The sequence below is a fragment of the Periplaneta americana genome, chromosome 14 (assembly GCF_040183065.1).
Source record: "Periplaneta americana isolate PAMFEO1 chromosome 14, P.americana_PAMFEO1_priV1, whole genome shotgun sequence".
Classification (NCBI taxonomy): Eukaryota; Metazoa; Arthropoda; class Insecta; order Blattodea; family Blattidae; genus Periplaneta; species Periplaneta americana.
The window spans coordinates 31315119-32468551 of NC_091130.1; the positions used below are offsets into that span (position 1 = coordinate 31315119).

A 1153433-nucleotide genomic window follows, 5' to 3' on the forward strand; every position below is an offset into this window, starting at 1 on the left:
ATTATGAAAGTCTATAAAAATATTTCTAGTTCTAACTTTATTATGGCGGCCGGGTAGCTCAGTTGGTAGAGCAGCTGGCTACGGACTGGAAGGTCCGGGGTTCGATCCCAGGTGGTGACAAGATTTTTTCTCGTTGCCAAACTTTCAGAACGGCCCCGAGGTTCACTCAGCCTCGTATAAAATTGAGTACCGGGTCTTTCCCGGGGGTAAAAGGCGGCCAGAGCGTGGTGCCGACCACACCACCTCATTCTAGTGCCGAGGTCATGGAAAGCATGGGGCTCTACCTCCATGCCCCCCAAGTGCCTTCATGGCATATTACGGGGATACCTTTACCTTTTTTACCTTTTAATTTTATTATAATGCATGTCATAATACAGGCTTTGTATTATAATGTTATTATTCATAATTCCACTTAAATTCACTGCATAGTACTATAATTTGTATAGCTGAACGTAGAAACGCATTACTACTGGTTCAGAAGACCTATGCTTATTAAGATCGAAATACTTAAATTTAATATGTCAGTTGTACGCCTGTTTTAGTATTATTTTTTTCTTACGTTACAAGTAACTGTCGTATATTGAACTAATTAAATATTTTTAATATGCAAATTACTGATAGACAGTAATAAATATAGAATTGATTTCTTGGTATAGACTTTCGAAATATAGATTTTGACACTTTGTGTTGTAAGTCAATTACTCGAACGTTTTTACGACGGACTGTAGCACCTTCCCCTTCACTGACGGTAGAGAGTGTGAGTAGAGGGGAAAGCCTATCAACCAAACTGAAATGGGGAGTAGAACAATATGAAATATACAGACACACGAAAACACACCCCAACGATATTCTCAAAACTCAACTCAATTTCAAAACACATACACTCTTTGACTCTACACTACGAACGCACCCTCACGAGAAACAACGACCTGTTCCGAAGATGACCGAAAATAGGTCGAAACATGTTAACAAGGTACGTTAAAATTTAACACAAGAAAGTTCTTATCATACATATTCCGAAATTAATTACTGTTCAATGAAATTGTTGCAACGACAATGAATACTTCTTTCTAATATAACACAAGATCTCTCACATTTAGGATACTCATATGATTCTATTGTTCGATTCGAAAATTTGATAATATGATTAGATCGTTTTCCACTTTAACATGAGGCTTAGACGCCTGCAACAATAAAGCCAATTATTGCTAAGATCATGAAATTGCTATGACGACAATGCTGCCAGTGCTCTCTGATTTCATAGAAACAAAACAATGTACGGTATTTAAACTAAGGTTACCAGATTTTTTTCACAATTTCCGGGGACATATTATATCTATCGACTTACTTACTTACTTACTTACTTACTTACTTACTTACTTACTTACTTACTTACTTACTTACTTACTGGCTTTTAAGGAACCCGGAGGTTCATTGCCACCCTCACATAAGCCCGCCATTGGTCCCTATCCTGAGCAAGATTAATCCATTCTCTATCATCATATCCCACCGGCCTCAAATCCATTTTAATATTATCCTCCCATCTACGTTTCGGCCTCCCTAAAGGTCTTTTTACCTCCGGCCTCCCAAATAACACTCTATATGCATTTCTGGATTCGCCCATACGTGCTATATGCCCTGCCCATCTCAAACGTCTGGATTTAACGTTCCTAATTGTATCAGGTGAAGAATACAATGCGTGCAGTTCTGCGTTGTGTAACTTTCTCCATTCTCCTGTAATTTCATCCCTCTTAGCCCCAAATATTTTCCTAAGCATCTTATTCTCAAACACCTTAACCGGTAATATAACTGTTTTATAAATTCTAACTTTCAGATTTTTTGACAGCATACTGGATGATAAAAGCTTCTCAACCGTGTAATAACACGCATTTCCCATATTTATTCTGCGTTTAATTTCCTCCCGAGTATCATTTATATTTGTTACTGTTGCTCCAAGATATTTGAACTTCTCCACCTCTTCAAAAGATAAATTTCCAATTTTTATATTTCCATTTCGTACAATATTCTGGCCACGAGACATAATCATATACTTTGTCTTTTCGGGATTTACTTCCAAACCTATCTCTTTATTTGCTTCCAGTAAAATTTCCGTGTTTTCCCTAATCGTTTGTGGATTTTTTTCCTAACATATTCACGTCATCCGCATAGACAAGCAGTTTATGTAACCCGTTCAATTCCAAACCCTCTCTGTTATCCTGGACTTTCCTAATGGCATACTCTAAAGCAAAGTTAAAAAGTAAAGTTGATAGTGCATCTCCTTGCTTTAGCCCACAGTGAATTGGAAAAGCATCTGACAGAAACTGACCTATATGGACTCTGCTGTACGGGTCACTGAGACACATAAAAAATTAAGCCTAAAGACCTGCCCTAGGATAGAACACTATGAATGAATGAATCTATACTAATAATAAAACTGTAGCCGAAATTTTTCTGGTAATTTTCGATTTTCCAAAAATAATTGGTCCTAACATATATAATTAACCACCCTGAAACCGAAAATCGCTTTTTTGAAATTTTTGTTTGTATGTCTGTCTATCTGTCTGTATGTTTGTTACCTTTTCACGCGATAATGGCTGAAAGGATTTCGAAGAAAATTGGAATATAAATTAAGTTCGTTGTAACTTAGATTTTAGGCTATATGGCATTCAAAATACATTATTTAAAAGGGGGTTATAAGGGGGCCTGAATTAAATAAATCGAAATATCTCGCTTATTATTGATTTTTGTGAAAAATGTTACATAACAAAAGTTTCTTTAAATATAATTTGCGATAAGTTTTATTACTTGAAAAATTTTGATAGGACTGATATTTAATGAGGAAATGAGTTTTAAAATTAAAATAACTGCCATCTAAGGCCGTGTAATGAATTAAAAAACAAATGACTTCGTCTATAAGGGGCCTTGGACAGCAACAATCGAAAGCTATGAAAGATAGCCTACAGAGAATGTTTGTGTGTTTGTATGAAGTAATATCGGAAGCTAAATTAACCGATTTGTGTAATTAATTATTTCACCATTGGAAGGTGTAGTTTCTCTATATGGACATAATGCTATAATGTTATTACAGTAACTTGGGAGTGAATTGAGGACAGGTAAGATTAAAATAGCTTCTTATGCACAAACAACTTGATAGGCTATTCTGTGTATTCGTTTCCTGTATTTCTTAAAATAATGTTTATCTCAGAGAATTAACGAACCACAAGAGTGTATTGATTTAGTATGCAGTAATAATATGTTAGCTTAGCATTCCATTATTTTATAATCCAAATTTTAACTATGCTCAATTGAACCGTGTTAAGATACATATGCATTAAATGCAATGCAAAAAAATTGGGTAATGAGCCAAGCAGATTATGTTGCGCTGTTGTAAAATAAAATTTGTTCCTCCTGAGATTCAGGAGCCCCCATAACAAATTGAAAACTTACTTATCGGTGTACATCCGTTATCAACACATTTTTTATATAATATAATATAATATAATATAATATAATATAATATAATATAATATAATATAATATAATATAATATATTTGAAGGGTTCAGAACCATAGTGGCCCAAGCGCCATTTACTGAATACGTAGAAAACAAGGGTTAAAATTAAGCTATTATCATAATTCAATGGAAACATATAGCAAGTAAAATAAAGTATACACATTAAATCTAAATGATATGTCAGTCTTCATTAAAGTATGGATGCATGTAATAAAAATTAAGAAACATGTTAAAGGAATTGTCATTGCACCAAACGAGTGGTCTCTGGACCAAAAATGATCGCATTTTAATTATTTAAATACAACTTAAATTAAGTAACATATTAAACGATTTATCCTTCTAACAAACACGAATGTTCCCTGGATCAAACGTCCTATTTTAATTATGTAACTACTTTATATTTATTTCTAACGGGTGCAGCGGAGCTCACGGGTACGGCTAGTAAGTAAATAAATAAATGTACTATGCATTACCACAAACTGAAATTAAAACTAAAAACAAAAAAGGTAAATTTAAGGCTATAAAAATCAGAGCGATAGCAGACACAGCTCTGGTTGTACTAGGTCTAGGCGATTGGATTATTTCTAATCACGAAACAGAAAGTTGACAGTCGGCGGTTACGCTGTGATGTGCCGGTCAGGAAAGGGCGTGTTATCGGTAAGTAAACACGGCAAATCGCGTTTGATTTATGGCCGGAAATTACACACAGATGTAGTACTGAACAGGGAGAATTTATCTGCGATAATAAATTACGGATTAACAAAGAAATGCGACTCGTAAAGTTGAAAAGATATCAGAAAAAGATACCCTTCAAAATCGTCAAACCTTGTGAAAGAATTCCGGCTGATAGGATGTGTTACCGATAAGAAACGCAGAAGAAAATAATGTATAATTATACTGTTTTCAGTCGGCCTCGGTAGCTTACTTGGTATAGCGCTGGCCTTCTATGCTCAAGGTTGCTTGTTCGATCCCGGCCAATGTCGATGGCATTTAAGTGTGTTTAAATGCGAGAGGCTCATGTCGGTAGATTTACTGGCATGTAAAAGAATTCGTGCGGGAAAAAATTCCGCCAAACGGCGACGCTGATATAACCTCTGCAGTTGCGAGCGTCGTTAAATAAACCATAATTTATATATTTACTGTTCTCACGGAGAAAATTTAGATGACGTTGAACATCGTATGGAACTTTCCATTAAAAGTCGATTTACTTTCATCGCAGGAAACGGCTATGAATGACAGGTATTACTCGACCGAGGCCAGTGGAGTCCTGCAGCCCGGACGCCACTTGTACTGCTCCTGCGTTCGTAATACCGCATCGCGATAGTTCACATTACTTCCGCGGATCCACTAGCTTCGGTCGAGTAATAATTAGGGGGCGGATTTTTATGTGCTAAAAATTTAAATGTATTTATTTATTATGTGCTAAAAAGTACAAAATATTTGCTAAAAATAAAAAAATAAATATATATATATATATTTTAAATATGACAAAAATACCTTACTTAGCTTGGAAAAAACAGTTACCAGGTACTCACCAACCACACTTGAGTGCTGGTAGTTGGCCGAGAATTACAGTGAACAACAAAGATCGTCTCCAAATTCTCCATCACAAATTCATGCCGATTATCTCTGAACAACGCTTATACTGTGAAAACGATCTTTCCACATCACAGGACGTCAGACGTGCATATTTAAAGAGAGGAATGTCACAAACACGAACACCGTCAATTTCAGGTACAGGCACACCCTCCAATACTTTATACATTTTTTTTTTATATCTACTGTTTTTCCCAAACACTTTCTGGAATTATTTGTCCCTTAGTACTTGTACTTCTGAACCTGGTAGCGAGTCTAGTTTAATTTCCACGGCACTCACCTCTCTGTTTCAGACAACAGATTTTTTGGATGTTTCGAGTTTTTTTTATGGTGTCACACAAAAAGCTTAGATTTGCTAATAGGAAAGCCGAATCGTTTTTTAAACAACCACCTTTCAGTATATCTTGAAGGATATCGATTGGCGAAGCCGATAACAGGGACTCACAACAAGACGTATTGCCTTACTTGATAGACATGAGCGAGAGGCTAGAGATTTGTTTAAATTAAATATCTTATCTGTTGTGTTTCACAAAGAAAGCGTTGAATGAAATATTCAGCAACAATAAACATTCCTAATTATGTGTTGCAAGATCTCTCCTCGTTGTGAACGTTAATTTATTCTCTAATAATTAATAACACTGTTATGTTGCCTAGCAGTCCTCAGAACTTGGGGCGATACTATTACAAAAATGAATCACGGATACACCACACAGCGCTTAGAAACACGAAGCAACCAAGAATTCTTAAAAGATAACGTACTTCTGAGTTACATAATTGATTTAGTTTTAAAATGTTTAAAAGTTCTTGTAAAAAATTATTTAAGTAAAAAAAACTCAAAGATTTATGTGTTTATAATAGATTTCCTGAAAATATGTACTTACATAATTTTTTTGTGAAAATATGTGTTTTTATGTGAAATGAAATTCGGGTTTTAAACTTGAAACTTCATGTTCGGAATTTTTAGCTTTGTTAGTTGTGTTTTATCACACACAAAAAGAATATTTAATTACATAGGAATCCGCTCCTTAGTAATAACACTAGACCGTATTCATTGAACACGCTGTTACTATCAAGAGTATATAGAAATTATTTTGGATGCCTTTTTGATAAGTTAACGAAGAGAGAGAGAAAGAGAGTTTTCACCTTTTCTGAGGACGAACTTCACCATTGTTTGAAGACATATCAGCAGGAATGTGTGGCCTCCTCGATTCTCCGATGAACACCCCCTGTGCCGCTTCGTGATAAAGAAATAATCAACAAAGACGTATAACAGAGACGCCAATACAACAACAAAACAGTGACGCAATGTTTCAACAATGCCTTGTTATAGGGTTAGTGGCACTCTTATCTGTTGTCTTGTCTATTTTTGTTGCATTTATTCGCATTATTAAATCCGGCATTCTTGTTTGAAAATTCTTTACTAACCTGACGCATTGGTAGTCAGTGTTGCCAGATTGGGCGATCTATCGCTTTAGGCTACATTAGAGGAGCAGTCTGCGAGTACAATAATAAAACTCAGCGTATTCCGAATCTCACCGGACCGGTGGACAACAATGACGTCACGCTGCAGCGAAATAGGAACAAAACTGCTGGAAGGTTCGGTGGCTATCATGGCGGCTGTACGAGTTGTTGTCTGTGCTACGCTAGCAAGATTTTGCGAAATTTCCGTACTGCCATCTCGTTCAAAGAAAAGAGAGCAGAAACAATTTATTTCTCGAACTAGTAGTAATAACTGGTACGTTGATATGTTCGCTCATAAGCCATTAACATATTGTTTTTATGTTGTTCTCATTACAAACAATACAGCAAAACACACCGCCATGACACAACAATGCACGATGTCATTCGTGTGCTATTTCCCGCCCTATACAAGAACCAATCAGATTCACCGATGGCGGCTGATGGAGACTGTCACCACCTCTGCAAGCTGATGGAACTGGTGCGACACCGGTGGAGCATCAGTGACGTCATCGTTGAAATTTGGAACACCGTGATGCCATCAGATTGGTCAGCGCTGAGATTCGGACACCGAATCGCTCTTTAGGCTACCTCAAAAATCGAAAGGACGGAATTAGGCTAATGTTATTTCCTTTTACGCGTTTACAGTAATAAATATTAGACACTATTCATAGGTTTTCAGAACCTTTTTTTAAATCAGAATTCAGTGTTGTTCATTGTTAATATACAGAGCGTTCGCCTACGGGTGAGGCCAGGAAAGCGGCATGTACTGATACGCCGCTTTGTGCGCGCAGTTGTTGAGACACGCTCGACAATCAAGGACATCAAGGTCGACAAGTTATCAGTTGTGAGCCAGATGTTGCAGTATTTAACACGTACAGTGCAGTTTCTTAACACAGTTCTTTAAATATTCAGCGTTGTGTAAAATTTGTTAACAATGCAAAACGCAAAATTCACGCTTGAACAGAGAGTTTTTATGTATGATGCATATGTGAAAACAGAGTCATGTAGAGAGGTGCGTAGGCAATTTGAAGTGAAATATATTGGGGTGCTCCAATTCAGGGTAGAGAAACTGTTAGACGTCTTGTTAACAAATGAAGGACAACAGGGTCGATAAATGCTACAATTCCTAAGCGAAAACAAAGAGTATTGACGGAAGAAAAAATTGATGAAATCAGTGCATCATTTACACGCTCTCCTAATAAATCTCTAAGACTTGCTTCACAGGAAGTTAGTGTTTCAAAAACATCAGTCTTTACTGCTGCTAAACTATTAAAATTAAAACTCTACAGAGTGTAGTATAGTAAGCGGAAGCTTACGGATAGACTATTCCCTCAAGCGATACAGCAGGCAGGCCGCTTTCCTGGCCCCACCCGTAGGCGAACACTCTGTACTATCGTTGCAGCATGCTTTGAATTCTCTTCATCTCTGTATTCTATGACCAATATCTTGTATTACGTCGTCATAATTTCCTAAGGACGCAAAATACGTTATTATCGTTTATTTTATGTATTTTTAATATCACATTATTTCTCTGCTGCTTATAATAATAATAATAATAATAATAATAATAATAATAATAATAATAATAATAAATACATAAGCCTACATACATATATAGTGCTCTGCCAAATGGCAGGTCTTTCACTGCAAACCCAGCATTCTTCAATATTTCCTATTTTCTGCCTTTCTCTTAGTCTCCGCACACGATCCATATATCTAATGTCGTCTATCATCTGATAATTTTCTTCTGCCCCGAACTCTTCCCCCGTTCACCATTCCTTCCAGTGCACCCTTCAGTATGCAGTTTCTTCTCAGCCAGTGACCCAACTAATTCCTTTTCCTCTTCCTGATCAGTTTCAGCATCATTCCATCTTCAGCCACTCTTTTTAGCACAGCTTCATTTCTTATTCTGTCTGTCCATTTCACATGCTCCATTCTTCTCCATATCCACATTTCAAATGCTTCTAGTCGTTTCTCTTCACATGTTTCTGTTCCGTACATTGCCTCACTCCACACAAAGCACTTAACTAGCCTCTTGGTTCTTTTTCCAGAGGTCCGCAGAATAATAATAATAATAATAATATTATTATTATTATTATTATTATTATTATTATTATTATTATTATTATTATTATTTAATTTTCTATAAAATCTCGTGCTGATATATTTGGATTATGTACTTGTGATCATCGTATACATACATAGTTAATCAATATAGGTAAAGTTTTTTTTTTTTTTTTTTGCAGAAATCATTATTGTTCGAATACTTTATACTTTTTGCAGTTACTGATATGATAACGCCGATACAATACGTAATTATGTGGATGATAACGGTGATACTTGAGCGTAATTATTTTCTGAGATAAAAATATCTTAATTACTTTCCGGCTTTGTTCCTCTGTCAGGGCCTTTGAAGTATATCTCAGTTATGCTGCATTTTGTCGTAAGTTTGAGATAAGCGTATAACATTTTTGCTGTCTCATTATTCTGAGTACAAAGAGAAGATACTATGTTGCTGTTGCACAAAATATCCATTTCGAGCTTTGAATGGAAATAGATAAGCTACACCTTTCCATTGAAAAGTGACTTTGGCATGTAGTATGTCTATACAGTGTGTTAATTATGGAATATTGCTAATAACCCTTTATATATTCATTTTATGAAAAAAAAAAATGCCAAAAACAAAAGTTTTTAGAGATATCGAACTAAAACGTATGGCTGTGGTCTCACAAAAGTATTGATTCATGTACAGTGAATGGCAAAAATAACACTTTTTAAATGGCACCCTTTATTAAGTTTTACATATGAAAGGCTATTAGCAAAAAGGGGGAATGTCCATTTTTATTGATTTTGAGATATTAAGGTTTTAAAGTTTAAATCTTTTGTACTTTTTTATAAAATGAGTTTTTATTTTTGAATTTATTTTCAGCTTATACCTTTATCAAATATACATATCTTGAACAGTATATTATAGCCTTGATACACATTCCTTATTAGTTAAATATAAAATAGAACCCAAACTCACATTTTGTTATGTTAAAAATGGGGAATGTCCGTATATACTGCATTATTGAAGATTGAATATTGTTTAATTGTTAGAAATCAGATTAACTATATAAACTTAGCATGGAATAAAATTAATTTTTTTATCAATTCTGCAATGCTTGGGAAAAGTGGCATAAGTCAATTTCCACAATTTTTTTTATTAGTTTATTGACAACTTACGGAACATCTGATCTCTTGGGAAAAGAGACATAAGTATTTCTCCCATTAGAATAATTCATACAGAAAAAAACCAAATTGACATTAACCAGTGTGAAGACAGTTTTTTTTCCTTCTAATGTAAAAGTAACATTTTTGATTTGTGCCACTTTTCCCGAGCACTACAGAATTAATATCACATTTACACACCGATCAATCCTTTCTCGGCAATTTCTCATAGAATCCTCTTGCTTCCTCTCCACAGAATGTTTTGAGGTGTTGAAGATCCTTGTACTTCTCCTTTGAAACTGGTAATGGACCTAGAAAAAAAGAATAGAACGAAATATTAAGAGAATGAAATGTTTGCAATAACTATTCTCGTTTTTATTTCAATCAAAAACTTTCACTTATCTTTGTATGTTTTTTCTGGTAAGATGAAGTCTGCAATTTGAAGAAGCAACTTGTGGTAGCGATCCAGGGGTGTTCACTACACTCTCCTCCCATGCTCCATTATAGGTAGTCCTATACTTCAGAAATCTAGGATGTAATCGGTCTGCAACAATTTCCTTCACTGGTCGTGTTGCGAAGGGACACTTGCGAAGATATTTCTTCTCCAGAAGTGCTGACCAGTTTCGAACAAGGCTTTGGTCCACCTGTGTTACTGTGAAAGGACAAGGTTTTTGTCTTGCTGATTGTAGTTCCTGGATCCAGTCGTCTGGCAGTTCAGCTCTTTTATGCTGATTAACTAGCCCAAAATTTTTATCGTACTCTAAGTACGAGTGACCACGTATTGGGAAAGTTATTTTGATTGAGTGTAATCTGCGAGTGTGATGCACAATGTAATGCATTAGTGTAAAAACAGTCCAATTCTTGTTCTGGCCACAAGCTGAATCACAAAACATCTCAAGATATCGAACATTTTTATTCATATGGCACATGATGAAGTGATGCAAAAATGAACATACTTCATTTGCACCTTATTAGCAATGGTTTCGCCATAAGCATAAACAAATGACTCTTTAGTTGATAGAACGTGAATGTTAAAACTGTAAAATCCAAGCTTTCTGCGATAATATGCATCATTCGACGTAACATTAGGTAGATTCAAATTTTTTTGATAGTCCCGTTCCGAACATTTTTCACTGTTTATTCGAGCTGCTCTTTTCCTTGTATAGAAAACATTGGCCTTCGATTTATGGATTCTGTTGGCTGTGGTAAGATCCTGTATTTTCTTCTCAACTAATTTATGTTCATTATCCGACACTGGAACATTAAGTAATTTTGTCTTCAGAGATTCAACTTCTGTTACAAACTCATCACATACACTACAGGTGTCAGTTCTGGGATAACCAAACTTTATGTTAAATTTTTTATTAAATATTGCAATAAACTTCTAATAAGAAACATTCAGATTTGGATACCGCTCTCTGAAGTGATTATGCATCTTAGTGACATTCAAATCCTCTGGAAGATATATGCGTTTGGAATCATGTAAACTATAATGACTCTGTCTCCCTTTATATGACGAAATATGATCAAACACAGCTTTCAACGTATCCTCACTTTGACGATTTTTTCTGTTTTTGTGGCTACCACGGCGATCTTTGGGTGAGACTCCATCTTTCAAGTACCTCTGAATTACTTCTCGCCTCTTCTTGGTAATACCATGCACCGACACAAAAGCTTTGCTGCATACAGGGACTTCAATCATTGCATCCTCCCTCTTAACCCGTACCTTGTAACCGTAAGAATTGTCGTGAAATATAGCATCTTCCTCAGGTTTCCTAGATCTTCTGCGTTTTATTGAGTTTACTGTAATAAGTCTACTAACATACGAATTTTGTTCATTGTGTGTTAACTTGTTGAAATTTTTAGTAATCTGGTCTCTGTCAACTTTCGGTATAACTTGAAAGCACTTATATCTTACACATTTACATCCGACCAGTCTCATAACTTTGAGCTAGGAGTTTGTTTTTAACATCAGTTAATCTACCCAGTCTAGGTCGTTTCTTGGCCTGTGTAGATTTTGCCTGGCTTTCCTCACTACTGGAAGACATTTTTCACAAATTTCTACGTTGAAATTTAATAGCTCTGTAATACTGTGTAACTAACTCACATTTAAACATTAAGCCAAATTCCACGGTCATTTAAACGAAACAAAATAATGTGTACATTGTTGAAGCATCTGGAAAGAATAATTAGCTTAATTATAATTACAAGATTGCAACATTTACAACATATCGTATATCAATGGACATTCTCCCTTCTTCAGTATAAACCTTTGGACATTCCCCCTTTTAAAAAAGTAGAAAAACAACAAGACCTGATATATTTGTAACCGTGCACGTTATTGCTTGGAAACATTAGTGAAACAAAGTACGTCGAATAAAGAAACGGATGGTGCTAATATCTCAATTTTTGACAAAAGTGGACATTCCCCCTTATTGCTAATAGCCCTTCATATTTGAAATCTCCATTCAATTTTACATGCAAATAGAAGTTTTGATTCGGTACTATTGATGATGAATACTCTCTTGTAAGTGTTATGGTTCTTTCAAATGCTTACCACTTCTTCATCTTCTTTTGTATAGGCATATGTTTGCATGCAGACTTGCCAATTATGTTCATGTTCGCTTATTTAGTTTTGAAGATCCACCCACTTCTCTTCTTCCTCTTGGCCTTCCTTCCTGTTTTGATAAGTCTCGTGTTGTCCACACAATGCACTTGAGGATTCTATTCTTTTCTTCTTGCTCTAACACAGGAGTTCTCAAACGTTTTGAAACAGCGTCGCCTTTCACATTCCACATTTTCCATTCTACCCAAAATTTAAAAAAGAGTCCAAATTCAATTGGTGATACTTTTTTAAAAGAAAATAATCATTTACAGTTTCTTCTAATGGTTTATACCTGTGGTTCCCAAACCTTTTCAAGGCGTAACTCACTACTGTGCAAAATATATATATATATATATATATATATATATATATATATATATATATGCGACCCCCTCCCACCCTATCGGTACTTAACCCTGTTCGAAAAATACAGATCCTGTAAAATGGAAAGCAAGATTAACTGAAATGTCCTAAAAGAACAGTAGAAAGTAAATTAAAATTCCCTTTACAGCAACAAAACACGTCTATTGTACATTTGAAGGGCATACATAATTTACATAAAAGTTAAAGCAATACAATATATTACATTCGCGATAAGAATCATTATGATGTGCTCGACGTAGCTGGCTCCACATCACTCGAAACGCTTTCTGCAGAAATTGGTTTAAAATACGGAGCTGTGTGACCAACTCGATTGTTGACTTCAAAACATCTGATTCCCCATTTTCAGACATGCTATTTTGTTGGTTGTCCGGATTTAAGAGAAGTCCGGGTTATCGGGTTCGGATTAAAAAAATTGTGGTTTATTTAACGACGCTCGCAACTGCAGAGGTTATATCAGCGTCGCCGGTGTGCCGGAATTTTGTCTCGCACGAGTTCTTTTACATGCCAGAAAATCTACTGACATGAGCCTGTCGCATTTAAGCAACTTAAATGCCATCAACCTGGGCCGAAATCGAACCCGCAACCTCGAGCACAGGCCAGCGCTATACCGACTACGCTACCGAGGCCGACGGGTTCGGATTAAGGAGGTTTTACTGTACCCACTGTCACCCCATGATGACTTCGATTAACTATATATCGCGTCAACAGTAGAAACCTATTTTCAGAATAACACTCAAGGAGAGTATTCAAGGAAAGGAGAAAATTAATTTTAAAATCTAATTTATATAATCCTTAGCAATTATCTGATTTAATTTCAAGCTGACTAAATATCATTGTTGGTTGTTGATAATAATCATGATGCGTCTATCAGTAATTTAACATTGGTAGCTCTTAAAACATTTGTAAAATTCACAGTTTATGTAATAGGATAAAAAGTACAGATAGTACCAAAAAATAAACTTTTTTTCTCTCTTGTACGGAGGTGGGACCCAAAGGCTTGCACTACAGCCTGAGGCTTATTGTGCTTACCACTCCTATTCTATGAATGATTGGGTAGCCGAACGGACGCGCTCTTGTACAAGTACAGCACCGTGAACTGAATTTGGACTATGGTATGGATGATGAATTAATATCGCGAAATGAGTCCGAGGTCCAACGCCGAAAATTACCCAGCAATTCTGCTTCAGTTGTTTGAGGGAAAACTTGTGGAAAAAAAAACCCAACCAGGTAACTTGTCCCAACCAGGATTCGAACCCGGGCCTGCTCGTTTCACGGCCATACGTGCTGACCGTTACTCCACAGCGGTGGACAAAAAAAAATCAACTTGCGTACCAACGCACAGACTATTTAAAATTGTACCAAATCCGTACAATTATACTAAAAGTGGCAACAATGCGTGAGATGTATGCAACGATTTCTGTTCTTTCTCTGACACAAATCACAAAAAAATTAGATGTGCTGCCTGATAATAGAAATGCATAGCTGGCAGAATCTCAACCAGAAGTTAAAAATGTACGTTAAATCTCGAAAATATAAAAATAATTACGAGTATATTGCATGCACTGTGATTTAAAAAAATGTTTGGTGTGCTTTTATCATTAAAATATCCTAAACCTATAACGCCTCAGGAAACAGATGCGGAAAAATTTAAATTTTTGTTATCTATTTCATTTGTCACATGATGAACCTGTTTACAATAACATTTGTACTGACAGCAGTTTTCTTCAACAATCAAAACATCGTGACCAAATGTCAAAGGTTTAACAATTTTATTGTGAAGGAACTTGTTTTTTGTTATATGTTGTTTATCTCCCTGACACCCGTCAAACGGATGTCAGCTGAGCTGATTGTCATTAACAGTGTTGCCAACTGGACGGAATTCCGTCAAAACTGACGGAATTTCAATGTAGCAGAAGGGGAAAAGAATGGCTTTGACGGGTGACGGATTTTATGGCGGAAATTACGATTTACATCGTCTTTTGACTTTTTTTTTTAGCTGATGTCATTTTTAATTGTTTAATTTTTGGAGGAGAGTAGACCATCTCAGTACATCAACTGCAGAACTAGAAGCAGATGACGTGGATGAATTATTATTATTATTATTATTATTATTATTATTATTATTGTAACCAAGATTGGTAAGAAAGTTGCGTTAATATTTGCTTTTATTTGTATATAGGTATATTGAGTGGGTTTATTTTTTTTATTTTTACGGATTCTGACAGATTTCTAGGTATTAGACTGACGAAGATACAATTATTTATGTGTTGGCGACACTGGTCATTAAATCAGACATCAGAGTTGCCATATTGGGCGAAAAGTCGCGGATTGGGCTACTCCGCAGCCCTGTTTGCGACTAATTTTTACTTTAGACGATTTGCGAATTTTTTGACTACTAGATATTTTGGACGAATGAAAACTCCTTGACAGTTTTTAAAATCGACTACATGAAGTGCAACTTACGTTCTGTTAATAATAATTGAAGGGTTCAGATCCTTAGTGGGCCAAACACCATATATTAATAACGTAGAAAACAAGGGTTAAAATTTATTACCATAATTTAATGAAACATATAGCAAATAATATAAAATATGCACATTAAAACCAAATTATATGTCAGTCTTCATTAAACTATGGTATTCAGAGCCATAGTGGGCCAAGACTATATAGTAAAAACGCAGAAAACATGGGTTAAAATTAAGTGATTACCATAATTTAATGAAATATATAGCAAGTAATATAAATTATGCACATTAAAACTAAATGATACGTAAATCTTCATTGAACTATGGTATTCAGAGTCATAGTGGGCCAAGCACCATATTTTAAAAACATAGAAAATTAAGTGATTACTATAATTTAATGAAACATGTAGCAAATAATATAAAGTATGCACATTAAAACTAAATGATATGTCTATCTTCATTGATCTATGGTATTCAGAGTCATAGTGGGCCAAGCACCATATTTTAAAAACATAGAAAATTAAGTGATTACTATAATTTAATGAAACATGTAGCAAATAATATAAAGTATGCACATTAAAACTAAATGATATGTCAATCTTCATTGAACTATGGTATTCAGAGTCATAGTGGGCCAAGCACCATGTATTAAAAACGTAGAAAACAAGGGTTAAAATTAAGTGATTACCATAATTTAATGAAACATATAGCAAGTAATATAAATTATGCACATTAAAACTAAATGATACGTAAATCTTCATTAAACTATGGTCTTCAGAGCCATAGTGGGCCAAGCACCATGTATTAAAAACGTAGAAAACAAGGGTTAAAATTAAGTGATTACCATAATTTAATGAAACATATAGCAAATAATATAAAGTATGCTCATTAAAACTAAATGATATGTCAATCTTCATTGAACTATGGTATTCAGAGTCATAGTGGGCCAATCACCATATTTTAAAAACATAGAAAATTAAGTGATTACTGTAATTTAATGAAACATGTAGCAAATAATATAAAGTATGCACATTAAAACTAAATGATATGTCAATCTTCATTGAACTATGGTATTCAGAGTCATAGTGGGCCAAGCACCATGTCTTAAAAACGTAGAAAACAAGGGTTAAAATTAAGTGATTACCATAATTTAATGAAACATATAGCAAGTAATATAAATTATGCACATTAAAACTAAATGATACGTAAATCTTCATTAAACTATGGTCTTCAGAGCCATAGTGGGCCAAGCACCATGTATTAAAAACGTAGAAAACAAGGGTTAAAATTAAGTGATTACCATAATTTAATGAAACATATAGCAAGTAATATAAATTATGCACATTAAAACTAAATGATACGTAAATCTTCATTGAACTATGGTATTCAGAGTCATAGTAGGCCAAGCACCATATTTTAAAAACATAGAAAATTAAGTGATTACTATAATTTAATGAAACATGTAGCAAATAATATAAAGTATGCACATTAAAACTAAATGATATGTCAATCTTCATTGAACTATTGTATTCAGAGTCATAGTGGGCCAAGCACCATATTGTAAAAACATAGAAAATTAAGTGATTACTATAATTTAATGAAACAAGTAGCAAATAATATAAATTAGGCACATTAAAACTAAATGATATGTCAATCTTCATTGAACTATGGTATTCAGAGTCATAGTGGGCCAAGCACCATATTTTAAAAACATAGAAAATTAAGTGATTACTATAATTTAATGAAACATGTAGCAAGTAATATAAATTATGCACATTAAAACTAAATGATACGTAAATCTTCATTAAACTATGGTCTTCAGAGTCATAGTGGGCCAAGCACCATGTATTAAAAACGTAGAAAACAAGGGTTAAAATTAAGTGATTACCATAATTTAATGAAACATATAGCAAGTAATATAAATTATGCACATTAAAACTAAATGATACGTAAATCTTCATTAAACTATGGTCTTCAGAGCCATAGTGGGCTAAGCACCATGTATTAAAAACGTAGAAAACAATGGTTAAAATTAAGTAATTACCATAATTTAATGAAACATATAGCAAGTAATATAAATTATGCACATTAAAACTAAATGATACGTAAATCTTCATTAAACTATGGTCTTCAGAGCCATAGTGGGCCAAGCACCATGTATTAAAAACGTAGAAAACAATGGTTAAAATGAAGTGATTACCATAATTTAATGAAACATATAGCAAGTAATATAAAGTATGCACACTAAAACTAAATGATACGTAAATCTTCATTAAATTATGGTCTTCAGAGCCATAGTGGGCCAAGCACCATGTATTAAAAACGTAGAAAACAAGGGTTAAAATTAAGTGATTACCATAATTTAATGAAACATATAGCAAGTAATATAAATTATGCACATTAAAACTAAATGATACGTAAATCTTCATTGAACTATGGTATTCAGAGTCATAGTGGGCCAAGCACCATATTTTAAAAACATAGAAAATTAAGTGATTACTATAATTTAATGAAACATATAGCAAATAATATAAAGTATGCACGTTAAAACTAAATGATATGTCAATCTTCATTGAACTATGGTATTCAGAGCCATAGTGGGCCAAGCACCATGTATTAAAAACGTAGAAAACAAGGGTTAAAATTAAGTGATTACCATAATTTAATGAAACATATAGCAAGTAATATAAAGTATGCACATTAAAACTAAATGATATGTCAATCTTCATTAAACTATGGTCTTCAGAGCCATAGTGGGCCAAGCACCATGTATTAAAAACGTAGAAAACAAGGGTTAAAATTAAGTGATTACCATAATTTAATGAAACATATAGCAAGTAATATAAAGTATGCACAATAAAACTAAATGATATGTCAATCTTCATTAAACTATGGTATTCAGAGTCATAGTGGGCCAAGCACCATATTTTAAAAACATAGAAAATTAAGTGATTACTATAATTTAATGAAACATGTAGCAAATAATATAAAGTATGCACATTAAAACTAAATGATATGTCAATCTTCATTAAACTATGGTATTCAGAGTCATAGTGGGCCAAGCACCATATTTTAAAAACACAGATAATTAAGTGATTACTATAATTTAATGAAACATGTAGTAAATAATATAAAGTATGCACATTAAAACTAAATGATATGTCAATCTTCATTAAACTATGGTAATCAGAGTCATAGTGGGCCAAGCACTATATTTAAAAAACATAGAAAATTAAGTGATTACTATAATTTCATGAAACATGTAGCAAATAATATAAAGTATGCACATTAAAACTAAATGATATGTCAATCTTCATTAAACTATGGTATTCAGAGTCATAGTGGGCCAAGCACCATATTTAAAAAACATAGAAAATTAAGTGATTACTATAATTTAATGAAACATGTAGCAAATAATATAAAGTATGCACATTAAAATTAAATGATATGTCAATCTTCATTAAACTATGGTATTCAGAGTCATAGTGGGCCAAGCACCATATTTAAAAAACATAGAAAATTAAGTGATTACTATAATTTAATGAAACATGTAGCAAATAATATAAAGTATGCACATTAAAACTAAATGATATGTCAATCTTAATTGAACTATGGTATTCAGAGTCATAGTGGGCCAAGCACCATATATTAAAACATAGAGAACAAGGGTTAAAATTAAGTGATTACTATAATTTAATGAAACATGTAGCAAATAATATAAATTATGCACATTAAAACTAAATGATATGTCAATCTTCATTGAACTATGGTATTCAGAGCCATAGTGGGCCAAGCACTATGTATTAAAATGTAGAAAACAAGGGTTAAAATTAAGTGATTACCATAATTTAATGAAACATATAGAAAGTAGTTGCGAGCGTCGTTAAATAAAACATAACATTTATAGCAAGTACCTAATATAAAGAAAGATGCTAGATAACCATCGCAGTTCATAAGCGTCGTAAAATAGACGAATTAAAAAGTTATGTGTTATTTTTTGTGTTTAATTATTTGCAAGATAAGATGGCTGTAAACAATTATTACCTCTTTCACAATGAGTATTATAATATTTCTTTCTGTGATATTATCAATCATTTGTCTAATTGCAATTTAAAAGTGGGACAAGTACAGTAAAAAATGTCGAATGGAACTAAGGACACAAAAAGCGGACTTGAAAACAACATGTAGATTAATGAAAAACAAACAGAATTCTGCATCTATCTTCTCTAAATCTAAACTTAAAGATGTATTGCTATTTGCTAAGCCATTAACAAAATTTGAAACGTAATTGGCGGTTTTGTGGCCTGTCATCTGTGGATCATTTAAGGGAACTTGTTGATTTAAATTGTTCAAGCTATAGGAATGCACATCTCCAACTTCGTAGAACAACATAGAACAAAGTGCACTGCAATAATTAAGATGGTCATAAAGGAGCTAGTGCATGTATAAAGACACGAAAGAAGTGCCAATTTCATTTCTTATTTTTAACGAATAGACATATGTTGCATTTATCTTGTAGGTATCATAACAGGATTTTAGTCTCTTATTAAGATAGGAGATACTAGTGTGAAATTAAAATATTGTCCGATTTTTTTGTCTGAAGGGCGGCTTTTAAAGAAGTAACTGCGAATTTCTGTGAAAACAGTCTGGCAACCCTGAAATCAGTGACGAACTATTCAGTCTTGAATGGAATGGATGGAGTAAAGTGCAGCATTCCAAAGTGTTATGCGAATTCGTAAATAGTTTTTAGCAAAATATGAGATAATTTAATGCTGAGTTGTTGCACATAGTATGTGTAGAAAATATGAAACCTGGATATTCTTCATCAGAAAGGAATAGTGATTATTTGCTGGGTAATGAGAAACGTGACACAGTTTCGCCTTTTAAAACAAGTCAGGAACCAAATTGAACAAAATCTAATATGTGCTAGGTATATAAATAGTTCGTTACTCCTAATCAGCAGTTTCTCTTGCGTTACAAACCTATAAGCAGGCCTAATGTAACATTTCACATTGCTTTCATTTTCTTTTATGCACGACAGTGTTTTCTCATCGCCACGATTAAGAGTTGATTTTACTGAATTCAGAGTTGCCAACATAGGTAAGTGTGTTGAAATATTACAAATAACTGCTCTAGTGTTGTAATGAAAACCACTTCCTTCTATGTATGCTAGAATCCTACAAACCAGTAGCGGCCGGTGATCGAAATCCTCGGTGAGACCAGATGCAACTAGTTCAAGTGCCTCCGATAGAAAATGTTTATTCATGATATTAATTATTATTGTTATTATATTATTAATATCATTATTACTGTATTATTATTATTGTTATTATTGTCCCGCGCCGTGGCGTCGTGGTCTAAGGTATCCTGCCTGGGACCCACGTTACGGAATGCGCGCTGGTTCGAGTTCTCATGGGGGAAGAAATTTTCTCATGAAATTTCGGCCAGTGTATGGGACCGGTGCCATCCAGCATCGTGATGCACTTGGGGAGCTACGATAGGTAGCGAAATCCGGTTACGCAAACCAGCTATAACGGCTGGGAGGCTCATCTGCTAACCACACGATACCTCCATTCTGGTTGGATGATCGTCCACCTCTGCTTCAGCATGTGGGCGTGAGGCCAACGGCCGGCTGGTCGGTCTTGGCCCTTCGTGGGCCGTAGCGCCACGGATGATGATGATGATGATGATGATTATTATTATTATTATTATTATTATTATTATTATTATTATTATTATTAATGAAAAATAATAATGTCACTCACCAAATAAGTTGTTATGCTGTGAGTTTCAGTGATTGAGTGTCATGAAGCAACCCATATTATGTGTTGGAATTCCCCTTTCTTTCTTTCTTTCTTTCTTTCTTTCTTTCTTTCTTTCTTTCTTTCTTTCTTTCTTTCTTTCTTTCTTTCTTTCTTTCTTTCGTAGGTATCTCAGTAGGCTATCTCTTTATTTAAAACTTCCTTTCTTTCAGTATTATTTCTTCTCGAAAAAGGACACTCTAACACTGAATTAACTACATCAACATCATTTCTCGCATTTGTTTCAGTTTATATTTTCCCGAAATACATAACAACTTTGCCCCAGACTCACTACTGTACTACGAAGTACAGCAGTATAACACCCTCGCTTGCCATAAACTGAGACATAAGGGGAGAGAACAGTGTGGGTCTCTGCCTGCCAAAGAGCTGGGATTGCTGTTATTTATGGCCTATTTAGGAAGATAAGTCACCACTGCTATACCTGCCCCATTTCACCTTTGAGACCGGTCCATGACTGGGAGGAGTGAAAGCTGACCAGGCCACGAGGCCAGACGAATTGTGCCTCAGCTACAACGTTTCAAGTGCAACCTCAAAGCCCGCGAAAACACGAAATGCAGAAGCCAGACCCGGCACGAGCGATCCTCAGGAAAACATTTTACTGCAAAACATCACTAAGTTTTTAAATGCTTCTACAGCGATATATGCTTCATTAAAATAACTAATATGTTACATAAAAACACAAAATTTGATTTCAATTAAGCCAAGTGACTGAGGCCCGGCCTCACTTGGCTCAGTCAATCAGCGCCACTGCTTGCAATGCATGTAAAATTCGGTAGACGATAATTTAAAAAATGTTGCTAAGAAATGCGAAGGGAAAAGGAATTAGTTCCGTGGCCCATGTCTTTTAAGTCTCATCCAGACATTTTGTCTTAGTGCCGGAGGGAAACCGCGGAAAACCAAGGGCAGGATGAGTTGTACTGATGACTAAGTTAATTATGTAATAACTATGTAACCAATGTATTCAATTAGAATTAGAGTCTGGCTGGGCGGAAGAGAAGGCCTACTGGCCTTAGCTCTGCCAGATTAAATAAATAAATTATTATTAAATTAGCTTTAGACGTGACTATTCGAGAAGAAACATCAGTCGGCAACTCGTGAGATTCTTTGTTTGTTTCAAAACAACTACAGTTGGACCTATTATTATCTAATTTATGACGAGGAACATATCCTGAAACAGATGGATATAAAATATATTAAAGCATTTATATTATCTTAATTTAAACCAAGTCAAGTAGTTCAGTTACGTGTCGGGCTAAGGTCATTTCCAACGAGTCTCCTTGTCTAGTCTTCAATTTGATGCATGTCTGCTATAAACAGTACATTGTCGTTCCAAGCTAGAACGTGCAACTTTGCCTCTAGGTCTTTTGTGTTTATTAAAAGCTGGGTTGTACAGAGTGTCCAACAAGTCCCACGTCACAGAGCAAATTATATTATGTGCTCGATATGAGCGCCTCCAAGTTCATAACATATGTGGAGTCGAAACTAGTGGGTGTTCAGTTCAAAGTGTGTCATGGCTCGCTGTATGCCGTCACATGGCTAGTCGATGAGCCTATAGAATTCAATCTTCCTACACTTCCGCAGAGGTGTATTACTTATCTGCCAGAGAAGTTGCCTAGCAAGTACGGCGTTCAGTGTGAAGAGTACTTACCGATACGTACGGTAACGCCGGTAGTGGCAGTAATGTGAACTATTTCGAAACATGTACTGAGGTGAGTTTTTTCTTACTGTCTGGATATGGGGAGAGGGTTAAGACGATTTCTTGCTTATTTGTTGACATTAACTTCGACAGTCAACATGGACACGGAGCATTTGATTTGTGGAATGTTGCCGTACGCAACCGATGATAACAAATACTTGCCCGCGCCAAACACAGTTCGAAAGAAGTTATGGTAGCACACAGACTTTACAGACCGCCATCTCTTGCTACGACGTTCAAGTTACACCGTACACGTTCTCAAGTTCAGATTGAACGCCTTGATTAATATACAACTTCTCTGACACCAAAGCTGAAACTCGCTTCAAATCGCTGACTCATCAACGGTGACGTCATGACGCACTTTGAAATGAACACCCAGTATATGCTATTGATAATGCGGTGTAACCAGAGTTACGCGTGTAAATTACCTGTACGTATTTTATGTGTAATTTACATGTAAAATACGTAATGTAGAAAACTGTTTTATACACCGAGTAATAAACTGACATTTATTGATTTTGACAATATAAACATCAATTACTTCATTTCTTTTAAGTCCTGATAAAAAAAAAAGTCTGTTGCAGGAGAAAAAAAATATATATATATATTTTTGTTGTTGTGATTTTATACTGTAGTTTTCATATAGATTAAAACATTGTTCATACTACTTTCATTCACTCTAATACTTAGAAAAAATAGCAGTGCTTTGCTTACTTTCAGTTTGTTTGTCGGAAAAACCCCATAACATCCTAACCAATTTATTTTTTGGGAGACTTCATGTACAATTATAAAACGCAACTAATAATGAATAAACCTAACATTTAGCAACTAATATCACTTGTTAAATACATTTTGACAGTTAAAATAAAATTAATTAAACCAACAGTTTTTATTGATTTCCCGAAAGTTTTGTTTTTGTCATTTGTTACTTCTGGGGGTTTAAAAATAAACGATTTGAGTGATAAAGGCCTTTTTGTAGTATAACAGTTTAAGGTAATTATGATTTGAACATAGTAACTCATTAAATGTAATCATTTTCCAAATTTTATGTGTAAATGACTAATCGTCAAAGAGTTGGGAAGCATGACTGAATAGACTTTTTATATGTCAAAACATTAATGAACTTATTTTTTCAATCTTCGCTTCCAATGTCATTACTATCTTTGTTGGTCGTAGGTCATGTATATAGTTCTGTGTATAGTTCACTTCATCCGGTATGAATTGCAAAATCTTCCTAAGGTCTCCATTTTTTTAACATTAATTGGTAGCCTCGAGCTATAAGCTATGTAGGTTTGTTGGCAATTCAAACGGTAAATTTCCGTCACAAACTGAACAAAGAAAGAGTAAAAATAAAAGTTCTTGGAGGTTTTTTTACGTATTTTACATTTATTACTTTAATTACGCATTATTTACAAGTATTTTACTGCAATGTAAATAACCTTTTTTACGCGTGAAGTCCCAACCCTGGGTGTAATATCTCAAGCGGTAGTTCACGACACTTTTCCTCGATCCGTGTTCGTAAATGTTGCAGATCACGAATCTTCACTTTTTTTCGTACACCTTTTGCTTCAGATAACCCCATAAGACAAAGTCAAGCGGGTTTAAGTCTGGCGACCTTGGAGACCATTGGAGGTCCTTTGCGTCCTATCCATTGATTACGGAAGTTCTCGTCGAGCCAACTACAAATTTTATGATCTCGCTTATGATGCGGGACTTGTCGGACATCCTGTAGTTGCCTAGACTGGATACTAGTCACTAGTGGATTATTACTAGTAGGCTATACTACGATTTTAAATACATACGGAATGCTTGGTTATAAAAAAATAACCAGTTCTCCAGATTAGTAGTTCCTTGTGAATTAATCGAGCTGGGGTAAAGGCTGGTTCACAATAAACCTGGAATGGAAACGACAACGAGAACGGGAACGGAAATATTATTAAAATAAATGTATTTAAATGTGAGCATTCACAATTAACTATTCTGAATGTTCACATTTAAATACATTTATTTTAACATTATTTCCGTTCTCGTTCTTTTTATCGTTTCCGTTCCCGGTTTATTGTGAACCAGCCTTAACTTTGGTAAGTCCAGTAATTAATCTTAATGTTTTGTGTTAAAGCATTTGAGTTTTCTTACGAACAGCATGTTCCCAAATAAGGTAAGCATACATAAATATTTTTTTCAACGAAACGGCGAAAATCAAACTGAGACAAGTGGTCATCAGGCTTAGAGCTCACATAGACACTTTGTCTCAGTCCCAAGTACGCGTTTTAACATACCTTTTACATTTTTCTCCTCCCATTTCCCCATTGACATTGAGTGTATAGTGGGGCTATACCGAATAGCCCTACGTACTAAATAAAATTCGAAATGTAAACATGTACAGCCTTCCCTCAAATAATGCAGTTTTAGGGAAGGGCTGGGGAAGAGATGAGCAAAGTTGAAAAATCCTTCTCCCCCATTAAATCATGTGATTAAAAGCTTCTGTGTCTGTGGAAATATTGAAATCCATTTTTTTTCGCCATCGAAGTGTGTTATTTTTGTACTTCTCATAATAACTGCCACTGTGGCTATGTGGATAGCGCCTGCGATTCGAACCAAATTGTCTGAAGTTCGATTCCAGTGTGGACAACGGGAGAAACATCTTCCGCCCACGGGACTGGATGTTTGTCTGTCTTGTGATTGTGATGTCTCAGCAGGAGCCCTGCGTCACACCGATCTCATAACCAGGAACACCCGCATTTTTTGTCCTTTCCTACCCGCAGTGGTGTGTAATTCAGATAAAGGGGAGGCAAAGCAGAGGGAGAGGAAGTTAAAAAGGGAAGAAGGAAGAATAAAGAAAGAAAAAAGAAAGGGAGGAAGAAAGAAAGAATGAGAGAAAGAAGGAAGGAAGAAAGAAGAAAGTAAACAAGAAAGGAGAAAAGAAAGAGAGGAAGAAAGAGAAAAGGGAGGAAGAAAAAAGGAAGGGAGGAAGAAAGTAAAGGAGGAAGAAAAAGTGAAAAAGAAAGAAAGAGAGGAAGAAAGAAAAAAGAAAGGGAGGAAGAAAGAAGAAAGTAAAAAAGAAAAAGACAGAAAAAAGGGAGGAAGAAAAAAGGAAGAGAAGAAGAATAAAGGGAGGAAGAAAAAGGAAGGGAGGAAGAAAGAAAGAATGAGAGAGAAAAAGGGAGGAAGGAAGTAAAGGAGGAAGAAAGAAGAAAGTGAAAAAGAAAGAAAGGAGAAAAGAAAGAAAAAAGGGAAGGGAGCAAGAAAGAAAGAAAAAAGAAAGGGAGGAAGGAAGTATGGAAGGAAGAAAGAAGAAAGTGAAAAAGATAGAAAGGGGGGAAGAAAGAAGAGAGAAAGTGAGAGGAAAAAGGAAGGGACGAAGAAAAATGGAAGGGAAAAGAAAGAAAGAATGAGAGGAAAAAGAAAGGAAGGAAGACAGTAAGGGAGAAAGAAAGAAGAAAGGAGAAAAGAAAGAAAAAAGAAAGGAAGAAAAAAAGAAGGGAGGAAGGAAGGAATAATGAGAGAAAAAGAAAGGGAGGAAGGAAGTAAAGGAGGAAGAAAGTGAAAAAGAAAGAAAGGAAAAAGAAATGGTGGAAGAAAAAAGGAAGGGAAAAAGGAAGAAAGAATTAGAGGAAAAAGGAAGGAAGGAAGACAGTAAGGGAGAAAGAAAGAAGAAAGAGCGAAAAGAAAGAAAAAAGAAAGAAAGAAAAAAGGAAGGGAGGAAGAAAGAAATAATTAGAGAAAAAGAAAGGGAGGAAGGAAGTAAAAGAGGCAGAAAGTGAAAAAGAAAGAAAGAGAGAAAGAAAAAAGAAATGGTGGAAGAAAAAAGGAAGGGAAAAAGAAAAAAAGAATGAGAAAAAAGAAAGGGAGGAGGGAAGTAAGGGAGAAAGAAAGAAGAAAGTGGAAAAGAAAGAAAGGAGAAAAGGAAGAAAAAAGGAAAGGGAGCAAGAAAAAAGGAAGGGAGAAAGAAAGAAAGAATGAAAGAAAAAAGAAAGGGAGGAAGGAAGTATGGGAGGAAGAAAGAAGAAAGTGAAAAAGATAGAAAGAGAGGAAGGAAAAAAGAGAAAGTGAGAGGAAAAAGGAAGGGAAGAAGAAAAATGGAAGGGAAAAAGAAAGAAATAATGAAAGAAAAAAGAAAGTAAGGGAGAAAAAAGAAAGGAGGAAAGAAAGAAAAAAGAAAGGGAGGAAGGAAGTAAAGGAGGAAGAAAGTGAAAAAGAAAGAAAGGAGAAAGAAATGGTGGAAGAAAAAAGGAGGGGAAAAAGAAATGGTGGAAGAAAAAGGGAAGGGAAAAAGAAAGAAAGAATGAAAGAAAAAAGAAAGGGAGGAAGGAAGAAGGATTTCTTATAATGAGAAATAATAGTTGGCGATAGCAGCCTCGCAACAGCGAAGCTGGAAAAGATTGATACAAGAGATTTCTCCCTTATCACTGTTAGACTTGGGAGACCGTAAAGCGACAAATCGCATGATGTAAAGCGTACAATCGTGTCATCGAACTGTTGGACACCACTCATTATCACTTAGGAACGTCAAGAAGACTTGACGGAGGTTATCCTCTCCCCTCTTCTGAAAATTCTTCTCCGTCGTTCTATTGGCTGTAGAAAATTACCACACCTCCAGATTCTTGCTACCGATAGGCTGTTCCCTTGCCATCGAGGGTTTATAAATCCCGAAACAGTAATATGTTGTGGTATTTGCAAGAAGTTCATCACGGAGGAGGCTGAAAGCTAGGAAGAAATCTCCCATTAACTGCATCGTATTAATTGACGTAAGCCAGAAAATGAACGGGTGTTCTATCAGCAACGGTTTCAGCGCCACTAATGGCTGCAATTCCAGTAATGGTTATTCGTTGACAAATGGCTACGCTTCTAAAATCGGTTATTCTGCAACTAACGGCCACACGACCAACGGTTGTTCCAAGCGTACGAGATACACGGACGACGATCCTCTCAGGTAAGTGGTCCTGTCTGTGAATCACAAAACAACAAAAATAAGCAGTGAATGCATGCAGACAGGGTTGCCAGATTGGGCGATATTACGCCGTTTGGGTTACATAAACAGTGATTTTGCGACCTATTTTTAAGAATTGTAACTAACGCCATTTGGGCGACATAGGAAAAATCACTTAATCGTTTATTAATTTTATTTTATTGAGTAGTTCATTGCTGATACATCGCTAATCCAATTCAATGACTGACATGAAATATTAGACTTATCATTGTTGACACGCCGGAACTTTTTTCTTAATCCAAGAAAACTTTATTATAGCTGCTTATCTTACAATTCATTTTTGATTTTTCAGATAAATCAGTTCAAGATTATAAATTTATTTTAAAGTTTTCAATCATATAATTGATCATTTTTTGCAAAGTTATTATTTGCTAATACATCTTACAGAAGAAAATTTATGAACTTTTCGCCTATCCGGCATCATCAGATATTCAAAATGTTACACCTTATTGGACTTACGTTTAGATTTTGTTGTAATATTTTGAATATCTGATGATGCCGTATAGGAGAAAACGTTCATAAATTTTCTTCTGTAAGATGTATTAGCAAATAATTTTGCAAAAAATGATAAATCATATGATTGAAAACTTTAAAATAAATTTATAGCTGTTTATGTTTATTATCAACATAGTTGAGCACCAGAACTTGTCACCGATCTTTGACGCTTGTTGAAACAAACGTATATCGCTCAGAGCACTAATAAACTGATCAATACTGGAACTTATAGACGAAGCATTGTAAAGAATTTTCTAATAACGTGAAAAATAGCAATCTAACCGTAGTTTCTACTCCAGCTCCCTAAATATTTAATTATTTCAAAGGTGTTAATATTGAGATTGGTTTAATTTGTAGGGGTATAATAGTGACTTGTGTTGTGCAAAATTGGAGAAGTGAGGAAAATTTGAGAAGATCGGCATAAAAACCAATGCAAAACGTATGCCATAAATACTAAATTTATAGAATTTATTACATAAATATGATATAAAGTAACGATATTGTATTATTATAAAAAGATCCAATGAGATTACTTATTTTTAAAGTAGAAAATTGGCGACATTGGGCTACACTAGCACCACGATTTGGTGACTTTAGGTAAAATCAATCTGGCAACCCTGCATGCAGTAGACAGCGTACAGACGCTGATATATAGTTTGACCGACTGATGGTTCCACGATTAGCACAGCTTTGGCATTTCATGGAGGCTGCTGTTGTTGGCTCCAATCTCGTTTAGTGCAGAAATGTTGTTTTGTTGCACTGTAATGTATTTGGTTGTCTTAATTTGAAATCCGATTTTGTAATAAACTCTACTTTACAAAAGTTCTGTCATGGTCCGACTAGTGTCAAGAAGGTGATCAGGGCCCTGTTTGATAAAGCTGATTAGTCCTACAATCATGACAATTCTACAAATTTGTCAGAATATTCTAGCATTTGTTTTCTGACAATTCTTGTCTGCTTTGACAAATACTATAATTTGTGAATTCTCAACAGCGTTTCGTATACATGACAATGACTTAAAGTATGTGTAAACATGTAAGATCTATAGCAGACTATTTTTTCTTACTCATTTTATATAAATTTTAAGTAAGCGATATGAGACGAGCTGATTGGGTGATCTATAATGCACGCTATTATTGAATTTGTTGAAATTAGTTACCACCGTTAAAAATTCAATTATGAACAGCGAGAAAATTGCAATTAATTCTAATTTTACTAAGAAAGCAACGCCATTCCTATCAACAAATGTGGCCTCATTTTCAAAAGAAGCGTCCCCTTTTTTTTTTAAATCAAGAACCCATCTATAATTCCACCAAATCTTGGCAGATTGACTGTTCTCATGAAGAGCTGTGGAATGATTTCGATAAGCTATATACATCAGCAGTTAAATGAGCCGTTCAGAGTAGAAGTGGTGTAAGTCAAAATTGGGTAATGAAGTTTAAAGTAAAAATTCTGTAAAATATAGCGCTAAGTAGCAGTTTAAATGTCCTTCATGCTATCCATTGACTACTAATAGTTTAAATAAATTCAATATTAATTGCTACTTTGCGCTGTATTTTACAGAATGTTTACTTTAACCCCCATTACCCATTTTTGACTACACCACTTCTGCTCTCAACGGCTCAAATGATTTCGGTAAGCTATATGCATCAGCAGTTCAGTAACACTAAGCTCCATATTCCATCCAGTGTAAGAACACCTAATTATTTTGGATTAAGTGATTTATTTATTTATTTTATTTTTATTTATTTTTTTTTGTTTTGTGCAGAAAATCTCCTATTTTGCTCATATATTTTCAGCTGATGTTTTCCTAATACGAAATTTTTCCACGAATAGCTACAGACTCACTGAAAATATAATTTAGATTTATCCTTTCTTTAAAAATCTTTGTCCTGCGTAAGGAAGAGGAGGGGGAGAAGGAGAAGGAGAGGGAGGGTAGAGGGAACTCTTTTCGATACCTAATAGATTCCAAGTGATCAACAGCTCTGACATCGGAGTACCTTCAACTTTCTCATTCTGAAAACATGCACCCTGTTTTCTCTGCTTTTTTTTTTTTTTTTAATGTCTTCACATGAAGTGTAGAAAAATTATATTACATTCCATGCTCTGCTCTGACGCTGTTCTTTCACGCTCTTTCTTGTACAATACTGGTCAAAAGTTTAAGACCGCAGTGAAATATCGTGTAACAGCACTTAGAACTTAAACTTTTGCCACAAAAGCGGTATGCTCCTTTTTAGCACTTACATCTATTAGTACATATCTCGCTAGATTTCATTATTTTAGACTATGGCAGGCTTGCAGAACTGGACGACAATTGTGGCGTTACGTCACTCACTCCTTCCTTCCATCCCCGAGTCATTGACTTGATAGGGGAGGGAATTTGTATTCAGTGTCTGTCTTACGTGATTGCGTACGGGCCACAGATACGTCATTCAACGCCGGTGGACTGTGGACGGGGAACCAACGCTTTCCCCATGCTTTCCACCTCTCTCTTACCAGTTCTGTATCCCTGGACTATGTATTGTAGAAGTAGGCCTAACAAATTTTTAAATGTTGGAAGAGCACATCAAAAAAATCACCATTTTTAGATACAGTATATAATGTATTGAGTATTCCCAGTCGTTGAAAATATATATAACTGTGTCCCCCCTTTTTTTTTATATAATTTAAACCTGTACTAAAAATGTGAAATCAGCTGTCCAGAGGTCCAAACCAGGCTTCCATAGCGCGCTCAGGTATCTTGGGGCTGATTTGAGAAGAACAAGAAAATATTTTTAGCACAGACTTGAAAATATATACACGCCAAAAAAGAAAGCACTATTTTTTTTCTCGGAATTTTTGTTTTTGTACCACAGTGACACCCATCTAATACTGCATGTACCAAAAAATTTTGGTGGTAATATTTTCAACGGCTGGGAACACAGTAAATCGTACCAAAAATATTGAAAATTCATTATTTATACTTTACATGGCCTAAAACAATGAAATCTAGCGAAATATATAGGCCTACTAATAGGTATAAAGTCTAAAAAAAATCATGTTCTTACGGCAAAAGTTTATTCACTGCGGTCTTAATTTTTTGACCTATAGTTCTACTTCATGTTCTCTTAATTGCGTGGTTTTAACTATCAGTGTAAAACTACGATATGCTGTATGTGGGGTCAGTTCAAGTTTTCTTGTTATTTTATCAGTATTGTTTGTTTGTATCAGCTAAAGATAACGAGTTGTATAGAAGAGTTCTTATCATTTGTACCAGTAGCCCTACTTGTCTGTTTCAACTTGAACTGATCATGACGATTGCTTTCAAGCATGCATGTTTGTATCAGTTTACTTATTAGTGTGACCTAATCGCGAGTTTACAGCGGTGAAAACCATCGGCATTTTAATTCCTAAATATGGGGTGTTTCAGAAATAAGCACCGATTCACTACAAACCTGCATTCTCCAATCTTCCCTCTTTTCCTCCTCCTAGTCTCCATATACGATCCGCGTAATTATCTTTGTGCGAGATCGTGCGTATTTGCTTGGTTTCCGCACAAAACCAATCCGCGGTAAGTCTAAAATTCCACATTCAGTATTCCCAACCGAACACACATAACAATTTCCCTCTTCTTACCGCTTAAGCGCGACATTCATTTTACTGCTTTAGGCTTTTAACATATTATTTTTAGAGACGTTTAACATAGTAATAATTATAAATTGCAAACTTACCACTGCAATTTCACCTAAATTGCAATGTTAATTATTGTTTTTAAATATTTGCAAAAATTAAGTAAAGTCTACTACTCCACAAAAGTTATTGCATTCCTGATGCAAGTAACATTAAGGAAGCTGTGAAAAAATCAACAAGATTCCAGATGCCGATCTTATTACTGCAATATGTTATATAAATAATATTGTTAAAATATTAAAATGAAAAATAAATCATTACATAACCTTACCGTTTCTTTTAAGTTCGCATTTATAGACTGGGGAGAAAAAAAGACAGACGTATATCACGGCCTGCTGGAGTATAGTAAACACAGAAAACATTTTATAGCAACAATGTTGAAGAAAGATATTTTGGTTTTCCGAAGTTGCCGTCATTAAACAGAAACCAACATGGAGATTTCATTGCAACTAATTAGAAATTCGTCTTTCAGGTATGTAATAAACGATCTTCGCACAAAATAATGTACGATACACGAGCGGTATGTTTGTTTTCATGTTCTCGGAAATTAAAAAAGCTCAACTACGTTTCGCTTTTTCAATCTTTTTCTCGACCATGAAAACGTCAACATACCGCTCTTGTAACGTATATTACTATTATGTCATCTATCATATCGAAAGAGAATTGGGAGGAAACATTTTAAAAGGTACGCAAAACGCGTCCTTGCAAGGGGTTGGGGGCTGTACAAAACTAAATATGTGAGCTCCAAGCCTGTTGGCCACTAGTCTCACTCCGGGTTACGCTGCTCCACTGAAGGAACTCTAGAAAATTTTGAAGTGGAAGCCGAAATTGGACGTAACCTCTTAGGTACCACATACGCGAGGGGGACTGAGATTTGATCAAGTGATCACGGAACGGGAAGAGGAAGAGCTGGCTGATGTTTGCCGTTAGGATGGCAAGACGCTGTCATCTGTTGTTCGATGACAAAGCATGTGAAGGCCGTCGGAAGAAGCGCCGTGAAATCTAAATCTGCAATTTGAGAGGTGCCTGTCCTTTCAATTTGCGACTAATTGAGTGACCTCGTATATTTAATAGACAATTGATATGTTCTGAACTAGGGCATACGTCGTTTATAATAAAGGGGAATATATTTGGGGAAGGGCATATAGGTCCGTGGCCCATTTCTTATAGGTCTCATCCCGACATTTGTCTTACGCCTGAGGAAAACCACGGAATACCTTAGGCAGGATGAGTTGTCTCATATAAGAGACTAGCCAATTTGGCTATTATGTAGGAGGTGATTGTTGTCATGAGCCTTGTTGATTTGTCTCAGTTTCGAGACCAGACATTTGGCTATATGATGGCTCAATTGCGAAGAGGGGGGAGAGATGTAATTGTTAATTAATTTAGAGTTAATTAGGGAGATTCATGGGGATATGAGTGCAGGTCCGTGGCCCATTTCTTTTAGGGCTCATCCCGACATTTGTCTTACGCCTGAGGAAAACCACGGAATACCTTAGGCAGGATGAGTTGTCTCATATAAGAGACTAGCCAATTTGGCTATTATGTAGGAGGTGATTGTTGTCATGAGCCTTGTTGATTGATTTGTCACAGTTTCGAGACCAGCCATTTGGCTATATGATGGCTCAATTGCGAAGAGGGGGGAGAGATGTAATTGTTAATTAATTTAGAGTTAATTAGGGAGATTCATGGGGATATGAGTGCAGGTCAGTGGCCCATTTCTTTTAGGGCTCATCCCGACATTTGTCTTAGCGCCTTAGGAAAACCACGGAAAAACCTTAGGCAGGATGATCTATCATATCATCTGCCTCGAACTTTTCTTGCGTTCACCATTCCTTCCAATGCATCCTTGAGTAGGCAGTTTCTTCTCAGCCAGTGACCCAGCCAATTTCATTTTGTCCTCCTGATCAGTTTCAGCTTTATTATGTCTGTCCATTGCACACTCTCCATTCTTCTCCATATACACATTTCAAATGTTTCTTGCTGTTTCTCTTCACTTCGTCGTAATGTCCATGTTTCTGCCCCATACAATGCCACACTCCACAAAAGCACTCCACTAATCTCTTCCTTAGTTATTTCCCCAGAGGTCTGCAGATGATGCTCCTTTTTCTATTAAAAGCTTCCTTTGCCATTGCTATCCTCCTTTTGACTTCCTGGCAACAGTTCATGTTAGTAATTATAGTACACTCCAAGTATTTGAAGCTATACTCTTAAAGGTTTTTTTTAAAGAACCATCGTCCAAAAAATGCAAATTTGTGATATTAATCATGTGGTGAGCGTATTGTAGCATCCATCTACTGAATTAGTTGTTAGTGAAAAAAACACCATAATCCTATGTTATAGGAGTGGGAATTTTCGTGGTTTTCATAAACAACTATAGTACAAAGACTTTTTTTTTGTCCAGGACGATGACAGCATTTCCAAATATCCCATGCATATCATCTTAAAACATTTATACAATAATTTTAAACTGTAGTATATTGGCAGTAATGCTTCTTATGTACGCGGCAAAAGCCATCTCAGAGAAAAATACTTCAACACGTAAATTGAAGGGTTCAGAATCATAGTGGGCCAAGCGCCATTTACTAAAACCGTAGAAAACAAGGTTTAAAATGAAGTTATTACCACAATTCAATGGAAACATACAGCAAGTAATATAAAGTAGCCTATACACATTAAAACTAAATGATATGCGAATCTTCATTAAACTATGGTATTCACTTAACTTTAACCCTTGCTTTCTTCGTTTTTAATAAATGGCGCTTGGCCCACTATGGCTCTTCAATTGTTGTATTAGTTATGGAGTCATCTTTAGGTACAGAAGTAACCCCATGGAAGAAACGTAAGCAACGAAAGGAGAAGAAACAGATATAATAAAGAAAAAGAAGATTAAAGGAGAGGCACACTTCAGCCACAAGAATATATTTTTTTAAACAACCATTGTCCACAATGACCTACATTTACATATGTATTTCTATGAGGTAATTTAAGTTATAAATGTACTTCAGTTTTCCAAAGTTTCTACAACACCTTAAGAAATGGCAAGATGAATTTTATACTTGAGGTGTCAACAACACCTATGCCAGATAGTTTTTTGTTTCTCCTGGAAATTTATATTTTTGACTACGGTTTTTTTTTTTTTTTTTTTTTTTTCCAAAAAACCCTCCACTGCCTCATTTATAATTCGCACGTTTACCTTCTATAGAGTTCGAAATACAACATTTTCTGTCGTCTCCGAAGTAATCCTTAGCACAAGACCGTAATGTCAGGGCCTAAGTTTTCTTTGTCGCCTTTTTAGTACTAATTCAAATTCAAAATTTTCAAATTCAAATTTATTCACAATTTACAATTGAAATGGTACATATGAATAGATACCCGAAATGAGCATATGCTCGTGCTCTGGTACAGTCCAGTAGTCTCTACATAAATTTTACAGATATCAATAATAATGTTGATGATAGAAATAACAGTAACAATAATAATAATATGCAAATCTAGTCTTTCAGGTGAAGCTTCCTGTAAAGCAATCTGCTTTACAGGAAGCTTCACCTGAAAGACTAGATTTCCATAATATATACGTCACTGTGTACGTTAACAGAAAACCACAATTCCAAGTCACACAGAGATTGTGTGCACTCGATGTGGGTCTCTGGCGTTTCGTCAGCCCACGCGAGTTGTGTGGATATAAAGGGAAAAGTTGAGACGGTGTCGGGTGGAGTTCCCGGGTAGCTCAGTTGGGAGAGCGCTGGTACGTTCAACCAGAGGTCCCGGGATCGATTAAATACTAAGACTGATAAAATAAAATATAAAACCACTTAGCGAGAGTTAACACAACTTAAATAAGCATATAATAACCAGAAAAAAAAAACGAAACTCGAAAATCAACCAAAACGTTCGTCGTATCGCAGACGACAGCAACCGCCGGCCGTATTGACATTGTGTTGTGCATTATTGGTAGTAGGGGGGAACCGAAGGTCTACATCCTGACGTTCTCTTCGAATCTTCTCATACAATCATGGGAAGTTAATGCTAAAAAACAAAATGTCTGATGAATACAGTCTGTCAGTTAGTCAAATAATCCAGATTACGCAGAATTTTTCGCGGAATATTGTACAGATCTTGGAAGAGTGACTTAATGATTTTGGATCAAAATGGTAGTCATATTTGAATTAAGTATTACCCGTTTTATTCTTTTGCTTTGTGAATGAAATAGTGGTTTTATTTTTATGAAAACTTTATATCTAACGGTTTTGCAGCAGATAATTGTCCTGATGTTGTTATAACCTCATATTATGTTTACTTACAATTAGGATAGTCTCTATCTGAGACTTAAAAAAATTAGCTCCTTTCACTGGTAGACATTAATTTAATTTGGAATATGAAACGGAATTATGTCCAATATAGAAACCGATTACTGTATAGTAAACTGTTTTCAATAGCTGATCGGCGTTTTATTCTTTGGGAATGTTGCAAAGACATGTCTATTATCCACTTCGAAGTGATGCAGTAAATTCTAAACGGGTAAGAAGTTATAAGTTGTCTGTCTTAATAAATGCGGTTCACTCAAATGGATTGTATTAGATTCCGTTACGACATAGGCGTGTAGAACCTACGTGATACACTTTTGTATAAAATAAGGTAGGCTAGCTTAAATAATAGGTTTCGTGGAAGAACAGAATCAACCCTACCATGTTCTTTCCGACGCACAGCTGCTGGACGGTTGGGTAGTTTTTGGCAGGGGTTGTCTGCCACGAAATAGCTGGCAGTTATCCCTCGGTCGTCAGGCTAGGACGAAGTGCTGTGTCATTCTTAATGTTAAATCGCGAGTAATAAAATCAGTTAAGTTATGAAGTTTGGCGTTTGGTTTTTGTTTTAACGATTGACAAAAGGACGCCGAGAAGAGGTTAAAAGTGCGTAACAAATCTTCAGAAAATTAGAGTATTTCATAATGTGGGGTAATTTTCCAGTTGCTAATCCTTGTGGAGGACCATGCAGAGAAAGGTACATTATTTATAGAAGTACTGCACTTATAAATTCTGTAAAATTAAGTAGTATTTACTGTTTTTCAAGTATACAGTGTTTATGTAATTAACAAATTTGTTGACTCGAATTTATGCTTGTCTGTTGTTTGTGAGGAAAAGTACTGAAAAGTATGTAATAATGACAGTGTTCAGACGTGTAATAACATTCCTTTATTTTGAATTACATTGCACTTTATGCGGCATACCAATAAAATACCGAAAAACCGTTAGTTATATGCATAGCTATATATAATAATTATATTTGTAAAAGCCTACATTATAACGAAGATAGTTTTCCAAAATATACCTACTAATTGGGTCATTTTATTTTCTGTGGTGACTTCAAAAAAAGTGAAATACCTAACACGAATAAGTAATTGTTTAATGGCGGATATTGACCGAGCGTGGAAGATACTGCAGAGTAGAAGGGGAAGACAGGGTGTGTAGGCCTACTATTGGCTCCTGAATCTCCACTATCGATCGATAACACAAAGTTTTACAAGATACTACATTAGATTCAACATGCTATCCCCTTCCTGATTTGAGTTTGGTGCTGTTTTCCGCTACAACATTTATTGTTTTTAGTTGGTATTAACAAATATTACAATAATCTTTTTTGCACGATCGTGTTTTTTTATACAGCTATTGTTTGTTAGGTTTTGAAAGTTAGAATTCCAACACGGAAGCTTGTTGCTAGGGAAACCTTTCTTCATAACATGAAACTATACTGAAATAAACCCATTACAGTTCACTTATTGTTACTTAGTTACCATTACAGTGCAGTTTTGCGAAGGCTTTGGAATAATATTGCTCTAAATTTTCAATGCAAAATAAATTGTATTTGCAATTTTAAAAATACGATCGTGCAAAAAATGTTTTACAATACACATTTGTGAAGTGCATTACAAAATTTCGGAAATTGAAAAACTCTCTCTGCTCTTTTTCCAAACTTTTCCTCGATTTTGTAAAAAGCACTTTCCAATCTTGTATCATAATATACTAGGCCTATATAGTATTATAGTGCTGATAACCCTTAATCGAACATACATATTTACTTTCAAATCTTCGTAACTACATTTGAGGAACCAAATTGTACAAGAGAGTAAAATACAAAATAACTTCTTATTCTTTTTATACCTAAGCTAACAACTAATAGTCATCGGCGTAGCTCAGTTGGCTGAGGCGCTTGTCTGCTGACTCGGAGTATCATTCGGGCGTGGGTTCGATTCCCGCTTGAGTTGTTTATCTGGTTGGGTTTCTCCTCCCCCCAAGGTTTTCCACAAACGTAAGGCGAATGTGAGGTAATCTATGGTGAATACTTAGCCTCATATCGTTAAATTTAATACTTCTCGCTATCAATCCCATCGACGCTAAATAACCGAGTAGTTGATATAGCGTCGTTAAACAACTAAAAAAAAAGTAACTGTGATGCATTTGTTATTTATAAAATATAGAAATATTTGCAGACTTACGAGGTATTATTTAGCAGATGCATTTTGAAAATAACATAGATTTCGACATTCGATAAAAATTGAGGTTACGGAGTAAAACGACGATATGCATTTCATTTTGCTTCTGTTTTCTCACAATATCTATCTTTTAAGTATTTTTCATCGGTATTTCATAGCAGTATTCAGAGGTCTCTTATTATTTACGTACACAATTTAATTTAATTCTATGCTTGGATGTAAACATGGACATACGTGTGTTTACTACGTTTTTGTTCGGATGTTTGGTAGATACGAAAGCTGTATTATAATGTAATTTCTTTCTCATATTAATTTAAAACTTCTTGATGATAGTAGTCACTTTTTAATACAAAGTAGAGTACTAATCTGTGTGAAATTGTTTCTACCGCTATTACCTGATTCTTATATACGTTTCCGTTTTATGAGATTGTAGGTTTTTGCTTTTCTTTACAACGAACTTGATCCGTCATCATCATGAAATGGGCAGAGCATGTAGCACGTATAAGTGAATCTAGAAATGCATATAGAGTGTTAGTTGGAAGATCTGAGGGAAAAAGACCTTTGGGGAAGCCAAGACGTAGATGGGAGGATAATATTAAAATGGATTTGAGGGAGGTGGGATGATGATAGGGACTGGATTAATCTTGCTCAGGATAGGGACCGATGACAGGCTAATGTGAGGACGGCAATGAACCTCCGAGTTCCTTAAAAGCCATTTGTAAGTAAGTAAGATCTAATGGAAAAATACAGCTGGAATGATCTGTAGATTCGGACAATAATATATTTGACTCGTGAAAATATTATGCAAACGAAAAGATAACTTTTCGTGATATCGTGGTGACGTGTTTACTACAGTGCTCAGAAACTTTGCTTTACGTCATGATGTTCTCGATAACCCTTGAGACTCTTGGTGGAACCTTTGACAACCAAGTGTCAGTCGTACGATTGAGTAACGATATGATGTATCAGCTGTTGCTATGTAGATCACGCTACTGACCTCCCATAACGTAAGAAGCATTTGCGGAATGAAAAATGACTGGATGCAGCAGATTTTCAGCTAGTCACGATGAAGTGAACAGCATTCGTTGTCTCTCACGTGGATTAAACAACATTCAAACGAGAGTCTGGATACGGACTGCCTCCGTGGTCTGTTGGTCAGCATGCTGGCTTCCAGATTAGGAGGTCCCGGTTCGATTGAAGAAGAAGAAGAATTCCCTGGGTGTCTAGAGTCTGGAAATTTGTATGAATGTGATTGTGAGTGTGCCGGGTTAATATTAATTAACTAATCATCACAAATATAAAAATACATCAGGACTGTCGCTGGGCAGTAACCTGAACACACGTTTCAGCGTCACATTGTTGACAAGTAACTCCATTTGTTAGCACAACCATAGAGCATCTAACAGATGCTATAAAGTTACCAACAACGGAAAAAAAAAAAAAAAAAGAGTCCGGATATGGACTACAGAAAGCATGTTACATAATATACAGAGTGAACCGTAAGTAATTATTCTATTAATTTCAGGGAGTTATTCTTTGAGATATTTCAAACAAAAACGTTTACTACAATCTTGGTCGTTTTTGCTTCCTTTTCGAGATAAAAATTGTTTTATATGAAACAGTTTATAGCCATTGATTTAATTCCCAGTATACTAAGTCAATTCAAGAGAACAGGGTATTATGATGACTATTTCGTTTATATGACGTCATTCCATTTTCGACCAGTCAATTAAAATTTGAATTCCAACCAATCACAGTCATACATCGCGATAATTGTTGCAGCTCTATTTATCACTATCAATTTATCGCATGGTCGTTCTTTTGTTTAGTCAGTGTCGCCAACTGTTTCCCTGTAAATCGATGGGCATGAATCCATTGTACTAAATAAAGTGTGAAATCCTACTTCCATATCTACATCTTCATCTTATAATTCCATGTCCATTGTATCTAAAGAAAATGACACTCTTTCATAACAGTTCATTTAATTAATGTAGCTATTAATCAGGATTTGTAATTATTTTATAAAATGTTGGAATTAAATTATTATTTCAGCAAATAATGAAAATGTATTTGTTGTAATAACAAGAGAAAAACGCAGTACATGTAATTAACATTGTTAAACATATATTTCGCTTTTCTCAATTGGCATTACTGAATAACATGCAATTTCTTTATTGCAATAGTCGATATTCATCTATTTCAACTTCACAATGTCTAAATAGGTTATGTAGTCATAAGTATACAATTAATAACATTTTATGAGCGAATTTGAGATATATATTATTTACATTTTTTATTTTATTCCGAAATAGCCCTAATAAATGTCACTCGAGGTCGAGGTCTTAGATTGCCCAGATAAACCCACTCGTTTCGCTCGTGGATTTATCCGGGAATCTCAGACCTCTTGTGACATTACTATAGATAAATGATTGAAAGGAATTTAGTTTTGTCCTTTAAATGTGCAGAAATTTGATCCGAACAAATTAACACTGTAAAATTTCTTTGCAGAACAAAAAGTTACATTTGTTCGCATCAAATTTCTGCATATTTAAAGGACAAAACTAAAAGTCTTTCAATCGTTTATCATAATATACTGCTCTCTTAAATTGAGTGAGCATATTGGAAATTAAATCAATGACTTTCCTAAAACACGCTATGAACTGTTTCGCATAAAAGAATTTTTGTCTGGAAAAAGAAGCAAAAACGAGCAAAACTATATTAAACCTTTGTTTAATATCTCAAAGAATATCTTCCTGAAATTAATGACATTATTTACAGTTCACTGGGATATGTATTATACAAAAGTGATAGGCTGTTATTTGAAAATTGTTCGTTCTTTGGCGGTTTACGGCCATGTTGTTGTTTCCATATTATATCATTAGATGGAAGAATAATTGTGTGCATATTTCTGATTAGACTACTTATGTCTAGTTACTGTTATGCTGAAATTTAGAAATTTTCACGAAAATATACTCCCACCAATATCCCTGATACCCGAAAAAAAAAAACACTACGTAGCCTGCCTCATTTTACAACAGATACCAGGGCTATTCAAGAGAGTGGAGCAAAATGTCGTGCATTGTTCTGGAGGTATCAAGACTGGTGATTACCAGTTTGAACAGTTGCTATTAGATGTAAGTTGTTTATTATGTGTAAAAAATTAAAGCAGCTTGCAAAAATGTTCATCAAACTTATTACTTGTTCAAGACCTTATAGCTCCTGGAATATGCATTTCCGACCACTGGTTACTTAGTCAAAATGCTCAGTTTAGAATTCTCTGCCATTGCATAATTTTGATCTTAAAAGTTGGAGACTCTGTATAAGGATGAACCTATCGGAGATTGAAATATTTTATGCTAGATGAAAACTATTTGCAAGAAGCTATGTCTAAACAAGTCTCGGTTACTGACCAAGTAAGTTTGCGTTTGAACTGAATTTTATTTCGACAGTCCCTGATGCTAGTAGTTACCGAATTCCAGTCTTGGCAGGGCTACTGTGAAAGACGATAAGTACAGACCGATTATTTAGTCCTGACAACTCAGCGACGCGAAAGAGGGGAAGTAATAGCAGGAGTGGGAGAGTTCCCCTGAGTAGAGATAAGGCGAGCGGTCGGTAAAGGCAAGCGAGTGAATAACCCAAACACCCCTTGGCGTAACTAAATGGACTCGCCTGTCCCACGCGCACATCTCCGGCGACTGTCAGGACTAAATAATCGTACTGTATGAGGAGGTGCGCTGGCATGGTATTGTTAGTATTGTTTTATGGCGAGAACGTGTTTTCAGATTATAATTATGATTTTAATGTACTTAGGTAAGCAAGGTATAGGTTTCAAGAGGGCATAATTAATAATTTTTTAATAATTTCGAGGGAAAAATTGTTCCGGGGCCGGGTATCGAACCCGGGACCTTTGGTTAAACGTACCAACGCTCTCCCAACTGAGCTACCCGGGAACTCTACCAGACACCGATCCAATTTTTCCCTCTATATCCACAGACCTCAAAATGGGCTGACAACCGTCAAGCAACCAACATTGAGTGCACACTAACTCTGTGTGACTTAAATTGTGGTTTTGTGTTAACGAACAGTGACGTGTATTATGCAAATCAAGCTTTCAGGTGTAACTCCTTGTAAAGTTGATTTGAATAATTTCGAGGGAAAAATTGTTCCGGGGCCGGGTATCGAACCCGGGACCTTTGGTTAAACGTACCAACGCTCTCCCAACTGAGCTACCCGGGAACTCTATCAGACACCGATCCAATTTTTCCCTCTATATCCACAGACCTCAAAATGGGCTGACAACCGTCAAGCAACCAACATTGAGTGCACACTAACTCTGTGTGACTTAAATTGTGGTTTTGTGTTAACGAACAGTGACGTGTATTATGCAAATCAAGCTTTCAGGTGTAACTCCTTGTAAAGTTGATTTGAATAATTTCGAGGGAAAAATTGTTCCGGGGCCGGGTATCGAACCCGGGACCTTTGGTTAAACGTACCAACGCTCTCCCAACTGAGCTACCCGGGAACTCTATCAGACACCGATCCAATTTTTCCCTCTATATCCACAGACCTCAAAATGGGCTGACAACCGTCAAGCAACCAACATTGAGTGCACACTAACTCTGTGTGACTTAAATTGTGGTTTTCTGTTAACGAACAGTGACGTGTGTTATGCAAATCAAGCTTTCAGGTGTAACTACTTGTAAGGTTGATTTGAATAATTTCGAGGAAAAATTGTTCCGGGGCCGGGTATCGAACCCGGGACCTTTGGTTAAACGTACCAACGCTCTCCCAACTGAGCTACCCGGGAACTCTACCATACACCGATATAGAGGGAAAAATTGGATCGGTGTCTGGTAGAGTTCCCGGGTAGCTCAGTTGGGAGAGCGTTGGTACGTTTAACCAAAGGTCCCGGGTTCGATACCCGGCCCCGGAACAATTTTTCCCTCGAAATTATTCAAATCAACTTTACAGGGAGTTATACCTGAAAGCTTGATTTGCGGCACAATTAATATATATTTTGATGTACCGAAGTACATATGATATTTCCATGCAGATATTCTGCGTTATCACATGATGAAAGAGTGATGGAACGGAGAAAAATTCTCTCCGGCGCCGGGATTTGAACCCGGGTTTTCAGCTCTACGTGCTGATGCTTTATCCACTAAGCCACGCCGGATACAACCCCGACGCCGTTTAGAATCGTCTCAGATTAGGCTCCATCTCTTGGGTTCCCTCTAGTGGCCGCCCTCTGCACTACGTCATAGATGTCTATGAACGCAGGACCGAAATCCATACATGTGTTGAGGTGCACTCAGATGAGTGACTGTTTAGCCGGGATCCGACGGTATAGGCGCCGTCTTAAATCACAAAGTGATTTATAACGCATATCATATATATTTTGATGTACCGAAGTACATATGATATTTCCATGCAGATATTCTGCGTCATCACATGATGAAAGAGTGATGGAACGGAGAAAAATTCTCTCTGGCGCCGGGATTTGAACCCGGGTTTTCAGCTCTACGTGCTGATGCTTTATCCACTAAGCCACGCCGGATACTATACCGTCGGATCCCGGCCAAACAGTCACTCATCTGAGTGCACCTCAACACATGTATGGATTTCGGTCCTGCGTTCATAGACATCTATGACGTAGTGCAGAGGGCGGCCACTAGAGGGAACCCAAGAGATGGAGCTTAATCTGAGACGATTCTAAACGGCGTCGGGGTTGTATCCGGCGTGGCTTAGTGGATAAAGCACCAGCACGTAGCGCTGAAAACCCGGGTTCAAATCCCGACGCCGGAGAGAATTTTTCTCCGTTCCATCACTCTTTCATCAGGCATAATTAATGTTTATTTTTTCTGTGTATGTATGCGTATAGGTTTATTTTTATACGTGTGGGCGCATTAATTCGGGATAAGGATAAATATTTGTGAATTAGCTTATCTTATCATTCTATTGTGTCCTTCCGAGGAATCGTTCTGTCCCCACCTACATTTATCGTCAATTAATGAAGAAATTGAGAGAGATGTCATTCATAATCGTAATAAGCAGATAAATAAACAGGAAAGAAAATAATATTACTATTATCAGTAGACTTCGGATTTTAGGTAAAAACTTATTTTAATCCTTAAAAGATAAGTTCATAAAAACTTGCAAATTCACGTTTCATATAAAACTATGCCCAAAATTGGTATTTTAATAGCACCTAAAATTGCTTATTTTGACGACAAAGCCTATTTTGACCTATTAGGTATGTTTTATCTCTAATAGGTTGAAACACCCATTCTTATTTCGAAAATTTGTATTTTAAATTCGAAATGTGTTCATGATTCTGTTGGAAATAAAGTACGGGATAAACAAGAGCAAGTTCTGCAGATAAATATAGGGCTGAAGGACCTGCGTACTGCTTCAGATATCCTAGCAGGATAGAACACGCCTTACAATGTAACCACAGTCTAGTATATACAGTCACGAAGCTTAAGTTTATGAGGGTACTAGGAACAATAGACTGTGCAGATACTATTTCGCATTGTCTGTAATGAGGCGATAGTAGCGATCCTAGTGATGAGCAACTATCTATGGATGCATATTTACTACTTATTGAGCTTCGTGACTGTATATACTAGACTGTGATGTAACATTCCTGTCCAACTAGTGTCGAAATTTAAATACGCTCCTGTTACTTCAGTGGATGCGGAGCGTTCATTTTCAGCATACAAATTTGTGTTGAGTGACAGATGGCATTGTTTTATAGTTGAAAATTTAGAAAAAGTATTGGTAATTTATTGTGAAGCTAATTATGGACATTAACGGACAAGGCTTGGTAAAAATTGATTATATTAGACTTGTTTGTATACTGAATTTATCTGTAAAACTTATTTTTCACATTTAATTGTTTAGTTTATGTATAACTAGTTAGATATTTGTTGTTCTTGTATTTTTAGTAATAGTGGTAGTAACGGTGTATAATTATTTAAAATTATTAAGTTCTAGAATTGAATTCCCAAAGATTTGAAACATGTTTTTAAAGAAAACATTATTTTTTGTTAGAGCCTGTATCTAATTCTTTAGAGACTATTTCCTACATTTTTAAGCCTATTTTAGGTACCTAAAATTACATTTTAACGACCTAAAAATCCGTACCCTAATTATCAGATATGGTTGTTAAAAATATCGAAATCATAAAAAGTACAGCCTTTGTACCACGTCGTCGTCCAATGATTCTGCATTATCTGAATGTGTTATCTGTGTCAGCATTAGAAATCTTCATTTACATTAACAGTACATAGGCTAACTTTCTTAAACCCAGAGTTTGAGATAGGCAGGGCATTTAGCACGTATGGGCGAATTCAAAAATGCATGTAGAATGTTAGTTGGGAGGCCGGAAAGATGAAGTCCTATAGGGAGGCCGAGACGTAGATGGGAGGATAATATCAAAATGGATTTGAGAGAGGTGGAATATGATTGTAGAGACTGGATTAATCTTGCTTAGGATAGGAACCGATGGCGGGCTTACGTGAGGGCGGCAATGAACCTCCGGGTTCCTTGAAAGCCGTTAAGTACGAAGTCCGTAACTTTCAATAACAGCAGGTCTTGCTAAGACAACGATATCAAGATGTGCAAGAAAGCCGCAAAACGTTGTTTATTAAAATAAATATTGTCATTTCTATTATTATTGTACGCAGTTTTATTAATTTAATAAGTTATAGGCCTCTTTCCTTTCTTTAACTCACAATTTTGTCACAAAGGAAAGAATAAATTTGTAACCCGTGATTGTAAGACCTCTGCACGAGTCAGTTCTATTGTTGTTTATTGTTATACTAATAACGTAACAACTAAACATCGGTGTTGTTAAAATAAAGTTAACTTGTTACTTATAAACGAGGATTTTTTTTTATTCCGCCGGTCTGGGTAGCGTAGTCGGTATAGCGCTGGCCTTCTGTGCTCGAGGTTGCGGGTTCTATCCTGGCCCAGGTCGATGGCATTCAAGTGTGCTTAAATGCGACAGGCTCATGTCAGTAGATTTACTGACATGTAAATGAACTCCTGCGGGAGAAAATTCCGGCACACTGGCGACGCTGATATAACCTCTGCAGTTGCGAGCGTCGTTAAATAAACCATAATTTTTTTCTTTATTCCTGACGAAGTCCGCTGAGTTAGCTCTGTGGTAGTGTGTTTGCTTCCAGACTAGTGGGCCCGGGTTCGATTCCCGGCTTGGTTAGATATTTTCGTGGAAAAGTGGTGGTGCACAACTTCTAATAACTAGATTGTGCACCAGTTCAATGAAGAGAAGGCATATGTCATTGTTGATAGCGATTCGTCCGACGGACGGGGAAGTTAAGACTGACGGGGTAGGCTACATCCGGTTTTCCCCTTCTCCCTTACTCACTTTCATCATCATCACTCATTTCATACTATACATTTACACATACATTTACCCTGGTACACGACATAACTCTTCACATATACACATGCATAGCGTTGCCCGCCGAAGTGGTGTGCAACTTGAAAATGGGTCACAGTCCTGCTATCTATCCGCAATATGCGGAACCCGAATCTCACAAGTGAAGTGATAGACATTGGATAAACATACATATTATTCCTGACGGAAAATACCGTTATAGCTCTTTTTTTAAACTTAGGCAATACAGTTCTTTGTTTCATTAATAAGTTGTTATCGCACTCACATGTCGTACTATGTCATTTGTAACACTCTTGTTTCGAAGATTATTTGTCTTTTGCGATAGCGTATAGTCCTCAACACATTATTCTTACTCACAGCGTCTCTAAGTTCCAAAGATTGCTGTATAATATTGATTCGGTCTACATTTCCACCTATAAAAAAAGATAAACGATTATGGAATCTTATCACTTATCAGTAATAATTTTATCTAAGCGTGTTAACTTGTCTTTCTTAACCAATTTTAAGTGTGGGCTTGTATATGATGAGCTGTTATGTAGGTCAAGTTTTATCTGGAACATGATTGTAAGACATTTAGAAGTAAACTTTCCTTGTAAATGTTACGTAGGCGTATGATAATCCTCTACCACATCTGAAAATTAGAAATAGCTATTCAGAAACACGCCATAGATTACATTTGTTGATAAATGAACAGGAAAATTATATTAGCCTATTACGTTTTTGGATGTACAAAATTATATTTTGCCTTTCACCAGTGCACTGGTTGAAAAACATATTTCTGAGAAATAAAACAACCCATTGTCGGCATAAAGTATCATTCATTGGCTGGAACTTATAATAATTAATATTTGAGGAGAAAAATTCGCTCCGGCGCCGGGATCGAACCCGGGTCCTTGGTTTACGTACCAAGCGCTCTGACCACTGAGCTACGCCGAATTCAATCCACAGCACAGGATCGAACTCTCCTCCTTCAATGTTTCCCTTTTTTCTCCTCAAATATTAATTGTCAATATTACAGATAATATTCTGTATGACAAATTAATAAAATCTGTAATATTCTCATAGCTAGCAGTGCATATGTCTGTACAGATTACTGTGCACTTAACTGCGGAATCCCGGCCAAATAAGTCACTCAGCTGAGTGCGCTCCTAGTACAATGGCAATTGACAATTGACAATACAAAAATCGACAGAGAATCAAAGACGAAACGTACCAATGCTAACACTGTGTGCACAATAAATGTCGCCAAGAGAGCTATTAAGCACTCAACACGTGGGAACGGTAAGTTTGGCAACTCAACCGTCGTTACCATAGCAACAGACCTACCACGCTATGTGACATTCAGTTGTTTTTCCGATCGCAACGCTCCTGTCATGTCCCATCTTTCAAAATAACAAGTATAGTATATACAGTCACGAAGCTCAATACGTAGGGAATATGCATCCATAGATACTTGCTAACCACTAGGATCGCTACTATCGCCTCATTACAGACAATGCGAAATAATACCGGCAGTCTATTGTTCCTAGTACGCTCACAACTCAAGCTTCGTGACTGTATATACTAGAATAAACTGGTTACATTGTTGACAAGCAACGCCATCACTGAGCACAACCAGAAAACACTATGGGATGCTAGAGAGTTAACAATGAATTTTTAAAAATGTCTGAAATTGTTCAGTTCACTTAGTGTGATTCAACATAACTTGAAAATCGTTGTATAAATCAGTTAGGATTTCAGTAACAGTTATGGAAATGTCTCCTAAAGAAAATGAAAGTAAAATTAACTGCCAACTATGTTCTGATGAAAGGTATAAGGAATGGAGTATTATTATAATAATAGTATTAATATTACAGTATTAAATGAGGTATTTTATTTTACTTTCAGCTACACATACGAGGACATCAGAGAAACGGCAGACTTTCTACTGCAGAACACGAAGTACCGGCCAGCGATTGGAATCATCTGCGGTTCAGGCCTTGGTAAGCTATTCCTTGAATTTGGTGCAACTTGCTAGGTACAGCGTAATTTTAATTTTGATTACCGGTATCATGTTTTACGATAATTAAGCGATGACTGCAAAGTTAGACCGTGAAATAGTTTCAAGTCTGTATAATAAATGATGTTTTAACTAATTATTGTTGCACTACATTTACAATAAGTCGACTGAAATTTATACATACATACATACATACATACATACATACATACATACATACATACATACATACATACATACATACATACATACATACAGGGTGATTCACGAGAAGTTACCGGCACTTACGAAAAATATTTCCAAAGACATTTTGAGCATATAAACATGGGTCCTACTCTCAATATTTCCAGAGTTACACTAATTTGAAGTTGTTTGTAAAATACCATTACTGGTATTCTTTAGTTTTAAGGGTAAAATAAGATTAAAGACAAAGAATAAACTATTCAGGAGTATCATTTCTTTAATTAGCTAGTATTATGAAGCTAAAAATGTGTTCTGAATTCCATAGTTGCTTCGTACAGATTTTTTTTTTTTTCGATTTTTAACCACAAAATTACACTTTTCTTACAAACCTATCACAACAATTGTTACAAATCACTTCACTCTTGTAAATTCTTTAAGACTGTACATTAGGATGCAGAATTAAACTGTAAAAAATCAAGTTTCTAAAGTCATATGATTTGTAACAATTGTTGTGATAAGTGCGTAAGAATTATGTAATATTTTGTTAACAATTGAAAAACAAAATCTGTACAAAGCAATTAACACCACATTTGTAGCTTCAGAACACTAGTCAATTAAATGATACTTCTTAATAGTTGATTCTGTATTTGTAATATTCTTTTACTCAGGGTGCGAAATCGTTACAAGTTGGTGGGGGGTGGGGAGAAGAATTTTTACCTTTACGTTACGTATAATGGTTTGGGAAGTTACAAGTAGGCCTATATATGGTTTTTAAATACATGCAATGAAAACATTGAAATGAAAATATTTTTAGTAGTGTATGTTTCGCTGTTTGTCTCGTTATAATACCCCGCCCCCCGGGATATTTTAGTGGGAGGAAATTCTTAGGATTGGTGGGGGGATCATACCCATCCCCCCCGGGATTTCGCACCCTAATGGTACCGGTAAAATAATATTACTTACAAATGGCTTTTAAGGAACCCGAAGGTTCATTGCCGCCCTCATATAAGCCCGCCATCGGTCCCTATCCTGTGCAAGATTAATCCAATCTCTATCATCACACCCCACCTCCCTCAAATCCATTTTAATATTATCCTCCTATCTACGTCTCGGCCTCCCAAAAGGTCTTTTTCCCTCCGGTCTCCCAACTAACACTCTATATGCATTTTTGGATTCGCCCATACGTGCTACATGCCCAGCCCATCTCAAACGTCTGGATTTTAAGTTCCTAATTATGTTCGGTGAAGAATACAATGCGTGCAGTTCTGTGTTGTGTAACTTTCTCCATTCTCCTGTAACTTCATCCCGCTTAGCCCCAAATATTTTCCTAAGAACCTTATTCTCAAACACCCTTAACCTATGTTCCTCTCTCAGAGTGAGAGTCCAAGTTTCACAACCATACAGAAGAACCGGTAATATAACAGTTTTATAAATTCTAACTTTCAGATTTTTGGACAGCGGACTGGATGATAAGAGCTTCTCAACCGAATAATAACACGCATGTCCCATATTTATTCTGCGTTTAATTTCCTCCCGAGTGTCATTTATATTTGATACTGTTGATCCAAGATATTTGAATTTTTCCACCTCTTCGAAGGACAAATCTCCAATTTTTATATTTCCATTTCGTACAATATTCCTGTCACGAGACATAATCATATACTTTGTCTTTTCGGGATTTACTTCCAAACCGATCGCTTTACTTGCTTCAAGTAAAATTTCCGTGTTTTCTCTAATCGTTTATGTATTTTCTCCTAACATATTCACGTCATCTGCATAGACAAGAAGCTGATGTAACCCGTTCAATTCCAAACCCTGCCTGTTATCCTGAACTTTCCTAATGGCATATTCTAGAGCGAAGTTAAAAAGTAAAGGTGATAGTGCATCTCCCTGCTTTAGCCCGCAGTGAATTGGAAAAGCATCAGACAAAGGAATATCATTTCTTTAATTAACTAGTATTCTGAAGCTAAAAATGTATTGTGTATTCCATAGTTGCTTCGTACAGAATTTCTTTTTAGATTCTTAATTACAAAATTACATTTTTCTTACAAACTTATCACAACAATGAATTGTTACAAATCACGCCACTCTAAGACTGTACATTAAGATGCAGAATTAAACTGTAAAGAATTAAGTTCCTAAGTCGTATGATTTGTAACAATTGTTGTATAAGTGCGTAAGAATGGTGTAATTTTTAGTTAAAAATTGAAAAACAAAATCTGTACAAAACAATTAACAACACATTTTCAGCTTTAGAACACTAGCCAATTAAATAAATGATACTTCTGAATAGTTCATTCTCTATTTGTAATATTCTTTTACCCTTCAAACTAAAGAATAAAGGTATTTTACTAACAACTTCAAATTAGTGTAACTCTGGAAATATTGAGACTAGGACACATGTTTATATGACATCTTTTGCTCTGAATGTCTTCGGAAATAAGTTCCGTAAGTGGCGGTAAATCCTCGTAAAGCACCCCTAGTGATGATTAATTTTTGTCATTTTTTGTGGTAAATTTTATTAATAATTGCTATTTTTAGTTTTATTGGAGAATTTAACTAAATTTCGATTGGAAATATTTTAACATATTCCTTAAATAATTAATTATAGGCCTGTAGGTTAAGTATTGGCATCTATAGGCTAACTATTGGAGAAAGTACGGTGTGTATATATATATATATATATATATATATATATATATATATATATATATATATATATATATATAATATATTTCAGTAAGATTGTCACGTCTTTAATGACGATAGCTCTTAAGGAACAATCGTGATATTAAGGTTATTTATGAAACGTGGTGGTGGTGCAATCTGTTTGACATAATTATATCAGCTTTTCCAGCAAAGCTTGATTGAGTTCGGCTTCGAACATTCTCGTTGTATTTAAGATTGTATACGGTGGGTAGCTACTTTGAGGTCCTTTAGAACAGGTATATGTACTGTAATGATTCTGGCACAGGAACCCTGTAATGTTATTGCAACGACCGTAATAAACATGAGGAGCAAAATGTTGGCATGTTGTTAAATGTCCGTACATTTCGTCCATTCCTTGTCATATGTATGTATGTATGTATGTATGTATGTATGTATGTTTATTTATTTATATGAAGGGGGAAAGGAACTGGCCACCCTACCCCATTATCTCCTGGCCTGGTTGCCTCATAAGTGGTGCCTTGTTAGTATCACTTGTGAGGTTCAGACCTGTCTTCGGACAGTTGACTAAACAACAACGTATGTATGTATGTAAGCTAGGCATCAGTAGGAAAGAATTTTGAAAAAAAAAAAAAAAAACATAAAAATAATTTCATTTCTCATCTTTGTTTTAATGTACGACTTTACATTATATAGGCCTACATGCTCCTATGACTTTAGGTGCTGTGGCAGATTCATTGACTGAAAGGCAGTGTTTTCCATATGAAACCATTCCTCACTTCCCTGTATCGACGGTGAAAGGACATGCAGGTCAGCTGGTGTTCGGTCTGCTACAAGGAGTGCCTGTAATGTGCATGCAAGGACGCTTCCATTACTATGAAGGATATCCTATCTGCAAGGTAAATACCACTATTTCTAGATAATCTACCTTCTTCATATCACTGTTTTAAAAATTGTTAAAAGCATATTATTATTAAAGGCTTACTGACCTTGTACTTCGTATTGTAGATTACTATTGGTTTTTTATTGTAGTCGAGTAATTTACCATGGCGTCTTACACAGTGACACTGTTTTATTTAGTCGCGCGGTTTTCATTTTCCCATCGCCCACAGCTAGGAGCTTATCTGCTGTGAAGCAGCCACCTAGTCTGCCGGCACTGAATTACTACTGTTCTCAAACCACGAGAAAGTCTCTGCGGAATGAAACGCAGCGGGGTAATGCTGTGAATGAATGTTGATGTCATAAGGTGTTATAAGGTCACACACGTGGGTATTCGCTAGCTCTCACAGCACAAACAATAACATTGATACACAAATTTTTATACTACCCTAGTTACAAAATTAGATCACTGTTAATCTCCTGGCCTTTTAATCCCTCCATACAGGAAATAACATATGCAGGAGAATGCATGGTTTTTAAACTGACGTTATAATGATAATATTATCTATCTTCTTCGCTCCAATAGATGACGCAATAGTAAGCACATTCCTTTCGCGGTTGATCTCCTGGTTGGAGAAAAGTAGCTCAAAGTAGGTGTTGAAAATGTCCCCCACGAACTAATACGCACTGTTGACACTTTCTTATGAAATTTTAATTACTTGAAGAAGTTCTGCTTCACTGATTGACTCGATTTCAGCTCTTACATAGTCTTTAAGCTCATTTATTGTATGCAGGTTTCTCACATAAACCTTATTTTTAAGTGCCCCCCCCATAGATAGAAATCGCATGGTGTTAAATCTGGACTTTGTGGGGCCCACAAATTTTTACTGATAATTCTCCTTCACAAAATTCGACGCAATTCTCTCATGGATTCTTCGGCAGTATGAGCAGTGGCGGAGTCTTGTTAGAAATATGCTGAGGAATGTTCTCTATAAGTCAGTTCATCTAAAAATGGGTCAGGCATCTCATTCACATACCGGTAACGCTCGCTGATAATTGTGCCCTGAGTGAAAATAGGCCCAATAATTCTGTGTCCGTTCATTGCACACCACACGCCTATCTCTCTACAGTGCATATGAAGAAAAGATATATGTCACTGTTGATAGTGATTCGTCAGTTGGATGGAGACGTTACGCCCAATGGCCCCCTTGGTGCCATTCAATAGAAGGGTTTCCCCTTCTCCCCTTCTCACTTTCATCATCATCATCATCCTCACTCATTCCCTACACTACACTTTCACGAACACACATACACTCACCCTAGAACACGGCATAACTGTTCACAGATACACATCATATACAGCATGGCCTGCCGAAGTGCTGTACAAATTAAAAATGAGTCACAGTCCTGCCATCTATCTCCAATATGCGGAACCCGAGTCACACAAGTGAAGTGGGTAGGCAGTAGACACACACACACACAATTTCAATGGATTGTATTCCAATGGATACCATCCCATTGTGGAATTCTGGAAAACGAGAATGAGGATGCTTTAGCAAAGAAGGGCAGCATTGCTACTTACAGACCTGTTACTAAATCTACGTATTACTCTGTGAAAAGATTTATTAAATCTATATACTTCAACAAACAAAATTTGATAACACAATCTCAAGGGAAAAAATAGAACTGTCTGCATCATAATCCACAATTATTTCCCGATTTACCACGAAAATCGTCTGTAGGTGCATTTAGATTGGCAACAGGCCATGATTGTTTGGCCAATCACGTGCATAGAATTGGAATATTTCATTCCCCTAACTGCCCATTGTGCAACTCAAACCAAGAAATGGATTCGGAACACCTGAAAATCTGTGCTTCAGTGGCTGACCATGATAATATCTTGAAAAATATTGGAGTGCAAGTGGTCAAAAGACTTTATTGTCAAACGCCTGGCATTAGAAAACAACAACAACGTCAACAACAATTTCAATGGGATAGGACACAATAAAAGAGTTCTTCCAACTTTTTTTTATAGTAATTTGGAACTTTTTATTTTAAGTAATTTGAGTTAAAGGTACTAAATGCTTTTTACTTAGATACTTGATCCTCCTGTCTTGTTGAGTACGTACTGTGTCTGTTGTGGAAATGAATGTTGGTATTCCGCCATCCATTTTCATGGTGTGTAAAGGGGACTTGAAACCATGTAGCTCATTGCATACATATTTGTTTGATTCCAGTGTGCAATGCCTGTGCGTGTGATGAAACTTGTTGGTGTGGATTATTTGATAGCCACAAATGCTGCTGGTGGTCTGCATGAAAATTATAAAGTTGGTGACATCATGATTATTAAAGATCATGTGAACTTCATGGGTTTTGCCGGGGTCAACCCTTTGAGAGGTCCCAATGATGAGAGGTAAGTTTCATATTCATAATGCGTTGGGATTGTTGTACCAATTGTAACTTAATTACTCTTCACTAAATGAATGTGTCCTGTTATAAAACGATGCTTTAGATCTCTTTATGGTTTAATCTATGAATAAATACTGTACCCGGTATATTTGGGTTTAGAAATGTTTTTCTTTTCTTTTCTAGATTTGGTCCTAGATTCCCTGCTGTGAGCAAAGCCTATGATTCTGCTTTGAGGGCAGTAGCCAAGAAAATTGGAAAAGAGATGGGAATTGAAAAATCCATGCATGAAGGAGTGTATACGTGCCTTGGCGGACCCAGTTTCGAGACTGTGGCAGAACTTCGCGCCATGAAAATCCTGGGAATCGATGCAGTTGGTGAGTTTTGGGATGCATAAAGAATATTAATGGCATTTATTACCAGAATCTTCTATGCCACATCAATAAATTTAAGAATGCAGTTATATTGTCATGGATTTGAGGGAGGTGGGATACGATGATAGAAAATGGATTAATTTTGCTCAGGATAGGGACCAATGGCGGGCTTATGTGAGGGCGGCAATGAACCTCCGCGTTCCTTAAAAGCCAGTAAGTAAGCAAGTAAGTTATATTGTCAGACTCCAAAGCAGCTATTCTATCAATAGTCTCTAAACACACACCTTCAACCGCGAAACCAGGTGGCCCGGGTTCGATTCCCGGTCGGGGCAAGTTACCTGGTTGAGGTTTTTTCAGGGGTTTTCCCTCAACCCATTACGAGCAAATGCTGGGTAACTATCGGTGCTGGACCCCGGACTCATTTCACTGGCATTGTCACCTTCATCTCATTCAGACGCTAAATAACCTAAGCTGTTGATAAAGTGTCGTAAAATAACCTACTAAAATAAAAAAAAAATAATAAACACACCTTCATCTCACACAGCAGAAATAACTAAAATGCTCTCTCAATTAATATCACTCAATAAAAGAATTGTACTCCATTGGATACCATCCCATTGTGGAATCCTGGGAAACGAGAATGAGGATGCATTAGCAGAAAAGGGCAGCACTGCTACTTACAGACCTGTTACTAAATCTACATATTACTCTGAGAAAAGATTTATTAAATCTACATACTTAGACTTCAACAAACAACTTTCATTCGAGGCCTAGGGGTTCATTTCCCTTTCCTTCCTCCTCTTTCTACTTTTCTGTTCCTAGTGCTGACCTGCTATGGCACTAAAATCGTCCTCCAGTGGCTTAAGGAGGGAAAGCTGGTGATCAACAAGATCTCCCAGCTAGGTCCAATGGACCCGTCGACCAACAGCAGGTGTGGTCCTCCAGACATTCTGGGGGTTGTGTGTGAATGAAGTAGCCACCAAAATGTTAAAATATGGTGTTCTCTTAAATCGGCTACAACTTGCCATTTAACATGGCTGGTCATGATAATATCTTTGAAAAATATTGGAGTGCAAGAGGTCAAATGACTTTATTGTCAAACGCCTGGCATTAGAAAACAACAACAACAGATTTCAACAAACAAAATTTGATAAGACAATCACAAGAGAAAAAATGGAACTCTCTGCATCATAATCCACAGTTAATTCCCGATTTACCACGAAAATCGTCTGTAGCTGCATTTAGATTGGCAATAGGCCATGATTGTTTGGCCAAACACCTCCATAGAATTGGAATATATCAGTCTCCTAACTGCCCATTGTGCAACTCAAACCAAGAAATGGATTCGGAACACCTTAAAATCTGTGCTTCAGTGGCTGGTCATGATAATATCTTTGAAAAATATTGGAGTGCAAGAGGTCAAATGACTTTATTGTCAAACGCCTGGCATTAGAAAACAACCACAACATATTTCTCTCCCTTTTTATGGGACCAGATATCTGGTAACTCTGATCATGATAAACTTAACTTATTAAAGTACCATATTTTATTATTACGACGGCCTTTCAATAGTTTTTTTAACGACACTTTGACATAGAAAATTGGCTATAAATGTAATGTAAATATGGAAGATTGCATTGTAAAAAATTACGATGAAACAAATGAGCACAAACATAAAAGTGAAAACAAACTTAATGTAAGAGATATGCAAACTTCAGCTTATCAGAGTTGTTTGCTTGAAAATTAAGAAACAGCAATATAAAATTACTAGTAACATGTTTTAACCAACTGAAATCGACATTATAGTTTCGTTTGACGAAAAATCTATTATTCAGTCTGGTGGGTTCAGTTCATGTTCATGTTCATCCTTCATTAAGAACTTCTCTTATTGTTGTCTACGTTACCTTATCATATTACCACAGTCTAGTACATACAGTCACGAAGCATGAGGTGTTTTTTTGCATTTCTTGCGATACAATGCTCCAAGCAGTTAGCAACTGAGATTACTAGGAACAATAGACTGTACGATAGTAGTTATTCTAGTGGCTAGCAACTAAAGTTCAACTGTTATTGAATGCATATTCCCTACGTATTGAGCTTCGTGACTGTATGTACTAGACTGTATATTACTCACCTACTGGCATGGAAGGTTGCTTCGTCAGAAAATACCCATTTATTCAAGAAGCATTTTGTTTATTCTGTCATTGCTGAGTATCCTTTATTTCTTGTGTGGTAACAGTGATGATATAAAACTCTCGAGTATCACATTGGAACTGAAATGAATTCTACAGCACCCCCATTATAAATTTTATACTTACTTACTTACTGGCTTTTAAGGAACCCACAGGTTCATTGCCGCCCTCACATAAGCCCGCCATTGGTCCCTATCCTGTGCAAGATTAATCCAGTCTCTATCATCATATTCCACCTCCCTCAAATCCATTTTAATATTACCATCCCATCTACATCTCAGCCTCCCCAAAGGTCTTTTTCCCTCCGGCCTCCCAACTAACACTCTATATGCATTTCTGGATTCGCCCATACGTGCTACATGCCCTGCCCATCTCAAACGTGTGGATTTAATGTTCCTAATTATGTCAGGTGAAGGATACAATGCTTGCAGCTCTGCGTTGTGTAACTTTCTCCATTCTCCTATAACTTCATCCCTCTTAGCCCCAAATATTTTTCTAAGAACCTTATCCTCAAACACCCTCAATCTCTGTTCCTCTCTCAAAGTGAGAGACCAAGTTTCACAGCCATACAGAACAACAGGTAATATAACTGTTTTATAAATTCTAACTTTCAGATTTTTTGACAGCAGACTGGATGACAAAAGCTTCTCAACCGAATATTAACAGGCATTTCCCATATTTATTCTGCGTTTAATTTCCTCCCGAGTGTCATTTATATTTGTTACTGTTGCTCCAAGATATTTAAATTTTTCCACCTCTTCGAAGGATAAATCACCAACTTTTATAGTCCCATTTCGTACAATATTCTGATCACGAGACATAATCATATACTTAGTCTTTTCGGGATTTACTTCCAGCCCTATCGCTTTACTTGCTTCAAGTAGAATTTCCGCGTTTTCCCTAATCGTTTGTGGATTTCCTCCTAACATATTCACGTCATCCGCATAGACAAGCAGCTGATGTAACCCGTTCAATTCTGTGTTATATCTTCCTAAATGGATCAAACTATATACTGCATGCCCTTTATTAATTGTTAGGTACTTCTGTTATCATAGACCCATACTGTTCATTTTAGATCAGTACAAAAATAAAGCATTCAGACCAACAAAAATGTAGGTTAGTTTCCGAAACCATATGACATATTCTGCTTGCTGGTGTATCCCTGATGCAGCACAGGATTATTTTTTTATTTGGGGTAATAATAAGTGGGTCTAAATGCTTGATATTCGTTTCTATAGGTATGAGTACAGCACACGAGGTCATCGTGGCCTGCCACAGTGGTATGACAGTGTTCGCATTCAGCCTTATCACAAACGAATGCATGACCACGTATGACCGCGAAGATCTTCCCAACCATGAAGAAGTAGTAGAAGCTGGAAAGAAGAAGGAAGCTACGCTGAAGGAATTTGTTTCCCGCATGGTGCTACACATACAGAGCACCAGAGAGAAATAAACTGCAACACTTAGCTCCATGTGAACACCATTCAGCAAGTATCAGGATGATGATATCTTGATACTGAAGACAGAAGCGCTAAGTTTGAAGAACGTGCTGAAATATGCATGATATACGTAAGCCACACAATGTCTTTACAACATTACTTTAGGCATTTATCGTCATAATTATTTAATGAAGGGTATTATTTTTGGTTAACAGTCAAAATAGTATCATTGTAAACGTTAGAATTTTGAGGAAAATTTTAGAATAACGTCTAGAAAATAGAATTATGGTAATAGCAAAACCTAATATTTTGTAACTTAGTTGTTCGTATCTGGTTAAATTTGTAGAGAAATCCATTGCCTATTATTAATTACTTCGTGGATTTAATCCTCCTTCAGTGGCTTGTCAGGGAAACTCCGGTGTGCCCCGCAGTTATCTTTTGGACGCGTTTGGCTCATTCATAAGCAGACACATCCACACCACTTCTTCCTTACATTGCTCAAGCCAATATCTGTTTCATTACCGGTATATAAGAAATAGCGACAAGTTAAAATAGAACTAAATCAAGAAATTTAGTAGGACCTCTTAAAAACAGTCTCCTTCCCTCCCACTTTATTGCGGGGGGTTTTAAGACAGATTATAATTTTCCTTGTCTACGCCAAAAGATAAATACAGTCAAATCTGGATATAGTGAACTCGGTTATAGTGAACATTCGGCTATAGTTAATCCAAATCGTTGGTCCCGACCCGCAAACATTAAAAAGTACATTAATATTTCGGTTATAATTAACCTTGTATCCTGACAAATTCTTATTTGAAGTCAGATCTTCTTGTATAAAATTGAAAGACTGTGTTGAGAACAACATTCTTAGTTTCTTACTCCTTTAGTCAAAGGATAAAGGTAGGATTAGTGATTCCTAGACAATGAGCTGTACTGTAAATCCAGGTAACACGTGACGACCTTGCCTCACTCCACCGTCGAAGACTTGACATTCTGTTCTCAGGCACTCTACTCTACTGTTATTTCTAATCCTCCACTATCAAAGGATTGTCTTTTGTTCTCAGAAACATTTCCATTATGATGGATAGCATCAAAACAACGGAAAATGAAATTGCCTTCTTTTATTAAAAGGAGACGGACATTGTGTCCAGAGCATAAATGAAGGTAAGATTGCGATGGCTTTCGGACTCCAATACCTTCTCCCAGTTTCCGGGAAATTCCAAGGCTGAGTACGCAGTCACACCATAACAGCATTTGTCATTTCTACTTGATCTAGTGTTCCAACAGTGAATATACTGTATAAAGAGCATGAAGTGTTTTCTTTGGAAGATAAGGCGAATAATATAAGTGACATTGAAAGCGGTCTTTCGCAGGCGGACTGGGTCGACAGCATAGTTTAAGTAAATCAACTTGAGTAACAGTATACAGTGTAATCCATTCCACAAAAATGAAATATTTTATTTTCTTGTTCACGATTTCATTCATTTCTGTCATTTAAGGTTAGGGGAGAGACACTTTGGATCGAAATATGCAAGTCCATAGATGTTCACTACATCCGGAGTTGACTGTACTTGTACATTTCAGGTTATTTCAAGTATGTTTTCCTATATGAAAATTTATACTTGATTTGTCGCCTTTTCTTTTCATGCAGCTACATTTTCCATACATACAATACATTAATGACACTGATAATGGTTACAGAACTCGAGCCTAGCCATGCAGTGAATGATATGTAAATTACTGTACGTACAATATTACTGATTTGGAGAACAGTATTTATATTAACTACAAGTACAAGTGTGGGGTCACTAGTTAGAGATTTTTTATTAGAAGGGGTGAGAATGAGATAGTCCAAAGCCACACTTTTAACAAAAATGGATTTTTATGCGAGTTCACTTCTTACATCACATATGGGGAAGCTACTATTAAAATATTATAAAAATGATGTAAGTATACGCTGAAGAAATTATGATACCGCGCCTAATAACATTGGACTCTAAATCTTTAACACGCTCTCCTGTAAAATTTTGTCTGTGTGACTTAGGACTATTTCATTCACACCCCATCATATGTTCAACAGAACGTAAATTTATTCTATAGTAGATCCTTATTTCCTTTCATTGTATAATTTATTTCTGAGTTGTGATTAAGATAGCAATATTATGTACGTAATATTTAGTGACTGTAGTTAGCATTCTCTGTAGGTATTAGAATTCTCTGTCTTTATGTATTTTTCTCTTTGATTTCCTCATCCCCTGTCTTATTCATCACATAGAGGTTTAGTGTGTAGCCTGTAATAGGTGCCAGTAGAATTTAATATTGAAAATTCTAGATCATAATCCACAGGGAGAATCTAATCAATTAACCATGCCAGAATTATACAAGAACGAGGGAGTAGTTTACTGATTATTTTGATGCAGAGAACTTAGAACTTGTGAAGCCAGCTTGAAGAGACGGAGCTTAAGGGGTTAGGTACAGCTTACAGCAGTAAAATTTTGGAAATATTCAACATTTTTTTCTCCATTACTATATCTTGTACAATAATGAAAATTAGTTTGTGTAAAACACTGTCCTTCTGCTATATGAAAAAAGTATTTTTACGATTAATTTTTTTTTTTTTTTTTTTTTCAAAGTTCAGTTCACTGTGCAGTGATGAACTAAAAAATTATCCAACATTCTGTGATGAAATTTTTTATGTAGGCTATTTGTGCATGTCATATCTACAATATGATGTAAGATCACTTCTCTACCTTTGATATATTGTCTGACAAAAAATAAATTCATTAAAAAAGTGGTCAAATACCAGTATTTCCTTCTAACATAAAAAAATATATATATTATTTATCAAGGAATGTAGTTGAAAGAGCATGATATTGTAAACATGAGTTTCAGCAATGAAGTAAAAGAAAGAGAACATGAAAAGCTAACAAGTTTATGAGTTATGAGGGAAACGCTTCATCACGGCACAGTGAACTATCACCATTATGAATTTTGAATATATATATATATATATATATATAATTTTTTTTTAAATCGTAACAATATTTTTTTCATATAGCAGAAGGACAATGTTTTACATATACCAATTTTCATTCATGTACAAGATACAATAATGGAGGAAAAAAATGTTGAATATTTCCAAAAATTTTACTGCTGTAAGCTGTACCTAACCCCTTAAACATGTGAGGGTGGTTATAAGCGGTCATATAAAATTTGAACGTTATTTTTATTGGTTACTTTTGAAACTTACAAATTGGGTTCAAAATGTCTGTCACCAATATGAGGAGTGCAAGAATTGCAATGGCTTATGAGATTCTGCCATAACCTTTCGAAGGATCCTGGCGTGTTATGCATCACATCACAAGCAGCTATAATCCTACCAACCATTTCCTTTACTGTATACACTGGGATTTCATAAACAATTGATTTTAAGAATTGGTATCCTCAGATGATCAATACAGTTCAGGTCGGGAGATCTTGCTGGCCATGGGGTAGGACCACCTCTTCCAATCCAGTGAATAGGAAAAGTAGCATCCAGGTGGTCACGGACAGTCGAAGTGAAGTGATATAGAGCCCCTTCGTGCTGTAGCCACATTCTCTGAGGGTAGTTCCTCTAGTGACTCAGGCATAACTCTTTGCATTAATCTCAAGTGAATGTGGCTGGTCAGACTGTAGAAGATATAGCCCAGTTAGATGATCTTGGACAATGCCAATTCAAATAGTGACAGCGAAATGTATATTAGCTGCTTACTCTTCAGGTTCCTCTCTGGTTAAACCCATAATTATCTCCTTAATAGACTCTATGTTTCATATATAAAAATACTCAGTGGGAAACCCTTTTTCCTGTTTAATTTTGCCATGGTTAATTAGATTCATCCTATATAGAGGACAAGGTTTCCTTCATTTAAAATACCAGTTGTTGTGGAATTCAGCCTTTTAGAACTGTCTCTATCTTTCATAAGTTTATATAAATTGAAAGCTTAAATTTTAACTTATTTTATATGTGAAAATTCATCAATTAATGACAGTATCTGGATGAACAATACATGTTTTCTGGCTAAAGTAGTGAGTAGAGAATTTCTCAGGTTCGATTTGAGGCCTTAGCCATTTGCATCAACCTCTAAGTTCAATGATACATTGGCAATCTATAATGAACAAATGTTTATATGAACTGTATAATAGTATAGCCAGGTTATTTCTATAACAAAGCAGAATGTACGGCCTAGGAAGTTCGTAGGATTTCATGTACAATTTTATTATCTTATACCATTGTTACAGACTGTCAGAATACATTGTGGCATTTAATACAGACGTGGACAAATTATTAGACTAAATTAATTATTTGTGAAACGAAGCTGTATTTATCGGTAAAATAATGAACAAGTATGTATTTTATACAGATATAATGAACAGAAAATTGAGTCTTGAGGTTACTAATATTTTATGAACATTCCCTTATTCTTTATTAACGCATTGATTTTGTCAGGGATGCTGGAAACCAAAGTTTGACACTTTCTTTGAATATCATCATCATTTAGCCAGATATCAGACAGTACTTAAATGAGTCCATGTTTTGTTGTAAGCCTGTTTTTGTTCACTTTCTTCTTCAGTATAGATCACAGATTTTCAGTTTTGTTCATGTCCGGTCTTCTTGCAGGCCATAGGAGAATATCTTCTGCAGTATATAATCAAAACACCAGTAGTACAACATAGCTAGAAAAAATATACTTAACCATTGGAAAAATATACTAGAAGATGTAAACAATCATATTTACAACAATAGACATTTTGTGAATTATAATGATAGTTAATATGACGATTTATATTATTTTTCCAAGAAATCGTTTTAGTCTAATAATTTGTCCACGTCTGTATGTAGTTCTGGAACAGGCTGTCAGAATACATTGCGACACTTAATATGTAGTTCTGGAAATAATACACTTGAAATATTATGTTGTGCACCAATGACTAACACAAATCATCTTAGTTTTTTTTTTTCACCAGTAAAAAGTAATTTTAATGTTATTTATAAATACATACCATTTTATTACAAAGACTGTTTACTTAACATGTATAATACTAATATTTATTTTGTCACTTAGTCTGATAATCTCTGTCTTACAATTCTAAGGACTGTTACCATGAAATTCAGTTTTGTTGCTACATTACATAGCTGCTACACTTTTCTTTTGTTAAATACGTAATATGAACATTATAACTTTATAACTTTACGTCTCAAATGTTTACTATTATGGAGTTCAATTTGAAATTGATTGTAGAGTTGTTTTTTGGGGGTGGGGGCTAATTTTTAAATGTAGTTATTTGCAAATGAAATGAGACTTACTTAGTACAAAAAAAACGAGATAAATAATCGAATCATATTGATGGTAGCAACACATAATGTATGATACAGTACAAAAGTTTTTTATTAAAATATATATGAAATATACAGAAATGTCTTGTTCTTTAATAGTGTAACAGAAATATGAAAAACAGTTTTCTCAATTCGCGTAAAATGACAGGAAAAAGTCAACAAGACAACAACAGAATGTAATTTATTTAATATTCAATGTAAAGTTTTCGATAAACATTACAAATATCGAAAATACAAAATACACTTCAGAAAAACTTAGCAAAATCCAGTCAGTTACATCATCAACATTTGTCTTTGGTTGAATGTGAATGATCAACATGTAAAATGTTGCCATTAAAATTTTTATTGGATTTAAGTTTATGTAAATCGTATATACTTTGAAACATACTTTTTGGATACTTATACTTGAGGAAAAGTGTTTTTAGGACCTTCTGTACTAATATATTCAGTATTCTTACATTTAATTATTATCATATTATCCGGTATCTACTACTTCAGCTAATAGATTGAGTACGGAACATAATTTGCAAATCAAGATTTCAGGTATAACTCCCTGTAAAGTTGATTTGAATAATTTCGAAGGAAAAATTGTTCCGGGGCCGGGCATCTAACTCGGGACCTTTGGTTTAACGTACCAACGCTCTGTCAACTGAGTTACCTGGGAACTCTACCCGACACCGATCCAATTTTTCCCTCTTTATCCACAGACCTCAAAGTGGGCTGACAACCGTCAAGCAACCAACTTCGAGTGCACACTAACACCGTGTGACCGGAACAATTTTTCCCTCGAAATTATTCAAATCAACTTTACAGGGAGTTATACCTGAAAGCTTGATTTGCATAATACACGTCACTGTTCGTTAACAGAAAACCACAATTTAAGTCACACGGTGTTAGTGTGCACTCGAAGTTGGTTGCTTGATGGTTGTCACCCCACTTTGAGGTCTGTGGATATAGAGGGAAAAATTGGATCGGTGTCTGGTAGAGTTCCCGGGTAGCTCAGTTGGGAGAGCGTTGGTACGTTAAACCAAAGGTCACGGGTTCTATGCCCGGCCCCGGAACAATTTTTCCCTCGAAATTATTCGGTACATAATTTGTTATGGTTGGTACATAGACTTAACTCATTTATGTATCTTCTTCTTCTTCTTCCTATCACGCAGTAGCGGCTCGTAGTTAAAGGCTCTTAGGTGCGATCGTCCCTATAAAAATCTTGACATTTGTTGTGTTTAATAGTAGAATAAAAATTTTCAATAGAAGAGAAACATCGAAATTTTACTTGGCTCATTCATTAATAACAGTCAATATATTTGGAACTGTTGGTATCGATGGATGTTTTTGAGATAGGCTATAATATAGACTAGTAATAACAGAGGCTCAACCTTTACTTACAATAGAAACAGGACGGGGTGGTTTCCGTGTAGTCTGGCTAATAAGGGTACAACTAAGGTGTAGAGATCTTACGCCTTGAGTCGTTGCCAACATTTTCTAGACAAAGTTTTAAAAAACTCTCTTGGAGAAGAGAAAAGAAACAATGTCTTATACTCCATTCTTGAGATTACGTGTCTTCTCTCTTTAATTTTACGGTAGGTCATAGGCCTAATTGGTGTTTTAGGATAACATTGCGATGATAAGATGAAGGAGTCGTTTAGTTATTCTTTGACACAATTGGTATCCTGGTATCCCATAAAATGAAAGTTTATCAAACCTCCGTGAGGAATGAGAAAACAACAAAACGGAAATTCTAACTCGCGAATTAGTTTTGGCTTGTCCTTCGTAATATGAGTATCGGTATTGTATGCGGTTGTGAACTTGTGATTGTGAGAACCATTTATGAGTGTTTATTTGAGAACAATGAATTGTGCGTGTAATGTATCGAAAGAGAGAAGGGCCGATAATTGAATTAAGGTAAGTCAAGTGCCCTTTATATATTATAATTTATTGTTAAAAATTCCCAATTACGGAAATACAGGAATAAATAAATAAATAAATAAATAAATAAATAAATAAATAAATAAATAAATAAATAAATACTCATTCTCGAGACCCTGAAAATTTGCCATTTCATCCTAGAAACTTCCTCAATTTTAAAACCACGAGCCGCGACTGCATCACTATTAAGCCTGGTGGCCTGTTACGGTCTCACTCCATCGTTTCAGTGGACGGTCCAAAGATCTTGTTTCTAAAGGGCGGTAATTTAGTGCTTGGCGTGGTATTCTTGTTCATTTATGTATAAGGACGTCAATTAATTGTTACTTTATTACTATAGGGGAACAAGTTAGAAAACTCTGTTGGTCTGCGCATGCGTCAATCTTAAAGAGTGATACAATATACTATTCACTTCCTCCTCCTTAATTGTCAGCCAATAATGGAAGAAAGCGTTACTTACGTAGCCTTTCAATGCAGAAGAATATTTTCTCATTTTTTATACCGTACTTAATAATAACTTAAAAAGTAGTAATCAGATATTAATAAGGAAAAAAGCATATTGAAGAGTATTGTTTAGATATTTTTTAGATGTTTGAGTCACCGCAATATAACAAATGTAAGATTTCTTAATTGAGGTTTGTTTTATACTACTGTAGTGTGGGGAAAATATGTTTTTGAAGTAGAAAATCGATCAGCGATAAACTTTTTTTCTTGGAGAGATGGTGACATTGGCAGTAATGGTAGTGTGGTGATAGTCATATTGGTGAAGGAAGGAGTAGAGATAGTTGGTGATAGTAATGATGATGGTAGACAGTAATTGAGGCGTTTATTGCAAAAGAAATCCACTTATCAAAATGTCAAATGTGCAAATTTTCACTACATACATACATACATACATACATACGTGTTCTGTCCATGGCAGGTCTTTCACTGCAAACTCATCATTCTCCAATCTTTCCTGCTTTATGTAAAAAAACATCGTTCACATTTATGAGCTCCACTGCACTGATTTGTCTAATTGCGTCACGAATGCTATCTTTCAGTTATGCAATTGTCATGAGGGTGAGTACAAAATTCTGTAATTAATATAACATACTAGTGGAGTCAGAAAGTACCCGAACTTCGGGTGGTAACGCCATACTCTATAGGCAACTTCTCTGCCTCGTCGGTGTGGTATGTGGCCTACTCTCCAGGCGTATAGACTCAGTGTGCCGACCGATCAAAGGGGAAAGTAATGCTTGAAGTGTTCTTCGATATCCAGGGTCTCGTACATTTCGAATTTATTCCTGAGGATCGAGTTGTCAGTAAGGAGACTATGTTGTAATTTTTCGACGTCTTCGTGATGCAGTTCGACGAAAAAGACCCAATTTGTGGCTAGGATAATCATGACAATACCCCAATACATCGGTCGCTCTTGGTAAGCGAATTCCTCGCACAACACAAAATACCTGTCCATCCACAGCCACCATGTTCTCCAGATTTTACTCCAGCAGATTTCTACCTATTTCCAAAGGTCAAATCCTTGTGCAAGGGACGGCGGTTTGCGTCAGCTGAAGAGGTGAAAATTCATGCGACGCGCGCTCTGCGGGAAGTGACCAAAGATGGGCTGCAGGAATGTTTCGAGAAGTGATATGGACGCTGGCAGAAGTGTGTCACTGCCCAGGGGGCGTACTTTGAAGATGGTGTTGTGTAAATGGATTATGTCATCTGCAACAAAGATATGTAAACATGTTCGGTTACTTTTTGACTCTATTGGTATAATTAATGTTAAATACAACATAATTATTATGGTTAGCAAGTATGCATGTAAGTTTTAATTCGGTGAAGCGCCGTGAGTTTAAGGACCCGGTTGCCGGCTGTCGCTGTCCAGCGGCCCACGAATAAATCAGTACTTATCGCTGGAATGCTCTGTATTTTCTTTATAAAGAATCGCCTCCCAAAATTTTCTGAAGCAATTTGAGGACACACTATAAGTGAATATAGGACTTTTATCGTAATCCAAATTCTATCATCACCACCAACCACCAGCGTAACTCAAAGGTAAGAAGCTAATCTCCCGATCCAAGGGTGGGTGATCAGTTCCGCATAGGCTGATTACCTGGTTGTGTTTCTCCGAGGTTTTCACAATTGTAAGGCGAATGTCAGGTAATCCACGGCTAATTAAAGGTCATCCTAATGTTCTCTTCCCTCTTGGACAATAGGTAGAAATGTGACGAGGAATGCGAGTACTTTCCATGCAGTGAACATGTTGCTGCCAGTTAGTTCTGTAACTATAGATGTAATCCAAAATTCAGGCTCTTGAAGAATATCTTCGTTCCTATTGCGGTATAATCTACTGGGTGTTCAGTTCAAAATGTGTCATGGCTCGCTGTATGCCGTCATGTGGCTAGCCGATGAGCCTAGAGAATTCAATCTTCCTACACTTCCGCAGAGGTGTATAACCTATGAGGTAGAGAAGTTGCCTAGCAAGTACGGCGTTCATTCTGAAGAGTACTTACCGATACGTACGGTAACGCCGGTAGTGGCAGGAATGTGAACTGTTTGGAAACATGTACTGTCGGGATATGGGGAGAGGATTAAGGCGATTACTTACGTATTTGACATTAACTTCGACGGTCAACATGGACACGGAGCATTTGATTTGTGTTGTGGAATGTTACCGTACGCAACTGATGATAACAAATACCCTGCGTACGACTTGCCGGCGCAAAACACAGTTCGAAAGAGGTTATGGTAGCACACAGACCGTACAGACTGCCATCTGTTGCTACGACGTTCAAGTTATACAGTACACGTTCTCAAGTTCAGATTGAGGAACGCCTTAAATAATAGGCAACTTCTCTAACATATAAGCTGAAACTCGCTTCAAATCGGTGACCCAACAACAGTGACGTCATGACACACTTTGAAATGAACATCCAGTATTATTGCCAGCTGTTCTTCGCAGGAATTTCATCTCGTTGGCTACTATTCGGGTTTTATCTCCTTCCCTCGAACTCCAGGCCTCACAACCATAAGTTAGTACTGGTCTTGCCAATGTTTTATAAGCTTTAATCCTCATATGTTTCTGCACTAGTGAGGGTTTAAACAAATTGTTGATGACTGCCATTGGTCGGTTATAATGTAAAATGTTAGCAGATAATAATAATAATAATAATAATAATAATAATAATGATAATGATAATAATAATAATAATAATAATTATTATTATTATTATTATTATTATTATTATTATTATTATTATTATTATTCGCGCTCTTTTGAATTTAAAAATAGAGATTGTATTCATATACAGTAATAATTTTATTTTTCAGTTTTCAATGCTCTTTTGTCTTTTCGGGCATTATTTAGCACAATTAGAAAGTGAAATGAAAAGAAACTTTGGGGATGTAGAGTATAGAAAGAAAATTTATTATTTTCCTTAAACCTACATTAATAATTCAACTCATTTTCTGTCTTTTATTTGTTGAATTCATGAGTATAGTTTTCATGAAATATGTAAGGTCGAAAACAACGTAGTTTGGAGTTTTTTTTAAGGGGGAAGAGAAAAGAAGTCTTCCGGACGGGAAGTTCATACTCCTTTCTATGCTGATCTACAAATGCACCATCCAGTTAAATCCTGCTCTGCCGACTACAGTAATCCTTATTAATTTTAATGAGATTTGGATGACAATTGTGTTGGGAGATTGATGTTCTGTGACGAACGGATATATCGGTACTGCACGATGTTTTTTTGTTCCTTTTCATTTATTGACAGTCTTTATGACTACTAGGCCAGCACCTGCTGAGGAAACTGGATACTTTAATTCCTTTCCAGTTTAAGGCTTAGACATGTTTATATTTGCTTTACCGTTTTGGTATAACTCATATGAAGGCCATAAACTGCTCTAACCATTTGTTTAGGAAATTTCGTAATAATTAAGAGCCATATTCATAGACATTCTTAGCGCGGGCTTCCGTTGGATGATCAGCGAACTATCGTTTTTCGTATTCATAAACCAGTGTTAGCGATGTGATATTATATGAATCCTGTACAAGTAATCACGCGATAGCCGGGGCTAGTTAGCACGCTCGTAGCCCGGGCTAGCGAAATGTCTATGCATAGCACCCTAAAAGATTAAGATGTAATTCGACATTTCCGAATTTGGGTATTAAATTCAGCATATTAAAATTTAACATTACAGTATTTTCACATATTCATTCAAATAAGATAAACATTTTCCAGTTAATTTCATTTAGTCATAGTTTTCTGCCTAAGGGCAAGTCCTCCACTGCAAACCCATCATTATTCAATATTCCCTCTCCTGCTTTTCTCTTCGTCTTCGCATACGATCCACATTTCTTAATATTGTCTATCATCTGATAAATTCTTCTGCCCCGAACTTTTCCACGTTCAGTATTCCTTTCAGTGAATCCATGAGTACACAGTTTCTTCTCAGCCAGTGACCGAGCCGATTTATTTTTCTCTTCATGATCAGTTTCAGCATATTATTTCTTTTACCCATTCTTTCTAGCATAGCTATCGAACACAAAAAGAAAAATATGTCGGAAATGTTTCACTTTCTCTACTTGATACTCCATTTTCTAGCGTCCACGGCTCCACTCACTATCTGCAAAAATGAAAACTTCAATATATAAACTCAAGCACAACAATTGAATTTCAAATAAAAAATGATAATCGATAAATAAACCCATAGCAACCGGAGTACCAACACGCGAAACAAAAACGCTACGAATTTATGCACCAACCCAATAGTCGTCCGGACTCTAGACATGTCACATTATACCACAGTCTACTGGGTGTTCAGTTCAAAGTGTGTCATGGCTCGCTGTATGCCGTCATGTGGCTAGCCGATGAGCCTAGAGAATTCAGTCTTTCTACACTTCCGCAGAGGCGTATTACCTATGAGCCAGAGAAGTTGCCTAGCAAGTACGGCGTTCATTCTGAAGAGTACGTACCGATACGTACGGTAACACCGGTAGTGGCAGGAATGTGAACTGTTTGGAAACACGTACTGTCGTGATATGGGGAGAGGGTTAAGACGATTACTTACGTATTTGTTGACATTAACTTCGACGGTCAACATGGACACGGAGCATTTGATTTGTATTGTGGAATGTTGCCGTACGCAACCGATGATAACAGATACCCTGCGTACGACTTGGCCGCGCAAAACACAGTTCGAAAGAGGTTATGGTAGCACACAGACCGTACAGACCGCCATCTGTTGCTACGACGTTCAAGTTTTATCGTACACGTTCTCAATTTCAGATTGAACGCCTTGAATAATAGGCAACTTCTCTGATATATAAGCTGAAACTCGCTTCAAACCGGTGACTCAACAACAGTGACGTCATGACACACTTTGAAATGAACACCCAGTAGTATATACAGTCACGAAGCTTGAGTTGTGAGGGTGCTAGGAACTACTGGGTGTTCAGTTCAAAGTGTGTCATGGCTCGCTGTATGTCGTCATGTGGCTAGTCGATGAGCCTAGAGAATTCAATCTTCCTACACTTCCACAGAGGTATACTACCTATGTGCCAGACAAGTTGCCTGGCAAGTACGGCGTTCATTCTGAAGAGTACATACCGATACGTACGATAACGCCGGTAATGGCAGGAATGTGAACTGTTTGGGAACACGTACTGAGGTGAGTTTTTTCTTACTATCGGGATATGGGGAGAGGGTCAAGACGATTACTTACGTATTCGTTGACATTAACTTCGACGGTCAACATGGACACGGAGTATTTGATTTGTATTGTGGACTGTTACCACAGTCTACTATATACAGTCACGAAGCTTGAGTTTTGAGGGTGCTAGAAACAATAGACTGTGACGGTTCTATTTTGCATTGCCTGTAATGAGGCGATATTAGCGATCCTAGTGGTGAGCAACTACTAATGTTTGCATATTTACTACGTATTGAGCTTCGCGACTGTATATACTAGACTGTGATGTTACCGTACGCAACCGATGATAACAAATACCCTGCGTACGACTTGCCAGCGCAAAACACAGTTCGAAAGAGGTTATGGTATCACACAGACCGTACACACCGCCATCTGTTGCTACGACGTTCAAGTTATACCGTACACGTTCTCAAGTTCAGATTGAACGCCTTGAACAATAGGCAACTTCTCTGACATAAAAGCTGAAACTCGCTTCAAATCGCTGATTCACAACAGTGACGTCATGACACTTGGAAATGAACATCCAGTTTAGACTGTGCCGGTACTATTTCGCATTTTCTGTAATGAGGCGATATTAGCGATCCTAGTTGTTAGCAACTATCTATGGATGCATACTTACTACGTACTGAGCTTCGTGACTGTATATACTAGACTGTGATTATACTGTACGTACATCTGATGCTTTTGGTGTGAGTCATATATTGGGCAGAGATGACGATTTCTCGGAGCTGTGATTTTGAAACTGTAATCACAATCTGAACCAGTGACACATCTAGTTAGTTAGTTAGTTAGTTAGTTAGTTAGTTGGGTTTAAAAAAGGGCGCGTCAGCTACTATGGCTATATGCGTCCTTATCTAAAATCCTTCACAAAACAGAAACACAATACAATAATCAGAATACTTAAAAGAAATGACCAAGCTGCGGATTTTTGGGCACTAAAAACAGTTGAAATAGGCAGGCAAAATAGGCATTCAAAATTATAAAATAGGTATTTAAAAAAGGCACTAACAAATTTCTAATTCTCAACGGCTAACACGACCATAGCGTAGCATTATACACTACTTTCTATAGGAATGTCATTATTGGCAATGAATAACTAAATATTCGTCCAAATGTTGTAATGAGAACTGATGCCTATTGTCTGTAAGAATATTCTTAAATGGGAAAAACTCCCTTCCACTTCACATGAAGTGATGGGGCAATACTTCAGGGATCCAATCCCAGCTGGGGACCAAACCAGTGGGAACGCAATACTGTCAATGTATTTTCCAATCAGTGCTTCTGATGACTTTTGCTTTGGCATATCTCCGCGGTATACAGAAACTCAACTCCATACTCATTTCACAAACTCACAAAACGGATACACAGTTTAAAACAACTACCCTAGTTGACTACCACAATGATTCATGAGGCTTTCGAAATACATTTTTTCTTATTGGTTGATTTTAAATTATTCGATTTCTCCGCGCTCTGCTGGCAGTAAAACGTAACACACAGAATTATCGATAGTTCTATATCACTTTCCTCTGCTAGATAAAAAAGAAACAAATTACAGATTAAAAAAATATCGATAGAATGGTCAGTAAATTCAAGTGTAATATATAATACGGATATTTAGGCAACTTTTAGGAATTTATAAGCAAATAAGCATTTACTAGTGAAATAGGCAATTATAGGCACTATAGAATTCGCATATAATACTCACAGTGCCTTAAAATGGATATGTAACCTAAAATCTTCCGCCTTCAGGTTGAGGATTAAAATAAGCATATAGGCATAAATCCGCAGCTTAGAAATTACACATCTATCACAGCGACAAAATCACAGGTCTTCAAATCACATCCCATCACTAAATCCGAGTGGGATTTTCCTTGGAATGAGAGAATTTTCCTTGAACCACATTTTCAATTCATCACTTGTTCTCCTTTTGTTCTATCTAACTTAGAATTTTAAGCATTTTCAATGTCACTGAAGTAAAAGATATTATATCTGTCGTATAACAGCTTTACCCTTTGCCATTAGCTACAGCTAATTTCATTTTAATCGCTTGATAATAATCGACTAGTTAGCCTTGATATTTCCGCTGTTACCTTATTTGCCCCACTGTAACACCAAGAACGCTACTCTACGTACTGCTATTTGAAGCATTTAACTGATATACGTGTCTGTACACAACAGTTGATTGAAGCCGATTCAACAATTGTCAATGAATAAAACTTTAAAATTTAACCTGCAGTGAATAGCAACTCTTTGTAGAAAGGTGAGATCAGCATTACAAATGAGACATGCAAGATAAAACAATTAACATTATTCGGTTATAATTCAAGTCGATATCGACTTCGACCGGAAATTTGAATGCTATCGAACACTGCGGTGGAAAAGAACTCGATCGATATATATATCGCAAAATTTTAAATTTGAACCTTATAAACTGAATAGATTATATCTATCTTCTTTTGGTGAAGACCACATTACATGATCCATATTTTTTCACCCCATTGTAGCACGGAAGTGAAAATTGAAATTGAAATTAGTTTCAGCACAAAAGTCCAATGGGTGCTGAGCGCCCATTAAATATATCCGTTGGGTGCTTGGGTCTTGTATGCTCCCACCATCATGCGCGTGAATATCTCAACGCTGGATTGGCCATTGCACTACCGAACTTCAAAACGTGAAGAGGTGGCCTCCGTACTCATCTGACCTAGCCACGCTGTGTTGTTTTTACCTGTGGGAGTTCCCTTCTCTGGCCAATAACACTGAACAATAAGAATTTTGCTCCTACTTAAAATTATGTGTCCCTTATTGTTTTGTATCCGCTGCATCCGAAAATGTACCTCTCTTCTTCGTATCACGTAAGGTGTTTAAGATATACTATGATTTCACTTTTCGATAAGCGCTCCCCCAGGAAACATCTGGTGGGGTTTGGGGGTTGTAAACCAAAATAATAGCTAATGCATTTTATGATTTCATGACATATTTCCGGTTTTTTATAGTTGTTGGCATGTTCTTTCGTATCTTCTAATAAATAAACAAATATTTGTTCCTTATATTCAGTAAATTTAATGTCTTCGGCATTTCGAAGGTTAAACTTGTTAGCAGATTGATTATGCACTAGTTCTTCACATGGTTGTGCCGTAAAACTTGTTGAAATGAAAACTTAGGCTGGCCGTCCACTGGAACCGAATTCGGCCGAATAACAACTCAGCCGTTTACGGTCGTACACGGCCGAATGATCCCACAACAAGAGAATGCATTGGCGCGCGTCCATTACACTCGTCCTATTCGGCCGTTTGCGGCCGAAGACGGCCGAATGCCGATTCGATCCAATTCAGATGGGATTTTCCGGTCTCATTCGGCCGAACAGGGCAACATGTGATGTTTCCATAAATTTCGCCATGAACGCCGAAAAATTAATTAGTTCTTGTGTGTGTGTGTTTTTTTTTTCGTTAAACAAGTGAAATAAAATTTTTAAGGCTTAACAAATTATTATTCATGTACTACTTACCTTAAGATCACTGACAAACGTTTCTCAGGTGGTACAACTTCTCTGAAATTTGACCATTTTGAGATTGATGGACGAATTACATTTAAAATATAGCTATTGAAATGTATCAAAATTCACCCGATAGTAATCGAAAAACATAGCACTATCCTCTAGAAGTTTATTGTGTAGGCGTATATGATGAAAATTACCCAGGCGACACCTTTCTCTAAGCATCGGATATACCCTATATTTTCGTCATTCCTTAAAAGCCATTTGTATGTATGTATGTATGTATGTATGTATGTATGTATGTATGTATGTATGTATGTATGCATGCATGCATGCATGCATGCAATTTTTAGTTGATTATTTAATGACGCTGTATCAACTACGAGGTTATTTAGCGTCGATGAGATTGGTGATAGCGAGATGGTATTTGGCGAGATAAGCCGAGGATTCGCCATAGATTACCTGGCATGCAAGTTATGGTTGGGGAAAACCTCTGAAAAGCCCAACCAGGTAATTAGCCCAAGCGAGGATCGAACCGCGCCCGAGCGCATGTATGTATGTATTAAGTATAAGCATGTGGCACGAGGACATACATTGATAATTGACGGCCGAAGGGTCGGCTCCAGCGGACGATCGATCGGCTCTTCTGCCGGTCGTCCGGTATTCGGCCGTATACGGCCTAACAAATATTCGGCCGTTCACGGTGCCAGTGGAGGCTAGGCTTATACTCCGCATGACTTCATTGTCGCAGGTGTTTAAATACGTACATTGTTGTCTTTCTGTGAAATCAGAGCGCACCAACAGCATTGTCATTGCATCAATTTCATCATCTCAACAATAGGGCTTACGTGACTTTTTTGTCGTAGAGGACTAAATACACAGTGTTGCCAAGTCAGCGGTTTTGTAGCTAAATCTGGTGTTTTCAGTACTTTGGTCAGCTACAGAATTTTACATTCAGCGGCTAGCTATTTATTTGGCGTTTTTAATGATATTTTAAAGTTTTTTTTTTCTATAAAGATGATATAATTGTTTTTATATATACTTGCAAACCAGAGTTTGGTATTATCACACTTTCTCATTGTGCGAATGTAAAATATCAACGTTTTATGTTAACTCGATTTAGTACAACCACGTTCATTTCCTGCCTCATCCATTGTTGTTGTACAAATAAGATAGGGCTATGCCTCATTTTTTGAACTCTTAATCTAATGTATGCATTGTTTTTGTAAATTAATTTATGTATTTAATCATAAATAATATACAATGAACTGAATTATTATTTAATTTGTCTTTCCGCATTATAGTTTATGTAACATAAACATACTTAAAACTTAAAACCAAACTCATTGTTGGCAGACACAGCTCCAGGTCAGTGTGAAATCAGATTTCGAACCGACTGTGATTTATTTCCGAAGTGTCCAGTATATTCTTGACCTACTTAATTCAATTTTGAAGGAATATGTATATATATATTTTTAAATATTTTATTTAACAATGCCACGTAGGCCTAAAACTCCATACGTACAAAAATTTAGAGGTGTGTGACAAAACATAGTGTTGAAAGAGTGGGTGGAAGAAGTTGCCGGTGATAGTTCGAAAGCTCTGTGTAAATGGTGTAAAGGGATAGTGAATGAAAAATATTAAGATTTAATTACCCATGCTAATAGAGATAAACACAAAAAAGTAGTTGCTGAGATACAGTGGCGGAAAATTAACTTTGGGGATTGGAAAAATGTTTCCAACACTACACGCTTCTGGGCAGAGGTGAGTGTTATTTCAATTTGCAAAGGATTACAGATATTAGGTTTTTTTAATTTCAAATTTCATTATCGTTCATTCCAAATTTTAGGTTGCGATTTTCAGTGATGCATGTGGTGACCATTTTATTTCCTTATCCTACCTTTGTCAAATGCAGAGGTTGAGAGGCTATTTAGCCAGATGAATCTTGTGAAAAAGCACAGGAACAGGATGAAAAATCCCAAGCTAAATGCAATTTTGACAATTCGAGCAGGACTGAGAAGACTTGAAAAATGTTGTTGCATCTATGTATTGCTCCAAGATGTATAGTTTGCAGTTCGAATTTGGAAGTGATGTGTTGAGAAAAATCTGGAGTTTTTTTAACTACAATTTAGCGGTTTTTTAAAGCTTGTGCAGCGGTAAATGGAATTCTGAGTTGGCAACACTGTAAATACATTCATCTTTGGTTCTACGAGATCAGAGTAGAAGTGTGAATGACATCTAGGCAACGCGTGTTTTTGCCCTGGCGCCTTTCATGTCCTAAACAGTAATAAAGTGATTTATTGGTTTTATTTCTAAAACAGTATTTTTAGTTTTTTGGAATTCTTATTTTTATCAGAGAGAAATTTTTAAGTTAAATAATAAATCGGACAAAACAAGGGAAAATGTTAATATACGCATTTAAAAGGGAAAACCTTCGAAATATGCATTTACACAAAATGAAGTTGATTTCAATCGAACGTAAAAACCACGAAAGTCAAAGATCCACTTTCATTTTCTCAGCATGCCAAATCAGTAACAACATGCAATTGCTTGAAGTTACGCGGTCTATTCATCATATACAGTAGTAGTAGGCTACGAGTCATGTGCAGTATAGACAAAGCTATTTTGTTCGTTTGTATCCCATAGTAAGCGAATACAACCGATTATGATAAATCGTGGTTTATGTCTTTGTAAGCACAAGGAGGATCCTGCTGTGGTTGAGTGGTCAGATCTCTGACCTGTCACGCAGGCGGCCCGGGCCCGGGTTCCAGTCCCGGTCAGGGAAAAAATCCATAGTGACACTTGTGGCAGACAAGGTCGCAGTTGGGGTTTTTCTCGGGGTTCTCCCGTTTTTCCCCATATTAGGCATTTACATAATTCCGTCACAATTTCTCCAGTTCGTCATCATTCCATAGCATTCCCCGATCGCCGGCTAGCGACGCACGGAGGGGGTTGGCCTGGGGACGAGGGGGGTTGCCTGCTCGAAACCTGGGTACGCAGCGAACCTTAGTGTAGTCAGCCGGTGTGGGTTTGTGAATGCGCCTAGCTTGAGGGTTAGCGCAATAGACTTAACAGGTCGCAGTGTTGGGCCATATCAATCAATCAATCGTTTATAATGTCATGAGCAACAGTCTGTTGCAATAGACATAAAATATACTAAATTAAAAGAGATATAAAATAATATTTGACATAAAATATGTAAATATATGAATACAACAATACAAATGAAATAACAATACTGATAATAATAATAACAATAACCAATACTAATAATAATCGTAATAATAAAGAGCAATGCAGCTTATAAATTTAGAATACATTTACAGTGGTGTCAAGAAATTCACTAATACTATAGAATGGATGGTTGATTAACCAGTTATACAAAACAGATTTAAATTGTATATAACTTGAATCATGTGCCTTTTGTGATAACTTATTAAACATTGTTACAGCAATAGAATTGAACCATTTTTTGGACTTATTAATATAACTCTAGGTTCTGAAAGACAATAATTGTACCTTGTATTATAGTGATGAACTTGTGTTTTAGGGTGATAAGTATTAAGGTTTTTCTTAATTTTCATTAGACATTGGAATATATATAAGTTTATGACTGTTAAATTTTTTCTTGAATAAAATCTTTGGTCGGCGGGAAAAAGCACATAAGTAAAAAAAAAAATAAAATTTTTCAGGAGAGACTTTCTTTTTAATTTACTCTTAACTGAATATAAGTATAATAATGAAATTCATGTATGTTAAGGGGAAGCAGAGGTGAATATTTCAAAATCCACAAAATTTATCCGATTTGTTTGAAATTGATCATGGATACTAAGTATGTTATTAGTAATGAACATACCAAGTTTCAACTTTCTAAGTACAATAGTTCTGTAAATATTAATAATTTTATAAAACTTTATATCGTTTTATATAAAATGCTCCATGCACCATATTGTAAGAAATTTTCAATATTTCTTTTTATTTATATGTTCAGAGAAGGTATATAAATAATGATAAGTATTAGTTTATTATGGGAATAATATAGTAATACAGTTATCTTGGTTTTAATGTCATACTTTTAAGGGCACAAAATCAAAAACTAATATCGAAATATCAAAATAAAGATAATAAAAATGGAAAAAACCAAATTTTCATTTTTTCTTCAGTTTTGTTCGAAAATTTCACCTCTGCTTCCCCTTAAAGTAAGACCCTTTTCAATTTATAATACAAGAAAATTTATTAATTAAAAAAATTAGAAAAAATATTAGACTTGTGTGATTAGGTACAACAGAAAAATCGATTTTTTTTTTTTTTTTTTACTTGTGTGCCTTTTCCCGCCGACCAAAGATTAATAATAGTGGTCCACAGTGAGCGTCATATGCAGACCCTGTCAAAATGCGTATAGTTTTTTTTTTCTTCTTCTTCTTCTTCTTCTTAAGAATGGGAGTCTTGGATATGCTACTGCTATTTCTCCAAACATAAATACCATATGGTAATATACTATTGAAAAAGGTGTAATAAAAATTTATCAGGTAGAATTTTGGTATTAAAGGTTTTAAATGTCTTATTAAGTAAATTAACATGTTCATCCCATCCTTGTTTAGAATCCAATACAAGTCCTAACAATTTTACCTGTGCCTGAGCTTCGGCGTTCGATGTATTTTTCAATGAAAATATCATATTTTGAGTTTTATTTGAATTTAGACTGAAACCAATCACCCGAAACCAATTTACTGCAGTATTATATGATTTTTTCATTATTGAATTCAAAATTTTCAATAGTGCCCCTCAGGGACGTCGCTAGGGGGGTGCGAAAGGGTGCGCAAGCACCCCATAAAAAATCGGAGTACCCCTTTCAGCACCCGAAAGGGCAATTTATTAACAAAATACTAGGCATACATTATATGGAAGAACTAAAACAAACAAACAATTTCTTGGATGTGAAAAAAATACGTCCCATAGGCCCAATTGTATAAAACTCCCTGACTAAAGATCAACTTTGATCGAAGATCGAAAAGTAAACCGAGTTCAGACACTTCTTCTATTGTATAAAACTTTTCTGCGATCAAATTACCTTGGTTCAAATGCAATCTAAGTTCACATGAAAAGGATTTGGCAACATCGCATAAACAAGTGAAATACGTGATGCGCGGACCATGTTATACAGGTTTGTTCAGTGTTGCCAATCTAGCGACTTTAACTCTTTTTCAACAACAATTTCTTTTAACTTTCATATTGCTTAAATAGGGATTTAGTGACCTTTTTAGCACCCATAGTGACAAAATTTAATCTTTCTTTGTTGATAATGAGAAATCTAGCGACTTTACAACTACTTTTTCGCGACTTTCCGTATTACACTCTGTTGGAGACACTGTTTTTTTTTTTTTTGCAATGTAAATAATGGCGGACAATAAGAAGAAGGTTGACTGTTCTCCAAGTTGTTATCATGTTATGGTGTTTGATACTGCTAAACATAATAAAGCTTTATAAAACGACAATTTTCGTTTAGTAATACAGTTAATTGAACATTTATGAATGTACCTATCATATCCATTAATAATTAATGGTTGTTATAAACATAATATAATTATAGGTTATGTTATTTGATACTGCTGAACACGATAGAGCCTTATAAAATATAAGAATGTTTGTGTATTAAGGCAAGAAATTGAAAGAAATATATATAAATGTACCTAACATATCTATTAATATTAATAATAATAATGGATATTTTATTTGCACAATCTGTCACTCGTATATTTCAAACAGAAAATAAATAACTGAACTTGGATCATCTAACTTAGGCCCAATTGTATAAATCTCCCTGACTAAAGATCAACTTTGATCGAAGATCGAAAAGTGAACCGAGTTCAGACACTTCTTCTATTGTATAAAACTTTCCTGCGATCAAATTACCTTGGTTCAAATGAAATCTAAGTTCACGTGAAAAGGATTTGGCAACATCACATAAACAGGTGAAAAACGTGATGCGCGGACAGGTTTGTTCAGTGTTGCCAATCTAGCGACTTCAACTCTTTTTCACCAACAATTTCTTTTAACTTTTATATTGCTTAAATAGGAATTTAGCGACCTTTTTAGCACCCCATACTGACAAAATTTAATCTTTCTTTGTCGATAATGAGAAATCTAGCGACTTTACAACTACTTTTTGACGACTTTCCCTAAACTCTGTTGGAGACACTGGTTTTTTGTGCAATGTAAATAATGGCGGACAATAAGAAGAAGGTTACTGTTCTCCGAGTTGTTATCATGTTATGGTGTTTGATACTGCTAAACATAATAAAGCTTTATAAAACGACAATTTTCGTTTAGTAATACAGTTAATTGAAAATTTATGAATGTACCTATCATATCCGTTAATAATTAATGGTTGTTATAAACATAATATAATTATAGGTTATGTTATTTGATACTGCTGAACACGATAGAGCCTTATAAAATATAAGATTGTTTGTGTATTAAGGCAAGAAATTGAAAGAAATATATATAAATGTACCTATCATATCTATTAATATTAATAATAATGGATATTTTATTTGCACAATCTGTCACTCGTATATTTCAAACAGAAAAGAAATAACTGAACTTGGATCATCTAACTTAATCGGAGAAATTTCTTCAGTCAAAGTTGACTTTAGTTTGAGACAAATTAATCTCAGATTAGACTTTATACAACACAAAATTCCAAGTTCAGCTGAAACAAGGATCAATTTAACCTCTGATCTAAGATTAAATGGTTTATACAATCGGGCCTTAATCGGATAAATTTCTTCAGTCAAAGTTTACTTTAGTTTGGGACAAATTAATCTCAGATTAGACTTTATACAACACAAAATTCCAAGTTCAGCTGAAACAAGGATCAATTTAACCTCTGATCTAAGATTAAATGGTTTGTACAATCGGGCCATAGTGCATCGTAATGGATGTGATGAGCAATAATAATAATAATAATAATAATAATAATAATAATAATAATAATAATAATAATAATAATAATATTAATAAACAGATGTATAGTATGCGCGCAAGTGCATGAAAGAACATTTTGAATTTTTTATGTACCACATTTTTACAGCTCGCACCCCATTTATAAATCTCGCATCCCATCCGCACACCCTTGCTCTGATCCTGGCGACGTCACTGGTGCCCCTTCCCTTAAATTCAATTCAAAGCACAAGGAGACAAAGTAGAATTGGGTATTGCTTTTAAATAGGCCTATCTCAGAGTGAACCTGTCTGTGTTCGATTCGTCTAACGTGGCAGGTACGCAACCGTTTCAGCCTACCGACTCGTGATGTAGTCTTTCTCACGTCTGACGTCAGGTTCAGCATTCTGCTGCTGCTTCTCACAGCGGTACGACGGAGTCTATTCGAGGACGCGTCTGACAGGGAGCTGTAAGCAGGATTGTCGTCAACTAGAACATCACGAGGGAAGATGAATGGGTCTACGAACAATGTGAATAATTTTGAGAGGCAAGTTCAGACATCAAACTCCTATCTCAAGAATTATTTTACATGTTAGGTAATATTTTATAGCTTTCATAGTTTTTAGAGTGTGATCCTACGCGTTCAGTCCATTTTTTATGAAAGGACTGGGCTAGTTTTTTTATCTGTCTGTTGTGAACGAGTTTTCAAGTGACTTGCACAATAACACAACCTTTTAGACAAGAATTGACGTTGTTTTGGAAGAAAGCATGCTTGAAATATGAAAGAGGTCTCAAACATAATCATACAGTATAGGCCTATAGCGTATGTATAAATCATAAAAATGACTAAATGGGCTGAGCGAATTTTAGTTTCACACTCTTCAAATTATAAAGAGAAATTATTAAAATCAGGATACGATTACGAGAAAAAAACAGTGGCTATCTTTAAGCTACACTCAAAATTTTTTAATAATTAGTTGAATAAAATTAAATACCGGTAGAAGTAAGAAACGAGCGTAGTATTGGGGCACTATTTTGAAGAGACATAAGTTAGAACGTTTTCAAGGAGTATTCAAATCGATTTGAATACGTTACCGTACTGAATACGATCTCCCCTCTCTCTGTTTTCATGCAATTTTCGATACGTATTGAAAACTATTTTAATACGTATACTATGTTTTCATGGAGTATTCAGATCGATATGAATACACTCGTATTGAAATGTTCATGAAAACGAGGATTCAATTCGATCTAAGTCTCAAGGTCAATACACCTAAAAAGTGGGATCGGATCGTATTCAATTAGAATTGAGTTCCATGAAAACGGGTATCGTATTCAATACTGTACTCCAACCAGGAGAAAGTCTCAGGGAAATGAGACGCAACGGGGTGATGCTATGAATGAATGTTGATGTCATAAGGTCACACACGTGGGTACATGCATTTCCATTGGCTAACTCTCAAAGCACAAACGATAACACTGATACATACATATTATACTACCCTAGTTACAAAATTAGATCACGGTTTTTTTTCCTGGTCTTTAAACCCCTCCATACAGGAAATAATATAAGCAGGAGAGCGCATGTTTTTTAAACACGTTATAACGGTAATATTATCTATCTACTTCGCTCCAATAGATGACGCAACAGTAAGAACATTCCTTTCACGGTTGATCTCCTGGTTGGAGAACAGTACGATCTCAATACGCTAATCGCGTGATCGATCGTCATTTGTTTGATGTGTCAGCTATTTTACCAACAATGTATGTTGAAAAAGAGTGTTGTAAAACATAATATTTCGTGTTTTCCTGCAAGTCAATATTACTATTATTCATTAACAGCCAAAATATTAAGTTTTAATGCTCCTCATTTGGAAAACGCAACAATGTTTATAGCTAATGCCTGCAGAGTGACCAACACGCTAATATGTCGATGACAAGTTAACCAACATACCTACTTTCGAAACTTCAGCTTCCGTACTCACATCGTTTTCAATATGTACCGAAAATTGCATGAAAACGGGGATCGTATTCAGTACCAAAAATGTATTTAGATCGATTTTAATACTTCATGAAAAAGTATATACAGAAGCTGAAGTTTCGAAAGTAGTTATATTTGTTAACATGTCCTCGACATGTTGTTCAAATCAAACTTCGTACTTCTGTTATAAACTATTTACATAAATTTGGTTACATTAATTTAACTTTTAATGAAAAGAATTTACAGGTTATGGTCATTCAACTTTAACACGTACTTTAACTGTATTTCAAGAATTGTTTGATTTTGGGAACATTTTTAAAATAATTTAAGGGGCCTATTATAATGATAAAGAGAGAATTTCGCACAATAATGTGCATAGATTATCACCGTAGCACAAATTGCTTGATCTGAGACATTGGTCTTGCCGTTCACTCACTACAAAATTTAAGGGGCCTATTGCGGTGATATTTTTTTTAAGATAAAGCCTACAATTTTTAACGGACCTATTAGGGACACATTTTGAGGATATTTTGACACACTTTCAACCGCACTTTTTAGGACGGAATTCTTATAAGAATAAATGGTTAAACCGTCACAACACTAACATTAGACTGCGGCCTTTAAGACTATACACTGAGATAATCAAGAAAAAATCCTTATTAGGTAAATATTATTATTATTATTATTATTATTATTATTATTATTATTATTATTCTTATTAAGACTTTACACTAAGATAATCAAGAAAAAAATCCTTATTAGGTAATTATTATTATTATTATTATTATTATTATTATTATTATTATTATTATTATTATTATTATTATTATTACAGTGAAACCTGTTCAAATCGGAACCTGAACAATCCGGAATCCTGTCTATTTCGGAACAATTTATTGGTCCCGGCGAAATCTGTGTGTATTATGTGTAATTTTTCCTGAATAAAACGGAAACTGTCCAACGTGGAAACGGAAACTGTCTGCCACTGTTCAAAACGGAAACAATATTTTGGACACACTATATTTTGTAACTATATTTTGAAACAGCGTGTAATTTCAAGGAATATACGAAATATGTAGGTCACTAAGATAAAAGCAAGTTTTCTTTGCAAAATTGTAGAGGGTACGAGGGTGTGTTGGCCTATCGGTCATAAATTTTATTACCCTGTTGACTAGGCAGACGAGTCCCTTCAAAGATTTTCACACCCGTATACTGTCGTATATAGCTAAACAGAGCGCAAGTGTAGTGATTTCCAGGTAAAAAAGAAAGTTGCATAAAATGTGGCATTAACATTAAGTGATGAAGTAAAAGTTATCGAGATAAAGGAAAATTAGAAACAAAGTCTATGTGAAATAATATTGAAGTACAGTTGTGGAAAACTCAGGTGTGACACTTTAAAAAATAAAGATCATAATGAGTGAGTGGCGTGCGGCCAATATTGGTGACATAAAAGGAACCAGAAAGCAACTGTTTGTGTGGAAATAATGAACTGTTGTGAGAGTGAGTTCCTCATGACCTTTCAAAGAACAAGCCAATTTCTGGATCTGTTCTGCAAAGCAAGCCATTGAACTGGGAAAGAAACTAAATAAGCCAGAATTCAAGGTTTCTAGATGGCTTCTAGTCCAATTAATTAATAATGTGCAGTGATATCCAGTACAGTATTAGAGTATAGTGTTAGATATTAAATAGAATGAGATTAGTGAACTTTAGTAATGTTTAATGACTAATGAGTGAGTTACGATAATATTTACACAGAAAATGAGATTTTAATCAAGATGATTCACCAACGTAAAAAGCGAAAGAAAGCTGATTTAATGTGATGAGTGTTAAACGGAATATTTTGTACTTCTTGCAGTTTGCGGCATGCCATTTTGTTTTTCATGTATATGAATGACAAAATATTCCATTTTAATGTCACACCTGAATAACACGGAAACCTGTCCACAACGGAAAAAAAATAGGACCATGTCACTTCCGTCTTGAACAGGTTTCATGTATTATTATTATTATTATTATTATTATTATTATTATTATTATTATTATTATTATTATGTAGAGGCCTATTTTGTTTACAGTTACAAATGCCACGATAAAATGATTCAAATCAAACTTTATTTGTTGTTATAAACTATTTGGCCTAAATAAATTTATTTTTATTTTAGTTGGTTATTTTACGACGCTTTATCAACATCTTTGGTTATTTAGCGTCTGAATGAGATGAAGGTGATAATGCCGGTGAAATGAGTCCGGGGTCCAGCACCGAAAGTTACCCAGCATTTACTCATATTGGGTTGAGGGAAAACCCCGGAAAAAACCCCAACCAGGTAACTTGTCCCGACCGGGAATCGAACCCGGGCCACCTGGTTTCGCAGCCAGACGCGCTGACCGTTACTCCACAGGTGTGGACGCCTAAATAAACTTGTCTATTTAATTTCTAACGATAAAATAAAAAAATTACGGATAATTGAACCTAGCAAGTATTTGAGTCTTACAGTAGGCCTATTTACAACAACATTTATAAAAAAAAATATAATCATCTCCCTCCACTCGCATCAACCACTGCTTGTATCTCACATCATTAAGCCACTCATTACGAAATCGCTAAACAAACTGCTTCTTCCCCATGATAATGAATTATTATAATTATTCTGAATTTTTTTTTCACTATTATAATATTACCACACATTTAAAACAATCACTGTAACACATTCAACTTTTTAACAGATAGAAACTAACTTTACTGCGACCGAGAGTCAACTACAGAACACCAAGACCCAAGACTCAACTGATAGCATTCACAGTATTCTGGGATTCCATTCGGGGAAGCCCCTTCACAATTCTTGGCGTGACCCAAGGCTCGTAGAGGCTGTGAACTGTGGTTTCTTTTATGGGGTAACTACAGTGCTTTCCGTTATATAACTAATATTTTTTCATGCATAGTCAACAAACCTCTTTTTTGTCAGTATTTTTTTATTCATTTCCCTAAATGCTTCAGATTACTAAAATTACTGCAAAAACACTATATGGTCCGTCCCAGGCATTTGTGGAGTAACTTCGCGCATATGGGGGCGGAGTCTATCTGTGCCGGAGTGTATTGCGGGCAGCATCAGCTCGAGTCCGCTAAGGAGTAAGATGCTCGTGGTAGAAGGTAGAGTCACAGTTTAGTATATACAGTTGCGAAGCTCAATACTTACTAAATATGCAAACATAGACAGTTGGGTCCACACCTGTGGAGTAACGGTCAGCGCGTCTGGCCGCGAAACCAGGTGGCCCGGGTTCGAATCCCGGTCAGGACAAGTTACCTGGTTGAGGTTTTTTCCGGGGTTTTCCCTCAACCCAATACGAGCAAATGCTGGGTAACTTTCGGTGCTGGACCCCGGACTCATTTCACCGGCATTATCACCTTCATTTCATTCAGACGCTAAATAACCTAGATGTTGATACAGCGTCGTAAAATAACCCAATAAAATAAAAAATAGACAGTTGAAATATGCATCCATAGATAGTTGCTAGCCACCAGGATCATTACTATCGCCTCATCACAGACTCTTTCCGTAGCAGACGATAAAATGTATTGTACTTTTGATATCGTGTTCTTTTGAAAAATTAACACCTTCCTTCCACTTTTGAAATACGAAATACATAAGGTTTATATATTATTTTCATAAAGTATATATTATATTTTATAAACTCACCTTCCTGGATCTTTCGGAAGGATAACTCTGACCTCTTTTTCTTAGAATTTATAGTGCAACAAACGTCTCCTTGTCCCATATTATTACTCAAATTATTGTATTTTAGCCATTTACAGTTATTACAACCGATAACGAACATTTCACAGTTTACACAACTTTTCACAACAAAGCGAAATACGGCACAGTCAATGCCATTTCGATCTAGACCAGGCGTAATTGGGTTTTATATTTCAATGTATGTAGCTCAGTGAAATATTATGACTTTATTGCGTATCATAGCTAAGTTTTATTTAGTGTAATGTGTCTATAAGTTCCGTTTACTTCTTGTTGCATAATATGTTGCAGAAATAATTACAAAACTGTGTTATTTTAATGTGAAGAGAATTTTACATGTTAACATAATCTTTTCGCATCAACATTTTAAGTTTAGAATGGAAGCTATTTTGAAGTTTAATAAAAAAGAATTTATATTGTGATTTTAATATAGCACATCTACCTTCCTTGATAAAGACAGAAAATTTATCATACCACTCTTATGAAATTAGTGTACGTACGATTGTTACTTCGTCTCTTAGGTAGTAGATAAATACAATAATTCAATACTCAATTGTAGTATTAAAATACAGACAAATTGAATGTGCGGAGTATCATACATGACATTATGCTTAATTATAATGTATAATTGCGAATTTAGGAATATAAGATATAGTAAACATAACCTATAATATTTCCATATGAATGGCAGAGCATTGGAGACCACTAAAATTAGACAGAAAGGGGCAACTGGGACAGTAAACATAACCTATAATTTCACCATATCTAAATATTCGTGCGGTGCAACTGAAAATTATTGAATCGTGCATAAATGAATGTACAATAATTTCGCAATATTTAATCGAAATAAAGGCAGGTAGGTCTATTACACATACGAACAACGTAATTTTCACACCAAAAATAATATTACGCCTTAACTCGCAAGGAATTATGTCTGAAGTGTCTCCTAATCATTGTTTTGAATTTTATTAATGCAATTACACTACATTTTAGAGAAATATATATTACTTTTTTATGCATTCCAATTAATTTATATGGTTGAAACGCCGCCCTTCGTGATCGGGTTAAGTGAGTCACATGGTCAGCCTTACGGCCTGTATTAGATCACGATGCCAGTGACGCAGTCTATTGTTCCTGGTACACACAGCGCTCCAAGCGGCTAGCAACTATCGCGAGAAATGCAAAAAATCACCCCAAGCTTCGCGATTGTATATACTAGACTGTGGTAGAGTAGAGTTCAGATAAAAATTATCCCCTCCTGCAAGCGATTGCTCGCTTCGTTCAAGCAATGCCTCCCCACAGAGCGGTCATTGGTCATATCCCTCTCACATACCACTTGCGCAGAGGTCTTGTTTCGTCTTTCTATTCCACAGATTCCTGGGACGGACTATAGTTTCGTTAAGGCTATATTTTTGTTTAATGCATCAAAACAAGAAAATAATGTCTAATAAACATGAATCCTACAACACATGCTTTCTGAGATCGAATACTTGTTCATAGGAGGTGCTCAATGTGACGTCCATTCATGGCAATGCATTCCTCTGCCCTTCGGCGTAAGGAATCACGCACTCTTTGAAATTTGTTTTAATACGTTAATAAGAAAGTCCTGATAGCGATCCCCAGTTAATCTCTGTGGTAGTACGTCTTTCCCGGGGGTAAAGGCGGTCAGAGCGTGGTGCCGACCAAACCACCTCATTCTAGTGCCGAGGTCATGGAAAGCATGGGGCTCTACTCCCATGCCCCCCAAGTGCCTTCATGGCATGTTACAGGGATACCTTTTTTTACCTTTTAATACTATGGCCCTATTAATCTGTCACCAAGAATGCCTGCCCATAAGTTGATTGAGAATCGGTGCTGATGCCTTGTTTCTTCAACTGCATGGGGATTTTCAACAGCCTACGCACGCTGATTACGAAAATTCACAACACCATCTCTGCTGAACCTCGTTCATATCCGCAACCAGACTTTTGTTTTCAGTATTCCTTGCTACGTATCATCATTCCATGCCAGGGATGTCAAGTACATTATGATTATCTGGTAGTCTGCTGTATTGTAGGGCAGAGAAATGCATTGCCATGAATGGAATCACATTGAGCACCTCCTATGAACAAGTGTTCAAATCTCAGAAAGTATGTGTTGTAGGACCCATGTTTATTAGACATTATTTTCTTGAATAATTTCAAGGAAAAATTGTTCCGGGCCCGGGTATCGATCCCGGGACCCTTCGCTTAGCGCACGAATGCTCTCTCGACTGAGCTATCCCAGGAACTATACACGACACCGTGACAAGACACCAGAACCCAACTTTGAGTGCACACAAATTCTGTGTGACTTAAATTATGGCTTCCTGTTAACGTACTTTCAGCCCATTTGAGTTGTGTGGATATAAAGGAAAAATTGTGATGCTGTCTTGTATAGTTCCTGGGGTAGCTCAGTCGAGAGAGCATTAGTGCGCTAAGCGAAGGGTCCCGGGATCGATACCCGGCCCCGAAACAATTTTTCCTTGAAATTATTCAAACCTGCTTTACAGGGAGCTACTACCTGAAAGTCAGATTTGCATGATTATTTTCTTATTTTGAAGCATACTATCACCTCCTAAAATATTGGATACTTTTTTTAACACCCTGTATACAAGACATGGGCAAAATTTTGAGTTCTCTAAAAATTAAAAATTGCTTTACTCTGCGACCTTATAGGTACTTGGTTCATAATTTAAAAATTTTTCTTCTGCAGCTTAAAATTTTCCGTAATTTTGCTTGTTGGTGTGGTAGATATTCCAAATCATCTTATGATCAGAATCTTACTTTACTGAAAGACTATTTTTATCAAGGATGACTCAAGATATTTTATCTTTCTTACATAGGCGTTGGACTTCCCCCACGCTTCCATGAATGTTTAACAACTTTTAGATAAGAGAAGCACCCTTCATGATAACTAATCGCAAATGTAGTATCTTGCTGTCAACATAATACTGTAATGTTGTATAATGATAACTGATAACACTACTCTATCAAATTTAGCCGAGTTTTTGTTATCTTACTCTTCAGTGTTAGTTCATTAATTTTGGGATGCTGATCTTGAATATATATAGGGTGTTCACATGAAACGTCCTTGATTTCAAATTTCAATTGTGGCGAAACTATTGAATACAGAAGCTTGTGGTTTGCAGCATCATGTAAAGCAACTCAAGAAGTTTCTTAAACAAATAAGTGCGCTTCTCCGTGAGCTCCTCTCGTAGACGTCAAAAATGTCTAGGCGATACTCTATCAGTCTGTCTCAATCCATGGTGAGCACAAACATGTCTGGGGTGATGGCATCCACAATTCTAATACGGATACCATAAAGATCATGTACTGGTGTAGCATATACCCTGTCTTTCACATAACCCCATAAGAAAAAATCCGAAGGAGTTATGTCCATAGATCGCGGTGACCGCCTGATTGATCCAATGCGTTCTATCCATCGCTGTGGAAACGTTCTGCTCAGAAACTCATGAATGGAAACTCCAGTGCGGTGTTAAACCATCCTGCTGGAAAATCACATTTGGCTGGAAAAGTAGGAGTTAAGGGACAGCAAATTGCTTAAGCACGTCCAGATAAATGTTCCCAGTTACAGTTTGCTTGTTGAAGAAGAAAAAAAAAAAGGTCCATAACTGTTTCATCAGCGCACACCACAAATTCACTTTTTTACTGTCCCTGGCATATTCCCGAACACTGTGGGGGTATCCACGTGCACAAATATTCCTCAAAAACTTTTTGAGTTGCATTACGTAATGTTGTAAATCACAAGTTTCTGTGTCCAGTAGTTTTGTCACAATTAAGGTTTAACCCCTTACCGCATAGGACAGTTTTGCACACACCGGTTTTATATTCATATAACATAAGTAGTTCTATCTTTCTCAACTGATGTCACATATGGTCAAATCCAGTTATTGACAGTGTGCTATATCTGTCCCAGTATGCAGTGTCAAATATTATACGCTTACGGTCTTACTAATAAAAACTCTATACACAGACGTTTAACTGTGTTATACTTATACAATGAGTAGCTCGTTTATACGTCGTGTGTAAATTCCTTACTAATAATCACTACATACGTCGTGTATAACAGTATAACTGTTACACAGCTACGTCATAGTTTCGTCATTACTTCATTACGAAAGGTAATAGAATATCTGATGTTTTCTATTGCATCCAGTAGAGCGCTGTAGTGTGGCGTGTTAAGTATCGATAGTACAACTGGCTCTGATCGATTACCACACTATATTTTGGTCAAAGAGTACAAGCTACAGCAACATTATTCTACTTATTCTGTGCTCTTTGGTGTGCTTTTCTGTGGTTACAAGGCAGCCATCATCATAAAATGACAGTCGATACGAACAGCTGTTAGAGGGGCGGCCATTTTTTCTCTATATACAACGCTTAAACAAGGGGTTTCGTCTATATAACCACAACAAAGCAATTTCCATTGTATAGTTACAGACTGTTTACACATCCATCGCTTATGCATGGTTTATTAGTAACGTTTTCTGTCTCAACTCTGCATAAGTCTGGTATAAAAATAATACACGGTTTATTAGTAAGACCGTTATATTATAAGCAAAGCTCGGAACTTGGGGACTTGTGTCGTGTGCATGAGTAAGGTTACAGGTACAACGTACACAAAGCTCACGCTGCAAGTGCTCAGGGACAGTCGTATGTAGTAAGAAAGTGACCACAACTAGTGACAGGAAGACGGACGAAGAAACTGTTATGTCGAACCCAATGACATTCAGAGAATTAAAGGTATAACGGTCTATTTGAGGAAATAGAAAATACGTGTTATTTCGAATGGGTATTATAGAAGTTTGAAAATACATTTTGTTTTAAACTTAAGATACAGAATTTCGTGGAGAATTCGGAGGAGATACTTTATTTTTTTTTCGAATGAAGAGTTTATATTTTGTAAGTTGTGCCACACACAAACTAGAGGCTGGAAACGGAATTCATTGAAAGGCATTGCAGTCCCTCAAATTGGAGAAAAATCTGTTCATAGCCGTGGATCGAGACGTAGAGGGACCTCGCCTAGTAGTGACACACTAATTGAAAACTATTTTCGAGAAAAATTTAGGATATACTTATCTTTCTCAGATACGAGATCGCTAGCAACTGCTGAAAATCGAACAGAAAACAGTAACAGTGAAAAAATTCAGTATTTTAAGTCTACTACCGAAAAATCTTCGAATGTAGATAGTCATACACTGTAATAAAATGTACACAGCAGAACAGTAAATTTGATATATTTTTCATGTTTATTTTTATTATATATATGCTATGAAATTACGTGTTTCAACCTACCATAATATTATTAATATGTTGTCGGAGCCAGAAACCACTTTTGTAGCAGACTGACAGTACCTCTGTGCTGGAAGCGGGAGTTTGTTGACATTGAAGTCCGTCGCTTAGCCACGTGCAAAGACACAAGTCCCCAAGTTCCGAGCTTTGATTATAAGTTAAATGAATATAAAACCGGTATGTGCCATATCTGTCCCAGAATGCGGTAAGGGGTTTTATTTGGACATCCCGTTAAACGAGAAAGAAAGCTGGAATACTTACTTACAAATGGCTTTTAAGAAACCCGCAGGTTCATTGCCGCCCTCACATAAGCCCGCCATCGGTCCTATCCTATACAACAGCCGTGGCGAAAATGCTATCGTGCGCCGAGCCACTGTGCAACCTGCAAAGCACCTAAGGAGGGAGGCGGACACCCGAAAGGGAAGTGAAACAACTGTCTGACTTATTAACGGATTTTCATTTTCCTTACGTCTAGCACTTAATTTTGTACAGTATAAGGTTACAAACTAATGTTTAGTACGTGTAACGAAGAAAGAAATGAACAAGAAAACATAGGACACATTATCACAACCTAAAATTAATTGTCTTCAGAATGTTTCTGCGACAGAGTTTCAAAATCGGGAATTATATCACTTTCTGCCAGTCGTAGTTGATCACGAAGGTATTTGTCTGTCAGTCGTGATCTAAATTTGGTTTTTACTATTATCATTGTTGAAAATAAGTTTTCACAAACGTTAGTTGTAGCGAACGTGGCTTCAACAGAGTAAGCGAAAGAACGAAGCTTCGGATATTTATTTTTGGCAAAGATTTGAAAGGTTGAACATTTGTCAAGTCCTTATATCTAGCTTTCATTTAACATCACATTGTAAATCTGTGAGTTTAAATTGAAGATCTAACCGCACTGTTCGTACATCTGCTGAAAAAAGATCGACGTACAGAGATGATGATGATGATGATGATGATGATGATGATGATGATAATAGTAATAATAATAATAATAATAATAATAATAATAATAATAATAATAATAATAACCTTTTAATGTTTCATCAGTAACATGTAGTAACTTATAATGCCGTTTTATGTTATACAACCGTTTTCCTCGTAATACTTGTGAACAAATAATACATTTAATGTTCTCATCATATTGTCAGCAAAAAAAAACGCGTCCTCCCATCCTACTTGAAACTTTCGTTTTTGTAGAGGTACATGGTTTCGAGAGAGACATTGCGACGATACGCCACTCGCAGGTCAGAGACAAATACAAATGGAACGGAGTTTGACTCCAGTGAGTGAGAGGGTGGGGGTTGTGAGAGGTACGAAGCAAGGGAAATGCATAGCTATCACTGTGAGCCACAATGTGCTCGTGAGTTACATTTTCGCCACGGCTGCTGTACAAGATTAATCCAGTCTCTATCATCATATCCCACCTCCCTCAAATCCATTTTAATATCCTAATAATAATAATAATAATAATAATAATAATAATAATAATAATAATAATGTTGATGATAATGATAATAATTTAGTTGAGATGCTGAGGTAAGGTAATGTCGAAGGATTGTGGTGAATTTTGCAAATAATCCCGTTACACAGACTGCACCTTCCTGATAGTTTATTCTTTGCTCAATGAACTGATAAGAGTCGGATGTTAAACTAATCTTTTGCTAAGATATCTTCCAAGGTAATTCTTATCTCAAAAGGCGTGATCCGACATTTTCTCATTAATGCCATCATAACACTTCATTCACACGAACCCATAATCTGTAGGAAATAAATAAATACAATAGAACACAATAACATTCCACTGTTGACATTAGTTCAATATATTAGTGCGTTAAGTTTATACAGGGACATCATTTTATTTTTACTAATATTTTTAATATTAACCTGGCTATACCTTTAGAGAACCGGAAACACCGTTTGCTACCCCCTTCCACGACTGTAGTTAGATGATACTGGCGTAAAACACAAACAAATCACTTTACTAGGTACAGGAAGGAAGAAAAGTACTTCATCCATTTACGTAAACTAGGAAATATCGCGATTTTGAGTTCGATAATTTTCATTAGGTTTTTGTTGAATCAAAATACAGTATTCTATTAACAATAAGTGTTTTTACTCACGAACTGAGCTATCCATTCGGACGCATTCATTATGCACTGTATATTATACTGTCTACAGCACATTAGCGTACAATTTAGAGAATTAAGTTAAATTGAAAAATAATCATAATGTGGATATTTAAACACATTTTTTAAAATGGTGGCCGTTCATTTCGATACAGGTTTCAGTTCTTTATGCATATTATCGCTCTATAGACTATTGTACCTAATTCCAATTAAAAGTTTCGTCCTTCGTACTAGTAACTCATGTTGAAATAATTCTGTACCTACTCTATAAAAGAGTACCTTACGTACTGTAAATTCAGTCTTACCTTCTGCCCTATCCGAAAAGATAAAATTACTCAGACATGCTATCTACTGTCCGTCCAAGTGGTTATGCCGCAGGATCGTAGAAAGGGGGGAAATCACGTGACAGTTAATTACTTAACGAGGCCCTTTTATTTAAGTTATTTTAAACAGTTGTATAATATTACGTAAACGTCCAATTCCTAACAGAAATTAATGTTTTCAGAAAAGAGCTAAGACAGCCCGGCTCTTACAGAGGGGCGAGCAAAAGCAGGTGGGGGAAATCGGGATGCGTCATAGGCAAACGGACAGTACCTGTGCGAAAATATGATTCAATATTGATAGCTCTTTCGTCACTGGAAAACGCGAACATATTTCTGGAACGTACTATACTCACTAACTCAGTACTGTTTACTATATGCGGCCTTGATTCTGTGTGAAGGACAGTTAGAACTTCATTAGTAGAAGGGGTGGGAGTGAGGTACGTTCAAAAACTCAGGTACAATAAAAATTGAAGTAAAAATAAAATGATGTCCCTGTATTAATACTTATTAGCAAACTGCGGCCTAGGGTCACCGATTCGCGAAACTGACGTTTGGAACGCACGGAGTATACATGACGTCATTACCCATGAGGTGGGATGGCACTGTGAGAGTACAGTTAGTTTCGTAAGAACTTACTAAGATTCCTACACAGAGGCCATATTGGTTCCAGCAAGACAGGACTACGTCGCATTCAGCGAGAATTTCTATGCAAGTAGTGCGCCAAATTTTCCACAACCACATCATCTCCATTGATGGTGATATTGATTGGCCTCCCAGGTCCCCTGACTTAACTGCGTGTGATTATACCTCTAGGGATACCTGAAAAAACAAAGTGTATGCAAGTCAGTCATGCACCATTGCGATGTAGGAACGTGTTATGATTCGTCTCCACCGCAGGCTCTCTCGGTGTGGACATCGTCAAGGTCGTCACATACCGGACATGATTTTCAAAACTTGAATATGATTGATGTTGTTATATAAAATGGTAATATGTAATGTTTCAATTCTTGTATTTTTATTTTCTGTCTTATTATGCAACGCATTTATTTTGTTATATTTAGAAAGACTCGTGTGTGGTCGCCATTTTTTCCTCTGTCATTAGTAGGCCTAGCCTCTCTCAATATAGTACGATTATTTAAGGCTCATTCACAATGGAAATTAAACATAACGTAAGCGTTAACTTAAGAATGTAAACGTTACGGTAAAATCAAGAAATCATACCATTATCCAGGATGGGAACATAAACATAACAGCAAACATACTTGGTAACCATGGAAACATAACAACGACGCCATTTCCTCATATTCTGTTATATACTTCAGCGCTCCACGATTGTGTTCTGTTTGCAAATCACGTAAGCATAAGCATGAAAGTTTGCAAACTCCAAACTTTCATGCTTATGCTTACGTGATTTGCAAACAGAACACAATCGTGGAGCGCTGAAGTATACGACAGAATGAGAAAATGGCGTCGTTGTTATGTTTCCATGGTTACCAAGTATGTTTGCGGTTATGTTTATGTTCCCATCGCGAATGATGGTATTTCTTGATTTTAATGTAACGTTTATATTCTTAAGTTAACGCTTACGTTATGTTTAATTTTCATTGTGAATGAGCCTTTAGTCCTGACAGTCGCCGACAATGTGTGCCTGAGTCAGGCGAGTCCATTAAGTTACGCCAAAGGGTGTTCAGGTTAGTCGGTCACTTGCATTCAAAGCGATCAGATGTCACGCATGCGTTAGAGCGGTGTGTTTCCAGTACAGTTAAAGCTGAACTGCATTCTTTTACTGACCACTCGCTCTTAAATCTATTCTGTAGCTTTCCCCACTACTTCTATTACATTCCGTCTTTCGCGTCGTCGAGCTGTCAGGACTAAATAATCGGACTGTACTAAGGAGTGAATAGCTATTCTCAAACAATCTTCTGTTAAATTCATAGTGACACTGAATAGGTCTAAGGCTAATTTAGTGGCAAAACTATTATTTTCTGGCATAGATTAATATATTATATTGAGACAGATGTTTCTGTGAAAATAAAGAATCTCTCCTGACTTTGGAATTACACTAATTTATATAATTATAAAAACGTGTGAATGGAAGAATCAAAATAAAATGTTTTTAAAAATAATATAATATAGGAGAAATGCGTGGAATTATTCGAAACTCTTTTTTGTTTTTTTACTATTTACCGCAAGTATTTGTCTTGCTTACTTTTAGAGTACCCCGAGTTTCATTGTCACTCTCACATAGGCCCACCATCGGTGCCTAACCTGAGCAAGATTAATCCACTCCCTAGCATCATATCCTAACTTCCTCAAATCCATTTTAATATTATCCTCCCATCTACATCTCGGCCTCCCAAACTAACACTCTATATCCGAGGGACGGCTTTAGGGGTAGTGCCCTCGTGCCATGGCACTGCCTAAATAAAATATAATTAAACCTTATTTTTAACTGTTCATTCAGAGGGCTAGATGATCACAAATATTATAAAAAAATATGGATTTATCATGCAATGATTCCAGCAGAGCATCGATTTGAACTACCGCTCCGCGTCGTGTCAGAGTAACAATGCCATTATTTCGCCGGTCGCCCGCTCTTGCGCTGCTGTATAACATAACTTTTGTCATTCAAGCCAGCTGTCAACCACTTCTGTGTGGGCATGCGCAGAAGTGTTTTGTAATCCATTCGATGGAGCTTCGCGTGGTTATTATTATTATTATTATTATTATTATTATTATTATTATTATTATTATTGTTATTATTATTATTATTATTATTATTATCATTATTATTATTATTAAATATTCACGATATAAAATGATACATCATCGTCACTTTTCGTTTTTGACTTTAATGTTCTGGTACTACTCAAAATGGCTTCAGCCGCCACTGCTATATGCATTTCTGGATTCATCCATACAACTTGCCCTGCCCATCTCAAACGTCTGGATTTAATGTTCTTAATTATGTCAGGTGAAGAATAGAATGTGTGCGATTCTGCGTTATGTAACTTTCTCCATTCTTCTGTAACTTCATCCCTCTTGTCTACCTAGCTAATTTAAGAAGCAAATAGTTCATCCTAAAATAATATTAGCTAAGTCTACAGACAATAAATTTACGAAGATACGAAAATACTTCTCCCAAAAACAACAATAACAAGGATCTTTTATTTTTTTCTATTGTAGATTAGGCAAGACGTCAGATTTCGTCCTCAAAAGGATCTCTCCATCTTCAAGTATAATACCGCATGTTTCCTGTTCTGTACTTTCTCTAGGATACCGGTATTATTTTAAATTTTTTGTCTCTCTTCATGCACTATAGATTTCTAGCTCGATTCAACCTTATTGGCCCTTGTCTTTGCTTGTTTGGCTAGTGAGCGAGCTGAGTGTTGCGTCATAAGAAATAAATTTAATCACAAATGTGCATAGGAGAAGAGTGAAGAGGAAGAATGAAAATAATATCTATGCTCGAAGCTGAGGGACACTCATGTCAAGAAAATATAAGTCATCATGACATTGTTTAGTCAACAGATGTAGTGATTAGTAACAGGAGGTGTGGAAGAATATTTTATTTTAAGACAGAGTGTAGGAGTGTACCCGGACAAGATAAGAAGGAACTGTTGGGTTTTATAACTGTGCGGCCTGACCTATGCGACCAAGTCCGCCATTAGTGCTGAGTAACTCGCTTTTAGTCTATCTACTTACTTTTTGCAAGGACAAAAATCCCTGAATGAAGCTATATTTTTCTATCTGTTTTTCTAACTTGCATAAATATATTAATTAGTATGTGTTAAAATTTCATTTTATTCGAATTATGTCTCTACCTATTTTTAAATTTGTTTATTTTACGATGCTTTATCAACTGCAATGGTTATCTAACGTCTGAGTGAAGGTGGTAATGCTAGTGACACCAGACTACAGATGCATACAATGTTCTTCCTCTGACACATAAATATTGTTCTTCCTTTGATACATATTGTCAAGTAAGCTGTACTGCCTGATAATAGATGCACATATCAGCCAGAACCTCAATCAGTGGATAAGGAATTTTTATTGTCAGATAATTAAGCAAAAAAAAAAGTTTCTGTACGCCTATATTAATTTTTTTAACTTTCAATTGCAGTTATACTTACGAAGATATACAAGAGGCATCAGATTTCCTACTTCAGAACACGCGATACAGACCAAAGATTGGCATAATTTGTGGCTCAGGACTTGGTAAGATACTATGGTAAAAGCTCCATTATTGATAAGACACTATGGTGAAAACTGTATTATTGGTAAGATACTCTGGCAAAAACTGTCTTATTGATAGGACACTATGGTAAAAAACTGTATTTTTGGTAAGATACTATAGTAAAACTGCATTATTGGTAAGACACTGTGGTAAAAACTGCATTATTGGTAAGACATTATGGTAAAAACTGCATTATTGATAAGACACTATGGTAAAAACTGCATTATTGGTAAGGCACTATGGTAAAAACTGCATTATTGATAAGATACTATGGTAAAAACTGCATTATTGGTAAGATACTATAGTAAAACTGCATTATTGATAAGATACTATGGTAAAAACTGCATTATTTGTAAGACATTATGGTAAAAACTGCATTATTGATAAGACACTATGGTAAAAACTGCATTATTGGTAAGACACTATGGTAAAAACTGCATTATTGATACGATACTATGGTGAAAACTGCATTATTGGTAAGACATTATGGTAAAAACTGCATTATTGATAAGATACTATGGTAAAAACTGCATTATTGGCAAGACATTATGGTAAAAACTGCATTATTGATAAGACACTATGGTAAAAACTGCATTATTGGTAAGACACTATGGTAAAACCTGCATTATTGATAAGATACTATGGTAAAAACTGCATTATTGGTAAGACATTATGGTAAAAACTGCATTATTGATAAGACACTATGGTAAAAACTGCATTATTGGTAAGACATTTTGGTAAAAACTGCATTATTATTGAGAAGATATTATGGTGAAAACTGCATTATTGGTAAGACACTATGGTAAAAGCTGCATTATTAATAAGATACTATGGTAAAAACTGCATTATTACTAAGACATTATGGTAAAAACTGCATTATTGATAAGATACTATGGTAAAAACTGCATTATTGATAAGATACTATGGTAAAAACTGCATTATTGGTAAGACATTATGGTAAAAACTGCATTATTGGTAAGACACTATGGTAAAAATTGCATTATTGATAAGACACTATGGTAAAAACTGCATTATTGGTAAGACACTATGGTAAAAACTGCATTATTGATAAGATACTATGGTAAAAACTGCATTATTGGTAAGACATTATGGTAAAAACTGCATTATTGGTAAGATACTATGGTAAAAATTGCATTATTGATAAGACACTATGGTAAAAACTGCATTATTGGTAAGACACTATGGTAAAAACTGCATTATTGATAAGACACTATGGTAAAAACTGCATTATTGGTAAGACACTATGGTAAAAACTGCATTATTGATAAGACACTATGGTAAAAACTGCATTATTGGTAAAACACTATGGTAAAACTGCGTTATTGATAAGACACTATGGTAAAAACTGTACAGTATTATTATAAATGTTTTTGTTATCCAGGTAGTTACTTCGTAGACCTGCTAGTCAGCCATGGGCACAAAGCAAATAGTACCGGTAACTTTAGTTTTTTTGGTGGTTTTTAATTTCTGAAGCCAGACTCTAATGATATGATCCAAGTATAAATTGAATATTACAGAGACAGGGGACATTCCCTCAACCCATTAAAAGCAAATTCTGAGTAACTTTCGACTCTGAACCCTGAACTCATTTTGCTGGCATTATCATCTTCATCTTACTCAGATGCTAGATAACCATAGCAGTCGTAAAATAACCAATATTAGAAATTGACTTTTGTCTACATTAGGTCTCCTGCTTGAGATATTCTGTAACTTTCTGTTCGGATTATTCCTTAAGAAATGGAAATAGAAACAGAGAATAAGGCTTCGTAATATTACACTATATATTTTTTATTTTATTAAGGAATATCGAAAAAATCACCATGGCCTATTTTATTCTATGTTGTTCTTGTTTGTTGGACAGGCATTATCCTTTCAACCTTTTAGTGTAGCTTTCTTAATTTCTCTGGAATTCTGTTTATAGGTATTGTCACTACATTCTTGTTCAATTATTTCTGGTAGTAATATACTCATAGTATCTGTAGGCACAAAAAACTGTCAATTTCGGTATATTTCGATGGTAGTTTCTAATACGTATAAGCAGGGCCGCCGAGAAGGGGGAGCAAAGGGGGCAAGTGCATATGGGCCCGTGAGCAGTAAGGGCCCGTCAGATTAAGTGAGTGTAATTATTTTTTATTATCACAAATAGTTATTCACAGATACATACAGGTACTAAAAAATTCTGTAAGAACATTTTTTACGTGAATGTGGCATATTAACCAATAGTAGTAGAATTAATACAAATTACCACTTCATTATATGAATGTTTAACTTTTATATAATAGAATATCGATTTCCCACGTTAACAATCATCGACATGACACTTAACATCTCCGGCATTTGCCTGAAATATGTTCCTGTCGCTTGTATCGAAAAACGTTCAATTGGCTTGCCCTCTTAGTGGACTCTCCCAAATCCAAGCCGGAGAATTACGTTTCCTTTTCAGTAGGGCCTACATAGTATGTTTCGTGACGAAACTTTCGTCTTTTCGTTGTCATTTGTCTAGTAAATTCTGTTCATTAGTGTTACCAGTGGACAATGGACAAGTAGAAGCATAAGTCGGGAGTTGAGAAGCGCAAGGAGGGACAGAAAAATTGGAACATATTAAGGAAGGGAGTAGAACTTTGTTTGAAGTTGGTGTGAAATTGACCTCCTTGGAAAACTAAAAAGTAGCAGACAAATTGTGTCATTGAATGTGTTGTTCGAAAACAAGAGCCTCCCCAAAAACAGTATTACAGTATTTTCAAAACTCAACCATGGAGAATGTATTCCCAGAGATTGCCTAGCGTAGAGTGAAACAAATCAGAGAAAATAGTACAGTGACTGATTTGTTTCACTCCACACTAGTCAGTCTCTGGGAACACATTCTTCATTCTTGAGTTTTGAAAATAATACTGGAAAGGCTCTTGTTCCATCACTTGGAAGGTTATTAGGCAGGTTGGGGGTACTCTTTCGAACAATACATTGACACTTACAATTTGTCTGCCACTTTTTACTTTTCCATGACTCAGAGTTAGGAACTGATGTGGGTAAATTTATTTCACTTGCACATATTAACACATCATTTTTACTATTGTTTGCTTGTTCTGATTCAGTACTACTGTTATCAGAATTTTTTTCTAGACAGCCACAGCCATCAGTAGGCTATTCACTTCTAAGTATGAACTGTCTTCATTTTTAACAACCTGAACAGACGGGCTTGAGATTAGTTTATTTTCTGCACCTTCACTAGCAACGCTCAATTTCACACCAACTTCAAATAAAATTAAGGAAATAAAAATGTATTCAGAGTAACAATGTGTCAGGAAAGACTGAGTAACCTTGGCCTCCGTAGTCTGAAGAGCGATCATCTATGGTCTATGGGCAAGCAGATGGTGCGTTGCTACTGTAGACAATTTTCAGCAGGACGCCAAAATGTGCATGACGAGGAGTGCAGTGGAAGGCCAACCATCATCACAGACGACCTTGTGGAGCAACGCACCATCTGCTTGCTCATGACGTTAGGCCCATAGACCTGGCACAGCTGACGATCAATTTCAATCGGCGCTATGCCCCGTGCATTCAAAAACTTTATCACTGACCGCACTTCACACTCGGCGGGAGCTGGAATAGGAGTGTCCAACTTCAACCAATGCAACGAAGCTACTGAGAGCACTCAGGAAGTTCTGCTAGCGCATGTGCCATGCCAGGACATTACTCTATCATGTACACACAGTCGCTTTGTGCGACATATGGTTTGCTAGCTGTGGGACGAGTGGGAAAGTTACTTTATGGACATGCCTCGTATGTAGGCCCTAATGAAAAAGAAGTGTGATGAATGTCATATATTGTGCTAATGTGAAGTTTCGCTAAAAGTTTTCAATGTAACAAAAGTGTAGGCTATATTTTTAGATTCGTATCTGTGTATGGGGTTATCTTTTATTTATTTTGCAAATAATTATTATGGTCAGAATAATTGGTAACTTGTCATTTTTTTTTTTCAACGGGGCCCGAGCACAATATTGCACAGGGGCCAATAAATCCTGTCGGCAGCCCTGCGTATAAGAGCAATTTATTGTTTAACTAGTTATTCTTACCTCACCTTTAATTTCGTGTAGTACAGTAGGCCTACATTATCAAGGTCTGGTACAAGATTCAGAAGTAGTTGAAACAAAGGCAGTGAATAAAATTACTCGACAATTAAATAAGATTAGGAATAGGCTACTTTGTTTTCATATAAATTATGTATAATGACAATTTCCTTTATTCAATTATTTTCAGCCTTTCTAAAAAAGCAAATTTCTATAAATGACCTTAATACTGATTGAATATATCAGGTATATTGTTCAGTCTACATTTATAATGTCAGTCTACACTTATCACATTATAAGTGCAGACTGAACAGTAAGCCTGATAAATATAAGTAACTTATCTGAAAACAACAATGTCTGTCTAATTCTTAATACTGATGTTCACAGGGCCAGTAGCAGAATCATTGTCGGGTAAGGATTGCTTTCCATATGAAACTATCCCCCACTTCCCGGCTTCCACAGTGAAAGGACATGCGGGTCAAATGGTGTTCGGTCTATTGCAAGGGGTGCCCGTAATGTGTATGCAGGGACGCTTCCATTACTATGAGGGGCATTCAATCTGCAAGGTAAGTGTAAAGACTCTATCGATGCTAAATAAATGAAGTTTATACCTAAGATACCTTACATTATAAAATGTTGTAATCCTCGGTTGTTTAGGTTAGGTTGTCATTAGAATCTCAGGTTCACAGGTCCAAAGCTGGCTGAAGGCGAATTTTAAAGGGCAATAAAATAAAATATAAGTCTTTAGTTGTAATTTCTTGTCCATAAATAATTGATTAAATGGCGATCTTACTCGTGTTAATTACCTAAGCATGTGCGGCTTACAGCTGTTTCGGTGCTACTTGACACCATCCTCAGAGCCTACTAGATCTCGGCACTATCTCAACTTCGCTGCCTGTTGTGTGGGTGCGTTCGTGTGATGAAGAGTTGTGTCAAATAGTGTGTGTGTTCTGAAATTGATCTGTGTGTTGAGAATTTGGCTGGGGTGTGTTTTAGTGTGTCTGTATATTTTATATTGTTCTAGTGTGTTGAGTTTTTGGTTTTTGGGTTGTATGTGTAGGATTTCCATGTCTGTATTTATGTTATTGTATGTGTTGTTAGCATTAGTTATGTGTTCGGCATATGTAGATGTATTGTGTCCTCTGGTTATTGCTTTAATGTGTTCTTTGTATCGAATTTGGAATGATCTGCATGTCTGTCCAATATAGAAACTGTTGCAACTATTGCATGTGAGTTTGTATACGCCTGTGTGGTTGTAATTATTTGTTTGTGTGTTGAGATGTCTTTGTAGTGTGTTTTCTGTTCTGTATGCAAGGTGTATTTCTGTTTTCTGAATGAGGATGCGATCTTGTGTGTGTTTTTGTTTTCGTATGTTAGTGTGATGTATTTCTTGTGTTCTTGTCCATGTTGAACTTCGATATTTGCAGTTGAAAGTGCCTACTAGATCTCAGCGCTATCTCAACTTCGCTGCCTGTTGTGTGGGTGCGTTCGTGTGATGAAGAGTTGTGTCAAATAGTGTGTGTGTTCTGAAATTGATCTGTGTGTTGAGAATTTGGTTAGGGTGTGTTTTAGTGTGTCTGTGTATTTCATATTGTTCTAGTGTGTTGAGTTTTTGGTTTTTTGGGTTGTATGTGTAGGATTTCCATGTCTGTATTTATGTTATTGTATGTGTTGTTAGCATTAGTTATGTGTTCGGCATATGTAGATGTATTGTGTCCTCTGGTTATTCCTTTAATGTGTTCTTTGTATCGAGTTTGGAAAGATCTGCCTGTCTGTCCAGTGTAGAAACTGTCGCAACTATTCCATGTGAGTTTGTATACGCATGTGTGGTTGTATTTATTTGTTTGTGTTGTTTGTAGTGTGTTTTCTGTTCTGTATGCTATGTTGTATTTCTGTTTTCTGAATGAGGATGCGATCTTGTGTGTGTTTTTGTTTTCGTATGTTAGTGTGATGTATTTCTTGTGTTTGTGTTGTGTTTTTGTGTTTGTTGAGTTTTTGTTTTGTCTTCCTTATGATGTCTATTATGTTTGGGTTGTAACCATTTTCTTGTGCTATGTATTTGATTGTGTTCACTTCTTCATTGTAGTGTTGTTGGCTCATGTAAGCCGCACATGCTTACGTAATTAACACGAGTAAGATCGCCATTTAATCAATTATTTATATTAAAGTGTTAAAAGTAGTGTACGAAAGATTCAACATGGATTCTTGTCCATGTTGAACTTCGATATTTGCAGTTGAAAGTGTTATTAAATACAAATAAAGTCTCTTTTTATTTAGTTTATTGTATTCCAGAGATCTTACATCAGCATTGTAGTTTTGAGGTGATGGAGGGAGAGAAACGCAAAAATGTATAATAATTTTGAAAAATGGCTTTAAATTATTTATTAGACATTAAACAGTTTGAGAATAATATTCCGGAAATTTAAAAAACTGCTGGCCATGGTCAAATTGTTTTATTGAATTATTATGCTCTTGCCCCCCCCCTTTTTTTTAGTGTGCAATGCCTGTCAGAGTGATGAACATGATCGGAGTGAATCATCTGATAGTAACAAATGCTGCTGGTGGCCTGCATGAAAGTTACAGAACTGGTGATATCATGGTTGTTAAGGATCACGTGAACTTCTTGGGTTTAGCTGGGGTCAATCCTCTTAGGGGTCCAAATGATGAGAGGTAGGCCTATTTTTATTATTATTATTATTATTATTATTATTATTATTATTATTATTATTATTATTATTATTATTATTATTATTACTACTACTACTACTTACTTACTTACTGGCTTTTATGGAACCCGGAGGATCATTGCCACCCTCACTTAAGTCTGCCATAGGTCCCTATCCCGAGCAAGATTAATCCAGTCTCTATCATCATATCCCACCTCCCTCAAATCCATTTTAATATTATCTTCCCATCTATGTCTCTGCCTCCCCAAAGGTCTTTTTCCCTCCGGCCTCCCAACTAACAATCTATATGCATTTCTAGATTCGCCCATACGTGCTACATGCCCTGCCCATCTCAAACGTCTGGATTTAATGTTCCTAATTATGTCAGGTGAAGAACAGAATGCGTGCAGTTCTGTGTTGTGTAACTTTCTCCATTCTCCTGTAACTTCATCCCTCTTAGCCCCAAATATTTTCCGAAGCACCTTATTCTCAAACGCCCTTAATCTATGTTCCTCTCTCAAAGTGAAAGTCCAAGTTTCACAACCATAAAGAACAACCGGTAATATAACTGTTTTATAAATTCTAACTTTCAGATTTTTTGACAGCTGACTGGATGATAAAAGCTTCTCAACAGAATAATAACAGGCATTTCCCATATTTATTCTGTGTCTAATTTCCTCCTCAAATATCTGTTGCTCCCAGATATTTGAATTTTTCCACCTCTTCAAAGAATAAATTTCCATTTCGTACAATATTCTGGTCACGAGACATAATCATATACTTTGTCTTTTCGGGATTTACTTCCAAACCTATCTCTTTACTTGCTTCAAGTAGAATTTCCGTGTTTTCCCTAATCGTTTGTGGATTTTCTCCTAACATATTCACGTCATCCGCATAGACAAGAAGCTGATGTAATTATTATTATTATTATTATTATTATTATTATTATTATTATTATTATTATTATTCCTTTTATTTGAAGGTTTGGAGCCCGATTCCCTGCAATAAGCAGAGCATATGATGATAATTTGAGGGCAGCAGCCAAAAAGATTGCGAAAGAAATGCAAATCGAAAAGCATGTTCATGAAGGAGTTTTAACTTGCCTCGGTGGACCTAACTATGAAACTGTGGCAGAGCTTCGTGCAATGAAAGTTCTTGGAATTGATGCTGTTGGTAAGCTATTTTCCGTTCTGCACAGTACTGTCATCTTTTATAATACTTAATAACAACCGTAATTGAATTTGCTGTTTGTGTGTGTTGAGAATATAATTTAATCAACTGAGAGACATTTTTCTTGTATGTATTTACACAATGTCTCATATTTATAACATCCTACAAAGAGGAATATAGTTCTATTTTGCTATTGTTATTTTCTATAGTTTAAGTGTTAGACCGAATAACAGTCTATGTTACAATCTGCAAACTGTGGAGGAGGAACAAAAATGTTATCGGTACATCATAATTCCGCTTATAAATTTACTATCTGACGGGCAATATAGCTGTTATTCCATCAATATATTTTGTACACTAAGCGAAGTGTACAATTGTATGTTACTGAAAGTCATATTACGTATTATAGAAGTTTGTAACATTTTTAACTCCACTGAAATACTACTGGGAAATACAGACAATAAACGGCTTTATACAATTAGAATATTATGAAATATACAGCCGTGGGACTGAAGCCGGATGGTCTATGGCGAGTCCTTGGCATCAACCCCTTTGATTTGATTACCTGGTTGGGTTTTTCCGAGGTTTTCCCCAACCAAAAGGCAAATGCCGGGTAATATTTTGGCGAATCCTCGGACCTCACCTCATCTCACTACATCTCGCCAAAATATTGTAAAAAATTGCACAAAATTGTAAAAATTGTAGAAAATTACTAAATTGTAAAAACTATAAAAATTTGTAAAAATTGTAATTGTAATGTTGTAAAATTTTGACTTGTTCCACATCTTAAAGCTTCATTGCTCATGTAAGATCTATGGAATAAAATGAATGAATGAATGAATGAATGAATGAATGAATGAATGAATGAATGAATGAATGAATGAATGAATGAATGCAAAATCAATAAAAAGGTTAAATTATGAACAAAATGATTATGACATGACATTTATTTTTAAATGCTGTATATTAATATGAATTAACACCATGTAATTTATTAATGTTATACTCACTCTCATATTATGAATAAACATACAATATTGATCAAATAATAACACTATTATTAGAAAATAATAGCAGTATTGAGATGTAGGGACACCATTCAATTAATGAAAGTTGTAACAATAACAAATGAATAAAGAAAATTAAATATTACAGTTGAAGATGGAATTTGAACTCTAGTCCCGAATATGCATTATTCATCCCAACAGTCGACCTGGTTGCTTAAATGCGAGAGGCTCATGTCAGTAGATTTACTGGCATGTAAAAGAACTCCTGCGGGACAAAATTCCAGCACATCCGGCGACGCTGAAATGACCTCTGCAGTTGCGAGCATCATTAAATAAAACATAACATTTAACATTCATCCCAACAGATGACTTATCTGTTAAGTATAAATTTTATTAATAATGACGACAATAACAATCACAGTTTTTAAATGCTGACTGTAACAGAGTAATACATTTTAAACAGCTCCTTTCTGACATCAAGAGCAAGCTGTGAGCACATCTCCTTACAAGAGTTTCCACAAATCTGTTCCTGAAACGAAATATCTTGATAATATTCTATGATAAACTATAGTGGCAAAACACAACATAGACCAATTAACACCAGGTAAAGCGTAAATTAATATAGTACCGGTAATATGTATTTTGCAAATACTTCTTTTTCAACAGGTATGAGCACAGCCCATGAAGTTATCGTAGCCTGTCACAGTGGAATGACAGTGTTCGCCTTCAGCCTCATCACCAATGTGTGCATCACAACCTACGACTGTGACGATGTGGCCAACCACGAAGAAGTAATAGAAACAGGGAGGAACAAGGAAGGAATGTTGAAAGAATTTGTTTCCCGTATGGTTCTTCATATACATAAATCCCAACCAACATAGAACCCATTTTTATACTTGAGCATTTTTTTAAGGACTCTACTAAATAGGCCTATTGTACAAATGAAAACAGAATAACAGATCGTGACCAATCATTTTATGGCACGTAATAAACAAGAAAAATATTCACATTGTTTCATCCTAAAATGTTATTCTGGAGGGAAGGGGCAGGTAAAATCAAAATGTCGGTTGCGGACACAATTTGAAATTTATTGTGCAAAAAGCAACATCTGCCCTCATAATGGTTAAAAAAATAATTCTTTTGCTTTATATTTCAATATGAATACCTTAAGACTGCTTTGAAGATAATTAGGACAGAGAAAAACAGTAAAACCACAACATAGCCTGCACTGTAAGACAATCATATGTGTGTCCAAAAACTAGAATATAATGGACTTAGGGCTATCTGATTTATTACAGACAAGGCTACCGGTAGCTTCCTGTCAATATACCTTAAGGGGAAGGACCTACAGGAATGACCAAATATATGTCAAAATTAACATGTTTTATTTTTAACCTAAAAATACTTAAAATAGTATTGACGAAATTTCAAGGTCGTTAGGAAGAAAATAATTGATTTTACGCCATTTTTAAACATCTGCTGTGCTCCGTCCCCTTGAATATTCGGAGTTTGTTTACTTTACATTTGTCAACATTTAATATTGGCTACCAACCAACAAACCAACCAACCAACCAACCAACCAACCTAGATAGCCTGGGTTCGAATTCCGGTCGGGGCAAGTTACCTGGTTGAGGGTTTTTCCGGGGTTTTCCCTCAACCCAATACGAGCAAATGCTGGGTAACTTTCGGTGCTGGAACCCGGACTCATTTCACCGGCATTATCACCTTCATATCATTCAGACGCTAAATAACCTAAATGTTGATACAGCGTCGTAAAATAACACAATAAAATAAAAAAAAAACCAACCAACCAACCAACATTTAATACAGTGAAACCTGCCTTTACGGTCACTTCATTTAAACGGCCACCTGGCCAAAAGGCCAATTTTCTCTGGAACCAATTGGATTTTCCATAAGATCAATACAATTCTCTCTTTATTTAACGGCCACCTCATGCGCCGGCCAGCGGCCGGGGTCTATTTGGATTGGAACCTGACTATAACTGTCACTGTCCAACAAAAAATCTTTTCACGGATACTGTATGACCTATTTTTTCGATGGTTGGAGGACAGGAAGCAATAGCTAAGTGTACAACAGTACACCCTCCATATCTTTGGGGTTAGTTGGTTACTGTTTTATGACTCTTTTGTCACTTTCCACTCCGACCCTGCACAGCTATAAATTCTTACTCGTTTTTTAAGGATTGAAACACGGACATTTTCTATCGTAAATGTCACAGTATGTTTTAGGTAGTTAACCATTCGAATTTTTTAAAATCTTTTTTCTCCTCATTCTATCTTTCTCTATATGGACCAGCTTTTACGAATTTTTCTTCTTTTCATTCACCTGATTCAGAGGAACTGTGAAGTTAGTTTGAGAGAGAAATCATGTCTAACAATAAATTTGGAGTGGTGTTAAGTTTAGAGGTGAGACGAAAAATGATTGAAGAAAGTGAGAAGGGAACATCTGCGAGAAAAATTGCAGAAATATTCGAATGTGGAAGGACACAAATAAACGGTATAATTAAGAATAAAGATGAAATATTAAAAGAATGGGAGGAAGAGAGAATCGCTGTTTAGTAATGTGAATGATTTCGTTTACGAATGGTTAAAGTGTGCGAGGGCGAAGAAATTGGCAATAAGTGGGCTTATGATTCAAGAGAAAGCTCTTGAAATTGCCAAAGAACTCAATGTAAGAAATTTTGTTGCTAGTAATGGGTGGTTAGAGTGCTTTAGCAAACGGCTAACATTGCATTTCGTTCTGTGTCTGGTGAAGGAGGTGACATTGCAACCAATGTTATTGAAGAATGGAAAAAATAGACTGCCTTCAATTCTTGCGGAATATCAACTTAGAGACATTTACAATGTTGACGAAACAGTTTTTTATTCAGGGCCCTCCCTAACAAAACTTAAGTTTTAAGAAAAAAGAGTATAAAGGGGGGAAGTGGCAAAAGACAGAATACCCCTGCTCTTTTGTTTTAATGCTGCAGGAGAAAAGGAACCACTCTTAATGATAGGGAAATCATTAAAACCGAAATGTTTGAAAAATATTGACATGGGCTTATTGGAGGTGAAGTGGACTGCCAACAATAAAGCTTGGATGGCATCATCATTGTTTGAGAATTGGCTATGCAATTTCAATTCGAAGATTAAACGACAAAATCGCAATGTGATCCGTGAAATTGGTGTTTCTTCCTCCAAATACGACATCACACCTCCAGCCCCTTGAACAAGGTATTATTCAGTCATTTAAACTGAGATACTGCAAGCGAGTTTTGAAAATGCTAGTTGCAAGAATGGAAAAGGCTGATATTAATATGCATGATTGTTGTACGCGTACAGTCCTAAAAAGTCAGTGAAATTCAGTATTTTCATGCTGATTCATAAAAAAACCGCAACCTTAATCTAGCGGCCACCTGATAAAACGGCCATTTTACAAGGTAACTTCGGATGGCCGCTTTAGACAGGTTTCACTGTATGTAATATTTTAGACAGTAATGGAGATAATTGAATACAATTTTCAGGGCATATTCTCATATTATACATGGGTAATTCTGTAAGAGGAAATTGTCAAATTCCAAGTTAAAGATTAAGTTAAAAATAAATGTGCAATTTTTCTTTCTGTTCATAAAAATGAAAAATAAAAAATAAAAATTTCTAAAAACCATCAAACAAAATTGATTAGCAGTCTCTAGCTTTAATTTAAGACAAGATTTGTGATTCTGTGATGCTCTTGAGAGCAGGTATATAATTTTCTTTATAATACTGCATTTTGTTTGTATTTTTTATATCTGTGACTGTACCATAAAGGGCAAAATTGAATATGTTGTATTTAAAAGTTTTCATACATTGATATGAAACTATGTTATGGAAATAGAGGCTCTACCTAAAATAATACGAGAAAAGAGATTTCCTGTAGCTCTTTCCCCTTAACTGCAAAGAAATGAAAAATTTTATGATCAGAATTATTGTTTAGCCAGCTTGCTTGCAGTCAAATAATTTGTAATAAATTAGTTTGTCTTCACGTTATTTTGTACATTTTAAAAATAACAGTTAAGGTCTAACAACACAATAAAATACAACACCTCACCTTATTACCAATGCCAACAGATTTTATATGTACACAATGTACTCCATAAAACATATAACCTTAAGTTCAGTTTCTAAAACGAAATGCCTTAACTCCATGGTTATTTGATTTATTATGGGGACTTGAGGCGTTTTAAATTAGTAATAGTGTAATACAATTATGGAGTTAAGCCAAATTTAATTTCGGTTTAGAATATTTGCATGTGAAATGAGGCATTTTTATCTTGTAATATGACGTCCTCTGGCTAAGAAAATGACCTTAACTCAATTTTAAAAAAGTGGAGTTAAGGTCTTCTGTTTTATGAGGGCAGAACTCATGAAAAACACTATTTGCATTATTAAAATGGAAAACTATGGAAAACTTTCAGAAATTAAGTATTAATAATTTAAACAATTATTTAATATGAACATTCCCATTTTATTTAAATAGAATTTCCTCAGGAGTATGACAAATAATATTGTATATTGGCAGCCAAAGAGTAAGATAACATCATAGGATGAAGTTGAGTTTACAATATTGTATACAATATTTCTTTCAGGAAGAACTTCTAAGCTTCTTAAAGATGGGAAGAACCCCTCAAAGTATATCTGAAACAAACGTTGAATAGGCAGTTGAGGATTGCTATTTGTACAAGTTTTACATATATACCCAAGCCATTGTAACTATGCACTTGACAGCTTTGTGTAATGTTGGTAGCGAGAGATGCGATGTTTCCACAGTGTCCACTACACAACGACTGAAGAGTTCTTCACATCAATACTGACGCCTGATTATTTGATGTTCCACATCCACGCAAAGGATTCTCACTCTATGAGTTATCATTCTCTGATGGACATCTTTTTTTGCGACATTTCCCAATAGCACTACAAATTATTTACAGCACACAAATGACGCATGTGTTAGTAACATCAGGTAACACAGCATGTAGCAAATCGACAACACAGCAACACTCTGCATACCAGCAGTTGGTGATAGAAAATGCTACAGATGTTGCATTATATCTCTGCTAGTGTCTGCACTGAACAAGGAAGCACAAGAAAATAACTTTTCTCAACTTTATTGGGAAGCAAGAAGCAAAATGGGTTAAATGATTCCAAATTGCGGCCATTAGAAAACATCATCATCTCTGCTAGTATCTGTTGAGTTTCGAGTGGCTGATCTTGGTAGTAGCCATCAGAGTACTGAAAAACAAAACAAAAGATATCTGGTTTCTTCATTTCACTGCTCTAGTCACTTGCTTGATTGTAAGGTGAGAGTTTAGACATAATTTTATCACAGATTAGTACAAACTTTTACTACCTCTCTTCCTCCTCACAATATACTATGATGTTGCACTAAGGCAGAGAAGATACCGTACAATAAAATATCAGTATATTTTTATTGGTTCTGATGGCTATGACACAGCGTTCTTCAATTTTTTCATGGTTAATGGTTGACAACGTAAGTAACAACAGTCAAATGCACAGTTACAATGGCTTGGGTATATATGGATTACGAAGTTGAGCCTAATTATGGTCACTTCAACATAGGTTTTCTCTGAAACTTTATCAAAACTTGGAAAGTTCCTCATTCACGCTCCTAATATTTATAATTAGGGAAAACAAAGATTGTATTAAGTGACAAAGACACTTGCTTTTTGTGTAAGTTCGCAGTTCTCCTTTGGTTATGAAAATAATGTATTAAATAAAGATACATACAGTTATGACGTTTTTTTTTTAAATATGAATACACGGAGTTTTTTTTATTTAAATTAAATAGATAATGACTTCAAAGCTAACGATTTCTGACATATTGAATGTCTGTAAGTATATTTCTAAGTCACTCTTTGCAGTCATATCTCAGTTATATTTAATGAATAATTATTATTAGAGCACGCATCTTTGGTGAAATAGTTCTAATAATGAAGGTGAGTGTGCGTGAGCTTCTCTGCAGATAAAAAATTACTCTTGTTATTGATAGCCTTTTGTATATTGTTGAAGTTTGGTTTGTCCTTTGTCTATTTTATATCCTCCTGCCTTCCTTAAGGTCCAATACCTTATTTTGCTCTTTAAAGTTTCATCGAAGTCTTGTGAAGAGTTCTAAGTAAACAACATATCTTACCAATTCATCGCTTGTTTTGAGAAGTCTTCCTGTGTAAACTGTTGCCACTCATTTTAGGAATAAATTGTGTTGAGTCTCTATTGTTAATTGTTGTAAAGGTTCAGCAAGATTTGCCTTCTTACATACTTTTTTTTTTTCTTTCCAATTTAAATAGGCATCACATTTGATATAGCTGCGTCTGAAAGCTGAAAGTTAATGCCTGTTGTGTGTCCATTCATTTCAGTTCTGAGGTTCAGTGACATTCTTTCATCATAGCTTCGATCTTCCTAGAGGACTCTATGTTGAGGTATTCAGTAGTATACCTACTCTTTTCACTAACCTGTTGTTTAACATAGCAATGAGTTTTTTGTGTTGATTTGAGTTGTAGTTTCTCAAACTTTTTTTGCCACGGAATCTTTTTGCTCTGTTTCTTTGTTTTGCTGTTATTATTTTGTTATTCCTATGGTAATGTGGGCAATAAATCCGTCGTCTATTATAACTATTGCTATTATTATTATTATTATTATTATTATTATTATTATTATTATTATTATTATTATTATTATTATTATTTTTTTTATTATTATTATTATTGTACATTTATTCAAGCAGGTTGAACTGAAAAATTCAACCTTTGTAAATAACTACCTCGGAATATGTATGATAAGGGCTTTCTTGTGTTAAATTTCAACGTACCTTGTTAACATGTTTCGATCTATTTTCGGTCATCTTCGGAATTGGTCGTTGTTGGTCTTGGCGCCTCTTGTTTCCTGTGTGGGTGCGTTCGTAGTGTAGAGTCAAAGAGTGTATGTTTTTTGAAATCGAGTTGTGTGTTGAGAATATCGTTGGGGTGTATTTTCGTGTATCTGTATATTTCATATTGTTCTAGTGTGTTTAGTTTCTGGCTTTTTTGGTTGGATGTGCAGTATTTCAATGTCTGTGTTGATGTCTCTGTAGGTGTGGTTGGCATTTGTGATGTGTTCTGCATATGTGGAGGTGTTTTGCAATTTTGTTATGACTGTGATGTGTTCTTTGCAACGTGTTTGAAATGATCTGCCTGTCTGTCCTATGTAGAAGTTGTTGCAGGTGTTACATTTGAGTTTGTATACGCCTGTGTGGTTGTATTTGTTTGTTTGTGTGTTGAGATGTTTTTGTAGAGTGTTATTTGTTCTGTATGCGATGTTGTAGTTTAATTTCTTGAATGATGTTACAATTTTGTGTGTTTTTGTTTTCGTATGTTAGTGTGATGTATTTTTTGTGTTCTTGTGTTTTTGTTGTATTCTTCTGTTTTTTGTGGGTTTGTTTTGTCTTACATATTATGTTGTCTATTATGTTAGGGTTGTATCCGTTTTCTTGTGCTATGTATTTGACTGTGTTTAGTTCTTCGTTGTAATCCTGTTGGTTCATTGGTTGTGTAATCAAGATGTAAAATAATTACCATTTGTTATTAATGGAGAAAAATTTGCTCCAGTGCCGAGGATCGACCCGGGATCCCCAGTTCTACAAACTGGGTGCTTTAAGCACTGAGCTACACCAAAGTTCAACCCACCGCACCAAATCGAATCTTTCTCCTTTGATGCTTTTCCCTTAGTGGCCTAACACCATGTTCGACTTTATATTTTAGGAATGGGACAATAACACTTTTTGTCGATACTCGATACTGATACCAAAATTTTGACACCGATACTCGATACTCGGTTGTTAAAAACATCTTTGTAAATTTCCCAGATGATACATAATGTACTACCTGCTGTTGAATGGTTAGACACAAACTAACTACACACTACAGTATTGACAGTAACACTACAACCTGCTAAAAGAAATCTTGAAGCTGAGAGGGAAGTAGTATATCGAAATGATAGCCGTCCAAATCTTGGATTTAAAATATCGGCATCCTAATCAATTCATATGAACAAAAAATAAAATGTAATTTAATGTTAAAAAATACATAATAAAATTAAAAAAAAAATAATAATATTCTGCGACAAGATGTGGTAGCTATCAAAACGATAAACATTTATTGAAAATAAATAATATACATTGAATATTATAAAGATGAATAGAGATGGTGATTGGTGATGTTCAATGGAGATTTTAAAATGGTTGATGCAGGAACCTTTAATTTTCTGAGGATCTCCAATTTAAATTTGGGAATTGTTCCTCATGCACCAAACTTGAGTCCAATGACATTCCAATCTTGAATATTATATTTATGACTGAGATCATCACAGCATGGAAGGTAAATAGCCCGCTTCTCTCCATGTACTTACTTTGGTAAATCCATTTCAAACCTTACTGTTGGGTCAAGAATGAGACCAGTTTTTTTATTTCGGTCAAGTAGTATGTCAGCACGCCATGTAGACCCTTCTGTAGGAAGACACTGAACTTCCTCATATACTTCGTATTCACCATGTTCCCTTAATCTGTTAGCAATTATTGAGCAGACTGTGTTATGTATAGGGAAAGTATAATATATGTCTTTTGTAGTGAATTCTAATTATTTTGAAAACATTAAGAATAGCATCCTTTTTTTTCTTCTTCTCCCAAGAACTGTTCTTGTAGGTTGTATGTCTCTTCTCACACCATCGTTTTCACTCCCTGTCATCACTGTTTTTATTTTAAATCATAAGTATTATAAGTAGTTCTGTGAATCTACGGTTTATTCTTCTTTTATATTTACAGTACTGCTTATATAGTTATTTATAACTTAAGCTGCTTTTAAAAGTTGACAGCTATAAGCTAAAATGTCTGTACTCTTCCCACACTACCAGTTTTTGTTATTCAATATTCACTAATTATTGGACTAGCAATAGGAAAAGTGTAACCATCTGTTTCCTAATCCTATTTTACAATTTTCTGAGAAAACCCATGGCAAATAACTGTCCTCCTTTCGATACAATAATACTCTACCTCGTTCAAGTTTCGCACAGTATGAAGTCATCTGTCCAAATAATAACTCACTGACTGGCATTAATAATCAGACTGATATTAAAGATACAGTGTATACAAACAGTACATTTTTTCCTGCAATAGAGAAATATTTTTTGATAAATTCACGAATACCAGCTCTCGTTTCCATGTTGGGCAGATTCTGCATTGCCATTATACAAAATAAGTAACACTGTAATACCTATTCTATCTAGTGGGAGTAAAAAAGTGTTTATATCGGACAAGTTTCAGGCTCATTCATGTTTCACCTTGTACCATCTTGGACAATAAAAATGACTGGCTGCCATATACTAAATCCCCTTGAGAAGACTTCTGATGATTCTGTGAGAGCTTAGGTTTACATGTAAACAGATTTTTTTTTTTTTATAAAAGACTCCACTCTGTTTTTCCTGTGTTTTGTTTATGTTGCTTTTCTGTCTGTTTATAGATCAAGTGTTATGTATAATCTTCCTATACTGTAGAAATACCTCGCCTCTGGAATTCATTACCTAATGACGTCAGGGACTGCCGGACTTTATCACAATTCAAAATTAAATCGGAAAATTTTGTCTTAGTTAATGTCTTTAGGTACAGCTAGAAGTATTGATTTGTTTTTTTTTTCTTTTTCTTTTTTAACCTAGATTAAAATTGCAAGTTTCTTGTTTATGTTAATTAATTAGTTAGGATACAATTAATTATGATATTTAATCACTCATTTAAAGTTTGTGTGACTGCAACCTGTGTATATTTTTGTGTGGGTTTACTTTGTTTATAGTGTTTTTCTCTCTCTCTCTTTATTTCTTGTGTAGCTTTATTTTGTATATAGTGTTTTTTTTTCCTGTTTATTTCTGTTATTATATTTGTATTCCTGTTGTTGTGGAAGAGAAGGCCTGATGGCCTTAACTACACCAGAATAAATAAATAAATAACGAAGATACATTCAAGGGGTAAATTAGGTACAAAGTAAACATTCTTCCTCTAGTCGTATGAACCAGGCGCTATCTGAAGTGGACTTAAACAAATTCATGCTACAGCAGATCAGTCATTTTTTGTCTAAGGCTGTATAAGTTTTACTGTATTACTATACTGAACTAAGTTTTGAAGTTTGTATCTCTCTTCATTTAAATGTATGATTGATCATATTGACTGAGGAAATAATATAAATGTAATAAAAAATAAAGTCAACATTAGTTAAATATATTTATTAGATACAAAACATGAACACAGCCTTCTGTAATTAGTAAGAATACAAAATAATATTATGATCCCACAAAATTAAATTTGAAACTTCTTAATTCAAATTGTAATGAATCATTGCAATTGTTTTTCAGTTTCTGATATATACCGGTACATTACATTATCATTTTTACTTTTTAAACAAAGATGAAAGAGTAAGCACATCTTGGTAGAAGTTTTACATTTAAAAATTTTTAATTTGCGTTTACATCTTATTTTTGAAAATCAATATCATTACATTGGAGCTTCGATTATCTCTGCAAACCTCCCTTTGCTATTTCATGCCTTTAAATTTGGTTATCATATTTGCCAGATTATGTACTGGATGACGGCACAGTTTCCAATATTTAGTCACACAACAGTACAGTAGAGCATCGGTTATCTGAAACAATTGGGGATGGGGTGTGTTCGGATAACTGATTTTTCGGATAATCGATCATTAACGAAAATAAATTGTACCAGTGTCATAGGAGCAGTATGAAACAAAGAAACATTCATATTAAACACATAACTGTACATATATATTTTGTATCACACGTCTTACAAATAACACAGAGAAGTGACTAGCCTAGTTTGACAAGTTCAAAATGGCCATTAAAGTAGGCCTACAGTTTAAGAAAAGAAGTCCAAAATTTTTTTTGCTTCAGAGCTGAGACTCATTTTTTTTTTTTTTTTTTGCCGCTAAGTCTCGCAAACAGAGCTAGCGGAACTTCTATATGATGCACGCGCAAATTTGAATTTGCCGACTGGAACGCTTTCGGTTAACCGATGTTTCAGTTGATCGGTATTCGGATAATCGATGCTCTACTGTATTTCGTTTTGTATATTCACTGTCTTTGTTATATAGCATGCCAGATGTTAATTTTAAAGTCTGTAATCAATCATGATCATCCAACGAAACACGCAATTTGATTTATTGAATTTTACAGCAAATATCAGTATTTCTGTTAAGGCACTGTAAGAAACTGATTCGATTTAGTAATTTTTTATTAAATTAAACTAATGTAACATTGTTAAGGGATGATATTTCTTATAATAGGTTTGTTCCAGCATGGTTCAGAATCGATTCTGAACTGCTTGCTCAATGTGTGTTCCAACAAGACTAGAACTGATTCCGAACCGATACTGAATTCCCAGTTCCCTGTTTCAACAAGCTTTAGAACTCGTTCAAAACGAGTGAAATTGGTTCTCGTTTAAGAAAAGAACTGGGAATTCTGAACTGCTGACGCATGTGCAGATGGTTTAATCTGAAGTTATGGTTAAAATATTTCGAGACTAGGCAGGTTAATATAAAAAAATAGTCTATCATGAGTGATTTGGAATGTGATAGTGATGTATCTTATGACGAATTAAGTTCGGAAGATGAATATAATTTTAATATGAGAAGAAACTCCGAAGGCCGTGAAAGAACAGTTCAAGAAATGTTCCAACAACATAAAATCCCCAAACTAGTTCTGACACCATACACAACTGGCGCATGCGTCATAAGAAGTTCAGCATTAGTTTGGAACGTGTTCTGAATTGCTTGCTGGAACAAACCTAATACATAATTCAGCTCAAAGTTACAACCTACAAGAAATATATTCACATTTGGCTAGTTTTAAATTCTGGAATGAACTGGCACTATAACATGAGTTTAAACGAATACTGTAGCTTATTGTTTCAATAATTGACTATTGTAGAACAAATTAATGAGGATAATCGAGCTTTATTGTAAAAGGCACTATTTTCGTTGCATCACAATACTCAAAATGCTTTTATCACTACTATTTCAATCTGTTTTTTTCGTAATAAAAATTGAAGATATTTTGTGCAGACTTTTCACCAACGATTGGAGTCAGTTTTGCAATAAGCATTTCTTTTGGCACCGATGCTATACCCTGCGGATGTCCAAACTTTTCTAGCAATAACTTGGCCTTCTTTTCACCAACTTCTGGTATAAGTCTAAACAACTTCAGTTGCAATGCTGCCAGATCATCACTTGGCTTCTGTTTGTGCTTGAATGGATTTGATGGGGACTTGCACTCCACATATGCCTGTTGAGATAATTAATAAAATGTATTAGTCCACACCTGTGGAGTAATGGTCAACGTGTCTGGCCGCGAAACCAGGTGGCCCAGGTTCGAATCCCGGTCGGTGCAAGTTATCCGGTTGAGGTTTTATCCGGGATTTTCCCTCAACCCAATACGAGCAAATACTGGGTAACTTTCAGTGCTGGACCCCGGACTCATTTCACCAGCATTATCACCTTCATATCATTCAGATGCTAAATAACCTAGATGTTGATACAGCGTCGTAAAATAACCCAATAAAAAAATAAATAAAATAAAATGTATTAATGATGTGATGGTGTGGTGTGTAAAATATTATAAATTAAATATTTTTAAACATTAATTTTAATTGAGTTACGGTTGCATGGAATGTAATAGAAAACGCAATTGTGTTCATAATTTTGATATCTCGTTTTCTAGAAGTAAGTTGTTTTCTTTAATTGGTTTATTTTACGACATTTTATCAACTGCTATGGTTGTTAGCATGTGAATGAAATGAAGATGTCAGCTAAATGAGTCCAGGGTCTAGCGCTGAAAGTTACCCAGCATTTGCTTTTACTAGGCTGAGGGAAAACCTCTGAAAAAAACCTTCACCAGGTAAATTGTCCCAACCAGAAAGAAAACTATTTCTCGTCGGCATAATATCCATTAAATGTCAACAGTTATTATAAATTACTTACACTTTCCTTTCCATCATCTATATATATAATTTGAACTGGTAATGGAAATTACGGGAAAACGGCTGAACGGATTTTAATAAATGACCCCTCATTTTGGTGGTGGCTTGGAACTCAAAGTTTTTCAGAAAAATAGTAGTTTTCAGTGAAATGCCAATTTTTCAACATAATTTACCTATTTTCCAAAATCCATCTGTCGTCAGTTTTGAGAACTAGCTAAACTAGCTAATTGCATTTCAGAATAAAACAAAACACACACTGCAATAAACAATATTACACGAAGGCCACTATCTGCAAGAATGCTGACATATTTAGAGCTCAAATCGAATTGGTTATTAAAAACTTAACTTACTAAAAATAATTTACAGGTTCGATTCTGTGTAATTTTCTGGGTACAGCTGTATATTGGATATTAAAAACTACAAAACTTGAGGTGGTTTGATGACATTATTACCATTAGAAATGAAATATTATTGTAGTTAATGCCATGATGTGACTATTTTTCACTAATTATACATATAAATGTTATGTTGATGATATGAAAGTGAAACGTTTTGGGGTTATTTAAGTAGATGTAGAGAATAACTTAAATTAGATTTTGATTTCTATATTTTACTGAGTGGTGGCTATATAGTATATATAGTATATGTTACTGAAAGCTATAAAACTCACGTAAGATAATAATATTATTAAAAATCAAATATTTTTATAGTTATTAATCAAGTGGGATAGGGTCTTTTTCATATATTTAATGACGGTGTGGTGTAGACATTTATATGCGTGGTTCTCTTCAGTATTGGCTCGAGAGAGAGTATCTTTCATTATTATGGAAGCAAATAACTTTCAGAATGTCTGGTATTCTACATTGAAAATAAATCTGAAAAATGTTTATTTGAACGTCTAATGAACTTAGTTTGCAGCATTTGCTGCACAAGCCACTAGTAGTAATATAAATGTAATGCAAACCCTTCAAACTTCAAGCTTCATAAATAAAGAGAAATCTACCCCTCAGAAGTTAAATAGCAAATCAATATTCTGAAGAACGAAAAACTTTCTTACATTTTACAGATCTTCATAAGTCTTTTAATTGTTGATAAGGAAAAAGTTAAAATGGAATCATGTCCTATAATAGTTGTTGATATTTATAATAATTTTACAATGTCTTTTCAACATATTTCTTTTTCTTTTTTTTTTTTAACCAGTCACAAGTTACGAAATATTATTATTTTGTTAAGTCAGATACACTTTGCAGGAAAATTAAATGTATAATATCTATCTTATTATTTTATGAAATCCTGTAGTACAATAAACTGTGAAACTATGTTTCTTTAATGAAGTATTTTGTGCTGTATTTTACCAGAAAATACAGACAAATACCTTACTATAATACTACCAGACAGCTAGCAATTTTATGTGCGAACGACGCTCGTGCTGCTACCTAGGTGGCCGGTGTGGTGATACTCGTGAAACAAGCTGTAATCAACTGCAATGTATATTGTTGCTGGGCTAGTTAATAGATTTATTAATTAGTGCTGTGTTAAAATGCCACGGTGCATATTATGTGCTGTTTATAATAATGCTACAAAATTACAGCATTACAAATTGCTCCAAATCGTACTTTCGATTTCCGAGGGTCATAAAACGTGAGTCAACAACATTCTTTAGTAGGCCTAATTCCTTCGTCTTTGTGTTGATAGAAAAATACAAATTGGCTTTTTTATCTAGACTTAATAAATGAATAGAAGTTAAAATGCATCGGAAATTTTAAGGTTTTATCAAATTAAGTCTTTTTGTTGTCCACATGCCTTCACTAATTACAGTATTACAAGCATCAGATTATTATTAATTTTATCTTTACAGTTGTCAGCAATGCATATACTGTATAAAGCATTTTTGTAAATTCATTCCTAATATCAGAATTGATTTTGTCTCATTAAACCAAAGAAAAAATTTGTAACAATTAATTACGGAAAGTAATATGAAGTATGCAATATTTCTCATAATATGCAGCTTTGATATAAGATAATTTTACATTAAATAATAATCAACATTTCTTAAGTGTTTCATATATTACTGCACATTAGTAACTTACGTTTTAAACAATAGTCAGAATCCCGCTATGTTAATATTTGTATAGGCCTATGTGGACGTAATTCCATCCCGCTCCACTAGATGTCAGGTCCGCGATATTTTGCACTCACGCCAATGCTGCTAGTATACAGCTGTCCGGTATTATTATAGTAAGGTATTTGATACAGATTTTTTTAAGACACTTAATAGCCAATAAACTTAGATTTCAAACTAGTACTGTTTCATCTTATCCAGCGTAGACTGGCTTCAGTGAATGCAAGTCATGGTACAATACGAGCATACAAGCAAGCTTTCTAGCTTTTCACCTGGACTGAGCTTATAAAACCTGAGCTAAATGGGCCAGTCCTAACTTTTAACTTTCTCTGTACCTGCAACAGAACCCAAGCCCAATGACACGTAGTTAAAGGCATTAGTCTTGTCTGCTTTGCCGGTGTCTGCTACCTGATAAGCCCAGGGCCCAGAGTCCCAAACCTTTCCTACATCAGCAAGAGAAACCCATACGACCCCAAAGACTTCACCCCAGTCTATTTTTAATTATTGCAGATGATAGATGAAATAAAGGCGTAATGTGCGGGTGGAATGACATGTCGAAAATGGGAGTAACCCCCCCCCCCCAAAAAAAAAACCCTCCGCAATGTCTGCTTTGACCTGGCTGGAGATCGAACCTGGGCTGCTTGGATGGAAGTGCAGCCACAGATGCTGCTGAAAGCTCTCCTACTGAAATTTAAAGTTCATAAAAAATTACAGATGTTTTCGGTAGATGTGAAATTATTTAATATTTATTTATTTAACCTGGTAGAGATAAGGCCATCAGGCCTTCTCTTCCCCTCTACCAGGGGATTACAACTACAATATTAAGAATACAATTACAATTATAATTACAATTAATATTAAATTTACAGATACAATAAAAATCAAAGTACTAAAAGATTAACTGATTAATAAAAGCTAGACAGTTTATTGTAAAAGTTAAGAAGAGAGAAGCATTTCTTTTATTAAGTACAAATTAAACCTACTCTACGCAGTAAGAAAATGCTTAATAAGCTTGCTTTTGAACGCTACTAAATTCCGACAGTCTCTAATGTCACTGGGTAGGGTATTCCACAAGCGTGAGAACGAGATTGTGTATGATGATGAATACGATGATGTCTTATGTGTTGGTATGGCTAGTATGCGGCTATTTTGCGTGCGTGTGAAGAGATTATGATATGATGACAGGTAAGTGAAACGGGAGGCAAGATAGGTAGGTGTAAAAGTGTGAAGGACTTGGAAAAGGAGAACAAGAGAATGAAAATTTCTATGTTCGTTAAGCCATAGACAGTTTAGAGTTTGGAAGGATGGGGTAATGTGGTCAGCGCGACAGACATCGCAGACGAAGTGAACACAAGAATTATGAACACGTTGTATGTGGTTGACATTGAGGTCAGTCAGTAGAAAATCACAATAATCTAAGTGGGGCATTACTAGTGTTTCCACTAGTATTTTCTTGAGTGATAGCGGAAGGAATTTTCGAATGCTGTTTAAGGAATGTAGTATGGAAAGCACTTTTTTGGTAATATGGGTTACTTGGTTATTACTGCTTCATCCTCTTATATGTCTGTGGAGTAATTTTTTAGTAGGTTAGTTTACGACGCTTTATCAACATCTTAGGTTATTTAGCGTCTGAATGAGATGGTGATAATGCCAGTGAAATGAGTCTGAAGTCCAGCACCGAAAGTTACCCAGCATTCTTTATTCTGTATATTTAAATTTAAATAAATAAATAAATAAATTCTGGGAAGTAATGTTCTTGAGAAAACAATGAAGTGACTGAAAATAAAACTAATTAGAAAAGTGATATTTTATAATTTCAATTATACAATTTTACTTACTAACTGAAGAAGCATTTGTGGCAACTCTGACATACTTCCTATGGGAATAAGTGTCAGTTTCAATGTGTAACACTGATCTTGAAGTTCAGAGAAATGTTTGAGAGTAAAATTATTTCTAACTGCAATAATGGCGCCATGTTGACGAGGAATCTGTAATAAGAGCAAAATGTAAGCATTAGTGCTGCACTTAAAAGTGGAATAGGGTAGATTAATGGATTCTGAAAATCGTATTTTTCTTTCTAATTTCGTTTTGAAATGCTGTTAATAAAATTAAATGTAACATTTCCAACTAAAACTTACAAAAGAATATTGTCATTTTTCGATTGTTTATCTATTTTAAATGAAAGCATTCTATTACATGCCCTTCATTTCGTATTTTCCAGAAATTAGATCTTCATAGGCAACCATTATTTCGGTGATTTTTTCTCTTACTTCAAGAGACATTAATATGTGGTCCTGATATTTGAGATTCTAATTTAACACAACTATAACTAACAATTAGCAGACAATTATTTACAGAATAAGAGATTTTCCTTTCTACAAAAAGTATTTAAAATCTTATAAAGTTAATATGCTAGTGTTAAAACATTTCATATAATTTGTGTGTGTAGGCCTACCTACAGATTTCCTAATAAAACTGTTTCCTTTTTCTGACATTTTAAGTCAATATTATTTAACACGAACGAAGTCATGCTTAAAAACTTGTAGTGAAATTCCATTTAGGCAAGTGAAAACATATTTTTAAATTTTTCGTGACTAATTCTTGAAGTGTTTAAATACTTACAAGAACCCTGTTCAGATTACATTCTGCACCTCTATTGAATTGTTTCTGAGATGGTTCATCATACTGACATTTTAAGAAAGAAAACATGTAGAGTTTATTTATTTTTTACGTACATTCATGGAGAAATAATGGGAAATTTTGGCAATAATAGCATGGGAACTCCAGAGCGCTCTAAGAATAATGAAAGTGAAAAAAGTTAATGAGAACTATTAAACTTAATATCTTGCTCGTATGTAATATTAGATGTAAATAAAACACAAAAACTAACAACACTATAGCCTAATTGTGTATTTACTTGTTAACATTTTGTCCATAATTTTAAATTTTTTCATTAAAATGACCTGCAGGAGAGCAAGTCATAAGGAGAAAAAAAAAGACTGCAGACTACAAACCTGAAGGACTTGCTTTAATTTTCTTTCATAAGAAAGTCCAATTAAATCTGATTCACTGATATAGACTACAGGGCACAATTCTGATGGGTAGAAATCTATTGGTCCCAAACCATCGCAGTACAAGCCCTTTCCAACAACTGAAATTATAAACAATTGGAATTTTAGTCATCCAGGCCCTTGTAACTTTATTGCAGTAGATAATTAATAATAGTAAGTACATCAATAGCCTACAATTTTATTATTGCTAACTTTGAAAAGCTAGATTTATTTCTGACCTGCTAATTCCCTCTCAAAATTACTACCTCTCCATTTTTCATTTACCAATATACACCCAGGTGGTACATTTGGCCCTCGTTTAGGGGGTGTTTCAAGGTTCGACATTACAAAATCATTTCATATTATCTATTGAAATATTCTTCTGGACTGTATCATACAACAAATACAAAATAACTTGTGAAAACAAATTGACATACGAGGAGCGTGATCGATTCAAAATTGTGGCGCCAGATGGCACAGACGTCGTCACGGCCTTCTCGATCATCGTAAACATTTAGCAGAAGAAGGACAAACGGCCGACGGTGATGTTGGTTGTGTGCTGTCGCTACTGTGTGGTTCCATATCGGGAGCATTTGGAATGACTGTCTACGGGAACTTTTGAATGTGTGCTGTGTGAAGATCCTGAGTGTTAATTAAATAGTGCTTTTAACTGTACTGCTGTAGAATACATATGGATAATTAATTATTAAAGTACTCGTGGAAATCGTTAAAAAGTTAGAGTAACTATTGCAGCAACCGTGTTATCATTGAAATGTGGATTGTTGACAACTTACAGCCATGCCAAATCCACTATGAAGAGGGATGTTAAATGAACATACACAAACATTTTGGATGTCATTAAGTGTTCATGTTAGATTGTTCATAGTTCAACCAACAGACATCAAGAAAGTGTAATTTTTTTCGTTGCTAAGTGACACCAATTTCTAATTAATCGAAATTCGACCATATATCTGAGTGACATTGAACAGGCAACTGACTTGTTTTACATTTATTACATTTAATTTTATGTATTTTATTGACAAGTAAGTTAGAATTTCAATGGTGGAGATGGCTGGAGTGGGCTACGGCCGTTCAGGAGTGTTAGAGACGCATGTGAGAGGACAGTGGTATAGAGTATTTGTAACATTGGAAGATGATTACCTGAGTATAAGCTTAGATGAAAGTTATGAGAACTCTACAACTCTGAATGGGAGTTTGAATAATAATAACAACAATAATAACAATGTTGATTCTGGTACAGGGCTCTTGGACGCTGTAGATGTACCAGAATCTGTAGCAAATCAGAAGAGACTTGTGAGAGTGGTCAAGTCGGACAATAACGGTCTGGGGATATCAATTAAGGGTGGGAAAGAAAACAAAATGCCAATTCTTATATCAAAAATTTTTAAGGGCATGGCAGCAGATCAGACTGAGCAACTGTATGTTGGTGATGCCATTCTGTCGGTGAATGGTGAAGATTTGAGAGATGCTACACATGATGAGGCAGTGAAAGCACTGAAGAGGGCAGGAAAAGTAGTTGAATTAGAAGGTACGTTAAATATGTTATAATGTTATTTTTTTTTTCAGTACCAGTAGTTACAATAGTTTTAATGTAGGCCTAAATTCTATGTTAATTATGGTACCTAGTGTAAGCACAAAATTAGAATTATTATCTAGTTTCAAAGTATTTTTTAAAAAGCAGTCTTAACATTGGCAAATAATTTTAACAAATATTTAAGAGGACATTATACTTTTAAGAATCATTCTACAGAAAACAATCACACAATGATGTGAAAACCATTTTAATTGTGTTTAGAGAAGACGCATTCTTCGTAAAACGTGCCTCTCTGCCTTATTCGACTTAATCCTTGTCCTATCTCAATTTTAAAGTCAGCTTTCAGTAGTAAAGTGTGATGGAACCGACTATATTCACTAAATAATGAGTTACATTTAGACATTTTATAGAGAAAAAGGCATCAGTATGGGTGACAGTGAATTTTAAGTGAAGCAGTATGAAGAACTGATTTCAGCTTAAGGAAACATTTCAACTTACTCGATTGCGTCATTTGATTTCATTTTGCAGTACATATTTCTGTATATAATTGGGCATTAAGTTACTTTAATTATTCTGCTGTTAATAAAATTGTTGAATGTGTATTCTTATGTTAGAATTCTGCAGAAGATATAAACTAGCTTATATTGGGAAGCAGGGCGGAAAATGGGGTAACTACCAAGATGTGGGTCATTGGAAATCATCATGTTAGAGTTCTCCGTTTAGATCTTTCTATTTTAGTGATCATGAGAACAATTTTTAAAGTGTTTATCGTTTACATTTTTCACTTTTACATTGTCTTACTTTGAAATTTATGTTTGACATTTCAAAATAATTTCGTAAGACTCAAGACAATTATTTTTCTGTAAAGAAATTGACATATTATGTATTATATAGGCCTACCCCTATCAACATATTAACTTAGTAGGAATTATAAGCGTAATTCAAGTATTGATTTTACTCAATGAAAATTATTAAATCGAATAAAACAAATAATTATCTATCTCATGTTGGTGTATTGCTAAGCAAGTACAAAACACCATTTCTTAATTGAAGTAGCTTAACCAAAGAAAGCAAAACCATACAACCTACTACTAATAACTAACCTGACTGGCTCCGTGCAGTGTTGCCATACCTACTGATTTAGCAGGAGATTTCCTGTTTTTCCATGGACTCTACTGATTTCTTTGTCAAAAATCCGAATTTCTCCTGCCTTTTGGGCATGCTAAAGTCGCCAGTGGTACTATGCTCGGATTTTAACACACACACACGCACGCACACACACACACACACACACTCACTCACTCTCTCTCAATATACAGAGTGGAAGGTAATGAAACTGGTAATAGATCATGAGGAGAGACTTGAAAAATCTAAATAAGTTTTTTCTCTAATATTCACCATTTTAGACGAAATCGTTACGTTTCTATGAAACACTTGGCAACATCACGGCTATTGCAATAACTCTAACAAGCACGGCCTGCATTCCTTACCTTCCCCTCCTCCTCAGCTGTACTCAGTCAGTGACATGCGGTGGTCTGCTGAGCTGAAAGATTTATTTTAACGATTTTCGCCAATTATTTCATTTAATTCATGACTAAACGGTTTAATTTGTAAAAAGAAAGAATCAATACCGTACAGTACTATTAAGATTATAGGTTTGTCCACCCGTAAGAGGAAAAATAGGTTTGGAAATGCATGCAGAAACACAAAGCATTTGAAAAGATCAGACAAAAAACCAGGTTTTACGAGCGATTTTACAAAAATAAACACTATGGCGAGAGAAAATAATAAACACTCAGGCGAGAGAAGCAGAAGTGAGACCAATCTGTTTTTGTAGTAGAACATAATAATTTGTTGATCAATATTATGGAGCACTTACCAGCACTAATTAAGTCTATTTGTCCAGATTCAGAAATTGCGACAAAGGTAACTTGTGGGCGTACAAAAACTACAGCTAGTGTCCAAAATATAACGGGAGTGGAAAAAACAGAAAGATAATGCAAATTGCCGATGAATTCACAGACAAAAGTTGTACCAAACATTTTGTGTATTGTTGCACGTGTTGACGGACTTAGTTACATAAATTGACTAGAGATTGCTATAGTTACATTAGCAAAATTGTTCATTTTAGTAGTGGGGATGTATTGTGTAGTAATACAACAGTATCACATTTTTATAGTATACATTGTTTTATAATTAATATAATAGAATGAGGAAATTAATCGTTAATTAATCTACTGTTATCTCCTGTTTTTTCCATGATTTTTTTCCCTCATTTTCGTGAGTAGATCGCGGCAACACTGGGCTTCCGTGTGTGATATCTAAGTAGGTGAACATTGACTTTTTACTATAAAGTGTATAGGGCAAATGTGGCAACTAGGGCCTACGCTATTGTTATCCCTATTCCTGTGGCACGTGCCAGCCATGCGGGATTATTGCGGCAATTTCTTTTCATCTCAACTGTTGCCCATCGTACCGAGCCAGTAATAAAATGAATTGTCACCAACATAACATTGTTAAACTTGTTATACATGCCGTAGATCAGCCGTGGCGAAAAGGCCATGGTGCGCCGAGCCACTGTGTAACCTGCAACGTGCATAGCACCTATGGAGGGAGGCGGACAACCGAAGGGGAAGTTAATGTTTAGGACGTGTAACGAAGAAAGAAATGAACAAGAAAACATAGGACACATTATCACAACCTAAAATTAACTGTCTTCAGAATGTCTCTGCGACAAAGTTTCAAAATCAGGAATTATGTCACTTACTGCCAATTGTAGTTGATCACGAAGGTATTTGTCTGTTAGTCGTGATCTAAATTTGATTTTTACTATTTTCATTGTTGAAAATAATTTTTCACAAACGTAAGTTACAGCGAACATGGCTTCAACAGAGCAAGCGAAAGAACGAAGCTTCAAATATTTTTTTTTTTCCAAAGATTTGAAAAGTTCAATATCTGTCAAGTCCTTACATCTAGCTTTCATTTAACGTCACATTGTAAATCTGTGAGTTTAAATTGAAAATCTAACCGCATTATTCGTACATCTGTTGTAAAAGAATCGACGTACAGAGATGACAATAATAATAATAATAATAATAATAATAATAATAATAATAATAATAATAATAATAATAATAATAATAATATATTAACCTTTTAATATTTCATCAGTAACATGTAGTAACTTATAATGCCGTTTTATGTTATACAACTGTTTTCCTAGTAATATTTGTGAACAAATCATACATTTAATATTTTCATCATATTGTAAGCCAAAGAATGCATCCTCCCATCCTACTTGAAACTTTCGTTTTTTATAGAGGTACATGGTTTTGAGAGAGATATTGCGATGATACGCCACTCGCAGGTCCGAGACAAATACAAATAGAACGGAGTTTGACTCCAGTGAGTGAGAAGGTGGGGGTTGTAGGTAGGAAGCGAGAGAAAAGCACTGCGAGCCACAATGTTCTCGTGAGTCGCATTTTCGCCACGGCTGCCGTAGATGGAACATTGGAGAATTTTAGTAATACTACATTAAGATTCTTAAATCCCTCATTTAAACTCCTGCTGTTGTAAGACTTACCTGTAGGGGGTGAGGACGATTTTATGAACCACACACACCTGACTCAAACACGTGGGTCTCCCTTAGCCTGGGGTGAGCACAACGCAAGGGCTTCCACAGAGATTTACACTGGACAGAACAGGACGCGGGATTCGAACCCACGAAGCTTCGGACCGTGCTGCCTAAAGGGAGCGCGCATTAGACCGCCTAGCCACCCGGCCCTGCTAAGATTTATTAAAAACCTGTAAAAAGTCCTTTTTCGCTATAGTATAAGGCATTAAATAAAACAAGCTTAATTTAATCATTTATGACTTTCCTTGGAATTTACCGGATTATAATTCTAATTGTAATTATAATAAGTGAGCGATTACACTGGTAATGAGGTAAAAATCTTACTTTCAAATTGTACTTTTCTTATTTTTTCATATGCATATATTCATCTCTCACGTTCTCCACTCTCTTGAATTTATTATTCACACAAACGCTAAGAATAAATTTAAGCCACCGTTAATAGTACAGGGTGTAAGGGGTATAAGTGCCGTCCTTTTTACAGTCGTCGGGGACGGTCTACAGGATCAAAAAATGTTCATACAACATAGGGTCAAAACCAGAAAAAATATTTATTTTCTTATTTCATTTGCGTTATATTGCTTATATCGTTAGAAAACAATCACATCAGTAGGTATATCTAGCAAAGAATTAATATTAGTTTAAATAGGCTAAATATTTGTGTGTTCTATTACATTTTTGTGAAATTAAATAAAAATACATGCTTAAATTTGTTAATATTCTGGCGTGAGAGACGTGGCAACGTTCAGCAGACAATACTCTGCACAGACGTAAGTACGAGTCAGCTGAGTTCAAGCTCCCTGTCCATAGCTCTACTGCCGAGCGGATGGCAGTTCAGTACAGGGTATTCGATAAACAATTTACAATGTCATTCACAGTTTAGGAATATCATATGTTATTAATTTATGGAGAAAGTCGTCGTAATTCAAGTGAGGCAAGAAGGATATACCGTTAACGTTTTCCTCAAAGAAGGTTACTTAATCGGTGAACTTTTCTAGCAGTTTCTCATCGATTATTAAAAACTAGTAGTTTTTTACCCCGTTTCGAAAATCACACAACCAGAAATTTGTTTAAAAATGATACTGCTTTACGGAAGCGGGAGAGATTAAAATGTTGCATTAGGAAAAAAGTTCGTGTGATTTTGTGCAGAAAACCATTATTGTTTATTTTTTAAACGTATAATTAAAAATGGAGTAATATTGTTACATAAAATGTAAATTTACCATAATGTTCTATTAATGAGATTGAAAGTTTGTATTTGCTGCTCGTTTTATGTAAACAATAGTATTGTCATTGTCCGCTCCTGCATTAGAACAGAGCATCTGTTTTGTACCGATATGTCTGTACCCTCCTGAGTTGTACTGTGTACTTCTAAACCCCCTCCCCCCCCCGCTTGAGCTGTACTGTATACTTCTAAACCCCCTCCTCCTCATCTAGCAACTTTGCAAAACGTCTAATATTGTAAACTTTAATAATTAGTTAAATATTCCAGTTAGAAAAAAATTGTAAGGACATTTTTTCTTCCTTATGATATGAATAATTATCATACCCTTACACCTTGTATACGGTCCTTAACGCATTTATTTCTCCCACGTCTAGACAGTTGCCAGGTTTGTTAGTTGGATTTACCTTCTGATTGAATTGTGACTATAGCTACAGTATTTCATGGTATTAAAATTATATTAATTCTATTCCTGTTTGTGTACTAGTTTTTCTGTAATTTTATCAGTTTCATGGGATACAGTCAGTAATTTAGTCATAAAGTTAAATAAAAATTAAATCTATGGCGCGACAGCCCATGCAAGGCCAAGATCGACTAATCGACTGCTGGCCTCACGTCCATATGCCTCAGCAGAAGTAAAAGATAATCTAATAGAGTAATAACGTGTGATAAACCTCTCCCAGCCGTTATAGCTGGCTTATTAAACCGAATTTCATATTCACTGTAGCTTCCCAAATTCATCACGATGCTTGGGTGGGCACCGATTCCATACACTGACTGGAATTTCAAGAGAAATTTTCTTCCACTATAAAGACTCGAACCAGCGCTCATTTCATACCGCTAGTTCAAGGCATGACGTCTTAGAAGTAGGGCAATGGATAAAAAATGTACGTCAAAAGCAGTCAATTATATTCTACATTGAGTTCAGTAATAAATATTAAACATATTTGCATTAAATTCAAAGTAAAATTGTTAGAATTTTGTTTATGAAGATGGAGGTTTGTCTTATTAAATAGAATTGTCAGCTCTAGCTTTCTTTTATTAGCTATTTTATACTGCCGCTAGAAATGTGAAGTGAAATTCTTGTGTATTATTATCTATCTAGGTACTGTATAAGATTAGAATTCTGACGAATACAATTGAAATTTGTGGTGGACGTGGACGGTACGGGGTAGGTTTTCTCGGGGTACTTCCCTATCCCTCGCAATAATAATTACACAGTTTAATCATCACTCACAAAAAACCTTAAATATGAGCGAAGAAGGAATAGGAAAACGACTACACTGTAATATCTTCCTATGAGACCAACTCTATTGCGTTCTTACAGTAAATCCAAAAAATAAGCAACTCTAGAAATTTTTAGAGTTCGTATAGGCGCCTGAATGTGTGGACAGCACAGTGAGGTATAAGTAAATACATAAATAAACAAACAAACAAATAAATCCGTGAATGAATAAATAAATGAATAAGTATATAAATATTAATAACTGAATAAGTAAATAAACAAGTAAATAATAAATAAGTACTGTGCCAACAAGCATTCAGCCTTATCGGCAAAATTCTGAACTAACAAGCAAACATTCTGATGGTGGCAGAAAAAAAAGTTAATTTTTTTTCTTCCACCATGTTAATAATGTCAAAACAAGTGCTTATACAAATTTTGGCCACTCGACCGCAATTACGAGGCCGTCCAGAAAATGATTTTCCCTAGGACCGTTTACAGAAAAAAGCACAATTGCATGGAAGGATTTATGGAAACAGATACTGCAATTGTTGCGCTATTTCTTAACATATCCCCCACTGGAATTGAGACATTTGTCGTACCATGGGATGTGTCATAGAAGTCAGCCGCCTGGGATCGGAACCAACGTTTAACAGCGTCTGCATCTCTCTCTATCGAGCCATGATATGAGAAATGTCTCAATTCCGGTGGAAAATATTATGTTGAAAAATGTCTCAACAGTTGCTGTGTCTGTTCCAATAAATTTTTCCAATGAAATAGTGTTTTTTTTTCTGTTAACGGCCTTTGGCGAACTTATTTTTTTTTACGTCCCTCGTAATTTTATTGCGGTCGAGTGGTCAAAATTTGTATAAGCACTTCTTTTGACATTATTAACATGGTGAAAGAAGGAAATTTAACATTTTTATCTGCCCTCATCAGAATGTTTGCTTGTAGCCTAAGCGTCTTAAGCTGGTTCACAATAAACCGGGAACGTCAACGAGAACGGAAATATTGTTAAAATAAATGTATTTAAATGTGACCATTTACAATTAACTATCATTAACTATTGTGAATGCTCACGTTTAAATACACTTATTTTAACAATATTTCCATTTTCGTTTTCGTTCCCGGTTTATTGTGAACCAGCCTTTACGTAAGTCTTACCAATCGCAGAGTACATGGAACATCAGACTTGCCAACCTACAAGAGATGAAGTGCGAGAGACGAGAATTTTGTAGGGATTATCTTTTTAATAATAATAATATTAATAATTTATTTATTTACTAATATTTATTGTGCTGTACAACAGCCTAGGGCCAATAACAGTTCAGCACAAGATAAAAGTTCGCACAAGATTTACAGTGTACAAGGAATAACAAAACAGTGCATACAAATAATTATTAAAATTACAGACAGATACAAATAAACAATAGTGACAAAATGAATAGATAACAAAAACAGTGCATACAAATAATTATTAAAATTCTTATAATAATAATAATAATAATAATAATAATAATAATAATGATGATGATAATAATTATTTATTCATATTTATGTGCTGGACAACAGCCATTGGCCAATAAAAATCCAGAGCACAGTGATACAATTTAATATACTAAAATGAACAACTATGGTACAAATTAAATGCTTGAGTTAACAAAAAATAAAGAACATAGATTACAATAATTAATTTACAAGAATTAATACTATAAAATATTAGGGAAAGGAGTTGATTCTTACTACCAATTTGTGTATAAGGATTATGCAAATAATATTAGCAAAGACATTGCCATATTCTAATACTTCTATACATTGAATGGATCGAAATTGCCTATATGTCAGTTAGCATGTTTAATACATCTGGAGACCGGCGATGAAGATTTAGAATTTCTAATATTATAGAAAAGTTTGTGATGTGTATTAATAATAATAATAATAATAATAATAATAATAATAATAATAATAATAATAATAATAATAGAACGAAAACATAACATTAAATATGTACAAAAGTTACGTGATCATCTCTAAATTCCGGAGATTATGTGAATGTAGGAGAGCGGAAGTCGTGAGTAAATTGCGGGTTACTCGCACATTATGCATATAAGTTGGTAGGTCTGTAATTTAACCACAGATTGATGACAAACCTACAGCAGCGCCTTGCTTCCGATACCCCTCATCCCTTGGCCGCACTATAACCACTGACATAGATTAAGCGATAGTCGTATTTGCCTGATGTCCCGTGGATTCTATTCTCGCTCAGGCTGATCACCTGGTTGAGTTTTTTTCTGAAGTTTTCCCCAACCCTAAGGCGAATGTTAGGTAATATATGGCGAATCCTCGGCCTCATCTCGCCAAATATTCTCTCGCTATAATCAATTTCAATGATGCTGAATAACCTAGTACCTGTAGTTGATGCAGCGTTATTAATAACCAGGCTTCGATACTTTGGACCCGATACAATAAGTTTACTGTGCATGTACTATAGGTTGATGACTCGCTCAGGTAGTGAAAGGTAAAGATGCGTTGAGGTAACAACATTGCTATTTAGAGTAGAGTACGGTAGTATGGGGGAACACACATATTATGTACATTCCGAAAGTAAATATACATTACACAATGACAATGTCAAAAGAATGTGAAAAACATTTATTCTCCTGTCTTTTATAAGCATTTGTGTTTAATTATACACAGTGTTAATGGTTGAAATAAACATGTAGCAATTTTAATTTCTTCATTTATCCTATTGATCGTCTTTAGGAATTGCAGTGACAGTACCGAATTGCAATGTACTACAAGATACATTTTCAGTGTCTCAAACGTAAATCTTTTTCGGTATTGTGAAAAGCTACATTCTACGTCTCATGACGTGATAGGAACAAAACGAAAAAAACCTAACATCATTGCAGTCTCTAAGAGACATTCCTTTATTCTCGGGTGACTCTATGTCCACTAATTTGCTGTTTATATTACACAATGTTCCATATCCGTTATTTTTACATAAAATTGATTTCCACTTCTGTTTTACACGTTCAGTAACCGGTGTACTTGGTGTCTCATTAATTCCCTGTGTCATTTCCTCAACTAATTTGAGGGCTTCCGGCATCTCTTGCTCTGACTTTTCTAACCGTGAAATAGTTTTAGACACAGTTTGACAATGGATTTGTATGAAAACCAAATTATTCGTCAGAACCTTCAAATTCAGAGCGTTTTTCTTTGCGTATTTTGTTGGCATTCATTCTACAGTACCCCCACCCACTGTACGCTTTACCACTATACTCAGTATATCGTTATGCGGATTTCCCACTGAATTGCTCTATTGGGTCCGAAGTCTCGAAGCCTGTTAATAACTAACAAAAAATATTTAAGCAAACACAAGTAAATAAGTACAGTAGTACCTATTTATATAAATTTATATGTCAATACACACATTTACGCCTTTCATATGATAGTACTTTTCCAGTCTTATAAGTTCTATAATTACGAAAACTATATCAACTGTCCGTAAGATTCCGTAGGTTGCGTTTCTCGCCATATAGTCCTTAAGTGATGTCATCAAGGTTGGGGCAATAACTCAAAGTGAAATATACCCTGCGACTGTTTTTTTTTTCTTTTCCTCCGCTTCCGTTTCTTCTACTTTTCGCCTCTATATTTCTTTCCTTACTAGTCTTCTGCATTATTCATATTGACTTCCTTAATTTCTCATCTTTTAAATCTCCTTTGCTGTAGAGAAATTTGATCCTAGAACCTTGAAATTTGTAGATGTCGTATTTCCTTAAATGTTACATCACATAGTGAATCGTTCTTAAATCCTCCACGTAGACTGTGTCGTATTTCACCAATAAGAATTCAAGCATACAGCCAATAAAAAAACATCAAGTATTGAAGACAAAACGTCCAATAGAATCGCAGTGCACGTAGCCTGTCTTTGTTTACCATATCGTAATGCAAGCGAGTACTGATTTCCGAGATGGCTGTGTATTTCCGAAAGTGGGATGTAATATTTTAAAATGATTCGTAATTTCACAAATGGACGAAGGAGATGGAAACACCCGTGATTGAACATGGAATAGGTAACGTAGCATTGTATTATGTAAAAATTTTAACTAGGCCTAAATATGTGTAGTAAAATAAGAACTTACATTATATCTATTTAAGAGTTTTATGCAATCGTCATTTCAGAGATATTACTACTTTTAATGCTAACGATGTAGATAAGACAGAGTTTTATCATATTGAGATGGATATTTTTCATAACGGAATATTGGATCAACGCTACACAAGAATTTGTTTGTATGAATACATGATTTCATACCAACGAAATGATGTCAGTTTTAGTTTACATTGCACTCCGAAACCCTTGCGATTTTTCGAACTAAATATGTCAACGAATAAAGCAAATATGACAACATTTATCGATCATATTTAGCTCTTTAATTCGTCAATGAGATGATCTACGGCAGCGGTGGCGAAAATGTAATCGTGCGCCGAGCCACTGTGTAACCTGCAACGTGCATAGCACCTATGGAGGGAGGCAGACACCAGAAGGGGAAGTGAAGCAACTGTCTGACTTATTAACGGATTTTCATTTTCCTTACGTCAAGCACTTAAATATAATTTTATACAGTACAAGGCTACAAACTAATGTTTAGTACGTGTAACGAAGAAAGAAATGAACAATAAATGAACAATATCACAACCTAAAATTAATTGTCTTCAGAATGTCTCTGCGACAAAGTTTCAAAATCAGGAATTATGTCACTTACTGCCAGTCGTAGTTGATCACGAAGGTATTTGTCTGTCAGTCGTGATCTAAATTTGGTTGTTGAAAATAATGTTTCACAAACGTAAGTTGTAGCGAACATGGCTTCAACAGAGCAAGCGAAAGAACGAAGCTTCGGATATTTATTTTTTGGCAAAGATTTGAAAGTTCAACATTTGTCAAGTCCTTACATCTAGCTTTCATTTGACATCATATAGTAAATCAGTGAGTTCAAATTGAAGAGCTAACCGCATTATTCGTACATCTGCTGAAAAAGGGTCGACGTACAGAGATGATGATGATGATGATGATGATGATGATGATGATAACACTTAACCTTTTAATGTTTCATCAGTAACATGTAGTATAATGCCGTTTTATGTTATACAACCGTTTTCCTCGTAATACTTGTGAACAAATCATACATTTAATATTCTCATCATATTGGCAGCAAAAAAATGCGTCGTCCCATCCTACTTGGAACTTTCGTACATGGTTTCGAGAGAGACATATGCCACTCGCAGATCAGAGGCAAATACAAATGGAACGGAGTTTGACTCCAGTGAGTGAGAGGGTGGGGGTTGGCGGAGGTTAGAAGCAAGCGAAATGCACAGCTATCACTGCGAGCCACAATGTCTCGCGAGTCACGTTCTCGCCACGGCTGATCTACGGCATCGCATTTTCGTTCTTTAAATTCATTAGAAAGTTCACCGGAACTGATTGGGAATTGTTTCTGGAGTCATCTTTGAAATTACTGATGCTCATCGTCTGTTCGGATTCTAAGACAGGACAGATGGCTCTGTTGCATTGTACAGTACACTGCTCCGGTACAGTAGAAGAGAGGTTTGTGAGTGTTCGCTTTTGACGTAGCAGACGACCGAAGATGCCAGCGATGCGTTATTTACTCGTATGTGCTTTTTTTACTTAATAAAAAAGGAAAAAAAAATATCACTTGGGCTACGCTAGCGCTCAGTTAGAATTTAAAATAGATCGTATTTTAGTTTGTCATATTGAGCGGTGAAAATTAGTTTTTATTGTAAGCATAGTAATGTCCTAGTCTAGCTTATATTCGAGGTTTTGCTTTGTGCTTGGCGACCTTCATATTTTAAGTTTGGTATGCTATATGAACACGCATTCTATATTATACATTCTGCATATCATAAGCACTGTTAACGTCCAAGATTCCTTCCAACGTTTGTTAATATTTGTCAATTATCTCGGCCAATATGGCCATATTACATGTTTATCGTAGTTCTGCGTCTGTTTATAAATTTAGAATCTTTCATGCCAAGTGTGGCAAGCTTTATTACCATAATATAACCTTTCTAGGGCTATTAAGAATAATCAGCATCTAACACGTCATCATTATCGCTGTTCCGACCGCTTGCTATCGTAAAAGCGATTCGTTATATCTTATTTAAGAGTTCGTTGTATGCTTGAACTTGTTTATGTTAGTTTTGATGTAAGGATTAGTTCATTTATTTTAAATATATGCATGTAATGGAAACAATACTATTGCTATGTTTGTATTATACATCAAGAAATCTGAGGCCTTCGGTTTCGTATTACCGAAAATTCCAGGGAAAGCAGATTTGCAACGGAACAGTCTTCATTAATTTTTTAATAGTACATTATGCAACGAGCCTATAATGATAGTAATTAAGACGCAGGTATAAGCGAGTTTCATAATTTTCATACGAGCGTCTGGATTACCATTATAGGCAAGTTTCATACGGCTTTTTATGCTCGACCATATTTCTAACTTGAAATTATTCAGAAATATTCATTTTATTCGTATCTGACTGAAGAGCGGAAGTGACCTTGTGCATACCTCGTAAATTGTGAGATGTGCGCAGACGCCAAAGTATTGATTTTTTTCCGAGGAACAATAATGTCATTGACCTTGATATAATCTAGAGAATAACGTGAACTAATTTTGATATAACCTGAAAATTGATTTAGAATTGAAAAACGAGATGACAAATTGAATTTATATGAATATTATTTACAATCAACGCTAATTATTATAGTAACAGAACATAACCTTCTGCGACAGTATTGGATTTCCAGCCTCCGTGACGTTTCCCTCGTTGTCTTTCGATTGCATATCCGAGAATAATCGAAAACCTGAACTTTAATGAATAGGTGTACTTTAATGACATGCATTAAAGGACTGCTACCAGGTTTATAATTACTACATTTCGGCATGGTCGAGCATAAAAATATATTTTATTTATCAATGTAAGAATAAGTAAATAACAAGGAGGAGGTTACCTAATTTATAATAATAATAATAATAATAATAATAATAATAATAATAATAATAATAATAATAATAATAATAATAATAGCGCTTTATTTTTTCTGGCAGAGTTAAGGCCGTGAGGCCTTCTCTTCTACTCAACCAGAGGATAAAAAGGAAATACATGATATTATGATGTTAATACAAAAGTAAGTTAATAGGTATACCGAAGACAAAATCGAAACAGAAAAATATGCATAAGCCAGAGGATTATCGGACTTAAATATTTACTTAAACTAGATAACAAATTAAATTGCATGATTACTTTATAAAATAGTTATAATTTTGAACTCTAATATATGCTCTGGACACTTTGCTTTCTAAAATAAGATGTTTCACTTTTGACTTGAAAGCATTTAAGATCCGACAGGCCCTAACATCTGTAGATAATGAATTCCAAGAACGGATAGTGCCTATTGTAAAAGACGAAGAATACGCAGAAGTTGTGTGGAGAGGGACAGACAATAGTGTGTCGTGTTGTGACCGGCTATACAGATTATGGTGCGTGGATAGATCATGAAATCGTGATGCAAGGTATTCAGGAGTTGATGTTCCTCTGTGACAGAAAAAATAATGAATTACATTTTTAATGGTGACATAGAGTTGGCTTGGCCATTGGGTAGCTCCTTTCCTAATTTTGACAAATGTAATAACTGTAAACATTATAAACGTGTTTCATACGCTGTTTTATTGTATGACAGCATTATGAAACAGTTAATAAAGAAATACGCTGTACATAATTATGAAGAGGATAGACATAATATGCCCTCTATACCATCTAAATAAGTACATTTTTTTTTTGTATTCACATGGAGGTTTTAATTCAAAACCACCAATTTCTGACTTACGTCCTCCCTTTTTACCGCGCACCATAGAAATTTGTAATGATGGGTAGTTTGACGAAGAATGGGTTGCTATGACAGCAATGATGTATGAAATATTATTGCACGGAAAATAGTTTCTTACAAGGGATGTACTTGATCTTGAACGCTCAGAATCGCACAAAAACATCTTGCAATATAAATTTCTCATCACAAAAACAGTGATATGACAATTCCCATGCAAAACTGCGCATCTTACCACATGAGACATTTGAATAATCCCCTATTCAAGGTCTAGGAGAAAAAATTTGACAATGCAAAGAAGCAAAATATCAACGCAATAGGACCAAAAAATACATATTTCAATGTCGTGACTATATTGCTACATTTCCCATCAACATCAACAACAGACAACAAAATATTGCCAATCTCTTGATGTGTACCTAATTCTTTAGGCAATATAACTATCAGAAGTTTAATTGATTTTGTAAGACTACAATGTGAAAGCCCACATATTAAGTTACATGATCGCCATTTCATCATCAGATTTCACTTTGTGATATACAATAAACTTTCTGCACCAAAGTACAAGGTTACTGTAGCAATATGCTTGGCAAATGGCACGCTATGACATTGATATTCTAATGTCATGGTTTGAAAATGTAATTAGTGTGGGTTTTGATACTGAACTGTCTGAATGCGGAAGTGATTTTGAATGTGCTATTGAGATTAGATAAATACGTTTATTTGAGAAAGGGCACATAACCTGGATATATGTCCTTTCTTCACTAACTGACTGTAGACAACATTCGCGCAAAAATGTTCTCAAATATGTAAGTGAAGAGGCAAAGTCTTTCTATGACACGATTTTGAATTGGCCAACTTTAACCACATTGTAATGCAAAGCAAAGTTTTTCGTTCCAAAAGAGGCATATATCCGTGTTTATCAGAAGAATAGGAAGTAATCAGGAAATACTTGGAAAATTAATATATGAGTAGAAAAGGGTGGTATGTGTTAAAGGGATGGTGGATCGAAAAGCAGAAATGTGATGATTCACCATAACTATGAATTATAAAGTTGGGTGACAAATAAGTATATCATATCATATCATATCATATCATATCATATCATATCATATCATATCATATCATATCATATCATATCATATCATATCATATCATATATCATATCATATATATCATCTCATATATCATATCATATAATATCATGCATCATATCGTATCATATATCATATCATATCATATTATATTATATATCGTATCATATTATATCTTATCATATATCATATTATAATATGTCATATCATATGAAGAGTCCACTGGAAGAATAATGGATGTCACTTTCTTGTCGAAAATGAACCAAGACTGTCAATGCATAGCCTAAGACATAGAATGAGCATAGAGAGTTATATGGCATTAATACTGTTAGTCAATGTCCAGTAATGATCGGAAAATCACAGTTAAGCTTTGAGCGCTAAGCATTTCAAACTTTCAATTGTTTCTCCTGCAAAATGTATTCCAAATGACATCCATCATTCTTGCAGTGGACTCTTCATATATCATATCATATCATATCATATCATATCATATCATATCATATCATATCATATCATATCATATCATATCATATCATATCATATATCATATCATATCATATCATATCATATCATATCATATCATATCATATCATATCATATCATATCGTATCGTATCGTATCGTACCGTATCGTATCGTAATCATATCATATCATATCATATCATATCATATCCGTGTTTATAACTATTTCGTATACTGATTGTTGATTAAAGCATTGATTTGTAATATGTCCACTTTTTGAACTCTCATTGTTCCCGTGTTTAGTTTAGACAGGGCACATGTCCAAAATTTCATAGAAACCATCCCTTTTAACTAAAAAAAATCTGAAACTCGTGTGTAAATTGTATCTTGTTATCTTTCCCAAGATGAAATAAAAAGAATTGAACACAAATCTTTAATTTAATTAGTTTTTATGCCTCCTGTAAAATTGGAAAAATGTGACTTGTACCCTTTCTAAAATAAACGATTCAGTTATAGCTTTAATTCATCTTAACTGATGTGATGTATCGGATGTATCATAACATCAACTTGACCAAGTCGCAATACTGTTGTAAAAATGGTGAAGTTAATGAAATTTGCTGCGTGTTGTAGAGAAAGAAAGATTGAATGTATTTTTGGACAAGTGCGCGACATCTCAGTCTTAGCACAACATTGGAAATTGGCTAGAACAACGCACACTTAGAAGCAAGGCACGGCCAACTAGACGCCAGTTACTAAATGCGCTAACTACACTGCTCACTAATTCATTATACTGTCGACTGCTATTGAGTACGCGTGGCAGGCGAACGAGTTAGGCTGGCGTGGCGCAATCGAATTCCTTGTTAAGCAGGTACACACGGCTGAAGAAAATAGGTAGCCTACTCAGCAGGGGCGGCTCTACAATAAGAACTACAGAGCTGCAGAACCGCCATTTAAATGGACCTGAAAAAATTTAAAATGTAAAACGTGCTTTTATATACTCTAGTTCATTGTTTTATTTATTTTTCCAATTCATTCTCCTTAGATTAGAGATTTTACTCTCTGTAGGAGCCTTGAACTGCTCGAAAATTTTAGCTGTAGTGTACTTTTCGGATCTGTGATCGGCAGTTCCTGAAGCTCAACGTAGGGTAGTCGGCAGCAGAAAACTGGTTTTCTTCACCGTCCCATAAGACTGCATTAGAGCTGCAACCGAAGCAGCTCTCTCCGTATATACAAAAGAACCGCCAACACCCTCATCTCTCTATGACCTGCGTTAGAACACATATGCTTCTGGACTGCTGTATATCATTACAGTTCCAGATTGTTATAGTACTGTGGGTGGTGTGATGTGATTAGTCAGTGTGTCTAAGGAAATATTTTATATTAAAAATGAATTAAATGAAGACCCAATCAACCAACCATTTTCGAAATTAAAAGAGAAATTGCATGTCAACGTAAAAAATTAGGACGTCCTACACAAAATTTAAATATTGAAATTTCTGAAAAAAGTCGAGGAAATCATGTAGCCTACTAGTCATTTTAATACCGAAATGTGTAATGGAAACGATTGGTTTTTTGCTGCGCTCATGAAAACGCTTTCTCCATCACTCGTGTATTCTGTTTAGAGGAGAAAATACACGGACAAACACTGGAGTGAAGGATTTAGTTAATTTGACTTAAAAAACTAGAAAAGTTTGTGGGGCACATCTCCACTACGTGACTAGTTGTACCAGGTGGGAGAGGTGTAGCGCACGATTGTTGGAGTAGAATTTTGGGTGCACAGTCAACTTCGAGAAGGGGCTGTAAATACACGCGTCATCCGATTTAGATGCAATAAACAGCATGCGTTTGCTAAATGCACTATTTTTCATGCAGAACTGCCAACCTTTGTAACCGCGGGCCGCTACTGCACTCAGATTGATAGGCTCGTGCTGATCTACCCCACCAGCAAGTCACGCCAAAACATTTTCTCTAGTGTAACTGTACCTGCTTATTTTATCCCACGTCTCTGCTCACCTAAATATACCTGAAGTGGACGTGAAAACAACCCAGCGCTATTGCGATAAGATACAGTGACACGATAGATGACTTGTACTAAAATGCACAAAAAGAAACTTATACAATCAATGTTGTTTGAAGGGTAAATCAATTGAGAGATGCCTAGTTTTGTTGGTAAACCAGATTTGTGAATTACGGATTTTCAGCCGACAAAAACAAATTTTTTTGTTTCAAGTCAGGGTTTAAGCTAGAAAATAAATAATTGTCGCAAGAGTGCACAAATGAAAAATTATATTTGCGCAAATTACGAAATGCTTGTGCAATATTATAAATAATTGTGCAGAAAGATAAAATTAATAAAGTATACAGAAACAAAAAGGTATTAATTTGTTTCTTGGAGTGTTATTACTTTCAATCCATCTTCTCACATTGTAGATATACTTATGTAAGTAAAGCATTAGACTTAGATATGTTTAGAATCAATTACTGCTGAATTTACATCACATTAAAATATGTTATTTTATGGGCACTGTAAACGTTTAAATTCTTTACTGGTAGGCTATTCAAGATTTATTGTTAGCAGAGTGCTAACTCTTCTTATTGAAAGACGGTTTCTAACTCCAATTTTTACAAAATTCATGCAACTAAAACCTCTCTCACAATTTACAGTATGCGATGGAATTATATATTAAAAGAAATTGTTCACTTAACTTACATGAATTACACCAACTTTTTGAAATCAATTCCTGAACATCTATTACTCAATACCTTTTTGAACATTGCCCATGCCATTAGCATTTTATTTAAATTCTGATTAGTTCAAACACATCTCTGATTTCATTTTCTTCATTATATTCGTTTCTGAAGTCCAATGTGGTTGTCGCATTTTTTGCAGATTTATATTCAAAATTTGTTGCATTTTTAGAAGTCGAATAGCAAATTGCGACTGTGGCTTAAATCCTGTTTCAAGTCCTTCCAGGACAAAATATTGTAGGTTTAAACTAGCGAAATAACGCGAATTTTTTTAAGCACGAATTTATTCGGAATTAGTGTTTTTGAAGAGACATTTTTTTACATAATTTTAAATTTAAGTGCCCAAAAGATACACAGTATTTATTGAAAGTTACATACAGGTATATGCGTGAATTAATACAATAAGTTTTGGTGAAACTAAGTTCCCTACCGCTGTACTCTTGGCAGACGTGGTAGCAATTAAATTAACTGGAATTATAATTTTGTTGTAATTAGGTGCTGGAATTTTCTTAATAGTTATTTATGATTCAAGTTCGTAAAGGTTTTATTTTTGACACGAGTGTAAAGTTTGTGAGGACCAAAAATATAACTTTACGAATGTGTATCATACAATGTTTTTTCTACGATAGCACAGATTTACATAAAATAAACGTTTCAAGTTTGAGACATTATAATATCACGATGTCATGACCGTCTAATCTCAGAACCATTAAGTAATATGTATCCCTGGAATAACAGCCTCTTTTATTCATGATCAACCGGTCATAACCAACAAAGCGGTTAAAAAAAGTTGAATGCTACTTCTTGTTGCAGGAATACTAAATGTAACTTCATAATAATGACTGAAATGTAGATATGAATGTTAAATTTGTTACTTGTTTGTGTTACTGTAATATTTAAGTAAAGAAAGATCGAGATAATGAATTAATTTTTTACTGAATGAAGTTTGTACATTGAATATTGCATTTTCTTTGGTAGTGCGTAAAGTGATTACTCTTTTTTTTTTTTGCGCACTTGTGTTTTAAAGACTCATTTTATGCACTGATAACAGTGGGAAAAATTCAGCTTTACGCACAAAATTGTAAGCTATTAAAATATAATCTGTTTTGCATTGATTTATGTACAAAATTTTGAATTAAATATTCAAAATCTGTTTCTATACCTACTGAATTTTGAATATAACATTCAAGCCGCATTTCGAGTGACTTTATTTTGAAGCATAAGGATACTGCCAGACGAGCTGTATGTTGCTGGTTTGCTGCGACAAATGAAGCTGGAATTAATAGACTGCGTTGAGTCAAATGCAACCGGCCAGACGGAACAGTAAATGTAGCTTGTGAAGCGCATTCCAAGGTCGTGTCGCAAGACGAATGTGCCTGGGTTCATTTCTTCTGCTACAAATACTGCTGCTGCTACAAATGTAGCGACGATGCAAGTTTGATGTGTCAGTATGTTTGTCATTTCGTTTACGTATTGTAGCCAGGTCATCATTTCTTGTAAACTGAAAGTATTAGATTTCTCTGCCTTTGGTTTTCTTGGCATAGTTTATTGTTGCATCCGAACACGGCACAATCTGTCATTTTGTATTCTTTAAATCACACATAGGAAAACCTGTAGGAATTTTTTTTATATATATTTCGTAATTTTACAATAGTAATAGCAAGCAATGATCAGCGATAAAGTCATTAATAAATTGATACTTGTGTGTCTCTTTATTCAACGAAAAATTTTCAAATTATTTAAATATACTGTAGGCTAAAGTTATTCTACAAAACATCATACTTTCAGTAGACTACCCGTACATAATAAGAATAATTCTTTATTAGGGAAAATGAATTCTAGAAACAAATAATAATAACAATAATAATAATAATAATAATAATAATAATAATAATAAATAATAGTGATATATGGTGGTGGTGTGGAAGAGAAGGCCTGATGGCCTTAACTATACCAGAATAAATAAATAAATAAATAAATAAATAAATAAATAAATAAATAAATAAATAAATAAATAAATGTTTTTTATGCCCAAAAGCAGGTCTTTCACTGCAGACCCAGCATTCTCCAGTCGTCAACACCTGTGGAGTAACGGTTAGCGCGTCTGACCGCGAAACCAGGTGGCCCGTGTTCGATTCCCGGTCGGGGCAAGTTACCTGGTTGAGTTTCTTCCGGGGGTTTCCCTCAACTCAATATGAGCAAATGTTGGGTAACTTTCGGTGCTGGACCCCGGACTCATTTCACCGGCATTACCACCTTCATTTCATTGAGACGCTAAATAACCTAAGATGTTGATAAAGTGTCGTAAAATAACCTACTAAAATAAAATAAAAACATTCTCCGGTCTTTCCTATTTTCTGCCAATAGTAATAATAATAATAATAATAATAATAATAATAATTATTATTATTATTATTATTGTCATTATTATTATTATTATTATTATTATTATTATTATTATTTACTTGGTGTAAAATTTCTTATAGTTCCTTCGTTTAAGGTACTTGAGCAAATTGTTATTTTGAATGGAATTAGTCACGTTAATTGAATTCCGTCGACTGTACACAAGCCAATGTTTTCAGAATCAATACAGATCACAAATCCAGATACAGCAAGGTCAAAGCGTTACATCATAGTATTGCAGCATGAATGAAACGAGCGCTGACTTCACACTGCCCACAGAAATGGCGCTAATCCTTATTAGTGTTGTAAATCAGTATTTTAACAGCTTCTAGATCCCTCGTGACTTCTTTGATAATGTAGTCAGTTACTCCTGCATTAGTATACAGAACAATTAAAGGCTGTATTAGATACAGTTCCTCTAGCCAGGACCACAATTATTGCTGAAGCAGCTAATCCTTGCAAGGAACTCGTAAAATATCCAGTTTTAAAGCCCAGCATTGCAGTAACTTATATATAATGACTCACTAATCCTAACTGGTAGGGGTGGCTGCTGAAGAGGAAATGAATTCTCCCGCAAACAGCTACTTTAAATTCCTTCACATATTGCTGGAAAGGGTTCAATTGACACTGCCGACTGAACTTGGTATCATAAAAACGGTTTAATCCTGGATTATCGTATTCCCTATTCCCTGTATTCCACGAGCGAATGAGGCTGCAAATTTTCAATTTTCTTCAGTTAGGTATATTGTGGCAGGATAGAATTTCCATTCCAGAATGGGATTGGCGCTTGTTTGTAAATTCGACTGATATGATAGTAATAGCTTTTGGATTCGTTCACATTATTGTTAAACGACTTCTCGAAAAATATCGAGTAAATGTGTAGAACACTATATTGCGAGAGTTGTAAGGTTGTGATCGACACTGCGTGCGCGAACTCACATTGTAGAGGCCCCATTACGTCGCCACCATTCATGAATTATTATTGGGCAAGATAACGCCGTGCCTCCACACGTGAGTTCTCCCACGCAGTGTCAATCACAACCTTACATCTCTCACAGTATAAATTCGGATGTCGTTAGCCGAACCATCAGAGTCAACGATCCCCAAGCCGCGGATCGCGGTAGTCCGTGTGGGCCCTGATCACATAACAGATTGATCAGCCTAATGCACTTTCAAGACAACTTTTATTACCGTCACTATGCTGCCATCTACCGACTGCAAAAGAAGTTGCGTTATGACCCTGATGGAATTGCATGGAGTAATAGCAGTCTAGTATATACGGTCACGAAGCTTGAGTTGTGATGGTGCTAGGAATAATAGACTGTGCAGGTACTATTTCGCATTGTCTGTGATGATGCGATAGTAACGATCCTAGTGGTTAGCAACTATCTATGTATGCATATTTACTACGTATTGAGCTTCGTGACTGTATATACTAGACTGTGGTAATAGCTTGCAGCTGTACTTCCATCTAGCGGTCGTTATAAAAAAAAATAATTTTCGACAGTGAAGATTCCAGCAGATCCTATGTTGGTATTGTATAGCATGATAATGGCCAATCGTGTGTTTGTGTGTGTGTGTTTTTTTTTTCGGGGATGTGGGAAATGTTTTCGTCAAGGAAAATTTGAATCGCATGACAAGTTTTTTTTGGTGCAATGACAGCCCTTTACTTGCCTTTATTCGTCCCGAATTTACGAGCTTTGCTCATAGATGTCGCTAGTGCCGGGAAGCGTAGACCACTTAGTTTGTAAGATACTATGCAGAGTGCACCACAGACGGTGGATTAACATTACACTAGTAAAGAATGGCTGATGATGATGATGATGATGATGATGATGATGGAAGAGAATTGATGGGACATCACAGGGTTACCAAAGCATCCAGAGAAAACCCATATGTTTGACTTTTACAACAGAAGTTATAAATTCAGGGTAGATCGACCGAGATTTGAATCCGGGCCTCCTGGCTTACAGACTCTAGCAATGAGCCACCACACCGTAGCCACATGACGGCATACAACGAGCCATGACGCACTTTGAACTGAACACCCAGTAGATGTTGAACAGGATAGGTGATAAAGGGCATCTTTGACGTACTCTTCTCGTATCTTCGTCATCATCGTCGTCGTCGTCGTCATCATCATCATCATCATCATCATCATCATCATCATCATCATCATCATCTTTATCATCTTTTCTCGTTGGTATAAAGCTGGACAAACAGGGCGCTAATCCTATGACGTGGGATATGCAGCACACTGAGCCTTCACCTAAGACAACATTGGGCATGACGTTGACAAGACAAACATCCTATCCCAAGCGGATTTCGGAAGTATGAACTGAGGATGAACATTACATTTCTCCCATTGCGTACATAGGCAAAACTCTGTTGAGGGGATATTTCTTTTTATATTTACCTTATGTCCACAGTGGGCTTAATTGGACACGTTTTTGTGATTCTGTCATACAGAGTTAGCAAAATTAAGTCTTCCATCTGAGACACGATAGAACATCACACCAATATTGTCACCCTGTTTGCAAGAAATTATCGTGCAGACATTTAAAAATTATCGTTTTTTGGGTAAAATTATGTAGTATACTAAGTTTTCTTTTCCTATATGTAGACTTAAAATCTTGTAACTTACTTACAAATGGCCTTTAAGGAACCCGGAGGTTCATTACAGCCTTCACATAAGCCCGCCATCTTGAGCAAGATTAATCCAGTCCCTAGCATCCTACCCACCTCCCTCAAATCCATTTTAAAATTATTCTCCCATCTATGTCTCGGCCTCCACATTGACGATCCCTAATCGTTTCATCTACGTAAGAAGTTAATGAGCGTGTAAAATGGACAGATAGAATAAGAAACGAAGCTGTGTTTGAAAGAGTGGGTGAAGAAAGAATGATGCTGAAACTGATCAGGAAGAGAAAAAAAGAATTGGCTGGGTCACTGGTTGAGAAGGAACTGTCTACTGAAGAATGCACTGGAAGGATGGAAGGAATGGTGAACAGGAGGAGAGTTCGTGGCAGAAGATTATGTCAGATGATAGACAACATTAAGATATTTAGATCATATGCGGAGACTAAGAGGAAGACGAAAACGGAAAACACTGGAGAATGCTGGGTTTGCAGTGGAAGATTGTCGTTGGGAGAACACTATGAATGAATGAATGAAGGAGTTAATCTTCTCGAAAGAATATTGCACAACATTTTGTATAAGGCAATAAAAGTGATATTCCTCGAAAGATAGTGCAGTTACTGTTTCCCCCATCTTGAAAATTGTTCTAGTACAATTTCCTTTTTCGAAATAGTAAGTACTCATTTATAAATTTCACTCTATAATGCGTTTCAACTGTCTTGCATCAATTCTGCTGGAATTTGATTCCTGTAACTTACATACTTCAAAAATTACGTTTGGTTAATTTTCAAGTAGACCTACTTTAAAACAGTATTTTATTTCATATTGAAATTAGTTACAAAAAGTGACAATATATAATCATTGACATTTCAATCTACACAATTTATTGAAATGTCCGTTTCTTAAATACGCAACACTACATAATGCAAAAGATGCAAAAAAAATTCAATCATGTAATATTTTAAGCAATTATCAGTCTGAGGTAACCTTACCATGAATCCTTAAAAAATTGTTTTAGCCTGTAACTTTCAAATTTCATCAACTATTTCCAACAATTGATATGTAATCGATTCAAAGACAGGTAATAACTCGCTTCGCGGGTTTTCACCATAAGTTGTGCAAGACGAAAAGTTACCACGAACCGTGTGAAAGCTGTGTATGTGAACTGTGCAATTTAAAATGTGAAAGATACCACCTAACAAAGTCCCGAATAACAATAAGTTAAGACTCTTAGTGAATACGCTAAGAACTGAACTAAACTAACTTTCAAATGCCTTATTAGGCGCACCTTTATTATTATTATTATTATTATTATGATTATTATTATTATTATTAGTATTATTATTATTATTATTATTATTAGAGATCGGATTTTAAAGGGAAAATTTTTCATCAAAAAAGGAGAAAAAAGGGAAAGTACTAAAAAAAAAAAAAGACTTGAAAAAAGACTATATTACTCCCCGAAACACACTTCAGCCATTCATGGATATAGCACAATCTAGTATATACAGTCACGAAGCTCAATACGCAGTAAATATGCATCCATAGATAATTGTCACCATTAGGATCGCTAATATCGCCTTATTACAGACAATGCGAAATAGTACCGCCACAGTCTATTGTTTCTTGCACCCTCACAACTCAAGGTTCGTGACTGTAGTATACTGGGTGTTCAGTTCAAAATGTGTCATGGCTCGCTGTATGCCGTCATGTGGCTAGTCTATGAGCCTAGAGAATTCAATCTTCCTACACTTCCGCAGAGGTGTATAACCTGTGAGGCAGAGAAGTTGCCTAGCAAGTACGGCGTTCATTCTGAAGAGTACGTACCGATACGTACGGTAACGCCGGTAGTGGCAGGAATGTGAACTGTTTGGAAATACGTACTGTCGGGATATGGGGAGAGGGTTAAGACGATTACTTACGTATTTGTTGACATTAACTTCGACGGTCAACATGGACACGGAGCATTTGATTTGTGTTGTGGAATGTTACCGTACGCAACCGATGATAACAAATACCCTGCGTACGACTTGCCGCCGCAAAACACAGTTCGAAAGAGGTTATGGTAGCACACAGACCGTACAGACCGCCATCTGTTGCTACGACGTTCAAGTTATACCGTACACGTTCCTCAAGTTCAGATTGAAGAACGCCTTAAATAATAGGCAACTTCTCTAACATATAAGCTGAAACTCGCTTCAAATCGGTGACCCAACAACAGTGACGTCATGACACACTTTGAAATGAACACCCAATATAGTAGACTGTGGATATAGGTACATGGCACACATAATCTTACATTTATCTCTTCACAACATAAGGGAAGTGTTATATTTGATATAGTCAAAAAAAGAACTTCAAAAAGGACTATATTAATCTCTCAAAAGGGTGCTATTTTAATTCAAAACACACTTCAGCACATTCATGGATACACATAGCACACACAAGCTTATGTTTATCGCTGCACAACATAAGGAAAGTGTTGTATTTGATCACATTCAACATTTCAATATGTTTCAGCCTCTTTGAATGCGGAAAGTCTTTATAAACAGAAAATGACTGCTGAACATCAACTGAAACCAGAGGTGAAAATTTTCTTTTTATCCTGAACTCTAAATCAGCACACTTTATTAGTTTTTCAATGTCTGGAATTAGAAGAAGAACGATATTGAATAATTTCGAGGGAAAAATTGTTCCGGAGCCGGGTATCGAACCCGGGACCTATGGTTTAACGTACCAACGCTCTACCACTGAGCTACTCGGGAACTCTAACCGACACCGATCCAATTTTTCCTAGAGTTCCCGAGTAGCTCAGTGGTAGAGCGTTGGTACGTTAAACCATAGGTCCCGGGTTCGATACCCGGCTCCGGAACAATTTTTCCCTCGAAATTATTCAAATCAACTTTACAGGGAGTTATGCCTGAAAATCTTGATTTGCAAGAACGATATTTATTTTCGCTTCCTCAGGAAGTTAGAAGTCTATCGGAAAAAAATATAGGAAAATTATCTATATGTTTGCGATATTCTATCAAAAAAGAACCAAAATAAGAGATGTTTTTAAAAAAGGGGAAAGCAGGGAATATGGACTAAAAGGGGGGGGGAAGGGAAGTCAAAACCGCATAATTTGGTCGGTGGAAGATAGCTTTGAACATCGTAATTAATTATTTCATATTTCATGCTGAAATATAAAAAAGGGATTCTCTTTAAAATCCGGTCCCTAAATTATTATTATTTCATATTGAAATATGAATTTCTTTATATTTAGAATTACTAATATTAGGGAAGACTGTTGTACCTTTAGCATAGTGTACCTTTGAACATTTTTTGTTTTGTTTTGTTTGTTTGTTTGTTTTTTTTTTTAATTTTTGCTGCTATCTAGAGGACTCAAAATGAAGTAGATTGTAGAGAAAGCCGCTAAGTAGCTCTGGTCGTAGTTTCGGTTTGATTTACTGCAAAGTGTGAGTTCTGTGGACAAAAGAAGTTTTTTTTTAGTACCAAAAGTAAACATTTCGTTCATTGATGTTTGTTTTTTAACACAAAACCAGATTGCATTTGTTAATATCTTTCAAGTACGGTGTGGCCTTAACTCTGCCAGCTAAAATAAATCATTATTATTATTATTATTATTATTATTATTATTATTATTATTATTATTATTATTATCATCTAGTGAGTAATAACATATTTTAATTTCCATAATTTATTTGGCTCTCTAGTTTTCGGAGCCATATTTGTTTAAACGTGCACCCTCTTGTACCTTTGAACACAAAACATCTTATACCATGGAACATGTTCCAAATTACACGATACTATCGGGTTTTGTTTTTTTTTTATTTTAAGGTCATGTCACGAAGTAAATCTGAAATTAAAGAGGTCCCCAATTGATTCGGATGTCTTGAAGAAAGCTGTTAAAGCAGTTATTTGCTTCTCCAGGAAATAAAATCTAAATCAGAGAAGCCTGCTCTGATTTATGATTGAAAATACATTTTAAATATAATTGTCAATTTTTACAGCTATATTCCCACCTGTAGTCCATGTCTCTAATAATAATAATAATAATAATAATAATAATAATAATAATACTTACTTACTTACTTACTTACAAATGGCTTTTAAGGAACCCGAAGGTTCATTGCCGCCCCCACATAAGCCCGCCATCGGTCCCTATCCTGTGCAAGATTAATCCAGTCTCTATCATCACACCCCACCTCCCTCAAATCCATTTTAATATTATCCTCCCATCTACGTCTCGGCCTTCCCAAAGGTCTTTTTCCCTCCGGTCTCCCAACTAACACTCTATATGCATTTCTGGATTCGCCCATACGTGCTACATGCCTTGCCCATCTCAAACGTCTGGATTTTAAGTTCCTAATTATGTTAGGTGAAGAATACAATGCGTGCAGTTCTGTGTTGTGTAACTTTCTCCATTCTCCTGTAACTTCATCCCGCTTAGCCCCAAATATTTTCCTAAGAACCTTATTCTCAAACACCCTTAACCTATGTTCCTCTCTCAGAGTGAGAGTCCAAGTTTCACAGAACAACCGGTAATATAACTGTTTTATAAATTCTAACTTTCAGATTTTTGGACAGCAGACTGGATGATAAGAGCTTCTCAGCCGAATAATAACACGCATTTCTCATATTTATTCTGCGTTTAATTTCCTCGCGAGTGTCATTTATATTTGTTACTGTTGCTCCAAGATATTTGAATTTTTCCACCTCTTCGAAGAATTAAATAATAATAATAATAATAATAATAATAATAATAATAATAATAATGTTTTTATAGAGAGTGAGAAGGGAAGAGAGATAGATAGAGGACAAAATAATATTAAATCGATTCACCAATCAAGTGAAGGTATCTCATGCTGGCTGTCTGTAGTCTCTTACACTGATTTTTACATGCTCAGTTTAATTCTGTGGTGTTTGGGTAAAGGGAGAAAAGTCATAAAAATGAATTCGGAGATAAATGAAAATTAAACTTGGAACCCTTATTACAAATAATTTTCTACACAAATAAAACACATCAACTGCTAGTATTCTTTGATTTTTGCACACCCATTTGTATAATTTAACTTGTGTGTTCATCTGGGAAACAAAATTCCACCTGGACAAAAAATGACTTATACCCCTTTACCCGAACACCACAGAATTTACCGTTGTTAAATTTAGTAAGCCTTTTTACATTTTGTGAATCGTAAAGAAATGTGGGCATTAAAAGAGAACATGTGGAAGACGTCTGTTTGCTGTGTTTACATTCGCTGTCACTGTCATTAAGTATGAAAGACATTCTGAACAGTAATGTTATGCGTAGTAACTGGAGTGCCATGTGTCATGTCATTGTTGCTTAAGTAGTGGAAGTTGTATTTGCTTGCATTGGCTTAAGCCGAATCAATTGTTGTGATTCATTGTGTGTGAGTAAATGTAGTGACTTGAGTTGATAGTTTATCCCATGTGATGTAGTGGTTACGTATTTTCCACTGAATACAAGATTTGCTGGTTCAAATCCTGACGAGGGTAATACCAATCTTTAACGACACTTCTTTGGTATGGAAGTTGATCTGAGAAGTCCGTATAGTAACTTCATATATGTTTCTGAAAATCAAATAGCCTCCGGTACAATTTTCTTGTTTGTATTGATGCCTCTGTATCTCTTGAGAGTGCAGCAGTTTTGGTGTAGAACAGGGCTGGGCAGCAAGAGCGAATTCTACTCTCTCACTGAGAGCGAAATGATTTCTCTTCATCCCCTTTCTTCCCCGCCGAACACCGTGCAGCGTTGATTCAGTGAAGGATGAATATTAAGCGTCCCCGTTTAGAGACTGGTTCCGCTTCCGATGCCCAGCCCTGGTGTAGAATCATAAACGGACACACCTCATTTACCATTGCCGGATATATTCAGGGACAAATTGTGCACCTCGTTTTTACCGTGACAACGCTTTTTTAGTTCTTTTTAGCAGTCTGATTGTTGTATTATTTGTGTCTTTATTTTATGAAGAATTTTAGATAAGGATGCAAATAGCCATAGTAGCTGACTTGCCCTTTTTAAACCCCACTAACTAACTTCAGGGACAAATAGGCCAATATGTTTTTAAACACTTTCTTCCGAATCATTAATATTACTATCTTTAAGCTCATTGTGTTCTGGAAGAAAACTTCAATTGTCAGATGTAATATAAACAAAAATTCTAAGTCATGACAAAAGTAATGTAACTAAATCCACCTCTTCTAGGCCTTTGAGTGATGAACTAATAATAAAACGGAAGAATGGGGAGGAGAACCTGCTTACGCTATGTATTCTGTACACAGTATTTATTGCAGGCATTATCTGCATAAATTTTTAATCATTGAAAACTGAAGAAAGTAAACGTTTCTAAGTAAATACCTTACGTTGGTAGTACCAGTGTTAGGAATAATAATGGATATTTGACAATGTCTAATTGCCTTTGCGAAGCGAACTCTTCCACTCTGTTTAGGCCTACATGTGTATATATCAGTGTTCAAAATATCTGTAGGATTCTTCAAGTTTGAATTCGATGGTGTTTGGGTAAAAGGGGTGAAGTTATTTTTTTTGTGCAAATAGAGTTTTGTTCCCCAGGCGAATACACAAGTTAAATTCTACAAGTAGGTTTGCAAAAAAGCAAAATAATACTAGCATTTGGTGTGTTTTATTTGTGTAGAAAATTATTTGCAATAAGGGTCCGAAGTTTATTTTTATTTATCACAGAACTCATTTTTATGATTTATCTCCCTTTACCCAAACACCATCGAATTAATCAATAGTGCAATAATGAAATTGCCCATTTTTATGAGGGCTGCTTGAAAAGTTCATGGCCTGTCGTATAGATGGCATTGAAATCGCGTCAACAATACTGCCATTGTTAGCGTTCATTTTAATTACAGAGTGTCTGACAAGTTCCACATAATAGGCTAAATCATAAAATATGTTCGATATGACCCCCTACATGTCTGGAGGCGAACTTTAACGCAATCTAGTAATTATGTAGGCAGTGATTTCACGACACTTTTCCGCATTCGTAGGTATTGCAAGTCACGAAAATTCACTTTCTATTCCTTTTCCTTACTACAAATCCAGAAAGCAAAGTCAGGTGGATTTGTCAGGCGACTTGAGCCTGCTCTCTGGATCTTCTGCGTCATATACACCGACCAGAGAAGTTGTAATTGAGCCAGTTCCACACAGATATAGCACCAATGTGATGGAGCACGATCCTGCATGAACCATTCTGATCTTTCGCTTAGCAGGTCCATTCCGGCATGATCGTATGTACATGGATGAATATATAATAGGATGCGAAACTTACTGAGTTTCCCGTAACACATTCTAGAGGCGCTAATGTAGAAACTGATCTTGCTGCCATCTGTTGGACGGTGGAGAACTTATTCCATCTAGCATTGCACCATGTAGCGAAAATAACTAGTTACTCCATGCATTTAGCAGCGCACCTGGTGACGAAAATGTTGAACTATGTAGAAAATATTCCTTCGCTCCCACTCTTATCGATATTCTCAACTAATCCAATTTAAAATAAAACCTTTACATTTTTATTTCTCACACCATCTTCCACTGACAATTCTTACCGGAGCCAACAGGAAGATAAAAGAGACGATCTATTTCACACTACCCAATTAAAATATAACCAAACAGAGACAGAAAATAAAGCAAAAGGTTAGATAATTGGGATTGTATTCTTTGGGTATTTAGTGTACAGCGCAATGGAAAAGTCTGCAAAAACTACTTAGATAGTTCAATTTATTATATTACTATTACTTTACAATACATTCAACAACACTATTTTTACAACGTCCATAAACTTCACTGTTTAGCATACACTGCTTGTACACATACTTATTATCACTTTATGTCTGCTCATTAGCAAGTTTCTGGCTGCCAGCTTGTCTTCTCGAGCATCGTCTGTTCGTCTCGAACGAACGGATAAATAGAGAACTCTGGGTAATCTAACCAACACATAGTTCTAATGTTCACCATCCACGACGTCGGGCGCTGATCATCTTATTTGAAACCCCTTCCGTCAGATGGTGCTGACCGCAGTTTCGCATTATATTCATCCATGGTATGTACATAGACCGCAGAGGACACATAGAGTGGACTTCCAGGTCGCCTGACCTAAATCCACTTGACTCTGCTCTCTGGGATTTTCTTAAGGAAACGGTACATGAAGTGAAGATTCGTGACCTGCATCATCCACGAAAGCGGATCGAGGATGTGTCGTGAAATCTCAGTCGACACACTGCGCCGCGTTGTAATTACAGTGAAGTTTCGCCTTCAGGCATGTTTTAAAATATTTTATGATTTAGTCTATGATGCGGGACTTTTCGGATATCCTGTAGGTAATGTGCCAAAAATTACAACCTTCTTCTGAATACATTCTGCTCCGAGCAGATTGTCTAAAATAGAAAACATTGATCATCGTAAAAAAGGGTAGTCCAGCAAAAATTAAGGCACACATGGATACGACATTAAGGTAATCAGTTCCTTTGTTTTCGTCTCTGAAAAAATGGGCAGCCTATTTAACATGGCCGAGAGAGCGTGGAAAACGACTCCTTCCAGTAACAGCAACCATGTCCACCGCTGTGGAGCAACGGTTAGTATATCTGACCGGGAAACGGTTCAAATCTTGGTTGGGATAAGTTACTTGGTTGAGGTTTTTCCCGGGGTTTTCCCTCAAGCGATGAGCATATACTGGGTAACTTTCTGCGCTGGATCCTGGACTGATTTTACTAGCATTATCACCTTCATATCATTCAGACGCTAGGCAACATTGCTGTTGATAAAGCGTCGTTAAATGAACAATTAGAATAGCAGCTAGTGACAAAATCCACGATGGTGTTGAAATATCTTCGACTAAAAAAAGGTAGTGAGGTAATTGCGCGTCTCAACTGACAAGGTGCGCCACATCCTAGTTTATGAGTTGGGTACTTATGTCCAAGGTCTCTGCAAGGTGTGCCGCGTTTAACAAAAACACGTCAAATGTCAAATTCCGAAAGACTGTCTGGTTCGATTTAAGGAAAATGCATTCGATTTTTTAAAGAAATATTTGCTAGAAATAAACCTGAGTATGTACAAGAGATAAAAGATTATTCGAAACAATGGAAACACTATGACTGTCCACCTCCAAAAGAAAAAGCAAACACTGGAAAAGTCATGACGTCATTGCTCTGGGATTCTAAGGATGTAATTTGAATAATTATCTAGCAAAGGGGAAACCATAAACTGAGAGTAACCGACACTTTCTGAAGTAGAAATTGTGATACAAAAGCTGAAAAAGTGCAAGTCTCCAGGTATTGATCAAATTCCAGCAGAAATAATAAAGACTGTGCAAACGCATTATCTAGTGAAATTCATAATCTTGTACTTTCTATTTGGGAACAGGAAATTGTACCAGAATAATGAAAGGGGTCCATAATCGTACCTACCTTCAAGAATGGGGAAAGGACTAACTGTAGTAACTTCCTAGCAATATCACTTTTATTGACGTCGTACAAAATTTTGTCCAATATTCTTTTGAAAAGATTAACTGCATACGTAGGTGAAATTATTGGGGATCATCAATGTGGTTTTAGGCGTAATACATTGACTATTGATGAGATTTTTTTTGTATTCGACAGATATTGGAAAAAAAAAAATGTGAGGGTAAAGACACAAAAATCAGTTATTCATAGATATAAAAAAGGCATATGATTCATGACCTGTGGAGGTTTGAGAAAGTTGTGCAAGCTTCTTAGTCAACAGGCTGGGTATACTAAGTTTCCGTATTTCCTCTAAATGAGATAGCAGAGCAAGCAGTCATTGGGAACAAAAACACTGAGTACAGAGAACATCTCTTGAACCTCACACAAGAGGAAAGGCAACAAACGCAACTTCACCATGAAGATAAAGAGGCGATATATAGAATTTGACTAAATGTGAGTTGTTAACTATGACAATCCAATAGTTTTTGTAAAATATACCTTTAATATTTGCCACAGGACATGCTTCACTTCATCATTTTTCCATATTAAATTCAATAACGCTACATTCATATTGCTAAAAGTGCCAATGCATGTTGCGGAGAAATGGTACGTGATAGAGAAAATCTGAGGTCAGTTTGACTCAGCACCCCAAGAAACCATAAATATAACATACATTTGTACAAAAGATATTTATGACCATTAATTTTGCAGGCCTGTGTAATTATTACAATTATAATAAATTGGAGATTTATCCTTCGAAGAGGTGGAAAAATTCAAATATCTTGAAGCAACAGTATCAAATATAAATGACACTCGGGAGGAAATTAAACGCAGAATAAATATGGGAGATTCCTATTATTATTTGGCGGAGAAGCTTTTGTCATCTAGTCTGCTGTCAAAAAGTCTGAAAGTTATAATTTATAAAATAGTTATATTACCTGTTATTCTGTAATGGTTGTGAAACTTGGACTCTCACTTTGAGAGAGGAACAGAAATTAAAAGTGTTTGAGAATAAGGTACTATCCCACACCTGTGGAGTAACGGTTAGCGCGTCTGGCCGAGAAAACAAGTGGCCCGGGTTCGATTCCCGGTTGGGGCAAGTTACCTGGTTGAGGTTTTCCCTCAATCCAGTATGAGCAAATGCTGGGTAACTTCCGGTGTTGGATCCTGGACTCATTTCACCGGAATCATCACCTTCATCTCATTCAGACACTAAATAACCTAAGATGTTGATAAAGCGTCATAAAATAACCTACTAAAATAAAAAAATAAGGTACTTAGGAAAATATTTGGGGCTAAGAGGGATGAAGTTACAGGAGAATCGAGAAAGTTACATAACGCAGAACTGCATGCATTTTATTCTTCACCTGACATAATTAGGAACATTAAATCCAGACGTTTGAGATGGGCAGGGCATGTAGCACGTATGAACGAATCTAGAAATGCATATAGAATGTTAGTTGGGAGGCCGGAGGGAAAAATGCCTTTAAACAGGCCGAGACATAGATGAAAGGATAATATTAAAATGGATTTGAAGGTGGTGGGATATTATAATAGAGACTGGATTAATCTTGCACAGGATAGGGACCAATGGCGGGCTTATTTGAGGGCTGCAATGAACCTGCGGGTGCCTTGAAAGTCGTAAGTAAGTATAATAATTGCAATTAAAAAGAGACCAAAGAAATGACTTCCCTCATGACATTAAATATGATACATGACACTGAGCCCACACCTGTGGAGTAACGGTTCGCACGGCTGGCCGCGAAACCAGGTGGCCCGGGTTCGAATCCCGGTCGGGGCAAGTTACCTGGTTGAGGTTTTTTCCGGGGTTTCCCCTCAACCCAATTTGAGCAAATGCTGGGTAACTTTCGGTGCTGGACCCCGGACTCATTTCACCGGCATTATCACCTTCATATCATTCAGACGCCATATAACCGAAGATGTTGATACAGCGTCGTAAAATAACCTACTTAAGTAAGAAAAAATAAAAAATACATGCCAATGAATGTGCACGTTTTTATCACTATGTTAATCTGTGAGATATTTACTGTTCTGTTGATATGAAAACGGTTATGACTTCGCGATAAACAATTTGGAGTTATTGACAATATGATCTTGGTTCGTTGTTGTATTTCAGTTACGTTAAGAGAGGTTCAACGTATACATATACTGATTTCCAACAGTGTACACATAGTTGCGTAAGACACGAATGTGTGGTAGTGTGTGTGTGTATGAGTTACGCGGCGGAATATTAAATAACGGGGCAGTTTCCTGCTTTGCCGTATGAAAGCGGTAAGCCCGTTCCGCCTTCGGGCTTGTAGCGGCTACCGAGCCGACTCCCACGTCGAATGTGTTGCCTACCTCTGCAGGCGTACGGGATTCTGAGCTCTCTCTCTCTTGCTCGCACAAAGTAAATAGCTTGCAGCTGCCTCACCATACATGCATCAGCCGTATTGACGGTTAAATTGGGGCATAGTTTTCCCAATTAGAGCGTAGTTTGTAGAAACAATCGTAGCTTCACTCCTTCACTTTTCATGCTTCCTAAATATTTAGGTTTCTTGTCAGCGTCCCTAAAAACTTTGCGGACATTTCATCACAAAGTTAGCGAAACATGTATATCAGATTTATTTATGAGTAATGAATAGTAATAATGTTAATTATTGTTTAGGCTTATCATTGTTACTGCGTAGCAGTATACGATCTGAAGTGAATTTCTGAGGTAGGGTATGGAATTATACTGACAATGGAACCATTCATATCATGTCGAACTGTTCTTTGAAAGGTAATACACCGGCAAATGCAGTAAAGAACAAATTACCTGTAAAACCGTGGCTTTCAATACAAACTCTATAAGCGAAAATAAATTAAATACAGCGTCAAATGTTTCGTGTATAATTAGTACTTCAGTAAACGTTCTGCTTGTTAAGAGTGCTACTGTAGAATTATTATTATTATTATTATTATTATTATTATTATTATTATTATTATTATTATTATTTTCATCACTTGCAGCAGAGTCCGTATAGGCCAGTTTCTATCTGATGCTTTTCCAATTCACTGCGGGCTAAAGCAAGGAGATGCACTATCACCTTTACTTTTTAACTTTGCTCTAGAATATGCCATTAGGAAAGTTCAGGAAAACATAGAGGGTTTGGAATTGAACGGGTTACATCAGCTTCTTATCTATGCGGATGACGTGAATATGTTAGGAGAAAATCCACAAACGATTAGGGAAAACGCGGAAATTCTACTTGAAGCAAGTAAAGCGATAGGGTTAGAAGTAAATCCCGAAAAGACTAAGTATATGATTATGTCTCGTGACAAGAATATTGTACGAAATGGAACTATAAAAATTGGAGATTTATCCTTCGAAGAGGTGGAAAAATTCAAATATCTTGGAGCAACGGTAACAATTATAAATGACACTCGGGAGGAAATTAAACGTAGAATAAATATGGGAAATGCCTGTCATTCGGTTGAGAAGCTTTTGTCATCCAGTCTGCTGTCAAAAAATTTGAAAGTTATAATTTATAAAACAGTTATATTACCGGTTGTTCTGTATGGCTGTGAAACTTGGACTCTCACTTTAGGAGAGGAACAGAGATTAAGGGTGTTTGAGAATAAGGTTCTTAGAATAATATTTGTGGCTAAGAGGGATGAAGTTACAGGAGAATAAAGAAAGTTACACGACGCAGAACTGTACGCATTGTATTCTTCACCTGACATAATTAGGAACATTAAATCCAGACATCTGAGGTGGGCAGGACATGTAGCACGTATGGGCGAATCCAGAAATGCATATAGTGTGTTAGTTGGGAGGCCGGAGGGAAAAAAGACGTTTGGGGAGACCGAGACGTAGATGGTAAGATATTATTAAAATGGATTTGAGGGAGGTGGGATATGATGATAGAGACTGGATTAATCTTGCACAGAATAGGGACCAATGGCGGGCTTATGTGAGGGCGGCAATGATCCTCCGGGTTCCTTAAAAGCCAGTAAGTAAGTAAGTATTATGTTCATCATCATCATCGTTATCGTCACCATAAGTTTCTCTCACATTTATTGTCCTTCAACATAGTAACTTAATTCTTGAATGAATTGGACGATTGTAGGCACTGGTTTCTCGGGATATTATGGCCCTTCTGCTTCATCTGAAGGCAGGGCTATAATGTGCTTGCGCTATATTGCTATTTCGTAATTTCGAAAGTGAATTTCGTTGAATCGTAATATAAAAAAATCGAATTACAAACTGTTTTTAAACGTTGCTTTTTACAGTAGTGTTGAGGGACCGCGCGATAACTTCGAATTATTCACGATTTAGAATTAAAAGCGTTCGAATTAGACAATTTCGGCTGTAATAGTAGTAGTAATAATAATAATAATAATAATAATAATAATAATAATAATAATAATAATAGTAATAATAATAATAATAATAATAATAATAACATGATCTGCTGCCAGGAAGTCAAAAGCAGGATAGCAATAGCCAAGGAAGCTTTTAATGGAAAAAGGAGCTTCTTCTGCGGACCTCTGGAAAAAGAACTAAGGAAGAGACTAGTGAAGTGCTTTGTATGGAATGTGGTATTGTATGGGGGCAGAAACATGGACATTACGACGAATAGAAGCATTTGAAATGTGGATATGGAGAAGGATGGAACGTGTGAAGTGGACAGACAGAATAAGAAATGAAGCTGTGTTGGAGAGAGTGGGTGAAGAAAGAATGGTGCTGAAACTAATCGGGAAGAGTAAAAGGAATTGGTTGGGTCACTGGCTGAGAAGAAACTGCGTACTGAAGGATGCATTGAAGGGAATGGTGAACGGGAGAACAGTTTGGGACAGCAGAAGATATCATATGATAGACGACATTATGGATCATATGAGAAGACAAAGAGGAAGGCAGAAAATAGGAAATATTGGAAAGAGCTGGGTTTAGAGGGAAAGACCTACGCTATGGCAGAACACTGAATAATAATAATAATAATAATAATAATAATAATAATAATAATAATAGTAATAATAGGTCCGGGGTTCGATCCCAGGTGGTGACAGGATTTTTCTCGTTGCCAAACTTTCAAAACGGCCCCGAGGTTCACTCAGCCTCCTATGAAATTGAATACCGGGTCTTTCCCGTGGGTAAAAGACGGTCAGAGCGTGGTGCCGACCACACCACCTCATTCTAGTGCCCGAGGTCATGGAAAGCATGGAGCTCTACCTCCATGCCCCCCAAATGCCTTCATGGAGTGTTACGAGGATACCTTTATCTTTTTTACCTTATAGTAATAATAATAATAATAATAATAAATAACAACAATATCATGCTGTTAAACAGTAATTTGTACATTAGTGCACCATATGTAATCTAAAAGACAGTACTTCTCTACACTTGTTAGGGCTGCTATAAATGATTAATTCTATTTCAAACACCGTATTTTTCAAAGTATTGCCCTAGATCACATATAGATTGCTCATTCCTATGTTAAAATCGGTTACACTTTGAAGAGAACAACCGCCAGGATCGCCATCCGTCCGCCGTAAACGAACACGAGACGGCAGTACAGTCGCTAATGCATTTCAAATGAGAGTTATGACGTGACTCCTTATGTAACAACTAGATGGCAGTGTAGTAAACCTGACAAGTTGTTGCCGTCAAAACCTATAACGCAGAGCAATCTGGATGTATAATTATCTAGAGTATTGCATATACAGAATGATATGATTGATACACAACGGCGAACTTCCGCGTCGATGGATTGGACGTGTTGGTGTAGGAGTCTTAGCTCTGTTCGCTTGGCCCCCCAGGTCACCTGATTTAACACCGTATGACTTCTTTCTTTGGTTTTACATTACGGGCCATGTTTAAGTACCTCTGCCAACAACAAGAACTTAGGGAACTCATCATTACTGCAGTGATGACTATTGACAGGGGAATGCTGCAAAATGTATGGGCCGAATTTGACTACGGCTTTGACGTGTGTGACCAGAGGGGCACGTATAGAACAATAATTGTAGAGTGTGAGGAAAACTTGGTGAGTTTACGGTTCTTTTTTGGGGATGATAATAATGGTTTAATTTCCCTGGCAGAGTTAAGGCCATCAGGCCTTCTCTTCCACTCAACCAGGATAAAATCACATACAGAAAATACATACCGGTATACAAATATTAACTTAAAAATAATAATAAACATAATTAAGTAAAAAGATGGATTGAATACATATGCACAATCAGTATTAACTTTAAAATAACAATAATAAAAAAATATATATAATAAAAAAGAGACTGAATAAGTTACATAATCACAAACAGGAAAATGCATCTAGTATACAGTATTAACTTAAAAAAAAGAATTACTACATATGACTATAATCTCACAACTAAAGGAATGGTAGAATTAGTATGATCAGCACAGCACGTGTTACATTGAGACAATGACAATTACCTAGATATAAGTGTTAATGGAAAAATAAAGTAATGACCGTGTAAAATAATAATAATAATAATAATAATGATAATAATAATAATAATAATAAATAAATAAATAAATAAAAATGATACCTTTGCATTTAAAATATATCTAAACAACCTAATTTTAAACAACTGAGGACTAAGACTACCCCTGATTTCGAACGGCAGCGAATTCCATGAGCGGGCCATGGCTATTGAGAAAGAACTTGAGTACAGAGATGTCTGATGACGTGGTATTGATAGCAACGGATTGTGCTGTGAACGTGTATTTCGATTATGATGTGAAGCTAGGAGAGTAAACCGAGAGGCAAGGTAGTTGGGTGTGGAATCATGTATAATTCGATATAGCAGGCAAAGAGAATGTACTAAACGTCTATCTTGCAAGCGGAGCCAGGAGAGTTGTAGAAAATATTCCGATATATGTTCATGTCGGCGGATATTGAAAATAAATCGGACGCAGACATTATGTACACGTTGAAGTTTTTGAGAAAGTTCAGCACTTAGGTCGCTATATAAAACATCACAATAGTCAAAGTGAAGCATTACAAGAGTCTGTACTAGAATTTGTTTGAGTTTAGTAGGAAGGAAATTTTTCAGGCGTTTCAAAGAATGCATGATAGAGAAAACTTTTCTACAGATATATCTGATTTGCGTATTCCAGTTCATATTAGAGTCGAAATAGATGCCGAGGTTTTTTACAGTTGCACTGAAAGGAATTATTTTGTTGTTGAGAGAGACAGGCTGAAGGGTGTTCATAGTAATGGAGGGTAAAAACCTTTGCTGCCCCAAGAGAATGTCTTGGGTTTTATCTGGATTGATATTTAGCCCAAATTTCCTTGCCCAGTTATTAATTGACAAAAGATCGTCATGTATCAATCATATCTAAATGTATAATACTTTGGAAAATACAGTGTTTTGAAATGGAATGAACCATTTATAGTAGTCCTATATTTATTGAACCTTATTGAATTACACAGCCAATTCAACTGTGTAAACGCGCAAGTATTCGCGCTCGCGCATACGCGCGTATACATACGCTCTCTCTTTTTCTCTCTTGTTACTTGGACATGAGCCGATAACTGGTGTAATTGCGCTGTATATTTTAACGAGACCTCGATAATTGTGAATAACAATAAAACATTTTGTATCAGATATTCCTGTCGTGAAACAACAGATTAGGATGGTGTTTGGATAAGCTTCAGGGCTTCTACCGCGTTGTCTTGGTGTTATTGGCTGACGTTTCGACCGCTGACGGTTGACCTTATGAGGGACAGTATTTAATATGAATACTCCCCTTCACACAGACTCCAACCGGATTGGACCACGTAGGACCAAGCAGATGCCACAAGGAGAACCTACGATCTATACTTAGGAACGAGAAACCAGGTCTCCACATGTACGCGGCGGCCCCCCCCCCTTTCATCCGGACATCGGGCACGGTATCAAGGTCACTCTTTCGGACCTTATGAGGGCCAGTATTTAATATGAATACTCCCCTTCACACAGACTCCAACCGGATTGGACCACGTAGGACCAATCAGATGCCAGAAGGAGAACCTACGACCTATCACAGCAATTACTCCCCCCCATCGAGACTACTATATATATAAGAGCTGGCAGACTATTTCCTTATCCAACTGCTCTGAAGATGGCCACAACACAGCGGTCGAAACGTCAGCCAATAACAACAAGACAACGCGGTAGAAGCCCTGAAGCTTATCCACACACCATGTACACCAGCCGCGGAAGCCTACGCGAACACTTGACAGATTAGGATGTTGATATTGTAAGTTATTGTAGAAATTTTGCTGACAAATTTAACAAATGGGAACGTAATGTGTAACAGCATCGTGGTGAGAGATAGGTGAGCATTAAAAAAAAAGTGCAGTAGCTGAGTTGTCCTATATCTGTGAAAGATTGACTGCAACACATGCAAGGAGATTTCCTGTAATAACTTGGATTTTATTTTTTGGCTATCATTGTCAGAGTTTTCATGCGTGTCTTAATTATAATTATAGCAAAGAATTATTTCATTATATCTGTAGCAATGAACAACATAAACTTGCTAATACAGAAACCACATGGTCGATTACTAAGGAATAGAAATATTGCTGTGAAGAAAACCATATCATTCACATTGTCAGGGTGCAAACTTGAACGTCTCCCATTGATTACAAACCCTGCTATACCGAAAACACGTTCGCTGGTTGCGCTTGTGGCTGGCACACACAGAATTTTCTTAGCCACACGTGCTAGGTTGGGAAATGCCTTTTCGTGACTCTTCAACGATGTATCCAAATTTGCGGCTACTGAACGGTAAACATTAATGCCTGTCGATTATGGGGCACGTTTGTTTACTTTTTTTTTTTAGAAGAATTTAGATGTTAATAAATATGAACAGCAATTGAGAGCCATGCAATGCAGGTAGAACTGCGAGCTTGCGAATTAAACCCCTGTCCGTCGGCTCCTCTAAGCTCGTGATCCTAGTTCCACCTGGTGGGGAAATGAAGAACTGACTTTTGTAGGTATTGCCGGTTCCCTGTAAGCGAGAAAAGGTCAAAACTCGACCCGTTCTCATCTCTACCTCCAGATACCTAATCTCCACCATTCCATTCCTGTTCTGTCTGCTGTTGAATTTATTCAAATATATTCTTCCTGTTTCCAAAACGTTTAGGCTCCCTATAGTATTTTAGTGATCCTAGGTTCTTAATATTACGAAAGATATCCTGTCTTGAAATTTCGTTTGTCCTCTCTTTTACCATTCTTTCATTAGTCTTCGTGTTCGCCTGTATTTATTCCGCAATGGTTTGCGCAATGTTGACCACATGGTCAGGGACACCTGTGGAGTAACGGCTAGCGCGTCTGGCCGCGAAACCAGGTGGTCCGGGTTCGATTCCCGGTTGGGGCAAGTTACCTGGTTGAGGTTTTTTCCGGGTTTTCCCTCAACCCAATATGAGCAAATGCTGGGTAACTTTCGGTGCTGGACCCCGGATTCGTTTCACCGGCATTATCACCTTCATCTCATTCAGACGCTAAATAACCTAAGCTGTTGATAAAGCGTCGTAAAATAACCTACTAACCACATGGTCAGGGAGGTGCGCATTGTGAACATGTCTCTTGTTGATCCAGGGATATATAGGCTACTCTCCGTTAGTCAATTTAAGGCAGTATCAAAGAGGCAGTAAAACAAGGCAAAGAAAGAATGTTATTTGTTTGGATATGGTCGACACAGATATACAACAAAAGGAATAGTAACCAGTAAAATTTGCTACGCGTTGGAGTATAAACGTAGAGTAAAAGGGAAATCTCGTGCTTTGAGAATGCTTGCTGATGTTTAATTCTCGAATCTGGGCATTTGTATCTGCTTCCTGCTCTTAATTTTGACAGCTTCCCGTTAAATGTGATGCTGTGTCTGGTCGCCGCATAATGACTGGTGCGCGAGGATGTGTAGGATTGTTCCCGGCAGAATGCTGCGGGATTAGTGCAGTGATGAATCTTAAACAGGAGGTTTTCACAAGCCCTGATGGAACTAGCTGCAGATCCGGCCGGATGTATTCCGAGTTGAAGAGATTGAAATCGCGTTGCCAGACGTTGCTTTGGAAATGAGCTGCCTTTATCTTCTGTTGTATTATTTGTGACTAGCAAGTGTGTTTAGATTACATCCACAGTCATTTGACATTTTCAGACGAGGCGAATTAAAATTTTCCGATGCTCTAGCCATTTATTTACGATAAATTAAATTAATTGGTGCTTCGTTTATTACGCGGTCGACATTGTTCAGATAAACTTGATTGGCAGTTATAATAGATTCATTAAAATTTGCATTGCCGTCCATGTATGAAGTACATAACTACTGCGCAGTTTAACTGTCCCAAGTCACGGTCGTGATGTTCTTCCGACGTCTCTGTTCACGTCCTCTGTTTGTTGCATTGTATGAAGACAATGCGTCGTGCTGACTCCACTTCACGGGAGTTTCATTGTGCTAGATCGAGAAAACTTTAAAATGAAGATTATCAGATCGAGAAAGCGTTATTTGCAATATTGATTCAATAAAAGTGTCGATGGTGTTTTGTACGAATTTAATTTAGACGATTAAATAATAATACTAGTAATAATAATAATAATAATAATAATAATAATAATAATAATAATAATGTCCCTGAGCCAAATAACGCCATGCATACCTTTAACGCCACCCTATTAAAATTTGTTAACGCCACAAGTTTTCGGTAGTGCACTACTGTAGCCTGCATTCGCTTGCAATCTAGTGATGAAATGAGTTACTAGCTGTCCGCTGACATTTACAAGTGACATTATATTCCAACATTTTCCTGTTGTGTGTTGATAGTGAATGTCTGTTCTTATATCAAGGTAAGAGGCAATATTTTATTTTGTGTGTTGAGCAAATAATAACTAGATTAAACTATATATTTTCGTGATCCTTAAACATTCTTCTACGTTTAGAAAGTATTTGCTATCTATAAAATTTGAAAATGTTAGAGAAACAGGCATGTCATGTTATCAAGTACTCAGTAGCCCTTTAACGCCATGTGGCGTTAAAGGTCTACAGACAAAATTTTAGGTTATGTTAGTACTAAGGCTGACAGTATAGCATCAGTGTGAAAACATCAGGAAAATCACTAACCTTTCAACTTACAAACGTTCAGAATGTGCAGTGATGGTATTGGTTCAGTTGCTTATCGAACTCTTAATTTTTTTTTTATTTTACATAACTTAATTTTTTTGTTTTACTTATTGGAAAACATTCATAAGGTAAATGCTTTTGTGTTTAATAACTTTCTACTGTGTCACATTGTCTTTTTTTTAAGTAAGGAGTCACTGGAAAACATATTTTCCTAATCCATCTGGTGTTTCAGTTTCAGATCAAGAATCTTTCATTAGTACTGAGTGATTTTGTATCTTTTATTAACAGAAACTCAAATTTAGTCGCTTAGTTCAATTTGTGTTTCTTAGGAAAAATAATTCATTAACAATTATAAGTGTATAGGTTACTAGAAAATAGGTGGCGTTAATTGGACAACCTGTTCCTAATAACGCCAGTTTACAAAATGTTCCTATTTGAGTTCTAATTCTTGTTCGGTATATAATATATCCATTTTCATTGTGCTATTTTGTAAAGATAAGATTACAGTTTCTATCTAATAATTTTCGTGTTTGTACATAATTCATTTCCAGAGTAAAAGTGACTGAAGTGTTAAGGTGGCGTTATTTGGTACGTGTACCTTAATAATAACAATACAAACTTTCTTCAAATGGCTTTTAAGGAACCCGTACGTTCATTGCCTCCCTCACATAAGCCCGCCATCGGTCCCTATCCTGTGCAAGATTAATCCAGTCCCTACCATCATATCCCATCTCCCTTAAATCCATTTTAATATTATCCTCTCATCTACGTCTCGGCGTCCCCAAAGGTCTTTTTCCCCTCCGGCCTCCCAATTAACACCCTATATGCATTTCTGGATTCACCCATACGTTCTACATGCTCTGCCCATCTCAAACGTCTGGATTTAATGTTCCTAATTATGTCAGGTGAAGAATACAATGCGTGCAGTTCTGCGGTGTGTAACTTTCGCCATTCTCCTGTAACTTCATCCCTCTTAGCCCCAAATATTTTCCTAAGAACTTTATTCTCAAACATCCTTAATCTCTGTTCCTCTCTCAAAGTGAGAGTCCAAGTTTCACAGCGATAGAAAACAACCGGTAATAATAGAGCTGTTTTATAATTCTAACTTTCAGATTTTTTGACAGCAGACTAGATGACAAAAGCTTCTCAACCGAATAATAACGGACATATCCCTTATTTATTCTGCTTTTAATTTCCTCCCGAGTGTCATTTATATTTGTTACTGTTGCTCCAAGATATTTTAATTTTTCCACCTCTTCGAAGGATAATCTCGAATATAATAATAATAATAATAATAATAATAATAATAATAATAATAATAATAATAATAATAATAATAATAACAACAATAACAACAACAATAACAACAACAACAATAATAATAGTAGTAGTGGTAATGATAATAATAATAATACAATTTACACTTTCTCATACGCTTTAGTCATTTTCTAACAATTATCATTTTATCAGTCAGCCTGTTTATAATTCATTTTTTTAGACAGCCATTTCTGATAGTAGCAAGCATGTTAAAATTGATTATTATACTGTAGCATGCGAAAAGTATTTTTAACACTGCACTTCAACTGTTTGCGCGGTGGTCAATTGTTTCCCACCAGATGTTACACGGCAAACGCAACCGATCAATAAAATGGTTCAAACAAAGCCAGATATACTTTTAAAAATTACTGTGCGCTTTTGGTTGAGAAGCGTGCATAAATTCAATAAATTGCTTTAACAACTATTTATTAATAATTATAAGACAATAATTAAGAATAATTATATGCTTAATTACTTACAAATGGCTTTTCAAGAACCCTGAGTTCATTGCCGCCCTCACATAATCCGCACATCGCTTCGTATCCTGAGTAAGATTAATCCAGCCCCTACCATCATATCCCACTTCCCTCAAATCCATTTTAATATTATCTTCCCATCTACGTCTCGGCCTCTTCGAAGGTCTTTTTCCGTCGGTCTTCCAACTAACACACTGTATGCATTTCTGGATTCGCCCATACGTGCTACATGTCCTGCCCATCTCAAACGTCTGGATTTAATGTTCCTAATAAATTGTGTTAGGTGAAGAATACGATGCGTTCAGTTCGGCGTTGTGTAACTTTCTCCATTCTCTTGTAACTTCATCCCTCTTAGCACCAAATATTTTCCTGGCACTTTGTTCTTGAACATCCTTAACCTCTGTTCCTCTCTCAAAGTGAAAGTCCAAGTTTCACTACCACACAGAACAACTGATAATGTAACTGTTTTATAAATTGTAGCTTTCAGTTATTTTGAAAGCAGACTGGATGAAAGCTTCTCAACCCAATAGCAGGTATTTCCCGTATTTATTCTGCGTTTAATTTCCTCCCGAGTGTCATTTATATTTGTCACTGTTGAGCCAAGTTATTTGACTCTTTCCACCTTTTTAAAGGGTAAATTTCCGATTTTTATATTTCCATTTCGTACTATGTTCTGGTCACGAGACGTCATGTAGGCCTACTTTGTTTTAAGAATTACATGTAATTATAAAAACTAGGGAGTTCCCAGGTTTTTACTGGGGATCTCTCGTTCTGCGTCGAGTTCTCTACCACTGAGTATAGCACTGCTTGATTTTAATGTGGTAAGGTTCATTATTACAATAAGCAGGAATACAGCAATGGGAGAAGTACGGGGTAACATGTGGTAAGCACTGTGATCATTATATTTATTTATATATTTTTTTTCTGCCGGCGTTATGGGCATCATAACTTCTTTTCCACTCAGCCAGAAACAAGAGAATTCAGTAATGTACAATAGATTAATAATAATAGTTGGCGTACGAAACCGATCTTCCCAAATTTATCTCTATGTTTGATGGGCCCCGGTCCTATATGCTCACCGAAATTTCGTGAGAGAACTTCAACCCCTACTAGGACTCGAACCAGCGCTAATTTAGTATCGCTAGTGCAAAGCATGAGACCTTGTACCACGCGGTCACGAGACGAGACTACAAGAAGAGTTGGTAGAGGTAATTGGAGCAAATCACTCTTTTGTGTTAGCAAAATATTTTAAGATATACAGGGTGTTCCGTTTGGGTATGGATAAAATAAAAACATCGTAAAACATTTACTACTGAACTTTATTTGTTGAAACTTTGTGCATACAACACTGAAAGATGGGAGTTTCCTCAGAGCTCAACATGACCCCCATTGCGCACCCTGTACAACTCATAACGGTGATGCAATTCACCCCATGTCCATTTTAATATAAGAGTGGTTATGTGTTGAAAAGCTTGAGTACCGTAATTTTTACTCTCAGATCATCAATGCTACTGGGTTTCTGTGAATAGACAATGTCTTTAACAAAACCCTACACGAAGAAGTGAGGAGGGGTTAGATCTGGGGACTTTGGGAATCAAGCCAAGAGGTAGGTGCTTCTCGTACTGGGTTTCGCCTGCGACCTCCTGTATGGGTTTTTAACACAGAACCTGTTTCTACAAATGTTCGATACCACAACATTATGGAATCGTATTTAGGTACGTTACGTATACCATACTCACGTCGAAATTCCTTTTGAACTCTTTTAACAGTTTCAAATTTAGCATACCAAAGAACACATTGTGCCCGCTGTTGATTTGTAGTAGCCATTTTAATCATCTACGATTTTCATTTGTTCTTTCAGATTATCCATAGTTGATTGTCATATATGGAAACTTCCATCCTTTAACGATAATGTAACCGGCAAGAAATTTTTCCTACTATAATAATTTCTGTATAATAATAAATTAATATTATCCATAGCCTAACGGATCAGACTATACTTTTTTTTTTTAGTAAAATGATATATTTCATGTGCATCATCGCTGTATGAATTGCCTTGTAGATACAAAATGCGAAGGAAGTTTGAATGTATCACATAATGGGAATGTTAAAAGGAAAACCTTTCTTGATACTTTACGATGTGTGCCGTACGTAACATGAAGCTGCCCTGTCGATAAACGATTGAGTATGAAAAATGAGTGCACCAACGCCTCCAACTCCCTTTCCTTCGCAAATATTGCAATATTTATGACGTCAAACTATAGACATAAAATACTAGAACATAGTCCATTTTGCAAATTGATGCCGTCATAGACGTTAGTATATTTTGGTTTAAGTTTTCTATCGTCCACTGGCGTGACAGTTTCATCTCTTATGGGTATTTTAAACTTTTCCATTAGCTTTGGCAAACATCAGAAACGCGCTCGTATAAAACAACCGAAAGAATATACCTGAAAATTGTAACGGGTGCGGCAAAACATCCTCCCTAATTTAAGGTTTAAATAAAGAAAAGATGGATCAAAATAAGGAAACTGTATTAATATGAATTATATCTAAACAGTGGGAAATTTCGGTTTACAAGCGTTGCCATAGCGATATCAAATGGACATGCGCAAAACAACAGGAATTGAATAGGACATTGAATACACGGAATTGACATTCAATTAGTGCAAATTGTAATCAGTAACGAATTCCAACTATGCCGTGGACGGATGAAGAATGTGCTTACGCTGTGGTATCGTTTCTGGTAAGTGGTAATTCCGTTGTCGCTGCTCAGATGTTTCCCGGACGCTTAATTTCTTCACGTTGCGACGTCCCCTGGCCAGCACGATCACCAGACCTTGCACCCTGCGATTTGTTTTTATGGGGACAACTTAAGGCTGAGGTGTTCAAACATCGGCCGAGGACCTTGCCAAACCTAAGAAATGCAATACAGGAAGAAATTGATCTTATTCCTCAAGAAATGCTAATTAGAGTGATTCAGGATTTCCGAAGTCGCATTCAACAATGCATTGATAGTGAAGGACGCTACTTGAGAGACACGTTATTTAAAAAAATGAAAAATTCCCACTGTTAAGATACCATTCATATTAATAAAGTTCCCTTATTTTGATGCATCTGTTTTTTATTTAAACTTTAACTTAGGGAGGATGTTTTGGCGCATCCTTTGCTTTGATGATGATAGACGATTCAAGTTCTCTCTAACACGCCAATGTCACTTATTTTGGTATTCTTTAGCTTCGAACCCGTTTGGTATTTTCATGTTTTCCAATTTGTCTTGTGTTAGGCTATTGTTGCATTTGGTCTGAAGAATGTTTGTGAAACTGATTTTCTCTTCTTATCATGTGCTTTTAATATCGACGTTTGGTAACTGATAAATGGGTGTTTGGAAGTCATGGCAGCATCAACCGCCATATCGAACATTACTATGTCGATTATAATCCTCATTGCCAGAACGAACTGCACATCCAAGGTCGCTTCACTGTAAACTTTTTAGACGGGTTTAGTTGACAACGAGGTCATGGTATCCCATATAATCGGAAGGAATGTCGTTGCTGCCAACTGTTCTGGATTTCTTGAACAGTTGAATAATTGTTAGAGGACCTATTACTGGCCATTAGCGGGACATGCTGTTTCAACAAGATGGCCATCCCTCTTACACGGCGTTAATGGCCCGTGCTATATTGAATAAACAATCCCGGCAGATGGAAAGGAATCCATAGCCTTTTACAAGATTGGCCCCCGTGATCTCCAGATTTAACTCCATAAAGCTTTTTTATGGGGTTACTTGCGAGATCGTGTTTACCTGTTGACAGGAATGATCTTATAAACAGAATTCATGCAGCAAGTACAAGTATAATACCTCATGTTGCTGAGGGTACGATAAGAGCTAATGAGGAGAATCACATTGTGTGGAGAGCAGGAAGGAGCTGCTTGTGAACACCTGACGTGAATTTGTACACACAAAGCTGATGTCCTGATTGTGTTCTACTGCTATTAAGAGTATAACGCTACTGGTAAGGATATATAGGAAGGGTTTACACCATTTATTTATAAAATATGTACACAATAGCTACTGTACCTTGTTACTCCACGTAATGAAATTCGAAGGCAAACTTGTTCGCCTGTAATAACCTGTGTAGGCCACCCAACTAACTGCTCTGTATGTATCTGAGAACCTGTGCATGTTTTATTATGTAACCATTTTTAACTTCATTTTAATGTGTTTAGAAAACTTTTATGATTTTAATATTTATATTTATCTAAATGTACATATTATTAATATACATTATATGAAACTCTAAAAATTACATTTGATTTTGAAATATATGATCGTAAATATAGAAAATAATAGTCGGCCTATTTGTTTTGAAATTCAATTCTGTACCTCAGATGTATTGTATGATAAAGTCATTTTATGAAATTTAGGATACAAGCATAAAACACATTTTTTTTTCATTCCTGGTAAAGTTACAAACCTAGTCCTTTTATTTTTGATATAGTGGAACCGTGGTATACCTTGAAAATTATACCTTATACAAGTAAGCAGTTATGTGGGGCTTATCGTAGTATATTGCTAATATATTTTCATCTTCTTTTGAAAAAATCAGTCGTCGCAGGACTTAACAGAGTATACCTTCAGAGAGATCTCACCCCCCCCCCCCCAAAGGAATTCAGTAGTGCTATAATCTCAAAATTGCAAAATTTGGGCTTAACACACGTACATTACCTCTGAGGTGCAGAATTACGGAACCGTATTAAAGTGTGCTTGACTTTAACAGATTTTGAGTTTGTTTTGTTTTGTTATTTGGATGGGAATCATTATGACGTAGCACTGCGATCTTCTGATATGTTGTACTAATCTCCCACTAGGCGCTTTTCCAATCCACTTCAGCTGATTACGCTAAAATTCTATGAGTAGGCCTATTTAGGATTCGAACAGGTAAATCGACTCGTCATACATAATTTAGGATTCGAACAGGCTGACCCACTCGTCATAGATCATTTAGGACGAGAACAGGAGAACCCATTCGTCATAGATCACTTAGGAATCGAACAGGCAAACCTATTCGTCATAGATCATTTAAGATTCGAACAGGCCGACCCACTCGTCATAGATCGTTATGATTCGAGCTGACAAACCCATTCGTCATAGATCATTTAAGATTCGAGCAGGAAAACCCATTCGTCATAGATAATTTAGGATTCGAACAGGCAAACCTATTCGTCATAGATCATCTAGGATTCGAACAGGCCGACCCACTCGTCATAGATCGTTTAGGATTCGAGCAGGCAAACCCACTCGTCATAGATACCCTACGCGCTTCGCCAGCCAGTGATAGGGAAATGCTAGAAAATGATAATGGACTGTTATTGGTGCGTAACAGTGGGAAACTAATGGACTTGGGAGAAATTCGAACTACGACTTTGTCCGCTTCAAGTATTACTGGATTTTTCAGTAATAATAATAAAAAAAACTCATTTAGGGGGTTCCAGTGGTAAGATATAGGCCTATTTAAATTTAAATTTCCGTTTTTTCGCAACTCATGTGCTGTATTACTAAATTCGTTGGTTCCCCGCTGAATCCGATGATTTGCAGGTAGTGTTTAGAGGAAAAAACTACCGTCGGCGTTGAGAGGAATTTTCAGAGGTTTGTGCATTTCTCTCCTCCCCCATATTGTACCTCCGTTTTGCGACGTCAACGCTGGAGAGAATGTTAGTAAATAAATCTCAGCAACTCCGTTTTGCGCTTCTGTTGAATTATCCAATAGCAAGAAAGGAAAAATAAATTGAAGGTTGTTTATCTGAATTGATAGCGGGTGACCCGTGAACTTGCTGTTAATAAAACTGCAGCTCATTCATTTAGTTTATCACGCTGAACGAAACTTCAGTTTCTCTTGCCGATAAAGTTAATTTGAATAATGTTGCGAATGAAGCTGCCTTAATCCTTTTTACGTCATGTTACATACCTACTCCGCTACTCTTTTCAATATATGTAAACGACGTGTCAACGAACATAGTAAATTGTCGCTATCATCTATATGCTGATGATCTCCAACTCTATGTACATTTTTGACCTGATACATTAAATGATTCTATCAACAAATTAAACAACGATCTCATTTCAGTCTCAATATGGGCCAGCAGACTCGGACTTGGACTCAATGCAGCTAAGACGCAGGCCATAATTATCGGAGCCAAAAACTTGCTGAACACTGAATGAAAGTAAAATTCCGGCCATTACGCTTAGTAATATTGAAGTTCCTTACTCATCTATCGTTATAAGTCCAGGAATATATTTTGATAACGAATTAAGTTAGAATTATCAACTAAAGCACATTTGTAAAACAAATCTGCTCGTCTATTCACTCGTTAAGCCGGTTCAAGCATTTCTTTCCCGCGCCACTGAAACAAACATTAGTTCAAACACTCGTAATGCCGCGTTTTGACAATATAGACGTGTTGTTCACTGATTTACGCACCGAACTCTGGAATAAATTACAACGTGTTCATAATATGTGTATAAGATATGTGTGCAATGTCTGACTATACGATCATATTTCACCATTTTTCGAATCTTTATCTTGGCTCTGACTCAACGATCGCAGAACTTTACACTGTCTTTCTCTTCTATTTCAAATCCTGCGCACCTCAATCCCAAGTTATCTGTCGTCTCGTCTTGTGTATTTATGCTCCAACCATAACCTAAATACTCGATCTCAGATCACCGGTACATTGAGTATACCTCATCATAACACTTCCCGATACTCTTCATCATTCACCGTTTCAATTTCTCGTCATTGGAACTCCCTACCTCATACCTGTCAGACATTTACTAATTTCAAAACCCGGTTGCCAGCTAGACTGCTTTGACTGTGAGCTTTCCTAAAATACAATCTAATTTTTTCTAATATATGATTTTTATTTTTAATATATACGTACATTTTCTTTATTATTTTAACAATTACTTCGATTCACATTACTGCAATTGTTTGATTCTTAGAATTACATATAACTAAACTTATTTATATCTTGTTATTATTATTATTATTATTATTATTATTATTATTATTTGTATATTGGTCCTGTATTTCCGCCATTTTTATATCTGCTATTGTTCTTATACAGGGACATCATTTTATTTTTACTAACATTTATAATATTAACCTGGCTATACCTTTGTATTAACGGTTGAGAACCGGAAACACCGTTTGCTACCCCCTTCCACGACTGGAGTTCGATGATACTGGCGTAAAATACAAAAAAATTACTTTATTAGGTATAGGAGGGAAGAAAAGTAGTTCATCCATTTATGTAAACTAGGAAATATCGCAATTTTGACTTTGATAATTTTCATTAGGTATTTTGTTTACTCAAAATACAGTACAGTATTAACAATAAGTGTTTTTACTCACGAACTGAGTTATCCATGCGAACGTATTCATTATGCAGTGTATGTTATACTGTCTACAGAACATTAGCATACAATATAGAGAATGAAGTTAAATTGAAAAATAATCATAATATGGATATTTAAACATATTTTTGAAAATGGTGGCCGTTCATTTCGATACAGACTTCAGTTCTTTTGTGCATATTATCGCACTATAGACTATTCTAATTACCAGTTTCGTCCTTCGTACTAGTAACTCATGTTAAAATAATTCTGTACCTACCCTATAAAAGAGTACCTTACGTACTGTAAATTCAATCTTCACTTCTGTCCGACCCGCACAGATAAAATTACTCAGACATGCTATCTACTGTCCGTCCAAGTGGTTATGTCGCAGGATCGTAAAAAGGGGGGAAATAACATGACAGTTAATTACTTAACGAGGCCCTTTTATTTAAGTTATTTTAAACAGTTGTATAATATTACGTAGACGTCCAATTCCTAACAGAAATTAATGTTTTCAGAAAAGAGCTAAGACAGCCGAGCCACTAGCCTTTACAGTGGACCGAGCAGAATTAGGTGAGGGAAATCGGGATGCGACGTAGGCCTCAGCTCCCCTTTACCGAGTGACAGCCTGTGTGCTAAGCACTAAAGCATTATTTATTAATTTTGTAATTCAGTATGTCTCAGACAAGTTTACTTGTTCTATTATTTGCGTATCCATAAGTTCTATTGGCCTCCTTTCTGCTTTTCTTCCATTGACTATTCTTTGATTTCCTTGCAAGAGATGTTCGTATAATAATTCACTGACAACCATAACATGTATGCATTTTATCATAGACATTAGGCCTACCAATCATTCATATTGAAATACCTTTTGTAATAAAATGCTGTGTCGCATAGTATCTGTGCGCCTGTTTGAAATGTATTGCGTACTATTGAAAAGTTATCTTGGTTTCGTATGGTATGTCAGCTATTTTCACTGACATTGATTAGTGTTAATTCCGATTTCGGATGCTGTGATTGTGTGTTACGATAGCAGTCGAAGTGGGCATTCCAGTCATGTATAAATAGGATAACCTATCTGATGTATGGAATGGACTGTCGAGGATCCTTGGAAGTTTTATAGTTTTAGTTCGTAATTGATATTGGCCAAGCTATTGTTCACTATGCCTTTGTACCAACGTTAGATTAATAATCATTATAAAAATTAAGAATAATTACACGCACTTCCCATTCTGCGTTTAATTTGCTCCCCAGTATCATTTATATTTGTTACTGTTGCTCCAAGTTATTTGAATTGTTCCACCTCTTCAAAAGATAAATTTCAAATTTTTGTATTTCCGTTTCGTACAATATTCTGGTCACGAGACATCATCATATACTTTATCTTTATCCAAATCTGTCTCTTATTTATATACTGTTAAATTAAGGACATCACTCGTTGTGTTCATTTTGTATTGAAATGAATAGTGACATTTATATTAACTTTCAAGGTTCATTACTTAAATACTACAAATTTATGTTTCCGTAGGTGATGAAAGGAGGAAAGTTTTGGAAAATCTAAAACAGACTAGGTGCAAATAAATGTCAGAAAATCTAGCATAATCGTAAACCCTGAAACGACATAAAACATTATAAATACAATGACTTTATTACAATCCTTTTTGAAAATTACTGTGCCGCCACTGATGGACCTTCCACACGCAAAGAATGTTAACAACTCTATGCAGAACTCGATCATCTGCAATAGAAATGGAGTGAGGCTGACGTATTTCCCTTACTTACGGGTCCTGCAGTCCAAATATAAGATATAAAAATATTTTATTCAGTTTTCAGCACTGACGAGATTATTTCATTTATTTTTAAAGTACTGAAGTATTGTTGAGGTTACAAACATTTCTCACATATTTAGAGACATCTTGAAGGAATGGGAACCAAATTTCAATAATTCAGTGAAAAGCTAAAATAGTGCTCTCGATTATTTTGAGCTTATTAAAACAGAAATCTGAGTTTGAAATGAATTCGGCAGTAATTATAAATTGATACACGAAGTCGGATACTTTTGAATGGTTGTACAGAGTGATTTATATAGAACTGACACATTTCTTTCATTAATTGTTTCAAAACGAATTGTGCTAGCGACAACTTATTATACCTAAAATGTAGAGGAATTTTGGGAGATTATTTACCTCTATAGGAAATGTTGTCCGGCGTTGTCAAATCCGGAGATCTCGGTGGCCACAGGTTCCTGGAAATTATTCGGTCGTCACATAACCGGATAAATGGAACCACGCTTCATCTGTGAACCATGTGATGGACAATATGGCAGGATTTTGCACAATAAACGTCTGAAACCAACGACAATAATTCAATCTTTTATTCTTATCTGGTTCCTGTAGCTGATGAACAACCGTAACCCTATATAGCTTTAGGCTCTCTGACACATTGAGTAGATGTACCCTGTCTCCTACGGCAAACGTCTTAATGATTTTTTGGGTGACTGCTCAAGTCGTGCTCTTACGTCAACAACAACCGTGGGAAGCCTAGATGAACGATGCTTGCCCTTTTCACTCACCAGAGATCCAGTTGTTTCCAATTTGTTTACCAGTCCCAGTATTGTGTTTTTTTTTTTGGGAGGATTGCGAACACCAAATTCTCTCTGGTATGCCCTTTGAGTAGCTGTAGTTGAATTCGTAATCCAGTATTGCTTCACAAGGAAGAGTCGTTGATTTAATGTGTACTGCATTTTCACGTTGACACAAAATGTCGAAAACAGCTGCCAACAATAGGAATAAAACATAAACATCTGCGCATCTAGTGACAAGGAATCGAAACTCCAGAACATTCTGCTTAATTTGGTGCTAAAATTGGGTTTTAATGAATTTCCAACGGAAGGGCAAGCATCGTTCTTCTTGGCTTCCCACGGTTGTTGTTGACGTAAGAGCACGACTTGAGCAGTCACCCAAAAAATCATTAAGACGTTTGTCGCAGGAGACAGGGTACACCTACTCAATGTGTCAGAGAGCCTAAAGCCATATAGGGTTACGGTTGTTCATCAGCTACAGGAACCAGATAAGGATAAAAGATTGAATTATTGTCGTTGGTTTCAGACGTTCATTGTGCAAAATCCTGCCGTATTGCCCATCACATGGTTCACAGATGAAGCGTGGTTCCATTTATCCGGTTATGTGAGACGGAATAATTTCCAGGAACCTGTGGCCACCGAGATCTCCGGATTTGACAACGCCGGACAACATTTGCTATAGAGGTAAATAATCTCCCAAAATTCCTCTACATTTTAGTTATAATAAGTTGTCGCTAGCACAATTCGTTTTGAAACAATTAATGAAAGAAATGTGTCAGTTCTATATAAATCACTCTGTACTTCTTATTTGGTATGTAAATTTGTTATAGATGGTGAGTGGTTCTTCAGTGTCATTTCGGTTGTTTGTTTTTCAATTCGTTTATACTCGTTATAAAGTGTGGCTCTTCTGTATATCAAAACTTGTCATAACTTTATGAAATTTTAATTATGTTTCTCTTATACAGCTCTTCTTAATGTTCTCCGAATTGTTATCCATATTTTACATTAGCGTTTGCAAACATATTTGGGAAAGCGCAGTTACCTCTGATGTGCGGAGGAGTCGTTTGGCTTATGATCAAAACATTACATGTGCATTACCATTATTCATTTTAATTAATGGGGGATCTGTACAGGTGGCAGATGAAATTGACTCATTGGTAGATTGATGCTGCGGCAGAGTTACTAGATGAGATAGAAAGAGAGGAAGAGTGTGCGTGGGATTTGTTTTGTGAAAATTGTCATTTTGAGGCATCGGGGTTTTGTTTAGAATTGTATATTAGAGCAGGAGATCCTTAGTAACTTTGGTTTATTAAACGTATAATTATATATTCGTCGTTTCTGTTTTCGGATTACCAAACGTTTATTAATGTAAAAGTGAGATTTTCATGAATAACTTAATAGCTTATCAATTAATGGGTGAGTTTTATACAATCAATACTTAACAATATTACATACATTAAATCTTTATGTTACTACATGAGATAACATTTACAAATAATGACAAACGTTTTCACCAATAAATTGGCATCTTCAGGTCAAAGATGCCAATTTATTGGTGAAAACGTTTGTCATTATTTGTAAATGTTATCTCATGTAGTAACATAAAGATTTAATGTATGTAATATTGTTAAGTATTGACTGTATAAAACTCACCCATTAATTGATATTGTACTTAACGGACCAATATGCCTTTAAAATTAATAGCTTATGTCTGTAGTCCGGGTCAGCTTACTTAATACCCTAAGGGTGAAACCTAAACATTTTCCTCCTATTTCTACATATGCTAGTGGATTATAATGATTTTCTAGATGTCATGTTGAATTTTCTTTTACCAATTTCGTTTCGAATTTCGAGTATCAACAAATACTACAACTGGCAGTTATTTTCTGACTGTTACATTGGCAGCAATAATTCTGGTCTCCAGTAGAAGGAATCTGATGAAATAGAAGTAACTAAGCTTGCGAAATTTGAACGTAGAGCACGGACTAGAAGTTATGGCACCAGCGCGAGGAACGCATTTTAGTTCGTTTGCTTGAACTCGCCCTCACACTCAACTGGAGGGGTGTTGGGTTAGTTGGTTACTAGCATTCCGAGTGTTCAGGTCGTTCTGCTATTGCTAATACTGAAAACATTGTCTTTCCGAGCGCCCTCATTATGGCATTGTCTAAGGTGTGAAATCCTAGAGTAGTTTATAGTCAAGGACATGAAATAGCATACAATATATGGAAATTCATGTCAGAAGAGATTGTAAATGGAATACCAACTCCATTGAAAAGCGTGTGTGCAAGAGTACTGGCTGCCACTGGTATTTCAAAGCGAATCTCGGCAAGAATCAGGAAAGAAGGGAAAAATATTGAAGCATGAACAGCATATTCTTTCTCCAGTCCGCAAAAATCACAGCCGAAGAAGCAGATTGTTGCAGCTGTAGACAGTTTTGATGAGGAAGTTCTAAGAAGACTCACCTATAATTTCTATTCTACGCATAAGCAGAGGCCGATTCTGCAATCGCTTCTTCCAAAAATGGATGTCAGTGTATGGTTATGTGAAAGTGAGCACGTGATGTACAGTATTTTGGAGAACATTTCCATAAACTTAGGGACATCTGATTCCAGCACAGATCAGTCGTCTGATTCGGACGGAGAATAAGAATATAAAGAAGGAATAGCGGGCGTAATTCCATTAGGTACCTTCGGATTCTTGAGTAGGAAAGTAGTGATACTAAGGCAAGACGATGTTTTTAGAAAGAGATGAAACGGATATGCCTGCCGCTCTGAGCTTGAGAACCGTAACCCAAACAACCCCCACTCCTCTACCCTGCTGGCCGGCAATTTAAAACTTCGCGCAGGTTGGTGCCATAACATCTCGTCTCAGCTCTACAGTAGAACCTCTATTATCCGTGGCAATGAAGGGGTTGGACTGGACGGTTAATCGAAAAAATCGGATAATCCATGCCATAAAATATTTTCATAAATAAGTGCATATTACAGTTTTGTAATTTCCTTTGTAATGTTGTGATTAACATGCTAGATAGTGGATCAGAAGTTCACTAATTTAAGTCTGGTTTGACAGTGATGGATCTGATTTATAAAGACCAAGGAAATTCCTTGTGATGTTTGTTCGCGGAAAGATAGGGATAGTAGAGGTTTCCTGTTGTAGATTTACATACTTTATACACTTTATTCTTGTTCATTAAATCGAGCACAGTTTTAACGCGAATCTCGTATTCTGATACGAAATGAGACGCGGTTTCTCTTTTCCCAAAGCTGTCAATTATTTCGATACTTAACAAACCACTTTTGACACCAGTGGGAGATATTTTGCATAGAAGATATAAAGTACGGGCACTCCAACAGTAGGACAAGGACTGAATGCTGCACAGGTTTTCTATAAACTGTGCGGAAGTGCTTGGGACCATTTCTTTGAAAGCAGGTAGTGACTATTTTATAAGTTGAGAAAAACCCCCCAAGTAACTAGGGGAGAGTCGGGTAGTATCGGACATCGGGTAATATCGGACAGTGAGTTTCTTTCATCTACCACACGATGATAGTACCTGATTGACATGGTTACGTTTCTGTGATGTCGCATAGAGAAACGTAACCATGTCATTCAGGTACTACCATATGGTGGTAGATGAAAGAAACGCACTGTCCGATACTGTCCGATACCCGATACTACCCGACTCTCCCCTATACCTATTGCCGGCAGTAGTACTGTGTAAGGGTAAAGGCTTATAATAATACACTCTAGAAAAAAAGAAGTAATAAATAAGGTATAGTACTACAATTTTTTCCGCAGCAAATAAAGAAAGATAAAAAGAAAAAAGCCAGAGAAAGACAGTCGGATAATCCGCCGATCGGTTAATAGGGTGACGGATAATCGAGGTTCTACTGTAATTAATAATAATCAGTAATGCCAGTATTCATATTAATATCACTACATAATTCAGTTGTGTTGCGTTGTGATTCCAATTCAAAACTGTATTCAGGTAAGTATACTTAAATAAGAAATAACTTATAGACCCTACGCCTACTTCGTTTGTGACATGCACATAGCTAATGGACAGAATTCGATTTTTTAGTGTTCTGATTTTTATTAAAATGCCCAAGAGAGAAAATAGCATGGTAGCGAGTTAGAAATTTGAATTTTAAGTAGGGTATGCATTTCAAAGTGGTATTCTGTTTTCGGAATTTGTAGCCTACAAATCATTTCGCGTGATGAAACAAAATACATTTTTCGGGTAGGTAGGTAGATGAAGTTACACAGCACAGAACTACACGCATTGTATTCTTCACCTGGCATAATTAGGAACATTAAATCCAGACGTTTGAGATGGGCAGGGCATGAAGCACATATGGGCGAATCCAGAAATGCATATAGAGTGTTAGTTGGGAGGCCGGAGGGAAAAAGACCTTTAGGGAGACCGAGACGTAGATGGGAAGATAATATTAAAATGGATTTTAGGGAGGTGGGATATGATGATAGAGACTGGATTAATCTTGCTTAGGAATAGGGACCAATGACAAGCTTATGTGAGGGCGGCAATGAACCTGTGGGTTCCTTAAAAACGAGTAAGTAAGTGTAGGTCTCGTGAATCGTGAACTATTTAGTCAAAGCAGTGAATTTCATGTTGTTAGAAAAAATGTAATAATCACTTAGTGATTCAAGACGGCGCTCATTCCTTCGGATCCCGGCTACTTAGTCACTCGTAATGAGTGCACCTCTGTACATAGTGCGTTGGACATTGTGCCAGTGTCACATATTCTGTGACGCAATACATGAGGGTAGGCCCCGAAAGGGAAAACTGAGAGGTAGAACTTAAACCGAGGGGATTCGATCCGGCATCGGAACTAGAATCTGGTGTGGCCCAGTGGATAAAGCGTGAGCATGTAGAGCTGAAAACCCGGGTTCGAGTCCCGGTGTAGGAGTGAATTTTTCTCTGTTTCACCCATCCTTCATCATATGATAACACAGAATATCTGCACGGAAATATCATATGTACTTCGATGCATCATAATAATAAACAAATATAGCCTAATATAAACAAAGGAAGCTGAACAGAATGCAATTACTGTTCTCCAACCACGAGAAAGTCTTTGGGGACTGAGACGAAGCGGGGTAATGCTGTGAATGAATGTTGATGTCATAAGGTCACACACGTGGGTACTCGTATCTGTATTGGCTAGCTCTCACAGCACAAACAATAACATTGATACACACATATTGATACTACCCTAGTTACAAAATTAGATCACTGTTAATCTTCTGGTCTTTTAATCTCTCCATACAGGAAATAACATATGCAGGAGAGCGCATGGTTTTTAAACTGACGTTATAACGGTAATATTATCTATCTACTTCCCTCCAATAGATGACGCAATAGTAAGCACATTCCTTTCACGGTTGATCTCCTGGTTTGGAGAACAGTAATGTAATGTAATTAAGGAATGTCACCCACAAAAATCTCTTAATCAGCATTCTACGAAACAAATAATTTATCATCATATTTCCGTGTATTCGTTTTTGCTTATTTTCACCATTTTTCGTGCTTATTTTTACTGTTTCCTTGCATTCATTTTTGCTTATTTTGGTGCTTTTCACCATTTTTCGTGCTAATTTGCTTGCCTATTTTACTGTTTGATTGTGCTTAGATATCCGGGCTTTAATAATGGGAAACCAAGGATTACGCCATACATCAAGAGAATGTAAGCTCTGTGCGCGTGTGCAAGGTTCACTGCATTTCACTGCAGTTCATTGCGATAAGGAAGTCGGCACACTTTACCGACTGGGACTTGCAGACGATGCACAAGCTATATACGGTAACAATTCCCGATTCTTTTTACATTGCAGCGCGTGAAACGAATGAAAGAAAGAATAAATAAAATTATGCTAGGGACAGAAAATTAACTGCGTGCTGCAGCACATAAAGAACGGCCGCCACTGAGTCTACTGAAGAACACTGTAAATTTGTGAAGCCTTCTGATAAAAACTGAATACTGTGTCAGTATGATAGTAAAAGTTAAGATTTTGAAAATAAACCTCAGACTCCCCGGACCCGAATAAATCACGTCGCATGCGGCCCCAGTTGGTCATCATTGTTGTATATTAGGCATTTCAATTGATGCCCACAGGAGCAAGCGCGCGCTTTAGAGCCCAGAAGAGCCTGAGCGCTTTACAGCGGAAAGGAAAGAGACAGACGAAAGAGGTGGTATATGCCGCTTGGCCGAGCTGTATTCAGGGATGGCCAGCATTGATTCAATAGATAAAGGGAAGAGAACTAATTAAAACTGTATCCATGTTAATTTTTAGATTTGCCTGAGCAGTATAAGTGCATTATAAGAATGTAAGTTTTAATTTTAATACTCATTTTTCACAAGTTTGATTTTTTTATTCAAAATAAATATTTTCTCAGCTTTCCGTATAGAAAATGAAATTTTCAGATATATGCCTATTTATTTAATAGCCTTACAGAATGTTTTCGTAAACCTAATATACTGTATATACGTATTACTGAAGATAGTGTATCGAAAATTTTGAAAATATTCGCATGGAAATTGTTTGTAAGGAAATGAATTAACAAAGCAACTACTGTTATATCATAAGCAAAAGATACGTGCCCATGTGTTGTAAAAATGTCAGCTCTTTAGCTTCAGCAGATTTCGAGAAAATAATTTAATATTCTGATGATAGGAAGTTGCTCACAAATATCACCTTAAAAGCATAATGCGATAAGAGTTTTGTTATGTAATATTAGTTACACTTAAAACAGATACAGTACCTAGGTAACTTTGCTTTGTACTGTAATATTGTTTTCATTAGTTTATTGATTACTTTTGTAAGGCTAAAGATACCATCAGTATAAATTCCAACTTATACTCAATCTCTTTGTTTGGAATATCACTTTCTTTATGAATGATGTGTTTCATCCACTTAATGCAGTATTATATTATACTGCTATGGAATTTAAGTGAACATTCCTTCTTAACTCTCTATTATGTTATTAAGATTTAAAACACAAATGCGATATTAAGAAATCAGTGTTAGTACTTTTGTTTTACAGACAATATAGATAATATTAAACAGAAAGAAGCCATATAAAATAACGACATAAAATATCACGTTCCGTTTGAAGTTTGTGCACCACTGTTTTCTTAATCCAGCAGGTTGCTTATTCATATACACAACCCTTCCTCTTTCCATACTTAGTACTTGCTGCCCGCGCACGACGTCAAGGTCAGAAAAATGCGCTTGCTTTGACATCACTGTTGTACAGAGACATCATTTTATTTGTACTTCAATTTTTATTGTACCTGAGTTTTTGAATGTACTTCACTCCCACCCCTTCTACTAATGAAGTTCCAACTGTCCTCCACACAGAATGAAGGCCGCATATAGTAAACAGCACTGAGAGTTAGTGAGTATAGTACGTTGCAGAAATATGTTCGCGTTTTCCAGTGACGAAAGAGCTTCCAATATTGAATCATATTTTCGCACAAGTACTGTCCGTTTGCCTACGTCGCATCCCGATTTCCCCCACCTACTTCTGCTGCGCCCCCCTGTAAAAGCTGGGCTGTCTTAGATCTTTTTCTGAAAACAATAATTTCTGTTAGGAATTGGACATTTACGAAATATTATACAACTATTTAAAATAACTTAAATAAAAGGGCCTCGTTAAGTAATTAACTGTCACGTGATTTCCCCCCTTTTTACGATCCTGCGGCATAACCACTTGGACGGACAGTAGATAGCATGTCTGAGTAATTTTATCTGTGCGGGTCGGGCAGAAGTGAAGATTGAATTTACGGTACGTAAGGTACTCTTTTATAGAGTAGGTACAGAATTATTTCAACATGAGTTACTAGTACGAAGGACGAAACTGGTAATTGGAATAGTCTATAGTGCGATAATATGCACAAAAGAACTGAAGCCTGTATCGAAATGAACGGGCACCATTTTCAAAAATGTGTTTAAATATTCATATTATGATTATTTTTCAAATTAACTTCTTTCTCTATATTGTACGCTAATGTGCTGTACACAGTATAATATACACTGCATAATGAATACGTTCTCATGGATAACTCAGTTCGTGAATAAAAACACTTATTCTTAATACATTACTGTATTTTGAGTAAACAAAAATCTTATGAAGATTATCGAACTCAAAATCGCGATATTTCCTAGTTTACGTAAATGGATGAACTACTTTTCTTTCCTCTTATACCTAGTAGAGTGATTTGTTTGTGTTTTATGCCAGTATCATCGAACTACAATCGTGGAAGGGGTAGTAAACTGTATGTATTTCCGGTTCTCTAAAGGTATAGCCAGGTTAATATTATAAATGTTAGTAAAAATAAAATGATGTCCCTGTATATGATCGAACGTGCAGCTGTGTGGGAAATCCCAACAGAGATTGACAGGAAGCCTGAAAACTGAAATGAAGATGGCCATGAATGAAAGATACACCTGATATGATTGCGTTCTGCATCTATTTAGAGGTAATCGGACGATGAAACGATGAAGTGATGTCGAAATTAGATGCCCCGAAGCGACGCAGGCATACAGTCGAGAAACTTAGTTACATCTATTGAATATTCGAAGAGGTGATGCGGGCATTCAGGTGAATATCGAACCTAATTGAAACCAGCGCCAGATACACGGTACACTCGTTGCCAGAATAAAGCCTTCGCTGTAATTAGACTTGGCTTCGAGGAGCTTACACAGAATGAGTTTTGGTTTAATAATTAACGAGAGGATTATAATAAATTAATACACTGTAATCGTTTGTTTCAAGGATTTAGCCCCCATCCATTTTGTTCTCACTTTTGAACTTCTCTAGTTACGTCACAAGCACCGTGATTCCCGGGCAATACTGCGTACTGAGTAATTTCGTAACTTCATAAAGAGAATAATTTACGTTTGATGAATGCTCTTTCGGATGGAAATAGGCTACAACAGAAAGAAAAATATACAACTCTCAAAGGTTGTTGAGTTATTGGAGGTGGAAATTGAGGTCTGCCACTTACCTAGTTAAGGGACACTGGGACTGAGATTTGAAAGCTCTAAAGTTTTCGATCAGTTGCTCTGAAATTCGGTGGACTTGTTATATCTGTACATTTAAATAATAGTGCCAAATTTAATCAAATTTCATGCATTAGTTCCTTAGATATTAATTTTCACTTATTTTAATGTTATTAAATTTGTTCTTAAATTCAAAACATCTCTAACGACTTCAGAATAGTTATTGCGTATTGATATTTTCTGTGAAGAACACACATCTCATGATTAAGAAAACTATGATTGAATTTTTAAATTCGACCATTGGTTAATTAGATAAAAAACATTTATAGAAATCCTAATTTTTGCTTGACTATTACACTTTCACTACGTCATGCTACTTTTGACGAATAAAACGGTAGGAAAGGAATGTTTCAACCTATCATTACTGTTTATCGTTACAATTTTATCACTTCCCTAGCATTTGTTTATTTTTATCACTTCTCTACTAATTGTTTGATTGTATCACTTCCCTAGCTTTTGTTTCTATGTTTGCTAACATTTAAAACCTTACGGTAATACAAAACATGCTTTGCGATCGTCATTTGTTTCCCCGCATAGGTAATCGACTGAAAATGGCGGTTCCGTACAAACGTTTTGGTGAAAGTAACATTAGTGAAATAGAATTTTAGTAAGTCAATAATAGCCTATATACACACATCAAAATTGTCTAAGGAACAACTAAAAAATTTGAAATATTAAGAAAATTGAAAAGTTACTAAACTGAATGGAAGTGAATATTGAAGTGCTAGTCATTTGTCATTCTACCAGGTTACCATAGTAACCAACGTTGTTATTTTGTATTGTTACATTGGAAAGAATTAAATTAGTGTGTTTTAACAGGGGATATATGTAACTAAAAACCGTCTAAAATCGTAATAAACAGTTAAGAATAATTTTAATGATGGAAGAACGTCGTTATTTAAACCACCATTAAATGTTCAAGGCGATTGGCATAATTGAAAGTGGCGGAACACAAGCTGATGCTGCAAGGACTCTAAATACGGGAAGAGGTGTAATTTCAAGATTGTGGAGTCGTTGTGAACAATTTGGCAATCCAGAAGAAAGGCACCAAGGAAAACCAAGGGTTGCCACTGCAGGATGAGACAGATTTCTGTACCTTAGAGCCCTGAGGGAAAGAACTCCAACTGTCACAATGTTAAGAATTGTCTTGGAAAATGTAAGTAACGTAAATTGTTTCAACTCAAACTATCAGAAATAGACTGCATGAAAGAGGCCTTCATGCCCGTCGACCTTTAAGGTGTCCAGCTATTCGTCATGGAAATCGAGCACGTCGTGTTTTGTGATGCCAACATCAAAATTGGACAGTGAATCAATGGGCACAAGTCCTCTTTACAGATGAATCACGCTTCGATTTGCACCCAGACTCAAGAAGAGTGCTCATATGGAGGCCACCAGGTGACGCAGGAAGGCTCAGGAAATTACAGGAGATCCACAAATTTCAAGGAACTTCTATCATGGTCTGGGGAGGAATAATGACCAATAGAAAGACTGACCTCGTTCTTGTAAGACGAACACATCGAGTAAATATTTATCTTCAAAACCTTTTGCAACCTTTGGTGCTTCCGATCCCTGATGAGTATGGGCCTCAATTCCTCTACATGCATGATAATGCCAGAGCATATGTTGCCGGAGTGGTGTGTCAGTGGTTTCGAACATACAATATTCAAGTGCTACAGTGGCCTCACAGCATCGCCTTTGAACGCAATGTGTTGTTTACTCGTGTGGATCTGACTTTAAAATTTTACATTTAAACTACTAAGGCCCGATTGTATAAACCATTTAATCTTAGATCAGAGGTTAAATTGATCCTTGTTTCAGCTGAACTTGGAATTTTGTGTTGTATAAAGTCTAATCTGAGATTAATTTGTCTCAAACTAAAGTCAACTTTGACTGAAGAAACTTCTCCGATTAAGTTAGATGATCCAAGTTCAGTTATTTCTTTTCTGTTTGAAATATACGAGTGACAGATTGTGCAAATAAAATGTCCATTATTATTAATGTTAATAGATATGTTAGGTACATTTATATATATATATATATATATATATATATATATATATATATATATATATATATATTTCAATTTCTTGCCTTAATACACAAACATTCTTATATTTTATAAGACTCTATCGTGTTCAGCAGTATCAAATAACATAACCTATAATTATATTATGTTTATAACAACCATTAATTATTAATGGGTATAAATGTTCAATTAACTGTATTACTAAACGAAAATTGTCGTTTTATAAAGCTTTATTATGTTTAGCAGTATCAAACACCATAACATGATAACAACTTGGAGAACAGTCAACCTTCTTCTTATTGTCCGCCATTATTTACATTGCACAAAAAAACCCAGTGTCTCCAACAGAGTGTAATACGGAAAGTCGCCAAAAAGTAGCTGTAAAGTCGCTAGATTTCTCATTATCAACAAAGAAAGATTAAATTTTGTCACTATGGGATGCTAAAAAGGTCACTAAATCCCTATTTAAGCAATATAAAAGTTAAAAGAAATTGTTATTGAAAAAGAGTTAAAGTCGCTAGATTGGCAACACTGAACAAACCTGTATAACATGGTCCGCGCATCACGTATTTCACCTGTTTATGCGATGTTGCCAAATCATTTTCACGTGAACTTAGATTGCATTTGAACCAAGGTAATTTGATCGCAGAAAAGTTTTATACAATAGAAGAAGTGTCTGAACTCGGTTCACTTTTCGATCTTCGATCAAAATTGATCTTAATCAGGGAGTTTTATACAATTGGGCCTAAGTGTCGGCCTATTCTTTTTGACGCAATTGTACACTTGTGTTATGAATCCTATACATTCCTATTGGTGAAGTTTCGTTTCCTCCTCATTTCTAATCACAGGGTTTCGGATCTGAATTTTAGGCTGTAGGTACTTCATTTGTTACAGCATATTTACACGGTAGGCCTACGTAGCGGCGATAGATAACTCTGCGTTTTCAAGTTTGTATTCATGGTTTGTTGTAGATCACTTATTTTCAGAGCATTCATTCAGGCCATTTTACGGCCTTAAGGATTTATGAGAGCATGGAATAAAAATCAGGAGTCGAACAGACTTAAACGTAATTAGATTTACCTACCATCATGCAAATAGCCGAGAAGCTCAGAGAAGGTGCTCTGCTGAGTAATGGAAAGTGGCGAAGGGATTTCCCCACAAATTTCAGCTAACAAAACACTGAGTTGATCTTAGCGCAGAACATTACATTAGCCTTACAGAAGACCAGACCCGGCCAGCAATGGCAGACAGACTGGAGTCAGCCGGCAGAGGGAGTGGGATGCAGGTAACCATGGTGACGGCTCTTGCTGTGAAAGACTGTACTACATCGATTGTCTTGAGCGCAGTTCTGATATTCACAGATAGACCTGCTGCTTTCTTCATTTGGGAGGCATGCCTGATGGTTATGATTGAAATCAGTGGCAGTGGGAACGGAATTTGGCAAAGACAATAATTAAGCCGCTGTAATCCCTTCATCAGATTCCCTCTCTCTGTTCTCATTTTCTCATCCGTCGCCGTGTTTGGCAAGAGAACGGCAACTGAAATTGTCATTAACAGAGCTTTGTCAACAGACTATATAGCGTGGCCTCAGATTCCGGTTTTTAATCTTATTGTTTTCTCGCTGCTCTTTTGTTTCTAGCTCAACCTTTTGTTTTAGTCGATAACATTTTCGTGATACAGACTAATGCATTCATTATCCTATAGGCATAACATACAAATTTTTGCGTTGAAATTCATTTCCATCTTGAATGCAGTTTTATTTGCTGGTGACCACATAATTACAGGTTTTACCAGAAGTTTAAGGACACCCCTCCATAAGTGATGTTTCACTCCTGCTCTTATACGTATATGATGAACCCCCTTGATGTTTATACAGGGACCAAATGCCTGTGAAAAGTGAAGGTTTTACTGAAAACTCAATCTGTCTATCTTCCAAACTGTGGATTACATTTAGAGCACAATGGAATCAAATCCACTTTAGGTCATTTGGGAGATATTTCGTCTGTACATACCTTAGATGAGGCTACTTTCAGAACATAAAAGAATCAAGAATCATGTCCTCACAATCTTTGCAATGGTGCAGATGTTTAAAATCACATTCACCCCTAATGAGTAATAAACTATACATAAAAGACTTTGGGTGCTATTCATAGACATTTCGCAGCACGCGCTACGAGCGTACTAAGCTAGCCCCGGCTATCCACTGGTTACTAGTACAGAATTCAAATCATATCCTATCGCTAACACTGGTTTATGAATACGAAAAACGCTGATAATTCACCGAAAGCCCGCGCTAAAAATGTCTATGAATACTACCCTTAAAGTCTAATTTTCTGAAAAGTTTATTTTTGTGACTTGATTCCCTTGTGCTCTGAGCGCCCCATATAACAATATTTGTCTGTTATGAAACTTATTGAAAAATTACATATTGTGTAGGAAAAAGAAATGGTGAACTGGAGAAAAGTTCGGGGCTGAAGAAGATATTTGATGATAGAAGATATTTAGATACATGGATCATAATGAGGAGACAAAGAGGAAGGGAGAAAATAGGAAAGAATTAAAGCCTATGTGATGAATCTTGTCTCACTGTGAAAAGAGAGAAAAATGAAATTTGTCTTACTTCGTCTGTGTTGTTATGGCGATGGGGAGAGTGGAGCGATGCCGTCCATTCATCCAGTGGCGGAAGGGACTAGTTGATAAAATTCTGTAGCACAGAATAAAATAACAAAATATCTCTCTTCGTACTGTGTACTTCCGTCACTGAGCTTGTCTTTCAAGAAACTGAGTTCCGGTAGCCTGTACAATAAGGTTTTGAAAGGAATCCTGAAAATTCACAACCCTCCTATAATCTCCACTTTCATTTGAAGGGACTTGGTTTTATTGCTACTGAGACAAGATAAATCAAACCAGGTATAGAATGCTGGGTTTGCCCTTGGGCAGAACACTGAATGAAATGAACCAGTTATCAATTCGAAACTGCAAATTTCTATTGTCATACATGTATTTAGACTGCAACCGGTGTAGTTACTTTAGCGCTTTGCAGCTGACTAAATCAGATTGGTTTGCTAGATCACGTGATTTTACATGCGCAGAAGCATCCTTAATTGGGTGATCTGCGTAACTGCGTAAATCTGCGTGCCATGTAATTATGCAGTTTATTTTTGGTTTGTAATTATCGAATTATAAAATTTGTTACTATTGGATTTTCTGATTAAATATATATGGGTAGATTATTATGTTTTTGGACATAGTTTAGAGTTCATTACTGCCTACTCGTTCATTTCATTAATTGGAAATCCCTTACTTCCTGCATATATAAATACATAATGTTATTTACTAATGCATAGAAAGCAATACATTAATGTTATCCGTATAATTATTGTGTGCGCTTGATCATTAGAGGCGATTCATTTGGCGAACTAATTTAAATGAATAGAAATAAAGTTTGTCGTTAAAAATTCTAGGGGGTGTCTATAAAATAATGTCACAAAATTAAACCGAAATAACTTTAAACTATTAAATATTCTTAAATTCTATTTGACATATAATACTCACTAGGGCGCGGAAGTTCATGCATTTAGGTATTTTTTCGTGAAGGGTGTAACTATACAGGATGGAAGGGAACCTATTACATTAATTCACAGACGTAATAGATCAAGCCAATGCGAACAACTTTTATCATATGACTTTTTTGATACGTCCAATAGTTTTGAGAGTACGAAATGTAATGTGTTGCAACGCTTCTTGAGATCACTGCTCCACTGTGGGGGAGATTGAACGTCTACTCCTCAAGACTTGCGAGAGGAGAATGTAAACAAAAACGTCTCATGACATACGTTTCTTTCAAATTACTGCAGATCAAAACGTAAAGTATTCAATGAATTAATTACGCAAATTGTTTGATTTTTATTATTCTTTATTACACTATAACCTCTTTAACTCTTACTTATTTATGGCTTTACACGAACCCAGAGATTCATTGCTGCCCTCAAATAAGCCCGCCATCGGTCCCTATCCTGAGCAAGATTAATCCAGTCTCTACCATCATATCCCACCTCCCTCAAATCCATTTTAATATTATCCTCCTATCTACGTCTCGGCTTTCCCAAAAGTTTTTTTCCCTCCGGCCTCCCAACTAACACTCCATATGCATTTCTGGATTCGCCCATATGTGCTACATGCCCAGCCCATATCAAACGTCTGGATTTAATGTTCCTAATTATGTCAGGTGAAGAATACAATGCGTGCAGTCCTGTGTTGTATAACTTTCTCCATTCTCTAACTCTAAATTTAGTAATCTTTAAATAATGGTATTTCCGTCTAAGACTTATCAAATTTCATAGGTTTATTTTAATTTAATTTTAAGACAAACGTTTTCGCTCACCAATGAGCATCTTCAGGTTTTATGAATATAACACCAGATAAATTAGCAATTAAGAGTGCATAAACAACACAGAACCATCAACTCCGGATCAATAGCCAAACACGAAGTTTTTTTAGGATATGAACTTCCGGACTCTAGTACTCACTAAATATGGGAGTTTTGTCGTGCTGTTTCCAATGTGCACCATTTGTTGTTCGGTCAGCATCCAGTCTATGCTCGATTTCGGCTTGTGTGCTCACCAACATTTATTGTGTTCAAAGGCTTGGATATCTGTAACAGGTTTCTGTGAATAAATAAATAAATAAATAAATAAACAAACAAACAAACAAACAAACGAATGAATGAATAAACAAATGAATGAATGAATGAATGAACAAATGAATGAATGAATGAATGAATAAACAAATGAATGAATGAATAAATGAATAAACAAATGAATGAATGAATAAATGAATAAACAAATGAATGAATGAATAAATGAATAAATGAATAAACAAATGAGTGAATGAATAAACAAATGAATGAATGAATAAACAAATGAATGAATGAATAAACAAATGAATGAATGAATGAATAAATAAATGAATGAATGAATAAACAAATGAATGAATGAATAAATGAATAAATAAATAAACGAATAAACAAATAAATAAATAAAATAATTAATAAGCGAGTAAATGAGTAAAATCATTAATAAATTTCCAAAACTATTTTTAACAAAATAATCTGCCCTCAATGAGGGTGACCATAAAGATCCAGAATAAAAGCACTACAGAATAATTTAGAAAGACAAAAAGATTAAATACAGGAATTGTTTAGTAAAAAATCCAGAGAAATGCAAACCCAGTAGAATTATCAATGGCCAAAATATAAATGGTAATGTAATATTTGAATTGAATCCTTAAGAATATTCAATAAAATTTTTTGAATTTAAAAAAATTGGAGACCGAGCGCTTATAAATAAATAAGCTATCGTGTAAATGAGTAGAATAAATAAATAATAAATAAATAAGCGAGCGAGTAAGTGGGTTATATATAATATAATATAATATATGCGAGAGAGTAAATGAGTCAAATAAATAAATAAGCCAACGAGTAAATGAGTAAAATAAAGCAAATAAATGAATAAAGATAGTAATGTTTATTGGCCATGGCCATTATTGTTGAATCTCAATTTAGAAAATACAGTAGTAAGTTTAGAAAGAAAAGGTTTCATATACCTTCAAGTAGGAGTAGTTTATAGAGACTAAAAGCACAATACAAATTCAACGCAAGTTCTGGATTGCCTGTAGTATAGAATCCAGGGAATGGAAATTTATTTATTATTTGGGCGAATATGAAGTGATTTGATTTACATACATTTCTTTCTTAATAGTAATTCCTGTAATTGAACAACAAGAAGTATTATAATTCGAAACATGATAAAAGAACTATATTGTTATAAAAAAAAACTTGTGAGAAAAAATGCCATTGAGTTACTTTTCTCTTTGTCCGATAGTTTGTGTATGGCTGTTGTAGGTTATGTTTTTGTTCATTAACACGCTAGGGACTCGCAAACTGGCGACCGCCAGGGACGCATAGCTTCTGGAGTTATTAGCATAAAGAAAATTAATCGCACTTATCATGAAACGAGAGTACATAAATTGCCCATCTTACAGGCAATTAAAACTTTACTGGACTAACAGAGTAACAGCAAACATACGAGCGTTTGCTAGGAATCCTACTACAATTTATTACTTCTTTCTTTAATACGTAGTACTCACACGTTTTGTATGTGGTACAAAAGTATGATATGCTCATTTATACCTCACTCAAATGCAAGAAGAATTAGTTCTTAAGAGCTGTTGCTCTCTTTTGGAAAAGTGTATAAGTAATGGCAAGACTAGGTAGAGGGCGTTATAATATGCTGGGCCTTAATACCCGTGGGTACCTTGTATATATTTTTTTAAAGAAATCTGAATTCAATAATAAATTTATGCGAAATCTTAAGTATTTTAAAAGAGCATTTGTTGCAAGCAAGATAGAATCTTCCAGTGATGGCTGCCAGCTTTGTAGCTTAGCATTGAAAGGCTGTGGGTGTGAATGAAGGAGTGAAAGTATGCCATTACCTCTGCTCGACTTTCGTTAAGGCGCAATTTCCTCATATGGTCACAACTACGCGAATATCGATCATTATCCCGCTGTATAGTATGCCAGAGGTTGCACTCTGCTGCATGGCAAGGATAGAGACTTCCCTTTATTTAACGGAGGTGTTGAAGTACCTTGTTTATTCAGCATCAGATGACGTGATTGGAATGGAACAATGGTTGAAATGAGATTGGCAGGACAAAAGCAAGTGCTGAACCCTTTGTCACCTACAAATGTGGATCTAACAGGTATCAAATGACTTTCCTGTTGTCGGAAAGGTGTCATGTGAATTATTGCAAGATCCTCTTATAGTGATAATGTTGTATAAATTTAGCTTTAAGGAGAGTATCTTCACGAAATATCCTTCATACGTGAATTTATTTGCAAAAACTGTTCCCTGAAATTGGGTCATCAATAATGTGTGTACACCAGAGTGCTGCATTGGAGTTAAATCGCTCGCTTGAACTCGGTCGAGTGTCGCACCCTCGACTGAGATATGATCGGTCGTGATACGCTCGTAAGGAACACGATGCACAGTACAAGGTCATCTCACCATCATGTCTTATCTTGTATGGAAGGCGACAGATAAGCTACACATATGTTTTGCTCACACCGTAAAAATAAGGCTTTATTTTCTGCGTTTATGACAAACATTTAATGGAACAGTCAATGGAACGTACCAAAACAGAAACATGAAGTTATAAATAAAATAATATGAAAAACTTCGATATACAGTTATTATTGCTAATTAATAATTATTCAGTATTTGATTTACCACATATATAATATGATAGGTCCATACATAGTGTTCCGCCTATGTACTGGGACAATATAGAAACGTTTTACAAAATTAATATTATTGATATAGCAGTAGATTAATAATATTAGTACAGAGATAACGTCACAGAAAATATAATAAAGCGAATAATCATGCTGCACAACTGTTACAGACGCAAAGATTGATACACTAATTATTATTATTATTATTATTATTATTATTATTATTACTACTACTACTAGAAAACCTGATACAGTTCTTGCATTATCGTGATTGTGTTCTCCGTTTATAATAATTACATTTACATCCAATAATATCTATCAGATGTGGCAAAAACAAAATCACTCCTGTGTGGGGGGGGGGGGAAACATTTACCTACAACATTTATATTACATTTTAAAGGAAGTTTTGTAGTTGTACTATGGAGAGGTTAGTTAAACACTGCAAAGTTTTGAAATGATACACATCTATGATGTTACTACACAGTTCATCACTGTAACAGGAACGAATGTCTAACGCTCGGCTTATACCGTTCAAGGATTTATCGCTCGTGACAATTTTACCCATCATGCATGTGCACTACCTATCGGATTATGCTATGAACTATTTGGCGCTCGAGCGAAAACGTCCGATGCAGGCCTCTGGTGTACACAGTATTCAGAATTTCAATAATAATAACACTGAACAACAAGAATTTGCTCTGATTTAAAACAATGTGTTCCTTTTGGATTGGTGTGCTCTGAATCCGAAAATGTAGCCTATCTCTTTTCATCGTATCACGTAAGGTTTTTAAGATATACTATGATTTCACTTTTCGATAAACGCTCCCCCAGGAAACATCTGGCGCGAGTTGGGGGTTGTAAACCAAAACAAAAACTAATACATTTTATGAATTTATGATCATTTTCCGGTTTCTTATGGTTGTTGGCACGTTCTTTTGTACTTCTAATAAATAGATATTGGTCTCTTCTATTCATTAAATTTCATAACAGTTCAAAGTGAGGTCTATGCAATGAATAAACAAGGATGTAGTTTTTAGTATTTAAAAGAAAAGTTTACCAGTTTGAGTGAAGATAGATTAAAAGAGAGCATTTTCATCGGTCCACAAGTTCACAAAGTTAAGGCCGACTCTTTCTTTGAGGAAAAACTTTCCGTTATAGAAAAAACGGCATGGCGCGCTTTCGAAAATGTTCGCTCAAATTTACTTGGATATTCTAGGGCAGACAACTACATCGAACTTGTGGAAATCATGTTAAGTGCATATGAGAAAAGAGGGTGTAATATGTCTCTCAAAATACACTTTTTACATTCTCATTTGGATGTATTTCTTCCTAACCTTGGAGCGGTAAGCGACGAGCATGGGGAAAGATTTCATCAAGAAATATCTGAAATGGAAAGACGATATAAAGGATTAACATCATCCAGCATGGTTGCAGACTATTGTTGGTTCCTTGTAAAAGAGAGTCCCGAGTCCAGTTATAAACGGAAATCATCCAGAAAATCCTTTTAAATGGCAAGTTCAAATTCTGAGATTTTATGTGCATAAAATATTTTTATTGTTGTTGTGTTTTTTTGTGTTTTAAACTATGTAACATCATTTTTGTATCCAGTACAAATTTTTCAAGTATTATAAGGCATTTTGAATCCCTAGTATGTTGTAGTTTTATCAGTAGCAGTGAAAATAAAAAGTTATCTTTTTTTTCACAAAAAATTCACTTCACTTTTCTCGGAAAACGGTACGTGATGGGGCAATTTGGATTTTAAATTCAGATTTAGGGCACACATATTAGTAAGATCCACTTATTTTTATTTCGGAGCAAGACAAAAGTAAAAATTTGTTGATCAGTGTAATCTATCGAGTCTTCAATTTATATGTTAAAAAAGTATCTTTTTTTGTCTTTATGGTAATGATTCGAAGTTGCTGCAACCCAAAAGCTTGTTTCAGCTGTGTAGTCTAAGATTTAATATTGTGAAAAACAGTCTTTGAATATAGCACATTGTAAACAAACTAGAATATATTTATCGTTTTCTGCTAGAGCGAGTTTCCGAAGACCAATTTATTAAATGGAAATCAATGGCATGCGTCTCCAGTTCTCCCCCTGCTTGCTTAGACTCCAAGTATCGACATTTTTATCTTTGCTTTCGGGAAACAAACTGTTTCACTCGTAATGAAACAAAAGCTTGTAATTTGAGAATGGAAACTTCTATTCGTCTTCCATTGTGGCTCAAGAGGCACGGTTTGCTGCTGCATGTCTGGAGGCTTTGGTTGAATTCTTGTTTGCTGAAGAATTGCTTCTATATTGCGGGCATCTGTTTTAAACGGTGATGTTATAACTGAGGATAACTCACAACAAACCCTGTTAGTGTGAAAGTAGATATGAATATAAACTCTTACGTTATATTTTACATCTAGATATTGATCTAAAAAGTTATTTAGAAACGCTTAATTTGCTATTGAAGGAGTATTGTTAACCATGCGAGCAAATAATTGTGTTGTTTCATGAATCTCGTGTACAGTCCCAGAAACAAAAAAATGGCCTGACTCTTGAAACTCCTAACAGAGCACAACTCTTTGACAACGGTTTTTCAACCCAGTGTTATTTGAATAGTATTGCAGAAAGGTATTTCAGTAAGATTTGAATTCAACAGAAGCTTACAGACATTTTCATATTTCCTATTTAAGATCCTCGAAAACGCGGAACCCATAGCATAACTTATATTGCATTTGCTACTATTGTTAATTCAGTACTGAAAATACTGATTCACATCATTCTTACTTACTTACTTACTTACAAATGGCTTTTAAGGAACCAGAAGGTTCATTGCCGCCCTCACATAAGCCCGCCATCGGTCCCTATCCTGAGCAAGATTAATCCAGTCTCTATCATCACTCCCCACCTCCCTCAAATCCATTTTAATATTATCCTCCCATCTACGTCTCGGCCTCCCTAAAGGTCTTTTTCCCTCCGGTCTCCCAACTAACACTCTATATGCATTTCTGTATTCGCCCATACGTGCTACATGCCCTGCCCATCGCAAACGTCTGGATTTAATGTTCCTAATTATGTGAGGTGAAGAATACAATGCGTGCGGTTCTGTGTTGTGTAACTTTCTCCATTCTCCTGTAACTTCATCCTGCTTAGCCCCAAATATTTTCCTAAGAACCTTATTCTCAAACACCTTTAACCTATGTTCCTCTCTCAGAGTGAGAGTCCAAGTTTGACAACCATACAGAAGAACCGGTAATATAACTGTTTTATAAATTCTAACTTTCAGATTTTTGGACAGCAAACTGGATGATAAGAGCTCCTCAACCGAATAATAACACGCATTTCCCTTATTTATTCTGCGTTTAATTTCCTCCCGAGTGTCATTTATATTTGTTACTGTTGCTCCAAGATATTTGAATTTTTCCACCTCTTCGAAGGATAAATCTTCAATTTTTATATTTCCATTTCGTACAAGATCACGAGACATAATCATATACTTTGTCTTTTCGGGATTTACTTCCAAACCGATCGCTTTACTTGCTTCAAGTAAAATTTCTGTGTTTTCCTTTCTAAAGAATATTATTGTGTCTGGCTTTGTAGTAAAGAAGAGTTAACATTGCCTTCATGGAAAGGTAGTTGCTAATAGATAATAATGTAACATATCTTGACTTATTTATTCTGGTAGAGTTAAGGCCATGAGGCCTTCTCTTCCACACTACCAGAAGTGAAATATAGGCCTACAGTGAAACAATGAAGCGAAGCAATATTAATTAGAATTAGCCACGAAATCCCGTGAAGGACAAAAGCCTCCTGCAGAGTGGCTTGTCCAGTTACAGCGTATTCCGAATCTCACCGGACCGGTGGACAACAATGACGTCATGCTGCAGCGAAATAGGAACAAAACTGCTGGAAGGATCGATGGCTGTCATGGCGACTGTATAAGTTGTCTGTACTACGCTAGCAAAATTTTGCGAAATTTCCGTACTGCCATCTCGTTCAAAGAAAAGAGAGCATAAACAATTTATTTCTTGAACCGGTAGTAGTAACTGGTCCGTTGACATGTTCGCTCATAAGCTATTAACATATTGTTTTCACGTTGTGCTCATTACAAACAATACAGCAGAACTAAAGCAGAACACACCACCATGACACAACAGTGCATGATGTCATTCGTCTGCTAATTCCCGCCCTATACAAGAACCAATCGGATTCACTGATGGCGGCTGATGGAGACTGCCACCACCTCTGCAAGCTGATGGCACTGGTGCTACACCGGTGGAGTACCAGTGACTCCATCGGTGAAATTCGGAACACCGTGATGCCATCAGATTGCTCAGCGCTGAGATTCGGAATGCGCTCTTAGGCACTCGGGGAATGGTTGTCACTTTTGGAATGTCATATTATGTTTAAAATGCTGTCTGGGTTTACATTGAAGGGTCCACTATTCACTAATCACTGTTTGGATTGCAAGTCATTTTGTGATGAGCTTCCATTGTTGTCGGCCTTTCGCTATTCTTGATCATAGATGGCCGAATCTTGATCTGAGTTGTCCGCCCACCTTGTCTTCTGTCTTCCAACGTTGCGTTTGCCAATCCTTGGGTCCCACGTGGTAAGGATGTGTGTCCATCGGTTTTCAATGTTAATAGTAATACCTAAATATAAAATACACTATCTACCAAAAAGTAATTGGGCACTGTTTTTGTCCCTTTAGAACCTCGTGGTACCACCTCTTGTTGCTATAACAGCAGGCACCATGTCAGGCATGCTCTCCACTAGTTTGTGTAGGACATCCACTGGAATGCGTCGCCATTCCTCTTGCAACATGGCTCTCATTTGGACAATGGAAGTTGGCCGCATCTCCCGAGTCCTCAATCGCAGGTTCAATTCGTCCCAAAGGTGCTCAATAGGATTGAGATCAGGACTCTGTGCAGGCCAGTCCAACCGGTGAACATTATTGTCTGCATACCACTGCATAGTAGCCGCCGAAACATGAGGCCAACTTCCATTGTTCAACTGAGTGCCATATTGCAAGACGAATGGCGACGCATTCCAGTGGATATCCTACACAAACTAGTGGAGAGCATGCCTGACGGGGTGGCTGCTGTTATAGCAACAAGAGGTGGTACCACGAAGTTCTAAAGGTGCAAAAACAGTGCCCAATTACTTTTTGGTAGATAGTGTATAAAATAGTTATCATGCACACTAAGAAGCTTACATACTGTACAATGAAATATTGACTAAACATTATACATAATTAACTAATTACAATTTATATTCTAATTACACTTTATAATAGGCCTAAATGATAATTTACACAAACACACAGAATAACCTATAAACGCCGGCTAACACAATAAATTCCATTTAAAGGTATGTGATTTTAAATTTAAATTGATTAACTGTTCGGCAATCCCTAACAAGACGAGGTAAGGAGTTCCATAGGCGACAAACTGACACGGTGAAAGAGGATGAATAGGAAGAGGTACGGTGACGAGGAATGGATAATAAAGCCTGATGTTGATTCCGCGAAGTTGTAAGGTATTCAAAGCGAGTTCTTATATATTTTGGAGTAGAAATGAATAATATTCTAAATAGAACAGACAAAAATGTGCTGTTCTTCGCTCCTTTAGGCGGACTCATGAAAGAGATTCCAAAGATGGCGTTATATGTTAAAATCTACGAATTTTGCAGATGAAGCGGATATACACATTGTGAACACGTTGTAATGTTTCAATTACATTTGTCAAGAGAGAATTGCAGTAGTCAAACTGGGACATCACTAGCGATTGAACAATGTTTCTTTTTATGGAAAGAGGCAGACATTTCGCTAGTGATTTAGAGAGTGGAGCAATGAAAATAGTTTCTTGGCTATTCCAATTTAGATCTCTGTCCATTAATAATCCAAGATTTTTTACAGTGTCCCTATGATTAATAAACGACCCATATATTGACAGTCTCGGTATGGTTTTGTCGTTAATTGTACTGAAAAAGCTCTGATGTCCTATTAAAATTGCCTGCGATATTTCCGATTTCAACCTCAATCCAAACTTTTGAGCTCATAGATAGATAGATGGAGTTTCATCAGGACGAGAGTGTATATAGTTATGTAAATCGTCAGCAAACAAGTGGTATGTGCTGTATGGTGTTTGTCACGTCGTTAATATATAGGCCTATCATAAATATGTTCAGTAAAGAGAAAATGTAGAAGTAATCATTACTAGAAAATAATCAGTGTTGTGGGATTTAATCGATTAATCTGACAGATTAATCGATCAATTTCTGGTGTGAGATTAATCGATCAAAAATATTTAATCGAACAATCGAGTCGATTAAAATTTATCGATTGTACTTGATATTAATTACTCAGACTAAAAATTCCGACAGTATTCGTCTCCCAGAAATCGTTTACTTCAAAGCACAAGAGTACCATTATATTGTAACTGCAAAGCAGGTAGTAGGTAGCATAGGGCAAATCTTTGCATAAACACTTCAGAAAAAAGATGGAGATGTGAGGATAGTGATCTGGTCTACCCCTATTGAAAGTCGAAACACAATGCGAAATCCTTATTAAGTTTTATGGTTTTCCAAGAAAACTTCCACCTTGTTGTCAACTCGTCTTCCTAGCATATGAAATACATACTTTTCTGGAATTCGCCTCCCTCACCCCTTAGCCATGGCTATACTGTATGCACGTGAGAGAGTAACTATCTTCTTCTGTTTCTAAAATTTTGTAACCCGATTACAATAGGGGCCAATCTGCTGTTTTGACCGCACTGTTGCAGTTTCTGTACTGAGTTTATAGATGAATAGTTTGATGTGTTTAGTTTGCTAAAGAAAAAAATAATAAGATTTCTGTGGTCTGTGAAAAGTGAAAACTTCATTATGTCATATGAGAATTTGAGAGGTAAATTCGGTGAAACGTTTGGATTTAAATTGAATGATCGTGGAGAAGTGCTTGACAGAAAAAAGTTATTTCGTATTTAGTGATGCAGGAAGCATTGCTAGTAAACGTAGAACGGCACCTAATTAGAAGAATCTGAATACACTCACATGTTTAAAATCATGGATGAAGCAGTATTAACTAGGTGAGCCTTCATAGTTTTTATATGTGTGTCTTTTTTTTTTTTTTTTTCCAAAAATCCCCGGAGAATTGACACAATAAATTATAAGCCTACATAACAAATATGTTAGTAAATAACTAAAATAGTATTGTTTTGTAATACAACGATACAGTAAGGTAAACAGATATGTCGTTGCTCCTGCAATAACTCCTATGTGCAAAATATAAAATTTTTCAGTAGGAAGGAAAAAAAAAACAGATTTATTCATCCTATGGCAGCCGTACATAGGAGACTGTGAATTCTTACATTTTCGAAACAAAGAAATATAATTATATATGGGAAATTTTATAATTTGCTGTATCACTATTTAAGTTATTTAATAGAGAAAAAAATCTGAAAATCGATAAAAATGTCACATAGGAGTTATTGCAGGAACAACGACGATATACAACATTTTATACTTATACTTATTACCGAACACAAATTAAATTTTAACACATATTAAAACTATTTTTTCAAATAGATCGAAACTCGAGTAATGGATTAAATTCAAATCGTTAATCGATTAAATATTTTGATAGATCGACAACACTAATAATAATAATAATAATAATAATAATAATAATAATAATAATAAAACACTTCGAATTAAATTTATTTCGCTTTGAATTGTATTTACGAAGTTATGAATAAGGAGCAATTCGTTAAAAATCTAAATATCACAATAGCAGGTAACTGAGAGCATAAACGTTTCAAGATATCCTATGAATTCCTTGTCGCCTTTTTTTTAACATTAGGCCTAATAGTAATTTCTCTACATGTCATGCGGGAAGTTACAGATTACAGCAACATGACTGTTACATTTCTGCTGCAGATATGAGACGGAAAAAGAACATTAGTTACACTACAACCTTCCCGCACATAAAGGTCTCCCTTTATGACATAGCTACTGCGTGTACATTTCTTTTCATGTCTGTGTTTGCTAAGATAGTACAGAGCTTTTAATCGATACTAATTTCACTAATGTCTTATCTCTTTCCCCCGTTCATTAGCATCATTATGTATCTTCATACCTGCTAATTTATTTCATTAGTTCGGACGGAATTCTTGAGCAAATAGAAGCATCAGTCACGAACCGAGCATTTGAAATAATTGTAAATGCGTTTAACGTATGACAGATTTTTCTCTATTTTGCGATGTGATTGGATTTCTTGTCGTTAGGTTATATAACTCTCTGGGTCCCAATATTTTTTCAATGCAGTTTTCAGTTTATGTATTTTTATGTAGGCAGAAACATTCCGGGGTTATAAACTGCTACAATTCTCCACTATGTATTTTAAGAAATTCATACAGGTGTCATTAGAAAGAACAGCTCAAAGAATTTCAGTAAATGCGTAATTGTATATAAATATTTTTTAAACAAAATAATCTGCCCTAAATGAAGGTGACCATAAAGATCCAGAATAAAAGCACTACAGAATAATTTAGAAAGGCAGGAATTGTATAGTAAAAAATCCAGAGAAATGCAAACCCAATAGAATCATCAATGGCCAAAATATGAATGGTAATGTAATATTTTGATTGAATCCTTAAGAATATTCAACAAAGTTTTTTGAATTTAAAAAAATCGGGAACCAAGTGCTTTTAAAATATTACATGTGAATTTAGGAAGTGTGCCACGTGTACCAAACAAAAGACCAGAAACACTCCACTGACTAGTGGGAATGTTATATTTCTCACTTAGGTAAGGGTTGCAGGACTCATAAATGGATTTCTTCTCATCAACGTGTTGTGCCTGCAGGGCATCCCTCTCAAACCGGATTGTAGGATCAAGAACTATTCCCTTAGATTGAGTCCTGTGGATGGCTACAATATCTGCTCTTCTGTTCGAATCTAAGGATGAAACTCAGTGGATCTCTCGTATACTTCCCATCCACGACGCTTGAGGACATCAGCAATTCCGGTCCTGGTCTTACGGTGTCGATTGTTGCGCAGCAGCTCCGTTTTTCGACAGAATCCCAACACGTGACCAAGAGTTTCCGTCTCGTTGCAGCCGGAACAACAGATGGCAGCACAAGAAGAAAGAAAAAATGCCATTTCCGCTATTTCGCTTGTCATTAAGGCATTGTTGGATATAAGCAAATTGTGTTAAATGATCTGAACGTTAAATTTTCAAGTCTGTGTGAATTCTGCAGCATTTGAAGGGTTATTTGGGTTATGACGAATCAATAGGAACGTAGTTGGTATGTATTGGAATATCATAGTACTCGGAGTATAGTAAGAGTACATCGTGCTTTCAGACGGAATTTTCATCATGAGGCACCTACCGACAAAAGATTCTGAAGTGGTATACAGTAGAGATTTTGTAGAGCATGGATGCATATGTGATAAAAGGAAAGGCCATTTAGGTAAACGACCTGTTAGTCGGAAACTGTAGAACAGGTGCGGGAGGCGTTTGTACATAATGCAGTTAAACATTTCTAAATCCACCATTTCTAAGGCCCTACGTTTTCTGCGATTTCATCCCTACAAACTGCAATTAGAGCATAAGTTGAAACCTGATGACCATTCAAAACGACGTGTTTTCTGTGAACATTTATTGACACTAATGGCGGATGATGATCTTTCAAACAAATTCATTTTTAGTGACGAGACAACGTTCCATATCAATGGAAAAGTAAACAAGCACAATTCACAGAGACTTGAAAATTTAACATTCAGATCATTTAACACAATTTGCTTATATCCAACATTGCCTTAATGACAAGTGAAATAGCGGAAACAGCGTTTTTTTCTTTCTTCTTGTGCTGCCATCTGTTGTTTCGGTCAACAATGATCGATTACGCATTTCCTGAAATTCTTTGAGCTGTTCTTTCTAATGACACCGGTATGAATTTCGTAAAACACATACTGACAGAATTATAGCAGTTTATAACCCCGGAATGTTTCTGCGAACACACTGTAGGCCTAATAATATAAACAGAAAAACTTTAGCTCACCCCCACAAGAATAGAACTCGTGCTTAGGGTTGGATTCCTGAATTGAAATTAAGAAGTATATACTGTAATACAATTTGTCTTATGTCTATTACACAACAATTTATATTTACAATTTTTCATTATTTATAAAATTCATACATAACTTTTTAAATTTAATACTAGAACTATTAGAATTGACAAGATTAGGATATTTATATATACATTTGTTATACATTCTTGGGCCTAAATTACTACTATGATTAAATACTGTGGCAGTGTTGCATTTTGGTTCAAACAATCTTAAATAATTTATACGTTTTGTTTCATAACTATGAGAATATAATTGAATAGATAGCCTAGTTTTCTTGATATAGGCATTTTTGGGTACTCGTTTCTGTGCCGTGGTATGTGGTTTTTGGATTTTTACACTGTGTTATAACTATAAAATCATCCAACCTTTCGTAGTTCCGAACCGACTGGATGTAAGACAATAAAAATGAGTTGAAGATCATGATGGAAACTGATATTGTGATATCAGCAGATCTACATGAAACTAAAAATGTTTTAATATATCTTTTTTAGTTTTGTGTTATATTAGGAAATGTCAATATATTTAAAATAATGTCGACCTGGTTGGCGAGTTGATATAGCGCTGGCCTTCTATGCCCAAGGCTGCGGATTCGATCCCGGGCCAGGTCGATGGCATTTAAGTGTGCTTAAATGCGGCAGGCTCATGTCAGTAGATTTACTGGCATGTAAAAGAACTCCTGAGGGACAAAATTCCGGCACATCCGGCGACGCTGATATAACCTCTGCAGTTGAGAGCGTCGTTAAATAAAACATAACATTTAAAACATTAAAAATAATGTTAGATAAAAGGAAGAGATTATTGAGAGACAATTTTGGAAATACAGCGCTATCAGGATTCATGTCTAAAGAAAGAATTTACCATATAGTCTGTGACCGTTAAGTCAGTATAATTAAGGTGAATTGTTAACAAGGTTATCCTTTAAGCTATTTTTAAAAATGTTTGTTGTCTTGCAACCCCCTAATACTTTATGACAAGGAATTCCATTGTCGCGAGGTGGATACTGTAAAGGATGATGAATAACAAGATGTTCTATGAAGAGGTATACTTAGCGTTCCACACATAAGTGATCTGATATTTACGTCGAGGTTAGTCAAAGGAAAATGATGCGCAAAATTATGGGCGTATCACTGAAGGAGAAAATCCCAAATGTGACACTGTACCAACTAGCAGATACACAGGACATCACACATGCAGCCATTACATACAAATGAAAATGGGGTGGACACGTGGCCAGGCTACCAGACGACAGATGGACATACCGAGCTACCATGTGGGACCCCCGTATAGGAAGGAGACTTCAGGGCAGACCTCAGCGCAGATGGGCAGACTTCTTCAGAGAACAGGCAGGTCAACAATGGTCCAGAGAGGCAAGAGACAGAAGAAAGTGGAAACTACTCGAGAGACATTTGTGTATAGACGGGAAGTTGTGAAAGGCAGTGAGAGAATCATTGTTAAAGAAATTCAAGTTCCTAGACTTAAATATCACGTCTAACGTGAACTAGCTCACGACGTTAGGCAAGTAGAGCTTTCCCTTATTTAAGGAGGCCTTTGTCCTTCATGGGACACTATAGCTATCTTTATCTTTATCTTATAGTACGACTTTCATCTGAGATACAATTTTACTGCGCACGATAATTCGCGTATGAGAGTTTGGTATCAGACAGGTTAATAAAAATATTCCATATCGGTATGAGAATTCATTACAGTCATGAAAAAAAAAAAACACTTTTTGATGGCAGGAATACTGAAAGCGTGTTTCCATAGTAATATATAACTATTTTATTTGCAGTGTCGCAATACTTTGCTCTGTATATAACGTATAAAAAAGAGAAGCTATAAATACCAAGGGAAATAACTGAATAGCTTTTGTAAAGCGTGTTTTATAAATTTCCAAAACTGACGGTTTAGAGCGGCCTTAATGAATTTCTCAGGTGAATAGACTGTTCTGGAACTTTAGACTGCAATTGTCGATGATGAGTGAAAACTGTAGGCTGTAACTCACTAAACGCGGAGTTCCCACTTTAATTACGAGCCCGGTTGTGTGGGTCTTTGTGCTCGTGGTAGTAAATTTACAGACACTACTCACACCTAGCGCTTTCTTTGTGTTCATGCCTTCTTGGCTTACAGGGTGCAAGGCAACTTTCGTAGCCATTAACATATTCTTACGAAACTCGGTATTGATCGATTCATTTCACATCCTTTTGTTACGGTCTTTACCTTGTGTTCTTGGACGATGTTGAAAGTAAAGTAGAAATTTTGGAAGTGGCAGCAACACAATAGGTTAACGCCTTCGCGTCTCAGATTGAATGATGTTGTCACAAGTTTTGATAACAGGACCGAAAGCGTATATTTTCTCTTTGTCGTTCTGAGAGGTATAGAGTATTGTTGTACTTACAAAGGGTTCAAGCATACTGTAGGTCTACGTACTTTTCTCATATTAAGAAGTGTGGGTGTTTGAAACACTGTGTTATTTGGGACCAAAGCATTCATGTAACGTGTTTCACTATTAATGGAGATTTTCAGTGTTATAAGGAAAAATGAACTTTGACATTTCCCAAATCCGAAATCATTCATTACTTGAACATTTTTGCTGATGTAAATAATAGTTCGAGTTTAAGGTATATGTACACCCACAAAACGCAAAAAATGATGAAAAATTATAATTTTCAAAATATACCTAACTATTTTAATAGATAATTTTCTCCTCTTTAACTTGATATAAGAATTTTCGATTTATGCCTTATGGTTTTTCAGATAAGTCCCATTTTCCAAAATGCTACGTCATCAGCCACGGTCACTTACTTTTGGAGTCCATTACTTTTGGAGTTATCTTCGTAGCAGTCAATCCCCTCGTCCAGCATTGCTTGTAAAATAAACTTCTTTCTAGTCCCGAAATAGATGCATAGATATCTGGGCATGATCATTAGATTAAAAAAAACTTTTTTACATAATGAAGTAATTTATAATCTTTTACTGTTAGTCATAAAACTGTAAATTTGTGTGTCAATGATGTTGTACGTCATTTTAATAAGAGTCCAAAAGTAGAAATTATAATTCTGAGGAGGATGGGCATAAACCCTGGGACAATCACCATCGCAGGATTTGTTGCATGAATGGAAATGGGACAAAAATGCCCAAAAAAAAAAAAACATTCAACACCTGAAGTTAAAACAAGGCGGAGGTATTTGAGAGGCAGAAAGAAGCTGAAACTGGACCGACATGAAGCTGCTTAAGGGGTGACATATGATGATGGAGTCTTCTAGGCTCTGAAAGTTTGTGGTTCATTTCCTGTAAATAGTAATTTAAGAATATTTAATTCTTTCAAACATGATATCTCAGTCAAATATGGTGATACCAAGAAGATATTGGTGTCATTTTGAAGCTTGAAATGTCCCCCAGTGCCTGACAATGAGTAAAATAACATTAATATAATTAATAATTATCTATGGATTTTTTACATGATTTATGCAAGATAAAATATTCTTGTAAGTTACATATATGGTAATATTTAATTAATGTAAATAAAAATAAAAAATAGCTCTATGTCAGGCACTAAAGAATAGGTTTAGCTATAAAACAGTGAAAAAACTGTGGCTCTATCTTAAAAAGTGCATGAATATAATTACAAACAAACAAGATAAATAGAAATAAAATAATACAAACAATATAAAAATGGAGATACAGTAGTATTAACAAAATTTGAGACCGAATGAGCAGCGCTCGTGTTCGGTCCCAGTTCAGATATAATATTAATAGGCCTATAAGAGAATATAAAATAAAATAGGAAATAGAATTAAAATTACAGTTACAGAAATTATATAATACAATATTAATATAAGAGAAATATAGAAAATAAAAAAATAATAATAATAAATAAGTAAAATAAAATAGGAACTAAAATTTAAATTTTTAAATTACAGCGGCAATGGAATTATATAATATAATATTAATACTAGAGAGCTATCATGTTTCAAGTTGCATGTCAAAATTATAAACAAAATAATTTTTAAAAACAATTTAGACATAATTTCAAGGGATCTGTTCACTTCATTCTCTTTCTGGTACCATTCTCAATTGTATAAACATTTTACAAAGCAAAATTATACAAAACAAATTTTTTGTATGTAAAGGTGTACATATACCTTAACGACTACATATTATGACATTTATACAAAGTGGGAACTTCCAACGAACTATTTTTGAAGTGTGATAAGACTTTCTGAAGTTCAAAATAAAATATGCATTTAAACAATCTAATAGCTTACTTATATTTTTGTATTTTGTTTATCTACACCAGCCTTGGACATAAGAGGAGAAGTGAAAGAGACGGACAAACCCCCGACCATCCTTTTCGCTTATACCGCCTTATTAACAAACGCTCAATAAGTCTCTGTACATCAGTTTTGGATTTTAAGCGACCAGCGGCAGTCGAAAGTTTGTTAAAGCTACGGTGCTCGCCCGATACAATCCGTCACTGACCTTCCTGTCTTCTCGTACCGCACCTAAACATTACTGTCACAGTCGGGGAAGGTGGAGTAAAGAGTTGAGGGCTGATCTGGAGTGACTCAGTTGAGGTATTAGCGCCTCAGCCTGACCTATACAATTGAAGTTATTTTTTTAAAACCACATTCTCTAGGTAATCCCCACTTGCATTGCACTGGTGAAATAAATTCGGGAAACTTGTCATAACACGGATACATATCTCCTGACCAATGTGTTCAATTTCATGGCGAATCTTTGTTCTTCAGCTCCTGAATCTTGTGATCTACGGGAGAACACACTCTATTTCAAATATCCCTGTAAGATAAAATCTGAAGCTGTCAAATGAGGTGAATGTGAAGACCGTGGAATGTCATCAGTATAGGTAGGAAGTTCGTGCCAAAACATAGATTTCAGGTTGTGTACAGCCACGCATATAAATGATCTCGCTAGTTGTCTGCTGTCTATACTATACTCTTTATATAAACACCTTACAGTATATCCGCATGTGTGAATGGATGACTTTCGTAACTACATTACAGCAATATGAACAATAGAGAAGCAGTTTCATTACGTGCTAATGTTTGCAGCGGGGTTATGCAGTTTAGTGAACGGTTTTTATCATAGTAGAATTTAAATCTTCCAGTCACACGAAGTTGAATTCCAAACTTTACTGGTAACAATACAAGCGTATCAGGAAATGGAGATACATATTACGTGGAAATTATGTAATGTATATATATATATATAATTTAAAGAGGGGAATATTATTTCAGGGACGCTGTGCTACTAAATATTTATATGGAATACCCTTCTTTGCATAGGGGATATGACAATCAAGAGAAACATTCTACTTCAAAATTTGACACAAAATAGACATAATTTTTTGCTTTCTCAACCTATGTGTGATGTTGGTAGTCACTCTGCTGCTGTCTAGTAATGTAAAAATGACTGACATCGAGAGATGTGGAAGAATAATTATTGTTAAAATATATATACCAATCCGCAGAAGTCCCAATAATCATTAAAGCAAAAAAATGAGAAGTGTTCTTGAAACTAATTATGGCCTTAATGTGATATGCCATATACGAAATGTAATATTATATTTACAAAGCTGTTATTCACTTGGTGATATAGTAGGATTAATGAATACTGTATCATATTTCAGATTTACTCCATTTACGTCTTGTGACGTAGAACGAGTATTTTCAGGGTAAAAAATACTATTTTTCCGAATATAGAAAAGTAGGGCTATATTTTTGATAAGCGGAAAATGTAAATTATTATGAATTGTAACAAGGCTAGATACATATCGTCGTTGTTCCTGCAATAACTCCTATGGGACATATTGATCGATTTTCAGATTTTTTCTCTTTTAAATAACTTAAATAGTTATACAGCAGATAATAAAATCTCCTATATGTAATTATATTTCTTTCTTTCGAAAATGTAAGAATTCAGAATCTCCTATTTACTACTGCCATAGAATAAATAAATATGTTTTTTCTTCCTATTGAAAAATTTTATATTTTGCACATAGGAGTTATTGCAGGAACAGCGACGATATTATTACGTATTTTGTTTGTTATTCTTACATGTATAGGTAAATTATTTTATATTGAGAATTACGAAGAATGTAATTGCCAGTTATTGTATTTTTTTACACAATGTTAATTGTTATTTTGTTTCTGATTCTAAGGCCATGGATCATTGGCACAAAGATAAGTTTGATTACCACCCGATTGTACATGTTTGTTTTGCTGGTTTATCGACGTTTAGAGCTGCGCCATTACAGTTTGTTCGGTAGATATATAGTCTAAGCTCACACAACTTAACAGTTTTGGTACGAACTACTTACCTCTGATCATCAGGTGAGAAAATGCGTCCGGGGAAGAACCTCTGTATAGTCTGCAAAAATATTTGAAACAGAGGGTGTTCTCTCATAGATTTCATGATATTCAAGAGCTGAAGAACAAGATTTGACATGAAGCTGAACAAATTGATCAGGAGTTAGTGTTCATGTGAACCAAGTGAGTTGGCTTACGCGTATCGTATGGTTCGATTCCCGGACCGACCAACCTGACTGTGGTTTTTCCGTGGTTTTCCACAATTACTTAGGCAAATCCCGGGTTGGAATTTTCATTGCCACCGTCCATTTTCCCTTTCCCTCCCGTGTAGAAAAAAAATTTAGAATTTCATATCATCATTCAGCTTTCTCATGTCATTCAACAGCCATATTCAGGTCAAGACGCATGTCATCATCCGCTTACGGGAGGGGGCGTCCTCTCTACAACCGGACTCATTCCTTAAGAGCACTTCCAAGGGCTTCGACACCTTGGAAGGCGCTTCGACACCTTGGAAGGGCCGTTGGAATGGATCCTGAGCTGCTTGGTCACCTTGGAGGTATGAACTTAGAGCGGGGTAGAGTAGGAGGCCCCCATTGGATGAGCTGGTGAGGAGTCACATGCGGCCGGTGGGCTGGTACACCCCATCCTCATTCATCCCATATACTTTCGGGTGCACAATAGGCCTCAGTATGGCCGATGTGCAAAGGATCATCCTAACCCGCCAGTAGCCACCGTGACCTAACCTAACCTAACCTAACCTAACCTAACCTAACCTAGTGTTCGTGTCATGACAAGTTTCCAGATGTGACTTCAGCAGTTAATTGCAAATCGAGAAAGCCATGTGAAAGATAGGCTTAAGAAAATGCTTATATTGTGTAAATAAACAAAATCTGAAAGTATTAATAAGTATTAATAAGTGATTTTGTTGCTTAAATGCATCTTGATTCACACCATAAAGTTTTATTACAATTTAAGATGAAAATGGTGCCTGGCTGGGTTACAGGCTCGGCGCCAGATATGCAGGAAAAGATGGCGAGAAACACCACGTTCACAGTGCTTTCAATCCCTCTTTTGTTGCTGAGAGTAGAGTGGGAAGTGGGTAGACAAGTAGGGTAAAAAATTTCATAAAATACTAGTACTGGGAGAAAAAGTGAAAGGCGATTGCCATGTGCCATTTCCAAACTCTGAGATTTTCAGCTATAGCGTGATACGCAATTCGTTTGAATTTTATTTTTTCTTCTGTCTTTTTTTGAAAGACCACAAGGGCAGAACTCGAGGACCACAGGTGGTCCGCGGACCATAGTTTGAGAAACGCTGCGGCTAGGTAATACCGATTGAGAATCCTCATATGGGCGAGAAAATTAATTAGTGTATACAATGCTTGAAGCTACACGATAATGGTGCATACGAATATACTTTATTAAAAAATGAAAGGATGTAGGCCGATCAATGTGATTCAGGTAACATACGGACATGCAATCACTATAAAAATTCGTTTAATTTCAACCAATCACGATCATCTATCACTGTAATATTGTCGAAATAATCAAGTGGCACCTGATTCGCAATTGTCTGTATATTGCCGCACTTGATTCGCAATTGTTTCTGGTTAGTACGTGGAAAACGAGTTTTTAGAAGGCAGTGACAGCTCACCCTCACACCCTATATAAAAATCATAATCTCATTATAAACAAATTACGAAACAACCAATAAACTTATAAAATACTTTTGCCTTCAAAAGGATCGTAATTATATAATAATTGTAGGCCTACTTTCATTTAGAATACATAAGTGTGTTTTAAAATCCACATTATAAAGTATCAAAACTTTTATTTAGAATTAACATAGCTTAAATGGCAACTTTCATTTTGTTTAGATCACTTTCAGTTTAATAATATTCAATATTTCACATCATTCCACTGTTCACTTATTCACCAGTAGTTCAGATTCTTAACGCTAGATGATACGTAGTACTAAATCATAATATACAGTAGAAGGCCGCCTGTAATCCAGTATGGAATGTTAGGATGGATGGTACTTACAAAGTTAATCTTAATCCACTACGTTTATTATAAAGGAATGACTAAAATATGTCTAAAAAGTTATTGATTATACTACCGAAAAATTGTTTTTAGAATTTGAAGTCTTGAAAATACATCAAATTTATACTAACGTATTATTAACTTTCATACATAAAAATCACATCGAATCCTCCCCCGAGCACGAGATCACCCTGTTTCAGTGGAATACTAGAATGTTGTATGTTTACAGTTCCTTTGTATATTTTCGTAGCAAAATTATTATTATTATTATTATTATTATTATTATTATTATTATTATTATTATTGGGAATCCAGAAATGCATATGGAATGATAGTTAGAAGGCCGGAGGAAAAACGACCTTTGGGGAGGCCGAGACATAGATTGGAGGATAATATAAAATAGATTTGACGGAGGTGGAATATAATGTTAGAGACTGGATTGATCTTGCTCAGGATAGCTACCGATGGCGGGCTTATGTAAGAGCCGCAATGAATCTCCGGGTTCATTAAAAGTAATTTGTAAAAAATATTATTATTATTATTATTATTATTATTATTATTATTATTATTATTCTATTGGAGATTTATCCTTCGAAGAGGTGGGAAAATTAAAATATCTTGGAGCAACAATACATATAAATGACACTCGGGAGGAAATTAAACGCAGAATAAATATGGGAAATGCCTGTTATTAGTCTGCTGTCAAAAAATCTAAAAGTTAGAATTTATAAAACATCTAAAAGTTAGAATTTATAAAACAGTTATATTACCGGTTTTTCTGTATGGTTGTGAAACTTGGACTCTCACTTTGAGGGAGGAACAGAGATTAAGGGTGTCTGAGAATGAAGTTCGTAGGAAAATATTTGGGGCTAAGAGGGATGAAGTTACAGGAGAATGGAGAAAGTTACACAACGCAGAACTGCACGCATTGTATTCTTCACCTGACATAATTAGGAACATTAAATCCAGACGTTTGAGATGGGCAGGGCATGTAGCACGTATGGGCGAATCCAGAAATGCATATAGAGTGTTAGTTGGGAGGCCGGAGGGAAAAAGACCTTTAGGGAGGCCGAGACGTAGATGAGAGGATAATATTAAAATGGATTTGAGGGAGGTGGGATGTGATGATAGAGACTGGGTTAATCTTGTACAGGATAGGAACCGATGGCGAGCTTATGTGAGGGCGGCAATGAACCTCCGGGTTCCTTAAAGGCCATTTGTAAGTAAGTAAGTATTATTATTCTATATTACTTTCATACTGCAAAGAGTATTCAATGTTGAAATTCATGTAATCAAGAATTGAGCGAAAACTCTTTCCAGAGCCCTCCATCAGGAACAGGATTTTTTTATGTTACGTATGGTGACTACACGAAACTCTTTTGCGGTCTGTCGAATTTTAACGCTTTACCTTCGTAATCAACGGCTAAAGGCTGGTTCACAATAAACCGGGAACGGAAACGACAACGAGAACGAGAACGGAAATATTGTTAGAATATGTGTTTTTTAAAGTGAGCATTCACAATAGTTAATTGTGAATGCTGCCATTTAAATACATTTATTTTAACGTTGTCTCTGTTTTCGTTCTCGTTGTCGTTTCCGTTCCCGGTTTATTGTGTACCAGCCTTTACAGGGTCACCACAAGCCAATGGGAGACGACATTGTAAGACGGAGTAATTACCGGAATCAGCTTCAGGAATATACCGCCCATGCTGCATATTGTGCCTTGTTACACAACTCTTATCTGGAATTGATGCAACTTTTATTGGAGCGTTTCAAAAGCGTCACGTTCTGTATTAATGAACCACTTTTAATGCGTAAAAATATACATATTTTCTAGCAAAAGCTCTCCTATGTATATCTTCCCTTCAGTCGATGTTTTTCTTGTTTTAATGCTGTGGCTAGCGAAACGAGCGTTGAAATGGTGCTGTCAGAGAAGACACTGATTGCTTTAATTGGTGGGGAAGTTATTTCTCTGATTTATGTTTCATCTGTTGATGAGCGAAGAGATTAGCTGTGGCGCGGCGAGAAAGAGATTTATAGAAAACATCGTACATTCTATCTTCATGTGAAGGAGTACACAGGAAACCGAAATGGGTGGCAAAGAGATTTGTTGTTATTCCTTCTTCGTCTGGCGTTGTGGGAGAAGAATACTGATTAGCCAAATTGGTGCGAAAGAGATTTAATACAATCTGTGTTTCGCTTGTTCACGGAAAGTGTATAGATCTGTTAAATTGGTACGAGGGAAGTTTCTGAAGTTGTAATACTTCACTTAGAACGAGTAAATAATGTGGCCTAATGAAATGCTTGAGATGAAGTTTCTATAATTTTGTATTATGTTCATGGTTAAGACTTTAATATTTTGTATAAGATCCATACTAGAAACGAAAAGAATTGAAAGTGAGTTTTCATATACTCTCGATCAGGAATGCGCAACCGCAGTTGGAAGAGGGGAGGATGAGTTTACCTCTTTCCACCAGCTGCGACGTTCTGTGGTGATCGTGTACTCTATGTTTACAAACATGGGCTAAATCTGCTGAGTTTCAGTGGTGGCTTGAATGCACTATGACAGTGATGTCAAAGCAATCGCATTTTTCTGACCTTGACGTCGTGCGCGGGCATCAAGCGCTATGTATGGAAAGAGGAAGGGTTGTGTATATGAATAACCAACCTGTTGGATTAAGATAACAATGGTGCACAAACTTCAAACGGAACTTGAAATTTTATGTCGTTATTTTTATATGGTTTCTTTCTTTTTTATATTGTCTATATTGTCTGTAAAACAAAAGCACTAATACCAATTTCTTAATATTGCACTTGTGTTTTAAATGTCAATAACATAATAAAGAGTTAAGAAGGAATATACACATAAATTCCATAGTAGTACAACTATACTGTACTAAATGGATGAAGAGATTGAGTATGATATGATAATTTGGAAATTTAGCCTTGTAAAAGTAATCAATAAACTAATCAAAACAATATTACAGTACAAAGCAAAGTTACCTAGGTGCTGTATATGTTTTAAGTGTAACTAATATTCCATAACCAAACTCTTATCGCATTATGCTTTTAAGGTGATATTGGTGAGCAACTTCCTATCATCAGAATATTAAATAATTTTCTCGAAATGTGCTGAAGCTGTAGAGCTGACATTTTTACAACACATGGGCACGTATCTTTTGCTTATGATGTAGCAGTGGTTGCTTTGTTAATTCATTTCCTTATAACCAATTTCCATGTGAATATTATCAAAATTTTCAATACACTATCTTCAGTAATACGTATTTACGGTATATTAGATTTACGAAAACATTCTGTAAGGCTACTAAATAAATAGGCCTATATCTGAAAATTTCACTTTTCTATAAAAAGAAAGTTGATAAAATATTTCTTTTGAATAAAAAAATCAAACTTGTGAAAAATGAGCATTGAAATTAAAACTTACATTCTTATAATGCACTTATACTTCTCAGACAAATCTAAAAATTAACATGGATACAGTTTTAATAAGTTCTCTTCCCTTTATCTATTGAATCAGTGCTGGTCATCCCTGAATTAGCTCGACAAAGCGGCGTATAATACCTCTTTCGTCTTTCTCTTTCCTTTCCGCTGTAAAGCGCTCAGGCTCTCCTGAGCTCTAAAGCGCGCGCTTGCTCCTATGGGTGTCAATTGACATGACTGCACTATGATATTCTTTAACGAAATTTAATGCAATTATCTCAATATTTTATTTATTTTTATTTATTTATTTCATCAATCTTTGTTCACGTCATGGCGGATTATACAGTATGTGTTCCAGTTCTTAATTCGCCATCACTCTATACAAATATTACAAAAATTAATACATATTGGACCTATGAGTATCCTCTAGTCACCATAATAATAAAAATAATAATAATAATAATAGTAATAATAATAATAATAATAATAATAATAATAAAAAACTAATAATACGTATAGCTCTTGTATTTAAAACTCTTACTTAACTTTTTCATCCTATACTCAATTTCTTAAAAATTATTCTGTTAACTTCATTGACTACTTTTCATAGTTTCCTATCGTGTCCGACTACTCAACATTTACAATTCCATATCCGTTATAGCTTTGACTTTCTCTTCCCATCTAATTTTAACTCTAAAAAGAAATTTTCTTAATTTATGCAGATTGTTGGCGTTTAGGGGACCATTCATTTCTTTATAAGCTAATATAGCGTTTTTTTGTAGAAATTTGTATCCACTCAATCGTTTCTCAAATCCTTCGTTGCCTGACATTTCAACGCAATATGTATTGCGTCTCCTGCTAGTCCACACAAAGGACATTTATCCTTCTCTACGTTCCCTCTCTTATTCTTGAGCCTCTAGAGACCTAATCTCCGCCATGCCATTCCTGTTCTCTCTTCTCTTGAATTTAGCCTAATATATTCTTCCTGTTCCCAAAACTGTTTAACCTCCCTATAGTATTTTAGTGATCCTAGGTCTTTAATATTATTAAAAATATCTTGTCTCGAAATTTCGTTTGCCCTCTCTTTTACTATTCTTCCAATAGTTTTCGTGTTTAGAGACCTTAGTTCTCTCCATAGCCAGTTTAGACATCTGTTTATTTCTCTTTCCAGCTCTTTCAGCCAATTCGATTTCCAATTAGCGGCTTCCATACAAAAGATACATGTTTTCATAATTGCTGAATCATTCCTAAACAGAATATTACCTAAATATTTGATTATTCTTTCTAGAATAATTCCCAGACTCGAATCGGTTCCCATCTCTAGTAACGCTGCCAGGTTAGAAGCATTCTCCGGTATTCCTATAAATTTTTTTACACATTTTTGCTCTTACTTTATCGATGTTTCTGCTGGACAACCTACTACCCCAGATCTCAATATTATACAATATTTTTGATTCTACTAGTGCATTATAGATGTTGAGAAAATTCTTCACCCCAATATTCGGCAATTATTTAAGCATCTGTCTACTGCTTGGAGCGCATTTTTTCCTTTATTCAGTGCCAATTCATTTTGCAACTTCCAATTTCCCGTACTGTCTGTTATCACTCCTAGGTACTTGAATCTGGAAACACAATCAATTGGAATTTTATTCACGTACCATTTCTCTTTCTTACTATGCACGTTACCCTTTTTGCAGATTAGGACTTTTGATTTCTTTTCATTTATTTTCAGATCCCAAGTTTTACAGAAGCTATTAATTTCATTAATCGCCTTTTGAAGGCCGTTGACCGAAAATTCTCCAATAGCGCAGTCATCTGCAAAAAGTAGCCCCGGAATAGGTATGTTATCTAACACTGGGCAATGAGAATTCATATTTGCTACATTATCTAAAATATCATTAATAAATATGTTAAATAAATAAGGACTCAGGTTCGATCTTGGTCCGTACGGGAATCCGTTTAGAATTCTCTCGCCAGAATTGTGAACGGAATCCGATCATGCGGACAGAGGCGATACGGCCAAGTGGGCGATGATCCATTTAAAATAATGCAAATATATATATATATATATATATATATATATATATATATATATATATATATATATATATATCCGAACGCGCGGATCGAATCCGTTCCGGTAAGTGACCACCTACTTTTAATCTCCGCATATGACCCATATATCTTAATGTCGTCTATCATCTGATATCTTCTTCTGCACCGAACTTTCCTCACGTTCACCGTTCCTTCCAGTGCATCCTTCAGTAGACAGTTTCTTCTCAGCCACTGACCCAACATGTGTAATCTTTTTGCATGAATATTTCCGTATTTGTTTTTGCTTAAATGGCTTACGGTTGCAAATGAGTGAAATAGTTTAGTTTAGACTTCTTTGTAAATTTTCTTTAGTAACTTTTCTATATTAAACTGGAGTTACCGTGCACTTCTTGGAGGTTCCAAATTGTTTTTATTTCAGCAGTCAGATCTGTATTTGATGCATTTTCCAGCCCATGTCATTTGAAGATTCCGTTTGGTACGAAAATATAATTGAGATCCGAGTAAGTGGTTTAGTTCTCTTTATACACGAATGGTCAGGACGATTCTGTGGTTTTGTTCGTTCAGTAATGATACTTTCGTTTCAATGTAGTTCGTGATTATTGTACTGTCATTATTGTTATTATCATTACTATTACTACTGCTATTGCTACTACAATATTAGGCCTACTGCTACTACTACTACTACTACTACTACTACTACTACTACTACTACTACTACTTGAGGGTCGTTCGAAAAGTAAGGGCCAACTCATTAAACAAAAACAAAATTTGTATTATACCTGTGCGTTACTTAAAACCTTTACTTATTTGTCCGTGTTATTACTAGGGAGCGGATTTTTATGTGCTAAAAATTTAAAAATATTTATTTTTTATGTGCTAAAAAGTACGAAAATATTTTTTTTAATATGACAAAAATACCTTACTTAGTTTGGAAAAAAAAAAATGTTTCTATGTACTCACCAACCACACTTGAGTGTTAGTAGTTGGCCGAGAATTGCAGTGAACAACAAAGATCATCTTCAAATTCTCCATCACAAATCCATGCCGATTATCTCTGAGCAACGACTTATACTGTGAAAACCATCTTTCCACATCACAGGACGTCAGACGTGCATATTTAAAGAGAGTAATGTCACAAACACAAACACCGTCAATGTCATCTACAGGCACACCCTCCAATACTTGAGCAACTTTACACATTTTTTTATATCCACTGTTTTTCCCAAACACATTCTGGAATTTGTCCCTTAGTATTTGCACTTCTGAACCTGGTAGCGGGTCTAGTTTAATTTTCATGGCACGCACCTCCCTGTTTCAGACAACAGGTTTTTGGATGTTTCGAGTTTTTTTATGGTCTCACACAAAAAGCTTAGATTTGCTAATAGGAAAGCCACATAGTTTTTTAAATAATCATCTTTCAGTATATCTTGAAGGATATCGATTGACGAAACCCGATAACAGGGACTCACAACAAGACGTATTGCCTAACTTGATGGACATAAGCGAGAGGCGAGAGATTTGTTTAAATTAAATAATGTTCATACCCGAGCTCTTATCTGTTGTGTTTCACAAACAGCGTGGAATGAAATCATCTTCAGCAACAATAAACATTCCTAATTATGTGTTGCAAGATCTCTCCTCCTTGTCCATGTTAATTTATTCTCTACCAATAACACTGATATGCTGTCTAGCAGTTCTCAGAACTTGAGGCGATACTATTACAAAAATGGATCACGGATACACCACACAGCGCTTAGAAACACGAAGTAACCAAGAATTCTTAAAAAGATAACGTACTTCTGAGTGACATAATTGATTTAGTTTTAAAATATTTAAAAGTTCTTGTAAAAAAGTTATTTAAGTAAAAAAACTCCAAGATTTATGTGTTTATAATAGATGTTCGGAATTTTTAACGTTGTTAATTGTGTTTTATTACACGCAAAAATAATATTTAATTACATAGGAATCCGCTCCGTAGTTATTACAAGACAATTGAGACACTAACTTGTAGCGTGACATGAGCTTTGAATGACTATCTAGTCCAGGCATGCCAGAAATGAGCCACTGAATGTGCAGTGTAAGTGCGCGGGTTCACGGGTCTGTGCAGGTTGCGTCATTCACACTTTGCTCTTACCAGTTCTTTAGCTGGAGGGGTGTACAAGAATCTATCCTGCGCTTATAGTGTTGGAGTAAATTGTTATTTGGACATTAGGCCAATAAACACACTTAGCAGAAGGAAAAAATCACATTTATTTTCAGTGTGAATATTTGACAATTGCGACACAAGAAACATTAGGCTTACTCAGCTGTTATAATTCACAAAATAGTGGTTTGTAAAGCATTATTTATTAACATGATTTGTATACATTATTTGAAGAAAATATAAATAGTGCAGTAATTTCGGAACAACAAAAAACGAACACAGTATTTCATTTTACATAGTAGGTACTAATTATTTCAAAGTAATGCTCTTCCATTGTTCGTCAAGCATTATTAGAACCATTGGTACACAAATGTTGAAGAAAATATTTTACTTCCAATTACACGCATTAGGACATTGTGAGGCACTGAAATCATTTCCTTGCTTATGTCAAGATAAATTTACAATATTAATAAATCGGACAAATTAAGCTTAAATTTAAATTTACATATAGTTTATTTGGAAAACGTTGAGGGCAAGTATCAGCAAGTTGGGAGCGTTACTGAAATGAGTTAAGAGCGTAGTTCACAAGCGAGGACTTTTCTTTATGTCAGGTTTAAATACTTATTAACGTAATACAGTGACGTGAGATGGAAAATTCGCCATTACATATAGCTTATTTTTCCAGAAAAATTTTCCGCTTTGCAAATAGCTGCTTTCTTCGCTCCTTTACAACCTCAAGAGCCTAAAATGTATTCCTCACTATATTCTCATCACTTATCATCTTATGAAATGAGGGGCTTAGAACAAAAAGCAGGTAAGTGACGGAAACCTAGTTTTGAGGAAATTACAGTTAAAGTTCTACATGCAATGAAATATTATACACTAGTTTGGTGAAATGATGCCCATATAGCAGTACTGCACAGTGTGATCACCTACCTGATTTTATCCCAAAGAAACATCCTTTTGGCCTATCACAACATGCACTTACCTAATTTTTTTTAATAATGTCACTTACCTGCTTTTTGTTTTAAGCCCCTTAAATGAAAGTCGTAAGTCGTCTAACCTTTGATGGATTATCAAATTATAACTACCTACTAAAAATACAAAAGATAACAAAATTAAAGCCAATCTAACTTCATAAGAGATTGTCTGAGCAATTTTAATAGTTGTATCATACATAATAATTCCAATAGTTTTCAATAAATATATTAATCGATTCTTATTAGAAGGTCAAATAATTGAATTAGCATGAACAATTGATCTGGCAGTAATTCTAATTTTTATTGCAGTACCATCCCTACGACTACTATATTTAATAGATGAAATTAATGCTGTGTTAATACAGACTCCAAAACAACGCCATTGTCAAGTTCTTTTTGCCGTGAGAGTACTAATTAAGAAATAAACCCTGGCGAATATCATATCAATCTGACCTAAATTCTCACAACACTGTTAGGTCCACATGAGATGTGAAAGCCTTTCATTTTGAAATAAATTGTTGGCTGAGGAAAACATTGTAACAATTATGTTATAATATGATTCGTGATTTCTCTTCTTCGTTATACATCTGTGGATTCCTCACTTTATTTTTCATAACGCAATGAGCACCCGTACTGAACTGTGTTACTGAAACAAAAGCTGTCTGCTACAACAGGTATTGTACAGCCCTGTCCCGCTCCCCTCCAAGCCGATTCACTCCCACCAGATAGGGGAATAAGAACTGCACATCGTATACAGACAACTGCACAATGTGCAAGGTTTTAGCATGCCTGATCTAGGCCTAATTGTCAATGAAGATAGCCAGTTCTTAACCGCCGCTTTCGGGTCTTTGTCGTTCACGGAACGCTGTGGACTTGCTTGTAGAAACTGAGGTATCTGTGAACTACACTTCTAAACTTCGCAGAGCTGTAGAGGATTTGAAACTAAACAAATTTTGCAAATAATTTTTAAGTTGGAAGCGCATTCTGACGAAGTTACAACATAATATGAAAGCATGTATCAGAAAGAATATTTACTACTTATGTTTCAATTTATACACCTACATTTACTATTCAGAATTACGACCACTAATCTCGACGCAATGACGAAGGTGTCGCAAGAGACTTTTTCATCTCCTCTCGAAGACGCCAACATTGCGCCTAATATCCGCAGGTGCTGCAGTGATTTTCCCGATGAGAATCCTTTTAATCTCAACGGATGTTTCATAAACGAGAGTTTTCATGTACTCCCATGATGTAGTCTTTTGGTGTGAGGCCCAGTCTAGTGATTATCGAAGGTAATGTCTAGATCAGGGCTGAGCTCCGGGAGCGAATCCGACTGTAAATGGGGACGCTTAATATTCATCCGTCACGGCATAAAAAATTGGACACATGTTTATATGAACTTTTTTACTCAGAAAAGTCCATACTATCACCCCCTAAAATATTTACTATTCCTCCTGAAACACCCTGTATTTATAAGCAATATTAAGCGTTTATATTTGAAGCAATGCTTAGTTACGGTTTTTAAATTTACTTTTGTTGCTTTATGTACTTTCGCTGTATTGGAGTGAGGGGGGGATGTCCTCTAAGAAGACGCCTATACGCCCAGTGGTGTTCTCTAAACTCCAAACGCTCTAAAGTCGCACATATATTTTTATTGTATTGTATTTTATAATCTTTTTTTATTTTTAGAAATTCCTGTGGTTAAGTGTTGAATAGTGCCTCGAATATTTTTCTGTAGTAATGCCACGAGAAGTCTGAGATTTATCTGGGCAATCTCAGACCTCGAGTGGCATTTATTAGGACTATTTCGTGAATAAAATAAAAATGTAAATAATACTGTATATCCCTAAAATTCGATCACAAAATGTTAATAATTGTTTATTAACGAATACTTAACCTATTCAGACATTGTGAAGTTGGAATACTCGTAGATCAGCCGCGGCGAAAATGCGACTCACGAGCACATTGTGGCTCGCAGTGCTTTTCTCTCGCTTCCTACCTACAACCCCCACCCTCTCACTCACTGGAGTCAAACTCCGTTCTATTTGTATTTGTCTCGGACCTGCGAGTGGCGTATCGTCGCAATATCTCTCTCGAAACCATGTACCTCTATAAAAAACGAAAGTTTCAAGTAGGATGGGAGGATGCATTCTTTTGCTTACAATATGATGAACATATTAAATGTATGATTTGTTCACAAATATTACTAGGAAAACAGTTGTATAACATAAAACGGCATTATAAGTTACTACATGTTACTGATGAAACATTAAAAGGTTAAGTGTTATTATTATTATTATTATTATTAATATTATTATTATTATTATTATTATTATTATTATCATCATCATCATCATCATCATCATTATCATCTCTGTACGTCGATTGTTTTACAGCAGATGTACGAATAATGCGGTCAGATTTTCAATTTAAACTCACAGATTTACATGTGACGTTAAATGAAAGCTAGATGTAAGGACTTGACAGATATTGAACTTTTCAAATCTTTGGTAAAAAATAAATATTTGAAGCTTCGTTCTTTCGCTTGCTCTGTTGAAGCCATGTTCGCTGTAACTTACGTTTGTAAAAATTATTTTCAACAATGAAAATAATAAAAATCAAATTTAGATCACGACTGACAGACAAATACCTTCGTGATCAACTACGATTGGCAGTAAGTGACATAATTCCTGATTTTGAAACTTTGTCGCAGAGACATTCTGAAGACAGTTAATTTTAGGTTGTGATAATGTGTCCTATGTTTTCTTGTTCATTTCTTTCTTCGTTACACGTCCTAAACAACTTCCCCTTCGGTTGTCCGCCTCCCTCCATAGGTGCTATGCACGTTGCAGCTTACACAGTGGCTCGGCGCACCATGGCCTTTTCGCCACGGCTGTCGTAGATGAATATCGATTACTGCAATAAAGAAATTAGACGTTATTATTCAGTAATGCCAATTGCGAAAAGCGAAATACAGTTTTAACAATGTTAATTACATGTACTGCACTTTTCTCTTATTATTACAACATAAATACATTCTCATTATCTGCTGAAATCATAAGTTAATTTAACTGTAACAGTGGGGACAGCTACATACCAATGCTTATGTATTCACAGCGAGACATGTCGCTACACAGTGAAGCCATCTCTGTATAGATAGGCCTAATTAAAACACGAATTTTATTACGCCATACGTAAGGCAGTTTGATTAAAAGACCTTATTATTACTATGCAAGGTCATTGGGTTTGATATGCGATGATGTTACATAAATTTGAACATCTGACTTTCTATTAATTGTTTCATTTCATTCACAAGATACAATTTTATAGGCTACTTATAGGTTATATTACCTGTGGGAGCAGGACCAATGTCAGCTGTATCTTATTTCGACCGTTACAATCAGTGCTATACGAAAGCATTTTTTATAGCTCGACAGACGCATTCTCGCTATAGTCTGTAACGGAACTAAAGCTGCATCTACACAGTTCAATATTCCAATCGCGTATGCGTGCAATCTGGGAAGAATATTGAAAGAATCAAGTTTAAAAGGTACGTTCAATTAAGATGCATGAAGATTTCGTGTCTACATGGTGCGCAGTTTTGAACGTCGTCTTCACTGCGTAAATGTATTAATTAATATTAAATATCAATCTTGCATTCATTGCTTTAAAGTTGAAAGAAAAGTTTAACCGTGTAGTTGCATCTTAATGTATTCATTTACGGGGAAACAGTTTGCGACAACGACTAAACAAAAGAACGACCATGCGATAAATTGATAGCGATAAATCTAGCTGCAAAAATTATCGCGAAGTGTGACTGTAAGTGGTTGGAATTCTAAATTTCATTACACTTCATGGGTCAAAAATGGAATGACGTCATATAAACGAAATAGTCTTTCAAAAAATTTTGTCTTCATAGTTAATGCCGATAAATGAAACATGAAAATAAATTTCACTATAGAATAAGTTCCCACACAGAGTTTTTTTTTTCAGTGTTTTCGGCAAATACTGTCCACATTCTCCATTAACACTCACTAACTTCCTACACTATTACGTGAAACCTTAATAATGCCTGCAGGGTATTTGTTACCAACTCTTCTCTGATAACCTACTGTGCAGCTTGCAGATTAAATGTCTTAAGTTCTCTGTTACATGATACTGACTCTCTAATCTATGGTAGCCTAGCTTTTGAAGCAATTTATTTTAGCTATCGTACTTCAGTAGAAGTTTGAGAAAATTCGATTATGGGTATAGTTTCAGATGGTGTATCTTTGTAGTCGCCGACATCCAAAAGGGTCAATTATTGGAAGTCGTTAAAATATGGTAATGACCTGAAATAACAGCGTTAATACACGTATGAAGTCTTGTAAAACTTGCCGGTGACTATATTCCAGAGAGGAAGATGGATTGTACTGTACCTATATTAAATAGTGAATTTTAAGAACTAGTGGAAATGACAAGTAGGGGGAGGATAAATAGAAGATCTGATTTTCGCGTTCTTGCAAGATTTCATTATGGCTGATTAGCTTTGTGAGAACCAAGCCACTAGATCACTAGTCCCACCTCGGAAATTTTTCTGCTAAAACAGTGAAGTTTCGAAAGAGATTTTTGTGCGAGATCGTGCGTATTTGCTTGCTTTCCGCACAAAACCAATACGCGGTAAGTGTGAAATACCACATTCAGTATTCCCAACGTATCACACATAACAATTTCCCTATTCTTACCGCTTAAGCGTCATATTCATTTTACTGCTTTAGGCTTTCAACATATTATTTTTAAAGCCGTTCAATATAGTAATAATTATAAATTGGAAACTTACCACTGCAATTTCACCTAAATTGCACTGTTATTGTTTTTAAATATTTGCAAAAGTTAAGTAAACTCTACAACACCACAAAAGTTACTGCATTTGTAATGCAAGTAACATTAACCCTTTCCAGCCCAATGATTCCATATGGCATCATACACTTTACCTGCTCTGAGAATGCATGTAAAATGCCAAATGACTCCATATGTTATCATAGCCATATTCTTAGGTATTTTTAAGATAGCTGGCACCCCTGAAATCCCGAAACAAAACACTATCGGGCAGCGTTTCTCCTTCATGTCAAAATATTTTTTTTAATTTTCAATTTAATTTGGGCTGGAAAGGGGGAAGCCGTGAAAAAATCAACAAGATTCCAGACTCATCATAGACTGGGGGAAAAAAAAAGACAGATGTATATCACGGCCTGCTGCAGTATAGTAAACACAGAAAACATTTTATAGGAACAATGTTGAAGATAGATATATTTGTTTTCCAAAGTTACCGTCATTGAACAGAAACCAAGTTGGAGATTTCATTGCAACTAATTAGAAATTCCTCTTTCAGGTATGTAATAAACGATCTTCGCACAAAATAATGTACGATACACGAGCGGTATGTTTGTTTTCATGTTCTCGGAAATTAAAAAAGCTCAACTACGTTTCGCTTTTTCAATCTTTTCCTCGAACATGAAAACGTCAACATACCGCTTTTGTAACGCATATTACTATTATGACTGTCTGCAATGAATAAATGTACAGTTTAAAGTTATGTATTTTTATTTCTTGTGAATGCGATAGGATTTCACGATAGCAATATTTTTATTGGTGTTATTTTCTATATCACATAGATCATTATTTCTTTTGCATGCATTCAATGAAATCAACTAAATTCATTGGATCATTTACTCTTGAATGCTGTATTCATTATAAACAAGTGAATATTCCGAATGTATGAGACAGAGGAAAAAAGTAGTGGACGAAATTATTAATGCCTAGCATGGTTACAGATGACCACTACCACTTATATAGGCAAGCTTTCTGTTCTTTATGCAACTCCATCTGTATGTTGTCCGTTGATGATCCTTGGCTTTCAAACCTCATTTTCTTTTCTTGCTTGTTTTTCCATCTCATTACTTTTTAATGATTAAAACAAATATAAATGACAGTCGGGAGGAAATGAAACGCAGAATAAATATGGGAAATGCGTGTTATTATTCGGTTGAGAAGCTCTTATCATCCAGTCTGCTGTCCAAAAATCTGAAAGTTAGAATTTATAAAATAGTTATATTACCGGTTCTTCTGTATGGTTGTGAAACTTGGACTCTCACTCTGAGAGAGGAACATAGGTTCAGGGTGTTTGAGAATAAGTTGCTTAGGAAAATATTTGGGGCTAAGCGGGATGAAGTTACAGGAGAGTGGAGAAAGTTACACAACACAGAACTGCACGCATTGTATTCTTCACCTGGCATAATTAGGAACATTAAATCCAGACGTTTGAGATGGGCAGGGCATGTAGCACGTATGGGCGAATCCAGAAATGCATATAGAGTGTTAGTTGGGAGACCGGAGGGAAAAAGACCTTTAGGGAGGCCGAGACGTAGATGGGAGAATAATATTAAAATGGATTTGAGGGAGGTGGGGTATGATGATAGAGACTGGATTAATGTTACACAGGATAGGGACCGCTGGCGGGCTTATGTGAGGGCGGCAATGAACCTTCGGGTTCCTTAAAAGCCATTTGTAAGTAAGTAAGTAATCTGCTGTTTAACCTTTCTATACCATATTTGTTGGATTGAGGCTGTATTTAACGCACATTCATAAAAAAAAAAAAAACTTGCAGCTCTCAAATTAACACTTTCAAGTTATTAGTGAAATGTTGAGTTCTCCGTCTGAGTTCACTAATGTAATCAGAACACCTGGAATACCATGTAATATAGCCTACTTCGATACATAGCAAATTAAAAAAAAATACGGCAAACTGAGAATATGAAATTCTCTATAAAACGACACAATAGTAATAATTCGCGAATGTGTTCATATTTCGCTATTAGAACTCTATTTCACGATTTGTCGCGATTGTTTTATCCGCATATTTTTAATCAAAATTACTTAATTCGTAAAGATTAGGAAATAGTACATTATGCAACGAGCCTATAATGGTAGTAATTAAGACGCGAGTTTCATAATTTTCATACGAGCGTCTTAATTACCATTATAGGCAAGTTTCATACGACTTTTTATGCTCGGCCATATTTCTAACTTGAAATTATTCATAAGTATTCATGTTATGATTATGTAAGTGAGGAGCGGAACTGACCTGAATTGTGAGATGTGCGCAGACGCGAAAGTATTGATTTTTTTCCGAGGCACGAATGTCGTTGACCTTGATATAATCTAGAGAATAACATGAAGATTAGTCTTGATATAACCTGGAAATTGATTTAGAATTGAAAAACGAGATGAAAAATTTAATTTATTGGAATATTATTTACAATTAACGCTAATTATTATAGTAGCAGAACTTAACCTTCTGCAACAGTATTGGATTTCCAGCCTCCGTGACTTTTCGCTAATTGTCTTTTGATTGCATATCCGAGAATAATCTATACTTGCGGTTTTATAATGGTACAATGGTGATTTCTCACTGGCTGAACAACTGAATTATAATGAATAGGTGTACTTTAATGAGGTGCATTAAAGGGCTACTACCAGGTGTATAATTACTACATTTCGACATGGTCGAGCATAAAATCTATTGTATATGTATTAAGTTATGTCGTGATTTTCGCTATCTCCATAAATACCTGGCCCTATCCATTATGTATCCCGGTAATTTATTACAACCTCCGGTAATCACTGGAGATGATAATACTGGACTTGTAGATTATCTAATGTTTCAATATTGTGTATGCACGTTTATCTACTTGTGCCGGAATTATTCCGTTCACGTAGAACATCGTGTATGAATGATGCTAAACGTGATATTTGCAGTATTCTTTCGAGAAGTGGTACGAGGAAACTTGACTTCGAAAGTAGTTCAGCCAACAGAATAGCGAGGACACGATAAAGGCGTCGGTGATGGCAGGCTCTTAGCCGTCCTGAATTTTTTGTGTGTGTCCAACGATTACGCATATATAGTGGATCATATACATACAGTCATCGTTCTGCGGCATTCCATATTTTGCTGCTGCTGCTGCTGCTGCTCCATATGCTCGTCTTCCTTCTCTTTCTTCCTCCTTATCCTGCAGTTCTGCTAACAAGCAAACGTTCTGATGGGGGCAGACAAAAAAGTTAAATTTTTTTCTTCCACCATGTTAATAATGTCAAAAGAAGTGCTTATACAGGGACATCATTTTATTTTTACTTAAATTTTTATTGTACCTGAGTTTTTGAATGTACTTCACTCCCACCCCTTCTATTAATGAAGTTCAAGCGTCCTCCACACATATCCCAGACCGCATATACAGTCATAGTAGCCTTACGGTCATAGTAAACAGTACGTTCCAAAAATATGTTCGCGTTTTCCAGTGACGAAAGAGCTTTCAATATTGAATCATTTTCGCACAGGTACTGTCGTCCATTTGCCTACGTCGTATCCCGGTTTCCCCCACCAGCTTTTATCCGCCAGCTAGTGGCTGGGCTGTCTCAGCTCTTTTCTGAGAACATTAATTTCTGTTAGGAATTGGACGTCTACGTAATATTATATCCATACAATTGTTTAAAATAACTTAAATAAAAGGGCCTCGTTAAGTAATTAACTGTCACGTGATTTTCTCCCTTTCTACGACCCTACGACATAACCACTTGGACGGACAGTAGATAGTATGTCTGAGTAATTTTTATTTTTCGGATCGGGCAGAAGTGAAGATTGAATTTACAGCACGTAGAGTAGGTACAGAATTATTTCAACATGAGTTACTAATACGAAGGACGAAACTGGTAATTGGGATTAGGAACAATAGTCTATAGTGCGATAATATACACATTAGAACTGTAGCCTGTATCGAAATGAACGGCCATCATTTTCAAAACTGTGTTTAAATATCCATATTATGATTATTTTTCAATTTAACTTCATTCTCTATATTGTACGCTAATGTACTGTAGACAGTATAATATACACTGCATAATGAATACGTTCGTATGGACAGCTTAGTTCGCGAGTAAAAATACTCATTGTTAATACTGTACTGTATTTTGATTAAACAAAAAAATAATGAAAATGATCAAACTCAAAAGCGCAATATTTCCTAGTTTACGTAAATGGATGAACTACTTTTCTTTCCTCCTATACCTAGTAAAATGATTTGTTTGTATATTACGCCAGTATCATCGAACTCCAGTCATGGAAGGGGGTAGCAAACGGCGTTGATTCAGAGGTATAGGCAAGCTAATATTAAAAATGTTAGTAAAAATAAAATGATGTCCCTGTACAAATTTTGGCCACTGGACCGCAATTAGGTCTACGAGGCCCGTAAAAAATTAATTCGCCAGGAGCCGTTAACAGAAAGAAAAAACACAATTTCATTGGAAAAATTTATTAGAACGGACACAGCTTGTTGAGCTATTTGTCAACATATTTTCCATCGGAATTGAGACATTTCTCATATCGTAGGATCGACTGCAGACGCTATCAAACGCTGGTTCCGAACTGAGGCGGCTGACTTCTAGACACAAAAATTGAGCCCATTGTATGAAAAATGTTTCAATTCCAGTGGGGGATATTTTGACAAATAGCGCAGCAATTGCTCTATCTGTTTCAATAAATATTTCCATGAAATTATGCTTTTTTCTATAAACGACCCCAAGGAAAATCACGTTCTGGATGGTCCTCGTAATTGCGGTCGAGTGGCCAAAATTTGTATAAGCACTTCTTTTAACATTATTAACATGGTGGAAGAAAAAAAATTTAACTTTTTTATCTGCCCCCATCAGAACGTTTGCTTGTAAGCAGAAATTCCATTCACGTTCTTGATGTGTAAACGGGAAAATTGACTATTTTAACATCATTAAAAACAGAATTGAAGGGAAACGAACAAACGTATAATACACCAACAGAACTCGGATATCTGCTGTAGTATGGATTTTTGTAAAATAAAAGAAGTTAAATTAGAGAGAATACGAGGAAACGATGAGGGAAGTGGCAAAACGAACGAACTAGTTGGCAAGTCTTTTGGGCCGCTGAATGCGGAGGAACTGATTGCCTGGCTGATTACTATTGACTGACTTGTGCCTGGCTGCCTGCCTGCCTGCCTGTGGAGTCCAGCTGGTTAACAGGCTGATGTAGGCAGGCGGGGAGGATCAGACTGCCAAGCAGTTTTCTTGCTGCTCTGCTGTGATATTTTTTCGTGCTTTTTTCTCCCCAACCCCCTTTCCTATCCGTTCGTTCCTTTGCCTGGCGATCGCAAAGGAGGCGAAGTTGTGGGGGTTGTCGAGAAGTGCTGGAGGGACGGGAGGACTGTACTTTGGACGTGACTGGGGTAAAAGTCAGGTTGAGAGAGAGAGAGAGAGAGAGAGAGAGACTTGGGGCCGCGTCCTGCGTTCAGAGAGATACACCTTCTTGTTGATGTCCCGTAGATTTCAAATATGTGTTTGGATCTGTCGACTACAATAGTAATATGCGTTACAAGAGCGATATGTTGACGTTTTCATGTTCGAGGAAAAGATTGAAAAAGCGAAACGTAGTTGAGCTTTTTTAATTTCCGAGAACATGAAAACAAACATACCGCTCGTGTATCGTACATTATTTTGTACGAAGATCGTTCATTACATACCTGAAAGAGGAATTTCTAATTAGTTGCAATGAAATCTCCATCTTGGTTCCTGTTCAATGACGGCAACTTTGGAAAACAAATATATCTATCTTCAACATTGTTCCTATAAAATGTTTTCTGTGTTTACTATACTCCAGCAGGCCGTGATATACGTCTGTCTTTTTTTTTTCCCCCAGTCTATAAATGCGAACTTAAAAAAAACGGTAAGGTTATGTAATGATTTAGAGTTTACTCAATTTTTGCAAATATTTAAAAACAATAATTAACAGTGCAGTTTAGGTGAAATTGCAGTGGTAAGTTTCCAATTTATAATTATTACTATATTGAACGTCTTTAAAAATAATATGTTAAAAGCCTAAAGCAGTAAAATGAATATGACGCTTAAGCGGTAAGAATAGGGAAATTGTTATGTGTGTTACGTTGGGAATACTGAATGTGATATTTCACACTTACCGCGTATTGGTTTTGTGCGGAAAGCAAGCAAATACGCACGATCTCGCACAAAATAATTTTTCTTGTACTTCGTTGTTGATTTTTTATAATTGCCTTTTGTGTAAAGCAGCGGTGGCGAAAATGTAATCGTGCGTCGAGCCACTGTGTAACCTGCAACGTGCATAGCACCTATGGAGGGAGGCGGACACCAGAAGGGGAAGTGAAACAACTGTCTGACTTATTAACGGATTTTCATTTTCCTTACGTCAAGCACTTAAATATAATTTTATACAGTACAAGGCTACAAAGTAATGTTTAGTACATGTAACGAAGAAAGAAATGAACAATAAATGAACAATATCACAACCTAAAATTAACTGTCTTCAGAATGTCTCTGCGACAAAGTTTCAAAATCAGGAATTATGTCACTTACTGCCAGTCGTAGTTGATCACGAAGGTATTTGTCTGTCAGTCGTGATCTAAATTTGGTTTTTACTATTTTCATTGTTGAAAATAATTTTTCACAAACGTATGTTGTAGCGAACATGGCTTCAACAGAGCAAGCGGAAGAACGAAGCTTCGGATATTTATTTTTTGGCAAAGATTTGAAAGTTCAACATTTGTCAAGTCCTTACATCTAGCTTTCATTCGACATCACATAGTAAAGCAGTGAGTTCAAATTGAAGAGCTAACCGCATTATTCGTACATCTGCTGAAAAAGGGTCGACGTACAGAGATGATGATGATGATAACAACAACAACAATAACACTTAACCTTTTAATGTTTCATCAGTAACATGTACAGGGACATCATTTTATGTTTACTAACATTTTTAATATTAACCTGGCTATACCTTTCTATTAACGATTGAAACAGGAAACATCGTTTGCTACCCTTTCCACGACGGAGTTCGATGATACTGGCGTAAAATACAAATCACTTTACTAAGTATAGGAGGGAAGAAAAGTGGTTCATCCATTTATGTAAACTAGGAAATATCGCAATTTTGAGTTTGATAATTTTCATTAGGTTTTTGTTTAATCAAAATACAGTACTGTATTAACACTTAGTGTTTTACACACGAATTGAGCTACCCATTCGGAAGTATTAATTATGCAGTGTGTATTGTACTGTTACAGCACATTAGCGTACTATATAGAGAATGAAGTTAAATTGAAAAATAATTATAATATGGATATTTAAACACATTTTAGAAAATGGTGGCCGTTCATTTCGATACAGGCTTCAGTTCTTTTGTGCATATTATCGCACTATAGACTATTGTACCTAATTCCAATTACCAGTTTCGTCCTTCGTACGAGTAACTCATGTTGAAATAATTCTGTACCTACTCTATTAAAAGAGTACCTTACGTACTGTAAATTCAATCTTCACTTCTGCCCGATCCGAAAAGATAAAATCACTCTGAAATGCTATCTACTGTCCGTTCAAGCGGTTTTGTCGCAGGGTTGTAGAAAGGGGGGGGGAAATCACGTGACAGTTAATTACCTAAGGAGGCCCTTTTATTTAAGTTATTTTAAACACTTGAATAATATTACGTAGACGTCCAATACCTAACTGAAATTATTGTTTTCAGAAAAGAGCTAAGATAGCCCAGCTACCAGACTTTACAAAGGGGCGAACAGAAGCAGGTGGGGGAAACCGGGATGCGACATAGGGAAACAAACGACAGTACCCGTACGAAAATATGATTCAATATTGAAAGCTCTTTCGTCACTGGAAAACGCGAACATATTTCTGAAACGTACTATACTCAGTAACTCAGTACTGCTTACGCGCCCTCGGCTCTGTGTAGTGAACGGTTGGAAGTTTACTAGTAGAAAAAGGGGTGGGAGTGAAGTACATTCCAAAACTCAGGTACAATAAAAATTGAAGTAAAAATAAAATGATGTCCCTGTAGTATAATGCCGTTTCATGTTATACAACAGTTTTCCTTGTAATACTTGTGAACAAATCATACATTTAATATTCTCATCATATTGACAGCAAAGAAATGCGTCCTCCCATCCTACTTGTAACTTTCGTACGTACATGGTTTCGAGAGAGACATATGCCACTCGCAGGTCAGAGACAAATACAAATGGAACGGAATTTGACTCCAGTGAGTGGGAGGGTGGGGATTGGCGGAGGTTAGAAGCACAGCTATCACTGCGAGCCACAATGTCTCGCGAGTCACGTTCTCGCCACGGTTGGTGTAAAGGATGCTTTGATCTCTTCACAAAATAATTGTACAGTAGTGGCAAAAAAACCGGTGCGACCCTTGTAGCTGATTTCAGAGCCTTGTTCACTCCAGAGCGCGATAGACTGGTAAGACTTTCGTGGTTCGAATCCTGCCTGGAAAGGAAACTTTTTTTTTGTTCCTTGTTCAAATTTATTCCCAATACTCAGCGACGCGAAAGAGGGGAAGTAATCTGAGGAGTGGGGAGAGTTCCGGAGTAGTCGGAGTGAATAAACCAAACACCCCTTGGCGTAACTAAATGGACTCGTCTGTCCCATGCGCACATCTCCGGCGACTGTCAGGACTAAATAATCTTACTGTAAATGCCATGGACTGGGCCGCGATCTAACTCTCAACCTCGGGCACAGAATCCCAGAGCTATACCAACTGCGCCACTCAGGGCGACTACATCTTTGTATGAAGCCACATTTTCATTTATTTATTAAAATACCGTCTACTCTTCCGTCTTCGGCATTTGGGTCTCTATAACATGATTGTGTGAAAAAAAAAAAAAAAAAAAACTATTATTTCGTAGTTTGATTATCATGGGACTTATCATATGGTAACATATAAATATAAGCTACGGAGTTTATCACACTCAGTTGCAAATGAACTAAATGAACCGATACACCGAGTTTTTTTTCTCTAAATAAGTATACCTACCTTATGTCACAGCAGGTCACTAAATTGTTTGTAGGTTAGGGTGTACAGATCAATAACTACTGAAACAGAACGAATATATTTAATTGATTTTATAGCCTTGCATGTTAGAAGAAATGGACCAAGCACTTCGATGTAAAGCAACAAATAACGCCGCAGGGATTATCTCATGTTTTCTAAAATAATAACATATCCCCTATTAAGTACGGTGATTTCGGAGGCCAAGACGAACTTGCAACTTGATGGTATTTAACTTTGTATGGAACACTTCCAAGTCATAATTATTTAAAACATTGATGCTTTTTTTATCCTGTCACTAAACATTTTCTAGATATTTTTACTTCATAAGTATCTTCAGGTACGTAATTCCGCCAATTCATATATTTGGAATGAATAATAAAACATATAGATATAATTGTAACTGTGCAAATTTCATTTCACTTTGATTGATTATTTTAGCACTTTTTGTGGTATAGCTGAAAAGAGAAAGAGCTCAAATATTCGTGATGTTTGTTACAAAAATCTGTTGCGTTGGTATGCTGTAGTGGAATGTTTTTCGCTATGCACGGCACGGTGCACACGAAAGTAAAAATGTTAAATTATCTGTTTTCGATTATCCGTGATTCTTCTCTTAATTGGCGGGAATGAATTGTGAAGTCTACATTGCTTTCATTTGCTGGCGCTGAATATAACTACTCCTATTAAATTCAGAATATTTCCGTTTCGTATTCGATACGTTTGGGCATCATTGAAGGATCTTAATCCAAAATGGACTTTGTGGTTCACCCACAAACGTGCTTTCAGTGGCCCTGTAACCACCATTGGTTCATGGTTTGTCATTGCCTACTAGTGCAGAGGTGTATGATTTTCAAGGGGACGACCTTTAGATCCTCGATATCGGAAGTCAGATCTCATCAAGAGCTATGGAGCCGTGGAGTTAAAATGTTTTTTAATGAAAAAGAAAATATATGTACAGTCATCTTCTCGTAGTAGTGATGCATAGTTACCAGTAAAATTTTGCTGTTTGTGACAAGGAAGTGATGTTGAATTATGTAATATCACTCGCAGGCATTGCGTCAGAGACAGAATCTACTCTGTTCCTTTATTTTAAATACCGTAAAAGTGGACAACTTTGCACCACATTTTAGGATTTTCTTAGAATAACTCGACAACAAATTGTTTCTGCGTTTCTTAAAAAAGTATAGCCTATGTCAATACTATGATTAGAACCTAAACATTTATTCTAAATTCAGATCTTTGGAATTTTGTTTAGCATGGTATAGTGATTATACAGAAAATAATTTAGCTTCATAGCTACAAAATTGTAGAATCCTTAGCAATTTTAATAAAGAGAAATGCATAAATTTATAGGGTAGACCAGGGTAATTATAAACACTTTTCACTGATTTCAAATATATTTCAACATTACACAACCCTCAGTAACAGTAAGCATGACAAAGAAACATTGTGCTATTTTTAGGTCTTTCTTTTCCCTGAAGATGGGTTTAAAATAATAAGGTTGACTTTTTCATCTTTTAATTGTTAGATTACATTTACCTCGTCTGTTTACATTTACCCCTTTGAGAGGTGGGTAATTGTAAACAACAATTTTCGCACGGGCTATCAGATACTGAAAATTTTTTGTTCTGTTTCAGAAGAAAGAGCTGTACTCCTTCCAACTCCAGTTTTGGTCACTGGTACATTTCGTCCCTTTAACCTATGATATATGACGATATAGGAACTCAGTACCTCTCCTGAGCTTCACGATAGCTGTAACTATTTTTTCACATCTGTGACAACCCTCTCTAAATCTTCCACAGTGCAGTTGTGTGGGGGTCTCTTTGATTACTGGAAAGTACAAAATGTAACCATAGTAAAACATATTTACAATTACCCCCAAACAATTAAAACTATGGGGCAAATGTAAACACGTCATAATTTAATGAATTGAGGTTATGGGAGATCTCAGAACCATTGCAATAAATGTTAACTACTATACGTTACTCACAAAAACAACATATTCTTAAAAAATAGCACTGTACGTTTACTTACAATGCCAAAAATGAAGGTGAAGCAAAATTCTTTCTCAGCTTTTTTTTCGTAGACTCTTACAAAATATTCGTTCACAACTAAACAGTTACCGGTACTCCTATTTGGCGCCAAACTGCTTTGTAGGTTAGTCAACATATTAATTTAAATATTCCCGCGAATTAAAATTTTTATATTGACAGTTTTGTATTTGTCACAGCATTTGTTTACAATTACCCTCTATTTACAATTACATACATCTACCCTATAACAGAGAAAAATGACTTTGAAGTTTGGCATGCAAAAAATGATTACAAACTGTTATAAAAACCTTATATGAAGTTTCCAGCCATTTATGTGGGTCCTTTCGTGTAAGCCTAATTTTACAATTATATTCTATATCCTGTTGCCCAAGATTTCTAGTTGGAGTGTTTTCATGGTCATTATGATCATTTGAATTTAGGCCTATTTCTTCAGGGTTGTTGGAATTATTTAGTCCTACATCACTATTTACATAATTCTTTTGCCTACTTTTATTAGCTATTTGTACGGAATGTTTTCTTACCGCTATCTTCCTAGGCATGTTGACGCACAAGTTACACCAAATACTACGTGACTATATATAATTTATGTGTAGAGAAACTTTATTTACGCAAATATTTACATACTAAGAAAGCTAAATGCATAATTCACAGTTGAAACACGAATTGTACTGTTCATTTCCACAAGAAACACGCATTTCACATTGAACTACTAAGATTTCAAATCATCCGTCCTCAAGTGAGGTTGACCACTGGGATCCGGAATTAACAAAATATAAAATATAAAGGGAAATGAAACGAGCAAAATACTGATTCGATTTGTACATTAAAACAACAATTTACGTGTTAACATATAGATGATAGTGTAAAATATGAAGAGAGGCCTTCAGAATTTCCTTTACAATCTTCTGAACCTCATAAAAGGGAATTTTAAAGGATTTAAGGATATTACATGTAAATTTTGGTAAACAACCCCTTGCTCCAAATAGTAAGCCTGCAACATCCCAGTTGTAAAGCGAAATGCCATATTTTTCACTGAGGTATGGAAGACAAGGAACATATTTAGCTCGCTTGTCATCATTTATCTGCAGTGCTTGATTTGTATCTCGTTCTAAGCAAATCGTAGGGTCTAAGACCATCATTTTCTGGGTTCTTCTATTGATGGCGATTATATCGACTCTTCTATGAAAATCATCTTCAGACACACAATGAATCTCCTCATGTACTTCCCATCCTCTGTTTTTTAGCAGGTTGGCAATTGCTGTACGGGCACGATGGTGTCTGTTGTTACGCAATAGCTCTCCCTTCTTACAGAACCCCAGTACGTGGCCAAGTGTTTCAGTCACGCTGCAGCCTGGATGACGACAGCAAGTAGTACTGAAGGTTCTGCCAGGGACAGATCTCACTGGTGCTTTTAAAAACTCATACCTAACAGATACAACACTTTGAAACACACACAAATCACATCGCAGGCCTTTAATTATGACGTCATTACTAAGAGTTTCAATCGACTTTGGCCCTTGAAACTTTGCAAATAGTCTACGAGAGGAAATTATTGGAAACATTTTCAGAATTAATTGAAAAATAGATTTTTTGTCAAAAAATGGCGTTTTTTTAATCTATAGGCCTCCCTTAAATACCATTCATTACATTGTTGAAATGATGAAGTAGATCTGTTCAGTCCCTAAGTTTTGACTGCTGGCCACATTAAAATTTGACATATATTGTGATTCGTTAAATGCGTTGAGTGACGCAGGTTATGTTTTAACTTTGTTAGAGCTTTCAGTATCACGCAATTTTGTTTTTAGGTCAAAGATAAAAAGAATTCTTAAGTGTCGTCATGCAACGTTACACAATTATAGATGGAATTAAAAATTTCACTGTCAGAACTGAAATTGGGTCAAGCGGACTGACACATGCTAATATTTGTGTATGTCGTAGATTTTCACGGTGATTATATTGAGGAAAATGCTTTTTAGATCGCATCCCTTCATATGAAGATGAATATGGCGATAGTGACGGCGAAATAATTTGCCCTGCATTTGCCATTGGTACTGAGGAAAATATAAGTAAGAAAACCTTGACCTGACAACTGTTCCAACCGGGATTTGAAGTCACGCCCATTAGTTACGTAGTGATTATAGCAATTTAGACCTTTGCAGGATAGAAATTGAAATCACGTTCCATTTTTTAAATTGTGGCGCCGCATATTGTAAAGGCGCTTTGATGTTTTAAATAAGTCGCCAATCACTTGACATGAGCGTGATGAAATAAATTAGGCCTTTTCGTGTTAAACTCGACGTCATTTTTTTGTTGCTATATGAAACGCATAATCTTTAATCACCATTAGAGGGCGTAACTCATTGTAGCATGCTGTGTAGAAGATTTTTGTGTCGATTTCTGTGAATGGTCTTCCTGTTCAGTTCCGAGCGCTATATGTGGTTTTTCTGAAACTCAAGTTGATTAAAATTCACCTTAGGCCGAAGTGGACTGGCAGTAATATCTATCAGACACGCAAAGTTGTGGGTTTCTGTTTCAAGTTAAGGAAGAGGCAGTTTTAGAAATGGATTGCTTATACAAAATGTATTAGTATATCTGTGCTTTACTTGTGGAATTTAAGATGTCCTAATGAAAGTGTGCATCCCTCTCCCCCCTCCTACTTCATTTATTTTATGAAGATAGGATGTCTCAAATCTGTGAAGTGAAATTAAAATTTCGGAGGCAAATACACAATGTAAAATTATACAGGGTGAATATTAAATGCCGTCTTCGAAAACCGGGGCGTGAAAGAGGATATTGTGGCGATTAAATTCGAGATAGGAACCGTCATGGTATGATGATTAGTTATGGAGATATTGGAGGCAATATTTACAAGTCATATGGGGTATTAGTTACTTTTTATTCATAGCACGGAGTAATCGAAGTTAAATGTCAAGAATACAACAACGATGTAATGTATGCGACATGTATTTCTCCCTGAAATGGTTGAATTTCTTGACTTCAGCGCAAGAACTGTGAAGAAAATGACTGTAGCGTCTTCAAGTACTGTACTGTGAGTTCTCTGTGCAGTGTCCCAGTTCAAACTGATATTACGTATCTGTTTCGCATTCTGAAATAAGATAAGCACGTGAGGTTACATTGCGTACGTCAAGCAGGCGCCGGTTTTCAAAGCGTGCTGCGCGACCCACCTCCGGCAACCTGTGTGCAAACCTAGCAAACCTGTGTGCGCGGTGCTTGGAGTGACGAAAGTGCAATTTGGAAGTGCGAGATGTTCGACGAGGATATGTGGGAGTTACAGTCTGAGCTTAAACCAGTGCATACGTGTTACCCACTTGCCCTATTAGACATCTGGTGAAAATTGTAAGATAGGGTGATAGGGTATTGGTTTTTATCTTATTTATGCTTCTTTGACGTGGTCTATTACGCCCTGGTCTTTGAAGACGGCTTTTAATGTTCACCCTGTAGTGCCTTATATGAAGACTTTGTATCATACGATCTCATAAAATACATCTGTAGTGTCTGTCAGTCTAATGCGTAAGTTAAATTCAATGCGAAAACCTTGATAAAATGAAGAGGGCAGGCAGCAAACAGACGAATAGTATTTTTTTATGTTTATCATACAGACCTTTTTCTAAACTATTCTGAAAAAGAAGACAGCATGTGAGAGAGAACATAGTTATATAAATTAAATATAGGAACCGATTCTCTAATTCGCGCGTTTAGTCTCCTAGTCAAAAGGGGCACATATGTACGACAGCGTTAGTTAACTTAACACATATTCGTGTCATATGATTCACTTCAAATATCTTGAATGGAGTCATTTGTAGTGAAGCATAGTATGCAGTGCTTTAAATATTTGTACAGTAGCTTGTTTAAGGAGAGAAGATAGTGAAATTTGGAATTATTTTACTAATTAAAGCATAATTTTTATTGTTTGTATGCAGAAATATCATTGCCGTAACAATTTAAATTCGAGAGTAGTTTGTGGAAAAAAAAGAAAGAAAGAAAGAAAGAAATTGAGGCCCAAATTTAGAAAAGAATAGGCACGAAACGGTATTCTCTAAAATGGATATATCACAGCCTTTTTACAGAAAAACTAAAATATGTGTCATTTTACTCCTAACAGCACGTTCTTTAAAAATATATTGAACATAACATTTATGGTTCCGAAGATAATTGGATGGCATTCTGCAACAACCGGCTAAGCGCCACTTTAAAAAAAAATTGAGATTTTGATGCCACCTGTTGAACTGGAATATAAACAAAGTGTACGGACACTATTGGCGCCTTCCCTTTAAATATAAACTTATTATTAGTCTCAAATAAATACTGTTCTCAGAAAAAAATAATTTTCCCCTCAATAAATACAATCCGTACGATTCTAATTTTACTCTTATTATAGAGAAACTGATGAATAATGATTTATTCTTTTGCAGTATTTAAATAAAATGGACGGTTTTCTTGCAAATTAAATAATACAATTAACGTGTGTCGTTATTTCCTGCCATCAGGAAGACTGGCAATCCTGCTACAGTGACTAAGAGACGGAACTCTGCTGTTCAGACAGAGTGCGCGTGTGCTTTCTTACGTGAGCCTACGCACTGTTGCATGCTTTCAGCCTATTGTTCTAATTAACTGTGCACTTAATTACAAAACTCATAATAGGTTTTTCATTTATTTTAATGTCTTCTATTGCCCCCTTCAATCTGCACAGTTATCTCACTTCCATTCTGTATACCTATGAGCCATCTAGAATGCAGCACCACTGCCATCTACCAACCTTTGGAGAAACCGCGAGGAACACCAGCCATGGCTGTCGATGAATTCGGCATTACGGAAACACAGGTGATGCCCTATTTTCCAAGACGGAAATGGGAATGGAAAAATAATTGTGGGGAGTGTGGGAGGAATAACAAGGGAAAAAACAGGTGAACTCTAGAGAAAAACCTCAGAATCTTAGCTTTGTCCAGCATAAATTCAACTTCGCCATCGCCGAGATATGAACTCGGATCAGTGGCATTCATAAGCCAGTGCTCTGCGAACTAAGCTACCAAGACGGCAACTCTTGGAAGATAAATAATGTTACTTGACTTATTGAGGTTACATCAGATGAAGTGGTTAGAGTGTGATACAGTAGTACATTATGCAACGAGCCTATAATGGTAGTAATTAAGACGCGAGTATGTTTATGAAACGAGCGCAAGCGACATTTTATGCTCGGCCATATTTCTAACTTGAAATTATTCATAAGTATTCATGTTATTCTTGTCTGACTGGGGAGCGGAACTGACCTTGTGCAGTATCTCGTAAATTGTGAGATGTGCGCAGAAGCGAAAGTATTGATTTTTTCCGAGGAACAAATGTCATTGACCTGGATATGATGTAGAGAGTAAAATGAACATTAATCTTGATATAACCTTGAAATTGATTTAGACATTGAAAAGCGAGATGACAAATTGAATTTATTTGAATATTATTTACAATTAACGCTAATTATTATAGTAACAGAACATAACCTTCTGCGACAGTATTGGATTTCCAGCCTCCGTGACGTTTCGCTAGTTGTCTTTCGATTGCATATCCGAGATTAATCGATACTTGCGGTTTCATATTGCTACAATGGTGTTTTCTGATTGGTGGAACACCTGAACTTTAATGAATAGGTGTACTTTAATGAGGTCCATTAAAGGGCTACTACCAGGTGTATAATTACTACATTTCGGCATGGTCGAGCATAAAATTATATGTGAAATCGTCTTGTAAGAAGGTCTTAAACCTCTCTTGGAATCACTGTACTAGTATCTTTGGAATGTCTGTACCACGCGGTCGACTCTGAAAGTTCGAAATACAATAGCGGCACACCCGCAAGGCTTTGGCTATTGAATATCATAAACTGTTTGTGAAAAGCATTTAAAGAATTCTTTTCAGCCTATGTCGTCGTTGATATAAGAAAGTGATTCTTCGTTGAAATGTACTCTTAGGTCGTGGTACAAACGCGACAGGGAATCATATCTGCAGAGTTATTCATTCTTTAAGAAGCCTACAAGGATCAACAATACAGATTGGTTTTGATCTTTAGAAAGCTGGAAATGTGGGTTGGTTTTTTGTGTCGCTATCAAGAGGCTCGACTTGAAAAGCTTCTCTTCCTGTACTATGCTATATAGGACATTGGTACGCAACCTCTTAAGGAAGATGGAAGAGAGGGATGCAAAAAGGCCGGCTAGAGATTGAAGAAAAATGAAAATAAGGTAGGGTGCGGTTGTTCCTTTTTTTTTGTGTGTGGATTCCACCGTACTGTGCGTCAGCGGGCTCTCACAGCTGGTAATGAGGATGAATCGCCCGGATTCCCCCGCATCTATTGTCTGGTATGGTCACAGCCCCGCTACACATGCTTTTTTATCTTCGCAGTGCCTACTAAACCAAGTTTGCACCTATCTTGCTGAGGTTTACCCAATTTATTACAGGAAGAGCGAGTTACAGTTCTTACTCTAGCTTGATTGCCGATAATCCAATTAACAAGCCACCGTATCTGTTTGGAAGCTTTATATATTGGTCTCCTTTTCTCTGGTGCCTGTAAAACATTCCAGGCTTTAGTATAGCTGTTCTCTACGATAAAAGTTAGAAACGAAATTATTTAGAAATGAATCTGATGAAATAAAATATTAGTAAATAGATAAATAACTAAATAAATAAGTAAATAGAGAAATGAATACATAAGTAAATAAATACATGAATGAATAATGGTTACTTCACAGCCGTTTCAACATCTCATATTATCTGAACGATATCTCTAGTTCAGTGGTGACCAAAATTCGAGCTGCAGTGATTACATGCGACAGACAGCCTATGAAGTAAGGAGACGGAGGAAAGGTACTTGGCGTGAAAACTACAACCAGTGGTGGTTCATATACTAACATCTTCATCAATCCCGCGGATAAAAATCTCAATATTTGCTGCATCAGTAATGTCACTGCTGTCATCAAGAGCCAGTAAATAATATATGATTTTTCTTTCTTCTTTTTCTTTTTCTTTTTTTTTTTTTTTTTTTTTTTTTTTTAACCTTCCTCTTGAATATAATGAGGATTTTTTTTTTTTAATTTTCTTTCGGTAGTTGGTGGAGAAAGTCGTAGTTTTTTTTTAATTAAAAACTTCTTATGGACAAGTTATTTAAGCTATTTTTATCATTACTCTTTTGAGAAAGATTGTTCTATTAAAAAGCACGAGATATTTCAAACCCATTAGGTAGCTGACTTTCTTACATTTATTTATCTCATCTTTCTCTTCCTGGTTATGATTTAAGACATGCAAATTCCAGGCGTTTAACAGTTCGTTGGCACATAATATTGAATCAGTTTTTCTACAATATTATTATTAAATGAAATAGTTACCCTCATCTAAAGATTAAGAAGATTAAAATTGAGATAAAACCTAATAATTTTATCCTTCTAGATAGAAGATCTAAAAATATCAATATTCATGCACGTACCGAAGAATTATAGGAACACATACTTAGTGATCGGTAATAATAATAAATATAATAATAATAATAATAATAATAATAATAATAATAATAATAACAATAATACATTATTCAGCGTGACAATGTTTCGATATACTCCTAATTGAACCGTTGAGCAATGTAAACATATTACATTTTGTCCGACAGAACAACAAAAAAGTTGTCCTCATTCTTTATGAAACCACCTCTTACTGCTTGTAGAGACAGCGTTTGTAGAGCGACATGATACAGCCATTGCTTGCGTTCAGTATGTGAATGAAACACACAGCAATTTACAGGAAACTCCTCGTATCCGTTTGAATGTCTGTGATTACATGATGTAATCACGACACCCTCTTTGGTCACCGCTGCTCTAGTTGAAGAGAAGTGTTAAATGAAGTAAAGAACAAGCGTAATATTTTTCAATTATTGGCAAGTTTTGGACTCAATCTTATGCTTTCATACGTAAAATACATAAAATGATAAAATTGCTGTGTTTGCGAATCATGGAGTAGCGGAAAATTCGTGAACACGCTGCCGATAAATATATAAATAAGTAAAAAAAAAAAAAATTAAGCAAGTAAAAATAAGAATCTAAAATCAAGATGAGAATATGAAGACCAGCGTTTAGGAAAATAAATTCTAGGTCTGTGTCCTCTATTATGCCGAAGTAGAATCGAGATTGTCATAGACTACACGTACTGTTGGGGGTCAAGTGATATGATGAGTGACGTTTTTATTACTGAAAAGCATGTTGTGAGATGTATGGCAGGTGTAAATATTTTAAGAATTATTTTAATATTGTAACAGTTTATGGTTTATATATTTTTAAACTTATGGAATTAATACATACTAATAAGTGCCATTTTTTTTATCGAAATAGTGATTTTCATTATAACAATCGTTTTATGCCTAGTTTTAATATTCCAACACATCGTTTAACAATTGCAATAAAACGTATGTGGTCTATGGCTTAAAAAAGAAAAAATATATATATAATGGTTTGCCTGATGAAATTAAGAAATATGAATGATTAAGATAGATCAAAAGAATTTTATTAAGCTAATTTTATTTTAATTGCCTTTTTCTTTCCTTCTTTGAAAAATCCTATAGTTTTTAGCTATTTTATGGACAAATAACGAAATAAAAAATATCCATGCTTCTAATGAGGCACCAGATGCTCTCTTAAGGTAAAAGTTCCCACTTCTGCAAAAGTGCTTCTTAGGGTTTCTGGTGGCTATTCCCCCTTCTTTATACGCAGTTCCAGTTGATGTCAGACCTGCCCAATGGAGTGGCCTATCCAATCCCATTGAACATGTTTGGAATCAGCGGAATGACATGTACTGAAGAACGAAGTCTCTAGAAATCTTTCAAGCTTAGGAAGAAGCATTTTTGCAGCTACAAATTGATTACTACTTTTAAATTTTGAGCAATGTATTTATAAAAATATTAGTTCAAACCTATTTTCGTACCTAAGAGACATTGTTTAAAGTCATGATTCTACACATATAGACTATCACTCGAAAGTTTCATGATTCGAAATATTAGTTTTTTAGTAACCCTATGCGTAGAGAAATGATAAAATCCTTTTTCAGTGACATAATGTAAATTTTAATACAGGGTGCCATTTAAAAAATAAAGTTTACTGTCATATCCTGCATGCCTGACCAACTAACTTTTTTAGAATGCTGATATCATATTGTTTGGTTTATCTCCAACAACTTTTGTATAAAACTTTTTTTGTAACACTAAAATTTAAGAAGTTATTAACAATATTCCATACTTATTGTTCACCCTGTGTAGGCCTACATAAACAATAAAAAGAAAAATTGTTGTATAAATTCGCTTCCACCGTATATAGTCCATACTACAGAACGTCCATATGATAAAATCTCCATAAGGTCAAAATGTCCATACGGTGAAAATGTCCATGTGCTAAATGTCCATACGACAGAAAGCCCATATGATAAAAACGTTCGTAAGGTGAAAATGTCCATAGTGCAAACATCCATATTGTCCAAGGTCAAAGGAAAATTCTGCTTGAATAGAACACAATAAATTTTATTCCATAACTCGTACAAATAAGTTATTAATCATCGGGAACCGGAGCCCCACCTTTAGGATGGTAACCAATACTTTTAAGGTAGCTATATGAGAATTGCTCCATTTTCTTTGTACCTGTTGTAGTTTCTCACAATCTGGAGAATTTGTCTTTGATTCGTCAAATACGTTTTATTCACCAGCTCTTTAATTGTGTATGCCCTCCTCTTGCTTGAAATATTTTTGTCCAAGTTTAATTTTCTTCGCGCTTTAGGCACTATATAAATCGCCAAATGAATGGATGATGTACAGCCAACGCTCTTCCTCTTGCCTCAACACGGTTCAAGATGCACTTTACTTCTATAGCTGCTTCATCGGCACTATGTAAATGTTTATCTGTGCCATCCAGCAAAACCCGAATGTTTTGCAGGTTGCTGTTAGTTATCATTGCAGCATTACAAATTTTCCTTTCCCTGCATCGCCAATATATTTTTGTCCTCTCTCTATTAAAGTCATGATGTTGGTACAGATACCCAAGAAAAGAAAGAAGTGGCTTACCCTTCTGTGATGGCACTAACTGGGGATTTCGTTTCATCTTCAAAATTTCAGTTCTGGTTAGTTCTATATTTGAAACTTTTTTACATAGATTACTATAACTACCTTGAACAATGAATATAGTGTATATTATAGAGCTATGGACTTTATGACTCTGCACATTAGAGTGAAGTGTCCATTATAAAACTATGGACATTTTGACTCTGGACGATTTAAGATGGACATTTTCAACGTGGACATTATTCCATGGACATTTTGACGTATGGACATTATAATCCTGGACTTTATGTCTGATAACCAGGCTTCGAGTCTTTGGACCCGATACAATAAGTTTACTGTGCTTGTACTATAGGTTGTTGACTCGCTGCAGGTAGTGAAAGGTAGAGATGTGTTGAGGTAACAACGTTTCTATTTAGAATAGAGTACAGTAGTATGGGGAAACGCACACATATGGACATTCTGAAAGTAAATATACATTACACAATGACAATATCAAAAGAATGTGAAAAGCATTTATTCTCCTGTTTTTTATAAGCATTTGTGTTTAATTATACACAGTGTTAATGGTGGAAATAAGCAAGTAGCAATTTCAATTTCTTCATTTATCCTATTGGTCGTCTTTAGGAAGTGCAGTTACAGTACCGAATTGCCATGTACAAGATACATTTTCAGTGTCTCAACCGTAAATCTTTTTCAGTTGTCTACCAAACACAGTTTGTACTGTGAAAAGATGCGCTCTACGTCGCATGACTTTATAGGAGCAAAACGAAAAAACCTAACATCATTATAGTCTCTAAGAGACAGTCCTTCATTCTCGGGTGACTCAATGTCCACTAATTTGCTGTTTATATTACAAAATGCTCCATATCCGTTATTTTTACATAAAATTGATTTACATTTCTGTTTTACACGTTCAGTAACCGGTGTACTTGATGTCTCATTAATTCTCTGTGTCATTTCCTCAACTAATTTGAGGTCTTCCGGCATCTCTTGTTCTGACTTTTCTAACCGTGTAATAGTTTCAGACACAGTTTGAAAATGAGTTTGTATGAAAATCAAATCATTCATCAGAACCTTCAAATCCAGAGCGTTTTCCTTTGCGTATTTGTTGGCATTCATTCTACAGTACCCCCACCCACTGTACGTTTTACCACTATACTCAGTACGCCGTTATGCAGATTTCCCACTGAACTGCTCTATCGGGTCCGAAGTCTCGAAGCCTGCTGATAACCATAAATTCGACAATATTCAGTGCATCTTACGAGTAGTACGTTAATAGATATGTTGCACTGAACTTTTGGCACTAATTTTTAATTGAAAAATAATACACTATATTTTATGTTATTGCACTTTTTGTGGCAAAATATGTCGCGTAGAATAAATACTGTATGCACTTACAATATTATGTATCTAATTGCGTTAACTGCTAAGGTACTTATATTCAACCGCTTTTAAATATCTTTCTCAACGAAAGAAGATGGTAGTCTGAATCACAAGTATAAAAGGCATGTAATAATTTTGAAGTCCCAACCTCCTTTAAAGAGTTGCAAATTATTCCTATGCTCTCCTTACTCAGGATAAGCCTAATTTTAAGTTGGACTTGCGAGAAGCTTCCCGACCACACCTCCTCCTACCCTGTGCATTAAGTGGGCCTATAAATTTCTTCTTCCTCGTCTGATCCTCTACCCTCTCTTCATCATTTGACTGTAGTTACCTTTTACGTTGAAGGCATATCTTATATCTATGCTAAGAGGATACCGTGCTGTTCCACGTGGTGTGATATATAGGTATAAAGTGAAAACTCTTATCCACGCAAAAATATTCTCACTACTGTACCTGTTCAGTAGTTCGTACATGATAATTGTTAATTTATTATTCATTTCATGAAGAATTCTTACTTCAGTAAAATACAGTATGTGAAAAGTAAAGCGATATTTCATTAATATAACCTTCATTATTTTAGTCCAGTGATGTGAAACCAAGCGCATTTTTCTGACGTTGACGTCGTGCGCGGGCATGCTAGGAGGAATAAGGAGCCTGTTGGATTAAGAACACAGTGATGCACAAACTTCAAACGGAACGTGAAATTTTATGTCGTTATTTTATATGGCTTCTTTCTGTTTGTTAGAGGGTAGTTTGGTAGAGGGGCAGAGAAGGCCTGACGGCCTTATCTCTACCAGGTTAAAAATAAATAAATACTAAATACTACTAAATAAATATTGTCTGTAAAACAAAAGTACTAACACCTATTTCTTAGCCTAATGTTGCAGTTGTGTTTTAAACGTTAATAACATAATAAAGAGTAAAGAAGGAATATTCACACAAATTCCATAATAACTACAACTATACTGTACTAAGTGAATTAAACACATCATTCATAAAGAAAGTGTTATCCCAAAGAAAGACACTGAATATGACATGATAAGTTGAAATTGATATTGATGGTATCTTTAGCCTTATAAAAGTAATCAAAACAATATTATAGTACAAAGCAAAGTAGTTCGTACATGATAATTGTTAATTTATTATTCATTTCATGAAGAATTCTTACTTCAGTAAAATACAGTATGTTAAAAGTAAAGCGATATTTCATTAATATAACCTTCATTATTTTAGTCCAGTGATGTGAAACCAAGCGCATTTTTCTGACGTTGACGTCGTGCGCGGGTATGCTAGGAGGAATAAGGAGCCTGTTGGATTAAGAACACAGTGATGCACAAACTTCAAACGCAACGTGAAATTTTATGTCGTTATTTTATATGGCTTCTTTCTGTTTGTTAGAGGGTAGTTTGGTAGAGGAGCAGAGAAGGCCTGACTGCCTTATCTCTACCAGGTTAAATAAATAAATACTAAATACTACTAAATAAATATTGTCTGTAAAACAAAAGTACTAACACCTATTTCTTAGCCTAATGTTTCAGTTGTTTTTTAAACGTTAATAACATAATAAAGAGTAAAGAAGGAATATTCACACAAATTCCATAATAACTACAACTATACTGTACTAAGTGAATTAAACACATCATTCATAAAGAAAGTGTTATCCCAAAGAAAGACACTGAATATGACATGATAAGTTGAAATTGATATTGATGGTATCTTTAGCCTTATAAAAGTAATCAAAACAATATTATAGTACAAAGCGAAGTTGCCTAGGTATATGTTTTAACTGTAACTAATATTACATAATAAAACTCTTATCGCATTATGCTTTTAGGTGATATTGGTGCGCAACTTTCTGTTATCAGAATATTAGGCCTAAATTATCTCGAAATCTGCTGAAGCTATAGAGGTGACGTTTTACCGACACATAGGCACTATATCTTTTGTTTGTGATGTATCAGTATTCGCTTTGTTAATTCATTTCCTTACAAACATTTTCCATGGGAATATTTTCAGACATTTTAATACACTATTTCCAGTAATACGTATTTGCGATATATTAGATTTGCGTAAACATTGTTTTAATACCTATAAGGCTACTAAACAAACATATCTGAAAATTTCACTTTTCTGTAAAAAAGTTGAGAAAATATTCCTTTTGAATAAAAAAGCAAACTTGTGAAAAGTGAACATTAAAATTAAAACTTACATTCTTATAATGCACTTATACTTCTCAGATAAATCTAAAAATTAGCATGCATACAGTTTTAATAAGTTCTCTTCCCTTTATCCATTGAATCAGTGCTGGCCATTCCTGTACCTATATGGCTCGACCAAGCGTTATATACTACCTCTTTCGTCTGTCTCTTTCCTTTCCGCTGTAAAGCGCCCAGGCTCTCCTGGGCTCTAAAGCGCGCGCTTGCTCCTATGGGCATCAATTGACATCACTGTTTTAGTCTAAATATTGTTAGGTCTTAAAATATCTTTTATTGGGGCACAGTGTTTAGTCTAATGGTTATTATCCTTTCCGTCTGACTTAGTTCGATTCCCAGACATTGTCCAATGATATTTCGTGTACAGTATTTGAGGCGTGTAGTTGCAAAATCAGGTACATGACTTTTTTTTCGAAATGAGTTAATGTTATATTTCATATCTTCATATGATTCTACAAGTGCTGTAACATTTATGCTCCAAAGCCAGATACATCACATGGATTTGTTTGATGAAAAATAGTATTGGTTGCAAATTCTTGGTTCCTTGTAACTTTTTTCCTTCATACTGAAAAATTATGTTTCAGTGATGTATCTGATTTTGCAACTAAACGCCTCATTTACGTCCACCATAAATTTTCGTTCAGTTGAGATGTTAGTCACAGTAATTTTATGTCCATAACAATTTTGTCCACTTATTTATGTCAACTTATGAGAATCATCTACTGTATGATTTCGTCCACCATACTGAAATGTCCTCAGACATTTTTGTCTATATTTATTAGTCCACAATTTTTATGGTCCATTGTAGCATTAATTACTGAATTATAAGAGAAGAAATTCAGGCAATTGAAGATCAGAAAATACTACCGAATTTACCAGAAAGAAATCATTAGTACGTACTGTGAACAGAACACAAAATGTGCTTGATTTATATTTTGCGTGCCATCATCTACAGATTAAAATTGTACAACATCTGCCTGCCGATTAGGAGTTGCGCTCGGGCGCGGGTTCGATTCCCGCTTGGGCTGATTATCTGGTTCGGTTTTTTCCGAGATTTTCCCCAACCGTAAGGCATATGTCAGGTAATCTGTGGCGAATCCTCGGCCTCATCTCCAAATATCAAATATCATCTCGCTATCACCAGATCCATCGACGCTAAATAACCTCGTAGTTGAAACAGCGTCGTTAACCAAGTTAAAAAGAACTAACAGAGAATTGTTTGTGTCATTAATTAAATTCCGTGCCTAACGAGAAAGACAGGCTACGGCGCGACGTCACAGTCTTAGTCATAACATGGCCAACTTTGAACAAGTTTATATATAAATGCACGTTTAACATGAGTTTAATATAGCAATTCCTTTGTTTTTTTAGAAGTTTGAACATGCATTTATATTAGGCGATTGTCAAGATGGCCATGACTGGACCGTGATAATCATGTGACTACAATTCGTGCCGAAGCCTGTCTTTCTCGTTAGCCACGTTAAAAGCCTAATTCAACTTCATCCGACTGTGAGGGGGTGAAGGCATTGTCTTCCTGATCTCACGAAGGCAATTGTTGCGGGAAAGAGAAATAAATCGTTGCCTGCTAGTGCTGCTCCCTGGAAATAGTCCCTGAAATTATGTGTACATCGTTGCAGATGGCACACACACATGTAATGCTGAACGATCAAATATGTAGAAATATTCATGCATATTTTATGACGAAAATTTTCACATTTTATTTGGAAGATAGAGTCATTTTTCGTGTGAATTCTCTATAAAACTTTTTTTTCGTGAAAATGTGATTATGAAGTAATTTAGGGGATTTACTATCAATTTTCTTCTTCTTCTTCTTCTTCTTCTTCAAGCTGTAGGCTTTAAGCCCGTTGCGGCTCCTTTATTTCTTGTATCCACCTTTTTGCTGGTCGGCCGATACTTTTTTTTTCCAATGGGTACATAGTCAGCGATTATTTTCGGGGTTCTATCTTGGCTCATGCGTTGTACGTGTTCCCACCATTTCTGTTTATACTCATCTACAGTTTCTAACAGACTGTTAACTTTTAGATTGTATCTTATTTCCTCATTCCTGATGTGATCCAGTCGAGTTACTCCTACTACACTTCGAAGAAATCGCATTTCAGCTGCCTGTAGTCGACTTCTATCCTTCTCTTTTAACGTCCAAGTTTCACTCGCATATAAGCCCGTTGGTATTGCCATAACTTTATATAGTTTAATCTGTGTATCTTTCCTAGTTTTATTACGGAGTGTTCTTCTAATGGTCCCACATATATTGTTAAATTTGGCAATTTTATAATCAATATCTTTTTCATGAGTATATGATAGATGGCAGCCAAGGAAGTTAAAAGTATTAACTTGTTCTGTGATATAGTCTTCCAATACTACCTTTGATCTCACCACCCTTTTGCCCATAAATGCCATTACTTATTTACTATCAATATTTTATTTAATTTTGAACTTGCATTAAGGGATTTGCATTTCCCATGCATAAAATTAAGTTTTTAACACATTTCGCGTATATTGTTAAAACCGAAAAATCACACCCCTAAGCATGGAATATATATGTTTCACATTTGGTGTTTTGTATGATGGATCTCATTTTAGCATTGGCAGCGCGCCTCTGTTTCCAGGAGCATAGCTATTTACCTCGGTGTAATGCTTTGGAGGAGCGAATTTGGGCGTCTGCTTTAATTGGTTTTAAACAGTTAAAACAATTTAGCAAGGATATGTGACAGCAGCATCAGTGGACGCGTCAAGAGCTGCTGCAGTTATTGCTTCCCCAGACATGTCAACCGTTGTCTGCGGCGGCTCGGTTTGCAAATAATTTCTGAACTCTTCTCTCCTCCCCTCCCCTGCTTTCCCCTCCCTTCCCCTCCCCTCCCACTACTTCGCAGCTGCGTGTAACTCTTGTGATAATTATGTTCCTACAATACGATTAATACACCCATTTATCAGGCATTTGATTAAATGTTTTCCAATAATCGATTAAACGTTTTAATGGATTTGCAACCCCATTTTTCCCGCGCAGTAAAATTTCATCTGAATCAGGGGTGAACAGTAATTTTTAGAGAAATGTAAAGCACGTATCGGAACGTTCCAGATAATAATCATTTTATTATGCTTATAGTCACTGTTCGACTTAATAATAAAATTGCTGAGTTATGTACATCAAGCACACGAAATGCTTGACATTCGTTTTTTTATTTGCATAAGTAGGCCTACAAACCAGCGCCTTACGTAAATATATAAATTAAAACTTTCTACATTTTTAAAATTCCTTTTCAGTTACATTTATTCGGATCAAATTTCTACACATTTAGAGGACAAAACTGAAATTATTTAAAAAACTTGAGGCGCTGACATGGGAAAGGTAGTAACTGCCAAAAACAAAATTTTTCAGGGGAAGCAAAAAACAAATTTATGAACACTTTCTCACTTACATTATTACAGAAACTGCTTTAAATGAAAGGCATACACTCATGTTTGTGTTATTGAAAAGTCTGGCACAGATTTATCTATGAAATCCTACTTTATGAAAATACAACATTGAAATCACTCTTTAGCCAAACTGAGAATTAACGTTATTTATACATAATGCACAAATTTTTCGGTAAAATGCATGATACTTTTCATCGAGGAAGTCTAACATAGATAACAAGTCTCTCTTTTTGGCATCAGGGACGACTGATCTTCTTTCAAGGCGTTGCAAGCACTGCAAGTTAGTGATTGACGTTAATGACTGTCCTTTCTTAAAAATCCTGTGCTCTGTCCACGTTTAAAGGTCATTAAATGACTGTCTTGTTTTTATTAGAGGAAAATCAGCTCTTGAGAGTCTAATCCAGTTGAGGGTGCTGATTTTGATAGGAGTTGTATTCAAAAACTTGTCACATTCTGCAGAAAAGTCGAAGAAATCCTCATTCTTCATCATTATTACATTATTAGGCCTTACCTCTTCTGGAATCATGGTCTTGCCAAATTCCCTATCACATGACATGTAGGAATATTCTGAAACCAGGAATTTCAAGTCCACTGAATCAAAATGTTTTTTGACAGTAATGTACATCAGGACCATTAGAATCATCCGATTCTTTTTCTGCCCTGCACAGTTATCAGCCCATATTTGTCTAGACACACTCTGATGTTGTAAAAGGTGTTACTATTGTTAATGCAAGTTATCTTGAACCTTCTGAGCGTGGACAGAGGGGCAGAGGGAAGGAAGCGCGTAACGCGGGTGGAGCCAACCGAGTTGTTTGCGCATGCTCCGCAGCATAATATCTTGTCAAGAAACATAGAGCTATTTCCTTCACTGCGTACCAGTAGTGTTACCATGGAGCAGCAACCACAGGGTAGTAATTATGGTGAAATCACACCACCGCGGAGAAAAAGTAACGCTGTTATCCATAGCCGAGAAAGAGAAATTATCGCAAATATAATAAAATTAAGCGTTGCGAGGAGGAAAAATTAAACAAATATTCGCTGGAACCTCTTGCTAAGGAATATGAGAGAGCGGCTAAATACTCTGGCAAAAGTATTAGTTCCGTGAAGAGAATTAAGAATAATATTGAATTACAACCGAATGAACCTCACACTACTCGGGAAAGACTAGTTATATAATGTTTAGAAATTATTGCTATAATAGTTATGTACAATAGTGTGTGTACTGTGAACGACATAATGAATTACTATTGTAAGTTATTATTTTCTTATTTTTCTACTAAACATATTATTTCATTCCAGAATTAGGACTTGTGTAAAGTTGAAGTGGACGACTTCGATCAACACGTTATTCGGGATACAATCGAAGAATTCTATCGTGTTCAGAAAGTAGTACATAGTCTACGACTAAGAAGATAATTCCGAATGGATGATGCCATTGACGAAATAATTAATTTTGGAACAAGCGATGATGGCAGCAATGATAGGGATATGGATTGTGTATAATTGTAAATTAATGTAAATTCAAATAATAAGCCTGTAAAATATTGTTATAAGAATATGTACATATTAGCTGAAGGTGTAAGTCATGCAGGTCTATATAATGTACAGAAGTAGCAGTAGTAACTCCTCCATTGCCGGTCCCCAGCCCGGATGAGAGAGGAGTGTACACACGATTATATTTAAATACTTACTCATTACAGGTTAATTAAAGCTTGCTACGAAACTATGTTCTCCTCTCAAAACCGGAGTATCGAGAGAAGATGATGTCTGTATTGAACCTATTGAACCAAGTTCTTTTACAGTAGAGAGCCGTAAGGTAAAAGAACCAACGTTTTCTGAAAAGAGTCACGTTACCCGAGGGAGGGGCATCCTTGCCGTGCCGTTACGTTGATGAGTACACGCCGTACCGAGCAGTTCCAAAGACAGACTTAGGGAATGTAAGGTTCAAGATAACTTGCAATGACAGTACCTTCTCCGCGCCAACAGCTGTGCACATACAACTTACAACATCTAGTGACTACGTTTCCAGCTTAGTTTCATTACATACGGACATACTACCTTCTCTGTGCCATTGGCATGGCCATTTACTACTTTCTGAATGAAAAACCTAAAAATTCGAATTTTTGGCAGTTACGACCTTTCCCATGTCAATGCCTCAATTATTATCACAATACACTGATCTCTTAAATTAACTGTGCATTTTGGGAATTAAATTAATGGCTTTCCGGATACACACTATGAAATGTTTCATTAAAACAATTATTATCTCAGAAAGGAAGCAAAAACGAGCAAAATTGTATTAAACTTCGTTGTTTCTAATATCTCAAAGAATAACCCCTGAAATTAATGTCATTATTTACGGTTAACTCTATATTATATATACGTGAAGGGTATACGTGCAAATGCGAGTGAAAAACGCCCTATTTACTTCTTCCCTTCCTCTTACAGTTTTTCCATATGTGTCATGTATTTTACGATATGATGTTTTGTGAATGGTAATACTATGAAACGCCTTTCAGTTTAGACTATACGCACATATTTCGATATAATTACTATATTCCAGCATAAACAGTTAAGAGTAAAATTCGAACGTATTACAGTACAAAATAAATCATGAATGTAATCCCATGTGCTAATGTGAAAAGGTGATTGTGTCTGAAGTCCACACCTGTGGAGTAACGGTTAGCGCGTCTAGCCGCGAAACTAGGCGGCCCAGGTTCGATTCCCGGCCGGGGCAAGTTGTCTGGTTGAGGTTTTTTCCGGGGTTTTCCCTCAACCCAATATGAGCAAATGCTGGGTAACTTTCGGTGTTGGACCCCGGACTCATTTCACCGGCATTATCACCTTCATCTCATTCAGACGCTAAATAACCTAAGCTGTTGATAAGGAGTCGTAAAATAACCTACTAAAATTAAAAAAAAAATTGTGTTTGGATACACGATAAATTATTTGACAACCTGTTACACCACAAAGACCTTCATGGTAAGCCTGGATTGTAGACAACTCTCACAACCTTAGATCTCCGAGTAACTAGTGAGGCGTTCGTAAAGAAAACGAATCGCCTGGAAGTATTAACTAAAGGCTGGTTCACAATAAACCGGGAACGGAAACGGCAGCAAGAACGGAAATAATTTTAAAATAAATGTATTTAAATGTGAACGTTCACAATAGTTAATTGTGAATCCTCACATTTAAATACATTTATTTTAACAATATTTCCGTTCTCGTTCTCGTTGCCGTTTCCGTTCCCGGTTTATTGTGAGCCAGCCTTAACCCAGTGGTCATCAGCACTCCTGAAATTGGTGAAGGGTAAGCGGAGCCGTCCCGTGTGCCCCGTCTTGCAGCAGGAAGAGGTAGAGAGCATACCCACTAGCAGCTACGAATGCACCATAGTGCAGTGTGTTCTCCACGGGTAAAAGACGCTAGCCCCACGGTGCTCTGTGCTGATGACCGCTGCGGTAACCTATAACATGGTCCAAAAAAATAACTTCGAATATTGAGAAATTTGGTACATAATGCGATTCAGTATAATATCCCCGATTACCTCTAAAACTATTTGCACGTATACGCCTTCCATCCTGTAAAATGTGATGAAAGAAAACGTACTACATTAATTCACACGCGGTATAGATTAAGTTATTACGAGCAAATTTTGTTACAATGTCGATGACCAATAATTCAACATTTTTTAGTTTCTGGAGAAAATCAAATGCAATTTGTAGCAACGCTGCATTGCATAAATATCAGTACATTATTTATTTATTTATTTATTTTTTTTTTGCTATTAAGCTCTCTAATTTGGTGTGAGATACATTGAAATACCTTATTTCCTGCTTCAAATCTTCTGTCATGCAGTCACGCCGTACGGAAATGAAAGAGAAGTATTTTCTTTGTCGAGTCCGCTGATTTTGTAGCAGTTGCATCCCACTGAAGAGTATCGTTTAGTACCTGTCCGTAATTAATCATTTATGGAACTTCATACATGCGGCTGGCTTGAAATTCAATAATCATTGCACCGTGTCGCCGTTACGGAAGATAGTCTCGCATGGAGACAAAAGCCAAAAGCGCGTAACAAATGAGACGTGAAGTTCGTTGCAGATCTATAAAACAAAACAGAGGCAGAGATGCAACGCAAATTTGTAAATTGATTGGTCTCCGTGACACCTATTTTCTCAGCGTAGGTTTGTTTGCATAGCGGTGACTCGCCTGGCTGGTACCGGGAATGAACTATAGATCTGTTACGTTTTGTAACGGCGTCATTGCCGCTCGTGTGTGCGGGCTTTCAGCGACGATAGCGATCCATAATCATAAATGTCCTGGAAGAATGAATGATCTTCGCTGTTTGAACCTATTTGTCAAATGGCTCGAGAAATATCTCAGTTTAACAATAACTTACCTCTTACGCTATTGTTGTGTCTGGGTGCTGTGTGTTAACATGGAGCTTTTGACGTTTAATCTGTGTTAACATCAAAGCTCGCTTCTGAAAACGTTAGAAATTATTACATCGTGCTTTCTGTAGCCTATAGATTGGTACTTAAATTTACTTCTGTTATTATTATCGTTATTATTATTATTATTATTATTATTATTATTATTATTATTATTATTATTCACCTGACATAATTAGGAATATTAAATCCAGATGTTTCAGATGGGCAAGGCATGTAGCACTTAACGGGCGAATCCAGAAATGTATATAGAGTGTTAATTTAGATGCCGGAGGGAAAAAGACCTTTGGGAAGGCCGAAACGTAGATGGGAGGATAACATAAATTGGATTTGAGGGATGTGGGATATGATGGTAGAGACTGGATTGATCTTGCTCAGGATAGGGACCGATGCCAGATTAATGTGAGGGCGGCAATGAACCTACGAGTTCCTTAAAAGCCGTTAAGTTGTAAGTACGTAGGGTGTAACTTTAATAGTGGCAACATTGCTGTAAAAGCGAAACGAGACGGAGTTAATTGTTGTCACTTCTACCACATGTTAGTCTATGTCTGCCCTCCTCCCCCCTAAAAGACTTCCGTCCGACTCTCAGCACATGCGCTGTGGAGAGTTAAAGTTAGTCTCCTGTTAGTTACAGCTCTACGCAGTTGTGTTCCGCCATGTTTACAAAGCAGGAACAGCGATCTTGGCTGAATGTTAATGCACGGTATTTCCGTCATTTTTAGCATAATCTGAGACCAGCGTTGCGAAGAAAGCGCCCACACGTTTTGCAGAACCCTCCCATCATTTTGCAGGACAACGCAGGGGAACACACGACACAGTCTGTAGCTGATTTGTACTGCGCTGGGGGTGGGAAGTGCTTTTCCATCCACCACATTTACCGGACTTATGCTCCTGTGATTATGACTTAATCCCAAAGATGAAGGAATCACTGAGTGACGTTCGATTCCAGACTGTTCCCGATATTCTGCAGGCAGTGGGGCGGTCCATCAGAAACATCAACAGAACAGGAGCTGCTACAGGGATACTACGACTTCCACATCGCTGGCAACGAGTTGTTGACAATGCTGGTTACTACATTGAAGGACTGTAGAAGTTTCACAGATGTATCACTTGTATATTCGTAATAAATAAATGGTTGCCACTATTAAGGTTACAATCTGTATATTATTATTATTATTATTATTATTATTATTATTATTATTATTATTATTATTATTACTTCTGGTGGTGGTGGTGGTGGTGGTGGTAGGAGTTGATATTTCTCATTTTTCTACAAGGAAAAAAAAAACATGGCTTAATGATAAGGATTTACATCAAGTATCACAAATTATTCAGCATTAAGGAAACGTCGGTCAATGTGACATGTGTCTAAAATTACTTATTTTTTAAATAGACCTAGTGGTAAAATATGTTGCAGATGTAGAATATGTAGCTGCTGGACTGATGTCTTCGGGTATAATGCCATTGGTTGAGGTATTATTGGGTATATGGTGACTCGGGTGACCTTCCATATCTCCTTGATTTCTGAGGCTAATTCCATGTACGTGTTGATTTTTTGTACACACGTGTGTTGTAGGTTATGATGTAAGGGTACTGCTATGTCTATTATTGAGACTTCTTGTTTGTTCTTGTTGAAAAGGAATACAGTATGTCTGATCTGTTGGCTTGAATGTTTCTAGCGGAAAGACCAAAGGAACGATGGAGGGAACAACTTTAAACTTTTGAAAATGGAAGAGAGTATAAGGTTGAGTCCCTAATCTTCTTCATGATTATATGTGATTTTTTTTAGAAAAAGTAATATTTATTTTCTAATTTAGCTTCAAGAGATAACGATATCACATTGGAAGAACTTTTCTTCCCTTTTAGATACTTTCCTTTGGTCGGTGTCCTAAGTTTGTGTCGTGAGTCAATTCATACATTAGGAAGATGCTGCAAGTAACGTCAATTCATACATTAGAGAGATGTTGTGAGTAAAGTCAATTCATACATTAGAAAGATGCTGTAAGTAACGTCAATTCATAAATTAGAGAGATGCTGTAAGTAACATCAATTCATTCATTTTCATACATTAGAGAGATGCTATAAGTAACGTCAATTCATATATTAGAGAGATGTTATAAGTAACGTCAATTCATACATCAGAGAGATGCTATAAATAACGTCAAATCATATATGAGAGAGATGCTGTTAGTACCGTTAATTCATACAACAGAGAAATGCTATAAGTAACGTCAATTCATACATTGGAGAGATGCTATAAGTACCGTCAATTCATACATCAGAGAGATGCTATAAATAACGTCAAATCATATATTAGAGAGATGCTGTTAGTACCGTTAATTCATACAACAGAGAAATGCTATAAGTAACGTCAATTCATACATTGGAGAGATGCTATAAGTACCGTCAATTCATACATCAGAGAGATGCTATAAATAATGTCAATTCATATATTAGAGAGATGCTGTTAGTACCGTTAATTCATACAACAGAGAAATGCTATAAGTAACGTCAATTCATACATTAGAGAGATGCTGTTAGTACCGTTAATTCATACAACAGAGAAATGCTATAAGTAACGTCAATTCATACATTGGAGAGATGCTATAAGTACCGTCAATTCATACATCAGAGAGATGCTATAAATAACGTCAAATCATATATTAGAGAGATGCTGTTAGTACCGTTAATTCATACAACAGAGAAATGCTATAAGTAACGTCAATTCATACATTAGAGAGATGCTGTTAGTACCGTTAATTCATACAACAGAGAAATGCTATAAGTAACGTCAATTCATACATTAGAGAGATGCTGTTAGTACCGTTAATTCATACAACAGAGAAATGCTATAAGTAACGTCAATTCATACATTAGAGAGATGCTGTTAGTACCGTTAATTCATACAACAGAGAAATGCTGTAAGTAACGTCAATTCATACATTAGAGAGATGCTGTAAGTAACGTCAAGTGTTGTCAGTACTATATCCTGCCATGCCTTAGTCAGTCTAGGATGTAATACTGATACGGACAAACAACACCCTAGGCGGGCTTTGAACCAAAGAGCGTGGCTTTCACGAAATTTTAAATCTACACTCCTTAGGGCAATTTTACACACATCGGTCGCGTAACCGATCAGCCGATTTGCTTTCGATTTCACAGCACTGCGACGCTGCTGCCGGTTGATCACTCTGTTGGCGATTTCAAAACAGGTAGTTAGTTCATTGCGGATTACCACTTGTGGCTTTTGTGCCCACGTGACCGGAAGTGGAAGAGTCCTAGAATTAATTGGGTTCGTCCAGTAAATAAAAGCCGCCGGCGGAGACTCGGGTAACAAGGTTGCACTTGGAAATGGGTTCGATTCCCACTTGGGCCGTTTACCTTGTTGGTTTTGACGTACAACTACGCCTTTTCCTTACTAGGTAGGGAGGAGAGGTGACTTGAGAATTTATCGACGCATAAAATTGCAATCCCCTTATTCTCCTTGTGTTCCCCTTGTTCTCCTTGTATTCTCCTTGGTCTCGTGTTCTCTTTATGTTCCCCTTGTGTTCTCTGTGTTCTGCTTGAGAGCTCCTTGTATTTTTCTCGTTTTTATTGTATTAGCGTTTTCATATTTCCCTTGTCCTCCTTGTATTCCCCTTGCGTTCTTCTTCTGCTTGAGTTCTCCTTGTATTTTCCTCGTTTTTCTTGTATTAGCGTTCTCATATTTCCCTTGTTCTCCTTGTATTTCCCTTGTTCTCATTATATTTCCCTTGTTCTCATTATATTTCCCTTATTCTCCTTGTATTCACCTTGTTCTCCTTGTATTCACCTTGTTCTACTTGCATTCATTTGTTCTCTTCGTATTATCCTTTTTTTTCTTTGTACTATCCATGTTTCTCTTTGTATTACCCTAGTTCTCTTTGTATTCCTCTTGTTCTTTTATTCCCCATGTTCTCCGTGTGTTCCCCTTGTTATCCTTGTGTTCTCATTGCCTTCCTTGTGTTCCACTTGCTCTCTTTGTATTCTCGTTCTTGAATTCTCCTTGTTCTCACCTTGTGTTTCCCTTTTTGACGTAGAATTGTCCGTGATTTGTTTCCCAGTGTGGTAATTGCATATAGCCAAGCAAGGGAAGAAAATTTCTACAATATAATATAGGCCTATATTTTTAAACGAATTTTACAAATTTTAATACCAAACGCTTATTTTTTATTTTTTATTTTTTAGAGTCTAGTTTTGTATAATTTTCATTAAGTTTCTCACAGACTCTTTCCAGATTTTCCGTGTTTCTTGCTATCCTTATAAATTTCGGTTGTCATGTTATACAACACAGACTAGCTTCAGTGACATCAAGAGTTCGGTTTGTCGTAAAAAATCACCTGCTTTTTAATTTATTATTTTACGACGCTTTATCAACTGTGATGGTTATCTAGCGTTGAAGCTGAAGGTTAGTCCAGGTTCCACCGCCGAAAATTACTCAGCATTTGCTCTTAATGGGTTGAGGGAAAGCCCCGGAGGAAACTCTCAGCCAGGTAACTTGTCCCAACCATGATTTGAATCCGGGCCCTGTGAAACATGCTAAACGCTACTCCACGGCGGTGGACAAGAATATCACCTGTTACTTTCAATCGTTGTGTCTATATGAGAGTAATGATCGGTGCATTGGAAGTGGTGCATGTTACCACATAAGCGATAGCCGTCCAGCGGTCAGGTCACGTGAATGTGTACACAGCTGCTATCCGACGAGCTACCGGCAACCTGTATGAAAGCAACAGTGCCGTTACATGGTTTATAATTCTGTCCGGCATTAGCCGTCCTGTCGCAACTGTTGTGTGTGAAACTATAGGTGTACCACATGCAAAAAGTCATTATGACGGACTCCTACCTTGAAGCATGTCGGTTACTTTTCCCCCCACCGTACGCAGGATTTGCATGCATTAGTAATCGCCAGTCGAAATCACAGCATGACGTGGAATCAGAGTGTAGTATAAAGCGGCATATGTCTGGGTCATCGAGCCATGAACGCATACATGTCTGGTGTGCGTGTTCGTTTCCAGCAGCCTAGCTGAATGCTCTGTACGTTATTATCACTGATAACGGAAATGACAGTAGTGAAGCAGTTAGTGTGTGTTTTTGGGCTTTCACGGTGAATGTGAGTATAATAGTACATTATGCAACGAGCCTATAATGGTAGTAATTAAGACGCGAGTATGTTTATGAAACGAGCGCAAGCGACTTTCATAATTTTCATACGAGCGTCTTAATTACCATTATAGGCAAGTTTCATACGACTTTTTATGCTCGACCATATTTCTAACTTGAAATTATTCATAAGTATTCATGTTGTTCTTATCTGACTGGGGAGCGGAACTGACCTTGTGCAATATCTCGTAAATTGTGACATGTGCGCAGACGCGAAAGTATTGATTTTTTCCGAGAAACAAATGTCATTGACCTTGCTATAAAACCTGAACTTTAATGAATAGGTGTACTTTAATGAGGTCCATTAAAGGGCTGCTATCAGGTGTATAATTACTACATTTCGGCATCGTCGAGCATGAATAGACTTTTGGGTATGTTAAGTTCTAGAACACAGTAGAATACTCAAAAGTCAATTTAAAATCGGTAAATTTGTCGGAAGTGGAAAGAGTTTCAGATCTCATTCTATACTATTGATAACAATAGAAGTCGTAGTTGTTACATACTATATACATCATATAGAGAGAATAAACGATAAAACTGCCAACAAATATAGGCGATAGAGCATGCATTACTTAACATTAAAGCCTAATACAATTTTTCTGTAACTTTTGTGATTTTCCTAGAAAAAAATGTTACCTGTGAGTGTAACGTTTTTGGGAATGATAGTGGACCGTCATTATTTATTTCGGTCCGTCACGTACATTGCAACTGTGGTGATATTCCTGTTTACAAATCGTGGTACTCTATTGTCATGGTGTTAGCATCTGTTGGACAGAAGGTCACTGGGAGTGACGTTCATATTTGCTCGAACAGTAAATATTAGACTACTATCAATCCTAAAAACATGATATTTTAGGAATTAAAGACAAAAATAGAAGAAAAAGAAAATTTCACTACACATCATGTTTAGTAGACCGAGTTTGTATAATTTTGGCAGTTTACATCGTTTACACCCTGTATATATACACTCTGTATTTTAAAACAATATTATTCCACTAAACTTAAGGTCACATATAAACGAATTCTCGTAACAATTCATCATTCACTATATTTCAAATTCAATTATCTGTACTTACTTTATGCAGAATATAATATTGACGTCACTCGACAATCAGCTGTAACGCGCACTTCTACACTTAAAGGATGTTAAACTCACACTAAAGACAGAATTCCGTTTCATTGTTTGTTCCAGTTGTTTAAGGAAGATTCCTCTAAACACCACACTTCTCTGACTAGGGCTGCCAGCACAGATTTTCACGTAACTAATTATAAAATATTAGACAGCGTTATAACCTGCATGGCGTTAAAACCTTCACTTACCCTAATTGCATTAATTGAATGGTGCAAGGTTATGATTTGAGACAACTTGAACACAACATATTGACTTGCAAGTAGTTCGTTTAGGGCAATCATGTCAATTGATGCCTATAGGAGCAAGCGCGCGCTTTAGAGCTCAGGAGACCCTGAGCGCTTTACAGCGGAAAGGAAAGAGACAGACGAAAGATGTAGTATATGCCGCTTGGAGGAGCTATATTCAGGGATGGCTAGCACTGATTCAATGGATAAAGGGAAGAGAACTTATTAAAATTGTATCCATGTTAATTTTTAGATTTATCTGAGAAGTGTAAGTGCATTATAAGAATGTAAGTTTTAATTTTAATGCTCATTTTTCACAAGTTTGATTTTTTTATTCAAAAGAAATATTTTCTCAACTTTTCGTATAGAAAAGTGAAATTTTCAGATATAGGCCTATTTATTTAGTAGCCTTACAGAATGTTTTCGTAAATCTAATATACCGTAAATACGTATTACTGAAGATAGTGTATTGAGAATTTTGAAAATATTCGCATGGAAATTGTTTGTAAAGAAATAAATTAACAAAGCAACTGCTGTTACATCATAAGCAAAAGATATGTGCCCATGTGTTGTAAAAATGTCAGCTCTATAGCTTCAGCACATTTCGAGAAAATAATTTAATATTCTAATGACAGGAAGTTGCTCACCAATATCACCTTAAAAGCATAATGCGATAAGAGTTTTGTTATGGAATATTAGTTACACTTAAAACATATACAGCACCTAGGTAACTTTGCTTTGTACTGTAATATTGTTTTGATTGGTTTATTGATTACTTTTATAAAGTTAAAGGTACCATCAATATAAATTCCAACTTGTCATGTCATAGGTACTCAATCTCTTTTTTTTTGAGCTATTCTTTATGAATGATGTGTTTCATCCATTTAGTGCAGTATAGTTGTAGTACTGTGGAATTTATGCGAATATTCCTTCTTAAGGGGAATTGGACGTTATCGCATGCAAAGTAATGGTAAAAATAGCCTATCTTCAAGCAGTCATAAATGTAATACTATTTATCACAGCTATTTCATTTTTTTAGTGATATATGTATACACATTAAACTTTAAAATGAAAAAGAATGGTTAATCTAGTGTAAATCTTACCCTTAAATTAATTTTTGAATTTAAACATATGTTTTATATAAATTCACTACATACCTGTGATTAGGTACACTCTATTCACTTATCATAGCACACATTGAATTAAAATTTTGGCCACTTACTGCTAACGGATACTAAAACATACCCTACTAAAATTATTAAAATATCTGTAATATTAAAGGCATAGGGCTTATACTAATCTTCATTTTTTTTTAATTTATTGACGGTGATGATTACTATAAGTCCTACGCCCATAATATTACAGATATATGAATAATTTTAGTAGGGTATGTTTTAGTATCTATTAGCAGTAAGTGGTCAAATTTTCAATTCAATATGTGTTATAATAAGTGAATAGAGTGTACCTAATCACAGACATGTAGTGAATTTATAAAAAAAATTGTGCTTAATTAAAAAAATTAATTTAAGGATACAGATTTACTCTAGAGTCACCATTCTTTTTCATTTTAAAGCTTGATATGTATACACACATAGCTAACAAAAATGAAAAACCACTGATAAATAGTAGACTATTTTATTTATGACTGCTAGAAGATAGGCTGTTTTTACCATTATTTTGCATGCGATAATGACCAACTCCCCTTAACTCTTTATTATGTTATTAAGATTTAAAACACAACTGCAATATTAAGAAATTGGTATTAGTACTTTTGTTTTGCAGACAATATAGATAATATCAAACAGAAAGAAGCCATATAAAATAACGACATAAAATTTCACGTTCCGTCTGAAGTTTGTGCACCACTGTTTTTTTAATCCAACAGGCTGCTTATTCATATACACAACCCTTCCTCTTTCCATACTTAGCGCTTGATGCCCGCGCACGACGTCAAGGTCAGAAAAATGCGCTTGCTTTGACATCACTGGTTTAAGGTACATCACTGGTTTAGGGTATACACCAATCATTGTACGTAATATTGATGGATATTCACTGCATCGAAATCTTGGCCATAGTTATATACAATAACTGTATTTAAGGGAAACAGCCTCGCAAAATAAGTAGTGCTAATTTTATTAACTTCTAATTGTTTTATAATTTAATTATTTTCCTTAACGTGATTAATAATTCATTTCTCATCTGTTGGCAATTACATATGCATTCATATTTCCTCCCTTCTGGTTTAAAATGCGTAGCCGTGATGTAGAAGTTTAACACTTTGCGTATTCATAATTAATATTCATTTATGCAGTATGCATTGCTACAAGAGAAGACCTTGCGCCTGAATTTATCTTGCACTATGTATGTACGAAAACTTGCGGATTAGCAGATTCCATTAACAAAAATTTGTACGACGAGAAAGTTTGCGCCTGACTACGTCGGTGCTTTGTGCACCCCTTATTTCCGCAACCTGCGTTGGAAGTTGTTCCAAGTGGAATATTAAGTTCCGAGATTGAAAAACGGAAAGCGGTTACGAGGGAGAGATATCGATATATCGTGAGCATCGAGTTCGTCCGATTGTCTCTAGAAATTTTGATTTCGTGAATTGGCTTTGGGGTTACACAGAAGAGAAGGGAAGAGCGGCGATAGATATACGGTAATTGCTTTTTGGATTTTCGGGGTAGTTTGGTGTGTGGTGATAGTATTTTTTATATCAAACATTTCACTTCCACGCGATTTAGCTCGAAACGTTTTTTTTTTTTTTTCTGGGGGTAGAGATATACAAAGAACAGTTTCGACGTATCACATGTATGTGAATATCACGTTCCGTGGTAAAATGTGCTGTATTTACAGGGCGTCCTCATATTTCCAGTATCGAAAATTTGAATTATATAAAGGTATAATGAATAAAATTGCAATAATTATTTACTGAGACAATAACTCATAATTTATTAGGAATTGATCGTAAAATAGCATATATGCGAATAAGAAATGTCATTCTGATTCCCTTACAAGGTGACATCTCTAGACTATAGTTAGATATATTATCCATTTAACTTTGACATAATTACATTTCCATATATGTTTGTATGTTAAGATATGTTACAGACTTCAAATCTTTGAAAGGATTTCCTAACTGACTCTCTAAATATAATTTAAATAATAGAGTAAATATTTTTAAATGTAACAATACTGATACCATTTTTCAATTGAACATGCATATTTTTTTAACGAAACTGTCAAATTCATTTATTAATATTAGAATTAGAATTAGCCTGTAGAATCCCTGTAGGGCAAGGGCTTATTGGCTGGCAAGGTAGCTATTCTGGCATTCCCGCGTAGCCAGTTCGGGAAAGATCTATTAACGTAAGATTAATTAACATAATTTGTTCCAATTATCTAAACCACACATTGCCAAAGATAATGTTTTGTATGTATGTATGTATGTATGTATGTATGTATGTATGTATGTATGTATGTATGTAAGAATTTTGGAAGCACTTTTCTCAGAAGTGATATAAAATACAAACGTAGAAAAAATGATATTAAGATACAAACGTAGAAAAAATAGGGAATATGTAACATACCTTTATGGCTATAATCCGATAATAGTACATTATGCAACGAGCCTATAATGGTAGTAATTAAGACGCTAGTATGTTTATGAAACGAGCGCAAGCGAGTTTCATAATTTTCATACGAGCGTCTTAATTACCATTATAGGCAAGTTTCATACGACTTTTTATGCTCGACCATATTTCTAACTTGAAATTATTCATAAGTATTCATATTATTCTTATCTGACTGGAGAGCGAAGTGACCTTGTGCAATATCCCGTAAATTGTGAGATGTGCTCAGACGCGAAAGTATTGATTTTTTCCGAGAAACGAATGTCATTGACCTTGATATAATCTAGAGAGTAAAATAAACATTAATCGTGATATAACCTTGAAATTGGTTCAGATATTGAAAAACGAGATGATAAATTGAATTTATTTGAATATTATTTACAATTAACGCTAATTATTATAGTAACAGAACATAACCTTCTGCGACAGTATTGGATTTCCAGCCTCCGTGACGTTTCGCTAGTTGTCTTTCGATTGCATATCCGAGAATAATCGATACTTACGCTTTCATATTGCTTTCTGATTGGTGGAAAACCTGAACTTTAATGAATAGATGTACTTTAATGAGGTCCAAAAAGGGCTGCTACCAGGTGTATAATTACTACATTTCGGCATGGTCGAGCATAAATAAATTTAAAATTCCACTGAGCGATTGATAAAAAAAATTAATTGATAACATTTTTTGCATTAAGAATTGCTACAATATTTTTGCTGAAGATAGGGCTAAAAGCTGACAATCAGAAGAAATAAAATCATATCATCATTTTGCACATATTAAGCTGTATGGTGAAATAATGGTGAAAAATTAAGAAAATCCACTTTAAAAATTTATTGTGACTCTATTTAGACCGAGCTCAAAAAGGTAATTAATTTATGTTCCTATGACTATTTGAAGCTTTTGAGCTAATATAAACTAAAATAATTGTGAAAATTTTGACGAAACGAGTCTTTTTAGTGATGTTAATATAAAATACGTTTAAAAAATATAATTTCAAAACCATTAGCCCTAATGGCACCAAATTTTGTACAGATGATAGTATTGTAGGCATGTTTATGTAGTTTTAAATTAATAAATTTTGGATGAAAATTATAAAAGATTTAAATTTCACATGAGTGTCTCCTTAAACTACCGAAAAACGATAAACAACCGAAGTTTCATTTTGTTGTCAAAATTTGGTGTACAGACTCCACTTAAATCCAAAGTGTAGGCTTATATTCTTCAACTTTTTTCAAACACCATTTGAAGACTTAACATAAACGAGGTTGTAAATGCAAAAGAGAAAAACCGTAGAAAACAGAACTTTCTTGTGCAATTAGTAATGTAATGTCATATATTTTGCGTCGGCCTGCGTAGTGCAATTGGTATAGATTTGATCTTCTGTGCTCGAGGTTGCGGGTTCGATCCCAGTCTAGATCGATGGCATTAAGTGTGCTTAAATGCGACAGACTCATGTCAGTAGATTTACTGGCATGTAAAAGAACTCCTGCGGGACAAAATTCCAGCACAGTGGCGACTCTGATATAACCTTGAGAGTTGCGAGCGTTGGTAAATAAACCATAAATTAAAATTGAATTTTCATACATTTTGCACATCAATGGGAGAAGCTAGGTTCTAAATAAAATTACTTTGGGACATCATTTTTCTTGGTAGATTGAACCAGGGACATACTTTTTTTTTTTTTTGTAAAAACTAATTTTCAACGATATTGCCACTTACAGCCTTTTTATGTCCAGTCTGCTTTTATAGATTTTTAAATTCTGCTTTTTCTGTTTTGTGAACTTATTTTTTTATTTGGGCTCAAATTTGAGAGACGCATTACTACGGTTACTGCCATAAATCCATACATTGCCAGTTTTAGCGTCTTGTCTTTTGAAGTAATCTTTATACCGCATAAGTAAATTAATTTATTTTTTTATTTTACTTGGCTATTTTAATGACGCTGTATCAACTATGAGGTTATTTATCATCGATGGGATCGGTGATAGCGAGATGATATTTGACGAGATGAGGCCGAGGATTCGCCATAGATTATCTGACATTTGTCTTACGATTGGAGAAAACCTCGGAAAAAAACTCAACCAAGTAATCAGCCAAGCGGGAATCGAACCCGCGCCCGAGCGTAACTCTGGACGGGAAGCAAGCGCCTTAGCAGACTGAGCTACGCTCGTGGCTTTTATTTTGTTAAAAGTTATGAAATGTATCCTGCAATATCTACCAGAAGCCCAGAAGCACGTAGTCTTTAAGGCATGGACCATTTGCTCTCTTAATCTAATGTTCTGCAACGTTGGAAACCGACATTTTTTGTTTCGCATTGTAAGATTTCTTTTGCTTTGGAATCAGGTGCCTGACTTTTAAAGACATCCCATAGTGCAACCCAGATATAGACCACGAAGAATGAAATGCATACGTATGGGTTCTCTTCGGCAACAGTGAGTGCTGGCATATATCCAGCTCTTTGAGATAGACGGTGCTGCTAAATATGTACTCTCACGAGCGCACACGCAAAATGCGTCTGCGATACAGTCTCTATTCTGCAGTGTTGTAATGCAGATTGGATACGCTCGGTGCTTTGGAGTTTTTCCTCCTCCTTTCTTGGCAAATGCCGAACAGATTTCCTTGGTGCACCGCATCACACTAACCCATTTCTCCAGTGCATGGAGGAATTAATGTGTAGATTTGGCAGCGCCTTAACTCTGGATCGTGGCGGAATTCTCTTGTAATGAATTAGTTTATTGCCGCTGCAGGAATAGCTGTGTGAACCGCAAACAGTAAACACGGGTTTAATGCCATTAAGCTCTTGCACGAAGTTGGTAACCCTTACGTCCCGATGCTGTGACTTGAAATCCTTCTTTAAGCACCGTGTTTGCAGGTTGCTTTTTATTGTATATCTTTAATTACCATGTCATTAATTTGATTTCTTTCGTTATTATGCAGTCCTATGCGGTAACGTTCTTAGTTATAAATCTATCGATCCAAGTTCCATTTCCGTTAGGAAAATGCATATTTATCTTCTCCCACAGCTTTATAGGAAACTGCAAATTTATTTTTCTCCCATAGTTTTATTTCCGAAATGTAAGTGGAGATTTTATCTTCCTCACAGTTCCATTTCTGATAAGGAAGTCGATATTTACCTTTTCCGCAACGCTTAATTTTCTGCAAATAACTTGGAACTTATATCCGTCCCATTCTCCACTTTCACGAATGATATTTAACTTATTCTCATTCATTTTTTTTCGTAAGAGAAATGAGAATTTATTTTATTTTTATAGTTCCATTGCGCCAGGGCAGTGGAAATTTAGCTCCCTCTCATAGTTCCATTTCTGTCAGGGAAGTGGAGATTTAACTTTCTTTCCGTTAGGGAAATGGAGATATGTCTTACTTTCATACTTTGATTTGTGTCAGGAAAGTGGAAATTTATGTTCCTCTCAGAGTTCTGTTTCTGTCAGAGAAGTGGAAATTTATCTTTCCCTCAGAGTTCCATTTCCGTCAGGGAAGTGGAGATTTATCTTCCTCTCATAGTTCTATTTTCGACAGGGAAGTGGAGATTTAGCTCCGTCTCATAGTTCCATTTCTGTCAGGTAAGTGGAGATTTAACTTTCTTTCCATTAGGGAAATTGAGGTATGCCTTACTTTCATACTTTGATTTGTGTCAGGAAAGTGAAAATTTATCTTCCTCTCAGAATTCTGTTCCTGTCAGAGAAGTGGAAATTTATCTTTCCCTTCAGAGTTCCATTTCTGTCAGGGAAGTGGAGATTTATCTTCCTCTCATAGTTCCATTTCTGTCAGGGACGTGAAATTTATCTTCCTCTCAAAGTTCCATTTCTGTCAGGGAAGTGGAGATTTAACTTTCTTTCCGTTAGGGAAATGGAGTTATGTCTTACTTTCATACTTCTGTTTTTGTCAGAAAAGTGGAAATTTATCTTCCTCTCAGAGTTTCATTTCCGTCAGGGAAGTGAGATTTATCTTCCTCTCATAGTTCCATTTCCGTTAGGGAAGTGAGATTTATCTTCCTCTCATAGTTCCATTTCCGACAGGGAAGTGAAGATTTATCTTCCTCTCATAGTTTCATTTCTGTCAGAGAAGTGGAGATTTATCTTTCTCTCATAGTTCCATTTCTGTCAAGGAACTGGAGATTTATCTTCCTCTCATAGTTCCATTTCCGTCAGAGAAGTGGAGATTTATTTTCCTCTCATAGTTCCATTTCCGACAGGGAAGTGGAGATTTATCTTCCTCTCATAGTGTCATTTCTGTCAGAGAAGTGGAGATTTATCTCCATCTCATAGTTCCATTTCTGTCAGGAAAGTGGAAATTTATCTTCCTCTCATAGTTCTATTTCTGTCAGGAAAGTGCAAATTTATCTTCCTCTCATAGTTTCATTTTCGACAGGGAAGTGGAGATTTATCTTCCTTTCGTAGTTCCATTTCTGTCAGAGATATGGAGATTTATCTTCCTCTCATAGTTCCATTTCTGTCAGAGAAGTGGAGATTTATTTTCCTCTCATGGTTTTGTTTCTGTCAGGGAAGTGAGATTTATCTTTCTCTGATAGTTCCATTTCCGACAGGGAAGTGGAGATTTATCTTCCTGTCATAATTTCATTTCCGACAGGGAAATAAAAATGTATCTTCTCTCATACCATTTCCGACGGAAAAGTGGAGATTTGTCATCCCCTTTGCGTTCCTTTCTCGATAGGAAATTGGATAATTCTTGGTCCTATTTTTGGCAGTGAAATAAGGACTTATTTTCTTGTTATAGTCCATTTTTGACAGAGGAATGGAGATGTATCTTCCTCTCAGTTGCATTTTTGACAGGGACATGGAGATGTATCTTCGTCTCAGTTGTCTTTTCGACAGAGAAATGGAGATTAATCTTTCTGTTCGAGTTCTGTTTCCAACAGGTAAATGGAGATGTATCTTTTCCCTGTAGCCTTATTCTCTTTCCAGTAGAGAACCAGAGCCTTATGGCATGTCAAAAACCACTTTTTCGGTATCACAAATGTCCAAGACATTGCATTTCCGCCAACTATTGAAATCGCTTTTTTGCTACATCATAATAGTACTTTCTCTTTATATTTCATAGAGTCTAATGAGAGCGTAAAAATATTCGTATACTGTATTCTTACTTGTGAAGTGCCTCTTGGGTGTTGTTCCATGAGAGCTGACAACGTACATACTCATAAGATACTGCAGCTTGTTTTAATTAATATTGTCGAAATTGTACCGAGGTGAGTAATTAAATAGAAAGAAAAGGTTCTTGAAAGATGAAGGTCGTATTAGATAAATTGCAAAGAATGACGAGACTAGCTTATGAGCGTTGGATTAGAGAGGATTGGATGACGTTCCAGAAGCATACCCCAGTGTTTGCCTCACTGAACACGTAGGTAGACGCGCTCTTCTGCGAAAACTAATTAGTTAGTGCCTGTCCTAAGATGTACTTCCTCCTGCCGTATATCTTCTCTTGAGAGTTGGAGCGCTCGTGTATCTTGCGAAACTCGAGTAGTATCAGTTCTCATTACAGATGGCGGGTGTCCGTCCACCTTGAGAAATGGCTGTTTCTGCTGCATATACTTGCACGCTGTCTGGATGTGGAGCTTCGGCCCCCTAACCTCTCTAGTTCATTGTCCATTATACGGATTGCTACTAAGGAATAATTTATCGTGTCTTCGTGTGTCCCCCTTTCTGTCTGTCTGTCTCTCTTTTCTGAGAGTGTTAGAACCTATCGTATAATACTAAATGAATGATATAATTATTACTACAGGCTGATCCGTTTGTACGAGGACATCATTTTATTTTGACTTCAATTTTTATTGTACCTGAGTTTTTGAATGTACTTCACTCCCACCCCTTTTACTAATGAAGTTCAACCGTCCTCCACACAGATCCAAGACCGCATATACAGTCATAGTAGCCTTACGGTCAACAGTACGTTCCAAAAATATGTTCGCGTTTTCCAGTGACGAAAGAGCTTTCAATATTGAATCATTTTCGCATAGGTACTGTCGTCCATTTGCCTACGTCGTATCCCGGTTTCCCCCAGCAGCTTTTATTCGCCAGCTAGTGGCTGGGCTGTCTTAGCTCTTTTCTGAGAACATTAATTTCTGTTAGGAATTGGACGTCTACGTAATATTATACAACTGTTTAAAATAACTTAAAAGGGCCTCGTTAAGTAATTAACTGTCATTGATTTCCTCCCTTTATACGACCCTACGACATAACCACTTGGACGGACAGTAGATAGTATGTCTGAGTAATTTTATCTTTTCGGATCGGGCAGAAGTGAAGATTGAATTTAAAGTACGTAAGGTACGCTTTTATAAGTAACATGAGTTACTAGTAGGAAGGACGAAACTGGTAATTGGGATTAGGTACAATAGTCTATAGTACGATAATATGCACATTAGAACTGAAGCCTGTATCGAAATGAACGTCCACCATTTTCAAAATTGTATTTAAATATCCATATTATGATTATTTTTCAATTTAACTTCATTCTCTATAGTTTGCACTAATGTGCTGTAGACAGTATAATATACACGGCATAATGAATACGTCCACATGGACAGCTCAGTTCGTGAGTAAAAACACTTATTGTTAATACTGTACTGTATTTTGATTAAACAAAAACCTAATGAAAATTATCAAACTCAGAAGCGCGATATTTCCTAGTTTACGTAAATGGATGAACTACTTTTCTTCCCTCCTATACCTAGTAAGGTGATTTGTTTGTATATTACGCCAGTATCATCGAACTCCAGTCGTGGAAAGGGGTAGCAAACGGCGTTGATCCAGACGTATAGCCAAGTTAATATTAAAAATGTTAGTAAAAATAAAATGATGTCCCTGTATATGGATAATATTAATTTATTATTATAAAGTCACTATGATAGTATGAGAAATTTCTTGCTGGTAATATTATGCTTAAAAGATGGGATTTTCCATACTTGGCAAGAATGAAAATCCACAATACATAATATGAAATGAAAATCGTAGATGATATAAATGGCTACTACATATCAACAGCGGGCACAAATGGCTATTTACAGATGATGCGATTTTTCGTGTCACTGGGAGAGTAAATACACACAATTGCATTATTTGGGTAAGGGAAAATCCACATATCTTTTACGAGCTTCAAAGATGAAATCCAAAAATTAATGTATGTTGTGGAGTGAGCCGCAATAAAGTATTTCTTTGCAGAAAAGACAAACTCTATGGCTCTTACTTGAATATATTGCAGTTGTTTCTGTTGCCACAACTCAAGAAAGACAACAATATGAACATTGTATTCCAACAAGATGGTGCACCCTCTCACTGGCATGAGAGGTTCGTCGTTTTCAATCGTATGTGTTGTGGTCGTGATTGCTTGGCCCCCAAACTCCCCAGATCTAACCCCTCCTGACTTCTTCATTTGGGATTTTATTAAAGACACTGTCTATTCACAGAAACCCAGGAACATTGATGATCTAAAAGTAAAAATTACTCAAATTTTCCAACAAATCACCTCTCTCATGTTACAACGGGTATGGGCTGAATTGCATCACCGTTACGAGTTGTGCAGAGTGCGCAATGAAGATCTTGTAGAGTTCTGAGAAATTTCCCATCTTTCAATGCTGTGTACATAAGATTTCAATAAATAAAGTTCAGTAGTAAATGTATAACAGTGGTTTTATTTTATCCGTACCCAAACGGATCACCCTGTATTATTAGTGTCGCGAATATACTATTAACGCATATTTTTCATTCTTGTTTAAGCGATCTGCATCAGATGCGCTTTTATCATGTTTTGTTTTTTTAACTAGGTTATTTAACGAAACTGTATCAATTACTAGGTTATTTAGCGTCGATGGGACTGATGACAGCGAGTTGAGGCCGAGAATTTGCCATAGATTACCTCGGGAGATCCCGACTGCGCGCAAGATATATTTCTACCTGTTTTAAAGCGCCCGACTGCGCGCGGCGGTCAGTTTTGGGTATAAGTCAACTGCGCGCGGAGATTATTCCTGCATTTTCCTCCCCATTTTTTTGGAAACTTAGAATTATCTATGAATGCTAGCCTATTTACCATTCATAGATATGATTTAAAATGCAGTGTCATATGCATACCGAAGTTAAAATATGCATACTCGTATTAGAACAGGGCATTTGTCAAGAAGTTAAAATACGCACTTAAATTATGTGGCTTTCTTGTAATAATAACAAACACTCTTTAGGAAATGCAATCGTGAGATAATTCCTTGCCTGTATTTTAAAATTAATTCCTCTATGTACTGCCTACGCTTTTCACTGGAAGATTAAGATCTGTAAGTACATGTATCATTTATTTTGATGTAAGTGCTTGTCTGCGTTTGAATGATAGCATCAAGAAAGTTATATATATGTGAATGTGGACTGTCAAAGTTAAGTCCGAAACTCCTGTGGAATGCTTCACAAGTATTGGTTATTCTTTCTGATGTGATACTGTCTGAAGCCCAAGTTTCTAGAGGAAACGCAGAATTAGAATCTATGAAAGTTGTTTATAATAATCTGCAAAACTTGTAGCATTTGGTTATTGGGTTTTATGCTCATTAAATCTCTTACAAAGGGATTTCCTACTTCCTCTGGAGAGAGCGCCCAGTGCAATCATTTACCAATATCAGTACTGTTTTGTTTATATTCGGAAGATACCCCTAGAGTTTGAATTTTTCTCCACAAAATCTGTGTGAAATGAAATCTACAACCTACTACAGATGATGACGGCCACACCTGACTAAATGCTTTATGTATGACTACTTCATCCGTTAACAGTGCTACCATTCCTAAGCCACAACTATTCTCGAAACAAATTACTAACATTATTTACTACTAGTACTGTCACACTTCTATTACTTACATGAGAGAGACACATCTTAAATAGGCCTATTTGAAGCTGTTCACTTGCTCTACTGTCTCATTTAGAATTCGCGAGTTTACCTTCTTTATTTTTCTTGCGACAACCATGGTCTTCGTCTGGTTTGCATTTATCTTCATCCCCCACTGCTCACAGCTGTAATCCTAGATCATATATACCCCAGATAGGTCGGCCTTATAGGCTTTGACGTTAACAACTTTTGTGAGTTAGAAATTTATTTTTTCAGTCGTTGACTTTACTACTTTATATATTTTGTTAGGTGTTAACCTTTACATAATAAGTTGTGTGATGTATGAACGTTTTCGTTGAGCATTTCAACATCATCAGATACAAACTGTTATTTTACAATATCAATACTCTCAGCGTTATCTACACAATCTACACATACAATACATGTTTACTATCATATGGGGATAAAACCTATTAAAAATTATGTGAATTAGTTTTATAATGTTCAATTGTGGATACCCCAAATGTCAACAATTAAAATATACTTATATTATCATGGATGTATTTTTTGCAAGTCATCACATGTGAACAATATTATGAGCGATGTAATGATATGAGACTAAAAGTGAGATTAAAATATAAAAATGAGCTAACTCTATTCAATGCTTTACTATGCATGTGAGGATTTGCAAATTACAATGTTTGTTACAAGGTATTCATTTTTCCATATCATGTTGTAAGATTCTAACCTGTTATAACTGCCTATATTTTGCAGATCTTGGTGTTATTATTTATGCCAATATGTTGGGTTTAAATTGTTTATAGTTAATTAGATTATGGGCGTATGTTCTGTTGTTGCTTATGTTACGGGATGATTATTCAATCCAGTAGTGATGTTGTAGAGGTTTATTTAACATGGTGTGAATCGAATGTCTGAGATCGTTGTTGTAGAAGTGTTTTCTGTGGATGTTGGTCGTGTACACAGAACACTTCTACAACAACGATCTCAGACATTCGATTCACACCATGTTAAATAAACCTCTACAACATCACTACTGGATTGAATAATCATCACGTAACATGAGCAACAACAGAACATACGCCCATAATCTAATTAACTATAAACAATTTAAACCCAACATATTGGCATAAATAATAACACCAAGATCTGCAAAATATAGGCAGTTATAACAGGTTAGAATCTTACAACATGATATGGAAAAGTGAATACCTTGTAACAAACATTGTAATTTGCAAATCCTCACATGCATAGTAAAGCATTGAATAGAGTTAGCTCATTTTTATATTTTAATCTCACTTTTAGTCTCATATCATTACATCGCTCATAATATTGTTCACATGTGATGACTTGCAAAAAATATATCCATGATAATATAAGTATATTTTAATTGTTGACATTTGGGGTATCCACAATTGAACATTATAAAACTAATTCATATAATTTTTAATAGGTTTTATCCCCATATGATAGTAAACATGTATTGTATGTGTAGATTGTGTAGATAACACTGAGAGTATTGATAGTGTAAAATGACAGTTTGTATCTGATGATGTTGAAATGCTCAACGAAAACGTTCATACATCACACAACTTATTATGTAAAGGTTAACACCTAACAAAATATATAAAGTAGTAAAGTCAACGACTGAAAAAATAAATTTCTAACATATTCATAGACTTTTCTGAAAATTACGCAAAATGAATTGCAAAACTTTTGTCAGGTTTACTACGCTGCCATCTAGTTGTTACATAAGGAGTCACGTCATAATTCCTATTTGAATTACATTAGCGACTGCCATCTCGTGTTCGTTTACGGCGGACGGGTGGCGATCCTGGCGGTTGTTCTCTTCAAAGTGCAAACGATTTTAACATAGCGATGACCTATCTGTTACATATATGATCTAGGCTGTAATTTAGCTCCAGTAGCATATCACTTAGTATCGTCTCCTCTTCTGCTAACAACGCCATATCATCAGCAAATCTTATGCACTTAGAAAATAGTAAACAAATAAAATAGAATATCTGATATAGACAGTCTCATTCATTGACGCCATTTTCTAGCCTAGGCCAGTTTTCCAATCCCACACAGCCAGTAAATCAGTTGTCACGAGCAGACCGTGTAATGCTGTCACGAGCCGTTGTGAGACAAGCAAAACAATCGCGTAACGAAGAGCGTCTGATTCTGTGTGCACTAGGTCTTAGTATTTTCTCTACTTACTCTGCATTTTTCCCTCTACCTTGTTTTTCTTCAGTTGTTTTAATACGAAACACTCACCTAATTATAACGAGGTCTACGGTTCAATAAAATCTTGAATAAAGAGTTTTAAAAATTCTAGCAACGTTGATGTTTTTGTTCTCGTCACTAGACGATTATCTCGCTCTGGCTTCCTCTTCCCTTCACTCTTTCTCACAATGATTGCGAAAATAATGGAAACGTGTTAAGGGCGTTTAAGATATTGGAGTTGAGGACGTCAGAGTAACAGCGTTTGTGCAAAACGAGTTCAAGGCTTTTAAATACTTTCCGTGAAAACTTTGTATTCTGTGTGTTTAAGAAAAGACGGACGGAACTGCTTCTTTATTCAGAAATAGATTGTTTGTTATACTGACAGCTCCAATGAGATACGAATGATATGGATACCACAGAGGCGGGAGGGATATTTCAGACTGACCCCGTCCTCCGATATCATCCTGAAAATAATTTAAACGTATTACAGTGAAAACTCTCTAACCTGGACATGTATGGTTCAATAAAAAATTGTTCAACCTAACGGGGTATAATGGAAAGGAAACTACAGTTCTATCTCTGCAACAGAACATTTTCAGTGAAGTATGAAAATGTAGTATTCTAGGTCAGAAGTAGGTGTACCTCAGGGTAGTGTACTTGGACCTTACCTTTATTTGATTTATGTGTCTGATTTCCCCAGAGACTCCAATTTAACAACAGCTCAGTTTGCAGATGATGTTGCTGTTCTGTGCAAAGATTCATGTCAAATGGCAGCTCATAAATTGCAGCAGTTTTTACATTTAGTGGATGTATAGTGTAACAAATGGAAAATTAAAATGAACCTTAGCAAATCCAATGTTATTCAGTTCACCTATAAAAGAAAAACGGAAAATCAATCAATCACTCTACAAGGTGAAGAAGTATCACATGCTGAGTCAGTGCGGTACCTAGGTCTGTACTTGGACAGAAAATTGACTTGGAATACACATATAAGCAACTTAGTGAAAAGACTCCGACATAAATTATATCAAGTTAAACGTCTGTCGAAGGGTTCATCACCACTGCTGCTACACTTGAAAAGACATATATTTCTCACTGATCAGACCTATATGGATGTATGGCTGTGGTGTATGGGGATCTGCATCCAATTCCCAAATCAGACGAATTCAGACATTACAGAACCGGGTCCTTCGACTAATCGTGGATGCACCCTGGTACATGACAACCTACACAAAGACTCGAACATGCCTAGAGTTGAATCCACCCTGCGCAGCTCCTACATACGACTTCATCGCTCACTGGCTAACCATCAGAATGACCTATTTAATATCATCCCAGAAGAACTTCCACCACCTCGCCAAATAAGGAGATTAAAAAGAAAAAGACACTCAGATCTGTTGTTTGAAGATTAACATTTTCGTTTTATTTCACATATTGCCAGAGGACAGTCATAGGACTGCAACCTCCATACATGTTTCTTGTGTGCTTTTATAGCACAATATTTATAATTTTAAAGCACAATTGTATTGTACATAATTGTATAATAAAGTTTTCTTACATTAAAATTAAAAAAGAAAATTGAAAGGAAGTTATTGTACATAATGTTAAGGAACTACAGTATTCAAACACTTTTGTCATTAACAGTTTTGCAAACTCTGTTTCTTTCCCCACTGCAATTTTGTTCCCTTGCGTTTAATATTGAAGTCCTATTTTTGGTAATGTTTGAAAATGCTGATTTAGAAATTCCAAATTCTTCTGCAACTAACACCATAACAAACGATCAATAACTTCTTTCTTCCTTTCAGTGGTTAATTCCACAAACTTACTCTTACTCATATTGAGGCACTATACAAACTGAACAAACTGACTCTCACAGGTAAACACCTCAACAAAGACTGATTTGTATCCAGCAGGCCTACCGAAATAATTTCCCATCATAAAGTTTACTGTTATGAAAAATAATACCCCTTCACTCCATACTGAAATTTAGCTACAGTATAGTTACAAAAAGACCGAAGTGGGTAATTCGAAGAATGTAGAAAGAGGTTCAGAGTCCGGTACTGTACAAGGAAAACCCCTTCTCATTCCACTGTGCTAGTAGTCCCTGTAAAACACAAGGGATCAGTGAAACTCAACTCTAAACAGATAACAGAAATACACAATAGAATGAGAGAACTGTCCAAGATAGAACTATAAGGGATATCCAGCTTCCAGGATTGAGAGTTGTCTAACATAGAGAATGTGTTGGACATGTAAAAAACATAAAAATTTGTCCGGTTCCAAGAAAATTTGTCCAATATAATGAAGTGCCCAACATATAGGAGTGTCCAAATACATAGATTTCGCTATATTTATTTATTATGGTAGAATTAAGGCCATGAGGCCTACCAGAAGTGAAATATATATATATATATATATATATATATATATATAATTTTTTTATTTATTTAAAATTTATTCATAATTTACATTTGAAATGGTACATTTGAATAGATACCCCAAATAAACATGTGCTCGTGCTCGGGTACAGTCCAGTAGAGCCTACATAATATTGAAACAATAATAACAGTAGTAATATAAATATTAATACTTAAATATGAAATAATTATGTAAGTAGCTTTCATATAATGAATATTGACTAAACGCGATACATAATTAAGGATTTTATTCTACTTTATGATAGGTCTAAATGACAGTTTATATAAACACCCAGAATAACATATAAATTCGGCTAACACAAATCAATTCCTGTAAAAGAATGTAATTTTTAATTCTTAATTTAAATTGATTAACCGTTCAGCAATCCCTGACATGACGCGGTAAGGAGTTCCATAGGCGACAAACTGATCGGTCACAGAAGACTGAATGCAGGTACGAATGAATTGTCGTGTGCTTTACGTCATCTGCCCCGAGTCCGCTACCGTGCTCTGTGTAGGTTTATGATGGCATTGAGTTTGACATGACTGGTCTAGTTGGCTATCTCCATTAACCGTAGCTTGATAATATGAAGTGAGAAGAAGAATAGGATAAGATTAAATTCGTAAACTGGAGGGGAAACTGCAGTACTCCCAAAAAATCCCTGTTTTCCGATCTTGCACATTATAAATTCACTCCAACGCCAGGGATCGAACCCGAGATGGCGAAATGATGAGCCCTCACGCTTTCGACGGGACGCATACAAATCTTGGTGTCATTGTGCATTGTGCTTGTTTTCCTGGCACGTGTAAACAGTGCGAGTTTTGATTTCATGTTTGAATTTACGTAATTAAATTTGTTTTTAATTTAATGCTTGGTTGCGTCATGTTAATTTGTCACGCCGCGTTATAATTATGCGAGAATGTTGCTGTATGTTGCTGCAACGTTCATAATCATGTGACATGTTATGTCAAAATTATTAATTCTCCATATTATTAGGAATGGCGAGAGAGATGGCGTTACAATGTACACAGTATATCCTGGTTTACTTTTACTGCGTGTTACGGATATCCACTGAGCTTCATGTATTATTTGTGCGCATTTTAGTGTGTGTTTTTTCAACTGAAAAGCAGTACTATCATACAGGGAGCAAGTCTGTAGAAAGTCTGATTTCATATTTCATTGGAATTATTTTTTTTATTATTGTTCTCAGAATATTTCGACTTGATGTAAAAAAAATTGGGCAGGCCGTATCGGAGAGACAGCTGCAGGTTTTATGGCGTGAGTACGTCTCTCGGGATGAGATGTTGAATGTAAGGAAAGTATCCGCTGCTTACACACTAGCTCCCTTTACGCTATATATATCCCTCGACATTGTTAATTTTCTCTTTTCAGTCAACTTCACTCGTCACTTTTTTCAACTTAACTTGTCGGTTGCTGATAGTTGCTAAATTCATACTGTAGCCTGGTTCGTTACGAATTGTTTGACACCACTGCGAACGTGCTATCGCTTCCCAATGTCGAGTAAAACTGCCTCGGCTGTCGCGCGACCCTCCATTTCGTGCCGCAATTTCCCCGCGTATCGCTAGACGACGTCACCTACTCCAAATCAAGGTCATGTTGGATACATTGGTCCTTCGAGTGTCGTTCGCCATTTACTTCATTGGAATATGTCGTGTAGTTTAGAAATTATAGGCGTAACAAAACTGTCCTGAAAATCTGCGGTCGACTTTCTGGAATGGCACCCTCGTACTGCATCCAGTTTACAGACGTATATCACGTTATCTTGTTTAAACTCAGCTCCATCAAACTGAGGATACTGGAACAGGATATGTGAATTAGTTCTTTTCATATCCCGTATACACGGAGTCATACGTCATACCCATGACCTTTAGTTATCTTTTAAAGTGACAGTGACTTGTTACCATATTTGTGCTCCATTTGTTTAAATATAAGATGAAATTCGTTCAAATGGTCCATGGGTTATCAATGAGAAATTTAATCTCTCGTATACTTAGTTCTTCACTGCAAGTTCTGCTTTTTGATGTGTAACTTATGGACTATATTCGGGCGTACCGTTAGTCGAATTTCCAGGTAATAATAGTATTTTTTGCACAGTTTGAAATAATTACACACAATCCTACGGTGATTTATCTAGAGAAAATCAAAACTCGAATGGGATTTAATTGACTATTACACGATTAAAAGAAAGTATATAAAGATTAGAAAGATGTGTTTAAGAGGCTTGGAATACCTACATCTATTATTCCTATTGTAAACTTAGCTGCATTGAAGCATTGAAAGAGTCAATTGCGCTACTAAAGCGACACCTATATTCGAAATGAAACTAAGTTCATTAGCACTCTTTACTTTATCGTAATACTTATCTCTCTCTGTCTAAAACTAGGCATATTTCCACTAATGTATTTGTATCCCTGTACTCTTGTAGGAGCTTCATTTGTCAAAACAAAATCAATGGTTCAATGAACTTGTAAACATTAACATGTTTAAGTACTGTTTGTCCCTTGTGGCAGCTCACGAATGTTGAGAAGATTTCTAAATTCAATACCCTAATACAGTACAATGAAATATTAATTGACTTACGAAATTACTACACTGCCTTGAAAATGTATTGTTGTACCATCTCATCATTACAAATATTCTGCTAGATGGCCGTAGTGTGTTATGATATGCTGTTCTCTTGTTACTAGTTGTGCCAACTATACAGTCTTCATTGAACTCTGTGGACGATTACTATTCAAGAAGGCTTTGTTGATTCAGTTTCATTTTTATTAAAACAGTCGCAGTCCACTTCAATTATCAATATATAGTATATTAAACAATCTCTTATACGTGGCTATTCGTAATCTCATACAACAGAAGCTATAACATAACCTAAATAATACAAACAAGATAAGTGATAGAAAAGTTTTAATTAAGGAAGATGAAATAAACGTGAATAATTTTAAAAGGTACCGGTACAGTTATTGAAAGTACAATGTTGGAAAACAAAGAAACAGATGCTAGGAAGGTGATAAAAGCAAACAAACGCTAAGGAGGTGATAAACAACAAATGCTAGGAAGGTGATAACAATTATAGGATAAGCAGCCATGATTGGTTGAAACACGTCGTTCCGTACCGTTTTAACTGCCAAAAATAATACATGACATGGTAAAAGTGTAGGCCTAATAGATTAATTTATTTCATTAATTGGATATTGTCTTGCTACAATTAAGTTGGTACAGCTGACTTTACAATTTTCTGAAGAATAATAAAAATTTCTCACCTTAAACTGTGCATTCTCTGAAAAGACTGAAAAATTTCTTTCCTTCTAAACTGAAACAGATCTTGATACAGACCCTGGTGATGCCTTACTTTGACTATTGCGACGTTTTGTATAGTGATCTTAGTGTTGAATTGTCATTGAGGCTTCAGCGTGTTCATAATGCTTGTGTTCGTTTCATTTTTAACAGCCGTCGCTATGATCATGTCTCCGAGTATTTCTTTCAATTATCTTGGCTTCGTTTACGGGAGAGACGTTCAGTTCATTCACTCTGTTTGCTGTATCAGATTTTAAACAATTCCACACCTATTTACCTAGTTCCTCGCTTCACACTTTTAGCATTCCACCACAACCGTGATACACGTTCACAGCATAACCTTGTTCTATCAATTCCACTCCATCAAACATCTCTCTACTCTGCTTCCTTCACAATACACACAGCTCGTTCCTGGAATTCCTTGTCACAGGAAATCAGGAGCAGTCGGAGTCTAAAATCTTTTAAGTACACTCTACTTAGAAATGTCTTTAATGAACAGAACTAGACTCTTGCGGAAGTTTCTAAATAGTCTTAAATGACCAAGTTGTTATTTTTTTTCTCCTCTCTCTTCTTCTTTTTTTTTCTCTTTTCTTTTTTTTTATTATCTTCATATATTACTTAATCATTTGTGTTTGTATGCCATTTAGTAGGACTTTGCTAATCAACATTTTATGTCTTGTCACCCGTATGTATTCACCAATTAGTATATTAACTGAATAATATATCTCAAGTAAATTAATCGTCCAATTTGTCTCGGGCATTTTAGATCTTATAAATTGTGTGTGTGTGTGTGTGTGTATTCCCCTTATGTTATGTAACTGATTTTGATTATGTGTAATTTTCTATTTTATTTTATATATTATGTAACTGATCTTGACCATTTGTAATTTTATATTATGTAACTGATCTTGTCTATTGTAATTTCCTACTATATTTTATGTAATTTCTAAGGTATTTGTGTTGTTTTGTAATAAAATTTTGTATCTCATATATATTATTGAAACCTGGTTGACTGGAAGAGAAGGCCTCATGGCCTTAACTCTGCCAGGCAAAATAAACCTACTACTACTACTACTACTACTACTACTACTACTAATAGGGACAACTTGTGTTTACATTTCTTCTTGTAAATTAGCGGTTTTCTCACCTCCCAATGCATTGACATAAACTTTGAATCAGCCGGTATAGGCATTCGGATGCTTATGTAATCTTCTTAGGTTTTCCAAGGCAAAGTCCTCTCTTTGAAAACTGTTTTATTTTAAATATGTGTTAATTCTGTAAAAGTAGGTGAGTGTTTAGCAACACGTTACTACTTTGTCGGAGGGAAGGGTAAAAACACTGAAATTTTTTCGGCAGAAGGATTGAATCTCACACATATGGGAACCGTTTTTAATTGGTTATTTTACGACGTTTAATCAACTACTAAGGTCATCTAGCGTATGAGTGAGATGGAGATGATAATGCCGAAGAAATGAGTTCTGGGTCATCGCCGAAAGTTACCTAGCATTTGTTCTTAATAGGTTGAGAGAAAACCCCGGAGAAAACTCAATCAGATAACTTGTCCCAACCAGGATTTAAACCCGGGCCCGCTCGTTCCACGCTCAGACATGCTAACCGTTACTCCACAGCGGTAGATCAGAACTGTTGTGGAATTTACGGCGAGGAGAAAAATCTCTTGCGCCAGCTTGGGTGCGAACCACGCCCTTCCAGTCGAAGTCGTCGCTCTACGGATTGAGTAATCTCATTTCGTATTCATATTAGCGGCTGTATTAAATTGTTCTCTCACATATTCACCTCATCTTGTAGTGGAAAAGTCATGCTATCCGTAGGTATGAAATTCATTGGTAAGAAGCCTGCGTTTATAGATCTTTGTGTTCATTTCTGGAACTTACAGAAAGTGTCATATATGATGAATGTAGAGGCATTGCCCCCTCCGCTCCCCTTTATCTCTCACGGACTCTCTTGTTTGATAATGTAAAGAATTTCCCAGGTAGGGATCGGGCAGAAGGATTGAGAGAACGGAAAGTTTGCTTTCATTTTTCGTGTATTGTACGGTGGCATGCAACTTGCCCCCAAGGCATTCTGTTGTAATTTATGTAGCACTAGACTTACTGTAACTACCGGGTGATCAAAAAGTCGGATGCGAGTGGCAATTCATTCTTGGTTGAATTTGCTTTACAAAAGAGTCTCTAATTTGTATTACATAAAATGTTAAATTACCGGTGTGAGAAACAGTTTAAATTGCATTTATTATTATTCCTTCTAGCTAACTGTACTATAACGATGCAGTTGATTTATACTCTTTATGTTTCATTGTTTGTCCGTAATGAAAGTTGTAGTGGAAATAAATGTCGTGTGCTTGATAATATATAGATAATTTATTGAGAAGACTTACTGAGGTTTTACAGAATCTAGAATGTTCGTCTGAAATATATTATAACCATTGTCGTAACATAGAGTAGTCAAGAACCGGTATACAATTTGTACTTAGATGTTGGCTCATAATTTATGCACTGGTGTGTTCAAATAAATTTAACCGTTATATTTCCTTCTTTTTCTTTTTTAATATAAGATTTTCGTTGGTTCTTCAAGAACTCTGTTGTTTGCCTCAGGTTAAAGCACACCACACAAAGTATACAGTGGTTACAAATTATTGTACGATTTCAGAAGGCTATATTTTCACCAATATTGAATATAAATACATGATCTTACCACCATTTGAAAGAGGAAAGTTTGAAGTTTTATACTGACCTTAGATGCACCCGATGTGGGCCCCATGTGTAGTATGGTAGACGTCCAAGCGGTGGTCCCATTCTTGCCAAACCCTCTTGTGTGACGTTCGTGATTGTTGTGTTAATGCGCCTTCTCAATTCGGCCAACGTCGCTGGAAGTGGAGGTATGTAAACACTGTCCTTGACAAAACCCCACAGAAAGAAAGCACGCACTGTGAAATCCGGTGAACGGGGTAGTCATGTGTAGAAGATGCTGTCTGCGTCCATTACACGACCAATCCATTGACTTGGTAGGTGTTGATTTAAGTACCTCCGGATCTCCGTATGCCAATGTGGAGGGGCTCCGTCTTGTTGGAAAATGAACCGCTGTTCCTCCTCGTCCGTAAGTTGTAACATTAGCCAATTTTCTTAAATCAACACTGATTGGTATTCTCTGTGCCATTCTGATATTGTTTTATGTTTTCTATACATGTCCAAACACTGATCTAATGTCCAGAAACCACTTTTTGAATTTCAGATTACAAACCCTCTACTACATTATTGGTTCTATATCCGCTTGCAATGCTATTTCATAGGAAGTGTGAGTCTTGGCGGTGTAGCTCTCCGAAAAGAATGTTGAATAATCGTCTCTGTGCATGCCATATGAGTCGTTCAGAGCAGAAGTGGTGTAAGTCAAAATTGGGTATTGAGATATAAAGTAAAAATTTTATAAAATACAGCGCAAAGTAGCAATTAATATGTCCTTCATGCTATCCACTGACTACTGATAGTTTAAATAAATTGGATATTAATTGCTACTTTGCGCCGTATTTTAGGGAATGTTTACTTTAACCCTCATTACCCATTTTTTATTTACACCACTTCTGCTCTAAACGGCTCATATATTGACTATTTTGACTTGTGGACATTTCTGTATACAGGGGCTTTCATTTCAAAACTTCCCAGTCTAAATAACTAATTGTTTAAATTGAATTCAATTTAAACAAAAAACACGTGAATATTGATTAGAGCTGAAGAGAACAAAGCTACAAAAACTTAAATAATTGATTAACTAGCGGACTTACTCGTGTTAATCATGTAAGTCTGTGCGGCTTACAGCTGTTTCGGTGCTTCATCGCACCATCCTCAGAGCCTGCTAGTAAAGAACGTAAATCATCCTTATTGATTAAATTTAGGAAGTTACACAAAAGAAGCTCTGTTTTCATCCTACAATCAACTGATAATAACAAATATAGGTTGCGAGGCGACGATAGAAAACAAAAGATGGGAAAACAAATGAATGAGGTGTATAAACAATTGAATGTTCTTTCATATTTAAGTATAAAAATATAGGGGTGACATTTGAAATTTCAAAGTGGGGTGGCTTGAGGGTTGGGGTGAAATCTAAAATGCAATTAAGCCTGGTTTCAGACTTCCCCCTCAATATCTAAATTGACGTTTTTTTTTTTTTGTTGTTGTTTAAATTGAATTAAATTTAAATAATTCGTTTTTTAGACTGGGAAGTTTTGAAATTAAAGTCCTGTATATATTGGACATTTCTATATATTGAACATTTTGACTTCTGGGCATTTCTGCATTTTTGACGTTTTAATTGCGGACATTTTTGTAGTGGACTTTCTGTATATTGGACATTATGCTGTTGACGAATTGACCTTGAATAGTTTCGTTTGCATTTCAAGGTTATGTTCTGTTGTGCTATGCAACATAGCTCTTTACACAGTATTGACACAGTCTACTATATACAGTCGCGAAGCTTGAGGTGTTTTTTCGCAAATCTCGTGATAAAGCGCTCCAAGCGGTTAGCAACTAGAAACAATAGACTGTCCATGGTCGACTTTCGACTTAGTCGTATTTCTATCGTTGCGTATTTCACATTGATGCTTGTGAAATGTTCGTTATTGGTTGTAATGAATATGTTCATGGCTAAAATATAATAATTGGAATAATAATATGGGACAAAGAGCAGACGTTTGTAGTGCTATAAATTGTAGCAACAGTAAGAGAAAGAGGCCAGAGTTATCCTTTTTCCGATTTCCGAAAGATTCAGAAAGGTTCCTGGGTTTCCACAAGAATGCTATGCAAAAACAAAACTCTTAATTTTGAAGTTCTTTGTGACTGTTAGAATACATTATATCCTTAAATTTCACAATGAGATGTTTCAGTCTAACCGAAAAGGCATTAGATACCGGTTAAAGTTCTGTCACTTAGGCTGCTAAATTTCCAGAAAAATAAAGGTTAGGTCTACTTTTTTTTCAGAGGATATATTTTTAATTGTATCTATTAATTTTGTTATTATTTAATGTGTTATTTTACTAAAGACATAGAAAAATTAAGTTTGTTTTAATGTGATTTATTGATCATGTTTTATTTTCAATTCTGGTGGGATTATTATTGCTTAGGCCTACTTTTTTTTTTTCAAAGGATATGTTTTTAATTTTATAGCTGTTAATTTTGTTGTTATTTTTATTTGCTGCTTTACTAGAGACATAGAAAAAGTCTGTTACAATAAAATTTATTGATCACGTTTTATTTCCAATTCTGGTGTGATTATTATTGCTTAACCTCATCCCACTTTGTTACCTACGTAAGCCTACACTACAAGTACCGGTACACGTAAGTTACTCCATTAATTCATATTTCCATTATTATTGTTGTAAAGGGAAATGCAAATTAATATTTATTGGTTTCATAGTTAATTATCGCTATAATCTTGTATGAGTGAAGCTATTACAGTAAATTTCAATTCGTTTTGCACAAACAAAAATTATATATAAAATTTCTTGCAGGTATCTTCGAGTTTATGGTGGAATTTAATATACTTCATTAAAATAATAAATTAACTTTATGCATTTAATATTTCAATAATGGAAGGAAGGTGTTAATTTTTCCAAAAGAACACGACAACGAAAGTGTAACATATTTTTCGTCTGCTAGGAGAGAGATCTGCGATGCTGAGGCGATAGTAGCGATCCTAGTGGTGGGCAACTACCCATGTTTGCATTTTTACTACATATTGAGCTTCGCGACTGTATACAGTAGACTGTGGTATTGATGTATAGAGCCTCCACAACTTCCCCCGAAATATCAAAGAAGCCGCTGTGACTCGTTCCAGCTCGTTTGTAACAGTATATCACGTTCCAAGGTGGAGCTGTAGGTAGGAGGAGCGCCGCCTCCGTCGAGACGAGGTTGTATTTGTTTTGCCTAACGTATTGCTCTGGAGTTTTAGGGCTGATGGCTAATTATAATGTTCGTCTCCAGATTGGTAACTTGAGAATTATGGCCTGAGAGATTAGCCTTACCTACATATGCTTGCTCTCAGTAAATTAATATTCTTAAAATTAAACGATGTAGTGATATTTATAGAAGCTGTGTGCTACACTGCACGCAGTCAGAATTAATTTACTCGATTATACACTACCCCATGGAGCCCTCCTTAGTATGTGAAAGGGAGGAACGTGACGTTATCGGCTTTCCGCACAGGAGACGATGGTTCAAATCCCAGTGACTCCCAGTGGAAGATTGGGTGGTCTAAAGTGTAGCTTAAAGGATGCTGGGACTGAGTTTTGAAACTTTTAAAGTTTCTGATTACCTAATTTCTTTCAAATTCGACGGGTTTGATGTGTCTGTACGTTTAAATAACAGTATCAAATATCAAGTTTCATTCATCAGTTCCTTAGACATTAATTTTCACGTATTTTAATGGTATTAAGTTATGCGTAAATACAAAACATCCCTAACGGCTTCAGAATTATTTTTACTTTAAAAAATGCTCTGTGAAAGACTTAAGGCTGGTTCACAATAAACCGGAAACGAAAATCGGAACGAAAACGAAAACGGTAAAATTGTTAAAATGTGTACCGCACATTTAAATGTCAGCATTCACAATTAACGAAAGGCTTGCCGGAGCCCAGGATCGGGAACGGAGAGTTGGCCAAGTTTTAACTTTGGCGTTCACGTTTCTGATCACACTAGATTCATTCTACTGCCATCTAAAAGCAATTTTTTCGTCATATATTTTGTAGCAAGAAGACCGTGACATAACCTATGCATTATTTTGTTCTGTGCTGTGCATCATGGAGCAAGTTTTATTTGATGAGATTCTAATATTGAGTGTTGAGGAAAATCCTCACGTTTACGAAAAGCGGCGCGCCTCGTATAAAGATGAGAAAATGAAGGAGAATACGTGGCTTTCAATAGCTGCATCTTTGAACACCGATCGTAAGTGAATCATATTTTATTACTGTATTGGTTGTATTACACAATACATATTCATGCTTCAATTCAATAACTACTGTTGTGTTCATTTTTGTTCTATTACAAATGTTTCTTCTCTAATTATTTTACGTTATGGTAGACTTAAAATAGGTTGTGATAATAAAGATGCATGGGCATATTTATAGTACCGCACCTAATAAAATGTTTCAGTTGAAATTTCGAAGTTGGTTAACCTGTGTTTATGTTGGCTGCCTTGTATTCATGAGAGAACGCCATTGGTCAATTATACACAAATAACATCAGAATGCGTAATATCGACTTTACATATCGTTATTGACATGCATATCGATATGCATAGTCGTCTACGTTCTGGGTTTATTGTGAATAAAAAATTTTCATATTCACGTCCTCTGCTTCTCGTTTTCATTCTGGTTCTCGTTCCCGGTTTATTGTGAACCAGCCTTTACATTTCATGGTAAAAAAACTGCTTATGAATTTTTAAATTTGAGAATTGGTTCATAAGATAAACATTTTCTTACAAATCATAATTTTTGCTTGATAATTTTCTTTAATTTTTAGAAGTTAAAAATTCATACCATGAAAAGTCTTCAGTGAGGAGCTGATTTCCATGCACAGCTTTGTGTATTGCAATATGCTGAGTATTCCTGCAAAGTTTCTGTAAATCAGAGCAAATGGAAGCCGCTAGGAACTTTATTATTGACCAAAAACGTAGTTTTGAGAAAACGTAATTTTTAGTGTGTGTGTATGTTTAAAAGTACTGCACGCATCATTTTAAAAATGGTCGTCAGACTTTTAAAGTTGTAGGCGAAGGCTAAATATAGCACAGAAAGTTAAAAAAACGTATAAGGTAATTATTTATGTATGTATAGGCCTATATATAAATAAATATATATATCATTAATACCATTTTGTCCAAAAATTTATTCCTGGTGTCCCTTAATGACAGAGAAACCGATGTTGTGTATTTCAGAAGAGATGTAACTTTGACAGATTTGTTTCACGAGGTACTCCCATTTCCTATACCATTATTTAACAAAATTTCCGTTATAACTTCCATCACCTCGTGAAGAAATGTCCGGTCTTACAAGCTAGCAGATATCCTGCAAATAAGACGCATATTGGCAGTGCCCGTTGCTTCGCCCGCGAACCATACCGCTTAATTTTTGTAAATAAAATACAGCCAGCGAAACATTCTCTGTTTATTTCGGTAGTGAAACACATGTGGATAGTGTTTTTAAGGAAAATTTGCCTATTTTTAGTTCACATGCGCTCAAAGCTCAGATGGTAAGATGCTGCAGTCCAAGAGGTCGTTATTACTTGGATTGATGCATAATTCCGTAGCGATTTTTCATAAGTTTATTAAACACATCAGATACACATAAGAAAGAAGTTAATCATCAACAATATATTCTCCTTCACTATTTACAACAGTCTGCCAACGCTGGAGTAGTTTTTCAATTCCACGCCTGTAAAAATCGTGTGGTTTTGAGTTAAAGAAATCGTCAAGCCATGTCCGAAGCGCATTTTCATCCGGAAAGGAAATTCCTTGAAGGTTGTTCGATAGAAAGCGGAGAAGATAAAAATCTGAGGACGCAAAATCAGGTGAATAAGGTGGATGCGGAATGATTTCCCAACCCAACTCCTGGATAGTGTTTTGTGTCAGGCTAGCAGAGTGCGGACGGGCGTTATCGTGGAGTAGCATAACTTCACGCAGTCGTTTTTCTTGGATTGCGTGTGCAAGACGTCTCAGTTGGTGACAATGAATGTCACACGTAGATGGAATGGACACAGTTCATCTCCTTTGCCAGTTCTCGGATACACTGCCGTGGATCATTGTGGGTTAACGTGTTTAAACGGTCTTCATCAAACCCCTAAGGTCTTTCTCGTGGAATGTCACTAATATCAAAACGACCCTCCTTAAAACGAGAAAACTATGTTCTTGCCATGCTCTGTCTGATAGCATTGTCCACATACACGGCGCAAATGTTTCTGGCCGCCTCCTCTGCTTTCGCCCCCTATTGAACTCAGAAAGAAGAATATATCGGAAATGTTCCACTTTCTCTACTTCACTTCATTTTCTAGCGTCCACAGCCCCATTTACTATCTACAAAAATGAAAACTTTAATATGTAAACTCAAGCACAACAATTGAACTTCAATAAAAAATGACTATCGATTAATAAACCCATAGCAACTTGAGTAGCAACACGCGAAACAAAAACACTACGAACTTATGCACCAACCCAATAGAAGGTGGTAACTGAAGACTGTGTCTGACAAGGTCTAAGCACAGTCTCGTTACAGTCACGAAGCTTGAGTTGTTGAGGGTACTAGGAACAATAGACTGTGCCGGTACTGTTTCGCATTATCTGTAATGAGGCGATAGTAGCAATCCTAGTGGTTAGCAACTATCTATGGATGCATAGTCCTTACGTATTGAGCTTCGTGACTGTATATACTAGACTGTGGTCTAACCATGAGATTCATAATCATTGCTTTAAAAATGATTGAGATTAAAACGATTTATAAATACCAAACGAACTGTATATATGAATATGATGGACCTTGTTAGATTATCATAAAACCGAAATATGTAGCTTTTAGAAGCTGTCTAGTGATTTTGTAATGTAAAAAAAAAAAAAAAAAAACATGTAATTTTTTCTCCCCCCTCCCCCCTAAAATTGTAGTTCTTTGAATTTTGTACAGAATGAAAAGTTATTTTTTATTTTTTTTTATTCTAGTGCCGGATCGAATTTACGTAGTGGAAAATCTATCCCGTATCTGCATAAACACAAAGGTGTGGTTACATATAGGCTCTTTGTGTGTCTTTGAATGGTCGTGATTGAATATACAAATGGGATGATGTTAACATACTCTGCACATTATTGTACTTTTATTTTGACTGATGTGTGCATAATGAGTGTGTTTGAACGAATGTATACACGTCAACATAATGTACATTAGTACAGGGATACGAGTGTGTGTTGCTACAGCACACAAATGTGTCTGAATGGGTGCGCTTGTGAATATGAACGCCCGTAAACCTGCTTCTGCATTAGTAAAGAGTTGCGCGTTTGTCTGAGTGCATATGCGTTGACGTTCAAGAGATTTGTATGAATACATGTTGAGCGGTATGTGCTGTTCGTATGTGTAAACGCGCACTCTACTATGATACGTGGAATAATGCGTGATGTATGTGACTAAATGGATGTGTTTGAATGTACGAATGAAATGTTTTTATTACACAGATATGACGTGTGAGTTAGGTAAATGTTAGAATTAGAATTAGCCACAAAATCCCGTGAAGGGCAAGGGCATGGGTGGGCAACTCGTGCTCTCAAAGTGTCAATACAATCTCAATGCAGGTAGAACGGACTCTGTACTAGCTGTACTGTCTGTGTGCGGTTCTTTCAAGACACAAGTTCGATCGCGTCTGCAGTAAGTGGCGGCTCGTTTTAAGCGAAAAACAATATAATTCTCAGATCATTTCCCTTTACTTACGAGTAAAAAGAGAATTTTTTTTATTAAGAAGAGAGGTAAAGCTTGTTTTCTATTACACTTTCTTACGCATGACATTTTATGTTACAAATAAACAGTGAAGGTTTTAGTAAAGAAATACTGTCTGCATCTGCTTTAGAACAGCTAAAGTTAAAAATGAGATATCAACAAGGTGAGACTGATATCAAATATCGTTAGCACTTTGTGCGTGCGAGCTAAGGAATTGCACGACATATGATCGACTAGCTAAGAGCATTTATGGATAAATTTGAAGTGTGGCAGTATCATATAGAACATAGACAACTTCACTTTCTTTGACTATAAACTATCTTGAAGAGTGATAAGAAAATCTTCTTATCATATATAAGACCCTACTTCAAGACGTACAGTAGAATTCACTGCTAAGTTTGGAGAAACAGTGACAATTGACAAGGAATCGAAATTTTTCTGAAATCGTTTTGGCTTACGCCGATAGAAAATCCTGAAAATTTATAGTTTGAAGTAATAAATCTACAGAACAGCACGCCACTCAGATTCCAGCGAAATCAGGAATAGAACTGTTCGTAATGTTGCCTAAGTCAGAATTTACAAATATACTCTTTGCTTCCATATATACTGAATGTGCTTGAGGCAGAGTTTAATACAAGAAAGAAGTGTAAAAGCTCTCAAAGTAAAGAAAGAACTCAGAAGTAAGCTTATTTCATCTGCCGTGACATGTAAAAAACACTTCCTTGAATTTGTTATTGTTTGCGAATACAGACTATTACCTTTCTGAGAATAGAGGAATACTCTTTAATGTATAAAGACTTGTAAATTCTATCGTTCTACGTTTCAAATAAGACATATAATAAGAAATATTAACAAATAGTGTAATAATAAATAAGTGTTGCTGCTATATTTGTTGTATCTTGAAAAAGTGTATTCAGGTTATGTTTCCAGTACTAAACTAATTTACAAAACTAGAAAATAATTTTGTTATGTGTGTTTAGGTATAGTCTGTCTAAAATTACTATAATTACTGTACCATGCGTCATTCTGATATTCAAATCATGGAATAGATATCACGATCACCTGCATGAGCCGCCAGAGCGCACCGTGGCTTTTGCAGCGAAACTACAAACAACTTGTAACTGCAGCGGATGGCTCCGTCTGCCTTTCTCTCTTTCAAGGTTTTTTAGCACTTTTGGAGCACGAGTTGCCCATCCATGGGCAAGGGCCTCCTGACTATTCAGGGTGGCTTGTCAAGCAGTTCCCTGTTAGCCACTCCGGGAATAATGGTCACTTTTGTAATGTCATAGTTGAGGTGTCCATAGGTAAATATAGACTATCACAATATTATTTGTAGTAACATTATTCATGTCAACATCATTGCAGAGAAGTGATCTCGTGTTGATTTGAGTTTATGAAGGGCAGTGATGTCACGTTGACTAATTTGAATTCGTGCAGAAAAGTGCTGTTAGAGTTTGTTTTGTAATTTGAGTATACACTTCTCCGTCGATTTAGTAGAATGCGTTTAAAACAGTTGTTGTAACGAGAATGCAAGCCCCCGCATACCGGCAAGGCATCATGTCACAAACACTTTCAAGTCTGAGTATTTCTGTCAAAGTAAATATTATTCAACGCCTTGAAAACGTTACAAATTTTAAGGATATTGCTGAAGAGAGTAAGGTAATATTCTTGATTTATTTAATCCTTTATTTATTTATTTATTTAATTTATTTATTTATTCGTTCGTTCGTTCATTCATTCGGTCATTCATTTATGCATTCATTAATTCATTCATTCATTCTTTCATTCTTTCTTTCTTCATAACTTAACTCACTCCAATGTCTGTTTGTTTCTTTCTTTATTTATTTATTAGTTTGATATATATATATATATATATATATATATATATATATATATATATATTTTTAAATTCCACACCTGTGGAATAACGATTAACGCGTCTGGACGCAAAACCAGATGACCTGAGTTCGATTCTCGGTCGGGGCAAGTTACCTGGTTGAAGTTTATTCCGGAATTTTCCCTCAACCCAATATGAATAAATGCTGGATAACTTTCGGTGCTGGACCCCGGGCTCATTTCATCGGTATTATCACATTCATTTCATTCAAACGCTAAATAGCGTCGTAAAATTGCCTACTAAAATAAAAATATATATTCTAGGAAACAAAATTAATTTGTTAACGTTGTATCAGATTTGCTTTTTATAATAAATTAACAACTCTTAAATACCCATTCCCGTACTGTCCATAATATTCCTTGACTTTCATGGTCTACTCAGTGGTATTCAATATTTTTTTGCTAGCGTACCCCCAAAATATATTTGTACCTCAAACTGCATTGCAATTATATAAGAATTAACAAACGACTATGATTGTTGTTGTATTAAAAATAAATTATTATTGGAATTATTATTACTTGTCTATTATTATTATTATTATTATTATTATTATTATTATTATTATTATTATTATTATTATACAATAGTTATTAATGCAATAATAATAGTAATGATTTATGTAAAATGTTAAGCAACCAATGAAATACAAGAGTTGATATTGCAAAAGAAACTAAAATATAATGCAGTAATTATCAACAAGTATAAAATAAATATGTACGGTGGGATGCGTACCATAGATTGAATACCACTGGTCTAACTAAAGATGATGCTTGCCGATTGCAGGGGACTTGCTCCGCGTGTTATATTCAAGTAGATGAACATTGACTTTCTACTAAATCGACGGAGCAGCGTATTACAGAGAAATTATTCAGTATTAGCTGATTTTAATTTATCCATAGGAGCGCTTCTGTGAAGGATGATTTGAATATGTTACATATGTTCATTAAGTTGAATTTTTATATAGAATGATTGATATATGCATAATTTTTTTGGATAACTCATTGAATGAAGAATGATCACATGTTGAATAATTTGAGCTCAGACAGAGAAACGCTGATGTGTTGAACGATTTGAGTATATTGCGCAGAAGTGAGCACGTATTAAATGATTTCAATACATGCACAGAAGCCTTGTTATACTTACTTACTTACTGGCTTTTAAGGAACCTGGAGGTTCATTGCCGCTCTCACATACGCCCGGCATTGATCCCTATCCTGAGCAAGATTAATCCAGTCTCTATCATCATATCCCACCTCCCTCAAATCCATTTTAATATTATCTTCCCATCTACGTCTCGGACTCCCCAAAGGTCTTTTTCCCTCTGGCCTCCCAACTAACACTCTATATGCATTTTTTGGATTCGCCCATACGTGCTCCATGCCCTGCCCATCTCAAACGTCTGGATTTAATGTTCCTAATTAGGTCAGGTGAAAGGTACAATGCGTGCAGCTCTGCGTTGTGTAACTTTCTCCATTCTCCTGTAACTTCATCCCTTTTAGCCCCAAATATTTTCCTAAGAACCTTATTCTCAAAAATTCTCAATCTCTGTTCCTCTCTCAAAGTGAGAGTCCAAGTTTCACAGCCATACAGAACAACCGGTAATATAACTGTTTTATAAATTCTAACTTTCAGATTTTTTGACAGTAGACTGGATGACAAAAGCTTCTCAACCGAATAATAACAGGGATTTCCCATGTTTATTCTGCGTTTAATTTCCTCCAGAGTGTCATTTATATTTGTTACTGTTGCTCCAAGATATTTGAATTTTTCCACCTCTTCGAAGTGTAAATCTCCAACTTTTATAGTTCCATTTCGTACAATATTCTGATCACGAGACATAATCATATAGCCTTGTTATAGGGAATTTAAATAGTTTGAAAGAAAAAAAAAAGTGAACACATGTTTATTGCTTTTTATTTGTATATCAAATAGCTAATATGTTTCATAACACTTAGTCACTCATTTAATTTGATTGTATGTACACAAAATGAAAGATTTTTTCGATTTCTTTCCTTGTATCTGTTACCATTTATATTTTATTTAGACATGACAATTGGGAATATTCAAATAATTACGAAATGCAATGGTATGTTTACCATTGTCATTTCGTCTCGTTTCTCTTATCTATACTCTAACCATGACGTAAATACCATATCACTTATCTGTGGCACGCTAAGAATACCTCTTCATAGAACATCTTGTTATTCATCATCTTTTACAGTATCCACCTCGCGTCAATGGAATTCCTTGTCACATAGTATTAGGGGCTGCAAGACAATAAACACCTTTAAAAACAGCTTAAAAAATAACCTTATTAGCAGGGAACGGATTTATATGGACTAAAAATATATGAAATATGTAAATATATATGTAGTTATTTTTACCAAAATATGGAATTAAATATGGATTTTTACCAAAATATGGAATTAAATATGGACTTAAAATTATAAAAAAAATGACTATGTACGTTAAATATTGGTACATTTTAATCAAACTAAACAAAAAATATAATGGACGTACCTTATCTTCCAATGTAGTTTCAACAAAACACAATTTTTATTGTCTGTTACCATAACAATAGGTTACAAACATTTCTTTCAAGTGCTGAAAAGTGAATCTTCTTCTATTGTCTCTGAGGATAGATTTATACTGACTAAAAGAGCGTTCGACGTCACAAGAAGTAACTGGTACATAATTCAATTTCACAATGTCTGCTGGGGATAAGTCCAAGTTAATCTTCACTGTTGATTCACCACTCATCACAGCAACAACCTTTTGTAGTTCTTCATATCCAGGGTTTTTTGAAAGTACAGTGTCCACCTTAGCTCTTACTGCATCTGCAACTTTACCTCTACCACGATTCAGTTGTTCCACAGTACTATTTATAATTTCAAAACTTTCAGATAGTGAAAGGTGCCTATTTTGGGGACTTTTGAGCGTTTTTATGATGCATGAAAATGTATGCTGAATGTGAGCTAAGTCATTCTTCACACTTATGTCACAGGTAACTGTTTTCGCAGTATCAATTGAGACTGCATCTTCAGAGTCCAATGCAAGGAGAACATTGTTAATAGAGTCTATATGTTCGGCATAATATTCAACTGCTTCTAGCCATGTACCCCATCTAGTTAAAATTGGCTTTGGTGGCAATGGAATTTCAGGGTACATTTCTTTCAACACGTTAACTCTACTGGGAGCTTTGAGAAATACTTTTTTCACTGATGAAATCAACAAATCTACTTTAGGGAAATTGTCTCTGACCACTTCTGCCACACGATGAAATGCATGCGCCACACAAGTAAAATGAGTCAATTTAGGATATACAACAGATAATGCTTGTCCAGCTTTGACCATATAAGGGGCAGCATCGCTAATAAAGAATAACACATTATCGTACATAATACCCTTTGGCCACAGGATACCCATAGCTTCGTTGAACAGTTTAACTATAGTTTTGTTATTGCACTTTTCTAGAACATCACAATGTAAAAGAATTCGTTCAGAATATTGTTCACTTAACAAACCGATAACTACATTACCAACAAGTCTACCTTCTTTGTCGGGAGTCTCATCAATGGAAACCCAAATTGAACTATCTTTAATTTCATCTCTTATCTTCTGTATTGTCTCATCGTAGATGGATGGAGCATACGTCTTCCTAAGTGTTGACTCATCCGGGATTGTATGTTGAGTATATTTTTCAAGGAATTCCCTGAAGACCTTATTCTTTAGTTTGTAGAGAGGAATATCAGCAGAGATGAGAGAACGGCACAGGTCGATGTTAAACTCAGATCTTACATTCGATGTTGTTGGTTGTGTTAAAAACAATTGTCTCTGCTTGGAATTTAGTTGTTTGTTGGCCTGATGTTTACTAGTTGTAATGTGTTGTTGCACCAGGAACTTTTGTGTAGATGATACTGCACACTGACACAAATTACAAAATAATATTTTATTGTCAGTTGATAAACCATCTTCTTTAAATTCTGAAATGTAACTTGTTAGTTTTGATTTTAAATTGACTGAATGACGTACTTTTGGCATATTTACCGTCTTTATAGTATGATTTACAAAACTGAACCTATGTGTACTCTGACTGGCATTTAACTGTTGAGCTGCACAACTGAAGTCTGTTAAAAATTTTAAATTAAATTAATACAGTTTTGTAACTTACTTTCCCATTGTTGATAGGACTGCTAATTTTCAAATAACTCTGATGTTAAAGGGATTACTGAACATGTGTTTAAATCTCTATTGTTGAAATGTATTTTTAAAAGTTAATGGAATTTTGTTTTGTTTTATTGTTAAACCTAATATAATATGGACTGTTTTATATGAAATATGGAAAATATATGGAAATTAACGAAAATATGTACTAAACTCTAAAATATGGAAAAATATGGAAAATAAAAGTAGGATTTTTCAACCCTACACATTGTGAAACATAAAGATAATGCAAAATATAAATTATATTAGCTTTATAAGTAAATATGTATTTACATATAAATCCTTTCCCTGCTTATTAGCATTTCACTCCAATCATACTGATTTAAACTACCACTGACTACATTGTTACTTCTTTCTTTAGACATCATCCTGATAGTGCTGTATTTTCAAAATTGTCCCATAACAATCTCTTTCTATTCTCTAATATTATTTGAAATATATTAACATTCTTTGTAGTTTTGCTTAATTCTGCTACACAGTTTATTTCAGTATTTAATTAATAGTTCATAGTAATTTGTTGTTTAATTCGTAAATAACTCTTGTATACATGTAGCTCTTATCTAAATCAAATTGTTGAATTCTTTGTAAGTTCATGCATAAGTATATATACTTTTTGCTGGTTGAGTGGAAAAGAAGGCCTTACGGCCTTAACTCTGCCAGCTAAAATAAATTATTATTATTATGTTTAATTCGAAGTTAACATAAATTTGGATAAATGCACCTTGTTTCGCTTAAATCACCAATAAAAGAAATGGCTATAACTTAAAAAAAAATATGCCAAGGAGAAATAAATGTACCTAGGTTTAGTAGTGCAGATCTTGCAATTTATGTAACAATGGTTGTCGGCGTATGCTAATGTTGTACTTGTTTAAATTCTATAATTCTATTTCACGTTAGTACTTGTAAACATTACAACTTTATGTAGGCTATAGTAAACACCCGCTGTGTACAATAAATTTTCATGAATGAGTGATTTTTTTTATTAGAATCCTTGAACAAGTTTCGTCAAATTTCCGGATGAAGAGCATTTTTGTGTGCTCTTTACCGCGAAAACGTTGCAGAGTTTTAACGTGAAATAACCCTGTGGCGATGTAACACGAGAGTGTAACGTTATAGCTCTCTTGGTTTTACTCGGGGATTATACTGCTTACTGTGCTCTCATGCAGAAAAATGAACCACCCTGGAAATTTCCCAGCTCTAAACCCAGGTTTTGGCGCGCCTTGCAATGAAAGCTGACCTCAGTGTGTTATATATAATTCCTTTGTAATAAAGTCGCCGATGCGAATGTGTTAATATGGATGGGACATAGGAGATTCGTATCTCGTTTTATTCTCAGGACTTACTGTACGTAGGATATCTGATATGGGAATCAGTGTGTGTTGTCGCATAAAACAATATGGGAATAAATATTACGCTAGAGATTTGGGACATAAGTTCGCTGTTATTTGTTTATAGTATTATTATTTTTCTAGAATGTTTTATAATCTTCTATATGAAAGGCGAAGTTTTAAACAAGAAAATAATAATAATAATAATAATAATAATAATAATAATAATAATACATTATCAGAATGATTAAGAGTTTATATAATACCTCAAGAATTACCGTAAATACTGGAAAACATTTAACTCGAGAAATTGAAACAAATATAGGCTTAAGACAAGGGTGTAGTTTATCACCGACACTGTTTAATATTTATGCTGACGAAATTGTTCGACAATGGAAAATTTTAGTAGATCCTGGAATTTTAAATGATAGAGGAATAAAAATTAATATTCTGGTATTTGCCGATGATATGATTGTAATACAAGATACTGAAACAAAACTTCAAAAAGCAGTATATGAACTGAATAAAATATGCCAGAAGCATAACTTTAACATATCAAATACAAAAACAAAAGTAATGGCATTTCAAGGCAAAAATACTGTAAGATCTAAGATTGAAATAGATAATAAAGTAGTAGAACAAGTAAAAAATTTTATGTACCTGGGATGTGATGTGAGTTACAAAAAGGATAATGATATAAAAATAAAATTACAATCATTCCAGACAGTATGTGGCACAATTAATACAACTTTGAAGAATAAAAGCAGAAAGGAAACAAAAATGAAATTCTACAATGTAATGGCAGTCCCTACTCTTTCATATGGAAGTGAAAGTTGGGTTACAACAAAACCTGAAGTTAGTAAAATACAAGCGGCAGAGATGAGATTCTTGCGAAAAGTAAAAGGATGCACGAGATTGGATAGAATTAGAAATGAAGATATTAGGCAGGAACTAGGAGTATACCCACTTATTGATAAAATAGACAATTACAGACAAGATTGGAAATTACATGTAGAGAGAATGGACGACTACAGACTTCCCAAGAAAGCAATACATAATAAACCAAAAGAACGAAGAGATCAGGGACGACCGATGAAAAGATGGAGTGACCTTTGAAGCCGGAACGAGCAATTGCCCATACCATGAAGTGAATAATAATAATAATAATAATAATAATAATAATAATAATGATAATGATAATAATTATGAAGATTTTAAAGGAATTTCGAAGATGATTATGAGATGGGATTTAAACTGAATATGTATATTTATTGATTACATTAGACTACAGTTTTATGTATTGTACTGGACTGGATTATACTGGACAGGATTGGATTGTACTGGACTGTGATGCTGTATCAACTATACTGGATTATTTACCGTCAATGGACTTGGTGACAGCAAGATGGCATTTGACGAAATGAGGCTCTCCAAAAAGAATGTTGAATAATTGTCTGTGTACCTACGCACATACCATATACTGGACATTTTGACTTGTGGACAATTCTGTATTTTGAACATTTTGATTTATGGACATTTCTATATATTGGACAACCTGACTTGTGATATTTCTATATACAGAGTGTTAAGAAAAAAGTATCCAATGTTTCATACTTGTACACATATACAGATGTAATAACTTGAACAAACGAATAGCTGTTGTGATAAGTGGTGGGTTGGCAACCATGTTCGTGCGTCAACTGTTTTTCCATTGGATATGGCAACGGAATGGAGCACCACCACATTTTGGTGGAGTGAGGGACTTCATGAACCAGCAATTCCATGAATGGATTGGCTGTCGCACAACAAAATGGCCATCCAGATCATGCGACCTGACGCCATGTGATTTTTCGTTGAGGCGTATCCTGAAAAATGATGTTTTTGCTCAGAAACCGCAGGATCTGCATCAGTTGCAATAGGTGATCGAACAGTCATTCGTGTCCACCGCTATGGAGTAGCGTTTAGCACGTCTAACCGTGAAACGAGCAGGCCCGGGTTCAAATACTGATAGGGACAAGTTAACTGGTTGAGGTTTTTTTCCTCAAGAACAAATGCTGGGTAACTTTCAGCGCTGGACCCCGGACTCATTTCCTTGGCATTATCACCATCTCATTCAGACGCTAGATAACCACAGCAGTTGATAAAGCGTCGTAAAATAACAAAATTAATGAGTAAATAAATAAGCCATTCGTGAAAATCGATTAAAATCGCCATCTGTAAATCAGTGTCTAAACGTTGTGAATTGTGTATCGAGAAACAGGGCCTCCATTTTGAACAAAATCTGTAAAGGAATGTGTAATCAAAAGTGTGTGTGTGTATGTCTAATGCCTACCCACTTCACTTTGCTTGATGCGGGTTCCGCATACTGCGGATAGATGACAGGACTGTGACCCATTTTCAAGTTGCACACCACTTGTCTACAGCTGTGGAGTAACGGTTAGCGTGTCTGCCCGCGAAACTAGGTGTCCCGGGTTCGAGTCCCGGTCGGGACAAGTTATCTGGTTGAGGTTTTCTCCGGAGTTTTCCCTCAACCCAATATGAGCAAATGCTGGGTAACTTTCGATGTTGGACCCCGGACTCATTTCACCGGCATTATCACCTTCATCTCATTAAGACGCTAAATAACCTTAGATGTTGGTAAAGCGTCGTAAAATAACCTACTAAATAAAAATAAACACACCACTTCGGCCGGCCACGTTATGCATGTTGTGTATCTGTGAGAGTTATGTCGTGTACTAGCGTGATTGTATGTTAAGTGTTCATGTAAGTGAAGTGTAGGGAATGGGTGAGGATGGGAGAAGGGGGAGACCCGGTGACGGCACGTAGCCTACTCTTGTTGAATAGCACCAAGGGGATCGCCAGGCTTAACGTCCCCATCCGACGGACGAATCACTATCAACAGTGACATGTCTTCCCTTCATATACACTGCGGAGAGATTTAGGATTTAACCCAGGCATATTGGTGCACAAGTTAGTGATAAGAAGTGGTGCACCGCCATCTCTCCTAGTCTCGAGGTAGAAATTTTGCAAGAAAATTTCTGACCCAGCCGGGAATCGAACCCGGAGGCAGACACGCTACCACAGAGCTAATTCGGCGGACGTGTAGTCAAATTTAAATTGAATGTAATTAAATGTAAGGGCGTGTTCGAGGAAAGCGACTTTTAACCACTGTATTACTGAGACAGATGACGCGTCACGGCTAATTTTATACGCAACTTTGTTATCCGTAGCAAGGGGAGGTGGCGTCATCGATCGTGGTTACACAAGTAATACCTTCAAGTAGCTTACGACAGACAGTGAACTGCACACATGCAACACCCGACAAATGCCCGCAACGTTTCTTTACGTTCCGTGGTCCGTGGCGTCATATACGGAGGCACAGTCATTTCCATGGATGGGCAACTCGTGCTCCAAAAGTGCTAAAAAAACCTTGAAAGAGAGAAAGGCAGACGGAGCCAGCCGCAGCAGTTACAAGTTGTTTGTAGTTTCGCTGCAAAAGCCACGGTGCGCTCTGGCGGCTCATGCAGGTGAGCGTGATGTCTATTCCACGATCTGAATTTCAGAATGACGCGTGGCACAATAATTATAGTAATTTTAGACAGACTGTACCTGAACACATAACAAAATTATATTATTTTCTAGCTTTGTAAATTAGTTTAGTACTATTAGTACTGGAAACATAAACTGAATACAACCTTTTCAAGATACAACAAATATAGCTGTAACACTTATTTATTATTACATTATTTGTTAATATTTCTTATTATATGTCTTATTTGAAACGTAGAACGCTAGAATTTACAAGTCTTTATACATTAAAGAGTATTCCTCTGTTCTCAGAAAGGTAATAGTCTGTATTCGCAAACAATAACAAATTCAAGGAAGTATTTTTTACATGTCACGGCAGATGAAATAAGCTTACTTGTGATCTCTTTCTTTACTTTGAGAGCTTTTACACTTCTTTCTTGTATTAAACTCTGCCTCAAGCACATACAGTATATATGGAAGCAAAGAGTATATTTGGGAATTCTACTTAGGCAACATAACGAACAGTTCCATTCCTGATTTTTCTGGAATCTGAGTGGCGTGCTGTTCTGTAGATTTATTAATTCAAGCTCTAAATTTTCAGGATTTTCTATCGGCGTAAGCCAAAAATATTTCAGAAAAATTTCGATTCCTTGTCAATTGTCACTTTTTCACCAAACTTAGCAGTGAATTCTGCTGTAGGTCTTGAAGTAAGGTCTTATATTTGATAAGAAGATTTTCTTATAACTCTTCAAGATAGTTTATAGTCAAAGAAAGTGAATTTGTCTATGTTCTACATGATACTGTCACATTTCAAATTTATCCATAAATGCTCTTAGCTAGTCGATCATATATCATGCAATTCTGTAACTCGCACGCACAACGTGCTAACGATATTTGATATCAGTCTCACCTTGTTGATATCCCATTTTTACCTTTAGCTATTCTAAAGCAGATATAGACAGTATTTTTTAACTAAAACCTTCACTGTGTTTATTTGTAACATAAAATGCCATGCATAAAAAAGTTAATAGAACATAATACAAGCTTTACTTCCTTTCTTTATAAAAAATCTTTCTCTTTCGACTTATCACTAAAGGGAAATGATCTGGGGATTATATTGTTTTTCACTTAAAACGAGCCGCCACTTAGTGCAGACGTGAGCAAACTTGTTTACAGACAGTACAGTACAGAGTCCGTTCTACCTGCACTGAGGTTGTGTTCACAATTCGAGAGCACGAGTTGCGCACCCATGTTCATGAGTAAGGCTAGGATTTTGATGAAATTGCATCTTTTTTCTAGTAAGCCAGAAACATATCTGCTTTAGTATTTATATGTTATGTGATAAACTGAGTGTTTTAAGACATATTTGTTGGGGCATTTTTTTTTTGCATTTTTTGTCTGTTTCAACTCATAAGAGCATCTTTTGTTTTTTTCGGACGTTTTTGAGGCATTTTCATTAAATTTTGGCTATAAATTCCCATTATTAATAGAAAATAATATTTACTTCCTTTGATATTTTATCTACATATTTTGTCCATTAATACCCATTATTTTTTTACCTGGTTATATAACGACGCTGCATCAACTACGAGGTTATTTAGCGTCGATGGTATTGGTGACAGCAATATGATATTTGGCGAGATGAGGCCGAGGATTCGCCATATATTACCTGACTTTGTCTTACAGTTGGGAAAACCTCGGAAAAACCCAACCAGATAATTAGCCCAAGCGGGAATCGAACCCGCGACCGAGCACAACTCCGGATCGGCAGGAACTCGCACGCACAACGTCTCACCTTGTTTAACTTTAGCTGTTCTAAAGCAGATACAGACAGTATTTCTTTACTAAAACCTTCACTGTTTATTTGTAACATAAAATGTAATGCATAAGAAAGTGTAATAGAATACAAGCTTTACCTCTCTTCTTAATAAAACAAATTCTCTTTTTACTCGTAACTAAAGGGAAATGATCTGGGAATTATATTGTTTTTCACTTAAAACGAGCCGCCACTTACTGTAGACGCGATCGAACTTGTGTCTTGAAAGAACCGCACACAGACAGTACAGCTAGTACAGAGTCCGTTCTACCTGCATTGAGATTGTGTTGACACTTTGAGAGCACGAGTTGCCCACCCATGGTCATTTCTGTTGGTTTTAGATTAAAAATAACGTACATTGAATAAGCTTTATTGTCTTGTATGTCAGTGCATCTATCCATCTCTGGCCCATGTATTTACATGCTTGAAATGTGAATGCATTTGTAACCTGGAAGTTGTTTTCATGAAAAATATATGTGGTCATTTTATGCAGAGTATCGATTGACATACCTTAATAACGCTGTTATTTTTGACGCGGGGCAGGGGAATCGGTTCTGCACCGTCTGTCGGGCAGGCTGCTGTGTAATTACATTGCCAGAGTAATTTATCTAACTCTGCTGTATTGCTTTCTCCCCAGAGAGAATTTCAGCATGTGTGATAGTACTGCCGCTTGTCGCTACGACTGTTTGTTGATTTAACATCCTGTTGTGTCGTACTGTAACTAATAGGATTTGACCTTTGTTTCACGTGGAACTCTACCTACATGCGAAATTACACCGCAGAACACAAACGCATGTGCGTGCAGGGGTTGTTTTTGGTTAATTCCTCTTTAACGTGTGACATTTTAAAATACCGCAACCGGTTATCTTGGTGTTAAAATGTTCTCGTTTTCGCTTCATATACTTCACTTATCTCAAGGTAATAATGGAACACAATGGAGTCACTTGGAGGCCTCAGAGCGCAATTCCCCGGGGACTCATAATCCAATATCTATTTTATGTGAAGATAGCATTGTTGCCGAACCCACCGTCAGGCTTAGCGTTAGCTCTCTAATTTGACTGTTTCTGATCAAAGAAACCGAAATTTTATTGCCTTTAGATTGCGAGTTGCGTTCGAAAAGTAGCGCGCACATTTCTCCTGACTGAGGTTGTCATGGCAACCCTTGTGTAACTCTTTCTAGGGGTGCCGTTGAAGTAAACTACTACAACTGTGAGCTCTGTGTTCTGTACCACAAGATAGTATAATACAAGTAAATTCGCCTGTAATTTGTACAAATTATGAAGGGTTGTCAGACATGTAATGGTGTGTCCTGTGTCGAATTATATTTGTCCCGGATTGTAATAGTAATATGCGTTACAATAGCGGTATGTTGAAGTTTTCATGTTCGAGGAAAAGTTTGAGAATTGAAAGAAAACATACCGCTCGTGTATCGTACATTATTTTGTGCGAGATCGTGCGTATTTGCTTGTTTTCCGCACAGAAGCAATGCGCGGTAAGTGTGAAATACCACATTCAGTATTCCCAACGTAACACACACAACAATTTCCCTCTTCTTACCGCTTAAGCGCGACATTCATTTTACTGCTTTACGCTTTTAACATATTATTTTTAGAGACGTTTAACATAGTAATAATTATAAATTGGAAACTTACCACTGCAATTTCACCTAAATTGCAGTGTTAATTATTGTTTTTAAATATTTGCAAAAATTAAGTAAAGTCTACTACTCCACGAAACTTATTGCATTCCTGATACAAGTAACATTAAGGAAGCCGTGAAAAAATCAACGAGATTCCAGATGCCGATGTTATTACTGCAATATGTTATATAAATGATATTGTTAAAATATTAAAATGAAAAATAAATCATTACATAACCTTACCGTTTGTTTTAAATTCGCATTTATAGACTGGGGGAAAAAAAGACAGACGTATATCACGGCCTGCTGGAGTATAGTAAACAGAAAACATTTTATAGCAACAAGATATTTTGGTTTTCCGAAGTTGGCGTCATTAAACAGAAACCAACATGGAGATTTCATTGCAACTAATTAGAAATTCGTCTTTCAGGTATGTAATAAACGATCTTCGCACAAAATAATGTACGATACACGAGCGGTATGTTTGTTTTCATGTCCTCGGAAATTAAAAAAGCTCAACTACGTTTCGCTTTTTCAATTTTTTCCTCTACCATGAAAACGTCAACATACCGCTCTTGTAACGTATATTACTATTGTGCGAAGATCATTTATTACATACCTGAAAGAGGAATTTCTAATTAGTTGCAATGAAATCTCCATCTTGGTTTCTGTTCAATAACGGAAAATTTGCAAAACAAAAATATCTATCTTCAACATTGTTGCTTTAAAATGTTTTCTGTGTTTACTATACTCCAGCAGGCCGTGATATACGTCTGTCTTCCCCCCCCCCCCAGTCTATAAATGCTAACTTAAAACAAACGGTAAGGTTATGTAATGAGTCTGGAATGTTGTTGATTTTTTCACGGCTTCCTTAATGTTACTTGCATCACGAATGCAGTGACTTAGTGGAGTTGTAGAGTTTACTTAATTTTTGCAAATATTTAAAACTAATAATTAACAGTGCAATATAGGTGAAGTTGCAGTGGTAAGTTTCCAATTTATAATTATTACTATATTGAACGTCTGTAAAAATAATATGTTAAAAGCCTAAAGCAGTAAAATCAATATGTCACTTAAGCGGTAAGAAGAGGGAAATTGTTATGTGTGTTAGATTGTGAATACTGAATGTGGAATTTTAGACTTTCCGCGGATTGGTTTTGTGCGGAAACCAAGCAAATATCACGATCTCGCACAAAATGTATGCAGGGACATCATTTTATTTTTAATTCAATTTTTATTGTACCTGAGTTTTTGAATGTACTTCACTCTCACCCCTTCTACTAATGAAGTTCAACCGTCCTCCACACAGATCCAAGACCTCATATACAGTCATAGTAGCCTTACGGTCATAGTAAACAGTACGTTCCAAAAATATGTTCGCGTTTTCCAGTGATGAAAGAGTTTTCAATATTGCATCATTTTCGCACAGGTACTGTCATCCATTTGCCTACTTCGCAGTCCGGTTTTCCCCACCTGCTTCTATTCGCCTCTCTGTAAAGGCTAGTGGCTGGGCTGTCTGAGCTCTTTTCTGAGAACATGTAATTTCTGTTAGGAATTGGACGTCTACGTAATATTATTCCCATACAACTATTTAAAATAACTTAAATAAAAGGGCCTCGTTAAGTAATTAACTGTCACGTGATTTCCCCCCTTTCTGCGATCCTGCGACATAACCACATAGACATAGATAGCATGTCTGAGTAATTTTATTTTTTCGGATCGACCAGAAGTGAAGAATGATTTTACAGTACGTAAGGTACTCTGAGAGTAGTATAGAATTATTTCAACATGAGTTACTAGTACGAAGGTCGAAACTGGTAATTGGAATTACACACATTCGAACTGAAGCCTGTATCGAAATGAACGAAATGAACCATTTTGAAAATGTGTTTAAATATCCTTATTATGATTATTTTTCAATTTAACTTCATTCTCTATAGTGTACGCTAATGTGTTGTAGACAGTATAATATACACTGCATAATGAATACGTCCGCATGGACAGCTCAGTTAGTGAGTAAAAACACTCATTGTTAATACTGTACTGTACTTTGATTGAACAAAAACCTAATGAAAATTATCAAACTCAAAAGCGTGATATTTCCTAATTTACGTATATGGATGAACTACTTCCTTCCTTCCTATACCTAGTAAAGTGATTTGTTTGTATATTACGCCAGTATCATCGAACTCCAGTCGTGGAAGGGGATAGTAAACGGTGTTTCGGTTCTCAACCATTAATCCAAAGGTATAGCCAGGTTAATATTAGAAATGTTAGTAAAAATAAAATGATGTCCCTGTACAAGTAAATTCACCTGTAATTTGTACAAATTATGAAGATTGTGTTCAGGGTTGTCAGACGTCATGGATTTTCCAGGATTGTTCTGGGTTGTAATGGTGTGTCCTGTGTCGAATTATATTTGTCCCGGAATGTAAAAAAAATAAGTAGAAAAATACAATATTTTACTCACTTCTATAAAGTTATTTTTAAAATTCCTTATTATTTTTTTTTTCCAAAATCCTGTCCAATCTATGTTCAATGTCGTCGTCTTGGCGCCTCCTATCGGGTTGGATTAAAATAAAAACGGTAATACTGTAGTATGTAGGCCTTCCACGTTAAAAAAGGCATTGGTTTTTATAGGCCTTGCCTAATACATTGTAGTCCACACCTGTGGAGTAACGGTTAGCGCGTCTGGCCGCCAAACCAGGTGGCCCGGGTTCGATTCCCGGTCGGGGCAAGTTACCTAGTTGAGGTCTTTTCTGCGGTTTTCCCTCAACCCAATATGAGCAAATGCTGGGTAACTTTCGGTGCTGGACCCCGGACTTATTTCACCGGCATTATCACCTTCATCTCATTCAGACGCTAGATAACCTAAGATGTTGAAGAAGCGTCGTAAAATGACGTACTAATACATTGTACAAGCTAATGTAGTAGGTAGACGTTTTTATGGCAACGGATTACTTGATGAAATAGCCCTATATGCTCAAAGCTTTTTTCTTAACGTGAAATCCTCTATAGGTATTATACAGTATATTTATTTTTTTTTCTGTTCGGAAGTTGATTTATTATTCATAGGATTTAAATACTGTGTTATGCATTTTATATAGGTCAGTATTAGTTTCCTTCATTGGTAAAGAAAATTGTACTTACTGCAAATACCGTGTGACAGAAGTCAGTTGACAAATGGGAAACATTACTAATTGTAAAACTGAAATAGGCATTTCACGTGATAAAAAATACATTTCTAGGTTAGGTCTCGTGAATGTTAAACTGTTTAGTCAAAGCTATGAATTTCATGTTGTCAGACAGAATACATTTTAATATTAGATTATACTAATGTACTAATTACCAACATAATGTGCGAAAATAATACTATTTCACAAATTATTGAACCACTTAGAAAACACTCTCCAATATAAAGATGAGATGTAGTAAATAAGTAAATAAGTAAAAAATTGTTATTGTTAATACTATAATAATAATAATAATAATAATAATAATAATAATAATAACACTTAACCTTTTAATGTTTCATGACTGACATGTAGTATAAAGTATAATGCCGTTTTATGTTATACAACCGTTTTCCTCGTAACACTTATGAATAAATCATACATTTAATATTCTCATCGTATTGGGAGGAAAAAAAATGCGACCTCCAATCCTACTTGAAACTTTCGTTTTTGTAGAAGTACATGGTCTTCGAAACCGACATCAAGCACTTCTTTCTGTCCCTCATCATAGAACGTCTTTATACTCATCTTCCTATACTGTAGAAATACCTCGCCTCTGGAATTCGTTACCTAATGACGTCAGGGACTGTCGGACTTTATCACAATTCAAAATTAAATTGGAAAATTTTGTCTTAGTTAATGTTTTTTAGGCATTGCTAGAAGAATTGATTTGTGTTTTTTTTTTCTTTTTCTTTTTAATCTAGATTAAAATTGCAAGTTTCTTGTTTATGTTAGTTAATTAGTTAGGATACAATTAATTATGATACTTAATCACTCATTTAAAGTTTATGTGATTACAACGTGTGTATATTTTTGTGTGGCTTTACTTTGTTTATAGTGTTTTTTCTCTCTCTTTATTTCTTGCGTAGCTTTACTTTGTATATACCTGTAGTGTATATTTTTTTCTGTTTATTTCTATTATTGTATTTGTATTCCTGGTGTTGTGGAAGAGAAGGCCTGATGGCCTTAACTACACCAGAATAAATAAATAAATAAATAAATATTTAAATAAATAAATAGTTTCGAGAGAGACATTGCGACGATACGTCACTCACAAGTCAGAGACAAATACAAATGGAAGGTACTTTGACTTCAGTGAGTGAGAGAGTGGGGGGTTAGAGGAGGTAGGAAGCAAGAGAAATGCATAGCTATCATTGCGAGCCACAATGTGCTCGCTAGTCACATTTTCGCCACGGGTGGTGTATACTCACTCGTATGTGTATGCGTTCATGCGGTGAACATTCTAGCAAGTAGCCTCAGAAATTCGTGGAGTTGACGTCTGCTTCCGATATTAGTGCAGTATAATATCAGCAAGCAGCATTCAATCTACAACAATCTCTTTTCACATGCAGTACAGGTCCCGGCCGCATGCTGATGTAACTGCATTGAATTTTGAGCTGGAACACGGTTCTTTCATCTCTCTGTTATCCTAGGGCTTTCTCGTAGGCATTGGGATGCAGTTTTCCTGGAGCAGTGGTCTCCATTTAGATTGGGTCTAGTGTTATGCGCAGAGCGACGCCATTGCCCCGAGCTTCGCATAATGGGCTCTTTCTCCGCAGAGTCCGGCAATTACTATATTTGTGAAGCATAGCGCAGGTCTTCGCCGTGAGTCGGTGATCGCATAATGTGAATAGAGATCCAGTCTCTTTTGAAAAGAGAGAGAAGGGAAGCTTCATTTTCCTATCCTCAATCGAACCCTGTTACCGTTGGTTGATAATGATCAGGGAACGGATTTATATGGACTAAAAATATACGAAATATGTAAATATATATGTAGTTATTTTTACCAAAATATGGAATTAAATATGGATTTTTACCAAAATATGGAATTAAATATGGACTTAAAATTATAAAAAAATGACTATGTACGTTAAATATTGGTACATTTTAATCAAACTAAACAAAAAATATAATGGACGTACCTTATCTTCCAATGTAGTTTCAACAAAACACAATTTTTATTGTCTGTTACCATAACAATAGGTTACAAACATTTCTTTCAAGTGCTGAAAAGTGAATCTTCTTCTATTGTCTCTGAGGATAGATTTATACTGACTAAAAGAGCGTTCGACGTCACAAGAAGTAACTGGTACATAATTCAATTTCACAATGTCTGCTGGGGATAAGTCCAAGTTAATCTTCACTGTTGATTCACCACTCATCACAGCAACAACCTTTTGTAGTTCTTCATATCCAGGGTTTTTTGAAAGTACAGTGTCCACCTTAGCTCTTACTGCATCTGCAACTTTACCTCTACCACGATTCAGTTGTTCCACAGTACTATTTATAATTTCAAAACTTTCAGATAGTGAAAGGTGCCTATTTTGGAGACTTTTGAGCGTTTTTATGATGCATGAAAATGTATGCTGAATGTGAGCTAAGTCATTCTTCACACTTATGTCACAGGTAACTGTTTTCGCAGTATCAATTGAGACTGCATCTTCAGAGTCCAATGCAAGGAGAACATTGTTAATAGAGTCTATATGTTCGGCATAATATTCAACTGCTTCTAGCCATGTACCCCATCTAGTTAAAATTGGCTTTGGTGGCAATGGAATTTCAGGGTACATTTCTTTCAACACGTTAACTCTACTGGGAGCTTTGAGAAATACTTTTTTCACTGATGAAATCAACAAATCTACTTTAGGGAAATTGTCTCTGACCACTTCTGCCACACGATGAAATGCATGCGCCACACAAGTAAAATGAGTCAATTTAGGATATACAACAGATAATGCTTGTCCAGCTTTGACCATATAAGGGGCAGCATCGCTAATAAAGAATAACACATTATCGTACATAATACCCTTTGGCCACAGGATACCCATAGCTTCGTTGAACAGTTTAACTATAGTTTTGTTATTGCACTTTTCTAGAACATCACAATGTAAAAGAATTCGTTCAGAATATTGTTCACTTAACAAACCGATAACTACATTACCAACAAGTCTACCTTCTTTGTCGGGAGTCTCATCAATGGAAACCCAAATTGAACTATCTTTAATTTCATCTCTTATCTTCTGTATTGTCTCATCGTAGATGGATGGAGCATACGTCTTCCTAAGTGTTGACTCATCCGGGATTGTATGTTGAGTATATTTTTCAAGGAATTCCCTGAAGACCTTATTCTTTAGTTTGTAGAGAGGAATATCAGCAGAGATGAGAGAACGGCACAGGTCGATGTTAAACTCAGATCTTACATTCGATGTTGTTGGTTGTGTTAAAAACAATTGTCTCTGCTTGGAATTTAGTTGTTTGTTGGCCTGATGTTTACTAGTTGTAATGTGTTGTTGCACCAGGAACTTTTGTGTAGATGATACTGCACACTGACACAAATTACAAAATAATATTTTATTGTCAGTTGATAAACCATCTTCTTTAAATTCTGAAATGTAACTTGTTAGTTTTGATTTTAAATTGACTGAATGACGTACTTTTGGCATATTTACCGTCTTTATAGTATGATTTACAAAACTGAACCTATGTGTACTCTGACTGGCATTTAACTGTTGAGCTGCACAACTGAAGTCTGTTAAAAATTTTAAATTAAATTAATACAGTTTTGTAACTTACTTTCCCATTGTTGATAGGACTGCTAATTTTCAAATAACTCTGATGTTAAAGGGATTACTGAACATGTGTTTAAATCTCTATTGTTGAAATGTATTTTTAAAAGTTAATGGAATTTTGTTTTGTTTTATTGTTAAACCTAATATAATATGGACTGTTTTATATGAAATATGGAAAATATATGGAAATTAACGAAAATATGTACTAAACTCTAAAATATGGAAAAATATGGAAAATAAAAGTAGGATTTTTCAACCCTACACATTGTGAAACATAAAGATAATGCAAAATATAAATTATATTAGCTTTATAAGTAAATATGTATTTACATATAAATCCTTTCCCTGATAATGATACACGCTACTACTGAATCCCATACAAAATTTATTTCATACATTTTCCGAAGCTCTCCTGCCTGAGTCTAAAAATGTTTTCCAATCAAAAGAAAGCCGTCGTCATCTTGATGATGATGATGATGATGATTAATAATAATAATAATAATAATAATAATAATAATAATAATAATAATAATAATATGATAGAGACTGGATTAATCTTGCTCAGGATAGGGACCAATGGCGGGCTTATGTGAGGGCGGCAATGAACCTTCGGGTTCCTTAAAAGCCAGTAAGTATTATTATTATTATTATTATTATTATTATTATTATTATTATTATTATTATTATTCCAGGTCACTTCGTCCACAGCACAATGTCCAGTGTACAGAAAGCCACTAGTCAAAATGCCTAATAAGCAGAAATGTCCATAAGCCAAATTGTTGGACATTTAAGATAATGGTAATTTAATGACTGTGGACATATTTTCTACAGGACATTTGATGACTGTGGACATTTTTGATACTGGACATTTAAGGTAATGGTCATTTAATGTCCGTAGATACATTTTATACAAAACATTTGATGACTGTGGACATTTTTGATACTGGACATTTAAGGTAATGGTCATTTAATGTCTGTGGATACATTTTATACAAAACATTTGATGACTGTGGACATTTTTGATACTGGACATTTAAGGTAATGGTCATTTAATGTCTGTGGATACATTTTATACAAAACATTTGATAACTGTGGACATTTTTGATACTGGACATTTAAGGTAATGGTCATTTAATGTCTGTGGATACATTTTATACAAAACATTTGATGATTGTGGACATTTTTGATTCTGGACGTTTAAGGTAATGGCCATTTAATGTCTGTGGATACATTTTATACAAAACATTTGATGACTGTGGACATTTTTGATACTGGACATTTAAGGTAATGGTCATTTAATGTCTGTGGATACATTTTATACAAAACATTTAATAACTGTGGACATTTTTGGTACTGGACATTTAAGGTAATGGTCATTTAATGTCTGTGGATACATTTTTATACAAAACATATGTTGACTGTGGACATTTTTGATACTGGACATTTAAGGTAATGATCATTTAATGACTGTGGACATTTTTTATATAGGACATTTGATGACTGGGAACATTTTTGCAGTGGACATTTCGCAGTGGACTAATTGATGGATAATAATAATAATAATAATAATAATAATAATAATAATAACAATAATAATCATCATATATTCGTATTATATTCATCATCGTAATCATGATCATATATATTCATATCATATTAATCATAACTTCATATTCGTGATATTCTCACATTTAAAATAATGTTATGTTTTATTTAACGACGCTCGCAACTGCTGCCGAGGTTATACCAGCGTCGCCGGTGTGCCGGAATTTTGTCCTGCAGGAGTTCTTTTATATGCCAGTAAATCTACTGACATGAGCTTGTCGCATTTAAGCACACTTAAATGCCATCGACCTGGCTCTGTATCGAACCCGCAACCTCGGGCATAGGTCAGCGCTATACCAATTGCGCCAGCCAGGCCGACTTTCACATTTATCTTCATAATTATTCATCATAGACTTATCATCATATTCATTGTGCATTGCTTTCATTTAAAAACTTCCCAGTCTAAATAACTAATTATTTAAACTGAATTCAATTTAAAAAAACACGTCAATTTAGGTATTGAGGGGGAAGTCTGAAACCAGGTTTATTGCATTTTAGATTTTAACCCCCACCTCACCTCCATAAATAAATATGATTTCCGTTCTCTCTCGAAAGTATACACTATTTTACAATAATTTAATACCCGAACACAACTATTACAAGAAATGTTCAGTGGTATTTGTAACTTCAGCTCTAATCAACGTTAACAACAATCGAGGTTGCCAGGCAACGATATAAAACAAAAGATGTGAAATAAATGGATGAGGTGTGTAAACAATTGAATGCTTTTTCATATTTAAGTATAAAAACATAGGGATGCCATTTGAAATTTCTAAAGGGGGTGGCTGGGGTTGGGGGTGAAATCTAAAATGCAATTAAGTCTAGTTTCAGATTTCCCCTTCAATACCTAAATATACGTGTTTATTGTTTAAATTGAATTCAATTTAAATAATTATTTTAAACTGGAAAGTTTTGAAATGAAAGCTCTGTATATTCATATTGGTGGATTGATATAATAGTGTATGTAATTGATATACAGGGTTAGTTAAAAGTTCCGCACCACCTAAATAACTTTTGAAGTATGTGGTTCAGTGACATGAAACTTGGTATGTGGGGATAACCATATACTAAGAACTCAATAATGGTATTACCGAATTTTTTCTACTTCCGGTTTAACCGGATGTAACTCCAACTCTCTTATTTTAAGTGGAACACCCAATATACATTTCTTATTTTTTAATAAAGCTCATTAAGAGCTTTTCAAAAATTACCAACACTTGATACTTCTGTACAAATTCAGTGTTGCTAAGTCAAGAAAACAGAAAAGTGTATCGAATATTAAAATAATAAATGCACTACCTAAATAACTTTTGAAGCATACGGTTCAGTGATATGAAACTTGGTATGTGAGGATAACCATATGCTAAGAACTCAATAATGGTATTACCGAGTTTTTTCAACTTCCGGTTTAACCGGAAGTAACTCCAAATCTCTTATTTTAAATGGAACACCCAATATATTTTTTTTTACTTTTGAATAAAGCTCATTAAGAGCTTTTCAAAAAGTACTCACACTTGATACTTCTGTACAAATTCAGTGTTGCTAAATAAAAATGGAAGTGATGTAAGATATTCCTAAAGCCTGGTTAAATCATTCCTTAAATGGTTTCCATGATCGAGTGAAACATTGTAAAGCAGCTGAGGGCTACCAATTTGAACACATAATTTAGAAGGTGAGCTAGCTTTGTTTTGTCTTTGTTAAGGAAGAACTATTTTATTATTTTAATATTCGATACACTTTTCTGTTTTCTTGACTTAGCAACACTGAATTTGTACAGAAGTATTGAGTGTGGGTAATTTTTTAAAAGCTCTTAATGAGTACTATTCAAGAATAAAAAAATATATTGGGTGTTCCATTTAAAATAAGAGAGTTGGAGTTACTTCCTGTTAAACCGGAAGTAGAAAAAACTCGGTAATACCGTTATTGAGTTTTTAGCATATGGTTATCCTCACATACCAAGTTTCATGTCACTGAACCGTATGCTTGAAAAGTTATTTAGGTGGTGCGGGACTTTTAACTAACCCTTTATAAATCTTGTAATGTCTAGGAATTGTTCGCATACGCTATCCTCTTTAGGTTGCCCCATAAGTAGAAATTGCAAGGATTTAGATCAGGATGCCCTGAGTGCCACAAACCGCGGCTAATAAAGCCATCCTCGGAAACTTGTTCCTGGGTTATGTGCCCTGTGGCTTCGTCTGCTGTGTTCAGTTCTCGGTTAGTTCTAGACAGAAAGAAGTGTATCGGTTAGTGTGTCGGAAAACGATTATCGTAGGTAAAGTCGTAGGAGGCTTTGATCTTTTCTGATAAATTTAAGAGCAACTTTACTTACTAGAGAAAATCAAAACCTCGAGTCAGAGGCCTGGGCCCTACTTATTAGGATTGCACGGGAATAGAATAATAAATACAATAATATAATCTATTCTATACTAATAATAAATCTGTAGCCGAAATTTTTCTGGTAATTTTCGATTTTCCAAAAATAATTGGTCCTGACATATATAATTAACCACCCTGAAACCGAAAATCGCATTTTTGAAATTTTTGTTTGTATGTCTGTCTGTATGTTTGTTACCTTTTCACGCGATAATGGCTGAACCGATTTATATGAAAATTGGAATATAAATTAAGTTCGTTGTAACTTAGATTTTAGGCTATATGGCATTCAAAATACTTTATTTAAAAGGGGGGTTATAAGGGGGCCTGAATTAAATAAATCGAAATATCTCGCTTATTATTAATTTTTGCTAGAGAAAATCAAAACCTCGAGTCAGAGGCCTGGGCCCTACTTATTAGGATTGCACGGGAATAGAATAATAAATACAATAATATAATCTATTCTATACTAATAATAAATCTGTAGCCGAAATTTTTCTGGTAATTTTCGATTTTCCAAAAATAATTGGTCCTAACATATATAATTAACCACCCTGAAACCGAAAATCGCATTTTTGAAATTTTTGTTTGTATGTCTGTCTGTATATTTGTTACCTTTTCACGCGATAATGGCTGAACCGATTTATATGAAAATTGGAATATAAATTAAGTTCGTTGTAACTTAGATTTTAGGCTATATAGCATTCAAAATACTTTATTTAAAAGGGGGGTTACAAGGGGGCCTGAATTAAATAAATCGAAATATCTCGCTTATTATTGATTTTTGTGAAAAATGTTACATAACAAAAGTTTCTTCAAAAATGATTTCCTATAAGTTTTATTCTTTACAAAATTTTGATAGGACTGATATTTAATGAGATAAATGAGTTTTAAAATTAAAATAACGCCATCTAAGATGGTGCAATGAATTAAGAACAAATGACTTCGTCTATACGGGGCCTTGGACAACAACAGTGGAAAGCTATTAAACATAGCCTACAGAGAATGTTTCTGTGCTTGTATGAAGTAATATCAGAAGCTAAATTAACCGATTTGTATAATTAATTATTATTTCACCATTGGAAAGTGTAGTTTCTCTAGATGGACATAATGCTATAATGTTATTACAGTAATGTCTGAGTAAATCGAGGACAGGTAAGATTAAAATAGCTTATTATGCACAGAAAATTTGATAGGCTATTTTGTACATTCGTTTTCTGTATTTCTTAAAATAATATTTACGTACACTCATTTTAATCTCAGAGAATTAACGAACAACGAGAGTGTATCGATTTAGTATGCAGTAATAGTATGTTAGCTTAGCAATCCACTATTTTATAATTCAAATTTTAACTATGCTCAATTGAATCGTGTTAAAATACATATATATGCAATAAATGCAATGCAAAAAAAAAAAAAATTGGGTAATGAGCGAAGCAGATTATCTTGCGTTGTTGTAAAAGTTGTTCCCTGGATCAAAGTCCTATTTTAATTATGTAACTACTTTATATTTATTTCTAACAGGTGCAGCGGAGCGCACGGGTACGGCTAGTATAATAATATAGCAATATAATAATAAATCTGTAGCCAAAATTTTTCTGGTAATTTTCGCTTTTCCAAAAAATAATTGGTGTTAACATGTATAATTATTCATCATGAAAACGTAAAACACTTTTTTGAAATTTTTGTTTGTATATCTGTCTGGATGTTTGTTACCTTTTCACGCGAAAATGACTGAACGGATTTCGATGAAAATTGAAATATAAATTAAGTTCGTTGTAACTTAGATTTTAGGCTATATGGCATTCAGAATACTTTATTTAAAGGGGCCTGAATTAAATAAATCGAAATATCTCACTTATTATTGCTTTTTGTGAAAAATGTTTCTTTAAAAATGATTTCCGATAAGTTTTATTGTATGCAAAAATTTTATAGGACTGATATTTAAGGATATACAGGACTTTTAAAATAACAATACAATACATTTTACCGCCGCCTCAGATTATAGCGTTGTTGTTCCTGCAGTAACTCCTATGTGCAAAATATAAAATTTTTTAGTAGGAAGAAAAAACACATTTATTCATTCCATGGCAATGGTATATAGGAGATCGTGAATTCTTACATTTTCGAAAGAAAGAAATATAATTACATTTCACTATATATGCTGTATCGCTATTTAAGTTAATTGAAAGGTTCAGAACCATAGTGGGCCAAGCGCCATTTACTGAAGACTTAGAAAACAAGGGTTAAAATTAAGTTATTACCATAATTCAATGGAAACATATAGCAAGTAATATAAAGTAACTTATACACATTAAAACTGAAAGATATGTCAATCTTCATTAAACTATGGTTGCATGTAATAACAATTAAGAAACATTTTAAAGGAATTGTCATTGCACCAAATGAGTGCTCTCTGGATCAAAATGATTGCATGTTCCCTGGATCAAATGTCCTATTTTAATTATGTAATTACTTTATATTTATTTCTAACGTGTGCAGCAGTGCGCATGGGTACGGCTAGTAATAAATACAATATTTAAAAAAAAAAAAACGAAAATAAGACGCTTAATTGTACATATTGATTACACACTTTTAACACTTCATAGCCCACTGCTGTGGAGTAACGGTTAGCCTACCTGACTGTGAAACGAGTGGTTCAAATCCTGATTGGGAGAAGTTACCTGGTTGAAGTTTTTCCGGGATTTTTCCTCACCCGATTAGGAGCAAATACACTGGGTAACTTTCGGCGGTGGCCCTATGACTAGTTTCGATTTTGTATCAGTCAGTCTCAGAACTAATCTTGATTATACATATTATAGTTTTTTTTTTAATTTGTCCTACAGAATAATATCTGGAATATTGACAATTCCTCAAATATTAATTGCCAATATTACAGATATTATTCTGTAGGACAAATTAACAAAAAAAACTATAATATTCTCATAGCTGCAGTGCATATATTTGTACAGATTATTGTGCACGTAACTGCGGAATCTCGGCCAAACAAGTCACTCAGCTGAGTGCGCTCCTAGTATACGTCAACATATATACCTAACTTGGAGTCAGGCCACAAAGGGAAACATTGAAGGAGGAAGGTTCGATCCGGTGCTGTGGATTGAATTGGGCGTAGCTCAGTGGTCAGAGCGCTTGGTACGTAGAACCAAGGATTCGGGCTCGATCCCCGGCGCCGGAACAAATATTAATTGTTGATTATACATCTTGATTTTGATAAAAACATAGCTTATTTAGTGTAATTTCATAAATTTAATCAGTAAGGATGATTAATGTTCTTTTTTGAAGGATATACACCATTTTAAAGTAATTTAATACACAAACACAACTATTACATGAAATGCTTAATAAGTTTTTGTAGCTTTATTCTCTTCAGCTCTAATCAACAATAACAACAATCCAGATTGCCAGGCGACGATAGAAAACAAAAGATGTGAAAACAAATGAATGGGGTGTATAAACAATTGAATATTCTTTCATATTGAAGAATAAAAATATAGGAGTGCCATTTGAAATTTCAAAGTGGGATGGTGGATGGAGGGTGAAATCTAAAATGCAATTAGGCCTGGTTTCAGACTTCCCCCTCAATATCTAAATTGACGTGTTTTTTTGTTTAAATTGAATTCAGTTTAAATAGTTATTTAGACTGGGAAGTTTTGAAATGAAAGCCCTGTATATTACTACATATAGTTATTACATTTTATGTTACAATTATTAACAAATACGTAAATAGTAAACAAAGTCCTATCAAGTCGGAATTAACTGTAGTGAGGTGTATAGCTCGCGCAAGAAACGATTACCGAAAACCAATGGTGGCGTTGCTGTCTGTTTTGACGTGTGTATGTAGACACGCCGAGGGAGGAGAGGTGCGAGCCAATGGAAGTACTGTCTCTTCCAAGAAGATGAACAAATGAGGACATCGCTGTGGAAATAAAGAACGTAGCAAGAGAAAAATTCGAACCTAATTAAACGCGCAACATATGTTTAGGAATGAAATAATAATACCGTGCCATACAAGACACGCATTCACATGCAATGGAACAAACTAAAGTCATAATGTAACTATCACAACGCAAGACTGATTCTATCGATGTCATTTCTCTTCCGACTGTACTCTTGAATATCATTCAAGTTATCTCGTTACCTTTCCTTCGCCCGCTCTTCCTTATCGCATTGTTTGATTCGCATTCCTTCCGTCGGTATTCCGTGCTTGCGAGACCTATACCGTAGTCGCTATGTGAGCGAACGAGACACATCCAAAACCTTTACTGGTCCAGTACTATTTAATAAGAGAAAAATTCGTACCGGCACCGGGAATCGAACCCAGGACCGCTCAGCTCTGCGCGCTGAGCGCTCTTTCCAACTGAGCTATGCCGGGACACGATCCACGACGCCGGCCGAACCCCTCTCGTAATGCTTTTTACGGCCTTACTACCTGCATTTGAGACTATACAAGTCATATATGCAGGAGCGCATATTTAAATGACTTCGTGGCCATATTCAACATCAGTTTGTGACAACTGCTAACAGTTAATACATCACATATTCATTTTGTATGAGGTCTCGCCCATCTCATTGAATATTACACGGCTACTATGAAGTAGCCAATATGTATTATTGCTATTTAATAGGAGAAAAATCCGTACCGGCACCGGGAATCGAACACAGGACCTCTCAGCTCTGCGCGCTTAGCGCTCTTTCCAACTGAGCTATGCCGGGACACGATTCACGGCGCCGGCCGAACCCCTCTCGTTATGCGGCATAGCTCAGTTGGAAAGAGCGCTGAGCGCGCAGAGCTGAGAGGTCCTGGGTTCGATTCCCGGTGCCGGTACGGATTTTTCTCGTATTAAATAGTAATAATACATATTGGCTACTTCATAGTAGCCGTGTAATATTCAACGAGGTGGGCGAAACCTCATACAAAATGAATATGTGATGTATTTACTAGTCCATGTTTTTGATGTCTGGTAAGACAGGACATTGTGCGTCATAACTCTGAAAGTAAGGATTTGCGGGAAAAGTTGTGTAGAACATTTTAGTCTTAGTTTTACCTCTACATTACATCCAGAAAGTTTGTACAGTTGTACTCATGAATTACTCTATATAACATAAGGCACCTGTCATTGTCACTGCGGGAAGCTATGATCGTGGGTTCTGACCTCGTTTGGGAATCTTCTTCAGCGGAAACCTACATCCCGCGATATGTGTATCTGTCTACTCTCTTTCCAGCTAAAGACTAAAGTAAATGTAAATAAATGCACGTGGCATAATGGTTCCTGATTGCCTATTGGACGCACAACGTCTCCAAACTCATGCTTGTCATCTTCATCCTCACATTAAAATAGTTCCTTCTAAAATAATAAAATGTATAATATACATGGAATACGAGTGAATTAAATATGCTTATAAGAACACTTTCTTACGATTTAAACAACATGTTTATATTAGTAGTTTTAGACATTGCGTGTTAAATCATTCTAACGTGTATTCTGGCAACGTACATGCGTAATAGGTATTAAATCCCTCCCAAGATGACTTGCAGCTTTACAGAGCACATCTGCACAGCTGGTATAACACAGTGCGAGATTCAGTGTTGCCAACCTCAAATGAATTTCTGTAGAATTAAAGAAATTCTCCACTCTTCAAAGAATAACATTCAATCACGAATCTACAGAAAAAGAAAATCCACTATTCCCAGTAGAGAAATAATAAACATTAACCCTCTGTGAGGATTTTACGGGTTAGTTCAATGAATGTGTTGAAATGTCTGCAATATATCAGACGGTGACTGCCCTGCGTGCTCACTTGCTGAAAATAATGCGCCCTGGTGGCTGCTTTGGTAGCTAGCTTGCGATTGCGGAGTAATACATTTCGGTTTTGTTTACGTCTGCTTCAGTCTTTAGTTGGAAATAGCTTGGGTTGCAGATTCTTCTGAAGAAGGACAAGATGCACAGTGGGATGTTGAGGTTAATGGTGGTGGTGGTGGTGGTGGTGGTGGTGGTGGTGGTGGTGGTGGTGGTGGTGGTGAAAGAGAAGGATAAGACCGCATTGAGTTTATAATTTCTTGAACTTCAGTTAATGAAATTACATGCGAGGTAGGTTGTGTTGGTGTTGCAAAGGAAACATTGACCGGTGCGGTTGGCGCGTCAGACTTACTGCATTTGGGTCGAAGTTGTTTACGAGACAAAGACGCGCTGTTTGAATCATACTGTATAAACAAGGCTTGTGTAAGTAAGGATTTACAGGTAAAGTTGTATAGAACATTTTAGTCTTATTTTTACCTCTACATTACATCTAGAAAGTTTGTACAGTTGTACTCATAAATCAACCTGTATAACATAAGTCACTCGCGGCGGTTAAGGCACTTATCATTGTCACTGTGGGAAGCTATGATCGTGGGTTCTAACCTCGTTTGGGAATCTTCTTCAGCTGAAACCTACGTCACTTTTTTTTTTTTTTTTTTACCTTGGGGATTTAGTGAAGTGAATTTTTAATGGCAGGCAGAGTAACTATCTCTTGCCCCCATGTTTAGATTGCTACCAGTGCACTTCATTAGAACCAGGTACCCAGCTTCGAAGCCCTTAGCCCTGTGAACTTACAATATATTTATGTTCCCCTATTATCATAATTCAGGGTTGTTATCTAAGAAATTAGCAAGTTCTTTGTGATAGTAGAAGAGAAAGAGTGGGGAAAGGGAAGTGGTCCGTGGCCCATTTCTTTTAGGGCTCATCCCGACATTTGTCTATTGCTCAAGGGAAACCACGGAAAAACCTAGAGCAGGATGAGATGTCGTGCTGACGACAAGCCAATTGGCTATAGTGGGGTCGGAATATGTTCAGGTGGGAGGTTTTATTTTAATCATGATTCAAAGTACAAATACATTAAAGGTACATAAAAATTGTTTGCAATAAGAACAGTGCATCTACGCTGCCAATAACGTGATGACCCTGAAACAGAGAAATAACATTATTAGTGCATTAATACACTTGCCTGTGTGTAGAGTTAAGTGGTTATTTAGTGTTCAAGTTGGTATTCGTCTTGTACGTTGTCGTTCCAAGCTAGAGGGTGGAGTACGCTCTTAGGTCTTTTATGTTTGTCTAATGCAGGGTTGTAATTTCCTAATGAAGAAATTAGTGAGTTTGTGCTGCTGTACGACGTGGTGTACGTGCAGAAGGCTTGATTTGAAATAAATTCTTGAATTGTCGGAATTTCTAGTTCTTCATGAATCAATCTAACAGGAGTTACTCTAGGAAATCCTGTGATGAATCTTAAAATTTTGTTTTGGAAAACTTGTAATTTCTTACGGACTGTAATAGGTGCATGTCCCCAAGCAGGACAAGCATATAGTATTACTGACCTAATTAATGTTTTATACAAAGTTAGAGCTGTGTGTACGTTTAGATGTCTGCTTTTATTTAATATTGGATAAAGCTCCACCATCCTAGCATTGGCAAGTCTGTGTTTTTGTAGTACGTGTTCGGAGAAAGTGAGCCGTCTGTCCAGTGTTACTCCGAGACGAGAGTCCCGCCATATGTATATCTGCGTAGTTTTGGGTTGCAGATTCTTCTGAAGAAAGACAAGATGCACAATGGGATGTTGAGGATTAATGGTGGGTGAGGTGGTGGTGGTGGTGGTGGTGGTGGTGAAAGAGAAGGATAAAGGTAAGCGTTCACTACATCGTATCGCACTGCTCGTACGAATCGCACGCAATGGATATTTTAAGTGCAGTGCGTTCACTGTAACGGCTCCACCTCATCGCCTCATCGGATTCCCCTATCAGCTGTTTGAAACATGACGTCGTACGAAATTTACATTAGGTCTATTAATTATGACTATTAGCGAATAAGAATTTGTAATTGCTTCATGCATCTTAATTGAAGAGGAAGAAACGAAAGAAATATAGGTTACATTATATATATATATATATATATATATATATATATATATATATATATATATATATATAAGAAATGACTTGATTACTGTAATGGGAACGCCTTAAATTATATAATTCTTCGCAATTTTCTACAAACGAAATAAGTTTTCCATCTGCCGTTTTGGCGCGACACTGAGCATGGCACAACGTAATAGTAACAGTTGACCAATTAAAATTTAATTATTAAAGGAGGCCATGATCGCACGCATCGGAAAAGTTGCTCATCCGAGAAACGTGGACGGATTTGCCGAGAGGCGATGCGTGCGATACGATGTAGTGAACGCGGTTACATAAGAATTACAGCAAAGATTTTCTTTTTCCGATCCGTGCGATTCGTCCCATGAGTGCGATACGATGTAGTGAACGCTTACCTTACGACCGCATTGAGTTTATAATTTCTTGAACTTCAGTTAATGAAATTACATGCGAGGTAGGTTGTGTTGGTACTGCAAAGGAAACATTGACCGGTGCGGTTGGCGCGCCAGACTTACTGCATTTGGGTCGAAGTTGTTTACGAGACAAAGACTCGCTGTTTGAATCATACTGTATAAACAAGGCTTGTGTGAAGATGACACCTCGTGCATGCAGCGGCATTGTGCCGACACTTTTAAGTGTGTGTTTGGGACTGCAGGGGAGGAGAACAACTTTGAGAGCTGTGTTGTATGGTGGCGTGCCTTGCTCGTCTTGCTTAACTATCCTAATTAATTTAGAAGTTGGGGGCTGGTGGGCCTAATTACTGTGTGCCTAGCGAACGTTTAGAACTTGTTAGCTCTCTGTATGCGCGTGTAAGTTAGGACACGCGCTCTTTGCCGTCTCTGTCTTGAGTCAGATTCCTTCCTTCCGTTACCTGTCGGCGTGCACTCAGGTGACACTTGTGAATTAGAATGCATGGTTAAATGCTGAATGACAAAGCTTCCAAGTAGGGTTTTAAGCCCTTAGGTTTATGCGTTACGTTAAAGAGCTCCTTAAGGCCTTCATCTAAGTCGAGCAAAACGTTTGGATAAGTGAAACTAAAAGGGAATTAAATGAATAAATGAATGTAAAATAAGGAAGTGACTAAAATAACCAAATACATAAGGTAATACAGTAATAAAATAAGGAAATACATATTTCAATAAAGTGACTAAATAAATAAGTGAATGAAATAACCAAACCACTTGAATTCGTTTAAAATTAATTATGCAGGATGATAAGTATAGCCAAAATTTGTGATGCAACAAGGCACTGGATATAGTAACTATTTATGATGGCTAGTTCTGCACATCGGATTTATAAAATAAAACCATCTGCCCTTTAATAAGGGTGACCACAAGAATTCAGAAAACAAATACATATATAAAAGTTTACACAGCAGAAATAACTAAAATGCTCTCTCAATTAATATCACTCAATAAAAGAATTGTATTCCAATGGATACCATCCCATTGTGGAATCCTGGGAAACGAGAATGCGGATGCTTTAGCAAAGAAGGGCAGCACTGCTACTTACAGACGTTACTAAATCTGCGTATTACTTTGTGAAAAGATTTATTAAATCTACATACTTAGACTTCAACAGACAAAATTTGATAACACAATCTCAAGGGAAAAAATGGAACTCTCTGCGTCATAATCCACAGTTAGTTCCCTATTTACCACGAAAATCGTCTGTAGTTGCATTTAGACTGGCAACAGGCCATGACTGTTTGGCCGAACACCTGCATAGAATTGGAATATATCAATCCCTTAACTGCCCATTGTGCAACTCAAACCAAGCAATGGATTCGGAACACCTCAAAATTTGTGCTTCATTGGCTGACCATGATAATATCTTTGAAAAATATTGGAGTGCAAGAGGTCAAATGACTTTATTGTCAAATGCCTGGCATTAGAAAACAACAACAACAATGAAATAATGAAAATGCATACAATAAATTTCAAAAGAAAATTAAAGTGAATCATATTACTTGAAATAGAGATGAAATTGCAAAATTTGAATTGAGTCCTTTAGAATTTCTCTAAGGAGTTTCTCAACATTGTAAAATGTGAATCCCTTTGACTTTTATAGGTGTATTTGGAGATAGTAGGCTACCACGAACTCCAAAAAGAAGTCCGTGTACTGACCAACGATTAGCCATGATGTTTTGCTGCTTGCTAAAATAAGGAATGCAAGGTTCATAGATGATTCTCTTTTCATCATCAATAAGTTTTGGCTATTGTGTATCTCATTCAAACCTGATAGTCGGTATTGTTCCAGTGTTCTTTTTTCTATCAATGACAACAATATCTGCTCGTCTTGTTGAATCTCTTCCTAGATACAATGCACTTCTTCATGGACTTCTAATCCTTGTTGTCTTAGGATGTCAGCAAGCATTGTCCTTACCCTGTGATGGCAGTTGTTCCGCAGTAACTCAGTCTTTCGGCAGAAACCCAACACATGTCTTTGTCATTATTTCTGCATAATTATTATAAGTAAAGCTTACACAGAAAGCAAAGGGAAACTAGTATACTGCATTATTTCCGTAGTGAGAACTGCAAAGGTCATACAATATAATGCTCCATGAAACTATACTTCGTCCCATAATGTCTGACAGGAGAAGTAAACATTGTTGGCAGAGGAAGAGAGAAGTATAATACTGCTATTGAATTAATGGCAGAGGATTCATTCCATGCTTGACGTGAAGTTGGGCAGTCTGAAGCGTTCTATCACAGTCCAGTATATACAGTCGCGAAGCTCAATACGTAGTAAATATGCAAACATTAGATAGTTGCTCACCACTAGGATGGCTAATATCGCCTCATTACAGGCAATGCAAAATAGTACCGTCACAGTCTATTGTTTCTAGCACCCTCAAAACTCAAGCTTCGTGACTGTATATAGTAGACTGTGGTTCTATCCCAGTCCAACTTCAAGACAAGCGCGGAATGAGACCTCTGCCATTGGTTGAATAGCAGTTATACTTCTCTCCGTCTCTGCCGGCATTGTTTACTTCTCCTGTCAGACATTATGGGACGAAGTATAGTTGAGTCTCAAGAAGAGTTACAAGGACCCGTACTCGTGTGTCTTTCAGCTTACTCTCCCTATTTTCGCCCTATTGATTGATTGATTGATTGATTGAGTATTCATCCTGTCTTGTGATAGTATTTATTTCATCCTTAAATCCATCTTTGTCTAACCTATAAATTGCATACCAAGATTACAAAACTTTCATGTAATCCAAAGGAATTTATAAATCTCCTGTCACTTTTTAAAATTATTTTGGAGTCTGAATTAAACCTTTTTAGTGCGGGTTTCCGGTGGATGATCAGCGTTTTTCGTATTCATAAACCAGTGTTAGCGATAGGATATGATTTCAATTCTGTACAAGTAACCCGGGACCTTTGGTTAACCTTTGGTTAAACATACCAACGCTCTCCCACTGAGCTACCCGGGAACTCTACCCGGGTAGCTCAGTGGGAGAGCGTTGGTATGTTTAACCAAAGGTCCCGGGTTCGATACCCGGCCCCGGAACAATTTTTACCCCGAAATTATTGAAATTAACTTTACAGGGAGTTATTCCTGAAAGCTTAATTTGCATAATACACGTCACTGTACGTAACAGAAAACCACCATTTAAAGTCACACAGAGTTAGTGTGCACTCAATGTTGGTTGCTTGACGGTTGTCAGCCCACTTTGAGGTCTGTGGATATAGAGGGAAAAATTGGATCGGTGTCGGGTAGAGTTCCCGGGTAGCTCAGTGGGAGAGCGTTGGTATGTTTAACCAAAGGTCCCGGGTTCGATACCCGGCCCCGGAACAATTTTTCCCTCGAAATTATTCAAATTAACTTTACAGGGAGTTATTCCTGAAAGCTTAATTTCCACTGTATATAGTAAAACGTAGCTCTTAAAACAGACGGTACAGAGAGAGAATATTTTGTTATGTCCAGGCAACTCAGGGATACGACATTACAATATTAAAACAAGCCCTCGCTCGTTATACAGAGAACGGGGAAAAACCTACGTAGTTGTATGTATACATCATTGCAAGACAAATACAAATCTCATCTAATATCATACATAGCCTAAGCTATGTAATTGAAAAAAAAAAAAAAGAAAGAGAGAAATTCAAACAAATTAAGTTAAAAGCTTATAGAAAGCATGTTGTAATTTGCACGAATCAAGGCCAAGGCATTAAATTGGAAGTCACACGCAAATACGTACTCGCATACACGCATGATATGTTTTGTTTTTATCGCGTTTTAGAGAGAAAAAAAGGCATTCATTACAAAATAACTACGAAACATACATGTTAAATATTTCAAAGCCCCTAAAATAAAAACAGGAGGAGCTAAGAATACAGCGTATCGTCAGGAATTTTTGTAAAATTCATGTTTTAATAATGTCTAAAGGGGTTGTGTCAAAATTAAATGTTTGTCCGATTGTGTGATAACGATTAATTTTTTAGTCCATTTACGACGTTGTAGTGTCGGCCTCGGTAGCGTAGTTGATATAGTGCTGGCCCTCTATGCTCGAGGTTGCGGGTTCGATCCCGGCTCAGGTCGATGACATTTAAGTTTGTTTAAATGCGATAGGCTCATGCCAATAGATAAACCATAATTAAATAAATAAACGATGTAGTAGCAACCTACTCGAGTTCTTCCATTGATGCTAAATAACCTATTATTATTATTATTATTATTATTATTATTATTATTATTATTATTATTATTATTATTATTATTTTCATCATTTAAAGGCTGCCAGGACAGACAAAAAGTATACACACAAATAAATAGTGAAGTAAAGAATCGTAATATTGGAGAATGAAGTGCCACCTATTTTCTAGTAACATATACACTTATAATAATTAATGAATTATTTTCCCTAAGCAACACAAATTGAACTAAGCAACTAAATTTGAGTTTCTGTTAATAAAAGATACAAAATCACTGAATACTAATGAAAGATTCTTGATCTGAAACTGAAACACCAGATGGGTTAGGAAAATGTGTTTTCCAGGAACTCTTTACTTAAAAAAAAAAAGAGATAATGAGACACAGTAGAAAGTTATTAAACACCAAAGTATATTCCTAGTTTAATATGAATATTTTCCCATAAGTAAAACAAAAAAAAAATTAAGTTATGTAAAATAAAAAAAATTAAGAGTTCGATAAGCATTTGAACCAATATCATCACTGTGCACATTCTGAACGTTTGTAAGTTGAAAGCTTAGTGCTTTGCCTGATGTTTCCACACTTATCATGTAAATACCTCGCACAATATGAACATAACGACATGTTCTCAACGCGTTCTTCTTCACATATAAAACACATCCAATCAGTGCTTGCGCTTTATCCATGGGTTGCAGCTCATGTGTTGTATTACTGGGAAGGCAATACAGTGTGATTCTGTAATTATCATTGGCACTTCCAATGTTTGTGTCTAGATTAGATGATGCTCCATCAAATATCAACCCCACCTCTCCTACCACCTTATATCGGGCGAATTGGTCAAGCTAATGGATGAATATAGCAGTTGTCATAGAGCCCTCGGCACTCATGACAGTGTTGCAGGAGGCATATCTTTCTCCCACTCCGGCTTCAAACGCTGGCCTTTGAAGAGAACCATAGGTGTACAAAGAGCCTTAGCGCATGCAACAATCAATTTAATGTGACATTTTCTGCGTGCTTAGGTGCAACCAGATGCTCTTTCTTGCACCTCTCCTAGCCAAAACAGTCTGCTGATGCTGTACTATCAGCCTGAGTACTTGAGTACCGTACTAACATAACCGCCACATGGCGTTAAAGCGCTACAGAGTACTTGATAACATGACATGCCTGTTTCTCTAACATTTTCAAATTTTATAGATAGCAAATACTTTCTATGCATAGAAGAATGTTTAAGGATCACGAAAATATATAATATTGTTATTATTTGCTCAACAAACAAAATAAAATATTGCCTCTTACTTTGATATAAGAACAGCATTTCACTATCAACACAAAACAGGAAAATGATGGAATATCATGTCACTCGTAAATGTCAGCGGACAGCTAGTAACTCTTTCCATCACTAGATTGCAAGCGAATGCAGGCTACAATAGTGCACTACTGAAAACTGGTGTCTTTAACAAAATTAATAGGGTGGCGTTAAAGGTATACGTCTCAGGGACCTTAGGACAAAGAAGAGTTGGGTGATATTTTCTAGGTTATGATTATGACAGTATAGTATAAATAGCATTAAGAAAACGTACCAAAAGCACACATCTAAGATGAGAAAAATAGTCAATATTGAAATTACTGTAGAAGATTATGGATAGCCCGTATACAGCAATGTGGTGGCGAACCATAGCCAGTAAGTACGATGTATTAATAAATATGAATATATATATATAGGCCTTAAGATGTAATTTGGAAAAGAAAGACAAATAAAAAAACCTGTGTTATGAAAAGTAAACAATTACAGCAAGTACAGTGGATTAAAATTACAGAAAAATGAGTAAAATTCCGTATAAATAAATTATTAATGTTACTATATACTGGTGATTTCGTAAGATCCGAATGGATCCCTTTAAGGCACAAATGACTTTTTTTCTCATAATGTTCTATTTCTTAACATAAATGTCTCTCTCGCACATTTTGCTCCAATGTATGTGTGGACTATGTGGATAGCGTGTTCACTTCCCAACCAAGATGCCAGTGGTTCGATTCTCGGAGTGAGCAATGGAAGAGATTTATCATTGATTCATGTCTTGTCCTGTATTGTGTCAGCGGTGGTTCTACTCTGTGCTGACCACACAACCAGCGACAACCACAATGTGTGCCTCTCAAGTATTGGTCCATAGCTGCATGTCCTACCGTACACTGTCCACACATGTGGAGTAAGCACGTCTGGCCGCGAAACCAGGTGGCCCGGGTTCGATTCCCGGCCGGGACAAATTACCTGGTTGAGGTTTTTTTTCCGGGGGTTTCCCTCAACCCAATATGAGCAAATACTGGTTAACTTTCGGTGTTGGATCCCGGACTCATTTCACCGGCATTATCACCTTCATCTCATTCAGACGCTAAATAACCTAAGATGTTGATAAAGCGTCGCAAAATAACCTATTACCGTACACTTACACATTGGATTGTAAGTCGGTAGAAATAGGTTAAACAGAAGAAAGTATGTCTGGGAAATTTAAACCTGAGCCAAACAGAGGCAGAGAGGTAGGTACTTCCTCCCTTCCGCCGACCGCTATGGAGTAGAGATGGGTAAAAAAAGCTGGAACAGTTTATTTGAAACTGTTTCACAATTGAAACTGTTCCAAAGAGTGTTACACTGCTCCAGTGATGACTTCAACTTTCCACAAGGTTCCAAGAGATAAGCAGTTCAATTTAAAAACAGTTTTCCTCTTCTTTGCTGTCTGCAAAAGCCACGTGTAGCGCTATCATTGATCTCCAATAGAAAGTAGATATGATATTATCCATGTTCCACACGGCCTTCGTGCAACAGTAGCCTATGTAGGATCGCGCAATTTAATTGTACGAATCAAATTCCCTAATAAATCTGATATTAATTATTAGCTGTCCATTGATGGAGAATATGTTCATGGTGCCCTAACATAATGTTACTTATTAATATACCGCGAAAAATATCATCGGCTAATGTCATCTCTATTAAACTCTTCTAGGGTTATATGCATTATTTTTACTAACATATATTAATTTTGAATTGTAGTTATTTACAGTAGCCTTAATAGTAACTTACGAAAAATGACTTTCGTTGTCATAATACACTGAACAGCTGATTTAAAGGCGATTCAAGGGCCTTGAAACATGTTCCCGAAGCAGATGAGAGGCTGAAACAGTTGGAACACTTGGCACTGATGTTGTAAACATGTTCTTATGAAACTGTTTCTTTGAAACTGTTATTTTGGAATGGGTTCGTTCATGAAACAGTTACAGTCGAAACTGTTTCTTAAAAAGAACAGTTTATCCCATCTCTACTATGTAGATCTGTCATCATTTCTTTAAATAATGTTTGAATTTAAAAAGTCGTAAAACTTGACAAGTCGTCAGTTGTTACTGCTCTGCGATGATGTGGTTCATGCATGTATTAACGAGTAACTATGAAAATGATTTTCGTTAATCTGGCAAAAATTGTCCATATCCATAACGGTTTTTCCTGTTTTCTGACAAATCACTCCACCTGGATAAGGCGAGTTTTGCATTTCATAGCCTCATTTGTCACGCGAAAATTGACGAACATTGATAAAACTCTCGGCCGTAAACACGTATACCACGAGGTCTGTTTGACGCTTTATATTTAAATGGGACACATGTGTTATATGCAGTGCATTATAGGACGCTTGTACAACGAATGTGAATTTGAACCGTGTTTTTATCATAAATTGTTCCGGAAGATAATGGAAGGGCAGACACTGCGCACACATATGGCTACGTGGAAATAGGCCTAACTACACTCGCCTGCTCTTATATAGGCTACCAATGGCTGCCCACATGTACCAGTGGGTTGGGTGATACCGTGGCGTTCAATTTCAAGATAGCACGTACAGACTGATTCGCTTACTCTGTTTTATTGACTTTGGTAAGAGAGTAACACGAACTTTGTAGACAACGTTTAATGGTGAAGCAGAGGAGGGTTACAGCCGCATGAGGGTCACAGACATAAAGCAATTTTCATCTCTAATGCCGGGCCGCCTTGATTTTCATCAGTGACTCTAGCGTTTCTCTCCTGGAGTAATGCACCAAAGCTGCGTTTCATTTTTTCTCGAGTTTTCGTTAAACCACAGTACTATCACAGTGTAGTAGGCTATATACAGTCGCGAAGCTCAATACGTAGTAAATATGCAAACATTAGGTAGTTGCTCACCACTAGGATCGCTAATATCGCCTCATTACAGGCAATGCAAAATAGAACCGTCACAGTCTATTGTTTGTAGCACCCTCAAAACTCAAGCTTCGTGACTGTATATACAGAGTGATTTATATAGAACTGACACATTTCTTTCTTTAATTATTCCGTTGGAAATTCATTCAATGACCCAATTTTAGCACCAAATTAAGCGGAATGTTCTGGAGTTTCGATTCCTTGTCACTAGATGCGCAGATGTCTATGTTTTATTCCTATTGTTGCCAGCACTGACCCAATTTTAGCACCAAATTAAGCAGAATGTTCTGGAATTTCGATTCCTTGTCACTAGGTGCGCAGATGTTTATGTTTTATTCCTATTGTTGGCAGCACTAGATGCGCAGATGTTTATGTTTTATTCCTATTGTTAGCAGCTGTTTTCGACATTTTGTGTCAACGTGAAAATGCAGTACACATTAAATCAACGAATCTTCCTTGTGAAGCAATACTGGATTACGAATTCAATTACAGCTACTCAAAGGGCATACCAGAGAGAATTTGATGTTCGCAATCGTCCCAAAAGAAACACAATACTGGGACTGGTAAACAAATTGGAAACAACTGGATCTCTGGTGAGTGAAAAGGGCCAATTTTTTTTAACCAGACTGTGAACACTGGAGAGTACCGACTGATTTTCATGGAGTTTGTTGAGCAACTGGACGATGTAGAGCTGAGTCAAGGATATTTTCAGCAAGATGGCGCTACATGCCATACATCAAATGAATCCATGGAACTAATTGCAAGTTTCTTTGACGACCGAATAATTTCCAGGAACCTGTGGCCACCGAAATCTCCGGATTTGACAACGCCGGACTTCTTTCTATGGGGTTACTTAAAAGACAGGGTTTACGCCACACATCCCCAGATATTGGACGATCTGAAGCACAACATCACACAGGAGATTCAAGCTATTGACAACAGAGTCCTCCAACGAGTGGCCAGTAACATGGAACGACGTGTTGAGTTGTGCCTTATGCAGGATGGAGGACATTTTCAACATTTGCTATAGAGGTAAATAATCTCCCAAAATTCCTCTACATTTGAAGTATAATAAGTTGTCGCTAGCACAATTCGTTTTGAAACAATTAATGAAAGAAATGTGTCAGTTCTATATAAATCACTCTGTAGTATACTGTGGTACAATTGATGATGATGATGATGATTATGATTATTATTATTATTATTATTATTATTATTATTATTATTATTAGTGGCGAAAGGGCGATATGATGGTATAGGAAACTGGCTTTCCCCACTATAACGTTCCTTACAACACCGTATTTTTGTCCGCCATAATTTCAACTTGTATTCATCTTGGTTTAAATATAGGACACCAACTTGGGGTAAACAACCATTTGGGTAACAGTATACCCGAAACAATACGATGCTCATTAAAAAGTCAGGAAATATGTTTTTATTTTCACAGAAACTTCTGTTTTATTTGTTTCACTATTGTTATGACAAATAGAATAAACAGCAATTCAAGATATTCTTGAGTGTGTTGAAGTGTTGTTTTTTGCTGCAAATTAATATCAGAAAATAATGGTTTTGCCGCTACAAACGCGAATTGGTCTTATTCAGTGTTGATATGAATGTAGGCCTAATAGAGATTATTCCAACGCTTTGAGAAGATTCAAAATTCTTGTTAGTATAATTTTAAACATGGTGTATATTCCAGCATTTTCCCATGTAAGAATGATTTCTAGCTTCAGCAATTATCTTGTGAAACAACCTGACCCTAGTCATGAGATTGCTCTGTTTTCTAATGGTAGAAATTACGCCGGTATTTGTGCAGGATTGAATCAACATGTTCATAATCTACACGTATATTCAGATTTCCATCCTGCACTGGTTAAACAATTGTAACATTTTATATATAATCTTGTTTTGTTTTTAAAGTGTGTATATTTTTGGAAACAAAAGCAGAGCACGTGTTAGACGGCAATGTTTCTCATGTAATTGGACATGTTGACGGTTTTTTTATTTGAATAAAAATTGTCCTCTTACTGCCAAGTCCCTGTAGTGTGGTATCAGTTAAATGTATGGAGTGGGAGGGACAGTAGCAATATGTATGCAGATGTTGTGTTAACGTCAGTAAAATTCCAACAACTAGACCGAGCCTCCGGTCTGCTGCGGCTGAGCCGTGAAAGGTACTGTCCACAGAAATGCAAATGGAGACTCCTTTTCGACACGACTCTAAGCCGCGGATTATAAACTTCCATAAAATTAATTTCAGTTAATGCATTGAGCTTAAGAGTTTCGTTTACGATCTTTACAGCTTTCTCTTTGTTTTACGGAACATTAATTTAAATATCTTTGTTCTGATTTGCGTTTTTCTTTAATTGTTTTATTTACAAGTAATCGTTACTGAATTAACGTTAAGAAATAAATAATGTTATACGCCTATTAAGTCATCTTATCAGTAATGTTGGCTTTTTAAGTTTGGTGCTTTGTAAGATATCAGTGATTTTCTTCAGTTGGGCATTGCAATTTACATGATGCTATGACTATTATTGCGTGTTGTGATCATGTGATAGTCGTCAATTGTTAACCCTTAAATTGGAAGAACTTCATTTGTCACACTAGTTTATTAATCCGTGTCGAACTGTAAAGAAAAAAACTATCGCAATGTCCATGTTTTAGCTCCGAATGGAGAGATGCGCTTCTGATGACCGGTAATGTTGCTCCTGTACGCGCTATTCCAGGCAGAACTCAAGACAATAACCACTTTAGGCGATGCCACAGTGAGGTTGAAACTTTGGCTCATGTCTTGGGTTTATGCCCATTTGGCGAAACTCTTCATAACAGCAGACATCACAAAATCGGGTCTGTAATCGCAACATGCCTTAAGTCCAATGGCTACACTACCTATGAAGAAGTCCATGGAATAGCGGATACTGGAAGTCATCGGCGTATTGATATTATAACATTTAAACCTGGAGAGACAAACGGTTATATTCTGGATCCGACCATCAGATTCGAACGCATCAGAATCAACCTGAGGAGGTTAATCTAGAGAGAAGGAGAATTTATGAACCCACTATCCCTTATTACAAAACATCATATAAACTCAGGGATGTAGAAGTCATCGGATTAATGGTGGGCGCTAGAGGGACCATAACAAAACAATCTGTGTCATTCTGTCATAAATTAGGAGTCCCAACAACAATTAAGGAAATTTCTGTTATAGCTTTGAAGGGTTCTCTGCACATTTTACGGCGACATTTGTATTTCAATTCAAATTACAATTGAATTTTCTCAGTATATTTTTTTACCTGTATTTTTTTTATATAAATTTTCATTATGTGAAATATTATCTACTGCAAATTTTAGTTTATTGTAAGACATTTTAATGTCATTTTAAATGTTACTGTTTAACATTCTTTATCTTTGGCAACCTCACTAAGTTGAAGAAGATTGAATTATTATTATATTATTTATTTATTTGTCTAATGACTAGTACCTGATATTTGCTATCATTGACTGAGGGAAAAACAAGAAAGTGGTGAACAAAACTACGGATGAAGTAATCAAAAACGTTCGGGCTCTGGCTTCCCACTAGCGGTCGACTTCCTTGGAGGATTTCAGAGCAGGGCAATTTGCAAGATGATGTCTATCCATGTCTTCCTGTTGATGGCACAAAATGCTGGCTGATGATGGCATGATGCCAAGACGATTGAGGTGTTTACCCAGGATATCATGTTCAGTGTTACCATATTTTATATGCTGTACAATATTACAGTATTGTGAAATTTTAATTTTCCTACCAATTTTTTTTCTGTTCTATTAAAATTATGGTATATAGCCTAAATGTTAAATGTTATGTTTTATTTAACGACGCTCGCAACTGCAGAGGTTATATCAGCGTCGCCGGATCTGCCGGAATTTTGTCCCACAGGAGTTCTTTTACATGCCAGTAAATCTACTGACATAAGCCTGTCGCATTTAAGCACACTTAAATGCCATCGACCTGGCCCGGGATCGAACCCGCAACCTTGGGCATAGAAGGCCAGCGCTATACCAAATTGCCAACCAGGTCGACCATATAGCCTATTGACCTGTTGTATCGTATAGGATACTTTGCGAATTTAAGGGTTGATACAAAGAGTATAAATTATTGTATGTTGTTAAGTGTGAGATTGGAGTCCTTATAAAACACTAATGGAAACGAGATTATAACGCTGCTGCCAAAGCTCGAAGAATATGTGAGGTCGAGGGTGAAGTTGTCGTTAGTGAGCTTGTAGCACAACTATTGTCCGAGCGTTTTAATACGAAGCGCGTCCATAAAGTAACTTTCCCACTCGTCCCACATAATATGTTGCGCGAAGCGACTGCGTGTACGTGATAGAGTAATGTCCTGGCATGGCGCATGCGCTAGCGGAACTTCCCGAGTGCTCTCAGTAGCTTCGTTGCATTGGTTGAAGATAGACGTTCGTTAAGTTATTTATGTGGATATCTGTCCCCGGAAATTGTAAAAAAATAATCTGGTAATCTATTTTTTTAGTGGGTTGTTTTACGACACTGTATCAACATCTCAGGTTATTTAGTGTCAGAATGAGATGAAGGTGATAATGCCGGTGAAGGAAGTCTAGGGTCAAGCACCGATAATTACCCAGCATTTGATCATATAGGATTGAGGGAAAACTCCGGATAAAACCTCGTCCAGGTAACTTGCCCTGAACCGGGCCACCTGGTTTCGCGGTCAGACGCGCTAACCGTTAATCCACAAGTGCTATTTCTCCGTCTTTTACTTTTGTCTTATGGATAGTAATACACAACATATAATATCCACGGGCCATTTCAAAAGGGAAACAATTCAAAATACAAAGTCTTGAGATACGTTCATTTTAAAGTTTCATACTGAAGTGAAAAATCCAGTTAACATGATCATAATTGGAACTTAGAGTATAGTCACAGTCTACTATATACAGTCGCGAAGCTCAATATGTAGTAAAAATGCAAACATGGGTAGTTGCCCACCACTAGGATCGCTACTATCGCATCATCATCGCAGATCTCTCTCCTAGCAGCCGACAAAATATGTTACAGTTTCGTTGTCGTGTTCTTTTGGAAAAATTAACACCTTCCTTCCATTATTGAAATATTAAATGCATAAAGTTAATTTATTATTTTAATGAAGTATATTAAATTCCACCATAAACTCGAAGATACCTGCAAGAAATAAGTTAATATAGTTTTTGTTTGTGCAAAACGAACTGAAATTTACTGTAATAGCTTCACTCATTCAATATTATAGCGATAATTAACTATGAAACCAATAAATATTAATTTGCATTTCTCTTTACAACAATAATAATGGAAATATGAATTAATGGAGTAACTTACGTGTACCGGTACTTGTAGTGTAGGCTTACGTAGTTAACAAAGTGGGATGAGGTTAAGCAATAATAATCACACCAGAATTGGAAATAAAACGTGATCAATAAATTTTATTGTAACAGACATTTTCTACGTCTCTAGTAAAGCAACAAATAAAAATAACAACAAAATTAACAGCTATAATTAAAAACATATCCTTTGAAGAAAAAAGTAGGCCTAAGCAATAATAATCCCACCAGAATTGAAAATAAAACGTGATCAATAAATCACATTAAAACAAACTTAATTTTTCTACGTCTTTAGTAAAATAACACATAAAAATAATAACAAAATTAATAGCTACAATTAAAAATATATCCTCTGAAAAAAAAAGTAGACCTAACCTTTATTTCTCTGGAAATTTAGCAGCCTAAGTGATAGAACTTTAACCGGTATCTAATGTCCTTTCGGTTAGACTGAAACATTTCATTGTGAAATTTAAGGATATAATGTATTCTAACAGTCACAAAGAACTTCAAATTAACAGTTTTGTTTCTGCACAGCATTCTTGTGGAAACCCAGGAACCTTTCTGAATCTTTCGGAAACCGGAAAAAAGATAACTCTAGCCTCTTTCTCTTACTGTTGCTACAATTTATAGCACTACAAACGTCTCTTCCTTGTCCCATATTATTATTCCAATTATTATATTTTAGCCATTAACATTTTCATTATAACCAATAACGAACATTTCACAAGCATCAATGTGAAATACGCAACGAGCTAGCACTCGATAGAAATACGACACAGTCCAAAGTCGACCATGGGCAGTCTATTGTTTCTAGTTGCTAACCGCTTGGAGCGCTTATCACGAGATTTGCAAAAAACACCTCAAGCTTCGCGACTGTATATAGTAGACTGTGGTATAGTATAAGAAACATCATTAACAGAATTTAGAGTAATTTTAATGATCTTTGGAGTTTTCATAGCAACATGAAACTTTAAAATGTAGTTATCTCAAAATTTTGCATTTTGAGTTGTTTCCCTTTGAACCGACACGTCGATATGTCTCCGGAAATTGTGAAACAATCTGCTAATCTTAGTTTAAGACAACACAGAAGAATTACGAAACAAGGGTCGAATTTTCAGCTCCTTTAGAAGAAAGTAAATCTCCAATTCACATTCGGAGGAACTGAAGTCAGGTCATTTGAAACGCTACTGCTTTAGTCAGGGCTGAGGATAGAAATGATAATCTCGGTCAGTGCCTCCAGCCAGCCTGGCTTTTACGAGAATATTGACGCAGTTTTTTTTTAAGGACTATGTTTTATTTTATGCGTCTGCGTACGTAGAGGACAATGTGTAGTATTTTATGAATGAATGACCTGTGCGCTGTACAACCCATAGTCGCACAAACATGGCCTAGAGTGGTTATTTGCAGACATATCCTCTTTTTTACGTTTAATGTTGAATTTTATGTACAGCAGACAGATGCAAAAGACTGGTATAAAAGTTCATAAATATGTTCGTAGTATTACTGTTGTCCTTGCTGCCGCTCGTAAAAAAATGCTGGTGAAACACGCTTAAAATATTTTGTTTTCATTTGGGTTTTAAGAATAACATCGGAAAAATTAATTTTGGAATCACGCATAATAATAATAATAATAATAATAATAATAATAATAATAATAATAATAATAATGATAATAATGATGATGATGATGTAATTCCGGCAATTTTGATGTGGATTTGTGCAGTAATATTTTTTTAAATCATCTGCGGAACGTATTTGATAAATGCCGTAAGATATATTACACATATCGTTGCCTTCCTTTTAAAATCTCTTAACTACATTTGAGGAAATTGAACAAGAGAGTAAAATAACTTATTCCTTTTATACCCCAGATAACAACTGTTATGCATTTGTTATTTATAAAACATAGAAAAATTTGCAGACTTACGTAGTGTTATTAGGAGACGCATTTTGAAAATATGTATAGATTTTGACAGTCTGGAAAAATTGGATGTACGGGGTTTTAGAAATAAGCCGACGATATTAAGATGTTTTAATTAACTATTTGGAAAGGACGAGCGTTACTGCTCGCTGTAATGCATGAACATCTTACGTCAGATCGCAAGAGTGGCCGTGGTCCCTTTTGCCGGAACGCATTACAATGGACAGGTTTGACGTAGCACTAGAGAAGGCTATCAACTGATAGGGAAATCTTTGTAAGTTACTTGTTCTGCACAAATTTCAAGGCGGTGTTAATCTGATGTGGAAGTTTCTCTTGTGAGCATTACTGTGGTTATCCTTAGTTTTAAGATACTTGCCGTGCGAGAAATTGGCTATTGGCTTTCTGAATTTTGTCCTGTTCTCCCTTAAAGCCCTGGTTTTTCTGAACCGACGCATGCGACGTGTGAGGTGTGAGGCGGGCCTCGCACAAATCAGGACTACACGAGAGATAGTGAGTGGTTTCTATAGCTGCGAGGTACGAGGTCTGTGCACCACTCACCATCTCTCCTGTCGTCCGGATTTGTGCGAGGCGGACCTCGCGTCTCGCATGCGTCGGTTCAGAAAAAACCAAGGCTTTAGTATTTGCATCAGCTATCGAACAGGTTCTTTTATTTAACGATGCTGTATCAACTACATAGCAATAGGGTTGGAAGTAAATCCCGAAAAGACTAAGTACTGTATATGATTATGTCTCGTGACCAGAATATTGTACGAAATGCAACTATAAAAATTGGAGATTTATCCTTCGAAGAGGTGGAAAAATTCAAATACCTTGGAGCAACAGTAACTAATATAAATGACACTCGGGAGGTAATTAAACGCAGAATAAATATGGGAAATGCGTGTTATTATTCGGTTGAGAAGCTTTTGTCATCTAGTCTGCTGTCAAAAAATCTGAAAGTTAGAATTTATAAAACAGTTATATTACCGGTTGTTCTGTATGGTTGTGAAACTTGGACTCTCACTTTGAGAGACGAACAGAGCTTAAGGGTGTTTGAGAATAAGGTTCTTAGAAAAATATTTGGGGCTAAGAGGGATGAAGTTACAGGAGAATGGAGAAAGTTATAAAACGCAGAGCTGGACGCATTGTATTCTTCACCTGACATAATTAGGAACATTAAATCCAGATGTTTGAGATGGGCAGGGCATGCAACACGTATGGGCGAATCCAGAAATGCATATAGAGTGTTAAGGCTGGTTCACAATAAACCTGGAATGGAAACCAGAACGAGAACGGAAATATTGTTAAAATAAATGTATTTAAATGTGAGCATTCACAATTAACTGTTGTGAATGCTCACATTTAAATACATTTATTTTAACAATATTTCCGTTCTCGTTCTCGTTGTCGTTTCCATTCCAGGTTTATTGTGAACCAGCCTTTAGTTGGGAGGCCGGAGGGAAAAAGATCTTTGGGGAGGTCGAGACGTAGATGGGAAGATAATATTAAAATGGATTTGAGGGAGGTGGGATATGACGGTAGGGACTGAATTAATCTTGCTCAGGATAGGGACCAATGGCGGGCTTATGTGAGAGCGGCAATGAACCTCCGGGTTCCTTAAAAGCCAGTAAGTAAGTATCAACTACATTATTTATCATTAATGGAATTTGTGATAAATGATATTGGCTAGATGAGGCAGAGGATTTACTGTGTGATTATATGACATTCGCTTTACAGTTGCGGAAAACCTCAGAAAAACTCAACCAGGTTTCCAACAGAAGCAGGTATCGTAACATTGCCCGATATACTGTTCAAAGAAGCAGCATTTTTAAACTGTATGTATGTGAATAAGTTTAATTTACACGTTCCTCTATGCTCGCTTTTTTATATTTCCCTTGATGTGTAAATCTACCTGCTGTACGTTAGAAGTGTGTTATGAATTCATGGCAGTTGGCCAATTGTTTGCCACTTAGTTACATTAGAAACAGGACTGGTCTGCTGGTCTGGAATTATGAGAATGCAAATTATTGCAATCTACAACCGCCTCGCCTGCCAGACTGCCACCGAGTTACGCAACGTTGAAATAAAATGTAACATGCGTAGGGCGCTATTTCTTCCATATTGCTGAGTCCCGCACGTATGAATGGTAGTTGGCTTTCTTGCGATCTCGTGTTACAGTGGAACGGTGGCATTTAGGAATAAATGCCATGCTATTTCTCGAGCACATGCTTATTTCGGGTAACTTTAGTCTGGATCATACCATTTAAATGAAAATTTTGAATAAATCTGAATTTATGAAGGATGTGTGCGGAGTGGGCTTACGAGGTCTTTCGTAAGTAACTGATCACTCGAATAATTGACTAATTTTTACAATTTTTGGCCGTGTTGTAGACCTACATCTCTTTTAGTAAGAACCTTTAATTTGGCCCTAAATAATCTTATGTACCAGCAAAACCAAAGTATTGACAAATGACGCAGAAGGGCAGATGATCGTCAAAAATGCGAACATCGAATTTGTCACGCAATACATTTACCTTGGCCAGACCATATCATTTCAGAACAGCATGGATAAAGAAATTGATAGACGAATAACATCGGCATGGAGAAAGTTTTGGAGTCTGTTCTTCATCCTAATGGACAAGAGCCAGAAATTGCAGAACAAGAGGCAGATCTTCAACAGCTGCATTGCACCTGTACTTCTGTATGGGGCGCAATCCTGGTCACTCACCAAGAAACAGGCATTAAAATTAGGAAGATGCTAAAGAAGAATGGAAAGGAAAATACTCTGAATAAGCCTGAAGGACAGAATCAGAAACGACGAAGTACGGCGACGAAGCGGCGTAGAGGACTTGGTCACAGTCGCTAATGGGATGAAATGGCGCTGGGGAGGACACGTGGTACGAATGATGGGCACACACGGCGACATTTTGGGATCCAAGAATTGGCTGGAGAAACCGTGGACGACCGAGAACCAGATGGGGGGACGAGTTCAAGTTGCAGCTAGGAGGACTGTGGACCAGAATAGGATGCCAAAGAACACGGTGGAAGGATGCGGTCAGCCAACTTTGAGCGGCAGCAACAACCAGGGCTAGTGAAATTGTGGACAAAGAACTAGGAATGTAAATAGACCATCAGGTCGGCTCTTCTGATGGTCAAGACTTGAGCCGATAAATTAGTTACAAAGTTTCCACGATTACATACGAGGAAGATTACACTGGTCAACAAAATTAAACATATTTTTTGTTAAAAGATTAAGAATGGATGATCGTCATAGCATTTGTCGTGCTGAATTCAAATCTGTTTTCAAAATTTTTCTACCACGCAGGGGTTTTGAGTAATTATGTGAAATGTAATTCAAGTTGTTCTAGTATTAATACCTTGTAACATTTTACCTAAAATCATATTTATTTACATAAAACGTGTAGGAAATAGATTTTAGGCTATACTTGGCTTGGGAAACATCACTTTTGAGTGTCCAGCACTAGTCTGCCAGAATATTTGGACTCCTTTTTGCTAGTAGCTCCTTTCCATTTCAGGATATTCCTGATGAAAACGCTCCCCATGTTCGTCGCTCACTACCCGAAGGTTTTGAGGAAAGTGATGAGAATCCAAGATGTTACTGTGAGAGAGATACTACAAACTGTATTATAGTTTTGAATCAGCTCGCTGACAAGTTCTCTGTAATCTTCTGATCTGTGGTTTCTGGAAAGTAACAATCTGTTGAATGATCCTTAGGCTCCCAGCATATCATTGGAACTGGAAAAGGCATATGACGGAATCCTTTTATCCAATCAGTTAATACATGGAGCACAACAGATTTCAGGAGTCCAGTTACCATCTTCAGCTATTTTGCAAACAAAATAACACTCCTAAGCTCTTTTAACTAGTGTAGTAATTCGCCTGTGTGTTTTCAGAATTAACTAACCACAAACGTAACAAAAATTGTTTATGCGAGTTATGTAATATTTCGAAGTGTGTATCACTTTATAAGATATTTTTACCACATTTACAATTAGGACAAAGAAAACACGGGTTATGAAACTTGTTTCATGGATGTAAATTCCAGCCCAACTGAGAATTAATATAAGCAATATTTTCTTTTCATTAGCATGTTAAGGACTGTATACAGCAATAAAAATAAACAGTTTTTATATAATTACAAAAAATTGGTGCGTAGTAGAAAACGAAATTACATAAGAAACAACAGAAATTTTATATTTAACAAAATCACTGTTAACCAGTGTTATTAATGAAAAAATATAATGATAAGCCATGGGCATTATTTGTAGTCTTTTACGGCAAGATATCGTTATTGTTAATAGTATATTATTATTATTATTATTATTATTATTATTATTATTATTATTACTATTTATAACTACGATATCGCACCATCTACCCTTAAGTACTAAATACGATAACCTGTCACTGATAAATTCGACCGTTTTTACTGCTGATTTTATTCTTTTATGTACAAAGAATCCTGTTCCTAATTGGTGATTAATGTTTCCTTCCCCATAATACAACAAGTAATCTCCTATTTGTGATATGCCATTCCCATCTAACCTAACCTCTTGTACTCCCACGAAGTCTATTCTATATCTAGCTAGTTCTTTTGCTACTAATGTTACCCCTCAAGGATGAGAATGGTGACTTGCTTGCAGACTCTCATTCAATCCTTAACAGATGGAAAAAACTATTTTGGGCAACTACTAAATATACATAGGCCAAGTAGAAATGATTGGTACGAAATTCAAATACAAACTGCTGAGCCATTTATACCGGAACCCACACTTTCTGAAGTCGAAATTTCGATAGAAAATCTGAAAAAGTACAAGTCTCCAGGTATTGATCAAATTCCAGCAGAATTAATACAAGAGGGTGGAAGCGCATTATCTAACGAAATTTATAAGCTTGTACTTGCTATTGGGAAAAGGAAATTGTACCAGAACAATGGAAGCAGTCCATAATCGTACCTATTTTTAAGAAGGGGGACAAGGCTAACTGTAGTAACTTTCGGGGAATATCACTTTTGTTGACGTCGTACAAAATTTTGTCGAATATCCTTTTGAGAAGATTAACTCCATATGTAGATGAAATTATTGGGGATCATCAGTGTCATCGACTATTGATAAGATTTTTTGTATTCGACAGATATTGGAGAAAAAATGGAAGTATAAGGGTACAGTACATCAGTTATTCATAGATTTCAAAAAGGCATATGAATATTCTTATTGAATTTGGTATTCCCAAGAAACTAGTTCGATTAATTAAAATGTGTCTTAGTGAAACTTACAGCAGAGTCCGTATAGGCCAGTTTCTATCTGATGCTTTTCCAATTCACTGAGGGCTAAAGCAGGGAGATGCACTATCACCTTTACTTTTTAACTTCGCTCTAGAATATGCCATTAGGAAAGCTCAGGATAACAGGCAGGGTTTGGAATTGAACGGGTTACATCAGCTTCTTGTCTATGCGGATGACGTGAATATGTTAGGAGAAAATCCTCAAACGATTAAGGAAAACGCGGAAATTCTACTTGAAGCAAGTAAAGAGATAGGGTTGGAAGTAAATCCCGAAAAGACAAAGTATATGATTATGTCTCGTGATCAGAATATTGTACGAAATGGAACTATAAAAGTTGGAGATTTATCTTCGAAGAGGTGGAAAAATTCAAATATCTTGGAGCACCAGTAACAAATATAAATGACACTCGGGAGGAAATTAAACGCAGAATAAATATGGGAAATGCGTGTTATTATTCGGTTGAGAAGCTTTTTTCATCTAGTCTGCTGTCAAAAAATCTGAAAGTTAGAATTTATAAAACAGTTATATTACCGGTTGTTCTGTATGGCTGTGAAACTTGGACTCTCACTTTGAGAGAGGAACAGAGATTGAGGGTTTTTGAGAATAAGATGCTTAGGAAAATATTTTGGGCTAAAGGGATGAAGTTACAGGAGAATGGAGAAAGTTACACAACGCAGAGCTGCACGCATTATATCCTTCACCTGACATAATTAGGAACATTAAATCTAGACGTTTGAGATGGGCAGGGTATGTAGCACGAATGGGCGAATCCAGAAATGCATATAGAGTGTTAGTTGGGAGGCCAGAGGGGAAAAGACCTTTGGGGAGGCCGAGACGTAGATGGGAAGATAATATTAAAATGGATTTGAGGGAGGTGGGATGTGATGGTAGAGACTGGATTAATCTTGCTCAGGATAGGGAACAATGGCGGGCTTATGTGAGGGCGGCAATGAACCTCCGGGTTCCTTAAAAGCCAGTAAGTAAGTATATTATTATTATTATTATTATTATTATTATTATTATTATTATTATTATACATGACATTGTGATTTTACCCTCTTTAGTGATATCTGGTATTAGTTGGCAACACTGAAGAGATGGACAAATTAGCCTTTTAAAAACTGCTTTTACGTGATCCTCACTGTACCATTGGGCAACGTTGACAACAGAGAAGATTGCTGGTCCAGGTACAATTCGAAACCATGACTGCAGCTTCAATAAAGCGCGAAAGCTGTGCCTTAACTGACTTAACGAACAGACTGTAGTGTAACTTTTCCAGATGCATAAATAGTGTACCTATAGTAAGATATTAAAAAAAAAAAGCTCCCTTTCATTCCACACGTGTTTCTCATACCGGCTCTGGAAGATTAGTTCCCTTCTTTTAGAGATAAAGGTGAACACGCAGGCCAGTATGCATGAATAAAAATTTCATATAAGCGCTGCGTTTATGGCTATGTCGATATCAATGAATATTTCCGTACATGAGGCTGGTGGACTCTATGAGCTTCGATAATCGTTACGCCCCCCTCCAACACTTCCCCGGCCGCGACAAATTGCTGGCAATGTTTCCAGCCCATGACACTCCTTTGATCGCTATTGGCAGAAGTGCAACTCCTCATTCTCTGCCGTATAAATGAAGATCGCTGTAGCGTTTTCAGCAACTAATATAGCGGAATCGGGTTCGATTCTCGGAGGTGAAAATATATCTTCAGTCCACACGTAGGCCTATTGGAAGTGTCGCTTGTTTTCGTTAGTTCTGTGATGACCTAGGCCGTCGTTTGCCTAATATCAAATCGGAAAAATACCATATGCCGGTGACAAGTACTTTATATAATATGCATTATAGTTACAATTACAATAATATTATTATTTATTACTTCTCCATTTTACGTATGCGTCTATAGATTGAGCTCACTAGATTAGGTGTAACTTATTCTCTGAAACACGCGAATGAAATTGCTAGTGCATAGCAAGTCTGGTCTGTTCATCTCGATATATGCCCCTGCATGTAGTTTGTTTTTGGGTGCCTGTGTTGATTATTTTCTGGTACTCGGGTTACTGATAGTAACTTTGAACTTCTTACCACCGCGTGGTCTTTTTTGACGTAGAATCTCCTCACTAGGCTTGGGAGTAACTTGCAAAATTTACTGTCACAAAAATGCAACCCTTTTCTTTTCCTTGTATCCGCTTTGTTTTATTTCTATTCTCCGTGTTCTCGTATTCCTCTTGTTCTCCTTTTGTTCCTCATGTTCTCCTTGTGTTCCCCTTATTCTCCTGTGTTCCTCTTGTTTTCCTTGTCTTTCTCTTTGTTATTCTTGTATTCCCTTTGGTATCTTCGTATTCCTCTTGTTACCCTCGTATTCCCCCGTTATCCTCGTATTCCCCTTGCTGTCGTATTCCCCCTGTTATTCTCGACTTCCCCTTCTTCCGGTCTTTCCTTGTTCTTCTCGTCTTCCCCTTATACTCAACTCTTTCCCTTGTTCTCCTTGTCTTCCCCTGTTCTCCTTATATTCCCCTTGTTATCCGTGTTTTCTCCCGTTCTTCTCGTCTTCCGTTTGTTCTCCTTATTTTGCCCTTGTACCCCGTCTTTCCCTTGTTCTCCTTATCCTCCTTGTCCTCGTCTTCTCCTTGTACTCCTTGTGTTCCCCTTGTACTCTTTGTATTCCCCTTATTCTCTTGTCTTCCCCTTGTTCTCATTGTCTTTCCTTTGTTCTCCATGTCTTCCCCTTGTTTTCCATGTCTTTCCCTTGTTCCCGTTGTCTGCTTCTTATCCTTGTCTTCTCCTTATCCTTCTTGTCTTTTCCTTGTTCTTTGTGGTCTTCCCAATGTTCTCCTCGTCTTCCCCTTGTTCTCCTTGTCTTTCCCTTTGTATTCATTCATTCATTCATTCATTCATTTCGTCATTAATTTATTAATTGATTTTTAATTTATTCATTAACTTATTCATTTATTTATTCATTAATTTGTTTATTTATTTATTTATTCATTAATTTATTTATTCATTCATTCATTTATTTACTTGTTTACTTATTTATTTATATTTATTATTTATTCATTCATTCATTTATTTATTTACTTCTTTACTTACTTATTTATTTATATTTATTATTTATTAATTTTGTAGATATTGTACTTGTCTTGTAATTTATACTTGAATTTTCGATCCAGATTTTCTTATCCAGAGATGGAGTTAATTGAGAATGGTCTTATCTTCCTTTTTTTTTTAGTGTGATGTATCCGTTAGTAATATTGTTTCACCTGTGATTTTGTCTTTGGCAAAAATAACCTGCAACAGTCTCACTGACTTTCTGTAACTCCTGGTATAGTAAATAATTGATTCTGCATTCGCCAAATGAGTATGGCCTGTTTTACATATTCAGTTATTCCTTCCGAAATAGTGGGTCTATGCTGGAGCAGGATATCCGCTAATTGTGTGATTTACGCTTCCATATTGGCTTAATTTATTTTATGCAAAAAGTCACGAAGTCATCTGTGATCTAGCGGATACTATTTGTGGCTGTTGAATTCGACGGGCGATGAAAATACATTTTAATGGGAAATAATATTTTTTATTATGAGTTTTTCAGGCATGAAAATAAAGCGTAGTCTCGTGTCTTTGATTTGAGGTAGGGTGAATTACACAGAGATCCAGGAATAGTTTGTGGATCATTACCCTCCGACATTGATTTCATAGCGGAATCACATCTGCAGTTGAAGGCATTGTAAACAAAATACAACTGCTACTACTATTACATTCAATTCAATTTTTTAGGCCATTTGACATGCAGTAATAGACCTTGTCACAGTACTATTGCTGCTATTACTACTGCTACTGGCTACTTTTGCAGAAGTACTTTATTTCAGTTATTTTAAGTCTGTGTTTCTTACATTTCTTATTGACAATCCCATGTTGATTTCCCAATACATACAGTAAATTTGTTCGTCTGTGTTTTGAAGAGGTTATTCTTTCTTTAGACATGTTTGGCCCTCCTATTTCAACAAATTATATTTTGTGTCATTGTTGCACTTATTGTTAACCCTTTCTTACCTATAGATACCATATGGCAATAATTAACTTTATAGCATTTATATACGTGTGTGTTACATATGAAGGTAAATTTTGCTGGATAACTTCTATTTCAATACATTTTCATCAATATAGTTTCGTTTCATATGTTGCCACTCCCGTAACTTGGTCACTGAATTGGTCCTAATACAGCTATTTGTTTCAACATGGATTGCTTGTAAATTTAATTTGGGTTAGAAAGGGTTAATGCCTTACATCAGAGGTTCCCAACGGCAATGTGTCGCGGAATTTTGGAACTGAAAAATGAGTTTTATTCCACCCAGAAAGTCTCTTTACAACAAATTTTTTATTTACAACGATTCTTTGATATGGTACATTTTATTTTGAGACAGACTTTACCAATTAAAAGTTCACACCTGTGGAGTAACAGCTCGCGCGTGTGGCTGCGAAACCGGGTGGCCCGGGTTCGATTCCCGGTTGGGACAAGTTACCTGGTTGAGGTTTTTTCCGGGGTTTTCCCTCAACCCAATATGAGCAAATGCTGGGTAACTTTCGGTGTTGGACCCCGGACTCATTTCACCGGCATTATCACCTTCATCCCATTCAGACTCTAAATAACCAAAGATGTTGATAAAGCGTCGTAAAATAACATACTAAAAATTACCAATTAAATGTGAACACCTGCAACAGTACTCAGTTTAATTTTTGTACCTGGCGATAATTCGAATGAGGTGAACACCTGCAATAATTTGTTTATTCCTCCCACTTACAAAGTAAGAAACAGAGTTTAGAATCATCAGAACATAATGGTCAGTTTCGACCGGATGATAGTGCGATTATTTTATCAAAAGTGCTTTATTAAGATTTTATCATGGACAAATTTTTAATTCCAAAAAGACAATCTGAATCAAGTTCTGGGTTAGACGACAGCAGTGCTAATTCAAATAATGTGAGCGAAAATTCCCTTCAGGGTTCACAAAAACGTACTGCATTTCTTAAATATAGTGATGAATATTTGTAATATAGTTTTAGGTGGCGTGGAGATAAATATAAACAAAATCCCGAGTATCTTATATGCGGAAATGTTTTGTCAAATCAGTCGATGGTGCCGAATAAACTAAAAATTTATTTAGAACTGGAGTTTTCAAATCCATATTTTGTGTGAATCAGCATTCTTCTACCATGAAAATATTGGAATCTAAAAAAATAAAGAGACTGCTGCATCTTGATGATTTACATGTTGGTCTATCAACCATGCGACATATAGAGAAACTCTATGCAATACACCAAGCGCAGAATTAAAAAACGATAATAAAACTTTTATCGAACATCCAGTGTAGATAGTGTACCAAGAAAGGATATATAATTGATCCTACCATAAGGATTGAAACGGGGAGTAGCCAGCCGGAGGACGTCAATCAAGAAAAGATCAGCATTTATCTACCAACAGTTGATTACTTAAAAGCAAAATACCAGGTTCAAGACATGCGTGAGGTCTTATTGGAGCTCGAGGTGTGATTCCCAAGTTCTTTGAAAGATTCAGGAAGACTTTTGAACTACTGCACACACTTTCTGCTGACATCATAACTTCAGTCTTGAAACGCTCTTACCAAATTCTGAGTCATCATATTCACTCTGTTTAATTCCTTTTTCTTCATTTTATAATTCATATATGTTTATTTTAATTTTCTTTCTACAAATTTATGTAAATATTTAATATTGTAAAATTCATGTAGGAGAGTATACTGAGTCCTTCTGGGCTACCTCCAATGGGAGGCAGTTTATTATTATTATTATTATTATTATTATTATTATTAGTATTATTATTATTATTATTATTATTATTATATATGGGGTTTATGACACACAGGTATTGTACCTTTGTTTTTAGATTCCGTGTTAACATCGACCTATCTACAACACTGGATGACCGACACTACATAGAAGTTGTTATCAGTGCTTTTTCATAGACATTCTTAGCGCGGTCTTCCGGTGGATGATGAGCGAACTAACGTTTTTGGTATTCATAAACCAGTGTTGCCGATATGATATGATATGATATGATATGATATGATATATGATATGATATGATATGATATGATATGATATGATATGATATGATATGATATGATATGATATGATATGATATGATATGATATGATATGATATGAAATGATATGATATGATATGATATGAATCCTGTACAAGTAACCAGTCGATAGCCGGGGCTAGTTTAGCACGTTCGTAGCGCCGGTTAGCGAAATGTCTATGAATAGCACCTTAAAAGTCAAAGGCCCGGTTTCTTCAACCTTTGTTATAATGCACGTAACATAGCGTTAATTAACTGTAAGTTAAAAGTATGAATTGCTGTTAAAAATATTGCGTTTCTTCGACTTTACATTTCACATTTTAACATTCTGTTTGTTAACTCTCTGTTAGGACCAGAGATTCTAGAGTTTAACCATAACCTATAACAAAGTATAGGCTCACTTCTATTTTCTGAACTCTGACAATTGCGATTCTCGCTTGTTTCCGTTGTTTGATTCAGAGAGAATAGAAGTCTTTCTATTCTCTCAGGTTTGATTTCTGCTTCTTTCCTCGTCTGTATCACAATAGCGTGGAGCGGCGTATTGGTATTGCTATTATGAAATGGAAAACACTGGAACAAAAAGAAATCTTGGGACTAATTTATCTTCTTTCGAAAGAAATCTTCTGCTGGAAATTATTTCCCAGTATAAACCAATTAATGGGAATAAACAAACAAACGGATCTAAGTTGAAGGCGAAAAGTGAGGCTTGGCAGAAAATACCTATACCTTTGTATGAATTTCTAGTCTGTCAAATCACAGAAATCATCCGCTCTGTTTATGTATTCATGGATATCATTTTCTAAATAATGCAGGTTCAGCATCTAACGCACCAGCCGTATTGGATACTTCTATGCTAACAGAGAGTTAAATGATTTAACTGCATGAAATTGGGCAGTTAAATTAACATAGGTTTTAACAGCCTGTTAGTACTAACAGTAGTTGAAGAAGTGCTTCAACTCTTAAGTTTACAGTTAAAATGGAATAACACACTGTTATAATTTAACAAAGGTTGAAGAAACCGGGCCATAGTTGGACGAAAAGGAGCTGAAAAACGACAAAATTTCCCTGCAATAAAAAGTAATCATGTCCCCATTCGCTATAAAATATTCTACACAAGTGTTCCACCATCTTTTTCTCCAAAAGAAAGCACTGGTTGTTGTTAATAATAATAAAAACAAATATGTGTCGCTATATCGTGGGCGTTCAGTAAAGTACATACTGTGTGGATACAGCCTAAAGCACCATACTCACGGGGAACTTCGTTACACATTACCATGTGGTAAATTCCGACTCTCTAAACTGTAGCACGTTGTCATAACACAGCTAAATAGGCCTTTGGCTAGGCCGCTAAAGGTCAGAGTTTAGTTTCACAATTTGTTAGCTCATCAAGCACCTCAGAAATAACGGTCGGTTTTAACCTGACATTTTCACGGTCTCCTCCTCTTCCCTTCGTTTGGGTTTTCTTCTTTAAAAAGCTTAGGGATATTCTATTCCACTGACTAGTTTTGGAACTGAATCGTAGTCGGGATTACTTGATCAGCCAAGACTTTCACTATATTCTTACATAAACGACCATTGAGCAAACTTTGCAGTGCGCGTGCTGATGTACCCGTACAGCCTGTCTAAAAATCGATGTCTGACGAAGATAGTACACAATTTTCGGTTACAATTTTAATGCGTTTGTCAACATTTCGCTTCTCCATCGTGATACCAATGATACTGCTCTTTGTAACGTTTTTTTGAACCTAAGAGGTACAGAAATTAAATTATTTGATGTACAAACAAAGACAGATACCTACAGATTATTTGCATTATACGGAGAAAACAAATTATTTTTAATCCCGAACAAGATATCTGGCTCCATGATGCACAGACTCATCAACATTCCTATGATCCAACAACACTATAAGGAAGAAATACACACTACAAATACATAACACAGGAAAATGGATACAACCCGAACATAATAGACAACATCATAAGAAAGACTAAACGCAAACAATAAAACGGAACACAAACACAAGAATAAAACAAATACAGCTTGTCGAAGTCAAGTCTGCGAGTGGGGATATCGGAATGGAATGTAGAGGCAAAACACAGTTGCCACATGGTTCACTTGACGCTCAGATTTCAACGTGTGCACATCGTTTAAAATACACTACGGAGCGCACGGATTTTTTGTCCTTGTTTTCAGATAAAGGCAACAGTTACGCTGTCTCCCAGCCTCCCCCCTTATGCAACTTTCTCTCCTACGCCCACGCTTGCCAATCAGAACGCCAGACCTCACTGTCAAGCAGAAGTAGATGTACAGTCTATTTCAAAGCGTCTTAAATTGTTACCGCTCTATGAACTGAAGTGCAGTAGGAAAACTTTGCTGTCATATGAGACTGTACTGGTCTCCTCTCGTTACCGCCTCCTTTCACTACAGAACTGCCTCCAACTTCCCCTCTCGGCTCGCAGACTTAACTTAGTCGAGCTGTACGTCATACGAATTGAAATGGGGATCCGCCAACACTTATTAGGAGATCCGCGGTTTTTAATATATATTTTTAAATAAATAACATACAAATACTATCGTTTTTCTCGACGCGATTGTACAGTATTGTACGAGACTGTGCTTGTGAAAGTTAGTATATCGGGGAGGGTAGATGACCAGATCTTACCCTTGTGTGAGTTAGCCTTCGAGCTGTTGTAAAAAACACGGCTTTCTTTTTTTTTCAGATTAAGTAATCAATTCTATTGAAAATTTTTGTCTGCTTGGCGAGGATTGCGAGTTAGTTAGTTAGTTAGTTAGTTAGTTAGTTAGTTAGTTCTTATATAATTGGTGTGTGCGAAAGGTTGCAGTTTTTTCTCTCGATACCATTAATGTAAGAATAAGTTTTGTAAATGTGCTAGGAGTCATGATTGTAAAATAAATTTGATTGACAATGTTATTTAGCCAGAAATAAATTTTGACACGTACTTTTTAAAATAAACGAATTTCGTCCATTGTTGTGCACACGTTCTGCTTTTGCTACTTTTATTGTGAAGTCAGTTTTTATTTATTTATGCTGCTGCCGCTGCCGCCGCCATTACTGTAGTTATATATAGAAGGAGAGAGGCGAAGAAGACAAAATAACATTAAACTAAATCACCAATAAAGATGAAGTATTCCATGCCGGCTGCCAATATTCTCTTACACCAATGTATTAGGCAGTATTTTAACACAAATTGCTGTATTTGTTCTTATTAAATGTTACATAGGCCCTATTAAAACTCCTCTTCCTCTCTTTCAGGAGAGTGCGGGAATTTTTGTAATTTACAGTAATAATAATAATAATAATAATAATAATAATAATAATAATAATAATAATAATTATATCTTCAGTATTTAACAACTTCAAAGATGACTTCATTTTTTCTCTGTCTCGGCGCTTGTTTCTAGAATTGATGATTTCTTTCTCTATGGATGAAGTCGGTTATTTATCAGACTTGAGTGAATTGTTCGCAGCCACTACTGACAAACACACGTTGTGAGAACAATAACAGCGCATTCATGGTATCGGTAACTAGAAGGCTGCGAACTTTTGTTTTCGTCAAGAGTTAATTTTAGAAAATGCACGTTTGTGTGTACCACATGCATGAGCGAGTTCTAATATTATCGTATAATAAGAGATTATCCTCCGGGCATTATCGTACAGAGAGTAAAAATTATCGTACAAAACGTTATTATCGTACGAGTTGGAAACACTGATTCTGTGCAAAACGGCTCGTGAGACCGCACATCTCTCTTTAGGATGTCTTCGCGACATCGCATTCGCGTATAGATACGGAATTTAAAAATGGACAGTCTTGGTAGTAGTCCTCATCTATGTAGGCAACAAGCTTCACAAGACTGTCCACAAGTAGCATACATTTAGGCGCTCTTGTTTACTGGGTCTGGGTCTGTGAAAGTTCCCTCGAAGAAATATCGTATGCTCTAGCCAGAAAAAGAAATATGGCGATAAGTCAGTGTGTTGTTAAAATACACTTATTTAAAAAATTTATTTGTATGACCTCTCAATGTTGTCGGAACTGCAATCTGTTCCTCCTCTCTCGGCCATTTCACATTCCTTCTTCACAACCATTTTGTTCACCAGCTGTTTCATGTGTCGAATTTCTTCCGCGTAATTAGAAAAACCAACCAAATACCTGTGACAGCAACCAAATCCCTATGATAAGGAATACAAGCTTTTGTAAAGGGAACTAATTAACTTTGCGTGCTGTTCCTTATGGAGGTACGTTATCCTGCGATTAATAGGGAGCGGCCTGTTTATATGAGTACGTTGACTCATCCTAAAAGGCATAGAGATTAGTGTTGCCATGCTATTTGATTCAATATTCGTGGTTTAAAATGTGCCCGAGGGCGATGTATTTTGAAAACCGATACAATGCCTTCGGAAGTGAAATAACTCCTTGTCTTAGATTTACTGACCGTGAAAGAACTGATCTCTGAAGAAGGCCTCCAGGCTACATTTGTCGGCCATTTATCGCACTGTTGAATTTCGGCACTGAATAACCTCTTCACTATTACAACTGCGTAGTTCTACAATCATTTTTTTCACGCGACTCAGTCATACGTCTCATTTTTGCTCCTGGCTGCAATATTTTGTCTGGGCGCTTGTAATGTTTAAATTACTATCACTAACAGCGACTGAGTCTTAATAATACATCTAGGCAACGTTGCTTAAGCGGGAATGACTCATGTTGTTCTGATTGCGTCCTCCATGAACAGAGTCGCATGATACAATGGACATGGAATTAGAAGATGAAGATGTAGATGTAGAAATAGGATTTCGCACTTTATTTAGTACAGTGGATTCATGCTCATCGAGTTACGTGTAAACAGTTGACGACACTGACCAAACAAAAGAACGACCATGCGATAAATTGATAGTGATAAATCGAGCTGCAGAAATTATCGCGATGTATGATGGCCGAAAATGGATTGACGTCATATAAACCAAATAGTCAAAAGTAATCTCACTAGAGGTTTTGATTTATTTAGAGAAAATCAAAACTAGAGTGGGATTTGAGTATTATACGATTAAAAGAAAGTATATAAACATTAAAAGAAATAAGTACTCTAATACAATAAAATATTAATTGACATACTGAAATTCTATTTCACTAATGTTAGCTTCACAAAAATGTTTGAACGGAGCCGTCATTTTCAGTTGACTGTCTATGCTGTAAACAAATGATGATCGCAGAGCATGTTTTATAGTAACGTAAAGAATTTGCAGTTTTAAATGATGGCAAACAAAGAAACAAATGATAGTGAGGTGATAAAAACAGAAGAAAGTATATGAAGATTAGAAGAAATGAAGTATTCTAATACAATAAAATAGATATTAGATATTAATTGACTTATTAAAATTTTATTTCGCTGTTAGCTTCACCAAAATGTTTGAATGGAGCCGCCATTTTCAGTTGACACTCCATGCAGGAAACAAATTACGATCGCAAAGCATGTTTTATAGTATCGTAAATTATTTTCAGTTTGAAATGTTGGCAATTAATATATGGAGCCGAGACATGGTCTCTGACCTCCAAACATGAGTCAACTACAAGCCATGGAAATGACATATTTAAGAAGAATAGAAGGGAAAACTAGAAGAGATATAATACGGAACCAAACAATAAGGCTAGATCTAGGAATTGATCCTCTCGTAGAACAAATAAAATTATCACAATTAAGGTGGTTTGGACATCTGGCTAGAATGAACAATGATAGATACACAAAAATAGCATGGCAAGTTAGAATGGAGGGAAAAAGACCTGAAGGAAGACCGAGGCAGACCTGGGAACAAGGAATCCAAGATACCATGCGGGAGAGAGGGATCGAATGGAAAGAGGCAAGGTCCATTGCTCAGGACCGTGAGAGATGGAAGGCTCTTTGTAAAACCTCTACACCAGGTGGTAGAAGAGGATCGACTAAGTAAGCAAGTAATGTTGGCAAAGAAAGAAACAAGTGCTAGGGTAGTGGTAAAAAGAAACAAATGCTAGGGAAGCGATAAAATTAAAGAAATTCTAGGGAAGCGATAAAATTGTGCGATAAACAGCCATGATTAGTTGAAAGACGTCCTTTCGTACCGTTTTATTGGTCTAAAGTAGTATGACGTAGTAAAAGTGTAATAGTCCACGTAATATAAATAATAGTAGGATAACAGGGTTTACAAATTTATCGTTAATACAACGAAATCCAGTTGCTTCTGTCCAGCAGTGTACAGTATATAGCATCAGAACGTGCAACTAAATCTGGTAGGATCATATTATGACTTCAAATCAGCCCTAATTCCACTGTATCTATTGACAGTTTTGTCCCCGTAACTGTGCATCGCATATTGGTTCCGACTCACCCCGGTACGCTAAACTCGATTTCTCAATTAATCTTAGTGCAGGGAGTACACTTTCCACATTGATTGTGTGTCTGTCGGTTTGTTAATGGGATCAGGTACACCGCATGCCATGAATTGACCGCTGGAACACGTGTTTCCAAGTCCATACAAAAACTGAGGTGTACTGAGTAATGAAGTTGAGGCAACATAGACACGACTGTCGGCATCAGCGGGCACTGCTAGTGCTACTCTCTGCAACTGGGAAACAAAGAACAGCGGACGCGTGTAGTTAAGTGCCCCGCGGGTTGCAGTATCCACATTGTGTCGAAAGAACAAAGTGGAACTTGGCTGTAGGTAGGGAAAAAATTAATTCGATAACACTGAATGTTGACAAAATTTAAGTACGGTACTGGACGTGGTAAGATCGATTAAAATTTTAATTAAAATTTGTGAATTACGGCTTTCACATTACCTAAACCATAAAGTATCGAAGTAATATTGTGGGCTATAATAAAATAAATTTGGTGTCCTTGTCTTGCTACAGAAAAGAGATAAAGAGGAAAGCAACGTGAACGTGATAAAATGGTTAATTACTAATTTGCAGGAAAACAGCGTAGCAACATAAACGCGATGAAATTGTAAACTACTTATTTACAAAAAAAAAATGGCGTAATAGCATGAATGAAATGAAATTGTGAACTAGAGAGAAATAGTGTAGCAACATAAATACGATGAAATTAACTACATGTTTAGAGAAAAATGGTTGTAGCAACGTTAATGTAATGGAACAATGAACATATTACGTAAAAATTGTGAACTACTTATCATCATCATCATCATCATCATTATCATCACTCCAAGGATTAGGCAATTGCCCATTCCGACTTCATAATTCATCAGCCCAACGTTTTCTAGGTCTCCCGACGTCACGTGTTCCTCTTGCTTGATAATTTCTTGCTAACAATGGATATCTCTCCTTATTCATTCCATTCATGTGTTCAATCCACTTTTGTCTATAATTCGTGACTTTATCCAATAAAGGCTGTACTTTTAATTCTTGTCTTATATCCTCATTTCTAATTCTGTAAAGTTTTGTACACCCTTTAACTTGTCTGAGGAACCTCATATCCGCCGTTTGTATTCTATCTTTCTGTTTTTCGTTGGAGCCCAAGTTTCACATCCATACAATATTGTGGGAATTGCCATAACTTTATACATTTTTACTTTTGTTTCTTTTCTAACTTTATTTTTGAACGTTCTCTGTATTGTTCCACATACCGTCTGAAATTTATTTATTTTAGAATCAATATCTGTTTCCATATTGTAACTAATATCACAGCCCAAATATTTGAAACTAGACACCTGTCCTATACTTTGATTTTCTAAAATAATTTTGGATCTCACTGGATATTTTCCTCTAAATGTCATTGTCTTTGTTTTTTTTTTACTGATATCTTTAGATCATATAATTTACACATTTTATTTAATTCATGTAAAGATTTCTGCAAGTCATATTCATTTTTCTGTATTATGATTAAATCATCTGCAAACAGAAGATTATATATATATATATATATATATATATATATATATATATATATATACTTTATTATCTACTCTTATTCCTGGATTCACTAAAACTTTCCATTTATTTAAAAGTATATATATATACATATATATATATATATATATATATATATATATATATATATATATATATATATATATATATATATATAATAAAGTGGGCGATAAACTGCACCCTTGTCGTAAAAATCGTGAACTACTAATGTATAGAAAAATAGGTATAGGGTAACAACTTACAAAACTTCGTTTGTCTGCGCATGTGTCAATCTTAAAGAATCCCCATCCCTCACTGAATGTGATACTACACTAAAGCAATGCAGATAGTGTAATGTGTAACGGACATGGTCGGTCCTGATATGCACGTCTGTAGACAGCAGTGTATGTGTACAAGTTGCAGTGTCCAGTCGATCAGTCGTAGTGAAGTGGAGGAGTACACGGCAGCAGAATAAGCAGATCTGATTTTCGAATACGGATGAGCCAATGGGAACAGTAGACAAGCTCACAGATTGTATCGGGCAAGTACCCACGTAGGAGACATCCGGCCCATACCATCTTTCCACGACTGTTCCAAAAGTTAAGGGAAGGAGGGCACGTGGTGCCAAATTACAATTCCATTTCCACACAACTAGTTTTGCTTATAACTTTCGACTCAGTCATTTCCGGACCATGGTTCCTCATCTCAAATTGATACATGTGCCCTTCGCCATCATCCCTGAAAGTTTGTAACACCACCTCGGAAACAGCCTGTGTAATACGATCAAACGAGAGAGATGGCTCAGACGGCAACTTTTAAGACTCGCATTCGGTAGACCCTGGGTTCAAACCCTGAGGTCGGTCAATCTGACTGGGATTTTTCATGGTTTCCCTCAGTCACAAAGTCAAATTCCGAATTAGAAATTTACATGAAATGATTCATCACCATCTTAATCACCAATATCATAAACATTAAAACAAAACCTAAATAAGTTACATAAACACAAGCCATCTATGACACGACAATCGAAACAGAAACTCAGCACGAGTCAACGGCCTACTGTTATACCTAACAGATGCTACACACGCGATGTTAAAGCGTGTATAAATGAACTTAACAAAAAAAAAAAAAAAAAAATTGATAAATTGTAAACAAATTTATATAAATATTAGCATATGATAATAATTTCTACTATTGTCCTTGTGTTTATAAAATGTCGGTTCTCAAAAAAGTGATGAATTTTATCACGTTATTACTCCTTGCTTCAGCGATTTAGCCTAATCACGCGTAGAAAATATGCTTGCAGCAGTACCGTATTTTCTCTTAGCAAAACTTTAACGTTGATACTAAACTCATCGCGTCAGTTGCCTTTTTATTTATTTATTTAGTAGATTTATTTATTTGATTTGTTTATTTATTTAGTAGATTTATTTCTACTGGAAGAGTTAAGACATTAAAGCCTTCTCTTCCATTCAACCAGTACTAGAACAATAGCAAATATAAAAATGGCAGAAATACAGGACCAATATGCAATTAATAAAAAGGTAAAGGTATCCCCCTAACATGCCATGAAGGCATTTGGAGGGCACGGAGGTAGAGCCCCATGCTCTCCATGACCTCGGCACTATAATGAGGTGGTGTGGTCGGCACCACGCTCTGGCCGCCTTTTACTCCCGGCAAAGACCCCGTACTCAATTTTATAGGAGGCTGGGTGAATCTCGGGGCCGTTCTGAAAGTTTGGCAACGAGAAAAAATCCTGTCACCACCTGGGATCGAATCCCGGACCTTCCAGTCCGTAGCCAGCTGCTCTACCAACTGAGCTACCCGGCCGCCAATATGCAATTAATAATAATAATAATAATAATAATACTTACTTTTAAGGAACCCGAAGGTTCATTGCCGCCCTCACATAAGCCCGCCAGCGGTCCCTATCCTGTGCAAGATTAATCCAGTCTCTATCATCATACCCCACCTCCCTCAAATCCATTTTAATATTATCCTCCCATCTACGTCTCGGCCTCCCTAAAGGTCTTTTTCCCTCCGATCTCCCAACTAACACTCTATATGCATTTCTGGATTCGCCCATACGTGCTACATGCTCTGCCCATCTAAACGTCTGGATTTAATGTTCCTAATTATGTCAGGTGAAGAATACAATGCGTGCAGTTCTGTGTTGTGTAACTTTCTCCATTCTCCTGTAACTTCATCCCGCTTAGCCCCAAATATTTTCCTAAGCACCTTATTCTCAAACACCATTAACCTATGTTCCTCTCTCAAAGTGAGAGTCCAAGTTTCACAACCATACAGAATAACCGGTAATATAACTGTTTTATAAATTCTAACTTTCAGATTTTTGGACAGCAGACTGGATGATAAGAGCTTCTCAACCGAATAATAACAGGCATTTCCCATATTTATTCTGCGTTTAATTTCCTCCCGAGTGTCATTTATATTTGTTACTGTTGCTCCAAGATATTTGAATTTTTCCACCTCTTCGAAGGATAAATCTCCAATTTTTATATTTCCATTTCGTACAATATTCTGGTCACGAGACATAATCATATACTTTGTCTTTTCGGGATTTACTTCCAAACCGATCGCTTTACTTGCTTCAAGTAAAATTTCCGTATTTTCCCTAATCGTTTGTGTATTTTCTCCTAACATATTCACGTCATCCGCAAAGACAAGAAGCTGATGTAACCCGTTCAATTCCAAACCCTGCCTGTTATCCTGAACTTTCCTAATGGCATATTCTAAAGCGAAGTTAAAAAGTAAAGGTGATAGTGCATCTCCCTGCTTTACCCCGCAGTGAATTGGAAGAGCATCAGATAGAAACTGACCTATACGGACTCTGCTGTATGTTTCACTAAGACACATTTTAATTAATCGAACTAGTTTCTTGGGAATACCAAATTCAATAATAATAATAATAATAATAATAATAGTAATAATAATAAAAATAATAACAACAAATTCAAACAAGATTAGTTACATGCAATTCTAAGGATCAAACAATTACAGTAATGTGAATGGAAGTAATTGTTGAAATAATGAAGAAAATTTATATGTCAATAATAAAAATCATATATATTACTTACAAATGCCTTTTAAGGAACCCGCAGGTTCATTGCCGCCGTCACATAAGCTCGCCATCGGTCCCTATTCTGAGCGAGATTAATCCAGTCTCTGTCATCATATCCCAACTCCAAAAAAGTAATATATTAGAAAAAATATATTTAAGGAAAGCTCACAGTCTAAGCAATCTATTTGACAACCGGGTTTTGAAATTAGTAAATATCTGACAGCCCCTTAAGGTATGAAGTAGAGAGTTCCAATGAGGAGAAACTGAAACCGTGAATGATGAAGAATGTACCGGTGATCTGAGATCGAGTATTTAGGTTATGGTTGGAGCATAAATGAAGGGTTCAGAGCCATAGTGGGCCAAGCGCCATTTATTAAACCTAAGAAAGCAAAGGTTAAAATTAAGTGAATACCATAGTTTAATGAAGATTAACATATCATTTAGTTTGAATGTGCATACTGTATATTATTTGCTAGATGTTTAATTGAATTATGGTATTCACTTAATTTTAACCCTTGTTTTCTGCGTTTTTAATATATGGCTCTTAGCCCATTATAGATCTGAACCCTTCAAATACACAAGACAAGACGACAGATAATTTGTGATTGAGGTGCGCAGAATTTAAAATAGAAGAGAAAGTCAGTGTGAAGTTCTGCGAACATTGAGCCGGAACCAAGATAAAGATTAGAAGAATGGTGAAATGTAATCATATCGTCGGACATTGCACACATATCTTCTATACTTATTATGAACACGTTGTTCTATGTAAATGAAAAAATACGAAGAAAATCTGCCGATTATAGAAGTTGATCGTCACTATGCATATTTCATTTTGAATAAAGACTTATTAGCCTTTACTGAAATTGTTTCCAATGTACATCATTCCCGAATAAATCGGCCCAATGTGTCAATGTCAATGAGGAAATGGGAGGAGAAATGTTTCAAAAGTACGCGAAAACCCGTCCATCCAAAGGAATTTGTGAATGAGAAAACTGAATATGTGAGCTCCAAGCCTGTGGGCCACTTGCCTCAGTCAAAGTTTTGCCGTTGCACTGAAGGAACTTCAGAGAATTTTGAATGGGGAAGAAAATGGACGTAACCTTATAACTACCATGTGAGGGATAAATTGCCTCTTAGTTATAGAATGTTAACAAAATTCGCTGTACGCAGACAGACGACATGCTCAAAATCTCTCTTTCGGTATTATGTATGATAAAAACGTGTATTTTGTATCTCTAAAATTTCGAAATTATTTGCTGCAGTATCACAGTACCTTCTCTTCATGCTTCGTATAATGAGAAAGTAAAAGTTTCTTGTAGACTTGCATTTTTCTACTCCATTCTTGTTTCTCACAGATGACGTCAGCGTTGTTGTGTTTAAGAGAATTGTTAGTAAGTTAAGAGTGACTTGTGTTTGTGTAGATTTTCCTATCAGTCAAAGGAAGATGAAACTTTTAACTGTTTACATTTCATAGAATATATTTGCATAAGCTGATTTAAATATGTGGCGTCGTAACAGTAGTGAACGTGGGGTGAAGATAATGAGATTTACCGCGTATTCGGAACGACTCTATTTTTGAGAGAGGCGCTACATCAAAACTTCAGGATGACGTGGAATTTAGGTTAGAACATTTTCTATGTAGAGGCAGTTCGCTTTCAGCTGGACATCAGTTTCTAATTACCAGAGCTCAATATTTTCTTAAAAAATTTGAACTAAATGTACAGTAGGTTATAAGAAGTACAATAGAGCGTCTCGTTTAGGCACAGTGAAAAGTAAATAAAGTGCAGGTAACGTGTGGGGGGAAGACGAGCCGTACGATAAATACGAGGGATGCACAAGGTTTTACTTACAACATTTATGGCGGAGCATTAATTGAAATTATATTTTCCAAAAATACACAAAACAAAATAACACAAATTGCATAACATTATCATATACACATTTTAACAAACAAGCAATAAAATTGTAGCGTTGAAATAATTCAATATTACTTACTAACTTACTTACTTACTTACTTACTGGCTTTTAAGGAACCCGGAGGTTCATTGCCGCCCTCACATAAGCCCGCCATTGGTCCCTATCCTGAGCAAGATTAATCCAGTTTCTATCATCATATCCCACATCCCTCAAATCCATTTTAATATTATCTTCCCATCTACATCTCGGCCTCCCCAAAGGTCTTTTCCCCTCTGGCATCCCAGCTAACACTCTATAGGCCTATGCATTTCTTAATTCGCCCATACGTGCTACATGCCCTGCCCATCTCAAACGTCTGGAATAATTCAATATAACAAATAAAATTTCGCTTCTTATATGATGTTGCTTTCAAGCAGCATTTTTATTGTCATGAATTTCATTTTCTGTATGACTAACATAATATTACCGTCTTCTGTGGCCGAATTAACAAAACTTTAATAAACTGATCTGAAATGACAACACTATTTCCAAAACATAATTATCCCTTCTCAAAGTTCAATTTATTCAGATACAGTTAAGATCAATATACTGTAGTTTTGTTAATTCGGCCACAGAAGACGATGATATTATGTTAGTCATACAGAAAATGAAATTCATGACCGTAAAAATGCTGCTTGAAAGCAACATCATATAAGTAGCAAAATTTGATTTGTTACATTGAATTATTTCAACGTTACAATTGCTTGTTTGTCAAAATGTTATATGATATGTTATATGATAACATTATGCAATTTCTGTGTTTTTTGAAAATATAATTTCAATTAATGCTCCGCCATAATTGATTATTATTATTATTATTATTATTATGAGAATCTTGAGAAAGGCTAGCCCCAAATCGAGGGAAATAGCATATCTAACATTAGTGCGACCGTTAATGGAATACGGAACTACATGTTGGGATCCCTATAGAATATATGAGATAAATTCCTTAGAAAGAATCCAGTATAGGGCAGCTAAATTTGTTAAAGGTAAAAGAGAAGATGGGAACGATACGATAAAAGAACTTAAATGGGAAACTTTGGAAAACAGACGTAGGAAAACTAGAATAACATCATTATATAGAGCACATCTAGGTCAGAAAGCATGGGTAGACATAACGGCTCGGTTAGAAAAGCCAACGTACTATGGTAGGAACGATCATGATTTTAAAATCAAATGTAGGAAACAGAAAACGGATGTAGGTAAATTCTCATTTTTAAATAGAACTATAAATGATTGGAATGACCTACCTGCAGCGGTCTTTGAGGGCTGTCCTTCCTTAAGGAGATTCAAGAATAATTTAAAGAGTTGTGTATAAAGTGAAAATTAAAATTAAGGTGACATTCAACATTTAATTTTTTAAGGTGGCATGTATTTATCTAGCCTGACGAGTTTACTTCCTTGGTTTGAATTGTAAATTATTTAAAAATAGCGTGTAAGAGGGCCTTAGACTAGAAATGTTTAGTTTAAATGTAGTTCTGTTTATAAGTATGCATAAGAATGCAATTATTTGACTTATTTGAACTGTTGTATCAGTGAAGCGAGGTGAGTCAGTGAAGTTATGGTTTTACAGTGCAGTGAACAGTTCCGATCAGTGATAATTTATAGCGTCAATGAAATGTGTTCTATAGTGTCAGTGAAATGTGTTACAGAGTGTCAGTGAAATGTGTGCTAAAGTGTCAGTGAAATGCGTCATAGTGCCACTACAGGGAATGAGATGAGAGTAAAGTGAAAGACTATTGAAAATTATGTAGGACCTATACATAATTATGTAGGTTGTGTTGTAAAATTAGGTGTTTTATTTTATGTTTTATTATTATTGTGTTAAATTGTATTGTGTATTCTTATTGTATTGTGTATAAAATTGCATATGTGTTGTAAATTTTATTGTGTATTGCTTATCATTTTAACTGTGTATTGTTAATATTGTATATACCACTGCCACCGGGTGCTTGCCCACTTGCAGTGTAAATAAATACATGCATAATTGTTGTAACTAAAACCTTGTGCATCCCTCGTGTTTATCGTAGGGCTCGTCCTTCCCCCCCACACGTTACCTGCACTTTGTTTACTTTTTCACTGTGCCTAAACGAGACGCTCTACTGTACTCACCCGAAATTTCCAGTAGCGTAGGCGGTGAGTGAAGAACTGTCCCAGTAAACCACTAAGGTGAAGCTTAAATTAGGCATCGTAAAGTTGTGCCAGTTATCACGAAATACTGACTTGTTTGTAAGTGAATGTTGGACCTAAAGAGGTCGCATAGGCAGCCAATATTATATTATTATCAGGACACACATTAATTTAAAACTAGAGCTAAGGTACTGATAAAAAAGGGAAGTGATCAAACTATTTTACTACTAAGATTTCAAATCATCCGTCCTCTAGTGAGGACCACTGGGATCCGGAAGTAACAAAATATAAAAGATAAAGTGAAATGAAACGAGCAAAATACTGATTCGATTTGTACATTAAAACAAAAATTTACATGATAACATATAGATGATAGTGTAAAATTTTAAGAGAGGCCTTCAGAATTTCCATTACAATCTTCTGAACCTCATAAAAGGGAATTTTAAAGGATTTAAGGATATTACATGTAAATTTTGGTAAACAACCCCTCGCTCCAAATAGTAAGCCTGCAACATCCCAGATGTAAAGCGAAATGCCATATTTTTCACTGAGGTATGGAAGACAAGGTACATAGGCCCCCTATTTAGTTCGCTTGTCATCATTTATCTGCAGTGCTTGATTCGTGTCTCGTTTAAAGCAAATCGTAGGGTGTAAGACCATCGCTTTTCGGGTTCTTCTATTGATGGCAATTATATCGACTCTTCTATGAAAATCATATTCAGACACACAATGAATCTCCTCATGTACTTCCCATCCTCTGTTTCTTAGCAGGTTGGCAATTGCTGTACGGGCACGATGGTGTCTGTTGTTACGCAGTAGCTCTCCCTTCTTACAGAACCCCAGTACGTGGCCAAGTGTTTCAGTCTCGCTGCAGCCGGGATGGCGACAACGGGTAGTACTGAAGGTTCTGCCAGGGACAGATCTCACTGCGGTGACGTTGCAAGACCTCTGTGTGGCGGGATTATTAGATACGTTTTTTTATTTCCTATTTCGTACTCTTGCATTTTATAGCGGATTTAAAAACTACAATGATATACTTCACATGCTTTTAAACATAAATTACTTATTTTGACGGCATTTGGGCACATTTAGAATTTATAGTGACGGCGAAAATCTACCATCTCTTATCATTAGAGCCCGGACAAATATCCCGTTGCTTGCAATCTGTGCGCGTTGCGGGTATAGCTTGTTTGGGAGGAGTGGTGGAGGACGTACTGTAATCCAGGTAAACTGAAACTGTAAGCAATAGGGACGGGGTGTGTAAGTAACTAAATACAGAGTAAATATAGAGTACAAGTATTAACTAGTGATGTGAAACAAATTTATGGCATAGACTACAGTAAATAAATGTAGTTTACATTGTGATAAATATTAGTTCTGTACATCTGAAAACATAACAAATTACAACATATGAATATACCTAGTAAATAAAAATAGTTTGTACAATGTAAAATGTATTGTCATCTTTGTGTGCCAAACATATTGAAATGAATGGCAATGTAGGGGAGAAGTGGGTACAGTAAGACAGGGAGAACAGTGAGACATATTTTATTAGATGGTAAATTTTGAAGTTGAGATGTTGGTAACAGTGGAGTTGTATGTTGCATGAGTAAAGTAACAGTATTTTCATACTCGATTTGATTCTAGTTATAAAGGTGAGTGATGAAAAAATAATTCTTAATTTTCCACTCTAGAAGTAAAATTTTGTCTTGTGTTTAATGAAGGTTATATTGGATATACAAATGAGATGTAACTATGAATGTTTTGTTACCTCATACTCTGGTATTTGAGATTATGTTTGGTAAAATTTTGTCTTTCTCGTTTTAATTTTGAAGTGATGCCGTCATTTTTAAATGATCTATGCGTAAAGGGAACAGTGAGACATGCAATTGAAGGGTACACTGAGACGTCTCACTGTTCCCATGTACCAATGATTTGCAAAAACAAGCTGTAATTATATTACATTTGCCAGTAACTAACATTAAAAATGAACATACTAGTAACCAATTTAGGAACTGTAGCTTAAAATAATGGATACATTACGTTTTAATGGTTTCATAAAAAATAAAATATTATTCACAAAATTTAAGAAAATGTTAAAAAATAATAAAGAATTACATTAAATTCTTATAATTGTAAGCTTTGTTGTCACCAAACATTCATTTCATTTTTCCGCAAAAGTTTGAAATGTCATGGGAAATTTACTTTTCCAAATGTTCCAGATGTTTCAATGGTTTCGAAGTCAGACATCAAAATCATTTTAAATAAGCCTACAGAACATGGCAAGATAAAGAGACAGCAAGCTCTCCTTTCTTTTGAAATAAATGTATATCATTTCAATGTTCGTTTATAGACACTGTGGTATCTCACTGTACCCTCCTGAATGGGAACAGTGAGACATTTGCATTTTTTTGACAAACACGTATTGTATATTATGTCCTTTATCTATTAACATTTTTGTTTATGTATTATTACACTCCATGTTTTAATGTCTATTTCTATTGCACTTGATTTTAAAAATACTTGAATTATCACTTGCATACATATGCCTTAATATTTTGTGTCTCGCTGTACCCACTACTCCCCTATATATGTATGTATATGTATTTATAAAAAGTATGCAATATTTTAAGAGGTGATTGCATACATCAAAGAAGAAAATAATGTCTAATAAACATGGGTCCTACAACATATACTTCCTGAGATCTGAACAATTGTTGATAGGAGGTGCTCAATGTGACGTCCATTTACGAAGTCTTAGTTAAATTAAACTGTAATGGAGTAGAGTTGGTATTAATGCTAGGAAAAAAAAAAGACACGATCACTGCTGTTTTATTATGTTATTGCTATTAAAATGATCGATGCTCGTGAACAAACTTAATTAAGAAACATATTTGTTCTTCGATAACAGAGAAAATATCATAAAAACCTGCAGAGGACCAATACCGCCTACTTCAGTATGCTTGTTAGACTTAACCTCAAATAGTTTCTTAATGCTGACTACCAACTTTACACTCCCAAACACATTGCAACCAGACTAAACCATGCATGGCCATCAGTGACTGAACTCCATACACAATCAGCTGACTAATGAACTATAATATTAGTGTGCGCTTTTTATAAGTTGTGTATAATGTATATGAAACAGAAGTCATTCAAATAATAAAATTGTTTTCATGAGTGTAGTAATGTTACGTAACATTATTAGTGTGTTTATGAATATGGTTAATCTAAAGATTATGTTAAACCTAAGTTAAAGCTAACTGTGAGTTTAACGTGCCGTATTACAAATTCTCGGTTAAGTTAAACCGTAGTGGAATACGATTGGTATTACTGCTAGGAAAGGAAAGAAGAACATCGCAACTGTTTAATTATATTATTGATTTAAAATAGCCGACGCTCGTGGAGAATCTTCATTAAGAAACATCTTTGTTCTTCGATATCAGAGAGAGTATCATAAAAAAAACCTATAGAGGACCAATACCGCTTACTTAAGTATGCTTGTCAAACTTAACCTCAAATAGTTTCTTAACGCTGGCTACCAACGTTATACTCCCAAACACAATGCAGCCAAACTAAACCTTGCATGACCATCCGCGACGTAACTCCATACAGAATCAACTGAGTAATGAAGTAATAATATTAGTGTGCGTATTGTATGTGTTGTCTAGAATATTTATGAAACAGAATTCAGTCAAACAATAAAATTCTATTTACGAGTCTAGTAAAATTAGGTAATATTATTAGTGTGTTTATAAATCAGGTTCTATAGTAAATCTTACCAGGAGACTGTCAGCCACACACAATGCAATGTGCAATAGGTTTATAGTAGATTTACGGACACCTCCGAAATCTTCCATCGTTTTCAATATGTCTACTACCAGAGGAAAAAGAGCGCAGCGCAACTAGTAACTGATGCAGAGATTAAACTGAATGTTTTCAAAAATAAAAAAGAAATCATTTATCTTTTCAAATAATCTTTAAATTCGAACCCTAAAAGACATATTTTTGCACTTTCTCATTTTTCTGTTGCATGTTGTATCCGAGTTTCAATTTTCCGAAACAGGGTTAGGACTATAAGCCTAATTCTGAAGGTTAGGACTGTCTGCTTCGAAAGCCTCAATCTGTTTTAAAACTTATGTTCATTTATGTATATTTCAGACTGGTGCACTCTATTTCGAAAAATTCTTGGCCGCCGTGGTCGTTCAGTAATATTGATCACTCACATATCGTCACTCATAAGTTCTTGGAAAACATCTGCAATAAACATGTGTATTGGGGGAACCGCCATCTTGCACTGTTGAGCCTTGGACTGCAGTTTAAACGGCAGAGAACTGCCGATCAAGTTAAACTCAAGTTAGCTCAAGATTAACTGGTAGTTAAGGTTTATAATACGAAGCAGAACGAAAAACTTCAGTTTAAACTGAACATAAGGTTTAAACGGCGTTTATCATACCAGCCTTTAGTGTGTTTATAAAACAAGCCTGAGTATCCCATAGTAAATATTACCAAAAGACTGTCTGCCACACACAGTACAATGCGCAATAGGCTTACAGTAGATTTATGACGCCTCCGAAATCTTCCATCATTTTTAATATACCTACTACCAGAGGAAAAATAGTGCAGCGCATTTAGTAACTGATGCGAATGTTCAACAGCATGTTTTCAAAAATAAAAAGGAAATCGTTTACCATTTCAAATGATCTTTAAATTCAAACCCTAAAACATGCATATTTTTGCACTCTCTCTCTCTATCTCTATCTCTCTAAATATCTATCTCTCTTTTTTTTTTTTTTTGCATGTTTTCGAGTTTCAATTTTTCGATACAAGGTTAGGGACTATAAAGCTTAATTCTGAAGATTAGAACTGCCTACTTCGAAAGCCTCAATCTGTTTTAAAACTCATATTCATTTATACCGTATTTCAAAATGGTGCATTCTATTTCGAAAAATTCTTGGCCGCCGTGGTCGTTCAGTAACATTGATCACTTCCTCATCGTCACTAATAAGTTCTCGGAAAACATCTGTCATGTCCATGTGTATAGCGGAAGTCGCCATCTTGCACTGTTGAGACTTGAACTGCAGTTTAAACGGCAGAAGACTGTCGATCAAGTTAAACTCAAGTTGACTGAAGATTAACTGGTAGTTAAGGTTAATAATACCCCATATCACGTATATTGCATATATCACATAAATTGCTCATCCCTATGTTAAAATCGGTAGCACTTTGATGAGAACAACCGCCAGGATCGCCACCCGTCCGCCGTAAACGAACACGAGATGGCAGTACAGTCGCTAATGCAATTCAAATGGGAGTTATGATGTGACTCCTTATGTAACAACTAGATGGCAGAATAGTAAACCTGACAAAAGTTGTTATCGTCAAAGCTTATAACGCCAAGCAATCTGGGTATATATGATCTAGGACAATATTAAGCAAAACGAAAAACTTGCATTTAAACTGAACATAAGGTTTAAATGGCATTTATAATACCGGCTCTAAATAGTTATCTCGTCTCCCCCCTTACAAACTTTAAGTGGTTATGAAAATGTTTCTGATACACCCTGTGGATACGTACAATATAATATGTCCTAATTATGAACAAATGGATTGGCTTCCTTGTTGCACTAGGTAATACAACAGAAATTACGATACTGAAAATTTGTTGAAGTATAGTTTGGGAGGTTCGAGGACACGAAATTATTCCCAGCCGTAAATAAAATATGGCGCATATACCAACCATCAATAAAAGTTTCTTATTGGAGTAATAGGTGATAGTGGCGGGTACACAGTAATGCACTTTTTGCTGTTCATGTTTTTTTTCTTTGCTGACGCTGTCCACCGGCATATCGGGAGCAATGCTTCATTAAACTTTACACCCATCTGTGAAACTAATAAAATGTGGGACGTATCCAACAGGAGATAGCTGGCGTGGCTTCCACGAACGAGCACAAAACCTTGCTTGCACAGACGAACGATTCTGTGCGAGATGAAATATAATCAACACAGTTTGATTATGAATGTGCATTTTAGTGAGGGTAAAAAAAGTATCATCATTGCTTTGATGAATACTAAAACAGAAGGTTAATGTTTGAGTATAACGTGGCCGTTATGAATGCAATATGGTTCCATAACGTACAAACTTAAATTAAATTACGCATTTGTTTCACGATTATTATTAACCGAATACGGTAACTGTTCGACGGATTCATCAGTTTGCTATATGCCAATTTTATCTTTATCCAGTTTCCCAGATTATTCATGCATGAGTTAATTCATTCATAGTGTTCTGCCCAAGGGAAGTTCCTTCACTGCAAACCCAGCATTCTCCAGTATTTCATATTTTCTGCTTTCCTCTTTGTCTCTCCATATCATCCATATATCTTAATGTCGTCCATCATCCGATATCTTCTTCTGCCACAACTCTTCTCCCGTTCACCATTCCTTCCAGTGCATCCTTCTCTAGGCAGTTCCTCCTGAACCAGTGACCCAGCAAATTCCTTTTCCTCTTTCTGATCAGTTTCAGCATAATTCTTTCTTCATTCATTCTTTCCAACACAACTTTGTTTCTTACTATGTCCATTTCACACACTCCATCCTTCTCTATATCCACATTTCGAATGCTTCTATTCACTTCTCTTCACTTCGTCGTAATGTCCATGTTTCTGCCTCATACAATGCTACACTTCACACAAAGCCTTCAATAGTCTCTTCCTTAATTCTTTCACTACAGGTCGGCAGGAGATGCTCCTTTTTCTATTAAAAGCTTCCTTTGCCATTGCTGTTCTCCTTTTGACTTCTTGGCAGCAGCTCATGTTACTGCTTATATTACACCCCAAGTATTTGAAGCTGTCCACTTGCTCTACTGCCTCATTTGGAATTCGCAAGTTTACCTTCTTTATTTTTCTTCCTATGACCATGGTCTTCGTCTTGTTGGCATTTATCTTCATTCCATACTGCTCACAGCTGACACTTAGCTCCAGTAGCATATCCTTTAGTATCATCTCTTCTGCTAACAACGCCATATCATCAGCAAATCTTACACACTTTATTTATGAAAACAGTTCTTCACGAAATCGTCCAAGTAGATGTTGAACAGTGTAGGTGATAAAGGACATACTTGACGTACTCCTCTCCCTATTTAACTTCCTTCTGACATTTTTCCCCTATCCTCACGTTGACTCGTTCTTTCATATAAAGGTTACTGAACAGCCTCCTCTCTTTCCAATCCACGCCAGTTTTCTTTAGGACCCCCATCAGTTTATTCCAATCCACTCTATATATGTACAATTCGCGAGGATTGTGGGTCACTCAAATAACGACTTTGCTACGGCTTTATCTGTGCTTGCCTGAAAGTTTTTTTTTCCTGTGACATAAGTGTTGAAACGTGAATTCAATTGCAGCTCCAAGTTTACTGCAGAAGCTTTAAAGTTCTAAATAACTTGAGCTCAGTAGACTATTAACACAAGGGGAAGGCATAAGCCGTGCTATTTTCCGAATGCAAATAACTGGCGTAATCGAAAATTAAAATTTGAAAACCTGTTACAGTAGCGTATAAAACAAGAACGTGCATATACTCTAAAGTTCTGAATATGTTACCGAAAGTTGTGAGTTTGCCACAGAAATGTTAAATCTAGTATGCAGCCGCTCAGTCTGATGCTTTTCCAATTCACTGCGGGCTAAAGCAAGGAGGTGCACTATCACCTTTACTTTTTAACCTTGCTGTAGAATATGCCATTAGGAAAGTTCAGGGTAACAGAGAGAGTTTGGAATTGAACGAGTTACATCAGCTGCTTGTATATGCGGATGACGTGAATATGTTAGGAGAAAATCCAAAAGCTATTAGGGAAAACCGGGAATGTTAATTGAAGCAAATAAAGCGATAGGTTTGGAAGTAAATCCCGAAAAGTCAAAGTATATGATTATGTCTCGTGACCAGAACATAATACGAAATGGAAATATAAAAATTGAAAATTTATACTTTGAAAAGGAGAAAAAAAAACTAATATCTCATAACAGCAGAAATAAATATAATGATACTTGGGAGGAAATAAAACGCAGAATAAACGTGGGAAATGCCTGTTACTATTCGATTGAGAAGCTTGTGTCACCCTGTCTGCTGTCCAAAAATTTGAAAGTTAGAATTTATAAAACAGTTATATTACCGGTTGTTCTGTATGATTGTGAAACTTGGACTCTCAGTTTGAGAGAGGAACAGAGGCTAAGGGTTTTTGAGAATAAGGTTCTTAGGAAAATATTTGGGGCTAAGAGGGATGAAGTTACAGGGGAATAGAGAAAGTTACATAACACAGAACTGCACGCATTGTATTCTTCACCTGACATAATTAAGAACATTAAATCCAGACGTTTGAGATGGGCAAGGTCTGTAGCACGTATGGGCGAATCCAGAAATGCATATAAAAGTTAGTTGGGAGGCTGGAGGGAAAATGATCTTTGGGGAGGCCGAGACGTAGATGGGAAGATAATATTAAAATGGATTTGAGGGAGGTGGGATATGATGATAGAGACTGAATTAATCTTGCTCAGAATAGAGACCGATGGTGGGCTTATGTGAAGGCGACTATGAATCTCCGGGTTCTCTAAAATCCGTTTGTGAGTAAGTAAACCTTTGTTTATTAACAATGTATAGGCATTATTTGAGACTCATTGTAAGATTAGAGTATGGGATATCTAAGGTGTTAGCTGTTTCTTACATATTCTTATAATTCCTTTTGTATTAATTATATGAAGGGATCGGGCAAGAATCCTTCGTACATCGCTGCTGTTTAATCTCTTATGTAAATTGAATTGCGTGAAAGGAAAGGGAGAGATGAAAGAATAAAATCTTAAAGCTGAGCGTATACCGCAAAGATAGAGTTTAGACGAGCTTAGACAGATGTCTAAGATTCACCAGATCGAAGGCCTACTATGTGCCGCCAACTGTACGCCCCCGTATAGAACCGGTATTTGTGTGTTGCGCAGGGAAAAATTTGTAATTCTCATCTGGCTTTTAGTTTTGACGTCACTTCTGGGACTTTTTTTTAAATTATGAAATTAAGTTATAGTAAAATGCAAAGAGTTGGTAACGTGAAAGTTGTAGAAAAGTAGAGAATCCTTCGATCTTGTCAGTCATAATATTTACGCCTAGTCAACCCTCCAAATCGAACTTCGAGTTTACAGAATGATAAGTTATAAATTTAAATGAAAGGGAATGAGCTTCAGCTTTGACGAACTCTCAAGTTGATAGTAGCACAGTCTAGTGTATACAGTCACCAAGCTCAGTACGTAGTAAATATGCATCCATAGATAGTTGCTAACCATTAGGATCGCTAATATCGCCTCATTACAGACAATGCTTAATAGTACCGGCACAGTCTATTGTTCCTAGCATCCTCACAGCTCAAGCTTCGTGACTGTATATATTGTGGGACCATCGGATCTATGCCCCTTCAGCGCTGTCGTCGTTCTTGGAAAAGTTAACGCCTCTACTCACCCCATTCCACTCGTTTCTCTCCCACTACGTCAAACAGCAGGCCACGAAACTTGCCGAATAGGGATGTTGCCAAACTTCCGTCAAACAGTGTCATGTCTCTTGAATATTGCTTTTAATAATGTAAGGTTAATTATTACTTATTCATAATTTAATTTAAGTAGGTCTAATGACGCTGATTGACTTATGCAAAATGCTATTACATGCTTAATAATATTTCTTTCACCACTCCGTGCTACAGTATTCAAGTTGAGTTGACAACACTGCACTGCAAGTGCAAATAAACTGTCCCGCAAGAAGGCTCAAAATTGTGAGTAGTGGGGGAGAGAAAGAGAGAGGGATAGAAAAGAGAGAGATAGGAATACAGGGAGAGAAATGAATTGCCGAGGCTGAAAAGGAATTAAGGTTCAGTTCGCATATCTTACGGGGGCACAGATCCGATGGTAGGACTATACTAGACTGTGATAGTGGTTACTGAGAGCTTTTTTTTCCTTATCTAAGGAGTTTCTTGTTCAATCATACAACTGTTTTCAGAACATTTAGGGGTGATAGTTGGAGGAAAAAGAATAAAGTGCGTGATATTTTCTGATGATATAGCGTTGTAGCAGAAGATATGATACTGGAACTAAATGACAGTAGTGAGCAATATGCGATGAAGACCACGATTATCGGAAGAAAAATAAAGAAGGTAAACGTGCGAATTTTAAATGAGGCAGTAGAACAAATGGACAGCTTCAAACACTTGGGGTGTACTAAAAATAGTAACATGAGCTGCTGCCAGAAAATCAAAAGGAGGATAGCAATGGCAAAGGAAGCTTTTAATAGAAAAAGGAGCATCTTCTGCGGACCTCTTGAAAAGTAAGTAAGGAAGAGACTAGTGAAATGCTTTGTGTGAAGTGTGACATTGTATGGAGCAGAAAGATGGATATTACATTGAAATAAAGAAAAACGGCTAGAAGCGTGTGAAATGTGGATATGGAAAAGAATGGAGCGTGTGAAATGAACAGATAGAATAAGAAATGAAACTATACCAGAAAGAATGGGTGAAGAAACAAAAATGCTGAAACTGATCAGGAAGAGAAAAATAAATTGTCTGGGCACTGGCTAAGAAGAAACTGCCTGCGGAAGGATGCACGGAAGGAATGGTGAACGGGAGAAGAGTTCGGGGCAGAAGAAGGTAGATAATATATATGGATCATACATGCGAAGACTAAGAGGAAGTCCACACCTGTGGAGTAACAGTCAGCGCGTCTGGCCGCGAAACCACGTGGCCCGGGTTCGAATCCCGGTCGGGGCAAGTTACCTGGTTGAGGTTTTTTCCGTGGTTTTCCCTCAACCCAATACGAGCAAATGCTGGGTAACTTTCGGTGCTGGACCCCGGACTCATTTCACCGGCATTATCACCATTTCATTCAGACGTTAAATAACCTAGATGTTGATACAGCGTCGTAAAATAACCTAATAAAATAAACTAAGAGGAAGATGGAAAATAGTGAACACTGGAGAATACTGGGTTTGCAATGAAGGGCCTGTTCTTGGACATAAAACTCTGATTGAATTATAATTAAATGTTGAGAGATTCCTCGTTTATGCAAAATGTTCCACAGCAGTTTTTTGTTACATAGTCATTGAATATAATATGGAGTTCTCTATTAAATTCTCTTACATGTAATTTATTCTGTCCGACGATTATTATATGGATTCATACCGTCTCACAGTAGTCTAGAATGCAAATTTAGCGGGACATATTAATAACTTTTCAGCTACCTAACAGATTTTTATGAAATTTTACACAGTAGTTACAGGTAGCATATATGTTTTGTATGCAAGCTCTCGTTACGTTGGTATAAGGGGAACTACCCCCTTAAAGGGGGGCGCATTTAGACAAAATTAGAAACTTTTCTCCTATCTGACAGATTTTTATGAAATTTTACCAAACAGTTACAAGTAGCATATATGTTTTGTATACAAGCTCTGATTACGTTCGTATAAGGGGAACTACCCCTTATAGGGGGCGCAATTAGACAAAATTAGTAACTTTTCTCCTATTTAACAGATTTTTATGAAATTTTACACAGCAGTTACAGGTAGCATATATATTTTGTATACAAGCTCTCGTTTCGTTGGTATAAGGGGAACCACCCCTTATGGGGGGGGGCGCAATTAGACAAAATTGGTAACTTTTCTCCTATTTAACAGATTTTTATGAAATTTTACAAAGTAGTTACAGGTAGCATGTATGTTTTGTATACAAGCTCTCGTTACGTTGGTATAAGTGGAACTACCCCTTATAGGGGGGCGCAATTAAACAAAATTAGTAACTTTTCTCCTATTTGATAGATTTGTATGAAATTTTACAAAACAGTTACAAGGAACATATATGTTTTGTATACAAGCTCTGATTACGTTGGTATAAGAAGAACTACCCCTTATAGGGGGCACAATTAGACAAAATTAGTAACTTTTCTCCTATTTAACAGATCTTTATGCAATTTTACAAAGTAGTTACAGGTAGCATGTATGTTTTGTATACAAGCTCTCATTACGTTGGTCTAAGTGTAACTACCCCTTATAGGGGGGCGCAATTAGACAAAATTAGTAACTTTTGTCCTATCTAACAGATTTTTATGAAATTGTATACAGTAGTTACACTTAGTACATTTGTTTTGTGTACAAACTTGTTTACGTTGGTATAAGCAGAAGTGCCCCTTACAGGGGGATGCATTTAGACAAAATCTTATGGAGGGGAAAATGTAACACTTTAGGTACTATTGCACCTTTTGAACACTCGGGAAGCTTATTTGGTACATAATTAACAAGCTGTCATCTTGAATTCCCTGAATTATACTGCGGAAGCAGATTCGGTTCACAGATATTGAAATAACTGCAACCGAGAAAAATTGCACTACTGCACCTCGAAAGAATAGTGCTCATAAATTATTACTTCCGCAAATCTGCGCACCTTAAGAGTAGATTTAAAATAGAGGTAAATAGTGGAGGAAGTGAAAAAAAAAATCATTTTTGGACGAACCAAAGGGTTTTTTTTTCTCTACCTTAGCAAAGTCTGCTTCAATGGTTATATTTATATTTTGTCCCGTGTCCATTCATGCTAATTTTACATACTATAATAACATTAAATGTAACAAAAACAAACAGTGTTACATATCTAAAGAACTACTTGACATGTTGGTACCAAATATGAATGGAATCGACCACTTACAACAGAGTTACAGCACAAGGAAAACGGCAGACTCGCGGCGCTTGCTGAGTAAGAATGCTGGGTGGCGAAATGTGGCATGTTACCGGCTTCTTATCTCGCCATGCCGCCTCCTCCGCTGATTAAGATAATCAATTGAGTGTTACTCAGTTATATAGGAAAAATAATTTAAGGGTTTAATTTAATTTTTTTACATGTCATTTTTCTGCATTTGTCCTCCTAAATATGGATTTTTAGACTACTGTGGTCTGTCGAATTGTATGAATTCGGACATTCTTAAAGTGTGGAGTACACTTAGGAATGAGTTGAGTGTTTCCTTCGCTATATGATATATACCTGTGTACATAATATAACAAAGTTCCAAATGAGATCTTTGTTGTTTTTATGAGGAGAAAACTTTTCGCCCTTTCTCTCCATTCTGCGTTCTTGTCTTTGCATCTGTGTACAATTTCCGCTTTCCTCGGCAGTTTCACGTTTCGATGAATTGTAGGAATCACTGCGCGGCGGAGTGAAGGGAAAGTGGAAAGTGAATTATATGCACTGGTTCCCAGAGCCAAGAATTCAATGGCAGTGCTATAAATCAGTGAACCTCAGTGTGCCTCTTCTGAAGTTCTCTCAAAATGAAGTAACACCATAATTGTAAATAAAGCAATACTTCTTCGCCACTGTCTTGGTTCAGATGTTAGCGAGCGTTGCCTTTTGTATTCATGGAGCCAAGATTATGTCCAAAATTTTGGATGTTCTTACTCCATAATATGGTGAAAAAAATTGTGTCAGTTAACTAATTAGTATACACACACACACACACACACACACACACACACACACACACACACACACAGAGACACAGAGTGTTCCATTTATCTTGTGCACCTATTATAACTTTTTTGTTTGGATAGGTATTGGAATTTTTGTTTTTGAGAGTTATGTTAGAACGAGGGGCTAACATGAGTGTAGAGATTTTGTGCATGTAACTACATTATGGTACAAGATACATGTGACGTCATCAATTTTTTAAATAGCACTACATACTTTAATCATGTTACATTGATTAGACACATTAAGACGAGTTCAAAAATGTATCACAATGTCACCTTCCCAATCAATAACAACAACAGAATTCAAAATGAATGCCATCAGAATGTGTCGTTTGTTGTGGTGCCATATTCATCTTCTGCATTAACTTACACAAAACTAAAGACGACTGACGTTCATACACGTCGTGTGTTGTGTGTTTGCTGTCTTAATATGTACACAAACCAAAACTGTCGACGCCACAATCCACGTACAGTAGCCTACACGTTCTCCGGACCTGTCGCCACTCTACAACTTCCTGTGAGTAACTGTAAAGGACAGTGTGTACCAGAACATTCTGACAACACCAGACGACATGCAGCAACGCATTCGACAGGCTTGTGTGTCCATTCAGCCATCAACGTGCCGAGCAGTCATACGGCCTTTCGGGGAATGCCTTCGAATGTGCATTAATGTGAATGGTCACCATTTGGAACATCTTCTGTGACTCTCAAAGCATAACATTATCACATTGGGAGTTCGTTTTTGTTTCGTTTTGTTGTTATTGATTAGGAAAGTGACATTGTGATACATTTTTGAACTCGTCTTAATGTGTGTAATCAATGTAACACGATTAAAGTATGTAGTGCTATTTAAAAAAATTGATTATGTCACGTGTAACTTGTACCATAATGTAGTTACATGCACCAAATTCCCACACTCATGCTAGCCCCTCGTTCTAACATAACGCTCAAAAACAAAAATTCCAATATCTATCCAAACAAAGTTATAATAGGTGCACAAGATAAATGGGACACTCTGTATATAGAGGTATAACTTTACTTGTATGATGAACGGAGGAAAGTTGCTCTTAGTCCTTTTCTCGTAAATAGATCCTCTTGATTATACTCACACATTGAAATTAAATTTACTAACTTCGTAAGGTATCAGTTGGTTTTAGAGGAGAAAAATTCGCTCGGCGCCGGGAATCGAACCCAGGTCCTTGGTTCTTAATCACTGAGCAACGCCGAAGTTCAGTCCACAGCACCGGATCGAATCCCTCCCCTCCAGTGTTTTTCCCTTTGTTGCCTTACTCCATGTTCGATATGTATGTTGTCATATATTGAGTCAACTGACATTATACAAGGAGCGCACTCAATTGAGTGACTAGGTGACCGGGATTTGATCCGGTGCTGTGGATTGAACTTCGGCGTAGTTCAATGGTTAGAGCGCTTGGTACTTAGAACCAAGAACCCGAGTTAGATTCCCGGCGCCGAAGCGAATTTTTCTCCTCTAATAATTGTCACCATAACAGATAAATTCGTAAGGACTAAAAATTAATCTTTATGTAGATTCATAAGGTATGTTGGGATAAGTGGCTCATAGCTTTACACGTCCAAATACAATCCATATGTGTAAATACAAGGTGTATTACATTAATTCACAGAGGTATTAGATCAAGTCACTGCGTATAAGTTTTGTCAAATAAGTTTTTTTGATACGTTCAACAATTCTGAGAATACGAAATGTAACGTGTTGCAACGCTAAAACGCTCCTTGAGGTCAATGCTCCGCTGTGGGGGTGAGTATAACTGTTATCATCCACTCCGCAAGACTTGCGAGAGGAGAATGTAAACAAAAACGTCTCATTTCTTATTCTGTCTGTCCATTTCACTCGCTCCATCCTTCTCCATATCCACATTTCAAATGCTTCTAGTCACTTCTCTTCACTTCGTCGTAATATCAATGTTTCTGCCTCATACAACGCTACACTGCAGGTTCGATCCCGGCTCAGGTCGATGGTATGTAAATGTGTTTAAATGCGACATGCTCACGTCAGTAGATTTACTGGTATTTAAAAAAACTCCTGCGGGGAAAAATTCCGGCACACCGACGACGCTGATACAACCTCTGCAGTTGTTAGCGTCGTTAAATAAACCGTGATTAAACAAAAGCTACACTCCACACAAAGCACTTCACTAGTCTCTCCCCTTAGTTATTTTTCCAAAGTTCCACAGAAGATGCTCTTTTTTAATAATAATAATAATAATAATAATAATAATAATACAGTGTTAATAATAATAATAATAATAATAATAATAATAATACAGTGTTAATAATAATAATACAGTGTTAATAATAATAATAATACAGTGTTAATAATAATAATAATAATAATAATACAGTGTTAATAATAATAATAATACAATGTTAATAATAATACTACAGTATTAATAATAATAATAATAGTGTTAATAATAATAATGCAGTGTTAATAGTAATAATAATAATAATAATAATACATTGCTAATAATAATAATAACACAGTGTTAATAATAATTATAATAATACAGTGTTAATAATAATAATACAGTGTTAATAATAATAATAACAATAATAATAATAATAATACAGTGTTAATAATAATAATAATAATAATAATAAAAATCCTCTGAATGTGGTCAGTTGTAGCATAGGCTAATAATTTAAAGCAGCGGTGGCGAAAATGTAATCGTGCGCCGAGCCACTGTGTAACCTGCAACGTGCATAACACCTATGGAGGGAGAGGGACACTCGAAGGAGAAGTAAAGCAACTGTCTGACTTATTAACGGATTTTCATTTTCCTTACGTCAAGGACTTAAATGTAATTTTATACAGTACAAGGTTACAAACTAATGTTTAGTACGTGCAACGAAGAAAGAAATGAATAAGAAAACATGACACATTATCACAACCTAAAATTAACAGTCTTCAGAATGTCTCTGCGACAGAGTTTCAAAATCAGGAATTATGTTACTTACTGCCAGTCGTAGTTGATCACGAAGGTATTTGTCTGGCAGTCGTGATCTAAATTTGGTTTTTACTATTTTAATTGTTGAAAATAATTTTTCACAAACGTAAGTTGTAGCGAACATGGCTTCAACGGAGGAAGCGAAAGAACGAAGCTTCGGATATTTATTTTTTTGGCAAAGATTTGAGAAGTTCAGCATTTGTCAAGTCCTTACATCTAGCTTTCATTTAACATCACACTGTAAATCTGTGAGTTTAAATTGAAGAGCTAACCGCATTATTCGTACATCTGCTGAAAAAGGATCGACGTACAGAGATAACAATAATAATAATAATAATAATGATGATAATAATAATGATAATAATAACACTTAACCTTTTAATCTTTCATGAGTGACATGTAGTATAATGCCGTTTTATGTTATACAACCGTTTCCTCGTAATACAGGGTGCGTCAGAAAGAACGGATGGATTTCACATGGCAAGAAAATTGTAAAGATTCATCAAATCAAAAATTTATTGTTATCAACATATTTGCCAATACATGCAGTTTATTTATGGAAAACAACATTATCCATATGATGTCCTTGGCTTTCAATACAGGCATCGAGGCGTTTTCTGATGTTCGCCATCACTTTCACAGTCATAGCTGATGCAATTGCCATGATTTCTTCGCGAATCGCTGTCTTCAGTTCGTCCAGTGTATGTGATCGATGTTTACAAACTTACGCCTTCAAATGGTCCCAAAGAAAGAAGTCGCAGGGCGCGAGATCTTACCGTAGCCTCGGACAATCTCAGTGCAATAGAATTTCGTCCAGGTGATTTCTTCTTTAATGTTGAACCTGTGATACGAAATGAAGCCACCCACCGCAAAATTGTATTCCGAGTTGGAATCCTAGCGTGACATCCGATGTCGAAATGAGTCCTGAGTGGCGATCACAGACTCTTCATTTTTCAAAAATGTCTCTACGATGAAAGCACGTTGTACACCAGACCAACACCATATTCTCAACTGAAACTGCATTCTATGGCTGACCCAACAGTCGTGGTCCCCCTCACTATATCTCTCTCCTCGTTGCGTATCGATAGTTTGAAATCCATCCGTTCTTTCTGACGCACCCTTTACTTGTGAACAAACCATACATTTAATATTCTCATCATACTGGCAAAAAAAAAAAAAAAAAATCGTCCTCCCATCCTACTTGAAACTTTCGTTTTTATAAAGGTGCATGGTTGCAAGAGAGACATTGTGATGATACGCCACTTGCAAGTCAGAGATAAATACAAATGGAACGGAGTTTGACTCCAGTGAGTGAGAGGGTGGGGATTGGGGGAGGTAGGAAGCAAGAGAAATGCATAGCTATCATTGCGAGCCACAATATGCTCGCGAGTCACATTTTCGCCACGGCTGATTTAAAGTAATATCAATATGAAATGTTCCGAACGTTTTGGAAAGTGCTCTTTGTATTACAGACCTAAGAAACAAGACATATGTAAGCTAGTAAATTTATATTGCTCATTTTAAAATGTAGAGCAGTATCGTACTGGAATTCGTGCATTTAAATGTTTTTGCATTTGTATTATTTGAAAGTCCTCTGAACATTTGACGCGAACGGGATAGGTGACCCCTTCTTTGTACAAGTGAAAATTTGCATGAAGTGTGTTTCGATATCATGTTGAGGAGTAAATCGATGATGCCTTTACTTTCAAAGGCCCTTTTACTCTCCATATTGACTTTGCGCTCCTTTTTGGACGTTTGAAGTTGTCAAAGCTGTCTGAGATCAAAGTTTGGACATTGCAAGTGCCTTCGAAATCCTACCTGGTAAAGACAGTGTATGAATAAATCATAGAGTTAATAGTTGTACTCGCTCTCGTGGTAAGAAAGAGATGGAATAGAAGAGTGAACGAAAAGAGGGAGCCACGTACCTCGCATCATTCTCATTTGAGTGGATTTCCTTGTAATGTTTTCGTTGCAAATAATATTGCGTATTGTGGAGTACTAGTTTCGGGACAGGGGAGGGGCGATATCTACGGAGAAAAAAATTGTAAGCTGTTGTAAGCCTAGTAGACATTATTTATCGTTAATTTCTCTTTCTCTCTATAAAGGCTGGTTCACAATAAACCGGAAACGAGAATCGGAACGAAAACGAAAAAGGTAAAATTGTTAAAATGTATACATTTAAATGTGAGCATTCACAATTAACGAAAAGCTTGCCGGAGCCCGGGATCGGGAACGGAGAGTTGGCCAATTTTAAACTTTGGCGTTCACGTTTCCGATCACAGCCCACTAGATTCATTCTATTGTCATATAAAAGCTATTTTGTCGTCGTATATTTTGTAGCAAGAAGACCGTGACATAACCTATGCATTATTTTGTTCTGTGCTGTGCATCATGGAGCAAGTTTTATTTGATGAGATTCTAATATTGAGTGTTGAGGAAAATCCTCACGTTTACGATAAGCGGCGCGCCTCGTATAAAGATGAGAAAATGAAGGAGAATACGTGGCTTTCAATAGCTGTATCTTTGAACACCGATCGTAAGTGAATCATATTTTATTACTTTATTGGTTTATTACACACTACATATTCATGCTTCAATTCAATAACTACTGTTGTGTTCATTTTTGTTCTATTACAAATGTTTCTTCTCTAATTATTTTACGTTATGGTAGACTTAAAATAGGTTGTGATAATAAAGATGCATGGGCATATTTATAGTACCGTACCTAATGAAATGTTTCGGTTGAAATTTCGAAGTTGGTTAACCTGTGTTTATGTTGGTTGCCTTGTACTCATGAGAGAACGCCATTGGTCAATTATACACAAATAGCATCAGAATGCGTAATATCGACTTTACATATCGTTATTGACATGCATATCGATATGCATAGTCGTCTACGTTCTCGGTTTATTGTGAATGAAAAATGTTCATATTCACGTCCTCTGCTTCTCGTTTTCAATCTGGTTCTCGTTCCCGGTTTATTGTGAACCAGCCTTTAGAAATATGTCAGTAATACAGCATATCTTACATTCCCGTTTTACTTTTTTCCTACTATATTGCCTAGCAATTACTGTACCATGAAAATGCAGGGAACATATTGTGCTATTTTCTGAAAAGAAATGTACATTTTAAGACTTTATACGAGTGTCAAAGTTACACAGAACATACCGCATCTGGACTTTTCTTTCTTATTTTCCCCAAAAGAAACATTCTCCTATTCATGTTCACTACCGGTCAAACGTTTTCGATCATCTATCACAACTATGGATTTGTGGTTAAAACAGGGATTTCGTTTTGAATATTCTATCATATCATAATGCTAGAGAGAGAAAATATTTATTTTGTTGGTCTATTTAGTTTTTCAGATGTGTTTGTACATTGAAATAAAGTATATACAGTAGAACCCTCGTAGAACCCTGATTATCCGTCACCCTATTAACCGATTGGCAGATCATCCGACTGTCTTTCTCTCGCGTTTTTTTTTTTTTTTTTTTTTTTTTTTTTGCTACAGCAGAAACATATGAAGTAAATTCTATTGTACGTTATACAGGGACATCATTTTATTTTTACTAATATTTTTAATATTAACCTGTCTATACCTTTAGGGAACCGGAAACACCGCTTGCTCCCCCCTCCAAGATTGGAGTTCGATGATACTGGCGTAGAACACAAATCACTCTACTAGGTATAGGATGGAAGAAAAGTAGTTCATCAATTTACGTAAACTAGGAAATATCGCGATTTTGAGTTTGATAATTTTCATTAGGTTTTTCTTTAATCAAAGTACAGTACTGTATTAAGAATAAGTGTTTTTACTCACGAAGTGAGTTATCCATGCGAACGTATTCATTATGCAGCGTATATTGTCTAAGCACATTAGCGTACAATATAGAGAAAGAAGTTAAATTGAAAAATAATCATAATATGAATATTTAAACACAATTTTGAAAATGGTGGCCGTTCATTTCGATACAGGCTTCAGTTCTTTTGTGCATATTATCGCACTATAGACTATTGCATCTAATTCCAATTGCCAGTTTCGTCCTTCGTACTAGTAACTCATGTTGAAATAATTCTGTACCTACTCTACGTACTGTGAATTCAATCTTCACTTCTGCCCGACCCGAAAATATAAAATTACTCAGACATGCTATCTACTGTCCGTCCAAGTGGTTATGCCGCAGGATTGTAGAAAGGGAGGAAATCACGTGACAGTTAATTACTTAACGAGGCCCTTTTATTTAAGTTAAATTAACAGCTGTATAATATTACGTAAACGTCCAATTCCTAAGAGAAATTAATGTTTTCAGAAAAGAGCTAAGACAGCCCAGCTATTACAGACGGGCGAGCAGAAGCAGTTGGGGGAAATCGGGATGCGACGTAGGCAAACGGATAGTACCTGTGCGAAAATATGATTCAATATTGAAAGCTCTTTCGTCACTGGAAAACGCGAACATATTTCTGGAACGTACTGTACCCAGTATCTCAGTACTGCTTACTATCTGCGGTCTTGGTTCTGTGTGGAGTTGGAACTTCCTTAGTAGAAGGGGTGGGAGTGAAGTACATTAAAAAACTCAGGTACAATAAAAATTGAAGTAAAAATAAAATGATGTCCCTGTATTAGTATAGGCCTTTTTTTTTTCTAGAGAGTGTTATTACAAGCATTTACACTTACACAGTTTGGTGTACTGTTCGATTTGCCGTACTCTACAACTTCTATATAAAATGTATTCCATGAATGTCAAAAGAAACGTGTTGTGCTAAGTATCGAATAAAATGCAAATAATTAAGTGGTTTGTGGAAAGAGAAACTGTGGGTCATCTCGCATCAGAATATGAGACTGATGTTACAACTGAGAGCAATTGAATAAAAATCAAAGATAAAGTGTATACTTTATGTAAATCTACAAGATGAAACCTCTACTATTTATATCTTTCCGCTGACAGCCATTACAAGGAGTTTTCTTACCCCTTAAAAATACGTCGTTGACAACCGAACTTAAATTAAGGAACTTCTGACTCACTACCAAGCGTGTCAAACACAAGACCACGGAGGAAATGACGAAAATTCAAGTGTTATTCATTCAATTTACGAAAATATTTTATGGTACTGTTTATCCGATTTTTTCTATTAACCGTTCCGTCAACCCCCTTCATTACCACGGATAATAGGGGTTCTACTGTAGTTGTTTTCAGAGCTGATCGAAAACTTTTGACCGGTAGGATATTTTTACAAGCGACTGATCAGTAATGTTTTTGGCGATTTCTCTCAAAATACAAGTGTTCATATCTATTAGTCCGTTCTAGTACAGATATATAGGATGTTTAAGAAAGAAAAACAGATCTTTTAGCAATGAATAGTTGGGTCTAAGTAATCATTTTAAGTAAAAGGTAACAAAGGGTCCCCGACATGTAATTTCGGCAGTAAGCAATGCCAAATTTTCGTCTATCCACCTGGATACTAGGCAGCTGGCAGAGCACCTAAGAAGTATAGTATACTTTCTTTTGTTTACACCTATTGAAAAGTCTGTGAGTTTTTAATTCGAGAATGTAGACCAGGCCTGCACAAACAGCTCAACGAGCTCGCGCGCTCCTTCGGAGCGGGAGAGCGGTGTTTACCGCTCGCCGAAACGAAGAGAAAGATACGTCAGAATGACATAGACTTGCTCTGGGTAGAGGAGAGGGAAACGACCACTCAGTTACCTAGTCAAGTGCAGTGTGTAGGCCTATTCTCAGTAAGTTTCACATTACTTACCTACTGCTACAGTACAGTATGGACGAATCTAAAAGACGGAACATTACATTTAACATTGAACGAGTTACAGCTCGAACTTATTGATCTTCAATGTGACCTAAGGGCTAAAGACCGTTTGAATAATAGTACTGGCCTGGTTGAGTTTTACAACACTAAACATGAGCAATAATATCCACGACTACACAGGCTAGCTGTGAATATGATTGCTATGTTTGGCTCAACATTTATATTTGTGAGCAACTGTTTTCTATAATCAACTTTAATAAAGGCAGACATCGAGTATCTGTAACTGATGTTTCATTATGATCATTAGGCTACTGTTACTTTCAGCTGCCAACAGCATAAAACCTCGTTTTGATGTACTGATAAATAAAAATATAACAAAATGATATTGTACATTTAAGTAACTGTAGAATTTTTATTACTTCTCTAAAATAAATATTTATTTATTAATTGATGATAGTCCAAGATAGTTTTGCAAACAATGAACGGGAATTCACTTCATAAACACTCGCAATAGTACTTCCTTTTGTGTACATTTTGTACGAGATCACCCCTTCTTCCAGTCCACTCTTATACAGAGCGCAGCTAATATCTGCATTCCGCTCATGAGCTGTGAGCCGGCTCGGAGAGCGCAAACCTTGTGCAGGCCTGATGTAGACCTTGAGTAAAGAGTCTTTAACAATTAATGTAATTGTTCGATTTTAGTCATCATGTATAAAGGACACACATTTATAACCTAGTCGTTTATGTAAATAGTACACTTTTTATTTTCAGTGTATTCTATTCATTTTACTCTGTTTTCCTCAATTCCTTCTCGGGAAATGCTGTTATTTATGATGACTATAGTATGTAATTGATGAAATGGCGCTATAGTCCATCCGACGTAAGAACTGTCTTAACATGAATATGTATTACTTGGTGCACGCGTTCGACTAACTATACTCCAACCTGTTGCTTTGTTGTAACTTATTGATTACACTTTTTTTCGTATTTATACGCCACTGTTCGCGATATGGGTTACTACAAATAAAACATTGACGACACCTGTATTATCAAACAAAATATTTCAGTTATTTGTACATTTTTACAATTGGAAATTTATTCGACGAACATAATATTATTCGACATCATATTGTTACACGTTCCCCAAACGAGATTTTCGCTTGCCAATAATACAGACCACTTTTATGAACAATATGAGGCATTATACAAATCTGGCTTTCATGTAGTAGCTCCCTGTAAAGCAGGTTTGAATAATTTCAAGGAAAAATTGTTCCGGAGCCGGGTATCGATCCCGGGTCCCTTTGCTTAGCGCGCGAACGCTCTTCCGACTGAGCTACTCCAGGAAAAATAATTGTGACGGTGTCGTGTATAGTTCCTGGGGTAGCTCAGTCGGAAGAGCGTTCGCGCGCTCTGCGAAGGGTCCCGGGATCGATACCCGGCTCCGGAACAATTTTTCCTTGAAATTATTCAAACCTGCTTTACAGGGAGCTACTACCTGAAAGCCAGATTTGTATAATACATTCGTTACTGGAGGTACGTTAACAGGAAGCCACAATTTAAGTCACACAAGTATTTGTGTGCACTCATAGTTCAGTTCTGGCGTCTTGTCAGCTCATTTGAGTCGTGTGGATACAAAGGAAAAATTGTGACGGTGTCGTGTATAGTTCCTAGGGTAGCTCAGTCGGAAGAGCGTTCGCGCGCTCTGCGAAGGGTCCCGGGCTCGATACCCGGCTCCGGAACAATTTTTCCTTGAAATTATTCAAACCTGCTTTACAGATTTGTATAATACATTCGTTACTGGAGTTACTTTAACAGAAAGCCACAATTTAAGTCACACAAGTATTTGTGTGCACTCATAGTTGAGTTCTGGCGTCTTGTCAGCTCATTTGAATCGTGTGGATACAAAGGAGAAATTGTGACGGTGTCGTGTATAGTTCCTGGCATTGTCGTGTATTATTTTAACAAAGAATGAGGATACGCCACGTCTTCACTATAAATTCTGCAGTGCTTGGGAAAAGTGACATGAGTCACTTTCCATAAACCTTTTTTGGTGATTTATTGACAACTTACGGAACATCTGCTCTCTTGGAAAAAGAGACATACAGTAAGTATATCTCCCATTACAATAATTCATACAGAAAAAAATCAAATCGACATAAACCAGTGTAAGTTGTCAATAAATTATCAAAAAAAGTTTGTGGAAACTGACTTATGTCACTTTTCCCAGGCACTGCAGAATTGTAAAAAACCAATTCGTATAGCCTACCCAAGTGAAAAATGAAGAGTAAAACACTCTATCTTCTCTTCCGCCTTGAGTATTTCAGTCAATATTAACATCAAGGGCAGTTCTTATTTTTTTATTCCCTGTAGTCTAGCTTCTAGCCCTTACTATGCTGGCCATTTGATTTGAAGATCGTGGGTTCAAGCCAGGCAGGACGATGGATTTTAGAACCGATAAAATTCTTAGAGTGTATTTCTTCAGGAGAGAAATAAAACTGCGGTTCTTTTGTCGTAGATTTAGTAGTGTTAGTCTGGTTTTAAAATGTTCTTCGACGTCCTCCGGTGACCCGGCGCTATTCTTCTCTGTCTCCCCATTTCCCTTCTTGCATTCCTCTTTTTTCCATTATTTGTGTTCCTTCCCTAAACCAGTTTAATCTGAAGAGTCGTGTCCTCCTCCACTCATATGGTGTCCAATATGCGTTTCGGCAGACTTTCTTATCCTTTTCTTCTTTAACAGACGTATCATTGTAATCGTCTCCTTTGAATGTCATGTAACACAGTTTCTTGTAGGCCTACTATCATTATTTATCATTATACTGGATTTATTTTCTCCATTCTTGAAACTCTACATAATAGTCTAAACGCAATGCCAGGAACTAGTAATCGTCACTTATTATGTGCAGCAAAAGTTAAACCTTTCGAATAATACAAAAGTATACTAAGTAGGATGTTAAATACGAGGGAGACTCAGTCAGTTAAAAATTGAATTAGCTCCTACATTTTTTAACAAAACGCCTGAAGCTATCAATCCTAGATAGCAGTATTATCGATGTGTGTACAAGCGAAGTGAAGATGCAGCAGTTGCAAGATGGAGGCTCCTCTGCACGAGTATACAATTGGCGAATTGATCCGAGCATTAATGCAAGCTTATCTCGGGCTAGTAATGATGCACTCAAGACTCGTCACCTATGAAGCACCTCTCCTTCACATTGTCCGCTGGAATCAAGTCGCCATCTGTTACACATTTGCATCCATGACAGTCTCCACCGACCGATCGACTCTGTATGTTCGATATTTGTCCACCCTTCGGTGGACATATGCACCCAGTTGTAGACAGCTTGACATGACAGGCAATGCATACCACACACGATCAGCATTTCTTTATGAATATTCTTTGTTACCAGACACTTTTGTCCAGAAAAATCGTGCAGTGAAGCGCTGGTCGACAATGGTACACTTTTACAGAGGTCCCACCATCTTAAAATGCTGCTGCTTTGTTTCGCCTGTGTGCCCATCGATCACCTTCAAACCGGGTAATACTGTCATCTAGCGGCGATGGCTTCAGGTACCTCATCCAGAAATATAGATCGCTACTTCAATTTGTACCTTACTTGCCTGTGTATATGTAGGTAGTTGAGATCCTAACATTCTAAGGGTGCTAAGCGCCAATTTTTAAAATTTCATTTTATTTAATCTAAGGAAGGAACATCCATATGAGAATATCTATAGTAATGTCATAAGAGCGGAACGAGTGGATTTATTTGGGAAATCTCATACCTAGAGTGACATTTTATTGGGACTATTTCGTGAATAAAATAAAAATGTAAATATATTCCTAAAATTTGTTCACAAAATGTTAATAATTGTATATTTATGATTACTTAACCTATTCAGACATTGTGAAGTCGAAATAGATGAATAACGATTACTACAATAAAAAAATTGAATGTTATTCAGTAATGCCAATTGAGAAAAGCGAAATACAGGTTTAAAAATGTTAATTACATGTACTGCGCTTTTGTCTTGTAATTATAACAGAATGCGTTTTCATTATCTGCTGAAATCATAATTTAATTTAAACATTTTATAGTATAATTACAAATAACTTATTAATACATTAATTAAATGAACAGTTGTTATGAAGGAGTGTTATTTTCTTTAGATACAATGGACATGAAATTAGAAGATGAAGATGTAGATGTGGAAGTAGGATTTCGCACTTAATTTAGTACAATGGATTCATGCTTATCGATTTACGTGGAAATAGTTGGTGACACTGACTAAAGAAAAGAACGGCCATGCGATAAATTGATAGTGATAAATCGAGCTGCAGAAATTATCGCGATGTTTGACTGTGATTGGTTGGAATTCAAAATTTCATTACACTTCATTGGCCGAAAATGGAATGAGTCATACTAAATCAATTGTCTTTGGCGTAGCTCAACTGTAAGTACCTCAAACGTCGGTGTTGTAGGTATCTCAACATGCATTTCGCAGTGTATTGTTTTTGGCATTTAGTACCTTTAGATCATCTACATTTCCCATTTCCTTAGGTGAAATAATTGCTACTGCACCAGGTGAAAAGTAAGATTCTATGAAAAATCTGTTTTTTTCCAAGGTTTTCCCCAACCGTAAAGTGAATGCCAGGTAATCTATGGCAAATCCTCGGCCTCATCTCGCCAAATACCATCTCGCTATCACCAATCTCATCGACGCTAAATAACCTCGTAGTTGATACAGCGTCGTTAAATAACCTTACTTACTTACTTGCTTTTAAGGAACCCAGAGGTTCATTGCCGCCCTCACATAAGCCCGCCATTGGTTCCTATCCTGAGCAAGATTAATCCAGTCTCTACCATCCCACCTCCCTCAAATCCATTTTAATATTATCTTCCCATCTACGTCTCGGCCTCCCCAAAGGTCTTTTTCCCTCCGGCCTCTGAACTAACACTCTGTATGCATTTCTGGATTCGCCCATACGTGCTACATGCCCTGCCCATCTCAAACGTCTGGATTTAATTTGCGTGCAGCTCTGCGTTGTGTAACTTTCTCCATTCTCCTGTAACTTCACCCCTCTTAGCCCCAAATATTTTCCTAAGAAACTTATTCTCAAATACCCTTAATCTCTGTTCCTTTCTCAAAGTGAGAGTTCAAGTTTCACAACCATAAAGAACAACCGGTAATATAACTGTTTTATAAATTCTTTCAGATTTTTTGACAGCAGACTAGATGACAAAAGCTTCTCAACCGAATAATAACAGGCATTTCCCATATTTATTCTGCGTTTAATTTCATCCCGAGTGTCATTTATATTTGTTACTGTTGCTCCAAGATATTTGAATTTTTCCACCTCTTCGAAGGATAAATCTCAATCTTTTATAGTTCCATATCGTACAATATTCTGATCAGGAGATATAATCATATGTTTAGTCTTTTCGGGATTTCGTTAAATAACCAACTAGAAAAAAAAAAAGAAAAGACAAGAAGAAAATCTGCCACATCATGTTTGTTCACAAAAAGTTGTACTTGAACTCGGCGGTATGAAGTTGTAGCTTCTTTTGGACATACGCTTGTCCAGTAGCTTAATGTACTTGTAGGAAAAGAGCTTCACAGGCCATCGTAGGCAGATGCAGTAATGTATAATTACAGCGTGCACTGCGATCCAGATTCCGCTCGTGGCGTGAGTGTTGGCGTGTTAAGATCGTATCTTTCTTGTCATGTCTGCGTGGCTGGAATTCTACTATAAAAAACACTGTTCACTGTTCCATCTAATTAGCTGACAACATTACAGCGCATAAAATCAACAAAATGCTGTCACCACTAATCCTATAACCCGAGGGAGAGAACTGCACAAAAGATAAAGGTTTTAAATAAATACACGGACTGTGAAAATAATAGCTGTTAAAGGGTATGTTACGTAGACAGTGCAGAGGTCTGTTTCGGATTATAACCCCGGTCCCCCTGCAGAATAATCCTAGCTGCGGAGCAAGACTGCGACCGCCTGCCGAGATCAGCTTCCCCGCGGAATTACTTGGCGTATAATTGTATGTAATTACAAAACACGAGATTTCGTGTCGTAGCGGAGTGCGAAGCTTGCTCATTACAGCAACTCGTTTCGTCCTGAATTACTACTGTGTGAAACATTCGCTCAGCTCAGAAAGTGATTCCTTTAATTAGATGCATCGATTTACACATCAGCAATTTTTCTTTAATAATTCAAATAAGGTAGGTGTCCCTGATATGGTCATGCTAAGGTTTGAGAATTTTTCTAGCCGCCATTTTGAAAGAAATGTAAACCACTTTTTTCTTACTCGTTCTCAGTCTAATGGACTTTCTTAAAACAATTTCCTTTCCCCATAAAAATAGCTTTAAATGTCCAAAAAGTCCCTAATTCCAAAAGTCTACCTAGTGGCCATATCAGGAACATGTGCACATGATATGGCCACCCTTGTTCCATGTTCTACAAATCGTGATTGTTTTCAGTTTGATTGCGCAGTTGTGCTAAAATTAAATAATTTTGGTGTAAGATGAATAAAAATGATACTTAATAATCTTTTTTATAATTCAAAAGTGTAGTCAAAACAGATTTTTCCATAAAAAATTAAGTTGTTTTTCTTAAAATACAAACTTTTTGCGTAATCCCAGCTATAAGGCATGTAAATTTGTCAGATGAAAAAATAAAAGTGAAATGAACTTGTTATGGCCATGGTGCATTTGATATGGCCATATCAGGAGCAGGTAAGCTTTCACGAAAATCGTTTGATTATGAAGAACTCGTAAAAGATACGACATCAACTACAACACCAATCAGCAGAACATTAATAACTGAATGGAGTACTATGGTTTTAATGAAACAAGTCTTTGAAAAACAAGCATAAAACAAAGGAGACTTACCAGAGAAAAATAAGAAGAGGTCACATGAAAACCACAAAACAGGCAACTGACGCCATATTGCTCAACCTGACCTGGAAAATGATCAAGTGACATATCAGGATGCCTTTTCACTGGATGCTGCTGCAATTTAGCGGATTTTTTGGTTAACTAACTCACAATAGGGGGATGGCCATATCGGGAACATGGCCATAACAGGAGCACCCACCTTAGATATTAATGCTACACGTAGTTTTCATGAAGAATAAAACATAAAGTACAGGAATGAAAAGTAAGGACATATTATGGATGAACTAGCCTAAATGGAAATGGATAATCGCGAAACAAGTGAATTGAATAAGTAGAGTAAGGAATTAGTTTATAAACAAAGTAATGAGTAGAGGCAGGATTTTCATGCACTATCAAATCGTAAAATATGCATGCATCCATGCACTATCAAATGGCCAAATATGCACAATGAAGGAAAAGAAAACATTGAAAATATGGACTATCAAAATTGAAACTTACATTTTATTTACGAATGGCACAATGTACTACTAACAGTCTTTCCAAATTTCTAAGATATTCTTTTCCCTTGATCCACTGTGCCACAAGATCTCTTCTCGAACATTTAATCGGGGGCATTACAACACTTCACAGATCACCACAGAACACGAATACACTAGCTAATTCACAAAACACCTGTACATGTACTGTCAGTGACACAGTTCATCTGCCCTGGAAGGAATGCGGGGTTGGGGTAGTAGTTTCGCACTAATAATGGATGGAGAGAAAGTTCGAAATACAATGTAGCATGCATTATAAAAACATTGATTTAGCAATTCCGTGCCACGTTACTATGGAGTACACTACACTTGAAAGTTATATTGCTGCGTCTTAACTTTGAATATATATTTATACCAGCAATTCTATTAAGCAAACGTTCACCTTCGTCTTTCAAGTACAAATGAAGAGAGAGAAATGTTTTTTTGAAGAAAACAGAAAGGGGATTAAGCAGAGGGTATTCACACCAAAAGTACCGTTAGCCAGCCGCTTGCTCCAAAGTTAGCCTCACACCCCTCTAAACAACACCCCTAACTTCCCCAAGGTTCAGGGCAGATGAGCTGTGTCATCGACAGTAGCCTACTACAGACCTTCTACCTATCTGCATTTCCAAATTAAAGGCATGTTAGGGGAAGCATGTTAGTGCTATTGTCGCCAAACTACAAAATATGGGAGGGAGCAGAAGAGGCATCCTTCTAATAATAATTTTAGCCTCAGGGTAAGACTTGTATAGAACAGTAATGTGGAATTCCAGTGTGACAATACAATGAGAGGATTAGCTGGTAAGGTTCAAAGTCCTCAGGTAGAAACCCTGCAAACTGTTAACATTTCAGTTATATTTTTCATTACATGTACTCAAATATTGTAAGCTCAGAAATACCAAATTCTACGAGGCAACATTTATAAAATGCAGTATCATGCGATTTAATATAAAATATGCAATGAAACTATAAAAATGGACGTAATATGCAACAAACCTCAAAATATGCATTATTAAACTTAAAATCTAAAAACATGCATTATGCATGAATTTACCACTAAAAAGACCAAAACATGCAAATATGTACTGAAAAAGTATACATATTTCGAATCACTAAGCCATGAAACCGATATTTACAAAGTTTGAGAACTGTAGCAAGCTTATATAAAAATATGCATTTGCATGGAGATCCTGTCTCTAGTAATGAGTAAACATGTGAAGCAATAAACCAGCGTGTGAAATAGTGAATAACGAACAGGTTAACATATAGAATAAATTAGTGAGTCGACCTGGTTGGCGAGTTGGTAAAGCGTGGTCTTCTATGCCAAAGGTTGCGGGTTCGATCCCGGGCCAGGTCGATGGCATTTAAGTGTGCTTAAATGCGACAGGCTCATGTCAGTAGATTCACTGGCATGTAAAAGAACTCCTGCGGGACAAAATTCCGGCACATCCGGTGATGCTGATATAACCTCTGCAGTTGCGAGCGTCGTTAAATAAAACATAACATTTTAACTTTTTTTTAAATTAATGAATAAAGGAATGGAGGAAAAAATTAACGAAGGAACGAATTGGCCAATAAGAGGGTGGGGAAAGGGAAAGCTAATCATCAGAGAAAAGAATGAATGGATGAGGAAACGGACGAATTGATGGAAGATGGCGCGGAGAAATGAACGCAGAATGACATGCACGAGTGGACGATGGATGGCACGGACGAGTGGACGCTGGATGGGACGGACGAACGGCCGGGAGATGGCGCAGACGACTGAACGGAGAATGGCATAGACGAGTGGACGCAGGTGGCATGGACGAGTGGACGTAGGCTAGCAGGGAGATGCTGACACAGGATAGCAGGGAGGAGCGGGCCCAGGATGGCACTGACAGCTGACGTAGGATGACACGAGTGAACGAAGGATGGCAGGGACGACTGAACGCAGGATGGCGCGGACGGAGGATTGCAGGAAGGAGTGAACGCAGGATAGCACGGAGGAACTGGCGCAAGATAGCAGGGAGGCGCGATTCTCTGTCGGTAAAATTACTGTATACAATGAGAACCGGAAATAGTGAACATTGTTCTTGCGGACCCTGAGTCGATGTGTTTCATCCAAGAATCGAACTGCCTAAAATCAAACTGCCTACAACTGAGGCTCCACTATACTTATTTGTATCAAGTTTGAAGTCCAAGGAAAAAGTTTAATAAAGAAATGAAACGGGTGAATAAGTAAAATTTTTTGTGCGAGATCGTGCGTATTTGCTTGTTTTCCGCACAGAACCAACACGCGGTAAGTGTGAAATACCACATTCAGTATTCCCAACGTAACACACATAACAATTTCCCTCTTCTTACCGCTTAAGCGCGTCATTCATTTTACTGCTTTACGCTTTTAACATATTATTTTTAGAGACGTTTAACATAGTAATAATTATAAATTGGAAACTTACCACTGCAATTTCACCTAAATTGCAATGTTAATTATTGTTTTTAAATATTTGCAAAAATTAAGTAAAGTCTACTACTCCACGAAACTTATTGCATTCCTGATACAAGTAACATTAAGGAAGCCGTGAAAAAATCAACGAGATTCCAGATGTCGATGTTATTACTGCAATATGTTATATAAATAATGTTGTTAAAATATTAAAATGAAAAATAAATCATTACATAACCTTACCGTTTGTTTTAAGTTTGCATTTATAGACTGGGGGGGGGGAAGACAGACGTATATCACGGCCTGCTGGAGTATAGTAAACATAAAACATTTTATAGCAACAATGTTGAAGAAAGATATTTTGGTTTTCCGAAGTTGCCGTCATTAAACAGAAACCAACATGGAGATTTCATTGCAACTAATTAGAAATTCGTCTTTCAGGTATGTAATAAACGATCTTCGCACAAAATAATGTACGATACACGAGCGGTATGTTTGTTTTCATGTTCTCGGAAATTCAAAAAGCTCAACTACGTTTCGCTTTTTCAATCTTTTCCTCGAACATGAAAACTTCAACATACCGCTCTTGTAACGTATATTACTTTTACACATTCACATAAAATTTAATGTAGATTCGAAATATGTAAATTTTAATATATGATGTCATTTGAAAAATTATTGTCATATTCTGTATGTCTAAATAATGAACTTTTTTCGAACACTGGTATCATATTGTATGGTTTTTCTCCAACAGCTCTTGTATAAAACTTTTTTTTTGTAAAATCTAAGTTTAAGAAGTTATTAGCAATATTCCATACTTATTGTTCACTCTCTGTATTTTGTTTTAAATATAATATATTCGAATCTAAAAATCCTTTGTTTAGTGAATACTTAAGCTATTTACTCAACAGATGGTCATTATGTACACAAGTAATACGACTGTTCAAATATGCGAATGTATTTGTTGTTGAAAGGTGGCCCGCAGGGCATATTACGTACAATAAGATATGCGTGCACTGGTGCAATAGTTGTGAATGTCCTTCACATATCAAACCTGCCGCTAGCTAACACTTAAATTGGTCGAGCCTGTCTGGTGGTTACGAGAGCGAATTAGTATCTCCAAGTGTCTCCTCGTGATGACGCATGGTAAAGGTCACTTCAAATTGCTGGCAGGTCATGACGTAAAATGTTCTCGAACCACAGAAGGGTGTCCAGAGTCTATTATATGTGATCTTGGGCTGTTTTACACTAGAAGCTCTCTATCATTCAAAGGATAAAGTCTAGGAATGTAGCTATAATTTTATACATAAAGATAAACTGGCGGAGACGTCAATGTTTCAAGGATTTTTCTTTCCTTGTATTGTCTATTAGGACAAGTCTATTGTTTCCCACTGTTTTTCTGTCTGTAACTCGTCTTTTTGCAGGCATAATGAGAAAATGTTGTGATGCAGTAAACCGGCTTGTGATTTTCGAGAAAATACATATTTTCAACACATCTAATATCCAAAAAGTGGTGTCGGTCATGTTTTCTGATAGTATACTGAGATTTGGGGGAGTAAACCAGTTACAATATTGAATGTAATAGTAACGGATGTTCTAATTTAAAGCTACGATATTTCTACAGCCAAGCGACATATAATACCTGCTGCAAAACCACAAATATGTTCATTATGCCTTAATTTAGCAGGGACTATATTGTCACGTACTCATCCATTTCGCATTGTATGTCCATGCATTCTGTGATTAACGAAGGTAGTTTTCGATTGTTTGATCCTAGCCGCATGTATACTGTGTTGAGAATCATTCGACACTAATTTATAATAGGCCTATTTGCGATGTTCATGCACTCGGTAATTAATGATTACTTGGTTCAGGGTACACGCATTCCTTGTTAAAAGCAGTCAACAATTTATAATATTGGCGGCAGAAATTCAGGAAATAACATCCTCATGGCATTAAAATAAATAGCCCTGGATCGAAGTCTTCAGGAGCACCTTCGGTTTTCGATTTTTTCGTCCACAGTGCGTACATTATTTGTTGAGAATCAGTCGACAATCTAGATAACATCTACAGTGCGTTCAAATAAATTGCTCTGGACCTAAGACTAAAAGCACCTTCGGTTTGTTCCTTTTTTTTCATGTAGTTCTCGTGCATTCTTTGTTGAATATCGGTCAACAATTTGTAACATTTGTCATTTGTGGCACAAATTCAGGAAACATCTTACTCTCATTTCAATAAAATAAATTTCCTTGGAGAAAGGACTTAGAAGCACCTTCCGTTTTAGATTTTGTCGTCCTGGTCGCATGCATTTTTTGTTCACAATCAGTCGAAATAAATTGTCTTCATTGTATTACAAAATGCCCTGGACCAAAGACTTCAGAAGTAGCATGTTGGAATCAGTCTATAATTGAGGCCCTGAATAACCCAATTCAACTTGCTGTCAATATGAAAACCCAGTAATTCCACTACTGTATAAGGTTCAGCCTCTCTTTCTAAACTAAAACATATACTGGGTGTTCATTTCAAAGTGTCATGACGTCACTGTTGATGAGTCAGCGATTTGAAGCGAGATTCAGCTTTTATGTCTGAGAAGTTGCCTATTAATCAAGGCGTTCAATCTGAATTTGAGAACGTGTACGGTATAACTTGAACGTCGCAGCAGCAGATGGCGGTCTGTGTGATACCATAACCTCTTTCGAACTGTGTTTTGCGCGGCCAAGTCGTACGCAGGGTATTTGTTATCATCGGTTGCGTACTGCAACATTCCACAACACAAATCAAATGCTCCGTGTCCATGTTGACCGTCGAAGTTAATGTCAACAAATACGTAAGTAATCGTCTTAAACCTCTCCCCATATCTCGAAAGTAAGAAAAAAACTCACCTCAGTACATGTTTCGAAGCAGTTCACATTCCTGCCACTACCGGCGTTACCTTACGTATCGGTAAGTACTTTTCGGAATGAACGCAGTACTTGCTAGGCAACTTCTCTGGCACATAGGTAATACACCTCTGCGGAAGTGTAGGAAGATTGAATTCTCTAGTCTCATCGACTAGCCACGTGACGGCATAGAGCGAGCCATGACACACTTTGAACTGAACACCCAGTAGAATAGTAGAAGATTGTAAAACTCTTCTGTATATATTTCAGCTAGACTGTGACTATAATTAAGACTATAATGATTTCTTTGATATTTTTCATATTCTATTTGTGAAGCTATGTACGAATACCATGGAATGTAAATAAATACAATACAATGATGTTTGTCGCCGAACGGTGGCGCTCTTGTACGAATTCAGCATGCTGCACCGTGAATTTAACCGAAACTATGCTAATTATGACAATGACAAGTGAATAAATGATAGCGAAACGAATCCGGGATTCAACGCCGAAAGTTATCCAGCAATTCCACCTCTATTGGTAGAGGAAAACCTCGGAAAAAAACCTTGATTCCAATCGGAATTTGAACCCGAGACTGCACGGTTCACAGTAAGACATTTTAACCGTTATTTCACAGTGATGGATACATAGCATTGTTAAATGAACTACTACCAATAACACTAGTCAACAACTTGAAAATTTTTCTAGTATCTGGTTTGTAAATAGGTGGGTTTACCTAATTTTTGGGTGCTGAATTCAATGGAAAAATCACAATTTCTTTCTATTACGTCACATTTTCTAGATCGTGACTAACGAGAATGACGGGCTTCGGCACGAATTGTAGTCGCGTGATTATCATGGTCTAGTTGTGACCATCTTGACAATCGACTAATATAAATACATGTTCAAATTTCTACAAAAAACAAAGGAATTGCTTTATTATACTCATGTTAAACGTACATTTATGTATAAACTTGTTCAGTGTTGGCCATGTTATGACTAAGAATGTGTCGTTGCGCCTTAGCCTGTCTTTCTCGTTAGCCAGGTTCTAGATACACAGCACTAACACAACAAAGTAATACAGTATTGTGCAAACTTTTACCATTTAAAATATAAACATAATATACTCAGACCCACGAAAGCTTTCTTGGTAACATAAAAAATTCATATAAATCAACAGAAACACTCAAATAATTGTTTCAACCGTCTTCCAAAGAAAAAACATAAAAATAAAAACCACCCAGCATTGAAGGGTTCCAGTGACCTTGGTAACGGCGCTCCAAGGTTAAAGCGTTCACCCTGTTCGTCACTTCAAGCACCACAGTTGTTCAGAAGAAGTCAGGGTGCAATTGTAAAAAATGAATTTTTAGTGACTTTTACACCCCATATTCTTGTAGTTATACCACAGTCTACTATATACAGTCACGAAGGTCAATACGTAATAAATATGCATCCATAGATAGTTACTAACCACTAGGATCGCTAATATCGCCTCATTACAGGCAATGCGAGATAGTACCGGCACAGTCTATTGCTCCTAGCACCCTCACAACTCAAGCTTCGTGACTGTATATACTAGACTGTGGTTATACAGTAGACCAGTCACTATGGAAACATATTCTTTTGAAAACTTGTTCCAGTGTATATTACACCCAATTACAGAGTGTAACAGCTTAGCCACTAATGTATTACACAATTTCCCAGAAAAAATAAGAATACGGAAAACATAATCATATAAAAATTCTGTATATAAATTTAAAATATTCCAAAATCTTACGGTACGTGATACAGCAATTCCGAAGGCATATTCGGATTATACAACCAAAGATTGATATAAATAAAATTGATGTATCATACACCAGATGCAAAATGGCTGTCAACCAGTGTAATTAAATCGTACCCTTGATGGATATCCCTCTACTCTAATCAAGTAGACTATTGTTGCTTATTCACTGCAGTATTCTAGTGTGCCATTAGGCCTACATATGAGCTATTCCATCTCAAATCGACCAAAATATAGAGAAAATTGACCTTACAATTTCTAAATACAATGAAACTTTTTTTTGTCCGTAGAGAACTGTGATACAATGCTTTATGCAAAGTTTGAGGTATCAGAACTTCATAATGTTTAAATTTAAAATTTATCGTATTTTAATAAAATTAGCAACTTTAAACTGTTGTAGCTCCGAAACCCTTTCACCCAATGATAAAAATCATGGTTTATTTTTATGCTGAGAAATTAAAGTTTATATTGACATATAAACAGATTTTCTTACTTTTCATGGAAATTGAGAAATTTAGTTTTTTCTCATTAAGACGCCTTTGCCAAGGAAAAAATATTTAAAAAATATATAGTTAGATTCCGCATTGAAAGTACAAATAAACACATATTTTTACTGTTGGCATGTTGATAAGAAAGTATTGAAAATATCGAATAAAGAATATAAATAGTACGCGCGTGAACTAACCAGCTGACTGTGAGACGGTAGCTAACCGAGACAAGCAAGGCCAGGAGACAAACACGTGATCTTTCGTCTAGTAGCGCATAGCTGTGCTAGCTTTATCACAGGTTTTCATAAACACAGGAGTAAAATGATGCTCAACGCTCGCTTATCTTCAGCTCTCGGCCAGTGCTTGCGGTACTGTGCCGTTCAAGTCCATGCGTGTGAAAATAATCTATTTAATACCCTCGAAACTTATTGCCATACCTCTAAGCAAATAATGCCGAATCCCTCTTAATAATGCAAGGTTTTTTTCTCAATATTATTTTACATTTTTACAAATTGGCAAAAAGCCTAAAAGTAAGTAAAATTAGATTATCTGTCTCTCTGTGTACAATAAAAATAAGGATTACTTCTTAACATAACCTACCAAATGTCAGCTTCAAAATGAGCTCCCGTTCAGTGTTCTGCAGTAAAACATTCCAGAGTTCTGAGCGCTGAAAGAGGCTTGTTTTTATAAAATACGCTAAATTTGTCGCTCAACAATACGAAAACCGTTTGACTTTCGATAGTATATTTTTGAAAATGCACTCTCCTCAGCACCTTGTATAAATAGGGAGAAAATTAGAGTGTAAAAATATGCGAGGTTTTTTACTGATCGATTTCATATGGAATAGCCCATATCTTCTATTTCATCATTGCTATGTTGTGTATCACGTCCCGCTGTTCGTAAACATGATTTATTATCCACCCTGTATAGTAATTTATCGACACGTAGTTGGATATGGGAAATGCATCGCGTTATCCGTGGCATTTCCTATTTTGTAAACAGTGATTTTTTTAACGTAAGGGTGTTTTGATACCTAATTATACCAAGTTCATTATTGTGCGGAATTTGCACGCTCACAAACAAATTTCACATACAATTACAGAAAGAATGCGGTAACGTGTTATAATTTTCATCCCACGTACGTAGGCAGCTATGCATTACATATAGCTGTTCGAAATTTATCTGTATAGTCACGTATACGTAAAGAATGAACATTTAGTGCCACATAAATGTTTCATTGGCTAGACTGAAACGTAACAATACATTTACGCTCGGTTGGTTCCCATTTTACAATTAGCTCAGTAACCAATGTACGGTTAATTCAAAGCATTTGTATCAGTGGTACATCTTTTACGTTTCCTCTTATTTTATCTACAGCAATGTCGGACCTTTGTTGGTCGATGGCTCTGGCAGTTCGCACATGGAAGGGAGTCTGTAATAAATACGTGAAAAACAGAAGAGCGATGTGACAGGTTATTTTTTTTTCTAAAAGACTGACTCTTCATTTATCTCTGAACATGCACATCGTGGTTATCCAGACTGTCCCTGCATTCACAGGATGTTTACAGACCTTAAAAAGCTATAAAACATGATGTTCTTGTCTTAATAGTCATCTGAAGACTGGATCAGTCTGCTCATGCTATTTTATGGGCTGATTTTCATAATTTCGGAACTGAACATCGTTTGATTTCACTTCGTATTGTATAAAAAATCTAATTACGATCTTTGAACATTGCTTTGTGTAGAGATGTCAAGAGACCGCGCGAGAAGTTCGAATTATTTACTAACTAAAAATGCTGGAATTAGACAAGTTCAGCTACTGCGTGTTCAGTTCAAAGTGTGTCATGGCTCGCTGTTTGACGTGATGTGGCTAGCCGATGAGCCTAGACCAGTAGTGTCAGAGTTGTAAGCTCCAAAACCGGTTGTGGAGCTAGATCGGAGCGTGAACATGCTTATGTCTGTGGAAACACCGGAGCACGCAACGAGTCTAGTGGAGCGCTCCGCTCCGTTTAGTCTCTGTCTGACAACGCTGGCCTAGAAAATTCAATCTTCCTACACTTCCGCAGAGGTGTATTACCTATATGCCAGAGAAGTTGCCTAGCAAGTACGGCGTTCATTCTGAACAGTACTTATCGATATGTACGGTAACGCCAGTAGTGGCAGGAATGTGAACTGTTTGGAAACACGTACTGAGGTGAGTTTTTTTCTTACTGTCGGGATATGGGGAGAGGGTTAAGACGATTACTTACGTACAGTATGTGTTGACATTAACTTCGACTGTCAACATGGACACGGAGCATTTGATTTGTGTTGTGGAATTCTGCCGTACGCAACCGATGATAACGATACCCTGCGTACGACTTGCCCGAGCAAAACACAGTTCGAAAGAGGTTATGGTAGCACACAGACCGTACAGACCGCCATCTGTTGCTACGACGTTCAAATTATACCGTACACGTTCTCAAGTTCAGATTAATAGGCAACATCTCTGACATAAAAGCTGAAACTCGCTTCAAATCGCTGACTCACAACAGTGACGTCATGACTAGACATCGGATTTTTAGGCACTAAAAATTGCAGTTTTAGGCGCCTAAAATAAGCTCAAAATTTGTAAAATTAGGCTCTATTTTAATAAAAATAGGCATTTTAGGCACATCAAGGTATCATACTTATTTCTTTCACTGAAATTTTTAGTTATACACTAAAATACGCACAAAAAAGTATGTTTAAACATTAAAAAAGAATACTATGTTATATTTATAAACAGAACTGCACAAATTTAATATATTGAAACTAATGAAATAATGATTATTGATATCAAGATTACTCATTTTAAGTTATTGAAATTCAGTTCCATGCTCACACTTTATTATAATTATCTCCACTGTACACCACCAGAATTTTTTCTAAATTCTCCACAGTTAACCTTTGCCTTTTGTCACTGAGAATCATTTTGAAAGCAGAAAAACTTCTTTCAACCGAAACTGATGTGAGAGGCGCAAATTTTAAACTAGGTACAATAGAAACATCAATACTTACTGGAACATTTACACTTTCCCCCGATATCACTCTTGATACTTTTTCCAACAGTGAAAATCCTACATTCGTATTTAATATGTTGTCCCACTTATTTTTAACTTTTTTCCCAGTTTCGCCCAAAGCAGAATGTATGTTCACTTGAGTTTCCTTTACTATTGCTATTTGGCTACAAAGAGATTGTTTTTCACGTTCTAATTGTTCAATGCTTGCAGGTATGAAAGAAAAGTTTGATGTTATGTAGGCAATATCGTTTTTCACTCGTGAGTCATTCAGACAATCTTTCACTGCTTTCACACACGCTGCACTATCACTTTCAGGTAATTTATCAATAACTGTGAACACTTCTTTAAAATACTTAGAATAATACACCACTGACTGAATCCAGGTTCCCCATCGTGTAACAACCGGCTGAGGTGGGAGTGGGATATCTGGAAAGTTCTCTCTGAATATTGAAATCCTGGATGGGGCTTTACAAAAACATTTTTTTGTGTTAGAAATAAACGAATAGACAAGAGGAAATTCATTCCGGATTGTTTCAGAAACCCTGTGAAGGCCATGTGCTAGACAGGTTACATGCGTGAGGTTAGGATAAAATGTTTTAAGAAGTGGAGCTGCAGCAACCATGTATGAGGCAGCATCAGTACAAAACAACAGAACTTTAGAATCGTCTATATTACCTGAGTATAAAGACTGTAGGCCTTTATTTACAAAATAAGCAATGGCTTGGCTATTCACTTTCGAAAGTTCCTTAACACATACGAGGTGTGGAATCGAAGGTCCATCAGGACTAAGTTTTCCTACTACCATATTTGCTATATACCTATTCATAGGATCTGAGGTTTCATCCACAGAGACCCATATGTAAGAATCACCTATATCCTCCCGAATGGAAGCTAAAGTTTCATTGTATATTCTGTCTAAGTAATTTTTTCTTAGGGTCGACTCAGATGGGATATTTTGTTTGCAGTATTTTTGTAAAAACTGTCTTAAAACCGGATTTTCAATTGCATTCCAGGGAATGTTAGCAGCAACAAACGCTCTGGTTAAATCAGCATAGAAATTGCTGCTGAGATTGGATGAAGTAGGCTGTGTTAGTAAAGTTTGTTGCAGGTGATTTTTCTGCTGAGCTTTAGCCTTATGAGCCGCTCCTTGCACATGCTGCTTTAGGTGGCACTTCTTTTCTTGCGAAATCTAAAAATGTAAAGTAAACTGAATTAAAATAAAATCCTAATTGTTGTATTGCCGTATTTCTATCACAAAGTTAGTGGGTTCGAACAATCAAAATTTTAATGACCTGCAAATACTTTAACTATCGGAATTTAAAAGGTTAAAGTGTAGTGGTCTTAAAAAGAATTATACCTCAGGATAGCTCAGTCAATGTATAAATATTATAGGCCTACTCATTAAAATTAATAGAATTTATATATTTCAACTATTGTTACGTACCTGTTTGCTACAAATCTTGCAGAATATTATTTTTCCATCATAAGTGAATTCTGAATATTCTGTTAGCCATTGCCGGATCAATGTAGATTTTGCACTTATATTTTTCGGCATTATCGCGTTAAACTTCACAGGAACACGTCCTACCGCTCAAAACTTCTCAACACAAATAAGGTGAGGGAAAGAGCAACTGTTAACGAGCATTCAAATGAACCGTTGTTATTGAGATTCAATTGGACAAAAATACAAAGTTCCACTTATTGTTGCATTTCCTGGTAGTGTTAACACTGGGAGGGCCATTCTTTTAAATATTTTGTAACGGTTTACCCTACTAATTCGCAGTTTTACGACTTTTCATAAATATTTCAAAAACACTCTTTCTCCAAAAATTGTGATTTTATGACACTCTGAAGGGCAGTACAGCTAATCGGTTTCAGACCGAAAACAGTCATTTTTATAGTATAGTATATCTCTGAATCGGTAGCAGCACATGTTGTGATTGTTGCCTGCTTCAAAACTAAGGTTGGTTCTTTGTCGGCATTTATGCCTCCAAACATGTTAAATTCGGTGAAATCTATTGCGAGTGTCGTGAGATTCAAAACATTTTGTTTCCTTTATCAATGGTTTCATGGCCGGTGTGAAGCAAACTTTCCACTTTTTAAATGCCTTAAATTTCGCAGTGAGTGCATGTATAAATTATAAAAAGTAAGAGTAAAATGCGAAACTTTACAGTGAGTTAGGCATTTTTAGGCGAATATTAACAAATTAGGCTCTAATAACCGTTTTAGGGCATTTTAGGGCACTATAAAACTCTTTGAATACCTTTCAATTTCCATGAAACACAAATATTAATAATTATTTTTACTTTTCTCCTAAAGAAACAAAATAGGCATTTGCCCTAGAATCCGATGTCTGGTCATGACACACTTTGAAATGAACACCCAGTATACAGGGTTTTCATTTCAAAACTTCCCAGTCTAAATAACTAATTATTTAAGTTGAATTCAGTTTAAACAAAAACGCGTCAATTTAGATATTGAGGGGGTAGTCTGAAACCAGGCTTAATTGCATTTTAGATTTGAAATGACACCCCCTATATTTTTATATTTAAATATGAAAGAGCATTTAATTGTTTGTACACCTCATTCATTTGTTTTCGCATCTTTTGTTTTCATCGTCGTCTGCCAACCTAGATTTTTGTTCAAAGTAGCGATTTTTAAATTAAATTTACATGAAAACCGTTCACGTTATTGAAATACGCCAGGGGGATAAATTATTCATTAGATTTTCTATAGATACAGACAAAAATCACTGTATCATGTTACAAAATATCTGTAGATACAGTAACTAATGTTTGTGTTATTATGACAGTTATCTTTAAATAATTTGAAAACGATTAGAGATATTTCAAAACAGATTGCACCATTTTTTTTTCAGAATATTTCACATGATTTTGAGTACCTACATGACTCACTTCTCATTTAAAATTCCAAAGTTTCATCCAAAAGGCGGCTTTTGAGATGGCTGAGGGCTAGAATCGAATGTGTCACTAGTAGAGCATTTGGTCTTACAAATACTGGTAACGCCTATAGTAACCGAAAATCAAGCATATGGAAGATATTTATATGGTTTCAGACTTTTGATTCACCTGTATTTTACAAACATTTACTTATAAATGGCTTTTAGGGGACCCGAAGGTTCATTGCCTCCCTTACATAAGTCCGCCATCAGTATTTTACGAACATATGGAACATAAAACATTAAATTAAAATAGAATGTGTTTGAAGTTCTTTAGTCCAAGTCAGTTACTGAATAGGAAGTATATAGGCCTGCTACTGTAACTAGCTTTTACAAACATACAGAACAATCAATCATTCCGGTGTCATAACAGCTGTCGCCATCTTCCGGAAACCAAACGCCACTCCTCTCTATTCATCCATTGCCTGGCTCTAATCTTCTAGCATCCAAAACTGCTAGTACACCCTCCATCCAAGTCTTCTTTGGTCGTCCTTTTTTCCTTCTTTCTGGTGGGATCCATTCCATAATTATTTTTGGTATTCTTCTGATATGCTCATACCACTGTAACCTTTTCCTTCCTATTATATCTATAATGTCTGGCTCGTCTTGCATTTCCATAATTTCTTTTATTCGTCTATTTCTTATTTTTTCCATTTTAGATTTCCCAGCTGATCTACTTAGGACATCCATTTCTATAATTAAAATCGTTTTTGTTTCCTTAGTTTGAATTTGCCAAACTTCAGCTCCATATGTTAGGATACTTTGAACTATTGTTTTATATATTTATAATTTTCTATTTTTTGTAATATTTTTGCTCCACCAAATAGAATTTAGAGCATTTATTGCTTGTTTTGTTTGTGTAATTCTGTTTTTAATTTCCACTGTATTATCTCCTGAATGGTCTATCTTTGTGCCTAAAGGCTGGTTCACAATAAACCGGGAACGGAAACGACAATGAGATCGAGAAGGGAAATGTTGTTAAAATAAATGTTTTTAAATGTGAGCATTCACAATTAACTATTGTGAATTCTCACATTTAAATACATATATTTTAACATTATTTCCGTTCTCGTTCTCATTGTCGTTTCTGTTCGCGGTTTATTGTGAACCAGCCATAAATAAGTACATTTAATAGATGATTCTACTATACTCCAACCACGAGAAACTCTTTGGGGACTGAGACGAAGCGGGGTAATGCTGTGAATGAATGTTGATGTCATAAGATGTCATAAGGTCACACACGTGGGTACTCGCATCTGTATTGGCTAGCTCTCACAGCACTAACAATAACATTGATACGCAACATATTGATACTACCCTAGTTACATAATTAGATCATTGTTAATCTCCTGGTATTTTAATCTTTCCATACAGGAAATAACATATGCAGGAGAGCGCATGGTTTTAAACTGACGTTATAACGATAATATTATCTATCTACTTCGCTTCAATAGATGACGCAATAGTAAGCACATACCTTTCACGGTTGATCTCCTGGTTGGAGAACAGTAATTCTTCTCCATTACTTACTTACAAATGGATTTTAAGGAACCTGCAGGTTCATTGCCGCCCTCACATAAGCTCGTCATCTGTCCCTATCCTGTGCAAGATTAATTCAGTCTCTGTCATCACATTCCACCTCTCCCAAAACCATTTTAATATTATCCACCCATCTACGTCTCGGCCTCCCCAAAGGTCTCTTTCCCTCCGGCCTCCCAACTAACACTCTATATGCATTTCTGGATTCGCCCATACGTGCTACATGCCCTGCCCATCTGGATTTAATGTTCCTAATTATGTCAGGTGAAGAATACAATGCGTGCAGTTCTGCGTTGTGTAACTTTCTCCAAATTCTTCTTCATTATCAAACTTTGCTAAATTTTTCTTTTCTTGTATACATAAATATTTAGTTTTCCCTATATTTATGGAACGTCCCTATTTTTAATATACTTCTTTTAGATTGTATGACTTGAGGCTTTCCCGGCGTTTGATATAGAATAACTCTTCTCGGGTTCTCAGCCAGATTAGTTGGAGATTAGCTTCCAAGCTTTCGACGGCTAGCTCTGCCATCTTCTTCAGGGATGAAGATGGCAGAGCTAGCCGTCGAAAGCTTGGAAGCTAATCTCCAACTAACCTGGCTGAGAACCCGAGAAGAGTTATTCTTTTAGTTTCCTTGCCATGTCTCTCATATCATACAGAACACAAGACATTAATTATATAAAAAAAAGAAAGAATGTGTTTGAAGTTCTTCAGTCCAAGTCACTTAGTGCACAAAAGCACCTAGCGCTGGAATATTCAGACTGTGATTTAAAGAAAGAGATGAATGTTGTCTGTCTGTGTCTGGTAGCACTGCTGTTCTTTATGTACGTCTTGACACATTTCTTTTAAGACAAGATAAAATTCCTGCTAGTTCAGTTAATGCTTCTAAATTAATCTCATGTAGATTAATTTAATTTACCACGACATTCTTTTTTATTCTTTGCATTCATTTCCTCCTTCAGTGTGCGCAATATTATTTTCAAAGTGTCACACACAAAAGGAGCTGTTCCAATTATCTCGAATTCCGAATTAGTGAAGTCCGAATTAACAGGATTTTACTGAAGTTTAAAAATTTACTTGTGTATTACTATACAGAGTATTTCAGAATTCAACCGAAAAAAAAATGTATCTGGTTATAGATGAGTTGTAGACAAGCAGTTTGAAATAGGGAGACCCAGGGTTTCCGATGAAAAATGTCTTGAGTTATCAGTTGTTAAAACTGTTTTGATTTCATGCTCATAATCCAGTATTAAAATGAAATAGGGATATGCGATGCTTTTGGACCTTATTAGAGATTGGATGAAGCCTAACTGTTAGGAAGTAATCAACCATTTTAGCTTTCACAGAATGTGTAAAATTTCCGACAAATAATGAGATAGTACGTCACTGCACTGCCTTTCATAAAGCTCTAGTATAACAAATAATCCGTCAGACCTGAGGCCAAAAGGTAGCACGTGCGTTCGAGTCCTGCCGTGATATTTTTTTTAATTCCAATACCTAGATCAGTGGCAAACTGGCCAAAAAATATTTCACACCATTACGTGGAAGCTTGAACCCTCAGATATCTAGTTCCTCATCTCAAAATATTTACCTAAGAACTCTCCAAAACCCCTTTAATTTCTTCGGTTGAATTCTGAAACACCCGGTATATATCGGAACTTTTACGCTATTTTTGCTTGGTTTTTATTATCAACTAGGTTTTTGTAGGACATTTTTACTTCATAAATTGTGAAAATTTTCAAGAAGGTTGCTAATGCCATGATGTGGAAAGTTCCCCAACTAGAAATAAGTTACACATAACGTATGTTAAGTTAAGACAAGTAATGTCTTTTTAAAAGTGGATGGATTTGTGAATGCTTTGCACAAAGGATCAGTGCAAAATATAGAACACGTGAAGTATTACAGTTTAAAAACGGTTTCATTATCGCATATTTTAACTTTGATTACTCGATTCCGTGCATTTAATAAAAGGACTGGAAGTAGTGATACTGATCTGTGCGTGAGCGTAATTGTGAAGTGTAAATCAACCTGTATTGTATCCTGAAGGCCACCTTTAAAGCTGCAATCTCGCCATATGTGATTTTCCTAATTGAACCTGTACAATTATCGTACCGGCACAATAAGGAGATTGAAATTTTAAGCTGTATTTCTTTACACTACAACGTCCTTAAGGGGGGACGGATGGCAAAATATAACATTATATTACTGAATTGCCTATTAACTTTCACATTTTTGAACCTACGACCTTGAAACTTGAAATATTAGTTTAAAACGGGGTTTTCTGTATCTTCAATTATTTTTTTCAGAATTGTATGAATAATAGTTATTGTTTTTCAACATTTCCATTAAAAATTAAAAAATGATTTACTTTTTTTTTAATTTGCTAAACCAATAAACCTAAAACTTTGCACATATGTTACCAATACTTAAAGTAACGTTTCCCGGAATGAAATATTTTATTTAGGCTTTATACAGGGACACCATTTTATTTTTACTTCAATTTTTATTGTACCAGAGTTTTTTAATGTACTTCATCCCACCCCTTTTACTAATGAAGTTCAACCGTCCTCCACACAGAACCAAGACCGCATATACAGTCATAGTAGCCTTACGGTCATAGTAAACAGTACGTTCCAAAAATATGTTCACGTTTGCAGTGACGAAAGAGCTTTCATTATTGAATCATTTTCGCAAAGATACTGTCGTCCATTTGCCTACGTCACATCCCGGTTTCACCCACCTGCTTCTATTCGCCTCTCTGTAAAGGCTAGTGGCTGGGCTGTCGTAGCTGTTTTCTGAGAACATTAATTTCTGTTAGGAATTAGACGTCTACGTAATATTATACAATTGTTTAAAATAACTTAAATGATAGGGCCTTGTTAAGTGATTAACTGTCACGTGATTTCCGCCCTTTGTACGATCCTGCGACGTGACCACTTGGACGGACAGTGGATAGCATGTCTGAGTAATTTTATCTTTTCGGATCGGGCAGAAGTGAAGATTGAATATACAGAACGTAAGGTACTCTTTTACAGAGTAGGTACAGAATTATTTCAACATGAGTTACTAATACGAAAGACAATCGTCTATAGTGCGATAATATGCACATTAGAACTGAAGCCTGTATCGAAATGAACGTCCGCCATTTTCAAAATTGTGTTTAAATATCCATATTATGATTTTTTTTTATTTAACTTCATTCTCTATAGTGTACGCTAATGTGCTGTAGACAGTACACTGCACAATGAATACGTCCGCATGGACAGCTCAGTTCGTGAATAAAAACATTCATTGTTAATACTGTACTGCATTTTGATTAAACAAAAACCTAATGAAAATTATCAAACTGAAAATCGCGATATTTCCTAGTTTACGTAAATGGATGAACTAATTTTTTTCCCTCCTATACCTAGTAAAGTGATTTGTTTGTATTTTACGGCAGTATAATCGAACTCCAGTCGTGAAAGGGGGTAGCAAACGGTGTTTCCGGTTCTCAGGCGATCGAAAGGTATAGCCAGGTTAATATTAGAAATGTTAGTAAAAATAAAATGATGTCCCTGTATTATTAAAAAAAATATATATTAGGCAAGAAACACTTTCTTTTTTACTTTTTTTTTTTTTTATAATGTATGAAACTCACAAATACCGGTACATATTAACAAATTAAAATTTTGTTGCAGAGAATTACTGTTTTAAGCTTATGTGCTTTTACTCCTAACGGTTGCAGAGAAAAAGGTATGATAAACGTAAGCATCGAAAAGTGAAAACTGAAAACGTGGTTTAAAGTTCTAGTATTATTTATCTGCTATCTTCCTTCATACAGTACACTCAATGTTCTCCATATCCATAAGGAAGTAATAAGCCACAGCCTTCCTAGCACTGGTCAGATAGTTTGCCTGTCTAAATTCCAAAAAAAAATTTCTATAACACAGAGACTCCAAAATGACTACTGATAGGGGGGAGTGGCACATTGCTCTGCGCTGTGGTATTTAAATTTTAAAGACCACTTAGATCCTTTAGACAAGCAACATATCTCAGTATTTAATACAGAAAAGTGTGTACTATTTTTTTAAAGCAAAAAAAATCCTTTTTTTTTTTGTCACAATTTCGCGTCTGTTTACCCCTAAATAATTGATTGTAGTAATATTATTTAGCCCTACGTTAAATTGCATACAAAGGGAATGAGGAAGAAGAGGAATGCCGCATTCGTGAAACACAACGGAGAGAATGAGGCGGGAGCAGTTCTGCGTAGCTGACTCATTCACTCAGAGAAATATTTCAGCCTCCCATATATATATATATATATATATATATATATATATATATATATATATATATATGTGCAACTGTGCCAACGGCAAAATGGTTACGCTTGCTCAAGAGATGTGGAATCCGTGTAGTTGCACGCATAAAGAAAACACAGAGGAGTTGCATTAGAAAATTACAACGGAAACCCGATGAAGTTATCATGCTTGACTGTGTTGAAAATCAAAACATTAATTCGCTCAGAAATGGAACGCACTGGTTTATCTGCAGGAGATCAACTTGTTTGCAAATGTTACTTTGACGTATTTTTCGCGTATTACAGAAAACATGGTGTAAAATAGTTATCATAAAGTCTGTATGAATGTAACAATGTGAAATCGAAATACAAATTCTAATTTTTATCGGCTATTACACTTTTACTACGTCATATTACTTTCGACCAATAAAATGGCACAAAAGGACGTGTTTCGACAAATCATGGCTGTTTATCGCTACAATTTTATCAATTCCCTAGCATTTGTTTTTTTTTTTTTGCCAACATTTCCAAATGGAAATTCCTTATGGTACTTTAAAACATGCTTTGGGATCGTCATTTGTTTCACACACAGATAGTCATTGAAAATGGCGGCTCCGTTCAAACGTTTTGGTGAAACTAATATTAGTGAAATAGAATTTTAGTAAGTCAATTATTACTTATTTTGTTGTATTTTTTTTAAGTTTGGTTATTTAATGACGCTGTATCAACTACGAGATTATAGCGTCGATGAGATTGGTGATAGCAAGATGGTATTGGCGAGATGAAGCCGAAGATTCGCTATAGATTACCTGGCACTCACCTTACGGTTGGGGAAAACCTCTGAAAAATCCAAGCAGGTAATCAGCCCAAGCGGGGATCGAACTCGCTCCCAAGCGCAACTTCAGACCGGCAGGCAAGCGTCTTAACCGACTGAGCCACGCCGGTGGCTATTTTATTGTATTAGAGTACTTTATTTCTTCTAAACTTTGTATACTTTTTTTATCATCTCCCTACCATTTGTTTCTTTGCCAACATTTCAAACTGCAAATTCTTCATGGTACTATAAAACATGCTTTGAAATCATCATTTGTTTCCCGCACAGATAGTCAACTGAAAATGGCGACTCCGTTCAAACGCTTTGGTTAAGCTAACATTAGTGAAATAGAATTTTAATAAGTCAATTAATACCTATTTTATTGCAATAGAGTACTTTATTTCTTTTAATCTTTATATACTTCTGTTTTATCACTTCCCTACCATTTGTTTCTTTGTTTGCCAACATTTCAAACTAAAAATTGTTTACGGTACTATAGTTCATACTTTGCGATCGTCATTTGTTTCTCGCACAGATAGTCAGCTGAAAATGGCGGCTCCGTTCAAACGCTTTGGTGAAGCTAACATTAGTATTAGTATATTGTATTAGAGTACTTTATTTCTTTTAATCTTTATATAGGCCTACTTCTGTTTTTATCACCTCCCTGTCATTGGTTTATTTGTTTGCCAACATTTCAAACTGCAAATTCTTTATGGTATTATAAAACATGCTTTTCAATTGTCATTTGTTTACCGCATAGATTGTCGACTGAAAGTGGCGGCTCCGTTCAAACGTTTTGGTGAAGCTAACATTAGTGAAATAGAATTTTAGTAAGTGAATTAATATTTTATTGTATTAGAGTACTTTATTCCTTCTAATCTTTATATACTGTACTTTCTTGTAATCGTGTGATAGTTAAATCCCACTCGAGTTTTGATTTTCTCTAGATAAATCAAAACCTTTAATGAGATTATTGTTGATAATATAATGATTTTGCGGGATTTTTAACACTCACAGTGGCTAGATAATATCATGTGACATTCTGTCTCGGACAGGACGCTTTTGTCTCAGACCGTTCGATGTGATGTCATTACAGACATTCTTATGAGGCTGCAGCTTACTGCACGGACATTCGTCCCGGGATATTCGTTCGATACTGTATGCTGCATAGTCATAAGAATGCATGTAATCACCGTCACATCGAACGGTCCGAGACAGAATGTCCGATGCACTATGCAGAATCTGTAGTTACAACAAAATAAATTCAGTATCCTGTTTCCTGTGTTAAGGAAAAACAAAAAAGCTAAATTATCTAGCATTGGAATGACCAATGTTTATCAAGTATCAACGGTTCTTTCTATTGACTCTAAATAAGCTATAGTTGTTGATTCAACTTCGTTAACTGAGCAACTAAATATATTAAATACCGTATTTACTCGAATATTTCACGCACTTTTTTTCCGCAATTTCGATCTATAAATTAAGGGTGCGTGAATTAAGCGAGGAATTTCACAAGCTGTATTTTTAAGGGTAAAAATGACAAAACTACGCAGTTCCCTTACATATCCTAGTAACTTGTCTTCAAGATCAGGGAATTTTCCACGTTTTGGCCCACGAAATGCTTTCCTTGATGCATTTGTTTCTTGAAGAGCTTGTTTTTGTTTCCTCCAGTAGCGAATATTAAATTCTGGAACTGTGAATTCACGTCCAGCTGCTCTGTTGCCATGTGTTTCTGCATACGCAATAACTTTTAATTTGAAGGACGCAGTATGACTCGAATATCGGGATTTACCATTCATTGTTAAAACTTTTAACAGACGGCTTTTGACAGGTTTCCCTTTTCGAGTCTCAAACTCAACTGATGCGATCCAACACAAAGCTTTCAAACCAGCCCCATTCAAATGGTAGGGGGAGGTCAATACCCTATACCGGTATTTTAAAGGACTTTCATAGACGAAAAGGGTGCGCTGTAACAGGTAGCTGTCCGGTCCCAAATACCGCTATGCACTCTCTCGTTACAGCATTTAAGATACCGTACATTCAGGGCTCCTCAACATAACACACCTCATTACTTCAAGTTTCAGCATGTACTTGTTACAGTATTTCACGAATATTAAATGCGTGAAATATACGAGGAAATTAATTTATTAAATTATATAGTAAATAATTTGGGTGCGTGAAATATGCGATGGCGTGAATTACGCGAGTAAATACGGTATTGGTGTTCCTTTACGTATGCTAAAGCTATAAAATCTCTATTTACCTTATAACTTATTTTAAACAGGAGATTATGTAACCTCTCATCCTGAAGAGAAGTATTATGTTTGTCCAATAAGCAAGTACGAGTGTTGAATTTCTAGAAGTACTGTAGAGATGTATTTTGCTGACACAGGAGCGCAAGTGTCTTAAGGAAGAAGAACGTTCTTTGAATGCATAACACGCGCCAGTAGTTCTTACGAACACTTAAAGGATCCTGTTTCAGTAACGTTGCTTACTTCAGAGGAATAATAAACGTGTGTCTGATAGTTTAATTTGTACAATGCTATCGCGCATGAATTCACAGGGTATGTGTTATAATAATTTTATATTATTCACTTCGTCATGCTGTTCCAACTAAGGCAGGTCTAACTCTACTTAAACCGCGGCCATGGACTCGAATCCCGCCTAGGAGAGAGATATCAGTTATCATATGTTTCATTGGTCGTGATTCGATTCTGTAAGAATTGCAGGCTATTTGATTGCACGGTTGTAGAAATGTTTCTGTTTTATTTCAAAACAGAAGATCATTCTGCTGTAGAGGTCTCGCTTTGTGTGAACTAAACCTACGGTCATTGTTCTTACACAGTTTTATCTTGGCTCAAGGAGACCCAATGTTAATCTGTTGGCTAGCTTTTTAATACAATTGTATCTAACAAGGAAACTGTTAATGAGCTTATTGAAACCTAGTTAATAATTAATATCCAAAGCAGAAATATCACTTTCTTCTTTTTCTTGTTCATCTGCTTGGAGGGTTGGGCCTTCAAATCTCTCGTGAAAAAGAACCGACTTTTGACAGTTCTGTCTATTTTGAACTCCCTTTTCCCTCTACCCGCTTGGTAGAGCCAATAGAGACTGAATTCGCCATTTACCTTACCGGCGTCACAAGGAAAATGAAGACGGTATTGCCACATAAATCCATAGTCCTATTGTTATCGCATTTTGAACACTTCCACCTTAAGGGTATATGTACGTCAACGACGACAAATATTATTAGAAAATGCAGGCTCTAAATTTCTAAAAGAAAGAAGAAAATGAACTCAGGATTGGACAAAAATTACAAGGTACCACAACGAGACTTATTAGAACTTAAATATCTGATAAAGGTATAAAGAAAGGTTACTAATAATATTTTTCGAACCAGTTTTATCAACGTATGAAAAAAAGGAAAACAAAAAAAAATTTTGCAGTTACATCATTTGGTAACCATAACATTGTTACGATTTCTCTGACATCTTTAATATTTTTCCTGCATGTAATAAACACTTATTTCTGAAAAGTAAACTACTATCAGACATGTAGAGATGTTTATTTCAATATAATTAATTTTTTATTTATTCTATATAAAATATATTAACATTTACATAACGTTTTGTGACCTAATTTTTCTATTTTCAAAGAAATGGGGATTATTTTAGTCTACCTTTTGCATAAATGCATGTTAAATCAGTGTACAAAATTTTATAATTCCATCTCTAATGGTTGTGCAGTTATGAAATAATACTTACTTACTTACTTACAAATGGCTTTTAAGGAACCCGAAGGTTCATTGCCGCCCTCACATAAGCCCGCCATCGGTCCCTATCCTGTGCAAGATTAAGCCAGTCTCTATCATCATACCCCACCTCCCTCAAATCCATTTTAATATTATCCTCCCATCTACGTCTCGGCCTCCCTAAAGGTCTTTTTCCCTCCGGTCTCCCAACTAACACTCTATATGCATTTCTGGATTCGCCCATACGTGCTACATGCCCTGCCCATCTCAAACGTCTGGATTTCAAGTTCCTAATTATGTCAGGTGAAGAATACGATGCGTGCAGTTCTGTGTTGTGTAACTTTCTCCATTCTCCTGTAACTTCATCCCGCTTAGCCCCAAATATTTTCCTAAGCACCTTATTCTCAAAAACCCTTAACCTATGTTCCTCTCTCAGAGTGAGAGTCCAAGTTTCACAGCCATATAGAAGAACCGGTAATATAACTGTTTTATAAATTCTAACTTTCAGATTTTTGGACAGCAGACTGGATGATAAGAGCTTCTCAACCGAATAATAACACGCATTTCCCATATTTATTCTGCGTTTAATTTCCTCCCGAGTGTCATTTATATTTGTTACTGTTGCTCCAAGATATTTGAATTTTTCCACCTCTTCGAAGGATAAATCTCCAATATTTATATTTCCATTTCGTACAATATTCCCGTCACGAGACATAATCATATACTTTGTCTTTTCGGGATTTACTTCCAAACCGATCGCTTTACTTGCTTCAAGTAAAATTTCCGTGTTTTCCCTAACCGTTTGTGTATTTTCTCCTAACATATTCACGTCATCTGCATAGACAAGAAGCTGATGTAGCCCGTTCAATTCCAAACCCTGCCTGTTATCCTGAACTTTCCTAATGGCATATTCTAAAGCGAAGTTAAAAAGTAAAGGTGATAGTGCATCTCCCTGCTTTAGCCCGCAGTGAATTGGAAAAGCATCAGATAGAAACTGACCTATACGGACTCTGCTGTATGTTTCACTGAGACACATTTTAATTAATCGAACTAGTTTCTTGGGAATACCAAATTCAATAAGAATATCATATAATACTTCCCTCTTAACCGAGTCATAAGCCTTTTTGAAATCTATGAATAACTGATGTACTGTACCCTTATACTCCCATTTTTTCTCCAATATCTGCCGAATACAAAAAATCTGATCAATAGTCGATCTATTACGCCTAAAACCGCACTGATGATCCCCAATAATTTCATCTACGTACGGAGTTAATCTCCTCAAAAGAATATTGGACAAAATTTTGTACGACGTCAACAAAAGTGATATTCCTCGAAAGTTACCACAGTTGGTTTTGTCCCCCTTTTTAAAAATAGGTACAATTATGGACTCCTTCCATTGTTCTGGTACAATTTCCTTTTCCCAAATAGGAAGTACAAATTTATAAATTTCGCTATATAATGCACTTCCACCCTCTTGTATTAATTCTGCTGGAATTTGATCGATACCTGGAGACTTGTACTTTTTCAGATTTTCTATCGCAATTTCGACTTCTGAAAGCGTGGGTTCGGGTATAAATGGCTCAGCAGTTTGTATTTCAATTTCGTCCCGATCATTTCTATTTGGCCTATGTACATTTAGTAGTTGCGCAAAATAGTTTTTCCATCTGTTTAGGATTGATGGAGAGTCTGCAAGCAAGTCACCATTCTCATCCTTGATCACGTTTACCCTTGGCTGATATCCGTTCTTAAATTCCTTTATACCCTTATATAAATCTCGAATGTTTTTATTCTTACTATTTGTTTCTACCTCATTCAGTTTTTCCTTCAAGTAACCTCTCTTTTTATTCCTAAGTGTACGACTTGCTTCCCGTCTTTCATTGAAATAATTATCTCTCTTCTCCTCAACTGGATCCTGTAAGAATTTCAATTTTGCCTGTTTCCTTCTTTCTACTACCATGCAACAATCTTCATCAAACCACGGTTTCTTTTTCTTAGTTTCATAATAACCTATGCTCTGCTCAGCTGCAATTTTGATACTATCTCTGATATTTTCCCACACGCTATTAACATCTAATTCTTTCTCAACTTCGTCGGAACTTTCTAAAGTGGCAAACCTATTCGAAATTTCGACCTGATAATTTTGCTTAGCTTCCTCGTCCTTTAATTTCAAAATATTGAATTTAGTAATATTAACTTGTTGCTCTACTCGCTTGGCTACTGATAATCTTTCTCTTAATTCTCCAATCACCAAATAATGGTCAGAATTACAGTCTGCACCTCTGAAAGTTCGAATATCTACTATACTAGTATGTCTCCGTTTATCTATCAAGATGTGATCTATTTGGTTGTGTGTCAATCCATCTGGAGAAGTCCAAGTATATTTCATAATATGAGTGAAAATTTTCAAATTTTGGAAAATTTAACTTAAGGTAAAAAGTGAATTCTAAAAAATATTATTAGTAACTTTTTCTGTACTTTTATCAGATATTTAAGTTCTAATAAGTCTTGTTGTGGTATCTTGTAAGTTTTGTCCAATTCTGAGTTCATTTCCTTATAAAATTAGGGTATTTAGAGCATGCATTTTCTGACACTTTTGTGATCGTTCACGTACATATACCCTTAAGAGTAATGCCTGCCTAGTTTATGTCTCTATGGGAGAGGAGAAGAATGCTGTTAGCTGCAACGCCACGCTCTGGCCATGTACTTTCCACGCGCTTCAGTAGAGACGTCAGAAGTCGCTTCTTTGACTGCGACAGCTGTAGGTCTGTTACGTTCCTGTAAGATCGTCTTCTTGTCCCCATCTTGCTGTCGGCTTGCCCACACTTGTTGTTCCTTTTGGTTTGTATATGTATATTAAGCTGTCTTTGACAGGTTGGTGTCTTTCATACGGTCTAGATCAGACCTGCACAAGGTTTGCGCTCTCCAAGCCGGCTCACGGCTCATGAGCGGAATGCAGAAATTAGCTGCGCTCTGTATAAGGGTGATCTCGTACAAAATATACGCAAAAGGAAACACAGTACTAGTAAGAGTGTTTATGAAACGAATTCCCGTTCAGTGTTTGCAAAACTATCTTGGACTATTATTAATTAATAAACAAATATTTATTTTACAGAAATAATAAAAATTCTATAGCTACTTAAATGTACAATATCATTTTCTTATATTTTTATTTATCAGTACATCAAAATGAGGTGTTATGCTGTTGGCAGCAGTAGCCTACTGATCATAATGAAACATCAGTTACAGAGGTTCGATGTCTGCCTTTATTAAAGTTGATTATAGAAAACAGTTGCTCACAAATATAAATGTTGAGCCAAACATAGCAATCATTTTCCCAGCCAGCCTGTATAGTCGTGCATATTATTGCTAATGTTTAGTCTTGTAAAACTCAACCAGGCTAGTAGTATTATTCAAACGATCTTTAGCCCTTAGGTCACATTGAAGATCAATGAGTTCGAGCTGTAAATCGTTAAATGTTAAATGTTATGTTCCGTCTTTTAGATTCCTCCATACAGTAGGTAAGCAACGTGAAACAGTTACTGAGAATAGGCCTACACACTGAACTCCACTAGATAACTGAGTGGTCGTTTCCCTCTCCTCGACCTACAGCAAATCTATGTCATTCTGACGTATCTTCCTCTCCGTTTCGGCGAGCGGTAAACACAACTCTCCCGCTCCGAAGGAGCGCGCGCGCTCGTTGAGCGCTGTTTGTGCAGGTATGGTCTAGATGTTCCTTCGACTTTTGTTTAGACTATGTGAATGTAAACAAAATATATGCATATCTGTTCTGATATCTCAGTTTCTTTCTTGTTCTAGTAGTGATACTCCTGCAACTGAGCTTAGGTATCTCATTTCTGCTGCCTTTATTTTCTTTTGGTGCTTAATTGTTCTTGTTTCTGGGACTTGCATAAAAATGGGGACGATTATAAAGCTAGAAAGACAATAGAAAACAAATATTTGCACATAAGTAGCATTATAAGGGGTAAAATCTCCGAAATATAAAGGATTTTCTCATATAGCGTCCTCTTTCACTGTATTGGAATAAATTTTTTTTTTTCACAGGAACAAAAAGCTTTAGATTAAAGTCAAAGTATGTACGTCACATTGCGCCCCACACGCAATAGTCTGCATTCTATGTAACATCTAGCATGACAAATAACAGGGATTATGAAAGTTGCTCATTTTCGTTACGGGTAGCTGCTGTACACGAAAACTTACAGTGTCTCATCTCTGATCTACAGTTCATATTCAGACGCTGAATTGTCAGACTACGAACCATTTTATTACAAGAAAATAATTCATCTCGTCACGCACACAAGGGCACCACCTACCGGCACGTTTACAGGATACACATCTGTTATCCAGATTAATTTGACTTATGACCTTTCACTCCCTGTATTCCATTCCGACCTTCTTCACCAATCGCAGGCAACACAGCTAGTCCTTGAAAACAGAGATATGTAGAAATTTTTCTGCATGTCCAGTCCTTATTTATTTAGTTACTTACGTATTTATTTATTTTATTTATTTTTATTTTTTATTTATTTATTTATTTTTATATTTATTTATTTATTTTTATATTTATTTATCTTTAGAATTGGTCTAGGCCCTTCACGGGCTGTAGCGCCTCAGAAAGAATACTTATTTATTTATTTTTATGTATTTTTATATTTATTTATTTATTTTTATATTTATATATATTTATTTATTTTTATATTTATTTACTTATTTTTATTTATTTATTATTTATTTTTTATTATTTATTTATTTTATTTACTTATTTATTTATTTTTATTTATATTTATGTATTTTTATTTATTTTTTATCATCCAGTCTGCTGTCGAAAAATCTGAAAGTTAGAATTTATAAAAAAGTTATATTACCGGTTGTTCTGTATGGTTGTGAAACTTGGACTCTCACTTTGAGAGAGGAACAGAGACTACGGGTGTTTGAGAATAAGATTCTTAGGAAAATACTTGGGGCTAAGAGGGATGAAGTTACAGGAGAATGGAGAAAGTTACACAACACAGAACTGCACGGATTGTATTCTTCACTTGACATAATTAGGAACATTAAATCCAGACGTTTGAGATGGGCTGGGCATGTAGCACGTATGGGCGAATCCAGAAATGCATATATAGTGTTAGTTGGGAGGCCGGAGGGAAAAAGACCTTTAGGGAGGCCGAGACGTAGATGGGAAGATAATATTAAAATGGATTTGAGGGAGGTGGGATATGATGATAGAGAATGGATTTATTTTGCTCAGGATAGGGATCAATGGCGGGCTTATGTGAGGGCGGCAGTGAACCTCCAGGTTCCTTAAAAGCCAGTAAGTAAGTATTTTTATTTATTTATTTATTTCTATTTATTTATTTATATTTATTTATTTAATTTTATTATTTATTTTTACTTATTTATTTATTTATTTTTATTTATTTACTTATTTTTATTTATTTATTTTTATTTACTTATTTATTTATTTTTATTTATTTATTTCACTTGAGCTACATTAGGCATTGTAGCCCGAAAGAGCAGAAGCTCGTGCTCGAGTACAGTTCAGATCAGTTATACAAAATATATCACAAAATTAAGAGAATTCATTGAGCACAATAACATTAATATATGGTAAAATACATACAGCATGTAATAATATATAGCTACAAATAGAAAATACAAACGTACATAAATATCAGAGTATCAATTTTTAACTCAATTAGCTTAAAAGAAATACAATACAATTAAATAATCTAATTTGTTTCCTGAATGTATGTGTGTTAAGTGTACTTAATGCATGATATATTCTGGGTCCAAAATTTATCCTGTGTTTTAATCCAACAGTGTGTGGCATTTGGGGGTGTTTAGAAAGAAACTGTAGTTTTGTCTCGTACAGTATTCGTAAGGATCAAATTTAAATGTATTGTGATTTTTATTGAAGTAAATCAGCAATGTTTGTTTATAAATTTTTTCTAGATTTGATACACCAAAATTCGTGAAAAGTTAATTTTGTTAGATATTCTAAAGGTTTATATAGACGAATTTTTATAATTCTTTTTTGGAGCAAATTTAAAGGGTGGAGTGTCGATTTTGCCATTCCTCCCCAACCTAATATACCATATTGAATTTTTTATTGAAACAGAGCTACGTACACGGTACGCAGAACATAAATAGGTAAATAAGAACGTAGACTGGAAAATTTGTGGATTGTTTTACGTTGTCTGTTACACAGGAAGGAGATATGCTTGTCCCATGATTTACTTGATTACTTATTTACTTACCGGTACTTATTATTTATTTATTTATTTATTTATTTATTTATTTGAACAACTCCTGTGACACAAGTTCAGTATTTATTATAAAATAAAAATATAATTGTATGCATGCTATTATTAATCGAAGTTGGGTAAATATATTCGGCAGATTACAGATCGATAATGATATAGTCTATGCTATCCATGAAAGCATGTTTGATGCGGGTGTTCCTGGCCAGGACTTAATGCTCTGTAGTCTAACTCCGTTTAGGTATAGAAACTGAAGCAGTGTGTACATTTCGTTGTAATATTCTTTTATATTATAATATTCCTCAAATTGTAATCATAAACATGTCTCGGGTATTATATTTCCGAAAACTCAACAAGATATTTCTATAAGCGAGTCGACCTGGTTGGCGAGTTGGTATAGCGGTATATGCCCAAGGTTGCGGGTTCGATCCTGGGCCAGGTCGATGGCATTTAAGTGTGCTTAAATGCGACAGGCTCATGTCAGTAGATTTACTGGCATGTAAAAGAACTCCTGCGGGACAAAATTCCGGCACATCCGGCGATGCTGATATAACCTCTGCAGTTGCGAGCGTCGTTAAATAAAACATAACATAACTCTATAAGCGACAAGTAAATACCGTCAATGATTTTAAATAGTTTAATATGTTACAGCACTCGTAATAAAATAATGAAATTTCTGGTAAATGAGAAACATCATTCAAATTAGAGAGCTGCAGAATAGGGATTAGGACTGGTTTAGATTCGACCGATCAGAGAACATACATCAAGGTCGAGCATTCGGCCGAATGTCCGATCTTCAAGCGGCTACCCTAATGTTCTGCACGCTAGGTAGAACACCAGGCGCATTTCGTCATGCACGAACACTAACATTTTCGGAGTACACAAACGGAGTAACAATTGCAGGAAATTTACTTGTTTAATTAAAAAATGTGTTTGCTACAAATAAACATACAGTAAAATGACCACTTTAAGAGACAAAAGTCGGGCGACATAGACAAACTCCGTTATTAGTGCAGATAGCGAAAAATAGAAAGAGGAGAAAGTTGTTGGTAATAGGTAGTTTTCAATATAATGTGCTTGAATTTTTAACGTAGAGCACACCGTTTAGGCTGTATACTATACGACATGCCCACAGTCCAAATGTTTGCGAAATTAGCGGTTTTTCCGCTAGTTTTACCGGATTTAAGATACGTAGTATGTCGGGTAAATTATGAAATGATGACGATGGTTAGCAATGTTGCCAATGCATGTTCAGGGAAAACTGCCAGACAAAAATGAAATTCCCCTGAATTCTTATGCTACCAATGTAAAGAAATACTTCTTTACACTGTGAGAAGTTAAATAACTGCTAAACTCTGCATGTCAACTATTTTTTCCGTTAAATAATACGTTTCTAAAATCCAGTAGAACTAGCCGGTGAGCCACTAATATGACAGGATTGGTACTGGCGAGTGTGTCGTACCAGTGTACAGCCTCAACTGTGCATTCTACGTTAAAAATTCCAGCATATTAAATTGAAAACTACAATATTTCAAACAATTTTATCTTCTTTCCATTTTTCCATATCTGCACTAATAACGGAGTTTGTCTATGTGGCGGAACCTTTGAATCATCCTGTATTACTTTAGCCTACAGTAAATTAATAACTATTACAAAAAATGAACAAATGGATACCGGTAATAACAAAGGAAATAAGCATAATGCATGTGAAATGTATGTAGACAAATGGAAAAATAAAATTATAATTAATTACTAAATATAAGAGGAAATATCATACATTTCACTGTAACATTTATAGTTTGAACTCCAAATGTATATCTAAAAGAAAAAAAAATCCTTGTTCATACATAATGCGTTTTAATTACTCCAAGCAGATGCACTGTTTCATTAAGAAATAATTTTTAGGAAGATAAAATGTTATTAAAAATACTTTGAGACTTCTGATGGTTTTTTTTTTTCAGGGGTTTCCCTCAACCCAATATGAATAAATGTTGGGTAACTATCGGTGCTGGACCCCGGACTCATTTCCACGGGATTATAACCTTCATCTCATTTAGACGCTAAAAAACCTGAGATGTTGATAAAGTGTCGTAAAATAACCTACTAAATAAAACTTCTAATAGGTGTAGTTTTACGCTGCATGTTGTTGCTCTTCACGATACCTAACTGAAATATCTGGATGGTTCAATTTGATCTGCCTTTTACACCCCACAGCCGTCCACCCATAAAGAGAGCGAACAAATCGAACATTCGTGAAACCAAACACTAAGATTGTCCGCAAGACGGGAGAGCTTTGCATACTGCCTACAGCGCCAGGCGTTCAGTATCATTATATCACAGTCTACTATATACAGTCGCGAAGCTTGAGGTGATTTTTTGCAAATCTCGCGATAAAGCGCTCCAAGCGGTTAGCAACTAGAAACAATAGATTGTCCACTGTCGACTTTGGATTTAGAGTCGACTGTGTCGTATTTGCATCGAGTGCTAGGTCGTTGCGTATTTCGCATTGATGCTCGTGAAGAAAAATCCTAACATCTATTTCTTATTTTACTTCTAGATGCAAAAAGTGGTTAATAAACAGCAGGAGGGAAGATCTAATGGCAAACAATGAAGCATATCTTTATAATAATATAAAGTTTTGCTGTCTTCATTTCGAAAATACACAATTTATGAATGAAAACAAAAATAAATTAATCTGGAATGCAGTTCCAACTTTATTTGATGTTTCAAATAAACCTGTTCTGTTATTACCTGCAGCTGAGAAACAAAAGCTTTGCACTAATTCTACGTCTGTATCAGCTGATTCCTTGAATAATTGTACATTTTCAGACAACTTAGGCCTACTTTTTTTTTCAAAGGATATGTTTTTAATTATAACTGTTAATTTTGTTGTTATTTTTATTTGTTACTTTACTAGAGACGTAGAAAAAGTAAGTCTGTTACAATAAAATTTATTGATCACGTTTTATTTCCAATTCTGGTGTGATTATTATTGCTTAACCTCATCCCACTTTGTTAACTACGTAAGCCTACAGTACAAGTACCGGTACACGTAAGTTACTCCCATTAATTCATATTTCCATTATTATTGTTATTATATTATTGTTGTAAAGGGAAACGCAAATTAATATTTATTGGTTTCATAGTTCATTATCGCTATAATCTTGAATGAGTGAAGCGATTATAGTAAATTTCAGTTCGTTTTGCACAAACAAAAATAATATTAACGTATTTCTTGCAGGTATCTTCGAGTTTATGGTGGAATTTAATATACTTCATTAAAATAATAATTGAACTTTATCCATTTAATATTTCAATAATGGAAGGAAGGTGTTAATTTTTCCAAAAGAAGCCGACAACGAAAGGGTAACATATTTTGTCGTCTGCTAGGAGAGATCTGTGATGATGAGGCGATAGTAGCGATCCTAGTGGTGGGCAACTACCCATGTTTGCATTTTTACTACATACTGAGCTTCGCGACTGTATATAGTAGACTGTGATTATACAGGGACATCATTTTATTTTTACTTGCATTTTTGTTGTACCTGCATTTCTGAGTGTACTTCACTCTCACCCCTTCACTAATGTCCTTGCTCCCGTCAGACATACAAACTTACGGCCGCTGTTGCATTCGAAGTCTTCAAGCAGTGAAGTAAACACTGCAGTGTATAGTGTGTTTCATGAATATGATTGCGTTTTCTATAGAAGAAAGAACCTATATTAATAATATCGTACTAAATAATTATATTCAAGAAAAGATAAATGCAATTTCATAGAATATGCTTCAAAATGTTTTTAATAATATGCGTACTGAATTGAAGCCTACATTGTAATGAACGGCAATCATTTTCAGCAACTTGTTTAAAAATTCAGATTAGCTTTTTTGAATTGAGGTGGCTAGAAGCAAAGGAATGCTAGTGACATTTGTAATAACATGAGTTAAGTGCATCCAGTGTAAGAAAAAGTATCTACAATTTTAGTGGCAAAGGGATATTTTAATCGCATCACACATTAAAATTTAAATAAAAATTTCACCGATTTTACGAAAGCTTGAATATTTAAACCCCATTTTCTCAAAAGTAACAAGTGCACTTACAGCCCTTTACTTATGAGCCCCTCAATTTAAATGCACTCTCTATATTGTATGTTAACACCAATAATTAATATGCTAAATAAAGTAGACATTACATAACGAACATAGCCGCCTGGAAAGTTGAGTTCTTGAAAAAAAAAAAAAATGTTACTACTGCCCGTGTCTCACGTCCTGAGCCGAGAGCTCCATAGTGCTTATAACCACGCCTCTTAGGTCTGCTCGGACCGGCACGGCAGTTCCAGCGTGTGGCACGGCAGCTTATTACATGTGCTGAAAACATTATCCTATGCCATTGCAGGGGTCTTTACTGTTTATAATACTGGATACTGTAATCGTGGTTACCACTATCGCTATTATCTCTGACGGCGATGGCGATGTAAATACACACTAGGCCACTCTTCGTTCAGTCTGGACAATTGCTGAATTGCCATAGAGCAGCATTTCTCAAAGTATGTTCCGGGGTTTCGTGAGCCCTATATGATTTAAAATTTTATTTTATACTTTTTTACTTGGTTATTTAACGACATTGTATCAACTACTAGGTTATTTTGCATCGATGGGATTGATGATAGCGAAATGGTATTTGGCGAGAAGAGGTCGGGTATTCGCCAAAGATTAGATGACATTCGCCTTACGGTTGGAGAAAACCTCGGGGAAAAAATCTAACCAGGTAATCAGCCCAAGAGGCAAGTGAACCCGCGTCCGAGCGCAACTCTGGATCGATAGGCAAGCGCCTTAGCCGACTGGGCTGCACCGGTGGCTATTTTATACTTTGTGGATACTATAAAAATATATAAATGTTACGAAAATATGAATCAATAATAACATGAAACAACCGATGATGATAATAATAATAATAATAATAATAATAATAATAATAATAATAATAATCCAAGAATATGAGTAATAATAATATTACAATAATATGCGTAATAACAATATGTTTAGGCCTAATAAACATCTAAAACGGAAAATACCCATAATACTTATCACTTTCATCACTGGATTCTCTGCGTAAGTGTCCACTAAAACAAAATACCGAGAAGACAAAATGCAGAAGTATAGCATAAATGAGACTACAACTTTCCCCCATAAAACCAGATTGCAGGCGTAAAAAACAAATACGTTCGTCCCACTGAACAGAATTATTAAGATACTAGCTCTCACTTGTCTGTTAACTAGGGCCTATTAAATACTAATAAAATATTACAAGGATTCCGCAGTTACACTTTAGATTAAAAGGGATTTCGCGGTGGAAAAACGTTTGAGAAACACTGCCATAGAGGAAAGAGTTTACTGATGTGTACACGTGACAACCGTAATCACGATTAGGTCGATAATCTCAAGTAGAGACTGTAGTCTACCACTGGTATTAGTGTTTAGATTTTGTGAGGGGACAGCCTATACATTCGCTTGTCCATGGCTGATCTTGCTCCATAGCTGACGAAAGGAATCCTGAAAAGGTCGATGTGTTGAACGTAGGGTAGTAGGCACATGCGGTATCCAGGACCGCCCACTAACCCCCTCTGCGTCTCGCCCCGCAAAGAAACAGCTCAGGAAATGAGGCACGGGCAGTACTTTACTGTATTTTGATAAATTCCGTAAAAGTGATGATCAAACTGAAAATCGTAATATCGTATTTCCCTACAACATAAATGGATACACTACTTTTCTCTCCTCCTATACCAAGTAAAATGATTTGTTTACATATTGCACTAGTAACATCAAACTCCTGTAATGGAAGGGGGCAACAGTGTCTCCGAGTATAGGCAGGTTAATGTTAAAAATGTTGGTAAAAATAAAGTGATGTCCCTGTATGTCATTTGTTGTTTTCCATGTTTCCGAACCGCCTGTGCAGGCTCTTAATTCAAATTACATGCGATTTCTAAAAGTCTCCTTTACGTTCAGTACAAGACTTCCCCCATTTGATGCAAGGTAAGCCACTGTAGCAGGTGTATCACGGGGTAGAGCTGCTGTTACGCTGGGCACCAGCAAAACATTAGCGATTCTATATCGGAACAACGACACGTTTCGGGCAACAGCTGTGGAGGTGATAGCGGCGTATTGACTACGAATCACGACGAAACCGCCGTGTAACCGTAACACGATCACAGTAACGAACTTATGCTCTGGGGAAATGGGTGATATATGACCTTAAATAGACAGCTTAATATTCAGATTTTCACTGCGTTGAATACAAAATACACACGTGTAAAGTTATCCTAATATATTTCATATCACGTTCTTCAAAACTATCGGAAGACTAACGAATGTACATAATCGTTAATATACACCGTTACGTTTTACCATCATATTGTTCGAATTAAAAAAAAAAGATATAGTTAATTTCCTGATGCTGATGCAAGTACATTACATATTTTTATCGACTGTACGACATTTTATCAACAGTAATCTCACTAGAGGTTTTGATTTTATCGATAAATCTGCGAGTGGAACACGAGCAGATTTATCTAGAGAAAATCAAAACTCGAGTGGGATTTAATTGACTATTACACGATTAGAAGAAAGTATATAAAGATTAGAAATAACGAAGTACTCCAATACAATAAAATATTAATTGACTTACGAAAATACAAATGTCTTCAAATGTATCAACTATCGAACCTAACGATGCCATATCCAGGCCTTGTACACTGGTTTCTGACAAATAAGTATTATTATTATTATTATTATTATTATTATTATTATTATTATTACTATTATTATTGTTGTACCATCTCAACATTACGCTAGATAGCAGTAGTGTTTTATGATTATGTTTTCTTGTTACCGGTATCAGTTGTGCCAACTATGGAATCATCATTGAACTCTGTGGACTGTTACTAGTCAAGAAGGCATTGTTGATTCAGTTTCATTTTTATTAAAATGCAACCTTTCACTTCAATTATCCGAATCCCAGTAATCAACGTCACTTGACAGATGGTTTTCAATAAATCTTAATATTAAACAATCTCTGATACGTGACTATCCATAATATCATATAGCAGAAGCTATAACATAACCTAACTAATATACACAAGTGTTAGAAAAGTTTTAATTAACGACGATGACATAAAAAATAAACATGAATAATTTTAAAAGGAATAATTATTGAATGTACAATTTTCAAATTTGAATGTGGTTGGTGGTTCAATTGATGTTATATTGGACGTGTGCGTAATAGAAGTGAACTCGTTGATTTAGGCCTACATGGTGTATTCAACTTATACAGGATTTCCGAATGAATAATTTTAAAAGGAATAATTATTGAATGTACAATTTTCAAATTTGAATGTGGTTGGTGGTTCAATTGATTTTATATTGGACGTGTGCGTAATAGAAGTGGAACTCGTTGATTTAGGCCTACATGGTGTATTCAACTTATTCAGGATTTCCGAATGGTGCTCTTCATTTATTTGTAAATCGGATTTCAGAAGATGCATAGGTATGATAAGTGATTTTTATTAATTCTTGTTCTTGAATGCCAATGCGAGTCATATTTGAAACTGCTGTGCATCGACTGGAGTGGTTTGTAATTTTATATATATATATATATATATATATATATATATATATATATATATATATATATTGACGTCCAGACCAGCGCAGTTTCAAATGTTGGCAAACAAAGAAACAAATGCTAGGGACGCGATAAAATTGTGCGATAAGCAGCCATGATTGGTTGAAATACGCCCTTTCGTACCGTTTTATTGGTCAAAAGTAGTATGACGTAGTAAGAGTGTAATAGTCAACAGTAATATCACTAGAATGGTAGTCAATAACAAAAATAATAATAAAACTTCTAAGTACATTGAGATTGATGATGCCAAATTTGAGACAGTCCAGAGCTTTGTATATCTTGGATCACTAGTTAATAGTAACAATGATATCCCAGAGGAAATAAGTAGAAGAATACAAAGCGCCAATAGGTGTTATTATGGGCTGCAAAAACAAGTTAAATGAAGATTGCTATCTCGTGGCACAAAATGTAGACTATATAAGACCCTTATAAAACCAGTGTTGACCTATGCATCAGAGACGTGGCCTCTTAGCGAAAGGGATACATTTAGATTGGCCGCATTCGAAAGGAAGATATTGCGAAGGATATTTGGACCTGTAAGGGATGGTGAAACTTTGAGAATAAGATATGACAACGACTTATACCAGCTTTATGAGTCTCCCGATATAATAACATCCATTAAGATTGCTCGTCTGAGATGGGCAGGGCATGTTAAGAGAATGGATGGATGTGAAATACCTAGGAAGGTGGTGGAATATGGAATTGCTGGAGGAAGAAGAGTTGGAAGGCCAAAGCTGCGATGGATGGACTGTGTTATGGATGACATTAAGAGGCTTGGAGTGAAGAACTGGTGGACGGTGGCTAAAGATCGAGACCGATGGAGAAGAATTCTTAAGGAAGCCGAGGCCCGATCCGGGCTGTAGCGCTATGGATAATGATGATGATGAATATCACTAGAAAATTAGAACTCGAGTGCGATTAGAAGAAAGTATATAAAGATTAGAAGAAATAAAGTATTCTATTACAATAAAATATTGACTTACTAAACAGTCCTGAAAATGTATTATTATACCATCTCATCATCTATACTAATAATAAATCTGTAACCAAACTTTTTCTGGTAATTTTCGCTTTTTCAAACATAATTGGTGTCAAAATGTATAAATAACAATCTTGAGACCAAATTTTTTTTTTTTTTGTATGTCTTTCTGTCTGTCTGGATGTTTGTTACCTTTTCACGCCGTAATGGCTGAACCGATTTCTATGAAAATGTTCGTTCGAACTTAGATTTTACGTTATATGCCATTCAGAATATTTTATTTAACAGAGGGTTATAACGGGGCCTGAAATAAATAAATCGAAATATCTCGCTTATTATTGATTTTTATGAAAAATATTACTTAACAAAAGTTTCTTCGATAAGTTTCATTCTATGCAAAATTTTGATAGGACTGATATTTAACGAAGTACACAAGTTTTAAAATAACAATGCGTTTTATCATCGCCATATCAGACTAATAGGCTATAAAGAAATGAGAACAAAACAACTTCGTCTGTAAGGGGCCTTGCACATCAACAAACGGAAGTTATTCATTTAACACTATTTTATACGGATATATTTTGTATTAATGCGCTCTATTTTTATTGCATTAAAATAATTGTATATGTTACTTACTGGCTTTTAAGGACCTCGGAAGTTCATTGCCGCCCTCACATAAGCCCGCCATCGATCCCTATCCTGTGTAACATTAATCCAGTCTCCATCATCATATCCCACCTCCATCAAATCCATTTTAATATTATCCTCCCATCTACGTCTCGGCCTCCCCAAAGGTATTTTTCTCTCCGGCCTCCCAACTAGCACTCTATATGCATTTCTAGATTCGCACATAAGTGTTACATGCCCTGCTCATCTCAAACGTCTGGATTTGATGTTCATAATTATGTCAGGTGAAGAATACAATGCGTGCGGTTCTGTGTTGTGTAACTTTCTCCATTCTCCTGTAACTTCATCCTTAGCCCCATCCTAAGAACCTTATTCTCAAACACCCTTAATCTCTGTTCATCTCTCAAAGTAAGAGTCCAAGTTTCACAACCATACAGAATAATCTGTAATATAACTGTTTTATAAATTCTAACTTTCACATTTTTTGACAGCAGACTGGATGATAAAAGATTCTCAACCGAATAATAACGGGCATTTCCCATATTTATTCTGTGTTTAATTTCCTCCCGAGTATCATTTATATTTGTTACTGTTGCTCCCAGGTATTTGAATTTTTCCACCTCTTCAAAGGATAAATTTCCAGTTTTTATATTTCCATTTCGTACAATGTTCTGGTCACGAGACATAATCATATACTTTGTCTTTAATCGAATGTGTTATTGCAATAATAAAAAATTAGTATCTAGCTAAGTTTTAGTTTAATACAGGGACATCATTTTATTTTTACTAACATTTTAATATTAACCTGTCTATACCTTTAGAGAACCGGAAACACCGCTTGCTCCCCCCTCCAAGACTGGAGTTCAATGATACTGGCGTAAAACACAAATCACTCTACTAGGTATAGGAAGGAAGAAAAGTAGTTCATCCATTTACGTAAACTAGGAAATATCGCGATTTTGAGTTTGATAATTTTCATTAGGTTTTTCTTTAATCAAAATACAGTACTGTATTAAGAATAAGTGTTTTTACTCACGAAGTGAGTTATCCATGCGAACGCATTCATTATGCAGTGTATATTATACTGTCTACAGCACATTAGCGTACAATATAGAGAAAGAAGTTAAATTGAAAAATAATCATAATATGAATATTTAAACACAATTTTGAAAATGGTGGCCGTTCATTTCGATACAGGCTTCACTATCGCACTATAGACTATTGCATCTAATTCGAATTGCCAGTTTCGTCCTTCGTACTAGTAACTCATGTTGAAATAATTCTGTACCTACTCTACGTACTGTAAATTCAATCTTCACTTCTGCCCGACCCGAAAATATAAAATTACTCAGACATGCTATCTACTGTCCGTCCAAGTGGTTATGCCGCAGGATTGTAGAAAGGGAGGAAATCACGTGACAGTTAATTACTTAACGAGACCCATTTATTTAAATTAAATTAAACAGCTGTATAATATTACGTAAACTTCCAATTCCTAAGAGAAATTAATGTTTTCAGAAAAGAGCTTAGACAGCCCAGCTATTACAGAGGGGCGAGCAGAAGCAGGTGGGGGAATTCGGGATGCGACGTAGGCAAACGGACAGTACCTGTGCGAAAATATGATTCAATATTGAAAGCTCTTTCGTCACTGGAAAACGCGAACATATTTCTGGAACGTACTATACTCAGTAACTCAGTACTGCTTACTATCTGCGGTCTTGGTTCTGTGTGGAGTTGGAACTTCTTTAGTAGAAGGGGTGGGAGTGAAGTACATTAAAAAACTCAGGTACAATAAAAATTGAAGTAAAAATAAAATGATGTCCCTGTACTTTTAAATCACAATATTGAAACTCTTTTAAAACAAGAAACAATTTATAAAGAGGGACTAATTTCCTAATTACACAATGGTGCCCTTGTTGTAGAACCAATTTGGGAGCGTTTCCCACGTGCATTTGTTGATGTGAGGTACCATTCTAACAGCGCGTCTAGTCTAGATAACCATAGCTTTTAATAAAGCGTAGTAAAATAACCGACTAAAAGATAGAACAATTTTTGACAAACGAACTTGTAGTCTTTGCAGTCTGGTCTGTTTGTAAAATTTAGTAACCGTACAGTAGAGAACATCGGTGCCTCTAATGAGAAACAATCCACACCTGTGGAGTAACGGTTAGAGCGTCTAGCCGCGAAACCAGGTGGCCCGGGTTCGATTCCCGTTCGGGGCAAGTTACCTGGTTGAGGTTTTATCCGGGGTTTTCCCTCAACCCAATATGAGCAAATGCTGGGTAACTTTCGGTGCTGGACCCCGGACTCATTTCACCGGCATTATCACCTTCATCTCATTCAGACGCTAAATAACCTAAGATGTTGATAAAGCGTTGTAAAATAACCTACTAAGAAAAAAGAGAAACATGTTGTTTGCCATCTCTAATGCATGAATTTTACATGCACCTGTACACAGTAAGTATAATAATATTATTCTTGGGTTGCTGTTATTGATAACATACTCTTTTTGGATTTTTTTTCTTTTATATTAGGTACGACGCAAAGTTGTTGAGGTAACATTATTAGGTAAGCATTAGCACACAGGCGGTTGGGTTTTAGCTTGAATATTTTGTTCGCTGTCGCCAGTGGCACATGAAGGCTGAATACATTTGGGTCGATCGTTATCTGACATTTCTTAGTCGGGAGCAGGGCGTTGAGATTTTATGATCGATATTATGCATACGTAATGTGGAAAACATTTAGGATACATTTATAAGAGCACCCTGTGATGTGGTAAAAAGAAAAGAGAGCCGTCGATGTTTCGTGGTTCAGAACTGGCGAACGGTGAAATTAGTTTTACCTCGTCCTTTATTGATAGCGTTATCTACAAAGCTTTACAAAATAAAAAAGAAAGCCCCTGTTGAGTGCGCTGTAGAGGGAGGCAGCCGGTCGAGCGATCCACCGCCTTGTTAACAGATGCTAGACTCGTTTCTAAATGCGGCACACGAGATTCTCCTGGAAGAATAGCTTTCTACAAGCTAATGTGAAATGGCGCGTAGGAAAGGTAAACTTCGATCCATCGAGGTATGTTTTCTGTAATTGTGCTCAAGTTAACTTCAAGTGCGTTTTACTTGATGTCATTCTTATTTTTCGTGTTTTATGGTGGAGTATTTTCTGGGCGGTCTCTCTTTTCCCTTTGACGAGTTTAATACAGAAAGTACTTCAAAAGAAGTAAACTTTTTGCCAATTTTATGCAGTGAACCATTTTCTGTCTACGTAGATATTTTGCGTAAAGTAAAGACGAATGAAATATATGGTGTACCTAATAATATAGTAAAACTGTATTGATACAGACTTTAACGTTTTAATCGTTACTGCTTATTAGTATGCGATTTAATCCCCCCCCAATTTATCGTTGTACATAACTTTGTTGTCCAGAAGAATAGGAAACAATTGCTTTACGAAAAGTCTTCGTTAAACTTCCCGATTAATCGAATGAACAAACAGAGTGAATACAAAAATGAGACTCTCGCTTCTTAGGAACTGGAAATCCTTCTTGACTTCTCACTACGCTGCATTAACATCAAGAGATTTATGTATGAAATATGCCTCGTCGAAGGAGAACGCATCTTCAACACCAATACCGTCACTAGTAGAGTAAGTTGCTCCAATGTGGAATACGTTCCTAATATGAAATACCAAAATAAAATGTTCGTAAATTGCTGACATCTTGTGAGACCCATGAAGAACTACTGGAATGGGAACCCTGATCGCGCTTATCTGGTTCTAGTTGAAAAAAATCTCGTTGGCGAAATAGAATTGCGTGTTTTTAATCTGAGCGTCAAGAAAATATTTTTGTAGACAACACTAAAATATTTGCTACAATTGCAATGTAAGCATGACCATAATAATTTTTTGGCAAGTTATATGTGTATGCATGGGCTAATATCACAGCAAATGCCCAGAGAATTTATTCAGTTGTTACGTGTCAAACAGCTTGAAAGTAAAATGGCTGAGATGAGCCTAATGTGGAATATCAGTGTGTGTTCTGATATGGAATATTTCATATTGCGGTCACGAAAGAAATATTTTTAATTTAGAAAGCATGATACGTAATCATGACATAAAATATGTTATGGTACATTATAACAGGTAATAATAATAATAATAATAATAATAATAATAATAATAATAAACTATTATCATTGCTCATATGGCATTCAGGTATCGTCTGAAAACTTACTACAGCCAGGAGATTCGGACATGGTTAGCTAATCACAGGGACCCTGTAAGGATTGTGACTCACTATCAAGTTTCAGAACTCTTCGGAAGAGCTTCTGCTAGAGCAGCCACAGTGGAAACTGTGATTAATGGGTATGAAAAAAATGGTATTTACTCATTTGATAAAGAGAAATTTCACGAGTATGATTTCCCAACTAAAGTAACAGACACTGTCTCTATAGCAACAAACAGAACATCTGGCGTAAGTGTTCTCTCAAAATTCACCAGGCACCAAGTAATTCTGGTTCAAAATGAGAAACTACAGTAGTCCTAACGAATTCTCCCTACAAAAATGAACTTCAAACAAAAAAGCAAAATAAGGATGATGAAAAAGACAAAGGAGTTTCAGAAGCACCCAAATGAATTGCCAGACGCGGTCTTTGGGAGACGAAGAAGACATCTAAAGGCGTAGAAACTGAAGAATCTTCGTCAGAAATTGATGAAGTAGGGTCAGAGAGTGAACACGAAGATTCTAGTTCCACCAGATGAATGTGATGCTGAATGTGTCTACTGTGAAGGCTTATGGTCGACGAGAAAAACTGATTGGGTGCAGTGTCAGAATTGTACGAACTGGGCTCACATATCCTGTGCTGGAAATACCAAAAAGAACTTCTTCTGAACGAAATGTAAATAGTCATTGAGTCCATAACAAGCGTTGAAATGGAACTTTCAAAGTATGCAGTTTAAGGAGGACAATATTGTAATAAAAATATTTTCAGTGTCTTACGAAATAAGAAAGAATATACATATTTGCCAAAAATATCCATATCTTTGCATGAAATAAATGTTTCTTACTAATTAAATATATTTCTTGTTCTATAGAAAAATACAAATTCGCTATTCCAATTTAGGAACAGGGTATGCCTAATATAGAATACTACTCGGTACATTGCATTTATTAAATTTAATATATTTCCAATAAACTAAAGCAGATGAAACAATTACTCTCTGCTTATGAAGGACCAATCAATATCATAATCAATTTTGGTACAAAAATTACATATAGTAATGGAGTTAATGAGGAAAATGTAAAAAGTATTCCATATTAGGGCAAATTACTCTAGCTACCTTCAACATGGACACTGCTCCTACACATCGTCAACACCAACATCGTCACTAGCATCGTCAACACTAACAGCATCATTAGCACCGTCAACACCGACACTTCTCTAGCAACATCAACACCGAGCACCGTCAACACCGACACCGTCACCGTCAACACCGACACCGTCACCGTCAACACCGACACCGTTACTAGCACCGTCAACACCGACACCGTCACTAGCACCGTCAACACCGACATCGTCACTAGCATCAACACCGACACCGTCACTAGCACCGTCAACACCGACACCGGAGAATGAAGAAAGTTACACAACACAGAACTGCACGCATTTTATTCTTCACCTGACATAATTAGAAACATTGAATCCAGACGTTTGAGATGGACACGTAACACGTATGGGCGAATCCAGAAATGTATATGAAGTGTTAGTTGGGAGGCCGGAGGGAATAAGTCCTTTGAGGAGGCTGAGACGTAGATGGGAGAATAATATTAAAATCTATTTTAGGGAGGTGGGATATGATGGTAGGAACTGGATTAATCTTGCTCAGGATAGGGATCAATGGCGGGCTTATGTGAGGGCGGCAATGAACCTGCGGGTTCCTTTAAAGCCATAAGTAAGTAAGAGATAACATGGAAAATTTTCCACATTATTTGACTGTCTTCTGAGAGATGAAACAAAATTCCGTTCTTTTACGCTTCTTTGTTTGCATTAATTTACTCATTTCGTTCCAATCATTATCACGGGCATAATTATTACTGTAGTGTTTTTGTGCTTTGCCATACAATAGCGGATAATTCTGAACAGAATGTATTAATTTTTTTGTTCATATTATTAAATTGCATTTCTCTGTATATGTGCTGTTTCAACAATAACTTTCAGTAAACAAATTATGCTACCAAAACTGAATATAGTTAATTCCTCAAAATTGTGAGTAGTGGTGATTTGTTAGCGTTGATGGTAGCTGTGTTGGTAATGCTGGCAGTGTGGTGATTCTAGCAGTGTAACTGGTAGCGTGTTGGTTGTTTTCTTAATCGGTTGTTTAACGATTAAGTGTATAGCCTATTGTCGAAAAAATAGATCAAAATATAACTCTGATTTGAAATGAAGCATATTCAGAGCCTCATTTTGAGTACAGCTAGAGAGCGGCGGTATGTCACAAGGGGTTTGTTTGCTTTTATTCCATTGACGGTTGTTAATGCTTATAATTGCACTGAATATAGAAGCCTTTGCCTCTTTCTGTATTCAACTGCAAACAGAGTAAGTACTTGGGAGAAAAAGTACTTACATTTTATATTGAAATATGAACTGTGTTTCGTTTCAAAGCCGTCATATAATATAACATAGATGTGTGTAGATTTATATTCTCTTAGTACCTAGATACGCTCAATAGCTCTCGTACAGACGTTTATTGAAATGTGCTCTACTGATTTCTAGTTACAAGCAATTTTTATTTCAGTGCTTATATTCGTAATTTTATTGCTCTGCCGTATTTGTTCTTGTTTTTTTTGTGTTGAATGCCCCATACCATCCACAATTTCTATTTTTGAGATCGAGAAATATTACATGTCGCAGTGAGGTAAGTTTTTCATGCGGAGATTATTTATTGCTCACTGTCAGTCCGCTACTTACCTCTTTCGCCTTTCATTTTTGTGTAGACTACGCGCTGTTCAATAATGGCAGAGAAGTTGCCGCACTAAAGGTAGTGAATGTGATTTCGATTTGTCAATCCAGATATTTTGTTATACTGTAGTAAAATACGTGTAAAGTCAAATCGTCCCAGAGGGTGGCGAGAGGTTAAAGACTGGTTCACAATAAATCGGGAATGAAAACGACAACGAGAACGGGAACGGAAATATTGTTAAAATAAATGTATTTAAATATGAGCATTCACAATTAACTATTGTGAACGATAACATTTAAATACACGTATTTTAACATTATTTCCGTTCTCGTTCTCGTTGTCGTTTCAGTTCCCGGTTTATTGTGAACCGGCCTTAAGGCTCCCACCTTTACAGACAGTAGAGGTGTCTGTCCTACGTGCACGCCGCCTTTTCCCCCAAGGAAATGTCCCTGGCATACAGTAGAATCCCAATTATCCGTCACCTTATTAACCGATTGGCGGATTATCCGACTGTCTATTTCTCGGCCTTTTTTTTTTCTTAAGAAATAAATAAGTCAAAGTCTATAACGCCGAACAACCTGGGTATAGTCGGACCATCGGATCTGTGCCCCCATAAGATATGCGAACTGAACCTTAATTCCTTTTCAGCCTCGGCAATTCATTTCTCTCCCTGTATTCCTATCTCTCTCTTTTCTATCCCTCTCTCTTTCTGTCCCCCACTACTCACAATTTTGAACCTTCTTGCGGGACAGTTTATTGGCACTTGCAGTCCAGTGTTGTCAACTCAACATGAACACTGTAGCACGGAGTGGTGAAAGAAATATTATTAAGCAAGTACGTAATAGCATTTTGCGATGAAGAGAAACAAACAGGTCAATATCTGTTTCCTCTAAATCAGGCAACGAAAAGAGCAGCTGCGATCACAGGTGAGGCTTATTGTATTTCAATTGATTACGTTTTAAAATTACTTACTTAACTAATACTAATATAATACAACTTTTTTATGTAATTTATATAGGCAGGTCAGAGTGCCTAATAAAGAAAATCAGGAGAGAGGGAGTCTGTGCAGGAGATGAAAAACTAGAGTCACCAGGGAAGAACAGACCAAGGGAACCTTTAATTCTTGTAGATGATATGGACCGATGTATTTTAAGAAGAAAGATACAATAATTTTATACGATGCAGAAAGAAGTTCCGACATTGGAGAAATTATTGAAGGTTGCGAGAGAAGCAATAAATTTCCAAGGAGGGAGAGAAACGCTACCGAAAGTGATTCGAGACATAGGATTTAGATTTAAAAAATGTAGAAATACAAGATGTATTTTAATTGAAAGACCTACTTAAATTAAATTAGATGTATTTTAATTGAAAGACCTACTTAAATTAAATTATGAATAAGTAATAATCAACCTTACAGTATTATAGGCAATATTCATGAGACATGACACTGTTTGACGGAAGTTTGGCAACATCCCTATTCGGGAAGGTTCGTGGCCTGCTGTTTGACGTAGTGGGAGAGAAACGGGTGGAATGGGGTGTGTAGAGGCGTTAACTTTTCCAAGAACGACGACAGCGCTGAAGGGGCACAGATCCGATGGTGCGACAATATATATGAGGGCTTCACAACCAGAGTGGACCAAATCCATCTGGAATAGTTCTGAGATATTAGTTCCTGGCTCACGCTTAGCAACCTTCACCTTCCATAAGAAATGCTGCTCTCTGTGGAGTAACAAATGAGTTATGGACTTTGTTTGTTATGGCAATGAATAAATCTAAGGTTTCTTCATCCGAGATTGTATTAATCCACAAACTAATCACTGGTGGACTTGGTCCACTCTGGTTGTGAGCCCCTCATATTATACTCGTGGGTTTCAGTTCGAACTTAGGGGTAAGATACAAATTATATTTACTTTAAATATTATTTTAAATGATCGTGCTTCATTTAATTTAGGATGCTGCATGTTATTATTAGCCTATTATTATTATTATTATTATTATTATTATTATTACTTAATTACTTACTGGCTTTTAACGAACGCGGAGGTTCATTGCCGCCCTCACATAAGCCCGCCATTGGTCCCTATCCTTATTTGAAGGTTTCGCAACAAGCTGTTTTTTACGGTGATGGGTTGTTAGCCCTTCGCCCAATCCCCAAGCTGGAGGACCAACCCTCATCGGCTGTCCGTGACTGCTTATTCAATATATTCACGCGCCATGCCGTGGTGATAGGGATCCACAATACATGGATTATTATTATTATTATTATTTATTTTTTTATTATTATTAGTATTTTTATTAATTGTGTTTATTATTAATTGTCATTGAGTGTAATTAGTTATCACTGCCACCGGGTATATACCCATTTGCAGTGTGAATGCATACATACATACATACATACATACATAAAGTCGAACTGGTTGGCGAGTTGGTATAGCGCTGGCCTTCTATGCCCAAGGTTGCGGGTTCTATCCCGGGCCAGGTCGATGGCATTTAAGTGTGCTTAAATGTGACAGGCTCATGTCAGTAGATTTACTGGCATGTAAAAGAACTCCTGCGGGACAAAATTCCGGCACTTCCGGCGACGCTGATATAACCTCTGCAGTTCTCTGCAGTTGCGAGCGTCGTTAAATAAAACATAACATATTTACATACATACATACATATTTATATTATACAGATTCCATAAATGCCTTTCAATCTCCTTATCCTTGTTAAATTACAAATTATACTCTTCATTATCATCATCATCTTCTTCTTCTTCTTTCCTTCGAGTATTAGGTGAGAATCGAACACTGAGAATCGAAATCGAGGTTAAGGGATATATGAGTACTATGGTGGTGCTGCGTCTGAAAGGCAAAACAGTAGAGTTGAATAAAATGAGTTTATTTCTCAGCTGTAACTTCACGTCCTGAAAACGGATGTCTCTCTATTACTGAACAGATGTGTGGCTATGTGACGGGCCGGATCTATACTGATGCCAAGAGCAAATATTTTTAGTAATAATGCTCGAGAAAAGGCCTTTGTAATTTATCGAGCACCTGCTTTGCTTTTCTCATGGCGGAGCTCACAAATAAAAGTTTTAACGACTTAGTCTCAGGCAGTGTCGCAAAGATTTTCCTCCTGAATGAAAATCACTTGTTACTATCTATATGCCTAGTAAAGTCACAAGAGGGTTGAGATTTGCCGATATCTGGGAAATCTCAGACCTCGAGTGGCATTTATTAGGACTATTTCGTGAATAAAATAAAAATGTAAATAATATATCCCTAAAATTCGTTCACAAAATGTTAATTTCTATATTTATGAATACTTAACCTGTTCAGACATTGTGAAGTCATAGATGAATAACGATTACTGCAATAAATAAATTGATTGTTATTTAGTAATGCCAATTGAGAAAAGCGAAATACAGGTTTAAAAATGTTACTTACATGTACTGTGTTTTTCTCTTGTTATTATAACAGAAACACATTTTCATTATTTGCTGAAATAATAATTTAATATAAACATTTTATAGTATAATTACAAATAACCTGATTAATACATTCATTAAATAAACATTTGAACAATTGTTATGAAGGAGTGTCATTTTCTTCAGACATAGTGGACATGGAATTAGAAGATGAAGACGTAGATGTGGAAGTAGGATTTCGCACTTTATTTAATACAGGGAATTCATTCTCATAGATTTACGTGGAAACAGTTGGCGACAAACAAAAGAACGACTATGCGATAAATTGATAGTGATAAATCGAGCTGCAAAAATTATCGCTATATATGACTGATTGGTTGGAATTCAAAATTTCATTACACTTCATTGGCCGAAATTGGAATGACGTCATACAAACGAAATAGTCATTTTAAAAAGCTATGTGGCATTTCTCTGTGTTAGATTGTTTTACAAATAGTCTTTCTTTTATGTACTATGTATTTGATGAATTGTCAAATAGATTGAACCTTTTGGTGTAACTAGCTTCATAAAACATATACTACTTTCTTGCTTAAGGGACACTGAGACTGAGTTTTGAAACTTTTAAATTTTTTTTTACCATTTCTATAAAATTCGGCGGTTTTTTGTGTCTGTCTGTCTGTACGTTTCATTCATTAGTTTCTTAGATATTAATTTTCGCGTATTTTATTAATAGTTAATTATGCGCAAATTCAAAATATCCCTGATGGCTTCACAATTAATTGTTTTTGCTTTTAAAAATTTTTTGTGAAGGACTTACATTTCATGATAAAGAAAACTGCGCATGAATTTTTAAATTTGAGAATTGGTTCATGAGATAAAAATTTTCTTTAAAATCATAATTATTTTTGCTTGATAATTATCTTTAATTTTTAGAACTTAAAAATTCATATCATGAAAAGTTTACAGTGAAGAGGTGATTCCATGCACAACTTTGTGTATTGCCATATACTGAGTATTCACGCAAAGTTTCATGTAAATCGTAGGAAATTGAAGCCGTAAGGAACTTTATTATTGACCAAAAACGTAGTTATGAGAAAACGCAATTTTTAGCGTGTGCAGTAGGTTTAAACGAGCTGCACATAGCATTTTAAAAACAAGAAGTCTAAGGCGCATGGGATGAACTCCATTATTTGTTCTAGTGTCAACTCCTCCTGTAATTCTGTTTCACCACGTAACAGTTTTACTGTCTTATAAACGAATTGTATCCAGAATGTTTTACAAGCACCAATTTGAAGAAGTTTTTTTATAAACTTTTTTTGCAGTTCCTTATGTTTCAGGGGCCAAAACATAGCTAATGCCGCATTTCACAAAGAGTGAATTATTCTTTATTCATTGAATAAAGCTTCGGAGAATTGCTGATTTTGTGTGGCTTTTAAAGTAGTAAAACACGCAAACACAATTTGTTCATAGTTGTGTAAAACATTGTATATTGCAATAAAAGATAACTCGAGTTTCACTAATATTGCTGAATTATAAAATTTCTATCTTTTACTCACATTAAATCTGAGAATTGCAGGAAACGTTGAATGTAATCTTCATATTTTTCAAGGTGAAGCTCCCTACACCTATCAGAAAACAGATTTCCTCTCCACATCACAAGAAGTCAAAGGTGCATCGGATGAACTCCATATTTCTTCTTGTGTCAGCTCCTCCTGTAAGTCTGTTTTCCCACGTAACAATTTTATTACAGTCCGCATTTCACGAGAAGATCCGAGCAAGGTATGCGAGTTTTTCCCCCACTCTTATAATCTATCCCCGACACTGAACCGGCCGGCCATTCACTGAGCCTTGTTTGTCCCAGCCGGCCAATGACACCACTCCCATCCACCTGTTCCTTCAAGAACACTGAATTACTGGCTTAGTCTCTCCTCTTACCCCGCAAGGACCATACTCCCCTCGCAGGGATACTCTTGTGAAATTTGGACAGTATCTTACAAACGAATGATACCCAGAATGTTTTACAAGCACCAATTTGAAGTTTTTCTCAGAAACTTTTTGTTTTGCAGTTCCATGTGTTTCAGAGGCCAAAGCATAAATAACTTTTTGAACAAAAGTGAAGGTCAAGGACTCCTGTAGTGGAGAACAATGTGCATTCTCTTTTATTATTGCTCACGTGATACTAAAAGAAATGAGATAAACATAATGCAGCGCTCCAAAAGGCGTAAATCATTCCTTATTGATTTAATAAAACTTCGGAGAATTACTGATTTTTTTGTAGCTTTTACAAAAGAAAATATACATCAGAATATGCAATTTTTACACTGAAATGGGAAAATATGCATGCAATGTAAATAGATCTTAAAATATTCAATCATATTATGCATTAACAAATATGTATTAAGTGATTACTATTGTCATGGTAATCGTAGGAAACCTTGTTTGCATATGTTAAATTAGTTTGCATGTAATATGCATTTCGCATATAAATCCGGGTGCTAATAATAACTCTATACTACAATTATTCGAAATGTGTAGCCGCTAATACTATTTACAATGTTATTTCAGGGATAATCCCACGCGAACGTTTCTCAGCCAATGAACGAAGTCATTAACGCTAGAGTGACCAATGAGAATCGAAAATACACTGATTGTTAAAAGCATATTGCTCAAAATTGTCATAATTTTTTTCCTTCTACGTTCATTTGTTTCGTTTGTACCGTCTCTGCTTCAATATATCAGCAATCAAACAATTACGACAAACTCGCAGTCTCAACATGCAAAAATAATTAATTACAATAATTGCACAATTATAGTCGCGTCGCTCTAATTTCCGGCAGCCAATCACATCACAGGTCGGCTACATTTAAACGTGTGGGTCTTGTGATTCGCTGGTGAAGACGTCATGCATTTCCTAAGGCTTGATGAATACTTAATATAATCGCCCGCCATTTTGGCTCTTTTGTTGGCGTTCGCAGAAAGCACACGAGGACATTATTTGCCGCTCGATTATTTGCTGAATTACAGTGCGTTTGATTTATTATCATAGGAGCTACGACATGATAATGCTTAACGGTGTGGCAAATAGATTCCTCGTATGGTAGCTCGTAACGAAAGAACAAAAATGGCGAACGATACTGCGTACCTATAGTGAGGGTCACATAAGAACAGTTCCTAAACAGAAAATATTGACGTCTTGTCAGTGTTGCCAACTGTTACCAGATATCACACGAATCTTCGTACCGGTACTAAATGACTTATTTACTTACCGTAGTTTATGTTGGAAGGTTATTCTAAATAATTTAATAATTTGTAACAAATTTTCATAGGCAAACTATACGAGAAAAGGATCAACATGTCAAGTATTTTGTCTGGCTATATTGGTTTGATTAAACAATAGACTCACAAGACCTAACCTAAAAGTGTAATTTGTTTTACCACATGAAATTAGTAGTACTAACTCCCAAAAACTTACCTGACTATAGCCTTGAATTATAACCACAATGCAACACATAAAATAACTAATATGTATTAATATGTTCAAATTTCACTAGCTTCCAGTAACCGGCTCAGAAATCTAGTACAATTTCAATTTCATGGAACTCCAGTACTGACAAATGTTGTCGATATTTGTCTCAGCTGCCAACATACCAGTTACAAAATCACTACCATTTGTAGTACTTGTCAGTATCGAAATTCGATACGAAGTTGGCAAAAGAAAATTCAACCTGCAAACTAGAGAATCACCACAATCCGCTAGCATATGTAGTAATGGGGGAAAAATGGTTAGGTTTCACCCTTAGAGTATGAAATAAGCTGACCCGGACTATAGACTTTATAGAGCCTTCAGGTCCTAAGACGTAAGCAAAGAGGAGGAGTCACACCGGGAATAACAGCGTTACTATTAGTAAAAACGTTTACAATAATATTAAACGTGTTGAAAATTATAGATAAGAAATGATAAAAGAGTTTAAAATGAAGTGCTGTTATAACCTCAAATGTTCAGTTGTTTTTATTCGAAGGAGCCTTTTATTCTTGTCATCTCTACTTCGATTCGACTATTTTTCTGGATCTTATTATCATAACCTCGTATGTTTAGTTGTTCATTTAATTAAATTAATGATCTTCCTCAACTTAGTGAGTTTGCCAAAGATAGAGAATGTTAAACAGTAACATTTAAGGTGTGGCATTAAAAATGTCTTGTCCATACCTGTGGAGTAACGGTTAGGGAAACCAGGTGGTCCGCGTTCGAATCCCGGTTGGGGCAAGTTACCTGGTTGAGGTTTTTTTACCGGGGTTTTCCCTCAACCCAATTTGAGGAAATGCTGGGTAACTTTCGGTGCTGGACCCCAGACTCATTTCACCGGCATTATCACCTTCATCTCATTCAGAGGCTAAATAACCTAAGATATTGATACAGCGTCGTAAAATAACCTACTAAAAAATCTTACAAGACATTTGCTTACAATAACCTGAAATTTACAGTAGATAATGTTTTATAATAATGAAAATTTACAGTAAAATAAGAAACATATAAAAAATAAAATAGAATAAGAAAATTCAACTGTAATTTGAATTGAAATACAAGTGTCGCCGTAAAATCTGCAGAGAACCCTTCAAGGCTATCACAGAAATTTCCTTAATTGTTATTGGGACTCCAAATTTATGACAGAATGAGACGAATTGTTTTGTTATGGTCCCTCTAGCGCCCACCAATAATCCGATGACTTCTATATCCCTGAGTTTATATGATGTTTTGTAATAAGGGATAGTTGGTTCATACATTGTCCTTTGCTCTAGATTCACCTCCTCGGGTTGATTCTAATGCGTCTCGAATCTGTTGGTCGGATCCAGAATATAGCCTTTTGTCGCTCCAGGTTTAAATGTTATAATATCAATACGCCGAAGATTTCCGGTATCCGCTATTCCATGGACTTCTTCATAGGTAGTATACCCATTGGACTTAAGGCATGTTGCGATTACGGATCTGATCTTGTGATGCCTGCTGTTACTAAGAGTGTCGCCAAATGGGCATGAATCCAAGACAGTTGTTAGCATTGTGATTATCTTGCTGAATACAATTCGTGATAATATTTATCCTCATGTAATTTAATTTCGGTTTTTGAAGTCTTGTTTGCTGTCATTACATAATTACTAGTGACTTGTGCAGAAAATGCTGCTGCAAACTAAGTTCGCTAGACGTTCAAATAAAAATTTTTCAGATTTATTTTCAACGAAAAACACGAGACATTTTGAAAATTATTTGTTTCCATAATAATGAAACATACTACCTCTGAATGTTATTTTTATGCCAAAGACTTTTTCTTGAACCTATCCACCTTCAGTTTTTGAGTTTCAACGTGAAAACGCAAGTAAAAATGTCAGGACGATCAGTGGGGTTTTCATGTGGGAGTAAAGCAATAGCTATTTCAGGTCATTGTGGATTGTAGGCGAAAGTTGAAGAAAGTCAGGTTTGCTATGCTTTCGAACAGTAGACATAACATTTTGGTGTAGCTGCTGCATGTAGATCTTGAAATGTAGAGAGTAAAATCATTTTATCCTGCTAAGAGATCTTGCTGAAATGATTGGGATACTGCAAAATTTTCTAGGCCTCTTATTTTATCAGTAAGTAACACCGTCTTTCCTTAGGAACTGTAATTTTTGCGCTGTCTCGAGCCAATACTGAATCTACACCACACCGCCATTAAATATATGAAAAAGACCCTACCCACTTGATTAATAACTATAAAATATTTGATTTTTAATAATAATATTATCTTACGCAAGTTTTGTAGTTTATATATTAACATCATGGCATATACTGCAATAATAATAGTTTATTTTTAATGGTAATAATGTCATCAAACCACCTCTAGTATTGTAGATTTTAATATCCAATGCCAGCTGTACTCAGGAAATTACACACCGCAGAATCAGACCTGTAAATAATTTTTAGTAAGTCTTGAAGTTTTTAGTAACCAATTGAATTTGAACTCTAAATATGTCAGCAATCCTGCAGGTCATGGCCTTTGTGTAATAGCCTATTGTATATTGTAGTGGGTGTTTTGTTTTATTTTGAAATGCAATTAGGCTAGTTCTCAAAACTGACGAAAGATGGATTTTGGAAAATAGGAAAATTATGTAGGAAAACTGACATTTCACTGAAAACTACTATTTTTCTGAAAAACTTTGGGTTGCAAGCTTCAAAATGAGGAGTCATTTATTAAAATCCGTTCAGCCGTTGTCCCGTAATTTCCACCAGTTCAAATTATATATATAGATTTCACGACCTCCGGTCTCGAAATAATTATCATGACAACAAACATTCGTTAAGCTCAATTAAATTATCAGGAAACTATCAGCACTCGTTGTGTTGTAGATGATAAGCATTATTTCGTATTTTCTGTAAGTAATCTTTTTGGTGTGATTTATTATACTGTTGGAAATGTAACTAGTGCCTTTGCACGTGGATTCCTACGTGATTTTGTAAAATTACTTGGTGTTGCAGATAATCGAATTCCGAATTAAAGTCGCCTCGTCCTTATCGGTATGAGTGCGTGGGTGTCGTTAACATTTCCGTTTTGTCCTGGTCGTAATATGAATAAGGATGTAATGTGGATGCTCTCTTGCAGCAGTGCGTGCCCCGAATGCCAGTTCGCCTTGTTGTCTGCCTGCATTACCGATGCGATGCTATGGAAAAGCTTAAAGAGTTGTATTTTTTTTTAGGTCTTTAAAGCTACGTTCTTTTATGTGGTCGTATAACTTGCACTAGACAGCCTAGTAAATTGTGCTATAACACCTTTCATCTCTGGAGCTCGTCATTGTAAGACCTACGATAATGGATGTAGTTTAGTGAAAGATAATGCATGCGTGGTCTTCTAGTTATAGGGCGATTCAAGTGTAGCGAGCGTATCTTTATAGTTTGGAGATAACAAAAACACTCGTGTGAAGAAGATGAGAACATAATTTTCTGAATAATGGCCATATTTCAACACCTCAGGTGTCTGTAGCTTGAATTTTTAGAATTAGAACAAAACAATCATGTCCTAATTTTACTGTACTCGTTTTCTCGTTGGACGAAATATAAACAGAAAGTATTGTGGTGCTATGTAAAAATATTTCGCAAATTTCACTCAGATACAATTTGCAAATCAAGATTTCAGGTATAACTCCCTGTAAAGTTGATTTGAATAATTTCGAGGGAAAAATTGTTCCGGGGCCGGGCATCGAATCCGGGACCTTTGGTTTAACGTACCAACGCTCTACCAACTGAGCTACCCGGGAACTCTATCCGACACCGATCCAATTTTCCCTCTATATCCACAGACCTCAAAGTGGGCTGACAACCGTCAAGCAACCAACTTCGAGTGCACACTAACTCCGTGTGACTTAAATTGGATCGGTGTCGGGTAGAGTTCCCGGATAGCCCAGTTGGTAGAGCGTTGGTACGTTAAACCAAAGGTCCCGGGTTCGATGCCCGGCCCCGGAACAATTTTTCCCTCGAAATTATTCAGATAGAATTTGTTGGCAACCCTGATGTCGAGAAAGTGACTTTGAGCATGCCGTACATATTCGAGGATAACTGAACATACAGGGCTTTCATTTCAAAACTTACTTACTTCCTTACTGGCTTTTAAGGAACTCGGAGGTTCATTGCTGCCCTCACATAAGCCCGCCATTGGTCACTATCCTGAGTAAGATTAATCCATTCTCTATCATCATATCCCACCTCCCCAAAGGTCTTTTTCCCTCCGGGCTCCCAACTAACATTCTATATACATTTCTGGATTCGCCCATACGTGCTACAGGCCCTGCCCATCTCAAACGTCTGGAGTTAATGTTCCTAATTATGTAAGGTGAAGAATACAATGCATGCAGTTCTGTGTTGTGTAACTTTCTCCATTCTCCTGTAACTTCATCCCTCTTAGCCCCAAATATTTTCCTAAGCACTTTATTCTCAAATACTCTTAACCTATGTTCCTCTCTCAAAGTGAGAGTCCAAGTTTCACAACCATAAATAACAACCGGTAATATAACTGTTTTATGAATTCTAACTTTCAGATTAAGTAAGTAAGTATACAATTTTTAAATTTAAATGATTATTCCAAAAATTGTATACTTACCGTACTTTTTTCGCCATTGTATTGTCGAAACGTCCCGCGTCGTGGCGTCGTGGTCAAAGGGATCGTATCTAGGACTCGTGTTACGAAATGCGCGCTGGTTCGAGTCCTCATGGGGGAAGAAATTTTCTCGTGCCATTTCGGCCAGTGTGTGGGACCGGTGCCCACCCAGCATAGTGATACACTTCAGGAGCTACGACAGATAACGAAATCCGGTTACGAAAACCAGCTATAACGGATAAAGGGATCATCGTGCTAACCGCATCATGTTCTGGTTGGATGATCGTCGACCTCTTCTTCCGCATAAGGACATGAGGCCAGCAGCCGGCTGGTCGGTCTGGACCCTTAAAGGGCTGTAGCGCTACGAATTATTATTATCATATATATTGTTGAAACATTCTGAAATACGGTATCTCAAGCAAGAATTTAATATACACTAAAACTGACTAACCTCCATAGATTACATAATAATTCGTTCCAGTCTACAAGTTCCATTTGTATTTGTATTTATTAACATTCCATGGTATTCATACATTGCTTCACAGCTAGAATATGGAACAAGTCAAAAAACTTAATACTATTATAAAGTCTTAGGGTGCTATTCATAGACATTTCGCTAGCCCGCGCTACGAGCGTGCTAAACTAGCCACGGCTATCGATTGGTTACTTGTACAGGATTCATATCATATGATATCGCTAACACTCGTTTATGAATACAAAAACGTTAGTTCGCTGATCATCCACCGGAAGCCCGCACTTTAGCGGTTAAATTCCGTTTACATTTCTAATTTATATAGTTTAATAATATCAAAACACTACATTTCTAAGAATGTCTATGAATACGGCCCTTAATTTATAGTCACAGTCTAGATGAAATATATACAGAAGAGATTTACAATATAGTCTACTAGTGCAACACATAGTTTTAGTATCAGTTTCATGAAGTGTTATTGAATGTCATGAATTCACCTACAGAATAGAAGGCGTGAGAAATTAAGTACTTCTTTAATTTGGCCCTAAATAATCTTATGTTTTGAGTTTCATTTTTTTGATCGATAAGGAGGCTATTACAAATTTTTACTGCCATATAACGCACTCCTTTTTGATAGCACGATAGACTTGCCGATGGAGTATGAAAGTCATTTTTTGACGTGTATTTATGCTATGAACTGTTGAATTTGTTACAAAGTTTTCACGATTACATACGAGGAAGATTATTAATGAAAAGATATACTGAAAGCCATGGGCATTATTTGTAGTTTTTTTAAAATAGTCCTACTCGATTCCCTAGATTTGGCACCTACTACTAATGACTAACGCGTCTGAAGACCGGATCCACTTAAATGGCCAGCCACTAGAATATGTAGATGATTATACCTACTTGGGCCAGAACCTGTCCTTCTCCAGCAATTCACAGAAAGAAATAAAGAGACGAATCAGCATGGCATGGAAGAAGTTCTGGTCTCTAAAGTTCATACTTACAGACAAATTCCAGAAATAAGCTTAAAGGTTGAGACCCTGGAAAAACGTGTAGTACCTGTCCTACTGTATGGATGCCAAACCTGGTCCCTAACATCAAAACAGAGGCGTATGCTTCAAACCTGCCAACGCAGTATGGAAAGAAAAATCCTGCAAATTTCTCTGAGGAACAAAGTCAGGAACGAGGAGCTACGCAACCGTACCGGCATGAAAGACGTCCTAAACACCTCAGAAAGGCTGAAGTGGAAATGGGGTGGGCACTTGGTAAGGATGGACCATAGACGATGGACGTACAGACTGACATTGTGGGATCCCAGGATCGGCAGAAGAAGAGTGGGACGCCAGACGACTAGATGGGCCGATTTCTTCAAGAAGAAGGCAGGACCACATTGGACTAGCAGTACAAGAGACAGACAGAATCAAGAATTGTTAATAATCGGTATAACTATTATATTATTAACTATGGAGAAATCTAGAAGCCACCGTCCTCAGTGTGTAGTGTGGTGCGAATCTTACAAGTGCATATAGTGTTTGTGTACATAGAACACTGCTTAGGATCGGCTCACCTAACGAGTGAAGTCTACTGAGCCAAGCCCTGTCAATCAGGAGGCCCTTGCCCTTACGGGATCTAGCAGGCTAAATTTATTTATTATTCTAATTACTCTTTTTTTGTAATAGGAACCTTTACTCCCGGACAAATCTGGAGAATATTGTATGCTTAGTGAACAGTCAGAAGACTGATTGGAACCTCATAAATGATAATAAGGCATCACTTATGAGGCAGGAGATAATGTACCTATCCGGACAATATTGTGAGAGAATAAATGCTTTTCATTGTGTGTCACTTTTGCACTAAGCGCATTTTAGTTCGGCTCTTGATTCCCCAGACCGCTGCGTAGAACTGTTGGTAGTATTACGACACGAAATGCGAGAAATCCATAATTCGTATCTTGCTGGATACGCTGTGGGTTTGTCAGTATTTCAGTTACACTATAAAAGAAAAATGTTTATGCTCGTCCATGCCGAAATGTAGTAATTATACACCTGGTAGCAGACCTTTAATGCATGTCATTAAATACGCCTACTCATTAAAGGTCAGGTCTTTCAGCCAATGACGACTCAGGTTACAACTGTTCAGCCAATGACAGGTCAGCTTTCTACCGTTATAAAACCGCAAGTATCGATTATTCTCGGATATGCAATCGACAGAGAATTAGCGAAAAGTCACGGAGGCTGGAAATCCAATACTGTCGCAGAAGGTTATGTTCTGTTACTATAATAATTAGCGTTAATTGTAAATAATATTCAAATAAATTCAATTTGTCATCTCGTTTTTCAATGTATAATTTAATTTCAGTGTTTTCTTGTAGGTCCTTATGGCCTAGCAAGGTCAATGTGGACATCTGTCCCTCGGAAAAAATCAATACTTTCGCGTTTGCGCACATCTCACAACATAAGGGACATTGGTCAAGATCAGATACAAAGAAAATTAATAATATCAAGTTAGAAATATGGTCGAGCATAAAAAGTCGTATGAAATTCGCCTATAATGGTAATTAAGAAGCTCGTATGAAAATTATGAAACTTGCTTGCGCTCGTGTCATAAATATCCATACCCCCATCTTAATTACCTTCATTATAGGCTCGTTGCATAATGTACTATTAACGGATAAGGAAGCAATCGCAGCTTGCCTATAAGAATTAAGAGTAGCCTATGTAGGCCTGCAGGGTATGTGAAGAATCATGAATGGTTGAGAAGAATTTAAAATAGCGATTTAGGAAAAGAAACAGAAATAGAATGAGAAATTTTTTAACGGAATAGAAACACTAATAGGAATATTATTGATGAATTAAAGTACAGAGCTGATACGAAAATATGTACAGGGATATGATTTTATTTTTACCAACATATCCAATATTAACCTGGCTATACCTCTGGATTAACGGTTGAGAACTGGAAACACCGTTTGCTACCCCCTTCCACGACTGGAGTTCGATGATACTGGCGTAAAATACAAACAAATCACTTTATTAGGTATAGGGGAAGAAAAGTAGTTCATCCATTTACGTAAATTAGGGAATATCGCGATTTTGAGTTTGGTAAATTTCATTAGGTTGTTGTTTAATCAAAATACAGTATTAACAATAAGTGGTTTTACTCACGAACTGAACTATAAATTCGGACATATTCATTATGCAGTGTACATTATATTGTCTACAGCACACTAGCGCACAATATAGACAATGGAGTTAAATTGAGAAATAATCATAATATGGATATTTAAACACAATTTTGAACATGGTGGCCATTCATTTCGATACAGACTTGAGTTCCTTTTTTGCATATTATCGCACTATAGACTATTGTACCCAATTCCAATTACCAGTTTCGTCCTTCAACACATGTTGAAACAATTCTGTACCTACTCTACAAAAGAGTACCTTACGTACTGTAAACTCAGTCTTCACTTCTGCCTGAACCGAAAAGATAAAATTACTCAGATTGCTATCTACTGTCCATCCAAGTGGTTTTGTCTCAGGGTCGTAGAAAGGGGAGAAATGACGTGCCAGTTAATTAATTAACGAGGCCCTTTTATTTAACTTATTTTAAACAGTTATATAATATTACGTAGACGTCCAATTCCTAATAGAAATTAACGTTTTCAGAAAAGAGCTAAGACAGCCCAGCCACTAAACTTTACAGAGGGGCGAGCAGAAGCGGGTGGGGGAAATCGGGATGCGACGTAGGCAAACGGACGACAGTACCTGTGCGAAAATATGATTCAATATTGAAAGCTCTTTCGTCACTGGAAAACGCGAACATATTTCTGGTACGTATTATACTCACTCAGTACTGTTTGTGTTAACTATGACTGTAAGGCGACTTTGACTGTATACGCTTGGTTCTGTGTGGAGAACGGTTGGAAGTTTAGTAGTAGAGAGGGTGGGAGTGAAGTACATTCAAAAACTCAGGTACAATAAAAATTGAAGTAAAAATAAAATGATGTCCCTGTATAGGTATGTGTTTATGGATAATCTGGAAGAATAGAAGTGTAAAAGTATTTGAAATAAACATAGATTTAAGAGCAAGTACGAGTAAAATAATAACCTTTAATGATGTAGATATTATTTCATATTCCATGTTCATCGAATGAAAATTTCAGTGTTGCACTGTTAGCTAAAGAAATGTAAGACATTCAGAGAAATGACGCATGAAGGATGATGTTGAGAATTCAAGGACATGCTAATGTCTTGTTTTGATTTTATCGTCGCTTATTATGCGTACTGTGAAGTTCTTTTGCAACTCTTTTGATCTTTTGAGTGTTTATCTGACCAAGCAACGGCATCCTCGTAGCTCTGGGTTGAGAGAGCTTTAGACATCAAGTGCAAGTTAGCAGAAACAATTCTAGATTATAAGCAGACGGACGGGCAGGCAGAAGTTGAAGAGCAGCTCTGTTCATTATGCCAGTTATAAATTATATATACAATTGCTGTTGTTCTTGAAACTCTTTTTGTATCGCATTAAATCATAGTCAGCGACCGGAACTCCTTGCAGGACCGGTTAGGAAAAACACACAGAAGCAATTTTAGTGATGATGAGATTTGAAGTGAATGACTCTTTCCAGTTGACTCTTATCGTGGAAGTTTAGACGAAATGGCAGCAGTTGTTCAATGAATGCTTCATATAACATTGTTTTTTTTCAGTAGAGAATTATTATCTAACAGCTCATACTCCTAATTTGTACTACTTTCGTTATGCTTTGATCATGACTTGAGGGTTTATCGCAGAATATACGGACGTAATTCACTGGCGACCGTTAGCGATTTATTATTCACCGGTATAAAGTAATTGTACGCATGTCCTGAGGGAGCGAATTAACGGAAGTGTTGAGGAAGTGAATTAACGTATGTGTTGAGCAAACGGATGAATTAAGGGATGTGTTGAGAGGCGAGCTAATTAACTAATGTGTAGAGAGAGTAGGTAGGTGAATTAACTGATGTGTTGAGCGACCTGGTTCATTAAGGAATGCGCTGAAGGAATGGACGAATTAAGGAATGTCCTGTGGGGATTGAACAAATTAACGAATGTGTTAAGCTAGCGGATGAATTAACTGATGCGTTGGGCGAACGAATGAATTAAAGGATATGTTGAGGGAGTGGGTGTACTACATGATATGATGAGCGAACGGGTGAATTAACGGATTTGTTGAGGGAGCGTGTGAATGAACTAACGGATGTGTTGAGCGAGTGGGTGAATTAACGGATGTGTTGAGGGAGCGAGTGAATGAATTAAAGGATGTGATGAGCGAGCGAGTGAATTAAGGGATGTGTTGAGAGAGTGGGTAAATTAACGGATGTGTTGAGAGAGTGGGTGAATTAAAAAATGTGTTGAGGCTAGCGGGTGAATGAATTAACGGATGTGTTGAGGGAGCGAGTGAATTGACGGATGTGTTGAGGGAGCGGGTGAATTAACGGATGTGTTGAGGGAGCGGGTGACTGAATTAACGGATGTGATGAGCGAGCGAGTGAATTAAGGGATGTGTTGAGAGAATGGGTAAATTAACGGATGTGTTGAGGGAGCGAGTGAATTAACGGATGTGTTGAGAGAATGAGTGAATTAACGGATGTGTTGAGGGAGCGAGTGAATGAATTAAAGGATGTGATGAGCGAGCAAGTGAATTAACGGATGTGATGTGCGAGCGAGTGAATTAACGGATATGTTGAGAGAGTGGGTGAATTAACGGATGTGTTGAGGGAGCGCTTGAATTAACGGATGTGTTGAGAGAGTGGGTGAATTAACGGATGTGTTGAGGGAGCAAGTGAGTGAATTAAAGGATGTGATAAGCGAGCGAATGAATTAACGGATGTATTGAGGGAGCGGGTGAATGAATTAACGGAAGTGTTGAGCGAGTGGGTGAATTAACGGATGTGTTGAGAGAGTGGGTGAATTAACGGATGTGTTGAGGGAGCGAGTGAATGAATTAAAGGATGTGATGAGCGAGCGAGTGAATTAAGGGATGTGTTGAGAGAGTGGGTAAATTAACGGATGTGTTGAGAGAGTGGGTGAATTAACGAATGTGTTGAGGCTAGCGGGTGAATGAATTAACGGATGTGTTGAGGGAGCGAGTGAATTGACGGATGTGTTGAGGGAGCGGGTGAATGAATTAACGGATGTGTTGAGGGAGCGGGTGAATTAACGGATGTGTTGAGGGAGCGGGTGTCTGAATTAACGGATGTGATGAGCGAGCGAGTGAATTAACGGATGTGTTGAGAGAATGGGTAAATTAACGGATGTGTTGAGGGAGCGAGTGAATTAACGGATGTGTTGAGAGAATGGGTGAATTAACGGATGTGTTGAGGGAGCGAGTGAATGAATTAAAGGATGTGATGAGCGAGCGAGTGAATTAACGGATGTGATGTGCGAGCGAGTGAATTAACGGATATGTTGAGAGAGTGGGTGAATTAACGGATGTGTTGAGGGAGCGCTTGAATTAACGGATGTGTTGAGAGAGTGGGTGAATTAACGGATGTGTTGAGAGAGTGGGTGAATTAACGGATGTGTTGAGGGAGCGAGTGAATGAATTAAAGGATGTGATGAGCGAGCGAGTGAATTAAGGGATGTGTTGAGAGAGTGGGTAAATTAACGGATGTGTTGAGAGAGTGGGTGAATTAAAAAATGTGTTGAGGCTAGCGGGTGAATGAATTAACGGATGTGTTGAGGGAGCGAGTGAATTGACGGATGTGTTGAGGGAGCGGGTGAATTAACGGATGTGTTGAGGGAGCGGGTGACTGAATTAACGGATGTGATGAGCGAGCGAGTGAATTAAGGGATGTGTTGAGAGAATGGGTAAATTAACGGATGTGTTGAGGGAGCGAGTGAATTAACGGATGTGTTGAGAGAATGAGTGAATTAACGGATGTGTTGAGGGAGCGAGTGAATGAATTAAAGGATGTGATGAGCGAGCAAGTGAATTAACGGATGTGATGTGCGAGCGAGTGAATTAACGGATATGTTGAGAGAGTGGGTGAATTAACGGATGTGTTGAGGGAGCGCTTGAATTAACGGATGTGTTGAGAGAGTGGGTGAATTAACGGATGTGTTGAGGGAGCAAGTGAGTGAATTAAAGGATGTGATAAGCGAGCGAATGAATTAACGGATGTATTGAGGGAGCGGGTGAATGAATTAACGGAAGTGTTGAGCGAGTGGGTGAATTAACGGTTGTGTTGAGGGAGCGAGTGAATTAATTAACGGATGTGATGAGCGAGCGAGTGAATTAACGAATGTGTTGAGAGAACAGATGGAATTAACACACTGCGTGAGAAAGCGGATTAAATTAACGAATGAGTGGATGAATTAACGCGAATTGATGAATGAGTGGCCCAAAGAATGAAACAAATAAGCGCATTAATAGGAAGGGAGTGGGTAAGAATAATAATGTGTATGTTAAAAAACGAAATGCCCAAGTCCGCAAACGATTGTAGGCTACAAGTGTTTACTGTTCTTCTCGTATCCATTATGATATTGAAGTTCTGTCTCTTTCGATTGAACTTTGCCATTTTTCGTACATTTCTTACTTCCCATGCATTATTTGTGCACGTCTGCCTTTAATATCCGATTATGTAATGGCACAGGTTTCTAAACTCTTCTTGCTTACTCAATTTTCTGTATGCCTCAGGTCTTCCTCTTGCTCCATCTGCGGGATCGCTTTACTGCCAACATATCAGAAATTTTACTTTTTTTTTTTTTCCACTTCTATCGTATATACGAGTACGTATATGTATGCCATTTTCAGTTTTTTGCCTTTAGCGTTTCGTTTTACAGAGGATATCCTCGTGGGAGACGCATTTTAACTTCTATGCAATATGCATAATGTCATAGGTTCAAAGATAGGTACGATTATAGTATGTTAATTTTCTAACATTGTTCGTGGTAGAATCAACCTCAACTTGATTATGATCTTATGGTTTTGACAATGACCGATGATGATGGTGATCGTGATGCATATAATTACTTTGGTTATTGTATAATCCAGACCATCTTACTTAATACCCTAAACTTGAAACCTGACGAACTTCTTATGAAACAAATTTTAGCATTTTTTTTGTTTTGTTTAGAAAATTATCTTGCGTTTGTTTCATTTATTTATCTCATTTATTCGTTTAAATATTGTTTTCAACAGCAGTTGTACAAGGTGTCTGATTTAAGCCGTATGAAACTTTACCACATGTGCTTGGGAGTTGCCCACAGGGAGAAGTATTCAGAATAAAACGTCACAACATCATACGTTGTTTGATCACAGATGCACTTCGATCCAAAAATCTAGACGTTCACGAGGAAGTTCGTTGTATTGCTGATGGTGGGAGCAATCGTAGGATCGATATCATAGCTATAAATAGGAATAAATAGACAGCCGAAATAATTGATCCTACGATCAGATTTGAAATCTCAGCCACTCAACGATCTGAAGTGAATGAAGAGAAAAATAAAATCTACGAGCCCACGCTTCAGTACCTATCAGCGAAATACAACATTGAAAAAATCACAGTTACCGATCTCTTCTTTGGAGCGAGAGGTACCATTCCGAAAGCCTTTGTAAAATGGAGAGAAAAATACAAGCTGACGAGAGATCTTCAGGATGTCATCGTCACCACCATTATAAAATTTTCTGTAGCGATATTTCATCAGCATCTTTATGGCGTACATTCAATTTAAATTATACTAGGTTATATTTTTTTTTATTATGTCTTAATCACTTCTGTCTGAAACCTGTTTATATAATTTTTCAATTTAAATTTTATTGTGAGCTATTCTGTGTCGCAGGGCAAACCCAAAATATTGGGTCAGACCAATAAATTAAATAAAATAGGCAGCCCAAATATCAGTCCAGACATGTGGGAGGTGTTTAATGGTTTCAGAGGCGGAATCAGGGATATGTATAACGTTCACTCACATCTTCACGTGAATGTTACGAATTTTAGTTTTCATGTGATAATTATATGTTAAACATGTACAGTCAATCTATTATGTTAATTGTTTTCTTTCGGCTTTCCAACGTTTCTTATAGTCGCGTTTTTCAGTGTTTTGTCGAGTCATTTGCTCTTCTCATATTAATTCTTAATGCGTAAGTTATCTCCACTCCCTCAAATTAATTTTTGTTTTATTCAGAATAAATAACGGATATAATAAGAAGGTGAACAGACAGCATACTGTCCGCATTTCATGAGAAGATTCGAGTTTTCTCCCCACTCTTACAACCAATCTCCGACACAGAAATGGCCGGCCAATGACTGTCCTTGTTTGTTCCAGCCGACCAATGACACCACCCCCAGTTACTTGTTTCCCCTCTCCTCGCAGGGATCCTTTCGTGAAATTTTGACAGAGTTTTAATACAATTTATTCATTTATTTAAAGATATTTTTAGTATGTAGTTTCTAGAGACACTACCATGAGAACGTCACAACCTGGGAAGGCCATGAAGAACGTTGGTTTTAGACTATGACATATCAAATAATCTACGACATACGAGATCAATGACAACCCGCATGAAGCTGGGCTGTGTCGACGTATATTGCCCGCTGGCTGAAATGTCTTATATTCAATTCTTCTGTTGCTATCATTCACTTTTGCTGTCACGAGTTTCAGAGATTCAACCGTGAATGAATTACCGAAGGTTATTTGGTTATATAGGGTGCGGCAGTGGGATATGGCGGTTTTTATAGCCCTGTTGTGATACAGTCACACCGAATTAAAAGAAAACACATATACTGGAAGTAATCTAGTACAATGCAATTTATTAATGTCCGATTACATTTTAAAAACTACATTTCGTAAGTAGCTTTCACAACAGCGAATACATTCCTGCAATCTGCTATGAAAGTCCTGCATAACTCGCCCCAACAAAACAGGTTCGATGGCACTAATTTCGTTCCTTATGTTAAGTTTCAGCTGGATGAAGGTGCAAGGCTTGTTACGATACACTCTACTTTTGAGATAACCCCATAGGAAGTAATCAGCTGTAGTCAAGTCAGGAGATCTTGGCGGCCAGGCAGTAAATCTAAATCGTGAAATTATTCTTCCTGGAAACATGTTTCGCAGACAGTTCATTGAACCATGAGCAGTGTGCGCTGATTACTTCCTATGGGGTTATCTCAAAAGTAGGGTGCATCGCAACAAACCTCTCACCATCATCCAGCTGAAACAAAACATAAGGAACGAAATTAGTGCCATTGAACCTATTTTTAGGGCGTGTTATGCAGAACTTTCATAGCAGATAGCAGGAATGTATTAGTTCTCGTGGAGGCTACTTACGAAATGTAGTTTTTAAAAAGTAATCAGACACTGATAAATTGCATTGTACTAGATTACTTCCAGTGTATATGTTTTCCTTTAATTCGTCCTGAGTGTCCCACAACAGGGCTATAACAACCGTCATATCCCACTGCCTCATCCTATATATGAAGAAACACAGGTGGGTCAAAATAGCCCCATATGCCAGATAACTTTGGCTCACATGTACTATTATCAATGACTATTATAATTGTTGAAATGATTTTAGGAAATGTTCCCACACTCACATTATGAAATTTTCACAAGAAACCAGCAAAAGAACGTTTAAAAATGTATTTCACTGGTCCAAAGTAACCCCAGTTTACTGTATTCTTTTAGCAGTTGTTTTTAGATATAGTCTGTCCACAAGAATTTCATGGGATTCAGATTCGTGAGATCTCGATGGCCAAGATACTGCTCGACCTCTACCTACCTGTCTCTGCGGATACATTCTGGCGACTTCTCTTCTAGTTGTTAAGCAGTAATAACGTGCTCCGTCATGCTGATACATCACACTGACTGGAATTGCCAAGGGAGTGTGCTGTAGCAAAACAGAGATGGCGCTTTGAAGAAAGTCTGCATAAGTTAGTCCGTTGGGACTGTCGCACAAATAAAGTACTACCAACTTGGGGAAACGGATAAGTTATCGGTGGACATATTGATGCTCCAGTGCCAGTGGCGGTGCGTCAATAAGAGCACGTGAACATCTTGTTTCCATTAATGCACGACTAGTTTTATTATTTAATACCGTATTGACGTAGTGGGGATGTATAATATATCAGAATCGAGTATTTTAAACTTCCCGCATCTTGCTTAAACTTCTTATGTAAACTTGGCAACATGCGTTCACGTACAAGCCGTGCTCTTTCCAAGAAGGTTACAGGAATTTAACGCACGCGCGGGAGAAAATTGTCTTTCGCTGGCCGCTTATGACTCGTCAAGAGCACAAAGCGTTAAGTGAACAGTGAATCTATCCTACAGATGTCAAGTGCATCGATGCCTATCGTTCACGTGCTATATCTCGAGGAGGAAATTTAATAGTCTGTATTTTAGCCTGTAGGTGTCAGCATTTTTCATTGTTGAAACGTTTACTTTGTGTGGATGTGTGTCCAGTGCTGCTACGAGAGTGTAGTTTGTGAATTACTGTACTTTAGTGTTAGCATAATAACATTTCGTCAAGAGGGAAAAATACACGTCACTGTTCGTTAACAGAAAACCACAATTTAAGTCACACGGAGTTAGTGTGCACTCGAAGTTGGTTGCTTGACGATTGTCAGCCCACTTTGTGGTCTGTGGATATAGAGGGAAAAATTGGATCGGTGTCGGGTAGAGTTCCCGGGTAGCTCAGTTGGTAGAGCGTTGGTACGTTAAACCAAAGGTCCCGGGTTCGATGCCCGGCCCCGGAACAATTTTTCCCTCGAAATTATTCAAATCAACTTTACAGGGAGTTATACCTGAAATCTTGATTTGCAACTACTAGGTTATTTAGCGTCGATGAGATTGGTGATAGCGAGATGGTATTTGGCAAGATGAGGCCGAGGATTTGCCATTGATTACCTGGCATTCACCTTACGGTTGGGGAAAACCTCGGAAAAAACCCAACCAGATAATCGGCCCAAGCGGGGATCGAACCCGAACCCGAGCCCGAGCGCAACTTTAGACCTTAACCTTAACCGACTGAACCACGCTGGTGGCTGGAAGGAATGGTGATTGGAGGAAGAGTTCGGAGCAGAAGAAGATATCAAACGATAGACGACATTAAGATACGTTGAATATATGCGGAGACTAAGAGGAAGGCAGAAAATAGGAACGGTTGGAGAATTCTGGGTTTGCAGTGAAAGACCTGCTCTTGAGCAGAACATTTCATATATATGTATGTTTTAGTAAGTTATTTTACGACGCTGTTTCAACATCTTAGATTATTTAGCGTCTGAATGAAATGAAGGTGATAATGCCGGTGAAATAAGTCCGGGTCCAGTACCGAAAGTTCCCCAGCGTTTGCTCATATTGGGTTGAGGGAAAATCTCCGAAAAAACGTCAATCAGGTAACTTTCCCCGACCGGGATTCGAACCCGGGCTACTTGGTTTCGCGGCTAGACGCGCTAATCGTTACTCCACAGGTGTGACTGTATGTATGTATGTATGCATGTATGTATGTAGGCTATGTATGTATGTATGTAGGCTATGTATGTATTGCATAGTGTGCATACATTTATGCAGACCTAATAAAAATTCCTGACATATATAGTTAAACTTTTTGAAGGAATCAGAGTCATAGTGGGCCAAGCGCCATTTATTATTAAAAACGGAAAAAGCATGGGTTGAAGTTAAGTGAATACAATAGTTTAATGAAGATTCATGTATCATTTACTTTTAATGCGCATACTTTATGTTTAATTGAATTATGGTAATCACATAATTTTAACCCTTGTTTTCTCCGTTTTTAATATGCGCTTGGCCCACTATGGTTCTGAACCCTTCATTTAACACTCGTAATATAAAATATTTGAAATGTGTACTGACTTATTGACATTTTGTTAGCATATTTCTGTATAATTATGTTATACATAAGTATTCTGCCCGTTATATTTATTTATTTATTTATTTAGTAATAATTGTAACATAACATATAATATAAACAGAAAAACTTTAGCTCGCCCCTGAAAGAGTAGAACTCGTGCTCAGGGACAGATTCCTGATTTTAAATTGAGAAGTATATAATACAATTTGTCTTATGTCTACTGCGCAATAAGAGTAGGCCCTATATAAATTTAAATTTACAATTTTTAAATTTTTATAAAATCCATACATAATTTTTATGCTGATGAATGAACAGGGATTTATTGTGATATATTTTAACGTCCTGTTAAGTAGAGTCTTTTATGATCACCCTGTGTGTGCGAGACTTGTTGTGAGATACTTTAAAGTCCTGGTAAGTTGAGTCTTTTATGATCACCCTGTGTGTGATTTATTGTGAGATACTTTAACGTCTTGTTAAGTAGAGTCTTTTATGATCACCCTGTGTGTGACTTGTTGTGAGATACTTTAACGTCCTGGTAAGTTGAGTCTTTTTTATGATCACTCTGTGTGTAGATCGTTTAATTTAAATCTGATCGTAACAAACAAGTTCTTTCACATAAGCAATTTCTAGAAGTTGACATAAATCTGTACATCGTTAATGGAAACCAGTTACAGTTATATTATTTTTAAAGGTATAAATCACAAATGTAATTACAGTTTCGACAACAGACTGAACTTCCCTCTGTAACTTAGAATTGAATTTATTCATTCCGAAATACAAGAAATAGACAGCGTCACTGCGGAAGGGGAAATCAATACAGGGTTGAATTTTTGCTTATCCCACGCAGACTGCTGGTTTTACGTTTTTGTTTAAAACGAGAATTACAATACAATCAGTCGAATTAATGATATCATCGAAAGAAAATGAGCACTGCCACAGTTCTCTTATTATACCCTATGTATATTTTCATCGCGTTTTGAATCATGACCATACAACAGACGCGGCGAAAATGCGACTCACGAGCACATTGTGGCTCTCAAAGATAGCTGTGTATTTCTACCTCCCACAACCCCCACTCTCTCACTCACTGGAGTCAAACTCCGTTCCATTTGTATTTGCCTCTGATCTGCGAGTGGCGTATCGTCGCAATGTCTCTCTCCAATACATGTACTGTACATCTACAAAAACGAAAGTTTCAAGTAGGATGGGAGGACGCATATTTTTGCTGCCAATATGGTGAGAATACTAAATGTATAATTTGTTCGCAAGTATTACAAGGAAAACGGTTGTATAACATAAAACGGAATTATACTACATGTCACCCACATTATGAAACATTGAAAGGTAATTGTTGTTGTTATTATTATTATTATTATTATTATTATTATTATTAACTCATTACTATTATTACTATTGTTATTATTGTTATCGGAATAATTATCAGTCTTTATTTGCGGATGAATAGTCATACTCTTATTTCGTTCACAGGTATAGACCGAGCAAATAGACTGCTGGAATTGAAAGAAAGAAATGAACCCCAGACTACTAGTAATACACAAAGCATGGCACAGAAAAGGAACCACGCTAGTTATTTGGTAGCTTTGGAAATTGCGAAGAGTTGTAAGGCATTTCAGGAAGGGGAATTTCTAAAAACCTGTATGACTAAAATTGCTCAAGTTTAGTGTCCACAGGAGGTTCCTAATGTGGTCTATGTTTTCTTGTACATTTCTCTTTTCGTTGTACGTACGAAACATTAGTTTCTAGCCTTGTACTGTATAAAATTATATTTTAAATGCTGGACGTAAGGAAAATGAAAATCCGTTACTGAGTCAGACAGTTGCTTCACTTCTCCTTCGGGTGTCCACCTCCCTCCACAGGTGCTATGCACGTTGCAGGTTACACAGTGGCTCGGCGCACGAACTCTTCTTCGCCACGGCTGCCATACAAGAAGTAACTGTTTCTTAAGCGAAAGCAATTGAAGATTATAGTAAAACAATAAAGAAATAATAGGCTATAGAAAACCTCAGATTATTCTCGCTTGATGTAATGTAGAGACATACCGTAGAAGTGGGTAAAGTCAATCAGTGGGTGTAAAATCGATCATTTGCGATTTTTATTGAAAAGTATACATTTTCTCAGTTAATTGTTAACAATTCTGTTATGCTGACCTCGTTGCCTGACATTGCAAATGTAAGCGAGAGGGACAACAAAAAGCCTGCGCATGCCAACAATGGGAATACATTGTAATTACCGTTGAAGTGAAAATGGTTATTTTCAACTTTTTCTCTTAAACGAAAACAAAGTCTTACAAACTCTAAATTATCGTCAGCAGTTAAAGGAGACAGGAAGTATACGTAAGTACTTTTCATTGAGATTGTATCCTTAAATAATAGTTTTGCAGTTCGTAAATGTTAGTATTGAAACTTATTATTTTAAGAAAACTTGTACCTTTGTAGGGTTAAGTCGATCATACTATCGACCTACTCGAAGCAGATAGGACCAGCAGGAAGAATAAATTGTTCACCGAAATACCTCCAACTAACACTTATAAACAGAAAAGTGTCATAGTATAGCTTATATTGATGGGATAGCGGGGAAAGAGGAAGACGAAATTATGGCGAATTTCTTGCGTAAGAGAAGCACTGCCAAAGGAATTTATTTTGTACACCCCTCTGTACCTGACTATGGGAACAATGTAATTTCTAAAGTGACATGAGGAGGGGAAGATTTCAAATAACATCTGATATAAACCTAAGCAATGTTGAATTGCATTTTAGATTATAATTGAAGTGTGGTATTTCAATGTAAATTTTGAATTTTTAAATCTTTGTTTGTTGGTATGTGAAGTATTAAAATGTGTTTTTATGTTTTATAAGTTGGCAATCATAGTCACGTTTCTACAGTGGAGACCTATAGGCCTAATTGTATCGAATAGCGTGATCACAGTAACAAAAGATACACTATATAATGCTATAGGCATATATTGTAGATTATTATTGTTTTTACACCCATTATAACAAATAAAATATATGTAATACACTTACTTTGTTTTTTTTAATATAAACAGTGATCGACTTTACCCTATTTAAGCAGGTAACTTCGATCACAAGTCAAATAAAAAAAAATAGTTTTTGATAGATTGTATTTCAATTATTGTATTTTTTTATTTTATTGGGTTATTTTACGACGCTGTATCAACATCAAGGTTATTTAGCGTCTGAATGAAATGAAGGTGATAATGCCGGTGAAATGAGTCCGGGGTCCAGCACCGAAAGTTACCCAGCATTTGCTCGTATTGGGTTGAGGGAAAACCCCGGAAAAAAACCTCAACCAGGTAACTTGCCCCGACCGGGAATCGAACCCGGGCCACCTGGTTTCACGGCCAGACGCGCTGACCGTTACTCCACAGGTGTGGGCTCAATTCTTGTAACGTGCCTTCATAAGTGAAGGATATGACGACAAAATGCTATTTTCTGAGAAACTTCGCTCCATTGCATAACCTCAGTATCATAAAAAATTGCAAAATTTTGATCGACTTTACTCTCTTCTACGGTATTATTTTGACAAAATAAATGTGTATTAATAGTATAACTGTTGAAGTGTCCACCACCAAAATCTGTCTTCAATAACTAATCTTTTTCCACCTTCAGTTCAGGTCTTGAGAGGTCTGTGAATCAACTTCAGTCATAAATAGCGGAACACTTAATAATAATAATAATAATAATAATAATAATAATAATAATAACAATAATAACAGTAATAATAATAATAATAATAATAACAATAATAACAGTAATAATAATAACAGTAATAATAATAATAATAATAATAATAATAACAGTAATAATAATAATAATAACAATAATAACAGTAATAATAATAACAGTAATAATAATAATAATAATAATAACAGTAATAATAATAATAATAATAATAATAATAATAATAACAGTAATAATAATAATAATAATAATAATAATAACAATAATAACAGTAATAATAATAACAGTAGTAATAATAATAATAATAATAATAACAATAATAACAGTAATAATAATAACAGTAATAATAATAATAATAATAATAATAACAATAATAACAGTAATAATAATAACAGTAATAATAATAATAATAATAATAATAATAACAATAATAACAGTAATAATAATAACAGTAATAATAATAATAATAATAATAATAATAATAATAATAACAATAATAACAGTAATAATAATAACAGTAATAATAATAATAATAATAATAATAACAATAATAACAGTAATAATAATAATAATAATAATAATAATAACAGTAATAATAATAATAATAATAATAATAATAACAATAATAACAGTAATAATAATAACAGTAATAATAATAATAATAATAATAATAACAGTAATAATAATAATAATAATAACAGTAATAATAATAATAATAATAGTAATAATAATAACAATAATAACAGTAATAATAATAACAGTAATAATAATAATAATAATAATAATAATAATAATAATAATAATAACAATAATAACAGTAATAATAATAACAGTAATAATAATAATAATAATAATAATAATAATAACAATAATAACAGTAATAATAATAACAGTAATAATAATAATAATAATAATAATACATTTTATGAATAAATCTTATGTTATCACCATAGCTAGGAAGTTCGTACCAAAGCAGTAGATTTCAGTTCAGCACAGCCGCACCCCTTCCCCTAGTTTTTCTCCGAGCGAACGTACAATACATTTCTGCATTCTCCCATACGTGCTACATGCTCTGCCCATCTCAAACGTCTGCATTTAATGTTCCTAATTATGTTGGGTACCTTTATTTTTTTAACTTCGCTCTAGAATATGCCATTAGGAAAGTTCAAGATATCAGAGAGGGTTTGGGATTGAACGGGATACATCAGCTTCTTGCCTATGCGGATGACGTGAATATGTTGGGAGAAAATCCACAAACGATTACGGAAAAGACAGAAATTTTAACTTGAAGCAAGTAAAGCGATAGGTTTGGAAGTAAATCCCGAAAAGACAAAGTATATGATTATGTCTCCTGACCAGAATGTTGTACGAAATGAAAATATAAAAACTGGAGATTTATCCTTTGAAGAGGTGGAAAAATTCATATATCTTGGAGCAACAGTAACAAATGTAAATGACACTCGGGAGGAAGTTAAACGCAGAATAAATATGGGAAATGCCTGTTATTATTTGGTTGAGAAGCTTTTGTCATCTAGTCTGCTGTCAAAAAATCTGAAAGTTAGAATTTATAAAACAACTGTATTACTGGTTGTTCTGTATGGTTGTGAAACTTGGACTCTCACTTCGAGATAGGAACAGAGATTAATAGTTTTGAGAATAAGGTTCTTAGGAAAATATTTGGGGCTAAGAGGGATGAAGTTACAGGAGAATGGAGAAAGTTACACAACACAGAACTGCACGCATTGTATTCTTCACCTGACATGATTACGAACATTAAATCCAGACGTCTGCGATGGGCAGGGCATGTAGCACGTATGGGCGAATCCAGGAATGCATATAGAGTGTTAGTTGGGAGACCGGAGGGAAAAAGACCTTTGGGGAGGCCGAGACGTAGATGGGAGGATAATATTAAAATGGATTTGAGGGAGATGGGATATGATGATGGAGACTGGATTAATCTTGCACAGGATAGGGATCGATGGCGGGCTTATGTGAGGGCGGCAATGAACCTCCGAGGTCTTTAAAAGCCATTTGTATGTAGACTAAGTAAGTAATTATGTTAGATACAGAATACAATGCGTGGAGTCCTACGTTGTGTAATTTTCTCCGTTCTTCTGTAACTTCATCCCTCTTAGCCCCAAATATTTTCCTAAGCACCTTATTCTCGAACACACTTAACCTCTGTTTCTCTCTCAAAGCGAGAGTAAGTTTCACAACCGTACATACATTTCTGTGTTGCGATAATGAAATAACAGGTACAGTAAGTACAGTATTATGGCCTCACCACAACGAAGTCTAAATCCGGATGACATGATTTGTTTTGATATAATCGTACGTATGCGTGTGCTCCATTGTAATGCCCCGCAGGGATTTGCAATGTTCGGTCTGTATGCTGAGGCGGCAGGGAAGTTGTGTTAGCATTGACACTCCTGTTTTTCTCCCTCTGATCTGCATTGTGGGTTAATGTGGAGCTGTAGGAAGGCAAACAATCCTCTCATTATCACCGCCGCCATCCAGTAGCTGCAGCAGGCTTATTACATCCCGCCAGCCCGCAAGCGGTAAAAACCAACCAACCGAAAAGCGGACTGATGCGAGGCCGGAAATCGGTGGCTCGCGTCATTTTGGGTAAGAAGCTAGCCTGGACTGACCCCATCGAGCCACCCAGCCTCGGGGCGACTCGTTTTTTGTTTGTTAGATAAATTCAAACGCGGGACTGAATCAACTTTCGATTAGAATTACATGATAAAGCCGAGAATCCGTGTTTGGAGATGTAACTCGTCACTTCATTGTGGAATTGTCCTGTGTCTGCTTTGACAGCGCTCGGTTTTTGTGCTCGAAATTGCTTCGCGTGCACATATACAGGGTGATCCGTTTGGGTATGGATAAAATGAAAACACCGTAAAACATTTACTACTGAACTTTATTTATAATAATAGTAATTTATTTATTTAATCTGGCAGGATTTAGGCCATAAGACCGTCTCTTTCATCCTATCAGATAGCACATATAAATACAAAAAAGAAATACAAACGCTGATGAAAATAATACAAATTAAATTAAGCCCTATAGAGGATCAACAGGGCTCTCATCGAGCTAATACAAGAAAAAAAGAAATAAAAACAGAGATAGCAATGACGATAGTGATAATAATAATAATAATAATAATAATAATAATAATAATAAATACATTACATATTAATTGTCAATTTTACAACAGCATAGTTACAATATTTACTGTATGTCATGGGTTAAGCCGAAGTTGCGCAAACTTGCAGGTGTTCAGCAAGCAATTCTGTGAACTAGAATGTGATTTTTAAATTTAAATTTGAATTCTGATATTGTCTGACAGTCTCTGACATGGTCAGGGAGAGAGTTCCAGAGGCGTGGAATAGATATGCTGAAAGATGATGAGCCTGTCGAGTCGAGCCTGTTGTTTTGTGCTTTCGAGCCTATTTTTCTTGCTGTCCAGTCTGTCGTTTCTTTCATTCAAGTCTGTCGTTTCTTGCAGTCGAGCCTGTTGTTTTTTGCTTTCGATCCTATTGTTCTTGCAGTCGAGCCTGTTGTTTTTTGCTTTCGAGCCTATTGTTCTTGCTGTCCAGTCTGTCGTTTCTTGCAGTCGAGCCTGTTGTTTTTTGCTTTCGAGCCTGTTGTTCTTGCTGTCCAGTCTGTTGTTTCTTTCATTCAAGTCTGTCGTTTCTTGCAGTCGAGCCTGCTGTTTTTTGCTTTCGAGAATATTGTTCTTGCTGTCCAGTCTGTCGTTTCTTTCATTCAAGTCTGTCGTTTCTTGCAGTCGAGCCTGCTGTTTTTTGCTTTCGAGCCTATTGTTCTTGCTGTCCAGTCTGTTGTTTCTTTCATTCAAGTCTGTCGTTTCTTGCAGTCGAGCCTGTTGTTTTTTGCTTTCGAGCCTATTGTTCTTGCTTTCCAGTCTGTCGTTTCTTTCATTCAAGTCTGTCGTTTCTTGCAGTCGAGTCTGTCATTTTTTTGCAGTCGAGCCTGCGTGTTGTGCTGTCGAGTCGAGACTAGTTTCGTGCTGTCGAGTCGAGATTCGTTTCTTGCGGTCGAGTCGATACTGATGTTTTGTGCGGTCGAGTCGAGACTTCGTTTCGTGCGGTCGATTCAATATAGCCTATTAATCCTTTCATTTAGTGCATTCATTTATTCACTCGTGGAGTCACGTTATTCGTTTACTTATTTGTGTATTCAGATTGTCAGTTATTCCGCGTAAGTTGCTTATTTTAGTTTTTCATTGCCTCATTCATTTAGACGTTAATCTGTCGTACTTCATCGGCATCCAATACGCCTGTAACCTAAATAGGTAAGGAGTATTGTGTAATTTTAATTACTACTTCCCACATTTATTTGTATTTATTGTAGTTCGTACTGACGTTGTCGAGTGCTGGGGATTCGGCAGAATAATGCAAGAAGAGGCGCAAGTTTTGAACAAACTGGAAGGCAGATGCTATGACGTGAGCTCTTTGTACACTCTTATCTATGCCGCCTCTCCTATCGTTCCAGCCAGTGCACACACACACTAACAGCTCACGGTTCGACGGCTAATAAAGAAGATTATTATGATGTAGTTTGACGTTTCCTTTCACGTAGTCTGATATTGATTTTGATGATGACGATATAAGGAACACCTCTTGCATGTTCGGGATAGGAAGTCTATCATAGGCAGGGGGCAGAGGTCCCAACCGTCTGCAGCTGTGTCCCGCTTCAGAAAAATTAGCCTCCCACCTCACTCAAAAAACTATTCAATCATACTACGAAAACAGGGGTAAAGAAAGTTTAGCTTTTAGAATGTGGATGATTGATGATATGGCTCGCTCTGGCTTTACAGATAAAATGACACAGTGTTTAACAGTCGAGGTAAAGTGTGTCCCAGCTCACGTCACTAGGGCGCTGTTCATGTACACGTCACTATGACGCGTAGCAGGCAGGGAAACAAAACGTCCGCACAATAGCAGTACTGTACCAGCATTTTTAATTCTTGGAGATATTTGAGTCGCCATAATTCCTGTTTTGTGTTTCACACCATTGAAATTATGACATTAGGATACCGGTTAAGACAAATACTTCTTATATAAAATATTAAGCTGATGTACCGTATTTACTAACTTTAGACCTCTTCGCATATAAGACCCCCTCCACTTGAAGAGCAAAATGTAAGATATATATCCGCATATTAGACCCCTCTGGAATATGTACAATATAAGCTTCTAGGTTCTGAATAAATTGAGGAGCGTTTTTGCCAAAGTCGATAGATGCAGAAATCAAGATTTTACAGAAATTACACTAAGTGACAGGATCTATCGAGTTTTGAAAAAAACCTGGAAGGTTTGGTAGTCTCTACATACGGTATGAATCAAGTTTTGGTAAATCTGATTTCATAGATCGATTCCGGCTGTAGAAAATATATGATATCCATATGTAACTCACTTTCGAAAAATTCTGCATCTATCGACTTTTCCAAAAACGCTCCTCTCCTGTCTAAGACTTTTGCACAGTAGTGTATATTGTCAGTATTACAAATGCTCGTGGAAAGATTGCAAGGTAAAACCCGCTTCTGAAACCATCCTCTGTCCCGTTGTCCCAAATTGACTCCGTGTTGATAAAGAGGAACAACATCTCCTCAAACTACCTACCGTACTCTCTGTTCTTTAGTTATTCCATTTTCTCTGCACAGAGAGACAAATTTCCTTTCTTCTTCTACTTATGGTATCGATATTCGCATACCGTATTTCCGAATTCATTTATTCGAGAAAAAGATCAGTGTCAGGTGCGAATTTAAAAAAAAGAGCAACAAGTGAGCGAGTTCTAATGAGAACAGAATCTCTAGTAGGTTACTGTTTGTAGTCGTGGATGGATATTTATCATTAATAATTATAGCATAACTAAAGCAAAATTTCTGTGTCCTAAATATTGTTCCTGTTAAACGTACCTATAAAGTAAAATTTTCTATGTGCTAAGTGTTGTTCCCGTTCAACGTACCTAAAATAAAATTACTATGTGCTAAATATTGTTTCTGTTAACCGTACCTAAAACGAAATTTTTATGCCTTAAACATTATTCCTGTTAAACGTACGTAAAACTAAATTTCTATGTTCTAAATATTGTTCCTGTTAAACATGCTAGAATATAAATTTCTGCGACTTAAATGTTCTTCCTGTTAAACGTACCTAATTATATCTACATATTGTTCCTGTTAAACGTGTCTAAAGCTGAATTTCTATCTCCTAAAAATAGTTTCTGTTAAGCGTACTAAAACAATATTTCTATGTCCTAAATATTATTCCTGTTAAACGTATAAACTAAATTTCCATGTTCTAAATATTTTTACTGTTAAACATGCTAGAATCTAAATTTCTATGTCTTAAATGTTCTACCTGTTAAACGTACCTAATTATGTCTACATATTGTTCCTGTTAAACGTATCTAAAGCTGAATTTCTATTTTCTAAATAATGTTTCTATTAAGTGCATCTAAACGAAATTTATATGCCTTAAACATTGTTCCTGTTAAACGTACTTAAAATTAAATTTCTATGTTCCAAATATTGTTCCTGTTAAACATGGTAGAATATAAATTTCTGTGTCTTAAATGTTCTTCCTGTTAAACATGAAATATGGTCGACATATTGTTACTGTTAAACATTTCTAAAACTGAATTTCTATCTTCTAAATATTGCTTCTGTTAAGCGTACCTAAAACGAAATTTCTATGCTTTGTGCATTCTTCCTGTTAAACGTGCCTGAAACTAAATTTCTATGTTCTAAATATTGTTACTGTTAAACGTATAAACTAAATCGCTATATCCTAAATATTGCTCCATTTAAACATACCTAAATTAAATTTCTGTATCCTAAATATTGTTCCTGTTAAAAGTACAAACTAAATTGCTATGTCCTAAATATTGTTCCTGTTAAACGTACCTAAAACTAAATTTATATGTCCTAATATTGTTCTGTTAAACGTATAAACTAAATCGCTATATCCTAAATATTGCTCCAGTTAAACGTACCTAAAACTAAATTTCTATGTCCTAAATATTGTTCCTGTTCAACGTACAAACTAAATTGCTATGTCCTAAATATTGTTTCTGTTAAACGTACCTAAAACTGAACTTCTATGTCCTAATATTGTTCCTTTTAAACGTGCAAACTAAATTTCTGTGTCCTAAATATTGTTCCTGTTAAACGTTGAAACTAAATTGCTGTGTCCTAAATATCGTTCCTGTTAGACGTACCTAAGACTAAATTTCTCTGTCCTAAATATTATCCTGTTAAACGTTACAAACTAAATTTATTGTGTCCTAAATATTGGTCCTATTAAACGTACCTAAAACTAAATTTCTATGTCATAATATTGTTCCTGTTAAACGTGCAAACTAAATTGCTATGTCCTAAATATTGTTCCTGTTAAACGTACAAACTAAATTGCTGTTTCCTAAATATTGTTCCTGTTAGACGTACCTAAAACTAAATTTTTATGTCCTAAATATTATCCTGTTAAACGCTACAAACTAAATTTGCCGTGTCCTAAATATTATTTCTGTTAAACGCACAAACTAAATTGCTATGTCCTAAATATTGTTCTTGTGAAATTATCTAAAATTAAATTTCTATCTCCTAAATATTGCTCCTAAACATTACTAAAAACCTATAATAGTAACTTTAGACAAATATGAAAATGTAAAAAACTACGGTTCTTGAACTGTATTCAGTACTGTTCTCTATCATGCCTTGTGGCATCTCAGTGTGAGTATTTAAATATTACTCTCCTTTCCTCTGTTCTTTTCGGTTCTGATAAGCTTTAAGTCCAACTTAGGAACTCTTGCGACATAGGGTTGACATATCATCAGGTTTTAGTTAAAGCATCGTACAAATTACCGAATTGATAAGAGATCTTGCTTTAGTCGGAATTTGTGGATTTCACGAAACATTCAGTCGTATTAAAAATAATATACGAAACGGAAGACAAGACAGTGCTCGTCCATGTTTGTGGGCGGGAATCGTTAATAGAGAGGTCGCATCCAGATCTCACTGATATAAAAGGCGTTTGATGGCAATCACTGTTGAGGAAGCTGCATGGGACTGTACCGTGAACGAGTGACAACAATACTCGATCAACGTGTAGGGGCGTCGTCTGCCCCTCCTCTTCCTCTATCCCTCCCCCAAGATCCCTAGGGACGCTGATGGCCTGGTTACGGGGTACTTCTCTCTTTGCCTCCCATCTCTGTCTGCCACCAGGCAGACTGAGTAACCCATTATCATCCAGATGTTTAATGCTAAAGCGGCATATAGAATGAAACCTACACCAAGCAAGGTTTAATCCGTGCAGGGATTTCTCCGACAAGGATCATTGTCAGCTCATGTATCGTGTGTACTACATATTGTAATACAAGTGACATTTTCTCTCTTTACCGTCTCTGTGTTCTTTTGTTGAAAATTAATGAAACTTCGCATGATTACACAGAAGATATAGAGTACATTATAACCAATAAGCTAGTACTGTATGTACTTGCAAACTGAACGTTTGATTTCGCTTCATGGATTGTAGCTCATTAGCTAGACCCCTTCTCTTCCCTTTTCTCATTTTTTCCAATCTCCATCATAATCGTCTCTTACTTCATGTCTTTCGTCTTTGTTGGCATGTCTTTCTTCATCACGTCTTTATCTCTTCTTCTTCTTCTTCTTCTTCTTCGCATTTGTCCCTTCTTCGTTACGTCTTTGGCCTCCCTTCGTCGCCGTTTTGTCCTTCGTCGCCTGTTTGTCCCTTCTTCATCGCCTCTTTGTTTCTTCTTCGACACCTCTTTATCTCTTCTTCGTCACCTGTTTGTCTCTTGTTTTTCGCCTCTTTGTCTCTTCTTCTTCTTCTTCTTCTTTTTCTTCACCTCTGTGTTTTTCTTCTTCACATCTGTGTCTCTTCTTCTTCACCTTTTTGACTCTTGTTCTTCATCTCTTTGTCTCTTCTTCTTCTTCACCTCTTTGTCTCTTCTTCTTCTTCTTCACCTCTTTGTCTCTTCTTCTTCGTCACCCCTTTGTCTCTTGTTCTTCACATCTTTGTCCCTTCTTCGTCACCTCTTTGCCTTTCTTCTTCACCTCTTTGTCTTTTTTCTTCACCTCTTTGCCTTTCTTCTTCACATCTCTATTTCTTCTTCACCTCTTTGTCTTCTTCACATCTTTGTCTCTTCTTCTTCACCTCTTTGTCTCTTGTTCTTCTCCTCTTTGTCTCTTCTTCTTCTTCTCTTTGTCTCTTTTCTTCACCTCTTTGCCTTTCTTCTTCACATCTTTGTCCCTTCTTCGTCACCTCTGTGCCTTTCATCTTCACCTCTTTGTCTCTTCTTCTTCTTCTTCTTCTTCTTCACCTCTTTGTCTTTTTTCTTCACCTCTTTGCCTTTCTTCTTCACATCCCTATTTCTTCTTCACCTCTTTGTCTTCTTCACATCTTTGTCTCTTCTTCGTCACCTCTTTGTCTCTTGTTCTTCACCTCTTTGTCTCTTCTTCTTTTTCAGCTCTTTGTCTTCTTCACATCTTTGTCTCTTCTTCGTCATCTTTTTGTCTCTTGTTCTTCACCTCTTTGTCTCTTCTTCTTCTTCTTCTTCTTCTTCACCTCTTTGTCTTTTTTCTTTACCTCTTTGCCTTTCTTCTTCTCATCTTTGTCTCTTCTTCTTCACCTCTTTGTCTTCTTCACATCTTTGTCTCTTCTTCATCACCTCTTTGTCTCTTGTTCTTCACCTCTTTGTCTCTTCTTCTTCTTCTTCTTCTTCACCTCTGTCTTTTTTCTTCACCTCTTTGCCTTTCTTCTTCACATCTTTGTCCCTTCTTCGTTATCTCTTTGCCTTTCTTCTTCACATCTTTGTCTTTTCTTTTTCGTCTTCCTCTTCTTCACCTCTTTCTCTTCTTCACATCTTTGTCTCTTCTTCGTCACCTCTTTGCCTTTTGTTCTTCACCTCTTTGTCTCTTTTTCTTCTTCTTCTTCTTCTTCTTCTTCTTCTTCACCTCTTTGTACCTTTTCGTCACCTCTTTGTCTTTCTTCTTCACCTCTTTGTCTTTCTTCTTCACATCTTTGTCTCTTTTTCTCATGTTTGTCTCTTCTTCATCATCTTTTCGTCTTTCTATCGTCATCTTTCTCCACTCTTTGTCATCGTTTCCTCTCTTCATCTCTTGCGATGAGTTCCGTATCTTAAGTTGCTTGACTAGGACACGTCTGTACGCTGTGAAAATATTGCAGGTTCATTAATACTCGGTATATCAAGCCCCCTAAGTACAGAGCGAATGAAAAATACGGGGACAAACACTTGAGTGCGAGTTCCTCACACCAAAGAAAAAAGAAGTTATATAGACATATGTCCAGAAATGCCTGGTTTATGAGTTATTCCAAAAATTACATTAAACATGTTTCAAGGTACAATGCAACAACTTAAGTTTGTTACGGTACAAACTATTAACTTTTAAAGACAGTCGATTAATGTTATCCATACAAGTCTACCTACTGATGTACATTGTAATCCAGGTGGAAATTCCTTTACAGGTTTGCAGTCGTGGTTAGTCTGTTTCGTATGTTTGACTTGTACGGCAGTTGAGTTACATTTGGGAGCCTAACCTGCATTGGATATCCACTTGATATGGATAGGTAGGGGAGGACCAATTCCATATCCTGCACGTTCGCCCGACCTCAGTCATTTTGACGTTTATCTGTGGGGACACTTAAGAGCCCTAGTTTATGCAACTGACATTAACAAATGCAGAGATACTTCATCAACGTTATTGTAGGTTCTTGTGAAACCATTCGAAACTGTCCTGTCACTGATCCGACGTGTCTGTGCGTGTGTAGAAGGAGGCAGTGGATATTTCGGACATTTGCTATGATTTGTAGCTGCGAACAATTTGTACAAGTACATTGTTAATGTTGTATCATTGTAAATTTAATCCGTTTGAATTTAAATATGGCTATGCGTCTTTGAATTGAAATAACTCATAAACCAGGCATTTCTAGACGTATGTTTATGACTTTTTCTTTCCTTTTTTTGTATCAATTTATTAAGTAGAAATTTGTATGTTAATAATTGGTTTATTTCAATCAGGGATTGCAGAAACAGCACATGTCACTATTTGTGGCGAAATGAGTTTATTCGAGTTTCATGGACTGTTGATACAGGGCTATCATTCCATGCAGAAGCCACATATGTCAGTATAGCCGTCCCTCATTTGGAGGCTTGTGAAATCCTGGAAGCGCGCAGAACAACTCATGTCAATGACATGTGCCGACACATTGGTTCCGATTCCAGACGGAGACATCTACGAAACAAGGATACAAAAATTCATCCCACTGAATGACAGATGTCTCAATTCTGATGGGGAATACGTTGAAAAATAACTCAACAATTGCTATCATTATCTGTTCCAATAAAACGTTCCATGAAATTTTGTTCTCTTTCTGTAAACGGCCTCAGGGAAACTTATTTTCTACGGCCTTCGTAATTGCGCTCCAGTGGCCAAAATTTGTGTAAACACTTCTTTTTACATTATTAAAATGATGGAAGAAAAAAATATTAATTTTTTTATCTGCCCACATGAGAATGTTTGCTTTTAAGTACAATGAAGAATACCATATTTACCTTCTTCATTGGCATATCCAGACAAAATCGTACCAGTTCAAAGAGAGAAGCTTGACGATATACGCAAACTAATGCATTACATACCACATGCATATCAAGAATTTTACAGTAATATTCTCCAGTGGCCTATTGTGGAAAAAATAAGTTCATTTATATGCTGAACTTATGTATTAAGTACACAGTAGGCCTATGCATATATTATATCCCTAATTTGACAAATAAACTTTATAACCCATTTTGAATCTTGTGTACACTACTTTTAACACTTGAATATAAGTAATTGATTAACTAGCGGACTTACTCGTGTTAATTATGTAAGTCTGTGCGGCTTACAGCTGTTTCGGTGCTTCATCACACCATCCTCAGAGCCTACTAGATACATACATACAATAACATAAATACGGACATGGAAATCCTACACATACAACCCAAGAACCAAAAACTCAACACACTAGAACAATATGAAGTATACAGACACACTAAAACACACCCTGATCAAATTCTCAACACACAGATCAATTTCAGTACACTGACTCCACTTTTCAACACTTTTCAACAACCAAACGCACCCACACAACAGGCAGAGAAGTTCGAGACGACGCCGAGATCTAGTAGGCTCTGAGGATGGTGTGATGAAGCACCGAAACAGCTGTAAGCCGCACAGACTTACATAATTAACACGAGTAAGTCCGCTAGTTAATCAATTACTAATAAACTTTAGTTGAACTGAAATTATTATACTAAAATTTTGATTCCTTGCAGAAAGAGCACATGCCAAGCTAATATATATTGATTTATTTCATTAACAATTCGTTATATTTCAATAAATTTGTCATAAAACGACACATCTATTAGGCTTCTGTCTGAAGAAGCCAGTACTATGACCAATTATGTGGACTACCACCAGTAATACCGTACCGCTTTTTGTGTCTACTGATAAATTTAGTTGTCATGATATATGCTGTTTCTGCAATCTCCTATTCTTTGTGTTACTTTTCGCATTTTCTTACAGATTCATCTGTAAAAACTTTCTTTCGCTGTTCAGAATATTTGAACATAATTATGCGAATGGAATAGGCTATACATTGTTGTGTATTGCGATATTACAGTTGACAACACATTCTTGTTACTATTTCTGTATCCACGATCCAACATTAGCAAGTTACTTTCCTGATCTGAGATCACCGAAATTTTAATTTTGAAAGTGCATCTTATCGCTGTAAAGGTAGTGCTCCATCTATTCACTTCCTCACGCGCATGGGAGGAGAGTTTCCCGAGAGCTTTGCGTAGCACACCTCAGTGATATCCCTTTCTACATGCAACGTGTGAGTAAGTTTCTATATAATTGCATGTCCGATGCTTTCCCGCTTTACGATTCGCAAGGTCGACTGTATAAGCGACGTAAACTTGTTTTCGGGGTTGTGTTTCTAGCGCAGTTGTTTCTCGGTGTTCGAAAGACGTTAATGCCCAAGACCTAATAGGAGCCCGCCGCAAGGATACGGAAGTTTCCTACGTAGGAGAAAGCTGCGAGTTTGCATGGAGGTTTGGAACGTCCTCACTGTATTCAGGCAAAGGTCCAACGAACAGCTCTGTGGAGATGTTCCAAGTGAGATCTTAATAGTTTCCTGAAATGTTAATGGTTTTGTGGCTTTGTATGAGAAAGTAATTGGTTTGGACTTTTTTCACAATTACAAATTGAGCGATGGTGGTGTAGATTATAATTAAAGCTCGGAACTTGGGGACTTGTGTGTCATTTGCGTGAGTAAGGTTACAGGTGCAACGAACACAAAGCTCGTGCTGCAAGTGCTCAGGGACAGTCGTGTATACTAAGAAATGGTCACATCAAATGACAAGAAGACGGATGAGGAAACCCTGTCATGTCAAAGCCAATGTCATTCAGAGAATTACAGGTAAACGGTCTGTTTTGAGGAATTCGAATGGGTATTATAGAAGTTCGAAAATACAGTCAATTTTCTAAATTTTAGGTAAAGAATTTCGTGGAGGAATTCGGAGGAGATACATTACTTTCTTCGAATCGAGAGTTTATATTTTGTAAGTTGTGCAACACACAAACTAGAGGCTGGAAACGGTGAAAGACATTGCAGTCCCTTAAATCGGGGGAAAATTTGTCCATAGCCATGAATCAAGTCGTAGAGGAACCTGCCCTAGTAGTGACGCACAAATTGAAAACTATTTTCGAGAAAAATTTGCGACATACTTATCTTTCTCAGATACGAGATATGCTAGCAACTGCTGGATATCTAAAAGAAAGCAGTGACAGTGAAAACATTCAGCATATTAAGTTTTCTCCCGTCACTTCAATGGAAATAAGTTTCTCTCGTTTCAAATCATGTTTAACTAACAGACGAAGAAGTTATGGTTTCGAACATGTTCGAATGTACGTAGTCATACACTGTAATAAAATGTATAGAGTAGAACAGTAAATTTGATATATTTCTTACTTTTATTTTAATTATGCATATGCTATCAAATTACGTGGTTCAACCTACCATAATACTATCAATATGTTGTTCGAGCCAGAAACCACTTTTATACCAGACCTGACAGTACTTCCGTGCTGGAAGCGGGAGTTTGTTGACATTGAAGTCCGGTCGCTTAGTCACGTGCAAAGACACAAGTCCCCAAGTTCCGAGCTTTGATTATAATTACAATGATTTATTTATCATTTATCAATTGATTCACGTACAGTAGAGCGTCTTGCTTAGACACAGCTTGGAGACGTAAACAAAGTGCAGATAAAGGCTGGTTCACAATAAACCGGGAACGGAAACGGCAATGAGAACGAGAACGGAAATATTCTTAAAATAAATGTATTTAAATGTGAGCATTCACAATTAACTATTGTGAACGCTCATATTTAAATACATTTATTTTAACATTATTTCCGTTTTCGTTCTCGTTACCGTTTCCGTTTCCTGTTTATTGTGAACCAGCCTTAAGTGTGGGGAGAGGACGAGCCGTAGGATAAACACGAGGGATGCACAAGGTTTTAGTTACAACATTTATGGCGGAGCATTAATTGAAAGTGAAACAGGGAGATCAAAAACCCACTAATTCCAATTTTTGACAAAATTAAGTTATGGGCTGGATGATGCTTTGTAGTGTGTCCCGCATGCGTGGAAGGCAAGAATACACTAATATCGACATTCATCTGCATTCTGAGAGCTGTTTTAAAACTCGTGGAAGTCAGAACTCCACTTACTCCATGGAATAAGAGAGTTTTTGCATTCCAAGCTTAATTTCCCGATAGGTGGCAACACTATCGCTCAACCAGCCGAGTAAAGCGAAACCAGGTGGCCCGAGTTCGAACCCCGGTCGGGGAAAGTTACCTGGTTGAGGTTTTTTTCCGGGGTTTTCCCTCAACCCAATAGAGCAAATGCTGGGTAACTTTCGGTGCTGGACCCCGGACTCAGTTCACCGGATTATCACCTTTTCATTCAGACGTTGATACAGCGTCGTAAAATAACCCAATAAAAATAAATAAATGGAGGGATAATACTGAAATGGATTTGATCATAGAGACTGGATTAACCTTGCTCAGGATAGGCCAGCCTATGTGAGGGCGGTAATGAACCTCCGGGTTCCTTACAAGCCATTTGTAAGTAAGTATAAAAAGCAGACTTTCTATTGTAAATATTGTAGGCATAAGTACAATATAAAATAATGCGTATAAATACTTATGCTAAAGCAGTGGTTCCCAAACTGGGGGTCATGTAAAGAGCTGAGTGGGCTCACGAGATGATTTACAAAATAAAACAAAAACGCTTTATTAACATAGGCTACACTTATTGTGTGTTCAGGAACATAAACAACATTTAACATAAATATAAGAAAAAAGTTCCAGTTGATAGTAAACAACAATTTTATCAATGTGAATTACGGGTCTGTTTTTTTTTTTTTTTTTTTTTTCTTAAGAAAAATGGCTATAGGTACTGGTATAGGTATAGGTACTGTATGGCAATAAATGTATGGGATATTCCATATGAAATCGATCAGTAAAAAAACCTCGCATTTATTTATATCTAATTTTTTCCCCTATTTATACAAGGTGATGAGGAGAGTGCATTTTCAAAAATATGCTATCGACAGTCAAACGGTTTTCGTATTATTGAGCGACAAATTTAGCATATTTTATAAAAACAAGCCTCTTTCAGCGCTCAGAACTCTGGAACCATTTACTGCAGAACATTGAACGAGAGCTTATTTTGAAGCTGACATTTGGTAGGTTATGTTAAGAAGTAATCCTTATTTTTATTGTAGCCTACACAGAGAGACAGATAATCTGATTTTACTTACTTTTAGGTTTTTTGCCAGTTTGTAAAAATGTACAAAAATATAGAGAAAAAACCTTGCATTATTAAGAGGGATTCGGCATTGTTTGGTTAGTGGTACGTCAATAAGTTTCGAGGGTATTAAATAGATTATTTTCATACGCCTAGACTTGAACGGCGCAGTATCGCACGCACTGGCCGAGAGTTGAAGATAAGCGAGCGTTGGGTGTCATCTTGACTCCTGTGTTTATGAAAACCTGTGATAAAGCTAGCACACCCATGACTGCTAGACGACAGATCACGTGTTTATGTCTCCTGGCCTTGCTTACCTCGGCTAGCTCCCGCCTCACAGTCAGCTGGTTAGTTCACGCGCTTACTATTTATTTTCTTTATTTGATATTTTCAGTACTTTCTTATCAACATACCACCAGTAAAAAATATGTGTTTATTTGTACTTTCAATGCGGAATCTAACTATATATTAATTTTTTTTTTTTTTTTCATTGGCAAAGGCGTCTTAATGAGGAAAAATCTAAATTTCTCCATTTCCATAAAAAGTAAGAAAATCTGTTTATATGTCAATATAAACTTTAATTTTTCAGCATCAAAATAAACCATGGTTTTGATCATTGGGTGAAAGAGTTTCGGAGCTAAACAGTTTAAAGTTGCAAATTTTATGAAAATATGATAAATTTAAATATTTTTAATTTAAACACTATGAAGTTCTGATGCCTCAAACTTTGCACAAAGCATTGTATCACAGTTCTCTACGTACAAAAAACGTTTTATTGTATTTAGAAATTGTAAGGTCAATTTTCTCTATATTTCGGTCGATTTGAGATGTATAGCTCGTATGTATTAATAATAATAATAATAATAATAATAATAATAATACGAACTGTTTCCGCTACTCTCAATAAATAGCCTTTACAACTGAATACGTCCATTTATTAACGTAATTCTGTGCATGCTTGTGAAAATAATTCTTATTCGATGCAATGCAGCGATTCTACGAGTTAAAACGCGGTGGAAACCTCATTTGATAGCTTTTTGACAGTCCCATCCGCTTCCTTTACATCTTCTGTTGACTAAAAATACCCCGTGTCACGGTCGTTGTGGGGCATTACGAGTTCTCCACGTGCCTCATGTAACGTGGAATGAGCTTCATCTGAGATTTCCTTGAAACGTTCACAAAATATCAAGACAGCGTACTACCACAGTCTAGTATATAGTCACGAAGCTCAATACGTAGTAAATATGCATCCACAGATAGTTGCTAACCACTAGGATCGCTAATATCGCCTCATTACAGACAATGCGAAATAGTACCGGCTCAGTCTATTATTCCTAGTACCCTCAACAACTCAAGCTTCGTGACTGTGTATACTAGACTGTGGTACTATAATAATTAAGAAGCTCCGTCCATGCGCTGCAGATCAATAAGATTAAGTAGGCTACAAAATTAAGTCATAGGGGGTAAGACTTGTTTAGTCAACTGTCCGAAGACAGGTTTGAACCTCACAAGTGATATCAACAAGGAAGCCAGTATCTGCTACTTTAAGGTGATATTTTAAGTGCGCGATTATATAGCGTCAGTGAAACTTCTGGTAGCGAAATGAGTTCGAGGGATCGCCATGGGATTGGCTTACTGTTAAGAGAAATGTCGAAAAAAATCCAGCCAAGTAGAAAGATTTTTTCCTGTTTTAACTTTTGATATCGCGCCATTATACATATTTTGTATTGCAGTTAAGACCTTGTTGATTTTTTCATTTTCTGATACATTCCATAATTTGACCAATGGAACACTATTAAATGCTTTTTCTAAGTCGACAAATATAAAATGAATCTGTTGCCCTAATGCTTTTCTTTTTTTTATTAACTGTTTGACCACAAATATATAATCAGCTATTGATCTTTCTTCTGTAAATCCTGCTTGTATCTCCTCTTCTCTATTCTGGTATTCCTCATCTAGAAATTATTTCAGTATTCTTAGTAGTAATAATAATAATAATAATAATAATAATAATAGTAATGTATTGATCTATTAGCTGTCACATTGTCGTCGAAATGAAATGTTTCTACTTGTTTTTGATTTCAATCACGTTCAACGTCACGACGATTGCATAATTCCGACGTAATATGTATACAATAAAATTGCTTAATTTACATGGAAGTCGAAATAAAGCTATTCCATTACAAGCTCCGAATTGTCCCTAGAGTGGCGGCATAGTGAGTCCCCCTCCTCACGAGACAATTGGCACTGAATAGCTGTAGTGATGTCATTCCTACGTGCTTTCCGCCTTTGCTGCCAAGGAAACATCCTAAACTCATTTCTGTTAGAGAAAGAGTAACTCTAAGATCGTAATGCGGCCGAAAGAATTAGCTCGATTGGAAAAAGCTATGACCCCCATTGGGAATCGAAGCCGTGATCTTCGGATGTATCGCATCGCTTAAGCGCAACATTATCACCTCCCCCGGATTTTAAGTAGTGTTACGAAAACTGCGCTAATACAAAAATCACCGAGTGTCTAATATTGATTGGATGGCGTAGTACAATATGTACTGAAATGTTATTTAATTGCTTTGGTACAGTATGTGTTCAAAATCTGTACCATCACATGCCACACATTGTTCGTAATGTTCCTGAAGATTATTGAACGTGTTGAGCAAAGGTTGCTGTAAGGACACTAAAAACGACGTTATCTTTGGCGTAATTCGAATATTTGTAGTTGGGTTGTTGTCTTGATTGTCGATTAATCGATCAATTTCTGTTGTAAGATTAATCGATCAAAATATTTAATCGAATAATCGAGTCGATTAAAATTAATCAGTTGTAGTTGATATTAATTATTATTTTGTTAATACAAACTCATACTAAAAATTCCGACAATATTTCTCTCTCGGAAATTGCTTACTTCAAAGCACAATAGTATTGTTATTTTCTAACTGTAAACCAGGTAGCGTAGAGAAAAGTTTTGCACAAACACTTCAGAAAGAGATGGAGATATGAGGACAGTGACCTAGTGTACCTCTATTGAAAGTTGAAACACAATGCTAAACCCTTGTTAAGTTTTGTGGTTTTCCAAGAAAACTTCCACCTTGTTGTCAGCTCATCTTTCTAGCTAATGAAATACATACTTTTCTGAGATTCATCCTCCTCATCCCTAATAAAATAGCCATGTCTACACTGTGTGCAAGTGAAACCGTAACTACCTTCTTCTCTTTCTAAAATCTGTTCATTCGATTACAATAGGGGCCACTCTTCTGTTTCGACCGCTGTACTTTTGCAGTTGGAGTTTCTATAGGTACTGAGTGTGTATATGAAGGTTGTGTGTTTAGTTTGATAAAGAAAAAAAAAATCAGTTTTCTGTGGTTTGTGAAAAGTGTAAACTCCATTATGTCATATGAGAATTTGAGAGGTAAACTCGGTTAAACGTTTGGATTTAAATTGAACGATCGTGGAGAAATGCTTGACAGAAAAAAAGTTTTTTTTTTTTTTTTCGTGTTTAGTGATGCAGGAAACATTGTTACTAAACGTAGAGCGGCACTTAATTCGGAGCATGTGAATGCACGCACATATTTAAAATCATGGATGAAGCAGTATTAACTAGGTGAGTCTTCATACTTTTTTGCTATTTATGTTTGTCTAAAAAATTTACGGAGAAATTGACACAATAAATTATAAGCCTCATAATAAATTGTTAGTAAGTAATTAAAATAGTTGTTTGTAATATAACGATACAATATACACAGATATACAACATTTAATAATTATGCTTATCACCGAACACAAGTTAAATTTAACAATAATTGTGTATTACTAAATATATTAAAACATTTTTAAACTCGATCAAAAGTCGATTAATCTATCTATTAATCGATTAAATTTAATTAGTTAATCGATTAAATATTTTGATCGACCAACAGCACTAGTATGTAGGCATCTGGGGGCTGTCATCTGAAAACCATCTATGTTGCGTATGAATCCTGATACTGATCTTTAACGTGAAGCAAACTTGGCCCATTCTGAGGTCCTACTCCGTATGACCGGAAATAATGTTCCACGATAAACACCTCCTCTGTTTTGAGATCCATAATTGCAGAAATCAACACAGCACTGAATTCACAATTATGTCAAACACATCTACAAGCCAATTCAGGGAAATTAGAACTGCTTCCAGTTTATCCTATCCAACTAGACTAGACGGCAGTTCGTAAGACGGTCGGCTGCTATATACTCCGTAGCATTTCTAGTATGTTTCGTCACAAGCTTGTACAGCAGAACCAATCGGAATCAGTCTCTAACAAGTTCGTTTGTTCACGTGTGAGTGTTTCACTACATTGAATAAGTAAAATTAACATTTACTGTGTGTATGTAAGATAAATAAATGAAAGAAGAGACTGTAAAAAGATAAGTATTTCACAGGCAGGCGCGGAAAATATTGTTTAAGGTGTATAATTATTTTAAAAACGTTGACGAGAACGCTGCCGGCCATCTTGATGCTGGCTGCAACGTTGCCAACGTGCAAGAAACGACTGTAGAAGCATGTGGTGTGGGATTGAGAACAGTGCAAAGAATTTTGTTAGTTTTATTTTATTTTGTTGGGTTATTTTACGACGCTGTATCAACATCTAAGGTTATTTAGCGTCTGAATGAAATGAAGGTGATAATGCCGGTGAAATGAGTCCGGGGTCCACCACCGAAAGTTACCCAGCATTTGCTCCTAGTGGGTTGAGGAAAAACCCCGGAAAAAACCTCAACCAGGTAACTTGCCCCGACCGGGATTCGAACCCGGGCCACCTGGTTTTGCGGCCAGACGTGCTGACCGTTACTCCACAGGTGTGGACGAATTTTGTTAGTGAAGGAAAAAGTTTATGTTTGATGTCATGTTTACAGTAACTAACGGCGGCTAAGGTCATTATTGTATTTTGATAATTGAACTTCTCTCCTGCGCTATTTGTATTACACGTGCGCGTGAAGTACGATGTGGCAATATTGTACGCTGCCTTTCCTTCTCTATCTGTCTCTCTCGACGCAAGCGCTAGCAGACTACCGCCTTCCGAATTGCCGTCGACTCTAAACACATATCACGAAGGAATCAAGTTCTTATCAGTCGACTACGTATTGGACATACCACGCTCACACATGATTATTTACTAAAGAAAAACCTCCTTCAGTTTGTAACACTTGCAGTGAAACTCTTTTTGTAAATCACATGGTCCAGGATTGTCCTCGGTATAATCTGCTACAAAAACTAAAAATCGTCATCGATATAGCAAAATTCCTTAACCTTCTTACTGCATTAGTGTCATAAAGTTTTTTTTTTCAAATTAGCTGGATTATTTGATAAAATTGTGTAATGTTTACTGTAATGAATTAACTTGTTAAATGTTATATTATTGTTAAAATATAAAATAAGTTTGTGTCGCGATATGGCTTTTGTTATAAGTTAAATAAATAAATAAATAAATAAATAAATAAATAAATAAATAAGTAAATAAATAATAAATAAATAAGTAAATAAATAATAAATAAATAAATAAGTAAATAAATACATTAGTAAATAAATAAATACATTAGTAAATGAATACATAAATAAATATGTCAAACTATTATATACAATAAATAAAGACTTCGCTGGTGGGCAAACGTGGACAGCAGATGCGCAATAATTTCAGTGTCGTTTATTTTGCCGCATACCGTAGAATTCAACTCTGTTACAAACTGAATAATTTGCATTCCCTTCGAAGCAACTTGCGTAAATGACATTCTCGTCAGTTAACGATAGACTGATTCTAATTTAGTAGATATTTACCATGGATCTAGTTTCGAGAGTTGTGATGGTTGATTTTTGCCTCGCCTCTATTTCCATTGCATTGAATGTGCGCGCCAACTAGAACTTGACTTTTGTAAACATGTGTCGATAACTTGGAAACTGTAAGAATCTTGACGTGAAGTTAATGAGATGTTAGCGTTCCTTTCACTGTGATCTTGTCATGATATTCAGTATTACAACTTCTACGCTTGCTTATTCTTAAATCTAAGTACAGCGGATTAATTATAATTAATATGTAAAGTTGGAGTTAGTTTTTAGCAAACTACTTATATTGTTTGAAGAGTGACTTTCCAAACAGTACTAAGTAATTTATAAACAACTTTATATTTTATAGGTTAACTTTATTATTTCCAATTAATCTGTACAGTAATACACTTGAAACTTTCCAAACGGTGTTATGTTTCATGTTATTCCTATTATAATCTCACAGTTTTTTTCCGAACTGTGCTATGTCAGTAGAATGAATGTTCCAAATTGTGCTATGTCATTGTTATTGCGATAATAAAATGATTATTATTAAGACACTGCCTACTTTCAGTTTTGCAGGTAATACAAAATGTTCAAATAAACATACATAATTACTAGGGAGCGGAATTTTTGGCCCTAAAAAATGGCATTTTAGGCGCCTAAAATAGGTTCTGAATCTCCTTTATTTAGTCTCTATAAAATAAAAATAGGCTTTTTTTTTGTTAAAGAATGTCACTAATATAAGATTAAACATTTATTTAATGCAAAAGTCTACGATTAAAAGAAACTTCCACACATTTTACAAGGTGCACATGCATACATAAAATGAAGACTTTCTGTCTTTAAGTTGGTGTTTTTCATTCACCAACCACATTTCCATAGTTTGCTTCACAGTAGATGATCAGCACTATTGTGGCTATTGTGTCGCTCACTGCTTTACTTACAGATTGTGAGAAAAAAGGAAGGGGTTGTTATCTGTCTTGGAATGTAAGAGAATTCTTATTCGAGTACAACCCAGCGAGTTTGTGTTAAATTGCTGACAGGCAGAGGATGATATAATAATAATAATAATAATAATAATAATAATAATAATAATAATAATAATAATTTGTCCCGCATGAGTTCTTTTACATGCCCAGTAAATCTACTGACATGAGCCTGTCGCATTTAAGCACACTTAAATGCTATTGACCTGGGCCGGGGTCGAACGCGCAACCTCGAGCACAGAAGGCCAGCGCTATACCGACTACGCTACCCAGGCCGATTGAAAGTTGGAATTTTAGGATTGAATGATTGTAAAAATGAGGGGTGGCCCGGAGGTAGGCTACTTCTCTATTGTGTCGTTCACTGCTAGGAAGGAGTTGTTGTTATCCGTCTTGGAATGTAAACGGTACAGGATGTTAAGAAAAACAGTAAATAGTTACGAAAAATGATGCAGAAATAAAAAAATAAAAAACTTAAAAATACGCACTATAAAACCCCTTTATTTATATCTATATTTCATTGAAAAATGTAAATATTAAATCTCAAACTCGGCCTCGGTAGCGTAGTCGGTATAGCGCTGGCCTTCTGTGCTCGAGGTTGCGGGTTCAATCCCGGCCCAGGTCGATGGCATTTAAGTGTGCTTAAATGCGACAGGCTCATGTCAGTAGATTTACCGGCATATAAAAGAACTTCTGCGTCACAAAATTCTGGCACACCGGCGACGCTGATATAACCTCTTCAATTACGAGCGTCGTTAAATAAACCATAATTTAATTTATTAAATCTCGAGGCTATATGTATCAAGAAAAACATAGGTTTTTGTTTAAATTCCGCTCTCTAATAATTAGTAAACAACATGTTTTCAAGTGGACATTAGTAGTATTATAGATTCTTTTATTTGACACACTATTATGTAGCATCAGCTATAAACATATTCCTTCATGATGTGATATTAAAATCATTGTTGTTAAGACTTTGCCTACTTTCAGTTTTACATGTAATGCAAAATGTTGAAATAAACATACATAAGTCAAGTGACTTGGCACATTTTGAAACATATTATAGTATATTGCGGTACAAGTGTGGTACGTGAAATTTACAGGATCGAGGTCGTCTCGTCTTTTCAATTTCCGAGTTTCTGTAATACACTTAACACACACACATGTATTGCACACTATTTTTTGGCCGATCTTAATAAAAAATAAATTATTATTAATCGTTTTTAAATTTAAATAAATAGTTTGTCTTTACATGTGTGATCGCCGTTTATTTGTCGATAGGTGTCATTCATTTGTTATTATTCGTATTTGTCGATAGGTGTTATTCATTTGTTATTTACTTACCGCACGTGTTTTAAGTTTAACTTGCAAGGCCTACCAAGAACGTCGGTTAGGTTGTTTCCTTTTCCTTGTTTATGTTTTATAAATTAGTTTGTCAGTCTTGAACATTGTAATTGGGCTTTGCCTGCTGTGTTCAATAACAAATAAATAAATGGATAAATAAATAAATAAATAAATAAATAAAAAACACTATCGGCCAAAAAAAATATTTTAACGGCATTGTTACCTAGCACAATATAAATTTCCATAAATTACATTTTATCAATAAAGCTAAATTTCTATAATGTTTTAACGGCCAAATTCTTCTTTCAGTACCTTCAAGATATTTCCATTTATAAAAAATCACGTTTCCTGAAAAAGCAGCTTTTTTTGACATAGCATCTTAGTTTAACAACAGTTCACATGACAAGTCAATCAATCATTGCCATCTTTGTGCATTACAATGTTGCATTTTGTCTTAGAAATATCATTATCATCATCATCATCATCATCAATTTTTGTATTCTTGTGTCGTAGAAGTCAGCCGCTTGGGTCGGAACCAGCGTTTGACAGCCGTCTCCACCTCTCTGTCGATCCCTGATTTGACAAATGTCTCAGTTACGGTGGGGAATATGTTGAAAAATACCTCAACAATTGCTGTGTCTCTTTCAGTAAATTTTCCCAATGAAATTCTGTTTTCTTTCTGTTAACGGCCCCTGGCGAACTTATTTTTTTACTGCCTTCGTAATTGCAGTCAAGTGACCAAAATTTGTATAAGTATTTCTTTTGACACTATTAATATGGCGAGAGAAAAAAAAATAACTTTTTATCTGCCCCTATCAGAATATTTGCTTGTGAACTACCCGACAATTACTATAAAAATGCCGCTACAATTTTCAGAAAATCTCCCGGAATTGGAATTGAAATGTCTTTCCTAGGAAGCTGTTGGCGAGCTGCGACTGAGTCTCTGGCATAGATGAGATGAGCAAACACCACAACGCAACGCAACGATACTGTGTTGTGCCGGTGTTGTCCGGAAGGAAGTGGGCCGTTGCTATACTTCACGGCTCGATGCAGACGGCTGTCTGCTGCATCCACTGCAGTGTACTGTCTTATCCGTTTACTCGTGTTGACCCCGGTCTCGTAAAGCTACTCCACTCCATTCAGTACCTAATCTCGGCCATCGATTTTACTTTCTTTTGATCTCGTATCTACGTGAACAAGAATATTCCTTTTTCTTTCTCCTCCTTCGTTTCATTATGTATGTGATTTGATTCACTTTCTGTATATTTTTCTCGGTCTGCTATATGTTGCTGTACTTCCATTATCCCAGTATCTCTCCTTATGGGACACTAGGACTGAATTTTTTACCAATATGACAAAAAAAATTCTGTTTTTGGTATTCTACATAGTATATATGGTGACTATACACATTTGTCTACAATTTCGTTCTATATTTAGCCTCCATAATATAATGAAGACATCCGACAAGAAGTAAATATCGCAGCCATTACAGAGACAATCCACAAGTATCGGAGCAACTGGCATGAGCATGTTCTACGGATGCCAAATGATAGACTACCCAGGAGATTATTAAATTACAGACCCCTTGGATACCGAGATCGTGGACGCCCGAAGAAGCGATGGAGAGACCAGCTTTTCACCTGAGACGGAACAGGCCAAATGGCCTAAACCCTGATAGCTATTGATGATGATGATTTAGCCTCCATACGTCTGTTTTAAAGGCCTGGCGGCCATTTTTAAAATGCCAAGTGTAGGGGTTTAAAATGTGCAACGGCCACTTCTGCTCAATTGTAAGTAATATATTTATTTTTCGACTCTCATATTCAAATTTCCCTTATTTTTCGCTGTAGATGCTTCAAAGCATGCCTCCTTTCCCATCTTTTGATACTTTTGGGAACTAATACCACCGTAATCAACCCAAAATGAAAATGTAAGTAAGGCGAAAATGTGCAAAGGAAAATTTTGTTTCCAAAAAGAATCTGGATATAGCAACCTGCAATGATTTTTGAGAGTACAATATGGGATGCCGTGCCATGCAAAACCTCAAGATCACTGACAGACAGGAGGATCTTCCGAGAGTAGCACAAGATATTGCAGCGAGACGAAACAAAAGGAGGTTGTATGAGAGTAAGAGGTGAAATACGGATTCCTAGAGGTGACCAAGATGTCAAAAAACGACGAAGGAGGAAACCAAGAAGAAGAAGAAGAAGAAGAAGAAGAAGAAGAAGAAGAAGGAGGAAAAAACTGTGTTGCTTGGGAGTTCTGTACACTCAAGATGAAAACAATTAACATTTTTTTTTAATAAATTGCATTTTCTCAAAACGACATTTTTCATAATACAAATTGTCTCGCAGTTTCCATTTGCTCCAATTTGGATGAAATTTTGCACGAATAAATAGTCTCTGGATATCAATGTACAAAACTGTGCATGGAATTGGCTCTTGATTAGATATTTTTCATGTAATGAATTTTTAACTTTCAAAAATGCGGAAATTTATCGAAAGAAAATTATGTCCAAAATGAAAATTTTTATGTTATTCACCAGTGCTCAAATTTAAAAATCAATGCGTAATTTTATTAATTATGGAATGTAAGTCCTTCATAAAAAATTTTAAAACAGAATTTCAATTATAGTCCCGCAGGAGGTATTTTAAGTTTACGCATGATTGTTTGATAAAATAAGAAAAAAATTAATATTGAAGGAACTAATGTATGAAATTTGTTGAAATTTTGTACAAACGTTTATAACCAACCCGCAAAATTAGAAAATTATTGAATCAAAACTATAGAGAATCTCAAATTAAGTCCCAGTGCCCCTTAAAATGTTTACTTAATCCCATATTAAATAATTATTTCTTTTTGTTTAATTTCTTCATAATATCCATTATTTCTCCTTCACTATATTTACAAAACATTTCAGTGCTTGTGATTTACAGAGATTCGCATGTGGTCATTGAAGTATTTCTTGCTTCGAAAAACATCTTTCTGGAACTATCATAAATATAAAAGGACATGCAGAGCTGAGCTGTGTTGTAGTTCACAGGAGAAATTTCTGTATATGTTAAGATTAATTAAATTAAAATAGTGGAGACAATCATCTTCATTTGCATTTCATAAATGTTTTTGTGATGTAGGCCTATGGAGTTATTCTGAAGTCACGAAAAATTTGAAGGTTCTGTACTGCTTAACAAAGTTAGAGGACTATCAAATGTTTCGTAATTTTTACTATCTCTAGAGTGTACATTCTACATTCAACAGATTTCGTATGTATTTTAATCACTTGGCACCATTATTTTGTGAATTCTTCCAGTTCTCCCGCTCTTAAATTCCTTCAAATGACTTCATCTCTTAAATTCCTTCAAATACGTCTCTCTCAAATTCCTTAAAGTGCCTCTCTCTTAAATTCCTTGAAGTACCCTTCTCTTTTAAATTCCTTGAAGTAAGTCTCTTTCTTAAATTCCTTCAAGTACCTCTCTTAAGTTGCTTAAAGTATCTCTCTCTCTTAAATTCCTTGAAGTGCGCCTCTCTTGAATTTCTTCAAGTGCGCCTCTTTTAAATTCTTTCAACTGCGCATCGCTCTTAAATTCTTTGTGGTGCCTCTCTCACTTAAATGTCTTGTGTTGTGTCTCTCTTAAATTCCATGAAATGTCTTTCTCTTAAATTCCGTCAAGTGCATTTTTCTATTAAATTCCTTGAAATGCCTCTCTCTCTCTCTCTCTCTCTGTCTCTCTCCTTCTCTTAAATTCCTTAAAGTGCCTCTCTCTTAAATTCCTTGAAGTACCCTTCTCTTTTAAATTCCTTGAAGTAAGTCTCTTTCTTAAATTCCTTCAAGTACCTCTCTTAAATTGCTTAAAGTATCTCTCTCTCTTAAATTCCTTCAAGTGCGCCTCTCTTAAATTTCTTCAAGTGCGCCTCTTTTAAATTCCTTCAAGTGTACATCGCTCTTAAATTCCTTGTGGTGCCTCTCTCACGTAAATTTCTTGTGTTGTCTCTCTCTTAAATTCTATGAAATGCCTTTCTCTTAAATTCCATCAAATGCATTTTTCTATTCAATTCCTTGAAATACCCCCCCCCTCTCTCTCTCTCTTAAATTCCTTGACGTGTCTCTCTCTTGAATTTCTTTGTATCGGATTGCCGCTCTCTCATGTTCTTTCGAGTGCCGTACATGCATACATGAGTAATGTCAGAAGGTTCCATATTTGTAGAATTTATATTATATACAATAGAGATACGGAAATAAAATTCAGAGCTCCCTTATTGTGTAAATTTCGCTTACAACACACTGCGCATGTGCAGTAAACCAGTGATATTCAATCTATAGTACGCGAGGTTGTCTCAAGAGATGCGCATGCAACTGATTCACTGACTATGTATGTAAAATGCTGGCATATTTTGTAATATTTGTTGATAATTATTGCATGTACATATTTTCCTTGTTTTTTTTTTTTGTTTGTTATTTTTCGTATAATTACAATGCAATTTGGGGTAGGAAGGTAAAAAAAAAAGTTTTTTTTTTTCTGGGGTGGGGTTACCGTACGTTAACAAAAAAGACTGAATACCATGACAGTAAACAAGAGCCCCTGTATATATGCTACTTGTGGACAGTTGTGCAAAATTGCTGCCTCCCAATCAAGATTCGCTCCAAATTTTAATTCCGTGTCTGTACAAATGTTAAGCGAAATGATAAAGAATATCGTGCATTGAAACTGTTCACCAACATATATTATGAATGATTTGAAACATTCTCCCATCAGGTAGCTCAAATGTAAAATTGAATTAAAGGGAATTTGTTGCTATGTCATGGGATAAATTCGTAATGCGAGTTGGGACTGCAGCCGGCTCAGTGTATGGGTAGAAGAGGTTCCCGCCTCAGCGAGGTAAATTGCATTTACACAGAGCGACTTGCTTGTAAGGGAAGTGGTCGCCATAGAGGCGTATTGCTATTTGGAAACTTAATTTCTGACTTTCCGTGTGGTAATTGTTTATTTTAACAATAGTTTTCGTAACGAAACTATTAGAACTATTGTTTTGGTAATGTCAGTGATCAGTAGGGACCGGATGTTTAGGTTTTTTGAAAAGACCATTTCAGGTTTTTGGAAAAGGAGGAATAAGTTTTTTTGGGGGGAGGGTTATGTGCAACCTGTGAAAAGAGGTTGCAAAAACCGTCCGATCGTTAAAAATGTATCCTTACAGGTATTCTTAAAAAATATATATAGGTCTATTTATTAAAGCAACATGGACCACGAAACTGACTTTTCAAAAACCAAACTATTAAGATATATAACAGGCCTGCACAAGGTTTGCGCTCTCCGAGCCGGCTCACAGCTCATGAGCGGAATGCAGATATTAGCTGCGCTCTGTATAAGGGTGGACTGGAAGAAGGGGTGATCTTGTACAAAATATACACAAAAGGACAAATACAGTACTAGTAAGAGTGTTTATGAAATGAATTCACGTTCAGTGTTTGCAAAACTATCTTGGAATATTATTAATTAATAAAGAAATATTTATTATACAGAAGTGATAGAAATTCTATAGCTACTTAAATGTACAATATCATTTTGTTATATTTTTATTTATCAGTGCATCAAAACGAGGTTTTATGCTGTTGGCAGCTGAAAGGAACAGTAGCCTACTGATCGTAATGAAACATCAGTTACAGATGTTCGATGCCTGCCTTTATTAAAGTTGATTAGAGAAACAGTTGCTCACAAATATAAATGTTGAGCCAAACATAGCAATAATTTTCACAGCCAGCCTGTGTAGTCGTGGATATTATTGCTAATGTTTAGTCTTGTAAAATTCAACCAGGCTAGTAGTATTATTCAAACGATATTTAGCCCTTAGGTCACATTGAAGATCAATAAGTTCGAGCTGTAAATCGTTAAATGTTACCTTCCGTCTTTTAGATTCCTCCATACTGTACTGTAGCAGTAAGTAAGCAACGTGAAACAGCTACTGAGAATAGGCTTACACACTGCACTCCACTAGATAGCTGAGTGGTCGTTTCCCTCTCCTCTACCTATACAAGTCTATGTCATTCTGACGTATCTTCCTCTCCGTTTCGGCGAGCGGTAAACACAGCTCTCCCGCCCCGAAGGAGCACGCGCACTCGTTGAGCGCTGTTTGTGCAGGTATGATATATAAGATTCGAAATTTTTGCTCCTTCCTTTTTAACATTATTTGTAATTTGAATAAATTATTGTAGCAATTAACATTTTAACTAATATAATTTGTCTTGATATAACTACATAAATTTCAATTTTCGATAGATAAAAGGTAGCCTACAGTACAAACACAACTTATGAATTAAATTTGTTAAAATTTGATCAAGAAATATTTTTAAAAGTAACAAGCAAACAAAACAACATTATTTACTGGTACTGTTCCTGGTTGCAATATATGACCAAATACTTTTCAAGATTCTCGACTGAGAAGTTTTTTCTCTTGTCTCTCAAAATATATTTGAAGGACGAAAAGGTTCTTTTGACAGCACATGTCATAGGTGCAAATTTCATCGCTGGCACTGCAGCTGGTTCCCACGTTGACTGACAATAATTGAAGCTTTCCCCCTGGAGAATGGAGCACACATTTTTCATTTTTTCAAACTCTGGATTCCTCTGGAATACTTTCTTCAGTTTTAATGTGGCGGCTTCATCCACGGGTCCTGGTACTTGTTTCTGTAGAAGCGAGACAATGGCACCAATCGCATCTTTCAGTTGTAGCAACGAAGATTCCAAGTAGGCCTACTCGATATAGTTTGGAAGGTCACTGAAATGTGCCTTGAGAAAAGGAAGGGAGCCATAGATGTCACTGCGAAGTACAGATTTTGCCTTAGGGACCTAGGCAGCCTCCTCCACGTCGAGAGTGTTTGTTCTTTCCTCTCTCTCTCTCTCTCTCTCTCTCTCTCTCTCTCTCTCTCTCTCTGTATTGATATTTCTCTCACAGTAAAAAAATCTATATATAACGCAGTAAATACAGGATAACGCTTATCAACAAAATTCACATATACGACTCCTACGATCATGATTCGGAAAAGGATTGAAGAAATTCGGTCCCTAGTGATCAGTTTCTACTTCAGATATGTTTCCTCTAGAGCAGTGGCGGGCATTCCTGTGGCATTGTCGCAGTGACGTCAGACCTCAGCGAAGCATCAACCTTACCCCCTACCTTCTCCTTTCCCCACGCCACGAAAATGTCGTGGCGGATTATACTGGATTGCTGTACTTCGGAGCTTCATTAGTGTCTTTCGCAGAATCATATGAATCGAGAGGATATCACACTTACAAGAAAGGCGGTTCTTTCATGTTTAGGATGAGTTACAAATATTCAGGACGCTAACTTAAATAAGTACATCCTTCAAATAGATCACCTATTATACGAGTTCAAAGAGCACAGATTCAGTGATTTTCAAAGGATTGAGAAAGATTTCAATATTTTTGTCACTCCTTTTCATGTTGAAATTGAAAATGCAATCTCAGAATTGCAGTTAGAGATACTGGATTTGCAGAATGATACCTTCTTGAAAGCAAAATGTGAAGCTCTGCTGGGGTTAAAATTAAAAAAAAAAAAGTCCTATACTACATATCCACTGCTCAGACAGTTTACTTTAAAAATAATGAGTATGTATTCATCAACCTACCAGTGCGAACAGCTGGTTTCTAAAATGAAATTTATAAAGTCCAGCCGCAAATCCCGATTAAGCGATGCTCATTCCTTGCGCAACTGAAAATAGCATGCACAAATATAAATCCCACTTTCGAAGAAATTGCTTTGAAACATTATTAATTAAATATCACGCGAATGAACTCTTCTAATTACATATGGTAGGTAGGAGTGTATTGGCGCAACTGTCTGTAAATCCGTCACTGCACTGTATAATCTTTTCGCTGTAAGAAAAATCCTAATGTAAACAATAGCACGTGATTGAAGTGAGGCTTCATTGGCCACCGTTTGGCGCCATAGATTCTCAGTACGTGTTCCCGCCTACTGCTGTACATTCTGTTTCATGTTAAACATTTCCCGTTATTCATCAAGTAGGCCTAACCTCACTACTACGCATTCGTTTGCTGAGGAAACATTTACTTTATAATTACTACAATTAAATTATTTTCAAGTCTTATGTCTTCACAATGGACAGTTGAGGATACAGAAGCCATACTTCGGTACTACGTGCTTACGTCAGCATCTACGAGCTCAAGTGACGCCAGCTTGTTACAAGAACAGACTACCTCGGTATTACTGTTGGTATTCATCCGCGTTCATAGTACATAACAAAATATAAAAGTAGCTTTTCTTTTACACAGCGTTTTACACATGAGTGAAGTTAAATGTTTCATCGTATTTAACAACTAGAATTCAATTTTTTATTTCCAAACAATGCAAGATTATGGTTTCCAAATACGAACTATATTTTCCTGCGTCATGTAAGTGTTTCGACTGGGAGCCAATCACGGGTATGACAGCAACGTGCTTATGTTTACATTAGGATTTTTCTTACAGCGAAAACAGTATAGAGTGCAACCCCTCCCACAGTATGCAGTTGCCATTTAAATCCTGTCTTGTGGGTTGCGTTCATTTTGCCCACCACTGCTCTAGAGTATAGAGCGTAGCAAGATGTTGATTTTAAATACGAGTTGCCTTGCTGTAGGTTAATTTTTTTTCCAGAAAGTCGAGGAGAACGAAATTCGAAGACAGTAAGTGCTGCACAGAATTGCAAAGTTGCGAAAAGAGTTGCCACTCCTGCTGCCATCGCGCTGTCTCTGTCAAGGGATTATTTGGAAACCCATCTGCGCTGAAAGCGGTGTTAAACTTTGGCATTCTCTTACGTTTCATATGGTATTATTTTCTCATTAAGACCTTGTAATTAAATTTATGGTATGTTAGACACGTTACATCGTAAAGAGTATAGAAAAAGGGAGTGTTCTTGTTGCTGATTTCCATAGTGAAAGTCAATAGTGGAGGAGCTTGTTAAAGTGGAGTTCACGTGTAGCTGTGAATTTATTATGTCAGTTATTCGGGTATGTGAATAGCGGTGCAGGTTTTCTGTTACTGTTAAATAAAATGAGTATTAATGTTCATCGTTAGAAGACCCGTGACAAAATGGGAATTTTGGGTCACCAAGAAGTATAAAATAGGTCTACTTAATTGAAAGACACTTCAAGTAGGTGAGGGGTGAGCTTTTCCCATTTAAAGGCTAAGTCGCTCATGGTAATCCCATTAAAGTCCTATCATAGCAGTTCCATATGTTCTGTGAGAAAAGGAGTTTGTTGTGTCCCACTATCGCGTCTTCGACCTCTAATGAAATTGTCTTCCGCATAGTCGAAAATTGGGAGCAGTTCTTCCTCAGCCACCTCTCACAGCTGGTCAAATGCAAGTGTCACATCGTCTACACGCGAACAAATTTTAAGGCAATAAGGGAATGAAAATGAACTCGAAGTTCACTGTTTTCTTCCCTCATGTAGTCTTTATTGATTCCTTCAAGCTGTACATGTCCCCAGAATGCTTGGGCAAGACGAAAGAGACTGTTCCAATGGCATTCAGAAGTGCAGATTCGTAATCAACCGGCATAAATGTTTTATTAAGTCAAGTGACAATTTCTTCTGTTAGTTTTTTTCAAATATAATCCGTAATTCGTAATGTGTTACGAATCGCCCTGTTACGAAATTGTAATGCATTACGAATCGTCTTAGTGACGAAAAATTTGTGGCGAATGATCCGGATCCCCTCAGCTGGTCTTGTCAGCATATTCTTGGACGACCCAAACTACGTCTTCCCCTTTACTTGTAGGTTAATCCATTTTCTGCTTAAGAATTCGATCTTCATTCTTTCGTTGTAGGCATACTTGTCGCCGCTCTCAGAAATCTCTCTCTTTTTTTATTTTGTTTATTTTGCGACACTTTATCAACAAGGGGCCTAGTATGGTTATCTGACGTGTGAGTGAGACAAGTGGCCACTAGGCTTGGAGCTGACATAGAGCTTCCCCTTAGCGCCAGTTTCCTTTGTAAGGACGGGGTTTCGTGTTCTTTTTAATGTTCTTCTCATTTACCCCATTCATTCTGTATTCAGCTTTTCCCCGTCAAAACGCTCGTAAGTTCCTACAAGTGAAATGAAGATCACTGCTGAATGATTTACTATCGATTCTTATTCCATTTTCAGCGATCATGATGATGATGATGACGATGACGATGATGAATGTACTAAGTGACGGATTTTGAGAACCTGCGTAATCTCTGCTCATAGCACAAAGTCTGGAGAAGGCTGCTGGCTCCAGTTTCCGCTTAGCGTCGTCCCGTTTATCAGTTGCCGTGTGTATTTTAATATCGCCTGTCAACAGAGTTTCGTGGTCAGGACACCGCGGTGCCATCAATGCGTCTGGGATGGCAGGCGGATATACGTCGCTTCTATCTTGAGATTGACACAGTTCGTTCATTTCCGGGCACCTCGATGCTTCCCCGTGACGTTAACGGCGTCCCGCATTGCTATGTGATGGATGCGACCTGCCCTTCCCTGCTTCGTCTCTCCGTCTTATACGTGTCACCGCTCCTTTTTTCTGTGCCTCTTTTACACCCCGTTCACGTGGACATGCCTCTGTAGAAGATTCAACACTAAGCTGGAGGGTGCCGATATAGCTTGAATCTTAATGTAAGCTGCCGACACTTCTTCAGTATTTGATAATAGAGACAGCTTCTACACCGTTTAAATAGCCTACTCGTCTATTATTAGAGCAGGAAGTATTGTGAGATGGGTTTTCGACAACTTTTTTTCGAGAAATAAGCGTGTACTTAGCCGTTTTTACAAGCTTATTTCGCCTCTTTAGCTTACCCGTATTCTATCACGCGTAGTGTATTGTAGGATTCAGTAGCTATTTTTTTCGTATTTCTGTTTTGCATTATTTTTTTTGTCTGTGGGGTTATTCAAAAGTGAAATAAATTTTGTTAAGTCTTCTAACTTTGTTAAAGGTATGCGCTACTAAGTTCTGTTGAAACATTGTAATTTTCAACGTTTTTAAATTTCCTCATGTTAGTTGCTGTTATACAGGGACATCACTTTATTTTTACTAACATTTTTAATATTAACTTGCCTATACCTCTGGATCAACGCCGTTTGCTACCCCATTCCACGACTGGAGTTCGATTATACTGGCGTAATATACAAACAAATCACTTTACTAGGTATAGGAGGGAAGAAAAGTAGTTCATCCATTTCCGTAAACTAGGAAATATTGCGCTTTTGAGTTCGATCATTTTCATTAGGTTTGTGTTTAATCAAAATACAGTACTGTATTAACAATGAGTGTTTTTACTCACGAACTGAGCTGTCTATGTGGACGTATTCATTATGCAGTGTATATTATACTGTCTACAGCACAGTCCACACCTGTGGAGTAACGGTCAGCGCGTCTGGCTGCGAAACCAGGTGGCCCGGGTTCGAATCCCGGTCGGGGCAAGTTACCTGGTTGATGTTTTTTCCGGGGTTTTCCCTCAACCCAATACGAGCAAGTGCTGGGTAACTTTCGGTGCTGGACCCCGGACTCATTTCACCGGCATTATCACCTCCATATCATTCAGACGCTAAATAACCTAGATGTTGATACAGCGTCGTAAAATAACCCAATAAAAACAATCTACAGCACATTACCATACAATATAGAGAATGAAGTTAAATTAAAAAATAACCATAATATGGATATTTAAACACATTTTTTTAAAATGGTGGACGTTTATTTCGATACAGTCTTCAGTTCTTTTGTGTATATTATCGCACTATAGGCTATTGTACCTAATTTCAAGAACCAGTTTCGTCCTTCGTACTAGTAACTCATGTTGAAATAATTCTGTATCTACTTTATAAAAGAGTACCTTACGTACTGTAAATTAAATCTTCACTTCTACCCGATCCGAAAAGATAAAATTACTCAGACATGCTATCTACTGTCCGTCCAAAGGGTTTTGTCGTAGGGTCGTAGAAAGGGAGGAAATGACGTGACAGTTAATTACAGAACGAGGCCCTTTCATTTAAATTATTTTGAATAGGTTGTATAATATTACGTAGACGTCCAATTCCTAACAGAAATTAATGTTTTCAGAAAAGAGCTACGACAGCCCAGCCACTAGCTGGCGAATAAAAGCTGGTGGGGGAAACCGGGATGCGACGTAGGCAAATGGACGACAGTCCCTGTCCGAAAATGATTGAATATTGAAAGCTCTTTCGTCACTGGAAAACGCGAACATATTTTTAGAACGTACTGTTTAGCCTACTGTGACCGTAAGGCTACTATGATTGTATATGCGGTCTTAGATCTGTGTGGAGGACGGTTGAACTTCATTAGTAGAAGGGGTGGGAGTGAAGTACATTAAAAAACTCAGGTACAATAAAAATTGAAGTAAAAATAAAATGATGTCCCTGTATAAGTAGTTACTCATGCTTATTGCTCTGTTTACAATACGAGTTCCCTGTCCCTAGTCTTTACTAGTAAATAGGGGGAGGATGTTGATGACCTAAACATCTACTTAAAATGATCATTAAAATTCCCTTAAACCAGCGGTGGCGAAAATGTAATCGTGCGCCGTGCCACTGTGTAACCTGCAACGTGCATAGCACCTATGGAGGGAGGCGGACACCCGAAGAGGAAGTGAAGCAACCGTCTGACTTATTAACGGATTTTCATTTTCCTTACGTCAAGCACTTAAATATAATTTTATACAGTACAAGGTTACAAACTAATGTTTAGTACGTGTAACGAAGAAAGAAATGAAGAGTATCACAACCTAAAATTAACTGTCTTCAGAATGTCTCTGCGACAAAGTTTCAAAATCAGGAATTATGTCACTTCCTGCCAGTCGTAGTTGATCACGAAGGTATTTGTCCCTCAGTCGTGATCTAAATTTGGTTTTTACTATTTTCAGTGTTGAAAATAATTTTTCACAAACTTAAGTTGTAGCGAACATGGCTTCAACAGAGCAAACGAAAGAACGAAGCTTCGGATATTTATTTTTTGGCAAAGATTTGAAAGTTCAACATTTGTCAAGTCCTTACATCTAGATTTCATTTGACATCACATAGTAAATCAGAGAGTTCAAATTGAAGAGCTAACCGCATTATTCGTACATCTACTGAAAAAGGGTCGACGTACAGAGATGATGATGATGATGATGATGATGATGACAACAACAATAGCACTTAACCTTTTAATGTTTCATCAGTAACATGTAGTATAATGCCGTTTTAATGTGTATTGTGGGTTTGTTTATAAGACAGTTTAAGCGAAAAGAACATGGATGGGGGTTTTCAGAGTACCGTTCCACTTCCCCGTTGTGCCCAGAGCTGTAATTCAGATTAAGAACAATGTGGAAAAGGTCTGGTCTTCCGAAACAAATTCTCCTCAGACGAGAAAGAGGAGCAATTTTCTAGAAATTCTAGCAAAATCTTGATACTACTAAACAAAGCTGAAAACAGTTAGAAACAAAACGCCACTGGCATCTTAACGAGCGTATAAATAAGAATAACCACACAGGCAGGTAGGCAGGCAGGCAGCAAGTCACTTATTTAATTACGAAATAACTCTTAAATTTCGTAAAAGCAACACGACCGGGGAGTAACAAACGCGCGTGTCTCGTATATCTGAAGCACCTTATGAAACTTAATAAGACCCATTAAAGGAGCGAGTCAGTATGAATCTGTATTAGATCCCCCCTGTAGAAGTGTTTCTACTCCACGTTATATATGGAAGGAACACGCTGCATCACACGCTAATGTCATTTATAATGTACTTCCAAGTGTCGACCTCTCTTCTACGCGGCAGGTGAGAAGCACACGTTTCGTCGTTCGAAAATATGAAAACTGAAATGGAATTCGAATTATTCGATTTCAAATGCGAGAAATAAATTCACGAGTTCAACACCACAGTTCAAAAATAGTCCCTCATATCTTATCCTCCTCAGTTCAAGCGTATCTTATGGGATACATTAAACAATACTTTTTTAAAATCCTTCCATCTCCAGAAGAATGTTTTAAATTTTCTTCAAAGTAATTGAGGATGTTCAGAAGACACAGCAGTACCACCTAAACATGAATTCAACCAAATTAATTTACGAGCGCATCCAGAAAGTAAGTTTCCCTTTTTTTTTTAATAGAACACACACTTTCAGGAAAACATTTATCGGCAACAGGTACAGCAATGTTTCAGCTATTTTTCAACATAGCCACCATCAGAATTGTGACACTTGTACCGTGGGATCAACTTTTGTATCCCTCTGTCGTAGAACTCTGCCGCCTGTGAATGGAACCAGCGTGTGACAGACGTTTTCAGCTCTTCGTCGTTGCCAAAACGCTCACCGGAGGACACGAATTTCTTGAGGTGCAAGAAAGAAAGAGAGAGAGAGATGTTCGGCCCATAGACCTGACAGAGCTGCCAATGAATTTCAATGATTTAATACTTAAAAGGTCTAATTCAGATCTAGTTGGACCTGAATGAGATACATATTCTGTTATTATTTATTAGTTGAAACACAGTTTATTTAGAATTGGTTATGTTGCATAAAATAATTGTATACGGATTTTTTGCGTGAAATAGTGATATTTCCTAAGGGCAGAAAGGGTTTTTGGTCACGGAAACCTGGCAACACTGTTAGAGATGGATTTCAGGCGATCAGCGAAAGCCGAAATTTCGTAAAAACTATCATGCGTGCCTTATACAATCCGACACTGAGCAATGCTTACCTTCCTGTCTACTCGTCTTAGTCCGGAAAGGTGGCTTGGGGAGGTAAGGGAAAATCTACAGTGATTCGACTGAGGTATTAATGTCCAGGCCTGGTGTATTATGACGTATTTCATCAATGTTTGCTGCTGGCAAAGAAGTGGCAGTTCACGAAGTTAATTATTATCATTATACTGAGGCATACTACGAAGTAACAGTACGTTGTGAATATTGACTACAGTTGTTGATTAGTTTCGTTATTATATCTCTATCGTAGGCTTCTCATTATGTAACATTTTCCGTTAATTCTTGAACAGTGAATACCGTGTTTTTTTATTCGTGACGCCATTTGTTTTCTTTGGAATAACGCAGGTATGCTGATTTTTGTAAATCTCTGGCAGTGAGGTTTCGAGAGTCAGTTGGAAGCTGACTGCAGAAGTGGAAGTATACAGGGTGGACCATAAGTAATGTCATTATTTCCTGGGGTTATTCTTTGAGATATTTCAAACAAAAAAGTTTAATACAATTTTGCTCGTTTTTGCTTCCTTTCCGAGATAAAATTTGTATTATACGAAACACTTCATAGAGTGTTTTGGGAAATATATTGATTGAATTCCCAATATGCTCAGTCAATTTAAGAGAGCAGTGTATTATGATAGTAAATGATTGATAGAATTTTAGTTTTGTTCTTTAAATGTGTAGAAATTTAACCCGAACAAATGTAATATTGAAACTTTTTTTGCAGAACGAGAAGTTACATTTGTTCGGATCCAATTTCTGCACATTTAAAGGACAAAACTGAAATGCCTTCAATAATTTATTAGGTTTATCATAACACACTGCTGTCTTAAATTTACTGGGTATTCTTGGAATTAAATCAATGGCTTTCCCAAAATACGCTATGAAATATTTCATATAAAACAGTTTTTATCTCGAAGAGGAAGCAAAAACGAGCAAAATTTTATTAAACAATTTTGTTTGAAATATCTCAAAGAATAACCCCCTGAAAATAATGGCATTACTTACGGTTCACTTTGTGTACCTCTGAACAGGAGGTGTTTATTGTGAAACAAGATCACAGAAGTGGCAATTCTACTGTTACTACCTAAAGACCATACCGTCAACTTTTCATTGTGCGTAATGGACTTAGTAAGAAGACAGTGCTGAGATAACTTCATCAATTTGAGAGGACAAGTAGCGTTTTGGATACAAAGAAAGGTCCACACCTGTGGAGTAACCAGCGAATAGGGATTATAAAGAATGGACACTGAGCGAATTTTCCTGTGTTTTGTTTCTCTGTGCGCCAGCATATAGTTCCATTTTCAAACGCTAGAGGTTAGTGTAATCGAGCATACGCTAAGATAATAATTGAGAATAGAATTGAGACACAGGATCCAAACATCGCCTACCTTATTGCATAATCCAGTAACGCTTTGCTTCAAATAAATTCAAGTTAACAGCTTTTCCTTAATTCTCAGTGGCAAACTAGTTGTAATAATAATATTTTATATTTCAGATATCATAAATTATATTATAAAATAATGTAATACATTATAAAATGAAGTATCGAATTCGTTTAATATTTGTATATAATATAGTATAGGTATATGGTTTTACTTCTCGTAAGAGTTTTGTTTTTCCATTTTCAGCGCTATCAAATCATTACATATTTTAATTGTTGTTGGGGTCAACGTCTCAACTCTCATTATAAAGGAACTCTAGAGTCTAGACATTACAGTTAATGACTGATTTATTATTTTATGGATCCAATTTATTTTATTTGAGTACAATTATATGTGTTATATTTCCGCTGTGTCGACTGCTAGCTGGTGTGATGTCAGCGCCAACTCTAGGGAGAAAGCAGAATCTCACGCTTTAGCTGGCTTGAAGGTCATTGAAATCAGTCCGGCTACATCAAAGGTACCGACGCGAAGTGTCCATTCTTTATAATCTCTATTCGCTGGAGTAACGGTCAGAGCGTCTGGCCGCGAAACCTGGTGGCCCTGGTTGGAATCCCGGTTGGGGCAAGTTACCTGGTTGAGGTTTTTCCGGGGTTTTCCCTCAACCCAATACGAGCAAATGCTGGGTAACTTTCGGTGCTGGACCCCGGACTCATTTCACCGGCATTATCACCTTCATTTCATTCAGACGCTAAATAACCTATATGTTGATACAGCGTCGTAAAATAACCCAATAAAATAAAATAAAATATAAGGCGATGGTCAGTGAGAACACCGGAAAGAATGAAGAAAGCTCCACAGCATTACCGCGAAGTCGAAAGAAGATGATCGTGTTTTTTGCTGTATTTACAGCTATTGTTGTTAGGCTTTGAAAGTTAGAATTCCCACACAGAAACTTGTTACTAGGGAAACCATTCTTCATAACATAAAACTGTACTGAAATAGACCCATTACAGTGCACTTATTGTTACTTAGTTACCATTACAGTTTTGCTAAGGGTTTGGAATAATATTGCTCTAAATTTTCAATGCAAAGTATATTGTATTTGCAATTTTAAAAATGTGACCAAGCATTAAATGTTGTACAATACACGTTTGTGAAGTGTATTACAAACTCTTGGAAATTGAAAAAACTAGCTCTGCTCGTTTTTTTCAACTTTTCCTCGATTTTGTAAAAATCATTTCCCAACTTTGTATCGTAATATCCTATTATTAAACTTTATAAGAGATGACCATGTTATACTGTAATAGTATGGATCACGCAAAGAGCAGTTTTTAAAAGGCTAATTTGGCCATCTTTTCTGTGTCGCCGACTAATACCAGATATCACGAAAGAAGGTAAAATCACAATGCTGTGTACTGAAATAATAATAATAATAATAATAATAATAATAATAATAATAATAATAATAATAATAATATGGTATTAACAATATGTCTTGCTTATTGACTTATTTACCTTATCTTATCTTTATGTTAGGAGATGTTTTCTAGGTTACCAGACATAAAGTCCAGGATTATAATGTCCATACGTCAAAATGTCCATGGAATAATGTCCACGTTGAAAATGTCCATGTTAAATCGTCCAGAGTCAAAATATCCATAGTTCTATAATGTCCACTTCACTCTGATGTCTAGAGTCATAATGTCCATAGCTCTATAATGTACACTATATCCATTGTTCATGGTAGTTATAGTAACCTATGTAAAAACTTTCAAATGCAGAACTAATCAGAACTGAATTTTTTAAAGACGGAACAAAATCCTCAGTTAGTGCCATCACAGAAGGGTAAGCCACTTCTTTCTTTTCGTGGATACCTATACCAACACCATGACTTTAATAGAGATAGGACAAAAATATATTGGCGATACAGGAACATGAACCTCCCAAGCCTGAAAGACATGCAGCACACAAACAACGCGGTAGAAGACAGGCACAATCTTCTTCAACGCGTGATGACTGTCCATCCATCCATCCATCCATCCATCCATCCATCCATCCATCCATCCATCCACTTGGCGATTTATACAGTGCCTAAAGCGCGAAGCAAATGGAATTTGGACACAAATATTGCAAGCAAGAGTGAGGCATACAAAAATTAAAGAGCCGGGAATGAAACGTATTTGACGAATCAAAGACAAATTCTCCAGATTGTAGGAAACTACAACAGGTACAAAGAAAAAGGAGAAATTCTCTTAAATTTTAAAAGTATTGGTTACCATCTTCAAAGTGGGGCTCCGGTTCCCGATGATTAATAACTTATTTATACGAGTTATGGAATACAATTTATTGTGTTCTATTCAAGCAGAATTTTCCTTTGAACTTGGACATTCTGGACGTTTGACACTATGGACATTTTGACCTAACGTACGTTTTATCATATGACCTTTCTGTCATATGGACATTTAGTACATGGACATTTTCACCGTATGGACATTTTGACAATATGGACATTTTGACCTTATGGACGTTTTATCATATGGATGTTCTGTAGTATGGACTATATACGGTAGAAGCGTTTTCTAAATAGTTCAGTAATTTGCGAAATAGTATAGTTGATCATGGTTGCAATTTTAAGTTCCTAATAAATGACCTAATCATGATGATGAATGATTCCGGATTAGGTTCATGAGGCCCAGTTCCGCTACTTCTGTTGAAATTGCTTTTGGTCATTCCATCCACTTCTTACTCGCCTAAATGTCATCGTTCTATTGGCTGGTGTGACACATTTTGTTTAAGGCTAATAAAGAACCTAACATAAATTAGACTTTGAAGTTCAGGAAACATAGGGAAAAGATTGTAGCATTTGTAAACACAATGTATCAACAGGAGACCATTGTGAAGGCTGCATTGTCGACTGCTACTTAAATAGAGTACGCTTTCCACGTTACAAACATCTTGCATTGTTCGCAGTGGAACTGAGTAGATTTTTCTTCTAAAGGAAACTAACAGGCTGACGTAGTTGAAATTCCTGTGTTAGAAGAATGCTTTCATGGACTTCCTTCTTCATCGTTTGATGTCCAATACGAATCCAATTCTATTCCTTGAGGTAAATACCGGAGCTACTTCTGAATGTTACAACTTTTACTTTGTATGAACTTCACTGTTTCATAGGTTGATACGTAATGTTTTTAACAAAGGTTTTCACTTATTTTCGTAACTTCGACGAATTAAGTCAGTAAGAAAAGATATGTTACTAAGTTACTTTATCCATTTCAATTGTGAACAGATTGAGCGCTGTTTGACTATATCTGTTGTTATTGTTATTATTACTTACTTACTTACTGGCTTTTAAGGAACCCGGAGGTTCATTGCCGCCACCACATAGGCCCGCCATTGGTCCCTATCCTGAGCAAGATTAATCCAGTCCCTACCATCATATCCCGCCTCCTTCAAATCCATTTTAATATTATCTTCCCATCTACGTCTCGGCCTCCCCAAAGGTCTTTTTCCCTCCGGCCTCCCAACTAACACTCTATATGCATTTCTGGATTCGCCCATACGTGCTACATGTCCTGCCCACCTCAAACGTCTGGATTTAATGTTCCTAATTATGTCAGGTGAAGAATACAATGCATGCAGCTCTGCGTTGTGTAACTTTCTCCATTCTCCTGTAACTTCATCCCTCTTAGCCCCATATATTTTCCTAAGAACCTTATTCTCAAACACCCTTAACCTATGTTCGTCTCTCAAAGTGAGAGTCCAAGTTTCACAGCCATACAGAACAACCGGTAATATAACTGTTTTATAAATTCTAACTTTAATATTCTTTGACAGCAGACTAGAGGACAAAAGCTTCTCAACCGAATAATAACACGTATTTCCCATATTTATTCTGCGTTTAATTTCCTCCCGAGTGTCATTTATATTTGTTACTGTTGCTCCAATATATTTGAATTTTTCCACCTCTTCGAAGAATAAATCTCCAAGTTTTATAGTTCCATTTCGTACAATATTCTGGTCACGAGACATAATCATATACTTTGTCTTTTCGGGATTTACTTCTAACCCTATCGCTTTACTTGCTTCAAGTAGAATTTCCGCGTTTTCCGTAATCGTTTGTGGATTTTCTGCTAACATATTCACGTCATCCGCATAGACAAGAAGCTGATGTAACCCGTTCAATTCCAAACCCGCTGTGTTACCCTGAACTTTCCTAATGGCATATTCTAGAGCGAAGTTAAAAAGTAAAGGTGATAGTGCATCTCCTTTCTTTAGCCCGCAGTGAATTGGAAAAGCATCAGTTAGAAACTGGCCTATACGTACTCTGCTGTAAGTTTCACTGAGACACATTTTAATTAATCGAACTAGTTTCTAGGGAATACCAAATTCATTAAGAATATTATATAAAACTTCTCTCTTAACCGAGTCATACGCCTTTTTGAAATTATGAATAACTGATGTACTGTACCCTTATACTCCCATTTTTTCTCCAATATCTGTTGAATACAAAAAATCTGATCTGCGTTATGCATGCGTTATATGGCAGTTTTTTTAGTAGTCTCTCTATGGATATTAAAAAATCAAACTCTAAACATAACAACTTGAAATTAGTGTAACTCTGAAAATATTGAGAACAGAACACTTATCTATACGACAGTTTTTATTCAGAATGTCTTCAGAAATAAGCTCCGTAATTGGCGGTAACTCCTCGTGAATCACGTAGACCTATATTTATGTATCTATTGTGGAGGTCTGCTTACGCAGAGGGGAGGTTTCGACATGAGATCATAGAGTGTTCCCATGTAAGTATGAGATGAAAACATTTTTACATGTTAAATAAAAGACAGAAGGATTTCGTATGTTGCCGGGCCACTTCCTAAAAGTCAGGATTATATGAATTACCTGAAACGCTGTAGTATAGCTATGTAAAGTCCGGATTTAGATCGTTCATATTGTTAATGTATTTGCCTTAAATATTGACAGATACGTAATTATACATTCGAGCTTTGAAGCAGATCTACTGTGAGTACTTTGATTTAATTATACTCATGTTTATTGAGAGACGTGGCAGCACGCTCGTTTAGTCTGTGTGCGCAAATACGATGCATTCAGACTTGCTCTATGCAATTCATTACTTACTGTTATTTTGATGGTGACGAAATAAATCTGACTAATATATTTTTTTCCTGATGCATATCTTGATACATCGATGCCTGAAGGTTTATTTATAGTACGCGAGCATTTCTTGTCTTTCCAAGAGAACAAACCTTTTCTCTTTTTACTTCCTGACTGGATTGTAATCTCGGTAGATTGACAAGAGAGGATTAGCTAAGATGAATGCGTACTGGAAACATGGCTGACGTGTATACACGGGATAATGGCTAAGATTACGATCAAATTAGATGTCCTGAATAAGACATTCCGTGGCTTTCCTATCAGCGCATGTTCAGATAATATTATAAAAACCGTCCAAGCATATAGGCCTGCTCGTAATTGTGATAGAATGGGCAATTATATTTACATTTATCTTTGTCAGTGTTTTACCCAATCATCGCTAGAGTTCTGGTATTTTATGCAGTTATACAGGGTGAAAGTGTTATCTTAATGCATTCTATTGTATCCTTCAATATGAACAGTTGTAAATAGAGCTAGGACAGGCCTGCAGAACCCGTAAGTAGGGGAAATCTGACGTCAGCCTCACTCCACTTCTATTGGGGATGATTGACTTCTGGGTCATTTGCAAAAATTGTAAACAAATGGACGATTGAGAACGTCAAAATTAAAGTACTATTTAGTGCATATTCTGCATGTATTAATATAGTGCAATGTCTCCACCATAGTAATCAGCCACTGTACACTTACCTTGCTTTACAGCACTGTTTTGAATGATATAACAGACACGACATGGAGTAACAGATCTGACAGGTAACAGACATGACAAAGCAAACAAGCATGTGTGGACCTAAAATTTTTTTGCTTAAAAATCTTCAAAATAGCAACTTAACTACTGGACATGTGTACTATTATGTCCTTTTGATCTTGACTTTATATGTTGTTATTTGTGGAAAACATAACACAAACAGAACTGACAGAGTAAAAATGCACGATTAGACTAAAACACAAAGCAAGAGTTTGACACACAAACTCGCCAAATCAAAAAGAGTGAACAGAGTGAACATAGCAGTACAATCAACAGTTGTAAATAGAGCTAGGACAGGCCTGCAGAACCCGTAAGTAGGGGAAATCTGACGTCAGCCTCACTCCACTTCTATTAGGGATGATTGACTTCTGGGTCATTTGCAAAAATTGTAAACAAATGGACGATTGAGAACGTCAAAATTAAAGTACTATTTAGTGTATCATCTTCCCTTGTGCTGACATCTGTGGGATTTCTTTTTCAACTGTGTATCCATAGGAACAGAATAGTGTAACAGACCTGACTGACTTACTGGACTAGAATAATTATGTAATCATATTTAAGGAAATATAAACTCAGACATAAATGAAGAAGTTTTGATAATACCAAATGTTTCTTTAATTTTTTTCTCAATTACATTATTAAACAAACCTTTATCTGGACATAATCATGCTCCATTTTAAAAACTTAACTGGTATGGACACTGCATTTTAGCTGTCAGTATGAGAATTTTATTTTATTCTAGTGAAATATTTCATATGAAGGAAATAATTCTTGTGACGTTTACTACATTAGTACTGAAACTACTCACTGTTAGGAATTTATAACTCTATCGTTATAGATGCAATAATGGGAAGGGTAAGAATTGATGGACATCATTTGTTATACAAATTCTGCAAATGACCCTTCTACGTAGAGTTGTTGACATTCTTTCCATGTGGGAAAGTCTATCAGTGGCGGCACTGTAATTAAAAAAAAAAAAGATTGTAATAAAGGCATTGTATTTATAATGCGTTATGTCGTTTCAAGGTTTACGATTAATTCTCACTCGAGTTTTGATTTTCTGTAGATAAATCAAAACCTCTAGTGAGATTCAATCAATCAATCAATCAATCAATCAAACTCCTGTATCTCCTCATGAGGAGCATAGGGCATTCACAAAGTGCCTCCATCGGACCCTATTTGTAGCCAACTTCTTCACTTCGCTCCATTTTTTCCCCTCCCTAGCAATTTCCTCCAAAACTGTTCTCTTCCATGTATTTTTTGGGCTTCCTCTTGTTCTACTACCCTGGGGGTTCCAACCCAAAGCCATTCTTTCTATTGCTCCATCTTCTTTCCTTATTGTGTGTCCTATCCAATTCCACTTTCGTCTTTTGATTTCTATTGTGATTTCTTTCTGATTTATCTTCCATAGTTCTGAGTTTATGGTTATATTTGGCCATCTAATTTTTTTAATTCTTCGTAAACATCTATTAACAAATGTTTGCAGTTTATTTTGTATAATTTAACTTGTTTTCCATGTCTCACAGCCATATAATAAGACTGATTTCACATTACTGTTAAAGATTTTAATTTTTCTAGATCTAGATATAATATAAAATTTCTATATTGGGTACAACTGGACAAATGCAGTATTTGCATTTTTTATTCGGTTCTTTACATAATCAAAGGCTCCACCATCCTTGTCAATTATACTTCCCAAATATTTAAATTCTTGAACAGTATAAATGTTATTATTTATTATAACTAGGGAACGGAATTTGGAGTAATAAAAGCTAGTATTGGCATCTGCACAGCCATTTGTTTACAACCCATGACATACTCGCAGATCTCTGCACGTCAACAACAGGTGAACGGGACAGTTGTCGCATAAGAACGTCAACGTGCAGGTTTGCAGTTCAGAGTAGTGAAGTGCAAGTACAATGCCGAAAGTGAAACCAACTAACAATACAAAATTGAAAGACTAGTCTATATTTGTAAAAGCTCCAGATCGAGTATCAAAATTCAGGAAACAATTCCCGATGACGTGGCTGCGATTCAAATGCGCCAGGAACTACTAAATGATAGAACAATCTAAAAATAAGTCATGGATATTAAGTCAATTTTTTATATTTACCGGGTGCCATTATTTGGCTAGAAAAGTCAGGAATAGAACTAGTTGAGCAAATAAATATTATGAGGACTATTGTAAATAAACTGAGTGCAGTAGAAGGTGAAGAGGAAAACGTGTTGGTGAAAAAATGAACGTAGTTTCATTAAAAATGATAGGTATAGTATTCTTAGTCGGATTTCAGATGTACTAACAAAGACGTTTCCCAATGACGTCATTCAAGATGTGAATTTAATTGGCGTATCTTTTTTCAAGTACTCTCCAATAGTCTTAGCGGATGTAGAGTGGAGTTTTTCCATGTTAAAAAATTTCCTTCCTTGCAACAGAGCAAAGTTGTATTTTGAAAATTTGGACATGATATTTACAATTTATTATAACAGGCACAGCAGGAATAATAATTGTTTTATCAACAAAACATAGCATTAATTGAAAATGCCATTTCGTTTGGTTCTACATTTTGTTCAACATTTAATGATACTGTATTAGGCTATGTTGTAAATATTGTAGTATAATGTATATATTGTAAATACTGCAGTATACGTTGTATACATATTATCATATTTCATAATATTGTAAATAAAGGTTTTAATTTAACACGCTCCTGACAGAAAAACATACATATTCAGAGGCAAGTTCCATACAGAAGACAAATATCTATCAGGCATCAATATTTCCACTGACACGTGAGGAGGCAGAGATTGATATTTAATTATGTATATTTGTAATGTTGTTTATTGGTGTCTTGTGCGTTGCCAAGAAAAACACATGTAGTTCAAAATGAAATGCAGATTATGTATGTAGACCACTATATGTCATTAAACTATAACATTTGTTTATTCTAAAATACGTTTACAGCACGTTGCCTGTAAGTTTGTATGAAGTGAACTGTACTCGTCCATGCAGCTCGCTTGACAGTCACTGAGCTACGAATATCTATACTACGTTTCACCATTCGTTATAATACTCCAAATCCCTTTCCCTAATTATAACTTGATCTGTCTTTTTACTATTTAATCTCATTTCTTTATATATATTAGAGGGTACCCAAGAGTTGGAACTTAATCTGAGACGATTCTGTCCGGCGCCGGGGTGGGTATCCGGTATGGCTTAGTGGATAAAGCATCAGCACGTAGAGCTGAAAATCCGGGTTCAAATCCCGGCGCCGGAGAGAATTTTTCTCCGTTCCATTACTCTTTCATCGTACTCTTTCATCATTTCTTTAGTTTTCTTTACGTTTATTTTCATATGAGCCCCTTACTATAGATAAATTCTCTCCATATTGGGTACAACTGGACAAATTCACTATTTGCGTTTTTTATTCGCTTCTTTACATCCTCAAAGGCTCCACCATCCTTGTCAATTATGCTACCCAAATATTTAAATTCTTGAACAATATCAATGCCATTATTTATTATAAATTTATCTATCTTTTTACTATTTAATCTCATTTCTTTAGTTTTCTTTACGTTTATTTTCATATGAGGCCCTTACTATAGATAAATTCTCTTCATGAGAAAGCACTTACACTAGCTTTATTAACTTCGTGGGATGATAACAATGTAGTATGGTAGAGCGGGTCTGCTCAGATGTGTAGAGGGAACTCTCAAGACACGCAGACTGACCTGACCTTTACCGTTATCTCTTAATGAATATGTTCTAACCGAGACCATTTAGTCCTTGTGCTAAACCTCCTTAGTGCAGACGTGAGCACTTAGACCGCAATGTCTCCCTTGCGTCTGTCTGCCTTCTCTCTACTACAGCGTTACGTCATGAGGAAGTAATTTTATCTGCCCAGTCTTTGAACCTTGATGCATAGACCACCAATAGTAGCCTACGTGGAAGTATTTGAGTGAGTACGTGGATAGAAACATAAAACATACATGAGTGATTCATTGTTGCTGCTTCTTAATTCTTTTAGCAGGGAATAATGAAAGTAAAACCTCGTTAAGCCAGACTAATTGGGGTATAAGTTGACCGGTTTAACGAAAGTCCGGATTAACTGAAATTACCTAAAAGAACAGTACAAAGTGCCTTAAAACTCCGTTTATAGCAACAAAACACGTTTATTATGGTGTATTTAAAGGACATAGGCTTAAATACACTATACAGTGCGGTAAAATGTAGGCCTAAAGCAATACAAGAAATATTTTGTCAATTAACTGTTTACGTATAATTTATTTAGCATTATTTCAATCTATATTTATGTATGGTATTATAGGTTGGGGTGGGACTTATAAAGCCAACCTTTATCCGTTAATTTTACCACAGAAAAAGTATTAAAATCTGTTTAAAAAAGCAGAAAGATTACCCAACTGAATTGTTGTTTAAATATTTCAAAGTTTTCAACATTAAACAAATTTTATTAAAATATTTTCATAGAAATTTTAATAACTTTGAAACGTATATATACATAAATATAGAACTAAAAATATGAATTTTCTGCGTTTGTCTTAACCAAAATGTGAAACCAATGCACCTTTTTATCATAGCATGAGTCAAGGTCCCAGATTATTAAAACAATTTATTCCATTATTATTTTAACCACGAATCCTCTCCATATTAATAAAAAAAAATAAAAAAAAATTGTATTGGATTTATAGTTTGGGTTTAAACATATTAAACACTTTTTAATCAGTATTCACTCTCAATTTTAATTTTATTTTTGTCTGTATCGGAATCCCCTCCTGAGCACGAGTCTTACTCATTCAGATGAGCTATAGAGACTACTATACAATTTACAGTATATACTACTGGGTTCAAAAAGTTCCCGGAATTTTACTACCATTTTTCATATTAATACATAACAAGGGATATTATACATTTCTTTTGTTGGTAACATTCATGATGTCATTTCCTTAAAGTTTGTTGATAATGGCGATTGTTGGTTTTGAGTTGTAGGCAATTGTTTATCATAGTGTTTTGTTTGTTCGTCGCATTTTGTAATTATGTGCACAGAGCAACGTACAAACATCAAGTTCTGTGTTTTGTTACACAAAACTCCTGCAGAGACATTAAGATTGTTGGAAGAAGCATATGGCGAAGCAGCAATGAAAAAAACTCAAGTGTATGCCTGGCATAAACGCTTTTCTGGTGGCCGCGATGGCATCAAAGAAGGCGTACGCAGCGGCCGACCAACAACTGCAACAAATGAAGCAATCGCTCAGCGTGTGCGTAATGTTGTGAGGGATGACCGACGTAAAACCATAAAAGAGATAGCAGCAGAGGTCGGAATATCAGTCGGAAGTGTGCACAATGTTCTTCACAAGCATCTCAACATGCATTACATGTCTCAGAAGTTAGTTCCGAAAATGTTGTCGGCAGAATAGAAAGAAACAAGAATGACTCTTGCTGGGGACATGATCAGTATGACTGATGAAGATGGTGATTTCTTAAACAAAATTATTGCTGGTGATGAGACTTGGTGCTACTTGTACGACCCAGTCCCTAAAAGACAGTCATCTGAGTGGAAATCGAAAACATCTCCTCGGAAGCAAAAATTTCCTAGGGACACTTCCAAAGGCAAAGTTATGTTGGAAGTTTTCTTCGACTCTCTGGGTCTCATCCACCATGAGTTCATTCCAGAAGGTCGTACTGTAACGAAAGAATTGTACGTAGAAATCCTCCGTCGCCTCCGGGACGCAGTGAGAAGGACACGTCCAGAAAAGTGGGTAGACAACAACTGGTTCATTATGCATGACAATGCACCTGCTCATCGCGCAATTATTGTAAAGAATTAATTTTCTTGCCAGGCACAACATAACTGCTTTGGATCACCCACCATACTCTCCTGATCTCTCACCACCTGATTACTTTCTGTTTCCCCGTCTTAAAAGTCATCTGAAAGGACGGAGATTCAATGCTGAAGAGGTTATCGCAAACGCGACGAGAGCACTAAGACGGGTTTCACAAAATGGCTTCCAGGAACTCTACACGCGTTGGCAAAAGTGTGTTGTTGCGGAAGGCAACTATTTTGAAGGGAATGCTGTAGAATAGTGTTTAAGGTACGTTGTTTCTATGATACTAGCAAATTCCGGGAACTTTTTGAACCTAGTATGTACAATTCATCAGTAGAGCTATACAGACTCTATAGGCCTATAGCATTTTACATTTATATTTCAACAGTGCAGGAACGGAACGATACCAAAGAATGCGGGGTCCAGCAATAACTTTTTAACTTAAAATGGTCAGAAGTGAGGGAATTGGCCTGGGCATGCTGAAAGAAGATACGTGATTTAATGAATGGGCTCCGGAGCGTTGTGTAGCCTCTCTAGCAATTATCTTGAGTGTGGTGCAGTGCGTGGGAAACGGGTAACATGTCGGAATTGTTCCGTTTACTGCAGGGCGTTTCAATTTAACTATGAAGTCATTTCAGAGTACACCGCAAATACATCATGCTGTAGTTCACGCCCATACTGCTCTGTTAGTGAACGTTTTCACTCCGTTTTGTGTGCCTGAATTGAATCAGAAGAGACAGGGCCAGAAAACGTAGTAATTAAATGTTTTTTTTCTCTATTGTTGACACAGTGATACAATGCCACTAGTTGCGTTGAACAGACCGAGAATTCTTTCACAGAACAAACTTTCAGAGCGATGTATACTTTCTATAGCTAACATAATCACACTACGATGAACCTTATGTTCTTCGCTATGGCTGATTACCTGGTTAGGTTTTTTTTTTTTTCCGAGGGTTGCGTAATGAACTACGAGTTTCTTCCTATGTAATAAGTAGGGCTAGGATTTTGATGACCTATAACTCATGAAAAAAAGTCCTAAAATAATGCATTTATAACCTAAAAATCTAAAAAAAAAGCCCTTAAAATGCCCTAAAAATTGATATTACATAATTGGCTTAGTACGAAATAGTAATATGCGTTACAAGAGCGGTATGTTGAAGTTTTCATGTTCGAGGAAAAGTTTGAAAAAGCGAAACGTAGTTGAGCTTATTTAATTTCCGAGAATTGAAAGAAAACATACCGCTCGTGTATCGTACATTATTTTGTGCGAAGATCGTTTATTACATACCTGAAAGAGGAATTTCTAATTAGTTGCAATGAAATCTCCATCTTGGTTTCTGTTCAATGACGGCAAATTTGCAAAACAAAAATATCTATCTTCAACATTGTTGCTTTAAAATGTTTTCTGTGTTTACTATACTCCAGCAGGCCGTGATATACGTCTGTCTTTTTTTCCTCCAGTCTATGATGAGTCTGGAATGTTGTTGATTTTTTCACGGCTTCCTTAATGTTACTTGCATCACGAATGCAGTAACTTTAGTGGAGTTGTAGAGTTTACTCAATTTTTGCAAATATTTAAAAACAATAATTAACCGTACAATTTAGGTGAAATTGCAGTGGTAAGTTTCCAATTTATAATTATTACTATATTGAACGTCTCTAAAAATAATATGTTAAAAGCCTAAAGTAGTAAAATCAATATGTCACTTAAGCTGTAAGAAGAGGGAAATTGTTGTGTGTGTTAGGTTGGGAATACTGAATGTGGAATTTTAGACTTTCCGCGGATTGATTTTGTGCGGAAACCAAGCAAATACGCACGATCTCGCACAAAGAGATTTTGTAGTACTTAATATTTAGACTAGTAATTAAATTAAATTTTACATAATTTTTTCTAAGTAGTACACTTTAATTAATTATTTTACCTGATGTAGTTTCCATGTATGATCGTTCACCTTTGCTTCGGCATGTGAACGTGAGGTCAGCAGTCGGCTGGTCGGTCTCGGCCCTTCGTGGGCTGTAGCGCCATGGATTTACTTTACTTTTAGTTTCCATGTAGTCTACCAAAAGGTCACTCTTATCCGGAATTAGCAGGTATAGAGGAGTCTATATTGAAGGGGTGGTTGGACTGATCCATTACATGGGGTGTACTACGTTAAAATGGCAATATTTGTGTAGAAAAACGATTAAAATATTATACAAAATAATGGGTATTAAGGGACAAAATATGTAAAGAAAATATCAAAGGAAATAAACATTATTTTACATTAATAATGGGTATTTATGGCCAAAATTAAATAAAAATGCCTAAAAAATGACCGAATAAAACAAAAAGATGCTCTTATGAGTTGAAACAGGCAAAAACTGCAAAAAAAAAATCCCTAACAGATATGTCTAAAAAAAACTCAGTTTATCACATAACATATAAATACTGAAGCAGCAATGTTTCTGGCTTATTAGAAAAAAGATGCAATTTCATCAAAATCCTAGCCCTAGTAATACGATTTTTGCACGAACGGTTAAATGTAAGGAAATTAGTTCTGAGATAGAAAAGACGTGGTCAGTGCGACTTCACTAGAAGATGTGTTTGAGATTCTTGACAGGTAAACAGACTCTTCAGAGGAGAAATTTCTGCCTTTTTTTTTTTTTTTTTTTTTTAGAGAAAGATATTAATGACGTCGGGAAAATTACGTTCGGCATGAATGAAAATTGCGAGCGGTTTTATACGTGGAACGTTCAAGTTTAATCCTCTGTTAGTATACCCAATAATTTATACCGGGTGGTGACTTGGAACACGCACCATATAGATTTCATGCCAAATATTGTTTTTAAAGGTATGGTTGGATGCAGAATTTTTTTCTCCACAATAGAGTTTAATGAAATTTTCTTCTATAATAATTACTTACTTACTTACTGGCTTTTAAGGAACTCGGAGGTTCATTGCCGCCCTCACATAAGCCCGCCATTGGTCCCTATCCTGAGCAAGATTAATCCATTCTCTATCATCATATCCCACCTCCCTCAAATCCATTTTAATATTATCTTCCCATCTAACTCTCGGCCTCCCTAAAGGTCATTTTCCCTCCGGCCTCCCAACTAACACTCTATATGCATTTCTGAATTCGCCCATACGTGCTACATGCCCTGCCCATCTCAAACGTCTGGATGTAATGTTCCTAATTATGTCAGGGAAGAATGCAATGCATGCAGTTCTATGTTGTGTAACTTTCTCCATTCTCCTGTAACTTCATCCCTCCTAGCCCCAAATATTTTCCTAAGCACCTTATTCTCAAACACCCTTAACCTATGTTCCTCTCTCAAAGTGAGAGTCCAAGTTTCACAACCATAATGAACAACCGGTAATGTAACTGTTTTATAGATTCTAACTTTCAGATTTTTTTACAGAAGACTAGATGATAAAAGCTTCTCAACCGAATAATAACAGGCATTTCCCATGTTTATTGTGTGTTTAATTTCCTCCCGAGTATCATTTATATTTGTTACTGTTGCTCCCAGGTATTTGAAATTTCCACCTCTTCAAAGGATAAGTTTCCTTTTTTTTATATTTCCATTTCGTACAATATTCTCGTCACGAAACATAATCATATACTTGTCTTTTCGGGATTTACTTCCAAACCTATCTCTTTACTTGCTTGAAGTAAAATTCCCGTGTTTTCCCTAATCGTTTGTGGATTTTCTGCCAACATATTCACGTAATCCGCATAGACAAGCATGTGATGTAACCCGTTCAATTCCAAACCCTCTCTGTTATCCTGGACTTTCCTAATGACATATTCTAGAGCAAAGTTAAAAAGTAAAGGTGATAGTGCATCTCCTTGCTTTAGCCCACAGTGAATTGGAAACGCATCTGACAGAAACTGACCTGTACGTTTCAGTGAGACACATTTTAATTAATCGAACTAGTTTCTTGGGAATACCAAATTCAATAAGAATATGATAAAAAATTTCTCTCTTAACCGAGTCATATGCCTTTTTGAAATCTATGAATAACTGATGCACTGTACCCTTATACTTCTATTTTTTCTCCATTATCTGTCGAATACAAAATGTCTGGTCAATAGTTGATCTATTACGCCTGTGGTGCGTGTTCCAAGTCACCACACTGTATCTATGCCTGTGATTTTTAGTTATTGGTAAATGTTCTGTTATTTGGAATTAGTGAGTTTCAGAAGAATGACTTCGGAATTTGGTTTTCGGGAATTTGAAAGTAGGATTACAGCCTTTTGGAAAAATGGATTCGGGAAGTTTTACAGGAATCTGACAGCGAAATGATGATATGAGGAATTGGTCTTCATAATTGGTACTATCTCAGCATTCACCTGGAAGGACTTGGAAAACCAAAGTCAGTATAACCGGCCTCTGGGAACGAATCCCGACATTCCGAATACAAGACGAGACTGAACCATGACAGCAACGTACTCGGTTCAATGTGTATTTGAGAGTCGTTTTAAAATAATTTTAGTACACGGTTTTAAAGATAGCTATAAAATAGCAGTGCTGTGTGGGAGGAAGAGTACAGGCTGCAGCAGCATAGCGTGCACAGGTGCCATGAAGATTTCTGTATCCAGTTTTAACGACCATAGATAAAACATGGCCGTGAACGTAGTGGGTCAAGAACAAATTCCCCACAAGGAAAACAATGTACAATGAATTTCCAGTCTCGTAATTATCAGGGGACTTTTCTTCGGTATCTTCTGGCAAAATCCGGGAAATATAATTGAGACAACTTGTCGGAGTTTCCTCAAATAGACTGCTTAACATATCGTCTATCGAGTGTTTCGACAACATTGGCTTTGTTTAACCACAGTCTAGTACAGCGTTTCTCAAACTTTTTTGAAGTGGGGACCACTTTTTAAAGTCAGAACAGTTCCGCGGACAACCTTACTCTTGTTCCCTTCGAAAGCAAATTTATCATTTTCGTAGCATATTTTAATACCAATAGGCCTATATTTATATTTTAAATTTGAATTAAGGTTCGGTACTTTGGTCGTCTGTTATGAATTCGGGTGGTCCCTGGCTGGGTTACAGGCGCGGCGCCAGATGTACAGGGAAAAGATGTCGAAAAACACCACGTATATAGTGCTTCAAATCCCTCTTTTGTTGCTGAGAGTAGAGTGGGAAGTCGATAGACGGGTAGGGTAATAAATTTCATAAAATGCAGTACTGGGAGAAAAAGTGAAATTCGTTTGCCATGTGTTATTTCCAAATTCTGATAGTTTAAGCTATAGTGTGATACGCAATTCGTTTGAATTTTATTTTTTCTTCTGTCTTTTTTGAAGGACCACAAGGACAGACCTCGATGACCACAGGTGATCCGCGGACCATAGTTTGAGAAACGCTGGTGTAGTATATACAGTCACGAAGCTTGAGTTGTGAGGATGCTAGGAACGATAGATCACAGAAACCTGCAGAAAAGTATATTATATTATCCATGTGCTAAAAAGGATAAATGTTCATCTTCCCTCTTGCTTAAAAAGTCCATTGTGCAGACACTTGTATTTCCCTATTTTGACTATGCTGACATTTTACTGACTGACCTTTCCAGCGACAACAAAACGAAACTTCAACGTGCTCATAATTTGTGTGTACGTTTTGTAAGCAATGTTCTTAAATATGATCATATTACTCCATCTCTGGAAACAATAGGTTGGCTTAAACTAGATAAGAAAAGAAATTTACATTCACTTCTCCTTCTCTTCGAAATCTTGAACTCTTCTATTCCTTCGTACCTGTCGTCTCACTTCGCTTACCTTTCTTCCCACCACAATCTGAACACAAGCTCTCGCCATGAAACAATACTAACAATACCATCCCATCGCACCTCCTCATACTCATCCTCTTTCACAATAGCCCTGCCAGCACTCTGGAATTCGTTACCTGCTAGCATCAGGGACTGTCGAAATAAAATTCAATTCAAACGCAAACTTACTAGGCACTTGGTCAGTAATTGAGACTCGTTCAGACATGGTTTCTGGTAAATAGTTCTCTTAATATATCACAAAATATTTAAATATCCGGTAATTTCATCACTATAGAATTTTGTTATTCTAGGTTTAATTTGTAATTCAGTAAATACAAAAATATTCTTTGTTCTTAACTTCTATGATAAAATGTCTAGCTTTCATTAACCAGGTAATCTTGTCGTACTTTAATTTTTATTGTAATTGTAATTGTAAATTTAATATTAATTATAATTTTATTCTTCATATTATAGTTATAATCCCCTGGTAGAGGAGCAGAGAAGGCGTGACGGCCTGATCTCTACCAGGTTAAATAAATAAATATTAAATACTACTAATAGACTGTGCCGATACTATTTCGCATTGTATGTAATGAGGCGATATTAGCGATCCTAGTGGTTAGCAACTATCCATGGATGCATATTTACAATGTATAGAGCTTCATGACTGTATATACTAGACTGTGGTTTAACCTTAGTTTACAATTCGGCTTCTTCTTGCACCTGATACGAGATGGGCGAACAATTGGACGTGCAAGATGCCAGGCCTTTCCCCGAAGGAATACAGGACATTACAGCAACAAAAGACAAACATCCATGCCATAAATTTCTAAAAGTGTATGTCTTCCCCAATTTGTGAGGTTGTCTATCTTCCTGGACCTTCCTACTATACTTCATACATGCATTCAGTTTCACTGTGCCACTAGGTGGAATGGTTATCGGTCACTTCTTTTCTGTGCTTTTCAATCTCCTGACGTCTCTTGGGACTTACATGAAGCACAAGAAGATCGAGTGAATAATTGCAATGCGTGTTTCAAGTAGAATTGTATTGAACTTTAAAAATAAAACAAAAAATTCTTAGATCTCAGGAGGGTATGACAAAGAATAATAGAAATGGGATTATAATGGAATAAAACGCGATAAGAAACAGGAATTTTACAATATAGTGCAGACCTGCAGAACTGTAGCTCTTCAGAGCGACTGTCTTACTACCCCTTCTTACCCCACCCATCTTTTCTACCAGTGCGGTCATGGCGTTCTAGTTACACTCGGTTGCATCAACATTCATTCTCGCGGCGGCAGGTATACAATAAGCTATCAAGAATTACAATTGAACAGATAATAAAATCCTTAGGAACATACCTTTAGAAAGTAAGAGAAACATGATTGAAGGAAATAAATAAATTAGAAGACATGTAAAATAAATTTTAAAATGTATGTGTGCATATAATGGAAGAAGGTCTACCTATGTATATATAGTCCTATTACTAGTAAAGCCGATTAAGTCCACTTTTTGTGTAAAATAAGTTGAATACAGTTCCCGACTTGTCTTTCCGTGCTCTATATTCTACTAAAATGAAATAAGTTCGAAATGTTGCATGCAGATAAAAAACCAGTTACTTTACTTGAAGAATTTATTATGATTTTTCGTGCATTAATAAAGTTTTAATTTCTGTTTTTACAAAACTTGCATTACTGGTCTTAACTATTTTACTAGTAATAGGACGATAAATAAATTGTATGTTGATAAGTGAGTGATAGCTATATGACCGGATGTCAATGCTGTCATTCAACATTGTAACGTACTCCAGACAAATAAATAAATAAATAAATAAATAAATAAATAAATAAATAAATAAATAAATAAATAAAAAATAAATAAATACACAATACGCGTACTGCAGTTCAAAGGGAACTGGAACATGGCAAAATCTAAATCCGTGAAGAAATACTATTTCCAACGGAAATGGGAATATGATTATTTTGTTGTTGAAGACGAAAGAATTGCTTGTTTATTGTGTCCCATCCAATTTACTTTTACTCATCCCAATATTAAACCACATTTCTACAAAGCCCATATTAAGAATTATGGAACTGTATATCGATTATTTATTTATATAGGCCTACTGTTAAATTAAGGACGTCATTCGTTGTGTTCATTTTGAATTGAAATTAATATTGGCTTTCAAGGTTCATTACATAAATTCTATAAATTTATGTTTCTGTAGGTGATAATAGGAGGAAAGTTTTCGAAAATCTAAAGCAGGTTAGGTGCAAAGAAATCTCAAAGAAACTACCAACAGGAAATCTAGCATAATTGTAAACCTTGAAATGAGATAACGCATTATAAAAACAATGATTTTATTACAATCCTTTTTGAAAATTACATGCCACCACTGATGGACCTTTGGACGGGCAGAGAATGTAAACAACTCTACGCGAAAGTCAAACATCCCCAATAGAAGTGGAGTGAGGCTGACGTCATATTTCCCCTACTTACGGGTTCTGCAGGCCTGATATAGTGATCAGTATAAAATGTAATGTGGTAAAAGGATAAAGAAAGTGGCACTAGAAAGGTAGCTCAGGACGTGGAATAAAGATGATGTTGTAGGATGTAAATTGATAGCGTCAGTGACTTAATAGCTTCATCTTTAATTATGGTAGTTTGTATTTCTAACCGTTTGCAGAAAGAAAGGAGACGAGTGGTGGTGGTGGCTGCCTTGCACCTCTTGGACCCACGATCAGATCATTAAGAGAAGTTGTACAGCAGCCTACATGAACGTATGGAAAATGATTAGTTTCAGAGTCAGGAAGAAGCTTTACATTGATTCATGAAGAGCAGTCAACTCAAATAGATTTATTGTTGTAACTTTTTCTTTAGAACAGGCCATTAAATTGTTTTTAATGATAATAAATTTGACTTGCTACACTCTATTTTACTGTAAACTGTTTCCATTATGGGAACTGAATACGATATTCTAATTTTTCTAATTTATTCTAATTTATTCACAATTTACATTAGAAATGATACATATGAAATGATACCCGAAATGAGCATATGCTGGTGCTCGGGTACAGTCCAGTAGTCTACATAAATTTTACAGAGATCAATAATAATGTTGATGATAGAAATAATAGTAATAATAATAATAATAATAATAATAATAATATAATAACCAGGGAACGGATTTATATGGACTAAAAATATATGAAATATGTAAATATATATGTAGTTATTTTTACCAAAATATGGAATTAAATATGGATTTTTACCAAAATATGGAATTAAATATGGACTTAAAATTATAAAAAAATGACTATGTACGTTAAATATTGGTACATTTTAATCAAACGAAACAAAAAATATAATGGACGTACCTTATCTTCCAATGTAGTTTCAACAAAACACAATTTTTATTGTCTGTTACCATAACAATAGGTTACAAACATTTCTTTCAAGTGCTGAAAAGTGAATCTTCTTCTATTGTCTCTCAGGATAGATTTATACTGACTAAAAGAGCGTTCGACGTCACAAGAAGTAACTGGTACATAATTCAATTTCACAATGTCTGCTGGGGATAAGTCCAAGTTAATCTTCACTGTTGATTCACCACTCATCACAGCAACAACCTTTTGTAGTTCTTCATATCCAGGGTTTTTTGAAAGTACAGTGTCCACCTTAGCTCTTACTGCATCTGCAACTTTACCTCTACCACGATTCAGTTGTTCCACAGTACTATTTATAATTTCAAAACTTTCAGATAGTGAAAGGTGCCTATTTTGGAGACTTTTGAGCGTTTTTATGATGCATGAAAATGTATGCTGAATGTGAGCTAAGTCATTCTTCACACTTATGTCACAGGTAACTGTTTTCGCAGTATCAATTGAGACTGCATCTTCAGAGTCCAATGCAAGGAGAACATTGTTAATAGAGTCTATATGTTCGGCATAATATTCAACTGCTTCTAGCCATGTACCCCATCTAGTTAAAATTGGCTTTGGTGGCAATGGAATTTCAGGGTACATTTCTTTCAACACGTTAACTCTACTGGGAGCTTTGAGAAATACTTTTTTCACTGATGAAATCAACAAATCTACTTTAGGGAAATTGTCTCTGACCACTTCTGCCACACGATGAAATGCATGCGCCACACAAGTAAAATGAGTCAATTTAGGATATACAACAGATAATGCTTGTCCAGCTTTGACCATATAAGGGGCAGCATCGCTAATAAAGAATAACACATTATCGTACATAATACCCTTTGGCCACAGGATACCCATAGCTTCGTTGAACAGTTTAACTATAGTTTTGTTATTGCACTTTTCTAGAACATCACAATGTAAAAGAATTCGTTCAGAATATTGTTCACTTAACAAACCGATAACTACATTACCAACAAGTCTACCTTCTTTGTCGGGAGTCTCATCAATGGAAACCCAAATTGAACTATCTTTAATTTCATCTCTTATCTTCTGTATTGTCTCATCGTAGATGGATGGAGCATACGTCTTCCTAAGTGTTGACTCATCCGGGATTGTATGTTGAGTATATTTTTCAAGGAATTCCCTGAAGACCTTATTCTTTAGTTTGTAGAGAGGAATATCAGCAGAGATGAGAGAACGGCACAGGTCGATGTTAAACTCAGATCTTACATTCGATGTTGTTGGTTGTGTTAAAAACAATTGTCTCTGCTTGGAATTTAGTTGTTTGTTGGCCTGATGTTTACTAGTTGTAATGTGTTGTTGCACCAGGAACTTTCGTGTAGATGATACTGCACACTGACACAAATTACAAAATAATATTTTATTGTCAGTTGATAAACCATCTTCTTTAAATTCTGAAATGTAACTTGTTAGTTTTGATTTTAAATTGACTGAATGACGTACTTTTGGCATATTTACCGTCTTTATAGTATGATTTACAAAACTGAACCTATGTGTACTCTGACTGGCATTTAACTGTTGAGCTGCACAACTGAAGTCTGTTAAAAATTTTAAATTAAATTAATACAGTTTTGTAACTTACTTTCCCATTGTTGATAGGACTGCTAATTTTCAAATAACTCTGATGTTAAAGGGATTACTGAACATGTGTTTAAATCTCTATTGTTGAAATGTATTTTTAAAAGTTAATGGAATTTTGTTTTGTTTTATTGTTAAACCTAATATAATATGGACTGTTTTATATGAAATATGGAAAATATATGGAAATTAACGAAAATATGTACTAAACTCTAAAATATGGAAAAATATTGAAAATAAAAGTAGGATTTTTCAACCCTACACATTGTGAAACATAAATATTAAGCAAAATATAAATTATATTAGCTTTATAAGTAAATATGTATTTACATATAAATCCTTTCCCTGATAATAACCGTGACGGAGATGATACAAAGCTAGTAATACAAATTAATTCATTAATAATAATAATAATAATAATAATAATAATAATAATAATAATAATAATAAAACAAAAATATTTACAATAATAAAATAAATACTAAGACAGATAAAATAAAATATAAAACCACTTAGCGAGAGTTAACACAATTTAAATAAGCATATACTAGCCAGGAAAAAAATGACGAACTCGAAAATCAACAGTAAAGTTCGTTGTAACGCAGACGACAGCAACCGCCGTATTGACATTGTGTTATGCATTGTTAGTAGTAGGGAGGAGCCGAAGGTCTACGTAACTGCCGTTCTGTTCGAATCTTCTCATATAATAATGGGAAGTTAATGTTGAAAACTGAAATATATTAATCAAGTTTCAGTTATAGTCTCCCCTTTTGTGCAAGAGGTATCATATCAAAATATTTTCTGAATGGCGGGGAAAGTATAAATTTCAAGAACTCTCTAGTGACAGAGATAGTGACAAGTACAATCAAGTGTATCTGTGGCGATGCTAAGAAATCATTTATTGGAGATATGCACTGTTATTAATTAAGAAAGTGATCTATTTATATTTATTACAATGTTTTATCTTATAGGCTACATGCGTCAGATAAATACAATAAATATTAGTAATATATAATGCTAGTAACACTTAAAATAATAATACAATTTAACAAATATCATACAAACATTTTCACTTTATTTTTAAACTTGAGAATGTGTACATTGCTTAGGTCTGGATTATTTTTCAACACTGAATTGTATAGTCTTGGTCCATAATTCCTACTGTAGAATACACTACACATTTGCTATAGTAACCACAGAATTCGGAATTTCTAGTTGGGAAGCGCATTTCAAGTATACTGTATACCCTATAATGTAATTTACTTGAGAAAGGCGTTTAAATCTACAATACAAGCAAAGAGGGGTGCCACGAAGAAGTTTAAATAGGACAACAGTAGCCTATAATTTCTTTCAGTTTAATTCTCTATTCATCGGCAGTAATCATCAAAACACATTAGCTTCCAAACTGCCAAAGCAATTGGTAGAGCTTCGTTAAACAGACCAAGAAAACAGATTAAAGAAATTCAGACTTGGAATTAAACTTTTTCATGGCGTTATATTTTAGCTTAATATGCTTGTGGGATATAATTATGACCCTACAATCCAGAGATAAGTTCTCGTTGGAAGTTGGTGGGGAGATCTTCCTCTTACTCCTCTTCAATTCGAACTGCTAAAGAACTTACACATTTCTTATTTTTCTAACTGGAGTTGACTCTTAGTTCTTTAACGAGAATTGCTTCTCCTGGTTGGTGATGTTTGAATGTACCGACCATGTGAGTCGAGTTAATTATTTACTTCTCCCCATTGCTATGGAATGTGTACCTTTTAAACCTTTTTTTGCACGATCGTGTTTTTTGCTGTATTTACAGCTATTGTTGTTAGGCCTTGAAAGTTAGAATTCCCACATAGAAATTTGTTGGCTAGGGAAACAATTTTCCATAACATAAAACCACAGCGTAGTATATACAGTCACGAAGCTCAGTACGTAGTAAATATGCATCCATAGATAGTTGCTAAACAGTAGGATCGCTACTATCGCCTCATTACAGACAATGCAAAATAGTACCTGCACAGTCTAGTGTTCCTAGTACCCTCATAAACTCAAGCTTCGTGACTGTATATACTAGACTATGATAAAACTATACTGACATAAACTCATTACAGTGCACTTATTGTTAGGCCTATTTAGTTACCATTACAATGCAGTTGTTGGATAGTTGTTTAGTTATGTGGGAAACGCTTCATCACTGCACAGTGGACTGAATTTTGAAAAAAAAAAAAAAAAAATTAAATAATTTTTTTGAATCGTAGAAAATGTTTTTTTTTTTCCATATAGCAAAAGGACAATGTTTTACACATACTAATTTTCATTATTTGCAGCAGATACAGTAATGGAGGAAAAAGATTTTGAATATTTCCAAAATTTTACTGCTGTATCCAGACGTTTGAGATGGGCAGGACATGTAGCACGTGTGGGCGAATCCATAAATGCATATAGAGTGTTAGTTGGGAGAAAAAGACCTTTGGGGAGGCCGAGACGTAGGTGGGAAGATAATATTAAAATGGATTTGAGGGAGGTGGGATATGATGGTAGAGACTGGATTAATCTTGCTCAGGATAGGGACCAATGGCGGGCTTATGTGAGGGCGGCAATGAACCTCCGGGTTCCTTAAAAGCCAGTAAGTAAGTAAGTAAGCTGTACCTAACCCCTTACCTGGAGTAATCTTGATCAAGATAGGGACCGATGGTGGACTTATGTGAGGGCGGTAGTGAACTTTCGGGTTCTTTAAAAGCCTTTTATCAATAAGTATATGACGGTTATTTATTCCTGTCGTAGATAACAACACATTTATATGAATAGACGAAACAATTAATGTTCAGTGGTTGACATGTTTTTCTCTGCATGTGATGCAAATGTGTTTGGAACATGTGTGCAACATTATTAATTCATGAAGTAGAATCACAGACACGCCCACTACATTAATGACGAATTGCTTGAGAGGCATGTAGAGTGTTTCAGCACCTCTACCTACGAATAAGAAATTTAACTCGTTAGCTTGAAGTATAATAAATGTGTCACAGCAACAAGCTTTAATGATCAGTCCTCACAGAAATAAGAAACTTTATCTACACCATGAAGACCTGTAGTGTAAATATACTCTCCTCTTCTCTTTTTTCTGATGCAAGTAGGGTTACTTTGGATGACAAGCCAATCATGAACCTGGGTGATAGTAGAAAGGAGAAAAATCCGATTAATGTTTTCGGCGACATTAGCGCTGAAATTATTTTCAGCTGAACTTAAAAGGACGGCATAATCTCTAATCAATACAGATCTTATCGGTACTGATGTTCTATGGTCCGTCCCAGGAATCTGTAGAGTAGAAAGACGAAATAAAACCTGTGCGCAAGTGGTATGTGGGAGGGCTAGGACCAATGACCGCTTTGGGGAGAGGCATTGGTTGAATGAAACTACCAATCGCTTGCAGAGAGGGGATCATTTGAGCCGTTCAGAGCAAAAGTGATGTAAGTCAAAATTTGGTAATGAGGTTTAAAGTAAAAAAATTCTGTAAAATACAGCGCAAAGTAGCAATTAATATGTTCTTCTTGCTATCCACTGACTACTAGTAGTTTAAATAAATTTAATATTAATAGCTACTTTACGCTGTACTTTACAGAATGTTTACTTTAACTCTCATTATCCATTTTTGACTTACACAACTTCTGCTCTGAACGGCTCATTTCTATCTGAACTCTCTGCTACGAACATCTTACCCCTTAACGGCCTCGAGCTGATACTGCCCGCAATACATTCCGGCACAGATAGACTCCGACCTACGTGCGCCAAGTCTCTCTACAGATTCTTGGGACGGACCATAGGAATAAAGGATGTATGACAATATGGAATCACCTCTGCAAAGCTCACCCCTCCAATTTTACGCATAAGCTACCGAAATGTTGGATATTTATTTAGGTTTACTTATATCTGTCAGTAGGCCCTGTAATAAGCTTCGTATCTCCTTCGTCGTCTTCGTTCATATGGTAGACTTGTCCTATTTTATTTTATTTTATTGGGTTATTTTACGACGCTGTATCAACATCTAGGTTAATTAGCGTCTGAATGATATGAAGGTGATAATGCCAGTGAAATGAGTCCGGGTCCAGCACCGAAAGTTATCCAGCATTTGCTCGTATTGGGTTGAGGGAAAACCCCGGAAAAAACCTCAACCTGGTAACTTGCCCCGACCGGGATTCGAACCCGGGCCACCTGGTTTCGCAGCCAGACGCGACTTGTCGTATTCTTTCCACAAGGACTCTTCCCATTTTTATGGCGCCTATCGTTTCAGATATCCATATATTTGGTGTGTTGATGATAATTAAGTTTTTGGCCGATCGTGTTTGTAACAACTTTACCGATGTTGTTGTTAGGCCTTGTAAGTTAAATTTACAACACACGTACCGTAAACTGGGGTTACTTTGAATACAGAGGAAACTTTGACCATTTTTTTTTCACAAAATAATATTTAGGTTTCTACATGCTGCATTTGTTATAGATGGAGGTAAATTATCATAAAATCATTCTCATACCAAATTTACCTCCATCTATACAAGTGCAGCATGTATAAACCTAAATATGATTTTCTGGAGAAAAAAAAAAAAAAGATTTTTCAGAGTTTCCTCTGTGTTCAAAGTACCCCAGTTTACGGTACGGTAAGTAAATAAATCAAATCAACTTTTTATTCATTTATTTAAAAGTAACAAACTATCAGTGCCGTGCACCACTATGTGCAAGGAGGAAATAACTAGATGTCTTATTATACCTGTACTCTTTCTAAATTAATTTATTGGGGTGGAGATTTATAAGAAAACAGGAATTAATGTAGATAGGACGTAAGCGTGAAAAGCATTTCTGACGACTTCCGGTTGTTGCACTGAGCGCCACTTGTGGGGTCGTGGCTGAACGCGAAAACATCCATGGAGTAAAATACGTATTCAAGCATTAACCTATACCGGTATGCGATTTATTTACACTGATTAATATGTCGCCTACAGACATTTTCTATGTACTATTTATTTATATTGATGCATATATATTGTCACCTACCTACTTCTTTGAAGACAAAACTAAACTTTCTATAATTTATTTTATTACAACATTTTCACAATCGCTGTCGTATAATAACAAATGAATAACACCTATCGACAAATAGGAATAATAAAAAATGAATGACACCTATCGACAAATAACAAATGGCGATCACACATGAAAATGTTAGCGTCAAAAACAAACTATTTATTTAGATTTAAAATTATTAATAATAATTTATTTTTTATTAAGATCGGCCAAAAATAGTATCCAATATATGTGTTAAGTGCATAACAGAATCTCGGAAATAGAGAAGACTCGACTTCGTCTTGTCTTCTGTAACTTTTGCTCGATTCTCTTGTAATGCACTTACCACGTTTGTATCGCAATATACTATTGTGTGTTGAAGTTTCATTCTGTAGGTTAAGTAATATCGGCTTACTTCTAAAACTTCTGAAGTCCTATTTTTCTCACTGTTAAAATCTGTTAATATTTTCAAAATGCCTCTGCTGATAACACTAAGTAAGTATACAAATGTTTTGAGGAGGAAAGAAGAAGACAAGGAAGAAGATAAAGGGGACAAAGAAGGGATGTTGATAAGAAGGGGAAATATAAACGGTGAGAAACGATTGGATAGTGAGATGCAAATGTATAGTAGGCTTAGTAAATACAATAAATACAATTTAAGAACATAATGTGTAAGTGGTCAAAAAGTAGCAAAACAAATTGAAAAGATAAAGGACGGAGTGTAGTGAGAGAAATTAATTAAATTATGGTTTATTTAACGACGCTCGAAACTGCAGAGCTTATATCAGCGTCGCCGGCGTGCCGGAATTTTTGTCTCGCAGGAGTTCTTTTACATGCCAGTAAATCTACTGACATGAACCTGTCACATTTAAGCACACTTAAATGCCATCGACCTCGGCCGGGCTCGCACCCGCAATCTCGAGCATAGAAGGCCAGCGCTATATCAACTGCGCTACCGAGGGCGACTGTAGTGAGAGAAAAATGTGAAAAGAACAGTGTTGATAAATAACACAGGGTTTCCAAATTTTGGCGCTTTATGTGACTAAGAGTCATTTTGAATGACTTTTTCATGCTCTCTACAAAAATGAAGTCCGTTTTTATTTAGGATCCCCATCAGTTTATTCCAATCCACTCTGTCAAACGCCTTTTCTAGGTCCACAAATACTGTATAGCTTCTTTATTCTTCTCTAAGTATCTTTCGCCGATTGTTCGCAGCAGTCCAATTGCATCTCTCGTGCCTTTTCCCTTCCTGAAGCCAAACTGCTCTTTTTCAAACTGTTCTTTCATCTAAGAATATAAACGTCGATTCAGTATTCGCAGAAGAATCTTCACCGAATGCAATATCAGGCTGATAGTCCTGAACTCGTTACATTTCTTTGCATTATTTTTTTTCCGGTATTGGAAGCAACACTGTCTCCGTGAAATCTTCAGGTCAGTCACCTTGCTCATATATTTCGTTGTACAGGGACATCATTTTATTTTTACTTCAATTTTTATTGTACCTGAGTTTTTTAATGTACAGTACTTCACTCCCACCCCTTCTACTAACGAAGTTCAACCGTCCTCCACACAGATCCAAGACTGCATATACAGTCACAGTAGCCTTACGGTCATAGTAAACAGTACGTTCAAAAAATATGTTCGCGTTTTCCAGTGACGAAAGAGCTTTCAATATTGCATCATTTTCCATTTTCCTACGTCGCATCCCGGTTTCCCCCACCTGCTTCTATTCGCCTCTTTGTAAATGATAGTGGCTGAGCTGTCTTAGCTCTTTTCTGAGAACATTAATTTCTGTTAGGAATCGGACGTCTGTGTAATATTATACCCATACAATTGTTTAAAATAACTTAAATAAAATGGCCTCGTTAAGTAATTAACTGTCACGTGATTTCCTCCCTTTCTACGACGCTGCGACGTAACCACTTGGACGGACAGTAGACAGCATTTCTGAGTAATTTTATCTTTTCGGATCGGGCAGAAGTGAAGATTGAATTTACAGTACGTAAGGTACTCTTTTATAGAGTAGGTACAGAATTATTTTAACATGAGTTACTAGTACGAAGAACGAAACTGGTAATTGGAATCAAGTACAATAGTCTATAGTGCGATAATATGCACATTAGAACTGAAGCCTGTATCGAAATGAACGGCCATCATTTAAAAAAATGTGTTTAAATATCCATATTATGATTATTTTTCAATTTAACTTCATTCTCTAAATTGTTCGCTAAAGTGCTGTAGACAGTATAATATACACTGCATAATGAATACGTTCGCATGGACAGCTCAGTTCGTGAGTAAAAACACTCATTGTTAATACTGTACTGTATTTTGATTAAACAAAAACCTAATGAAGATTATCAAACTCAAAATCGCGATATTTCCTAGTTTACATAAATGGATGAACTATACTTTTCTTCCTTCCTATACCTAGTGATGTGATTTGTTTGTATATTACGCCAGTATCATCGAACTCCAGTCGTGGAAGGGGGTAGCAAACGGTGTTTCCGGTTGTTAATTGTTGATTCAGAGGTATAGCCAGGTTAATATTAGAAATGTTGGTAAAAATAAAATGATGTCCCTGTGTAATAATAGAATTTCCTTCTTGTCTTCACCCAAGCATTTCACTAATTCAGTGGGGATTCCATCAACTCCTATTGCTTTGTAGTATCATAGTCTACTATATACAGTCACGAAGCTTGAGTTTTGAGGGTGCTAGAAACAATAGACTGTGACGGTAGTATTTTGCATTGCCTGTAATGAGGCGATATTAGCGATCCTAGTGGTGAGCAACTGTCTAATGTTTGCATATTTACTACGTATTGAGCTTCGCGACTGTATATACTAGACTGTGGTAGAATTATATTATGCTGTGTTTTTAAAGACTATAATTTTTTGTTCAGTGATGGCAATGAATAGATTAAATTCCTCAGATTGCCGTGAGTAGATAAGGATAACTGTGAACAGTAAGCGTCATTGCTCCGTTTGTTATGGACTATGTACAATTTATTTGCGCTTTTCATTCACTTTTTATTATGTTTAGTAACTAGAGAGGTCGGCATTGTAATTGCATGTTTATGAAAGGAATTTACCAATTTAAGCACATGTATGGTGTAAACTGACCAAGTGTACATAGCGTAATTGGAACTGCGTACTACATACGGCGTAATGCAATATTCAGTTACAATATAAACGAATGACATCAGCTGTACGAGAATTAGACAGCCACTTCGGCCTGGTTGACTTAACACGCAGGTTCCCAACAATGTTTTCTATTTTGATTCTCGTTTAGCAAAACATGTCAGTAATTTATAGATGCATTTTTGTATCTTTCTGTAACCGCAGACCGAAGCATAGGTCGATTGCGGGTTGGATAGTCATCGGTATATCTGTCACGAGTAAACGATTTAGTTACATCGCCCCGTCAGTTGACTGATTGGCAGATGCGAAGCGATGTACTTCAAGTTGTCACTGACGAGGTAATAAAGCTCGTCCATCAATATGAATTATTGATGCTCTCACACCAGAAATACGACAAGCACTTTCTGCTTAATTCAGCCAACCTCAGAAGTTACAAATCGAAAGTAGACATTTTGTTCCATTATTGAATTTATTTCTTTGATACACACTTAAAGCTGTCAGATTACACCAGAGAAAGAATTCTGTATACAAACATTATGAGTCGATTTCTAAAACGAGGTCTAGACTACGACCATGGCTTTAAACCTCGTTTGGATTTATAAAACGAGGTCTTTTTCATTTTTCTGAGCCATGGCTCGAAATCATGGTCTGAAGCAGAGACCACGGCTGGGGCAGGTTTAAAACTACGGCTTCATGTAGGCCAGGTATGCTCATTCTCTGACTCCCGATTACGTTCTGTAATCACAATCTTCGAATTTAGAGCGTGCTGTTTCTCGTTCGAAGCTCGATGGATGACTGTGGAAGGCAGTTCAAGTACTTAGTAAACGCACGAACAGTGCGGGACAATGACAGTCAAAACCTTCTGTAAGCAAACGATCATTCCGTACATTGTGGAAGGAAGACTAGTTTTGTTGTGCGTTCTGTGAAAATGTAAAGTGTTTACTATGTTGTAAAGTACTGTCAGGAATACTACTGAGCAACATAAAACGCCATTATAGGCTCTGCCACCCAGAACATGCCGAAGTGACCAACATTATTATTATTATTATTATTATTATTATTATTACTGTGGTGATTTTATTCCAACATAAATACATGTTATGATAAAATAATTTTTCAGAGACACTACAGTTTCAAGAATTGAAAGCACTTCATGAAAGGCCAAACATTGAAGAGACTCGAACAATTCAGAGTATGTTTAGGAGCAAGTTATGTAATTTGTTGGAATTTAGCTAAGGCACTAAAACCCTTCGCGGATGGTGAACTTGTAAAGAGATGTATGATGGCTGAACAAAATATTGTTAATTATATCTCTGTACTGGAACGACTCAAATGTGGATTCACAAAATATAGATTTAGTGATTTTTAGACGTATGGAGAGTGATATTAATCTTTTGTTAATCCTTTCATAGTAAATTTAGTATAATCCGTAACAGTACAGTTCCAGGAAGAGTTAATTGATTTACAAGGTGACGAAGAATTCAAAACTATATGCGGAGAATATGACTTGGCAAGCACAGAAGTATTTAAAAAATGAACAAAACGAAATATCGCAAGATGAATTTATTCGCCGCCACTATGTTAGCTACCTTCGCCTCTACATAGGTGTGCGAAGAATTATTTTCGAGAAGGAAGGTTGCTAAATTTAAATCCCGATTAACAGATGAGCATCTTTTGAATCAGCTGCGCATTGCAGTAAATTCGTTGGAAATAGATTTCCGATTACTTGCAGAAAAGAATGCACATGTTGAATAGACCGCAATGTATGGTGGAATATGAAAATAACATTATCTATGATATAATAATAGCATAACTAGATATATTAAATATAATAAATAATGTAATAACTAAATATTACAGTGTATTCTCTTTCCTTTTTCAAATTCAATTTATTATCCGTATTTTTGTAAGAGAGTGAGAGCGATGGCACGGGCGGAGCTGCAATGTAGTTGCGGAGCCCAGTCCGTACGCTGTGTGTGTTATGCAGTGCAGCATCATCCGTGTAATCGGTGCATTTACAATTTTGAGCATACCTGATGTAGGCTATACAAAATGGAGATAGTAGATCAGCTGGATAATTATAAAGGAAAATTTGTCTCTACGGTATTAAATTCCCGGATTAGAGTGTTGAGAGACAGGAATAATCCTTTATAACTACATAACGACGATCATTTCAGGCGAATATTTCGATTTTCGAAGAAATCAACGCAAAATTTAATAAGAATGCTAAATAATAATCTACAACGAAATGCAAGAGGCGGCGGGTTGACAATTTTTTACGTCTTCTTATTGCTCTCAGGGAAGTAAGATATATTTTATATTAATTATACCTTTATGCTTATAAGATGATATAACTTAATTCTTAGTCTTTACAGTAGTTTTGGACATATTATTTAATACTTACTTACTTACAAATGGCTTTTAAGGAACCCGAAGGTTCATTGCCGCCCTCACATAAGCGCGCCATCGGTACCTATCCTGTGCAAGATTAATCCAGTCTCTATCATCATATCCCACCTCCCTCAAATCCATTTTAATATGATCCTCCCATCTACGTCTCGGCCTCCCTAAAGCTCTTTTTCCCTCCGGTCTCCCAACTAACACTCTATATGCATTTCTGGATTCGCCCATACGTGCTACATGCCCTGCCCATCTCAAACGTCTGGATTTAATATTCCTAATTATGACAGGTGAAGAATACAATGCGTGCAGTTCTGCGTTGTGTAACTTTCTCCATTTTCCTGTAACTTCATCCCTCTTAGCCCCAAATATTTTCCTAAGCATCTTATTCTCAAACACCCTTAACCTATGTTCCTCTCTCAGAGTGAGAGTCCAAGTTTCACAACCATACAGAAGAACCGGTAATATAACTGTTTTATAAATTCTAACTTTCAGATTTTTGGACAGCAGACTGGATGATAAGAGCTTCTCAACCGAATAATAACACGCATTTCCCGTATTTATTCTGCGTTTAATTTCCTCCCGAGTGTCATTTATATTTGTTACTGTTGCTCCAAGATATTTGAATTTTTCCACCTCTTCGAAGGATAAATCTCCAGTTTTTTATATTTCCATTTGGTACAATATTCTGGTCACGAGACATAATCATATACTTAGTCTTTTCGGGATTTACTTCCAAACCGATCGCTTTACTTGCTTCAAGTAAAATTTCCGTGTTTTCCCTAATCGATTGTGTATTTTCTCCTAACATATTCACGTCATCCGCATAGACAAGAAGCATATTATTTAATAGGAACTCTAAATTGATGTGGGTCTATAAGAATGAAGCAAACGTGATTTTGTCTTCTTATTTTAAGTTTTATGCTACTGGGGCTTTCCACGTAGTACTAGTCTAGTATATGTGAAAATAGAACCATACTATATTTTAGTTTCAATTGAAATTTTAATCCAATTCATATTTTGGTTATTAATTCCTTAAAACCGCGTTTTCAAATAGTTAATGTTGGTAGTAGTTATGAATAAATGATAAACAACAATATAAACGCTCGATTTGTGCTGATAATTTGGGCAATATCATTCTGGTACCTAAAAATCCGTTCCCTATTAAATACTAAGTAATGCTAGTATTTTAAACGTTTCTGTAAATTAGTAAAAATATAATACTCGTAATACTTTAGCTGAGAACAAAAGAATGTGACTTACTGCAATTCAATAAAAATATTAATCCCGATGTTCATTTTTTCTAATATCGACTGTTTTCAAGAATAAAAATAGATTCTAAGCTGCGTTGCCATAGACTATATAAAACCCACAAACCTCTGTTTCTTCTCAAGCCGCGTCTCGACTTCGTTTTAGAAATCGCATAAGGATTCAGACTTCGATCGCGGTTTAAAAGGAGAGGTTTGGAACCACGATTTCGCCCGTGTTTTAGAAATCGACCCTATTAGATTAGTCTATACTTATTGTTACAACTAACAATATCTTCCTCTTCTTCTTCATTCAAGGTTTTTATTAAAATTGTTGCGCCCATCTCTTTCTTGGCCGTCCTATGTACCAATTTTCCCGTCTGATACACATTTTACAGGAATCAGTCGGCTGTTTCGGAAGCTACTCCTTTGAGACCTATGCTATGGTAGCTGTCTGTTCATATGTTGTCACAGAAATTAGTGATATAATGTCAAATACGTTTACCTTTAACCGGACTTACATCATTTTTCACGTAATTATCTTTGCATCGTTATGGTTAATGTAGTTTATACAGTCTTAGGAAAAAGTTTTATCGCAAAGATACTTTATAAATCCCAGAAAGGAGGCAGTGCGCATAATCAGTAGGGACCGGATTTTTATGTAATTACATATTATATTCCTTTCAACCTAACCGTAGATAAATAAAAAAATATTTGCGAATGTTGTAATTATCATTAATATATTAAAATTTGATACTACATATTTTTATATATTTACCCCACATTACATATTATGGCTTGGTATTACATAAATCTACATATTTAGGAGTTTTATTCATTTTTACTTCTCTAAACGGAAAAAAAAAACTTCTGCTGGGAAAGTTTAGGCCTACAATTTGAAATACACAGATTTAAAAAGCCTTTTTACCTACCAGAGAAAAGATATATTTCGGGACGAAACATAACGTCCTTAGTTCCAGGGAGTAATAGAGGCACTCACGTCATACCGTCCACTTAAATATGAGTGAACAAAAGGTAACCTTTCTTATACAATTATCTTGTACTGTAAAACACACTCAGAAAGTAGCGTTGTCTTCATGCGGTAGAGTGGGACGAGGGCGACATGATTTGTCTCGAACTATAATTGTTCTGCATACGTCTTAACTAGCCGTTCCCATGCAATTTGCAACCTTACCCATCATTTTCCTAATTATTCCAGGCAAAACCCGTGTCAAGTGTGACACGAGCCGCAATAAAGTAGCCGATTTCTTAAAAGAAGCTGTAAAGGAACAAACTGGAAAGATGTTGAAAGATTAAAATAAATAGCTTTTCAGGTTATTGCTTGACCTCTTTACTTTAAATTTAGTAGACCTATACGGGAATGGGATTTTCCGAAAAATTAGAAAGTACGGTTCTCGCCTGGAGTAATCCTACCCTTCTGAATGAGCAAGGAATGTCACTTTTCAAACAACAGTTTGTAAATACCTATAGTTTGAGGTTTTATTAGGTACTTTGTTTCTTACAGGGAGCAGCTAAAATCCATGTGTCCCACATCTTCTGTTATTTTCTCCTAATCCAGTAAAGCGAAACAGTGCTTGCAGTACTGTTGTGTCATTCATTTCACTCAGTTCTCTAGTTTTAGTACTTACAGTATAAAGTGCAATTGAGTTTATCTACTGTTGTTAACTAACTAAAATGGCCCCTGTATCTTCAACTCTAACGACAAAAATAAAATCATGGATTGCGATGGACGAAGCTTTCAGTACAGATGGAAAAATAGTAATGTGTCAAATGTGCGGTGAAAAGGTCGGGTGCTCTATGAAATCATAACTGGAGAGTCTTACCTATCCTATACGTGCCAGATATTGATATTAAATATTTTCATGATTTTACATATTTTGGTACATATTCAGCTTATTTTTTCTTACATAAATATGTACATGTTTCACACCTTAATATTACATAACAATCCGGTCCCTAATGATCAGACATACAACGAAACAAAACTAATTTTATTACTCAACTAGTCGTTCTCTTGTGAACCAGGTCGCTCGTCCCCCGATCATGCGCACTGCCTCCTTTCTTGGACTTATGAAATATCTGTGCGACAAAACCATTTTCTAAGGCTGTACATGATGAGTTGAGAATAGCCACAGTTAATAATAATAATAATGATTTAATTTAGCTGGCAGAGTTAAGGCCGTAAGGCCTTCTCTTCCACTGAACCAGCAAAAAGTATATATACATATGCATGAACTTACAAAGAATTCAACAATTTGATTTAGATGAGAGTTACATGTATACAAGAGTTATTTACGAATTAAACAACAAAATACTATGAACTATTAATTAAACACTGAAATAAACTGTGTAGCAGAATTAAGCTAAAATACATAGAATGTTAATATATTTCAAATAATATTAGATAATAGAAAGAGATTATTATGAGACAATTTTGAAAATACAGCACTATCAGGATGATGTCTAAAGAAAGAAGTAACAGTGTAGTCAGTGATAGTTTAAATCAGTATGACTGGAGTGAAATGCTAATAAGGTTATCTTTTAAGCTGTTTTTAAAGGTGTTTATTGTCTTGCAGCCCCTAATAGTTTGTGACAAGGAATTCCATTGACGCGAGGTGGATACTGTAAAAGATGATGAATAACAAGATGTTCTATGAAGAGGTATACTTAGCGTGCCACAGATAAGTGATCTGGTATTTACGTCGTGGTTAGAGTATAGATAAGAGAAACGGGACGAAAGGTAATTTGGTGTTGAGGTGTGCAGAATTCGAAAGAGTGAAGACAAAGGGTGTAAAGTTCTGCGTTCTTTAAGTCGGAGTCACGAAAGACTTGCGAAGGACGGTGATATGTGATCATATCATCGGATGTTGCACACGTATCTGACGCACATAATCTGAGCTCGCTGTAACTTGACTGACAGTTCAGAGGTCACTTAACAAAACGTCACAATAATCGAAGTGCGGCATTACTAGGGTTTGTACTAGGGTAAGTTTTAGTTGCTGGGACAAGAAATTTCTCAAACGACTCAAACAGTGAATGGAGGAACAGATTTTTTTTATCGTTTCTTTAACTTGAAAATTCGAGCTTAGATTATTATCAAAAAAGAAGCCAAGATTTTTTACGACAGATGCTTTACTGCTTCTTTATTATGAATGGAGAGGTGTCATATTTTGTGCCAATTACTTCCTAAATTGTGTATGTTTAGGAATGTGTATCAATCCATCTGCTAGTCTTACTTCCCACATATTAAGACGTAATTCAATGTGTATGACGCAGGGAAATTTAAAGTAATTACAGTAATTGGTTCGTAACACGAAATCCTCATTTCGTAATAACGTTATTATCTCTGATGTACTGTCGCAGCTACTTTTTTAATTGCATATAATTATATACAGTATTGCTATAGGGGAGAGTTGGGTAGTATCGTACATCGGGTAATATCGGACAGTGCGTTCCTTTCATCTACCACTAGATGATAGTACCTGAATGACATGGTTACGTTTCTGTGATGTCGCGCACAGAAACGTAGCCATGTTATTCAGGTACTACCATCTGGTGGTAGATAAAAGAAACGCAATGTCCGATATTACCCGATGTCCGATACTACCCAACTCTCCCCTAATTATTGGATTTCGTTTTTTTTTGTACCTGGATGCTTAATCTAGCGAAGAAAAGATTGATTTTGGAATATAATTTATTTTAATTCTTCTGATATTGCACAATGTTATAGACTGCTTTCTAGAAAATGCTGATGTAGAATAGTTATAGTAAAGTATAATGTGTTTGTTAAAGTTTCAAAAGTAGTTCAGTATAGATTGTATTTAATATATAAGATATTTTTAATTTAATTATACAGGATGATTCACGAGGATTTACCGTTACTTACGGAGCTTATTTCCGAAGACATCCTGAGCATTAAATGTCACATAAACATGTATCCTAGTCTCAGTGTTTTCGAAGTTACACTAATTTGAAGTTGTTTGCAAAATGCCTTTTCTCTTTAGTTTTAAATAGAGGATGAACTATTCAGAAGTATCATTTCTTTAATTGGCTAGTGCTCTCAAGCTAAAAATATGTTGTCAGTTGCTTTGTATAGATTTTGTTTTTCAATTTTTAACTAAAAATGGCATCATTCTTACGCACTTACTACAAAAATTGTTACAAATCATGTGACTTTAGGAACTTAATTCTTTACAGTTTAGTTATTAATCCTAACGTACAATCTTCAAGAATTTACAAGATTGGCGTGATTTGTAACAATTGTTGTGATAAATACGTAAGAAAATTTAATTTTGTGGTCAAAAATCGAAAAAAAAAAATCTGTACGAAGCAACTATGCAATTCACAACACATTTTTAGCTTCAGAATACTAGCTAATTAAAGAAATGATACTCCTGAATAGTTTATTCCTTACTTGTAATATTCTTTTACCCTTAAAACTCAAGAATAATGGTATTTTACAAACAATTTCAAGTTAATGTAACTTTGAAAATATTTAAATTAGGACAAATGTTTATATGACTTTTTTTCTCAGAATGTCTTCGGAAATAAGCTCCTTAAGTGACGGTAAATCCTCGTGAATCATCCTGTATATGCTTAAATGATTACAAAAGTAGTTTTAAGTATTTTATAAGTATTGTCATTTGTAACATAGAAAAACCTCACTAATTGAATTACATCCTTTTGTCAGGTAATAATTGTTAGAGAAAACAAAGAGGTATTGTTATTAAAAATTTTAAATGTATTATTGATAACTTATTTTGTCCTAACAAGGCCACAGTTAATAAGCCCTTATCGAAAGCTTCCCTTAAATTACTCACATTAATTTAGATCTACACAGCAATTAGACAAGTTTAACGGTAAGATTATGAAATTAAAACTTCAGTAAGATATTATCAAAACTTTAGGTAGTAAGTAGTCTCCGAATTTTTGTATATATTGCTTACTCAGCTGTTCCACGACTTATCTCGCATGTCACATGACAATATACAGTGCAATCAATTTAACACCGGCCTCGAGCGCTCGACTGAAAGTGACTCTCAAACAATGACCAAGTGAAGCCTTCCTTCCTACGCTCCTCCCCCCTCTCCCTTCTTCCACTTTCACCTTCACTTCAAGACTGGAATGACAAACATTAAGCGCTGTAACATTGTAATGTTGAAATTTAGAAGGTGGAAGTGAAATAACCTTGCAGATTTTCGGAGCGAATAGCTCATGTTGTATGTCACAATAAACTATAATATCATATTGGTGGAGAGTTCATAGTTTTTTAGGAAAAAAATGCTTTTTTCCCCCAAATATTTAACAACCTCTTAATCGGTAACTATTGCGAGTAGGATGATAAATTTTTTCCATATCAATAGGAAATATAATAGAGAATAATTTTTCCCTCTGACGTATTTCAATAGCGTTGACGGTTTTCGTGTAAATTTAATTTAAACAAACCTCTAATTTCAAGCCATTGCGTAATGCGAGCGGGTTGCATCGTCGAGCCAGAGAGCAGATCACCTAGCGAGACATCTGTATTACAAGAAGAGTGTGTTAGCGGGGATGTTCCCGGACTGCTGAAATTTCAAATTTAATTTTCTAATTAACCGTGCATTTAATCACAAAACGTAATATAGGTTTTCTATTCATTTAAGTGTACCGTATCGTTCATTTCGATCAGGAAGATTATTTCACTTCCACCCTCTATGTATAATGGACCGGGCCGGTTTGAAATTGAACGCACTGTATATCCATAGGTGATGGCAACTCAGGTACTGTATCCAAATGTGTCCTGTTATTTTTAATCCAATATTCAAACTAAATTTTTTACATCACAGTTAGCGCTAGCAGATATTTATTTATTTATTTTTATCTGTTTATCTATGTGCCTTTTTATTTATGTATTTATTTAATTAATTTATTTATATATATTTATTTTCTTATCTGTTTATGTAGGTGCTTATCTATTCGTTTATATATGCATATTTATATTTATATATATTTATTTTTATTTATTTATCTATTTATCTGTTTATGTAGGTGCCTTTTTATTTATGTATTTATTTTATTTATTTATATATTTATTTCCTTATCTGTTTATTTAGGTGCTTTTATATTTATTTATTTATGTATATGTATATTTATATATATATATATATATTTATTATTTATTATTTTTTATATTTATTTATTTTTTATTTATATATATTTGTTTATTTATTTATTTATTTTTCATTTATTATTTCTTTGTTTAATTATTTTTTATTTATTTATTTTATTTATTTATTATTTATTTAGTTATTTAATTATTTATTTAGTTATTTGTTTATTTATTTATGATTTTATTTTATTTATTATTTTTTATTATTTTCATAATTATTATTTATTTATTATTATTATTATTATTATTATTATTGTTATTATTTATTTATGTATTTATTTATTTTTTATTATTTTTATTTTTTATTTATTTATGTATTTATTTATTATTTATTTATTCCATTCATTCATTCATTCATTCATTCATTCATTCATTCATTCACCATTTGCTGTGGAGAACCGTGGACTCAGACGGGAGGTTTCGATATGAAGTCATTAGGTTCCCTCCTGAAGCGATCCCATTGCACACATTTTTAATTTCAGACTCGTCAGACGATAATTATGTTACAAGATAGCACTGTGGAAGTGGCATCATTTCATTGGAGTACTTCTCCAAGGAACATTGCTGAAGCTGCAGAATTACTTTAAATTCAAAATCTGATGATAGCGCTAAATAGTTTTATTAAAATCTCATTACGTATTTTAATAAGTTGAGAATTGACTTAAGTTTTATTTACCTCATATTTTAGAAAACGACAAAAGGTTTTACAAATCCCATTATGTTCCTTATTATATTTATGGATAGCTAGTACGTAGGCTGTATTAAAACACAAAACAACTTCCATTATTGCATCTTCAATTTTTTTGTTATATTTTTTTTCACGCTTTTTCAGCGCAAATTAGTTATGACCCTGGTCTGTGCAGAAGTTTATATTAGTGAATTTGGAACAGACAGTTCCTGCACAGCTAGGGCTATAATTTAGAAATAAAAATCGAAAGAGATAGCAATGTCATAACTGTGTGAAACGCAACACTCAATGGAACGTGTGGAATTAATGTAATATGACAAAATATGCCTTTGACCTACCTTCAAATTATTTGTCATACACATATTTGTCATTTTGTTGTAGATCAAAGGAGAGTTGTGGAGTTTTGTTAACATCACCGGCTTAATGTGAATTTTAAACTAGCATGAACATATTTATAAATGTAATTTGTTTTCAAAGATATTTTACCTAGATAAAGTATAATTTAGAGAAATTTACTGAAGTTAGTGAGGTTTTTCTATGTTTGGTGTAGTATATTGCGCTAGTAGTGTTGGATTTGAGAAATGAAAAGACCCAAAGTCATGTGTTATTCAATATTTTTGCTACAGTTAAAGTTAAAATAGTATTCTGCATTAGATAAAGCAGCAATCATAACATCATAACCACTGTATTTTATGGAAAGTGTATGCTGTAGACCTGATAAGAATTGTGTCTGAAAAAAGAGTCGCTATGTTGAAACACATACCAAATTATAGGGTTTGAAAAGTCTGGCTCAAACATAGCCTTGTTATGCACGTAAATGGTCAATCATTGTATAAAAATGTCCGTTTTAATACAGTATTTTAATCGATATTCGTGCATATTCGTCATTTAAAGCTCTTTGCAACAAGCGAACGGTATACACTTGTATGCAGTAGGATACCGATTTCAATCTCTGCACTAACACATTTGTTTTTGTTTATTTTATTATTTTCTGTTTAGTAATTTTTGCATTATGATATTAATAATATTTTATTGATTTCCATATACAGAGTGTCTCAGGAAGAACAGTAAATATTTTACGAGATAGTAATATGGACTAATCCGAGTAAAAACTGATATAAACATAACTCATGTTCGATTTTCAGTTGATGTGGAGATGGGGTTGTTAGAATGTTACACATAAAAAGCAGCACAAGAGATATGAACGACAGACAAAATAACTTATTGATTTATTGAGAGCCTTTTTTTTTCTCTCTCTATGAGCCCGGTAGGGGAACATCCTGTGCACCGCGACCTGAGGTCTATTGTGCGCCCCTGGGATGAGTTGCAAGCCCACCGACCGCACCCACGCCGAACCGACCTAACCGCTAACATCCTGACGATCAGCCCTGCCATTCTTCCAAGTCCGTATATACTTCATTTTTTTTTCATGGAGTGCAGTTTCATAGAAAGGACTTTGCCGACAGACCTTCTACTGCCCCCTACTAATTGGTTGTCATAAATAAATGTCTTCCTTACTGTGACGGAAATCTTGTCTTCTCTTGTTAGTAACCAATCACAACCCTCGTTCAGAAGAATTGACAGGTGCCCGTCAAATCCACGTGGAGGCAGAGTTGCCGCATCTTTTCCGAATTCCAAGAATCCCATCAGTTTCACTGCATAATTTCGAAGGTCACCAGGATTGTGGCAACTGTGCAATGTTGGGACGAGGGACAGGATGGAATTGTCAGAGGTGTTTGTGTAGGAAGTCATAAATCTGTAAGTGGGTGTTCAAAGGATCCACCGAACTGCACTCCTTGACGGTCTGAGGTGTAGACCCCCTCTCCCGTCTGGAGGGGAGTGGGTTCCGCTGCTGGGTCACCAGTTACCACGCTTGACATATCCATGAAGGCCGGCCGAGAGTGTCAGGAGCTTCGGAGTGCCGCTGCAGGCGCGACCTGAAAACCAAGTAAGATAACCGGAATGATGAGGAAAGAAAGTGACGAAATAAGTGGGGTTCCATACGCCTGATAAAGTTACCTGATATTCATCCATAGGAGTGAGGGTGAAAAACCCCTAAAGAACCTCACCCAGGCAATTCGTTCCAAGCAGGGAATCGAACCCCGGCCCGCTGGGTTTCGGGATCGAAGACTTTACCACGAGACCACAGCGGTGGACTATTGAAAGCCTTACAAAAGTTATGGCGTACATATTATAGACATCAGGTGACACACCATATTATAGATCTAACATTTCCTGAGCGATGGATCGGCCGCGTGGTCACATTCATTGGCCGCCAATGTCGCCAGACATTAGTTCTTTACATTATTGGGAATGAATGAAAAGTGTAGTCTACGAAGAAAAGTAAACACAAGAGACGAATTGGTCGCTCGCATTATGAATAGTGGTGCCATCTTAAAAGAACGCCAAGACGATCTCAGAAGAGCTACACTTACTATTCCCAGTATAGCTGAAAAGTGCATTGAAGTCGGCGGTGGATTTTTGGATCAATTGGGTCCTTTGAACTGTTGAAAATTATTGATAATATTTTAATAACGAATTAATTCTGCCAATAAGTCATTCGTTCCTCCTCACCTTTCGTGAGGCTTTTTATGCGTAAAATTTAAATGGTTGTATATCCAGAGCAATAATTGAAAGTGGAACACATGTTTATATGAAATTTTCACTCGGAATATTTCATACTACCGCCTCTTAAAATATTTACTATCCCTCCTGAAACACCTGTATATTAGCACTCTTCTCTCTTATGACTTCTCTTCTTATAGTCCATCACATTTGGTAAATATGCTTAAGGTGTATGCAATTGGATAATAGCGTATGGATATAGGAAGGTGCGGACGGTGCGCTACACTACGAGAAGAATGTCGCATTTGATGGAAAAATTGAATACAGGATGATCCGTTTGGGTATGGATAAAATAAAAACACCGTAAAACATTTATTACTGAACTTTATTTGTTGAAACTTTGTGGATACAACACTCAGGACCGCATTCATAGACATTTTTAGCGCGGGTTTCCGGTGGATGATCAGCGTTTTTCGTATTCATAAACCAGTGTTAGCGATAGAATATGATTTGAATTCTGTACAAGTAGCCAGTGGATAGCCGGGGCTAGCTTAGTACGCTCGTAGCGCTTGCTGCGAAATGACTATGAATAGCACCCTACAAGATGGGAGATTCCTCAGAGCTCAACATGATCCCCATTGCGCACCCTGCACAAATTATAACGGTGATGCAATTCAACCCATGTCCGTTGTAACATAAGAGGGGTGATTTGTTGAAAAGCTTAATTAATTTTTACTCTCAGATCATCAATGTTCCTGGGTTTCTGTGAGTAGACAATGTTTTTAAGAAAACCTCACACGAAAAAGTCAGGTGGGGTTAGGTCTGGGGAGTTTGGGGGCCAAGCCAAGAACAGCTGCTTCTCGTACTGGGTTTCACCTGCGACCTCCTGCATGTTCTTTTAACACAACCTGTTTCTAGAAATGTTCGATACCACAACATTATGGAATCGTATTTAGGTACATTATGCACACCATACTCACGTCGAAAGTCGACCTGGTTGGCAAGTTGGTATAGCGCTGGCCTTCTATGCCCAAGGTTGCGGGTTCGATCCCGGGCCAGGTCGATGGCGTTTAAGTGTGCTGAATTGCGACAGGTTCATGTCAGTAGATTTACTGGCATGTAAAAGAACTCCTGCGGGACAAAATTCCGGCACATCCGGCGACGCTGATATAACCTCTGCAGTTGCGAGCGTCGTTAAATAAAACATAACATTTTTTTTCTCACGTCGAAATTCCCTTTGAACTCTTTTAACACTCTCAAATTGAGCATACCAAAGAACACATTGTGCTCGCTGTTGATTTGTAGTAGCCATTTTAATCATCTACGATTTTCATTTGTCCTTTCAGATTATGCATTGTTGATTGTTATATATGGAAACTCCCATCTTTCAAAACTGAAATACTAGATGGACGACATGCACAACCGGATCACTAACAAGAGACACCTACTTCCCAACAATCCACGACCGACTCAAAAGCCATCACTTCAAACCTACTTTCGTAACAACGCAGTTTCTTTCTGGACATGGGAAATTTGGTACTTACTTCGACACATTCAACATTCCAGCAGACATCGACTCTACATGCTCCTGCCGCGAAGACCTTCACAGTGTGAAACACCTTCTATTTGACTGTCCTATTATTGAAGCAAAGAGATTTCAAATAAAGACACATCTTCTGGACTGCAAAACCGAATACAGGATTTCACTATGTGAAGTAATCAAAAAACCTTGTTGCTACAGACAATTTATAGACTTGCTAAGCTTTATCTTAAAAAGACTGTAGATACATATTTCACCATTATCTGTGTAAAATAAGTAATATAGATAAGTAGTTTACCCATAACAAAAAATAAAACCCTTGCATACCGCTTGGTGAATTAGGGATATTTAATAATAATAATAATAATAATAATAATAATAATCATCATCATCATAATATGACCAGCAAGAAATTTTTTCCTACTGTTATAATAGCTTTATAATAATAAATTAATATTATCCATACCCAAACGGATCAGACTGTATTTCTTAGGTCCATAAGCACCATGGTGGCTCATTGCAGACATCCCAGCAATATATACCATCATAATTCAAGTGGTAATGTGGACATGCCGCCTGTGGTGCACTCTGGATAGTCTTTGACAAACTAAGTGGTCTACGTGAAGTGGTTAGGAGAGTAAAGGAACAGGGGAAAATAGTAATAGTAAAACTTCTTTATTGGAAAGCTGTAGGGCGTTGGTGACAAACTCAGCTGCTCTTACGGAGCAGTGTGTGGACTCGCGAGCAAAAAAGACGTTAGAAGACCTGTTCTTGCATATTGTACGTGTGCATCGAAGAGAGCTCTTGCACAAAGAGCACGAGTTGGTCGTCACTGCTCTAAGGAGTGTATATGGAAGGTTGGAAAAGTGCACGGTAAGAGAACAGAATCATAGTAATATTTGGAAATGGTAGAAAGTAATAAAATGAAACAAAACGATAAAATGAATGTATGGCCTTTCTCGGTTCTACATCGTTATGCGTTAGACCACACCGACTTCTTGCAAACATGATGGAAATAACGCTGATGATAACACAGTTTTAAGAATTATTCTATTTCATTGGCTGACCGTTTTAACCTATAACGAAACTTTATTTTAGTCTACTTTTCAAATCCTATATTTTGGTATGAATTTATTTACAATACTGCGCTTTCACATAGTGACTTGATAATTTTCAAAACTTGGTAAACAACATTGAAAGTTAAAATTCTGCAATGCTCGGGAAAAGTGACATAAGTCAATTTCCACAAACCTTTTTTGATAATATATTGACAACTTACACTGGTTTATGTCGATTTGATTTTTTTCTGTATGAATTATTGTAACGGGAGGAATACTTATGTATTTTTTTTCCAAGCGAGCAGATGTTCCGTAAGTTTTCAATAAATTATCAAAAAAGGTTTGTGGAAACTGACTTGTATCACTTTTCCCAAGCACAGCAGAATTATTCGACGAAGTTCTTTTAATTTTTCTGATTTCATAAGTATTGATAAAACGACTTTTCTAATTGACTTTATCCTTTGGTTTCTCTACATTATTTCCAGGGATATGCTTTTCATTAAATGCATGGTGTACCTATCATAGTTTGCCATCACTTTGGCTGTTGTTTCGGATCATACTGTAGTGGTAGTGCTGTCTTTAAGAGAAGCCTCATCCTTCATCGTCATGGAAGTAGTAATTTTTCATGTGAATGCATCTGCTTTAATAGCTTGTGCCGTTCTGGAACATCTGTAAGCAGTACGCCTGCGTCTTTACACCTAATTTGTCTTGTAGTGTAGTTGAAATAGTGCTTCGTGCTGTTGTCCTGTAATGCCCTGTTTATTGGAATGAGTTGACTTTGTAGAATAACTGGAAATATTGACAATGCAGAGTGGACATAATGTTACAGACAATTGTTATCCTATCGCTAATCATACGTTTCTTTATGTAGAAATTTCTCAGAATTACAGACAATAACTTCTTATAAAATAACAACGTCGATACTTACGCATTTCAAAAAATGTTTTCTACTACAAGAAAAAAAATTACTGATTCTAGTTAACTGAAGTGCCCTGAATCCGAATCTGTATTCCGTATCACATCAGGTTTTTCTGTAATTTGAAACGAAAAATGAAAAAAGATCAAAATTGAAAAAAGTTCATGATTAAAAGAAAATAAATTTAATACGATAATATAACTTATATGACTGATTTAGATATTGAAGGTTGTTAAATCAGAGCCTGTATTCAGATCTTCTCTGTTGCGCCAAGTTTTTCTGTAATTTTTGGAAATAAGAATAAAGAACTTCAAAATTTAAGCAAGAGTTTAATAAACGTCAGATGAGGTATATTATTTTTAAAAACATATTTTAACGTCGTGATATAACATTCGAGAGTATAAAATTAATTATCAAATCTGAAATTATCATTAAAAGTAATTAATGTAATGTGGAAAAATAAGAAGAACTTTAAGAAATAAAACACACCGCTGAACACAATTTAGTACATTATGCAACGAGCCTATAATGGTAATAATTAAGACGCGAGGATGTTTATGAAACGAGCGCAAGCGAGTTTCATAATTTTCATACGAGCGTCTTAATTACCATTATAGTCAAGTTTCATACGACATTTTATGCTCGACCATATTTCTAACTTGAAATTATTCATAAGTATTCATGTTATTCTTATGTGACTGGGGAGCGAACTGACCTTGTGCGATCTCGTAAATTGTGAGATGTGCGCAGACGCGAAAGTATTGATTTGTTCCGGGCAAAGAATGTCGACGACCTTGGTATAATCTAGAGAGTAAGATAAACGTTAAACTTGATATAACCTTGATTATTGAATTCGACATTGAAAAACGAGATGACAAATTGAATTTATTTGAATATTATTTACAATTAACGCTAATTATTATAGTAACAGAACATAACCTTCTGCGACAGTATTGGATTTCCAGCCTGCGTGACGTTTTGCTAGTTGTCTTTCGATTGCATATCCGAGAATAATCGAAAACCTGAACTTTAATGAATGGGTGTACTTTAATGACATGCATTAAAGGACTGCTACCAGCTGTATAATTACTACATTTCGGCATGGTCGAGCATAAAGTAATTAATGTAATAATAGTAATAATAATAATAATAATAATAATCATCATCATCATCATCATCATCATCATCCTCTTATCATGCCCTTTTCGAATGTCGATTTCAAATATGCCTCCCTCTATTCGTCTCTGTCTTCCCAAGCTTTTTTCCTGTTTATTTCATCCCACTTGTGTCCCCGTTCTTGTAAGTTCTTCTGAATTTGATCTATCCATCTTTCACGTGGTCTTCCCATTGATCGTCTTCCTTTCACTTTTAAATGTAATATTCTCTTTGGCAGCCTTTGCCTTTCCATTCTGTTAAGGTGCCCAAACCATTGTAATCTTTTATTTTCTAATAATTGTGTTGTTAAATTTTCAGCCTTCAATAATACTGTATTATTATATAATTAATTGATATATAAATAATTTTATTGCGCCACTTAAGAGACTTTCTTTTCGCGAAATAAAAACACCTTAAAGGGTTATATCTACCAGTTTCAAGGAATGACATATGAATAAATTAAAAAATGAAGTGAATTTTTTCTTTCGAGTTTCCTAGCAATATTATGCAAGAAAAATAAAATTTAGGGGTGCTTTGTTCAAACTTTTTAATTTATGTTGTTTTATAACATTTTAGTGATTTCATTATGCCTCAGTTACCAGCTTTAACATAATAATAATAATAATAATAATAATAATAATAATAATAGTAATAATATTTATCTAAGGATATGTGCTAATTTCAATATTTAGACATTTTCATAAATTTCGAAAAAAAAAAAAAACAAAAGAAACGTTATATTTAGAAAATTTGACGTGATGAAACGAAAGTACATATGGGCTTTGTAACTATCCATAGTGGAAAACTGAAAAATATAAACAGTTTCTCTGTAGCAAACTGGTTGCATACTAGTGTAATGATCAGAGTGGGTATAACAGTTCACAGTTTCTACGGGAGTTAAATGTGAGTTCATTTCACATTAATCACAGATTTTGAAAATGTTGCAATTTTGTTCCCTTAGGGACACTATCATCCCTAACTAATGCCACCAATGAATGCTTCATGTAAGTTTAGAACCAATACAACAATGTCACAAATCAAACCATAATTTGCTGTTAAATGGTGATTTGTTTGCTGAACTGACGGACTTTTAATACAAAATATGTTTATACCACAATGTAAACTGACAGTTACACAAAATTCTCTACAGTGTCATTAGAGATGGTAGATTTTCACACTCACTATAAATTCGAAATGTGCCAAAAAGCTGTCAAAATAAGTAATTTTATGTTTAAAAACTTGGTAAGTATATTACTGCAGTTTTAATCTGGGATAAAATCGAAATGTATATGTTTCGACGAAATAAAAGCGAAGTTACATTTTATGAGACGTTTTGCATTTTTGTGTGTGCTTTTCAAAATTCGAATTCATATAAAGGTCCCGCCACATACAGATTCGTACATTTTTTTAAAATAGTTTTGCCATCCCTCCATGTTAGCTCTACAGTATGAATAGCATATAAATGTGACCTACCAGCTGATACTCTCTTTGTTGTTATGTGTATAGCTATTTCGAGTTTTCAACTAACCTACCTGGTTCTGGCGGTAGAATACACTAGTCAACAAATTGAAACTTTTTTCCTTTATCTGGTTTGTAAATGGGTGGTTGTACCTGATTTTGTAAAAATTCGTTTCTTCCTATCACGTCACATTTTCTAAATACACAGCGCTAAAACGAAGATAGTAATACAGTATTGGCAAACATTTGCCATTTTAATCTCAAGATAACATAACACTCAGGGCCCATGAAAGTTTTCTTGGTATCGTAAAAAATTCATATAAACCAAGAAAAGCACTAAAATAATTCACACTAATTCAAGATCTTATTATTTACAATGTTTAATGACAATTTCCTTTAGCAGTAATCACCCATCATTGAAGGGTTCCAGTAGCTCCATGGTAAGAATGTCTTGATTAGAGCATTCACCTTGTTCGTCGCTACAAGCACCACAGTTTTTTTTAACAGTCAGGGTGCGAGTGTAAAAATGAATTTTCAGTGACATGTTACACTCCATATTCTTGTAGTTATCCAGTAGACCAGTTACTATGGAAACAAAGGGTAAAGATTGGTAATATTGTGTTAGTTCTTTTTGGGAATTTATTGCAATTTTACTGAGCGAGAGGAAGATCGGTCTTTTTGCGTCAACGTATTAAGGATATGTTCGTAAACAAGTTGCTGCACAAAACCGGTCCTCCTCTCGCTCAGCAAAATTGTAATAAATTCTCAAAAATAATTATCACAAAATTAGTCGTATCAGAGTATTGCCAACCTTTACCCTATTTGCTCTGTAGGAGGTGTATAGATTCCCTCACAATCAGCCTTCGGAGTCATATTTATTATGGCGTTATAAGTCCACTCTGTAAGTATTGTAGTGAATTGAACTGGAAGAACTGGGGCATGATATGTAATGGTAATTTATTGTCTTCAATATATAGCTGTGTAATTGTTTTATTTTAAGCTTAGTGCAGTCCATTTCTAATACTGAAGTAGTTAAAAAAGCTTCTTCTAAAGAATGAATTCTGTGATTGTTACTGTATTTCACTTGTCGTTGTAGTTAAATATTGGTTGGATGTTGAAAGCTTCAGCTTACTCTTGGGTACATGCAGAGTGTAAATTATAGGCTATAAGCTGGCAGACTTACATAGACAATAGAGCACAGATCACTGAACAACATATTTTTCTAACTCCAATCTTAATAAAGATATCACCTAGATCAGGGATGTCGAACAGCGCTCTCAAACTGTGAAACGATTAATACTGTTTCCTACCGTAGCTGAGCTGATACGACAGTCAGCTCGCTGTAGCAGTGTTCTGTACGCAGTGTTTATCAACTCTGGCGGCTGGTATGGATATGGAACGACGATTCAATAGTGAGTGGACAGATAAATATTTATCTTAAAAGACGGAAAGGCACATTGCTTAATATGTAGAAAAGAACTTGGATACATTAGCCATTGTAATACTAAAAGGCATTTTAATTCTACACGTTATGCTGAAGCTTATGGACCAGAAATGTTATCCGGTTTCACTCGTGAAAAGGCTGTAGAAGAATTAATATCAAGATTGAATTCAGAAAACCTTCCATCATCATCGGGGTTAGTACAATAAACTTGGTTCGTGCTAGCTACAACATTTGTGAAATTATTGCAACGGCTTCAAAGCTATTTACTAACAGAGAATTTGTGAAAGGCTGTCTCATAGCTGTTGCAAAAGGGATATGTCCGGAATACGTTAATGATTTTAAATCTATATGTTTGTCTCGTAATATTTTTGCAGAGCGCGTATCATAAATGGGAGATAAATTGGAGGAATAACTGATAGCAAGAATGAAAACTTTCACTTATTACTCACTATAGCTCTTGATGGAAGTACCGACCTGAAAGATACGGCGCAGCTAGCTACAGTATATTCATAAGGAGTGTCGATTCAGATTTCAATGTTCATGGGGCTCTTGTAGATATCATTTCACTAAAGGATCGAACTCGAGGAGGAGATATTTTTGAATCTGTAACAAAAACTATGAACATATTTCAAGTCACGCTAAAAGTAATTAATTTTGTACATCAAAACAGTTTACGTTTCTGAATTTGAAGTTGCACTGCTACAACACATACACACAAAGTTGATATTTTAAACATGATATTATAGTCGGAGGCACCGATTTTGGCAGATGACCTCGATGACATTTCCAGTAGGCGAGCCAATATTGTTTGTGTAAGCTGCGAGAATGAGATGCGATAACATTCTGAGTCGTTCATATTTTCATAACAGCAGCTCATATCAATTATCCTTATTATGAAACACACCACGGTACAGTCCTACTCAAAGAATACCTTTAATAAATGTAAATGACTTCCGTTCGCAATGATTTTACAATACGTCTCCTACATTTTCTAAATTAAATTAATTCTTATTTAAAATGAAAAAGCATTGCATTGCGCATATATGTATATATAATCCTACCCTTACCAGATCAATATACAAGATTTGTCCAGTAATAATCTAGGGATCGTCTACTGGTGGTGCGACAATTCAAGTTAATAAAATTACGATTCTTCTTAATAATCAAAATGTAATTTGGTTAATTGGGTAAAATTGCATGCTGCGGAAGTTAGATTTATATACCCAAGTATAATAAATAGGATTGTAATGGATATTACAAGGGCAATAACTTCTTCACACGCACATTGTGAATAGAACAGAGAAGAAAGCATTTTAAAATATTCGAAATCGTACAAAATATCGGAGAAACCAATTTTCCCTGCACAAATTGCACCAATTGAAAAATATAATTACCATTCACAATAAATACTGTATTTTATGGATTCTAAAAAGTTGTTTATTAATCTAGAGGTATTGGCTGATGACTCTATTAAATTCTAGCACAACATTCATTCAGAATATGTAGAAATTACACTTTGGATTTTACTAAATGTACAGGCCTACTATCAAAAGGTGTTGCATACCCCCTTAAATACTGTACATGTGTTACCTGTGCGATATCCGATGTTTAATTTTTTAAAATGTAATTCATAGTACTGAAACTGCCATATTGAATTCGCACAAATTGTATTATTCGTAATTTTCGTCTCGAAAACCCCTAAGATATCTAATTTAATTTTTGACCCATTTTTGTCCCACTCCACCACTTTAGGGACAAAGTCGGACTAAATAATACCTTATTCGTATTCTGTGATCGTAAAGATCCCCAGATATCGACTTTCATCGAGATCGGATGACATGAGATTTCTCACTCTCTTCTGCCTTTTCATCCAGTACCTTAGGATATGGTATTTAAAAAATCTAAGAATGTTTAACCAATATTGTAGAGAGTAACCTTCATTTTAAATTTTACGTCTCTAGTTAAATATAGTTTAGTGAATTTTTAAAATCGTCGACTTCTTTCTCTCTCCTCTCTGCTCGGAAGTAAAAAAAAAAAAAGAAGAAGGGAGAGTAGTCTACATGAAATTGAATTTTTTTACTTTCCTTATACATTTTAGAAACAATTCTGAGAGATGAGATGAATAGTCTAACCCAATTTTATGAGTGAATCTTTGTTTTAAATTTAAAGGCTGCACGTCTGCTGGTTAAAAAAAATAAATCGGTATAATTATTTTTATCATTACTGCCTCCCATTTTCCATCCCTTAATGTTCGTATTTCGTAAAACTCAGTCTCATCTATTGACTAAGGATTAACATATTTCCATACACATATATATTTCCATATATATAACAGATTATATTTCCATTTCGTACAATATTCTGGTCACGAGACATAATCATATACTTTGTCTTTTCGGGATTTACTACCAAACCTATCGCTTTATTTGCTTCAAGTAAAATTTCCGTGTTTTCCCTAATCGTTTGTGGAGTTTTTCCTAACATATTCACGTCATCCGCATTGACAAAAAGCTGATGTAACCCGTTCAATTCCAAACCCTCTCTGTTATCCTGAACTTTCCTAATGGCATATTCTAGAGCGAAGTTAAAAAGTAAAGGTGATAGTGCATCTCCTTGTTTTAGCCCGCAGTGAATTGGAAACTGCTGTAAGTTTCATTGAGACACATTTTAATTAATCGAACAAGTTTCTTGGGAATACCGAAGACACACATTGACTACTGTAATATTTGTTTAGTTTTTGGAGGTGACTGTCCAGAGTGCACAAATACTCGGGCGTGCATGTTTACCCTTATGTCCTACCCATTCCAGCTGCGACAGAGATAACAGCCGATCTTGCAGCGGTAAGGGACTCGCTTTCCAGTTCACATTGAGAAAATCCATCTGCCAAAATCCCTGGCGCGACCTATAACAACATTATTATTATTTCGATTTATTTCCGTCACTAACGAACAACATTCATGGAATGACTCAGTAGATAAAACATTATTATTATTATTATTATTATTATTATTATTATTATTATTATCATCATCATCATCATCATCATCATAATTCATCCTCATGTAGGCTACATTCTTTGTTCATCAGAGTTTATCAAGTGCAAATCTAAACTGAGTTCCTAATCAATTGTTAAGATGTATAAAAGTTATCAAAGTACCAGCCGCCGCAGTTTCGCTTTTGTTTACGATCATTCGGCCGGACTGCCTGTTACCTCTGTTCAACCGTTGCACGGTAAGGGAGGAGTGAAAGCTCTGCAGTTCACAGCTCGAGAGCGCTGTTCGACATCCCTGACCTGGATAGTAGCTATAGATCAGACGACTGAGCGCATCTTAATGTTTGGGTTACAACAACAAACGTTGAATGTGTAGTCCGTGTGTAATTTAATTGAAAGTGATTTAAATTCATTCATTGAAATAGGCTATTTAATATTTCCGGTAACGAACGAGGTGGCCCAGTAATAAAATACTGAACTGTCATTAGGGAAGTCCCGGGTTCGAATCCTGGTTTCGATCAATTCGATCGGGGTTTTTAGTAGTTTCGTTGATATAAAATAACTTGGAATCTAATGAATATTTACGGATTGGTTCCATTTTCACGTCAAATAAAGGTAGAGATTAGCAAAACCAGAATCTCTAAGGATTGATATGGTGAACACGTCTGTAGAAATGGACTAATTGGCAAATATAGGGGATCGTTGGTCTACCCGCTATGTGGAAGCAAATCAAATGTATTAACAATACATCATTCCAGATAGTCAATTGGCAGTTGCAATATGACCTTCTCTTTGGATAAAATCTACTTTACTCACTTGTATTATAAATTATTATTATCTTGGTGAATTGCTACAATTATAACAAAACTAGTGGCTTGTGCAGCAAATGCTGCAAACTAAGTTCATTAGACGTTCAAATAAACATTTTTCAGATTTATTTTCAATGAAGAATACCAGACATTCTGAAAGTGATTTGCTTCCATAATAATGAAAGATACTCACTCTCTCTCTCTAATTAAATACTTAAAAGGTCAAAATACAACAGTGTTCATAAGTGAAGATTAAAAATAATGGAGATAATTATTACAGTTGTCTGAACACTATTTATTGATAAAATAAATAAAATAATAAAACTGGTTAGAAACCATACATGTTTCGGGGGCTATGCTCCTCCATCTTCAGTGGTTGTACCACGACTGCAACAAGAGAATGGAATGTATAAAGATCTTAAATATGCAACAAAATTATAAAATTGATAAAATACTAAGTCTGAGACAATATCGTTAAAAAGTAAAATGGTCTAATGTATTGAATTGAAATTTCATTATAAACTTAAACTTATTTAAATTCTTAACATCAGTTTTTAACTTCATTGATGGTTAATCTTTAATTCCAAATATTTTGGAATGAATAACAGTCACATCTTGTCATTGACATTCTATAATAATATGACATTTTAGCATTATTCTTGGGTCACCATTAGTATTACTTAAGATTTAAATATTGTATCATTAGAATTGCATTACATATATTTCTTCTATAAGATATCATTTAACAATATTTAATAACTATTCTCAAGTTTATTTTTTTATTAAGTTTATAATGAAATTTCAATTCAATACATTAGATCATTTTACTTTTTAACGATATTGTCTCAGACTTAGTATTTTATACATTCCATTCTCTTGTTGCAGTCTTAGTACAACCATGAAGATGGGGGAGCATAGCCCCCGAAACATGTATGGTTTCTAACCAGTTTTATTATTTTATTTATTTTATCAATAAATAGTGTTCAGACAACTGTAATAATTATCTCCATTATTTTTAATCTTCACTTATGAACACTGTTGTATTTTGACCTTTTAAGTATTTAATTAGAGAGAGAGTATCTTTCATTATTATGGAAGCAAATAACTTTCAGAATGTCTGGTATTCTTCATTGAAAATAAATCTGAAAAATGTTTATTTGAACGTCTAATGAACTTAGTTTGCAGCATTTGCTGCACAAGCCACTAGTTTTATATAAACGGTAGTTTTGTTCAGTTGATTGTGCTATACCTTCAATGTACATTAAACAGCCTATATATTTTGCACTCTTTATATGTGTTGAAATGTTTATTTAATTATTCATGTTCTTTTATGAACATCTAAAAATTAGGTGCTTAAAAATGTCGGTTATAATAATTATTGTTTCAGTCTGCACGCTTATTTGAGACCTGTAATGTTATGTATGTTGTAGGCATGTTATATTTCACTACAGTGTTGAAGATGATAAATTTATTGTTTGTTGAGTTTATGGGCTCTTCTCAACAAGAAATCGCAAGGTTTGCCTGTCAGGAACACCGGTGTGAGGGAGAGGAAAGCATTGAGCTGGTAAACACTACAGGAAGATACAAAGTCTGTTCAACACTTCGTGTCGACTCTCGTAGCCCCCGCTTTTTGTGAGAACCCTGGCTCGCTGGTTTTGCTGTCTGAGTTTCGAAACACCAGACAGCTGCTCCTTCGCAGAGCCACGTTAACTGTCACTTATAGCGCAGGCAGGAAGAGCTCAACTGAATGATGTGTTTAAATTAACTAATGCCACTCTAGAAGTAATTGAATTACTTAATAGTGAACAAGTGACAGCGATGAGCTTATAGAGGTGATTTTGCTTCTTTTAACCTATGGTGGCAATAGATTCCTCTCACGTTTGGAAACCGCTTGCATGTTTCGTCACGGGCTTCACCGAAATAATGAACTCTGATACTGTATACACGAATTCCGCACACCATCTCCTTACCTTCAAGTAAAGGAAATGAACTGAACAACGATTCTGCTTAGTGTTACTCTTATTACTGGAGCCCGGACGTTAGGCAAAATGCCTTTTTTAAACTGAGTGTATGTATGAAAGACCTATTAGAGATAAACACGTTTCCACACATTTGGGGATGATAGGCTCAATTTTTATTTTGCCTATTTTAGCTCCCGTTGCCTATTTTAAGGTTAAATGCCTTTTTTTTTAGCCTTTTTACATCGTTACTGTATATTTTCTATATTTTGAATGCATTTAAAATAAACCGCACATAGCCTAAATTATATAAAAAAACAATACAGAACGGCTGTACAAATTAAAAATATACAGGATGTTTCCGAGATAGTGTTACAAACTTTCAGGGATGATGGCGAAGGGCACATGTATCAATTTGAGATAAGGAACCATGGTCCGGAAATGACAGAGTCGAAAGTTACAAGCAAAAATAGTTGTGTGGAAATGAAATAATTTTATTCCCCTGTACACCTTATTTATGTGTATTTATCTGTACATCTTACACATACTGTATTCATCTGACGTTGTTTACGTTGTCTACTTACAGTATTCCATTCAGTGCGCTATCTGAGGGATGGGGACAGGAAACTACACTAAAGCAATGCAGATAGTGTAATGTTTAACGGACATGATCGGTCCTGGTATGCACATCTGTACACAGCAGTGTATGTGTACAAGTTGCAGTGTCCAGTCGATCAGTTCTTGTGAAATGGAGGAGTACACGAGAGCGTAATAAGCAGACCGATTTTCAAATACGGTTGAACCAATGGGATCAGTAGACAAGCTCACAGATTGTATCGGTCCAAGTACCTATGTAGGAGATATCCGGCCCATACCATCTTTCCACGACTGTTGCAAAGGTTAAGGGAAGGAGGGCACGTGGTGCGAAATTACAATTCCATTTCCACACAACTATTTTTGCTTTTAACTTTCGACTCAGTCATTTCCGGACCATGGTTCCTTATCTCAAATTGATACATGTGCCCTTCGCCATCATCCCTGAAAGTTTGTAACACTACCTCGGAAACAGCCTGTATGTTCACCTCACACAAAATATTTCCTGAGAATCTTATTCTTCAGCAATACATATGTTTCCAAGAAGTTGTAAACTTTTCTCCCCTTCCGATTCCGTCTTTTATGTCACTTAACAAAGATGTTTGAACATTATAACCCTCAGTGCTCAGGTCACTTCGGGGTTTACCAGCGAAAGAAAGGGGATGAGGGAAGTATTAAAAGTCTCCAGGTCCCGTTACTGTTGTCGCTTGCGCGCACAAGTTACGCGTACAGGGTTTCCTTACAATTTTCAAGTTTTCGTAACTTTCTCCTTCCTCTCGGTCACTCCTTGTTTCGTCAGTATCTTTCCAACATGCTAATCTAAAGACAGAGTAATTTGCTTCAATATAACATCCAACTGGTTAGACACTGTATTTTAATTAATATATAGGCCTAATGCCGAGAATTAAAAAAAATGTAACATACATTCTGTTACTGATAATTATAGTTCGAATTTTATTAACATTGTTGTTGATATAAAACTCAGAAGGTTAAAGTGGCTGGGACACGTAACCAGGATGGAGAACAATCGTACAGCCAAAGCTCTACTGTACTGTTTTCGCTGTAAGAAAAATCCTAATGTAAACATGAGCACGTTGCTGTCACTCCCGTGATTGGCTCCCAGTCGAAACACTCACATGACGCAGGAATATATAGTTCGTATTTGGAAAACACAATCTCGTATTATTTGAGAATAAAAATTGAATTCTAGTTGTTAAATACGATGAAACATTTAACTTCACTCATATGTAAAACGTTATGTAAAAGAAAAGCTACTTTTATATTTTGTTATGTACTATGAACGCGGATGAATACCAACAGTAATACCGAGGTAGTCTGTTCAAGCTGGCGTCACTTGAGCTCGTAGTTGTTCACGTAAGCACGTGGTACTGAAGTATGGCTTCTGCATCCTCAACTGTCCATTGTGAAGACATAAGACTTAAAAATAATTTAATTGCAGTAATTATAAAGTAAATGTTTCCTAAGGAAACGAATGAATAGTAGTGAGGTTAGGTCTACTTGACGAGTAACGGGAAATGTTTAACATGAAACAGAATACAACAGTAGGCGGGAACACGTACTGAGAATCTTTGGCGCCAAACGGCGGCCAATGAAGCCTCACTTCAGTCACGTGCTATTGTTTATATTAGGATTTTTCTTACAGCGAAAAGATTATAGTTGCATTTCCAGTAGGAAGAAGGAAAGTCGGACGACCTAAATTGAGATGGCTGGTTGATGTTCAGGCTGACCTAACAGAAGTTGGAATTATAAGATGGAGAACACGAGTATTAGATAGAAGTGGTTAGTCGGATGTTCTGAGGGAGGCTGAGGCTAAACTACAAGGGCCGTAATGCCAATGATGATGATGATGATAGTTCGAATTTTATTGTTCATATTTTTATGTCTTTAGGTCATAAATGCATGCATATATCCCACTTAGTAGGTCATAGAAATCCGCCCCCTATTTATGAGTAATAGAAGTGTTGTGCTACTTGCTCCATGAAGGTGAAGGCTGTGGTTTCTGTGTAAGATGTCCTCTGTAGTTGACACTTTGTACCTAATTTGTTACGTATGTACTGTAGTGTATGCAATTTGTTGTAAGTTTTCTGCTTATGTACTTAACGTTGTTTATTTTTCTTATGGAATGTTTGTATTCAATTTTTGGTTGTTATTTTGCTTCTGCATGCACGTTTTTCTTCTCTTTTTCTCTGTGTATGTCACCGTTGTGATTGGCTGCCTACCTGCATACTGCCTGCCACTACTACCACTACTACCAACATTACTACTCAAAATACTACTACTGGTGCTCATCATCATCATCTTTGCATCGGTTGGACGGTCCAGTGGTGACCTCGTTCTATGTTACAGTCAAGTACCTTCGAGAAGTGACGCCGTATTTCCGCAAGGCGAGTATCATCTCCGAAGTCGGGTGGGAACTCCAAAGGGGGTTCCTCTCCGGAGCGCCCCCGAGTCCACACTCGCCGCAGCGCGCCGACACTCGATACCTCCCCCTCCAGCTCTGCTACCTCGTAAGAAATTACCGGCACCCCGACCCAGGTAAGTGTCTGACGCTGATCATATCATGTTTATCGCATGTATCAGATTTAAATTGAATTAACAGAAAGGGTGAAACAAGGGGAGGAACGTTCCTCTCACAGTGGAGGTTTATCCTTCTCATATTATGCTGAAGCATCCCCCCCTTCTAATGAGTAGTTTAATTATAAGCTTAGATTCACACGCGTCTTGCGTTTCAGAATGTGATGTTCAATGTCACGTGAACTTGCATCGGGAATTCTCCCACCTCGAACCAACACTTTATTTCTAAGATATATACCGGATGTTCACGAAATAAGGGACAGATGTTTGATAACGAATAAAAACTTCAACAAAACGTTATTACTTACTTTATTACTACTGAGAAACCTTTGAAATATTTAAAAAGATATTTTAAAACATTCTGTTTATTGATTTTCTACATAGTGAACCATTCAAGTCGATTTAAGCTGGACAACATGAGAGGTAGTGTGTGGTTTCTATGGCTGCGAGGTGCGCGATCTGCGAAGGTTCTGAGAGAGGCCTCGCAGCGTCGTCTCGCACCGAATTGCTCGGCCGGATTTGTGCGAGGCGCGCACTGCGAGGCTTCAGCAAATGGCTTTGGATCTAGAGGGAAGAAACAATGGTGGGTGGTAAAGAAAAGTTGTAAATTCACATTTTTTCACTCCTTAAATTTAAAGGAATTTACAACTTTTCGATGATGGGTTCTATCTTCCTATTCAGGTGAGAAAAGGAAGAGGTGAGAAGGGTAGCCTATTCGTCGGAGTCGTTACAAACACTAGTTCTACTTGACAAACCAACGATAGATTGCAAAGAGCGTAATATAAAATACGTAAGAGATGAAAAACGAACATGAGGGTTCACAAGAACGGATATATGAAGAAAATACTAACGTATCTAGAAACAAATTGAAATTAGATAGCCTAGGTAGAGTAGAAAAAGACAGTCTACTGATCGCAAATACTGTGCGTGTACCAGTAAAACCGTATTCATTCACTGACAGTTTTCTTTCCAACGGCAGATCTTTCACTGCAAATCTAGCATTATTCAATCTTCCATATTTTCTGCCTTCCTCTTAGTCTCCACATACGTTTCAAACATCTTAGGCCTATGTTGTGTATCATCTGATAATTAGTTCTGCTCCGAACTTCTTTTCCCGTTCACAATTCCTTCCTGTGCATCTTTCAGTAGGTAGCTTCTTCTCAGCCTGACCCAACCAATCTATTATCTGTGTACAGCAGGGATGTTAAATCGCCTATATTACGTGCTAATACTGCAAGCAAAACAAATCCAACAAGATTCACTTTTCAGCAAGATAAAGTGCAATCATCGCTCTTAAGGAAATGTTTTGCAGGTTTTTGAGAGCACGCAGTGCAGGCGCTTTGACATTCCTGGTTTACAGCTTTTTAAATGAGTCCAGTACTCATTATTATTTTCAGGTGTGGATTCTAATTTAGTGGCTTTCTCTTGAAAACTTGCTTCAAATTTTCTTCTTTCTCTTCGTTCTTCAGTTTATCTATATCCAATTTCGTCACAAGAAAAATATTAGAATTAGATACATATAGCGTTGACAAATAGTCTAATGAATATATCACTGTCTTCTCCACTAACAATGCAGGATAATTTTGGCTTATTCTTTCAAAAGTAGCAAGACGGCGAAATCCATTGGACATAAGAAGCGCTCAGCAACTGATTCACGCGAACTCTCAGGATGAGAAACCACAAGCTTCTCAGCGTCATTGCGAAAATGGTACGCAGCGCCGGGGTTGGTTTTTCTGAACCGACGCATGCGAGGTGCGAGGTGCAAGGCCCGCATCGCACAAATCTGGACTACACTAGAGATAGCGAGTGGTTTCTACAGCTGCGAGATGCGCGGTCTGCGCAGCGTCGCAGAGAGGTCTCGCTGCGTCGCCTCGGACAGATTCGTCCGGCCGAATTTGTGCGAGGCGCGCACAGCGAGGCTTCAGAAAATAGCTTTGCATCTAGAAGGAAGAAACAATGGTGGGTTGTATAGGAGAGATGTAGATTGGATTATTTTTACATTGCTTAATTGTAAATGAATTCACAGCGTTTCGGAGAATGGCTTTATCTTCGTCATAGGCGAAAAATGTGGAGTGAGAAGTTGAAGATCAATATGAGAGTTCACATAAACAGATAAATGAAGAAAATAATGAAGTATATAGGAAAATAAAATTATTATAATTTAGATATGTTGAGTAGGGAAAACCTCCATTCACGTCCACGTCGTGGTCCCCGGGGCAGTGTAATCTGTGGTTACACTGAAAAACAAATTTTTACATTTTATCTTGCTCCGAAACTAAAAAAAGGTGAATATTACTAATATGTGTACCCTAATTCTGAATTTAAAATCCAAATTGCCCCATCACGTACCATTTTCCGCGGAAAATGAATTTATTTTTTTTAAATGAAAAACTTGTTTGTAATTTTTCACTGCTTCTGGTAAAATGACAATACACTTAGAATTCAAAACGCCTCATAATATTTGAAAAATGTGTACTGGATACAAACATGATGTTACATAGTTTAAAACAGAACAACAATAAAAATATTTCATGCATATAATGAGAAAAATTTTGAAATTTGAATTTACATTAAACGAATTTTCTGGATCACTTCTGTTTGTAACTAGACCCGATACTGTCTTTTACAGCGAACCAACAATAGTTTCCAAGCATCCTGGATGATGATCTTCCTTTATATCGTCTTTCCATTTCAGATATTTCTTGATGAACTCTTTTCCCATGCTCCTCGCTTACCGCTCCAAGGTTAGGAGAAAATAAATTCAGATGAGAATGTAAAAAGTGTATTTTGAGAGACATATTACACCCCATTTTCTCATATGCATGTGACATGGCTTCCACAACAAGTTCTCTGTAGTTGTCTGCCATAGAATTTCCAAAGAAATTTCAGCATACATCTTTGAAAGCACGTCATGCCATTTTTCTGTAATGGAAAGTTTTTCCTCAAACAAAGAGTCAGCCATAACTTTGTGAATTTGTGAACCGATGAAAATGCCTTCTTTTAATTTACCTTCACTCAAACTGGTAAACTTTTCTTTTAAATACTGAAAACCACACCCTTGTTTATTCATTGCGTATACCTCACGTTGAACTGTTCTGAAATTTACTGAATAGAAGGGACCAATATCTGTTTATTTATAGGAGTACAAAATAAAATTCCGACAGCTATAAGAAACCAGAAATAAGTTATAAACTCATAAAAAGCATTAGCTTTAGTTTTGGTTTACAACCTCCAACCCGCGCCAGATGTTTCCTAGGACAATGCTTATCGAAAACTGAAATCATAGTATGTTTTAAAACCCTTATGTGATACGAAGGAAAGAGATGCATTTTCAGATTCAGCGCACACAAAACCATAAGGAACACATTGTTTTAAGTTGGAGCAAAATTCTTATTGTTCAGTGTTATAGCAAACGGGAGAGAATGAAAGCGTGGGTCCCTTCCTTACAAACCGGAATCCTCTGGCTATGGGGTCATAACTAGATAGAAAAGCAGGCAGGTTTAGAGGCCGTAAGGTAACAGTCCTACCACGAAATTCACTCATTGAGGGACTAATGCCCTAGTCTGAGGATATTTTCAAATACTCGAAATTTTCAGGCAAAAAGTCGGAAGCGGAACAGACGAGAAAGCCTAATCCAAGATAACTAATGATGAGGATAGTGATGATGATGACGATGATGGTGGAGTAGGGAGATAGTGTCTACTGGATGCAAATAACCATGAACCTAGTTGTAGAATAGCATAGGGAAGCGTAAATCTGTAGAAAAAAACCGGCAATCATATCTCAGGAAGGTTTAAACTCGGTCGAAGTTTTCAGATGTCCCCATCAAGCAACCGAGTTTAAACTCCCTGATGTGTGCTGAGCTATCATATAGCAATATTAAAGCTAAATAGAAAATATTACAACGCCCTTCCACGGGTTTCGTTTCGCAGCTGGAAGATGTAGGTTAGTTTATTTTACGACGCTTTATGAATATCTTAGGTTATTTAGCGTCTGAATGAGATGAAGGTGATAATACCGGTCAAATGAGTCCAGGGTCCAGCACCGACAGTTACTCAGCATTTGCTCATATTTGGTTGAGGTAAAACTCCGGAAAAACCTTAACCAGGTAACTTTCCCCGACCGGGAATCGAATCTGGGCCACCTGGTTTCGCGGCCAGACGCGCTAACCGTTAATCCACGGTGTGGACCACGGATAATAGAGAACTACAATAAGTACAAGGATTGATTGGAGCATGATAACTGATTAGCAGGCAAATATGCCACTTTAATCCTTGGAAAAGAGTTGTCAGAAAGTTGGATATGGATATAGTAAATGGTTGGATTATATACAGAGAAATACATGTACGAGACTCCCTCGACCTACTTGAATTCCGATGATACTTGGCTGTTCAATATCTCAAGATGTTTTCGAACTGCAAGAGAATGGGGCGCCCTATTTCATCACCTCGAGGAGAGAAATTTGATATGAGGTTTGATAATAATAGAGGTCAGTTCATGGCAAAACGACCCTCTCAGAAACACTGCCTGATGGAATCTGTAAATGCAGACCAGTAACATTTCGCAAGAAGTGTGATGTAACTCTCTGTCAAAGATGATTTAAGCCTTACCACACTCGGTAAAGACAGACATTACTAAAATAAATGTATTTCATTATTGCTGCAGCATTGTATTGTTGCATTAAATACTAAAACCGTCATTAATTTATTTCTATTGGTGTAAATGTTTCTGGTTATAAAACATTAAATTTAAAAATATATATTTACTTTATTGCAAATGAATACGCAGATACCATAAGTGCCCAGCGGTCTATTTATAGACAGGGTGATATTCAACTACTTGGTGCACGGCAGAAGAAACAAAATATATTCTTGACATCTTATGGATTAAATTTATGAAATAGATACATTCTTTTAATTTTTTAAATAAAAATAATTTGGGCTTTAATGGGTTAATTAAATACAAAATTCTATAGAAGAGGTCCCTTGAGACTCCAAAATAAATTTTGAATTTTGTTTCACTATCAATCAGATGGCGGTTTACAAGAATATTGTAAGCACCCTCGCTTTTCCTATTCTTGAAGATATCACTGTCTTCACCAAAAAGAATGCAGGATCAGGATCATTTCCTCTTCATCATTATCTTCCTCTTTCATCATTAGCAAACAGGTGTCGAGATCCACCATGCGCTCAGCGACCGATCCACGCGATCTCGCAGCGTGAGAAACCACAAGCCTCGCAGCGTCATTGCGAAGATGGTTCGCAGCGGTGGCCTCGCATCTCGCACGTCGCATGCGTCGGTTCAGAGAAACCAAGGCTTAACTAAACTCATGGACACTGTACAGTGGATTTGCCATCATTGCCTTTCTCACTAACCTTCTGAAAGTAAAATATGACTTATTTCTTATATTCATTGATAAAAAGTTATAAGGTTTATATGATATGGAAATAAAACTGTTGCTTGTAGTACTATATTTGTCAGGTGGTGTTAGGTCGGGGGAACTTGCGGGCCATTCAGTAGGACCCCGACGACCTGTCCACATTCTCGAAAACTGCCCATCCAGTCATACCCTATCAATGCGTAATTCCATGAAGCATCATCTTGCTGCCACCACTAGCCTTCAGAGTTAGTAAATATTTGCTTCTTATTTCGTGGTCACTTTATATATAGTCATTGTTTCCTAAACGACATTCTAGTCGTGGGATTAAAGGATTTTATGGTACTAATGGCGAATAGCATCAACGAAAAATATCTGTGGATAAATTGTAATTCCGGTGCACCTTTTCTAATCACCGGTTATTTATACAGAGTGATTCTCGGAGAACCGAAAATTTTTCGCTTTCTGCATTAATAACGGAGTTTCTCTATGGTGCTGGATGTTTTAATCATCGCGTATACAGTAAGTCCACCGTTTTGGAGTAGTGGTCAGCGTGTATGATTGCGAAACTAGCGAGCTCCGGATCGAATTCTAGTTGGGATAAGTTGCATGGTTTGGGATTTTTCTTGCGTTTTCTTTCAACTTGTTAAGAGCAAATGATGGGTAACTTTGGACGCCGAACTGTGGACTTATTTAGTCGTTATTTTCACCTTCATTTTTATCCATCCTCTCTGCTTTCATATTCATGTCATCCTATGATACACAATCTAGCCTAATGAGTATCCCAACCTCAGAACAGGGTTCTTCATCATAATCACCAATAAAGTAGGCAGAAGCGCAAATGGCTATATGTCAATATGTGCGGCGTTAGAGAAATAAAATAACCTAGGCCTCCGTAGAAGTAATTTATACAAAATATAAATTTTGTTGTAGGAAGTTCTATGCAGTAACTGAATCGGTACGCTCTATAGACTCGATACGACTGCATGCGAAAAAGTTGCCGCCAATCCTGCTATCGAAAGCATACCGGAAAATTGATTTGTTCCAAATATACTGGCCATTGTCCATTCATTTCACGTAACAATATGCATTATCACTCCGTTTTAGTTACGTTTCCTGCCCAAGTTATCCCAGAGTTTCCTGCATACGTATTTTGCAATCTAAAACAAAGATCATGTGGCGATAAAAAACGCCGGACCATATTCGTATATAACTTTTTAATATTTATGTGATCTTATCTATATTGAACACATCATTTTTTGTCTATACCAGAGTTATAAAAAATAAAATAAACCCTCGATTTTTAAGGAATTATTATACCTTCTTTCCTTTAGTTTGAATTCGATATCCTTTTTGTGTATTTAAAATAATTGCCACAATTAATCCACAACTTGTAAATAATAATAATAATAATAATAATAATAATAATAATAATAATAATAATGAAATTACTGCATTGTGTTATCTATATACCCTTAGTGAGGTCAAGGTCAAGTTGAAGAGGAAAGTAAAGTATCATTCAGTACTAGTGCTGCTTATGATTAGGTTTTCTCCGGAGCGGTTGTTTGCGCGCTTTCAATCGGAGACCTCCGGTTACCTCCAATTGACGCCGCGCAGGTTGTCTATGTGCTGTGGCGCAAACATACACTTTCCGCTGAGCATTCCTTTAATCGGATCAGGTAGTGATTCGAGTCCGCTGACGTCCGCGTATCTTTTAAAATAAGTTCTAATTTATTGTTGATTAATCTCTCTTTTATGTTAATCTCTCTCTCTTTCTTCGGCACTTTTTTTGTGTTGCTTAAAGTGCTACGTTAGCTGATAGATTTTTTTTCTAGTTTTGAAATTCATAGTATATGTGGAAAGCCGTATTAGTTTTATGTCATTGATCAAATTAATAGCATTCAATCTAACTGCAAAACTAACGCAGAAGTAAAGCTTTTCAGTAGCTAATGTAAACATTTATAACTTACTTTAATTCTCCTAGAAAAACTCGTTTAATCGCAAAGAGGGTTTGTCAATTATTATTCTAATCGGGTTAGTTTAACGTAAAATATGTTAAGGGAGCTTCAGAATGAAACAAAAGAAACGTGGGCTATCGATGGGATAAAGTTTACTGTCCAACATAATTTATTCAGATTCTTCACCGGACAGGAATGTGATTATTGTGTTAAAGGGTGTCAGTATTTGAGCTGTCTCTTCTAAAACACGCCACTCTTGCTCTGTAATAAAAATATAAGTGGATATCAACTTAAGGATAATTATAATTATATTATTACCAGATGTTTCTTTAGTTTCATTCAGAAATATTTTAATCCAAACAGTAAAATATAACTCAAGTTGTCTAAACAGTAAAATATAACTCAAGTCGTCTTGTAAATATTTCATTTGTTTTTTATTGCCTCGGAAGTTACGTTTTAGAGAAATTTCAAGACTTTTTCATAAACTGTGAGCCTTTGGGAAGAATAGAACTAAAACAATTTAAAAAGAAATCGTATCAAATGATTTGCGTAATTTTTTTCATCAAGTTCGCGATTGTGTGATCGCTTCAAATGGTCTAACAAATTCGAAGTTCCACCACTCTTAGAGTAAATTCGCCCACAAAGTTTAATGTGTGCGACTTTATTATTACCTTCAACTAAATTAAAGAATTTCCATGCGACGGATATCCGATTTGATGCCATTTTATTCCATTCACAACTACCGTCAGTCCGTACGCGCCGGTCGTCCTTGAGCTAACTGTCGCTTCGCTCCGAACCCCCGCATCCCTCCGTATGTCCCCTGTTCCACCTACAGTAGTACCGGAGATCACCGGTGGAGAGCTTTAGTCGTAATCTCCGATTCCTCCGCGGTAGTAGTCACTCCGATGAGCAGCACTGTTCTGTACTCTCCTTCCTCTTTCCTCAGCTCGCGCTACTTTCATTACATTATGATTAGCTGGCAGCAGAATCCGGCGCTAAAATAATATGAAACTTGCTTCTGTAGGGCTACCATTCACCTACGATGTGAAGGGGAGAATTTAAGATATCACTCTCTCTGTTGTCCACACTGTGGAGTGACGGTTACCGCGTCTATCCGCGAAACCAGGTGGCCCGGATTCGATTCCCGGTCGGGGCAAGTTACCTGGTTGAGGTTTTTTCCGGGGTTTTCCCTCAACTCAGTATGAGCAAATGCTGGGTAACTTTCGGTGTTGGACCCCGGATTCATTTCACCGGCATTATCACCTTCATCTCATTCAGACGCTAAATAACCTGAGATGTTGATAAAGCGTCGTAAAATAACCTACTAAAATAAAATAAAAACACTCTCTGTCGCCATGGATTATACTCTACTTGACTACAGGTTCACCGACATAAGAGAATCTTACATTTATTATTATTATTATTATTATTATTATTATTATTATTATTATTATTATACTCCAGTCAAATAGTTACTTCTAATTTTATTAAAGCTTTGTTGTTGGCACAAATGTAATGTTTGTAAATTCAAATTTTAATGGCTTTTATTAATTTATGACTGAAATGTACTTATCATTTCTTCAGTATCGTCCCGCAATGTGATACTGTACCAAATTATCACATATGTTTTTTTATATTGTGTATTGGAAATAGTGTGTGGAACTATTTCCTGTTGTTAGCTACGATGTGTTCTTGACTAGAAGAAGAGTATAGTAAGCTTGTATTCTTACAGTCTTACTAATAAACCGTGTATAGTTTTTATACTAGACTTATGCAGAGTTGAGACAGAAAACTTTACTAATAAACCATGCAGAAGCGATGGATGTATAAACAGCCTGTAACTATACAATGGGAATTGCTTTGCAGTAGTTATATACACGAAACCCCTTGTTTAAGCGTTGTATATAGAGAAAAAATGGCCGCCCCTCTAACAGCTGTTCGTATCGACTGTCATTTTATGATGATGGTTTCCTAGTAACCAAAGAAGAACAAACCAAAGAGCACAGAATAATTAGAATAATATTACTGTAGCTTGTGCTCTTTGACCAAAATGTAGTATGGTAATCGATTAGAGCCAGTTGTATTATCGATACTTAACACGCCACACTAGAGCGCTCTACCGGATGCAATAGAGAACCTCAGATATTCTATTACCTTTCGTAACGAAGTAATGACGAAACTATGACGTAGCTGTGTAACAGTTATACTGTTATGCACGACGTATGTAGTGATTATTAGTAAGGAATTTACACACGACATATAAACGAGCTACTCATTGTATAAGTATAAGACAGTTAAACGTCTGTATATAGAGTTTTTATTAGTAAGACCGTTAAAATACAACTTAAATAGATAAATAGGGTAAAGCTTGGTAAAATTATGATACGATCAATATTGTGATAGTTCTTTTTTAGAGTTTATTACAATTTTACTGAGCGAGAGAGGGAACAGTTTTGTGAAGAAATTTGTTCACGAACATTCTCTTAATACGTTGACGCCAAAAACCGATCTTCCTCTCGCGCAGTAAAATTGTAACAAATTCTCAAAAAGAACTATGACAATATTACCAACCTTTACCCTGATTAAAACAGTTGTATGAACGCAATTTTAATTATATTTTTTAAGAATTTGAATTGAGTACAATATTTTTGTTGTAGGCCTACATTTACATTTTGCATACATACATACGTTTATTTATTTTTTTAGTAGGTTATTTTACGACGCTTTATCAACATCTTCGGTTATTTAGCGTCTGAATGAGATGAAGGTGATAATGCCGGTGAAATGAATCCGGGGTCCAGCACCGAAAGTTACCCAGCATTTCCTCATATTGGGTTGAGGGAAAACCCCGGAAAAAACCTCAACCAGGTACTGTACAGGACTGGTAACTGTGTCCGCGGTCTTGTTGGTGAGGAAAAGGTTTTCTGAGGGAAGCGAAGAGGGAAGGGGGAGTTGAGCTTATTGGTAAACGTACTATTATACGTGCAAGAAACATTTCCTCTTACCTTGTCTTCGCCTAGGCTTGCAGTGGGTTGCAGACGGAGTCGCGTTTCACTCGGATTCTTCAGAAGATGAACTGCCATTTTCACTATCGCTGCCCCCGGCTTCACTATCACTATCAGTGTTCAAGTTGATTGATATTTGGTCAATTACATCTGGAACTACTCCGTCCTTTTCCCAGTATTCTGCTTCTAAATTGGCGACGTGGTGGCAGAAACCTGCCCAATCTTGTCGTGTTACCTCCTGTATTGCGTTCTTCGTAGTTTCGCGCAGCTTTGTTAAAGACAAATCTCCTATAACATTCGTGTCCCTTACAATTCTCTTGATTTTCGACCATGCGAGTTCGATGGCATTTAGATCACACATATATGGAGGAAGACGTATCACAACATGTCCACTACCTGACAACATGTTATCTATTCTATACGTCTTCTCCTTTGGTTTCAGTGGAAGAATCAGTTTATAAAGGTCGTTCTTACGCATTGTCTCATTGCACTCGACTCCTTTCTTTCTCAGCCACTCTATCATGTCCCCTTTGAGGGCATAGGGTGATGGCGCTTTATCAACCTGAGTACAATGGTATGGTGCATTGTCTAAAACGACAACAGAATTTGGCTGAAGATTTGGCATAAGTTGATTAACTACCCACTTTTGAAAATTGCCGCTATTCATTTGCCCATGGTAGTCTCCTGTTGTAGAGCCAGCTTTGTATATTAGTTTTGCACCGGCAAGAAAACCACTTGCGCCCCCGGCATGTAGTATTATCAGTCTGTTCCCCGAATTCATATTGTCCTGAACTCCCATTACGTCATCACTTTGCCAACATCTTCGGTGAGTTAGATTGCTATCGCCCCACATCTCGTCTACGTACACAATTTCACGTCCTTCTTCTCGATACCTCTTCATTTTACGCAGATAGTTTGCCCTCCAATCTATAATATCCGGTCTTTCTACCAAGATTTTTCGTTTTGACTGGCATTTCCTCCATCTAAACCCCATGCTTTTCACGACTCTGTTTAGTGATTTTCTGCCCCAAGGAAAATTGATTTTTTCTTTAATTACCGTCAAAAGTTTAGGTATTGTCGGCACTCTCTTTTCTTGAATATAAAAGTCTTGTATTGTATTTCTTATAACACACTTGTCGAAGTCGTCTACATGCAGTATATTACGAGATATTATTCGTCTCTTCTTTCCTGGCGATTTCAGAAGTCTATCCGGACTGTTTTCTTTTCTTATCTTATGTTCCTTCCTAATCTTCTTTATTGTACTATACCCTACTCCAGTGTATTCGGCCGCTCTTTCAGTTGATTTATTTAAGGGAATCCTCAAATGTTTTTGCACTCTTTCCTCATCGCACTTCTCTATGATGTTAGCTATTATTTCTCTTGCTTCACTATGAATAGTTGTGTTTGCCTTTCTATTAGCCATACTAAACGAAAGTGTTTAAGACTATCGTTCTTGCTAATATCACTGCTCTATAATCTCGCACTATTATTCCTATACTATAGCTATACACATCCTATACTATTTTATCACTACACTACACTACACTATACTAATCCTATACTAGATATACGCACTACACTGAATTACACAGATTTACTGTAATTACTGTATAAGGAAGTTCTGAATTGAACAATGTAAAGAATACTGTAAACTCAAGTTGACTGCACTCTCGCAATATATATTCAGAACTGGTAGTTGTCTGTCAATGTCATAGAAAGGCCACCCCCATCCCGAACCTTTAGTACCTACCCTCTTCCCCGCGGTTGCGGCAGACCCCTCTCACACGGACACAGTTACTAGTCCTCCACAGTAACCGGGAATCGAACCCGGGCCACCTGGTTTCGCGGCCAGACGCGCTGACCATTACTCCACAGGTGTGGACTACATTTATTCATTTAATACATTAGGTTATCACTATATTAGGCTTTGCAGCCCGAAAAAGCGGAGAGTAATAGAAAATAGTTCAAAATATTGCATTGTGTTTCCTTAGCACTAAAACATTAATATCTGTATTCTATAGAATAAAATACAGACAATATGTAACAATCCTTACAAAAAATATAAATTACAAACGTGTACGTGTGTTAAACTTCAAATTTAAACTGAATTGGTTTAAGAAAAGAAAAAGGTTAAATACTAAATCTAATTTGTTTCTTAAGGGGTTAGGTACAGCTTACAGCAGTAAAATTTTGGAAATATTAAACTTTTTTTCCTCCATTCCTGTATCTTGTACAATAATGAAAATTAGTATGTGTAAAACACTGTCCTTCTGCTGTAGGATAAAAATATTTTTAGGATTTAAAAACAAATATATATATATATATATTTTTTTTTTTTCAAAATTCAAAATGGTGGGTGCACTGATGAAGCGTTTCCCTCATAACTCAAAAACTATCTAGCATTCTGTGATGAAATTTTTTGTGTGTATTTATGCATGTCATATCTACAATATGATGTAAAATCACTTCTCTACCTTTGATAGATTTTCTGATAAAAAATAAATTCATTTAAAAAAAATGATCAAATATCAGTATTTTCTTCTAATACAAAGTAAATATATTATTTATTAAGGAATGTAGTTGAAAGAGCATGATATTTTAAACATGAGTTCCAGAAATAAAATAAAAGAGAACATGAAAAAGTTAAGAAGTTTATGAGTTATGTGGAAAACGCTTAATCACTGCACCGTGAACTGCCACCGTTTTGAATTAAAAAAAATTAGATTAAATTAAATTATTAATAGCTCACAATAAAATTTAAAATGAAAAATTATATAAACAGGTTTCAGACAAAAGTGATTAAGACATAAGAAAAAAAATCGAACCAAGTGTAATTTAAATTGAATGTACGCCATAAAGACGCTGACGAAATATCGCTACAGAAAATTTTATAATGGTGATGACGATGGCATTTTTTTATATTTTTTAAATCGTAAAATATTTTAATCATATAGCAGTAGTACAGTGTTTGACACATATCAGTTTTTATTATTGTACAACATACAGTTATGAAGGAAAAAAAAAAGGCGAATATTTCCAAAAATTTTACTGCTGTAAGCTGTACCTATCCCCTTAAATCTGTGTGAGTAGAGTGTACTTAGATCAGGGTTAGCTCTAATTAAAGAGTTATATTCCGTGTTACAAATTTCTGAGTAGGCATTGTCAGATTTACCTTGCCCCTGACTAGGAGGACTGTAGGAAAACTTATCGGCCATTTTCACCCACGTCAAAATCTGGTAATCCACTTGTACTGTAAGCCGTACCTTTATCTTATTCTTATCTTATGTTATTAATTTTGAATGTGATGGTGCAGATATCGGTTGTAGATAAATGCGAAGGCAGATAAGTGTCATACGAATTCGATGAGTTTGGGACGAATCCAAAATAAATTCACTCTTCCTTTCACCAGACAATGGCTGAACCTTTGACTGCACAGTCGGAAAGAAGCTGGTCGTGACGTTTAGGCAATGTAATAAACTACTAATATCGCCTTCCTCGCAGTGTGGAAAATATGTTACTAACCAAGTTGTACTCGCTGCGAAGCTGGCGTCATGGCGAAGTGCATCAACATCGGTTAAAAACGCAGTAATCATAGATTACGAAACGACGGTTAAACAGTAACGGTGGTTAAAATGTAATTTCTGTGCACCATTCATAATCACCGATTACTTAAACATGGTTAACTGACACCTCATTTAACCAGAGTAAAGTCTATGATGGTACACTGTTTCTACAAAATGACAAAAGGAAAGCATCCATACCGCTGCAAAGATAATAATCAACGTCTAAAAACGACTGCGCTCACTCCGTTCTACATCGAAATGAACGTAGCCTACATTTTCGCGTTGCATTTGTTTGCCTTTGGGCACTGTTATATTTGCGAGTTGCATTTCTTTGTTTTTCAGTGCTGTTAGGTTAAAAGCGTACAAAATAGAAAATTGAATGCAAAAATGATTATATTCCAATATGAGGTTAAAGTATCATAGACTTACTTACTATATTTAAATATATTATATAAAAAAGAAGGAATATCCACAAAGGAAAAGGATGTAGAAGATTAGTAGGAATGTGTGTACGTTCCAGGACCTCATTTACACCAGGTTACTGTTCATTATCCTAAGATCCATCCATAACCTCTCTTTGTTCAGCCAGTGACATAGAGAAAGAGATATTCAAGTATTCCCTCTTAAAATATAGAAAATAAGTTATATAGAATCGTAAAATAAGCAGCCGATCAATAGAAGAAATATGACTGTTTTTGTGTTATTTCAAGTGAGCCATTTGTAGATTTTGATAAACGACATCCCTCCTGGAATTTTCTGTCACCTAATTCCTCGTAAGAATTCTCTCTTGCCACTAAAGAAACTTCACGCTCACGCTCTATCCAAGTAATTCAAGTACTGTACAATAATAATCGTCTTCTAAATAAACATTTGTGGCTCTGGCCGCCATTTTGCTTTACTTGCTCTACTAATCACTGGTTATCTCCTTTAACCGCTCGAATATGGCCGGTTAGAGATTACTGTGGTTAACCTTCTATTTAAGTCGTAACCGAGGTCGATCCACCGTAAAAATGCTTAACCAGGGGTTAGGTGACAATTTTAACTAGTGGTTACACTAACCGACGTTGATGCACGTGGGCGTAAACCACATCAAGAATGAATAGGAGCTGTTCGGAATCATACAATACCCTCTACTTGACTGACCTCTTTGATGAGCCAGCCAGCCATTGTGTTCCTCTTCCTCCATGTCGGCCCGTTCACGTCGAGGACGGAACACAAACTACTTAACGCACGAGGGTAGTAGCCGTTGCTGAAAGTGCTCTTATCTTAGTTTGTTTTCCTACGTAGAAATCTCTTGATCTGAGTTTTTTTAAGATGTGGTGCATAGGAAAATTTCTCGTTGTGAAGTGAGACCAATTTTAGGCTGTCTTGTATTTAAAAAATCTGAGTCAGGAATATGACACAGACTTTCGAGTGTTTGGTGCGTTTCCCCAACTATAAAAAACTTGAGAATGCAGTTTTCAACACGTTTCACAGAGTTTTAATCTGCAAATAACTATCTACATACACACAATTTTTTTATGCTCGACCATGCCGAAATGTAGTAATTATACACCTGATAGCAGCCCTTTAATGGATCTAATTAAAGTACACCTATTCATTAAAGTTCAGGTGCTCCACCAATCAGAAAACACCATTGTAGCAATATGCTAAAGCGCAAGTATCGATTATTCTCGCATATGCAATCGAAAGGCAACTAGCGAAACGTCACGGAGGCTGGAAATCCAATACTGTCGCAGAAGGTTATGTTCTGTTACTATAATAATTAGCGTTAATTGTGAATAATATTGAAATAAATTCAATTTGTCATCTCGTTTTTCAATGTCTAAATCAATTTCAAGGTTATATCAAGATTAATGTTTATTTTACTCTCTAGATTATATCAAGGTCAATGACATTTTTTTTATAGAAAAAAAATCAATACTTTCGCGTCTGCGCAAATCTCACAATTTACGAGATATTGCACAAGGTCCGCTCCCCAGTCAGATAATAATAACATGAATAATTTCAAGTTAGAAATATGGTCGAGCATAAAAAGTCGTATGAAACTTGCCTATAATGGTAATTAAGACGCTCGTATGAAAATTATGAAACTCGCTTGCGCTCGTTTCATAAACATACTCGCATCTTAATTACTACCACTATAGGCTCGTTGCATAATGTACTATTGCGTAATACTATAGCCAACCATCGCTGTAGAATCGTAGGGATGGGAGGTTATCCGAAAATAAAAGTTTATCACTTAAGCTCTTATTTTAAAACTAGTTTAACATGAAGGAAGTTAACCGATCAAAAATAACTGGTTAACCGATTTTTTTGTATAGGGGAGACTCGGCTAATTCCGCAATATTAAGAAGTAAATCTATCATATTTTTGTCAAAATATTTGTCGAAAAAAAGTATTATTAATGTATGTAGACATGGACGAAACCTTTCATTATTATCAAATGAGATAAAGAGACCTATTAAAATGAAAATATATTTAGTTGTACATACATTACAGTTGAATAAGAAAAGCTCGGGTAATTCCGCAACAGTGCGGATAAATCCGCAATAGGACTTGGCTAATTCCGCAGTAGTAAATAATTATGAAATACATTATGAAAGTAACATGAAAGGAGCAATTTATATGTAACAATGCTCACTTTCTTCACAGCTGTGTAGCAAAACACGAAAAACAGCCAACTTTCGATGTTTCACTGTATTGCCGTCAGAGGTGTCGACCAATATCCTTGATTTTTTTCTATAGCACTGCAGAGGACATGCCTCCTGTTGACAGCCTCTCAAAACTTACGTTCACGCTATTGTAAAGCCGCAGTAAAATCATATATGCACTACTGCGGAATTACCCGTACTGCGGAATTAGCCGAGTTTCCCCTAAAAGCTTTTTAAAGTCGACAAATTGGTCAAGAAAACAAAATAATATATTATTGCCAATAGATATCAAAGAACAATTTCCAATTAACTGTGAACTAACCAGAAGGTATCTGAAAGGGCGTTGCTAGATGCTGAATATACTAATCAAATAAAATACAACAAATAATAAAAGGTTATGAAATTATAGTTTGCAGAGTGGAAGTAAAATAACCTTCTTGATAGAAAGGAACGATAGGATACACTTAAATGAATAGAAAACGTATATTACGTTTTGTGATTAAGCCCGCTTTAATTAGAAAATTAAGCTTGACGTTTCAGGAGTCCGGCAACATCGCCGCTAACACACTCTTCTCTTGATACAGATGTAAGAATTCAACGAACTCGGTGTGTCTCGCTAGGTGAGCTGTTCTTTGGCGCGACGTTGCAAGCTGCTCTCATCATGCTATAGCTTGAAATTACAAGTTTTTAAAATTAAATTTACACGAAAACCGTTCACGCTATTGAAATATGCCAGAGAGATAAATTATTCTTTATTAGCTTTCCTATCGATATGGACAAAATTCATGATCTTACTCGCAATAGTTACCGAATAAGAGGTTGTTAAACATTTGAGAAAAAAAAGAAAAGAACTTTCCACCAGTATGTTATTGTAGTTTTTTGTTACATACAACATGAGCTATTAGCTCTGAAAATCTGCAAGGCTATTTCACTTCCACCTGTGTACAATTTAGTTAATCACTTCACTTACATTAGGGTTATTGGTAAGGTAAATAACAACAAAATAAAATTACATAATTTTTGTAATAGTAATCTTGATTATGACACATTCGGACAGGCAATCTATTTTTCTATAATAATAAATACTGAAGTAACATCTTTCGTCGTTTGAAATTCTCCAATATCTGCACTGAAGTTCTGTTGACACTTTGAGTTGCCCACACATGGACATGATCCTTCGAGCTTTCCGTTTTTTGCACTAGGTGCAGTAAAATTTATCTTTTCGGACATATATGTTAAAATACAAATAATTGTAAAAGTGAATTATAAATGCTGCAATTATTTAGTCGAGATTATTTTAATTACAATAATAATATATTTCTATTATATATGTTCATATTATTGTGGTGTCTCATTTGACTCTAGCAAGTAGTTTTTTTATATAAAGAATAGCGGAGAATTATAATTCCTGTCATCTGAACACGTTCAACAGAACTGGTGACCCATCTGGTTTTACTTAACTGTCCGATGATGGAACATGTACTGTATGTAGTTCCGAAACGTGGAATACTCTAAAGTCTATTTCTGAACTTTAGTTCAGTTTTTAGCCGATACGGCTGTAGGGTGCACTTGGTTGATTTATAACAAAAAATAATACATGCGCATCATTTTATTTTTACTAACATTTCTAATATTAACCTGGCTATACCTTTGGATTAACAGTTGAGAACCCGAAACACCGTTTGCTACCCCCTTCCACGGCTGGAGCTCGATGATACTGGCGTAAAATACAAACAAATCACTTTACTAGGTATAGGAGGGAAGAAAAGTAGTTCATCCATTTACGTAAACTAGGAAATATCACGATTTTGAGTTTGATAATTTTCATTAGGTTTTTGTTTAATCAAAATACAGTACAGTATTAACAATGAGTGTTTTTACTCACGAACTGAGCCATCCATTCGGACGTATTCATCATGCAGTGTATATTATACTGTCTACAACACATTAGCGTACAATATAGAGAATGAAGTTAAATTGAAAAATAATCATAATACGGATATTTAAATACATTTTTGAAAATGGTGGCCAGTCATTTCGATACAGGTTTCAGTTATTTTGTGCACATTATCGCACTATAGACTGTTGTACCTAATTCCAATTACCAGTTTCATCCTTCGTACTAGTAACTCATGTTGAAATAATTCTGTACCTAGTCTATAAAAGACTACCTTATGTACTGTAAATTCAATCTTCACTTCTGCCCGATCCGAAAAGATAAAATTACTCAGAAATGCTATCTACTGTCCGTCCAAGTGGGTTTGTCGCACGGCCTAGAAAGGGAGGAAATCACGTAACAGTTAATTACTTAACGAGACCCTTTATTTAAGTTATTTTAAACAGTTGTATAATATTACGTAGACATCCAATTCCTAACGGAAATTAATGTTTTCAGAAAAGAGCTAAGACAGCCCAGCCACTAGCCTTTACAAAGGGGCGAGCAGAAGGGGTGGAGGAAACCGGGATGTGACGTAGGCAAACGGACGACAGTATCTGTGCGAAAAAAATGATTCAATATTGAAAGCTCTTTCGTCACTGGAAAACGCGAACATATTCTGGAACATACTATACTCACTAACTCAGTTCTGATTACTATGACCGTAAGGCGACTTTGACTGCATACGCGGCCTTGGTTCTGTGTGGAGAACGGTTGGAAATTTACTAGTAGAGGGGGTGAGAGTGAAGTACATTAAAAAAGTCTGGTACAATACAAATTGAAGTAAAAATAAAATGATGTCCTTGTACAAATATTGTTTACTAAAATTTAGTTGTGAATGTCAGTCAATCTTCCTGTGTTTCATAGTGCTTTTAATGAATTTGTATAATGTAATTAATGCGTGGTAGAGAATTAATATTGAAACTACCACATGTACTAGGAGAAACAGAATGACGTCTAGCAATAGGTACTGGTACCAGTATAGCTCAGTAGATGCAGGACGCAGATGGAGCGCTCCTTTGTGTCTGATGACGTATTCTGTCCAGAACACTGCGCGGTCTAATGCAGAGTCAGCGTGATCTTTGAACACTGCCGACAGTTTTTCCATATTTTCTCTGTAACTGAACAAAAGAGACATACACTAGTAAATAAATTGTACTTAACCCAGATTAGCCTACAGTCCTTTATGTAGGACACCTTCCTTTCATGGCGAAAGTTACTTAAATTTCAGAAGTACCTCTATTTCTTCATTATTCGTGTACATGAATTTGATATCTGTACTGCATGCTTATTTCCTGCATGTGTGGTTGTAAGTGTGTATATGAGTACATACGAATAATGCAGTTGAAAACTGGTCCGAGTTAAGCTTCTCTTTACATAAAGATAATTTGTCGTACAGCCGGGAACTCGTCCGTAGAGGCTGTTGAAACCCGCTGCGGTGCACTACTGCCCGTGGGTTTGGAAGGGGAGGGCCCAGGTAAAATAAACGATGGTACGGTACGTATGGGTGTTGACGAGACAGATAGATACACCGCAGTGTAGGACCTGTTTTGTTAATTTTATACATGCATTACTATACTCATTCATTGTGCGAATTCATTATGATAATATATATTAAGATAATATACCTAGAACTTGTTTAATGATAATCGTTCAATTCATTGTGGAGTTACGTCATGTTATTCATCCATCTGCACTTAAAATTTGGCATTCAGTGAAAAATTTTGGGCATATCTGGTTTAATGATATTCAGAGTAACTGGTAACTTAGGCTACGTAGAGCTGACAACCAAGTGCCGGAGAGAATTTTCCTCTGCTCCACCCATCCTTCATCATATGGTAATGCAAAATTCCTGCACGGAAATATACGTACTTCGGTACATCACTTAGTGATTTAAGACGGCGCTCATTCCGTCGGATCCCGACCACTTAGTCACTCGTAATGGGTGCACCTCTGCACATAGTGTGTTGAACATTGAGCCACTGTCTGTGATACAGTGCATGAGGGTTGGCCACTAAAGGGAAACTAAGAGGTGGAACTTAAACTGAGAGGATTCAGTCCCGCATCGGAACTGGAATCCGGTGTGGTTCAGTGGATAAAGTGTAGAGGTGAAAACCCGGGTTCGATTTCCGGTGCCAAAGAGAATTTTTCTCCGCTCAACCCATCCTTCATCATACGAGCCGTTGAGAGTAGAAGTGGTGTAAGTAAAAAATGGGTAATGAGGGTTAAAGTAAATATTTTGTAAACTACAGCGCAAAGAAGCAATAAATATTCAATTTATTTAAACTATTAGGCCTAATAGTCAGTGGATAGCACGAAGGACATATTAATTGCTACTTTGCACTATATTTTATAGAATTTTTACTTTAAACCTCATTACCCAATTTTGACTTAAACCACTTCTGCTCTGAACGGCTCACATGGTAATGTAGAATTCCTGCACGGAAATATCATACGTACTTCGGTACATAACAATAATATTAGGCTACATAAGTTTAAGTAATAGTCTTTCACAACGTATCTATTTTATTATTATTATTATTATTATTATTATTATTATTATTATTATTATTGAAAATGCCTTCAAATATAGTCACTGTAATATTTTCTCCTGAACTCCTTTTATATTAGAATGATCAGATTTATAATTAATATCCTAGTGTTGCAGAACACCTTGTTGTAAAACTTGCGAAGAACTTAAATTACGAACATGATTTCAAATTTAATCCTTCTTTTTGTGAAACATTTCCATGTGATTTGTTTTTATGGTATTCAGCATGAGATTATTATTATTATTATTATTATTATTATTATTATTATTATTATTATTATTATTATTGAAAATGCCTCCAAATATAGTCACTGTAACATTTTCTCCTGAACTCCTTTTATATTAGGATGATCAGATTTATAATTAATATCCTACTGTTGCAGAGCACCTTGTTGTAAAACTTGCGAAGAACTTATATTACGAACATGATTTCAAATTTAATCCTTCTTTTTGTGAAACATTTCCATGTGATTTGTTTTTATGGTATTCAGCATGAGATTATTATTATTATTATTATTATTATTATTATTATTATTATTATTATTATTATTGGCAATGCCTCCAAATATGGTCGCTGTAATATTTTGTCCTGAACTCCTTTTATATTAGGATGATCAGATTTATAATTAATATCCTAGTGTTGCAGAACACCTTGTTGTAAAACTTGCGAAGAACTTAAATTACGAACATGATTTCAAATTTAATCCTTCTTTTTGTGAAACATTTCCATGTGATTTGTTTTTATGGTATTCAGCATGAGATTATTATTATTATTATTATTATTATTATTATTATTATTATTATTATTATTGGCAATGCCTCCAAATATGGTCGCTGTAATATTTTGTCCTGAACTCCTTTTATATTAGGATGACCAGATTTATAATTAATATCCTACTGTTGCAGAGCACCTTGTTGTAAAACTTGCGAAGAACTTATATTACGAACATGATTTCAAATTTAACCCTTCGATTTGTGAAACATTTCAATGTGATTTGTTTTTATGGTATTCAGCATGAGCTTATTATTATTACTGTTATTGTTGTTATTATTATTATTATTATTATTATTATTGTTGTTATTATTACCATTACTATGTGGAGAAGGTTATATCGCACGTGCAGCTTCTGCTGTAGTAAAAGTTATTTAAAATTGTGAAGTAAATTACTTGCGCATTATTCGTTTATAATCTCTTACATGAGTTAGTGAGATTAAAGTGCAATTAAGCGAGGAAAACTAATTACATGACCTGCAGCGTTTAATACTTTATTAAATACTGTAATTGTAATTTAAGTATTGTTTTGCGAAAATATTACGAGAGTAGTGGTATGACATCTTCAACCATTACTGAAAATTTGAAAATTGAATTGTCATTCTATAGAACTTGACTATAATTTGCATGAAAATATCCAGAAAAGGAAGGATGGTAGCCTTCTTGTTTCCGTGAAAACTCACATCATAATAAACAACTACATGCTTTTCCGGGAAAATTTAGGAAATTTGACTTCTTTCGTAAGATATTCTGGTTGGTCATGCTACACTGTACGTGACAGATGAGAGAGATTCTTTTCCTGACAACTGTAAGTTCGAAGTCATTACCAATACCGTTAAAGTGACTGGCGTGAAAGATTAGTACCTATTGTTGAATTTTGATATAGATAAAAAACAATATATATTCCATACAGCCGCTTTTTTCGGGATAATACTGTACTTATTTATGTTCTACAAATGTACGACCAGGGCTGGGCGAGTAAATTACACGCAGGCCTACGTATTGTAGTGCAATTTACATGTAAAATACGTAATATAGAAAATTGTTTTATACACGGAGTAATAAACTAACATTTATTGGTTTTGACAATCTAAACATCAATTACTTCATTATTTTTATGTCCTGATAAGAAAAATGTCTGTTGCAGCAGAAAAAAAATATATAGTCTATATATTGTGATTTTTTTTTTTGTTAGAAGAATCCCATAACATCCTAACTAATTTTTGGGGGGGACTTTATAGACTATATATATATATATATATATATATATATATATATATATATATAATAAAACACAACTAATCATGAATAAACCTAACATTTAGCAACTAATATCACTTGTTAAATACATTTTGAAAATTGAAATAAAATTAATTAAACTGAACAGTTTTACTGATTTCCCGAAAGTTTTGTTTTTTCACTTAAGGGGCTTTAAATATAAACTTTTTTAGTAATAAAGGCCTTTTCATAGTGCAACAGTTTAAGATAAGCATTACGATTTGAACATAATAACTCATTAAATGTAATAATTTTCCAAATTTTATGTGGTTAATGACTAATTATCAACGAGTTGGAAGCGTGGCTGAATAAACTTTTTGTATGTCAGAACATTAATAAACTTATTTTTTCAATCTTCGCTTCCACTGGCATTACTATGTTTGTTGGTCGTAGGCCAAGTGTACATTTCTGTGTAGAAACCTTTCAATTCATCCGGTATGAATTGTAAAATCTTCTTAAGGTCTCAATTTTTTTAACATTAATTGATAGCCTTGAGTTATATGCTAGGTTTGTTGGCAGTTCAAACGTTAAATTTTCTTCACAAACTGAGCAAAAAAAGACTAAAAATAAAAGTTCTTGAAAGTTTTTACGTATTTTACATTCATTTCGTTAATTACGCATTATTTACGCGTATTTTACTGTAATGTAAATAACCTTTTTTACGCGTAAAGTCCCAATCCTGTCTACGACACAGAACTGCAAGCTTTACTTTTATTTAAAGGGGAAGCAATACCAAGAACATTTGGATCGACCTTAAAATATCTGTTGTCCTCGACGGGGATTAAACCCACAAATTTCGATCAATTGACGAGCAAGGTAACCACACAAACATAATTAAAGACATCCTTAACTTTAATGTAGAAAAAAAATCATTGTATCTTGAATTCTAAAGTAGTTCAGCAAAGAGGGAAAACATAGAAAACGTAAAATATGGAATTTCAGTATGTTTCCGTCCTGATCACATATACCGTATATCAGATTGGCCATTCCCATATTATGAAATGGCATCATAAAATGAGAACAACCACCGCTCGTCAGTGTCTGTTGTTCTTTCGGGACTCAGCTTCTCTATAGTCTACAGCGGAGACTGAAAATCACAGGCCACTTTGAAAATATGTCGGTTAATTAATGTTAATATTAATACAAAGTAATTTACCTGTGATTGCTGAGAATTTCCCTCACTGCTGACAGAACATCCTCCTTTGTCATTGTGTTAGGATCTAGTTGCACTGCAACACCTCTTTCTACAATTAACCTCATATTTGCATACTGATCCACGAAAATAGGTATTGCTATCATTGGCACCTCCCGATATACCGCCTCCATTATACTCAGTCTTCCACATTGAGTTATGAATATCCTGATGTTTGGGTGAGCTGTAACACACAAGTTTTGCGTTATTCTGAGAATTTAAGATTTTCAAAGTCACTAGATTATATTGATATAATGCCATTAGTACACATTTTCTATATATTCATGAATATAACCTCATAAGTGTTGACAGATTAAATATGAGTGTTGTAGATAATGTTATGAGCAAGTTAATAAACTGTGATTTAATAATAGGTTAAATTTTGGTAATACTGTGATACGAGTAATATTGTGATAGTTCTTTTTGAGAATTTATTACAATTTTACTGAGCGAGAGAAGAACCGGTTTTATGTAGCAACTTGTCCACGAACATTCCCTTAATACGTTGACGCAAAAAACCGATCTTCTTCTCGCTCAGTAAAATTGTAATAAATTCTCAAAAAGAACTATCACAATATTACTCATATCACGATATTATCAACCTTTACCCTACAAAGTAACATCTTCAATAAGAGGGAAACATCTTCCTTTTGTCATTGCTACATGATATTACTATCCACAACAACCCGTTGTTTTCGCCACCTTTGCAGTGATTCAGGAATGTCCTTCAGGTAGAACATAATTTCGAAATGTGACACAATAACATAATGTACGGGTACTCTTGTTGGATATCATTGTTAATGGTCTAATATTCGATCCTTACCAATTTCAAACAAATAACGGCCCAATGAATACAGATAAGATATATTATGGTGAACATATCGGAGCATTCCGTCCATTAATCTTTATTTTCAGCTGAGTGTAGTGTAGTTTTTTTAGAGAGAAAGAGGGAGAGACAGAGACTGAGAAAGTTTTCAGTTAAAAATAATCATCGTCCTGCAACCACATTGCTTATCAAAGAAAATAATTCGTTCCCACATTAAAAGGGACATCACACTATACAGCTCTGCGTACAAACAATATTGAAGATGGATGGGAATTTCTGTTCTATCTACCATGTACTTCTATTCTGGGAACCTCAGACGATCATCTTTTTGACTCCTTAAAGGGACAGGTGTAAGGTCGCTATTTCAAGACCAGCAGAGTTTTTGAAAAAAATGTAGGCTATATTATTGGCTGCGAGATCCGGAATAGAGTTTTATCGCAAGGATATGTAACAGTAGTTCTGATTTGGAGATCTAGGACGGTTATCTTTTTGGTCCCATGGAGGGACAGATATAAGACCAACAAATTTAATCAAAAGATGTGCGTTATTGCCTGCGAGATCCGAAAGAGAATTCTAGCGTAAGGACATGTAGTCATGATTGGTCTTCTTTTTGGCCCCTTAAAGGAATAGAGTTAATCAAAATGCTGTGCTTTATTGTCTGCTGTATTCGAAACAGAGTTCTATCTATCGCAAGGATATATTATAGTCCTCGGACGGTCATATTTTTGGTTGCATAAAAGGAGAGATATAAGGACACCACTTAAAGACAAAGTTACTGAAAATGTTCGGAAGAACCTCGGAAGAATATCTGTTGGTTCCGTAAAGGGACAAGTGTTACACCAATACTTCAAGACCAACAGAGTTACTCAAAATACTGTTCTGGGAACCTCGGACGATCACTTGTTTTATAATTCCATGAAGGTATAAGTGTAAGGCCACTACTTCAAAACGAGTAAAGTCACTCAAAATGCTGTACCAACGATAACCGAACAAGAACTGGATGAAGTAGGAGCTACCTTGGAACATTGTACCAAGAAAGCCCACCAGACTTTCAGCTACTGTGAGAAGATGAATACCGAATGTTAATATAGAACATAGTGCATAAGTTTTAATCCGGCGAAGAGCTGTGAGTTTGCGGATGCAAGCAGCGACGTTAGCGGGGCAGACCTTAATCGGCCGACAAAAACACCGAGAACATACACTGGAACTCACGGTATATAATCTAAATCTAACCTAACCTTATGTAATCTTATCTCTCTTAAGTCATTAAGTCATTATACATATTATTGGGTTAAATGTTGATTTAAAGATATCTATACTAATAATAAAACTGTAGCCAACATTTTTCTGGTAATTTTCGATTTTCCAAAAATAATTGGTGTTAACATGTATAATTAACCATCCAGAAACCGAAAATAGCTTTTTTGAAATTTTTGTTTGTATGTCTATCTGTCTGTCTGTCTGTCTCTCTGTCTGGATGTTTGTTACCTTTTCACGCTATAATGGCTGAACCGATTTATATGAAAATTGGAATATACATTAAGTTCGTTGTAACTTAGATTTTAGGCTACATGGCATTCAAAATACTTTATTTAAAAGGGGGGTTATAAGGGGGCTTGAATTAAATAAATCGAAATATCTCCCTTATTAATTTTCATGAAAAATGTTATATAACAAAAGTTTCTTTAAAAATTATTTCCGATAAGTTTTATTCTATACAAAATTTTGATAGAACTGATATTTAATGGGATAAATGAGTTTTAAAATTACAATAACAACGCCATCTAAGGCGCTGTACTGAAATAAAAACAATGACTTCGTCTATAAGGGGCCCTGGACAACAACAATCGAAAGCTATTAAACACAGCCTACAGAGAATGTTTCTGTGTTTGTATTAAGTAATATCGGAAGCTAATTAATTGTTTAATTATTATTTCACCATTGGAAAGTGTATATTCTCTAGATGGACATAATTCTACAATGTTATTACAGTAACTTCTGAAACATGTAGCAAATAATATAAAATATACACATTAAAACTAAATGATATGTCAATCTTCATTAAACTATGGTTGCATGTAATAACAATTAAGAAACATGTTAAAGGAATTGTCATTGCACCAAATGATTGCTCTCTGGACCAAAATGACCGCATTTTCATTATTTAAATACAATTTATATTAAGTAATATATTAAACGATTTATCCTTCTATCAAACACGAATGTTCCCTGGATCAAACGTCCTATTTTAATTATGTAATTACTTTATATTTATTTCTAACAGGTGCAGCGGAGCGCACGGGTACGGCTAGTCTCAAAATAACGTGTCATTTTCCTACCTAAAACTGCATTTTGGGGAAACCAATCTCGTACAATAACATTAGGTGGCACTGGAATTCCTGCTAGGTCTTTCCTTGTGGATTTCAAAAGGATCAGCTGAGGTAACGACGCAAATGCCTCGAAGAGTGCCGTTGCTCTCGCTTTCGGAAGGCCTCCGATCCGTAGATTCGTCCCCAAACTGAAGAATATGAAACCGTGTTTCGCCTCGTCCTAAATATGTTTCACATCCTGAAACAATAATAGGCCTATGGATTATCTATTCAGTTATTGCAATTTGAATCATATTTTATTGTTAAAATGTTGGTTGTTTTCAGTGTTTTAATTCGTACAGTATATTTACTGAATAATTCTTAGTGATTCTTAGTTGTTATATTTTTGTATACACAGTATTTTCTGTGCCTTGTTTTTTGTCGTAAGTTTGCATTCCAAGAGAACATCGTCCTTATAAGCCTGTTTGAGTCGGAACAGACTGCAGTTCCTTAAGGTCCGTATACACGGTGCCAGTTGACGTGTCCAATAATGGATTGCAGCTACTGTTTCCGTGTAACACATTAGCACCTTCATCTCACTCAGATGCTAGATAATCACAGCAGTTGATAGAGCGTCGTAAAATAACAAATAAAAAATTTATTGATGAATGACATGATTGAGCCGTAGCATTATTCTGTTAAATAAAACCATTTAGCAGCTGTTCTTCATTAAATTTAACTGTCCAATCAATGAAACAGAATATCGGAACAGTAAACTTCAGAACAATGATTCTTAAAAAAAAAAAAAAAAAAAAGTAGGGCCAATAATAAATTCGGGATTCATAGCACACGCCTATTTTACTTCTATCAAGTTTAGTTTCTTTCACTACATACGGACTTTGAGATAATCAAATTTTGATATTTTGAGAATTAGCGTAACACGACAGATGAAACCAGGCTTCATCCGTAAAAACGTAAAAAGTGTTCTAACCAGAACTGCAGCATCTTGGCAACGAATCTGCAATTATTCACAATAATGATACCGTGGTCATAGAATTGGTTGTATTCTCCTGTAACTTCATCCCTCTTAGCCCCAAATATTTTCCTAAGCACCTTATTCTCAAACACCCTTAATCTCTGTTCCTCTCTCGAAGTTAAGAGTCCAATTTTCACAACCATACAGAACAACCGGTAATATGTTTTATAAATTCTAACTTTCAGATTTTTTGACAGCAGACTAGATGACGAAAGCTTCTCAACCGAATAATAACAGGCATTTACCATATTTATTCTGCGTTTAATTTCCTCCCGAGTGTCATTTATGTTTGTTACTGTTGCTCCAAGATATTTGAATTTTTCCACCTCTTCAAAGGATAAATCTGCAAATTTTTATGTTTCCATTTCGCACAATATTCTGGTCACGAGACATAATCATATACGTTGTATTTTCGGGATTTACTTCCAAACCTATCGCTTTACTTGCTTCAAGTAAAATTTCCGTATTTTCCCTAATCGTTTGTGAATTTTCTCCTAACATATTCACGTCATCCTCATAGACAGGAAGCTGATGTAACCCGTTCAATTCCAAATCCTGTCTGTTATCCTGAACTTTCCTAATGGCATATCCTAGAGCGAAGTTAAAAAGTAAAGGTGATAGTGCATCTCCCTGCTTTAGCCCGCAGTGAATTGGAAAAGCATCAGATAGAAACTGGCCTATACGGACTCTGCTGTAAGTTTCACTAAAACACATTTTAGTTTCTTGGGAATACCAAATTCAATAAGAATATTATATAAAACTTCTCTCTTAACCGAGTCATATGTCTTTTTGAAATCTATGAATAACTGGTGTACTGTACCCTTATATTCCCATTTTTTTCTCTAATATATGTCGAATACAAAAAATCTGATCAATAGTCGATCTATTACGCCTAAAACCGCACTGATGATGCATAATAATTTCATCTATGTACGGAGTTAATCTTCTCTAAAGAATGTTAGATAAATTTTTGTACGACGTCGACTAAAGTGATATTCCTCGAAAGTTACTACAGTTAGTCTTGTTCTTAGAAATAGGTATAGGTCTCGCAAGTACGGATTACCGACGGAAGGAATGCGAATCAAACACTGCGATAAGGAAGGGCGGGCGAGAGGAAAGGTCACGAGATAACTTGAATTATATTCAAGAGTACAATCGGAAGAGATGTTTACTGTTATGTTTTATTTAACGACGCTCGCAACTGCAGAGGTTATATCAGCGTCGCCGGATGTGCCGAATTTTGTCCCGCAGGAGTTCTTTTACATGCCAGTAAATCTACTGACATGAGCCTGTCGCATTTAAGCACACTTAAATGCCATCGACCTGGCCCGGGATCGACCTTGGGCATAGAAGACCAGCGATATACCAACTTGCCAACCAGATCGACAAGTTGGAAGAGAAATGACATCAATAGAATGAGTCTTGCGTTATGATAGTTACATTACGACTTTAATTTGTTCCATTGCATGTGAATACGTGTCTTGTATCGCACGGTATTATTATTTCATTCGTAAACATATGTTGCACGTTTAATTAGCTTCGAATTTTTCTCTTGCTACGTTCTTTATTTCCACAGCGTTGTCCTCATTTGTTCATCTTCTTGGAAGAGACAGTACTTCCATCAGCCCGTACCTCTTCTCCCTCGGCGTGCCTACATACACACGTCAAAACAGACAGCAACGCCACCATTGGTTTTCGGTAATCGTTTCTTGCGCGAGCTATACAATTATGGACTCCTTCTGGTACAATTTGCTTTTCCAAAATAGCAAGTACAAGTTTATAAATTGAGCTAGCTAATGCGCTTCCAGCCTCTTGTATTAATTCTGCTGGAAGTATTAGTAGTAGTAGTAGTAGTAGTAGTAGTAGTAGTAGTAGTAATAATAATAATAACAATAACATACCTTTGGAATAGGTTCAGGTAACCTTTTAATGTGCAGTCCACCAACTGGAATAATATTCGGCGAGACAGGACGAGGATAATCGAGTCCGAAAGCAGTATTAGCAAGTATTAGACTGAAGTTTCTCTGGAGATTCCAGTACGACTCCAATTCTTCTTTAAAATATTTCTTCGCCATGGCTTCTTGGCCGGGAACTATGTAATGCCCATATATAAAATTCTTATAGTTAAATATTATGAAATTGTAAAGTCTTTGGATTAAATTCATGCGATCTGAATAAGAAAGAAGAAAATGTGGCATATATGAAGGGTTTTCTGGAGTCCCCAAGTAGGTACTTGACCATGGCATTATGCCCATTGATGAAGTTCCTATTACTGGAGGCGAACCAAATTTACTTATAAATCCGAAAAAACATTCATTGAAATTTGTTTCTGTGATGACGACATCAAATTTTTCACTTGAAGGTAGCTCTAACAGTTTCTGACCTCCCTTCGACTGTAGCTCTAGTCTACATACCAGTTCAGTCCAGCCACAAAACCTATGAATTAAAGGAAATACGGAAAGACTAATGTAATCTTCATATTTATAATCTACTATGATATTTTCATATACTTCTTCCATGTGAATGGTTGTTCTGTTGGGCGTAGGATCTGTATCCACATCAGGGCTTATTTCCAACACCTGAAAAAATACGAAGTTAATGTAAATAACACAATATATTTCTATGCAGCTCAGTTTTCACCTTTTATGTGAGTCGGTTATGTTGTACGATAAGCGTGATCTGTGACACCCTTTGCAGCTCAATAAAGAAGCTGCAGATCCCTCTGAATTTTCTTTTCTCTTTTTCAACCGATAAGAAATCTATATTGAGGCGTTCTTAAGATTAGTAGGTCTATTTTGCAGAGAGCGCGTTTATTAAATGGTTAAATATATAAATGACATATTAGTTTTGTATACGAAAGAAATATTTTCCATGTTGAATCTTTCGTACACTACTTTTAACACTTGAATATAAATAATTGATTAAATGGCGATCTTACTCGTGTTAATTATATAAGCATGTGCGGCTTACAGCTGTTTCGGTGCTACTTCACACCATCTTCAGAGCCTTCTGTGTCTCGGCGTCATCTCAACTTCGCTGCCTGTTCTGTGGGTGCGTTCGTGTGATGAAGAGTTGTGTCAAATAGTGTGTGTGTTCTGAAATTGATCTGTGTGTTGAGTATTTGATTAGGGTGTGTTTTAGTGTGCCTCTATATTTCATATTGTTCTAGTGTGTTGAGTTTTTGGTTTTTGGGTTGTATGTGTAGGATTTCTATGTCTGTATTTATGTTATTGTATGTGTGGTTGGTATTAGTTATGTTTAATCAAATACTCAACACACAGATCAATTTCAGAACACACACACACACTATTTGACACAACTCTTCATCACACGAACGCACCCACACAACAGGCAGCGAAGTTGAGATGACACAGAAGGCTCTGAGGATGGTGTGAAGTAGCATCGAAACAGCTGTAAGCCGCACATGCTTACATAATTAACACGAGTAAGATCGCCATTTAATCAATTACAAATATTTTCTCTGACTAATTAGTGATGTCGTCATATATTCCTTTCGGAATAATTGTTCATTATGACTTTGTAAGACAAGCAGTAACATATATTTTCGAAGTTAATATCATTATCAATAGCTAGGTAGTAATAGGAAACAATAAGCATTTAGTAACTTAGTAGCAAAATAAATTATCATGTTGTGCATTGAACTAACGTGAAAATTACTTCATAAATGAAATAAAGAAATCATTTTACAATGTTTATTACAAACATTAATAATACTTTTTTTCTACAACATACTAGAGCAAGAATTCCATCTCAGTTATTAATTCAATGAAAAGGTACTCTTAAGACATTAAATATTTTTTTAGTATTTTATTTAAAGTTACGAAACACGCACGACTCAAGTAATATAAGATATAACGACCAACATACAGGGTGTTTCCGAGGTGGTGTTCCAAACTTTCAGGGATGATGGCGAAGGGCGCATGTATCAATTTGAGATAAGGAACCATGGTCCGGAAATGACCGAGTCGAAAGTTATAAGCAAAAATAGTTTTGTGGAAATAGAATTGTAATGTGGCACCACGTGCCATCCTTCCCTTAACTTTTGGAACAGTCGTGGAAAGATGGTAAGGGCCTAATGTCTCCTACGTGAGTACTTGCACCTATGCAATCTGTGAGCTTGTCTACTGTTCCCATTGGCTCATCCGTATTCGAAAATCAGGTCTGCTTATTCCGCTCTCGTGTATTCCTTCATTTCACTAGGACTGATCGACTGGGCACTGCAGCTTGTGCACATACACTGCTGTCTACAGACGTGCATATTAGGACCGACCATGTCCGTTACACATTACGCCATCTGCATTGCTTTAGTGTAGTTTCCTGTCCCCAACCCTCAGACAGCGCACTGAATGGAATACTGTAAGTAGACAACGTAAACAACGTCAGATGAATACAGTATATGTAAGATGTACAGATAAATACACATAAATAAGGTGTACAGAGAAATAAAATTATTTCATTGCCACACAACTATTTTTGCTTGTAACTTTCGACTCAGTCATTTCCGGACCATGGTTCCTTATCTCAAATTGATACATGTGTCCTTCGCCATCATCCCTGAAAGTTTGTAACACCACCTCGGAAACATCCTGTATAACGCCAGGAGACTGATGTGTTGTGCTGGTTATGTTAATAATTATCATTTTATATGACTATTTCATTTATATGATGTCATTCCATTTTCGGCCAATGAAGTGTAATGAAATTTTGAATTCCAACCAATCACAGTCATACATCGCGATAATTTCTGCAGCTCGATTTATCACTATCAATTTATCGCATTGTCGTTCTTTTGTTTAGTCGGTGTCGCCAATTGTTTCCACGTAAATCGATGGTCATGAATCCATTGTACTAAATAAAGTGCGAAGTCCTACTTCCACATCTACATCTTCATCTTCTACTCGTAATTCCATGTCCATTGTATCTAAAGAAAATGACACTCATGTTCATTTAATTTTTGTATTAATCAGGTTATTTATAATTATACTATAAAATGTTTAAGTTAAATTATGATTTCTGCAGATAATGAAAACGTATTTCTGTTATAATAACGAGAGAAAATCGCAGTAGGCCTACATGAATTAACATTTTTAAACCTGTATTTCGCTTTTCTGAATTGCCATTACCGAATAACATTTCTTCATTGCAGTAATCGTTATTCATCTATTTCGACTTCACAATGTCTGATTCATAAATGTACAATTATTAACATTTTGTGAGCGAATTTTAGGGATATATTATTTATATTTTTATTTTGTTCACGAATAATCCTGATAAATGTCACTCGAGCTCTGAGATTTCCCAATAATATCAGACCTCTTGTGACATTACTATAGATAATTGCCCATATTAAGTGTACACAAATTAAATATAACATTGCTTAGAGTAGGACAAAAAGAATAAAATGTTTGGTTTTGTATAACACAGATTGTTTCCAAAATGTGGAACAAACTTCGGGAGGTGATTTGTGGTCCATTGAATATATTTCGGAGATGCACTTGTTCCGAGATAGGTGGCAACACTTTGGTTGACGTCATTTCCTATCATTGATCGTATCAGCGAAAGCACGTTTAGGTAGCATCTTGTGTGTCTGTATCATTGTCACGAGACATGTGGCTGATGCATTATGGAGCTCCATTCCATTTCTGTGTTGTCGTTTGTGGGTATTCCCTTTTAGATGGATCGGTCGAAGAGTTCCTGTCAAATGGCCCGCCTGATCGCCAGATATAAATACCATTGTTACTTGTAAGGACACATGTATTTCTATGTGTTATCTGGTAGGATGAAAGAGAAGGCCTTACGGCCTTAATCCTGAAACCACAATTTCAAGTCACACAGAGTTTGTGTGCAATCACTGTGGTTTCTGGCGCCTTGTCAGCGTCTTATGTGGACATAAGGGGAAAAGATCTGAAACCTAGATTTGCACAACTTGAATTTTATTTATAACACTAAAGAACAATAACAGAATATAAATTATAACTTGTATATTATTTATATCGCTAACGAACGATAACGAAATAAAGTGATAACGTAAATATTATTTTTAACGCTGAAAAACGGTAACAATATAAATAAATTGAATATTATTTATATCGCTAAAGAACGATAACAAAATAAAATGATAATTTGAACATTATTTATAACGTTAAGGAACGATAACAGAATATAAATAACTTGAATGTTATTTATATCGCTAAAGAACGATAACAAAATAAAATAACTTGAACAAGGCTCGAACTCACAACCTTCGAATCATTAAGCGAACGCACCACGGCTGCAAATGTGAATGGCTTCTACTTAAACATCTTAGTTCCGAAACTGCTTCTATAAGCGCATGCATCTTGTAACATCACCATTATCCGAAATGAACTTAGAAAATATTCGTTGTTCACGAGTGCGGCCACTTTTTCTTTACAGCTGTACATACATCATACCTATATATTTACACACATAGACATATACAGTAGCTATCTATCTCTATCCGTGTGCCTACTGAGAAATACTCGTATGTACATTTTTACACGATTTGGGTTAGCGCAAAATAGTACATTATGTAACGAGCCTATAATGATAGTAATTAAGAAGCGAGTATGGATGTTTATGAAACGAGCGCAAGCGAGTTTCATAATTTTCATACGAGCTTCTTAATTACCATTATAGGCGAGTTTCATAAGACTTTTTATGCTCGACCATATTTCTAACTTGAAATTATTCAGATGTATACATTTTATTTGTATCTGACAAGATCGGAAGTGACCTTGTTCTAGGTCGTACAATTGTGAGATGTGCGCAGACGCGAAAGTATTGATTTTTTCCGAGGAACAATAATGTCATTGACCTTGATGTAATCCCGTTAAACTTGGTATAACCTTGATTATTGAATTCGACATTGAAAAACGAGATGACAAATTGAATTTATTTGAATATTATTTACAATTAACGCTAATTATTATAGTAACAGAACATAACCTTCTGCGGCCTCCGGCCTCCGTGACTTTTCGCTAGTTCTCTTTCGATTGCATATCCGAGAATAATCGATACTTGCGGTTTTATAACGGTACAAAGCTGACTTGTCATTGGCTGAACACCTGTAAGCTGAGTTGTCATTGGCTGAAAACACCTGTACTTTAATGAGTAGGTGTACTTTAATGACATGCATGAAAGGACTGCTACCAGGTGTATAATTACTACATATCGACATGGTCGAGCATAAACGATATTTAAATGTCAAGTCAGCCGACTAATCATATATTTCCAATAAATCTGACGTTCCTACCTGGTGTCCTCTTCTGGCGAGAGCGCGAGTCAGAGCCCTGCCGAAGAATGTGTGGCTGGGTGACGGCATGTTCATGAGTGCCAGAATTCGGGCGCCCTCTAAAGCGGGCAACGAGAACAGCAGTGCAAGCAATATAGCAAGACGAAAATACATGATGGAAGGTCTTCTGCAGTGTGAACAAGACACAGAATTATAAGTACAATCTCCTTCTGTAATCATTCTGGATGCTTTTTTTTAATTTTATTGGGTTATTTTACGACGCTGTATCAACATCTAGGTTATTTAGCGTCTGAATGATATGAAGGTGATAATGCCGGTGAAATGAGTCCGGGGTCCAGCACCGAAAGTTACCCAGCATTTGCTCGTTTCTGGATGCAAATCCAGGTGGGAATAAAGGAGTTGGCAGCCCCAAAATAAGATGGTTAAGGAGACAATGCACTAAAAATGACAACTTTTTCCTAATCATTTTCTTTCAACCAAATTTTGGGAGTACTATGTTTACTATGTAAAGGTGTAATAAAATCCAAACTTTGAATTCCCAAATGTTTTTGGCTTTTCGATTTTTATTTTTTCTATTATTTTTATAAATATTTTCAAACCCAGTTTTTTAGTGAAAGGTCTCAATTTTTAAGCTTCGGTTTTTTTTCTCTCTTACATTCACAAGACATATAGAAACATTTATATGCATTCATTTTATGATATACCTCATTAATTCACGTTGAAAGTAATGTTTGAAACTTTAAAAATGTTATTTTTCATATAATTATGAAAAGAAAAATTAATATAATAAACAAGCAGATTTTGTTACAAAATAAATGCATATGTCATTATGGCCTAACCTGATTGATGATGATGATGATGATGATTATTATTATTATTATTATTATTATTATTACTATTTCCTGTTACGGATTAATGATGGAGTCTACGCCGTCCATGCAGGCATGTCTGATGCGCGTGTTCCGGACTAGGAGTCGAGCTGAGTGCTTTGTATGAGGACCTATATGCCACAGATCGTGATTAATCCTAAGAATGAAGATTCATTTGAGGAGCCAATCATCCTGATTCCGAATCAAATCCATGGATAATTATTTTCCTAACTGTAAATCACGAGCTCATTTTTGTTGAGTAATGAATATATTTTGAAATGAGAAAATAACGTAATTATACACAGGGTGTCCACATGAAATCTTTACAACTTCAGGTGTAAATAAATTATTGAGATACAATATCTGGATGCGGTTTTCTGTATGTTAATCAGAAACTGTCCATTCATGGAACTGCTTCTTCAAGCAGTTACTCACTGCTAAATCAAAACGAGGTGGTGCTTCATCCTGTTGCCATATCAATTGCATATCGGTGAAACAGTTGACGCACGAATATGGTTGTCAACCCACCTCTTATTACACCAGCTGTTCGTTTATTCAAGTTATGACATCTGTATATGTGTACAAGTGTGAAACCTAAGAACGAATATTGGGGAAAGCGACTTTTGACCCACCTTGTTTTTTGAGCACTTTTCAAAAACTATACTTTTCATTTATAAATAGTGTGTCTAGGAGGCATTGTGTATTTATTTTTTCCGTTTTTGAAAAGTCTAAAAAAAAAAAAAAAAAAGCATATCTTTACCACTTATAAACTACTTTGTATGTTTTGAAATTTCAATAATCCAAAAAATGGAAAAATAAATACACGCTGTCATTAAAGAAAAATCAGTTTCCTTGGCACACACTTTATAAATGAAATAGATTTTGAAAACAATTCAAAATATTACTTTTTTCATCCCTACAACTCATTTATATAATAGAGTTTCTCATGAAATTATAGGAAATCTACAAACACAATTCATAATATAATTTGTATAATTTATTGTAAAAAAACTCTTATCATCTATACTAATAATAAATCTGTAGCCGAAATTTTTCTGGTAATTTTCGATTTTCCAAAAATAATTGGTCCTAACATATATAATTAACCACCCTGAAACCGAAAATCGCTTTTTTCAAATTATTGTTTGTATGTCTGTCTGTCTGTCTGTCTGTTTATTACCTTTTCACGCGATAATGGCTGAACGGATTACGATGAAAATTGGAATATAAATTAAGTTCGTTGTAACTTAGATTTTAGGCTATATGGCATTCAAAATACATTATTTAAAAGGGAGGTTATAAGGGGGCCTGAATTAAATAAATCGAAATATCTCGCTTATTATTGATTTTTGTGAAAAATGTGACATAACAAAAGTTTCTTTAAAAATCATTTCCGATAAGTTTTATTCCTTCAAAAATTTTGATAGGACTGATATTTAATGAGATAAATGAGTTTTAAAATTAAAATAACTGCCATATAAGGCCGTGTAATGAATTAAAAAACAAATGACTTCGTCTATATGGGGCCTTGGAGAGCAACAAACGAAAGCTATGAAAGATAGCCTACAGAGAATGTTTCTGTGTTTGTACGAAGTAATATCGGAAGCTAAATTAACCGATTTGTATAATTAATTATTATTTCAGCATTGGAAAGTGTAGTTTCTCTAGATGGACATAATGCTATAATGTTATTACAGCAACTTCTGATATAATATAATACAATATAATATAATATAATATGTAATATTATATAATATAATTTAAGTTCTTTGAAGGGTTCACAACCATAGTCGACCAAGCGCCATTTACTGAATAGGTAGAAAACAAGGGTTAAAATTAAGTTATTACCATAATTCAATGGAAACCTATAACAAGTAAAATAAAATATACACATTAAATCTAAATGATGTCAATCTTCATTAAACTATGGTTGCATGTAATAAAAATTAAGAAACAGGTTAAAGGAATTGTCATTGCACCAAATGAGTGTCTCTGGACCAAAATGATCGCATTTTAATTATTTGGATGCAATTTAAATTAAGTAACATATTAAACGATTTATCCTTCTATCAAACACGAATGTTCCCTGGATCAAACGTCCTATTTTAATTATGTAATTACTTTATATTTATTTCTAACGGGTGCAGCGGAGCGCACGGGTACTGCTAGTTATATAATATAATTTAAGTTATTTGAAGGGTTCAGAACCATAGTGGGGGGTCCACACCTATGGAGTAACGGTCAGCGCGTCTGGCCGCGAAACTAGATGGCCCAGGTTCGAATCCTGGTCGGGGCAAGTTACCTGGTTGAGGTTTTTTCCGGGGTTTTCCCTCAACCCAAATCGAGGAAATGCCGGACTCATTTCACTGGCATTATCACCTTCATTTCATTCAGACGCTAAATAACCTAGATGTTGATACAGCGTCGTAAAATAACCATAGTGGGCCAAGCGCCATTTACTGAATACGTAGAAAACAAGGGTTAAAATTAAGTTATTACCATAAGTAAAAATAAAATATACACATTAAATCTAAATGATGTCAATCGTCATTTAACTATGGTTGCATGTAATAAAAATTAAGAAACAGGTTAAAGGAATTGTCATTGCACCAAATGAGTGTCTCTGGACCAATATGATCGCATTTTAATTGTTTGGATGCAGTTTAAATTAAGTAACATATTAAACGATTTATCCTTCTATCAAACACGAATGTTCTCTGGATCAAACGCCTTATTTTAATTATGTAATTATTTTATATTTATTTCTAACGGGTGCAGCGGAGCGTACGGGTACTGCTAGTTCAAAATAAACTTTTGCTACGTACGAAAATACAAATTTTAATATTTGAAGTGTACTTACCACGTATTATTCAGTACAGTCTTTGAAGAGGATCTCATGCGCATATAACTTCAACTAGTTCACTGGTTTTATCATACTACTTGTAAGAGAAAATAGTACCTTGCATGTTATAGATATAGGCCTAATCACTTCTGAAGGACAAGTCTTATTTACGAGACAGTTTGATACAGTGTGTAACAAGGATAATGAATGTATCTGCGATAGAGATGATACTTAATATTTTACGAGTAATTGCACGCGAACTGCCCTTAACTAGTGAAATAAGCAAACAAGAGACCAGTGATTCACGAACTTTTCGTTGTGAGGAACCCTCGAAATACTTCCGTAAATGTCGGAGAACCTGTTTCTTTGTTCGGTTTTCATGTTCTTTAAATATAAAAAACGCATATTCACGTAAATAAGATGTGGGGAATTGGAATAATGTATGTCAGTTCCCTTAGAAATTGCAGAAAATCTGCTTCCACCTATAATCAAAACACATCTAACGACGGTTCCCTGAATTTAATTTTTAATTTACGGTCATATTTCATTTCTCCCAGGTGCTCTTCTTGCAGGGTGAATAAAATGCCTAAATTGTTAGGGTACTCTGCGAAAGATAGAGATGGGTACTGATTTTGGTTAATTTATATTTTTATTATATTTGAATGTTTTATTCAAATAATTAATTCTTCCCATCATCCCAACAAAGGAAACTGTATATTGAAATAATAGTACATTATGCAACGAGCCTATAATGGTAGTAATTAAGACGCGAGTATGTTTGTTTATGAAACGAGCGCAAGCGAGTTTCATAATTTTCATACGAGCGTCTTAATTACCATTATAGGCAAGTTTCATACGACTTTTTATGCTCGACCATATTTCTAACTTGAAATTATTCATAAGTATTCATATTATGGTTATCTAAGTGAAGAGCGGAACTGACCTTCTACATTGTGAGATGTGCGCAGACGCGAATGTATTGATTTTTTCCAAAGGACGAATGTCATTGACCTTGATATAAACTAGAGAATAACATGAACATCAATATTGATATAACCTGGTAATTGATTTAGAATTGAAAAACGAGATGACAAATTGAATTTATTTGAATATTATTTACAATTAACGCTAATTATTATAGTAACAGAACATAACCTTCTGCGACAGTATTGGATTTCCAGCCTCCGTGACGTTTCGCTAATTGTCTTTCGATTGCATATCCGAGAATAATCGATACTTGCGGTTTTATAATGGTACAATGGTGATTTCTCATTGGCTGAACAACTGAACTATAATGAATAGGTGTACTTTAATGAGGTGCATTAAAGGGCTACTACCAGGTGTATAATTACTACATTTCGGCATGGTCGAGCATAAATAATAATCAATATATATAATGAGGATCCCGCGCCGTAGCATCGTGGTCTAAGGCGTCCTGTCTAGCACTCGCGTTACGGGATGCGCGCTGGTTCGAGTCCTCATGGGGAATACATTTTCTCATGTAATTTCGTCCAGTGTATGGTACCGGTGCTCACCCAGCATCGTGATGCATTTGAGGAACTACGATAGGTAGCGAAATCCTGTTGCGAAAGCCAGTTATAACGGCTGGGAGGATTATCGTGCTAAACACACCATACCTCCATTCTGATTGTATGATCGTCCACCTCTGTTTGGGTGTGTGAACGTAAGGCCAACAGCCGGCTGGTCGGTCTGGGCCCTTCAAGAGCTGTAGCTCCCCGGATTATTATATAGAACGAGAATTGACTTGTGTCGATTTTGTCTAACAGGCAAACATCATGATGTGGGCAGATTAAGTTATTTTTTTACATCATGTTAATAATGCCAAAACAAGTGCTTGTACAAATTTTGGCCACTTCAACGTAATTACGAGGGCCGTAAAAATTAGATTTCATGAAAGAAAGAAAACAAAATTTCATTGAAAAATTTATTGGAACAGATACAAGAACTGTTGAGCTATTTTCCAACATATCCCCACTGCAATTGAGGCATTTGTCATACCATGGGATCGACAGAGAGGTGCAGACGGCTGTCAAACGCTGGTTCCGATCCCAGGCGGCTGACTTCTAAGATACAGGGCTACGAATGTTGATGCCACGGTATGACAGATATCTCAATTCCGGTGAGGAATATGTTGAAAAATAGCTCAACAATTGCTGTATCTGTTTCAATAAATATTTCCATGAAATTTTGTTTTCTTTCTGTAAACGGCTCCAGGGAAACTTATTTTTACAGCCCTCGTAATTGCGTTCGAGTGGCCAAAATTTATGTAAGAAATTGTTTTGACAATGTTAACATGGTGGAAGAAAGAAATAACTTTTCTATCTGCCTGCATGAGAATGTTTGCTTGTAAGATACTCCGCATTATGTAGGCAATAGTGTAGTGTATTTGTGACAAGGTTCATTTGCTGCCAAGACATCTGGTACTATTGCCGAACTGGAAGATGCGCATAATAAAAGTGAACCAAACTTCTTTCTTCATTAGTATTTTACTATAGGTTTGAAGGGAGGAAAGTATGTTTTAGAATCTCTTTGGGGGGTTATTTTAATTGAAATATGTTTTCTATCATTGTAACAAAGATTTTTTTCAACAATTTTACGGTAAACATTACTTCATGAAGAAAATGAATATTTGTGGCTTTTTTTCCTATTTCATTAACTATAATTAACGACTGCTTCACAAACGGAGGAGCTCATGGCTTTGGGAATACTTCCAGCAGATAGACCTTTTAGAACTAAATGTAAACTTTCTCAAACTTACTGTATGTTAAGCTTATTTCTCGCTGTGACTTTTTCGTTTTACTTTATTGCTGCCATAACGCATATTTTCTAAAGATTGAATGACATTAATAAGCATAGGAGCCGTCTGAAAGGTAATATAGTGAACAAGTTTGTTTTCCTAAATGACAATAAATAATTTTGTTCTGGTTTCCTTACTGTGTTTGTTATTTTTCAAGAAAGATAATCGAATCGTTTCCTGTGACGTATGTTCCAGTGTTATTATAGATGTACTTGAGAAAAACTTAGTAGCCTACCTAAAGTGTAGTTAAAGGAAATATTTCTGAGTATTATTTGGACAACTCCACTTTTGCTTTTTTACAGGAGAGGCGAAAAACTACATGCTTGGAAACCAATATCACCGTTATGCATACGTTTTTTGAACATTCTCATGGGTCATAGAAATATTTTTTTTCAGTCTCAAAATGTGATTAAAATTAATAATCAGGTCGCAATTTAAGTTTAAAATGTGGCCTTGTCCATCTCTGAAACTAAGTCATGGAGTTGTCTGTTTTTGAAAACAAATCAAGCCATATTTAATGTTGAGTTGTCAGTTTTTGAAACCAAACGAAATCATATTTAAAGTGAAATTGTCTACTTTTGAATCTAAGTTTCTTCTAACTCGGTTTCAAAGCAAATTTACGTAAAACAGTACTTATTCATCCACAAACCAATTATATAAGCAATCCGCCATGTTGGATTCGCGTTGCATGATGGGAAAAGGTTGTACGAATGTGGGCTTCTCATTGGCAACTGAAGGAATTGTCCTAATTTGAAACCAAGGCACAGTGGAGTTGTCTACATTTTGATTCTAAAGCGCACAATTAAGTGCTATTTTCGCTCTGTTCTGTCCGTTTTTGAACCTAAACAGTTCCAAAATCACATTCAGCACACAAATTCTAAGAGAAACAATACCTCGAAATCGCAAAAAATGGCGTCCTCTAACTTTGATACTATGCTCCTCATATGTAGGTTTCAATATTCGTAAGAAATTACTCCTGATCATTTGATATAAAGTATTTTATTAGTAAAAAATTTTATGGTTTCAGGACTAACATAATTATCCGTGTTTTTTCTCTGCTATGAAATTAAGTACTTAGGGACTTCAGACGACCATTTATGCTCTAACATCACCCTTACTACTCCAACTCCTGTCCTTTCTTTCTCGTTGCAATACCGGGGAAACGTTCACAGCTTTCCCAAACCCACCGAAAACGGTTCAACATTCGCCTTTTCCATTCCCACCGCAACTCATTCCTATCGAAAGAGTTCCTGATCTTATCGTACAAATGTAATGACAAAATGCCTGAAAAGAATTTCATATATTGAAGAATCAGTGGTGACAGTGTCTTTACGTTAGCAATTTGTTGGAGTCTGAAGCTGAAATAAGAGTTTCCTTGCATCACTAATTTTCAGAAGTTGGCGGTTTTTTAACAGTGAGGCATTTCCTGAATTAACTTACGTACGCACCCGCTGAAACTAGTCAACAAGATAACCTAGTTAGTTAACAAGTGAAAGCGTATAATATATACTTTATATTCCGAAGTGATATAGTGTTAAAAGTTGTGTAATCAAGATTTATATATGCGACCAAGTGTTATAGTTGAATTGTAGAATTGCCAAATGACAAATTTGGAAATAATCTATAGCCTATATAATTTTATTCAGAAATAAATGTGACGGTGGCTTTGGAATTGTCGAAACTGCAAAGAAATGTGTGGTATTGATCTGAATGAAGGGGAGGAGAGCAACTGTGAATTGTTGAATTGTTTGGAATTTTTCCATTGCTAATTTTCGAAATTGTAGCACAATGATTCGAAGAGTGGATCTCTCTTCGTCGTCAGGTGAAAACCTATTGTAGGGATCGTTACAAACAGCTAGCCTGTCTGACTGCTTGTAACGATCTCTACAGTAGGTTTTCACCTGACGACGAAGAGAGATCCACTCTTCGAAACGTGCTACAATTTTGAAAATTAGCAATGGAAGAAGTCCAAAGAGCTCAACCATTTAAACAATGTTTGTCTGGCTAGATGATATAAGTGCACAGTAACTTTCAGAACGCTCTCTATGATGAGTGCATGTGATGTAACTTATGGGTTATAAATAGGGAAAGTACTAAGATAAGGTTTGTTATTCATAGAATATATTGGCATTACATCATGCTTGGCGCGTGTCACAGGTACTATCAGGAAACACTTGCGTCTTGTTTAGGCTGTAGTTGACGTTCTATTCATGATGAAGAACTCGACTTCAGAGAGCGTAGACATAGACTGTTTCACAATGCATTCTAGTCATAAAGACTGATACTACGATGATCTTTCCTACGATTTAAATTATTTTTTCATTTATTTAATTGATTTATTTTGACGGGCAGAGTTAAGATCATAAGGGTTTCTAGGTCTTTTCCTCCGCTCAACAGTATAAAAATGCTTAGCAAATATAAATAACAGCAACACAAAAAATAATTGAATATTATTATTATTATTATTATTATTATTATTATTATTATTATTATTATTATTATTATTATTATTATACTAGCAAACTGTAGATGTGTTTACTTACATATAATTCTAACAGTTAAACAAATACAATTTAGTGTTAAATAAGGCAATTTGCATTAAAGAAATGATGAACATAATGAAGGACAATTGATATATTTAAAAATAAAAATCACATTCTACAAAAGTTGTAACTTATTTGAATAAATATCATAGTCCAGAGACGAAAATCAGCGTTTTTGACCATTGGCTTTTGAAAGTAGTCTTACAGCTCTTTTGTACACTGTTATACACTGTTTACAAAGTAAGTAGGCTACAGTATTATGAAATAAAATACCTTGCATTACAATACAAAATACTGTACATAATAATACAGGTACATCATTTTATTTTTACTTCAATTTTTATTGTACCTGACTTTTTTGAATGTACTTCACTCCCACCCCTTCTACTAATGAAGTTCCAACTGTCCTCTACACACAGATCCAAGACCGCATATAGTAAACAGCACTGAGTTAGTGAGTATAGTACGTTCCAGAAATATGTTCGCGTTTTCCAGTGACGAAAGAGCTTTCAATATTGAATCATATTTTCGCACAGGTGCTGTCCGTTTGCCTTCGTCGCATCCCTATTTTCTCCACCTGCTTCTGTTCGCCCCTCTGTAAAAGCAGGGCTGTCTTAGCTCTTTTCTGAAAACATTAATTTCTGTTAGGAATTGGAAGTTTACGTAATATTATACAACTGTTTAAAATAACTTAAATAAAAGGGCCTCGTTAAGTAATTAGCTGTCACGTGATTTCCCCCCTTTCTGCGATCCTGCGGCATAACCACTTGGACGTACAGTAGATAGCATGTCTGAGTAATTTTATCTGTGAGAGTCGGGCAGAAGTGAAGATTGAATTTACAGTACGTAAGGTACTCTTTTATAGACTAGGTACAAAATTATTTCAACATGAGTTACTAGTACGAAGGACGAAACTGGCAATTGGAATTAGATGCAATAGTCTATATTGCGATAATATGCACAAAAGAACTGAAGTCTGTAACGAAATGAACGGCCACCATTTTAAAAAATGTGTTTAAATATCATTATTATGATTATTTTTCAATTTAACTTCATTCTCTGTATTGTACGCTAATGTGCTGTAGACAGTATAATATACACTGCATAATGAATACGTTCGCATGGCTAACTCAGTTCGTGAGTAAAAACACTCATTCTTAATACAGTACTATATTAAGATTAAACAAAAACCTAATGAAAATTATCGAACTCAAAATCGCGATATTTCCTAGTTTACGTAAATGGATGAACTACTTTTCTTTCCTCTTATACCTAGTAGAGTGATTTGTTTGTGTTTTACGCCATTATCATCGAACTACAGTCGTGGAAGGGATAGCAATCTGTGTTTCCGGTTCTCTAAAGGTATAGCCAGGTTAATATTAAAAATGTTAGTGGAAATAAAATGTATAAATAATGTTTGATCAATGTTGGCCTACATTCTTTATCATAGTGTAAGTAGTAAAATTAGAATATTCTTATGTACATTAAATATAAGTAGTAAATATAAGTGGTCTGTGTTTTGTTCCACGGGAGCATACAGAAGTACTGTACTTCGCTCGCTAGATGCACACTAGTCGTCCGCTACAGTAAGAACTCCAGTAACTTAATCTTTTAGCCTCGTGGGACAAAGTACGGTCCCTAGTTATAAATATTGAAGAGCTTAGTATCAAAGTTAGGCAACTCCATTTTTTTTTTTTTTTTTTTTTTTTTTTTTTTTTTTTTTTGCTATTTCTAGATATCGATTGTTTCGCATAGAATTTTCTATGCTGAATGCGATTCTGGAAGTGTTTAGGTTCAAAAACGGACAGAACAGAGCGAAAATAGCACATAATTGTGCGCTTTAGAATCAAAATGTAGACAACTCCACTGTGCCTTGGTTTCAAATTAGGATAATTCCTTCAGTAGCCAATGAGAACCTCATATTCTTATCACCTTTTCCCATCACACATCACGAATGTCACATGGCTGATTGTTTATATAATCGGTTTGTGGATGAATAAATATTGTTTTACGTGAATTTGCTTTGAATCCGGATTAGAAGAGACTTAGATTCAAATGTAGACAATTTTGCTTTAAATATGGCTTCGTTTGGTTTCAAAAACAGACAACTCCATGATTTAGTTTCAGAGATGGACAACTCCACTTTTTAAATTTAAATTGCGACCTGAATATTAATTTTAATCACATTTTGAGACTAAAAAAAATGTTTTTGTACCTCTGAGAATGTTAAAAAAAATGTACATGTAACGGTGCCATTGGTTTCCAAAGATCTAGTTTTTCGCCTCTGTTGTAAAAAAGCAAAAGTGGGGTCGTCCAACTTTGATACCAAGTTCCTCATATGTTTATCGCGAAATAATGTCTATACAGTGAAACCTCTCCTTACGGACACCCCCAAGATACGGACACTCCTCAAATACGGACAGATTTTTATGTTCCAACTGAAATATTATAGAAATAATGATAAATTTAACTCTCGTTTACGGACACTCTCAGACACGGACACGAACAGTTGTTTCACAGTCCTAAAACTTGCTTTACCTCCTGACTGCGGACAGAACTTGGTTTTCAAGACCTAATGTGTTACAAGAATGGAAAATTTAGTTTTGAGAACTGTACAGAAATTCCTCAAAACATAAAAGAAGATAATAAGAGTCTCGTAGGCTACCACTAGCCCAGCCGGCTATCCCTTGTTAGCTGGAAGCGGGTGGATAAACAGAGTCATAAAATTTAACTTATCTGATGGGTCTAAGGTTTCCGCGATCGTGAAATTTTATTCGACACATGATTGGATTAGTAGAATTATTCTCTTCACATCGATCAGTTGTTCTGTTTCGTGAGACATGACACCTGAACATAAAGGTTGAGTTGAAAACTGTAAATTACAGTACTGCATAACTGTAGACCTAGAATAAAATTGCATGGCACAGTACTGTATTTCACTTTTTCCGTCTTATCTATTCTAGTTCAAAGTTGCAAATAATTTACTGTAGTATACTGTATTTAGAATTAAACTACAGTAATACATTTAATTTAAAGCGTGAAGGGATACTTAATGCATATTATAAATTTACTGTTAGACTGGGGAGCCTCCATCCCAATGAAGGACACCTCCCAGATGCGGACAGATTGTTACGTCCCTTCGATTCCGTAAATGAGAGGTTTCACTGTATTATACTGTATTTAGAATTAAACTACAGTAATACATTTAATTTAAAGCGTGAAGGGATACATAATGCATATTATAAATTTACTGTTAGACTGGGGAGCCTCCATCCCAATGAAGGACACCTCCCAGATGCGGACAGATTGTTACGTCCCTTCGATTCCGTAAATGAGAGGTTTCACTGTATTATACTGTATTTAGAATTAAACTACAGTAATACATTTAATTTAAAGCGTGAAGGGATACATAATGCATATTATAAATTTACTGTTAGACTGGGGAGCCTCCATCCCAATGAAGGACACCTCCCAGATGCGGACAGATTGTTACGTCCCTTCGATTCCGTAAATGAGAGGTTTCACTGTATTATACCGTATTTAGAATTAAACTACAGTAATACATTTAATTTAAAGCGTGAAGGGATACATAATGCATATTATAAATTTACTGTTAGACTGGGGAGCCTCCATCCCAATGAAGGACACCTCCCAGATGCGGACAGATTGTTACGTCCCTTCGATTCCGTAAATGAGAGGTTTCACTGTATTATACTGTATTTAGAATTAAACTACAGTAATACATTTAATTTAAAGCGTGAAGGGATACATAATGCATATTATAAATTTACTGTTAGACTGGGGAGCCTCCATCCCAATGAAGGACACCTCCCAGATGCGGACAGATTGTTACGTCCCTTCGATTCCGTAAATGAGAGGTTTCACTGTATTAATTTCTCTACTATAGGAAACAGAGATATGAATTTTCTATTTGGTAACGTTTGCCTTGCCGTCAAATGAGAAATATGCAAAAAGTCGTATACGGTTATGCTGTTGTTCATGCGTCTAAGAGAAAAGAAAACAAAAGAGGAAATATTATGAGGTTAAGTTTGGTGATGAGGTTATTTCTGTGAAATGGCTTTTTTATTTGATTAATTTGAGAACAAGATGACTGGCCGAACAATACATCTGCCTTTGTGAGAATCGCGCAGCATGCCGTAGCACTTTGTCCGCATTTCCCCCGGCTTCAGTGATCAAATGTTGCCCCGTGTCATTCGCTCAGATTCACGGTCGCATTCCGTCTGCGGCCGTTGTAATTGAAAACAGACCTTTCTTTTGTGTTTGCGTCAAAATTGTTGTTAGAGGAGTCTTTTTCGTTTTGCTCTTTTTCAGGAAATTGTTTCCGTCTTCCTTCCTCTCTACTTTTTTTGTGGTTATAGGCACGTCATTGGTGCATTGTCTCTGTGTACTGTGTGAACTGCCCGCTATCTCGTTATTAGCACAGTCTAGTATATACAGTCACGAAGCTCAATACTTACTAAATATGCAAACATAGACAGTTGAAATATGCATCCATAAATAGTTGCTCACCACCAGGATCGCTACTATCGCCTCATCACAGACTCTTTCCCTAGCAGACGATAAAATGTATTGTGCTTTCGATATCGTGTTCTTTTGAAAAAATTAACACCTTCCTTCCACTATTCATCAAACATCTCTCTACTCTGCTTCCTTCACAATACACACAGCCCGTTCCTGGAATTCCTTGTCACAGGAAATCAGGAGCAGTCGGAGTCTAAAATCTTCTAAGTACACTCTACTTAGAAATGTCTTTAATAAACAGAACTAGACTCTTGCGGAAGTTTCTAAATAGTCTTAAATGACCAAGTTATTTTTTTTCTCCTCTCTCTTCTTCTTTTTTTTTTTCTCTTTTCTTTTTTTTTATTATCTTCATATATTACTTAATCATTTGTGTTTGTATGCCATTTAGTAGGACTTTGCTAATCAACATTTATGTCTTGTCACCCATATGTATTCTCCAATTACTATATTAACTGAATAATATATCTCAAGTAAATTAATCGTCCAATTTGTCACGGGCATTTTAGGTCTTATAAATTGTGTCTGTGTGTGTGTATTCCCCTTATGTTATGTAATTGCTTTTGATTATGTGTAATTTTCTACTTTATTTTATATATTATGTAACTGATCTTGACCATTTGTAATTTTATATTATGTAACTGATCTTGTCTATTGTAATTTCCTACTATATTTTATGTAATTTCTGAAGTATTTTCTTTTGTGTTGTTTTTTAATCAAATTTGTATCTCATGTATATTATTGAAACCTGGTTGAGTGGAAGAGAAGGCCTCATGGCCTTAACTCTGCCAGGCAAAATAAACCTACTACTACTACTATTCAAATATGAAATACATAAGGTTTATATATTATTTTCATAAAACATATACAGTGGAACCTGTTCAAGACGGAAGTGACATGGTCCGATTTTTTTTTCCTTTGTGGACAGGTTTCCGTATTATTCAGTTGTTACATTAAAATGGAATATTTTATCATTCGTATACATGAAAAACAAAATAGCATGCCGCAACTGCAAGAAGTACAAAGTATTCCATTTAACACTAAACACATTAAATCAGCTTTCTGTCACTTATTATGTTGGTGAATCATCTTGATTAAAATCTCATTTTCTGTATAAATATTATCGTAACTCACTCATTAGTCACTAAACGTTACTAAAGTTTACTAATCTCATTCAATTTAATATCCAAAACTATGCTATAATACTGTATTGTAAATGACTGCACATTATTAATTGGACTAGGAGCCATCCATTAGAAACTTTGAATTCTGCTTTATGTAATTTCTTTCCCAGTACAATGGCTTGCTTTGCAGAATGGATTAAAAAATTGGCATGTTCTTTGAAAGGTCATGAAGAACCCACTCCCACAACAGTTCATTTATTTCCACATAATGTTATTTTCTGGTTCCTTTTATGTCACCAAAATTGGCAGCAAGCCACTCACTCATTATGATCTTTATCTTTAAAGTGTCACACCTGAGTTTTCTACAACTGAACTTCAACATTATTTCACATACACTTCGTTTCTAATTTTCCTTTAACTAGATAACTTTTACTTCGTCACTTAATGTTAATACTACATTTTACGCAACTTTTTTTTACCAGGAAATCATTACACTTGCGCTTTGTCTAGCTAAGACAGTATACGGACGGGTGTGAAGCATTGAAAATCTTTGAAGGGACTCGTCTGCCAAGTCAACAGGGTAATAAAATTTATGACCGAACAGGCCAACACACCCTCGTACCCTCTAAAATTTTGCAAAGAAAACTTGTTTTTATCTTAGTGACCTATGGGCTATATTTCGTATATTCCTTGAAATTACACACTGTTTCAAAATATAGTTACAAAATATAGTGTGCCCAAAATATTATTTCCGTTTTGAACAGTAGTAGGCAGTTTCCGTTTCCACGTTGGACAGTTTCCGTATTATTCAGGAAAAATTGCACATAATAAATACGAATTTCGCCGGGACCAATAAATTGTTCCGAAATAGACAGGATTCCGGATCATTCAGGTTCCGATTTGAACAGGTTTCACTGTATTATATTCTATAAACTCACCTTCCTGGATCTTTCGGAAGAAGAATAACTCTAACCTATTTTTCTTACAATTTACAGTACTACAAACGTCTCCTTGTCCCATATTATTATTCAAATTATTGTATTTTAGCCATTTACAGTTATTACAACCGATAACAAACATTTCACAGTTTACATAGCTTTTCACAAAAATGCGAAATACGGCACAGTCAATGGTTTTTCGATCTAGACCAGGCCGTAATGTTTGTCCGGGTTTTCTATTTCAGTGTATGGAGCTCAGTGAATTTATTATAACTTTATTGCTTATCATTGCTAAGCTTTATTTAATGTAATTTGTCCATAAGTTCCGTTTACTTCTTGTTGCATAATATGTTGCAGAAATAATTACAAAACTGTGTTATTTTAATGTGAAGAGAATTTTACATGTTAACATAATCTGTTCGCGTCAACATTTCAAGTTTAGAATGGAAGCTATTTTGAGGTTCAATAAAAACGAATTTATATTGTGATTTTAATTTAGCACATCTACCTTCCTTAATTTTAGACAGAAAATTTACCATACCACTCCTATGAAATTAGTGTACGTACGATTGTGTTACTTCGTCTCTTAAGTAGTAGATAAATACAATAATTCAGTACTCAATTGTAGTATTAAAATACAGACAAATAGAATGTGACGGGTGTCATACATGACATTATGTTTATTTATAGTGTATAATTGCGAATATAGGAATATAAGTTGAATATAGTAAACGTAACCTATAATATCCATATGACATAACATACATATGTAGTGACAGGGCATTGGAGACCACTAGAATTAGACAGAAAGGGGCAACTGGTACAATAAACATAACCTATAGTTTCAACATATCTAAATATTCGTGCGGTGCAACTGAAAATTATTGAATCGTGCATAAATGAATGTACAAGAATTTCGCAATATTTAATCGAAATAAAAGCAGATAATTTTCACACCAAAAATAATATTACACCTTAACTCGCAAGGAATTATGTCTGAAGTGTCCCCTAATCATTGTTTTAAATTTTATTAATGCAATTACATTACATTTTAGAGAAATATATGTTACACTCTATGCATTCCAATTAATTTAAATGGTTGAAACGCCGCCCTTCGTGATCGGGTTAAGCGAGTCACATGGCCTGCCTTACGGCCTGTGTTAGATCACGATGGCAGTGACATAGTTTATTGTTCATAGTACTCACAGCGCTTCAAGCGGCTAGCAACTATCGCGAGAAATGCAACTCGTTGGCAAAAAATCATCCCAAGCTTCGTGGCTGTAGGCCTATATAGTAGACTGTTGTTATTAGTGTTACGCTGTCTATTAGAAATACTGCTTCGCCGCGCCACGCCGGATCCACCGTCAGTTTGTCATTGTTTCCGGTGTAATAACTACCGACCAATGGAGGGGATGATGATAGGGGTACGAGGACGGTAGGATGGTTGGATAGAGAAGATCGGTGGGGTGGAAATCATGGGGACGGCGGCAAAATCAAGGGAAGTCGGTAGTGGCGGTGTGGACATCAGAGGGAGGGTTTAGCAGTGGCGCTAGAACTCACAGAAAAGATATTGCTTATACATTTATGACATAATGTACGTACATATTAATTATACGTAACAAGTGCGGTTTCCTTTCGTGCTAACGGTGTATAATTCAGTCATTTTTTTTTGGTACTTCGAGCTCGTGCATTATGGAATAATACGCAGACGGGTTTGTTTCGGGGCTTAGTGTTTCAGAGAAAATCTTTCTGAAAATGAACCCATTGTGCATTGCAAATGAAAGATTAGAACTGTAGAGCACTATATCCAAGATAAGGGTACCCTAATGGCCAGTCTCTCCAAGTAATGTTTAATTTAGCCTAACAGTTGTTAAATTAACATGACGTGAATATGTTAGTAGAAAATCGACAAACGATAAGGGAAAACACGGGAATTTTACGTGAAGGAAGTAAAGAGATAGGGTTGGAAGTGAATCCCGAAAAGACAACGTATATGATTATGTCTCGTGACGAGAATATTGTACGAAATGGAAATATAAAAATTGGAAATTTATCCTTTGAAGAGATGGAAAAATTCAAATACCTGGGAGCAACAGTAACAAATATAAATGATACTCGGGAGGAAATTAAACACAGAATAAATATGGGAAATGCCTGTTATAATTCGGTTGAGATGCTTTTATCATCCAGTCTGCTGTCAAAAAATCTGAAAGTTAGAATTTATAAAACAGTTGTATTACCGGTTGTTCTTTATGGTTGTGAAACTTGGACTCTTACTTTGAGAGAGGAACAGAGATTAAGGGCGTTTGAGAATAGGGTTCTTAGGAAAATATTTGGGGCTAAGAGGAATGAAGTTACAGGAGAATGGAGAAAGTTACACAACGCAGAACTTCACGGATTGTATTCTTCACCTGACATAATTAGGAACATTAAATCCAGGCGTTTGAGATGGGCATGTAGCACGTATGGACGAATCCATAAATGCATATAGAGTGTTAGTTGGGATGCCAGAGGGAAAAAGACCTTTAGGGAGGCCGAGATGTAGATGGGAGGATAATATTAAAATGGATTTGAGGGAGGTGGGATATGATGATAGAGACTGGATTAATCTTGCTCAGGATAGGGACCAATGGCGGGCTTATGTGAGGGCGGCAATGAACCTCCGGGTTTCTTAAAAGCCAGTAAGTAAGTAAGTAAGTTGTTAAGTTAACAGCCTGTTTATTTTTAATATTTTGTTAACGTTTTTTTTTCATTTCAAGATAACTTTCTTTAAAACAACCAACAGTTAACTAGAACATTTGTTAGCACTATTTTAACTACTCAGCAACACTTGGTAATGATTTTGCACATGTAAGGCAATTTTTGATTGGCTGAAATAATTATTTTTAAATTCTGTATTGTAGAGTAATCCATAAACATAGGTAGGAAGTTCGTACCAGAACAGTAGATTGCAGATGCAGTCTCTTGACTGGGCATGGACGGCTCAGGTCCTATTATCACCGTTTTCAGATTATGGATAGTCCACAATGCACATATAATGGTCCGGAGCAAACGGTGGATCACATTATGTACGAATGCCAAAAACTAGAAAAACTAAGAAATGATCTCAAAAACGAAATTGGGAAGAAAGGTGAAAAATGGCCAGTGACAAAAACTTCAAGGGTAAATGCTCACAAGAAGGAATTTCTTAAGTTTGCCAACAGTATCGATTTTCAGCTTTTATGTTACGCTCCAGGAAATGAAGATATACCAAAGGAAAAAAGAATCAAGATAATTGTCAAATTGAGTTTAAGTTTAATTTGACACATATCAAAATACTACTTAGGAATATTAAATCAGTAAAATATTAATGTCAAGAAAAAGAAATACTAGACGTTTTATTAGTCTATAATAGGTGTTACATAATAATAATAATAATAATAATAATAATAATAATAATTCTTTATTTAAGGCCATATGGCCTTCTCTTACACTCTACCAGGTCACAAAGCATACAAGCAGTTTAAAATTTAACAAAAGTTAAAGAATAGAATACTAACACATTAAAATAATAATAATAATAATAATAATAATAATAATAATAATAATAATAATAGCATAATAAAATCGACACTAAACAACATGAAAATAATACCATAATAGAAAAAAAAGAAAGTAAAATACATTGGAATATAGTGAAAGCAACTCATTTAGTACAAATGGTTAATATGGAAAAACGTAAGGAAGAATGTATGAAAATGGAATGTAATAAAATAACAATAAAAAAGAAAAGAAATACGAAAATTAAATAAAATTCACGATAAAAAGGCTATGATAATAAATTCATCGGCTGATACATAGTAGGAAACTTCAACATAAGGGATTAAAACAAACAAAAAAGTAATAGAATTATACAGTACAAAGTAGGAACATTCAGCCATTGGTACAATTATGTAACATGAAGACATTAAACTAATGAGGGAATTAATGACAATGTTAAGAAGAATCATCATGTAGTATCACTATGGATATAATGGGGCATGCAGTGAATGAAGATAAAAAAAAAATAGATTTCAGTTGAGTACAACGAGGAGTATAGACGTCACTCGCGCCTCGCCCTGCTGCCGCTCTCTACAGACGATACGCAGTTCACATAAACAACGCATAGTGGCATTCTGTGGAGCTGTGTACAGTCGTGAATAGTTTGAAGAATATTGTATTTTAGGTTTTGAACAAAGTGAGCTATTCTTATTTTAGTAGGTTATTTTACGACGCTTTATCAACATCTTAGGTTATTTAGCGTCTGAATGAGATGAAGGTGATAATGCCGGTGAAATGAGTCCGGAGTCCAGCACCGAAAGTTACCCAGAATTTGCTCATATTGGGTTGAGGGGAAAAACCCCGGAAAAAACCTCAACTAGGTAACTTTCCCCGAGCGGAAATCGAACCCGGGCTACATGGTTTCGCGGCCAGACGCGCTAACCGTTACTCCACAGATGTGGACTGTAATGTTAATATTATGCATGATTCCAAAAACGTAAACTCATCTGTTATTAAATAATTATGCAAAGAGAAGTGTGTAACACGTTTGTTTTTTCCCGGATTAGTCTTCGTTGAATGTTGGTTGAAAGACAAGTTTTTTTACCAGCCGTCAATATTCGTTTGTTTTTCTGATGACGTCTCGTGCTGTTGTGCTGCTATTCATTCGGTTGCGTTATAATCCAAGTTCATTCAACATCAGAATTACAATACGAACTTCCTAGCTGTCATTACAATAGAAATGGAAAATTTTCTTGAAAACAATTATGGGTTTAATATTATGTGTCATTGCACTGTTAGATTCACGAAGTTATTGTTCACCTGATGATTATAAAAAATACTGTGTCATATTTCAGATTTGCTCCAGTAACGTCTTGTGACGTAGGAGGAATATTTTCAGAGTACAAGTATTGTTTTTTTCGAACATAAAACGAGTATTTCTTTTGATAAAATGAACATTTTGATTGTTATTTGTTATAATGAGGCTATAATCATAATTGTATACTTTGTACGTTATTTTTATGTATGAGTGGGTAAATTATTTTACGTTGGGAGTTACGAAGTTCATAATTACAAATTATTGTTTTTTTAATATATATTATTCGTTTATTCGTTTCTTGTTCTAAGGTCGTGGACGATTGGAGCATAAGTTTGGTTACCATCTGGCTGTACATGTTTGTCGTTCTGGTTCACTAACATTCAGAGCTGCGCTACAACTTTTCATTCGGTGGAGATATAGTCCAAGCTCACACAATCTAACAGTTTCGGTACCAACGTTCTAGCACTGGTTATTATTAGTCTCTAGACTAGACTAAATAAATAGTTAAATAAATAAAAGCGTAAAGAATAAGTAAATAACTAAACAAATAAGGAAGTAAATAAGTAAATAAATATAAAGATACAGTAAACGTTTGTGTGGTAAAAATAAATTACGAGATTGTTGCGAAAATGGAGCACATATCACGCACGTGGCATGTCCATTAATTGTATATCCACTATTTTATGTCCACTGCTTGAGTGGTATGAAGTATGGTTTACGATAAAAATGTCCGAATAATAGAAAGTCCATAATTCCTGAAGTAAAAAAAAAAGAGAAAAAAAAAAGAAAAGATAATTGTGAGGATGTACACTTAACACCAAAAGTAATGGACCGACTCTTTGTAGTTAGAAAGGTAAAATTCTGCCTCTCGGTTCACACATGTAAACTAACTATACTTGAAGACATTGCTGTGATGTTTGTTAATTGAAAGGAATATCAATAATGTAGGTGTGTGGCGTAAAGGTAACATATCTTCTTTCTATACCATAGGTTCTTAGTTCACCTCCCGGCGAAGTAAAATTATTATTATTATTTTTTTTTTAGTTTTTAATTAATTTAAACGTTAAGTGACATTTGTTAATAAACTTCGTTATGTATCTTATGTAATAATATTGCCCATAAGCAGTGAGCTATTGATACGCGGGATTAGTCGTGTATAAACAAAAATATTAGTTTCACTTCCTTAAAAAAGCGGAAGCACATGAAATATAAATATATAAGCAAGAAAGGTCTGCCTAGGGACTAGTATCTCGTCCTCAAACCACCTGCGTCAACAACTGCCCTCATTCTGTGCGGTATAGAGTCCACAAACAGGTCTACATTCGGCGCCACCTCCTCCAACTCATCTAGAACTCTGTCCCACAATTCGTCAGCTGTCCAAATGGGTGGTTGTCCTGCCCAAATAGAACGTAGAATCTCTTTGACTCTCAGCGTATTCCCAATCTCACCGGACCGGTGGACTACAATGACGTCACGCTGCAGCGAAATAGGAACAAAACTGCTGGAAGGATCGATGGCTGTCATGGCGACTGTATAAGTTGTTGTCTGTGCTACGCTAGCAAAAAAGAGCCCTAAAAGAAATGGGCCACGGACCTGCACTCATATCCCCATGAATCTCCCTAATTAACTCTAAATTAATTAACAATTACATCTCTCCCCCCTCTTCGCAATTGAGCCATCATATAGCCAAATGGCTGGTCTCGGAATTGAGACAAATCAACAAGGCTCATGACAACAATCACCTCCTACATAATAGCCAAATTGGCTATTCTCTTATATGAGACAACTCATCCTGCCTAAGGTATTCCGTGGTTTTCCTCAGGCGTAAGACAAATGTCGGGATGAGCCCTATAAGAAATGGGCCACGGACCTATATGACCTTCCCCATATATATTCCCCTTATTATAAACGACGTATGCCCTAATTCAGAACTTATATAAATTGTCTATTACAGACGTGGACAAATTATTAACAAAATTGACGATTTTTATGATAATTCTGTTTACAAAATTTGACTTTTCAATTTAGACTACAGTTGACAATTTTGCATATTTCCATCATTACAGAATACAGAAATATGCAAAAATGTCAACTGTAGTTTAAATTGAAGAGTCAAGTTTTGTAAAAATATATAATCAAAATCTTCAATTTTGCTAATAATTTGTAAATTAGCAAAAATATCAACTGCATTGAAGAGTCAAATTTTGTAAAAATATGAAACAAAAATCTTCAGTTTTGCTAATAATTTGGAAATATCCAAAATGTCAACTGTAGTCCAAATTGAAGAATCGAATTTTGCAAAAATATACAATAAAAACCTTCAGTTTTGCTAATAATTTGTAAATATGCAAAAATATCAAATGTAGTCCAAATTGAGGAGTTAAATTTTGAAAAATATACAATACAAACCTTCAATTTTGCTAATAATTTGGAAATACACAAAAATGCCAACTGTAGTCTAAATTGAAGAATCATATTTTGTAAAAATATATAATAAAAATCTTAAATTTTGCTAATAATTTGTCCACGTCTGTAAATATAGGAGGTCACTCAATTAGTCGCAATTGAAAGGACAGGGACCTCTCAAATTGCAGATTTAGATTTCACGGCGCTTCTTCCGACGGCCTTCACATGCTTTGTCATCGAACAACAGATGACAGCGTCTTGCCATCCTAACGGCAAACACCAGCCAGCTCTTCCTCTTCCCGTTCCGTGATCACTTGATCAAATCTCAGTCCCCCTCGCGTATGTGGTACCTAAGAGGTTACGTCCAATTTCGGCTTCCCCTTCAAAATTTTCTAGAGTTCCTTCAGTGGAGCAGCGTAACCCGGAGTGAGACTAGTGGCCAACAGGCTTGGAGCTCACATATTTAGTTTTGTACAGCCCCCAACCCCTTGCAAGGACGCATTTTGCGTACCTTTTAAAATTTTTCCTCCCAATTGTCTTTCGATTTTTCGATTTTTCGCTAGCAAAATTTTGCGAAATTTGCGTACTGCCATCTCGTTCAAAGAAAAGAGAGCATAAACAATTTATTTCTTGAACCGGTAGTAATAACAGGTCCGTTGACATGTTCACTCATAAGCCATTAACATATTGTTTTTACGTTGTGCTCATTACAAACAATACCTACAGCAGAACACACCGCCATGACACAACAGTGCACGATGTCATTCGTCTGCTAATTCCCGCCCTATACAATAACCAATCAGATTCACTGATGGCGGCTGATGGAGACTGCCACCACCTCTGCAAGCTGATGGCACCGTTTCGACGCTGGTGGAGCATCAGTGACTCCATCGGTGAAATTAGGAACACCGTGATGCCATGAGATTGCTCAGCACTGAGATTCGGAATACGCTCTCTAGCCCACAAATTTTCAATCGTCTCCTCGTAAACAATCTTTGAATTCGGTTGGCGGTGTGTACCGAGTGGTTATACTGCTAGAAGAAATGTGTTTCTTCTAAATATCGTTGTGGAGCGGAAGGCATAATTACCAGACAGCAGATTTCGGTCCCTACACAACATTGTTTTCCATTCTGTGGTAGGGGTTCGCCAAAATTATTCCCTAATGGCGGATGTTTTTTTTATTGTTATGGTATTATTATTGCAAATTACACTTGGAATGTCGAACTGTACCTACTATGACTCCATATTGATTAGACATACTGTTTTCAGTTCTTTATGTTTTAGATGTTTAGTAACATGGATTAGCTTTCTCAGTATATTATAATGACTATTACTCTTTTACTACGTCACACTACTTTTGACCAATAAAACGGTACGAAAGGACGTCTTTCAACCAATCATGGCTGCTTATCGCACAATTTTATCGCGTCCCTAGCATTTTTTAAATTTTATGGCGTCCCTTCCATTTGTTTATTTTTATCACTACCCTAACATTTGTTTCTTTGTTTGCCAACATTTCAGACTGCACTGGTCTGGACGTCAAAAAACAGAAAATTACAAACCACTCCAGTCGATGCACAGCACTTTCAAATATGACTCGCATCGGCATTCAAGAACAACAATTAATAAAGATCACTGGTCATAGCTATGCACCTTCCCTGAAACCCTGTTTACAAATAAATGAAGAGCACCATTCGGAAATCCTGAATAAGTTGAGGGATACACCATGTACATCAACGAGTTCACTTCTTTTACTCACACGTCCAATATAACATCAACTGAACCACCAACCACTAAAACATTCAAATTTGAAAATTGTACTTTCAATAATTGTTTATTTTAAAATTATTCATGTTTATTTTTTATTTCATCATCGTTAATTAAAACGTTTCTTGTTTATTATTTCATTATCCCTAATTAAAACTTTTCTAACACTTGTTTATATTATTTAGGTTATGTTTTGTTATAGCTTCTGCTATATGATATTATGGATAGTCACGTATCAGAGATTGTTTAATACTAAGATTTATTGAAAATCATATGTCAAGTGACGTTGGTTACTGGGATCCGGATGATTGAAGTGGAATGCAAATGTTTTAATAAAAAATGAAACTGAATCAACAAAGCCTTCTTGACTAGTAACCGTCCACAGAGTTCAATGAAGATTCCATAGTTAGCACAAATGATAACAAGAAAACATAATCATAAAACACTACTACCATCTAGCGTAATGTTGAGATGGTACAATAATACATTTGAAGACAATTGTATTTTCGTAAGCCAATTAATATTTTATTGTATTGGAGTACTTTGTTACTTCTAATCTTTATATACTTTCTTCTAATCGTGTAATAGTCTATTAAATCCCACTCGAGTTTTGATTTTCTCTAGATAAATCTCGTGTTCCACTCGCGGATTTATCGATAAAATCAAAACCTCTAGTGAGATTACTGTTGAGAAGACTTTGATTGTGGACAGAGAGATGTGTGCCAGGCGACGTAAGGGAGGAACAGATGGGCGAGAACTAAGACACACCATTATGCTATGGCTTTATGCGAATGAATAGTGGCAGGGCGTAGAATGCACAGTGTCTTATAAAGAGCAGACTTATTTTTATGATCCGAGCTAAGAAGCAGTTTGAAGAGTATTCATTGTAGAGCACGTGCATTCCTAGTTTCTGAAAGATCTTTGTATACTTACATGCGCAATTATGTGTCGTCTGTTAATTATGTTTGTCTTTCCGACCTGTTAAATGTTTGCAGACATCGTATCTGACCCTCTGTTGCCTTCTGGTTGCACTTAGAGTAGTCATAAAACGTGTTGAATTGTACAGTTCGCGCGAAAGATCTGAAAGCTTCGAGATCGTTGAAATTTAAGCGCTAGATAACGGTTTCTTGTCAGACGTATATTGCACTTGAATAACATTTCTCTCTTTGTCAGTCAGTCGCTTGCTCTCTATAATATGCGCTTGTAGTAGACTCCCTGTATTATGTTACGGAAGTATTCAGTTGTAGCATTTTTAAATGTGTGCAATACTGTACCATAAAAATGGTGTATATAGGGTTAAAGTCGTGCATGTATATATGGTATTGGTATTTAAATTGTGTATATAGATTATATAGAGTTATCTAAATCGTATAGAGTTAGAGTGCGTGTGTATTTTCTTCCTTGACTGAAAAGTAGTCGTCTCCGAAGTATTTTACAAACATAGGCAAACTATGAATGAATGAATGAATGAAGGTACTAAATTAATTATGCAAAACCATAAAAAAAATCATATGCAACATTTACGAGGGCCTCCCCAGAAAGTACGTCCCTGTGTCAGTTTACAGCAGCGGTGACCAAAACTCGAACTGCAGTGATTACATGCGACAGACAGCCTATGAAGTAAGGAGACGAAGGAAAGGTACTTGGCATGAAAACTACAACCAGTGGTGGTTCCTGTACTAACATCTTGATCAATCCCGCGGATAAAAGTTTCGAGCTTTGCTGTATCAGTAATGTCACTACAGTCATCAAGAGCCAGTGAATAATAAACGATTTTTTTTGCTTCTTTTTTTAACCTTCCTCTTGAATATAATCAGGAATTTTCTAATTTCTTCTCTTGATACTTGGTTTAGAAATTCGTAGTTTTTCAAAATTAAAAACTTCTTATGGACAAGTTATTTAAGCTATTTTAATCATTACTCTTTTGAGAAATTCTCTTCTAATAAAAGACTTTAGAGCACGAGATATTTCAAACCCCATTAGGTAGCTGACTTCCTTACATTTATTTATCTCATCTTTCTCTTTCTGGCTATGATTTAACACCTGTCAATTTCTGGCGTTTAACAATTCGTTGGCACATAATATTGAATCAGTTTTTCTGCAATATTATTATTAAATGAATAACTAATAAATAGTTACCCTCATCTAAAGATTAAGAAGATTAAAACTGAGATAAAATCTAATGATTTTATCCTTCTAGGGAGAAGATCTAAAAATATAAAAAAATATCAAAAATATCATGCACGTACAGAAGAATTATAAAAACACATACTTAGTGGTCAGTAATAATAATAATAATAATAATAATAATAATAATAATAATAATAATAATAATAGTAATAATAATAATAATAAATAATTATTCAGCTTAACAATTAATGTTTCTATATACTCCTAATTGAACCGTTGAGCAAAGTAAACATATTATATTTCGTCCGAAAGAACAACCAAAAATTTTTCCTTCTGATTCTTTACGAAACCACCTCTTACTGCTTGTAGAGACAGAGTTTGTAGAGCGACATGATACCGCCACTTCTTGTCTTCAGTACGTGAATGAAACACACAGAAATGTACAGGAAACTCCTCGTACCAGTTTGAATGTCTGTGATTACACGACACCCGCTTTGGTCACCGCTGGTTTACAGAAAGGAAGCACAGTTTCATGAAAGGATTTATTGGAACAGATTGTTGGGCTATTTTTCAACATAGGGTAAAGGTTGCTAATACTGTGGTACGAATAATATTGTGATAGTTCTCTTTGAGAATTTATGATAATTTTACTGAGCGAGAGAAGGACCGGTTTGTGCAGCAAGTTGTCGACGAACATTCCCTTAATACGTTGACGCAAAAAACCTACTTCCTCTTGCTCAGTAAAATTGTAAAACATTCTCAAAAAGAACTGGGCCTATCACATTATTACTCATATCATAATATTACCAACCTTTACCCTATTACCCACCGGAATTGAGACATTTGTCATACCGTGAGATCAACAGAGATGTGCAGAGGGCTGTCAAACGCTGGTTCCGAACCCAGGCGGCAGACTTCTACGACATAGGGATACAAAGTTTATCTCACGGTATGACAAATGTCTCATTTTCGGTGAAGAATGTGTTGAAAAATACTTAAACATATCTTTATCTGTTTCAATAAATCTTTCTATGAAATTGTGTTTCCTTTTTGTAAACGGCCTCAAGGAAACTTTTCTGGGAGGCCCTCATAATTGCGCTCGAATGGCCAAAATTTGTATAAGCATTTGTTTTGACATTATTAACATGGTGGAAGAAATAACTTTTCTCTCTGCACTCATGAGAATGTTTGGTTGTCAGCTACGCGCGATTGAGCGAGCTTTGTCTATTCAAGGCCGGGGTCTAATTTTTTTTTAAATCTTTTATTGAAGCTTTAATCCCGCAACTTTTCAGTTGGTATGAGCACTTGATATTATGTGTTTGTGTTTTGCTGTGCAACTTTATTAATGTCGGAGTTTGAGTTGAGGTTTCGATTTGAATTCATTAATAGTTTTTCTTGTTAGGAAAATGTTTTACTGTCCATCTGACTTCATCGCATCGTTTGTCAGTTTATTCTACGTAATACAAACGCAATCATTAAGAATATTTTTCGATGAATGTGGAAGTGGATCACAAATTTTGTGTGTCGTGATTTTAAATAAAAATCTTTAACTTTTTCCCAACAACTTCTTATATTTCGTAGGCTATTCATCATTACCAAATAAACTGATTCGTATATATTCTGAATATAAAAAAACAATTATTCAATTATACATGAGAATGTAATGTTTGTCTGGACTACTGGCTCATGGTGAAGACTACCTCTTCGCATATCCAATTTAATTTTCATTACACGGTTTTTGTACATCTTGCACTTTAAAATATTAAATTCTTCGTGTGATTAGCTAGAGTAATTTTATTGTTACTTTATGTCAGAATTAAAATTTTTAATGGCATTTTGCGTCATGTGCCACCAATGTTTCTATTTGTATTAAGCTTCTAATATTGTCATACTTACCGCTATTTCATAAAAAATATAATTCCTGTAAAATTTACGTCTGCGGCTTTTTATTAAATACTTTCCTCTCTTGTTTTCGACCTTTCATAAAGCTGTAGCAGCACACCGGTTGGAAAACTCTCTTTGAAGGGCCCAGTACTATTATTATTAATTAAAAAGTCCACATTTTTATGGACTTGTATTAGACTTTCAGTTTTGAATTAATTTGTATGTATGTCGTGCACATTACACAATTTTTATGGATTTACTAAGTAAACTATCGGCATAACCCAGGGGCATGGTCTTGTGATCCGAAGCTAACCTCCGGCGTCGGTTCGAATCCCGCTTGCATCGATAATCCTGTTGAGTTTTTTTCCCGAGGTTTTCCCCAACTCTAAGGCGAATCTTAGGGTGCTATGCATAGACATTTCGCTAGCCCTCGCTACAAGCGTGCTAAACTAGCCCCGGCTATCGAGTGATTACTTGTACAGGATTCATATCATATCCTATATCACTAACACTGGTTTATGAATACGATCATCCACCGGAAGCCCGCGCTAAGAATGTCTATGAATATGGCCCTTAGAGTCTAATCTCGATACCAGCAATTTCACGGACGCCAGGTAACTTCGCAATAGATTTAGCCTTGGCAACACTTCTAATCCCAGCCTACTGTATGTAAAATATGCGAAAGGTGTCATGCTATTATTATTATTATTATTATTATAAAATGTTATAAGCTATGAAAGCTTTTGGCTGCTGAGTTTACAATATAGTATCACTGCAACGTGACTTGACAAACAGTTTATAAATTTCAGATTGATTAAATATCTAAGCCTTGGTCTTATAGTGGAATTTCCCTCAAAGGAGTTTCTGTGAACACCCTTTTTACTCTTCTTTCTTCTGGCCACAATATCAGGTTCATTATAAAATAATAAATTTCATTATTGTGTAGTTCCTTCCGTTCCAAAGTATCTGCATCTGGAACGGCTTCTAATATTTTTCTTAACAATTTTCATTATATTCTCGTCTGCTTTTGTTAGTGTTTCATATCTCACACGCATGGACTAGAACAGACATTATTAAGATTTTTTATATGCAATTTTTTTTCAGTTAATTTACTCTTCAGTATGTCGGATAAAACATACTAAGCTAATTACTTTTTATTTTCTTTCTGATACCGGCATTATGTACTTGTTTCACATTATTGTCATAAATAATTAATTTCTCTTACTTACTGGCTTTTAATAAACCCGGAGATTCATTGCCGCCCTCACATAAGCCCGCCATTGGTCTCGATCCTGTGCAAGATTAATCCAGTCTCTACCATCATATCCCACCTCACTCAAATCCATTTTAATATTATCTTCCCATCTACGTCTCGGCCTCCACAAAGGTATTTTTCCCTCCGGCCTCCCAACTAACACTGTATATGCATTTCTGGATTCGCCCATGCGTGCTACATGCCCAACCCATCTCAAACGTCTGGATTTAATGTTCCTAATTATGTCAGGTGAAGAATACAATATTTTTCTAAGCACCTTATTCACAAACACCCTTAACCTCTGTTCCTCTCTCAAAGTGAGTTTCGAAGTTTCACAACCATAAAGAACAACCGGTAATGGAATTGTTTTATAAATTCTAACTTTCAGAATTTTTGACAGCAGTCTGGAAGATGTTTCTCAACCGAATAGTAACACGCATTTCCCATATTTATACAGTGTTTAATTTCCTCCCAAGTGTCATTTATATTTGTTACTGTTTCTCCCAGGTATTTTGAATTTTTACACCCCTTCGAAGGATAAATTTCCTATTTTTATATTTCCATTTGGTACAATATTTTGGTCACGATACATAATCATATATTTAGTATTTTCGGAATTTACTTCCAAACCTATCTCTTTACTTGCTTCAAGTAAAATTCCCGTATTTTCCCTAATCGTTTGTGGATTTTCTCCTAATATATTCACGTCATCCGCATAGACAAGCAGCTGATGTAACCTGTTCAATTCCAAACCCTCTCTGTTATCCTGGACTTTCCTAATGGCATACTCTGGAACAAAGTTAAAAAGAAATTTATCTAAATAGTTAAACTCGTTTACTTTTGTACCATGCTATTATTGTTAAAAATGTATGGATTAGATAAAAATGTATCACTCACCACAAATTTGAAGATATAATTCTGAAAAAAGGAAATATGTATAGGCCCTAATCTGTGGACACGTGCTAATATGTTAGTTTGAATTCTGACTTTAGTATGAAACGTTCGCTCAACGTTTTGTGCATTTGACAGTTCATATTTTTAATACAAACTTCACATTATCGTTCCGAATTCTTTGATTGTGTAAGCGACTGCAAAGCTCAATTTTACAAATTTTTATTAAAAAGTCGCGTAGCAATTTTCGCGAGGTTTACATTTGCAAATGTTTCTTCGCAGCCGCAGCGTGACGATGTTGTCAAAAACGTTCTTCCTGGAACTAGTTTCACATCCCACTGTGAAGACTCAGAGCTGAAGTTGATGATAATAATAATAATAATAATAATAATAATAATAATAATAATAATAATAATAATAATAATAATAATAATAGTGTGTTAGTTGGGAGGCCGGAGGGAAAAAAGATCTTTGGGGAGGCCGAGACGTAGATGGGAGGATAATATTAAAATGGATTTGAGGGAGGTGGAATATGATGATAGAGACTGGATTAATCTTGCTCAGGATAGGGACCGATGGCGGCAATGAACCTCCGGGTTTCTTAAAAGCGATTTGTAAGTAAGCAAGTAGTAATAGTAATAATACACAACATTTTAAATACCGATAATGTAATCGGGAGGAAATTAATCACAGAATAAATATGGGAAATGCCTGTTATTATTCGATTGAGAAGCTTTTATCATCCAGTCTGCTGTCAAAAAATCTGGAGGTTAGAATTTATAAAACAATTATATTACCGGTTGTTCTTTATGGTTGTGAAACTTGGACTTTGAGAGAGGAACATAGGTTAAGGGTGTTTGAGAATAAGGTGCTTAGAAAAATATTTGGGGCTAAGAAGGATGAAGTTACAGGAGAATGGAGAAAGTTACACAACACAGAACTGCACACATTGTATTCCTCACCTGACATAATTAGGAACATTAAATCCAGACGTTTGAGATGGGCAGGGTATGTAGCACGTATGGGCGAATCCAGAAATGCATATAAAGTGTTAATTGGGAGGCCGGAGGGAAAAAGACCTTTGGGGAGACCGAAACGTAGATGGGAAGATAATATTAAAATGGATTTGAGGGAGGTGGGATATGATGATAGAAACTGTGTTAATCTTGCTCAGGATAGGGACCAATGGTGGGCTTATGTGAGGGCGGCAATGAATCTCCGGATTCCTTAAAAGCCAGTAGGTTGGAAACAATTTTAATAATGACGCTCGTTTGACAAAATTCTGCATACGCCACTGCTTGTTGGCATCAGTTGTGAGGTTTAGACCTGTCTTCGGAGAGTTCATTAAACAACAAACAGCAATCTGTATAATATGTTGAGTTTTAACTGAATTGCAGCTTTGTTTCTGTTGTAGGCCGTAATAATTTTATCTGTACGAGACATCAATTTTACATCATGTTCTTCTGAAAGCTTTTCGATCCTTAAAGTAAATAATTGACGGTCGGTTCTTTGCCATCGGTTTATTATATTCTTACAATCGTTACTCTTTAAAGCTGATCATTTCATTCGAAGCTCGTATAAAAGGCCCTTTTCCTCATTGCATGCATACTCTAGAGCAAAGTTAAAAAGTAATTTCTCTAAATAGTTAAACTCGTTTACTTTTGTACCATGCTATTATTGTTAAAATGTATGTAGTAGATAAAAATGTTTCACTCACCACAAATTTGAAGATATAATCTGAAAAAAGAAATGTGTATAGTCCCTAATCGATGGACACGTGCTAAGTGTGTTAGTTTGAGTTCTGACTTTAGTGTGAAACGTTCGCTCAACGTTTTGTGCATTTGACAGTTGATATTTTTAATACAAACTTCACATTATCGCTCCGGATTCTTTGATTGTGTAAGCGATCGCAAAGCTCAATTTTACAAATTTTTAGTAAAAAGTCTCGTAGCAATTTTCTCGAGGTCTACATTTGCAAATCTTTCTTCGCAGCCGCAGCCTGACGATGTTGTCGAAAACGTTCTTTCTTGATCTAGTTTCACATCCCCCTGTGAAAACTCAGAGCTGATGATGTTGATAATAATAATAATAATAATAATAATAATAATAATAGTAGTAGTAGTAGTAGTAGTAGTAGTAGTAGTAGTAGTAGTAGTAGTAGTAGTAGTAGTAGTAGTAGTAGTAGTAGTAGTAGTAATAGTAGTAGTAGTAATAGTGTGTTAGTTGGGAGGCTGGAGGGAGAAAGACCTTTGGGGAGGCCGGAGACATAGATGGGAGGATAATATTAAAATGGATTTGAGGAAGGTGGGATATGATGGTAGAGACTGGATTAATCTTTCTCAGGATAGGGACCAATGGCGGGCTTATGTGAGGGCGGCAATGAACCTCCGGGTTCCTTAAAAGCCATTTGTAAGTTAGTATTAGAATTTCAGAAATCTTCTCACTATTCGTGAGCTGCCACAAAGGACAAAGAGTACTTAACCATATAAATGTTTACAAGTTCAGTGAACCATTAATTTTAGTTTTGCCAATGAAACTCCTACAAGTACATAGCTGCAAATACATTTTGTGATTGGTGGAAATATACCTAGTTTTAGAGAGGCAAGTGTTACAAAAAAGTAAAGAATGCTAATGAACTTAGTTTCATTTCGGATAGGTGACGCTTCAGGAGAGCAATTGATCCTTTCAATGCAGCTAAAGTTACAATCGCAATAATAGATGTAGGTATTCCAAGCACCTTAAACACATCTTTCATGAAGAGAGTAGCGGTACCTCTTGCTCCAACCAGAAGTCCGAGTACTTCAAGCTCTTCTAGCTGGTACTTTTGGAGGTAACATGGAATGGTAGGATTGTGGATATTCTTTTTTTTCCTTATCCACTTCTGCTGGCTGTTCCTCATTCGTTTCGAAACGCACGGTGGGATCAATAATTATTATGAATCTAGATCTTGTAGATTCCTTGGAAGCTATTATATAGTAATAGTAATAATACACAACATTTTAAATACCGATAATGTAGATTGTAAACAATTTTAAGAGGAGAGGATGGTATTTTTTATCTTTAAAATACTCTGTGATATGTGTGGATCGGCGTTTTTAAACTTCCTGCATTATGGATTTTTAAATCACTCGCCCACTTTTATTCTTGTTTCCGGTAAATTAAATTAAAAAAAAAAAATTTCTTTAAAATACCCTTTAATAAGTGTGGAATGCATTGCATAACATTTTGTGGGTATTTGTGCCCTTATCGGATGTTGAGACGTCATTTTTAAACTTCCTGCGCTATGGATTTTTAAATCACACGCCCGCTTTTATCGTTTTCCAGTAACTTCATTTTTTTTTTTTGCTACATTGCTAGACAAAATGAATATAATTTCTGAACTATTAAAGATACATCCATGAAATTTAGAACACACATTCTTTAGACTATTAGGAAACTTTTCTCTGTAACAGAATTTTGTTAATTGATTTCATTTTAAAAATACGTCCGTTTGTTGACAAGAAAGGAAATCAGAAAATTGTTACTAAATTTTAATTGTTTATTTTACAAACGTAGGGACTAATATCAAAATTCTGTTACAGAGAGTTTTTAGAATACTGGGTGTTCATTTCAAAGTGTGTCATGACGTCACTGTTGTTGGGTCACCGATTTGAAGCCAGTTTCAGCTTATATGTTAGAGAAGTTGCCTATTATTTAAGGAGTTCTTCAATCTGAACTTGAGAACGTGTACGGTATAACTTGAACGTCGTAGCAACAGATGGCGGTCTGTACGGTCTGTGTGCTACCATAACCTCTTTCGAACTGTGTTTTGCGCGGCCAAGTCGTACGCAGGGTATTTGTTATCATCGGTTGCGTACGGAAACATTCCACAACACAAATCAAATGCTCCGTGTCCATGTTGACCGTCGAAATTAATGTCAACAAATACCTAAGTAATCGTCTTAACCCTCTCCCCATATCCCGACAGTACGTATTTCCAAACAGTTCACATTCCTGCCATTACCGGCGTTGCCGTACGTATCGGTACGTACTCATCAGAATGAACGCCGTACTTGCTAGGCAACTTCTCTGCCTCACAGGTTATACACCTCTGCGGAAGTGTAGGAACATTGAATTCTCTAGGCTCATCGGCTAGCTACATGACGGCATACAGCGAGCCATGACACATTTTGAACTGAACACCCAGTATACTTTTGCAAATACATTGCAAAAACTGTTTGAATCTATCTTTAAAAACGGTTTAGATATATCGGTTTTAGTACAATCCTGCATTGGGTATATTTTTTTTCAAATTTGGTCCCCCAAATAATTTTTTTTATATATTTTTATTTGGTTGAGTTGCCAGAGCTATGAGCTCTCTACATACAAAAAATTAATAATTTACACCAAATAGGAAAAAAGTTTTAAAAAATAACATCCTCTCCCCTTAATAATGACGCCAATTCTGCGTACGCCAATGCTTGTTGGCATCACTTGTCTTCGGACATTTCACTAAACAACAAACAACAATCTGTATAATATGTTGAGTTTTAACTGAATTGGAGCTTCTTTCAGTTGTAGGCCGTAGTAATTTTAGCTGTACGAGACATAAATTTTACATCATATTCTTGTGAAAGCTTTTCAATTCTTAAAATAAATAATTTACGTCGGTTCTTTGCCGTTGGTTTATTATATTCTTACAATCATTACTCTTTAAAGCTGATCATTTCATTCGAAGCTCGTATAAAAGGCCTTTTTCCTCATTGCATGACCTGTTGAGTAAGCCAGCCAGGTAGATCTATTGGGATTTAAGTGTGCTCCAGTCTGGGGTTGGCGGTTGGGCGGCGCGGCCGTGGGATGAGGAGGAAAGGGTTGGCAGGTCATAACATAGGCAGCTCACGCTCCAGCCCGGCCACATGCCCCTAGCTCTGCTGCAACCCAACTAACGCTCTGGTATGGTGGGATGCATACCTCACTTGCGTTTGCAACTGTTGCCGACAGCAGCCTCCGTATTCGCAGCGTCGTGGTTCGAATTATTAATGCATTGATTGGTTCCAAGTGGCTTCATTTTAAACAGTCCGGAAATTCAATCTGTAGATCCCGCCATCTGTTAGCTACTAGTTTTTTTTTTTTTTTTTTTTTTTTTTCACTCTCTCTCTCTCTGCGTTCTTTGCTAGCATAGCTTCATCAATTAACGCGTCACTTTGTCTCCGTGATCGATAATGCTAGACGAAATTGAAAAGTTTCTATTGAACATGTAGGAGTTAAAGGAGTGTGAAGGCAGGGCCGTGTGTCTAATATGAGCCTGAAAGAGAATTTCCCTTCCTTTGTACTCACGTCCAGCCAAATGAAATTTCATACCGAGGAGTCTAAAAGGCGAACCTTATTGTAATAATACGAAATTTGCTCCCTTGTCTTTATTTGACGCCAGACCTACAACGTTAAGCGAATTGAAAGTGTTAAATGAGACTTTTGTATTAAATATCTTTGTGTGAGATGCGCCATTATAACGATAAACGTATTCATTTTCATACGCTGGACATTAATTGCTGCATTCGTTCTATATAACTCTTCTTTAACTATCTTTATGCTCGACCATGCCGAAATGAAGTATATATATTATTTTAATGTACCGAAGTACATATGATATTTCCATGCACATATTCTGCGTCATCGTATGATGACGCAGAATATCTGCATGGAAATATCACATGTACTTCGGTACATTAAAATAAAATAATATATATGACATGCGTAAATCACTTCGTGATTTAAGACGGCGCTTATTCCGTCGGATCCCGGCCAACTAGTCACTCATATCGAGTGCACCTCAGCACATGTGTGGACTTCGGTCCTGCGTTCATAGACATCTATGACGTAGTGCAGAGGGCGGCCACTAGAGGGAACCCAAGAGTTGGAGCTTAATCTGAGACGATTCTAACCGGCGTCGGAGTTGTATCCGGTGTGGCTTAGTGGACAAAGCATCAGCACGTAGAGCTGAAAACCCGGGTTCAAATCCCGGCGCCGGAGAGAATTTTTCTCCGTTCCATTACTCTTTCATCGTATGATGACGCAGAATATCTGCATGGAAATATCATATGTACTTCGGTACATTAAAAATAATATATATGATATGCGTAAATCACGTCGTGATTTAAGACGGCGCTTATCCGTCGGATCCCGGCCAACTAGTCACTCATATCGAGTGCACCTCAGCACATGTGTGGACTTCGGTCCTGCGTTCATAGACATCTATGACGTAGTGCAGAGGGCGGCCGCTAGAGGGAACCCAAGAGTTGGAGCTTAATCTGAGACGATTCTAACCGGCGTCGGAGTTGTATCCGGTGTGGCTTAGTGGACAAAGCATCAGCACGTAGAGCTGAAAACCCGGGTTCAAATCCCGGCGCCGGAGAGAATTTTTCTCCGTTCCATTACTCTTTCATCGTATGATGACGCAGAATATCTGCATGGAAATATCTTATGTACTTCGGTACATTAAAAATAATATATATGATATGCGTAAATCACGTCGTGATTTAAGACGGCGCTTATTCCGTCGGATCCCGGCCAACTAGTCACTCATATCGAGTGCATCTCAGCACATGTGTGGACTTCGGTCCTGCGTTCATAGACATCTATGACGTAGTGCAGAGGGCGGCCACTAGAGGGAACCCAAGAGTTGGAGCTTAATCTGAGACGATTCTAACCGGCGTCGGAGTTGTATCCGGTGTGGCTTAGTGGATAAAGCATCAGCACGTAGAGCTGAAAACCCGGGTTCAAATCCCGGCGCCGGAGAGAATTTTTCTCCGTTCCATTACTCTTTCATCGTATGCATGGAAATATCAAATGTACTTCGGTACATTAAAAATAATATATATGTTAGGTACTAGTTTTTTTTTTTCACTCCCTCTGCTTTCTTTGCTAGCATAGCTTCATCAATTAACGCGTCACTTTGTCTCCGTGATCGATAATGCTAGACGAAATTGAAAAGGTTCTATTGAACATGTAGGAGTTAAAGGAGTGTGAAGGCAGGGCCGTGTGTCTAATACGAGTCTGAAAAAAAATTTCCCTTCCTTTGTACTCGCGTCCAGCCAAATGAAATTTCATACCGAGGAGTCTAAAAGGCGAACCTTATTGTAATAATACGAATTTTGCTCCCTTGTCTTTATTTGACGCCAGGCCTACGATGTTAAGCGAATTGAAACAGTATTAAATTAGACTTTTGTGTTAAATATCTTGGTGTGAGATACGCCATTATAACGATATACATATTCATTTTCATACGCTGGACATTAATTGCTGCATTTGTTCTATATAACTCTTATTTGACTGTCTCTAATTTATTTTACAAATTGTGTTGTAGTTGATTAGTACGTGTGTAGCACGTATGAGTGAATCCTGAAATGCATTTTAGTGTTAGTTAGGAAACCTGACTGAAAAAGACCTTTGGGGAGGGCGAGGTGTAGATGGGAGGATAATAATAAAATTGACTTGAGGAAGGTGTGATATGATGCTAGGGAGTGGATTAATCTTGCTCAAGCCAGGATTACGATCAACGTTTGTTTGCGTTACGGTGAAGTTCGTTGAAGTTTGACAAATACAAGCTCCGTGTATTTGATTACGGTTAACGTTAAAATGAACGAACGCAAGACGGCGCTGATTCGACATTGCCAAGGTCTAGTTTCCACAGACGTAAAGAAACGTAAGTTGAACGTCATCCAATTACGAATCAGAAGCGCGTCGACGCGCTTCATTTATTTTCACCTCTTCTTTCCTTGCAGGTGCGGTCATATTGCTACTCAAATATTATACTTTCGGGTAAAATCTGGTTCAATAAACTTGGATGTTCAATAAATAAATAAATAAATAAATAAATAAATAAATAAATGAATGAATGAATGAATGAATGAATGAATGAATGAATGAATGAACGAACGAATGAATGAATGAATGAATGAATAAATGAATAAATGAATAAATAAATAAATAAATAAATAAGTTAAGTAAATAAGTAAGTAAGTTTAGTAAATAAGTAAGTAAGTTAAGTAAATAAGTAAATAAATAAACAAGTAAATAAGTAAACAAACAAACAAGTAAATAAGTAAACAAAGAAAGAAGTAAACAAATAAATAAATAAATAAACATTACATAATACGAGGAATGATCTTTGATTGAATATGTCAGGTTACCTGAATAAGTTATTTTTCGTCTAGATGACATAAAACACATTTTTGTTTAAAATTAAATAACAATTAATGGGCAACAAACATGAAAGCATTCAAAACACCTAAATCAACAATTTATACTCGATAGTTCTGTTTACCGTATTGGTAAAGTGAAAGGTCGGTGGTGTAATTTGAACCAGGTTCGAACCTGTGGTTATCTTATTTTTTATCTTTTTCATAATTTATTTAGATTATTTTAGGTAGGCCTGCGTTATTTTAAATGCGTTATTTTATTTTAATCCGAAATGAGAATTTTACTACATAAAATAATATATCCGTAATTCGCACTAGTCCAGTGAACATGCACAATAAAGTTGCAGTTTTAATCTGGAGTAAAAAATACAATTCGACACTTCTAGCAATACCTAAAAATCATGAAATAAGACAAAAATTTCCAATTTAATTTTGAATTGTGATAAAGTCCGGTTGTCCCTGACGTCATTAGGTAACGAATTCCAGAGGCGAGGTATTTCTACAGTATAAGAGGATGAGTATAAAGACGTTCTGTGACGAGGGATGGAAAGAATTATGGCTTGATGCCGGTTTCGAAGAGTTGTAAGAAATTGAAAGCGCGATACCAGATAATTCGGAGTAGAGGTATGCATGATTCTAAATAGAAAAGACAGTGAATGTATTGTTCTTTGTTCCTTCAGACGCATCCATGAAAGTAACTGGAGGGAAGGCGTTATATGATCAAATTTACGAGTATTGCAGATGAATCGTATGCACACATTATGAACACGTTGTAGTCCCTCAGCTAAGAGTGAACTTACATTAGTTAGCAAGAAATCGCTGTAATATTAGTATTAGTAATAGTATTAGCAATAATAGTAATAATAATGATACTTAGGCTTTTAAGGAACCCGGAGGTTCACTGCCGCCCTCACATAAGCCCGCCATCGGTCCCTATCAATAATAATAATAATAATAATAATAATAATAATAATAATAATAAATTTCAATCAATCAATCAAACTCCTGTATCTCCTCATGAGGAGCATAGGGCATTCACAAAGTGCCTCCATCGGACCCTATTTGTAGCCAACTTCTTCACTTCGCTCCATGTTTTCCCCTCCCTAGCAATTTCCTCCAAAACTGTTCTCTTCCATGTATTTTTTGGGCTTCCTCTTGTTCTACTACCCTGGGGGTTCCAATCCAAAGCCATTCTTTCTACTGCTCCATCTTCTTTCCTGATTGTGTGCCCTATCCAATTCCACTTTCGTCTTTTGATTTCTATTGTGATTTCTTTCTGATTTGTTATCTTCCATAGTTCTGAGTTTGTGATTATATCTGGCCATCTAATTTTTAAAATTCGTCGTAAACATCTATTAACAAATGTTTGCAGTTTATTTTGTATAACTTTACTTGTTTTCCATGTCTCACAGCCATATAATAAAACAGATTTCACATTACTGTTAAAGATTTTAATTTTTGTAAGTCTAGATATAATATAAGATTTCCATACTGGGTACAACTGGACAAATGCACTATTTGCATTTTTTACTCGGTCCTTTAGATCCTCAAAGGCTCCACCATCCTTGTCAATTATGCTACCCAAATATTTAAATTCTTGTATTAACTTTATTCTGCATATCACCAAAACTATAGGAGACCAAATAGATATCATCAGCGAAATCCAGATCTTCCAAGGTATCATTTAATCCCCGTCTTATACCTCTTCTAACAGTGCCAACAGACCTTTCCATAATATCATTCATAATAATCAGAAATATGATCGGAGAGAGAAAATAATACATTTAGTACAGACTTATTGCACCTCTTTCCTTATGTTATTTTTTAACGACTGCGAGATAATGCATTTTACACATAGTGTACATGATATATGTTGCCAAATATATTTCAAAAGACTGAAATTATTGCATACATAAACAGAGATATGTTGGAGAGAGTGTAACAAGAATTTGACTATCGTGCTGATGCTATGCCACGTAACAAGAAGTATTGATATTGAGTGTTTATGAAGTGCAACAAAACTTCGAGAGTTTCCTGAACAAATTATATGCAGAAAGTCATTGTATCATTATTATTTTAAAATAATCACAATTATGAAAGTGTTACCCATGATTTTTAAACGCGCTTATAACGTTTGTGCGAGATCGTGCGTATTTGCTTGCTTTCCGCACAAAACCAATACGCGGTAAGTGTGAAATGCCACATTAAGTATTCCCAACGTAACACGCATAACAATTTCCCTATTCTTACCGCTTAAGCGTCATATTCATTTTACTGCTTTAGGCTTTTAACATATTATTTTTAAAGACGTTCAATATAGTAATAATTATAAATTGGAAACTTACCACTGCAATTTCACCTAAATTGCACTGTTAATTATTGTTTTTAAATATTTGCAAACATTAAGTAAACTCTACAACACCACAAAAGTTACTGCATTTGTAATGCAAGTAACATCAAGGAAGCCGTGAAAAAATCAACAAGATTCCAGACTCATCATAGACTGGGGGAAAAAAAAAGACAGACGTATATCACGGCCTGCTGCAGTATAGTAAACACAGAAAACATTTTATAGGAACAATGTTGAAGATAGATATATTTGTTTTCCAAAGTTGATGTCATTGAACAGAAACCAAGATGGAGATATCATTGCAACTAATTAGAAATTCCTCTTTCAGGTATGTAATAAACGATCTTCGCACAAAATAATGTACGATACATAAGCGGTATGTTTGTTTTCATGTTCTCTCAACTACGTTTCGCTTTTTCAGTCTTTTCCTCGAACATGAAAACGTCAACATACCGCTCTTGTAACGCATATTACTATTACGCTATGTTTAATATCTCTTCGTTTCATCTATATTTTCGTTATTAGCATGCAGTAAAATATATTTCATAAACATTTTGTGAGAAATTATGAGAAATTTGTTTTAGCTCTAAAATGTTTTTCTTGTAAAGCAACTTAAATTACCCAATTACATGCTTCATTAGCGGTGTGTATAGCTCATCTTCTTGTTTATACAGTCTTGATAAGAGTGTGGGTGCTGTGCATTAGAGAACACGACGTTCATACAGGTCTAGTCGCTCTTTATATACTTCATCGTGCAAATCTTCTTTTAAATTCTGTGTTTACTGTTTAACTTTAGTGTTTGTTCAGTACTAATCTCTTTAGAAAAGCTGCGTTGTTATGAAGATTTTCTTGTTTTTGCTAGTGTAGATTATTGGGCTTTACGTATGCTTATATAATTACTTGTTCGTAGCGAAAGCCTGCTTTGAAGGAGAACACGAACGACTCTATTGAGATGATAAGATATTTAAGAGACTGAAAATGCAATTATGAAACAATGGATTTTTGTTTTTAAGTAAATTTCAAGAAATTATCTGAATAAACTGAGAGACATACCGATTGAAATATGTCTATATCGCTTAGGGGGACAAGCGTTAAATTAGAATGTTAATCCACGACACTTTCATGTCTCTTTGTGGATGGTAATGGAATTATATTATTATTATTATTATTATTATTATTATTATTATTATTGGCAATTTTAACTTACGTTTTATTTTGTTTCGATAAAAATATAGATATGTAGGCCTACATACAGGGTTATTTTTAGAAGTAACGCATAATAGCAATTAAAAAGGGAATTTGGACAAAAAGCTCAAACACGCTAAATCTTGTACAGTCAACTCCGGATACAGTGAACCTCTGCGGACTTGCTTATTTCGTTGACTATATCCGAGGTTCACTAAAACCGAAGTGTCTCTTCCTTAACCTTAAATGACAGGAATGAATGGAATTGTGAAGAATAAAATAAAATACTATATAGTAATTAAAATATTTCATTTTTGTGGAATGGATTACACTGAATACTGTTACTCACGGTTGATTTACTTAAACTATGCTGTCGACCCACGTCCGCTTGCGAAAGACCACGTTCAATGTCACTTATAATATTCGCCTTATCTTTCAAAGAAAACACTTTACGCTTCGACATTTTTATACAGTACATTCACTGTCCGAACACTAGAAACATATTGATCAGTTAGAAATGACAAAATCTATTATGGTGTGACTGCGTACTCAACCTTGGAATTTCCCGGGTCAGTTAATGGAGACTGGGAAGGGGTTGATGGAGTTTGAAAGCTATCGGAATCTTGCCTTCAGTTATGCTTTGAACATAATGTCCGTCCCTTTTTAATAAAAGAAGGCAATTTCATTTTCCGTTGCTTCGATGCTATCCGCCATAATAGAAATGTTCTGAGAACATAAGGCAACCCTATGAAGGTAGAGGATTAGAAATAACAGTAGAGTAGTTTGCCTGAGAACAGAATGGCAACCCTTCGACGGTGGAGTGAGGCAAGGTCGTCACGTGTGGCTGGATTTACAGTACGGTCAAATATGCATAAATATGATTTAACAAAGTACTCTAAATCAATTAGTTTTTTCATGACAAGCTTTTATATATATATATATATATATATATATATATATATATATATATTTAAGGAACATATCAATCTTACAAAAAATATATGCTTACTTACTTACTGGCTTTTAAGGAACCCGGAGGTTCATTGCCGCCCTCACATAAGCCCGCCATTGGTCCCTATCCTGAGCAAGATTAACCCAGTCTCTACCATCATATCCCACCTCCCTCAAATCTATTTTAATGTTATCTTCCCATCTACGTCTCAGCCTCCCCAAAGGTCTTTTGGCCTCCGACCTCCTGACTAACACTCTATATGCATTTCTGGATTCGCCCACACGTGCTACATGCCCTGCCCATCTCAAACGTCTGGATTTAATGTTCCTAATTATGTCAGGTGAAGAATACAATGCGTGCAGTTCTGTGTTGTGTAACGTTTTCCATTCTGCTGTAGCTTCATCCTTCTTAGCCCCAAATATTTTCCTTAGCACCTTATTCTCAAACAACCTTAATCTCTGTTCCTCTCTCAAAGTGAGTGTCAAAGTTTCACAACCATAAAGAACAAACGGTAACATAACTGTTTTATAAATTCTAACTTTCAGATTTTTTGACAGCAGACTGGATGATAAAAGCTTCTCAACCGAATAATAACAGGCATTTCCCATATTTAATCTGTGTTTAATTTCCTCCCGAGTGTCATTTATAGGCTATTTGTTACTGTTGTTCCAGGTGTTTGAATTTTTCCACCTCTTCAAGGAATAAATCTCGAATATATATTTCCATTTTGTACAATATTCTGGTCACGAGAGATAATCATATACTTAAAAATATAAGCTACATCATAAAATACTTAGCCTTAATTATAAGTAGCTCAAATTACTCGTATTACGTGGTAAACATAGGCCTGCGAATATCGGGAAGTATAATGAAACACAAACAGGTGAAATAAAATAAACAGGTGAATATAAAAAGAAATGTAGTGAATTCGTGGGAACGTGCAATACAACACTTGTCATATCAAAAAGTCAGTTTGGAAACCTGTCATAAGATAATTTTCTAACTTGGATTTGAAAGATTTCAAGGTTTGGCAGTCCTTGACTTTAGGTGGCAGAAAGTTCCAGTGACGAGAAGTAGCAACAGTAAAGGATGAGGAATAGAGAGATGATGTGTGGAGTGGAATTTCTAGCATGTTATCGCGTTATGATCGAGTATTAATGCAGTATTATTGTAACTCGTGAGAGGCGGATGGAACCTTCAATATGCAGCAATTTGTGCGCAACTTAGTTAGATAGCACATTGCCTTTAGTAAGAGTGAGACGTGATCTTGGCAACGAGTCTGCCACATTATTTCCGTCGTAGGATTGATGCGGTGACGCGAATCACCACGAAGTAAGTCGTATGGGCATTCAGCTAAAGAGATCACGCAGTGAAATTTACGAGCGCAAGTCAGCGAGTGAGTGAGATTCCTAATGGAATACAATAATTTATGTAGGCAATGTCGTCGCCTTCTTTGCCGTTCTCTTTCTCTACATTACACACTAAGCAGTGCATTGAAACAAATATCTGTCTGTGCTATTAAAGTTGTACGTTAATTGTGGACGTGGAATAAAACTGGTCATTTCCAAAGTAGTACTTTTTTCAGCAAGTAGAAACACTACTGGGTGTTCATTTCTTCAATCGCTCTGTGTTAATCTCTTGACTATCTGGATTCAACTTTATGTTGTACCGGTACCAGGAGTACAGTATTTTATTCAGTTTGCCTACCGGTATATAGGCGATTTAGTGAAACTTTTAAGCAGTTTTGATTTATGTGCAGTGTAACGAAGTTTTCTTGAGACGTTGAATTGAAAATTATTTAGTGTCTTCGTAAAATGAATTGAAAATGTGACTAAATTACCATCTAGTTCCCATGATATTCTACAGGTTGCTTTCATTTTGGAAGTGCGATGGTGGCAAAGAAGTTCAGTGTAAAGAGATATTACAATACCAAACAAGTGGCAACTGATGACGATATAATCTGGACTGTGTGTCACTGTCAAGAATTGCAGACTGCAGTTCCTGTGAAGTGACAATGGCGACTTGCAAGGAAGTGTAAAAAAATAAATAAATAATAAAAAAAAAGTGAAAAAGAAATTTCAAAGTGTGTCATAACGTCACTGTTGATGAGTCAGCGATTTGAAGCGAGTTTCAGCTTTTGTGTCAGAGAAGTTGCCTATTAATCAAGGCGTTCAATCTGAACTTGAGAACGTGTACGGTATAACTTGAACGTCGTAGCAACAGATGGCGGTCTGTACGGTCTGTGTGCTACCATAACCTCTTTCGAACTGTGTTTTGCGCGGCCAAGTCGTACGCAGGGTATTTGTTATCATCGGTTGCGTACGGAAACATTCCGCAACACAAATCAAATGCTCCGTGTCCATGTTGACCGTCGAAATTAATGTCAACAAATACGTAAGTAATCGTCCTAACCCTCTCCACATATCCCGACAGTAAGAAAAAAACTCACCTCAGTACGTGTTTCGAAACAGTTCACATTCCTGCCACTACCTGCGTTACCGTACGTATCAGTAAATACTCTTCTGAATTAACGCCGTACTTGCTAGGCAACTTCTCTGGCACATAAGTAATACACCTCTACGGAAGTGTAGGAAGATTGGATTCTCTAGTCTCATCGACTAGCCACATAACGGCATACAGCGAGCCATGACACACTTTGAACTGAACACCCAGTATATCGAGTTTTTACTTTACCCCAAAGTGAACGACAGTTTTATGTGTCGTGCATGTTACGTCCGTTGTTGTAATGGTGTCAATAATCATGATTTTAGTTATATTCTGTGCATTTTGTAGACAAAAATATTTTGGAAATGTCCGGTTTTCTTTGGAAATATGAGGGAAATGTTCACTTTTGTTCGAAAGAATGATATTTGGTATTATAACAGTAAAACATAACGTCGCTTAGCTTACATGACCAAATATCACTTACATAATACATATTTTAATTTAGTTTTGAAAAATTTCTTAAGACTATCATATTGTGAGTCCCTTTACACTCTAATGGGAAAATATGTGCTCAGACCTTTAATGTGGGAAAATGGCGGCCGACCGAGGCTTACTACAGAAGTGGCAAAAAAAAAAAACCGGACCGACACTTGTAGCTGATTTCAGAGCCTTGTTCCCTCCAGAGCACGATAGACTGGTAACTAAGACTTTCGTGGTTCGAATCCTGCCTGGGAAGGAAACTTTTTTTTGTTCCTTATTCAAGTGTATTCCCAATACTTTTCGATTGCTGGTAAAATTCATGTTCTGGGAATAATAAGTTAATTAGGGCCTAAGTAGTAAAATATCGCTGCAATCGAAAAGTACTGGGAATAAATTTGAATAAGGAACGAAGAAAAGCTTCCTTCCAAGGCAGGATTCGAACCACGAAAGTATTAGTTACCAGTCTATCGTGCTCTGGAGTGAACAAGGCTCTTAAATCAACTACAAGGTTTGGTCCGGTTTTTTTGCCACTACTGTACATGATCACCCGTACCTTAAAACTTTTCAATAATTTAAATTAAAAATGCATTTAGCTCAACTATGTGAATGCACATTGCATGAAAATAAAAATATGGATTGAATAGCTTATCTCCCTAGACAGGGTAAAGATTGGTAATATTGTGATACTAATAATATTATGATAGTTTTTTTTGAGAATACACATATAGAATGTTGGAAAAGTCCGTTTTTGATACAAAAAACAGTGAAAATATTGGCATTAGTAAGATGATATGGAATTGTCCGATTTTTATTGAAAATACTGATTTTACCCTACTGTTTCTCATGGAAACGACCGAGTTGGAATAAAGGTAGTAATATATTCAGAAATATATCTCTCTAAACACATCGAAACCGTAAAAAAAAAAAACTTTTTTTCAGTGGAAATAACAGAGTTTCTTCGCAACCTACACAATTAATATTATTATAGGTATCCTACAAACAAAACTCAGCTCGGACTCCTCGCGGCGCGCTTGCTATACCCCTCTTACCCCCCTGCAGTAGACGTGAGAGCATGCTGGGAACGGGAGCATACGTCATCTGCGCGAGACAGTCACGCCCACTGGTTTCTGCGCACTGAGTTTTCCTTGTTGGATTCCTATAGTGGCACCAGGACGAAAATATAAGAGTTACTAAATGAATCGTTTTCTAGAATTTTATGCAGACATATCAAGTAAATGAAAGTGAAGTCATTCATGTAATTTTTTACATAGTACGTACTGTGACATTTTAAAGATCTTCATTTGCTTTTGAATGAAGACGGACACAGTAATGTGATTTTTTCAAAGTCTTATTATAAATTTACTTCTAAGCATTAGATAATTTTTTCTACAATGAGTAGTACCTGTTGTTTTTAAAATTACCAATATTATAATGACTATCTTAGAAAGAACATGATTAATTGTATAAATAACATAATGAATGAGTAGACTGCTTATCGAGCGAGGTGGCTCAGTTGTAACGCAGTAGACTCGAATTCGGAAAGTCGTTGGTTCAAACCCCGTGGCCGACCAATCACACTCAGATTTTTTACGGCTTCCCTCAATCACAAAGGTAAATGCCAGATTGGAAATTTAAATAACATGATTCATCATCGCCTTAAACGCCATTATCGTAGTCATTAAAAATTGAAATCAGTTAAAATGAATATAATCCATATAATATACGATAATACAAACAATGAGAACAGTGCACAGTCTACTGATATGCCCAAAGGCCCTAAATACGCGATATAACCTAGATGTTAAAGCGTCTATAAATGAACTAAACATTAAAATTACTTATGATGAATGGGTAGAACAGAGAAAAATTCTCTCCGGCACCGGGACTCGAACCGGGTTTTCAGCTCTACGTGCTGACGCTTTATCTACTAAGCCACACCGGATTCCAGTTCCGATGTCGGATCGAATCCCCTCAGTTCAAGTTCTACCTCTCAGTTTTCCCTTTGGTGACCTATCCTCATGTACTGTGTCACAGATTATGTGACAATGGCACAATGTACAACACACTATGCACAGAGGTGCACTCATTACGAGTGACTAAGTAGCCGGTCCGACGGTCTTGAATCACTAAGTGATTATCATATTATTATGATGTACCGAAGTACATATGATAACGCAGAATTGCTGCGTGGAAATATAATATGTACTTCGATACATCTATACTAATAATAAATCTGTAGCCAAATTTTTCTGGTAATTTTCGATTTTCCAAAAATAATTGGTGTTAGCATGTATAATTAACCTTCCTGAAACCGAAAATCGCTTTTTTGAAATTTTTGTTTGTATATCTGTCTGTCTGTCTGTCTGGATGTTTGTTATCTTTTCACGCGATAATGGCTGAACCGATTTATATGAAAATTGGAATATAAATTAGATTTAGATTTTAGGCTATATGGCATTTAAAATACTTCATTTAAAAGGGGGGGTTATAAGGGGGCCTGAATTAAATAAATCGAAATATCTCGCTTAATATTGATTATCATGAAAAATATTACATAACAAACGTTTCTTTAAAAATAATTTCCGATAAGTCTTATTCTATATAAAATTTTGATAGGACTGATATTTAATGAGATAAATGAGTTTTAAAATTACAATAACAACGCCATCTAAGGCGCTGTACTGAAATAAAAACAAATGACTTCGTCTATAAGGGGCCTTGGACAACAACAATCGAAAGCTATTAAACATAGGCTAAGAGAATGTTTCTGTGTTTGTATGAAGTAATATCGGAAGCTAATTGTTTAATTATTATTTCACCATTGGAAAGTGTAGTTTCTCTAGATGGACATAATTCTACAATGTTATTACAGTAACTTCTGAAACATATAGCAAGTAATATAAAGTATACACATTAAAACTAAATGATACGGTATGTCAATCTTCATTAAACTATGGTTGCATGTAATAACAATTAAGAAACATGTTAAAGGAATTGTCATTGCACCAAATGATTGCTCTCTGGACCAAAATGACCGCATTTTAATTATTTAAATACAATTTAAATTAAGTAACATATTAAACGATTTATCCTTCTATCAAACACGAACGTTCCCTGGATCAAACGTCCTACTTTAATTATGTAATTACTTTATATTTATTTCTAACGGGTGCAGCGGAGCGCACGGGTACGGCTAGTCATAACAATAAAATTACTTGTCAGAAATCAAAAACTTTTAATGTCACTTTTAAACGTTCAGTAAAGTAAACTAGGACCTCAGTATTGTTTTGACATGTAATTCATTACCTCATTGTTGAAGTTTCTAGACATTTAGTTACATTTTTAATGTGTTCAAATCATAATCTGAAACTATACAGAACATAGCAATACAATTCGAAATATAGCTTCTGTGGTGCCTCCAAAGTTTGGTAGCAAATAAATATTTCACTTTGAGACAATAAAATTTAGGAAATATTTCAAGCCACAGTTTTAATAACAGTGCCCCCTGAAGAGTTAAACATTTTCCGTCACTTGGGACGAAAATAAATTTGAGTTAAAATTGTGCTTTTATGAAGCGATGGATTCTCAATTCCTGATGGGACTGCAACATGAGTGGGAGAATTTGGTGCCTCAGGCAGACAAATTGTGTTTACATACAGACGCGTATACACACACGCAAACACACAGCCTCGCCTGAAGTGGCAATCAGCGGACCGAGTTTGTCAGGAAAGTGGCCTCAAGTCGTATTGCAATTTGGAACCGTATTTTCTGATTTTCTCTTTCAGTGGTGTAATAATATGGTATTTCATAAAATTTGTTTACGCATATACAATAGAACAATGGAATAATGATCAGAATATTGAAAACTTCTCATATACAACGATACAGAGGAGTAAGATTATACGTGGGTTGTAAATAAAGTAGTGAAAACACTGCCGGGAATGGGTCATGCGCATTCCCATGCGATACGAAGCAACTGTGATCGTAGTTGGAGATATTGTCGATATATTGAATGATAAAATCGGTTGCTATGACAACAAAATGTTGTTGTTATGCGTGGTTAAATGTAGAGAACTATTTTTAACTCTAAAGCATGTTTACTAAACTTGAGCAGCGATCGTGGATAAAAATCGAGGTAGCCCGTGGTAGAAATGCACGCCAATGTCATCAAGAATTACCTGAAGCTTGTGGCAAGGATGCACCGTATCCGACGATTGCAAGATGGGTCTATACATTTCGTACGGGTCGGAATGTGACGGCATATGTCGCTCGCACAGGTCGTCCATCCATTTCGGACGAACAAGCGGAGTTAGTGCGAGGTGAAGTGTACGAGAATTATCCATCGAGATTGGACTGTGTAACACATCCTGAAGGAAAACCTCCTGAGTTCCTCATACCCTGACAGAAATACAGAAGTGGCACCGACCATTTACACAACACCACCTTCAAAGTACGCCCCTTGGACATTGACACATTTTTGCCAGCGTCCATACCACTTTTCGAAACATTCCTGTAGCCCATCTTTGGTCACTTCCCGCAGATCGCGCGTCGCATGAATTTTCACCTCTTGGGCTGACGCTAACCGCAATCCCTTGAGTAGGCATTTGACCTTTGGAAATAGAAATCTGCTGGAGCAAGATCTGAAGAATATGGTGGCTGTGGAAGGAAGGTATTTTTGTGTTGTGCGAGGAATTCGCTCACCAAGAGCGACTGATGTGCTGGGGTGTTGCCATGATGTAGAACCTAATTCTATCCTTGCCACAAATTGGGTCTTTTTCGTCGAACCGCATCACGAAGACGTCGAAGAATTGCAACATACGTCTCCTTACTGACAGTTCGACCCTCAGGAATAAACTCGAATTATACGAGACCCTGGGTATCGAAGTACTTTTCTTCGAGCATTACTTTTTCCTTCGATCGCTCGGCACACTGAGACTATACGCCTGGAGAGTAGGCCACATACCACACGGACAAGGCAGAGAAGTTGCTTACTGAGCATGACATTGCCACCCAAGTTCGGGTAATTTCTGACTCTACTAGTAACTTATTATGTGAAATACAACTTGTTCATAACTGATTCTAAAAATAGGCGCCACAGGCACTTTTGTACTCGACTTCCAAATTTCGCAATATTTTTCTTAAAATATCCTCTATTTTTTGGCAGCTGTTTGACATGTAGAATATGACAGATTAGTCTTTTAGGAATAGCCTATCTGCGTAATAATTTTAATGGTGATGCTTTTAATCGCGTCTTTATATCCTGTGCCGTCTCTTTAGACAGTTTTCTGCCTCCTGAATGCTGATTGAGAAAGCTTACGGTTTTCTGTTAATTTTATTACCAGTTTCTGCATCTTGAAGGTACACTTTTTACAACAAATGTAGTTCAAAATGCCCCTTGTCACGGTTAAGTGAATCCGTTTTTTAATATTTACGAAATAGGAAAAATGCGCTGTTCAACTGTGTATATTTATCGCGTGGGATACCACTGCCGCTGCCGTTATGAATGCAGAATTGTTTAAGGTCAGAGGAAGAGTCCAAACCTGGTGCAAGGAGGAAAATCGTATGTTATACGATTCAAGATAAGTGAAGAGTCCACTGCAAGAATGATCGTTGTCACTTTCTTGTCGAAAATGAACCAAGACTGTGAATGCATAGCTTAAGACATATAGAATGTACATAGAGAGTTATATGGCATTAACACTGATAGTTATTGTCCAGTAATGATCGGAAAATCACAGTTAAGCTTTGAGCGCTAAGCATTTCAAACTTTCAATTGCTTCTCCTGCAAAATGTATTCCAAATGACATCCATCATTCTTGCACTGGACTCTTCATGTGTATACAAATTTGGGTGTCGAACTATAAATAATAGCGATTTTACTGACAGAAGTTTGGTACCTCTAGCAAGCGAATTATTCTGTACTCGCTGGGATCATAAAAGAATCGAAGATGTCATGCATGAACTTAAGTCAAAGCTGGCTATCCATTTTATAAATAATTACCAACTCCGATGGAAAATAATGTATGGGGTGTCAACAGAAAACCTCCGTGATTATAAATGAATATAGCAAGGGACTTGTTCCGCCTGTTACATCTAAGTAGGTAAACATTGGCTTTCTCCTAAATCGTTGGAGCAGTGTATAACAAATTCGTATGCATCTATGGAATCCCAGTAATATACTATTACGGTTAATTCTTTTGTGTTTATTTTCGTATAAAAGCTAATTATAAACTTTCACTCTTTACCTTGCTAAATATTTAGATTGTTATAAGACTACAGAATATTTTAATTCCCCATTTTTCAAACTGTCAGCTTGTATTCTTAAGTTATTACTATTCTACAGCTGAATTAATTAGAGCTTACGAATAATCTAGATTTCGGGCTAAACTTGTGGTTTTGGATCACGTAAAAAAGCTACAAAATTATATCAAATTATTTGAGTATATAGCTTAAAAAAAAACAAATATTCATAAAAACTATTTATTATGAAGACCTGAAATTCACTGTTGGCGCTTTATTCTGTTAAGTTTAAAATCTGATAAAAATATTCTCAAAATTACATTTATTTACCTTTTTTTTACATAAACGTACTCGCATGAACACATCAACATGTCCTCACTCTTAATAGGATTTGTTATACATCTTTAATTGGATTTATTCCGTTTTCATGTATCGAAATTTTATTAGGATGGATTTTTGAGCAAATAGCTAAATCTTCTGCTTTCAAATAAAAAAAAAAAAAATATATATATATAACAGTTTAAATAAAATTTTACATTTCTATCACTGTATTTAATGTTACGTTATATGATCAAATAAAAATGTTCCCAACTTAAAATAAAAAGCTATTTTTCGTTACAGTCTATATGGGAACAGATTCCGTGGATATCCAGAGTAGCGCAGTCGGCCGCCATTGTTATTCCAGTTCAACACGCTTGGGATATGAACATTTAAAGTGAAACTCAATTTAGGCTAGTATCGGTGGCCTTTAAAATTAAAAATATTTAACTCTGATTTAGACTACATAAGCTACATTCATTCCCTATACATCTGTATACGGCAAATAACGCACGCTGGAATAACAATGGCTCATTTGTCGATATTTCCGACGCAATGGAGGACTGTATGGGAAGGGATCCTGGCGCCATCCAAAGAAAAGGTGGACTGAAAATTCATCACTGAGACGATAACACTGTACAACATGAAATTTGTCCTTTTTATAAAAAAAATGTGTACATTATTGGATGTATTTTGTGGTCGCAAAAACGAATCTGCGGGTTTTTTTTTATCCAGCACGTACTGTTTCGGATGCATGTCACTGAAAGGACACTATCTTGACAGTCACCTGGACTGCTTTCCAAAAAACCTTGGTGCTGTAAGCGATGAACACGGGGAGAGTTTTCATCAAGAAATATCTACCTTCGAAAAGCGCTTCAGTGGAAGCTGGAATGCAACTATTCTGGCTGAATATTGCTGGTCTCTCATCAGAGAGATTGCAGAAGCTGTCTACAAACGTAAAAGATAAAAAAAAATACATTTTAATTTGTGAATTTTGGCCAAACAAAGGTTGCTTTATGTGGTAGTGCAACAAATTTTTGTAAATAATTGAAGTGCGTGTACCATAAAAATGGTGTGTGTTAGAAAATTTTGATATTCTGAAATTAACTCATCACTCTCATTTAGTTAAAATTGCACAGTTTCATCTAAAGGACAGAAACAAAGTTTAAATTTGTTGTCCAGTGTAATAGGCTATTGGACTTTATACTTTAATGGAAGACGATTATGATGATGATGATGATGATGATGATGATGTATGTATTTATTTACACTGCAAGTGTGCAAGCACCGGTGGCAGTAGTATACACAATAAAATTACAATACACAATACAATTATACAATACAAATACAATTATACAATACACAACACAATTATATACACAATACAATAAGAATACACAATACAATTGAACACAATAATTACAATTAATAATAATACATAAAATAACCTAATTTTACAATACAACCTACGTATATATAGGCCCTACATAAGTTTCACATTGGTACTGATAATAGTCTTTCACTTTACTCTCATCTCATTCACTGTAGTGGCACTATGACGCATTTCACTGACACTTTAGGACACATTTCATTGACGCTATAAATTATCACTGATCGGAACTATTCACTGCACTGTAAAACCATAACTTCACTGACTCACCACGCTTCACTGATACAACAGCTCAAATAAGACAAATACTTACACCCTTATGCATACTTATAAATAGAACTACATTTAAGCTAAACATTTCTAGTCTAAGGCCCTCTTACACGCTATTTTTAAATAATTTACAATTCAAACCAAGGGAGTAACTCGTCAGGCTAAATAAATACATGTCACCTTAAAAAATTAAATGTTAAATGTCACCTTAATTTTAATACACAACTTTTTAAGTTATTCTTGAATCTCCTTAAGGAATGACATCCCTCAAATATCTGCAGGTAGGTCATTCCAATCATTTATAGTTCTATTTAAAAATGAGAATTTACCTACATCCGTTTTTTGTTTCCTACATTTGATTTTAAAGTCATGATCGTTCGTACCATAGTACGTTGGCTTTTCTAACCGAGCCGTTATGTCTATCCATGCTTTCTGACCTAGATGTGCTCTAAACAATGATGTTATTCTAGTTTTCCTACGTCTGTTTTCCAAAGTTTCTAATTTAAGTTCTTTTTTCGTATCGTTTCCATCTTCTCTTTTACCTTCAACAAATTTAGCTGCCCTATACTGGATTCTTTCCAAGGAATTTACCTGATATATTCTATAGGGATCCCAACATGTAGTTCCGTATTCCATTAACGGTCGCACTAACGTTAGATATGCTATTTTCCTCGATTTGGGGCTAGCCTTTTTCGAGATTCTCATAATAAAGTGAAGTGCCCTCCATGCTTTACCCGTAACATTATCAACATGCTCTCCCCAAATGATGATGATGATGATGATCATGATGATCATGATCATGGTATAGATGTAGTTCTTGTCACTGTGCAGTATTATTAAAGTGTGGGCAATACAGTTCTTAGGACGACTGAAATATATGATGGAACCATTTAATACAGAGGGGGGGAAATTATTCTGTTTTTTTCCCTTCGTGCGATGGCCATTTGTTGTCAGTTAAAATGCAGTCATTCCCTTCTATCCCGTATAGTGCTTACCATTTGTGATCATTATCAAAGTCCACCCGACAGCAGATAATATCTGTAATTGATACATTGTCGTTTGTAATGAATTAATCCATTGTAGAATTTAAGCAAGGGAATTGCGTAATCACTTGGACAGCACGAACTCAAATTACATTGTGGGCTATGGCCCTGAATATAAATTACACACATAATGTAATACTTTGTGAGTTATGCTGTAACAGGAAATTGAATATACCAAGACTTTAGCAGTGAAAGAGCTTTCATATGGTAATGCTAAAATTCCACAGAGAAATAGAGAAGATTCATAAATGCATTAAATTTAACAAAACCACTCCACACGACGCCCACTTGCAGAGAACGCATGCAATTTGCTACATTTCGCCATGTTGCTACGCAGGTCTGTTAATATTGAAGTAATGTTTTTCTTCGCGGGAGAGCAGCTGTTGTTTCAGTTCCCTTGCTGTTGTATCGGCTTTCAGCAATGTTTGAGAGGTTATGTTTACAGCGCTGATAAAAAGTTAAGAATTTACAGTTTCTTTCTATCACACGTACGTGTGTACTTTTTTAGGTTCTAAAAACTAAAATTAGAATTTTTAGTCCAAGTCTTAGGATTTTAAATCGTTTCGGAATTTATAAGTTTTTACGAAACATAAAAAATAACCAGCATACTATTAATACAGGGACATCATTTTATTTTTACTTGCATTTTTATTGTACCTGCATTTCTGAATGTACTTCATTCCCACCCCTTCACTAATGTCCTTGCTCCCGTCAGACACACAAACTTACGGCCGCATTTGCATTCGAAGTCTTCAAGCAGTGAAGTAAACACTGCAGTGTATAGTGTGTTTCATAAATATGATTGCATTTTCTATTACCTATATTAATAATATCGTACTACAAAATTATATTCAAGAAACGATAAATTCAATTTCAGAGAATATGCTTCAAAATGTTTTTAATAATATGCGTACTGAATTGAAGCTTGCATTGTAATGAACGGCAACCATTTTTAGCAACTTGTTTAAAAATTCAGATTAGCTTTTTTTGAATTGAGGTGGCTAGAAGCAAAGGAATGCTAGTGACATTTGTAATAACATGAGTTAAGTGCATCCAGTGTAAGCAAAAGTATCTAAAATTTTAGTGGCAAAGGGATATTTTAATCGCATCACACATTAAATTTTAAATAAAAATTTCACCGATTTTACGAAAGCTTAAATATTTAAACCCCATTTTCTCAAAAGTAACTTAAGTGCACTTACAGCCCTTTACTTATGACCCCCTCAATTTAAGTGCAGTCTCTATATTGTATGTTAACACCAATAATTAATATGCTAAATAAAGTAGACATTACATAACGAACATAGCCGCCTGAAAAGTTGAGTTTTTGAAAAAAAAAAATGTTACTACTCTACTGTATTTTGATAAATTCCGTAAAAGTGATGATCAAACTGAAAATCGTAATATCGTATTTCCCTACAACATAAATGGATACATTACTTTTCTCTCCTCCTATACCTAGTAAAATGATTTGTTTACATATTGCACTAGTAACATCAAACTCCTGTAATGGAAGGGGGCAACAGTGTTTCCGAGTATAGCCAGGTTAATGTAAAAAATGTTGGTAAAAATAAAGTGATGTCACTGTATATATATTACAACAAAAGTACTATTATATTTACATTAAAATACCTGTTATTATGTCAATACAGTGGCGTTCGCAGAATTTAGTCAAGTGGGGTCATTATTAAAATTGTTTACAAATTACATTATCGGTAGGTGTGTTTCTAAATTTTGTGTGTTATTATTACTACTTACTTACAAATGGCTTTTAAGGAATTATTATTATTATTATTATTATTATTATTATTATTGTGGTATATTTGTTAATACATTCATTCATTCATTCATTCATTCATTCATAGTGTTCGTCCACACCTGTGGAGTAACGGCTAGCGCGTCTGGCCGCGAAACCGGGTGGCCCGGGTTCGATTCCTGGTCGGGGCAAGTTACTTGGTTGAGTTTTTTTCCGGAGTTTTTCCTCAACCCAATATGAGCAAATGCTGGGTAACTTTAGGTGCTGGACCCCGGACTCATTTCACCGGCATTATCACCTTCATCTCCTTCAGACGCTAATAACCTAAGATGTTGATAAAGCGTCGTAAAATAACCTATTAACATAAAATTCATAGTGTTCTGCCCAAGGGCAGGTCTTTCACTACAAACCCAGCATTCTTCAGTCTTTTCTATTTTCTGCCTTCCTCTTTATCTCTTCATATGATCCACATATCTTAATTTCGTCTTTCATCTGATATCTTCTTCTGCCCCTAACTTCTCCCGTTCACTATTCCTTTCAGTGCACCCTTCAGTAGGCAGTTTCTTCTCAGCCAGTGACCCAACCAATTCCTTGTCCTCTTTCTGATCAATTTTAGCATCATTATTTCTTCACCCACTCTTTCCAACACAATTTCATTTGTTATTCTGTCTGTTCATTTCACACGCTTCATTCTTCTCCATATCCACATTTCAAATGCGTCTATTCGTTTCTCTTCATTTCGTCATAATGTCCATGTTTCTGTCCCATACAATACCACACTCCACATAAAACACTTTACTAGTCTCTTCTTCAGTTCTTTTTTCAGAGGTACGCAGAAGATGCTTCTTTTCCTATTAAAAGCTTCCTTTGCCATTGCTATTATTATATTGTTGTTATTTAGTCAACTGTCCAAGACACCGATCAGGCATCACTCATGAGCAACTAGGCAGGAGATAATGGGGTAGGATGGCCAGTTCCTTTACCCCTCCAATGCATACATCGCCGATTAGTTACATATTCCACTAATCAGACTTCAGATGCATACAAACAGATGTACTGCCTGATAATAGATATACATATCAGCCAGAACCTCAATCAGAGGTATATTATTATATATTATATTAAAAATATGAAATGTCGAATGCACGAAACGTTGAACGAACGTTTCGCAATAAAGTCAGAACTCAAACTAGCGAACGGATGAATACCACTCTTAAAATGAGTTTAAAATCGTCAACGCACAATATCTAACTTCTGCACAGCAGAACTGTCAAAACAATTTTTCCAAAAAGTTTCACAAGTTAAATTTCATATTGTGTTGGCTTCATTTTATTACAAGGTCGGTATTATCGCCGCGCTGTCATGGTTAACATGTTTTCATCATACAATAATGTGCGGGTGCTTTTAAAACATAATTTTGCCGACCGATTGTTGCTTTGTAGGTTTCAAGCGTCACATTGTCACGTCTACTTCCTCGATAAGAATAAGCACTAGTTTGTTATATTGTTAAATGGCTATTATTATTATTATTATTATTATTATTATTATTATTATTATTATTGTTATTATTATTATTTCATATACGAGTACGTTGACATTCTTAACTCTTAAGAATAATTTTTAATCACATACCTTAATGTTCGTCCTCAGCACAAGACATTGCAACCTCGGTTTTAGTCCACGTGGATTAGACAAGTAGGTATTGAATAATGAAAGAAGCTTATTGGTTGCAGTATTGAAATTGAGGCGAGTGATTAGAGCGGCGACATAAGAAATTGAAAACAATAATGCAATTAAATTTCAAAGACCTGCCGAATGTTAACCGTGAGAGCGCGGCGATAATACTATAGTCGCGACGCTGTTATTTCCGGCGTGATTCCGCCTCTTTGCTTACGTCTTAGGATGTGAAGGCTCTATAAAGTCTAGGTAGGTAGTATTTTTCGCCATTTTTGTTCTTTCGTTCCCGAGCTACCATACGAGGAATCTGTTTGCCACACCGTTAAACATTATCATGTCGTAGCTCCTATGATAATAAATCAAACGCCCTGTAATTCAGCAAATAATTGAGCGGCAAATAACGTCTTCGTGTGCTTTCTGCGAACGCCAACGAAAGAGCCAAAATGGGGGGCGATTATATTAAGTATTTATCGAGCCTTAAGAAATGAATAACGTCTTCATAAGCGAATCACAAGACGCACACGTTTAAATGTAGCCGACCTGCAACGCGATTGGCTGCCGGAAATTAGAGCGACCGGACTATAGATGGTAGATAGCGCTCTAATAAAGATTACATTGTTATAATTCGAATGTGCCGCAACACCGAGCACCGGGATTATGTTGAAGGTGTGGTAGAAGGATAGTATCTTATGTCGATGTAGATTTTGTTTCTCTGACAGTGAAAAAATAGGGAAGAGAAAACGATTGTGGATAAAAACACTCAAATCGTAGGGCCGTATTCATAGACATTTTTAGCACGGGTTTCCGGTGGATGATCAGCGTTTTTCGTATTCATAAACCAGTGTTAGCGATAGGATATGATTTGAATTCTGTAAAAGTAACCAGTCGATAGCTGGGGCTAGCTTAGTACGCTCGTAGTGCGTGCTGCGAAATGTCTATGAATAGCACCCTAAATGTCTTTCTTTTTTCTTAATGTCAAGTGGGGGTTCAAACCCGGTGACCCCTCCCCCCATACGATCGCCCCTGTAGCAATATACGTATATCTAAAAAGTAGCCTGATGATTCACGTGGTGATGTTTTATGGAACTGTTTACCAATATTAATACATACTAATCTTATGTTTACAACACTGTCATCAGTTCATCACCAACGGAATATACCAACACGAGTTACAAATTCAGGATGGAGTGCGATTTGAACCCAAGCCCCCTGGCTTATAAGGCCAGCGTGCTAGTACTTCACATTAAGTATGCGACTATAGAAATGCAGATGTTACTTAATCAGGGTAGTGATGTCAATCAGTAACAAGTTTATGTTTAATTGAAGCTTAACTGGTTACTGTATCCTCTGATTGAGTTCTGGCTGATATGTACTTGACGATGTGTGCCAGAGAAAGAACAATTAATAAATTGTTTGTATGCATCTGAAGTCTATTTCTTTTTATAGTGTAGGGTAAAGGTTAGTAATACCGTGATACGAGTAATATCATGATACTATATTTGAGAGTTTCCACGAATAATCCCTTAATACGTTGACGCAAAGAATCAGTCTTTCTCTCGCTTAATAAAATTGTAATAAATTCTCAAATTATCACGATATTACTTATCACGATTTTACCAACTTTTACCCAAATATGTAGATAGTCGGCGAGGGGAGGGAGAAATGAACTGGCCACGCTACCCCATTATCTCCTGGCCAAGTTGCCTCATAAGTAGTGCCTTCTTGCTTTCACTTGTGAGGTTCAGACTTGTTTTCCGACAGTTGACTAAACAACAACTGCTTACTGAATATACACATTATAGACTTTTTAAAGAAATTAGTCTAAAAATGGCGGTTGTAGAGTTATTTACCTAACAAAATCTAACATAACAAAAAAAATAAATACTTATGATCTTCATTCATTCATTCGTTGGGATAAACATGTTCTTTTTCTGTGCAAGAGATTAAGAAAAATTATTCACTATTTTGTCATCGTACGAAATTACTGACTGTCCATAACTTACGACTGATTTACCTCGCATTAGTACAAGCTATATTACAACACGATATTATAGGATGGGGTAGTGCTTATAGTACCTCCCTCTTGCCAATAGCTCTGCTACAGAAAAGAATAATAAAAATATACAGTAATAAACTTCTTGATTATCCTTCAGAGCTGCTGTATTCAGAATTTAAAGTATTTGACTTCCATCAAATTTATAACAATGTATTATTGAATTTCGTACATAAAAACCGAAATATACATTTAATTTATATTCACATAAATATAAAACCAAAAGATAAGACTACATATACTTGACAGTACCATATCTACCACAACTGTAGCATATAACCACAGAGAAACTTCGGTCCAAGGCTTTAGAACATGATAATAGCTAAATTCCCAAACAAACAATTTGCTAATGCCCCTTATTTAAAAAAATCAATTAAAAATTATAATTAGGAGAAAATTTGAAGTTCAATTATTGTGATATCTGTTTTTTTCTTCTTCTTTTTCCTTTTTTTGCTTTTTACTCTGTTATTCAATAAAATGTCTTAACATTACGTGAAATGCCCCATGAGTACGAGTAGGTAACTTATTCTTTCTGAGGGTGCTAGAGTGTTTTATTTAAAAATAAATATGTATCTTTGGTCTGGCAATAAAGTATTATTCTTTATTGTTATTATTATTATTATTATTATTATTATTATTATTATTATTATTATTATTATTATTGTTATTGATTTATAAATTATATTATATTCTTATTGAATTTGGTATTCCCAAGAAACTAGTTCGATTAATATTAAAATGTGTCTCAGTGAAACGTACAGCAGAGTCCGTATAGGCCAGTTTCTGTCTGATGCTTTTCCAATTCACTGCGGGCTAAAGCAAGAAGATGCACTATCACCTTTACTTTTTAACTTCGCTCTAGAATATGCCATTAGGAAAGTTCAGGATAACAGACAGGGTTTGGAATTGAACGGGTTACATCAGCTTCTTGTCTATGCGGATGACGTGAATGTATTAGGAGAAAATCCACAAACGATTAGGGAAAACACGGAAATTTTACTTGAAGCAAGTAAAGAGATAGGTTTGGAAGTAAATCCCGAAAAGACAAAGTATATGATTATGTGTCGTGACCAGAATATTGTACGAAATGGAAATATAAAAATTGGAGATTTATCCTTCGAAGAGGTGGAAAAATTCAGATATCTTGGAGCAACAGTAACAAATGAAGAGTCCACTGCAAGAATGATGGATGTCATTTGGAATACATTTTACAGGAGAAGCAATTGAAAGTTTGAAATGCTTAGCGCTCAAAGCTTAACTGAGATTTTCCGATCATTACTGGACAATGACTATCAGTGTTAATGCCATATAACTCTCTATGTACATTCTGTCTTAAGCTATGCTTTGACAGTCTTGGTTCATTTTCGACAAGAAAGTGACATCCATCATTCTTGCAGTGGACTCTTCAAATATAAATGACACTCGGGAAGAAATTAAACGCAGAATATATATGGGAAATGCATGTTATTATTCGGTTGAGAAGCTTTTGTCATCTAGTCTTTTGTCAAAAAGTCTGAAAGTTAGAATTTATAAAACAGTTATATTACCGGTTCTTCTGTATGGTTGTGAAACTTGGACTCTTACTGTGAGAGAGAAACAGAGATTAAGGGTGTTTGAGAATAAGGTTCTTAGGAAAATATTTGGGGCTAAGAGAGATGAAGTTACAGGAGAATGGAGTAAGTTACACAACGCAGAGCTGCACGCATTATATTCTTCACCTGACATAATTAGGAATATTAAATCCAGACGTTTGAGATGGGCAGGGCATGTAGCACGTATGGGCGAATCCAGAAATGCATATATAGTGTTAGTTGGGAGGAAGGAGGGAAAAGACCTTTGGGGAGGCCGATGGAGGATAATATTAAAATGGATTTGAGGGAGATGGGATATGATGATAGAGACTGGATTAATCTTGTACAGGATAGGGACCGATGGTGGCCTTATGCGAGGGCGGCAATGAACCTGCGGGTTCCTTAAAAGCCATTCATAAGTAAGTAATTAATTAATTTAATTCATTCATTCATTTTTTTGCAAACTTCAGTACAATACAAGTTCAGATTTGATATTTTAAAGCAAAGTATGTTTTAAATGTATCTGTCTAAAGTAGAATATGGGGACAAGATGTTTTAATTCACGTACTATCCGGTAGCAGTGAAAGACGATCTGTCTACAACTCGACATTTTAGTGGCTGCAGCACATTGTTGTGGATCTGCCGCGCCGCGGACGCAGTGTTGGTAGGGGAATGGATGACCTCGATCGCCACACCTCCTCGTCCAGTTCACCGACGTGTGAATTTTTTATCCGTGCATTGTGTTCTGCCCCTGGTATGCAGGACCCACGTACTGTGTGTTGGAAAAATCCTGTATTGGTCAACGGATAACCAGCCGTCATATTGCTAACTCGGTACAATCTTTTCACGATGTCGTGGAATTGTACGTGACTTCAAAATAAACCTTACGCTTCAAGAAAAGTAGTACAGAGTATCATTTGAAAAAAAAAAAAAAAAAAAAAAAAAAAAAAAACTTCAGGAATTTTTGTTACTTGAAATACAGGGTGATTAAAAAAGGAATGCGTTTTTTGAAAATTCGGTTTATTATTATTATTATTATTATTATTATTATTATTATTATTATTCATTCTCTTAACCCATTCAGAAACTTCCTCTCGCCAGAATTAAAACAGACTTTAGTGCAAACACTCGTACTACCACTGTTTGACTATTGCGACGTAATATTTACAGACTTGTCAACTGACCTTTCGAACAAGCTGCATCGTGTGCACAATATGAATGTCAGATTCATCAGTAATGCTCACAAATTTGACCACATTACACCCTCGTTCAAATCTTTATCCTGGCTGCAACTTAATAACCGTAGAACACTTCATTCGCTGTCTCTTCTGTTTCGAGTTCTCCACACTTCTACTCCAAATTATCTTCGTTCCCGGTTTAACTACTTATCCTCCAATCACAATCTAAACACCAGGTCACAGGAGAGCCAAATCCTAGCAATTCCTGCCCATAGAACATCCCACTATTCATCCTCTTTTACTGTCTCAGTCCCCCGTGAATGGAATTCTGTACCTCAGAAGATAAGGGGCTGCCAGACAATAACCACTTTCTAGAAAAGGCTAAACGATTTCTTACGGGCGCAGTCAAATTGAAGTTATAATTTAATTTAATTTAGGTATGACTATTATTATTATTATTATTATTATTATTATTATTATTATTATTATTATTACATAATTATTTTATTGGTGTTGTGAAGATGAAAAGAAATGTCATTGTATTATATTAATTATGTATTATATTGTCTTGTATTGTTAGTATTGTATTGCTTTGTATTGTATTGTATTAATTATATTATATTCATAGCATTGTAGTAATTTTCTATCATACTGGTTGAGTGGAAGAGAAGGCCGAATGGCCTTAACTCTGGAAGTTAAAATAAACCATTATTATTATTATTATTATTATTATTATTATTATTATTATTATTATTATTTTTATTATTATTATTGAATATGAAAAAACTATTTTTGGGCAACTACTAAATGTACATAGGCCAATTAGAAATGATCGAGACGATATTCAAATACAAATTGCTGAGTCATTTATTCCCGAACCCACACTTTCTGAAGTCGAAATTGCAATAGAAAAGGGGAAAAAGTACAAGTTTCCAGGTATCGATCAAATTCCATGAGAATTAATAGAGTGAATCAATCGGAGGAAGATAGCTATCGGGGGGAAGATGCTTATTTCTTTGTAGTTTCACATTCTTCCAAGAGAGAACGCCACGCACATGTCTTCATGATCACTGAGACAGTTGAATGTCTGTAGAGTGGAAGCTAACTCATTTTGCCACGTGTTCTTGTTGTGAAAAGATGAAAAGTAAGAAAACAGCTCATTTTCGGCTATAAAATAATTGCAAAGGTATGTTAAAATTTTAATACATCCTTGAATTCTTAATAACTGTCAAACCTTTGTAATGCATATTGTAGTAAAGGTTCTAAAGTTTGTATTGTTAACAACCAACGACCTTGTTCCGCCATCTTAGGTTGCGTCACAGCACTAGGCATCTTACGTCGATACTTGGAGAAGATGATCACTTTTTTCGGGGTAAGATGGCAACTTGTTGCAAGAGTTTTATTTTTTGTTTTCTTGCAGGGAATGTGTAAACATTACGTAAGATCCTCTGATAGAAGTCAGTGGATTGAGGACAGTCTTCAACTTGCGATGGAACATGTTATAACAGGGGGTATGAACTGTTTTAGAGCAACGCAAGTATACTGGATTCCTTACCGTACCCTTAAACGCCGCCTAAAAAAGAGTGATGACAAAAATATGTACTGGATTAAATTCATTGTGTACAAAAAGTAATTCCACGAGTCTTGCACACGGCAATAAAATAATTGACTGTGTTGCTACGTAGTGATAAACAAGTGAAAAAATGTCCATGAGCTTTAGATTAAGTCAATTTTGTTATATACATGTATCAAACCAAGTTCAGGTAAAATACATGTATCAGTAAATGTGTTAATTGCATTTGTCATCTTACCCGACTATCGGTGAAAGATGCCTACAGTGTAGATAAGAAGAAAACCTTTATTTATAAATAAGGTAATTATTGTTTTCTGTTTTGTACCAAAAATATAGTTTCAAAATACCTTCGAGACTTTGATACTTCAATATGAAATTCAAAACTAAATGAACAGTATATTAAATTTTTAATCAAAGAAAAAGTCAGGCATCTTCCCCCAATCCACTCTACAAGAAAGTGGAAACTCATTATCTAGAGAAATTTATAAGCTTGTTCTTGCTATTTGGGAAAAGGAAATTTTACGAGAACAATGAAAGGAGTTCATAATTGTACCTATCTTTAAGAAGGAGAAAAAAATAACTGTAGTAACTTTCGAGGAATATCACTTTTATTGACGTCGTACAAAATTTTGTCCAATATTCTTTTGAGAAGATTAACTACGTATATGGATGAAATTATTGGGGATCATCAATATGGTCGGTACGCATTTAAAGCTGTAGCTCGTTCGCGCACCAATCCCCGTGGATGATCAGCGTATTCCGAATCTCACCGGTCCGGTGGCATCAATGACGTCACGATGCAACGAAAATAAGGAACAAAACTGCTGGAAGAATCGATGCTGTCATGGCGACTCTGTAAGTGGTTATCTGTGTAGCAAAATTTTGCGAAATTTCTGTACTGCCATCTCGTTCAAATAAAAGAGATCATAAACAACTTATTTCTTGAACCGGTAGTAAAAACTGGTCCGTTGACATGTTCGCTCATAAGCCATTAACATATTGTTTTTACGTTGTGCTCATTACAAACAATACAGCAGAACTAAAGCAGAATACACCGCCATGACACAACAGTGCACGATGTCATTCGTCTGCCAATTCCCGCCCTATACAAGAACCAATCAGATTCACTGATGGCGGCTGATGGAGACTGCCACCACCTCTGCAAGTTGATGGCACCGGTGCGACACCGGTGGAGCATCAATGACGTCATCGGTGGAATTCGGAACACCGTGATGCCATCGGATTGCTCATCGGTGAGATTCGGAATACGCTCGATGTGCCACGGATAGCTTAAAGCGCTCGATATTTTCTAATCAAGAGGTTGTCTTATAGGATAGTCTTATTGTTTCTACCGAAATCACTCCATCCTAGTTTTATATGACAATTGATTTCATTCATGCAGTTTCCTTCTATGCTAATTTCTTTGTCTAAGTATAAGTCGAATATGCAAGTTTCGAAAAAATATAGATATATGGTTTTTAACTTCTTTCAAACTTATATATTTGACTTCGATCCCGGTATTTTGTTTGTGTGCTACTTAATTGAACATAATTTTGGACTTGTATGATTTACAATTGATTAAGAAATTACATCTGTAAGAGTTCATTGCAAACCGTCAAGTAGGCCTATGAGTGGATTGGGCAGAATTAATTGTCTGATGCATTAAAGTAAGGTATATTTTCTTGGGCTTTACGCAAAATTAAAATGATTCCAAATATAGCTAACGTTAGTGAGGTCGCCCGAGTACGATTCTCACCGTCTCGGTATGTTTTTACGGTGTACTTGATTGTTTTTCGGTTATGCATTCTGTTTTAAACCTTGGTAAAGTGAAATTTAACTGTGAGTAACATCACATGGACACGTAGTGGCGTTCCGTAAAGAGACATTAAAACGTTGCCGGACCTCCATCTAGGATAGGATGACCTGACGTCCTCTTTCGTCCGGACATGCCCTTCTTTTTAGGCCTTTGTCCAGAGTCCGGGTGGATTTTTAAAAATCAAGAAATGTCCTCCTTTTCGTAACTTGTATACCTGATATTTTGAAATTATCTGATTTGACGCCTTTTTTCAAGTAATTTGCATGTAGATGGTAGCAGCATCGACGGAATATACTCTTAGGCAACGATCATAACTCTCTTTGCTTCTCCTTGTTATGGTTGTTGCTCAGAGGTAGCTAGTAAATCGAGAAATTGAGTTTGATCAAAGACCTTGTATATAATACTATACAAGGTCTTTGGGTTTGATATGCACTGATAGAAATAAAGTTACATAAATTTGAACATCTGACTTATTATTAATTGTTCAATTTCATTCACGTAATATAAATTTTATAGGCTGCAATTAGGTTAGGTTATCTGTGGGAACAGGAAACATAGATGGTGGGATAGTTGTGTTTTCAAAAAATCGCTAGTCGACCAAGGCTTAAATCTGTACTGCAAATATTTTGTAATAAAAATAGATATTGACGTAATTTAAATTATAATATAGGCCTAAGCCTAAATCTAAGTACAGTGGTGGCAAAAAAAACCGGACCGACCCTTGTAGCTGATTTCAGAACCTTTTCGATTGCTGGTAAAATTCATGTTCTGGGAATAATAAGTTAATTAAGTAGTAAAATATCGCTGCAATCGAAAAGTATTGGGAATAAATTTGAATAAGGAACAAAAAAAAAGTTTGCTTCCCAGGCAGGATTCGAACCACGAAAGTCTTAGTTACCAGTCTATCGTGCTCTGAGTGAGCAAGGCTCTGAAATCAGCTACAAGTGTCGGTCCGGTTTTTTTTTTGCCACTACTGTACATATTTTCTATCCTCTTTTTTCAATCGGTGTCCTCCTTTTTGAAGCTTTGTGTCCTCTTTCTTATCGACGTGAATCTGATCACCCCTATCAAGGGTAACAGAGGACATCTAAACGAAAGACCTCCACTTTCACACAGCCTAAAAGCGGAAACATATCTTTTCTACTATGCGATGCGAACGCGGTTGTAGAAATTCTTGGATAATTTTGATATATGGTACTGAAAACGACGTTCTGCGAGGATTTAACAGTATTGATCAATGTTTACAGTACCTCTGTGCCTTGATACGTATAATTAATTAATGTGGGGTATATATACGGGGATCACTTATATAACAAGCACACTCATACATTCAAATTACTGGCAGAACTCTGAGCAGTCACCCAGATAATTGATTACAATTTATTCCATTCACTAGGCCGTTTTTTTCGTACTTCGTTTGAAGTATTTTTTAGAGTGTTTAGAAGTCGGTTTTACGCCGAGCATATGAGGTGCGTTTGAAAAGTTCGTGACCTGACACATACATAGATGGCATTGCATTGAAAACGTGTCAACAATGCCGCCAATGTCAGCTTACATTAGTTCAGGCAGGAAAAATCATGATTTTCTGTCGACTACATTTTGTGTAGGGTAACCAAGGGTAAATGGGGTCAAAAGTAACAAATTCTTAATTTTATTGTTAATTTCATAATATATTACACTCATAACATATCATTAGTTACAGCCACATGTAAGTACTACTTCCCAAAACATGTTTCTTTTTTACTCTAAACTAACTGTCTGTACATGAACTGAAATATTTCACTGCAGTGACCATTTTTTACCCTTCTGTACAAGGGTAAATGGGGTCAGTGTTTAGGGAAATCGGGTCACAATTTTTCCCTCTATATACCTGCACGGAACGTTAAAATCAATATTGAATTGATTTAATTTAACACTTTACACCTTCCACAAACAAACACTGTTTTCTTTTCTGCACCAACGAACTGTGTTGCAGTCTAGTCCAAAACCACATGCGTACATGCGTACAATTTCAAAATTCTAGACACAAGTTCATTTTCTTGTTCTGGAGTAAACGTAGTTTGACGGCCTTTACTTTTCAAGCGGTTGTCCTGGCCACTTTGAAGACGTCGTTGCAGACATGAATGAGGAACTCCTAACAACTCAGCAGCATGACGTTGGCTTCTTCCCTCGCGAAATGCTTTGATAGCCTTCTGAATGTCCTTCTCAGTCCACGAATTTGACGTTTTCCTCTTACATTTAACCATCTGTCACAAAGAATTGAAAATAAATATTTAATTTGAGTGAACTGATTTGAAACATGTTGACCCTATTTGTCCGATATTGCTGACCCTATTTAACCCAAATTTAGAACTTTTTACGTTAGAGGTTGGTAGTATTGAATACTGCTTCGACGAAGGCGTTAATAGCCATAATATCTTCTAAAAAGCTTAAACTGAATATTGAAAGATAAACGCACAAATTCTCTGCCATAGTTGTTATAAAATAATAAAGGAACCATAAAGCATTATTTAAAATGTATAAAATACCGTACTCTTAACTCACCTTTACATTCTCTCTATTCTTTTATTGTCAACACAAAGAATACACACACCAGCTAGCATCAATGGCACTCAACGTGTACAGGAAGTTCTCTTCCTGATCAGTATATGGTAGCACTTGCTTGAACTGGTTTACACTTGAATATGGAGACAGGGTTTTGAAATAGACCCGATTTAACCTCTGACCCGATTTAGACTGAGTTACCCTAGTTTAATTTTGAAGTTAGTGCGCCGGACATATTGGCAAAAATGGAAAATATCGAGCTTCGTGCTGCCATTAAATATTTAGTTAAAAGGATGTGTTTAACAGAAATTAAAGCAGACATGGATGCTACACTGGGGGAGTACGCTTCAGCGTTTTCGACTGTGAAAAAATGGGCGGCACTATTTAAACATGGTCGAGGGAGTGTAGAAGACTACCCCGCAATGGGCGTCCAGTAACAGCAACAGGTGAAGAAATGATAGAAAAGTCCACGATATGGCGTTGAATGACTGTCGACTAGAATTGAGAGAAATTAGCGAGGTTATGCGTATCTCAACTGAACGGGTCTTAGTGTTTTGGGCATGTCGAAAGTCTCCGCAAGGGGAGTTCCGCGTTTGTTAACACAGGAATAAAAGCACGTCCGATGTAAAATATCGAGAGATTCTTTGGCTCGCTTCGATAAATTACACGCGATTTTTGAGACGGTTTGTGAGCACTGATGGATCCTGGTTTCACTACTACATACCAGATACAAAACAGGAGTCAAAACAATGGAAGCACAGTGATTCTCCGCCTCCAAAGAAATCAAAAGCAGTTCAATCGACTGGGAAAGTCATGACGTCCATGTTTTTGGATTGTAAGCCGATAATCATGATTGACTATCTAGCAAAGAGGAGAACAATAACGGGAGGATGTTATTCAGATCTTCTGCAGCAACTGAAAGGGAAAATATACGAGAAGAGATCGGGTATGGGCAAGAAGAAAGTGTTGTTTGATCACGACAATGCACCTGCTCACACGTCTGCAATCGCGATTGTTGAACTACACGAACTATAGGGTTGGAGTCGTTGCCGCAACCTCCCCTAATCACCAGATCTAGCATCTTCATCAGACTTCTTTCTTTTCGTAAAGTTCAAAACTCATTTGGCTGGAGAGAAATTTTTGTCAAATGAAGTTATTGCAACATCAGAAGGGTTTTTTTTTTTTTTTTTTTTTTTTTGGAGATGTGTGTAAATCTCGGGGGGATTATGTTGAGAGATAAAGATTGTTTCACCTAATTCCAGTTTGATTTCTATGTGGGGCTATAAATGTTGTGCGAGATCGTGCGTATTTGCTTGGTTTCCGCACAAAACCAATCCGCGGAAAGTCTAAAATTCCACATTCAGTATTCCCAACCTAACACACATAACAATTTCCCTCTTCTTACCGCTTAAGTGACATATTGATTTTGCTGCTTTAGGCTTTTAACATATTATTTTTAGAGACGTTCAATATAGTAATAATTATAAATTGGAAACTTACCACTGTAATTTCACCTAAATTGCACTGTTAATTATTATTTTTAAATATTTGCAAAAATTAAGTAAACTCTACAACTCCACTAAAGTTACTGCAATCGTGATGCAAGTAACATTAAGAAAGCCGTGAAAAAATCAACAAACTTGCCGATGTTATTACTGCAATATGTTATATAAATGTTATTGTTAAAATATTAAAATGAAAAATAAATCATTACAAAACCTTACCGTTTGTTTTAAGTTCGCATTTATAGACTGGGGGAAAAAAAAAAGACAGACGTATATCACGGCCTGCTGGAGTATAGTAAACACAGAACACATTTTAAAGCAACAATGTTGAAGATAGATATTTTTGTTTTGCAAGTTTGCCGTCATTGAACAGAAACCAAGATGGAGATTTCATTGCAACTAATTAGAAATTCCTCTTTCAGATGTAATAAACGATTTTCGCACAAAATAATGTACGATACACGAGCGGTATGTTTTCTTTCAATTCTCGGAAATTAAAAAAGCTCAACTACGTTTCGCTTTTTCAAACTTTTCCTCGAACATGAAAACTTCAACATACCGCTCTTGTAACGCATATTACTATTTCAGACACCCCTAGCAATAATCGTAAGGTAAATTGTTCATTTTTGTTTATTTGAAGAAAGTGCTTTGATGGACATCTAGCCTGTGCACTGTACTATAAGTCATAATAAATTTTCTCGGACCCACATTACATGATGGTGTTCCACAGTACCGGTGGTGTCTGATACGAAGTTATTGACGGAACAAAGACCGTAGCGTGCTCTTGTTCGATTACTGCTAAAATTGTCAGCATCACATTACTAGTTGACATTTGTGTCTTAGACGTTCAGTATTATAAGAATGGTCTGCGTTATCTCTTGCAAAAGAAGAAATGATTCTAAATGCCAATTTTTGTTATTAATCTTCTTCTTCGGCTTTACGGCCCTGGGTGACCCTTCATCTATATCTGAACTATTTTCTCAAGCTCATGATCCGAGATTTCGCTCGGGCATAGGTTCGAATCCCGCCTTAGCTGACTGTCGAGTTAATTTTCTCCGATATTTTTCTTATCTGTGAGACGAATGTGAGGTAGACTTACGGCGAATTCTCTGTCGTATCTCGCTATAATCGATTCCACCGATGCTAACGTTATTAAATAATCATTTAATTTTTTTTATCGTTGAAGCACATCACGAACACACGATTGTAACCCTTAGGCCCAATTGTATAAAACTCCCTGACTAAAGATCAACTTTGATCGAAGATCGAAAAGTGAACCGAGTTCAGACACTTCTTCTATTGTATAAAACTTTTCTGCGATCAAATTACCTTGGTTCAAATGCAATCTAAGTTCACGTGAAAAAGATTTGGCAACACGGCATAAACAGGTGAACTACGTGATGCGCGGACCATGTTATACAGGTTTGTTCAGTGTTGCCACTCTAGCGACTTTAACTCTTTTTCAACAACAATTTCTTTTAACTTTTATATTGCTTAAATAGGGATTTAGTGACCTTTTAGCACCCCATAGTGACAAAATTTAACCTTTGTTTGTTGATAATGAGAAATCTAGCGACTTTACAACTACTTTTTGGCGACGTTCCGTACACATTGTTGGAGACACTGGGTTTTTTTGTGCAATGTAAATAATGGCGGACAATAAGAAGAAGGTTGACTGTTCTCCAAGTTGTTATCATGTTATGGTGTTTGATACTGCTAAACATAATAAAGCTTTATAAAACGACAATTATCGTTTAGTAATACAGTTAATTGAACATTTATGAATGTACCTATCATATCCATTAATAATTAATGGTTGTTATAAACATAATATAATTATAGGTTATGTTATTTGATACTGCTGAACACGAGTTTGTGTATTAAGGCAAAAAATTGAAAGAAGTATATATATATATATATATATATATATATATATATATATAAATGTACCTATCATATCTATTAATATTAATAATAATGGATATTTTATTTGCACAATCTGCCACTCGTATATTTCAAACAGAAAATAAATAACTGAACTTGGATCATCTAACTTAATCGGAGAAATTTCTTCAGTCAAAGTTGACTTTAGTTTGAGACAAATTAATCTCAGATTAGACTTTATACAATACAAAATTCCAAGTTCAGCTGAAACAAGGATCAATTTAACCTCTGATCTAAGATTAAATGGTTTATATAATCGGCCCTTAATGTTAGTGGCATAACGCCGGGCTTCACCTCAAACAAGCAAGACCTCACATGGTAACGGATAAACACGAATGCCCTAGGCGAGATTCGAACCCGCAACAAGGCTTCCATGTTGTATTGAAGCTGCATCTAGCTGTTGCGCACATCACGTCTAGCGTTTACGCTCAATACAACCATTAAATCAGGAATAGGAAGGAGATTAAGTTCACAGAACTCTCTTCTGAGTTCAAGGTGTGTTTATTAACATTCCATTTTTCTCTTAGTTATACATAGAATTGTGTCAGGTTATGAGTGTTATGTCATCATACAAAGTATATGAAATTTTCCAGTCTTGTGATATTTTTACGTTTTATTATTATTATTATTATTATTATTATTATTATTATTATTATTATTATTATTATTATTAAAAGAATAAGTTCAAACTACCTGTTATTTGCTGATGATCTCAAAATCTTTCGCTCAATAAATAGTTCTGCCGATTGCCAAACTCTTCAAAATGATATTAACTCTATTGAACTTTGGTCTGACGATAATGGAATGAAAATTAATGAAACAAAACCTTTTGTCATTTCGTACTCACGAAAAACTACTTCCATAAAATTTAATTATTCTCTTAATAACGTCTGTATTATTAGGAAAAATTCTATTGAAGATCTTGATGTAATACTCGATTCTAAATTATACTTTCACGATCATGTTCAATATATTTATAATCATTCAATAAGAATGCTTGGTTTAATAAGGTCTGTAACTTATTCTTTTTCTACTACAGAGTCTCTATTAATTCTATACTTTACTTTGGTTCGATCTAAACTTGCATATGCATCTGTAGCCTGGAATTCCATTACTTTAACTGATTCGGTTAAATTGGAAAATATTCAAAGAAAATTTATTTCCTTATGTTCTTTTCGATATATACCCAATTCCTCTGAATTTAACTATGAGATTGCCTGTAAATATTTTAACTGTTGTAGCCTTTATTCTAGACGTCAAAATCTTGATTATCAATATTTTTGCAAAGTTATCAAGGGTGATATTGATTGTGAGTCTATCATAAACAATATCAGCCTTCGTTTTCCTACAAAAGTTTTAAGATATCAAAAAATTTTTTATAACAGAAATTCAAATCACTTTCTCCAGTCTGTAGATACATAAAATATGCCAATTTGCAAGGGCACAATTTAGATCCTTTTAAGGTATAGTTTCGTTTTGATTATTAGTATTTACTGTTCTTGTTCTCAATTTTATTTATGTATGTTTTTGTTTATTTAAGATATTATTTATTTTGTTTTTGCACCTTTGTATCTTCTGTTTGTGTATTGTGCTGAACTATAATTGGCCTCTGGCTGTTGTTCAGCACACAAATATTAATAATAAATAAATAAATTATTATTATTATTATTATTATTATTATTATTATTATTATTATTATTATTATTATTATTATTATTGTCCCGCGCCGTGGCGTCGTGGTTTAAGGCATCCTGCCTAGGACTCGCGTTACTGAGTGCGCGCTCGTTCGGGTCCTCATGAGGAAATAAATTTTCTCATGAAATTTCGGCTAGTGTATGGGACCGATGCCCACCCAGCATCGTGATGCTCTTGGGAAGCTACGATAGGTAGCGAAAATCCGGTTTCGCAAACCAGCTATAACGGCTGAGGGGATCATTGTGCTAACCACACAATACCTCCATTGTGGTTGGATGATCGTCCACTTCTGCTTCGACATGTGGACGTGAGGCCAGCAGCCGCCTGGTCAGTCTTGGCCCTTCATGGGTTGAAGCGCCATAGATTTACTTTACTTTTATTTATTATTATTATTATTATTATTATTATTATTATTATTATATTTCAGTACGTGGCATTGTGATTTTACCCTCTTTGGTCGCATCTGGTACTAGTTGGCAACACTGAAGAGATGGCTAAATTAGCCTTTTAGGAACTACTCTTACTTGATCCTCACTAGAGTCGTGCACAACCGGTTACGAAAAATAGAAATTATATATGAGTCATTCCATCTCAAATCAACAAATTTCGCCGAAAACCTGTGGCGGTCAAATTCCAAATTTGAGTGAAACTTAGTCTGAACAATTATTGATGTATCATAAGAAGGGCTACACAGTATTTTTTTCTATGAAACGGTAGTTTTCGAGAAATGTTCAATTGAGTATGCGGGGGTGTACATACCTTTGGCGCTCTGTCTGGAAGGAAAAAAATTAATTACAGATAGGCTACTGCAGAGAAATTCATGAAACTTCTTCCAGTTATAGTGGTGTTGTATTGCCTCATTCTGACATGTGAGACATCTTGATCTACTGTTTGACCTTGGCTGAAATTAAAATAAAATGTATTTTTTCAAGTATATTTTCTTAAATTTATTGTGTGAAAGGGCACATGGAAAACATTATGAAATTTTTACAGAAGATTATTCATTATCTGTACTTTCAGTACAAATAAAACTGTCTTGTATTTTCCATTCTTGGAAGAGATACAACATTTTTATCATTGACATGAATCACTGACAATGAATTTTACTGACTCTGATCCATGATATTTTTATTGCATATTTGGGCTTATTTCCTTAGTATACTTCATGCCTATTTTATTCCAGGTATATCAACGAATTTACATGGCAATGAAACTCTCGAAACTCGCAAATGTCCGTCATCTAATGGTACATATGAGTAGTTTTTTCTTATACCAGAAATTCGTACAGAATTATTAAATAGTTCCATAATTTCCTCTTCCGTGAGACAAATATCTTCTTTATTGACATAAAAATATTTCACTCCAGCAATATGTTCATTTGCAAATTTCAATAGATTTCTGACTGTCAAAATTTGGTCCATATATGAACGCTGAAAGCTGGCTTTTGTTGCGAGTCTTTTCGTTGTCGCACCAATAGCATCACAAGGGCTTTCCCATGGCTTGTGGCAAAAAATTACATTTTGCATCTCTTCCAAAATCATTTTCATGATGAAATAAATTAACAAAATTCTTCCTGTTTTTATACTGAGATGCGGCTCCGTCACTGAAGAAATGTTTTAACATTTCTTCACATTCTCGTCTAATGTTTTGAAGTGTTGAAATTTTCTGAAAACGGAAAAACAGTCGTTTACTATACATAGGCTTGGGAACAGTTGATCTTTCATCTTGGTGCATAGAAATAACTACCAGGCGAAGAGTCACCTGGTCATTTGTCCAGTGGTAGCCTTGAACCACATCTTGATCTATGAATGTATAATTTTTCGAAAAAATAATCAACTAGTACTACACATTCGTGTATCTTTAGTGTTTCCTTGCACTGCTTCAAATATTGGGCCTGATTATGAGCAATGAAGCTATGAGGACGATAAATTAGCCATATCTTATCAATGAGCTTTTCGACGAATTCTTCGAATGGTGTAACAAGTGTTTTCAATGTAGATCGGTCTGCTGTCACCTACTGCTAATATTCACCGCCCTGCATGCTTTTCTCACTTTCCAGTGAGAATTCATGTGCTTTTCCAGGACCAGGACATTTTTCACACCGAGGTAAGGGTTCATTTTGTGTAGAACAAGCCATAATTTGAAGAAGACTTTTTTCATCCATTCCATGAACTATCAGTATATATTTTAAACTTTGCACCATGAGTCTTACATTTTGGTGTATTGCACACACGCATACTGTATGTGTTCCTTTTGCACCTGCCAGTATGCAGTGTTTTGGATGCAACTCTGCAAATTTTGAAAACCCAATATAAACTAAGGGGTTTTTCTCGCATAATAATGTGTACAATTCTTTCAAGTTACACAATATTAAACCCTTTTGCATCTAGTGTCGTACAATAGAATCTGCTGTAGTCTGTTTTACAGACACAAAGTCCTTTTTCCCAGGACATACGCGACTGTAACCATCATCTTCATAAAATTCAACTACTGCTGTCTTAACATTCTCAGGCATAGGATGGCCAGTATTCTTTGTGATGTCAAAGAACAAACCACGTGATTTCGCCTTTCTTACAATACACTCTGCTACTTCAGATTCTTCAGCTACTTTCTTTAATGACCAGCTTCGTGGCACAACTGAAACTAGTTGTATTTTCTCTTGAACTGTCAATGCCGTTTATAAGGAACTTATAAGACAGTCAAGAAGGTCCTTATAGTCCCTACCAAGTGCAACCAAATTTTTTTCTGAATTTTTTTTAACTCGAATCCAATGTAACCTGAAGGGTTTTTACCTTAGATAGCTGATGAAGCTTGTGCTAACTCTCTCTTCCAAAGAGCAAGTTTCTGTTCATTGTTGAACCTCCTCTGCTTAAAGGGTGATATTCCTACTTGAGAAAATGATAAATTTATTGACTCTCGCTCTTTTTCTGGCGGTACTGAGAATGGCTGATCGTCCATTAATTCATAAGAATCATCACTATTGTTTTGTAATCTTGTATATTATTATTATTATTATTATTATTATTATTATTATTATTATTATTATTGTCAGTTATCAATATCATCATTGCTATCCCTGTTTTCTTTCTTTTTGTTGTATTAGCTCGATGAGAGCACTATAATGTACTTTTGACTCTGTTGACCCTCTATAGGGCTTTAACTTAATTTGTATCATTTTCATCAGTGTTTGTATTTATTTTTTGTATTTATATGTGCTATCTGGTAGGATGGAAGAGAAGGCCTTATGGCCTTAATCCTGTCAGATTAAATATATTATTATTATTATTATTATTATTATTATTATTATTATTATTATTATTATTATTATTATTATTATTATTATAGCAATTTGTACATACACACTGGCCAGGTGAGAGAGAATTTTTTCTTTCTGTCGGCGAGGTTTTCTGTTACCTGACGTAAACTCTTCTTAATAACCGTCTTATATCTTCTATATGGCTCACAACATTTTTGTCCAAAGAGATGTGTATATTTGTTACTGCAGTATATCCTCAGATGATGATAAATAGTCTCTAGCCCTTCGTTTTTCTCAGTCTGCATCACATTAATTGTCTATCTTGATCAGGCAAGGTTTTCACGTCCAACAAGGCAATAGATTGGGTCTATGTTAGTTTGTGACAACTATTCCCTGTCAATATTGTCGTACAGAACAAGAATCCATTTTCTTGGACACTATCTATTCTACTTCTACCGTCACCCGTGAAATACACTGAAATAAAAATGTCTTAACGTCAAGCTACTGTAAAGTATGCACAACTCTACAAATAACGGCGCACAGTTTTAATTCACTGACCTATAACCTAACAGTTCTTCAAATGATAGATTTACTGATGATACCGCTTAATACCGACACATGTTTGATGTATTACGTCCGAAAGTGAACGTTACTGTACACAACAGGTATGGCAGATACTGCAGTTCGGTTATTCTGAGACTGGCAGTGGAGTGTCGTCACCTCCAAGACGTGCTTAGTTATGCTCCGAACTCCGAGCAGGTTTGAACATGCATGTACGTACTTACGTGCCCAGACGGAAGGGAGCCGAAATACAAGTTCAAAATTTGACCATGTATACAGAATGCTTGAATGTTTTTACTATTAAAATTTCGTTATTATTTCACCTTGCCTTTATCTTCAATACAGCATGAAAGTATTCACCCAATTTTTATATATTTTATTTTATTTCCATTATAATATAAACTTAGTTTGTACTACTTTGTCACTAAATGGTACAAAATGTTCTCTAATATATTGTCACTAACTTTGACAGAGAAATTTCCATTCATTTCTAAGTTATGGATTTTTTTCCGAATAGGCGCACACCAATATCGAGGGTTGAAGTACTGTACAAACACGTGCATATAACAGAAATGAGTAGGACTTTGCACAAAATACTTCGCCTGTACTCATAGTCAATATTAATGAATAACTGGAACAATTTTGACCAATATCCAAAAAAGTTGCGCCACAGCCAATTTGTCGATTTGACATGGAATGACTCATATTGCTACTGAACGCCTGGCGCTTAGACAGTATGCGAAGCTCTTCCGTCTCGCGGAGTGGTCTAATGTTCGGTTTAACGAATGTCCGAGTCTTTCCGGGGTGGACGGCTCTGGGTCATGAAAGAGAGATAATATTAAGCCATCCAGGAGTTCCAAGAATCGTTGCAAGGACGCAATTATCATCGTGTACCTTTCAATTGATACTTTCTCCTCTTTCTCCATTGATTGATTGATTGATTGATTGATTCATTCATTCATTCATTCATTGAGCAATCCAGGTATTGCAACAGCACGCATCATGAAGCTAAAATCATTAGAGCTTGAGAGTGCTTTTATTTTTGTTAATAACTTTTATCTCCTTAACAATGATTTATTAGTGAAATAATAATAATAATAATAATAATAATAATAATAATAATACATCCACCAAGAATAATTAAAAGACATAGACTATATTAACGTCTACTCTTTTAGAGGTAACATGCATTGTGAGTTTAAAGTATGAACGTTACAATAGTAAGTGTGTACTTATTTGCTCTTCTATTTTGTAAGTAATTGTAATTTATTTTATTCTTGCATTTGTTCACGTGTCAGATTTAATTTATGCATTACGCTTATTTCCTTTGTTGTTACTGGTGTCCATTAGTTGATTTATATATTAGTTATGAAGATAAATGTACCAAAGTGTCCAATCAATTATAGACCGATTTCAAGCTAACACTTTTTTTTTAATTAGGAAAAGTAAATTTCCTTCAATTGTTATTCCATTTATTTATTTATTTTATACATTTATTTATTTATTTACTTATACATTTATTTATTTATTTATACATTTGTGTAGTTAGAAAATGTCATCAGAGTTCCTGTATGGTGAAATGCTCCTGGTGTTCTGTCTAAGCAGCAAGACATTAGTCGTAATCACTTGAAAGTCGGATAGTCGGTTGGATGCTCAACCTCTCCGGTTGTTTTGCGACCGGTCGAATATAAACCGATTCTAAGCGCTGTTCTGCAATTGTCTGATCCTCACTATATAGTACATTCATAATAATCAAACCAATTCGCATTATTTTATAGTATGAATTTGAAAAATAATTAAAATAGTTTCATTTGCCGTAACAACATTAGTGACGCAATTGAAGCAGAAGTTTCTGTGAAAATAAAATAATCCTCCTTACTTTTCTGGCTTTTGAATAAAGTTATACATTAGCAAATTTTATAAACAGAACCTAGTAACAGTCTTTACTGAAGTCATGTATGACATTTGTAACTTGAAAAATGTCGAGAATTTAATACCGTTAACATATGTCTCTAATTGAAATGACATAAAGCGTTATATTTTTACGTTTCTGGCAGGAAGGTTTTCCTTCTCTTATTCGTGTATGGCTGTGTGCAGGATAACGTACTTATATGTTTCATATTCGTGTGGAAATGCTGTCGCCACACGCTTGGGTATTTGGCAAGGCCGACTTGCTTTAATGAATGAATTGTCGTTTGAAACACAAAGTGCGAAATTTCCCAGTTGCTTTGTTCTTGTGCTTAGCGTTTATGAGGTACGTAAGCATTTACTCCTCTGTTTAGAGTCAGGCGTCTAGCCCTACATTAATCCCGTAAACCGTGCTACTCCCCGCCAAGGCACAAAATGAAAACAGTGTTCTTTTGGATGGGTTTTAGTTGCGGTTATTATAAAAACCAAGTGGGAGTGTGTCGCTATTTACCAAGGGAAATATCGCGGGTTGAAATCCAAGGAAAGATGAAATGTAACATTACAGAATTTAATATTTCCAGAATGAAAAATGAAAAACTAGGCCTGTATATTCCGCCTGAAAAATATTCGTATTTCACTCTTCGAGGAATGTGAATTAGATGCAGAACGTCTTATTTTATGCTAATATTTCTCTTTTTAATCGGCTCGAAGTTTGTTTTGGACATTTGTTCGACCTCGCATTAGACGTAGCTGTTGACAGAGCGCACCCGGGTTCAAATCTCGGTGATGGCAAAATTGTATTTGTGGAGTACAAAGCCAAGATAGCGTGGGCTTCTCTCAGAAAGCTCTTGCTTTTCCGTTGTCATTCCACCAACACTGTTTACAGTTCTCCTTTTTTTACCATCGCCGTTTCGAAAAATTAATCAAACGAAAATTGTCTCTCTGCCCCACCCTATTTTTCGGAAACGATGCATCATAGAGAAAGAATCTTAAGATCAAAAATGTTACATTTTGAGAGACTACACCGGAAAAATTATTGGTTTCTTTCTCAGTCCACTGTGGACCACCAACCACCACCATCGAATTGTGCAGGCTCAATGAAAAAATATTTCTTTTCATTTTTTTTTCGTTCCAAAGTCTGATACTATACGACGTTCACAATGATCTGATAGGGTAATCTTTGTTCTTCGGTAACAGAGAGAATATTATAAGAAAAAACCAGTAGAGAACCAGTACGCCTACTTCAGTATGGTTGTCAGTCTTAACCTCAAATAGTTTCTTAATGCTGGCTACAAACAATATACTCTTAAACACAATGCAACCAGATTAAACTATGCATGGCCATCCGCGAGTTTACTTCATACAGAATCAGCTGACTAATGAACGTGTCTATTCGATGACTCGAGGATTCTATCATAATAATGACAGTTGTGTCGATTAACATTTCCATTCACGTAGAACACAGCTATCAGAAATGTGGATTTCGTGAAACCAAAGTTCGTAGTTTTCACATTCCCTTAAAACAAATTCCATCTGAACGCAAAACCAGATGGCCCGGGTTCGAATTCCGGTTGGGGCAAGTTACCTGGTTGAGGTTTTTTCCGGGGGTTTCTCTCAACCCAATATGATCAAATGCTGGGTAACTTTCGGTGCTTGACTGCGGACTCATTTCACCGCCATTATCACCTTCATCTTATTCAGACGCTAAATAACCTGAGATGTTGATAAAGCGTCGTAAAATAACCTACTTAAAAAATTAAAACAAATTCATGCACATGACTCTCATCTCCAATGAACAAATGAAGTTTCAAATGTTATATACCATTTACCATTTCCCTCTGTAATGTACAGTAACATACTACATTTACTTTAGTGTAGTTACATTTCTGACTCTTTGATATCAATAAAAAATCTACAACAATCTCATAATAATTATCTCACAAAATTAAATGTAATGTAAAATTAATAAAATGATAGTCCACAAAATCTTGTCAGTTTTCTCTAACAATTATTCTATTTGTGAAAAATGTTTCTAATGGTAATTATCTATCTGTTTATCTATCTATCTATCTATCTATCTATCTATCTATCTATCTATCTATCTATCTATCTATCTATCTATCTATCTATCTATCTATCTATCTATCTATCTATCTATCTATCTATCTATCTATCTATCTATCTATCTATCTATCTATCTATCTATCTGTCTGTCTGTCTGTCTGTCTGTCTGTCTGTCTGTCTGTCTGTCTGTCTGTCTGTCTGTCTGTCCGTCCGTCCGTCCGTCCGTCCGCCTGCCTGTCTGTCTAATCTATCCTATTCTATCTAATCTACCCTAACCTGTCTATCCTAATCTATCTATCCTAATCTATCCTATCTAATATATCCTATGTAATCTATCTAATCTGTCCTATCTAATCTATCTAATATATCTGTCTGTCATATGTCTGTCTGTCTGTCTATTGAAGAAAATATTTAAAAAATATCTCTTCACGAGAGGCTGATTTCTTAGAACAGTGAAATCCTGCTGAAAATTCTTTTTCAGTTTTCACTTCATGAAGAGAGTCCTTGTGTTTGTTTATTCCATTCCACTTGATTACAACTTGTGTCTTAAGAGCTGAAACTGTTGCTTTACACAGATATATCTTTCTTTATTGACGCAAAATATTTTTTTTTTAGCATATTGAGAAACTTCTTTCCTTGAATTTGCTGGATATACTTTTTCTTAAAACCTAAATGTATTCACATTACTTAACAGGATTTGCAGTGTTGTACTGGTAATCTCTACTAACCTGTTCCGAGTAGTGGGTGCTCTAATCTTGGATTGTAAATATTGAAGCACATTAAAGGCTTAAGTGCTTTGACATCTCTGCCTTACTCATCGCAAACATCTTTGCTCTGATGCATTCTGTTTCACATGCGACATTAAGAGCAACGAATTTACTATCCTAATCATCAGAGAAGGCAAATAAATGGGAGCCTAACTGTTGGGTCCGCTATGAACACCTAACCTTCAGGACTGGCCCGTTTCTGCTCTTGGCAACCATTCCAGATCATAGATTCTTTCCTTGTCTTCTCCAACGATGTAACCAATACAGAACACCAAAACATTGGATGTTTCTGCATAAGTAAGCGAGATTCAACACATCTTATGCTATGACATTTGCAGATTAGAGTAACTTACAATTCGCAATTGAAGTAGATCAGTTTATACTCTGTACAATGTTAAACTGTCGTCAAACATTTGTGAGAAATTCTCCTCACTCTGTGCCAATGTAAATTTAATATAGAGTCACAATTTGATTAGATCAGTTTCCACTGCGAACTTATTGTACCATTGTCAATGTCGTGTGAGAAATTCCCAACCCTCTGTGCCGATAGAAATTTAATATAATATAGATGGTCAAAGACAGAAGAGATGCAGTTTAGAATAAATTCTTTTTCTATTCTACTACAAGGTTTAGGCTCTTGTCGTGTTCCGACATCAAAGGAAAGTTTGGTTCCATCTAGTACGGGGTCGACTCATATCTCTATAACTTAACCCTTTGGTCTGTAATCCATTATACGTTTTGGAATTCGATGATCTTCCATCCTCAATATACGAGTATATTGATACCAGTTGAGTTTCAAGTCGGCCCAGATCACATATATAACAGATTGCTGTGTCTTATAGGCTTTGACAGCAACAACTTTGATCAATTTCACTATGCTGCCATCTAGCTACTACATAAGACGTCACGTAATAACTCTTATTTGAATTGCATGGAGAAACTGTACTTCCATCTAGCGGTCGTTTCCAATCGACGGTGGCGATCCTGGTGGTTGTCCTCTTCCACATGTTACCGATTTTAACATAGGGATGGTCAATGTGTTATATATGTGATCAGGGAAGTCGGTTATTTTTTCAGTTAAATTATAAATATGTAATTATGTTCTTGTATCTATATTTTTTACCAATACTTTGAGGGAATACCGAACAGTAGGTCGTAAAAATGTAATTTCTGGGGACTCGATTTTGCGGCTCTTCTGTTCAGAATTCAATTTTCTCAGCCCCGTTATGTTAAAATTGGAACTGCCGTTGTTTTATAACATTTGAGTTGTGTTTCTCGTATTGTTTTATTTCGTAGATTTTTCTTGTTATACTACACAGCCATTGAAATTGATTTATCTTTGAATCAACATCTATATTTTGCAGGTATGAATAAAATTATTGCAACCGAGATATTTGAAATTTTATATTTGCTCTATTATTGAGAATGATATTAGAGCGATAATGTTTTTTCCCCTTAAAGTTATTATTTCTATTTTGTTGCGGTTATTTTCAATTTAAATTGTTTCGTGGTTTTGTTTAATTCATTTAAGGCTCTCTGTATTTTATCTACTATTTCCGCTAGAACATGTGATCATAGGTAAATAGAGTGGTATTAAAACATAATTATGTCATTTATTTTAAAATGATCTGTCAATTTAGTTTGCCATATTCTAATGACTTCCTCAATATAAATATTAGGAAGTATTTAGAGAACAACTTATGAATAATAAAATTAAATAAATTTGTATATAACTTATCTAATTGACATTCTGAAAAGTCGTTGTAGATACATTTTCGAAATGGATTACGATTGGAATTCGATGTTTTTACATATTCCTCTATTCTATAAATTATTGCACCATGAAAAGGATAGTGTTTGTATACTTATACAGTAGAACTTCAAACGTTGAACATTTGAATTTGCCTTACAGTAGGATTCTTTTTCGATTTACCTGAATTTTACACAATTCTCTGGAAAAGTCAATTTTAATAATAAAGAAAAAATGCGCACAAGTGTGCATAGGATGTTTGTTCGTTAGTCTTCTGTGCTAAGTTCGGTCACTGTTTTCGGGCACTCGGTACACTGCAGGACGTGGTACTTGTCACACCTTGCACCACAGAATTTACAGACACACTTCTCGGACACTGTATGGAATTGTGTTGTGCTGCACACTTTGAAGTGAAATCCATGCACTGCTAGCCTTGTGACTACGTTCCTCATGCGTTGAATATATACGCCGATGACATGGTCATGACAGCAAAGAACATAGAAGATCTACAGCACACCTTCAGCAGACTTGTAACCTGGGCAGACCAAAACGGACTAACGATAAACAAGAAAAAGACACTACAGATGACTTTCCGAAGAGGAGGGAAACGGAAGGCTCAAGACACATTAACATACAAAGGTGGTGACATAATAATCACAAACTCCTTCAAATATCTTGGAGTGATATTCCAGACAACAGGAACCACTTTCGGCCTACATGCTGAAGAAAAAGCCATAGCCGCCACTACAGTCGAGCCGTTCTAATTTCCGGCGTGGCCACGCCTTCTCGACTTTTGGCGCGAAGAAGGTAGGCAATAGCGGTGTTGCTAAATCTCTGTCAAGCCAATAGTGAACGGACGCAGTTCTAATAGCTGGTTGTCGAACAATCAGTCGGTATTGTTGTTAGTGCTGTGTTATCCCTGAGTTTTCAGCATCACAATGCCGCGGAGGAGTCGGAAGACCAGCAATTCGCAAAGCAGAGAAATGATTCTTAGCGTTAGAGATTATTTCGAAAATGAACGTAAAATAAGAGTAGTTTATTGCTTTTAATGCAAGTGGTGCAATGAACAGCTGATGAGTGTGATGTGAAGAAGTTCACGGCTTCTCAAGTAACGACAGAGAAGTACGGACAATCCGGCAAAGAAGAAAATAAACTGAGAACTATGGCGGCGGCAGTACTAACAATGATTGTAGCGATCTAGGCGTAGCACCTCTAAATTGAATAATACCGTTAGGCAAGGTTCTTCGTGTAATTTTTTTATGTAGCAATGACTTATCATGACAAAATTTTTAATACTAACATATTTTACTCAATTTACAGGTTGTGTGGTTTTAGTTATTCATTCACATGAAAAATGTTTATTTATTATATTTTACAGCTTTCTCCCATTTTAGTAAGTTCTAATAACGTTTCTGTATTTACGAAAATCGTTACTTCAAATGGTCGGAAAAACCAATTATAGCACAACATGGTAAGTCTTCTGTGTCCTGGGATGCTAGGTTTAACAATAACAATAATATATAATATTATGTATTCATATATTACTAATTATTTATCGTAGGAAATAATTTTTCGTTGTGCTAAAGCTTCGTTAAGAGTACAAGGGTAGACTTGACAACGCAGTAACATCCACCGTGAGCGGGAAGCGGTATGTCGTCTGCATAACGTTGACGACAACCACTGCCAGTGAAGCAGCGTGTCAGCTGACCAGAAGCTGTCGTGTGATTTGCTGCCGGAAATAAGAACGGCTCGACTGTAGAGCCATCAATGACATACGACACCTACAGGACATATCTGTTGAAGCAGCTATGAAGTTGTTCCATGCAAAGATTATACCCATCCTTACCTATGGCATAGATGTGGTTTGTTAATATTTAAAGAAAAAGGATTTGAAAGCGTGGGAAAAAGTCAAAGCCACATATCTGAAAAGTCAATTTTGCAGTCCGGTTTTGTTTGTGACGTGCAATGCATGTTTGCAGCATCCTTATTTTCCATTAATGCATTATTTTTCTTATTATATTAGTATTACAACGGGCCTATTTAATTCTTTTTTCATCCTCTTGCAACCGAACGACAAACTCTGCACTGGATTGCTTATTGTCCAGTTCCTTCACAATATTTTACGTAATATTTATTCGTTGGAACATATTGTTTTCGTTGTATGCACTGAACGACTGAACTCCCGGTACCTTCAAATAACATCGCCTCCTTAAGATCACTGTAATGCAGCCGTGGCGAAAATGTAATGGTGCGCCGATCCACTGTGTAACCTGCAACATGCATAGCACTTATGGAGAGAGGCGGACACCCAAAGGGGAAGTGAAGCAATTGTCTTCCTTATTAACGGATTTTCAATTTCCTTTACGTCAAGCACTTAAATATGAATTTATAGAGTATAAGGTTACAAATTAATGTTTAGTACGTGTAACGAAGAAAGAAATGAACAAGAAAACATAGGACACATTATCACAATCTAAAGTTAACTGTCTTCAGAATGTCTCTGCGACAGAGTTTCAAAATCAGGAATTATGTCACTTACTGCCAGTCGTAGTTGATCACGAAGGTATTTGTCTACCAGTCGTAATCTAAATTACTATTTTCATTGTTGAAAATAATTTTTCACAAACGTAAGTTGTAGCGAACATGGCTTCAACAGAACAAGCGAAAGAACGAAGCTTCGGATATTTATTTTTTGGCAAAGATTTGAAAAGTTCAACATTTGTCAAGTCCTTACATCTAGTTTTCATTGTAACATTACATTGTAAATCTGTGAGTTTAAACTGAAGACCTAACCGCATTATTCGTACATCTGCTGAAAAAGGATCGAAATAATAATAATAATAATAATAATAATAATAATAATAATAATAATAATAATTACAACACTTAAACTTTTAACGTTTCATGAGTGATATGTAGTATAATGCCATTTTATGTTATACAACCGTTTTCCTCGTAATACTTGTGAATAAATCATACATTTAATATTCTCACCATACTGGCAGCAAAAAATGCTCCTCCCATCCTACTTGAAACTTCGTTTTTGTAGAGGTACATGGTTTCGAGAGAGACATTGCGACGATACGCCACTCGCAGGTCAGAGACAAATACAAATGGAACGGAGTTTGACTTCAGTGAGTGAGAAGGTGGGGGTTGGGGGAGCAAGAGACATGCACAGCTATCATTGCGAGCCACAATGTGCTCGTGAGTTACATTTTCGCCACGGCTGCTGTAATAGGTGGTTGTCTTATGCTCAGTGTAATCAGGGACTGCATGACGTAGATTAGTAGTCACAATCCTATATGCACATAACTTGTTTTTTGTTTGGGTTTCGAAACAGCCAGCCCTGACCATCACAAATTCCGTCGAAGCTCAATAACTTGGTAGTTGATACATCATTAAATAACCAACTAAAAAAAGAAGCCACGGGAATAATTTTGCATTCTTTAACATTCCCCCTTCTGCGTGTTTGACTTTACTGGCTGTGAAGGCATTTGTGATGGAATTTAGACTTACAAATTTCCAGGTCGACGATAGAATATCTCTCCCGGTTCCCATTATACATTGAAACAATTTGCCCGTTATTCACGCTGCGGAGCATTATGGTTCCTCAAAAGACACACGACTCTACTCGGTGGTGAGTATGCGTAATTTATTCTTAATACGCCTTCCTTCTTCATCCCTCTCTTCCTCGTGCTTGATATATAACATCTTACTTTTGCTACATCTCTTGAGAAATTATGACGTCGCCTAGCAATCCCTAAGGGCTTAAATTCAAGTTTATTACTCACAGTGCAAGCACTGTAATTAATCTTATAAGCGTCCTTTTAGAAGTTACTCTATCCATTTTGGTATATTTTCTTCTTGGTTAGTGATTTGTGGAACTACAAATTTTAAACAGGCAAACACTGTTGGCGTTAAGGCAGCAACTTTTTTTTTTTATCGTAAAGATGGGCGAATCATTCATCTATAGAAACTTTTACTGTTAACAGTCTGTGAAGTTTAGACAGGAAAAAGAGTGTTATGGGTTATTTCTACCCTCAGAGAAGCAACTATCATTTTCCTGTTATTTGTTTTTGTTCTCGGGAATTGTTCTTGTTTTTTGAAGGAACATCTGCTCGTCTTCGACTTCGCTGAAAGATCAACAGAGTTTACGGCTAATGCGTCTGTGCCATACGGTGTCACTTCAGAAGTTTTATAAGATCTGGTACGATTATTTGAATGCGTGGAGTGAGTATGATTTTCCATAGGAAATTATTTTTTCGTACACCCTGAAAGTAATATTACATACGTTACTTTAGATGTTACTTCACAATCAAAGGACTCACAGAAAAAATAAACAGAATTTAACTTTTCGAAAAAAAAAAAACGGTAGATTAGATATGGGTTAAAGGAAATTTGAGAAAAAGGAAGTTATTGAGCAGTCTATTAAAACAAAATAGACAATAATACGAATATAAAGAACACTAGTGGCTTGTGCAGCAAACGCTGCAAAGTAAGTTCGTTAGACGTTCAAATAAAAATTTTTCAGATTTATTTTCAATGGAAAAATACCAGACATTTTGAAAGTTATTTGCTTCCATAATAATGAAACATACTACCTCTGAATGTAATTTTTATGCCAAATACTTTTTCTTGAGCCTATCCACCTTCAGTTTTTGAGTTTCAACGCGAAAACGCAAGTAAAAATGTCAGGACGATCAGTGGGTTTTTCATGTGGGAGTAAAGCAATAGCTATTTCAGATCATTGTCGATTGTAGATGAAAGTTAAAGAAAGTCAGGTTTGCTATGCTTTGGAACATACCATCTTGGTATAGCTGCTGCATGTAGAGCTTGAAATGTAGAGGATAAAATCATTTTATCCTGCTAAGAGATCTTGCTGAAATGATCGGGAGACTACAAAATTTTCTAGGCCTCTTATTTTATCAGTAATACAGTCTTTCCTTAGGAATTGTAATTTTTGCGCTCTTTCGAGCCAATACTGAATCTACATCACACCGCCATTAAATATATCAAAAAGACCCAACCCACTTGATTAATAACTATAAAATATTTGATTTTTAATAATAATATTACCTTACGCAAGTTTTGTAGTTTATATATTAACATCATGGCATTAACTATAATAATAATAATAATAATAATAATAATAATAATAATAATCATAATAAATTTCTAATAGTAGTAATGTCATCAAACCACCTCAAGTTTTGTAGATTTTAATATCTAATACACAGCTGTACTCAGAAAATTACACACCTCAGAATCAGACCTGTAAATTATTTTTAGTAAGTCTTGAAGCTTTTAATAACCAATTGAATTTGAACTCTAAATATGTCAGCAATCCTGCAGGTCATGGCCTTCGTGTAATAGCCTATTGTTTATTGTAGTGTGTGTTTTGTTTTATTTTGAAATGCAATTAGTTTTCAAAACTGACGAAAGATGGATTTTGGAAAATAGGAAAATTATGTAGGAACTGAAATTTCACTGAAAATACTATTTTCCCGAAAAACTTAGGGTTCCAAGCTTCAAAATGAGGGGTCATTTATTAAAATCCGTTCAGCCGTTGTCCCGTAATTTCCATTACCAGTTAAAATTATATATAGATTATATTACGCTAAAAACCGGACAGTCATTTTTATTGTAAATAAATATTTTATCAAGTATCTGCCTTGCTTGTTATTCATGATTTATGAAGGCATTTATCTGGCTGGTTATTCAAAATATCAAGGGATATGCGGATTATTATCATAATTAACATTACGGAGTCTATGTGGATTATTCATAATTCATGAAGGAGTTTACTTGGATTATTCATAATTCATCAAGGAGTTTACTTGGATTATTATTCATAATTCATCAAGGAGTTTACTTGGATTATTATTCATAATTCATCAAGGAGTTTACTTGGATTATTATTCATAATTTATCTAGGATTCTGTATGGATTTTTTTTCCATAATTCATCAAAGAATCTACTTGGCTTGTTATTCATAATAATATATCAATGAGTTATGTGATTGATACTAATTATTTTTCAAAGACTGTGTGGATTCTTATTCATAATTCATCAAGGATTCTACTTGGCTTTGTTATTCATACGAAATTTATCAAGAAGTCTATGTATTGTGTATTGATATTTATAAGTCATCAAGGGTCTATGTGGATTATTATTCATAATTTGTCAAAGACTGTGTTGGTTGTTATTCATAATTAAGGAGTGTATGTGGAGTATTAGTCCCGCGCCGTGGCGTCGCGGTCTAAGGCATCCCGCCTAGGACTCGCGTTACGGAATGCGCGCTGGTTCTAGTCCTCATGGGGGAAGAAATTTTCTCATGAAATTTCGGCTAGTGTATGGGACCGGTGCCCACCCAGCATCGTGATGCACTTGGGGAGCTACGATAGATAGCGAAATCCGGTTGCGAATGCCAGCTATAACGGCTGGGGGGATCATCGTGCTAACCACACGATACATCCATTCTGTTTGGATGATCGTCCACCTCTGCTTCGACATGTGGGCGTGAGACCAGCAGCCGGCTGGTCGGTCTAGGCCCTTCACGGGCTGTAGCGCCACGGATTATTATTATTATTATTATTATTATTATTATTATTATTATTATTATTAATATTTGGAGTATTATTCATAACTAAAGGGCGGAAAGATGTGCGTTATGTTCAGTATCAACGGACTATACTGTTGTCATTCACTCACGTAAACAGCGGCAAGAGAGTACAGTCTGGTAATGAGAACCTCATCACTCCATTCAATCGATCTATAAATACTGGAATGAAGTTGTAATATAGTTATGATTTAAAAACTTATCTCAAATGTTACCTATCACCGCCTGATGATTAAAGGATGCATTATACTGAACCACAATATAATTCGTAAATTATCGAAAGAAAAAGTTCGACGTCTCTCACTCAACGGCGGATTTTCAGGGGAGGCAAGGGAGGCCGAGCCTCCCCTAATATTTTACCGGAACACAATATGGCAATAATAATTCCAGCTGAATTAAGATCACAGACAAGTTACAGCAAATGACGAACATTTTTCCTTTTATATTAATTTTATTATTCACTACGACTAAGATGTAAGTTACGTAAAGTCGACCACATTCTGTTGGTGATGCCCGCTCGCTATACTGTACATAGTACAAATAATTCGTACTGAAAAATAACAGCGCTGTAACCTGTATAGTCGACATCTAGCAGCCTGCAGTGTCTATGCGAGAGCGGGAGAGAGGAGTCGGCTACATGACGCTACTCCCCGGTAACCATGACAACAGCAGTTCAACCAATAAGATAGCTGGTTAGAAGAGTGTTTAAACTTGACTAGAACGCGCGAAGGGAGCCGATTTGGAGACGTCCTACCCACCGCAGACAACTGTACTGCTTAGTCATGCCCGGTTTCGGCTGTATTCGAAAGCTTTCTCTCTTCTTGGTTTTAGAAAAATGAGTCACGTGTTGTCAGTTTTCTCTCCCTGCGTAAAAGTTTTCATTTATGTTGTTAGATTTTCTCTTGTTTGCGGGTGTTCTTGTTATTCTATTCTTTTTTGTTACGAGATGTATTTACTTAGACAGTATTTTAAATATATCGAGAGTTTAGAAACAAATGCAGATTTGTCTCTAGCTTCTTCTAGTAGCAGTTATTCAGTATGTTGTGACCTATTTGATCGGTTTGCGAAGAAAGAGGAACGTCCAGTTAATTTTCTGTAAAATTAGGCTATGTAATAGTAATGAGCAAGCCCTGGATTCTTAGGTTCGAATCAATTTTGTTGCTATCTCCTTACTCTCGAAATATTGTTTTTCTTGTTCGTTTTATGTAGCAAAGAGTAACATTCTTAAATTCAATATTACCTAAAAATACCTAATTCGTAGGTTAGGACTTAAAGTGTCCCAAAGAGTGGCAATCTTTACCAAGCCGTTGTAATATATTAACAGTATGTTGTTTATATTAATTTTTTTTCCCTAAAATCATGTAAATTCCTAAACATAAATTGGAAAACCTAATTTTAATTCCTTAAAATCTATAAATTCTTCGCTTGGTAATGAGGTACGTCACAGGCCTTATATTTTTATATTCTCATCACTCACGTCTTGGCCTCCTCAACATTCAAACCCACCGTCCGCTACTGCTCTCACTCCAACAGTTTTTCAACATCGAAAAGCTTTTTTCCGTGTCACAGGATGTTAGAGATGCAAATGTAAAAATATGATATACAGTGAAACCTGCCTTTGCGGTCACTTCATTTAAACGGCCACCTGACCAAAAGGCCAATTTTCTCTGGAACCAATTTGATTTTCCATAAGATCAATACAAATTCTCTCTTTATTTAGCGGCCACCTCTTGCGCCGGCCAGCGGCCGGGGTCTATTTGGATTGGAACCTGACTATAACAGTCACTGTCCAACAAAAAATCTTTTCACGGATACTGTCTGGCCTATTTCTTCAATGGTTAGAGGGCAGGAAGCAATGTCACGAAGACAATAGCTAAGTGTACGACAGTACACCCTCCATATCTTGGGGTTAGTTGGTTACTGTTTTATGACTCTTTTGTCACTTTTCACTCCGACCCTGCACAGCTTTAAATTCTTACTCGTTTTTAAAGGTTTGAAACACGGACTTTTTCTATCGAAAATGTCACAGTATGTTTTAGGTCAGTAGTTAACCATTCGAATTTTTTTATTTTTTTTTTCTCCTCTTTCTATCTTTCTCTATTTGGGCCAGCTTTTACGAATTTTTCTTCTTTTCAGTCAGTTGATTCAGAGGAATTGTGAAGTTAGTTTGAGAGAGAAATCATGTCTAACAATAAATCTAGAGTGCTGTTAAGTTTAGAGACAAGACGAAAAATGATTGAAGAAAGTGAGAAGGGAACATGCGCGAGAAAAATTGCAGAAATATTCAAATGTGGAAGGACACAAATAAATGGTATAATTAAGAATAAAGATGAAATATTAAACGAATGAGAGAAAAATATGCGTGATGGCCAAAAAAGGAAGAGACAATCTGTGTTTAGTAATGTGAATGATTTCGTTTACGAATGGTTCAAGTGTGCGAGGGCGAAGAAATTGCCAGTAAGCAGGTATATAATTCAAGAGAAATCTCTTGAAATTACCAAAGAACTCAATGTAAGCAATCTTTTGCTAGTAATGGGTGGTTAGAGCAGACATCACACGTCAGCCCCTTGATCAAGGTATTATCCATTAATTTAAACTGAGGTACCGTAAGCGAGTTTTGAAAAGGCTAGTTGCAAGAATGGAAGAGGCAGACATTAATATGCACGATTGTTGTGTGCGCACAGTACTAAAAAGTGAATGAAATTCAGTACTTTCATGCTGATTCATAAAAACCGCAACCTTAATCAAGCGGCCACCTGATAAAACGGCCATTTTACAAGGTAACTTCAGATGGCCGCTTTAGACAGGTTTCACTGTACATAGATATGATAAACAAAAAAAAAAAATGTATGTTTTTCTAACTCTAATAACTCATATGTCATATTTCAAGTGTATCAACAGTAAATAAACGTATGAAAGAGGTTTTTGTCTCTCATTATCGTATATTAAAAGTTAACTGTCGAGAGGGGAGGCGTGTGCTGTTTTCCGAAGCGCAGGGGATCCACGACAGCAAAAAGTTTGAAAACCTCTGGGCTAAACAGTAATATTCACTGTATATGACTTATTTTGATGCATATTAAGCAATAACTGCATGGATATATGCATTTTTTCTTGCTTTTGTGTATAAACTTCCGCATTGTAGTGATGATACATGGAAGTGACAGTAGAAAAAGTACTTATTCTGTTCATTACGTGTTGGAAAAGATTTTCAGGAATCGGCTTTCATTTTATCCTGTTATACCTCTCTGACGTATCGTACGTTTGGGAAAGATTTGTTACTTACTTCTCTGAAGGGAGATAGTGGAGAGTGGAGGGATGGGGAAAACGGGAAAGTTGGACAGTGAGAGGGAAAGGAGAGGAAGCAATAGGGAAGAAGACTGACGGAGAGCGAGATGAATTCATATGAGCTGTTTGGAAGATGCATCTGTGTAACTTTATTCTTTAGTTGGAAATTAGATGCTGTTATATTGAACATCGGTTCCGTACAAAGTAAAGACTTGTCATGGTCTGTGGTCGGTCCATATCAGACACAAAACGTTTGTCCAATAGGCTTTTCTCTATTGAACTCTGTTGCCGATAGCGACAGTGGAACGAAAGAAAGAGATGCAAACAGTTTCTGTCTCTCTTCAACTCTGCACCAAGCTTATTACTGTATGTATGTATGTATGTATGTATGTATGTATGTATGTGTGTGTATGTATGTATTAACACTACAATTGGGTATACACCCGGTGGCAGTGATATATAATATACAATAATTACAATTACATGAAATAAAATAAAATAAACTTAAATCTATAAATAGTAGATGCAGTAAACCTAGGACTATGAATAAAAACTATTCTATAATAATGCCTACGATAAGCAAAAGTAAATCTAACTTATAAGTACTTCTATTTCACCCAACTATTACCAATTTAAGTAATTACATATCACCTTAATTAATTACATACCAACTTAGTTACATATCATCTTAATTAATTACATATCACCTTAATTTATTTACATATCAACTAAATTACGTATCATCTTAATTAATTACATATCAACTTAATTATTTTACATATCAACTTAATAATTACATATCAACTTAATTAATTATATATCAATTCAATTAAGTACATGACACAACTTAAATAATTACACTGCACCTCCAATTACATTTTCAGTTTAATCTTCTCAACCTTTCCTTAAATGTATTGATTTTAAGAGGACCACCCTGAAAGATTGCCGCAGGTAAGCTGTTTCAGTCTACTATTGTGCGGTTAACAAAAGAAAATTTTGCCACGTCCGTTGTTTTCTACATTTAAACTTCCTAATATGGTCAGCCCTTCCTAAGTATGGTGGTGTTACTAATCTAGCATTGATATCGGTCCATGCTTTGTGTCCCATTTGTGCCTTAAACAATGCGGTGAGTCTGGTTTTTCGTCGCCTTGAATGCAGAATGTAGGTGGACTCGGATATTAATCGAGCTAGATAATGAATGTTCTAATCTACAGATTAATCTACTTGTAGCATATTTAAATATGAATTTCACAAATACTTTGAATTATGATTTTATTTTGTTCGCAGGATTGCTTCACTCGGCCTGCGACTTCGTTTCTTAAACACAAAATAAAATGTTATTTTTAACATATCTGTCGTACCTTATTTTACAGACATCCGTTCGTTCTTTCTGTTTTAAAGACAAATATCACAACTTCTTCGGTCCTGTATTCGCCCTCTTTGTAATAGTGAAACTTTATCACTTCAAAAATCGGTGGTGGTATAGCTCAGTGTTAGAACATTCGACTGCAAATCGATAGGTCTCAGATTCCGATGCGGGTGCTCCTAATTCTTTAAAATTACATTTAATTCTTAATTGTTCCGTGTAGTTATGTAGTTATCAGTGAAATATTTCTTAACCGAAACTGTAATTTTTAAAAGTAGGACTGCATTTATTTATTAAACCATTTTATTGATCAGTTGCGATTGCTTCTGTGTGACATCTGGTGGGGAACAATTGACAGTTGGCGCAAACAGTTGAAAGTCAAGTCTGGTTTACAATACACCGGGAACGGAAACAACAACGAGAACGAGAACGGAAATAATGTTAAAATAAATGTATTTAAATGTGAACATTTACAATAGTTAATTGTGAATGCTCACATTTAAATATATTTATTTTAACAATATTTCCGTTCTCGTTCTCGTTGTCGTTTCCGTTCCCGGTTTATTGTGAACCAGCCTTTAGTGTTAAAAATACTTTTAGCATTCGTGTTGAAAGTACTTTTCATACTTTACGTCTACCGTACAGTAGCCAGTTTTAATACGCTTGTCTAGAATTAAAAATCCATTTTTATAAATGACTGTTTAAGAATAGTACATTATGCAACGAGCCTATAATGAAGGTAATTAAGAAGTGAGTATGGATATTTATGAAGCGAGCGCAAGCGAGTTTCATAATTTTCATACGAGCTTCTTAATTACTATTATAGGCGAGTTTCATACGACTTTTTATGCTGGACCATATTTCTAACTTGATATTATTAATTTTAATTGTATCTGACCTTCAGCAATGTTCCATATGTTGTGAGATGTGTGCAGACGCGAAAGTATTGATTTTTTCCGAGGAACAGATATCCACATTGACCTTGCTAGGCCATAAGAACCTACAGAGATAACATTGAAATTAAATTAGACATTGAAAAACGAGATGACAAATTGAATTTATTTGAATATTATTTACAATTAACGCTAATTATTATAGTAACAGAACATAACCTTCTGTGACAGTATTGGATTTCCAGCCTCCGTGACTTTTCGCTAATTCTCTTTCGATTGCATATCCGAGAATAATCGATACTTGCGGTTTATAACGGTAGAAAGCTGACCTGTCATTGGCTGAACAGTTGTAACCTGAGTCGTCATTGGCTGAAAGACCTGACCTTTAATGAGTAGGTGTACTTTAATGACATGCATTAAAGGTCTGCTACCAGGTGTATAATTACTACGTTTCGGCATGGTCGAGCATAAAAAATATTTTTGTATTAATATCACATGACATCGATTACATTACAACATTACAAATATACCAATAGGTAAACATGTTTTAGAAACTAAAGTTACTACCGTAGAAACGGTGGCCGATTTCACGGTAACTGTGCGAGGCGTATTACAGAAAATGTTGTTGAGCTTGCTGTGTAAAGGAAGCGTCATATATGGGGGATCTTGTATACATCCATTAAAAAGTACTTTCCAAATTAAAGAAGTCACTTTCCGTACATAATTTTCCCTAAAATCTCGGTCGTAAAGGTGTACTATATTGTAAGCAAAGATATTCTTAGATGTGACATTTTTCAGCTCGTTTATATGTATGTAACTGAAATTCAACTTCTGATGGATTAGTCTGCTGCATTCTAGGTACGTGTTTTGAAAAGATAGAATTCCGTTGAGCGTATTGTGGGACTTGTACAATAGATTATTGTAATTCGTCACAGACGTGTGCTGGCATCACATTTATCTAACGCCTCGACTGCGGTGACAAGATGCATAGAGTCAGGCCTGGATGTCGAGATGTTATGAATTGTAAACTGGTCTGTAGAGGGGAAAAGAAATGCTTTGGGTGACAGTATTGCGTGAATCAGTGCGGTCGTGTTGGAATGCCGTGCATGTTAAGTCGTAAGCCGCTTGTGTTAATGTACTTCGCACACAGAGATAATATTCCCTCGATCTGCCCGCATTTCATCATTCTGGAGAATTTCGCCCACATTAGAAGCGTTTCAAAAGCCTGCATTATTACGGGCGAGAATAAAATTCCAGCCTTCTTTCACGCGATGTCGCACAATAGCGTCTGAAATGCTGTCCACATACCGACAATACATCAACGTTTGGCTTCAAAATCGAACCAGCTCCCTGCGTTGAGAGAAACGAATTCCTGGCCAAACTGTTATTGCAGACCCCTAGAAGGAATCTGCGGCCCCAAGCGTCTTGAAATGGACATGTGACTGCAGTGAAGAAATAATTTTCAGAGAACAGTGAATTCGACAGCTTGGATATAGATTAATTTTCGTGATGATATTAATTGTAAACTGGTCTGTAGAGGGAAATGGAATGCCTATACCTAAATGAATTATTAACTTTCGTCATAGCACTACGGTGATATCGTTGCTATTGTAAATGTAACTTAACTATAAGACATAGCTGCCAGTTGTAAGACAGTAGCAATAAATTTCAAACATGCGTAAAATGTTGCGCTTTACTGGTACTTGAATAACATTTTTGCTTGTCTTTGACGAATATATACCCGTTGCTCCACAGATAACAATATAGCCGAAGCAGACTGGTAACTTACAGAGTTAAGTTACAATTTAAGTAGATACGTACGAGTATACAGCGTGGAAGTGAAATAGCCTTGCAGATTTTCAGAGCTAATAGCTCATGTTGTATGTAACAAAAACTACAGGGACATCATTTTATTTTTACTTCAATTTTTATTGTACCTGAGTTTTTGAATGTACTTCACTCCCACCCCTTCTACTAGTAAACTTCCAACCGTTCACGACACAGAACCGAGGGCGCGTAAGCGGTACTGAGTTAATGAGTATAGTACGTTCCAGAAATATGTTCGCGTTTTCCAGTGACGAAAGAGCTTTCAATATTGAATCGTATTTTCGCACAGGTACTGTCGTCCGTTTGCCTACGTCGCATCCCAGTTTCCCCCACCTGCTTCTGTTCGCCCCTCTGTAAAGTCTAGTAGCTCGACCATCTTAGCTCTTTTCTGAAAACATTAATTTCTGTTAGTAATTGGACGTCTTCGTAATATTATACCCATACAATTGTTTAAAATAACTTAAATAAAAGGGCCTCGTTAAGTAATTAACTGTCACGTGATCCCCCCCTTTCTACGACCCTGCGACAAAACCACTTGAACGGACAGTAGATAGCATGTCTGAGTAATTTTATCTTTTCGGATCGGGCAGAAGTGAGATTGAATTTACAGTACGTAAGGTACGTACTCTGTTATAGAGTAGGTACAGTATTATTTCAACATGAGTTACTAGTACGAAGGACGAAACTGGTAATTGGAATTAGGTACAATAGTCTATATTTCGATAATATGCACAAAAGAACTGAAGCCTGTATCGAAATGAACGGCCACCATTTTCAAAAATGTGTTTAAATATCCATATTATGAGTATTTTTCAATTTAACTTCATTCTCTATATTGTACGCTAATGTGCTGTAACAGTACAATATACACTGCATAATTAATACGTCCGAATGGATAGCTCAATTCGTAAGTAAAAACACTAAGTGTTAATACAGCACCGTATTTTGATTAAACAAAAACCTAATGAAAATTATCAAACTCAAAATTGCGATATTTCCTAGTTTACATACTAAATGGATGAACTACTTTTCTTCCCTCCTATACCTAGTTAAGTGATTTGTATTTTACGCCAGTATCATCGAACTCCAGTCGTGGAAGGGGTAGCAAACGATGTTTCCTGTTTCAATCGTTAATAGAAAGGTATAGCCAGGTTAATATTAAAAATTTTAGTAAAAATAAAATGATGTCCCTGTATAATATCATATTGGTGGAAAGTTCATAGTTTTTTTTTTGAAAAAAAAAATGTTGTTTCTCAAATGTTTAACAACCTCCAGAGAATAGCTCACCTAGCGAGATACACCGTTTTCGTTGACCTCTTACATCTGTATCACGAGAAGAGCGTGTTAGCGGCGATGTTGCCGAACTGCTGAAACGTTTAACTTCATCATCATCATCTCCTTCATGGATTACTACTGATCTGTTCCGGCTCCAAAGTACAGTTGATCACTCAATCTTTTGGTTGGTCGTCCTCGACTTCTGTGACCTTGAGGCTTATACATTAGGATCGTACGGGACAGCCTTTCTTCATTCATTCTGCTGACGTGTTCAAACCATTTATTTCTATATTCTTATATTTTTGTTACTATGCTGACTATTTGTAGTTCTTTGCGGATATCTTCATTCCTTTCCTTGTCTAAAAGAGTATATCCTGCTACATATCGAAGAAATCTCATTTCTGCTGCTTCCACTCTTCTTATCATGCTTTTATTAAGGTTCCAGTATTCCGAGCCCTACATCAATACAGGTAAAGATAAAACGTTATAGAACTTGAGTACAGTTTCTCTTCTGGTTTACTTCCTAGTGTTCTCTCTAAATAATATGCCATTAGGAAAGTTCAGGATAACACAGAGGGTTTGGAATTGAACGGGTTACATCAGCTTCTTGTCTATGCGGATGACGTGAATATGTTAGGAGAAAATCCACAAACGATTAGGGAAAATGCGGAAATTCTTGTTGAAGCAAGTAGAGCGATAGGGTTGGAAGTAAATTCCGAAAAGACTAAGTATTTGATTATGTCTCGTGACCAGAATATTGTACGAAATGGAACTATAAAAATTGGAGATTTATCCTTCGAACAGGTGGAAAAATTCAAATATCTTGGAGCAACAGTAACAAATATAAATGACACTCGGGAGGAAATTAAACGAAGAATAAATATGGGAAATGCCTGTTATTATTCGGTTGAGAAGCTTTTGTCATCTAGTCTTCTGTCAAAAAGTCTGAAAGTTAGAATTTATAAAACAGTTATATTACCGGTTGTTCTGTATGGTTGTGAAACTTGGACTCTCACTTTGAGAGAGGAACAGAGATTAAGGGTGTTTGAGAATAAGGTTCTTAGGAAAATATTTGGGGCTAAGAGGGATGAAGTTACAGGAGAATGGAGAAAGTTACACAACGCAGAGCTGCACGCATTGTATACTTCACCTGACATAATTAGGAACATAAAATCCAGACGTTTGAGATGGGCTGGACATGTAGCACGTATGGGCGAATCCAGAAATGCATATAGAGTTTTAGTTGGGAGGCCGGAGGGAAAAAGACCTTTGGGGAGGCCGAGACGTAGATGGGAAGATAATATTAAAATGGATTTGAGGGAGGTAGGATATGATGGTAGAGACTGGATTAATCTTGCTCAGGATAGGGACCAATGGCGGGCTTATGTGAGGGCGGCAATGAACCTACGGATTCCTTAAAAGCCAGTAAGTAAGTAAGTGTTCTCTTAATTGTACCACAAATTTGTTGGAACAGATTTAATTTTCTGTTAATGTCCTTTGTCCTATCATTTCCTAGGAAGACCCCTAAATAGTTAAAATCAGTTACCTGTTCTATTAAAAGATTATTCACTACTATTTTGGCTCTTACTATATTCTTCCCATGGAACGCCATTACTTTGGTTTTACTTGGCGATATCTGTAGGTTACATTCAGCAGTAACTCTTTCTAATTGATAAATGGCTCTCTGTAAGCTGTCCTCTTCAGTTTGCTATCACTGCCTGATCATCTGCAAAGAGGAGTGTATGTAATTTTCTATTATCAACCCTAAAATTTTCTGATAAAATATATTGCCATTTCCTTATGACATCGTCAATATAAAGGTTAAACAGAGCGGGTGCTAAAGGGCATCCTTGTCTCACACCTTGATTTATCTCTATATTGGTAGTTGACTGTCTGTTTCCATTTTTTATATTTATCATTGTTCCAGCGTACAGGCTTTGAATTTCTCTTATTATGTGACTTGGAAAGCCTCGTAGGTTCATTATATCCCATGTTATATTGTAACTTTTTTTTAAACTAGACAACAATGTAACTTGATTATCTCGACAATAGGATTTGCTCGCCACACAGTAACACAGTATTCGTTAGTGCACTCCACTGACGACAATGACAATTTACTTGGACTATTACGAACAGCAATGAACTGTTAATCGTAACTAATATTTACAAAGCACTATTTACAAATCAGAACTGTCAGTTCTCAGTTCACAGTTCTTCTAGCTCAGTCACTCGAGTTCACAGTATCTCGAACCACAGACCTTCAGAGACAGTCCACTGTACTCGAACTCAGGTCCCTCCAACTGCGGTCCACTGCACTCGAACTCAGGCCTTCGGATGCTGACACAGTTGCGGACGCTCACTCAAGTCGAACTCCGGTACACAAGACTGGCTGGCTTGCTCTGTTCACTGGCTTATTGACTGAACTAATCATGAATCACACACTGTCCGAGTTCACTCGCGTTTCTTCTTTTATAACCACAGCGACGTAGCCTGGAAAGTTCCACGCGTGTCCAGAGATAGCACTCCAGAGAACAATCCAGATCCTTCTCCTCTCTGCCAGCACCAGATGCGCGCGCAAACTTCCTCGCCGCGTAGGCCCTTTCCCCTCTCTTCTCTCCGCCGCGCGCCGTCCCTCAGTGCTCCGTGGAGCCCGTGTCGACTCACGCGCGATCTGCTCTCTTGCGGGACGATGGTCGTGAGTTCGAATCTCACGTCGCTGTCACAATATTTATTTTTACTTTATCAGTAGTGAAGACTTTTAACTTAATTTTCTAATTAACCGTGCATTTAAGGGGTTACAGCAGTAAAATTTTTGGAGATATTCAACTTTTTTTTCCCTCCATTACTGTATACTGTTTAAGAGACTCAAATGGCCAGGTCATCTAATTAGGATGGAAGAACATCGAGTCCCAAAGAAGGTATTTTTAGGAGACTTCGGAGGAGGAAGGCCCGGTGGGAAGACCACGTAATAGATAGGATGCACTACAAATCCTGAAAATCCGGAATTGGAGAGCTGCAGCACAGGATCGACTAGGTTGATGGAGAGCAACTGGGGAGGCCATGACTCGAAAACGGGGCGACGCGCCATAGAAGAAGACTGTATACTGTACAATAATGAAAATTGGTACGTATAATACACTGTCCTTCTACTATATAAAAAAAAATATATTTTTACGATTTAAGAAAATTATTTACATCTTTTTTTCTCAGAATTCAAAATGTTGGCAGTTCACTGTGCAGTGACGAAGCGTTTCCCTCATAACTCAAAAACTTGTTAACTTTTTCATGTTCTCTCGCTTTTATTTTATTGCTGAAACTCATATTTACAATATCATGTTCTTTCAACTACATTCCTTAAGAAATAATATGTTTTTTATTTTGTGTAATAGAAAATACTGATAATTGACCATTTTTAAATTAATTTATTTTTTATCAGACAGTCTATCAAAAGTAGAGAAGTGATCTTGCATCATATTGTAAATATGACATGCATCAATACACAAAAAAAAAAATTTCATCAGAGAATGTTGGCTAGTTTTTTAGTTATATGAGAAACGCATCATCACTGCACAATGAATTGAATTTTGAAAGAAAAAATGTAAATAATTTTTAAGAACCGTAAAAATATTTTTTTTTTTCGTATAGCATAAGAGCAGTGTTTTACACATACTGATTTTCATTATTATTATTTATTATTTTATCATTATTTATTAATCCGCCTGAAGATCTGGATATAAGTAACATCAATGTGTATAAACTACGACAAAATCTTAGGAAACAAGAGTACGACAAATGGTGTGCGCTTCCACATAAAGGAAAAGGTGTTATTTTATTTCAAGATTATACTCCCGGAAATAAATGGATTTTTTCTAAGGAGGGTCTGTCTTCCTCTGAATGGCGGGACGCAAGTAAGATGAATGCTAATGTAGCACCAGTGAGAAGTCTTCATGGAAGACCCTTGGACGGTTTCCGTTGCAGATAATGCAACGAGATTGAAACCTTAGCACACGTCCTAGGATCCTGTCAGCATGGAGAACTCCTGAGAAATTCTCGCCATTCAAAACATGCGAAAACTAATAGCACAGGCCCTTAGAAAAAGATCCTTCGAGGTCCATGAAGAGGTGCACTGCGTTGCGTCTGAAGGCGGCGGAATTAGAAGAGCGGACATCGTGACTCTAGACAAGACTAATAGTGAAGCTTTATAGTGGACCCAACTGTTAGACTTGAGATGAGCCAGACCCAACCATCTGAGATCAACAAAGAGAAACAACAAATTTATGAGCCTACTATTCCGTATTTTCGAGAAAAATATCAGATGGAAGGCACCTGGGAAGTACATGGTTTAATGATCGGAGCGAGGGGCACCATCCCACGATCAACTGTAAACACTATCAAAACATTTGGAATCCATGACATCATTCCAAAAATAATTACTTCTAGCATTAAAGGGTCTGTGGCGATTCTGAAAAATCATTTATACGGAATATCATAATCCCCCCCCCCTCTTTCTTCCGTTAGTGTGTGATTGTTGCAATATATGTACATATTTATTATTTCTTAAATTTAAGCTCCTAGTTCACATTTAATTTGACTCATCTATTTTACTGTAATCGTTATTATTCTTATATGTGTGTTATTCTGTGTTTTTGGAAACCCAGGATGTCTGGGCAGACTATTTCTTGTGGACATAAATTATATATTGTATTGTATTCTTCACCTCCATGTATTGTGGGTCCCTATCACCACGGCATGGCGCGTCCTCAGGTTGCGGATAGAGGAGACGGCCTCCAGATATGGAGGGTAGCTGCGAATATATTGAATAAGCAGTCGTGGACAGCCGATAAGGGGTGGTCCTCCAGCTTGGGGGTTGGGCGAAGGGCTAACAACCCAACACCGTAAGAAAACAGCTTGTTACGTATCCCTATAATAAGGAGAGGAACATAGGTTCAGGGTGTTTGAGAATAAGGTGCTTAGGAAAATATTTGGGGCTAAGCGGGATGAAGTTACAGGAGAATGGAGAAAGTTACACAACACAGAACTGCACGCATTGTATTCTTCACCTGACATAATTAGGAACATTAAATCCAGACGTTTGAGATGGGCAGGGCATGTAGCACGTATGGGCGAATCCAGAAATGCATATAGAGTGTTAGTTGGGAGACCGGAGGGAAAAAGACCTTTAGGGAGGCCGAGACGTAGATGGGAGGATAATATTAAAATGGATTTGAGGGAGGTGGGGTATGATGATAGAGACTGGATTAATCTTGCTCAGGATAGGGACCGCTGGCGGGCTTATGTGAGGGCGGCAATGAACCTTCGGGTTCCTTAAAAGCCATTTGTAAGTAAGTAAGTAAGTATTCTTCACCTGACATAATTAGGAACATTAAATCCAGACGTTTGAGATGGGCAGGGCATGTAGCACGTATGGGCGAATCCAGAAATGCATATAGAGTGTTAGATGGGAGGCCGGAGGGAAAAATACCTTTGGGGAGGCCGAGACGTAGATGAGAAGATAATATTAAAATGGATTTGAGGGAGGTGAGATATGATGATAGAGACTGGATTAATCTTGCTCAGGATAGGGACCAATGGCGGGCTTATGTGAGGGCGGCAATGTACCTCCGGGTTCCTTAAAACCCAATATATAGTAATGGAGGAAAAAATGTTGAATATTTTCAAAATTTTATTGCATTAAGCTGTACCTAACCCCTTAATCACAAAACGTAATATATGTTTTCTATTTATTTAAATGTACCCTATCGTGCCTTTCAATCAGGAAAGTTATTTCACTTCCACCCTGTATATGTATGTATACTGATAAACACCAAGTCTCAGAACTTCAAGACCTTAAATCCTAGAGCGGCACGGTACATCCGTAGACCCTACTTTACTTCCAAGACTTCAGCTCAACCTATTTTTAAGTATTGAAGATGATAGATAAAATTAGTGGGAGATGTGCTGGTGGAATGAAACAGAAACGAGAATATCCAAAAAAGAACCTCTACAACGTCTGCTTTTATCCACCAGAAATTCCATCGCGACCAGACTGGGAATCGAACCTGGGCTGCCTGGACGGAAAACCAGCGCTGGCGCACAGACTACAGACGCGGCTACTCCAGCATAAAACTGTGATTTAATTTTTTTATACATACGAGTAATAATAACATTGATAAATCTATAGTCTGCTCAGACAAACACCTGGTATATGAATTCATTGGATATTTTCGTGAAGTTTTTCTGAGGAAAAAGTTTATGCAGTTCCATAGTTGGACTGTTCCTCGTAGTTTTATTTTTACTGCCTGGAATCAGACCCGTCTCTTCCTCGCTCACTCATTTCGTCCTTCTATTTACATTGTCCGTACAAGTCGCCAACTTTCATCCCCTTGAGTCCATGAAGATCTGTACAAGTTATCAGGTTCTCTGTTTCCTCGTAAGTTACTGACATGTTAGCTATTTCCCAGAGGGGTAAAAACTCTCCCGCATCGTCTGTGTGTCATATAGAAGTTTACTTTAACGTCTTTTGAAACTGTTATAGTCATTTTCAGCAAATAAAAATAGAGTTTATCGTGTATCAAATGATATGTTACTATACTTTTTTTTCTCTTGTACGAAGGCTTACACTGCAGCCTGAGGCTAATAATTGTGCTTACCACTCCTATTTGTGAATGATTGGGTAGCCGAACTGCCACACTCTTGTACAAGTACAGCACGCCGCACCGTGAACTTCACACGGGCTAAATTGTATGGATGATGATATGTGAAAATTAATCATGGCGAAATGAGTCTGAGTCCAACGCTGTAAGTTACCCAGCAATTCTGCTTCAATTGGTTGAGGGAAAATCCCTGAAAAAACCACAACCAGGTAACTTGTCCCAACCAGGATTTGAACTCGGGTCCGCTCGTTTCATGGCCAAATGTGTTAACCATTACTCCACACTGGTGGGCTATTGTACTATCTTAATCATTTGCTTACATAATTAATGAATATGAAATAATTTGAATTTAAACGCGTTGAAAAAGATCGAGTACTGAGGGGGTATTAATTAGCCGTAAACCTTTGTTATAAACAAAAGCGAAAACGATGACTTTGGGAAAGAGTACATATGTTGTGTGACAAAGTATTTAGTGGCCGATTGTATAAGCTACTGCAAATTTTTAAAGAAAATTTGTCAGATAAAAATTCAGTTTTGATTAAATTGAGTGTAATTTAGTAAACACATTGAACCTACAAGTTAAATAAACAGGTGGAAGTGAAATAATCCTGCAGATTGAAAAGGACGATAGGATACACTTAAATGAATAGAAAACCTATATTACGTTTTGTGACTAAATGCATGATTAATTAGAAAATTAAGTTTGAAGTGTCCGGTAACATCGTCGGTAACACCGTCTACTCGTGATACGATGTAAGAGATCAAGGAACTCGGTGTGTTCCGCTAGATGGGCAGGTTTTCCAGGTTTATGAATTACGATAATAACTGCATGTTTCCAAGTATCAGGGAAATATTCCAGACGAAGTAGAGCATTGAATAATGAAGCCAAGTTTGCTAAAGCTTTACGAGTAAGATATTTCAATACAAAGTTTGGGATGAGATCGTATCCAGGAGATTTCTTTGGAGGAAGTTTCTGAATTATTGAGTGAATCTCATTCGGCGAGGTGAAGTTTACGGGCAATGGTGCTGAAGGATAATTACTCGGAAAATGTTGTGTTATCTTCGTTGAATTCTTGATTCTTGATTGGCTTTGGTATGAAAGAACCTTGAAAGGTGTCTGCGAAAATTTCACAATTTTCATTGTCACTTGCATATTGATAACCGTCTTGTTGTAAAGGTGGAATTATGCATGGCTCTTTCAACACTATCTTTGTCTCTTTCCAAAAGGAAGAATCTTCTGGAGGTAAAGTGGATGGATGGCGTTGATAAGATATGAATCGGTGTTCGTCTAACAATTGTTTTACCTTATTCGTTAGTTGATTTAGACGGTGATACAACCTGGTTGCATCGTACAGTGGCTTGAAATTAGAGGTTTTTAAAATTTAATTTACACGAAAACCGTCCACGTTATTGAAATGTGCCGGAGGTATAAATTATTCTTTATTAGAATGGGGTTAAGTATCATTACGGTACTGGGGCGGGGACGATTGCAAAAGAAAGTCTTGCCCAAAAGTGTGTCGCGCATTCAAAAAGTTTTAGAAGCACTGATTTAGAATATGGAATTTCAAATTTTGCCTGTTTCTAGTCATGAGAATGTTCCGCCCTTTTCTCGTTGTCCACTCTCTTTGTCTCTTTCCAAAGGGAAGAATATTCTGGAGATAAAATGAATGGATGGCGTTGATAAGATATGAATCGGTGTTCGTCCAACAATTTTTTTACCTCACTCGTTAGTTGATTTAGTCGGTGATGCTGCCATGGTTAGACGTTGTTGCAACCTGGTCGCATCGTGCAGTGGTTTGAAATTAGAGGTTTTTAAAAATTTAATTTACACGAAAACCGTCCACGCTATTGAAATACGCCACAGGGATAAATTATTCTTTATTAGAATGAGGATAAGTATTGGTACGGTAGTGGGGCGGAAGAGATCGTAAAAGAAAGTCTTGCCCAAAAGTGTGTCGCTCCTTCAAAAAGTGTTGGAGGAACTGATTTAGAATATGGAATTTCAAATTTTGCCTGTTTCTAGTCATGAGAATGTTCGGTCCTTTTCTAGTTCTCCATTGGCGACGTGCTCCGCGTGCGAACTTCAGGCAGGACGTGCACGTACAGTCTTATAAAAAGTTTTGTAGCACAGATACTTGTTAAGTTCCAGAAAGGAGGCAATGCGCATGACCAGAAGACGTGCAACCTGGGTCACAAGAGGAGGACTAGTTGAGGTAATAAAATTAGTTTTGTTTCGTTGTATGTCTGATCATGAGCACTGCCTCCTTTCTCGGACTTACAAAGTATCTGTGCGACAAAACGTTTTTCAAAGACTGTACATCATTGCCTTACTAGTACTCGAACCCGGACGCAGGTCACACAGCCACCGCAAAGTCGACACGGACCTTTCTCACTACGTCAGCAAGATATATGACGTTGCAATACGCACGATGAAGCAAATAACAATCAAGGATCACCCCCCAGTAACTGGCAGTGGAGTGGAGAGCATTCCTGGCCGCGTTTGGTGTGCCAGCGCTTTGTAACGTTTAGCATGGTGGCAGGGGAGGGATCGAGCGGGGCGACGCAAGTGCTCTGCTGTATAAATTCACGGAGCACCACGCGATAGGACACGTTTCCGTGCTGCCGGCTGCCGATACTACACACACTCCTTTATATTCTGCCTTTTTCCCCATGCTGTTTGGAATTTGCCCGCAACAAAGAGACGCGTTCCCGGTATTCGTGTACCGACGTAGCCTTACTTCTGTTAATTTCGATGCTAATTGTTAAAAAGTTTCACAAAACGCTGAAAATGCTTCGGTGGTCTGCAGTGCTCAGATTACTGTGGATAAATTATCCCCCCCCCCTCATCTAAACACAACTGTCCGATCATTGCAGGGGTTGTCGATGGCGATGGCGATGTACATATGCATGTAAACTGTTTACAGAAAAGTATTTCTTTTCAACATTATTCTTTCTTCACCTACTCTTTCTAACAGAGCTTCATTTCTTATTCTGTCTGTCCATTTCACATGCTCCATTCTTCTCCAGATCACATTTCAAATGCTTCTAGTCGCTTTTGTATACACATTTCAAATGCTTCTAGTCGCGTCTCGATCCACATTTCAAATGCTTCTAGTCGCTTCTCGATCCACATTTCAAATGCTTCTAGTCGCTTCTTACCCACATTTCAAATGCTTCTAGTCGCTTCTCGATCCACATTTCAAATGCTTCTAGTCGATTTTCTATCCACATTTCAAATGCTTCTAGTCGCTTCTCGATCCACATTTCAAATGCTTCTAGTCGATTTTCTATCCACATTTCAAATGCTTCTAGTCGATTTTCTATCCACATTTCAAATGCTTCTAGTCGCTTCTCGATCCACATTTCAAATGCTTCTAGTCGATTTTCTATCCACATTTCAAATGCTTCTAGTCGCTTGTCGATCCACATTTCAAATGCTTCTAGTCGCTTTATTTCAAATATTTCTAGTCGCTTTTATATCCACATTTAAATGCTTCTAGTTGCTTCTATTCACTTCGTCGTAATGTCCAGGTTTCTGCTCCGTACAGCACCACACTCCACACAAAGGAATTGGTTGGGTCACTGGCTGAAAAGAAACTGCCTACTGAAGGATGCACTGGAAGGAATGCTGAACGCGGGAAGAGTTCGTGTCAAAAGAAGATACCAGTCGATAGACCACATTAAGAGATATAGAGCATATTCGGGGACTAAGAGGAAAGTAGAAAATAGGAAAGATTGGAGAATACTGGGTTTGCAGTGAAATACCTGCCATTTGACAGAACACTGTACTTATATGTACGCAACTGAACTGACGTGCTGATATAAAAGAGTCGATGAGAATGGATGTGCTAATTTGGTATTAACTCTTAATAATAGAAAGAAGAGGTAGTAACATAAATAATAACATAACCTGTTGCCAGCAAGCAAAAAGAGGATAGCAATGGCAAAGAAGCTTCTAATAAAAAAAAGAAACACTTTCTGCGGACCTCTGAAAAGGAATTAAGGAAGAAACTGGTGAAGTGCTTTGTGTGGACTGTGGCGCTGTATGGGACAGAAACCTAGAATTGCGACGAAGTGAAGAGAAACGGACTGCAAACATTTGAAATGTGGATATGGTGAAGAGTGGATCGTGTGAAATGTACAGATAGAATAATAAATGAAGCTGTGCTGGAAAGAGTGAGCGTAGGAAGAATAATGTTGAAAGTGATCGAGAAGAGAAAAATAAATTGGCTGGGTCTCTGAGCAGTAAGAAGAAACTGCCTACTGAAGTGTGCACCGCACATACGTACATACACGGATATAAAATTTGAAGCTTCCTTATTGTATAAGTTTTGCTTACAACACACTGTGCATGTGTAGTAAACAAGCGCCCCTGTATATATATGCTACTTGTGGACAGTCGTGCGAAATTGTTGCCTACATAGAGGTGGACTCCCATCAAGGCTTGCTCCAAATTTTAATTCCGTATCTGTACATACATACATACATACATACATACATACATACATACATACATACATACATACATACATACATACAATAGTAATCCACTCTCTATCATCATATCCCACCTCCCTCAAATGTTTAAAAAAATTAAAATTAATTTTACTCACATTTTTACACGAATAAAAGTAAATAATGTTAAGTTTCTCTGAAACCCGAAAAAAAGTCCAGTGGGCAGATAGACGGTTTAAAAAAAACCGGGTTTTTGCCAACCCTGTAACGAATGGCCTATAATGAAATTTGAGAGAATTCATTTTTACAATGAAATTACGAATAAAACATAACTGTGTACATGGTGAGCTGTTATTAAAGTCATATAAACATTAAAATAACAAAATAATATTGTACGGTACTATATTAAACAACTTGGTTCATTCGGACCTCCTGCGTGGAAGCCCAACAAGCTAGCACTTGACCCACAGACGCAGCCAAGTTCGGGGTATAACAAAGCAAGAATACGAAATCCTGAAGTAGAATTTAGCACCTCTTTGATACTAACATCTGAATATATTACACTGGTGCATTTGGTGCTTCTAAATGCAACCATTCCACTATAACGTCGCCATCAGTTCAGACCTCACGAGCTCCACTAACATCCTTATGCACCATCACGATGAAAATATTGTACATTCCAGTTAATAAGGGACAGAGATGATAATTGGATTTGCAACCACAACACAGTCATAGTCAATATCGGCAGTGGGCAGTGACGCTATACATACGTACACAACATTACATTTTTATGGGACTCAATAGGACTCATCGCGTTTGCTACTGCTGACTGCAACGCCACAAAAATTAATTAACCGCATGCTTCTAGCTACTGTGAAGTGAATAACCAATTTTAAGGGAACTAGTAAGCCCATAATATTTTTTAGGGCTCCTATTTTTATGATCAAAACATTCTGGAAATGTAATAGATTTGACATAGGCAAAGGGGAACAATTAATTTGAATATCAACACCGTCTCTAACCACTATCTACAAATCAGATATCAGATTATAGACAACGTTACGTATGCGGAGACTAAGAGGAAGGCGGAAAATAGGGAAGATAGGAGAATGCTGGATTTACAGTGAAAGAACTGTGCTAGAGCAGAAAACTATGAATGGTGATAGATTTGGAAGTAAACCCCGAAAAGACGAAGTATGTGGTTATGTCTCGTGACCAGAATATTCTACGAAATGGAAATATAAAAATTGGAAATTTATCTTTCGAAGAGGTGGAAAAATTCAAATATCTTGGAGCAACAGTAACAAATACAAATGACACTGTGAAGGAAATTAAACGCAGAATAAATAAGCGAAATGCGTGTTGTTATTCGGTTGAGAAGCTTTTATCATCCACTCTGCTGTAAAAAAATCTGAAAGTTAGAATTTATAAAACAGTTATATTACCGGTTGTTCTGTATGGTTGTAAAACTTGGACTCTCACTTTGAGAGAGTAACAGAGATTAAGGGTATTTGAGAATAAGGTTTTTAGGAAAATATTTGGGGCTAAAAGGGATGATGTTACAGGAGAATGGAGAAAGTTACACAACGCAGAACTGCATGCATTGTATTCTTCACCTGACAATTAGGAACATTAAAATCCAGACGTTTGAGATGGGCAGGGCATGTAGGACGTATGGGCGAATCCAGAAATGCATATAGAATGTTAGTTGGGAGGCCGGAGGGAAAAAGACCTTTGGGGAGGCCGAGACTTAAATGGGAGGATAATATTAAAATGGATTTGGGGGTGGTGGGATATGATGATAGAAACTGGATTAATATTGCACAGGATGGGGACCAATGGCGGGCTTATAACAGGGCGGCAATGAACCTCCGGGTTCCTTAGAAGCCAGTAAGTAAGTAATGTTGAATTTGCATTGTTATGTAGTTGATAGGTTCAGTTGTATTGTGCTGAACTAATTTTTAAGCAGAACCAATTAACTGAAATTAAATAAAAAATCTTGGTATATTATTTAACATATACAGTAAAATTTGTAAAATATCCGACCCCACCAACAAAAATGATCACGAGCCGCCACTGGTACGTACAGACTTCAGCTATATCTGACGCTCGATACGTGTGTGAATGTCTTGTGATTTTGAGAATGAAATAAAAAATCTTGATGCATTATTTAACATATACAGTAAAATTTGTAAAATATCCGACCCCGCCAACAAAAATGATCACGAGCCGCCACTGGTACGTACAGATTTCAGCTATATCTGACGCTCGATACGTATGGGAATGTGTCATAATCGATTTTGAGAATGAAATAAAAAAATCTTGGTGCATTATTTAACATATACAGTGAAATTTGTAAAATATCTGGCCCCACCAACAAAGATTATCACGAGCCGCCACTGGTACGTACAGACCAGCTATATCTGACGCTCGAAACGTATGGGAATGTCTCGTAATCGATTTTGAGAATGAAATAAAAAATCTTGGTGCATTATTTAACATATACAGTAAAATTTGTAAAATATCTGACCCCACCAACAAAAATGATCACGAGCCGCCACTGGTACGTACAGACTTCAGCTATATCTGACGCTCGAAACGTGTGTGAATGTCTCGTAATCGATTTTGAGAGGGAAATAAAAAATCTTGGTGCATTATTTAACATAAGTTATATAGTAAAATTTGTAAAATATCTGACCTTACCAACAAAAATGATCACTAGTCGCCACTGGTACGTACAGACTTCAGCTATATCTGACTCTCGAAACGTGTGTGAATGTCTCGTAATCGATTTTGAGAATGAAATAAAATATCTTGGTGCATTATGTAACATATACCGGTACAGAAAAATTTGTAAAATATCTGACCCCCACCAACAAAAATGATCACGAGCCGCCATTGGTACGTACAGACTTCAGCTGTATCTGACGCTCGAAACGTGTGTGAATGTCTCGTAATCGATTTTGAGATATCACTCACTTTCAAGTTGTATTTTGCGTTATGTGGAAGCAAAAACTTGCCCTCGCATGTTGTGATACGCTCCATATAAGAAAATGTTTTCTCTCTTACCATGAAGAGAGTCTACGGGTATGCCTTGGGAATTGAGTTATGTTCAAAACGCCGGAAATGTCTAGGAATAAAAAAGCGAGGGCCCGGAACACTCACAAAATTAATATCGCAGTGACAGTCTTCAAGTTGTACGTATTTCACAAACTTTAAATTCATCTAATTGAATTTTCCAGCAACTGGTTCGAGAATGACAACATGTAGCTTGTTTATCATACTCAGGCCTTGTAGTCTTGAATGCAGGGTTCTATGTATGTGTAGCGTTTCATAGCTACAATACAAAAATAGAGGAGGAAAAAAAGTGAACACAGTGTTTTTGTATTTGCATAGGTCGCGCTCATCATCGGTGAATGTTTTCCGAGCTCCCAACTCCCCGTAACATAGACGCGCTGCGGGGAATGTTCTACAAGACTTTTTTTCTTTCGCCTTAACAGATTTTTAACCCCCCGACGTGTTTGTTCGAGGCACGTGTTTCATATCTCCAGGGTTTTCCAAACTTGGAAACGTGCAGACCTACTCTTGAAAAAAACTCGAACAAATATAGAATGTATCTCATGGGCTCCCAAGCACTGTCAAAAGAGAGGAGGGTGAACTCACCTCCTCCTTCTCACTGCAAGAGTATAACGCGTTCATGTACTTATGACTTTTAGAGAACCCGGAGGTTCATTGCCGCCTTCATATAAGCCCGCCATTGGTCCTTATCCTGAGCAAGATTAATCCAGTCTCTACAATCATATTCTACCTCCCTCAAATCCATTTTAACATTATCCTCCATCTACGTCTCGGCCTCCCCAAAGGTCTTGTTCCCTTCCAACTAACACTCTGTATACATTTCTGGATTCGCCAATACATGCTACATGCCCTGTTCATCTCAAACGTCTGGATTTAATGTTCCTAATTATGTCAGGTGAAGAATACAATGCGTGCAGTTCTGCGTTGTGTAACTTTCTCCATTCTCCTGTAACTTAGTTCCTCTTAGTCCCAAATATTTTCCAAAGATCTTATTCTCAAACATCCTTAACCTTTGATCCTTTCTCAACGTGATAGTCCAAGTTTCACAATCATACAGAACAACCGGTAATACAGGGACATCATTTTATTTTTACTAACATTTCTGATATTAACCTGGCTATACCTTTGGATCAACGGTTGCTACTCCCTTCCTCGACTGGAGTTCGATGGCGTAATATACAAACAAATCACTTTACTAGGTATAGGAGGGAAGAAAAGTAGTTCATCCATTTACGTAAACTAGGAAATATCACGCTTTTGAGCTTTATAATTTTCATTACGTTTTTGTTTAATCAGAATACAGTACAGTATTAACAATGAGTGTTTTTACTCACGAACTGAGCTGTCCATACGGACGTATTCATTATGCAGTGTATATTATACTGTCTACAGCACATTAGCGTACACTATAGAGAATGAAGTTAAATTGAAAAATAATCATAATATGGATATTTAAACACATTTTTCAAAATGGTGGCGGTTCATTTTGATACAGACTCCAGTTCTAATGTGTGTAATTCCAATTACCAGTTTCGTCCTTCGTACTAGTAACTCATGTTGAAATAATTTTGTACCTACTCTATAAAAGAGTACCTTACATACTGTAAATTCAATCTTCACTTCTGCTCGATCCGAAAAGATAAAATTACTCAGACATGCTATCTACTGTCCGTCCAAGTGGTTATGTCGCAGGATCGTAGAAAGGAGGGAAATCACGTGACAGTTAATTACTTAACGAGGCCCTTTTATTTAAGTTATTTTAAACAATTTTATGGGTATAATATTACTTAAATGTCCAATTCCTGACAGAAATTAATGTTCTCAGAAAAGAGATAAGACAGCCCAGTCACTAGCCTTTACAGAGAGGCGAATAGAAGCTGGTGGAGAAAACCGGAATGCGACGTAGGCAAATGGACGACAGTATCTGTGCGAAAATGATGCAATATTGAATGCTCTTTCGTCATTGGAAAACGCGAACATATTTTTGGAACGACTTGTGACTGTGAGGCTACTATGAATGTATACGCGGTCTTGGATCTGTGTGGAGAACAGTTGAACTTCATTAGTAGAAGGGGTGGGAGTAAAGTACATTCAAAAACTCAGGTACAATAAAAATTGAAGTAAAAATAAAATGATGTCCCTGTATAAGTGTTTTATAAACTCTAAATTCCAAATTTTTGAGAGCAGAGTGGCTGACAGAAGCTTCTCCCTCGATTAATAACAGACATTTCCCGTGTTTTTTTCTGTGTTTGATATCCTTCCGAGTGTCATTTATATTTCGACCCTCCCAAGTACTAACATTGTAACTCACTTTTTTACATTTTTCAGGAGATGAAAATGAAGTTTTAAAATGATCGTGTAAATTAGTGTATACAAAAATATAGAGTAACAATAAGATTTTACATACAATTGGGAAGGTTTAGAGTTATACAGTGATAGTATTGGGAGAAAAAGAAACAATTTAAGACCATATTAACTAGGATAACTCAAAACCATAAAAAATTGAGTTACAATGTTAGTACTTGGGAGAGTCGATTTGTTACAGTTACCTCTTCAAAGGATAAATTCCAATTTTTATATTTCAATTTCGTACAATGTTCTGGTCACGAGACATAATCATATACTTCGTGATTTCCGCGTTCATGTACGCTTTATGTTTAAAAACGTCTCCACTAATTCCTTCCATTCAGTGGTGATGTTGGGGTTAAAATGTCATCCTTGATTTTATGAAAAGACAGTAATAGCCCACATGCCGCTAATTTTAATCTAGCTTAACTTTTTCAGTTGATTCTTATGATTTACGTTTTACCAGTTCATCAATATTTGTTTGAAAAGAAGTGCAGAGCCTCAGAAGATAAAGTAAGTGATTGTCACTTAACATGCTGTGATATTCATTCTTAATGTAGTTCAGTTTTGAAAATTTAGTTCCCAACCTTCTTTTTTATTAGGCCCTACAATTTATCGCAGTGGAATTCCGTAATGCAACTAGTTCCATTTGTACAGACGTGGACAAATTATTAGACTAAATTAATTTTATTATATGTGCAACAAAGCTGTATTTATCGACAGAAATAATGAACAAAAATGTATTTTGCACAGAAATAATGAACAGAAAATTGAGTCTGGAGGTTACTAATATTTTGTGAACATTCCCTTTTTCTTTATTAACACGTTGATTTTGTCAGGGATGCTGGAAATCAAAGATTGACACTTTCTTTGAATATCAGCATCATTTTGCCAGACATCAGACAATGCTTAAATGAGTCCATGTTTTGTTGTAAGCCTCTTTTTGTTCACTTTCTTCTTCAGTATAGATCACAGATTTTCAATTTCGTTCATGTCCGGTCTTCTTGCAGGCCATGGAAGAACAGGCTGTTGAATATCTTCTGCAGTATGTAATTAAAAAACCAGTAGTACCGACACAGCCAGACAAAATATACTTAACCATTGGAAAAATGTACCAGAAGATGTAAACAATCATTTTTACAACAATAGAGACTCTGTGAATTATACTGATAGTGGATATGACGAATTATATTATGTTTCCAAGAAAAACGTTTTAGTATAATAATTTGTCCACGTCTGTAAATCGTGTGGAGCTCACTGTATGAAGAACGGAAAGGATTGCTAAGCATTTGAATTTTTAGGTCAAGTGCTTTTAGTTTTTCAAAATAGAATCTAAAAGTGTCACGTATTTCCAGTATGACGGTGATGTACTGTATTTGTTCAGTAGTTTGACATTTATGGATAACATTGAACTTAAACAAGGAAAATGGTATAAATCAGCAGTTTCTAGTTGTCCTTTCCAGAGTGATCTGACTTCGCCTTGAAATAAACAATCCTGAATAATAATACAACTATTATAAATTAGATTAAAATATGATTAACTCATAACGCACACACTAACAATTTACAGTTTAACTTTGCTGTTTACATAGCTGTGAGAATATATTTACCATAGTCGTTATTGTGGTATTTATTGGAATGCTTTGCAATTTATAACGGGAGACACATGATAAATGTTTATTGCAAATAAGATACTTAAGCCTTGGTTTTTCTGAACCGACGCATGCGACGTGCGAAGTGTGAAGCCCGCCTCGCATAAATCCGGACTACACGAGAGATAGTGAGTGGTTTCTATGAGCGTATTCCGAATCTCACCGGTGAGCAATTCGATGGCATCACGGTGTTCCGAATTCCACCGATGACGTCATTGATGCTCCACTGGTGTCGCACCGGTGCCATCAGCTTGCAGAGATGGTGGCAGTCTCCATCAGCCGCCATCAGTGAATGTGATTGGTTCTTGTATAGGGCGGGGATTAGCAGACGAATGACATCGTGCACTGTTCTGTCATGGCCATGGATGGGCAACTCGTACTCCCAAGGCGCTAAAAACCTTGGCACAAAAAAAAAGCACCGAGGCAGCCGCTGCAGTTACAAGCCGCCAATCACTGTAGACGCAAGCGAACCAACAACCACTCGTGTTGCAAGGCTCTCGTACGCTGCAGCTAGCACAGAGTTCGTTCTACCTGACTGAGTTTGTTCACAGTTTGAGTGCACGAGTTGCCCACCCATGGTCATGGCGGTGTGTTCTGCTTTAGTTCTGCTGTATTGTTAGTAATGAGCACAACGTAAAAACAATATTGTGACAGCGACGTGAGATTCGAACTCACGACCAGCGTCCCGCAAGAGAGCAGGTCGCGCGGAGCACTGAGGGACGGCGCGCGGCGGAGAGAAGAGAGGGGGTGTATTACGTCAACGCGACGACGGGAGAGTGCGCGCGCAGCTGCTACTTACGGAGTAAAGGGGGACGGACCCTCCCGAATCTTCTAGAGAAGTCCGTCCGAAGTGGAGATAGCCAGATAATTCGAGAAGTCGTACTTTCCAGAAACTGTGGTGTCAGTATAAATTACGCGCGCAAGTGAACGCGAGGCAGTTTCAGTTATTCAGTCAGTGAGTAAGCCAGAGCAAGCAAGCCAGTCTAGTGTACCGGAGTTCGGCTCGAGTGTCCGTCCGCAACTGTGACAGCATCCGAAGGCCTGAGTTCGAGTGCAGTGGACCGCAGTTGGAGGGACCTGAGTTCGAGCGCAGTGGACCGCAGTTGGAGGGACCTGAGTTCGAGTACAGTGAACTGTCTCTGAAGGTCTGTGGTTCGAGATACTGTGAACTCGAGTGACTGAGCTAGAAGAATTGTGAACTGAGAACTGATAGTTCTGATTTGTAAATAGTGCTTTGTAAATATTAGTTAAGATTAACAGTTCATTGTTGTTCGTAATAGTCCAAGTAAATTGTCTTTGCCGTCAGCGGAGTGCTATAACGAATACTGTGTTGAGTGAAAATCCTATTGTTGACGAGAGAGTTTAAGGTGAATTGTAGAAAGGAATTATTGTTGGAAGAATAAAATCCTATTGTTGAGTTGAAATAAAATTACAATATGTTAATGGCTTATGAGCGAACATGTCAACGGACCAGTTATTACTACCGGTTCAAGAAATAAATTGTTTATGCTCTCTTTTCTTTGAACGAGATGGTAGTACGGAAATTTCGCAAAATTTTGCTAGCGTAGCACAGACAACAACTTATACAGTCGCCATGACAGCCATCAATCCTTCCAGCAGTTTTGTTCCTAATTCGCTGCAGCGTGACGTCATTGTTGTGAGATTCGGAATACGCTGTATAGTTGCGAGATGCAAGGTCTGCGCACCTCGCAGTTATAGAAACCACTCACTATCTCTCGTGTAGTCCGGATTTCTGCGAGGCGGGCCTCGCACGTCGCACGCGTCGGTTCAGAAAAACCAAGACTTTAATAGGTATTATCACAATCTAAAATACAGAAGTATTTTTCTTTCATTCAACATGAAAGTTATGTCTTGATGCTGAAGACGACATTGTTACTCATTTATTTCCGTCACTGCTCTTTGGTTTAGAAATACCAACATGAGTGCAGGTCAGTAGTTGCCTAGTGCGGTGAGAGGGGTGAAACTACTGTTTATGGCAGCCGTGGCGAAAATGTCATCGTGCGCCGAGCCACTGTGTAACCTGCAACGTGCATAGCACCTGTGAAGGGAGGCGGACACCCGAAGGGGAAGTGAAGCAACTGTCTGACTTATTAACATTTTCATTTTCCTTACGTCAAGCACTTAGATAAAATTATGTACAGTACAAGGCTACACACTAATGTTTAGTACGTGTAACGAAGAAAGAAATGAACAAGAAAACATAGGACACATTATCTCAACCTAAAATTAACTGTCTTCAGAATGTCTCTGCGACAGAGTTTCAAAATCAGGAATTACGTCACTTACTGCCAGTCGTAGTTGATCACGAAGGTATTTGTCTGTCAGTCGTGATCTAAATTTGGTTTTTACTATTATCATTGTTGAAAATAATTTTTCACAAACGTAAGTTGTAGCGAACGTGGCTTCAACAGAGCAAGCGAAAGAACAAAGCTTCAAATATTTATTTTTTGGCAAAGATTTGAAAGTTCAACATTTGTCAAGTCCTTACATCTAGCGTTCATTTAACATCACATTTTAAATCTGTGAGTTTAAATTGAAGATCTAACCGCATTATTCGCACATCTGCTGAAAAAGGGTCGACGTACAGAGATAATAATAATAATAATAATAATAATAATAATAATAATAATAATAATAATAATAACAACAACAACACTTAACCTTTTAATGTTTCATCAGTAACATGTAGTAACTTATAATGCCGTTTTATGTTATACAACCGTTTTCGTAGTAATACTTGTGAACAAATCATACATTTAATATTCTCATCATATTGTCAGCAAAAAAATGCGTCCTCCCATGCTACTTGGAACTTTCGTTTTTATAGAGGTACATGGTTTCGAGAGAGACATTGCGACGATACGCCACTCGCAGGTCAGAGACAAATACAAACGGAACGGAGTTTGACTCCAGTGAGTGGGTTGTAGGTAGGAAGCAAGGAAAATGCACTGCGAGCCACAATGTGCTCGTGAGTCGCATTTTCGCCACGGCTGGTTTAAGGGGAAATTCACCCACAGGTCTCAAGAGAGTACCGTTGGTGTATTTTAATTTGTGCACATGTAACAAACTTAACGCAACGTAATAAATTTTATTTTGCATGTTGGTTAACTGCTCAAGGAGTGGATGTAGGAAAAGACTGAACTATGTTATTATACCTACTATACACTGTGTAACATAATTTACTAGTCCACCGCTGTGGAGTAATGATTAGGATGCCTAAGCGGGCCCGGGTTCATATTCCGGGATTTTCCCTCAACCCATTTACGAAAAGGCTGGGTAACTTCCGACGCTGGACACTAGACTCATTTCGCAGATATTATCACCATCTCACTCAGACGCTAGATAAACATACCAGTTGATAAAGCGTCGTAAAATAACTGACTAAAATAATAATAATAAAAACATAGCTTACTATATAGGGTAGATGGTAACTCTGCACCAAAATGAAACTGGTAATAGAACATTGGGAAGGATTTGAAAACTCAATAAGTTTTTTCTCTAACATTCACCGTTTTAGAGGAAATATTTACTTCAAGGTGTATATCTACAGAAACAAATATTTTAAAATAGGCCTATTTTAGCTTTAAATTATTCATCTGCATGTTTTCTAGAGTTAATATTTTCAGACATAAATGTTACTTAATGTGCTTTTTAACTGCTCTTCTCAACTATGGCTAAATTATTATACGAACTATGTTCACTATATAAGTGCATCTACTTGGGGGATTTAGTGAAGAACTGTTTTCAGAACATGGGAGGAGTGATAGTAGGAGGCAGAAGAATAAAGTGCGTAAGATTTGCTGATGATATGGCGTTGTTAGCAGAAGAGGAGATGACACTAAGGCATATGCTACAGGAGCTAAATGACAGCTGTGAAGAGTATGGGATGAAGATAAATGCAAATAAGACGAAGACCATAGTTGATGTAAGAAAAATAAAGAAGGTAAACTTGCGAATTCTAAATGAGGCAGTAGAGCAAGTGGACAGCTTCAGGTATACTATAAGCAGTAACAAGAGCTGCTGCCAGGAAGTCAAAAGGAGGATAACAATGCCAAAGGAAGTTTTAATAAAAAAAGGAGCATCATGTGCGGACCTCTGGAAAAAGAACTAAGGAAGAGACTAGTGAAGTGCTTTGTATGGGGCAGAAACGTGGACAATACGACGAAGTGAAGAGAAGCGAATAGAAGGATTTGAAATATATGGATTTGGAGGAGAATGGAACAAACAGAATAAGAAATGAAGCTGTGCTGGAAAGAGTGGGTGAAGGAAGAATGATGCTGAAACTAATCAGGAAGAGGAAAAGGAATTGGTTGGATCACTGGCTGAGAAGAAACTGCCTACTGAAGGATGCACCGGAAGGATTGGTGAACGGGAGAAGAGTTCGAGGCAGAAGAAGATATCAGATGATAGACGACATTAAGATATATGGATCATATGAGACAAAGAGGAAGGCAGAAAATAGGAAAGATTGGAGACACGAAATGAATTAATGAATATAAGTGCAATTATTAGTGTTACATGTACATTTAAATTGTTAACTGCTAGCATGATTATAAATTGTAGGACCTGAAGATGCTCGACAATCGAGCGAAAACGTTCGTCCAAATATAAAGTTTAATACAACTTTCTTAAAATAGGTTAGATAAGCTATTGACGGAAATTTCACTTAGGCCTATATGTTAATATTATTTGGCTTATCGGGACCACAATGTCTTTAAAATGAGAAGAGAAAGGTTAGGGGGAGGAAAAGGAAGAAAAATGTCTCTCTTAAACTTCCGTAACTGTGAAAAGTATTGTACTTGTTACGAACGCGTACATTTCCACTTTGTAATTCATACAAAGTTCACTGATAAAAACTACATGCATAATTTGTTAAGATATCGCATCGCCACTTTATTGTAAGAAATTTATGAAATGTCGATGCATTAGTATTCATGAGAACCCCAACAGTTGTGACCTCTCATGCGGTCCCTTTGCATCGCTTCGCGAACATTTGCGTAGTTCGCTCGAGGGAATCGCGCCACAGAACTGATGAAAAAAGCGAATATTTGAGGATGGGAATTGCCTTGCACACCAATATTACGAAAAGGAAGAGTTTTCAGAACGAGGCTAGTTATTTGTGTTCATTTAACATGGAATACAGCGACGAAAAATGGCCTGTATAAACTGGATGGTGTAAATTCAAGTACCCTTGTGAGGCGAAGAAACTGCATTTAGAACGTGTTCATTTTACTCATGTGAGATTTTCAGATGTTTTCATACAGAACGCAAGCGTTATTCAACTTTCTTTGTGCATCTTTGATTGCTCGCAGATCTTTTTCACGGATAAACATGACGGTTTTTCTTCTATTTATAATTATCTGATTCGGAATTCGAAAACCAGGTGACAAATATACATTTAAACAGTTAAGTGAAATGGTGAAGCTATTCCTTACCAATCATAGCGCAAATATATTTCATCGTCATAAAGTATACGTTTACACGAACAAAACTGTAGTCTAACACAATAATTCTGTTACGTATCGCATTCTGGTTAATGTAGGCTTGTACTTTCTTACAAATGGCTTTTAGAGAACCCGGAGGTTCATTGTCCACTCTCACATCAGCCCGCCAAAAATATCCTCCCATCTATCTACGTCTCGGTCTCTCCAAATATCTTTTTTGCTCAGGTCTTCCAACTAACACTATATGCATTTCTCGATTCACCCATACTTGCTACGTGCCCTGCCCATCTCAAACATCCAGATTTAATATTCCTAATTTTGTTAAATGAAGAATACAATTCGATCAGTTCTGCATTGTGAATCTTTCTCCATTCTCCTGCAACTTCATCTCTTTTAGCCCCAAATCTTTCCCTAATCACCTTATTCTCTAACACCCTTAGACTAACCTCTGTTCCTCTCTCAAAGTGGGAGTCGAGGTTTCACAACCATACAGAACAACTGATAATATAACTGTTTGATAAATTCTAACTTTTATTTTTTTTGGAAGCAGACTGAATGGCAAACGCTTCTCAATCCAATAATAACAGGCATTTCCCATATTTCTTTCTGTGTTTGAGTTCCTCTCGAGGTCATTCATATTTGTTAATGTTGTTTCAAGATATTTGAATTTTTTCATCTTTTCAAAGGATAAATTTCCAATTTTTATATTTCGATTTTGTACTACAATGTTCTGATCACGAGCCATAATCATATAATTTGTTTTTTTCAGGATTTACTTCCAAAAATATCTCATTACTTGCTTCAAGTAAAATTCCCGTGTTTTTCCTAATAGTATATGGCTTTTCTCCTAACATATTCACTTCATCCGCATAAATAAGCAGATGATGTAAGCAATTTAATTCCAAACCCCCTCTGTTTTCCTGGACTTCTCTAATGGCATATTCTAGAGCAAAGTTAAAAAGTAAAAGTGACAGTGCATCTCCTTGCTTTAGCCCGCAGAGAATTGGAAACGCGTCAGATAGAAACTGGTTTATACGGACTCTGCTCTACGTTTCACTGAGACAAGTGAGATGCATTTTAATTAGTTGAACTAGCTTTTTGGGAATACCAAATACAATAAAAATATTATATAAAACTTCTCTCATAGCCGAGTCATATGCCTTTTTGAAATCTATGAATAACGGATGTACTGTGCCCTCATACTCCCATGTTTCTCCAATATCTGTCGAATACAAAAGATCTGATCAATAGTCGGTCTATTACAACTAAAACCATGTTGAAGATCCCCAATAATTAATGTAGGATTGTAATATACTAGAAGAGTGATATTGTACATCATGTTAACATTTACTGTACAAGGGACTTTCAGAAAGTAATTACACTAATGACATCACTGAAAACAGCTACTTGCGTTTCTGTTGTGTAACATGTCCACTTGGTTCACATGTTATGACATACTAAAACTAATACCTTCATAACCTGTCTAGTATTTAGCTATCTAATATCAAATTTAGACGTGCTTATTGTAAGCGGCATGGTTTTTATACTCGTATATTCCAGAAATCCTGCGATTTTATTTTGTGTTGATTTCAGCTTAGGAACGAACTGTCACTGAAAACCTAAGCAATATATAGGGCATGTATAAAAACGTCTTTATCATGTGTCCAAGCTTTTAAGTGTCACTTTTAAAAAAATGCTGTGGGAAATTGGAAATTGAGTCGCGTGTAAAACTGTCATTTCGCCCCAATATTTTTTCATCGTACGCCAAAAGTGAAATCTACAGAACTCATCACTGAAACATGGTCAGCATAAATTCATCAATGGTATACCGTTGCTGTGCAACTATGCTCTTGATAGAACCCCCACAGCACATTGTCACATGTTGAGATGTCAGGGCTGCGAGGTGGCCAGTCGAGAGGAGATGGGTGACCCACGACCAATCCAGCGTTGTGAAAACCTGTGATAATGCGCAGTAGGGTTTCATCATTGCATTGTTGCACAGGAACGGTACGACACCATTAATGAATTGAAGGACGCCGTGCGACGCACTTTCCAACACATTACACCAGCAATGCCAAGGCGAATGTCACACCGAACCTGGCGACGCATTATTTTGTGAGGAGAATTATGAGGGATATACTGACCCTTTGGACACTTAGGACACACAGTTAGTGTAAAGTGGATGTATGTCTGCATTATGACCGGAACTACATAAATAGTATGTATATTTGAGATATTTATAGGGGGTAACGGGACTTTGTGCCCACCCTGTACATTAACGTTGGTTCACTCCTTGAGGGAGACCCTTGTGTGAATAACACCGAAGTCAGATGCCCTTTATTAAAATAGATATTTTTTGTTTCTGCAATCATTGCATCACTAAACATGTGCATCAATCAAATGTAACCTCCGTTCAATTCCAAACCCTTTCTGTTATCCTGAGCTTTCCTAATGGCATACTCTAGAGCAGCGTTTCTCAAACTTTTCTATCCACGGAACCTTTTTAAACGCAAAATAAAACTGTGGAACCCAGCGGAATATTAGTGGTGTGTGTATATATTACAGACAATATTAAATTACGAAATGTATTTTTACCACTAACATTACACATTTTTATTTATGTCACATATTATACATATTTAAAAATTATAAATAATGTTGTTGATTGTAATAGCTTTCTTTTCTAACACTGGGTAATTTAAAAATTATAAATAATGTTGTTGATTGTAATAGCTTTCTTTTCTAACACTGGGTACTCTCTTCTCAGGCTGTGCCAAAAGTCCATCACAGAGAGATTCTTAAACTGAGATTGCAGGGGTGAATCAGACGTCAATTCCAGTAATGCTTCGTATTCTTCAGAAGCGAGGGAAGAAGGTTTTTTTTTGATGTCAAATGGATTTTTGACCCACAAGTTTTCAGAATTGTTTTCACTTTCCTTTTCTGGAAAATATTGCTCTACAGTGTGGCGCATATCCTCCAAATGCTTTACAAATTCTTCATTGATTTCATCAAGTTCTCGCAGAGTTTCTTCGTTCTTCTCAAGGAAATCTTTCAAAGCAGGGAAGCTCTCAAATTCACTGCCAGCTAGACTTCTCATCCAGAACTGCAATTTTCTCTTGAAAGCCCTGATTTTATCTGCTGCAGTGAATAAATTAGCATTTTTCTCCAGCAATGACACATTTACTTCGTTCATTTTGACAAAAATGTCATATAAATAGGCAAGTCTCAAGGGCCATTGTTTGTCACTCAAACGATCGTCCTACTCGAAATGGTGATCAATGAAGAAAGTCATCACCTCAACCCTAAGCTCGAAGAGTCCACTTAAAGTTTTTCCGCGAGAAAGCCATCTCACTTCTGTATGGAGAAGCAGAGTTATGAAGGCTTCCCATGTCCTCACAAATGATTTTGAAGAGTCTTCAATTTAGTGGTCTGGACTTGATAAACTTAACGAGTTTCACTGCTTCATTAAGAACATTTTTGACTGACAGTGGGAATTTTGATGTGGCCAAAGCTTGACCGTCCAAAATACAATGACTGCTGACTTTATGCGCGATATTGTACCAGTTGTTTTCCCAACCATTGTCTTTGCACATCCATGCAGACATGAACACAATTGTCCCAGGGTATATGATTTTCTTTCAAGTACTCACTAATAAGTCTGAAAATTTCAGATCCTGTTTCATTAGCTGGCAGCGGTTTACATAATAGTCAAAATAACTCTGCGAAATATCCTGACAAAATTTTTAATAGCATCTTCATAATGGTAACGGACAAACACTAGTACAACTGCCAGATCTGCTACATCACTTGATTCCTCCAACTATAGTGCAAATTGACATCACCTGAACCGACGGTTTAATTCTTCCTTGACCTAAACTGCCATGTCTTGAATGTGACCAGCCACTGTGTCATTTTAAAGCAGCATGGAAGATTATTATTTAGCCTCCTTCTCATTGATCATGCACTTAAAAATATCAGTCGCGCAGGGTTTTATTAATTTTTCGGCCATTGTGTGGGACTCGCCTGCCTGAGCCACTTTGTAGCTTACAATGAAAGATGCCTCTGTTGCTTTTTCATTTGGACTATAAGAACTTTTGTGAATTTAGTAACTCACGACGTCTTCTATCAAAGAAATAAATATTCTTGTCATGAAAGTGAGCATGGCTTGTTTCAAAATGGCGAGGTAATTTTGAAGATACCATGGTACTCTTAGGTAAAATTCTGTCACATATTACACACTGAGGGCAATTTTCAGCATGCATGAAATCCAAGGCTAAGTAACTCTCATTATGTTTACGGTTTGTAATTAGAGGTTCATGTTGTATTTTGAATGTTGGCTCCTTCACATTTTCAGATGATGAGCAGGTATTTTGTAAACCTGGTGTTTCCATTTCGCATTTAGCAGACCCACATACTTGTTTAGAGACATTTGAAATTGTAGTGGCACACTTGGATGTTGATTGTTTTAATGATTCTGTTTTAAGCCACCATCAGTGTCACCCTGTATTAAAAGAGTAGAGTTAGGATTGGTATCACTCTGTATTAAAAATAGGATGACGTAGCTCGCAATGATCGAACTTATCCTCTATTTACACGATTTTCAAGAAGGGATGACAAAACTCGCACAATTTTTCTTTAAAACATTTGACATTTTTTCTGATATTATTTAGAACTTTGAGACACAAAATTAACACATAACACACTTTGAATTTCAAAATAATGGTTTTACTTCTCAAGAGTTTCCTGTGCTTTCTTGAAGGAACGTCAAAACAACTCTGCGAAATATCCTTCACAGAATGTTTAATTAATTCCATATACAATTTACACCTGTGCATTATTGTTGGAAAATGTGTTAGCTGCAGACACTTGTTACTTCAAGCGCACCTATTATTATTATTATTATTATTATTATTATTATTATTATTATTTCAACAATGTGCATTAATGATCGGATTGGCGTAAACAATACCCATTTTTGTTCTGATAATCGCCAATAGAATGGCCGAATAAACAATTATAATTCTGTTCTTATTTTTTTATGTTTGTATAACATTATATTTTAGACACTAAAAAGTAAATAATTTTACATCAGGAATTGGCGGAACCCCTAAGAGTTGCTTACGGAACCTCGGGGTTCCGGGGAACACACTTTGAGAAACGCTGCTCTAGAGCAAAGTTAAAAAGTAAAGGTGATAGTGCATCTCCTTGCTTTAGCCCACAGTGAAATGAAAAAGCATCAGACAGAAGCTGGCCTATACGGACTCTGCTGTAAGTTTCATTGAGACACATTTTAATTAATCGAACTAGTTTCTTGGGAATACCAAATTCAATAAGAATGTTATATAAAACTTCTCTCTTAACGGAGTCATATGCCTTTTTGAACGCAGTTCGATTACTAAAGGTGCTTCCTGTACTCATGTTTGTTTCCGTGCAATCCACTGATGTAGTGATTACATCCTTCAGCTGAGTAATTCATGGTCTGTCACTCTGCAGGAAGAGGGTGCGTCACATGTCATTATGGGTATTGCTTTCGTAGTCCCACCACTGTCACAAAGGACAAATTCCAGGAATTGTTTGATTCTCGTGTTACGGACGTTGCTTTGGAGATAATTATGGCCTGCAGACATTCGAATGTGGCTATGGATATCACCAGAGGCAGCTCTGTTGTGGTTGTGGAAATGATTAAGGATTTCCGTCGCTATTAGTGAATTTAAATCGAAAAATGTTCCTCTTAGGTATTTTTTGAGCTTCTTAGTTTTGATAATTCTACTAATGCAATTATAACTCATCTGTTATCCTAATGAGTAGATGAACAAATTGCTACTCAAATAGCCACCATTTACGCAACATAAATTCGATGAAAGAGTAATGGAACGGAGAAAAATTCTCTCCGGCGCCGGGATTTGAACCCGGGTTTTCAGCTCTACGTGCTGACGCTTTATCCACTAAGCCACACCGGATTCCACCCCGGCGTCGGAAGAATCGTCTCAGTTTTAAGTTCCAACTCTTGGGTTCCCTCTAGTGGCCGCCCTCTGCACTACGTCATAGGTATCTATGAACCTAGGACCGAAGTCCACACATGTGCTGAGGTGCACTCGTAATGAGTGACTAGTTGGCCGGGATCCGACGGAATAAGCGCCGTCTTAATCTTAATATATAATAATAATGTAAATAATGATATATGCAACATAAATTGTTTGTATTACACAGTTACACGAAAACTGTACATACATTTCGAAACGAATCAGTGTTTAATAGTAATATGCGTTACAAGAGCGGTATGTTGAAGTTTTCATGTTCGAGGAAAAGTTTGAAAAAGCGAAACGTAGTTGAGCTTTTTTAATTTCCGAGAATTGAAAGAAAACATACCGCTCGTGTATCGTACATTATTTTGTGCGAAGATCGTTTATTACATACCTGAAAGAGGAATTTCTAATTAGTTGCAATGAAATCTCCATCTTGGTTTCTGTTCAATGACGGCAAATTTGCAAAACAAAAATATCTATCTTCAACATTGTTGCTTTAAAATGTTTTCTGTGTTTACTATACTGCAGTAGGACGTGATATACGTCTGTCTTTTTTTACCCCCAGTCTATGGAATCTTGTTGATTTTTTCACGGCTTCCTTAATGTTACTTGCATAAGAATGCAGTAACTTTAGTGGAGTTGTAGAGTTTACTTAATTTTTGCAAATATTTAAAAACAATAATTAACAGTGCAATTTAGGTGAAATTGCAGTGGTAAGTTTCCAATTTATAATTATTACTATATTGAACGTCTCTAAAAATAATATGTTAAAAGCCTAAAGCAGTAAAATCAATATGTCACTTAAGCGGTAAGAAGAGGGAAATTGTTATGTGTGTTAGGTTGGGATTACTGAATGTGGAATTTTAGACTTTCCGCGGATTGGTTTTGTGCGGAAACCAAGCAAATACGCACGATCTCGCACAAAATACATTTGATCTGGAAATTTACTACTCGAAACAGTTTTCTTAGACAATCATAGATCACCTATAATACGACGTACAACTTACATCTTCACATGCGCTATAAGCGACTAAACTGAGTCAACTGTGAATATGCAGTAAAAAATAAAAGGCGGAATCCACAGATATAAAAAGGGCCGAAAATCACTAGCCACGCATCGTATTAATTATTTCCCCATCCAATAATAAGTAATTAAAATATTAATTGAAAATGATAGGCTTACATCAGCTCCAAATCGACAGACAGAATAAGAAATGAAGTTATGTTGGAAAGAGTGGGTGAAGAAAGAATGATGCTGAAACTGATCAGGAAGAGAAAAAGGAATTGGTTGGGTCATTGGCTGAGAAGAAACTGTCTACTGATGGATGCACTGGAAGAAATGGTGAACGAGAGAAGAAGATATCGTCGTTGTTCCTGCAATAACGCCTATGTGCAAAATATAAAATTTTTCAGTAGGAAGAAAAAACACATTTATTCATCGTATGGCAGCCGTACATAGGAAACTGTGAATTCTTACATTTTCGAAACAAAGAAATATAATTAGTAGACAGTGGATGCTGGATGACGTATCGTTGAATGTAGGTGCACATTTACTATATGTTATATTTTTTTCATTCAGACCATTGGACCATTGGCTCAACAGGTTTTAAACGTAAACAGACGACGTCAACATGCTACTGTATCTCCGTACAGTCAGAAGGAAAAGAAAAATAACGTACTGTAGTACATACCTTGCAAGGTTCAGTCCTCGTCATCATTACCAGCTTTGCAGTAAGCGACGATATATTCTCGTAAGTTGTCGAAGCTGAATGTCTTCGCCTATCGCTTAAACAGTTTTTGTATCGAGAGAATTTCTGAAGAACACCTCTAAAATGGGGATTACTCAATTTCTTTAGAGGAATATTTGTACTGAGCATCATGTTGCACGTGTCGTTAGACCCGCACAACTAAATGATGATGATGATGATGATGATGATGATGTTGATGATGATGATGATGATGATGATGGTTCCTCAGATTTCATTTCAACGCATTTCCTGTGTGATGTACTGTTGCAATGTTTCTCTATAGCCTGAGTTGTTCTGGTTATTATTTCAATTTTACATACGTTACACACGATATTGTCTTCGTTAATACATAAAATGTCACTCTCATACTTCTTAATTGCATTTCGTATCTCTTTGCCCTTACGAATGGATCAGCACAACATATTCAACGCGCATTAAATACTTGAGCAGGATAACAACTGCACACATTGCGTTGCAATGCCACTATGAACGCATCGGGGTTCATTCGTTTTGTACGCTGCTGTATTCGCCAGGTACACAAAAGACGGACGGCGCGGCACGTGCCATATACTCTGATACGAAACAACTTCACTTTTCCTTAAGTCATCCCGCATCCACTGTCTAATAATTACATATAGGGGATTTTGTTATTTGCTGTATCACAATTTAAGTTATTTAATAGAGCAAAAATTTCAAAATTAACCGATAAATATGTCACATAGGAGTTATTGCTGGAACAACGACGATATCAGATGATAGACGACATTAAGGTTTAGATCATATGCGGAGACTAAGAAGAAGGCAGAAAATGTGAAAGATTGGAGAAAACTGGGTTTGTAGTGAAAGACCTGCCCTTGGGCAGAACATACACACACACACACACACACACACACACAAGAATACGCTTGGTTAAATACTATGCAATACAAGACAAAATTAAAGAAAGAGAGAGATCAAAAAATTGAGAAATATTACCAGTAAAAGATAAAGTAGGCATAGGGCTATGCCATCAAATCTGGAAGATCTTCTGAATAGAATGAGGGTAGAATAATACTCTAAATAATCTGTGCAACATGAACAAGAGAAAAGCTTTTCTTATTGCATACTAAGGGATGGCGCTAGATCAGGAAGAGATTTAATAACCTAGTCCTGGAATATAGATAATTTTTTTTTTTATTTTAGTAGGTTATTTTACGACGCTTTATCAACAGCTTAGGTTATTTAGCGTCTGAATGAACTGAAGGTGGTAATGCCGGTGAAATGAGTCGGGGGTCCAGCACCATAAGTTACCCAGCATTTGCTCTTATTGGGTTGAGGGAAAACCCCGGAAAAACCTCAACCAGGTAACTTGCCCCGACCGGGAATCGAACCCGGGCCACCTGGTTTCGCGGCCAGACGCGCTAACCGTTACTCCACAGGTGTCGACAATATAGATCATGAAGGTGGTCATGTTCATGATTATTAGTAGCTATTTTAATACCCTATTCCCGGCATCTGAGTTGAAGAAGACATAAGCGCAGAATTAAAAGTCTTTATAATTAGTACTTGAGAACTTAAACCTAGTGCGGACTATAGAAAGTAAAAAATATTAAATAGCCCTCTTACAAATTGCCCACGAATCCAATATCAGCTTTCGTTTGTATTGGAACTGATGTAAATGTAGGGACGAATCGAACCACTGGAGTCTAACGTACTGTACGTAAATGTAGCAGCGAATCGAACCACTGGAGTCCAATCTTATCTAAGCCTCTGGAATTTTTCTTCTCCCTACTGCGAAGCAGTGCTTCAAATATCCATCGGTATCCGGGCTAATCCCCTAGAGTGATCTGGGCAGAAAGTCGATCGGTTGTCCTTTCATTGTGTGGAACAAATTCATCTTCATACCTTATATCTCTTCCCGAAGGTAAGAGACTTTGAAGAAGAGTGGAATAAACCTAATAATATTGACTTGGTAACGCGTAATATGTGCGAAATTGTATCTTCTAGCATAAAAACTTCAAATCTACAAAAGTGTGAATGTATCAACGTTAAGATATTCTGAAAGTAAAACACGAACAAACTCGAAGTCCAGCGATCATCTAGTTGCATTGAAAAGAAAATGGATGTGAAGGAAGGTCATAAATTTGTTGTTGAACTTAATGTAATGTTTTAAACGACTAATTTCTTACTTGTATACGTAGTTTATTAATGTTATTATTAAATACCGTTTTCTTAATCCAACAACATTGAAATGAGTATAAGTGTGCAAAGGGTATATATTATGTCACGTGTCCTTCAGTGGACACCCTGCTCAGAAAAACAAGTAACGCGCACTACAGGGCCACTCTAAAACACATTCCTTACTCCTAAACAAGCACAGTATGCTTCAGTTTAACAATGTTTATAGGTTCACTGCTAGTTGAAATAAGCTGCCTAAAACAAGTGCGAAAGTATAGGAGTGAGTAGATGAATTCGGAAGAAGTATATCTGTGTAAGTGGCGACATAATTGTACAGGGACATCATTTTATTTTTACTTGCATTTTTATTGTACCTGAATTTCTGAATGTACTTCACTCTCACGCCTTCACTAATGTCCTTGCTCCCGTCAGACACACAAACTTACGGCCGCTGTTGCATTCGTAGTCTTCAAGCAGTGAAGTAAACACTGCAGTGTATAGTGTGTTTCATAAATATGATTGCGTTTTCTATAGAAGAAAGAACCTATATTAATAATATCGTACTAAAAAATTATGTTCAAGAAACGATAAATTACATTTCAGAGAATATGCTTCAAAATGTTTTTAATAATATGCGTACTGAATTGAAGCCTGCATTGTAATGAACGGCAACCATTTTCAGCAATTTGTTTAAAAATTCAGATTAGCTTTTTTTGAACTGAGGTGGCTAGAAGCAAAGGAATGCTAGTGACATTTGTAATAACATGAGTTAAGTGCATCCAGTGTAAGCAAAAGTATCTAAAATTTTAGTGGCAAAGGGATATTTTAATCGCATCACACATTAAAATTTAAATAAAAAATTTCACCGATTTTACGAAAGCTTAAATATTTAAACCCCATTTTCTCAAAAGTAACTTAAGTGCACTTACAGCCCTTTACTTATGACCCCCTCAATTTAAATGCACTCTCTATATTGTATGATAACATCAATAATTAATATGCTAAATAAAGTAGACATTACGTAACGAACATAGCCGCCTGAAAAGTTGAGTTTTTGAAAAAAAAAAAAAAAAAAATGTTACTACTCTACTGTATTTTGATAAATTCCGTAAAAGTGATGATCAAACTGAAAATCGTAATATCGTATTTCCCTACAACATAAATGGATACACTACTTTTCTCTCCTCCTGTACCTAGTAAAATGATTTGTTTACATATTGCACTAGCAACATCAAACTCCGTAATGGAAGGGGAAAACTATGTTTCCGAGTATAGCCAGGTTAATGTTAAAAATGTTGGTAAAAATAAAGTGATGTCCCTGTATATAATTTATGTAATATTGACGTAATCTGTTCTAAAAATGGTATTTACAGCAGTACTGCAATTAAAAAAAATATATAAAAACCATTTGAAATTGATAGAAAGAATTGAGTCTGATGATCTACCTTCAACTAGTAATTCAGAGCCTGCGGACGAATTTGGTAGAGATCTGTATGAAATGTAAATGAAGACCAACATTCAACAAAGTTGAGAAGAAGCACTTTAAAGATTTTGTTGGAAACTACACTTGTACACCAGGACAGTACATTTGTTACAGTAGTACCGGTATTTTAAGTTAAATTTAAAGCAAAGATTATTGTAATATATGCTTAAACATTGCATTAAGAGCTGTACCTGTGTTACAGTTATATCGGTGTTATGCATTAATAGTACATTATGCAACGAGCCTATAATGATAGTAATTAAGACGCGAGTATGGATGTTTATGAAACGAGCGCAAGCGAGTTTCATAATTTTCATACGAGCTACTTAATTACCATCATAGGCGAGTTTCATACGACTTTTTATGCTCGACCATATTTCTAACTTGAAATTATTCAGATGTATACATTTTATTTGTATCTGACAAGATCGGAAGTGACCTTGTTCTAGGTCGTGAATTGTGAGATGTGCGCAGACGCGAAAGTATTGATTTTTTCCGAGGAACAATAATGTCATTGACCTTGATGTAATCCCGTTAAACTTGATATAACCTTGATTATTGAATTCGACATTGAAAAACGAGATGACAAGTTTTTTTTATTGGATTATTTTACGACGCTGTATCAACATCTAGGTTATTTAGCGTCTGAATGATATGAAGGTGATAATGCCGGTGAAATGAGTCCGGGGTCCAGCACCGAAAGTTACCCAGCATTTGCTCGTATTGGGTTGAGGGAAAACCCCGGAAAAACCTCAACCAGGTAACTTGCCCCGACCGGGATTCGAACCCGAGCCACCTGGTTTCGCAGCCAGACGCGCTGACCGTTACTCCACAGGTGTGGACGAGATGACAAGTTGACTTTATTTGAATATTATTTACAATTAACGATAATTATTATAGTAACAGAACATAACCTTCTGCGACAGTATTGGATTTCCAGCCTCCGTGACTTTTCGCTAATTCTCTTTCGATTGCATATCTGAGAATAATCGATACTTGCTGTTTTATAGCGGTACAAAGCTGTCTTGTCATTGGCTGAACACCTGTAAGCTGAGTTGTCATTGGCTGAACACCTGTACTTTAATGAGTAGGACTGCTACCAGGTGTGTAATTACTACATTTCGGCATGGTCGAGCATAAAATTTTATAACGAAGAGTATCATAATATGGGCTTAAACATTGCATTCAGAGCGGTACCTATGAAACAGTAACATTTTAAGTTAAAACTTAACATCAAAAATTATTGTAATATAGGCTTAAACATGTTATCAAGAGTAGTGTCTCTGATAAAGTAACATTTTATGTTAAAATTTAACATTAAAGATTGTTGTAATACATGCTGAAACAGTTCATTAAGAGTAGTGCCTGTGGAACAGTTACATTTTAATTTAAAAGTTCACAGCAAAGACTGTTTATTCTTTTGTAATACACAACACAGCCCTGCTCTTGAAATCATTCTGTTATGTGCGTACTGTGGTTATCTTTGATGCGCGAATCGGTCTGTTTACTACTCTTCCTCAAGTCATTTGGCTCATTGCACAAACTCCGTACTCACTTAACTTCAAAGAGCAGTGGCTAAGATTTCGGTCTCTAGTTATATATTATCATATGCAATGGAGGGGGGAAGGAACTGGCCACACTACTCCATTATCTCCTGGTCTCGTTGCCTCATAAATGTAATGTCATTAATTTCAGGAGGTTATTCTTTGAGGTATTTCAAACAAAAAAGTTTAATACAGTTGTGCTCGTTTTTGCTTCCTTTTCGAGATAAAAATTGTTTTATATGAAACATTCCGTAGCGTGTTTTGTGAAAGCCATTGATTTAATTTCCAATATGCTCATTCATTTTAAGAGAGCAGAATATTATGTTAACAAATCATTGAAAAAAATTGTAGTTTTGTCCTTTTATGTTCATAAATTTGATACAAACAAATGTAACATTGTAAAATTCCTTTGTTAAACGAATACTTTTTTGTTCGAAATATTTCAAAGAATAACCCCCTGAAATTAATGTCTACTTACGGTTCAGACGATATCATTAAGAGATGGAAGAGTGAAATTAAAGACAACTAGTGGCTTGTGCAGCAAATGCTGCAAACTAAGTTCAATAGATGTTCAAATAAAAATTTTTCAGATTTATTTTCAATGAAGAATACCAGACAATTTGAAAGTTATTTGCTTCCATAATAATGAAACATACTCCCTCTGAATGGCTTTTTTATGCCAAATACTTTTTCTTGAATTTATCCACCATCAGTTTTTGAGTTTCAACGCGAAAACGCAAGTAACAGTGTCAGGACGATCAGTGGGTTTTACATGTGGGGGTAAAGCAATATCGGTAACTATTTCAGGTCATTATGGATTGTAGGTGAAACTTTCGAGCCAATACTGAAGAAAATGAAGCATATAAATATATAGACCACACCGCCATTAAGTATATGAAAAAGACCTAACCTCACTTGATTAATAACTATAAAAATATTTGATTTTTAATAACAATATTATTATCTTACATAAGTTTTAAATTACAGAAACGAAGATCTAATTTAAGATATTCTCTGCATCTACTTATATAACCGCAAAACGTTTTACTTTCATATCATCAATATAGCATTAATATGTATAATTAATGAAAAATAGTCACATCATGGCATTAACTATAATAATGTTTCACTTCTAATGGTAATAAAGTCATCAAACTACCTCAAGTTTTATAGATTTTAATATCCAATACACAGCTGTACTCAGAAAATTACACACCTGTAAATTATTTTTAGTAAGTCTTGTGTTTTTAATAACCAATTGAATTTGAACTGTCAGCAATCCTGCAGATCATGGCCTTCGTGTAATAGCATATTGTTTATTGTAGTGTGTTTGTGTATTGTTTTATTATGGAAAGCCATTATTTCTCAAAACTGACGACAGATGGATTTTGGAAAATAGGAAAATGATGCAGGAAAATTAACATTTCACTGAAAACTACTATTTTTCCGAAAAACTTTGAGTTCCAAGCTTCAAAATGAGGAGTCATTTATTAAAATCCGCTCGGCCGTTTTCCCGTAATTTCCATTACCAGTTCAAATTATATATATATATATATATATATATATATATATATAGATATTTACATTAATAATATTATAATAAGCGCGATATAACAGTGCGTACTAACGAATGGAGATATCACTATAGTAGATGCTGTGTTCCAAGGATATCAGATAAGAGTCACAAGTATTTATGTATCACACTTTAGTTCCCTTGTCTTGTTTACCATAAACTGAAAATATTATGGAAACAATGCAATAAAATGTCGAAAAAATAAGAAGTTTTAATGTTTCATGTTTTTACATACATCTTACGTACAATCCAACTCTTGTGACAATTATTATTATTATTATTATTATTATTATTATTATTATTATTATTATTATTATTATTATTTCATGGGGGGAAGAAATTTTCTCATGAAATTTCGGCCGGTGCCCACCCAGCATCGTGATGCACTTGGTTAGCTACGAAAAGTACCGAAATCCGGTTACGCAAACCAGCTATAACGGCTGGGGGGCTCATCGTTCTAACCACACGATACCGCCATTCTGGTTGGATGATCGTCCACCTCTGCTTCGGCATGTGACCATGAGGCCAGCAGCCGGCTGGTCGGTCATGGTCCTTCGTGGACTGTAGCGCCACGGATTATTATTATTATTATTATTATTATTATTATTATTATTATTATAAAATTGAGTACCGGGTCTTTCCCGGGAGTAAAAGGGGGTCAGAGCGTGGTGCCGACCACGCCACCTCATTCTAGTACTGAGGTCATGGAAAGCATGGGGCTCTACCTCCATGCCCCCCAAGTGCCTTCATGGCATGTTACAGGGATACCTTTACCTTTTGTTTATAATTTTGAGACAGGAAAAGAGATTAAGGGTGTTTGAGAATAACGTTCTTAGGAAAATATTTGGAGCTAAGAGGGATGAAGTTACAGGAGAATGGAGAAAGTTACACAATGCAGAACTGCACGCATTGTATTCTTCACCTGATATAATTAGGAACATGAAATGGGCAGGGCATGTAGCACGTATGGGCGAATCCAGAAATGCATATAACAGTGTTAGTTGGGAGGCCGGAGGGAAAAATACCTTTATGGAGGCCGAGATGCAGATGGGAGGATATTATGAAAATGGATTTGAGGGAGATGGGGTATGATGATAGAGACTGGATTAATCTTGCACAGGATAGGGACCGATGGCGGGCTTATGTGAGGGCGGAAATGAACCTCCGGGTTCCTTAAAAGCCACATGTAAATTATTATTATTATTATTATTATTATTATTATTATTATTATTATTATTATTAGTATTATTGCTGCTATTGTTATTTAGTCAACTGTCCGAAAACAGATTTTAATCTCAGAAGTGACACCAATAATGCATCACTGATGAGGCGACTGATCCAGGAGATAATGAGGTAGTTTTGCCAGTTTGTTATTATTATTATTATTATTATTATTATTATTATTATTATTATTATTATTATTAGTAACACACCATCCCCATCATCATGATCATCAGTTATAATCAGTCGGTTAAAATCCCCTAAAGAGTATGCAGATATCGAGAAGTTTAAATATGCTCAAGGGTGAATGTGAAATAGGATCCTCGGTGACAACGATTCAGGAAAGACCTCTGGGGTTATATTCTGAAAGTTTCTTGGTAAGTGTCCAACGAAACTGAAAGAATAAACATCCAGAAGCATTCACGAAAACGTCTCAGAAGTGCCGTGGGACCGAGTCTCATAGGAGAACGTTGTGATGGTCATACTGGGATCCCTAAATCGAAACTCGGATAGAAGGAAATCTCGCGATAGAGAATCCTATCTCCGGCTCCGGGGATAAAGCGCTTCTTCCTCAGGTTCACTATCGAGTCGTTGTTGAGGGCAAACTCGCAGTGGGAATCCGAAAGAGACCTCGAAATCTGCGTGCAAATAATATTTGTGCGAGATCGTGCGTATTTGCTTGTTTTCCGCACAGAACCAATACGCGGTAAGTGTGAAATACCACATTCAGTATTCCCAACGTAACACACATAACAATTTCCCTCTTCTTACCGCTTAAGCGCGACATTCATTTTACTGCTTTAGGCTTTTAACATATTATTTTTAGAGACGTTTAACATAGTAATAATTATAAATTGGAAACTTACCACTGTAATTTCACGTAAATTGCAATGTTAATTATTGTTTTTAAATATTTGCAAAAATTAAGTAAAGTCTACTACTCCACGAAACTTATTGCATTCCTGATACAAGTAACATTAAGGAAGCCGTGAAAAAATCAACGAGATGCCGATGTTATTACTGCAATATGTTATATAAATAATATTGTTAAAATATTAAAATGAAAAATAAATCATTACATAACCTTACCGTTTGTTTTAAGTTCGCTTTTATAGACGGGGGGGGGAAAAAAAAGACAGACGTATATCACGGCCTGCTGGAGTATAGTAAACACAGACAACATTTTACAGCAACAATGTTGAAGAAAGATATTTTGGTGTTCCGAAGTTGGCGTCATTAAACAGAAACCAACATGGAGATTTCATTGCAACTAATTAGAAATTCGTCTTTCAGGTATGTAATAAACGTTCTTTGCACAAAATAATGTACGATACACGAGCGGTATGTTTGTTTTCATGTTCTCGGAAATTAAAAAAGCTCAACTACGTTTCGCTTTTTCAATCTTTTCCTCGACCATGAAAACGTCAACATACCGCTCTTGTAACGTATATTACTATTTCGTTATACAAATCTGGCTTTCAGGTAGTAGCTCCCTGTAAAGCAGGTTTGAATAATTTCAAGGAAAAATTGTTCCGGAGCCGGGTATCGATCCCGGGACCCTTCGCTTAGCGCGCGAACGCTCTTCCGACTGAGCTACCCCAGGAAAAAAAATTGTGACGGTGTCGTGTATAGTTCCTGGGGTAGCTCAGTCGGAAGAGCGTTCGCGCGCTAAGCGAAGGGTTCAGGGATCGATGCCCTGCTCCGGAACAATTTTTCCTTGAAATTATTCAATATTTTCGTCAGTTACTTATTAAGCGTTAGGACGCTTCTAGCTCCCCGTGAATGGGATGCCAGGCTTGCAGTCTTTGTTGGGAATTGATGAAGAGTGGCTTAGTGTAGGGCATAGGCTGTCAGTAATGTATGGATGTGCTTCACATAAGAACAACCTTCACCCTCCCCCTCCCCTCCCCTCGCGCGCTCTGTAGTATTAGTGTCGTGTGTGGGGTTGAGCTCGAGATAATGTATTGCCACGTTTCGGGTGTCGTCCGAGATCAATAGAGCCTTTCCTTCCACGAGAAGGCAACAGCAGGCCGCCCGTGACAGAGGGAAGAGAAGACGATGTGCTCCCTACCCTACTGCAGGATTGTCGTGCGCGGAAACTCATATTTCTTCGCGCCCACAAACATTACAGGGTGGAAAGAAATATAGGAAATTGCTTCCAGTGACTATTCATCTTATACAGAGACATTTTATTTTTACTAATATTTCTAATATTAACCTGGCTATACCTTTGGATCAACGATTAAGAACCGGAAGCACCGTTTGCTACCCCTTTCCACGACTGGAGTTCGATGATACTGGCGTAACATACAAACAAATCACTTTACTAGGTATAGGCGGGAAGAAAAGTAGTTCATTCATTTACGTATCGCGATTTTGAGTTTGATAATTTTCATTAGGTTTTTGTTTAATCAAAATACAGTACAGTATTAACAGTGAATGTTTTTACTCACGAACTGAGCTTTCCATGCAGACATTTTCATCATACAGTGTATATTATACTGTCTACAGCACATTAGCGTACACTATAGAGAATGAAGTTAAATTGAAAAATAATCATAATATGGATATTTAAACACATTTTTGAAAATGGTGACCGTTCATTTCGATACAGGCTTCAGTTCTAATGTGCATATTATCGCACTATAGACTATTTTACCTAATTCCAATTACCAGGTTCGTACTTCGTATCAGTAACTCATGTTGAAATAATTCTGTACCTTCTCTATAAAAGAGACCTTACGTACTGTAAATTCAATCTTCATTTCTGTCCGATCCGGAAAGATAAAATTACTCAGACATGCTATCTACTGTCCGTCTAAGTGGTTACATGGCAGTGTCGTAGAAAGGGAGGAAATCACGTGACAGTTAATTACATAGCGTGGCCCTTTTATTTAAGTTATTTTAAACAATTGTATGGATATAATATTACGTAGACGTCCAATTCCTAACAGAAATTAATGTTCTCAGAAAAGAGCTCAGACAGCCCACCCACTAGCATTTACAGAGAGGCGAATAGAAGCAGGTGGGGGAAACGGGACGTAGACAAATGGAAAATGATGCAATATTGAAAGCTCTTTCGTCACTGGAAAACGCCAACATATTTTCGGAACGTACTGTTTACTATGACCGTAAGGCTACTGTAACTGTATATGCGGTCTTGGATCTGTGTGGAGTACGGTTGAACTTCATTAGTAGAAGGGGTGGGAGTGAAGTACATTAAAAAACTCAGGTACAATAAAAATTGAAATAAAAATAAAATGATGTCCCTGTAGAATGAATTTGCGATATTGGCCAATAACGTTACAGAACCGCCTTAAAATCAACCAATCACAGTTGTTGTGTTTTTTGATAAGACGCTTTGTGAGGAAGTATCTTATCTGGTAAGGTGCCTCGTACAATACTTCAGTGTCAATCACAGAAAATCAAGAAATCCCAACAAATTTTAACTTTGAAAAAATGCGTTTTCTATACCTGTAACTTCAAGTATAATAAATAGATGTCTGTAAAACCTTTCGTGTTTTTTATTCTGTTAATGTAACATTTCAGCTTATCTTACTTTTGAGGTTAAGTATTGTTGTTTCGCATTTCCGCTCTGAGTAGTTGGCAATAGTATTCAGTATGCCGTGATAGATAGCAGTTTGTTTTTGAACTTCATAACAAGGAAACATAATAATTCTTATTGCTGTGTTTTATAATAATTATTATCATTTACGTAAAGAATTCGGTTTTGAAAGTTGTTTAATATTATTCGTTGAATAATCTTACTAAATTTCTTTCGTGGTTTCATCTTATTAGCATAATTTCACGAGCCCTTCGGGCTTGTGACGATTACATCAATTGTAGCACAGTTTTGCATCCCTGGCCTAGTATTAAGAATTTGAAAACATTGTTTTTATTAGTTTATTTTATGACTCTTTACCAACTGCGATGGTTATTCTGAGTGAAATGGAAGTGATAATGACAGCGAAACGAGTCCAGGGTTCGGCACCGAAAGTTATCCAGCATTTGCTCTTAATGGGTTGAGAGATTCCGGAAAAAAACCCCAATCAGGTAACTTATCCAAACCAGGATTTGAACCCGGGCTCGCTCGTTTCGTGGTCAGACATTCAAACTGTTACTCCACAGTGGTGAACACATTTTTCTTATGTTGAAAGAAAACAAAAATTAAAATCACATTTGAGAATGTATTCACTATTATTTTTAATACAATATATAACTTACATATAGGGTAAAGGTTGGTAATATTGTGATACTAATAATATTATGATAGTTCTTTTTGAGAATTTTTTACAATTTTACTGAGCGAGAGAAGGATCGGTTTTGTGCAGAAACTTGAGTATGGATTAAAAAAAACACCGTAAAACATTTACTACTGAACTTTATTTGTTGAAACTTTGTGCATACAACACTGAAAGATGAGCACCCTGCACAACTTATAACGGTGATGCAATTCAGCCCATGTCCATTGTAACATAAAATAATAAAGGAATTGTACACAAATGTGCATTCAGATGTTATTTTCATTACTATATTGACTCAGTAATTTAGTTTTTTTTCTTGCACACGCTGAAGTGGTTGTAACATAAGAGGGGTGATTTATTGAAAAGCTTCAGTAATTTTTACTCTCAGATCATCAATGTTCCTGGGTTTCTGTGAATATATAATGTCTTTGACAAAATCCCACGCGAAGAAGTTAGATCTGGGGAGTTTGGGGGCCAAGCCAAGAGATAGCTGCTTCTCGTACTGGGTTTCGCCTGCGACCTCCTGCATTTTTTTTTAGTACGGAACCTGTTTCTACAAATGTTCGATACCACAACATTATGGAATCGTATATAGGCACATTACGCACACCATACTCACGTCGAAATTCCCTTTGAACTCTTTTAACACTCTCAAATTTAGCATATCAAAGAACACATTGTGCCCACTGTTGATTTGTAGTAGCCATTTTAATCATCTACAGTTTGTCCTGCCAGATTATGCATTGTTGATTGTCATATATGGAAACTCCCATCTTTTAATCGTAATAATCGTAAGCTTATTGTATTCAATTAGAATTAGAATCTGGCTGGGCGGAAGAGAAGGCCTACTGGCCTTAGCTCTGCCAGATTAAATAAATAATAATAATAATAATAATAATAATAATAATAATAATAATAATAATAATTATTATTATTAGTATTATTATTATTATTATTATTATTATTATAACCAGCAAAAAATTTTTCCTACTATCGTAACAGTTTTATAATAATAAATTAGTATTATCCCAAACGGATCAGAGTGTATATTTCAATGAAGTCACATTTCAAAATGTATTGTCCATTATTTATATTCCTACACATAGTCTACATATTAAAGAATCTGAATATTACATTTTGTAACGCAAACATCTAAAAAAATAAATAATAATCATAACACAGAGCATGAGTATTTTACTCGTCATAGGAATCAGATGCATAATCGGAAGAATTATCCGAACTATCTTCTTTCACTCATACCCGTAGGTCACTTACTTACTTACTTACTGGCTTTTAAGGAACCCGGAGATTCATAGCCGCCCTCACATAAGCTCGCCATTGGTCCCTATCCTGAGCAAGATTAATCCAGTCTCTATACCATCATATCCCACCTCCCTCAAATCCATTTTAATATTATCTTCCCATCTACGTCTCGGCCTCCCCAAAGGTCTTTTTCCCTCCGGCCTCCCAACTAACACTCTATATGCATTTCTGGATTCGCCCATACGTGCTACATGCCCTGTCAGTCTCAAACATCTGGATTTAATGTTCCTAATTATGTCAGGTGAAGAATACAATGCATGCAGTTCTGTGTTATGTGACTTTCTCCATTCCCCTGTAACTTCATCCCTCTTAGCTCCAAATATTTTCCTAAGCACCTTATTCTCAAACACCCTTAACCTATGTTCCTCTCTCAAAGTGAGAGTCCAAGTTTCACAACCATAAAGAACAACCGGTAATATAACTGTTTTATAAATTCTAACTTTCAGATTTTTTGATAACAGACTAGATGACAAAAGCTTCTGATCCGAATAATCCTATCTCTTTACTTGCTTCAAGTAAAATTCCCGTATACGCATAAGTCACAACTTAACAAATTCTCCTATTACAAAGACCAGGACCTTGTCGTTCGAGATGAAGCAGAGAACTAAAGACATGACGCATAATGTGACAACACCGCCTGGCGAGGAGTGTAGAGCGGAGCGGGGAACCGGTAGAACTTGATGCCCGCATTCTTGTCACCCGTACTATAGTTCATGGATAGCCCTCCTACCATTCGAATCAATTTGTTTACAGCATCTGAATGCGGCACTTGTTAAATAGGCTATTGGCTGCTCTTTTCGGCTAACCAGTTGATCGTTAACATGATTTTGAATCGGCTTTTCTGCATCTTTTGACGAGATGAACCTCATAAATGGATGCGTCTGATAGTTTTATCGTATGTGTCGTTCTATACGATGAACATCGCAGATCCTCTGTGCTACGTTTGTTTAAATATTCCACCATTGTCTGCTCCAACTTGGTAGGGAGCGTTCTTGTCGTGGTACTCCGTCGCCGAAGCCCTGTACCAGCCATCCCCGTAGGTTCCTCATTATGCATTATGCATATTTATTCATTCCCCTCTCCTGATCCAACTCGTATTCTACTGTTTTCCAAGGTGCCTTGTTTGCTGATAGATATTTACGATCCCCTCTAGTGAAATCTTTCATCACTTTACATGAACAGTAACGTCGCGCTCGTATTTCTATTCCCTGTGAAAATCGCTGAATTCTGTGAATTTTTTTTTTGGTGAACGTTCTGCTTATTTTTGTGATAATAAACATGAAATGTGCCGGAATTAAGGACTAATGCAGTATTTGCCCAGAGCACAGAATAATCTCCAACGGAATATAATTAGTATGTATGTTAGACCCATAGTACTGTTCTCCAACCAGGAGATTAACCGTGAAAGGAATATGCTTACTATTGCGTCATCTATTGAAGCGAAGTAGATAGATAATATTACCGTTATAACGTCAGTTTAAAAAACATGCGCTCTCCTGAATGTTATTTCCTGTATGGAGGGATTAAAAGACCAGGAGATTAACCGTAATCTAATTTTGTAACTAGGGTATATAAATATATGTGTATCAGTGTTATCATTTGTGCTTTGAGAGTTAGCCAATGGAGATGCGTGTACCCACGTGTTTGTCCTTATGACATCTTATGACATCAACATTCATTCAGTCCAAACCTGTGGAGTAACGGTTAGCGCGTCTGGCCGCGAAACCAGGTGGCCCGGGTTCGATTCCCGGTCGGGACAAGTTACCTGGTTGAGGTTTTTTCCGGGATTTTCCCTCAACCCAATATGAGCAAATGCTGGGTAACTTTCGGTGCTGGACCACGGACTCATTTCACCGACATTATCACCTTCATCTCATTCAGACGCTAAATAACCCAAGCTGTTGATAAAGCGTCGTAAAATAACCTACTTAAAAAAAAAAACATTCATTCACAGCATTACCCCGCTGCGTCTCATTCCCCTGAGACTTTCTCCTGGTTGGAATACAGTAATTTGGTTTAGTCAATCAATTACGACCGCTCAAACCGGAGAAGGTTTTTGGTGTCTTTCACTAGATCTCTTCGGAGTATTGGTGGAGTGTGATTTGAAGACCCGTGGTTTTGTTGCTGTTAGGTTTGTCACTGGTTCCGACTGTGACTATAGTTCCAAAATCACAGCTCCGAGAAATCGCCATCTCAGAACGATACGTGGTTCACAGCGATGGTGACTGATGCAAGCTCTATATATTCGTATATAGTACTCGCCAAACTTAGACGACCCCAGCTCAGAGGAAAGAAGTAAAAAAGTCACTTCAACATACTCTCGATGTTTATGATATGCAGTTGGCCGCGTCCGATAACTGAATTGCTTTATAACAGCGTTGCCAAACATAGACGGCCTCAGTCCGAGTAGAGAGGTCAGCTTATCTTGCCGCAAGAGACAGCTACTAACTTCTTTGTTATAAAAAATCGTACTTGCCTCAGCCCAGCGGCTGGGCTAATTCAGAGTCATAATGTGACTACGCTATTAACTAACAGGCACTGTCGTATTATATACGATGCATACTTTAGCTCATTTTTGACCAAAAGTGGATTTATCTAGTTTTTGCACCAAACCCCTCAATTTGTTTAGCAGTGAAATGTGTCATAGTGTCAGTGCAGTGAGTGAGATGAGGGTAAAGTGAGTGTGGTGAATGATTATCTGTTCTAAAATATGTGGTCATGCATGTCTAATGTTGTAAATTTGATTTATGTAAGTATATTTATTAATATCTAGGCTAGCGAGCGTGTTAGTCCCGTAGACGGAGTGCTTTGAAACCACGAGGTCTGGGTTCCATCTCCAGAGACCGACAACTCTGATTGAAGTTTCTCGTGGTCTTCTTCAGTCACATCAGGCAAACGCCGAGATTGTTGCTTAAAATATGGACCGTGACAACACAATTTTCTATTTAAGACTTTCTAAATATTTAAATTTGTACACACAAATATTTAGATGTAGGGCTACACATAGCTAAGTGTTGAGATTTCTAGATATTTTTTTTTATTCTTACATTTATTTACCTTTTTTGTCTTATCCGTAACTGCCACCGAGTGAAATTCCATTCGCAGTTAATAAATATTAATTCGGTCAAATTTAATTATACAGAATGGATGTGAAATAACCTTGCAGATTTTCAGAGCGAATACCTCGTGTTATATGTAACAAAAACTGTAATATCAGCAATGGCCAAGGAAGCTTTTAATAGAAAAAGGAGCATCTTCTGCGGACCTCTGGAAAAAGAACTAAGGAAGAGACTAGTGAAGTATTTTGTATAGTGTGTGGCATTGTATGGGGCAGAAACGACGAAGTGAAGAGATGCGAATAGAAGCAATGGAAATGTGGATATGGAGAAGAATGGAACGTGTGAAGTAGATAGACAGAATAAGAAATTAAGCTGTGTTGGAAAGAGTGGGTGAAGAAAGAATGATAATGAAACTGATCAGGAAGAGGAAAAGGAATTGGTTGGGTCATTGGCTGAGAAGAAACTGCTTACTGAAGGAATGATGGACGGGAGAAGAGTTTGGTGCAGAATAAGAAATCAGATGATAAACGTCATTAAGATATATGATCATATGAGGAGACAAAGAGGAAGGCAGAAAATAGAAAAGATTGAAGAATGCTGGGTTTGCAGTGAAAGACCTGTTCTTGAGCTGAACATGAATGAATGAATCATATTGATGGAAACTTCATAGTTTTCAGATTTTTTTTTTTCCAAATTTATAACACCCTCGTATTCGGTAACTATTGCGAGTAGGATCGTGTTTTTTGTCCATATCAATAGGAAATCTAATAAAGAAATATTTATCCCTCTGGCGTATTTCAATAGTGTGGACGGTTTTCGTGTAAATTTAATTTTAAAAACAACTAATTTAAAGCGACTGCACATGCAAGCAGATTGCAACGTCGTAGCCAGAGAGTAGTTCACCTAGCGCGGCAGACCGAATTCGTTGATATCTTACATCTATTATTACATGTATTACGAGTGTGTTACCGGCGATGTTGCCAGACTGCTGAAACTTTCAACTTAATTTTATAATTATCCGTGTATTTAATCACAAAACGTAATATAGGTTTTCTATTCTTTTAACTGTACCCTATCGTCTCTTATCGACTTAAACTAAATCCAGAAAAATCACAGTCAATCATTGTGGGCCATTCACGTTTGTTAAGCACTATTACCATACCAAATTTTTCCTCGATTAAAATATACGGCACCGAAATTCCGTTCAGTAAATCAGTAAAGAATCTGGGTATTTGAATGGATAAAAGTTTAAATTGGAACATTCAAGTTGCAGAAACCTGCAAAAAAGTATTCTCATTAATCCACTCGTTCAGGCGATTGAAGTATTTTCTACCCTTTTCCATGAAAAAAAATGTTAGTGCAAACACTCGTGATGCCCCACTTCGATTACTGTGATGTACTGTTTATTGACCTAAGCGTTACTTCGGCGCAGAGACTACAACGTGTTCATAATATGTGCGTCCGTTTCGTCTGCAATATTCGCCGGGCTGATCACGTAACACCATCCCTCGAAATGTTGTCCTGGCTACGTCTAGAAGATCGTAGGAAAATCCACTGTCTTTCCCTTCTCTTTCACATATTACATTTCTCCACTCCTATCTATCTTGCGTCTCGTTTTCAAAATGTATCCACCCATCATAACCTAGACACACGATCACAACACTCCTCAATATTATCCATTCCCTCCCACCGAACATCCTCATATTCATCTTCTTTCACTGTGGCTGTTCCTCGGCTTTGGAATTCCCTACCGAGTAATGTCAGGGACTGTCAGACATCAAACCAATTTAAGAATAGACTAACGAAATATTTTTCTAATAATTATTTTTAACAATAATAGCTGTTTCAGGTCTCTCAATGTTTAATGGTTATATTATATCACAGAATAAATATTTAAATTATCCCATTATTATTATTATTATTATTATTATTATTATTATTATTATTATTGTTATTATTATTATTATCATCACTATTTCTTACCAATGTTTATTTTTGTCACACTAACGTTACTTATCCAACTTTCATTATTTACTTTCATGTTGTTTTATGGTCTAGATATTAATGTAATAACTATGTAACCAATTGTATTCAATTAGAATTAGGGTCTGGCTGGGCGGAAGAGAAGGTCTACTGGCCATAGCTCTGCCAGATTAAATAAATAAATAAATTATTATTATTATTATTATTATTATTATTATTATTAAATCTGTAAGGTTATTTCACTTCCACCCTGTAGATCCGGGAATTATAGATCAAGGTTGCACAGTATACGGAAAACCCGAAAAATTGCAATTCTTACTAATTGGCTTTATAAAGCCATTAGAGCGCTGTCATGTTTATCGTAGCTTCTCAGATGAAATGTTTGTTCTGACACAGGAATAACTCTTCATTAAGCAGTTACGGAAACTCGTGTAGTCTGAATACCCGTACTTTTAATTGAATGTACAAACTATATCGGAATACTGATATAACGAGTGTAGTTAGACGAGGGCAGAATACACCAAAAGGATGTTCTAGTAAGAACCAGCAAGAAAACGAAATGTAGAAAGATTTATAAGAAGCTGGAAAGATCAAAAGGAATTTGTGAAGACGCAGCAGGACTGCTGCTCTGTCTTTAAAGCTAAAGAGGACTTGCAGAACAGGGCTTCTCAACCTGTCATGTGATATGATGTTTCGAATATTTAAAAAGTGTATAGTGGTCTACCCATTTACATTTCTAACACATATAATATTACTTTAAATATTGCAACCCATACACAAAGATATTCCGAGTATACATTTGAAATTTACGGTTATCCGGAGCTGCTCTTGGGCGTGGGTTCGATTCTCTCTTGAGCTGATTATCTGGTTGAGTTTTTTCCGAGGTTTCTCCCAACCGTAACAAGATTGTCAGATAATCTGTGTCGAATCCTAGGTCTCATCTTGCCGAATACCATCTCGTTATTATAGGTGGCGCCAGCATTTTTGGCGTCTGTCCTAGTTATATAGTGCCCTGTTTGTGAGCATGTTGCTGGTGCAGCTGAGAATGGTACCACTTCCTATAGACGTCACATCAGCCATATGCCAAACACAGTTGTCAGACTGACTGCTGCAAATGTAAAACATTAATAATTAACGTTCCCATTACTTACTTCACACGCCAAAAACGGTGACGCGAACTGTACCAATTCCATCGACGCGATTAGTTAAATAACGAACCAGAAAAAGGTTTACGAGTTCATGCTCGGCATAGGACGATGGATTTTAATTGCTGATAAAATCCATAGCGTAGCTTCCTCTATGACAGAAGTAAAGCTGTGAGGTCCATGTCTTAGATCAGGGATGTCAAAACACCTGCACTGCGTGCTCTCAAGAACCCGCAGAACATTTCCTTAAGAGCAATGATTGTACAGGGACATCATTTTATTTTTACTTCAATTTTTATTGTATCTGAGTTTTTGAATGTACTTCACTCCCACCCCCTCTACTAGTAAACTTCCAACCATATTCCACACAACCAAGGCCGCGTATGCAGTCAAATCGCCTTACGGTCATAGTAAACAGTACTGAATTAGTGAGTATAGTACGTTCCAGAAATATGTTCGCGTTTTCCAGTGACGAAAGAGCTTTCAATATTGAATTATATTTTCGCACAGGTTCTGTCGTCCGTTTAGGTAAACGTCGCATCCCGGTTTCCCCAACCCGCTTCTGTTCGCCCCTGTGGGCTGGGCTGTCTTCCCTGTGGGCTGGGCTGTCTTAGCTCTTTTCTGAAAGCATTAATTTCTGTTAGGAATTGGACATCTACGTAATATTATACAACTGTTTAAAATAACTTAAATAAAAGGGTCTCGTTAAATAATTAACTGTCACGTGATTTTCCCCCTTTCTACGACCCTGCGACAAAACCACTTGGACGGACAGTAGATAGCATGTCTGAGTAATTTTATCTTTTCGGATCGGGCAGAAGTGAAGATTGAATTTACAGTACGTAAGGTACCCTTTTATAAAGTAGGTACAGAATTATTTCAACATGAGTTACTAGTACGAAGGACTAAACTGGTATTTGGAATTACGTATAATAGTCTATAGTGCGATAATATCCACAAAAGAACTGAAGTCTGTATCGAAATGAACTGCCACTATTTTCAAAAATGTGTTTAAATATCCATATTATGATTATTTTTCAATTTAACTTCATTCTTCATATCGTATGCTAATGTGCTGTAGACAGTATAATATACACTGCATAATGAATACGTCTGAATGGATAGCTCAATTCGTGAGTAAAAACACTTATTGTTAATACTGTACTGTATTTTGACTAAACAAAAACCTAATGAAAATTATTAAACTCAAAATCGCGATATTTCCTAGTTTACGTAAATGGATGAACTACTTTTCTTCCCTCCTGTACGTAGTAAAGTGATCTGTTTGTATTTTACGCCAGTACCATCGAACTCCAGTCGTGGAAGTGGGGTAGCAAACGGTGTTTCCGGTTCTCAAACGTTAATTCAAAGGTATAGTCAGGTTAATATTACAAATGTTAGTAAAAATAAAATGATGTCCCTGTACTTTATCTTGATGATAAGTGAATCTTGTTAGATTTGCATTGCTTGTAGTATGAGCACGTAATACAGGCGTTTTGACATCCCTGTCTTAAATCCAAGGGTCCACATCTGTGGAGTAACGGTTGGCGCGTCTGACCGCGAAACCAGGTGGCCCGGGTTCGAATCCCGGTCGAGGAAAGTTACCAGATTGAGGTTTTTTCCGGAGTTTTCCCTCAATCCAGTACGAGTAAATGCTGGGTAACTTTCGGTGCTGGACCCCGGAAATACAGAAATACTTTGACTTGAAAGTACAGGGACATCATTTTATTTTTACTAACATTTTTAATATTAACTTACCTATACCTCTGGATTAACACAGTTTGCTATCCCCTTCCACGACTGGAGTTCGATGATACTGGCGTAATATACAAATAAATCACTTTACTAGGTATAGGAGGGAAGAAAAGTAGTTCATCCATTTACGTAAACTAGGAAATATCGCGCTTTTGAGTTTTATCATTTTCATTAGGTTTTTGTTTAATCAAAATACTGTACAGTATTAACAATGAGTATTTTTACTCACGAACTGAGGTGTCCATGTGGACGTATTCATTATGCAGTGTATATTATACTGTCTACATCACATTAGCGTACAATACACTATAGAGAATGAAGTTAAATTGAAAAATAATCATAATATGGATATTTAAACACATTTTTAAAATGGTGGCCGTTCATTTCGATACAGGCTTCAGTTCTTTTGTGCATTTTATCGCACTATAGACTACTGTACCTAATTCCACTTACCAATTTCGTCCTTCGTACTAATAACTCATGTTGAAATAATTCTGTATCTACTCTATAAAAGAGTACTTTGCGTACTGTAAATTCAATCTTCACTTCTGCCCGATCCGAAAAGATAAAATTACTCAGATATACTATCTACTGTCCGTCCAAGTGGTTATGTCGTAGGGGTCGTAGAAAGGGTGGAAATCACGTGACAGTTAATTACTTAACGAGCCCTTTTATTTAAGTTATTTTAAACACTTGTATGGGTATAATATTACGTAGATGTCCAATTCCTAACAGAAATTAATGTTTTCAGAAAAGAGCTAAGACAGCCCAGCCACTAGCTGGCGAATAAAAGCTGGTGGGGGAAACCGGGATACGACGTAGGCAAATGGACGACAGTACCTGTGCGGAAATTATTCAATATTGAAAGCTCTTTCGTCACTGGAGAACGCGAACATATTTTTGGAACGTACTGTTTACTCTGACCGTAAGACTACTATGACTGTATATGCGGTCTTGGATCTGTGTGGAGGACGGTTGAACTTCATTAGTATAAGGGGTGAGAGTGAAGTACATTAAAAAACTCAGGTACAATAAAAATTGAAGTAAAAATAAAATGATGTCCCTGTATTTTTGACACGACGCCTTGCCGGTATGCGGAGACTTCGATTCTCCTCACAACAGACCACGTTGTACTGTTTTCTGCGCTTTTAAGACTCAAACGCATTGTACTAAATCGACGAAGCAGTGTAACTATTTATAACGTTAAAATAAACTTCGGTGCTATTTAGATGACAACATGCCCTCAGTATTTTTGCACATCGAGTTCCTTCTGTCACTCTCAGATCCTGCACTGTGACTTTCTTCACTGATGAGTATCGTGTCTGAAAATTTTATCACGTCACGTCGAAAATGCCATTGGAACCTCAGGGATTCGAACACGCCGGTGTTCAGATTCATACTCTTGATTACTACTGGACCTTCTCGTAGCTGCAGACAAGTTATAGAGATAAATTTCGTCTGATGAACTTATTCCCTGCGTCGAGTTTAAGGTCATCAGAGTACTGGAAATTAGATTGGATACATACACACGGCAGTACAGGATTTCAAGGGAAACTGACACATAGAGCGTAACGCCATTTCTGTAGCATAAATCGAAACGTATTTCTTATAGCAGAAATTGAAGAATCTTAAAGACAATTATACAGGGACATCATTTTATTTTTACTAACATTTTTAATATTAACTTGCCTATACCTCTGGATCAACGCCGACTGGAGTTCGATGATACTTGCGTAATATATAAACAAATCACCTTACTAGGTATAGGAGGGAAGAAAAGTAGTTCATCCATTTACGTAAACTAGGAAATATTGCGCTTTTGGGTTTGATCATTTTCATTACGTTTTTGTTTAATCAAAATACAGTACAGTATTAACAATGAGTGTTTTTACTCACGAACTGAGCTGTCCATGCGGACGTATTCATTATGCAGTGTATATTATACTGTCTACAGCACATTTGAGTACAATATAGAGAATGAAATTAAATTGAAAAATAATCATATTATTGATATTTAAACAATTTTTTTTTTAAATGATGGCCTTTCATTTCGATACAGGCTTCAGTTCTAATGTGCATATTATTGCACTATAGAGTATTGTACCTAATCCCAATTACCAGTTTCGTCTTTCGTACTAGTAACTTATGTTGAAATAATTCTGTACCTACTTTATAAAAGGGTAAGTTACCTTACGTAGTGTAAATTGAATCTCCACTTCTGCCCGATCCGAAAAGATAAAATTACTCAGACATGCTATCTACTGTCGTAGGGTCGTAGAAAGGGGGGAAATCACGTGACAGTTATTTACTTGACGAGGCCCTTTTATTTAAGTTATTTTAAAAGTTGTATAATATCATGTAGACGTCCAATTCCTAACAGAAATTAATGTTCTCAGAAAAGAGCTAAGGTAGCCCAGCCACTAACTGGCGAATAAAAGCTGGTGGGGAAACCGGGATACGACGTACAGTAAGTAAATGGACGACAGTACCTTGCGAAAATGATTCAATATTGAAAGCTCTTTCGTCACTGGAAAACGCGAACAAATTTTTGGAACGTACTGTTTATTGTGATCGTAAAGCTACTATGACTGTATATGCTGTCTTGGTTCTGTGTGAAGGACGGTTCAACTTCATTAGTAGAAGGGGTGGGAGTGAAGTACATTCAAAAACTCAGGTACAATAAAAATTGAAGTAAAAATAAAATGATGTCCCTGTATATGATTATACGATGTAGGCCAGCCGTGGCGAAAAGGCCATGGTGCGCCGAGCCACTGTGTAAGCTGCAACGTGCATAGCACCTATGGAGGTTGGCGGACAACCGAAGGGGAAGTTAATGTTTAGGACGTGTAACGAAGAAAGAAATGAACAAGAAAACATAGGACACATTATCACAATCTAAAATTAACTGTCTTCAGAATGTCTCTGCGACAAAGTTTCAAAATCAGGAATTATGTCACTTACTGCCAATCGTAGTTGATCAAGAAGGTATTTGTCTGTCAGTGGTGATCTAAATTTGATTTTTACTATTTTCATTGTTGTAAATAATTTTTCACAAACGTGAGTTACAGCGAACATGGCTTCAACAAGACAAGCGAAAGAACGAAACTTGAAATATTTATTTTTTTTCCAAAGATTTGAAAAGTTTAATATCTGTCAAGTCCTTACATCTAGCTTTCATTTAACGTCACATTGTAAATCTGTGAGTTTAAATTGAAAATCTAACCGCATTATTCGTACATCTGCTGTAAAAGAATCGACGTACAGAGATGATAATGATAATAATAATAATAATAATAATAATAATAATAATAATAATAATAACACTTAACCTTTTAATGTTTCATCAGTAACATGTAGTAACTTATAATGCCGTTTTATGTTATACAACCGTTTTCCTAGTAATATTTGTGAACAAATCACACATTTAATATTTTCATCATATTGTAAGCAAAAGAATGCATCCTCCCATCCTACTTGAAACTTTAGTTTTTTATAGAGGTACATGGTTTCGAGAGAGATATTGCGACGATACGCCACTCGCAGGTCCGAGACAAATACAAATAGAACGGAGTTTGACTCCAGTGAGTAAGAGGGTGGGGGTTGTAGGTAGGAAGCGAGAGAAAAGCACTGCGAGCCACAATGTGCTCGTGAGTCGCATTTTCGCCGCGGCTGATGTAGGCGGACGGAATTCCTTCTGCATATACAGGGTGTTAAAAATAACGTTTACAACGTTTCAGCGATGTTGAAGGAGGTAAAAACAAACATCTTTCGTAAATGACAAAACTTTGGCAGATGCGCCGTTTATTGGGTACGTAAGTGTTAGTGTAATCCATAAGGAACGAGACCAATTGTCGTTTTAGAGGTGGTGTTCAAACGTCCGTCCATTGAAGGCATTGCACAACTGGTACCTTCGTACTATGAAGTGTCTGCGACGCTCAAAAAGGCTAACATTGTCTGAAATAACATGTGCAGTTTCAACAACGCGAGCAACAAAGTCTTCTGCCGTATCGTTCGGTGTCTCATACACAAGACGTTTCATGTCTCCTCACAAAAAGAAATCCAGTGGGTTAAGCCCGGTGATCGAGGTGGCCACAGTACCGGACCACCCCTGCCAATCCAACGATCGGGGAATGCAGCATTTAGGTGGTTCGTGGCACGACGGTCAAAGTGTGAAGGGGCACCATAATATTCGTTCTCTGATGTTCAATGGGATATTTTTATAAAAGTTCTGGTAGGACGTCGCTTAGAAAAACAAAATAATTATCACCACGGAGACTGTTAGGGACCCTTTTAACTTGTTGCAGGCACAGCAGTACAAAAAGAACTAACCAGTGTGTGTTGTGACGGAAGTCAAGCCATCTACCCTTCAGGCCATCTTGCGGCAAAACGGCGCATCTGCTAAAGTTTTGTCACTTAAAAAAGATGTTTGTTTTTACCTACTCTATCATCCCTGAAGCGTTGTAAACATTATTTTTAACACCCTGTAGATCAGTGTTGCCAGGTCAAAGAATTATTTTTCACCAACTTTTGAAGAAAAAAGTTTCCGGACTTCACCAACGTCTATGTCTTTTTACCAGTTTCTCAAGTTTTTTTTTTCATCTGCATATTATTTGCATTTCTGTCTAACAAGAAATAAATGAAGCAATAGGCACTAAGACACTTATAAACATTTTTCATAAATGAATTGTGTGAATTTGCATATTCAAAACATTACAGTGCTCAAACTAAATGATCTTACACACAGTGTTACAATACTGTTTACTATCTTATATACAGTGTAAATTAAACATGTACAGTATATACAGTTATTGTTGTTCTTATGGTTCTTAAGAGGACACCATACTGAAATTTCCAAGTTCCATATTTTTAAGGGTTCACAATAGTGAAATCAATAACTAGCATCCTTATGAAGATAGATTCACCAAGTTTTGATCACTGGTATGTCTGGTTAATAATGACAAATGTACAAAATTTCATATGCCTGTGATAACTGGTTTGCATTGTATTAATATTTTATTAAAACATTGAATCGCTTTATATAAAAAGTTTCTTGAGCCACAATTTACATTATTCTTAACTGATACTCACTTATATGAATCCTTATGTACATGGGATCAAAACTTGCTATAGGATTTTGCTGTAAAATTAATCAGTAAATTATTAGAATGTTTATTATAAAAGAATAAAAAATAAAAATATTTATAATCATAAAAGAATTCCTACCTAGTAATTTACGGATTCACTGTACAGAAAAACCCAATAGTAATGTTTGTTTCAATGTATATAAATAATCATGTAAGTTAATATCAGTTAAACATAATATAAATTGTGGCGCAAGGAACTTTTTATATAAAACAATCCTTCGACGGATCCTTGATCTCCAGAGAACAAGGTGCCGGTGCAGGTGTTCCGTGCTGTCTCTTCTCATTTTATAGATCTCTTGGATATGGAACAACAAGTTTTGATGGAGAAATCATTGCAATAAGTGAAAGTCTCAGGAATCTTCTATGCCACATCAATAAATTTAAGAATGCAGTTATATTGTCAGACTCCAAAGCAGCTATTGTCAATAGTCTGTAAACACACACCTTCGTCTCAAACAGCAGAGATAACTAAAATTCTCTCTCAATTAATATCACTCAATAAAAGAATTGTATTCCAATGAGTACCATCCCATTGTGGAATCCTGGGAAACGAGAATTCGGATGCTTTAGCAAAGAAGGGCAGCACTGCTACTTACAGACCTGTTACTAAATCTACGTATTACTCTGTGAAAAGATTTATTAAATCTACATACTTAGACTTCAACAAACAAAATTTGATAACACAATCCCAAGGGAAAAAATGGAACTCTCTGCATCATAATCCACAGTTAATTCCCGATTTACCACGAAAATCGTCTGTAGTTGCATTTAGATTGACAACAGGCCATGATTGTTTGGCCAATCACCTGCATAGAATTGGAATATATCAGTCCCCTAACTGCCTATTGTGCAACTCAAATCAAGAAATGGATTCGGAACACCTCGAAATCTGTGCTTCAGTGGCTGGCCATGATAATATCTTTGAAAAATATTGGAGTGCAAGGGGTCAAATGACTTCATTGTCAAACGCCTGGCATTAGAAAACAACAACATATAAAACAATACAATATTTGATTAAGATATTAATAAAATGCAAACCACTTATCACAGAGGGATGAAATTTTGTTCATGTGTTATTGTTAACCAGATATACCAGTGATAAAAGTTTTGTAATTTAGCTTTCAAAACATATGTTAGTAATTGAAGGGTTCAGAACCATAGTGGGCCAAGCGCCATTTACTCAAGACGTAGAAAACAGGGATTAAAATTAAGTTATTACTATAATGCAATGGAAACAGCAAGTAATATAAATTATACACATTAAAACTAAATGATATGTCAATCTTTATTAAACTATGGTATTCGCTTAACTTTAGCCCTTGCTTTCTCCATTTTTAATAAATGGCGTTTGGCCCACTATGGCTCTGAACCCTTCAGTTTCAGTAGGCTATTATAGTGTCTCCGTAAGTAACAAAATAGCAACGTTCCGATCTTCATTGACAAGTATGTTTGTGTGGAGCATACCTCACAATGTTTCATTGTCGCGTTTGAAAATATAGAATAAGAGATTCGTATTGTTCTAGGACACTTTCACTGCTAATAGCAAAGACACCCAACGTGTCTGTGCTGGTTGAAGAAGCTTGTGAGGTTTTACGCCTAAGAAAAATTTCAAACTCAGTAAATTCTGTTTGTCTTTCAAAACTGCTGCATGTACGTGTATACATTCCTCATAAGTTTCTTTCCTCTTGGAGTTAACTATTCAAGTTACAGTAATCGTGTATAGCAGTTATCGCCAAAAGCTGTGTCGCGACACATGCTCCTGTCTCCACTCAAGCGTAACCATGGCATCATACCTCCACCCTCTGTTTACAGCCTTCACTTCGATGTAAGACAAGACATTTATCAGCAGCGGACGTACACATGTGATGTTACAAGTGTGTAGGATAATAATATGTTTGGATGTCTTTTCCAAAACAGAAAACACATAATATGTAAAAACTTAATTTTAAGGAGCATGGGAGCAAAAGTATTTCTTTTGTGCAGATGGCAAAAATATGAGACACTTAATTTGTTGTAAAATTTTTAATGAAGTATAAAAGAACAATGTACGTTGTTATTATTCTTCTTGAAATAAAGACTACCACGCTCTTACCTGTAAATTGAATATTTTATTAATAAATGAACAATAAAAGGTATCGGCTTCTATGTCTTAATCGGGGTAAAATACTTCGACGTTTTTTTCCGACGTATGTAGTATAATTTTAATATTTCATTAATAAACAAACAATTAAAAAGTATCGGCTTCTATGTCTTCATCGGGGTAAAATACTTCGACGTTTTTTTGAAGTGTGTAGTGTAATTTACAACTTCATGACCAGCCTGGTGCGTATTTTTAATTTCAAATATCTGCTGATGTGAAGTACACGTTCTTTTATGGTAAATAAGAAAATATACTTTATTTGTATTAATAACTAGCCGTACCCGTGCGCTCCGCTGCACCCGTTAGAAATAAATATAAAGTAATTACATAATTAAAATAGGACATTTGATCCAGGGAACATTCGTGTTTGATAGAAGGATAAATCGTTTAATATGTTACTTAATTTAAATTGCATCCAAATAATTAAAATGCGATCATTTTGGTCCAGAGACACTCATTTGGTGCAATGACAATTCCTTTAACATGTTTCTTAATTTTTATTACATGCAACTATAGTTTAATGAAGATTGACATCATTTAGATTTAACCCTTGTTTTCTACGTATTCAGTAAATGGCGCTTGGCCCACTATGGTTCTGAACCCTTCAAATAACTTAAATTATATTATATAATATTACATATTATATTATATTATATTATATTATATTATATTATATTATATTATATTATATTATATTATATTATATTATATTATATTATATTATATTATATTATATTATATTATATTATATTATATTATATCAGGAGTTACTGTAATAACATTATAGCATTATGTCCATCTAGAGAAACTACACTTTCCAATGGTGAAATAATAATTAATTATACAAATCGGTTAATTTAGCTTCCGATATTACTTCATACAAACACAGAAACATTCTCTGTAGGCTATCTTTCATAGCTTTCAATTGTTGCTATCCAAGGCCCCTTATAGACGAAGTCATTTGTTTTTTAATTCATTACACGGCCTTAGATGGCAGTTATTTTAATTTTAAAACTCATTTATCTCATTAAATATCAGTCCTATGCAACTTTTTCAAGGAATAAAACTTATCGAAAATTATTTTTAAAGAAACTTTTGTTATGTAACATAATTTATATTCCAATTTTCATCGAAATCCGTTCAGCCATTATCGCGTGAAAAGGTAACAAACATACAGACAGACAGACAGACATACAAACAAAAATTTTTAAAAAGCGATTTTCGGTTTCAGGGTAGTTAATTATATATGTTAGGACCAATTATTTTTGGAAAATCGAAAATTACCAGAAAAATTTCGGCTACAGATTTATTATTAGTATAGATACAAAAATAATGAATAGGAGGATAAAAGTTAACACGGAAAAATGTGTGTAGTTAATAAGTGGAAGAATATTATATTGTTTTTGTTTTTTGGTCACAGTCCATCTCTGCACTGTTATAGCCTACGCTGCAGTAACTGAGGAGATACCCACTCCACCCCTCTCCCTGCGACAGTGGTGTGCGGGTTGCATTTCTATTATGTCACAATTTCGTGATGTTTGGCAACCACTGGTGTATAGGGTAAAGGTTGGTAAATTGTGATATGAGTAATATTGTGATAATTATTTTTTGAGAATTTATTACAATTTTACTGAGCTAGAGGAAGATCGATTTTTGCGTCAACGTATTAAGGAAATGTTCATGGACAAGTTTATACACAAAAGAGGTCCTCAGTAAAATTGTAGTAAATTCTCAAAAAGTTCTATCACAATATAACCAACCTTTACCCTATATATTTAGGGTAAATATAGGCCAATATCTTCTTTTCTACTCATTAGAATAAGGTATGTCCTGAACGCAAAATTTATCTTATCGGTGGTCCCCGGTTTCTATCTTGGCAGCGTTACCGCTTGAGGTGTGATGGTTTTCCATAATCGCCGCGGCCATTTACAGATTTATCTCAATGAAGACCACAGCATCTCCCTCCTACATCACTTCCATTCGCCAAATTATACTCATAAAATTTAATTGCACGTTTCACTAGCAGTGCGTAGTGTGTACGTAGCTTAGTTTAGAGCCGGGTGCTTGTTCAGGCTATTTGCGTTTGTCTGTCTGCAGACAAGACACGTGCTGTGAAATATACATACGCTCGTACCACAGCAAGACGCTACTGAGGTGTAAGAATGTGCAGTCGTACTTCAAAATGATTTTCACCCCACACAATAGTTGGACAATGTACGAGTTGAAAGCTTTGATGGAAATGAAAGCCTTACATAGAAGTGAACAACAGACAGATTCAACAAAGCGGTGTGATCCTCTGTTTCAAGAGCAATAAACGCAACTGAAACCAGTCGAAAGAGAATGTTGCGGGGTTACGTAGAACTCTAGGACGGTATCAGTGTTTCATTGGATTCCAGGGAGAAGCAATGAAACGTGTTGTCAATGATTGTATAGGCTATTATTACCAACATTAAACCTTGAAAGAAACAAATCTCCCAGAATCCTTTAGTATTAGGCCTCTATAGTTGCAAGTACAGAAATATAATTTCCTTCCGATCGCAAAAATGTTATTAATATTATGATAACTGTATTATAATCGGACAGAAGGCATGCAAATTTTAAAATCATTATTCGTATTATTTTAGTGCTTGTTTTTTTCATTATATTTCTGATATTGGGAATTTTACTTTCGTATTATATCATAAGTAAAAGACAGTACCTCACCAGAGGTACAGAACGTACAGAAGAGACCAAGTCTGCGACTTCTAGAATTATTATATTTCTAGTTTACAATTTTTTTCTGTCCGTCAAGGTTTTTTTATGCTTTTAGCGGGACTTGCTCTGTACCTACCTTTATTTCGGACCGAATTCCCGACCAATAATATAATTCCTAGAAATCATTCATATTGGAAATTTGTCTTTTGAAGAGGTGGAGAAGTTCAAATATCTTGGGGCAACAGTAACAAATATAAATGATACTCGGGAGGAAATTAAACACAGAATAAAATTGGGAAATGCCTGTTATTATTCGGTTGAAAAGCTTTTATCATCCAGTCCGATGCCAAAAAATCTGAAAGTTAGAATTTATAAAACAGTTATATTACCGGTTGTTCTTTATGGTTGTGAAACTTGGACTATCACTTTGAGAGAGGAACATAGGTTAAGGGTGTTTGAGAGTAAGATTCTTAGGAAAATATTTGGGGCTAAGAGGGTTGAAGTTACAGGAAAATGGAGAAAGTTACACAAAACAGAACTGCACGCATTGTAGTCTCCACCTGACATAATTAGGAACATTAAATCCAGACGTTTGAGATGGGCAGGGCATGTAGCACGTATGGGCGAATCCAGAAATGTATATAGAGTGTTAGTTGGGAGGGAAAAAGACCTTTAGGGAGGCTGAGACGTAGATGGGAAGATAATATTAAAATGGATTTGAGGGAGGTGGGATATGATGATAGAGACTGGATTAATCTTGTTGAGGATAGGGACCGATGGCGGGCTTATGTGAGGGCGGCAATGAACTTCCGGGTTCCTTAAAAGCCAGTAAGTAAGTATATCATGATCTGCTTTTTTTTTTGTGGAAAATCCTGCTTTTTTCAGATAAAATGTCTTGCTTTTCATTTTTTTTCATCTGGTAACCCAACCAATGACCGAGTTTGACGTCACTCTTATAATACGTAATGGACAATCCAGACCTAGATGTAGGTATGCAATGAATTAGGTCGCATATGATAATCCTTATTCAGTGCGAGGTATGCAATGAGTTGAGTTTTGAGATGCCGCGCCGCTCTGGAATTGGAGCGAGCTTCAAAGCGACCGACTGCTGTGATTTGCCCGTGCCTTGAAGGCATTTTGTAGTTCAGCTGTAGAAGAAGATTCGCTTTGGTGTGGGGTTGAAGGTACATTATTATCATGAGGTCTCGCAGGAGAACGAAAGCTCCCACAATATCCCCCCGCCATTACAATCAGCGTAATGATGCGATGAAGGCAGTCGAGGCTGCTCTTGTTCTGCTGCGTGAAGATAGGGATATCAGTTTTCTAATTGAACTTGTCGGCATTTCTGTTAACAAACCCGAGCTTCTGTGTACAGTTAGAGGATTTATGTCGACTGATTTTCCGTAGTTACTGCAATAAAATTTATTCGGCACCGTCATGGATATTGATCAATGCGGGCCCCTCGTAGAATAGAATGCCGTCTATATAGTTATAATGGCTTCCTTTTTCTTTTAATGATGATGTATAGTATTTCTGCTGTAATTTCCCTGACGCTGTAGATATCTGTGCTTGTTCTCGTTTTTACCTTACACAATATGTGAATAATGTGTGTGAGTTTCTCCTCGACGCCTCACGATGTATCAGGACAGATTAAAGCGATGCGCTAACAATTGCGCTAGAGTTGAAATTTTTACTATAGTCGCGACGCTGTTATTCCTGGCGTGACTCCTCTTCTTAGGAAGTGAAGGCTCTATAAAGTCTAGGTAGGTAGTATCGTTCGCCATTTTTCTTCTTTCGTTGCCGAGCTACCATACGAGGAATCTATTTTCCACACGGTTAAACGTTATAATGTCGTAGCTCCTACGATAATAAATCAAACGCACTGTAATTGAGCAAATAATTGAGCGGCAAATAACGTCTTCGTGTGCTTTCTGCGAACGCCAACGGAAGAGCCAAAATGGCGGGCGATTGTATTAAGTATTTATCGAGTCTTAAGAAATGAATAACGTCTTCATCAGCGAATCACAAGACGCACACGTTTAAATGTAATCAACCTGCGACGCGATTGGCTGCCGGAAATTAGAGCGACTATAAATATGCATATCAATATCATAGTAACGCATGTAAATTTCAATATTTTCTCACAAACACTTTTCAAAAATTGAACTTTTTTTTTTGTTAATTCTTAGTGAAAATCTTATTTCTAAATATATGTATAAATCGGCGAAGATACCTAGAGAAGAATAAAGAAAAGGCGTTTGACAGAGTGAATTGGAATAAACTGATAGGGATCCTAAAGAAAATAGGTGTTGATTGGAAAGAGAGAAGGCTGTCCCGTAATCTTAAAATGAAACAACGAGTCAAAGTCAGGATAGGAGAAGAAATGTCAGAAGGAAGTGAAATTGGAAGAGCAGAACGTCAAGGATGCCCTTTATCATCTATCTTGTTCAACATCTACTTGGAGGATTCAGTAAAGAACTGTTTTCAAAACATGGGAGGAGTGATAGTAGGAGGAAGAAGAATAAAGGGCATCAGATTTGCTGATGATATGGCGTTGTTAGCAGAAGAGGAAATGATACTGAAGAATATGCTACTCTAATTTCTTCACTTGTAAAAATCTATATGTATATAATATACAGAGTGTTTCAAAATACGGGGCATAATTTCAGGTATGTATTTCCCACATGTAGACAATCAAAATAGTTCATTACAACATGTGTCCGGAAATGCTTTATTTCCGAGTTATGGCCTTCACAACATTGAAATTCACCGGAACGTTTTTCTTTCCGCAGGTCGTTGCCGTCAAAGGAGACATTAAGAGGGCACTCTGACAGTTCATTCCGAGGCGAAGGTTACATTCAGTGTTGTGTAGGCGTTAGACTGTGCGACATGTATTCAAATCAAGAGCTGGCAGAGATACACTCCATGTACGGTAAGGCGGACGACAATGCTGCGCTGGCTCGTCGTTTGTACCAGGAGAGGTACCCACAGCGACAATGTCCAGATCGGAAGACATTTGTACGTCTCCATTACCGTCTGTGCGAGTATGGAAAATTTAACTCTCCTGGTTTGGGAAGGGGACGACCAAGATCTACAACTCCAGAAGTACAGGAGGAGATTCTGGAGGCTGTGAACATGACTCCTTCTATCAGCACACGAAGGGTAACGTTGCAAGTCAATGTTCCTCATACGACTGTCTGGAGACTGTTGAAAGAGTATCAATTGTATCCTGATCATTTGCAACGTGTACAGGCCCTGTCACCAGCAGATTACCCTGCACGAATTAGGTTCTGTCAGTGGTTCTTGCAGCAGTGTGGTGTAAATCCGAACTTTCCTGCTTTAGTATTATTTACAGATGAAGCACAGTTCACACGAGATGGCATAACAAATTTCCACAATCAGCATGTACGGGCGTATGAAAACCCACGTGCAACTGTTCCATCTCATCACCAGGTGCGGTTTTCCCTCAACATGCGATCATTGGTGATCGATTAGTTGGACCCCATGTACTTGTAAACAGACTTACGGGGCAGGCGTACACAAACTTCCTGGAAAACACCATACCTCATGTTTTAGAAGACATTCCACTGATCAATCGTCAACACATTCACTTCTTGCATGATGGCGCTCCTGCACACTTCAGTCGTACGGCTCGCCGGTACTTGGATCGAAGGTTTCCTGATCGATGGCCTCCACGCTCACCTTATCTGAACCCTCTCGATTTCTACTTCTGGGGCCATTTAAAATCCTTGGTTTATTCGTCTCCGGTGCCTGATTTGGAATCCCTTCGGAATCGAATTGTGGCATGTTCTGAGGACATACGCAATACTCCTGGAGTTTGGGATCGTGTTCGCAGGTCAATGAGACATCGATGTGAGGTCTGTATTCAAGCAGGAGGTGGACATTTTGAACATCTTCTGTAATGACAACGACCTGCGGAAAGAAAAACGTTCCGGTGAATTTCAATGTTGTGAAGGCCATAACTCGGAAATGAAGCATTTCCGGACACATGTTGTAATGAACTATTTTGATTGTCTACATGTGGGAAATACATACCTGAAATTATGCCCCGTATTTTTGAAACACCCTGTATATGGAAGTAAAATTGTTGGTTATTTTACGACGCTGTACTAACATCTCAGATTATTTAGCGTCTGAATAAAATGAAGGTGATAATGTCAGAGAAATAAATCCGGGGTCCATCACCGATAGTCACCCAGTATTTGCTTATATTGGGTTGAGGGAAAACCTCGGATAAAACCTCAACCAAGTAACTTGCCCCGATGTAGGGATATCTACGTCTCTGCCTCCCTAAAGGAATTTTCCTCAGATGTTCCAACTAACACTATATGCATTTCTGGATTCGCCCATACGTGTTACATGCCCTGCCCATCTCAGTGTTCCTAATTATGTTATGTGAAGAATACAATGCGTGCAGTTTTGCGTTGTGTGTCTTTTTCTATTCTCCTGTAACTTCATCCCTCTTAGCTCCAAGTATTTTTCTAAGCACATTATTCTCGAACATCCTTAACCTCTTTTTCTCTCTCAAAGTGAAAGTCCAAGTTTCACAACCATACAGAACAACCGAAAATATAACTTTTATAAATTCTAACTTTCAACATTTTTGAAGCAGCCTAGATGACGAAAGCTTCTCAACCGAATAATAACAGGCATCTGCGTTTAATTTCCTCTCGTGAGTAATTTATATTTGTTACTGTTGCTCCAAGGTGTTTGAATTTTTCCACATTTTCAAAGGATAGATTTCCAATTTTTATTTTTTTCTCGTACCTACAATGTTCTTAACACGAAAAATAATCATATACCGTCAACTGCGGTTATAGTGAACCTCTGCGGACCAGCATATTTCGTTCACTATATCCGAGGTTCACTAAAACCGAAGTGTCTGTTTTTATACTACTGACGTTGCTATACATACAGTATTAATGCCCGTTTGGGTCAGACCGCGTTCAATATCAGTACTAATGTTCTCTTTATCTTCCAACTTAAACACTTTACGCTTCGACATCCTGATGTTCACAGTTCGAAACTTGAATCTAATCTGGCCATGTAGGTAGTAGGCACTGACCGATTTCGCACCTCTTCCCACTAGACTGTAGAGGTATGCTACTGTGTACTGGGCCTTGGAATTTCCCAGGGTTCACTTTTACAAAGATGCGAGAGGAAGGGTTGAGGATCATTATACTGTAATCCTACTTGTATTTACTCTTTGGTCATCACTCTAATCCCTTTTACAAAATAAAACACTTTTTTCTCTTCCTATTCTTTTAATAACCTCTGATAAAGGACTCAGAACTAATCCTTCCTTTATTCCTCACTGCATAACTATTGTCTTTAACATGTTTCAAGCTGTCCAGGAAGCTGAACAAATCCTTTTTCTTTCAATGCACTTAAGGAGTAGAAGGTTTGATATTTTGTTCTGAACATATTCTTGGAAGTTTATAGGAGAAAGGGTTTCCTAAATTACCATTTTGGCCAATGTAAAATTACATTTTCTCTGGGGAAGTTATAGTTTTAGGTTCACTATAACCGGAGTGAGGGTTCACTGTAAACGGAAATATTAATGTTTTTTTTTTAATAAATGCTGGTCGGGACCAACGATTTATTTTCATTATAACCGAATGTTCACTATAACCGAGTTCACTATATCCAGAGTTGACTGTACTGTTTTTTTGTGGAGGTTTACTTTCAAACCAGTGGCGGCTCCTGCATATTTCTTAAGAGGAGGAAAGAAGTTAACAGCGCAAAATGACACCTTCTTGAGAGAAACATGCTACAAATTAGCTTACATGCATACATGTAACACCAGGTAGTGTTAGGGTTGGCTTTCTCTTTCGTATAGCAATAATCTGTTCTTGTAAACTAAGTTTCCTAAATTGTCCAAATATGTTTTCACTTCCATTCATTGGTGGATAATTGCACAAATTAACAATTACAAGGGAATTCACAAACTCGCAGCATTTTTAGCGCACACTACAGCATCACACGTGTTGGTAGAGACTAGCTACTAACATATAACCAGGACCGGTTTACGGAAGTGGGAATGAGAAATAATCTGTTAGGAAAGCGAGAACACTGCACCCACTCACATGGTCTGTGTTGCCACATGTACATTTTACGAGTTCAGTATCACATGCTTTTGAAGAATGTCAGTTCTTGTAAAGCCATACTACCATTATTGCTCAAAGCTTCCGGTGGCCGATTAATTTTTTGTGTTAAAAATAATGTAGTTTGGCGTACTTTCAATTTCAAATATATTTGTACAAAACTGACAACTTGGCTGTTGTCCTATCTAGTAGACAATGAATGGAAGTGAATTTCAGGAGCCAAAAAGATCTGCGATACTAACGTAGAACTACTTCCTCTTTGTTTTATATAAATCTAACTTCAACTTTGAGATATCCTCGAAAGTTTCAAACCATGAGTAGTAGCTTATATAAAATGCAATGAATAATATATTTTAATTTATGATTAAAAAAATTATATGATGTTTTTCATAGCTTTGCGTTAAAATTGTTTTTATTGTGCCTCCTCCTAGATGTGTTATAGTCTGGTTGAATGCAGCACCGTTAGATGGCAGCGGTAGCGAGTTTTCGGTTTGCTGCAAGACCAGTCGGTTTCTATTTCCCGCCCATGCGCTGATTCAGAGGAGGATCTCCTCCCTAACTGTTCATTCGCTTGCTTTAAAACTCTGCTTCTTTCTCTGGCCGCCAATGCGCTGTTGTCTATGTGTGTTAACTGCAGGAAAGGAGGAAAGGATTTGCTTTCCTCCACACAAACAATCTCGCATCTTTCTCACAGTTTTCTAGCGGCACATGAGCGCGCGTCGTTTAAAACTCGATCAACCGAGGTTTTCTTATAGCTGTGAACTTAAAAATTATCGAATCTTCCTCGAATTTCAAGGCATATATTTCATTTGGTATTTACTTTCAAAAGAAGAAAAATGTGAGGAGGACGTTCCTCCCTTCCCTCCCCCGAGAAACCGCCACTGTTTCAAACATATCTCCTTATTTGCTTCAAGTAAAATTTCCTTATTTTCCCTAATAGTTTGTGAATTTTCTCCGGACATATTCATGTACTACCAACAGAAAAATTAAAATCTAGTGTTTCTTTGGCCCACCTTGTGTTACAACTAAACATGTCTTCCTTTTATTAGGATACATTGTACTTGTGCGACTGTACTGAACAAGAAGAGCATTAATATTGACCAGAAATATTGACAGTAATATTGATTCTGTAGGGCGACTAAATATTGATGTGTACTGTAAGTATTATCGACTCATTATTAGCGATCATTATTACTGACCTGCAAGGAATGCATTAATGTTACATAGGCTATATAGTATTTATTTTGTTAATACTGACACTACTACTACTGCTGCTGCTGCTGCTGCTGCTTACTGGCTTTTAAGGAACCCGGAGGTTCATTGCCGCCCTCACATAAGCCCGCCATTGGTCCCTATCCTGAGCAAGATTAATCCAGTCTCTATCATCATATCCCACCTTCCTCAAATCCATTTTAATATTATCTTCCCATCTACGTCTCGGCCTCCCCAAAGGTCTTTTCCCCTCTGGCCTCCCAACTAACACTCTATATGCATTTCTGGATTGACCCATACGTGCTACATGCCCTGCCCATCTCAAACGTCTGAATTTAATGTTCCTAATTATGTCAGGTGAAGGATACAATGCGTGCAGCTCTGTGTTGTGTAACTTTCTCCATTCTCCTGTAACTTCATCCCTCTTAGCCCCAAATATTTGCCTAAGCACCTTATTCTCAAAAACTCTCAATCTCTGTTCCTCTCTCAAAGTGAGAGTCCAAGTTTCACAGCCATACAGAACAACCGGTAATATAACTGTTTTATAAATTCTAACTTTCAGACTTTTTGACAGCAGACTAGATGACAAAAGCTTCTCAACCGAATAATAACAGGCATTTCCCATATTTATTCTGCGTTTAATTTCCTCCCGAGTGTCATTTAGATTTGTTACTGTTGCTCCAAGATATTTGAATTTTTCCACCTCTTCGAAGGATAACTCTCCAATTTTTATAGTTCCATTTCGTACAATATTCTCGTCACGAGACATAATCATATACTTTGTCTTTTCGGGATTTACTTCCAACCCTATCGTTCTACTTGCTTCAACAAGAATTTCCGCGTTTTCCCTAATTGTTTGTGGATTTCCTCCTAACATATTCACGTCATCCGCATAGACAAGAAGCTGATGTAACCCGTTCAATTCCAAACCCTCTATGTTATCCTGAACTATCCTAATGGCATATTCTGGAGCGAAGTTAAAAAGTAAAGGTGATAGTGCATCTCCCTGCTTTAGCCCGCAGTGAATTGGAAAAGCATAAGATAGAAAATGGCCTATACGGACTCTGCTGTAAGTTTCACTAAGACACAGTTTCTTATAGATAGTAATATTGATTCTGTATGGTGACTAAAATATTGATGTGTACTGTAAGTATTATCGACTCATTATTAGCGATCATTATTACTGACCTGCAAGGAATGCATTAATGTTATATATAATATTTATTTTGTTAATACTGACACTGTTATTGACAATGCATGTCTACGTTACCGAAACTCAATAACTTAAGTTCAGAAATCCTGGATTTTGCAGTCGTTCGTCCTTTGTATTCACTTCATATGCCGTCATAATAAGCGTTGTAATACAAAAGAAGATACATCACAGAGTATTGTTAATCTCGCCGTATCGCATCCATCTCAAAGCTCAGCTACATTAGCCAGCGAACTTGTGATGTGGGTCCACTCACTCACTAACACGGTGTGCCGTCACAACGCCCGTCTTGTTAATACTGTATTCTCCGGTCTGTTTTTACTCGTCTGGTGTTCTTTATCCCTTGCTCTTTGTACTGAGCTTTGTCATTGTTTCTTCCCCCCCCCCCCTGTGCGAGGCAGTATTTTTGTGCTGTGGTGTGACAATAATGTATCTTTTGTCGATATTAATCAGCATCATGTATCTGTTCTTCCACTCCACTAGGCCATTCATATTGTTTGATGTTATAAAGTTTTCGCATCTTTTTATTCCGTAACAGTTGTGCTCTTACAATCGCCCACTTAACAGGCACTTTATAAATCAGCACCACGATGCACGGTGTTATTTTTGTGCGCGGTATGTTTTCACTCCACCTTTATCAGCCGCGAATCCCTTGTCTGTTTGTAATGCTCTCATTGATCCCGTCACCTCTGTCTGAAGCTTAACGTGTATTTGAATACGTGCGGATGATGCTGATAGAGCTTACCGGACGACACCCTGCCTGCCTGCCTGCCGATTACATTGATTTTTAGAGTACAATACCAGTTGGGACAATTTTTAACGTGTATTTCGCGACAGTTTTTCTGAAATGCTGGGATTCCCGCAGAAGATAAAATGACAATACACGATGACGTAACTGATCGACCCTCTCCCCTCGTTCCCTGAAGAAAATAAATGCCACGAAGATAACAGAATTTCTCGTAAGCTTTCTCGGCATTTCAGTTCATTTATCATGTTGCAGATGATGTTTGAGATTATTTTATTGGCCTGTTATGTGAAATGCATAAGGGCTATTCCATCTCAAATCGACCGAAATATAGAGAAAATTGACCTTGCAATTTTTAAATACAATGAAACTTTTTCTGTCCGTTGACAACTGTGATACAATCCTTTGTGCAAAATTTGATCCAGCAGAACTTCATTGTGTTTAAATTAAAAATATTTAAATTTATTGTATTTTCATAAAATTAGCAACTTTAAACTGTTGTGGCTCCGAAACCCTTTCACCCAATGATCAAAATCATGGTTTATTTTGATGCTGAGAAATTAAAGTTTATATTGACATGTAAACAGTTTTTCATATTTTGTATGGAAATGGAGAAACTTAGATTTTTCTTCATTAAGACGCCTTTGCCCACGAAAAAAATATTTTTAAAATATATGGTTAGATTCGGCATTGAAAGTACAAATAAACACATATTTTTTACTGGTGCACCGTTGATAAGAAAGTATTGAAAATATCAAATAAAGAAAATAGTATACGCGCGTGAACTAACCAGCTGTGAGGCGGGAGCTAGCCGAGACAAGCAAGGCCAGGAGACAAACACGTAATGTTTCGTCTAGTAGCGCATAGCTGGGCTAGCTTTATCATAAGTTTTCATAAACACAGGAGTAAAATGACGCCCAACGCTCGCTTATCTTCAGCTCTCGGCCAGTGCGTGCGGTACTGCACCGTTCAAGTCTAGGCGTGTGAAAATAATTTATTTAATACCCTCGAAACTTATTGCCGAGCCACTAAGCAAACAATGCCGAATCCCTCTTAATAATGCAAGGTTTTTTCTCAATATTTTTTACATTTTTACAAATGGGCAAAAAGCCTAAACGTAAGTAAAATCAGATTATCTGTCTCTCTGTATATAATAAAAATAAGGTTTACTTCTTATCATAACCTACCAAATGTCAGCTTCAAAATCAGCTCCCGTTCAATGTTCTGCAGTAAAACGTTCCAGAGTTCTGAGTGCTGAAAGAGGCTTGTTTTTATAAAACACGCTAAATTTGTCGCTCAATAGTACAAAAACCGTTTGACTTTCGATAATATATTTTTGAAAATGCACTGTCCTCAGCACCTTGTATAAATAGGGAAAAAAATTAGAGTATTAAAAAAATGCAAGGTTTTTTACTGATCGATTTCTTATGGAATACCCCATAAATAACACAATTACCTGTGCACCCGAATAAGAAAATGCATTTCATTTTTCTTGATTGCATACAAAAGTAAGATACCTAATTTAATTTGTAAATTCTACGGTTAAAGCATATTATGCTATTATTTTATTCGTTCGTTTATTCATTATATATTGTTTATCAATTTATGTACTTCTTTACTTATTTATTTACTTCCTCGTATTGTTTATTTATTTGCTTATTATTTACTTACTACCCGGCAACGCGAACTTCCAACGCGGAAAATATGTGGAACAACACGTTGTGACGTCATCGTATCATAACTTAAACAGTCGCCTGGTCGACTGCAGCGCCCTGACCTACAAGGCCAAGTCGGAAGTTCACCTTGCTGGGTAATAAGCTACGTAATACTTATTTGCTTATTATTTGTTTATTTACTTGTTTAGTTGTTTGTTAGTTCAGTTGAGTGTTTATTTGTTTATTTATAGTTTATTTATTTACTTAGTTACGTATTTATTTGTCTATTTACTTATTTATTTATTTGCCCCAAATTCGGCAAGACAAAATGAAATCATCTTGTATTCGTTCAAATTTGCTTGCTGTAGATATTCTTATCCATCGTTTCTTTAACTAAACGGTTTCATTAAAAGTTCTTCATAAAAATATCTTCACAGTACACGAGAATAGGAGGCATAATTCAATGTTTTTGTTATTCAGAGAATGGGAAATTTTATCGTCCGCTATTTGGATTTGTAAAATACATCATCGCGTTCTTCATTCTTGTGGAGTAATTATAATTAAAATTGGCACATTGGTTTTGAAGCTCTTATAAGAGTACACGGGCATGACGATTTCATGTGACTTCCATTTTGTTTATAAAAGAATTTAATTTGAATATAGAATTATTCAAAAACAATACTGTCATTATTTTACTACTTGATACATTTTATGACTTTAAGCTTTTCACAAAGTTTGTTTGCCATTTCAGTATTGAAGACGGAGAAAAGAAAATAATAAAAACAGGAAGAGAAAAGAGAATGTAATTCTCGAAAGGAAGGAAAGAGGGTAAGAAGAAAGCAGTTGGAAAATGAGTTAGGGGAGAGGACAAAATAATTGGAAAGAGAGGGAAGGGAGGAATATTAAAATGACTAAATAAACAAGTTACATTCAACTTTAGAATTCACACTCTTATTCCTCAACACTTCGTAAGTTTAATCTCAGTTTATGTAAGCAACAAGCGTTCACGATGAAAAATCTCTTTAAAAAACTCCTTATTCCTTTAAAGTTTTGCTGTATTGTACTATACAGTTGTTAAAAGTTCATTACCACAGAATAATATTGTGTGTAAATAATATAAACTAATAGACACCAAAACCATTCATGCTATTTCTATTTTATATTTAAAAATAGTCATTCGAAATATGGTTTGAATATTAGATTCAAAATTCTGTACTGAAATAGGGTTTTAATATTAAATTCAAAATTTTGTACATAAATAGCAATGGACAACATTATAATTTAATCACATTTTTAAGATAATTCCACCACTTACTTATAACAAAATCGTAAATCTACCCAACTCATTATTATTATTATTATTATTATTATTATTATTATTATTATTATTATTATTGTAAATTTTATACTAAACAACAATGTAATTTTATTATCTCAACAATAATTATCACTCTCTACAATTTAATTTCACTCCCTTCAACAATGGGATTTGCTCTCCGCACATCAACACAGCGTTCGTTATTGCACTCCACAAACGACAATGACAATTTACTTGGACTATTACGAACAACAATGAACTGTTAATCTTAACTAATATTCACAAAGCACTATTTACAACACAGAACTGTCAGTTCTCAGTTCACAGCTCGTTTGTCTTGGCTAGTTATTCTAGCTCAGTCACTCGCGTTCACAGAATCTCGAACCCCAGACCTTCAGAGACGATCCGCTGCACTTCGAACTCAGGTCCCCCAACTGCGGTCCACTGCACTCGAAATCCGGGCTTCAGGCTCCACAGTTACGGACACAACTCAAGTCGCGCTCTGGTCTCGAAGCTGGCTTCACTGCTACACAAGACTGTCTGGCTTGCTCTCCACTGACTTTAACAACACTGCCTTACTGACTGACTGACTCGCGTTCACTTGCGCGTTGTCTTTTATAACCAAACTATAGTTTCTGGAGAGTTCGCGAAAGATTCCACTCTCTAATCATCCGGATATCTCTCCTCTCTGCTGCAGTCGCTCTTTCCCCTTTCTCCCCAACATAGCACATGTCACAGCAAGCAGATGCGCGCGCAACCTCCGCGCCGGCCGACCTTGCACTTCCTTCTGCTGGTAGTGAGTTCGAATCTCACGTCGCTGTCACATTATTATTATTATTATTATTATTATTATTATTATTATTATTATTATTATTATTATTATTATTATTATTATTATTATTATTCGGTTGAGAAGCTTTTGCGATCCAGTCTGCTTTCTAAAAAGCTGAAAGTTAGAATTCATAAAACAGTTATATTACCGGTTGTTCCTTATTGTTGTGAAACTTGGACTATATTATGCTTGGACTCTCACTTTGAGAGATGAACAGGGTTAAGAGGAGTGTTCGAAAATAAGGTGCTTAGGAAAATATTTGGGGCTAATAGGGATGAAGTTACAGGAGAATGGAGAAAGTTACACAACGCAGAACTGCGCGCATTGTATTCTTCACTTAATATAATTAGGAGCATTAAATTCAGACACTTGAGATGGACGGGCACGTACCACGTATTGGTAAATCCAGAAATCCATAAAGAGTGTTAGTTGGAAGACCTGAGGGGAAAAAGACCTTTGGGTAGGCCGAGACGTAGATGGGAAGATAATATAAAAATGGATTTGAGAGAGATGGGATATTAGGGGCTGGATTAATCTTGCTCAAGATAATGGCGAGCTTATGTGAGGACGGCAATGAACCTCCGGGTTTCTTGAATGCCATTTGTAAGTTATTGTTATTATTATTATTATTATTATTATTATTATTATTATTATTATTATTATTATTAATTTTACGTTTTAACCAATGGCGAGTTGTCAATAGGAGGCTAGAACAAAGATAATAGTTGTGATATATTAAGTCACATTAAAAGTAGCCTACAGCTCATACATTTTGTCAAGACACTCGCAATGTACAGTACGGGAACAACGTTTCTGTGGAAGGGGTAGAAGTAGAAGAGGAGGTCGGGCGTGTGTCTACCGAGTTCAAGGCAAAGACTGCCTCATTCCCCTATAATTCGTAAGTAGACTCATCCGATCTCGTGCGCAGCTCTGTAGGAAGAGTGGGGAAATGTCTGGACATAGTGCATGAGCTTTAAGAACAATGTATATTCTACTAAATAATTTACAATTACACAAATTTTAATTGAAGGTCTAAAAATGATCACAATTTCTATTAATATACAACTTGGCAGTTTTAATACATTTGCAGAGCAAGAAAAGATATCTCGAATAAGTGTTTCATGTGAATTTGTGAGCCTTCGTAATTGTGCCTGTTGAGCGTGGTTACGAAGGTAAAATGAAAAGAACGGTATTATTTAAGAATGTGGTTATGAAACGGCATAGGAATGTAACTGATGACTTGAGAATCTACATTCTTTCACTATAGACGAAATATTTAATGAGAGTATGTGTTACCTTTGTATTCTGTTAATTTTCTTTTGAGGGAATGGGGTTGTATTTGTATATTAAATGTGTAAGTGTAGAAATTAATTTTGGAACACAAAATAAAGTAAAAGGAACTTTCTCGTATTTGCTGTAATTGAATGAAGAAGGATGGAATACGATGGCATTGGGACTTATAACATTAAAGCTGTCATCATTTCTGAATGTGTGTCGTTCTTGTTTCCAGAGAATCGCACATTGGAGCTTCACTCACCAGATGGAGTGCATAGTTGTGTGCTGAGAGCTTCAGACCCAAATGAAACAGCTGCATGGTTCAACACACTCCACTCTGCACTGAATGTGCTTACTCTTCAGGCGCTGCAGGAGGCTAACAGGGCTCTGGGTTCTGTTCTCGGAGAGTTGCAGCACATAGGCTGGCTTGCAAGAAAACCTGCCACCACAGAGGTAAGCATTCCACCTGTGGAGCGGCGATTAACATTGCTACTTGTTGTAAATCCTGAGATTTATTCAGGAAATTTACTTACTTTGCAGCAGACAAATGCTGAAAGAGGACCTGAAAACTTCCATGGCCTTTCTTCCGCAATTCTTACCAATCCGCTCTCATCTAGCCAAGTGAGTTGGCATTGCATGTAGGATGTCATTAATGTGAAATGGAATACTGGATTGAATTGATGTTGTCCTGCGCTTCTTTAGTTGAAATCCGCGTTGTAACTGAGGTTTCTACGCTTTAGTAATAGTAGTATAGAGTTGTTGAAATCAGTATAATTTAGTTACAACTCATTAAGTTTGTTCCAGCACGGTTCAGAATCGATTTTGAACTGCCTGCACATGCGCAGTATCTTGAACCGATACTGAACTTCCAGTTTCCTGTTTCAGCGTGCTTTGGAACTCATTCGGAACGAGTGAAATTGGTTTTCGATTAAGAGCAGAAACTGACGCATGCGCAGATGGCTTAATCTTAGGTTGAGGTTAAAATGCTTCGAGACTGGGAAGGTGAAAATTAAAAAAATAGTTGATCATGAGTAATTTGGAAGATGATAGTGATATATCTTAAGACGAATTAAGTTCGGATGATGAATATAATTTTAATATGAGAAGAAACTCCGGAGGCCGTGAAAGAACAATTCATGAAACGTCCCAAAAATATAAAATCCCAAACTAGTTCTGAGAACATACTCAACTGGCGCATGCGTAGAAAGATGTTCGGTATTAATGGGATCTGAATTGCTTGCTGGAACAAACCTATTACTGCATTAATGTCTAGTCACTATTGAAAATTTCAGGTACGTGTTACGTGTATGAATTCACTGTTTGGATTCTCAGCGAAAACTCAGCATAATTCATAATTGACAGTTTTTTACTATAATAATGTAAAATATTGAACAATTTTTGTTACAATATTTTTATGAAATTTCATAAATTGTTACACATTAACTTAAGTTTCATTTCACCCATGAAACGGTTAATTTTTCATCCATTTATGTATAATAAATCGTAAGGAGATTGCTGTTCAAAGTTACTCTTTCTCTCCTTTTTTGAGAAATGAAACCAAGAATTTTTAATCCAGGTTGTCTATATCATTTTAAAAGGAGAAATCTTTCAAATGAGAATCGAACATTTCGCTGGTTATAGTCTTCTTTTGTCAAAACTCCATATGAAATGGCATTTTTGCATGAGCATTATTTAACGATAATAATATGTAATGGACCAAAAATGTTTAAAGCATTACGGTACCCTTATGAATGTCATGTGAGAGTATTTTTTTTAATGCTACTGAAGATCTCGTATTTTTTAGAGTCACTATACAGAATAAAAAATAAAAAACGTAAAAGTCCCATGGATAAATTCCTTGTGTCTGAACATTAATTTTTGTTAGTGAAATATGGTATTTTGATTTTTGAAAGACAGATTTAAAACGTAATATTTTTGTTGACAATAACTGATTGTGTCAAGTTAAGTTTTTTTTTTTACATATGTTATCAGTACAAAAATTAATTTAAAAGTGAAAGAAAAATCTTCGCTATGAAACCTTTAATATTTTAATAGTATATCGAGGCTTATGCTAAGTTAGTGCTTCAAATAGGCTAGATCATGAAAATTATACTGTACCATCTGTTTTCCTCCCGTCATTTGTGTTGTACATAGATCTAATTGTCATTTCGTTCTGTTTTTATTTCATAAGTGATCTATTTCATTTTTAATATTGATTGAAAATATATATAACATTTCTACATTTTACGACTTGGTAGCAATCTAATTTCAGGATAAAATTTGCGACGCAAATAGGTTTACTTTTTTGTAGTGTCGTGACGTTTAGAAACTAAAATGTCTCAGCTGTTTTCATGTTTATGATGTTTTTATTCTTGTGTTATAAGTGTTATACCCTTCAACGTACTTTTATAGTTGCTTGCAGAAATAGATGTACCGGTAGTTATAGTAGTAGTGATGTTAGTATTGGTGATAGTGATTGTTTTAATTATTGTTATTGTTCTTCTTAAATGTTTTCATCATCATTTGTGTGTTATTTTTATTGCGTAACACGAGTTTTCATTAGTCTTGTTTTATTACGTCACCAAGAGGTTATGTTAATCTTAATTCATTCTTACATTTTTGATAGGCTTACTGTGGCCAGTTTTTTTTATACTTTTTTGTTATTGTTAAGAATTATATTTGAACATAATAAACTTAAATATGTTAACAGGCATTAGCAGTAAATTAAATGAAATAAGTAGTTGCATTTTTTATTTTTATTGTTTTAAAGGTGCAACCCACAGAAAAGTGTACTTGACACGCCTGTTTTGAGAGTTTGCTTAATGTTTTAAATTTGATTTATGTAATATGTGCATGTTCAGACTCCTGTGTGTATGTTGAGATGAATAATACTTTCTTATGTTTACCGTATATGTTCAATTGCATATATAAAAAAAATCTGTAATTTAGAGCCAATATTAAAACAGTTTCACTATACTGCATTGATCACTAAGTATTTACAATGACATTTCGTTCTTCTCGTCCAGTTGTTATAATACTTTGTTTATAATACATGCTACATGCATGTAGATATTTCAAAATGTGTTTCTTTGTACTATAAAATATAAGAGTTTGAAATAGAAATAAGAAGTTACAAAAAACAATTGCGAAGCATTTTATTTACATTAGTTGTATAATAAATTAATTGTTATAAATGTAGTAACGAAAAATACCGCAGTACAATATAGCTCAGCAAGGTTAGGATGTATTTAAATCAATTGAATGAAACTATAAAATAACGTTTCTTACAAAGCAATAAAATTTCCATTTCTATATTCTGCATGGCACTGCAGCTATGTAAGAGAGTTTTTTCTTTCAAGATAAATGCTACCTTAAGTGTTCACTACGCCTCTTTCTTGCCTACCAGCAGTATGGTGTGTTTTCATCCTACATCCCTAAAAACTGACGGAGAGCTCGAGAGAATGAAATAACACTAGTGTGACAATTGCCACTGGGGAGAAAAGAATTGAGAATTCTGGTACCCTCTTCTGTTCAATGGGCTATTAAAATTCCTCAATCATAAATTTGAAATAATGGAGGGTGGTTCTAGACTCATATAATGGCAACAGACCATCCCCTTCTCGTATATATGAGACTTCCCTCTTGTCTCTGCTCCTATACCTAGCAGAACAGGAGGGTTGTGATGGCTGGGCAGTGGGAGGGGAAGAGTCGAAACTAATGGCACTCCAGGGATGGTTATTCTCTTTTAATGTCGGGGAAATTTGTAGTAATTGATTCAAGTACATGGAGTTTTAGTATTTCCACTGCCACAAAACTGGGTACTAGAGAGTGGTTGATCACTTACATGCACGTTACACCTATTGTGCTGTTTTATTTTACGCTTCTTTAGGTGTACAATTGGCAATTGTAAAGTGTACTTAACTTTGGAATGTTGTTTCTTTCATAACAATAAAACAGCATATCCCGCTGTCTTTAATTACTATTATTCTGAATTGAGAATTTGTGCTCTCATTAACAATTAAATGAAATGTGTTGTGATTTCTATTAGCATTATTAAATTATGTTTTATGTTCGTATCATAAATAACAAATTGTGAAGTAGGTCTACAAATTTATTTATTTATTTATTATTTTGCTAATAATTGTAACATAAAATATAATATATACAGAAAACTTTAGCTCGCCCCTGAAAGAGTAGAACTCGTGCTCAGGGGCGGATTCCTGAATTGAAATTAATAATTATACAATACAATTTGTCTTATGTCTACTATGCAATTATAGTATTACATTTAAATTTACAATTTTTCAATTTTTATAAAATCCATACGTAACTTTTTAAATTTAATACTAGAACTATTAGAATTGACAAGATTAGGATATTTAAATATAAATTTGTTATATATTCTTGAGCCTAAATTACTACTATGATTAAATACTGTAACAGTGTTGCATTTTGGTTCAAACAATCTTAAAGAATTCATGCCTTTTGTTTCATAACTATGAGAATACAATTCAAAATTATTTCGATTTTTATGTATGAATTTTATTAATACAATATAATAAATTTGTCTTACGTTAAGTACATTAAAGTCTAAAAACAAATTTTGAGATGGAAAATCAATAGGTTTATGAAGACATATTTTAATTATTTTCTTCTGTAATAAATAAAGTGGATTAAAATTGGATTTAAATGAGCTACCCCATCCTATAATTCCATACATAATTACCGATTGAAATAAAGTTAAATATATTGTGCGTAATAAACTTATTGACAAGTAATTCCTCAATAAAACAAAATAATATACTATTTTATGTAATTTATTACAAAGGTAATTAATGTGTTGGTTCCATTTTAAATGATTATCGAAAATTATGCCTAAATACTTAACTTCAGAGGACTCTTTAATAAAATCGGACATTTACACTGTATAAGACAACAATCAGAATTATGTAATTTAATACTTAATATAGATGTAGGAGGTTTGTTACATTTTTCAGATAATGAGAATGGAATAATTATGGTTTTATTTTCGTTGATAGAAAGATAATTTATGTCAAACTATTTTTTTATTAATTTAAGTCCATTATTTGAGTTATTATATGCATCAAATGAATCGCTTCTTTCCAAAAGGGTTTGTTCACTTCTTGACAAAAAGAGTTTTTCGTTGGAATTGACAGTTTAGGGATCGATACATCATGTTACAATAAAAGAGTGTCAGTCCAGTTTATACTTATATGTGAACTGTAAGTGTAGGAATGTTATTACTATACAAATGGACGTCAGTCCTAGACTATGGCCCATTTTGAAAACTGTTGCCAGCTATGGTTTATGTATAACCTTGGATTGACAATTGTAATCGAAATATATCTAATGATTTGTATTGTAATGTTCTGTTGATAGTATTTTGATTGTTGTATCGTTGTTGAAGACATTCCTGCTTCATTTTGTAAGTAAAAATGGATCAAGATAATGCTTCAAGAAAAAGTGAATACTGTAAATTACAAGAACAGGAACTTTAGTAGGATTGAGAGAGTTTTCAAACAAGAAGATCCGAACACATGTAAATTTTTGTTTTGCAAAGGAATTGTATAATGTTACATTTGTTCGGATCAAATTTCTACATATATAAAAAACAAAACTAAAATTCTTTCAATCATTTTTTTCATATTACATTGCTCTCTTAAATGACTGAGCATATTGGGAATTAAATCAATGGCTTTCCCAAAACTCGCAATGAAATGTTTTATATAAAACAATTTTTTATCTCGAAAAGGAAGCAAAAACGAGCAAAATTGTATTACAAGTTTTTGTGTGAAATATCTCAAAGAATAACCCCCTGAAATTGATGACATTATTTATTGTGGTTATGTATCGAGTTGTCATAAACATATTCAGAAAAAAAAAATACATTTGTTTTCCAAATGGGCTTAAGTCCAGGATTTTGGGAACTTATAACATAAGCAGAAAATTTTTTATTGTCATTTCTATGTTATATGGATACAGTATTATCACATCTATAGCATCAGAATGCTAATAAAGTTATTTATTGAATATGAGCAACACAGAACAGTTTTTTCAGCTTTTTTCAAATTTACCATTTTTGGACTATGGCTCTTCTGGAAAGGAGCAATTCAAAAAGAATAGGGTACATTGGTAAACAGAAAACGTTTTCGTATCTGTGTAAATTAGTCGAATTATGTGATAGTTCTTTTAGTCATATCCAGTAAACATTTCAGTCTTAAGTCAATTTTCCTAAGAGAATCATCATTATAGATAATCGACATCAGAATTAAGAATTTTATTAGGGATGGAACTGTTCGAATTACTGTTAATTTATTTTATATAAAAGCGTCCATAGTCGTGTTATACAGATAATTATTTAAAAATACATTAAAGAAACAAACTCAGAAACTTCAGAATTGCAGAAGAAGAATTTTTTGGAGTATGCAATAGGATATATGCATAGGGCTTTTTTTTTTCTGGCAGAACACGCTGGAACGTTCCGGCGTATTTTTATTTTATTTTTCATCACAGAACCGAGAAATGTGTTAATAATTATGTTTGTAACATAATTTGCCTTTGAACTCTGCTTAGGCCTTATAATTTTTAAAGTTGGAGGAAAAGGAGGTTAAAAACGACAAATTTCTCTTGCAGTGGACAGTAATCATTTCCCTATACGTTATTATAATACATTCAAACAAAGTTCCGCCGCCTTCTTCTCCAGAAGAAAAACATTGCATATTCATGCAATCTTTAATCCACAAAATAAAATTTGTATGTAGAAGAAAACTAATTTTATCTTACTAATCGCAATTTTATTGTAAATAAATTATAAATGCTTTATAAGTGAAATGGTTTTCAGAATAGAATAGAAGAAAATTTTCGAGAAATACAGTATTTGTGGCAGTTATCTCATGAAGTGTGTGTGCATATGTGTGTGTAGTGCACATAACGGCAAGGCCCTTAACTTGTCTTTATTCGACCCGGCTCTACGAATGAGGCTCATAGATGTTGTTAGTGCTGAGAAGCAGGTCGTCAGAGATTATCTACAGTGGGTCTACATTACACTCGTAATGAATGATGATGGAGAATTGTTGGGATGTCACAAGGGAACTGGAGTACCCAGAGAAAATCCCTATCTTCCCTGGACCATGGGCTGGCCCAATACAAGTTATAAATTCAGAGTGAATCAACTAACCTCTTTAACTTTTGTCTCCTGTCCGATGGGCATTATTCAGACAAGAAATGCCCGGCTTTTTAAGTGGGCGGTTGAGTACGAAATTCGGACTACGGTATTTATAATGCACAGTTCATAAAATATAACTTTAATCTATACTAATATTAAATCTGTAGCCGAAATTTTTCTCGTAATTTTCGATTTTCCAAAAATAATTGGTCCTAACTTATATAATTAACCGCCCTGAAACCGAAAATCACTTTTTTTTTAATTTTTGTTTGTATGTCTGTCTGTCTGTCTGTCTGTCTGTCTGTCTGGATGTTTGTTACCTTTTCACGCGATAATGGCTAAACCGATTTATATGAAAATTTGAATATAAATTAAGTTCGTTGTAACTTAGAATTTAGGCTATATGGCATTCAAAATATTTTATTTAAAAGGGGGGTTATAAGGGGGCTTGAATTAAATAAATCGAAATATCTCCCTTATTATTAATTTTCGAGCAAAATATTACATAACAAAAGTTTCTTTAAAAATAATGTCCGATAAGTTTTATTCCATGCAAAATTTTGATAGGACTGATATTTAATGAGATAAATGAGTTTCAAAATTACAATAACAACGTCATCTAAGGCGGTGTAATGAAATAAAAAACAAATGACTTCGTCTATAAGGGGCCTTGGACAACAACAATCAAAAGCTATAAAACATACGGTAGCCTACAGAGAATGTTTCTGTGTTTGTATGAAGTAATGTCGGAAGCTAAATTAACCGATTTGTATAATTAATTATTAATTCACCATTGGAAAGTGTAGTTTCTCTAGATGGACATAATGTTATAATGTTATTACAGTAACTTCTGAGTGAATCGAGGACAGGTAAGATTAAAATAGCTTCTTATGCACAGAAAACTTGATAGACATTCGTTTCCTGTAGGTATTTCCTAAAATAATGTTTATGACCAAATGAGTGGTCTCTGGATCAAAATGATCGCATTTAAATTTTTTTAATACAATTTAAATTAAGTAACATAATAAACGATTTATCCTTCTATCAAACACGAATGTTCCCTGGATCAAATGTCCTATTTTAATTATGTAATTACTTTATATTTATTTCTAACGGGTGCAGCGGAGCGCACGGGTACGGCTAGTTAAATAATATTGTGATAATTGTAGAAGTGTGAACCAATAATTGATGTGTAATTGTAGTCAAATCGGTGTAATAGCTTTCTTACCTGTGATTATTTTTCTATTGATGATATTCTAAAAAGTATAATTAATAGCTTATATAGGGAACTTTATATTTCAAATGCAGAGATTCTGACAATTTAATAATTTCTTGAATTTTGTTACAGAATGGGCGGGTGAGTTCAGAAAGCAGTGACGATCCTGAACGTTGGCAGTCAGTTTTTGCAGCTGTTACAGAGAGGGAGTTAAGATTATATGAATCGGCACCTTGGAGTCCTGAGGCTTGGGGTGCGCCTGTTGAAACATGTCCCCTGTTGTCTACGAGGTTAAGCACGTTTCCTGATTTTGTATATAGGCCTACTGTTCTTAGATTTTTTTGTTAAGAAATAACTGGAATAACCGAAGGGTCGGGGCAACATAATGATAACTGTAATTTTCTTAATTTTAAGCTGTAACAAAAGCAAAATTTGAAAAAATTCACACACTGTGTTCTCTTTTGTTTCGTTATTTAAGAATTTTCTCTTCATATATTCAACTCTTTTTAACAAATTTGTAGAGGTTTTGGGTGATATTTTAATTTACATATTTTATAAGGTGTTTATACCATAAGTGTTTTTGCATTTGTGGAATATTATTATGTTGCGCCAAAATAAAAATAATTTTATGGGGTTATTATTCAGATTGCATTGGAATGTTAACACTTTTTATTTGTACAATAATGGAATACATAATAAAAAAAACACTGTCTAAAGTTGCAAAACAAATTATCAATATTAGAAGAGTTCTGTTGTTTGCTGACGATCAGATCTTAATTGCAGATTCGGAAGATAATTTACAAAGAGCCATACATGAATTAAATAATATTACAAGTGAATATAATCTTCAAATCTCATATGAAAAAACGAAAATAATGGTTCTTAGAGGAGCAGATCCGTTAAGAGCAAAAATTTGCATAAATAATAAGCCCATCCAACAACAAAGTGATTTTAATTATCTTGGTTACATTGTGTCATATACCGGCAATAGAGATGTGCAAAATAAATTAAACAAATTCCAAACACTATGTGGTACAATAAAAAGAACTTTTAAAAATTGTAATAGAGCAACACTGTTAAAACTTTACAAAGTAATGGCAATCCCATCCTTGCTTTATGGGTGTGAAAGTTGGGTCTTGACTATCTCACAACAGAAGAAGATAGAGGCTGCTGAGATGAAATTTTTGAGACAGGTGGCAGGTTATAAACTCATAGACAAAAAGAGGAATGAAGATATTAGAAAAGAATTGGAAATTCAGAGTTTAAATGAAACAGTCATTGAATACAAGATCATATACAAAGAATCGATGAAGATCGTATACCACAAATAATAAATAAGTATAAACCTGTAGGTAGAAGAAATGTCGGCAGTCTATGGATAAGATGGTCGGATCAGTTTTCTTGAAGATGGAATGAGCCACAAGGCTTATGGCATGATGATGATGATGATGATGATGATGATAAGAGTTCTGTCCCATACTCTTTAGTTAAGGAATAGTCGATTTTGAACAAAAAGTTACAAGTTCTTTTCGGATCCCCTTGTATTGATTGATGTCTTGTGAATAATTTTGTGAAGTTTCGATATCATGGCCTTCAAAACAGCTGATTAATAGCCATTTAAAGATGTCCGTGTGCATAGGTATTTAAGCTTGGCACGCCCCATTTTCTATAATCTTACAGAAAGTCACTAAAATTTGCTTATCGAAGTGTGGTTTTCGGGAGTTTCTGCTGAAATCTAATGCACCATACAATTACTATCATCTTGAATGATGAGGTTTCTAAAAGAACTGGAGCTTTGACTGGTAATTTCATTACCAAGATCACATTACCAAGATAACCAGTTACTATGACAATGCTATTAGGTCTCATTCTGATATGAAAGAGATGAAAAAACAATTTATGCCATTATAGATCATTACAGATCCACTGATGACACACCATTGCATCAGAAATGCTCCCAAGATGAGGATTCATGATGTTTTCATAATAGAGCAAAGGGGAAAAAAACTTCCCACTGGAAACTCATAACAAGAAAATTAAAACACCTCTTTCCGAGTTTGTGTTTCGGAAAATAATGCCAGATTTTGAAAGACTAGCAAGTGATGCTCTATTGGAAAGATGCGCCCAGGGAAAGACACAAAATTCTAGTGAGTGTATTCAAAGACTATAAATGTGTCAAGAAAGAGGATGGAAATGACAGTTTATGAATGAATTTCGGACTTCGATTCTGACATCACTTCTACAATTCCAAAAAAGTTGGATGTAGTGGGATTGTCTCCAGGAAAGTACACTCTGAAGCTAGCATCAAAAAAAATATAAAAGAAGAATCCAGAAAACACAGAGAGAGAGAGAGAGAGGGGGGAGGGGGAGGGAGAGGGAGAGGGAGAGGGGGAGGGAGAGAGAGAGAGAGAGTTTGGGAAGCAAAGCAAATGGAGGAGAGGCGCTATAGGAGATCAGAAGGATCTATATATGCTCCAGGAGGTTTCTGATTGTTCCAGAACTCAGAATAGATGTACCTTCTGTAATCTTCTAGATTAGTTCATGCTGCTTTGGTCATTTTGTTTCAATTTATTATGTGTAAATTATACAACATTAATTTATCGATTCCCAAAAATTGAAAAATCTTTGCACCTTAGGCTTGAAGTCTTTAAAACTTAAAACTATCACACTTACAGACATGAAATTTATACAGTATATTCCAAATGAACTGGACAATAATTGAGCCGTTCAGAGCAAGAGTGGTGTAAGTCAAAAATGGGTAATGAGATTAAAGTAAACATTCTGTAAAATACAGCGCAAAGTAGCAATTAATATTCAATTTATTTAAACTATAAGTAGTCAGTGGATAGCAAGAAGAGACCATATTAATTGCTACTTTGCGCTGTATTTTACAGAATTTTAACTTAAACTTCAGTACCCAATTTACACTTACACCACTTTTGCTCTGAACGGCTCAATTCTTTCAGAGCAATTTTTCATAAACATATTAGTTTGAAAAAAATATCGGTAATTATTATATTAAACTTTTTTTTTCCAGAATAATTCAAAAGTGATGTCTCAATTAAAATTTCTGCAAGTCAATTAGAAAAAAATCATGTGGAACAATTTCAGAGCTAATTGCTAAACAAAACTAACACTGAAAACTACGTCAATAGAAATACAGAACACCTGATTTCTTTAAGTGTAACATTGAAGACTAACATTCAGTGACTGTGAGCATCTTTTTCTGCATCTGTGTTATAATAAAGCAGTTGATAGCAGGAGTGTAATGATATCTTAATTTTATCACTTTTCTGTCGTATTCCTTATTATTATAACGAGTTTAGTCAAAGAAATGTTAGAAAGTGACATAAATGTTTGCATCGTTTCAGGTTGGTGAGCTCAAGCCGACAGACAGACATGATAACCTTCAGTGTGCGCTGTGGAACACCAGAAGGTGTTGTGACCCACCACCTGCGTGCTGAGACACACCGCGACCTTGCAAACTGGGCACGAGCTCTGGTACAGGGCAGCCACAACTGCGCCCAGACACAGAGAGAACTTATGTGCCGTAAGTATTCCACTTCGTCTTTCTTGAAAACTGAAGTGCTAGATTCTTTCCTTACTGTTGGCATGGGTAGCGCAGATGGTATAGTGCTGGCCTTCTGTACTGGAGGTTGAGGGTTCGATCTCGGCCCAGGTCGATGACATTTAAGTGTGCTTAAATGCGACAGGCTCATGTCAGTACATTTATTGGCATGTAAAAGAACTCCTGCTGTAAAAAAATTCTGGCACATCGGCAACTCTGATATAACCTCAGCAGTTGCGAGCGTCGTTAAATAAACCATACTTACTTACTTGCTGGCTTTTAAGGAACCTGGAGGTTCATTGCCGCCCTCACATAAGCCTGCCATTGGTCCCTATCCTGAGCAAGATTAATCCATTCTCTATCATATCCCACCTCCCTCAAATCCATTTTAATATTATCTTCCCACCTACGTCTCGGCCTTCCCAAAGGTTTTTTCCCTCCGGCCTCCCAACTAACACTCTATATGCATTTCTGGATTCGCCTATATGTGCTACATACCCTGCCCATCTCAAACGTCTGGATTTAATGTTCCTAATTATGTCAGGTGAAGAATACAATGCGTGCAGTTCTGTGTTTTTGTAACTTTCTCCATTCTCCTGTAACTTCATCCCTCTTAGTCCCAAATATTTTCTTACGCACCTTATTCTCAGATATCCTTAACCTATGTTCCTCTCTCAAAGTGAGAGTCCAAGTTTCACAACCATAAAGAACAACCGGTAATATAACTGTTTTATAAATTCTAACTTTCAGATTTTTTGACAGCAGACTGGATGATAAAAGCTTCTCAACCGAATAATAACAGGCATTTCTCATATTTATTCTGTGTTTAATTTCCTCCCGAGTATCATTTATATTTGTTACTGTTGCTCCCAGGTATTTGAATTTTTCTATCTCTTTAAAGGATAAATTTCCAATTTTTATATTTCCATTTCGTACAATATTCTCGTCACGACACATAATCATATACTTTGTCTTTTCGGGATTTACTTTCGGGATTTACTTCAAGTAAAATTCCCGTATTTTTCCTAATCGTTTGTGGATTTTCTCCTAACATATTCACGTCATCCGCATAGACAAGCAGCTGATGTAACCCGTTCAATTCCAAACCCTCTCTGTTATCCTGGACTTTCCTAATGGCATACTCTAGAGCAAAGTTAAAAAGTAAAGGTGATAGTGCATCTCCTTGCTTTAGCCCACAGTGAATTGGAAACACATCTGACAGAAACTGACCTATACGAACTCTGCTGTACGTTTCACTGAGACACACTTTAATTAATCGAACTAGTTTCTTGGGAATACCAAATTCAATAAGAATATCATATAAAACCTCTCTCTTAACAGAGTCATATGCATTAATAAACCATAATCTAATTGATTTAATTTCTTTCCTTCCTAAAATGCATTGCCTGTAAATCACATCACTTCTACCAATGATAAAAGCAGCAGTCGAAAATTAACTGTCACAGTTTCAGTAGATCAGTGCTTCCCAAATTTTTTCAAGGTACGACTCACTTTTGTGTGAAACATTTTTTCGCAAACCCTCCCCATAATGTCGGCTACTGCATTCACTATGTTAGTCAGTAATATTGTAATGCATTGTTTTTTTTTAGGCTGCTTGTGGCAAGGACAACCAGCACAATTGATACTCCACTATGAGAATGGATTTACACTGATGGAGGTACTTAACACCTTGACAAGGCGTGAACCCAGAACTCTGTGGAAATTCCCATTTGAACGGCTGCGCATGTCTGCTGATGATGGGGCTCGATTACTTTGGCTTGACTTCGGCGGAGAAGAAGGGGAAATGGTGAGTCGTCATAAAAAATCACAGTGTAACCAAGTCATAGGGTGAAAATACAATATTAGTCATATTTTCACTTTCTTAGCACACCAAGCTTTATTTAATCTAATTGCAAGTAAATAAGAAACAAGTCTTGTCTAATTATAATTAGGCGTGTGATTTTATGGTTATTATTTTACCCTGATTTCGGTGATTAAAATGGTTTAATTTCGATGAATAATTCAGGAAAAAAAAAAAATCTGGATATTTCCCACATGTTTCGCTTGCTAAAGAAACTTAAAAATAATAAAATAACATTTTTTTAAATTATTATTGAAACAATCACTGTACTAAACTGAAGAAAGAAGCTCAACAGTGCAGAAATCTGAATGCACTTTGTTGGGAGGCAAGAAGCAAAGTGGGTTAAATGATCCCAAAAGCGGCCATTGGAAAACAACAACAACTCCTTTGAAACAACAGAAACTTGTTTGCATCATTAAGTAAATCCATAATGCAATTTAATTTGACTGGATGGCACTGCCTTCTTGATCTCACTAAGACAGTTGTTGCAGGAAACGGAAATAATCGTTGTCTGAGCTGCTCCCTGAAAGTAGTCCCTGAAACTATGCGTACATCGTTGCCAGATGTAATGCTGAATGGTCAAATGTTCGTGTATATTTAATAAGGAAGAAAATTTTCACGTTTTAATTGAAAGAAACAGTCATTTTTCGTGTGAATTCTCCATAAAACCTATTTTTTTTTTAATATCGTGATTGTGAAGTAATTTCGTGAATTTCTATCAATTTCGCGGATATATTTCACTTAACCCTTAAATTGCCTAAACTTCATTTCACACACTAGTTTATTAAACCATGTCGGCCTATTGCAATGTCCATAGTTTATATGTTGTACAATATTATAGTGAAATAACTACTGAAGCTTTCCTGGCGACGTGATAACTCAAAATTTTCTCGGGCTTCCTGCCAGGTCATAAGTTGGTGATCCACCGACGTTTCGAGGATGTTCATCTTCCTCATCTTCAGGGTTAAGTGATAACTAAGGGTACCCGCTTCTTAATTTATAGTGCCAGAGGGAGTAGTCAGCCGAGGAGCTGTGTGCTGATTGGCTCTTATTAGTGCAGACCGCGTTCATGCCTGGCACTATAAATTAAGGAGCTGGGTACCCTTAGTTATCATTTAACCCTGAAGATGAACATCCTCGAAACTTCGGTGGATCACCAACTTATGACCTGGCTGGAAGCCCGAGAATATTTTGAGTTAATATTATAGTATTATGAAATTTTAATTTTCCCACCAATTTTTTACTATCCTATTAAAATTGTAGCATATAGCCTATAAACCTGTTGTATCCTATAGGATACTTTGCGAATTTAAGGGTTAATTTTGGACTTTCATTAAGGAATATGCATTTTTCATACATAAAATTAAGTTTTTAACACTTTTTACTTACATCGTTAATACCAAAAAGTCACATCACTACTAATAAGCAACTATGATAGCATTATCTGCGTATTACCACAGTCTAGTATATACAGTCACGAAGCTTGAGTTGATGAGGGTACTAGAAACAATAGATTGTGCAGGTACTATTTTGCATTGTCTGTGATGAGGCGATAGTAACGATCCTAGTGGTTAGCAACTATCTATGGATGCATATTTACTACGTATTGAGCTTCGTGACTGGATATACTAGATTGTGGTATTACTGTTATTGCAAGTTATCTTGAACCTTCTGAGCAGGGACAAAGGGGCAGAGGGAAGGAAGCACGTAACTCGGGTGGAGCCAACTGAGTTGTTTGCGCATGCTCCGCAGCATAATCTCTTGTCAAGAAACATAAGCCTAGTACTATTTCCTTCACTGCGTAACAGTAGTGTTACCATGGAGCAGCAACCACAGGGTAGTAATTATGGTGAAATCACACCACTGCAGAGAAAAAGCAACGCTGTTATTCATAGCTGAGAAAGAGAAATTATCGCAAATATAATAAAATTAAGCGTTGCGAGGAGGAAAAATTAAACAAATATTTGCTGGAACCTCTTGCTAAGGAATATGAGAGAGCGGCTAAATACTCTGGCAAAAGTATTAGTTCCGTGAAGAGAATTAAAAATAATACTGAATTACAACCGAATGAACCTCACACTACTCCGGGAAAGAATAGGTATGTAATGTTTAGAAATTATTGCTATAATAGTTATGTACAATAGTGTGTGTATTGAGAGCGACATAATGAATTACTGTTGCAAGTTATTATTTTCTTATAGTTCTACTAAACATATTATTTCATTCCAGAATTAGACTTGTGTAAAGTTGAAGTGGACGACTTTGATCAACATGTTATTCGGGATACAATCGAAGAATTCTATCGTGTTCAGGAAGTAGTACCTACGATTAAGAAGATAATTCCGAATGGATGATGCCATTGGCGAAATAATTAATTTTGGAACAAGCGATGATGGCAGCAATGATAGGGATATGGATTGTGTATAATTGTAAATTAATGTAAATTCAAATAATAAGCCTGTAAAATATTGTTATAAGAATATGTACATATTAGCTGAAGGTGTAAGTCATGCAGGCCTATATAATGTATAGAAGTAGCTGTAGTAACTCCTCCATTGCCGGTCCCCAGCCTGGATGAGCGAGGAGTGTACACACAATTATATTTAAATACTTACTCATTACAGGTTAATTAAAGCTTGCTACGAAGCTATGTTCTCCTCTCAAAACCAGAGTATCGAGAGAAGTTGATGTCTGTATTGAACCAAGTTCTTTTACAGTAGAGAGCCGTAAGGTAAAAGAACCAACGTTTTTTGAAAAGAGTCACGTTACCCGAGGGAGGGGCATCCTTGCCGTGTCGTTACGTTGATGAGTACACGCCGTACCGAGCAGTTCCAAAGACAGACTTAGGGGATGTAAGGTTCAAGATAACTTGCAATGATAGTACTAACCAAAAACCAAGTGCAATAACAATATTGACCAATGAATGTCATATTAATGATAAAAAATAGCAATAAAATAGAAAACAAAACAAACTATTCAGGCAGTCATCATCTCGATGAATCTCTATCTTTTTTTATCTCTTTTGAAACTGTCCGACGAATGAAAACTGTTGTGAAAGTTACATTAATCTGTGTTGTGATGCTTATTATATGTTAACAGGAGCTGGATTTGGAATGCTGCCCAAAGCCACTGGTGTTTATCCTGCACAACTTTCTGTCGGCCAAGATCCATCGCCTGGGCTTGTACGCATAATGCTCCCAGCTTTCGTGTATGAGCAACTATGTACAACAAAGTCTGTTGTGCAGTGATTAGAGAGTCATACGGGCACAATGCTAATTTGGTAACACTGCTATTCTGAAAAACTCAAGGTACAGTAGTAATTCTCTACAGTCATATTTAACATTCATATGTCATTTACGGGATATCGTAGCTGCACCTCCAAAATCTTCCGTGTGTAGTTAAGGCTATGAATTTGTGAAAATAATGAAAAACAATAAGAAATGGAAATTTCGTTTTTAACTCTAAAAAATAAAATGTTTCAGTTTTCTAAATCTGTGCTTATTTTGATCCTATCACAATTTAAAGCCCCTCAAGACGAATTTAAAGGGACCAGTGTGTGTGTAGAGCTGCATCCCTTTAAACTTGACACTCAGCTGTCATTCTGACAGATTTCGTTCTTCATTCTAACTAATTTTACTTTTCATTCATTTCTTATTTCGCGCTGTTATGTAGAAGAAAAATGTGTGTGGTAGACTTGTATAGGAAGGAAGGATAACGATAGTATATATCATATACTTACATACTGTACATTAATACTCACGTTATGACTTGAGGCTTTCCCGGCGTTTGATATAGAATAACTCTTCTCGAGTTCTCAGCCAGGTGATTTGGAGATTAGATTCCAAGCTTTCGATGGCTAGCTCCAACTCACCTGGCTGAGAACCCGAGAAGAGTTATTCAATACTCATTTTCTCAGTTTTCCAATTTTCAACATTTTGTAACATTCAAAATGCTCTAATCAATGCAGTTTTTCTCCAATGTCAGTGAAATTTTGTACAGAAGTCCACAAAAACATATGAAGTAAGCTGACACATGTTTTTTCTTCTGCTATTGAAAGTATTCAAATCACCATGTGTTGAGGATGTGATAAGTTTAAAAAAATTGAAAAATTAATAACTAAAAGGGTAAATATTTTTTTCTCAAAAAGTAATTGGAAAAATATGAAAAGGATGTGTCATATTTTACGTACATTTAAAGGTAAAGGTATCCCCGTAACATGCCATAAGGCACTTATCAAGAACAAATTAAATATACATTTAATTAAAAATTATGTAAACTTTGGTCCACACCTGTGGAGTAATGGTCAGCTCGTCTGGCCGCGAAACCAGGTGGCCCAGGTTCGAATCCCGGTCGGGGCAAGTTAACTGGTTGAGATTTTTTCTGGGGTTTTCCCTCAACCCAATACGAGCAAATGCTGGGTAACTTTCGGTGCTGGACCCCGGACTCATTTCACCGGCATTATCACCTTCATTTCATTCAAACGCTAAATAACCTAGATGTTGATACAGCGTCGTAAAATAACCCTAAAAAAATATAAAAATATGTAAACTTTGAAAATTGGGACAATTATAATTCAGTATTAAAATAAACAACAAAAATTAATTATAAGTAAACTAATTGGAATATCAAAGTAAAAAATTTGTGTATTGAATGTCCACATTGTAAGAAATATGTGGTAAAAGTTTCAGATTAATTGGTGTAAAACTGTAGAAGTTAGAAATTTCACAGATCCATAGCCTTAAACAGATTTTTAGGAGAAAAAAAAAATTATCATTTTTAATTCCCTTGATTTTCAAACCTACTTTCGGTATAATTTCATCATATTTTATATATTGATTGAAATTGTATGGAAAGTAGTTCGGAGTTAAGGGAATTAAAAATGATAATGATTTTTTTCTTTCTCCTGAAAAATCTGTTTAAATGCACATAGTGGATTTTGGAGGTGCATCGACGATATCTCTTTTAGGGGTATGCAGAGAATTAATTTTCTTACTTAATATTGCGTCATAAATGTCACATTTACTTAAAGTAACTAAAAAAATATTCCTGAATTACATTTCTAAATATATTTAATTCATATCTTCTCAGGGCTACTTTAATATATCACAAAAACTGTATGTTACTAATCATATATCGTTATTTAAACAAATAAATGAACCTCTTTCACAACCACTTAATTTTGGTTCTGCAAGAGTTGCACATTGACATGTAACATAATGTATTGCGCACAGATACTCCGTCACGCATTAAAAGAAACATGTTATACTCAGTGGCGGCTCGTACCTGAAAATAATAGCGTGCTAAAAATATTTTTAGACTCTCCTAATTTTTGAAGGTGAAATCCATCCGTCGACATTTTGAATCGACTTAGAATTGCCTTTAAACACTTTACTATTTTCAGTGTATTCTCTCACTACACTGTCCACGCTGCTTATCAGATTAGTAAGACCTATGAACACATCGAGATTATCTGACGTTTCCGTCTCACCATGGCCACGTAGCGCTAGTTAAAATTTTCGATAAAATATATCGATTTTTTCGACTTTCTCGTGTTTCTGTGCTGATTCTTGATAAGCTCTATTAGCTGCGCTGCAATATTTGCGGTGCCAATCGTACAAAGTTCAAACGAGTTTATGTTTCTTGCTGTGTGAATGTTTCTTTATATATTCATTCAGAGACCAAGATCTTTGACACCTGTCGTAGACATGAATCACCGCTACTAAATAGGAGGCAAGAGAAGCAGAACAGAGCATTTCGTATTTCACATCCACATGTCCAGTCACTGTTGTCATAAATTCTTCTGTTACATTTCCTAGTGTACACATAGTTTTTACTTATCTGCACAATATTGGTGTTGGCCACCCTAAATTTTTAATTCTAATTTAATCTTCTATGGCTGCTTGGAGAAAGCAGTTTTGAGTAATGAATCGATGGAGTTCATCATGATATAGCCACAGTTTAGTATATACAGTTGCGAAGCTCAATACTTAATAAATATGCAAACATAGTCAGTTGAAATATGCATCCATAGATAGTTGCTAGCCACCAGGATCGCTACTATCGCCTCATCACAGACTCTTTCCCTAGCAGACGATAAAATGTATTGTACTTTTGATATAGTGTTCTTTTGAAAAATTAACACCTTCCTTCCCTTATTGAAATACGAAATACATAAGGTTTGTATATTATTTTCATAAAGTATATATTATATTTTATAAACCCACCTTTCTGGATCTTTCGGAAGGATAACTCTGACCTCTTTTTCTTAGAATTTATAGTGCAACAAACGTCTCCTTGTCCCATATTATTACTCAAATTATTGTATTTTAGCCATTTACAGTTATTACAACCGATAACGGACATTTCACAGTTTACACAACTTTTCACAACAATGCGAAATACGGCACAGTCAATGCCTTTTCAATCTAGACCAGGCCGTAATGTATGTTCGGGTTTTCTATTTCAGTGTACGGAGCTCAGTGAATTATTATATTATAACTTTATTGCTTATCATTGCTAAGCTTTATTTAGTGTAACATGTCCATAAGTTCCCTTTACTTCTTATTGCATAATATGTTGCAGAAATAATTACAAAACTGTGTTATTTTAATGTGAAGAGAATTTTACATGTTAATATAATCTTTTCGCATCAACATTTTAAGTTTAGAATGGAAGCTATTTTGAGGTTTAATTAAAAAAAGAATTTATATTGTGATTTTAATATAGCACATCTACCTCCTTGATAAAGACAGAAAATTTATCATACCACACTTATGAAATTAGTGTACGTACGATTGTTACTTCGTCTCTTAGGTAGTAGATAAATACAATAATCCAATACTCAATTGTAGTATTAAAATACAGACAAATTGAATGTGTGGAGTATCATACATGCCATTATGCTTAATTATAATGTATAATTGCGAATTTAGGAATATAAGATATAGTAAAAATAACCTATAATATTTCCATATGAATGGCAGGGCATTGGAGACCACTAAAATTAGACAGAAAGGAGCAACTGGGACAGTAAACATAACCTATAATTTCAACATATCTAAATATTCGTGCGGTGCAACTGAAAATTATTGAATCGTGCATAAATGAATGTACAATAATTTCGCAATATTTAATCGAAATAAAGGCAGGTAGGTCTATTACACATACGAACAACGTAATTTTCACACCAAAAATAATATTATACCTTAACTCACAAGGAATTATGTCTGAAGTGTCTCCTAATCATTGTTTCAAATTTTATTAATACAATTACACTACATTTTAGAGGAATATATGTTACTTTTTATGCATTCTAATTAATTTATATGGTTGAAACGCCGCCCTTCGTGATCGGTTTAAGCGAGTCACATGGTTTGCCTTACAGCCTGTATTAGATCACGATGCCAGTGACACAGTCTATTGTTCCTAGTACACACAGGGCTCCAAGCGGCTAGCAACTATTGCGAGAAATGCAAAAAATCACCCCAAGCTTCGCGACTGTATATACTAGACTGTGATATAGCCACAGTCTACTATATACAGTCCATGAAGCTTGAGTTTTGAGGGTGCTAGAAACAATAGACTGTGACGGTATTATTTTGCATTGCCTGTAATGAGGCGATATTAGCGATCCTAGTGATGAGCAACTATCTAATGTTTGCATATTTACTACGTATTGAGCTTCGCGACTGTATATATTAGACTGTGATATAACTACAGTATATTTTTGAAACTGTTTATAATCCCAATATTAAAACCTGTCTCTGGATTAACATACACATCAAACTTATATTATATATTTGAATTACACTAGGCACAAAATATAGACAGACACACAACAGAATATACATTTAAAATGACCACAGTATAAAAGATAAAGAATCCCATAAACCTGCACACACTGTTTTATCATGTTAGTTTTCAGAAGTATGAAGTTGTCTTCAACAATTTGGTCTGTCTTCTGTCCTAGATTTGGGCTGAAAAAGCTTGATAGTCCTCCGCTTGGTCTTCCTTTGTTTTCCTCCTCCGCCAGCGAGTGTGTTGAGTATCTTCCTGGTAGATCTATCAGTTCAGTGGTTATTGTTTCTGTCAGTATAAGTAGATCGTATTTCATTAGTTCATTTCCTGAGTCCATGTGTAGTACGTTCTTGAGTCCTTCCACATTCCACAGAAGTAATGTCAATGTTCCGGTCTGGGGTGCCGAGTCATCAATTGTATTCTGCTTTACCTTCCCAAGGGGGGGCTTTCTTCTTTGGTTCTTGTGAACATCCTCTTCCTGCTCCCGCGATGTTACGAAAGTGATACGCCTTCTGTCTGTTGCTTGTCTCTGCGAAAAAGAAAGCGTCATGAGGTTGTTCCCGCAGGCCAAAACTCGGATGATTTCAAATGTTCTAAATATTGGTACGGTACTCCTGCTTTGAATGTCTTGTTTCTGCCCTTAGTTGGTAATTCCTCTCATTCTATATCCCCTTCTATGCCCTTCCTTTCCAGGAAGCTAACGATATGGGCTGAGGTGGTAGTTTCTTTGAGTTTTCCGATGTAGATCCAGGCTCTTCTCACTGCCGTTTCCAGCAGATTTTCGTTGTCTTGTCCTGTTCCTACTACATTTTGAGTGCTTCCCTTCCTCTTACCTCTTCTCATTACTTCCGTCCATGGGGTTTGATTTTCTTTTCCTTCCGTTCACGGTGCTTCCTTCATCCTCCTGGCTAACGGTTGCTAAGCCCAATTCTTATTCTTCCCGGTTCTCGGTGCTTTCGTTTCCATTTGTCTGGATCGTGATTTTTCCTGTCTTATTTTCTTTTTCGGTTCCGTTGACATGTGGTGCTTGGATATCCCCTTTCTTTATAACTGTAGCTCGAAGACCCGTTTCTTGTAATTCGGATTTTATATTTGCACGAATCTTATCCTCCAGCACATACTGTTTTGAAAGTGGAAAATAATCCCTATTTTAACGGACTCCCGCGAAAAGGTATGCCAACATAGACCCCGTAACACGTAGATAATAAACTCAAAACTATCTGCTGAGATTATATAAAAGTAAACCTGTTTACACAACGTTCAAAAATGTATTTCAATATGATTATATTTATGAAAAACACAAAAAGCAAAAATAAGCTACATATATAAAACGTATTTTCTTTATTTCAAAGTTATATCTTTAGCGGTGTCTAGGCAGCACTGTTCCATTGACTGCTACGAACCAAAGAATATAGAAGGGAAGAGAGAAAGTTTCACCAAAACAAAGTGAAGCAGAGCATACTGGGCTGCACAATAGGGATATCTTATGCGACCGTCAGATGGCAGGAACGTTCCATGCGGGGCAACATGTTGTAGGGCTATGTTTTTTCATATGCTACAGTTGATTACGTTTTCCCGCTTGTTGGTTTTCTGTGCTTGTCAAAATTAGATTTACAGTTATTTTGTATAACCTAGTATACTTTAATATAATTCAGTATTTTCTTACCTCATAATTTAATTTAATTTAATTTACAATAAATAATAATGTAAACCTGTATAATATTGAGAGATTCCCCGTTGGGGAAATCTGCAGTATGCAGAATATAAATACGAGTAAATTGAATGTTCATGAACCTAAACGAGAACTTTGAGAACAATATGCACAAATAAAAAAATAGGAAATATGTCGAAAGTGAATATTGCCCTCTTTAATAATTAATATTTAAGAACCGTATGCTAAAAACAGGATATGCAGCCACCAATGTGTTTTTTTTTATAGGGAAGAGACTATCGAGATTGAATTCCTTGTATTTTTTCTGTAGTTGCAGAAAGATCAAATGCAATTTTTAATAGGATGATATAATATGATCGCAATAGTATCACGATTATTAGTGTGTTTTGTAGGTTAAGGACATGTAATTTTGAATACTGTGTGGGATGATTTTGGAAATTTGAACTTAAAACATGGCTTTAATAATTAGGGTACAGTACATTAAAAACATTATTCACGAAATGGATTTCACTAGCGATCGTCCTGGATAATAAACATTCCAGTTTATCGAGAGTTTACTGTAGGCGTAAAATTCGGAGACTCCTACAACTACTGCATATAATCTAAGCTAACATAGCTCGCTGTCGAGGTTGCATATGTTTTTATTAATTTTTCTTTTTCCTCTTCCAAAATGAAACTATAGTCAACAATTCCTTGCTTGAAGTAGTTACTTTTATTTAATAGCTAGCACTTTCGAGGCCCAATTTTATTACTTATATTTTTTAAGGTTTAAAGCATATATTCAGAATACTTCGGTACCTGATTGAAGACAAAAACTTTCCCTAGTTTTTACATATAGGAACATAACAAAAATTTGCCGTTTTTAGTTGTTTTTAAGAGTATCTAATATACTAATACACTACGTATATCCTCGATGTTTATATACCGAAAACCAAATGCACATGCAAAGCACATCCCTCATAGTACACGTGCGCTATCTGTTGGTGCTAGTTCAGGATATCCCTATAGTGAGCACGGTATTGTGTGAAAAAGCAGGACAAAATATCAAGGAGGGGCGAGATGAAGTGCTGTTCTGCACATGAGCAGACACTGCTATCTGGGCTAAATTGGGAATTAGCATGTAAAGTAAGGGTGGATTCCATTGAGTCTATAGCACCAAATTATCGAAAATAGTGAACTATTATAAGTAGAATTTGTATTATGTGCGTTTTTTTAACAATATTATTTCGACGATAATTTTATGGCGTGCTACAGTACGTTAGCACATAGGGAGCAGCCGCCACTGATTATGCTGTATTGTTACAGAACTTAAACGTAATATTAATCTGATCCGATCTTAATGCACGGATTTAAGGCAACCCCTTAGACAGAAGCACCTGTTATTGTCGGACTATAGGATCTGTGCCCCTTCAGCGATGTCGTCGTTCTTGAAAAAGTTAAGGCCTTTACTCACTCCATTCCACCTGCTTTCCTCCCACCACGTCAAACAGCAGACCACGAACTTTGCCGAATAGGGATGTTGCCAAACTTCCGTCAAACGGTGTCATAAATAATTGGTCCTCCATGCTACGATATCATTTCTTTCAATCAAAATACATCTTGTATTTCTACAATTTTTAAACCTAAATCGCATGTCTCGAATCACTTTCCGTAGCGTTTCTCTCCAACCTTGGAAATTATTGCTTCTGTTGCAAGCTTCAGTAATTTCTTCAATGTTGAAACTTCTTTCTGAACGGTATAAAATTCTTGTACCTTTCTTCTTAAAATACATTGGTTCATATCATCTACAATAATTAAAAGTTCCCTTGGTCTGTTCTTCTCTGGTGATTCTAGCTTTACATCTCCTGCACAGACTCCCTCTCTCCTCTCCTGATTTTCTTTATTAGGAGTTCTGATCTGTCTATATAAATTACATAAAATGTTGTATTATTAGTATTAGTTAAGTAAGTAATTTTAATATATAATCAAATTGAAATAAAATAAGCCTCACCTGTGATATCAGTTGCTCTTTTCGTTGCCTGATTTATGGGAAACAGATATTGACCTGTTTGTTTCTCTTCATTGCAAAATGCTATTACGTACTTGCTTAATAGTATTTCTTTCGCTACTCCGTGCTACAGTATTCATGTTCAGTTGACAGCACTGGACTGCAAGTGCAAATATTGTAAACTGTCCCGCAAGAAGGCTCAAAATTGTGAGTAGTGGGGGAACAGAAAGGAAGAGAGATAGAAAAGAGAGAGATAGGAATGCAGGGAGAGAAATGAATTACCGAGGCTGAGAAGGAATTAGGGTTCAGTTCACATATCTTACGGGGGCACAGATCCGATGGCCCGACTATACCCCATTCACATTTAATATACCTATGTACGGAAGAAAAAAATCAGACATTTTTAAGGGTAAGGTTAAGTTTGTAGTACCTGCGCACACTCTATATGAAGTGAAGGATCTAGTTTTTCTCAACTGGCAGTGATACCCAAAGTAGAATGTCAATTTTCAGCTGCATTGTGCGAGTATGAGCGTTCACCCAGTGGATCTAGCCTGCCATTTGCTCCTCTACACTCAGCTAAAATAGTGTAACATTTTCCATTTGCTTCCCTTGGCTAAATCAATGAATCTTGTGACTGTCGAGATAACTTTCCTAGTATTTTTCTTTCCTGTCTGTGCAATATAAGATTTTTGATATAACAAAGAAGAAAACAAAAATATGTATGTGGAATTTTTGTGCCTTTGCCGTGTTGTATTTTGTACGTTTGAAAACGTCTTTTTGTACTTTTCCAGGAATATCGTTGAGAAATACGATAATATTCATTATTTGCTTCTTGCTTTACATGAGAAAACAAGGTACACAGTGTACACACCCGAAAAAAAAATTGCTGCCACTTGCTTCCATTAAGAAAAAAAAGTCAGTCGCACAATCTTGTGTGTTAGTGTTATAGTTTAGATGTTCAATGCATTTCAGCCTGAGTGTGAAAAAAGTTTCCTGTGTTTGGTTTCTCAGTTTACTTTCTTTTTAACTTGAAAGACTGAAGTCAAGGGGCATTTGATATATCAATAGTGCAAAGATAAGAAACGAGTTAGGAATAGAGTACATATCAGACATGACTGAATGCAGATGTATCAATGAAGGATTATAATTGTCCATATTGCAGTGTGGCAGTGTCCAAAAATTTTCTGTACAGTTTTTGTGTAATGGGATTTCCTTACTTATGAGGTTGATCAGCCTCGTGTATTCGGACATTTTGTATCTTGGCATTAGCATTGATTGAAACGTTAAGAAATATTTCCAAATTGTAGCAGTCTAGAATAAATTTAGAATTTTATTACACAAGAGAATAGAGAACTGACTCGCGTTTATTCATTTATTGTTGAAGGCAATGGATCTTCATTAACTTTGTCAACTACGTGTTGCAGTTATGCATTGAAATAGGATCTAGAGAAGGAGTGAAACGTTAAAGTTGTATAAGTTGAGTAACCCATTTAATTTGCTACTAATTAAAATGTGACAGAGGATTTACGGTGTTACATTCTAATATTGATACAGTAGAATTCCTCGTATCTGGCAAGTGTGTGACAAAGCCAGTGCCAGATAACTGGAAAATACGTTTTTAGGTTATGTAAAGACATACTGTACCGCACAAACATTTTTATCCATGTTGAAATTTAGTCATTTTCGTATAGATATTTAAAAACAAAGTTTTGAAATACGTACAATGTTTATTTTTAGTACTGAATACGGTAAAGTACATTCATTAGTTCATAATTATTGTAATACCCAATATCGTAAGAAATACTAAACGTTTTCATAACCTTATGGCAATTTTAAATAGCAGCCATATGATCCGTGCGTTTTTTTTTTAAAGCAAGACGTAAAGCGCTGCAGCAAGTCCGTTCTTTTATTACATTTGCTTCACCGTCGCTGCAGTAGCGCTGTAGCAAGCGTGCAGCAAATCAAAACTTCGCTTGACGAGTTTGCTGCACGATCCATCATGGCGGAATGTGTGCTTTGGTCTTTTGCAACGTTTATTATTGTCAAAATTGTGTAGTAATAATAATTCCATATCATTATCATGGAAGCCGAAATTATTTAACATGTTTGGCTCTTTTAGGGTAAAATTTATTACTGCAGTAATAGAAGCCAATATTAATTGTCCACCATTTTGCAGTCATTTGACCTACTTACGTTTTTTTTCGACCCTCATTTTGCTGCAGCAAAGGCATGAAGTGCTTTAAAAAAAAACGCACGGGATGTGAAGAGCAGTGTAGCCAATGCCGCAACTATGAAGATGAAATAGCGATCGATAATTTGAACCTCTTTAACATATCTCTAATGTCTTCTTGTTTATATATACTATCTATCACTCGAGTGAAACTTTTACACACTGTAGGAACAGAGAATTTCACACTTTCCTATTTAGACTCATCCAACACCCCTTCGAAATGGGCGAGTTCAAGTGGTAAACTTAAAGATATCATCTCTTCACATTGTTTGCAAGGCCCAAGTGATAGCTTACCGATGCTACCCGATCTACTCCAGGGACATAACGGGGTTTTCTGTCTGTTTTCACACGTGATCAATGTAAAGAGTACCTTAAACAATATGCGGCATGTGTGATCCACGAAAACCACTCACATCTTCGTCCGACTTTTCCCTTTCGCATGAATGACCTTTTTTCTTTTTTTGGCCTAGCCAAAAGTGCCGTTGTTTTGGTATTGCCAGTTATTTGGGTGCCGGATACGAGGAATTTTACTGTACAATTTAATGTGCGTTTTATTTCTCTTCATGCATAGATGCACAATTTCCTGTCGAAATTTTACTAACTTGTCATGTGTGAACATGCAGATCTCCCTATTATGAAATTTAATATATTATTTGACTAACCGTAAGTAATAAAAAAGAAAGAAAGAAAGAAAGAAAGAAAGAAAGAAACTCTAGAAAATTAAAAATAGTGGTAATATATTCTAACAGTTTGCATGAGACTGCACAATTTAAAACCTTTGAATCTTTAGTTATTAAAATAATTATTTATAATGTCAGAAAATGTAATATGCGTAATTTTTAATTCTGTTTTTAACACACTGGTTATTTGAAATAGTTGAGGCTGGTATAATAGTGACACTTTACTGAAGGAACATATGAAGGAGAAATAATTCGTTGTCTATTTTAATATTATTCCATCCTTTGTGTTTAACAAATGAGAACAGCTATTACGTTTAAAGTGAGTATTTGAAAGTATTTCATGATTAGTAACATTTCAAAAGAAATTATACTTTTTCCGTTTCTATTAAATACACTAGGTCTACTGGTATTTGTCTAGATGGAAATTAAAATATCCAAACATACAGAGCTTTTAGTGAAATCTCGCGTTCATGAATATAAATGCCTTTAAAAGCTAAGATTTAAAGTGTAATATTTTTCTACATGCATTACCAATCTTAAAAATACATTTGCTATTCTAATTTGACGGTATAGTTATGAATTATACATTTCACAACTAAAAATCTGTTTAATAACGAATTTAAAAATGTAATTGTATGTGCTTATGACTATCCTTAATATATGTAAATCAGAATGCCGTATTTATGTTTTTAATTAACTTCGGCTTTTATACAATTAGAATTATACCAGTGTGCAGAAAGGTAATATGCTCATTAAGTGACTCAAAGCTGTCTTACTGAACTGGCTGACTGGAATAATAGGTGGCTCACTGTTTAGGAGATCAAGAATTCCATTTTTGGGGAAGGCTTCCCTGACTGTGGTTTTTCATATATTTCCCAAGATAATACTCTAAATAGACCTCAACAGACTTCTTTCAAATCCCCTTTTATTTGCTGATTTATAATCATTTAATCACGTCTTCCACGCCGTAAGTCCTCTGTAGTTAAATGAATTGTCAAATTAAATATATAAATAAATATTGGTGCATGATCATCACAGAAGTAAGAACAGAACGGACCAAAGAGCTCAGTCCGTGTAACTTTGCAGTAATTAAACAAATGAACGAATAAATAAATGAGGAACCTAGTATCAAAGACAGACATACTCCATTTTTATCGAAATTTAGTTAAGGATCAGCCGTTTTATTATTTTTCACTCTCTTTCCAAATCTGTGGCCCGTTTATTTCAGAAACTGATATTTATATGCTTTTGTGAACGTTAAATACCGTATGTTGTTACTTTCATAATCGGACATCTCAATGCATGTTTGTTTCAAATGCGGATATGATCATTTCAGACAGTCAGATTGCTGGAAATGGTTTAAAACTGTCATGGCTACCAGTTAATATTTGAATCGGTTATTGTTGAAAGGAACCAAGTTCACTTTTTAAAGTTTTGAGATAATCGAAAAAAACTGTTTTGTGAATAATCTATCGAAGATTAAACCAAAATATATTGTACACATAAAATATATACGTACAATATATTGTGGTTTAATCTTCGATAGATTATTCACAAAATAGTTTTTTTCGATTATCTCGAAACTTTAAAAAGTGGACTTAGTTCCTTTCAACAATAACCGATTCATTTATATTCTGACGAGATTGGATATTTTAATGGTTACGTTTCCTTTTATGTAGAAATTTTATTAAAATGCAAGGATTTTGGGGCAGCTTGAGCGAATATGGAGCGAAATATGTTGGAGAGTTAACTGACTAGTAAGCTTAAACGTAAATTTAATCATAAAGAAAAAAGACTGGAAATGAATCCTTCACCAACTAAAATAGGGGTCAAAATAAACCCAGAGAAACTTGCGGATGTTCAGAAGTTAAGTAAACACTTCGAAAGTAAGTGGAAGGAAAACCCCAGTCTGCAGTGGTTTAGTACTGTAATCTAGAGTTCTGATACAAATGTAGACACTCATAATGAGTGTGATTGTTTTGAAGATTCTTTAAATGAACGAGTTATCTGTGCAGAATTGCAGTAAAATAATAACTAAGGAATTGAATAGAAATAACATTCTAAATTTAATTTTCTAAGTTTTCCATTTAAATATTTGATTTAGAATAAAATTATAACTTCTATTGGGTTTTCCTGATTCTGGGTTGTGAGTTTCAAAAATGGATACTTGCATTTTCGTTTGTTTCAGAAACGGACAAAAGTCAATCTTGGTTTCAAAAGTGGACAATGTCATTGTCGAGTATGTTTTAAAGTGCTTTAAACTAATATTTTTAAGTGGAGACATGAATTATTTTGTTATTCATACCGTAAACTGGGGTTACTTTGAACATTTTTTCAGGAAATCATTTAGGTTTCTACATGCTGCACTTGTTATAGATAGAGGTAAATTTGGTATGAGAATGATTTTTATGATAATTTACCTCCATCTATAACGAGTGCAGCATGTAGAAACCTAAATATGATTTTCTGAAAAAAAATGTTCAAAGTTTCCTCTGTGTTCAAAGTAACCCCAGTTTACGGTACCTTATACTAGAAGTTAACATAATGAAACAAAAATATGGCGTTACTGACAAATACCGGTAATAAAAATGGTTCTTGTCTGTGTTTGATATTAGGCTCCTAAAATGATGAATAAACAAATGAAGGATTAAATAAAAAATAATGGATGGAATAAATGAGCTAAGAGAATTAATGGGTAAACATATGTAATTAATTATTTACCGGTAATTACTTGATGAATATTAATAAATACTTCCGACATCAAATACTTTCGTGAACATCAATAGTATTTTCTTTTTAGAGATTAATTTTTACATTGATTTGAACCAACAGTAATGATATCTGTTCGTTGTTTCTTAAAAAAAAAAAAAAAAAGACTGATTCATGATTTACAATTATAAATACTGTAAAATTTCATCTTACGAACTAATATAAACAGTTTCCTGAGTAATTTTATTCTGACAAAATGCTACACTATTAGAACGAAAGATGGAAAAGAAGTCATTAATAATAATTGAAATCCTAAGCAGTTACTTTGTCAGTTCAACAAACGTACCTGCCATGGTTGCTGGATGATTGAACCCAGTAGCATAGAGTTGATCAATCTCGGTATGCTGAAGTAAGGAGTTAAGTGTTTATCTTGTGCGTATACGTGTGTAGTTTTGTTATCTGTGTTAAAAGGTGTGGGTAACTGAGACGTGATAATGTTCCAGTTTCCCTAGAATTAAGAAAAATAACGAAAATTGTGACATCGCAAGTTACCATGCAGCTCAAATATTGTATATGGGGGAATATTTTGGGGTTAGGGTGGTATTGGTTTGAGGTTTGAAACTTATTGCCAATAATGATAGTGTATGTAAATAATCATTATTATAATATATTATTAGTAATATATGCCAACTACTTTTCAAAGTGCAAATGAGTAGTGCTTGGTTATGTAAATGATTTTATTTTGATCATACAGATAGAGAAGAATTAATCTTTTATAGTGTATGTATTATGCAGTGGAGTCCAGCCATCACTTATGTCACAGCAATAAGATGGATTCAATAATAACGGCTAATTGTTTTTCTATTTCAACTTACGCTCTATTTCTTCCTTCCCATTTCCTGCTCATAAATGTGGAATTTGTTGTAATAAGGAACATCTTCTAGCAAAGGCAATGAAAATATGTTATAGTAATCTCAACTCTATTTTAACCCGTCAGCACACGCACATTATTTTATAGCGGTAGCACACGCGTTGGGTATTTTTTACCCCAAAACAAATAAAGTGTTACTAACAACAAAATATAATTAATACTGAAATGCTATGATTTTATATTTGTTAGGAATATTTTAAAGTAATTTGAACACTTCTTTTTAATTTAACAATTAATCATATGAATACTAACTTTGAGTGAAAGTCTTCCACAAAAAAACACCACAATATTATATTTTTGATCTCAGTGCTAACACAAATGTAAAAATGGAAGAAAAAGTATTTATGGGCATCACTCGTCCACTCATTCACTATCACCACTTCTGGTATCAGCATACTCATCACAAGAAGGCACCGAATGTTCTTTACAAATCATATTGTTGCACCTATGATGTATTAGTTTTACGATCCTTCTTCCTAGGACATACCTCACATCAACTTGAGGACATCTTCATTCGTTTCTGTGTTGGTTGGGTTAGTTCCTCCACACCATTCATTCTTCGAACAGTGGATCTGATTTCCAGAGGCAAATTCTTCAATGTCAACCTATGAGCCAAATGATTTTTCATCAATCCAAGAGCCAGTTCCTTCAGAAATGATCGGCGGATGATTGGTCCTTGTGAAGTAGCATTGTTAGTTTTATAAATAACTAAAGAATTAATTGCTGTAATGTTGAGAAGACCAAAAAACACGGTAAGTGGCCAACGTCGGGATTTTCTGGACACACTGTATGTATCGCATAGTTCATCCACTACATCAATTCCTCCTTTAGTAGCATTGTAAAACGTTATTATTTCCGGTCTCTTTTCCTCTCTGGTGTCTGGATCAATGGCATCATCATAAGACATAGTGAAGCTACTAGAACCACTTTTCCTGGTTTTGGAACATAGGAAGTGAGAGTCAGTCTATCTTGGAATCCAAAAACACTGGAAAATTGTTCACGCCTTTTCTGCACAAATTCAGGAGGAATTTCATGTTTATTTAGTCTTACAGTTCCAACACATGTTAAGTTGTGATCACTGAGAAGTTCTTTGGCAAGTGGCACACTCATAAACCAGTTATCAAATGTAACATTTCTTCCAGTTCCACTAATAGGAGTAATCAGCCGTTTGACTACATCAGATGGAGAATTTGATTGACGGTATTGGCCTTCTGGTTGCATATCACAGTATATTTCCAAGTTCAACACATAGAAAGTGCGGGAATCAGCTAGTCCAAATATTTTTATGCCATATTTGGCTGGTTTGCTTTTGATATACTGTCTGAATAAGCAGTGTCCTCAGAAGGGCTCCAATTTTTCATCGATAGTGCAATATTCAGCAACTGTATAACTTTTCTGGAAGTTCTTTATGATAGAGTCAAAAACACTTCTCATTGGAGCGAGTCTATCAGTCGCTTTTCTAATTTCTCTTGTAGTAATGTCGTCGAAACGAAGGCACCGCAAAAGAAAGAACAAACTGTTTATTCCCATTGTTCCATCACTTGTCCACAAATCTTTAGCGTTCAGTTTAGCTGCCCTCAGTGCACCAGCAAAATATAACAGACCAAAAAGTGCTTTTATCTCATTCTGATCAGTTATCGAAGCATCACATTCGCGAACGAAGTTGTTCTGGATAGATCTGATGTAAATATTTGTGTACTTGACAATATCATCTATGATGTTATCATCTATAAGACACGACTAGGATTCTAATGGTAACTTTGCTTGGCGAGCTTGTCCCTTACAGCCCGGAAGGTGAGTAACTATATTGCACGCTCTGGTCTTAACATTTCGAGGTGGTACACTCTTCCTCCAAGAAGTTCCGTCTTTACCTTTGTAAGTAGTAAACTGAGATAGTGGAGCGTTGTCATCACAGTCGTCATCACTATCTGCTTCCTGTTCCTTGTTCCTGTTCTGTATCGGTATTATGTTCACTTTCCGAAATATGATCATCTTCATCTTCCGATTCACCTTGAATAATTTCTTGTTCGTCCTCTTCATCCAGCCAGCCTACTATTTGACGACTTTGCGTAGACTCTAAGTCCATTTTGAAATTTAAAATACAAATGGAACTCTATCAAAATTATTCGCTACTACTGCTCCTTAAGCACACGCGTGGGGTATTTCTTACCCGGTCTTTATATAAACATGTGTAAACTTGTGCAGCCACAAGAAAACTAACTCAATCATATATACAACAATGCACAAAGATCTGAAAGAAAGATACTGAAAATGCGGGATGAATTTAAAATTGATGGACAGTGTTGCCAGCAAATAAAATAACGCCTGGGTATTTTTTACCCCAGCACGTGTGCTTACGGGTTAATAAACGTAATCAGGTAAGATAAATTAATAATTGGTGTCGTCTTCCACAAAAAGGCAAAGGAGTGGTAACTTACAGTGAAGATCCAAAAGACAACTCTTGGATTAGTAATAGAAAAGGGATATCAACCTAAGAGTGGACCAATGCCATAAAGATGTCCACAAACATTGCAGCAGTGCGATCGGTGCCAGGTCGTTCCTTTCAAGATCAAAACTGTCGTCATCCAGGATGCAGCGAAGTAGAAACCCTTGGGCATGTTTTGGGTTATTGCCCTACAGGAGAACTACTGAGGAACAATCGCCACCATAAAGTGAGAAGCTCCATCGCAACCACTCTTCGGAAGGCAAAGTGGGAGGTTTACAAAGAAGTGCACTGCTTGGCTGAGAATGGGTCAACGAGAAGAGCAGACATTGTAGCCATCGATCGCCGGAATAAAAAAAGCCTCATTCTTGACCACACTGTCCGTTTCGAGAAGGATGATCAACAAGCCAATAACGTTGAAATGAAAATAAGTCTATTTACAACCCATGTATTCCTCACTTCAGTGAGAGATACAAAATGAATATTAATACATGGGAAGTGAAAGGACTTCTTTTTGGCGCTAGGGGAACTTCATTTAAGTTAACCAAAACCATTCTCCTTTCTCTTAAATTTTCTAATGAGGACATTAACAAAATTTGTCTAATGGTATTGAGAGATTCATTATCCATTTTACACAATCACTTGTATAATAGTATGTAATTTTTTTTTTTTTTCACTTCATCTCATTACTCTTCAATGTATTTTCATCTCATGTTTCTCCAAACTCAAATTGTACTTTATTTTTAAATTTATCATTGTTCCGTATTCTCTCCGCAATCATATTGTATTTTTCATTTAACCTCTGCTTTGTATTCTGGATCCTAGTGGTCAGCCGTAGATTTCAGCCAGATGTTCCAAATTGTGGAAATTGTTGTTGTTATAAAGTGTGAAATTTATTACTAGTATACCCCAATTTTACATGGAACCTAATTTTTTCTTTTTTACCTAAGATAGGCATGTTACGGTTATAACTACAATAGCCCCAACAAAATTTGATAACACAATCTCAAGGGGAAAAAATGGAACTGTCTTCATCATAATCCACAGCTGATTCCCGATTTACCACGCAAATCATCTGTAGCTGCATTTAGATTGGCAACAGGCCATGACTGTTTGGCCATGCATCTGCATAGAATCGGAATATATTAGTCCCCTAACTGTCCATTGTGCAACTCAAACCAAGAAATGTATTCAGAACATCTCAAAATCTGTACGTCAGTGGCTAACCATGACAATATCTTTGAAAAATATTGGAGTGCAAGAGGTCAAATGACTTTATTGTCAAATGCCTGGCATTAGAAAACAACAATAGCCCTATTATAAAATTAATAGTAAACAGCACAATTTTACTTCATATATTGTCTACAATAATATTAGCTGCATTGCTTTAAAAAGTATCGGTGAAACAAATAACTCTTCATATTTGTCATATTCATCAATCACATTTTTAAATGTATGAAAAATTCTGTAGTCCAGTATTGTCATGACTTATTTGTTATACCATTTTGAATCTTGTGTACACTACTTTTAACACTTGAATATAATTAATTGATTAACTAGCAGACTTACTCGTGTTAAATATGTAAGTTTTAATACAACATAACATACAGAACAGAAAACACACTACAAAGACATCTCAACACACAAAAAACACAAACAAATAAATACGACCACACAGGTGTATACAAACTCACATGTAATAGTTGCGATAAGTTCTACATAGGACAGACAGGCAGATCATTCCAAACACGCTACAAAGAACACATTAAAGCAATAACCAGAGGACACAATACATCTACATATGCCGATCACATAGCCAATGCTAACCACACATACAATAACATAAATGTGGGCATGGAAATCCTACACATACAACCCAAGAACCAAAAACTCAACACACTAGAACAATACGAAATATACAAACACACTAAAACACACCCTGATCAAATTCTCAACAGACAGATCAATTTCAGTACACACACACTATTTGACTCCACACTTCAACACCTTTCAACAATCAAACACACCCACATAACAGGCAGAGAAGTTCGAGATGACGCCGAGATCTAGTAGGCTCTGAGGATGGTGCGTGAAACACTGAAACAGCTGTAAGCCGCACAAACTTACATATTTAACACAAGTAAGTCCGCTAGTTAATCAATTAATTATATTTGTTATAGTTTTGGCATTTTGTTCTGTTGAAATTTATTTATGTTTGTATGTCAGTTGAAGGATCATTATATAATACCGGTATGTTTTTTCTTCATTTTCACCTAGAAATTTGAAGTAATGGTGTAATATAAATGGCACGTAACTTACTTCCCAGATACATTTTACATAGTAACTACTGAGCTGAAATTTTTATGAAGTAGATGGATATTCATTCCTAGGAAATTTTGTCTCGGAATTCTTTTGATTATACTTACAAATGGCTTTTAGGAAAACCAGAGGTTCATTGCCACCCTCACATAAACCCACCATCGGTCCCTATCCGGTTCAAGATTAATCCATTCCCTACCATCATAGCCCTTCTCCAATCTACGTCTTGGCCTCCCCAAAGGTCTTTTCTTCTCAGGTCTTCCAACTAACACACTATATGCATTTCTAGATTCACCCATATGTGCTACATGTTCTGCTCATATCAAATGTCTGGATTTAATATTCCTCATTATGGTAGGTGAAGAATACAATGTGTGCAGTTCTGCGTTGTGTAACTTTCTCTGTTCCCCTGTAACTTCATCCTTCTTAGCCCCAAATATTTTCCTAAGCACCTTACTCTCGAACACCCTTAACCTCTGTTCCTTTCTCAAAGAGTCGAAGTTTCACAACCATACAGAACAACCGGTAATGTAAATGTTTTATAAATTCTAACTTTCAGCTTGTGTTACTTGTACAGTAGTTCTAATAGCCCAATACCAGAGTCTGGTGATGGTAGTTTGGTTGGTAGTGGTACATTGATTGGTTGTAGTGACATATTATGCATATCCTATATTTTTCAAAGAGCTAACTTCATGTTAAGTTAACCCTGATAAGTTTCGTGTAGATGTGCTACTGTATGTCTGAACTCAAAAAAAGATGGAGAAGAAAAATTTTGGGTTTCAACCATTCGTTGAAATAAGCTTAATGGTAGTCTTACAGCTACATGCAATTGTTTTATTCCAAGAAGGCAGAGGAGAAGATTTTTATTTACATTCTCTGCTTTCGAAGATAAGAAGAAAGTATAGAAGAAAAATAGACACAACATAAAGGGTCCTGTTATTCATGATGGAATTACCTGGTCATATTTTAATCATGCTAAAACTCCTTAAATTTCTTTGGTTGAATTTTAAAACACCTGGTATCCCGGGTATGTATATTTATAACCTGCAGAAATATTTCACAAATAAGCAAGGAATTCTTAAGTAAATATAAAAAATTTCTGTATGCTGTAGCTATTGTCTTCTATGGGTAGAAAGCATTAATTTGTGATCAGGTGAAGACTGAGTTAGGATAGATTTCTGAATAATAATAATAATAATAATAATAATAATAATCACAAAGAACTTGAAAGAACTGGCAACTTATTATCACGATGTTTTTCATAACACTTTTATTGTATTCTTTATTTCGAACTTAAAATGGATGTTGTAAGCCTACTCTGTTTTGCATTTTATGAATGATTCATACTAGAAAATATCAATACAGTGAGAAACTTTCATATCACATATTATCAAAAACAAACCCATGAATAAGAGTTGTCAGTTCTTCCAGGTTCTCATCTGTCATTAATTAATATTTTATCATTTATTTTCAAATTCAAATGGTCCCAAATGATATATAATTTCTTAGCAATCAACCAACAAACATTTCAAACATAGCAAACATTTTTAATATACTCTGTCCTGTATTAAGAGGTATTTTTATTGTAATTTCTGCTCACACAAATTAAGAAAAAACAAATTCTTAAAATAAATAAACAAAACATTAACACTATTTATCTTCAAGAGAGGAAATTCAGGCTGCACAATGTGAAGTCATGTAAAAGCAATGTTGAATAACTGAGCTTAATATCAGTTCAAGACTCACCTTCACTGATATATTCTATCAGTCAACAAATAAAACATAACCATCACTTGCTTGATATATTCACTTGATTCCAGTGTTCACGCAAAAGGTGTAAGTTAATCATAAATCTCAAGATTTTTATAAACATTTAAGAATTATCAATGAAATAAAAGTGAAATATACTGGAAAAAAAAAAAAAAAAAAAAAACACATAAAACAACGCAACTTTTCAACTTAGCCTTACAAACAAATGAATTATAAATTAATTCAGAATATGGTGGTTATCTGCCACCTCACAAATTACTAACTTCAACTCATTTCAGCATATTGACTCTCTTTATGCATAAAATATGCTTTATTCCCAAAATATATAAATGAAACAGGTTTCCATATATTTACAATTATTCATTTTCTTGCATAGTATTAGAATCACATACAAGAACTCAACAAAATTACATTCTCAAGATCATGAAATGTGAGAGAAAGCCTCTAGCAGAGCTCAGTAGCACATCAAATGTATGTACAATATAGACATGTCAAATAATAAGATCAATTATAACCAAGAGCAAAACCCTATTTAGTAACAAAGGAAGAAAAAGAAGCGGATATTGTATTCATATTCTCATTAATTTTTAATTATCTTGTCTTTACGCTTTTTCCTTTTTATGAATATTGATAGTTGACAGCAATAACCTTACCCAATAAAAGAAAATTATAATTTTGTTACGTATGTTATATGTATATTTTGGTAAAAAAAAAAAAAACATTTATTTTCTACGAATTAAAGTTATTAAAAGAAATTTGAAGTCTTTTGAATGTATATGTACAAATCATGACATTAGTGACTTAAATACAATTAAATAATATAAAATTGTTAGTAAAAAGAACAAAACAATGTAATTTATATTGATTATATTTGTGTATGACCACAAATTTGGAATGGCTAATACATATATTGAAATTTGAAGCAATAAAAAAAATTCTAATAATGAGATCGTAGAACAAGAACAAAATAAATGTTTGGAATACACCTAAAATTCAAAGTGGTGCACGAAGATTGTTAGAATATTTGAAAGTGCTATGCCATTTTCAATGAATTCATAAGTTAAAATCATTATTGTGATGATGAAATATGTAAATATCTGAATTGCAGCCTAACATCTGCAATGAGATTTGTTACTAAGGAACACAATATCTTATTACTGTATATGACAGAATAGGGCATACTGGGACACTGAAGAAATTGAAGGACGTGTAGAATGTACGGTATTTATAGTGTATGATGATATATGATCGACATAATCGAGGAAACTGGTATACAATGAACAGTAATGATGAATTCAGAATTTTGAGAAACAGAGATGAAAGCAGTTATAAAAATGCAAATTGGCTTGCAGTCAGAGATCAAAGAAATTACCAAAAATGCAAATACAGGGCAGTTAACTAGAATGGAGTTGCAGTGCAATATTGTTTTTGGATTTTTGCAAAATGTCACAGATATAAAAACATCTACTGTTTTCAATATGTGAGATACATTATCAGGAAAGGCAAAGAGAAAAGATGACCATTTATTGGTTCCATTACCAAGATCTAATCTTCAGGATCGAAAAAAAAATGAAAGAGAATATTTTCAATATATATAATACATGATCGAGATAAGTAAGGAAAATGGTACACAATAATATACGACCCTGAAATTTTGAGTAACAAAAAGATGAACGCAGTTTTGGAAAATATAGAAATCAGACTGATGTTTGGTAACAAATCCAATGAATAAGATTCTCCTTTCTTTTACCTTTCCTGATGATGGTAGCCAGTAGCAGCTCTACCATAAGGTCACATGGTCACATGCCCTCCCAGTTGTAAATGAATCGACCAGATTTGATTTAGTTTTGATTTTTTCATTTGTACCCTCTTTCCTTTACTTTCGATTCAGAAAAGCTTCATGCTATTAGGGGCAGACTGTTAACAAAGGAATTAGAGCTCCTTCACCCTCAAAAACCAGAAGTTATAGGTGTTTTTTTAATCTCCTGATTATTACATTTTTTTTAATCTTCTTTTTTGTACCCCACTTGGTATTAAAGTCAAAAGCCATCAATGGTGGTAGCTTTGAAATGTTTTCACATCAGGGACACAGTGCAAAATCTCGAAAATCTTTCTATCACACTGAGAATTCATGTTACGTATGTATCCAGGTCAGTGAAGAAAACTGTTAATACATAGGCTTGTCTGCATCCTAAATTCTGCTTACAACGATTTTTGTAGATATTCTAAAACTTTAATTTTATTGCGTGAAAGTAATTTACCACAACTGGAAATAAATGATGTAACTATTTTTTCTACTTTTGTAATTTACCTTCAGAAGTTTTCACAGCCTAACAAGACAAAGACAAGAGTTACTCATCCATGCTCTAGACAGAATTTGTAGTCTTTCCACAGAATCAGACCTACATGCTTTAACCTTTGCAACTACCATGATTGGCCTTTTGGTAATGCAAGCCATAATATGTACAAACAAAGGATTAGACTCAATTGTGTAATAAATATCCGAACTTCATAACCTTCAACAGTTCAACACAGTAAGTTGTGGTAATGACATATTTTATTTTTCTCCATACAATATAATCATTTTATATGTTTAAGAGATTGTAAGAGAAAGAACTGCTTGAAGGATATGTGTAAGGAAAACTGTCAAACTATCAATAAAACTCTTCTTAAGTTCTTCTATTTTTAGCACCATGATACGGGAATGGGAGTTTGTCTTGGTTATAACCGAACTTCTTATAATCTAGGGCCATAAAGATGTATATACAAGTAACATTGATTCTATATAGGCACGGCTTATAGTGGAAACATGAGGTGAGGCACACACTACAAGAAAATTGAGAAAAGGTAAGCATTAACTGAAGCACCGTTATACAACATTTGGCTTTGGAGTGAATTTGCTAACAATCCCAAGTGATGATAACTTAGTTGTTGTTTAGTCAACTGTCCGAAGACAGGTCTGAATCTCAAAAGTGATACCAACAAAGCACCACTTATGAGGCAACTAGGCCAGGAGATAATGGGGTAGTGTGGCCAGTTACTTTCCCCCTCCATTGCATACATCGCTGACTAGCTACACTAATCAGACTTCAGATGCATACAAACAATTGTTCTTCTTCTGACACATATCGAGATGAATTGCCTGATAATAGATGTACAGATACAGAAATAAAATTTGGAGCTTCCTTATTGTGTAAGTTTTGCTTACAACACGCTGTGTGTGTGTGCAGTAAATAAGCACCCCTGTATATAAGCTGCTTATGGACAGTCGTGTGAAATTGTTGCCTACATACAGGGGACTCCCATCAAGACTCATTCCATATTTTAATTCCGCATCTGTATATATCAGACAGAACTTCAATCAGATGTAAGATAACTTAATTGTATGTACAAAAATACGTTTTACTGGGCCTTTCTCTCATATAATTGAGATTAATGCAGTCCAGTTAGGGGTAGGAAAAAGTCTTTGAAGTGGAATGTTCCAGTGCATTCAACTGTTACAAGGAACTAGTTAAGTAGAAAATCTCCATCTTTATTCAGTGAAAAACTTTTATGAAATGGTGAGTACTGATTGTAAAATAGTATTATGTAATTTAGACGAGAAAAATTGTAAGTTCCTATTCAGTTCAATTCACTTGATAGATAAAAACTTTAAACATATTATATTCTTCTGTAGGAACTTTTTAGTTCTCTCAGACCTGGTTTACATAATTTCATTTGAAGGTGGTGGTGGTATTATTATTATTGTTTCTTTGTTTTGTTTCTTACAGAAAATTTCATGGGTTTAAACTGAGTTCTTTTATAATAATTTATGATACATATTTAATAGGCCATTTGTTATCACGTGAAACCTACCTGTGTGTGAGGGGGAAGAAGAAAGTGGACTGGAAACCTTCCCTTTAGAGTTATATATGTATTTATTATGACTTCTTTATGGACGTAGTGGTGTAAGATACTCGGTGGATTTAATTTCTTAAAGTTTATGGTAAAATAGCTTTAGTGTAACTCTGTAATTAAGATTATTATTTCTCTTTTCAAAATAGTTTTATCTTTGCTGACAGTGGGATCTATTTTAACATTTTCTTCATTGTATTTCTGGCGAAGATTTGAAGAGGAGATCATCACGAATGCTATTGAACAAACATATTCATGCACTTAGTAAAAGAGGTATGTTAAGTACTTCAGCACTTTTATTAATTTTGTTTTGTTTTAGATGTTACACGATCTGATATAATTGTGAGGCTACAGAACTGTTTCAAATGAAATCTGTCTCTTTTAATGTTCTTTGTGATATCTTGCAACGACATTCTGGGGAAAATCAACTTAGTTTATCTGCTTCTTCCAGTGACATCTCAATATCTGACCTGCATTATGATTTTTTTGAACATTTTTGTAATGGGTATTAAAACCAAAATAACGCATACTTTCCTTGTGTAATTAGTCGATATGCGTTCGAAAACTGAAAACAACCCTGATGATAATCTATGTTCAAGTTTTCATGCAATTTGTTATCCTATCTCTATAACAATTCTTAGCAAGCAAACTCACTCTCAAGCCAGTTTGGAGATAGTAATAGTTTATGAGTATGACCTTAAATCTTGAAAATTATTCTAGATAAATTCAGGTACTCATCAAGTAAGATACCACAAGTTAATAAATACTCATGTTATACTTCAGAAGCAAAGTTTAATTTTGACATACTGTATGTTTTATTATTTAATGGGAGCCCTGATACTAATATCCAATAATATTGGTATAATTCATAGACATTATGTTCTGAAATTAGTTAAATATTGTATGTAATGTCATGGACATACCCTGGCACTTTCTTCATGTAAGTAGATCTCTGAATGGGACTCTTAAAAATATCAAAACATTTAGCTAAAAACAAAAATTGTGCCATATACAATCCAAAATGTTCACTATATAAATGGCACTTAAAGTGTGATAGTATAGTTTTTTTTTTTTTTTTTTTTGCATAGTCTCAAAATTAGAGGAAGCTTGTTGGCAGAATCAAATTATAGGAAATATTTTTAGTTACTATATAATTCATGCATTTTTTGTATAATAATTTTTTTAACAAAAATCTCTGTCTACGCAATACACAGACAGCTATGCTCTTACAAAATAATGTAATGAACATTTATCTAGAAATCTTACTCGAAATCAACATTTTTAAATTTAAAAACGTAGTCTGACATTTAATAACAAAAAAAAAAAATCGGCACAATGCTTATCAATATTAGCTTACATAACCATATTTTTGTGTAACACTTGCTCCTCCAGCTTGAATACATAAATTCTTTTGCATGTACAACTGTTACTATACAGATATCTGAAGTCCACTTTCATATTATAGCATAAAATTATGTAAATGTATTGGCTCATTTTGTTTCTTTCCAAGAACGTAAATCAGTCTGTTACAGTACTTGCTTTGACAAGTTTTAGCCATACTTCTTTCGTGAGTCTAATGCATTATAGGGCTATCGTAATACAAGATTATGCTGTGAAAAACCACATTGCTTTGTCGAGTGATCTGCTTCCTTGTTTATTGATAATAATACGTAATATTTCACTTCAACATTATTTCATTTGCAAAGCTTATCAGGCATCAGTTTAAGCACCTGGTTAGCATACTAGTGAAGAAAAAATGAATGACATCTCTTATCTAGGGAACATTTTGTATAGATAATGTAACACATTAATGCTAAAGTTTTAAGAGTTGTAAGAACTGGGAAGAGGGCATACAAATAAGCTTCATACAGTTTATTTTAAGGTCTAATTTTCTATATATAGAAGGACATATATGGAAATGTGATGATATTAATAGAAAAAAGCTTCTAATCATTTTGAGTATGTAAGTGGTCATTTCTGAATAAGTATAGAGAAAGATGATGTACATAACACTCTGTTTCCAATATTGTTTTTATACTCAAATATCACATTGCAATTTAATACAATCAATTACAAGCATATTTCATTATTACAAACCAAACAAAAAAAAAATATATAACAAAATCAACCAATATAACACTCCATTATAATTTAATTATTTAGAATTAACACATAACTGTGCCTTTACAAATTAAATATTGATCAGTTTTCTGTATTTCATTGTTAAGCTGGGTTTAAATGAACTGGTGATTTGTTCCAGCTTTTCTATAATTGGGAAAGATTGGGAAGATCTCAAAAAATGCAAGTGCTTATTTATGATGTATAAGCTCAAATAGTCCCAAAAGATCTTTTATGCCCATAAATAGAGTTAGCTGACTAATCATATAGTCAAATAGCAGAAAAACAAATTGGAAGGAGATAGTCGATGTTACATTCCAATATGCATCTTATTTATGGCCTCCTTATACATATAAACACACAGTAATTGTAAGGTATGTCCTATGTTTGAAATTAACAAATCAATCTCTTTCTCCCCAATATAACAGAACTTAGCATCACACGTTTCATGTTCAGCCATCATGAAGCAAATGTTTTATTTTTGTAAAATTATAATTTTAACTTTTGAATGCACACTGAAATCCACCATAGTACAAGGTACACATTATCTAAAACTTTACAAAAGACCCTATTTAAAATAAAGAAAAAAAATTCCCAACCACACAAAATAATGTTTAATTTACTTTGTTAACAAAATTAATTTTTAATAATCTACCGATATTTTACTACGGAACACACTCATGCACACGAAATGACTCTTACAAATGCATCTCTAAGTTCTTTGTTATAATTTTCCCTCTGCCTTTCCCTAAACAAGAAATAAGATGCAGCAATAATCACATAGCCCCAACAGCACTTACATTTAGAGCCCTAGTTCTGGATGTAAACAGAATGATGACAAGTCCTTGTGTTTAACGATATAATATTCATTCTAAGAACAGGAGAAGGGAGAGGGTAAGGGAATATGGAAGACAATAGGAACAATATGCATAAAAATATATTAAACTCGTCTCTCACATGCCCATACACAAAAACACGCATACAATAATTAAGGTATACAAGTACATGTAGTCTTTTGTTTTAGTTTCACTCTCTTATGACTACATTTTCAGTCATTTCTTTACACATCCATTCTACACATTACATAATTCCAAGTATATAGGATAAATCATAAGCCCTGATACATCTCAAGTATTTAATCATTTTATATATGAGGTAACGAGCTTTTTACAAATGCAAAAGAATTAGATAAATCTTCACTGTAAACTGAAAGCTGCAAGGTTTAAACAAAATGGCGAGAATTTTTTTTATAAATATGTGGATAAGCGAGAATTATCTGCAACTCTACATTCGGGCTATTCCATCTCAAATCGACCGAAATATAGAGAAAATTGACCTTCCAATTTTTAAATACAATGAAACTTTTTCTGTCCATAGACAACTGTGATATAATGCTTTGTGCAAAGTTTGAGGCATCAGAACTTAATAGTGTTTAAATTAATAATATTTAAATTTATCGTATTTTCATAAAATTAGCAACTTTAAACCGTTGTGGCTCCGAAACCCTTTCACCCAAAATCATGGTTTATTTTGATGCTGAGAAGTTAAAGTTTATATTGACATGTAAATAGTTTTTCTTACTTTTTATGGAAATGGAGAAATTTAGATTTTTCTTCATTAAGATGCCTTTGGCCACGAAAAAATATTTTTAAAATATATGGTTAGATTCCGCATTGAAAGTACAAATAAACACATATTTTTTACTGATGGTATGTTGATAAGAAAGTATTGAAAATATCAAATAAAGAAAATAAATAGTACACATGTGAACTAACCAGCTGACTGTGAGACGGGAGCTAGCCCAGATAAGCAAGGCCAAGAGACAAACACGTGATGTTTCGTCTAGTAGCACATAGCTGGGCTAGCTTTATCACAAGTTTTCATAAACACAGGAGTAAAATGACGCCCAATGCTCGCTTATCTTCAGCTCTTGGCCAGTGCGTGCGGTACTGCACTGTTCAAGTCTAGGCGTGTGAAAATAATTTATTTAATACCCTCGAAACTTATTGCCGTATCACTAAGTAAACAATGCCGAATTCCTCTTAATAATGCAAGGTTTTTTCTCAATATTCTTTTACATCTTTACAAATGATCAAAAAGCCTAAAAGTAAGTAAAATCAGATTATCTGTCTCTCTGTACACAATAAAAATAAGGATTACTTCTTATCATAACCTACCAAATGTCAGCTTCAAAATGAGCTCTCGTTCAATGTTCTACAGTAAATGGTTCCAGAGTTCTGAGTGCCGAAAGAGGCTTGTTTTTTTAAAATAGGCTAAATTTGTCGCTCAATAATACGAAAATCGTTTGACTTTCGATAGTATATTTTTGCAAATGCACTCTCCTCAGCACCTTCTATAAATAGGGAAAAAATTAGAGTATTAAAAAAATGCGAGGTTTTTTACTGATCGATTTCATATGGAATAGCCCATTCTGTATGAATTGATCGTCCATCCTTCCACCAGGCAAACAGAAACCAATACCAATGTTGACATAAATATTGTACATATTCAAATTTTTAATTACAGAAAGACATTTAATAAAATATAGGACACTTTAGACTACTTAGAAGCAACAATATACGCTGGCAACCTAACTGGGGATAAAATAGTAAGATGCTTTTTAAGGATTTTGCTTGGGTATCAGTAAATTTATACTAGAGGTAAACGAATTCTAGGTCAGACCATAGAAATGCTTTCATGCAATAAAAATTAGTTTTTCCTATCTTGTACAGCTATATTCACGGAGTTAATTTTATTTACATGTTTGCTTATTTGCAGTCTTAAATAAATCATAACATTATTAGCAAGGTTCTGAGCTAGTAAAATATACTTTCCGAGAGAAAAAATTATAGAATTTTATTACAGTTTATAAAATGGTATAAATTGTGCTATTGAGTCCACATTACCAAACTTTAATAATATATCATAAAGGCAAACACATTAATTATTACTAACCTTGCGGACTGCCTATGTGATGGAAAATTTAGGATTAACATAAATTATATCTTCGCTTTCACTGTAAAATATGCACACACAGTAACAATTCAGTTCAGAAGACCAACACAGAACTAGACCTATCATTAAATATCAAACACAATCAAAATCTAATTTGGTAATGAAACTTAGTGTTAAACCCATCTTGGAACTACAATTCTCATGCCATTTGTAACACTACTACGATAACTGAAATTTATTTGTTATTTTATTAAGAGTGAGCTCTTGTTTACATATGTGAAACTGAGTTTTATTTTCTCTCCTCCGTAAGTTCTGAATATCAGAATTTGGTGGATTAAGTATCATGAATAATTTGTTAAGTTATTCAAGGTACTAGCGTTCCCTGAGTTGAACAGGGCTTATGATTTATTATATTACGACTGTGTACATTATGTTTACACTATCATACAATTGCATTGCACTCTGTAAAGAAATAGTTCTTGAGGCAGAAATGTGTTCTTACCAACCCAATTTCAAACAGGTAATATCTCGTATATACTGTATATATTTTTGCTAGAAAATGTGTGGATTCTATCACGCGAAAGCAAACATCTTAGAATATTTAAAACAACTTGCGTATTTTCAATAGCTCTGAATAAAAAAATCACATTCAAGAAAAATACTGTTCCAATTAACAGATTAATAGTACACAAATATTTATATCATATATAAATTATTTTTTATTTTTTCGGTTTTTTAGAATTATATATTGTTATCACATCACCTGATTTGTTCACCCTAGTTTATATGTATTTTACAAATTTTGTTATGATAGAAAATTTAATCTTCGTTTTCTGGTCCATTATTTTTAGTTCCTTGTTCACAAATCACTTGGAATACGAACATGCACACAACTCTCGTGATCATAATACATCCATGATTTACAGTATGCTTTTTGTTACTATTTATTTATATAATTTTATGAGCATAAATATCCCTCCAAAAGCCAAGCACTGAAAGTTGTGGACATGTTACACTTTCCATATTTACAATGTAGTACGATACTTCGTGGTTTGTAGTGAAACATCTCCTCGTAAATTTTTAATTTCAGCAAATCCTGAAGAATATAATTACATATACATTTAATATCAATTATTCTATATAACGAGTTCCTAGAGAACTGGAATAGTTCATTTTTGGCACCACTTTTATGTCTTATGCCAGTATCTGTCTCTTGGTGCATTGAATATAGCAAAATAATACCATAATACGCAATGTAAACTCTCAAACACGGAACAAAAAAAAGAAACACGTTTCAAGAAAACATTTTTGGCCTTATTTCACACTAACCGAACAGATTGTCATTTTCTTAGTTTTCGAAGTGCCTGCCTAATTTAACAAAATATTAAATTATTTAGAGATGACGCACATTTTGTGGAGATATACATTTTTCATTAAATAATCTTTACAAGAGAGAAAAAAAACTGATTGTTTTAATAATATACAGAGTTTTTCAGTAGCAGTATTTTAAAATATTAATGTTTCCACTAATTACAGAGATATACGAAACACAAAACCTTTGTGCACTAATAAATTTAAGATTACTGAATTTGTCATACATGTTATGAAAGTATATATTTCTTTTTAGTAGAAGTAGCAGCCACTTCAGAGTAGTTTTAAGCAGCATCTCTGAGTGCATGTACTGAAATAACTATTACACTGTGCGTGATGGTTTTATTCAACCGAAGAATTTATGTAGATCTGTTTTGAAACATCCGTTCTTTTAAATAACCAGAAATCAGCAGTTACTATTTGACGATCTTGCAAGCCGAATGACTGGGAACTGCCTACTAATAACACGATCACCACAAGTGTTGCTTAAATATTGTCTCATAAGATTAAAGATGTGTAAGGGTACACCATCATGCACGAATGTAATCATCTTGTAATCACATTCAGGTAATATTGTCTTTGTTCTATCTTAAACACAAAAAAAAGTAAGATCCTATGACAAATGAATGTTCACAATTAGAGAGTTAAATTTCTTCTGTAAAACAAGTGTCTGTATTTTCAAGACTGCATGCCATTTAGTGGAAATCATAATAATTTAACTTGCTTCTGAATCTTGGAAAGCTCTATGTATTTAGAAAAACAATTAAAGGAAATATGGAGATATATTTTAATACAGAAGAGAGCATCAGGTTAAATGAACTTCATAATAAGTGATTGTCCACAATTTTTCATCGGGGAATATTGCATTGGGGTTCAACAGTTGACATTCTATGTTTTCACATGTTTATATCACTCTCAAAATAAATATTTTAAAATTTATCAGTATTACTAATAATCCAAGGTGGAAGAGAATTAAATTTGAAATTTCAGTACTAATAAATTAATAATAGCTTCTAAATGTATTGGTTTAATTTGTATGGCCAAGAAAATAAAGTGTTTAATTTTTCTCTGCTAAAACGATAGACAATGAGGATAAAAGTGCATTTTCTACATTAGAATGTAACTTCTATGAAACAGACATGACATTCACGTTAATGTTCTATTTGAGGTGAAATCAGCTACATTTTTAAATGATGAAACATATCACTGTAAATATTCACTTTTTCAAAAAAAGATATCTCATCTTGATTCTCATTTCAAGTGGTGCAGCCTAATTTCGGGATTATTTTTAATTTAGTAGCCATCTCTACATGACTGAATAAGCCAAACAATTCAAAATGGAATATTTTGAAACAGATGACACAACTGTCAGAAAACATATCAATCAGACTGGCCCTTTCTTTTCCACAATAAAAATGAACTCATTCAAATCACATAAAAAATACACAAAAATATATGGCCCAAGAAATTGAAGTCACACGCAAAAAGAGGAATTGTAGCATCAGGAATTGTCAAAACAGTTCTAAGAGTTGCTGGCTAGAAAATAATTTGTTTTTTTTTTTTTTACATTTTGTTGCTCATAAAAAGGAAATAATGCAACTCTTATCCCTGGGATACTTATTTGGAATGGTATTACAATAGTAGTAAAACACAAAGAGAAAAAAATGCACCACTAACGAGAAACTTGAAAAAGAAAGGGGGGAAAAAAAAACCGCACACGCATACAAAACACAATAAACATTGCTTTTAAGGGTACACACACATCCTAACTTAATCACCTTAAGAAGCACAGTGGTGTATCAGTACAATGTGAATGGATCGGTATTTCTTTCTGACCCATTGGAGAGCTTGTTAACTGGAAGAAAAACAGCCAATATCCCACAATCCTGCATTGAGCTCTTTTCAATATGAGAACGTTAACTAAATGTTTTTGAAAGACAATATGCAAAGGCGAAATACATCTTAATTTTTACTCACAACAGAGGCTATTCTTATATTATATAACAGTGCGTATATACACTCAAATAATGTTGTACAACATACAAAACAAGCAAATGTCATTATTCAAACGTTAAACAAATGATCTTTAGGCCTTCAAAAATACAACGCTTTCGTGGTAATTAAGACACAAACCACTTATTTTAGCACTCCTCGAATTTATCAAGAACAATGAGCATTAAAATCCTGCACTGGAAATCTTCATAAAATATCTGTTCAATTGTGATTCTAACGCAAAACGATCTAAATTACTACTCAAGTACAGATTTTATTGATGGAAGTGTGAAAGCAGTATGTTGCTTAGTATACTGATATATACATATCATTATAGTCAACTGTAAAACAAGATGTATAAATAAGTATAAAATTACATAATGACCAACACTAACAAATACAGATGTCCCCGATAATAATAAGATATATATAATATAAGGGATGAAAGTCTCTACAGCTATCCATTCTTTGCAAATCTCTTATTAAACTCTCTATTAATGCTGACCTGGCCATTTTTAAGCTGCATGATACTGAATCTATTGCACATTGATCAAAATAACTAACAGGCGCACACACACATTGTTTTACCTGCTGCCAAATCTTAAAAAAAAAAAGAAAAAAAAAGAAAAGAAAGTGGAGTTCACAGCCAGTAAATATCAAGAATAATGGCATTGAGGTAACTAGAACTAGCGACATATCTTCTATCTGTAATATTTCATAATTAAATTGAAGGCAAATTCACGATTTAAACTGAGATCAACGAGAATTCATACACAATAGATACGAGTTATCAAAAAAATTAACAGACAAATGGCAAGAGGTTGTCTCCAACAACATTTTATTCGTGTATAAAAGCCAGGCATATTTATAAACAAACCTAAAGGGTATAGCTACCTTAATTAATTATGTAATGACCGCACTTTTTGCTTTCAAACTGTGACAAAATTAAAGCGGTTATTACATGAAATATAAAAATGATTAACTGCAATATTACAGTATATTATAGGCCTATTATTTTTTTTTGTAACACAAATTTGAATTAATCTAAATAAAAACAAAATGCTTAAATTTCGAATTATTTTAAAGTCAAATTCAACAATTCTTAAAGTTTCACAGCTTGCCATTTCATAGAGAAATAAGTTTGTACAGTCAGACAAGCCAAATAGGAAAAATTTAACATATTATAGTAAAGGTCATATAATTATGTTCAATCTTTACATAGATAATTTTTGTCGCAATTTCTCTTCTAAGAAACAATGTGGGCGGAAATATCTGCTGAAACTAGTGAAGTCTCATTTTATGGCAATTTTCAAAGTGGAATGTCAACCACTCTAGTACCTAGCCATATTAAAAAAAAAAAACTAAGATAAATAAGAGTGCAAGTAATATCACACCATACCAAGAGACCACTGTGTTCCTGCAAAGGTGCCAAATTAAGGTTAGTCTTTTAAATCCTTGAGATCCATGCTCAATATAAAGGCATTCTGAAACAAATGGTTGCCGCTATTAGTATGGTTAAGAGAGTGTGAGTGATGGACGTGCCGGCATATCTTAACTTAGAGTTTATCTTCGAGGACCCTCCATCTGAACCAAGCTGCACACAACTAGAGCAACTAGGAATTGCATGTAGGCCTTCAGAATTGGAATTCAGGTTCATGTCGGTACTTTGCAACAATCCGCAGTCACCGCCTTCTGTCATATTATTTATTCTTTTTTTATGCTTCCATTCCAGTCGTTGTAGAAAAATAAATCTCACAATACCTCAAGAAGACGGATTAATTGTATCTTTTCAACCGTTTCTTTCAAGCTGGTCTCATTTTCTCATGTCTTTTCAGGTTCACTGATCCTTGCGGACTTTCTTCTTGCTCTTTTTCTGTGGTTTTGCCTCCTTCCAAACATCTGAAACAATTGGCATTCATACAGTCCTCTCTGTAGATTGAAAACTCAAAAAAGTTTCATATCCATTGTTCAAGAATTAAAACAGAAAATCAATATCCCGAATTTAAAAGAAAACTTACAAATTAAACCAAACCCTTTAACTCTATTAAATATAGAACATAATCTAAATTTAACAGAAGAAATACTGAAATCAGAAGTGAACACTGAAATACTGAAACAATTGTCTTTAGAGACAATTAATATTAGGTACCCTCTACAAAACTGGCTTCATTTATACGCCGACGGATCCTTGATCTCCAGAGAAAAAGGTGCCGGTGCAGGTGTTACGTGCTGTCTCTTCTCACTTTATAGATCTCTTGGATATGGAACAAGTTTTGATGGTGAAATCATTGCAATAAGGGAAAGTCTCAGGAATCTTCTATGCCACATCAATAAATTTAGGAATGCAGTTATATTGTCAGACTCCAAAGCAGCTATTCTATCAATCGTCTCTAAACACACACCTTCATCTCAAACAGCAGAAATAACTAAAATGCTCTCTCAAATAATATCACTCAATAAAAGAATTGTATTCCAATGGATACCATCCCATCCCATTGTGGAATCCTGGGAAACGAGAATGCGGATGCTTTAGCAAAGAAGGGCAGCACTGCTATTTACAGACCTGTTACTAAATCTACGTATTACTCTATGAAGAGATTTATGAAATCTACATACTTAGACTTCAACAAACAAAATTTGATAACTCAATCCCAAGGGAAAAAATGGAACTCTCTGCATCAAAATCCACAGTTAATTCCCGATTTACCACGAAAATCGTCTGTAGCTGCATTTAGATTGGCAACAGGCCATGATTGATTGGCCAAACACCTGCATAGAATTGGAATATATCAGTCCCCTAACTGCCCATTGTGCAACTCAAACCAAGAAATGGATTCGGAACACCTCAAAATCTGTGCTTCAGTGGCTGGTCATGATAATATCTTTGAAAAATATTGGAGTGCAAGAGGTCAAATGACTTTATTGTCAAACGCCTGGCATTAGAAAACAACAACAACAAACATCTGAAATGATATGAAGTTTTAGAATTACATGGTAACTGTTTTTAGAAGTACGGGTTTGCAACTGTATGTTGAGATTTAATATCTGCAATGTTTGGAAGCTACTATCTAGTATCTAAAGGTAATCTTATCAATGTGTAATTTTATGACGACTTAAAGAATGTCAGAAGACTAGAACAGCTCTGGCAGCAACAAAGTTAATGATTGCTGAGGAAAGAAAGAATTTTTTGTGCGAGATCGTGCATATTTGCTTGGTTTCCGCACAAAACCAATCTGCGGAAAGTCAAACATTCCACATTCAATATTCCCAAGCTAACACACATAACAATTTCCCTCTTCTTACTGCTTAAGTGACATATTGATTTTACTGCTTTAGGCTTTTAACATATTATTTTTAGAGACGTTCAATATAGTAATAATTATAAATTGGAAACTTACCACTGCAATTTCACCTACATTGCACTGTTAATTACTGTTTTTAAATATTTGCAAAAATTAAGTAAACTCTACAATCAGTGTTAATGCCATATAACTCTCTATGTACAGTCTATATGTCTTAAGCTATGCATTGACAGTCTTGGTTCATTTTCGACAAGAAAGTGACATCCATCATTCTTGCAGTGGACTCTTCACCTCGTAAGTATGAAAATGTTTCTTTATTTTATAAATAAGAAATGTATAAAAGTTGTTGGCTGGGACATAAAAAGAAAGAATTTATTTGTTCTTCTGTGCAATTTTAGCAAATGTAGTTACGAGAGTTTAAAAAGTAAGCCAACGAAATATTACTTTGAAATATAAAATCATAGGGATTACTATTTTCTAATTATGCAAGTTAGCTTGCTGATAAAACACTGAACAAAGTAGACACAAACAACTGAATAATGACTTTTAAATAGATCAGTATGATTAACGTGAGAACGTCTGTCACTCTGAATACAATTCATAATGCATAATATGATGACGTGGCATAAATTACCTCCAAGTTCATCAAAAGCCACAGCATTATCTGGTTCGTTCTTGGGTGCAATTTCTGTCTTAGTCTTAGCTGCAAACAAGAAATTAAGCAACATTATACATTATATGTAGCACTTCAAATGTCTGTAAGAGAAGGCCATCTTGTTAAATGCTTAATATTAGAATATTATATTTTCCAGCATAGGCTAGTTTCTAAGTTCAGGATAACAGGCAGGGTTTGGAATTGAACAGGTTACATCAGCTTCTTGTCTATGCGGATGACGTGAATATGTTAGGAGAAAATCCACAAATGATTAGGGAAAACGCGGAAATTCTACTTGAAGCAAGTAAAGAGATAGGGTTGGAAGTAAATCCCGAAAAGACTAAGTATATGATTATATCTCGTGATCAGAATATTGTACGAAATGGAACTATAAAAGTTGGAGATTTATACTTCGAAGAGGTGGAAAAATTCAAATATCTTGGAGCAACAGTAACAAATATAAATGACACTCGGGAGGAAATTAAACGCAGAATAAATATGGGAAATGCGAGTTATTATTCGGTTGAGAAGCTTTGTCATCTAGTCTGCTGTCAAAAAATCTGAAAGTTAGAATTTATAAAACAGTTATATTACCGGTTGTTCTGTATGCCTGTGAAACTTGGACTCTCACTTTGAGAGAGGAACAGAGATTGAGGGTTTTTGAGAATAAGGTACTTAGGAAAATATTTGGGGGCTAAAAGGGATGAAGTTACAGGAGAATTGAGAAAGTTACACAACACAGAACTTCACGCATTATAGTCTTCACCTGACATAATTAGGAAAATTAAATCCAAACGTTTGAGATGGGAGGGCATGTAGCAAGTATGGGTGAATCCAGAAATGCATATAGAGTGTTAGTTGGGAGGCCAGAGGGGAAAAGACCTTTGGGGAGGCCGAGACGTAGATGGGAAGATAATATTAAAATGGATTTGAGGGAGGTGGGATATGATGATAGAGACTGGATTAATCTTGCTCAGGATAGGGACCAATGGCGGACTTATGTGAGGGCAGCAATGAACCTCTGGGTTTCTTAAAAGCCAGTAAGTAAGTAAGTAAGTAAGACTAGTTTCTGTGTCCACGAAAAAAAAGAAATAAATCCTGATACACAAATTGTCTAAATACTGATGTCAACAAGTATGAACAGAACAAAACTGCCATTATTACAAACTAGGAATACGTAAATTAAGTAAAAAAATATACCTTCTTCCTTCACTTCAACCTGTTTATTCTCTGTGACCTTTACTTCTACAACAGGGGGAGCTGGAGCAGGGGCAGGGGCAGGGGCAGGGGGAGCAGGAGCAGGAGCAACTTCAACAGCTTCTATTGTCTCGGACACCACACTGGCCTCGGGTTCTGCAGATTTATTGCTTTTCTTTTTGTTCTTCTTCTTAGATTTAGCAGCAGTTTCCTGAGCTGCTCCAGACTCCTCAGTTGCCTTGACATCTGGAGCGACGATAACTTCCACCACAGGCTCGGTTTCTTTCTCAGTTCTTTAAAAAAAATTTACAATTTCATTAAATGTTTACATACAATTCATAGAATATTAGTAGTGATGTCATGAAAATCCGTTACATTGAAACATATAAACCTGATTTTACATATGATAAAGTTCAGGATAACAGGCAGGGTTTGGAATTGAACGGGTTACATCAGCTTCTTGTCTATGCGGATGACGTGAATATGTTAGGAGAAAATCCACAAACGATTAGGGAAAACACGGAAATTTTACTTGAAGCAAGTAAAGTGATCGTTTTGGAAGTAAATCCCGAAAAGACAAAGTATATGATTATGTCTCGTGACCAGAATATTGTACGAAATGGAAATATAAAAACTGGAGATTTATCCTTTGAAGGGGTGGAAAAATTCAAATATCTTGGAGCAACAGTAACAAATATAAATGACACTCGGGGGGGGGGGGGGAGAAATTAAACTCAGAATAAATATGGGAAATGCCTGTTATTATTCGGTTGAGAAGCTTTTATCATCTAGTCTGCTGTAAAAAAATCTGAAAGTTAGAATTTATAAAACAATTATATTACCGATTGTTCTGTATGGTTGTGAAACTTGGACTCTCACTCAGAGAGGAACATAGGTTAAGGGTGTTTGAGAATAAGGTGCTTAGGAAAATATTTGGGGCTAAGAGGGATGAAGTTACAGGAGAATGGAGAAAGTTACACAACGCAGAACTTCACGCATTGTATTCTTCACCTGACATAATTAGGAACATTAAATCCAGACGGTTGAGATGGGCAGGGCATGTAGCACGTATGGGCGAATCCAGGAATGCATATAGAGTGTTAGTTGGGAGGCCGGAGGGAAAAAGACCTTTGGGGAGGCCGAGACGTAGATGGGAGGATAATATTAAAATGGATTTGAGGGAGGTAATATATGATGATAGGGACTGGATTAATCTTGCTCAGGATAGGGACCGATGGCGGGCTTATGTGAGGGCGGCAATGAACCTTTGGGTTCCTTAAAAGCCATTTGTAAGTAAGTAAGAAGGGGATATGAAAATAGGATGCATTAACATGTATAATTTTTTTATTTAAGTGAAATGTCAGTTCTTTAAACTAGGAAAAGAATATTTATTATCTTATCTAAATGTTTCATTTAAAAATTAACTGCAAGACTGGAGATCTGAATGCTTACATCTTGTCGTCCTTTTGTTCCTTGTTGGAGGGTTTCTTCTCAGGGGTTTTCTGGCTTGTGTTCTCAATTATTTTTGGTTCTTCAGTTGGAGTAGCATCAGTATTACTGGCATCAACGTTCTTAGCTTTCTTCTTCTTTGCAGGACTTGCTGTTTCTTTTTTCACTATGAACAGAGATGCACTAAGATGCTGTTATCAACTTAGATTAAAATGTGCTTAAAATAAAAAGGTAGAGGAAATGGCTTCATGATGAAATATTAAGTTTAAAAATTATTTTTATCATGACTGATTAATTACAATAACTTTCACATGTGTACTTCATATATCAATTAAGCTGAAGAATTTATTAATGTTGCATTGAACAGTGCTGGAAATTCTAACAAGCATTACGAAATATTCAGATAAATGTATCTATACATCTTGATTACACAACTTTTAACACTGTATCACTTCGGAATATGTATGATAAGACTTTCTTGTGTTAAATTCTAACGCACCTTGTTTACATGTTTCGACCTATCTAGGGGTCATCCCATAAATAGGTCGAAACATGTAAACAAGGTACGTTAGAATTTAACACAAGAAAGTCTTATCATACATATTCCTAAATGTATCTAATAACATAGACATTTTTGTTATAGCCTAAAAATTTTATGTACTGTAAATAGATTAAATACCAACCTATATTTTCTGAAATAGCATCATCATTTGCAAAGGGATCATCTTTCTTGCGGTTTTTCTTATCCTTCCTTGAAAGTGCCTGTTCCCATCCTCCTGTAAATGATAAGTTATCTCATGACAAAATACGAAAGTAAACATATTTTCCCTTACAAAAAACAAGCTTACTAATACGAAGATATTTTATGATCAAGTCAACAGTACACAATTTTGGTAAAAGCTCTATTGGGTAGTTCACTCCACTTTACGTCATTTTAATATTCTTTTCACATCCAAGTGTAAGAAAATTACACGGTATGAAGACAAAGTTTACAGGATGTAATTTTCCAGTATTGGATTTTACTATGTAGGTATGCTCTTTTGACTAATTATTTCTGGAAGAAAAAGGATGATGTATATAAAGTAATTGTCCTGTTAAATAAAACTCACAAATTTGACTGGTAAGAAGTGGTTTAGGAAGTGATATGACAGAAAAGAATAAACACAATATTTGGTGGAAAGTAATTAGGTACCTCACTAACTTACAGCTGCACTACGATGTTCATATCTTAGTGATCATAAATATATATATATTTTTTTATTCAATGCCACCAGGTTGTCTTTTCGACATTTCTGGTCTTCTCTTCTGGCCATGGCTTAGTTGTAACCCACTTCTGAGGTTGGGGCGCCTGGAAGGCGGAGTTACATTACCACGATGATGTGATAGGATGATTATGATAATGTCTAAACTTAACCTAAATTCCAGACTATGGACGAACACAGGAATAATCCCCTTTAAGGAAAAATTCCTGTGCTCTAACCGGGAATCGAACCCGGGACCTCATGAACTATAGCCAGAAGTTCTGACCACTAGACCATGAGCCTGGTCGTGATCATAAATATGACGAAGTACAAATTCAGAGTCAAACAAACAAAAGAACCTGATCGTACAAAAAGTGAAAGAACTAATTTCAAATTAAGTGTCAAATTCTGAAGACAGACCAAAATATAAAATAAAATACACAACAAAAAAGGAGATAACAAAATATGTCTTCCATCACTTAGTAACAATATATACTTACAGATCTCACTTCCTAAAATCTGTCCAAGGAAAGTTAGTGATATAAACACATGCAAGTGTGTCTTGGAGTCTCTGAATTGGAAGTGACTGTTTTGTTTGTTGCCATGTGAACAGATTCATTGGTGTTCTATGGTTTACATCACTTTATTCTTTCGCTGGAATTTTATTTATGAAATATGCAGCTAGTAGACCTATATGCAGTTACTACTGATTATTCAACCAACTTTATAGCAAATCAATAAAAAATTAAATTATTATTTTAATAATATTATAAAATTTATATTATTATTTATGTATTGTTTAAAAGAAAGTCAAATGTACAGATAATGGAAAACAAACAAATTATTTAAAAACTTAAAAAATTGTATTAGTCGGCATGTTGAAAGTGTTACAATTTAAAATAGGTTATATACCTTAGACAGATGGCCCGTTTCAACACCAGTGTTGAAACGGGCCATCTAAGGTATATAACCTATTTTAAATTTTTAACACTTTTAATGTGTCGACTAAGTTAATACAATTTTAAATTTTTAAACAAAGTGTTAACATGAACTAGAATCAATGAAATTATTTAAATCAAAGACAACCCCCCTCTTTCCACCCCACATAGATAGAATTTACATAATTTTATCATCTATTATCTTACCATCATCGAAATCAACTGGTTTTTCTTCAGCCTTCAGTTTTGCAAGATTTTTCTCATTCTTCTTGTTCTTAATCTCTTCTACTTTATTCTCTTTACCCTTGCTCTTGGACTGTTTTGCGGGAGCATTTTTGTTACTGTCCTTGGATGGAGATTTCTCAACAATTTCTTGCTTCTTTTCCTTCAGCTGCTTGGTCACTGGTTCAGATGACTCTTTCTTGTTGTCCTTCTGCACCTTTGCTGCTGTAGACTTAGTAACCGTTTCTTTGACACCTGCTTTGCTTTGTTGTTCTTTAGAGGGAGAAGTTTCTTGTTTGTTCTGTTTCTGTTGTTTCGTGACAGCCTTGTTAGAACTGTCCTTTGATGGCGACTTCTCTGAATCGTGCTTGCCTTCCTTTCCTTGTTTCGTCACTACTTTACTTGTATTTGATTTCGAACTAGTTGACTCACTTCCCTTCTGTTTTGTCTCATTGTCGTCGCTCACACTTGTTACATGACCATTTGACTGTGTTTTCTGAAAGAAAGACAACTAGTTTATATAAAAATAAAATTATATCATTATATCACCGCCATATGGACGACATGTAAGCAACAATGCATATAAATACAGCAGTAAAATATGCACCATAAAACATTTTCGCATGCAACATCATAAGACAACAATATAATGGGAGTGAATGATCTCCATGATAGCATACTAAAAATAAGAACTTATCTAAGCATTATGGACACTGCAAATGTCTGTATCTATAATGACGTTTTGTGCGATTACTATTAAATCTTAGGAAAGTAAAATCGTTTTATTATAACCACAACAAGGTAAGAAAAGAATCTACCTTCTTACTATGGAAAGTAGATCTCAAAATACGATATTTTAATTGCAAAATGGTAAATACGAGAACAATTTTTAAACCTACATAAAATTCAGTAATATAATTAAATTAATATAGGCCTTAAAATAAAAAAAGTATCAGGGAGAGAAAATGGAATTGGTTCAGTCACTAACTGAAAAGAAACCTGCCTACTGAAGGATGCACTTAAAAGAATAGTGAATGGGAGAAGAGATCGGGGCAGAAGAAGATATCAGATGACATTAAGATATATGGATCATTTGAGGAGACAAAGAGGAAGGCAGAAAATTATTACCTAATGAATGAAATGAAATGAAAAAGAACAAAAGGCAAAAGAAGTGAATGTAGGGAGATTCGAACCTAGGACCTCATGCATACCAGTCCATAACGCTGACAACTGCGTTAGGTAAATATGTACGAGCTGCAATCTATATTTATACATACTGTCAAAGGAACATGTATTATGGCTGACCGTCTACACCTAGTCTACATTACTTGAAATCTTAGCCTATGCGTCATACTGTGTTAGCAGTAAAAAAGTTATTTTATTCTGAGATGCGTAAGAAATTAAATATTTATGAGAATAACTACATGCTTGAGTTATGTCATAGCAAATTTACCATTTACGTGTGATTCCATACTACCTACAAATATACAGTCACTGTGGATAGAACGACCAACTTCAAATTGGAAGGTCAGAACTCAATCTCAGATGGATTATGAATTATTCTTCACTTTAACTTCCAGAACGACTTTGCATAGCTCAGTATACTATTAAAAGAGTATCAGAATTCTCTTCTTAGGGGTAAGTTGGTCGTGTCACGCGACCACCCACTATTTTCTGGGCTGTTAAAACATAGAAACCCTGCCTTCTTCATGATATAAACATGAAGTATGTATTTAACGTTTTATTTACAAATCTCAATTGCAAAGGTTAGTCAATGTTTAAAATGGCCTATAATTGTTACATATTTACCTTATTTACATATTTTGCCAATTTTCGTTACATATTAATTATGTAGATGTACCTAATCGAAAACTGAATGGAATTACAATGAAAGCTGAGATCGTAACTTACGTAAAACTGATTCCATTGTAGGCTAAATCGTGAGATTATTGTTAAAAAACAACAATGAAAAATTAATTTCAAAATCAGTCACGTGAATGTGAACTTCTCCAAATACGAAGTTCGTATACTATAATTCAGTTAGCTGTTTGGCACTTTCATGATGGGGACATCTCATATTTAAAGATTGAACATTTGTCTGTCACCGATTTATACATATTCTAACAATCTTAAATCGCTCCTAGTTAATACCACGTGGAATAATTTATTTTTTTAATTATACTTCACGCACTACAGCTGAATGAGCGAAGTTTACATAGATCATTCTCAAAAGTATTCTTACAAGTTTGTTTATAAATAAAATGACGTTTAAATAGCTTTAAACAGATGCTAACTGTAATATTTAGAGAATTTATAACATAAATATACGATTGTCTTATGCTAAGCCAACAATGCAAAATCTTCCAATTTGAATGACACCCATATGGGAGCTTACTACATTTAATTTTCTATGAATACAAAACCATATAATCACATCAAGTAAAACTTACTAAAATTCTACGTTTCATTCATTAATATTACGAATATTACCTTATCCTTAATTTTTCGTCTCTTGCCAGCTGGTTTCCGGTCATCGCCCGTATATGTGAGTTGAGCAAAGGCTGGTTGCTCTGCAGATTTAAATCCAAATGCAAATACTAGCACTGCACATATTAATACAACGCCAACAGGAAAAGCATATTGTGTGTTGACAACCTCCGATAATTCCATCTTGTACAGATTTCCACGGGTTCACGTCAACAACAATCTAATCATTCATCTGCCAGATGATCATAGATGATGACGCGTATGTGACGTAGCATGTCACTTCGACCAAGTTGTTGTTTGTGATACAAAATTCCCCTAAATAAGTATTTAACTGTATAACAATTATATTAAAGAACTTGTAGAAAATGTGTATTTTTGTAATTATATCGAATGAGAAAAAATATTTTCAGTTAATGTCAGTACCAACAAAATATATTATTTGGACAATATATGCCATTGTTTTGGACATAAATGATTTCAACAGTTGGTAGTGAAAACCCAAATATACATCAAGTAATAGATTTAATTTAATTTACTTGCAATATTTAAGAAATATTTATCTCATAATTGAACGAAAAAAAGTAATTAATATAACAGAAATCCAGTGAACAGAAACTAATATTAAACTTTAATATATGAATATGTATCGTACATTGATTACAAAGAAACGTGGCTTATATGGTTTTTTATTTTTTATTTTTGATATCATTAAATCCGAAATTTTTCAGTTTACAAAGAAAATGCTGTATGTAAATTTACACTATTAAAGTTTTATATGTAATTAAAGAACATGAACATTAATTTTATTACAAGCAATCGCTCGCTTTTAAGTACTATTTCTTTACAACAATAAGAACTTTCATATTCACGCGTTGGCAATAGAACTGGATCAACACATTTGTAGAATGATTGAATGTTAAAATAATTTTTCATTGTATAATTGGCAATTTAAAATAGTCGCATGACTTTTTTATGGTTTCTATAATATTTATATCAAAACAACCAACTATTTTACGTAATATGTTCATAATTTTCACTACAGTATTACCTCCGAAAAACATGGCTTCCTGTGTTGATTGATTAGAATTATGGCGTTGTAAAGTGGTTAGTATTTTTAAAATACTGCACACTTGAAGAATGTTGTTGTTATTATTCATTTAGGCAACGATGCAAAGGACTTCTAAAACCAAAGAAATGTTTATTGTGCGGGCTTTAGAAAAGATACTTAGCGACAAAGATATTAAGCGGTCGCACCACTCCCAATTGAAACGGGCCTGTGAGGTGGCATTGGGTAAGTATTTTGACATTTTGTGATTTGTGTTCGTTATAAACATCAAATTTATGTATTCAGTTACAGATTATTCTGTTTAATGGAAATGAATTTCCCGTTGACTCTTCCTTGTTTATAAATTAAGCATATTTAGTTGCTTCTAATTACATAATCTTCTAATCATGGTGGACTTTATTTACCAGTTGTCATAACCTAACATTATGATTTTGTCATTATGTAGAAGAGATTAGAAACGAGCTAAAGGATGGGGGTCAGGATGGTCCTAATTTATCATCAGCTTTGCCATTGCCGAAGAATGACGAAGCCAACATCATTACAGCAGAGAAGTATTTTCTTCCTTTTGAATTGGCGTGTCAAAGCAAAGCTGCTAGAATTGTTGTTACAGCACTTGATTGCCTTCAGGTATATGTCAAGGTTTTGTTAAATACAATGTAAAGGACGTGATTATGTGTTATTCTAAATACAATAAGTGCCGGTACTTACAATTTTTTTATTTGAATTTTAGAAACTTATTGCTTATGGGCACTTAACTGGAAATATACCTGATTCAACAACGCCAGGAAAATACCTTATTGACCGCATTGTTGAAACAATATGCGGTTGTTTCAGTGGCCCACAAACGGATGAAGGGGTTCAATTACAAATAATAAAAGTAAGTGAATTTATTATTGAATAACAATTTCCATGTAACCTCATATCTCTATGAAAGTAGGCTATTCTTTTTTTTTTTTGTCATTTTAAGCTAATAAGTATCAATGATAGATAATTAGATGAAGTTGGCAAATACTTACACTTTCCCACATTTGTTCAATGTGTATTAAAGTTAAAAGGCATAATATCGGTACATCTGGAAGTGAAAATAACATCTTTCTACGATATGGAAAGGAGCGAAATTTTATCGGATGTTTATAATGCATGATGGTAGGCATTTACGAATAAATTGTGGAAGAATCTATACGAGATGAATTCGACTTTTATCTCCATATGGTGGCCTACTAGATCTACATATTTGTTGTTGAATCGTGCGCGACCCCTATTGATTCTAGAATATACTCAGCAGATTTGAATGCCAGCCGTGATTTTAGTCCTCTTTCTGCTTTCTTCTGTAGTTTACTGGTGTATATACAGATACTATCTCATAAGTAGTGTTGGTTTTCGAGTAAAATTTTAATTGGACTATTGTGACAAGAAATTAATCTATTTTTCAAAGTAGAGGCCATTAGATTCTACGGTCTTGAGCCACCTTTCAGCTAGCTTTGTTATCCCGCGATGGTACCAATTTCTTGTTTTTGATGCGAAGAATTTGATGATATCGATTTCAACTGATTCCAAGTTATGGAAATTTCTTCCACGCAGGAAGTGAGCCATAGTTCGAAACAGAAGGCAGTGTGAAGGCGCAAAATCAGGACTAGGCCTATATGATAAGTGTGATAGCAGTTCGATTCCTCCCAGTTTCTGGACTATTTTCATAGTTTTCTGATTCGTATGGGGGGTCTCATTGTCCTTTTGCAAGAGAATTCTATTTCGATTAGGCCTAACTAATGCCAGGTACCTCTCTCTCAAAACTTCATGAACTCGTTACAGCTGTTGAGAATAAAGATTTGCATTGACGACACATCCGTTTTGAACAAACTTCCAGTGAATCACACTTTTAAAATTTCACCATCTGGGTATTACTTTGGAGTCAAGCCGATTTTGTTTAACAACGACTTTGCCAGGCTGACAGGGATCAAGCTACTGCCACTGTTTTGAGATGTTAGGATTGTGGTATTATACCCATTTTTCATCACATGTGGCATTTCTCCTGATAATTTTCTCACCCATGTCATTAACAATGAGCTGACGACAGATATCCATTCTGTGTCGAGCATTCAGGTGTCGATTCATGAGATACAGATGTACAACTTGTTTCATTTTCTAAACATCTTAATGTGGCGACGTATTGTATGTGTTAAAGCATCAAATTCTGACAACCTACGAGTACTTTTTTTTTTTTTTTTTTTTTTTTTTTTTTTTTTTTTTTTTTTGGATTCTCCTCCAAAACTCCGTGTGTATTTACATTATTCCATATCTTAAATCTGTAATTCTGGAGGACGACCACTCCACGAATTTCGAACTTCCCCCCTCCCAAAAACGATGACTTTATGCTCAATTTTCGAAAGGTAACACAAAACAATTTTGGAAACACATAGGCCTAATTTCGACTGTAACCTAACATAACATAATCTTAACTAACCCTAACTAATACAAGCAAAACTAAGCTAACCTAACCTAACACAACATTACGCTACCATCCAAAACTACATAAAACTTCAGTCTACCCACAACAGTCTACGCATATAAATGTTGGGAATTTAATATAGGATAATTATTAGAGCTAGGATTTATATGTAGTATGAGTTAAGAATGATGCAGAGTTAGTTGAGTCGATGTGATGCCGGTTAAGAAGGTTTTAGGCCTGGTTGACAAGACTCGAAATGCAAGAAAAGTTACAAGGTCTAGACATTGCAGCTTTTAAACCCCACGCTGTTTTGTAAATGGGGGTTAAGAGGATTAAAGACCCTTAGCGCTAACTAATGGAAGTACTGAATGACAAGAATGTCAAGTATAAGGAGTGGGAGGGCATGGCTTGCGTGTTTATAAACTATACCGACTAAAAATATTAGCTTTTACTACATATGAATCCTAGCTCTAATAATTATACATGCTCAGAACTTCTAAAATTCATGGAGAGTATTATTTTATCAGGTAACATATGGTCGAAAGAAGTACCGAAAACTGAGAGGCATATGGTTTGTACTAGAAAAAGGTTCCTTCTGTGATTTCATATGTTACCACGACTAAACAAATTTCATTTATTCCATTGTGTATTCCTTTGTTTGAAAATTCATTTGCGTTAGTTTTTAACAGCATTTCATTATAAATACTGTAACGTCTTTCAGACAAGTTAATTATTCAAATATTGAAGGAAAAGATTATAGTCTATTTGTAAACATGAGGCTTGAACTATAAAAAAAAGAATGCTGTTTTTATTTTCAACCTTTGACTGTTGAATCACTCTTGCACATGACTGCGCAATTTTAATTAAGAGTGATGCTCTCTTGTTTGTATTAAAAGCTGGTTATATCTCTAGGGGTAGTGATATAGATAAGAATTTTCTGTTTGAACAGTGATGTCATCTGCTTCTAAGTATTCATTTGTTTCGACCCATAGTGTCTCTACTCCCATACAAGAATGTACTGTACAACACTAAATTTGTACCATTACAAACCAACAATTAATTAATTCATTGTGTTCTGCCCAAGGGCAGGTCTTTCACTGCAAACCCAGCATTCTCCAGTCTTTCCTATTTTCTGTCTTCCTCTTTGTCTCCTCATATGATCCATATATCTTAATGTCGTCTGTTATCTGATATCTTCTTCTGCCATGAACTCTTCTCCCGTTCATCATTCCTTCCAGTACATCCTTCAGAAGATAGTTTCTTCTCAGTTGCATCATCATCCACACTTTCCAACACAGCTTCGTTTCTTATTCTATCTACCCACTTCACATGCTCCATCCTTCTCCAAATCCAAATTTCAAATGCTTCTAGTTGCTTCTTCTAGTCTTCACTTCGTTGTAATGGCCATGTTTCTGCTCCATACAATGCTACACTCCACATAAAGCACTTCAACTAGTCTCTTTCTTAGTTCTTTCTGCAGAGGTCCGCAGAAGATGCCCCTTTTTCTATTAAAAGCTTCCTTTGCCATTGCTAAACTGAAATATCTTTTGATTAAAATTTAGCAGTTTCATCACCCAAGCCATGAAGTTCATTCTCATTAGTATAATATTCTCCCTGTACATTTATAGTAATAAATATATACCTTCTTGTATAATTAAATGTATTTCAACTTTGAAATTGAAAACAGTGTACCATTTTTTAGCAGTAGTCATATGTTAGATTAGTAAGATATGTGGATATACAGAGGGTCATACTGAAAGTCGTGAGCAACACATTGCTATAATTTCAATTTCAACAATGTAACAAAGACGATTATATGATCATAATTTACAGACTTTACACTATCTACGTATTGACACATTGTGACGTCATTAACTTCTATCATGTGACCGCAGGCAATGTTTGCAAAATGGTCAGCAATGATGGTTCGTTTCGACAGTGCTCTGTCATTAAATTCCTTGTCAAAGAAGAAAAATCTGCTGCTGAAATTCACCTCAGACTTCAGCGTGCATACGGAGATGTGTGCATGGGCGCCAGCAGTGTTAGGAGATGAATGAAACATTTCGAAGATGGGAACACGAGCATGCAAGATGAGCCTCGTAGCGGTCGCCCTCGAACTGCCTCCACGGAACGCAACAAAGAGAGAGTTGATGGGATGCATTTTGGTTGAATTTCTTGAACCTGGACAGACCATAAATGCTGTCCGCTATATTCAGACAGTTTTGAAGCTCCGTCGTGCATTGCACGAGTTATGTCCTGGAAAGAAGATTATCCTGCAATACGATAACGCATGGCCTCACACTGATCGTGTCAGTCGAGAAAATCCGCAATCTCCCTACATTCTCGACTTGGCACCCTCTGATTACCGGTACCATCTTTTCGGTTCTGTAAAGGAGTAACAGCGAAGCCAACGCTACGAGACGCTGGAGGACATCCGGAAAGCAGTGTGTCAGTGTCTTTGGAAGGAGGAAACAAACTTCTACAGCAGGGGAATTTTCAAACTTACAGAACAGCGGGGAAAAATGTGTGCAAAGAAATGAAGACTATGTTGAAAAGTGACAGAAAAGTCTGATGTACCTGATTTGTCTAAAAAATAAAAATTAAGATTTATAACAATGGGTTTCAGTATGATCCTCATATAATTCTTCAAATTGATAAGTTACCCTACTGTTGTAGTTATTCAGTGATCACACGTTTATCTACACTGTTAATTCATTTCCTTATCAATATAAATGTGCCAGATTTTGTCTTGTTACTTTTCTGAGCCAATTACTTTATATTTATGCAAGTGATCATTGTTTATATTTGCATGGTGCATTTTTTTTTTTTTTTTTTTGTTATTCTGTTGAGGTTTTCGTTTAATCAGTCATAATCAGTGAAAAATCCGAAAAGTGCTCTTGTTTTTCTCACTAGGTATTTGATAGTTCTTTTGTCATGTTTTCATAAATTTTTGTCAGTATTACCTCTTGCTTATGAACTTTCTTTTTCATTTATTTTATAAAATTCTTCAATCTTATATGCATTTTATAACTTGCTGTAATGCGTCCTTTCAGTAGAAAGTAGAGGTGGGTCCTCGATACTTTCGATAAATCAATACTCTTGATACTTGGAAGTATCTTCAAGAGTGATTGATACATTTTGAAAAAGGACTTGCTATTTTTTCAATACTGTTAAGTTTTTTGAAGGTCTCTTTCGTGGTTTTCTAGATCTTTGAGTAAGTGTCAGCTAAATGTCCAGCTTCTGTCCCTTTTTGAGTTTTGTTAAAGAATCATTGATTATATACTAAGTCATTAATCAGTAGGTCTACATTAACATCTTCAGGAAAAACTGTTCAATGGTAGTATATTGTATGTATGTATGTATTTATTTACACTGCAAGTGGGCAAGCACCCGGTGACAGTGGTATATACAATATTAACAATACACAGTAAAATTATAAGCAATACACAATAAAATTTACAATACATAACAAATTTATTTTGATATATGATTACATAATTTCTGAGTAAATTTCCAAATCTTTACAGAAATTTCTGTTAAAAATTTAAAATCATGTTTTATTTAACGATGCCCACAACTGCAAAAGTTACAGTGTCGCTGGTGTGCAGGAATTTTGTCCCACATGAGTTCTTTTACATGCTAGTAAATCTACTGACAAGAGCCTGTCGCATTTAAGCTGTCGACTTGGGCTGGGGTCGAATCTGCAACCTCGGCCATAGAAGGCCAGCACTCTACTGACTGCGCCACCCAAGGCAACGAAATTTCTGTTAACCAGGAATATTTTAAAACTGAATAATAATACATTATCTGTCAATTAATACACATAAAATATATACTTTTTGAGTTAAATTCCAGTTTTATGGATTTAGAAGTGCTGAACTATCTTACACATATTTTTGGCTGTGTTGTATACTTACAAATATGTCAGTTTGTGTATGTCTTGAACTAACAAAAATTTGTGAAACATTTTCAGCCAAGATTTAATTTGTTTATTGTGTGGAACAAATTAATAATAATCAAAGCTGCACTTCTTTATCAAGACGTTTAGCTACAGAGACATAAAAGTCCACACCTGTGGAGTAACAGTCAGCGCGTCTGGCTGCGAAACCAGGTGGCCCGGGTTCGAATCCCGGTCGAGACAAGTTACCTGGTTGAGGTTTTTTCCGGGGTTTTCCCTCAACCTAATACGAGCAAATGCTGGGTAACTTTCGGTGCTGGACCCCGGACTCATTTCACCGGCATTATCACCTTCATATCATTCAGACGCTAAATAACCTAGATGTTGATACAGCGTCGTAAAATAATCCAATAAAATAAAAAAAAAAAAAAGAGAGACACAAAAGTCACGAAAAATTTCGACTTTTGAAGTTCAACATCTGACTCCTGAATAATAATTCAAAACAACACAATATGGCTCTTTCATACAGGGTGTGGTTTTAAAAAATCGACAAGTTTTGACTTTGCCAGCGTGACAGATTCATTCAAAGCAAGAATTCATATAATTCCTATACATCGTGGATAGATTTGGCTTTGTTCCTGCATATAGATTGAAATGTCACTGCATTGCAGGTAACATACGAACATGTTAATTGACCATATTGACCCCTGCTTATTTGTTTCTGTTAGGGTAGGCCTGCTGATAACTTCATTGTGATATGCCATGAGGATGTGAATAATGTCGATATTCACTTTGTGTCAATGATATGAGTGAAAAGGTGGTACAAAAACTGTGTAAAATTGAATATACAGTAGATCTCCATTAGTCCGAACTAATTGCACTAATGCTTGTTCGGATTAACTGGGAGCAAGAGATGCAAGCAGGAAAACCACGCCTTACACACTTCCCACCCTTTACTGTTCATGAAATGTTGGTACGATATTGCTGCTCAGTTAAGATTAAGTTGACAGGTTATCATAATAGTATAGAAAAGAAGAACACATTCATTCACTAGATAGATATTTATTTGTCATCAACATTTATATTAGTTATGGTGTACCACAACTTATGTATACGGGTTTCACCATAACTTTCTATTAACATAACTAGAATTAGCATGCAATCTCGACAGTCTGTTAAACTAATAACTCATCTACTCTCGCTATTAACCCAACTCCAAACAGTCAATTTCTTCTTAATGATCTAAAATGTCCACCATCTGTTCGTTCCTTTCAGCATTCTAATCTTACTAACTAAATTTATAAATAATTCCGTCTTTCTACATTACATCTAACTCGTAACACTCCACCCGGTTATACTCATTGGGATCTTTTTTCTACCTAATATACGTCATTATAATCTTATTAAATCTTGACATGAGTATCTAGTTCACTTTAGTTTGATCATTAATTTCTTAACCACAATCAACACTCAGAAGAAAAAAAACATAGAAAATTGTAAATACTAACATTAAGATCATCTTTCATAACTTCACTATATCACTTTCGAAGATTTACTTCTCTACAGTAAACTTCACCCCTTTTTAATTTCCCATTTTTTTTTTTTTTTTTTTTTTTTAATTTTATAACTTCCTACCTGATCTTTATATCTATGATCCCCTAAACACATTTTCATCACAGTAAAACACGATTTACGACATTACATCTCCAAACTTCCTGTTGTAATTTCATTCAGACCTTTTATTTATTTTTTACTGCTCATGCACCAACTTCTAAGATTATAACTTTTTTGGCCCTTAAATGTACCCATCAACGATAAAATACTGCCTTGTGGTGACGAAATCACTATCTCTTCACCCATCATACTTTTCGCATCCTGACGTCTTCTCTGAACACTAACCGCACCTCTTGATCTCCCGTAAAACACACCTGATTCAGCTTCTTGACTTCTTCTTCTCGCTGACTCACGTAGGCTAGACTATATGTTACTGCGATTTCCTACTTGGTCTACACTTCCACTTGGCTCAGCAGATTCCTGACTGGGTCCTGCTCAGTCGTCACGTTCGTCCATCAGCTGTCTAATCTCCGGTGCTTGCTTTAATTCCGTCCATACTTCATTCTGCTGACTCGATAGTTCCTCGCCATCACGAACCATCCTATCTAAAATCTCTTCCGATTGCTCGGTATTCACTATAGTAGAGGACAAAATATGTATTGAACTATTTTTTTCTCTGGTTGGGAAATTTCTACTCTCGGATACCTGGGATTTCTGTGATTTGAAGTTCCTCTGACAATATTCTAAGTCATATAGTTTTCCATTAATCTTTATTTTATCCTTAACTAATATCGCAAACTGACCTCTCGATCTCACCTCTTTCAGAAATGGTAGTAACATTTTTCTCTTACTCCTTGTTTCCGCATTGTAGTCCTGCTCAATTTTTAAGTTCGTACCTTTCAGCATATTCAAGTGATCCAAGATAAATAATTTAGTCCACATACTTGTAAATTTCACTAGTATGGGACGATTCTTCCCTCTTCCAATTCTGAAGGCTTCTTCAATCTGATCACTGTTTAGGTTCAGGCCAAAAATTTCATTACACAGATGAGTTACTAAATTATATGTTTCTAGCCCACTTTCACGCCGTTCTTCATCCATTCCAAAAATAATTAAGTTTTTCTTCCTCAACTTGAATTCGAAATGTTTTATCTTGTTCTGCAGTTGGTCGTTTTCTTGTTTAAGTTTCTTTATGCTCTCAGTATTGTTCATAATTTCGTCATTCATTCACTAGTTATCTAATAACAAAGTAAGTTGTACTATATGTTTTGAGTTTCTAAATACTGCAGCATTAAATTGAGTTTCAGTTCAAATACTTTCCCCTCTTTTCTTCTCTCTCTCTCTCTCTCTTTTGGTATGTTCGGGTATTAGTGGGGTTCAGACTAGCGGGGCTTTCTGCTGTATTTCAGGTGTTTTTACTATGCCATCTCTTCACTCGTGCCTCAACTAAGGAACTTCACAGAAGTGATGCCAATCATTTCACTTGTTCTTGCAATACCTCCAGTGCATTGGAATTCCAGTTCATATCTCGGGAATGAACCCAAATTGACCCATAGTGTTACGAACTCATGCTTAGAAATCTTAGAATGATCATGTGAACATGCTAGCTAAGTTCGTAGGAACATCCTTTATTATTTTTTGTCCTCCGCTTCTTTCGCTTTCTCCAACTCATACTCTTCTTTATCTTCCTCTTTTTTCACCAAGACCATAACAGCAGCATCAGCAATACCTTGTCATGATCCGTATCGTATTGTCTGTATCTTTATTTACTAGCACTGCCACTGTTATTACAACTCATATTTCCCCTATTATCATTGTTAGGTACCAATTATCTGCAAGTGAGATCTCTTAGAAATTAGCTCTCAAGGCTGATTTGATATTGTGAGGCTTTAGTAAAGTTCATAATGCATAACAGAAATTAAGATTTAATGTTGTGTGTAGCTTTTATTAGAGAATAGCAGTAAACAAAAACATGATTTAATGATGTAGTCAGATTTTGCTATCTTTAACTCTTCCATCATAAGTTGTGCCTATTGTACAAAGTGAGAAGAGTTAGTAGATGCTGCAGAAATACACGTTTTCAGCATCCCTGACTTTTTTTTTATTGGGTTATTTTACGATGCTGTATCAACATCTCGGTTATTTAGCGTCTGAATGAAATGAAGGTGATAATGCCGGTGACATGAGCCGGGGTCCAGCACCGAAAGTTACCCAGCAGTGGGTTGAGGGAAAACCCCAGAAAAAACCTCAACCAGGTAACTTGCCCCGACCGGGATTCGAACCCGGGCCACCTGGTTTCGCGGCCAGACGCGCTGACCGTTACTCCACAGGTGTGGACTCCCTGACATTGAAAGAGTGATTTTGATCATAGAAAATTCATAACTTTAAGTACAACAGTTGATAGATACATTAGAGAATATATCTATAAATTATGGTTTAAAAGTCAAAGTTCAAAGCAGTTTTAATATATATTTTTCCCTACACCACCAGTTTGTCTTTCTACATTTCTGATCTTCTCTCCTGGCAGTGGCCTAGGTGTAACACACATCTGAGGTTGGGGTGCTGGAAGATGGAGTTATATTACCCCGATCATATGGTACGATGATTATGATTATGTGGCACCAGGAGAGTCTTAAATCAAAACTTAACCTAAATTCCAGCCATAAACGAACACTGGAATAATACTCTATAAGGAAAAATTCAAATGTTCTAACCAGGAATGGAACCTGGGATCTCATAAACTGTAGCCAGGAGTTCTGACCACTAGACTACGAGGCTGGCCAAAGGATTACACACACGCACGCGCGCGCGCACACACACACACACACGCACGTTTTTGACAAGGGTTGTTTTTGTAATAATGTGTTATGGTTTTGGTTTAATGTAACCTATCTTTCTAGAGGAATTATTTGAGAATTTGTATGCACCATATTTTGTCTCAGTTTATGTGCAATCAATCCTTCATGATCTAGCATGTAAGAAGCTTACAAAAGCCAGTTGTAGGCTTATAATATAAAAAAAAAATTAGTTGTAATTCCTTGAAAGAAAGAATATAGAAAAAGACTGACAAGAAGTAAATAAAATAGATACTTAACCCTCTATAGCCCAAATTATTTTCTGAAGTCACAAAATGTTTTCATACCTCTATAGGGATCTAAATAGCACATATAAGTAAAATTAAATTTTATGATTAATTTTTATTTTATATAACATGGTTGTGATTTCCTGGTAACATTTGTCGACAATGACATGGTCGTAAACTGAAGATTGACATCTAAGAGGACAAAATATGAACTTCTAAGAACATTAAAAAATGTAGGAAGCAGCAGCCATATTGTAACTTAAAGTCACATTGGTTAACAATGGAAAGAACATTAACTCTCTTGTTAAAGAAACAAAATTACTGGATGTGACTCTGAAGTCACATGGGCTGATAGAGGGTTAATAAAAATATTTATTTTTATATTAAATAACCTACAGGAACCTAACATTTCAACATGTAATGTTATATTTATAACTCATTAAGGAATATTTTAATTCAGTTGTTGCAAGATTTAAATGAAACAGAATGTTATAGATACATTACAAAAGCTTCCTGGGAAGAACTGAAAAAAAAAAAAAAGAAAAAGAGTTTTGTATTTTTCACGTTTCTCAGAATTAGGTCTTAATGCACATTGTGAATTGCATCAAATTTTTACTTCCCTTACATCACTTTCACTTGATCTAAAGAAGTGTGACGCATTTAATGGAACATTTCACTATGAGAGCAGTTCTTTCAGTTACCAGAAAAGAAAAATAGCTGTTTGTAGTTGCTGGGTTACATGATTTCCTTCATTATGGAATTCAAACAAATGAACAAATTTTGTTCCCTTATTTTTGTTTTTATAATATCTATATTTCAATATACCTACATTAAAAAAATTGAACCATTGTATTCTTGACATGGTTTTTTGTATGAAGGATAACTTATTTGTCTGCGTTTGTTATTTAGGCTTTGTTAACGGTTGTGACAAGTCAGCATGTCGAAGTACACGAAGGAACAGTCCTGCTGGCAGTACGAACTTGCTACAACATCTATCTAGCTAGCAAGAACCTTATTAATCAGACAACAGCTCGTGCTACTCTGACACAAATGCTGAATGTCATTTTTACGCGCATGGAGAGTCAAGCTGTAAGTATAACAACAAAGCTTTGTAATCTCAAAGTATAAAGAAATGTTGTTCAATATTATTTAAGTATTAAATATCTACATAGAGAACCTTTTGCGCTGTTTTGATATTTTGTTTGGAGTAATCAGGGGTTGATTACTTATGGAAGGAATGCAAATCTCTGTTACTGTTGTATCTCCTCTACTTCCTACAAATCATTTTCAACATTTTAATCTTTGTGCTGGGAAATATTGAGTGGAGAGGTCACGTAGTAAGGAGTTGTGAAACAGCTTGGGTTAACCAGTTCTTTCCAAAGGTCTGTTTGTTTTCATGGTGGTGGTGCTATATTGCCCATGTATCGTGTGGTGACCATATGGCTAGTAAAATAACTTTCTGGGGTCAATGAAATTATCTTATGACGAATTGCCAAACTAACTTACTGTTATGACAAGTGTTGTATTGCATGTTTCCACGTATTCACTACATTTTTTTTTAATATTCTAGTGATATTTAACTTATTGGTTTGGTCTGATATATCTGTAATGTGATAACTTGAGTTATATATGAGCCGTTCAGAGCAGAAGTGGTGTAAGTCAAAAATAGGTATTGAGGGTTAAAGAAAACATTCTATAAAATACAGCGCAAAGTAGCAATTAATATTCCAATTATTTAAACTATTAGTAGCGATAAATCGCAATATAGCGAATGCCAGTAGCGGAAGTTATCCCCACCCACATGAAATGTGCATTCGACACAACACTCGCCTATCACGTAGAGTGTCTGATGAGCTAGTAGGGGAAAAGTGGAAGGGGTCATGGGCTGAGCTTCTACATTCGCTATATTGCAATTTGCCCATTAGTACTCAGTGGATAGCAAGAAGACCATATTAATTGCTACTTTGGGCTGTATTTATAGAATTTTTACTTTAAACCTCATTACCCAATTTTGACTTACACCACTTTTGCTCTGAATGGCTCATATAATCATAATTTTCCTTACTGTGTGTACCTAAAAATATTGTGTTCATTATATGCTTTGTACTTCACTATTTATTATTATTATTATTATTATTATTATTATTATTATTATTATTATTATTATTATTATTATTATTATTATTATTACTATTATTATTGTCTTGTATTTTTATACTTTGTATATCTTATGTATTTTGACCTGTTCACATTTTATTGTGCATTTTCCTTCCTTTATGTTATATATTATGTCTCATTTCTACTGACTTGCTGTTTACATTACATTATGATTATTTATCTATTTCAGTTTTGTGTGTAAAATTGTAGTGTACTTTACTTTGTAAATTTGTAGTATTTTTTATATCGCAGTTTTACTCTTGGTTGAGTGTTATGTATGGCCTTAACTCTGCCAGATTAAATAAACCATTATTATTATTATTATTATTATTATTATTATTATTATTGTTTTTATTGTTATTATTGTTGTTACTGTTATTGTTATTTTTTATTATTACTATTATTATTATTATTATTATCATTATTATTACTATTACTATTATTATTATTATTATTATTATTATTATTATTATTATTATTATTATTATTGTTGTTACTGTTATTGTTATTTTTTATTATTACTATTATTATTATTATTATTATTATTATTATTATTATTATTATTATTATTATTATTATTATTGTTATTATTATTATTAAGGCTTCTGCAATTTTGTGCTTAAGAGTCTTATTTATAACACACCAACTTTTAAAAGAAAAAAAATATATATATATATATATATATATATATATATATATATATACTAAAGAATTAAAAAAAAAAGTGATTATATCACAAATTGTTATTTTTTTCTCTGCAACCTGGGATTATTAAAGAAATGAATTCATAATTCTCTTCCTAACATAGCAGCGTTGCTGTATAAAAATATTCAAGCTGATTGAATGAAATTTGTATGAGTAGCAGAATTTTGAAAATTTGTTCTTTTTTTTTTTTTTAAATTGAATCGCTGAAAAAATAATTGTACGATGAAAGTCAAATATTGATAACTCTATTAGGTTGCTAAGATACATATGTCTACCAAAAATAAAGCTGTTTCTCGAATAATTAGAAAATTTCATTTTCTCTACAGTCCCCTCTTGAAGAACTTAAATAAAAAGATTACGTCAAGAGCTTGTCATCAGAAATATAAACTGTAACACATAAAGAAATGCCAATTTTTCTTGTAACTGTTCCTGGAGTAATTGGACAAAAATCTGTACAAACATAAAGATATGAATTTGCAAGGGATACTTCCTAATTTTGCCGAGTCAGTTGTGTAATAGAATTTCAATCTACCATTGTATATTCCAAGTTTAGATCTCACCAGTACAAAGTAATAAGCTAAAAATAAATTAGGTGCAAAAAACACCGTACATTATAATTACATAGTTATAATGGAAATCAACATGCTTAAGAAAATAATGTTTACTGTCAAATAAATCAATATCTTGGACGTTATTAGTTCTGTTTATTTGATTTTATTTTAAATTATAGTTAAATTTAAAGAAAGTAGTTTTTCTAATGAAAGTTTTGGAAACATTGTTTTTGTACCATTCTTTTCAGCCATTTTATGATAAGAATGAATTAGTATAATTACATGAAAAATAATGCCCAAGTTGTACCATTGGAACTAGGTCTGGCAACATAGCATCCTGCTAGTCTATGTGGCTTGACATCTGTCATGCACTGTCATTCTCCATGCAAAATTTAGCAGCAGTTTTATCTCCAAATTAGTAGTCTAAAATTGCTATAGTTTTAAGACAAGACTTTGTTTATTATTTTTCTTTCAGGCTGATGATAAAGGAAAAGAAGGTGGTGAGGGAGGAGAATTGAATCAGAACGATGTAAAATCTTCAGACCAGGAGTTGGATGTAGCAGAAAAAAATGAGAAGAAACCTGCAGATGTTATTCAGTGTGAACAAGGCACTGATTGTGAAATGAGTCATCGTGATATGGTGCGTGGCATGCTGAATGGCATAGTAGACACTGTTGTTCAAGGTAAATTATTTCTGTCTTCAGTAATTAATTAAAACATTCTTACAGATAAAGTGATTAAATGTTTTATTTTTTCGAAGTTGGAACTTAAACTCACGAGTATATATGATATGTTCATACATGCACAAGTACCTTTCAGCACTACATTCATTTCGCTTTCAACTCACTCACTGCACTGGAACTACGACACATTTCACTGACACTATCCTGTTTCACTAACACTTCAAAAACATTTCACTGTCCAAATACTTTGCACTACTACTATAAACTATAAAACTTCACTGGTACAAACACACTTCACTGACACAACATACTTCACTCACAAAATTATTAGCATTGCAAAAGTCTGTGAATATCGTAAATTGATAAATTCAAAGTTAAAATTTGACATTGTAGCAAGAATCACCATCCAGGAAAAAAATAGAAGTGAATAACCATTTTAATATTGTTTTCTACCATAATAAAAAATTAAAAAAAAATAAAAATGTTTATCTATTAATATAGGAGTTTTCAAAATTTTTGAGACTACCCCACCCTTCATATGTGAGATTTTCCGTGTGATATTCCTGTATCCAAAATTTAAAAGATGCCCAAATTAGGATAGGGACTGATGGCGGGCTTATGTGAGGGCGAAATTGAACCTCTGGCTTCCTTAAAAGACATTTGTAAGTAAGTATGTATGTGTGCACGAATGAAGTACATGAACAAATATTAGGAAGCCTTTTGTAGGCAACACAAGTTAAGAGCTTCACATCCAAGCAAGAATTTCTGAGCCAGGATTGAATTGCAAGACTTCGCTGATCCATTTAACTATGTAGTTTCAATTAATTATCACAGATGTTATCTCTTTGAATATAAACGTAAGGATGTTTGGGCAAATCGCAATATAGCGAACGTAGAAGCTCTGCCCATGACCCCTTCCACTTTTCCCCTACTAGCTCACCAGACAATCTACGTGATAGGCGAGTGTTGTGTTGAATGTACATTTCATGTGGGTGGGGATAACTTCCCCTACTGGCGTTCGCTATATTGCAATTTATCCGGATATTTAAAGATATTGTGTAAAACACTATGATATTCATGGAAATTATTTAAATATTAGAGTAACAGATTGAGATATTTTTTAAAACAAGTTGTAATGCAAATTATTTTATAAGGTAAATAGATTTGGAATGTTTAGAAGCTATAAAGTTATTTTATATGCAGGCTGTGAAGCTGAAGGTGCAATGAAAAAAGGAAATGCAAGTACAGAAGAAAGTGGAGATTCATCAAGTCAGGTGCAGGAGTCACAATCAGACAGTGGAAGCCTGCAAAACCAACCAACAACACCATCTATAACAAGAGTACCATCACAGGTATTACAGATTTTGCTTTGTTAAACCTTTTTCAGAAATTTCATATTAATACAATGGTGGTGGTGTCCCATAACTAAATAAGAGCTGTAGAAATAAATATATCATATTATATATTGATACAACACTGCATATGGGCTGTTCCATCTCAAATCGACCGAAATATAGAGAAAATTGACCTTGCAATTTTTAAATACAATGAAACTTTATCTGTCCGTTGACAACTGTGATACAATACTTTGTGCAAAGTTTGAGGCATCAGAACTTCATAGTGTTTAAATTAAAAATATTTAAATTTATCGTATTTTCATAAAATTAGCAACTTTAAACTGTTGTGGCTCCGAAACCCTTTCACCCAAAATCATGGTTTATTTTGATGCTGAGAAGTTAAAGTTTATATTGACATGTAAATAGTTTTTCTTACTTTTTATGGAAATGGAGAAATTTAGATTTTTCTTCATTAAGACGCCTTTGCCCACGAAAAAATATTTTTAAAATATATGTTTAGATTCCGTATTGAAAGTACAAATAAACACGTATTTTTTACTGGTGCACCGTTGATAAGAGAGTATTGAAAATATCAAATAAAGAAAATAAATAGTACATGCATGAAGTAACCAGCTGACTGTGAGGTGGGCGCTAGCCTAGACAAGCAAGGCCAGGAGACAAACACGTGATGTTTCGTCTTGTAGTGCATAGCTGGGCTAGCTTTATCACAAGTTTTCATAAACACAGTAGTAAAATGACGCCCAATGCTCACTTATCTTCAGCTCTCGGCCAGTGCGTGCGGTATTGCGCCATTCAAGTCCAGAAGTGTGAAAATAAATTTATTTAATACCCTCGAAACTTATTGCCGAGCCACTAAGCAAACAATGCCGAATCCCTCTTAATAATGCAAGCTTTTTTCTCAATATTTTTTACATTTTTACAAATTGGCAAAAAGCCTAAAATTAAGGAAAATCAGATTATCTCTTTCTCTGTATACAATAAAAATAAGGATTAGTTCTTAACATAACCTACCAAATGTCAGCTTCAAAATGAGCTCTCGTGCAATGTTCTGCAGTAAATGGTTCCAGAGTTCTGAGCGCTGAAAGGGGCTTGTTTTTATAAAACACGCTAAATTTGTCACTCAATAGTACGAAAACCGTTTGACTTTCGATAGTATATTTTTGAAAATGCACTGTCCTTGGCACCTTGTATAAATAGGGAAAAAATTAGAGTAATAAAAAAATGCGAGGTTTTTTACTGATCGATTTCATATGGAATAGCCCATATGCAGTGGGAGAAGATGGAGAAGGGGGAATGAAGGAGTGACTTATATTGCTAACTCTTATTGCCACTTGTAACATAGAGAACACAGTTTTGTCCCTTTATTTTATGCGTTTTTGTCTGACTACAGGACACTAGTTTTATTATGTTGTTATGCTGTGACTTCGAAGAGTTCGCAATTTATTATGATGGACACCATTTGGGACAAATTACTACTATGTTTGGCTCTGAGCATTGACGATACTCTGGTCCATTAGGATTTTATCCTGACTGTGTCATTATCAACAGTAATCTCACTAGAGGTTTTGATTTATCTAGAGAAAATCAAAACTCGAGTGGGATTTAATTGACTATTACACGATTAGAAGAAAGTATATAAAGATTATAAGTAACAAAGTACTCCAGTACAATAAAATATTAATTGACTTGCGAAAATAAACCTGTCTTCAAATGTATTATTGCACCATTACGCTAGATGGCAGTTGTGCCAACTATGGAATCTTCATTGAACTCTGTAGACGGTTACTAGTCAAGAAGGCTTTGTTGATTCAGTTTAGTTTTTATTAAAACATTTACATTCCACTTCAATCATCCGGATCCCAGTAATCAACGTCACTTGACAAATGATTTTCAATAAATCTCAGTATTAAACAATCTCTGATACGTGACTATCCATAATATCATATAGCAGAAGCTATAACATAACCTAACTAATATACTGTACACAAGTGTTAGAAAAGTTTTAATTAACGACGATGACATAAAAAATAAACATGAATAATTTTAAAAGGAATAATTATTGAATGTACAATTTTCAAATTTGAATGTGGTTGGTGGTTCAATTGATGTTATATTGGACGTGTGCGTAATAGAAGTGGAACTCGTTGATTTAGGCCTACATGGTGTATTCAACTTATTTAGGATTTCTGAATGAATAATTTTAAAAGGAATGTACAATTTTCAAATTTGAATGTGGTTGGTGGTTCAATTGATGTTATATTGGACGTGTGCGTAATAGAAGTGGAACTCGTTGATTTAGGCCTACATGGTGTATTCAACTTATTCAGGATTTCCGAATGAATAATTTTAAAAGGAATAATTATTGAATGTACAATTTTCAAATTTGAATGTGGTTGGTGGTTCAATTGATGTTATATTGGACGTGTGCGTAATAGAAGTGGAACTCGTTGATTTAGGCCTACATGGTGTATTCAACTTATTCAGGATTTCCGAATGAATAATTTTAAAAGGAATAATTATTGAATGTACAATTTTCAAATTTGAATGTGGTTGGTGGTTCAATTGATGTTATATTGGACGTGTGCGTAATAGAAGTGGAACTCGTTGATTTAGGCCTACATGGTGTATTCAACCTATTCAGGATTTCCGAATGGTGCTCTTCATTTATTTGTAAATAGGATTTCAGAAGATGCATAGGTATGATCAGTGATTTTTATTAATTCTTGTTCTTGAATGCCAATGCGAGTCATATTTGAAACTGCTGTGCATCGACTGGAGTGGTTTGTAATTTTATATATATATATTTTTTTTTTTTGACGTCCAGACCAGCGCAGTTTCAAATGTTGGCAAACAAAGAAACAAATGCTAGGGACGCGATAAAATTAAACAAATGCTAGGGACGCGATAAAATTAAACAAATGCTAGGGACGCGATAAAATTGTGCGATAAGCAGCCATGATTGGTTGAAATACGTCCTTTCGTACCGTTTTATTGGTCAAAAGTAGTATGACGTAGTAAGAGTGTAATAGTCAGTGTAAAATGGATTGATTTACTTCGTTTCCACTTAATCTCATCCGATTAGCTAGTTTTGCTTATTGTATTTATCTTATTTATCTTACTTATTATGCTTGTTTTACATAGGATACATAGAGATGTATTTGCACCTAGAAACAAAATTTGGGCTACCTGAATTTTTCAAGTTCCAGTTATAACATACTATGCATGCTCAGTGTTATAACTGGAACTTGGAAAATTCATGTGGCCCAAATTTTGTTTCTGGGTCTGTACAATAATTGAAGATTCAAGACTTTTTGAATTTATCACAAAATTAAAACTATACTTAGTTTATTCAATGATGTACAATGTTTGATTACTTACATAAAATAGTAGTTTTTTCTCTACCGGTATCTTCCACAATTGATGCCATGACTACTACTGAGTTTTCGCTTCTTCCAAACATCTTCTGGAATACATTAGATGTTGACAAAACTTTGTGGTTGGGGTGGGACCTGTGCCAAAATTCAGAAAGAATGGGCCTTGAAACATTTTTTTCTATGATAGTGCATAAAGTTACACTTTACTCACTGTTGTCTGTGTGTTAAGTTAGCATTTAAAACTTTATGCACTGCCAAAGAAAATGCAATATTTAATGTACAGACTTCATGCAATAAGAAATTAATGCATTACCTCTATCTTTCATTACATAAATATTACACGTAACACAAATAAATAACAAATTTAACATTCGTATTTACATTTTAGCCCGTATTATTTTGAAGTTACATAGCATTCAGTTTTTCCTAACGCTTTGTTGGCTATATGGTCGATTTAGACTGCCATGAAATCGTGAGGATGAATAGAACAGAATGTCATTTCATGTATACTTATTTCTTTATGATTCTGAGTTTAGACGGCTGTGAAATCGTTGTCTTATAACCTTTCCAACTTGAAATATTTATTTAATGTAAATTTGTGCTATCATAGAAAAAACATTATATGATGCACATTTGTAAAGTTATCTTTTTGGCTGTCGTGTATTTGTGAAACCCAGCTTCGCCTTGTTTCACATACTTGACACTTGTGCCAAAAAGAGAACCTTTACGAACTTGTATCATAACTGGCTATATTGTTCTAAAAAAAAAAAAAAAAAAAAAAAAAAAAAAAAACGAAAAATCATCTTAATTAGTGCAGTGTGTAAATTGGCACATACAGACGTCTTTAAACCAGTAAAGACTTCAGAGAATTCAATGGAATTTCACTCTAAAAGAATCAGAGTGATATTCAGTCATTAATAGACGTTTAGAAAGCATGATCTGTTTGACATGACCATGTATGGCCGAACTTGCTACCTTATAAGTGAAGATTTACTATTACTAGAAGATGTAGACACACATGTGGCAAAAGCCTGATGGTTCTCAGTCCGCATCTTATCAAAGTCCACATGATGACATGTTGAATTTGACAGTCTACCATGCAATTTTATGTCTTATTAGCTAAGCAGGGCTTCTGCATAATTTAACAGTTCTCTTTCTGACATCTTTATAATCCTTTAAAATATTTTATACTCTTTTCCAAAGATGATCGGAGTTATAGGACAATAGTGAAACTTACAACAGGGTTTAGCTATACCCTTGGGCACAACAATGTTAATAGTTCACAAAGAGTGTTTACTTTTTCCTTCTTTTTGCTGCAGGAGAGTATGGATGTAAATGAAGCAGACACAGCTGTAACTGCTAAGTTCACACATGTTCTTCAAAAAGACGCATTTCTTGTGTTTAGAGCACTTTGTAAGCTGTCTATGAAACCCCTTCCTGAAGGACAGCCTGATCCAAAGTAAGTGAACTGGCTAAATATGAGTGTACATTTTATTTGTTACAAGCCCTCATTGAAATTTATTCTTTTATTCTAAACTAAATGAGTTACTGATAAATTTTATTCTTTCAGGAATGATTTTTGTCATATATCTTATCTCTGTAGCAGAGCCTTTCAACTGGAAGCCGAAACGGGCCGTTAAAGGTCTAGCTAGATTCGTGAATGATTATGTTGATGATTGGGATTGACGTTATCTATGGTAAAGGGCAGTGATCTGCTGGAACTGTTGTTACCATATGTTTTGTCTACTACTCCTGTGAACATAGTGGTGCAGCACACAGGAGCACAAAGATCTCCTTAGCGTGCAGAGGACCACTGGAACTGACTGGTTGCATATCAGTATTTAAGATATGAATGGATCATGGCTTGTTGTCACCGTGGTATGCACCGATGGCCAAGGTGTTCTGATTGGTTACTGTCGTGTTTGGCTGTTGGGGAAAGGGTTTGATACATGTATTTTTCAGGGCCGGATACCATGCTTTGTGGACTTTTAGGCCTTCTTCCTTTCAGGAAGGAGTTTCAGTCGAAAGGAAGAAGGTCTAAAAGCCAAAGCCAACAAAGCATGGCACCCGGCCCTGAGAAATACATGTATCAAACTCTTTCCCCAACAGCCGAACATGATGGTAGCCAATCAGAACACCTTGGCCATCGGTGCATATCACGGTGGCAACGACAAACCACAATCCATCCGTACCTTAAATACTGAAATGCAACCATTCACAGTTCCAGTCGTCCTCGGCATGCTAAGGAGATCTTTGCACTCCAGTGTGCCACACCACTGATGATGTCTACTGGAGTAGCAGACGAAACATATGGTAGCAATAGCTCCAACAGACCATGGCCCTTTAGCCCAGATAATATCGATTCCTATTCCCTATATAGTCACAGTAAAAATGTATGTGTTTTATATGTGGACTGCACCTCATACAATAGAGCAACCTACAGCAATACAAAATTATGTCATTCACAGTCTGAATTATGTCCTCATGTGTTATTTTTTTTAGATCACACGAGCTTCGTTCCAAGATTCTGTCTCTGCATCTCCTGCTGTCAATCCTTCAGAACGCTGGTCCAGTATTCAGAGCCAATGAAATGTTTGTGACAGCCATAAAGCAGTACCTGTGTGTAGCCCTCTCCAAGAATGGAGTTTCGTCCGTCCCTGAAGTGTTCGAACTCTCACTTGCAATATTTTTGGCTCTCTTGTCTAAGTTTAAGATGCACCTGAAAATGCAAATTGAGGTATGATTTTTCACTTAGAGGTAACTGTATCTTCAGTTATGTGTCTGTTACTTTATTTTAATATAATGAACCGTGTATTTATAAATAATCCGAGGCTGTGCTTGGCTTTAAGTTTGAATTCTCCTTGGTCTGATTACCTTGTCGATTTTTTCCCAACCATAAGATGAATGTTAGGTAGACTCATGGAAAGTAATTGGTTTCATCTCATCAAAATACCATCGGGCAAATCGTAAAACAGCGAATGCTAAGCTCCGCCCATGACCCCTTTCCATTTTTCCCCTACAAGCTCACCACACACTCTAGCGGGAAAGAGTGGAAATAGGGGTTTTGGGTGGGGATGACATCTAGTGGAGGAAAGTGGAACAAAAAGAGTGAATGCGGCATCTACGAAGCAAAAGAGGAACTTCGTCCTGTCTCTCTCTCCAGTCTCTCCTTTTCTCTGTTCCTTGCTTCCTGTCTCTCTCTTTTTTTTCCTTATGACTTCGCAGGGGCTAGGATTCGATCCGAATATCTTCCTTTCCTAACGAATCGCACACACGCTTTTTGGTCATGCTTTAGACCTCTCTGCTACCGAGGCGAGTTGGTAGTAGAAGGGAAAATGAATCTATTTATGTTCAAGAGAACTGCCATAACGTATTGCAGGGAATGGCGTGGGGGATAATGACTGAATAGCGTGGGTAGAAAGTGGCGGGCTTGTGAATTTAGCTTGGTAGGGGTTGACTGCGGGGGTGGCATAAATATTAACGTGCACTGGTAGAGCTTCATTGTGTCCGTGTCCAGCTTTGTGTACAGACGGAACCAGGTGTCGTGATGAGCCGTACCGAAGATGTGTACTTCTTCCTCAAATTGTGCAGGGAGAATTTGAAGAGCAAACGAGGCTCTGGTGACTATTATGTTATTTCGAGGACAGTGCAAAGTTAACAGGTGAGTGTTGTTTAATGAAAAAACCACATTACATGTGATTGTCTAATGTGCCCTAATTTGGTTGGATTGTGTTGTGTTAGTACATGTGGTGGGCTTTTGTCTAATGCACCCTAATTTGGTTAAGTGTTATGAAATAAATGCGAGGCGGTAGGCAGTGATCCACCGAAGTGGGACAGATAGTAGAGAGAGAGAGAGAAAGAGAGAGAGAGCAGGCGAGTGAGGTGCCGAGAGGCGAGGGTGGGGATAACTTCCCCTACTGGCGTTTGCTGTCTCACGATTTATCCATACCCTCTTACTATTACCAATTCTACTAACGCTATATAAACTCAGAGAGTATACCAGTATAATAAAGTACAGGAAGTAATTTTGGTGTTATTGTAGCATTCATTTTTTTAATAACAGCAATTACACTGGTTTTTTCATTTTTCAGGTGTTCTTCAAAGAAATATTCTTGAACATCTTAGAAACATCGAGCTCATCATTTGAGCACAAATGGATGGTTATTCAAGCACTGACCAGAATCTGTGCTGACGCTCAGAGTGTTGTCGATATATATGTCAACTATGACTGTGATTTGTCTGCAGCAAATCTTTTTGAAAGGTAAACTGATTTGAAGTTAAGCCTTGCCATTCTTGATTATAATATACAATGAAATACCAATGTAATGAAGTTGTTGTGGTGAGAATGTTAATTTTTTACTTTGAAATTTCATTAAACCACAATGTGAAGATAACTAATTAATACTTAAATAAATTCCCATTTAATATTTAGTGTACAGACTCAGAAACAAAATTTGGGCTACCTGAATTTTCCAAGTTCCAGTTATAACATACTGTACATGCTCAGTAAGCACTGAGGGAGGAGGGAGAGGGAGATATATGCATTTGCTTGCTGATCTGGAGCTGTGCTTGGGTATGGGTTCAATTTCCACTTGAGCTGATTACCTGGTCGGGTTTTACCCGAGATTTTCCCCACTTGTAAAGATGGGTACACACTTAGTGAACGAACAACAAACAAATGCATTCGCTGATTGAAATCGGAACGTGTATACATCGCAGCAAGGGCAAACCGATCATTTGATTTGCCTTCGGAAGTGATCCGTCACTTGTCGGTACATCAAAGAAAGTTGGTATTCGTTGTGGACAGGATTTGCCACTAGTTTATAGTTCGTAGCAGATGCAGCGCTTAGTTTAATTTCACCAACAGGATGTCGAAACTGGAGTGGACGGAAAACGCTGTTAGAAATCTTATTAATGCATATAGGGAGCAGGAAACTTTATGGAATCCCAAGCATCCTACTTACCACAAATAAAGTAAAAAAACATGATGTTTGGGAAGTTATTGGAAAGATGTTCAGCTGCAAGGTAGGCGAGTCAAACACGTGCAAAATTTGAAAATTATTTTTGTTTGTTTATTTTCAGTGGATGCATATTTGTTGTTTATTGTAGGGAGTAAAAAAAAAAAAAAAAAAAAAAAAAAAAAAAAAAAAAAATTTGAGTCCCTACTGGCATCATTCCAGAGGGAAAGACAGAAGTCCACAAAAAAATCTGGAAGCTGTTTCGACACTTTGAATAAATACAATATACTTGTATACGAATCTCCTGTAGCGAGATATCGAAGTGTTAATGCTAGCCTTTCCTGAATAGGTATTGCTTCTCGCCAGCCTGTGTCTTTCTTGGAAATTTTTGGCCCTATTTTGCACAGTAATATTTCGAAGTCTGTTTCTGAAATGCGACAGAAGTTGTGAAACTGTCCCAATTCCATTCGACGTAAATCATGAAGCAAGTCAGTGCCTCTATATTGATTGCGACTTTCGTAGAGTGGCGTCTGCCACCATCGCCTTTTGTTTTTTAACTTTCTTTTTGTTAAACTGCCTATAATAACAACGGCTGCACTTGCTATAATTATATTTTCGTCTGCCTTTATTGGGGATAATATGCGAACGCGAATGTTTTCTGACCATTTGCTGATGATTTGTACGTTGCTCCAAACAGTGAACGAACAACGAAGTTTCGCTTCATCATTCGTTCGTTGTTCGTTCACTAAGGCGAATGTCAGGTAATCCTGTGGCGAATTCTCGGCCTCATCTTGCCAAACACCATCTCGCTATTCCCAGATTCATATTAAATAAACGTGAACAAGACTGTATATTGTGGAATTCAGATTTTAAGATGGCAAGATTTATTTATGGTTTGAAAATAGTAGCTTGCATTTACTCACTTAAAATAATGCTTGTGTAAGTGTTTATATGTTCATTACTCTGTTTTCCAATAGACTCATTTTACATTAAAATTCACAATTAATTCCCGCATGTAGTATTTGTGATGAAGTCTTAAGGTATTTATGTTGCATTACAGACTAGTCAATGATCTTTCGAAGATTGCACAAGGACGACAAGCTTTAGAATTAGGTGCTACACCCAATCAGGAAAAGTCGATGAGAATTCGAGGATTGGAATGTTTGGTTTCTATTTTAAAATGTATGGTAGAATGGAGTAAGGATCTCTATGTGAATCCAAATTCACAAACCACTTTGGGTAAGTGGTTATAATTAAATATTCTGTTCATATTACATCCATTCATATATTTTAAAACTCTTCCTAGAAAAAGATATCTAACTTCCATGTCCTTGATAAACTGTTGCATCAATGACAGTGCCTATATTATTCCATGCAGGTGCTGATCGTCATAAAGAAAATGATAGTGAATTGGCACCTCCTAAAGGTAGCAGCAGTATTAAGTCTTATGGTAGCAACAACAGCCTGAATTCTGGAAGTTCAGGCCAGGGAAGTATGATCGGCTCTGGAGGGAATAGGGAAGCTCCTGATACACCAGAACAATTTGAAGTGCTCAAACATCAGAAGGAGGTGTGGGAAACAGGAATTACTTTGTAAGTATAGAATATATTGAATAATTTAGTTGTAAATGACATCTTGCTGTTGATCACGTTTAATGTTTCATTTAACTCCTTAAATTTCAAGAATCAAAAGAACTGGCCCTTTTTACAAAGCTGTATTTCTATTTTGGATATTCTCCAACTCTTAGAAGAAATTATATCATTTACTTGCAAACAGCAGAAATAACTAAAATGCTCTCTTAATTAATATCGCTCAATAAAAGAATTATATTCCAATGGATACCATCCCATTGTGGAATCCTGGGAAACGAGAATGCAGATGCTTTAGCAGAAAGGCAGCACTGCTACTTACAGACCTGTTACTAAATATACGTATTACTCTGTGAAAAGATTTATTAAATCTACATACTTAGATTTCAACAAACAAAATTTGATAACACATTCTGAAGGGAAAAAATGGAACTCTCTGCATCATAATCCACAGTTGATTCCCGATTTACCACGCAAATCGTCTGTAGCTGCATTTAGATTGGCAACAGGCCATGATTGTTTGGCCAAACGCCTGCATAGAATTGGAATATTTTTTTTTTTTATCCAATGCCACCAAGTTGTCTTTTCGACATTTCTGGTCTTCTCTCCTGGCTGTGGCTTAATTGTAACCCACTTCTGAGGTTGGGGCGCCTGGAAGGCGGAGTTACATTACCCCGATGATGTGCTAGGATGATTATGATAATGTAGTGCCAGGAGAGGTCTTAAATCTAAACTTAACCTAAATTCCAGACCATGGACGAACACAGGAATAATCCCCTAGAATTGGAATATATCAGTCCCCTAACTGCCCATTGTGCAACTCAAACCAAGAAATGGATTCGAAACACCTCAAAATCTGTGCTTCAGTGGCTGACCATGATAATATCTTTGAAAAATATTGGAGTGCAAGAGATCAAATGACTTTATTGTCAAACGCGTGGCATTAGAAAACAACAACAACATTTGCAATATTGATTGCTTAAATGGGTAGTGAACTCAATTATGATTGGCTGAAAGGACGCCATCTTTCCTCTTAGTTCCAATTATACTTCTTCTTATTCCATGTTCCAGTAAATAAACAGTGTATTAAAGGTATATCTAAAAACATATCTTTATTCAATAGGAAACATTAATTTCTGTACTGCTGAATAGTACAAATGCTCTTCTTGATCAAGTGTTCTAACGAAATGTCTGTCATATGAAAAGTTCATAAGAATTCACGGTTTTTAAATTAATTTATTACAAATGTTTTTATTTTCATCTCTTTATTTAATTTCACTTGTATTTTTAATGCAATTTATTTGCATGTTTATAGACATAGAGCCTGATATGTTAGGAATGTATTTCCAAAATATGAAAGTCCTACACAGATTAAAAAATTTCCTGCTCTAAAAGAACTTTGACTGCCTTTTTCTCTAAAGTTTTAAAATCTGGGATAGCCCCTCTTCCACCAAGCCCGTCAATTAATACAGGGGGCAGTCAAAAAGTAATGCCTCCAGTCTCCTTTTTTTGTGCTTATATACACAGAAAACAAGTGAAAATTACACTGGGTTAAGCTGTGTACAACACATTCAAAACAATCATTTCTCGATGTATTTCAGTAAGTCAGAGAATTCCATGCTGAGCACTTACAGTGTTACTTGTTTGGCATTCATTTGTAGTGTTAGTGTTATTTGACAACATTGTAAGTTGCCATCATGACTGGTCCAGTTCATTTTAGGGAATGTTACAGAATTGGGATTATTTCTTTCTCTGTAAAATAATATAGTTAAAGAAAGGACAGTATAATTTTTATACACTTTATATATAAAATTTCAGAGTCAGTGTGTGTATGATATTTAAAATGAAATCTACTGACATGACTTTTCTGTGTTACAGATTCAATAGGAAACCAAAGAAAGGTGTACAGTTTCTTCAGGAACAAAGGTTGTTAGGCACTACTTCTGCAGAGATAGCAGAATGGTTGCACACGGATGACCGTTTGGATAAGACAGGCATTGGGGACTTCTTGGGAGAAAGTGATGATTTTAGTAAAGAGGTAAAACTTACATAAAGTGTTTTGAAAGAGTTGCAAATGACGTTACTTGTGTTCACTTATTAGACACATGTTCTCTCTTCTTAAGAATGAATTTCCTTTGCTTTCATACAGGTTATGTACGCATATGTGGATCAGATGGATTTTGGAAACCGAGATATGGTATCAGCATTACGTTACTTCTTAGAAGGTTTTCGTTTGCCTGGTGAAGCACAGAAGATTGATAGACTAATGGAGAAATTTGCTAGCAGATACTGTGAATGTAATCCAAAGTACGTGCCTATAAATAGATTTTATAAGACAATATTTGTTTGGTGTAATTGAGTGTTTTTATATTTTGAATTTCTGGAAAATTCCTTTTTCAAAATTTATTGTGCCTTTTTTAAGTTTTTATTGCCTTTTTTGCCTGCTTGTTTTAACTGTTATAATTGCGTAAACATGCGGGCTCTAGTTATCATTATTTAAAAAAAAAAATACAACTCTTTCTGCCACATTGTGATATAAATATTTAAAGTAATCACAGTTTTATAATGATTATTACTAGGGAGCGGATTTTTATGTGCTAAAAAGTTTAAATATATTTATTTTTTATGTGCTAAAAAGTACTAAAATATTTGCTAAAAATAAAAAAAAATTATTTTTTTTTTAAATATGAAAAAAATACCTTACTTAGCTTGAAAAAAATATTACTAGGTACTGACCAACCACACTTGAGTGCTAGTAGTTGGCCGAGAATTGCAGTGAACAACAAAGGTCATCTCCAAATTCTCCATCACAAATGCATGCCGATTATCTCTGAATGAACGACTTATACTGTGAAAATGATCTTTTCACATCACAGGATGTCAGACATGCGTATTTAAAGAGAGGAATGTCACAAACACAAATACCGTCAATTTCACCTACAGGCACACCCTCCAATACTTAGCAACTTTACACTTTTTTTTATATCCACTGTTTTTCCCAAACACATTGTGGAATTTGTTCCGTAGTACTTGTACTTCTGAACCTGCTAGCGAGTCTAGTTTAATTTTCACGGCACGCACCTCTCTGTTTCAGACAACAGGTTTTTGGATGTTTCGAGTTTTTTATGGTGTCACACAAAAAGCTTAAATTTGCTAATAGGAAAGCCAAATCGTTTTTTAAACAACCATCTTTCAGTATATCTTGAAGGATATCGATTGACGAAGCCCGATAACAGGGAATCACAACAAGACGTATTGCCTTACTTGATAGACATGAGCAAGAGGTGAGAGATTTGTTTAAATTAATGTTCATACCCTAGCTCTTACCTGTTGTGTTTCACAAACAAAGCTTGGAATGAAATCATCTTCAGCAACAATAAACATTCCTAATTATGTGTTGCAAGATCTCTCCTCCTTGTCCATGTTAATTTATTCTCTAATAATAACACTGATATGCTGCCTAGCAGTTCTCAGAACTTGAGGCGATACTATTACAAAAATGTATCACGGATACACCACACAACGCTTAAAAACACGAAGCAACCAAGAATTCTTAAAAAAGATAATGTACTTCTGAGTGATATAATTGATTTAGTTTTAAAATATTTGAAAGTTCTTGTAAAAAAATTATTTAAGTAAAAAAACTCCAAGATTTATGTGTTTATAATAGATTTCCTGAAAATATGTATTTACATTTTTTTTTTGTGAAAATATGTGTTTTTATGTGAAATAAAATTCGGGTTTTAAACTTGAAACTTCATGTTCGGAATTTTTAACTTTGTTAATTGTGTTTTATCACACGCAAAAAGAATATTTAATTACATAGGAATCCGCTCCTTAATTATTACTGTACGAACGACATAAAAAAATTCCCAAACATAGTTTTTGTAGGTGAAGAACCAGTTCATTTTACTTGGTATTAATAATAGATTAAATTTTAAATTTCAGCAATGGGTTATTCGCAAGTGCAGATACAGCATATGTGTTAGCCTACTCTGTGATAATGCTCACCACAGACCTCCACTCCCCCCAAGTGAAGAGCAAAATGACCAAGGAGCAGTATATTCGTCTGAACCGTGGCATCAGTGATAGCAAAGACTTGCCTGAAGAGTACCTGTCCAATATCTATGACGAGATTGCTGGTCATGAAATCAAGATGAAAGGGACAGTAAACAAACCAGGCAAACAGTGTAAGTGTAATAGTTTGTTATATTACTTACTTACTTACAAATGGCTTTTAAGGAACTCAAAGGTTCATTGCCGCCCTCACATAAGCCCTCCATCGGTCCCTATCCTGTGCAAGATTAATCCAGTCTCTATCATCATATCCCATCTCCCTCAAATCCATTTTAATATTATCCTCCCATCTACATCTCGGCCTCCCCAAAGGTCTTTTTTCCTCCAGCCTCCCAACTAACACACTATATGCATTTCTGGATTTGCCCATACGTGCTACATGCCCTGCCCATCTGAAACGTCTGGATTTAATGTTCCTAATTATGTCAGGTGAAGGATACAATGCGTGAAGTTCTGCATTGTGTAAAGTTTACTTTGTTATATTTAAGGAAACAAAATTATGGCATAATTAGTTTTGTATTCTTTTTACGTATTCCTGAAAATTACATAATAATTTGTTGGTGTTTGGGTAAAGGAAGATAAGTCATAAAAATGAGTTTGGAGATAAATGAAAATTAAACTTCGAATCCTTATTGCAAATAATTTTCTATACAAATAAAGCACATCAACTGCTAGTATTCTTTGATTTTTGCACACTCATTTGTATAATTTAACTTGTGTCTTCATCTGGGGGACAAAATTCCATCTGCACAAAAAAATAACTTATCCCCCTTTACCCGAACACCACAGAATGGAATTTCCAGAATCTGCTTAATTGGAAATAGTTCATTTTCCTTGGACTAATGAATGAAAAATAGTAAAAAGACACAGAACTCGAGCTACATTGGCGAATACTAAAAATTTATTTGTAATTATTATATTGAAGTTTCATTGTATTTAATTTAATTTAATTTCTTCCTGTAACCACTACAGGTTGCCATTGACAAAGAGTACCATGATACAATAGAGTAAATGCCTTGAGGCTTAGTGATACATTGTTTTTAGAGTGAAAAATAAAACTTTGAATTATATTGAAACACATGATATTAAGCGAAGTAACGTCAAGGAGATGCGAATTAGTCATGGTCCATATGTATGATGCCTGAAAATAGCTATTGAGCCTTTGAGTGCTGCAATTGTTAGGTCTCTTAAAATATTTTTATGCAGGCCAAAAGATTTACAGAAGTCGACCAGAAACCGGGGTATAGTCCCACGGGCTCCTATCATTAGTCCCGTAATGACGATGGATTCCAGATGGTATTTGTCCTTATAAAAACTGATGGAAGGTTCATATACATTCCTTTTTTCCTCGTGTACTTCTTCTGGCTGGTGTTCATGTGATTCGAATCTCACAGTAGGGTCTATGATGTAACCTTCAAGAGAGGAAGGTTTAAATGCAATTATGTCAATTCTTCGATTATTGCCCTCACTGGATATGCCGTGTACTTCTTCATATACTGAATAACCTTTGTTCCTTAAGGCAGTTGCTATTATAGATCTTACTGTATGATGCCGCGTATTTCGTAGAAGTTCACCGTGTGGACAGGCCCCCCAGGACATGGGCGAGGGTTTCAACCTCTCTTTCGCAACGTCGACAGAGGTTATAAAATATTGCAGAACAACAAAATCTCTAAATGGAAAGATATTATTCATAACCATAAATTAATTTAATTATCACATACAGCATTTGTTGCAAACTTATAAAATCTTACATTGTTTTATTTATGTACATTTGACGGCCATCTCTGGATACCGTAGCATAATATTGTAGCTATTCTCCATCTTCATATATATATATATATATATATATATATATATATATTTTTATACAACGTTCCCAATAGTAAGTTAAATATCAGTGCTCAAGTTTTTTTTGGCAGTGAGAATATTTTAAAATATGGCTGAAAGTTTAGTCACAAAAAATATTTGAAGAGCACTTCTGTATTTCATCTTATTTAATTGTAAGCAGCAGCCTTCCAAATTAATATATTCCAATATTACTTATTCTTGTTTTTTGGTAATATCATACAATTATCTTTCCTAGTAATATCAAGTGAGAAGCGACGGCGTTTCTTGTGGAATATGGAAATGGAGGTGATTTCAACAGCTGCCAAGAACCTCATGGAGTCTGTGAGCCACGTTCAAGCTCCTTTCACATCTGCTAAACATCTGGAACATGTACGGCCAATGTTTAAGGTTTGTATTTTAAGTCTTGAGTTTTATAATAGTACATTATGCAATGAGCCTATAATGGTAGTAATTAAGATGCGAGTATGTTTATGAAACGAATGCAAGCGAGTTTCATAATTTTCATATGAGTGTCTTAATTACCATTATAGGCAAGTTTCATACGACTTTTTATGCTCGACCATATTTCTAACTTGAAATTATTCATAAGTATTCATGTTATTGTTATCTAAGTGAGGAGTGGAACTGACCTTGTGCAATAGCCTACCTCATAAATTGTGATATGTGCACAGACGCGAAAGTATTGATTTTTTTCCGAGAAACAGATGTCGACGACCTTGATATAATCTAGAGAGTAAAAGAAACATTAATCTTGATATAACCTTGAAATTGAATTATACATTGATAAACGAGATGACAAATTGAATTTATTTGAATATTATTTACAATTAACGCTAATTATTATAGTAACAGAACTGACTTTATTTCGAATGTAGGTTATTTATTGTGCAATTGGTGAAATCGATACTTGTGCTTTCTTATGGTGCTTTCTGATTGACGGAACACCTGAACTTTAATGAATAGGTGTACTTTAATGAGGTCCATTAAATGGCTGCTACCAGGTGTATAATTACTGCAGTTCGGCATGGTTGAGCATAAAAAAATTATATATTCAGTTTTTTTTTAATTTTCTGATGAAGTCGTCTATTTGTAAGAGTCATTCCTTCACATTTCTTCAAAATGTCAGTTATATTATGCCTCATATAAACATACCTATTACACAGGAACTTGAAAATTACAATCTATTGCAAAGTATTGTGATATTTGTATGTATGTACTATGAAATTGTATGCTTTGTTATTTTATACTTTGTCTTTGTGGGCAGCATACAATGATAAGAAGTATTCAATAAGTTATGTTATGGGAATTTGTGGAAAATTTAATTTATACATCTACTTCAACTGTATATCTCCCAGTTGAAGTCGGGGAGCTGAGTTTTTTAAATACAAAAACATTTATTCTTTTAGGACAGCGAGAAAATTAAAGTTTTATTTTATTTGAGTGCAGAGTAAATGATTTCGTTCAGGTATGCATGGTATTGTAAATAATAGTTTAAGAAAGCAAACTACATAAAAAAAGAATATCATTGGCAATATGAGAGACTAAATTTCTGTGAAATGCTGAAAAGATACAGTACTCGTATTTTTAATAATTGCATACAATAAATACATGTAAATTATTCTGTGGTTAGAATTACTATTAAACAATTTTATTCTTTATGGAGATATGACGAGGAACAAATCAATAAAAGACTAGGGCCCGGTTTCTTCAACCTTTGTTAAAATGCACCTAACATAGCGTTAATTAACTGTAAGTTAAAAGCATGAATTGCGTTTCTTCGACTTTACATTTCACATTTTAACATTCTGTTTGTTAACTCTCTGGTAGGACCAGAGATTCTAGAGTTTAACCATAACCTATAACCATGTATAGGCTCACTTCTGTTTTCTGAATTCTGACAATTGTGATTCTCGCTTGTTTCCATTGATTTCTGCTTCTTTCCTCGTCTGTATCACAATAGCGTGGAGCGGCGTATTGGTATTGCTGTTATGAAATGGAAAATACTGGAATAAAAAGAAATCTTGGGACTAATTTTTCTTCGTTCGAAAGAAACCTTCTGCTGGAAATTTATTTCGCAGTATAAACCAATTAATGAGAATAAACAAACAAACGAATCTAAGTTGAAAGCGAAAAGTGAGGCTTGGCAGAAAATAGCCTATACCTTTGTATGAACTTCTGGTCTGTCAAATCACAGAAATCATCCGCTCTGTTTATGTATTCATGGATATCATTTTCTAAATAATCCAGATATATAAGTTAAGCATCTAACGCACCAGCCATATTGGATACTTCTATGCTAACAGAGAGTTAAATGATTTAACTGCATGAAATTGGGCAGTTACTTTAACATAGGTTTTAACAGCCTGTTAGTACTAACAGTAGTTGAAGAAATGCTTCAACTGTTAAGTTTACAGTTAAAATGGAATAACACACTGTTATAATTTAACAAAGGTTGAAGAAACCGGGCCTAGATATGATAGTTGAAGGGTGTATTTTTACTGAGATTTAATGCTATAAATGTTACATTAGATGCTTACAGATGATATTGAAACTGTATTTAGTTATTAACACAAAGCATCATGCAACTCTTGTTCTTCAAAAGATGTTGGCATTTAATGTTGAGCATTTGCTCTCTTGTACTCCAATATTTAGCAAGAAGACTGGAAAATTGAATAAAAATTGGACAGTGAAGAAGATCTTAATCCATATCTTCATTAAAATTACAGAAAGGACATGTAGGAGATTTTGCATTATAATTGTGTATAAATGTTTATTGAGACAATTATGGCCTGTAAGGAATCTGACTATTGTCACCATAACTTTTTATGGAAGTTCGGTTATTAGATGTAGATACTTCCTCAGTGAGATAGAAACCCTTCCTCATATTCTTGGTTTCTGCCCCTATGGTGAGGACCTCTGCAACATATGTCACCACACAATCCGCTCCATACTTGCTGAGGAATTGCAGGAGGTTGGATTCACATATACCAAGAGGTACAAGGATTAGTCACACAAGGCAGTGTTCGTCATATCGACGATATTACCATCAAAAACAACTCAGCTTCCATTCTTGACCCCACCATCAGATTCGAAACATATGCTGAACAACCGGCCGAGATAGTTGCTGAAGGAAGAACATATACGAACCTACAATCCCATTGAAATTGAGGTTGTCGGATTGATATTGGGAGCAAGGGGCACTATAACCTCCTCTTTTACCAAAACATGCAAAAAATTTAGGCCTCAACAACACCATTATTAGAAAAATAGCCATTAGTGCCGGATTTTATGAAATCACTAGTATAGTAACAATGTTTAAATTTATTTGTATATTCCCTTTCTGTATTTTTGCTGTATTGTACTTATTTAATGTATTTTATGACATAGGTTTCTTCATTTCCTCTTTTATTTTTTTCAAATTACATGTTTCTTATTTATATCTGTACACCTTTATAAATATCTAGTACATTTTTTCAATGTTGACAACCTGTTAATAAAGGAAGTTTATAAAATTAAATTTAAAATCTTCCATTTTTTTTTCTCTTTGCTTTAGAAGCATTGCAATTTTTTATTAAATTCTTATACATATTCGGATTTTATTATTCTTTTAACAAAGAGCTGCATCATTATCTCCCAGTCTGCAGTATGCAGGGATCCATTGAAGTACCAATTGTTTATTTAATTTGACCAGATATATTAAAATTTTACGACTCTCTTTAAAAGATGTTTGTGAAAATAAAATGACAGTACCTATTGCTGAAATTGCCTCCCACAGCTGATTCCTTGTATTGTAATGGCAGAAGTACACGACTTCTTTTATTTAGATTATTCTACAACCAGAAGTCGCAGAGCATGAAACATGGAGAACTCAGATGCCCAAACATCTTTTGAAGAACCAGAGTTGCATAATGTAAAATAGCAGAGCTTTATGTTACCAGTAAATGTAATGAACAGTTTCAATACCAGTAAACATCGATTGTAACGTTTATAGCATTTAATCTCAGTAAAATATTTCAGCTTAATACCTGTTACGTGTTGTCTTTTTATTAATTCCCTAACTATACTCGCACAAAGATTATTTTCATTGCTTTTTGTTTGTTCCTAACCATGAAATACCCTACATATGCTTACAGTATGCAATTGAGGATCATTTTTGCAAAACTTGCTAACTGCAAAATTTTCAAAATTGAGATTTTGGTGGATTAGTTAACATAAGACAGGCCTCTACATGATGCTAAAGGCTTCTTAGGAAAATCTTATTATTTCCTTCACAGTAGCGTGTCAAAGTGTGATCGTTTTTTCAAAACTTGCTTTCTACTATGTGAGAGCTATTGCAAAACTTGCAGTTATTCCAGTTTTTTGTGTTTCCTATAAAATTTAGTTTTTACAGTAGCAAGTTTTGCAAAAACGGTCCTCAATTATGAAACATTCTGCATTATGAGAAAAGAAGTACCACCGTCAAAAACAATTTTTTTTTTTTAAATTTCTGTGTAGTTAATTTACATAAATTTATGCACAGATGGCATGGACTCCCTTCCTAGCAGCCTTCAGTGTTGGTTTGCAAGACTGCGATGACCCAGAAATTGCGTCACTTTGCCTTGATGGAATAAGATGTGCCATTCGAATAGCTTGCATTTTTCACATGTCGGTAAGTTATGCCTATGTCAAAGTCATTCATCAGAGCAGATCATATGCTTTCTCTATTTCAATGGCTTACACTGATTGTGTTCCTATTTCTTTCAGTTGGAGAGGGATGCATATGTCCAAGCCTTGGCCAGGTTTACGTTGCTCACTGCTAATTCACCTATTACTGAGATGAAGGCCAAGAATATTGACACCATTAAAACCTTAATCACTGTTGCTCATACTGATGGTAAATATCACGTCAACATTTTGCTTCATGTGTTGTTTCTAACAGAATTAAGCTTAGCCTATGTGAATGACAAACATAATTGACTCTGTGTAATGTATATTTTTCCGTCTTTTGTTTCTTAAAATGGTCATATACAATACATATTTTTTCTTTCCTATATTAGTGGACAGTAATAATAATTTTTTTTTTTTTGTAGTTTCATAACCCTCAAACTAACACATTTTCAGCCTCATTTTATACAAATTTCGTTTTAATTGAATAATTTCGAGGGAAAAATTGTTCCGGATCCGGGGGGGGGGTATCGAACCCGGGACCTTTGGTTTAACGTACCGACGCTCTACCACTGAGCTACTCGGGAACTCTAACCGACACCGATCCAATTTTTCCCTCTATATCCACAGACCTCAAAGTGGGCTGACAACCGTCAAGCAACCAACTTCGAGGGCACACTAACTCCGTGTGACTTAAATTGTGGTTTTCTGTTAACGAACAGTGACGTATATTGTGCAAATCAAGATTTCAGGTATAACTCCCTGTAAAGTTGATTTGAATAATTTCGAGGGAAAAATTGTTCCTGAGCCGGGTATCGAACCCGGGACCTTTGGTTTAACGTACCAACGCTCTACCACTGAGCTACTCGGGAACTCTAACCGACACCGATCCAATTTTTCCCTCTATATCCACAGACCTCAAAGTGGGCTGACAACCGTCAAGCAACCAACTTCGAGTGCACACTAACTCCGTGTGACTTAAATTGTGGTTTTCTGTTAACGAACAGTGACGTATATTGTGCAAATCAAGATTTCAGGTATAACTCCCTGTAAAGTTGATTTGAATAATTTCGAGGGAAAAATTGTTCCTGAGCCGGGTATCGAACCCGGGACCTTTGGTTTAACGTACCAACGCTCTACCACTGAGCTACTCGGGAACTCTAACCGACACCGATCCAATTTTTCCCTCTATATCCACAGACCTCAAAGTGGGCTGACAACCGTCAAGCAACCAACTTCGAGTGCACACTAACTCCGTGTGACTTAAATTGTGGTTTTCTGTTAACGAACAGTGACGTATATTGTGCAAATCAAGATTTCAGGTATAACTCCCTGTAAAGTTGATTTGAATCATTTCGAGGGAAAAATTGTTCCTGAGCCGGGTATCGAACCCGGGACCTTTGGTTTAACGTACCAACGCTCTACCACTGAGCTACTCGGGAACTCTAACCGACACCGATCCAATTTTTCCCTCTATATCCACAGACCTCAAAGTGGGCTGACAACCGTCAAGCAACCAACTTCGAGTGCACACTAACTCCGTGTGACTTAAATTGTGGTTTTCTGTTAACGAACAGTGACGTGTATTATGCAAATCAAGATTTCAGGTATAACTCCCTGTAAAGTTGATTTGAATAATTTCGAGGGAAAAATTGTTCCTGAGCCGGGTATCGAACCCGGGACCTTTGGTTTAACGTACCAACGCTCTACCACTGAGCTACTCGGGAACTCTAACCGACACCGATCCAATTTTTCCCTCTTTATCCACAGACCTCAAAGTTGGCTGACAACCGTCAAGCAACCAACTTCGAGGGCACACTAACTCCTTGTGACTTAAATTGTGGTTTTCTGTTAACGAACAGTGACGTGTATTATGCAAATCAAGATTTCAGGTATAACTCCCTGTAAAGTTGATTTGAATAATTTCGAGGGAAAAATTGTTCCTGAGCCGGGTATCGAACCCGGGACCTTTGGTTTAACGTACCAACGCTCTACCACTGAGCTACTCGGGAACTCTAACCGACACCGATCCAATTTTTCCCTCTTTATCCACAGACCTCAAAGTTGGCTGACAACCGTCAAGCAACCAACTTCGAGGGCACACTAACTCCTTGTGACTTAAATTGTGGTTTTCTGTTAACGAACAGTGACGTGTATTATGCAAATCAAGATTTCAGGTATAACTCCCTGTAAAGTTGATTTGAATAATTTCGAGGGAAAAATTGTTCCGGAGCCGGGTATCGAACCCGGGACCTTTGGTTTAACGTACCAACGTTTTAACGTTTAATTGTTTATTGTCGGAAGGTTGAAGGAGTAGAATAGAAGTGAGTACAGCATCTTTTAATTAAATTGTATTAAATATAGTACATATAAATAAGCTAATAATAAATGTTATAAACAATACATTTCAGTTTTACAGGAAAGTTTAATAATTAGCATAAGAATAAAGTAGTCGTCCCTACATTCTGTGATCAGATATAAACTCACAAATAGTACATTACTACTCCTCAGAGATGTCGTGATGTCCGCGAAATTGTTTGTAGGTATTACAATCCATCTATACAAATAGTCACTCACTCCTGATTGGTTGTTGATTTTATAAAATGCCAATGCGAACGCGTCATTTCAACTTGCTGCTTTCCCTTGCAGCACACACTGTTTATAATGGGAAACCATAGATTACGTCATACATAAAGAGAATATAAACTCTCTGCGCATGTGCAAGTTTTGCTGCATTTCACTGCAGTTCATTGTTATAAGGAAATCAGCACACATTACCGACTGGGACTTGCAGGCAACGCACAAGCTATCGACAATAGCAGTTCCCGATTCTTCGTACATTGGAAAGCGTAACACGAATGAAAGAAAGAAAACATAAATAAGATTATGCTAGGGACAGAAAATTAACTGTGTGCCGCCACTGCTCATACTGGTACCCACTTAAGGAAAGGTTACATTCATGTTTAAAATGGAAAATGATGACTGTTCCTTAGGGTTGCCAACTCTCCCATATTTCCCGAGATCTCCCGTATTTAGTCATAATTTTTAACAGTATCCGACTCCCATATTTTACTTCTCTTCGAGAAATTTTCTCCCTTATTTTTGCATAATGTAAAAATCTGTTTGAAACATTTAATTTTTCCACGATGGTAGATGACCTGTATAATAGATTCTTTTGTTCTAGAGATGCACTGAAATATGCAATCTCTGTAGAAGGTAATACTTGCCAGAAATAGTTTCAGGGCTCACTAGCTTAAAATCAAACAATGTTAGAGATACAGATTTAGACAAAAAAAAGTAATGGTTTATATTGTAAGCATATCAGGCAGCAGAGCTCATGCAGAGAGTGTTTTCTCTTATGAACAGGACAGTAAGTGAACAGATGTGTGAAACAAGAGCATGACACATCTAATCAAATCAGAACTGCAAATCACAGTAAACTTCAACTCCTCATGTAGGGAATTTTTACAATTTGTTTGAAATTATTACACAAGGCAAAATGTCTCAAAATACTCCTAATTTAAGCCTAACTGCCTAAGTGTAGAATAAAGTTGTTTATGCTCGACCATGCCGAAATATAGTAATTATACATCTGGTAGTAGCCCTTTAATGCACCTCATTAAAGTACACCTATTCATTATAATTCAGTTGTTCAGCCAATGAGAAATCACCTTTGTACTGATTGTACCATTATAAAACCACAAGTATCGATTATTCTCGGATATGCAATCGAAAGACAATTAGTGAAAAGTCACGGAGGTTGGAAATCCAGTACTGTCGCAGAAGGTTATGTTCTGTTTCTATAATAATTAGCGTTAATTGTAAGTAATATTCAAATAAATTCAATTTGTCATCTCGTTTTTCAATTCTAAATCAATTTCCAGGTTATATCAAGCCTAATCTTCATATTATTCTCTAGATTATATCAAGGTCAGTGACATTCGTGCCTCGGAAAAAATCAATACTTTCGCGTCTGCGCACATCTCACAATTCAGGTCAGTTCCAGTCCTCACTTACATAACCATAACATGAATACTTCTGAATAATTTCAAGTTAGAAATATGGTCGAGCATAAAAAGTCGTATGAAACTTGCCTATAATGGTAATTAAGACGCTTGTATGAAAATTATGAAACTCGCGTCTTAATTACTACCATTATAGGCTCGTTGCATAATGTACTATTTTAGCACTGCTAACTGAATTGAATAATTTGTCAGTTTTCTATGTGAAATATTATAGATTGCTTAGTCTCCTGTATTTTTTTCAAAAACAGTTGGCAACCCTACTGTTCCTACAGGTAATATTCCATAGTTAAAATCCCCCATTCGGATCTCCAGGAGGAGACATTTGCAGGATGACATCATTTTTATGACAAGGATTTGAAACTAATTGCTGTGTGTTCTGTGTATATCAATATCTGAGTTCAGTGATAGAGATTAAGCTGTTACTAAACAACACTTTAAAATAAATCTCATGCACTTTATACTACTACATTCTTTTCACTTCAATATTAAAAGACTTTACATATTTCATACTGTTATCATTAGTTGAAAAGTGTAAATTATTTAATTTTAAAGGTTATTTATTATCATGTTTCAGGTAATTATTTGGGTAGCTCGTGGCTGGATATAGTGAAGTGCATTTCACAGTTGGAGCTTGCTCAGTTGGTGGGAACGGGAGTGAGGCCTCAATTCATATCTGGTCCAAAGGCTCATACCAATGATCATTACCTTTCAGACCCTTTGAAGTTGAATCTGAGCTCTTTAGATCGTAAGTTGAACCAAAAGTATTACAATATAATGCTAAGCTTTCATTTACGTCAAGAATTCATCCAGTAAAATTTTATAAGAAAGAAAGTTGGATAAATCGCAATATAGCGAACACCAGTAGGGGAAGTTATCCCCACCCACGTTAAATGTGCATTTGACACAACACTCGCCTATCACGTAGATTGTCTGGTGAGCTGGTAGGGGAAAAGTGGAAGGCATCGTGGGCGGAGTTTCTACGTTCGCTATATTGCGATTTGCCCAGAAAGTTTTAGGAAATTCTTTGGTATGTTCTCGAAATGTGCTTGTGTAAGACTGGTTTTAGAATGATTGCGTAAATTGAAATCAATGTTAATGTATTGGTTTTTGTAAGTAATGTATATTAGATTTTTACTTCGTACCATTTTGATTTGTTAACTTATTACCATTATAAATTTGTGTTTGCAGCTAGTGTAAAAGAATCAATAGGAGAAACAAGTTCTCAGAGTGTTGTTGTTGCTGTGGATAGAATTTTTACGGGTTCTACCAGACTGGATGGTGATGCCATTGTAGACTTTGTTCGTGCTCTCTGTCAGGTGAGGAAAATATATCATGTTCTTACATTTTTCAGGACTGTAATTTTTGATTATATACATATACAGTATTTTTGAGGAATTATTTAAAAAGTCATAGCAGAACTACCATATAAATAAAGTAATTAATTTCCATTTTCAAAAAACCAGTTGTGTAGACCAATTTATTGACAGAGTAGTTGCCCAGGGTGTGCCATAGCAGGCTGATCTACATTACACCTGTGATGAGATGAGATGATGATGGAGATTTGTTGGGGTGCCATAGAGGAACGGAGCTTCCAAAGGAAAACCCCTGTGTTATGTGGACCATGGGCTTGTCCAACACAAGTTATAAATTGGGGGTACGTCAGGGATCGAACCTAGGTCCACAGGACTACAAGACCAGCACTCTAGCCACTAGACCAATGTGACAACTGACTCATGAATATAAGGTTTTTTTTAAGTCAATTAATTGAACACACTGTATCATCTAATGGATTATTGTGTTAATGAAATTTGTGGTAGTGAGATTTTACATGGCGAGATGAGGCCGAGGATTCGCCATGTGATTACTTGACATTTGCCTTGGAATTGGGGAAAACATCGGGGAAAAAATCCAACTATGTAATTAGACAAAGCGGAAATCGAACCCCTGCCTGAGTGCAACTTGAATCAGTGAGCAACTGTTCTTACTATCTTAATTATTATTGCGATGTATCAAAGTACGTATGATATTTCCGTGCAGGAATTCTGCATTATCATATGACGAAGGAGCGGTAGAGCAGAGAAAAATTCTCTCTGGCACTGGGATTCGAATCTGGGTTTTCAGCTCTACATGCTGATGCTTTATCCACTAAGCCTCACCGGATTCCAATTCCGATGCCGAATTGAATCCTCTCAGTTTAAGTTCCACCTCTTGGTTTCCCTTTAGTGGCCAACTCTCATGTGTCACAAATGTGTGACAGTTGCACAATGTCCAAGATACTAATGTGCAGAGATGAAATACTAAAACAATTGTCTTTAGAGACAATTAATATTAGGTACCCTCCACAAAACTGGCTTCATTTATACACCGACGGATCCTTGATCTCCAGAGAACAAGGTGCCGGTGCAGGTGTTACGTGTTGTCTCTTCTCACTTTATAGATCTCTTGGGTATGGAACAACAAATTTTGATGGAGAAATCATTGCAATAAGTGAAAGTCTCAGGAATCTTCTATGCCACATCAATAAATTTAAAAATGCAGTTATATTGTCAGACTCCAAAGCAGCTATTCTATCAATAGTCTCTAGACACACACCTTCATCTCAAACAGCAGAAATAACTAAAATGCTCTCTCAATTAATATCACTCAATAAAAGAATTGTATTCCAATGGATACCATCCCATTGTGGAATCCTGGGAAACGAGAATGCGGATGCTTTAGCAAAGAAGGGCAGCACTGCTACTAACAGACCTGTTACTAAATCTACGTATTACTCTGTGAAGAGATTTATTAAATCTACATACTTAGACTTCAACAAACAAAATTTGATAACTCAATCCCAAGGGAAAAAATGGAACTCTCTGCATCAAAATCCACAGTTAATTCCCGATTTACCACGAAAATCGTCTGTAGCTGCATTTAGATTGGCAACAGGCCATGATTGTTTGGCCAAACACCTGCATAGAATTGGAATATATCAGTTCCCTAACTGTCCATTGTGCAACTCAAACCAAGAAATGGATTCGGAACACCTCAAAATCTGTGCTTCAGTGGCTGGTCATGATAATATCTTTGAAAAATATTGGAGTGCAAGAGGTCAAATGACTTTATTGTCAAACGCCTGGCATTAGGAAACAACAACAATTGAGTCTTTCTCTGGAACAAGAACTTAACTACAAAATCTTGAATTTTAGATACACAGCATCAAACATTTTAGATCTGGTATAACAGCATTATGCAGAACGACATTAAAATATTTCTAGAGGGAGCTGTGTTTGTTGGAGGGAAATAATATTTTGTCAGGATTCAGTATATGCTGGAAATAGAAAAGCTACGTAATATATGTTAAGTTGTTATTCCAGGAAACACTTCAATTTAAAGTGTTAATTAAAGCACCAAATAATAAAATACGGTAGAGCATTTTCTGCATTGCTAGTCTTACTGTGTCTGATGTAAATCTCACTGTAACAATTATGTTTACTGTGTTTTTGAATGACATGACTAAAATAATTGTTTTGTACAGGTTTCTTTGGATGAATTGGGTCACCCAGCACATCCCCGCATGTTCAGCCTGCAGAAAATTGTAGAGATCTCGTACTACAATATGGGTAGAATACGTCTGCAGTGGTCCCGCATCTGGCAAGTGCTTGGCGAGCACTTCAATAAAGTTGGCTGTAACCCCAGCGAAGATATAGCATTCTTTGCTGTTGATTCTTTACGTCAGTTATCTATGAAGTTCATTGAGAAGGGTGAATTCGCCAATTTCCGGTTCCAGAAGGATTTTCTTCGTCCATTCGAGCACATCATGAAAAAGAATAGGTGAATATGAAAGCATAGATAGCTTAATTGAAGTAATGAAGGTGAAGAAATGTCTCTTGGAGTCTTTAAATACGGATTTTAGAGACAGAAACAACATTAAATATTCTTTCCTTGAATTTGTTTTTTAATGTTGAGTACAGAGATAGGGGAAGTTGAGAAAATTTTCACAAATTAAAATTACAATACAGAATTAGCGTAAGTTGAAAATGTGACTTGCACAATATTTTATATATGCTCCCAGTGTAAGCTCTCTTCATTATTTTCTGTGGAACAGATCTGTATGATACAAGTCTGCACAAATGTTACCAATAAAAAACAACTTTAGAGTGGATGCACAATATATGTAAAGGTACGGTCACACGTCGCTGCTTTTGCTGCGCAACTTTTGTACTGCAGCTGCAAAAGTTGCGTGTCGTGTTCACATGTAAGCCAAAAGTAGCATGCTGCACGCTACTTCTCGTGCTGTGCAACCCGAGTGCAGCAAAAGTTGCAACTGGAGGTTGCGAGTCTGTTCACACACAAAGCGCTACTTTTGCAGCAGCAGTCATGCTGCAGGTTTCCATCTCCATGTTGACTTCTCAATATACATTTTGTAGTTATGTTCGCATTATTAAGAAACTCATGTGAAAGCTTACTTATCTATTATTTGCTTTTCTGTCCTAACTAGTATTCAGAAATTGGCATTATTTTTACTATAAAGCTTTCAAAAACGCCTATATACTTAAATGATAACCAATAGCAGATTCACGTAATCAATGTTGGCAACCCTCCTGTTTGAAACTACGCTACAGAAAATTAAAAAAGTGAATTATATCGTCAGCAAATATGCTCAGACTGTGTTGTGCATTTAATAACTGTTACAAATAATTTATTTTCATCACATCTAACATTAAAATACATCCAAACAATAAAAGTATCATTGGCACATTTGGGTGGCAACACTGGTCGCAACCGCAGCAAAAGTTTCAACAAAACCGATATCAAAAATGCTGCGGCTGCAACCCTGAGAGCCCTGTTCACACGTCGCTACTTCTAAGCTGCACGCAGCATGGAAAAGTAGCGAGCAGCAGGTTCAGCAGCCACTACTTTTCGGGTTGCACCGTTGTTCACACGTCACAATACAAGGGTTGTGCAGTTTTTTGTGCTGCAGCGCTGCAAAAGTAGCGACGTGTGACCGTACCTTAAGGAAACCATAGCCAAGCTTTTGTTCTTGGACAAGAAATTAGTAATTTGCCTTTGTGATTGAGTTTGTTGTATGTATAGTATAATATTCTTTCAGATCACCAACAATACGTGATATGGTGGTACGTTGTATAGCCCAGATGGTGAACTCTCAAGCCCACAACATTAGATCAGGATGGAAGAATATCTTTAGTGTGTTCCACTTAGCAGCATCAGATCAAGATGAGGCTATTGTTGAACTTGCCTTTCATACGACAGGAAAAATAATAAGTAAGTTTATGAAAAAATGTTCATGTATGCTCTTCTTCTTCTGTAGAATACATATTGTAATTATAAATGTCCATTATTATGCGCAAGGTAAGGTTTTTATTGTATTAAAAACCACCTTGTAAATGGCTCCAATAACAGATTTTTGTAAAGTTACCCAGGTTTAGCTCCTTCAAATGTTATACATTTTCGGGAACTTTATTTATTGATGAAATTCATGTGTTGTTAAATTTTGCAGTATAATGTTATGATTAAAGAGTACTTACTTACTTATTGGCTTTTAAGGAACCCGGAGGTTTATTGCCACCCTCACATAAACCCGCCATTGGTCCCTATCCTGAGCAAGATTAATCCAGTCTCTACCATCGTATTTCACCTTCCCTCAAATCCATTTTAATATTATCTTCCCATCTATGTCTCGGCCTCCCCAAAGATCTTTTTCCCTCCAGCCTCCCAACTAACACACTATATGCATTTCTGGATTCGCCCATACGAGCTACATGCCCTGCCCATCTCAAACGTCTGGATTTAATGTTCCTAATTATGTCAGGTGAAGAATACAATGCGTGCAGTTCTGTGTTGTGTAACTTTCTCTATTCTCCTGTAACTTCATCCCTCTTAGCCCCAAATATTTTCCTAAGCATCTTATTCTCAAACACCCTTAACCTATGTTCCTCTCTCAAAGTGAGAGTCCAAGTTTCACAACCATAAAGAACAACTGGTAATACAACTGTTTTATAAATTCTAACTTTCAGATTTTTTGACAGCAGACTGGATGATAAAAGCTTCTCAACCGAATAATAACAGGCATTTCCCATATTTATTCTGTGTTTAATTTCCTCCTGAGTATCATTTATATTTGTTACTGTTGCTCCCAAGTATTTGAATTTTTCCACCTCTTTAAAGGATAAATTTCCAATTTATATATTTCCATTTCGCACAATATTCTCGTCACGAGACATAATCATATACTTTGTCTTTTCGGGATTTACTTCCAAACCTATCTCTTTACTTGCTTCAAGTAAAATTCCCGTATTTTCCCTAATCATTTGTGGATTTTCTCCTAACATATTCATGTCATCCGCATAGACAAGCAGCTGATGTAACTCGTTCAATTCCAAACCCTCTCAGGGTTAAAGAGTACATATTGCTATATTACGTAATTAATTGAACCAGTTTTATCTGTTTATATATTGGGATTACTATTCTATATGTCGTTAAGGAGGGGAGGCCGAGACGTAGATGGGAGGATAATATTAAAATGGATTTGAGGGAGGTGGGATATGATGGTAGAGACTGGATTGATCTTGCTCAGGATAGGGACCAATGGCGGGCTTATGTGAGGGTGGCAATGAACCTCCGGGTTCCTTAAAAGCCAGTAAGGAAGTATGTCGTTAAGGACCAGTTCCAATGTATTTTATACTGTAGAATCATTTTAAGGCTATTGGCTGGGGTGTATTTATAGTAAAGAAGTGTGTCCAGAATTGAAGTGTACTTTTTTATATAATTTCTGATGTAGGATTTTTCCAATATTGTTATGCCCAACTATGTATTCAATTCATGCAAGGTTCATGCATCCACTTGAGGTATGTTTATTCAAGTTACCAATACGTCTTCCTGTTTTTGTCTTTGTCATAATCATTAACATACCAGCAGTATAAAGATGAAAGGTTCCCCAACTCTCATATTGCACTTGAATAGCACATTATCATTGCCGTGTTATATTATGTTATTATCAGTAATGTTGACCTAATTGTTGCTGCTTGAATAAACATATCAAAAGCTTTAACATTTTCTTAAAGCTGTATTTTGTTACAAGTATTATGCACATTTTATTTTCAGATGATCTGTATAGTAAACATTTTCCAATTATGATCGATTCATTCCAAGATTCTGTGAAGTGTCTGTCAGAGTTTGCCTGTAATGCCAGTTTCCCCGATACCAGTATGGAAGCAATTCGATATATTCGAACATGTGCCAAATATGTGGACGAAAAACCACAGGTATGTGAATTTTTTATATTATTTAGTATACATGAAGCCATATCCTGTTCAGAATTTCATAGATACGTTTCGTATTCTGTCATGCAATCTCATAGTCTGCCTGCCTAGAGAATACTTTGATCGCCTATAGAAACAAAAGCTTACAACCAAGCAAAAGATTTATATTACAGTGACTGCAAGCTATAAAACTTTCATACTTATGTCAGCAAGTGTAGCCATTATACTGAGAATAGCCACCAGCATAGCTCAGTCGACTGAGGTCCTTGCATCCCGATCCAGAGTTGCACTTGGGCATGGGTTCGATTCTCGTTTGACCTGATTACCTGGTTGGGTTTTTTTTTCTGAGGTATAATCAAATTTAATTGTAATAAATGGCAAATGACTATTGGTAAAAATGACGATAGTTGAACACGACAATAATCCTAGCTCTTCTGTATAAAACTAGTTTGGTATGTTGGGTTCTGTATAAGGCCTTTATTACACTATCAAATTTCTGTGTTACAGAAGTTAGATAAAATATATATGATAAAATCTTTTTAATATAGCATCTTTGATCACATCTAGCTGTGACGTAGTTCTGTGATAAAAGTTATGGTCATCATCATACCTTTGTTAGAATCTGTGACTAAGATGAAAGAAAATGGCGGACATTAAGTACACATGGTCTGTGAAAACCACAAAACTTTTAATATCACATTATGAGTCACTTGAAATGTTTCATCATCCATTCTTAAATACTGGTACTCAGTATAGGATTTCACATTTTCTCACTGAAGTTCTCTCAGTAGAGTTTGATGGATTCCTTTTGTATCTTTTCTCCCTACTCAATCTCTAACCCAAATTCGTTTTTTCTGTGATTTCATCTTTAGTATTAATGCATTAACTATTACTACATTTACAGTTGCAACATGTATAGAACTGTCGTGGATTGATTATTGGAACTGTGATGAAAGATATGATAAAAGCTTTGACATAGTGTAATATAGGTCTACTCAAAATCTAGTATTTGATCAAAAATGTTATCATATTTTGTGACACATAAATTTGATAGTGTAATACTGGGTGTTCATTTCAAAGTGTGTTATGACGTCACTGTTGTAAGTCAGCGATTTGAAGCGAGTTTCAGCTTTTATGTCAGAGAAGTTGCCTATTAATCAAGGCGTTCAATATGAACTTGACAACGTGTACAGTATAACTTGAACGTCGTAGCAACAGATGGCAGTCTGTACGGTCTGTGTGCTACCATAACCTCTTTCGAACTGTGTTTTGCGTGGGCAAGTCGTACGCAGGCTATTTGTTATCATTGGTTGCATACTGCAACATTCCACAACACAAATCAAATGCTCCGTGTCCATGTTGGCCGTCCAAGTTAATGTCAACAAATAGTGTACGTAAGTAATCGTCTTAACCCTCTCCCCATATCCCGACAGTAAGAAAAAAACTCACCTCAGTATGTGTTTCCAAACAGTTCACATTCCTGCCACTACCGGCGTTACCGTACGTATCGGTAAGTTCTCTTCTGAATGAATGCCGTACTTGCTAGGCAACTTCTCTGGCACATAGGTAATACGCCTCTGCAGAAGTGTAGAAAGATTGAATTCTCTAGGCTCATCGGCTAGCCACATGACGACATACAGCGAGCCATGACACACTTTGAACTGAACACCCAGTATAGGCCCCAACAGGGAGTAATTAAAATATAAAAGCATACTATTTGTTGTTGGTGACTGTAGACCACTGCATTTAATTAAGTAAGATTAACCATATTTGGCCACAGAGAGTTACGAAAGTGCTGTTGGCTTATGGATTATTTCTTCGAGTATTCGCTCATTGTGGGAGAATCGCTAGATCTGGAAAAGAGAGGTGGAATCATGGTTAGGTAGATCAGTGAATAGTGGCGACACTGTGTTTCAGTAAGTGTGCAATTTTTATAGTTGTCATGTGTCTTCTTTCTTGAATATTCTGTACACATGGGGGAAAATATCTCGACCAGTTTTTAAAATTGGAAAGTACGTGTTGTGAAATCAACACAAATCTCAGATTTGGTCTTCTTCTGACCGATTCCCAAAGTATCCCCAAATAGTGTTGAGTATTGTAGGAAATGTGTTTGTTTTCACAATCACATGGTTTCCAAATGTTCAGTTGCACGACCTTACAATTTTGTAAGGATCAGCTTAAGTTTGCTCTTATAACATAAATTATAAGATTCAGACTTTTGTTTTGTGTACATTTTCTTGTATTTATCGCATGTACTATGATGCATTGTACAATCATAATGGAGGACTTCATGCCATTGATTGTACTTACAATAACGGGCTTTCATTGAATATGTGCATAAAATTACAAGTTTTCCATTCTTATGTAAGATTTAACACTAATATTTCTTAGGTGGAGTTCCAGCTGGTAAAATATTTTGTGTAATATCTTCTTTGCAGTATTTTAATTGCAGGTGGAATGTACCAGAAGTGAGTAGACTATTAACAATATGATAGAATTCATAAGTAAATTTTCAGCATAAACCACAATTTCTGACATAATACAGTTTCAAGTAACATTACATTTAGCTTGGGAATTTAGTTTAAAGTTATTTAGAAAATTCTCATCTCCAACTACGCAAATTACATTTAACTTTTCTCAGAAATAGTGCGTGTTACCAAAAGTAACTGTCTCTATCTATATAAAGTAAAGCTTAAGGTGTATTAAAAAAAAATTACGTGTTAGGAGCAGTGTTGCCAGAGAAGCAACACTAAAATCTACCCATGTAACAACCAAATTCCTCACAATTCCACATATGACTTTAGAATACACTTTTGTGCACTGTAATCATGCAGAATATATAGATACGTTAATTAATTACATAGTTTTCTGCATCCAGTGCTGGTTTATAGCCCTCCAGTATTCACACTTTTATTATTGCTACAATACTTTAAAAAATAAGCCTATCTTTCATTGTATAAAAGTTATTTATATAGTGTTTAAACTTATGTACAGGGCATATCAAAAGTCAATACACTTTCAATATTTTATTACACAAAAAACTACTAATGATAGCACTTTCAAACACACATCAGTTTAAAGTCAAACTCTCAAAGTTATTCAGCCGCTTAATTTTCAGCAATGAAGCGACATTCCATACGAGTTGGAAAATTAACAAGCACAACTGTCGTGTTTGGGGTACACAGAAACCTCACAGAATCATTGAACATGAGCGCGATTCACCAAAGTGAAAATTTTCTGCGCGTTGTCACAACGAAACCTGTACGGACCTTTCTTCTTCATTGAGGCTACTGTGACTGGACATGTTGGAGCAATGAGTGGTGCCTCAAATTAGACAAGATCTCGACGATTTCATCTTTCAGCAAGATGGGGCTCCGGCACATTTCCACAATGCAGTTCGTGCTTACCTGAATACGGAGATGTCTGATCGTTGGATAGGACGTGTTGGAGTAAGGGACAGATGTTTCATGACATGGCCACCAAGGTCACCTGATATGACTGCATGTGACTTTTTTCTATGGGGGTACCTAAAGGACCGTGTGTTTGTACTGCCTTTGCCACGTGATTTAGAGGAACTAAAAAGCAGAATTCGAGAAGCTGCCGCCACGGTCACAGAGTATATGTTGCATAGGGTATGGGAAGAGTTTGATTATCGTTTGGACATCTGCCGAGTCATTCGTGGTTCACACATTGAATCTCTGTAAGGTGTAAACAGAACTTTGAGAGTTTGACTTTAAACTGACGTGTGTTTAAAAGTGCTATCATTAGTAGTTTTTGTGTAATAAAATATTGAAAGTGTTACCGGACTTTTGATATGCCCTGTATATACTCGTATATTATGCATATATTAATTATTAATTCATTGATATTCATTGTTTAAATGCAGTGTATATTAAGCAATTTAAATAAAAATTGTCCGTTCCATTCTGTTGTGCATACATGTAGTATAGTTTGCATTGGAAAATTACTTATGATTCTGTCATATTGGTAGTTGTGCAGACTAGATGTTTTGATTGCACCAGATTGTAAATCATGTGCAGCAAGTGACTGGCACGTGTTTTGACTTAAGGATTTGCAAGGTTATATTAAATGAATTTTTTTAATAAAAATCCTTTCTGGAGTAATGAGCTGAATTTTATGTGTTCTTAATATATATTTTTTTGTGTGTGTGCTTTCATCATTGTTCCTGGCATTATTTTTTTGTGGAGTGTACTGTATGTTAATTAAATACAGTTACCATTTTTGCATTTAAGTGAAATGCTGCTGTTCTACCGTTAATTGTCAGAATTGTTGTTGTATTTAAATTATAAAATAAATGCTATACTCTTCTTCTGTTTTATGTCTCCATGTATAATAGTCTGGAGAAAATAATGTAATGTCTTAAAAATGTGTACTGTTTTATGGATAATAAGCATGACAAATTTAAAAAAGAATTGTTTTTCAGTGCACTGTATTTACTGTATGACTACACAATGAATATGAACAATTTTATCGTCATACGCGGTAGATTAAGAGGGAAATGTGTCATTGATTCCCCATGTGAGAAAATAGATGAAGTAGAGGTTCGCATCCAGTTGTTGTAGAGAGGTTTCTAGTAGACATGGACCCAAGCCCAAACACTAGACAATATGAGAGAGACAGATTTACTTGTGAGCACAGCAAGTAGAGATGGAAAGGTTGTGTGGTTTGTTCGTTATGTATCATTTTCAAAAACATAAGCTGTTAAGAGGTTCTGAATTTGTAGCTTCTCAGAATGTCCAAATTCATGTGCTTACTGTTATACAGGATCTGACAATTAATGTTTCCCATTTTCAAAATACCATAACTGATTTATTGTTTAATAGTACATTATGCAACGAGCCTATAATGATAGTAATTAAGACGTGAGTATGTTTGTTTATGAAACGAGCGCAAGCAAGTTTCATAATTTTCATATGAGCATCTTAATTACCATTATAGGCAAGTTTCATACGGCTTTTTATGCTCGACCATATTTCTAACTTGAAATTATTCATAAGTATTCATGTTATGGTTATGTAAGTGATGAGCGGAACTGACCTGAACTGTGAGATGTGCGCAGACGCGAAAGTATTGATTTTTTCCGAGGCACGAATGTCATTGACTTTGATATAATCTAGAGAATAACATAATATAACCTGGAAATTGATTTAGAATTGAAAAACGAGATGACAAATTGAATTTATTTGAATATTATTTACAATTAACGCTAATTATTATAGTAACAGAACATAACCTTCTGCGACAGTATTGGATTTCCAGCCTCCGTGACTTTTCGCTAATTGTCTTTCGATTGCATATCCGAGAATAATCGATACTTGCGGTTTTATAATGATACAATGGTGATTTCTCATTGGCTGAACAACTGAATTATAATGAATAGGTGTACTTTAATGAGGTGCATTAAAGGGCTACTACCAGGTGTATAATTACTACATTTCGGCATGGCCGAGCATAAAGAAATTACAAACCATGGATAAGCCCCTACTTAGGCATGTTATAGGCTTAAATTTACAGATTATTACCTTATTTTTTTTTTTTAATGACATCCATAAGATGCCTACCATTAGCATCAATACATTGTTGTAATCTTCTTTGTACACTAGTCATTACTTCTGCAAAGTGTCTGGCATGACATCAGCAATTTCCTCAGGAATTGCAGTGTTGAGACTGTTGATATCAGGGAGTCTACGAGTTTAGACCTTAGCTTTCAGATACGTCCAAAAAAAAAAAAAAAAAAAAAAAAAAAAAAAAAAAAAAAAAAAAAAAAAAAAAAAACTGGTGCAGTGAGGTCTGGGGATACAGAGGGCCATTAACTGTCACCAAACCTGGATAGAAGTCGCCTGGGGAAAGCAGCACACTGGGTGTTCATTGAAAGATGTGCAAATGGAAATGCAAATCAACATGTAGAATTCTTCACATGCTTCTATCTGACACATTCAGAATTCGGGAATGCCTTGTCACTGAACGACACTGACTCCTCAGCAAAGCCATTCTTATGCATTCAATATTTCCAGGTGTCCGCACTGTTTTCGTACGAACATGAGGTTTGTTTTGAATAGATCCGATTCATGCCACTGGCTCACCCACTGACTGATTATTTTTCATCACAGTGCAATTTCATGTTTTCGATTATCGCCAGATATCCGTCGAAACTCGTGCTGTACAATTGACTTGCTTTATAAATAATGTTCTATCACAGTCTACTATATATAGTCACGAAGGTTGAGTTTTGAGGGTGCTGGAAACAATAGACTGTGACGGTACTATTTTGCATTGCCTGTAATGAGGTGATATTAGCGATCCTAGTGGTGAGCAACTATCTAATGTTTGCATATTTAGTACGTATTGAGCTTCGTGTCTGTATGTACTAGACTGTGCTTCTATGCAGAAAATGTGCTGCTGCAAAGGCCAACGTTCCATGGCTAACTAAATCCAAGGCCAATCATAATGATCAAAATCTCTCTCCTTAAATGATGCATGCATAATTACCAACTTAAAATGGAAAACGTTAAATGCCAGACCCTGTATCTTGTACTGTGCTTTTGTTACATATTCTTCATCTCCAACAGTATACACCATGATTAGAGATATGTGAAATTTGCGAGACGCAATAATGTAAATTGTTTTAATTTTATCAAGTTTTTTTGCACGTAGTCTCCATGACATGACAAAATTGCAGAATCGGCAGTGGTATATTATATCACTCACTATATGTTAGGATAGGTAGGTACCATTGATTGTCTTTGTGCAAGTAGACTTGGGTTCATATCTTTTGAATTTCTCTCTATAATATACTCTCTGTTGCTTATTTATAGAGAAAGTATTAATCTGTATGGAACGCCAGATCATTATTAATGCAGAACGAATATTTTGTAAGCACTGTCGTCTCTCTATGTCACCCTTCATTGACCCTTTGAATTGGTTGCATGTTCATGCCATTTGATATATTCTCAATTATTATTTAATTTTACAAATAAATTCTATAGAATTGTTAGATTTTTTAAGTTAATTAAAAAAAACGCTGTCAGACTAATAATTTAGACGAGAAATTGTATCCTAGAATAAAAAGAAATATGCACGAATATAATCCAGAAGGACTTTTATTACATGCAAGCAATTATAATGTGCTAAAAGTTGCCTTTCTTTCTTCAAGCTTCAAGCATGATTTCCATGTTTGATCTAATGATGATAAGTAAATAATAAGGTGAAATTCTTTTCCAGTTATTCCGCGAACACAATATGGAAGATATCAATGTTCCTGAGGAAGATCGAGTATGGGTAAGGGGTTGGTTCCCCTTGCTGTTTGAATTGTCTTGTATTGTGAGCCGTTGCAAATTGGATGTAAGGACACGAGGTCTCACAGTACTGTTTGAGATAGTTAAAACATACGGTGATGCATTCCAACCTCACTGGTGGAGAGATCTCTTCCAAGTGCTGTTCAGGATATTTGACAACATGAAACTGCCAGAACAGCACACAGAGGTATGTTGATTTTAATACTTGTCACATCATGACTGCTGTCTATTTCTGAGGAGTAGAGAGGAAACGGGATTGCGGACAGGATGATGAGGCATTGATTAAATGAGGCTTTTAGTCGAATCTGGGTTTATTAAATAGATTTAATGTTTGTCACTGGTTCTTGTAGTTCGGGAAATTGGATTGTGGATGTAGGAAGTATTGGAAATCATTATATACAGTAAAACCCTGATAAGATGCTGTTCAAGGGACCGCATGTAAACCGTGTATTAGGCAGGTATACTAATTTTGACTTATATACAGTATCTATTAGCATTTTTCTTTATTGAAATACATGATTCATGAAAGATAATATAGTATTACTCCATTATGTAATTACTGTACTGTACGTCAATAGTAATATGCGTTACAAGAGCGGTATGTTGATGTTTTCATGTTCGAGGAAAAGATTGAAAAAGCGAAACGTAGTTGAGCTTTTTTAATTTCCGAGAACTTGAAAACAAACATACCGCTCGTGTATTGTACATTATTTTGTGCGAAGATCGTTTATTACATACCTGAAAGAGGAATTTCTAATCAGTTGCAATGAAATCTCCATCTTGATTTCTGTTCAATGACGGCAATTTTGGAAAACAAAAATATCTCTCTTCAACATTGTTGCTGTAAAATGTTTTCTGTGTTTACTATATTGCAGCAGGCCATGATATACGTCTTGTCTTTTTTTTTTCCCCCCAGTCTATAAATGCGAACTTAAAACAAATGGTAAGGTTATGTAATGATTTATTTTTCATTTTAATATTTTAACAATATTATTTATATAACATATTGCAGTAATAACATCGGCATCTGGAATGTTGTTGATTTTTTCACGGCTTCCTTAATGTTACTTGCATCACGAATGCAATAACTTTAGTGAAGTAGTAGAGTTTACTGAATTTTTGCAAATATTTAAAAACAATAATTAACAGTGCAATTTAGGTGAAATTGCAGTGGTAAGTTTCCAATTTATAATTATTACTATGTTGAACGTCTTTAAAAATAATATGTTAAAAGCTTAAAGCAGTAAAATGAATATGACACTTAAGCGGTAAGAATAGGGAAATTGTTATGTGTGTTACGTTGGGAATACTGAATGTGGTATTTCACACTTACCGCATATTGGTTTTGTGTGGAAAGCAAGCAAATACGCACGATCTCGCACAAACACATTTACAATATGTACTGTCCTTAATTCTTTCTAAAAAAAAAAAGTCATTTATAGTTGTTTGCCATGCATGTTCTCGAAGTCCTTATGTTTACCACACTTCACTTTCCTGCGATTACATTCTCCCGACGTCGCAGCTGTAGTGATTGAGTCGCGATTTTTTATTATCGTTCTTAATGTCGATGATGGGATTCCTAATGAATCAGAGAGTTGTTTCTGAGTAACAGTACTGTTCTCATTGTACTTTCGTAAGATTTGCAATTTTTCCGACACAGAAAGCGCTTTTCGTTTGACACTCATTGTAATCACATTCACAGACACTCTTCAATACACTAAAGGACAACAAACTGTTCAGCAAAAATTTCCAGAATTTTATTATGGTCGAGTGAGGAATGCTGTTTGAGAGAGAGAGGGTTAGCAAGAGGTGAGGTATTGTAACTGTATGTAGGCTTTAAGCGCGCAGGTAAAGAGTCGAATAAGAGAGCGTTACAAGAGGATGGGGTATACTAAGGTATGAAGTATGAAGGTTTAAATGCGCAGGTAGAGGTTAATAGCACCAGTTAGTTCAATGACACAGATGTTTCATTGTTGTTACAGTACATTGCTGAAAATTGCATCGAAAATATTCCATAAAAACAGCATATTATGCGGGACTTGAGCTCAACAAATGGGTATTTTATAAAGGTGTTATATATGAAATGTGCAGGGACCGGACAAAAAAAGTATTACACGGGATAGCGTAATAAGCGGGCACATCTTATCGAGGTTTTACTGTATTTAGAAAACTTGCCTTGAGAGTTCACTGTGAAGAGGAAATAAAAGAACTGTCAAGAGATAGAATGAAATGTGTAGGGGTAATTCTGTTATAAACTCTGAAACCTACAATAGCTGACCATAGGAAGGATGGGAGTAATAATAATATTTTTTTTTCTTGTCAGCATTTTTCCACATTACAGTGGTTTATAGTCATACCCTCTGGACACAGTTGGCTGAGTGCACTACTCCGTCAGACAGGTGGCAGGCCTGTTGCACGGACATGATAGGATGATAGATGAGAAGTAATGATGGAGGAGTAATGAGGATTGGGAAGGAGTCGGGTAGTAGACTTGAAATTCTGCTATCCCAGTGTTCACCTGGAGGGACTTCAGAAACCACAAAAAACCCAAGTCAGGATAGTGGCCCCTGGGATCGAACCCAGTACAGTAGAATCCCTCTTATCCAGCACCAAAGGGATGAAGCTAGTTCCGGATATGAGAGTTTGCCGGATAATTGAATAAATACCGGTATATACAAAAAAGTTGCTATTTCATGGTGCCTAATGTTGAAACTGCAGCCATGTGAAACTTATTTCTCTATAACTTGCTCATAACTGAATAAACATAAGAACTGTGTGAATTTTTCTCATGAAAACACATCACACAACACAAATAATACACTAATGTTAGGTTCGAATATTCACTGAAAATTAAATTTCTTGCGAACTTCCTAATGTGCCACATTGACTACCCGAATGTAACTAAATAAACATAAACCAAGAAATGGATTCGGAACACCTCAAAATCTGTGCCTCAGTCGCTGACCGTGATAATATCTTTGAAAAATATTGGAATGCAAGAGGTCAAATGACTTTATTGTCCTGGCATTAGAAAACAACAACACTGTGTGGATTTTCTTTATTAAAACATATCACATAACACAAATAATACACTAATTTTAGGTTTGAATATTCACTGAAAACGAGAGTTCGTGTGAACTTTCTAATGTGGCAACACTGACAGCCCGAACATAACTAATAAACATAAAAACTGTGTGGGTTTTCTTTATTAAAACACACCACACGACACAAATAATACACTAATTTTAGGTTCGAATATTCACTGAAAATTAAATTTCTTGCGAACTTCCTAATGTGCCACATTGACTACCCGAATGTAACTAAATAAACAAACCAAGAAATGGATTCGGAACACCTCAAAATCTGTGCCTCAGTCGCTGACCATGATAATATCTTTGAAAAATATTGGAATGCAAGAGGTCAAATGACTTTATTGTCCTGGCATTTGAAAACAACAACACTGTGTGGATTTTCTTTATTAAAACATATCACATAACACAAATAATACACTAATTTTAGGTTTGAATATTCACTGAAAACGAGAGTTCGTGTGAACTTTCTAATGTGGCAACACTGACAGCCCGAACATAACTAATAAACATAAAAACTGTGTGGGTTTTCTTTATTAAAACACACCACACGACACAAATAATACACTAATTTTAGGTTTGTTTCAATAGTCACTGAAAACGAAAGTTTGTGCGAACTTCCTAATCTGACAACACTGATGGCCCGAAGATAATTAAAAACTGTGTGGATTTTCTGTGTTAAAACACATCAGACAACACAAATAATACACTAATTTTAGGTTTGAATATTCACTGAAAATGAAAGTTTATGCGAACTTCCTAATGTGGCAAAACTGACGGCCCAGACTGTGGCAATGTAACAGATTTAAACATTTTTTTTTTGGGGGGGCCCAGCTGAAAGTGCCATTGTTTTGGTATTGCTGGTTATTTGGGTGCTGGTTACTAGGGATTTACTGTATATTGAAACAAAAGATTAATAATATTTCTTCATGTATACTTAAGATTGTCTTATGGTTTAAAAAACCCTAAAATTCTGTATGTGTTTGTTACTGTATGTATTTCAGAAGGCAGAATGGATGACCACTACTTGCAATCATGCTTTGTATGCCATTGTAGATGTATTCACGCAGTATTTCGACGTACTTGGACCGCTGCTACTTGAAGATCTATACACACAGCTACATTGGTGTGTGCAACAAGGTATGATTTCATTACTTTCCTCGAATCTTTATCTTTATGTAGTGTAGTGTGCAAATTAATTTGAACACAGCTAGAAATTGTCGGCTTACAACCTGCAACGTGATTGGCTGCTGGAAATAAGAGCGACGGGACTATAAGTATCAATACTAACTAGTTGTGTTGTAAACCTCTTCTGTATATATTTCAATTAAGACTTTGTAATATTATTAACATTTTTTTTTTTCTTTCCATATTCTAGATGTGAAGTGATGTATGATTACCATGAAATGTAAATAAATATTACAATTTTTTCTTGCAGTTCTCTATCAGAGACTGGGTTCTTTAGCATGCCATAAATCTATGATGACAGCGTTACTTGCCTCTCAGAGAAAGTTATGCTAAGGGATTTATTTTATTTTAAAATCTTCAACTGGCCTGCCTTTGTTGATGCAATCCAATGAAACGAATCTTTCATAATTTATGCTACAGTTGAATAATTTTAAAAGTTTTTTTTTTTTGTTTTTTTTTTTTTTTTTTTTTTTGTTTTTTGTTTCGATAATCATTTCTCAGCGTTTTTATTTTATATTGTAAAGAAGTATATTTGTCCGATTCCACAGTCTTTCTCGGTATTGTAACTTAAATATTCGGTCACAATATGATAATACGCTAGAAATACCACTCCACACATCATCTCTTTATTCTTCATCTTTCACTGTTGCTACTTCTCGTCACTGGAATTCTCTGCCGCTTGAAGTCAAGGGCTGCCAAACTTTAATTTCCTTTAAATGTAAATTAGAAAAATATCTTATGATGAGTTGCCAGACCTAACACATTGAAAATATTTAATGGAATGTGTTCCACCGTATTTATTTTTATTTATTTTTTTTCTTTCTTATTTTTATTATCTAAATCGTGTTTATTTATCACTTAACGCCAATATGTATCCCACTGTGTTGTTTTTTTATTATTAATCTATTTTTTTTGGTGTACATTTTATTCAATTGTCGGTTTCTGGTTTAGTTATTTAAATTCTACTTAATTGTAATCTAATACTAATATGTATACTAATGTGTTTATTTTTATTTTTACTGTGTACATTTTTTATTGAATTATCGGCTTCTGTTTTTATGTGATTCGTATTTGATTCTAACATTAATATGTATTCCACTATGTTTATTTTTATTTTATGAGGTAAATTTTTATGTAACTACCTCTTTTGATCTCATTATGTACCTAAATTGTATCAGTATGTAATTACTTAATTCCGATCCAGTTGTATGTTCAACTATGTAAGCAAGTTTTAATCCTGGTTGAGTGTAAGAGAAGGCCTTACGGCCTTAACTCTGCCAGGTTAAATAAAGCCATTATTATTATTATTGTAAAGAAGTATATTTAAAAAATTATTTTTCCAGATAATGAACAACTGGCTCGATCAGGAACAAATTGCCTGGAAAATCTAGTCAATTCTAATGGTCTAAAGTTCCAAGATTCAACATGGGATAAGACTTGTCAATGCATGCTGGATATATTCAACTGTACTATTCCAAGTGCCCTGCTTACGTGGAGACCAGATGATGGCCGTGACGGAAAGGAGAGTGATATGGAAATCATTACAGTAAGAACTCTGTTTTGTACCGTTATTGATACGTTAAGAAAGTCATTATGCTCTATGTGCGTCATCATTTCTACAAACAAACATATACAGAAAATGTGTGTGTATGCAATGTCTACGCATTTCACTTACTTGATTCGGATTTCACATATTGCAGATGGATGGCATTTTCAATTTGTCTGTATTAAGGTACGGTCACACGTCACTACTTTTGCAGCGATGCAGTACAAAAAACTGTGGAGCTCTCGTACTGCGACGTGTGAACAACGGTGCAACCTGAAAAGTAGCGGCTGCCGAACCTGCTGCTTGCTACTTTTTGATGCTGCACGCAGCTTAGAAGTAGCAACGTGTGAACAGGGTTCTCAGGGTTGCAGCCGCAGCATTTTTGATATCGGTTTTGTTGAAACTTTTGCTGCGGTTGCGACCAGTGTTGCCACCCAAATGTGCCAATGATACTTTAATTGTTTGAATGTATTTTAATGTTAGATGTGATGAAAATAAATTATTTGTAACAGTTATTGAATGCACAACACAGTCTGAGCATATTTGCTGATGATATAATTCACTTTTTTTAATTTTCTGTAGCGTAGTTTCAAACAGGAGGGTTGCCAACATTGATTACGTGAATCTGCTGTTGGTTATCATTTAAGTATATAGGCGTTTTTGAAAGCTTTATAGTAAAAATAATGCCAATTTCTGAATACTAGTTAGGATAGAAAAGCAAATAATTGATAAGTAAGCTTTCGCATGAGTTTATTAATAATGCGAACATAACCACAAAATGTATATTGAGAAGTCAACATGCAGATGGAAACCTGCAGCATGACTGCGGCTGCAAAAGTAGTGCCTTGTGTGTGAACAGACTCGCAACCTCCAGTTGCAACTTTTGCAGCACTTGGGTTGCGCAGCACGAAAAGTAGCGTGCAGCGCGCTACTTTTGGCTTACGTGTGAACATGACACGCAACTTTTGCAGCTGCAGTACAAAAGTTGCGCAGCAAAAGTAGCGATGTGTGACCGTACCTTTAGTTACAATTACATGCATAAAACACTTCTTTGCTGTTTTTTTTTCCTACATGTTCTATTTTATTTTTTACTAGAGTGAAAATGGCGACCCTACTCGTCAAGGAATATTAAAGCGCTCCAACAGTTTGTATAGTGTGCAGAGTAATAACACCCCTCCTTCTTCTGCAGACGAGCTTAGATTATCCAAAGGAAAGGTATGTGTAATACTGTAAACCATATTTATATTGTTTTCACTGTAAGAAAAGTCCTAATGTAAACACAAGCACGTGGCTTCATACCCGTGATAGGCTCACAGTCGAAACACTCACACAACGCAGGAAAATATAGTCCATATTTGGAAACTATCATCTTGTATTATTTGAAAATAAAAAATTGAATTCTAGTTGTTAATTACTGTGAAACATATAACTTCGCTCATATGTAAAATGATATGTAAAAGAAAAGCTACTTTTATATTTTGTTATGTACTATGAACGCGGATGAATACAAACAGTAAAACTGAGGTAGTCTGTTCTTGTAACAAGCTGGCATCACTAGAGCTCGTAGTTGTTCACGTAAGCACGTGGTACTGAAGTATGGCTTCTGCATCCTCGGTGTGTGTGGTTATTAATCATAAGAGTGGAAACCCTCTCAAAAGCAGAGAAAAACAAATAGTCTTAAATGTATATAATAAGTTCTGTGATTTTTAATTAGAGTAATTATAAAGTAAATGTTACCTAAGCAAACGAATGCATAGTAGTGAGGTTAGGCCTACTTGCCGAGTAACGGGAAATGTTTAACATGAAACAGAATGTACAACAGTAGGTGGGAACACGTACTGAGAATCTATGGCGCCAAACAGCACCCAATGACGCCTCACTTAAGTCACGTGCTATTGTTTATATTAGGATTTTTCTTACAGTGAAAAGATTATAGTTAGAGTGATGGTAAAATGTAAGATTATTTAATTCCATTGGTTGAGACACGGTGTTTTAAATCAGTCCAATTTTATTTGAGTCTGATACAGAATAGTAGGGTATTGTTAATTTATTTATAGTTTTAAATGTATTGAACTTGATAATTCTTTGGAAATATGATGTGTAGATATATCTGATTGTAGAGTGTTCAGATGCTGACAACACTGCAGGGTATAATACTGTTTTTTCTCCTTCAGCTTCTTCTGCGTAATATAGAAACTAAAGTTTGTTGCATTGTTAAAGTGAATGATTGTTTTTCTTACAGATTGGATCAGATAAGTTGTTTGCTGGCCTCTTAATAAAGTGTGTAGTGCAACTGGAACTCATACAGACAATTGATAATATTGTCTTCTTTCCTGCAACTTCACGAAAGGAAGATCAGGAAAATTTGGCACTTGCTCAGGTAACTGCTATGAAAATGCACATTGTAATGCAGTAAGTGACCTTGTATTTGATGCATGTGCAATAAACTATTTTAAGTTGTAATTATTGATCTCAGAGTGATTAGGTACATTTTATAATCATTTTTATGTTTTCGATAATATTATTTCAATTGCAGAAGAATAACAAATATATTCAGGGGACATACTTTTAATTTAATGAAGGGATCTACTTTTTTCGCGCGCTTATTTACATTGCGCTTAGGTGTCATAACCAATGAAACGTGAGCTGGTTACATGGGTTTGTTTTGACGTGGATCATTTTAAGAGTGGATGCGGTATAGGCCATCTCCACATGCAGATGCTTTGAAGGTACTCACTGGTGACGTGAATTACAAATAACAAAAATAATAATATATTTCTCATGACTAGACTCTATACTCGTCATCATGACTGCACAAAGAAAAAGCTTCTCCTTCTATGCTTAAATGCATAGAACTGCCATTTTTGTCACTTCAGAGTAGTTCTGTGTGTGGAACCAAGGCCTTTGTGCGGAACTGCGTTACTAGTGAGTTAAGTCATCATTAGTGACTTGAATCACCAATCTGTTCCATCCTGCTGAGTATTTCCGTGTGTAGACGAACTTACACTTCTGTTATAATTCATTTCGCCTGTTTAAATTCGGAGTGGTAGAGAAAACAGATTTTCAGTAGACCATCGAAAGATATTTTTATAACAGTAACAACAATTAATAGGATTTTAGAAATTTGTTATTGCACGGAGAATTTTTGAGGGAATGTTTCTTTTTTAGATGGTGTTTATGCAGTCAAGTTCTTTTTAAATAAATAGTACTATGCCAATTGAGGGCTTTGCTGGAAGAAAGGCGGATAGACCTATACGCCCTTCTTCGGGAAAATAGTTTAAAATGTAGTGAATAATTATAGTAGCGAAATTTTGTTTTGATTGTACTGTACATACCTGCAGGACAGGGCTGCGTGCATGTATAATATTTTATTCAGGTGCATTTTAAAATCTTAGATTGCATGTATCTCAATTCGTCATATTGATGTATACGCCCTTTTTCCGGCAAACCCCTCAAGTAATTAACAGGTATTTTTATTTAACACTTAATTGTTTAGAATACAATGAATGAGTGTAGTTGCTTGTTGCACACAGGCAGATCTTCTGCACATTGAAGCCAGCTTGTCGGAACAACAACGGGAAGAACAAGGGATGTACAGGAATTTAAGTTCCAAACATCTTCTGCTTCTCACTGACTGTCTTCTGCAGTCACATCGCTTTGCTAAGGCCTTCAATTCTAATCACGAGCAAAGGAATCTGCTGTGGAAAGCAGGTCAGTGAAATATTGAAGATAAAAGATGCAGGAAACCTTGCTTACTTAGCCTTTACAGCTATCTTCAAGAATGTAAGATTATTTAAAGAAAATCTTAGCTGCTTGTAGTTAGAGACCTGAATTTTTAAGCATCTATTTGCATCAAAATTAGCATCTGTTTTTCTCAAGACTAGTATTTATTTCTTCCAAATTAGCATCTACTTTTTTCCAAAGAAAACTCTGTGAATTCTACCTTTCATTTCTCAAAAGATAACAATGTGAACAGTTCAGCGTTTTCCTCCTTCAAATTACATCATCTGCCTGAAACAACAGCACCATACTGTGATAAAACATCTTCACTCTCAGCATTGTTTGTTGCTGTCCACAATATTTGCAAACACCATTCTGAAATCCTTTATTCTCCAATATGGCAATTGCAGAATTTACAGAAAACTATCTTAGCGTCTGAAGCATAGAATCCCTGAATGAAATACTGCTGGACTTTTTCACGAGCAGTTATAGTTCTTCACCCCATTTTAAGAAGGAGCGCGTGCTCACAAATTCAACAAACTCTGCCAATAAAACTAGAATAACTATCCAACTCTGCTGTGATCTCAAAAACAACTGGCTGAGTAAATCGACACAATGCATTTTAGCCAAGGCCATATCGAATATAGAACTTGATAATCGATTTTATGATATGTACATTGTATCAGTTGTCTGACCTTCATTAGCAGTATATGAAATTATCGAATGGAGTGGACAATAATTGATAAAGAGATAATCTATCGACATGTTTTGAGTATTTCAAAAGTGCCTTTTGTTTTTGTATTATATAGACACATATAATGTGTTTTTCGCTTGAAGAATAGCATTAGTAATAAATCACTATTAAATAACAGTTTTCTCGTAATTTCGAAATTGATATGAAATTCACATTTTCAGATATTTCAAACAAAAAAGTTTCATATAAATTTACTCGTTTTTGCTTCGTTTTCGAGGAAAAAATTATTTTATTTCATATTGTGTTTTGAGAAAGTCATTGATTTAATTACCAATATGCCCAATCAGTTTAAGAGAACAGTGTATTATGATAATGATTGAAAGAATTTTAGTTTTGTCCTTTAAATGTGCAGAAATTTGATCTGAACGAATGTAGCATTGTAAAATTCCTTTTCAGAATGAAAAGTTACATTTTCTCGGATCAAATTTCTGCACATTAAAGTCTAAAACTAAAATTCTTTCAATCGTTTATTGTTATGATACAACTTACTTACTTACTTACTTTTAAGGAACCCGGAGGTTCATTGCCGTCCTCACATAAGCCCGCCATCGGTCCCTATCCTGAACAAGATTAATCCATTCTCTATCATTATATCCCACCTCCCTCAAATCCATTTTTATATTATCTTCCCATCTACGTCTTGGCCTCCCTAGAGGTCTTTTTCCCTCCAGCCTCGCAACTAACACTCTATATGCATTTCTGGATTTGAAGGATTCGTAACAAGCTGTTTTTTACGGTGATGGGTTGTTAGCCCTTCGCCCAACTCCCAAGCTGGAGGACCACCCCTCATCGGCTGTCCGCGACTGCTTATTCAATATATTCACAGTACCCTCCATATCTGGAGGCCGTCTCCTCGATCCGCAACCTGAGGATGCGCCATGCCATGGTGTTACGATACAATGCTCTCTTAAATCGACTGAGCGTATTGGGAATTAAATCAATGGCTTTCCCAAAACATGCTATTAAATGCTTCATATAAAACAATTTTTATCTCGATAAGGAAGTAAAAACAAAATTGTATTGAACTTTTTTGTTTGAAATATTTCAAAGAATAACTCCCCGAAAAGCCATCAACGTAGCTCAGTCGGCTAAGGCGCTTGCCTGCCAATCCGGAGTTGCATTCGGGCAAGGGTTCAATTCCCGCTTGGACTGATTACCTGGTTGGGTTTTTTCCGAGGTTTTTCCCCAACTATAAGGCAAATGTTAAGTAATCTATGACGAATCCTCGCCTCATCTCGCCAAATATCATCTCTCTATCACCAATCCCATCGACGCTAAATAACCTCGTAGTTGATACAGCGTCGTTAAATAACCAAGTAAAAAACAAATTAAAAAAAAAAAAGTAATTCCCTGAAATGAATGACATTACTTATGGTTCTCTCTGCATGTATATGTCTCTAGAAACTTCTTGTGAAGTAAATACCCTAGAAGTTTAAGTCATAGCGATTTAATTTTTCACTGATAAGAAAAGGATTGGATTGGACTTTTGCTATTGTTGAAGCTTTATAAGAAAAACACGATGTTCAACAGTGAGAAAAGTGGAATTCATTTCTCTTCTTATCAGTCAACTGTTATTGCTGTTTCTCCCCTTTAAACTGATGTTAGCTTTTCATGCCACATGAGATTTGTCACGATTGTGTATTGGCAGGTTTCAAGGGCAGTGCAAAGCCAAACCTCTTAAAGCAGGAGACACAGAGCCTTGCTTGTGTACTGAGGATCTTGTTCAAGATGTACAGCGATGAGACTAGGCAGGATGCTTGGCCAACCATCCAGCAGCGTCTTATTGCAGTTTGTCGGGAAGCACTGGAGTACTTTCTTTGCCTTCAGTCTGAGGCACATCGTGATGCGTGGACTTGTCTTCTCCTTCTGGTCCTTACAAGGATATTTAAAATGTCTGATGAAAGGGTAAGCTACTTATATTGAATTTTTATTTAAGATGTTATGGGTGTTATGAAAATGTTTCTTCCAAACATTTTTTTCCTCTTGTTTATTTATGATATACATTCATAGTCTTTGATGATAATAGCTAACAGGAACTGCTTCTTATTTGAAGCAAAATTTTTCTCAGAATTAATAATATGAATCTAAGTACGACTGCCGGTGTACTATGTCTTTTGGGTCTCTGGTTTATTAATAAAGTTCCTCACCATAGCACTGTGGTCTGAGGCAGTGTTTTTCAACCTTTTGAGTGTCACAGACTCCTGGAAGCTCATATTTCATTTTGGCAGACTCACAAGCTCGTGTTGCAGAGATGTATGTAATATCGAAATAATCAAATACAGGTAATAAATGGACGCAAATGCTAGTGCCAGAAGCATATAGTTCTTAGTTTTAATTTTGTGGTGTCAGAAGCTCTGCCCGGCTTTCTCTATATAAATTGCGTGTGTATGACGAGGTTCAGCAGGCCCTTATTAACATGTCACATTATAAAGCAGTCCAAACGTTATTGCTAGTGCAGTCCATTGTTTGGAACATACCTTATTATAGTCGCAACGCTGTTATTTCCGGCGTGACTCCGTCTCTTTGCTTACGTCTTAGGAAGTGAAGGCTCTATAAAGTCTAGGTAGGTAGTATCGTTCGCCATTTTTGTTCTTTCGTTGCCAAGCTACCATACGAGGAATCTATTTGCCACACCGTTAAACATTATCATGTCGTAGCTCCTATGATAATAAATCAAACGCCCTGTAATTCAGCAAATAATTGAGCGGCAAATAACGTCTTCGTGTGCTTTCTGCGAACGCCAACGAAAGAGCCAAAATGGCGGGCGATTATATTAAGTATTTATCGAGCCTTAAGAAATGAATAACGTCTTCATAAGCGAATCACAAGGTGCGCACGTTTAAATGTAGCCGACCTGCAATGTGATTAGCTACCGGAAATTAGAGCGACGGGACTATAGTTATTATAGTCCTGTCGCTCTAATTTCCAGCAGCCAATCGCGTTGCAGGTCGGCTACATTTAAACGTGTGCGTCTTGTGATTCACTGATTCATTTCTTAAGGCTCGATAAATACTTAATATAATCGGCCGCCATTTTAGCTCTTTTGTTGGCGTTCGCAGAAAGCACACGAAGACGTTATTTGCCACTCAATTATTTGCTGAATTACATTGCGTTTGATTTATTATCATATGAGCTATGACATGATAATGTTTAACGGTGTGGCAAATAGATTCCTCGTATGGTAGCTCGGCAACGTAAGAACAAAAATGGCAAACGATACTACCTACCTATACTTTATAGAGCCTTCAGTTTCTAAGACGTAAGCAAAGAGGCGGAGTCACGCCGGAAATAACAGCGTCGGGACTATAGTAGGGCTAAGAATTGTATGCCGTTACATTGCGCTTCATGCATCTCTGACTTCAGGTACCGGTACGTAATTGCGTTGGGGTGGGGAATTTCAGTGTGTTTCGTTCAGCAGTGAACTTTAGTTGATCGGTTACATTACGACCGAATACTGCTATTCGTAACAGGCAACATTCAACGTCCTGTAAAGGAGAATAATAGCAAGATGCCGAGGACGAAATTTGTGACTTAATTTCAAATGAGGAAATTTGTAATAATGATACAGATTTTGAGATAAATAATGCTTGTGTAAAATATTTCAAATATTCTCCCATTGTTTCTGCAGAAGTGGAACGAAGTTTCTCTAGATATAAGGCTGTTTTCTAGTAACAGGCAATCATTCTCCTTTGAAAATGTGGTTTGTTATTTACTGCAACAATATACGAAATGAAAAATTATGTAAAACAAAAACGTAATACACCATCATATTAACATAGTGAAATAATAAGGCCGATACTTGTCAATGTTATATTATGTGTATTTTCTACAGACAGAAATTAATATGTCTTTAAAATAGTGCAATTTTTCTTTAACAAAGAAAATTATGTCTTTAAATTTTTCTTTAACAGATAGTTGTGTTTCGAAGTCAAAGGGTGGCTTTCAGCCATCCAAATGCTGAGGACTAACGGTGATGATAAACACGAATTCAAACGAACAAAAGACACTGCGTTAACTCACCCCAACTCTGAGACGTACTCAAAGTTAGAGGCACACGAAGTGCACTGGTAGTATAACGGCATATATTTCTCAGGCCTAGTTATTAGATTAAAATCCCAGTGAATTTTTATCTTCTGCACCATTCCTATATAAATAAACATAACGACTGAACAGGAGTTCTTTCCAACTCAAGCTGATATAATAATAATAAATCTGTCATGCTGAATTTAGAAAAATTCAATTTTCAACAAATGTCATTGCCTTTTTCGGTAATTTTTAGACATATTCGGGAATGTGAATATGAAATGAAATTCAGGTATGCAGCTTCGGGAACATAGATTCGAGAAAAAACGGCTTTCAGGAAAACGATTTTTTGGGAAACTGGATATTCAGGGATACGGATTCGGGAAAATGGGCATGAACATTCTCTCCCTCTCTTAGCTGCATATAACTGGTTTACTGAAGTTAACATGGACAGCTTCGAATTTCCACAAATTTTAAAGTAGGCTGCATCTAAACAGAGGGCACATACTGTATTTTAGCTTTCTTACATTTTCACACAAAACCTGATTTCGAGAAAAATTGATTTAGAACATATAAATAACACACTGTGATTGTCCAAGAGTAACAGTGTAATATTGACTGGGTGAGGTCTGGTAGTTGCAGAACATTGTAAAAAAACCACTCAATATAATAGAATTACAGTAGAACCCTATGCTTACGTTTCTGCTATTTACATTTTCCCACCATTTACACTATTATTTTTCGGTCCCTTCAATTTATATGTTCATAATGTTATATAAACCTCGCATTTACATTAGTGTAATTTCAAATTTCCCGCAATTTACATAACTGTGAGCGGACAGAAAATGGCGTCTCAAATGCTAGGAAGTTAAGTGACGCATTTCGCAGATGCACTTGGATCATGAATTTTAATGTCACCAACATTCTACTTTTACAGCCAACGGTAATACTGATCAATGCTCTGCCCATCCTCAAACCTTGCACCTAAGGAATATTCCGTCAGAATTTTTGCCAGCCAACCGTACAAGCAAATTGCAGCCTTTGGAGTTAGGCATTATTCATGCTTTCAAGGCAAATTACAGAAAGAGTCTGGTGTAGAGGACTTTAACGTACATGGAGTGTAGCAAGGATGCGAAAGACATTAAGGTCTCAGTGTTAGATGCCCTCCATTTTATAGCAAAAGCATGGAGGGATGTGAAACAGTCTAGCATTATCAACTGCTTCTAAAAGAACCAGTATCTTTTCAAGAATGACTGAAGAAGAAGTGGATGTGGAAGTAGAGGAAGCAGGCCTACTTGAAAGTGGAGACTGGGGAATTCTTCAGCCAGGTGCAACATTTTCAGATTTCATATCTGTTAATGGTGTCTAGACTACAGAACAGTCGTTGGAAGAAATGGTTGACCATTTTCAAATTAACAGTGTGAATGGTGGTGACAGTGATGCCGACGATGATGATGATAATTGTGATATTATTGCCGCAAGTGTAGAGTCAGTTGCAGCTTTAGGAACACTGCTGAAATATCTTTCTGCTGTCAATGGTGATGATACTATTTTTGAGAATCTGTATGAACTCGAAAAACAAATTGCAAAACAAAAATAAAAAACAAACCAAAATATCAGACTTCTTCACAAGAAAAAACTAGTGGAAAAATGTAAATTCATTCTGTCGGTGAGTTTGTATCAAATAAATAAATTATTGTAGTTTTGTCATCATCATCATCCTTCACGAATTAGGCCTCTGTAGACCTGTTTCGGCCCCATCTAGCAGTCTTCTTAAAGGTCTTCCTGGTCGACGATGTCCTCTAGGTTTATATTGCATCATAATTTTTGGGATTCTTGAATTTTCCATTCTTCTTACATGATCTAGCCAATTGAATTTGTATCTGCTGATTTTTTCTTTTACTGACTCTACTTCTAATTGTTCTAAAATTTCTTCATTCCTTTTTCGGTCTAAAAGAGTATATCCTGCTGTCCTCCTCAAAAATTTCATTTCCGTTGCTTTGATTCTGTTCACGTCTTTTTTCTTTAATGACCAAATCTCGCTTCCGTATAAAAGGGTGGGTAATGCTAGTGTATTATATATTTTTATTCTTGTAGATTTTTGTACTAATTTAGCTTTTAATGCATTGTTTATTATTCCTAGAATTTGTGTAAATTTGGTAATTTTCTTGTTCACATCTTTTTCATTTTGATAAGATATTTCACAACCCAGATAATTGAAATTTTGCACTTGTTCGAGGCATTGGTTATTGTGTATTATCTTACTTCTGACTGGGTCTTGTCCTAAAAATGCCATTACTTTTGATTTTTGTGCTGAAATTTCCATCCCAAAATCTTTTAATATTTTATTTAATGTATACAATCCTCTTTGTAAATTATCCTCTGAATTGGAAATTATGACTTGATCATCGGCATAGAGTAAGGTATTTAATGTTAGAGCACTGGTTATTTTGATTCCTGATGTGTAGATTTGGTTCCATTTTAAAATAATTTCATTTATATAAATATTAAATAAAGTTGGTGATAGTGGACAACCTTGTCGAACTCCATTATTAACTAATTTTCTTTCGGATATACAGTTATTTATTTTGACACTTATTTCGCTGTCTGTGTAGATTTCTATTGTATTTTGCAATAGCAAATTTGGAATATTTTTTTCTTGTAATATGTCGAATAAAAGGTCTCTTCGGACTTTATCAAAAGCTTTCACAAAATACCACTAAACTGTTCCCCTCAATTTGCACTTTCCCTCAAATTATACCATTATTAATTGTCAAGCTTGGGCATGCCAAAGTGGAGTATTCACTGGGCACTGAACGAATATTGCACACTTTTATTACTGCCAATATGGCACTCACTATAAACCAATTTTCAATACTTTTATCACAGCCACGACACATTTCAATTCTTATTCTACTATATATATGGAGTTATCACTACATTAACACATTTAATATATTACAAAACATACACTGAACAAACTAAATATTGTTGTTGTTGTTGTTTTCTAATGCCAGGCGTTTGACAATAAAGTCATTTGACCTCTTGCACTCCACTATTTTTCAAAGATATTATCATGACCAGCCACTGAAGCACAGATTTTGAGATGTTCCGAATCCATTTCTTGGTTTGAGTTGCACAATGGACAGTTAGGGGACTGATATATTCCTATTCTATGCAGGTGTTTGGCCAAACAATCATGGCCTGTTGCCAATCTAAATGCAGCTACAGACGATTTTCGTGGTAAATCGGGAATTAACTGTGGATTTTGATGCAGAGAGTTCCATTTTTTCCCATGGGATTGTGTTATCAAATTTTGTTTGTTGAAGTCTATGTAGATTTAATAAATCTTTTCACAGAGTAATATGTAGATTTAGTAACAGGTCTGTAAGTAGCAGTGCTGCCCTTCTTTGCTAAAGCATCCGCATTCTCAAATGTAATTATTATGAAAATCGCCATATTTTCTTTCTGGCATTATGATCCACTTCCACTAGATGGCCCCCTACACAAGTGGCAGGATTGCCAATACATGCAAACGAAATGATACTAAATATGAGGAATGTTACTATAGGTGTGTAGTATTATGTGACAGATTAGGTTAGGTTAGATTAGGTGTGTATTATGTGACAGGTTAGGTTAGATTTGATTAGGTGTGTAGTATTATGTGAGAGGTTAGGTTAGGTTTGATTAGGTGTGTAATATTATTAATATGTTAGTGACACTGAAACCCACTGTCACATTAACGACAATTTTCGTATACAAGTAAGGTATGTATTTAGGGAAGGATGGGTGAGCACACAGCTCTCCCAGTGATCACATCAATTTTTACTAATCATTACTTTCATTTTATAGGTTATTTGAATGATTTTCAAAAAGATAAGGAGTGGAGTTCCTATGATTTCCAATTACCACACCAATTTTTGCTTGTCCCTTGAAAAGTGTAAAAGAGGGGTTCTACTGTAATTATATTATTTATTTGAATATACAATTTCTTGGACCCTATTTTACCCAAATGTACATTAGGGTTATAGTTATAGACCGATAGATAGTTTATATTATTACAAGGAGAATTCATTTAACGTGGGTAACCCAGTCTTGCTTCTTGAAATTAACATTAATTTGAATTAATTACAAGTTCTTAAATATATTGCATAAAATTACAAAACTGTTTATAACAGCACGTTTTTCTGAACACACTGAATAATGGTTTGTCATATATTACATTACAAAAATGTAAATGTCCGACCAAAATAAATCTCTTGTTTTCGAATACTGGACAATGAAACAAAAAGGTGATCCATAATTTGCTGTTCCTCACAGATACATAAGTAGCCATTTTCCTTATGTAATTTAAATCATTCTAAATAAGACCCAAATATCCCAAAAAAGATTTCTCTCGTAACTGAACCCTTTGTACTGCATAGCCACCGATTGTTCCACCTATTCATTATGTGCTCATTTATTTTTCTTTTCACATATGAATAAGGGCACAGACTATAGCTCAAATTGAAGTTGGAAACTGCAGCACTTTTTGTCAGTTCATCAGCTCTATTACTGTAATTATAACATAACCAATGAATTGATTTAGTTTTGTGTGGTTTGTATTTTTCAGTTTGCAGCTCACACATCTAGTTATTACCCTCTGCTATGTGAAATCATGTGCTTTGACTTGAAACCAGAACTACGGTCTGTGCTGCGTCGGTTCTTCTTGCGTATCGGACCAGTTTTCAATATTACACCTAGCAATCGTGCAGGTAGTGGACCATGATGCTGTGGGACTGGGCGAACTTATTCTCGCCCATCGATCATCACTTGCTGGGATATCCAGCAATCTGTAACTCGGGAAAGTCATGCTTTGTGCATGGAACCTCGCTGAATTCAGGCCATAGTGATGTGATGTACAGAAAGGTGAGCCTGACCTCATAGCTTTAAAAATACTATACGCAAGCTGATATTACTGTACTGCCTTTTAGTTATTCATCATCTTTCCATCTGTACATAGGTTTTGCTGACAGGAAGTTCATAATGTGACAATCAAAATTTAATTTTAGTTTTAGTCAAAAAGAAAAGTGTTACAAGCGATCTGAAGCCAGCAAGATTTATCACCAAAACACTGTTCTTCAGTCTGGACTTCTTTCTTAATCTACATGTTAAATTGTTTCATATTCATGAGAATATCCAAACATAAAATTGAATGATGCTCCAGTCAGTTGTTCAGCGAATGGTGTTAATGTTTAAATTATAATATGTTATTTCAGTTTATTTCGTTTTCTTTCAGATTTTATTACAAGCATTCACAGAGGACATGGTTTCCTTAAATACCAAAACTTCAGAATATCTTTGTGATTATCATGTATGAAAATTAAAACTTCAGAAACAACAGAACATAGTGTACCATTTCATTTATTCGAATTATCATTCTTGTACGGGATTTCATTTCTGGTTAAATAATTATAAACTGCATTAAAACTTTGCATATACTAGTGCTATGACTATAAGCGAACTCAGCTATGATCTCAGTTTTCTACTATTACATGGAGACAGTACTGCATTTAAACACATTTTTTTTGTTTTATCTCTTTGTTAAAGTTGAACTGAAGCAAGACAGTTCTGATACTGTGAAATCATTGTGTATAGGTTTTATGTATTCATATACAGTATAATCCCTCGTAACCGGCACCCAAATAACCGGCAATACCAAAACAACAGCACTTTTGGCTGGACAAAAGAAAAAGTTTAAATCTGTCAGATTGCCACATTAGAAAGTTCGCACGGACTTTAATTTTCAGTGAATATTCGAACCTAAAATTTGTGTATTATTTGTGTTGTGTGATGTGTTTTATAAAGAAAATTCACACAGTTTTTATGTTTGGGTCGTCAGTGTTGCCACATTAGGAAGTTCGCACGAATTTCGTTTTCAGTGAATATTCTAACCTAAATTTAGTGTTGTTGTTCTCTAATGATCGCAATTTGGGATCACTTAACCCATTTTGCTTCCTAAAATTAGTGTAGGCCCTATTATTTGTGTTGTGTAATGTGTTTTAATAAAGAAAATCCACACAATTTTTATGTTCAGTTATGTTTATGTTCGGGCTGGCAGTGTTGCCACATTAGGAAGTTCGCACGAACTTTCATATTCATTGTATATTCGAACCTAGAATTAGTGTATTATTTGTGTTGTGTGATGTGTTTTAATAAGGAAAATCCGCAAAGTTTTTGTATCTATTCAGTTATGAGCAAGTGATAGATAAATAAGCTCCATATGGCTGCAGTTTCAACATTTAGCATCATGAAATAGGCCTACTAACTTTTTTTTGTATATACTGATATTTATTCAATTATCTGGCAAAATCTCGTATCCGGAATTAGCCTGGTCCCTTTGGTGCCGGTTACGAGGGATTTTACTATACAATTAAATGTAAGTTGCAGGTAGTCTCACCAAGAATCTTCTATCTTCAGAGTTATTTTATATTGAAGATTATATATAAGTTTTGCACTTTCAAAATTTTCTATGTGAAAGCTTAGAAATGGTTCCTTAGTTCAAATCATATATAGTTTTTAGTACAAAATTCATAAAATAAAATGCACTAAAAGTGAGAATATTGGAATGCTTCGTTAAACAAAATAATGTACATTTTCTAAGGTATAAAAAAGATAAGAGAAGACAAACGTACGTTAAAAATAATAATAACAAAAAACAAAAAATGAACAAATTTTTCTTTGTACCAACACTTGAAGTGTTAGATACATTTCTTTCTTTTCGAGTTGAGCATATAACTTTTAAATTTTTCATGAAAATTTTCAAAATAACCTTGTGTTCTCAAGTGCCACTTTATTTAATTGTAATAGGGTACAAGGTAAATTTGTAATATCCTCTTTATTCTATCTTTGGTGTCCACGCTTGAACATTTTTGAACACCAGTTCATTAATCTTAATTATGAACATTTATGCATATTACATAATGATGTAATAAGTTCCATTTTTACATCTTTAGAACGAAAAACTTTATTTTCCTCAATTTTCTTTACCTTTCGTGATCAGTTTTAATATTGTTATGCATTTCTTCACTATGGAAATGAAGTACCTTAAATCATCTTGTGTGAAATACGGTCTGAAATGAAAGGGGCGAAATTAAATCTCTTCATTCATCATAAATAGAACTATAATTTTTATAGAACTACATATCTTATTACTTCTCATTTGCTGACCTAAAACACAAATCTTTTCAGATCAGAACTTTTATTCATACATATTTAACACATGCCACATTTTCCTACCATTTTATGGAACAATACGTATTTTGTAGTTCTAGCTTATTTGATATGTAATATAGTTACTTTTTGGAACATACAGTGTTTCAGTTAATAAAAATTTCATGTGTTTAGGCTAGCATTTTCTAGTATTGACAAATACATTGTAGAGACGTCTTTCTATTGTTTAGATTGTTTTTATAATTCAGCATATCATTTTAGGTGTAATCTTCACTGAATATAGTTAAGCTATAGCGAAGCTAAAAAGATAAATATAAGTAAATGAAACACAATTTTTTTAACATTTCCGGGAATTTTTATAGATAAAAATATAAAATTGAATGCTTAGAATGGGAAAGAAAATATTTCTGTTCTTTGTGATAGAAAGTATTCGGGAGTTCTAAAATATTAGTAAAATAACTTCGAAATGAGATTATTGTGCTTTAAGTTACAGTCGGGTAATTAAATACAGAAGTACCATGGGTAAATGTCTCAGATTGATGTGAATTTAAAGGAATGAATTCTATTACCTGATCATAGAAAAACAAAATGTTTTTATTGTTTTCAGAAACTCATCTTAAGAATGACTTTTCAGTGATAGTAAATGTTATAAAATCATAGCCACCATTATTATTATTATTATTATTATTATTATTATTATTATTATTATTATTACTAATGGCGGATACTTGACTTACGTCATTCACCCATATGAAGCCAGTTATGTAGACCAATTTACCAACAGAGTCATTGCCCAGGGTGCACCATGCAAGGCTGGTCTACTCTACACTCGCAATGCAATGAGATGCCATATGGGAACTGGAACTTCCAGAGAAAATCCCTGTTACCTGGAGCACGAGCTTGTCCAGCATGAGTTATAAATTGAGGGTACACCGGGGATCGAACCCGGGTCCACAGGATTATAAGTACAGCGATCTAGCCACTAGACCACTGTGGCGGCTCTCCAACTACACATAATTAGTTTCGTATTCGAGGATTTTCCCTACATACATATTAATTACGTTTATATTTCATTGTATTATATTACATAGAGTCCGACATCTAATCATAAGTAGGAAAACCATAAAGTGATGAATAAAATACATCGAAATCCACAAATAAAACTACCGTAATTCGTGAAAAAAGTCATTATTTAAATATGTAAATGGTGAAAAAGTCTGTATTTAAACATGTAAATCATGAAGAAAAAGTTGTAATTTAAACATTTAAATTATTTTATCAGTATTCTCATTCAGTAGAACTTCAGTAATTTGATTTTGTCGTTAGCAAGATACGGATCCATTCAGATTTAAACCAGAAAGAATTTCCGCTGACAGGAAAATTTTGATCTTGATGAGTAAACAAGTCTGGTAGCATAGATAGAGAAAAGTGTCACGTGAATATCAAAAACATTAGGTGTATGCTATTTGCACTCTATGACAGGCCGGTTGGCTGCAGAAATTATCAAAATACAGTATTCCTTAGTCTTCGTTGCGTACTCTTGCTGAAAATGTAGTAAATATCTTTTACACATTTCTTCTTGTACCTAAGCATTGCGCATGTGCAACATTTTTTACAGCTGAGCAGCCACATGTTTTCCACATGATAAAACATGAAAAACAGATCCATTCATTTGGTACTTATTTTGAATGTTTCATTGTCGAAAATAAAATAGTGGAATTTCGTGACCGATGAATGTACAGTTCGGCTATATTCATAAAAAGAAATCGCGTTTAACAAAATAAAAAAAATGGCAAATTCGCAAAAAACAGAAGAAAAAGCAAAATTCGCGACAATCATAAAATGTGTCTACAGAACAAGTCTTGTTCATTCATATAAAAATTTTCACTTCACTCTCTGCTTAAATTAGCAGAAATTCATGAAAAAAATCATTCGCGAAAATTGGGTACTTCTAATCATAAGTAATGGAAAGATAAATAACAAATAATATGTACTTTTAAAAGCTATATGGCATGCACATGAGTAAAATAAATTGAAATAGTAATATACTTAATACTATAACTGACTGGAACGAACAAATACTATCTGATAGTAATTGTTATGGTAATCATATTGAATTTTATTTACATTTACCTCTTAACGTTCAAGAACGTTTGAAAATATTACAATTTGACACACAACACAGTAAGAGGGTAAAACAAAGGATATTGGCAAGATATAAAATCTCTTGTAGTAAACAGATAATGTGTAATAATTTGCAAGTAATTGTAGTTTCCTATGATCTATATGTACTCGCAGTAAAGTACATTAATCTCATAAGATTGGCCAACTTGATTTGTATCATGAAAACTCTGCCTGTATCCATGCATCTGATGGCTGCTTATACTGCTTGTTCATAAGGCCATTTTAACAAAGCTTTCAAATTCCATCTGTAGGGGCAGGACCAAATATACCTTGCTCAACTCTGAATAAGTAATGGGAAATAATATTCACTGTCAGTGAAAATGACTTGCTGCTGCGTGTCTTTCTGTAAAGCTAAAAGAGGAAAACTAAAATGTCATGGTGTGAAATTCCTTCGAATAATGAATTACATACAAAGTGTTTAGCTGTTATATCCAGAGAAGGAGATAGCAAAGGAAGTAAATGTATTCGTTCCAACCGTTCTGTAGTTTGCAGTCTTCGTTTCGTAAAAAAAGATTTCAAAGGGAGGTCTAAAGTGAGAAAACTAGACAGGGTCTATTCTCTTATCTGGTGTATAAACAACCATCAACTTCAATAAAATTAAGTGGAAGAAGTGAGTTTCAAGCACAGAGACCTCTGATAAACGCCCTTTTGTCTCAAACTTTATTTTAGAAAATGGTAAGTGGTCACGAAAATTTATTATTGTATGAGAGGAGAAGTATTCTGTTGGTGTTAGGTCAGATGTGAGCGGGGTAGGTTACCGTAGAAAAATTGCTATCCTATTTGTATGTTAGGAGTGCAAAACTGTTTTAAGTACACACTTCAGTCTCAAGAATGATGATGATGATTTTTTTTACTAATGGCGGATATTGACTTTTCGTCATTCACCCATATGATGCCAGTTCAGTAGACCAATTTACTGACAGAGTCATTGGCCAGGGTGTGCCATAGGAGGCTGATCTACGTTACACCCATGGTGAGATGAGATGATGATGGAGATTTGTTGGGATGCCACAGAGGAACCGGAGATCATGGAGAAAACCTCTTTTGTTACCTGGACCATGGACTTGCCCAACACAAGTTATAAATCAGGGGTATACCGGGGATCGAACCCAGGTCCATAGGATTATAAGATCAACGCTCTATTAGCTAGAGAAAAAGAACTTTGTTTTCTTGTTCTGCAAAACCCCTTTCTTGGAAAGTACTGAAGCTGTATGTTCCTGGGGCACTAGTTCACTGGATGACAGACAAGATTATTTTTGTAAATCGCCAAAAACTGGTAGCATATGAACAGATCATGGTATCCTGCAGTTTTTAAGAACAAAAATAGTTAATTAACATTAAAAGTTCCATAAAATGCCCTCCTAGTAGTTAATTTGCAATTTTAGAGTAGACGCAAGAAGAGCTTGCCACAGTAAGCTGCGCGAACTTTAGGAAATGTTCGGGTGCACTCGACCTCGCTTTGATTCGATTGGCAAACTGTCGACAGTTCTCAATCGTCTGCTGGCTTGATATTTGGAGTGAGATTTATCACAGCACATGTAACGTAACCTAAACCTTGTTGCAGAGTAACTAATAACATAACATTGTTGAAAATACAGAAGCACGAATATTTTTACATATAAAATCACTGAATGAAATGACAAAGATGTTATAAGAAATATGTAATTGTGTAATAATTGATATTTGACGTTGTAATAAAACACTAATACTGTGTGATTTTATTAAAATGTTCCGATAACTAGGGTACTATGGTCGGTTTATTTCAATCTGTATATACTCCTTATGTTACGAACAGAGCCTGTTTCGTTTTTCATAAATTTATGAATGTTATAAATAATTCCCTAGTTTGACTGTATAACGTTTTATTAGCACTTCCTGATTTAGAGCCAACGGGGGGCATTGTTAAGTACATAGAATGTTATACAGAACTCTGCTATTTTACAAACACACTTTGAACTTTTGATATCAGGGATAAAACGCAGAATATGTAACGCAAATGCTGGCTTCTACCAGCTCTGCATAGTAACACTCCACGAAACGAACAGTTCAAGACCGCACTTTCGAATGCGCCCTGTAATCAGCATTAGGTGATTCATAGCAGCCCTATAACGAGCATGACGGCACAAGGACCAAATATCGTTCTCTGTGCATCAGTCAAATGTGCAAGCTTTCTTTGCGCTTCCTCTAATTTCAAAACTTTTAAATTTTGTCACATATTTGGCTTTTGCAACTGAGCAACTTATTGGCTTTCATATTTTAAATTTACACTGTGGAGTAACAATTAGTATACCTGACCGTGAAATAAGCAGGCCCAGGTTCAAATCCTGGTTGGGGTTTTTACCAGAATTTTCCCACAACCCATTAAGATCAAATGCCGAGTAACTTTTGGCGCTGGACCCATTTCGCTGACATCACCTTCATATCATTCAGAAGTCATATAACTATAGCAGTTGAAAAAGCATCGTAAAATAACGAATTGAAGACATCATATTTTAAATTTTGTCTATGCATGTCTAGTTGTATTTCCTCTTGTTTCTAGAGCAAAGAATATAATGAATTAACAAAGCTATTAAAGTTGGGAAACAAAGTAATATTAGGACTTATATCCAAAAGTGATTTCAAGGGCCATTAGGTGCTGCCATCTAGCAGCAATTTTTTCATATTCATGTTACATGTTTGACCATTGAATGAGCAGGCAGTATAAGCAGCCAGCGGATACATTCGAGCAGGTGATGCATGAAAACTATTTCCTTAACAGTTTATGAGTCACTGAAGAGGTTTCCCAGATTACTAATAACCAGACAACGAATTTTTGGTCCGTACACAGTGAAAAAACGTCTTGTCTCTTGGCTTACAGAGGGAGCATAACAATAAGTTCAGTGACCTCCCTGCAACTGACGTACAGTATCGGGACACAACATCCACTGTCTAATAATAACAAATAAATCCTTGAGTGGGACATGAAGCAGAAAATGATTCCAATGTTTATAATTCAAATATAAATTTTAAATCATTTTAAAAGTCAAATTTTAGATGACCTTGTTTGTTAAGTTTATTACCATTGTACTTTCCATAAATTTAATTTGATATTAAAGAATACGAGTTTTCTTTAACAGTTCCCAAACATAGGTAGCAGAATGTGCAAATAATTCACGTCTTTTGTTCTCATATGTCTGTTGAAAGTGGAGTCAAATGTACTGCAAACTATACTCGAAGTATTGTAAGCAAAGTTTTTTATTTTCATATTTATAGAGATGTATTTTTCTTAAACTAGTCTGAAATTTGATTATTGTTGTAAATTTCTTTCGTAAAATTTAATTTTTATGTTCATAAAATACGTAATAAAAGATTATTGTAGATTGCTTGTGCGTAAAATAACTTCTTGATCACATTTAGAAACCAACCATTCAAATGCAGTACTTGGTCTATGAATTCGTTATTAATGCTGTAGGAACAGGCAACTCTTACACAGTTATATATACTTCAATATTTTCTTTTGAATATTAAAAACTTAAAGCAGTGTTTTGTAGATATACGAGTAAAAAAGTGAACACCACAGTGCTGGATAGTAGTGATGTATTCTTTTGAAAGTAGATTTGTGGTTTTTGTTATTCAGTATCTACACTCAACAGAATCCTTAATTTAGTAGTACTGATGTACGTGTATTTTTTATGTAGAAGTTGTTTTAGAAAGTTCTTCTTAGATTTCTCAAAATAATAGTGTATTTCTTTGGTAATTATTCTGTAATTTTTTCATAAATTTTTCGGGAACATAATTGCCCTCCTCATGTCCTAAAACCAAACATTAATTGAGGACCGTTTTTGCAAAACTTGCTTACTTACTTACTGGCTTTTAAGGAACACGCAGGTTCATTGCCGCCCTCACATAAGCCCGCCATTGGTCCCTATCCTGAGCAAGATTAATCCAGTCTCTACCATCATATCCTACCTCCCTCAAATCCATTTTAATATTATCTTTTTGCAAAACTTGCTAACTGCAAAATTTGCAAAATTGAGATTTTGATGGATTTGTTAACATAAGGCAGGCCTCTACATGATGTTCGAAGCATCTTAGTAAAATTGGGTTATTTCTCTTCATTGTAGTGTGTCAAAGTGTGATCGTTTTTTCAAAACTTGCTTTCTGCTATAAGTGAGACATGCAGCAAAACTCTCCTGTAAAATTTAGTTTTTTTCAGTTAGCAAGTTTTGCAAAAATGGTCCTCAATTAAACACTGCATTATGTTGAATATTGCAGTAGCCTGGTTTATGCTGATCGCATTTCCAAAAGGCACTCTGTACAGATCTACTTAGTGGTAAGCTGTACAATAATTTCTGTGACTGTAAAAATGGAAATGGTACCTTTTTCTGCCTATCTGTAATGTAAAAAATATGCCTCAATATAAAATTATGAAAAGACAAATTATAAAAGACAATGCTTTTTTACAGTGATTCTCAGGCTTCCTCTTCAATAGTGAGTAATTCTTACGAATATCTAATGTGGTATGAATATGAAAATAATATTAAGAACAAAGGCCCTCTGATGTAGTTGATGTTGATTTCTTATGTTATGGTACAGTATTATCTTTGTATAAGCTAACAGTTCTCCATAAATATCGTGTAAATATTCGTCTTCTGTTTTCTAGTGTGTCACTTCAATAAATTCTGTGATCTAGTCTTCTACATTCTCAGAAATTCTATTCTCTTTGATTGTACAAATAATGTATTGTGCTAGTTATGTAAGCTACAAGACGGTATTTATCTGAAAGGCCACAGTTTTTTTTAATCAAGTCTTCAGGTATGTAGGCTAATTGAAAGTATTTTGTGTATCCAAGCATTAAGTTTAATACCTTTGTTGAAGAAGAAAATCAACATTGATATTTCGAACTTAAAATACGTAATTTTCATATTTTTTAAAATTTAAAATACGTAATCTTCATATTTTTAAAATACGAAATTGCAATTTTTAAATAGACTCGACTATTTCAGTAATTTTACAGAATAGAGCTATTAATAATCACTTATAAACATTATGGGTATGTAAACTTTATTTTTGTTTGTGTGTGTATATTTTGCTGTAATTCCAAGCGTAGAAAAAAAAATCAGCATAAGAACAATTACATCAACTGCATCAAGCATTATTTTAATTAGATTATTATTGGATTTATATATAGTTAGTATGGGCTATTCCATATGAAATCGATCAGTAAAAAACCTCGCATTTTTTTAATACTGTAATTTTTTCCCTTTTTATACAAGGTACTGAGGAGAGTGCATTTTCAAAAATATACTATCGAAAGTCAAACGGTTTTCGTACTTTTGAGTGACAAATTTACCGTATTTTATAAAAACAAGCCTCTTTCAGCGCTCAGAACTCTGGAACCATTTACTGCATAACATTGAACGGGAGCTCATTTTGAAGCTGACATTTAGTAGGTTATGATAAGAAGTAATACTTATTTTTATTGTATACAGAGAGACAGATAATCTGTAAAAATGTAAAAAATATTGAGAAAAAAACCTTGCATTATTAAGAGGGATTCGGCATTGTTTGCTTAGTGGCTGGACAATAAGTTTCGAGGATATTAAATAAATTATTTTCACACGCCTAGACTTGAACGGCACAGTACTACACGCACTGGCAGAGAGCTGAAGATCAGCGAGCATTGGGCGTCACTTTACTCCTGTGTTTATGAAAACTTGTGATAAAGCTAGCCCAGCCATGACTGCTAGATGACACATCACATGTTTGTCTCCTGGCCTTGCTTGTCTCAACTATCTACAGTCAGCTGGTTACTTCACGTGCGTACTATTTATTTTCTTTATTTGATATTTTCGATACTTTCTTACCAGTAAAAAATATGTGTTTATTTGTACTTTCAATGCGGAATCTAACCATATATTTTAAAAATATTTTTTCGTGGGCAAAGGCGTCTTAATGAAGAAAAATCTAAATTTCTCCATTTCCATAAAAAGAAGAAAAACTGTTTACATGTCAATATAAACTTTAATTTCTCAGCATCAAAATAAACCATGATTTTGATCATTGGGTGAAAGGGTTTCAGAGCCACAACAGTTTAAAGTTGCTAATTTTATGAAAATACGATAAATTTAAATATTTTAAATTTAAACACTATGAAGTTCTGATGTCTCAAACTTTGCACAAAGCATTGTATCACAGTTGTCAACGGACAGAAAAAGTTTCATTGTATTTAAAAATTGCAAGGTCAATTTTCTCTATATTTCGGTCGATTTGAGATGGAATAGCCCGTATACATAATTAAGACAGTGATATGGGGATCACTGCTACATGAATATTATGATGAATGTTTTTATTGTGTCTGGATGTGTATAACTTGGTTCACTTTTCTCACTTATCTTAGTACAGTGGACAGTTTGGTGTTTGGTGCGATTGATTGAAGTACGTCACCTATTGAACTAACTGATTGAAAGTCTTCACTGGTTAAAATTAAAACATAACCTAAACATGGTCACCAAAAAGTATTTGTGGAAATACCTTGTGTAGAGGACCTTGTTGGATCATGATTTCATACACTTGATTAGAAATGGACACTAGATGCTGAATTCACTTACCTACTATATTTAACCTTTTTCTCATTATTAGCTTTCACTCGTAATTAAGTGCTGGGGTGAATTGTCCAGTCAGCAGTTTTTTAATGGCATATTAATAAGGTGGATGTAGTAATTCACACTTCATTCTCACATGACAAGTTTTTAATCTAAACAGTTGTAGATAATTATTTATAATGAAGTTATACTTTTCTTAGCTACATTTGAGAAGAATTCTTACGAAATATTTGAGTTTGCCTCCAAGTGAGTCACTTTCTTCAGGCCACAAAAGGAGACTTTCTGTATGGATTGTTGCAGCCATTTGCTTTCGCTAACAGCAAAATAGTTGACACAACGTTAGTTTATGAATAATAATTCTATATATTAATTCTAAAATGTTGAAGTGAACGAAGATTTCAGAAAATGACCGTTTATGTAGAAAATGGGAGATCTTTATAACATTGAAAAATCTGAGTGCAATATTTATACAGGTTGATTCACGAGGAAAGGTAAAAAATTTAGGATGTGAATTCTGAAGTCATTCTCAATCAAAAAATTCATATGAATATAGGTCCGTTTTCTAATGGTTACAGAGATATTGCTCTTTGATTTTACAAAAACTTCTGAGATTCCATTGTACTTACTCGCATTTAGAGACAGATAATGAACAAATTTAAAGTTTATATTCACGTATGCATACATACCTAATATTCTAGATTTTGGGGTCGATGTTTTCGCACATTTTCAAAGGTACCTCCTTCTGCTACAATGCACTGTTGCTCTCGGGCGTGAATTGCGCTTGTCGCTCGGGACTGTTCTTATGCCGCATCCAAAATACGGTTGATTAGCACCTCTCTTGCTTTCCCCTTCCTTTGTTATACCAAGTCTTTCATCCAACCTCATAAATAATTTTCCATATGGTACCCTTCTGTTTGGAAAGCATCGTTCATATTCAGCGACGGCATTCAAGGAACTTACATCGGTCAAACCATAAACATACACAATGTCGGCGAATTCTGTAGTCGAAAATTTATAAGGCATCTTGAAAAACACAACTTAACACTTTCGATAACTGTACCTATATAATGTGCCGCTTCTGTGTGATTACATCAGACAATGGCAGGCAATTGGACATTTGTAATGCCCCACCACCCGGTTTGTTTCTCTTCTCTACATCGCTCACAATGCAGATTCCAATGTTATATCATTCATTGCGGTATCCACACCTGTGGAGTAACGGTCAGCTCGTCTGGTTGCGAAACCAGGTGGCCCGGGTTCGATTCCCGGTCGGGACAAGTTACTTGGTTGAGGTTTTTTCCGGGGTTTTCCCTCAACCCAATATGAGCAAATGCTGGGTAACTTTCGGTGCTGGACCCCGGACTCATTTCACCTTCACCTCATTCAGGCGCTAAATAACCTAATCTGTTGATAAAGCGTCGTAAAATAACCTACTAAGAAAAATAAATTCATTGCGATCCGTGACCTTGTCTCATATCTCACATCAGCAGCATATGGTAATGTCTGATTCACATTGGGGCGAGATGTTTTACCAAAGAAATGCACCTAGCTCTGCCATCGTTCGAAAACGGATCTATGTTCATATGAACTTTTTCACTCAAAATGGCCTGAGAAATCGCATTTTAAATTTTTTACCTTTCCTCGTGAATCACTGTGTATGTATAAAGGTCAAGACTACAGAATTAAAATTTTTTGGAGAGAGAAATAATAGTAGAGATTTCATACAATATACTAAATAGAATGCACAATACAAATTCCTTCAGACCTAAACTTAAAATATGAATAAGCTCCAACAAGAAATATGGTTTTTCCGGAGTCTTAACCAACCCAAAACTGGATATTAACAGCGAAAACACAGAGAAAAGATCTTGAAATCGTATACATTTTAAGCAAATATACGTAGACATGGAAATCTGCAATTCATTTTTGATTTCTGTTTGATCTCTACTCTGCAGTCCAAGATATCTCAGGAACAGAAGACAGCGTTAATCTGATAATGTCAAAGGCTTTACTCAGCGCTAATTGGCAGATGGAGAAAATGAGCCACTGTTTTGGCAAACTCAGTGTAGTATTCGTTATCACAGAAACCTCTGTACTCTAGGGAATTCTTGCGTTGTTAGTATTTATAAAGTATTCTATAGAAAGGCAATTGCAGTGCCATGATTCTTGAGTACAGAGTGTTTTTGGTAAGACAGAGAACAAACTATAAAAACATACACTTTTACGTGAGACGTTTGTATCTTTTTGTTAGTTCATGTACGTATTACACAATTCTCAAAAGAAAACGAAAACAATCTCTCAATTAAGTTTAAGGATGTAATAGTGTATGAACTGGCATTTTGTGGAAATAATTATCTGGAAAAATAATATTTTCCGCAATAAAATATAGTACCTTCTTAATCTTAGTTGTCATTCCACATATTTTCTACAATCTCAAACCGGAACTTTAGGCCACAAATTCTTTTTCTGTGTATTCATGGTGTGTTGTGAATTTTGGTATGTTCTCGGTCTATCTCAGCTTTTGTAGATCTTAAATGAGTATGTAGAATTTAAGTTAAATTTATAGGAAAATGATTGCAAGCTACTTTGTAGATATTGTTTCTATATATATAAATAAAGTTCATTCTTCTGTTTTTATGAAGATATGTGTGGTGATCTGGGAAGTAGTTATCGTTTAGCTATGTTGCTTATCTTTTTGTATACAGCAAATAAAGTGTTTTGTACATAGTACGAAGTTTATGGACTGACCTAAGTTATTGTATTGTATTGTATTGTATATTAAGGAATCAAATCTTTTTACCAAACAAGTCAGTTCAAGACTATTAGTTATTACTAACAAATGTATCTAATTAGTGAATATTGAAGTAGAATTAAGTTATAAATCTTTGTAAATAGGGACAACATTGTGATCAATAAAGGTAGAGGAAAATGTTATTTATGAATCAACAAATTTGTTCAGTTTTTATTCTCATTGGAGAAAATAAAATTGGCAGTTCTTCTTTGTTATTCTGATGCTTAAAATTTGAATTTCCCTCCTTTTACCGGAGCAAGATGGCAGATTGTCAGTTACGTTTATTTTTTTCCAGCAACACTACAAAAATAACTCACATTGTAATAAAATTTTATTATTTTACATGTAATTATAAATGTTAAAGATAACAATAAATAGACACAAGTATTTATAGTAAACAGTAAGGTGAGCAGCTATTTAGGAACTATTTGATAATTTGAATTCAGTAGTGTCAACAACATGGTAGATGTTGCAACGTTTTGAATCTTGAATTATTTCTTCTTGTGACTTAAGTATTTGTAATTCTATTGTTGAAGCATTAACAATTGTAGTAAAAATACCAACAACTGGTACATAACAGGTGTAAGGTAACTGACTTAAAATGCCACTTCTGGTGAAAGATTTTACTTGGAGACAAACTGAAGATACAATTGTGATTAGAGTACCTTTAAATGGGGTGCATAGCAGTAAAGTTGATATAATCTCTTCGGATAACTACATAAAGGTATGTCACGTTCAGCATATTGATAATGAAATCATACGATCTTGTAGTCTATCTATTGTTTGTCTAATTTTACTAATAATATTTTCTTTGACAGGCCCATTTTTATCCTTTTCTGTTTGAAGTTTTCCTGTACTCTTCAGTAAAAGAGTCTGAGAGCAGGTGCACTCTGGCAGACGATGAAATTGTTTTTGAGCTACACAAGTCATTTTGTGGTTTTTGGGATAATCTGGAATCGAATTTGAGTAAAGCAGAAAAAAAAGAAATGCGCGAAATTAATCTAGAAAAAGTTCGAAAAAATGCACATTTGGAGCAGAAAAGAAAGTCAGGTAGGTATGTCATAAAAATAATATATTCTATGTAGTAATAATCTTAAACTATATTATAGTTATTAAAGTACCGGTAATGAACTTTATATAGTTTAGGATCAGGACATGTCAGAAACTTCAAATAATCAATTTAAGAAGTGTTGTGTTATAGACCTAAATGGACTACAGCACATTCTCTTAAAGAAAAATAGGACATTTGATCCAGGGAACATTCGTGTTTGATAGAAGGATAAATCGTTTATTATATTACTTAATTTAAATTGTATTAAAAAAATTAAAATGCGATCATTTTGATACAGAGACCACTCATTTGGTTATAAAAATTATTTTAGGAAATACAGGAAACGAATGCCTATCAAGTTTTCTGTGCATAAGAAGCTATCTTAATCTTACCCGTCCTCGATTTACTCGGAAGTTACTGTAATAACATTATAGCATTATGTCCATCTGGAGAAACTACACTTTCCAATGGTGAATTAATAATTAATTATACAAATCTGTTAATTTAGCTTCCGATATTCTTCATACAAACACAGAAACATTCTCTGTAAGCTACCGTATGTTTCATAGCTTTCGATTATTGTTGTCCAAGCCCCCTTATAGACGAAGTCATTTGTTTTTTATTTCATTACACCGCCTTAGATGGCATTGTTACTGTAATTTTGAAACTCATTTATCTCATTAAATATTAGTCCTATCAAAATTTTGCATGGAATAAAACTTATCGGAAATTATTTTTAAAGAAACTTTTGTTATGTAATATTTTTCATGAAAATTAATAATAAGGGAGATATTTCGATTTATTTAATTCAAGCCCCCTTATAACACCCCTTTTAAATAAAATATTTTGAATGCCATATAGCCTAAATTGTAAGTTACAACGAACGTAATTTATATTCCAATTTTCATATAAATCGGTTCAGCCATTATCGCGTGAAAAGGTAACAAACATCCAGACAGACAGACAGACGGACATACAAACAAAAATTTCAAAAAAGCGATTTTCGGTTTCAGGGCAGTTAATTATATATGTTAGGACCAATTATTTTTGGAAAATCGAAAATTACCAGAAAAATTTCGGCTACAGATTTATTATTATTATTTTTTTTTTTTTTCAGGCAGGTAGTTACTTTTTTTGTTTTTTTGTTTTTTTTTTTTTTTTGCTCAATAAGATTACATTGATTTAAAAAAATAATCCTTGTAGGTATCTTTGAGCTATAAAATGTTCACAGAAAAAAAAGTCTTGCTTTGATCTATTTACATAGTGGCTAGGGTTAGACTTACTTCAGTTTTAAGAGCAATTCTTATAAAAGCTTATGCAATTGAGCCCGAAATTTTTTATATCTAGAAGTTCATGTGCTACATTTCAGCAAAGAAAGCAGAGTTAGATCGAGAGGCTGTCAGGCAGCAAATTGCTCTTGACACTCAGCAGCGCAAAATTATTGAAGAAATTAAAGAAAATGAGAAGAATACTGCAATGAGACAGCTTGAAGAATGGAAAGCTACAAAAGAAGCCAAAGGTAAGGAAATAACTGACAGTTATTTATGAAGTGTATAAAATAATACAGTACGAGGCTACTGATATGCAGTAGATCAGATGGTAGCCAACTGACCTAACGACTTGAGGCTATGTTTGGGTGTGAATTCGAATTCCACCTGGGCTGATTACCTGGTTGGGCTTTATCTAAGTTTTCTCCCACACTGTAAGACAAATGTTAGGTAATTTCATAGCGCATTCTTGGACTAATCCCATCCAACAGGTACAATAAGCCTTTATGCTACGCTGTGTTCAATTAAAAAAAATACATAGCAGCCAATTTAAAATCTTTTGCCTAAACAGCAATTACTTGGAGCTGTGCTTGTGGCTTCCATCATGTGACCCACAAGATACTGTAGTAAAAAAAAAAATAACTTGCACAATCACTCATCATTACCACTAATTGTTACTGCATTAAAAATAAGAATAAAATACATAGCTGTATTTAAAAGTGCTCACCTGCCTTAAAAACATTTGGAAAGAAAGTTCCTTGCCACTCATTGGGTGCAATTATTTTGTCCTGTTCCAGAGTATGAACATTTTTTCTGTACAGTTTTGTCTTCAATACAAGGGAAAAAATTTAGGTCTGGGGAATGATGTGGCCACAGAGGCCTGGTTATTAACCTGTAACCTGTCAGTTTACAGTAAATTTGCTGGCGAACATTCTACACTGTGTTATATTGTTTAAGGTTGGTGAAGACCATAGCTGTATTTAACATTTTTGCTAAGAATGCTGCCCCCTCAACATAAATACCGATCCATGAAAATTTAATCAAAACGAAGGCAAAGAATGATATACAGCAAATAATATTAAATATAACTTTAAATGTCAATAATTAGGTATGTACAGTAGTGGCAAAAAAACCGGACCGACTCTTGTAGCTGATTTCAGAGCCTTGTTCACTCCAGAGCACGATAGACTGGTAACTAAGACTTTCGTGGTTCGAATCCTGCCTGGAAAGAAAACTTTTTTTTGTTCCTTATTCAAATTTATTCCTAATACTTTTCGATTGCATCGATATTTTACTACTTAATTAACTTATTATTCCCAGAACATGAATTTTACCAGCAATCGAAAAGTATTGGGAATAAATTTGAATAAGGAACAAAAAAAAGTTTCCTTCCCAGGCAGGATTCGAACCACGAAAGTCTTAGTTACCAGTCTATTGTGCTCTGGAGTGAACAAGGCACTGAAATCAGCTACAAGGGTCGGTCTGGTTTTTTTTGCCACTACTGTACATTACTTCCAGCAATCACTGGTTTGCGTTTTGCTGAATCTGGAATTTTCGTTTTGTTTCATTCCCTAACTAATGAAATATTTATTGAGCCATACATAACAATACTTTTAAGAACGGTTATAACTATTGAAATAATCTCTAGTCTATTTTGGTCGTTCTCAGGACACCCAAATTTACTTTCGCATGATTTCCTGAATCTACGGAATTTTCTTACTTATTTAATATTTAGTATTGTGAATTATTAGAATAATTTAGATGACTTCAGTGATATCAGTTACAGATTGCACAAAACAGAATGATGTGTCTGCTGAAAAAAAAGTAGTTACTGCCAGAAAAAGCGTATCTTCAATTGAACCTGGTCCTTCAAATAGAGACACTGAAGAAGTGAAGCCAATGCCACTTCCAAGAAATAGTGGCACAATTCAAGTTCACTTCACTCACAGAGCATTTCCTACACCAAAGCGTGAGTCTCAGGTCCCAGAGGAAGAAGAGGTAAATACAACTTTGAGGGGACCCATAGTTTGCAGGCTTCTATGCATTTAATTACGTAAAAGTGAATGTTTGTATAATATAATGTTATCAAACTATTCTTATATATAGTATGAGAGAAGCTGCAATGAGAATTATATTGAGATACATATAGGGTGAACCATAAGTAATGTGTGGTGGATGATTCCTTCAGTAAAGAGAAACAAAGCTCAAATACTGTACCATTTTGCTATGTTTTGAATAGTTTTCCAGAAAAACGTTCATTTTAAAATACTTTAATTACAAGGTCATGTAACGCTGCAATCGGCTGGGAGTGCACATTAAGCCTTAGAAGCCGGAAGACTTATACCACTAATGCACGCAAATGTCTGACTCTTAACCAGGGGTTCGTATACCTGCATAGTCCCGTAAATTCGTGTTGGGTTCGTTAGCTGAGCAGTTTAAGGCGCACAAGATATGTCCAAGCCTGTGGTTTGGCTGTAAACCAACAACACTGATAATTCGTGTTGATAACTGAATATTGTCATTAACCTGAATAATTTGAACTGGTAATGGAAATTATGGGAAAATGACTGAACGGATTTTAATGAATGACCCGTCATTTTTAAGCTTGACATACAAGGATTTTCAGAAAAATAGTAACTTTCAGTGAAGCGTTAATTTTCCTACATAATTTTCCTATTTTCCAAAATCCATCTTTCTTCAGTTTTGAGAACTAATTGCATTTTAGTATAAAACAAAACACACACTACAATAAACAATAGGCTATTACACGAAGGCCATGACCTGCAGGATAGCTGACATATTTAGAGCTCAAATTCAATTGGTTATTAAAAGCTTAAAGACTTACGGACCCACTAAAAATAATTTACAGGTTCGATTCTGCGGTGTGTAGTTTTCTGAGTACAGCTGTGTATTGGATATTAAAATCTACAAAACTTGAGATGGTTTGATCACATTATTACCATTAGAAATGAAATATTATTATAGTTAATGCCATGATGTGGCTTTTTTCATTAATTATAGATATTATTGCTGTATTGACGATATGTAAGTAAATCTAGAGAATATCTTAAACTAGATTTTCATTTCTATAATTTATTAAGTGGCGGCTATATAACTACAAAACTTACGTAAGATAATAATATTGTTATTAAAAATCAAATATTTTTCATAGTTATGAATGAAGTGGGGTTTGGCCTTTTTCATATACTTAATGGCGGTGTGGTGTAGATATTTATATGCGTCATTCTCTTGGCTCGAGAGAGTGCAAAAATTACAGTTCCTAGGAAAGATCAAAAGATATTACTTACTGATAAAATAAGTGTCCTACAAAATTTTGTAGTCTCCCAATCATTTCAGCAAGTTCTCTTAGCAGGATAAAATTATTTTACCCTCTACATTTCAAGCTCTACATGCAGCAGCTATACCAAGATGCTATGCCTAATGTTCGAAAGCATAGCAAACCTGACTTTTTTTTTAACTTTCACCTACAATCCACAACAACCTGAAATAGCTATTGCTTTATTCCCACATGAAAAATCCACTGATTGTCCTGACATTGTTACTTGCGTTTTCGCGTTGAAACTCAAAAACTAAGGTGATAGGTTCAATAAAAAGTATTCAGAAGGAGTATGTTTCATTATTATGGAAGCAAATAACTTTCAAAATGTCTAGTATTCTTCACTGAAAATAAGTCTGGAAAATGTTTATTTGAACGTCTAATGAACTTAGTTTGCAGCATTTGCTGCACAGGCCACTAGTATAATTATAATTCAGTTTAATCAAACTAATTTCAGTGGCTCAAGAAGCAGGCAGAAGCTCGACGGCAAGTTGGTTTCATGGCAGAGGATTTAAGACCTGAGGAATTGGATCCAGTGTGGCTTAAAGATAAGGGAGAGTAAGTTTACAACACTATAATTTCTTATTTTAAATCAATTGTATATTACCATAATGGATGAGTGTTATAATTTTCATTAATACTGTTCTCTGTGATATAAGGTTATTCAAAAGTTGGAAAAGTTTTGAAAGTGTTCTAACTTAAGTTTATAGAAAAATAAAACAGTTCTGTTCATAAGCGAACAGGTATAAACTAATTTCAAAATATTCAGATATTATCGCCGTTATTCTCCACCATCATTAATAAATCTTACATCAAGGAAATGAATATCATTCAGAAGAAAATGTTGCTGAATATCTTCAGTCCTTCTTTTTTACGAGTTTCCACAGTGACGACAAATTGCAATCCTCAATCCATTTTCTGAATTTTCTCAGTGCACTAGAACAATCTCTATTACGTTCATAGTAACAATGAATAAGGCAAATCCGCATTTATAGAACCAAAGCCGTTATTTTTTGGTATGAATTTAAAAAAAATATAGATACACATTAATTCAGTCAAAAAAAGTTTGAATTGTTGTTGTTATTCATGTATTTAATTTTGGTGTTTCAAATAAGTACTTTAGTACGATTCTTGGCATCTCTCACTACATTCCCTACCCGGAGATCCAATTGAGGGACTATTTCTGCAGTGCTTGGGAAAAGTGACATAAGTCAGTTTCCACAAACCTTTTTCGATAATTTGTTGACAACTAACACTGGTTTATGTCGATTTGATTTTTTTCTGTATGAATTATTGTATTGGGAGAAATACTTAAGTATTTTTTTCCAAGCGAGCAGATGTTCCGTAAGTTGTCAATAAATTATCAAAAAAGGTTTGTGTAAACTGACTTGTGTCACTTTTCCCGAGCACTGCAGACTTTACCTCTGGAGAATTTTACACTGAGAGACTCCATGAATCATTTCTCGTGAAAAACAACTGAATAGACTATAGTGGACTTTATGTTGTCAGCAAACAGCTGGATACATTAAGAAGATTGATTGATTGATTGATTGATTGATTGATTTAATTTGCCATAGCAACAAACAACATAGTAATGTAAATTATTTTCAATTATTTTTTGTGTTGTTCCAGTTCGTTTTTCAAAGTTGGTAACTACCTCGGAGCCATTAGTGCATATTCTCATGCTATCCAGCTTGGTAGCAAGATGCCAGCATTGTATTCCAACAGAGCAGCAGCACATATGGCGATTGGAAATCTGCACAAGGCTGTTAATGATTGTTCAACTGTAAGTTCTCTCAGCATTGTATCTTGTCTTTTATGAGTACATTGGTATTGATTGTATGAAAGTGCACTAAGCTTATACTTACAAGGAAAGTGCACACCTTGTGATTACCCGCAGTACGTAGTGCTGAAAGTTTACCTAATTATTGACAGAAAAATTTAGGTTTGTCGCCACTATCTTTTTCCCTTTCCAGGCAAGTATCTTTGGTATATCAAAGCTCAATCACCTGACTGACAGTGGAATGATTTTAAGGTCGAATTCCTTCTAGCTTCTCTGTTTTTTCTCTCTTTCCACTTCTGCTATGTTGTTCGACATTAAGAATGATGGTATTCATGTTTAAACATACAGAGGGTCCGAAAAGTCCCCATCCCCCTATATTATTGATTGCTACTTACATTGTGTATAAACTGAAAGTTTACATGAACAAATTATGTATTCAGTGCATCTTTATATGCACCAGCATGCTGTACACAGAGATCTATGTGCCTCCATGCCCTCCTTGACATGTTGCGGAGCATATCAGGAGTTATGTTTCGAAATGCTTCCTCCACACTTTCGCGCACTTTTTTTATTTGTCTTGTACCGATGTTGAGAGACGTGAGACTTGATTATTCCCCACAATGACTTGTCTGGTGTGGTGAGGTCCGGGCTTCGTGGGAGCCATTTCAATTGAGGCTGGAGATGTTGCTAATCCACGCCCAATCCAGCGGCCTGGAAGTTGTTCATCAAAGAATTCACGCACTTGAATAGCAAAGTGGGCTGGAGTTCCTTCCTGTTGTAACCATACACACTTGATTGCCTTCTCTTTCAGCTGAGGTATTAACCATGTTTGCAACATTCGCAAATAAGAATGTCCATTCACATTCTCTTAAAAAAAATACGATCCGAACACATCTCGTGATCATCCCAGCCCATATCATGACATGAGGCGGATTCTTTTCTAATTTTTGCACATAATGAGGATTTTCTTTCGACCAGAAAACCACATTCCTCCTGTGTGAACTGCGATATATCGCACATTCATCGGAAAATAACACCCTTGTGCGAGACAAGGCATTTGGAAATTGTACCAACAAAGCACGGCAGGCTGCAACTCGCTGCTTCATGTCACAACTGAACTGCTGACAGTGCTCTCGGTGACTTTCACGTTAGGGATACCAATATCACAACTGAAATAACACTGTAGAACCAAATGTAACACTGTGCTCTCTGTACAACAATGGAATACAGGGACTTCTCGGACTCACTATACTTACCCATTCTAACACTAAACCAAATAAAATCAATTAAAGAAACATTTTTGCCATACATCTGGGTTCTGCCAATGTGTAATTTGTTGACAGGCACTAGAACTGTTAACTCCTTGTGTAGAGAAAAATGCTTTGTCCCGTGCTCGTTGCCATGCACGCCGGGGCTCAGCTCTTTGCAAGCTCGGTCTGATGAGGCAAGGTCTGGGGGAGCTGGAGGCTGCTGTTGCTCTGCAGCCCAATGACGATAAGCTGCGAATGGACTTAGAAAAGACCCGGGCTCTGGTCGATTCTTCTCCTCATGAAGAGGAATTAGAGTAGTCAGCCAAGATGTAAGTATGTGAGGGTGATGTTATTTAGGTAGTTGTGATGACTATTTAGAAATAAGTGCATTATGAATATTAATTTGCAATATGGTGATACTTAAAAATTTCTGTGACAAAATCTGTATCTAGGTATTATCAATGTCTCATTATTAATGTAATACCTTATTTATGTAGTTTTGTTGGATGCTTTGCTGTTATTTATGCATAAACTAAGAAAATCTAGATATCACAATTTTATATCTACTGCATATAGTTGGAAAATATGTATAGTTTTCTTAATATTAATAACTTAGTACAGTAAAACTTCTTTTATACTTTTGACACTTACGCGTTTCTTTTTTTTTTTTTTTTTACACTTATTCGTTTTTTACAGAGATCTCGGAAAAATTATTCTACTTTCCACGTTAATTTATTTCAGTTATATGTTTTTCATAGATCAACTATCGACCAGATATTTTGTATTCGACAGATAATGGAGAAAAAATGGGAGTATAAGGGTACAGTGCATCAGTTATTCATAGATTTCAAAAAGGCATATGACTCGGTTAAGAGAGAAGTTTTATATGATATTCTTATCGAATTTGGTATTCCCAAGAAACTAGTTCGATTAATTAAAATGTGTCTCAGTGAAACATACAGCAGAGTTCGTGTAGGTCAGTTTCTATCAGATGCGTTTCCAATTCAATGTGGGCTAAAGCAAGGAGATGCACTATCACCTCTACTTTTTAACTTTGCTGTAGAGTATACCATTAGGAAAGTCCAGGATAACAGAGAGGGTTTGGAATTGAACGGGTTACATCAGCTGCTTCTCTATGCGGATGATGTGAATATGTTAGGAGAAAATCCACAAACCATTAGGGAAAACACGGGAATTTTACTGGAAGCAAGTAAAGAGATAGGTTTGGAAGTAAATCCCGAAAAGACAAAGTATATGATTATGTCTCGTGACCAGAATATTGTACGAAATGGAAATATAAAAATTGGAAATTTATCTTTTGAAGAGGTGGAGAAGTTCAAATATCTGGGAGCAACAGTAACAAATATAAATGATACTCGGGAGGAAATTAAACACAGAATAAATATGGGAAATGGCTGTTATTATTCGGTTGAGAAACTTTTATCATCCAGTCTGCTGTCGAAAAATCTGAAAGTTAGAATTTATAAAACAGTTATATTACCGGTTGTTCTGTATGGTTGTGAAACTTGGACTCTCACTTTGAGAGAGGAACAGAGATTAAGGGTGTTTGAGAATAATGTGCTTAGGAAAATATTTGGGGCTAAGAGGGATGAAGTTACAGGAGAATGGAGAAAGTTACACAACACAGAACTGCACGCATTGTATTCTTCACCTGACATAATTAGGAACATTAAATCCAGACGTTTGAGATGGGCAGGGCATGTAGCACGTATGGGCAAATCCAGAAATGCATATAGAGTGTTAGTTGGGAGACCGGAGGGAAAAAGACCTTTAGGGAGGCCGAGACGTAGATGGGAGGATAATATTAAAATGGATTTGAGGGAGGTGGGATATGATGATAGAGACTGGATTAATCTTGCATAGGATAGGGACCGATGGCGGGCTTATGTGAGGGCGGCAATGAACCTTTGGGTTCCTTAAAAGCCATTGTAAGTAAGTAAATAAGTAAGTAAATCCAGACGTTTGAGATGGGCAGGGCATGTAGCACGTATGGGCGAATCCAGAAATGCATATAGAGTATTAGTTGGGAGACCGGAGGGAAAAAGACCTTTAGGGAGGCCGAGACGTAGGTGGGAGGATAATATTAAAATGGATTTGAGGGAGGTGGGATATGATGATAGAGAATGCATTAATCTTGCTCAGGATAGGGACCAATGGCGGGCTTATGTGAGGGTGGCAATGAACCTCCGGGTTCTTTAAAAGCCAGTAAGTAAGTAAGTAAGTAAGTATACGTTTTTCATTTATTCGTTTTTACATTTATATGGTAGTATTTTTAAATCATGTCATTTGTATGTTCTAAATCAAGTTTGCTCAAAATTACGTTTTCTTTGAAAATGTAAGGACGCGAAAATATAATACATGTTCATTGTTGAGATGCGGCCACTTTGAAATTCGTGCTTCTAACAGTCTTGTATCATGCACTTCCTAGAGACATATTTATGATTGGAAACGAAAACAGAGGCAGCTGATGTTTATGAAATTATAATTGCTTCCTGAATCAGCGTTATGAAAACTTACAAGGCACTCCTAAATGACACATCAGTGTTTGTGTGTGTTAGTTACAGTACAATTTTTTAGTGATGATAGCTCTCATCGCTTGTGGTGAGAGAGAAGACTGCAGTTCCACAGATAGGCAATTCCGAGAAACAGTTGTCAGCTGTCACGTCTAAGCAACTGACAATTAATTTGAAATGGGGCTTTGTCGAAAATTATTTAATGAAAACTTAATTTTATGTGTTTTTATGTGAATATTTGAAAATATGTATTTACATTTTAAAAGTTCAAAATATGTGCTTCTATGTGAAATAAAATTTAAAATACTTGCTCAGATGACCTTGTCCGAAACTTAAAACACAATTACGAGTTTCTAATTAATTGATTAACTAGCAGACTTACTCGTGTTAATTATGTAAGATTTGTGCGGCTTACAGCTGTTTCAGTGCTTCACGCACCATCCTCAGAGCCTACTAGATCACGGCGTCATCTCGAACTTCTCTGCCTGTTATGTGGGTGTGTTTGATTGTTGAAAGGTGTTGAAGAGTGGAGTCAAATAGTGTGTGTGTATATACTGAAATTGATCTGTGTGTTGAGAATTTGATCGGGGTGTGTTTTAGTATGTTTGTATATTTCGTATTGTTCTAGTGTCTTGAGTTTTTTGGTTCTTGGGTTGTATGTGTAGGATTTCCATGTCCGTATTTATGTTATTGTATGTATGGTTAGCATTGGTTATGTGATCGGCACACGTAGATGTATTGTGTCCTCTGGTTATTGCTTTAATGTGTTCTTTGTAGCGTGTTTGGAATGATCTGCCTGTCTGGCCTATGTAGAACTTATCGCAACTATTACATGTGAGTTTGTATACACCTGTGTGGTCGTATTTATTTGTTTGTGTTTTTTGTGTGTTGAGATGTCTTTGTAGTGTGTTTTCTGTTCTGTATGTACGAGTTTCTGTTACAATGCAAATAAAATATTTATTTACCTAAGAATACTAGCCCTAGTTAAAAATTTGAATTCTGTAGACTCAAAGATGACTTAAGTATGAAGTTCTAAATTTCCCTTGCTAAAATTATTGTACTAAATTGACTTAACTTGCTCTTACCATATAGTCTTCAAATGCTATTTTAGATGTTACTAAAATAAATATCATTCCAGTTATACGTTTTTCCTCTCTTACGCATTTTTTTCTTCAGATCCCTATAAAACGTATAAATGAAGTTGTTTACTGTGTGTACCATTCCTTGCACATGTTAATAGTAAAATAAAAATAAGAAAAGAAAGACATTTGCTGTAGTATTCTTGTTTGCTATAGTCGCGACGCTGTTATTCCCGGCATGACTCCTCCACTTTGCTTATGTCTTAGGAAGTGAAGGCTCTATAAAGTCTAGGTAGGTAGTATCGTTCGCCATTTTTGTTCTTTCGTTGTCGAGCTACCATACGAGGAATCTACAACTGTTAAACATTATCATGTCGTAGCTCCTATGATAATAAATCAAACGCACTGTAATTCAGCAAATAATTGAGCGGCAAATAACGTCTTCGTGTGCTTTCTGCGAACGCCAACGAAAGAGCCAAAATGGCGGTCGATTATAGTAAGTATTTATCGAGCCTTAAGAAATAACGTCTTCCTCAGCGAATCACAAGATGCACACGTTTAAATGTAACCGACCTGCAACGCGATTGGCTGCCGGAAATTAGAGTGACGGGACTATAGTTTTTGATAGAACATAGGTATTATTACAATAATAGCATTGTCATTGTTGCCAACCTTTCCTCTTCCTCCTCTTAGAACTGGATGATTGATCTTTACCAGCCCTGCTACTATGTTACCAGTGCATCAGATGTTGACATTTACGAAGAGCAGGATTTTTTAAACATTGTGTATTAAGTTTGCAGTTTGCAATGATATAAAATTGTGCTTGTCAAGAAATGTCAACAGCACAAATGCAGAGGGAAGTCAATATTTTCTGGAGAAAGAACTGTCTACTTTTTAAATCTGTGCTTATATAAGAGATTGTGAATTTTGCTTGTAAGTTAATGGAAATAATTTTGTTTGTAATATGCCAATAAAATCCTGTAGTATGTTGAAAATACCTTTGTGTTTCACTTCTTCGACCACTGCAAACTGATATGGTAGCTATCGAGTTTTTCTTTGTTATGTGCGAACACTGATGTTTGAAATGTGTTCTTAGCATTTTTTTTTTTTTTAATTTTCCGTTGGTATTTTGAGCAATTTAACTGATTTAACCATTTTTTTCTTTTTAGTCTTTAAATTCTTTTAAGGAAGATTTTCCAAAGGAAGAAGTTGATTTCATTCAAACAAGGTGGGATCTTCAAGGTATGAAATATATATATATGTGGTTTTTATTCACATAACTTTTAATTTATTTAGTTTCACTTAAAATCATAGACTGAGTAAAGTGTGAACTTTTTATTAAATCTATTCAATCGTATTTGAAATATAACATAACTATAGTTTTCACCTTTTACTACTAGTTTACTAAGAAGAAGACTAGAGGTTATAAATTATAATAGTAATCTAATATTCTAACTCTCACTTAGAATCATTTGTCATGTTATACATTTTATTGTAAAGTCAGTCTATTTGCATATTTATTAATTATATTGTATTCATAATCAAGTTTTCATTCTATATAATATTACCTGACTGCTTTGATTACTAGGAAGATAGGCTGTGTTTCTTCTATACAGGGTGATTCACGAGGATTTATCGTCACTTACGGAGCTTATTTCCGAAGACATTCTGAGCAAAAAATTCATATAAACATTTGTCCTAATCGCAATATTTTCAAAGTTACATTAATTTGAAGTTGTTAGTAAAATACCTTTTTTGTTTAGTTTTACGGGTAAAAAATTATTACAAATAGAGAATGAACTATTCAGAAGTATCATTTCTTTAATTGACGAGTATTCTGAAGCTAAAAGTGTGTTTTCAATTGCTTTGTATAGTCTACTTTTCAGTTTTTAACTAAAAATTACATAATTCTTACACACTTATCACAAAAATTGTTACAAATTATACGACTTTAGAAACTTGATTCTTTACAGTTTAATTATGCATCCTAATGTACAGTCTTAAAGAATTTACAAAAGTAGTGTGATTTGTAACAATTGTTGTGATAAATGCATAAGAAAATGTAATTTTGTGGTTAAAAATCGAAAAAAAATTCTGTACGAACAAACTATGGAATTCACAACACATTTTTAGCTTCAGAATACTAGCTAATTAAAGAAATGATACTCCTGAATAGTTCATTCTTTATCTGTAATATTCTTTTACCCTTAAAACTCAAGAATAATGGTATTTTATAAACAACATCAAATTAGTGTAATTCTGAAAATATTGAGATTAGGACAAATGTTTATATGACATTTTTTGCTCAGAATGTCTTCGAAAATAAGCTCTGTAAGGGACGGTAAATCCTCGTGAATCACCCTGTATATTTATAAAATAAACTGAAATACTGATATTAGATTTCATACAAGTTTTTTTGTATACTTGGCACAGTCCTTATTACATAATATGCTAAAGTAAAATCGGTCACCTCAACCTTAGTGAATTCTCTAAAGTATGGTTTACTACAGTAATTATTACTGGTAAGTATGAATGATTGAGTATGTCATTTAATGACAAATAAATGAATTTATGTATTATCATATACTGGTACTAATATTTTTTGTAGCTGGTTCTTCCATTAATAATGCAATAACCATAAAGATACTAGATAAGTCTAACTTCGTGTTTTAGTAAGATACACACGAGTGGTAGAGTCACATTTCAACTGCTAATTCCACTTGACAGGAAACTAATAGGTGGGAGAGAGCCATTTTGGTAATAGTAGAGATTTTTTCTTTTTTTTTTTTTTTTTTTCGTATAGAGATTGTCACTAATACTTTTGACTTTACATTGCTCATAGACACTCCATGCTCATATTAAGTAGGCTAATTATTGAAATTTATCTAAATTAAAATTTTAAATGTGAATATTATTCTGTATTGGCACCAATATAATTTATAAAAGTGAAACAAGTTGTGGAATATCACAGTGTGAGAAAAATAAAATATCACAATGCCTTATATTCGCAGTATGTTACTGTAAAAGTAATGCAGTTCTGAAAATTAGTTATTAAAAAAAAAGTTTACTTAGAAAACATTTCAGAGTTAACTGATTGGTGTTGCATGAAAATAAAAACTATTTACTTTAGCAATATTGTAGTTGTCGATATGCATGTGTTGCATCATTCACATAGTGCATTGTGTTTATCACATGACGTTGTTTAACATATAAGCACCGGTAACTAACCCAACCTAACCTAATTTTCGGAGAGTGAGCAGTAGTCTAGAGCATAGCTGGATGGAAGTCACACATAAGATATGAATTTAAAGGATCCTCTCTTGGTGTCTATTCTAGCTATTGTTCATCTTTGTTTTGTTTGTTACGTGTACTGTTTAGTTATTAGTAATTTGGAAATATACTGGTATATAATAATTTGATGGCTGCAAAAGGGTATCTGTCGGATACAGGGGGGAGAGCCATTAATCCTTCCCATTGAAGGCTTTAAGGAACCAACCTGGACAAATACCCAATGTCCCATCCCTACCTTCCCGTGGTGCAGCTGTTAGTAAGCATAATTTTTCGAGCTGAACTAAAGGGAGGGGCTACTCATCCATTAGCACTGGTCAGCTTGATGAGTTAATGACTGAATTTGGTATAATTTTCCTCTATCCAATACCTAATTCCCTCTTTACCCTTTCCTATCCTGTCCTCTGACTGAACTCTTACTTTCTTCGATCCCGACGGCATTAGAGCATTCGAGGCCTAGGGGTTCATTTCCCTTTCCTTCCTCCTCTTTCTACTTTTCTGTTCCTAGTGATGACCTGCTATGGCACTAAAATCGTCCTCCAGTGGCTTAAGGAGGGAAAGCTAGTGATTAACAAGATCTCCCAGCTAGGTCCCGTCGACCAACAGCAGGTGTGGTCCTCCAGACATTCTGGGGTCGTGTGTGAATGAAGTAGCCACCAAAATGTTAAAATATGGTGTTCACTTAAATCGGCTACAACTTGCCATTTAACCGCTCCAATTTTAGATTGGCAACAGGCCATGATTGTTTGGCTAAACACCTGCAGAGAATTGGAATATATCAGTCCCCTAACTGCCCATTGTGCAACTCAAACCAAGAAATGGATTCGGAACACCTCAAAATCTGTGCTTCATTGGCTGGTCATGATAATATCTTTGAAAAATATTGGAGTGCAAGAGGTCAAATGACTTTATTGTCAAACGCCTGGCATTAGAAAACAACAACATAATAATTTGATTCTTCCAATTGTAGAAGTTGTTTGAGAAAATTGTATAATGTATGAAAATTATGTAATGATTTAAAAATGAAACGTTAATTTGATGTCAGAAAACAATTTGGTGTATTATAAACGGAAACAACCTGGTATTTGTTAATTTAGGGTCGAAAGATGGAATATTTTCATTATTAAATCTGCATACTTACCACTACCTATTTTCTTAAAAATAGAGTTCTTTGAGCCATATATTTTAATAAATAAAACAACTTTAAGAAATAGAATTGAAAATGGGGTGTCATTTAAGTTAAGACCCTTTGAGAACAGCCAGTGAATTTGTTGTAAAGCACCTGGTATTAAAATCAGTAAACCAAACAAAATCCTTGTTGGTTGGAAATTTTTGATTCAAGCTTTTATCGATAAGTGTAAAAAGTAAAGCTTTACTATGACTTAAAGTATGCTATCAATTATAAATTGTAATACAAAATAACCAACTTGCAAAATATGTTATAAAAATAGGCCTACTTTATTGCGGTTGGTTAGGAAGATCTTCCTGATAGAAAGTTAGATATATAGACTTGTGTCGTGTTCTGTCACTTTTAATAGATGTTAGGCAGTGATGAATTCAGTGAGTGGCCCTAAAAGAGTGGGGAATATTTCTCACTCTTCTTCCTCAAGTTCAAAATTTCCCTCATTTCTTGTATTTCGAGTATATCAGCTTTTAAGCTATTTATAACAGATTAAGAAAAACACAATTCAAAATTAACGAATCCCTTATTTTCAGCCAAATGTAGACTTCCTGAACAATAATGGCTCTCTCCCACTGATAAGTATAAATTTCTGTACTTACAGAATATTGTGTATTGACATAAACTACTGGATGTTCATTTCATAGTGTGTCATGATGTCACTGTTGTGAGTCACGACTTGAAGCGCATTTCAGCTTTTATGTCAGAGAAGTTGCCTATTAATCAAGGCGTTCAATCTGAACTTGAGAATGTGTACGGTTTAACTTGAACGTCGTAGCAACAGATGGCGGTCTGTACGGTCTGTGTGCTACCATAACCTCTTTCGAACTGTGTTTTGCGCGGGCAAGTCGTACGCAGGGTATTTGTTATCATCGGTTGTGTACAGCAACATTCCACAACACAAAACAAATGCTCTGTGTCCATGTTGACCGTCAAAGTTAATGTCAACAAATACGTAAGTAATCGTCTTAACCCTCTTCCCATATCCCAATAGTAAGGAAAAAACTCATCTCAGTACGTGTTTCCAAACAGTTCACATTCCTGCCACTACCAGCGTTACCGTACATATCGTAAGTAGTCTACTCTTCAGAATGAACGCCGTACTTGCTAGGCAACTTCTCTGGTACATAGGTAATATGCCTCTGCGGAAATGAAGGAAGATTGAATTCTCTAGGCTCATCGGCTAGCCACATGACGGCATACAGCGAGCCATGACACACTTTGAACTGAACACCCAGTATAAATAACTATTAAAGCTAGTAAGGAAATGGTCTAGCAAAAAATAGTGTATCCATCAAATGATGATGATGATGATGATGATATCATCTGAATGAAAGTATATAACATTACCATATTAAAACAATATTCTATGGCGTACTAACTCAGTCCAGCCCTATGTTCCATTCTCCTCTCCTGGAGCAAATAGTATCGAACCGTTACTCTTATTACTACTTCAGAACTGGAAGTGAACAAGTCTCAAATGACATTTTTCTCTTCATAAATCTGCCCAAATATGTTTTGAAAGTGAAGTGCTTCAACTTACAAGTATCCTATGCCTATCAGATGTTATTCAAGTTTGCAATTGCGTATATAAACTTTTAGTCTGCTCTGCTATTTTCAGTGCTTAATAATAAATTATCCAGTGAAATTGTTTAATGTGATTGATTTAGGCTACTTAAAAGGTCAACAATTTGTTCTCTAAAAATAATTTATGGTGTACTTCAGTAATAATACACTATGAGTTAATTTTATCTTCGTGATCAAAACACGTTAACTGTATCAACAAGCAAACAGTTGACTGTTTCATGAAGTGGACATCGTATGAATTTACCCAATTCTTAGAGCCCGGTATTCTAAGGAACATTTGCTGAAAGCATTCACTGCAGAACCATCTGTTTCATTATTAAAATGTGGTTTGCTTGTGTTAGCCCTTTTCTTTTTCAGTCTTTTTATTTCCACTCTTTGGTTTTCCCTTCTTTTTCCTCTTCCCACTTCTTGATCGTTTTTGCTTCTTTTTCTTTTTCTTCTTTCCAGATTTTGTTCTGCCCCTATTGGGTGAAGACCCCCTTCCAGGAGGTCCATCATTTCCAGAGGGATCGATATGGAGTGTCCCAACATCTGTACGTAGGTAGCAGTCGTATAGGAATTCATTGCAACTGATTCCACTGCAAAATTCTTCCCCGCATTCTGCACAGACAGATGCGCGTGTTTCAATGATCCCTGCTCGATTCTTGTTACGATGAATGGGACTCGAACCATTTGTTGATCTCTTCTCCTTTGCTGCAGTCCGCAAATGAAGCTTTCCCATCATGACAAGTCTGTGAAAATTCAAATACAAAAATTATTTCCTGTGGTATCAAATGCCAAATAAAATGTGACACTTTCTAAAATGCCACTACTTCCACTGGAAGTGTCTCCAACTGAGATACTGGATTTTGGTGAAAATGTTGTCAAGACAATTTAGAATTGCTGAGAATTGCTAGAAATACAGTTACTCATTTGACTTTTGAGCCATTCATCCAATACAGCATCTTGAGGAGTGCAACATTATATATTTCTTTTCCGCATAGGCTGATACTGTAAGCCATTTCTCAGCTATGGCTGACTGGATGTGATATGTGACAGGGCAATCCGTGATAGGAAGTCAAGTAAGTGGCAAAAGATCGTACTGCTAACTGTGAAATATCTCGCATTTTCTTCAGTTATAGTCAGCTGATTCCAGTGATGATAATGCCATTATCAAAACTCTAAAAATATAGTGTTTAGAAGTTGTGCACTGCCACCTCTCCTAGTCCCAAGGTAGAAATTTTACACGAAAATTTCTGACCCCGCTGGGAATCAAACCCAGGCCGGCTAGGTTAAAAGGTTATGTTTTATTTAATGATTCTCACAACTGCCAGGGTTATATCAGCATCGCTGGTGTGTCAGAATTTTTATCCCGCAGGAGTTCTTTACTTGCCAGTAAATCTATTGACATGAGTCAGGGCACAAAAGATCAGCATTATACCGACTGAGCCACCCAGGGTGACCCAGGCCGGCTAGTCTGGGGGCAGATGTGTTACCAGGGTACGAATTAAGATTTCTGATAAGGGGGATAGAATCCTAGATAGAGAATACCGTACATAAAACTTTTATTATTATTATTATTATTATTATTATTATTATTATTATTATTATTATTATTGTTATTATTATTATTATTATTATTATTATTACAGCTAAACGCTTGGTCCCGCTAAGTTGCTTGTTTTGCATCTTGATCATAATAATTATATCCATGAGCAAGTTTAAGGTAAGATGTATAATTCCTAAGTTATTGATTGTTGTCAGCTTGCCGGTGATGATAATACATCAATATTATTTTCTTTGCTTACTTTATAAAGTATAATTATATTAAAGCAATTATATTTTGTGAGGGGGATAGTTATCCCTGGCAGGGATGTTAATATGAATTTATGAGAGGGAGATAACTTTCCAATAGGGGGGAAATCCCTCCCCATCCCCCCCCCACCGTTAATTCGCACCCTGCGTGTTACCACAGAGTTAACTCGACAGACAAACTGTAAAAATGTTGTTTTTGAGGAAAAGAAATGTGGTACGAAAACTTAAAATACGAGGAGCATCCAGAAAGTAAGTTTCCCTAGTAAAAAAAAAAAAAGAACACACACTTTCAGGAAAACATTTATTGGCAACAGGTACAGCAATCTTTCAGCTATTTTTCAACAGAGCCACCATCAGAATTGAGACACTTGTCGTATCGTGGGATCAACTTTTGTATCCCTCTGTCATAGAACTCTGCCGCCTGTGAATGGAACCAGCATGTGACAGACGTCTTCAGCTCTTCGTCGTTGTCAAAACGCTCACCGGAGGACAGGAATTTCATGAGGTGCAAGAAAACGTGAAAATCGCTGGGAGCAAGATCAGGACTGTAGGGTGGATGATCAAACAACTCCCAACCAAATTCCGTCAAAACAGCTGCTGTGCGCCGAGCCGTATGTGGACGAGCATTGTCATGGAGGAGCACAACACCTGCAGTAAGCATTCCACGCCTCTTGTTTTGAATGGTACGTCGCAATTTTCGCAGTGTTTCACAGTAATGGTCAGCGTTCACTGTTTCACCTCTTGGAAGGAAGTCAATGAGCAGAATGCCCTTCCTGTCCCAGAACACCGTGCACATCACTTTCCGTACCGACAGTGTCTGTTTGAATTTCGTCCTGACCAGAGATCCACTATGCCACCAATGCATTGACTGCTGCTTGGTTTCCGGGGTGAAGTGCGAAATCCAAGTCTCATCGCCCGTGACGATTCTGTCGAGGAACTCGTCGCTGTCATCGTGATACCGTTGCAAAAATGTCAGTGCTGCTCCTAAATGTTGCATTTTGTGTTCGGGTGTCAGGTTTTTCGGCACCCACCTGGCACACACTTTTTTGAACAGCAGGTGCTTAGTGACAATTTCATGCAACAAGGATCGCGATATCTGCGGAAAATGGCTGCTCAGCTCCGTAATCGTGAAGCGACGGTTCTCCAGGATGCACTGTCGCACCAGCTCAACACGATCATCATTGATGAGGGACGGTCGCCCACTGTGCTCTTCATCATGGAGACTTTGACGACCTTCGGAAAACTGCCTACATCAGCGACGCACCATCTGCTTACTCATGATGTTCGGCCCATAGACCTGACAGAGCTGCCAATGAATTTCAATTGGCGCAATGCTTTGTGCATTAAAGAACTTTATCACCGACCGAACCTCGCAGGCAGCGGGAGAAGGAATAAGAGCTTTATTTCGGACCACTGCTGCCACGCTACTGGCACCAGGCAGGACCTGTCCGGCTGGCATATGATTGATACGTCATAGATCTGTTACGCATGGGCAATTGACACGGCTAATTACGTTTACTTTCAAGGGGAAAAAATCGGGAAACTTACTTTCTGGATGCGCCTCGTATTTCATTCAATTAAATTGTTAAGGTTAGTTTGGTTCATGATTTCAGTCATTGCAGATTTAAGTAATAAAGTAACAGAGTGAACTAAATAATATATTATTAACTCCAGAAGATCAACTTACTTTTGTTTTCTCATTTAAAATAAATTTATTATATTTCATTTGATATTAATTTACTAGTTTTATTTCAAAGCAAGTAACACATTCTATTTTTACCCAGTGTTTTTAAAGTTATAATAAATCACATTCATAACAATTTTATTGAATGATGCATAAAACCTAATATTAGTGATACTTAATTTTTAATTTGTTGGTTGGGAGAAGAAGACGTCCAAGCATGGCTAGTCTAGGATTGCAGCGTCTTAGAAACCTCCCATTTAAGATACAGTTACTGGTACCATAATTTTCAATGAATACTGACCTGGAAAACATTTCTTCCTCCAGCTTGGATTTCGGACGGACTGAAGTGAGCATTTTCCAATCTATTGCAACAGGATTGAGATCCTCAAGAGCTACCCCACGCATATCAGGTGGAATAGGATTAGCATATGCATAATCAGGTTGCTTGCTTTCTCGCTTTGGTGGCCGGAAACTGAAGTCCTTGTCACGCACTTTCACGTCATCTTGGCGTACCTGTTCAAAAACGATTACAAACACTATTTTTTATTTTCCCCTTAGAGGAAAAAAATTGCGATGCTGAAAAAAAATAGAGTTAAAGATTTTGCGCGGAAATCTAGAGTATGTTTTCTGGATCACCATGCTGGAAACTGGATGCTCTGGTCACATAAAGGAGCTCTGAGTACCACAGATAAAAGAATTAGAGATTACAAGAGCCTTACAAAAATAATTTTGACAACTCTTTAAATACCACGACCCCTTACAGTCTTAATAAAAAAAAAATCTAAACATTTTTGTAATCAGATTTGAACTAAATCTATTTGGGGTATGAAAATATACCTTCTTCAATTCTGTAAGTGAAATAGCCATTTTCTTGGAAAATTTTCATGATTTTCATTGGAGTCTCCCCTTAAACTTAACAGTAACAGACCAAAATATGTAGTTTAAGGTGATTTTACGTATTTAGAATTGTCACACTTCTCGGATTTTGTAAGATTATCTCAGAAATGTTTTGTATTTTTTATTCCTGAATATTGACTCTGGGATGTTATATTTTACTGCATCGAAGATCATGAAAAGCCACTTGTGTCTACGATACTGGTATGTTCATATTACTGTTAAAAGTATATGTTTTAAATAGTAATAATCCTGCCAAATTGTAAAGGACAACATATACAGGGTGATTCATGAGGATTTACCGTCCTTTACAGAGCTTATTTCCGAAGACATTCTGAGCAAAAAATGTCACATAAACATGGGTCCTATTCTCAATATTTACAGAGTTACGTTTCGTTATTGGAACGCATTGCTGTGAACGCGTGATCTTGGTCAGCATGCAGTCAGCAGCCAGCGCGTGCTACGGAAATCAAAGATAGCCGTATGCAGTTATGTAGAGCGACGAGTGCCGTTCAGAAGTGTGCGGCCAAGTGTACTCAAGCGTACGGCGACATTTTTTAAAATGCGTTGTAAACTCTTCAAGACTGTAAATTAGGATGCAAAATTGAGTTAAAAATAATTAAGTCGGTGATTTGTAATAATTGTTGTGATAAGTGCATAAGAATAATGTTATTTTCTAGTTAAAAATAGAAAAAGATGTCTGTACGAAGCAACTAAGGAGTTCACAGCACATTTTTAGCTTCACAATACTTGCCAGTTAAGGACATGATACTTCTGAATGGTTCATTCTCTATTTGTATTATTCTTTTACCTTCAAACTAAAGAAAAAACGTATTTTACGAACAATTTTAAATTAGTGTAACTCTGAAAATATTGAGAATAGGAACTATTTTATATAACATTTTTTGCTCAAAATGTCTTCAGAAATAAGCTCCGTAAAGGACGGTAAATCCTCGTGAATCACCCCATATAATTTCATTTCTATAAAAACTCCGTATTGTTATTAATAAGCATTAATTAATACGTATATGGAAAAAGAAGCGGACATTCTGAAATTCCACATTTAATTTTGAACCTTTACATTAAATTTTCATAATAATTTACAAATAGCTGCTACAGTGGTCTAGTGGCTAGAGTGCTGGGTTTATAATCCTGAGGACCCGGGTTCGATCCTCAGCGTAACCGCGATTTATAACTTGTGTTGGGCAAGTCTGTGGTCCAGGTAACACAGGGGTTTTCTGTGGGAGCTTCGGTTCCCCTGTGGCATCCCAACAAATCTCCATCATCATCATCATCATCATCATCTTATCAAGGGTGTAGCGTAGACCAGCCTGCTATGGTATAACCTGGACGACGACTCTGTCGGTAAATTGGTCTACACTACTGGCTTCATACAGGGTGAATGACGTAAAGTCAAGTACCCACCATTAGTTAATAATAATAATAATAATAATAATAATTTACAAACCATTCTCACCTTTTCTGGTCTTATTTTGTATTCAGGAACTTTTTCAAGCAGTCTGCGAAATTCTTCTTTTGTCTGAACAACACTTCGTGATAAATCTAGTACTTGTGGAGCTTCTTTCTTCTTTCCTAGTAAGTCTTCCAATTTAATTCCTGCCATTATGCCACGAAATTTATTCTGCACAGTCTGTTTCACTTCTAATATTCAGTCTTCTTTGAATATTAAACTAACTTGCTTGAAGTGACAAGAGTTGGAGTTAAAAGTCTTATTGTCAGTTAATAGAGGTAGCAAATTCGTTCACATTTATCAAACTGTATAAATAACTTCTTGAAACGTTATCGAGTTGATTGATATTAATTTTGCTTGTCTCTTCACAATTATTCTGACATAGATTTCAGTCTGAGCTTTCATAACTGTCCACTCTATTACTTAAAAAATAAATGAGTTGAAGATAATGTAAGAGTATATAACCGAATGTTTGTTTTGTTGTTCAATGATTTTCTTCCAACCAAATAGAACACTACCTGTAAGAAGAAATAAGTGTGAGTATAATTATGAGAAAAAGAAAATATTTTCTTATATTGAAGTCATGAACAATGTGGAAAATGAAGACAACTTAACTTGAAAGTATCTAGACTAATGGATTTATTTTAGTTATGGAACCATTTCTTTTTGTATGGTACAAGATCTTTTAGAATTATGGTACGAGCTTATATGTCCTACATAGATTATTGTTCTCGTAAGTTTCCTCTTTCCTTTATAAGTGGAGCAATATGAAACTAAAAATAAGCACACAGCAAATGCTTAAGAGACATTCTGATAAAGAAAAAACGTCAAAATTGTAGGGATTTTTTTTTTCCCCACTTAAAAAAAACACCATTACTATGTTTACTTTCATCCTGCCAAAGAATTTTATTTAGTTCCGCTTCTAAGTTGGTTAAAAATGTTTTTATAATGTTTGTGTGGTCCACACCTGTGGACTAATGGTTAGCGCGTCTGACCGTGAAACCAGGTGGCCTGGGTTTAATTCTTGGTCGGGGCAAATTACCTGATTGAGGTTATTTTCCGGGGTTTTCCCTCAACCCAATATGAGCAAATGCTGGGTAACTTTCGGTGTTGGACTCCAGACTAATTTCATCGGCATTATCACCATCTCATTCAGACACTAGATAACCTAAGACGTTGATAAAGCGTCATAAAATAACCTAATAAAATAAAATAAAAAAATTCTCTGTGGGCAATTGAATGGGAATAGTAGGCTACATTTAAATTGCAATAGAAAAATGTTAAAATTTTCGGAATTTTTGTTTTTCCACTTAAGAACCATTACTATGTGCACTTTCGTCCTGCCAAAGGAGTTTTATTTCAATTCCGCTCCTAATTTGGTTTAAAAAATGCTTTTGTGACGTCTATGTTGGGCAGTAGAATGAAAAGAGTAGCCTACTTTTAAACTTTAATTTAGAATAACAATTGGCCTGGGTAGCGCAGTCGGTATAGCGCTGGTCTTTTATGCTCGAGGTTGCGGGTTCGATCCCGGCACAGGTCGATGGCATTTAAGTGTGCTTAAATGCGACAGGCTCATGTCAGTAATTTACTGGCATGTAAAAGAAGTCCTATGGGATAAAATTCCAACACACTGGCGACACTGATATAACCTCAGCAGTTGCGATGTCGTTAAATAAAACATAATTTAAAATTTTACAGTAACATGTTTTTTGTTTGTATTTCTGATTCTATATTTTAGAGTTAATATTGTTCAATCTGTATGAAATTTTTCTGGCACATATAAGTTTGTGCCTGGAATAACGAATAATAATGTTTATTGTTGTCAGATTAAGAAATGTAATTGAATTATAAATTTTGAAGGTAATAATTACAAAACTAAAGGACATATAGGAAAAATTATACAAAGAGATATTTCTCTAACGATTCTTCATCACATATTAAAGTTTGATAAACATAGAAATAAATTTGACTAAAAATACAGAATGTCCAAAAACATTAATTAAAAATGGATTACTAAAGAAACTAGGATATCAATTACTTTTCAGTATTCAATATTTCAGAGCAGTGTCAATGGAAACATATTGTGAAAATTTGGTTGAATTCGGTAAAATTGGAAAAAGTTTTGGAAGTTACCAGAGTGTCTTCGTAAGAAATGTGTTGCAATTTAATTTTATGTAATATTAATGTGACTACAAAGTAATGTATGAAGTATTTTATAGTTTTGCTTTGCAGTCTGGTTGCATTTAATTGTTTAAAAATATGGGAAGGTAAAGGAAAATCTCATCTTAATTTTCTTTTAAATAGGATATTGACCTTGTGACATGTCGATGTTATTATTTCTGTTGTATAAAAATACAGATATAATGCAACATATCATATTAAATCCCTATTAGAATCAATCATATACATAATTTACATACTTATTATATTTAACATAATTATTACATTTAAAGTTTTGCCAAATAAAGTGTCTTTCATATAAAATAAGGCTGCAAATTCTTTGATGAAGACGTACTGACATACATACGACTTCTCGTTTTTCGTGTTTGTAGAGGAAATAACTTTTATCATATTGCATACATAAAATACAGGCAAGTATTATTTTGATTATTTTCTTCATAATATATTAACAGTTTACATTTCGTCTTTCAGCGCCTTTCACATTTCAATATATTTGCAGAGTAATGTTCACATATACTTTTGATATGCCAACATAGTTACCGGTACTGTTTTTAGAGCTAAAGAAAAGAAATTGTGTCGTGAGTTAGATGATCCAGGTTAATGAAATTACAAGCAGTTTTCCTGTACAATATTTTTAAAAGCAAAAAGTACTTTCTTTAAATGATTGTATTCTACATCCCTTTTTAGCAACTGTAACTTTAGCATACTATTCTTGTGGTGAACAATACTGACTGACAATTCAGATCATTACTCATAAAATCATATTTATGAATCAATATCTGTGTACTATGTTTTTATTTTTTGAGATATATAACTCACCAGTCAATCAATTTCTTTGCTTTAATATAATTGTGAATATAAATACTGTATGTGTATAGTCGACTCCCATTATACATGGAGCTATGGTTCTGAAAGTTAATGTGTAGATATAATATTATAGAACACATGCAGTACATGATACTTTTAATCAGAAAAAAAAAGAAGCAAATTTGAATTGAACTTTTTTCCATTATTGGTGAAAAACAATTAAAGCAATACATTGATTAGATCTTTGTCTTCACAAGGAAAAAATCATGGTGAGAGGAAAAAGGTTACGTGGATTTATAACGGCTACAACAAGTAGGATACATTTTTCCCTAATCTGATTTTTTTTCACCTGAAAACGGAAGTTTGATAATTATGTTGAGAGATTTTTTTTTTTTTAACAGCAACAGGAAAAGTTCAAACCGAACCACTTGTTAGCACATTATACAATATTTTTTACAATTTTCTAAAACTCTATTACATATTATTATAAGATTGAGAAATTCCCTGTATTGTGTTGACCTGGAGTCTAGAGATAATTTCAAAATGTGGGAAACTTTCCATTTTGTCACATTGTTAAAACATATGAGATTCAGATAGCTGAGAAATAATATTATATAATTCACATATCTAATTTGGTTCAGTACTTATCAGCAAATTCAAAGACCATGTACAATGGTTGTTGACCATGATATTCGCCATTTTGTTCTGATAATTGTGTGAAATTAATGTTTCTATAATGTTACGAATGACAATAACAAAACAAAATTTTGATGGTGTTTGATGTTTAAAAATATACAGAAATTAATATGAAATGAAACATTTTCTGAACTAAAACACAATTATTGTACATTTATTTTTAAGTATAACAATAATAAAATATTAATTCATCATCTTTTTACATTCATATTATACAGTTACTAAAGAAAATTACAAATTATGTACATTTTATAGGATGACATGATCAAAAACATACTTCTCAAACATCTACAAATAAATTGCTTCTATTTTCTTTGCTATTCGGACCACACTTAATATTTTCATTAAATAAGGTAATATCTGTATACGTCAATGAGGCATGAAAGTGTTTTCATGACGTATACACTAGAAGGAAAGGCCTGGTACTCGATTTTATAGGAGACTTAGTGAACACTGAAGCTGTTCTGAAAGTTATGGCAACATGAATAATAATCGAGATTGGGCTTAGGGATTAACCAAGAGTTTTCCAGTCCATGACATATGGCTGAATATTATACAGATGAGTATTTAGTTAATGATACAAATCCGAAATTATGAACACAGTGACACTGTTAGTACCTTTCTATCTACGCTTTATCGTCCCTTTTTAAATTTAGATATACTGAATTTCCTACATACCGTACCAGGTGACGCAAAAATCACTCGACAATGAGGGGTATGAACCACTTGTTTTTGTGTTTTAAGATGGTATCTCCAAGAAATGATAATTTTGTCATGGTGAATTGTTCATATTGTCTGAAGAATTGTCTGCTGGTTATTTATTTGTGTTAAAAATGCATAAAAGTAAAATGCAGTTTTGTACTGTCGAGTGACTTTTGCTACACCTGGTATAGTTTCAACGTTGGTCAGAGGATTATTCATGTAACAACTAAAACAGTTAGATTTACACTCTTGTAAATGCCGTTGCAGTGAAGTAGCTCTCAGTCTGTTGGAGTTTGTTGTAGCAAGAATTTATTTTATTTATATTTCCTTCAAGACCCTGTGATGTTCAGCTCATCCAACTCGTTGAAAATTCAACCAACAACAATGAACTCTTGTACCTATTATAACATTGGTGTCGTAATTATTTCGAGCTACCCAGTCTGTCATTACTATGAAATACAGAAAGCATTCTGTCATAACATTCAGCAGAATTGCAAAGAATCTGCGCCATCCTTGTAGGGTCTCACTACCGACCTTCCTAGGAAGTAAAGAAATGGCTATAATTTCCTTCATTCGATTTCGTAAAAAATTATAACCTTTGTCTTGCTACTGTATGTAAATTGTCTACTGCCAATGCAGCTAAAATGTAATAGAATAATTTGTCGTCCTATGAGATGGCTCACATTGGCCCTGTTATCTTTTGATAAGTATTGCAAAACAGTAACACGTTATACTTGTGTTTGTTATCGAGAATAAGAAGCTCTTACTTATTTATCAGTGCATTGAACTCTAGAACATACGTTTTCTTTGTTAATGATAGTTGAGTCCCCTTAGTCCTCTGTTTAGTAGAGGCTTGGAATAGGAAGAGTGGAAAAAAGAAGTCCTGGAAATGGATATATCTTTTTATCACCTTAGGAATATATGGCATCTTATTTCTCATTTGGTCTCATGTACTTAACAACTTATGAGGTGTCAATATTTTGGGCAGACGTCATGGATGGATTCAGCACTTAACATTACAATTACTTTGTATAAAATGTGCAGTTTTGTTTTGTTTCTGAGTTAGAATCAATTTTTTTCTGGATTACTTTCACAGAAGGTGCTCAAAATGACCATTCTGTTTGTTCCTGGAAGTCTGTAAACGTCTTATATTAATTATAAAAGTCAAGGTATTTGTCAGTTTATTTGGAAACTTGTTGAATACGGTATGTTATCAAAATATTTCTTTTTCTTTTTTTTATAGATAGGCCTACTGTGGAGTCATTGATTTTCAAATGTTCTCACACATAATAATAACTGCATTTAAGTCCGGGAAACGTGCAGACCAAACAATGGAATCTCTATGATCTAGTATTTTGTAGGACATTTTCATTCGAAATTTATCCAACTGCCCAACTGAAATTTGACGAATCAGCATTGTGCATAATGAAGATACTGAAGTAATCGCACAACAATGCAAGATAGTGTTTAAATAATAGTAACCAAAGTCTTCATAAGAAATCGAATATTATTTCAAACAATTGAATGGAATTTATTATAGGCCTACCAGTTCAGTTTGTCTTCAGAAGTAGTGTAACACAAAATTGACTGTAACTCGGAAACAAAATGAAGTCGGACATAAATGCACTTATGAACAAATTTTATTGTTTAAAGTGCTGAAATTATTGTGGGAGTGGGTCCCACATGTTAGTCAGTAGGCTACATTCAGTAGAATTTGTAGCAATCTTAAATTGCATAACAGTGAATTAATCTATTTCATTTGGAATTTACATCAGTATTGAATTACATACATGCTTAATTTCCTTAATTTCCCTTAAGCTGATGGCCCTGAAATATTAAAATTGAACTGTTCACATTTTTCATCGTTAATTCCACAAACCTGCATGAAGTAAAACTTACATGTACATAAGGTAATATCCACGTGAAGAGTCTAAATTAGCCTAATTGTGATGTACCAGTAGTCGTCCTATTTGTAGAAATGAAATGTACAGTATTTCCTGAAATCTAGGAAGTTAACCCCTTGACATAAACTTAATGTCATACTCTGGCATGATAAGTCTTTGTAAGGCCGGAAATACACTATAAAAGATGTTGGACAAATAATATTTATGAAAGAAAGCTTTTAAAACTTGTGACATTGTAATAATGGATTTTTTTTTTTTTTTTTTTTTTAAAGATCTATGAAAAATAACCTCTTGCTATTATATTTTAGTGAAGATTTGAGTAGTTTAAAAACAAAATGGCAGAAGTTAAGTACCGGTATTGTGTCTATTGATCTGTAGCTGGTTCAAAAATCTTGATTTGTAAATATGAACCATGTGAAATATAGGTCTAAGCATTACATGCAATCAAGGAGAAAAATTAAGAAAATACAAAGAATGAAACATATGTAGAGATACCCAGTTTTTGCAAACCATGAATTCGCAAAATACGGTTTTTCAGCTGATAAAAGACAGAAATGTTATGTATGTATTTTTCAAGCCCTTCCAGATCCAAATATAAGTTTAAACTCTCGAAATAGCGCTAAATTTTGGTTTTTAGCACGAATTTATTCGAAATTAGTGTTTTTGGAGGACAATTTTGATTCGTTTTTATTTTACGAAATTGTAATTTGAAGTGCCTAAAGATTGATATTTATGTATAGAATTTTGAATTCGATATTCAAACTCAATTTCGATACAGACTTAGAATCTAACTTTCAAACCGGATTTCAAATGAATTTGTTTTTAAATATGACTTGGAAATAACCTGAATGTTTCATGGTGCATATTAATTTATACATATTTTTCTCGCGCAGGATGGAAAAATTTTACAGAAATTTCTCTACACAACATGTAAGTGCTGATAGAAAACTAAGTACCGTAGGCTACCAGTATTGTTACAATGTTCGCAGATCTTTAAGATTCCCTTAGTACAATGTTGTATTTTGCACGACGAAAATAAAAAAGTGGTGATTTTAAAATGTGAAATATCACCAAATTAATTTTTTTTTGCAAAATAACACGGAAATTAAGCAATTTTTATACCATAATTTGCCTTCTATGCCCGAGGTTGCGGGTTCGATCCCAGGCCAGGTCAATGGCATTTAAGTGTGCTTAAATGCAACAGGCTCATGTCAGTAGATTTACTGGCATGTAAAAGAACTTCTGCGGGAAAAAATTCCGACATACCGGCGACACTGATATGAGCTCGGCAGTTGCGAGCGTCGTTAAATAAAACATAACATTTTTTTATACGATAATTTAAGATTTTTATTCATTGTAAAATAGAATTCATTGACCACAAACAAATATTGTCCAGGATGCACAGCTAATGGCATAAGGTAGATTAAGGTGAATGGATTCAGAAACCACTTTTAGCTGAATAAAAATGAAAGTGAGTATAATGCATACCATATGTCTATTTTAGGTTGAATTCAGTTTTGTATCGTCAGTAATGTTATTTTTTTGTTGTTTCACAGGTGGCGAAAATCATAAAATGTGGATCTGAAAAGATGATGTAATATACAATCTAACGGGTATCTTGAGTAGTTGGTGACTACTGCAACTGGAATATTAGCTTAACATTTACCGTGCACCATGGATAATAACAGTGCATACCAGCCAGTGTCTCAGAAAACCACGTTTTTATATGCGATACATCTGCGAAATATGAATTGTGGAGAAGAAAAATAAATTTTCGTGCAACAGTATCAGTTTCAGATGAAAAGGAAACATAGACATGTGTTCTGAGTGAAGAAAAATTGGACAGTATAGGTGCCCTTCTGAAAGCCAGTTTGAGAGAGACTATTCATAAGTTACACAACAAGCAGAGATTTCAAATGTTTTTTGCACATATGGTATAGCAACAAAACATTTAAAACTGAAACCATGTAAAACAACCATGAGTGAACAGTTTCTGACAGCATATGAGAGTAAGGTTAGATTATTAGACATGGTTCCAAAAGTCAGTACATCCAGAACATATGTTTATATTGTATCTCAGTGGCTTCATTATCAACTTGAACAATAGGTACCGGTACTGGAGTTCAAATGTCCCCATATTGTGCTTCAGATCTCCGTACATGATGATAAAATCAGGGTATGACGTTCGATAAGTGCGCGTAAAATGATCAGGCTGGTGTTTTTCAAGAATACCATAAATTCTGAAAGATATATAAATTACATATTGACTCAGTTCTTTCATGAATTTCCAGAAGAAGGAAAAAAACGGCTATTTCATGCAGGATAATGTGACCGTGAGCATTTAAAATTTCTCAGTGATTGCAATCGGGTTGGTATTTGAAGGTCGAGCATTTTGGTTACTACACTCACCAGAGTTGAAAGACAGAGTGTATGTCGAGAATATGCTAAAGGCATATTCATGTACACATTTCCAACATCACAAGGAAATAATTTGGTAATATTGCTAACAATATTATTTTTCGTCGATGTGACACATGCAGCCAAGCAGAGAGACATCATTTTAAGATTCTGCTGTAAAGGTAAGTGAGTGAAGATTTTTATGCTCAGAAAATCGACAAGTATCGGTAGTTGATTGGAAAACAACTCACTGCTTCCCACCACTGGGACCATGAGAAATTGTAGAAGTGTCCCTAAGCTATTCTAAACACTCCGTATATATTGATATCATTTATTAAAATTTACTAAAATGAATTGTTTAAAAATTATCTATGTTGTAGCTGCAGAGTTGTAGGTGTTCATCCAATTTTACATAATTGTGATGAAAAATGTTTGTGTAGGTAGTGTAATGGTCACTTTCGGTGATGGGATTAGATCTATCGTACCATAATTGTTATAAAAATGTTTCATAAAATGTCTTTGTTCAATGTATTTTATAGTGTACCTGTCTAATATCGGGTGTCTGCCAGTTAGGTTGATTGGAAACAGTGGAAAATGGTTCCTGGCATTATCAAGGTGGCTGCTGTGAGTCATGCTAGCTGATAAACAATTTCATACTTTGTTGAGTTTTTGTGTAGTGCCTGTTTGACAGGTTTATTGCTTTGTGCGTGGTCCATTGCGTGGTATTGTGTGATATGGTGGATATTCGATATAATTTAGAATATAGGATATTCATTTGTGACAGTTGTATGAAAAATCATTCTTACATATCCTGCAGAGAACATTTCGTGCAAGTGTTAAACGACAGAATAATTGGCAAGAATTCGTGGCCTGCTAGATCCCCGGACCTAAATTCCTGTGACTTTTATTTGTTGCTACTCTTAAACAAAAAATATACAACTAATCCACGTTGAGCAAATTTTGTAATTCAGTGAAATGAACTTCATGCAATTTCCCGCAATGTTCGACAGATTTGAGAGCTACAGTAAGAGTGAACCCTTTGATCATTTGATGTAATGGTTAGCATCCTTTGATTATTTCTAATAAGTAATTAAAGTAAGTACCGTACATCAGTAAAGTGGTAAGCTATTAAAACAGTAACTAACATCAGAGCGATACAATACTTTCCTGAGGCAAAACACTGCCATATTAATCTGATGGTGGACACCCGTTATTACCGACAATTGATTTTTGCATATTTTCTACCTAGAAAAGCAAGTAGTTCTGGAATATATTACAATTTTTATATTACTATAGATATAAATTCACTGTTATCAATTAGATAGAATAAATTCCTGAGTGTACATTTAGAAAGAAACAAGAAGTATTATTGACTCGTATCATAAATTATAAAATGATAAATTATAACAATTCCATAGAAAAAAATCATTTCAATTTCAGTACATATGCATACTTGAATAAATTGATGATGTTCAATTACTGAGTAGAACACAATATTATTGAATCTCAATAATAACTTTGGTTTTTAAATTAGCTGTGTTCTTAGAAAATTAGAGCAACTCCTCTTCATTAACTAGGACAATCAGGAGTTCACTTTCTTCTTACCAACAGTAACAAGTCTTGAATCCTCTTTTATAAGAAGAAATCCCAGTGAAATATTGTGTTGTATTTTTCTTACTTAAAGTACCCAGTAACAGCATGATTCGGAAAGTGCAGGCATTTATTTTATAGGTATTTTCTTTTTTATAAAAGAAAATTCAGTGTAATTTATCAAATTTTCCTAAAAGATGCTATGTTTCCAGTTGCTTGTATAGGGACGTACAATCACCAATTAAAATATATTTCTGCCAGATACTAACATATTTTGATTTTAACATTTTTATCTTCACAAACTCTGTGCAATTTTACCAGATATATCTATAACTTAATTGAAACTCAATGTAGTATAATTTGGTTGAGTGCATTCAAGAAATCAAAACAACAATTTTGTTTGCTAAACTGAGGTGCTCAGACAAACTCTACTGTCGTAACTTTGTCCACAGCAATCACTGGGTTGGTAATGCATGTTCTCATCTACTTCATAATCTATAACAGTTTTAAAAGACGTTCATCTGTTTCAAGAATTCCATGACGATTCTGAATACGGTGTATGGCTCCTTGTTGAATCCCATTCTTGCTGTTTCATTATAAGTCCCTGGAATGAAAACATTTATGTTAATTCTCTGTGACTCGCATTTGCGGTTATAGAGGTACAATATACTGAAAAGGAACACGGACTCTCGCTTTGAGAGAGGAACAGTGGTTAAGCGTATTAGAGAATAAGGTGCTTAGAAAAATATTTGGGGCCAAGACGTTACAGGAGAATGGAGAAAGTAAAGGTATGTACTCGTTGGAGTGACGATAAACGATAAAAGAAGCAGCGATGCTATATCAGAGAGAAATGAAGCGTGCATTGTCATTGAGGTGTGTATATTGAAGTAACGATGAAAGCGAAGATATACGATAAAAGCGATGAAAAAGAAAAATTCCATTTTCTTCGCTCTTGTCGTTCATATGATCTCTGATTAAGATAATATTAATCTGTATAATTACCGGTGGTTAATCGATTTATAATTATTTCGGCATATTAAATTAATTAGGCCTATCATAGATATTGGCAAATTGATCAGTTGTGTATTTATTCATGATATGTTATGTGATCACAAGAACCAATCACAACACAACGAATTTATACTAGTTTTTGGAGGAGAAACGGGTTCAATTTTGTACTTATTTAAGTTATATTAACCTTGAACTTAGCAGCTGATATTTTCTATCAGCGGCGGATTTTCAGGGGAGGCAAGGGAGGCCGAGCCTCCCCAAATATTTTACCAGAACACAATATGGCAGTAATTATTTCAGGTGAATTAAGATCACAGACAAGTTACAGCAAATGACGAACAGTTTTCCTTTTATATTAATTTTACTATTCACTACGACTAAGATGTAAGTTACGTAAAGTTGACCACATTCAGTTGGTGGTGCCCGCTCGCTATACTGTAGATAGTACAAATAATTCGTTCCGAAAAATACCAGATAGTGCTGTAACCTGTATAGTCGACATCTAGCAGGCTGCTGTGTCTATGCGAGAGCGGGAGAGAGGAGTCGGCTACATGACGCTACTCCCCGGTAACCATGGCAACAGCAATTCAACCAATAAGATAGCTGGTTAGAAGAGTGTTTAAACTTGACTAGAACGCGAGAGGGGAGCCGATTTGGAGACGTCCTACCCACTGCTAACAACTGTACTGCTTAGTAGTCACGGCCGATTTCGGCTGTATTGGGAAGCTCTCTCTCTCTCTCTCTCTCTCTCTCTTTCTCTCTTCTTGGTTTTAGAAAATTGAGTCACGTGTTGTTAGTTTTCTCTCCCTGCGTAAAAGTTTTCATTTATGTTGTTAGATTTTCTCTTGTTTGCGAGTGTTCTTGTTATTTTATTCTTTTGTGTTACGAGGTATATTTATTTATACAGTATTTTTTATATATCGAGAGTTTAGAAACAAATGCAGATTTGTCTCTAGCTTCTTCTAGTAGCAGTTGTTCAGTATGTTGTGACCTATTTGATCGGTTTGCGAAGAAAGAGGAACGTCCAGTTAATTTTCTGTAAAATTAGACTATGTAATAATAATGAGCAAGCCCCGGATTATTAGGTTCGAATCAATTTTGTTGCTATCTCGTTACTCTCGAAATAGCCTATTGTTTTTCTTGTTCGTTTTATGTACAAAAGAGTAACATTCTTAAATGTAATATGACCTAAAAATACCTAATTCGTAGGTTAGGACTTAGAATGTCCTAAAGAGAGCCAATCTTTACCAAGCCGTTGTAATATATTAACAATATGTTGTTTATTTTTATTTTTTCCCATAAAATCACATAAATTCCTAAACATAAGATTTAAAATCCTAAAACATAAATTGGAAAACCTAATTTTAATTTCTTAAAATCTATAAATTCTGCGCTTGGTAATGAGGTATGTTACAGGACTTATATTTTTATATTCTCATAATTCACCTCTTGGCCTCCTCAACTTTGAAACCCACCGTCCGCTACTGTTTTCTATATATCTTCTTTCATTAAGTGGATGCGTAGAATATCTTCTACTGATAATTCAAAATGTTTGCTTCTCGTGTCCTCGTTGCTCCGATATGAACACTTGATTCTTTGATAATACCAAAGCGTCGCTAAGTCTTACGTGTACGCACCCTTACACAACGCAGAACTGCACGCATTGTATTATCCACCTAACATAATTAGGAACATTAACTCCAGACATTTTAGACGAACAGGGCAGGTAGCACGTATGGGTGAATCCAGAATGCATATAGAGTATTAGTTGGAAGACCTGAGGGAAAAAGACCTTTGGGGAGGCCGAGACGTAGATGGGAGGATATTAAAATGGATTTGAGGGAGGTGGGATATGATGGTTGGGACTGGATTAATCTTGCTTAGGATAGGGACTGACGGTGGGCTTATGTGAGGGCAGCAATGAACCTTCGGGGTTCTCTGAAAGTAATTTAAGTAAGCAAGTAAGCTTTAAATTATCAGCAAACACTGTGTCAGCAGAGGGACTTGGGTGGGCTAGTTCCTCGCAAAGGTAAATGCTCGTTCTTCTACCTCAGCCCTCCATTTTCCAATCCTTAACAAATATTCACTTACAACGCAAATGCTTAATTTTTTTAATAACTATTACTTAACTCACAACTTTTCCTAAGTATTTACTTTACAACTTCCCTTATTGTTTGTGTATAAACAGACTATTTTAATGTTTTAAATTACATTTAGGTTGATACGGCACTACAATTTCTCGAAACCAATACAGGTTGATATGGCACTACAATTTCTCGAAACCAATACAGGTTGATACGACACTACAATTTCTCGAAACCAATACAGGTTGATACGACACTACAATTTCTCGATACCAATACCTGTTTTATAGTTTCGATACTTGATATTTAGGGGTGGTAATTTTTCACAAGACCGATAAAATGCGAAAAGACTACGAAGGCTTGAGCTTTTGTATTTTCATTTTTCACGACCTGTATATCCCATTTTAATTAATTTTTAATATGCTGTAAAACATTTTAAAATTCCATTGTAAAATGAAAAGTTGCATTTTTTCGTACCGGTATCAAATTTCTGCACATTTAAAGGGCAAAACAAAAATTATTTGAATCATTTCTTATCATAATACACTGCTGACTTAAATTGACTGAGCATATTGGGAATTCAATCAATGACTTTCCCGAAACAAGCTATGAAATGTTTCATATAAAATAATTACAGTACTATCTCGAAAAGAAAGCAAAAAATGAGCAAAATTGTATTCAACTTTTTGTTGTAAATATCTCAAAGAATAACCCCTGAAATTAAAGTCATTACGTACGGTTCACCCTGTATACGTTAAAAAGTACCATATTGTTTAGACCTATTATGATTATTAGTTGCACACCCCTTACCTGACGGAGTGAAGAAAGTTGAGACAATATATCGTGAGCTGTTGACCACTGCTCTCCTATTCCGCTGTCTATTGTGGCTGGTCTCTCATTCTGTCTATTTAACAAACGCTTTGTACCTGAAAGAAAGGGCGACATGCATAATAAATATGAGATTAGGAGAATAGCTTTACAGAAAAGATTTTGGAGTAAGAGTTTTGGAAAGTCTGCAGTGTTTATTGTTTTTGCTCTTAGTTCTCCTATTTCTTATAACGGTTTACAATTAACATTCGAGATATTTATTTCTTAATATAAAATCGAATGGATATTGCAATTAAAACTGTCTTTTGTTAAGTAAGTAAAATAATTTTACTCCATACATATTACAGTGAGATAAAAGCATTAGTGAAGATCCAGCTTCTATTCTAGTGGGTTAGGGACTACCCTTCAACACGTCGGCTCGACAGTGACCTATTGTGCACCCCGAAGTACGAGATGAATGAAAATGAGGTGTACCGGACCACCGCCTGCATGAGACCCTCATTCGCTCACACAAAGAGCCGTCTTTACTCCCCGCCCTAAGTTCATACCACCACGGTGACCAGTCAACACAGGATCGATTCCGACAGCCCTTCTAAGATGTCTAAGCGCCCTCGGAAGTGCTCTTAAGGAATGAATCCTGGCAGAGATATTGCGAAAGGCTTGGACCCCAGAGACGGTTTCGGAGAGGACGCCCCTTCTGCAAGCGGACGAAGACATATTGCGAAAGATGATGAAGATATATGATATGATATGATATGATATATGATATAATATGATATGATCAGGGGCGGGCCGTCCGTAGGGGCCACCGGGGCCTTGCCCCACCAATATTTCGTTCCCCAGCAATTTTCTTTTCGCAATTAAAATGCGCAAATTTTGTTCAGGACAGTGTACTGGATTCATATTTGTTTCAGTAAATTTCATAACATGGCGCAACGTGTGTCAGTAAAACGTCAAAGATTGTATGACACTAAGGCCGTGTCTCAAAGCTACATTTTCAGCTGAAGTGAACTAGATTGTTGACTAAATAGCCGGATGTGACGTCTGAAGTCATGATCCAAAGCTACATAGTCCATAGCAATCAAGTCCGTAGTAGCTAGTCAACGAAAATGCTTGCTTGATTGTTGACTTGTTCACTAAACAAACATGGATACCTCATCAGCAAATGGGGTTATGAAATCTGAAAATGCTTTGGAAGTGAAATAATGTAAATATAATTTAGAATAACACGTTAACTTTTAACACTGATATTGTTAGTACCTTCTGTAGAATGTTTTAATCATTACTGTAATATATTAAGCCCTTATCTTTTCCATATAACTCGTAATGAAACTGCATTAGGACACTGCCTTCTTAATTCAATGCTGCACCGTGATGTCGTGGTTTTTAGAAAAATAATCTATGAAGAAGGCTATGTTTCAAGCATACATTTCCAAAGCTCCCTAGTGTGTAGTTCACAAGTCATCTAGTTGCTAGTCATTAGTGTGTAGTATGGACTTGAGCTTTGAGACACGGCCTCAATATTATGAGCTTGGGCCAGCGTCAAAAGGCCACACAACTTGAATCACTTTAGCGCTCAACTGCCATAGTGAAATGTTCGTTATCGATGGAGATTCACGAAGTGTTACGAAGTTACCGTCACGAGTATAATGCTTCTCGTTGGGGCTCGATGAGGCTGGCCCACCTGTCGGTCGGAAGCGTCAGTCGCAGTGTCACTGAACAGTGGGTTAATTCTAGAAGTGACCGTGTGAACTTTGAATAGTGCATGCGAGCGAAGTGTGAAAACATGAATAAAGTGGATTACCTATTAAAACATCGTTTTCTTCGTTAAAATTAGAAGATAAACTTGAAGTTAAACGACTAGGCACACATCAACCTACAGTGGTGGAAATCAGTATAAAGGCACTTGAGTTTTGCAGTATAACACGTACGTATTTATTCATATATTGCATTTCTGATAACTATGACGTAGTTTACTTAGGGATATCACATTGCACTAATGTTCCCACACCTCATGTGAAAACATTGGATAGATACAAAAATAACGCTGTTGTGGGGGTGGAAATTGGTATAAATGCACTTGTGCTACCACCTCAGACGGGCAGTAATGTGTAAGACTCGGTGTAAACAAATCACTGCAGTTGTATTGGAGAGACGTGACCGTAGTATTTTTCGCCGGCACTCGCTACAATGCCACGTGGAAAGCGTCTATGAAATTAAGAAAAAGCAAGCATTATGCTTGCAAAGAGTTTAAGCTCTCCAATCCGCAAATCGCCAAGAAATTAGGACATTCAAGTTGTGTTATTGATAATTTTGTGAAATTGGACACACAGTGTGGACAAAATGGGAGGTATGGTCGGTCAAGGAAGCTCTCCTAGTGTACTAAACGACTTATCCTGCGCACAGCAAAGGTAAAAAAAAACAAATAGTTACTGATTTGAAGTTTCCGGTCACTGCCAGACGTGTAAGACAAATTCTGGCAGGAGACTATAACCTAGTCTTTAAGAAGCAATTTAGTAAACCACCTCTAAAAGATGTCCATAAGAAGGCCAGAATGTCTTTTGCTGAAGAACATATGTCCTGGACCTCAAAGTGGGGTCAAGTGATATTTAGCGACGAGAATAAATTTAATTTGGATGGACTAGATGGATATCAGTATTACTGGCACGACCTCCGTACAGAGGACCAAGTTCGAATGAGTAGAAATTTTGGTGGCGGAAGTGTGATAATCTGGGGAGCATTCTGTGCTCAAGGTACCTCCAAATTGACATGGGTGCACACCAGGATGAATTCTGACACCTACACAGAGATGCTGGAATCGAAGTTGGTTCGGATGTCTGAAGAATTTGGTGACAATCTGATTTTTCAGCAAGATAATGCTGCAATTCATGTCTCTACCAAATCGAAGAAGTGGTTTCTCGAGAAACGAATCACACTTCTGAACTGGCCATCAAGAAATCTAGATTTAAATCTTATAGAAAACCTATGGGGAATCCTAGCAAGGGGTGTGTATCACAACGGAAGACAGTTTGAGACTGTGACTCAACTAAAGAATGCGATTCGTGCAGAGTGGGCTTCAATTTCTATTGACGAATTAAATAGACTTGTTAAATCAATGGCAAAGGGAATTTTTCAAGTTATTAAGAACAATGGTGGTTCAACCAAGTACTAGAACTCTGTTGTAATGTGTTTTGTTATTGTTTCTTTATTTTATTATCTACAATAGAAAGATGCCTTTATATTAATTAATTTCCTCCCTTAAGGCAGTGGGTTTTCACTCTTCATGTATTATGTGTAAAGCAAAATGATAAATTTAATTTGGTATGGTTTCTTTATAAGTTATTAGTAAATATCTTTCAAGGATATGGCAGAAGTGTAAAACAAATCAACAAAATAAACGTAATTGCCTCAAAATTCATACTGCCTTTATATTAATTTCTTCCACTGTAATGACTTCAGTTTTATACAGGCGGATGGTATGAAAAGGAGAACTTTCTGCAACTCGTGGTTTACAAAGAAGTCCTGGCTAACTGTAAGTGACGAAAAACAAAGTTTATTTTGTTTCTATTGTCTGTGGCGAGGGACTGTGGACGTCGACAGTTGCAAAGATCTAAAACATTTAAGGGAGAGTATAAAAAAAGAACAAAACAAAACAAAAAGAAAGTGCAGTACATTTAGAAAATGCTTGTAAGTTTAAACTATTTGGGGCAGTAAATATTGCAGCACAAATTGATTCCGCGGTCAAATTTTCAATCCAGAAACACAACTTACAGGTCACAAAAAACAGACATATATGCTACTAGCAAGAGTAATTGATTCTTTAGTATTTTGCGGAACTCACGAATTATAACTGAGGGTTCAGAACGAAAATCAGGGATCTGCAAATCGGGGTCGATTTAAGTTCCATGGTTTTTTAAGTTTATTTATACACGCTTTAACATCTGCGGTCATATCGCGTGTGTAGGCTATTTGGTTATATCAGCAGGGCGTTTTACTATTGAGTTCCTGTTTCTATCGTCGTGTGTTATAGATGGCTTATTCATGCAGCGATTTTAGATTTTGTTCATTGTGTATGATATTGGTGATTGAGGCGGTGATGAATCATGGTATATAAATTTCAAATCCGGAATTTGTCTTTGTGACTGACAGAAACCATGAAAAACCCCAGTCAGATTATCCGGCCACGGGGTTTGAACCCGAGACCTCCTGAATGCGAATCTCAAACGTTACCATCTGAGTCAACTCGCTCGATCCATGATTTTATTAGTGCTAATATTAGTAGGCTAATTTTATTTTTTTATTAGCGGTTCCATGCAGCTGCATGTGAAGGCAAAAAGAATATTTGTTAGAACTTCAAATTATTATACAGTTCTGAAGTCTGATTAGCGTAATTTTCTTGGTCATGTTCTGATGTAGGCCTACTTTTATATTATTTTAGACTACGGTGTAGTAGACGTGTGAAGTATGGCAATGGTATATTTTTAATATGGTTTATTGTAATAACTATGATTCTGTTTTCTTTTTATTTGTTTAATTAATGTTTATACTATTGTTAATAGTTTTTAGTTTGACCAGATTCAACGAATCAATTCGACCTTCTTTCCTTAAATATCTACGGATAATTGTGTTATGGGGCTCGGGGAACAGCACACCGCCACAAGGTACAGGTTCAAATGAGCCTAAATATAATCTGTTCATTATGATGATAATGAAATGCAAAATTTTTGGAAATCCCGACCTGTTGAGCAAGCTTTCGTGCAGCACGCTGTGACATAGACGCTTAGTCAGCTGTTATGTGCATGAGTCATTGCCTGCATTGAGCTTGCTATATGGTTTCGGAGAATATGAAATGCATTGTGCTCGTAGATCACGCAACTCTACTATACAAATTTTAATTCTAACACAATTGAGGAGGTCAGAAGCAAAGGGGTACAAGTGACATTTCTAAGAACATGAGTTAAGTGCATCCAGGGCAAGCTAAAACATTTAAAATTTTAGTGACAAAGGGATACATCTTTTAACCACACAACACACTAAGATTGAAATAGAAAGATTCACGGAATTTACGAAATCTTTAGTGCTTTCAACCGCATTTTCTCACAAATATCTTAAGTACACTTACTGACCCTCTCGATTAGTATAATGTAAGGTGATCATATTCCTCAGAGTCGAAACTGGGACCAAATGGGTAACTAACGCAGGTATCCTCCCCCCCCTCGATAATTTTGCCGATCATGTACAAATTAATAGCACAGTGTAGCATATACAGTCACGAAGCTCAATACGTAGTAGATATGCATCCATTGATAGTTGCTAACCACTAGGATCGCTACTGTCACCTCATTACAGACAATGCGAAATAGTACCTGCACAGTCTATTGTTCCTAGCAACCTCATCAACTCAAGCTTCGTGACTGTATATACTAGACTGCGTTAGTACCACAGTCTAGTACATACAGTCACGAAGCTCAATACGTAGGAAATATGCATCCATAGATAGTTGCTAACCACTAGGATCACCAATATCGCCTCATTACAGACAATGTAGTAGTAGTAGTATTAGTAGTACGTTATTTGCTTAGTAATTAAATACATTATATTCTAAGTAACTAGTATTCTATTAAATAAGCATGCGACATGTTACCATAGATTAAGATGACTGTAATATTTGTTGTATCAATGTTAGATTAATGTACATTGACGATGCCATGAATAATTGTATTCCAACGGTTAATAAAATATCTATCTATCTATCTATCTATCTATCTATCTATCTATCTATCTATCTATCTATCTATCTATCTATCTATCTATCTATCTATCTATCTATCTATCTATCTATCTATCTATCTATCTATCTATCTATCTATCTATCTATCTATCTATCTATCTATCTATCTATCTATCTATCTATCTATCTATCTATCTATCTATCTATCTATCTATCTATCTATCTATCTATCTATCTATCTATCTATCTATCTATCTATCTATCTATCTATCTATCTATCTATCTATCTATCTATCTATCTATCTATCTATCTATCTATCTATCTATCTATCTATCTATCTATCTATCTATCTATCTATCTATCTATCTATCTATCTATCTATCTATCTATCTATCTATCTATCTATCTATCTATCTATCTATCTATCTATCTATCTATCTATCTATCTATCTATCTATCTATCTATCTATCTATCTATCTATCTATCTATCTATCTATCTATCTATCTATCTATCTATCTATCTATCTATCTATCTATCTATCTATCTATCTATCTATCTATCTATCTATCTATCTATCTATCTATCTATCTATCTATCTATCTATCTATCTATCTATCTATCTATCTATCTATCTATCTATCTATCTATCTATCTATCTATCTATCTATCTATCTATCTATCTATCTATCTATCTATATGTCTGTCTGTCTGTCTGTCTGTCTGTCCGTCCGTTCATCTAATGCGAAATAGTACCTGCACAGCCTATTGTTCCTAGCAACCTCATCAACTCAAGCTTCGTGACTGTATATACTAGACTGCGTTAATACCACAGTCTAGTATATACAGTCACGAAGCTCAATATGTAGTAAATATGCATCCATAGATAGTTACTAACCACTAGGATCGCTACTATCGCCTCATTACAAACAATGCGAAATAGTACTTGCACAGTCTATTGTTACTGGTACCCTCATAAACTCAAGCTTCGTGACTGTATATACTAGACTGTATATACTATTCTATTCGCGGCCATAATTGCTTTTTGCTTCCTCTATGCTTCTGCACTTACGGAAACTTCAACTAATGAGCCATGAAAACGCCACGAATAATATTTATTGTAAACAGTCATTATTAAATGCAAGACTGGCTTATCTCATAAGCTAGGAATTTTACTACTGACTCATTTTTGTAATTGGGTTTACTTGACGAAATGCGAGAAATATTGTTACGTGAGAACAATAGAAGTGAGGGATGGGTTGTGTTAATGAAATAGGGTAAACATAATTGTTTACTACTAAGCATATTGAACATCTTAAATCTAAGTTTATAGGCTGCATTTTTTTTAATTCACTACACTCATTCCACGTATGTCTGTTACTTAAGGTATGATCACACGTCGCCACTTTTGCAGCGTACAAAAAACTGCGCAACTCTCGTACTGCGACGTGTGAACAACGGTGCAACCCGAAAAGTAGCGGCTGCCGAACCTGCTGCCCGCTACTTTTCCATGCTGCGCGCAGCTTAGAATTAGCGACGTGTGAACAGGGTTCTCAGGGTTGCAGCCGCAGCATTTTTGATATCGGTTCTGTTGAAACTTTTGCTGCGGTTGCGACCAGTGTTGCCACCCAAATGTGCCAATGATACTTTTATTGTTTGGATATATTTTAATGTTAGATGTGATGAAAATAAATTATTTATAACAGTTATTAAATACACAACATAGTCTGATCATATTTGCTGACGATATAATTCATTTTTTTAATTTTCCGTAGCGTAGTTTCAAACAGGAGGGTTGCCAACATTGATTACGTGAATATGCTGTTGGTTATCATTTAAGTATATATGCGTTTTTAAAAGCTTTATAGTAAAAATAATGCCAATTTCTGAATATTAGTTAGGATAGAAAAGCAAATAATAGATAAGTGAGCTTTTGCATGAGTTTCTTAATAATGCGAACATAACCACAAAATGTATATTGAGAAGTCAACACGGAGATGGAAACCTGCAGCATGACTGCGGCTGCAAAAGTAGCGCCTTGTGTGTGAACAGACTCGCAACCTCCAGTTGCAACTTTTGCTGCACTCGGGTTGCGCAGCACGAAAAGTAGCGTGCAGCGCACTACTTCTGGCTTACGTGTGAACACGACACGCAACTTTTGCAGCTGCAGTACAAAAGTTGCGCAGCAAAAGTAGCGACGTGTGACCGTACCTTTAGTTATTACTTCAATAGAAGCAGAAGATTAAATGGGTAATTTTTCTGCCTTAATGCACATACCTTTGACTGAAAAATAGTGTAACTCACTTGATGAAATTTTGTGGCTGGAGCCGTGTCGTGTTGTTTTCCTGTTTATTGCGTTCTCTGCGAGTCCGTTAATATTCGAAGAAGGAACAACCACTTGCACTCTCTTGCTAGGAGTCCCAACAGCATAATTCCTGTCTCTTAAAACTGTATTCTTATTATCTAATTGCTCGTTCACGATAGCGGAGTTCACACACTTCTCATCCTGTTCATCCAGGTTATTTATATTTCCATCCGAGGATCTTATCACATGGTGGTAGTAAATGTTATTGGTCATACCGGTACTGGATTTGTTGTTGGAGTTGTATGCTCCTTGTTGTGGCGACGGAGATCTGGGTAGAGACAATACCAAGAAACAGTGGTATTAAATGTTTTAAAATAGACTGATACATGAAATACTGATTTCTTTTTACGATGAAAGAGTAATGGAACGGAGAAAAATTCTCTCCGGCACCGGGATTTGAACCCGGGTTTTCAGCTCTACGTGCTGATGCTTTATCCACTAAGCCACACCAGATACCCATCCCGGTGTCGGACAGAATCGTCTCAGTTCAAGTTCCAACTCTTGGGTTCCCTCTAGTGACCAACCTCTGCATTACGTCATAGATATCTATGAACGCAGGACTGAAGTCCACACATGTGCTGAGGTGCACTCGTTATGAGTGACTAGTTGGCCGGGATCCGACGGAATAAGCGCCGTCTTAAATCATGAAGTGATTTACGCATATCATATATATTATTTAATGTACCGAAGTACATATGATATTTCCATGCAGATATTCATCGTATGATGATGCAGAATATTTGCATGGAAATATCATATGTACTTCGGTACATTAAATAATATATATGATTTCTTTTGTTTGATTTATAATACGTAGATATCATTGCAGAATATACAGGATGTTAGGGGTATAAGTGCCGTCCTTTTCATAATCGTCGGGGACGGTCTACAGGATCAAAAAATGTCCATACAACATAGGGTCAATCAATACTTGATAGTTTTCCCAGAAAAAAAATATTTCTCTTATTTTATTCGCTTATATCGTTAGTAAAATTACGAAAACAATTACATCAGAACGTATATATAGCAAAGAGTTAATAGTAGTTTAAATACATATTTGTGTGTCTATTACGTTTTCGTGAAATTAAATAAAATTGCATGCTTAAATTTGTAAATATTCTGGCGTGAGAGACGTGGCAACATGTTGAGTAGGCAGTACTCTGCACAGACGTATGTACTGTACATGTCAGCTGAGTTCAAGCTCCCTGTCCATAGGTCTACTGCCGAGCGGATGACAGTTCGGTACCAGGTATTCGATAAACAACTTGCAATGTCATTCACAGTTTAAGAATATCATATGTTATTAATTTATGGAGAAAGTCGTCTTAATTCAAGTGAGGCAAGAAGGCTGTACTGTCAGTGTTGTCCGCAATGAAGGTTACGTAATCGGCGAACTTTTGTAGCGGTTTCTCAACGATTATTAGAAACTAGCAGTCTCTTACCTCGTTTCGAAAATCACACAACCAGAAATTCCTTTAAAAATGGCACTGCTTTTTGTAAGCGGAACAGATTAAAATGTTGCATTAAAAAAAATTCGTGTGATTTTATGCAGTAAAACATTATTGTTTATTTTTAGACGTACAATAAAAAATGGACCAATGTTGCCAATATTGTTAAATGAAATGAAAATTTACCATAAAGTTCTATTAATGAGATTGAAAATTTCTATTTTCTGTTCGTTTTATGCATTAGAACAGAGCATCTATTTTGTACCAGTATGTCTGTATCCGCTTGAGCTGTACTGTGTACTTGTAAACTCCCTCCTCCCCATCCAGCAACGTTGCCAAACGCCTAATATAGTAAACTTTAATAATTAGTTAAATATTGCAATTATAAAAAAAATGTGAGGACATTTTTTCTTTCTTATGACATAAACAATCATTAGTTAAAATAATGGCACTTATACCCCCTACAACCTGTATATAGGGTGTACAGTAAGTAATGTCATTAATTTCAGGGGGTTATTCTTTGGATATTTCAAACAAGAAAGCCTAATATAATTTTACTCGTTTTTGCTTCCTTTTCGAGAAAAAAATTGTTTTATGTGAAGCATTTTATAGCGTGTTTTGTGAAAATCATTGATTTAATACAGTGTGTGCCCAGTGAATTTAAGAGAGCAGTTTGTTATGATGATAAATGATTGAAAGAATTTTAGTTTTGTCTTTGAAATATGCAAAAATTTTGATCCGGTGCCGGAACGAATTTTTCTGCATTAATAAATACATTAATTGAAGGAGATTAATTCAAATGAATTTGTCATGTTTATGGCATTTATACAGGGTGGAAGTGAAATAATCCTGCAGGTTAGAAAGGACGGAAATAATGTTATGTTTTATTTAACGACGCTCGCAACTACCGAGGTTATATCAGCGTCGCCGGTGTGCCGGAATATTGTCCCACGGGAGTTCTTTTACATGCCAGTAAATCTACTGACATGAGCCTGTCGCATTTAAGGACACTTAAGTGCCATCGACCTGGCCCGGGATCGAACCCGCAACCTCGGGCATAGATGTTGTTATGTTTTATTTAACGACGCTCGCAACTGCAGAGGTTATATCAGCGTCGCCGGATGTACCGGAATTTTGTCCCGCAGGAGTTCTTTTACATGCCAGTAAATCTACTGAGATGAGCCTGTCGCATTTAAACACACTTAAATGCCATCGACCTGGCCCGGTATCGTACCCGCAACCTCGGGCATAGAAGGCCAGCGCTATACCAACGGCGCCAACCAGGTCGACGAAAAGAACGGTAGGGTACACTTAAATGAATAGAAAACCTATATTACGTTTTGTTATTAAATGCACGATTAATTGGAAAATTGAGTTGGAAGTTTCAGCAGTCTGGCAACATCGCCGCTAACACACTGCTCTTTCTTCTCGTAATACAGATGTAAGAGATCCACGAACTTAGCGAACTATCTCCTATCTCTCTTCATGGCTACAATGTTGCAAGCTGATCGCATCGGTCAGTCGCTTCAAATTAGTGATTTTTGCATTAAATTTACACGAAAACCGTCCACGCTATTGAAATATTCCAGAGAGATAATTTGAAGCGTCGGCTGGAACAACGTTATAAGTTACATTTGGTAAAATTTACAGGAGCAACAAAAATGTGTACGCGTACAACGTTGTTCTTATGAGGGTAGCAAACTTTTGAGTGGACGTACTGCATTGATGGACAGTTGCAAGCCAAGGAGTATAGCAAGGTAGCATGACATACAACATTATTACACGGAAACACGACGAATGAAAATTTTGTAACTTACAACGTTGTTCCAACCGACGCTTCAATTATTCTTTATTAGATTGTCTATCGATATTGCCAAAAAAATTACGATTCTACTCGCAATAGTTACCGAATAAGAGGTTGCTAAACATTTGGGAAAAACATTTTTTTTTCTGAGAAAACAATAGACTTTCCACGAATATATTATACTTTTTTGTTACATACAGACAGCATGAGCCATTCGCTGTAAGAATCTTGAGGGTTATTTCACTTTCACTTGTGTTGTACCGTGTATGAAATGTCCATTGCTCTGACCTGCTGTTTTCGTCGCTACTTCCCCTGGCATGTCTAGGTCTGCGGTGTGAGCCCGTGTCACTCTCTGTCCCGGTGTCCCCTCCGCCCATCATTGCAGCTCTGAGCAGGCGTTGTCTCAACCGTCGCTGGTAGTAAGGGTCTTTCTCGCTCTGCTTGATGTATTGCGTTCCTGGTCTATTGACTCCCCACTTGGGACGATCCTCCAGTCTTATTCGAGGTTGTGTGGGTTGCGATTGTGACCGACATCTCAATGGCAGTTTGCATCCTCGATGTGGTCGCTCAAGACTTGCTGATCTGAAGAGAAATAAGTTAAAGTTACAGTATATTATTCTGTCTGTCTCTCTCTCTCTCTACTGTCATCCTCTGAGGAGTTTAATGCTGAGAGGAATGCGGTTCCGACTAGTCTAGCGCGGTACTGGAGTGGGAGGGGACAGTGACAGCGGCAGTCTGGAAGGAAGTACAATCATACTGAAAACATTCGCCCAATTTACGAGATCAGTATCCCTATTAGTTTTCTAACGTATTTTTGGCGAGATAGAGATCCAACCATTCGTACTTACGTGTTCAGAGAAGAAAAGTATTGTAGGAAATTGTATTTATTTAAGTTATTTATTTATTTATTATTCATTTATTTATTTAATACTTATTTAGTATTTATTTTGGTGAAGTTAAGGCCATCACAGCACCAGAAATACAAATACAATGAAATGAATAAAAAAAATCATAATACAACTACAATATAAATGAAAAGAAGAATCATACTATAAAATTTAGTGATTAGCAGAATTGAATTAAATTTATAAAGTAATCAATTTAAATATACTGTACTGCTGAACTCACTTGAGAAGTATAACTACGTGATTTTGTATTTTAAGATATCACCTACAAATGATTTTCCCATAACATTATAGGAATCTGTTTTTCACGATACCAATCACACATATTCTAAAATTCCAATAGAATAAAACCAAAAATTTTGCACAGCATGTTTCCTTAAAAATGACTTGTAACGGTGAAATATTTAATGAGTAATTAATATAATATTAACATAGTTAACATCAGGGAGAAGACTGAAGACTGCATATTTTTGGACGATTAATACTTCCCACTCCGCTCGGCTCGGCTAGTGTCCTCTGGTTATTGCTTTAATGTGTTCTTTGTATCGAGTTTGGAATGATCTGCCTGTCTGTCCAACGTAGAAACTGTCGCAACTATTGCATGTGAGGACACAATACATCTACATATGCCGAACACATAACTAATGCTAACCAGACATACAATAACATAAATACAGGCATGTAAATCCTACACATACAACCCAAAAACCAAAAACTCAACACACTAGAACAATATGAAATATACAGACACACTAAAACACACCCTGATCAAATTCTCAACACGCAGATCAATTTCAGAACACACACACTGTTTGACACCACATTTCAACACTTTTGAACAATCGAACGCACCCACACAACAGGCAGCGAAGTTCGAGATGACGCCGAGATCTAGTAGGCTCTGAGGATGGTGTGAAGAAACACCGAAACAGCTGTAAGCCGCACATGCTTACACAATTAATACGAGTAAAATCGCCATTTAATAAATTATTTATATTCAAGTGTTAAAAGTAGTGTACGAAAGATTCAACATGGATAAATTGTTCATTCTATATTTCATAAAATTAAAACATAAAGATGCGTTATCCTGTCAAATTTGAATATCTGAAAACTTTAAAACAGGGAATATTAAGATAAAATGAATATTCGATGCAAACCAACATAATGGGTTACACAAGAGATGGTATTTAGTACTTACTTTTTCCTGTCCTTTCTTGTAATACGTGCTTCCATTTTATCTTTGATCCGCCTGTTCCTTCCTGCCGTGACAATCTCTGAATCTGTCTGAGTCCCCCGTTCACGTCCCACTGACCGATATTTGCTAGGAGTTAGAAGTCTGTTGTCTAACATGAGAGGCTGCGGGAGTGAAGGGGACATGAGCAGCGCTAACTGGACTCCTCCGCCTGGCGTCGTCAGCATGTCGTGGGAATTCCCCTCCGTCGTATTGCCTAACACAACAGCCAGTCCGTCTGCAGGCATCGCAACTGTCTCTGCGGCGATTAGCAAGGCTTCGTTGTGGGTCTCTGGACCCGTCTGCGTTCCGTCGTTAGTCCTCTGAACGTCTTGGTGTTGCACTGGAACACTGCTAGAACTAGTTTCTTGACACACACTAGACACAGATTCTTTAACCTTGAGTGTTTTCGGTTTCGTTAACGTTGTGGGATTTTCTGCTGTAGAACTAGTTTCGAACCAACTTTTACTCTCGGTTGTATCTACAGGTGCACAGACATTGTTTATATTTTTAACAGATTCTAACACGTGCTTTCGACTTGCTCTGCTCTTTTCTTCACGAGCTTTCTTCTCTGCATTTTCAAGCGCCTCTCTCATTGCTGCTGCTTTTCTAACCTCTTTATCCTGAAAACAGAACCGGCACTACAGTTTTCTGCATAATGTAGCGTTAAATGGACAAACTTGGAACAGTGTTTTAACTTGGAACATTATCATAGGGTATTTTCTTTTTGTCACACTGGCAACATAATCTTCACTTGTTACTTCATTGTGCAGCACATTGATTCTACAGGGACATCATTTTATTTTTACTAACATTTCTAATATTAACCCGGCTATACCTTCGGATCAACGATTAAGAACCGGAAACATCGTTTGCTACCCCCTTCCACGACTGGAGTTCGATGATACTGGTGTAAAATACAAACAAATCACTTTACTAGGTATAGTAGGGAAGAAAAGTAGTTCATCCATTTACGTAAACTAGGAAATATCGCGATTTTGAGTTTGATAATTTTCATTAGGTTTTTTAAATCAAAATACAGTACAATATTAACAATGAGTGTTTTTACTCACGAACTAAGCTTTCCATGCGGACGTATTCATTATACAGCACATTAGCGTACAATACTGGGTGTTCAGTTCAAAGTGTGTCATGGCTCGCTGCATGTCGTCATGTGGCTAGCCGATGAGCCTAGAGAATTCAATCTTCCTACATCTCCGCAAAGGCGTATAACCTATATGCAAGAGAAGTTGCCTACCAAGTACGGCGTTCATTCTGAAGAGCACTTACCGATACGTACGATAACGCCTGCAGTGGCAGGAATGTGAACTGTTTGAAAACACGTACATAGGTGAGTTTTTTTCTTACTGTCGGAATATGGGGAGAGGGTTAAGACAATTACTTACGTACAGTATTTGTTGACATTAACTTTGACGGTCAACATGGACACGGAGCATTTGATTTGTATTGTGGAATGTTGCCGTACGCAACCGATGATAACACATACCCTGGGTACGACTTGCCAGCGCAAAACACAGTTCGAAAGAGGTTATGGTAGCACACATACCGTACAGACCGCCATCTGTTGCTACGACGTTCAAGTTATACCGTACACGTTCTTAAGTTCAGATTGAACGCCTTGATTAATAGGCAACTTCTCTGACATAAAAGCTGAAACTCGCTTCAAATCGATGACTCACCAACAGTGACGTCATGACACACTTTGAAATGAACACCCAGTATAGAGAATGAAGTTAAATTGAAAAATAATCATAATATGGATATTTAAACACATTTTTGAAAATGGTGGCCGTTCATTTCGATACAAGATTCAGTTCTTCTGTGCGTATTATCGCACTATAGACTATTGTACGTATTCCAATTACCAGATTCGTACTTCGTATCAATAACTCATGTTGAAATAATTCTGTACCTACTCTATAAAAGAGACCTTACGTACTGTAAATTCAATCTTCACTTCTGCCCGATCCGAAAAGATAAAATTCCTCAGACATGCTATCTACTGTCCATCCAAGTGGTTAAGTCGCAGGATCGTAGAAAGGGGGGGGGGAAATCACGTGACAGTTAATTACTTAACGAGGCTCTTTTATTCAAGTTATTTTAAACAATTGGATGGGTATAATATTACGTAGACGTCCAATTCCTAACAGAAATTAATGTTCTCAGAAAAGAGCTAAGACAGCCCAGCCACTAGCATTTACAGAGAGGCGAATAGAAGCAGGTGGGGGAAACCGGGATGCGACGTAGGCAAATGGAAAATGATGCAATATTGAAAGCTCTTTCGTCACTGGAAAATGCGAATATATTTTTGGAACGTACTGTTTACTATGACCGTAAGGCTACTATGACTGTAGCCTATATGCGGTCTTGGATCTGTGTGGAGGACGGTTGAATTTCATTAGTAGAAGGGGTGAGAGTGAAGTACATTAAAAAACTCAGGTAGACCTACAATAAAAATTGAAGTAAAAATAAAATGATGTCCCTGTATTAGTTTGGTGTTACTGTGACAAAACGAAAATTCCCTATGGTAATGTTCCAAGTTAAAACACTGTTCCAGTTTTGCCAATTTGACGGTAGCAAATAATTATAATTATAAATAATGTGATTATGTTATTAAGATAAAATAATATAGATTATGAAATAAATCGTCAGGTTGTTACCTCTCTTTCTTTCAGCTTCCTTTGTTCATCTTCAATTCTTTTTCTTTCTATTTCTTGTTCACGCTTTATTCTTTCCTCTTCGTCCCTTTCCTCCCTTATCCTCCGCTCTTTTTCCTCTTTCCTTTTACGCTCTCTTTCCTCTAACTGCAAAAACAGAAAGTTTCATTCTTTAGTTCCAAAAGCATTACATCTTATTCAGTGGCGGCTCATGGAGTTTAGTCATGGAGGGCCTCAGTTATGAAAGAGCCCAGTATTTGATCACACAGAACTACAAGTGTAGTGAACATATACCTACACTCTATACTGTTTTGCGTAATGAACTTTGAGTAGGGACCCTATTTTATAGTAATAGCGATGTAGGTACGCGAAATTTCCTGTACACCCTGTATTTTTGCCTTTTTGGGTATTTATTGCAAACATATGTCATTTGCAGTGGATTTATAAGCGGAAAATGTTGCGAAATGAGTCATATAACGCGAAATGAGTATTTAGGACGAAATGTCGCTGTTCAATGTTGTTTTGTAACGCAATATAAACAAACACGGAAAAAAAACACTCGGTTCTGAGACAAACTGAAGACTATAAGATACCTGTTTCCCCCCCTTTTTTTTAAATACATTTCAACCGATAACGCTGTATTATTACGTGTTATTCTATAGACTGATTTTTGCAGTACATACGTACTACACAATTTTCATCTGTAAACATTTGTTGTACATTTCTGAAATATCATTATTAAGTATAAATAATGATAAATTATTCATTTTTTAATTAAAATTTAAGCATACACACTCAAACAGACACAGAAATGTAGAGTAGCCTATATTTTTCTCAAACACTTTTTTGAAACGTGAGATACAATTGTTTTTATAGGGAAAGAAATAGAGAAGAGGGTTGGAGACAAAGTGGGAATCGGAGAGAGAGAGAGAGAGAGAGAGAGAGAGAGAGAGGGAGAGAGAGAGAGAGTGCGTACCACTTCTTCCTCTGAAAAAGTAAATGGACTTACTTTAAAATTATTGCCTGTACGTATATAATTTCCTTTATTGTAGATGGTAAGTGCAGGAGACAAAATGGGGTGCACAGTACGATATATTACATTACCTGTAGACGGATGGCATTTTGATGTTCCAGAGCCTTTTGCCTTTTCCGCTCTCGTTCCATTAACACTTCCGGTTCTAATGGTGCGTTCTGGCCCCTTATAAATGTTCTGCCAATAACAAGAAAAATGGTATGTTACTTTATGCCGCACACAAATATGGACATACTACGAGTATTTTATTCAACGTTACATTGTATCATACTTTCCGTTGCTGCGAACTCGTATAAAAGTAATTTATATGATAAATAAATTCTCTTAACTTCCAACTTCAAGGCAAAATAAGTTTTCTCGATATTTTAGTATAAGTGGTTTACTTTTTTAATTTCAGACATTGATAACAATGAAGCACGAAAAGAACTGCGAAAATTGTGAAAGAAAATTCTAACAACTCGCATAAAGTTGATTGTAAAAATGAAGAAAACTGTTTTATTTTAATGCTATGAATATTATTGCAACGTAGACTATAGACAAATAAGGAAATCTGTGTAACTTTTGTAAATCTTCTGTCAGGAACGGTGTGAGAAAATTGCTCAAACTCGATATACCTGTTACGATCTATTGCGCTAACCCTCAAGCTAAACGCAATCCCAAACCCACACCGGCTGACTGCACTAAGGCTCGCTGCGTACCCAGGTTTCGAGCAGGCAACTCTCCTCATCCGTAGGCCAGCCCCCTTCGTGCGTCGTCAGCCGGCGATCGGGGAATGCTATGGAATGATGACGAAATGGAGAAATGGTGACGGAATGATATAGATGCTTAATAATGGGGAAAAGCGGGAGAATCCCGAGATAAATCCCAACTGCGCCCTTGTCCGCTACAAGTGTCACTATGGATTTTTCAGTGAAAAATCTCAGACCTGACCGGGACTCGAACCCGGGAGGTCTGACCATTCAGCCACCGTAGGGGTTTCGAGACATCTAGCTTCCATTAATCTCGTGAGGATTACGTACTGTATATATGCAATATTTCGAAATAAATGGAAAAAGTTGATATCCCAGCTATACGTTATTTCTTGTCCACAGTGGCCACATTAAAGATTATGATTATCAACTTTTCTGAAGCACGTGTACGTGAGATCGGCAGTTTACTGATTGGCCTTAGCGGGCTTTCAGGGCACGGGTTTAATTTAATTTATTTATATTTTTCAATATGCATTCTCGTATTCAACCGATCATGGTTACAAAAATGGGATGCAGCCCTCCGTTTCCAGAGCTTGGCTCAGTAGCTAAGATTGTGCTGTAATGAAAGTTTTATTAAGTAGGGTAACCAAGGGTAAATAGAGTTAAAAAGTAACAAATCCTTAATTTTATTGTTGATTTCATAATATATTACACTCATAACGTAATTATCATTAGTTACAGCCACATGTTAATACTACTTCCCCAAAAATGTTTCTTTTTTACTCTAAACTAATATCTGTACATGAACTGAAATATTTCACTGGAGTGACCCTTTTTACCCTTCTGTATAAGGATAAATGGGGTCAGTGTTTAGGGCAAATCGGGTCACAATTTTTCCCTCTATATACCTGCACGGAATGTTAAAATCAATATTGAATTAATTTAATTTAACACTTTACACTTTCCACAAACAAATACTGTTTTCTTTTCTGCACCAACGAACTGTGTTGCAGTGCAGTCCAAAACCACATGCGTGCATGCGTACAGTTTCAAAATTCTAGACACAAGTTCATTTTCTTGTTCTGGAGTAAACGTAGTTTGACGGTCTTTACTTTTCAAGTGGTTGTCCTGGCCACTTTGAAGACGTCGTTGCAGACATGAATGAGGAACTCCTAACAACTCAGCAGCATGACGTTGGCTTCTTCACTCGCGAAATGCTTTAATAGCCTTCTGCATGTCGTTCTCAGTCCACGAATTTGACGTTTTCCTCTGACATTTAACCATCTGTCACAAAGAATTGAAAATAAATACTTAATTTGAGTGGACTGATTTGAAACATGTTGACCCTATTTGTCCGATATTGCTGACCCTATTTAACCCAAATGTAAACTTTTTTGCGCTAGAGGTTGGTAGTACTGAATATTGCTTCGACGAAGGCTCTAATAGCCATAATCTCTTCTAAAAAGCTTAAACTTAATACTGAAAGTTAATCGCACAAATTCTCTGCAATAGCTGTAAAATAATAAAGAGCCGTAAAGCATTATTTAAAATGTATAAAATACTCTTAACTTACCTTTACATGCTCTCTATTCTTTTACTGTCAACACAAAGAATACACACACCAGCTAGAATCAATGGCACTCAACGTGTACAGGAAGTTCTCTTCCTGACCAGTATATGGTAGCACTTGCTTGAACTGGTTTACGCTTGAACATGGAGACAGGTTTTGAAATTGACCCGATTTAACCTCTGACTCGATTTAGACTGAGTTACCCTATTTCTATTAGAGACTTGCTCTCACCTGCTACACTCGCTTTGTGATTGGATGCTGATGGTGTCACAGCTACCGGCGAGCTCCCTGCTGAGAGGACTTTGTTCCGGGCTCCCGTGGTTTATTACCAGCACTTGGGTAGACCCCATAGAAGATTCACTATTGCTAAGCTTGTTTAGGCCTCTCTCTAACCACCCTGGAGTACCTCTGCCACTCCCTTGTACCTAGATATTCAAACGAATCAAATTATTAGTGAATGATATATTCATGTTACAAGTGTAGGGGAGAAGTAGGTACAGTAAGACAGGGAGAACAGTGAGACTTTTTTATTAGATGGTAATTTTGATGTTGAGATGTTGGTAACAGTGGAGTTATATGTTGCATGAGTAAAATAATAGTATTTTCATACTCGATTTGATTCTTGTTATAAAGGTGAGTGATGAAAAAGTAATTCGTAATTTTTCACTCTAGAAGTAAAATTTTGGCTTGTGTTTAATGAAGGTTATATTGGATATACAAATGAGATATAAATATGAATGTTTTGTTACCTAATACTATGGTATTTGAGATTAGGTTTGGCAAAGTTTCGTCTTTCTTGTTTTAATTTTGAAGTGATGGTGTCATTTTTAAATGAACTATGCGTAAAGGGAACAGTGAGACATGCCATTGAAGGGTACACTTATACGTCTCACTGTTCCCATGTACCAACGATTTGCAAAAACAAATTGTAATTATATTACATTTACCAGTAACTAACATTAAAAATGAACATACTAGTAACCAATTTAGAGACTGTAGCTTAAAATAATGGATACATTACGTTATAATGGTTTCATAAATACAAAATTATTCACAAATTTTAAGAAAATGTTAAAAAATAATAAAGAATTACATTACATTCTTATAATTAATAAGCTTTGTTGTCACCAAAACTTCATTTCATTTTTTCGCAAAAGACTGAAATGTCATGGAAAATTCACTTTTCCAAATGTTTTCGAAGTCAGACAACAAAATGATTCTAAATAAGCCTACAGAACATGTCAAGATAAAGAGACAGCAAGTTTTTGTTTTCTTTTGAAATAAATGTAAATCATTTCAATGTCCGTTAATAGACACTGTGGTGTCTCACTGTACCCTCATGAATGGGAACAGTGAGACATTTGCATTTTTTGACAAACACGTATTATATATTATATCCTTTATCTATTAACATTTTTGTTTATGTATTATTATACTACATGTTTTAATGTATATTTCTATTGCACTTGATTTTAAATATACTTGAATTATCACTTGTATACATATGTCTTAATATTTTGTGTCTCACTGTACCCACTACTCCCCTACGTTCAGAGAATAAATATGTTAGCAACACTGACAACTGTGATACATTTTTGGACAGGGCTTGACGAGCTGAATTGAATTACTGAATAGTAAATACATAGTGTCATTTAAAGAAACAATGTTAGTACTCGTATCTCATTATAGGGGGCGGATCCTAAAAATCTACTTAAAATGATCATTAAAATACCCTTAAACTAATGGAAAAATGACATGGAATTAAAAGAAAATGACATTTGAATATTATTCACCGTACTCGCACCACAATTTCTTAAAAATCAGTCACCTTGTTTCAATGACTGCCCTGCAAATCTCGAAGAGAAGAGGCAACTTCCTGGATAAAGGAAAAAAGCATGCAAGAAAATGAAGGTTTTAAGAGAAAACTACAGATTTTAATGAGGGTTTACAATGTGTTTCAATCGGTGGTGGTCCATGTCAGTGTCTTCATTATCCGTCTCCTCCAACTTCCGTTCTTCACTTTTGTTACCAGATGTTCCAGATGGGGGGGTGTGAATGACAAATCAAATTGTGGGTGCAGCTTGCATTCTTGCAATACTGCCCTTCCCTTCTATGGGGACACAACGTCCTTCCAGGACACGGTGAAAGTTTCTCACCTTCCAAACATAAATTCTAAAGACACTCTCGTACCGAGAAAAGAACAGTAGCGTTCAAAGTCCTCACTTAAACTAAGCTATTGTCAAGCATTTTATATTACTTCCATTGTGTGAGATGAAGATTTCAGTGGAATAAGGGATGGTCTTTACAGTTTGTTTCAGAATATAAAACTCATACTTCACTGATATTCACTTATTCAGTAGGTAATTACTACTGACCTATTTGCTTAGAAAAAGATTTAACAAACCTATCGGTAAAGCAAAATGCATTCCAAATGATCTAAAAGTTCTTCAAAGTATTAAAAATGACCAACAAATGCCGGAAAAAAAAATCTTTGGTCGGCAGAAAAAGGCACGTAAGTCAAAAAAAATAAATAATTTTTCAGGAGAGACTTTCTTATTAATTTACTCTTAACTGAATATAAGTATAATAATGAAATTCATGTTTGTTGGTTAAAGTAAGACCCTTTTCAATTTAAAATAGTACAATACATTTTATTATTTAAACAATTAGGAAAAACATTAGACTTATATGATTAAGTACAACAGAAAAATTGACTTTTTTTGTCTTATGTACCTTTCCCCGCCGACCAAAGATATAAAAATGACCTATTAGTTCAAAAACGTTTAAAAATGCAAACAATGCAATATAAGAAATTAATTTTTTACGTTGGTATTAACATAGAAAGGATTTCTATATTATAGCATCGTCCTAATGTGAAAAATAAGATGACTTTTCATCAACATCCGCCCCCTATTCATTAATAATAATTAAGTTTCCTCCCCATCAGTACTATTTCCACCTTTCAGTTGTATACCTTTTGTATGAAACAATTTTTCATTCGATGCTTGCGTACAAAGTTATTTTGGGTGGTCAATATAAATGGGACACTCTACTGGGTGTTCAGTTCAAAATGTGTCTTGGCTCGCTGCATGCCGTCATGTGGCTAGCTGATGAGCCTAGAGAATTCAATCATCCTACACTTCCGCAGCTCAGGTGTATAATCTAAGAGGCAGAGAAGTTGGCTAGCAAGTACGGCGTTCTGAAGAGTACGTGCCGATACGTACGGTAACGCCGGTAGTGGCAGGAATGTGAACTGTTTGGAAATACGTACTGTCGAGATATGGGGAGAGGGTTAAGACGATTACTTACGTATTTGTTGACATTAACTTCGACGGTCAACATGGACACGGAGCATTTGATTTGTGTTGTGGAATGTTATCATACGCAACCGATGATAACAAATACCCTGCGTACGACTTGCCGGCGCAAAACACAGTTCGAAAGAGGTTATGGTAGCACACAGACCGTACAGACCGCCATCTGTTGCTACGACGTTCAAGTTATACCGTACACATTCTCAAGTTCAGATTGAAGAACGCCTTAAATAATAGGCAACTTCTCTAACATATAAACTGAAACTCGCTTCAAATCGGTGACCCAACAACAGTGACGTCATGACACACTTTGAAATGAAAACCCAGTATATACGAGAGAATACATTATATAAAAAGAGTAGATAAGACTGAATGAAATGATAAAGGAAATAGATGCAATTGAATGGGATGGAATTAAAAGAGCTTTGAACGTATGGGAGGAAATATAAAGGAATTGATTGGTTCATATAAAGTCAAGAAGCTTGCCGTATATTGCTACTACTACGAAATCCAAACTGCACAACTTGGTGTACCTGGGGTAATCTGGAATCCGGCTCATGCAGAGTAGGTTCCCAGAGATGTCCTACGCCAACTCCTCTGTCTCCCCAGCGCATTCTGTTCACTTCATCGCTTCCTGCCCCACTAGACCATAGCCGATATGGGGGTGTCGACATTACAGATTCAGGACTCCCGTATCTTCTGCTGTTGAAATATAATTACAATGTTAATAACATATTAAATTAGCTTTTATTAGTTGATCTAAAAATTAGTGACTAAATCTGGAGATCGATAGATCTCGCAATGAGGATAATTTTTCGTTAACAACCCATGTTCTCTGATGCCTCGCTTAGGAGCTACGCCACAATCGAAAACAAGAAAAGAAAGGAGAAAACCCAAACCCACGAATAATTCTATGACGATTATTCTGTATATAACGAAAGGTACGTAAAAATATATATATTTGTAAAGCTATGTAGCGTGTGTTTACTTTTGTGCGAGATCGTGCGTATTTGCTTGGTTTCCGCACAAAACCAATACGCGGTAAGTGTGAAATATCACATTCAGTATTCCCAACGTAACACACATAACAATTTCCCTCTTCTTACCGCTTAAGCGTCATATTCATTTTACTGCTTTAGGCTTTTAACATATTATTTTTAAAGATGTTCAATATAGTAATAATTATAAATTGGAAACTTACCACTGCAATTTCACCTAAATTGCACTGTTAGTTATTGTTTTTAAATATTTGCAAAAATTAAGTAAACTCTACAACACCACAAAAGTTACTGCATTTGTAATGCAAGTAACATTAAGGAAGCCGTGAAAAAATCAACAAGATTCCAGACTCATCATAGACTGAGAGAAAAAAAAGACAGAAGTATATCACGGCCTGCTGCAGTATAGTAAACACAGAAAACATTTTATAGCAACAATGTTGAAGATAGATATATTTGTTTTCCAAAGTTGCCGTCATTGAACAGAAACCAAGATGGAGATTTCATTGCAACTAATTAGAAATTCGTCTTTCAGGTATGTAATAAACGATCTTCGCACAAAATAATGTACGATACACGAGCGGTATGTTTGTTTTCATGTTCTCGGAAATTAAAAAAGCTCAACTACGTTTCGCTTTTTCAATCTTTTCCTCGAACATGAAAACGTCAACATACCGCTCTTGTAACGCATATTACTATTAGAGCTATCCAATTTTTTTTACGTTCATGTTCTTTTTCCCGTAATAGGTCGCAGAACCAAATCAGTGTTCTCGTACTAGCTCACGTCCCCGGTCTATGTACCATGCTGCAGTAAACATTTGTAATCGGTGTCCAACATTACAAGTCTAATCATCATCATCATCATCATCATCATCATCATTATTAGCATCATCATCAATATTATCAATCTTCTACTTCTCTTCCCCTTTTTCCTTTCAAGAACACAGGCCGCCGTAGACCTGTTACAGCCTTAGAATTTATCTTCCAGTATTTCCATTGGGCGACCCTGCTCTCTCCAATTTTTTTTTAATGGAAGTTACATTCAGTTCTTGTAAAATTTCGTCATTTTGTCTTCAAGTCTGACCAATATACTCTGCTGTTCTTCGCACAAATTTTATCTCAGGTGATTTCAGTATGAATTTACTTTCGGCTGTGCCACCGGCGTGACTCAGTCGGTTAAGGCGCTTGCGTGCCGGTCTGAAGTTGTGCTTGGGCGCGGGTTCGAACCCCACTTGGGCTGGGTTGGGTTTTTTCCGAGGTTTTTCCCAACCGTAAGGTGAATGCCAGGTAATCTATGGCGAGGAACAGAGGTTAAAGGTGTTCGAGAATAAGGTGATTAGGGAAATATTCGGGGCTAAGAAGGATAAAGTTACAGGAGAATGGAGAAAGTTACACAACGCAGAACTGCACGCATTGTATTCTTCACCTGACATAATTAGGAACATTAAATCCAGACGTTTGAGATGGGCAGGGCATGTAGCACGTATGGTCGAATCCAAAAATGTACATAGAGAGTTAGTTGGGAGGGCGGAGGGAAAAAGACCTTTAGAGATGTCGAGACGTAGATGGGAGGATAATATTAAAATGGATTTGAGGGAGGTGGGATATGATGGTAGGGACTGGATTAATCTTGCTCAGGATAAAGACCGATGGCGGGCTTATGTGAGGGCGGCAATGAACCTCCGGGTTCTCCAAAAGCCATTTGTAAGTAAGTATGTTTTGTTTTTCTATAATAAGTTATAAAGCTACTTTTATGAGGACGTACCCATTAGAAGGAATCCACGGAGAATGTTTGCTGTACCTCCTGGACATTTTCTCGTATCTCTGACAGTCACTCATCCAATTATCTTGTCGGTGGTATCTGTCTTGACGTTGTTGGTTCCAGTAGTCATTAGTGCGTTCATTGGAGGTGCCACCAGAATCACTAGCATACCCAGAAGTCTCTCCTTCTCCCTCCTCCTCCTGGTCAGGATTGGTCCCGTACTGATGACTGCTTCTCATCGAATCTTCATCCTGCGAATGTAGGATATTCTTTTGCACTTATAATCATAAGACATAACGGTTAAAGATAAATATTAATACCAATGTAAAAATCTGTCAAACATTTGAGAATATACTTAGATAGCAAATTAAGCTGGGATACACACGTTAACAAGCTATGCTCAAAATTGGCTAGAACTACCTTTACAGGATGTTAGAAAATTATCCAATATTTTAGGAGGTGGTAGTATGCATCAAATTAAGAAAATAATGTCTAATAAACATGGGTCCTACAACACATACTTTCTGAGACCTGAATACTTGTTCGTAGGAGGTGCTTAATATGACGTCCATTCATGACAATGCATTCCTTTACCCTTCGGCATAAGGAATCACACACTCTTTAAAATTGACCTGGTTATTCTTGATAACCAAAAGTCTAGGGGATTTAGGTTTGAGGAACGAACAAACTAAAGTGTAGGGCCTTCTCGATCAATCCAGCGGTCCTGAAACATCAGCGTCAGGTGTTCACTCACATTGCGGAAAAATGTGCTGGTGTGCCATCATGCATTAATCACATCTGTAGTCTTTGCTGACATGGCACATTCTCCAGCAGGTAGGCAATACGTTAATAAGAAAGTCCTGATAACGAGCTCCAGTTAATCTCTGTGGTAGCACGTATGGCCCTTAATCTATCACCAAGAACGCCTGCCCATACGTTGATTGAGAATCGGTGCTGATGCCTTGTTTCTTCAACTCCATAGGAATTTTCATCAACCCGCTCATATCCGCAACCAGACTTTTGTCTTCAGTATTCCTTGCGACGTATCATTATTCCATCAACTACGGTATGTTTATCTGGTAGTCTGCTGTATTGTAGGACAGAAAAATGCAATGCCATGAATGGACGTCACATTGTTTACCTCCTATGAACAAGTGTTCAGATCTCAGAAAGTATGTGTTGTAGGACCCATGTTTATTAGACATTTTTTCTTGTTTTGATACATACTATCATCTCCTAAAGTATTGGCTACTTTCTTTTTAACACTGTGTGTACTTTGTAGATAAAAATGTTTAATTTCTGAGTAGGCATTACTTGACTCCTATTATGCACTGTTTCACTCTGATCTTAATTGCGGAATATTACTTTGGGGCTACTTCAGTAGTACCAAAGTTATATTTAGATGGCCGACGAAAGCAATTTTATTACATGTATAAAAACTTTGTGAGCTTATTTTCGAGAATTAAATCACGTGGAAGTTATTTACTTAAAGGGACCCTTTTCTTCAAATTGTTTTAAAAGTTGTATAATATTACGTAGACTTCCAATTCCGTACAGTATTATACCTATTTTCAGGAAAGAGCCTAATAATCTAGCCACTGGCCTTTATAGAGGGGCGAGCAGAAACGGATGGGGAAATCGAATGGGACATAACCACTCGGATGGACAGTAAAAGGGATTCTGCAGGCTATAGTAGAGATGGGCGATAGTCACTTACAATAGTATCGATTGCACTATCGACTGTAGTTCCTACAGCCGATGCCCTATCGATAATTACTGTATAATTAAAACTATCTACAGTCTTTACAGTCTTTTGTTAACTGTTTATAAACTGAGTACAGTATATACTTTATTTCTAAATTGATATCTATGCACGTACTGAACTGTTAATTGAAAAATAGGCTATATATTGAATTGAATCTGAATTACATACCAATAACACACACTATCATAATCTGTCCTTAAAGTGCCAACATGAGCCACCATTATATGTTTTTTAGACATGTGACTATTCCTCCAAGGATAAGTTCCCCACTAAAATAAGCATTTCCACTTTGCTTGGGATACATAAGGTTTCCCCTTTCATTAATATTAAGTTTACAGTTTTGGATAACAGTTCTTCTGAGGGAACTGAAGATCCCAGAGAATACAGGTATTTCCAGGCCAAATTACTTAGTTGTGGGTAAATGGTGTATGATAAAAGAAATGGATAAGTTGAAAAAAGTGGATTTCTTTAATTATGAGTACGTGTCTGAAATTTGCGTAGTAGGTAATTAAATAGGGATGTACTGCGAAAAATGTACTTGATAGTAAGGTTGAGTTTATAAATTATAATTAAAAACACTATTTTGCATATTAATGGTGGTTATGAAAACTAGTTTCAGCCAATCAGGAAGAGATCTTCCAATCTTCCAACTCTCATTATAAAGGGACTCTAGTCTTCCCGGGCCTATTCTACCATCTATGCCAGAAATGTAGAACATTTTTATTCTACTCTTGGTTGCAAAGAAAAGAGTCGAATCGTGTGAATAGTTCGTTTACGTTTCAAAAGAATACTTGGAATCAGAGACTGGGATGAGTTGTGAACGAATCGTTACAAACGATTCGCTATGTCTGGTTGAACCGATGGGATCATAGGCTGACCAGACGTTCCCGATTTCCGGGGACAGTTCCCGATTTTGAGTTGCTGTACCCGGAGAGCAAATGTCCCCGTTTTTGTCTCCAGAAATTAATTTTGTCCTCAGAAGCTTTGATTTTGTTTCATTAACATTTTACACATAAATATTTAGGCCCTAAGTATCGTGGTGGAACTGCTAAGATTCATGCACATTTCTGAACAGTTCTTAGTATCAGACAGAAGAACCAGCGAGCACAGTATGAGATATTCTGCACTCTTCGAGAAGAACATAGCATCTTTTTCTTTGGTCAACTTAACATTCGCGTTGCGCGAAAGCGTTAGAACTGCCGCAGCATCCATTTTTAAGTAGTTCAAGAAATGAGGAATTTTGTGACAAACCAACAAGTGAAAAGTGGTATGATGTTTTTCAACATTTCAAAAAAAAAAAATATCCATTCCATTTGAAAATCTTCCCAAAATAGTGTCATTAATCATGTGTCTTCAATGCAGTAATTCACAAATTGAAAGACTTTTCTCCACAATGAACTCCATCTGGACTGATGAAAAATTAAGAATTAAAAGTTGAAACATTAAAGCTTTGTTACAAGTGAAAATAAACTTTCATTTCTCATATGAAGAACTCAGTGTGAAGCTGTAGGGGAATGAACAGATGCTTAAAAAGATACATTCTTCGGACAAGTACTTGTAAGTTAGAGTTGTGTGTGTGTACAATATTATGTGAAAGACTTCCATGCATGCGTCAGTACTGAAATTAAATTCTTAGTGGCTGTAATTATACTCGTATATAGGAGTTATGTGTTTATGCATTTAATTCAGAAAGTTAAGATAGTCTGCAAATTTAGTGCGCGAAGTTCTATCAATGTATCTACTGTTACTTACTTACTGGCTTTAAGGAACCCCGAGGTTCATTGCCGCCCTCACATAAGCCCGCCATTGGTCCCTATCCTGAGCAAGATTAATCCAGTCTCTACCATATCCCACCTCAAATCCATTTTAATATTATCTTCCCATCTACGTCTCGGCCTCCCCAAAAGTCTTTTTTCCTCCGGCCTCCCAACTAACACTATATGCATTTCTGGATTCGCCCATACGTGCTACATGCCCTGCCCATCTCAAACGTCTGGATTTAATGTTCCTAATTATGTCAGGTGAAGAATACAATGCGTGCAGTTCTGCGTTGTGTAACTTTCTCCATTCTCCTGTAACCTCATCCCTCTTAGCCCCAAATATTTTCCTAAGAACCTTATTCTCAAACACCCTTAATCTCTGTTCCTCTCTCAAAGTGAGAGTCCAAGCTTCACAACCATATAGAACAACCGGTAATATAACTGTTTTATAAATTCTAACTTTCAGATTTTTTGACAGCAGACTAGATGACAAAAGTTTCTCAACCGAATAATAACAGGTATTTCCCATATTTATTCTGAGTTTAATTTCCTCTACATTTCAATGGAAAGTGACTACTAGCTAGGTAAGCGTTTGCAGTTTTTCTTGAAATTTCCGATGTCCCCTGCTGGATCATAATAAATCTGGGCAGCCTATGAGATCGACTCCTGTTTTCCAGCTCCAGTTCCAAATCCTTATAGTTATAATAGGCCTATTATGAATGATCGCCCCTTTTCTCGATACTGTTAATAATCGCCTGAACTATCGATAGTATTATAAACAATTTGACTATCGATAGTTGACGACATAATTATCGATATTACTATCGACTATCACCCATCACTAGGATGTAGGGGAGTTCGGAGGTGGAGCGCGGGGGTTCTTAGGGCATGCACCACATCTTTTCATTCCGGGTAGTACAGTGGGCCCAACATGCGACTCTTGCCCCTGTCCTGAAGGGGGACTAATATTCCGGGAGTTAACAAGAGGCTACGCAGTGCAGTGGACAGGTACATGTCAGGTACTTGTGGTGCTCGGGGCAGTACCTGACATGTGGGGGCAGTCCTGCTGTAGATGGGTGGCAGGCTTGGACTGCGCCTGCGCCTCATCCTGGCCGCAGCTGCCTGCAGCTCAGTGGTCAGCTCTGAATAGTCGTAAGATCGGCTCACCTCTTCCTGTTTGTGCGACTCCTCCTCGCGCAGGTCTGATGTCGACGTCACGAAGCGAGTCCTGTCAACACAACAAAACACAGTCAACATTTTCTTCCATATATTATTTCAATGTACCGAAGTACATATGATATTTCCATGCAGATATTCTGCGTCATCATACGATGAAAGAGTAATGGAACGGAGAAAAATTCTCTCCGGCGCCGGGACTTGAACCCGGGTTTTCAGCTCTACGTGCTGATGCTTTATCCACTAAGCCACACCGGATACAACCCCGACGCCGAACAGAATCGTCTCTGATTGAGTTCCAACTCTTGGGTTCCCTCTAGTGGCCGCCCTTTGCACTACGTCATAGATGTCTATGAACATCGGACCGAAGTCCACACATGCACGAGTGCACCTGAGCACATGTGTGGACTTCGGTCCGATGTTCATAGACATCTATGACGTAGTGCAAAGGGCGGCCACTAGAGGGAACCCAAGAGTTGGAACTCAATCAGAGACGATTCTGTTCGGCGTCGGGGTTGTATCCGGTGTGGCTTAGTGGATAAAGCATCAGCACGTAGAGCTGAAAACCCGGGTTCAAGTCCCGGCGCCGGAGAGAATTTTTCTCCGTTCCATTACTCTTTCATCGTATGATGACGCAGAATATCTGCATGGAAATATCATATGTACTTCGGTACATTGAAATAATATATGATATGCGTAAATCACGAAGTGATTTAAGACGGCGCTTATTCCGTCGGATCCCGGCCAACTAGTCACTCATAACGAGTGCACCTGAGCACATGTGTGGACTTCGGTCCGATGTTCATAGACATCTATGACGTAGTGCAAAGGGCGGCCACTAGAGGGAACCCAAGAGTTGGAACTCAATCAGAGACGATTCTGTTCGGCGTCGGGGTTGTATCCGGTGTGGCTTAGTGGATAAAGCATCAGCACGTAGAGCTGAAAACCCGGGTTCAAGTCCCGGCGCCGGAGAGAATTTTTCTCCGTTCCATTACTCTTTCATCGTATTTTCTTCCATGCTTTTTATAGTCGACATCTCCTGATGTGTTCAGGTACTTCAGCACATGGTTAGTTTTTTTTTTTATTCAAATACAACTTATTTTATCATCAACATCATTAGAGGCCGTACTTTGTCCCAGGAGGCTACAAGGTTAAGTATTACTGGAGTGTTTACTGTAGCGGATGCACGTATGACTGACAAGCGAAGTATTCGACTGACGGCTCACGCGACTCTTGTTTCGTAAAGTGGAGCAGAACAAAACATTGACCATTTTAAAAATTACACCAATATTTACGAAGTGTTTCGCAACAGGTGGATATCATATGTACTTCGGTACACCATAATAATATGATACGCGTAAGTAATCACTAGGCTTCGAGACTTCGGATCCAGTAGAGCAGTGGGAAATCCGCATAACGGCGTACTGAGTATAGTGGTAAAGCGTACAGTGGGTGGGGGTACTGTAGAATGGATGCCAACAAATACGCAAAGCAAGAAAAACGCTCTGGGTTTGAAAGTTCTGACGAATAATTTGGTTTTCATACAAACCTATTTTCAAATTGTGTCTGAAACTATTACACGGTTATAAAAGTCGAAACAAGAGATGCCGAAAGCCCTCAAATTAATTGAGGAAATGACACAGAGAATTAATGAGACACCAAGTACACCGGTTACTGAACGTGTAAAACAGAACTGGAAATCAATTTTATGTAAAAATAACGGATATGGAACATTGTGTAACATAAAAAGCAAATTAGTGGACATAGAGTCACCCGAGAATAAAGGATTGTCTCTTAGAAACTGCAATGATGTTAGGTTTTCTTCGTTTTGCTCCTATCACGTCATGCGACGTAGAGTGCAACTTTTCATAGTACAAACTGTGTTTGGCAAATAAGCGAAAAAGATTTACGTTTGAGACACTGAAACTGTATCTTGTAGTACATTGAAATTCGGTACTGTAATTGCACTTCCTAAAGACGGCCAATAGGATAAATGAAGAAATTAAAATTGCTACATGTTTATATCCACCATTAACACGGTGTATAATTAAACACAAATGCTTATAAAAGTCAGGGGAATAAATGCTTTTCACATTCTTTTGACATTGTCATGCATATTTACATTCAGAATGTGCATATGTATGTGTTTCCCCATACTACCGTACTCTACTCTAAATAGCAACGTTGTTACCTCAACACATCTCTACCTTTCACTACCTGCAACCAGTCAACAATCTATAGTACAAGCACAGTAAACTTATTGTATCGGGTCCCAAGTCTCGAAGCCTAGTAATCACTTAGTGATTCAAGACGACACTCATTCCGTCGGATTCCGGTCACTTAGTCACTCGTAATTAATGCACCTCTGCACATAGTGTGTTGGGCATTGTGCCACTGTCACATATTCTGTGACATAGTACATGAGGGTTGGCCACCAAAGGGGAACAGAGAGGTAGAACTTAAACTGAGAGGGATTCAATCCGACATCGGGACTGGAATCTGGCGTGGCTTACTGGATACAGCGTCAGCACGTAGAGGTGAAAACCAGGGTTCGAATCCCGGTGTCAGAAAAATTTTTCTCTGTTCTACCCATCCTTCATCATATTATGTTTTGAGTTTGTTATTTTATATTCATAAGGAGGCTATTAAAAATCTATACTGCCAAATAAAGCATTCATCAAAAGACGAAAAAGTCTAATAAATATGGGTTCTAAAATTAAATTTTGTATGTAACAAGAACTTTGAAATTTGAAAGAAAAACGTATATTATAACGTGAGCTCTTTGTTTGTTTCTTATTGGGTATACAGCATCATATCGGAAATGCTAAGTGTAATAATATATAATATCCTAAGACGTAGGACAGAAAGATGCGTTGCAATGAATGGAAATCACATTGAGTATCTGCTACGATGTTGACGAATAAGTATTCATATTTCGGGAAGATACTAATTTTAAGATCTATATTTATTAGAATATTTTTCTTACTTTGATGAATACTACCATCTCTCAAAATATGTAATTATTGTTGTAACACCCTGTATAACAATTCTTTGAACTTCAGAGATTATTTAGCGTCGAACTATGTGGGTAAGAAATGAGCGACGAATTTTGCCTAGAGTGAAAGAGTTCTACCACTTGCTGTTGATCTACGACACAAGACCTATAAATTTACTTCTTTCCCTTCAGAATTCATGGCCCTCAGCCAATTTTGAACTAGGGAACTAGCTAGCACATTAACCTCTAGGCCAGTGGTCGTCAGCACTCGCTGAAATGTGCAAAGGGTACGCGGTGCTGTCCCGTGTGCACCGTCGTGCAACAGGGAGAGATAGAGAGCATACCCGCTAGCAGCTATGGAGTGCACCCTAGTGCACTGCGTTTTCCGCGGGTAAGAGAGTCTAGCCCCAGTGTGCTCTGTGCTGACGACCCCTGCTCTAGGCCATAAAGTACGACAACTCTGTAGTATGCTAAATCGAGAAGAGTCCTTCGTAGAGATGAACAACGATCAAGGAAGCAAAACCGAAAACCCGCACGACAATGTTGTATTACGTCGCGCCCTTGACGTAAAGACTGGTTGTGAGTGTTCCGAGACTCGAGTTGGATCAGTCCCGAAGTCCCGAAGTCAAGCAGCCTTGAATCCCCACAGTTGTTTATACCCGACTGAACTTTTATCTACTTTGGCAACTGTATAAACAATCAAGTAGCCTATTTGAAACATCATCTCTACCTTTCAGTGTTCAATAAGCCGTTCTCTATTTGTATTTAATTAAAGGCTCTTATTAAAACGCTAGGAATTTTCTTTACATATATTTAAGATCTCAAGTAAAAAAATATTAACGTTATGTTTTATGTTTCTTAGAAATGCAAATTTATTTGAGAATTGTTTCCCCCCCCCCCATTTATATAACCGTAGGTAATACCATATAATAGAACCAGAACATTTTGATAACTAAGATACTGTTCTGTTTTGTATTTTTGTCTTATTCAAATATTTATAATGCTATTTATTTCAATGATGTATGTTATTCAGGGTTACGAAATCTTTCCAAGCCGACCAAATGCTATTTCGAGAATGATGAGCGAGACTCGAAAGACAAATGCAGCGAACACAGCGAGCGAGAGCGGCAGTTAGTTTTGTTCATCTCTAGTACTTTGTCTTTGCTGTCCGCAAACGTGAGGTAAAGTTGACTTTTGTGAGCATAAAGGGATAGAGACTATGTATTAGCACAGTCTAGTAGGCTATATACAGTCACGAAGCTCAATACTTAGTAAATATGCATCCATAGGTAGTTGCTAACCACTAGGATCGCTACTATCGCCTCATTACAGACAATGCGAAATAGTACATGCACAGTCTATTGTTCCCAGTACCCTAATAAACTCAAGCTTCGGGACTGTACATACTAGGCTGTGGTATTAGTCCAGAATGAGGGAGAGCGTGGATACAGAACCGAGGGAGGTGAATACTGGAATACCCCAGGGATCTGTCTTGAGTCCTTTACTTTTTACTTTAGCCTTACAACCTCTTGAAAAAATTCTCACAACACACGTACGAACTGTCATGTACGCCGATGATATCTTAATTTATAAATCAGATAAGTCTTCGCAGAGGCTAGCTTTCGCAATTGGAACAGCAATAAGAGATATGGAAAAATGGTCTTACACTTCTGGACTTTCCATAAATCCTACAAAAAGCTCCCACATCAGATTTAATTGGACGAGAAACATCACCGAAGAAAGATATCGAGTAGATAAAGAGGTCATTCCTTACAAAACGTCGGTTAAAATCTTGGGCTTAATAGTCGATTCGAAGCTTTCATTTACTACGCATATTCAACATATAAAATCCCAAATCCTTCCTAGATTAAATATAATTAAATGCTTAACCAATACATGGTGGGGAGCAGATCCCGGGTTATTGCTATTAATATACAAGACATATATTAGACCAATTATGGAATATGCATGCTTCGCTTTCGCTAGTACTAGTAAACGTAATATATCCGAATTGGATACACTTCAAAATACAGCTCTTAGAATAGCTTTAGGCTTAATGAAAACAACGCCGATTAAATCGGTCTTGCATACGGCTGCAATATCCCTAATTTTACACCGTTTTCAATTCCTAACAGATAAGTTTATAATTAAGAGAACGGCAATAATTTCTCATATCCTACTTCCAAAATTAAAATTACTGAGCCGATTGGCTCGAAATAGTCGCAAACTTTTCCTTAATACTCCATTGGTTAAGAGTTATCAGCAGGTTGAAATATTTGTGCCTAATATTTTAAAAAACAAAACACATCCCAGTTATACTATTCCGTATTTGGCATCATTCTATAAGATTCCTATTCATTTAAATTTTCTTAATATAGAACATCCAATAACACAGAATAACTCAGCATTATATAACTCTCTATTCCAGGAGAAATTGTCTGCATTCATTGATTACGATCACATTTATACAGACGGATCCAAACAACATTCAGGAGCTGGTGCTGCGTTCTGGATTCCCAGCCAAAATTATTATGAGATATATAAGCTCCCGAGTGAGACTTCTATTTTCTTAGCAGAAGTAATGGCTATTAGACAGGCTATTTTATATTACATTAGTGGAAATAATCGTAGACCGAACAACAAACTAATTATCTTTACAGACTCATTGTCCTTAACATTGGATCTATATACATTGAAATCGAACAAAGATAACTGGTACCTTAATAATATTAGATTCCTTTTATGGAGAGCCCGCCAGCAATTTTTGGACATCACACTTGCATGGATTCCCGGACACTCAAACATAAGAGATAATGAGTATGTAGATCACCTGGCTAAAAGAGCAGTGCTCTCAGGAAAACTGCTAAATATACTGCTTCCGTATAATACCTACACACCAAAACTGAAGCTAAATCTCCAAACTGCAAATCAAACCTGGTAGTTAAATCAAAATTTACAATCATCTACAGATTTATATACTCTCGAAAACAGATGGCTACACGTTCCATGGTTCAGTAAATACAAGCTAAAAAGAAACGAAATAGTTTTAATTAATATATTGAGGGTAAATCATACACTAAACCCGGAAAAATTATTTCTTTTTAAATTAACTTCAAATCCTTATTGTCATTGTGGAAATAGGAGGCCAAATAATCAACATCTTTTCTTTGAGTGTGAATTAAATAATGGACATAGGGAAAAAATGTATGAGGAATTACAGCAAAAGAAGATACCTTTACCGACTAATCTTAAAACATTACTAGCGTCGGCAAATATGGACATTATAAGTATATTAATCAAGTTTATTAGACGTAGCAAAATTAAAGTATGAGGAATATTGATTTTTTTATGAAACCAAAGAAGATATTGTACTTCACAGAGGATATCATGATAAGTCAGAGACTATAGTATAAATAATTTGAGCTGGCTACATGGACACTTTTTGGTGACCGAGGCCATAAAAGAGAAAGAAGAAGAAGAAGAGGGAGAGCGTTTGTTGTCTTACGAAATTTTGGTCCAAGAATTTGGTAACCCTGACCTGACGCAGCTGGTCGTTCTATCTATACAGACAGTTTAACTGTAACTGTGTTTGTGTGGAGTTGTGTGGTTTGTCCGTGAGTGTTTATACTATTCAGTGAACTGAGATAATTAATAGTGTGTTTTAATGTTAAATGGATTCGATTAAAACGGTGAGTAATTTAGTAATTTAGTTTATTTATATACAACAGTGTAAAGCTCTAATTACAATAGAAATACAAAATTATATTTACTTGTGTCATGAAAATGAAAAAAAAAAAAATTGTAAAAAAAACATGAATGGAAAAAGAGACAAGTACAGATATGAATACAAGATGTAAACGTAAAAATGAAAATTGAAGACTAACAAATATTATTTTAAATCGACTATCTTCAATATTTTAATAAGTTTATATTTAATGTAACAAATTAATATATTAAAATATTGCCTTGAAAATGATTAAATCATCTGTAGTATGCAGTTACATTATGAACCTACTAATTGTAAGTCATTTGAAATAGTAGGTCTACTGTGCAATAAAGCACGCAGCGGTAAGACAAACATTACTTAAAAAATAATTTATTTTAAGATTCTTTATCAACTGCGATGGTTATCTGGTATCTGAATGTGATAATGCCAGCGAAATGAGTCCAGCGTCCAGCGCCGAAAGTTGCCCAGCATTTGCTCTTTAAGTGTTGAGGGAAAATCCCGGAAGAACCTCATCTACGTAACTCATCCCAACCAGGATGTGAACCCGAGCCCACTTGTTCCACGTTCAGACATGCTGACCGTAACTCCACATCGGTGGACTCAGCAAATAAATACATTAATGAATTGATGTATGGATGAATGGATAAACATTAAATGATAATATTTTTCATATTAGCTTCAAGAATCAATCATTTGTTTTTCACATTTCATGTAATATTACATTAGATCAGAGATGTTCTGCGCTGTAGCGTCGTGGTATAATTCGTCATGCATAGACTCGCGTTAGGGCATGAGCATTGGTTCGATTCCTCAGGAGGAAGTTATTTTCTCATGAAAGTTCGACCTGTAAATGGAGTCGCTACCCGTTCAGAATTTCAACAAATTTGAGGAGCTACGATAGATAGAGAAATCCGATTCTGCGAACCAGCTGAAACGACTATACAGTGCTAACCACATGATATCTCAGTACAGGCTGAATGATCGTTCACATCTGCTAAAGCATTTGTACGTGCATTCGGTTGATCGGCCTTTGCCTGTTAAGGATTGTCATAATTTTCACAATATATTTTCCACCCAAAAAGTAAAAACCAATGCTCATTATTTTTATCCTATGAACGGAAGAAGGGTTCGGGGCAGAAGAAGATATCAGATGATAGACGACATTAAGATACATGGAGTCTGCCTGGGTAGCGTAGTTGGTATAGCGCTGGCCTCTTGTGCTCAAGTTGCGGGTTCGATCCCGGCCCAGGTCGATGGCATTTAAGTGTGCTTAAATGCAACAGGCTCATGTCAGTAGATTGACTGGCATGTCAAGGAACTCCTCCGGGACAAAATTGCGAGCGTCGTTAAATAAACCATAATTTATAAGATACATGGATCATATGCGGAGACTAAGAGGAAGACAGAAAATATAAAAGATTGGAGAAAGCTGGGTTTGCAATGAAAGACCTGCCCTTGAGCAGAACATTATGAATGAATTACACAGTTTTGAATATTTAAATTGAATTTTAAATAAATCGATATATTTTATCAATTTGTTGAAAGAATTATAAATTGAACATTCACAATTAAAAATGAGTTAATATTGAAATATATAAAATATATTTCGGCCCTAATGTTTCAACTTTTGTTCATTTAGAAATGTTTGTAGGTTACTTTGTCTCTATGTATTACGGTCTCCAATTTCAGATCACTGAAATTAATTATGAATAGGCCTACTTGTTTTACATGTGAACGTTGTAACTGGACACAGTCAATGTAGCTATGTAGGTCTATTTAACTATAAATAAATAGATAGGTAGAAGATAGATAGATAGACAGACAGACAGAGATAGATAGATAGATAGATAGATAGATAGATAGATAGATAGATAGATAGATAGATAGATAGATAGATAGATAAATTGAATAAATAAACGAATGAATAAATAAATAAATGAGTAAATAAATAAATAAACGAGTGAATGAATAAATGAATAAATAAATAGATAAATTTTAATACAATAAATCACAGTAAAACAAAATTATTTACACAAATTACTTTACTTTACGAGTCTCTACACATTACAACGAGTGACTATAAACATTTTAAGTGTTTCGAAATAAAAATTTCTCCTTTCTGATAAAATACGTTTTCTTCTTTCCTAATGATGTGGTTGCTACCAAATTCTTCTATTGGAGCACTCATTTCCAGCCGTATTTGTTTTGTTTTGACATGTTCACTGAATAGCAGACCTAAAGTGTGTACGCCGTGCTATATTCTTTACATATCTACAATGTTGCGGGTCGGTTGGAGGCTTTAGTTAACCAAACGCAGGACTCTAGTGATAATTACACGCAAAAGAGAGCCTAAGAAGTAAGGCGGTGGGAGAGAAGTACTTTTTTACTTGGTCATTTAACGACGCTGTATCAACTATGAGGTTGTTTAGCGTCGATGGGATTGTACGGTGATAGCGAGATGGTATTTGGCGAGATGAGACGGAGGATTCGTCATATATTACCTGATATTAGCTTTACGGTTGGGGGAAACCTCACAAAAAACCCAACTAGGTAAAGAAGCAAATCATTCCATACTAATGCATGAATAATTTAATATGGAAACAAACAGACCTGATTTGTAAGATTAGTTAAAAATAAACAAAACCTTTTCTAAAACTGAGAAATATATTAACTTAGTGTTTGAAACAAATCATTTTCTTCCAATTATTTTCTGTACACATATCTAAAAAGGAAACAAAGTCTGGCGGAATGTTAGACACGGTAATTCTCAACTGCGCTATAAAGTTTCCGTCTGTAAGACGGGACTGTTTTTGTGTTTGATAAGTGTAACTTGTGAAAAAAGCTGTTTACATAAGTAGAAGAAAAAATACGCTAATATCTCAGCAGCAAACGTTTTAAGTGTAGGATAATGAAGTTTAATAGCTCGTTCCACTGTTACAATAACACATAATATTTAATCAGAATTAACTGGTAATAGTTACCCTCATCCAAAGATTAAAAAGCTTACAATTGATAAGTCTACAGCCTAATAATTTTATCCTTCAAGGAAAGGGATTTTGAAAAATATTCATGCACGTACAGAATAATAAAATTATAATGTTTACTGAATAATAATAATAATAATAATAATAATAATAATAATAATAATAATAATAATTTTTGCGCATGTGTATTGAGCGTGACATTATTTTGTTGTAATGCATTTTGATGTTTCTTCTAAATACTCCTAATTGAACCGCTGAGCAAAGCAGAAAAAAAATCCTCTTTCTATCCGTTACGAAACCTTGTCTTCCTGCTTGTAGAGACAGAGGGTTTATAGAGCGAGATGATATCATCCAATGCTTGTCTTTAGAGACAGAGAGCAATGTACAGAAAACTCCCCTTACCCGTTTGAATGTCTGTGTTTACACGAAGTAATCACGATACTCGTTTTGGTCACCGCTGTTGTACAGTCTACAGTAGGACTTCGTTTTTGCAGCTCGAAAATCTAAGGTAAATTGGAATTGTTGGCATAAAGGGAAATGTACGTTATTAGTTCAGTAGGTGAATATAAGAACGTTTGTAGTCTTATCAGTAAGCCTGGATGTCTGGCAAACTTCGTTTTGTTACTGAGTTGGCATTATGTCAGTTACATACTTGTATTTAAAAGCGTTCTTGGATAGTTAGAAGTGACAGGGCCAAGTTTTAGTTTGAATATTTTGCCTATTTAAGGGGTTAGGTACAGCTTACAACAGTAATATTTTGGAAATATTCAACATTTTTTACCTCCGTTACTGTATCTTGTACAATAATGAAAATTGGTATATGTAAAACACAGCCCTTCTGCTATATGGAAAAAATATTTTTACGATTTAAAAACATTATTTACAATCTTTTTTTTTCAAAATTCAGTTCACTGTACAGTGATGAAGCGTTTCCCACATAACTCAAAAACTGTCAAATACTCTGTGATGAAATTTTTTGTGTGTATTTATGCATGTCATATCTACAATATGATGCAAGTTCACTTCTCTATCTTTGATAGATTGTCTGATAAAAAACAAATTCATTTTAAAAAATGGTTAAATATCAGTTTTTCTTCTAACACAAAAAAAATATTTATTAAGAAAAATAGTTGAATGAGAAAGATGTAGTTTCAGCAATAAAATAAAAGAGAGATAACATGAAAAAGTTAACAAAGGTTATGAACAGGCTTCGAGACTTCGGACCCGATAGAGCAGCTGAGTGGGAAATCCGCATAACGGCATACTGAGTATAGTGGTAAAGCGTACAGTGGGTGGGAGTACTGTAGAATGGATGCCAACAAATACGCAAAGGAAAACGCTCCGGATTTGAAGGTCCTGACGAATAATTATTTGGTTTTCATACAAACCCATTTTGAAACTTTGTCTGAAACTATTACACGGTTAGAAAAGTGAGAGCAAGAGCTGCCGGAAACCCTCAAATTAGTTGAGGAAATGACACAGAGAATTAATGAGACACCAAGTACACCGGTTACTGAATGTGTAAAACAGAAGTGGAAATCAATTTTATGTAAAAATAACTGATATGGAACATTGTGTAATATAAACAGCAAATTAGTGGACATAGAGTCACCCGAGAATAAAGGACTGTCTCTTACAGACTGCGATGATGTTAGGTTTTTTCATTTTGCTCCTATCACGTCATGCGACGTAGAGCGTAGCTTTCTACAGTGCAAACTCTATTGGCAGATAACCGAAAAAGATTTACGTTTGAGACACTGAAAATATATCTTGTAGTACATTGCAATTCGGTACTGTAACTGCACTTCCTAAAGACGACCAATAGGATAAATGAAGAAATTAAAACTGCTACATGCTTATTTCCACCATTAACACTGTCTATAATTAAACACAAATGCTTATAAAAGACAGGAGAATAAATACTTTTCACATTCTTTTGACATTGTCATTGTGTAATGTATATTTACTTTCAGAATGTACGTATATGTGTGTTCCCCCATACTACCGTACTCTATTCTAAACAGCAACGTTGTTACCTCAACACATCTCTACCTACTTACAGCGAGTCAACAACCTAAAGTACATGCACAGTAAACTTATTTTATCGGGTCCAAAGTCTCGAAGCCTGGTTATGAATTATGAGCGAAACGCTTCATCACTGCACAGTAAACTGCCACCATTTTGAATTTTGAACAAAAAAAGTAAATAATTTATAGCAGAAGGATAGTGTTTTACATAAACCAATTTTCATTATTGTATAGGGAAGACCAGGTAACTTGATACCCTAAGGGTGAAACCTAACCATTTTTCCCCCATTACTACAAATGCTAGTGGATTATGGTGATTTTCTAGTTTGAAGGTTGAATTTTCTTTTGCCAACTTCGTTTCGAATTTCGATACTGACAAATACTATAAATGGTAGTGATTTTGTAACCGGTATGTTGGCAGCTGAGGCAAATATCGACAATATTTGCCGGTACTGGAGTTCCATGAAATTAAAATTGTACTAGATTTCTCAGCCGGTTACTGGAAGATAGTGAAATTCGAACTTATTAATAATTAATTAATATTAGTATTAATATTAATACATAATAGTTATGTTATGTGTTGCGTTGTGGTTATAATTCAAGAATAGTCAGATAAGTACGAATGAATATAATATACTTGGGCGTGATAATGCACGTGGGTAATGGATAGAAATATTATTTCAAATTTTAATGAATTTCTTTCGTGTTTAGATTTTTATTACTATGTCAAAAAAAATGAAATAGTGTTGCAGTGACTCCTCCAAGGAAGAAAATGTGTGGCATTCAGAGTACGCTTCAGAAATCTGTAGTTCACGTGTATAATGAGTTGAAGAAAGAAGATAATGAAGAAGGAATTATGCTAACGGAGGCAGCAATTACAACCAGAATAGGACAATTATTAGGAGTAAGTATTCTTAAGCATACATTTCAAAGTGGTATTCAGTTTTAGGAGTTTGCACTAATAATTTCATGATTGTGGTCAAACAAAACAAATTTTTAGGTTAGGCCTAATGTTTAATCAAGTCAGTGATTTTCATATTGCCAAACTAAATACATTTAAGATACTGTAATACTGCAGTAGGTGATAGCTTAAATACATTTACAAATTAGACGAACAAGTAATCAAACAGCACGAAAGTAAATTTCCAGTTTTCTCTTTTGGTATTAAATTAACCGTTCAGATTACAATTTACATGCCACATCGGCCGAAGAAAATACAAGTCATATTGTAATTATTAACTTGATATTGCAGAAAATATTACATGAATGTTGGCCTGTTATGGTGCTTAAAAATAATTCAGTTTTATATAATAACTATATAACATACTCTATAAAGCATAGGAACGTTGACTCTGGCTGAATAATTTATTCATGACTGGTCTAAGTAATATTAAATATGGTGTTTCTTCAGAAAAGCTACCCCACCCAAAGTACTTGTTAAGATATAACACTCGAGAGGACGAGGACGCACTACTGGGAAACTAACCATTTCTCTTCGTCCTGGACCTCTCGCATGTTATATTGGTAATTAGTAACAAGTTTGAGGGAGGGACTACAACAATGCATTAGAATATACAGGTAAGTGTCAAAGGATTTTTGTGCTGAAAGTATTTGTGGCTGTGCACGTGTTCATCACTATGTAAATATCACAGAAATCAATTAAACAAAATAAAATTATGCCTTCTTTGGTGTAGCTTTTCTGGAGAATTACATAAATATTAGCCTACTTAAACCTATCGTAGACCCAACCTAACATGTTGATCATTTTCTATTCATATAGCTGTAAATGTTGGTATTATGCATGAATTTTATGATATAACAATTTTTAGAAGTATTATGTTATTGTTTGTTATTACAGCTTGGCTTAACTACAGCCACGAAAGTGATAAATTCACATAAGGGGACCCCACTCGTGACACCAGGAAAACATAGACTACGTAAACATCCAGTGACTGATGCTGATGATTTTACGAAAGATGCAATTGCGAGATTTATTTATGACAAGTTACATAAAGTTAGGGAAGTTACAGGAATTATTGTGTTGATTTATGCAATGTAATTCTGATATTAGTCATAGGCCTATGTATAAAAATATGGCATAATTTTCATTCACTGTTACAGGGGAAGTACTAACAGCAGCAAAAGTTCTGGAACATATGAATGATGATTATGAAACATATTTATTTAGAGTATCCTTATCATCGGTGAAAAAAATTTTGAAAGAGATGAAATTTCTATGGAGCAAAGGGGATCCTTATACACATGTATGAGAAAGTGATGTTATTCGTTTTTAAGAGAATATATAAGAAATGTGGAGCGTGAGAACCCTAAACCCGTAGTATTCTTGGATGAGACTTGGATTTTTATGAATGGTAAATTTCAATGTATTGTGAGACATTGAGTGATTGAATTTTTTACTAACAAATAGATTAACACTTATGTGGAATATGAAATTGCAATTAATATAGGCTACTAGTAATGAATTCAGGTGGGAACAACATGTTTTGCAATTAATAGTTTCATATTATAACTAGAGGTTAGTTATAAAATTCTTGAACGGTTTTCCTGTCTTTAAAATTTTTGTGTCTCTTAGAGTGTCAATGTGAATTGCTTTTCTCTCTCTGTTTTTTTAAGTATGATCACCCACTTATTCATGAAATAAACCAGGTGAAGTTTCCAGTGACATGAATGGTGTTATTCATAGACCAACAAATGAGGGTGGAAGATTAGATGCCGGAACGAAAAGTGGATTTATACTCGGTAAGTTATATTGATTTATATTTTACATAAATTTGGCAAGAGTAATTTTTTAAATCAGGGTACAAAAATATAAAAATTGGTGACTAAATAAAAACGTGGGAAAGCCTTTCACCAAAGAGGATCTCATGTCATGTCATGTTATGTTATGTTATGTTATGTTTTATTTTCTTTATTTAAATGCTGTGAATTCATGTGACGTAATTATATGCCCAGGTATAATTTTTATTGCAGGTGCTGATTTAATTTTTTCATGCAATTGAAAGAAAAGTCAGGACTACCATAGTGCTATGAATAGCCCTGTAGTTGAGAAGTGGGTGCAAACACAGTTGTTGACCTGAGAACATTAGGGCAATGCGTTATTGTCATGGATAGTGCTGCATATCATAGCAGACTTGTGAAAAATCAGCCAACAACAAAATGGAGGAAAGAACAGCTACTGGTGATTGCAACTGAATATAATAGATTTGTTGTACTAAATGATAAGAGTTGTACTAAATGATAAGAGTTGATGGTGTGAAATCACCTTTTGATATTACATTGCAATATTAATTTCCATACTTTACAGTCATTATTATTATTATTATTACTATTATTATTATCTTTACTACTACTACTACTACTACTACTACTACTACTACTTATAGATGCTACTTTTTTCTTTCAGGTGAAATTGAATCTACATAAGAATCCTAAAACAACAGAGCCTTGCCAATTACTGTTCTGAAGCGGCCTTGTCTTATGTGTTGTGTCTATATACAATTAATTCTTTCAGTTTTTTTTCCCCTTTAATGTAATGAAGTTGTTGGTTGATTGATACCAAGTGTTCAGCAGTTGATGTCATTTGTTATCTTGCACTCCAATATTTAACCAGATGATTGAAAGCTGTGTAAAGTTAAACAGTCAAGACAATGATCCATATCTTCATTGAGATTTCAGAAATGGCATGGGGAGATTCTGAAATATCAGTTCTTTGTAAATATTTGAGACAATCATGGCCTGTGATAATATGAGTACTGCCACTGTAGATTTTCATAGAAGTTCAGTTATTAAATTAGGTGTATTATTTTTACTATGTATTGTACTATATTTTTGTTTCGCTTAATTGATGAATTATATATGCTGTAAATTGAATAGTAGACTGTAGGTCTATAGCTTAACTGATGAATTGTATGTGCTGTAAATTAAATAGTAGGCTGTATACCACAAGTGATGAATTGTTTATGCTTGTAATGTGAAGTAATTTGCATGATATTTATTATCAGTTTCTGTATATTTCAACTGATTGAATTGTTTATACTTTTAAATTGAATTAACTTGCTTGCTATGTATTATATTTTATAGCTTAACTGATGAATAATTGTTTAGGTTTGTCAATTTAATAATCTGAGTGCCATGTACTTCATATTTTTAGTGGAGCCACCAATGTAGCTTAGTCGGTAGACTCGTTGGCCTGCAAATTCAGAGCTGCACTCGAGGGTAGTTTGGATCCCCCATTTGGTCTGATTAGTTGGTTTCTTCTGAGGATTTTCCTCCATTGTGGAGCAGACGCCGGATGGCCTATTGCAATTTTTTCATTTGCTTTAGAATCATTCCGATTTTTGTTACCACATTGTCATGTTCTGATCTTGTTATTCTTTTAACAGTGTGGTAAGATGCAGGTATAGATAACCTTACAGTAATTTTGCTACCTTTCAGCTACCTCATTACCTCCCACTCCATAAAGTTCATGGATCCACGGAAGTACCAGTCGTCGATGTAATTCGACCATTTTGCTTAAAATATTAAAACACTGTAAAATATTGAGATTTCATGCTGTTACGTCCATTACTGCAGCAAGAACATCTGATTTTGAATCTGATAGTATGACAGCCTTCTCAGATTTATGAAGTCGATACTGGAGATTTTGTAAGCTTAAAAGTGTATCTAAATTTTCACTATCAAAATTAGTCAGTGTTTGAAGTTAGTTAGTTAGTTAGTTAGTGGCGTTTAAAAAGGGCGCGTCAGCTACTATGGCTATTTGCGCCCTTATCTAAAATCTTTCACTAAACACAAACACAATACAATAACCAGAATGTTTAAAAAGCTAAAAAGCGTTGTCACGGTTAAAATGGGGCAAACAAGTGTTTGAATATAATTCCCTGTAAAAGGGAATATACTGATATTGTACTACAACACCACTACATCTATGGCTTGGTAAACAGGATCCATCTATAAAAAATACTGTATGTAGTCACTCACTGACCAGATCATTTATCGTTTCTAATGATTTTTAAAATGTCTGGAGAAGTATCACATTTCTTAACATCATCTGTTAAAGTTAACTTATATACTATTCATTTTGAAATACTTGGGATTGTGTTTTATTAGTAAAGTTTCCCTTAATTGAGCAAGTTTGAGTTCTCCAAGTAGAGTCAAAAAGTCTGTTGGGATTTTGGCTCAGTTTATTAATATTTGTGGACTGTGATTTTTTGTTCTAGACAACCATATTATCAGCAAATGATGAGATTATCATAAGATCTATTTCTTTAGTTAGACCATCGACATTAATATTGGAAAATGTATTCCTGAAAACAACAATGTGGGAAGCCCAGATGAATCTGTCTCTATTTACATATTTGTGACAATGAATCAAATAATCAAGTCACTGACCCAGTGTAACACTTTATCGTGGACACCCTAAGTTTGCAATTTCTTAAGTGATTTATATCTACAGAGCCATATGATCCTTGAAAATAAATTAAAATTGTTAAGTTGTTTTTTTTTCTGTTTAAAATATCTTTAATATCTTGACTAAAATTTAAAATCTGTCCATTTGTTGAATGCAATTCTCTAAAGTCAACCCAATAAAATGAAAGTTAGTTACTAGATTCCAGGAACCAATTCAATCTATGAAATCATCTCTTCCATAATTTTGGCTATCATACTAGTAAGTGGTATGTGTCGATAACTCGAAAAGATATTAGTTGAATAATTGCTTTTCAAAATTGATGTTATGATAGATTTTCTCCAGACAGATATTGCATTTTAGATGAGATTACAAGATAAAAGTAGTGAGTTTGCTTGTTTGCCAACATGTTTAAGAAAATCAGCATGTGTATTGTCTGGACTTGGAGATGTTTTGGGTCTTATGTTATTAAATTAATAGTAATATTCAGTTCTTGATTAAATATTGTTATATAAAGTAGATTGTAGATTTAATATTTCTTTCAGTTTTTCCTTAATAGTCTGACATACACAGATAAAACTAACAACCACACCACCAACTAATCTAATAGAAATTAAAATATAATTAAATGTAGAAAAAGTAATTAAAATTATAAATACACGTAATAAACCATAACCCCCTAATTTCAACAATATACTATTTTATTCCCTTTTACAGCTTGTAGATAATGATTAATTATAGTTATTACTTATTAGCATAATATTTATTGAACTTATTGGCTATTTCACTTCGTTTGAAAGATGTTATTGTGTACAAAAAGCATTTTTTGATGATCGTTTCATGCTGTATGTTGTGTATAAATCTATGATTTCTGGCCATCTGTTCTGTGTAATCCATCTTTTGTATAGAATTAATAAAATATTCTTTTGGTAGTAATTATTTTATTAATTGAGTATTTAATTTTCACCAGCTCACATTTCTTGAATCATTTGCTTTTTCTTATTTAAATTTAGGACACAAGAGCCAAAAAGAGACTTCACAGTTATGTATCATACATTTTTTCAATGACAGACGTGGAGTTGCAGAAATAATAAGTGTAAGTGTAGCATTATTAAGCAATTTACAAACAAATGAAATCTTTAAAAAGGTATCTAGAAGTGAAATTACTTATGGCTTTTAAGGACCAAAATTATTTTTGTAAGTTGATTTATTATTATTTCAGTTTTAGCATAGTTGTATTATCCATTTCCTTACTAATTTCAAAAGATAATCAGAAGTTCATTCGAATTCCAACCAAAAGTCAATTGGTTATTAATTTATCTACCTTTAGGAAGTACAGTATATGTACGCTGGAATCTTTGAAGTGAAGTGACAATAATTTAATTGGTCTTGGAACAGATTTGATTCTTGAATATTATATACTATACTTTGTTGAAACCTATTAATGCTAATACTAATAATAATGTAAAGGAATAAAAGAATAGAACATAGCAATACATTTCTCATTATTATTGAAACTATTTAGAATAACCTTCCAACATTAAGGTAAAGTACGGTGAGTAAAGAAGTCATTCAGTACATAGGATCGTGATTTTACTACATGTGGTGATATCTGGTAACAGTTGGCAACACTGACAAGGCGGAAATATTTGCTGTTTGGGAACTGAACTTACGTGATCCTCACTTTACAAGATACAGTAATGGAGGGAAAAAATGTTGAATATTTCCAAACATTTTACTGCAGTAAGGTGTACCTAACCCCTTAGGGTGTTATTCATAGACATTTCGCACCACGCGCTACGAGCGTACTAAGCTAGCCCCGGCTATCCACTGGTTACTAGCACAGAATTCAAATCATATCCTATCACTAACACTGGTTTATGAATACGAAAAACGCTGATAATCCACCGAAGGCCCCCGCTAAAAATGTCTATGAATACGGCCCTTAAGCTCTTGCTGCTTCTTTTAATAAAAAGTCCTTATTTCTGCGTTTTATTCTTCTTTTAAAATAACATTTAGGCCTAAGGTTTATTTATTTGTTCTTTTAAATTATTTTAACAATCAACATTTTAATTTCCTTGAATTTACCTTTCTCTTACATGAGTTTTAACGTTGATCGTCTTACAGTTGTAACCCTTAACAAAAGTGTATTACAGATACCTACGGAATTACCAGTAATCTTAAAATCTCTCCCCGCTCATTCAAATGCCATTAGCGAAAATTGTAAATGTTTATTGTCTCTAAATACTGGCTTAAAGATAATGTGCTAATATAAATTTGTTAATAATAATAAAGACGATACTACAGTTCAGGTAGACAAGTCCGTCTGCACTAGCTTGCTTCAAATATGCTCCAGTTACATCACTTCTGTAGAACGACTGTTTGGCTTGGCTTTGACGAGGGCTGAAGCCGGGACAGGTCCGTACGGGCTATTCCATATGAAATCGACCAGTAAAAAACCTCGCATTTTTTTATACTCTAATTTTTCCCCTACTTATACAAGGTGCTGAGGGGAGTGCATTTTCAAAAATATACTATCGAAAGTCAAACGGTTTTCGTATTATTGAGCGACAAATTTAGCGTATTTTATAAAAAACAAGCCTCTTTCAGCGCTCAGAACTCTGGACTGGAACCATTTACTGCAGAACATTGAACGAGAGCTCATTTTGAAGCTGACATTTGGTAGGTTATGTTAAGAAGTAATCCTTATTTTTATTGTACACAGACAGATAATCTGATTTTACTTGCTTTTAGGCTTTTTGGCCATTTGTAAAAATGTAAAAAAAATATTGAGAAAAAATCTTGCATTATTAAGAGCGATTCGGCATTGTTTGCTTAGTGGTACGGCAATAAGTTTCGAGGGTATTAAATAGATTATTTTCACACGCCTAGACTTGAACGGCACGCACTGGCCGAGAGTTGAAGATAAGCGAGCGTTGGGCGTCATTTTACTCCTGTGTTTATGAAAACCTGTGATAAAGCTAGCACAGCCATGACTGCTAGACGACACATCACGTGTTTGTCTCCTGGCATTGCTTGTCTCGGCTAGCTCCCGTCTCACAGTCAGCTGGTTAGTTCACGCACATACTATTTATTTTCTTTATTTGATATTTTCAATACTTTCTTATCAACATACCATCAGTAAAAAAAATATGTGTTTATTGGTACTTTCTAACTATATACTTTTAAAATATTTTTTCCTAGCCAAATGCGTCTTAATGAGGAAAATCTAAATTTCTCATTTCATAAAAAGTAAGAAAATCTGTTATAAACTTTAATTTCTCAGCATCAAAATAAATAATGATTTTGATCATTGGGTGAAAGGGTTTCGGAGCCACAACAGTTTAAAGTTGCTAATTTTATGAAAATACGATAAATTAAAATATTTTTAATTTAAACACTATGAAGTTCTGATGCCTCAAACTTTGCACAAAGCATTGTATCACAGTTCTCTACGTACAAATAAAGTTTCATTGTATTTAGAAATTGTATGGTCAATTTTCTCTATATTTCGGTCGATTTGAGATGGAATAGCTCGTACACATCCTCATTTTATTCATCTCTTCGTAGCTCTGAGTTGTAAGTTTGGACTTCTGTTTCAGGGTACGGGCATCATCGCTGGTACGAATCCTACCTGTGTCAATGGTAAGTACATTTACAATGTCATAGTAAGCATGTTTTTAATATGGACATATAAGGTGACAGTAATTGTTGATATAGAGAAGAGCGATGAAAGAAAAGAAAAAAAGAGACAGGAGTGAAAAGGGATGGTTCACGTCAGGGCCGCCGACAGAATTTATGGGCCCCTATGCAATACTGTACTCGGACCCCCGTTGAAAAAAGTAACAATTAAAAGTTACCAGTTATTCTAACCATAATAATTATTTGCAAAATAAATAAAATATAACCCCCTACACAGATACTAACTTAATAATATACACTTTTATTACGTTGAAAACTTTTAGCAAAGCTTCATATTAGCGCAATATATTATATTCATAAAACATTATTCCTAAACACCTGTAATTTCTAACTTGCAGTCCAACATCAACAAACAACTCTCCTTGATGCAAAACCATCAATTATGTCATCAAAATTTCAAGACCTAGCAAGATGGCTCTCCAGACTAAGGAGTCAACGCAGTCGTTCTTGACACATTCTTTATCTGAATACATTTTTTTATTTCCTTCATTTTGCTGAAGGATCTTTCAGCATCCGCAACTTTCACAGGAATTGTATAGAATATTCTAATGGTTATACAAATATTTGGAAACAAAGTATCCAGTTTTAATTCCCTCAGACTATTTAGGAGATTCATAGGTTTCAGTGGGGCTGGCCCTAAATTAGAGGCATGAATTGGTTTTAAATATTTCGGCTCATCACTGCTCCCTTTTTTAATATCTTCATAATATTTTTCACGCAGCCTAGCACCCATATTAATATCTTCCAAATTTCTGTCTCTCCTTGTGCTTCTCAGCTCCCAACTTATGCCTGTACTTGTCCATTGTGCAGTTAAACTACAGAGTGATTTATATAGAACTGACACATTTCTTTTATTAATTGTTTCAAAACGAATTGTGCTAGCGACAACTTATTATACCTAAAATGTAGAGGAATTTTGGGAGATTATTTACCTCTATAGCAAATGTTGAAAATGTCCTCCATTCTGCATAAGGCACAACTCAACACGTTGTTCCATGTTACTGGCCACTCGTTGGAGGACTCTGTTGTCAATAGCTTGAATCTCCTGTGTGATGTTGTGCTTCAGATCGTCCAATGTCTGGGGACGTGTGGCTTAAACCCTGTCTTTTAAGTAACCCCATAGAAAGAAGTCCGGCGTTGTCAAATCCGGAGATCTCGGTGGCCACAGGTTCCTGGAAATTATTCGGTCGTCAAAGAAACTTGCTCTTACGTCAACAACAACCGTGGGAAGCCTAGATGAACGATGCTTGCCGTTTTCACTCACCACAGATCCAGTTGTTTCCAATTTGTTTACCAGTCCCAGTATTGTGTTTCTTTTGGGAGGATTGCGAACACCAAATTCTCTCTGGTATGCCCTTTGAGTAGCTGTAATTGAATTCGTAATCCAGTATTGCTTCACAAGGAAGAGTCGTTGATTAATGTGTACTGCATTTTCACGTTGACACAAAATGTCGAAAACAGCTGCCAACAATAGGAACAATAGATCTGCGCTTCTAGTGCTGCCAACAATAGGAATAAAACATAAACATCTGCGCATCTAGTGACAAGGAATCGAAACTGCAGAACATTCTGCTTAATTTGGTGCTAAAATTGGGTCAGTGCTGCCAACAATAGGAATAAAACATAAACATCTGCACATCTAGTGACAAGGAATCGAAATTCCAGAACATTGTTTAATTTGGTGATAAAATTGGGTCATTGAATGAATTTCCAACGGAATAATTAAAGAAAGAAATGTGTCAGTTCTATATAAATCACTCTGTATAACCGGTAACACTAATGAACAGAATTTACTAGAAAAACGACAACGAAAACATGAAAGTTTCGACACGAAGCATGCAATGTACTGAAAAAGAAACGTTTCCTGTAACTTCGGTTTGAGAGAGTCCACTAGCTTGTTATGGTGGGCCTGCGGGGGTTTGGTAGTTGAAAAGGACAAGCCAATAAATAATCGAACGTGTTCAGTACAAGCGACGGGAACACAGTTCAGGTAAATGCCGGGGACCTCAATTGTCGTGTCGGTGAACGTTAATGCGGGAAACCGATATTCTATTATATAAAAGTCAAATATTTACATATGAAGTGGTAATTTGTAGTAATTCTACTATTGTTGAGTTACTGTGTCAAATTTATGTAACAAATATTCTTAGAAAATTGTATAGTGCCCGTATGTATCTACGATGATAATAATAAGTAATCAGACTCACTCAATCTGACGGGCCCTTATTGCTCACGGGCCCATATGCACTCGCCCCCTTTGCCCTCCCCCCCTCTCGGCAGCCCTGGTTCACGTACAAAGCGAGAACAAGCTTTTAATTTTTTGTCGTAAGCTGTCGCGTTCGGGCAACAACGGCTCAATCGTTATCCGAATTCTAGAATTTTACCGAAATTTTCATCTGAAAGCATACTTCTGCAGCTAATAATTTCTCTATTTTTTTTAAGACACGATGATAAGGATACTGTAAGTTCAATATATATGGATACAATTAATACAGGCTATGCCAAAATTACGTTATCACTTTAATGAAATATATATTGTGACAGCGACGTGAGATTCGAACTCACGACCAGCGTCCCGCAAGAAAGCAGATCGCGCGAGGACGGCGCGCGGCGGAGAGAAGTAAGGGGAAAGGGCCTACGCGGCGAGAGAGTGGAGAGAGAGTGCGCGCGCATCTGGTGCTGGTAGAGAGGAGAGGGCTCTGGATTTTTCTGGAGTGCCATCTCTAGAGACGCGTGGAAGTTTCGAGGCTACGTCGCTGTGGTTATAAATTACGGACGCGAAGGAACGAGAGAGAGTTTTCAGTTATTCAGTCAGTGAGTAAGCCAGAGCAAGCAAGCCAGTCTTGTGTGCCGGAGTTCGACTCGAGTGTGCGTCCGCATCTGCGTCAGCATCCGAAGGCCTGAGTTCGAGTGCAGTGGACCGCAGTTGGAGGGACCTGAGTTCGAGTGCAGTGGACCGCAGTTGGAGGGACCTGAGTTCGAGTACAGTGAACCGTCTCTGAAGGTCTGTGGTTCGAGATACTGTGAACTCGAGTGACTGAGCTAGAAGAACTGAGAACTGATAGTTCTGATTTGTAAATAGCGCTTTGTAAATATTAGTTAAGATTAACAGTTGATTGTTGTTCGTAATAGTCCAAGTAAATTGTCATTGTCGTCGATGGAGTGCTATAACGAATACTGTGTTGAGTGAAAATCCAATTGTTGACGAGAGCGTTTAAGGTGAATTGTAGAAAGAAATTATTGTTGGAAGAATACAAATCCTATTGTTGAGGTGAAATAAATTCACAATATTTTATTAATTTTTATTCCGAATATGTGATGGATGACAGGTTACGCTAGAACAGGCATGTCGAAACCCTGTACATTGTGCAGTCGCGCACATTGTGTACTTGTCTCTGTGCAATGTGCAGTTCCTATTCCCCTACCTGGAGGGAGTGAATCGGCTTGGAGGGAAACGCGACAGGGCTGTACATTACCTGCAGTAGAAGAATAGCTTTGGTTTCAGTAACACATATCAGTACGGGTGTACTCATTGAGCTGTGATTGTGAATGCGTTATGGAAAATAAAGTGAGGAGTCCATAGATATAACGAAGAAGAGAAATCACGAATCATATAACGTAACTGTTATGATGTTTTCCTCAGCCAACAGTAATTATTTTAAAATTAAAGGCTTTCATCATATCATGTGGACCTAATAGTGATGTGAGAATTTAAATCAGATTAGTAAAGTTCTCAAATTATGATATTCGCCAGCTCTTATTTCTTAATTAGTACTCTCACGGCAAAACAAACATGACAATGGTATTTTGGAATCAGTACTAACACAGCCATCAATGGTTAGACGACTTACAACTTTTATTTGATAAGCTGATAAGTGATGAGACTATTGAGTGAGGAATACATGTGAGGGCCTTGAGGTTGTAAGGGAAAGAAGAAAGCAACTATTTGTAAGGCGGAAAATTTTTCTGGAAAAATAATACATAGTGGCGAATTTTCCATCTCACGTTACTATATTATCTTAATATACTTACGTTAATAAATCTTTAAACCTGACAAAGAAAATGTCCTCGCTTCACAGCTTGTGAAGTACTCTTTTAACTCAATTCAGTAACGGTCCCAACTTGCTGATACTTACTCTCAGCGTTTTCCAAATAAACTATATATAAATTTAAATTCAAGCTTAGTTTATCCAATTTATTAATAATAATGTGAATTTATATTAATATACAGCAAGGAAATGATTCTAGTGTAAAAGCCTCACAATGTCCTATTACATGTACAGTAATTGGGAGTAAAATATTTCTTTAACATTTGTGCACCAATGGTCCCAATAATGCTTGAGGAACATTGAAAGAGTATTGCTTTGAAATAATCAGTACCTACTATGTAAAATGAAATATTGTGTTCGTTTTTTGTTGTTTCGAAATTATTGCAATATTTATATTTTCTTCAAATACTGTACAGACGTGGACAAATTATTAGCAAAATTGACGATTTTTATGCCATAATTTTACAAAATCTGAGTTTTCAATTTCGACTACAGTTGGAATTTTTACATATTTCTGAGTATTATAATCATAAAATTGTCGAGAATAGTCTAAATTGAAAAGTCAAATTTTGTAAAAATATGTCACAAAAATCGTAAATTTTGCTAATAATTTGTCCACGTCTGTATACAAATCATGTAGGCCTAAATGAATGATTCTTTACAAACGACTGCTTTGTGAATCGTAACTGAGTAAGTCTATTGTTTCTTGTGTTACAATTATTGTCAAATATAGACACTGACAATAATTGTGTTTTTTCCTTCTGCTAAGTATGTTTATAATGTACAAATGTCAATTTAATTGCACACTAGAAGTGCAAAGCAGATTCTTGTACATCCCTCCCGCTAAGAACTGGTAAGAGCAGCACGTGAATGACGCAATCTGCACAGACCGGCGTTCCGCGCACATACACTGCACTTTCAGTGTCTGATTTCTGACATGACTGCGCTAGAAGAAAGAAGAGTTGTGGCATGCTTGATGGAAGTGTCCATATCTCCACCAACTATCAGTTCGTAGAAAGTTTGAATACAGATTTCAACGAGACCCACAGAAGTTGAATGTCTCGTGTGACGTTACTGCTACTACTCTAAAGGGACTTTACTTTTTTGATATCCTAGATGTGAAATTATGAAAGGTGAAAGAGCTTGGACCAATCCTGGCGACTACCAAGTTCTTTGCTCTTTGATTTTACAGTATTCTAATTCTTTATGAGGATCTTAGGCCGCAGGGAAAAAAAAAAATCAGAATAGGCTGTATAGGAAACTGGGCCTCAAGTTTTATGCGTGAATAGATCTCTTGGGATGGGATGTTGAACTTAAACTATCCGTTGCTTATACTTTCACTCTCATTTGCTTTGCATAGACCTCGACATTGTGAATTTTCTCTCGTCATTCAACTTCACTCGCGCATTTTTGCAATTTATCTTGCTGACTACTGATTGTCACCAATTGAGATTGTAGCCTGGTTCGTTACGAATCGTTTGACACTATTACGAACATTATATCGCTTTGAATTCTCTGTTTCGGCTGTCTCGCGATCCTCCAATTCATATCTCAAATTCCTCCCTTCTGCGTATCGCTAGATGACGTCACCCGCTTCAACTCAAGGTCATGTTGGATGCACTGATCCTTCGCCTGTCGATCGCCTTTTACTTGATTAGTATAAAGGCTGGTTCACAGTATAGCGGGGACGGAAACTACAACGAGAATGGGAATATTGTTAAAATAAATGTATTTATAGTCCCGTCGCTCTAATTTCCGGCAGCCAATCGCGTTGCAGGTCGATTACATTTAAACGTGTGCGTCTTGTGATTCGCTTATGAAGACGTTATTCATTTCTTAAGGCTCGATAAATACTTAATATAATGGCCCGCCATTTTGGCTCTTTCGTTGGCGTTCGCAGAAAGCACACGAAGACGTTATTTGCATCTCAATTATTTGCTGAATTACAGTGCGTTTGATTTATTATCATAGGAGCTACGACATGATAATGTTTAACGGTGTGGCAAATAGATTCCTCGTATGGTAGCTCGGCAACGAAAGAACAAAAATGGCGAACGATACTGCCTATCTAGACTTTATAGAGCCTTCACTTCCTAAGACGTAAGCAAAGAGGCGGAGTCACGCCGGAAATAACAGCGTCGCGACTGTAACTTATTTATTTATTATACTCCAATTTCACCGAGAACCCTATTGTACCTGAGATAGGTATGTTAGGGTTATAAATACATAATAATAATAATAATAATAATAATAATAATAATAATAATAATAATAATATCATATTGATTAATTGAGTCTCCTATTGAATTAATCTTACGTTTCAATTATGAAATTAATACAATTTTACAAATCTATAAATTCAGAAAGTCTCTACAAAGTTTTATAATTTATACACATGAATGAATGAAATGAGATGAGATGAAATTAAATACTAAAATACAATCGTATATTTCAATTAACAAGTTTCATGAAATGTATACTACAGTATATTATAACCTAAGCAAATAACTAATATTTAAATGTGAGCATTCACAAATAACGAAATATTTGACACCAATTTAGATACACTCTGTATATAGGTATCCATTTCTCCATCTCTTTAAGTTTATGTCTTTAATACATCTTTGCAACCAGTGGACGACCATGTCAATTTACCACTAATGCAGTGAATTGCAATGTGCTGTTATCTAGTGTGCAAAAAGTGAACGTGAAGTAAACAATGTAGTAATGAACGAAAGGTATCGCTGAATAGAAATGAAGATCCAGTGTGTAATTCGTTCATACTTGTATCGGAACATCTGTGAATCAAATGAACGAATCATTTTAGGGAATCATTCTTACTGAACCGATTTTTCAAAATGAATCGGACTTCCCATCTCTAGTTGCAATGTCTTGTGCTGAGGACGAACATTAAGGTATGTGATTAACAGGGAAAGGGATTTGGAGTATTATAAAGAATGGTGAAACGTAGTATAGATATTTGTAGCTCAGTGACTGTCAAGCGAGCTGCGTCACAGAGCATGGACGAGTACAGTCCACTTCATGCAAACTTACACGCAACGTGCTATAAACGTATTGCAGAATAAACAAATGTTATAGTTTAATGATATATAGTGGCCTACGTAATGTACATAATCTGCATTTCATTTTGAACTACATGTGTTTTTCTTGGCAACGCATAAGACACCAATAAACAACATTACAAATATACATAATTAAATATCAATCTCTGCGTCCTCGCGTGTCAGTGGAAACATTGATGGCTGATAGACAGTTGTCTTCTGTATGGAACTCGCCTCTGAATATGTATGTTTTTTTTTTCTGTCAGGAGCGTGTTAAATTAAAACCTTTATTTACAATATTATGAAATATGATAATATGTATACAACGTATACTACAGAATTTACAATATATGCAATATACTACAATGTTTACAACATAGCCTAATGTAGTATCATTAAAAGTTGAACAAAATATAGAACCAAACGAAATGGAATTTTCAATTAATGCTATGTTTTGTTGATGAAACAATTATTCCTACTGTGCCTTGTAATCAATTGTAAATATCATGTTGAATGACGTCATTGGGACACGTCTTTGTTAGTACATGAAATCCGACTAAGAATATCATATCCATCATTTTTAATCAAACCCTGTTCATTTTTTCACCAACACGGTTTCCTACTTCACCTTCTACTGCACTCAGTTTATTTACAGTAGTCCTCATAATATTTATTTGCTCAACTAGTTCTGCTCCTGACTTTTCTAATCGAATAACGGCATCCGGTAAATATAAAAAAAAATTTACTTAATATCCACGACTTATTTCTCGATTGTTCTATCCTTTAGCAGTTCCTGGCGTATTTGAATCGCAGCCGCGTCATCGGGATTGAAAGACTGGACCACTTTCTCCACAGATTGGAGGTGATGTGCGTAATAATTGCAAGCTTCTACCATGACCCCCAGCTCTTAAGAACTGGAAATGGGGGGAGCGACAATTTAGGGAATTGTTTCCTGAATTTTTATACTCGATCTGGAACTTTTACAAATATAGGCTAGTCTTTCAATTTTGTATTGTTAGTTGGTTTCACTTTCGGCATTGTACCTGCACTTCATACTCTGAACTGTAAACCTGCATGTTGAAGTTCTTATGCGACAACTATCCCGTTCACCTGTTGTTGACGTGCAGAGAGCTGCGAGTATGTCATGGAGGGGAGGACTTGGTATAAAGGGTTGTAAACAAATGACTGTGTAGATGCCAATACTAGCTTTTACTGCTCCAAATTCCGTTCCCTAGTGATTAAAAATTATTATTAAAGAGTTATTATTAAGAGTTAAGAATGTCAACGTACTCGTATATGAAATAATAATAATAATAATAATAATAATAATAATAATAATAATAATAATAGCCATTTAACAATATAACTAGTGCTTATTCTTATCGAGGAAGTAGACGTGACAACGTGACGCTTAGAGTGAAACCTACAGAGCAACAATCGGTCGGCAAAATTGTTTTAAAATCACACCGCACGTTATTGTTAGAGATGGGTAAAAAATAACACAACAGTTATTTTGGAACTGTTCCGGTCTCGGAACTGTTGCAAAAATGAACAGTAGGTCGGAACCTCCTGTTCCGAAATAACAGTGTTCCGACTCCGAGCTGCTCACTTGCCCAGCTGTTACGGGCTCGCAGTACCGCGTTGCACAAGGTATGTTCCGACTCCCTCGGAACTGTTGCAAAAATGAACAGTAGGTCGGAACCTCCTGTTCCGAAATAACAGTGTTCCGACTCCGAGCTGCTCACTTGCCCAGCTGTTGCGGGCTCGCAGTACCGCGTTGCACAAGGTATGTTCCGACTCCGAGATAACAGTCGGAACGTCGGAGCTTGTTCCGATGAACCAATGACAGCTGCAGTTACACTGTTCTCGTTGTTCTTTATGTTGTACTTGGAACTTCGTTGGATGAAGTTGGTACTTGAAACTCTCACATGGTTGGAGGGGGGCGCATGGAAATTGAAATCCTTGCGGTGGCGCGAACTTTAATATCAACATTTGTAAGACTGGCCAATCATCTGTAATGTTATAGTAAGTATTTAATAATCTGTAATATTCATTCCCGCTTTATGGTTTATTTCACCATTAGTTGACTAATTCTGTTTTATAAACATTCTACAAAGTCATAAAGTACGCATACTATTATTAATTTATTGATCAGCTGATTCTATACAAAGGTTAAAGTCGTAAATGGTAATGAGTGGTTTAGTTACAATGTCTGTATGTCGTTTGTTGAGGTTAAGTCTGACAAGCACAAGTTTTTGTGCTATCTTCTCTGTTATCAAAGAACGACAAAAATGTTGTAGCATTATTTGTTGGAAACTACCCACATAAGTACTGATTTGGAGAGCGAAGTTTAATGCGAAGTTTAAATTACACTTTGGTAAAGATGCGATTCCAACATTTTACTAACCCACTGCGGGGTTTCCAGGTTTCAGTACTGCCAATATATATCTTTTTTATTTATGAAATTGTAATATTTGTTATTATTATTATTATTATTATTATTATTATTATTATTATTATTATTATTATTATAACTGTGCATTAAGAAAAGTAAAAATAAAAATTAATGATTTGTTTTTTTTTTATTATGTAATAGAGAGAACAGAAATTACATACCATATGTTTTAAATGTTATGTTATTTTTTTTAGTTGGCTACCATGTCTTTATAACTTTATGTACGAAAACAAAGTGTTGTATTCTATCCTTGTAGTCAACAGCTGTGTAATTACTAACATTAAGCTTTTGAGTTCTGTCCGCATGCACAGCAATTTTCCAAAATCGATTCGAATGTGCATTGCAGTGCCATCTATACATAAGAATGTGTACTATGTCATGCCTATGAGTGCTCCAGTGTTAGCTGCATGGTGTTATTTGTCTATGGTGAAGAAGGAGGGTACTGTACCGTTCGTTTGAACGACTCAACGACTCCGACTCATCACCACTGGTGACTGTTATTTCGGAACTGTTATTTGGAACATAGTATTTTTTCGGAACCGGAACCGTCGGAACTGTTCCGGGAAAAGAACAACTTCGCCCATCACTAGTTATTGTATACTATGATGTCGACATGTTAAGCATGAAGCCGCGACAACTCTACTCAATACCAAACACGTTATAATCTCAGTACCGATGAATTTACACACGATTTATAAACGAGCTATTCATTGTGTGAGTATAAGATAATTAAACATCTGTTTTTATTAGTGAGACCGTTAATGAATTGGCTAATAAGACACGTATGAAATCTTCAGAACATGGAAAATGATGAAGTTTCTACTCTTTATTTTTTTATGTCCGGGAAATGCAACTAACCAAAAAATTAATTAATTAGCTTTTCTTCCGCAGACACCTTTCTTCACCCATCCATCACCAGCAGTCTGACAGTAGTGGTCAATAAACAGTACCGCCCAGAATGTATACACGCAACGCATTCCTATACAGTATAGTAGTCGTAGCTCATTGGACAGTACCTGCACATAGATCTTTCGTTAGTATTTTTAACTGAATTATTTAATCGTCAAATTCCTTAGCTTAGGTCCCACATTCGAGTTCCAACATGTCCAAAAGGAATTTATAATTAATTCAGACGGTATATCGGCATATTTTCCCCGTCATATATCGTAATTCAATCGCTTAATACTTTCTATTCATCGGAAGATCATGAATCATCAATGGAACCATTAATGTGAACATTTCTTGAATAAAATGAGTAGTAGGCCCTATGAGATGCTGAAATAAAAGTAAAAGAATATTTATGATGATTTGAATTTACAGAACGAAAGAAATGTATTCCATTAATTTCCATAAAGTTTTAGATCGGGTCGTTACGAGAGAATTTTGTCAAATGTGTTCGAAAGACCAATAATCTCTTGATGTTTTTAAGAAAATTGAATGCAACATGTAGCAACTTCGCAGAGCATAAATAACAACAATAGGTAATCTTCACTTTACTGACTCGTTAATTACATTCCTTATCAGATATGAAACTTAGAATTGTGACATCACTTAGTTACCTTCCGGACGATTTAAAAAAGTGGTAAAAATGTTTACAGCAGATTCCATGAAATTGTTTAAATATACGGGCTGTTTTTTTTAGGACAATATAGGATAAGCTCTTTATGAACATGGTTTAGTAGTAATTTAATCATAATTTCGCTTAAGCACCTAAAAAGAAATTGCAATTTACTGCTTACATGAATTGCACCAACTCTTTGAAATCAATTCTTGAACATTTATTGCTCAATACCTTTTTGAACATGCCCATATCATTAGCATTTCGTTTCAATTCAGATTAGTTCAAGGACATCTCTGATTGCATTTTCGCCATTACCGTCTTTGTTTCTGAAGTTCAATGTTTATGTCGCATTTTTGCACGCTTCTTTAAAAATTTGTTGCATTTTTAGAAGTCGAGTAGCAAAATGCGACAAATGCGACTGTGGCTGAAACCCTGACTGCAAGGAATGGTGAACGGGAGAAGAGTCCGGAGCAGAAAAAGATATCAGATGATAGACAACATTAAGATAATGGATCATATGAGGAGACAAAGAGGAAGGCAGAAAAAAGGAAAGATTAGAGAAAGCTAGGTTGGCAGTAAAAGACTTGCCCTTGTGCAGAACACTAAATTAAATGAGTCTTTTTATGCCATATAGTGGTCGGCAATGATTAATTTCAGGTATTAGCACAGTCTAGTAAATACAATCGCGAAGCTCAATACATAGTAAATATGCATCCACAGATAGTTGCTAACCACTAGGATCGCTAATGTCGCCTCATTACAGACAATGCGAAATAGTACCGGCACAGTCTATTGTTACTAGCATCCTCACAACTCAAGCTTCGTGACTGTATATACTAGACTGTGGTATTAGTGCCCAGGTCTACTCTAGGATTTATATCATATTCATCATCTGTACTCTATGAAAAAAATGTTAGTGCAAACACTCGTGATGCCCCATTTCGATTTCTGTGATATTCTGTTTACTGATCTAAGCGTTACTTCGGCGCAGAGACTACAACTTGTTCATAATATGTGCGTCCGTTTCGTCTGCAATATTCGCCGGGCTGATCACGTAACACCATCCCTCGAAATGTTGTCCTGGCTCCGTCTAGAAGATCATAGAAAAATCCACTGTCTTTCCCTTCTCTTTCACATGTTGCATTCCTCCACTCCTGTCTATCTTGCGTCTCGTTTTCAAAATTTATCCACCCATCATAACCTAGACACACGATCATAACACTCCTCAATATTATCCATTCCCTCTCACCGAACATCCTCATATTCATCTTCTTTCACTGTGGCTGTTCCTCGGCTTTGGAATTCCCTACCGAGTAATGTCAGGGACTGTCAGACATCAAACCAATTTAAGAATAGACTAACGAAATATTTTTCTAACAATTCTTGTTAACAATAATAGCTCTTTCAAGTTTCTCAATGTTTAATGGTTATATATAAATAAATATTTAAATTATCTTATTATTATTACTATCACCATCACTATTTCTTACCAATGTTTATTATTTTCACACTAACATTACCGGTACTTATCCAAGTTTCATTATTTACTTTCATGTAGTTTTATGGTCTAGATATTAATGTAATAACTATGTAACCAATTGTATTATATTAGAATTAGAGTCTGGCTGGGCGGAAGAGAAGGCCTACTGGCCTTAGCTCTGTCAGATTAAATAATTAAATAATTATTATTATAATAATATATTTTGTATTTATATAAACATTTATATTGTATAATACGAGTACTTAAACGAATCTTTACAAGACCCAACACATCTTTTCTACCGATAATCATGCTCTGTAGAAAAGTGAACAAAAATTAGAGGAACCTCAGACCATTTTATCAGATCGTGGCTAAGTAGGACACTTCCATCAGGTTTGATTCATGCTTTCCGACTAGTCGCTTGTGCATGCTCGTAGAACATTCATCGGAAGTTTCTTTTACGGAAGTTAATGTTGTATTGCAGTGACCTCTTTTCTACTAGGTCAGGGATGTAGCAGTGCCTGTCGACTTCGAAATATATGAATAACTATGTCGCGTACAAATGACGTCGGTTTGAGAAGGCGTAATACATTTTCGGAGGGAGGGGAAGACAGTCTAGTGAGACTATTGGAACGGCAAGATGTAGGCCTATCGTACGGCTGAATTGAAAAACGCCACCACATAATTCAATTAAGATATCTACAGGGACATCATTTTATTTTACTTCAATTTTTATTGTACCTGACTTTTTGAATGTACTTCACTCCCACCCCTTCTACTAGTAAACTTCCAATCGTCCTCCACACAGAACCAAGGCCGCATATGCAGTCAAAGTGCCTTACAGTGATACTAACAGTACTGAGTTAGTGAGTATAGTACGTTCATAAATATATTCGCGTTTTTTAGTGACGAAAGAGAGTTCAATATTTAATCACATTTTCGTACAGGTACTGTCGTCCGTTTGCCTACATCGCATCCCGATTTTCCCCACCTATTTCTGCTCGCCCCTCTGTAAAGGCTAATGGCTGGGCTGTCTTAGCTCTTTTCTGAAAACGTTAATTTCTGTTAGGAATTGGGCGTCTACGTAATATTATACAACTGTTTAAAATAACTTAAATAAAAGGACCTTCCTTAGTGCGATCTTGCGACGTAACTACTTTGATGGAAAGTAGATAGCATGCCTAAGTAATTTTATCTTTTCGGTTCGGGCAGAAGTGAAGATTGAATTTACAGTACGTCAGGTAATCTTTTATAGAGTAGGTACAGAAATGTTTCCACATGAGTTACTAGTACGAAGGACGAAACTGGTAATTGGAATTAGGTACAATAGTCTATAGTGCGATAATATGCACAAAATAACTGAAGGCTGTATCGAAATGAACGGCCACCATTTTCAAAAATGTGTTTAAATATCCATATTATGATTATTTTTCAATTTAACTTCTTTCTCTAAATTGTACGCTAATGTGCTGTAGACAGTATAATATACACTGCATAATGAATATGTCCGAATGGATAGCTCAGTTTATGAGTAAAAGCACTTATTGTTAATACAGTACTGTATTTTGATTAAACAGAAACCTAATGAAAATTATCAAAATCAAAATCGCGATATTTCCAAGTTTACGTAACTGGATGAACTACTTTTCTTCCCTCCTATACCTAGTAAAGTGATTTGTTTCTATTTTACGCCAGTATCATCGAACTCCAGTCGTGGAAGGGGGTAGCAAAAGTATAGCCAGGTTAATATTAGAAATGTTAGTATAAATAAAATGATGTTTCTGTAGAACATTCCTACTGTTCGGATTTTAAACAACATATCAACTATAGGAGTAGTAATGCGCAATAAGCCCACTAGAGGCTACAGTGCTTTTGCTCCTCCTCTGTACAAGAAATTATGTGTGTGTGTGTGTGTGTGAATACTAAATGCCATCTTCGAGGACTGGGGCGTGATAGAGGTTATTGTGGCGATGGAATTCGAGGTAGGAACCGCCATGGTATGATGATTAGTTATGGATATATTAGAGGCATTACCCAGAGGTCAAATGGGGTAATAGTTACTTTTGATCTATGCCGCGAATTAATTGGAGTTAAATAGGGCGCTCAGAGCACAAGGGAATCAAGTCACAAAAATAAACTTAAAAAAAAATTAGACTTAAAGTCTTTATGTATAGTTAATAATCCATTAAAGGTGAATGTGATTTTAAACATCTGCACCATTGCAAAGATTGTGAGGACATGATTCTTCTATGCTTTGAAAGTTGCCTCATCTAAGGTATGTACAGACGAAATATCTCCTAATTGACCAAAAGTGGACTTCATTCCCTTGTACTCTGAACGCCCCAAATGTCAAGAATACAACAACGATGTGATGTGTGCGACATGTATCTGCCCCTGAAATGGTCGGATTTCTTGGCTTCAGCGCAAGAACTGCGAAGAAAATAACTGTAGTTGGTTTGTTTTCAAGTACTGTACTGTGAGTTCTCTGTGCAATGTCACAGTTTAAACTGATGTTGCAATACGTATCTGTTTCGCATTTTGAAGTAAGCTAAGCACGTGGTGTTTATTTTGCGTACGTCAAGCAGGCGTCTGTTTTCAAAGCGTGCTGCGCGACCCACCCATTGTCCGGCGTTGAACTAATACCTAGCAAACGTGTGTGCGCAGTGCTTGGAGTGATGAAAGTGCAATTTGGAAGTGCGGGATGTTCGACGAGGACATGTGGGAGTTACAGTCTGAGCTTTTACCCGTGCATACAGAAGCGTTACTTACGGAAATAATACTTGCCCCTTAGACATTTGGGAAAAATTGCAAGATAGAGTATTGGTTCCTATCATATTTATGCATGTTTTAATGTGGTCTGTTACGCATACTACATAGTGATATGTCTCTAGACTTGTTACAGTAGTTAATAATATACATTTTCAGTTTATCAAAATAAATCCTATGTTCAGAAAAACTATTTGTATGTAAATGTTCCTTCTACGTCACAAGACGTGACTGGAGAAAATCTGAAATAAGATATAGTATTGCTTACTAGATTTTAATCATCAAGTGAACAATAGTTTTGTGAATCTAATAGTGCATCTCGTATGTGGCACTTCATATTAAAACCCACAATTCTTTTCAAGGATACTTTTCATATATTTTCTTTAATGACTATTGAGACATCTGCGGATTGGTAAATATACTTAATATACTTGAACAATATTATTCTTCCACATATCTCAAGGTTTCAGTCTTTCCCACATTTCTTGACTGCAGCAGAATGATTGATAGAGGCAACTCAATTATTTTTAAAGGAACATTGTAATATACCAACACTATACATAGGCCTATATATACTTAATTACAAATGGCTTTTAAGGAACCCACAGGTTCACTGTCGCCCTAACATAAGCCCACCATCGGTCCCTATCTTGTGCAAGATTAATGCAGTCTCTATCATCATATCCCTCCATATCCCTCAAATTCATTTTGATATTATACTCCCATCTACATTTCGGCCTCCCCAAAGGTATTTTTCCCTCAGGTGTCCTAACTAACGCTCTATATGCATTTCTGGATTCTCCCATACGTGCTACATGCCCTGACCATCTCAAACATCTAGATTTAATGTTCGTAAATATGTCGGGTGAAGAATACAATGCGTGCAGTTCTGCGTTGTGTAACTTTCTCCATTCTCCTGTAACTTCATCCCTCTTAGCTCCAAATATTTTCCTAAGAACCTTATTTTCAAAAACTCTTAATCTCTGTTCCTCTCTCGAAGTAAAGGTCCATTCACAATGAAAATTAAACAGAACCGTAACATAAACACAGAAGTTTGCGCCCAGGCTACAAAATGGGATCATTCACAATGATTCACATAAGCACTGACATAAACATTACCGTAAGACGTTAACATGAAAGTTTGCGAAGTCCAAACTTTCATGCTTATGCTTACGTGATTTGCAAACAGAATACAATAGTGGAGCGCTGAAGTATACGACAGAATATAAGGAAATGGCGTCGTTGTTATGTTTCCATGGTTACCAAGTATGTTTGCTGTTATGTTTATGTTCCCATCGTGAATGATCTTGATTTTACCGTAACGTTTATATTCTTAAGTTAACGCTTACGTTATGTTTAATTTTCATTGTGAATGAGCCTTGAGAGTCCAAGTTTCACAACCATACAGAACAGCCGGTAATATAACTGTTTTAAAAATTCTAACTTTCAGATTTTTATACATAGGCCTATATCGAAAATAATGATTTATACTTGATTCAGGTTTTGAAGAAGACTGTTTCTCTTAATTGCTGTTTTTCCTATGTAAAGAGAGCTATTCCAAGTGTTTTTTCAGAGTAAAATGTTTTTATAGTGTTTTTTTTACAGTGTTCGTTTTATATATTAAATCTCCACATTTCCTAATTTCCTGTAAAGTGTTTCTCCATTTGTTATTAGGATTACCTTTAAATTCTTGACGTATTGCTTTCAACTTCTCGTGATTGGAGGATTTAAATTCTATCACGTTGAAAACCGCTCACTAAACTACACAACTCCATTGCAAACGTTAGTACGTAATTAAACTATTCCTCTACTGTGCATATTATTGTAATGTAGTGATCCAAGTCATCCACCCATAGTTGTGGATATACTGTGAGTTGTTTATATGAACATAGTGTAATATGCTGGTGCAATAGATCTATAGGGACATCATTTCATTTTTACTAACATTTCTAATATTAATCTGGCTATACCTTTGGATCAACGGTTGAGAACCGTAAACACCGTTTGCTACCTCCTTCCACGACCGATGTTAGATGATATTAGCGTAATATACAAACAAATCACTTTACAAGGTATAGGAGGGAAGAAAAGTAGTTCATCCATTTACGTAAACTCGAAAATATCGCGATTTTGAGTTTGATAATTTTCATTAGGTTTTTGTTTAATCAAAATTCAGTACAGTATTAACAATGAGTGTTTTTATTCACGAACCGAGCTGTCCATGTGGACGTATTCATTATGCAGTGTATATTATACTGTCTATAACACATTAGCGTACACTATAAAGAATGAAGTTAAATTGAAAAATAATCATAATATGGATATTTAAACACTTTTTGAAAATGGTAGCCGTTCATTTCGAAACAGTCTTCAGTTCTAATATGCATATTATCTCACTATAGACTATTGCACCTAATTCCAATTACCAGTTTCGTCCTTCGTACGAGTAACTCATGTTGAAATAATTCTGTACTTACTCTATAAAAGAGTATCTTACGTACTGTAAATTCAATCTTCACTTCTGCCCGATCCGAAAAGATAAAATTACTCACACATGCTATCTACTGTCCGTCCAAGTGGTTATGTTGCAGGGTGGTAGAAAGGGGGAAAATCACGTGAAATTTAATTACTTAACGAGGCCCTTTTGTTTAAGTTATTTCAAACAGTTGTAAAATATTACGTAGACGTCCAATTCCTAACAGAAAGTAATGTTTTCAGAAAAGAGTTAAGACAGCCCAGCCACTAGCCTTTACAGAGAGGCGAATAGAAGCGGGTGGGGGAAACCGGGATGCGACGTAGGCAAATGGACGACAGTACCTGTGCGAAAATGATTCAATATTGAAAGCTCTTTCGTCACTGGAAAACGCGAACATATTTTTGGAACGTACTGTTTACTTTGACCGTAAGACTACTATGACTATATGCGGCCTTGTTCTGTGTGGAGGACTGTTGAACTTCATTAGTAGAAGGGGTGGGAGTGAAGTACATTCAAAATATTACGTATATGTCCAATTACTAACAGAAATTAATGTTTTCAGAAAAGAGTAAAGACAGCCCAGCCACTAGCCTTTACAGAGGGGCGAGTAGAAGCGGGTGAGGGAATTCGGGATGCGACGTAGGCAAATGGACGACAGTGCCTGTGCGAAAATGATTCAATATTGAAAGCTCTTTCGCCACTGGAAAACGCGAACATATTTTTGGAACGTACTGTTTACTTTGACCGTAAGACTACTATGACTATATGCGGCCTTGGTTCTGTGTGGAAGACGGTAGAAGTTCGTTATTAGAAGGGGTGGGAGTGAAGTACATTCAAATTATTACGTATACGTCCAATTCCTAACAGAAATTAATGTTTTCAGAAAAGAGTTAAGACAGCTCAGCTACTAGCCTTTACAGAGGGGCGAGTAGGAGCGGGTGAGGGAAATCGGGATGCGATGTAGGCAAATGGACGACAGTACCTGTGCGAAAATGATTCAATATTGAAAGCTCTTTCGTCACTTGAAAACGCGAACATATTTTTGGAACGTACTGTTTACTGTGACCGTAAGACTACTATGACTATATGCGGCCTTGGTTCTGTGTGGAAGACGGTTGAAGTTCGTTAGTAGAAGGGGTAGGAGTGAAGTACATTAAAAAAAACTCAGGTACTGTAAAAATTGAAGTAAAAATAAAATGATGTCCCTGTATGATATGTCTGTTGCACTCAACCTGAAAACAATGTTTTGGTACGAATTTCTTAACACCGATTCTTACCTTATGCAGGTGCGATAGTTTTCATCTCTACGGGTCGAGGGCGGTCCCCACGGGGCGCACAGTCCAGCCAGTTCCTCTGTGAAGAACACAATACATCAATAAGCACAAGGCTTTATTCCATATGTCAAAGTGGAAGTTTGCGAGCGTTAGAAGCACACACTTCCGCTTCAATATTTAATGTTATCAAAGCGGAATCGCTTCTGACATCAGAGCACAATACAATATTGACTTGACGAATGAAAGGAGGAAGTTTGAATTGTACTAGTTCTTGATGACTAAGGGCTGTGCTGACCAACGTAAAGGGAAAGACAGAATGAAATGTATAATTTATGCGTATTCTGAAGAAATCTAACCGAAAGTCAAAAAGAATTAGCGTACAAAACCCTTGTTCGCCCAATTATGGAATATGGAGCACTAGGTTGGGATCCGTATGGACAAAACCAAATCGATTCAATAGAAAGGGTCCAACGCAAGGCAGCAAAATATGTCAAAATGGGGAAGGGGCATGGTGAGGAGATAGTAAAAGACTTAGGTTGGGAACTTCTCAAGTCAAGGCGACGGAAAACCAGACTCACCGCATTGTTCAAGGCACAAATGGGACACAAAGCATGGACCGATATCAATGTTAGATTAGCAACACCATCATACTTAGGAAGGACTGATCATATTAGGAAGTTTAAATGTAGAAAACAAGGAACGGACGTGGCAAAATTTTCCTTTGTTAACCGCACAATAGTAGACTGGAACAGCTTACCTGCGGCAATCTTTCAGGGTGGTCCTCTTAAAATCAATACATTTAAGGAAAGATTGAGAATATTAGACTGAAAATTTAATTGGAGGTGCAGTATAATTATTTAAGTTGTGTCATGTAATTAATTGAGTTGATATATAATTAAGTTTATATATGTAATTAATTAAGATGATATGTAATTTAGTTGGTATGTAAATAAATTAAGGTAATATGTAATTAATTAAGATGATATGTAATTAAGTTCGTTTGTAATTTAAGTTGATATGTAATTACTTAAATTGGTAATAGTTGAGTGAAATAGAAGTACTTATAAGTTAGATTTACTTTTGCTTACCGTAGGCATTATTATAGAATAGTTTTTATTTATAGTCCTAGGTTTATTGCCTCAACTATTTATAGATTTACGTTCATTTTATTTTATTTCATTTACGTTTATTTTATTTTATTTCACGTAATTGTAGTTATTGTATATTATATATCACTACCACCGGGTGTATACCCAATTGTAGTGTTAATAAATACATACATACATACACATTTAGAGAGAAAGAGGGAATCTCGAGATAATCCCTAATTCTTTGATCTTGTCTAATCACAATATCGAAAATCGGTCCGAGTTTGGGGTGTAATTTTGGGCATTGGGCCACCGAAAGTGACTGTTCTTTGCCCAATCCAACAACGGTAAGAAACAGTCACTTTCTACCAATTTCGGAATTATGTCACTTCCACAGTGTACAATGAAAATTCGATAGGATTTAAATGTATGTATGTAGGTATTTATTAACACTACAATTGGGTATACACCCGGTGGCAGAGATATATAATATACAATAATACCATTACAATTGTACGATAATTACAGCAATAAAAGAAAAAAAAATAAACCTAAATTTATTTCTAACTATAAATAAATAGATGCAATAAACTTAGGACTATAAATAAAAAAACTATTCTATAATAACGTCTACAATAAGCAAAAGTAAACCTAATTTATAAATACTTCTATTTCACCCAACTATTACCAATTTATGTAATTACATATCACCTTAATTAATTACAAATAGACTTAATTACATATAATCTTAATTACATATCACCTTAATTTATTTACATATCAACTAAATTACATATCATTTTAATTAATTACATATCAACTTAATTAATTACATGACACAACTTAGATAATTACACTGCACCTACAATAAATTACATTTTCAGTCTAATTTTCTCAACCTTTCCTTAAATGTATTGATTTTGAGAGGACCACCCTGGAAGATTGCTGCAGGTAAGCTGTTCCAGTCTACTATTGTGCGGTTAACAAAAGAAAATTTTGTCACGTCCGTTCTTTGTTTTCTACATTTAAACTTCCTAATATGATCTGCCCTGCCTAAGTATGATGGTGTTGCTAATCTAGCATTGATGTCGGTCCATGATTTGTGTCCCATTTGTGCCTTAAACAATGCGGTGAGTCTAGTTTTTCGTCGCCTTGATTTGAGACATTCCCACCCTAAGCCTTTTACTATCTCTTCACCATGTCCCTTTCCCATTTTGACATATTTTGCTGCCTTGCGTTGGACCTTTTCTATTGAATCGATTTGGTTTTGTCTGTACGGATCCCAACCTACTGCTCCATATTCCATAACTGGGCGAACAAGGGTTTTGTTTGTTAATTCTTTTAACCTTCGATTAGATTTCTTCAGAATACGCATAGAGAAATGTAGTGCTTTCCAGGCTTTCCTTGCTGTATTAGTGACTTGTTCCTCCCAACAAATACAGAAAGATACAACAGCTATGGCAGTCATGTTCAGGAAATCTCTCTGTTGGAGTGAGATGGGAGTGAGGTCGCTATGTGCAGACGACCAGACGAATGTCATATCTATTTTGGTCATAATATCAATACCTGGACCCCGGCATTCTGTTCGTAGGAAGTTACCTTTTCAGTTTCAGAGGCCCGCTACACACGAGCATTGTAAACCGGCTATCCTAAATATACTGTATATTTAATTATGGTACATGATACTGATTAAAATGCATGAGGTTTTATTTTAATATTACAAGTAATCTCTAAATTCTATGTTACGAGCATTGTTATCTATACAGGGCTCCTACAAAAGACCTTTCCGGTTTCGAACACATGTAATTTACGTTATATGAATCTAAGGTGCAAGAAAATAGTACCAATGGAAAGATAAACTCAAAAAGTTTAGTTCATTACCTTAAAGATTTTCAGTGTGTCCCTCCTTGGTAACACGGCACACATCAAACCTATAGTCAAGTTCCACGTAAGTACGCGGATTTTCCGACCCCCAGATTCTGAGGTTATGTCTGTTCACCTTACCAGAAAGATGAAAAGTGGCTTCGTCAGAAAACGCCACGGAACGAATAAATGCATAATCGTTTTCAATTAAAGTCTGCGTACTTATGGAAGAAATTTCTTCGTAGCATTTTGTCCTCTCGTTTCAGGGTTTGCAGCAACTGTAGTCGGTACGGATGAAATCGCAAACGCTTGCGAAAAATCTTGCCTTAAAGCAGTGTACCGTTTATGGATTGTAGGGCACTGGGTGGATCTGCCCCAAAATTTGTTCGGTAATACCGTTGTACATTCATAACCGACTGGTTCACACGAAAGTCGAGCTTTTCAGTTCTCTATATCAGCCATTTCGCCACAACAATGAACAAATTTGTTTATATGCGCCATTATGAGACAGTGTTACTAACTAGGAAAACAATGTTGCCACAACTAAACTTTTTGAGCTTCTCTTTCCATTGGTGCTATTTTCATGCACCTCAGTTTCATAGAACGTAAATTACATGTGTTCGAAACCGGAAAGGTCTTTTGTAGAAATCCTGAATATAGAATAGAATAGAATGTTTTATTTTCGCTGGCAGAGTTAAGCCCATAAGATCTTCTCTTCCTCTCAACCAGCCTTAATCAATACAATAGTTACATACATATTTAAATTACGAATATTTACACTACGCTTAAAAGATTCTCCAGCAATATTCTTCAATTAAGTTTTAACGACTAGTACATGTTTATTTAAATTGAGATAAACCTATAAGAAAAAGTAATAATTTATGAGCTAGTTCACTTCAGTGTATATGCAATATTTATATTTTTATTTATTTTTATTTTATTTTATTTATATTTATATTTAATGTGCTGTACAACAGCCAGTGGCCAATTACAGTTCAACGCAAAGAATATAAAAATTATTATTATAAATAAATACAATAATTACAATTAATGATAATAATGACGGTGAATGGATAAATAATGGATGACTTTAAAATACGTAACTAAGAATACTATGATACAATGATAATTGAGTATAATGCCTAAAAGAATACATAAATGATAAATCGTTGCCAAGAGCAAACTAAGTCTATACATTGAAGGGATCGAATTCGCAGCCATGCATGTTGACATTTTTAATGCATCTGGAGACTGGTGAAAGAAATTTCGAATTTCTAATATAGAAAAGTTTGTGGGCTCTCATATCTTTTGTTGGAATACGTAAGGTAATATTGTTTAAGAAAAAGTCACAGGATATATCATCTTTGAGGACTTTACAAAAGAACAAATAATCTAGCTCATGGCGTCTAGCATAGATTTTGACAATTAAAATATTCGCACTTTCTCTCATGTAAAGAATTATAATTAAGTTGAGGTAGCTAGTTGGTTAAAATGATGAGAATTAATTTAATATAAGTTTACTAGAACAATGTTATAGGGAGAAAAATATTAATCTAAAAATATATTGATATAATGAGAATATTAATGTAATGAAATTTTGCCATTAGAGGTTTTGTATTCTATTTAGAGAAATTAATTGTAATAATAAGCATGCACAGATGTTAGTTTTATTATAAGTAACAAATATTAATCAGTAATTAATCTGTGAAGTAGGAATTTATGTAATTTTGACCTAAATGAAGTTATTGTCCAACAACCCCTTACATCACTCGGAAGCGAGTTCCAATTTCTAGCAACTCAAACTGTATAGGATGAAGAATATAAAGATGTCTTGTAGTAAGGTATAATGAGTAAACTGTTATATATTTTTACTTACAAATGGTTTTTAAAGAACCCGAAGGTTCATTGCCGCCCTCACATGCAATATAATACGACGCAATATAAGATGGAAATTTATTCTCCAAACCATTAAAGGCTGGTTCACAACAACCAGGAACGAGAACCAGAATGAAAACGAGAAGCAGAGGACGTGAATATGAAAATCTTTTGTTCATAATAAACCGAGAACGTAGTCGACTATGCATATCGATATGCATGTCAATAACAATATGTAAAGTCGATATTACGCATTCTGATGTTATTTGTGTAAAATTGACCAATGGCGTTCTCTCATGAGTACAAGGCAGCCAACATAAACACAAGTTAACCAACTTAGAAATTTCAACTGAAACATTTCATTAGGTACGGTACTATAAAATGCCCATGCATCTTTATTATCACAACCTATTTTAAGTCTACCATGACGTAAAATAATTAGAGAAGAAACATTTGTAATAGAACAAAAATGAACACAACAGTAGTTATTGAATTGAAGCATGAATATGTAATGTGTAATACAACCAATACAGTAATAAAATATGATTCGCTTTCGATCGGTGTTCAAAGATGCAGCTATTGAAAGCCACGTATTCTCCTTCATTTTCTCATCTTTATACGAGGCGCGCCGCTTATCGTAAATGTGAGGATTTCAGTATTAGAATCTCATCAAATAAAACTTGCTCCATGATGCACAGCACAGAACAAAATAATGCATAGGTTATGTCACGATCTTCTTGCTACAAAATATACGACGACAAAATAGCTTTTAGATGGCAATAGAATGAATCCAGTGGGCTGTGATCGGAAGCGTGAACGCCAAAGTTGAAACTTGGCCAATTCTCCGTTCCCGATCTCGGGCTCCGGCAAGCTTTTCGTTAATTGTGAATGCTCACATTTAAATGTATACATTTTAACAATTTACCGTTTTCGTTTTCGTTCTGATTCTCGTTTCCGGTTTATTGTGAACCAGCCTTGATTTTCGCACGCATTGTAAAATGAAATGATCTTAGGAAGCTACCAATATATCTATTAAAATAAAAATGACCGAAAGGGATTCGAACCGTAACTTAATGCACTGCCTACACTCGAGGCCCAACGCGCTACCGCCTGAGCCATGTCGCCACATCATGTCTTGTTGCAGCAATAAACAGTTACACTACAGTCATTTTACTCGTAATTTCCCATTTTTTTTCTTGAATCCAGACCTGTATGGAAAAAAGTCGAGACGTGTCTTATATGTAGATATAAGGTTCGTTCCAACAACAGTCAGGAACCGTCCGTAACCATCGTGAGCATGCGCAGTACAGAAAAAGTGTTCCAACACAATCCGAACCAGTCCTGAACCGGAAACATGTACTGCAGTCGGGCGTTCCAACAAGCTTTTGACACGGGTTCGGAACGGTCAGAAATAGTCCGCGGATTAAGGCATGTACTGAAGAGTACGCAAGACGCGCATGCGCATAAGCTCACCAACGTCTCCTGGAGACTGAAGAAAGGCATGATCGACTGTTCACATCAATGAGGTTAAAGATGAAAAGTGACAGTGCAGACGAATAATAAAACTAGAGATTTAATTTAAATTTTCGCCAAAAAGAAAGGGAATGGAAATTATTTGGGTACTGAAGTAGTTAATTACAATTTCAACATGCAGCTTTGATTAAAAGTATAACAAATAACGTACATATATTAATAATGAAAAAAGAACTATTTTTAGATGAAAGTCCCCCAGTACACGATATTGAATTAGCGGAATTCTTGCCTTCCACATTTTTTGTCATCTTTTTATAGAAAATGATCGAAATTCTATTTTCTGCAATTAGAATTAGCTGCGAAGCGATAATAATAAGCATCCCGTTCTTAGCAAAGATGATCACAGTTATAGCATCTCTGGATTTAGTACATAACGATCCGCGAAAGCGTTCCAACAGGGTCCAGTCCAGTTTCAATCCCATAGCAGATGCTCAACTAGTGCATGCGCATAAGATGGTACAGGAACCGTACATGAACTGATCCATGAACCGCTTTTTGGAACGAACCTTTAGCCATACTTCCGCCCAAAATTTTCTCGACCCGAATCTTGACATAAAAATGGGGCGATCCTCTTGCTAGTTAAAATTTATGAAGTTATTCTGTGACAGGGCTAATTGAAATATGAATAGGAAAGACATGCCATCTCCTCCCTTCTTACACGGATTCTTGTTTTAAATTTAATTGGAGCGTGAAGATTACAATATAATGTTTAATGTATTCTGTTCCAGATCTTCGGTTTATATGATATGCTGGTGAGGTGCCCAGTCACCTAGTAGAACTTTACACCCATGCAGCTGAAATGCCATTGGTCGAAACGACCTACTTCGTGTTACCCAATCCGTGATCCTGAATAATTTTACACAGCAACTTGGTTGAATTCCTGCTCGCGTGTCTGAGTCACGGGGTCATCCCATGAGGGCCATGATAATTGTTCTTCTGATGACTTCCGCAAAAGCGGTCGTTGACTTCCAGGTTCTGGATTTCCAGCGCTTATAAAACTTAATAGCGCTCAGGAACCTCACGTCACAAGGACTTCCTGTTCGGTGAACTGCCTGACACTTCTGAAGTCTCTTTGGTTGTAGGTAGTTGACAGAATTGTGTAAGGGCACCAGACGTAAGTTTTCATTATTTTACGTGCGTGTTTTGGGTTCGATTCCAATACCAAGATTATAATTTTTCTAATTCATTTTTGTAGGGTGTAAAGTAGTGCTCTAGATTTTTATGCACTGTAGAATTTGTAAATGAAGCTGTAGCCCGTATCTTTTGATGCAGAAGTAGTCTTCCTCCCCACTAGGTATGGGGAGATAAGTTGAAAACTGACCGTCAGGTAAAAGTGCACCCCCTCGCTTTTAGACCTATTCCCCTTTTTCTGCTTGTATTTCCTTGTTATTTTCGTATTCACCCTGTTCCGCTTGTATCCTCCTTGTTATCCTTATACTCCCTTTGTTATGCTTGTGTTCCTCTTGTATTTCCTTGTCCTCCATGTTTCCCCCTGTTCTTCTTGTATTCCTTTTGTTCTCCTAGTAGTCCCTTTCTTCTCCTGTATTCCCCTTGTTCTTCTCGTGCTCCCATGTTCTCCTTATGCTTCCCTCGTTCTCTTTGTATTTCCCTTGTTCTCATATTTACCTTGTTGTCCTATTTACTTTGTTCTCCAATTTATTTTGTTCTCCTTGTGTCCCTGTCGTCCCTTGTCCTCCCTGTCGTCCCTTGTCCTCCCTGTCGTCCCTTGTCCTTCCTGTCATTCCTTTGTCCTTTTTTATCCTTGTATTTTATACCTTTTTCTCGTGCTATTGTCTTTGTTTTTCTGGTATTGTCCTTGTTCTCTTCGTATTCCCCTTGTTCTCACCTTATTCCCTTGTTTTCATTGTAATCCGCTTGTTCTCATGGTATTCTCCTTGTTCTCATTGTATTCCCCTTGTTCTCCTTGTATTCTCCTTATTCTCATCTTTACCCTTGTTCTCATTGTATACCCCTGATCTTCTATTACCCTTGTCCTCCTTGTATTCTCCTTATTTTCATCGTTTTCCTCTTGCTCTAATTGTATTCCCCTTGTTCGTCTTGTATTCCCTCGTTCTCCTTGTATTCCCCTCGTTCTCCTTGTATTCCCCTTATTCTCATCGTTTTCCCCTAGTTCACAATGTATTCCCCTTGCACTCCTTGTATTCCCCTTGTTCTCCTTGTGTTCCCTCTGTTCTCCTTCCATTCCCCTTATTATCGTTTCCCTTGTTCTCATTGTATTCCCCTTATTCTCGTCGTTTTCCCCTTGTTCTCCTTATATTCCCATTGTGCTCCTTGTTTTCACCTTGTGCTCCATCTCTTCCTGTTACGTAAAGCTATTAAGCAGTCGACATCTGATCGTACCCACACGTAGTTCTATGTGAAGCTATGGAGCATAGTAAAGCTATGAACCAGTCTACAGGTGATCGTACCTGCACGTAGATCTACGTAAAGGTATGCGGCATAGTAAAGCTATGAATCTGTCGACAGGTGATCGCACCCACACGTAGTTCTACGTAAAAGTATGCAGCATAGTAAAGCTGTGAAGAATACCTTTCATGTGTAGTTCAAAATACTAAGGTTGTCTTCTTGCTTGGATGCAAAATAAATTATTTAATTTGTGTGGATCTTTTGAGTGACAGTTCAAGAAATTAAGTACAAAAGCTGATATCAATCACAAATTTATAAAGGAGCTCCATCATTGAGAAACGTGAAAACTATGTAATATGAGAAAGCATGTACCAAGTTCTTGACACATCTTTTATCGTAGGAATCGAAATTACGTTTTTGGAATTTCGGTGAGTAGAATTGCGTGCGGATATATCATCTTTGGTCAATATGAGTTCACGATAACTTCAGTTATTAAGGAGGACCTGAATACACAAAAGAGAATGAGAAGTGCACACATGGATGGCATGCATTACTTCCTTTTTTGTAAACCATTCTAAAATATCACCTGATGACGTAGTACTGATGTCAACGACCGACTAATTCAAAGCGCATGTTATTAATAGAATTAATCTCCATTCACATATCGATTTGTTTGCTTCCATTCTACATTCTAGTTCCCGGAAATGCTCGGTGCACAGAATTTCTCGGAATCTTGTATTATTTATGCTATAAGTTGATTGCAGTTCAGATGGCTGTAATGTAATGTCAAACGAGATTCCTGTATACCTTGTCAAACGATTTCATTCTTTTTATCACGACTGCTTTATTGAAGTAGTAAAGGTTATGGGTAGAATTCCTGTGTTATTACGGAACTTAATTTTTCATGTTACGTTTGTAATTCAGTCCTTTCATCTTATTGGTAATGATATAATTTATATAAAAATGAATTTTCTGTGATAACTAGGCCTGAAAAAAATACTGGTTATAGACTACGCTGCATCGTATGCAAAGACCTATGTTTACAAAATGCTTGTGTTCACACTCGAATAGTTACGGTAGCGGCTGCTTGTACAGTTCGCTCCGTATAAATGAACTCGTAATAGAATTTACATTTACAGGATTACCTGTGTTTCAAATTGATTAACTCGGAACAAATGTTAAATTTACAAAAAATATAATTATTATCAATTAAGGGATTAGGTACAAGCTTAAAACTTAAAAAAAAAAATCGAATTTATATTGTATTATTGTACCATCTCAACATTACGCTAGATGGTAGTAGTGTTTTATGATTATGTTTTCTTGTTATCATTTGTGTCAACTATGGAATCTTCATTGAACTCTGTGGACGGTTACTAGTCAAGAAGGCTTGGTTGATTCAGTTTCATTTTTATTAAAACATTTGCATTCCACTTTAATCATCCGGATACCAGTAATCAACGTCACTTGACAGATGATTTTGAATAAATCTTAGTATTAAACAATCTCTGATACGTGACTTTCCATAATATCATATAGCAGAAGCTATAACAAACATAACCTAAATAATATAAACATGTGTTAGAAAAGTTTTAATTAGGGATGATGAAATAAACAAGAAACGTTTTAATGAAGGATGATGAAATAAAAAATAAACATGAATAATTTTAAAAGAAAAGTACGATTTTCAAATTTGAACGTTTTAGTGGTTGTTGGTTCAGTTGATGTTATATTGGACGTGTGCGTAAAAGAAGTGAACTCGTTGATGTACATGGTGTATCCCTCAACTTATTCAGGATTTCCGAATGGTGCTCTTCATATATGACCAGTGATCTTTATTAATTCTTGTTCTTGAATGCCAATCCGAGTCATATTTGAAAGTGCTGTGCATCAACTGGAGTGGTTTGTAATTTTCTGTTTTTTGACGTCCAGACCAGTGCAGTTTGAAATGTTGGCCAACAAAGAAACAAATGCTAGGGTAGTGATAAAAATAAACAAATGCTAGGGACGCGATAAAATTAAACAAATGCTAAGGACGCGATAAAATTGTGCGATAAGCAGCCGTGATTGGTTGAAAGACGTCCTTTCTTACCGTTTTATTGGTCAAAAGTAGTGTGATATAATAAAAGTGTAATAGTCAGGATAATTGTCACATGTGATGAAAAATGAGTATGTTACCACAACCCTGACACATTGAAACAGTGACTTCATCTACCAAAGTCATCGTTAAATAAAATGGGTTCGATCCTCTAGTTATGTTCCGTCTCTGGTGTTTTTTTAAAGTTGTGATTCACTGGGAGTTTGTTCCAAACGGATGTGCAGTCGATCTTTAGTAAATAGAATTCTTTTGCCAAAGATGTTCGTTTCTCTGTTCTTGCAGTATCTCACCCAGCGTCTAACTTGATGTCTACAATACAGTCACGTTACACATTTCTTATAGGAATCACAGTCCATTTTATACGGATATCGGAAACATCCACCATTTTGAACAGCAATTGTTTCGCTTTCATGTGACGAATCGTATTGTTGTTCCGTGTGGTGAAACTAGAGACGTCTTAAGGCCACTAAATGAAATCCGCCACTTTATGAGTCACCATGTTGTAAGAAAAAAGAGGAGGCATTATTTTCATTGCAACCAACGCATATCATACATGGGCCAATTGCCAACGAAACAGACTATATTAAATAGTGATTTGTTATTTTATAATGCATTTTTTCTTTTTACTTTTTTCTCCGAATTTTAAGTGCCTATTTGTGCGGCAATTTCCACCAAAATAAATGCCATAACTCCCGGGCTCTTCTTCTTCTTCTTCTTCTTCTTCTTCTTCTTCCAATCCCTGATGCTGTTAGGCGTCGAGTTCCCCTCTCTCCGTCCATCTCTTCCAAATCTCTCTATCTTTACACATTTTCTTTATTTCAGCCATTATCTTTCCACGTTGTTGTACTGTTTTCTCTATAGTATTTTCCCACTTAAATCTTGGTGTACCTCTTCCTATCCTTCCTTCCACTCCCATATCCATTACCTGTTTAACTTTCTTTTCTTCTGTCTTTCTATACACATGTCCGAAGCACTTTAGTTGCTTTTCTTCTATGTTCTCTATTATGGATTTCTTTAATTTTACCCAGGCCTGCAGAACCCGTAGGTAGGAGAAATATGACGTCAGCCTCACTCCACTTCTATTGGGGATCGACTTCCGCGTAAAGTTGTTTACATTCTCTGCCTATGGCAGCACTGTAATTTTCGAAAAAGATTGTAGTAAATTCATCATATTTATAATGCGTTATCTCGTTTCAAGGTTTATGATATTTAGGCCTATATATTATGTTTTATTTAACGACGCTCGTAACTGCAGAGGTTATATCAGCGTCGCCGGATGTGCCGGAATTTTGTCTCGCAGGAGTTCTTTTACATGCCAGTAAATCTACTGACATGAGCCTGTCGCATTTAAGCACACTTAAATGCCATTGACCTGGCCCGGAATTGAACCCGCAACCTTGGGCATAGAAGGCCAGCGCTATACCAACTCGCCAACCAGGTCGACCAGGTTTACGATTATGCTAGATTTCCTGTCGGTAGTTTCTTTGAGATTTCTTTGCACCTAACCTATTTTAGATTTTCGAAAACTTTCCTCCTATCATCACCCACGGAAACATAAATTTATAGCATTTAAATAATGAACCTCGAAAGTCACTATTAATTTCAATTCAAAATGAGTACAACGAATGACGTCCTTAATTTAACAGCATATAAATAAATAATCAATATATAGTCCGTAATGATGAACTTACCCCAAAGTTTGTGCATTCTATCATTCTTAATATGGGCTTTGTTGAAATGTGATATAATATTGAAATGACGAGTAGAAATAAATCGGGTGGGACACAGTAAACAAGCAATTCTTTCGTCTTCTTTAACAACAAAATAATCATATTCCCACTTCCTTTGGAAGTAGTATTTCTTCACGGGTTTAGATTTTGCCATGTTCCAGTTCTCTTTAAACTGCAGTACGCGTATTGTGTATTTATTTATATATTTATTTATTTATTTAGCTGGAGTGCGTTTCAATGTTGAATGCGCATTGACATCCGGTCATATAGCTATCATTAACTTATCAACGTACAATTTATCGTCCTACTAGTAAACCCAGTTAAGACCAGTAATGCAAGTTTTGTAAAAACAGGAATTAAAACTTTATTAATGCATGAAAAATCATAATAAATTCTTCAAATAAAGTAATTGGTTTGTTGCCTGCATGCAACATTTCGGACTTATTTCATTTTAGTAGAATACAGAACACGGAAAAACAAGTCGGAGACTGTACTTAACTTATTTTACACAAAAAGTGGACTTAATCGGCTTTACTAGTAATAGGACGATATATACATAGGCAGATCTTCTTACATTATATGCATACATACATTTTAAAATTTATTTTACATGTCTTTTAACTCATTTATTTCCCTAATTCATTTTTCTCGTATTTTCTAAAGGTATGTTTCTAAGGATTTTATTATCTGTTCATTTGTAGTTCTTTATAGCGTATTGTATACCTGTCGCCGCGAGAATTAATGTTGATGCAGCCGAACGTAACTAGAACGTATGACCGCACTGGTAGAAAAGGTGGGTGGGATAAGGAGGGGTAGTAAAACAGTCGCTCTGAGGAGCTACAGACTTTTACCTCTTCTCTTAATTTTTCGTTTCTTATTCTATCCCTTCTAGTTTTCCTATCGTTCTCTGGAGATACTTCATTTCCATAGCAGTTATCTTGCTTTTGTATTTGTCAGCGATACACTTCCTGTTCCATATTGTAGTAGTGGTTTTATTATTGAGTTATACTTATGAGATTAAAATTGAAATGCGGACATCAAAGAAAATGATGATTGTCTCTTGACATATATAGCATCTTTCAGCGTCTTTTTGTCATTTCTATCTTAAAATAACTTCCGTTCAGCACATAATGACAGCTTTAATGAGTCACGGAAGCAAGCTGTATTTATCATCCGCTCGATATCCAGCTGGGTAATTTAAAATTCTGAAAGGTTTAGTAGTATGGAAAAAATGAGAGAGATTATGTAATGTTTAAAAGTGACACATTTTTAGTGTCGTTCAGGCAGACGAACTGTTAGTAATAGTCTACACACTCTGTTTTCACTATACTTCATAAAATAATACACCACTATTATTATTAATTTTAATTATTGCAAAATTTATCTATGACGTTTAGTTTTTTAATTAACGTATATATTAGATGTGTTTGTGCAGTATGTGATGATAGTTTATTTCATATATCGATGTATACAGGGACATCATTTTATTTTTACTTCAATTCTTATTGTACCTGAGTTTTTGAATGTACTTCACTCCCACCCCCTCTACTAGTAAAATTCTAACCGGTCTCCACACAGAACCAAGGCCGCGTATGCAGTACTGAGTTAGTGAGTATAGTACGTTTCAGAAATATGTTCGCGTTTTCCAGTGACGAAAGAGCTTTCAATATTGAATCATATTTTCGCACAGGTACTGTCGTCCGTTTGCCTACGTCGCATCCCGGTTTCTTCCACCTGCTTCTGTTCGCCTCTCTGTAAAATCTAGTAGCTGGGCTGTCTTAGCTCTTTTCCGAAAACATTAATTTCTGTTAGGAATTGGACGTCTACGTAATATTATACAACTGTTTAAAATAACTTAAATAAAAGGGCCTCGTTAATTAACTGTCACGTGATTTCCTCACCCCCTTTCTACGATCCTGCGACAAAACCACTTGGACGGACAGTAGATAGCATGTCTGAGTAATTTTATCTTTTCGGAGTGGGCAGAAGTGAAGATTAAATTTACAGTACGTTAGGTACTCTTTTATAGATTAGGTACAGAATTATTTCAACATGAGTTACTCGTACGAAGGACGAAACTGGTAATTGGAATTAGGTGCAATAGTCTATAGTGCGATAATATGCACAAAAGAACTGAAGCCTGTATCGAAATGAACGGCCATCATTTTCAAAAATGTGTTTAAATATCCATATTATTATTATTTTTCAATTTAACTTCATTCTCTATATTGTACTCTAATGTGCTGTAACAGTACAATATACACTGCATAATGAATACGTCCAAATGGATAGCTCAGTTCGTGAGTAAAACACTTATTGTTAATACTGTACTGTATTTTGATTAAACAAAACCCAATGAAAATTATCAAACTCAAAATTGCAATAGTTCCTAGTTTACATAAATGGATGAACTACTTTTCTTCCCTCCTATACCTAGTGAAGTGATTTGTATTTTACGCCAGTATAATGGAACTCCAGTCTTGGAAGGGGGAGCAAGCGGTGTTTCCGGTTCTAGGCCTTTAATCCAAAGATATAGCCAGGTTAATATTAAAAATGTTAGTAAAAATAAAATAATGTCCCTGTACTTTTGTATCCCTGTGTCGTAGAAGTCGGCCGCCTGGGATTGGAACTATTGTGTGACGGCCGTCTGTACCTCTTTGTTTATTCCACAGTAAGACAAATGTCTCAATTCCAATATGTTGGAAAAGTAGCTCAACAATTGCTGTATATGTTCCAATAAAACTTTCCATGAAATTGTGTTTTCTCTCTGTAAACGGCTCCCAGGGAAACTCAAGTTTCTAGATGCGCTTCGTTTGTGTGTTCAAGAAAGTCTGCACCACTTTGATTGTTTAAATCACAGTGAAGCTAATGACCCAAAAGAGTACGAGATGAAAACACAACCTTCTGAAATTGAAATAAAGTTTTATTGCATAGGTAAAACAAAATACTGGCAAAAACAAACGCATTTTTCGGGAAAATGTATCTGCCTGTAAAACTCTGAAATTAAAACATCTACTCCTGGCTAACTTCAGTATCCTGTTACTCCACCCCGTGAATTACATCTCGGACTCTTCGCGACATGCTGTCTAGAAGGTGACTGAGGTGGTTCTGGTCCAGTTTGCCCCATTCTTCGACAGAGGATCTCCGAAGGTCATCCAGGGTTTGGAACGGATTCCTACGTCGTCGCACTGGCCTTTTTACTTTCCCCCATACATGTTCAATAGGATTCATGTCTGGAGACATTGCAGGCCATTCCATCTGGTTGATTCCTGCCTCTTGAACGAAGGTGTTTACAAGGCGGAAGCGGTGTGCACGCGCATAGTCGTCCTGAAAATCAAAATTGTCTCCAAATTCTTGCCTCTATCGCACAGCAATGGGCTGGAGGATCTTATCCCGATAATGCACAGACGTCAAATTGTCCTGCATGGCGTCGGGCGTCCACACATGATACCGGACCAAAACATTACTGATCCGCCTCCCTGCTGGACCGTGGAACTCAGTACCTGAGACGCATGATCCTATCCAACTTTCTCCAAACTCTTCTCTGACGATTGTCAGGCATCAGACAAATTCTGCACTCATCGCTGAAGAAACGTTCACGCCATTGTTTCAGACTCCAATCCAAGCGCTCCCTAGCCCGTCTGTTTCTGCTGACATTTCTTCCGATCTCGCGACCGATTTCGCTCATGCTGAAGCCTTGCTGACTACTGTTTGTCAAAGGACAAAATAGGCTCTCGTGCTACTCTATACGAGTATATTGCTAACGTTACTAAAAATCTGCGTAAAATCGATGAGAAAGTGACTTGTATCCGTTAATTGACTTTATTATTAATCAATAAAGTGTGCAACAGTGTTGTTAATATTGAAGCAATTGAATAACAGATACTCATTTGTTTCGAGGTAACATCTTGCATTTATATTCATTTTAAAGTGATCACTTATCTATAGCAGTTATAAAAATGTAGTGGTGCAAAACTTTTTGGAGCAGTGTATACATTATAGATAAAAATTGGAGATTTATCCTTCGAAGAGGTGGAAAAATTTAAATATCTTGGAGCAACAGTAACAAATATAAATGACACTCGGGATGAAATTAAACGCTCAATAAATATGGGAAATACCTGTTATTATTCGGTTGAGAGGTTTTGTCATCTAGTCTACTGTCAAAAAATCTGAAAGTTAGAATTTATAAAGCAGTTATATTACCGGTTGTTCTGTATGATTGTGAAACTTGGACTCTCACTTTGAGAGAGGAACAGAGATTAAGGGTGTTTGAGAATAAGGTTCTTGGAAAAATATTTGGGGCTAAGAGGGATGAAGTTACAGGAGAATGGAGAAAGTTACACAACGCAGAACTGCATGCATTGTATTCTTCACCTGACATAATTAGGAACATTAAATATCCAGACGTTTGCGATGGGCAGGGCATGTAGCACGTATGGGCGAATCCAGGAATGCATATAGATTGTTAGTCGGGAGACCGGAGGGAAAAAGACCTTTAGGGAGGCCGAGACGTAGATGGGAGGATAATATTAAAATGGATTTGAGGGAGGTGGGATATGATGATAGGGACTTGATTAATCTTGCACAGGATAGGGACCAATGGCGGTCTTATGTGAGGGCGGCAATGAACCTGCGGGTTCCTTAAAAACCATTTGTAAGTAAGCAAGTATACAGTATATACTTACCGTTTGTTATCTTTTCTAACAACAATTTTCGCAAAAAAGAATGTTGTAATTCAGTTTAATTATAAATAAACGTTTCTCACATACTGCATTCTAATTAGCATACCTATTTCACTTTATATCGGACACGTCATATGGTCGCAAATGTTGTGAACAGGCACTTTTGAAGCTGGGCATGCATCATGCTTAATTATTCTTCGATTTCTAAATATTCTAGGCGGACGATCATTTTGCCCACAATTTTATTGTACTACATAAATTACTTACAGGAAAGAAACGAAAATATGTTTACTTGGAGTGAGTTGTGAAATCTCTGCTACGTACGGCTAATACTTCTCATTCCATACAAGAAGACTTCGCATATCAACAAACATAATGCAAAATCCTTCATCGCCCCAACTGCTGTTTCGTCTTATGTTCGCACCAGAAAATGAGTCATGCATCGACAAGTTTGGAGCAATGACAGATGACGAGACATGGCTCCCTTTCTTGTCATTATATCCTACATTCGCTGTTTAAACCCCTATTAAGGAACATTAATTTTTAAAAGTGACTTTTACTACGTCATACTACTTTTGACAAATAAAACTGTACGGAACGACATGTTTCAACGAATCAAAGGTGATTATCCTACAATTTTATCACCTCTCTAGTATTTATTTTTATCACCTCCCTAGCATTTGTTTGTTTTTATCTCCTCCCTAGCATATATTTCTTTGTTATTCAACATTGTACTTTCAATAATCGTACATTTTAAAATGATTCATGTTTATTTTATCATTCTTAATTTAAAATTTTCTATCATTTATCTTGTTTACATTTTTAGGTTATGTTATAGCTTCTGCTATATGAGATTGTGTATAGTCACGTATCAGAGGTTGTTTAATATATATAGATAATTGAAGTGGAATACAACTGTTTTAATAAAAATTGAACTGAATCAACAAAGCCGTTTTGACTAGTAATTGTTCATAGAGTTCGATGAAGATTGTATAGTTGGCACAACTGGTAACAAGAGAACAGCTCATCATAACAGACTATAATATTTATAATGATGATATGGTACAATAGTACATTTTCAAGACAGTTTGGTAACTCAATATTTTATTGTACTAGAGTACTTTGTCTTCTAATATTTATATACTTTCTTCTAGTCATGTAATAGTCAATTAAATCCTACTCGAGTTTTGATTTTCCCTGGATAAATCAAACCCTCTAGTAAGATTACTGTAGATAAAATTTCAAAATATGACTTTCTTCGGAAAAGAAGTAAGGTTAGGAGGCTAAATAAAGTATCGTAAATTTAAGGCATATGAAATAACCTTGCCTGTGACTGAGAGATATACAGGAAAAATTGATCTATCATTTCTTGTCCATGTTAAAATTTGGACGAAGCACAACACTGCCATGTAAGTTGCCTAAATGCACTCCGACTTCTCTCGACCTCCTCCCGCAAGTTATAACAAGTACACCACGCAAAAGAGCATTCTCCCCAGATTGCGTGTTACTCAAATGGTAATGCATCACTTTTATCAGGAATGCACGAGCTGAGAATAACATGTCATGGTCACAGTTCTGTATGCCAGTCCTTGCAGTGCTTTGATCGCTTGTCCTCATATCGACATCTAAAGCCAAAACGACATCATTAGTAGGCTTGTTACTTCCGTCAAATATTCTCTGAAATGCACGTAATATGATAGTTACTACAAATGAAATGCTGAAGTATGGCGGAGAAATGCTTATTTCAGAAATCACAGAACTAATAAAATATTTTGAACATTGAAAGTATCTCAAGAATGGTATACTTCAATTACCATTCCTATTTTTAAAAGATGAGATAAATTTCTGCCAGAGAACTTTACAGGTATAAATAATTTAAACACACTATTGAACCAATACATGACAAATTACGACTGAAAGTTATTTTGAAGTATGGGGTTGTATCTTTCTGGCTCACAAAATTATGTATACTGTAATATCATATGTTGTAATACCCAAGCTGCTGTGACTATGCATCTGACAACTTTGGTAATTGGTATTAAAATAAAAACATATGTTCACTAATTAAAACACATTATGTCCGCAATAAAAAATAAAAAATGTGTGCTCATTAATTTAAATAAAACAACTAGCGTTCATCGATAGATCAAAAATAAAAACCTGCGCTTATTGGTCCAAATAAAAAAGTCTGTGTTCATTAATCGAAATAAAATGTGTTCATTAATCGAAATAAAATGTGTCGATTAATCGAAATGAGAAATCTGTATTCACTGATCAAAATAAAAAATATATGCTCATTAATCAAAATGAAAACCTATTTTCATTACACAACAAAACTCTCTGCTTATTAATCGGTGGATAAAAGTATGTTGTCAATAAAACAATAAAAATTCTATGCTCATTATTCAAAATAAAAAGCTGTGTTTATTAATCGAAATAAAATAACCTGTGTTTATTGATAAAAGATAAAAAAAACCTGTGTTCACTAATCGAAGTAGAAAATCTGTGCTCGTTAATCGAATTAAAAGCATTTATGTTCATTAATCGAAATAAAATAACCTGTGTTTATTGATAAAAGATAAAAAAAATCCTGTGTTCCGTAATCGAAATAGAAAATCTGTGCTCGTTAATCGAATTAAAAACATTTATGTTCATTAATCGAAATAAAATGTGTTCATTAATCGAAATAAAATGTGTCGATTAATCGAAATGAGAAATCTGTATTCACTGATCAAAATAAAAAATATATGCCCATTAATCAAAATGAAAACCTATTTTCATTACACAACAAAACTCTCTGCTTATTAATCGGTGGATGAAATGATGAAATGATTAGCCTAAAAAATGTCCCGTTAAGGGCAAAGGCCTCCTCCTATAGAGGGAGAGCTCTATTTGTCTCACGCGGTGAGCTACTCCGCGTAAGAGTGGAATTGTTCACTTGGTTCACATTCTGCACACTTTGGTATTGTTCGCTTGTTTCTGTCACACTGGTTTTAGTCGCTGTTCACTTGTCTTCTTATGTTTCTCCAGTCTTCCCTATGTCTTGCTCTGCTTGACCATTGGCTTCCTACTCGTTCACTGAAGAGGTCGGCCCATCTTCGTCTTGGTCTTCCGGGTGATCTCTTGCCAATGCGGGGATCCCATAGTGTGACTTTCTGCGTCCATCTTTCGTCTCTAAGTCGTGCAACATGGCCTCCCCACTTCCATTTGGTGTTGGTGGCTTGCACTGCTGCATCTTTAATTGCTGCCATCTTTTGTAGCACTTCGTTTGGAACTCTGTCCCTCAGTGATTAAAAGTATGTTATCAATAAAACAATAAAAATGCTATGCTCATTATTCAAAATAAAAAGCTGTGTTTATTAATCGAAATAAAATAACCTGTGTTTATTGATAAAAGATAAAAAAACCTGTGTTCACTAATGGAAGTAGAAAATCTGTGCTCGTTAATCGAATTAAAAGCATTTATGTTCATTAATTGAAATAAAATAACCTGTGTTTATTGATAAAAGATAAAAAAGTCCTGTGTTCACTAATCGAAATAGAAAATCTGTGCTCGTTAATCGAATTAAAAGCATTTATGTTCATTAATCGAAATAAAATAACCTGTGTTTATTGATAAAGATAAAAAAAATCCTGTGTTCACTAATCGAAATAGAAAATCTATGCTCGTTAATCGAATTAAAAGCATTTATGTTCATTAATCGAAATAAAATAACCTGTGTTTATTGATAAAAGATAAAAAAATCCTGTGTTCACTAATCGAAATAGAAAATCTATGCTCGTTAATCGAATTAAAAGCATTTATGTTCATTAATCGAAATAAAATAACCTGTGTTTATTGATAAAAGATAAAGAAAATCCTGTGTTCACTAATCGAAATAGAAAATCTATGCTCGTTAATCGAATTAAAAGCATTTATGTTCATTAATCGAAATAAAATAACCTGTGTTTATTGATAAAAGATAAAAAAATCCTGTGTTCACTAATCGAAATAGAAAATCTGTGCTCGTTAATCGAATTAAAAGCATTTATGTTCATTAATCGAAATAAAATAACCTGTGTTTATTGATAAAAGATAAAAAAAATCCTGTGTTCACTAATCGAAATAGAAAATCTATGCTCGTTAATCGAATTAAAAGCATTTATGTTCATTAATCGAAATAAAATAACCTGTGTTTATTGATAAAAGATAAAAAAGTCCTGTGTTCACTAATCGAAATAGAAAATCTATGCTCGTTAATCGAATTAAAAGCATTTATGTTCATTAATCGAAATAAAATAACCTGTGTTTATTGATAAAAGATAAAAAAAATCCTGTGTTCACTAATCGAAATAGAAAATCTATGCTCGTTAATCGAATTAAAAGCATTTATGTTCATTAATCGAAATAAAATAACCTGTGTGTATTGATAAAAGATAAAAAAATCCTGTGTTCACTAATCGAAATAGAAAATCTATGCTGGTTAATCGAATTAAAAGCATTTATGTTCATTAATCGAAATAAAATAACCTGTGTTTATTGATAAAAGATAACAAAAATCCTGTGTTCACTAATCGAAATAGAAAATCTATGCTCGTTAATCGAATTAAAAGCATTTATGTTCATTAATCGAAATAAAATAACCTGTGTTTATTGATAAAAGATAAAAAAATCCTGTGTTCACTAATCGAAATAGAAAATCTGTGCTCGTTAATCGAATTAAAAGCATTTATGTTCATTAATCGAAATAAGATAACCTGTGTTTATTGATAAAAGATAAAAAAAATCCTGTGTTCACTAATCGAAATAGAAAATCTATGCTCGTTAATCGAATTAAAAGCATTTATGTTCATTAATCGAAATAAAATAATCTGTGTTTATTGATAAAAGATAAAAAAAATCCTGTGTTCACTAATCGAAATAGAAAATCTATGCTCGTTAATCGAATTAAAAGCATTTATGTTCATTAATCGAAATAAAATAACTTGTGTTTATTGATAAAAGATAAAAAAATCCTGTGTTCACTAATCGAAATAGAAAATCTATGCTCGTTAATCGAATTAAAAGCATTTATGTTCATTAATCGAAATAAAATAATCTGTGTTTATTGATAAAAGATAAAAAAAATCCTGTGTTCACTAATCGAAATAGAAAATCTATGCTCGTTAATCGAATTAAAAGCATTTATGTTCATTAATCGAAATAAAATAATCTGTGTTTATTGATAAAAGATAAAAAAAATCCTGTGTTCACTAATCGAAATAGAAAATCTATGCTCGTTAATCGAATTAAAAGCATTTATGTTCATTAATCGAAATAAAATAACCTGTGTTTATTGATAAAAGATAAAAAAAATCCTGTGTTCACTAATCGAAATAGAAAATCTATGCTCGTTAATCGAATTAAAAGCATTTATGTTCATTAATCGAAATAAAATAACTTGTGTTTATTGATAAAAGATAAAAAAATCCTGTGTTCACTAATCGAAATAGAAAATCTGTGCTCGTTAATCGAATTAAAAGCATTTATGTTCATTAATCGAAATAAAATAACCTGTGTTTATTGATAAAAGATAAAAAAAATCCTGTGTTCACTAATCGAAATAGAAAATCTATGCTCGTTAATCGAATTAAAAGCATTTATGTTCATTAATCGAAATAAAATAACCTGTGTTTATTGATAAAAGATAAAAAAGTCCTGTGTTCACTAATCGAAATAGAAAATCTGTGCTCGTTAATCGAATGAAAAGCATTTATGTTCATTAATCGAAATAAAATAACCTGTGTTTATTGATAAAAGATAAAAAAAATCCTGTGTTCACTAATCGAAATAGAAAATCTATGCTCGTTAATCGAATTAAAAGCATTTATGTTCATTAATCGAAATAAAATAACCTGTGTTTATTGATAAAAGATAAAAAAATCCTGTGTTCACTAATCGAAATAGAAAATCTATGCTCGTTAATCGAATTAAAAGCATTTATGTTCATTAATCGAAATAAAATAACCTGTGTTTATTGATAAAAGATAACAAAAATCCTGTGTTCACTAATCGAAATAGAAAATCTATGCTCGTTAATCGAATTAAAAGCATTTATGTTCATTAATCGAAATAAAATAACCTGTGTTTATTGATAAAAGATAAAAAAAATCCTGTGTTCACTAATCGAAATACAAAATCTGTGCTCGTTAATCGAATTAAAAGCATTTATGTTCATTAATCGAAATAAAATAACCTGTGTTTATTGATAAAAGATAAAAAAATCCTGTGTTCACTAATCGAAATAGAAAATCTATGCTCGTTAATCGAATTAAAAGCATTTATGTTCATTAATCGAAATAAAATAACCTGTGTTTATTGATAAAAGATAAAAAAAATCCTGTGTTCACTAATCGAAATAGAAAATCTATGCTCGTTAATCGAATTAAAAGCATTTATGTTCATTAATCGAAATAAAATAACCTGTGTTTATTGATAAAAGATAAAAAAAATCCTGTGTCCACTAATCGAAATAGAAAATCTATGCTCGTTAATCGAATTAAAAGCATTTATGTTCATTAATCGAAATAAAATAACCTGTGTTTATTGATAAAAGATAAAGAAAATCCTGTGTTCACTAATCGAAATAGAAAATCTATGCTCGTTAATCGAATTAAAAGCATTTATGTTCATTAATCGAAATAAAATAACCTGTTTATTGATAAAAGATAAAAAAATCCTGTGTTCACTAATCGAAATAGAAAATCTGTGCTCGTTAATCGAATTAAAAGCATTTATGTTCATTAATCGAAATAAAATAACCTGTGTTTATTGATAAAAGATAAAAAAAATCCTGTGTTCACTAATCGAAATAGAAAATCTGTGCTCGTTAATCGAATTAAAAGCATTTATGTTCATTAATCGAAATAAAATAACCTGTGTTTATTGATAAAAGATAAAAAAAGTCCTGTGTTCACTAATCGAAATAGAAAATCTGTGCTCGTTAATCGAATTAAAAGCATTTATGTTCATTAATCGAAATAAAATAACCTGTGTTTATTGATAAAAGATAAAAAAATCCTGTGTTCACTAATCGAAATAGAAAATCTGTGCTCGTTAATCGAATTAAAAGCATTTATGTTCATTAATCGAAATAAGATAACCTGTGTTTATTGATAAAAGATAAAAAAAATCCTGTGTTCACTAATCGAAATAGAAAATCTATGCTCGTTAATCGAATTAAAAGCATTTATGTTCATTAATCGAAATAAAATAACCTGTGTTTATTGATAAAAGATAAAAAAAATCCTGTGTTCACTAATCGAAATAGAAAATCTATGCTCGTTAATCGAATTAAAAGCATTTATGTTCATTAATCGAAATAAAATAATCTGTGTTTATTGATAAAAGATAAAAAAAATCCTGTGTTCACTAATCGAAATAGAAAATCTATGCTCGTTAATCGAATTAAAAGCATTTATGTTCATTAATCGAAATAAAATAACCTGTGTTTATTGATAAAAGATAAAAAAAATCCTGTGTTCACTAATCGAAATAGAAAATCTATGCTCGTTAATCGAATTAAAAGCATTTATGTTCATTAATCGAAATAAAATAACTTGTGTTTATTGATAAAAGATAAAAAAATCCTGTGTTCACTAATCGAAATAGAAAATCTGTGCTCGTTAATCGAATTAAAAGCATTTATGTTCATTAATCGAAATAAAATAACCTGTGTTTATTGATAAAAGATAAAAAAAATCCTGTGTTCACTAATCGAAATAGAAAATCTATGCTCGTTAATCGAATTAAAAGCATTTATGTTCATTAATCGAAATAAAATAACCTGTGTTTATTGATAAAAGATAAAAAAGTCCTGTGTTCACTAATCGAAATAGAAAATCTGTGCTCGTTAATCGAATGAAAAGCATTTATGTTCATTAATCGAAATAAAATAACCTGTGTTTATTGATAAAAGATAAAAAAAATCCTGTGTTCACTAATCGAAATAGAAAATCTATGCTCGTTAATCGAATTAAAAGCATTTATGTTCATTAATCGAAATAAAATAACCTGTGTTTATTGATAAAAGATAAAAAAATCCTGTGTTCACTAATCGAAATAGAAAATCTATGCTCGTTAATCGAATTAAAAGCATTTATGTTCATTAATCGAAATAAAATAACCTGTGTTTATTGATAAAAGATAACAAAAATCCTGTATTCACTAATCGAAATAGAAAATCTATGCTCGTTAATCGAATTAAAAGCATTTATGTTCATTAATCGAAATAAAATAACCTGTGTTTATTGATAAAAAATAAAAAAAATCCTGTGTTCACTAATCGAAATACAAAATCTGTGCTCGTTAATCGAATTAAAAGCATTTATGTTCATTAATCGAAATAAAATAACCTGTGTTTATTGATAAAAGATAAAAAAATCCTGTGTTCACTAATCGAAATAGAAAATCTATGCTCGTTAATCGAATTAAAAGCATTTATGTTCATTAATCGAAATAAAATAACCTGTGTTTATTGATAAAAGATAAAAAAAATCCTGTGTTCACTAATCGAAATAGAAAATCTATGCTCGTTAATCGAATTAAAAGCATTTATGTTCATTAATCGAAATAAAATAACCTGTGTTTATTGATAAAAGATAAAAAAAATCCTGTGTTCACTAATCGAAATAGAAAATCTATGCTCGTTAATCGAATTAAAAGCATTTATGTTCATTAATCGAAATAAAATAACCTGTGTTTATTGATAAAAGGTAAAGAAAATCCTGTGTTCACTAATCGAAATAGAAAATCTATGCTCGTTAATCGAATTAAAAGCATTTATGTTCATTAATCGAAATAAAATAACCTGTTTATTGATAAAAGATAAAAAAATCCTGTGTTCACTAATCGAAATAGAAAATCTGTGCTCGTTAATCGAATTAAAAGCATTTATGTTCATTAATCGAAATAAAATAACCTGTGTTTATTGATAAAAGATAAAAAAAATCCTGTGTTCACTAATCGAAATAGAAAATCTGTGCTCGTTAATCGAATTAAAAGCATTTATGTTCATTAATCGAAATAAAATAACCTGTGTTTATTGATAAAAGATAAAAAAAGTCCTGTGTTCACTAATCGAAATAGAAAATCTGTGCTCGTTAATCGAATTAAAAGCATTTATGTTCATTAATCGAAATAAAATAACCTGTGTTTATTGATAAAAGATAAAAAAAATCCTGTGTTCACTAATCGAAATAGAAAATCTGTGCTCGTTAATCGAATTAAAAGCATTTATGTTCATTAATCGAAATAAAATAACCTGTGTTTATTGATAAAAGATAAAAAAAATCCTGTGTTCACTAATCGAAATAGAAAATCTGTGCTCATTAATCGAATTAAAAACATTTATGTTCATTAATCGAAATAAAATAACCTGTGTTTATTGATAAAAGATAAAAAAATCCTGTGTTCACTAATCGAAATAGAAAATCTGTGCTCGTTAATCGAATTAAAAGAATTTATGTTCATTAATCGAAATAAACGTGTACTAATTAATCAAAATATAAAACTTGTTCTTATTATAGAATAAAACTCTGTGCTAATTAATGAATATAAATTCCTGTGGTTACCAATTAACAAATATGCCCTCAATAAACAAAATACAAATCTGTGATCATTAACCGAAATAAATGAACATATTTTCATTAAAAAGTCTGTTTTCATTAATCGAACTAGAATTGTTAATCGAAATAAAAATCTTTATTCATTAATTGAAATGTGTGCATTAATGGAGAAAATCTGTGTTCGTTAATCGAAAAAATGTGTTAATTATTAATGGATGAGATACTATTCCTAAGATGGTGTATGAATGGAATTTGGAGGGAAGAAAAGAAGAGGACGACCGCAGACTTCCTGGAAACAGAATATATAGTAATATATGAGGAATATTGAGATCACAGGAAAATACTGTGTTCAAGATAGAGATCGATGTAGAGAATTAATAAGTGGAAGGAAATAATGAATTGTGACTGTAATGTCGTCTTGTTCTGGTGGAAGAAGAACCTTTGTAGTGATGAATAGTTTTATCAATAAAATTAATAATTAATTTGTTCAATAAACAAAATAGAAAATCTTTGTTGATTAACCGAAATAAAAATCTATGTTCATTACTCTAAATAAAAATCTGTGTTCGTAATCGAAATAAAAACTGTGTTCATTAATCGAAATAGAAATGTGTTCATTAATTTAAAAATAAAAATATGTTCATTAATCGAACTATAAATGTTCATTAAAATAAATAAAAATCTATTCGTTAATCGAAATACAAATGTGTTCATTAATCGAAATAAAATGTGTTCATTATTCGAAATAAAATGTGTTCATCAATGAAAATAAAAATCTGTGGTTGTTAATCGAAATAAAAATTGTGGTTCATTAATCGAAATAAAAATGTGTCCATTAATTGAAATGAAAATACGTTCATTATACAAAATAAAAATGTGTTCATCATACAAAATAAAATGTGGTTATTAATCGAAATAAAAATGTGTTCATTAATAGAAATAAAAATTTGTGTTCTTTAATCAACATAAAAATCTTCGAGTTGATTAATCAAAATAAAAAATCTCTTCTTATTACATAATAAAAAAACCGTGCTTTGTAATGAAAACACTTGTATTCACTAATTAAAAAATATGTTCTCAATAAGTAAAATAAAAATCTGCGATCATTAATCGAAATAAATGAACATATTTTCATTTTTAAAATTCTGTTTTCATTAATCGAACTAGAATAGTTAATCGAAATAAAAATCTTTATTCATTAATTGAAATGTGTTCATTAATCGAGTAAATATGAAACCTAAAATTTAATTCCATGTATCGTAAAGGGAAGCGCCACTTTTAGTGGCTGCCACCAGCGGCGAAGCCAACCACTAAGAGCGTCTGCAAGCCACTATTTTGTGGTTGTGGCTGCGTCTGATGGCCCTCATTTATATACATTACTTACAAGCGGCAGCGCTTCTAAAAGTGACCTCGTCTGAAGGAACTCTTTGTTCTGAAAATGTCATTAAACGCAAATAATAATTAATTTGGATTTCTAACTCAGATATTGTTTACGTATACCTAAGCATTGTATGACAATATATTGACTTTTCTGCCCTTTATATACGTACAATGAAGAGTGAAATTTATCTCATTCCTCTATTAGAATTTCACTTTTTAATTGCGGCTGTCAGATGGAGGTGTAGGAAGAAGTGGGTATGCTGGTATGTATTGTGATGCACTGGGGACCGGATAAACGGGAAACGAAAAATACACATGCAGAATTCGTACATACGCACACGCATACACACAAGCACGCACGCACACTTGGTATTGAATCGAATCTGGTGGCACGCCGTAGACATTTTACCACGATATTTTACATATTGAAATATTAGCTCCACAAATTGTTTTACTGGTAAGGATCATTAACAAAAAAGATTGTAGAGAAAATAATTCTGCCCTCATTAATCTTCCCTTAAAAGCAATTTTTGCTCTAGATAATGTAATAAGTGGCGACCGAGTACCTCAGTTGGTAGGGCAACTGATACGGAATGTGCAGATCCAGAAACAAAATTCAGGTGTTTCTTTCTCGTTACCAACTTCCAAGAATTCTTATAAAGCTACTTGGAATTTAATCAAGTCAAGAACTTTATTTAGTGATGCTGACTACAATGATACCGAAATACCTCCCGACCAGTTTAATACTTATTTCGTTGAATTTTTTGAACAGATAAAAGTCCCAAGTACGGTATCATGTTCAACCAATTTCAGAATTATTAAAAGCTTCGAAGTAGAGATGGGAAAAGTTATTTTCTCTTAACAGTTCTAACTGTTCCCGTCCCTTGAAAATACCACGTTCCAAATAACAGTTCTGAAATAACACTACCATCTATAACTCCACAGATGCACAGTGGTATCTTGGAACAAGCACCTATGACTAGTATATAATGGAACAGTAGTATTTTGGAACAGATACGTACTACTGGTATGTAATGTAACAGTGCTATTTAGGACGCTAAATGTCCACATACTTTCCTGTATGATATGTGATGCAGTATGTCATAATCAGAGGTAAGAAGGTCGCACCAAAACTGTTAAGTTGTGTGAGCTTGGACTATATATCTACGAATGAACTGTAGTAACGCAGATCTCGTCAACAAACCAGCAAAACAAATATGTACAGTAGGGTGGTAACCAAACTTATCTTTGTGCCTATGATCCGTGGCCTTAGAATCAGAAACAAAATGAACAACGAACATTGTGTAAAGAAAAAAACAATAATTTGCAATTACATTTTTAGTAATTTTCAATATAAAATATTTTACCTACCCACAGAAAAAAAAAAAACGTAATAATATGTATCTGGCTCTGTTACAATTAGTAATAATTTACATTTTCAGTTTATAAAAATATACTTCTCTATATTCAGAAAAATATACTTGTATCCTGAAAATGTTCGTTCTACGCAACAAGACGTAACTGGAGCGAATCTGAAATATAATACAGTATTTCTTACTGTATCACCAAGTGATCAACAGCTTTGTGAATATATTAGTGCATTTCGTATATAGCACATCACATGTGTATCCCTAATTCGTTAAATATATCTGAATCGCGAATTGCAGAATCTCACATTTGCATTTGCGCAATTTTTTCGGGAAATACAAAAAACTGATTATCCTCAAAAGCGCTTGTTATTTTGAAATTACTATTTTTTTAATTAAATCATAATGATAACTGTTTGACGTAGTCCCTACATGAACTTGAATATCTGTCTGCCGTATTTTCTGGAATAAATCTCAATTGTCTGCACATGTGAGGTTTCTGCAATTCATGACTAATTTTACCGGATTTTTCTCGAATATCCCGAGACATTTTTTTCCCGAAAAAATTACGGATTTCCGGCTTATTCGAAATGAAGTTGGCAACATTGCCCAGTCTTTCTCCTGCGCAAGTCAGGACCAGTGTGGCCACTTTTGGTATAATTATACCGATATTATACAATTTTGAATGGTCCGTACGCTGGTACGAAATTTGCCTTTTTGGTATAATTTGACATAATTTGATACAATCTGTACTTTTTTTATTTTATACTTTAATATGAAAACAGAATTTTACAAATGCTTTGTGCTGTCAATGTTAAATTACTGGTAGAAACAGAATGATTATTGTCACTTATCGACAATGATATTTAGTCAGCTTGAAATTAAATCGACTAATTGGGAATTTAAAAAGGTTAATCGCTTTTAAAATAACTCCATATGTAGATGATATAATTGGGGATCACTGATGCATAGATTTCAAAAAGGCCTATGACTCGGTTAAGAGAGAAGTTTTATATGATATTCTTATTGAATTTAGTATTCCCAAGAAACTAGTTCGATTAACTAAAATGTGTCTCAGTGAAACGTACAGCAGAGTTCGTATAGGTCAGTTTCTGTCAGATGCGTTTCCAATTCACTGTGAGCTAAAGCAAGGAGGTGCACTATCACTTTTGCTTTTTAACTTTGCTCTAGAGTATGCCATTAGCAAAGTCCAGGATAACAGAGAGGGTTTGGAATTGAATGGGTTACATCTATGCGGATGACGTGAATATATTAGGAGAAAATCCACAAACGATTAGCGAAAACACGGGAATTTTACTTCAAGCAAGTAAAGAGATAGGTTTGGAAGTAAATCCCGAAAAGACAAGTATATGATTATGTCTCGTGACGAGAATATTGTACGAAATGGAAATATAAAAATTGGAAATTTATCTTTTGAAGAGGTGGAGAAGTTCAAATATCTGGGAGCAACAGTAACAAATATAAATGATACTCGGGAGGAAATTAAACGCAGAATAAATATGGGAAATGCCTGTAACTATTCGGTTGAGAAACTTTTATCATCCAGTCTGGTGTCAAAAAATCTGAAAGTTAGAATTTATAAAACAGTTATATTACCGGTTGTTCTTTATGGTTGTGAAACTTGGACTCTCACTTTGAGAGAGAAACATAAGTTAAGGGTGTTTGAGAATAAGGTGGTTAGGAAAATATTTTGGGCTAAGAGGGATGAAGTTACAGGATAATGGAGAAAGTTACACAACACAGAACTGCACGCATTGTATTCTTCACCTGACATAATTAGGAACATTAAATCCAGACGTTTGAGATGGGCAGGGCATGTAGCACGTATGGGCGAATCCAGAAATGCATATAGAGTGTCAGTTGGGAGGCCGGAGGGGAAAAGATCTTTAGGGAGGCCGAGACGTAGGTGGGAAGATAATATTAAAATAGATTTAAGGGAGGTGGGATATGATGATAGAGAATGGATTAATCTTGCTCAGGATAGGGACCAATGGTGGGCTTATGTGAGGGCGGCAATGAACCTCCGGGTTCCTTAAAAGCCAGTAAGTAAGTAATCGCTTTTAAAATTAAATTTCCGCTTTCCGTCAATACTTTCCATTACTATTATCCAGAACATAGGTTTCTGTTGTTGAAGTGATGATATAATCAATCGAAGCGATTATGGGACAACAGTATGTACAGTAAAACCTCATTAATTCTAACCCGATAATCGGGACTTGGCTTAAATTCGGACAGGCAACAAAATACATAGTTTGTCTAAAAATGGGGAATGCGATGTTTTAAAAGTGGCTGTAAGTCAACAATCGAAATAGTCACATTGCTCCGTATGTTAAACCAATTTCTGCAGCAAATGTTTCGAGTGATGCAGGGCCAGCTACGTCGGGCACATCATCGTAATTATCGCGTACGTAATGTATTGTATTGCTTTAAATTTTACGTACATTAGGTACAAGCATATGACCTTTAAATCTATAACAGATGTGTTTTGTTGCTGTAAACGGAGTTTTAATAAACTCTCTACTGTTGTTTTACGACATTTTAAGGTATTCATGACCCTTTAAATGACTGTTTTGGTCAAAATTTTGGATTTTTCAATTTTGGTATTTTCTGATTTTTGTTATTTTAATTTTACAACATATATATATATATATATATATATATATATATATATATATATATATATATATATAACACCTTGCTTCAATTGAGGCGTTCAGAGCTAAAGTGGATCAAGTCCATGAGACGTAGTTTTGAGATAATAGGAATTACAGTTAATTTGCTGTAGTGGATTATCTAATTTCACTAGCAATAATTTTATTGCTCCATTCTCAAATTCTAGATTTATAAATATAAACAATTGTGATGTTAACTGATGCAACGCTTTTTTTGACTTGATCCACTATGGCTCAGAATATCGTGAACAAATCATCTGAGCCAAAAATGACTGGTGTCAACTACCGGCGAATGCTTGGAATTAAGACTTGATCCATTACTGCTCGGAAAAGATCCAACTTCAGATAATCGGAAAATGAATTAAACTCAATTTATGAAAATTTGAGACTTGATCTAATTTAACTCTGAACGTCTCAATTGCTCATTATTAACATTTTTATAACCAAAAAGAGTCATTCTTTCAACCGGAAGTTACTGTCTGCAAGTGTACGACTGTCATTTTTTTTCTGTGACTAATAAGTTAAATTTGGTGCTACTTGTTTGGAAGAAATATTTCTTATACTATAAAGTTACTATTTCTTTCACTAGATGGCAGTATTCTTGATCTATTCAAAGTTTGTTTCTCGTTTTCTCATTTATTGATTTTTATGCATTTGTTTAATTTCCAAAAATAATAACACCCATCAAACAGCATCTTAAATAACTGTGTAATATACAAAATTAAAGGAAATTAAATATTCTGTGTTCTGGACCAAAGAAAATTTAGAAAACTGCATAACCAAAAATTTTGTGAAATAAATAAAAATATTGAACAAAAAATTCACCCTCGCTAAAAGAAAAAAAAAATCACATTTCAAAATGTATATTACATAACTTTCTGAGATTTCAAACATACAACTCATATTCAGGAATGTTCTGAATCAAAGAAAATCAGTTTAAAGTAATTCGTTAAGAAGTTAGTCTTAAAAAAAAAAAAGTAAATTTATTTTGTAAAATATTTTTTTATGTTGCTCGCCAAATATATGTATATGAATATATATATATATATATATATATATATATATATATATATATATTAATTTTCCCCTACAGAACACTTAGTATTGGTCCACTAATGAATCGGTAAAAGTTTGATGAATATTGCTCAATAATTGAAGATTTTTGTTCAAAAGGTTCATGAATATTTCACTTCATTCGAACAACTTGTCCCCAAATTAGTCCGGATTAACGAGGTTCTATTGTAGGCTATATGAATCGCTGTTTGTTAATTAAAAGGACTGAAGTCCAAAAATGCAATTTTACAGGAGAGACAAAAACTGTCAAGGACATCCGCACTTTTAACGTGAATTATAAAATGTTGTGTTGCATTTTAACCATTTTCACTGTTTTTTTAGTTTTTTAACATAAATTAATGCGTCCATATGGTAAGAAAACACATTTTAATAATAAAAAAAAATTTAAAAAAGTGACTTTCGCCCTTTTAACAAATAGCGATTCATATGTTAAAAAATAAAACTCATATTACTGTAAATATAGTGAAGGGACAACAGAAAATTTAATGTTAGTTTTCTGTTATGATTAATGCCTTTTCACAGTATTTGTAATTCATTGGACGGGTGCAAGAGATTGGAAGATTTGGTATACTAAGTAAATAAAAAAGTACAATTTTGTACAATTTTCTGTGAAACCTGGAACATTTTATTTTGGTAAGTAGCAACACTGCTCTTGACCGCCCAAAAGGGGGGGGGAGGGATACAACTCGAGTGGAGGGGGGGCAGAGCGCATTGTTACATATTTTTTAAGAAAAGAGAATATTTTTTTTTTACATCAAAGAAAAATTCTGTAAAATTCCATATTATTGAAATAGTAATTATATTCTGACAGAAGTAACCTACTTCTCAAGAGCTTCCATAAATGTGATTTTCAGTTAGAATACTATCACAGTCTAGTATAAACAGTCACGAAGCTCAATATGTAGGGAATATGCATCCATAGATAGTTGCTAACTACTAGGATCGCTACTATCGCCTCATCACAGACAATGCGAAATAGTACCGGCACAGTCTATTGTTCCTAGTAGCCTCAACAACTCAAGCTTCGTGATTGTATATACTAGACTGTGATACTATTATGCAACAATTACTAGTTTTATCAGTATATATATATTTTTCTTAAATACATTTTTAATATTTTCACTAAACTATGCCTGCATTTGTTTTTAAAATTACATCCAACTTTTTAACTGCCTATAAAACTGATTATTAAACATGTTTCTAAACTGAGGGGTTTTTATTTCTGTTGCCCAAGTAATATTTCAATATCAATAACAAATAAGTTTGTCAAATATTGTAATAAAACTTTTCTTAGCTAGTTGTCTTAGTACTGTATTTAAATTATAAAATTTCAACATTCATTACAATATTGACGAGGGGGGGTGAGCCTTGACAAATGTTTGTGAGGGGGCCCACAATTATTATGTGTATTTATAAACATAGTTTCATAAATTTACAGGAACATTATTTTGATTTATTTACTTTACTAAGGAACCCGAAGGTTCATTGCCGCCCTCACATAAGCCCGCCATCGGTCCCTATCCTGTGCAAGATTAATCCAGTCTCTATCATCATATCCCACATCCCTCAAATCCATTTTAATATTATCCTCCCATCTACGTCTCGGCCTCCCCAAAGGTCTTTTTCCTTCCGGTCTCCCAACTAACACTCTATATGCATTTCTGGATTCGCCCATACGTGCTACATGCCCTGCCCATCTCAAACGTCTGGATTTAATGTTTCTAATTATGTCAGGTGAAGAATACAATGCGTGCAGTTCTGCGTTGTGTAACTTTCTCCATTCTCCTGTAATTCATCCCTCTTAGACCCAAATATTTTCCTAAGCACCTTATTCTCAAACACCCTTAACCTATGTTCCTCTCTCAGAGTGAGAGTCCAAGTTTCACAACCATACAGAACAACCGGTAATATAACTGTTTTATAAATTCTAACTTTCAGATTTTTTGACAGCAGACTAGATGATAAAAGCTTCTCAACCGAATAATAACACGCATTTCCCATATTTATTCTGCGTTTAATTTCCTCCCGAGTGTCATTTATATTTGTTACTGTTGCTCCAAGATATTTGAATTTTTCCACCTCTTCGAAGGATAAATCTCCAATTTTTATATTTCCATTTCGTACAATATTCTGGTCACGAGACATAATCATATACTTTGTCTTTTCGGGATTTACTTCCAAACCAATCGCTTTACTTGTCTTAGTAAGGTATTTAAATTATAGAATTTTAACATTCATTACAATATTGACGAGGGGGGTGAGCCCTGACAAATGTTTGTGAGGGGTCCACAATTATTATGTGTATTTATAAACATAGTTTCATAAATTTACAGGAACATTATTTTGATGACAGTAAAATAAACTAAGAATTGCGATGTATGTCGACATATTGAAATACCGATTCGATTAATCGAGATATCTCGAAAAATACTTAAGAAACCTGAAATAATACAATTGCGACTTAAAATAACGGTAATTTTTTATAGTTTACTGTATATTTGTTTACCAGAGACGGTTTATTAATTAAAACCAGCTTTAAGTAGAATAACACATTTATGTAAAATAAAAAAAAAATAACTTTTTTGTAATTAAATATTTTATTTAACACTTAGAAATACTAAAATCTTTTTAATTCAATAAGATTGAAGACACTTTTTATTAAATGTGTGGGTATACTCACCGCGTTCTTTAGCCCACTGGATTCGCTTCTGCTCCACCAGGGACAGACACTTCGTACTGACCATGGTGGTCATTGCTGACTCACAAAGGTTCAACTACCTAGGTGTGTGACTATCCGACTGGCCACTGCAAGACATTGCTCCGCTGGCCACAAGAACTCCTTCAATCGATATAACAACGGTTGTCATAGCAACAATGTTTCAACATTCGCGTGCCTACGAACCATACTTACAGCGTGAGTTAAGAAACGATCAATAATTCTGGTTTTTTGCTCTCTTTCCTGTGTATAAGTGAGAGTTTTTTTTTGCAGCGGGTTTTATCTCTGAAGTGAAATCAAGTGTTGATGACCTTCCGTCTGGAGCTGATCCAGTTTACTGACCTCAATGGACATGCAAACTACTTGAAATCTTCTAAAATTGGGGAGAACTCTATTGTTTTATTCATGAGCCTTCAGAGGGTGCCGTATTATATACAGGTGACTGTATGTAGATGACCTGGAATATCTAGTTTACCATATTCTGCAGACAAGAGATGTAATTGATATGACCTCCAAACCAAAGCGCTTTGTCTTCTGATATTTTTCAGTACTGTATACACCAATTACTTTATACAGGGAAAGAATGAAGAAAATTTGAAGCACGTTATAGAGATAACAGTGAATTTTTTTAGTAGGTTATTTTACGACGCTTTGTCAACAGCTTAGGTTATTTAACGTCTGAATGAGATGAAGGTGATAATACCGGTGAAATGAGTCGGGGTCCAACACCGAAAGTTACACATCATTTGCTCATATTGGGTTAAGGGAAAACCCCGGAAAAATCCTCAACCAGTAACTTGCCCCGACCGGGAATCGAACCCGGGCCACCTAGTTTCGCGGCTAGACGCGCTAACCGTTACTCCACAGGTGTGGACAACAGTGAATTTCATATGCATTATCTTTAAAAGTGGTTAAAGTATGCCGATTATCACGCCTTTAAAAAATGTGAAAGTTAACAACGAGTAATGTAATTAGAACAATTTAGGTTTATAGAGGGAAATCTCGTAGATTTGACTGATTGTGCCAAAGCATTCGACAAAGTAAATCGACGTAAAGATTAATTTTTCGTCCTATAGAATATATCTGTTATGGTAACAATGATTATTAGAGGAGAAAAATTCGCTCCGGCGCCGGGGATCGAACCCGGGTCCTTGATTCTACGTACCAAGTGCTCTAACCATTGAGTTACGCCTAAGTTCAATCCACAGCATTGGATCGAATTCCTCTCCTCTAGTGTTCGATCCGGTGCTGTGGCTTGAACTTCGGCGTAGCTCAGTGGTTAGAGCACTTGGTACATAGAACCAAGGACCCAAGTTCGATCCCGGCGCCATAGCGAATTTTTCTCCTCTAATAATCAAAGTAAATCGAACAAAACTCTATAAATACTCCATGAGAATTGCATCCCATGAAGTGGTGGTAGTATTATTATTGATGTAAAACTACCTCTTTGTATTCATTACCTTTATCTCCATCCTTTTCCCTTCTACTCAGATCTTCCTTTTTTTTTTTTTTTTTCCATGTGTTCAGTATCTATGGTCATCTTGTATAAGGTTATGTATTTTGTATATAGGCCTACACATTCAGCCCCATATGTAGTAATATTTAGTCAATTGGAAAGTAGAAGCGAGTCGAGAAGAAATTAGGGGAATTAATATTAGGCTTATTTTAAAATTATTTTATTTGTATATGACCAGATATAACTTGAAGAATTGTTTTTATTAGTTTTTTTTTCACTTGTTTCTATTAGATTTTGTCTGCAATTGTTTAATCCAAAGCCTCCTCAAACTGATGTAGGTACTGAAGCATTAAAATTTTCCTTTATTCAGTACACATACATTGCCATCAAAAGAGATAATTTTTACAAAAGAATAGTTTATAAATGGCAAAAAAAAAAAAAAATATATATATATATGATTTTGTACGTACTGAGACCTGGAGAATCCAAAAATGGAGAAATAAGTACATGGTGCTGTTTAAAAAAAGGACTCATTGGCACATCCTTTATAAATGTAAAGCATAGTATTTGAAAACATGTTCAAAATATTCCTTCTTTGATATCCTACAACTTTTGTATAAATAGTTTCTTCATAAAATTATAAATAAAGTTACAAGCATTGTTCCATACTTTTTATTCACTCTGTATATAAAATTAACGTCAAACGTTTGCAACAAGTCCTTCAAGTGAGAATAATGAACTCTTGTAATTTCAGAAAATATTTTTTGACATTATGCACACTGCACTTGCAATAGATGAGCATTGAAATGAAAGCTTAGAAAATAATTACTTTTAAAGTTTTTCAGTTTGTATATGTACAAGGACATCATCTTATTTTTACTTCAATTTTATTTGTACCTGAGTTTTTGAATGTATTTCACTCCCACCCCCTCTATTAGTAAACTTCCAACCGTTCTCCAAACAGAACCAAGGCCGCGTATGCAGTACTGAGTTAGTGAGTACAGTACGTTCCAGAAATATGTTCGCGTTTTCCAGTGACGAAAGAGCTTTCAGTATTGAATCATATTTTCGCACAGGTACTGTCGTCCGTTTGCCTACATCGCATCCCTGTTTCCCCCACTTGCTTCTGTTTGCCCCTCTGTAAAGTCTAGTAGCTTGGCTGTCTTAGCTCTTTTCTGAAAACATTAATTTCTGTTAGGAATTGGACGTCTACGTAATATTATACAACTGTTTAAAATAACTTAAATAAAAGAGCCTCGTTAAGTAATTAACTGTCACATGATTCGCTCCCCCTTTCTACGACCCTGCGACAAAACCACTTGAACGGACAGTAGATAGTATGTCTGAGTAATTTTATCTTTTCGGATCGGGCAGAAGTGAAGATTAAATTTACAGTACGTAAGGTACTCTTTTATAGAATAGGTATAGAATTATTTCAACATGAGTTACTCGTACGAAGGACGAAACTGGTAATTGGAATTAGGTACAATAGTCTATAGTGCGATAATATGCACAAAGGATCTGAAGCCTGTATCGAAATGAACGGCTACCATTTTAAAGAATGTGTTTAAATATCCATAGTATGATTATTTTTCAATTTCACTTCATTCTCTATATGTACGCTAATGTGCTGTAGACAGTATAATATACACTGCATAATTAATAGGTCCGCATGGATAGCTCAGTTCCTGAGTAAAACACTTATTGTTAATACTGTACTGTATTTTGATTAAACAAAAACCTAATGAAAATTATCAAACTGAAAATTGCGATATTTCCTAGTTTACATAAATGGATGAACTACTTTACTTCCATCCTATATCTAGTAAAGTGATTTGTATTTTACGCCAGTATCATCGAACTCCAGTCTTGGATGGGGGAGCAAGCGGTGTTTCCGGTTCTAGACCTTTAATCCAAAGATATAGCCAGGTTAATATTAAAAATGTTAGTAAAAATAAAATGATGTCCCTGTATTTACGTACCATTGTATGTTTCTTTCTTTCAATGCTTCATGATGTAATATAACGCAAGTACAGTACATTAGTTACTGTTTTCCCTTAGAATAATATACTATTTAACGAGAAATAATATTAATTTACAAATAAATTGTCATAGAATCATAATTATCACTAATATTTCTATTTCTAAATAATGCTTTTTCTTTATTCTTTGTTATATAAATTCATTACAATTTATTTACTGCTGATGATTATTATTAGGCCTATTATTATACATGACGTATCTCAGGCACTTATCATATAAATTGTGTTATTCGTATGATTATTACTTCCCTACAACTACAGTCGCTTACTTACTGTAACACTTTCTACAGGTTCCACCAGAAGGTTAAGGACACCCCTTCGAAAGAGATGTTTCACTTCTGATCTTATACTTAAGTGATGATTATAAAGTGACCAAGTGCCTGTGAAAAATGAAGTTTTTTTACTACAAACTCAATCTCTCTATCTTTCGACCTGTGGATTATATAACAGTTTTTCTGTTATGAAAACTTGCTGAAAAATTACATTTTTTATAGGAAAAAATTAATTACTCCAGAATGGATGTATTTACATCAATGTATTTTGGGATAGAGTTAGATATTATTTCAAATCATTCTTCCACATCACAATCATCTGCAACTTCACGTTCACAATCCTGAATTTCGATTCATTTTCACATTTTTAAAGGAAGAAATCAAACTTTTCCACACTTGTAGCAACCTCCACAACAATTTACTAAAATGAAGGAAATAAGCTGATTGACCAGTATTAACAACTCCCAATGTTATGATGTGACAGTGATGGTCTCGGGTCAATTTGCTGCGAATTTCAAAATCAAGAGAATTTTATAGGAAGGCAATTTTTCCTAAAGAAAATAAAGAAAAATAAAATCAAGATTTTAATGCGTAAACGAGGTGTCACAGTTTGTTTAAACAAAAAGTAATATTTGCACAAGAAGCCTTTCAGATACTGGAGTAATTAATTTTTCTCCTACAAAAAATGTAATTTTTTCAATAAATTTTCATAGCAGAAAAATAATGTTATACAATAAGTTACGCAGTTTGAAAGATAAAGAGATTGGCAATTAATATTTGAGGAGAAAAATTCGCTCTGGCGCTGGGGATCGAACCTGGGTCCTTAGTTCTACGTATCAAGCGCTCTGACCACTGAGCTACGCCGAATTCAATCCACAGCACCGGATCGAACCTTCCTCCTTCAGTGTTTCCTTTTGTGTCCTGACTCCAAGTTAGGCATTATATGTTGACGTATATGTGATTATTCTGTAGGACAAATTAATAAATCCATAATATTCTCATAGCTAGCAGTGCATCATAACTGCGGAATCCCGGCCAAAGTCACTCAACTGAGTGCGCTCCTAGTATAATGGCAGTTGACATATATAATGACTAACTTGGAGTCATGACTCAAAGGGAAACACTAAAGGAGGAAGGTTCGATCCGGTGCTGTGGATTGAATTCGGCGTAGTTCAGTGGTCAGAGCGCTTGGTAATAATAATAATAATAATAATAATAATAATAATAATAATAATAATAATAATAATAATTCTTTATTTATACTGGCAGAGTTAAAGCCATAGGGCCTTCTCTTACACTCTACCAGGTCACAAAGTATACAAGCAGTTAAAATTTAACAAAAAGTTAAAGAACAGAATACTAGCATATTACAAAAAAATAATAATAACAGCATAATAAAATCGACACTAAACAACATGAAAATAATACCATAATAAAAAAAGAAAGTATAATACATTGGAATATAGTGAAAGCAACTCATTTAGTACAAATGGTTAATATGGAAAAAACGTAAGGAAGAATATATCAAAATGGAATGTAGGTTATAAAATAATAATAAAAAGAAAAGAAATACGAAAATTAAATAAAATTTACGATAAAAAGGCTATGATAATAAATTCATCGGCTGATAAAGAGAACAAAAAGGGGAAGAGAAGGAAAAAGAATATATATAGCCTATATTTTTACAAAACTATGGCAGAGAAAAGGGCTTATACAGTAACTGAAAGGAATCTAATTCAAAAAGTGCAATTTTAATTTATTTTTGAAACTAGACAATGTCCGACAGTCTCTGACATGTTGTGGTAGAGAGTTCCAGATATGAACCAAGGACCGGGGTTCGATCCCCGGCGCCGGAGCGAATTTTTCTCCTCAAATATTAATTGTCAACATTACAGAGATTATTCTGTAGGACAAATTAATAAATCCGTAATAGAGAGATTGGGTTTGCAGTAAAAAACTTTATTTTTTTCACAGGCAATAGGTATCAAGGAGTTTCATATAAGTATAAGGACAGGAATAAAAAAACATCACTTTTGAAGGGATATCCTTAAACTTTTGGTGTAAACTGTACATCCCTGCCTGAGCGCTGAATATTCGTACAGTTATGTGTCGTCTTTTATAGCAGAGCAAGCGGCGTATGGAATACCTTCAAAATCATAAGCTGCCATGCTTATTTAGTGACATCACTGCTTTAGTGCATCTCCTCTGAAGTAGCGTTCGATCTGTAACAGTAAGGCCCAATTGTATAAAACTCCCTAACTAAAGATCAACTTTGATCGAAGATCGAAAAGTGAACCGAGTTCAGACACTTCTTCTATTGTATAAAACTTTTCTGCGATCAAATTACCTTGGTTCAAATGCAATCTAAGTTCACGTGAAAAGGATTTGGCAACATCGCATATACAGGTGAAATACGAGATGCGCGGACAGGTTTGTTCAGTGTTGCCAATCTAGCGACTTTAACTCTTTTTCAACAACAATTTCTTTTAACTTTTATATTGCTTAAATGGGGATTTAGTGACCTTTTTAGCACCCCATAGTGAAAAAATGTAATCTTTCTTTGTTGATAATGAGAAATCTAGCGACTTTACAACTACTTTTTGGCGACTTTCCGTACACTGTGTTGGAGACACTGGTTTTTTGTGCAATGTAAATAATGGCGGACAATAAGAAGAAGGTTGACTGTTCTCCGAGTTGTTATCATGTTATGGTGTTTGATACTGCTAAACATAATAAAGCTTTATAAAACCACAATTTTCGTTTAGTAATACAGTTAATTGAAAATTTATGAATGTACTTATATCCATTAATTATTAATGGTTGTTATAAACATAATATAATTATAGGTTATGTTATCTGATACTGCTGAACACGATAGAGCCTTATAAAATATAAGATTGTTTGTGTATTAAGGCAAGAAATTGAAAGAAATATATATAAATGTACCTATCATATCTATTAATATTAATAATAATGGATATTTTATTTGCACATCTGTCACTCGTATATTTCAAACAGAAAAGAAATAACTGAACTTGGATCATCTAACTTAATCGGAGAAATTTCTTCAGTCAAAGTTGACTTTAGTTTGAGACAAATTAATCTCAGATTAGACTTTATACAACACAAAATTCCAAGTTCAGCTGAAACAAGGATCAATTTAACCTCTGATCTAAGATTAAATTGTTTATACAATCGGGCCTAAAAGTTTGACCGCATTTACTTGAGCGAAACCTGTTTAATGACGAACGCTTTGTGTATTAACATAGGGGAGCATGTCATTGTTTGAGTCACATTCCTCATGCTATCATTCTTTTTGTTATCAGATCGTGCACAGAATGTCGCAATTTGTATGCAATATTTAATTTTAAATTATTGTAAGTGAATTTCTAGGCTACCTTAGACATAATTTAAATTTTCACATAGTATACTAGCAATCCAATGGAGATACTTTCATTAAGTCCGCGTCCATTTGCAGCTAATCCCCTGTACTGGTAATGTTTTATGCAGAACGCCACGCTCCAGGCCACTTCATCTGATTGAACTCTGTGATGCCAACCGACTGCTTCAGACAACCACTGCAAATAAGGCACTATAATTACAACAGGGCAGGATATTGCTGCTGCATGGAGGATTCACATTATTGAATTCAAGCCAATTACACCACTAATGTTCAGAAATAAATCAAGCGTCATAAATATCTATATGGAAATCGACAGAAAAGTACAGTATTACAATCGAGATCATCATAATCACAAATTTAAGACTGTGATGTCAAAGGTAGGCTATTGCATTTGAATAACCTTCAAACCATCTTCGTATTCACAGGTATACATTCAAACGGATGCCACAGAAATTTGTATTCAGAGATGTAAATTCAGACGGATACTACAGAAATTTTTATTAAGAGATATAAATTCAGACGGATACTACAGAAATTTTTATTCAGAGATATAAATTCAGACGGATACTACAGAAATTTGTCAGAGATATAAATTCAGACGGATACTACAGAAATTTGTATTCAGAGATATAAATTCAGACGGAAACTACAGAAATTTGTCAGAGATATAAATTCAGACGGATACTACAGAAATTTGTATTCAGAGAGATAAATTCAGACGGATACTACAGAAATTTGTATTCACAGATATGAGTTTAGACGGATGCCACAAATTTTTGTATTTACAGACGTAAATTCAAATGGATGTCAGATAAATTTGTATTCAGAGATATAAATTCAGACGGATGCCACAGAAATTTGTATTCACAGATATGAATTCAAACGGAAGCCACAAAAATATGAAGAGTCCACTGCAAGAATGATGGATGTCATTTGGAATACATTTTGCAGGAGAAGCGATTGAAAGTTTGAAATGCTTAGCGCTCAAAGCTTAACTGTGATTTTCCGATCATTACTGAACAATGACTATCAGTGTTAATGCCATGTAACTCTCTATGTACATTCTATATGTCTTAAGCTATGCATTGACACTCTTGGTTCATTTTCGACAAGAAAGTGACATCCATCATTCTTGCAGTGGACTGTTCATATGTATTCAGAGATATGAATTCAGACGGATGCCACAGAAATTTTTATTCATAATATAAATTCAAACGTATGTCACAAAAATTTGTATTACCAGATATAAATTGAGACAAATGCCATAGAAATTTATATTCCCAGATATAAATTCAGATAGATGCCACAGAAATTTGTATTCACAGATATTAATTCAAACGAATATCACAAAAATTTGTGTTCACAGATATACTGCAAATTCAATCAAGTGCCATAGAAATTTGTATTCCCAGATATAAATACAGACAGATGTCACAGAAATTTGTATTCACAGATATTAATTCAGTTGGATGTCACAGAAATTTGTATTCAGAGATATAAATTCAGACGGATATCAGAAAAATTTGTATTCACACAAGAATTTGTATTCATAGATATAAATACAGACGGATGTCACAGAAATTTGTATTCACAGATATAAATTCAGTTGGATGTCACAGAAATTTGTATTCACAGATATAAATTCAGTTGGATGTCACAGAAATTTGTATTCACAGATATAAATTCAGACGGATACCAGAAAAATTTGTATTCACAGAAGAATTTGTGTTCATAGATATAAAAATGCAGACGGATGCCACAGAAATTTATATTCACAGATATAAATTCAGACGGATACAACAAAAAATTTGTATTCACAGATATAAATTCAGACGAATTCTGCAAAAATTTATATTCACAGATTTAAATTCAGACGGATAGCACAAAAATTTATATTCGCAGATATAAATTCAGACGGATGCCACAAAAGTGTGTATTCGCAGATATAAATTCAGACGGATGTCACAAAAGTTTGTATTCACAGATATAAATTCAGACATGCCACAGAAATTTATATTCACAGATATAAATTCAGACATTCCACAGAAATTTATATTCACAGATATAAATTCAGACGGATACCACAAAAATTTATATTCACAGATATAAATTCAGACGGATGTCACAAAAGTTTGTATTCACAGATATAAATTCAGACATGCCACAGAAATTTATATTCACATATATAAATTCAGACGGATTACACAAAAATTTATATTCACAGATATAAATTCAGACGGATACCACAAAAGTTTGTATTCACAGATATAAATTCAGACATGCCACAGAAATTTATATTCACAGATATAAATTCAGACGGATGTAACAAAAATTTATATTCACAGATATAAATTCAGACGGATGTAACAAAAGTTTGTATTCACAGATATAAATTCAGACGGATACCACAAAAATTTATATTCACAGATATAAATTCAGACGGATACCACAAAAGTTTATATTCACAGATATAAATTCAGACGGATGTAACAAAAGTTTGTATTCACAGATATAAATTCAGACATGCCACAGAAATTTATATTCACAGATATAAATTCAGACGGATACCACAAAAATTTATATTCACAGATATAAATTCAGACGGTTACCACAAAAGTTTGTATTCACAGATATAAATTCAGACGGATACCACAAAAATTTGTATTCACAGATATAAATTCAGACGGATGTCACAAAAGTTTGTATTCACAGATATAAATTCAGACGGATACCACAAAAATTTGTATTCACAGATATAAATTCAGACGGATGTCACAAAAGTTTGTATTCACAGATATAAATTCAGACCGATGTCACAAAAGTTTGTATTCACAGATATAAATTCAGACATGCCACAGAAATTTATATTCATAGATATAAATTTAGACGGTTGCCACATAAATATATGTACTCGAGTTAGTTCTACAATTTTGTCTGAAGAACTTAAACAATTTCAGTGAAGTGGAAATAGTACCAGGTGGATTTTGAAATTCAAGACGTTCGTAAAAATGGAAAATTTCGAGATTAGTGCTTCTTTCCCTTGCCTGCAAGGTATACTTACTCTTTACGAGTGGTCTAACATCAGGAAGCATCGTCGTTAAGATTAAATATAGCGTATCAAAATTCTTATGATTGCTCTGGTCATACAACACTTTCTAAACTCAATATATTTACTCTTTTAAAAATGAGGGTTAGGCTATTTTTGAGTACATGTCTCGATTTTAACAGAGTTTTACTATAAGTGAAACAGGAGTGCATTGTAGTCAGTTTATATTTGAAATAATTTTAGTGGAGTAGCAATATTTTACTTCAAATTACAAAATAAAATTTTATTGCGAGTGACATAGTGACGCACAGCGATCGTATTTGGAACTATTTCAGTAGAATAGTAATATTATATAAAATGTGATATTTCTTATTTCTTCTAATGGCTCGTAATCTGTTTCATGAATATTAACTGAACAACAAACAACACAACTAAAGAAAAGCCAACTTCAGCCTTACCTCCCAGCAACGTTTGTTTGACGTTGCCATTTAGCCGCAAAGCGTTTTCGGGTACACTACGTGGAGGTAGGTCTATATTGCACCCCGATATCCTATGTGATATTTAAGGTGTTTTGTGACCAATTTCATCCCAGTTTATAGCAGTACTTGGGGCTATCATCATATCAAATGTCATATATCATATAGGTCCACATCTGTGGGGTAACGGTTAGCTCGTCTGGCCGCGAAACCGGGTTCGAATCCCGGCCGGGACAAGTTACCTGGTTGAGATTTTTTCCGAGGTTTCCCCTGAACCAAATATGAGCTAATGGTGGGTAACTATCGGTGCTGGGCCCCGGACTCATTTCACCGGCATTATCACCTTCATCTCATTCAGACGCTAAGTAATTTGAGATTTTGATACAGCGTCGTAAAATAACCTACTTAAAAATATCTATCATATAATATCATGTCATATATCATAGCATATGTCACAGGCCTGCACAAGGTTTGCGCTCTCCGAGCCGGCTCACGCTCATGAGCGGAATGCAGATATTAGCTGCGCTCTGTATAAGGGTGGACTGGAAGAAGGGGTGATCTCGTACAAAATATACACAAAAAGAAGTACTATTACGAGTGTTTATGAAATGAATTCCCGTTTAGTGTTTGCAAAACTATCTTGGACTATTATTAATTAATAAATAAATGTTTATTTTACAGAAATTATAGAAATTCTATAGCTACTTAAATGTACAATATCATTTTATTATATTTTTATTTATCAGTACATCAAAACGAGGTTTTATGCTGTTGGCAGCTGAAAGGAACAGCAGCCTACTGATCGTAATGAAACATCAGTTACAGATGTTCGATAAAATCTGCCTTTATTAAAGTTGATAATAGAAAACAGTTGCTCACAAATTTAAATGTTGAGCCAAACATAGCAATCATTTTCACAGCCAGCCTGTGTACTTGTGGATATTATTGCTAATGTTTAGTCTTGTAAAACTCAACCAGGCTAGTAGTATTATTCAAACGATCTTTACCCCTTAGGTCACATTGAAGATCAATAAGTTCGAGCTGTAAAACGTTAAATGTTAAATGTTATGTTCCGTCTTTTAGATTCCTCCATACTGTACTATAGCAGTAGGTAAGCGACGTGAAACAGTTACTGAGAATAGGCCTACACACTGCACTCCACTAGATAGCTGAGTGGTCGTTTCCCTCTACCTATAGCAAGTCTATGTCATTCTGACGTATCTTCCTCTCCGTTTCGGCGAGCGGTAAACACAGCTCTCCCGCTCCGAAGGAGCGCGCGCGCTCATTGAGCACTGTTTATGCAGGTATGATATATCATATGTCATATCTAGAGACAGGTCGACCTGGTTGGCAAGTTGGTATAGCGCTGGCCTTCTATGCCCAAGGTTGCGGGTTCGATCCCGGGCCAGGTCGATGGCATTTAAGTGTGCTTAAATGCGACAGGCTCATGTCAGTAGATTTACTGGCATGTAAAAGAACTCCTGCGGGACAAAATTCCGGCACATCCGGCGACGCTGATATAACCTCTGCAGTTGCGAGCGTCGTTAAATAAAACATAACATAACATTTCTAGAGACAGGATTTCCATGCAAATGCATGTTTTTATATAAGCTTGCTACAGTTCTCAAACTTTGTAAATATCCTTTTCATGGCTTAGTGATTCGAAATATGTATAGTCTACTTTTTTCCACGCATATTTGCACGTTTTGGTCTTTTTAGTGGTAAATTCATGCATAATGCATGTTTTTTAGATTTTAAGTTTAATAATGCATATTTTGAGGTTTATGTTTCATATTACGTCCATTTTATAGTTTCATTGCATATTTTATATTAAATCGCTTGATACTGCATTTTATAAATGTTGCCTCGTAGAGTTTGGTATTTCTGAGTTTACAATATTTGAGTATAAGTGAAATGCTAACGATTTGCAGGGTTTCTACCTGAGGACTTTGAACCTTACCTGATAATCCTCTCATTTGTCACGCTGGAATTCCTGTTCTATACAACTCTTACCCTGAGGCTAAAATTATTATTAGAAGGATGCCTCTTCTGCTCCCTGCCATACTTTGTAGTTTGACGACAATAGCACTAACATGCTTCCACAACATGCCTTTAATTTGGAAATGCAGATAGGTAGAAGATCTGTAATAGGCTACATGTACAGGTGTTTTGTGAATTAGCTACTGTATTTGTGTTCTGTGATAATCTGGGAAGTGTTGTAATGCCCCCGATTAAATGTTCGAGAATAGATCCTGTGGCACAGTGGATCAAGGGAAAGAATATCTTAGACATTTGGAAAGGTTGTTAGTAGTACATTGTGCCATTCGAAAATAAAATGTAAGTTTCAATTTTGATACCGGATATTTTCAGTGTTTTTTCCTTCATTGTGCATATTTGGCCATTTGATAGTGCATGGATGCATGCATATTTTACGATTTGATAGTGCATGAAAATCCTGTCTCTAGTCATATCATATCCTTTCATATATCATGTCATGTAATATGTATCATGTATCACGTATCAATCATTACCTGGTTGGGTTTTTTCCGAGGTTTTCCCCACCCGTAAGGCAAATGTCAGGTAATCTATCGAGAATCCTCGGCCTCGTCTCGCCAAATACCACCTCGCTATCACTAATACCATCGTTGCTAAATAACCTAGTAGTTGATACAGTGTCGTTAAATAACCAAGTAAAAAATACGTGACACCAAAGCATCTCTTTGTTCTCGTGCTACTTGCGTTATTTCTTTGCTAGCAAACGAAATCATATCCGACTATGCAACCGACACAGACCTCTTACTCTTGTACATTTTTCACTGTGTGTCATAACTACATGAAAACCCAGGCTCCGCGTCTCTACCCCTCACAACCGTCTTCATTTTCTTCAAGAAGGAAATTGGATACGTACTGTAGGGTAGAAATAAAATTCAGCGAGCGCTAAGCGTTGAGAGGCTGCTTCTATGCACATTGGCACGCTGGAAGCTCGGCGACGCGCATTCTGGAGTAAGGGGATCGGATTCCTGGGCAGGCGACCGCGTCTGACGTGTCTGGCGGTTAGCCTCAATCAGCCGGCAGAACAATGCGGCATCGCCCACGCTGCGACTCGTAGGCGGGTTATACAGCCTTCTCAGCTCTGGTTAAAACACTTTTCTGACGTGACACTAATTTTCTTCTCTATCTAATTTTTTGGTTTCCAGTTCTCAGGATCTGAAAACCAAATCACTGGCTCTTATCAACTGTTCCCGGTTTAATTAATAATTATTTTAATAGTTTCAACACTTACATGTACTAGGGTTACCATGAGAAAAAATTCTATAGGAGGACATGGAATCTAAAATAAGAGGACATTGCTGAAAAAGGAGGACTTTTTAAAAATTGGTATGAACAAAATTAAAGATAAAAACAATGGCTCACCTTAGTCAGTTTTCTCACTAGTTGCTGGATCAGTATTACATCTGTACCCTACTTATCGGTGGAGCCCACTTTGTGCACAAGAGACAAAATTATACCTTGTAACAAATAACTATGGAACTGTTCACAGGACATGTCGTTGAAATTATATTTCACCATGATGATACCTCTGACTGTCTCCGTTAGCATGCGATTTCGTTCTTTTGTCCATTGAGCAGATATTAGGGAAAATACTCTCTCAGCACTTCCATTGTGACTTGGGATAAATAAATAGAATTGACATACTTTTAAGAGTTCTGCGAAAGTTTCAGTGCTCGCAAAACTATTGGAATTTAAGAATTTGCACCATTGTTTATCTAAACTTAAAACTTTGTCCAAATTAACTTGATTGGCATATCTTTGTACATTGAAGAATACAATTTCTAAAGTAGCTTAGAATCACGAATAGTGACCTTTTTAAAGTAAGAATTCAATGCATGTCAATAGTTCATCACATTTTATGTTTTTTATGTGCTCCAGCTTCAACCATTGAAAGCAGTTAAATTCTTTCATAGGTTTTTCACCATTTATTTAGATACTAGCCGTACCCGTGCGCTCCGCTGCACCTGTTAGAAATAAATATAAAGTAATTACATAATTAAAATAGGACGTTCGATCCAGGGAACATTCGTGTTTGATGGAAGGATAATCGTTTAATATGTAACTTAATTTAAATTGTGTTTAAATAATTAAAATGCGATCATTTTGGTCCAGAGAGCACTCAGAAGTTACTGTAATAATATTAGACTATAGCATTATGTCCATATAGAGAAACTACACTTTCCAATGGTGAAATAATAATTAATTATACAAATCGGTTAATTTAGCTTTCGATATTACTTCATACAAACACAGAAACATTCTCTGTAGGCTATGTTTCATAGCTTTCGATTGTTGTTGTCCAAGACCCCTTATAGACGTAGTCATTTGTTTTCATTTCATTACACCGCCTTAGATGGCATTGTATTTTAATTTTAAAACTTATGTATCTCATTAAATATCAGTCCTATCAAAATTTTTCGAAGAATAAAAGTTATCGGATAATTATCCTTTTTGAAGAAACTTTTGTTGTGTAACATATTTCACAAAAATCAATAATAAGCGAGATATTTGGATTTATTTAATTCAGCCCCCTTATAACCTCCCTTTAAATAACGTATTTTGAATGTCATATAGCCTAAAATCTAAGTTACAGCGAACTTAATTTATATTCCAATTTTCATATAAATCGGTTCAGCCATTATCGCGTGAAAAGGTGACAAACATCCAGACAGACAGACATACAAACAAAAATTAAAAAAAGCGATTTTCGGTTTCAGAGTGGTTAATTATATATGTTAGGAGCAATTATTTTTGGAAAATCGAAAATTACCAGAAAAATTTTGGCTACAGATTTATTATTAGTATAGATTCTATGCATAATATCGCATTTTATTCAATATGCATATTAATTCTAGTTGAAATGCGAAATGCCAGACATTTCAATTTTTTTTAAATGGCTGGCGGACAAGATAAAATGATTAAAAAATAGGACATGTCCTCCTTTTGCCGGACGGATGGTAACACTACATGTACAGTTACCCAAAGAAGGATTGGGCCGTTGGAATATTTAGTCCCAGATACAGGACAATGCCCATTATCAGAGACCCAGATCCACAGATACACGAGATAAATCATAATAATAATTGAGTTATTTAAATTCATTCTAATCAGCTTGTTATTGGAACTCGATTCGAAATTCACTTGAAAAACCTCAAAAAATAGTAATTAGTTGTAAATAATATGTTCATATAAACAGCGTGAATCGTAAGTAATGTCATTAATTTCAGGGTGTTATTCTTGGAGATATTTCAAACAAAAAATGTAATTAAAAAGCCATGTTGGAAATCCGATAAACTGCTTTATTAAGTCTTTGTCTATGCTTATCTGTTTAGAACAATTATCTAGAAGCTATGCGTACACATTTTGTTTAATGAATATTTAACGTTTTCGACTCAACTGAGTCATCTTCAGAAATTGTGTCAATGAATATATAAATATATCTGTTTAAATATAAATGTACATGTGTGTAGAGAAAGAGAGAAATAAATTGTCCGACCTTAATTGAGGATGACCACGAGGATCCGGAAATTAATAGCAAATGAAAATATAATTAATTAAATATGAGTATTGTTATAAAAATAAAATGTAATAATTAAGCTCCACTGATTATGAATTATAAAATAAAATCTTAGAAGATGACTTTAAAATTATACTTATAAATAGAAGATTTTATTTAAAATTAGCATATACTTAATTAAGGCCTTCTGAGTGGTATAAATGAAATTGTATAATCTGCAGGGAATCTTTAAGAATTTGCGAGATGTTTTTTTTTTAATTTCAAAAGATGATATTGATCATTGTTTTAAAAAATTATATGTAAATTTTGGTAAAGAACTCCGAGCACCAAAAAATAAACCTGTCACTGACCAATTGAAGAGAGGGACGTTATACTTGGCACTAAGGTAGGGAATACAAGGTTCATAAATGGCCCTCTTTTCATGATCAACCTTATGAGCTTGGTTTAGATCTCTCTCCATGCGTCGTCTTCAGAAATGCAGTGGACCTCTTCATGAACTTCCCAACCCTTGTTCCGAAGAAGACAGACGATAGCTCCACGGACTCTATGATGCCTGTTGTTACGCAATAACTCTCCTTTCCGACAAAAGCCCAACACGTGACCAAGAGTTTTTGTCTCGTTGCAGCCAATGTAAAACACTATTAAAATTAAACAAAGTGCAAGCATTTGTTGTGAGTCAATAAAAATGTAAAATTTTTTTAATTTAAAAATTAAAACATCCACACCTGTGAAGTAAGGGCTAGCGCGCCTGGCCGCGAAACCAGGTGGCTCAAGTTCGATTCCCGGTCGGTGCAAGTTACCTCGTTAAGGTTTTTTTCCGGTGCTTTCCCTCAACTCAATATGACCAAATGCTAGGTAACTTTCGGTGCTGGACCCCGGACTCATTTCACCGACATTATCACCTTCATCTCATTCAGACGCTAAATAACCTAAGATGTTGATAAAGCGTCATAAAATAACCTAACCAGTGACGAACAAAATATTGCAGGGATAAACAAAACATATTTTTTTAGGCGTTGTTTCGGATAAGCCGGAAGAGGGGTTTTACTGTAGGCTACTGTAGTTGCGAAGTCAAACAGAAGTGGCTCGAAATTATTCTCATAAATTTGATTATGAGCTAGCTGATCTCGAGTAAACAAAATTCTGACTTAAATTCATTACATTCCACTGTTCAAAATTAGTGTTCAGTCAATACCCGTGATAGAGCTGAAGTTGGCGTCGTAATGTTGAACACTAAAACTGAGCTACTGTAGGGACTTGATAGTGTTTAGTTTTTATTTTTTATCCTTGAAATAAAATTCATGTTAATGCATTCACTGCCAGCCCTTGACATACGTACTGTGTGTACCGTGTTACTCATTTGCTTGCCGACAAATAAAAACATCTAATCAATGTTGCGTGCCCGCACTTCCGGCATTTTCGGGTCGTTGACCTTCTTCTGTTTCATATAAAATATCGACCACGTCTGAGGGTTGTGACCCCCGGCTGCAACAATGTTTGTGAAGCGAACTTTATTGACGAAGCAAACACAAACATCTTGGTGGTAGCCAGGACTGATCCTTCAATAATTCAGCTTGCGATCCAGCTTATTAAACTGTATTGAATGACTCCATAGTCCGCCCTCTTTTTACAATATTTTCTCAGTGAAGTATTTTGTTGTATAATTAGCTAAATGACTTAGCCATAGACTTCATAACAAAGGAATCGTTGTTTCGATTCCGAGTAAATATCCATAGATTTGTGATGAAGTGCGATATTCGAATCTTTCCCTGAGCACAAGATCAGTTTCTTTCAGGGGAGTGCTGGAATTTTGTATATTTACAATTTCCTTGTATTATGTTTTTGTAGCAATAAACGTATTAATAATATTATTATTATTATAATTATTATTATTAGTATTATTATTATTATTATTATTATTATTATTATTATTATACATTTATTGCTATCTTTGTGTTATATTTTTGTAGCAATAAACGTATGATTATTATTGTTACTTACTGACTTTTAAGGAACCCGGAGGTTCATTGCCTCCCACACATAAGCCCGCCATTGATCCCTATCCTGAGCAAGATCAATCCAGTCTCTATCATCATATCCCACCTCCCTCAAATCCATTTTAATATTATCCTCCCATCTACGTCTAGGCCTCCCCGAAAGTCTTTTTTCCTCCGGTCTCCCAACTAACACTCTATATGCATTTCTGGATTCGTCCATACGTGCTACATGCCCTGCCCATCTCAAACGTCTGGATTTAATGTTCCTAATTATGTTAGGTGAAGAATACAATGCGTGCAGTTCCGTGTTGTGTAACTTACTCCATTCTCCTGTAACTTCATCCCTCTTAGCCCCAAATATTTTCCTAAGCACCTTATTCTCAAACATATTATCGTTATTATAATTATTATTATTTATTACTATTATTATAAACTTAATACATACATACATACATACATACATACATACATACATACATACATACATACATACATACATACATATATACATGGAAGCTCTTTCACTGCAAACCTCGCATTTTCCAATTTTTACTATTTTCTGCCTTCCTCTTATTCTCTCCATATGACCTATATATCTTAATGCCGTTTATCATCTGATATCTTCTTCTGCCCCGAACTCTTCTCCCGTTCACCATTCCCTCCAGTGCATCCTCTAGTAGGCAATTTCTTCTCAGCCAGTGGCCCAACCAATTCATTTTTCTCTTCCTGATCAGTATCAGTAGTAGTACTAGTAATAATAATAATGTTTGTAATAATAATAAGTTTGTAATACTTTAATTAAGGCTTTTAAGGAACCCGGAGATTCATTGCCGCCCTCACATAAGCCCGCCATTGGTCCCTATCTTGAGCAAGATTAATCCAGTCTCTTATCATATCCCACCTCCCTCAAATCCATTTTAATATTATTCTCCCATCTACGTCTCGGTCTCCCCAAAGGTCTTTTTCCCCTCTGGCCTCCCAACTAACACTCTATATGCATTTCTGGATTCGCCCATACGTGCTACATGCCCCTTCCATCTCAAACGTCTGGATTTAATGTTCCTATTATGTTAGGTGAAGAAGAAGATTGTATGCTTCTATAAATATATTTAATTTCAGTACACGATTGTAACACCCAAGAACTGCACCTATAAACCGATTATTTAATCCTGACAGCTCAGCGACACGAAAGAGGGGAAGTAATAGGAGTAGTGGGGAGAGTTCCAGAGTAGAACTAGGAGCGAGCCGTCAGTAAAGAAATGCAGTATAGCTTAACTGTACTGGAAACAACGCTCTACGGCATACGTGACATCCGATCGCTCTGAATGCAAGCTACTGACTAACCTGAACACCCCTTGGCGTAACTTAATGGACTCACCTGACCCAGGCGCACATTGTCGGCGACTGTTGGACTATATAATCGTACTGTACCTCCTTCTTTAATCAGAGGTCGTAGCTGAATCAGTTCCATTGAACCAAAGAAACACAATGATGCCTTGTGGCTGCATGTTAACTTCTACATTCATAGAAGATGCACACGTCTTCTCTTGTTAACAGAATAATACTCGTGTCATGTATAGTAAAGCAACTTCGTAAGCAGGACAATCATTAAGACCCATGCCTTTAGTGACGCTGTAAACAGCCAACAAAAATCAGAACCACCGCGCCTGTGGCGTTTGTATTTCCAAGTCAACTCTTTACTGGTTGGTTGATGAGAAAATATGTGTCATACTAAAATTCATTTGTTCTAGCGTGAATTTTCGACTGGTATTTCAATGGTCTAACAGTAGTTCACCACGATATACCTACTATACCTACGTAAGCGCCAGAAATGAAATACAATGTTTCAATATCGTTATTGGTTGAAAATATGTATCGTTTAGAATTAGTAGAATGGCTAAGATAAATAGATACAGTATAATACACACAAACGTTTAATTTACATTTGAAAGAACTAACACTAAAAGTAACGACAAGTCTTGATTTTCAAGATATACTTATCACTAGACTTCGAAATCCACCGTTTCTGGCGGTTGAAATAAGTAATGGGAACGTTGAGAGCTAGTGCATTATCTTTGCTACAATCTGTGGGCGAGAAAACTGACAACTCTGTGATTGGCAGATTTTGACGTGACATCTGTTTTGGAGGTGGTATCGTTTTCAGCCGAAGCGGGAACAGATGCCACTGACTGGACAGTGCACCGAAGAACACACCGCAGAAATGCAAAGTGCGAGTGTCTTGCTGATTTGAAGTGTTGGGTGGGACCATTCTCAGCTGCACTGGCAACAAGTGCTCACTGACTGGCTTTTTACTCTATGACACTCGCCAGAAACGCTGGAACTCCCTCCATATACAATATATTAATACTAATTTAAATTACGTATTCTAAATATCTCCTATTTCTAATTTGTATTTATGCTCGACCATGCCGAAGTGTAGTAATTATACACCTGGTAGCAGTCCTTTAATGCATGTCATTAAAGTACACCTATTCATTAAAGTTCAGATTTTCGATTATTCTCGGATATGCAATCGAAAGACGAGGGAAACGTCACGGAGGCTGGAAATCCAATACTGTCGCAGAAGGTTATGTTCTGTTACTATAATAATTAGCGTTAATTGTAAATAATATTCAAATTCAATTTGTCATCTCGTTTTTCAATTCTAAATCAATTTCCAGGTTATATCAAAATTAGTTCATGTTTTTCTCTACATTACATCAAGGTCAATGACATTATTGTTCCTCGGAAAAAATCAATACTTTCGCGTCTGCGCACATCTCAAAATTCACGAACTATGCACAAGTTCACTTCCGATCTTCTGTCAGATACGAATAAAATGAATACTTCTGAATAATTTCAAGTTAGAAATATGGTCGAGCATAAAAAGTCGTATGAAACTTGCCTATAATGGTAATTAAGACGCTCGTATGAAAATTATGAAACTCGCTTGCGCTCGTTTCATAAACAAACATACTCGCGTCTTAATTACTATCATTATAGTCTCGTTGCATAATGTACTATTATACGTTATATATTTTAAATACAGATACCGGTACAATACTTTAAAATCATGTCTTTACAAACGTTTAATTCATAATTATATCCTGGCTTAATTTCCTCATAAATGTTGCCTTGTTGGTATCACTTGTGAAGTTCATACAGTTAATTAAACAACAACAATTAAGGCTATATTTTTTTCCAGCATTTGTCTTTTCAAATATCAGATTTTTTTCGTGGAAGAAATTAATAATGTACATTTAAGAATTTGTTCCGATTGAATTTCGTTTTGACATTGCAATGACTTCAAGTTGACCCAACTGACCCAGTTTGAGTACTAGTACCTACGAAACCTCTAACCAGACCTTAACAGACAGAGCAATGGATAGATCTGATATATGGAAAAAGTAAAGAAGCCCTAGTCTGTTCCCCCCACCTCCATCTAATACTCCACTATCAGTTAACTGTATCTCCCCGATCGGGACCTGAACTTCGAAGTCTCCTTATCACGTTGCACACTGCACGACATGTCTTGAGCTTTAATAGTTCGTCAATATTTTTATTATCACATGCTTGCTACACGATGAAGGTGACTACAGAACTAAATTGCGCGACATGTACGTGCTTTACGTGCCCTTGAGGTGGTGGCGTGACACCAGTCGACTCGCCTGCTATCTCAGCCCAGACCCGAAGCGAACGCTCTGTATTTGACGTAGCATTGCATTGAAAAGGCTGCAAGAAAACTATAAATCAATTTGGCTGTATATTCAGTTTCTTTCTCTGCTAGTTTGCAGACTGAAATACTTCAATCATGTAACGGTAATCTTGGAATTAGAAACTTCATTATATCTGCAATCCTCGGTCTCGTATACATTCTTTATTGTCTTAAGCATTGCAAATTATTTATAACCAACCTATCTAACGTTGAGTCAAAACGGTTGATTCTTAAAGAATGTAATGGAAAAAAATAAAGGGAAAAAAGTTATTGAAAGAGCTAGACTAAAACGTTTTTCTTGGAAACATAATATAATTCGTCATATCAACTATCAGTTATAATTCACAGAGTCTGTGTTGTTGTAAATATGATTGTTTACATCTTATGGTATATTTTTCCAAAGGTTAAGTATATTTTTTCTGGCTATGTTGGTACTACTGCTGTTTTAATTATATACTGCAGAAAGTCTGTTCTCCCATGGCCTGCAAGAAGACCGGACATGAAAGAAATTGAAAATCTGTGATCTATACTGAAGAAGAAAGTGAACAAAAAGAGGTTTACAACAAAACATGGACTAATTTAAGCAATGTCTGATATCTGGCTAAATGATGCTGATATTCGAAGGAAGTGTCAAACTTTGGTTTCCAGCATCCCTGAAAAAATTAACGTGTTAATAAAGAATAAGGGAATGCTCACAAAATATTAGTAACCTCCAGACTCAATTTTCTGTTAATTATATCTGTCCAAAATACATATTTGTTCACTATTTCTACCGATAAATACAGCTTCGTTGCATATATAATTAATTTAGTCTAATAAATTTGTCCACGTCTGTATATTCATGTTTGTGTGTATTCATGTGGAATTTCCGTCATAAATTGTATTGAAAGCCACTTATGCCAATTAACAGCAGAAAACATTTGTGGATATAATAATAATAATAATAATAATAATAATAATAATAATAATAATAATAATAATAAATTTAGCTTCCCTTATGAAAAGGTTGCCAGATTTGACAAAGCGTATTACATAATTTGGAAATACACCTAAAAGGTAAAATGATATACATTTGAAACGGTTAAGGAATCGAATATACGAAATGCCAGAAAAATTTACACCTAAGTAGCGTTTGTGCTAATTTACAGTTAAGAAAGAGGGAAAAAATATTATCAAATAGGTTAGAATGATTTGAATGCCATATAACTTACCTCGAGATTCAACCACGGATAAATATATAATAGGATGCGAAACTGCGGTCAGCACCATCTGGCAGTGGGGGGCTGAAATAAGATCAGCGCCCGACGTCGTAGGTGGTGAACATTAGAACTACGTGTTGGGTACAGAGTTCTCTATTTATCCGTTCGAGATATTGCTCGAAGACTCGACGAGGAGCAGGATGGCAGACAGAAACTTGCTAATAAGTGAACATAAAGAGATATTACGTGTCTATAAGCAGTGCATGTTAAACAGTGATGTTTATGGACGTTGTAAAAATAGTGTTGTTGAATGTATTGTAAAGTAATATTAATATAATAAATTGAACTATCTAAGTAGTTCTTGCAGACTTTTCAATTGCGCTGTACAATAAATACACAAAGAATACAATCCCAATTATCTAACCTTTTGCTTTATTTTTTTTTTGTCTGTGTTTGGTTATATTTTAATTGGGTAGTGTAAAATAGATCGTGTCTTTTATCTTCCTGTTGGCTCCGATAAGAATTTTCAATAGAAGCTGATGTGAGGAATAAAAATGTGAATGTTCTATTTTAAATTGGGTTAGTTTTGAATATCGATGAGGGAGGAAGGGAATACTTTCTGCACAGTTTAACATTTTCGTCACCAGCTGCGCTGCTAAATGCATGGAGTAGTTACTCTTTTCGCTACTTGGTGCGCTGCTAGATGTAATAACGCCCCTCCCTCTAACAGATGGCAGCAAGATCATTTTCTACAACAGCGCCTCTAGTATGTGTTACGGGAAACTCGGTAAGTTTCGCATCCTACTATATATATTCATCCATGATTCAACCAGCGAATTTTCCTGTGTTTTGGTTCTCTGTGCGCCAGCGGCTAGTTCCACTTTCAAGCGCTAGAGGTAGTGTAATCGAGCATACGCTAAGATAATTAATTGAGAATAGAGTTAAGGCACAGGATCCAAACATCGCCTACCTTATTGCATAATCCAGAAACGCTTTGCTTCAAATAAATTAAAGTTAACAGCTTTTCCTTATTTCTCAGTGACAAACTAGTTGTAATAATAATATTTTATATTTCAGATATCATAAATTATATTATAAAATAATATAATACATTATAAAATTAAGTATCGAATTCGTTTAATATTTGTATATAATATAATATAGGTATATGGTTTTACTTCTCGTAAGAGTTTTGTTTTTCCATTTTCAGCGCTATCAAATCATTACATATTTTAATTGTTGTTGAAGTCAACGTCTCAACTCTCATTATAAAGTAACTCCAGAGTCTAGACATTACAGTTAATGACGGATTTATTATTTTATGGATCCAATTTATTTTGAGTATATAATGTACCTAGATATATTAATTATATGTGTTACATTTCCGCTGTGTCGAGTGCTAGCTGGTGTGATGTCAGCGCCAACTCTAGGGAGAAAGCAGAATCTCACGCTTTAGCTGGCTTGAAGGTCGTTGAAATCAGCCCGGCTACATCAAAGGTACCGACGCGAAGTGTCCATTCTTTATAATCCCTATTCGCTGGTTAACCCTTAAATTGGCAAAACTTCATTTCTCACACTAGTTTATTAAGCCGTGTCGGACTGTAAAGAAAACAACTATCGCAAAGTCCATATTTTATATGTTGTGCAATATTATAGTATTGTGAAGTTTTAATTTTCCTACCAATTTTTTTTCCTATTGTTCTATTAAAATATTATAGCATTTATAGCCTATTAACCTGTTGTATCCTATAGTATACATTGCCAATTTAGGGTTAATCAAATTTTGATCGACCTGTAGCTGCTTTATTAGACACAGTTAGCCTACGTGACTTTTAGCGTGAACAGAACCCGATGCTGACAGCTATTTACGATAATTAAATGGATGAGAAATGTTCAGTTCTCACTGACGGGTAAAATTAATGCATCGACCTGTCACTTCATTAAAATCACAGACTGCCGCTAGTAAAACTCTGGTTTGGAATCTTGCCAAAATTGAAGTAAGACATTTCCACCTACAAAGAATGTTTATAGAAACAAAATTAATAGCAGTCATAAACTGGCGCTAGTAAAACTCACTTTTTGTATCAGGTTAAAAACTCCAGTAAAATCAAATGGAAATATTAAGTAGAAATTGGTAAAAATCACAAACTACCGCTAGTGAAACTCAGGTTAATATCTGGTAAAACTCTTGCTAAGAAATTTGTACACGTAAAACTAATAAATAGAAAATAGTGAGTAAAATTATATGTTGCTAAAACTAAAATAATTCACATTTCTTCTTTTACACACACACACACACACACACACACACACACACACACACACACACACACACACACACACACACACACACACACACACACACACACACACACACACACACACACACACACACACACACACACACACACACACACACACACACACACACACACACACACACACACACACACACACACACACACACACACACACACACACACACACACACACACACACACACACACACACACACACACACACACACACACACACACACACACACACACACACACACACACACACACACACACACACACACACACACACACACACACACACACACACACACACACACACACACACACACACACACACACACACACACACACACACACACACACACACACACACACACACACACACACACACACACACACACACACACACACACACACACACACACACACACACACACACACACACACACACACACACACACACACACACACACACACACACACACACACACACACACACACACACACACACACACACACACACACACACACACACACACACACACACACACACACACACACACACACACACACACACACACACACACACACACACACACACACACACACACACACACACACACACACACACACACACACACACACACACACACACACACACACACACACACACACACACACACACACACACACACACACACACACACACACACACACACACACACACACACACACACACACACACACACACACACACACACACACACACACACACACACACACACACACACACACACACACACACACACACACACACACACACACACACACACACACACACACACACACACACACACACACACACACACACACACACACACACACACACACACACACACACACACACACACACACACACACACACACACACACACACACACACACACACACACACACACACACACACACACACACACACACACACACACACACACACACACACACACACACACACACACACACACACACACACACACACACACACACACACACACACACACACACACACACACACACACACACACACACACACACACACACACACACACACACACACACACACACACACACACACACACACACACACACACACACACACACACACACACACACACACACACACACACACACACACACACACACACACACACACACACACACACACACACACACACACACACACACACACACACACACACACACACACACACACACACACACACACACACACACACACACACACACACACACACACACACACACACACACACACACACACACACACACACACACACACACACACACACACACACACACACACACACACACACACACACACACACACACACACACACACACACACACACACAGAGAGAGTAAAACTTTAAAATTGATAAAAACACAACGTTGTAACTTCTAGTTAGCTTTTCAATATTTTAGTAAAATTTTAGACTACTTATAGTTTCAAATTTTTTTTTATAATGAAATCATCAATCATCTTCATTTTATCATCTTCCGCGACATTATTATATTCATAGGAATTATATACATCGTAATGTCGCTGTTCATTAAATTTATTACAGTTATGTTTTTTATACCCATTATACAATTTTCTCATGAAATTTCGGCCAATGTATTGGACCGGTGGCCACCCAGCATCGTGATGAACTTGGGGAGCTACGATAGGTAGCGAAATCCGGTTGCGAATGCCAGCTATAAGGCTGGGGGGATCATCGTGCTAACCACACAATACCTCCATTCTGGTTGGATGATCGTCCACCTCTGCTTCGGCAATTGGGCGTGAGGCCAGCAGATGGCTGGTCAGTCTAGGCCCTTCACGGGCTGTAGCGCCACGGATTATTATTATACCCAATATACATTGTGCCTCTTCATCGTGATTGCGGCTTGAAAGCTTGAATAACCAATATTCATGCAAAGATTGATTAGCAGCTACTGCTGATTCTAGAAGTAGTAGCGCAGTCTAGTACTGTATATAGGCTACAGTCACGAAGCTTGAGTTGTGAGAGTACTAGGAACAATAGACTGTGCCGGTTCTATTTCGCATTGTCTGTGATGAGGCGATAGTAGCGATTCTAGTGGTTAGCACCTATCTATGGATGCATATTTCCTACGTATTGAGCTTCGCGACTGTATACACTAGACCAGGCCTGCACAAGATTTGCGCTCTCCGAGCCGGCTCACAGCTCATGAGCGGAATGCAGGTATTAGCTGCACTCTATATAAGGCTAGGGCTCCACTAGCTGCATTTGACAGCTTCTGTGAGCTGCAGTCTACTGCCTGAAAATGGAATACACGCAAAACAATCTAGGTGGCTATATGGGCAGTATTTCACTACGCCTAACAGAATTTCGGCGGCAGTCCCAAGGTCTACTGCCAGGGGAATAGAACATGTTCCATTTTCGTGCCGTTATCTGTTGCCGAAGCCTGGCTCCACTGGCCGTGGTAGTCCTCCTGTTTCCAATTATCCATGAGGCGAAGCATCCCTTATGTATGAGCATTATTACTTGGTATGCTCACTTACTTACAAATGCCTTTTAAGGAACCCGCAGGTTCATTGCCGCCCTCACATAAGCCCACCATCGGTCCCTATCCTGTGCAAGATTAATCCAGTCTCTATCATCATATCCCACCTCCCTCAAATACATTTTAATATCATCCTCCCATATACGTCTCGGCCTCCACAAAGGTATTTTTCCTTCCGGTCTCCCAACTAACACTCTATATGCATTTCTGGATTCGCCCATACGTGCTACGTGCCCTGCCCATCTCAAACGTCTGGATTTAATGTTCCTAATTATGTCAGGTGAAGAATACAATGCGTGCAGTTCTGCGTTGTGTAATTTTCTCCGTTCTCCTGTAATTTCATCCCTCTTAGCCCCAAATATTTTCCTAAGAACCTTATTCTCAAACATCCTTAATCTCCGTTCTTCTCTCAAAGTGAGAGTCGAAGATTCACAAGCATACAGAACAATTACTTCGTATGCCTAGAACAAAATTCCGACATCCGGTAGAACTAAACTTTTAATTTATTTTTTTGGGTTATTTTACGACGCTGTATCAACATCTAGGTTATTTAGCGTCTGAATGAAATGGTGATAATGACGGTGAAATGAGTCCGGGGTCCAGCACCGAAAGTTACCCAGCATTTGCCCGTATTGGGTTGAGGGAAAACCCCGGAAAAAACCTCAACCAGGTAACTTGTCCCGACCGGGATTCGAAGCCGGGCCACCTGGTTTCGCGGCCAGACGCGCTGACCGTTACTCCACAGATGTGGACGGTAGAACTAAACAAATTTAGCTGGATATTCCCTAAGTTTGTGATGCATTGCAGCAAACATGCCTTCGTGTTTTTCTGTTGCTTAATATTGGATGTATCCACCATTTTCTTTGGTGCAATCTTCGACGAGAGCGAACCAATAGCAAACATAGAATCACCTTGATAAATAATGTGCTCATTTTCAGTGCAATTTTTTCTTGATCGTTTAGTACACAAAGAACATCACAACGCTGTTTTCAGCTGAACAACAGGAGTGGAGCCGGGCCAGAGCACAGCTGAGCAGTGAATTACAGCTTTCACATGTAGAAAATTTGCAGCAAGTGGAGCCACCTTCTTGCAGTAAAAATCTAGGCAGTAGAATGCAGCTCACAGCAGCCGTCAAATTCATCTAGTGGAGCCCTAGCCTAAGGGTGGACTGGAAGAAGGGGTGATCTCGTACAAAATGTACACAAGGTGTTCATGAAATGAATTCCCGTTCATTGTTTACAAAACTATCTTGCACTATTATTAATTAATAAAGAAATATTTATTTTACAGAAGTAATAGAAATTCTATAGCTACTTAAATGTACATCATTTTGTTATATTTTTATTTATCAGTACATGAAAATGAGGTTTTATGCTGTTGGCAGCTGAAAGGAACAGTAGCCTACTGATCGTAATGAAACATCAGTTACAGATGTTCGATGTCTGCCTTTATTAAAGTTGATGTAGAAAACAGTTGCTCACAAATATAAATGTTGAGCCAAACATAGCAATCATTTTCACAGCTAGCCTGTGTAGTCGTGGATATTATTGCTAATGTTTAGTCTTGTAAAACTCAACCAGCCTAGTAGTATTATTCAAACGATCTTTAGCCCTTAGGTCACATTGAAGATCAATAAGTTCGAGCTGTAAATCGTTAAATGTTAAATGTTATGTTACGTCTTTTAGATTCCTCCATACTGTACTGTAGCAGTAGATAAGCAACGTGAAACAGTTACTGAGAATAGGGCTACACACTGCACTCCACTAGATAAATGAGTGGTCGTTTCCCTCTCCTCTACCTATATCAAGTCTATGTCATTCTGACGTATCTTCCTCTCCGTTCCGGCGAGCGGTAAACACCACCCTCCCGCTCCGAAGGAGCGCGCGCGCTCGTTGAGCGCTATTTGTGCAGGCCTGTACTAGACTGTGGTAGTAGTGCGATTTGAGTGCCAATTAATAGTCTTCATAATTATTACACAGATATCCCTAAGGTAATTTAATCGTAATCTACTGAAGGAAAATGGATGAACTTCCAATATATAAATGTTAAATAAAATATTTTTTTTTACGATTTTATTTTCGAAATTAATACGGAATTCTGTGGTCTCTAGCCCATGATGTAAATTACTCGTCGCAGTTGATAAAGCGTCGTAAAATAACCAATTAAAAGAAGTTACTCATAGACTGCAACACAAAACAAGTAAATAGCGATTAACTAGTAGTTCATACTTCAACGGATCACGATCCACGCCGCCTTTTATTGCATACAGTAGAGAGACTCTACTGTGCTCCAACCACGAGAAAGTCTCCGCCGGATGAGACAAAGGTGGGTAATGCTGTGAATGAATGTTGATGTCATAATACGTCATAAGGTCACACGCGTGGGTACTCTTATCTCTATTGGCTAGCTCTCACAGCACAAACCATAACATTGATACAGACATATTGATACTACCCTAGTTACAAAATTAGATCACAGTTAATCTCCTGGTATTTTAATCTCTTCATACAGGAAATAACATATGCAGGAGAGCGCATGGTTTTTAAACTGGCGTTATAACGGTAATATTATTTATCTACTTCGTTCCAATAGATGAGGCAATAGTAAGCACATTCCTTTCACGGTTGATCTCCTGGTTGAAGAACAGTGGAACACAGTTAACCTGAAACCACTTGCATCTCTCCCATCGGGCAACAAGTTTCGCACCATGATTATTAGACAAGAAAAAGGTGAGGTGAAACAGTGTGTGTTGGTATTAATTTTATAACATTTAAAATTTGAGAACTCTGGGAAAGCTCCTAATTTTCAAATTCGAAACCATGAATAAAATTTACGCCGAGACTCAAACTTAAAAATTCTTAAAGTGATGCTGTATGTCCGAGCTCTAATGTTGGATCACCAGGATGATTTATCCACGAGGTTAAAGTGGACAAGTGCTCTCGGATATTTATCCTTTTCATCAGGGCGTGTTTCCTCAAGGAGACTCTTGTGATACACAGTTAACATCAGACCTCATTATCAGTTAGCTCCAGGGTGAGTCGTTAGTAGCATTTTTTTAATCATCGAACTTTTAAGATAACATTATTGTTCTCGCAAGGGTCCGCATGTTCTCCTCAGGCCACACACCATATAAATTAGCGCAATTAATTTTTCTTGCTACATATAGGCTACTCCGCTGTTCTTCCCCGCCCGTTCTTTCACAGCGAAGTTTATACTGTAGCCTACGTGCATCTGTGCAGATCCGGGAGATTTGGTGTAGTGAGCATCTGTTTCACTGTGGGCGTTGAGAATAAGTTTGGCGGTAAACATAACCCGCGTTCGCTATTGGATATTCCCTGGAATATTGCGCGTTATTACTTAACAAAGCCTGCAGTATCGCGGTTAGTAGTAAGGAGGTTATTGCAGCATTAAATGGTGCAGTACTCCTGTACCTTAGAAGTAATCAATGTTACGAAGAAGAGTCATTATTATTATTAGTATTGTATTAGCCTAATATTAGTTGTAGTATTAGTAGTAGCAGTGTTATTATTATTATTATTATTTTTTTTTATGCTCGACCATGCCGAAATGTAGTAATTATACACCTGGTAGCAGCCCTTTAATGGACCTCATTAAAGTACACCTATTCATTAAAGTTCAGGTTTTCCACCAATCAGAAAGCACCATTGTGCAATATGAAAGCGCAAGTACCTATCGATTATTCTCGGATATGCAATCGAAAGACAACTAGCGAAACGTCACGGAGGCTGGAAATCCAATACTGTCGTAGAAGGTTATGTTCTGTTATTATAATAATTAGCTGTACTTCGGTACATTAAAATAATATATATAATAATTAGCGTTAATTGTAAATAAAATTCCAATAAATTCAATTTGTCATCTCGTTTTTCAATGTCTAAATCAATTTCCAGGTTATATCAAGATTAATGTTCATTTTCCTCTCTAGATTATATCAAGGTCAATGACATTTGTTCCTCGGAAAAAATCAATACTTTCGCGTCTGCGCACATCTCACAATTTACGAGATATTGCACAAGGTCACTTCTGCTCCCAAGTCAGATAAGAATAATATGAATATTTATGAAACATTTCAAGTTAGAAATATGGTCGGGCATAAAATGTCGTATGAAACTTGCCTATAATGGTGATTAAGACGCTCGTATGAAAATTATGAAACTCGCGTCTTAATTATTACCATTATAGGCTCGTTGCATAATGTACTATTATAATGTTGCGATGTGCCTAACCTACAAAAAACAGTTTTTAATTGAAGCGGGTGTCTCATTAAATGAGCAATGCCATGCCCCTTCACTGAAATGTGAAAGTGAAAACGTTGTGCAGGATGTAAATACCAGTAGTGATAGTGTTGTAAATTAACAGTAATGATGTAGGCCTAAATAGTAGTGGTAATATTATAACTAGTATAGATTTGTAAGTAAGTCAGAAATTGATGTTAATTTTTAAACGCGGTTTTCTTAAAACAACATTTTTTGTATATATATGCACCTATATCTCAGAAACTATTAGTGTTACAGAGCTGAAATTTGCACGCTTATTGTACATCATATAATGATTTAATGGTGGCACTTTTACAATAAGAATATATATATTACAAGATTGAGATATATTTTTGTGTTGAAAATTTCAGGTTTCTCTAGGTAGAATTTTTATAAAAGTATATTATTTTTTTTAATTCAGAAAATCGAGCTAGATCTATAATTTTAATAGTGAACGTAGATTAGTATATTGCAAATATGTATGAAAAATTTTAGCCATGTACATTAAGCAGTTTTCAAGAGAAAGGTGCATGAATTCCACAATTTGTTGTTGTTTTTTTTCTTCTTTCATTTGAATGCAATTTTTTAAAAACTCAATCATAGCAGTTAATATAACAAACTAGCCACCAATATAATCCTAAAAGCATCTAAAGTAACACGTAAAAGTTTGAAAATAACACCTTTTATACTTTCGGAGACATAACCACTTAAAATCAGCATTGCGCACTATGAAAACACCTAGAAGTTCAGGGGTGCCACAGGGCAGCGTTCTGGGTCCATTACTCTTTATAATATACGTAAATGACCTATGTCAGAATATTACATCAAATGTGAGGCTATTTGCAGACGACTGCATTATCTATAGAAAGATTAGAAATAATTCAGCTGTAGATGCTATTCAAACAGACTTGAATAAAATTTATAACTGGGCGTTAAAGCATAGGATGAAAATAAATGGTTCTAAAAGTAAATCTATAACATTTTCTAAAACCCGAGAGGAACCTAGTCTTAATTACGAATTCAGTGATGTTGTAATTCCGCAAGAACCATGTTGTAAATACCTAGGAGTGTATTTGAGGGCTGTCCTTCCTTAAGGAGATTCAAGAATAATTTAAAAAGTTGTGTATAAAGTGCAAATTAAAATTAAGGTGACATTCAACATTTAATTTTTTAAGGTGACATGTATTTATCTAGCCTGACGAGTTTACTTCCTTCGTTTGAATTGTAAATTATTTAAAAATAGCGTGTAAGAGGGCCTTAGACTAGAAATGTTTAGTTTAAATGTAGTTCTGTTTATAAGTATGCATAAGGATGTAATTATTTGACTTATTTGAACTGTTGTATAAGTGAAGCGAGGTGAGTCAGTGAAGTCATGGTTTTACAGTGCAGTGAACAGTTCCGATCAGTGATAATTTATAGCGTCAATGAAATGTGTTCTATAGTGTCAGTGAAATGTGTTACAGAGTGTCAGTGAAATGTGTGCTAAAGTGTCAGTGAAATGCGTCATAGTGCCACTACAGGAAATGAGATGAGAGTAAAGTGAAAGACTATTGAAACTTATGTAGGACCGAAACATAATTATGTAGGTTGCATTGTAAAATTAGGTATTTTATTTATGTTTTATTATCATTGTGTTAAATTGTATTGTGTATAAAATTGTATATGTGTTGTAAAATTGTATTGTGTATTGTAAATTTTATTTTGTATTGGTTATCATTTTATTGTGTATTGTTAATATTGTATATACCACTGCCACCGGGTGCTTGCCCACTTGCAGTGTAAATAAATACATACATACATACATAGACTACCTTGTCCCTTAAATTCCTGCCTGTTTAAAGAAGTCAGTATTTAATGTCTTAAACTCATTTTAAGTTTTATGACGAAGTTTTCTAACTGAAGCTGATCAATGTTTTAACCATATTGAACCATATATTTAACCATGTCAGTAATTTGTACGAAATATGTACGTAAGCCCGTATTGCTGACAGCCTTAAGTCTGCGAAATGTGAAGGAAAATGTTGATTAAAGTGGCGCATTTACAATCGGAAAGGATGTTCACTCTCTCAAGCAAAGAGGAGGCACTTTACGTACCGTAAGCTCATGTAAACAGGAGGAAAGTTACGTATTTTTGACATGGGAAGTTAATTTACCGTCTCCGCCTTTACAATCAGCATTTAATAGCAGTAGGGATGTCAGTCCTAAGTGCCCGCCGCCTTTACCCTCAAGGAAATGCCCCTGGTACTCATTTCTGTTGGAGGCTGAGTAAATCCCAGGGTCATAGTGCGCTGGAAGGATTAGATCAATAAAAAAATGCATGACCTTATAGGAAATCGAACTCGCGACCTTGCAGCGTTAAGTCTTAACCGCGACACCACCGCGCGTCCCATCAACCATTTCAGTTGTCACGGATGTTACATTTGTACAGGGACATCACTTTCTTTTTACCAACATTTTTAACATTAACCTGGCTATACTCGGAAACACTGTTGCCCCATTCCATTACAGGAGTTTGATGTTACTAGTGCAATATGTAAACAAATCATTTTACTAGGTGCAGGAGGAGAGAAAAGTAGTGTATCCATTTATGTTGTAGGGAAATACGATATTACGATTTTCAGTTTGATCATCACTTTTACGGCATTTATCAAAATACAGTAGAGTAGTAACATTTTTTTTTTCAAAAACTCAACTTTTTAGGCGGCTATGTTCGTTATGTAATGTCTACTTTATTTAGCATATGGATTATTGATGTTAACATACAATATAGAGAGTGCATTTAAATTGAGGGGGTCATAAGTAAAGGGCTGTAAGTGTACTTAAGTTACTTTTGAGAAAATGGGGTTTACATACTTAAGCTTTCGTAAAACCGGTGAAATTTTTATTTAAATTTTAATGTGTGATGCGATTAAAATAGCCCTTTGCCACTAAAATTTTAGATACTTTAGCTTACAATGGATGCACTTAACTCATGTTATTACAAATGTCACTAACATTCCTTTGCTTTTAGCCACCTCAATTCAAAAAAAGCTAATCTGAATTTTTTAACAAGTTGCTGAAAATGGTTGCCTTTCATTACAATGCAGGCTTCAATTCTTTACGCATATTATTGAAAACATTTTGAAGCATATTCTCTGAAATTGAATTTATCGTTTCTTCAATATAATTTTTAGTACGATATTATTAATATAGGTTCTTTCTTCTATAGAAAACGCAACCATATTTCTGAAACACACTATACACTGCAGTGTTTACTTCATTGCTTGAAGACTTCGAATGCAACAGCGGCCGTAAGTTTGTGTGTCTGACGGGAGTAAGGACATTAGTGAAGGGGTGAGAGTGAAGTATATTCAGAAATGCAGGTACAATAAAAATGCAAGTAAAAATAAAATGATGTCCCTGTACTATTTTCAAACTCTGGTAGACCATATTGAAAATGAAATGTCTTTTGTCAACTTTTATTATTATAATCAATTTAGAAGATCAGTATCATTTTACAGAAAAAAAGTTGTTTGAATAAAATTGATTATTATTGCAGAAAATAAAGAAAAGTTTCCGTCACGGATTTTACAAGATTTGTGAACTCATTTCACACCTTATTAAAAAAAAGTGTATTCGACTCCCGCTTGGGCTGATTACCTGATTGGGTTTTTCCGAGGTTTTCCCCAATCGTAAGGCAAATGTCAGGTGATCTAGGGCGAATCCTCGACATCATCTCGCCAAATATCAACTCACTATCACCAATTTCATCGACGCTAAATAACCTCGTAGTTGATACAGCGTCTTTAAATAACCGAATAAAAAAAGAGAAAAAAAAGTATAAAACACAAGGAAAAAGAGATTCATTCTCAAAGTGTCCATGTGAAAGCTATGCAAATCTCATGGCATCCAATTAGTTCATAAAAACGTAATCGGTAAATATTTTATAGCTGCTGCCTCCATGTTACGGATGTTACAGATGAGTTAACATCCTTCATTTTTCCAGTTTCAAAACAACTGTGACATTTCTAAGTCAAAATATTCACTTGAATTGTATGATTTCTAATTGTTATTAACCCAATCTACTTAAAATAAATGGCAGAAAGAATAAGTATGTATCCAATGCCTACCCACTTCATTTTACGAGATTCGGGTTCGACATATTGCGGATAGATGGCAGGACTGTGACCCATTTTCTAGTTGTACACCACTTCGGCGAACCACACTGTACATTATGTGTATCTGTGGAGAGTTATGTCGTGTACTAGGATGAGTGTTTGTGTAAGTGTTCGTGTAAGTGTAGTGTCTGGAATGAGTGATGATGATGATGAAAATGAGGGAGAAGGGGAAACCCGTTGCCGGAACGTTGCCTACTCCTGCCGAATAGCACCAAGGGGGCCGCCAGACTTAATGTCCCCGTCCGACGGACGAATCACTATCAACAGTGACACGTGCCTTCTCTTCATATGGCAGAAGGAATATATAGTCTGGATCAGTTTACTTAGTACCCTAAGGATGAAACCTAACCATTTTTCCCCTATTACTACATATGCTAGTGGATTATAGTGATTTTCTAGCTCTCAGGTTGAATTTTCTTTTACCAACTTCGTTTCGAATTTCGGGTACTGACAAATACTAAAAGAGACAGTAATTTTCTAACTGTTATGTTGGCAGCAATGATTTCGGTTTACAGTAAAGCAAACTGATGAAAATGCAAGCAAGTAAATACATTTTTAGGTTAGGTCTCATGAATCGTAAACTCTTTAGTCAAAGCAAATTTCATGTTGCCTGATAAAATAAATTATAATATTAGATCATACTAATCCCAATTACCAATATAATATGCGAGAAATCCAAGAGGAAAATATACTATTTCAGAAATAAATTATTGAATCATTTAGGAAACATCTCTCAACATAACGATGAGGTGTGGTAAATAAGCAAGACATTGTTATTGTTAATACTGTATTATTATTATTATTATTATTATTATTATTATTATTATTATTATTATTATTATTATTATTTCAGTACGTAGCATTGTGATTTTACCCTCTTTGGTGATATCTGGTATTAGTTGGCAACGCTGAAGAGATGGCCAAATTAGACTTTTAGGAACTGCTCTTACGTGATCCTCACTATAGTACAGAGTAAAAAGTACCTTGATCCTGGAACTCTGGAATTAACAGTCCAGGCTCTCAAAATATTTCTTCAACAATAGCTCCTTGAAAAACATACATTAACAGCTGATTCTTCAATGAGTAAGTTCTGCAAACTTTAGGAAAACAAAAAGTACCCATTACCTAGCCAAGACCACTTAGATTCAATGCCCATAAAACTTGTAAAATATTATCTTTTTGAAAATAAAACATTCGAATATTTAAATTTAGAGCCTTATTTTTGTCTTACACTAATAATAAACAAATATTTCTGGAAAATACTTTTTCATTGGAATTCCTAGTTTGCCTGGAATGGCTGCCATGAAAGATTCTTATTCAGGTTTATTTGCATACGGGAAGACAATTCGTAGTTCCACAAAAACTATGCAGTGTGAGTAACCAAAGTACTTCAGCTGCCGAGTCGCACTCGGCGGAAGAGCCAATAAGAATGCCCTTGTGCAGGTCGAGGCAGAGCTACAGCAAAGGTCGATACAGCAGGCAGGCAGGCAGGCAGGCAGGCAGGCTCGCCGTGCCCGACTTGCTATGAGGGCGCAACTCATTACAACAGAATTAAGGTAACACAAAACTGGCTCTGAGAATAAGCTCTCCCTGTTTGTTTGCGGGATGGGGACCACGTGATCCGTTGTCTGGGAAGCGAGATGCAATGTTCTGAGAGTATAAAGTATACTTAATTTTGGTTATATCCCTAAGAGGGAAACAAAAACAGTCTAAACCGAGTTTTATGAATATCCTCTTAATATCCTTTCTGAAATTAGTTCTCTACTTCCCACTTACAGTTCGCTACTTTAACTATAAACGGATACCTACATGTTGTTCCATTTTATAGTGGATGATTCAATTGCGATTTAAAATCTATCGCCCTTGTCTGGGCTCAAATCCGCGAACTTGAGAATGTTTCTGAAATGAAAATTGAGAAAAACGGGAGATCCTATGGGAAACTCTTATTGTTGGTTCTTGTCCACTACAGGTATTACTCTAACTCTGGGGTTTGACGTAATAATAAATCCGCGGTCTTGCACAAGTTGAAAAGTAAGAATAGGGAGGAAGTCAAGAGGGAGAAGAACACGAGGGAGAGGAAGGACAATATGAGGAAGAGGAAGGACAATACGAGGAAGAGGAAGGACAATACGAGGAAGAATAGAAGGAAGTATACGAGGAAGAACTGTAGGAGGAAGAATAAATAAAGAATAAGAGGAAGAAAAATAGGAGGGAAGAATACAAGGAAGAACAATAGGAGGAAGAATACGAAGTAGAACACGAGGAAGATCAATAGACGAATATAAGGAACAACAATAGGATGGACACGAGACAAAACATTAGGAGGAAAAACACAAAGAATGGCATGAATAATACGAGGGAGGAAGAAGCAGGAGGAACACAAGGAAGAATAATAGAAGGAAGAACATAGCAGGAAGAACACGAAGAAGGACAATATGAGGAAGAACACGAGGAAGAACAATAGCAGGAAGAACACGAGGAAGGGAAATATGAGGAAGAACACGAGGAAGAACAATAGCAGGAAGAACACGAGGAAGGAAAATATGAGGAAGAACACGAGGAAGAACAAAAGCAGGAAGAACACGAGGAAGGACAATAGCAGGAAGAAGACGAGGAAGAACAATAACAGGAACACGAGGAAGGAAATATGGGGAAGAACAATAGCAGAAAGAACACGAGGAAGGACAATGTGAGGAAGAATACGAACAAGAACAATAACAGGAAGAACACGAGGAAGAACAATAGCAGGAAGAACACGAAGAAGGACAATATGAGGAACAACAATAGCAGGAAGAACACGAGGAAGGACAATATGAGGAAAAACAATAGCAGGAAGAACACGAGGAAGGACAATATGAGGAAGAACAATAGCAGAAAGAACACGAGGAAGGACAATATGAGGAAGAATACGAAGAAGAACAAGAACAGGAAGAACACGAAGAAGGACAATATGAGGAAGAACAATAGCAGAAAGAACACGAGGAAGGACAATATGTGGAAGAATACGAAGAAGAACAATAGCAGAAAGAACACGAAGAAGGACAATATGAGGAAGAACAATAGCAGGAAGAACACGAAGAAGGACAATATGAGGAAGTACAATAGCAGGAAGAACACGAGGAAGGAAAATATGAGGAAGAATACGAAGAAGACCAATAACAGGAAGAACACGAAGAAGGACAATATGAGGAAGAACAATAGCAGGAAGAACACGAAGAAGGACAATATGAGGAAGAATACGAAGAAGAACAAGAACAGGAAGAATACGAAGAAGGACAATATGAGGAAGAACAATAGCAGGAAGAACACGAGGAAGGACAATATGAGGAAGAATACGAAGAATAACAATAGCAGGAAGAACACGAGGAAGGACAATATGAGAAAACACGAGGTGGAACAATAGCAGGAAGAACACGAGGAAGAACAATATGAGAAAACACGAGGTAGAACAATAGCAGGAAGAACACGAGGAAGAACAATATGAGAAAACACGAAGTAGAACAATAGCAGGAAGAACACGAGGAAGAACAATATGAGAAAACACGAGGTAGAACAATAGCAGGAAGAACACGAGGAAGAACAATATGAGAAAACACGAAGTAGAACAATAGCAGGAAGAACACGAGGAAGAACAATATGAGAAAACACGAGGTAGAACAATAGCAGGAAGAACACGAGGAAGAACAATATGAGAAAACACGAAGTAGAACAATAGCAGGAAGAACACGAGGAAGAACAATATGAGAAAACACGAGGTAGAACAATAGCAGGAAGAACACGAGGAAGAACAATATGAGAAAACACGAGGTAGAACAATAGCAGGAAGAACACGAGGAAGAACAATATGAGAAAACACGAGGTAGAACAATAGCAGGAAGAACACGAGGAAGAACAATATGAGAAAACACGAGGTAGAACAATAGCAGGAAGAACACGAGGAAGAACAATATGAGAAAACACGAAGTAGAACAATAGCAGGAAGAACACGAGGAAGAACAATATGAGAAAACACGAGGTAGAACAATAGCAGGACGAATATGAGGAAGAACATTAGGATGAAGGACAAGAAGAAGAATATTAGGAAGAAGCACACGATGAAGAAGAATGGATTTTATTGTATTAGTGTTGTCGTTCAGGTTTCTTGTGGATTCGTTTGTGCAATGACAGGGTTCTTAACTATTATTTACATTCTTCTATTTATTGATATAACATCAGATGGAAGATCCCTGATTATACACAGTGTTTTTTTTTTTCAGTGTAATGGATTTCTACACCAGTCACACATTTCAGAGGGAATAAATGGCACAGATTGAAGGAAGATTAAATTCATTACACACAATTTACAAAAACTTGAAAAAGAACAGTAGTCCGTCTCTTGCAGAGTCAGTTTAGGTAGATATCCTGTATTTTGGAAACTCCGTCTCATTATACTGTCCGAGGCTTCTATAAAACTTTCCATAGTCCGGATCACCTTACTTAATATCCTAAGGGTGAAGCTTAATTATTCTTCCCGTATTACTACATAAGCTAGTGGATTATAGTGATTTTCTAACTCTCAGGTTGAATTTTCTTTTACCAACTTCGTTTCGAATTTCGGGTATTGACAAATACTACAACTGGCAGTTATTTTTAACTGTTATGTTGGCAGCAACAATTTCGGTTTACAATAAAGGAAACTGATGGAAAAGCAATCAAGTAAATATGTTTTTAGATTAGGTCTCATGAATCGTGAACTGTTTAGTAAAAGCAATGGATTTCATATTGCCAGACAAAATAGATTTTAATATTAGATCATACTAATCCTAATTACCAACATAATATGCGAGAAGTCCAGGAGGAAAATATACTATTTCATAAATTATTGAACCATTTAGGAAACACCTCGCAAGTTAAAGATGAGATATGGTAAATAAGCTAGATTTGTTATTGTTAATACTTTATTAATATTATTATTATGATTATTATTATTATTATTATTATTATTATTATTATTATTATTATTATTATTATGTTCTCGGAAGCCCAGAACCTGCTCTTCGGACCATTGGGCTGCGTCACCAATATTGAGAATCACTGTTCTAAACCATTCCTTCTAGCGACATGCGAACAAGAATTATCACGATTCACGGTGTTTAGAATAAAATTAATGCCAAAAATTCATATCTCTTAATGTTATCAGAAATTTTAAAAAAGAATTCTTCGATGAAAAACAATTTTGACAGCTCTTTAAATTCCACGCCCCCTTCCAGCTTTAATTTAAAAAGTGTAAACATACGAGTATTTGTAATAAGAATTGAGCTGAATCCATTTGGGGGATGAAAATATAAATTCTGAATAAGTGAAGTAGCTAAAAAAAATTTTGGAAAAATTTTCATGATTTTTAGTGGAGTCTTCCCTTAATTTTAAGCGAATCTGAAATGCATTCCCTTTGCTGTAATTGAATATAACCCAGTCAGAGCACGACCATCTTAGAGCGAACTCTCCTGCAGATCTGAAATGGTAATGCCCTGCGTTATTTTGAGTGTTTTATTGCAAGTACGCCCACGTCACGGTGTACGGTGTAGGGATGGGGCGTGCTAACAGTAAGAGCCGTCATTGCGGAAATGCATGCATTTCAGTGCGGAGGGGTTGGGATCACTGCACCGACGTACTCGGCATTTCCATATTAGAATCTGCTACGCGTGTTTCTTATTGAAGGTCGCCTTTTCGTACCTCTCGAGTGTAGCGGTTGGCTGCCATTAACAGCAACCTCCTGACTAGCTAATGAGGTTCTCTTTTTCATATGACGTCACATCCAGTCGCTAATGGACCAACGAACCACATTCTCAAATATACATAAGCCCCAGTATTGATTCGTGACAAGAAAATAACAGCGGTCCTGTGTAGCCTACAGTTCGTGCCTCGAGCCGTCTTAAGAGCGAGGAAAACAGAAATGGCCTAAACAAAAAATATATACTGTACAGTAATGGCAAAAAAACCGGACTAACCCCTGTACAGGGACATCATTTTATTTTTACTTCAACTTTTATTCTACCTGAGTTTTTGAATGTACTTCATTCCCACCGCTTTTACTAACGAAGTTCCAACTGTCCTCCACACAGAACCAAGGCCGCAATACTTAGTGATTATAGTACGTTTCAGAAATATGTTCGCGTTTTCCAGTGACGAAAACTTCCAATATTGAATCATATTTTCGCACAGGTACTGTCGTCCGTTCGCCTACGTCGTATCCCGATTTCCCCCACCTGCTTCTGCTCGCTCCACTGTAGAGACTAGTGGCTGGGCTTTTCTTAGCTCTTTTCTGAAAACATTAGTTTCTGTTAGGAATTAATTGGCAACTGTTTAAAATAACTTAAATAAAAGGGCCTCGTTAAGTAATTATCACGTGATCCCCCCCCCCTTTCTACGATTCTGCGACATAGCCACTTTGACGGACAGTAGATAGCATGTCTGAGTAATTTTATCTGTGCGGGTCGGGCAGAAGTGAAGACTGAATTTACAGTACGTATGGTACTCTTTTATAGAGTAGGTACAGAATTATTTCAAAATGAGTTACTAAGTATAAAGGACGAAATTGGTAATTGGAATTAGTTTCAATAGTCTATAGTGCGGTAATAGGCACAAAAAACTGAAGCCTGTATCGAAATGAACGGCCACCATTTTCAAAAATGTGTTTAAATATCCATATTATGACTATTTTTCATTTTAAACTTCATTCTCTATATCGTATGCTAATGTGCTGTAGACAGTATAATATACACTGCATAATGAATACGTTCGCATGAATAACTCAGTTCGTGAGTAAAAATACTTATTGTTAATACTGTACTGTGTTTTGATTGAACAAAACCTAATGAAAATTATCACACTCAAAATCGCGATATTTCCTACTTTACGTAAAAGGATGAACTACTTTTCTTACCTCCTGTACTTAATAAAGTCATTTGTTTGTATTTTACGCCAGTATCATCGAACTCCAGTGGAAGGAGGTAGCAAACGGTGTTTCCGGGTCTCAATAATTAATCCAAAGATATAGCCAGGTTAATATTAAAAAGTGTTAGTAAAAATAAAATGATGTCCCTGTAGCTGATTTCAGAGCCTTTTTCACTCCAGAGCACGATAGACTGGTAACTAAGACTTTCGTGGTTCGAATCCTGCCTAGGAAGGAAACGTTTTTTTTTTCCTTATTCAAATTTATTCCTAATAATTTTCGATTGCAGCGATATTTTACTACTTAATTCACATATTATTCCCAGAACATGAATTTTACCAGCAATCGAAAAATATTGGGAATAAATTTGAATAAGGAACAAAATAAAGTTTCCTTCCCAGGCAGGATTCGAACATGAAAGTCTTAGTTACCAGTCTATCGTGCTCTGGAGTGAACAAGTATCTGAAATCAGCTACAAGGGTCGGTCCGGTTTTTTTTGCCATTACTGTACATAAAATAGACTTCAGCCTATAGAAATGAAATTTGTGAATAAATGAATAAATACTAAGATAATTCATTTAAAAACGAAATATGAAACGAATAAACAAAAAATACTAATTTTGCAATTCATATTGAGGGAATTTTCAGATAAGTCTTTGAAATTCAATGAAGTGGGTTTATTATTTTTCCGTCAGTGGCTTAAGATTTAACATTGTTTTATAATTTTAATAATGAATTTTGCTCAAACAAATCAATTTATACCTTTTATTTATTAACTTATTGTATTGAATTTATAGTTTGGTTTTAAACATATTAAACGCCTTTTAATCTGTATTCACTCTCTAATTTTTTATTTTATTTTTGTCTGTATTGAAATCCCCTCTTGAGCACGAGTCTTACTCATTCAGGAGTGGGATAGTTTATCTTTCATTGTATTAACTTGTATTCATTTCAAACTTACTAGCAACAATATAACAGACAGACAGACAGACAGACAGACAGACAGACAGACAGACAGACAGACAGACAGACAAACGAATTATTTAAAATCATTATATATCCGTAATTTTAATATTAGTTAAATAAATAATTATTTTGAGATTGGCACCATTCTTTGCTAATGTGTCAGCCTGTTCATGCCCATGTAGATTACAATGTCCTGGGATCCATTATAAGCTGTTTTGCCACGTTCTTTTAAAGTTGCAAGTATTTTTTGACAATTATTGATTTGTTCTGTGTAGTTGTGGTCAGTTTTATTTCTGGACAAAATGGCTGCTTTTGAGTCCGAGAGGATGACGGCGTTTGTGAATTTATCCATATGGAATAAAAGTTGATTTAAGGCAACATGTATAGCTTCAATTTCTCCATCATAGGCAGATAGATTATAACCAACTGGGAGATAGAAGCAAAATAGATTACTAAAAATACCAGCTCCTACATTTCCTTGAGGATCTGTTTTCGAGCTATTATACTACAAATAAATAATCACCAACAAGAACTGGACATTTCGCAACAACGTAGGAAATTACTGAAGGATATACCTCCTGAACCCAGAAGACTGGCAGTTGCAAGCTTTCGTATTAACACTGAACATGACATCCTGGGTAAACACCTCAATCGTCTTGGCATCCTTCCATCAGTATCCAGCATTTTGTGCCATCAACAGGGAGACATGGATAGACAACATCTTGCAAAATGCCCTGCTCTGAAATCCTCCAAGGAAGTCGACCGCTACTGGGAAGCCAGAGTCCGAATGTTTTTAATTACTTAATCCATAGTTTTGTTCACCACTTTCTTGTTTTTCCCTCAGTCAATGATAGTAAATATCATGTACTAGCCACTAGACAAATAAATAATAAATAAATAATTATAATATTCAATTTCAGTTTAGGAAACTTCTGGCCACACACTATTCTACTAAATTCATTCTAGATGAAAGATCAACGTCAAAAATAACTTTGAATATTTTGATGATATCCAAATACTATGCCACTGCCACTAAATATAAGAAAAAATATAAAATAAAACAAAAAATATATTCCCACGAGAAGTTATTTATGTTACTAAATACTTAATAATTCTCATATTCAGCAAGCATATCAACGTTGACTCACAACTATTAACGTTCACACTGTAATATTAATATATGAGAGCTAACATACATAATTTAATTCAGTAACAGTCCTACTAATAAAAACTCTATATACAGACGTTTAACTGTCTTATACTTATACAATGAGTAGCTCATTTATACGTCTTGTGCAAATTCCTTACTAATAATCACTACATACGTCGCATATAACAGTACAACTGTTACACAGCTACGTCATAGTTTCGTCATTCCTTCGTTACGAAAGATAATAGAATATCTGAGGTTCTCTATTGCATCCGGTAGAGCGCTCTAGTGTGGCATGTTAAGTATCGATAGTACAACTGGCTCTAATCGATTACCATACTATATTTTGGTCAAAGAGTACAAGCTACAGTAATATTATTCTAATTATTCTGTGCTCTTCGGTTTGTTCGTCTTTGGTTACTAGGCAACCATCATCATAAAATGACAGTCGATACGAACAGCTGTTAGAGGGGCGGCCATTTTTTCTCTATATACAACGCTTAAACGAGGGGTTTCGTGTATATAACTACTGCAAAGCAATTCCCATTGTATAGTTACAGGCTGTTTATACGTCCATCGCTTCTGCATGGTTTATTAGTAACGTTTTCTGTCTCAACTCTGCATAAGTCTAGTATAAAAACTATACACAGTTTATTAGTAAGACTGTAACACTATAACCACATGCAACAACATAATACACAACAGAGTTTTTATATGATTTCAAACAAACTTAATTTATGTATGAATTGTAAACAAGTCTTGAAGTATTTTATTATATCAATATTTGCATTTTAATCACATAATATTTTTAATAGGACCACAAACAAATAAATGAAATATATTACGATGTACCCAAGTACATATGATATTTCCATGTAGAAATTCTGCGTCATCATATGATGAAGAATGAGTGGAACGGAGAAAAATTCTCTTCGGCACCGGGATTTGAACCGGGGTTTTCAGCTCTACGTGCTGACGCTCTCTCCACTAAGCCACATGTGATTCCCATCCTGATGCCGGAATGTTACATCTGTGACGCAGTGCATGAGGGTTGGCCACTAGAGGGAACCTAAGAGGTGGAACTTAAACTGAGAGGATTCTGTCCGGCATCGGGATGGGAATCCGGTGTGGCTTAGTGGATAGTGCGTCAGCACGTAGAGCTGAAAACCCGGGTTAAAATCCCGGTGCCGGAGAGAATTTTTTTCCGTTCCATTCATTCTTCAAATAAATGAAGATTTGTAAAATATGTATTAAATATTGAATTTTTAAGTTTTTAACTCTATTGACATTGATATTCAAATGGTATACAGAAAAAGAGGTTAATATATATGTAATTAGTAAAACAACCAACGTATCTGATGATGTCGCAATCAAGAGCGATTAAAACGTTAATACTAACGTTTAATTATGTGATATGAAGGAATTGTACCTTGTATATGGCATGTTAAGTCACTGATGGAAAAATAATAAATCCACTTAATTAAAAATATTAAGCTCTGTGTTATATGTGGCATAATTCCATGTAGTTGTAATAAGCAATGTACAGTACTGTAACAGTGCCGGTTTGTAATATAATATGCATGTAATGATATGTAATGACACGTATGTAGTGTAATCTAATATAAAATGGTATGTCGTGTAGTATAATGATATGGAATGGAAGAGAATGTAGTGGAGTGTAATGATATGGGATGTAATGGATTAGAAAGGTACGTAATGGATTAGAATGGTACGAACGACTTGATTGAAATGGTTTAGAATTAAATGGAAGGAGATGTAATGGAATGAAATATTACATAAGTTTAATGGAGATAAATTGCATTTAAAGGAATTCCATGTAATGAATATACGCTACTTATTGTGACATTATGGAATGTGATGGTCTACGTTATACCCGCGATGAGATGATGATGATGGATGTTTACTTACTCACTTATTTACTTACTTACTTACTGGCTTTTAAGCAACCCGGAGGTTCATTCCCGCCCTCACATAAGCCCGCCATTGGTCCCTATCCTGAGCAAGATTAATCTATTTTCTATCATCATGTCCCACCTCCCTCAAATCCATTTTAATATTATCCTCCCATCTACTTCTCGGCCTCCCTAAAGGTCTTTTTCCTTCCGGCTTCACAAATAACACTCTCTATGCATTTCTGGATTCGCCCATACATGCTACATGCCCTGGCCATCTCAAACGTCTGGATTTAATGTTCCTAAAATATGTCAGGTGAAGCATACAATGCGTGCAGTTCTGTGTTGTGTAACTTTCTCCATTCTCCTGTAACTTCATCCCTCTTAGCCCCAAATATTTTCCTAAGCACCTTGTTCTCAAATACCCTTAACCTATGTTCCTCTCTCAAAGTGAGAGTCCAAGTTTCACAACCATAAAGAACAACCGGTAATATAACTGTTTTATAAATTCTAACTTTCAGATTTTTTGACAGCAGACTGGATGATAAAAGCTTCTCAACCGGATAATAACAGGCATTTCCCATATTTATTCTGCGTTTAATTTCCTCCCGAGTATCATTTATATTTGTTACTGTTGCTCCAAGATATTTGAACTTCTCCACCTCTTCAAAAGATAAATTTCCATTTCGTACAATATTCTGGTCACGAGACATAATCACATACTTTGTCATTTCGGGATTTACTTCGAAACCTATCTGATGATGGATGTTTACTGTTTTTTAAATCCGGTGTGATGCGATGTATTGTACATAATTTAATGGGACAGGAATAAGATCGGTGATAAACTGTTAGGAATAGTGAATTGCTCGTTTGTGGCATACCACAGGTGCCAACCGAGTGAGACTCGGACATTCGTTAAACCGAACATTGGACTACTCCGCGAGACGGAAGAGCTTCGCATACTGTCTATAGCCCCAGGCGTTCAGTAGCAATCTGTCTGTTCTATCTTTCGTAACCGGTTATGCAGGACTCTAGTTTGGATGACTTCGCTTTCAATTTTTACATCTACATGATTTCTTGCGCTACTGTAAATTGTTGTTTTTTAAATCGTAACGAAGAAATAAGAACCATTACTATTTCGTGACCAGTAAAGGGTTGAACATACCATGGATTTGTTGAATGGTGCTGCCATCTATCGAGAGGGTTTGTATTACTAGTACAACAGAAGATGTCGCTAGCGCTTTGGAACGAAGCAGTTAACAATTTTGAGTTAAGAGTTTCGTTTATAATCTGTTTTGACAGTTCTAATAGTGGAATCTTTAGCATCAATCAATGTACTGAATAACATAAAACAGTTTTAATGCGATGATGTATAATGTGTCGCAATATGATACTACATTATTAGATTACATTTGCTTTCGTGTGTTACTTAATGTTTTGCTAGTGTGTTAGAGATACTGTAATGATTATGGGGATAGTTTTTTCTTTACCTACAGTGAAATTAAATTGTATACTGTATGCAGTCATTGGATGTTTACTGTTATTAAATCCGGTGTGATGCGATGTATTGTACATAACTTAATGGGGCAGGAATAAGATCGGTGATGAACTGTTGGGAATGGTGAATTGCTGGTTTGTGGCATGCCACAGGTGCCTTGTATACTGACAATGCTCAACATGACAACGTAACAATTAACTGTGCCGGTTACTGGTGTAAACTAACGTTTCAGCTGATGATGGATTACTAACGGGAACGATGGCAGATAAGGACCCACTGGCAACATTGCGAGGTAAATCTTAATAACATTTCATACCTAAATTTATTAACTTACTAGCCGTACCCGTGCGCTCCGCTGCACCCGTTAGAAATAAATATAAAGTAATTACATAATTAAAATAGTACATTTGATCCAGGGAACATTCGTGTTTGATAGAAGGATAAATCGTTTAATATGTTACTTAATTTAAATTGTATTTAAAATATTAAAATGCGATCATTTTGATCCAGAGACCACTAATTTGGTGCAATGACAATTCCTTTAACATGTTTCTTAATTGTTATTGCATGCAACCATAGTTTAATGAAGACTGACATATCATTTAGTTTTAATGTGTATGCTTTATATTACTTGCTATATGTTTCGCTTGAATTATGAACTTAATTTTAACCCTTGTTTTCTACGTCTTCAGTAAATGGCGCTTGACCCACTATGGTTCTGAACCCTTCAAATAACTTAAATAATGATACAGCATATATAGTGATATGTAATTATATTTCTTTCTTTCGAAAATGTAAGGATTCACGATCTCCTATGTACCATTGCCATGGAATGAATAAATGTGTTTTTTCTTCCTAGTCGAAAATTTTATATATTGCACATACGAGTTATTGCAGGAACAACAACGCTATAATCTGAGGCGGCGGTGAAAATGTATAGTATTGTTATTTTAAACGTCTTGTATATCCTTTAATCGATATTACTTCATACAAACAGAAACATTCTCTGTAGGCTATGTTCAATAGCTTTCGTTTGTTATTGCCCAAGGCCCCTTATAGACGAAGCCATTTGTTTTTTTTATTTCATTACAGCGCCTTAGATGGCGTTGTTATATAAATTTTAAAACTCATTTATCTCATTAAATATCAGTCCTATCAAAATTGTGTCTGGGATAAAACTTATCGGAAATAATTTTTAAAGAAACTTTTGTTATCTAATATTTTTCAAAAAAATCAATAATAAGCGAGATATTTCGGTTTATTTAGGTCAGGCCTCCTTATAACCCCCCTTTTAAATGAAGTATTTTGAATGCCACATAGCCTAAAATGTAAGTTACAACGAACTTAATTTATATTCTAATTTTCATATAAATCATTTCAGCCATTATCGCGTGAAAAGGTAACAAACATACAGACAGACAGACAGACAGACAGACAGACAGACAGACAGACAGACAGACAGACAGACAGACAGACAGACATACATACAAACAAAAATTTCAAAAAAGCGATTTTCGGTTTCAGGGTGGTTAATTATATATGTTAGGACCAATTATTTTTGGAAAATCGAAAATTACCAGAAAAATTTCGGCTAAAGATTTATTATTAGTATAGATTTAACCCTAAAGTTAATGTGTAATAGAGACTACATAAATGATGTGTGCATAGGTGGCATATGTATATCCTTTGGGTTTTTAACAGCAAATGTAAAATGTGCATTAGAGAGGTTGGCCAGCTATTGCAATAAAGTTTAAGTTAAGCTAATAAATTACATAATTTGTAATATTATAATGAAGAAAGTTAACGCGCTGAATCTTTGCTAAGCGGGCTGGGTGAAGCTTCGATAATTTGCCGCGCCACAACCCGAGGAAAAAAATCGGGTTTTTATCTAAGACACTTTTGCAAGTTTTATTCGTGTCTCCATTAAGAAATAAAGTACTCTAATACAATAAAATAGGGATTAATTGACTTGCTAAAATTATATTTCACTAATGTTACCTTAACCAAAATGTCTGAACGGAGTCGACTACTGAGAGGATAAAAAAGGAGGGAGCACTCCAAACGAAAATGCTTCATATCGATGCGACGGATATGACGTCAAACTACACCTTCTATGCCCCATAATCCTCCGCGAAATACCGCCAATCGACAAATATTCAATTGCTTCTATCGGTTTCGGTCATATGTAAACGGTTTAGAATGGATGTGGAGGTAACAGGAGTATTAGCAGATTATTGTATCAATATACATTTCACTGTATATTTATTAAAAGTATTACTGTTGTGACATGGACTGAACATTTCATTTCCACATTCTTTCTTTAATCAAGAAGGATGTTGGCACTCCTTCACATGTTAAAGCATAGGGGGACATATCAACGGACATATTCTACAGTTGAGCCGAGCAGAATATTAGCATATTTAAAAAAAAAAGTAACACTTGCTGGACTTGACTACACTTTTGAAATATTCACAACAACATGAAACAATTTCTAATCGTAATAATATGAACAAAACCGCTGATAGACACACCGGAAAAAAAGATGAACTATGGGTAATTTGACGGCCATACTAGTACACCTTTTTGGTTCCACCGTTTCAAGCTTATGGCCCAGGGTTGGTCGACTATCTATGCGGGAAACAAATTATGAACGCAATGCATGTTTTATAGTACTATAAAGAATTTTCAGTTTGAAATGTTGGCAAACAAAGAAACAAATGGTAAAGGGGAAGAGAAGGCCTGATGGCCTTATCTCTACCAGGTTAAATAAATAAAAAAAAAGAAACAAATGCTAGGAAAGCGAAGAAATTATACAAATGCTAGAGAAGCGGTAAAATTGTTCTCTAAACAGCCATGATTGATTGAAAGACGTCCTTTCATACCGTTTTATTCGTCAAAAGTAGTATGATGTAGTAAAAGTGTAAAGGTAATTGAAAATAACTTATAAATTGTGGCAGACCACTCTATACAGACGATATGATCACAGCGAAAACTATAAAACCACCCAACCCGCCCCATGTTACGATATACGGAAGTTTAGTTTAATGTTCTTTTTTATCTGTTTATGTCTTTTATTTAGTACCACTACATTTGTTTTGTATGTAAATATATCGATGGTGTTTAGGGTGAAGGTGGTTGTCATTTTTTGTGCAAATAGAGTTTTCTTCTCCAGGTGAATATACAAGTTAAATTCTACAAGTGGATGTGTAAAAATAAAATAATACTAGCGGTTGACGTGTTTTATTTGGGTTGAAAACTGCAAAGAGAGGCAGCGAAAAGTTACCGCACTATCCACGGGATGTCGGGGAACAGATTGCCCGCAATCCATTGCTCGACTCACTGGTAAGCTGTAGCAGCGCAGGCGGGCGTTCAGTTTCATGACGGTAGGCCTAAAATTCCTGATGGAATGCGCGGACAGCGGGAAGCGTACGGGCTATTCCATATGAAATCGATCAGTAAAAAACCTCGCATTTTTTTATACTCTAATTTTTTCCCTATTTATACAAGGTGCTCAGGACAGTGCATTTTCAAAAACATACTATCAAAAGTCAAAGGGTTTTGGTATTGTTGAGCGACAAATTTAGCGTATTTTATAAAAACAAGCCTCTTTCAGCGCTCAGAACTCTGGAACCGTTTACTGCAGAATGATGAACGGGAGCTCATTTTGAAGCTGACATTTGGTAGGTTAAGTTAAGAAGTAATCCTTATTTTTATTGTACATAGAGAGACAGATAATCTGATTTTACTTACTTTTAGGCTTTTTGCCAATTTATAAAAATGTAAAAATTATTGAGAAAAAACCTTGCATTATTAAGAGGGATTCGGCATTGTTTGCTTAGTGGTATGGCAATAAGTTTCGAGGGTATTAAATAGATTATTTTCACACGCCTGGACTTGAACGGCGCAGTACCGCACGTACTGGCCGAGAGCTGAAGATAAGCGAGCGTTGGGCGTCATTTTACTCCTGTGTTTATGAAAACTTGTGATAAAGCTAGCCCAGCTATGCGCTACTAGACGAAACATCACGTGTTTGTCTCCTGGCCTTGCTTGTCTCGGCTAGCTCTCGTCTCACAGTCAGCTGGTTAGTTCACGCGCTTACTATTTATTTTCTTTATTTGATATTTTAAATACTTTCTTATCAATGGTGCACCAGTAAAAAATATGTGTTTATTTGTACTTTCAATGCGGAATCTAACTATATATTTTTAAAATATTGTTTTCCTTGGCAAAGGCGTCTTAATGAGGAAAAATCTAAATTTCTCCATTTCCATAAAAAGTAAGAAAGTCTGTTTATATGTTAATATAAACTTTAATTTCTCAACATCAAAATAAACCATGATTTTGATCATTGGGTGAAAGGGTTTCGGTGCTACAATAGTTTAAAGTTGCTAATTTTATGAAAATACGATAAATTTAAATATTTTAAATTTAAACACTATGAAGTTCTGTGCCTCAAACTTTGCACAAAGTATTGTATCACAGTTCTCTACGTACAAAAAAGTTTTATTGTATTTAGAAATTGTAAGGCTAATTTTCTCTATATTTCGGTCGATTTGAGATGGAATATAGCTCGTACGGAGTGTTTAGTTACCGAGTGGAATCACAAATAATACAAAAATAATGTTCAATAACAAGTGTAGTAATGCAACACTACGTAATAACGCATGCTCAACAAACACGTTCCCTGCGTAGTGCGGTAACTTTTCGCTGCCTCTTTCTGTATTTGCAATAAGATCCAAAGTTTAGCCTAATTTTCTTTTATCTAAGAACACATATTTATGACTTACCTGCTTTTACCCAAACACCATCTATGTTTATGCTTGAATAGTAGACATAAGGAGGTACAGTCGGACACAAAAGTCTACATACACCCTAAATATAACACTTAAATTCAAAATCAATAAAGAAAATATTATGTATTCACTTTCTGTGACATAAACAGACATTTTACGAAATGAAAAACAACATATATACTGCATTATTAAGAACAGTTCCATATAATAACATCTTAAGCACACAAAAGAAAAACCGATCAGGTACAAAAGTCAACATACATTTTGATTATTTTCACTTTCAGGCACCATTTAATATTTTGTATTTCCGCCTTTTGCTTCTATCACAGCTTCCAAACGTCGAGGCATAGATTCCACCAATTTTTTTGTGTCCGCTGATGTAAATTTATTCCACTCTTTCACTAAGGCAGCTTTCAAATCCTTCTTGCTTTTGCTTTTGTATTTTTTTTATCCTCTGCTTTAGTTCGCCCCAAAGATGTTCAATTGGGTTGATGTCTGGTGACTGGGGAGGCGAATGCAACTGTTTTGGTACATTGTAAAGTAGCCATTCTTTTACGACAATGGCCGTATGCTTGGGGTCATTGTCTTGCTGAAACACCCAGTCTGTTCCTAGTCCCAGTTTCTCAACAGATTGTTTCAAATTCTCCTTTAATATGGTGAGATACTTCCATTTATCCATAATGTCCTCAATAAATACTAAATTCCCAACCCCAGCTCCAGACATGCAACCCCACACAAGAATATTTCCACCACCATGCTTCACTGATGGAACAAGATTTTGCTTTTTCACACTTTCATTCCTTTTTCGCCACACCTTTTGCTTTCCATCACATTGAAATATGTTGAATTTACTCTCATCCGTGAAAAGCACTGTATTCCAGTATGTGGAATCTTTACTTCGGTACAGAGTTGCAAATTCTAGGCGCTTCTGTTCATTTACAATGCTTATGAATGGTTTTTTCCTTGCTATTTTACTTTGAAACTCATGCTTTTTCAAAATTCTTCGTACTGTGATGGGATGAACAATATTTCCACTAGTATTTGCGACATCTACTGCCAACTCCGTAGCTGTAATTTTGGGATCTGAATTCACTTTTCTAATGATGTGCCGTTGCTCCGTGTTAGATAATTTTGTTGGTCTTCCACATCTGGCTTTGTTTTCTACACTTCCTCGAACATTGTAGTTTCTTATTACGGTTTGGACACTTGCATGGCTCCTTCTAACAATTTCCCCAATTTTACGCAGTGGAAAGCCCTTTTTATTGAGCTCAATTATATTTTTTCTTACCTCCACTGATATTTCAGTTCTTTTTGGATCCATGATACGCGATCAAATTATGTATTGTAATACACATCTACTGTTTTAACAAACTGCACCAATTCCACTGTGTTCACTGCAACGTCTCTCCTACAACTGACGAAAGAATCGCAGTGTATGTTGACTTCTGTACTTCAGTAAACACAAACAGTTGCATCTAACAAGCTTGTAGCGCAAGATACTGGTCTGAATACCTTGGTTTTTGTTGTTATGGAAGTGGACGCAGACATAGAGTTTCACGTTAACATCCGTGCATTCAGGGTTGTACAAAATATGCTAAAAAAGGGGGTGTATGTAGACTTTAGTGTCCGACTGTATATGAACGATTTTAAATAGAGAAATGCTTCTCTGTTAATATTGTAATTGTGAAGATCTACGAACTGCAGAGAATTAGAGTGAAGCTGTTGTCTTATCTCATCACGGAACTGTGTGTTAGAGTTGTCTTCATTAATCACTCAGGTTCTGTCACACAGCATCTTCTGAACAGCTTCATTAGAAATCTTAGAACATTATTCATAGGTCTACTTCTCTCCATGTGTGAAGCATATAACAAGATGGAGGGCACTGTACATAACGTCTTTATTGGCTTCGGAGACGATATATATAAACAGATACGCCATAGCATCTGAAATCTCAATGGATTACCTGTATGTGACAGTTCCCTTGTCACAAATTTCTACCGCATGCCATACAATGGAACAAGTAAGACAACATTGGACCGCCATATGTTTGTTGTCATTATGGATTAGTGATATTGATATTACACTAACTTGTTTCAGGAGTATTAACTTATCCTTGGCTACGATGGTCTCGGAATTACTTCGCTGACCTTGGATTCGAAGTTCGCGAGTTGAATTCCTGCCGAGGGCTATAGGTTTTACAGAGCGATAAAATCCGTATCATAATTTCCTCTGGGAAGGGAATGATGCTGAGGATTCATTACGTAGGTTTACCACGACTATTACACTATTATTACGTCATACTACTTTTGACCAATAAAACGGTACGAAAGGACGTATTTCAACCAATCATGGCTGCTTATCGCACAATTTTATCGCGTCCCTAGCATTTGTTTAATTTTATCGCGTCCCTAGCATTTGTTTCTTTGTTTGCCAACATTTGAAACTGCGCTGGTCTGGACGTCAAAAAAAAAATATATATATAAAATTACAAACCACTCCAGTCGATGCACAGCAGTTTCAAATATGACTCGCATTGGCATTCAAGAACAAGAATTAATAAAAATCACTGATCATACCTATGCATCTTCTGAAATCCAATTTAGAAATAAATGAAGAGCACCATTCGGAAATCCTGAATAAGTTGAATACACCATGTAGGCCTAAATCAACGAGTTCCACTTCTATTACGCACACGTCCAATATAACATCAATTGAACCACCAACCACATTCAAATTTGAAAATTGTACATTCAATAATTATTCCTTTTAAAATTATTCATTCGGAAATCCTGAATAAGTTGAATACACCATGTAGGCCTAAATCAACGAGTTCCACTTCTATTACGCACACGTCCAATATAACATCAATTGAACCACCAACCACATTCAAATTTGAAAATTGTACATTCAATAATTAATCTTTTTAAAATTATTCATGTTTATTTTTTATGTCATCGTCGTTAATTAAAACTTTTCTAACACTTGTGTATATTAGTTAGGTTATGTTATAGCTTCTGCTATATGATATTATGGATAGTCACGTATCAGAGATTGTTTAATATTAAGATTTATTGAAAATCATCTGTCAAGTGACGTTGATTACTGGGATTTGGATAATTGAAGTGGAATGTTGCATTTTAATAAAAATGAAACTGAATCAACAGAGCCTTCTTGACTAGTAACATTGCCATCGTGTATAATAGATCGAGAACTTCTCGACGAGAAGGCATTGCTCACTACTGCCATCTAGCATGCATCTAGCGTAATATTTGTAATGTTGAGATGGTACAATAATAATTTGAAGACAGTTGTATTTTCGTAAGTCAATTAATATTTTATTGTATTGGAGTACTTCGTTACTTCTAATCTTTATATACTTACTTCTAATCGTGTAATAGTCAATTAAATCCCACCCGAGTTTTGATTTTCTCTAGATAAAT

At 35.7% G+C, this 1153433-nt stretch overlaps 9 protein-coding genes, 1 long non-coding RNA gene and 5 other non-coding genes across 20 annotated transcripts; 6 read left to right on the forward strand and 9 right to left on the reverse strand.

Annotated features, from left to right (window-relative positions):
* The first annotated feature begins 27412 nt into the window (after nucleotides 1-27412).
* On the forward strand, nucleotides 27413-59115 carry LOC138713243 (purine nucleoside phosphorylase). Its single transcript, XM_069845185.1, has 6 exons — nucleotides 27413-27686; nucleotides 48710-48804; nucleotides 52392-52570; nucleotides 54788-54963; nucleotides 55143-55333; nucleotides 58761-59115. Exons 1-6 carry the CDS (start codon nucleotides 27514-27516, stop codon nucleotides 58973-58975), a joined length of 1029 nt encoding a protein of 342 aa, XP_069701286.1. The 5' UTR covers nucleotides 27413-27513; the 3' UTR covers nucleotides 58976-59115.
* A 23610-nt stretch (nucleotides 59116-82725) lies between these two features.
* On the forward strand, nucleotides 82726-114870 carry LOC138713244 (purine nucleoside phosphorylase-like). The gene is made up of 6 exons (XM_069845186.1): nucleotides 82726-82940; nucleotides 100035-100129; nucleotides 104624-104802; nucleotides 106731-106906; nucleotides 107885-108075; nucleotides 109746-114870. The coding sequence occupies exons 1-6, from the start codon at nucleotides 82903-82905 to the stop codon at nucleotides 109958-109960; spliced, it is 894 nt and encodes a 297-aa protein (XP_069701287.1). The 5' UTR covers nucleotides 82726-82902; the 3' UTR covers nucleotides 109961-114870.
* Nucleotides 114871-119362: 4492 nt separating this feature from the next.
* On the reverse strand, nucleotides 119363-127743 carry LOC138713245 (Fanconi anemia core complex-associated protein 24-like). The gene is made up of 4 exons (XM_069845187.1): nucleotides 127553-127743; nucleotides 127278-127414; nucleotides 126102-126251; nucleotides 119363-121447 (listed from the first exon to the last, which is right to left on the reverse strand). The coding sequence occupies exons 1-4, from the start codon at nucleotides 127656-127658 to the stop codon at nucleotides 121178-121180; spliced, it is 663 nt and encodes a 220-aa protein (XP_069701288.1). The 5' UTR covers nucleotides 127659-127743; the 3' UTR covers nucleotides 119363-121177.
* Nucleotides 127744-127845: 102 nt separating this feature from the next.
* Nucleotides 127846-831462, forward strand: Syn1 (Syntrophin-like 1). 3 transcript variants are annotated; one of them, XM_069845188.1, is made up of 8 exons: nucleotides 127846-128862; nucleotides 585848-586060; nucleotides 799922-800139; nucleotides 800227-800307; nucleotides 808221-808378; nucleotides 811460-811638; nucleotides 813267-813463; nucleotides 816617-831462. In XM_069845188.1, the coding sequence occupies exons 1-8, from the start codon at nucleotides 128373-128375 to the stop codon at nucleotides 816707-816709; spliced, it is 1629 nt and encodes a 542-aa protein (XP_069701289.1). In that variant the 5' UTR covers nucleotides 127846-128372; the 3' UTR covers nucleotides 816710-831462. The 3 variants fall into 3 exon arrangements, with proteins under 3 accessions (XP_069701289.1, XP_069701290.1, XP_069701291.1); XM_069845189.1 differs by having other exon boundaries at nucleotides 585872-586060; XM_069845190.1 differs by lacking the exon at nucleotides 800227-800307.
* A 19934-nt stretch (nucleotides 831463-851396) lies between these two features.
* LOC138713247 (uncharacterized protein DDB_G0286299-like) lies at nucleotides 851397-862147 on the reverse strand. The gene is made up of 7 exons (XM_069845191.1): nucleotides 861880-862147; nucleotides 859375-859885; nucleotides 857672-857764; nucleotides 856992-857154; nucleotides 855543-855832; nucleotides 854322-854390; nucleotides 851397-852284 (listed from the first exon to the last, which is right to left on the reverse strand). The coding sequence occupies exons 1-7, from the start codon at nucleotides 862057-862059 to the stop codon at nucleotides 852223-852225; spliced, it is 1368 nt and encodes a 455-aa protein (XP_069701292.1). The 5' UTR covers nucleotides 862060-862147; the 3' UTR covers nucleotides 851397-852222.
* Nucleotides 862148-862819: 672 nt separating this feature from the next.
* Nucleotides 862820-951778, forward strand: Sec71 (ADP ribosylation factor guanine nucleotide exchange factor Sec71). 4 transcript variants are annotated; one of them, XR_011335803.1, is made up of 32 exons: nucleotides 862820-863167; nucleotides 863388-863569; nucleotides 863673-863819; nucleotides 874832-875011; nucleotides 877811-878018; nucleotides 879222-879370; nucleotides 884070-884209; nucleotides 885253-885487; nucleotides 886842-887011; nucleotides 888769-888947; nucleotides 889087-889300; nucleotides 891176-891335; nucleotides 891447-891604; nucleotides 893246-893487; nucleotides 895458-895609; nucleotides 899742-899870; nucleotides 899966-900095; nucleotides 904466-904636; nucleotides 905080-905207; nucleotides 907412-907707; nucleotides 908987-909159; nucleotides 910999-911159; nucleotides 913595-913624; nucleotides 918399-918659; nucleotides 922566-922701; nucleotides 924093-924295; nucleotides 925391-925510; nucleotides 926538-926675; nucleotides 927829-928006; nucleotides 930418-930674; nucleotides 937405-937700; nucleotides 938071-951778. XR_011335803.1 is itself a non-coding variant. In XM_069845193.1 (31 exons), exons 1-31 carry the CDS (start codon nucleotides 863044-863046, stop codon nucleotides 937558-937560), a joined length of 5307 nt encoding a protein of 1768 aa, XP_069701294.1. In that variant the 5' UTR covers nucleotides 862820-863043; the 3' UTR covers nucleotides 937561-951778. The 4 variants fall into 4 exon arrangements, 2 of the variants coding, with proteins under 2 accessions (XP_069701294.1, XP_069701295.1); XR_011335804.1 differs by having other exon boundaries at nucleotides 940789-951778; XM_069845193.1 differs by having other exon boundaries at nucleotides 937405-951778.
* Nucleotides 900667-900738, reverse strand: TRNAN-GUU (transfer RNA asparagine (anticodon GUU)). Its single transcript has one exon. It is a non-coding gene; the product is annotated as a tRNA-Asn (tRNA).
* TRNAN-GUU (transfer RNA asparagine (anticodon GUU)) lies at nucleotides 900952-901023 on the reverse strand. Its single transcript has one exon. It is a non-coding gene; the product is annotated as a tRNA-Asn (tRNA).
* TRNAN-GUU (transfer RNA asparagine (anticodon GUU)) lies at nucleotides 901237-901308 on the reverse strand. Its single transcript has one exon. It is a non-coding gene; the product is annotated as a tRNA-Asn (tRNA).
* TRNAN-GUU (transfer RNA asparagine (anticodon GUU)) lies at nucleotides 901522-901593 on the reverse strand. The gene has a single exon. It is a non-coding gene; the product is annotated as a tRNA-Asn (tRNA).
* On the reverse strand, nucleotides 901807-901878 carry TRNAN-GUU (transfer RNA asparagine (anticodon GUU)). The gene has a single exon. It is a non-coding gene; the product is annotated as a tRNA-Asn (tRNA).
* Nucleotides 951779-951911: 133 nt separating the features above from the next.
* On the forward strand, nucleotides 951912-964853 carry Dnaaf4 (Dynein axonemal assembly factor 4). The gene is made up of 8 exons (XM_069845195.1): nucleotides 951912-952287; nucleotides 952382-952613; nucleotides 953984-954133; nucleotides 955663-955880; nucleotides 957677-957777; nucleotides 958852-959005; nucleotides 960346-960581; nucleotides 964559-964853. Exons 1-7 carry the CDS (start codon nucleotides 952165-952167, stop codon nucleotides 960568-960570), a joined length of 1203 nt encoding a protein of 400 aa, XP_069701296.1. The 5' UTR covers nucleotides 951912-952164; the 3' UTR covers nucleotides 960571-960581; nucleotides 964559-964853.
* A 311-nt stretch (nucleotides 964854-965164) lies between these two features.
* On the reverse strand, nucleotides 965165-976251 carry LOC138713250 (uncharacterized). The gene is made up of 3 exons (XM_069845196.1): nucleotides 975770-976251; nucleotides 973700-973911; nucleotides 965165-970651 (listed from the first exon to the last, which is right to left on the reverse strand). The coding sequence occupies exons 1-3, from the start codon at nucleotides 975914-975916 to the stop codon at nucleotides 970258-970260; spliced, it is 753 nt and encodes a 250-aa protein (XP_069701297.1). The 5' UTR covers nucleotides 975917-976251; the 3' UTR covers nucleotides 965165-970257.
* Nucleotides 976252-985837: 9586 nt separating this feature from the next.
* Nucleotides 985838-1096310, reverse strand: LOC138713979 (coiled-coil domain-containing protein 66). Its single transcript, XM_069846559.1, has 13 exons — nucleotides 1096194-1096310; nucleotides 1060179-1060254; nucleotides 1020061-1020244; nucleotides 1015495-1015742; nucleotides 1013265-1013433; nucleotides 1009649-1009842; nucleotides 1007230-1007335; nucleotides 1006129-1006272; nucleotides 1003415-1004070; nucleotides 1001600-1001893; nucleotides 997999-998327; nucleotides 989946-990061; nucleotides 985838-986644 (listed from the first exon to the last, which is right to left on the reverse strand). Exons 1-13 carry the CDS (start codon nucleotides 1096264-1096266, stop codon nucleotides 986567-986569), a joined length of 2667 nt encoding a protein of 888 aa, XP_069702660.1. The 5' UTR covers nucleotides 1096267-1096310; the 3' UTR covers nucleotides 985838-986566.
* On the forward strand, nucleotides 1032198-1038272 carry LOC138713251 (uncharacterized). Its single transcript, XR_011335805.1, has 5 exons — nucleotides 1032198-1032829; nucleotides 1033784-1034297; nucleotides 1034560-1034685; nucleotides 1034917-1035124; nucleotides 1035350-1038272. It is a non-coding gene; the product is annotated as an uncharacterized lncRNA (long non-coding RNA).
* Nucleotides 1096311-1153433: the final 57123 nt, after the last annotated feature.

Coding starts and splice junctions, on each gene's coding strand:
- LOC138713243 (XM_069845185.1), top strand. CDS start 27,514: ATGAACGGGTGTTCTATCAGCAACGGTTTCAGCGCCACTAATGGCTGC. Junction 48,805..52,391: donor CATCTGCGGTTCAGGCCTTG/GTAAGCTATTCC, acceptor CTATGACTTTAG/GTGCTGTGGCAGATTCATTG. Junction 55,334..58,760: donor CCTGGGAATCGATGCAGTTG/GTGAGTTTTGGG, acceptor TCGTTTCTATAG/GTATGAGTACAGCACACGAG.
- LOC138713244 (XM_069845186.1), top strand. CDS start 82,903: ATGAATGGGTCTACGAACAATGTGAATAATTTTGAGAG. Junction 104,803..106,730: donor AGGGGCATTCAATCTGCAAG/GTAAGTGTAAAG, acceptor CCTTTTTTTTAG/TGTGCAATGCCTGTCAGAGT. Junction 108,076..109,745: donor TCTTGGAATTGATGCTGTTG/GTAAGCTATTTT, acceptor CTTTTTCAACAG/GTATGAGCACAGCCCATGAA.
- LOC138713245 (XM_069845187.1), bottom strand. CDS start 127,658: ATGTCGAACCTTGAAACACCCCCTAAACGAGGGCCAAATGTACCACCT. Junction 126,252..127,277: donor AATTAAAGCAAGTCCTTCAG/GTTTGTAGTCTG, acceptor CTCTTATTACAG/ATTCCTCGTCAACATGGCGC. Junction 121,448..126,101: donor CACAAATGCTTCTTCAGTTA/GTAAGTAAAATT, acceptor TTATCTCAACAG/GCATATGTGGAGTGCAAGTC.
- Syn1 (XM_069845188.1), top strand. CDS start 128,373: ATGGTGGAGATGGCTGGAGTGGGCTACGGCCGTTCAGGAGTGTTAGAG. Junction 128,863..585,847: donor AAAAGTAGTTGAATTAGAAG/GTACGTTAAATA, acceptor TGGACGGTCCAG/TGGTGACCTCGTTCTATGTT. Junction 586,061..799,921: donor TTACCGGCACCCCGACCCAG/GTAAGTGTCTGA, acceptor TCTTGTTTCCAG/AGAATCGCACATTGGAGCTT.
- LOC138713247 (XM_069845191.1), bottom strand. CDS start 862,059: ATGGAATTATCGGAGGTTGTCAACACACAATATGCTTTTCCTGTTGGC. Junction 859,886..861,879: donor GACGAAAAATTAAGGATAAG/GTAATATTCGTA, acceptor TCTTTCTTTCAG/AAAACACAGTCAAATGGTCA. Junction 854,391..855,542: donor GGTTGAAGTGAAGGAAGAAG/GTATATTTTTTT, acceptor TCTTGTTTGCAG/CTAAGACTAAGACAGAAATT.
- Sec71 (XM_069845193.1), top strand. CDS start 863,044: ATGCAAAGGACTTCTAAAACCAAAGAAATGTTTATTGTGCGGGCTTTA. Junction 863,570..863,672: donor CAGCACTTGATTGCCTTCAG/GTATATGTCAAG, acceptor TTTGAATTTTAG/AAACTTATTGCTTATGGGCA. Junction 926,676..927,828: donor AAAATTTGGCACTTGCTCAG/GTAACTGCTATG, acceptor TGTTGCACACAG/GCAGATCTTCTGCACATTGA.
- Dnaaf4 (XM_069845195.1), top strand. CDS start 952,165: ATGCCACTTCTGGTGAAAGATTTTACTTGGAGACAAACTGAAGATACA. Junction 954,134..955,662: donor AGCTACAAAAGAAGCCAAAG/GTAAGGAAATAA, acceptor CAGTGATATCAG/TTACAGATTGCACAAAACAG. Junction 959,006..960,345: donor CTGTTAATGATTGTTCAACT/GTAAGTTCTCTC, acceptor ATTTGTTGACAG/GCACTAGAACTGTTAACTCC.
- LOC138713250 (XM_069845196.1), bottom strand. CDS start 975,916: ATGGCAGGAATTAAATTGGAAGACTTACTAGGAAAGAAGAAAGAAGCT. Junction 973,912..975,769: donor ACAAAATAAGACCAGAAAAG/GTGAGAATGGTT, acceptor GTTTTTGAACAG/GTACGCCAAGATGACGTGAA. Junction 970,652..973,699: donor GAGGAAGAAATGTTTTCCAG/GTCAGTATTCAT, acceptor GAATTTTCACAG/ACTTGTCATGATGGGAAAGC.
- LOC138713979 (XM_069846559.1), bottom strand. CDS start 1,096,266: ATGACCACCATGGTCAGTACGAAGTGTCTGTCCCTGGTGGAGCAGAAG. Junction 1,006,273..1,007,229: donor AAAATGCCATCCGTCTACAG/GTAATGTAATAT, acceptor CTGTTTTTGCAG/TTAGAGGAAAGAGAGCGTAA. Junction 990,062..997,998: donor CAGCCACAAAATTTCATCAA/GTGAGTTACACT, acceptor CCTTTCTTTCAG/GTACAAAGCGTTTGTTAAAT.